Source organism: Camelus bactrianus, chromosome 26 (genome assembly GCF_048773025.1).
Source record: "Camelus bactrianus isolate YW-2024 breed Bactrian camel chromosome 26, ASM4877302v1, whole genome shotgun sequence".
Classification (NCBI taxonomy): domain Eukaryota; kingdom Metazoa; phylum Chordata; class Mammalia; order Artiodactyla; family Camelidae; genus Camelus; species Camelus bactrianus.
Window position 1 is genome coordinate 27,421,916 of NC_133564.1, and position 1,153,433 is coordinate 28,575,348.

General features: G+C 39.7%; 1 protein-coding gene and 2 non-coding genes across 12 annotated transcripts; 1 reads left to right on the plus strand and 2 right to left on the minus strand.

Moving 5' to 3' along the window:
* Positions 1 to 394,275: 394,275 nt before the first annotated feature.
* Positions 394,276 to 889,157, plus strand: UNC5D (unc-5 netrin receptor D). Of its 10 annotated transcripts, none has more exons than XM_074353354.1 (17): positions 394,276 to 394,684; positions 664,976 to 665,194; positions 678,827 to 678,970; positions 708,861 to 708,964; positions 776,515 to 776,695; positions 777,595 to 777,762; positions 779,496 to 779,660; positions 798,213 to 798,245; positions 813,444 to 813,629; positions 817,167 to 817,547; positions 825,529 to 825,613; positions 846,083 to 846,251; positions 847,908 to 848,135; positions 856,264 to 856,413; positions 863,441 to 863,605; positions 870,152 to 870,330; positions 882,942 to 889,157. In XM_074353354.1, the coding sequence occupies exons 1-17, from the start codon at positions 394,576 to 394,578 to the stop codon at positions 883,144 to 883,146; spliced, it is 2,871 nt and encodes a 956-aa protein (XP_074209455.1). In that variant the 5' UTR covers positions 394,276 to 394,575; the 3' UTR covers positions 883,147 to 889,157. The 10 variants fall into 10 exon arrangements, with proteins under 10 accessions (XP_074209455.1, XP_074209456.1, XP_074209457.1 ...); XM_074353355.1 differs by having other exon boundaries at positions 817,170 to 817,547; XM_045514253.2 differs by lacking the exon at positions 394,276 to 394,684 and adding an exon at positions 600,281 to 600,358.
* Positions 889,158 to 889,720: 563 nt separating this feature from the next.
* Positions 889,721 to 889,796, minus strand: TRNAG-ACC (transfer RNA glycine (anticodon ACC)). Its single transcript has one exon. It is a non-coding gene; the product is annotated as a tRNA-Gly (tRNA).
* Positions 889,797 to 950,718: 60,922 nt separating this feature from the next.
* TRNAG-ACC (transfer RNA glycine (anticodon ACC)) lies at positions 950,719 to 950,791 on the minus strand. Its single transcript has one exon. It is a non-coding gene; the product is annotated as a tRNA-Gly (tRNA).
* Positions 950,792 to 1,153,433: the final 202,642 nt, after the last annotated feature.

Here is a 1,153,433-nt window from a genome sequence, read left to right on the forward strand (position 1 = left end):
AAGAATCCCTTGGTGACCTCTGTTATCAAATTGGAGGCGTGTTTTTTCATGAAAAAAAAAGATAAGCCTGAAGATAGGACAGAAAGACTCTTTAAAATTCAGCAAAACCTTGTAAAATTATATGCGTAAAGGAAAAAGAGAATGATGATTTTTCTGATGAAGTATTAAAACAATACTCGAATCAAGTCATTGAATATGAATGAGAAAGTAGCCAGGGTTGTTCTTCTGTCTTACCCACAAACAAGACTAGAAGGAAAGAAAAAAATAACAGAATTTATCACAGCTCTACGTACTGAGAAGTAACTTTGAGGCAGTTGTGTGCCCTCCCCAATATCCCTCAGCAGAATAACAACACTCTGAGTATTTAAGTTCTGCATCCTGACAACGTCTAGAAATAAACAAAGTGGTCTGGGCTGAAGGGAAAGAGAGAAATGAAAATCTTGCGAAGGTAGAGATTAAACAGTAAAATAACAAAGGGGACACAATTATGAAAACAGCCGACTTACTTCTTGTGAAACTCCTCCCGTGTCCTGGAAGCATCGATAGCCTTTGATGAAAATGACAATACCAGGATTTATTTGTCTCTATTATCTCGCTTGCCTGGTTCCCTGCATTATACTTGCTCTTTGAGTTAGTGCATTGATTTTGCTAAAATATTGCCACAAGAAACATGCCTGCCTTGTGAGAGACAAGAGCTAGTACTGTGAGGTTTCCCTCCTAGCCTGGCTGATGCTGGCTGATGCTTAATGGTGCTGTGCTCACGTGAACCCTGAGATGGGACTCTGCCTTTACGGTGCATTCCCTGCCTACTCCTTCTCGCCATCATCTCCCCCTAATTAGTGAAGCACAGAAGACTCTAGGTGAGGTGACTAATTGCTTTAATTTTTTTTTTACATTTTTTATTGAGTTACAGTCATTTTACAATGTTGTGTCAAATTCTAGTGTAGAGCACAATTTTTCAGTTATACATGAACATACATATATTCATTGTCACATTTTTTTTTTCTCTGCGAGCTACCACGAGATCTTGTATGTATTTCCCTGTGCTACACAGTATAATCTTGTTTATCTATTCTACAGTTTGAAATCCCAGTCTGTCCCTTCCCACCCACCCGCCTTGGCAACCACAAGTTTATATTCTGTGTCTATGAGTCTGTTTCTGTTTTTTTGTTTTTTTTTTTAGATTCTACATATGAGCAATCTCATATGGTATTTTTCTTTCTCTTTCTGGCTTACTTCACTTAGAATGACATTGTCCAGGAGCATCCATGTTGCTGCAAAAGGCGTTATGTGTCAATTTTTATGGCTGAGTAGTATTCCATTGTATAAATACACCACTTCTTCTTTATCCAGTCATCTGTTTATGGACATTTAGACTGCTTCCATGTCTTGGCTATTGTAAATAGTGCTGCTATGAACATTGCGGTGCAGGTGTCATCCTGAAGTAGGGTTCCTTCTGGATATATGCCCAGGAGCGGGATTCCTGGGTCATATTGTTAAGTCTATTCCTAGTATTTTGAGGAATCTCTATACTGTTTTCCACAGTGGCTGCACCAAACTACATTCCCACCAGTAGTGTAGGAGGGTTCCCTTTTCTCCACAGCCTCTCCAGCATTTGTCATTTGTGGACTTCTGAATGATGGCCATTCTGGCTGGTGTGAGGTGATACCTCATTGTGGTTTTGATTTGCATTTCTCTGATAATTAGTGATACTGAGCATTTTCTTCATGTGCCTATTGATCATTTGTATGTCTTCCTTGGAGAATTGCTTGTTTAGGTCTTCTGCGCATTTTCGGATTGGGTTGTTTGTTTTCTTCTTATTAAGTCATTTGAGCTGCTTATATATTCTGGAGATCAAGCCTTTGTCGGTTTCATTTGCAAAAATTTTCTCCCATTCCATAGGTTGTCTTTTTGTTTTACTTACGGTTTCCTTTGCTGTGCAGAAGCTTGTAAGTTTCATTAGATCCCATTTGTTTATTCTTGCTTTTATTTCTATTGCTTGGGTAGACTGCTCTAGGAGAACATTTTTGAGATGTATGTCAGATAATGTTTTGCCTATGTTTTCTTCTAGGAGGTTTAGTGTATCTTGTCTTATGTATAAGTCTTTGATCCATTTTGAGTTTATTTTTGTGTATGGCATAAGGGAGTGTTCTAGCTTCATTGATTTACATGCTCCTGTCCAGTTTTCCCAGCACCATTTGCTGAAGAGACTGTCTTTATTCCATTGTATATTCTTGCCTCCTTTATCAAAGATTAGTTGACCAAAAGTCTGTGGGTTCATTTCTGGGCTCTCTATTCTGTTCCATTGGTCCATATGTCTGTTTTTGTACCAATACCATGCTATTTTGATGACTGTAACTCTATAGTATTGTCTGAAGTCTGGGAGATTTATTCCTCCAGCCTCTTTCTTTTTTTTCAGTAATGCTTTGGCAATTCTAGATCTTTTGTGGTGGTTCCATATAAATTTTATTATAATTTGTTTTAGTTCTGTGAAATATGTCCTGGGTAATTTGATAGGGATTGCATTAAATCTGTAAATTGCCTTGGGCAGTATGACCATTTTAACAATATTGATTCTTCCAATCCAGGAGCATGGGATATCTTTCCACTTTTTAAAATCTTTAATTTCCTTAATCAGTGTTTTATAGTTCTCCATTTATAAGTCTCTAATTGCTTCAATTTTTAATCTCCTGGTGGAAATGTTGTCCCTGAGAAGGAGAAGACAGAAGAGCACCAGGGTACATAGGTGGATGAGGATGAGGTATCTCGGAGGGACAAATGATTACCACCGCAGAGCGGGGGTGCCAAGGAAACACATTCCACACTGCAGCATCAACTATGCCTTTGGTGTGACGAGGTCCGCTCCAGGCAGCTCTTGCAAGTTGACTGTAGACATCTCTCTCCATCTCCACATTCAGTTGCAACATGGTGGTAGTTTGAAATTGTGTGGGCATTTACACCATGGAAATTGGCAAATGCTACAAATAAGGTCTTTTTATTTTCTTTTGCCTGGAGTGCCAGTTGCTAAACATTTACCAGCATACCATTGACTATGGCTGATCGATCATAAGTAACCTGCCTGTAAGCTACCCTGAACACTCTTATTTACCTGGGTTAGTTTTTCAGAGGGAATGTAACAGAGGAAGATAAATATTGAATGGCCTGTAGGTTATTTAGAAATGACAATATGTGCTATTGCTTTGAAGGGCAAAATACTGTTTTATATTCCGCCCCAAATCCCTGTGCTTACCTGTATTGAATCTCCTATTGTAGATACTGATCTATTTACCTGTCTGTGTCCGTTTTATCCAGGACCTGGTGAGTTCCTCACAGGTAGAACAGTGTCTGACTTATTTTTATTTATCCAGTGTTTGGTCATGTCTAACAGAGTCCCGATGGTTTCTAGACTTGCTACCTTCTGATTCCTTCTCCTCTAATAGAATGGAAATATTACGTGTCCCAACAGTCTCTTGCGATTATTGTGAGAAACACATGACAGAATGAAAATGCCTGTTACTCTTGTAGGAAGGGGTGTCACGTATAATTTTTAAAAGCATTCTATAAAATGCAGTGCATGATATGAATATTCATATTTATTAGATATATTGGAGATAGTTAGATAGTGTAAAGAAACAGAGGGACCGTGGTCAAAACAATGATTTGACACTTCTCAACTCTATAACCTTTAAGAAAATCACATAACCATGTGGAGCCTGTTTCCATATTAATTCATAAATATGTAAAATCTAGCTCACAGAGTTAACATGAGAATTGGAATGAGATATTATATATGAGGATTCTAACCAGCACTGTTGTTGGCATATGGTAGTTGCTTGACAAGTATTAATTCCCTTTCCTACATAATGAAACCTTTGCATACACCAAACTGCCTAATGGTGTAAATCTCCATCATCTCAAGCATAACTAGATCATCCGGATCATCGCAAATGAGATTTCTGTGGACAAGAAGCTGTTCAAAGTGGTGATCTTTTAATACATTGGTAATGAATGTCTTTGAGAAAGACTACATCCAGCCCACTTTAGGTGTATTTCTGCTCTACAAAGAAGAAACAAAATTCCAGTCAATTAATTACCGCTATCAACACCCCAGCAGATGAATGGCTTCCAGGAAAAGCCTTTGGGAAGGTTTAAGCAGAGCATCACTTAATTTTTGTAGGACTGTTAAGTCTATATGCCATCCCTCTTCCACAACATTTAGCATAATGTGGGGCTCAACCGTCAGAGACTGCTTGCATTAGGTTTGTGTAATGCATAGCAGATGCCTCTTTAAACCGGCCAGGACATCAACTTGTGTGTGCTTGACAGAGAGGTTGGTTTTCTCCTTCTGGGCCCAGTTTATGAATTGAGTCAAGTGAAACCCAGGACTCTCAACTTTTCAAACAAGTATATTAAACCAAAGCTGGAGCAGAGGAAGAGAAGCTTTGCTAGACATCTTTATCAGCAACACTTTTTTTAGCTTGTAGACATATTCACTCTACATCTCCTTACACCATTTTTGAAATGTGTGAGTGGAATTAGGGCTGATGACTGCCTCCTCTTTGATGCACAGTTCCTCAGGACCAGGGATGAGTTGTTTTCTCCACACTTCAGAATTAGGAAAGAGAACCTCTTATGTGCCATAATATATAAAAAGAGAGACATCAGGTGGCATTGTTAAATTTCGTGATAACTTCTGGTACAGTCATTCAGATTACATGCTTATAAATAAACTTCTACCAGTTTGAAAACAAGCACAAGTTTCTCAGTTTGAAGAAAAAAAATGTCATTATCCTGTTCTTTCAGCAGCAACCAGAGTTTATTAGAGAAGTCTCAACACTTGCTTATAACTTCATGTCAACTTTTCTGGGCTCCCAAGACCCTCACGTATACAATAATCTGTCTACGTATCTCTTGCATCAGACTATGACCTCCTGTAGGCTATGAGTGGGAACGGTTTCATCTTTCAACTTTCTGAACCTAGTATGGTGACTGGTACACAGTAAACACTCAAATTTTTTCCTTTAGTCCACTCTTACTTTTAAATCCAAGTTTAAAAGGAAGGGCCAGGGGGAAGGGTGCTGCCCAACAATAATTGTACACAAATCTTATCCAATCAGGTGAATGAAGCTGTGATCCTTGTATCTGTAATTCGTTCAAGTCGATCGTTGCCTCCCAGAGTACCTCTGAACTAATTGGATTAACTGTTACTGTCAGGGCTATCTAATTGCTTGTACTGAAGAAAGCAAATTGCAGACAGTAGATATTAGTGTAAAATCAAACAGAAAACAGGTGTTTGCTAATTAAAACTGAGATTTTAATGAATGACCCATGTGGTTTTGGTGAATAAATACCACTCCCAACATCTGCTGTATAATTAGATTCCTTCTCTTTCTCTCTCTGATTCTGTCTCTCTTCTGTTCTCCTCAACTCACTTTGCCAACATCCCAGGAAATCACTGTAAAATGACAAAATTTTTTAAAAGCCCACTAATCTTTACTCTTTGCAAAAGGATGAAAGCATATGTTTCTGTCCAGGTAAAGAACTAAAAACAGAAGAGCACAGCCAGTTTCACATGTATGCATTTACCTAATGGTTTATACATTAAAGACAATAATATATTGGTAGAAAAGGCGACGACAGGCTTGGAGAGGATGGGGAAAGATCACATTAAAACATTTTAATGCACAAATTGGTCATGGTACCCTAGGGGAGGCGTATTCCAAGTTCTGGTTCATCTACCATTTGAGACTTTATTTTGAGTTAATTGGGCTTCCCGTTGAGATGACCTCATCTGATGGATGTTGCTTTCTGCTTTTCTATCCATTTGAAAGAGAGTGAGGAGAAACTAATTTTAAAATATAATAACAAGTCTGTGGAATGCACCTGGTAAGCAGGTTGAACTGTAGAGAAAGGCGTCATTTTTAGGGAAGCTAAATAAGAGAACCAACTTAGAATGGCTTAATGGAAAGGACAGGAACAAATGTCAAGGCATTTTGTTGAAATCATCATTGCAGAAGCATTTTCCCACCGCTAGTCTTTGTGTTTTTGAGTGCTCCAGTGAGTTCCTAGTTGTAGTTATTTTACAGAATTAAACTCGACTGTAATGTCTCAGCCACAGGAGCTTTGAAGACCCAGCGTAGCATCTGAGAGATGTGTCAACCTATAGACAATGAAATGTGTTGTGATCTAAGGAAATCAAGTGGCTTCTATGCAAGTCTCTTCCTCAGTCTAAGGTGCCAGACCAGAAGGCCACAGGCTGAGAGTGTGATAAGCTTGCCGTACAGGTCAAGGGGTTTGGAGCACTGTATGAATTTAATCCAAGAATGGAACCTGTACAAGCATGATCGTGAAACAGTATGCACCATGGCCCTCCACAGGTGTTCTGAATAATATCCAGGATAATTGGTGTTGTATTTCAACTGCTTTTTTTGTTAACAATATGGCATATTCTCAGAGAACTCAACAGTTAACTCTAGCTAAATTAGAAACTCACAAAACATATTATATACACACGTTTTAGATGTGTCTCTGTGTGTCGTGGGTAGCAAATGTATATACGTCTTAAGTGTCAACCAGTTTAAGTGACTGTGGATAAAAATCGACTCATTACAATGTTTCAGAGCAGGATCTTACCCTCCTCTAAGTACTTTTTCCTATTATTTTTGGCATTTCCCAAGTTAGTTCCTTACATGGTCACACAAGACCCAGTGTCAGATTCAGCCACCGCCTAGCATCTACCCCTTTATGGTTCTTGTGCCTTGACTGCCTGAGTTTCGCTTTGTTACTCTTGGGGCCCATGGCCAGAGGTCCACACTGGTCCTGTTGACAGTGCCCACTGGGAAAGGGCATTGCTGGCCCAGTGCTCCCACTGCTCCCGGCTGCCAGCTCTCAAGATGTCAAAACAAGACCTGGCTCAAAACAGAATCAATCTGGGAGACTGTCCTCTCTTCATTCTGTAGCATATTATGCCACCTGGACCCTGAATCAGTTTTACTTGTGCCTAGAGTCCCCCCAAATCTTTATGAAAGCAGCTTTTGGTCTTCAAATCTCTGGTTTCAGTAGCTAAACTCAGATGTCTAAGATGGTTAGGGAATACCCCTTCACTCCCACATGCTTTCTCTCCCACTGGTCTGTTCCCTGACTAAACTCCCTCCAGTTATCCAGTTAAACTTCCTTCACTCTTATGTGTATTTTAATTTAAAAAAATACCAGTTTAAATATCAAATACATGCAAAAGGTCTTTTATGTCGCTATGTAAATTACAAAGGACAACTATAATTTTTTCAAATGTAGAGTATACTTCTGCCTCATTTAAGAAAGGGAATATCACAAATAACCTTGGAGTCCCTCATTTCAGAGATAGTCATTTCTCTGAATTTTATTTTTATCATTTCCTTGCTTTTATCTTAATAGCTTTAGGGATCTAAAAGCTACCCTTTTTAGTTTGGCACATTTTCGGTCATTTATCAATGAATCATATGACAAGTGCTCTCCTGTAACTTGCTTAATTTACACGTCATTTTGTTTTGAAATCCACTTCTCAGTTTCAATATGGTGAATTATATTAATTGAGTGTCAAATGATAAATCAACCTTATATAACTGGAAAAGCCATTTTTGTCATTATGTATCATCTTTTTTTGATTAATGAATTTGATTTGCCAACATTTGGTTCTAGATATAGTTATCTATAGTCATGAGTGAGCCTGGCCTCCAGTTTTCACGTTTTGTACTGTCTTTGTTTTGGAAAATGAGAATCCATATATAATATATATATATTAATGGAGAGTAATGGACATCCACAGAATCCTGGATTTCCAGTTGTGAGCTGTGCAAGGTTTGAACTTTGAGTTGTTTCCATTGGGGAGGGCATGAATGTGCCTGATATGTTTGGAGAAGGGTGAAATGTACATTTAATGATCAAATGTATTGACTGTGACAAAACCTCCTGACTGATCATCAGATCCGTTTCCCGTTCTTCCCAGCACTCAGCTAGGCTACATTTTCTGACCTCCCTAGCAATTAGGTGTGACCGCGCACGGAAGCTCTAGCTGAGGATGTTGAACAGAAGGTGGTAAACATCGTTTCCAGACCTGTACCGGAAGGTCTTTCTGTGGGTGACCCTCCATGCCCTTTTCCCTTTGACATGATACTGGAAAAGACAACCACGTTTGCAGGGACTGTTAGAAGGTGCTAGAATGTGTCCCAGTCTCTGGTAGGTGACCTGCGGATTGTGAACACTTGCTTAGCCACCTCACATGATAGAATAATAAACTTGCTTTTTAATAATCTACTGAGACAACAGGGTATATCTGTAAGAACAACTAGCATTACTCCAGTTTTTCCTTGTCTACATCTGCAACTTAGAAATTTAGAAGACAAGCTAGACTTTATGACATTAACCTACATTTCTCTTAATCTCTTTTTCATATTTACCTTCTTGGCTGCACTGAATCCTGGATAATTTGTTTCCATTTATCTGTCATTTCACTAAATATCTGTTTACATATGTCTATTCTATTAATATAAATTATCGTATTATTTATTCCTAAAAGCTTTATCATATTAAAATTTTTTTCTTGGTCATTTTTTATTTCCTGTCCATATTTCCATATATCTTTAAACTTTTTAAATGTATTAGGTCTTCATATTTTATAATCAAATTCTGACAATTTTTTGAAAGTCTATAATTCTGCAATCTTTTTTTTCCTGCTCTCAAATAGCAGTGGCTTGTTTACTTGTATGTATTGTGATTATTAGTGTTTCATGGATCTGTTTTCCCTGTAACTTTTTCTCTGTTGCCTGAGTTTCTATATCCAAAATGTGTTCTTTGAAAGATGAATTGAATTTGCTTCTGTCTGGTGCCTGAGGACACCAGCAACCCAGGGCCACTTTGGGCTAAGTGTTCAATTTAAGGTTACTTTATTTTGATGTTGGTAGAAATAAATGGATAGTATGAATTTTATCACCAAAAATAAGTATGAGTGAGTTCGTCATAGAATCCTTATAAGACACTCTTTTCCTCTCCCTTCTTATCACTTCCTTCCCGCAAAATCAAGACTGGCAGCCAATCCTCATTTTTGTCTCCCTCTGCAGGGATAGTTTTTGTTACTTACCACGATGTTAAAGAGTTTCTTACTTTTCTTGGTGGGTGGATGGGGGAGATTTTAGCTTTATGTAGGAGTCTCTAATCTAACCTCCCCTCTTGCTTTTTTTTCAATTTAGTGTGTTGCTTTTTTTAAAAACAAATTTGTACAGAAAAAAAACTCTAGATCACATTTTTTTGTCACCAGCATTTTCTTCATGCGGTTAATTAAGATTAAGCTCTAGCCTCTATGATCAGCAAATGTCTCAGAGTAACAGTGGCTTCATAATGCATTCATATGAATACCTGCATTTCTACTATTTCATGGTTTTTTTTTTCCTCTGGATGTTTTTATTTTACTTAGCTAACCGTTCGTGTATCATAAAATATGCTGTCTATATTTATCCAGACTTTTCTATGTTTACTCCTAAGAAATTCTTTGTGGACACCTATTTCCTTACAGTTCCAGAAGTGAACCCTCTTCTCCCAGTTTCCATACATGATGGAAGCTATAAATAGATATTTATGGTAGAGGGGAGGGTGTTTCAGCCTTAACTAAGTCAGCCAAACTGTGTTGTTACACACACACACATTCATATTTGTACCCTTTATCCTTAGAAACTGTAAAGTGAGTTAGTAAAATGATGGCTGTAAATAAGTATTAGTAAAATGATGACAGTGAATAAACAGCAGAGTGCCAGGAAAGCTGAGAGCACTCAAGAAATGTTGATGATGATGGCGATGACGATGGTGACATCACTGGGCTGAATTAAGTGATGATGAGATCTTGTTGGCAAATAGACATGATGGAAGGGCAAATGCCTGTGGGTTTGGATATAGTTCACGTTAGTTTGTACAGCAGAATAGATGGTAAAATCCACAGGGAGCAGTGCCAGTCAGTATCATCTTACTCAAACTTGCAAACCTAATGAGAAAGATAAAATACATTTAAAATGCACTTTAAACAATATTTATAACCCACTTCCCTCCAAAATGCATTTTAATGGGGACTCTCATAATTTATTCCATTATTTGTCTCTGGCCTTGTTAAAGTGGATCCAGATATTAGCCTCGGAGCTAGAAGCCCAAACCGAAAAACAAACTTGCTGATGTTTCTCTACTCAAAGGCAACATTTGCTGATACCGGCTCTTCAGCCCCCAAACACAAAGTGCTTATTTCACGAAGATGGGAGGCCACCCCCATTCTGTCCGTTTTCAGCAAGTCTCCCCCGGTATTCCCGACCTTACTAGAGAGTGCCTATCATGAAAGAGTCAACCTCATGAAGCCGACGTAAGAGACCCTTACTAGTTGTAAGGGTCTCACCCTGTTGGATGGTTCGGCATGTGGGAATCTCGCTGGACCGTTGCTCCTCAAAGCCCCATTCTTGCTTTCTTTCGCTCATGGAATATGCAGAGGACATACTCACATGTAATGAGCAGATCTAATCTTAAAAAGTGCACTAACAGGCTTGCATACTAACAGTAAAATTTATCTCCCGGCTAGCAGCTTACAGGTAGTCTTTTATTTTCCAAAGCAAAGTTGAAAATTAGCAAATTAAATCACAACGTTGTTTACATGGTACAGGAGTACCTTGTTTGGGGCATTGTTCTCTTTTTTTTTCCCTTTTATGCATAAGAATATTTTAATAGCTCGAAGAGGACAAAAACCTGCCGGCTCTCTGCTTCTGGCAGTATGCCAGCTCTTCCATCTCAAGTGATCAAAGACTGTAAACACCATGTGAGAGAGTAAGAGATCTTTTTTAAATAATAGGGCTTTATTGAAGTTTTTTGAGGCAGTAAAAGTATGCAAGGAGCAGAGGTGAAACTTGGGGAGTGCTGAGGTCATTTTTATCTCTCAGGCTCTGAACTACAGGATCAAAGGGAGTAACTTCATAAAAATTCAAATCTCCTTTCCCTGGTCACGCCAGTATCATAGGAAGGTGTAGCCAGCCTGATGGTGAAGCACTCACTACCCACACTTTGTACTCATCACCCAGCCCAGCAAGGTCCTTGATGGTGCAAAATCTAGCCATTTGAAGGTTAAAATAACAGGTTCATTACTGCCATGGACTTAGCTTAGATGAGCTGTACAAGAGCTGTTGTACAGCCAGCTCTCTCTAATAAGAGGAGGTGGATGGAACCTGTGAAATGAATTCCTAGTACACATGCACTTTTCATATTGCATTTATGGAACCCAACTGTATTAACCAAATGTTCTTGCTCAATTTCATGGTAAAAACATTTTATTTTCTTTTAAATATAAAAAACAATCAAACTCAAGCTTATAAATATCCTCAAAGCTACTCAGAAAGTCTCCCAGGGATATTAAAAGAGTAGTTAATTTGTAGTGAGAATGAGTATAAAAATGATAATACAGGAAAAACATAGGTGTCTTTAGACCTCCTAATTTGATGATTCTCCCTACTCCTCCTTAATGAATTTGATACCTGCATTCATGCTTTTCCTTAGATCTTATTGCACATTATTTATGCGAATAGACTTAAAGACATGAAACATATCGTTACCTAGTAACATATTTCTAATACCATCCTTATTAAGAGGGTTAATACGAATCAATTGGCATGTAATTAGCCAATTAATTTGGGCTACTAGTCAAATGAGGCTGTGTGTGCCTGGTCTACCAATTCAGCTTGGTAAGTTTCTCTGGTGCCCAGTTGGTCTCTCTCTGCTCTCATCCCACCTAGTCCCCTCCTACAAAAAAAAAAAAAAAAAAAAAAAATCAGTGTCCCATTTTTTCTTATTCTGTTACTTTATACAAACATTAAAATGTGTGTTTTAAGGTATAACTTCAATTAAATACTTAAGTCACCCAGGACCAGTGGTGCGGGTAATCAATCTCGCAGACAGTTTTATTCTTCTCTGTTTAATACATTCATTATACCAAGTGGCCATTTAGTTCTATTTTGCTTTTTTGAAACCTCATCCCCTGACCCTTGTCTTTACTGTTAGCAGTTGACTTCACCTTGATCTCTCTCAGTTTTCTTCTTCATCACGTTTCCCTTTCTGCATCTTGGCTCATCCTTTCCTGTTTATTTTTCCTTGAGGAAAAAAGTTGCATACCCCTTCCTTAGCTAAATGTTTGTTGGTACTCTTGTCAATTATCCCCTTTCTCAATTAAATCTTCAGTCATAAAACTGTAAGCATGGCTACCCCTCATTGTCTTATCTATAAATAGACTCAAGAATATTTTGTTTAAATAAATACCTTTCCTGATTCTCCAACTTTATCAAGCTGTCTTTTCATCTTATATCCCCTTTACTTCTAAACCTCTAGATAGACTACTTCCGAGAAATGCTGCATCGTTCTCACACCATTGGTTGACGTGCTTGTTTATCCATTCATTCTGCCTTCTACATCGTGTGGCCCCTCCACTTTTGCTCTGGAGCCCATACCCATCTGCATAAGGCAGTCAGAACAAGAATTATCTCCCCTTTTGCTGCCATGACATGTTTCCTGTCTGTTAGATCATTCTTCAGAGCATACAATTATGGACATAAAGTCCATATTGAGAAAACAATGTCTTCCCTTGTCTCATACACCTGCTGAGCTACTGCTCAGTTTCTTGGCTCCTTTACTTAACAAAATTGTCTAACTTGGTGTCATCACTTGCTTACCACCCACTGTCTCTTCCACTTATTCGAATCAGGCGTCTGTCCTTACTGCTTATAATTGTCTGCTGGAGCTGCCATTAGAAAATGCCACAGACTGGGTGGCTTAAACAACAATTTCTTTTCCCACAGTTCTGGAGGCTAGGAGTCCATGATCAAGTTGCTGGAAAATTTGGTTTCTGGTGAGAGCTCATTTCCTGGCTTGTAACCAGCCATCTTCTGGCTATGTCCTTATATGGCCTTTCCTCTGTGTTTGAGAAGAGAAAAAAATGAGAGAGAGAGAGAGTGAGCAAGCTCTTAGGTCCTTTCCTCTTCTTACACGGACATCAGTTCTACTAGATTAGGGTCCCATCCTTATACCTCATTTTACTACAATTTCTACCATAAAAATCCAATCTCCAAATATAGGCACATTGGGGGTTGGGGTTTCAATATATGAATTTTTAAGGGAACAAAATTCTGCCCATAACACTATTTCACTGAAATCGTTCTTCTAACTATCACCCACAATTTTTATTTTAATATTTCAGTGTTTGGTTCTGTGCCATTGCTTTATTCCACTTGTTCTCAATATTTAACATTGTTGACTGCTCTGTCCTTTCTGAAGCACTTTAGTATCTTGTATTTCATTTTATTAAGACATTTTACTTCTTAACATGTCACCTGTGTAATAGGGAAGAATAAATCTGACTTCATATTAGCTCTGTTCCTTTAGCTCTAACCCTGTGCTCTGTTTCCTGTGCTCAGTCATGCTGGTTCTGCACCTTTTGTAAAAGAGTGTTGCCTACAGCCTGAAATACACAGGAGAGCCTATTCTCAAGGCTCTGACCTTTAAGGGTATAACACTTTCCATTCATATAGAGATAAAACGTTGCAGGACAGAGAATAACATTTACCATGTTGGAGGTTTACAGAAACATCATGACCTGACCCACTTGGACAGCTGTAAGTACAAATGATTCTGACACCAAGAAGTTTGCAACAACCAACCACACCCCCTCCCCTTTTTAGTATAAAAGGAGCCTGAATTCTGATTTGTGGAAGATGGTCCCCCAGGACATTAGTTCTCCATCTTCCCATCTTTCCGAATAAAATCATTATTCCTTGCCCAATTTATTGGCCTGTCATGTGGCGAGCAGAATGATTTTGGACTTAGTAACACCTGTGTTCCTACATTATAATACATTAACTTTAATCAAAGTCACAAAATAATTACTTGGCAACGTTTTTGCATCATTTTCATCCTGGATCCACATGATTTCTTGGTCAATGTTGAATGACAGCCACTTTGGAAACTCTGACACTGTCTTAAAAAGTTAAACACATATCTACCAAAATTTTCAACTATTACTTTCCTGGATGTTCACCCAGGAGAAAGTAAAGCACATGTTCATCCAAAGAACTGTTCACAAATGTTTATAGCAGTGTCATTTGTAATAATCCAAAACTAGAAACAACCAAAATATCCAGCAATATTGGAGTAGATAAAACAATTGTGTCATATTTATATGACAGATATTACTCATCAATAAAAGGGAATAAACTCTCTGTATCTGCAACATCATGAGTGGATCTCAAAATAATTATGTGGAGTAGGAGAATACACAGAAAAATTATTCTGTGTGATTTAATTTGTTTAAAATCCCAGAAGTTCTAACTAGTCTAGAAAATTCTAACTAGTCTAATTAGAAATCAGTAAGTTGTTGCCTGGAAGAAGAGGGCACAGAGAGGGTCTGACGAGTAAAAATACAAAAGGCATAAAGATACTTCAGAGGGAGTGAATATGTTTAATATTTTGATTATGATGATTGTGTCACAGGTATATACATATGCACGTATATGTTAAAAGGTGTCAAATTATGTACATTATTTACATGTTTATTATATTTTAACTGAGGTATTATTGACTTACAATATTGTATTAATTTCACGTATACAACATAGTGATTCAACATTTTTATACATTACAAAATGACCAGCACAATAAGTCTGCTTACCATCTGTCACAATACAACGACATTACAGTAGTATTGACCACCTCTAGTGATCTGATAGTTCTTTGGGGAAGTTTTGCTATAAAGAGTGGCAGAAAAAAGAAGATGTAAGGTCAAGGATGGTTATTTTTTATAAGATCAGAGTTGTTATGATATTTTTTGCATAAAAAGTTTTTGAATAGGTAAAGTGTTATAAAATTTAGCTAGGGCAGTTTTTATTCCATACAGCAATGCCTCTTGTATCATTTTTCTCTTTTCTATTCCTATTGCTTCTGCCCATATTAATGGGGTTATTCAATTGCTAGTATTTGTCTCCCAAACTATAAGTGGTTCTTCAATTCATCCTTCATGGTTGTCAAAGTTATTATCTGAACAAATCACCTTATATTATTTTTCCTACCCCAATACCTAAAACCTCAGAAGTTGGAAATCAAATCCAAGCTTTTTACCTCATGTTCAAAGTCCTCCATGTGATGGTCCCACCCAAGTCGGCTGACTTCATCATCCTCTAGTATCTTCTTTCATTCTTTTACTCCATTCACAGCTAATCACTAACATTCCTGGGGGTGGGCGGGGACTTTCAACCCTCTCTGCCTTTGCACATATTCTAGACTTTACTCTCAACCTAGAATTATTGAGATGCACCCCCACGTATACCAAAAATCTTCTCATCCAAGAATTAACTCAAATGGTAACTCCCTGTAAAGCCATTTCTGAGCCCACTATTTATACATACTTTCTTTTCTTGCAATGTGGACATTTTATGTATCTACTTTCAAATATATTTTATTCTGTTTTCTCCAGTACAGAGTTTCAGGCACATACTCCTTCACATTGGTGACCCCTTTTTTATCCTAGTATTTTCTACTCCCAACCTTCCAAATTTTGCATCCTTGCCATCTATTTATTTAAATAGTTGCTTCTTGAATTCTGAATTAGTTTGGACCAAATTATAAGGAATTTTCTATAGGTGTTTTGTGTGTGTGCGCACATGCATGCACATCTGTGCATGTTTCAAAAATTTAAAGATCAATAACACCTTGCTGATTTTCCCTCAAAAGTACCTACAATTTATAAGTAATTCATCTTATCAGAATCTAGGGGGTTTCATTTTCCAGTTGTTAAATGTAACATTTGATACTTGTTATGAAGAGCACAGATGCTAGCTGAAATTTTCCTCCTACTAAAGAGAAACTGAGGCCCAGTGAGATGTAATAATTCACTCCTGATGATACATATTCCAGCTGTATACTCTGGAAATTTTCCAAATCACTCAATACCATCTCTGATTTGATTCAGTTATGCAGAGTTATACATTTGTGGCTTTTAAGAATGTCAGAGCAGGGAGGTACATAAGGATAATCTAATAATAATAGCCACATTTATGAAGTTTCCACCTGGCACTGTGCTTGGCACTTTGCAAACATTATGATTAATACTTGCAATGACCTTGTGAAGTGGGCATTCTTATTCCCATTTTAATGAGAATTTTTTTCTTAATAGAATGAAGTAACTTACTTGCAACCACTGGTTTCAAATGGCAGAGCTACATCTGTCTGGCTTCAAAGTCCATGCTCGTAACAATTTTAGGTTGTTATATTAGTTGACTCTTGGCTGTGTTATGTATGTGATGAGAATAAAATGGTATTAATTTTCAAATTGGCTCTAGAGAATTTCATCAGCAGTGGGTGAAAAAGTTTTTAGATTAAACTTAGGAAAATGACTTTTGCTTAACTCTCACCCATTTTATCCAACCAAGACTTCAGTCTGTTTTATTACCCATTTATCCATTCATTCACTCAACAAAATTGTACTGAGTCTCAGTTGTGAGCCCGTGACTGTTCTAGACACTCTTGGGATACATTTATGAACAGGACAAGAAAGACCTCTTCCCTCTTAGAGCTTACGTTTTAGCAAAGGTGAGACAGAAAGTAAACAGTAATCATAATGAATGAACTAACCATATAATACATTAGAAGGTGATAAAAGTTGCGAATAAGTCTTAAAAATTAGAAAAGTAGGTAAGAATCGTGGGATAGGGGAGCATATAATTTGCAAATTTAAATACTAGGCTTGGTGGAAGTGCACTGCCACAAGAAGAAATAGCCAGTGCAAAGGTGTGACTGAATATTGGAGGAACAGCGAGACTGATGTACTGGGAGGGCATGAGTGAGGGGTTGAATTTAAAGAGAGGAGATTTGGGAGATGCAGCGAAAGAGGCGAAGATCTCTGTAGGCACAAATTCATGCTATAATCCTGTGTCCATATTTTATCTTAGTCTCTCATCCTTTGCTTTTGCTTCTGCCCTTTAACTAGTTTGGGTCAGGAAATCAATCGTGTCATATAGCAATTTTATTTACTTCTAAGTGGAAACCTCATTTTTACAGCTGTTGATTTTTATAGTGAAGTCTCAGTAAAGTGGAGAATCTGTTCTTTGTCATATCAAGGCCAGAGCATAAGAGGTAAGAGTAGATAGCTGAGTACAGATTAGAATTTGGAGCCCCTTCCCCCAGTGCTCTGTCCAGACCCTGTCTTCTTCTTGGGTGGATGTTAACCCTCAGTGGTAGACATTCTCTAGGAAAACTCATGGGTTTTTCCTCCAGGAACTGGTTTAAAAGAACTGATCCTAGAAGATACTTGATTTTCTAAAATTTCTCATGAATTATTTTTGTCCTCTCTTCTCCCAACCTGAACACCAGTCAAATACTTGATGGCTGAGTAATTTACAGTAAAATCTTGAAACTTAAGTTTTTGAATTGTAAACTTCAAAGCTCATAAACCTTTAGATTTGAAGAAAATAAGAAAGATGTTGTTCTGCCCTTGAATTTTCATTCCAATTATCACTGCTTTCTCAAAGGGTGAGAATCTCTGCTAGATGTTAGAATTTATTTATTTTTCCTTATTTTTTTAAAGTGCCTTTAACAAAAAGCATGATGATTTCTCCCTCATGAATAACTGATCATCAGAGAAAGTCTCAAAAGCCATTGCATTGATTAGCATCTCCAAGTAAAACACAGACTTTAAATCCTGACTAGGCTCTACCCCTGATTACTTCTGGGAGAAAGAAAACGCAAAGCACCCAGAGGAGAGATTTCAAGTTTATTCTCTCTTTTTGTACTTATAATAAAGACTTTTCTTCCCAAACCAATCAGCATCCCATTGGCCAGAGCCCAAGGCTGGCTCATAGGAAATTCAAGTCTGTAATGGACAGCGGGAAGCTGTCTCTTTGTGCAGTATCTCAAGAAAAGTAAAGCAAATTTGATCATCATGAAGCCCGTGTCACCTCATTACCACACAGCACCCCCTGACATCCTTCCCATCATATGAATGGTGAGAACTCTTAACGCTGACAGACTGCCTTGTCCTAACTTACGATCAGTCACCCTGGATACTTGCTTAGCAATTTTCATCAACTACATATATATATATATATATATATATATATATATATATATACATATATATACACAATTTTTTTCCCCCTGGAAATAGAACAGGAAAACATTCAGTTATAGCTACCGTTTACTGGGTCCTCATTCGGTGCCAAATTCCATGCTAGATGCTTTTGGGGCCAAATGTTGAAACCTGGGAGCAGAGACAAGAGCTGTCCAGGGTACTGCCAGATTCAGACTCAGAGCAGAATGAATCTTCCCCAGAGAAAAATAGAATTAGAAATCAAAGGCTTTAAAATATTACACTTATGTATGCTGACAAAATATTCAAAGAGCCAGCATGAACATTTGCTCTAATGGAAGAGGGGAAAAAAATAAAGCTTAATAAAATCCATTTCATCTGTCTGATTAAGCTAAAATGCTAGTTGAAGTTGATTGTTTTCTTTGGCATCTAAGTATGTGAATTTTTTTTTTTTCCAATTAGTAGCAGTGGCAGGACCACGTAGAGCATCTGGCAAGTGAGGATTGTAACACTGGCTTCATTTTTACTGGATTAAGTGGTGACTGGGCCAGAAAGGAAGAAAATATGTGTTGGGGGCCAGGGGGCTCTACACTACACCAGCAGTGTAATTAGGCTTGGCTAACAATATTTAAATAAAGGGATTCCAAAGCAGCCATCTTAAATGAGTAGAAGGATGTTCCCAGAGGCTACAAGCAGTCTCTAATCACAGACTTTCCCCGCCCTTTTATCTCTTTATATATGACTTTTCTACATCTTCCCAAAGGGATGGACTTGGCTTCTTTATCTGGATTATTAAAAATTATAGAGGAAGGGCAGGCAATGGTTTCAGGGTCTTGCTGAGCACAAATACTTGATGAATTCATGATAAATGGGAGCCATGGTTGTTGGGTCAGTGCTTGGTAAGAAGATTGGGAGTAGAACTTCATTCTCAAGAACAGCTACAGTGTAGTGGAAAGGATATTGGACCAGAAGCAAGGAAGCTTAGGTCAAGTGTAATTGTTGCTACTTTCTGGCTCTATGACGCCTTCATGTCACTTACCTTCTCTGGGTCGTAGAGTGGTGGGGTTAATAATGTTTTGAAAGTTCCTTTAGTCAGCAGGATTTCATTATGAATGAGAAAAAGTTAAACTAAATAACACTAAATAAGAACTATAAATATGTCATTTCTTCCTTAGTCCCCATTTAGAAGATCCTTTCTCACTTCATGTTTGTGGGTACTTGTCCCGTGACCCCTTGTTGGCTGCTCAAGTGTTTCTTCACACCTTTCCCCATATCAGGACCTAGACATCACACTGATGATACTGAATGGAAAGGGTAAAGTCTGGGGTGTTGAGAACAGTGACAGGTGGACAGGGATATACTTGGGGAAAGAAGGACCTGATTTTAAGATCCCCCAAATCATTGCAGTTATTCTCCATGCGTCTCGTATGCCACGTTTTGCCTTGCTTCAGCCCCAGATTGTCATGTGGTACGATGAAACGGGTGCTGTAACTACTCCGCTAAAACTTCTCAACACCTCCCAATTGTTAGTAAAGTAACAGCCGAATCCTTAGCATAACGTGACCGGTTTACATTCCCCAGCCTCCCTCTCCACGTTCCAGCCTTTCCAGGCATAATGAAATTAATTTCCTTGAACTGCTCTCTCTCTCTCTCTCTCCCTGTCTCTCTTTCAACTCCATGACTTCATTCTTTCATTGTCTCAGACAGGAAAAGACAGAGCAGGAATAAAGAAATGCTGACTCTCATTCAGGTCCCACTTTGGCTTACACCCATTCCAGGAAGTCATATCTGATCCCTGCCCCTCCAACGACACTCCCCTTAGCCCTCCTCTCAGGCTCATTGAACTTAATCACCTTGTCCCTTGCTCCCTTGCTCACGCTGCCCCAGTGCCCGGCACAGTGCCTGCCTCACTCACTTACTGTATTGATTTAACTGAATTGACAGAGAACCGGCAGACTGTAGTGCGTCCGTCAACTTGATATTATAACTTGGGTTATCTAACGTTTTTAGCCTCATTATCACAATATATAGGAGAGAAATTTGATTTAAAGGTCTATTAGTATGATGCTTTGGTTTCTAGAAATAGTTTTCCCCCGAATGAAATAGTGTCCATAGAAGAGAATTCAGGTATTTTCTCAATAATAAAATCCAGAAATTATAGGCTGATTGTCAGATTGGGCATAGCATTAACACAGAAAAGACAGAGTTTATATGTTGATATATAATGTATAAAATGATCATACAACTTTGACTCCTGATAAGAGATTATCATAACATTATTATCATAACAGTGATTAAATTCTTGTTTTCATGATGACTCTATTCACATTTCATGATCTTCCTCTATAATTCGATCGATACACAACATACAATGTATTGTGTGCTTGAATTAACTGTAGAAAGGCTCCCTTTTTCCTCAGTTTCAGAGTTGATTTGGCAAATCTCCTCCTCCGATGACTTTTGAGTTGAACGGGTGGAAAGAAAAATGAGAGGAAGAAAAAGAGACATGTTTATTGTTAAAAGAGAGAATAAATCTATCCCAGATAGAGACGCTATTAATATTCTGAACCACATGGTCAAAGTTATGTTTCCTGTATAGGATAAGAAGCTGTAGGGTAATAAACAAGACTTTCTGTGGCTTCACTCTTCCAGCTGTTTGTGGAGATACTTGACATTTACCAATATGCACTCGGCTGTTCGACAGAAAATGGAATTATCACATCTTTCCAGCAACTGTCCACGAGGCAGATCTCACTCTTCACTGCTGCCAGATGTCTTCTTGAGCTTAGAGTGGAATTTCCTGCAGAGGAAATTTCAAGTGCAGTGAAAATAAAGGGTGAGGGGACATTTAAAGCAATGGTAAGGAATAGCTCTTAAATGCAGCAATTTTCTAAGCTATGTCTTATTCTTTTGATGAAAAGATGAAAAAGAAAAGATCAGTGTGTAGTCTGACACCACAGTCATCTCTCCTACCCCTAGCCTCACAAAAGGAATCATCTTTAGCAAATGAAAGACGGTATTGTGTCATTGTCACCTTTGCCAAGTTCATGCATTCTCCTCGTTGGTAGAGAGGTTAGAAATGTGATGCTCTGTTGGAAGAAGTAGGAAAATGAGATGTGGGGAGCTTATTCAGCAATCAACTGCCCCCCTTTCTTTTCTCTGCTGAAATCCTTAAACTCCAGAACAATGCCATTGCTAAGCAACGGATGAGGCATTTCCTTTCAAGATGCAGGTGAATAGGAAGGTATAATGCCTGCTCAGTCAGAACCCACATGGATGCATCAGCCCTTTGCTCCTCAAGGTGTGAAGTGGAGATGACTCTTTCCCTGTGCTCTTCATTGAGATGTGGGAAGGGCGCCAATCTGGATACCGGAGGCAAAGGTTCTGAAACCAGAGGTGTCATTAAGACTGGGAACCTGTCTTAGCCATTTCATGTCTCTAGACCTAGTCTCTTAACATGTAAAAGAAGGTAATTTGACTATATATCAGTGTTTGTTGAATTTTATCACATCTGCATAATCTGAAGAATGTATTTATATGCAATCTCCAAGTCAATGGATTTTGGAGATTAACAGGGTGTCTGTATTATGAAGCAATCTACTAGTGATTTTGATACAAACTGAAGACTGGATCAGTTTGACTAAATCATTTCTAAGAACCCTTTCTCTCCTGACTTTCTAAGTCTAGATTCAATGTGTTCAAAATTGCTCATGAGACAAAAATCTAGTAAACAATTTCTTAGGAAAATTCTATTGTCACTGAAACAGGAAAGCTTTGTATGTTTCATAAGCTTCGTTTTACTTAATGTACTAACTACTAGAAGCAACAGCATCATTTGACCACTCAGGTTCCTGAAGCTACTTTAACTCCTCTTTTGTCTCCCATGTGCAATTAATACTTGTAATATTAACGGAAACTAAGACTCACATAGCACATATTTTGTGCTAGGAATTCTTCTAAGTCCTTCATATCTGTCAACTAGTTTAATCTTTACAACAACGCTATACAATTGGTATAATTATTAACCGTATTTTACAGATGTGGAAAATGAGGAACAGAGGGCTTAAGTGACTTATTCGAGGTCCTGCTGCTAAATACCGTATAGACTAAGCTAGACTTTGAACCCAGGAATTGTAGCTCCGATGTTTATATGTACCACTAAACTGTGCTGGACTTAGTTTATTGGTGCAGTTCTGCTATTTCCATAATTTATGGTGCTCTCTTGATTTATTCTTATCTTTTAACTCCTACTAGCAAATTTGTAATTTATGTTGATGCCAATTCACCATAAATAACTTTAAGGATTCACTGAGTATCTTAAAATGTTGGGTAGTATCATGCTACAGCATGTAATAATAAAGGTTTCTGCTTTCAAGGAATTATGTAATCTTTTTGATAAACTTCCAGGTTTTCTTATTTCTGGTCTGTCTAAAACAATTTTCTAAAAGTAGTTTTGACCATAGCTTTGTTCACTTTAAATTTGCTACCAACTTCTCAGTGCTTCGGATTATACTTTTAAGTGTCAATAATTAAAAATACTTTATCCCCTAGTTTCATGGTATCTAAAGGTCGTCATTACTCAAAATCTCTTTTCTAAGCTTTCATACAAAGCAGTCAGAATATTGCAGAGGAATGTTATCTGTATAAAAATGTATTAAATCAAACTTTTCCATCTTTGAAATCCTACTTACAATTCATATTTGCTGGGAAATCCTAAATCAAATTAAGCAAAATTGATTTTCAAAGCATTTATAATTCCCAAAAGGATATTTTGCAAATGTGATTGTAGATGTATTTGAATACATCTGTGAAACAGTTTCACACATAAATAATATTCAGAATTTATATAGGAAAGCTACATTTAGTTCTGGTCTTAGCTAGTTGAATCTGATAGCATAAAATCATTCATGTGTCAAAGCTTAATTCTCAAAATATTAAAAACATAATTCTTATGTAAATAGTGATCATTTGTCAAATTTTTAATTTAATTCATTAATGAGGAAACAAGTGATTTGGAAAAAAAACTGATTCAAAAAATAAAGAAATAGAATCTTATATAATCAATGAAGTAAAAAAAAAAATACTGACCTAAGATTTTTGCATTAGATTTAACATAAACTAAAATAGATTTAAAATAAAAGTTATCATTCCTAATTACAAAAAACCAAAATCACCTTGTCTTATCACCTTTCTAAAAGTTAACCTCTAGCTTTATAAAGTTATACAATATTTTATCCATAATTGATAGTAAATATTGTGTTAAACGTAGAATCCCAAAAGAATCAATTGGCCCTTAAGTAAAATACTGGACAATGCTCCAGAATATTAAACTTTTACACAATAAATGTTTCGTTTTATTCCCAAATTTAGGAATACTTGATTACATATTTGTTCATTTCATCATGCATTCAGAAATGTGGCTTATTTTGGTGGATAGCAGTTATTTTCAGGGTTGAGTTTACCCAGTATAGGGTAGCCGTTTTCCACAGGAAAAGTCATTGTAGATCTAGAGAGGCTGTATTAGTACAGGTGAGACCAAAGTCCCTGAGACCATGAAGAAAGGAAATATGTATGTATTCCCTGTACAGTAGGGTCTTGCTGTTTGTCTGTTTTATATATACAGTAATGTGTATCTCCTAATCCCAAACTCCTAATTTATCCTCTCCCAACCCCCTTTCCCTTTTGGTAACCACAAGTTTATTTTCTGTGTCTGTGAGTCTGTTTCTGGTGGACCTAGAGATCATCACACTCAGTGAAACAAGTCAGAAAGAGAAAGACAAAGACCATATGGTATCATGTAGTGTGGAATCTAAACTAGGACACAAATCAACTTATTTACAAAACAGAGGCCATTTTTTCTTGCCTGTTTTGTTATGTATTGTTGCTACATCTACCACTTGGTTAATGGCCTCAAATAGAAATGCACGTGTATTTTCTTGGCCATTTGACTTTGGGGATTGTGCTTGCTTGTCCCTCTGCCCGAAACAGCCTTCCCTCAGGCAGTCTCACGGCTCACTCACTCCCGGCAGGTGTCTGCCCCTGCGGCATCTCCTCTGACGTGCTTTCCCTGACCAACTCCGGAACAGCCATCCTACTCTCAGTACCTCTTATGCTGATTGGCTTTTCTTCATAGCTGCAGATATATAACATCAATATTTAGTTATTTTTAAAGTAAACTTAATTTTTTCAGTTCTTATTTTTTTATTGAAGTGTAGTTGATTTACAATGCTAGTTTCAGGTGTACAGCAAAGCGATTCAGTTATACATATACATATTATATGTACATATATTTTTGGATTTCTTCTGCTATAGCTTATTACAAGAAATTGAATATAGTTCCCTGTGCTATACAGTAGGTCCTTGTTGTTTACCTATTTTTATGTATAGTCATGTGTATCTGTTAGTCCCAAACTCCTAATTAAAATAAACTCTATTTTTTAGAGTATTTTAGGTCCACAGCAAAATTGAATATAAAGTACAGAGAGTTCCCATAAACCTCCAGCCCCACACCTTATCCCCTTTCCCACCACCAACATCCCACACCAGAGTGGTCCAATTATTAAAATCCATGAATCTCCACTGGCATGTCATCATTACCCAAAGTTCACAGTTTACATTACAGTGCACTCTTCGTCGTGTACCTTCTGTGGATTGTGACGTGTATGATGACATGAACCCACTACTGCAGCATCACACGGAGCGTCCTGCTGCCCTAAACAGCCACCTGTGCTCTGCCTACTCATCTCTCTCCTCCCCTTAAGCCCTGGCAACCACTGATCTTTCGCCCATAAAAGGAGTAAAAACAAGTTTCCAGAATCCTTATTTGACTTCCTCAAAGAATGGTAACATCTTTAGAGTATAGGAACTACATTGCAGATAAGCCTTTAAACCTTTAAGTGCCTGATAAATATATTCCTGTTATAGTGAGTTACAAGACTTGACGATGGATGAGTTGATTGATTGACTTTGGGAGGAAGAAAAAAGAAGCTGGCACACAGTGGTCAGAAGCAGCATTTTAAAAGGGCAGTTGGTTTCTTAGCAATAATCATTGTTTATTTTCTTATTTTAAAGGATTTTGGTTTTTTCACCCAACCCATGGTTGCTTTTGCATGGAATGAGATTAAACCCATATGATGACTGATAGGCTGTGTGTTCTGAGGATTCTTACTAGAATTGTCTCTAATATCAGGAAATAACTTAGGAGGTTGACTTGTACACACCTGCAGAGTTAAGCATGTCTGAGCTGCTTCTGCTAATGTTTCCGGGAAGCTGACTACCACGGCAGGTACATGACTTGTTGCCTGGCAACCTCAGAACCCCAGCTTTAACTGCACTGGAGGTACTTTTCCAATGAAGGTCCATGGGTATTTTGGGAACTCACCTCAGAACATCATGATCTGGTATCCCTAGTCAAAGCAAAGTGGAAGGTGGGGATAAATTTTCCAGAAAATTCATAAAATGATCTGATGGCTCTGATTACCCCAAATTGTTAAATTTTTAAAATAGAAACCCTCTGATTATGATGCATTTTATCATCAGCAAAATCGTGATTATTTAGTAAGTATAAAGAACCCACTTCTTTTCCAGGGCTGAACTAGAGTACTAATTTTTAGGTTGTGGCTCAGAGACAGTAGTGGATTGTAGGAATTAGAAACATGCCTCTTTCCACGCCTGGGGTGACTTGCCCCTCAACTGTGTGCTCAGTATACTTGTAGCTAACAACTTTACAACACTGACATGAGCAGAAAAAATGTTAAGCTCTTCACATAGAATGATTCATTTAATCATCACAAGGATCATAAAAGATGGGTACTATTCTTTCATTGCACAAGTGAGGAAACTGAAATGCAGAGATTAAGTACCTTTAAGAAATGTCACAAGGTCATTAAGCTAGGATTTAGGTCCATGCAGTTTGACTCTAGATTTTGTTTCGCTGAAGCTCAGGAGCCAATTCTGACCTCAACAGGGGTTTAAGAAATTCTAAGCTAACCCATCAGTGGCTTCAATGAATTTATTTGTTGCTTGGCAAGCTGTAACCTTAGAACCTAAATCTGACAATTGGATTTCTGCATTACTCCCTAGGCCAAATCCCTACCTCCTAAGAACATTCTATTTTCCAGATCCTGGCTTTTCCCAATCAGAAGGATAAAATTCTGCCCAGCAACTTCACAAGTGAGAAAAGAAACATTATTTTGATGATTGGTTTACACATTCACCCATTTAGCTATTCATCAACTATTATTTGCCAGCAGTGCACTTTGTAACGGGTCAGAGAGGGAAATCCAGGCAAAATGAATACCACAAGAAACAACAGGGGAAAAGAATATGAAAACAAATATGTGTATATATATGCATGGCTGGGACATGATGCTGTACGCCAGAAATCGACACATTGTAACTGACTATACTTCAATAAAATAAAAAGAACTACCAGAGAGATCAACAAATATTTACTGAGTGCCTACTGTGTGCTAGGCATTGTTCTTGGTGAGGAGAATACAGTAAGGACCAAAGCAAAGTCCCTGCTCCTATGGAACTTACACTCTAGTAGGGAAGACAGGGACAAGTATGGATCATATAACATGACAATTCACTGTGCTAAAGTTTGAAGTGTTACAGCAAAACAAAGAAGGTAAAGACAAAGATAATAATGAAAGGGTGATTTTTTTTTAAATAGAAGAAGGTCAGGAAGTCCTCTGTGACAAGATACACTTAAACCAAACTAAAAAGAGATAGCATAGGCCATGCAGATAGCTGTCATTGTGGCCGTCATTGTGGGAATCGGAAGAGTAATTAACACACATCGTGTAGACAGAGACATGCAACAAGGAAGTGAATATATCTGAAGAAAGTGAGTTGGTGGGAGAGTGATGAAGGATGAAGTTAGAAAGGTGGCAGAGGCCTGGCTTCTGTAGGAATTTCTAGGTCAGGTGAGAACCTGGGTGAGGCTGCAGTAAGAATATAGCACAAGTTGTTGACTTACTGACGTTATTTATTGAAATCCATCAGCTAGCTTATTTGCATGTTTTCAAAATCTCATTTGTTCTTATAGAATCATAGAATATTAAAGATGGAAAGGATGGATATTCACTTTATTCATTATAGTCAAATCTTATACTTGATTCTTTCACACAAAGTCAGAAAAAAAAAAAAAGCCAGTAGCAACAGTTACAACTTAAGGACTTAGTGAGTGTTTACATGTTAATCATTGTGCAAAAGACTTTATATACAGTGTTTTCACTTCAGTCTCAGAAAGAAATGGTAAAAACAAATCTCACAGAAGTGGCATCCCTGTCAGGGGACCATCCAGCTCTGCTTGAATAACGCTGAGGAGAGGAACTCACCACGTCAGGACAAGGTGGAAACGAGAACATGCTTTGTGATGCAGGGCATTAAGCCTTCCCTTGTTCCTCTCCCTTTTTTCTCCTCTTGTCCCTCTTCCCCACTACCCTCCTCCTTTTTTTCCCCCTTATTTGGTATTTTTTCCGTGTGTGTGTGTGTGTGTGTGTGTGTGTGTGTGTGTGTGTGTGTGTGTGTGTGTGTGTATGTGTGTGTGTGGTTTCGTCCCTAAATAGACTGACAGGGTCATTAGGGTAGTTTGAAAGGCAAATGGGTCACAATGAAGTTGAGGATACCAGCGCAGAGGCATCTTAGCATCACGGGGCCAATTTAAAATTTTCCCAGTTCAAGTGTAAATTGCTTAGTCTTATAAGTTCAGATATCTCAGGACATGCATTGTTTCATCGGGAGCAAACTCACATTGATCCAGGTCACAGATACTGAGGAAATCCATTCATTAAGGTTCATTGAGAATTGAGAATGCTAAGAGGAGTGGAAACATGAGTTCTTGTTCCAACGCATTATTTCTGTGACACACAACATGCAACATGAGAAGCCAGAATATAATTAGAAGATTGCATGGGATCAGAACAGAAAGTTAGAGAATTTAAATTTGTACTGATAGCAAGCAAAGATTCTTGATATGAATAATACAGGTAGCTTGAGTCCTTAGACCTACCTGTCTTCCAGGAAGAGCTCAAATGAGCACTGCCAATACGTGCCCTAGTGTTTCTCTATTTTCCCTCATTTTTATGGTTGAACTCATTTTTTCTTAATGTAGCACAACAGTACAGGGATCCCATATGGCCCGTTTCTTACATGGCAACACTTTAAAGATACTACAGTCTAGCAAGAGTCATTAAAAAACAATTCTAGCCTTTACTTGCAGCTCCCAGTGAACATTAATGAGGAGCCAATTCTTAACCCACAGCAGGAGTCTACGAAAAGAATTCCCTTTCTTCTCCTCTTCAAGTCTCTCGCAAACTGCAGGTGCCTTGAACCTCCTAGCTCATCACTTTCAGCTCTCTCCATGAACTACCCCAGGACATGCTGCCCACGTGGGGTCTTTGCTTGCCTTCTTTCCTAGCCTCCTGCATCACCCGCCCCCTGAGAGCAACTGCTCACATTTATAGTCCTACCCACCAGCTGCGCCAGCTTGCTTCTAGAGGGTTAGAGACACCAGCAGCTTCCATGCCTGTCTCCCTCAACCTGCAACAAGCAAAGTTCACAGAGCGCCTTAGCAACGGATTTCTTCTCACACTCAGCCTGATTTTCTCGGGAGGAACTCTAATACAGAATTCTCAAGGATGAGCTGGGTAAATAAAATTCATTTTCTTCTATCTACGTAGAGTATCACATTCAATAAGGTAACTGAGTCAGGGTCGCTTAAAGGTGACCGTGTTTATCTCTGCTCTGATGCATTATTAGTAGATAACAATCCAAGTATTTTTTTTTTTAAAACCCATTGTTTTCCTTATATTCAGGTTCTTGAGTGACACCTCACTGCAGCCCCTGGACCTTTGGACTCTATATTATCTAAAGGGTCAGTTAATATTTTCACAGCACTCATGAACTCATCCCCCTCAGGTTTGACTTCTGTTTCATATCCATTAAAGCAGCAAAGAGAGTAACTTTAATTTGCAGCTGTCTAAAATCTTGAAAGGACTGTAACCTTTCCTTTCAGTTAGCTGCCAGGTCCAATCTCCTCATGTACCAACTTACTTTTGTCGAAAAGGGATATCACACCAGTTAGCTATAATAAGGCTGATGCTGAGAGACAACACACAGTCTCATCATTGGAACTATTTTCATGGTAAATGTTTAGTGTATTGAGGTCTCTGTAGAAATTAAGTCAGATAGCGGCACTTTAGATCATTGGAAAAATAAATGTTTTTTGACCCCAGTGTTACAGAGTTCTGTGTTTCTGAGTTCTCTTGTCATCCACTGAATATTTGTCTCCAGCAAACTTTGTATGCTCCTAATACTGAACCACACCGACTAGCCCATCTTGTAACAAATTTCCTACTGTTTTTCTCTTCTTCCTTACTTCTGACCTTGAATTCTTCTTTCAATCACCTATCATTGCTAAATGGTATTTTACATAATGCACTATTTCTTCAGTTTTATGCATTTATCTCCCTGTTCAACTCTTCTTTGAATGCTGCCTCTGTCTATACTGCCTTCTTCCCACCCCTTGGATATGTGGATCTGGCTTGGCCCCCAGAAACATTAAACTTTTTTGCAAGTCTCTATGGCCTGTAACCCACTCAGTTCTCCCTAGTAACACCAAGGGTTATCTAGAAGGAAATTTCAAATAAAGGTACATTTTGTTTCTGTAGATAAGAGCATTTTTACCACATAAATTGTATACTCAGTTGGACATTTAGCCCATTCATAAGTAAGAAAGAAGGTTATTACGTGAAGCCCATAGAATGAAGTAAAATCTTGTTTATTAAATTTGGCTCCTAAAATTCTTTCACCCACTCCTTGAACTGGTTGTAATTCCAGTGCAACTGCAAAATTTGTAGGGTCATCAGACATCATCTTGTCAAAGTCTTTGCTTGTGCATAAAGTTCCACCTCAAAATCCCCAATAAATAGATTTTTTTTTTCTGAGCGTTTCTCATTTAGCTTCTATCTCTAAAGAGCCAATTTTGCACTCAGGAAAATTATAATCATCTTTATAAAGATATTACTTTAAAACAATGATGGCTAGGGAAGTGGTGGTGTTGATCACACATAATTCTCACTTAACTAACACATTATTTTCTTTGCACAATGAGGCACCATTGGGAGAAGGGGAAAGATTTCAGAAGTCCTGACATGAAAGCTTAACTCGGATCAGATAGCATTTGTCATTGAAAACCAATAGTCTTGGCCGGTAAACACACACACAAACCAAACTGCCTTTTACCTGGCGAGCTTAAAATACTGGTTCATATGAGTAATCAATATTTTAGCCATTAACCCTAATTGTGGTCCAAATTGGCCTATCAATTCCAAACCTTGAATTATTATCCTTTGACTCTGGAATTTGGGGGCAAACCAAAAGTTACCAGAGCTGATGATTATTTTGCCCAAATAGAAGTGTATCAAATACTGCAGTTCCCACCATAGGACAAGTTATAAAATCAGCAATGAATTCAAATTGGAAAGACAGAGTATGACTCTCAAAAATAGAAAATGACAATTTCATGATAATTGAGAAGCTCCTATACACATGGGCACACACTCACACACACACGTGAGCTCTTCACAGTTAAACAGTGGGGCTATAGATGTTCAGTCTGAAGGGCACCTGGGAAGGGAGCTGGCCACACTAACTGCCCTGACAGCTGGGGCTGCTTCCTATACTTCCTCACCCCTCAGTGAAATGGGGTCACTTGACCTCTCTTCCTTGGAAAAGGGAGATCTCCCCAACTTCTAAATGGCTAGAGGAATCCTGAGACGTAGGTACAAAGGCCCATGGTCCAGCTGCTGTGTCATCCCTGGGCTGTCCTGCAGAAGAATCATGACCCACAACGTCGGAGGAATGATAACGAGCCCAAGTTAAGATTTGCATAAATTGAACATTTCCCAAGTCCTAATATTTAAAATGGGATAACGAAGTAAAGACTCTTTCTGAGCTGTTTGACAGCTTCATAAACATGCATATGAGAAACCAAAACCGACTACCAGTGGTCCATGGTAGAGACCTGCAGCCAAAGCAGAGGCTTTAAGTCCACACAGTGTTTACGCTGAAGTACAGCACTTAGAGGCGAGGTTTATTATAATGCACTGAATCTGTTGAGCATTCATATCAGCTGATAGCATTTTAAAATCACCATTATTCTGGCATTTCTTACGGAAAGCAATAGAAGAGCAACCAGAAGTAATAAATTTGTTTGTGAAAAGCAGCCTTGCTCCTCATCTTTGTGCACTGTTGTGCCCAGGGCACAACTATGCAATAAATTTACAGATGTATTGCATTTACTGTCAGCAGTGGTCAGCTTTTTCCACTTTCCTTTAAGCATGTTTGTCCATGGAATTGCTCACATTTTAATCATTACTGCAGGGGCATATACTTTAACCAAACAATACCTACTAGAGGACAAAACTCAGGCTGTTTGAATAAATAACATGTCTTTGAGAAACCTAGGTTGGCAACAGGTGCTTAGTTCAGTGTTCTGACAAACAAATTCCAGGAAAGCATTAGTTTTAAAAGCAGAGCTGGGTCTGAGTAACTCCCACAGTTACGCTCTGCTCCCAAAATGAAGAGGTGCGTCAGTTACTCCTGATATTTACTAGCATGGGCATTTTCTTAAAATATTATTATTATTTTTTACTAATTGGGAGTGGGTGGGCAGCAGGTTCCAGGGAATCCTTCTTAGTCCTAGATTTAATAAGCTTGACTAACATATCCATAATCATCTTTCTACTCTGAAAGCAATGACACTCACTCAAAAAAGAAGTGCAGAGGTTAACTCCAGAGTCAGATTAACTGGCTTCACAGTCTGCACCCCGTTTTACCAGCTGTGTGTCCCCTGGCATAGCTTTGACCTCTCTTTGTCTTAATTTCTCTGTCTTTAAGATGACGATAATAATACCAACATCAGTGAATTGCTATGAGCGGTAAGAGAGCTAGTCTCTTCCTCTTTAATAAGTGATCCTGGACTGATACCAGTAGCATCAGCTGGCAGCTTGTAGAAATGCCAAATGATGAATCCACCCCCATACTCACTTCGTTACAGTTTGTATTTTAATATGATTCCCAGGTGATTCATGGGCACATTATATATACATACTAAATTAGTGAATGTGAGGGACTGAGAGCAAAGCCTGGTGTAATTTAATGTAACCCATAATGGCCATCATTATCATCATTGTTTTTATTCCCAGCCCCTAACCTGTCCTATGTTTCCTATTATGTACTTTTATCAGCCCTGTACTTCCAGTTTTATTATATGCACGATATTTTATGGGGAATGTTTATTTAAAATCTCTTTTTACCATTAAGGGTATATGGTCTGCAAAGTCAGTATTCATCTCTTAACTGCCATTTTTCTAGAACCTAGTGTCTGGTAAATAATAAATGCTCATTAAATGTCAGCCAAGTGAGTCCTACACCAGATTTCTCTTCTCTATTCTTGCCGATAAGAATCCTAATCCGAATTAACACCCCCACCACTGGCAGTTTTAATGCCCTCTTATCAAGGATTTCTGCTTTTAGTCTCTTTTGGCCTTAATCTAGTCTTTAGTTCCATTCATGAAGTTTGCAGGGAAATAGGTATTGTCCCCCCTGGTTCAATATTTGAGCATCATAGTCCCATTAGCAACACTGGAATGTAGGGGAAGGAAAGCTGTGCTGGTAGAAGGAAATGAGCAAAATCTACCCCTTGACTTCCCCTGAGTACCAGCGTGGCTAAGTGTATAAATAAGTTTCCACAAGCCCTGAATTTGACTTCCAGAGAGTAGATGACAGTAGGGTATGCATACTGATCAGGGATTGCTGCCTTCTGAGACAAAGAGATAAATGTATCTGAGAAAAGTACGCATGATGCTTCCAGCTCAGTGTCTGCTCAAAATTTTCATGGGGATTCTGAGGGCCTAGGGGGATGCACAGGGGCATCTGCTTCAGGTGATGTCACTGCTCATGCAGAATCTGAAGGGCTAGATCAGGAGGGATGTGATAACCAGGAGACAGTGGGCTAACTAATTCACTATCTCCAAGGATGATCAGTCTTGTAAGACAGTGATCCTGCCTCCCACTTGGGTTTTAGCTTCTATAGGATGTAGGTAGGATTTGCCAACTGGGGCCTCACTGCTGGCATGTGGAGGTTCATTCTGAGTTCCCAGAACTGACGATGCTGAAGACTAATGAGACATAAATGGGACTGAATGTTTACCCTCAAATAATGTAGCATTAAAATGGACTGGATCACAAATCACTGGACTGGACTAAAAATCTTAGCAGGAGCAAACACTAATCATAGGCAGCTCTAATACTTTTTTCTATTTTCTATTATTTCCTCCCCCTACTCCATATCTTTTGCCCTAGAACATGGCAGTTTGGGGAATTGGCAAAGCTAAGATGATGACAGTTATTTTAAAATATTAGAAATATCTCATGTTTGTACATTGTTTTGCTAAAGGTATTCAGTCAAATGTATAATAGAATTATGAAAGGAATATATGGAAGATAATTTCCTTGTCCCAAATTAACCTAATAACTTCCTGCTAGCTTCTTAATTTTGGGTATAAATTAGATTTTTATAATAATGGCATTTAGAATCATTGTATAGAAAAGAGTTGGGGAATCCTCTCTATAATATTTTCATCAAAAGGCAATTGGCTTCTTTATAAGAATTGAGACATTTTTTGATCTCAGCTTTCCTTCCCCCACAAAAAGTGATGAACTGGCAATATATATTAATAGCAATTCATTATATCCATAGCTTTTGCATCTGAAGCACTCACTACTCATTGCTCTATTTGATCTTCACAACTCCTTTTTAGGATTGTTATTTCTATCTCCACTTCCTTAAAGGAAATTGGGACTCTTAAAGTTCTCCTAGCTAGTCAATGGAGCAGGGAAACTGGAGGCCAGGTCTTGGCCCATGAAGCCATAATGGCATGTGCACAGTCATGGAAAATTAAATGCAGCTGTGGCACACAATGTCTATGAATGCCATGGGCATGCAGGAAGACAGATTCCTAGCATCATTTGGAACTAGAAAGTAGTACCAGTGAGATGTGGGGAAAGGTTTGAAAGCCACTTGAGGGCTACACTAAATTCACCCTTGAGCTTCTCCACCTTTCTTTTTCGCTCATCAGCCAGTCAAATACAGAGAATACAGAAGAGGTTCTCAAGACCTTGAAGGGTTAGGACTGCGTAAGATGGAAGGCAGCCTGGATTCTAGATTCCCTCCACATTTACAACAGAGCCTCCCAGGAGACCCCCTCAAACACAAGCACTATCCTTTGAGTCAATTTTTCTTTTTATTAAACCGCTGACATTTTAGGGTTGTTTATTACAGAAGTTAGCAAACTCCTGACTAATACAGGTATCGAGCCAAAAGTAATTACATCTATGAATTACTTTCACAGGAGAGAATTCTAGTTTTCTTCCTTATTCAAATTGTTATTTCTTGGTTTATTTAAATGCCTTTCCTGTGATAGACAATGAGTTAATGAACTCTGAATGATAATACATTGAGACCAAATAGTGCTTGTGGTTTGGTTTTAAAAACCATTTTGAGGAAAAGAGTAACAGGAAACCACTTTTCTGGTTGCAGGGGAAAGTACATAATTCAGTTGTACTGACACAGGGAGGTGAATCAAGGGTTCTTTCCAAGCCTGTTAGAATAGAAATTTAGCAGGAATGGATGGCACTGATATATGAGGTGTAAAAACCAAAGGCAGGCATTAATTATGTCTGAGAAATATTCCTAGAAAGCTGTTAATCCATTGTTTTTCATGCTTTGTCAGGGCAACCACTAGAGATGAGTGGCCTGCCAATAATAATCAGAGGAGAGTGGAGGCAGGTCATGAACTCCCACAACTGACAAATGTAAAGCCTCCAAATTGGGGAAAGAAAAAAAAAAGAAGCTCTTTGATGCTGAGGACAGCAAGAGATTTAAGTGGGGACAGCAGGTCTTGTGGACTAAAGATAGTGGCAATGTGTCATCAAATGCAGGATTTTGTCACTTCTCTTTTCTTGGAGGGTATGCTGACAATAACTGGCATAAATCTGATCATCCCAGGAGCCATGGAAATTGCTTTGTGGTCTTGTGATCATAAAAATGAGTATTTAATATCTTAATTAAAAGTAAATATGTCTAATTGAACACTAAAGATTACATGGCTCTTCTTTAACTATGATAGAGAAATAAAGGATTTTAGTAGAGCGAAAGATAAGAAACATGGCCAGGAATAAAGGACAGATGGGGGACTGGTGACAGGGAGGGAAGAAAAGCTCTTAGGAGAAAGTGTTCAAAATCCCTGGCAGGAAGAGTAGAGCTGTAGTCAAGCAAAGTAATAAAGAGGGCAGATAAAACAGATGGAAACAGACTATCAGAATGGTTCATCAGGGAGGAAAGTCAATTGAAATGTATCAACAGAAATATGAATTGCTTCAGCTCTATCAGCTAAAGGGCAAGGGTTTTCTCATCACAGTTGGACAGAATGAATAAGACTCAGGAGCAAGACCATAAAAAAGACAATCAAAAATAATGAAATTTGACAACTACATCCAAATATTCAGCTACATTCCTCTTAGAAAATATTGTTAATTAACATAGATTTAAAAGACATAAAAAGAAGGATCAGACTAATACCACTTTAAATTTATATGGAAACTTATGGTTTAAAAGAACTTTCATAGGAGGAAAGAGGTGGGAAGGGATAAATCGGGAATTCAAGATTTGCAGATAGTAACTAATATACATAAAATAGATAAACAACAACTTCATACTGTACAGCACAGGGAACTATATTCAATATCTTGTAGTAACTTATGGTGAAAAAGAATATGAAAACGAGTATAAGTATGTTCATGTATGACTGAAGCATTGTGCTGTGCACCAGAAATTGACACATTGTAAATTGACTATACTTCAATAAAGAAATATATATATATATATATATATATATATACAAAAAATAAATAAAAAAACTTTCACAAGGTCATTTAATGCAATCTAGTGACTGTCTTCATGATGGACTAAAAAGATAATATATGTATGTAATACATCATATATAATAATTTTATATTTGTGTAATATATAATACCTATACTATAATATGCCTATGATATATTTAATATCATATCCATAATGCATTTATAGTATATATTAATATATTATATAATATATACATTGTATATATTTTATATATTATAGAATGTATAACACATATATTGTGTATATATTATATAAAACTTACTATGGGTATATAGTATATATGTAAGTATAAGTCTATAAGATATACTATATATTGTATTTATAAAATATATATGATGTTTATACTATATATAACATATCACAGGTATATGTAAATACATAGAACTTATATAATATATATAACACAGATGAGGACTTGGTTCAGAATTTAGTGCTTTGCCAAGTTCACACAGTAACCTATGGAATTTTCATTCAAACTTAGGTATCTAACTCTAGATTTGATACTCCTCCAGTATGGCATTCTAACAAGAGAGTTATCAATGTTTTCTTTCAGTTATTTAGTAGTTATTAAAACTACTTTGTTCATTAATTTTCTGTTAGAAAAATAATTGTAGGACCTAAGTTGAAGAATGCACATCTCACTATTATAAACACCTAGGCATATTCATCTTCAGAAGTAACCTGGGAACGATGTAAGCACTCTTTGCTTTAGTCCACTGTTTCTGAAGTTTGCAGTCACTAGATCACCTGTGAAGCTGATTATAAATTTTCAGTCCCAGAACTATTAAGCATAATTCCCATGTAAGGGATTTTGGAAGCTAGGTATTAAATAAACACTTCCAGATGGCTTTCAGGATCAAGGAAGTTTAAGAAATACTAGCTAATTCAATTAAAAAAAAAGAAATACTAATTAAACATTTGCCTTTCTGAGAACTCTGAACCTACAAGTGTTCAAGAACAATGCAAAATATAACTTTTTAGCAATCTTAGTATTTCTAGCTTGAAATGAGGAAGTAGTGTGTCATTTATTTACTTCAAGACAGAAGTAAGAAATGAAGGTCCATTATAAAAATATAAAATCCAGATATGATTCACAATTGTCTTTAATAATAGCATTTTACGATGCCCACCTTCAAAAACTCTTTTTTCCCTACTGACATTTATAACGCCTTTGCTCTCACCTGAATTTGATTTCTCCCTGTGTTATCTTCAGTGGAAACAGAAGTGCTCTGAGGCCTTTGATTAAATCCACTTTGTATGAACAAATCTTCATCTGTCTTGATGCTGACTTAATATAACAGCTTCTTTAAGAATATTAACATTTATCTTTTAATAAAATATACCAAAAGATATTTCCCCTTTTTGGCTCCAAGTGTGATCAGGAGTAGTGTGTTTGTTAAGTGTCATGTTGCTGTATTGCATATGGACCATGACCGTGGACTGAGGAATCTCTTCTCATGTTTCTGAATACTCAGAAAATATTTGCAATACTGTCTCCAAATATCTGGCGCTGTCATTGCCCTAAGAGTTTTTGTGTATCTCAACTATTCTTCCTTGCCATGCGGAGGCTAAAGCAACATAGACTTGGATTTTTGTTTTATTTTTAACTCTTTATGCAGATCCACTTAAAATACAATAAACTAACTGCATATATTTAATAGCTTGATGAGATTTGAAATACACCTATTTATAAAAACAGCCACCATAATCAAGATAATAGATGTTTCCATCCCCACTTAGAGTTGCTCGTGCCCTCTGTAATCTGTCCTTCCCTCCACCTTTATTTCTAGGGAACCACCATAGTTTGCATTTTCTAAAATTAATTCTACACTATGTTTTATTCTTTTTTCTTTGTCTAGCTTCTATTACTCAACATAGTGATTTTGAATCATTCATGGTTGTTGTCTATGTCAATAGTTTATTATTTTACTTCTGAGTAGTATTCTACTGCAAGAAAGTAACAATTTATCTGTCAGGGCTTAATATTTGTATTATTTCCAGTTTGGGACTATTACAAATAAAGCTACTATGAACATTGTTGCACACATCTTTGTGTGGAAATATATTTCTATTTATCTTGGATAAATACATAGGCATGGAATGGTTGGGTCACAATATAGTTATTAATTTATTAAGAATTTGCCAGACCATTTTCCAAAATGGTTGTACATAAATTTAAATTCCCACCAGCAGTGCATAAGAGGTCCACCATCTCTATTTCCTCAACAATAATAATGTATGGCTAATCTTTTTCATTTTAGCCAATTAAAAATGCGTAATAGTATCACTGTGGGTTTCATTTGCATCCCTTATGGATAATAATTTTGAATACCTTCTTATGCGCTATTTGTGATCTGCTGTCTTATCTTCTTGGTTAAGAGTCATCTAAAATCTATTGTCCATTTAAAAAAATTGAGTTGATAGAGTTTACATTCAATCTATAAGTCCAACTTCAGTGTTCTTGCAAATATTTTCTCTGCATCTGTGGCCTGCCTTTTCAGTTTTTTCACATTGTCTTTGGAATAGCAAGTTTTCAATTTTGTTGAAGTTCAGTTTATAAATTTGCCTTCTATAGCTCATGGGTTTTGGTTCCTGCTTAAGAAATCTTTGCCTGACTCAAAGTCATTATGATTAAGATTTTCTCTCTTTTAAAAAAATTCTTGACGTTTTTGTTTTGACTCATGTATCTGGTCTATGATCTATTTTAAATTACTTTTTGTATGTGGTAAGAGGTCAGGGTCAAAGTTTCTTTTTGTTTTCACTGCATATCAAAATGATCTGGTTCTTGTTTAAAAAGATTCCCACTTCTCCATTGAATGATCTTGACACTTTGTAACTGATACATATATATGTGGTATGTAATGTTTTAATCTTCCATCAATTCAAAACACTTTGCAGTTTTCTTTACGATTTATCTTTGATGCATAAATTATTTCAAGATGTATTTATAATTTCCAAAAATCAAAAGATTTTCCAGACGTCTTTGTGTTCTTCACTTGTTTTTTTAATTGAGTTATAGCCAGGTTAAAATGTTGTGTCAGTTTTTGGTGTACAGCACAATTCTTCAGTCATACATGAATATACATATATTCATTTTCTTACTCTTTTTCACTGTAAGCTACTATAAGATATTGAAGATATTTCCCTGTGCTATACAGTATAATCTTGTTTATCTGTTTTATATATACCAGTGAATATCTGCAAATCGCAAACTCCCAGTTTATCCCTTCCCACCCTCCCCACCCCGGCAACCACAAGTCTGTATTCTATGTCTGTGAGTCAGTTTCTGTTTTATATATAAGTTCATTTGTCTTTTTTTTAGATTCTGCATATGAGTGATGTCACTTGGTATATTTCTTTCTCTTTCTGGCTTATTACACTTAGAATGACATTCCCCAGGGCCATCCATGTTGCTGCAAATGGCATTATTTTGTCATTTTTATAGCTGAGTAGTATTCCATTGTATACCACATCTTCTTTATCCAGTCATCTGTCAATGGACATTTAGGTTGTTTCCGTGTCTTGGCTATTGTAAATAGTGCTGCTATGAACATTGGGGTGCATGTGTCTTTTTGAAGTAGGGCTCCCTTTAGATATATGCCCAGGAGTGGGACTGCTGGGTAATATGGTAAATCTCTTTTTAGTCTTTTGAGGAATCTCCATACTGTTTTCCACAATAGCTGCACCAAACTGCATTCCCACCAACAGGGTAGGAGGGTTCCCTTTTCTCCACAGCCTCTCCAGCATTTGTCATTTGTGGACTTTTGAATGATGGCCATTCTGACTGGTGTGAGGTGATACCTCATTGTAGTTTTGATTTGTATTTCTCTGATAATTAGTGATATTGAGCATTTTTTCATGTGTCTGTTGGTCATTTGTATGTCTTCATTGGAGAATTGCTTGTTTAGGTCTTCTGCCTTTTTTTTGGATTGGGTTGTTTATCTTTTTCTTATTAAGTCATATGAACTTTTCATGTATTCTGGAAATCAAGCCCTTGTCAGTTTTATCTTTTGCAAATATTTTCTCCCATTCTGTAGGTTGTTGTGCTTTGCTTTTGGTTTCCTTTGCTGTGCAAGAGCTTGTAAGTTTAATTAGATTCCATTTGTTTATTTTTGCTTTTATTTCTATTGCTTAGTTAGACTGCCCTAGGAGAACACTGATGAGATGTATGTGAGATAATGTTTTGCCTGTGTTTTCTTCTAGGAGGTTTATTGTATCTTGTCTTATGTTTAAGTCTTTGATCCATTTTGAGTTGATTTCTGTGTATGGTGTATGGGAGTGTTCTAGCTTCACTGATTTACATGCTGCTGTCCAGTTTTCCCAACACCATTTGCTGAAGAGACTTTCTTTATTCCATTGTATATTCTTGCCTCCTTTGTCAAAGATTAATTGACCGAAAGTTTGTGGATTCATTTCTGGGCTCCCTATTTTGTTCCATTGATCCATAAGTCTGTTTTTGTACCAATACCATGCTGTGTAAAGAAATGCAACTGATTTTTGCACACTAATCTTGTATCTGCTACCTTGCTGCATTCTTTTATTAGTTCTAGTAGTTTTTGTGTGGAGCTTTTAGAGTTATCTATATATAATATCATGTCATCTGCATATAGTAACAATTTTACCTCTTCTTTTCCAATTTGGATCCCTTTTCTTTCTTTCTTTCTTCCTTCCTTCCTTCCTTCCTTCCTTCTTTCCTTCTTTCCTTTCTTCCTTCCTTCCTTTCTTTCTTTTCTTTTCTTCTCTTTCTTTCTTTCTTTCTTTCTTTCTTTCTTTCTTTCTTTCTTTCTTTCTTCCTTCCTTCCTTCCTTCCTTCCTTCCTTCCTTCCTTCCTTCCTTCCTTCCTTCCTTCCTTCCTTCCTTTCCTTCCTTCCTTCCTTTCCTTCCTTCCTTCCTTCCTTCCTTCCTTCCTTCCATCCTTCCTTCCTCCCTTCCTCCTTCCTTCCTTCCTTTTTTTTTTTTTTTTTTTTTTTTTGGCCTGATTGCTGTAGCTAGGACTTCCAAGACTATGTTGAATAGAAGTGGTGAGAGTGGACAACCTTGTCTTGTCCCAGATTTCAGTGGGAAGGTTTTCCGTTTTTCACTGTTGAGTACTATGCTGGCTGTAGATTTGTCATACATAGCTTTTATTTTATGTTGAGATATGTTCCCTCTATACCCCCTTTGGTAAGGATTTTTTCATATGTGGGTGTTGAATTTTATCAAATGCTTTTTCTGCATCTACTGAGATGATCTTGTGGTTTTTGTCCTTTCTCTTGTTGATGTGGTGTACCACATTGATTGGTTTGTGTGTGTTGAACCATTCTTGTGATCCTGGGATGAACACAATTTGATCATGGTGCATGATCTTTTTTACGTACTGTTGGATTCTGTTTGCTAATATTTTATTGAGGATTTTTGTGTCTATGTTCATGAGTGATATTGGTTTGTAATTTTCTTTTTTGGTAGTGTCTTTGTCTGGTTTGGGTATCAGGGTGATGGTGGCTTCATAGAATGAGTTTGGGAGTACTTCCTCCTTTTCAATCTTCTGGAAGAGTTTGAGTAGGACCGGTATGAGTTCTTCTTTGTAGTTTGGTAGAATTCCCCAGTGAAGCCATCTGGACCTGGACTTTTGTTTGTAGGTAGGTTTTTTGTTGCTAATTCGATTTCATTTCTAGTGATCGATTTGTTCAAGTGGTCAGTTTCTTCTTGATTCAGTCTTGGTGGATTGTATGTTTCCAGAAACTTGTCCATTTCTTCTAGATTATCCATTTCACTTCCATATAGCTGTTCATAATATTCTTGTATGATATTTTGTATTTTTGTGATATTGGTTGTAATTTCTCCATTTTCCTTTCTTATTTTGTTTATTTGTGCTCTCTCTTTTCTCTTCTTGGTGAGCTTGGCCAGAGGTTTGTCGATTATGTTTGCTCTTTCAAAAAACCAGCTCTTGTTTTGATTGATTTTTTCTATTTTTTTAATCTCTATTTTATTTATTTCCACCCATATCTTTATTATTTCCTTCCTTCTGCTGACTTTTGATTTTGTTTGTTTTTCTTTTTCTAATTCTTTCAGCTGGTAGGTTAGCTTGTTTATTTGAGATTGTTCTTTTTTTGAGGAAGGCCTGTATCACTATAAACTTCCCTCTTAGAACTGCCTTTGCTGCATCCCATAGATTCTGTGTGGTTGTGTTTTCATTGTCATTTGTCTCAAAGTCTTTTTTAATTTCCCCTTTGATTTCATCTTTGACCCATTGGTTTTTTAATAGAATGCTGTTTAATCTCCAGGCTGTCAGTTTTTTCTCCTTTGTTTTTCTGTTGTTGATTTCTAGTTTCATGGCATTGTGGTCAGAAGAGATGCTTGAAATAATATCTATCTTCTTAAACTTGTTGAGGCTTCTTTTGTGCCCGAGTACATGATCTATCCTAGAAAATGTTCCATGTTCACTTGAAAGAATGTGTATTCTATTTAGGGGGGATGTAACGTTTTGAAAATACCAACCAAGTCTGATTGTTTTATTGTATCATTTAATTTCTCTGTTGCCTTATTAATTTTCTGTTTGGAAGATCTGTCCAGTGATGTCAATGGGGTGTTAAAATCTACTATGATTCTATTCCCATCAATTTCTCCCTTTATATCTGTTAATATTTGCTTTAGGTATTTAGGTGCTCCTATATTGAGTGCATATATGTTAATGAGTGTAATACCCTCATCATGTATTGCTTCTTTAATCATTATATAATGTCCTTCTTTAGGTTTCTTTATGGCCTTTGTTTTAAAGTCTATTTTGTCTGAAATCAGTATTGCTACTCCTGCTTTCTTGTCATTTCCATTTGCATGGCTCTCTGTTCACATTCTCTTTTAGTTCCTTCAGTACTTTGATCACTCCTTTTTTGAAATCATAATCTAGTTGTCTATCAAGGTCTATTTCATTGATCATTCTTTCAGACAACTTTTTGTTCTTTTAATTCGGAGTGGTTCCTCTGCTTCTTCATTTTACTTACATCTCTCTGGTACTGTGGATTTGGAATATCAGTTATCTGCTGTGGTCCTGAAGGGGTTTATTTATTTATCTAAAGCAGATGCAGAAATAAAACTCAAAAAAAAAAAATTTAAAAGAAAAAAAAAGTTTGAAAACAGTATAATCAATAACAGAAGCACAAAATGAAGAGAAATAAAAATCAAATTAAGAGAAATTTTAAAAATTTATGAGAAGATTTCAAAGCAGTATAATCGATAGAACAAATAACAATGAAACTGAGACAAACTTTTAAAAATTAATAAAAATATTTTAAAAGGGATTAAAAACATAGAAACATAATTTAAAAATTAAAAAAGAAAAAGAAACAGAAAAGAAAGAAAAAATGGATGCGTTCCTATGGAGACTTTGCTCTCTCAGTAATTTTGTGGAGACGTTCTTCTTAAGTATGGGTGGTTGCCGAGTCTTCCTTCCATACCTTTTGCCTGTTATCCCTTTGGTTGCGGGTGTGGATGGTGTTGTGGTGGCCAGAGTCAAACTGGCTATTGAGCAGGGCCTCCTTTCTGTTTTGTGGTTATCTCAACTCCTGCCGTCGCCCTCCTGCGTGAACTGCACTCGCTAGTTCCAGAGGCCTCCTGGTCAAGCGTCTGGTCTGTGCTGCTCCCAGTGCTGATGGGAAGGCGGGTTGCGCCCCCTCCCAAGGTCACGTTCTGACTCCAAGCTCCCGCACGGTAGGCAGGCCGGTCGCACCCCCTCCCAACGCCGCTTCCGGTGACTCGCTCTTGCTGAAGCGCGCAGGTCACGCCACTTCCGGCGCTGCAGTCATGCAAAGCAGGCAGAGGCGTCGCACTCCTTCCCCTTGCTGTGGTCCAGAGCCGACTCCGCGGTCCCGGAGCTGAGCTCCTGCAAGGTAGGCGAATGGGTCGCACCCCCTCCCAGCGCGCGTTTTGGCTCCTTGCTCCTGCACGGTAGTTGGGCGGGTTCCTCTCTCGTTCAGTGCCGCTCCCTGCGCCGCTTTGGGTCCGCGCTCCGTAGGCGGGCTCGGAGAAGACGGCCGCAGGAGACCTCGCCCCAGCTCTGTGCCAGAACTCCGTTCCTTGTTCGTTTGTCTTCGAGGTGGGAGTTCACAGAGGCACCAGGGCAGAAAGTTCCTATCTTCCTGGGGCTGTAAACAAATCTCAGTCCCACCTATGAGGTTGTGGAACTCCTAAGTCTGGACTCAGGTTTCGCCCCCGTCTCCGCCTGGGCGCCTCGGACAGTATGGTGGCTGTGGTTGAGCCCCGCCTCTCTTCTCCCAGCGAGGGTAATGGTTCCGCGGGTCTGCCGAGACAAGGCTACAGTGCCCTTTCCCCCAGGGCGCACCAGGAGTGTTGCTTTGCTTTTATTTTCGAATTTTATGGGGGATCCAGGCTGTTCTGATCTGTATACCGTCCTAGCCACGGCGCACAGCAGCCTGCAGTCCCCCGAGGTTGCCTCTGTTCGGCCTGCCGGAGTCCTCCACCTGGCTCAGGCAGCCTGTCCTGTCCTGTCCTTCACCCCTGCTGGTTCGCGTCTTGGGCTGGGGGGTCTCAGGGACCCTTTGTGCCCGTTTAACTTAATTCTGTCGGTCAAGAGGTGCTTCTTACAGACGCGAGCCTTGGAGGCTCCCCCTCCGTCCCGCTGGCCTCTCCGTTGGAGAGGGGGAGACCCAGCGAATGAGTGCTATTCCTCTTTTGCCGCTCCCTCCCCGCAGGACTGACGGCACTGTTATGCTTTTTCTTATTTCTTTTTTTCTTTTCTCCTACCGGATTCGTGACGTCTTTGTCTTTTGAAGAAGGCAGTGTTCTGTCAGAGTTCCGCAGGTGTTCTGAGTGGATGGGTGGGTCCGTGGATGTAAGTCTTGGTGTATTTGTGGGAGAGGGTGAGCTACCAGCGAGCGTCCTCTGGGGCATCTTGGCCCTTTCCTCTTCACTTGTAAATTAACGTTTTTTACTTGGGAAATTTATATGATTTCAACCCTTTTAAATGTGTAAGAACATGTTTCATATCTTCAAATATATGGTATGTTTTGGTAAAATTTCCATGTATACTTGAAAAAAATTATATTCTGCTGTTTGGGGGTGAAACTGTCCATAAATGTTGATTAATTCAAGTTGGTTGATAGTGTTTATTAATTATTGAGAAAGGTGTTGAATCTTCATCTGTTTCTCCTTCATGTGGTATCAGTTTTTAGATTATATATTGAAATGACATTATTAGCTGAGTATTTTAGATCATTATATTCTCTTTATTGTTAGAAAATGACTCTATTCTTTGTAAAATTCTTTGTTCTAAAATGTGCTTTTTCTGGTATTGATAATGCCACTCCAGTTTTCTTTGATAATCATAAGCATGGTATATCCGTCTTCTTACCTATGCTTTTCCTTTAAGTCTATCTGTAATTTTGTAAGTAATTTGACTTCTTATTGACAGTGAATAATTGGATGTTTAACAGGCAGTATGATTGTCTTTTAATTGATAGGTGTATTCAATTTATTTTAATGTATTTATTAGCATAGTTGTATTTAAATATTCCATATTTTCTTTTTGTTTTATTCTGTCTTTTTTTTGGACCAATACATTTTTAAAAAATTTTTTTACCTCTACTGTAGGTTAATTAGCTCTATTTGTGGGAGTTTTTTTTTTTTTTTTCCTCTCTATTTTGGGGGTTATGTTTTTCAGTGATTGCTTGATTGGTTACAGGATACAGCTTTAATTTATTGCAGTCTACCTTCAAATATTGTTACACTATTACATCTATGGTATGAGGACTTTACAGTATTGTATTTTCTATTTCTCCCTTCCAGTCACTGTTTTATGTTACCTGTAAGAGAAAACCTCAAATCCTTAAATAGTCTTTGAAGATCTACCATCTCACCCTAAACTTCCCTGTGACTTTTATCTCACCCTACAATATTTTACAAACCACTTATTTCTACCAAATGATGCATTCGTGCTTTGAACTCTCCTGGTATTCTGCTCTATTCATGTTATAAAGAATTATAGACTAAGTTTTGAAAAACTGAAAATTTGACAGGGAGCACTCAGGTTTCACACAATTAACAACTACAGGAAACAGCTATAGTTCTTAGCATTGGAGGAAAAGGGAAGTGGTTGGAATTATTAAAATTTAGAAGCTTGGTGGAGGATTCCTGGGATGGAAACTCCTTTAAAGAGAAGGTTCTACTTAATGGAGGTTGGTGTCTCTTAGTTTGGAAAGAAGTCACAGGGGCTGGGGACAGATCTTTGTGAAAGGTGGCAGGTGCTGATTTGCTTGAGGGGTCATGAGTCTGATTCTACAAATATTGTTAAAAACAAAAACCAGAAAACCCTGCAAACTAGTTAATTGCTGCTATAAACACATTGCCTTTGTTGGAGGGACACATTGCTGGAATGACAGTGTAAAAACTAGTAGCCAAAAACACAGGAAAAGGTTGTGAATGGGAAGAAATATGTCCTCCCTCCTCCTGCTTTTGGGTCTGTTTCCAGTGCTCCTGATGATCAGGGGCTAAAAGAGAGCAGCTGGAGGGACTGAATGTGGTTGGTGGAGTCCTAGCCCCAGCATCACAAAAGGTGAGCTTGAAACTGAGAAATAATAGCTTAAATACAGACACAGTCTCACACCTCTTTTAAGTCCAAATGCTGCCTTCTCTTATAAACTACACTGTTAGGAATGTAAAATGAGCAAAAGAAAATCACTTAAAAGATGTGGATGCCTTGTAAGATTTAGTGACGTTTCAGAAATACCCCTGTTGTTTCGAAATACCAAGATGCATGTGTTAGAAAGGACAGATGAGAAAAAAACCACTGATTTTCTTAGAAAGCTTTTCGAAATGAAAAACAGGTTTAATGAGAAATGATCATTTTTAGTTGTTTCTCCTTGGGTAATCTTTGGATTGCCAGTGGGTCAATTCAGTGGGTTTTGTAATATTTTTCTGTTAATTTTTTTGCATTTGAGTAATATTTATTTGGTAAGTTTTATCACTAAAGTCTTTGTTACTAGAATATTCTCAACTATGTCCCGCATCTACCCTTTGGGATATTTCTTACACAACTGATCTACCCAGGAGGAACAAGTGTATTACAACAAATCCCTCTGAGACTCGCTAGGAAATCCTCTGGTCAAAAGGAAAATATACACATAAGACTGTTATTTCTCTGAACTGAATTCCTAAGACTTGTCTGTATGGTCTGGGGAATTGTTAGAGGTGCCACTACTAAATCAGGAAGATTTGCAAACCAAGGAACAAAGGATTCTATTAGATAAAAATGTATCTTGAGGCTTTTATATTCTCTGCCCCAGTTCAAGTTCATTGGGGAAATGCCATGTTGTGGCTGAATTAATACTGTTCAAACTGAATTTGCATATCATTTTGCTTTCAAGAAGAGATGGAGAGGAAGAGAATGACATAAATATGATATTTTTCATTAAACCAAATATACTAGTTTCCTTTAAATTATTTCAAATACAAAAACTTTATTAACAGGAAAACGTTTTTCATACAGATCTTTTGCAACTTTATTAGAAGAATCCCAAGTGAAGGGGTTTGCACAATAACATGAGTCTATTATGATTGACACTAATGAAATTCTCAATGCTTAGTAAGAATATGTTTTATAGGAAATTATTCATTCATTCATCAAATATTAACTGAATGTCTACTACTCATGAATCACTGAATCAGATAATTTAAGACATTTCCCTCTAATCTAAAAAGGAAAAAATCCTTCTATTTCTTTCTCATATATGACCTTTCAACTTTGACTCATTCTAAGGATCTATGTACCCCAAGAAGAAACACTAAGAATTTCAATTGAGAGATCAGTTTTATACAAGCAACTAATTCTGATTTTTTCTGAAGCCCATAAAGCTCACTTCAGTTTCCCCAGTTGTCAGCTACACATTTTGCTACTCACCCAGAATAAAGTATTACCCTTTCTTGCCTCTCTTGCAAACTGGGTGACCATCTTGTTAGGTTCTGGGCAATGAGATGCAAGTAGAAATGTTGTGTGAAGCTTCTGTGTATTCTTAAAGGAAGTTGACTTGTCTGCAAGTGTTATTTTGAAAAGAAAAAGTTTTCTTGCCTTTTTCAGTTAAAGTTTATAGACTGCCTGCATTCCTTGACTCATGCCCTTTCTTCTGGCTTCAAAACCCGAAACATAGTCTCTTCAACTCTCTCTCTCCCTCTCTCTCATCTCTCAGATCTCTTGGCAGGGCTGAATTCCTTCTGAGAATTCCAGAGGAGAAAAAATTCTGCTAACCACTGTGATCCTGAATTATCTCTTTTATATAATTAAACCTCTGATAGGTTTGATTTTATAAATTTTGTTGTGACTGTTTAACCTATATTTATAAGAAATATTCATACTCAGTTTTGCCCCTTATAGAGTCTGTGTGATTTCGGAATGAGGGTAATGCTGGCCACACAGAATGAGTAGCAATGTATTCCTTTCTCTTCGATTTTCAGTAAGAGTTTACATAGAGTTGGTATTATTTCTTCCTTTAATGTTTGGCAGAATTCAGTAGTGAGGTCATCTATGCTTGGAATTTCTTTTGTAGGAAGATTTCCAACTATAAATTCAATTTCTTTAGCAAATACAGCTATTCAGATTATTTACTTATACTTAAATTAGCTTTGATGGTATTTGTCAAGGAATTTACCCATTTCATCTAAATTGTGGAATTTATTGGTATAAAGTTATTCGTATTATTCTCTTATCCTCCTTTTAATTACTGTAGAATCTGCAGTGTTACCTGTTCTTTCATTACCGATACTCGTTATCTGTGGCTTATCTCCTTTTTCCCTAATCAGACAGCCTAGAAACTACCAGTTTTGTAGATCTCAAAAATCCAACTTTCAGTTTTATTGGTATTTTTCTATTGTTTTCCTATTTCATTGATTTCCACTCTGATTTTTGGTATTTCATTTTTGTTTTTGTTGACTTCACATTTAATTTCTTCTTTTTCTAATGTTTTAAAGTGGAAAAAAAGATCTTTCTTTTTTCTAACATAGTCATTTAATACTAGAAATTTCACCCTTAGTGGCATTCCACAAACTCTGGTATATGTTTTGTTTTCATTTTCATTCAGTAGAAAATATGTTCTAACTTCTATTTGATTTCTTCTTTGACCCATGGGGTACTTAGCGGTATGTTATTTAGTTTTCAGACATTAGGGGAATTTACAGAGGTTTTTCTGTTACTGTCCCTCTTCACAGCTATTCCAGTTACATGTGAATTAGGGGACTTGAAGTTGTCCCAGATATCACTGGTATTCTTTTCATTTTAAAAATTTCTTTTCTTTCTCCATTTCATTTTGAACAGCTTATACTGCTGTGTCTTCAGGTCCATTATTTTTCATTCTGCACAACCAAATTGCCCATTAATTCCATTCAGTATATTTTCATCTCACACATTTTAGTTTCACCTTTCAAGTTCAATTCAGGTCTCTCTCAGATATTTTCTGTTTCTACTTAATTTTTTAAACTTAATTTTTTTGAACCTAACTTTCTGTATAGGGTAGAGTTACAATAATTGTTTTAATATATTTTTCTACTATTTCTACCATATGAATGAATTCTAGGTTAGTTTTGATGTCTGATTTTTCTCTTCAGTAGAATTATTGAATAATCAGTAGGTTGTATTTTCCTGTTTCTACACATGCCTGGTAATTTTTATTTGTTTGTTTTTTTCTGTTTATTTTTGGTGTGTGTAGGGGTAATTAGGTTTATTTATTTTTAGAGGAAGTACTGGGGATTGAACCCAGGACCTCGTGCGTGCTAAGCATGCACTCTGCTGTTTGAGCTATGCTCTCCCCCCCTTTTATTTTATTTGGCTTTTTTTTGTTTTTCATGCCTGGTAATTTTTAATTGATGCTGTACTGTATGGATTTTCTCTTTTTGGGTGCTGGATCTGTTTACATTCCTTAACTATTTTTAAGCTTTGTTCTTAAATTACTTGGAACGAGTAATCTTTTCTTTTCCTGTCTTGATTTACCAGGCATTAATTACCATGTTTAAGTTTTACCCTATTACTAAAACAAAATGCTTCTGAGTGTTTTACCCAGTGCCCCATAAATTCTGGTGTTTTTCAGTCTGATTAGGGGAACATTGTGAGCACCAAGTACTGATCTCCTTGAAGACTTTAGGATGGTTCTTTCCCTGACCAGGAGTTCTTTCCTCACATGTGTGGCATATGTACCTCAGAGAGCTGACTGGCATTTAGCTGCATACCTGAGTGGGACCCTGTGTAGCTTTCTTTCTCCCTTCTCTGGTACTTTGTCCTGTGGACTGTGTTTTTGTCTTACTGGATTTTCAACTCTGCATTTCCAATTTTAGGAATCTTTTGGAGTCTAAGTTCCCCTTCTCTGTGCTGTAGCCGAGCAACTCTCAAGTCAGTAAACCTGGGCAATGATAGGGTTCACTTAACTTTTTTTCCATCTCTCTGGAATCAGTCCCTTTCAGTTGTTCTCATAAAATCCTATGATTTGGGGGGAAAACATATATTGTTATATTGTTTTATGTAGGAAAGAACTGGGCTGAAAATTATTTCTCTTATTACTGCTAGTGTGACTCCAAAAGCACTTTTCACTATGTTACCTTGTCTTTTACAGAACACGTGTACTAGAATTTCTCTAACTGTTCTCTCCTACCTCAGGAACTATTTATTAAAAAATTTCCTCTCTGAGTTGCTGAGATAAAAAGATATCTTCCTCTGGTCTTGTGTACGCAGTGCTAATCAGTATAGTTATATTGAACACGAACACAGGTTTCCAAACTCTCAATCCATAGTATTTTTATTTATTTTGAATTAAGGTTTGCTGTAACAGTTGAAACAATATATTACACTCCTCTAAAGCCTGATACAAAATCTTATAATATATGATCAAAAAAAAAACCCAAAGGAAAATAATGCAAAAACATGCCAGTCACTTCTCCAGTCCCTTCTGCTCAGTCTCTAAAATTTCTGTTTCTCAGGCAGGTAGAGATAAGTCATTGGTTGACTTTGGGCCCATATTACGGTGCACCTTTCCAGCTGTTTGTAGTTGATTTCAGATAACAATTCTAGAAAAAGGAGATTGGGAACCAAATTCAGCATTTTACTTGATTTTGTTTATTTTTAAAAATTGTTTGCAACTACCTGAAATTTGTAGAACCAGAAGATGGGAAAGACATGCTTGAGATACTGGACTTTAATAAATCTAAGTACACAGATGAACAGAACAGCAGCACAGATCCACTATAATTCAAGGAAATTAAAATTTCCGTGCAGGATCCGAGACAATGTACAGTTTCCGAAGGTCAGGCACCACCTGGAATGTGTAAACAGAGAAGTGCAAACTTCAGCTTCATTAGTCCTTCATTGAGGATCTTTATTTCTGATCCCAAAACAAAATATACTTTTAATAATTGTAATATCACTGACCTTTCCCAACAGCTTGTTGATTGATTATATAACCTTTCACTCTGCTGTAGCATTGTGTGTCTTCAGCTTGTATCCTGAACACCAGTTTAACTCCAGGGGAGGAAACAAACGGGTCAACCTATGGAATAAGAGTTGTAAAGCATTTGGGCTATTGGGAATGCCCATCCCCCTAAAAAGATTTTTTAAAGCTAATTAACTATTGATCAAGGGAAAAAATCAAGAACATAGAGGCAAGAGAACTTTCTCTGCGGATTCTTAGTTGCCCAGGTAACCATATCCTGGCTTTGGTTTATAGAGCTCTAGACCTGAATTTGGAAAGGAGAAAGAGTTCCTTTTAAAAATACCTATTTGTTTTTACCTCTGAGGAAATTATCACAGAACATGTATCATTTAAAAGGCCAGACAAAAATCAAGCACAAAACTCAGAATAGCTGAACAGCTGAACAAAAGTTTTCCTAAAAATTTAATTATTGCTTGGAGGAAAGACTGATTGAAATAACTAAAAAAAAAAAAAAAAAAAAAAAAATGAAGTAATATAGCAAGTTAGAAAAACTGTTTCAGTCAAACATTTAGCATCTGGCATCATCTAATATAAAAAAGGGAAAAAAGGAAAAGATAAGGAGACACATAGATATTTTATTTCTTTTAAACTTTTATACTTGCTCTTTGATCTATTTTTCTTGTATTTTCATATCTTACAGGAGTCAATGATCAGATGTATACTGTTTTATCAAAAGTAGTTTTAAATAGAGAATATCAAATGTATGCATTATTTTATCTCTAGGATGAAGATTTTCATGTAAGTAGTACGTTTTCCTGTTGAGCCTAAGTTTCCGTAAATAGCAGCACTTCCCCTCAGTGATAGCAGTTGGGATGTAGGACTAGAGGAAGAAGAAGGAAGAACAACCAGTAAAGAGGTTGATTTTTGAACCCAGTCGCATTTTGTAGTGTCAAAAGCCATTCTGTCTTTCAGAGTCAAACCTCTCTCTCTCTCTCTCTTTTTTTTTTTTGCTTTGTTTTTGAGATGAGGTATTTAAGGGATTCAGGAGAATTTGATGTATTCACTTGGGGACTCCTTAGCAGCATTTCTTAGAAAATGTGTATGTTTTTCCTAATCCTGAATTCTAAGCCCCCCCAAAAAAATCAATTGAGAAATCAGAAAACATGAAATTATAATTCTCTTCTGAGAATTAAAACTAAACTAGCAACATAGAAATATTAATGCTTTGAAAGAATCCACTCATATCAAGCTGGAGCAGAGGGAAAAAAAGGCTGGCAGAAGAAGTAGAAGGTTATGGCCAACATTTCTGGAAACCAGGACAGGCTGATAGGAGAGAAATGTTAATGATGCAGTCAATGCCTCTCACTTGTAATCCTTGGCCTGTTATAAGTGTGTGTTGTGACCTTGTCTGCTGCTAAAAGTGATGCACTCATTCTTGCAAATAAAATGCATATTAGCAAGTTTATACTCAGAGTATACTTTATACTTATCCGAAAAATGGGGTTCCAGGAAATTATTATTCCTAAATTTGGAAGCAAAAGAAGCCTTAAATTGACCATTCTGACATAATGATTATGTGAAGTGATGTTATTCTTCTTAAAAATATTCCTGTTTGTGTTGTTTAAATACCAGGCAGAAATGTTCACTGACATTCTCCAGTTTTGCATGTTGGCTATATACGACTCTTCAAGTCCATTAGCAGAAGAAATGCAAAGAGAAGATGTGCACATGAAATGAATATTTGATCTAAAATATGAAATAGCAAAAACAATATCAATATCAAAACCAAAGTCAAAATCAGGGCAAGCAGACAAAATACCTTAATCATTAAGGAAAACCAAACTAAAAGGAGCTTATATGAAACAACTTTGTCTTAATGCCCAGAATAAAGGTGTTTTAGACACTCAATAATTTTATCAATTTTATTGCAAATTGGAAAGCATTTTTCTGTGTCTAGAATTTTTGTCAAGATAAAACTATAGGATAGGGCAATTAATGTATTGGATGTTTTAAAATTACATTCTGAGAATAAGTTTTTGTGGTGTAATATTTCAACTTGCAAAATGATTTTTAGTTGGCATTTTATAGTCATGTTCCCTTCTACTCTAAAATATTTCAGGTACTGATCCCTTGTACATGATATTGAAATTCATAATCTTATCAAAATACGCTGGTTGATAACAAAAGCCAAATCATGCATTTATTAATACTATATATTTAATAGAAAAACACTGAAATTTTCTATCACAGAAAAATGATTCATTCTGTATTATTATGATCATTTATTTTTTTTAAAGATAAATGTTATAAAAATTATAGAGTAACATGATTTTGGAGACTTCTCAAGAAATCCCTAGAATTTTAACTTTCCTAAAATTCACCCAATTAATTTTGTTAACTATTTGTGAACACTAAGAAAATTTAATTAAAATGATTACTTTTTAAACTTTTTGTTTTGCCTTTTAGCAATAGTATCCTAATCTGTATTTGAAGACTTACTTTCACTCCTCACTCATTTCATTTTGTTTCAGTAAGCCTAAAATCCCACTCTGTGGTTACAAAGCTGAGATCCTGGCTTGGTCACTAAGACTTCTTCTCTGTAATTTCCTGAACTTAAGGCAGAGCTATGATTTTCTCTTTCAACTTTTATGTTGTGTTATTGTGTGGTCAAAAACTCAGTGCTGGCAACCATGGCCACAGGCCATTAAGAGAAGCTGGAAACAGAAGTCAACACAGTGACAGAAGCTGTGACAAGAAAATGAAAAAGGAAAGAACATGAAGACAGACCCCAGATTCCTAATACTACTTAAGATGATGGATTCAGTTGGGCATGAGAGTAACTGAACGCTTTAATTTGCAGGGTATGAAGTAAATGCTTCTTGTCTATTCTTATGTTGTAGAATTCAAGCTTGTTTGAGTTTCTGTAATTTTCAGGCAAAAGGGACCTAACAGATTGCCTTAGTCTGCTCCTCTGGTTACCATACTGGTTATCTTACACAATGGGAATTTATCTTTCACAGTCCTGGAGGTTGAGGAGTCCAAATCAAGGCACTGGAAGAGTCAGTTGGTGATGAGGCTTTCTTCCTAGCTTGAGGACAACCTTCCCGCTGCATCCTCACCTGGAGGAGACATGAATCTCAGGTGTCTAAAAGGCCCCATCTCCTAATACCATCACCTCAGGAGTTAGGGCTTCAGCATATGAACTTTCAGAGGATACAAATACTCAGTTTTCTCAAATATTAAGCTTTTCTCTTTTACAGAGATAGCTTTTTGCATTCTCAAGACCTCAGGGATTTATACTTAATAAGCAATACCTTTCTAAATTAAACACCTTTGGCAAGGCATTAGTAAATAATTTCTTTCCATTTGGATTCATGAACTCTTACTAATTCTCTTGGCCTTTCATAGTACTGTTGGTAATATTGGCAATATAGGAAATGTTACTTTTATCACATAATATTACTCATTTTTTTAATTAAAACAAAACCAATATTGATTTAGTTTTCTCCATTAAAAAGGGAAAAAAACTGGCTTACTTCTTTTCACAATACACAGTCTTGTGCTTGTTCACTAATTAAATAGTTGTAAAGATTTAGGATTTCATGCCCCACTGATTTGCCAGTGATTATGACACAATCCACTGGATTTTCATTTCCCTTTCTTTTTGAATTCAGGTCAAGAAGTAAAGTTAATTATACTCTGGCTTATGACCCGTTGTCATCCTTGCTCCCAGCAAGCAGTCTCTTGTTTTATTTATTCCCTTTGATCCACATTGCCCACTCTTTCCTCTTCTCCCAGCATGGACAACTATTTTAATGTGTTTAGTATGTACCTTTTTGTTTGTATATGTATCAGATATGGCACATAATCTTCATGATCACTTCTTTCTTGAATCTTGCCACTTGTTCAAGCTCAGTCATTACTGCAGCCCACTGAGCTCATGAGTGCCATCAGGGTCTGACTTCCCTAAGGGTTGACTTTCTTCCTCAACCTTAAAGTGGAGTTATTTCCCTGTGGGGAGGATTTTGACCAGTGGAGACAGGAAATGAGAGAAATAAAACATCTCTTTATTCCAACCATCCATTGACTCTTCTAAAGCACAATTTTTTTTTTCCCATAGTCTTTTCCAGAAATGTCTCACATGGCCAAATATATGCACAAGACACAGGAGAGACAAGCTGTGTCTTTTTGGAGCTCACCACGAAGCAGTAGCCAGAACAGTAATGCAGCACTCTGCTTGAGCATCTTACCCTTCTCCACCTCTCTGCTGTTTTCTCTGGGCGTGTACCTTCCAATAGATAATGAGCACGTACAGCTTGCTTCTGGCTCTGTTTTGCAAGCTTCTCAAACTGAGACAGTATGAATTATGCATTCTTGCAAACTATGAATTGTTCGTTTGTGTGCATGAAATTGTATTTACATAATGGTATTCTGTTTCTTACTTTCTCTCACTTAACACTTGATTTTCTAAGATCCATCCATGTTGCTGTATGTATCTACATGCTTTTCATTGCTTCCAGCTGGTGCATAGTACTCTTATTTGCATTCACATTTTACACATACACTCTCCTAGTGCTGGATGCCTGTGTCCTCTTCCAAATACTTGCCACCACGAATAACACATCCTCACACTTCCCCTTCGTATATCTATGAAAAATCTCCATAAGGTTTATAGAGTAGAATTCTACAGGAGTAGAATTGCTAGATTGCCCGTTCTGTGTATCTTTAGTTCAATGAATATTACCAGATTGTTTGATGGACGTTATCAATCTACATTCCCACTGGCAGTGTAGAAAAGCCCCAGTAGTCACACATCATTGCCAGCACTAGAGAGTATCAAGCTTTCTAATATAAGGTGACGTTTCATTGTTTGTTTCACTTACATTTTCCTTATTGTTAATGACATTGGATATTTTATAAACATGTTAGCCATTTGGGTTTACTCGCATAAATTGCCTCTTCATATATTTTTACATTTTGCCTAATTATTCTTTTGAGGTGCCTTCATGTTGATTTGCAGAATATTCATTATAAACAATATACAATGTCATCGGTCCACTAACTTTATTGAAGCTTCATTTTTTGAAGAGATGCAATATGTATCTAATATTCATTAATAGTTTTGGTGGTGGGATGACTGACTTCTTTTTATTCCTGAACACTTTTGTATGGATGACCCATTTATTTGTTACTGTTGAACATCTGTTCATGTGCGTATTTGTCATTTGTTTATCTTCTTGGGTGAGTTGTCTGTTCAGATCTTTTGCCCATTTTTGAATTGGGTTATTTTCTTACTTTCTTTAGTTTTAAGAGTTCTTTGCATATTTTAGATACAAGTCCTGTGTCACGTATGCTTTGCAAATATTTTACACAGTAGATTTTTTTTTTACTTTTAGTAAGTCCGTCTTACCAACTTTTGCTTTCATGCATCATACTTTTGATGTTATATCTAAAAATTTATCACGAAATCTAAGGGCACCTACATTTTCTCCTGTTTTCTTCTAGAAGAGTTATAGTTTTGCACTTTACACTTAGTATAGGGTTAATTCTGCATTAATTTTTTGTTGAAGTATAGTTGATGTACAATATTATGTTACAGTTGTATAATACAACAATTCACAAATTTAAAGGTTATACTTCATTTATAATTAGTATAAAATATTGACTGTATTTTCTGTTGTACAATATATCCTTATAGCTTACTTAAACATAATAGTTTGTACCTCTTCATCCTCTACTCCTATTTTGCCTCTTCCCTGTCCCCGCTGGTAACCACTAGTTTGTTCTCTTTATCTGTGAGTCTGCTTCTGTTATATTCACTAGTTTATTGTATTTTTTAGATACCACATAAAAGTAATATCATGTAGTATCTCTCTTTCTCTAACTTATTTCACTTAGCATAATACTGTCCAAGTATATCCATGTTGTTCCAAGCGGCAAAATTTTAATTCATTTTTATGGTTGAGTGGTATTCCTTTTTTATGGCCTAACTGTATGACTACAGTAATCAAAATAGTTCAGTATTGGTGCAAAAATAGAAACATAAATCAAATGGAACATAATGGAGAACCCAGATCTACACAAATGTAGTAAACTATCCTTTGACATATTAATCATAGTTAAGTTTCCTAAAGGATAATTCCAACATGTGTGTCGTATCAAAGTCTGATTCTGATGTTTGCTGTGTCTTCATACATTTTTTTCTTGCATTTTCTCCAAGCTTTGTAAATTTACGTTGAAAAACTGGTCATGCTATATCAAAGTAGTAGGCCTTTATTATGATGAGTTATGTTAATCTGGCTGAGTTGTGTGCCGGATGTTTCTGTACATACTCACATTCTGATTTGACCTGGGAGAGCTGGGTGCAGCTGTATCCAATATATACTAAATTACTGAACTCAGAAAACAACAATAATTGCATCAGTCCACTCAGGTGATTTCAAAGATGACATTAATATAAGTAAAAACCACAAAAAGCAAATATATTCAAGCAATTATTTTTCTTTACTTTTATAAATTATTTTATTTTGGAATATAAAATCAATAAATGTTCATTCTTAAGCAACAGAATATATACAAGTTTATAAAACAGAACATTCCATCTTTAGCTCTAATGATACTATTTTCAGCAATTGTTAATAGTTTATAACCAAAATCAAAGTAGTACACAAAACTTTACCTGTTTACATGCTTATGAATTTATCATAAGCACATTTTCATGTAATTAAAAAGGATAAATTATCACTTTTCATGTTGCATAATTTTCTATTGTTGGATACAGATTGTTTCCTTACCAGTAACTTAATATTAAATTTTTGTTTATAATTATACAAAGTGCTTATATAATCCTTCAGTAACTTTATTCATGCTTTTTCTTGCATTTTTTTCTTAAGATGTATTTCTAAAGTTTGACTCATTTGGTCACAGCATGTTAATATTTTACATTACTTAATATGGATTATCAAATGCCTTTCCAAAAATAATCTACTAAGTTACACTTCTATCAGCAGAATAATATAGTGTTTTTTATGCTGTGCTCACCAATATATTTTTTTAACTTTGCTAATTAGAAACGTGACAAGTAATAACTTTGTAGTTACAATATTTATTACTCTGATTTATGGTAAATTTGAACATTTATTTAGGTATTTCTTCTTTTCCGACTAGTAAGAAAAATGGCTTTTCCCCCACCTGGTTTATCTATTTCTGACTCTGTTTAGCTTATTGAGTTGACTTCTTAAATATTCAGAATTTTAAAATTTTGTTTTACTTGAAGTAAGTATTTCCTTGTATTTTGTTCATGGGTTGTTGGTATTTTGTGTAAGTAATTTCAACATTTTTATGCAGTCAAATTAATTCTTATTGAGATTTTTTTCTCCTCATTTTAATTGTAATATGCGCATGATGTAGGAGAGGAAAAAGGTTTTCTCAACCCCTTAGGGTCTTTGGCTGGGTCTGAAAATTAAATTAACAGAGACAGACTAAGAAAAGCATACAAATTTTGATGAATTTTTACATGTATATGGGGACCTTCACAAGAGAATGAAGAACTGAAAATGTGACCAAAACAGGCAACTTTTCTACTATTTAGAGAAAGAAACAATACATTTGTGAAGAATTGACACGACAAAGGAGTTTGAGCTAGGGGTAGTAAGTAACTAGGAAGATATGGGTTAGTTTAACAAGGTTTCTTGGCCCCAAATTACCTGTTTCTGGTAATAAGAATGCCTTCTTTCCTTCTGGTACAGGAGGGGTAAATTCTACATGGGAGATACATGGCCCATTTCAGGGAAAAGGGTGAGGAAGTAGGGGAGGTCAGAGTGACCTTCCTGCTTCTACTGTTTTCTCAGACTTCATCAGCTTAGAATAGTTAATTTGCCAAGGTGCCATATTTTGTGTTAGTGTGTTCTGAACCCCATCATATAACAAACAATACGAAATGTATGAAGACAAAACAGATTATTTTCTGCTAACTCTCCCCCCGTATAAACAGCCTTTTACTCTTTCCATGAATTTCTTTTTGCTGATGCAAATACATACACACCTATAAACATACAGGCAGTGTCTGCTTGTGTAATTTAAACAAAATTAAATATATTGTTCATGTAACTGCATTTTGCCTCTGTTTTTCCTCTTAAGGCTGTTTCATTGATGACCCTTACAGGTTTACAGATGATTTATTTTTATTTTCTTTTGCAAATATAGCCACATTTAATTATTAAATAAAAGAATCCTGCATTTCTTTTTAACATAGTTTTTGTTTCTCTATTTTCATGTTTGCTTTTATTCCTTCTGTTCTCCTTTTCTTCTTTTTCAGCATCACCCAAAAAACTATCTCAGATGATTTCTCCTAAAAAACACATCTTTCTTATTTTCTTCTCACTCATAAACATGTGTCACTGTAGTTCTAAAAAAGATGTTGGCGTTATATCATGGCAAGTCACTAAAGTCCAGTCAGTTTTCTACTATATTCTTTTAAAATGTACAGCACTTTTCATAAATTTGTCAGCTTTTTAAATATACTTTTTCATGAATTTCCCATCTTCTATTTGACTATTTTGTTCCTTGTTAAAATGAAGAGCTCTTATATATATGTTGCATTTTATGTATATTACATATATTAACATTTTATGAACAACAAGCTTTACAAATATCACCTTCCTAAATATTTATTTGTTGATTTTTTTCAAGGGTCTACTGCTGAGTAATAGTTTTTTACTTTTTTATATCCTCAAATATGTCAACATTTTAAAAAAAATAGCTGCTGGAATTCTTGCCTTATTTCTCCCCAGGTGATAGATACTAAATGAAGTATCAGAGTCTTTTATTTCAAGAATTTAAAAAATTATTTTAATCTTTACTACATCTGGATTTAATTTTTGGAATAGATTTGATAGGAATCCAAATTTCATTTTCTCCTGGTAAAAGTCTGCTGTGCCAGTATTATTTGTGAATTGATTTATCTTTTGTCTCTGAAGCCAGTTAGGACCTGGGTTGTATATTAATTTTTCATGTATTCTGGGTCCACTTCAAATTTATGTACTATGAAAAATACCTATGTCATAGTCATAATTATTTTGTAATTATTTAATGACAAGTGCTTTATAACATTTTCTACCATCTGATAAGGCATGTGGTGCTTTATTATAATACTTTTCCATAATATCATTTGTTCTTGAGAATTTATTCTTGCATAAGATTTAATATTATTTTATCTAATTCATCTAATTCCTTTGTATTTTCTACTTACTGAATCAATTTCATAGGGCTGCCATAACAAATTACCACAAACTTCGTGGTTTAAAACGAGAAATTTATTATCTTATAGTTCTAGGTCCAGAAATCCTAAATCAAGTTGTCAGCAAGGTTGTTTCCTTTGGAGGCTCTGAGGGAAAATCTAGTCCATGCTTCCGTCCTAATCTCTGTTGACTAGTAAAGGTGGTATTGGATTAAAACCCAAAGAATAAATGAAATGTTCACTAATGCATTACTGATACAAATAATTGTACAAACAAATGGGGGAGAAGGAACAAATCTTCTTTACAGATTATTTCCAAATAGTAAGTATAGAAACAATGAGAGAAATAGAAAATTACAATTAGAATCCGTTACAAGGACTCGAGGCAACATCCACCAATGAATGCTAACATCACTGGGCAAAAGTAACAGAGAAACAGTATTTGCCCAGCCCCAGAGTAACTGCCCCAGATTATTTACTAATTATTGTGACAGTTTTATCATATATCCACAAATTCTTTGCTATTCCTTCCTCCTGAAGGGGGAGCTTAATTTCCCTCCCCTTGAATAAGTATTGGGTTTAATTACGGATTTTTAACAAACAATATGGAATGGGGAAAAAAGTAACTTCACAGTGCAGAACAGAAATCTTCAAAAAAATACATTAACATTGGTAGTTTTTAAAGCATCTCTTTCAGAATCGTCAGGTCTAACAAGAAACTAAACGAACAAAACCAAGAAAGAAAATAGATAAACTGAATAAAAACATTAGCAAATTCAGTTTAATGGATACACTTGAGAATTTGTGTATCTTGAATAGAAAATACATACTTTTTCATATATTTCTGGAAACACATAAAAATTTAATCACATGATTGAAGAAAAGTGTAAGCAGTGATTTTATAAACCATGTTATTTGATCATTATAAAATAATGTTAAATATAAATGAGAAAATATAATCCTCCAGCATATTAACTAGTAAGAAAATAAGATACTTTCATCATGATAACTCGACTGAAAGTATAAATCATATCTTAAAAAGCACTTGAAAGATAAATTCATATAGATCTAAAGGACTCAGAAAAGTTATACTCAGAAAATAAATTAAAGCTTGAAACACTTTTAAGAAAAAAGGAAATCAGTACTCAGCATAGAAAACTGGGGACCAAACAAGATAAACTAGTAAAATAATAATAATACTATGGCATTTAACCATAGTTAAATATATGTAACTATGGTTATATAGATATATATACATATACACACACTGTGTATATATATAAAACCTATAGTTAGTGAAAGAAAACAAAATTTTAAAAAGTAGAAGTAATAAGTAACTTCAAAGGTTTATCTTCCCAAAACAAAAGATTTAAATAAAATAGATTTTTGTGATACAGAGTTAAAGAGAGAAACAAAAGAGAACTTTAAGAACAAGAATGGAAAATAACCAAATATATATTAGAGCATTAAAGGCTTTTTCTATACTGAATTCTGATTTTTTTTTTTCATTTAAAGATCAGGTTCATCACCATGTATTTCTTCTAATTTTAAAAATTGTGTGTATGTGTGTGTGAGATTTATTAACTCTGTTCTACTTGAAAGATGTTTTGATTTGTATGTAGTGGAAACTGCTATTTGTATACCCAAATTCATTCTCTTGTAATGGAATTGTAGCTGACAAATAGCTATTCAACTAGAGAATCCATTTCCAAGCCTACTTTGCATCTAGGTTTGTCCATATGACTAAGCCATCACCAACGGAAAGAGGGAGGAAGTGATGGGCGCCGTGTCCTAATTTTCTGTAGCTTTGCATATGTATTTTTCCTCTTGCATCGTCTTCTCCCTTTCTGTGAGCTGGCCCTGGGCATATTTGCATCCCAAGTTTTGGCCAGTCAGGTGAGAGCAAAGTTCCAGGGGATAGGCAGTGAAAAGACTGAATCCCTGATTCTTAAACCACAGACTTTCAGTTTTGTTTCCCCCTCCTCCTCTTTTCTGGAGTAGAGGGACTGTTACAGTAGTTTGTTCTTTACTCCAACTTTGATGTTACATATAAAGCTTACTGATTTTTCTTCTGCATAGCCAGAAAATTGCTCAGCTGTATAAACTGAGTTTCCTTCTTTTGAGGTCCTAGCTTTACTATATTAAAATGTTATATATTCTAATGTCTTTTTCTGAGTCCTCTATGCTACTCTAATCTGTCCTATTTCCTTTAATTTTTTTCTTAAGCACAAGAGAAATATGTGATCAAAGAGAGAGGCTTAGAGTTTAGTGGAACTTAGCCATTTGGTCTAAACTTTCTCAGCTGTTATAAAAAAAATTATGTCCAAAAATTACGAATAGATTTTTCTAAAAATGAAGAGTAAATCAGAGATGTTCCATGATTAATTAAGTTTGGGAAATTCTATGGGGTGCCATTCTCTCACAAAGATTTACTGAATATATTAGGGTATCAAACTTTGTAAAATTTTACAGCAACTAAGTATTTCTCAAGTAATACATGATCATTGTACTGTTTTAAATGAGACACCGTTCAATGACTTGAGAAGTTCTGATATTCCACCAAACACTGTGAAACACAAATACAATCTGTGTGTTACTCCACGTAGCATCTTTTGTATCTTGCCTAGGGCCGAGGGAGAGATGTCTGATGGCGAGTCACTCTGTGGGCTTCCACTACCCATTACTGGATTATCCTGACTGTTGGAGGTGTCTTTATGATGGGCTATAAAATACAGGAAACACAAGTTCAATGGTGTTCGCAAAGCATAAGGATTCTCACATTGGCATAATTCCTCCTAAATGGTCAGTGAGAAACATGTTGGCTATTTTTGATGACAGAATGGACACCAAAGTGGAGGCAAATTATCAAAATTCCTAAAAGGTGGCTTATTGTGCTCAGTGACAGAAGCCTGGAAAATTGTGTATGCTAACACACACAACTTCCAGGAGAGGTGATAATCCTCATTTGACTGAGGGCTGGGATATCTCTGTTTGCTAATTCTTACTGTCTGCTTTGTTTCTTCATCCCACATCCAGTAGTTTCTTCTTTTCATCTCGTCTCATAGTTTGTTTTCTTCTCGAATCTTATTAGTACTCTTAAAAGTGATGCATTTTATTCCAGTCACTTAGTCTTTTAAGGCTACGTATGAGCTGCTTGGAGCTTTAGATTTTGATATTCCAAACCTAAGCTTTTGAAGTTCAGAAGCTCTTACTCAAAACTGCCCTTTTCCATATTTTCCAAAACCTTATTTGAAGCCCCCAAACTAAGCATTTGCTACTCTGTTTTTAGCTCACCCTCTATTATCCCTTTTCTGGGATGTAACATCAAATACCCTAAATGCTGTCTGAGTAGGAAGAAGGGTCATATGTTAACAAGAAGGTATGTCTGAGAAAACTATCATGAGGAATATGTCAAAATATCATTTTTATACATGTCTTTTTAAATAACCTTTATACGTGACTTCAGTGACTTCAGAGGTAACAGAAAAAAATCGCTCATTTTCTTCCATTGTCATTTTTTCTGATCATTGAACACAGCAAACCTATCCCAACGAAGGCATCTTCCTTCTGTACCATTCAGCCTTTCAGTTATTCCTGATAGGTGAGCATTTCCACATTCTCTGCTACCTTTTAAATTTCTTCCTTTTAGTTCTTTTTTTTTTTTTAATTGAAGTTCAGTCTTCTAGTTCTAATTCAGTTGTGTTACATGTATCTTTTTAGATCCTATGCTTCCATTGATCCTATGCTCAACAAAAATATAGACATTCCTATAAAATACATTTGGAGCACTACTGAGAAGGTAGCCCCATCTAACTTCCCTAGAAAGTTATCATAAACAAAGTTTGATCAAAATTTTGATTTTTTTTCCCTTTGGATGTACTTCGTTATTTCCAGGCAGTTTAGTTTTAAAATACATATATTATCAAGGCAGGCATAGCGTGAGGATTTTAATAATTTACTGTGGAAAAGATTTTCACTTTTTTTTTTTTTTAAATCTGGAACCACAGGAACCTTGACATTTGTTGGTTGGCAAGGAGAGAGAAAGTGTGCTGATAGAGAATTAGTTTTCTATTACAGCCATAACAAATCACTGCAAACTTAGAGGCAGTTTAAAACAACACAGATTTATTTTTCATTCTGTAGGTCAGAAGTCTGATGTGTGTCTTACTGGGCTGGAATCAAGTGTCAGCAGGGCTGTGTGTTCATTACTGCTACCTCGGTGGTCTGTATTTTTGTTTGTTTTATTCAGGGTAAAAAGAAACATTGGGTATATTTACTTGTCCATCTGCAAGGCAGACAAAATGCTAAATATTTACAAATCATTTTATGTTCCTCATATGGCTGGGCCATATGACTATTGTTAACCCAGTAGTATATTGATGAATATAATGTATGCACTTCCAGACTCGGAAAATTAAGAAAGTAAACCTCAGTGAGTAATCGTTCTCTCTTGCTGTGATCAGGGAGGAAGTGTGTCAGTGATGCTGACTTGGGTCCCTGAGTACTGAATGGAACGTATCACTCTCCCATCCTTTAGGGTATCATGTGAGCAAGCAGTACACTTTATCGTGTTAAGCCTCTGCTATTTGGAGATTTTTTTGTTACAGCTCTTAGCCAACTCTCATAATATCATCTGTCAAATCCTCGTTGAGTGTATTAGTCGGTTAGGACTGCCACAATAAAATACCATAGGCTTAAACATCAGAAATTTGTTCTGGAGGCTGGGAAAGTCCAAGATCAAGGTGCCAGCCAATTCATTTCCTGATAAGAGCTCTCCAGGAGCAGCTTTCTTGCCGTGTCCTCACATGGTGGAAAAAGAGAATCTTGGTGTCTCTTCTTCTTATAAGGGTACTAGGCTTATTAGATTAGGGTCCCACCTTTATGACCTCATTTAATCTTAATGACCTTGTTGGCCCTATTTCCAAAGAGTCACATGGGAGGTTAGATTTTCAACATGTGAATTCCAGGGCCCACAATTCAGTATATAGCACTGAGCATTTACTTTCCAAAAGCTTGAATCATAAACCGTCAAATACAAGTAGTAGAAAGAATTTTGCGTCAGTGGTTCCAGACTTGGCTATGGATCAGAAGCACTTGGGGAAAGTTTAAAAAAAAACACACACAGACACACACAAAACACAAATTCTTGGTCTCACTCTTATAGCCAGTGAATCAAAATCTTCAATGATTTTAAAGGACATCAAATTCAACTTTCATGTTGTCCAGATTATAAATCTAAGATTCAAATTTCTTAAGTGATAGGCTGCTGATGCCATAGTCAGCACTGGAACTCACAATTCTCAATGCTTAGCCCAGTGATATTTCATTTCCTCCACACTGTCATTCTTCGTATAACTCATGAGGAGGGAATGAGGGTTGAGAAGATATGCATATTAAGCAATTAGAAGCAAAAGTATTAAAGCAAAAGTATTCAAAAATTGTCTAGAAATTAAATTGTAACCTGCTAATTTTGTAACACCTCCACCTCAATTTTTGTAAACATAAATGTCTACAGTTAGGCAATTTCATGTCATAGGAAGTATTGTGTGAGGTATTAGCCACCTCAACATAATAGGTGTGATTTGTTAGAGGCCTAATTTCAACTCATGATGTTTTGTGACTACTTGTTTTTCTCAGGCAGTCTTCACTCTCTCTTACTTCATTTAAATTCTGCTTATTCACAGGAATTTTATCCAATATTTGAAAGGCAGTGATTGCAAAGAAATATTTTTATTTTAGAAAAGACACATTTGAATTAATTGGAACTACAAAATGTCAGTGGTTGTAGGTTTGCTGTTGAGTAAGTGAGAAGACTATGTTGACTGCAACTGAGGAATCAGCATAAGCATCAGAATTAACCCCCCTGTTTCCACCAGAAATGTTTTTAATTTTTTTCAAATTATATTTGACTTATGACAGTGATCCCAAGTAAAATATAAACTTTGTTTCCAACAACCAAAGCTTATGGAAAAGAATTTCCACCTGTTATCAATCATACGTAACTCTTTGAAATAAATTTAGCCGTGTTTAAAGTAACTCAAATTTATAAAATTACATACAACACACACAGCGGCACACAGCAGTTAATTTAAACCTTGATGGCAATATTCCCCTTTTTATTCTCTGCTAATGTAGGGGTGGGAAAGCTATTTATCATCTCCTAGCCAGATTTAAATATTATTTCCCCCCCTTTCCTATGTTTATCTAATTAGGTAGATGGGTGAAGTTGAAGTAATTGCTTTATGCCTAAAAGAAAAAATGAGGAGGAGATATGGGGTGGGGATGGAGAGGGCAGGAAAGGATTATATAAAATTATAGTGCTTCTGTGTTTCTGACTGCAGGTCACAGCCAGAATTTGTCTAGAGAGGTATCACTTGTGAAACTAGCCAAGTGGAAAATGACTAGTTTCATTAAAAATAGCAGTAATGAAAGAGCACTTACCTACCATCAAGCATATTTGTACACAGCTGTAGACTGTGTGCATGGCTCTGGTGTTATAACCTTCCACAGGGTAGGAATTATGTTTTGTTCAAACTACTTAGAGTTTAATCAAAGCAGCCACATGGCACTAAGCATCAAAAAAAAAAAAAAAAAAAGGTGGTATCTCTTCTGAACCCAGGCTTTTTAGTCACGTGAGGATTACTAGAGGGAATTAAAGAGGTATCTGGTCCAGTAAAGGGTCCTGCCAAATGGAACCATTGGCTCTGGGAGGCTGCCCTCCACATGTCCCAAAGAATGTTCTGTAGCCCCAGGTGAGCCACCAATCTGTTGGGTCACAGAAATGTTGCTGTTCTACCAGAAAATCTCTCTGAGCTCTTGGGTGTTAGAGAATGATGCCACTGATATGGCAAATAAGAATGCCTTCTAAAACCCAGGGTCTTGAAATTTATTGATGGCTTCTGCAAAACATAAACATTGTGTCAACTTTCATGTCATCTCAGGTCTTTGTTCCAGTGTTTGTATTTTATCATTCCTAAATTGATCTTTGCTCACATTATACCAAGTCCTAGCTTCTCCTGAACCAACTCAGAACCATGTTTGAGGCTCATCCTTCACAATGATTTTTCTGTGAGCTGCTTGATTCTATTCCTGAGGTTTTAGTCCCAGTTCTGCTAGAGATCTATGTCAAAACTATAAAACTGTAATTTTCAATTCATACATTTTTTTTAAGCAACAGCAAAGGGTTTATACCAAGTGGCAACGTCAGTTAATAGACTTTGTCTTCCGGGAGCACCGTGATGAGAAGGCTTATGAGGGTGTGATGTTGGAGACTGCTTTGATGAACAAAAAATATCTTTCATTAAGCATGGAGAGTAGTGTGGCATGTATTTGCTGTCCCTGTGTTGTACTTTTTCTTGAATCTCTGCTGAGGTAATGTGATACTGTTATGGATAACCAAGATGCATCCACACCTAGTTGCTCATTTTTTAAGCCATTGCTACACTGGAAAAAACTAACAAAGGAAATGTTAACAAGTACAGAGTTGGGGCAATGTAGCTGTTACCACTGAAAAGTTTTTCCCCCAAATAATTCTTTTCTAAGAAAATCTTAAATACATCTATGCTATTCCAACTATTACTAGGTGCCATCTTTGGCTATTTGACAAAAAAATACTGGATTCATGGGGAGTATGGAAGAGATTTCTGGTATATAGCAAACATTCAAGGAATATTTGTTGTTATTATTATGTGGTCGCTGACTCTTTGGTCAGATTCCTTTTCTCCTGCAGGAAAGGTTAAAAAATTTCCTTTTCAGTGACCATTTTCTCCGAATATAATTGAGAAAGTTTAATATTTATCAGTAACCCAGCAGGAAACATAATTCTGCTCAGTGTTGAAATGAAGAAACTTGCATGAAGGGAGTAGTACTTTAGGGGAAAGGAGGAGGCTGGTGCCAACTGTGGACTTTGGGTAATAATGATGTGTCAGTGTAGATTTGCAGTCGTAACCAATGTGCCACTCTGGATGGGGATGTTGATAATGGAGGAGGCTATGCACGTGTGAGGTTAGGGGTATATAGGAAATCTCTGTACCAGTAAAAATAAAGAAAAAGACAGGATTTTAGACAACATGGAATTTTGCTTTGTTTTTTATTATAAAGACATAGTAAAAATGCCATATCATTCAGTCAATCAAACAAAAAGACAATCTGATGGTTAGAGTTAATGGTGTCTTATACAAGGGACTGAGAGTGCAGGAATAGTTTGCTCAATTTTTTTTTTTTTTTGGGTGGGCTGCTGGTACTCAAGGAGATAATTCTTTGGCCTCTTGAATGCAGAGCTACCCCTAACTGATATTCAAGCAAATAATGCTACATATGAATAGAATGCCTAAAATGTCTGAGTATATTATAGCTTAATGGAAATATTAAAAAAAAAACTACTTTGATTTATTAATTAGTATGATTTTTAATTGGTTCACCAAGTTTGGTATATAGCCAATGAGTGTTTTCAAGTATTTTTAAAGTGATTAGTGTTCTTTCCATTAGGTAATTAAACTTTCTATTCTTCTTAATAATACAACTCATTTTCTTAGGAGGGAAATATTTTTATCCATAAAAAGAGAAAGCAAACTTTAAACAAAGTAGCTCAAATTGTCACAAACTCTGACTTACATATGAAATTGTTAAAAGTATCTGACAGATACTAGACATTGGAAGTGAGAGAAGGCTACTAACGCCTTTTTTTGGATAATATATATGTGTGTGTGTGTGTGTGTATATATATATATATATATATAAAGTATAATGACTTTTAGAATTGCAAAATGGATCATATGAAATCATGTAATTGAAGAAGCTTTAAAGGCATAAAACTTTGTATGTATTTAGCTTTTACTATCAATAATAATTATTAGTATTTCACAGTGGTGGTTTGTTTTCTGGACACCAGTCTCCCTGAAACTCACTATATACCATTACAAATTTATGGCAACTCCTCTGTAGCTTAAGTCGCCTTTCATAATTCATGAAACAGGTCTGTTTTCTCACTCTTTGGTATACTTGGTGGCATAAGAAAAAACTATGATTTTAGATCACCCTTTAAAAAAGTGGAAACAGTAACTAAATTCTTAGCTCCTTTTGAGTCATGGTAAAAGATTAAAAAATAGCTATCACTATATTTTGCTTAAGCACTGGCTCAGTGCACTTTAAAGGCTGTCATTTCTCCACCTTGATTTGACACCTTCAATTTAATCTGTTATGTTAGAGAACAAATCATAATTAAAAGAGGGGGTGGAAAGTGTTCATTTAGAAGACTGTTTCTTGCATGCAGATGAGTAATTAGAGTGACCTCAGTATGGTGGCTTTCCTTTGCTGCTGAGAGACAGTACTTTTGTGTGGCAGGTCAACAAGCTCAGCTCTGCAAACCCTTCATGTGAACTATCTCCCTGGAAGCCTGGAGCCGTCTTTGGTGTCTTTGCAGTTAGATGAAAGGCAGAAGAACCTGCAGTGAAACAAGAGTGGGAAAGCTTAGAGTCTGACTGTGTTGTTACCTCGCCATGCAAAGTTAGCTCATTAGAAGTTAGCTCTTGCCAGAAGTCCACAGTCAAGATTCCACCATATTTCCTTCACACACGCATATACACACGCATGTGTGCATACAAAAAAAAAAACCACAAAATAATACTTTGGAAGAGTGTATGAGAGGTCAGGGTATGATTAGTTTGGATTTAGAATGTCTCGTTTGAAAACAAAATTTTCTCATGGTGAAGAATTATAAGCACTTAGGATTTGGTTTTCTCTAACATCAATGGTGTTTTGCCTTCTATGAGAACAGACTGTATATAACACCAAATCCAAGATGTGGCTATTAAAATACTGTGGTTATTTCAGAAATAGTCGCAGTCCATGGTATAAATGAATAGATTGAGTGGGAGTTATAGATATACCCCAGGAAAAATAATAATCTTTATTCTTTGTCTTTAAAGACATGTAGAACAATCCTTAGTTTGGAACTGAGCCCAGCAGGCGGCAGTCAGGCAGTCAGCCCAGCAGTGGACTGGCAACGGGGCGTTTAATAATGCCCTTCCCACCTTGTTCTGAGATTTATATATCTGTCTACCCAAAGTGTGGCTCAGGGTAAACACCCCAAAATTCTTATTTTTCTTCTTCTTTGGGAACTCCCTTTTATCTCTAAGCCCAGATCAAGAACACGACTCAGCTGAAGATGAAAGGTAACTGAGTAAAAACTATCGTTAACAATGGTGTTGAATAGTCAAAGTATTAGCAAAAAACAGCTTGACTATTCACAGTCTGTGCCACGCAGCTCCGTAAGACAGTAATGACAGTATACCGTCTTTGGGATACACACTGTTAGAGCCACAAGGAATTTAAATGATGGTTTAGTCTCACCTCTGCCTTACATGACTGAGAGAATCAAGGCCCCAAAATATGAATTGTCTTTCCCCAAATTAGTTAGTGGCAAATCTGTTTCTTAAACCAACAAAATCATAAATAAATAAAATGGCAGTTGGATGCTCAATCTAGCACATTAAGAATATATTTCTTGTGTAATATTCTTTTCCAAGAATAGTGGAATGTCTGTGTCCCAGAGAATATGTTCTTTTTTAAATATTTCACCAAATAGCTCACAAATATCAGTTTCATGAAAAGTAATTGAAACTTAGGAATGGTGGGACACTGTCCAGTAGGGAAACATGCATGAAGCACTGTTTGCATGTGAAATCTACCTTCACTCTTACTTAAGGGGTTAAACAAAGCATCAGAGAACCCTTGGCAGCCAAAGCGATCTTTACATATTGTCATCTCTGCATACATTGCTGCTCCTCTTGTTGTTTTAAAATGACAGATTCACAATTTAAACAGGTAACTAATTTGCCCAGTTTCCAAAACTATAAGCTTTTAGGAACAAGTCAAAAGAATGGGTTTTCAAATACTGGGAGTAGCAGTGCTCACATTTGCTTTTTTTTATTTTTAATTACTTTCTAGCCGTGTGATTTTCAGTGAGCCAAAAGCTCTGTGTATCACCTGCATTCTTTGTCACTGTCAATAGAAACAAAAGCATATGAGTAGCATTTTAATGGAAAATAATTTTTAATAAGACATCCTTGGGATGGCTAAGAAGAATAAATAAAAGGGGAACTAAACCAAGTACAAGACAAACAGAAATGGGATAAATGCAAAGAGAGAAAAGCCAAAAATAAATAAATAAATAAAAGTAAGAATAGACAGAAGATTTGTACCTCCTTAATCTTTTCATGTTTTCATGACCCATACCTGCTGGCCGTTGACTCAGACCTGGAATCCCTCTTGGTGTTGGCTCATCTAAAGCCCCAAGCCATGTCTACACCCCAAACTGCCTGATTCCCAAGAGGTAATTCTTCACAACTTGATTTGCTGGTGAAGCTGTTAACACCATGCAGGGTTTAAAATAAGGACCTTCTTAAGTGATCTTTTGCCCACTGAATGCAGACCTGCATATAGTAAGTAGAGAGAGAGGTTCCAGCAAGGGGACAGCCTTCCTACCTCTCCAGCTACTCTCCTCTGAAGCAGCATCCATCGGGGAGAAAGTCTAGACATCCAAGGTCTGAGTCCACCCCTGTTGTTCTGAGGTTTGGTGCCAGTGAAGAAGCCCAGCCGTGCCTTCCTTCTCAACCCTTAAGCCCAGAACTGTGTAAGGAAATCCACCTTGAACTACTAAATCGAATAATTCTCCTCCTGACACTGGGTAAGGTGGTACATCAGATTGTGTTTAACTAATGTGATACTTTTTTTTCTTTTTCTTATACTTCTCAGGGAGAGCAATTTGATGGATTCACGGATAACTCCCAACTTGCTGTCACGGAGCCATGAAGGAATGGGGTAATATTGGAATTGTACTAAAGCATTTTGGATTTGACTGAATGGCTGGTAGGCAGTAATTCCTCCTGGCCCTGTGAATCCCAGCAATCCATCAAGGGGAATTACTGGTGAAAATGACAGAAAAATGTCATAAACCTTGCTTTCATTTGATTCCTGTGGATGTGAGGACTCGTGCAGTTTAAGCAGATTATGCTACTGATCTGGAGCTTGGTTGAATGATTAAAAGATAAAACACTTCCATTTAAATCTTTACCTAAATTTATCAGCTTGGATTTTTCTGAATTTTACTGTGAAGTTTTATCATAAAATGGATATGTTTGAGTCAAAGATAATAAAAGCTATTGATCTATAGTGAAGCCATATTAATATTAACATACAGCTTTTATAATTAATTTGGTGCCAGATAAGAGAAAAACCATGATCTTTTAGCTTTGATGGTTAAAGGGGGGACTAGACCTTTGAAAATATATTTGTATGTATAGCAAGATGAATTTGTTTTAGAGGAGGTATAGAAAGGGTTAGCTCATCAGATTGCAGACTAGATATCCAGTTAGCAATGACGTAGTTACGTGAGAAAGCAAAGCATATACCTACTTTTGATAAATACAGGGTATAGAAATACACCTTTTTATGTTAAAGCCAAAGATGCCTTGCTTGTCGTGGAAAATCTAATGATGGATACCTCCATGACAACACAAAAGTCTGCCAAACCCTACCACTGTCTGTCTTAAATGAGAACTACTGTCCATGGTCCATGTCCCAAGGCAAAGATGGCAGGCACAGTGGTGAGGAGAGTGGTTTATTCTGACCCCAGGATCTGTTCTCAAACAGTTAAATGATTTGAGGGAGAAACTTGGGGTCCAGGAGGGAAACTGCCTTCAGAGTCAGTGGGAAATTAAGAACTAAGAAAGCTGTTTTGGGGATGATGAGTGTAGCAGTGCAGTCAGGATAGAAGAGGCTATGCTTTATACCAAACAACTCCCAGATTAATAGTGGTTTATAAATCCAAACGTTTTAAAATTGTTTCATTTTACTGTTTCATCTCTTACGTTACATGTCCATCAACTGTCAGCTGGGAGCTGTGCTCCACGTCTTGTAACCCTGGGATCTAGACTGACAGCCCACCTATATCTTATTCTGTAGCTGGGCCACTGCTGTGCGAGCGGGAAAAGTATTCCGGAGAATAGCAACACCAGCAAACAAATGCTCAACCAACAGGTACACCACTTCTGCTCAGAGCTCATTGGCTAGAACTAGACATATGGCTGTACCCAACCAACAAAGGAGCCAGTTAGTTAACCCTTCCAGGTGCCTGATGCCCACACATGTTCAGAGTGCATCAAAGACAGTTTGGCAACGCTGTGCCCACAGGCAGGGGTGGAAGAGTTGTGTAACCACAAAGACACTGAAATAACTCTAAGAGGGAAATAATGCACAGGGGAAATCTAAGGACAGTGGCTGAAGGGGTCTTTGGAAAAGGAGAGGAATGTTTAAGGAGCATTTCAGTTGCTTGCTGTTTTCTTTTTCCTCCCAAAGACGTTCTTAGACTAGGTTTGTTTTATGATGCTCTGTGGGTTGTGGCAAAGTTGTGAAGGACTGAGCTCTGGGCCCAAGTAGATACAGGCTAGAACCAGAAGCAGCGCCATGACAATGCCTGACCTTTATTTTCCATTTCCAAGCTATAGAACAGTCTGTGCCTAGCCCTGAGGCAGGAGAAACGGCTGTAACAATTCAGATTAGGAAAGTTGCCTCCAAGTCCATGTGAGTGAGTGCGAATGTATATAAGGGAGATCATTTTTCCATCATTTTTAGCAGCTTTGGCCCCTGCCCATGGGAGTAGGTCGTGATCACTCCAGCAAAACGATGTGGGGACACGTCTCATCGACTGTGCAGTGAGCATGACAGGTATGTAAGTTCTTCTACTTACGTCGTGTTTGAGAAATTTCATACTTAAAGTTTATAAGTGCCATTGCTATTTTGTTCTATACAGCTTTAAAGTACATCCGTTTCCATCATTTACATTATCTCATTTAATACAAAAGGCAATCTTGCAGTGGAGGTAGGACACAGGTTTTTCCACTTACTTTACATATTAGAAAATTGAGGACTAGAGAAAATGAACAAGTAACCCAGCAGGAGAGAATCCAATTGCTCAATGCCTTCTAACCCCCAAGGCAGTATCTGTTTGTAGTATCTGCAGTTTTCTCAAAAGCAAAACCCTGAATTAACTGTTAAACATGGAGACATCCACCTGTTGGGTTAATTTCAACAAATTATACTTGACCTCTTCTCATTTTCTCACATTCCCTTCTGCTCTTCTCTGCCTCCAGAATATCTGCTCTAGAGGCCATCCTTTCCAAGAGAGTCAAATATTTTTAACCACCTAGCTTCTGGATGGACCAGTGTATTTTCTGAGGTCCCTCCAGGGGAGGTGAAGTGCTTTTCATGCACGAGGCTTTCATCTCTTCTTTTCCTGGCAGCGTTCTTGAAGTTAACTTCTTCCCCTAGTGGCCTTGAAATATTTCTTTCAAAAAAACCATATATTTTCATTTTCTTCTTTCCTTACATCTTAGTCAATTTTTGGAGATACTATAAAAGGTTGACAGGTTTTTTTTTTTTTTAATGAGGGAAAATATTACTTTCTCTGCTCCTTCTCTCTCACCCTCTCCCGCTCATTATCAGTCATGTGTTCCTCCAGCCAGGAGAGGGATTCATCCACTGATTTATGGGGTCTCTGGGCACACTCACTCTCTGATCGTTTAGTCACCGGAGGCTGATACCTTTCACTGGTTTCCGTATTCCCATGTTTGCCCTCTCATCCTTCCCCCAGCTGCCTGAGGGGAAAGTGGTGAGAAGAAGCCGGCCATACGGTGGGAGGGCAGTTGCTACCAACAGTGTAAGACTATCAACTCCAGTACTTCTTTCTGCATTGCTTTTGAAAGCATTGAAATTCAAGGTCAGAGTAACCAGTTATCCAAGCCTAGGTTACAGGTGCCTGCCTCCCTGAGGACACTAAGAGGGACTGCGACCATGTAGGTTTCCACGTGCCCCACCAAGCCATTCACAGAGGCAACTCTTCCAAAAGAAATGAGGATGGAATACCAGGGATCAAGTTGAAAGGCAGGCGTGCACTGCAATCCAGTACTTGGGCTGCCGCGTCCCCCCACACCCCCCTTCTAAGCTTAACATTTCTAAAAAGGTTCAAGTCTATAAAAATACACAATCTTCAAATGTGGCTCTTCTCCTGTTACTGGGAATTCCCTCTCCCTAAAGAGAGATGATCCAAAATCTCACCATTTACTGTGGAAACTTCACGCGTGGGATCTCTGGGTGTCCATTTCTCTACTAATTCTGCTATTGTGTCATTGATATCCGGCCTTCTTGACTAAACAGTACCAGAAAAACACCTTTTCAATGGTAGGGAAAGGAACAAGATTTAAAAAGAGCTTTGTTAAACCATATAAATAGATATATGCTACTGCAGAAAGAAGAGCAGAACAATAGCCATAAACAGTTATAATGATACCTATTCTCAGTTAATAAATAACAGTTTCTAAGCACCTAATTTTGTGCTTGTTTCTACACCATCCAGCGTAATGCTAACGGCAGTTTTAGGAGGGAGGCGTTATTTCTGTCCTCAATTTAAAGGGACTAAAACTGAGGCCCAGCAGGATTAGGAGGCCAGCGAGTTAGTAAACCAGTGTGCAGGCCCGGCAGCCTGCCTCCCGGAGTCCTCCTGGACCTGCCTCATGATGCTGCTTCCTCTCTCGTTCTGATGCAGCCCACAGTGATGGCAGTCCTACAGCTGGACCCAAGCGGTTGACGGCAGCTGTGACATCCTTCATTACCTGTTTACCTTCATGTGGTGTCTCAGATCTGAGTCCTTTCCCCAGTGGAGTGACCCAGCCTTTTACTCCCAAAGGAATCAACCTTGCCATTCTGCTTTTTGTGAGGTTGCAGTCTAGTTTCATGCACCTCTGACCTCACATGAAACAATAGGAAGCATTGCTAGTGGTCCCCTGGGTTCAGCTCATGCTCTTTTCTGCCTTCCTCGAGTGGCACCGCACTGTCTCCTCTTGATAGTCAGGTTGAATCTGCGCAACCCGCAATGTAACTTCCATTTTCCTCTCTGCCACTGGCAGGAGGGGCCTTCCATTTCAGAGCAGTCTCCTATTTCATTGGAATCACTGATGTCTTCCCTCGGGATAACATTCCTCCACTGGGTTCTAAAAATCCTAATCACTAGTCCTAGTTCACTGAGATGGAAAGCAAACTGTCTGCTATTGGCAGTGTAATTGTGAGCGATTCCACCCCATTTCTGTGCCTTTATCCCTGACTCTGTGTGTGGGAAAAAAAAGCAGTGAATGTTGGTGGCAATTTCTGATTTTGTGCCATGCACCAAAGATAACACCACAAACACGGGTCCTGTCTTCTAGCTGGTACCTTGATGATTGATGTCTTTAATAGGCTATTCTGTCATCTGTAGGACCAGCTACTTCTGGGTGATGGTATCAAGTAAGATCTGTGCAGCCCATATGCATCCATTCATTGCCTAGCTTCTTTCACTGCAAAAGCCACTTGGTAGGATTCAGCGCAATTTGAGATTCCATCAGCACTCAGAAAGCATCTTTTAGTGCTGGAAGATGAGTGATAGTCAGAAAACACTGAAATGTAAAATTAATGTCTACTCTATGTGGATGAATGGTTCCCTCTTCATGATGGAAGGGGTCAATTCGAGTGCCCTGCCACTGGGGGCCCAACTGTTCCTTGCAAGTAATGGGACCACACCAAGGTTGGCTCAAGGTTGTTTACTGCAGGTGGCACATTAGGAACTCAGCTATATCAAGAGCTAAGCCAGCACTGGCAAGAGGACATGAATGTACAGCCTCCACCTGTGCTGTACAATGAACCCTTCCTTCTCGGTGACCACAGAAGAAATTGTGCCAACTATGTTACTATACCTTGCCATATGCCTACAACGACTCACTGGGGACTATATTAAGGTTCTGACTTCTCTCAGCCCCTGATGGAAAAAACCCACAAGTGCCTATGACAAAGACAAGCAAGCTTGAGGGCTGGGTTCCTCCTTAAATATTTAATAGCTAAAGCTGGTAGACATGGAACAAAACAGGATCTCATAAAGGATAAAAGAAGGAAGTGACTGCTGGTGAATGGAAAATGGAACAAAAAGGGAAAGACGACAAAGAGCTTAGGAGAGGAGATGTTCTAGGCTCAGCTCTGTGTCTAATTAAGACCGTGACAGCTGGGAGATCATGTCAAGACTCTGCCTGCCTACCTGTAGAATGAAATAATTGGACTACATTTCATTGTCAAGGTATCATTCAGTTTCATTTTACAGTTCCATGGAAGTTCTTTTCTAGACCCAAGTGTTCAAACTTTCTGATACAGTACTGTGATTAGTGTTTGAAAGCGTTAATGAAGGCAAGATGTTTCTTAAAAGTGAAGTGACAGATTAGCATAAAGTCTTTTTATCTTTCAATGAGCTTCTCTTGGGCAGAGAAACTTGCCAGGTACCTTAGAAACCCTCATTTTCCTAAGTAACAGAAAGGGGTACACAATATGAATCATGAATTTGGATGATGGTTTCCCAATGACCCTAGGGAAACACATCCAGTATTGAAAGATTCAATTTGTAAAAAATAAAGACCAAATTTAATGCAATGATTCCAATACTCCATTAATTAAAGACAATTGGATGCTTAACTGATTGGGAATTTTAAGTGTCTTTTACAGTATAAAACATGTTACTGAAGAACAAGATCTTTGGATTCACATTAACTGTGGTTAAAGTTATGTTAACAATCTAAGCTGAAAGGTTTATGCCTCTGAATTATTTCTTTTAAGCCCTTTTAGGCAGTATCATCTGTAGAAAAAGTAAATTTGTAAAAAGAAAGCAAATCACAGGATAAAGAATCAAGTTATTTCCCCCATGCAAATATGAACCCCTCTGAGAGTTTTGCAAGCTTTTTTCTTACATTTAATCTTCAGTATTATTTGGTAATTACACAGCAAAATTGTCTATCCTTACTCTCCAAACCATATTAAATAGTTAATAAAATATTTAAACAATGATACCAAATTGTTTATTTCAATAATGTTCTCTAATCCTGACCTATGGGTAATTAAGCATTCCATTTCAAAAGCGTTGCATGGCAAACACCACTGCCCTTCCATTCTAAATGGTGTACATACACAGGCCAGTTAATGTGATTTGTGTTCTTATTTACATACATTATTATAATAATATTCTGAGTTGAGAGCTTTTTGGAAATTCTCAGCAAAATAAGTCAGACATTACCATCTATTATTCTCATACTAGAATCACCTAATCTGAATCAGCTTGAATCTCGGCATGAGATATTGAGAGCCATGAAAAGAAATGAAGAGAGGAAGAGAGGGAAGGAGAGAAGGAAAGAAGGACAGATGGACATAGAGTGAAACACAGTTGAACTAAGTGGTTTGTGTGAAAATCTTCTGGGTTTCAGTGAAAACAGACACTAAGAATGAATGTGAAAGGTATGGGCTTCTTGGTGATCAATCCCATTTAATTTTTTTCAGCTTTCAAAGTGATACTGTGTTGCTGAATAGAATTGCTTCAGGGACCAGTTACTCATGGAAAGTCAGCAACATTTATAGATGGGGAACTTAAAGTGTTGCTGTGGTACACAGGGTTTCCCCTCCCCCCAGTCCTTCAGTCCTGGATGCAGGGTACCTGAGGAATTACACACGGTGAAATACATTTCTCAAGAGGAAAGAAAGGAAAAGTGATGAGCAGCTCCCCAAACCCTGCTGCTTATCCCAACCTGTGATTTCTACATCTGGTTCATCCATTTATCTACTCAGCAGGTGTATTTTGTGATAAGACAAGGATAGAAATAATATTCTGCCTTTCTATTTTCAGATGCTTCAGATTGATACCCATCTCAGAAACACAGAAGTCAACTGTAATCGAGACTGAGATCACATTAGGTAAAGATGTGACCCTTAGGGAAGGTAGCCCGATTGGTTTCAGATTTTAGGTACCTCTTAAGACTTGGACAAACTGTAAATAATCTGTATTAATTTGAGTAAAGGCTGTTACTGTATTTGGGTCTGAGGACTCACACCCAGTTTATAAGTCTTTCTCCATCACGGTGTCTTCACACTTAACTTTTTTCTTTCCAAAGTTGAAAGAAAAAAGCAATTTTGATTTCCTATTTGGATTCCACTTCTGTAAGTCATAGCATTTTATTTTTTAAATTCGGGTAATTCAGATTTTAAAAGAAAATGGGAGGAATGGGTATTAACATTAATATTCTAGATTTGGACATCTTGTTTCTTAAAAAAATGCAACTAGATAGAATGCCGTATGTGCAGCCCTTGAATCTAAGAAAGCATAAAAGCCAAAAATAGTAATTATAAAAGAAGGTAAAAATCCACACCACTAGCATAGATATCCCCAGGATGTAACTCTGTCAGCGTTACAGTAATTCTGCAGAGTGGAGATGTTGTGAGCTTAAAAGGGCTTGAAGAATAACTGTGAGGAAATCAGTTACTTAATTACATTTGTAAAGAATAATCATAGTCAATGCATATACCTATTGACAAGAAAGCAATTAGTCTCCCTCATTTTAATATATTCCCACATGTGCACCACTACACACACACACGCGCGCGCGCGCACACACACACACACACACACACACTCTTTCTTTTTTGCCCTACGAACGCTTGCCTTCTCTCCTCCACAGCTGTTTGCAGGGAACTGGCACTGGTGACCAAGTCAGGCAGACTGAGAATCAGAGCAGTGAGTCAGTATGACGTGCATTTGGAATTGCTCTCTAACCCAGCGGCACGTAGAACTGGGAACCGAGACTGGATGTGAGAGGTGAGGGCTCTCTGTGATCACTTCCATTATTTTCGTGTAACACCCTACCTAACACCTACAATCCTAAAGCCCAACTAAACCTCAAATTTTGGATGGATGTTTGCCTGCCTAACAATTGTGTTTGTTTTCTCAGGCAAAGAATTCTGAAGCCTTAGGACAAATATATTGAATGCTTTCTAATCAAAACCTGAGCCAACAATGGAATGAATATATAGTTATGATCGGTTTGCTGGAGACTCAGTAGTTCAGTTGCAGCCTAGGCTGCCTGGAATCCCCAACAAAAAGTTACCTGTATGAATGTTTCCCACTCTGTGGCTGTCACAGCGGACTCAAAATACCGGTAAGGCTGAACAGCGGGCAAGATTCTTAGCTTCCTCTTTCCGGCTTCTGTGCAGGGCCAACGTGTGTTGTAACCTCTATCTGAAGCTGTCAGTTGGCTTATATGACAGCAGTATGCCCGTGGTCCTAACTGATGTCTGGCAATTGAGGTCCTCTGTTTCTAAGCAACACGAACCCCCAGATCAACAATACATGAGTCTTTATAGTTGACGTTTTTGGGTACACTGCTAGCAAAAAAAGAAAATTAGCAATTATGGACTAAAAATAAGGAAAACATTTGCCTTGACATATGTCTATGATGAAATAGCGAAGTGCAGATTGGTTATGCATGGTGAAAGGGTAAAGTTTAAAGGTTAGAACAGAGGCCATTTGTCAAATACCAACAAAGCACGCTCAATTATTCTGTGGGAAATGAGCTAAGTTTCCAGAATAAGAAAGAGAAAACAGTCCATTAAGTTCTTAATACCAGTCTTTAAATTGGTGTAATTGAATTCTCATTGACTACAAGAATGATATTTCTATCAGCTTGTGCAGTAAGAAGAGTGAACAGGAAATGAGGGATGATTTCCTTTGGTGTAAATAATAGTAGCAGGAGAATTTATAAGCCGATCTCAGTCGGCTGAATGAACCTTCTTTATGGTCAAATATGGTTGTACAAATACAGTGCTGGGCTTGGAGTAGGAAAATTATGGTTTCAGTTCAGTTGATAATGGGGACAGCTATTTGTCTGGAACGTCAGCCAACAAGATCGTTTTGCTTACCTTACTGGATTTGGATTTTTGCAGGGGAAATCACATTGGTTGAAAAACAGTGACAGTTTGTGAAGAAGGTAGAGATTTGAAATTTTTTTTTTAAAAAAAGCAAATTTTAAAAAATCCAAGGATTACAGTTACACAGATACCAGTCCAGGAGTCAAGACATCTATGTTTACCCTAGATTTTACTATTTCTGGTTGTAGGATTTGGGGCAGTTCTCTCCCCTCTTGAAATTGTGGATGGAATAAGGTGAATTAGAGCAACACAAGACACTGAATAAACACTTATGCCAAAGGATGTGGCCACTTGCACACAATTGTTGAAAGCCATATTGCATTCAGAGCATTAGTTAAATATCATGTGTGTTGTCTTGGGTTGTAAAGGTAAAACAGGCTCAGAGTCTAAGAGGAATCAGTTCACAGGGTTAAAAGAAGAAGACGTAGGAGGATGGGGAGGAAAAGGAGGAGGACGAGAAGGAAGAGGAGGAGGGGAGGGGGAGGAAAAGGAAGAAGGGGGAAAGAACTGGGGCAAAACTCCAGTGGATACCACGTGTACAGACAACCCTAAGGAGCGTGTCTCTCCCATTGTGCAGTGAGGAGGCTCTTCTTCGGCAGAGCCACCACTTTCCACGGACAACAGCTGTCTACCTTTTCTCCTCACTTACTCCATTTAAACCTCTCACTCCCCTATTCATTCTCCACGAGGACATTGGAAGTAATTTTTCTGTAATGAAAGATTGATTCAGTTGTTTTCCTGCTTAAAACCCTTAGTAGACTTTCCATTGAACTTGGAATAAAATCCCAAAGCCTCACTATGTTGACCAAAGCCCATCTTGTGCCCAGTTCCAGCAGTGCTGGCCTTAAAGTCCTTCAGATGCAACCAGCTGATGCCCCGGACAAGTCTTCACTCAGTCTAGTCCCTTGGCCTGCAGTGTTCCTGCTTTCCTTCCCGTTCTCCACCTGATGATCCCTTTGATTTCTGCTTGACTATTACTTTCCCACAAACCTTCCTCTTGACCTTTCCTCTTTGTTCTACGTCCCATATGGCAAACTAATCACGCTATTATACATGTTGGTTATATTTCATAAAACTTTTCCTCAATTTGCAGTTATGTAATTGTGGCATTACTTGTTTAATTTTTATCTCTTCCACTAGCAAAAAACTTAATACTTACTTTGACCAGCTGTGTATCCCATTAACACAGAACAACATCTAAACACATAGTTGGCACTCTAATTATTTGTTGAATGACTGAATGAGACCTATTCTCAAGTTACAGAAAAAGTGAAATATTGAACTGCCCAGGTTGTATTATTGGGACTAAGACCTCTGATAATGAAAATCTACAGAAAAGGAGAACAAGGAGTGGCAGGTGTGACATAAAACCTTTGGGTATTAACAGGGCTGGAGATAGGTTGCCTCAGAAGAGACTGACGTGTTAGTTTAGCAGAATACTGAAGGGCTTTCTCTGATCATATGCGTGTGAAATAATCAACACTATAATAAAAGTGCTTCTGGGTTAGAGAAGAAAGCAGGTCCCCTGAACCAAAAATATCAAACAAAACAGAAAAACTAAAGATGGGGGAGGAAATGGTCAAGGAAGAACAATGCTAACCTAAGGGAGCACAACTAAATTAAAGCAAGGATTTGCAGGAGCCTGTACTAGATGAAGAATGAGGAAACGGACAATGGAAACAGCACAAAAGAGGAACTGAATCACTGAGTGATACAGACATAAGAGTTGGAGTCTGGAGAAATCCTTGAAAAGACAACGGTGCAGTGGAAAAGGACTAGATCCAGAGTCAGGACAGCTGCCGCCACCCCTGGATCTGCCTCTAATCTGGTGTGTGACTCTGGTAGATGGTGGCATCTCATGTTCGTAGACACATTGAGGGCATGGAAATGAGGCTAGGATTTAGACAGCATTTCTGGCACTTCCAGAAGAAGAAAATCAGGGAAGTCAAATCCTATTTCAAGACAAAAGCCAGGGTGTTCTGGATAAATGTGAAGGGAGGGTCTCAGCCAGTAAACCTCAGGGTGAAACACAAAATCCAAGACCCACTTCCTCACCTTGACGACGTTCTCTATTTATTGACATGTCATATCACTGCTCAATCAGGTGTGGGAAGCCTGATGGAAAGCCTGTAGGACAAATACAAATCTGCGTGTTCAAATACATTTCTAGCTTTCTAGAGGGCTGTATTATTTTTATTATTGCTGTTAAGAGCTTCTATGGAGTCTGACTTAGCGCCTGGCTAAGGATGGTTTTTACTGCTCATGACAGTGATTCTGGGATGCAGCCTGAGGTGGTTACCGATCTTTTTCTTTTTACTAGGGTGCTTTGCTTTACCAAAATTAACACTGCTATTTTCAAATTAATGGCGGTTGTGCCAAAAGGGCAGGATTATTGGACCTTCACAGCAACTCTGTGCTGGTTAGAAGATCACATCTCTTGAATCTTTATCCTCCTCTCTGTCCACGCTGCCTACTTCCGAACCCTCCCATCTCTTGCTCGGATTATTTTAACAGCATTCTAGCTGTTCTTCCTGCCCTCCCTCCCCCCAAATCCAGCATGCTTTTTGCCACCAGAATGAATTTTCTGAAAGCATCAGGTTGTATCACTCTCCTGCTTAAAAATTCTGAAGGATGAGGCTCCAATTTTCTGCATGACGTGGACATGCCTTCACAGTCGGGGGCCAGTCTCCTTTCCAACAAACCAGAGGATTCTTTTCTCCTACACGTGCCAGTTCACGTCTCTTCATATTTGCTTGTACTTTTCCTTTGTCCTGACAGCATTCTCTGATATTATTCTCATAGCCCCACACCAGCATTTGCTGTCTTCTTTTTAGGCTCCTAAAACACTTCATTCATACTCCTCTGAACTCTTTTAGCACACTGCATAATTTACTATAATAGAAGGTATTTCTAGAAGGCCTATATGTTTGGACCTCTGGTGTTTTGTATCGTGTCTGACATAACAGACATGCAACAAATGGTGATTGAATCCTTCTGAACCCAACTGAATTAAACTGAACTAAATAATAACAGATAGTCATGACTATTGAGTGTAAGAGACTAGGAGACCTTTTAATGTCTGGAGAATGATGGTAATGTGCCCTTTGTTGTCTCCTCCAGGGCAAACATTCTGTCCTCTGCAGCCAACTTGGCTATCAAGAGAGGCACAGCTGCTCCTTCCAAGAGAAAATGATCTGGATCTACCAAAAGAAAGTGGGTGAGTAAGATGACTAGGAAAGCATCCCTGAGTAGAGCAAGACAAACATGAATATTGATACATATGTAAGAGAAGCAGTGCTGAATTGCCAACTGTCCTTTCTTGAGGACTCTCCTTCATTCCAAGATTAAATCCTTTCAGCTTTCTTCCTGTCAGTATTTCCTGGTTTATAAGAAAGGATGGTGACAGTGGTGGCCTGCTTGTTCTTTGGTTTTTATTGTTTCTTTTTTTTTCTTTTTAAAAGATTGTTAACTTGGACAAATTAGAATGTATTCATACCTCATGGAATTTAAAAGGATTTTTGAGATTTGACGGATCCGCAAAAGCCAAAGTCTGGGAACAAGAGAGTTCTCAAGAACACAGTGTGCAACTGTTGATAGCTATTGGGAGAACAATGGACTGCGAGGCAACAGGCCAGAGTTCAAGTCCAGATTCTGTCACTAACTGAATATGTAATCATCTGCTAATTGCTTCACGTAACAATGGGGCACCCATGTTTGTATTTGACGAACAGGATGCTGGAGGGGATGTGTTTTCCAGATCTGTTACAGAGGTGCTGAGTTGGTGCAGAGTCACATCTAGAGCCACAGGAAAGGGAGGTGAGGCTGCACAGAGAAAGCATTTATCCTCTATTTCCCCTACTTGTCCTCTCACTTTAACCCCACCCATTTCTCTTTCATAGTTAAACAAACCTAAACCAAACCCTCTGTGTTGACCTCTCTACATTGATGTCTAATGAATTACAAAGTCCAAAACTGAACTCCAGCCTTCCCCCTGCACCCACAGCCTTCTGCATCCCAGCTGATGGAAGCTCCCTATGTCTAGTCACTCGGACCAAAAACCTGAGAAGTCATCCTGATCCCTCTGGTTCTCACAACCCACATTGGGTTTTCCAGGATATCTTGTTGTCTGTATTTTCCAGATACGTCCAGAATCATACCCCTTCCCATCATCTCCCTGGAGGCTGCCCCCTCAGTCTCTCGTCTGGATCTCAGAAATGACCTCCTTCCCTGCTTTTTCCCTTGAAGCTGACACAGTCCATTTTTCCCACAGCAGAAGACAAATATGAGTAAAACATTCGTTGAATTGCACCATCCCTTCGGTCAAAACTCTCCAGAGGTGAAGACTTACCTCACTCCGAATAAAAGGTAAAATGAATGCCATGAGATAAAAAAAAATGGAATGATTTGTGCTGCGGTGGGAAGTGCGGGGCTTGTCACAAAGGCTTTTTTTTCTTATTTCTCTCACCCATCACTCAGTTCCTGCCACTCTGGCTTCTGTGCTTTTCGTCCAGCAAGCTGGATTTTTCTCCTCCTGCCTTAGGACCTTTCCTTTGCTAACATTTTTTTTCCAATGGCCTTAATATCAAAAATTCAACCCATGACCTTCTCCAGAATGTCTGATCCCTCTTATCCTACACTACTTTTTCCTTTATCCATCCTTTGTTCTTTAAAATTTTACATACTTTCTCTAACTCATTACCCACATACCTTTGATAGAGTACAGATTTAATGATAAAAGTTGTTTTTAATGAGTATCAGTGTTCTTTTGCATTTATGCCTTCCTTGCTGACTATATTGAATTTAATGCAATTACTGTCCATTTTTATTCCTTTTCCAGATCTGGTAGGGACAGAGGGGTTTTCTCTAATTAGTTTATATATTAGAGTTTATGTTTCGCTCTGGAACTGCCTGGAGAATGGCTGGTGTTGTAGGTACAATATAAAAGTTAGTCGTTATCATGGTAAAACCTCAATAAACACTTAAGCAATGTAACGTTATAATTTGGGGAGTTTATGGAAGAATCTGCAGTAAGTGAAATCATGGAGGATTCCGTCAGAGGCGGCCGGGCTGGCTTCCGGAACACATGGCACTCCGTTCGTCTTCGCCCTAGCGCTTCTTGCACACAGCTCTATTTAACAGGCAAAAGCAATTAAACTCACTGTTTTGGAACTTAGCTCATCTTCTTTGCCATTCCTCCTCCTCCTCTTCTCCCTCATCCAATCTGTCATTAGCACACTCCACGCTCCGGCCCTTGAGCTGGCCTCAGCAGAGCCAAAGAAAGAGAAAAACAATTTCCAGGAAAAACGGGAGACCTATCACGGAGCGTGAAGGGCTTCGCGCCAAGACTCAAGGGCCCTGGAGGCTGCCTGCGCTTTCTGGTACTTGGAGGCACGGGCAGCAGCGGCTTGACCACAAACACAAGTGTGCGTGCTCTCACAGGGCCCAGGAGCAACAGACGGGTAGAAAGTTGGCCAGTGGTAAAGGCGGGAGCTTTGTGAGATGCTGAAAAAGACTACTTCCAGCTCTCAGTCAGTGCTGACAGCCTGGGCACAGGCAGATCTGAAAGGAGGGACTTTCAAGGCTGTATTGTGGCTTTTCCGCATATGTATGGAGTGATATGGTTTACACACACATGCATGCACGCACGCACGCACGCACACACACACACACACACACACGCTTCTACAGCAAGACCCCTGTAATGCTAAAGTGATGGTTGGAGGGGGCAACTTGGTCTAGCTCATCCGAGCCTCAGAATCTTACCTGATAGGTAAGTCTTAACAGGTCAAACTAGCTATACATTCAAGACCTAGATCTTGTTGAAAATTTATTCTCAAGTAATATTAAACATACAAATTTTAAATGGGCAAATTGATGTGTGTGTGTGTTGACTGCTTTGTTTACCTGGTGGTAGGACTGGAGACCTTACATCCCACCCTAACCCAAACAGCCTCTGCAGGTTGACACAAGTTGTGTCTGCAAGGGTCCCTGAATTAGTTCTGGCTCTACATCACTCATCTCTGAACTCTGAGATGTGATACTCCTCCTAAGTTTGGCTGGGGTAGATTCTGATTCCAGAATTTCTCTTTTACCTTTACCCACCTTTCTCTCATATTTGTCCATCTTCCATAGTAGAAACCATGCCCCCATTACTAGCTGTGTTAACCTTTGAGCACATTTTTTAGTAAATTATAGAGAAGGAGTCTTCTGTTGGATTTTATTTTCTTAGAGTTAGAATCTCTTGATCGCCATGTGGAGATTGGTATACAACAATCAACTTTGTCTGTAGGCTGACTGTTAATGACAACACTATCAAAACTGAAACTAAAAATGGATTCTTTTAATCTTTTCAGACCTTCCAGTTATTCCAGATATAAATCAGGTAACTGAACTTGGAGTGCCTTTGAGATTCTCATCTGATGATCTTACTACGGAGCATAAAGCTTCCCGGATGACTGCAGCCACATGATCTCTCTGAGGTTTAACTCACTTTGTATTTACTGGCAGCACTGCGCACCTGCCAGGTTATTATATGTTGTTCTGTTCTTTAATTGTTCAGTGATGCTATGGTCTAATAGTGCTTTCCTTAATAACTCGTTGTTTTATGTGTGTGTACCTTCTTTGACAACAGTTAACGAAGTCTTTGGGGGAGGAAGCATGTTTTATATATAGTTCCCTTGAAATCCACGGTTTGGGGCATAAAGCTGATACAAGCACTCAGTAAAGCCTTTTGATTTATCAGCTGATGCTTTGATTCCTTACTATCATTATTATAAGAACATGGCAGGTCACATGGAAATACTGATGATGCCTTTGCCTGCCTCGTATGGTGTTGTGAGGATCAAATCGGGTATTAGGAGTGAAATTACCCCAAGATAGATTATTACAAAGAATTCAGTTGAAATTGTTCTTTACTTTACAGGCTATGCTTTCTTGCCTCCTGCTTTGAAATATCATCAAAACAAAGAAAACAAATTCTGATTATGACTGAATGGTTTGTACCTAAGTCGATGACTTTGGAGTTTTGTTCAAGATCTGGGCTCACTCCAGTCCTGAAGATAACCCTGCAGGCTAGTTACAAAATTGTTACGCAACTTAAAAAACAGAAACAAGAAAAGAGTTCTTTGCATAATATATTCTAGTATCGAAGGGAACTAGTTTTGATTTTGTTTTTAAAGGCTTAAACTTTTCCCCTTTCCTACCATGAATAAAGACAGTTCTCTAAGGGCAAAACAAAACCTTTGAGCTGTAGATCCCAAACCTTGTCCAAAGCTGCCCTACAGATAACTGCAGTGGGATTTTTAAAATTTTCAAGGTAAACATGGTAATAGTTGACGTTTATTTGGACCCTATGTGAACTTCCAGCTAGATATAGGTTATAGTTTCAACACTAAATCATGTTGCCCTCCTTTCAGTGACATGTATCATATATCTTTTGTCTTGGTAGTTGTGATAAAAAGCAAATGTGGTGTGAAAGTTGACATGGAACAGAAAATGAAGATTGCCATATGCAATCTAATTCCAAGGTTTGGGAATTTGTGCAGTGTGCAACACGTGCACACATCCTGTGAGTCGGTATTGAAATTAAAGAATGAAATAAGCATATTTTTATCATTCATTTTATGTGTATTTTTTCAGACAACTAGTAAGTTAAGACATAAACACTAAGTTGTTTGGATCTATCTTCTTAACAAACAACCGTTAGGCATTTTATTTTGCCTGCAGGCTGTGGAAAATTACTGGGCACAGAAAACCAAGAAAATTGGGAGACTCTGGCCTACTGCAGTAACATAATGTTTGACTTTCCCATGTAGCTAAGTACTCCACAGTTGATTCATATTTATGTTAAAATTCCTTTTTTCTTTTATGAAGGTTTTAAGAGATTAGTTTTTACCTAATCTAAATATAGTAAAATCATTTAAATGTGATTCTCCTCGTAGATGACCTGTGGAGGGGTTTCTGATATATGAGTGTCACTCTGGGATTAAGACAGTCACACCATCACTGCTGACATCAATCTCCCCATCTGAGGAATAAGCATGGATTGTACGACATCCTTAGTCCTGTCTAACCTAGCATTATGCGATGCTATAAACTTGAAAGATTCTTAAAATATAATGGTAAGGTCATCCAGGAGAGAGAATGAAGAGAGCCCCCCACCCACAGTGTAGGTGGCAGAGAATATGTCTTCTGTCTAGAAACAGTGACGTACAGTTCCCATATGTGCGTGAAGCTTGCACTGATGCAGGTATGTATAAAATAGAGGACTGGTCGTGGGAGGCCCTGGATCAGCAGGTGTTGACACGTAGGTACCCAGGTCACACAGATGCTGTGGAGCAAGGATTCTATTTCACAACTTTGCTTGGGTCTTAGAGTCGGAGGAAGGGTACAGAGGAAGGAAGTCCCCACACGTTTGAGAGCCATATACTCAGAACCCAGTGCCGTTCTACCAAATGTCCTTAAATTCACGTCATATGTATGAAGAAAAAGTTCCGTATCATTTGCCTTTGATGCTTAAATGCAGAGCCCCATGATACGTCCTTCAGGGCGACGGAAAACAGAGCTGGCTCTCCAGATATTTACGGAGACGTAAGAGTCCGTGACTTGCCTTTTCTAACATTGCAGTTGCTGTCTTTATGCATGAATATAAACTCTTGATTACAATTTTGAAAATACTTCTTATCATCCTTTCAATGCTATTTAAGGCATTGAATGCTTTCTCGGTAATTTTTTAATTTTTTTAAGCTCTGCCGATGTGTGGGGCCTGCGTTTCTTTTCAGGGCCTGTGCCTGTCACCTACCTTCGCTTGTCTATGCTTTGAATAGTTCTCTCGTGCCTTCTGTGTATTGTATTAGTATCTGTCACTTACTCGCCTCTTTTATCCTTTTTATCTCCATCTTCTTGGTTCCTCTGTGGGCTGAACTTTAAATTCTTTTTCCTCTTTTATTTTCAGCACTCTGCCGTGTCTCTCTGATGTTTTCCTCTCACGGTACTGTAACGTATTTATTGTTCCTTGCAGAATCCTTGTTGCCCTGTTCATTTATTTTCCAATAATCTTTATTAGATCTTTTACTTTGTAATTTTTTCAATTCTTTTAAATCACTTTTTATGCAAATTCTTTTTTTTTATTTAACGCTCTTAGTTTGCCAGTCTCTGATCTTCCTTTGACAGCTTTATTACAGTTTCCTCTCTTCATTTTTACTTTTTTTCCCCCTTGATGTCTGTGAAATGTGATCTCCCCACTTTCTTTTTACTGTTTCCATGATTCTACCCCTGTGTCCCATTCCCCCATTCTCCGCCTTACAGCTTTGAATAATTCTCTTAGCTAATACCTATCTCTTCCACCTTTTGGGGGGGGACAGGAATCAATCCCTCCAAAAGAACTGGTTCCCCAGAATGGCTGTTCTAGTTATTTAAAGGAGGAGGAAACATATCCCTCAGCACCTAAAGCCTAAGATGGGGTGAAAAAGAATACGAAAATGAACATATGTATGTTCATGTATGACTGAAGCATTATGCTGTGCACTGGAAATTAGCACAACGTTGTAAACTAACTGTACTTCAATTTAAAAATACACACACACACACACACACACACACACACACACACACACACACACACACACAACAAAAACAAGCAAGACCTAAGAGATGACAAACTGAGGCGCGGCGCTGGAGGCCACCTCTGGGCTGAAGGAAGTTCAGGTGAAGTTAAGGTATGTACATTCTCAGGTCACATGCACCACATACATTCAGTGGTTTCCCGTCTCGGCCCGAGACAGTACAGCTGCTTGATGGGTTCCTGGCGTCTTTTACTTTCTCTCTTTACTAGAAACTGAAGCCCAAGTTTCCGACTCAGACAAAAGTCCTGTACTTCAAGTGAAGACAGTCCTTTCTCTGACCTCTGTATGAGCTAACTTGGGATGGGAAAAATGGTACAGGAATGGACAAGTTGTTACATTCTGGCTTTTTCCTCTGTGCTTTTAAGGCTTGGCTGCTGCTTCTGTGTAGGGTAAAGTAAATATACAGACAACTCACCCCCTCCTGTAAGAGAATGGCCCCTGAATAATGCATCATTGTTCAACAGTACCTGACTGGTAAGTACCCTCCAAGTAAGGTGCTTACCATTTTCCTCCCCACTTTGAGGTGCAAAGTACCCATGTACTTTAGCAGGAAATGCCCAGAAAAGGGCACCGTCCTTGGGTCCTGGGGGCCAGGAAGCTGATTCAGCTGCAACTGGCTGTGAGTACTGAGTAGAAAGGAAGGGAGAGCTTCACTGCTGGTGGGAAGGAAGCTACTGTTAAGCTTCCCCTCAGGGCACTTGCCGCTTCAAACACAGCAGCCGGGAAGAGTCTGGTAACCCTGGTTTCCACCTGAGTTACCAACCGGGGGCTGTTGGGCGACACCTGTCATTTCTCTCTCTCAAGTTTTCTCATCCATAAGATGAATTGGTTGCACTCAGTGAAATCTAAAATCCCTTTTAGCTCTTCTCCCCTGTCATAATGTTTCAGATTCCACCATTAATCATTGATTTCTTTTGGTTTTTAAGGCTTTTAGGTTTTCAAGGATTGCCATTAAAACGCATACCTTGAGGGAGGAGTAACACTTTAGAGTGTTTTTAGCACATATATTTGAGGTGGTTTGACTCAGATCATAAGAGGAAGGTCATTTGGGAACAAGCCATGCATCGATCAACTAGAAAGAACGGGGGCAACTAGGATCAGGGGGAGGCACCAATGGGGTGACAGAGCCAATGTCACACTAAAAGAATAACTACATATAAATGACATCATAGAGTATTTTCCTTTCTCTTTCTGGCTTACTTCACTTAGAATGACGATTGTGGAATCTAAGAAAAAGACACAAGTAAACTTATTTACAAAACAGAAACAGACTCACAGACGTTGAAAACATAATTACCAGGGGAGAGGGGGTGGGAGGGGGTAAACTGGGAGTTCAAGATTTGCAGATACTAACTACTATCTATAAAACAGAAAAACAACAAGGTCCCACTGTAGAGCACAGGGAACTATATTCAATACCATGGGGTAACCTATAATGAAAAAGAATATGAAAAGGAATATATGTATGTACATGTATGACTGAAACATTACGCTGTACACCAGAAATGGACACAACATTGTAAACTGACTAAACTTCCATTTTAAAAAATGGAGAAAAAGAAGACTAGCTAAATACTAGTTTATTTTACGTATCTTGCTCAGTTCTTACAGAGAACCTGGGATGTAGTCACTACCAAACCCATTTTTATTAAAAAAAAACTGAAGTTCAAAGATAGGACAAAAATGTACCTACAGTCACATGGAGAAGAAGAAAAACTTGGGAACCAAGGTTATAGGTCACAGAGTTCACGCCCACATTCTCCCCACCGCTGTGTGTTAATTTTTCAGTGTTACCTAAAGTGAATTCTGAAAAAAAAAAAAAAAAAAAAAAAAGTACTTCACATGGATTATCACATTTAGCCCTCATAGTAGGTATCTTTATTTTCCCCAGTTTCCAGATGATGATCCTGAAGTTTAAATATTTAGTTGTCTAACAGCTCATGGCTGGTATGTATCAGGGAAACATAAAGCAGGTATCCACACACAAGGAAAGTGTGTTTTGGAATTCCACAGCAAAGCTCTAGCTCAGTACCACACTGAGTCACGACTGCCAAAAACTCTCCTTCCATCTCTAATAATTTGGTATTGCATTACTAATTTTTAATACTCTAAACTTTAACAAATTAATTGTGTTAATTGCTCTTCTTGTGCAGAATGGTTACAAATAACTTATCTCCTTTCCCATCCTTATTTTTTAATCAGCAAACTAATTCCCCTTGGGCCTCTTTTAATTCAAACTGCTCTAGTCTTTGATCTGAAAGTCAAGTTACACATCCTGATTTGTTCATTTTGAATTTTTTACCAACTCAGAATTTAAAGAGACACCTTTTTCAAGTGTCACATATTACATTTAAATTCTTCCAATACTTGTGGATGAATATCTTACTCCACCTCTGGAGCCAAAGTTTTTATAAAGTTTGTTTGCTTTTCAATATCACCAAATGTACTACACCTAAAACTAACATAATATTCTAGTATGGTTCAATATATTTCAATAAACTATATTTCAATTAAAATATCCATAACTAGATAGTATTGGCAAAAGTATGTCATTTAATTTTCTATGAGGCCAATTCTTCTGTGACTGTAAAACAAAGGAGTTGTGCTAGAGAGTCTTTAAGATGCCCTCCACCTTCAAAATGACATGTTTATTAGCAAGCCAAAACCATCATTAATTTATTTGTTGGGAAGATACTCAATGAGAGCCTATGGTATGCCAAATACTCCATAAGGCATTGTGAATACGGTCATCAGCCAGCTGTTGCATCGGGAACTGAGTCTGCCGAAGAGCTCGTTGCAGCAGAACAGCATTTCTTTACGTCTGTATGTTGCACGTTTTTGATGTACCTTTTCAGCGTCCCTTCCCTTTTACTTGTCATCCCATAATGGGAGGCATCCCTCCTGTTCTCCCCTTCCATCACGAATAGTCCCATTTTACGTCTGTCTAGCTGTCAGACGTTTCCAGCTCCCTCATTCCACTAAAACCATAGTTAGAGGTAGACCTAATCACAAATTAAGTATAATCACAAATTGTAGGTGCCTGATTTCCTATTATGGTTTGAGGAACATTCTGCTTGAACTTACTTTCTTCTTATTATTTTTACAGTGTTTAAAGAAATACACAGATAGCAGAGGTTTTCGTCTGCGAGAAGATAAGCCAGGGGAACAGTGATAGACAAGAGATGTAGTGATGAATGAGGTGTTCTGACATGACGGACGTGCTCATTCAAGGTCTTTGGTTTACCCAGTTATTTCTGAGCCCACCATACTTCTGAGCGCTCTAAGTCTGACGGCCGTACACTGGAATATAGTTGGCACTGGTTTGGAAGGACTCGTTCCCATCAAGTCATCTCTGTTCATTCTTTGAGTGTGGCGTCTATTAGTTCTTGACTCTCTCCAAGATTCATACCTCTAAACTCTTCTCCACCCATCTTTTTTTTTTTTTTGCCATATCCACAATCTCTTTCATGATTTCTTTGATTGATTCTGTCATAAATCCTGTGCAGTCACACACAACATCTGGACAGTTTTCTTCAGCAGGAATTTATTATTTCAAGCTTGAAGGCATTCATGGCTTTTTCTCTAACAATGATGGTATCTTTCGTGCTGTAATCTTCCCAGACTTTCATGATTTTCTCTGTCAGCATTCTCTTCCATAGTGTTGATGATCCTTTCCATAGAGTATGATGCATAATGAGCCTTAAAAATCCTTATGACACCCTGGTCTAGAGGCTGAATTTAAAACAATGTGTTTGGGGTAAGAACATCACCTTGACATCTTTGGTGTTGAATTCATGGGGTTCTGGGTAGCCAGGGACATTATCCAATATATCCCCTCTCTTTATGGTCTGATTTTATAGATGTGACATCTACTAGTGTTACAAATCCAACAATACATTGTTGTAATTACCATTTTACATAACTTTGTCTTTCAGAGCAGCCGAGAGAAGAAAGGAAATCAACCTCTATGTTTATAGGCTTTGATATATTCTTTTTAACATTTCTGATGGGTTCAAATTACTATCTGCAGTCCCTACCTCACCCCAGTACAGCTTGCTCCCACCCATCATACCTTCCTTTACTTCATTAATTACAGTTTTCTTTACTTAGCTCTTTAAACATATTTGTAACAGCTGCTTTGAAGTCTTTTTCTCTTAAATCCAACATCTGGTCACTTTTGCAGACAGTTTCTCTTGCTTGCTTTCTTTCTTTTCTTTCTTTCCTTTTTTTTTTCTTTGTAAATGGGTCATACTTCTCCTTTTTTTTTGCATATGTCATTTTGCCATTGTTGGAAATTTGACATTTTAGATAAGATATCGTAGCAACTCTGGATCCTGTTTCCCCTTCTAAGGCTCATTATTGTTACTAGTTATATTACTTTAGCTACATATATTTCCCTTTCTTAGTGTTCAGCCGTCTGATAGTGGTCCCCAGGGAAGCTCAGCTTTGGATTCGCACCAGAACCTCCAGAGAAAAAGCACATTTTGGCAAGATCCTAAGCTACAAACCCAGCCAAGCTCACCCAGACTTCTTACCTATTAAACTGAGTTAGTAAATTAGTTTTGTTTAAGCCACTCCATTGCAGTAATCTGACATACATTAATAGAAAACGAATGCAATGGTTAACCAGTATCTGTATTATTCCACTCTAATCTGTTCTCCAGAGAATCCTTTCTAAAAGGGAAATCAGAGTGTAATTCTCCTTTGCTTCCCAGTAACTTCAGAAGAAAAGTTCAACTTAGCAGTTTCCAGAGCCTTACCTAAATATATCATCTGTGCTGAAGTCAGGTGGATCTGTTCTCCTTCAGTAGCTGGGCTCTCGCTCACCTGCATGTGGTTTCACAAAGCACCCTGGTACCTTTACGCTCTTTTTAAAATGAAATCTGAACTCTCTACTCTCGCCATTCTTTTACCTGCACAACCTGCTCCCCATCTTTATCTCCCTGAGTTTCTATAGCATCACTTTTCTCTTCCTTACTATGCTCCAGTCACATGTGTTCTCTTTATACAGCCTTTGGACTTTCTCTTCTTTCTGCCTTAAGGTTCTTTTCCAGAATCATCACTTGGCTGGATAATTCTTATCATTCTCTTAAATGTCACATCTTCAGAGATGCCCTTCCTGACCACTTTTTCTAAAAGAGCCCTCAAGTCACTCTCACATCACCCCATTTTTATCACACCACATAACTATCAACTTATCAGAAAGACAACTGTAAACATGTATGCACCTTAATAACAAAGCATCAGAATATATGAAGCAAAAGTCTTAGAGGAATGAAGGGAGAATTGACAACTTCTAACAGGAGTGAGGTGACATAGTGGTATATTTCCTCGGTTCATTTGCACCCCCCCCCCCACTAAAATACTGGTTCTGTGAGACAGATACCTAGATCATCTTGTTTAACCGCATCTTGACTTTTCAGAAAAAGGCACACAATGGGCACTCAATGTTTGAATGAAATAATTATTGTCATTGGTGTGGGTACAAGGTCATTAAGTATGATTGCATAGTGCACAACCTGTTCAACCATCCATAGGAGGCAGCCACTGAGGGGTAAAGCACAAAAATCACATTATGTTACGATTTAATCTTTGTAAGAGAGTTATAGTAGGTGGGAAGTATTTATTTAAACCGACTTCTCCCAGTGCTCAAGGCTACATGGTGTATTACCTTGGCAAAAACCTTGATCATTCCAATATTAGACCTGTGGCAAGTACTACATCTGCAGAGAGGCAGTCCAAGGGGATGGTTTATTCAGTAGGAGAATATAAATACACTAATGTTTTATAATTAGTTAGTAGGAATCAAGTTCTGTAACGAAGCTGTTCAGCATTTTGGCCTGGGAACCAGCAGGCTGACATTCACTGAGCAATCTATAAACTGGACCTATTAAGGAACATACTTTCTAAAACCTTGCCTGGTTAATGTCGGCATAGAATTCTTTATTAAAACCTGTTATGAATTACTCAAATCACACAATATGAACTCTAATGCAAATGAAATTCTAATAGTCACAGAACACCAATTGCCAAGTATCTCCCATATTCAAAAGAAGATATTTAACAGATCAGGAGTTTGAGACTCATTGGCATAGAAGTGAAAGACTTTCTATGGAAAATATTTTGGAGGCATATGTCAGCATTTAAATAACTAAACTCAATCACGACTGAGTAACATTTTCTAGAGGAAGGCATCTTGGGATCTGATATTCAACAATCACGGCTGTGCATAAGTTTTTACAAGTTGATTGAATTCCACATGCTTTAATTTTTACTTCTGAAACAGACAGAATAGCAGTGACAACAGTATGCCTTCCCATCACATATGACAATGTGGGGCTCAAAATCAAAAACTATATGATGTAATATAAACTGCAAGGCAATATTAAAAGTGAGCTATGCATTTCAGATAATAAAGATACACTGATTTGCTAGGCATTGAAGACCCAAATACACAGCAATGCTCTAACCCACTTATTTTGTTTGTTTTCACAGCACAAATTGCTGTGACCATTCAATAAAAATTAAATAGAATAAGAGATACAGTAATAATATGCTGAACTGCTGGCTTTCTTCTTTCACACCAGGGACACGGAGGCCCTGGGATCAAAGCTCTGTAGATGGGTTAACACAGCAGGTCTCAGGGTTGTAAACGTCACAGCCCCACGTGCAAATCTCAGGAGCACGGAATGGCTTCAGGCTTCCTCCCTGCGCCTGAATGGTCCCCAGTCAAAGGTTCTATCTGTCCTGCAGCCTGGGGCTTTCCCTCTCTCCAGTTCCCCCCCTCCCAGGGGGCATTTCTGTCGCTGCAGCTAAGCCCCTGGAGGCCTCGGCATCAGCGGTCACAGCTGGCGGGGTGACTGCTGTAAAGCACTTCAGGGTGAGAGGTGCTCCAGCCACCGACAATGCTATCATCAGACATCTCAGCAGAATCAGAGCTGAGCCTCCTTCCCGTGTGACAGCAGCTGCAAACTGCTGATATCCTTGTGATACGGATTTTTTGATTGCTAACCTAGAATAAAATGTATACTGCTTTGATAAAAAATGCATGCGGAAAAGCTTCTTATTTGAAGGATTAAAAGTAAAATCGGTTTTTGTTCTAATTTCCTTCTGTTCTATTTGAACAGCAGGAGTACAGGCTTATTTTTACTATCCTGCTCAAGGCAATGGTATTTTTATATTAAACAAAAGGGATTTACTTCAAATATCCAGGCCTAGGCCAAGGAACCAGGGCTGTTAAGTCAGTGACATGAAAATTGGACTTTGTTACATGGGATGCAACTCTAGGTATTTTTTTTCCTTAATTGACTCAGTGACTGCAGAAAAGTTCATTTACTGGAATCAATATTATTTTACATTTTGCCTCAATCAAAAACTACTTTCTGTGGTCAATAGCAATTAGACAGATGGACAGAAATGGCGGCATCAGGGGTGATGAAATTCAAGATTGGTACCTGCTGCTCTTCCCCACCCCCCCCCCCGCCCTCAAAAAGCCAGGAAGACAGCTAATTGCATTATATTGAATTTGCAACCTTGCAGGGAGGACCTAGAATGGGCTTTGGAAAAAGAGTCAGAAGCCGAGATGAAAAATCTTGCCAAACCTTTATTTCTGATGTCTTCCTAAGTTAACCAAGATCTCATAAACAACAGGAAAACCACCGAAGCAGAAGAACCACAAAGGATGCAAGAGGAATATATAAATTGTCCTATTGTAGGAATTTTCAAAGAAATAGAATAATTTCACTGGAGAAGAAATTTATAGGCAGGTGTCTTTGGTGTTCATAAAGAACAATAGTTGGTGAACACTGGAAAGATGATACAGATAAAGGAAATCTGAGCAGGAGGCCCACTAAACAGAAATGATGAGAAATGAATGAGCACCATAAAGAACTGAATGCTTTATCTGAGTAAACATAGAACAGTATTTACCTTCTGCCAGAGTATGTCAACCCAATTCAACACATTTTTTTCTCTGATTTCTTTAAACCTTTATTAGATGGTTGGGACTAACATTTCCAGGAGGACAAAACTGCAGTGACACAGAAGGAAATGTCACTAGGAGTGATCTGAATCAAGACTGGATGAGTTCAAACTTGGGGTAGGACTGGCATTGGAAGCAGAGAAATTGTAGCAGCAGAGGTGAGAGCTGAGGAAGAGGCTTCAGGAACAGAAGATCAATAGTGGATGAAGGCCGTCCAAAGCTACCACAAACTCCCGTTACAGGATAAGTAAGTACTAGGGATTAATGAATAACATGATCTATATAATTAACACTGCTATATGTTAGATATGAAAGTTAAGAGAGTAAATCCTAATATAGATGCAAAATTATTTCTTTAATTTTGCATCTGTATGAGATGATGGATGTTCCCTAAGTTTATTGTGATAATCAATTCGTGATTTATGTAAATTAAATCATTATGTTGTACACCTTAAACTTATCAGTGCTGTGTGTCAGTTATCTCTCAATAAAGCTAGAAGAAAAAAAGATACTACATTTGATTTAAAGTAAATTTTAAAATGAAACTATGTGATCAAATCTAAGATACTGAAGGGGAGCAGAATTTGCCACCCCGTGCGCCACGGGCCTGTGGATTATCTTGAGTTAAGTGTGAGCAAGACCCAGCAGGCTCAGGAAGACCTTTCTCCTCTCCCTTAATTGCCTAAAATAATTTAAATGGGGGGCCTGGCTCAGAAAGAGAGCTATTACCAGAGGTAACGTTTTTATATTTGAAAGACTTACCTGCATGGCAGGGCAAACATCTAATTACCAAATATCTGCTCTTCTTACCCTGTAAATTACCTTCCTCCCCTTTGAAGCCCAATGCTCCGTCTCATTCTTTGGCTCAGGATGGCATATAAACCCCAATTGCCTGACTTGTCCTTGAATCTCAGAGTTTTATGAGTCTCCTAAACATATAAAATGTTTTTCTCCCATTAATCTGTCTCATGTAAATTTAATTGTTAAACTAATCAAAGAACTTAGGAGGGTAGAAGGAAAACCTTATTCCCCTAAAATACAAGGATGTAGCAAGGTCCTGGAACCAGGAATCTGGGTGAAGTCTGGTAGGCAGGATCCCTTTACTCCAAGTTACTGCAGAGCACTGAGCCCTGGGAAATACAAAAGAGACATACTGGTACCACAACCACTGTAATTTGCTGATTTTTCTGGAGATTTCACTCTCAAAATAGCAATTCCTCCAGGAAAAAAAAAATCTAGTAACACTAATCTTGTATTTTTGCTTTCAGGTTTGAAGAAGTTATTGAACTGTAGTACAGATGCTTACAAATCCTCATCAACAGAATCTCCTTTCGACTTGCTCAAGTGACTCTTTTCTTTGACCATCTGTCTTGGTTTCTATCTTTGTCATCCCTCTTCATCCATTGTCCTCAAGGCATTCAGTTCTGAATCTTGAAAATGGAGTTTTTGGATAATATCATTCTCCTACCTCAACCCTTTCAATAACTTCCTGTGATGCTCTGAATACATTCAAAACTTCTTCTAATGGCCTGAAAGGGCCTGTAAGATATGCCCCCATCCCCACCCCAGTCTCTACAGCTTTATCCCAGGCTGCTCCTGCCAACTTGTGATCCTCAGGATACCAAGCGCTTCCTCACCTGGAGAACCTAACATCTCTATCTCCCTTTCTCTCCCATTTGTTAAGAACTGTTCCTGGTGCCTAAGGTTGTAAGACTGATTTTTCTTACCAGATGGATGTTTGTCACGGAGAGAGACAGAGAATTAGTCAGAAGCCCTGATGACCTCCCGCCGTATTTCTTTTATTGTATTCAAATAGGCATTTATGGGCATTCCACCGTAATTCTTAGTGGTGTGGACTCAGAAGTGAGCATTGGGGGGATTTTAGGATGCACTGGGGAAGGGAAGAAGGGAGACAGACGGAAAACCAACCATTAGATGTACAGTCATCAGTATGGACAATCTGCAGGGATTCAGGCAAAGGAAAGAGGATGCTGTCTACAGCAAGAGAAATCTAAGGAAGTAATGAATATGAAATTATAATAGTAGAGTACCAACGGACCTAAAAAGTCAAACAGGAATTACAGAACATGACAGAGTCACACAGAGCCTGGAAATGTACACAATGGAGCCAGAACGAATATTGAGAAATACAGTTTGTAATATTTTGACTTGACTTACATAGCGTAAGAATAGCAGAATTAGTAAAAAATAAATTTGAATCTTTTAGAAATTACGATTCTTAAAATGTTGACTAGATATAAAATTAGCATAGAGGCCAAGATGTCATTGGTCCAAAACTCAACTGCATCAACATTCTCCTTATATCCTGAAGGGGCCAAATAGATATTAGCACTTCAGGTAGATTTGTTTTCCTTCAGTCGTGCTGTTTACTTTCTGCAGTGCACTGCCTTTTATGAACGATCTAGTGTCAAAAAAAAAAAAAAAAAAGCTCTATGTACAATGCACACACATCTTACTGAAAACAGGACAGGGCTTTTACTGTTCTAGCTTCATTCAAGCATCCAGTGCAGGTCTACTGTTATCTTAAGCTATACTGTGTCTGTACTGTCTCCCTTAACAATGACACAAAGATCCCATTTATAGCCATCAGATAGGAGGGGGCATTTATCTCTTAAGAGGACATACACAAGTGTAGGAGCACAGACAGGTCTGCAGCACTTGTCACAGTCCACTGGAAGCTGAAGATGAATCAATGGCAAAGAGGTCATTTTAAATTATCATTTTGATTTCAATTTGCTGCTATACTCACAAGTCTCTGTAAGTAAAAGACCAAATAAATAATCGTTCTGTAACAGGAAAAACCAGCCATCCTTTACACTGACCACAAGGGCTATAATAATGACAGGGGACGTAAGTGGGGAGAGATTGTAAACTAAAAACCAGAACAAGGAGCATTAACATTCTGAATCCTAAACTGAGCTTATAAAATTTTTTATTTTGCTTTATTTTGGTTTATTCTGCTACTGAACCAGGAACCAAACAAAGTTTTGGAAATTTGTTTCTTTGTTTTTAATGTCTTGAAGGAACAAAATGAATGAATGAATAAATAAATAAATAAATAAATAAATAAATAAAAATAAATATATATATATATACTCATATATATAGTTTCTAAAATGATTCATTTTGAATAAAACCAGAATATAAAACTATTCTCTAAACCAGACTAAGTTGTATTTTCAGTACTTCCAATTATATACTGTATCAGTTATATACTATATAATCAGGATATACACTCCTAAACACATGCATGTGGATGTCTGTGTGTGAGCAGTGTGTGTGTGGATATACACATGAGTGTTTATGAGTATTAGCTATCTGAAGATTAATTTGGGGGGTATAAACTGGTATTCATATTTTTCTCTCTTTGCAACATAATTATAAATGGTATGACATGTAAATAGTTTCTTAAACAGCCAGTACATTGCAAGTTCTTAATCCATGCTGGTTCTTTTCCCCCTTGGATACTGGTTAAGAAAGAGATTTGAAAAAAAAAAAAATCACTTGTACTAATTCTGTGTGCACTGAAATTTCTGAATACTTGCCCTATACTAGAAACCTCTAAATAAAGCATTTCATTGACTCTTTACCAAAAAAACAGTGAAATGGGCATCATGGTTCCTAATTTAGAGAAGAAGGAAGACCAAGTACAAGTACCTTGTCTAAATGTACACAATTAGATAGTGGTCAAGGTGGTAGGGGGCAAAATTTGTACCCGTGGATTGCTGGCTCCTGTTATGGGCTGAATTGTGTCGTCCCCAAAAGTTGTGTTGAAATCTTACCCGCTAGGACCTCAGACTGTGACCTTGTTTAGAAATAGGGTGGTGATTAAGCTGGCGGTGGTGGTGATGTCTGAGCGACAGTACGCTCACTACAGTTACCTTAGGTGCTGGCGAGTTTATTTTAAGGCTACACGTGAGAATATGGAAGCAAGGATCTCAGCCACGTGGCTGTGGCCCTAGAGAACCCAGGCAAAGCCTAACATCCAGGAGGAGGAGGAAGACTAAGGTCCCCGAGCCTGCTGGTCTCCCTGGTGGGAGATCCTCTGGAATCCAAAGCAGTTAATCTTCAGTTCCAGGTTTGCTTTCTTCCCATTTCCTTCTCAGAACTGAGTAAGATGGAGCAACTTAGGTCATGGCTCCAGCCTGGTCATCATGTAGTTAACATCTACCTGGGGCGGGGCGGGGGAGGTTTCAGTACTTGCAAAACAGCTCAAAGGACATGGCTCAGAATATTATCTTTAGTCATTGAAGGGGAACTAAAAGTCCTTGAGTTTGTTTAATGACTCAACTCTTTATTATTTGTTCTGTTTTACTGCTTTTCTTTGCTTCTGCATTTTTTAAAAATTCTCTGCTTTATTCATTGGCTAAAGTTTTTCTGCAGACAAGAGGCAGGCAGAGGACATGGTGGTGGGTGGGCGGTCTGTCCTGGGAAGGCCCCATAGGGTCCTACTCCACTGCAAGATGAGTGGCCAAGATACTAGCACGAGGATTTGTAAGCATCCAAGCTAGTTAGGGGTATAACTGGAACCCAGCGTTTCCTTGCCTTCTGCTCCTTGGCGGCTTCACACAGAAGGCTGACTCAAATACCTTGCACACAGATCACTTGAGAGAGCCTGCCTCGATCTTTGCTTTTTATCCAGCCTTGTTTAGCAACAGTTCATCAGTAGAAGGGATGTGGGGGTCTAGGGCTCAGGACAATGATGAAACATGCCTCTATACTGGGGGAAAAACACAAAACACACACAAAAAAGTGGTGGTTTCCTATCCATGATTTTAACAGCCTGAGTTATATAAATGCTTTTTGCTTCAGAAAAGCAAAGCATCAACCAGAAAACACCTTCCACAACATGGTTCTGTAATAAAGATTAAGTATCAAGAGATCCCTTTTGCTTTATGTAAAAGACAACCCTGCATATTCATTATTGCCATCTGCACTTTTCTTCTTTTAATTAAGATACAGCTTTGTTTGAGTTCAAGGGTTCTAAATCACATCATTATCAAGTCACTTTGGAGAGGGAGGGATGGAGGAAGGGAGGTTTGGCAAGTGGGGGTGTCTGGACGCCCATATACAACAAGCACAGAGCAGAAAACAAAGACTGATGCCACTCAGGCATTTTCTGTCTTACTTACACCGTGGTTCTAAATGAAGAAATAACAAATATTCCTGAGCAACGGGGAAAGCAAGGCGGGCTGCTGTTTGTTGCTGTGGTTTTTTGGTTCCACTTTGCATGTTTGGTGAGTTTCCTAATAGCGCCTTTGACAAGTAACTGCGCTTTTCCACTTGCGATCAAAATTGCTAAAGAATAGGCAGCTCTCCTTCCTTTTAGCAGCTTACTCTGTCACTACTGCCCCAGGAGACTTTAAAAAAAATTTTTTTTTCCTAAAGAAAATCATCTAAGGCCACAACTAAAAGGAAGATATTTTATAATGAGTAATTATGCTCAGATCATTTCATTAACCCTTCGTTGCCCTCAAATCTGATTTAACCTTCCCCAAAAAGAACATAATTGAAAATATAGGAAATCTATAGCAACAAATGACAGAGCTGGAAGACTTATGTTTGCATGGTGTGTGGTGGGAAAAAATGCACCTGGAGGGGCACCGCCTGACCTTTTCAAGAAATCAGCAGTCATAATTATGTACTAGAAGCACACTGAGTTCCCAGAGAGACCACAGGGGGAGGAGACGACGACAGTGGATTACAGCCAAATGCACTCTGCCTCCATTTACACTGACTGTGTGCAGCTCCTAAGAGCAGGTCAGGGGGAAAGCCTGGATTCAAATTTTGCAAGTTGCCTGCCCGATCCCAAGACCTCCTGTGATAATGGGGATTATACCAGGTCCCAGTCCGTAAAGGATTGTGAAGATGCAATGTACTAGTGTACATAAAGCTCTAAGTGGAGGGGTCTGGCACATAGTAGACCCCTAAAAAATCATGAGCTCTTTGAGGTGAGATAGATAAGCCACATCCCCTGCACTGGTCGTCTAGTGTAAGCAGAAGGATTCCGGAAGATATTAATGTTTTTGTTGGTTAACGTGGTTAGTGAATTTTGATTCCAGGTAAACTGAGAAGCATTTGCTTTCCTCTGTCTCTCCGTTTGGTTGCAATATGACAGAGCTATTCCTGGCTGTTGTCCTCTGAAGTAGGAATATGTTGTTATTGTCCAGTGCACGTTGGACATGAGTAAAGGACAGAGATGATGCTCATGGCGTCCAGTTTTAGAATTCATCAACCATGGAAAGATTTAGTGCTTTAGCCTATCAGGGACGCCTGTTCATTGTGGTCGGATAGATTTGGGTCTAACCTCCTATTTGTTTAGTAATATTAATGTATGTACTTTCTATTTGGATCTTACTTTATTTGTTAAGTGAGAGTAATAATAATACCTATACACTATTGTTAATAAGAGGATTAAGTATAGCACTTAAACCATTTTTATCTTGCAATAATAAAAATAAATGTATTAGAGAGTTGTAAAAATAACTAGAGTTCCTTTATCCAGCTTCCCCTAACGATAACACATTGCGTGACCACAGTACAAGGATCAAAATCAGGAAATTAACATTAATACAATTCAAATTCAGAGACTGTTAACTAATAAACAACACATGATTCAAATGTCATCAGTTTTCCCTCTGAGGTCATTTTTCTGGTGCAGGACCCAATTCAGGATTCTGTATTGTAAGTTTGTTTAGTGTCCTCCAACCTGAGAGTTTCTCAGAATTTCTTTGTCTTTCGTGATTTTGACCTTTTTGAGTAGTATTAGTCAGTTGTTTTTTTAGACTATCCCTCAATTTGGGCTTGTCTGATATTTTCTCATGATTAGATTGAGGTTATATATTTTCAGCAAGAATACCAAAAAACTGATTTTGGTAGCTGCATAGTTCTCTCTTGCAAGAAGATGCCACAGTTTATTCAATCCCCCTTCTATGTGTGGGCATGGGGGTTATTTCCAATATTTCGCCTTTATAAAGAATGCTGCAGTTAATAAATGCACCTTGTGCAGATGCATTTCGTATTGTTGGAGGTATTATAATTTTTTTAATAGTTTTTGGTACATAGTAAATGTTATTTACCAATCCTTCCAAGCACAAGGGGACCTAAACTCTGACCTGAGTTACATTTTAGCAGGAAGTTATTATTGGCTATGCATGGCAGGTGTATAAAGAGGAAGGAAAAGATATGTCCCAGGTTGTGACAGCGCAGAAATCAGGAGACAGTCCAAAGCACAAAGTCCACTAGGGAGAAAGAGGAGGATTAACCTGACAAAAGAATCTGCAAAATCATTTGAAACAAGGTGGTTTGGGAGAGGAAAATCAGTCAAAAGTAAAGAGTCTGAGGCCACAGTAAGTGGAGTTCTTTACAGGAAATGTAGAACAAATTATTGTTAAAGTCACAAAGGAAGTAAATGATTCACTGGAGAAGGCCTGGCAAGCATGCTTCTTTTTTTTGAGGAAAAAAAAAAAATCTCTGAACTATTATCGATGGAAATGTAATAGATGGAGGCTACAGGAAGTAAAATGATGACTTGTTCTCTTTCTGACATTTCTTATAAATGCTTCTAGGGCTTCCTGACCCACATCCCTCCATTTGAGAATTCTCCCCAAGACAATTTTCCAATTTTTATAACTTCAAAATGATGCATATAAAAACATAATTTCTGGTTCTGTGACTGTTCCTTTTATCTGTATCCTGGTTCACCTTAAGTCAAAACAACATTACAAGTCCATTAATATAACAAAGGAAAACAGAAGATTGTTGAAGTTGTCATTATGGTACCCAAGAATTTCTCCCACTAGGTAAAAGAGATGTTTGAGGCACCCATGAATGCATTTATCCTTTGTCCAAATTCTAAAATAATTCAAAGAAAGACACAGACATCAGAGACACAAACAAAACAAAACAGCAGCTTTAGTATAAACAAAACAAAAAATAGAGCAAACCGAAAAATCAGATTGGAGAATGTGATCTTGTATCTGGGATACAAGGGTCTTATTAATGCATCATCTCCATCACAGGAGAAACAGGAAACTCAAAGGCTTCCCTTGTGGAGGTCTGTCTAGCAGAAAATAGAAGTTTCCTGTCAACAGGTTCAGTCTAATAGTGGAAAGCAGGAGAGATGGAACTGAGCACACTCAGGTACATGTTCCATATTCATCAATCAAATAAGTTACTTCTGTTTTCATGTGCAAACTTATAAAAGATGGTGGGAGAGGCTGGGGCCCCTCTGCGTACATACATTAGTAGTGGGGAAGCGTTGGCCTCTCATATTCCAAACCCGTCCACACCCCTGGGAAGACAACTCCCGGTATACACACTTCAAAGGTGAGAGGGCGGAGCTACTTTTCACAGGCACAGTTTTGCCTTCTGACTCTGGGTTTTACTATATATATTTTGGTGGATCAAGACCACCTGGGTCCTGACCTCAGAAAAATGCTTGGTGGCAAAGCACTTAGCAAGGGTCCTAAGGCTTCTAATCCATGATAATTAAACACTCCAGACTCCTACTGCTTCTGTCTCTTGTTTTGGGGGTTTTTATTTATTTATTTATTTTTTAATCTGATGCTGCTTTTACATCTTGAATTAATTATTCTTCCAAAGCGCCTTGATTTGTTTGTCTCATGCAGGGAGAGACAGGTACGAGAGTTAATTAAATACCCTCTTGTCAGACAACTGACAGAATCTTCAGCACCACTGGTTCTGGTGTCTGTGTGTGTGTGTGGCTGTGTGTTTATGTGCTTAACTCATTTTTCCGTGAGGAGACAGGAAGGAGGTATTGGCCTCCTTATTTATTTTGATGGCTGGGTAGACTTTGCTTTGGAAGAGATCAGACCACGTAGCAGAGAAGCAAGGTGGCAGCAGGGTCTGACTGGGTGACCTATCTGACACTGCTCATAAGTAATTAGGGCGGTGCCTTCCCCCAGCCCTCTCTCCCCGGCTCTGCACTAGGTGCCCTGCCTCCAGATCTATTTCATCCTGTCCTTTGTGCTGATAGGGATGGACACAGCCCACTGCCTACAAGAATATAGGAGGCTGTTGGAGAGAATCGTGTTGCTACAAGAAGAACAAGATTATTACAAGAGCAGATATCTGGATGAGGGGCAGGGAGTGAGTGACTGGGATGCTCGGCAGGGCTTAAATGTCATCTGAGAGGAGAGAACACATTTTTTTTTTTTAACTTTATGTGCAACAAAGAATAATTTCCAGGCTTTTTACATCTATAGTCACAGATACTGTTTCTTTATTTTAGTTGGTTTATTTTAAAATGTGTACCTATGTTGTCTTTGCGGAGAGGATGGGTAAGAGGGAAAAAATATCAAATATAAGATTCTTTGAAATTTCTCTCAATACTATTTAAGAGACAAGCTCTTGTTTCTGGGAAGTTAAATTACGGTTTATCACAGCTAGCCAGAAGATACATACAAGCTACGTGCACTTTTTTTTTTTTTACAGAAAGATAAAATTTCTTAAAGTAAGTTATTTATTTCCTGTTTCGAAATCTCCAAGAAAACGTGCCTCACATTTCTTCATTTGAATAAGGAGGAAGGTATTTTTCCTCATCATTAAAAAAAAAGAAAGAAAGAAATCCTTGGAAGGGCTCCAACTACCTATCGGGCATCCTTTCCCTCGTTCATGCAATGATGTTTTGGTTTCAACATCCACACGACTTGAAAAACATCTCCCTATACTTCCTCTCAAGGAGTGTATTTTCCTAAAACCACCCCCAGATCTCAGACATTTCATCAATTAACTAAAAGACCACCAGCATCACAAAGTTTTCCCTATGCATTCTGACTACAAGTCATCTTTCCTGGAACTCTCGGACTCTGGCCTGACCTCATTTACAGTACTTTTCATACATCATCTTCAATAGCCAGTTTGTTCTGTTCCCTATTTTATTGAGTACATATATTTCTTATGCATAGGGACTACGTCTTAAGTGGACTGATGCATAAACTCAGCATTCATTCAGCAAGGTCCTGATCCCACAGAACTTATTTCTCATTGGAGATGGGGGTGGGGAGGATAGAAAAATAAAGAAGTAAATAAACATAGGAATGCACAGTAATATAAATAATACTAAATAAATGGGTGATGAAATAAATGAAATGAAGCGGAAGGTCTTCCTGAAATGAGAATCTCTCCACTTTGGAAACGTTCTTTTATAAATCAGGAAAATCCAAGGCAACCCTAACCCAAACCCAAACCCAAACCCTAACCCTAACCCAAAGCCCAACTTTAACACAAACGCAAGGGATTCTACTGGGAAAAGCCTTATTCCCCTTGGGAAATTTTGATATAGGTTTAATAAAATTGTACATTTTTAGAGATGGACCAAAGACTTTGGAATTCATTTGGAGCAGAAAGTACAAACTTTATGTTTAAACTACTTTAAACTACTATTCCTCCAAAAATGAGGCTCTCCTTCCTCTTTTTGTCTGAGCAGAGCTGAATCAGCAAATGGGACTGTAGGCAGATGCAGAGCTAAATAAATTAGACCAAAAAGCATAGGAATTGAGAGACTATCTCATAATCCTAAAATGGCCCTAATTACATCAGTTGTCGACTCTGGAAATACCTTCCTGACTATTCCAATAGGATTCTTTTTACAGTGATTCCTTGAAATTTTATCCCCCCTTGAATGATTATTTCTGTTTACCTATGAAACTTGCCTCCACAAATCAAGTGAAATACTCAGAAAAGCATAGATTGGGTCTTACCTTATACTCTCAGTGCCTGTGAAGGCATGCTTACGGTGAGGGACCTATCAGTGTTTCAGGGTGCTACTGATGATAAAATCATCCACCACTCCTAAAATGACCTCTCTGTACTTCGATATGCGGGGAATTTACCTGATGAAGAAATTCTTACCAGGTTATCTCAAGTCATACCCAGGTGGGTAGCTCCCCAGAGGAGATTATGGCACATGCCCTCCTGCTCCTGTATCTTGACCCTCGCCCACTGATCTTATTACAAGTGAGATTTTTTGACAGTCCCTTCTCTGCCCAAGGGCAGTGGCAGGTTGATATGCTAATAGCTGGTTCTTTCTTATGCCTGCACTACTCTTCAATCCTAGGAAGAAAGATGCCATGTCAGTAACACGCATGTTTACTTCTTTTGCATTATCCAGGGAGAATAAGGTGCGCCAACCATTTAACTGCCTTGAAGCTGCCCAGCTCAGCGACCCTGACTGCTCCTTTCGCCTGAGCTGAATGCGCAGTGACCTCAAGGTGAAGATTTTCATTGGCCCTTCCTAAATGACTAACCCTCATGCCCCCGGCATCTTAAATGTTTGCTCTGCAAATAGAAACGCCTAAAGGTTTATTTATAAACTTCTATTTAGTGACCCAGCAGAAAAATCTGGGCCAGTAATTTATTTATAGGGGCCATGGTTCATAAACTCTGAATCATCTGGTGGGGTGTGGTTAATGGTGAAAGGTGATCCCGGCTTCCTAAAAGGCATTGCCCTCCACCCTCCTTGCCACCTTGTCAGACATGCTGGCCCCTGCTTTGAGCTGGAGGTTGAGCTGCCGGTTTACTCTGCTGTGGGGCAGCGTGATAAGAATCAGTGCAGAGATGGAGATTTTTAAAGATGTTTTATTAATGTGTCCCCTGACTGTTCATTTGCTAAGGGTTTACAAATGCTGTATCAATTATTAATGGTCTTGATACCTAGCTTAAAAAAAAAATCCTTAAAGTTGGGAAAGGATATGGGCATTGAATAATTCACATCCAGTTCCTCTTCTACTAAACAAATGCCTTTTAACAGATAAGACCAGAGTAATCTGGATTAAATTTGTTTATCTCTGGGCTTGTTTCCTTTTCGTTCCATTAAGAATGGGGACTATACCTTGAAGAACAAGGCATGTCATCCAGTTGTTAAAACTGGAATCTGGGAGCCAGGACTTTCATAATTTCAAGCTCATGTTTCTCCTGACCTTGGGTAACAGTTGGAAAGCCTTTCAATAGGTCTCTCTTCTTGACATTTTCAAATTTCTCTGGCTTTATTCTGCTCATTTCTAAATGAATTATTGAAGATGAACTTAACCAGCCACCCATTAGTTTGCACTTTTCTCTTCTTATATCACTTTTGGCCTGTTTCTTTTTTTTTTTTTTTCCTTGCAAAGAGTGAAACCATGACTAGTTCTGCATTTTGACCTTCCGTAGATGCTTTTTCTGATTTCTCACTACTTCACACCTCCATTTTGTTGCTTTCAACCAAACGCATTCTGTGTGTGTGTGTGTGTGAATGTATGGATTTTTCAAGGTCAAGAAGCACAGTGCCTTTTCAGATAGATCAACTTCAAAGTAGGAAACATTCAGAGTGGGAAAGCATTTAGGATGGATGGACAGCACACAGTGCATCAGGATGAAAATTCTTGGTCAGAACCCCTTCTCTGAGTTGTAGATGTAGGCTCGGCACAGCTAACCTGGCTACAGAAATTGGTCTAGGCAAGCACAGCTGGAAAGCCTGAGACCATGGGTTTATTCCAGGAGGTCCAATTTGGACAAAAGGGCATCGCAACGATGAATCTCAAGTAGACGACAAGAATTTGCAAAACAGACATTCTTGCATCTTAGTTATTGGACACTGGAATACGATCACTCACGTCACCCCTACCAGCCAGCATCTGTCCACACTGCTGTCACCATGTGAACACAAAAAAAGCATGGCAGTGTGGAGAGTGAATCTGGAGCAGCAAAATGATGAGGGAGCAAATTAAAAAAAATCCTAACCTGTAGCTGGGATTTATCAGTTAACTGACCATGAATAGAAGCTAGGAAACTTAAAGGTAAAAGGAAGAAGTAGTCAATTTTAATGTCCATTAACTCTGCACCAACTCATAACAAGCACAGTCAACACCACAGATGAAAACTGGAATCAATATCTCTGATGCTGTAAATCAGGTTTCATCAAACTACAGCCATGGGCCAAACCCAGCCCAGGCTTATACTTGTAAATAGAGGTGTTCTGGAGCACATTCACGTCTCTTTGTTTACTTATTCTTTTTGGCTGCTTTTGTGATATTTCTCCAGATGGGTAGTTGCAGCAGAGATCATATGACCAGTAAAACTGAATATATATGTATTCCCTTGTTTTTTTTTGTGGAAAAAAGTTTGCTGACTCCTGATGTAAATTAATTTGCAAAAACAGAACATGTAAAGCACCCTATATTGTGCAGGGTAGTGGTGCTCAGAAAGAGGTAGGTCGTGGTTTTCTATCCCTTTGCCCTGTGTGCCTTTCTAATACATGCTTCTGTGACCCAGAGATGTGCTTTATATTCAAATAAAGACTTTACAATGGGTCAATCATATACGATTCCACCCCGGTTCTCTACTTTCCTTCTCTGGACATCTTTTAACTGATGAGTAGGTTGAGGGATGTTGTAAAACAGTATGGCATCTCTCAGTAGCCTATGAAAATAGTAACAATAATAAAGAAACACCTACAGAGTTTCCCTGGTACCAGGCTCTATTCTAAGTGTGCTTTCACATAAAATAAATTATTTAAACTTTAAAATAACTTTATGAGAGTTACTTTTATCATCATCATTACCATTTTACCAATGAGGAAATAGAACAGAAAGTTTAAGTAATGACCCCAAGCTCAAGAAGCCGGTGAGGGACCAAGCTGGAATTCAATTCCAGGTGGCCTGCCCCCAAAGGTTCAGCTCGTATCTCCACTCAAATGCACTTAAGCTTTGAAGGCTACAATAAGCAGAAGGGCCATGAAACAGTATGTTCTGATGATGGACGTATTTTAGATAATGGAAAGTGGAACATATCCAATGAGAGCTACCATGCTTAACCATCTTTAGAGTGGAATTAACCCCCAAACGATACCAATTATCTAAAGTAATGATGTAAAAGGTATATCTAGAGTTCACAGCTCTGAGTTATAAAAAATCAGCTATTTACTTGACAAAGAGTGAAGTCTTGGCTGATAAAGGTTTCTACGGAGAAAAAATAGAGCCTTAAAATAGAGAAGGTGTTGAGTTTTTTTTTCATTGTTGTTGTTTATTATCAAAGTCCCTTACTAAAAACATACAGTTGGGTGGAGAGGAATATATATGGACAAATGACTAAACTGATGATTAGTTATGTGACATAAGATGGAGAAGTCCATTCTGGAAATGCACAAGCCTATCCCAAGTCAACGCACTGGACTGGCTCACGACTTGGTTCATGCAATGCCCTTATCAAGTCTGTCTTCCCCTAGTCTTATTTAGGTTGAAATAAATCATGTGTAGGCATTATTTTCCCTGACACCCTCTCAAAAATGTGTATCACAAAGCAGTTGCCAAACTTTCCAGTCTCTGATTTTCATTGGTTCACCGCTTGTCACTGAGAAATCACTTTGTTTGGAATTTTTAAGATACCTCTTATTCCTGCTCACACAAATACATTCATGTGTTTTGTGCTACGGCAGCCACATAAAATAAAACTTTTTTTCTTGCTGTTCTGACATTACCAACTTAGTACTGAGAATAATGATGTACCTTCAAAATGCCTGCAATTGAACAAGGAAATGTTTTCTGGATGAAATGAATTCTTATTTGTTTTCACTGCTGTTATCTTTAACATCCTCCACTCCCATTTCATCACTGAATTATAAAAGTGTTGGAAATTATTCCCTAAGTACTGTTCCAGACCCTGTCCCTGCATTCAGAAAGCACTTCATCTAAACCATCTCGGAGAGAGCTGTTCATTCTTTCATTCATTCAGTAAATAGTTATTGAATGCTTACCAGGGGCCAAGACCCCGTCCAGCCCAGGTAACACAAAGATGAAAAGACAATGCCTCTTTGCTTGATGAGCTGTTTTGCAGAGAAGACAGATACAAAGAAAACAGGAAAGAAATACATTACAATGAGAACTTCTGTAGATAGCTGGGGAAACTCTCAGAGGACACAGTAGTTTATTTCGCCTCAGGGAGGGAGAAATAGCTTCACCAGGGAGTTAATATTAAAGATGCCCACGTAAGGCTATTTGCAACTCTTTTAATTTAAAATGATATATTTAAAATCAAATGAGGAAACAATTATTTTTACATTTTAAAATTATAAATTTTAAGAAAAGGTTGGCTATAAAAAAGAATAAAATAATATTTGCAGCAACATGGATGGACCTGGAGATCATCATACTACGTGAAGTAAGAGAAATAACAATACCATATCTTATCACTTATATGTGGAATCTTAAAAAAAAAAAAAAAGACACAAATGAACTTATTTACGAAACAGAAACAGACTCACAGACATAGAAAATAAACTTATGGTTACTGGGGGTGGGGGGAGAAGGGGTGGAGGGATAAACTAGGAGTCTGGGATTTGCAGATACTAACTACTATATATAAAACAGATAAACAACAAGGTCCTACTGTATAGCACAGGGAACTATATTAAATATCTTGTAATAACCTATAATGAAAAGGAATATGGAAAAGTATATATATATGTATAACTGAATCACTATGATGTACAGCAGAAATTAACACATTGTAAACTGACTATATACTTCAATATAAAAATGTGTTCATATAAATAAATAAATTTTTAAAAGGTTAGATAAATGAATGCCATCTACCTCTGTGGCATTCACTGGAGAGTGGGTCCCCTAATGAAGCAGAGACATTTTAGCTGGCAAAGGACTTACACTTTTTAAGTTACTATTTGAAACCTTAGTTTTGTCCTGAATTAACTTTAAATTCTGCCTCTCACATGGACACTGAAAGATGTGAATTGGATCTTGACCATCCATTCTTTTCCTCTGCTCAGTTTTTTTTTATCCCTGGATTCACAACCTTTCTTCATTACTATTGCTTTATAAAAGAAAGTCCCGATCTCTGGGAAGGCCAGAATGCCCCCTGCCTCTTCAAAAGTTCTTGGCGCTTCTTGGTCTTTTGTTCTTCCAAATAAATTTTATGATCATATTACATTGTCCATATCAAGTCCATAAAAGACTTTTGGGAACTATTTGGAATTGGACTGAATACATAGATACACTTAGTGAGGAATTTAGACTATCACAGTATGCTTCTCCAGGAAAATAATACATACTTCCATTTACTTAAATCGTTTAAAATATATCTTAATACAATTTTATACTTCTCTTCCCCTCTCCTCTCTATAGAATAAGAAAAGTAACCTCAAGACACCAGAGATTCCACAATCACATGAAAAACCCAGTCCCCCAGAGCCCAGGTTTCTAAAAATGCTTAAACCCAGTTCAAGTTCAGTGCTCCACCATCTTCCTCGGAGACCTTCCCTGGTAAGTCTTATCCCACTGCAACCACTTTCTGGCTCTTTGTCCCGCGCGTGCATCTTGCTGCTGGGCTCCAGTCTGCCACTGCCATCCGGCCTTCTCGCTGACCTTTCGGTGTGTGTTCTGTTGTTGTTTTTTTCTCTAAGAGCCTATGACACCTATTTTGCCATTCCTTCACTGGACTCAGAAAAGGGCTTGACATTCGTTAGGCTGGCCTTCAAAATTGTTTAATAAAGGAACAAAAGGCTTCAGCAAATGGTTCTTTCATCCAAAGAGGGTCTCATTCTTAGGGTCCACCCCACTTCATGATGGGGTGTGAAGAAAGAAAGCTTTTCCCCATCACTGGTATTTCTTCCAGGCCTGTCAACAAGGGTTTCTTCACACAGAAGAAAAATTATCTATCACTGAGGATCAAACTATTTGCTTTTCAAATTGAGTATCTCAGAATAATAAATCATAAGAGAAAGGCCATGAATCAAAAATGCCACCTGAAAACATCCTGTATTTTTTTTCCCTCTGAGTGCAGCCCCAAGTGACTGCTCTGTAAGAATGAATCATCAGATAATCAGCACAAAAGGCCTCATTTAAGTTCATTATTCACAGCCAAAGGCTGGCTTTTAGTCCTGATACACTTCGAAACTTTGGTTTATAGAGATAATAAAAACATTCAAAGATATGTCACACTAACCCGAGTGTCCCCATCCCTGCATCCACGCCACGAGGCCTAAGCGAGCCTCAGCCTCGTGGCGCCAGCCTCCTCCTCACAGCCTCTCAGCAGCCTCCCCTCCTGGCAGCGCCTTCCACAGGGTGGTCACTCTGCATCTTGGTGAAGCAGCAGTGCTCCCCACTTGCATGTTCTTTATTCACCCCTCTGCCAGGTCAAAGAATACGCTTTTTAAAAGAGCCCAACCCCGCTCTGAAGAAAGGGGGCAGATTTATTTGGTAATGTATTCATTCAGCAAACATTATTGAAAGTCCACTCTGTCTGAGATGGGGGGACCAGACCAGGTCTGCTCACAACTCACACTGACAATGAAACATAAGAGAAAGGACAACTTTATACACATAGAGGGTAAAACAGAGACACAACAGATGTCACAGCGCAGTATGGGGTTGCTGCCTGAACACACCCCATGAACAGTACGCACTTGGAAAGTAACAAAAGGTGTTCTGGAAACAAAGGATTGGGAAGAAAGTCATTGTCTTTGTAGACAAGAGACCTCGATCCCTGTCCTCCATTCTTTCTGCACATGTAATAACATTCTTCAAGGTTTTTGAGATAGAAATTTCCACCACCCCACCAGAGTAAGACGCCTACTGGCCATGAAGCCTGGTGCCATTCCCATCCAGGTGACTGCAGAAGTAGCAGACACCTTCCTCTCCTCCCTGTTTTAATAAGATATTCCCGTTAGTCCTCTTCCCGGTGTCCACACCCACATTTCTCTGAAGCCCTCCCTGACCCTGTCCTCCCACCCTCCCAAAACCCCCGAACTCTCCCTCCATGAAATTGCAGCTCAGTGACCAACAAATATTACTCAATTTTTAAACTTCCCTTCTCATGACTTTAACTGACCCCTGCCAAGCTTCTGTGGGTACTACTTCCTCTCTGAGGTGGTGGCAGTTTGTTTTCCCAAATCTCCTGTCTTCAAACTGGAGATGGAGCTAGCATCCTCTTGCTGCCCATTGCTGCCTTCAGATCACTAGCCTACCCATATAATTTTGAAAGCCTGTCCCTCTGAGGCTCATGACATTCAGTTATATCATCCTCTTCTGCTCTCCACCATTATCATTTGTCATGCCTCCGATAACTCCTTCCCATCCATCAAAAACTTTGGTACCTGGGACAAGCTTCCTCCCTACTCCAAGAGCTGCTCTCAGCTGTAACAACATTAACACCCATTTCCCTGACTCATCCAAACACGCGTCTCAGTCCCTCACCTCGTTTCCAAGGACATTCTCACCCCTGCCTTGGCTATTTCATTACAGGTAACACCTCCACCTCCCAAACTTGAATTTAAACGTCTCATGTCAATCACAGACTTTTTCTTTATCCAGGTTGCTTCTTTTGTAACTCCCACTACCACTCACTTTGAAAATCCATCTTTCTTGTTTAGTCTTAGAAAGATTTCTGGTTTCCTCCAACTATCTAGGCTTCCCCTCCTCCTTGGTAACAGAAAACTTGAATGTTCTCTTGGTCCACGGACATCTGGAGTAAACATCAGATTTCTCAAATTCTCCTTCAGCTAGTGGTGACTGTGTGACTGCCGTGTGCAATTCCAGGTAATGTCTTTAGAGGAAGGTAGATGTGTTGCTATCTTTCCTCTTTCTAGCTTTTTTTTTAAAGTAGACATAATGATTGGAAATGCAGAAATCCTCTCATCTTGTGCTTGGGAAGGGAAGCCACACATAACTGACAAATTGGATAGGACCCTGTGATGCACAAGAATTGTTATATGTGGACCATCCCTAAACTTACTGAGTGTTGAGAGAGAGAAAATTCCTCTCTTGATTAAGGCACCGTTATTGTTATTGTGGATTTGTTATGGATTTGTTTTTGGTTACTCACAGTTGAACCTAATTATAGTGAATATGCCAATTATCCACTCTCCAGACATACCTCTAAACAGCTGATCACTCATCCCGGCAAACACCACACAAGATGACTTCCACTGTAAATTTATGATACAACCTCATGTGGTCCTTCAATACGACTCAAAAGCCATGCCCTGTTTCTCCTGTCAACTTACTCCACCAGCCTCCAAGGCTATTTCTCACCTTCTACTGTCTGCAAACTGCCCGTTCACTGTTAACAGCTTCCTGTTTTACCAATAAAATATAATCCATCAGACAGGAATTTTTCATTTCCAAAATATCCAACAAGTTAAACTAGCTTATTTCTCATTCTTCTATGTAAGAGTAATCCCTCCAATTAACTTCTCAAGAAAACTCACACTGTCAATTATTACTTTTTTATTGTACACTCAGCCCCTCAGTCTCGGATAGTTTCTTTCGAGTGTTTTTGTTGGTACGACTACCGCTGCTGCTGTTTTAAGCATTTAAGTCCCGGGAGTCCCACATGGCCATACGATCCAGAATCATCCCTGTCTATATTTGAACAGGACTGGACAATGACTACGTGCGGCCAGGACTTGGACAAATGTGCATTACATAGCATGATCGTTACACAGGTCATTTTATTAACCTTGAAATAACAGCAATCCACATCTGATACAATTGGAATCTTTGGACTCTTGTGCATTGGATTACGGTAGTTTCCTGAAACCATGCTCTGTTTCTATTACTGTTTGACCCTCTGCAATCTGGTTTTACTCTCTCCTACTTCACTGAAACTGCTTTTGTCAAGGTCACAGATGATAACCATGGTGCTAAATTGACTGTACAAATTATCTGTCTTTATTTTACTTGACCTGCATTCAGTATACTTGACCACATCCTCTTTTTTCTAACACACTCCTATCTTGGCTTCCATGACAACATCCTTTGTTTTGTTTTGTTGTCCTTACCTCTAGAGCCATTCTTCCTCAAATTTCTTTGTCTTAGCATCTTCCATCTGACCTCTAAACACTGAAGCCCCTCCTGCTAAGTCCTTCTTTGTGTCTAGATGATCTCATTCATTTCCATGGACTCAAATAGCAAATTGATGCTGATTATTCTCAAATTTATATTTCTAGTATACCATTCTCTTTGCATTTTAAGATGGCATATCCAATGGCCATCTGCACTTGATTTTCTCAGACACCTCAAATGTTACTGGAACAAAATTTTATTATAATCAGTCTTGCTTTCCCACTCTTCCCAAGGGTCCCCAGAAATAACCCCTATCTCTAAATTTTCCATGTAAGCATTCTCAAGGGTGCTACATTCAGAAACTAAGGAGTCACTGTTGATTTTTTCTCTCCCTTTGCCCTCTATTCTGTTTTCATTTCCTGTTAGTTATGCGTTTAAGTTTCATTTCAGAGTCATCCATTTCCTCTGTTTCCAAAATCATCCCCTTCGCCAGACCATCATCTCTTATCTGAACTGCTGCAACAGACCACTGCTGACTGGCCCCTCAGTGGCTCTCATTCCCCTCCATCTGCTCTCCACACGAGCCAGGGGGATGCTCCCAGGGATAAATTAAGTGACGTTGCTCTCCTGCACAAAATCCCTCAGTGGCTTCTCTTTCAACACAGAAGAATGCCCCCACTTTTTAAAAAATCCATCCCTGCACGATACAGTCTCAGAACTGAACCACTATCCCTGTTTCTCACTGAATGTCGGCCCCACTGCTTTTATCTAAGTTCCCCTAACATGCAAGGTCTTTGTCGTCTCAGAGCTTCTGAATTTGCTCCTCTTTCTCTATGGGATGATCCCCCTCTGTTCTCCTTTCTGCAGATCTCAGCATAAATGCCACCTCCTCAAAGAAGACTTTCCTGATCATCTTAATCAAAATTTCCTAGTCCCTCCAAAGATTTTTTTTTATCTTAGCCTTGCATGGGTTTCCTTATTAGCACTTAGCATCATATGGAAATGTTCGTATTTGCTTGTTTTTTTGAGTGCATGGACTAAAACTGTCGCCCGTCACTATCTTTAGCATCATCGTAGTCCCTGATATATAGTAGATATTCACTGTGAGTACATGGACCTTTTCAAAAAATGAATTGTCCAAAGGAGCTATCATAGAGGAAAAATATGTATAAATTTATTTAGCACCTTCCTTAGTACTAAGTTAAATACTCAATGAATGTTAACTGTTAGCCACTGTTACTATATTTGTAACTTAAGCCTCATTTGTGAATTAATCTAGCTCTTCCCTAGGTGACAGATCCAGCCTCAGGTAAGGTCCAAACTATCTCAGCTCTCTTTATTAAACCATGGCTCCCACCAGCTCTAGCGTGCATTTGAATCGCGAGGGGAGACAGTGTGACATGCACATGCCTGGGCCGCACCCTCAGAGGTTCTTTCAGAATAAGTCTGGGGTAAGACCTACAACTCGTGCCTATAATAAACACTCCAGCATTTTTTTTTCCCTGTGAAGAAGGGGATTCCAGGATTCAAGTGGGGTGAGCTGGCATGGGCTAGAGCCACTTCCTCCTTGTGGATAGCTAGATAGCTAATACTGTAGGGTTGAGAAGAAATGTTTTTTTGCTGGTTGGATTTTTAGAACAAATAAACAGGAAGAAAGAGAAGGAAGAGGAACTTTAAAGAAATGTTTTAAAAGAGGATTTGTTCTAGAGGGCCACAAGCTAGGGAAAGCCACTGGGGAAAGTCGCTGAGCATCAGAGCGTTAGAGCTTTGTCAGAGTGCTCTCTCTCTCTCTCTCCCCACCTCCTTTCCAGTTTTTGGTCACTCACTGATCATTTCACTCATATCTGTATGGATGTAAAATAGCTACATCAGTAACACCATCACCAAACACAAAGAAAAACCTATAAAGCTTTGAAAGATAGCTGAAGGGATCCTAAGTTCTTCTGCAGAGGCTAAATCTGCTGTATAGGGTTCTTAGTCCTGGTAGGAGCCGCGGTTACACAAATCATGAATTTGCTGTGTGGCAGATTGATCTTGATAACGTCCAAGATGTCTATTTAATTGTTCTATCAATGCAATCTATATTTTGCCAGTTCCTTCTCTTGATAACTAAAGCCAATTAAGTGACAATGGGGAAAAAAAGCTCATACTGATATACCAAATAACTTTCTAATATAAAACACATTTCTTTTAGAGAACTGTTTAAACCATGAGTTTTGTTATGTGAATCAGTAAATTTTCTCCTCAAGGTCATTTGTGTCTTTTTAATCCACAGACAGAATTAACTGAATCATTAGGGTTGCATGTCATTTGCCTGGATTGACTTTATTTAAAAAAAAAAGAACAAAAGATCAGATTTTTTTGAGTATCTCTCCATGTGGTTGGGTGTCAAAATACTATACCTTTGATTTGAAGCCAGAATAATGCAGGAAATTCTTTGTTCTCCGGCTCTTTCTTAAGAAAGGTTGATATACCTTTAGTGATCGCATTGTCTATTACCACAAAGGTGTTTGTGGGTGACAGCAGTGGCCCATCAATTTCTAACCTTCCACTTTCAATATGAATTTCTGCCATCTCTTTGGAGTTTGACAGTAACGAATGCTTTCATTTTAAGTGCAACAGAATAAGCATCTCAGTAAAGATCAGAGTTTCTTTGTTCTATTTACATCAAATCTTCCCTCAATAGTTGCCATTTAGCTGCCAGTGTAATTGCAGATGATACCCTGTGTCTGGATGCCACAGAATCAGAAATGATTTAACAGAAGCAATTGCTAGTATCCTCACTTACCTTGCTAGAAAAGTCGACAATAAATTGAGAAGAGGGCACTTAGGTAAAAGTCCTTCAAAGAAGGTGTACTCTGAGGGGTATCGCTTTTACCGCCTGCAGTCACTAGTGGACTCGGGCCCCTCAACTATTTATCCTCAAGTTACCTTCCCAACTTTCTCACTACTGACACTTCCCATAGATCCTATGTCTCCAAGCACATCAGCCTAACCTGTCCCTGATGGTACTGAGCCACTGGGTCTGTTTCACTGCAACCAACCAAGGCTCTACCAGCATATTGTTTATTTGATGAATATTTATTGATTCCAACATGTTCCAAGTATTATGCTAAGCACCAGGGATATAGGAATGAACAAGACATCTGTGATCACTACTGCATGAACTTTCAGTCTAGTAGAAATGAGATGCAATTAAATAAGGGATTATAATAAATTCTGAAAATACTGCATAGTGAGTGTATAAGGAATGATTAGAAAATTAAAAGGGCAATCTCCTTTATCTACTGGATTAGTGTAGGCATTCTGCAGGCAGGGATGTTAACTGGAAACTGGATCAAGGGATTGAGGTAAGAAAGGAGTATTAGAACCTGGGGAAGAGAAAACCACATATTCAATGGCCTAAGATGAAAAAGTAGAGCACACTGGAGTACCCAGAAGAAGTATAATACAGGTAGAGCCTAGAACGTAAGAGTGCATGGAGCTTGATGAGAGATTCTAGAGGTAGCTGGAAGCTAAATCATGGAGGAACAACTGTGAGTTACACACCAAGAGCAGTGAAAGGCTGTAGAAGACTTTCAAGCATGAAAAGTGAAGTTATTACATCCTTGCTGTTAAAAGGTTCACTCTGAAAAGAACCTAGGGGATGACTAGGAACAGAGAAAGACTACAGGAGAGAGGAGAAGCAAGCTTGACGTGTGAAACTTGGCAAATCTCTGGTGTACAACATAGTGATTCACGTGTGTGTGTGTGTGTGTGTGTGTGTGTGTATAATATATATATATTCCTTTTCATATTCTTTTTCATTATAGGCTATTACAAGGTATTGCTTATAGTTCCCTGTGCTATCCTGTGGAACTTCGCTGTTTATCTATTTTCCATACAGTAGTTAGTATCTGCAAATCCCATTTGCAGCAACATGGATGGACCTGGAGATCGTCATACGAAGTGAAGCTGGAAGGAGAGAGGAAAATACCATATGATATCACTTACACGAGGAACTAAATTCTTGATGGGACCACCTCAAAGGAGAACCAAGTTTCTTTTGAAACCAAAAGTTCTTGAAAATTAGGTTGAAGATGCCAGGACATTTTTCCAGTTGCTCACAAATGGCTTCTGAGAATTTCCTGAGCAGTGCCTGCAGGGCTGTGTTATTTTGCACAACCCTCCTGAACCCAGCTACCACAACATGGTCTTGCTGAGCTACTGAGCCTGTCCCTTACCAGGTTCTATGCATAGCATGCTTGGTTGTTTCCCGACTGCAACAGCTATGGATGTGCCTTATGGATTCTGAGAAGCCCCGCAACTGCTCAAAGATGGTTTACCTCTTTGTTCTCCCTGCCAAGTGCTTCCCTGGGCATTCTTGTCTTATTATAACAACATAACTTGCTCAAGTTGATTTTACTGTTGTAAAGTTACAGATCGCTGACACAGTATTTATTAGAGAATATTTTGGGAGTCTATGATATATATATATATATATTATGTAAGCTGTTCCAAATACTCAGTTTTAGCTTCTAATCAGAACTCGGCAATCATTGTGTGAAAAATATCACCTGTTAAATGACTAATTTTGGATTTTAAGTAAAAACTACTTTCCACTTCAGGGAGTACAATTAACTTTCCAGCCTTCCTGGCATCAATTATTGTCACACACGCATCTCAAAGTCAAAATCTTTGGCTTTGAAGCTTTGTTTTTTGGAAACTTTATAAATATAAATAAGCTCTCGTGAAGTATTAATGCATCCTCTCCAGGTCACAAGGGAAAAAAAAGTCATAGTGAATAAACCCAGTAGAGGCTCAAAATACGTTTAAATCCACAATGAAAGAACACATTTAAAAAGCAATAATCAGAAAACTAAGTCACTAGCAATACATCATTTAATATGTTCCCCCTAAAATGGGGGAAAAAATCTATGTCTCACATCGTAACACACATGATAAAGGGAACAGGAGTGGACAACTGGATAGAAATCAGGGTCTCTGAGTAAGGAACACTCTGTAGGCGGCTTTATGTTCTTATGGCGATTAACACTTTGAAGGGAAGTTCCAGGACGGTAGGGTTTCACTCGGTGGAGAAATGGTTTAGAACAGGGACTGTGTCAATGTGTTTTGAATGCTGTGTTTCCTAAGACACCTGACAAGTTATTTTATAAATAATATTAATATTTGTATTATTTTTATTTTATATTTTATGTATATTAATGAAATATAAACTTCATACTAGTAAAATATATTAAGATATTGGCAAATATCTGTTCACTGATTCACTTGTATTTTTCACATTTTGGGGTATATATCTAGACATTCTGTGCCAGGGAAAATTATAGTTGGTGCTAATATTGGACTTACTATGTATCAGGCACTCTTTTACATGTGTTACTTATATTTTATAACAACCTTGACAGGCAGACCCTATTATCATCCCCATTTTACAGATGGAAACATCAAGGCACACAGAGGCTAAGTAGCTTACTGAAAGTCACAGAGCTAGTTAACTGTCAGTGAACGGGATGTAAGCTCAGGCTTTCTAAGCTCCAGGCTATGCTCTTCACCATTATGTGACCAAGCTAACTGGGAAGATTTCACAGTTCCTTGGGAAGGCAGCGTGGCATAGTGATTAAGGACATAGGTTTCAGAACAAACAGGTCTCAATTAAATTCCCATTTCTACTCTTTATTAGCTCTGTACCTTGGGCAATTTTCTTATATCTCTAAACCTCAATTTTTTTCTCTGTGTCAATGGAGAGTATATTTACTTAGAAGGGTTATTAATGAGATAAGAAAGTATACTTAGCAAAATATTGGCATATAATAAACCAGAATTATTAATATTATTTAGTCTAAATGCCCAGGGAAATTAAATGGCTTGCCCAAGGTCATAGATCTAGTTATGGAAAAGTCAAGTCTGAACTATGGATTTCTTGGTTCAAAGTCCAATACCTTATACTCTGGTAATGGCTACTCTCCAGAGCTTTCTTACATTACTTGTAAAGTGAGATAATCCAGAAAGCAGCAGTATTCCCTAACAATATGTTACAAAACACACAGGGCTGGCAGGCTTCACAAATGTGTTACATCACTTCCGTCAGCTTGCATGTGCTTGTCATCATGTGTTCTTCAACAAGTCAGAAACAATAAGTAATGGGGCGTTCACAACAAAGCCAAATTTCTTCCTGAGGGTTTCCCAACGAAAATTTGAGGGTTCAATTAAGTTTGTATCATCAGTATCTGCATCCCTATACGAAATGCCTCTCTGTTTCCTGTTCTGCACACTAACATTTAGCATCACTCAAGAATTTCATGCAGGTATAGATTTCCATACTTCAGCATTCAACTACTACTATCTTGCATAACATAATATTATATCAAGAATCTTTAAAAATCAACTTGTTCCCAAGCTGTCAAGTTATCTTGTACCCTCCCAAGCTTAATACGAGATGTGCATGTAAGAGGCATATTCTATTTGCCTGATATTTTGGATTTTTTCAAGCTATTCATAGACATTGTAGCACATAAGCTATGTGGTGTCCTTCTTATATATGACATTAGTAAAGTTATTTATTTTGCATTTAATTTCTAGGAATTCAATTAATGCGAGCACACTCAAAGTGGTTTTAAACATCTTTGTGGCCTGCATTCTTCCTGAAAGGCCCTAAACGTTATTCTCTCAAGCCACAGTTTTGACAACCCCCCTCTTTCTGCAAATATTTTCTTTACAATCTCCAAATCTGATTTGATTTAACCCCACAGCTTTATAAATGTCTCTGAAACACATGGGGGTAGAACTGTAACTGATGATTCAGCACATTTCCATCACATAAAAATCAAATTTCCAGTGGCACCACTTACTCTTCATTATGCTGAGATCAACAGTTGGAGAGACCCTTAACCCAGCCATGTGCCCGTCTACCCAACGTGTATTCATAATATCGGTCTATAAATTCAATAGAAATGTTAGGTTACAGGGGCATTCATGCTCAGAATAGCAAGATTTCTTGACTTTTTGGAGTGTGCTTCAGACAAATTGCTCTTCTAACTCTCCACGGTCTTCCAGGAGGAAAGTGTCCCACAAAGCAGGACCCCCGGAATCACTAAAACTGTGCGTGGTAAGTAGAGGGGAAAGAAGAGTTCTGGGATATTTTCAGGACGTTAAAAAAAAGTCAGCCCTTTCTCTACTTAGTTGACTATAAGAACTAACATCCTTGGAAACATCCCTATTTCGTATTTGCTGGACTTTTTCAAATTACTTGTTGAGAACCTTCTTTTTCTGGGTCAGAATCGGGGTTATCAGCATCGTTCTGAGGGGAGTTGCTCCTCACTGAATACATACTCAGATCTGCTTATTCACCTGGTCCTGCTTATCTTCTTGTTCATGATTTTCTTGTATATTTATCATAAATGTAAGTACACATCTTATTAATGTCACATCCAAACTCTGAGAAAATATTTAATCAGACAAGAGGCATTTGACATAAGCTTTGAAAACACACACGTAAAGTTCAGAAGCACCCTTGAAACTTGTTCTTGAACCAAGAGTGAAGCATCTTAAAATAGGTTTCCCTGGCAGATTTCCGTGCTTTCTGGTTCATATTGTTTTAAAAAGCATGAAATAAAACAAACACTGTATTCCTATACTTTGCTCAACTTAGCTTGTGGGTAACTGATCTAAATATAACCTATTATTCCCTCCCCTCAAAAAAGTAGGCTTTGAAGAGATTTTATTGAATTATATCCCAACTAAGATTCCACCAAAAGTCTTTGCTATTTTAAGGCAGGAAAGTTAGCTTGAGAAGAGAGTTATCTTTTGTTTATCGGAAAGATTTGATGAGTTATTCTGATCTTAGATTTCAGAGAACAGGCAGGAGGAGTCAGACAGAGAAAGCTATATTGCTACACATAATAACATTTTTAAAAAAATGGAGTTTCTAGGTGTGGTGGAAAGTCAGCATAGGGAGGGCCCAGGAATGAAGAGAAGATGGGAAACAAGGACCGGGGAGCCAGGGGTGGTTCTACAGCAGGAGACCTGGGATCTGAAGGGATAAGGTGGCTGGGAGATGATGGTGAGGATGCCGGAACACTTTGGGAGAAGAGGCATACTAACGCTCAAGTTCAAGTACAGACTCTGCCATGATTCTGTGTAGCTCCATTCATTCTCTTGATCTTCATCAAAAAGTCTGCCACATGTACATGAGTGGCATTTTTAAGTTAGGAAAACAGTATTTGTACCAATATGTGTCTTACAAAGGAGCTAAGGGGTGTGGGAATATATTTACACTTCTGTATATTAATACATAGACACAAATATATGTAAATATACATACACCTCAAAAATCTACTATTGTGTTTTTTACCTTAATTTTTTAAAGAGTTTTTTTAATGTATCAAACATTGAAACATTGAAAAATAAGATACACAGAATTTGAGTCACCTGAAGAGTAACCACAAATAATACTTTAAATTCTGAGTAGTTGTTTGCACAGATTTCTGAAAATCTCCAGGACTCATTGTTAATTGTCACTCATGATAATTAATGTCACATAATAGGACTTCTGAGTGACTGACTTTCCCCTAAAAGACCAATGGGATTGCACTAAACATCATGCCTTATACACGTAATAACTATAGTCCCGTGACAATAATGTCCGTACTTTGGAGCATGAAAATTCTAAACAGAAACAAACCACTGCTTGCTGGAGGTAAAGAGGTATCATTAAAGGGAAGGAAAAGAATTAATTCATAACATAACAGGGGAATGTATCAAGTCACTGGCTTCTGCTTAACTGTGTAGGGTTTTTTTTTTTTTCCACTTAATACCCAAGTCAAAAATCTTTTCTTTCTACAAAAAGATAGGCTGTTTATATAATCTCTTCAACCACCACATCCAAAGGCAAAGCAGAGAAAGTTGTCATTTGAGGGTAACCAGTAACCTGTTGTCTCATAGCGGAGGCTATGAAAGAAACAGGGATTTAATATAAAATAGGAAATCAGGAGAGAGATAAATAAGACTACGAGTTTTCAGCTGATGAAGAATATCTATCTTGAAATCCTGATATTTCTGCAATGGCAGATAGAGGCTGAGAATTCTCTGTATTTTAAAAGCCACAATCGTGAAAATAGCCCACTTTGACCAAGATCAAGAACAGCACATACAATTAACAAATGGGATGGAATCAGAATAAGGTCTGGAATGTACTGAAGCAAAGAGAATTCATTAGAGATGCCTCTGACTGTAGATTAACCATGTTCTCAGTAGGCAAAGGGTCAACATGAACACTGCACACTGTACATGGAGGGTACACTTTCTGCATTTTTAAGTTAATTGTTTGCTAAACTCCGTATTATTAAACTCCAGAATGTTTTTCAGTCATTTTTTTTCTAATCGATTTTGTTGTTATCTGTACACAATATGAATGAAAGAAGCATGTAAAAGACAGCTGTATTGGAGTGGGTAGACTTAGTTAGCAATGAAGCAGTACACAGAATAATAAAATGCTAATAGTTACAGAATGGTGATTGAGTGCTGTTCAGTTTTGTTTTGCTTCCTTTTAGGGAGGGTAAATCCTCCAAGAAGGTGAAGTCTTAAATGAGGAATCAAGTCAATTTTCTTTCTGTAATTCTGTTCTAGCTTCTCTCACTTCCTGTTCCTTGTTCCCCCTCTAACTCCCTCACTTCCTTTCTTCCTCTTGTCCTTAGTTCCTTCCTTCTTTTTCTCCCTTTATCACTTTCTACATCCTTCCATTCCTACCATAAACGTATCTTGAGTAGCCAACGCAGTGCACATTTTACTTTTTTCCTTTACTTTCCTCTGCCTGGTGAAAATATGCCCCCAGGGGATCATCCAGTGGGTTCCTGCTACAGAAACCGGTCTCACAGCCCCAAATGATGTTCGCTGGTGCATGGCTTTGCTGAGTTGGACACACACGGCAGCACTAAAATAACAGGATACTCAGACAATGCTGTCTGGTGAACTGAAGTGCGGCAGCTGCAAGTAAGAAGGGTGAAAAAACACTCTAAAGATGCAGCGAAGCATGGAGATGAGCGATCTGGCATAGCAGGAGCTCGTAGGTAAGAGCTGAACCAGACAGAGAGAACGGCCTGGTATTTAGAAATTGAAAACTAAATTTTGGCTGAATGTGAGCCTATAGTAACTGATACCACAACTTCCTAGGATTGATGTTTTTTTTTAAAGGTGGAATGCTTTCTTAACTGTCAATCTCTTTAGCCATATCAGGATGGCCAGAAGTAGTGCCACTCTTGAAAAAAGTCAGACGATTTGAAAGATAGATAACTGTATTGCCCAAGCGACTTAAAAGTATGAGCTACAGTACTTTGGAAACACTGAGGAACAGCTGCTCAGTCCCTTGGAGAGTGCTTTCATTTTTTTTTATTTGTCACATGGGATACACCAGGTTGTACCTGACCCTTAAATTATTGATAGACTGGTTAAAAAAATTATAGATTGATGACTGATCAACAGATCGAGAGAGAGGTAGGGGAGGAACAGATGTAGACGACTGGGGCCAACTACTCTGAAAATTCAGGCAGAGTGGTGGGCTCGCCATTGCAATGTACTTGGGGGACAGCTTTGTAGAGGATAAGAAAGTACACGGAACTCAGGGACAGTTGCTGAACAGTCACTGAACTTGTGCTGTGTCTCAGGATAGACAGCCTGGAGCGTGACAGTGTAGGGTGTATGTTGATTTGCTTTCTGAAGCGAATTTAGAGGAGTTTGAACAACTTCCTTATAGCTTCTCTATCCCTGAAGAGGTGTGAAATATTACTGCTTCCACATGAGAGAGTTTGAGAGTGACAGGATTCTGTTCTTTCTCTTATGTGTTTGAGTAGATGGTAGATACCCAGAATTCTTTTCTTTTAAACTTCAGTGTAGAACTTTGAAGAACAAGAACCTTTCCCATATCACCTCAATCGCACTATCACAGTGGACACAACCAGCAATCTCTTAGCATCATCTCTATTCTGCCCATGTTCCAGTTCCTTCAGTTATTTACAAAACGTCCTTGCAGTCAGATGTCCAAACCAGAATCAATCCAGGACCAAGCATCACACAGGACTGCACATCCAGGCATTCTCTCTGGCTTTAGAAGAGAGCTTTTTGTTTGTTTTCTTTCCTCCTTCAATAGCAGAGATTTATTTAAAAAATAAAACAAAACATAAACAAAACCCTACTCTGTTATCCTGCAGAATACTTTATTACTTTCTAGGTTTGGCTATTTATTTCCTCTTAGTGTCATTTTCCCCCCGTCACTTTTCTGTTTTCTGTACTTCCAATATTTTGGAAATTAGCTCTAAACCTTGAGTTAAAATTAAGCATTAATAATTGGAACATCCAGCACACTAAATAAATCATGTTTTGTATCCTCCTAACAACACTATGAGGGAAATCATCATTCCTCTCCGTTTTTAGCTGAGAAAGGTGTGGCTCAGATAAAGCACTTTGCCTAATCTCCCACAATTAATAATAATAATGCCCCTGATTTGTGTGTTCTAATTTGTAACTATTCATTACTACGATACTTTGAATGAAATTTTTAAAGACATTTTTAAGTTGTGCCCAAGTTCGAGTCTCTCTGGCTCACACTTTCATCTTCTTCTTTGCTGAGGTGGAAAAAGGGTTAGTTTTTTTTTTTTTTCCATGTGGATATCAAATTGATCCAGCACAACTTATTGAAAACACTTTCCTCTCTCCCACTGAATTGCGTTCGTAATTTGTCAAAAAATATGTTGACCATATATGTTTGGGTGTATTTCTGGGGGTATCTATTGTTCAACTGATCTACAGATCTATCTTTTCACCAAAAACAAACAGTCTTGATTATTTATTATAGCTTTATGGTAAGTGTTGAAGTTAGGTAGAATAAGAATTCTAAATTTGTTATTCTTTTAAAACATTCCTTGGTTATTCAAGGTCTTTTGCATTTTCTTGTAAATATTAAGCTTGTCAATTTCTACAGAAGTGTCCACTAGGATTTGTTTGGGATTTGCATTGAAAAGTCCTGGCTTTTTAAGCAGTCATATCAATCCCCCACTGGTAAATAAATTTCTTATTACTTAAGTTCTGCATGAATTCTGACTTATGTCAAGACACTGCTTTGAAAACCTCTGGCAAATGTTGGTCCTAACAAGTAGAGACAGAGGCTTTAGCTGTTAGTGTTCAGCTGCAAACTCAGGAAGGCACATTTTCAACTGCTTTGAAACCCTGGCAGTTAAAGTAACTTCTTTAAAGTAGAGAGTGATACATTGGAAGTTAAGATCGTTATCACTGCGCAGTCATTTTTTTGGTATAAATCCACTTCTTCAAGACTTTACGAACTCAGTTTTCATAATTATTCAATAAATATAAACTGAAAAAAAAATTCCAGCAGAATCCCAGTAGCGGAAATAACATTACAATGCTAATAAGTCAGTAGGAGGCCAGGGTAATCCAGATTATCATACATAACTGTCTCATGGAAACTAATTTGACTTTTATTGTGCTGCTAAATGAAATTATTACATGATCGATAGATTATTGAGCCCTGTGGCAATGCTGGAGAATGGGGCACTGTACTCTGCTGCATCTTTTACTTTGATGGTTGCAAGGTTTTTAAAGCACTTTACACATTAAGAGTGAGTAAAGAAGACTATAATGCTTAGAAACAACACAGCGACTAAATAAATTACTTGCCAGAAACTGTAAGGATGGCAGAAATAATGCAGCAAAAAGCATTTTCTCATTTACCATGTGCATCCAGTGAAGATACAGATTTGAAAACAACTTGCATGTGAAAGCTATGTAATTATGAAGACAGTTATTCCTCTGACAGGCATGCCTAGGACAATGCCCCCAGCTGATCCCTCAGCAATCCCCCAATGGACTTCAAATATTCTGGGGAATTTGTCATCTTACTTGGTGGTGTTGGAAACAATGCACTGACCATGAAAATTCTCAGGCTTTGACACCACGGAAAAGGTTGTCATCAGATTAAGGGTATTATTTATTTAAGGCACAATTTGGGGGCAAAAGAGGGGAGGAAATGTGTTTGAAGGTAAAGTCTTCTTGCTACAGGACTTACTTTGGAACATTACAAGGAACATACTTCTTGGGATAGGAATTGGCAATTGAATCCTAATATGTTAATGGCAATGGTTCAAATTAGTAGTAAGAGCTAAAATTGCATATCATCAGGGGGGGTCCTCTTTGGACCCCCATCCCAAGTTTGCACCCTCTATTCTATCATGAGGTCAACTGATCACTACTGGAACATTTGTCACATGTATTGCAGGTAAGAATTTAATGTGCATGTCTCTCCCATCACCGTGAATGCTCCGGTCGTTCAGGGTTTGTGCTATCAGATCGTCCCACCCTGTCCTCTGCCAATGTGCCCGCCTACCAGCCACTCATTACCATTTATTCAATATTTTATGACTTGATTATAAATCCTCCACACTACCCCAGGTTCTAAACCACCTGGGGCAAGTTCAGCACCCTACCACAGCCTGGCCTATTAGTCTTTTGTTGTCTCATCTCCAATGACTTTCTTCCTCTCCACTTTGGTTACCTGCTCCCATAGAAACGGCCCAGACCTGGACCCTTCCTGAACTTGCTCCCTATCAAAAATCACAAATTCCAAGATGTCAACACGTAACTACAATTTTCCCTCCTGTCTTTCGTTTGCTGGCTTTTTGTTTTTTATTCCTGCTACAAGCCTTTCAGCTCATCTAGTTTTCTTGTACATTAAACCCTTTACATTGTCCCAGACGTCCTGCTCTCTGCTTTTCCAAACTCCCCCATCATCCAGCCAAAGTTCTGTGATCTGTTCTGTCAATATCCTTTGTTCCACTGTTTTTTTTTTTTTTTTTTTAACCACTTCAGCCAAGCGTCAACCTGGAAGACCTCTCCTGTCTTCTTTCTCCATGACTGCTCCCTGTAGCCTAGCAATACTTGGTACAAAAAGCAAATTGATCCCATCAACACTTATACTCCCCAGCTTCAAATGGGCTCACCGTATGTCTCCACTTGACTCATTTCCCCACTTTCTGCAACAACTCTTTTGCGCTTTCTTCATTGTCCTTAAAATTCCAACCTACCCCTTCTTATGTCATTATGAGTTGACAATTGTTTCCAGGTTTCCCAGAACAACAGAAGCAACCAGTCAAAGTGGTCATCTTTATAGTAATAGATATCAAATTGCCTGTTCCTGTTGCTTTAGTGTTTCTTATTACTCTAAGGATAAGGAAAACAGAATGTCTTTATGAGACTGTGGTTCAGCTCTGAAGACTCTTTCTACATATTCTTTGCCTCTCTGGAATCTTGCCACACTAGCCCTTCTGAAATCCTTCCAATGTGCCATATTCCCTCTGTAACAGGAACTTGACATTTGCAGTTCCCTATGTCTGCACATCCTTCTTCTCTTTGTTACTGAATGAATTCATAATCAACCCCCACCTCTACTCAGCCACCACTTCCTGAGACAAGCTTTTTACCAGCTAAACTAGATTCCTTTTCTTCAAAGCACCGACCTCATTTTCACATGGACAGAGTGGCATTAGTTATTATGCCCCTGTCTCATCTCCAGTGCCACACAAGGTCAGATGCTCCATGAAACTTGGACAGAATCTAACTGGGGACTCCTTTAGTAAGAACCCAATACATATTTTTGTTGTTGTTGAAGAGATAAATGGGTGAAGAAAGGAAAATTTAAAGAGCATAACATCATATTCAAAATATGAACCATAAACCAGAACACTATTTTTTTCTATTTTCTTTATTTTTCACATTTCTATTTGAATCAAGCAAAATATATTAGTGACTTTTTAGTCTCAATTTTTTTTCCAGTTAAGAAAAACACTGGATTCTTTGGTTTCTTTTTCTTTTACCTTAATCATTGGGCTTTTTATATAAATTCAATATTCTGGAATAACCTTTCATCTCCCAAACCACATACGTTTCAATTCAAAATTCACAATATCCCACAGCAGGAAAGAAACCTTATTATTTAGTCTAATGAGAATAGTTTCCTTTTACTCAAATCTTTGATGTTCAATAATGGTCATGCTCTTAAAAAGGGAATTGTGATCATTTATTTTAATTCATTTGAATAAATCTCACATGCCTACCATGTGTCACAGTGCCTGATTGTGAGAATATGGAAATGAACAGGACAGAGACTTGTCCTGCTAGTATGACGTTGTCAACAGACAAGCTGGTGGCCCAGAGATGACACTTATACTTGGAGTCATGATAGTCATTTATTGTAGCATTTAATTACTTTGTTGCTTGAGTTTCCTGGAACTTTCAAAACATTTAACTCAATTAATAATATTGACCAGGAGTGGCCCCTTGATAGGACAATCAACACTCACAATAATGATTTTAATAAATTTGGGAGTCCTCAAAAACAGACAAAAATAGTTCTACAGGACCAGAGGAAGATACACAGGACTTTAATTAATGAATGTTTCTAATAGTCATGTGCTCTTTATGATAAGTCTTTAGTCTAAAGCCTATATCACAACCACAAAACTTTCAAAAAATAGTAATTTGTATTATTATAAAGAACCCTGGCAGGGGTGTGGAGCAGAAAACGTAAATAATATCCATAATACCCTAAGCATGAAACATAGTGTCTGTTTGTTGGAGCAAATTAAATTTGGCAAGAGTAAGAAATTAAAGAACACAGTTTAAAAAATCAGTATCAGAAAGTTTGAAAGAAATACATTACCTATTGAATGTCTCTCTTTCCCTTAAACTTTACCATATTTTTGAACACCATATTAAAGCAGTGATTCTCATTTCTCCAGTTTTTAACCCATCTTTACTTTTAATATAGATCAAGACTCTGGTATATGCTAAGGGGACACTAAGCTAAGAAGTTTCTATAAATCACCTCATTTAACTCTACTGAAAACAAATGAGCCAGGAAGAGTTATTATCCCATTTCAGTAATGAAGAAAACTGAGGTGCAGATAAGTTTAAAAACGCATTTAGGATCATACAGCTAGTAAGTGATAGAGCCAGGATGTAAAACCATGCTCTCTGGCTCCAGTGCCCTGAGCCATACTGATATATTCTTCTCCAACGGAATGTTCTTCAAAGAGAATTAAAATTCAAATACATGAATGAAGCACAGGTTTTAGAAGGAGGGAGGCACGTGGCTTAGAAATCAAATAACAGATTTCAAATTCTGAAAGGTTGGAGGAATCACTGCTTTCCTCTTTCCCAATGAAAAGAGAATGGGCACCTTGGTAAGATCGAAGTAGCCAGTCTCTGTTTCACATGGCTTAGTGGATCGGAAACCTCCAAGTGGGTTTTAGTAATATTTCTTTTTCTTATGTTTTATTTCCCCCAAAGATCTAACTGAATTCATGTGGAAAACTAAAGAAGTCAGACTTTCTGGGCCTTCTCTGTTTTTTTTTGTTTTTGTTTTTGTTTTGGTTTGGTTTGTTTTATAAAAACTATTATTACCTTTTGCTGTACATCTAACATGGAAATCTTGCAAGGGGGCCAGAGGAAAGCATATTGAGTGGGTGGAGTTACACAAGGCTGGGAACTATACAGTGGAATAAATCACAGCCAAAAGAGTGTGAGCTTTAACAGCTTGGTTGGGCCTGTATTAAACAGCAAACTCACACATGTCACAAAAAGCATTTTTGTGACTCAGAGGGACAGCTCTTTCAAGGATAGCTTGCTGGAAATGAGAATGGGGAGGTGAGACCCAGGTCGTCTACTGCATTTCAGCAACTACAGCTGAAGTTTTCAGATCAACCAACCATGTCTTTCCCTTTTTAGTTCTTTGTGGTCAACAACAAACTTTGATGCTTATCAGGCATGGCAGAGAATGCTAATTGAAGATTAATCTCCCTGACCTCTCCAGGATTCTGTGTGAGCTCTCTTAACTACTTGCTCATTTTTGACAAAACAGAACAACACACACAGACATACACACAGAGGTATGCTTTTTAGTGCAGTCTTCTGAACACAGTAGTTGGGGATTGCAGTTTGAGGAAGGGAAAGAGTGACAGAGGTGGTATTCACAAAGCAGCACGTGTATAACTTCAATCTGAACATTCAGCTTCCTCCTTTCAAAAATGTCCTTTATTGACGTCACTCTGGGGACACTTTGATGACACATAAGTCCCAGACTCACTCTTTTCCACCACTGTTCTCTTTCTGTCTCTCCTTTGACCTTTTTCCTTTCTCCTTTTCCTCTCCTCAAGGAGCCAAAAAACAGGAAGGAAAGAAGGAAGGAATGGTGTGGAGGAGGGGAAAGAAAAGAAAGGGATTATACATACAAATAACAATGGCTAGATCTTACATAAAAATAGAATTTTGACCCACAACTTACAGCAACTTGCCCAGAAACCAAACTCTTATCTGCAACAACCAGCCCAGGAAGCCAGCCTGCTGCAAATAAGACTTAGAGGAAGTCAGATTGCTATCTCTAGTAACAATCCAGGAAGCTAAACAATAATTTCTCTAACAATCAGCCTCAAATGGCCAGAGTTTGATTAACCACTGATAGCTTCTCTAATTTTTGTCCTCACTTCCAACTTAGCACCAGCCAGAGAAAGTCAAACATGCACCCCTCACTGGTGGCATAGGATGCCTTACTTCTAGTCCGCCCACCCACAGCTTTCTGATGCTCACAGTCTCCCATTACAGCCTACCTGAGGCCTTCCCTCTCGTCCACTGTGAAGCCTTCCCACTCCTCTGCCTGCCTTTGAGTCTCTGCCAAAATGCAAATGACCGTGGCGGCCTCCCTTGTTAGAGCAAGCTCCAAGTAAACAGACTTTGTTTTCTCATTGGGTTAGTCTTTGTTTATTCCCACAGAAAAGAGAAAGAAAGGAAGAAGGAAAAGAAAGATAATTCAAAATTCCCATTACTAACTGTTATTTTTAACTTTTGTTTAAACTTTCTGCATATCCCCCCAAATTATAAATTTCTTGAGGGTGAGAATTATATCTCACTTTCCTGAACATTCCTAGCTAAAGGTTTTTCATGTAGAAGATGATGATTTTTTTCATTTATTACTAAATGACATAAAACACCACAGTAATGTGCAGATCAAAAGACTCTTACAGGAACTTTGACATGACTTTCATTTCGAATGGGAGGGCTGAATCACAAAAATGTAAAGTCATAGCTCAAAACACAGCTACACAGTAACTTTTTTAAGACTCATGGATTTTGCTTTTTTTCCCCTACTACATCATGTTCTTCACACTTTATCTCTGAACATGTACATAAATTATATTAAAGGATATACATGTGTCCTGATTGCTCACATACATCAATTAATTCTTTCATAAAATAGAGGAAAAATCACACCCCAGTTTATCTATTTGATGTAAAAAGTAATTTTTTAAAGAAAATATGATTTATTTTGAGTAGAGCAGCTTTTGTGACCATGTGATTAAACTCCAGTTTCACCCCAAATTCTACTGAAAAAACTATCACGATAATGATAGTAATAATAGTAACGCTACTATGCAGCTGTTATACAGTAGTATTACTCCTATTACACAGAAGTGCTAAAAGGGAATAAAACCACAGAAGTACTGATAGTGGTAGAAAAATGGGAGTCTTTGGACGGGAGATTTTGACCCATTTCTATAAGACAGAAAGCCAATGGGACCAAGTAGGCAATTATTAAGTATGCCAATGAGTTTTTGTTTATAAAGCTATATTTACTGATATATATCCTATTAGAAATGAACACTGGGAAATAATTGAGTATGACTGATTTATTTTAAAATGGCAATAATAAATCCATTAAACTAATACAGAGTGACTATGAAAAACAAAAAAAAATTAATGAAAAGGATGACACTTTTACATTTTTGCAAATCTCTTTTATGTCTGGCTTAAACAGAAGTCAGTGGGATTCTCATATTTGCTTCTGCATTTAATCTGTTAGGACTTGGTTTTGCTTTGTTTGGTTTGGTTGCTGTATGTGAAGAAACTGCCCTCAGACAGATATGTGAGTGGAGAAGGGAGGAGTATTTTAATAGCCATTTTAGATCATTGAAGATCGTTTTAATACTACACCAAAAATAATTGTAGAAGTTGAGGATGGAAACCATTTCTGTGGCTTTACCACAAAATATCTAGGTTCTTTTCAAAGCTTTCTTGCAATCAGAATTGTAAGTGAATAAAAACAAGCAAATTAATGATACTCATGCTAACATATGTAATGGTATAAAATATTTAACTTTGTAACTTTGTATAAAACGCATCAACAAAATAAGATGGACTGATGGATGGGGACAAGGATGGTTGGTGGACAGTATAAAATAAAATAAGTAAAAGGTTGATTGTAAAATCTAGGTAGAGAGTACATAATGGGTCGCTCTACTAACCTTTCAACTTCACAATGTATTTAAGTTTTTTTCATTAATAATATGTTGGGAAATTTTTTAAATTGCACACAAATAAAATTTTTTAAAAAATGAAATAAGAATCACTTTTCCTGTCTTTGCTATAGACAGAGTCTTTAGTGTCAGCTGTGGGCTCTCTCTTCAACAAAAAGCTCAAAAGCTGACCCTCTTCCTGTTGGCAAAGGAGTAGTTCCAGTTCTGAGCAAAGATGTGAGAAAAGGAAGATCGTCCTTTCACAGGCTGGCTCCCTTTTCTGGTGGTAATTTCATTACAAGGATGTTTTCAACATTTCCATTTTAGAAACTTGCCTTAGAGGTTCTCAACAATTTGTCTCCAAAATTGATTCTTGGTCTAAATACTACAGAAAGTTTCCTGGCTTTAAGGAATAAATATTTAATTTTTCTATAAAATTTGAACATACCTGTATGAACTTTGTTGTTATTATTGTTGTTTTTTTACGAGAAACTTCAAAATTTAAGACCTGCTTAGGAAACAATTACAAAAAGACCTCTACAGGATCTCAGGCTCGGGGGCCAAGGAGGAGGTGTTAATATCAAAGAGAAATTGGTGTCGTCAAGAAAAAAATAGATTATTCAGAACACTGAGGTCATCACATACATTCACCTCATGATATCCCTTCTAGTTTCAATTCTTGATTTCCACTGCTAGCACTGAGAGACTTTGGAACAAACCACTTCACCAAGAATTAATTGAAACTTCCCGACATTTTGTGTCTAATCTTCCAGAAATGCTAAATAAGAAGAAATGAAATTAATGTAATGATTTTCCAAGTATTTTCCATATTTTAGGTTCAAATATTCAGTGATTCTCAGTGTTATACCTGGCTAAGGACTTCATATATTTTTTTCTCTAATTCTACTTATTCTGACATCTATTTCTACAAAATGAGACGAGAATGTGGTTTCCAAATTTGCCACAGGTTCACTACAGCCAGCCTTCTTTGCAACCGCCAAGCAGGACCACAGCAGAAAGCCCTGCAACATCTCGGCCTTTCACACTGTCCTTGTTCCGCGCAGTGGGAGCCACAACCAATCGGTTGTTGCTGCTTTTGTTTCTTAACAAACATAAGGTTACAAAGCAGCTCAACAGCTCTTCAACTTTGCTTTTAGTAATGGGGACCTAGGAGTTTTATCTGTTAAGATAAAAATTAAGATTTAGCAAACGCAGAGGAGGAACCTGCCAAATGGTGTGTTTGGCTTTCCCAAGCTGTGCTAAAATATGAGATAGATATTTAAGTGATCTAAGAGGGACTCTCTGCAGACACTGCACACCAGGTATTGTGACGTTGGAGTGGAATGACTCCATGTCAGGACAAAAGGATCTCGGAAGGTAACAGCTTGCTAACACCCAGAGCTCCTCACAAGCCTACACAAATCTCCTCAATTAACCTCCATCTTAAAAACCAAAGAGTAAATAGATAAGTAAACAAAAATAACCAACTGAACAGCATCTCTAAGGCATTAAGGAAACAAAGCACTAAGTAATTTTGTCTTAGAAGAAGAATGGGAGGAGGGAGTGAAGGAGGGGAGGGCGTAGATAAGGGATTTGGCCAAGAACCCAGTTTGCTAATTCATGAAGTAGACAGTAAATTGTGTAGAGGTAGACAATTCTCCCTCTTAAGAAAGCTACTTTAATTAGGAAGGCAGGGAAGGTACCAAATTTGGGGTTCCTAGGACTTAGACTCTCACTCTGACACAGGGAATCAGGACTATTGTACTATACTCTGAAGGGACCCACTGAGGTTCTCGGATTATTTGGGGATGATGGAAGTCATCAGGAGGCAAGCGCTGAGTATTCTGTCAGTTACAACAGGAAGTGGTGTTTAAGTAATTAATTGGGAAAAAAAAAAAAAAGGGACCTTACTTGTTACCCCAAATGGTGAAGCTGATCATAGATCTTACACCAACAAAAAGTTATGAGCTGGAGGGCTTAAGTCTCTTTGAGAAACACAGCTTCTAAGCTAAAAGGTCCAGTTTCATCTTCCCTGCTTCCTTCCTCACTCCAAACTTAGATTAATGTAACTAGGGGAAATAGTACTGAACCACTGAATATTTTATAGACCCGGGAAGGTTAGTCATTATATATGTTCCAGGATGTGCCTTATTCACAGCCATTTGCAGCTAATTATAAAAGTGCCTGAGAGGTGTCTATGGTGCGTAGGAGGTGGGAAAGTGGACGGAGCCTTAAATTGCAATGGAGATCAAACCTTCTAAACATACATAAATATTTCAGAAGCCAGGATTAGAAGGAAAATCTTCTACAGCACAAATCCAATCTCATAGAACATCTAGCATGATCATTTATGTATAATAGGTGCTCAATGACCATGTGCTGAATGAAGCCATAAAAGTCAAGCAAAAGCAATGGACATCATGGGATTCTACCCTGGGAATTATCATTTCCTGATTTTCCATCCGCAGAGCATATGTTCGTAACACACTCTGTTTCCAGTTTCTCTCATACCCTTTCTCATTCGGTCTTTCACCGCTAACTATATAGCTCCTCCCTAAATGGAAAAAGAAAACTTGTATCTTTCTTTACTTCAAAAGGTGTTATGATTGGTTTAGACATAAAAGAAACTAATATAACAAGATAAAATGGGGGGTTGATGATTTCACTGATCTTTATTTTTTTTTTTTAGCTGTCCTGTTTTAGCAAAATAATTTCGAGGTGGTTCAAAAAATATAATTCCAAGAGAGAAAATTGCTTTAAATTATGCTATCTGTTTCAAGCTGAGTTACACTTCATTCCATGGTTAGCTAGTTGCTATATGAAAGTAAATACTTTATAGTTACTTTAATCTTCTTGCCACATCTTCATGCAGAGGAAGAAATCATTTACCAAGCCATGGAATATCACTGAAAACAATCCAGGAAAGTCATATCTTGTCTTTAGGAAAAGTGATGCTTTGTGTTACTGTTTCACTACTACTTGTAGACAGTTCTTTCCCTGCCTAAGATCTGACCAGAAGTGTTGGAGCCTTTTATTTGCAATTTTTCTTCCCTTCAGGTAACTTTCCATTGAATTATTTCTCCAACCCAGTGGCAATGTTCCCAGTATCCAGCATGAGCTGTTCCAGCCAAACTCTTTGCCATATTCACTGAACAAAAGACATTCTGTGTTGGAAGGTGGCTTTATGATAGGTACATGTATGTCCAGAGAATGTCAATCAATCGATTTCTCTTGAAATTGACAAAGCAGAAGGCAGCTCATCTTCCTAGGGCTTGCATAAAATCCTGGCCTTCTCATGATTGCAGGGAGTAACTTATTATTGTAAGGAGGAAATATTTTTCTCAACCCTCTTAGGGTCCCTGGCTGGGAATGAAAATTAAACTGACAGACAGGTTGACAGGAGAAAAGCATAAAAATGTATTTAATATAAGGTTTACATGACACAGGAACCTTCATAAGAAAATGAAGACTTGAAGAAATGGTTAATCCCTAGTATTTTCATGCTAGATTTGATGAAGAATGAACAGTCATGGAAAAATGTGATAGGTCAAAGGGTATGTAGGAAGTGTAATACACCAGTGGAAACAGTAAGGTCTCTTTCAGAGTGACCTTCCTGCTTCTGTTTTCTCAAACTCCTTCAACTTAAGGTATTCAATATGCCAAGGTACCCTAGTTTGGAGTAACATGTCCTGAACCACATCATTATCTTTGTGTTCATATCTGTCCCTAAAAGCATCCCTTTCTAATGGTAGCTATGAATAGAACTCACCTGAGAAGTCAAGACAATGAAATGGTAATTAAAATGCAGACAGAGTCACAGCCTACACTTGTCACAGTATACAAGATTTGTAGGCGAATTTCCCAGTTGGTGCTATAGATTCTGAGCTTAGACAAGAGGTTCGAGTTTTGTTGCTATTTTTGTTTGTTGTTATTTTTCGAGAGAGAAACTATCTGTAGGTAGAGTTGAAAACAATTCTAAGACCTGTTTCTTTAGATCCTATGGTGTCAAAAGACGTAATATCACTCCCAGAGGGACAAAAATCGATTCTTGTGTGGTGAAAAAAAGTTACATCTATGTAATGTCCACCAACAAAACATAGAAGGCTACAAATCAGGAAAGCGTTTATTTGGGGTCTTAGGTATCGCAATGTGAGAGACACAGTAAAACCGAGAGTGTTCCAGAGAAGAGAAAAAAGTCAGGCACTTAGAAAGGCAAAAAGCACAAGGTTGCTAAAGTTGCCCAGCAGGAGTTATGACTGACTTTGTTGTAAGGAAGAAAGTATTTGTCCTTAAGGGATAGGCTGACACATATTAAAGGTCTGATATGTATCTTGAGTTTCTGGAACACTGGGCAGATGTTCTGGATGCCTGTGTTAATTTAGATTCTATCTGGGCTGAGACATGCATAAGTCACACTCCCTCAGTGGCCTTCCATCTCCACCTTAGGAGGCTGTCTTAGCAAAATGGACTCCATATTGATTTTCCTTTTACAATAGATACACACAGATACATATGTATATGCACACACTTAAACATATATATTTACACATGAGTATATTCTTTTCACCATACAAGAATCAATTTGTTCATATTTATAATAATATGTATTATTATATAAACAGAGTATATCTGTAATACTAAAATTTCATGGAGGGTACATTTAAGAAAAAATTGTCTAAAATGCTTCAAAGAGGGAAAATAAAGAAAAATAAGGACTGAGAAATACTGCTTTAGATAGAAAGCTAAAGAAAAACTAAAAAAGAGATAAAGATTGTTCAAATGAAAAGAACCAAGTTAAAACTGAGAAAGGATAAACCTGGTGCCAGAAGAGAAAAGACCTTGTTTTTTTTCAAAGAACTGGGAATAACACAGCATTTTCAGTTTAGGGACGTAAGTAAGGCAGACCAGCAGGTTAAACCAGTAACTCCAAAACTTAGGGCTAGAGGTGGACTCTGCTAACAGAAAGAGGTGTGAAAGTCAAGATCCTTTGAACTCTAACTTGCCTGACTTAATTGTTTCTGCAAATCACGTACCTTCCAAGTGAAACAGAGCAGGACCCTGTGGGGTCCTCCTTGGTACAAATCCTTTCCCTGTGCCCTGTTTCTAGTGTATAGGACACAGGCTTCATTCAGCCTCCTAGACCTTCCCTGAGCTCCAAAGGGCAGATTCAAGCAGTTGCTAATGGGGGAAAGGAGGGAGTGTAGAAACAAGGGAGGAAGTCAGCATACAACAGTGCAGCCAGGGCAGGGTCTTGGTTCTCCTCAAGGAAGACACAACAATAGCCTTGAACTCTTCTGCAGGAACTAAGGCCCCCGCCCAGGTGGAGGATGGCAACTTCAGACTGAGCACAAGGGTCCTGGAGCACCACCCTGTTACCTCACCACCAGCCGATCGGAAGAAAGTCACACACCCTGCAGCCCTCACCCCATTTTTGCCTATAAAAATTTTTCCCCCAAAATCATTGGGGAGTTTGGGTTTTTCAAGCAGGAGCCACCTGTTCTCCTTGCTCAGCCCTGCAATAAACATTTCTCCGCTCCAGACTCTGACATCTCAGTTTGGCCTCACTGTGTGTGGGACACATGAAATTTTGTCCAGTAACACAAGTGTCACATAGCTTAGACAATGTCACAGACCCCTTTAACGACCTCCCTGCTGCTAACACCTGTGACATATGGGTTGCCGTAGTAATAGTTGCTTAATTTGTTTTTCAGGAAGTTAGAGTCAGCTCCTGCCCAGTTTCAGTTTGAGCCAGTTAAGACTATTTAGAACTACAGACTCTCCCACTGGGCCTGGGCAAGTGTCGGATGGATGACCTTCAGATGTCAGAGAGCCCAAAAGTCTACCTTCAAATGATGCTAAAGCCACCTCTTTCTGAACATGCCTCCCATAAAGAAGCATGTCACTCAGGGCAGCAATTACCTTTTTCCTGCCTCCAGTCACCCTCCCCTGTGCCTCCGACTACCCTGTACTCTTCACCCCTTACCTGCAGGAAGGCAGATCTGAGACTTATTCTCCTGTCTCCTCGCTTGGCTGCTTCATGAATAAACCCTTTCTCTGCAACAAACCTCAGTCTCAGCTATTGAATTGCTGCCCATCGGGCAAATGAATCTGGTTTGGGAACACTTTTATTATGGCTATCATAAATAAACAAATTCCATAAAAGTAAGGCTATTCCAAAAACTCCACTCCTACCAACTCCAAAATTTCTATCGTATGATGATACAGAGATTGGGAGAAATTATGTATAAAATTATGAGAGATTTTGCTTCAGTCAATGTGGAAATTTGTGGGTGGGCTAAGAAGTTTTTGCCCATAATGTTTTGAACACTGTCTGCAAAATCAAGCTGGAGCAGCTGTTTGCAAGACAATTGTATTTCAGAAGCAGAGGAACCTTCCTCGCTGGAAGTGTAACGGTGGCAGTGGCAAAGATGAATGCTCCAGGAAAATGTTCTCTTTCCTTCCACATGAATGCCTCCTGTCCTGAGGCCTCTCAGGAGTAGACACAGGATCCTTTTCGGGGCAATCAGCCCTATTCAAAGATGTCAGCAGGGAGTCAGGAAAGAGGCACTCAGCCAGTGGAGCTGCCTTTCTCCCTCAGGGAGGATGCAGCTCTTTGTAGGTGATGAGAAGAAGGTGTGATTCTCACATTTAATGAAATCCCTGAAATTTGAGGCTCTCAGTGAACATCTGGTAGTGATAGAGAAACTCTTGGCAGGCTGTGTTCCTACTGCTGGCTGGCTGGATGGGTCAAAGGGACTTCGTGTCCTCCTCCCCAGTCAAGGTAGCATTAGCCACCGGATCAGTTCTATTCACTCCAGCAGGGGAAAAGCAGGCAGAGGAACTCCGCTCAAATGTGGGAGACTCTCCTGACAGCTGACTCCTGCTGTCCCCAGCCTGTACCCTCTAATCGGGGAGCTGTTCAATTATGTTCAATGAACCCTAGCTAAGCAATTAAAAAAGCAAACAGTTCCTGAGAATGACATGGCTGGGAAAATTGATAAATTCGCCTTTGCTTGTGACTCAAGGCAAGGGATAAGCTGTCTAAATGTTACCTTGGAGTCCGGCTTAGGTGAGCTTTAACAAGGGTGTATCTTTCCTAAAGGGAAGGGGCTGAAATCTACAAAGGGTGATGTGAAATTTCCCCTCGAACAATCAACAATCATTCCAGCTCTCTTGCCCTCTCATTTTCCCCTCCCAGTCAAAATTGCACCTTTCTGGTGGTGATGGCAGGTACTACTGCAATTGCTCTGATTGGCTAGCCTTCCTGTAATATTCCATGCCTCACCACACTGCTGCTTTTCCCGTTAGTAATTGGGGTTGCTATGATTGCAAACTGATAACATGGCTAGTTATTTCCTTGGTCACTGCCTCTGTCTTCTATTCTCAGTCCTTTTCCTCTCCCCTCTCCTGTCTGATTTCTGTCCCCTTCAAATGACTTGCAGGCTTTTCAAAACAAGAATCTCAAAAACAAAGGATGCAAGCAGGACACAGAGGGACAGAAGGGAGCCTGAGATGGCCAACCTCTTACGGGGAAAGGGCTGTGCATGGAAGGAGTCATAGATCTCTGAGAACAGTTTTTTCCTACCAGTGGAGCTGGTAATAGATACATTTGTATTTTGAGAAAAGACTGCTGTTATAGTGTATCAGATCTTTAAAATAATAGTTGGCTTTGACTTAAGAGATATCATGTTCAAAACCCTAACGTTAGAAGAGAACCAAAGATGGGTGTAAATACTGTATAGCACAGGGGATATAACCAACACTTTACAGTAACTTTAAATGGAGTATAATCCCCAAAGTATTGCGTCACTATGCTGTACACCTGAAACTAATATAATATTGTAAACTAACTACACTTCAGTTCAAAAAGAAGTGTGTAAAGATATTACATCTTGGAAACTTTAAAATTTTGAAAAAATACCAGTGTCATGTGTACAGCTTAAAAAATAGGGTACAACCTAAGTGTTAACTAATAGTATTAGCTAAATAAATCATGGTTTACTAATGAGGTCATTAAAAATAGTTATGACATTTATAGCTATTAATACTGAGTACAGTATGCTAAATATATATATATACACACATATAAAAACAAAAAATACATACATATATGCTACCTCTAGATGGTAGATTAATGAATAAGAGAAGAGGTCTCCCTTCTTTGGGGTCACCCTTTCAGCTGTTACAGGATCCCATGCCTTTGTGAAGCTTCTTGCATTAATAATACCTCTTAGGAACATCTACACCCAAGATTCCAGCTCTTTACTTGCTGACACATGATAATCATGAAGTAACTAAAAAAAAATGTGGACTAATCACTCAGGGCCTGACATCCTCCTTTGTCTAATGAGGGGGTTTGACCAGATGATCTTTCAAAGTCTTTCCTCCTCTCACGGTCTATGATTCTCTATGTTGTAATTATTAATGAGGGACCCTTATGGAGCTTTGTTTTGCCTTTGGGTCGCAGAGACAGGCGTACGATTAATCTATTTTTAGTGACTGGCTCTGTCAGCAGCCCTCAGATGACAGAGGTTCAGGGAGGTGCCCTCCCACCTAGTCACCCACACACAGAAGTCACCTTGTCTGTGAGGGAGGAGAGAGCACCCCCGACACACAAGCATCATGAAATCCAGAGACCATTTAAAGGTGGTACGTTGAGACAGTGTTCCTCTGAAGTTCAGATGATCCTGAGCCAAGTTAAAAGTTGCCATCAACTCTGGCTCACTGGTGGCAGCCCAAAAGTTTGCTTCTCTTCAAGATGAAGAGACACATGAAGCCCAACGAGAAGTTAACTGAGGTGTACAGGGTGTGTCGTGGACATGTACACGTATGTGTGTGTATGTGAGGACAGGTGAGAATTCTGTTGTCCTTGCCCATATACACTGCTCTCACCTTTCCTTCCAGAAAATTCTCTGGAATTGAATGCTTATTTTCCCCATCCCAATACATATACGGCTTCCCCTTTCTGTACCATAAACACACTTTCCACCAGAAATTACCCTTCACTGGTGTCATGCCCCACCTATCTGGCCACCCTGAGATCCTTAGGTGATGTTGCAGGATAGAACGAGCTTTAGTGACCGCTCCACATCAAGGCACCAGCTCCCCTGGGTTGGGGCTGGATTGAGGATGGGACTGGTGGGGCACACACTTCTCTTCTGCTGCACGTGTTCAGCTCTCATAAACCCTTCTCTGCAGTGTCTTTGACTTAATTTGATACTTTTCTACTTCAAGTCTCTTGCTGTTTGGCTGCTCAGTCCTGAGCCAGTAGGCACCACAGAAACTTCCAGACAAGCCTCTTGCCTTTCTCACTTTTCTTTAACCATGTGAAAATTGCCCATTTTCCCTTTTGAACATCAGAGATTATATATTCTCACCATAAAAAGCTAGTTGATATATATTTTCTATATAAATATCACATTTGTATGTTGTGAGTCTAAATATACATATGTGTGGATATATATATATGTTTCCCAGAATAGGCTCATGATGATCACTGGAAAATTTCTGCACTATGAATCCCTGCCCCTCCTACAACTTAGAGATTCATGTTCAATTTTACATATCAAGGGAACTGAAAAATCCTGCAGTCAAACCTGTTAATTTTGTTTGATCCAACTCCGAGTTTGTTGGTTTATGTGTTTAACAGCATGCAGAACTAATACTTTGCAGGAAATATTCAAAAACATCACAATAGAGAATCAAACAGAACATTATAGCTCCAAGTCACAAAGGCTTAGGTTCTAAAGACAGTGCCTAAGGTGAAAATCTCACAGGCAAAAATATTTCAAACAATGGAATCACACTCACTGTGGTGAGACACTCGCATTAACGGTAGCAGGAAGGACCCGAGATTGACAGATGGACCCCTGTGTCTGGTCGCTTAGTCATCTGCGGACATATGATCACTGAGAGGAACAGTGGGATGAACCACTGCTGATCTTAGATAATTTTTTTCCCTGTCTGTTCAAGTGCATATATTTGATTTTTAATACATTAAATGTATACATGATGCAACTTCAGTCTAGTCCTTTGAATGGCCAACAAATTCCTTTTATGTAGAAATACAGTTAATCTTACAAATCACTTGTATAACCTTCTCACATATATTTGAAAGCCAATCCTTGGCAGCACTGTGGAGTTGAGAGCTGGCATCATTCTTGGACTTTTATACTCCTTTTTCTATATTATACTGTCTTCCCTAAATGCTCAGCCTCTCACCCTCTAGTGAAAAGAGCAGAGGATTTGGAATCAGAAGACACTGAGTGAGTCTTAGCTATGTCACTTCTTAGCTGCATAAATTTGAATAAGCCACTGAATTTTTCCCTTGAATCTCAACTTCATCAGTAAAACAACAGATTGCTGTTATCTGACTTAGAAGACTGTAGACAGAAATGAGATAAAGGAAAATATATTGTAAATGACCAACATCTATATAAATGGCATTTGTGTTTATTTTTCTTCAGCTACCTAGAGACCCCACTGTGTTTCCTAATCTAGCTCAAATGTGTAAAGCAGTTCTATTCAAACTGCTCCTTTCCCCATCTTTCATAATATCAAGTACCCTCTGCTTCTTACTCACAGCTAATCGTGCCCAACAGAAGCAAGCTGATAAAACAATGTAAATCCAGATGAAAATTACAATGAGTAAAGTGACATAAACTGTAGTCTACTCTCTGAAAAGGGTTGCTTTGAAAGAAACAGAAAGGACACTCTGGTGAAATTCAGGGCAGCTGAGGCATACAGGAGGGATGTTCAGTTATCATTCCCTGCACTCTGCAGATCACGCCTCACAGACGCTCTCTGCTCCACACGCAGCGCCCCTAGAACAAGTGAGAAAATGCCCCCAGGTGTCCATCCCAGATGAACACTGGCTCTTAGCATTTGAAACTGCCGCGAGATGCTTTAACTCTGATATGGCCAAAGAATCTAAGTTCTCAGTCATCAAACTTGTTGTCAGTGCCAACACACAGATCAAGAATAAAAGTAACATGACTCTGAAAGTAGATGTTGAATATTTTTCCCTTTAAATGCCCAAGATTTACTTATTCATCTGCATTGCCGCAGTAAACCTTAGCGAAGTGCTTTCCAGGGGGCAGTTTTCCTTTCACATTTGAGGGACACCTTTATAGTCTGCCTCGGACACTGTGCATTCTTAGCTTCCAAATGACTGCTTCCAACTTTCCAACCACTTTGGCTTTTCTAGCGGACTAGACTTTAAGTAAGCAAATCGCTTTTTTTCTGTGAAAAAAAAATGATGGGCTTATTATTATTTCCAATTGCCTCCAAATACTTATTTCTCTAATGACTTTTTCTGTATTTTCCTTTTCAAACAGGAAAAAAAAATGGGTACTTTTTTATTTTGTTTTTACTCTTTTTTTAAATCACCAAGTCTATATATTTTTGTGGCTAGATGGAAATAAACCTCCAAACAGTAATATAAATGTTAATTCTCATTTCTTTAACACTTTACCCAGTTGGGAAATAGATATTCTGGAAACAGACTTCACTTCTTCCCCTAGACTAGGGAGATGTGACAGAATTGTCAATATACTTTAAAGTTCTGTAACTATTTTTTGTTTTTTTGTCTTAGTTTGGTTTGGTTTCTCTCTGGGAACCAAGCTTTTCTTCTTCTTCTCTAAACAATATATTTGATCAAAGTTCAACTATTTTTAGCAAAGATTTACATTACTTACTCATTCACATATGTCAAGCACATAGTTGATAAGATCTCTCTTTATTCAATTCATGAGTAGACCCCTGATCATTCAGCCTCTGAGCAGACCTATGTCTCATACATCTGTTATCTATGGCCTTGAGTGTGCAAATTAATTGAGCCATAACAACTAAGACATAATAGTATTAGACGAGATCAGGTGTTTTCAGGGTGGTATGGCCATAGACAAGACACAATAGTTCTAAACTAGCACAACCTATGAGGAGATCTCATGAAATATACCATTTGAGATGAGCTCTTCGTTTGTATTTAAAGACCATAACAGATCTAGAAATAGTTTTTTTAAAAGCCTGCCTCTTGAGAAACTTCTAAATTAATTGAGAAGAAATGCAGATGTCAGTGAACATGAACAAATGTGCAACTAATATGAAAATATTAACTCTTTGCTATCTAGTATTGTTTAAAATGGAATATTCTGGTTAAATGCTTATATTTATCAAAGAGTTATCTTCCATTGGTTTCCAGGTAGTAATTCCAAAATCCAGTCTCTCAATTATTAAGCTATTTGATGTTATTGCTAAACATAATGGTACTGTACATCTTCTGAAATGCCAATTAAAAGAAAGTTATGATTAGCAGAATATCAGATAAACAGGACTATAGGATTTGGCATAAAATCATATAATGCTGTACTAAGCCTTGTACGAGCCTTTTGTATGTATAACTGTGCTTGTATCTACATCAAAATACATGCACTGACATACATGCACATGTACTTATAAAACAGCAATCACATGGGATGTTTGTATACATGTCAGTGCAAGAAATTAGTCCTTTCAAAGTGTGTAGCCTATGGTTTGATGGGAAACTACAGCTGCTTTCCACAAAAAGTTATCGTCTCTGTGACAGTGTGGCTTATCTTCTGTCTGGTTTTGCAGTGTTTCTGACAACTCTGTTCCTTTGCTGTGGTTGTTTCTCAGTTACCATGTTGTACTTCTTAAATCCGCAAGAAAGAGGAACTTCTCTTCCTACGTGAATCTCATACCACTCCCCTTTATTTTTCATTTCATTCTTGGCATTGTCATAAAGTGATAAGCACCTGAGAAATGCAGCCGTTAATCGTTAAATATGGTAACTCCAACTGATAGGGAAATTCAGAAAATTTTCTTAATCCATTTCCTCTGTAGTTTAGGATGTTAATGTAAGGTTATCTTTCAGTTGTGGATATAAATAAGTACCCTGAGCTTCCAATATTCTGTGCATATTAGCACCTTGAATGTTCAGGGAAAATGTTCATTGTCCGTACCGCATTGCCTGACAAATACTAATATATGGAAACACGTCTATTACAGAGATAATGAGTATCTCTTTTCTAACATCAAAAAAAAGGCGCTTTGAAGTCTTCTTTGTAGCTTCACATGTATTTTCATAAGTTCTAAAGATGAGCAAACTTACTCAGGGTCTTTTGGCTTCAGTTTGAACCAGGTCCAGGAGGTAACTGGTCAAAGAGGAAAAGCTGGCATCACTGGTGCTGGCGTATTATTATCTTGGTGCCTGAGCTCTGATGAATGCCATTCAAGGAGGCCAGATGTATCAGTCGAGGAAAGAGCCTGAAGAGGGACATTATTATCATTGATGCTCATTGCTGATGTTGACACAATCATTATGAGGAATAAGGAAATCTGCCAAGAGATCACAGACCGCCAGCTACTACAATAGAAAATGTCTTAACAACGGGGAAAAAAAAAACAAAAAACTGGGACATGTCCTCTGGAAAGAATAGAATCTTATTCAAGGGCAGAACTAATAGTACAGAGTCAATATGAATGAAACAAAAATATTGGTTGAAGGCTGGTGAACATACTTGGAGAAAAAGATGTAGCCTAGGATGATAAAATAAAAATGCCTACTTATCAGAGGCTTTTTCCCCTTATTATGGGATAAAACTCAGATCCACAAGGCTAAACCACATAATTCAAAAAATTTTTACTACTGTGAGAAGGTATTGGCTTCTAGATTCAAAAAGCAAAATTCTGATGAAAAGAATTCTGAAAAAAAATTTTATATATTATATATATATATATATATATATATATATATATATATAATGTCTGTGTATGCATAACTGAATCACTTTGCTGTACACCTGAAACTAACATTGTAAATCAACTACACTTTAATAAAAAATTATAAGATTATGATGGCTAAGAGGCTGGAATTTATAAAGAAGAAAATATTTTTATGTCATTCTTCAATCATGCTGTATGTAAAGGGATCAGCCCTATTGTTCCTGAAGCACTGTCAGTCCTGTAAAATGGTAATCTAGGAAAGAACAAACTTGGGGGACATCCTTATCCTTGACTACCTGTGCAAACAGGTGTGATTGTTAAAATCTGGTGTTGCTTTGTCCTCACTTTCTTATGTTTACTTGGCAATTTTCTAATTTTCTCTATCCCCAGGGGAAACTATTAGGTCTCTTGTTGAGTTCATTAGCATTGCCCAGTGAATTAAAATGTAGGAGACCCGCTTGAAAGGAACCAGAGAACACTATTTGTTAATGAAGCGTCTTACCTGAACAAGTTTTCCCTCATCAGGCTAGGGAAAACAAAGGCATGCTTCACAAAGGGCTCGTGCAGGAGAAGGGAAAGAATGTCTCACTTCCACTGATTATGGAAGCGAGAAAGTGGCTGGTGTTCAGTCTCGCCTCCAGGAAGGGCCCTCCAGGCTGCATCTGTGTAGTATCCCTGGCGTATCTGGTTGACTGCAGTGTGATTACAGCTTAGTCCACAAGGATATGTAATTTGGTCTGCTTAAATGGAGAATCATTACTGAGGTCAGCGACTGCAGTGCCTAATGACTCAACCTTTGTAGAAGCAGATGGTGGGCAACCTTCGTTTTACAAGTATATACGGACAAAGGTGGATATGTATATACACACACACACAGAGGTGGTTCTCATTTTGCACAATAGTCCAGGACCATAAAATGACTATTCAAGTTAAAATCAAGCAAGGTTTCTTAATCATCTATTGGAAAAGTTATATTTTTTGATCAAAACATGAAAACCACTCTTAGTGTCAGTTACAAATGTATGGAGAAGAAAAATAGTAAAGGAAACATGTATTTACTACCCTGTGATTAAAAAACATTAAAATATTAAAATCAAAACTATTTTCTTTGTTAAACTGTAACAAGTAGTTTGATCAGTGTTTGCCGCCTCCTCCTGCTGTAACTTACAATGAAAAGCAAGCATCTTGTCCATGTTGTCAGTTCCTGTCTAAGTTTGGATCCCCTTCCAACAGTTTGTTCTTTGTACTTTTAAGGTCATGCAGTAATCCCGAGGTTCTCCTTAATAGGTTTTTGTTTTTGTTTTTGATTTTTGTTAGAGTCACTTCCTCTGGTCTCTCTTCATTCTTTTGGTTACAACCTCTTTCCTCATTTATGTCAGTAAGTTTGCCTTTATTGAGTTCTCCTGGCTGCAAATCTAGGGTCTGTCTCTCAGAAGGCGACCACAGCAACATCCCCACAGCCGGCCATTTCTTTTATCACTCTAAGTTCGATTCAGATACCACTTCCAAAATCATCACTTTTCATTTCCTTGCTGAGATTTTTATCTTTGTTAGCTACTTTCCTCTTTTAATTATTCATGCTTGTAAAATATCACATGGATGTATAATGAGGAGACAAAAGGCCAGCACAAATACACGCTTTGTTGTCTGTGCTTAAAGGTGCACAGTGAGGCATCACTGGCAGACTTTAATTGCTGTATTAGTTACTGACCGTGATGCACTTCTGTTACGCACATTATGATCTGTCAACGGAAAAGCCAGCAGTGGAGCTGGTATTTTTGCAATTACTACGAGTTAACATACTGTGGAAACTCAACTTAAACCACGTTGTTGAGGAACTAGTGGTATTTGAGTAAACCATGTATTATGGTAACTAAAATTCACATACTTGGAATGGTGCAAAGCAAAGACTGCCTCTGTGTGTGTGTGTGTGTTTGTGTGTGTGTGTGTGATTTATTTGCAAGTCTATCTTTCCTTCTATAATGTAAATCCCTGTGTATCAGACCCCTCTTACGTACCACTTCTGATGTTTTTGGCAACTTCCTTTACCCCAGGTGCTCTGTGACTGATTTCAAAGGGAAAAATTCAGTTGTGCCTTATGCTCCCATCAGGCATGTCTGACCCCCACCCCCAGTTTTCCTGTTTACACTGAGGTATGAGATGCCAGAGCATCTGCTTGACACCCACACACGTGCACCCCAGTGGGTGAACCAGTAGAGTGGGTTTCTCTCTTCCTTTAATTTAGACACACTGTTTTGAGACTCACGCATTTGTATAATCTCTCATAGGGACATCCTTACAAGATCAAACAATCTCTTGTGCTGAACCAAAAGCCAAGATTTCATGCTGAGTCTTCCAATGTTAACACACATGGATCTGGGAACCACGGGAAGTAACGGTAGCCTTTCACCATCCTCTCAGAGACCTATGCCTAGAACTCTGCTTGCTATGCTCACAAAATTGGCTTCTGCTAGGTTACAGTGTCTCATTCCCAAAAGAGGAACAATTCTTTTTAAAGTAGGGTAAGTATTCCAGTGAACTAGAGTCTACTACTACCATGTGGTTACTTTGGGCTGTTCATACCAGCAGATCAACCCTCAAGGGAAGTGTTTAAAGGGAAGTGTTTAATGTACTTATAATGTAATGAACCAAGAATCAAAAAAAACTGATGGAACTGGAGCTAACCAATGTAGGAAATTAGAAGTATATTTGGAACTTGGAATTTACTGAGAAACATCTCACGAAGCTTTCCCACCCAGTAATAACAATAGAGAATTACTGGAACCATGACCCAACAAAAACAAGGCAATAAAGGCTGAGACCTTTTTTAAGGATGTGATTTTGGTCGTCCTACAGGCAAGCTACCAGACCAAAGCACAAAGTCGTGGTGCAGGTGGGATACCTACTGTTTGGAGGGTAGGGGAGGAAGAAGAGAAAAATCAGCTATGTCCTCAGGACCAACTGCAACAGCAGAGAGTATAGCTTGTTTCAAGAAACTTCTTGCATTAAGACCTTTCAGACTCTATGGCTGAGTACCTAAACTTATACCACCCTTCCTGAGAAAAAAGTGAGGATTATCTTTTTCTCTTGAAAATGGAGGCCACTATTGTAGAATCGGAGCCAGACTGATTGCTATTCCATGCCATCAGTTGTGGTAGCCCATGGTGGCTCCTTACCAACCTATTCCACAAGATTTTCTCTCATTTTGGGGATACTGCATTCCTGATAAAGTAAGGGCATCTGGTTTTCTTTTTTCGTTTTTGGCTTCTAGCTCTGCTGGCTGGGGAGACCCATCTAAGATAGCCTACAAGGCAGAGAATGTACTTGCTTGGTGGTTCCTGCCTTTTAGCGTGTATTTACTGCCTATTAGGTGTCAACTAATGAAGCAGGTATTTAGACATACAGACACAACCCCTTTCTTAAAGGAGTTACAATTGAGTGGGGAATTAGGGGAATTGGAAAAAGGAAATAGAAAGTAAGAGCTATCAATTTGCCTGGTGTCAATGAAGACTTGGTAAAATAAAACCGCAGGTGAATTTGAGGGTGACTAGCAGACAAGATAGATGAAGTCCTTCCAGGCAGATGGGGTAGCAGTCCAAAGGTGTAAAGGCATGCTGGAACATGGCCTGTGCAAGAGAACAGCCAGGAACTCAGAAAGACTGGCCTGTGTGAAGGATAAAGGTGAAAACCAAGATAATCCAGGAGTGGGGTCTTTGGGCTAGGCAAAGAAATCAAAACATTATCACATGGGCAATAGACGGTCATTAAGAAATTGCAAGCAGGAGACCAACATAAACCGATTTTCTAGTTTGAAAGGGCTCTTTGAAGGTAGGGAGAAGGATTGATGGGAAATAGGAGGCAATTATAAGCGTCTAGCTAAGAGATTATGAAAGCCTCAAGTAGGCAGTGCCAGTGTGGACAAGGAGAGTGAACATATTTAAGAGACTTTCAGAAGGTAAAACCAACACTGCTTGCTAATATTGTGAATGGTAGGAAAGAAGATAAAGAAGAGGAAATAGTCTATGATGATTTCCACCTTTATGGCTTAAGCAATACACTGAATTGGAAAATTCCCTCCAAGAGCTAAGTTTTTCTAACCTCAGCATCTAGCAGCAGAATGTTTGGCAAAGAGTTGATGTTCGGTAAATTTAAAATTTATTTCTAAACTGTCCAACTTCCTCTAGGACCACCCCTTATCCCATCCACCCTGCAAACTGATTCCCATTGAGAAAGTCAGTAAGAACTAATACTGTTTTCTTAAGGAATAATTTAAATGTTTCTGTCTTAAATAAAAATGATAAAAAGTGTTCAGCAATAAGTAAGATGCTTTGACTAGATTTAGGCCTTGGAGCGTAGTTTCCACATTTAGTTGAGTGTTTGGCCATCTGGATTTTCCACATGGATCTATTTGAAAAGCAAACTCCAATGGTTTATAACACAAAATTAACTTGTTTCAAGGGCCAAGCAACATATTTCCTTCTAGACTATCTTGACAGCTTACTTCTTTGCATTTCATCTGTGCACGTATTTGGGGGAGAAATGTATCTTTCAATGTGATTCCTGACAGCATTATTTAAGATTCGAAGTGTTTTGCCTCCGGAGAACACAAGTCACATTTGTTAATTTTGATTTATAGCTAATGTTTGGTACTCCACTCATGACTTTCACTTAACACACTTAATGAGCATCAGTTCTCACAGTGCCCCATATGTGGTCTGAAAATGTTATTTACAGCCTCTCAATGAGGGAAATGTCACAACAAGAACTTAGATCTCAGCAGGCAGCAGAATAAGCCAGGCTGGGACGAGTTCAGATCCAGGAACTTCATATATGCAATTTCAGTGGGTCACATGCTCAGAGATGAACTTTCATATAGACATATATAGATATATTCTTATAGAATATATGTATGTGTATATTTAACCAGATAGTATTAGTATAATTATGAAGTTTCAAAATTCCAAATGAGACACACAATCAAAATGCCACGTTGATGTCATACAGATGGAGAAATGAAAGGGCGTTTGAATTTAACAAGTAGGTCATGGGTTATCACTAAACAGATATTTTCAGTCAATTACAGAGGAAGAAGCCAAAGTGCAGTAGATTGAGGTAAGAATAAACGTGTAAGAGGATGGACAGTAGCTGTAACATCTCTTACGAGAACTGTAGTGTGCAGGAAAAAAGATAAGACTGGATTTTGATTATGAGATAAGGCAATGGTGGAGAGGTAGGGTTTAACACTGTTTTTGTAATGGGAAAGTCTCGAATCTATTTTTAGTCTTAAGAGAAAACAGCCAGGAAAGAGAAAGTTTGAAGAACAAAGAGAGAAGAGGGGTTGACTAGCCCTGGAGAAATGGGGAAATTAAGTCAAGTGAAGGGAAGATCACTAATTGTGTTTTCATACAATGCTGACACAGGACTTTGACTTATTCAATTACACTTGACTAAAGAAGCTGACTCCAGAGATTTATGGTGAAGCTAATGTAACTTACCCTCAGGAACTCTGACATGCACAGGCTCCTCCTAAAAATCAGAGGAGTCTAATAATGTTATACCTGGTCCTATGTGTTTGTGTAATATCAAAAACATGATATTTTATAAATAATTGGCACAGACTACTCTACATTTCTACTCAATTTCATTTCCATCATACTTCACTTTGTATCAAGTGGCCAAAGAATGGCTCAGAGCATTTTGGGGATTTATCTAAGTGGGATTTAATTTAGGAATATATTTAGTTTGCTTTTAGTGATATACACACACACACACACACACACACACACACACACACACATATGGCTTATAGATAACTCTCATGGACAGATAAATTTTTTACCATCATTCCAGCATAGAAATATCCTTCAGAAATACCCCAACCATCCACTTGGCTAGTCACCAGAAGCCATCACATTAAAGTGCATAACCATGGGTTGTTTAGCCATGTAAGGTAACCATGTGTCTGGTACCAAAGGATGTAGACAGTGGAGCAAAAACAAAATGTGCAATGCATGAAGCCAGAAGCCAATCTTTGGCAAAATTCTCCAAACTATACAGCTTATATAAGAAAAAACTTGAATAAGGTCCTAAAAGTTGACAACATTCTAAAATTTTGTATGACTTTATCAATGAATTGTAAAGCTGACACTCTTTTAAACTACCAGTCATTAGAACATAACACATTTAGTCAGTCATAATTCAATTATCTGTTTTTCTTTAGCAAATTATATTTAAAAATCCATATAAGAAGGGGCTTTCAGAGAATGTGTCATGAAAACATGTAGGATGAAAGAGTTTAGAGGTGTCAAGCAGTTAATTAATAAAAATTATGCCATTTTTCTGAATTTTCTGATGATTGTGCTATTTATCATACATTAAATATGTAATTTATTTCCATAGCTTTCTCTTAATAAATGTTCATTTTTGCACTCAATTTTGTATTCATAATTTTGGAGTCTTTTCTCAAAATTGTATGAGTTTCAGGTTATACAAAACCTAGATCCACTGTGCATGGGGGCTGGGTGTCCAGTTAGGCACAGGGACCTCAAATTTGAGAATCAGAGGAATGAGGGGCAGGAAGCCTGGTGGTTCACTTCAGGAAATGGAAGCCTGATTTTGTAAGTTCCCAGATTCAGACTGTAAAAGCAGTGGGAGGAAAGAGTATATTTATGGCCACAGAGGGAAGAAGGATACTATTTGTAGAGCTTTGCAATTTTCCAGACACGACAGCAGACACTTCATGTATGCTAATTCACTTAGCGCTCTCCATACTAATATCTGACCCTTACTGAGTATTTACCCACTTACCATATGGCAGGAACTATTCCATGCATTTTATATACAGTAACTCATTTAGTGGTTTCAACAATCCTAGAAGATTTGCTATGATTAGTCCCCATTTAACTAGTAGGGAAGTTGGCAGAACTCAAATTAGTAGTCGAGTCATGATCATACACAAGATTTTTGTTTTCAAAACTACAACTTTAGCCCTTATAGTATGCTTGCCTCATACTGACATTAGTAAATCCATTAAATCAATTTTTTTCTCTGCTCCTCTATAAACTGTAAGGACATAAAGGATCAGTCCATCTAAATAACATGTTCAAGGTCACATAGGCTGTGATGGAGCTGACGTTTAAAATTCTTCCGAGTGGTTTCAAAACCATACAATGTTCTGCTTCACCAAACTGTCACTCATTAAGACCAGTTACTCTGCATAGTGTCTTCTTCACCAGGTAATCTCCAAATATGGAAAAACGCCTGTGTCAGCTTACTGAAATTCAACCACCATGAGCCCTTTTCTTGTCTGCTACTCAGTCCTCAGACTGCAGCTGGGTAAGGAGGTTGGGGAGAAAATCCTGAAGCATTTGGCCTGTGCCTGGTAGGACAGTGCTCTTGGACAAGACAGAGAAGGTCAGCTAGATTAGACCTGTCAGGAGACATAAGAGAAAAGCACGCACTGGATGAAGAGAGGAGTCAGCACGGGTTACAGCCCAATGCAGGTATAGTGTCGCAAATCAGAAAATAGTGAGATAAATTCTTGCCACCTTTGTTTTCTAAATTCCTTTCTGTTTTGTGGGGGGGAGGGGGATTCTTTGGTTTGCTTTTTGTTTTTAAGGCAGAGAGGGGTCCTTCTCATCATACTTGTCATTGCAAATCAATTAGTAAACTATTAAGTGTCTGTGGAATGACACAAAATGACAAAGTCAATTCTTCTTCCTTGAGTTTTATCACACAGGACAGCCAGCACCAGCTAAGGCAAATGGGAGAGATTTTTAAAGTATATTTGTCATGATTTATCAATAAAATGTATTCATTGCTGCAGCCATACTAATTTGGTACAAACCAAGTAGACTGTAAATCTCCTAGGAATTGTATTCTAGTTTTATACCAAGTTAGTACTAGTCATACTAATTTGGTATAAATTAAGTAGACTATAAATCACGTAGGAATTGTATCCTAGTTTCTAGTATTCTAAATAAACATTCTGAACAAGCACAAGTGCTCCTAACATGACACAGAAAGTCAGAAAAGGGAGTTAACTAACAATGACACTTAATCTAGTCTTAACTACTGAGTAGGACTGGACATACAGTGGTTTAAAAAAATAATAATAAAGTGAGACTAATATTATCAAGAAAGGAATAAAGTGAAAACAGAATGACAGAAGACCAACAGAACAGAGGGTTGTTTTTTTAGTTGGAGAACCATGGCAAGCAATGTTTGATAGGTGGATTGGGTGTAGATTTTTGAGACCAAGCTGAGGAATCTGGACTTCATAAAATGGAGAATTATCAACATTTAAAGGAGGTCAATAACTGAGTGAAGTCTATTATTTGGGGAAACTGATTAGGTGTCAATATGCCGAGTTATCTGGGAAGTTCATGAGCCCCAGGAGAGATTGAATGCAGGGCAATCTATTAGGATATCATTAAAATCTTCCAGTGTGAGATGATCAGAAACAGAAATAAGGTGAAAAGTACTGGAATTCTTGTGTTTTCAAGATGAGCCAGGACTTGATGACTATACAACCTAGCTGGTTGTGTGAGGAAGGATTTACTAGGTAGACGCTATGTTGGCAGGATATGGAGTCCTTCAAGTAATGGAGTGTGGGTGGTGGAGAGGAGACCTAATGTAGCGCACATCAGTGTTCATGGACGAGACTGGCTATCTGTGGATGTAAAACGAGACTGTTTGCAAATGTGTAGCCTTGTGTTTTAGGACACTCAAATCTCTTAAACATTATCCATCTCTCTTTACTCTATATCCAGGCTCACCAACTTAATTTCTAATTGACTATTTAGTTTCCCATACAAAAAATCAGGAAAGTGATTGGCTAGAAATCATGAATGCTACAGACTCTAGAAAGTACCATCCCTATTTTACAGAAATCCCTGGCACTATGGTTTACACATATATTCCCTGTAAATTTGGCTGAATGTGTCTCATTGGGTCCAATTAACTCTGGAACTTGGAGAAGACAGAGGTTCTGAGACTAACTCTCCACAGCGCCTGATTAACCAAGGTCATGCTTCCTGATAGGGTCTGTCTTGGTGCTAAGTTACACTAGCTTTGCACTTTCCTTGTGTGGCACACATTTCACAGTGCTGTTCCCTTCAAACTGTGATCCTCTACAGAGAAGGGGCCATCCCTGTACTGGCTAAGACACAGCTGCTCTGTGTTATGCTTGGAGGCTCATTCAAGGAATTGAAATTTCACATAAATGAATTGGTATGATTTGATCATTTTGGAAGACACAATAAAGAAAATTATCCTGATAAATGCTCACCTTTTGGTTGTGATACAGTATTCATAAGTGGATGTGACTTTTCAGAGAGAAGGTCTAAGAATAACTGTGAAAGAGTCCCATGACCTCAGTGCACACCAGCTTAGGCGATCCATACTGAACTACCACATCTTCCTTGTCTTCAAAGCCATAAGGCAGTTGTGAGAAGTAATCAAATGTGTTCCTACTGATTTGAGTTTCCCCTATGAAAGGTGCTTGTATAGGAAAAACAAACACTATAAGAAATGATTTATGATTATAGAGATGCTCTTAAATGATCTACAGATTTATAATTTAATGAAGTACAAATGAAGGTACTCTGGACTTTACTCCACTGTGCAGCAGATCATTCATCTATAATCATATCAAAGGCTAAACATTTCCCCCCCCCTTTCTTTTCCTATCTTTCCCTTTATTTCTTGCTTTCTCTGTGTTGGAGTCTCTGATATACTGCTTCATCATTTCTATATCTTGATTACATTTTAAAATAAGAATCAGAAATCCCATACGATCCATGAATGCAGAGAAGAGAAGATAGAAAAGAAAGGGTGGGAATGTCAGCACATATTTGTGAAATTAAAAAGAAAACAGAACAGTGTATCTTAGGAAAACAGGCAATATCTCAAAAACCCAAACCCAGATGTAATCAGATTTCAATTCAACCTAGCATCTTTTCAAGTACTTTGCATCTAATAACAGCAGAAATGGGAGTGCATTACATCAAAATGACACATAGAAGGGGTTCACTCAGCTGGCAGACAGAGGATCTAAGTGCTTGGGATGGTGTTATTTAATGTGTTTATGACTATTGCTTAAGCCTGTTCAGAATTTTGTAACAGAGATATGAATAGTACTTACTGTATCTCAATATAGCCACATCTGCATAAAAGGCATATGGAAAATGAATTCCCTCTGCACGCTTTACCCCAAATTACCAGTGCTAATGTATATCCGGAAATTTTATCGGAAAAACAAACACTGGAAATAAAAGCCAAGGTGTAGTTTTTGGGAAAGAAGTTTGATCCTCAGATTTATTAGTAAGGGATATCTCAAATAAACTTTTTATTTATTGTCAGTTGATGACTTCAGGATGAACTATGCTTATTCTGTAGTATCATTTCTCCCAAGCATCAAAGGAATATAAACACCCTTTCCTGTGAAATGGGTCCTTTCTAAGGAGAAACAGAGCAGAAGAAATTCTCACACAATTTAGCCAACAAAATGAAGAAGGGACTCCAGTGAAGAATGAATTCCCAGGAGAGCCAGGTGACCACATACTTAATGGCAGAATGCTGAGAGATTTTCTAAAGTATATGAGAACCACAAATAATTCTTACGTGTGAAAATTGTGTGGGGGGCCGTACCCACATACTTCTTGGAATAGGTAGAACGGCTTTATTTCTCAGTATTTCTTAGCTTCTGAATTTAGTAGGTTCCCTGTTTTGCTATAACTCTTTTTTTTTATGGCAGCAATTTTCATGTTTTTATAGCATTTTTATGACCCATTGAAAGGCCTCTTGGCACAATGTTTGGCAGTGTTTCACCTCAGATGCTGCCACAAAAGAATTCACAACAATAGGGAGCAAAGCTTCACTGAGGAATTCAACCTACGCTTGCCCCAGGTATAATGGATGTCAGCCCCTCAGGTATCTCAAATTAGCCTACCACTAACTCCATTCTGCTCAGTTCCCCAAACCAATGATGCCTAAGCCTGGACAGAAATCAAGAGAGCCTTTCTCATGAGTGGATGAGTCCATAGCTCCAAGCCTTGGGCACCCATATGAGAACCAGGCTGCTATGTTAGGTCCCAATCCACCAACATGTCCTCTTACATAGTTTCAGTGGAAAATTCAGTTCCCTACCAAGACTAGAACTTTGCAGGAAACTGCAGATCAGTTGGCTAAGGAACTGACCATCCTACTCATTTCTTTCCACCTAGTTTATGCCAGTTTCCAGTGCCCCATGTTCTGTATCTGGGCCTCCAGTCTCAGATGCTGAACAGAGCCCTACGTGAACTTATTCAAATGCTGATGCCCATTCCTAAGACTGCCTAGACACTCTTGATGGTATCTACACCCCACTTTGACTCAGTCCTGATTTCCATCCCCTACCCTTCAGCCTCCCCTCTGGCTAACAAGACTGGCACAGGTAGGATTACAGTCATCAGTCTGCCCTTAAGACTACTGACTTGGATTACTGAACCTTTCTTATGGGACACCCTGGTACCCTCAATCTTAGCACACCCCAAATATCATTCCCAGAGCATCATATTCTGGCAGTTCAAGCAGCCAGAAGAGGAATGTAGACCCATTTTTCAAGAGGAGAAGGAGGCCATAGGGAACAAAAGTCCAAGATTTCCCAAACAAATGGGGGGCTGGCATAGGGGAAATAATTCTGCTTTCTTCATCTAGTCCCATTACCTGGAAGGACCAAAATAATGTTGGTCTATTAAGAAGGAAGGAAGGAACGAAGGAAGGGAGGGAGGGAGGGTGGGATAATCATACCTGTAAACCAACGGAGTGATTACATAGCCTAGACAGGACACAGAACAGACATGGAGAGCTCCCTCTTCCTTTCACCTCATTTCTTACCATTTAGTTGATGGTACATTAGAAGTTAGAAATGAATCTCCTGCTTTTGAACCTGATGCAGTCTGAATTAAAATCAACCAGATATCAAAAAAAAAAAAAAAATCAACCAGAGAATTCTGCTTAGTCCAACAAAATTTCAGTCAACTTTAATCCTGAGAATGCCAAGGAGAGCATCTGGTTCTACCTTTCCAGGTTCTTCCTCCCTGTCCTCCGACACTATGCTTTAGTTATACCGAACCATTTCTGTGTGTTCCCTGCAGTCTCCTTTATATCTGTGCTGTTAAATGACAATGTGCTCTATCCCTGGAATTTCCTTTAGCCCCCTTCCTACACAGGGAGCCTGGACTGATTTGCCAAAGCCAACAGTAGACGTCACTTACTCTCTGAGACATTTCCTAAGGCATCTGGTCCCTGTTTATATTGGCAAAGTAAATCATCTTCCTCTCAGAATGTTGTACCAATTGGTATTATTTCACAGGGTGGTGGGGGGAGGGCATATACAAGTGAGTAAGTAGATCACAGTATGATAATGTAGACAGAAATGGCGATCAGTAATTATAACAGATTATGATGATTATAAAAATACAGTACAAATATAGATGAGGCAGTGATGGGTGGATCATATTCAAAGAGTATTGTTAAATCAGTATTTTTCTGGGTGGAATTTTCAGATGGTTTTCCCAAAGGCTCTAATGTACTTTGCCTAACTTAACGTTTTTGTAGTTGTTGTCTTGAATGAGATAGATCTCATGCGTATTTTGATTCCCAAACTCACTGAAGACTGCTAATACAATGGAAGACAAGATCAAAATTCAAAAAATGTTTCAACCAGCAGGTGAAATTAGGTGGATGAAATTTAACTTGTGGAATAGGTGCTGGGTCCTCTCATAAACTGCTGAGCTGATGAAACTGTAAATTGATAAGAGTTTTTATTGGAAACTTGGCAACAAATATCAAAAACATTTAAAAAAAAAACCTGTAAACCAAACATTTCACATCTAGGGATATTTTCAAAAAATCAGACATGCTGTTTAATTTTTATATGTTAGGTACAGGAATGTTCATTACATTGTTTGAAATAGTAAAAACAGGAAATTGAGCACATCAGTGATATACCTACATACACATACAGAATGCATGCCAAATATGACACACTTTAAAAATCATATTATAAATGGTATGTAATTACAAGATATATGATACTGTGCAAAATTGAAAGGCAAAGAGCAAAATACAAGATCATCTGAACCGCGTTTAATAAAGTCATAGTGTAAAGGCATATACAACTCAGAGGTCGTCCAGGAGCACACCGGTTCTCAGAGAACTAGCTAAAGCTTCATTTGCACCCTTCAGACATGATTTCTGGAAATCCAAAACCATCCTCTCAACTTTCTGCTCCTTCCCGAGCACTCCTGATCCATTGCCTACATTTACGGATGATGTCATTTACAGGCTTCATTCCCCCAAATAAAATGTTCCATCCTTTTATCAAGTGTCCATAAAATACCCACTCACACCAACTACCAAGCAATCAATGAGTTTTTACTGAATTCACTGAAGATAAGGGGGGGTGAAGGTTACAGGCAGGAGTTACACCACAGGGCCCTTGAGTTTCCACCCCTTCTCTTGACCGTTACACTTCCTGCTCCCCACCCTTGACCCCTCCTCTCACCCTGGGTCCTCACACCTCCCTCTCAGTGCCTAGGAACCACTGGATAAGGGGGTTCTGCCTAGGGATCAACTTCAGCCTTGAGGATCAAAAAACACAAGGCTGGGGAGGGAAAAAATCTTCCCTCTACCCTCCTTGGTTCTTCTGACTGCTCTAAACTAGACATAAAACAGATTAACAGGGGAAAATCAAATGTTATTACTTATGTACGAGACTCCCACATATTTGAGCGAGTTAGAGGCCCCATATCCACGAGAGGTCCAAAGACAGAAAGGTAAAATGAGGTCCGTATGCCCTCCTGAGCTAAGGAGTGGGAGAGGGGCTGGGGCTTCCAAGGACGGGAGGGTCACTCCCAGGATGACAGGAGGAGCAGATATGTGGTAATGAGATGTCTGCCCTGCCTTAGAGATGGAGCCACCTAGATAAAGTTTATTTCTTTTTTTTTCTTGATAAAGTTTATTTCTGATGATAGCTCTTTTACCTGGAAAAAAGTCCTCAATTTAAATTATTCTAGGTAGATAAGGGAGGGCAGTAGTTTTTTTTGAATGCTCAGGGTTTCGACCACCTTTAGCTCAAAAAAATCCTCAGGCAACAGAGCCACATTTTGGGGAAGCTCACTCTGAACCCCTCAACAGTTTTACGTATGTTGACTGTTACAGTAATAATTCATTCCCAACTAATTATATATACATATATATTTGTATAGATGAAAGACAGCATGGAAGTATACCAAAATACTAATAGCAATTAATTCTTGGTGGTAGATATAAAAGTGATTTCATTGTTTATTCTGCAATTTTTAAACTTTCAAAAATGAACAAGTGTACTTTTTTATTACACAGGAAGAAAAAGTGCTTTTTTTTTTAAGTGAAATTGTTTGTCTCATGATACAGTAAGTTCTCCAAAATTAGAGACTAGATCATAATTTGGAGGACTATTTTAGAGGTAATGCTATAGGAGGGTCCTTCCAACTATAGAATCTTAAGATTCAAGGGTTGTTGTTAAGATAAACTGATATAATGAAAATGAGAGTACTCTGACAAGTACAAATCTCCATAAAAATATGCTATTGTTTTGATGCTTTGCAGTGTAATGCTAAGTATAGTTGCTGGTACTGAATAGAACATAAACTTCTAGAGTAGGATGGAACAGAAGGTTTTAGGGTAGACATATGATATAGTGCTTCAAATCCCAAAGTTCTTGTTTGAAAAGACATCCTATTTATTTTTTCCTTCCCTTTCTTTCTGATTCTCTGCTTTATTTTCTCCGAGGGCAGTAAGAAGGAAAGAAGGGACAAAGTTTTATTTCACTATCGTGGTAAGTGTAAGAATTTAAATAAGTAACTATTGTCCTATGGTGTTTTATTTACACCTATAAAACAGAGATATCTAATCCTCTGTTATGCCTTCTGGAATTTTTGCTCCAATCCTTTAATTGTGCATAGCAATCAATAAAAAAGTGATTCATAAATAAAAATTAAGGAAAGCAGAGTTTATAGGTAGGAAGATTGGTAAATATTTGCGGGGTTAGAAAAGTAGTCAGCTTTTTTCCAATTGGTCCAGGGAGGATTAAAATCAAACAAACTTTTATATTCGTTGCTTGTTGGACCTGAAAATATTAGGGATCTTTTTAATCATGATGAGCTCTTGTTTGTTTTGTTTCATTTTGTTTTGTTTTGTTTTTCACAGTCATCTAAAAATAATTTAAACAAGAGTTAGGATTTAGGAAAAATCAAGCAAAAAAAAAAAAAAAAAAAAGACCCTTAGAAATACGAGGTCCTTGTCACCATTTTCAAGGAGTGTCGTCCATGAATATAAAGCACACATCCAGCTCCGTGAAACCTCAGCATTAAGATTATTGCACATTTTATTGGCCTTTCCCAGGCTCTGAAACTAGAAATTCATCTGCCTCTAACCTTTCCACCCAAGTCGACTTCATACATAAGTAAAGAGCAAGTTGAAATTACAGGGAGCTGTAAAGAAATGGAAGTTCTCCGCTTTCTTCTTTGAAAACCAATATTAAAATATATGAGGTGCAATTGTCAAACTAAAAAATTGCCAGATGATTCATAAAGAATGAGGGGCCGGCAGGCTGGCCTGACTGATCCCTTACATTACTGATTTTTAACGGGCCTTTGGGAAAGAAGATGGTTATTTCCCACCCAAGTCAGACAGCCGTGAAGGTGGGGGCTCACGGGCAAAGGGAGGGAGGAGGACCAGCGTCTGAACACAAAGGGATGAGGATACCACCCAGCACAGCATGTCCAGATGTTAAATTTTTAGACAACAGCTTGTAAATGAAACCCCCAAGGACTCCATTTCCCCTCCTACAGTGCCCTAACCTTATCTCCCTCAGGAGAAACAGGCACACACGTGAGGCATCCTTTTAACCTGTCAGGGACTTAACTCTAGCTGAGGCAGCCAGGTATGGCTGCTAAATGGGTTTACACATTTGAGGGTGAACACCTGCTTCTGTTCACTGAGCCATGGCATCGATGTCTAACTTGTTCCTTGCACGTCACAGCAGCATTGATTATTGTGACCAGTCTGTGAAAGAGGCAGGGGTTCTGGGCACACATGGGATCCTGTCCCACCTGATTTGGCCAGTGGGGACCATTTCTCCCTGAAAGGTTCGGGACCAGGATCTACTTGATTTACGCAAATGGGGTGGAGTGTGTATGTAGACAGGGACAGAGTATGTGGTGAACTTGGGAAAGGGAGCAAAGGGGATATGAAATGGTGCTCCTGGTTTTCAGAAATTCCAACTCCACTTCTAAGAGCATTGTGAGGAATAATGTTTCAGGCTTTCACGTGCTGATTGCTTTTCATTGGGCGCTGTTCATTGACTTCATTCATTCCTCCAACATTTATTGAGGTTGTTTACAAAGTTCTAGCAACTGTCCTTTAAGGCCTTGATTCTTATGAACATGAAAACTGAACTGAGCAAATTCATATGAGTATGTATGTCTAGATCCCAGGGGTGAGGGAAAAGGGTTATTCTGCTGGAATCGGGCATTGTCAGGGTGAACTGTGGAAGGTACTCCTTGCACACAGACCGAAAAGCCTAATGGGAGAGACAGTTAAGGGTATATTGTGGTGAGTAACCAATGCCAAAACTGGAATAATGGAATAATTGTAGGTAGTGACAGTCTTTTAAACTCTTGGGAAGTTTATTAGTGAGAAAATCACTTCAAGGGAAAATAAAGTTGTTGTGTATCTTCTGATCTTGAATAGCTCAAGATCTTAAGATCTTGTGATCTTATCTTGTATATCAGTTGAGAAATGATTTGAGAGGGATGTTGTGTGGGATTAATTAAAGCATTTTGTGACCTAATCCTTCAGAGAAGCCGTATACAACTGCTGTCTAAATCAGAGAAGCCGCATTAAACAACAGGAGTAATACCACAATTTAAAAAAAGAAAGAAAAGAAATGCATGTCCAAGCCCACTGTTTGTGGTTTAATAAGTCATCCTAACACCAAGGGGACAGCATGATGTCCTTCTCTGTCCCAGCGTGGTGACTGCTGAAGTGAGATTAGACATTAGCTAGAATAGCACTGGAGACGACCCCTGGAACAACACCTGCCACCCCTCAACTCAACCTCAGGATCAGCTGAGAGTAACAGAGCCCAGAGCAGGGAGCTGGGGTGGCGTGTCAGCACCAGGGAGGTGGGCACCATGGAGAAGGGAGTGCTTCAGGGAGAGATCTCTGCTCCCAACAGCAACAAAGGAATGTTTCTCAACCCTGGCTACACAGTAGCACCATCTAGGGAGCTTTTTAAAAAAGCACCGATGCCTGAAACCTGCCCTCAGGGATCCAGATTCAATTAATCTGATGGGAGATCCTGTGATCAGTGATTAGATCTAACCTGCAGCAGGAGTTAAGAACCATGACCATAAAGAAAAGGAGGGACAGGGCAGGCTGGTTTGAATAGTTAAGCCAATGGGCCCTTCGTCTTTAGACGAAGTCTATGGTGATCCACACCCACCCATTTGAGGGCACTCCTCCAGGCTGCTGGGGCCTCAAAAATGTGAGTCAGTCACACATCAAAGATCAAACAGATACACATCACGTGTTTCCAGCCACCATATTGGCTAAAATCAAATCATGTTTGTCCTATAATCCAAAACAAGTCTTAGGAGCTATCTCTACTCACCTACATCTGTATGATTATATATAGTGTACTATATAATGTATAAATGTGATGTGTAACAATGTATTATGAGTGTGTATATATATATATATATATATATATATATATATATATATATATATTCTTGAAACATTCTTAGTAAATTGATCAGTAAGTTTCCTATTTCTCTGCAACAAAGCTGAAAGACTATCATGGTCAAGGAAGATTTCAAGAGATTTTTTTTAAAGGCAAGTGAGAGTCTGTGAGTAAGGAAAGGGAACATTGCAGACACAGGGCACAGATGTCTGATAATGAGGGTCGAAATGACTAAAGAAAATATTTAACTGTCTTCAATTTCCTCTTCTTTTGGAAATAACCTCTTTTCGAAGATGATTTTTTTTCCACCATTTATTTAGAATCTGTCTCTTTCTTAAGATGATGCCTCATTTATAAGGTGGAAAATACTAAAGCCATGAACAAGTATATCATGTAATCCTTCTGTAGGATTAAATTAATACTTTGAGTTTTTTTTTTAACATTAATTTATTTTCTCATTAATAGGAATTGAAAATCACTGAGAACCTTCTGCACATGAAGGATCACCCTAAGAGTAGTCAAATTTTTGTTTCTTTTCTGTTATTTGATCTTTAAAATAACCTCTAAAAGATGGTTGGGCATCCACTCCGAGTCGTTTAATAAGTGCTTAAAAAGTGGAAGTTATTATCAATCTTAATTATTGTATTTTTGTGACCAACCATTTGATGTCCAAATAAAGGCTGGTTCTGATCCAGAAACCCTCTAAAAGGTAGCAATAGAAAAGGCTTTATTAAGGCAGGTGCCATATTTTTTGTTATGAATGACTGAGTGAATGTGCTATAATATATCTTCACTGCTGGAGAGGGCAATTCTTTCTGATCCCACATAACCTCATCTGGAGGTTGGAATATGAGAGACAAAGAGAAAGACACTGTTATTGGTACATCCTGCAAATAGAGAGTGTGGTGGCGGTCCTAGGAACTAGAGGCTTAAGAGAGGGGCAGAATCAGAGCAGTTAGTACTAGAAAGTTTCTTAAAGATTTTTCTAGTACAGACATCTGAGCAAAAGATGGACCTAAAATTTTACTATTTCATAGTATAGAGAGGTTAGAACCCAGATCTCCAGATTTTCCATTATGCACTCAACTAAGTCATTCTTCTCTTTCCATAATTTTTGTCTATTATTAAATTGCTTTCCAAGCTTAGAATTTCTAGGTTATTTACAGTCTTGCAATTTTGTAAGTCTTACCCTTCAAAATTTTATATACCTTCTATGTCCTATGAAAACTTGGGTCCTCTCTCTGGTGATCAGTTTATCACCATAAGAGACCTTGAAATGACAGGATCAAACCACTCCCAACAGAAGAAACATGAAATGGGAGACCGCACAGCCTTGTTATGAAATTGCAAGGTCATTTTAATCGCAAATTCTAATGAAATTACGTCATATATTTTCACATACAAGAAAACACTGGAAAACACCTAGACAAGATATGCTTAGAGGTTTTAGTATGTCTGTTCACTGTCTAACACCAAGTATATAAGAGATTATAATTTTAGTTTAATGTGAAAATGGGAAGTGGTAGGTATAGGACCACACATCAAGTACCCTTTATTCAGAAAAATGAAGAAAATTGTAATACATTTTGATACTAATTGACAACTTACAAATTAATTTTCCAAACCCAATATCATCTGTTCTTCAATTCCTCTAAGGTGGGCAGTTCAAACTTCATCAGAGAGGTGCAGTGATTTACCGAAAGTAACACAGCTCCAAGTTAGGACCCTAGCACCTTAAGAGTGGTTTGACTCCCAGCATGGTGTTCTTCCTAAGATACTACTACCAAATTGCCCCCAAATTATTTGGAGAACTTAGTTTTCTGGAATAAAATTTTTTAAAAAACTGAAATATGTGTAGGGCTTTGAGTAAGAAATGATTTCCTGTGGCACTTTCAACGTAAACTGTACGGGCAGAGTGCAAAGAGGAAACCATAACTGGAGAAAGAATCTTAAAAGGTCAAGTGGTTTGAGAGGGCAGCCAAGGAAGCCGTCTCAATTTACTCTGTTCTTGATATATGGATCTAAGCACAATCTGAAAAGACTAACCTAATATATTTTTGACCCAGAGTTGACCCAAACCCAATCCTAACTTGCAAAAGAAGGAAAGCTGAAGTTGACGGTTTGAGGCCATCAATCTTGCAGCATACCTTAGATGGAAAACATCGGCCAACTAGCCAAGAAAAGGATTACTGACCAAAAGTGAAGGAAAACAAATAACGGGTGGAAATGTTTTAGATGCACGTAAAAAAGGACTATGAGTTCAAGTATAATAAAGATCCTTTACATTGGCAAAAGTTCTCTATATAGGAATTGCTTATGTATACACACACACACACACACACACACACACACACACACACACACACACACACAGTCATATCTTTTGTTTTTCTAGCCAAGATATGCTAAAATTTACCTGGAAAACCAGTACAGGAAAAATGATGGAATACTGAGGAATGCCTAACCTTTTTTCATAAGGAATTTAAAAGTACAAAATGTGACTGCCTGTAATTATCTGCATTCTCCAGAGAAACAGAATTAATAGAATGTATGTAGATATAACAATATTGCATATATTTATATATGTATTACATATAGAGAGATTGATTTTTTTACTGGGGTGTAATTGATATATAACATTATATTAGTTTCAGGTGTGCCACATAATAAGTCAATATTTGTATATATTGTGAAATGATCACCACCACAATAAATCTATAACATCTAGCACCATACCTAGCTATAAATTTTTTCTTGTAATAATTTTTAAGATTTACTATCTTAGTAACTTCAAATATACAATGGGGCATTATGAACTATAGTCACCACACTATACATTGCATTCTCAGGACTTATGTGAGATCAATTTATTATAAGGAATTGGCTTACTGGTTCATGCAATTATGGAAGCTAACAAATCCCCAAATCTGTAATGTGAGTTGCCAAAATAGAGACTGAGGAGAGTTGACTGTTTAGTGCTAGTCTCACTTTCAACTGATTAGACAGGGCCCACCACAGGAGGGATAGTAATCGGCTTCACTCAGTCTACCAACTAAAACGCTAACTCATCCAAAAACACCCTCTAGAAACATCCAGAATAATTTTTGACCAAATATCTGGGTACTCTGTGGCCCTGTCAAGTTGACACATAAAATTAACCATCACAATGACTAAAAGTAGAGAAGTCAACATGATGACAAATATATAGGATTTATAAAACCAAGCGGAATGTGGACCATCAATGTTATTTCCTTTTGGAAAAAAATGCTCATTATAATAATGTGGCAAAAATATTTATATGATGTCCTTAAGTCAGGTGTCTTTGCAAAGGACAAGGACATCCAAGAAGAGAAATCCAAAACTAAGTTTAAGTTATATGAAAAGCCAAATAGATATGTGATTCAGTTGTCTTGAACTGAGAGTAAGAAAGAAACACAGAGTAACCTCTTTACCCTCATGCAGGCTTGGGGTATGTGTATGGAAGTGTTTATATTGCCATGGAAATTGTGTGTGTGTGTGTGTGTGTGTGTGTGTGTGAACTGACTCCTGCTTTTTCTTCTTATTCCTCCACTGGCACATGAGGTAAATGTAAAGTAGAATCAAGGCTTTCTCTTCCTTTAGAAAAGTCCTGACAATTGCTATTTTCTTGGGAAAAGCACTGAAAAGCATTATTTGTAATTTGTAGTTTTTAAAAGAAGCCGAGCAGGTAAAAATCAAAACAAAAATGTAAGAAGGCTTTAGAAGTGGTTACTTAAGTGTGATTTTCAATAGCTGATTTTTAAACTCCTGACACATTACGTCTAAGAGTTTTCTGATATTTTCCACTATATATTCTATTTTATGCAGTCAGACACTGAATATACTTTACCATCAAATTCCTAATATGAAAACAACAATATACAGGTACATTTCCAACACTTTCAGATCCATTAACGTATTTGATTCTTACAAAGTGGCTCTGATGTTGAGAGAACAGATGTCTTATCTCCAATTTACAGATGGAAAAATTGAGACACAATTCCCGATAATGTATTTCCTAATGTTACAGAAAAATTGAGTGGCAGATCTGAAAAGGGATTATTAGACTTTCTAACTTTCATACCACTATACCATAAATTACTCCATGGTTTCCCATGATTTCCATACAGATCATTCCATGGTGTTTTTTTAAAATATTGTTTTATAAGGCGAGGGGATCTATATATTTCCCCCTTCCTATTTTTCATGGGCTGAACAACTCAGTTATCTGGATTACAGGGACTACCATTTTGTAGCTGTCTGGCATCCTCCTGTCTCCCTGTGCCTGAAATGAAAGCCTGATGCATTGGCTGGGCTCTTTCCTTCTATTGCTTAAGCAATGAAGAAAACATTACCCTAATCGCACTCAATGTGTGCTATCTCCAGGCACAGCTGTCGTGTAGTCTTTCCAAGCTCAGCCATTAAGGAGTCTTCCCAATGACAGAGCCCAAGTGAGAGCCGCAACGCCAGACACTTGCCCTCTAATAACATCCATTTTTGCTTTCCTAGCTAATTCGAGGAAAGAGAACCTGTCGGGCAAAGTTTCACAGTCCATAACTCTCCCTTTATTGTCACTTTCCCTCCTCCCTTTGAGGGGCAGTTTGTGAGCCAGCTCCCAAATACAGCCCATGGAGCAAAAGATTAAGCATGGCTTGGAGTCAGCCTCTTTATCAAATGAGCGCATAGAGTTTGAGCAAAAGCAAGCCTCAAAAAGACAGATCTGCTTTGGCAACTGGTGCCCCAGTGAAGATGCCTGTAGGAGAAGCAATTGATATCAGAGGCTAAAAATGGCAAATGGTTCTGGCTGCCTCGGAATACAAGTTTCAAGTTGTCTCTTCCTGCTTAGTAAAGTAATTGGAACTGATTGTTCGTGGACTTTGAAGATCATGCTACTGACCCGCTATGGGTAGGCTTGGAGTTTTCTGGAAGTGGGAATGCATGATGAGATTGCCAGGTATTTATTAAACACATGCTTTACAAAACACACTCAATTCTGTGAACTCCTATCTCCCTTGAAGATAGAAAGGAAAAATACGGCTTTTCAGAGATCTCAGTTCAAACCCCAGCTCTGCTCTTTACGAGTTGTGTTACCTAGATCTAATTACTAATGCTCTTTACATAAAAAGCAAACCATGGTTACCAGGGGGAAAGTGGGTGAGGAGAGATAAACTGAGTATGGGATTTGCAGATACTAACTACTATACATAAAATAAACAGCAAAGTTTTATTGTACTGCACAGGGAACTATATTCAATATCTTGTAATAACCCCTAATGAAAAAGAATATGGAAAAGAATGTATGTATGTATACGCATGACTGAAACAGGATGCTGTACACCAGAAATCGACACATTGTAAACTGACTATAGTTCAATTTAAAAAAGAAAAAATGTTAATTCTTAAAAAAAAAAACCAAAATAAATAAATAAGTACACACACACACAAAATAATAATGCTGTTCAAACAAGTTTCTCTATCTATAAATCGGAGGGTAATCATGCCTACATTCCTAAGTCATTGTTTGGATTAAAATCCATATGTAATTTAAGTATTCTACATAAATCCCACACTTCATAGAATACAGAGCCTCTCTCATTAAATGGTGGCTATTATGACTTATAACAAGAGCCATGTAATTCAAAATGATTATCATTTTGCAACGAGAACACTGACACTCAGATTTCAGTGACTTGCCCAAGATCACAGAGCTGGAAAAGAAAAAAAAATAACAATAACAACAACAACAACAACAAAACCAAGACCCAAACACACCACTCAAATATATAAACAATTAGGTCCATCCTTCCAGAAACTCAGAAACTAGACAAATAACCAACAAATTTTTTCAAGTCTCCAGTTATTAACCTTGGCTTTTTCCTCTGAATGGCAGGAGATTTTAGTTCTTGATTGAATGCACTTACCATTAAAGAGGTACATGAGAGGATGATGATGTAATTGGTCAAGAGTAGTAGGAGGAAAACTGGTAGGGGGGCGGGGGGATGACACAGGAATCAAACACATCCTGCACTCACATTACTTCACAAAACAAACCTAAGAGAAAGGAACAGAGACTGATCTCTTAGACTGAGAAGAAGTATAAGAAAGGACTGAACACTTCTGTCTCTAAAGGGCGGGTATGGACAAAATTTGTGGTTGATCTACCTGAATCAGGAGGAAGGAGGTGAATTAGAAAAGAGTTAGAAATAGTTATTCACATCTGTATCCTAGACTTAGTTAGCTTTTGTACAGTTGTTACCATCCATTGACAAGCTGTTGTAAGACTATGAAATTCTTACGATATATTTGTGAAGGGTCAGACCCCTTCCACATATCCAGAAGGCTATTTCTGGAGGGAATCACTGCAGGATGCAGTGGGCTAACAGGGCTTTCTCCTAGATTCTGCCCTCCTGGATTCTTGTCATGACTAAGCTGCCATGCTACAGCCTCGTCCCCTCAGTATCCAGGGATACTAAGAGCCCTCACAATGTACCAGACTCTGTTCTAAGTGCTTTACATCCTCAAACAATCCTAGGAGGTAACACCAACATTGTCCCCATAGTGAAATAACAAAAGCACAGAGAACTTAAGCAATTTGCCTAGTATCACACAATTAGAAAACAATGCAGATGACATTTGAACTCACACACTCTACCTCTAAGGCACATTCTTGTATCCACGCCAACTGTTCTCAAACCATCTATGGTCAGAGAATTATTTTGTTTTATAATATATTGTGAGCAAATGCTGTTATAAACGACACTGAAAATCAGTTAGTAGAAAAAGAAAAGCTATCCAAAAAGAACTCCAATTCTTAAATAATCATTAGATTCAACATGCATACAGTTACTCTGTAAAATGCTATAAAGGTCTCTAAAGGCTTTCTCCATGTTTATGCTCACTTTCTTTATGGTCCATTAGTGCCCCCCACTCCCAACCACACCTTGAGTGGCACTGTTGTAGGATTAGGGGACTGGGGGTGGGCACATTTTGTGTCACCGAAATGAGTGAAGTTAGCAACAAGGTCAGCTCTGAAGCCACAAAGCCCTAGGCCTGTGTTCTCGAATCAACTAAGTTAGCCAGTCATTCCCCTTACTGAGAAATGACAGGTGGAGGGGGCCTTCAGAATGGAAATTAGGACTTAATTCCACACCATGCTGAAGGGAGCTGAATGTTCCATGCATGAACTTATAAAAATTTTGCAAAACTTCTCTTTAAGAAGTAGCAATGTTCTTTCCCCCAATTACTCTTGTATCTTAACATGAATTTCCTTTTTCCTTATGTTTTCTCGTGGCCAAAAGCATTGGACTCACTTCCTGAAAAATAAAAGATACCCAATAAGTTTTTGCGATTGAAAATTCACATTTATTTCAACAAATACTATTTATATTAAAACTCCAGGAATGAATGACACCATATGGATACTAAATGAGGACTCTGAAGTGAGGATACACTTCCTATCTGGAGGCTTGGTAGTAAAAGGAAAATATTATAAACTTTTTTAATTGATATATAATCGACCTACAACACTATGTTAGTTCCAAGTGCACAAAGTGATTTAACATTTATATGCTTACGAAATGATCACTGCTATGAAAAACATTTTAAGTGACAATTTATTCAAATAAAGTAGGAGGAGTAAGAAGAAAAGAGTTAAATTCAAAAGTGTTTACTGCTTTGCATTATTAAAAAATTCAAATATTTTAATATTCATGCTATAAACTTAACGTTCTCATTGTTATAACCTGGAGGCTTTAAGCAGTGCATGATTGCTCACACAATAAAAACTGCCTTCATAATAAAATTTTGGAGTGAAGTCTTTAAATCAAGAGCTCCAAATTCCATGTTAGTCTTCAAAAATACAATTAGTCATTATTTTTCTAACCATTAGTAAATATGAGTCACACATAATGACTGCATGCAATTCGTCACCTGTGGAGATCAATAAATCCATCTCAGCACCTATTAAATGCTGAAAGCTTTCCTAGGTACGACTGAGGAGGGATGCAGGGGTCTAAAAGGAATATAAAATTAATTGAGTTCTGCTCAAGTACAGTAAACTTTAGTTGGGAACACGTGGAACAATAAGGCAACTGTCAACTTCTCTGTGTAGGAGGGCTCTGTTCCAACCCCCGTGCCCACCCACCTTGAAAGCAGAATGCCTAGGCTTCCGCTAAATGTAGTGTTATTCCGTCCACTCCACAAGGCTTGAGAGGACCGGAGCACAAGTGAATGCTGCCTAACCACTGTCAAATCTCACCTTTAGCCCAATTTCCCACCTAGAGAAGAAAAGACTTGGAATCAGCTGCTGGAAGGTCAGGTGCACTGGCCTATGCTCTCCTGCTTCCTTGCTTTTCCTGCTAATATGAGGTGACCGGCAGGGTTTAGGACACCTTTGGGTCCATAAAACATTGCCGTCTACATTGCCCTCTCCCACCCACACCAGATTCAAACCATAAAATTCACCTCCTTTAGAGTAAGGATTTAACTGAGTCTATGTTTCAGTGTCTTAACAATCTCACCCTCCTGGAACCAAGCAGGACCTATGGGACCTTCCCAGGACAGACCTCACCCCAAATCCTCTGCTTTAGCTCCTTTCTGGAGTACTGACATCTGATGCACATTACCCAAGTTGTTTTACAGATGCTAAAACCCCCACAAAATGGAAGAAATGAACTACCTGATGATCATGAGCATGTAGCCCCCAGACCTACTGGATCCTGAGGACTGACAATGTTAACCCCTGTGACACTGCCCTGTTACCTCACCATCAACCAATCAGAGAACCCTGCACCAGCTGATCACACACTCTGGGACTCCCCTCCCTCATCTGGCCTTTGAAACTGCTTTGCTGAAACCCATCGGGGAGTTCAGGCTGTGTGAGCACTTGCTGTCCTGAACTCCTTGCTCGGTGCCCTGCAATGAACACTGCACTCCCCTTCACCACCACCCGGTGTCAGTAGATTGGCTTTACTGTGTGCAGGAGAGCAGACCCAGGTTTGGTTTGGTAACACTGATTCTCATTAACATTAAAGCAATAGGAAAAAATTTACAGTCTCTTGGAACAATGGGCACATTGCTGAATATTCCCTTCTCTTCAGAATTGTAAGTGTTTCTCTCTAGGTTTTTTCTGTCTTTCTTAGCTTTGTCTTTTCACCATGTCTTCCACCACTTGGGACAAATTTTCTATTATCATCTTTGTAGATGACTGTTACATCAAGCCAGACTGAATCATCCTGCTCCTGATACCATAAAGTGCCTGAGGAAGAGTGGGACAAAGGAAGCACGTGGTACAGTGATGATCAAACAGAATAGGAAAGTTACACACAAGTTTCTCTCATCGCAGACACACTGTAATGTGGGTACACCTTAAAGAACAGAGGAGGAACATTCCTCCTGACAAAGCTGGTTGGGAGATGGATTACCCAGTAGGCTAGGCTAGGCTGTGATAAGACTTAAACTCCCAAATTTCATGCACAAAAAATTGCTTAATTTTTCCTTCTGTGAAGCTAAGTGTGAAAGTCCCTGGCAATTCCCTGCCAAGCAGTGACTCAGGGATCCAGGGCCTGTCCACTTTATGGCACCATTATCACCCAGGGGAGAGACCTTTTCAGAGTCCAGGAAAGAATTAAGATCTAATGACTTAAGGCATCCATGAGTGGAATGAGTTAACATCTTTCTTCTCCATCTACTAACTAGGGACCATCCTGGGAAGAACTGAGGAAATAGTCACACTAATAATTTTCTGTGGGCTTTAACTTGCTCACAGAACCTCAGCTGAAAGACTGCATGAGGGTCTCCTTGGAGTCTCCCACCAAATCCTCCGTGTCCTACCATCCAAGAGAGAAGAATGTCAAGAACTGCTCATGACATGTTACGGCCCAGCCAGGGAGTGACGTGAAACCCTTGTCTCTAATTTCTATCAGCCAGAAAGTCCCTGCCTATTTGCAAGAAGTCCAGGAAATGGAATCTTCCCATGTGTCCAGGAAGAGGAAATATGTTTTTGAGCATCTAGCCAGTCTCTGCTACAGGATCTACGTAAGTAATACTATAAGGCTTTATCCTACCCATTATTTCTTTCTGGGGGAGGGGGGTCATCTGACCTAATTTATATAATGCGCTTAAAATGGTGCCTGGGACATAGTAAGTGCTATAGGGTTTTCTATCGCTAATGTTATTACTACTACTATTATCACCGTCAACAGTGTTATTACCACCATTATTACCTGACATGAACAACACAATATTAAGAGATGCTCTTCAAAAGACTTTGTTCCTTGAGAAAAGAAAAGATCCTATAGGTATCATCTAGCCCTCCTCAATTAGTCCGTAGTCCAGGAATTGTTAGGTTTATCTAAATCTCAGCTGAGAACACAGGGAAAGCCTGTCTCTAGGAGATGGGGACCACTGCACCAGGGGAGATGCTCTGGCAGTTCAAAGCCTTGAGTAGCTACGACAACAGAGGTCCCAGCCCAGACTGTCAACAGCAGATACCAACAGTTGAGGCACCGGACAGGAAGATTCGGGGCCTCCAGACCAGGTGTTGGGTGTAGGCAATCGATCTGGGCTTGGGCAGACCAGGGCAGAAGGGAGAGCGCCTCCTCTAACAAACTAGAGTGTGTGGTGCATTAAGGAATACTTTCCCCCTGCCTCACAGTTCTCCCAGACCTCTTTCCACTTCTCAGAACCTTCGGTAAAAGTTTTTGTTTAGCCCTTCTCAGTCAATGAAATTTCATTGTCCCACTAAAATGTCTAATTCCCCAAGGGAACCTTTCCTCCAAGCTTTAGTGCACTCTGGTTAACTCCCCAAACCCTCAATCTCAAGTGCCAGCCATGTGCTACTAACTACTGAACAGAGACCTCCCAGGGCTACACAGAATAGCTTTTTATTGCTTCACACTTCCCACCTCTTCCCAAAGAAAGACAAAAAATAAACAAAAACAAAAACAAAAAACTACATCTTTACCACTCAAAGGCTGAAAAGACTGGAAAGGTTATCTTTCCAGATAGACAGATCATCTCACCTTATTGGATTTATCTTGCTGATTTTTTTCTCTAAGAGTTCCAGTTACTCTGTAGTCACGGATTTAGTTCACGTGTAAAGTGTTCCATTTGACAGGAAAATGAAGACAATAAAGAAATGGTTTATCGTCCACCCTTCCATGGAAGAAAGATGACATGGGATACATTTCTGGAGAGCAGACATCCTCCTGGACACTTTCAGGTATGTTTCTGCCTGGGAGACACATGCCACGATAGTTCATTTCCTGTAACAGTTGCTACGTCCTCAATGGACTGTTTCTTCTGCTACCTTCTCATTAAAATTGTGCCTATCCTTCAGGCCTCAAAGCGGATGCCTCCTCCACCTCCTCCCCTCACCCCTCTTGCAAATTTCATGGCACTAATCTGTCTTCACGTAGACCTGGGCCCACTACCACATTAGGAAGCTTTCAGGAATCAGATCCTTGACTGATTCGTTTCTGTACACCTTGCAGGGATTAGCACAAATTGAAAGCTTAATAAACATTTTGAGATGACTCAAGCCCATGTCAACCATACTGCCAGAAATGAGAGTGAACAGTCAGATCCAGGATGTAGCTGTATCTCAGGAGGAAAGGTGAATCTGAAAGACAGTTCTAGGATGCACATGACATCAAATGGAATTCAAATGGAATGGTATATCTTGATCTTCACTGTGTGAATACAGTTTTTCCCCTCAAAGAATACAGTTATACATTTCTCTAGTAAAGTATCTGCTTAACACAGAGATGTGTTTCTTTTTATCTCCTTGTCCATAATTTATCCAAAATATCCTATGAGTCCTATTCTATAGATTATTAGTACGAGAGGAGGGTCTTCATTACAATGGGCACCTAAAGATTATCAAGTGGGTGAAGCAAGACACAGGTGGGAGATAGGATAAGGGGTCACACGACCTTCCAGGTATATGCTTAAAGCCAGGTCTTTGCCTCCACATTTACAAATGTCACAACAAAACTGTACTGACTCCTGATGAGATGCAGGTATTCGATGCTAAGCATTTCAGGATATGTGATGATGAGTAAGTCTCACTTTAAAGAGCTTCTATTCTATTTAAGAGAAATGGACAAATAGAAAAATAACAGTGGGTATAATACATTTCCTATGAAGCAGCAAAACAAAATACTGAGGGGTCAGAGACAAGAAATCATGTTCATTTGGAAAAATCAGGTAAAAGATAGTAATAGGTGGGTTTTGAGAGAGACCCTGAAATAGAATAGAATTTGACTGCAAAATAGGAGACAGCTGACAGAGGGACCAGCAACAGTGAATTCAAGCACAGAGGGAAAGGGCTTTCAGCTTCCCAAAGACTTTTTGTGACAAAGGAGTCATATCAGTTTGTTGAATATACTTGAATCTGTAGTCTTTCCTCAACCTTATTCAGATACTAATTTCTTTAATTGATGCAGTGAGTGAGACTGTGTGAGGGATATGTGTGTGTGTGTGTGTGTGTGTGTGTGTGTGTGTGTGTGTGTGTGTGTGTGTTCGTTCTCACGTGGGTAGGTATATACCAGCTGCACTACAATGCCTTTTATGGTTTTAATCTAAGATCAACTCTGCCCAGGAATCACTGGCTTCAAGAACATCATGGGCATTTGCATCCTTGGCCAGTTCTTACCACCTCTATCTTGTTATTTCCTTTCACCTTGGATAATCATTATTGTCTCTGCCTTTTATTTCTCTGTGATTTGGGGGATTAACATTTGTTTGGCTTCTCCCAAACTGCACTTCCAGCCTTTCCTTTGGATTTTGACTTAGTCTTATGCCTCTAATTCACTATCGTCCTGATCTGGGAAAACAGAATGAAATGATCACACAAAGATCAAACACCAATTAATATGGCAAAAGATAACTTTTGGAACATGTCAACTTGGGACTAAAATTCTTTTCACTGAATTGAAAAATTGCATGTTTATTATGCAACTAGATGCATTTTCCACACATAACCAAAACTTTCCTGCATTGACCCTGTTATAGTCAAGACGCGGGATGAAAATAAACATATACTGATGTTTGCTCTGGAGGTATAAACAGAACCATAGTTTGTCATGATTTCCCAGTTTATCCTCAGTTCTCTAATCTCTGGCAAGATAAATATGGATGCATTAGGAAGCCATTCCTAATAAACTGTGCTATGTTTTAGATGCATGCCAATCCTGCCCTCAGCACAGCTGTGCTTTTTAGCATGCCGAAAAGAGATCAACCTATGATTCGTTCTGATTTGGTCTCCTTTGCAACCTGATCTTAAAGATTCATTCATCATGATGATGATGTAGGTCATAATTATTTAAAAATATAGAAAACACAGCAACCACCTCCAGGAATTCTATTTCTTCCCCAACTGCTCCTTCCCTCGGGCCATATAGCCTACTGCCTCTCCATCTGTCACCATCCTGTTATTTCATTGCCTCATCCCCTGGTCCTTTTTTCAGGCTCCTCTACCTTCATTCTTTGCCAGGCATTTAACATTAGACCCTCACAAAGAAAACAAGTTTAAGAGAGAAGAAGATAAATCCTGCAATTTCATAAAGGCGGTGGTTGTTTTCTGCACTTCGCTAAAAAAAAAAATTAATTTTCTCTGTGCACCCACACCGGTGTGGTCTGCTTCAGCAGATAAGCTTCTTGGGAGCAGGGACCGTGTTTTTCTTAATTAGGTATAGGCTTTTTTAAAGCTTTTCATCCTGGGCTGAGGTCTCAAGGTCCCTATTGGTGCTCAATAAATATTAAACGCAGGCAATCATTGTCTAATGCATTTATTAAACATTCTTTTGCACATACTTCTGTTCAGAGAAAAGTTCAACAGCCAAAAATCCTGGCTGCTAGGAATTTGTGCTAAAAAATGGGCAGCAACCGATGCAGCATTGCATGAAACTGATAAAAATGAAGGAAACATGTTTACATTGTGCTCAGATACACAGAGCACTGACAGAGTTTTCTAAGTAAATATCCACATTCTTTATCTGGATTGGCTTTCAATCAAATCAGCTATCATTTGAGTATGGAGTCTCCAGTCCTCTGACAAGTTTAGAGAAATATAGAGCAGACTCCTTCCACAAGAGACCTCATAACTTATTCATAGTTACTTAGATTCCTGTATTTATAAATAAGTTAACTGCTTGCATAAATGCTGTGACATGATGCATTAAGAGTCACCTGAAGAGACAGTTTAAGTGGGGGCTAGGGTTTGAGTAGTCTTAAGCAAATGTCAAGTGGATTTCTGCAACTGTCCTTTATTAGACTTAAACATGTTATTTTAAAACTACAAGTTATAATTCCTCTAATCTGTAACTGAGAGTGTCATTCTGATGTCTACCATCTCCCCTCCCCCATCTACAACACCATTTTAAACCATAACTATCAACGAAGGTAATTCCTGATCATTTTCTTTCAAAGATACAAAGTATACCTTCACGTGGCCCAGAGTGGCATTTGCTCCTGAGGTGACTTTGGCACTTTATGAATGGAAAAACTGTTTACATGGTACCACAGCCTTCAAATCATTAAATAACTAAAAAGTCATTAATAAGCCAACAATGATTCATGTCCAACAAACAAGATTTCTTATTGGGTAATGATTTTATAGATATATATGCTAAGTGAGGGCATGGTGCTCAGGTATTCTTCCTAAAGCTCTAATGTACTGATTACTAGAAATGAATGAAAACCATTCCCTCATTCAATTATTCATAGAACACAGACTATATGCCATGCAATATGCTTTGCTCTAGGAATACATTATTGAACAAAACAGCTATAATCTTTGCCTTTATGAAGCTTTCACTGTAATTAGAGAAGCAAATAAAGCAGGGGAGGGAGCTAGGGAACACTGGAACTGGGATTATAATTCTAAAGAGTGTGATTGGAGAAGATCTGAGAAAGTGACATCTAGGCATGAATTTGAAGATAGGCAGGAAGCTAGCCACATGAGAATTTGAGAGAACCATGTTCCAGGATGAGGCAAAGGTATATGATAGGGGGCCCTGCCTGGCACATTCAAAGGACTCACTGCAAGGCACCAGTGAGACCAGACCAGAGTGAGTACAAGTGCAAATAGTAGAAGTCTGAAGAAGAGGTTAGCAATACGAGGGGGAGAAGCCATAAAGGATGGGTGCAGGTCCCACAGCCTCTGCAGGACTTTCGCTTTTACTCTGGGTGTAAAGGGAAGTCTTTGGACTGTTTTGATTAGAGGTGGAACATAAGCTAACTTGGGGTTTAACACAATCACTCAGGTTGTTGTGTCAAAGTAGACTTTAGAAGGACAGAGGTGGAAGTAGGGAGAAGCGTTAGGAGGCACCTGAAATGGTGTATGTGATAGATGATGTTGACATGGACAGGAATAGGGGCAGTGGAGGGAGTAAGGGGTGATGACTATTTGTATCTATTCTGAAGGTAGAGCTAACAGTATTTGCTGATGAGAGAGAAGAGAGAGAAGGAAAGTCATCAAGGATGACTCCACATGTTTTGGCCCAAGGAACTATAAGAGTCAATGGCCATTCAGTGAAATGGGGGAGCCCGAGGGAGTAACGGTCTTTGGTGGGAAGGTCAAGGCCTCCACATTGGATATAATCAATTTAAAGCCATGAAGCTTGATGGAATCACCAGAGGAATAGTGTCGACAGAGAATAAACTCAACATTAAAAAATACGAGGTTGAATAGCATATTACTTTGACTGAACTCAATTTCCTCAACTAGAAGCTGGTCAACATGACTTCTACAAATTCTAGTATGTTACAATCTGACCATTTTTTTTTCAGTATTGATAATTTACTATCAAAACAATTTATATATATACAATTCTTTTAGGGTTTTTTTTTGGCATTTTCTTTATTTTGGAAGAAATTAGACAATAATAAACATTTTTGATGTAGGCACAAAAATAAAGTTTCAATCTAAAAAAGGTGGTATTAACATAAAATTTCAAACTAAATACCCAAATTACAAAAGGCCCCCATTGCATCTGGAAGGCAAATGATAACTTTAACTGCCATCCAAAAGAGCTGTTTCAACTCTATCATATTTTCTACAGGAAGATTAAGATATACAAAGTAGATGTAATGTGAGATTTTGTAATAGGTGCAGGTTGACCAGAAAGTTAAATAAAGCAGCAGCTAACTATTTAGAAAAATGGTTTTCATAACTATAGCCAACATATCACCCTGAATTGCTAAGCTGTCTCTGTGGAATTTTGTCCTTATTTGAATCACACAGTCCCTCTGTAGAGTCCCCTTAATTAAAAACTCTTATTTGAGTAACCAGAAAGAAATCCTGTGAATGAAGACAATAGAATAAAAATTCTTCCTTCATGACATGTGCAATTCTATGAGCAAATGCATGTACCTCTAAGGACCCCCTCATTCACATATGCAGATTATTTTTAAGGCACAACAGCAGCTCATCTGTAAGATGTCCATAGACAATATCTGGCATCAACAATTTCAGACACAACTTTTTTGAGTCCTAATGGGTGAAATTGATTATTTTCTAGAAAAATCTTAGACTTCCCTGCTGGTAATCCCTTTGACTTATTCCTTTTTTGCACTGCTCTCTGAAACCAAAGCTAGAACTTTGAAATGAAAAGGTGTGAAGTTTTCTCAGGAAAAGCTTGCACACAGAGTGTGAGTTCAGTTACAGAGTGATCAACAAGACAACAGGAGTATCAATTTTTTTTTCATTTCCTAAATTGAAAGTAAACAAGTTTTTCTCACCAATATTGCTAAAGACTTCAGTAAAATCAATAATATCATTTGAGGCAGCAAGCGTATGCTAGAATGAGCATGATATTTGGAGGGGGAAAATGCAAATTAAATTCTGACTTGACCTCTCATATCCTGTGTTCCTGAACAAGTTACTTAACCTTTGTGAGCATTAGTCACCTCATCTGGAACCCAGAAGGGCTGTGGGTAAACTTAAATAAAGAATTGTATGAAAGTGCACCCTCTAGGGTAGGCAGTCACTGTATTACTCCCTCAATTTACAACATATTTCATTCAAATGTGAACATTCTTAGAAGATGGACACCTTAACAAAAGTGCCGTTGTTTGTATCTGTAAACTGATACAAGGCGAGACTGTATCCATTTACCTAGTTATCATCTTATGGTAATATTTGCATTAATAGTACCAAGGAATTATTGAGTTTTATATTTGGATTTCTACATTTAGCTTAAAATGTTTTCGGAAAAATGGCACTAAGATGTTGCATTAAAACGAAAAGTCATTGTGTATGCAGAGGAGCAGAGAAACCAATCTTCATGGTATAAATTTATGATATAAAACGTACATGACAGGAAAAACAAAGAGAAGACACCCACAAGTAAGCAAAGCTATGTGTCATCAAGACATTGATAGCAAAAGATTGCCTGCCCCATGTCAGGCAAAGCAATTAAAGGCTGCAGACTTTACCAAATACCTTGGAAGAGACCACAGAATATTCAGTCAGGAGAGGTTATATGAACAAGTCATGACTCCTGAAAAATTCTCATTCAACTGCTAAACATCCATCTTCGAATGCTTTCCAACTGACTTTCAAGAGTGTCTGTTTGAATTCTATAGGTATTTAACTCAACCAAGGCAAAAACAAAACCAATTTGACACTAAGTCTTGAGGAATCCCATCAGGACTGAAGGTTGTCTAGAAGGCAAGGCCTGTGATAAGTAAAGCTCCTTACTGATACTATGCTTTTTGCAGAGGACCAAATGGGATTAAAAAATAAACTGTGTATAAAAAGGTCTGAGACAAAAAATTGTTGTGCCTTTGTGGAAGAAAGTAAAATATAATTGCATCAATAAATGCATACCATTTTTGTTGCTGGACTAAAGAAAAAAAAATCACAGTCTCTTTCCTTCCAAAAACAAGCATTGTTATGATCCTGACAGCTGTGATCATTTAAAAATAAAAGGTTTCTATTTGGAATGATAAAAAATTTATACTTAAATAATATTTTCCTTACTAAATGGTCACATATTAGCAACAGTTTGTTATTATAATTTATGTAGAAACTACTTCTATGAGGTAGGTAAAAATGTCATATTATTTTATATGTAGGAAAAGCAGACACAGAGATGTTCCATGGTTTCATTCTTGTATTAGTTATTATATAACTAATTATCCCAGAATGTACCAGATTAAAACAACACACATTTATTATCTCACAGAGCTTCTGAGGGCGAGGAATCTGAGCACGGCTTAGCTGAGTGATTCTCGTTCAGAGTCTCTCATGAAGTTATAGAAAGCTGTTGGCCAAGGCTGCAGTCTCTGAAGGCTTGACTGGGTCTGCACAATTCACATTCAGGCTCACTCACATGACCACAAGACTACAAGCCAAAGGACTAAGTTCTTCCCCACGTGGGCTTCTCCAAGAGACTGTACACAATATGGCACCCCCCAGAGCAAGTGAGAGAGACAGAAAGAGACAAGTCAAAACAGAAGCTGTGATGTCTTTTATAATCTCAGAAACAACCACACCATCACTTTTCCCTTATTGCAAATCTGGCAGAATGTAGGAGTGGACTGTGACAAGCGGTTAACTGACTACTAAGAGGCGGGACCACTGGGGCCATCTTGGATAGTCACCAAAGTTAGTGAACCATGACTGGTGACAAAGCTAGTTCCAGTGCTGCTGATACTACACTAAGATTCAAGAAGAGAATTCTGCTTAGAAACTATTATTTAGTTGCCCTGCATCCTAGAAGGCTGAAGGACTTGGAATCATCTAGTTTACTTCTTCCTTTGTGTCTTGATGGCGACAGAGCAACTTGATGATATCCACCAAGAGTTTTCTGAAAGTCATGTGGATGTCCATGTACATGCAACCTGGGGGCAGATCAGATAATGCTTCTCAAAACATTCTAAGCTGAAAGCTTGCTTACTAACTGCTCCTAGCCTTGCTTTGTGGAGCAGGAGGTAATAGAAGAGCACTAGATCTGCCAGCATGGAGGATGCTAGACGAATTTGAAAAGTTCATTTCTAGCCTGTGATTTTATTAGCTCCCAACTACACAATACCGAGAGAAAAATTCTAGTGGGCAGTTGTCTAATTTGCAAAGAAGCTTTCAGAATAATATGAATACCTAAGACAGAATAAAAGGTCTCAGGAGCAATAGCTACTAAAAATAGCAGCGTACTTACAGGAATTCTTAACGGCATGAAGTTTTAAGCTAGAAAACAGTTCTGATCTTCCAAGTCATTAGGCTCCTTCAAAAAACTTCTCTCTGGCTCTTACCTCTCCTGGCATATTTTGGCCTCAATTTATTCAAGATAAATTTCCTAAAGATTTTTCTTTTATATCTCAAATTGTTTCATCAATTGATAATGAAAACATGCACGCCTTAAGTAGTGAATGATAGCTACTATAGGTGGCTATCATCCCTTATACCTCATTAGCTGTATCAGACCACTGGGATTTTAGAGCATCTGTATCAGAGGATTTTTGTTGCAGGTCTATGGAGCCCCCCACAAAATATACATATACATTCCCTCAGTTATTTTTGACACCACCCCAAGGTGAAATACCACTTTATCAAGGCTTATAAACCTTCAGACAAGCAAGAGTTGTCCCCCTTCTCTAGCAAACCTCCTTATGGTACACACTTCTAATGCTAATGGGCATTAGATTAGATTAAAGAGAATCTAACAGATGGAACCAGTCAAGATGACTGACTAAATTTGCAAGTTATTTTTTGCTCTTACAGTTCCATTGAAAAGGCAGAATAAGTGAAACCATAAGAATAAATCCATGGTAACATTGGAAGAATGAAAGAATGCTATCTCAAGCCTGTAACAGTGATTTCTGAAAGATATAAATATATTCTATTGAGTAAAATTCAACAGAAAGGAGAAGCTTACATATACAAATGAACAGAAGCTTCTCCAAAATGAGGTGAGTCTTCTTGGCAGAAACTTATAATAAAGACTCAGTGGAACCCAATTCAAACAATGGGCCATGGGCTAGTAGGTTGGTGTATTAGTCAGCTTTTGCTGTGGCAGTAAACATGCCCCAAATCTCACTGGCTTGCAACAATAAACATTAATTCCTTTCTCTTGTATGTGAAGGTTGGCCATGGACGCTTCATGTAGGGCAGGTTAAGTTCAAATTCTCTCCAAATGTTTTCTTATTCCAGGACCCAGGCTGGTGCACATAACATACAAATATAAAACACATTCTCTCTGGGGTGTCCTGCTTTCATGGCCAAAGACTGGAACACAATAAGGTGAGTAGAAACATGGGATGCCTCCAAAGCTTGTGCTAAGAACTGGGACACATGCCATTTACCAAAGTCAGTCATCTGACCAAGCCCAAAATCAGTGGGATGGCAAATCTACTCCAATCCACACATGATAGGAAGAGAACAGTGTAAGAGTCACAGTGCTTTTTAGTCCAGACTGGAAGTGCATTTGTCAAACCTTGGTGTTTTGTTTGCTGTGGCTTCATTTAGTTTTCTGTGCTATTCCATTAGCTCCATATCCACAATTCTTTCCAAATATGAGTCTGAGTTTCTGATATGACTTTGAGTTTCTAGGTGTCTGTGGGAACATGCTCTAAAAATCTGTTGTAAGAGTCATTATATGACCAGCTGAAAGGATAATCTTGGGTCAGATTAATCCAATCAGTGGAGTTTTAAAAAGGTGCAACTGTCATGCCCTTATTAGCTCTTTGCTTTCAGGACCAGTGTTGGTCTTTCTCTCTCAAGGACGTTCTCAATTTTATCTTTGGTTGACCAGGGGAGGGAACTATATTATTCAGCCCTGCAAGTGACAACACTTAATGAAATTTCTCTCTCTTCTCACTCCTAATTTCAAACAGTTTAAACCTTTTTTTGTTGTTACTGTTCCTTTTTCTTTGAGCTAATGTCATTTTCTTGTAGAACCTTCTCAAACACTCTAGTAACAACCAACTCAACTGCCAACATTCTTCCTTTCTACTGCATCAACCAAAGATAGGAGTTTACCATATATTTTGACTACGTTCAAGATATTGCATCAAACAGTTAAGTCAACTGCTTGCCTCTATAATACCATGGATTGCTTTTCATACCAACCTTCTATAATGGTTTTCTTCCCATTCACTGTCCTGCCCTAAAGCCACTGATCTATGGTTTCACTTAGTTTTATTGTTGCTTGCTGTTGTGGTTTAATAGATCACCCTGTTCCCGGTACCAAATCCCGTATTAGTTAACTTTGTTACAGTACAAATAATCCCTAGATCTCAATGCCTTATGATAACAAACATGACTTTCACGCTCATAGATCTGCAGTGGCTTTGGTCTAAGCTTTGGGGTGGGTAGGGAGGGGGTTCAGGTCTGTTATATAAGCTTGATTTCCAAGATCCAGGCTAAAGGCGCAGCAGTTGCCCAGGGCAGTCTCTTTCATGCTTGAATGGAGGAGTAAAAGAGTATAAAAACAGCACAAATACATTTAAAAGATCTCTGTGCCAATGTGACACGTCTTGGCAATGGCCAGGGTAAGATATGGCCAAGCTCAGCATTATTGGGACAGATGATGTAATTCTTCTGCAGATGCAGTACTATAGAAATGAACAGATATCAAATAATAATTCAGTTTTCCAAAAATATGATTTTTTTGTTAAGAACTTTTTTGCATTATATATTAAAATGTTTTCAACTAGAAAAAAAATAATTCAATTTGGCACAGCCTGGCAGTAATTAATGGCTATTGTCTAAAAATTGTGACAAGTATGCAGTTTCATATAAGTAGGCACCGGTGTTTGCCCTTAGGATAAAACTTTAAGTTTACTTCTCACAAAATAATTAAGAATTCTGACAAGAGACTCTCAAAGCAGGTACTAGTGCTACAGAAGGAGGACACGGTCCTACATAAATTGTAGGGACAGAAAAATCCTACACTCAGAAACCCATGCATACCGCAAAGTAGGATTCACTAATGAGACAAGTTAAAGGCAGGTCAGTCCTTATCAAGATGGAAGACTTTTTCATTTGGAAAAAAAGAGAAAGAGAAACTTTTTTTTTAAAGAATGTAGCCATGACCTGCAGTTCTCCACAGTAGCCAAGGATCCTTACTGTGTAAGATGCTCAACATCACTAATTATTGATGAGAGAAAGACAAATACTGTATGTTTCCACTTAGATGTGAAATCTAAAGAATAAAACAAAGAAACAATGATAGCAAAACGTAAAAAAAAAACAAAAAAACAAAAAAACCCTCAGATTCAGAGAACAGGCTGGTTGCAGCCAAAGGGGAGAGGGGTGAAGGGAGGGGCAAAATGGGGGACAGAGATTAAGAGGCACAGATCATGTAAAATAGGCAAGTTACAAGGCTGTAATGTGCAGCACAGGGAATATAGCCTGTGTTTCATAATAACTTTATATAAAGTATAATCTATAAAAATATTGAATTATTGTGTTGCTCACCAGAAACTAACATAATACTGTAAGTCAACTACATTTCAATTTTTTAAAAATCAGCTTAGAATGTTTGCTTTACCCTCCTGGCCTCTAAAGGCAACTTACTTTCTCCCAATCTACGAGGAGATCAGACTGACACAGATCTCCTTCTCACTCTGCCTTATGCCAAGGGCAAAGGGCAAATAACTGGAATCCTTGCTGACTGCCAGAAAAACTCAAGATTTCTCCCAAAGCTAAGGAAATTCTCTCCAGTGACCAAAATCAGTCAAACAATAGAACCTCACTCACAAAAAGTTTGAAAAAAATTTCTTATGAAAATAAAGCTTCGAAATCAACACACAAGAATTAGTTGTTAAGAAAACAGAGTTAAAAAAGAAACTTAAATATAAAACTAAGTACACCTCTAATTCTTAGACATAAGACAATTTAATAGGAAGGAAGGAAGGAGTAAAGAAGGAAGGAAAGAAGGAAGGAGAGAAAGAAAAAGAAACAAAGAAAGAGTGAGGGAGAAAGAGAAGAGGGAGAAAAAAAGGGATGGAAATGCTATGAAAGAGCAGTAATCAAAGTTACTGGAAATTAAACTCTAGAAATGATGGTGCCACAATAAAATAAATAGAACTAAAGAGAAGAATGTGGCCAGATTACATACATTGAAATATATAAATTCAAGTTAGTTTGCAGAAAGATCAAACCATGTTTTCAGGTTGCCAAGAGTAGAAAGAATAAAGGTATTGCCTGAGTAGAGAATGAAGGTATAAAATACTTATAAGGAATAGTAATTGTCATGATCATCTCCCTTCTTCTTCTTGAGAATTTTGACCATATTGATGTCTTGTACTCCAGTAAGCACACTGCAGTTTAGAATGCAGAAGCCAGTTTATTCCTTACCCACTGACTAAATTAAAATTTTATTTCCTAAGCACTTTGAGAATATTTCCCTCTTGGCTCTGTTTTCTAATTCAGGTCTCCCATTAAAGCTGTGCTGATGGTCAGCTAAGTCTCACGGTGATGTGTAAACCTGCCTGGTATCTGTTAACAGCTGTCATATCTTTGCTTGTTCAGTGGGTTATGGAATGTTCAACATGGTTGAACAAGAAAGACCTAAATTTGAGCATGTCTTTCTTCATTTATAGATTGTGTAACTTAAAAATTACGGGTCGGGGTATTGCCCAGTGGTAGAGTGCATGTTCAGCATGCATGAGCTTGTGGGTTCAGTCTCCAGTACCTCCATTAAAAAGAATTTTGTATTAATGTCTCAGTTTCAATCTCCTTCACATATAACCTGTGAATAACTCCTAACCTGCAGAATTGTTGGAAGAATGTATTAAAAAATGCCTAACACTTAAAAATCTTTTTTTTTCATTGAAGTATAGTTGATTTACAATGTTGTGTTAGTTTCTGGTGTACACTGTTATTCGGTTATACACACATATATTCTTTTTGATATTCTTTTTTATTATAGTTATCACAAGATAATGAATATAGTTCCTTGTGCTATACAGTAGGACCTTGTTATCTATTTTACATATAGTAGTGTGTATCTGCTAATCCCAAACTCCTAATTTATCTCTCCCCTCTTCCTCCCCCACTCTCTGTAATCATGTTCATTTTCTATGTGTATGTCCCCGTTTTGTAAATAAGTTCATTTGTGTCATTTTTTACAATCTACATATGAGTACTATCCTATAGTATTTGTCTTTCTCTGACTTACTTCACTTAGTATGATTTTTTAATTTTTTAAAATTATTATTGTCTGAATTTTCCATGCAATTAGCATGGTTTAGAGGAAGATTTCTATAGCAAGGGAACATCTTTTGTGTTTTGGCAGCCTGATCAACAGAGACTTGTGAGCTGAATGATGGGTGAATTTGTTGCCTAGATGAATTATATTCAAATAACTTCACCACATCTCCCCAGAGAACTGTAGCTCATAAGGTTACAGGCTCATCAAGACCCTGCTCTGTGTAATAAAAGCTGGTTGGGTTTGAAGTGTGGTCCCTTAAAGCAAAAACCAGGCTGCCTAGGGTATCACAAAGCTGATTGGATGTCTGCCCTCCTTTGCCCTCTGCTTCTTTCTACTTTTGACAACTTAAGGTGGCAGGAAATGTTTCTGGGCAGCTCATGCTTTAGTGGTTGTGATCAAGTATGGGGAAAAAAGAAATTTCTCCAGTGGCAAGTTTTCTCCCTCCTAGGAATGTGCATGCTTGCTTGCCCCCTAGCGCCCTCTCAAATATTTATGGAAATATTAAAGATGGGGCTGAGACCACACCTTGCCTTCTGTGTAGTTTCTAACTCTGACTCTAACATTAAACTTTGAATAGGATGCTTGCCAGAGTAGTTAGTCCTCCAGGTAAATAAATGTTAATTAATAAAATAGTACCTAGAAAAAACTGTGTCACATAAATCATGTTTCATAAACACTTCCTCCTTTGTTTCTTCGTGAAATGGTGGGGAACAATGACTTCTGTTTCATTTTGGAGGGGAAAGATAGACGGTGTGTGTTTCTGTCTATCCCTTAAGTTGCTTCCACGTGGAACACCTCTTCTTGGCCCCAACTTTCCAGCATGACCTCTTGCTGTAAGTCACGCAGGAGCGGTGATGACAGTCAGAGAACACTCTGCCTGGCAGAACTGGCCTCATATCGCCTTGGGTTTCCAGAGGATTATTCTCCTAATCATATCTATTTTCCATAAGCTCTTTAATCAGCCTTTAATCCCCCCTCCTTCCTTTGCCAGAGCTAATTAAATCCTACACGGGAGTGGGCAGTCTCCATAATGTCTGCAAGAGGGGACCCTTGGGAGGCAGGCTGAGCTCTGGTGGTGATGATCAAAGAGCCCAGTGCAAAGGTGGTGAAGACTGGTTCACTGATCCCAACAGGACTGCAGAGCTACCCTCATCTTTTGAAGAAGATGGATTTTATTAACAGGAAAGAGGGTCCTTTCTGAAAGAGTGGTCAATACTAGAAACTACCCAGGAAGCAGGCAAGGGTTCCTGTCTAGCCTGAAGCTCTCTGAAATCATGCTTAGTAGTGAAAGGGATACCAGTGCTGTTGTAGCCAGATCACCTCCGCACTGCTGACCACAGTCGGAAGGTGCTGATGGCATCATTCACACCACTGTGATGCACAGGGCTTCAGTTCCTCTGTGAAGTCTTTCGATCCCCCTACCCACTCAGCCTCTCATTCTTCAGACTTTTTGTATAACAATTACAATCCACTTGTCAATTAATCATCTGCTTCCTGATAACATTTCTTATTTCACTGGCTTGAAGTGTTTAGTTATTGGCATGGATCTGTGAATGTTTTAATCTCTCATTTCTCAGTAACCAGGTCATGCATTTCATTATTTTCTTCCTTATATTGTTTTGCCAGTTACATATAACTTTTCAAGACTTCTATAGGTGGAAGGAATGTCTCCTAACTAGACAATCCCAGTGAGCTGCAATTCAGATTGCCAGAGTGTCAATTCCATTCCTCTGCCATGTATGTATCAGATGAACTTTTATTAAAGTAGGTTTACTTTTCCCACAAAGTTCCTACCATATCCTCAATAGAGCAGTGCCATCCAGTAGAACTTTCTGTGACAAAGGAAATGTTCTATAATCTACACTGTCCAATTAGGTAGCAATGAATCCACGGCAATGAACTTGAAATGTGGCCAGCATGACTGAGGAATAAAATTTCTAATTTTGTTCAATTTTAATTAATTTTAATTTAAATGGTTCTAGGACACTGGCCCCTAACACCTACTATTAATTCCCCTCCATCAAAAAAAAAAAAAAAAAAAAAAAAACCACTGCAAAATGCATTTAGTTCGCAAATAAAACTGAGGTCTGATCTTTGTTTTCCCACTAGCTATTTTCAATACAAACAGAAAAGCAAGTTAAGAGGAACACAGAGCTTAAACCAAGACCATTCTGGGGTTATAGAGCCTGCCTGAAAAGGGGGAGCCCTGACTGTAAACAGCTAATGACCTAGCACAGGAATCACACAGAATGTGAGATGGGAAGATGAAAGAACAGAGATTGAGTTGTTCAGCAGCGCGGAGTGCCTGTCTAGAAAATAATTTAACCTTTGATAGTTCACCCTAGGGAACAGGGAAGAACGGGTCTTAACTTTTACAAAAAGAAGTGCTTTCTCATAATGGAGCTCCATGTAGAAATGGATAAACTAGCTAGTAGCTTTGAACTAGATTGCAGATAAATGGAAATGATTACAGAAAGCCACGCAAATTAGGCAGTAACTACGACACCCTCGCTGACTCCCTACAGACACCTTTGACATACATTACCACCTGAGACAGCTCTGCTCATTTACTACCATCTTATTTGTATGCCTCTCCTTCCAGGATAAGTCACACAGGATGCTTATATTAAAAAAAAAAAAAAAAAGATGCAGGACGAGATGATCTGGAGAGCTTTGCAGCTCCTACTGTCGACACTGTACACAGAACAGGCACTCTGGTGGGTTCCCTGCCAGCAGGCTGGGGACAGCTAACACTAAAGTTCGTCACACCACTCAGAGAAGTCCCTGTAAGCAAGAGTTGTTAAGGCTGAGTGAATTACCCTTTCTCTCACCTCTGTGTCCCTCTAGGACTAGGGTTTTGCCCTATTTGTAGCTGATGAATCAGAACCTTACATTGTACCCGAGGTGATCACCAAGATGAAGGCACTGTCAGTGGAGAGAACTTAAATGGTAAGACTCAGAAATTCAGATATGGAATTGGCATTGTGAAAAGGGTCCCTATTACTGAATGGAAAAACAGAAGTCAAACACAGCAGTGAATTAAGTAGCACAAAAACCTACAATTGTTCCCTACGTTAATGTGTAATTTTGAAGCTTCCCTAAGCACATCAAGAGAAGCACTTTGGGGAAATTCTACTCGGGTTTCAGTTCTCAAAAGGCAGGTAGACTATTCTGTGCTAAACCGTCTGAACGAACTGTAACATAATTAGAGCTGTTCAGAGTTCTAGGGAACAGCCTGTCAATTCTTCCTGGATTTCATTTTTAATTTGCCTTGGGAGCATAGGACCCACTTCAGAGTCTATTTAAAGAGAGACAATCTTGCACAGGTGGAAATGTAAATATCCCTCCAAGGCTAGGTGGTGATGCTCAAATAAGCTGCTATAGGTATTTGCCAACTGGTTTGAGCTACACACTTGAGAAAATCCGCTCTCTGGGGAGATCATTTTGAATCTTATAATTGCTTAATAATTCTTCCTCATTCCTAAATATGCTGTCAGTTCTGTTACTTTTTAATTTGTGTAATTTTGGATCTTTTGACTGAGCCATTCCATTCCCAGGTATGTACCTAACAGATATACGTGTGTGTGTGCGTGTGTGTGTGTACTCACCAAAAGACATATATAAGAATGTTTATATGAGGACCATTTGGAAACAGCCCAAATATCAACAACAGAATAGATACGTATGTTGTGTGGTATATTGATGTAATGGAATACTTCGCAGCAGTGAAAAAGAAGAGCTATGGCTGCACAAAAATATATGAATATCACTGCATCACTAATATAATGTTGACAAAGTGAACAAATACAAAATATGTATTTATGATTACATGCATATATGAGTATACATACATAGTTTTAAAAAAGCCAGTATTTAGAGCTTAAAGTCAGGATAGTTCAAGGGGACATAAGGAGCTGCCTGAAGTTCTGAGGTAGTTGGAATATGTTATTTCTTGATCTACGGCTGTGCTTATTAGTTTAGAAAATTTTGTTGAAACGTATTCTTAACAACTTGTGCACTATACTGTCTGATATCATACTCAGTAAAAACACATCAAAATTAAACAAGCTTGTTTTACACTTTAACATTTTACTAAAGAAAAAATTTAAAAAAACTGGTTTTTCATTTTCATTGTTTTACTAACATTCAAATGGTATAAAAGCTTGTTTTATATAATATTTTGTTGGTTTTCATAATATAAAACATAAAATTGAGCAAATCATAAACATGAAATTTAATGTTTACGAATTAGATAGTCCCATGTAGCCAGAATCTGTATTTAAAATAAAACAAACATAAAGGTATAATTTTGTTCTTCAAAAGGTACATGGACTACCACTGAGAAATCACCTATGCTTCCTTAAATATGGCTCTGTGATAATATAATTAATGAGTAATACAGGGTGCTTATTTTATCCTGTTCATTGGTTCACAATCTTCGATTTTGGGTAATTTACTTCATGTCCATATCAAAGGGTAGTCAAAAAGAAGAAAAAAAATGTAAATTTAGTTTTGTTCTTTGTGATTAGATGTATATCAATAACTACTTTTAATAATATTTCAAGCCGATGAGTTTGGTTTAAAAAAACTGTAAAGATAGAAATTGGCTCTTTTGTTGACTGCCTGGACGTTTCGATCATCTCAACCTTTTCCCCTGTATGTTTAATAATGAACTTCATTGAGCTTTATTCACTGGATATTTGTGTCCTGCATCAAACTGCCTGCTTCTGCCATTCACTTGATACGTGATTGAGTACACCACGTAGCCTTTGTATGTTTTGATTTCATGAAGCAAAATGATATTTGACATCTATTTTGGTCAATATTACAAGGCATTATGTTTGTCTCTATCTTTCTAACTTTTCTTTCCCAACAATTAATTCATTCAACAATTTGTGAATGAATATTTATTCTTAGCACTATGATAACACAAAGAAGTATATAACAATTTCTCCCAACGTGTTTATGTGAGTTAGGCAAAAAAACAGACATGTGATAAACATTAATATAAATCAAGAAAAAAAGTTTCTTCTGTATAGCACAGGAAATTATGTTCAATATCTTATAATAACCTTTAATGAAAAAGAATATAAAAATGAATATATGTATGTATATGCATGACTGGGACACTGTGCTGTACACCAGAAATTGACTCATTGTAATTGACTGTACTTCCGTTAAAAAAAAAAATCAAGAAAGATTTCACAAGCAGTACATGAATGAGTTACGTATAGAGTTGGAAAAACTACCAATTCCAAAGACAGGATGCCCAACACTAAGATGCTAAAATACTGCTAAAGCAAAAAGACCAAGGCTTTCCATGAGATGAACTTTTCTTCAAGATTCTGTAGAGCGTCCATCATTAGATGTGTTCAGTTAATAATATTCTAGTAATCATTATAAAGTAAGGTTCTTAGTCCAATAATGTATAAAAGAAAAGCAAAATGAATCTGAAAATTGTGTTTTATAGAAAGTATAAACGAAGCCAACTTCAACTTTTCACTGCTTTAACTGAGCCAGAATTGTGTTTCTCTTTTATTCCTGCACTTAACTTCAATTCAGTTATTATGCTCTGATTTCACATAGGAGACACCAACTGTTACTCCTTTAAGAGAAAGAAAAGGAAATTTCCAGGAGAATCTAAATGGTTTGAAGAGAACTTCTCAAGCACAGGGACAGAGTTGGAAAATCAACAACAATAAAGACAGCTTCCAAGTCTTGGAACATAGTCTTTAGGCAAGTACATTCTATCAGGACACTTCTGCAGCCTCGGTACTATACTGCCACTAACATTGGGTACAGTTGATACCACTGCAAGACATCTCTACCAAAAGTATTGTGTAATTAAATAATAAGTAATAAAAAAAACTATTACCATGCTATTAATTTTGCATCACTTGCTTAAGATTCAAACTCCTAGGTGAAACCATCTTATGGGCATCAAATGGTCAAGTCTTGGCTGCTGGGATAAAGAGAGAGAAGTACTCTGCCCCTCGAGTTTTCATGCTAAGACACCAGCATTGCCTACTACCAAAAGCCAAGACACAACATACGGAAGCATTCACCAACCAGGAAAGGTGAATGAATGCTAAATAGAAAAAAAAAAAAAAAAAGCATCTGCTAAAGGTAAAGTGATTTATATTGTAATTGCCTCATTTTTTACTGCTACTGATCTGTGATCAACTTGACAACAGAAACAGCATCTTCTTTGCTGTATCTCCCAGTGCCTGTAAGAATGTTTGAGTTTGAGCACATAATAGAAGCTCAATGACTGCTGGATGGGTAGATGGATGAATAAAAACAATTAGTGAATCTGTTCAAACCAGAACCTACACTTGCATAATCTTGTGAAGCTCCCAAAATATTCCTATACTTGAATATGAACAAATCAGCATTTGATTTGACCTTACAAATCAGTAGGTAGAAGACTAACATTTCAACAAACATGGTCAAAGAATGTCATTATAAAGTTCACAAAATAAGAAATGCAAGTAATCAATGCATATATGAAAAACCTGGCTAGTTACTATTAAAATTCAAAATAGAGCAAATATGAGACTCTGATTCCCTGGAATGTAGAGCAGATCTGGGTACTTAATGTTTATGCAATAACCATTTCAGTAATGAATATTCAGTTTATGCAGTGAATGAATGAATGAATGAATGACATAATTCCACTTTCAATCATAAAATGGACAGAGAGAGAATAAGGTATCATAGGTAATATTTTCAGTTAGTGGTGGGAAGATTAGTAGGTAGATAGGTAAAACTTTTCTGGAAAACAGTTTGGCAAAATGTACTAAAAACTTAAAGATGTTCAATCACTCATTTGTTAATAGTTTGTCTATGAAATTACTGTTTGAAAATATTGATAATAGCAATAAATGGAAGACAATTTAAACATTGAAAGATTTTGAGATGAAGAAATTAAATACATAGGATGAAATATGCAGCTATTAAAGACGTTATCAAATTATATTTTTCACAATAAAATGATTAGTGAAATAATGTTTACAATATAATACTTAGCAGGATACAAATCTGGGTGTAAATAGTAAATATTACCCGAATTCTGTAATATAAACACAGATAGACTCAAAATTAGTAGAAAAAATACATTAAATGTTAAACTGTGGCTTTTTATGAATAAGGTTATTTAAATTGGAGATTACTTCCTATTTTCTACATTTTCTATATTTTAACAATGTATATATACATATTAAAAATTCACAATACAACGTATTTTTACTTCATTCTATTGTTTTTCAAACTTCAGATCTCAAACTGACTTTATAGTTTCTCTTTCACATCTTTTCTATCCTACCCTTTGTTTCTGAAAAACCGATCTATGATCTTTTTCTATTCTTTAAAAGGAACGATTTGGGAAGTTCTACTCTAACATCCTAAGACCCAAAAAAACACACTTGTCTCTTTAACATTTCTGTTTCTATTCACCAGTATCCACAACTCAGCTATGTCTTGGATCCTCAACAGTTCACCTCTCCAACGACAACCAGCCTTCCCCTTTGATCTCCATTTATCACCAGCTTCTGAATGGCTATGCTGGGACCCTCTACTCATTACTAACACGCCTCCGCAATGTTGACCACAACACACAATCACACCTCCTCAGAGCTGACATATATACTTTCTAGAAACTGTGTTCCATCTGCTGGAATGCTTGCTCCAGCTAAGACCACCTCTCAGCCTCTCTCCCACTGCAAAGGTTAGAGACAGTTCTAGATTCCAGTCCTCGCAGGCTACTCCCTCCTACTGCAGTGGACAAAGCAATGGGATTTCAGAAATCTCGGGAAAATCATAATTCTTATTGTTAAATTTGAACTTGGGTAAGGATCATCCCTTCTCTGTGGTCAATGAATTTTTTTTTCTACAGCAATGTAGTCTACGAGCCCTTTAAGAGGTAGTGTAAGAATTTTGACTTTGGATTCAGACAGCCTAGGTTTGAATCCCAGCTCTGCCACTCACCATCTGAGTAATATCTTGAGCAATTAATTTAACCATCCAGTGTCTCCATTTCTCCCATGGGCATAATTAATGGTGACTACTTCATAGGATTGCTGTAAGGATAAAAGACATTATTAATGTAAAGTGCTGAGAACAGAACATGGGCTAGAATGAATACCACTGTAGTTGTAGCTTTTCTACAGGTAGAATTACACAGTCCTAGTTCTTCAGTGCAACTCCATAGCTTTAAATAATTATGTTCAGAGGAACTGAGGAGTGAAAGAGCTCTGAATAATGTCAGGTTATCAGAAAAAGACTGTACAGGAATGGGCTGCTACTGGAGGAGTTAGGAACCTTGGATAACAGAAGTTGAAGGCAATCTCCAGAAAGAGAAGAATAAAGAGAATCATTATGAGTGTCTAAAATAGTCAATGAGGGTATTTTCCTGATCTATGCTCTCATTCTAACTGTGACAAAATGAGTATATTCTCTATTACTACCTCTCCAACAGAAGGGTCTTATGGGCTTGATCTCCCGGAAACTGGATGAGATCCTGGGGCTTTAGAGACCTTAACAGTGAAGAGGCTTTTGAGTTACAAACCCAATTATACCTATAGTGTCAACAGGTGGTGATAAATAAAGCTATGACTCAGAGTGGTGAAATCAGCATCGTGTGAAATGGTAACTCACTTCTGTTTTACCCTCAGTTCAACTACTTCTTCTTCAAATCTGGAGATATTACTGAGACTCATTCACACCTCCCCTAATTCTTTGCTCTTCTTCAGCTCGTTCTGCAACCTGTAAGCCAAGGCACTTCTCAATTTCTGGCTTTTATTAAATCCATCATCCTTTCATTCAGTTTATTTTGCTCATCATCTGCCACAATATCACTGACATTCAGTGGCAATTTGAATAGATGTAAAATAATTTTCCTCTGCACATCTAACCTGATAATATTAAAGCAATAACAAAAATTCTTCTCGTATACTTTCAGCCTATAGGGATACTATTAATTATGGCCTACTGGGAGAAAAAAGATAAAATGAAGACTCTAAAAACTAAAATATCCAGGAATTCTGACATTTTTTATGAATTATATGGCAACTTACTTTTTCTTTTAAGATGAAAAACGCAGTACAATGGGAGAGAAAGTCCCTGAATGTGTAAATCAGTGGACCCCAGATACCACTATTTTTAGGAACTGAGAAGGAGTTGGCTATACTAGAGTCAAAGCATTGAAAAGGCAAACTGGAGAAAGGGCTCCTATAAATCATCCTTTTCTCTTTCTTTCCATTAGTCAAAGATTAGGATGAATAATCACATTCAGTCTCTTACTCCCCTCCAATAGTTCTCTCAAAGAGCTTTTTTTGGGCAGGAGAGTTTGTGGTAGATTAAAGATAGCCTCCTGCACTTTGCTATTCTTCCCACTGAGACGTAGACTCTAATTCCTCTCCCTTTGAGTCTGGGCTGCTCTGAGTGACTTGCCTGACCAGTAATAATTCCCAGCCTTCTCAAGTTAGGACAAAAAAAACCCCTGCAGTTTTTGCCCAGGTCTCTAGGAACATTCCCTCTTGAACCCCTGAGCTTCCATGCAAGAAATCTAACTCTTGGCTACCACGATGAAGATACCACGTGGAAAGTCATAACCACTCCATAGGAGAGACCCCTCAGTTCAGCTCTTCTGGCCTCTAGCCACTGGGTCAGTCAACTGGGGGCCTCAGAAACCATGAAGCAGAGATGAGTCAGCCCACATCCTGCCCAAATGTCCGAAGTGTAAGAAATTTAAGGCCCATTGTTCTTTTAAACCACTAGGTTTCAAAGTTGTTTGTTATATGAGAATAATTAAAGAGTGGATAACAAACTTCCTTGGACAAGAAACACGGGCATACCTGGGGCATGTGCAGCACTCTAGCGCCAATGACCTGAAGAGTAAAAGGGTCAGTATTTTTTTAAATTGAAGTATACTTGATTTACAATATCCTATTAGTTTCAGGTGTACAATATAGTGATAAAATATTTTTATAGATTATACTCCACTTAAAGTCATTATAAAATAATGGCTACATTTCTCTGAGCTGTACAGTATGATCTTGTTGCTTATCTACAGGGATATGAGATTTAGAGGGACAGTATTTTTGAAGCAATAAAGTGAAAAGGACATTCCAGCTTAGATCTAACACTCATTTGTAACGAAATTCCTTATTTGAAGCAGACTCCAAAATAAAGAGTTTCTCACACAGCTCAGATAGTTTTTTTTCCATGCTAGATGCGTATTTCCAGGGTAAGCTGGAGTTAGCAATTCTACCGGGGGCTGTTGATAAGGTTCACAGGGAGGCTGGTCTTCCAGGTGCTAGTAAAGGATTAATGTCTGCATTCTTCAACTACTCACTGAGTTACAAAGTTAGCTTGTTAATAAGACCTCGTTTATATTTTATTTCATTTTTACAATAAGTGGATATTCTAGACCTCACTGCTTGATAATATATTTTAAATCCTCAATACTTTCCTGTAATCTTAACTAAATAGTAAGGAGTTTTATTTTTTCTCCCTACAGAATTTTTTTCATTCCCATATTGACTTTTGCTTTGAATGTATTTTTTCAACCTTTTATTCACAATCCTTGGCTGAAGTAACAAAAATCCCAGCAGCTAGTAGTAAGTGCTTGCCAAAAGGGACTTGAAAAATATTTTTCTTATAAAAGTCGCCTCTGATTATTTTATTGGGATTAAATCAATATTATCTCCTTCTTCCTTGTTTAGAAATGAGATATTCAAGAATATTAAAAAAAAGTTGTTAAATAAAAAGAAAAAAGTAGTTTTAGTACTGTCTAGTGTATATTATATGATTCTAATTGGAATGTAGACATACATCCATATATACTTACACAGCAGAAAAAATTTCCCACATTATTTTTTTTTAACATTTTGAGTAGTGAGTTTAACTAACTTCTAAATTTTCTCTTTCAAGATACAAACTTCTAAAGTCTCTATAGTTAACTTTTTTTTTTTTATAATTTGCAACCAGAGCACATTTTTTCTTCTTATTTCATTTGGCATACATAAAATTATGAGTGATACTTGTGTAATACCTTATAGTTTACTGAGCACGTCCATGTAATTTCGCTCACTCAATCCTCATAACAATCCTATGAGATAAAGCATTAGAATCTTTGGACTTGGTTTTTCTGGTCCTCTCACTTCAGTTCTCTGGATTTAGATCTGGATTTAAATTTTAGATTGGCATTGCATTTTACAAATAGAGAAACTAGGGCTCAGAAATGCCTTCCATCAAGTCCCACGGCTGGAAAATGGCAGACACTGAAAACTAATGCACACCTAACTCCAGAAGCATGATTGCAGGGTTTGACTGCACTATCTCCCTACCTACAGTGCATTCCTGTGTTCCCTGCAGCTGCATTTCCTCATCCCTTCTAGGACATGTCTTACTGTTCCTCTCTGAGGTGATCATTTTGTCCAGGTCAGTTTTTCTTGACACCACATGCTCTGAATGCCTGATTCTGGCAGCAGGGCTGTCCTTCCACCCTTCCCCACTGTCTGGCTCACACATCCAGCACAACTCACACCAGATCTCAGCCCCATTCCACGGTAGTTAGAGCCATAGTATAAAAGACATCCTGTTGGCTGAAGAAGTTCACACAACTTCCAGAATTTGAGTTTTATCACACGTCAGATGAGAATTATGAACATGTTTCAAGTTGCTTTTGTGAAAGCTTTATAGACCCCTTTACCAGAAAATTCTAAATAACTGGGTAACACCTTGTTAATTCTATATTAAAGGATCTATGAAAAAAAGAACTTTAAGTATATATTATCTGATATTTTATTTAAGAGCAGTAAAACATTTAGGTCAACTAGGGAGAAACAGCTACTTCAAATTCATGCTGTTTTGAATAAAACTATATCAATTTAACAAGATTTCACTGCACAAGGAAATGCTGTTATTACATTGTCGCATACATTATGGGGAGGTGTACAGAATTATAATGGTGCTGGCTAGATTTTCATCTTCGTATTAATCAAAGGTTCTGTGACACTTGCCATCATCATTTGATAAGTTTTGGGGGTTCTGTCCCCCCTCAAGATAGGCCTCCCTTAGCCATGTTTCTATTTTCCCTACTTGCTGTCTGTCCTGTGGTCATTAAACCAGTCCAAACCATATAAGACCACATACCACAGCCCATGAAGGCAAATTGAAAACATTACTAGGAGTCACAGCAATGATCTTGGAAAGCCCACTTCAAAGTCTCCTCCCACTGAGGGGGGCTCTGTAGCTTTGACACATTTTACATTGCTCTTTTCCATCCCCTATTTAAATGTGATGTCTTGGGTTGGTCTCTCCAGTGCCAGACCTTTGACTTCCTCCTGGGCACTTGGACTGAAACAGATCTCATTCCTTCCTTGTCCTATGTTGTCACCTGCCATCTTGGAGAGTGTGGTGAACATGTCTGTTCAAGCCTCATGAAACCACACCTCAACCCTGACACTCAAGCTACTCTGAGATTGGCTACTGTCCCTTCATATCCCACATTCCCAGGAAGCACTGAGATGTCTGTAGTTCAGGATGGGGCTATGGAGTGACTTTGGTGCCTGGGGTACCTATCAAGTCCAAAAGTAAGTTCTCCCATGGGAGAAGAGGAGGAAATGGCTGGTGGCCTTGAGAATTTAACCCTGTTTCTCAAGTACCTTGGATTTTCATAGCCTCTTTAGCTTATAATACACTCTTTCATCAATCAGTTGAGTATTCCTATCATGTGGGCAGCACTGGTAATCAGTTTTATAGATGGAAAATTGAAATTCTGAAGTGTAAGTGGCTTTGCCTAAGGCTGCATGGATATTTAGAGTACAGAGTCAAAATGTCTTGGCTTGAAGACTGTCTTTACTCTCCCTCCTGTTACAAGCTTTTGGATTTAGGCTCTAGGGTCTGGCTAAGGTATGAGGCAGAACCCAGATGCCAAGATTCCTTAATCCAGGTTTCCTGGGAAGGAAGGTGAAAGATGAAAACAGAGCTAAACCAATGGGTCTGTTACTGAAAGCACATGCCATTTCAGAAGGGACGAATCATGTAGTAGATCAGAAACAAGAGTGGAGAAGTTGGAGCGTTCATCCAGATGAGAGCTGAATAGACGGGAGGTTAGAAACATAAGATAAAGTGGAAATGGAGGAAGCAGAAAACATTAAAGTGCAGTATGATGAGTCAAAGACTGATGAGAGATCAGTGTCTTACATTCTGGGTGCTTGCTGTATATTTCACTATATGTGCAGTGTTGGTACAATCTCTTCAGCCAGATAACTGTCCAAGACCCTGAAATCACCATGATGCAGCCCTCTTCCCATCATCACTTTGTTTCTTAGCTTGAAGTTCCCTTGTTTCTTCACTCCTTGTCATTTATACTTACGCGTTCTGTCTTACCCTCACCTCTTCTCTTTACTACTTGATGGTTTCTGGAGACCAACACTCAGTCAAAAATTTATGAGAACTTGACAAGCAAAACAATGACAATTCTGAGTCTAAAGCACCTTTTATGGGGCTTGTTTAAATTTCTGGAGTACAGGCTGACAGAATACCGCCTGACACTCCTTGAGACCAAATCCTAATACATGACAAGAGGACCATTTTATACCTCCTTCTTCTCTCCCCTTTTGAATATCTATCAGCTATCTGAAGGGTCTCTCATCAAGCTTAGTGAGTTTGTTCAGTTTATTATAACCACTTATCTGTTAACCCTTCATCATTTTATAATGCATAGGTAATTCTACAAAGAGCCACAATTTTCTTGTTTTTGCCTAATTCTTTTCTACCATTTTGGTGCCACTGGCATCAGGATGCCAAAGATGATTCAGAAAGATGCAGTGGACTTGCAGAGTCCTGCATGCTCCATGGCTTCAACTGTGTATGACTTTAGGTATTTGCCTCAATCCAAAGTATTATAGGCACCTACTGGTTTTGCTTGGCCACAAGGGACAAGGACAGCAAGAATAAATCCAGTGTCATGGAAGAGACCCTCTGCTTCACCTTCTGATAAAAGAGTACTGGCAGTTATAACCAAGACTGGAAAGGAAGCTACAAAAATAACTCTAATGAGCAAAATCCCTGGAAAATTTACAGTCAGTAATCCTTCCCCAGATAAGGAGAGGCTACCCAAACACATATAAAACTCTACATATCCAGCCTCCACAACCCCAAAGCCAGAGGACCTAGGAACACGGAGGAGACAGCAGCTTATAAAACATTCAAATGGTGTATATTCTTCTCTGAAATGACAATAATTTTGGTGGATTTGTAGTTCCTAAGTTCTTGAAAGTGGATAATCTAGAAATATGTAAAGAAATAAATTTTTAATATTTTTAACAAATTACACCCCAAACTCGGGACCCTAAAAGCACCTGCTGCAAATCACAAACTATGTGTTCATTCAGCCAATACGTATTGAGCATTTGTGCCTCACTTTTAAGGATCATAGTAAGAGCTGAATGCAAAGGGGACTTGGTGAGAAACCAAAATGAAGGGCATTCTAAGGCCTTCTTGTAAATGTAGATTTAATTTGCTTTTAATTGATTTCTCTCTTTCAATATAGAATCTTTGCCCAAAAGAGCTAGGCTAGACACTAGGAAAAAAATAACACAGACAAAAACTCTTCATATCCGGATGCAAATGTCATGGAAGTTCATACTATTTTTCTCCTAATTTTACCCTTTGATTTACCTGTGGTCTCTGATTTGGTGGGTCTGCACTGCTATCTTGCATATACAAGTGTCTGGTTTACTTTCACTGATATATTCAAACCCTGTAATATTTGTTTCACCTTTTACTTTTGCAAGCAAAACCTCTCAAATTTACTGCAAGGATTTACTTCATGTTATCCTGCCTTTTGTTTCTTTATTTTTCCCTCCTATCCGGGCTGGTTCAAATTGGCAGCTACTTTGCCCATTCCCAGGAGAAAATCCTGCAAAGCTAATGATGCTGGTAGGGGTTCCATTCATTGCAGGAAAATGTCAAACAAGGTACTTGAGAAGTGGAATTGGCTGAAGAATGTGGCTCTACGTTATTATTTAGAGTGGAGGGGGGAAGGCAGGTCTGTCAGTTCCTCACATTTAAATGTCATTCTTGTCTGTTTCATGGCGTTTTATGTCAGATTGAATATAACTAAGATTCAGCTAGTATGAGTTAATGGAGCTACTTCTGCTACTAAGTACCTTTTTTTTCTTTTGTTTTCAGAGGTGATACAAAAATCTGGGCAGTCTGATGAGACATCAAAGTATTTTTATGCCTTATACACACATACATACACACACACACACACACACACACACACACACTCCATGTAGTCTCTTGTGTCACTAACCGTATGATTTATGTGAGAATCAAATTGTGGGTACTACCCCATCAAGCTTATCCTCTAAGTATTCATCTAAAAGACAAGCTTTTTTCCACCACCTCATCTTACACTGAATTAGTCTCTCCTCTGTCTTCTAATTTCCCCCTTGTTGTCGCCCTTCATCTATAGAAAATGTCCACCAATATATGCACTGTCATTTTTAACATATGAAGATAATGAACCTTGTTGGTCCTTGTTATGAACTGAATTGTGTTGCCCCAAAATGTACATGTTGAAGCCCAAGCTATACCCTCCCCCATTATGATTTTGGAGATAGAATCTTTAAGGAATTAAGGTAAATGAGATCATAGTGTGGGGCCCTAATCCATTAAGTGTAGTGTCCTTATAAGAATAGGAAGAGATACCAGAGATTTCTCACTCTCCCAGCATGCCCAGAAGAAAGGCCAAGTGAGATACAGTCAGAAGGCAGCCATCTGCAAGCCAGGAAGATAGGTCCCACAAGAGATCAGCCCTGGTGGCAATCTGATCTTGGACTTCAAGCCTCCAGAACTTCGTGAAATAAATTTCTGTTGTTTAAGCCACCCAGTTTGTGACATTCTTTATGACAGTTTAAGCAGATGGATACAGGGCTCAACAGAATGCATGTCCTTTCTCTTCTTGGGGATGAATGGATTTCATATAAACTGGCCTCTCTCATCTTGTTTTCGTGGAATTACTTTCAAATGTTTTTGTATTTTTAAACTCCATTTTCAAAAAACTAGACTTGTGGAAATTGCAAAAACAGGACACAAACTTTCTGTATGCTCTTCACCCAGGTTTCCTAATGTCCACATCATATAAAACCATAGAAAAATTATTGAATCCAGAAAATCACCATTGGGATGTATGGGATACTAGTAAATAATCTACAGACTCTATTCTAGTTTCACCAATTTTTCAACTAATGTTTATTTTATAGTCCTATTCAGGATTCCATATTGTATTTAACTATTGTGTATCCTTTTTCTCCAAACTGTGACAGTCTGAGGTACTTGACGCATTTATCTTTTGGGTACCTGATGCATTTAATAAATATGGGTTAGTTGTCTTATATATTTTAAAATTTATATTTCTCTGATGTTTTCTAAGGATTTGATTAATAAGGTCATACATGTTTGGCAAGAACATCACAGAAATGATGTTGTGTCCTTCTCAGGGCTTTGTAATAAGGGACATATGAAGTTGATATGTCTTATTATGGGTGACGTTAATCTTGATCACCTGTAAAGGTAGTATCTGCTAGGTATCTCCTCTTTACAGTTACCGTTTTCCCTTTGTAAGTTCTAAGTGGCTTATGGGGAGATACTTTAGGATTATGCAAATGTCTTTTTTCCTCATATTTTTGTCTACTAATTGTAGCATCCATCAGTGATTCTTGTCTGCAGCTGTTTTTACTGAAGTGTTCTCCTAGAAATCTTTTTTTATTTCCATCATTGTTCTGCACTGTTTAACTGGAATTCTTCCACAAGAAGCAGCTTTCCCTTCTCCCTAATTTATTTTCTTATTCAATTATTTATTTATATCAGTATGGTCTCATGAATATTCATTTTATTCCTTGCATTATAATATATCAGTGTCATATTTTGTTGTTGTTGAAGTTATCACACATTTGGCCATTGAGGAATACTTCAGCTGGCTCCTTAATTTAAAAATACTCTATTGCTAGGAAATGCTAACAATCATCTGAGCTTTCAGTGAGTGTAATCTTTTTGTTGGTGGAGAGTCTTGCCTTGATGTTGATGGTTGCTGCCTGATCAGGGTGGTGATTGCTGAAGGTTGGGGTGGCTGTGGCAATTTCTTAATTTAAGACAACAATGAAGTGTGCCCCATCGATTGGCTGTTTCTTTCATGAATGATTTCTCTGTGGTATGCACTACTATTTGGTAGTATTTTACCCACAGTAAAACTTTCAAAATTGGAGTCTATCCTCTCAAACCCTGCTGCTGTTTAAACAGCTAAGTTGATAGAATATTCTAAATCCTTTTTTGTCGTTTCAACAATAGTCACAACATCTTCACCAGGAGTAGATTTCATCTCAAGCAACCACTTTGCTCCTCCATAAGAAGCAACTCCTCATCCCTTAAAGTTTTGCCATGAGATTGCAGCCATTCAGTCACAACCTCAGGCTCTACTTTCTAAGTCTAGCTCTTGTGCTATTTCCACCACACCTGCAGTTATTTCTTCCACTGAAGTCTTGAACTCTTCAAAATCATCCATGAGGTTTGGAATAAACTTCTTCCAAACTCCTATGAATGTTGATATTCTGACCTATTTCCATGAAACACAAATTTTCTTAATGGCATCTAGAATGGTGAATCACTTCCGGAAGGTTTTCAATTGAGTTTGCCCAGAATCATCAGTGGTCGCTGTCCACGGCAACTATAGCCTTATGAAATGTTTATCTTAAATAATAAGACTCGAAAGTCAAAATTACTCCTTGATCAATGGGCTGCAGAATGGATGTTGGGCCAGCAGGCATGAAGAACAACATTCATCTCCTTATATGTCTCCATCAGAGCTCTTGGGTGACCAGGTGTATTGTCAATGAGCAGAAATATTTTGAAAGTAATTTTTTTTCCTGAGCAGTAGGTTTTCACAATGGGCTTAAAATATTTAGTACACTATGTGCTGTCACCCAAGCTTTGTTATTCCACTTACGGAGAATAGGCGAGTAGACTTAGCATCATTCTTAAAGGCCCTAGGGATTTCCCAAATGGTGAATGAGTACTAGCTTCAAATTAAAGCCACTAGCTGCAGTAGTTCGTAACAAGAGATTGATTCTGCCTGTTTTTTGTAGCTTTGAAGCTAGACATTGAATTCTCCTCTCTAGCTACAAAAGTCCTAGATGGCATCTTCCAATATAGGGCGATTTTGTCTACATTGAAAAGCTGTTGTCCAGTGAATTATCTTAGCTCGATCTTCTGGATAATTTGCTGCAACTTCCATATCAGCACTTGCTGCCTCATCTTGCATCTTGATGTTATGGAGGCAGCTTCTTTCCTTAAACCTCATACACCCGTATCTGCTAGCTTCAAACTTCTTCAGAAGCTTCCTCACCTGTCTCACACTTCATAGAATTGAGAAAGTTAGGACCTTGCTCTGGATTAGGTTTTGGCTTTAAGAAATGTTGTGGCTGGTTTGATCTATTAACCAGACCACTCCAACTTTCTCCACATCAGCAATAAGGCTGTTCTGCTTTTTCATCATTCATGTGTTCACTGGAGGAGCACTTTCAATTTCCTTCAATAACTTTTTCTGTGCATTTACAGCTTGGCTAACAGTTCGGTGCAGGAGGCCTAGCTTTTGGCCTCTTTCAGCTTAGTACATGCCTTCCTCACTAAACTTAATCATTTCTAGCTTTTGATTTAAAGTGAGAGATGTGCAATTCTTCCTTTCACTAAACACTTAGAGGCTACTGTAGGGTTATTAATTGACCTAATTTCAATATTGTGTCTTAGGCAAACGGAGGCTCAAGGAGAGGGAAAGTGATGGGGGAAAGGCCAGCCAATGGAGCAGTCAGAACACATACAACATTTACCAATTAAGTTCATAATCTTAAATGGGTGTGGTTCATGGCACCCCAAAACTATTACAACAGTAACATCCAAGATCACTGATCACAGATCACCATAACAAATACAGAATCAAAATATTTGAAATATTGTTAAATTACCAAAATGTGATACAAAGACACAAAGTGAGCAAATGCCGCTGGGGGAAAAAATGGCACCACATACTTGATGCAGGACTGCCATAAGTAGGTAAGTAATTGATAAGTGATTACATAAGTAATCATAAGTAGGTAACCCTCAATTTGTTTAAAAAAAATTGCAGTATCTGCAAAATGCAGTAAAAATGCAATAAGTGAGGTCTATTTCATATACACATAGATATAGCCTTGTCCACTTTCTTATCTGCAACTTCTTTTTCCAACACTGAGAAATGTGGCTTTCATTATCTACTACATATTCACTTATCTTCTTAAGCCTAATATGTACATAAATTAGTTTTAGAGTTACTAGCTTTATCCACATGAAAATCAAATTTACTAACAAGAATGCCATGTCAGTGTACCGTTCTTTTTGTTGTAATCCTTACAGCATATAAGAAAGTCTTTTTTTCCAGAGTTATCTAGGTCAGTTCTTCACTTTCTGATGCCCTTCAATGGGATTATTTTATTCAATTATTCAAGCATAATGTAGCCAAGGTCACTTGTTACAGTTTGAATTCCATGTGTGATCTCCCCAGTATCTTGGTTGGTTTCAATTATTCATTTATTGATGGAGGAAGGGGTTCTAATCACTAAATCCTCATGTGGCAATAGTGAGGGGGAGGACCCCCTCCCAGATCCAAAAAGTAATTCTTGGACACCAGCTCGGTGTCCTACAATTTAACTCAATTCTGACACTATCTACCTGGAAGTAGCATCAGATCCCACAGGTAGTCCTACAAGATTATCACCAGCACAGTTCAGATGCCACTGTCAACTCTAGGTTGTTTGTACTTCTGACCAACTGGCTGTAAATCAGAGGTTACCAGGACCTCCTCTTTAGGTTCAATTACTTTGTTTGAGTGGCTCACAGAGCTCAGGAAACCCATTTACTCCCTAGATTAGCAATTTATTGCAAAGGATGGAAATCAAGATTCAGATGAAGGATACACAGCTTAAGTAAGGCATAAGGAAAAGAGTGCAGAGTTTCCTCCCCCTCTCTGAGAGCACCACCCTTCCCAAATCTCTGAGTGGTCACCAATCCAGAAGCTTTTCAAACCTTTGGGGTTCTGTGCAAGTCGCATTACATAAGTATGATTGATTAAATCATCGGCCATTGTCAAAAAATTCAACTAGTTTCTCTTTCCTCCCCAGGAGTGGGGTGGGAGACAGGACTGAAAGTTCCAACCTTCTAATCACAGGGTTGGTTCTCCTGGCAACCAGCCCCTAGCCTGAGGCACTTTCCAAGTCCCCTCATTAACATAACAAAAGACAATTTAATTGCTCTCACCACTTAGGAAAATCCAATGGTTTTTCCACAGCTCTATGCCAGAAACTGAATGAAGACCAAATATATGTCTTATTATAAATCATAAGTAGGTAAAACTTTTCCCGAGCTGTACCATAAAGTATAGTTAAGCATGTTTGATTTTCTTCTCATCCCTTCTATCTTGTTCCCATCCTCCTTTCCTCCCCCCAACTCCTGTTAGGTAACTAGTCTCATAAGTTTCTGGTATATTCATCCTTCATTTCATTTATATAAATTAGCAGATACATGCATAGTTGCTTATATATCTTTCTTTCTTAAATAAAGAAGAGTATGCTGTAAATAATCTTTTGCAATTAAGTTGCATGTATTTTGACGAAAAAATAGAATGCACTCCCCAGCCATGTGACCAACTGGAGCTTAGGAAACAGGAGACTAGTAACCTAGACTTTGGGATCAGAAGGACCTAGGTTGAACCCTATGAACAAAGCACTAATTCGGTGATCTTGAGAAAACTAATGTATCGAAATCTTAATTCCTTTCTCTATAATAATATATAATTTGTCTACACTATAATAGAGATAATGTCCGTATCATAAGGCTGCTTAAGGATTAAATGAACATTACATCTAAAGCTCGTAACAGAGCACTTGACATTTGGTGAAGTACTCAGAAAATGCTAGAAGGATCGGTAATATTAAGTGTATTAGTACAGTAACTCTGATTTCGTTAATTAGCTAATTGCTTATGGCTAGATACTTTTTCTGTCATCATTTCTTTAAAGACCATCAGTAAATTTGCACATGAACAAAATTTTCCCCAGAGAATTATGTAAAAGACAGACATGACTGTACTATTAATTTAGAAGAAAATCCTCAACTTTACCATACTAAAATTACAGTATTGTTTTTAAAGTTCATGTATTCTGTTTGTACTAATCTTAATCTCTCACTTTATCCTGTAAGAGTCACAAAGCCTCTCTTTGCACCAAATTCCTATGTTGTTTGTGACAACTGAAATTGTAAAAGATAAGATCTTTACGGCTAATACAATTTTTTAGACTAGAAAAGGTAATGGTGAAAAGTAGTTTGATAATCTGTTGTAGGTAGGCTGTTGGAGTAATTCTGATACATTATCATATTTAAATAAGAATTTAAAGTGTATGAATCTTGCACAAACTCAACAGTGTTGATTTCAAAGTAATTGCACCCTGTGCTCCTCAAATTTTAGTTTATTAACATTTATTAAGTGCCTGAGATGGGTCATGCCCCAGTTTGGTCCTGGAGGTAAAACAACAACAAAGAGATAACCCTTCCTCCAAGGACTTCACAGTCTAGTCAGTTTCCAGAAGTTACTTGAGTTGGTGGGACAGTGTGAAAATTGGACTTCACATCTTGGCTATTCTCTGATCCTGACGGAATCTGTCTGGACTATTCAAAACTAGTTGGGGACATTCAGAATGAATATAAGCAGTTATAATCGTTAGAATAATCCTTTCAATCCTCCTTTATTCTGTAAGTATGTATTGAGTGACTATGAGGTGAGAGGCAATGTTCTAGAGGTAAGATCTACCACAGTGAAGTCCTCATTCTCAGGGAGCTTACATTCTAGAGGAAGAAGGCAACCTGTCCATCAATCAATCCAAAGAAACACGTGTTTCCTGCTTTATTGCAGTATCTGGCATGTAATAGTTACAGGAATGATTATGCAGAAGAGCCACAACATGCTTGCTATGCGGTTAGGTGCTGAATAATAGTTAGCCCTTTGACTTTCCTGACGTCAGTAGATGAAGCCCAGTTATAACTAGGGTTCGGGGAGGGATCACAAATGATTATGAAATAAATTATTTCAAACCCCACAAGGCCTCAGGATTGAAATGATAGAAGAAATCTCTTAGGATCAAAAGGGTTCCCATTTTGGGGATTTGTGTTCCTAGATGATATTTCTTATTTCTAAATGTGAAAGCTTCCTGTATTATTTGGAGTTTTGAAGCCCATGGTAGATTTCTTTATTGTTAGGAATTAAATATATATATATATATATATATATATATATATATATATATATATATATATATATATATATATACATATTTTTTTTTTTTAGTCTGAAATCTTGCGTTTTTCTTCTTCTCCAGTGTAAGGTTGCCTACATTTATCTCAGAAAAAGAACAAGACTGAGTTGATAAAATGAATTTATGTTGGCTTGGCCCCTACTGCACTGCCATATGCATTTTAAATGACCCAAAGGAATTATCTGTATAATAAAAATGAATTATTAATTGGATCTTATAATTTAATAGTTGAGGGCTGATTTCCTAACTTTATTTTTAGAAAGAGGTTTTCTTTAGAACTATCGTGGGCACTTTTAGATTCACTAGTCGCCATTTCAAATCCTGCTTTTGGAGAAGGCATTTCTAGCTATAAATCTTACCACAGAACCATAGGAGGAAAGCAATAAATTCAAAGGGAAAGAAGTTTGCACATCTAACACAACACCCGAACTATGTTACCAAAAGCAGAGAGCAACCCTAAACGTCATTCCTGGCAGTTCTCACAAGGGATCCAACTGGTTAAACCTGATGAGCTTTTTAGGGTCTGATGGAAATTAGCAATTCAGGAGCCAGGAGAAATGGAGATCCAGTTATAGGAATTGGAGTGTAAGATGAGGAACCGGTCCAAAATCCATATTGGAAGATCTGGTATTTAAATGTTACTGTAAAAGGAAAGAGGAGATCAGAACTAAGCTTCGCTTGAGAATGAATTGAGTCACCCCAGTTTTTCACTAGGGCTAAGATCATTCCTGGCTTTGGGCACATTTGAATTAAGAGCTCACAGCCAGTGACACCTGATGTTGGTGTTTATGACTATGACACTGAGAAGGGGACAGAGAACAAATTAGACATCAAGTCCCACCATAACAAAGGGGGAAAAACACTGAAGTTGCTCTGGAGTGATAATTAACAATGCTTCTTTTTTTGTCTTTATTTTTTTTTTTTATTTAAGTATAGTCAGTTTATAATGTTCTGTTTATTTCTGGTGTTCAGTATAGTGATTCAGTTATATTTTTATATATATATATATTCCTTTTCATATTCTTTTTATTATAGGCTATTGCAAGGTATTCAGTATCATTCCCTGTGCTGTACAGTAGGACCTTATTGTTTATCTATTTTATATATAGTAGTAGATACTAATCCCAAACTCCCAATTTATCCCTCCACCCACCCACCAACCATAAATTTGTTTTCTATGTCTGTGAGGCTGTTTGTTTTGTAAATAAGTTCACTTGTCTTTTTTTTTTTAATTACACATATAAGTGATATCACATGGTATTTTTCTTTCTCTTTCTGGCTTACTTCACTTAGAATGACAATCTTCAGGGTCCATCCATGTTACAGCAAATGGCATTACTTTATTCTTTTTTATGGCTGAGTAGTATTCCAACAATACTTCTTTTTATGGCTTGTTGGTCTGTTTGCTAATCCTTTTACCTTCCTAGCTAGAAAACTGGGGCAGGTAAAGAATTGCCTGTTTTCCCCACTGGAAGCAAATAATCAAAGGTTGGCATTTTTTCACAAATCCTTTCTCATTAGCATTCATCATATTGAGAACCACCAAATAACTGGCTACTTCTACATTGCCCCCCATGTTCATGTGCCCATAATCAGACTAGGGAAGGTCTAGGTCAATCAAGGGCCCTACTCATAGTAACAATATGAAGATCTATCTATCATTTGTTCCTTTAACTAAGATCTTCAACTTGCTTTGAATTCCATGAAAACACTGGTGGAAACGAGACCACCACCACCAAAGAAAAGGCTAAAGTCTCTCATTGTTATGAAATTCAAGTGTGTGTGTATATATATATATGAGAAAGTAACAATTGCACTTTAATAAATATACCTGCATTCAAACAAATAAGTAATCATAAAAAGCAAATACACCCTCAAGAGAGTGAGCTTGCCTGCAATTCAAGGCAACTAACTTGTTTACCAACCTCGAGGCAGAAACTGATTTGTTTTCTTCTTTCCTAATGTCTTCCCTAAATTGAGTAAAATCTGATTATCAACTGTGATAGGTCCAAGACATTCCTCAGCAGGAAAAATAAGCTCACCTCTGTTTCTACACTTCTTCGAAGTTTTAGTCACCCACTAACATGTAGCAGGAAACCGACGTGACAGGTTGGCTGCCTTGTGGTACTGAACACACCCAAATATGGAGACACACGGCGACCAACTCTCGACTTGCACAACATGACAATCAGAATGCTTGGAAATAACGTGACACAGGCTGCCCCATCGTGTTTACTGGGAACAGAGACCAACTCACTGCGAGTGTGACTTGGCTTACCATAATAGGAGTTACAGAGTAATTAAATTCTTCCACATCACATATAAGTATAATGTGTTAATAAAAAAGTAATCACACCTCCATTGTTTCCGCAGATTCAGCTTAATTACATGGCAGTTAGAACTCTCTCTCTCCTTATTCATACTCAGCAAGGACTCCCTTTACCATCTGCTGACATTTAATTAATATACATTAAATGCCCTGTTCTATTATTAAATGTAATTTAACAACTTCCTCTGTGCTCTAAATTCAGAGCAACATGAATGGAAGATGTAATGAAAAAAAACAGTGTCTATTCCCCTAATTAAAATATTATATACATATTTATCTACACATTACTATATCTAATCCAATTTAGGAAAGATATTTTTCACCTCTTAAGCATGCAATGACTCTTGGAAACTTCAGGAGTTCATAGATTACTAAGAGCCAAGATAGCATTTTCTTGGTTAGCAGAATTATGTGATCTGAAAATAGCCCCCTGTTGACCCTATTTCAAAAGCTTGGGAATGTGAAGAATTGGTAGAGGATTAGAAGGAAAATGGTGTGTGTTTCTTCCTAGTTTCTATTTTCAGTAAATGTTTACTACTGAAATGCTATAATGTACAGACCTCAAAGGTGAGAGAGAATGATATCTGGGCTTAGAGAATACAGGTGCCCTCGTTACAGAAATTCAGATGATGTCAAGGTTCCCAGCTTAACTTATATGTAAGTTATTATAAACCAAAGAATATTAAACCTGCAAGTTTCTAAATGTTTTAAGTGAGGAAAAAGACTCAGGCATTCACATGTCCAAGATTATGGCATCACAAAAAATGGAAACCAAGCCAATGATGTAAGAGAAGGTGGGGCAATTGGGATGCTCTGCCCCCCTGCCCCAGATGCAGGCAACAAGGAATTGTGTAGGGTCCAAAGAGAAATTATAAACAATTATAAAACCAATTAAAAATCAGTCCACTTTTTAATTACTACCATGAAGTGGCAATTTTGGTACAAATACATCTCCCCCAGGGGTGAGCTGCTTCTCCCAAGTTCCCCTCACTGGGGGGGACTGGTATGCCACTGCCCTAAGCTCCTGATACCACAATCCAGTCACATTTTACAACACTATGCCATCTAATCTCAACTCACTGTCTCAGAAAAGGTTTATACTAACAATGTTTCAAAGGGGTGGCAAAAATCCATTTTAGGTATAGCTGAGCTAATCCAACAATGTAGATATCAGATCCTGCTTGGCAGGTTACCACTCTCTTTCTGAAAACATAACTCTCAAAGAACCTCCACACTTACTGAGATATTAAGAAGTAGGAGGGGGAAGTGTATCAGGGACTCCCAGCTCTGAACTGGGCATCCCTGGAAACTGAACAACCTTCTTGCCACAGCAGCAACAGAAAACATTCATATCTGAATCTACTACGTACCAAGATGATGACAGCCTGGATGGTTTTGGTAGAACAGTGAGAGCCCAGTGGTGGGCAATGTTAGCATGTGGCGAACCCCCCTTAGGGGTCAAGGATGACCCCTGAGTTTGATGGATCCTCACAGCCCAGTTCAACGGGACTTAGGGCTCCCATTCTCTGATGTGGGCAACATACCCTGCAATGCCTTTTGCTAAGGCTCATTGTTTCCCTGTTGGGCTCATAAGATGAAGACTTCTGGTAACTTCTTCTTTACGCCCCTAGTACGATATTCAGTGTCTTTCATGGAAGCAACTCCAAGTTCATGTGTATTAAATTGAAATTATTTGATCAGGATCCCTCTTCTATCTGGTGTTACAAAAATAGTTCATTGAGATTCCATTATTTATATAAGGCCGCATGGCAAAAACAGCAAAATTATTCATTTCTGCCCCTGAGATTTTTTCCCAAGTTCAAGCCAAGATCCCTCCTTCTAGTTCAGTGAAGGTTAAAGGTTCAAAGTTATTCTCTCTGGGACTACCTTTCCAGAACTTCTCTCTCTTCCCTGCCTCTCCAGCAAAATTAAAATTCCCTTAGGATGAGTAATTTAAAATATATGAATGCCAGCAAGTCTCAGTGGCCTTTGCAGGGAGGCCAAAGGGAAGATGTTTTCCCCATTATTGTAGCTGAAGAAACCTGTCAATCACTATTGACAAAAAGAGGCAGCCCAAGCCACCCTTGGAACCAGCCTCCCTCCCCGCTACTGCTACCCGCTTCATAAGACATGCTCAGTGAACTTTCTGTCCCCAACAGCCAAGCCATTCCCAGGAGTCACACAAATACCCAGTCACGGTATCGTTATCATTTCAGGGGTGCTTTTACTTGTTATTCAGTTATTTCTTTAAAAAAGAAAAGGAGAAGGGAGATATCAAGGGAGGAAAAAACCCAAAGGTAACATTTAAGTGTGATTTCTGATCGCAGGAAACAGCTCTGGGCTGGCCCTCTTCTGGGTTTGATACGCATTCAGCCTTCCATCCTCAGAGGGCGGTTGGCAGTCTCACCCTGCTGGCTGCATGGTGCCTGTGTTCAGAAGAGAGTGGACAAGACACTGATGGGTTCCAGCCTGGGATGCTCCCACCGTGAGAAGGCGATGGTATTGTTTGAGGTTGAATATAGTTATTGCCTTGCCTTATGTATCTCTACCTGCATACGTCTGATTTCTAAAGAGTATGCCCACTTAACCTCAACGTTAACATTTTCTTTCTTTAGTAAAATTGCTCATCTCCTTTTCCAGTAGCATTCAAACTCTTTAAAGATAACCTAGACTAGGAAATACATTTTATATATTGGAATCCTGTAAATGTACACAATTGATTTTTGTGCATGTAAGTACATATCAGTGAAACATATGTTTTATAAAACAGTACTTAACCATCTTGTGAGATACTTTCTATGATCTATCCATTTTCTTTTCTTTCTTCCTCTTTTCTTCCTGGATATAACAATCCATTTTATAACTGAAACTGATTATCTTTTCAATAAAGAAAAGAAACCTAGCCATCATTTTGGACTGTTTTTGGATGTCTTATCAAATATATTTCTGTGTTCAAAAATCAACACAGTTTTTAAACCAGACAAGAATAACGGGAAAAAATATTTGTACAAAGTACTGGTTAGGTCACACTTGGACTAGTGTATGCACTACTGGTTAAACTACCTCAAGAAAGAAATAACAAAATTAGAGAGATTCCAGGGAAGGCAGATGACAGGGCTGAAGTCTCCTGAGATTCAGGGCAAAGAAGATTGTGAAGACAGAGGCTTTCTGCAATGGGTCCTGTTCAAATCTGCCTTGTGACAAGGGCACACTGCTTTGCATCCAGCAGTGAGTCTGAGATTTTTTTTAATCTAATTTTTTCAGATTGATATCCAAGAATTGGCTTGGAAATGAGAGGGTTTTCTTTACTTTTGGATCTAAACAGCATAAAATGTATCTATGTTCTTCAACTATTAGACCACAGTGCTGCCTGTAAGTTCCAGGACATGTCTTCTCAGTATTTCTGTCCTGGGAATGGTGTCCTTGGCATGTCATGATAGTGTTGTTAGTGAAATGACCTCACAAAGAGGTTCACATCTTACTTTATTAATTATTAATTAAACACGTTCAAATGTCCAGAGACGTAGAAAAAGACAGATCCATTATTTGGACATGCAGCTGCTAAGGCAGGAGCAATTTTAGAAATCATACAATTCTTCCCCACTCCTAACTCTCATTTTGTAAGACTTGAGCAAGGGTGAAGAACACATTTTGTCAATGTCAAGATTCACATTCAATTTCACTGATTCTTAAGCCAGTCTTGTTTTCTTTTGTTTATTTTTTTAAATTAAACCACTACCTCTGATACCTCAAATGTGACTGGAGAATTATTCACAGAATATTACTATGGACTGCATGGATGTGTTCTTCTAAAATTAATACATGGAAGGCTTAATCTCCTCCGTTATGGTGTTTGTAGGTAGAGCCTTTAGGAGATAGTTAGGTTTGGACAAAGTCCTGAAGACCAAGCCCCCATGATGGGATTAGTGCCCTGATAAGGAGCTGAAGGAACCAGAGCACTCTCTCTCCCTCCATCATGTGAGCATCACGTGAGCAAGAAGGCTGCTGTCTACAGGCCAGAAGTCAGCTCTCAGCAGACACTGAATCTGCAGGCTCCTTGATCTTGGACTTTCCAGCCTCCAGACTTGGAGAAATAAATGTTGTCGAAGCCACCCAGTCCATGGTATTTTTGTTACAGTAGCCTGAAGTAAGTCAGACAAATACTATTTTAATCACTAGCTGGAGAAGAGGAAAAAAGTCACTTCACCCTCCATAGATTGCTTTCACTTCTCTGCCTCTGCTTATTCCCCGATTCTGATCTCTCAACCAAACACTTGCAATCTGGACACGTGGATATAAGCAGGGCCACCTGACCCCTGCTGGACACTCAGAGGCAGAGGCAAAGCAGGACAAGATAATGTCTGAGATCTTTTCATCCACCATCAACATAATAACTGTGGGCTTGAGCAAATATTTGGGTAAAGGTAATTGTCCAGAGAATTTATTAATTGCACTGGTTAATGGATAATTATCAGATCACATCCAGATGCTCTCTCCTTCCTCTTTTTGTCCCCCACTGGTACACATAATACAGCCAAAATTTTTCCATTTAATATACTAATAGGTTTGCTTATCTTTGTGTTTCACTGGGAATTTGTTTAACCAAGACTTCACTGATATGAGATGTTTACATTGAAAAAGCACAATGCCTTCCCCAACAACCTTGATACAAGTCTTATCTGTGCCTGAAAGTGACAAAAACATCTTTTTGTTGAGGCAGTGTTGGGATGACCTAAGCTACAGAGAGAAGTTATTTTAAATCTAGGATTGGAAAGACAAAGAAGTCCTTTTTTAGGGTTCACCTGATTGTCAACACAAATTGATGTGAACGTGTGACTGTCACTCCCCTCTGGAACTGTACCAGCAGTCTGAAGGGGGAGGGCAGCTTTTTTTTTTGTACGAAAAGGTGTGAGTTTGACATTTAGGTTTTAGAAGGAAGAGGATGGTGGAATCTGGAGAATTTTTATGTAGGCTTTGTAAGTGCTAATTATGTACTGGTTCCACTAAACGTATATAGAGGTATCACTCATGCATTTGAGTAAGGAATAGACTTTGCTTTGTGGTCGCCTGAGATAAACATCAAGATAGTGAAAGGATATATTCAGAAGAGCCACTCCTGTTCAATTAAACAGAAGTTTCAAAAAATTTCAAGTACTGAATTTCTTATCATAAATAAATACAACTTTCCAGGTCAAAACATTACCCACATGAATATTTGTTCCTAAGGATGAGGCAATTCCTTCAGTTTAAGAAAATGCCTGGACATGTCATAATATGTTGAATTTTTTCCCTTATTTTCCATTGTCATTTTCTTCATTATATGTAATTGGAGAAATGGTGAGACCCCACAGCGTGGAGAGAGGGAATGTCTGCGTCAGTATGTGTTTGTGTGAGTGTGTGAGCATGAGAGGAGGAGCAATGGCATGGTTAGATATTAAGGGTATAAATGGCCAGGTTACTAGACCATAGGATGTCTACAGATGGATGAGAAATGCTCCTCAGAGAATCACAGCTGGTTCCCGGGAATGACACCTGCTGATATATGCACCAGGAGCATCTATCTCCTGATAAATCATTTCACAGAAGCCTATTCCCAGGTGGGCTAGTAAGAGTAGATTACTAGAACTTAAAGAAACAGAAGAACCAGGGCAGGATCATATGATATATTTTAGGGTCTTACACAGTCTCTTAGCCTTGTAAAGATCTGGAAAAAAAAAAAAAGTTTGATCTCTCTGAGAAAGATGTAGGGCCAGGTACCAATAGTTTGCCTCATTCACATGCAGAATCCCTGGGCTGGCAATAACAAATTCATTATGAGCTACTTTGACATATCTGTTAAAAGTACACCCACACACATATACTGTTGTTTTGTAGTACTTCTTTTCAGCAGCCAAATCATCCCCTGGAGGGTTAGCTCACTTATTTATTTCTATGTAGGTGAATGAAATTTATCTGTGTATAAGAGAAAATAGTCACTGACCTTTACATAATATAAGGAAACATTATGAATCTTAGTCTCTAATCACTCACCCCTCAGCTAGTCACCCCACAGCCATTGGTAAAACACTAGCCACAAGGAAATGAAATTTTAAAAAATCAGGTGAGGGAATGACAGTAATTAAAGATACCAGGTGCCTATAGGCAAAGTTAAGGAATTTCACACACAGCTGTCCATGGTGGCAGAATTAAATGCCTTTATAGCTTCAGAGCCTTGTCCTTGCTAAATTTCCTTCCACTTTTTGCTTCCTAGGATTCAATTCATAGCTTGTCAGCATAATATTGTCTTTCAGTCATCAGGAGAAATGGGGAAGCTCCTTTGAGGGGATCAGTATTGAAGATTCAGACACAGAGAATGAGTAAATTCCACACATTTCCACGGGGCTCAGGACTGAAGTAGATGCAGATACAATGCCATCAACTCTGGAGGGTCACAAGCCTCATGACAGGGGCAAGAAATCAGGGAGTGAAACAGTGGTAAGACAATCATATTAATCAAACTCGTTCTGCTTGGTTCACTTGCATTATCTTTAATTCATGCAATAATCTTTGCAGGTAAATATTCCGCCCATTTTGCAAATGACTAAACTGAGGCTCAGAGAGGTTAATTTATTTTCTCAGGGTCACCCAGCTTAAGAATAATAGCAGCCTCAGGATTTGGTCACTGTTCTCACTGATGGCAAATTTTGCTCTTACTTCAGGCAAGGTCAAGCTGGAGAGAAGGGGGCTGTTTTCACCCAAAATCATCCCTAAAACCTTGTGCTGACTGAATGTAGAAAAGTCTGCTGTGTTAATGGGCTCACCTGTGCAAACACATTGTTATGGACGAGAAAAACAGACACAGCACAAGGAAACTGTAATATGTATATAGTAGATACACATACATATAGGAGAATAAAAGTCAGTGGAGGAACAGGAAAGAGATTAACTCTGCTTTGGATGATTAAGAACATTCATGAGAAAGGCTTAAATTTAGCTATGCCTTGAAGGATAACTACACAGATATGGCGAATGAGAACATTATGGCCAAAACAGAAAGGTGAAGAGAAGCTCTGAGCAAAAGAATAGGGCAAAGGCTAGGAGTGTCATAATTCAGCTGGATTAAAGAATACATAAGGGTGAAAAGATACTAATTCAAAAATTAGGATATTCATACTTGATTCTGCATACAAAGTGGTATGATTATTTTACAGATTATAAAGATAACCTGGCCCCAGTATGCAGAAGGTACAATTTAAAAATCTTCAGGCTCTGGGGGGAGTAGGCAGAGTGTGATAGAAATAATAATAATAAGAATATCTGGGAAAAAAATTTCTTCCTGAAAGCACTGAGATTTGAAAAGAGTAGCTGGGTGACCAGTCCATGTGTCTGACCCTAAATGCTAATAAATAACCACCCCAGGGAGCACCAATTCAATTAGCATCTTCATTCTTTGCATTAAAAAGACAACAGTTGCTTTGGAACAGATTGAATGAACCTGCTCCAGAAAGTGAACAATAAACATTGCTTCCAGCAAGCAAGCTGTGGATGAATGTTACAGGCAGCGACCTTCCTGAGAAGAGCCTGGAGGACAGTAACATGGAGCCTTATCTCTTAACTGCTAAGGTAAGCTTTGGGCTGACATCTTACAAATGTTGAGAATCTGAAAAATACGTCCATACTCTTAAACTCACTCACTGTCTCTCTCTCTCTTCACAGAGACCTCCTAAATACACCTGGCAAAAAGGCCAACATTCTCTCTAAAAAGCAGCTTTCCAGGGCCACAAACACCAAATAAATTGCATAGTTGCCTCCAAATCTTATGACTACAAGCATTCAGGTCTGGAAATATTTAAAGCAGACAAACCCAAACACGACATCATTATCATCATTATTTTTTCAATTAAGTTCCCCGGGACTCAGGTGGCTGTACCATGAAGCTAAGGAGGTTTAAGCGTCAATGGTCCTGATTTGCAAGACCCTTCTATGGCTCTAGCAAGAGCCTGAAAACATGTAAAGTCTCTGCTATTTGTTGTTGCTTTTATATATATTATTTTTTGAGTTGTAATTTGTTGTGGGTTTTTTGGTTTTTTTGTCTAAACATTCACACTTACACCTGATTTTTTTATTCTATTTTATAAACAGGGCCTCCCCAAATAGTATGAGCTACCCCTCCAAGGTTTTTTTTTTTTGACCTTGGGCCACATAACTTCCTTGATGTGCTCTCCAAGCTAAATTGGTTGCATATATAAGCCTAGCTAATGAAATGAATTCACTCACTAAATACAATTACAGATTTCTCCTGCTGTCTGAAAGTAGAGCATTCCTATGAAGCCTTCGTAACCGCGATGGTGTAAAGCAAAGGAGCAGTTGCCTTAGGACACATCTTGCTAAAGGAGGCACAAAATAAATGGAGATAAAGCACAGATGCTCAAAAACACAGTTGGAAGCTAAGGCGGCTTGACACTGAGATGCTGAGTGTGGTTCCTGGGGAAGGAGCTTGGCGGGGCCACTCTCACTGCTCGGGGTGTCCCCTGCCTCTATAAGTCTCAGCGCAAAACAAACGCTGAACTCGATTTCCAATTCTCACCTTTTTTCATAAAAGCAAAAATCCTTTTTTCGTAAAACGTTAGAACCTGTTTTTTCGTAAAAGCGAAGTGTTGTAAAGTGAAGTATCGTAAAAGCAAAGTGGCGTAAAAGCAAAGAAGCGTAAAGTGAACTTTCGAGAAGCCAGGAATACCTATATTGATATCAAGTCACTCAAATATCAGGGGTCATATTTCCATCATTAAATTGGTTTTGTAATATTTATTTTGTAGCCATTTATGTCCGGCAGTTAACCAAAAAAAGCCAGTTGTCTGTGAAGGCCCATTTGTTAAGGCCTCCTGACAGAAAGCTACGTCACTACATAGAAGACAAGGCAACACCTTTCCGGGCTCCGTGGTAAGTGGCATACACCCATTTTATCCAAAAGGGATAGTGAGTTTTTAAGGAATGGGTTAAAGAATGCAGGTGCAAAACACACCTCCTTTTTAAATGCTCAAAATTGAATTGTTATCTGACATAGCTCATCTAGCGTTATGATAGAGGTTTTATACAGACAATAAGTATTCAGTAACCACAGTTTATACAGAGCTCCAGCTGTTTACCTGATAACAATTCATGTCTACAAAGAAAGTGGAAAGGTCAGGAACAGCCATAAACTTGTTTCTTTCAGCTCCCTTCTACGTACGGTGATAAATATGCCCATTAATTGGGGTCAACAGCAATAAAACTTTACGTCAAGCTTGTTTCCTTTTTGTGCAGAATGTCGGCCTTAGAATGAGCAGCACAGTGACCAATAAGAGAATTGGCAAATGTTTTGTATGGAATACTCAATGAGCTAATGGCAGCTAATTAGGAGGGATAAAGGTTGGCTCTCTTAAAAAAGAAACAAAACTGATAAATTCCACAATGGATTCTGGCAAACCAGATGATGGGTGTGGAGTTGTTAAAGGTACACAAATGGGCAAGTGTGTGTATGCATCAATTGTGAAGAAGGTTACTGGGACAGGTAGAAGTAGAAAACCAGAATATTCATTTCCAGTGTGAAAGACAGATGGGCCTCTGCGTCTCCTTTTTCCTGAATTTGAGATCTCATATCATTTTAAAGTGAGGTTACATTTCCAGATTCATCAGGTATAAAAGTACAACAGGCAGTGTGAATCACAGCACAAGTTTCCCCTGGGAGGCAAGTGACTCACTGAAGGCCGTTCAGTTTTGTAATACTGTCTTCCGCATTAACAAGACTTTGATGTTGTGATTGCCCAGTTACCCCTACATAGGAATGGTGGGCTTGCTTAAAGAGTTAAATTACAATTTAGAACAGAGTAGGTGGCTTCAGTGTCCACTAGGAAGTCCACCAATTGAGACCCCCAAGTTAGTTGTACTCAGTATGCACCATCTCTTGGTTGTAGGACACTGGGCACTGGATCTTCATCCAAAGATAGATTACCGAGCTTCAGAAGCAAACCTAGAGTTCTTTTAACAATTCAGTTAAACTTTGCAACAATATAACATAACAGCAAGGAATGGTCTGGGAAGAGAATCTTAGTAAATACAAACAATAATTTTAAAAACTAGAATTTAATGTCCACTGAAACAATCTTTTTTCATAATTACCCCCATTTTTAATCATATATAGCCAAACAATGATTCTTCCTTTTTTTTTAAGTTCCCCAAAATACCTTTAGATTTTTGCACCTGTTAGGAGTTCAGATAGAGAGAAAGCAATGTTTCATTTCTGCTTACAAAGGTTTACCAAATTGCTATAAGTCATAATTAGCTTGAGGAGTTTTTTTCTTTTTTAATATTTGGGAAACACAGATGAAAAGCCAATAATATTTCAGACAAAACCAAAAATTATAACCATATTCAGTTTACTCAGTCCCATGTAACTAATCCTTTTTTGTTAACAATTTTATGAAATCAGTTTCCACTAGAACTTTGAAATGTCTTACTCAGTTCAGCACCATGATCTAAAAATTATCAGAAACTTGTACTTGTCAAAAACTTCTTTTTATAAATTTCCCTGAAGAGAAAGCATTTTGCAAAAGCATCAGAATAAAACAATAACTGTCAATAAATGACAAAGGCTTAAGATCATGGTTAAACACCCAGTTACACTGTAATGAGAAATCGATAAAGAAACCTTGTTACAATAACCAGAATTATAACTGGTAACATTTCAGACATACCGAATTTTTAGGAATTCCATATAATTTCTAGAACATCTATATTAATAATGTTTTCCCATACAATACAATCTAAGACGGCTTATTACATACTTATAATACTTCAAATGCAATGTAGCCTACCAAATGAACTTAATTAGCTTAACACCTCTCTTTGGGATGTTTCAGGGGCCCTCTGAAGCATCCCAAAGTTAGCTGGAGGTCAAAAAAACTATAATCAAAGTTTGATATTTTGGCAAGCTTGTTAAAAAGTTTTAAAACACTTGGTCAGATAAGATCATAGGTCACTGTGAAACAATACTTATTCCCAAGATAATAAAATATTTCAAAGGCAAATACAAAATATATCACTTAAGAGGTAAAAGAAACTTTACAGTCTGTTACCAAAAGCAGATTAACATTTTAAGAAAAAAAATTGTTCTTTTTGCGGAGAAAGAATCAAATTCCAGTTCTGCACTAGCTTATTTTTAAAACTCATGTACTTAACTAAATTTATCTTAAATTTAGCCAATCCTAATTACACATAAAACTCTTTCCCCAGGGTTCCTCTTTTATAAACATTCCATCACTTTCTGAATCCATATGAGTTTGTCCATTATTTTAGTAGTTTTTTAATTACTTACAGAACTCTAATCCTTAAAAACCTTAACGCTCTGGCAAAAACCAAGAAACAAGTAACTGGGAATTAGCTGTCATCCCAGCATTTTCTGATTGGAAACTTATGCTCCAGTTTTTCCCTCCTAAGAAGGCAAAGGTAGGGAAACAGACCTGCCCAGCAATTAGTGTTTCAATATTTTATAAATGGCACAGATGGTGAGTTCTCTTTAACTTAGTTTTAAGTTACCAAAACTGGAGAGACAATTTTAGACATTTCCAAAACATAATTATTCCTAGGAAGTTTACCTAAAAAGCTTATTTTATTTATTTTTACATTTCTTGGAAGTTTTTTCCACATTGAGTTACATTCCTTGTTGACAAATTTGCAACAGATATAATAGGTTTTATTTGACTTTTAGTAAGCCTAGGTACAACAGAAGTATCATACTTAACTTTGGTGATTCTAAAAACATGTCTGTATTGATTAAACCAACAAGCTTAAGCTGGCTTTAGTACCAGATATTGATTTAGTACTGAATGTTTCCCAGGTCTTGTGAACCTTAAATTTATTTTCATCAGTTTTCTTCTCTGAGTATTCATAGAAGCACTTAATTTTCTTTAAACCAATTCAATAGAGTAATTTTACAAATTAATTTTGACAATACCATACACCTGTGACATATAAACACAAAACACAGAGGCTTCATAGTTCCCATTTCAGAATTTTAGCCATGAATTGGCTACAACAATGTAAAACCCTTCAGTTACAAAAGAGGTTGGATTCAAGTTGGATTTCTGGCAGATGGAACAAATCAAAGTCACCTGTGGAGATGGCGAAACCTTTCTACTAATAATTACAGAAGAGACAAGATTTCTATTTGTCTTGAACAAGTTCCAAGTTATTTACCCCCTCTCTCAAGATTTGCATTTTAAAAAGATGGTGAGACCCAGGTTCTTATTCTCTGAGTATTCATAGAAGCACTTAATTTTCTTTAAACCAATTCAATAGAGCTATTTTATCAATTAATTTTGGCAATACCATCCACCTGTGACACACAAACACAAAACACACAGGCCTCATAGTTCCCATTTCAGAATTTTAGCCATGAATTGGCTACAACAATGTAAAACCCATCAGTTACAAAAGAGGTTGGATTCAAGTTGGGTTTCTGGCAGATGGAACAAATCAAAGTCACCTGTGGAGATGGAGAAACCTTTCTACTAGTACTTACAGAAGAGACAAGATTTCTACTTGTCTTACAAGTCAAGTTCCAAGTTATTTACCCCCCTTCTCAAGATTTGCATTTTAAAAAGATGGCTAGACCCAGGTTCCTGGAGAAGACCAGGTAGAACATTGTGTCTCAAAAGCACTGAAGTTGGTAACTAATTGTAGTTTGAGGAGTTGAGATTTTTCCTAAGGGACTGTCTGATGGAACTGAAACGCTACCGTCCGTTTTTGGTCTTTCCCGCGCGCACAACACAAAATTCAAACCTCGGCCAGCTAATGGAAGCCACGAAATTCAAAGCAGGCACAAATCAAAATTCAAAGTCAAAAACAACAGCTTCCTACTATCACTAACAGCTATCCAGTTGGCGGCCAACAAATGAGAACTCTCTCAGGGAAAGGCCCGTCAAACTGGGCCCCCCTGCCTTAGGGAGGCCCGGAGAGGGTCGGTACTCACCCTAGTCCTGGTCTGAAGGGCCTCGGTGTCTCCGGGTACTTACAGCAGTCCTGGCCAAGGGGTCGTGACGTCCTCAGCAGCCTTCTTGTCTCTCCCAAGTTTTCGAGCAGCCTGAGGTCCCGAAGAGGTCGGAAGGAAGAAGAACCTGGAAGCCAAAACGGCTTCAGCAGCTGCTGGGCTAGGCGTCCTCCGCTCCTTAAATCCCGCCTTGGACTTCCGGCTTTGAGTCCCGCCTCGGACTTCCGCCTCGGAGTCCCGCCCATTGGCTACGGCAGCCCGAGTGGTTCAGACACAGACTCTCCTCTCCCGTTCCAGGGGCCCCGCCGTCTGCTCTCCTCAGCTCGCCTGACCCTCCGCAGTCTCAAGGGAGGCTGGCTCAGGGGTTGCCCATAGGGTCTCTGATCAAACCAAGGTGTCTAGGGGTAGGGAATTGGTAAGGGTGGTCGAGGCCCATGTTGGGTCACCAAAGTTGTTGCCCTAAAACTGGCATCTGCACCCCAAAAGCCGGATTGAAACTTGGAGGCCGAGTTTTGGAAGAAAAAGAACAGCTTCGCCAGGCAAAGGGGAGTCAGAGCGGGCTCATGCCTTGGAGACTGAGAGTCTATCTTGGGGCTGGGGGTCTTGAAGTTTTATAGAAAAACTGGATGGATCAGAAAATGTGATAACAATCAGGGCTCTTTTTCTTTCTTTTTTTGGTGGGGGGAGGTGATTAGGTTTATTTTATTTATTTTTAGAGGAGGTGCGGGAGATTGAATCCAGAAACTCCTGCATGCTAAGCATGTGCTCTACCACTTGAGCTATTACCCTCCCTTAACCTCAGTGTCATTTGGGAACTGTGGAGGGTATGTCCATTCTTCTGAGATTATCAGCCCCTTGCCTTCTTCCTGGAGCATAGCTTCTGGGTTAAAATTACTGTAAGGAATACAAGGGAGAAATGTGGGGGCTCCTTAGCACAAAAGTGGTAAAGGGGAGAAAGCCAACTGCAGGATGTCTTCGTCAGAAAGAATCAGCAAACAGTTCCAGCATCAGGCAGGGACGCTAGTCAGTTCCTTTACTACTCCTTCAGTGAGAGACTGGAATCTAACGAAGGGTTGGCCAGAGGTAACACAACTTACTGACAAGGCGACAGGAAACTATGGCCATTATAGTGCTGCACAGCAGGCCGCGCTATGTTCCAGTGGCCCAGATCTCTCAGCGTTCTGTGCCTCTGCAGAAGTGCTGGGCATCATCTTAGCCGGTTGGAGAAGCTGGGCAACTCTTAGGAGAAACAGCAGCCGAGCCGGTGACGGAGTTGGAAGCGGTTCTGCGTCTGAACCACTCGGGCTGCCGTAGCCAGCAGCCGGGACGCTGAGGCGGGATTTAGGGCGCCGAGGAAGACCAGCCTAGCGGCTGTCGGAGCCGTTTTTGCTTCCTCGGTCTGGACCTCCAGCTGCTCTAAAAGTCGGGAGAGACAAGAACGCTGCTAGGGGCGTCGCGACCCCTCAACCCGGACGAGGGTAAGTACCCGAGACGACCGAGGCCCCTCCGGCCCTCTCCGGGCCTCCCTAAGGCAGGGGCGCCCAGTTTGGCGGTCCTCTCCCTGAGAGACTTCCCGTTAGGCGCCTCACCTATAGCAGCCCCCCTGCCAGTCATTATAAAAACAAATTTAAAAATAAGGAAAACCCCTAAAGGAGAAAGACTTCTACTTTTTACTTTTTGAAAACAGTGACTATATGGTAGATGGTTAAATGTAAATTAAAACTAAAATCTGAGAGAAAATAAAAAGAATGAAGTAAAAGTTGAAAATTAAAAAATTCAAAATCCAGCAAGATAAAAAGGTTAAAAGCTAAAAATAAGAAGATAAAATAGATGAGATTTAAAATAAAAGATAAAGAGCAAGAAGCCAATGAGATAAAAGGTTAAACACATGAAAGTTGACAAAATACAAAATTAGGCTGAAAGTTCAAGAGCTAAAAAGTTAAATATGTAAAAGAAAAACGGATTCAGGATTGAGAATAGAATGAGGAACTTAAAATGTAAAGTTGAAAAATGGGAAACTGGAAAAAAAAAAAAAGGAGAAAGTTGTTTTTAAAGGAAAAGGGGGAGAAGGAGCTTGACTGTTAGAGAAACGAGCAGTCTTAAAAGTGAGGAAATCCTTCGTCGGCTGACTAGAAGAAAGAATTTGCTGTAACTTGTTTCTTAGGGCTATTGCGGCTTTCCTCTTGCTCCAGTGAAATTTGTCCTTTGAAGGAGCAGTCCCCCTCAGGAGCCCTACATAGTAGCTTTTACAATAGGGCCTGGGTCTTGTATAAATTAACAGTAGTCCCAGGCTCGAAGTTGATACAAGTATCATCCAGTTTGGCCTCTGAAAAATTCTAGGGAAAAGAGAAAATGTGATATGTATGCTCATCCCATACATTTATCTTTTCTGTTGGTTTGGATAGCATCTCCCCATTTATTATTTCCTGTTGATGTTCCTACCAGCTTCATGAGGTGGGGAGAAATAAACTGGCACCTTCAAGAAGAAACAGGTTCCCAGAGACTGGAGGCTTACAGAGCTGGCATGTGTGGCGTAGATAGCATTCTGTTACACAGAAAGAGCAGTGAACGTCAGCCTAGTTCTTCTGAAGCTGAGAGAGAAAAACCACATGTTTACACACTCATCAAACACTAGGTAGAACCAAGGGTGGATAAGGGGAAGCCTCTTAGAATGTTTGCAGTGAAGCCCGTTTGCTGGACCTGAGCTGAAGGACCTCTGTGAATTGCCCTAGTACGATGGAAGTCTCTGTAAGGGCCTGGATGCCATTTCAGTGTAATCCCTTTCCTGTTTTCTGCCTGCCCTGCCATATGCAATCTATCCCACAGCCATTTGTGCAGCCACCTGGTGACCCTGCCATGGCAGGCAAGAAATGAGAAATTTTGAGGACGACTGCACTCCCTGGATTTTCATGGCCTGGGCATAAAAATATTTAGTGCAGGTGCTTTCTGAGCAGTGAACTGATAAGGAGGGGTTGCAGAGGGCTGTGAGCCTCAAAGCCACCTTTCAGCCTACAAGGGGCCTCCCCAGCCTCAGGTGCCATGGCCATCTGTAAATACCAAGACCAGAAGAAGGAGAATTATGGTTTCCTGTCATCGTTAGAGAATGTCCTCTTGAAGGGAGGGGGTGCTCTTCCAGACCTCACTATAAAAAAAGAGTGGTGTTTTTATTTTTGAGTTTTACTTTCTGCTGACCTGTGAAGGGGGGCACTTTATGACCAAGGATTAACATGAATTTGGAAATCTCTTTGGGTTTGAAAGAAGCTTCATGGTTTGTTGATAAACCAGGATGTTTGACCTTGGAACGTCTCAGAAAGGAGTGGGCAAGGACAATCCTTTTCTTCCCAGCCTCTGCTTCCTGCAATTCTGGATGTCCTTAAAATGCTGACTTGATTTTCCTTGCTCTTAAGCCATTGAAAGATAGAACCAACTGGGCATGAAAGGGAAAAGTTAACTAGGGCAACAAAATAAAGATAGCAAGACTTTACGGGTAATAGAGGAAGACTCATAAGACATTTTTATAGAGAGAGTCAAAGCTTTCTCAGAGTAGTAAGTAAACCACGAATGTCACAGAAAAATCTGAAAAATTTCTCCTTTAGCTCCTGTGTTGTGGACTCATGTTTCTTCAGTGCTCTGAGTTTTATATCCCTTTCCCTCTCTTCCTTTATTTTATTTTCTTGGCTTTTTATTTCTTATTTATTTACTTTTTTAATTTTTTATTGAAGTATAGTTGATTTACAATATTATGTTAGTTTCAGGTGGACAGCAAAATGATTCGGTTATATATATATATATATACACATTTTTTTCAATTATTTTCCATTATAGTTTATTACAAGATATTGAATATAGTTCCCTGTGCTATACAATAAATCCTTGTGGTTTATCTATTTTATATAGAGTAGTGTGTATCTGTGAATCCCGTACTCCAAATTTACTCCTTCCCTTCCTTCCCCTTTGGTAACCATAAATTTGTTTTCTGTGTCTGAGTCTGTTCCCATTTTGTAAATTGCTCATCTGTACTATTTTTTAGATCCATGTATAAGTGATATCCTATAATATTTGTCTTTCTCTGCCTGACTTACTTCACTTAGTATGATAATCTCTAGGTCCATCCATTTTCCTGACTTTTTAAAAAGCTGACCTCAAAGCTTCATTCTTCCATCTTCACCTCCAGGTAGAAGCAGCATGATATGGCCATCCATTCATTTGTCTCTTGTTTAACAAATATTATTGAGTCCCTGTTATGTGCCAGGCACCGTACCAGGCACTGAGAGTTCTGATTACAAAAAAGACTTATATTGAGTATCTGCTATGTGCAATAATATAGAGAAGTATTATAGAAAAGTAGCCTAGAGCCTTCTGAAAGAAATGCTGTTCTAAACTTGCTTCACTAAAACATTAACTTCTGGGGCACTCAGTTGGCTTCAGAGTCACTTCAAATATAATCCCCCTTCCTAGACTTGTGTTTTTCATTTGCAGGAAGGAAAAGTGGCTGAATAGTTCTCGTTTATCACTTTGTGTCAATTTCTTATTCACCCAAATATCAGCTCTGTTGGCAGAAAAGTTATAAATGGCATCTATCCTGTATCTAATGTCAAAATATTAATGACTCCTCCATTTAAAGCAGAAGACAATATATAGAAAGAGGTGACCATGTGAAGCTGGTCAGGATTTACATATAACTAAGATCAGTAAACAAAAATAATTTCTAAAGCTCTTCTTCAGTGTTCTTAATGGAACACATCCTGCCATTGGGCCCAATTATAAAGGCTTGGAATGAAGATTAGAAGTCACTGCATGGTGAGACTTTGACCATAGAAAATGTGTCGTGGATGTTTGAGCCTGGACTAAACAGCAGGTGCTAACAAACCCAGTGGAAACAGTTAGGGCCACCAAATCTCAAAAGACATCAGCAAAGAACACCCAGGGATGCAGAGACACAACAAGATGAAAGATACCTCCAGAGATTTCAGAAAAGACCATGTGTGTGGGAGAAGACCAGAGGCCATTCTCCCTATAGTTTCCCCTACCTTCGGTCTCCATCATGGGAAGATGTGGATAGAAACAATCTTGGTAGAGAATTTATGTGCTAAGTTTCTTAATGGGGGCCTTAGTTACTATGATTTAAAAAGATTAACTATTTTTCTCAAGAATGAAATGAATTCATGTAAAATACAGAGAAAGTTACAATGTTTTGGACATTGGGGTCATTGTGTTTCAAATACTCTGCTATCCACACACTGACCTACCTGGAAACCTTTTTTAGGAAGGAGAGAGACAAATATAGATTTGGTGTCAGTTGAGCTGGTACCAGAATGAGAGAGAAGAAAACAGACCAATGAGTAATGTCAACTTTAGAATAAACTTAACCTTATCCTTCAAAAAGTGCTCTAACCCATGCCTTCTTGGTGAGAACCTGGGTTCACACTGGTGAACCCAAGGAAATAAAAGCCAGTGTTAGGGGGAGTAAATTTTTCCATTATAACTGAAATAAAAGACTATTTGATCAAATACTTTCATATGCCAAATACACTTTTGTCTTCTACCAATCTCAGCACACCAAAAATAAAATTAAAAATTAATCAAGTAAATAAATTTGTTCTAATAAGTATGAGACAGGAGAGAAGGGAGCAGAGCACAACCATTAAAAGAGTAACACAGCAAATTATCACCAAGATGGCAGAAGATTCAACTCCCAGTAGACCTTGAGCTTTAGTACAGGACAATTGAAATACAATAGCATGCTGAATGGTACTCCCACAGGTGCCACGACAGCTTCAAGGCTGAGCATAAAATGTCAAAAAGTGGGTGATGGCCCAATTCCTGGGAATTCCTAGCCCCTTCCCCAAAGTAGTTGGGATAATCCTCCCACTTGACAGCACATGAAGTTACTGAGCCCATCCAAACTAACAACCCCACACCTTGTGGCCTTTTCTCTTGCCTTTTGAGAAGGCCCACACTCTGTCTGTGGAGTGTGTATCTCTCTGAATAAATGTACTTTTACTCAGCTATGGCTCGCTCTTGAATTCTTTCCTGAGGATCCTCAATTGGTGAGGTGCATCCCAAGGACCCGCCTGAGACCTGAGACACGGCCATCCTCCTGTGCCCCACTTTTCCCCCACTGTATCAAGTGTATCACATTTGTACCTTGTGTTGAGGCAAAGGTAACTGAGGAATCACCTAAGAAATAAAAAGGAAGGGAAAAGTTTCATAATACTGCTTGTTTCTTACTGGTTAAAAAAAAAAAAGTAATGGCATTGGAAATACATTCAGACCTAATCAGGAGACTTCTTGTTGTTCTTTCATGTTCTTCAGTCAGGCGTTCATTACAAGGATAGGATTTGGAGGTTTAATTAGGGGAGGGGCTCTGCATGGGACATTCGTGTTTTAGTTGGGTGCAAAATCTCCTCTGACTTCCAACATTGTTTGATAATAAATATTTGAAGCCCCGCAGGGATGGAAGGTATTCCATTCAGGAAGATGTAGCACACCAGGCAAGTGGTTAAACCAAATTACTACCCTTTGCAACTGGAGGCAGCAGATTTATAAATAGACCAACAGAAAAATTGAACTACCTTCTAAAAAGCATTGCGTCTGGAAGATGTTAATCCATCTGCTGGCCTCAATTATTTTCACTTCAGTGTGAATCCCATGTATTTTCATTTAATCTTGTGTTTTCATTTAACTGTATTTTCATTTAAACATGTATAAATATTTTACTTAAATATATATACCACTAAGGGAGGAAATTTATAGGTGCAGGTAATAGGGCTCAGAGAAAGGTGATCTTTAGGAGGACTGTGTCTGTCTCAGCTCGCCACAAGCAAAAAGCCCTGAATTGATTGCCTAGTCTGGTCTGTGCTGTAAATCAAACAGGATGAACCCTCCATCAGGGACTAACAAGCTCTTGGTGGAGTTTCCTACTCTTTTTCAAGTCCCGGTATCATCTGTTTCCCTCCATCTCTTCATCACTGCGCATTCAGAAATTTGAAGATAAAGATTCAGTATGGAACAGGATTTCCAGAAGGTCTAGTTATCACTGGATAAAATGACAAGGAAATAAATAGTTAAAGGGTGGTTCTGGAAAAGCTGTTTGCAGATTGATTTTCCTGCAATTTGAATTCTCTTTTAAATATACCTAAGGAACTTTTAAAAGCAACCCTGTGTTGAATCCTATAAAAAACAGAGATTGTCTTGTATTTATTTTGTATGCTGGATTTCCACCTGTTGAATTCCCTAAGGAATGGAAATCATCCATAAATACCAATTATAAAACTCACTATGAGGTTTTTAAATGATTCAAGCTATTCCTTTTGCTTTAGCTTGCTTTCTCTTGTTCTTTTCCTCTGTCTCTCTGTACTTCTCTCCTTGAAAGGAGACTAAGCTTGATTTCTTTGGGGCCATTACTTTTTCTGAAGACAAAAGAAAAAACAACATCCAACCTCCTTCCCACCCTGTCCCCCACCTCTTTTTCGTTCATACCCCAAGAGGGACCTAATTGTCTAATGTGGGTCAGATACATGTATATTAAAGAAAGATTTGTAGGAGGAGGCCTCTTTCCACTTAAAAATTCTGAAGCTACACACATTCTGGCAGGGTCTTATGAAATAGAATAACTTCGATTCATTTAAATTAAAATCCTTCTCTTTTCCTTCTGTTAAAAAAAAGTCACTCAGTTCAAATGACGTTTTCCTAATAGTGATCATATCATTCAGTGAATATTTAAACCTTTGTAAGCTACTAACACTGTTCTTTTTCAACACTAATTTATTGAGCAGTAGGTACACACATTAAATATTCATTGAAAGATTCAATACTTTTTAAAGCATCTAAATAATGAAAAGGAACAGTAATAAGAATAACAATAACTAACATTTATTAAAATAAATCTCTGTGTCAGTTCTAAGTACTCTACATGTATTAACTCGATTAATATTCACAACAGTCCTGTGAGATGAGTCATGGGATTCCCATTTAACACAGGAGGAAACTCAGAGAGGTTGGGTTACTTGCCTAGGGACCCACAAACCGGAAATGGCAAAGCCAGCATTTGAACCTTGACAGGCTGTCTCCAGAGCCTGTGCTCTTAATGAAATAAGGAAATGGAGGAAACAAAAAACATTCAGATGTGGTGCTGTGATCGAAGGAATAAGAGATACACATTTGCCCATCTTTTGATTACTGAAGAAGAGATGGCCAGACATGAATATCATCCAGCACACAGGAGTCTCCCTCAAATCTCTTCCAGACCAGGTGGGGCATGGGGGGTGCAGAGTGCAGGCATTTAAGACAGTGGTTCCAAAATCCAAGGCTAAGAAAAAGAATGGAGAGTAAATCAAATAGTTTCCTGACTTACTTCACTTAGTATGATCATCTCTAGTTTTATCAATGTTGTTGCAGGTGGCATTATTTCATTTTTTATGGCTTAGTATTCCATTGTGTGTGATATATTTTATGTGTGTGTGTGTGTGTGTGTGTGTATATATATACATATATATATATATATATATCCAAGTTTCTTTAGCAGATACAAATACTATAGACAAAATAGAAACAACTAGGTCCTACCATATAGCACAGGGAACTATATTCAATAGCTTGTAATAACCTATAATGAGAAGGAATATGAAAAAGAAATATATGTATGTATAACTGAATCACTATGCTGGACACCAGAAACTAACACAACATTGTAAATCAACTATACTTCAATTAAAAAAATTAGAAAGATAGCTTCCTGGGGTAAAGATAAGCTTAGGAAGAGAAGAGTCCATTTCATCTGAGAGTCAAATCCATCAAGAGCCCAGCAGAGCGGGTGGAAGAGCAGGTGCGAAGCTATGGAATCTGGAAGATTCTAGGGAGGAAAAACACAATGGCTGGAGATCTTTAAAATATTCCAGTAAGGGAGAGAAAGGGCCTTTTTCATGGGGAGTGGGTATGTTAACTGGGATGGAGTGGGAAAAAGTGTCATTAAGTTGAAGAGCCAGTTTCAGCTGTTTTCACAATTGACTGCTACCAAGATTCAGCCTCAGCTATTCTCAGAGCAGTCTAAATAGATTGTTTCTCTGCTAGTTAGTCTCAATAAAACCAGAGTAATCCTAGTGAGATATACATGGAAACATGTGACTTTTCTGCTCAAACACTTCCAATGGCTATCTTTCTACTGGGAGCAAAATCCAAATGTTTACCGTAGCCCACAGGCCCTTCTGCACTGGTCCTCACACTGTGCTCAGGCCTCCTTGCAGTTCTTCAGTTCTGCTAAGTGATGTATCTGCCTCAGGGCCTTTGTACCTTCTGTACCAATTGCTTGGAATTCTAGCACCTGAAACATCAGTCAGGCTTCTTTCCTCTCTTCATGCTGGTTTTTTATGTTGAGGCCTCCTGCACAAGACACTATCTCTTTTGCTTGCTAGATGCTGTCCATAACCATTGAGTCACTTAGTATATTACATATCTATTTATTTATTTTCATTATCTCTTCCCACAAAAATGCCAGCTTCATAATGCAGGCACTTTGCTTTCTTCATTGCTGGGTCCCTTGCACTTAATATAGCACTGGACCCACAGTAGACATTCAATGATAATTCTGATGAGTAGATGCAATAGACAGTGCTGAGAATTTTGAATAATGATAATGAGATTGAAAGGCAGAAAAAAAAAAAAGCCGTATTTTATTAGTCTAGAGGCAGTAGACTGACTGTCCTTAGGCCGAATTCAGTTCTCAGCCATGTTTCATTTTATCCGCAGAGCAATTTTTCAACAGTATAAACCAGTATTTAAATATCAAGAGAGTTCACATAAAAATCCAGAGTTATGGTTTCTTGCCAGGAAGTAAAAAGATTTGGCATCCACTGGACCTGTATTCCCACATGACAATAATTGTCCAAACTTGAGTAGATACTGCCCTTTCAAGGCCACGTCTGCCTTCTCCAGTTGGTACACACCCCCTACAACTATCTCCCCCACATCAAGGTCAAGTGTTAACTTGCCATTTATCATTTTTATTGCACTGTTGGATGGATTAAGGGAGAGGAATATTTCTCTGTACCCATGTCTCTGTCAACACCGTGAAACAAAAGACCAAAAGAGCCACATGATTCCAGAAAAATGGCAGAGAGTACATTTCTTTGTAGAAGCGAAGACATCCCTCTATGTTTAAGATGCCAGCATTGGGCCACCTGTGCCGTAGACAGTGCCTGTCTGGCTGCTGTAATCACTTGAGTTGGCCACACCTGTGTCTACACAAGCTGAGGAAGGCAAGGAAAATGGTAAGCTGGGTCTTGCAGGATTTTTGGTCATGGGGCTTCATGGCCTTAAGATAAGAAATCTTGACTCTATATGTGTCTACTTCTGTGCTTTTGTGTTCAGTTCTTGTTTGTTCTATTTTTGCCTTAGTTTCCTGGAAAATATTCTTTGGAAAAGAAAACTGTGTCTCAGATGAAGAGCATGAAATCTATTATTTTACTGTTGAGCTGAAGTGTTTTACATGTACTGAGTAGGTCACTGAATCTTCCCGACAGACCAAAGCCAGGTCTATCTGGATCAAAAATTCATGCTTTTAACCATCTCGCTGCACTGCCTTTACTGCAACTCTCCAGCTGAGTCTCACAGCCTCCCCACTCTTGACCTTGGCTGGTCCAGGTGCCACCCTATGTGTTGTAAGATGTTTAGCAGTATCCTTGGCCTCTACCCGCTGGATACCAGTAATGCTCTCCCTCCTCCCATGTGGCAACCAAAAACAGCTCCAGACATGGTTGAATGTTTTCTGAAGGACAGAGTGGCCCTTGGTTGAGAACCGCTTCACTATGGGAAAGCTGTTTGCTTGTTCCTTCTTGGCCAAGCTAGTTAGGAGAAAGAAAAGAAGGCAGCAACATCTTGAACTTAAAGATTTAGATACACACAAAAAAAATTTAGACACCACCCACAATGGGGCATATAAAGAATGAACCATGAGACAGACATATGGGCACCAGTGACCATCAGTCCATCCTCATCGTCGTGAATTTCCCCCTCTCAAGCAATCTTGATATCACCCAAAGTAAAGGCACTCACAGTGCTGATCTGCACTGATTTCAGCATGAGGGACGAGCAAAGATGAATTGGAAAGTTAATAGAACCAAAATAGAAGAGAAATACTAAATACTAAAACATCCAAGCAATGCACTAGGCACCTAATTAAACTTTTAAACATAAATATTAGTTAATAAGCTGATTGTTGTGAACTTGAAATCAAATTAAAACATGCATTTCAAAATCTCCCTTTATGAAATACATGTGTTTTTCTTCTCTTAAAATACAAATTGGTATAAGAGTAAAATTACGATCTTTCCCCCTCAGCTGCATTTTAGTACTTTCACGCCTCTTGCTAAGTGCCTCTCCCCAGAACTGCCATTCTCAGTGCCCTTTGCTATGGAGTGGGTGAACCGTGCTTTAGAAGGCTTTGCTTCAGTAGTATCTCAAGGCAGTCAGTGTTATTTCAGTTTGATTGAGCAATGGTGGCTTCTGAAGTTAGTATTATAAGATTTAGATCCAAAAGCATATTTATATTTCATAAAAATAAATGTATTGAAATCCCTAAAGGAAATGTCTAGCTATAAAAATAAGAAAACAATTGATAGAAAAATGTGAGATAGAGCTAATGCTTCTTTTGTGTATGTGGATTTGAGTACGCCTTCCGTTTACTGAGGGGAGAATACTAGCATGTGTGTGGCTTAGGAAAATAATATTTATTACTGGAGAATTGTTTGACAGGTAGGTCGTGTGCAAAAGGTGCTAATATAAGGCACAGTGTCTTATCTAAGACCCTTGCTTTCAAGTCCCAGAGGCCATCTCTAACTGGCTTATTCATAAAGGAAGTTTATTAGAATGATTCTCAGAGGCTGCACAAAGTCTGAGGACATTATTAATCATCAGGACTCAGGAAGATGGGACTCAGAGCAGCCTGGGAATCTTAACAGCAGGAGTTCAGGAACCTTTACTGAATTTGTGCTGTTCCCACTGCTCACTCTGAGACCCCAGCTCTGAGCATCTTGTTGGCCCTTCCTGGGTCTGGTTACAATCCCTAGTGAAGTCAGCTATGTCCAAGAGGTCAGAACCCCCTGGTAGGAAGATGGCTATGTAAGGGGTTCATATCTTGCTGGAAGAAAGGGCAGTGCTCATTGAATAAAGTCTAAGTAATCGTTCCAGTATGTCTGGGAATATGTTTTTGAGGTAGAGGGAAAAAAAATAAATAAATGTAATATAGCAGAAATAAGAATTCAGAAATCATGGGAGTACAACATAGTGGTAAAGAACATTGCCTCCAAAATGAGTCAGGTTCAAATTCTAGCTCTGCCACACCCTACCTGTGTCCTTGAGCAAGCACTTAACCTCTCTGTGCCTTGGTTTCTCCATCTGTAAAAGGAAACTGAGGTGGGAAGCGGGAGTTGAGGGTGAGGAATCTGGTATAAAATCCTGGTAAAATTCCCAAGTGGTTTAAGCAATGGACACTTTTATCTGATATTTAAAGTTATGAAATTATGTACTTGTCTAGAGCTTTTTCCTGTGATTACCACAAACTCTTAGAAAGTAATTTTTACCCTAGAGGATGAGGAGATGACAAAGAAGTAAAGGAATAGGTCATGACCCAGGAAAATGTGGCTTGAAGGAGAGTCCCCTCACCAACCTGCTCAGGCCCGGTGCCCTCAGAGTTCTGGGACCCCTGGCCTCAAACCCAGAATCACAAAATTACATGTGGGACCTGGTGCAGGTGCGTCACAGGCTGTAGCCATACCTGACACCTCCGATGCACAGTCATCAGGCCTCACTGTCATCTCCGTCCGATCCATTGCCTTGTTCAGTGCATAGCTCCAGGCATATTTAAGAAAAGACTGGATACCACAGCAGGCACTTCATCCCCTTAACCTTCCGTGTTATCATCCACATTTACCAACAACGAAGCTAAAGCTCAGAGAGCTATGTGTTTGTACTATGTACCAAGACCATACAGCTGAGCAGTAGAAACAGGGTTCAGCTCTGACCTTCCTTCTGCTGTAATATTTTGCAACAACTTTTTTTGGAGGAAAACAAACAAACAAAAAGAAAAACCTCCTACTGCTTCTCATTGCAGTAAGAAGTCATTAGACTGACATTTCTGTCCCCATAAAGATCTTATGCCATTTCGCCTCGCAAACTTCCTTTCCCACCTGTTTCTTACGCTTGTTTTATCTCCAGCCAAGTCAGCCTGCTCTTGCTGAGCTCCTGAAGTTACAACCTGTTTTGCCTTTGCTTTTGTTTCCACTGCCTGGAGCAGCTCCTTCACTCTACATTTCTTCTCCATCAAGGCTTATCTGACTCCAAACTGGAAGTGTTTTTTTTTTCCCCTCCTTCTTAATCAGTAGAACCTATTCTTTGAGCCTCCATTAAAGCATTTTTAATTTCTTTGATCGCAAATGATGATTGATGTGCCTGTTTTATCCCTGAAATGTCTTAAGAGAAGGGAACCACATCTTACACATCTCTGTGATGTCTAAGATGGATTGTTTCAGCAGCCTATAATACATAGTCTTGAACTTGGGGCATCCTCAGTCACCATTAACAGAGATCACTGTCAGAGGTGGTCTGGTAGAAGAGTGAAGTGCACTTTTGAATACTCAGTTTTGGTACCACCTGAGTTACAATACTTTTACCAGACTAGATAATGTCCTTCAGTATGACTTGTGATTTGAGCCAGCATGTAGCTAGGATGCGTGAGTCTGGGGACCCATGGGTGAAGATGAGGCTGGATCCTCTTACTATGACATCTAATGACCCAGTAGTAGTTTCTTGGCTTCTCATCCCCAGAACTTTTGGTTCCTTTTGATTAGAAATCTTCGTTTCCAAAACAGAGAAGCTTCCAGGTAACAGACACAATGAGGTTTTCATTGACCTAAAAGTTGAGACTGACACGTGGTCACCTTGGGTTCCTCAAAAAAAAAAGGAGTTTATATTTTGGCTGAGTGACTAATCCTGATTATCGAGGGGAAACAGAGTTACTATTATTCAGTGGGTCGTAAAGGAGCATGCCTGGAACTCAAGGGATTCTCTGGGGAACTTCTTAGTATCCCCATATTCCACTGTAAACATTACTGAGAAACTATAATAACAAAATGCAAGCAGAATTACTAAGAGCACAGACCCATGAGGATAAGAACCACACCATCTAGGGTTCTGGCTGAGGGCAAAGGAAAAATGAGATGAGCAGTGGAAGAAGACAGTTCCAAATTGCAGTTATAGCAAAAATGAGAACGGGATTTGTTATGCATATTTTCATTGTGTATATATATATATGTGTGTGTGTATATATATATTACTATTTATGTTTTTTTTCCCTAATTCACTTTCTATCTGATGTTAGATGTGTTAATAGTGGTTAACTCTATAACTCAGTCTTTAAGTTAAAAGATATCGAGAAGATTGCGACTTATTACAGTGATAAATAAAACCCAGGGTAAATAAAGTAGTGTCCACAGTGTGATGTCTCTGTTTTTGTGAGAAGATGAGGATGTGTTGGGTTGTAGTCAGAAGAGCTGCACCATGTTAGCCAGATGTTGTTCTGGTCTTTCTTCAGAAGTTAAACATGGGTTAAAGGAGTAATACGGATGCTGAGTTGACAAAAGGGTGGACTGTACTGAATTGTTGGATGCCAGCCTTTCACTGGATCTTCCATGCAATGTCCATGAGACCCGGTCTCACCAACCTCCAGCTGCAGAGAGCTTCTTGAGGAAGGGCCCCTGCTATGTGCTCTGAGATTCATCACCACATTTTCATTGAGACCACACTTCCCATGAGCTACTTCTAGTCAGTAGACTGAGTGTGGCAGGGATATAAGGCAGATGTCTTTCTGGGAGACCTGGGATTCCTCTCGTGACCAGCTTTGGCTTGAAGACTCCCAGACACCTTGGCAAACCTTCATTAGACTGCACAGTGGTGTATGTCATTTCCACTCAGCCTTCCTTCCCTCTTCCTTTATAGACTCATCATTGTAGCATCGTGGTCTGATGCCTCTCTCAGCTTTCCCTAGACCCTTCTCTGCTTTCCTCTTACAGGCATTTCCCCTAATAAAAACCACACATTTAACTCCATCTTGGAGTTAACTTCATGGAGAACCTGTATTAACACACCCCTATGCTAAGATCTCTATAATGCAGAGTGAAAGCCAGGAACTGCATTCTGAGATGCTTCTTTCCTGTGTGGCTCTGGGATAGAGTTTACCTATAAAAGTAACTTGTGTGAACTTTAGTAGGTAGTATAGAGAAGAGGCCATTATCCTTTGGAGGTCATTGTGAGCAAATGTAGTGGTTTCTCAGATCTCTCTGTGAGCTATCTCTTTACTACAGTAAGCTGGAAAAATATCTTTCCCAAAAGCTAAAAATTTCCAGTTATTTATCACAGGGCTTTTGACAAACACCCACTGTAGTGTTTCAGGCTGATAAAAGAAGAAATTGAGGCTTATGTCTCTATGATGTTTTAAAATGCATATCTCCTCTGGCCCCCCACCCAGTATTTGAATATGAAACATGCCCAATAACTATTAATTAAAGTGATGAAGAGAATGGTTTAAAAAGACTTAACTATCAATTTTTCAAACTAAAATACATAAACACTTGACCTTTTGGATTTATCTTGCCTGTTCCACCATCTCTATAGACTCCTATTTGTACTCCCACCTCTGCCCCTATGCACTGAGTTTTCAGTCCCACTCTTGCCCTCTCCCCTCACTCACATTTGAACCACTAGCTTTCACTGGAACCCTTCCATTCTGGAGTGGACCACAACCTCCCATTGGCTCACTTTGATTTCTCTATTAATGATCTACTATTTCCATAGAGAATGCAGTGCATTCTCACACAGAGGCCAGTATGATCTTTCCAAATTGCAAATCTGATTATGTCAGGTCCCATGTTTAACATGCTTAAATGTCTTCCCCTCTTTGCTTTTAGAATCCAATTCAATTTGATTGCAAATCCTTGAATTGCCTTTCATGGCGCTGTGTGATATTTCTCTTCTCATTTAAAACACTTTCTCCTTGGCTCTATGCTTCCATTACTCTGGCCTTTTTTTCCTTTTTCGATTTTTCTAATACATCTATCTATATCTCTATATATATCTATATCATGTTACTCTCCATTTCACATCTTTTATTACATAACACCCCTCTCCCTGAAATACTTTCCTCCTGATACACGCTCATCAGCATGTGTGTGCATAGCACACACATCTTTCATCTTACTAATCTTACTCATGCTGCAGGTTTCAGTTTAAAACCCACTTTATTAGAAAAAGCCTTCTCTGACACCCTGACTAGGTCAAGTTCCTGTGTTACACATTCTCAAAAGGGCTTCTCCTGTAAAGCACTTAATGCAATTGTATTAGTTCATTTTTCTGAGATATTTTATCTCCTTCCCTTTTTCCATTTAAAAGTTCTTGTGGGACAAGACCAATATTCTTGTATTTGCCATTATATTCATGTATGTTAGGCATTTAATAAATATTTTTGAATAAATATATATTCTTCATATCAACAGGCAAAGTCCATAATCTGTATTTTTGTTAGTGTGGCTAGTGTTGGGGACCAAGAGTGAACTATTGACAGCTCATCATCTTCAAGACTGAATGCTGGGATTGGAGAGAATGTTAACTCTTATCCCATCTTTATTTTCTTAGAAATCACAATCACTTACTTGGCTTATCAAGAGTCCAGATCATACAAGGTAGAGTGACAAAATTATAAGACAAATCAAGCATATTCATATCCTTAGATAACTTAAATCAGTGTTATTTGGGGGGAAATCCTTTATATCCATCCATAAAAGCAAATAAAGTTTAAAAATAGAGATAAATTTAGTAGTCTAGATTGAATCTATTACAGACTTCCGGAGAACACCTAATGTAATTAATTTCTAATGAAGCAATATTCGAAGAACCACTCAGATATGTCTTGGGGTGTCAGCATAGGATCATCAGATGAAAAAACGTGCCCCTCCAAATTACCCCCCAGGCGCACCCTTGCCTCCTTAATGTTTTATAAAACAAGCATATATACCTATGCTTTAAGACAAGACTCCCACACTACCTACTTACTGACTTAGAGATGAACCACTTTATTGTATACAAAGTAAAATACAATATCTATTCCATTACTAAGTTCAAGAAAGATGCTGTATCTGGGAAAAGAACAATACTTCTAGCTATGCTGAAAATCCATACAAGCAAAATGCACCCTTGGAAACCTCCACTGCTAGTAAATGGATTGTATTTATGTTTCATGTTTCATTTTTTTCCTTCCCAACTGAAACACTAAGAATTTCTCCAAACGATCTGACCTATTTGTCTAGCAACACTCCGATGGTTATATCACATTCTCTTGGACCTTAGAAAAATATTTTTTCTCCTTAATTTTTTTTTAACTTTTTAACTTCAAAGTAGGCTAATATCACTGGAGAAGTCTGTTCAAGCTTAACATTAAGATAGGCTCTAACAAGCTTGGTGAATCATATTATATGCAGTCCTTGACATCCACTACTTTTGGATGAATAAAGCCAGAACTCAGTTGCCCAGGAACCTAGAAACTGCTGCATCCACATCCTCCAGAATAATAACCCCAAAGCATCATCCCTTCAGTGAGAAAACTGCAGTGATTACTGGTGCCACTGTCTAGGGCTTCAAAGATTAGAAGTACATGGTTTCTGCCTCATTTAACTCCCCTATTCGTCAGGTCACAAAACCCAGATGCACCTTAGGGAGTGACAGTAGATTGTTACTGATTTAATCAGGTGTTGATACCTACTGTGGCTGTAATTCCAGAGGTGGGATCCACTGGCTCCAATCAGCCCAGCTCCTGGTATTTGATTATGTGGATATTGACTGAATAAATGCTTTCTTTTCAGTCCACATCGACAGAGATAATCCAAAGCAGCTTGCCTTCAGGAGGCAAAGCCTGCAATTCAATTTTGTGCCTATGCTCAGGGATAGAGTGCTCTTCAGTCAACTGACCGGACGACCTTGAAGATCTTAACATCCCAGAGGGGGCTATACAGGTTCATTACATTAGGATAATTTTCCTAAGTTTTCCTGTTTTTTGATCTAGTCATTGTTGTATATGCCTAAGTAAGACACATTCATATCAGAAGACAAAAAGTAAACCCAATGAAAAGTGCAGGACCTGCCACATTGTTGAAGTTTCCAGTGACCCACTGATAGGGGGCATGTTCATATACCCCTTTTAATGTGGGAGACAAATCTCTACCCATGTACTACCCATCCAATAAAATAAGGCATAAAATTTGGGGGATCTCTTTGATTTCTGGGAGAGGGCATATGCCACATTTGGATGTGTTGTGCTGTCCAGTTTTGTGGGGGACCTAAAAGTCTACCTGTTTTTGAATGGGATTTGGAGAAAGAGGAGAGTTTGCACCAGAGCAGGCTGCAGTGTAAATTTCCCTGCCATTTCTTATGATCCAGTAGACCCAGTGGTGTTGGAAGTTGTCTGTGGAACATAGAAGTGGCTTACAGAGCTTCTGAGCTCCCAAATTAAGAAATAAAAAGTGATGCACTGACTCTGGTTTCAACATATAAAGAGCTTGAAAGTTGGCACTCATGTGTTTACAAGAAAAAACTGAACAAACTAAAAATCAATAAATTTTCTTGGACCCATCAGAGAACTGAGCTTGCAGGACAAATTTCCAGTGTGAAATCTGGAGAGACAGGCAAGAGTCTCTGCTTACCTAGAACAGAGGTCACTGGAGTCAGAAACTCATAGAAACATTTAAAGCCAGAAACTCTTAAGGAAACCCTCCAGCCCCAGACTTTTTTGGGTTTTACCTCCAGGAGCCTACTACTAGGTTCTCAAGGAGAAGATACAAAAAAGATACTCTTGCAGTGCCAGGGGCAGAGTAATCACTGAAATACACCTAAGAATGTTCTTCATAATGAAGCCTACGCTCCAGGGAAGAAGACTTGACCAAAGCCTTACACAAAATGAAGGAAGGGACTGTTGCCAATCCAGGACCTCTAGCTTTCCCGTCTCATCTAAGGAAGGAACAAAGCTATAAAAATGGAGAAAGACTTGAGAAGGTCACAGCCACCGACCCAGGTCCTTAAAAGACTGAGATTCAAATATAAAATTGCAGGACACTTTCTCTCTTCTACTTACTACCACACTCTTTCATGATAAAAACTCTCAGCAAACTAACAGTAGAAGGAAAGTTCCTCAACTTGATGAAGTACGTCCACCAAAAATCCTGCAGCTAACCTTATGCTTAATGGTGATGTCCTGGGTGCTTCCCTGCCTAGGATCAGTAACAAGGCAAAGGTGTCTTCTCATTTCTATTTCACTTGCTACTGGAAGCCCTAGTTACTTCAATCAGATGAGAAAAATAAATCAAAGACTTACAGATTGACAAGGAAGAAATAAAACTGTCTTTGTTCCCAGATGACAGGATTGTCAGTGTAGAAAATCCCAAAGAATCAACAAGAATACTCTTGACACTGAGTAAGCAAGTAAAGCAAGGTTGCAGGGTACACTGTTAATATACTAAAGCTTTACTATATACCACCAATAAACAATTCAGGTTTTAAATAAAAGAAAAATACCATTTACAAAGCACTCTAAAAATTAAATTCTTAAGTGTAAATCGAACGAAGTATTTAGAGGATTTACATGTAGAAAACTATGAAACTCTGTTGGGGAAAAAAATCAAAGACTATCTGAATAAGTGGAGAACTATTTTGTGTTCATGGATTGGACAACTTAATATTATTAGGTGGTTGATTTTTCCCAGCCTGATCTAGAGATTTAATTCAATCCCAAATGAAGTTCCTGCATTTTAACATAATAACATAGAGATATTAACATAAACTGACTTTACATTTGTGCAAAGGCAAATAATCTAGAATAGCCAACACAATATTGAAGAAGAAAAACATAGAGAACTCACATTATCCCCATTTCAAGAGTTAACTATAAGGTTTTAGTAATGAACATAGTGTAATATTAGTAAAAGAATAGACATATCGATCAGTGGAACAGAACAGGGATCCACCTGAATATAGTCAAACTAATGTTTGACAAAGGAGCACGGGAGAGTCAATGGGAAAAGGAGAATTTTTTTTTTAACAAATTATGCTGGAAAAACTGGATGCCCAAACAGAAAAGGAAAAAATAGACTAGAGAAATACCTTATACTTTTCACAAAAATTAACTCAAAATGGATCGTAGGCCTAAATGTAAAATGCAATAGTGTGTAATCTCTAGAAGAAAATATTGGAGAAAACTTAAGTGACCTTAGGATTGGCAGTGAGTTTTTAGGTACAATACCAAAAAGTAAGACTGAATTAAAAATTAAGTGGGGCTTTATTAAAATAAAATAAAAATTTGTGTGAAAGGCACTGTTAAGAGGATAAAAAGATGAGCCACTGATAGTAACTCAATCACTGGTGGTGGAAATGCAAAATGGTACAGTCACTTTGGAAAATGGCTGGACAATTTCTTACAAAGCTAAACATAATCTTACTATACAATCCAGCAGTCATGCTCCTAGATATTTAACTGATATGAAAACATGTCCACACTAAAATCTGTACTTGAATGTTTATAGCAGCTTTATTTATAATTACCAAGAACTGGAAACAACCAACACATGCTTTCATATGTGAATAGATAAGCAAACTGTGGTATATCTATAAAATTGAATATTATTCAGCAATAATAAAAAAAAATGAACTATCAAGCCACAAAGACATGAATGAATCTTAAGTATGTACTGTTAAGTGACAGAAACTACTACGAAAGGCTATATGCTGTGTGATTCTAATTTGAAATTCTGGAAAAAGGCAAGCCAATAAAAGAGGCAAAAACAACAAAAAGATCAGCGGTTCCAGGGGTTTTGGGACAGGGGAGAGAAAGATGAATAAGCCAAACACGAGAATTTTTAAGGAGGTGAAACTACCCTATGTGATACTGTAATGGTGAATACATGACCATATACATCTGTCAAAACCCATAGAACTTTACAGGATTTAATGGATACAAATTACATAAACAACATTTAGGAGGTCAGGAGAATCTCAGGATGGAAGGCAGAAGATGACAAAACAATCGGACACTATTACAAATGTCTGAAACAACCTCACTATAGGGGATGGGAGGAAATCGCTGATTTAATCAACTTTGGGAATGAGTGGACTCTGTTAAACTAAAGGCAAGAGAAACTGCACATAAGAATTGTATTCTAGCTGATAGACAGGGATATAGGTGAACAATTCTGATACTTCTTATATGCTAGAATTGAACAAATAAGTAAATGGGTAGTAAATAGTGAAAGCCAGGTTTCTCACTGGTTGTGAAGTGACAGACAGGTAAGGAAAGAGAGGAGACTAGAATGATTCATGTGAAATGCATCTGAGTTGGAGATATCAATATGCAGGGATGTTTAGCTTAATACAGAAGCAGATTGTTACATACAGAAATATTTTTAGGTATGTGTCTATGCATGGCTTAGCATGCACACATGTATGTTCCCTTGCTCTCTCAGTTAAGAGAACCTGGAAGCAAGAACACAGCAGGAGCAGCAAGCACACCTAATGCCTTGACCTTGGTTTCCAATCCCATTCTCCATGAAAAGAATGAGGGCAACACTGAAAAAGGACTAAATCTAGAACCAGGTTAGGAAATAGACAAGATGAGTCCAGAGTACCTTGAAGTGCCCAAAAGTAAGGAATTGCTAAAAACAAACTAAAACTAAAAAGCACAATGAAGGGATATGTCAAAGGGAAATTAGTAGGCAACTGGTAGAGCTCCCAGTGGCCAAAGCTGGAACAATTTGAGTAACAAAATAATTGAGAAGCATTGTATAAAGAGAAGTATAAAATAAATACCCATGAATTCATACAGATTTAACTAAATGATAGATTGAACAAATAAATAAATAGGCAAATAATTCCAAATAGTTTATGCAGATACTCGCTCTCAAGGAAGTGGAGTTAATTAACCTTAAATTTAGGTTGCATATGATGACATCTTTTCAAAGAGCATTGTATGGAAAGTGGGGTGGAGGTAGGACATTAACTTTACAGTGAAGAAACCAGACCAGCACAACCTCAACCAGGTGATCCAGGTTCACATCAACAATGGTGTCATGTTGTTTGCATGGTATGATGTGATGAAAATGGTACTTTATCTCTCTATGGTCTTCCTTTCTTACACCCTAGTCTAATCATGAGAAAAATACCAGACAAATCCTAATCAAGGTACATTCTACAAAATACCTGGTCAATCCTCAAAACTATCAAGGTCATTAAAAACAAGGAAAGTCTGAGAAACTCAGAGAAGCCTAAGAAGACATGATGACTAAGTAGAATGTGGTATACTGGGTGGAATCCTGGAACAAAGAAAAGATATTCAGATAAGACTAAAAAAATTTGAATAACGCATGGACTTTGGTTAATTAATCAAAATAAGCAAGTGATTATTATTAACCAACAAATGTTATAGTAAATTCCACATTCAAGACTTTATTCCTGCTAATCTCCCAAGATGAAATGCTATAACCTCCTCCTTTAGTTATTTGAATTCATTCTTCAAATTTCAGCTGGAGACCTACCTTTTTCACCAATCCTGAGCCTTCTACTGTAAACCCAGTGATCTCTCCCACTAAGGGCTTAGTGTGAGAGTAGATATCACACCCCGTACCCCTTAAATATGTGTTTTAACTTTCCTCCTTATTATCTTTGTATCCACATCTTGGCTTCTTGAATGATCTGAAGGTAAGCAGGTATGTCTTTGCAAACTTCCTTTATATTGCAATCAACTTTGAGTATAATTCTAGGCTTAATATATGTGGCAGTTAAAATTTGTTCATTAATTTTAAGAATCATAAGTGATGAGCCCCCAAGATGTATGTTCAGGCCCAAGGGTAATGTCCATCACTAGGTACAGATTTGAAATTTATAGGAGTAGCAAAGAGTAACTGATCTTTTCTTTCAAAGGACTCCACAGCTCCCTAATGATGAAAATCTAAAATCTCAACTCTTCAGTTCCTTCACAAATAGAATTCTGCCAACAACTTAATCTTATTCCCTGATGTGCTCCCACATTTAACTTGTGCTCCAAATAGGAAAAATAATTCAATTTATTTGGAGGGAAAAGGGCAGGGTATGGATTTGCGTGCTGCTTCCTGTCTCTGTATATTTAGAAGTGAACTTCACTCTGCTCAAACCACTTCAGCTGGTCACTCCCTACCCCTTAGCTAGTAAGACTTAGGTACTTCTTTTTTTTTTTTTTTTTTTTTTTTTTTGCTGTTCTCTTGTATTATTTCAAAGTATTAAATCACATTATTTAAATTTAACTGTTATAATACCTACTATATTGATGTAATTATGTTTACTTATCCATCTTTCCAACTATACTGTGAAACTCTGAGTAAGAAGGACTATATATTTTTTTCATCTTTATAGCCAGTGCAACTCACAGAGTAGTTGGCACTTAATACATCCTCAAATGAGAACTTATTGAGTAAATGAATGAATGAATATGAATGTAGCGTGAAAGAAAGGAAAGAATTCTAGCAGGTATGATTCCCAGTGGCCTAAATGTCTATAGAAAATTGGCATCGTTGATGTATTTCCTACAATATCCCAGAAAATGTAAACTCTAAGAAATGCCTTTTAGAAACACCCACTAACCATCTCAGTGAAGGGTGTGAAGCTTTAAAGCACATATTCTGTGTGTGCTAAGCTGTGGATATGACAGTTTTTTATTACTTTATAGTGTGTATTCCTTATTATTTTATACTTTATATGGGTACTTTTCATATTCTATAATTCACCTATACTGTTTACTATAAACCATCCCTAGCCCCTACACAAATCTTGAACCAACTATCTCTCAGGTGCAAGCTCCCTTTGAAATTTCTCTATATTTTTATAAGAATTTAAACTACCTGAAAATGTGACCTGGTCTTCTGTAGGTTTCCAACCAAGCAAATGGAATTTGTAAGCACACTGGTCAAGTGGTGGATACCAAGCCAAGCCAGACACATAAATAGGTCATTGCTTTTAAGATGTGACTTAGTATCCCAGAGTGATAAAGCTGGAAGTCGTTTCCTCTCACTCATTCAGCACACATTTGGAGAGCACACCTACTGTATGCAGGTGTGATGCTAGGCTCTGGGACATTGTAGCTCCAAACCAACACTTTCATTTTATGCAAGTGAAGAAGGAGGTCCAGATGGCTAAGTCAGTTCTCTCCAGTCACTGAACTAATTACTGCCAGAGTAAAGATAAGAAGTTGGTCTCCAAGATTCCCCCTTCACTGCATTTTCTAGCTGTGAAGAGTCTGGTGAAATTCTCTGAAAGGAAAACTTTACCCTTTCCAGTGTCCTATGTCCTAAAATTCCACCGTCCATTCCTTTTGGCCCCTCCTCTTTCAAATCCTCCTGTGAGAAGTAAGAAATGAATATTAAAATCTGTACTTCTTTAGAATAATTGTTAAGTGTGGAAAAAATTGGAGCAGCATAGAAATTCTGGGCACCTGGCAGGGAAGTGATAATAAAAAGCAAGATAAGAAGCAGGAGGGAAAATCTAGGTGATGCACTGAAGGCAGACAAATGCCACCTAGCTTCCAACTTTACCTCGGGCCAGCCCGGCCTGGTTCAGAATGGAGTAATTAGTTAGCTGAAGCCTGAGCCTTGACTCCTCTGTTGTATTCCCTGTGGTTTATAAACTTTATCCTTCTGCCCCTGAGTAGGCAGACCTCGTGAAAAATCGCTATGACACAAAGTTTGCCGCTGATGAACAGAGTTACTGCAGGAGTGCCCAGCCTGGAGCCCGAAGAACAAAGAGTTTCAAGTGCTGATTGCAATAGGCTTCCTTGTTTGGGGTCAGAAACATCAGCAGGAAGAAAGGACACTTAAGAAAAGAATTTTTTTTAAAAAATGGTTAAGACCAGAAGAAATTCTAGCAAGAGCACAAGCTTTCTGATAAGAGACAGCCAAAAAATGGCTTAGCTTGGGTGCTTGAATTTTTAACCCCAAAATTGATTAGGAACACTAGGTAGACCCTGGGTGAAAGTAGAAAAGGACTATTCTGGATGACCCAAAAGTAAAGCTTAATAAGGCCATGCCCAGGCAGGTGGCCAGTTGGGAGAGTGCATGCTATTTAGAAAAGAATATAAAAGAGAAGGGAGCAGGAAGGCTGAGGCATTGCATCTAAAAAAAGAAGCCATTTTTTCCCCAAGTTTCACATAAATGCCAGCCACTAAAAGCTAGGTCCACAAATGATGAGATTAGACCTATTCATTCTGCTTGGGGAAGGTCCCATGAGCATGGCAGCTGCCAGTGGCCCTCTGCTCAAAGCATCTGGTGGCAAAAAGGCACCTTCCACGTGAGGACTTTGACAAATCGATCTTGTGTTTGCCCGGGCTGCCAGTCTCATTCAGAGTCCCTGCTGCAGCACCAAAGACACCTCCTCAGAAAGAGTCTAGATACATTTAGAAACTCCATTTTGAAGAAGACAACAAGAAAGATGGATCGGACACATTCTGGTGCTGTTTCATTCAGAACTGAGAACTTGTGTCTCTCAAGGGGGAATCACTTGTCAACAAGGAAAGAAGATTTCGTCTCTGGAGTCTGTGTTTCCTGGGGGTTTTTGTTAGAACTGTAATGCCAGACAGCTCTGAATTACAAACAGAGCTGTAAGGTCTTTGGTATTGTGCTGGTGCTAACCATGTATACTTCCTTCCTTGTGCCTGTTTCTTTCTTTGGCTTCTAATTGTGGAAGAATAACATCAATATGTGGACAAGAAAACACAAGGGTACATTCAGGTACCCACCACTGAGATTCACATGATAATTATTTGCCAATCTTGTCTCATCTCTTTTCTCCCACCTTTCTTTCTATGTCTACTGGGTTATTTTAAACCAAACCTCAGACATCATATCATTTTGTCATAAATATGCCTTGTCTTTGTATAATCTGTATTTCTTGAGATGTATTTAACTGGTGCAGAGTAAGCTGAGGGGTGGGCCCTGCTGGGGATTAGAGGCTGCATTCTTAGCACACCCTCTTCACCCTCTTCTCTACGCCCAGAATCCTTTTCTCCATTGAGGGCAAAATCTGAATATGTCTGACTTGGGAGCTCAGGAAACACTGTTAGACAAGAAGACCTAACCCTTGGGCTGAGTTTAATCTCTATGACTTGCATAAGGGCAGAAAGTAGATGAAATCATTTCCATGTAAGGCTGAGAGTCTGAGTGTGGGGTTAGAGCTAGTGCCTGGAGGAGCTGTTTTGGGAAACCTTGGGAACACTGATCGAAATAAACGCGGTTTGGGGACCCATGTGTGAGACAGGACTTGGAAGAAAGTCATTTTTCTGACTTCTGCATGGAACTTAGGGATACTCTGACAGGATGAGGTTTATGTAATGTTTGGAAATAACTTTATTGGCAGAGTCTTAGCCATTTACACAAGGGGCAGTTTCAGCCCTGTCAAGAGCAAATTCCCACCATTCATTCATTGATTCTTTCTTTTATTTATTCAAAAATGTCTTAAGCCTGTACTGTGTGCCAGCTATGGCTCAAGTTACTGGGGTCAATAGCAGAGAGCAAGGTAAGAAAAATTTGCTCACATCTTAGAGGGAAAAAGAAACAACATGCCCTAAATATACAATATACTGTCAAGGTAGGGACGTGCTAGAACAAGGGAAGGAAAGCAAATTAAAAGGAGACTAACTTCACGCTGAGGGCTGTCTTTTATACATGCGGGCATGGGGAGCCTTCGTGAGAAGAGGCCTGAGTAAAATGTGGCGACAAGACTTGCACAGGTGTCTTGAAGAACGGCCAGGTTAAAGGAACAACCATTGTTAAGTTCTCTGAGGTTTTAGTAAGGTGGGCATGTCCAAGAAAAAGAAAGGCAGGCATGACTATAGCATGGTGATCAAGGGGACAGGAGACCAAGAGGCAGTCAGATCAATCTGGTGGGGCTCTGGAGATCACAATGATGAATTTGTTTGTTTGTGTTCTGTGCTGGGCCCCTGCGTTGCTTAGTGACAGAGGTGTGAAGATGGGCTACAGATCTGAGGCTAAGCATTTGAAACAAGGGAGTAACAAGATCTGTTAAGATTTTTGTTTTTTAAGACCCTGACTTCTACATAGGCAAGGGATTGCAGGCAATGCAATGGAAGCAGAAAACTTATAAGAAGCCATGGGAATAATCTGACAGCAGATGATGGCGTTAAGCCTGACAGAGATGGTGAGATGTGCTTGGACTTAAGCTACATTATCACACAAAGCTAATGGGACTTGCTTATGGATTGAATGGATGTGGGTGTGAAGGAAAGAGACCCAAGTACTTGGGGACTGGACGTGAGGTGTATGTTGGTGCCCTTTACCGTGATGGAAAAGGGTAGATCTGGGAGTGATGTCGACACCTTTAGCAGCTAACCAACCACATTTGCTCCTTGTTCCCTTTCTTCTGCAACATCAGTTTGTCCCTCTGATCATCCTAGATGTAAACAAACTTACAATAACATTTCCATATCCTATCTGCAGGGAGCTTGGACCTCCCTGTCTGTGCAGGATGTGGCCCAGACTGGCTGTGTTTCCCACACTTACAGGTTAGTTGGCTTCTGCTAGGTTTGGTCAATAAGAAAAAAATGGGTGGAATATTGGAGGACAAGAGGAATGAAAACCAAGATGCTTCTCCCAGGCCCTCTAACTCAGGTGGCATCACAGGTAGAATCAAGGACTGATCCCTTCGGCACTCTGACTCTATTTAGAGTTCAGGAAGGTCAATGGGATCCAGAAAAAGGGACTAAGATGGAGTGATCAACAGAAAAAGGGAAACCCCATAAACCAAGTGATAAAAGCCTTTCAAAAAGAGATAATCCACTTTTGTCAAATGCTGCTGAGAAGTCAAGTAAGATGTGATAGCATATCTATTACATTTCATTATTGATTCTATGAGAAGAGCTTGGTTGGATTCATAGAGATGAAAGGTCGATCAGAAGAGATTAAAGCAAAATATGAGAAGAGGAAATAGAAACAAATATTGGTTGATGTTAATGGAACAGGGAAACATGACTGTAATTTGAGAGGAATATAATGTACCAGGCAAAAATGTTCTAAAGATGTGAGATACAGCCATCAGAGTCCAGTACAACAGAAATCTCTCTAAGCATTTAAAACAAAGGTAATTTAACCAGGTCATGCAAGAACTGAGACACCAGTGGGGCCAGATGAAGGACTCCAGAACTAAAGCCTGCAGACTGCTACTTCCTTCTGGCTAGAAGGACAAGGGGAAAAAAAAGATATTACTAGAGCCCGAAATTTAGGGTCCCCTGCAGAAGGTGGAACCCCAGCAGTCATGTCCATTTGGAGGTGGAGCCATGAAGAAGACTCCACTTCAGTCAGAGACATTCCGCCATCCAAGATTCATCTCCCTGCTGGCTGAACATGGACTGGGAGAATCTTACAGTGGCCAGTAGTTCTCAACAATGTCAGTGCTTAGGAATCATCCGGGAAGCCTTTAAAACATACCAGTGCCCAGACTGTTCCTCAAACTGATGAAATCAGAATCTATAAAGTGAGGAGCAAAGCTTTAGCAATTTTTTAAAGGATCCCCAAGGATTTAAATATATAGCTAGAGCTGAGAACCAAGGCGTGGTCCTGCAGTACTGAATGCTTCCTTGCAGGAAACTGCCTCCAGTGCTGCATCTAGACCTGAGGAATCCATCACAGCAACACGTGATGAAAGCCCCAAGCCTCTCTGTTGAATTAATTTCCTTAATGAAATAGGCTGCCTGAAAGCTCTGTCCCTTTTATGCTGTTTTGAGGTTATGAGAGCAAAAGATGAAAAGTCTAGAAGCAACATTCCCTGTGTTTCCTTTCACTGGAACAGAATAGTTAAACCTTGCGGTTACCTGCTTGGCACCAGAGAGATGCATTTTCCAGAATGCTATAGGTCACAACGGATAAAGGCAGAGGGGCTCATGCTAGCCACAGGGAGGGAGGAATGAACACATCTGATCTCTTTTCAAGCCACTAAAATGCCTCTCAAAGTGACTCATGTACTGTGCGTCTCTAATTTGGAATATATTAGTACCTCATAATTAGGACTTCTCTCTTTTTTGGAGCCTGAAATGTTTGTCACTGCTAGGGAATCACAATCTTGAGTCTGTGGATCAGAAATAAGCTCCTGGTCTTTTATTGAGAATTCTGCATTTCAGGTAAGTAATTTCCCCCAAGCAGCTGGGATTTAGTCAGTGTTCTTAGTTATAATTAAATGATAAATCTTCCCGTGGAAGGCATCCAAGAGCAAGTATGTCAGTTCCGTCTAAGTGGAGTAGATCACAGATACATTTACCTAGGAAAACGACTCCACTTTGGAGCACTATATTCTCTTGTCAGAAGCCAGATGACAAGCAGTTGCCTGTGAACAGTGAGTAGTAAAAGGCGCTTTAGTGGCTCATGACGCCTCTTTTCACACTTGGCATGCACGCAGTTTTCTGGAAGCCATGAATGATCCCCTCCCTGTCTGACATTTCCTCATTGGCATCAGCATCCCCAATGTCCAGATAGGCTTAGCGCTCGGCATTGAGTTAGGGATGCTGTAATGGTCAGCTGGGATGTGAAGTACATCCCAGACAGCTCTTCCCGCGGCTCTCAGATCGTTCTGCCTCTCAGGGCTGCTGCTTTCAAATCTCTTCACTAAACAAATGTTTATTAAATGCCTACATGGACTGGGCTTCTACTAGGCAATGTGGGAGGTACAGCTCTGACTATGACAATTTTGAGTCCCTTGTCCAGTCAGGCACTGAGAGTTCATTAAGATGGGGGAAAGCAAAGAGCTTGGAGTTAGTGACTCAAATTGTCCTTTCCAAATTAAAAATGATATGGCCCAGTTATAATAAAACAGCTCTTCTATATAACATATAAAACATTTAAATGTATATGTTTATATACAATGCAGTTTAATTCATGTTTGTATCCCTAGCACAAGGCACTATGACTACCAAGAATTCAGTAAGCTTTTGTTGACAATGCATTGCACGAATGAGATAATTATGATCATTGAAAATACATGGCATACAAATTTTAAATGGTAACTAACATAAATGGCTTATTGTACGAAGAACATTATTATAATTTAATCCTCATGACAACCATTGGAGCTAAGTATTACTTTCATTTTTCAAGGTAAAAACTTGGAAACACATAAAAATCAAGGATCCCCATTCAAGCACACACAGCTGGTAAGGGACAGGGGTAGGTGCATATTCAGGCTTTCTGGTGTCAGTTTTACACCCACAAAACCACAGTCTAGAGAGATGTGATAAATTAGGATTTGACATGTGTTGCGGTTGTTTGCAGAGGTGAGGCAGCATGGGGTCCTGGAAAGAGCTTTGTCTTTGGGATCCAGTATACCCAGCTCCACGCAATAGATCTGTGACCTTGGGCAAATTCGTGGACCTCTCTGAGCCTCAGTTTCCTGATCAAAATTGTAAGTGCACCTACCTTACTAGTGAACTGATTCTGGGATTAGACTGTCTAACTGCAAGCTCCTTAACCTCTCTGTGCTTCAGTTTCCATGTTTCTAGAATGGGCATGGGAATTTTAACCCTCTCATATTCTCCTATTGCTGTTATCAGGGTAACATGTATCTAAATATGAAAGGCCTTGAATAATCCCTGACACCCAGTAAATGCTAATATGTCAGTTATTATTATACTGCTTTAGATACCACTACTATTATCTGGAGAGTAAATATTTTTATTGCTACCTAAGGCCAGCCCTTCTACTTTGCAGTAAGTCAAACTCTCTCCCCTAGTCAAGGGTTCATTTCTGGAATTCCTCCCTCTTTGTTGTATATCATCCTCTCTGCTGGATCATTCCAACCAGAATTAAACATGCTATAATTTGTCCCATATTAAAGGCATGACTCTTTATCCTGTGCCCATCCCAGCTCTCAGGCCCTTATTTCTGCTCCTTGTTATAGCAATACTTCTTTAAAAAGTTGTCTATATTTGTGGTTGCCAATTTTTCTCCTTCCATTACTTTTATTTTTAATTTTTTGCAGTATGTATAACATAAAATTTGTCAACTTATTTGTATTTGTACAGTTCAGTGGTAACTACATTCATATCATTGTGCAGCCATCATTACCATCCATCTCCAGAATGCTTCATCTTTCAAAACTGAAACTCCATACCCATTAAAAAATAACTCCCCTAGTTACCACTGCCCCTGGTCCCTGGCCGCTCCCATTCTGCTTGCTGTCTTTAAGATTTTGGCTACTCTAATCACCTGATGTAAGGAGAATCATACAATATTTTTCCTTTTGTAACTGGCTTATTTCACTTAGTATATTGTTCTCAAGATTTATCCATGTTGTAAGCATTTTTCCGGCTTCATATATTTTGATGGCCTGCTATTAGGTGCATAAATGTTTATAACTATTATATCTTTTTCCTCTACTAATGTTTTAATAATATGTAAGTTTTCTTTTTCACTTGAAAGTTTGATTTTAATGTGTCTTGGTAAGGGTCTCTTTGAGTTCATCCTCCTTGGAATTCATTGAGCTTCTTCAAGGTATATTCATGTATCCATGCATGAATACACGTATAATGCACTGATTTTTTTTTTTTTTTAGATACTTCATAGAACTTGGGAAGTTTTCAACCATTTCTTCACATAATCTCTCTACCCCTCTTCTCCCTTCTCCTTCTGGGACTCCCACAATGCATATGCTGGTTTTCACAATGGTATACCACAGGTCTTTAGGTTGTGTGCATTAAAAAAAATTTTTTTTCTGCTCTTCAGATCCCATAATTAAAATTATTCTGTCTTCAAGTTCATTGATTCTTTCTTCTGCCTTCTAAATCTGTATTTGAGTTTCTCTAGTAAATTTTTTTTTAGTTATAATTTTCAGCTCCAGGATCTCTTTTTGGTTTCTTTACAGGTTTCCTAATTCATCATCAATGTTTGCATTTGTTCATACAATTTTTTTTGACTTTCTCCACAATTTCTTCTTCAGTTTTTTGAATATCTTTTAAGAAAATTGTTTTAAAGTATTTGTCTAGAAGTTCTGCCATCTGGACTTACTCTGGGACAGTTTCTGTTGGTTTATTTTTTTTTCCCCTTTGAATGGGCCATTCTTTCCTGTTTTTGTTTTTTGCTTTTGGTAAGGCTTGTGAGTTTTTAGTCAAAAATTGGACATTTGAATATAATGATATGATAACTCTGGAAATCAGATTCTCACCATTCCCTGGGGTTTGCTGAGTTTTTGTTTTTTGTTTTTTGGGTTTTTTTGGGGGGGGGTCATTTTAAAGTTTAGGTTGTCTGCATGCTGAGGATTAGCCTGAGGTGTAAACTTAATGTCTTCTCAGTTCTTTTCTGAGTCTGTGCCTTCCCATTAGCATGTGTGGTGACTTCCTAATTTCCCCTGTATATGTAGTTGCTTTTGACTGTCCTAGTCTTTAGTGTCTGGTCCCCAAAAGGAGAAAAAGAGGAAATGAAGAAGAAACCAAAAGTGCACACTAGCCCTTAAAATCCCCTGGCAGTCACTTTAGCTGGAAGAGGAGAAGCTTGCAACAAAGTAGGAAGGACAAAAATGTCTTCTCCCCTCATTGTCTGCACCTGTATGATCAGAAGCAGCAGTCAGAACATGGATCCCTAGTACTGGAGGACAGGGTCCTTTTTGCCCACCCTGACTCCCCCAAGATGTGTGCGAACTGCTCCAGGAACATGTGCACAGCTGCCTGCCATGGGGCTGGGGCTGGGGCTGGGAATGGGTAGCAACTAATGAACTGAAAAATGAAATTGACCAAAATGAACTGCAGTTTACTGTCAAAGGCTTACCTTGGAAGTTGCAATTTAGATATTTACATGAGACTTTGAACTTAGACTTTAAAGTCAGTGCTGGAATGAGTTAAGACTTTTGGGCCATTAGGGTTGGAATTAGTGTATTTTGCATGTGAGCGGGACATGAATTTTGGGGGTCAGGGACAGAGTGCTATAGACTGAATGTTTTTGTGCCCCCAAAGTTCATATGCTGAAATCCTAACTCCCAATTTGAGAGTATTAGGAGATGACAAGTAATTAGAGAGGTAATTAGGTCTTGAAGGTAGAACCCTCATAAACTAGATTAGTGTCCTTATATAGGAGACCCCAAATTGTTCCCTCTCCCTTCTGCCATGTGAAGACAAAACAAGAAGATAGTTGTCAATGAGCGAGAAAGAAGGCTATCACCAGACATCAAATCTGCTGGTGTTTTGATCTTGGACTTTCCAGCCTCAATAACTGTGAGAAATAAATATCTGTTTTTCAAGCCACCTAGTCCTTGGTACTTTTTTTCTCTCAACCTGAATTGACTAAAACAAGTGGTACCACATTCTAGTTTAAATACGTATTTCCTTGATAAATGATGTTGAACACATTTTCATGTGTTTATTTCCCTTTTGAATATTTTCTTTGGTGAAACGGATATTAAAATATTTTTGCCCATTTTAATTGGTTGTTAGTTTATTATTAATGAGTTGTGAGAGTTTTTTTGTACATTTCAGACAACAGCCCTTTAGCAGATACGTATTTTGCAAATATTTTCTCCCAGTCTATGACTTATGTTTCCATTTTCTTGCTGTCTTTTGAAAAGCAGTTTTTAATTTTGATGAAATCCAATTTATTGATTTTTTTCTTTTATGATTAATGATATTTCTATTTTATTTGAAAAATTTTTTCCTAAACCAATGTTATTTTTCTTCTGTGTTTTATTCTTTTTTTCACTCTATGTTTCCTTCTAGAAAGTTCAACATGTTAAGTTTTATATTTAGATCTATGATCCATTTAAAGTTCATTTTTGTTTGTGGTGTGAGATTTGGATCATTCTTTTGTGTATGGATGTTTAGTTATCCCAGCACCAATGTTGCCATATAACACAACATATTCTTGGGAATAATATTCTATCATATTTATAGGTATTGCCCACACTAAAAGTGTGGAGATTATACAAAGATGTAGATGACTGGGGGGTCCTCTTAAAATTCTGGCTACAAAAGTACCCTTACCAAAATATAGTGATCATATAGGTTTGGATCAACTTCTAGATCATGGTGTTTTATTAATCTACTTGTCTATATTTTTACCAATACTGTGCTGATTGTAGCTTTCTGAAGAGCCTTAATATCAAGTAGTATATAAGTCCTCCATTTTTTTCTTCTTCTTTTTTTTTAAATTGTTTCAGCTATACTAGCTCCTTTGCTTTCCCATATAAAAAAAAATTAGAATCAATTTGTCACTTTCTACAAAAGAAACCTGCTGAGATTATGAACATTTATAGACAAATTTGGGGATAGATGACATTATAACAACACTGAACCTTCCAATCCATTTGCGTAGTATATCTCTCCATTTATTTAGGTCTCATTTAAGTCCTCTCAGCAATGCTTTTTAATTTTTAGCTACGAACCTTGTGAATAATTTATTAGATTCATCTCAGCATTTAATGGGTTTTAGTGGTATTGTAATAATACTTTTTTTAATTTCCAGGTTTTATTGTTAATACATAAAAATGCAAATGATTTTTATATATTAACCTACAATCCTGCAACTTTGCAAAACTTACTGACTAGTAGGTTTTGGTGCATTTTGTGGGATTTTCTATGTAGACAATTATATTTGACATGAATAGACATGGTTTTTTATTTTTTTTACTTATAATCTGTATGGCCTTTATTTCTATTTCTTACCAATACTGCATGAGATATGACTTCCAATGTAATGTAGAATAGGATTGCTGAGGGCATGAATCCTTGTCTGGTACCCAGTGTTAAGAGAAAAGCATTTAATTTTACATTATTAAGAACTGACCTATAGATTTTTCATGAGGGAGTTATCTTTAATTCCTGGTTTTCTGAGAGCTATTATCTTCAGTAACGGTTGTTTTGTTAAATGCTTTTTTTCTGTGTCTGTTGACATGATCATATTAATTTTCTTCTCCAGCTTGTCAATAAAGTGAATTATAGTCATTGATTTTCAAATGTTGATTCATCTTTGCATTCCTAGAATGAACCCCAATTGTTCATAATTTATTATCCTTTCTATATATTGCTGGATTCAATGTGCTAATATTTTGTTGAGAATTTTTATGTTTATGTTATTGAGGGAAATTGATTTGTAGTTTTCATTTCTTGTAATGTTTTTGTCTAGTTTTGACATTAGGGAAATGGTGGCCTTATAAAATGTGTTCCATTTTCTTCCACTATGTGGAAGAAATTACATAAAATTCACATTATTTATTTTCTAAATGTTTAGTAAAATCTATGAATGAGACTATCGGGATCTGCAGTTTAAATTGTTTCATTTATCTAAATAGGTATATGACTATTCTTCTTTTCTATATTACTTCTTGGTGAGTTGGACAATTTATATCTTTCCTAATTTGTTCATTTTATCTAAATTGTTAAATTTATTGGCATAAAATGTTTGTAATTTTCCCTTTAACCTTTTAATGTCTGTAGATGCTCTCGCGTGCTCTTTCTTTTAGTTTCAATATTGCTAGTTGATGTCCTCCCACTCTCTTTTAGAGGTTTCTAAATTTTATTGCTCTTTACCATTCCTGATCATTGTGTTTCATTGATTATAATCAATTGTGCGGTTTCAAGTGCAACCGTATTTGTTCTGTCAATTCCTTGGTGCTTTTATCTTCTTTTTCTATCTGATTTTGCATTTGTCGAGTATTTTTGTGATTCTACCTTAACTCCACTATTAGCATATTAGCTATACATCTTTCTAAAAATATTGTAGTTGGTTGCCCTTATATTTACAATATATAGCTTTAGTTTATCACAGTTTGCCTTCGGTAATATGGCACTTCACATAGAGTGTAAGAGTCTTAAATCAGTGTAATTGTAACTCCTCTTCCTTTGGGGTTTTGCTATTGTTGTAAAACATTTGCTTTTGCATATGTTATAAACCCCATAATATATCATTACTACCTTTTGTTTTAGTCAATTATATTTTCAAGTAATTAAAGATAAGGGACAAATGATTTTTTAAATTTACCTTTATTTTTGTCAACAATGTGTTGTTTTTTTCTTGCTTTGTTGGTGTGTGTCATAATTTTTGTTGACTCTTGGGCATTTTATGTAGAACATTAGATACTGAGGTAAATACTATTTATACCTGAAAATAAGATTATTTCTTCTCTATTAGGCCATTAGAGAAAAGGGTTGACTCAGTCTAGCCAGGAGTTAATCTGTGTTTGGGTTTTGTTGTTGCTGTGGTTACCTTACGTGTACCATCAGCTCAAATCCCTCAAATGAAGGACTGCCATTGACTTCTGTTTAGAGTCTTGCCTAGAATACTAAAGAGTTTTTCTCAGTGTTCCTGATTAGCCCAAGGCATTTGGCCTTTCCTTCATCACTGGATAACAGGGGGACTCTTTCCACACTCTTTTTCCACCTCAGTGGAGCACGTGCTTTTTGATTGTCACTCTATGTTTCCTATACTCGGGACAGGGACAGGGAAGATGCTCTACTGTCCTGGTTCAGCCTGTTGTAGCAGACCCTCTAAAAATAGACCTCAGATACAGGGCTTTCTCAGCATTTCTCTTCTTCCTCCATGTGACAGCCGACTTTGCCTTGTGTCTGTGATGGCTCTTGTGCAGAAGACTTCCTTACCTCTATCTCAGTAGGAGGAGACCTTCAATATAGGATCTTAAACCTAAAACTCTTTCCTGTTCTTCTTCCAGAAGTAAAGAAAGTTTTCTTCTATTCATTCTCCAGAAAAAACAGGATTCACTTCCCCTTCCTAAGAACCTTAATATTTTTACTTTGTATGAGCAATGGAGTTTGGAGAAGTGTATAATGCTTTATACGTGCTCGGCAGTGGCAGTCAAACCCCTTCTACATGCCTATAGCACTGTGGAAAGTCTCTGGTCTCCTTTGCCTCCAGTCTTTCTACCACCTAGATAATATCTATAAAAAGCACCTGGATAATATCTATAAAAAAATAGCCTGTACATGGGTATGAGAGCTCACTGTGTCTGCGGTTCCTAAAAGATCTCTGTATTATCATACTAGCCCACACTCAGCTGTTTATTGTTCGTTACAATATGAGCTAACTTTTTTCTTACCCATTGTCTGGCCACTGGTTCTTCTCACTCCCATTCTCTGTCATTGTTCTCTCCTTGAAAGGTCCTGCCCTTGATTGTTAAGCTACTTGGTACAAATCAGCTCTGCAATAGATTAAAAAAAATTTATGATTTTGTAATTGATCTTGCTTCTTCTCATTGTTTCGTTGGAAGTGGCACTTCCCAGTTCTGCACATTCTGATCTTGAGCAGAACGCATCCATTCTCTTTTATACTGCACCAGTCAGGGTTTCACCTATAATCCTCCACTGAAACAGTCAAAATCATCAGGCAGCTCTACACTAATGAATCTATTAAACAGTTTTCAGTACTAATCTTTCTCTATTAGCAACACTTGACGTGGTTGATTTCCTCTCTTTTTCTGTCAACATTTCACTTGGTTTCCAAGACACAACACACTCATAACTTTTCTCTTCCGCCCTTGGAAATTCCTTCTCTGTGTATTTTGCTGATTCCTCTTCTTTTCAACCTCTTAAAATTGGAGTACCCCTGAGCTCAATTAATGTACATCTTTCCTTCTCTACTTTTCCCATGTTCCACAATGATCTCACCCATCTTGTGACTTTAAGTATTAGCTGTACATGAATAAACCCCAGATTTCTACACCTTGCCCAGATCTATTTCCTGCTACACTCACTTATTTAATGTATTACTTGACTTCTCCCCTAGAATGTCTAATAGGCAGTTCAAATTTATCTTGTCAAAAAATAAATTCCTTATCTTCATATTTAAATCTGTAGCACACATATGCTTCTCCATCTCTCTAGATAATAATCTATTATTTCAGACCCTGAGGACAAAATGAAAAGCCCAGTTACCCTTGCTTTCTCTCTTTCACTAACATCATGCAACTAACCCTTTAGCAATTTATGTTGTCTCTCTTGGCAAAAAATTTAAATAAATAATTCTTTTACCCACATAATGATTTGTATTAAAAAAATAAAAAATTTAATTACTTCTAACCACTTTAATCATTGCAACCAAATTATTATCATCTGTGGCCTGGCTTATTGTCATCAATTTTTAACCAAGCTCCTTCATTCCAGTTTTGCCCCAGTGCATTGTCATCATGGCATTGAGTGGATTTTGGAAATATAGGTCAGATCATGTCCCACTTTCCTATCCAGCACCTTCCAATGATCCCTATTTAAGTCAGAGGGAAAAACCAAAGGAATTGCAACAAAATAAAAGCTGTTTCTCTGGACTTTTGTTTTTTAATATTATCTCTTACTGCTCTCCCCCTCACTCCCTGAGATGAATAATAAACCTAGTCTAGTAGTGTAGAAACTAAACCTCTGCTACATTTGACTCTTCACTTTTCTTTAAAAATGCCAGGCGTATTTGCCCTTGATATGGGCCTTTGCACTGGATATTCCTTTTGACTGGAACTCTGTTCTCCCAGATATCTATAGGGCTCACTCCTTCACCTTCAAGTATTAGCTCAAATGTAATCTTTTCAAAATAATAAACACATACTTCCAGTAAGCCCTCCATCCTTCTTACTTTGCTTGATTTTCCTTCTTAGAACTTTCTCCCATAGTATATAATTGTCACCTTCTACCATAGTATATAATTTACTTATTTACTATGTGTATTGTTGTTTCCTCCCATTAAAATGGAAAACAAGAATTTTTGTCTTTTTCACCCCTGTATCCCTAGTGCTTCGAAGAGTGTCTAGCAAATAGTAAACAATCGTTGAATATTTCTTAGATGAATTGTCATTTCAGGGTTGATTGTATGAAATAAATTAAGTAACATATGTAAAACACCTTATATGCAAGAGGATCTCAGTAAATACTTTTCATGAGTACAAGCAATGATGGTCACATGTTACAAACATTCTATAATGAATTAGTGTGCATTTTAAGGTTTTAAATTTTAAATTCCCTATTCTAAGTGGAAAAAAATGAGAAAATACATATTTATAAACTATATCCTCATAAGTAAGAAGGTCAGCGTTGTAGAAAGCAATGTGCATTTTACCATTTTTTGTGGGTTTTTTAAAAAAGTGTGAATAGAATATTTCTCTAAAAGACACAAGACTATGTGTAAAAGTAGTTGTCAATGAAGGGGACCCATAGGCACCAGTGAGGATCAGAGTTATATAAGGACTTATTTTCCACTGAATATACTTTGTTCCTGTTGATTTTTTAAAAATTACATGCATGTGTAATCTATTAAAAGTAAATAAAATCCAGTAATTACACTTACAAATGAATTCGAATTCTCCAGAGAAACAGAAAAAAAAAATGTGTGTGTGTGTGCGCGCGTATGCATGCGTGAGAGGGGCGGGGGAGGGAAGAGAGAGTTACTATAATGAATTGGCTCGTATGATTATGAAAGCTGGAAAGTCTAAACCTGTGATATAGGTCAGCAGGCTGCAAACCCAGAACTGCCGATGCAGATGAAATACGAAGGCCATCTGTTGGAGGATTTCTTATTGCTTGGGGCAGCCAGTCTTTTGTTCTATTCAGGCCTTCAACTGGTTAGATGAGGTCCACCCACATTTTGGAGGGCCACCTGCTTATTCACAGTTCACCAATTTAAATGTAAACTTATCCAAAAGTACTCTCAACGTTTACACATAAAATTAACCATCATAATAGGTAGTGCCCAAGACAGATTAAACACACATCCAAAAAAAAATCTTGTACAAAAAAAAAAGTTTTATTCAAAATAGACAAGTCAAACAGTAAGAGAATGAATAAACAGTCATCTACGTATAAAGTGGAATACTACCCATCTATAAAAAGGAATAATTTTCTGATACATGCCAATGTAGGTTAATCTCAAAAGCATTAAGCGGAATGAAGAAAGGCTCCCATAAAAACAGTACATAAGACATAATTCAATCTATATAAAGTTCTAGAACAGCCGAACCATCTATGGTTGACAAAATCTGAATGGTGGTGAGTGTAAGGCCGGTATTGATGAGGAAAAAGCATGAAGAAACTTTCCAGGGTAATAGAAATGTTCTGTGTCTTGAGAGGGATTTGATTTTCATAGATGTATGCAGATGCCAAACCTTGAATTACACACTAAAAATTTTTGCAAATACTTACATAAAATTTTTAACGTACAAGCAATGAGCAAATGCTGAACACTAGTTAATAATATGTATGCTCAAGTATTTAGAGGTACCTGAACAATTCAGCATGCATATTATTAAATAGAGTTTAATATTTGTTTATAGGCTACAGTCTACTTTAAAATGCATCAGAAACTTAAATGGATTTGTAAACAATGGAACAGAAAGAAATAGTTATTGAGAAGGCAAATATAGCAAATTTAATCATGGAAGCTACGTGATACCTATATGGGTATTCATTGTACACTTCTCTGTTTTTCTGTTTGAAACTCTTTATAATAAAATGTTGGGGAAAAAAGAAAATGTAAATAAAATAATTATTTTTAAGGTTTCTCTCTATGCGTTCAGTATAATTGACCCCATTTTGGTAAAAATGAAAACACACTTGATTCATTTATATTTAAATAGGAAATATAAGAAAAAACTATAATAAATTTTTCATGAACCTCTTTCAATTCTACTTCTTACTGTAGAGCAGACACAAACTATAATTAAAACCAAAGCATTGCTTGTAAGGGAGTCCACATGACTATTCCCTTCAACCAAGCTTGAAAGGGAGAATTTTAAAAGAGGGTTTTATGTCCTTGCCTAAAACATATCACTGTTGCTGTTGCTATTAGAACTCTAGGCCTACGGGCCACAGCACATTATACTGAAGCAATGATAACAAAGCATCCTTTGCATCACTGGAATTCTCCAGCTGAAGGGCTCTGAGTTCTTCAGAGAAAAGGAAAGTGATACCTGTCAACACTTTCATTTGATCTCTGCCAAATGAAGGTCTGACTTCTACCATAAGTTTGATAGCAACTTATACAAACCAGTCAGTGATTTTTGCAAACCAAAGTTTGGGGAAAATAAATAGTAAAATTTCCTCTAAATTCCCATTGGCAATTTCAGATATGAAATACAAACATTGCTTATGTCAGAATGACTTAAAAAATGTCAGTAACTCGGCACTAATTATGATGAACTTGACCATAGATATTTCCTATTATCATCAAACAAGGACCCAATTATCTCTTCTATACTGGAAGGCTTCTGGAACCCCTTCCTATTTTGGCTTCTCTCTGTTATCCCACTTCCACAGTGTCCTCAGTGAGATACACACACACTCATGCACATAGACATAGCCTGGTGATGTTGAAAAAGTATTTTCCAATAATAATACATCAGTGCCCTTTCATTCACATAGTGCCTTACATTTCAATATCTTTTAGTAATTTAAAGCCCACTGAGACTTAATAATGTGATGTTGTCTGCAGCACTCATTCTCAAATAGGTGTTCAAATAGAGCTGCATGAAAATCACCTAGGTGGGTTATTTTAAAAGCAGCTTTGTGGAAACTACACTACAACTACTCAAACAGAAATCTGTATGACAGTGCCCAGAATCTTCTGCCTATCTATCTACCTACATATCTGTTTATTTATAGACAGATGTATTTTTTATTTAATTAAGAATTACAGTGTTCATACAAATTATGCTCATTATTGGCATGAGAATCTCAATTGCAGTTATCAGCTGGGGTCCGACCAGTTGAGGCAGCTATTCATAACAACACAAGTGGACCTTTTGAATTTTGGAATTGAAAAGAAACAAAAGAATTAATTGAAAATACCTTAATGACCGTGATAGAATGGCTTTACTGGAGTATGTGTCTATGAATATAAAAAAGAGATAGAAGTGAAAATGTGGTAGGGATAGGCAATAATTAGAGTAATATTTAACATCGTTCTGGTTGTAATACCTAATCCCTTCTTTCTAGAAATTCGTAATAATCCTAGCCAAATGAGTCTAAAATACAAGTTTTTTGGTCATAGTCTTTCTTTCCCTTCTTTATCATCCTGGGTTGCTCTTCTTTATCTCCAATTCTTAACGGAATAATGGCTTTATTATAGCAGCTGTGAATTCCAGTGCTAAAAACAATTCTCTGTAGGTTTCTCATATTTCTGCATGTTTTATAAGCAGAGATATTGACTGCCTTTGTTTTGAGCTATATTATCAAGAATGTTTGCATAGCAGACAGCCTTGGAGGATAGAGATAGTGTCTTCCTCCATAACAATGGGAAGGTTTGCTTACTGCCCAGTGTACAAGATTTGGATCTTCTAAGCTTGTTTTCTCTCCTGTAATACAACTCAGCACTTGTACAGGTATCACCTGTCCCTCTTCACATCACCTTGTGGGAATTGGGGCTTGGGGCTCCAGTGTTTAAAAAAAAAAAAAAAAAAGACTGATCTCTGGCTACCATAAATAATTAATGGTCCTTTGTCTCTACTCCAGAGGTTGTGTGTCTTTTGCCAACATCCTCTTCCATTATCTGTGGCGAGGTAATTTACTAGCTTGAAGGTAAGGTACAGTCCCAGATGCTTCATAGTTTTGACAGCTAATTGCAAAATGTTTTCCATTTCTCTCAACTTACTAAACATTCAAACTAATCAACAAGCCCTTGAGAACTTTATTTGTATAGTTCTAGTAGTTATCTCTGTTGGTCTCTTATAAAATTACAAGAGACTTTTTCAGTCTCAAAGAAACATTCTGAAAACACTTCTACAAATTGTTTGTAGACTCAGACACAGCATCTCTCTTTTAAGCAGGTCTACACTGTCCTAAATTGTCTCACTTAAGAATTCTGACATGTGTTCTTCTGGAGGGAGGGGTTGACATTTTCATCCCACTATGGCTTCCACATATGCAGCAACTTCCAGGTTGAATCTGAACATACTTTCATGGAAACATATTTCCCATGACTGATTTTCTCAATGTCTCTTGTAAGCTTGACCACGGTTGCCTAGGCAATGGGAGAGGAAGGAGAATGGTAATGATTCCTTACCAATTCCATCTCTATAGTCATATGTACACTTAAAGATTTATTTTATTTTATTTTATTTCATTTCATTTTATTTTATTTTATGTAAGCCTAGTATTCTAGACAAATAATTTTAAAGTTCAAAAAGATTTAGAAGTCATCTTTAGGCAACCTCCCACATAAAGCAGATACACAAATAGTAAGCAGACATTGCTTAATAACCTACAATGATGGGAGCGGATGGAATTCACAGTCAAGTACTTATCATGATTGAGCTTATTTAATGTTTAGAAATGTCTGCTTATACTAAGCAATAATCAGTTATCTTAATCATCTCCAACCATGAGCCCTGGGCCCATTTCCTGAGCCACCACTGATTTATCCTCTCTCAGATACCCTAAATGGTCTCCTCTCCAAACTAAACTTGGTAAATCACCAGTTATTTTTTCAATGGCATGGCTTCATAGTCTTTGGACATTCTGGCAAAATCCATACTAATGTGCCCTCCATTTGTGCATATCCTACAACAGCCTGATAGCAAAACTCAGCACTGTATCAGTCTTTTCCATGCAGATGCATCATATTGTTGATTTATAACATGTTCACAGTTAACTAGAGACGTCAGGTCTTTTTCACATGCATTGCTGTCAAACTAGGTTCATCACATCTTAAATTCAGGCAATGGATTTTTTTCTTTTATCTAAAATAATCTAAATGCACTGTGCTAAATTACTTTAGTGAGTTTTAATCCATTTCCATCTTCTTGGGATTCTTTTTGATTGTTATTTCTGCAATCAAAACTATTGGTAACTTTTCTAAAATTTTTCATTAAAAAATCTGAAGCAAATGCCTTTGCATCTATATTTAAGTTATTGATTAAAACGTCAGGTAGAACAGGACCATTAACAGAACCCTTTGATCTTTACTTTAGCTTTCTTGCATAATCAACATGATTCTAAAGATCTATATTTTTAATGTGTGATTATTTAAATGGATTTAAAGTTACCCTACTATATTTTCAGCTAGGATGCATTTATTTATATGATGCTCAAAGTTACAATGACTTGAGAAAACTTCATGTGTCTTGCTGAAATTTGAAAAGAAATAAGCTTTTGTTATAAAATGTGTAAATATGTATTGTAGAAAGTGTCAAAAATAACACAGAAAATTTAGAGAGTGCAGTTGACCCTAGTTATGAAGGTGACTGTAAAATCAGAATTGGTGCACATAGCTTGCAAAAAAAAATTAATATTATTGGAAAACAGAGAATCCTACAAGCTTTAAATCATCTCTACCTAGAGATATCAACATTAAAGGCCAACATAGCTACTATTAGACTTCTTACTCTCACTTCAAGACATCATGTGTGCAGAGCAGGACTAAGTCTGAGGAGACTGCATGGAAAATAGAAAGGAAGAAAAGGAGACACAGACAGAGCCAACATAAAATCACCACCAAGAAATCCAACACTGAACACAGATCTCAAACCCAAGAGCTGAAAGTATTAGATGCCAGTAAAGAATTTGAGAGGATATTGGTTTCAGTCTTGGACAGACACTATTTCTGGGGAGAAGAAGGTACTTAGAAAGGGAGAAGCATCCTTTTAAACTGTAGTTGTGAAGGCAAATAAAAATGAAGAGAAAAACTAGGGCTCTTGAAGAAACAAAAATAAACAAGACATATGAATTATCTCCTTCCACCATTACCACCACCATTAAAGCTATCCATTAAAAAAAATTTCATTAAACTAACAAAAATGTGCTTTCAAAATAGAAGCTTTGTTTATGAAATGGTTAGAATAAAATTAGCCTATTTCCATATAAAGCTACTGTAAGATAATAAATGGTATATGTTATAAAAATTCCTCTAAAAGAACAACCATGAAGCAGGAAAAACTGTAAGACAACAATCAAACTGAATAAAATATCCTAAAACAAGTGTTTGAAGATAAGGGTTATATAACAAATGCAAAATTTAAGAATAAAAATAGGGCAGCAAGAAAGGAAGTAAGAGTTGATTGAAATCTGCAAAGAAACTAAAGAAAAAAGTCATAAATGAGAATTAAGGTAAAAGATAAGTGAGAATGGTATTAAATGAAAAATTCGTAAGGAGACTTGAATAAGGACAGATTAACCAACAAAACAATGAGAAAAATAAAGAAAAAGAGTCAGAAAGAAAGTGATTAAAATGGAATATAGGCAAAGAAGATCTAATATAAAAGTATAAAAACATCCTGGAAGAAGATTATCAAACAGTGTAATAGAACTTGTATATGACACTGTAATCCAGAGAGTTCTACTACTTTTGGCCACAGAGAAGTAAACAAGGCCCAGACTTACATTCCTGTCTCAACAATTAGGAAAATGGAGAAACTGTATGTCCAGTTTTCAACACTCAAGACCACGTAGTGGAGGACTGTAATCCACAAGAGAAGAAAGGCCAGTGAGGTGAGGCTTAAGACCAACCCGTGTGGGGATGTTTCTGGCAGAGTTCTAGCCTCAGCTGCACTGAGGGGGCAGAGAGTAACACCTGCCTAATTTCTTGGCTGACCACAAACACAGGAGACACACATGAGACTGCCACCGGAACCTAGCTGAAAAGCAGCAGACAGAAGTCTTCAAAGCAAAACTGAGATAGCAACTTTCTCATAATGTGAGGAAGTCCTTTTTTTGCTGTTGTTTGAATCCAGGCAATTTAACCGATGCTCTTCAGAAGAACACAACAGAATCCACATTTTCTACAACGTGCACTTAACAACTAAAAGTTGAAAGTGAAAAGATAGAAACAAACAGAAAAGCTAAAAAAAAAAAAAAAAGTGTGACCCCTCCCCCACACACAGGAAAAGGAAGTAGATTAAAACATATTCTGTGCAAGAGCAGTTGTTGGATGTAGTAGACAAAGACTTCAGATCATCTACTTTAAATATGTTCAATGACTTAAAAATGTTCAGAGTTAGAGGAGAAATTATAAACAGGAGTGAACACATAAGGACTATAAATAAATAAAAGCTTAAACAAAATGCATATTATATAATGGAAAATTACAATGACAGAAGGTTTAAAAAACTCACTAGATGGAGGATAACAGTTGATTGGTGGGCTTTACTTGAACTTGAGACATATATGGAAGCAATAAAGGAGTAAAGTTTTAACTTTGGAAAAGTTATTTATATCAGCAGAAAAGAAGAGAGAGTCCAAAGTAAACCCACATATTTATGAGCAACTGATTTTTGACAAGAGCACACAGGTAATTCCATGAGGGAAAGAATGAACTTTCAGCCAACAGTGCTTAGATCACTTGATATCCATCAATAAAAAAGTAGTTTGAGATTTCCAAATGTTAGCCATTATATATAAAAATAGATTAAAAACCAAATTTCTTCTGTATAGCACAGACAACTATATTCAATATCTTGTAATAACCTTTAATGAAAACAAATATGCAAATGAATATATGTATGTATATGCATGATTGAGAAATTGTGCTGTACACCAGAAATTAACACATTATAACTGACTGTACTTCAATTAAAAACAGAATAGACCTCAAGCTTTACCTCATATCATATACAACATTAATTCAAAGCAATGCACAAGTGAGGCATAGACCTGCTGTAAAAATTAAAACTATAAAAATTCTAGAAGATAGCATAGAAGACAATGTTTGTGATCTTGGGTTAGGCAGGATTCAGACTCCTTAGACAAGACCTAGAAAACAAGAAGCATAAAGCAAAGTAAAATTAAAAATAGATAAAGGGAACTTCATCAAAATTTAAAACGCCTCTCAAAAACTACTTCTAGGGAAAATAACAGGCTGCCACACACCAGGAGAAAAATATTCACAATACATAGATCTGATAAAGGAGTGGTATGCAGAAAACACTGAAAAAAAATAAAACTTTTACAATTCATTAACGTGAAGACAAACAGCTTCCAAAAATCTGGCAAAAGGTTTGAACAGAAACTTTGCAAAAGAAGTTATTTGAGTATCCAATAACCACATCAAAAGGTGTTCAACATTATTAGTCATCAGGGAAATGCAAATTAAAACAATTAGATATTGCTACACACCCACTAGAATGGCTAAGATAGAAAACAATAGGAAACTGAAACCACAAAGTATTTCTCTTTCTTTTTTTCCATGGGGGTGGTAATTAGGTTTATTAATCATTATTATTATTAATTTTTAGAGGAGGTACTGACGATGGAACCCAGGACCTTGTGCATGCTAAGCATGCGCTCTACCACTTGTTCCATACCCTCCCCTGAAACCACAAAGTACTAGCAAGGAGGTGGAGCACGCAGAACCCCTGCACACTGTTGGTGGTGACGTGAAATGATTCAAGAACTTGCAAAGCAGTTAAGTAGCTTCTTATAAAATTAAATGTAGAGGGGAGGGTACTGCTCAGTGGTAGAGTGCATGCTTAGCATTCAGGAGGTCCTGGGTTCATTCCCCAGTACCTACACGAAAATAAATACTTAATTACCTCCCCCCTCAAAAAATTAAATGTAGACATACACTTTCATGATTCAGCAATTTCACCCGTGTTTACACAAGAGAAACAAAGACACATTCACACAAAGACATGTTCACACAAAGACATTTTCACACAAAGACTTGTATCCAAACGTTAGTAGAGGGCTTATTCCTATCATCACAATGTGGGTCAAAGGGTAAATTCATAAACAAATAGTGATAATACTACTCGTCAATAAAAAGGAATAAACTACTGACACATACAGCAGAATGGATAAATTCCAAAATCATGCTGAGAAAGAAAAGCAAGAGAAAACAGAAGCCTATACCTATGTCTACAGAACACTGTAGTTCATCTGGTATAATTCTATTAATACAAATTCTAGAAAAGTCTAACCTGTTGTTATAGGAATCAAATCAGTGCTTATTTGGAGCCAGGAAATGGATTTTGGGAAAAGGGCATTTAATAAAATAACTCAAGGGAACTTCCTTGAGTTTTGAAAAAGACCTATATCTTGACTGTGGTGGCGGTTACATGGGTTATAAAGCATACATTTATCAAAAGTCATCAAACTCTACATTTAAAATGGCTGAATCTTAATATATGTAAATTACATATCAGTAAAACTGAATCAGAAAAAAAAAACTATAATCAAAGGAAACTCTCTTGAAATAAAAGAAGAACTACATCTACCTAATAAAAAGACCACTGGGTCCCTGGGATAATTGACTTGAAATTCTGAACTCTACGACATAACCTTAGTCAGGCTAGTCCAAGTCAAAATTAAGACAAAAACTCCCAGAACTTACACACTAATAGACCAAAATAAGACACTAATATTGGGATTAGACCTCTCAAATCAACATACAAAGCAAGTTAATGATGCAGCAGCACTGTTAAAACTCAAGAAAAGAAAGTAGGATCCGAGGATATTACATCCAACCAAGCTACTGTTCAACTGTCAAGACCACAGATAATAAGCGTACACCTGAAAGGACTCAGGCTGTTCTTAGGAGTCTTTCTGGAGGAAACTACCAGGGGATGATCTTCATCCAACCAGGAGATAATGTGGAGTCTTTGATGAAACGACTGATGGTGAACATTCAGTATATTTAATTATAGATGTGAGACTCCAGCAAGGATGAGGGAAAGGTGAAAGAGTGGTGTGTACATGTGATCTCACAAAGTACAAAGATTTCAACTTTTAAAATGGAAAAAAGAGGGAATGAAAGTGGGGAAAACAAGTTCATTTATTGTTGAAGAGCGAGTAAAGAAGATAATCATTTAAAACTGACAAATCAAATAATAAAAGGGAAAGTAAAGGGGAAGGGGGGTGGGAAGGGATAAATTGGGAGTACAGGATTTACAGATACACACTACTCCATATAAAGTAGATAAACCACAAGGTCCTACTGTATAGCACAGGGAACTATATTCAACAACCTTGTAACAACCTATAATGGAAAATAATATGAAAAATAATATATAAGTACAACTGAATCACTTTGGTGTACAACTGAAACTAACACAACATTGTAAATTCAACTGTAATTCAATTTTTAAAAAGTTTTTAAAAAGAGAACAAAAAAGGTGGAGATTAGAGTTCTATAAAATATAAAGATAAAAAGATAATTTATAGGACAAACAAAGCAAAGCCCCTTTTTTAAAAAAGCAAAGAAATTTACATTTAAAAAAAAACCACTTTTTTTTTTAACTTCCCAGAAATAGGCAATGTTAACTGGAATCCTTTCCAATCTCTTGCTCCCCACTGTCTCTCTGTCCTTCTCTTTCTGTCCCTTCCATTCTTTCTTTCTCCATGTGTATGATTAGCACAAACATGGACTGTCAGGTTGTATTTTCACTTGATATTTCATCATGAGCCTTATCCATGCCAACAGATGTTCACAAAAATGATGACTTTTAATAGATTCGTATATGTTTCATGTAATGGATGAATTAATATATTCGTTCTCCTGAAATATTACTGGCTTATTCTGTATTTATACTCAAGTATGCATCAATTTATTCAATCATCTGACATGTATTTATAAGCCGTCTATTGCATGCAATACATCCATGGGCATGATAAAAGTATTCTCTGTCCTCTCTAGGAAGGCAGTTAATTATATGTGTGATTAATGCTAATAATGTGGAAGTTCAGAGAGGAGTTTAAGGGGATTTATCTCAAACTTGAGATAAAGTCTAGGTCTAGTTTAGGCATCGCTGTGGAAAGAAGTGAAGTTTAAAATGAGGGATAGCAGTGTGACGTGGGCCTGGGGACAGGAGATGGGGACCATTTGGTAATACTTCCGTGGCATCTCCATTTTTCTATCACTTCTAAAGGTAACATTTTTTTCCTTGACTTCTTTCCCTCTCTCTAACTAGACTATATACTTTTTTGTTCTAGAAGACTTTATGTTTTTATAGAACCTGTTGAACCTATTTTTTCCTTCTAATCATGGCTCCTTAACTCTTCTTTGTGTTAAGATGAGGAAGCCTCTAACTTTTGTTTCCTTCTCTGTTGTTCCGTCTTTATCACTTTTGTTTCTGTTATAAACTGATTCAGAGTTTACGAATTATAATGTGTTTTGCATCATGTATATTCTTTAAAGAATTATTTTAGCTATTTGCTATATTTTATACACATATTAATGATGGTTAACTCTATGGGTAAATGATTGTTGAGATATTTTGTTCTACAACTTGTCCATTTTTGAGAGTCTTATCTTGACTAGTTTTTTGGTTGAGTGGAATATTTCAAATGCCCCCCCACCACCAAGGAAATTAATATCCTTGTTGATATATATCTTGTGTATAACATTTTAAAGGGAGATTAGAGGAATTTAATCAAGAAAGAACTCAGTATGTTTGGGCAAGATTTATTCTTAAAAAATGAAATGATAATCATTAAGAATCAGCTTATCTATGTTATATGTAGTAGTTAGTATTTGCAAATCTTGAACTCCCAATTTATCCCTCCCCACCCCTTTCCCTCCCGGGTAACCGTAAGTTTGTTTACTGTGTTTGCGAGTCTGTTTGTTTCGTAGATGAGTTCATTAGTGTCTTCTTTTTTCTTTTTCTTTTCTTTTCTTTTTTTTTTTAGGTTCCACATGTAAGTGATATTGTTTGGTATTTTTCTTTCTCTTTCTGGCTTACTTCACTTAGAATGACGATCTCCAAATTGAAATTGATACATTATAACTGACTTTACTTCAATTAAAATAAAAAGAATAGTTTAGGGGGAGAGTATAGCTCAATGGTAGAAAAAGTGCTTTTATGCACAAGGTTCCCGGTTCAATCTCCGGGTTCAATCATTAAGAAAGAAAGAAATAGTTAAACAAACCTAATTACCTTCCCCAAAACAAACAAAGTGAAAACAAATCAACTATACTTCAATTTAAGAAATTTTAAAAAAAATTGACCCAAATGAAATTCAGAAAAAAAAAAAAAAAAAAAAGAATCAGTTTATACTCCATTTAAAGTCCAAATAGGCAAACCTATAGAGACAGAGAATAGGTTAGTGGTTGCCTGAGGCTGTGGGACTGGGGAGATCCAGTGAGAGGCTCAGAGACTTGGTGTGGGGTTTCTTTTGGGAGTAAGAAAAGTGTTATAAAGTGCATTGTGGTGATGGATGCACAACTTTAAAAATAGGTCAAAAGTCACTCAGTTGTACAGTTTAAATGGGTGAATTATGCAGTTTGTGAATTATATCTCAATAAAGCTGTAAAAAAAGAATCAGCTTATTATTTTCACTGTTCAATAGTTATTATTTGCTGAAATTCCTCTTTTTTTTCCTGAAACCAGAGGCATCATTTGATCATCTCCAGGCTTTTGGCATCTCTTCTCTTCACCGTGATTTCAAACTCAAAGTATGAACTAGATAAAAATTGCAGCATCAATAAGCATTTCCTGCAGACCCAGCTAGATACACTACTATGGATTTAAAAAATTATTTCTAATATTTACTCTTGAGTTCTACTTTGCTTTTATCTGCATCTCTGAAGTCCAACGTTATGCCCTCCTCACACTTTCACCCCTTAGCCAAATAGCTATTATGAGTGGATCTGATCAACAAACCCATGTTCTTGTATAAAGCCTTACTTATACTGATTCCCCGCAAGAAATATCACATCCTGCAGAAACATCATCACAATGGCAAAAAAAACGTAAAACCAAAGAGCAAAAGTTCTAATGGTGGAATCTAAGGCAGCAGAAGAGATTGGAGAAGCATCTTGGCAATATAAATAGATTTTCAAGTACCCTCAAATCAGGACACATGTGAGTGAACTGGCTGTACCTCCCACTGAGGCTGGCTCTTGAGTGCCCCTGGTTTACACCTCCACCCTCTGCATTATAATTCTGGGGCCATTAAGGCTGAGATTTCTCCAAGAAGTTCTTCTTGCCTAACCTGGGTTGGGTTTAATGACACTTTTCGTGTTTAGTTTCCTTTTATCCTCTCCCTCATGACCATCTCCCCTGCAAACCTCTATAGATGGAAGACGTTTAAGGCCAGTGTTATGAGGAAAGTAATAATTCGAGCCATTTCTTTTTTCATTTCTGTTACTTTATTGAAACCTTTTATGAACTTTGGCATTTTTTTCTTCTCTTTATCTAAAACAATGCTGAAAACGCAATTTCAGACAAGACATTTATGGAGCCTTAGGGAAAAAAAAATAAGAAAAATACAAACAGAGAAAACATGCTTTGAAAAGATTTCCTATATTCTTCTGGGAATGTTTCTTAGTGACTAGAGAAAAAGAACAAAAGGCCATCTAGGGATATTTTTTAAATTAACTCAGCACCGCTCAGCAGCGTCTGGAGGTCTGTGGGATGAAATCAACATGGTTGACAGTTAACAGGGAGCGTCAGCTGAAAGAGAAACGGCCTCCTCGGGAGCTGAAAGAATAAAGACAGATTCCATGGCTTTAGGAGAGCCTTCCAAACCTTACCATGCACTGCCCCGCACCCCCAATCCAATAATTAGAGCCGAATCAATACAAGCTCTCACTGGCAACAATCAAATCTTCTTTTGGAGTAAGATGATACTTGAATCCCAGGTAACTTGCCGCTTTGCATAATACTAGCAACGAAATCTTTAGCTATTTTTTGGGCTGTTCTTAACATTCCTCTGCTTCAACACAGCCTCCCTTTTTCCTCTTGTGTCCAGTGGGAATGAAAGTTGATCATCCTTTTCTGGATTTCAGTGTTGGTTATTGTAGTTTTTCCAGTTAAATAGGGTATTTTCCTTCATCTCCTTTTGTCATTTTTGGTAGGCGAGTCACCAGAAATTTCCCTTACAATTTTATCTCCAACTCGAGCTGCAGAGTTGAAAACTTCATGTCTTTTTCCAGCGGTAAATACTCTGATGGGATATCTCCCCGCCCTTCTGTGGTTATACACCCTCACATCTGATTTGCTGATTAACCGAACCCATGCATTTCTGGCTCCTATGTCGGTCCAACCTGTCACCTCAGCCTTCTTCCCTTTTCTTTACACAACAACTCTTCCTGTTTTGACAAGGTTTGGTTTGACCTCGTAAGAAGAAACTTTTCTTTGTTTCTCTTGCCCTTTTCAGCTTTTCAGGGCGGCACAAGTGTCAGCTGTTGAGGTGGTTTTTAATTATTGACTCATCAGCCTTGCCCTTCCCAGGGGGGACGGAGTCCGCTTTTTTCCGCCTCGGTGCTATTGAGGGCAATGTCTAAGATATGATAAATAAGTAACAGCGCCTGATGAATGTTTGAGCCTCTGCAGGCCACAAGAGGAAACTTCTGTCAAAGCAGCCATGCTTCTTTCTCCTTTTAACAAGGCAGCCTCTCCTTAGCAGCCTCGGCAGGAACAATAAGCAAGGGCTTCAAGCACCCATTTTTCCTATGTTTGGAAAAAGAGGGTGGCAGCCTTCATATATCCTAAGTTGTGGGGCTTGTCTGTGTTCATCATTCCTGTGGTCCATTTTAAAGGAAGAAGAACAGAATTGAGATTTCTCCTCTGGAGACCTAGATGCCTGTCCTTGATTCATCCTTGTGGGTCTTTTAGCAACCCACTATCTTCCTGATCTTCAGTTTCCTTTATCTACAAAATAGGAATATTGCTTTGCTCTGCCCACACTGCATCAGTGTTACGAGATTCCCATGAAAAGATATGAATGGGAAATGTACAAATATAAATGTTTATTAGCATCCTATTACGAAGTGTTTTTCTCTTTCACTCATTCTTTCATTTGACAAATTTTATTTTTAAGGTCTCTGAAAGCTGGGTTTTTGTTGTGCTTACTGCTGTATCCCCAAGACCTAAAACAACACCTGACATGTGGTGAGCACTCATTAAATATGCAAGAAATTAATGGATTAAGGAATGAAGACATGAGTTAAGCATCCACGATGAAGTTAGTGAGCCAGATACTAGCTGATAAAAAGGTGAAAAAAACGTATAAAGGCATGACTTCTGCCTTTATGGCATTTCCCCAGTGATTCATCCTTCAATATGATGTTAGTTATGGGCATTTTTGGTAGATGCCCTTTGTCAGAAGGAAGAAGCTTTCTTCTATTCCCAGTTTGCCCAAGGTTTTTACTGGAATAAGTGTTGGATTGTGCCAAATACTCTTCTACGTTTAGTGAGGTGGGAAGATGAGTTTTCTTTATTCTGTTAATATGTCAAATTACAAAGCCAGTGTTGCTTTTCTGGAATAAGCCCAACTTGCTCATAATGTATTTTTGCTGTATATATTTCTGGATTCAATTTGCAAATACCTATTTTGTAAAGTTTGATGTCTATGTTCATGAGGCGTACTTGTAACATGTTTATTTTTGGAATATCTTTGTCAGGCTTTGATATCAGCATTTTGCTGCCCCTAATAAAACAACTTGGTACTGAGTATCCTCCTCTACTTTCTCAAAATATTTGTGTAAGAGTAGTAGTATTAAATTCCTACATGCTTGGCAAAATTCATCCCTGAAACAATCCGGACTTTCCTTCATGGGAGGACTTTTGATAAATAATTAAATTACTTTAATGAGTATATGACTTCAGATTTTATCTTGGATCGTTTTTGTTAGGTTTTAAATCTTAAGGAATTTATCCATTTTCTCTGAGTTGTCAAATTCAGAGGCATAAAATTGTTCATCGCATTCCCTTAATTAAGCATTCACTGAATATCTGTACGTCTATTCTGATATACCATATTTCATTGCTGATACAATATTGATAATTTACATTCCTCTCTCTCTCATAAGTCTACCTAGGGATGAGTCGATTTTGTTAATACTTTGAAAGAAACAACTTCTGACCTTCTAATTTTCTGTGACATAGTTTTGTTTCCTTTTTCACAAATGTCTGTTGTAATTTTTATTACATCCTTAATTTCTAATTACTTTATATTCACTTTGGTCTTCTAGTTTCTTAAGGTGTATTTATCACTGATTGATATTAGACTTCTGTTTTCAAAAATAAGCATTATGCTAGAAAGTTTCCTCTTCACTAAATCCCATTCATTTTGAGCTTTATCTTCTTATCATTAGGTAAAACTAATTTCTAATATTCCTTGTGGTTTATTCTTTACTCCAGTGGCGTTACCTTGTTTTTATTAATTTGTAACTTAATTCCATCATGGCCAGAGGACGTTGTCTGTAAAATTTCAACCGTTTAGCCATATTGAAACATTTGAAATTTTTGCCATATTCAAACTTGTTTTATAGCTCAGAGTATGGCCTATGTTGGTGAAAGTACAAAGTAAAATACATTTGAGTAGAAATATATTCCAGTATAGTGTTCTATAAACTATAATTGGTTCAAGGACATGTATAGTGTTGTTCAGAGCATTTATGGCCATCCTAATTCTTTGTCCAGTTGTTCTGTCAATCACTGAGAGAGGGGTGTTAACATTTTCAACTATGTGCGTGGAGTTTTCTATTATTCTTTTTAGTTCAGTCAGTATTCACATCATGTATTTTAAAACTCTGTTATCAGTCATGTACATATTCATAATTGGTATATCTTCCCGAAAAACTGACATATGCATCATTGTGAAATGCCCTTTTTCTCCTGTAATATGCTTTGTCTTGAGGTCTGCCTTACCTGATATTAATATAGCCACTCCAGCTGTTTTTCTCTTTATGCTTATTTCTAACATTGTACTTTTTTTTCTATTCTTTCTTAACGTCTCTTCTTAAGACTATTTTTTAAGAGAAGCTTACGTTTCACAGAAAAATTGAAAGAAAGGTACAAACTTAGCCACTGTCCACACATGTGCATAACCTCCCCCCTTATCAACATCAATCACCAGAGTGGTACCCTCATTACAAATGATGAATTTACATTGACACAGTATAATCACCAACAGTCCATAATTTGCATTAAAATTTACCCTTGGTATTGCACATTCTATAGATCTGACAAATGTACAATATGTGTCCGTTATAATGGTATCTTGGCTAATGTGAATAACGCAGCAATGAACATAGAGGTGCATGTTTCTTCTCTAATTAGTGTTTTTGTTTTCCTTGGATAAATGATCACGAGTGGAATTAATGGATCATATGGTAGCTCTTTTTTTTGAGTAACCTCCCTACTGTTTCCCACAGTGGCTGCACCAATTTACTTTCCTACCCACAGTGCTAAAGTTTCCATTTTCTCCACATCCTCGCCAATATTTATTTGTTGTCTTTTTGATAATAGCCATTCTGGCAGATATGAGATGTGATATCTCATTGGGTTTGATGTGCGTTTACCTGATGATTAGTGATGTTGAGCAACTTTTGATGTGCCTGATGGCCATCTTTATGTCTTCCTTTAAAAAATGCCTATTCAGGTCTTCTGCTCATTTTTTTTTAAAAAATCTGATTGTTTGTTTTGATATTGAGTTATATGAGTTCTTTTTGTATTTTGAATATTATTGGGTATATCACTTGCAAATATCTCTCCCAGTGAGTGGTTTGCCTTTTAGTTCTGTTGATGGTTTTCTTTGTTGTGAAAAAGTTTTTTAGTTTGATGTGGTCCCATTTGTTGGTTTTTGCTTTTGTTTTTGTTGCTGATGAAACAGGTCCAATACATATATTGCAAAGACTGATATTTAAAGAGCATACTATGTTTTTTCCTAGAAGTTTTATTGTTTCAGATTTTATGTTTAAGTCTTTAATCCATTTTGACTTTACTTTTATACATTTTTTTGAGAAAATGATCTGGTTTTATTCTTCTCCATGTAGCTGTCCAGTTTTCCCAACATCACTTATTGAAGAGATTGTATTTTCCCCACTGTATATCCTTGCCTCCTTTGTTGTAGATTAATTGACCACATGTGTGTGTGGTTCTTTCTGGGCTCTGTTTTCTATTTCATTGATCTTTGTGACCGTTTTTGTGCCAGTACTATAGTTTTTGATTATTTTAGCTTTGTAGTATAGTTTGAAGTCAGGGTGTGTGATGCCTCCAGCTTTGTTCTTCTTTGTTAAGATTGCTTTGATAGTTGGGGTCTTTTGTGTTTCCACACCAATTTAGGGTTACATGTTCTAGTTCTGTGAAAAATGCCATGGGTATTTAATAGGAATTGCATTGAATTTGTAGATTGCTTTGGGTAGCATGGACATTTTAACAATATTCTTTCAATCCATGAGCTCAGTATATCTTTACATTTATTGTGTTGTCTCCAATTTCTTACCTCAATGTCTTATAGTTTTCACAGTATAGGTCTTTCACCTCCTTTTAAAAATTTATTCCTAGATATTTTATTCTTTTTGATGAATTGTAAATGGGATGGGTTTTTCAATTTTTCTTTCTGATGGTTTACTATTAGTGTATATAAATGTAACAGATTTCTATATATTAACTTCATGTTCTGTAACTTTATTGAATTTATTTATTAAAGTTTATTTATTTATTTATTTATTAGAATAGTTTTCTATATATAGTGTCATGTCATCTGCAAATAGTAACAGTTTTACTTCTTCCTTTCCAATTTGGGTTCCTTTATTTCTTTTTCTAATTTGGTTGCTATGGGTAGGATTTCCAATACTATGTTGAATAAAAATGGTAAGAGTGGGAATCTTTGTCTTGTTCCTGATCTTAGAAGAAATATTTCAGCTTTTCACTGCTTGATATGTTTTCTGTGAGCATGTTTACTATGTTGAGATATATTCCCTCTATACCCACTTTGTTGAGAGTTTTTATCATGAATAGATGTTAAATTTTGTCAAAAGCTTTTTCTGTATCTATTGAGACAATCATGTAATTTTTATCCTTCATTTGGTTACAGTGGTGTATCACATTATTGATTTGAGGATATTGAACCATTCTTATATGCCTGGAGTAAATCCCACTTGATCATAATGTATGATTCTTCTAATGTATTGTATTCAATTTGCTAACATTTTGTTGAGGATTTTTGCATCTATGTTCACCAGGGATATTGACCTTTAATTTTACTTTTTAGTAGTGTCTTTTATCTGCTTTTGGCTTCATAGAATGAGTTTGGAAGCATTTTATCCTCTTCACTGTTTTTGGAATAGTTTGAAAAGGATAGGTATTAACTTGTCTCTGTTTAATAAAATTCCCCTGTGAAGCTGTCTGATCCTGGACTTCATTTGTTGGGAGTTTTTGTCTGACAAGTTTTTATTTCTCTTTCACTTTTGAAGGATAATTTTGCAGGATACAGAATTCTAGGTTTTTTTTTTTTTCTTTCAACACTTCCAATAGTTTATTCCATTCTCTTCTTGCTTGAATGGTTTGTGAAGAGAATTCAGATATATTTCTTATCTTTTTCCCTCTGGTTTCTTTCAGGATGCTTTTAATCTTTGTTTTTTTTTTTGTTTTTTTTTTTTTTTATAATTTGAAAATGATGTGCTTAGGTGGAGGGTTGGGTTTCTTTGTGTTTTTTGTTTATCTATCTGTTTGTTTGGCATTTATCCTACTTGTTCTCTGAGCTTCTTGGGTCTCTGGTTTGATGGTTGACATTAATTTGGGGGTAATTCTCAGTAATTATTGTTTTGAACATTTCTTCTGTTTCTTTCTCACTTCCTTCCCCTTCTGCCATTTACATTACATGTATGTCCCACCTTTTATAGTTGTCCCACAATCCCTGAATGTTCTGGGTGGGAGGTTTTGATCTCTTTGCTTTTGAGTTTGAAAGTTTGTATTGAGATATCAAGCTCAGAGATGCTTTCCTCATCTGTGTTCAGTCTAATATGCCCATCAAAGGCATTCTTCATTTCTGTTAGAGTGGTTTTTACTTCTGGCATTTCTTTTTGGTTTATTCTTTTGCATTTCAGCATGCCTCGTACATTTTTTCTTCATCACTAGTCATGATGTACTGGGGTAAAGGAAACTGCTGTAAGCAGGCCTTTAGTAACGTGGTGGTGAAGTGGGGGAGGAAGAGGAGGCTTTCTATAGTTCTGTGATTTAGGTCTCCATCTTTCAGTGAGCCCACGGCTCCAGACTGTGAACTTCACAAGTGTTTCTCAGGGTTTTTTCCTTTTTTTTTCTCTCCTTAGCTGGGAGAGGGTGGTAGAGTGAACTGGAGTTGGGTGCCCTTCCCCAGATCAGCGAGGCTCTGATAAAGCACCAGCAGTTTAGGTTCTGATTAACTAGTTTCTCCTAAAGGCAGACCTTGTTAGGAAGAACAGAGAGCTCTGGTTATTTCAGAATGGCTCCGCTTCCCTTTCCCCTGCCAGATGACTGAGGAGTTTTTCCTTCATTATTTACTGTTGGAATCTGGTTGAGCTCCTGGATGTAAACTTTACAGTATTGTGGGGGCCTCCTATGACTGGGTCCCCCTGGAGTTTTTAACACTCAGAGTTGTCCACACTGAGCCTCCAATAATTCTTCAGTTGAAGTTCAGGTTTCTCTACCCTGGGCTGGTTCCTGCAGCAGCTTCTGCTTGTGAGTCTCTTCTCCAGTAAATTGTTATTCTGTGTACTTTCCCATCTGTCTCACCCACGTGGGGGCAGGAGTTTGCCCTGTGTTCTCACTTCTCTTCTGGATCCTAGAGGAGCTGTTGATTTTCTTAGTCTATTCAGCTTTTTATTTGCTGCTGGAATGAAGTGGCAACTTTCAAGCTCCTTTCTTTAAATATTGTTAATGAGAAAAATAAAAGCTTCTAAAATGTTTTAAATTAAAAATATAGAACCATCATACTTTTTGGGGGGAGGGTATAGATTCCCCATTAACAGTTACATATTTGTTAAAGTTGCCTTTTTCCTGGCTTGGGCAGCTTTGAATTTATAGCTCTTAAAAACTCCTAAAAGGACACAACTAAAAATTTAATGGGCATTTCAGCTAAGTCTTCTTGAATTTTGTATTAAATTTCCCTGTAGCCTTGGGTAAAGCCATAAAAAAAAATTGCCTGCTTAAAATTGTAATCATCATACAGAAACCTTCCTAAAGTCAGCATCAAATAGAATAAAGTATATTTTATTAATGATACAATTCACGAAATTACCAGCCCTGCCACTCTCTGCCCTCCAGGGACACCTCCTCCTCCTATTACATGTACACCAGTCACTGGTGTTTGTTTTGTGTAATTTAACCTTCTGATTGCCTTGAATGCTTAATGAGCTAGATTAAGTGAAATGCTGATTAGAAGTGTTGAATTCTGTTGGGAAAGTGGACCAGTGAAATCATTGTTTTGAGGCAGAACCCAAGGAAGGCAAAGTCCTAGTTGAGGAATTTGAATCAAGAAGGGACATGAAAACTGTTTTCACTTCTGAAGTGAAGTTTAGTAAATGAAGGGGGCCAATTTTCAAAGATCCATTTATGCCTGGAGATCTGGGCCCCTTTCAAGGGACAGTGGCCCTATCTCTACTTAAATGCCTTTTTCTTCCTCAATATGCATGTCCAGGACTCACACTAAATTATAATTGATCTCTTCTCTCTTGCCTCAATTTGGTTGGTTTATTCTTACGTCAAAACTAAACACGGTTCTTCCTTAGATTTGTCTCCGAGAGAAGTGGTATCTCCCTGGAAGACTAAACGGTGATGTAATACCAAAGAAATACCAAGTGAAAATTTTCAGTATTACTTGAAATGTTCAACCTTGAGAATTGAGGTGCCAAAGATAGAGCCAGGGCAGTTTATAATACCAATTTTCCAACATCTGACATGGATTTTGCTATCGAAATGGAAGAAATGGTCAAAGTGGCGGGTGGATTGTCTGAGTAGATTTCTACTGGCTAACTAAACTTAACAGAAAAGTAATTTGATGTGTTAAACTTTTTTATTCCCCAGAGAAATCATGACTCCACTACAGAGGACGTAAGCCAGTGAGAAGATAAATTCTTGCTTCTGAGATGTCTGAGAGTGGGAGAATGAGCTAATCCTGCTGTAACAGAGAGGAGCTTTATGTGTGTGTATGTGTGTGTGAAGGCTGCCGAGGGACGTACACAGCAGCAAAGCCGCAGTTACACACTGGAGCTCGTGTGATTATCACTATTTCCATCCTGTTCAGAAGCTACCCTAAAGATCCAGCTCTACACAGAGCCAAACCATGTGAGATTCGGAAGGAGCTTTTAACAAGCATCACATCTGCTGGGAGACACACACTTCGCTAGTGCAGAGTGCCCACGGCCTGAGATAATTCTACCCCTGATCCAGGGTGGGGAATTAGGGAATGATTCACACTACTTTCGACTGTTCCTTTATTTTAATATCCCCAGTAAGGTGGGTTTTTCTTTCCTCTTATTTATTTTTTAAGTGTCTGGAGTTAAGGGTTCTTAATTGGGCTGAATCGTTTACTTGTGCTTTGAAAGAACTAAATAGGCCGTTTGTAAGTTGCTCCAGCTGGCCCCCAAACCATTTTGAAACACTGCATTAGACAAAAACAACAGTTAGATAGATGTCATGAGGCAAAATACAAGCAGAGAAAGACTGATCTTTTCTACTCTACTACTTTATGACCTCTGGCAAAATATTTTAACCAATTGTTTAATCTCCAGTACCTCAATATATATGTTCAGTAAAACTTTGCAGAATAAATTAATTTACAGAATGGAAGAAAACATCAAAAAGTACACATGAGAGAGGAGATAATCTTATGACCATGTTTTGCTTTTTTTAATCATATTTTGTTGATAGATGCAAAAAAACACTCATTATTCCTAAAAATTAGAGGGTACAATCATCTATACTTTATAAACCTGTCTATTTTATAGTTATGCTTAGTTTTTAATAGTAATACAATACAAAGTCATATTCAGTCACGCTTGATATTTGCTCAATTTATTATCCCAATCAATTATTCTTCACCGATACAAAGAAAGGTCTAGTTTCAAAGATGTGTGAACAATGGCTGAGATGATTGCAGGTGATTACTTATGATGATGAGTTTGAAGTGTTTTCTGAAGAGATGAAGAAAAGCTTAATGATAGGATATCTAACAGAGAGAGAGAGGAACTTCGAGGAGAACTTTCACCTCCTTCCAGTTTCAGAAATAGTGGAGCAGTTTATAACAATTCTAAAATGGCATGTAAACTATACATGTGTACAGACACCCCCATGCACGCGTGTGTGCTCATTCAAATACATACATTCGTTGTATCATACTGGGGACCAAAAACAAACATCATTGGAGAATTCAACCCTTGCAAGAAGAAAATCCCGGTGGGTAACACGTTTTACATTATTTCTAACCTGAGGGTGTTGCCCATTCTGCAGCAGGATTGGTGTAGGACGACTGGAACCCAAACTGAGTATTATTGTTGTGCAGAATGATTGTTTTGAGGTGTGAGAGGACTGAGTTCAGGGCTGCCAGAGCAACTGGATATTAGGGATGGGATTCTAGAAAAGAAAGTTGATCTATGGAAAGATGAGTCCTTAAATTTGTATCTAAACTCTCCTTATATTTCTTGACTCAGGAACTGTGAGCATACGTGTAAGACTCCAAGTAACCGAGCAATAAATAACAGCTAAAAATCTGAAAGGAGATTTCAGCTGATGCTCTTTGCATGAGAGACAGCGTTAGGAGTTTGAATTCTGCCCAGAGGGGGTTGGTAAAGACTTCACAGTTACATAGAAGCCCACCTGGGTCATATCTTAAGAGTAAACACTGTATATCCCAGGATTAAGGATAGACCTAAAATGAAAGACAAAGCATTAGATCCTCCACAAAAGGTGTAACCACACTGTCAAAAGCAGGCTGCTAGAATAAGAACTACTGCTTTTCAGAGGAAAATAACCAAATTCAGAGTCTCTACAATGTATCACCAACAAAATTAAGTGTGCAATAACATTGTTATATATAGTAAAGAAACTGGAGTGTTTGAATCATAGTCAAGAGAAAAAGTAATCAAAAGAAAATGATTCTGAGGTGACACAGATACTGGATTTAGCATGTAAGTATTTTAAAGAAGCTATTATAACTGCATTAAAGTGATACTGATAAGGAGGGAAGATATGAATGTTTGGGGCCAGGGGATGGATGGGGAACCTCTGTACCTTCCCCTCAATTTTGCTGTGAACCTAAAATGGCTATAAAATAATTAAATCTATTAAAAAATAAAAGAAAAAGAAAGAATGATAAATGATGTTGGGTGAAGGTGAATTACTATAGTGATGTCCATAAGGAAATGGAATAAATTCTAATCCTGAGAGCACCCTGGATGGTAAATTAGGTAACAGGACATTGTGGCAGTTTTATGCAAATTTTTTCTATTTTCTCAGATAATTGGAAAATGAGCTATACACTAAGAGAATTTGAGAGCAGAAGGTATGAAACATTTTCTAGGAAGGTGTTACTTTTTTCTAATATTTTGGTCATTTTAATGAGCTTTCTGGTGTGTAGGGACTATCTGCCAAGCTGACTGATTTTCTGGTTATCACAAATTGTCATTTTCTCTGCTGAGATGACTCAGTTTTGCCACTGCACTGTTTATGGAGAACAACAAATGTGTATTTGTACCCTTGGCACCTATTTCAGTATCTGGCACACAGTGTACATTTAAGCAATATTTACTAAATCAATAAAGATTTTAAGACCTTATTGCATTTGCATATATTGCTGATTTTTCACATATATGTGTGTTGAAGTTATGTGTGTCATGTTAGTCCCTGAACCCTTTCCAGCACGAATTATCCAGTGATCATTCAGAATACTCTTGTCTTAATTCTAAAATTAAAAAAAAAAAATGCTGCCTTTTAGGGAATATTTTAACAGCTCATACCCTGTAAATATTCAGATTTGGAAATTGTCTTTTCACTGATCTGTATCCTAGGGCAGATATTCCAGCTGTTTCTAGCATTACTATCAGCATGAAGAATTCTGACATGAAAGAAAGACCATTCTGTTTGAAGTCAGAGCCACTGTAATTGGAAATTATAGTCCTATTTGGAATGTTGTTTTATCACCCTCATGGCCTATGTCTGTAGACTGGAATCACATGTTAAGTGAGATACTGTCATCCAGATCAATGTTAGTATACAGTGGGTATTCGACAAATTGTAGCTAGGGAACCCAGTGCTTACATACTATACTCCTATTTTTAAGACAAGTTGACTTTGAAATTTGTCCAACTAAAGCGCACAAGTTACCTTGGACTATATTTTTTTCAAGGAAGAATCACTTGAATGGAATTCCAGTATAATATAAATATGAAACTCATAGACACCCAATGACCCAGGGGGAAAGACTGTAGTCAAAACCTTTTATGTGGGCTGTAGAAGGCCAATCATATTCCATGGATGAACTTTGAACAAGAAGACAAACTGAAGAACATCAGTGGGTGAACGGACCTTACCACTGAAAAGCCACTAAGGCTTTTGCGAGGCTGAAACAGAACACCGTATCAGTGAAGGAGATACCTTTAGACTGCTTGGACCAGCCCTCTACCAACTGGCAAGAATATAAGAAGCAACAGTAGAACACGCCCTCTAATGGACTCATTATATTCTTTGTTCTCTTGCCACGATGCATTTGAGCAGAGTAAGCCTTCATCATTTCACAGACAATTCTGCCTAGCTGTCAAGTAGGCACTGAAGTCAGTTTTAATTTGAAAATTTCAAAAATGTGTAATGTTATCTGATATTAAGCAGCAAATTAGGTCATAACAATTACATTATTGTTCCTAATAATATTATAATCAATACTAGGTGACAGCTTCACAGAGGAACTCTAAGGGGGAAACAGAATGGTCTACTGTTTCCCTCTTGTATGATTTCCTTGAGTGCTAAATACTTCTCTGAAGCTTTTTAGTCTTAGGCATCCAACTAAGACCAAGCTTAGTCTTCTAACTTCCAACTTCTGAACCCAAATTCCTACTAACTTTCAGTTAACTCTTCTGCCCTGCTTCTTTTCCAGAATTTTCCATGGACAATAAAAAAGCAGCTGGGTGTTTATACTCCCTCTTTAGAGAAAATGCCAACGTGTCTTACCTTCCTGGAAAAGACATAAGCCCTTAATAGGTAAGTACTATCTTACGCTTGATTTGTGGTTCTCTGTAACTTCCAGCACAGTGAGTAGATTTATGATTGATGGATTGGTTAATTTGGAAAACACATTATATAGTGGACGGTGAACCCAGGAAGGAAGAAAGCGCTCTGTCACAGCTGGAATTTCCAGTATCCCTGTGGTGCTAATCATGACTTTACTGTTGCTTTACTTGTCTGACATTTATTTCTCATCAGCCATCACCAACTGCTGCCGTTGATGTGTCACTGTTCTTTACATTGGCTTTCTTGCCTGCCCCCAACCCCGGCCCAAAATAAAAGCCACTCTGAAGACAATTTTGTGTTGCTTTTTGGTATAAAATGCCAAGTCTGTAAAATTTAGTTTATGCAAAGATCAAAAAGAAAACCAAAGGCAGTTGGCATAAAAACATGTCCTTCCCTCCAATGCGAACATCACCTCTTTTGAACCTTTCCTCTTGGCTTTTGTTATTCTGTTCTATGACAGCAACTATATTTAGGACCGTACAAGCTCTCCATTCCAAAAAGTGAAGAAAATGTTAATTGTGTCAAAAGCTAAGCATCATGTAATTACACTTTTTAAAGAATGTTAAAGGCATTGAAAATATTTAATCGCCGGGTGAACTTCAGAAAAGTAGCAAGATTAGGCAGTACAGTGTTCCAATTCAATGAGCAGAGGCTGGATTTAAAGAATGTAAGTGAATGGAAGAGAAAATGTGATTAAAATGTCAGTCCTGTCAATGGCCGATTACTTTTCCCAAAATATAATAATAGAGTTCCTCAGGCTGTTTATTGTGTCTCTTATCTCTGCCATCACCTTTCTTTTTTGGGCAAGTAAGGCCTCCAGTACATTTTCCCAAATAGTTTATTACTATTAAAGCAGAGGTAAGCCTTCAAAAATTATGTAATTATGATTTGACAAAGAAGCACTTGAATGTTCTGTCCTGGTTTATCTTTTTAATAGGAATTTTAGCCCTAAGACTTTCAGCCACCCAACTCTCTGCCTCAGACTCTTAGTGGCCTGAAAATATTGGTGTGGGTGCTTGGGTAAATGGGGTAGAGATGACTCAAAAGTGTTGGATCTATAGTAGGTAGGGTAAAAATAGATATCCAGATTAAGATCAAGGTTTAAAGAGCCTCTTACCCCGAAGAAGCTCCTCTGACATGAGTTTCCCCACCGTAACCACTACAATCATCCATTCTGTTCTAATTCGCCATCTCTGAGTTAGAACTTGTTAAGTATTTGATTGTATTATCTATTCACTTCAATTATTAACACATACTTAAAAACCCCTCTGGACCATTTATCATGTTAGGGAAAGGAGATAGAAACATAAAGTAGCAACTGATCCTTTTCCTAAAGGCTCAGTCTTCCTAAGACACATTCATATAAACAAACCAAAGCCTGCACTAAGTGCCCTGAAGCATTAAAGACATAATACCCAACTCTACATGGGGAAACCAGCAAAAGCATCATGGACACATAAAGTCTGAGTTTGACACAGTAAATGATAAGGAAGACACCCCACTAGAGAGAACAGTGGGAACACATGAACAATGGCATAAAAGACAATGGTCCATCCATCAGTTTGATTGGCATCCCATCTTGGGGTTACTCCTTCAGTTAACTGCTAGCACTGCCTATTCCTGCCTTCTTTATCTTCCCTACCAGCTTGCCATAGATGCTTCATACATTTTCACACCCAAGATTCTGCAGGCTGTGCAATCTAGTCAGGATTAGCTCAGAATGTGATTATGTTCACTTTAATACTCAAGTATTGTCCTTGACTTACCAGCAATTCAGGAAAGACATCCAAAGTAAGTGTAAATATCAAGGGCCAAGAGTTTGAATGCCAGGCAGAGGAAAAGAGACTATAATTTTATTCAAATATTAAAACAGAATTTGGTCATTCTAGGAAGAAAGTGAGCAAGAAGAAAATAATCAAGAATAGTAGAATCTGGCCTTGCTCTTTGATAAAGTAAAAGAAAGGAAGTTGTAGATAGGAAGATGCTGGAGGAAATGCTGAAGGAGAGAGTTAATCTCTGCGAGTTGGTCCTAAAGAAAAAGAAGGGGATATGATCCAATTACAGGAGAAAACTTTGTCAAAGAGGAGGAATACAATGTTATGTGAAACTGTACTGGGCAGAGAGGAGGACAGGAGGAAAACGGATATACATTGAGCTGTTGAAAGCAGTGAAGAAATTTAAGTCAAAAGTTTTCAATTCTGTCAGGATCATAGGTGCAATTAGAACTTTTGGATAACATGTAGGGGTGGCATCCTGAGGAAATTAATAACGTGTTATAATGTGGAGCAGTTGCTGTGGGGAATGCTATGTTGCATCTCCCACATATAAATAGATTAAGGATCACTGAACAGCAGGGAAGACCCAACTGTGTTTACTTAGCATGAAATTGCAGTGGACCCAATTATTTTAGTTTTGTGACTCTTTGGCTACTGCTGACAGCCCAGTAGGAAGAGTAGATGATACTTGATGAGGTTACCAAGGGTTGGGGATCTGTAAAGTAGACCTGACAGAAGGTTGGGAGTAGCAATGAGGAATTCTAAGATGTTAAAGAGATGTCACAGAATTTTCTGACCACAGGTTCCAGGCTTTGTAGGAAGGCAGGTAGATTCAGAGAGAGATGGTGGATGACATGAACTGGGAGAGTTTCAGGGATTTAAATTTATGAAGAAGGTGAAAAGGATGTCAGCAAGAATAAAGGGGTAGGATACATGCCTGATAAGAAGTTGATAGCAACAACAACAAAAAGAAGCATCTCAGATCCCAAACTGCATGGTAATGAGGTCTACAGGCATCTTTACTATTATGTAACTGAAATGGAATCAAGGCAAAGGTCAAGACAATGGCAAAAAACAGAGTAGAGAGGAAATGCCTAAGCATCTTACTGCACTCATTAAGAATGATGGGAAAATGCCCTGGATGTAGATAGATGAATGTGGTGAACGTAGTCATTCAAAGGATGCTAAAGAAAATAGCATAAATCCCAAAGGTGAACAAGTCATTGAGTAAAACGGTAGTCTGGAAGTAGCCATAGCATGAGAGAGATTAAAGAAAATCTGACTCCATCAATTTGTTTCAAGAATTCTCAAAGTGAAGAAACAGAGAAGAATCTGGTAAGGAATAAAGGAACCGTAAGCCACTGGGGAAAGCCAATTTGCAATGAAAGCTGAGAGATAGAAAGTGCACTAATGGAAAAGTTTCAAATCATAGGGAAATTTCCTTGCTTCAACTACCACAAAATTTCCATATAGCACAAATAAAAGGACCTAAGAGGAGGGATGGAAATGTAGGAAGCTATAAAAGCAGGAAGTCTAATCTTAAAAAAAAAAATGGGAGAGAACAGGAAGGAAGGGATTTGCTCCAACAGTAAGTGTTGATAATTGGTATGAGAAATGATCGAAGTGTTGTTTTAAGAAGTGGATATCTTACTCAATGCTTTGCTAAATTCATTATAGTTTCACATTACTACTTACAGATAATACTTTAATATGGAAAAATAAATCATTGAGGGTTGCTAGAGAAAAAAAGGTTAAAAACTGAAGTGAGAAAGAAATTTAGATTTCAATCAATTTTTAGAGTAAGGAAAATGAATTTAATGAAGTTAAATAACCTGTCTAAACTTCCTCAGCTTGGGAATATAACTCATGTCTTTTAACCATACTGTCCCTAATTAACTGTCAATCAAAAGACTCATATTTTGCCCCATCTCTGCTTTTAGCTAGCTTTCTTTGATTTATTTTTAATCACTACCTGCCTTTTTTCTTTTATTATTATTTTACATAAAAGTCACACAAAAAGGCAGAGTGTTTGCCTCTCCCCGTGTCCCCTGGTGGTAGGGTAAACTCAACCTGGGAGCTTATGCTAGCAATACTGCATGGACTTTCCTTTCGTTTCTCAAGTAGAATGGTGAGATGAACCTTTGATTTTGAATTCAGAATTCTCACATTTCCACTAAATTTTTGATCAACACGTTATTTTGTTAAAATTGCAAACAGCTATGGGGTTTTCTTTCTGGCCTGCTCTTTTTCTTTTATTTCTCATATTCTTTCCCTGTGGAATAGCATGTAATACATTAATAGACTTTGCCACTGACAAATGTTTGAACTTGATCAAGTCAGTTCCTCTTTCTGGGTCTCTAAGTCACTTAGAGGAAATGTGAAATGAGGAAGTTGTACTGCACTATTCCTCAAGTCATAAAGGAAGGGGGAAGAATTTGCTAGGAAACTCTCCATCTTTCCTATTCTCTCTTCCTTTTTTCCCACACAAGTTCAAAGGAATTTTCCCTAACCTCCTGGGGTTCAGAAGTTTGTTTAGTTCTGAAATGTATAGCAGATAGAATCTACTCAAAGGTCATGCTGCAGTAACAAATAGCCCCCAAGTTGCAATTGATATCCAGAGGGGCACAAAGTTTATTGAGTTATGCAGGATAAATAAGTTCTGGAGATCTACTGTACAGCAGTGTGACTGTATTGCACACCTGAAATTTAGTAAGAGGGTAGATCTTAAGTGTTCTTACCACAAAAGAAAAGAAAAAAGGTAACTCAGTGAGGTAATGGATATGATCATTAGTTTGACTGTGGCAATTATTTGACAACATATATGTGTATCAAAACATCATGTTGTATACCTTAAATGTAGATATAACCATTTTTATTTGGCAATTATACCTCCATAAAGATGAAAGAAAGGTCACTCACTCATACAAAGTCCACTCTGAGTCTGAATGAATTCCAGGTGAATTCTCAGCATTCCAAGATGCTCTAATCTCATGGCATCTCCACAGCAGCACATGCTATCAACGTCTCTGGGTAAGCTGGAAAGTGAAGTATTGAAAACAAAATGCTCTACAAGAAAGTGACATGCAGTACTTTTGCTCACATTTTATAGAACAAACAAGTCCTATGGCCCTGCAGAATTTCAAGGGGTGGGGAAAAGCAATCCTCCTAATGCCTCCTGATGGGAGAACTAGCTAATGGGGGGTGGTTGAAATACCCACATGGGATAGAAAAGTAGCATTTAAATTCCATTTTTCCCCACTTTAAGTGCTCATAATAGCTGGTAATAATTCAATATTCTAGGCTTTCCTGTATTAACATGCTATTAAAATATTTATAGTGATGTGCAGGTGCTCTTATCTTCATTTAAACCTTAGCTAAGGGAAATTGGTTGCTTTCAGAATGGTTATAAACAGAGACCATTTGAGATTCATGAACTCAAAATCATGAGTACCCATGGATTTAATTCTTTCTGTACATTTTCAAATTCCAAGGACTTCATAATTTGTAGAGTTGGGTTTTTCTGCTTGCTTTTTGTTTGGTTTTATTCTGTAAAAACATGTAGAATAAAGACCCTCTCCAATATGGAAATCTGATGTATTAAAATTATATATTACAACAATATAAGGATAACATTCTTAGCCTGTTTTTCCAGTCCTATATAAAGAAAATGTCCCTAGCAGTACTATTCAGAAAGGGAATTAGGAAAGAATTGCACGATAAAGATCACATGCACAAAGTTTGGATTTCTTACCATCTATGTGACAAAATTACCCTAAATTTACTCAGAATTAGTAAGGCCAAGATAGGATGTCTGGATCTATGCTTTGAGTTTTTCCTGAAGATGCATCTTATCACTAGCCTCTTTATTTTCCTTGATTTGCACTGTACCTGTGCAGACATATACCAGGAACCTGCCAAGACAAAATGGGCATTTTCCCAGAATGCTTCATGCTAAAGTTAGTAGACTAAATAATCAATTTATATGCCTTTTCCTGGCCCTTTCTTATACAGTATGTTCCCACAATGATTGCTAAGTGGACAATGGGACTCATGATTCAGGACCTTTACCCACGGTTGATTAGACCAGAGACAGGGAACCATGTGAATCCCAAGAAAATAAGAGATAGCACCTCTGTCTTTGAGATCCTGAGGGCTTTCCAAGTTCTGGCTCAGGATACCCTGAAAACCAACTGAACTACCCTCTCCTTAAGATGTTCCTTAAGATGCTGCTTTAACTTTGAAAAAAAAAAAATACAGCTTTTCAGGTGCTTGTTTTGCTTAAGATAGTTTCCATACCTTTATGTCCCTTTATAACCAAGTTATCCCTGATGAAGACCGTAGGCATATGCTTGATAATAGTAGGTAATAATTTTCAGACACTAATCTAAGTGCTTTATATAAATTAATTCTTTCAATTCTCACAACTGCCTAAGAGTTGCTAATATGATCTTAAATTTACAAATTAAAAACACAAGGCACAAAAATGTTAAATTGCCTGCCATAATCACAAAGCCAAGGATTCAAACTGTTACCAAGTTCAGGCCTGTACTGCTCGCCACATGACAGGCCAGTAAATCGAGAAATGAGTTGTTGGGGCAAGGAACGGTGACTTTATTCAGAAAGCCAGCAGACCAAGAAGATGGTGGACTAGTGTCCCAAAGAACCACATTATCCAAGTCAGAATTCAGGCTCCTTTTGTACTAAAAGGAGAGGGGGTGTGATTGGTTGTCGCAAACTTGGTGTCAGAATCCTTTGTTCTTGCAGCTGTCCATGTGGGTCTGGTCACCATGGTCCTGTAAACCTCCAACAAGGCAAATGTTATTCTCTGTCCTACAACTTTTCATCTCTGTATGAATGGAAAAGTGTTACACCTTTAAAGGTCAGAACCTTGAGAATGGGCTCTGCTGTGTATTTCAGGCTATGGGCAACATTCTTTTTATAAAAGGTGCAGAACCAGGATGACTAAGCACAGGAAACAGAGCACAGGGTTAGAGCTAAAGGAAGAGAACCAACACGGAGTCAAGTTCATTATTTTCTGTTACAAAACCGGTGAAGTCTGACTCTAGAGCATGTGCTTTAGTCACTGTGACATAATGCCCTTGGAGGCAGTTGTGCTTGGTGTCTTTCTGCTTGGGTTTGTATTTAGTAATGCCAACAGCAGAAAATGGTAGGTCTGGAAAGTTCCAAAGCGGAGAACCTCCAGAATAAGACATCTGAGAAAGCACTGGGAGCATGAGACAGTAGGAAATGTGGGGATGCCAGGGACTAGTGTACAGTGATCAGAAAACTCCGTTTCATGCCTGAGAAGTTCGCTGAAATCCTTGCTTGGAGAAATGGTGTGGAGTGGAGTATGAAGTCTATGCCTGGTGGAGGAAACAGCAATACTTTTGCTTTTAGTCTTGCCTTTTAGCCTTTTAAGAGTTTATAAATAAAGATACTAGCTTATATACATGACCCATGTGCTGAGTGACTAGGTTCTGCAAGTTTTTACTTTCCCTGGAACATAATTGATTCAGATGTGTTGAACTTTATCATTTCTCTTGTTAATAAACTCTGAGGACTATAGTGACTGGCAAAGATTAAACAAACAAATAAATGATAACAGATAGATGGGGTTTTATAATTTTATAATCAGGTAACTCCAGCAATTGAATTAGCCTCTAAGTGCTTTATTACCAGAGCTGGCACAGACTAAACATTCTAGTCCCTAACAGATTTCTGCAAAGATACTGCCACAAGTCATGCTTCTAATTTCCTCCCCCTTGACAAGAGACATCGGATATATTGTGAAATGCAGCTGATTTTTATCCACTGCGTTAAACAAAGCACTTTTTTTTTTTTTTTGGCTTCAATCATACTCTGTTGCTTCATGGGAAACACTTAACTTGACTCATAGTACCTGCCGGTGCTTATTACCTTGGGCTGCGTAAGACATAAAATAAAAATGATCCGATTTAAAGGGCCAGAAGTAAAGAGAATGCAGAAAGAAAATCATCTGGAGTAAATGGTTATATGAGGACATGGCAAATGCCCTGTAGCTAAGCGTTGAGCCCCGGCAGTGCTTCCAGGCCCCCACTCACCTGAAGGTAAAACAACATTGCCTAAGTTCTCGGCAGTAGGAAACAAATCAGTGACCCTGTAGGGAGCAATGCTCTGTACTTAGATCTAGAGGTGGTGAGTAGATGAGTCAGAATCATTGCAGGATATAGAGAATACCTTACTATTAACAGGTGAACACAAAGTTTAGTCTCCAGGTTGAGATAAAGGAGATCACGTTGAGGAATATTGTTGCGGGTCAGGGGTCAATGACCCACAGTCCCTGGTGAAAGAATTCACAGGAGGCTTTGGAGTCACAGCACATGGCAAGTTTTTATTAGTTAAAGAAACAGCACAAAGGGACAGGACCTCTGTGGATGGTGAGGGAGCTGTACCTGCAGGTGGCTGTAAGGGCTTTTTTTATGCCACCACCCCCATGAAATCTTTCCAGCTTACAAGCATGCATGCTCACTCATACCTAGAAATCCCTTGCTTGTACATGGGAAGGAAAAGAGAAAAGGGTGTAATCCAGGGCCCCAGAACATCTGATTTGTAGGTCTTCAAGGTTTTTTTGAGTTCTTTCATTTGAATTCCTCATTCCCCTTCCTGCCTTGCCCTGACTGTTGGGTCCCTATCAAATATGTCTATAAGATGTTCACAGATGGAGCAGCCAAGAAATGTGATTCACTTTGCCTTTTACCAATAAAACCAACATGCTTTTAAAAAATTTGGAGACTGAGAAAAGGAATATATACCTATATATAACTGAATCACTATGCTGTACACCAGAAATTAACACAGCATTGTAAATCAACTTTACTTCAATTAAAAAAATATATGGATGAATGAGGAAGAAAATTGGGAGACTGAAATTATGAACAAGCTACCTGTGCAACAATGTGTCACCCTCTCTCTACCTTAGAGGCCCAGTTCCAGGAGTCCACACACCTTGTACTCTTAATTAGAAATTTCCCAAGTGCTGCAGCCCTTGTTGTGAGCCTTTACTGCAGTAATGGCCCCTTTTCATCAACTTGGATTTTGTGGGGGTGGTGATCATTAGATTTATTTATTTTAAAATAATAAATAACTTATAAAAATAAATAAAAATAATGTATTTTTTTAGTGGAGGTACTGGGGCTTGAACCAAGTACCTTGTGCATGCTAAGCATACACTCTACCAATGACCTGTACCCTCCCCCCACCAACTTGGATTTTTTTTTTTTCTGCCAACTTTAGAGGTCTGTTCAGCAATTTCATGGTGAAAAAAGCAGATGTATCATATCAGGTGGTTTTATAATCTACAGTTTTCTTTTCTATTAGGCTATTGTATCATTGGTCTGGCTAGAGAGTCCCAAACATTTGTGAATATAAAAATTACTTGGAGAGATAACACATTTATACAAAGTCCTGGGATTGTCCCCCATGGCTCTGGTGAGGTCTAGGAATCTAATTTTTTTTTAACAATGACTCAGCTGATTCCTATGTAGGTGCTTCAAGGACCAAACTTTGGGAAATGCTCCCCCAGGATCACCAGGTTTGCAGAGCCCATTGCTTAGGGATAAGTTGATCCTGTGCTCTGCTTAATACCAGTTTGGACTTACGTTCAGAGTAGAACTGAAGAACAAAAGAGGGAGGAACAGGAGAGTCTCCCACAGGCCCACGCTGCATCCATCTCTGTACCTGGGCTGGCTGCCCTACAGTGGGAAGCAGGTCTTATTTTTGATTAGTAGAGAGAGACTTAACATCAAGTTCCCAGGGAAACGAAGTTTCCTAACATCTTAGATCTATTCATTCCAGCGGTCAGACTCTCACTCATTTCCAATCAGACAGTCAAGACCATTTAAGGAAATAAATTCACTTGTACCATGTGAATCATTTTTTTAGATTCTGCATGTAAGTGATATCATGTGATATCTGTCTTTCTCTGTCTGAGTTACTTCACTTAGTATGATAATCTCCAGGTCTGTCCATGTTGATGCAAATAGTATTATTTCATTCTTTTTTATGGCTGAGTGGTATTCCATTGTGTATGTATATCACATCTTCTTTATCCATTCATGTGTTGATGTACATTTAGATTGTTTCCATGTCTTGGCTATTGTAAATAGTGCTTCTGTGAACATTTGGGGTGCATGTGTTTTTTTATAATTAAAGTTTTCTCCAGAAACCACCATGAAATTGTAATTTAGCTATATTTTCATTTGAAAAAAATGATCATTTAAGGAGGTAAGATGATCAATCTCCTGACTGTGATCTTCAGTCTCAAATCAGTACCTGCTCCTCTCTATCTGTTTATAACCTGGAAATTCCAGGAAAGCTGGATGCCACTCTTTGTTTAAGGTTACAAGGCACACCAACACACTGAGATATACAGCTCCATTGTCGCTGCTCTCAAGTCCCCTAAAGTTCCACTTTTGATTAGTTTATGGCCCACGGCCCAAGAAGAAACCTGTGATCATTCAGTCAGTTGCCAAATAGCTATATATCAATATTATGTGGCTGAATTTGCTCGCTACCACTCAGACCCTATTTGAGATCAGAATTCCACCTTAGTGCACATGAAAAAAAGAGACCTGCAAAAGTCAAATTCAAAATTGGTCTTTTGTGAAGGCTTCCTGGTAAAATGGATGAGGGGAACTATTACATTATGTAGAGCATTCCACTTTAAAAAAAAAAAACAACTATTTTGCCAAACAGTTTAATAAACCTCCCCAGTTTACCTGGTCCACTAAACAAAGCCCTCAAATACTAGTATTTAGGGCAACCAAACCATGTATGAAACTCAAAACTACCCCAATGAAGTGGGGAAGGTCTCTTTTAAGAAGTGGATGTTGGAATTAGTTAAGCTTTCAACCCCTGACTGCCCTTGTGAATTAGCAGGGAAATGTTTCCCTTCCTGCTGCTGGTTAATAAACCACCAGTTCCTATGTGTTGCTTTCCTTTGAAATCTAAAATAAATCAAAATGGGAAATATTTTTTGGCTCCTGAATTGATTAACAGCTTGATCAACATTTACAGAAGGTGTCCGTCAGGACCTATATGAGCAATTTCTTGCAATAATTACTTACAAGTTGTCGTCTATTTGCCTAAAGTGATCCTTTCCCTTCAAGTGCAGTGAGGGAACTGAATGTCAGGGCCATTTCTTTGATGGCCAACAAGGAACCTTGCTCTAAGGGCAGCGGCCTCATGCATTTTAGATGACATTCCTCGGTAATACATCATGTCCGACACTTAACCCTTTTACAACTCAATGAAGATACTGTTTTAATGACAATGGGAGAATCAGATGTGCTCAGGAAAGTAACCAGTCCATGTTAAGGGAAGTTTTAGCCTTCAAGTAGCCTGTTTTTAATGTTTTTCAGAAGCTCACAGCTGAGAGTAGGTACATCTGTCAGTAAGTTGCTCATATTAAAGTTTTCTTGTATTATTTTTACAGAACGTGGGCTATTTCATGCAATGGACTTTGTTTTACACCAAATGTGGGAATAAGAAGCAGAAGTCAAAGAGGCAAAAACAGAAGCTTGGAATAGTAAAGTGTAATAGGAATTTAGAGATGATGGTATCTAATCTCGTCATTTTGCAGATGAAAATGAGGTTCAGAGAGGAATATCACTGCTCTCCAAGTATATCACCCTTTCCAGTGACTATATGTCCTACCTCTGTCTGGAATTTTCATCTCTCTTTCTTCCATTTGACCAGCTTCTACACACTCTAAATGACCAACTCAGTGCTGCAAGACCATATCGTTTTTGTCTTACGATATACCTCTATCATAGTCTAATGAAATTTTATTACATAATTGGCTGCGCCTTTATTTCTTTAGGGACAATGCCTTAATTATCTTTATTCTCCGTTCCAACTACAATCATTGTACAGAGAAGTCACTGGAAAAAAAATCCATCTGAGTGACTTGCTCAAGATCACACAAGTAGCGTAAGAAGAACCACTGATTCATTGTAATTTTTTTTTAAACTCTATTCAGATAGTACTATTTCTACTCTGTTATATTGACTCAAAGATTGTAGAAGAATCAGATACAATTTTACGCTTCTCTTTTTACCAGGATTCATCTGGAAAAGATGTAAAGTGTTGAAAAGACTCAGGTGCATTTTTTTAAAATGACATTGGATCTCATCTTTATCAAAAAGAAACAAATATAACAGGACCTTAGAATTTAAACAGCACAGGATTAAAATGCTGGTTCTCCCACTAATTGTGAAATTATTCAGCTAATAGGAGATGTCTACCTGAGTTGTTATTTAATCCACCTGGATCTCCTTTTCTTAAAGAGAAATTGTCAAAATTAAATGAGATTTATTAAATCATGTCGGTTTGTAAGGCATGGGAAAACAGCAGGCATTTTATAGAGGTTACTTCTCTTCTGTCTTCCCCTATAATTTGACACTTGATAATTTCCACAGATTTTTTTTTAACATGCATTATCTCACTTGAGTTTTATTATAGCTCTTTGAGGTGAGCAGGAGAGATATTACTCTCTAATTATGGACAAAGAAAATGACATGTTTGAGATATGTTTCTGAGAAAATAAAATCGGGCATTTTTTGCATCTATCACCACAATATCCATCCAGTGCCATGAGTCAATGCTAAATCTTTCCATGTGCTAAAGTGTAGGATAAAAACAAGCTCTCCCTTTCATGGACACCTGAGCTTCCCTAACAAATTCCAAGGCAAACCATGATGAACCATGGCGGGTCTCAGAAATATCCACTATCCAGTCTGACAAGAACTAGTTTAAGTCAGATATCCTATCAATATGATAGGATTATAAGGAAATGCAACTGCAAAATGTAAATCAAAAAGGGGGTGACTGTGTTCATTAATTTGTGAATGAACTCTACAGACATGTCTTTCTTCCCACCACTGAGACACTTCGGGTCACATACGGTGAATATTTTCTCTGGGTGAGTCAGTCTCTTCCTTGTAGCTTCAGTCTTACTGAAGGCTTCAGAAGCACGTGGACAGCTGGTGGCTCCATGAAGGTTTAGCCATCACTGGGATAATATGGAAGACAGCAGTCAGGTTGTTGCAATACCGTGTTGCCCGTGACTCCCTTAAGCAAGGGTCGGAGACCAGGGGATGAATTTACATTCCCCTTTGAACAGATGTGTAGCTAGTAAGTGGCTGCAGTGCTTAAACTGAATTGTCATGAAAAGGGGGATGTGAATACATATATATTTGGCTAAAGCTGGGACAGGACAATGGCTGCGGTTTCATAACCCAGTTGATATGCATTTATATGGAACTCACACAGGAGAGTGGGCTCTGCTTAGTGGGTATGGGTGGACCCCGTTGTCGACACCCTCACTGACTGTGTGCAGCTCATCTCACTTCCAGGCATCCCCCAGGTCCTCCAGATATGGTCAGTAAACACATGAAGGTGATTCTAGAGTTGAACACAATGGTTGCCCTCTGTTGATCACGCAGGATAACATGTGAGGCCCTTGAATCTCCACTCCCTCTGCAGATGTGCTCTTGCACTTTCTTTGGACACTGCCAATTGGAGACGTGGTTTGGTAAAAGCTCTGTTTTCTTTTAAGGCATTACCATGGCTTTTCTCATAACCCCTGGTTAACCTCTCTCCTCCTCAACTTCACCTTTCTTTGAACAACATCCTACAGTTCTTCCTCCCAAGTCCTGGAATAAAATACAATTGACATTGAAGAATATTTAGACGTAGAGTTGGAAAGATGTAACATTTCAAAAGATCCTGGAAATCCTAAAGTCTTCTTAATGTGCTAAGTTTCACAGAAACCAAGTCTTTACCGTTTTTCTTTCATTGCCAAGCTTCCATTTGTTGCCTGTACCCAGATACTTTTGGACGTTTGGAGTCAAGAAGGGAGGGTGGGTATGATAGCGGTGGGTGACCAGGATCTTCTGGTCTTGGGGAACTAGACACCTGATATTTGGAAAGAAATCACAAAAATATACCAGCTTAGAGGCACGATTTTGTCATAGCATTTCTAAACAACCTTTTTATTTTGTGATAGTTTTAGATTTGTAAAAAATTTGTGAAAATATGGTTCATCATGGATTCCCTTGGAATTTGCTAGGGAAGCTCAGGTGTCCATGAAAGAGAGAGCTTGTGTTTTCTTACACTTTAGCACATGGGGAGATTTAGCATTGATTCATGGCACTGGATAGATCCCGTATTGATAGGTGCAAAAAATGCCTGATTTTGTTTTCTGTGAGTTCTATACCGCATACCCAGCTTCCCCTATTATTAACATGGTACATTGCTATAGTGTATTTGTAAAAACTAACATACCACTGTTGATACATTATTACTAAATCAAATTGTAAATTATATTAAATTAACATACATTTAATAATATTAAATAAATGTAATTATTAAAGTCCATACTTTATTCAGATTTCCTCACTTTCTCCCTAATGTATTTCTTCCGTGCCAGTGTCCCATCCGGGATAGCACATTACGTTTAGTAGCCCTGCCTCCTTAGGCTCCTCTTGGCTGGCACGATTTCTCAGATTTTTCCTTGTTTTTGATGACCTTGACCGTTCTGAGGAGTATTCATGTGATAATCCGTAGAATGCCCCCGAGGTGGGGTTTGCCTCATGTTTTTCTCATGGGCTTTGGGGGAAGAGCACGGAGGTAAGTTGACATTTTCATCACCTAATATCAAGGGCAATACCGTCAACCTGACTTACCCCTCTTGATTTTGACCTTGATCACCTCACTGAAGTAGTGTTTGTCAGGTTTTCTGCTGTAAAATACTCTTTTTCACCCTTTCAATTCTCTGCCCTTTAGAAACAAGTCACCCTATCCCATACTTAAGGAAGGGAGAGCTATGTTCCTCTCCTTGAGGGTGAAATATCTGCCTTAGTTTTAAGCACCCATGAAATAGGAAAATAGGAAAAGCAGATGGGGCAGGCTTGAGGGGTCACCGAGAGCTCTGATTTGTTCACTCTGACTTTGTTATTCCCTTAAGAGGCAGTGGTGCTATTCCAGGAATAATGTATGACTAAAGATATAGATATAGGAGTGACAGGTATAGATAGGTGATATTTAGAGTCAGTACTAGGAGTAGGGCAGGAGGTCAGATAAAGAAGTGGGAACTTAGAAGGAGCTTACACTTGTCAGGCTCTGTATGTATGTCTGCCAACTGACCAGTGGCTGCTGAAGCCCAGCAAAGATCAGATTCCACTTGTAGCATGAGATCTTTCCTTTTGAGACCCCAGAGGTAAAAGTGCAGAAACAGCAAACAGGATGTAGGAAACTCTGTTTTTTGTGGGTTTTTTTTTTTTTTTCACCTACTAGATCACATGGGGTTAACATGAAGTAGTGGTTTTTTTTGTATTTTGTGTTTTTTTCAAGTTTAAATGTCTCTCTTTCCCCTGTAATCTAGGCTTCTTGAGGGCAGGGTTTGTATCTTCTTAGCCCTAGCTCCTAGCACTGAGCAAAGTGGACACTAAGTAAATATTTGTTTAAAAAAAAAAAAGGAATGATACATAGAGGTTTCTTAATGTTTGCTGGAATTTGTCTTCCAGTGCATAGGTTTTTAGCAGTGAAAAAAAAATCAACGTTGATATCAAATGACATATCTATTATAAAGAGACTCAGAGGTGTAACATGGAGACTAGTCAAAAAGCAAATTGCCTAGAAATGAGACATCATGCCTGTTTCTCTAGATTCCAGCCTCATCGCCTTCTTGGTTTGGGATAATTAGAACTCTTTGATCCTTATTCAGTCTCAGTCCCATCTGAGGCCCTGGGTGAGATGAGTGTGGTCCTCACTGAAGGGAACTGAAGGAGTCAGGGGTCAGATGGGTCAGTTAAGTCACTCTTCCCCTTGGGTACTGGAACTTCTCTGCACTTGAGGCCTGACTTTAACCACCGGACTTCTGCCTGGTTCTTGAAGCCCAAACCTCATCTTATTCTCTGGCTTTGGACACAGGGCCCCTGTTTGTCGAGTACTCGTTATCCAGTATTAAAGTTACTTCAGGATCAGGGCTGCTTCAATCCTGTAAATCTCTAGGACTGGAAACGACACGTTCAAGTCTTGCTGAACAGTAGACCTGAGTCTGTGGCCTCCATGCCTACACTTCACACCTTTGATAGTGACCAGTCATCTATCATATAGGCTGTATCCACACAGACGAACCACTCCACAGTTCCCGGGTAACAGTTTTGGATCTCAGCATGCCAGTTCTAGGTGCTCATTGTCCCTCGTTACAATGCCCCACCTGGATGAGCTCCCTGGGACCCCGAGCCAGGGAAGCCTAGTGTGTCTGCCCCATCATGGAGCTGCATGCACTTTTTGGTCCCTTCTCTCACAGGTCTGCTGTAGCTGCTGCAAACCCCAGGAGCTCGATCCTGGCCCGGACTCAATCTGGTCTTGCCCCATTGGACACACACTCTTTCTTTCCTTTCCGGGCCTCATTTTGCTTATCTCTAAAATGAAGAAGATGGACTGTTTTGTCTTGAGTTTGTCAGCCTTTTACCTTCCTGAACCTGTTTGCTCCAAAGCACTGAAATACTGTTGATTCAGATAAGCCATGTTGACCTTCATTTGATCTTTCTTTGTGTATCAACTGCTTCCTCTACAGACCAGCAGATCCACTGGCATCCTAAGTAGTCAAATTGGAGAAAGTTTCTTCATTTCAAAAACTCATTGGTTTACTGTGCATTCTGATGTCAAACAGGGGTATCTTCTCAAAATAGGTATTTGGCTGCCGAATGGACTTTTTATTTATCATCCCGTTTAAAAGTAGTCTCCTTTCCGCTTCTCCAATGGGAAAATTTTTTTTTCTACTCAAATATAATTTTAATCTTACCGCTAACTTCAAAGGCAGAGTCTTTGTATCCACGAGAAGCCAAACATAGAGGCAAGAGTCTTCACTACAAAGATTTCCCTTCTTTGCAACAGCATGAACTTTTTATATCTGAAGTAATTTAAAGGCCTAAGAGTTGAAGTGGCAACGCAGACAACTCCTTCAGGAGAGTATTGTCAGTCTTGACCCCTCCAAAAATGACTGATCTAAAATGCTCAAAACTGTTCAACTATTAGGGATTCTGCGTTCAAGATTTGGACACCATTAGCATGAACTTCTAGAGAGATGATCGGTTCCCTTCAGGACTGCGTGGATTCTGCTTTCTATTAAGATTGAGTTATGTAAATTATTAAGAGGCTTAAGTAAATGACACGGCAAAAGGAAACTGAACTTGGTAACCTCGTTTCCATGCCCTCATTTCTGACAGGTTGAGCCTGGGGGGTCTGTGGGATTGGGAATGGTACAGCAGGGACTTTCCTCTTTTCGTCATTGATTTTTGTTTTATTATTTTGTAAACCACTGTTTCCTTTTCCATGTCCTTTTTGGTTTTCTCTGACTCTTCCTTCTTCCTTTTCTTTATTTGTCCTGTTGGAAGTAAATAAAGATCATCAAACAAGACAGGCAAAAGCTACTGATTCAGAGCCCGCTCTAGCAAGGGACTCGGCTACTGCCACTTGTGTTCTGGCAGAAACCGAAGGCAGGCAGAGGAAAGGAAAGTTTTATAGTGGAAAAGAGGGAAGGCTCAGGTGTGCCCTATTGCAGGCTGTTAGTATGGGAAGTGGAGCATCCTATGTGATTGATTGCGGGTGTGTATTTGACGTACTCTGGTTGGTCCTAAGTTGGAATCAAAGACAAAAATTAGGGATGCTGTCAGTTGTTAATCAATTCCTGGCCACTAAGGGACAATTTTCACAGAAGTCATTGTTCACCTTTCTGGATTGTTTCTAGAGATAGCTATCTGATTTCTTACAAGTCTAACTTGTAGCAGGCTGGGTGCCTAGGCTGTTCATTGTAGATAAAGGGGTTGGTTTCCTGAGCAAATTGCTGCAGATTGTGGGTCAGATTACTACTTTTATATATGGTCTGGCCATTGTCCATTTGTATATTGAGTCTCTCACTCCTCTTAACTTTTTCATCTCCTTCTCTCCAAGTCCTTTTCTCATTTTCCCTTATTTCTTTTTAATATTTATGTCTTTTCTCAGAGCTGAATAAAGATTGAAAAAGAGAAATGTGAAATTTGGTCAAGGTTCAATGTGTGAGGAAACATTTTATTCATCCACATCAAGCTCTGAGTGGCTCTTTTCTTAAATAAAGGATGGGAAACCTGTGCAATTTTGATTCAGAATGTACAGTAAAGTTTTTTTTTCATGAGCAAATATTAGATGCCATGTTATTACTTGGCTCTGATCAAGTATAACATTGAAATGCTTCTCTGTGTAAGTTTCCCAGAAAATAGAAAGTTAAAATCTGAAAACATTATTCAGTACCTTCTCGAAGTGAGATTGACGTGAACACACTTCAGTTTCTCTACTCTGGACTTGCCAACACATGGAACTATTTTGAGATGAGGCAGCAGGAAAAAAATAACATAGCCTTCAATATGTAACTCCAAAATATTTCATCTTTTTCATTTTAGAAACTATGAATGGATCTTAAATGTGGCCATTTGACCTAACACTGCTTCCTGCTTGAGATGCATTCAAATTTAAGAAAAAAATTAGACTTTAAAGAAAGTAGGTGGTTTGTTGTCTTCTTGGAATATTCCTAACTGGAGCAGTAAACCTAAGTGATTCAGTGAGCATCAGGAGAGAGAAGCTCATTTAAATTAAGAGCTAGAGTTGATATTTTTATAGGACACCTGTTCCTGTGTGCTGAAGATCTGCGATCAAGGTGCTAGGAATATAGACAAGCTTCATATTCACTGCACATTTGCTAAGTTTGTGGACCACACTTTATGATGTGAAATTTATTTTTAATGGAATTCTTTCTCTTTTCTGGATTTTTAAAGCTAATTAGGCATTGATACATTTAGTTGTAAATACCTGCCGCATCTTCTCTGCTCCACTCTCTACCTAGGGTAACACTGGGTCCTTCCAAGAGAAATGAATGTTGTTATGTGTCTCCGAATCCAAAGAGGAGGGGGGTTTGGTTAAGCACCATATCACAACAGCCTTCTACTGAAAAAAATGTGCCCAAGAACAGCCTTTTTGAAGGTGATCCAGCTGTGCAAGCTGAATCATGGCTCACAGCCGTTTTGCTAATGCACTCCAGCCTGAATTTTAAAAGCCTGATGAGTCACCCTATATGGCCAACTGCTTACATTATTAAACAGAACATAAAGGCATTTACATACATTGGCATAATTCATTGCTGGATCAACCAGATTAACTCCTGCTTTTATAACCCTTCAGACTTCACATGGACAAAATAAATGGTCCTTTCACCAGTGGGCAGGCAAATATAGAATTAAAATGTCAGCTCTTCTATTCCATCTTATATTTTGTGTCTATGTTGTACTTCCATGGAAGTTGTTAACCGGTACACATGAAAGGACTAGGTTAAGTTGTCTAATATGCTAAAATGATGCCCATGTGAAGATATAGGACATTCTCCTTGCATGGCTTACCCAGAGAGTATCATGCTGTCAATTTCAGAGAGGCAGAGAGTGGCCTAAATTCTCTCTGGATACTGCATTGAGTCTAGACAATTTCCAACTTTATGAGAATCAGATTTATATGAGGTTTCTTGAAGTCCTTTATAAAGAAATTGCAATGTTACTGTATGTGAAAAGAGGAAGCAACTTTGGCTATGTAGCAACAGTGCTCTTCCTGCGGCCATCCTCTACCGTTATGACCATCACTCATCACTTATGGTACAGGACACTTTTTATCTTCAGAACATTTGAGCCATTTTATCAAATTCTCCACACATCACTAGGAGGCACAACTGCCTATAACATTCTGGAATATCACACCATACTTTTGAAAAGTGTCTGGGGATTTTATTTACTGAGTCATTAATGATACGAACAGGACACCTCTATTTATCAACATCTCTAAAAGAACACAGTCAGTCATTTGTCCAAGACTGGAAAGCATTTGCTTATAATAATCTCCAAGGAAAAGGTGTGACTGTTTCCTGTGTGACACTTATTTTGGTCATGCAATACTTTCTCATTTTGCCTTTCATGTATTTGCTCTGTAACCATATCATGTTATCATGCCGTGTCACCAAAAGTGTAAACATTTTACACTCAGTGTTCATTGGATAATTATCTCATAGGAACAGCACTAGTGAAACAGTGTTAGATAATATTTATGCAGTTTTTGACCGTCTTAAAGTTAAAAGAGTCTTAGAGAATCACCATACCACTTTTGCAGATGCTTGAATGTCTCCAGCCACAGGTAACTCACTAACTTACGCAGTTTGCGGAGATGCCAGTTTCTGAAGCGGTACAGGGGCTAGACTATTAATATATACAAAAGGGCTAGAAATAAGGTTTGGCCTTTGCAAGGTGGAAAGGTGAAAATGAGACTCCCACATAAAATAAAAACCCTGTAGAACTGCAGACTTAGCAAACGGGTACGCTAGAACAAATCTAGACACCACAGTAGGAAGAATCACAGAAGTTTATTTGTCTGGGGTCTTCAATTATTTGTTTATTTTATTTTGGCCCAGCTTCTATTCTTGGAAAATGTCCCCCTCACTAAGAATGTATAATGTGCATTTGAGATTTAAATTTATCATACTGAATAGTTCTACAACATCTACCCCCAAGCTAATAAAAAAATAGTCCTTGACCAGTGGCAACTCAGGGGAACTTAGCATAAAACGCAATACCTCTCATACATGTCAAAGGAAGCCATCTAGAAACCACTGCCCCCAAATCTTAATAATTCATTTCACGAATGAAAATATAAAACATATAAGGAAATGATGTACTGTAAGTGAGAGTGAAGGCTTTTGGAATTAAAGAACTTTAAGATCTTTGTTATCTTTTTGGAAGAAAGAGAGGTATACGTTAATTGTTGAATCTGAGAAGTCAAGTACGCCAGCTTTCATGGATTTCGTAATCTAGTAAGTGAGATAATTATATAGGAAGCAAAGAAAAACCCTAGTAATTGCTTATTGTGGTGAATGCTGTAAATGACTTGTGAACATAAAGGAGTGGAGAATCAGAGGGTAGAGCAACCTGGGGGTCACCAAGGAGAACTGCATGGAGGAGGTAATATTTAAGCTAAGACTCAAAGTAACAAAAGGAAATCAGTTCTACAAAGAGTCAAATAGACTGCTCTAAGCAATGAAGAGGAAGAGGAAAAGAAGACTACATCACAAACTGACACAACAGGTGCAGACACAACAGGCCCCTCCACGTTCTGAAACTCCCTGCCAGGGACCGTGGTCCATTTGGCTTTCTTCAGCTTTCCAGGATGTTGCTTCTGCCTACCATCTGCTTAGGCAGAAGGAAGTCGAGATTCTGCAACACTGGCAGTGCCCTGTTCCCCTGGTGCTGCAAAGCCTCTGGTCACTAGCTGACTCCCCATTCCATCCAAATTGAAAAATCGAAGAACAAGAACATTTTCTACTTCATCCAATCTCCAAAACACAAGGCACAAGGGAAACACAAACTACATGAGAGGGAGCGTTTTGATGAAACGCTCGCAGGTGGGGAATAGAATGCTGCAGTTCCAATCCTAATTCTGCCACGCCTCACTTTTTTATGGACTACTGCCTTTACTTGAGAAGTTATTCTTTTCTCCCTTGAAGGATGAAAACCTTAGAGGTGGAAAAGACCTTAGAGATTCTCTTAGCAGGACAACCAGGTATATACCAACTTCCCACCTCCGTATCCAGCGATCCACTATACCTCCCAGCTGTTCCACATAAGACCTGTTGTTGTGTCTTAGCTCCAGGAATTTAAACTAGAATAAATGCTAAGTCATCAGTCTACGTGGATGTGTATTTATATAGTATTTGTAAACATAATCTATATACATTTTAATATATGTATAAAATAGTTGCATAAGTGCTTTGATTTCCTCAGAAGAACAACCATCCAAGGAAACATTAATCTTACATAAGATGAAGCCAAGTGCTTTCAATTTTTCTGCCTCCATGTGTATCCCTACCTCTGCTGATGGCAGAGATGGTTAACTAGTAATTGTTGGGAAATGAGACACATAGAGCATATTCTTTTTCAGATAATGCTGAGCATCTTTCCAGAGAAGAATAAGACTTGACAAGAGGGAAAAGCATGGGAGAGATTTGTTTTTAAGTTTTTAAGACACCAACTGTCAGCCTCAAAGGAAAATAATACGCAAGACAGAAAGAATAATGAATGATGACTTAATCAGGACGTGATTAGAAAGGGCACTGAGAATTTTAACTATGCCAAATATAAAATTTTCTCCTTCCCAGAATCAAGGCATAATCTATGGACAAACATATAAATCCAACAAGAATTCAGATAGACTTCATGCTTATGAGATTTAAAAAAGTTTTTCTACTTTGGTCATAAGTAATTTTAAATAAACATATTTTGATTTCAGTGATATCCTCCCCCCTTATTCGCTGCCTACACAGCTTATTTGATCTGACAGTCCTCATTCTACTGCTCCCAGGATCAACGTCTTCCAAAGTATTTTCTGTGAGTTCCATTAAAATTTCAAAATACATCTCAGAAAAAAAAGATTCCATGTTAAGTTAAATTTGAGAAATGTTGAGTGAAACAAAGCTACAAGTACATCTTCAGGGCTTTGCCAAAATGAGCTGCATTTCCCACATCCATTTGAGCAAAGAACACCTTTATGCATCAGGAGAGATACCAGTGTCCCTCGAAACATAACTTGGGAACAAAAATCCTAGGCACTCTACTCAAGCTGCAGTATCAAAGCACAATTCATAGAATCCTTATGTGAAACAAACAAAAATATTACTTTCATTTATCCTTTCGCACTGCAAACATGCTCCATTGGATATGAGTCTGATATCATTGGCCACTTAGGATGCACATCTTCGTGATCTTGTGACTTTCAGAAGCGAGGAACACTCATTCTTTTTGCCTCCTCATCTACCTCAAAGCTCGTGTTCTATGACATGATTATCTAATCTTGCTTCCCTGTACCCCAGAGCAGACACTGGGGACCTCATCCTCAATATTCTCCCCCTTGCTTTTCTTTCTTCTTTTATATCATGTATCTTTTGCTAGTCGTAAATGACAAATTCATGCTCATTGGGGGAGAATTCACCAGCATGTAAGCACACTAAAATCATCTCATTTGATGTTGTATAAAGTTATCTTAAAATTTATATTTAGGAATAAATGCTTGAGAATAGCCAAAAAAAATCACAAAGCAAAAGAACAAGAGTAAAAGTTGTATAGGAATTTGCCTTGCCAGATATCAGAATATACTAAATATTCACTGTAATATAATCAATGTAATACTATACAGGAGTGGACAAATAGATTATTGGAACCAAACAGAAAATCCAAAAATAGATCCAAGAAAATATACTAACTTAGCATGTGACAAGGGGGTATTTAAATTCAGTGGGGAACAATGATTTATCTAAGAAAGGATACATTGGACAATAGCTATACATAAGGAGAAAGTAATATAACATTCCTTTCACACCCCTATACAAAATAAATTACAACTGGATTATACACTTAAATTTATTTATTTTAAGTAAAACAACAAACCCTTAGCAGAAAATGTAGGAAATTACATGTTTAAAATCTAAAATCTACAGAAAACCCAAAACTACTAAGAAATACATATTTGAATATATAGTTATATAAACTTTTATATGAAAAAATACAAAATATTTATCAACAGATATTATCAAGAGATAATCATGATACAAAAACCAGGCAAAGACATCAGAAAAAAAGAAAATTACAGGCCAATATTATTAATGAACACTGATGCAAAAATCCTCAACAAAATATTAGTGAACGGAATCCAACAATACATATCACATACCATGATGAAGCTGGATTCATTCCAGGTCACAGGGATGGTTCAATGTATGCAAATAATTGCTCATTACATAGAGTCTTTTTTTTTTTAATTGAAGTGTAGTCAGTTTACAAAGTTGTGTCCATTTCTGGTGTACAGCACAATGCTTCAGTCAAACATGAACATATATACGTTCATTTTCATATTCTTTTTCACCATAAGTTACTAAAAGATACTGAATTTAGTTCCCTGTGCTCTACAGAAGAAACTTGTTGTTTATCTATTTTATATATAGTACTTAGTATCTGCAAATCTCGAACTCCCAATTTATCCCTTTCCATATTCAGCCATAAAAAGTAATAAGGTCCCAATTAATGCTACCACATGGACAAACCTTAAAAATATTATGCTAAGTGAAATAAGCCAGACTAAAAAGGACAAATACTGTATGATTCCACTTATATGAAGTACCTAAAATAGGTAAATTCATGGAGACAGAAAGTAGGTTAGAGGTTAGAGCAGGCAAGGGGGTTGGGGAAATGGGGAATTACTGCTTAAAGTGTATGGGTTTTGTCTGGGGTGATGAAACGTTTTGGAAATTGATAGGAGTGGTGGTTTCACAACATTGTGAATGCAGTGAACGCCACTGAATTGTACACTTTAAATGATTAAAATGGCTTATTTTATAATTATGGGTTACACAAGTTTTATGTATTAGCATACTAATTGTAGTTGCTTAAGTCCCTGTCTGACGATTCCAACGTCTCTACCACATTTGAGTCTGGTTTTGATGCTTGCTCTGTGTCTTGAAACTCTGTTTTCTGTGTTTCAGTATGTCTCGTCATTTTTTTTTTCTCAATAGCCAGGCCTGATGTCTGGGTAGAAGGAACTATGTGCTACACATCTTCACTTGTAATACATATTACCACGGTTTTAAAAAATAATGATGTGACATACCGAATACCATTGAATTGTATACTTCAGATAGGTGAATTGTACCATATGTGAATTATATCTCAATAAGGCTGTTAAAAAGTAAAAATGGCAAAATTATAGAGATGGGAACAGATTAACGATTATCAGGGGATAGTGACAAGGGGAGGATGACTGTAAAAGGAATGTCACTAAGTGTCCCTTTGTGGCCATGGAATGGCTCTGCATCTTGATGATGATGTTAGTTACACACGTCTGCACATGGAATAAAACTGCACAGAACTACACACACGCGCACACATACAGATTTCCTGGTTTTAACATTTTACTATGTTTACAATAAATGTTACCACTTAGGGAAGCTGGATAAAGAATACATAGGATTGTACTATGTTTACAACTTCTTGTGGGTTTGTCACTCGTTAACTAGGTTTGGGGCTTAGGTGGGAGATAAGGCATTACCTAATCTAAAAAAGAGAGAGAAAAGAAAAAGAAATAAACTAAAATGTAAACTAAAATACACAAAATAAGTGATATAGCAGAAATTTAAAAATAACCATAGATTCAGGAAAGACTCAAATTCTGAGAGCAGTTTTTTCCATCATAGGGAAGTGACTTTTGAATGAGATTGATCACTGGAGCCAGGGGTGTAATTTACTGATTAACATCTCACGTCTACCCTGTCCCTCCATCAGGAGCGTCCCCTTTTATGTACGACCCCATCATTTCTCGCTGCACCTGCACATTGCAGTAGCCTCCAATTCATCCCTCTGATTCCATCTTACGTTTCCCAATCCTTCTTCACACAATAGCCAGAGGAACCTTTTTAAAATGTCAGTCCTATCGGGTCGCTGAAAAAGTCCCTTTCCTATATTAAAATACAAAAAGTGTAATTCTTTGGGGATATCTTCTATTGCCTGCAGTTTACTTTTTCCTAGTAACTTTAAAATTTTTATTTCTATGTATGTTGTGGAGTCTGTTTCTCTTCCAAACAATTAAGTATTTGTCATAGATTCAGTTCCTAAGTAAGACTTTCTCAACATACTTATTTTATTTTTTATTGAAATATAGTCAGTTATAATGTGTCGCTCTCTGGTGTACAGCAGAATCAGCGTATTTATTTGTGATGCCAGTTTTATCATTCAACAAATCCAATATGCTCTTGCCATTTTCTGAGTTATTTACTCTGTTAACTTGGTCTCTGTTAATTCATGGGCCATTACCACGTTATTTTCTTATTTTTATTTTACATAATAGTATATTGCAACACCTGGTAATATAAGTCCCTCTCCCTTATGGCTTTTAATATTCAAACTTTTTGAATCTTAATTTTTGGATATTGAACCAAAAATTGTGCAGTATCCTCATTGTATTTTCACAGAATTCGTTATGGATGCTTTCAAGTTCCAAAAAAGACCTTTTGTGATTTTCAGTGCATTTGCATTTAAACATGTAAAGTAAGTTGGCATCCTTAAAATATTCAGTTGTTTTGTCCAAGAATGAAACGAGCCTACAGGATTAATTTCTGATCATTTCAATATCTGCACTGATGACACTTCCAGTACAAGCACTCTCAGCTGCTTACCCTTTTCTCTTCCAAGGCTCTTATCTTCCTCCTGATCTCATTCACTCACTCCTATAGTCAAGCCCTAGGCCTCCTATGCCGATGATTACATCTCTCCTACATCCTCAATTTCAAGTACCGCCTCCTATCTTCCCAGTTCACTGCCTTTAGAACCCCAACTCCAAAGTCCTTGAATCCTTAGATCCCACAGTTTTTTCATTTTCTTCTCAGGCTCCTTACAACCTTGCTGAATTTCTTGCACATCTTAGATACAATGTTCTCATTATATTAATGGTTATTCTCTTTTATACATACGCTCAGACTCAGTTGCTTTTCTCTCCGTTGATCCTATTCACTTGGAAAACTTTAACCCTGAGTGAATTCAATTCTCTTACAAATCACACCAGCACACATGCAGAAATGTGGCTGGAGAAAAGCATGAACCCTGCAGATTTTCCTCCCTTTAAATTCACGGCCACCACCCTCAAAGGGCCTTTAGTGCCACTGGGAAATCCTACTAGGTTTCCCTATTATGTTCTAGCAAATCACCTAGTGACTATTTCATACATTTGTTACAGTCACTAATCATCTGGCCCTTCCTCCTCATTTTGACCAATGATTTTACTTTCTTGTCTGTTGAGACAGAAATGAGAACTTTCCCGTGCTCCTATCAGTACAGCTTTCAACGCATCTGCCTTTGTGCCGATACAACCCACTTTCCATTCCCTTTTTAGAGTTCAGCTATTTGTGTGGTTTTCTAAGACCACACAATGGTAATATCAATCTAAATGTAAACTGAATTCCCTTCCCTCTGCCCACCGAAAGACATCGCTCCAGCATATGTCCTATATCTCTTCACATCACAAAATTTCTCCTCTCTCTAGACTCATTCCAGTCAGTATACAAACTTCTCTCATATAAAAAAAATTACATTCTTTTATAAGATACTGCTATGTGAAGTCCACTTTCCCCAAACACCTCCCTTATCAGCTCCTCTTTGTGACAGAAGAGTTGTCTGTACGGATCATCTCCAGTTCTCCTCCCACCCCTTCTGTTTGGAACCACTCCAGTTATGCTTATGTTCCATCAAGAAGATCTCATTGATGTTACTAATGACCTCTGTATTGTCAACTGCATCTGACTCAATGATTACATCAGCCCCCTTTAAAAAAATTCTATTTATTTATTTATTTACTTATTTATTTATTTATAATTTCATTTTTACTGAAGTGTAGTTGATTTGCAATGTTAGTTTCAGGTGTACAGCAAAGCAATTCAGCTATACATATATATGCATATATATATTTTTAGGTTCTTTCCCATTATATGTTATTATGAGAAATTGAATATAGTTCCCTGTGCTGTACAGTAGGTCCTTGTCGTTTATCTATTTCATACATAGTAATGTGTGTCTGTTAATCCTAAACTCCTAATTTATCCCTCCCCTACACCTTCCCCTTTGATTCCTTTTTTTCAGAATGGCTTCCTGGACAACATGATTTCTTCTTTCCTCTCCATTGCTCTTTTTAGCCTCCTTTGCTAGTTTTTTCTGGTCTTCCCCCCAACATCCTAATGTAAGATCATCTTAAGTGTCCATCCTTGGTAGTCTTATCCATCTGTACTTTCAACCTTGGTAATCTCTTCCAGTTCCAGAGATTTTTATTTGGGTGAAGCGTATGAAGCTGCTATTCTTTTCCATCACAACTCATCAAACATTGTCAGTTGTGTATAGTTTAACCTATATTCCATCTATGTGGTGCCCCTCTCAGCTCAGATGCATCCTCTAAATCTTAGTCATTGGAGTCAAGTGCCTGCTGAGCCTGTCCTGAGGTTATCTAATAGATAAAACAACCTTGACTGTTCTAGAACTGACCTCCTTCTCATTTCCACCAAACCTCTCTGTCTTCAGCCTAGCCCATCGAAATTGATGGCAATTCCATGCTTTCATGTGCCCAAACCAAAAGTCTTTGAGCTTTTTGCTCTCTTTCTTTTGCTCCCCAGATCCAGGCTGCCAAAAATCCCATTGGTTCACCCACTTTCTCTTCACGCTTCCCTGCTTTTTCCTTTGGACTCCAAAATGCTGTCCAAAATCTCAGCTACTAATTGTGTTGACAACCAAATTTAAACAGAAACATCACCATATTTACAGCCTTTAAAACCTCTGAGCCAATTCACAACATAGTTTCTTTCATAACCACAGGTTTCCTAAATCAGTTTTACCAGAGATTAAAAAAAAAAAATTAGCTGATTTTTTTTCCCCTCTCCTTAAACTTTTTAGCTGACACAGTAAACTGGTAAGAGTCACGTGATGTACTGGAATATGAATCTGCCATCCATCTTGAGACATCCCAATTGAATGTGTCAGCTGAATTCATTTTCAAAAGCCCTGCAGCTCCACAGAAATGCAGCTTTTTTAAGTCACATAAAAATAATAAAAGATTGCAGGTTGGATGTTAACTTTCTAAAACACCACAAGTAATAAAAGGATCCCCTCAACATGAACTTCTCTCTTCCCATCCCTCAGGGTGGCATCCATCACTCTGCAGTGATACCCATTTCACACCTCTTCCATGTCTGTTTCTACAGTAAGCAAAAATATTAATTATAAAGTGATCTCCTGTAGTGTGCCGTCCCACACACAGATCTCAAAGCTGGCACAGAATGTAGCATTCGAGTGTAACAAGACACTTGCTGTCTTCTACTTGGAGTAACAACATTCTCTCTAGCCACCCAAAAGGAGAGATGTGTAACTAACAAATGCACCTGGCGACAGAAATAAAGTATGAAATCAGATATTGTATCTTAAATGTTCATCAGTTTAGATACAAGAAGTCAGAGTCCATATGCCAAAGGGGCGAAAGAGGCAATGTTCTGATTGTGTGATGATTAATTTTATGTGTGAAATTTGGCTAGGTCATGGCACCCAGATATTTGGACAAACACTAGTCCGGTTGTTGCAGTGAAGGTCTTCTGAGATGAGATTAACACTTAAATCAGGAGATTTTGAGTAAAGCAGACTACCCTCCATAATGTATGTGGGTGGGCCTCATCTAATTAGTTGAGGACCTTAAAAGAAAAAAAGACCGTTGTCCCCAGGGAAGAGGGAATTCTGCCCTCAGCCTGCCTTCAGCAACCACGTCAACCCTTCCGTGCTGGGTCTCTAGTCTGCTGGCCTGCTCTGAAGATTTTGGATTTGCCAGCCTACACAGTCATGTGAGCCCATTGATTCTGCTTCTCTGCAGAACCCTGACAAGTACACACGATGTTTAGTACCACTAAGGAAAAAAGTTCCAAATTCATAGGAAGTAAAGTTAAAATGTGTTATTGTTCTCCATTCCCCTCTTTTCTTAAAATGAACTAAATTTGGTATCACTAAAACAAAAAGCTTATCTATTAGGTTATTTCTAAGTATCGGTGCTTCTAAGAAGTTTTTAGTACTATCTCCTAATTTTGAACTTATACAAGAATAGTATATATCACTTTTCATGAAGTTATATTTCATAGATTTAAAAGTTTCTCTCTGCTGGTGTAGGCTATTAAGTATCTGTTTTTTAGAATGGTTATAAAGAATAGAACCCTTGATTGACATTGGAAAACTGTTTTCTTAATCAAAATGTTTGAAGAGCTGGGTTTAAAATTTTTTCTTAAAAGGCTTTTTTTTTTTTTCAGAATAACTTAAGTGAAAAAAAAAAGGTAATCTTATGTCAGCACATGTTTAATATGTTTAAACCCAAGGGATGGGGAGAAGGGAACTGCTTATTTGGGTGAAGCACAGTATTTTTACCATCAGGGGATCAAATTTAGCCATCCCCTGCTTTGCCCTTGGCCAAACAAAAAAAATTTTTAAAACAATAAGAATGTTTTAAAGTTTTTTGAGTCACAGTTTAACACAAGGCACAAGCCATCAGTAGTACTGCATGGTGATTGCAAACGTGTCTGAGTTTAAAGCCTCATTGTACCATTTCATAACCATGTAATGTGGGGCCAGTTTTCATCTCTCTGGGCCTCTGCTTCTTATCCACAAAGAAAGAAAATAATTGTATCTTTCTTTATGTTACTGTGCCACTTAAATGGATTTAATGCATGTAAAGCCCTTAGGATGTAAGAAACTCTCAATCCATTTGGTCTTTATATGTAATTAGAGAGGTTCTAGCTTCTATTTCTGATGTGCGTCTACTCATAAAATTAGCTGAGATTAAGAGCCACATCTGAGTTCAGTATAACAGCAGGAACTAGTGCGACTAATTATTTGGTTTCAAAAGTTTTGTTCACTGCATATATTTGGGCATTTCGGCTAGTGGAAACATGCGCCCTGTGCACCCATGCAATGGACTTATCTGTCTTACTACCTTCCCTGTGGATGCAGCCCTTTGATGGGTGGCCTCAGATTTCAGATGATGATGGCAACATTCAGCTCATTTAGATGCAGGAGGTCTTTCTGACAAGTTTTCTGAAAACCATGCTCCCAGGCTTAAGTCTAAGTAATTTATCTTCAAATTCATTGTGGAACAATTTTCCAGGGAATCCTTGCATATTTTTATTTGATCTTCCACCTCCAGTCCCTCTCCCTTGTCACATTCCTGATGGGTTGCATTCTTTCTTTGCGTTTAGGTTACATCTGGTTTTCTGGTTTATTCCATGACATCCAGATGCCCAACTGTGCAGAAGAATGGGCATTAATGCTTCACTGTCATTTTACTTTGACGTATCTTTTATTTTTCATTTTGTTCTGCTGTTGTTCCTTTTGTCTAGGGACAGGAGATAGAACTAAAAACCACATTCAGATACCATAATATGAGTATATAAAACAAAATATCCATTAAACAATTCGCTCTTAAATAAATTAATTGGATCTCAGATTTTTTTTTAGTCTGTATTTTCTCCATTGTCTTTTTAATTCATAAAATTAAACTAAATTCAAATCTTCTCCAAGAGGAAAAAAATTCTTCCACAAAGGAAAAATAAATCTTCACCTTTGCCCCAGCTATATCACTTTTACGTAAGGTAGTTGCCATGAGGACATGTTAAAAATCACATCTAAAATTGTATGTATGCAGATGTTCCGCAAATACTGGTTTTAGAGAAATCCCCCTTTTTTTCCCTGAAGATCTGGAACACCAGGCATGTTCCATCTTGATTTAATGGAACAGTCTAAACCTTGCTAAAATGATAACCTTCATGATTGATTACATCGCTGATCAAACCAAAGCTATTCTGGCATTAACATCTGTTAATCAACCAGATGTCCTCTCTGGGCTCAGTGACTGGAGAAGACTCTTTCCCTGCTGGTGACGGACTCATGGGGAAGTGCTTTTTGCAAGGAACTCTTCTCCATACTGAAGGAGTAACAATATAAATTCTAAAAATGCAAAAAATACATGATGAATCTCTTTTGATTTGTACTTGGTACACTGGAGTTGTACGCAATCTGTGATCTTCTTTGGGTTAATAAGTATGACTCACTTTCTGACATCAATTCCAGTCTTATTTTAAGGGAGTGTATTTTGACTCCCTTTCAGTGAAACATCTGCAACCCATAAAAAAATAAGCTACTTGTAAATCAAAGATTTTTTTTACCTATTTTATATCTCAATCTCTTACTAACCCTTAGCTTGTCCACGTAAAACGTCAATATGGGAATTTACCTACTAGCAGTAATGCCAGATCAGTCTGTTTAGTTACATCTACGCAGAATTTTTTTTAAATTGCTTTCATCAACTTAGCCTTATTGCCTTAACTTAGAAATGAAAAGAAAAAGAGAAAATGAGAAAGGAAGGAAGGAGAGAGGGAAAGAAGAAAAAGAAAGATTATAATCTTTCATTTATCTTATTCTCTAAAGATGTGTTAAATTGATGCAGGGCCCAAAGTTATCTCTAGGAAGTATGAAGTCAGAGGAAGATTTTAATTTTTTGATCTTCTCTTAAATTTCATTCCATCCCTAACATTTATATAAATTCTGCATTAAATAAACCCAAAGAGCATTAGAAGTTATAACTTGGAGAACATTTAGCCTTAGAGATCAAAAGGGAAAAGGCTAACAATAAATAAAGGGCAAAGGACCAATATCGGAGCTCGGCCTTCAGGTTACGGGAAAGCTAAGGAAATATTTGCAGTTTTGAGCCCTGGTTTGTTTTAGCTGCAGTTCATAGAGAAGCCTTGGCTCTCTCCTCTGCCCTCCACTTCCTTGCCCATTACCTGCACCTAATCCCTGGCCAGGTAGCCTGGCCATTGCAAGGGAAAAGCAGGACTGATGGCACTTACCCAAAGAAGATGCTGTTAATTATCACCCAGAGCTGCACGATGCCCTTCCAGTCACAACACTTTTTTCATTAAATCATGTCATTTTCATCCTCACAACAAACCTGTAAGGCGAGCTATAGCATTGATGTCAGAGCCCAGGGGACTAAGGCTCAGAAGAGTCCAGTGAAGACCCAGTGCTTACACATTTCATGGAGGAGCTGGAATTCTAACCTGGTCTTCAAATCTCCAGTTCAGGAGTTCCTTCTCTGTCTCCAGAGTAAAGGATGTGGCTCACTAAAATGACAGTGAAAGGTCAGGAGGGATCAGGGCTGAATAAACTGCCATTTCTCCTTCCCCCATATCACAAATTCTCCCAGGGTAACGTACACAGACCCACAGGTACACACTCAAACATACTCACAAATCCAAGATGCTGGATCTCAAAGGGGAGGGGGGAGGACATCTCCAGAGACAGCTGCCTGGCCATGTGACGATTGTTTGTCTCTTGTATCCATGGAGAATGAGGGAACATTGATGAATTTATGGCCACAAACAACCGTCCCAAAAACCATTCCTATTTGTGAGTGATCCTTGCCAGGTGGGACAATTACTGACCGTTCCTGAAGCCACGCACAGCATTGAGCTGTACACCTCTGTCTCACCTTAGGAAAATCACAATGAGAATTAGTAACAGCTTTCCTGACAGCGGGGGTTGGGGCGAAGGGACTCTGATTTCACGGCAGGGAGTTGGCAGGCTGTTACCGCTTCTGAGCTTCTTGGGCGTTATGCGAGTGACACAATATTCCAGAGCCAGGAAAAGGTGGCTTTTCAGGTGGAGTACCTGGAGAGAAATCCCTTGCTTTCTCAGCAGAGTCAGTTTCCAGCTGCAGCCAAACGCAACCGGGAACATTGCTCTTCCTGTTTTTCACAAGCTGACCACAGACTCAGCTGATATAAAGGGGAAAGGAGCTCCATGCCCTCATCTGGCCCATCAAACAGCTGAGTAGTGCGAAGAATTGCTTCTAGTTCACAGTCCGGCCCCTCTTCATCTTTCTACCTTCTGTCCATCATGGGTAAGAACTCTTCAGCCAAGTTGCCATGTGAAAAAGAAACCATTATTCTAACTCCCTGAAAACTTAAGAAGGAACAGTTCTGGGTGGATCCTACAGAAATTTCAAGCTCAATTTCACGCTGAGCTGAGAAGCTCAGCTGATTGTTGACACGCGATTCAGCCTACTCTTAGTCTCAGTCCCTTCAAGATGTCTCCTTTTCTTTAAATCTCCCAACATGTGGTCACTAGTAGGCTCCATAACCCTGTGATTATAAAGCGTGTCGGCTTGGGATGTGAGTTAGTGTTTGAATACCAGCTCTAACAACTCTTAGCCTCATGTTTTCCATGTTTAGCAGGGATCACAGTAACTTTTAGAGTGATTGTGAAGATTATAAAAGTAACATATGTACATCGTTTATCATGGTCCCTAGCACTTAAGTGTTTAGTAAGTAGTAACTATACAGATAGCATAGGACTATATGTATACCACAAAGAAAATTAAATAATATATCTCATAGACCTAATAAAATAAAGGAAAAAACTCTAAAAAAGATTGTCACAACTGAACTCCAATTCTTTTTTAAAGGTCCTTCTGAAAAACTTTAATGATTTTAGAAATACTGATTATAGCTAAACAGTTATAACACTATATTCCTAGTCCTACTTATATCTCTTCAGTCTGCTCAGTCCTCATCCCCAACTCCGACGTTAACTCTACTAATTGAACGTGTTAATGCTATTGGCTCAGAGGAACAAGATAGCAGCCAATGAGGACACAGAAGGCAAGACTCTTTTCATATTATCCTTTGTAATTTAAAGAATTTGAATGTCTCGTATACTCAATGGGCAATTCAGAGCAGTGTCAGGTTGATTTCCCAAAGGGTGGAATTCAATGTTATAATCATCACACACACATGGAATACAGCTTCACATATTTGAAAAAGAGAGCAAAGCTAGAATGTATTCCTTGTTTGAAGTTAATTAAAGTGGTAGTGAAACAGCCCATAAAACACTGTCTGCAGCCAGCTAATTCTACTAGAGTGAGGATGTTGATTTATCTTGCTTCCGGTGCATATATATTTTTTCAGTTCTCCTGCTCAAATAAACAAGAGTGCCTTTTTTGTGTGAAAAATTACCAGCGATGCTTAAAAGTGGATATTTCAAGTGCTTTCTGCTGGTCTTTTTCAGGGTACCCATTTGAGGTTACAGAAAAAAGGAACAACACTTTTTCCCCGTTTTATTTCCTCTCTGTATTTTAGTGAAGTTTGGTCTTTAAATGCTCACACAATCTTTAGAGAACAAGATCACTCTCCATTGGTTTAAGGCCACTGAGGATACAAACTAGACACAAGTTAGGCATTTAGACAAGATAAATAGAGAAAGGAGACTTTCCCCTATTTATCTACTTCTCTTTTCCTCCCTGCACCAAGAACAGAGTCTGGATAGGTTGTAAGCCCTTGTGAATGTTGGTTGAATCAATAAATTACCTTTCTTGTGTCCTAACCTGTTTGTTCATGCCCACGTGTGTTCTGCCTCATATAAAGTTCCACGTTGTTGCTTACGCCTCTCATTTAATTTTAATATGCACACACCTCTGTCTCCTTGCTGGACTTTAAACTCTTTAAGCATAAAAATATTCCCTAGAAATAGTGGTCTGTTTCATAGATTAGTCTAGTAACAACTCAAATTTTGTTTTTATTTGTTTTAATCCTTAGAACACACAGTGAAATAGTCGTGCTTGTTGTGTGTCATTTGGGGAAGGGGGTGCATTTCTTTGGCTTCGTTAGGTTAATTTAACTCTGTATGTTCACCTTTGCTCTCCTGTACTTTTGTGATGGTGATTAAGGCACTTAATTCCAGCAAGGCTCACTTGGCCTATTTTAATTGAACAGGAAAGGAACTGTTTGGTGGGGTGATATTAAAGGGAATTATCTTGCGACTCATACGATTTTGCTCAGGACATACATGGCTCCAGAATGACAAGAAGACAGGGACCAGATTTACTCTGTGTTCATAACAATGGAGTTTAAATGTCAAGTCTGATTTTAACTCACAGTTTTGACCCTTTTGTGCCCTAGTACGGCCAGCTACCATTTCACCCAGTTCATCGTTTGTGTTTACTATACACACACCGTCTGGAAGGAATCTGCTTCTTTCATGGCTGTGTACTCACCTCAGATTCTCAGATCCGTATATGATTTCAATGAGGAGGAACTGAAATCAAATGAGGACCCGTAGCTGGATCCTTGAGGCTATTTAGTTAACATAAATAAATGATCACAGGAGTCATGGTTGTATGGCAGCAATAAACCTCTTCCAGTCTAGGGTGTGAAAGCACATAAAAGAGAAGAAATGATCTGTCTGCTCCTTACCTTCAACCCTGACTGTATCCTGCTTAAAACACCAAAATGACCCCTCTGTGTCTCTTCACCTCTCATTTTGAATTTGGAGATGACGGGAGGAGAGAAAGTGGGCAATCAGAAACAGAGGGTATAATTAAAATTATCCATAAGAAAAGTAGGACACAGTGTTCTTTCATTTCTAAGTATCTTTCTTTCTCGTCTCTCCATAAGAACACACACACAAAAATTTTTACAAATGACTCCAATCACATTTCGAATGAAACGTTAAGGAAATATTGGTATTCAATGTTGTTCTGAATTTTCTGCAAAGGAGCTCTCTTCCAACATCAAGGCTGCCATAATGCTGTGCCATGCATCCACCAAAGGAACACTGTATCCGCTGGGCATCACCTGCCTAGGATGCAGAGGTTGGGCAGTCTTCTATCTTAAATGTCAGCGTACAACCTGCTCTCCTCGGCCTCTGAAACCCCTAAGCCAGAAAGTCTGCCTATGGAATGGAATTTCTTAATCGAATTAATGTTCAAAGCTCATTGCCTCTAAGGAGCTCCGAACTTCCTGCCCACCTCCCCACCACCAGACAGATGGAAAAAGGAGAGAGAGCTACTGCAGCGGCTTCCAAGGGATGAAAATCTTCGTTAATATTTGTCAGTAAAGCGAAGCTTGAAATCCTCAGACAGCATTTCTCTTCATTGAGTCTGCAAATCCCCTCCCTCCCTCCCTGTCCTTTTATGTGTAACAGAGTTAATTCCCAGAGCCAGCACTAAACTAACACGCGATGACAGCTTCTCCCTCAGCTCAGTTTGGGGGACATGCAGCATCAGGTTCCAAATGAAGTTCCCGTGTCCTGTTGCCTTTCTGTTTCGTAGCAGTGAGGAGCCATGCAGGCCAAGTTTAATGAAATCTGCCTTGAAGTCGATTTGCATTGGTCCGTCCCCTGCCCTTCGTTACCGATAGGTGGCGCTGCTGCAAAGCAGATCAATATGCAGGGAGCGCCTACAGACCGTGTTCAACAGATTGCGGTGGAGACGCGTTTGCAGCCTCGCATGTGCACCCTGGCGGACTCTGAAAAACAGCAGAGGGGCCAGTCCTCATGCTCTCACCAAAAATGGTATTTACTGATCATTCAGCAGGTGATTCATCCACAGATTAAAACAGCATATTCGCACAGGACCCAAACGTTGACCTATATTTAAATAAATCTAGGCTTTTCTTTAATCATTTTCAGATTCTTTTCCTTAAAGGAGCTTAACTCTAGTTTACCTCATTAAAATATTTTTAAAATATTCATTACCTTTCAATTCTCTCTGCAAGTCCCGAGAGTATTGTTGTTGTCTGTTTCAATATTTCAATATATGAGAACCAAGACTTCATTTGCCCCTTACCTCCCCTTAACCTGGCACTGTCTTTCTTGGCTTTGAGAGAAATACTATATAACGATGACCTGAGCCACGGAAAAGAACGGAAGCTCTGACTTTAGAAATCTGTCCATCAGAGAAAAGGAAAAAAATAAAAACCGTATCAAGAAGATATATATCTGTATACATACAGACATACATTGAGAGATATATAAATACATGCACATATATGTATTATATATGTATTTATCTTCCCTACAGAATTCATTTATGTTTTATTCATTAATGCCTTTTTATAGCTTGACAGAGAAAATGTAGTTATTTTATTGAAATGATGTGCATGAAGATAAAGTGAGGTTAAAACAACAGCAACAAGTTGAAAATCACTCCCATCCATCTGAAATGAGTTGCTGATGGAAGCTGCGAGGAAATAAATGCCAAATGAGGCCAAATAGTCCTGCCCAATCTGTGCATGTTCATCTTCCCTCCACGACCCTGGGGATCACTAGCCAGTAAGTGACTTTGGAGTTCAGCTCCCTGGAATTATGATCCCACAGAGAATGTGTATGGAACTGTACAAACTCTTCCAAATTCACAAGACATCTCTGAGTTTTTTGCTTCATAGGAAAATGACTGTAAGCCTTCCACAATTGGTTCTGAGTATGTTGGTTCATAATTCTGGCAAGACATCAACTTCCAGTGACACCCAACACAACTTCCCCCTAAATGATTCCCTTCCCCCCAAATGATTCCCTTCCCCAAGAAGCTGCTAAACTGAACAGTCTCCAGAAGCCAGCTCCATGCTTCCCACATGACCGAGAACAGGCAAATGTTAATCTCCTAAGCTTGGAAGAACTGGGTAGGACAATAGCAATCAGGGTGCAGAGCTCAGATGGAACTCAGTTGGTCTTAACTCCAGTTTTATCACCAGCGAAGCTCATTTATTCCAGTCAAGCTCAGCCTTTCTAAGGAGGGCCAACTCCCCAGACACACATTTATCACACTCAGTTCAGTGGTCAGTGCATCTCGAACCTAAGCTGGGCACCATCATAAGTTCCTGGACATTCTTAAGTTATTCTATTGGCCAAAGTTCCATGACTTATATTTTAAAATATCTAGTTTCAGGAAGTCTGTCTCTTCCTATGTTAGGTAAATAATGCCTTTATACAAAAGAGAGATTTGGTGGTATCGGGAAACTGCTCTGACACCTTCCCCTCCATCCAAATGGAAAATTCTCGAACCATAAATCTGGTATTATGAAAATCAATTCCTAAACCTCCTACATCTAAACATTAAGTTCTTCCCAATTTGCATGCACAATACCGTATGTCTCTCTGAAGAGAGACATCTTTTAAACTAATTCATAGTTTTCATTTTAAAAATATTGTGTCTTCCATTTCTAAAGACAGAAACACTCATAACCCAGATTTGTCCTTAAAAGTACAAACGTTGTTTAAGTCACCTATCACTCAATGCAGGTTGTATCTTACATAGCTATTAAGAAATTCCCTCTATTTCTGACCTCTCTCCCCCTCTGCTCCCCTGCACTTTATTCTCTGAACTACATGAAAAAATAAACAAATAAACAAAAAACAGATGCTCGAGCCCACTTCAAGAGATCTTTGTTCACTTGCTATGCAAATAAGAGATTTTAGAACCAGAGATCCACTGAAAGACTGTAGTTTATTGAATTTTCTTTGAACAGCACATTTCCAAAGCATCCTGTCAGAACACCCATGACACATTCATTGGTCTCAATGAATTTATATTAAGTTCTTAGTCAGTGGAGCAAATGAAATTTTAAGGCTGTAATCCTTCAAAGTGGTTCATCTCAATCACAGAACAATAATCTTAATAGTATTCATCACTCTCTAAAATATCCTATTTCTTCATATACACATTAATTTTTTTCTCTTCCGATTGAATGAAATCTTTTTTTAAAATACACTGGAATACTGCTTGATACATATGGACTCAATGTGATGAATAATGTCTCACATATTCTGGTGTTAGAGAGAGGTGGAAATAATATAAGAAGTTAATTCACCTTCATTCATTGTTGGTAGGAATACAAAATGGTTCAGCCACTTTTGAAACCAGTTTGTTGGTTTCTTATGAAATTAAACATACCTTTACTATATGACCCAGAATCTGCAGTACCCAGCAACACCATTTCTAGTTTTAACTTAAGTGAATTGAAAACTTAAATTCACCCAAAAAAAAAAAAAGATTTACAAATGTTTACAGCCAGTTTGTTCAATAATTGCTAAAAACTGGAAACAAACAAAATGTCCTTCAACAGAAAAATGGATAAGTGAACTGTGGTACATCCATACAATGGAATATTATGCAACAATAAAAAAGGAAAGAGCTGTTGAGGAAACATTCATTTTTGCTAAGTGTAGGAAACCAGACCCAGGGAATGCAGATGCTGTGGTTCATTTATGTGACATTCTTGAGAAGACAAAACTGTAAGGGTGGAAAAACAGAGAGGTATTTGTGTGAGGGATTGGAGGAGGGGGAGTGATGGGCTCAGGGTGGGCACACCAGGGAATCTGTATGGTGATAGAATGGTTCAGTATGGCACTGTGGAGGTGTACACATGACTGTACCTTTGTCAGAGCCCACAAACTATACACCACAAGGAGTGAACTGTATTACATGCAAATTAAAACAAACAAACAAACAGAAAATGTTGGAGGATCCCAGATAAAGTGCAGACTCTGACAAATGAATCTAACTATACTACAAATATGGGAGAAAATCTCACTGAAGACAGTGGGGCAAAAAAAATGAGCTGACCTAAGTCAATGTGGTAAACAATGGTTTGACTAGAAAATGTAAGATGAAAGACAAAAAAAAAAAAAAAAAGCAAAAACAACCCACTCTATCTAAACATTGTACTGTAGTTGGTAAGTTTGTTTTCCAGGGATGCAGGTTAACAGTTCTGAAGCTACTTTATGTCAACACTAGAGTTTAACAAATCAGTAAGTAGACTGTTAACAATGGGAGCCAAGTTTTTCACTGCCAAAGAAAGAAGGGACAAAATCAAATGAAAGGTGGATTTGAGTAAGAGCTGTAGTATGTGAGAGAGAGAAGAGATGGGACATACTGAAATGCAGAATAAATATGCACATGCATGTGTATGCATGACTGGGACATTGTGCTGCACACCAGAGGTTGACACATTGTAGCTGACTGTACTCCAATTTAAAAAAAAGGATGAATATGTACACAGGATACATGGGATAATGTCCACACATATATATTTCCTAGTTCTGTACAGTGAGAGGGCCTAAGACAGTGACAGGTCAGTAGCAGCAAGCACAAGAAGTGCCCAGATCTTGGTTTCTAAGTGCAACTCATGGATACTAGGAACCAGGACCCCTTGAAGAAACAGTTGATTCAGGGGTCCAGATGATAGAAAATGATTCTGGGGCTTCTTAAAGTGCCAGAAATTAAAGAAGTGTCCCCTCCCCGAAACAGAGGCATGTCAAAAAGACACAAGAGCTTCCAAAGGTCAACACTGGAACAAAATAAATAGAATATTTGATTTTAGCACACATAATAATGATTTTAACAGTCCATGACATGCTGATATAAACACATGACTGAGTAAATGGAGAAATGGAAAAATATTCCCTACAGAAGAATTGTGAAAAAAAATATAGAAGGATGATGGAAATAGAAGAGCAACATTGGACCACCATAGTAGTAATCGGTTCTTGCAGAATCCACTGATAGATGCTAAAATTAGTGAGCAAAATGTGAAGGAGAAATAGGATAAATGGATAGCCTCAAAGCATCTCTTCCATAACTTATTAATTGCCATCATGGTTTTTAATATATTCCCAGAAAGTCTTTGGTACTTCTCCCTACAGGAGGTGGACCTTAATTCTCCTTCCCTGTGATGTGGAGTGGACTTAATGACTCATTTGTAATGAATAGAATATGGAAAAGAAAGCAAGCAAGCAAGCAAGCAAGCTTAGAAAACTCTGGCAGACAATAGCTTAATAAAGTGTTTGAGGCTAACATCACCAGTAATAAGTCACAAAGATGTCACGTACCCTCTGGTATAATGTGATGATAAAGGTACTTCATTTCTTTAGAATTTTTCCTCAAAATTTATAACCTCTATCTAATGATGAGAAAACCCAAGGCAAACACAAATGGAGGTACATTCTGCAGAATACTTGTCCAGTATCTTCAAAAGTGCCAAGGTTACACACCAAAAAAAAAAAAAAAAAAAAAAAAGCATGAATGAGAGAGAGAGAAACAGATCAGTGGAGACTAAGGTGATGTGATGACTACATTCAATGTGAAATCCTGGGTTGGATCCTGGAACAGGAAAACGTCATATTTTCGTGTTTGAAAACTGGAGAAATCCAAATAAACTGTGCAGTTTAGCTAATAGTAGTATTGAACCAATATGAACTTCTTAGCTTGGATCAACATGCCATGATTATATAAGATGTTAATGTAAGGGGAAACTGGATTGAGAGTATACTGTCTTTACAACACTTCTGGAAATCTGAAAGCATTTCAAAGTTAAACCTTTACAAGAAACCAAGTTAGTGATATAATATACATCAAATGGGTATTAAAGACGATAAATGATAAAGGATACTGTGAGTATGGACCTTACCAACAAGGGAGCAGATCAGAAATTGGGTGTTGGAAGGGTGATTAAGGTTTCTGCGATCCAGAAAATGAGAGGAAGGTGCGGCACGAACAGAGTTGCAGCAGCAGAAGGGTACAGCTGGTTAAGGAAGTCGTGAGTGAACCAGTCCATCTTAATTTTCGGCTGCAGAATGATGGAAGACAGAGTTAGTAGGTTTCTCTTATTGTATAAATAATGGCTTTGCAATGTAGGCATGTGATTTAATTAGGAGCAACATTCATTTTTTTCTTTTTCTTTTCTTCTTTTTGGTTTTGCTTTTTAATTGAAGTATAGTTGATTTACAATGTCATGTTCGTTTAACATTTATTTTTCTAAATGAAAACATCTTCATCTTTATTCCTAGATAAAAGGGTGAGTTTCTTACTATCACACCCAGACATTATCTCATCAACTTGCATAACGAATAAAAATGTGTTTGTGATGATTTGGTTTGGGGCATTTTTGCAGCTATCATTGATTCTATTCCTGGCCCAAACTGTTGATAAAACATTTATTTAAGTCTGTGTCCTGGAGGGAGTTTAGGTGGAGAAATTAAGATCATGGCATCTGAATGAACTCTTATTTATGAGCTAGAACACTGAGAAATGATGTAGGCTTCCCGGATCACTGTTTTTCTTTCACAATTGTCAGTCAAAGAACTTCCCAAGTGCTCCAGAGTAACTATCCTCAGTTATTGGCTATTTCCCCTCACAGGGTGGTTCTTACCCAGAAGTCCTGTTATTGTTGTGCTTGGGGGATGTGAGCCATCTTTACTGGAGATGCCTTTCTGTATGATTGAACATTTATTTTAGTTGAAGAGTCTGCCTGGAATGACTTTGGCATTGTGTTTTATTACAATCCCTATAACCCCCAGCTAGAAACCTTCCTAGGGCACTCAAGAGCCCTCTGTGGTCTTCTTTGGTGTGGAACATCTTTTCCGCTTCAACATTTTAGGGGAGAAATACAAAGCAAAGTCCTCCAGGGGGTTAGCATGCTACTTAGTTGAAGCTGGACTATTCATAGGGACTGCAGATGAAGCATTGAAGCTAATTCCCTTCACTGTCTTTGTTTCCTTGACAAGCATTAAATGATGCTGCTGGCAGTGTGTTTCCAAGCATCAGTCCCACCATACAAATGCAAACACACATTGACTTCCTCATTGCAACCAGCCCTCACACACACACACACCCCACAGGCACACACATGCTTTGCTTTCATTGCAGAGAATCAAGAAATAATTGTCTGCCTTTAGAGAGGAAACTTCTTTTTTTCCTGCTGGGAACGAAAAGTGTAAAAATGTGCCCATGAAACCGCTGTCTCCTAGGAATTCAGTGCTCCTCAATCCAAGATATCACTAGTAACAAATTAGTGAACTGGGGAAGGGTGGGAGTTTGCATGGCTGGAGGTGTCTCCATCCAATTCTATGCTAAAATCTGGACAGCAGGTGAAAATGTAACCCAGGAGAATGAGCATATATTTTGCACCCCTCCACAACGTGATCAAACATGGATAACTCTTAATAATTCTACTTTTGTTCTGAAAATTAATTATGGGCTTGTCTAGAGAGCACTGAGGATTAGCTCCTGCCTGACAAGAGTGTCTTACTGTAGAGGTTGGCAGGAAAGCATTTCCTAGGATATGGACTTAATTAAACTGAAAATACAGAACGTTAAGGTTAAAACCTTAGACTCAGTGTGGTTTGATCCAGCAAGGGAAGAAAAAAAAGGAGGGGGACTTTAATTTAAGCAGAAAATGATTGTACATAAGAATGTGAATTTGCTGGTAATGATGGATCCCAGCCAGAGTCCCAGAGGCCAAGAAAAAGCCCAGGTAATTGTAACCAAGAGCTCTTGTCACGTCTTCCCTACCTGCCTGGTCCCTTGGCCCTGCCAGGAGGTGCTCCATCGTCTTTCCAGAACAGCACAATGCCTCATCCAGACTCGGGTATCACTGTAGAAATTCAAACAAAGGCTTCTTTTCAGATGTGGTTTTCATCCTAAGGGACTCCCCATATTCTGAAAGGGGAGAAAGCTCTGTGCCCCAGTCCCCGTCTTTCCTGGCTCTGCCCTGCTGATGAATTTGCGCAATTCCGTTAGCTTGCCCCATGCACCCAAATCGTCTCTCCTTGGCGCACACACACACACAAAACCCACTGGAAATGAATCCCTAAGAAAACTGAGACACAGCCCTCTTTTGGACGCGTGGTGCCAAACAGGAGTGAAAACTGTCTGCCCCTACTCATCAATTCTGTTTCATTACAACAAGAAAGCACACTCACTCCTGCCTCCCTAGCGCATGCTCTCCCACACATCCACGCACAGAAATGTTCTTATTTGCAGCGCAAGATTGAGAGGAGGATGCACGCCTTAGGAAAGTTGCAGTCATTAGCTGCATCTAGCAGGCAGCGGAAACTCTGGAAAAGCTTAGGCTGGAAGAACCATCAGAGTGATCAGCATGAAGGGTGGTATCAGTCCCCAAGAGAGAAAAAGAGAGAGCACTGACCGCGGAGAGTCCACGTGCACACAGTCACATCACCAGCTCAACTTGTCACCGGGTGTCCGGACGTGCTAGCATGACATTAGATAAATAGATACGTGGGGTGAGAAATCTCTGCACCTGGCAGAGAGGGATGGGGCCACAGGTCTGGATCCCCAGCCTTCTTGACTAAGAAATCACTCTCTGGCATCCAAAAAAAAAAAGGTCAAAGTTGAAGTCTGATAAGGTTAAGGGGTTTGATGCTGTCTGAAGGAAAATAAAACAATAGTCAAACAAAAAATGTTTAATCGGAAAACAATACCCTGGTCTCTTTCACACCTCAGATGAGAAACTCAAAAATCAATTTACAAAGAAAGTTCTTGATTTTCTTGTGAATTAGGAACTCTGCAAGATGTAAAATTCCCTTCTTTGACTTCAATTTTTGCCGCCGACCTGAGAAGCCGCTCAGCTGGTGTTCTCGAAAGCTCCCTCTGTCAAGTTGCGGGTATATGCTGTCTGATTTTTACATTTTTTTTCCAAAATGATCCTTTTCCTATCTCGTGCATACCCCTTCCATTTTCTCCTCCTGGTTGCTTCAGCAAATACAAGCAAGACGCTGCATTCAAGTGCATTTTGTCATCTCTTCTCTCTCTCTCTCTCTCTCTCTCAGCATCATGACCAAATCTAACCTGAACAATTTTGGATACCACTTAATGAAATAATTTTCTTTGCTTAGGAAAAAAAGGAGTAGCAAGCTTTGAAATGTGATGATTCTGTGAGCTCAATAAACTACCCTCTAAATAATCAGTAATTACCTTGTTTTAACCTTTGGTTCTATCTTGGGCTATAGCTAGAGGATTGAAAACGTCAGAGGAATGAGGGTTCTCACTTTCCATAAAGCAATTTGCTCTGAAATATGTCTTTCAGTGGGCACCCTCTCATCCTTTTCTGCTTTGTTTTCTTTACTTGGGTAATTTTCTTTTCACTCACACTCTCATTTTCAAAGAATGGTACCTGTTTTAAAATGATGAAAGTGACTTCCAGAATTAGGAATTTACTACCTTTTAAAAAGAAGATAAGAGATGCGTACCACCCTCACACTCCATCACATGTTAATTTGCTTTTTCCTCAACATTGATCTCAAGTCACTGATGAGGACACCGGGGTGCACAGGGTTTATATAATTCATGCACAACTCAGCTGAGAGGTGGACTCCACGCCAAGCTTTTGAGATCCTAACTTCCCTGTCCTGCACTGTACTGCTTCCCCAGGTCATGAAATGTTTGGAAAGACCTAGACAGTCTGCAACTGGGCATTTTTTACTTACCTTCCTGTCCTTAATGAAATATTAAGTCCTCAATATCCATCGACAGATGATTGGATTAAAAAGTTGTGGTATATATATGCAATGGAAGACTACTCAGCCATAAAAAAGAATAAAACAATGTCATTTGCAGCAACATGGATGGACCTAGAGATTGTCATACTAAGTGAAGTCAGAAAGAGAAAGAAAAATACCATATAATATCACTCATATGTGGCATCTAAAAAAGTGACACTAATGAACTTATTTACAAAACAGAAACAGACTTACAGATATAGGAAATAAACATGGTACCAGGGTGGGGGTGGAGAGATAATTTGGGAGTTTGGGATTAGCAGATACTAAGTACTATATATAAAATAGATAAACAACAAGGTCCTACTGTATAGCACAGAGAACTATATTCAAAACGTTGTAATAGCCTCTAATGAAAAAGAATATCAAAAGGAGTGTATATATGTGTATATATACACATATATATGCAACTGAATCACTATGCTGTACACCAGAAACTAATACAACATTGTAAATCAACTATACTTCAATTTAAAAAAAAACAGCATTTGCATTGTTTAAGCTTCAGTATTTAAGTGTTGTAAATTCTTTTTGAGCAGTAGCAGGAATCAGTTAATGTAAAATAATCTAAAATATTAGAAATGAATAAATGTATATTTTTAATGCCAAGAAAAATAGAGAGAACCTCACCCATTTAAGCATCTCCTGGATCTTTAAAAAAATGCCATGGAAAGAAAAATGGTAGTGCTGACAGCCCGAAACTTAATAGGAAGAATAGGACCCTTTAATTACCAAGCTGAATGGAATTTAGAAGCACATCATGAATGATAAAAAATCTTCCTTTTTCTGTTGGGAAAAGAAACCTATTTTATATTATTAACAAGAGCAAGAAATATGTTTTAAATCTAAATTCTTTGTGGAAGGCATCTACAAATAGATCAAAAGTCAAAGATTCACTTAACTACCTGCAAATATAAATATAATATCAGCATCTTACCCTTAAAAGTCTAACTCATTCAACTTAATTTATTGACTGTATGAATTAAAACTTTGTCTATGGAGGAGGAAACCTCAGGAGCTGTACACAATAAAATCTACACAGCAGTGAGTACGTAATACCTAACTGGATTCTCACTTGTTTATTATTCTTTTAAATTATAATACTTTACATAGAAAGTAAATATCAGAATACTCTTACAAAGATCAGCTGAATATCATACCTGTATTAGAAATAAACTATATAAAAAATTAGAAAGGAAGGAGTAATACATTGCATTTATCTGGTTTTAATGTGTGTGTGTATGTACTTGTGTGTACTGCTTCTATATCAGGAGCTGGTAAACTACACTTGAGGACTAAATCCTGCCTCACTGCCTGATTTGTAAATAAAGTTTTATTGGAACACAGCCATGCTCATTTGTTTGCATATTGTCTCTGGCTGCTCTTCTGCACACACAAAGGCAGAACTGAATAGCTGCAGAAGAGACAGTCTGGCCCGCAAAGCCCAAAATATTTATTATTTGGTCCTTTACAGACAAAAGTTTGCCAATCCCTGATCTATATATGATATACAACTACTTCTCAGCTTTTGTGGAGCTGAGTCTCCTTAAAGCTCTTTCCTGCATTTATTGCAGTGACAAATTCTAGAGTTAGATGATGAATGGGTAAATTGATATACTTGGATAAACTGTGATTCTGTTTCTGTTCAACATGATAAAACTAAGTACGTGTACAGACATATATAATGTATAATATATACAGACATATAAATCCTAGAAGTACACATGGAGATGTGTCATATAAGCAAATAGTCACACATAGAGGCAAAATGTTCATATAAATCTCCAGAAGATTGAAAGTTGCTCCTTATTGCCCTGGCCTTTCTAGGGCTCAGTTTCCCCACTGGTAAAATGGTGATAATCATTGTCATGTTATTGTGTACTGGCATAATTTTGCCAAAAGATGAAAGGACATGAGTGCTGAACAGAGTGCCGCACAGAGTAAGCACTTAATAAATATAAGTTGCTAATATTTTAGGTTGTTTTATTGAGAATCCTTGCCCACAAGGAGGCAACTCTGCCTCTGAGAGAAGGTATGTGGTATTTAACATAGGGAAGATTAAAAGTCATTATTGGAAAGTCAGCTTTGCCATCTAGACAAGCAGGATGTAAAACCCAAGGGTGTGGCTTGTCAGTGTGACAGGGATCCGATCTCCCTTAATCTAGATTAGCTCCTCTTTGATTCATGTGAAAAGAACATGAATTGATTTGCAACATACCAAGGGGAGTATAAGGCACATGCTAAGCATCCATTCTTACAGCCTTTCTTTTTTTTTTTTTTTATTGAAGTATAGTCAGTTTACAGTGTGGTGTGAATTTCTGGTGTACAGTATCATGTTTCAGTCATACATGTACACATATATATTCCTTTTCATATCCTTTTTCACTATAGGTTACTACAAAATATGGAATATAGTTCCCCATGCTCTACGGCTTGTTTATCTATTTTATATATAGTAGTTTGTATCTACAAATCTTGATCCCCCATTTTATCCTTTCCCACCCTCTTTCCCCCAGTAATCATGTTTGTTTTCTATGTCTGTGAGTCTGTTTTGTAAATAAGTTCATTTGTGACTTTTTTGTTTTAGATTCCACATATAAGTGATATCATCTAGTATTTTTTTCCTCTTTCTGACTTACTTCACTTAGAATGATGATCTCCAGGTCCATCCATGTTGCTGCAAATGGCATTATTTTGTCATTCTTTATGGCTGAGTAGTATTCCACTGTATAAATATACCACAGCTTCTTTATCCAGTCATCTGTCGATGGACATTTAGGTTGTTTCCATGTCTTGGCTGTTGTAAATAGTGCTGCCATGAACACTGGGGTGCACGTATCTTTTCAAATTAGAGTTTCCTCCAGATATATGCCCAGGAGTGGGATTTACATCCTTTCTTAAGTTTATTTTGCATCAAGTTTGCTGGTAATGAAAACAGCTCATCTAGGATGTATTTCCTTCACCTGGCATCAGTTTATCAGGTGCCAGGGAACACCTCTGGGGCATCACGGACACTAGCCTAGGCCTGTATGAAATTGCTCTAATTGGGCGTTTTGTACATCCAATGACATTCAGGGTCTGTCTCTTTCCTATGTCTCTTTCTCTCATCAGCTCCATCTGGTTTTTGAGTTACTGATGCTCAGTGATTATTTCTTGGCTCTATCTCCAGTTACTCTCTTATATGGATTTTGTCATCTTCTGTATATTTCATGATCTCAGTGTTCAGCTCTGTTTCTCCTTCAGCACAGGAAACGAATTTGCTGCTTCTCCTGCAAAGCAATCACCACCAACTGCCACCACTCTTCACCCTTTACTGGTATCACGCCAGAGAGAGTAAAATACTTTCCTCTGAATTAAAATATAACCTTACATCTTTATTTTTGTTTAGGGTCACTATAAGAAATGTCTACACATGGTACGTTTTTGCATCTTGTAGCAGATTTTCTTTTGAAGGAATTCCAGTGTGAGAATTTACATTAGGCTGTTTTGTACGGAATTCAGTGCCAGACACTGACTCTTCTAAATGACTGAAATGTATGGTTTTCCAGACTATGAAGGCGTCATAACCTTTTCTATTTATCCATCTATCCATCTAACTATCATCTGTCTATCTGTTGGCTTAATAACTGGAAGCTCAGACTAAATATAACATTTAGATGTAATTACTGCTTAATTCAAATTTCTATGTGAATTTTTGTTCCAATTTCTATGAAGTCACAGATCTCTTTTTGGGACCTAAGGGAAATATGAAAACACTTTCCCAAAATACATTTTTTTTAAGTTTTGTATGCCATGATTTCCAAACAAAATCCAAAATTAATCATTACACTTAAACTTTCAATGAAATGATAAAGGTATATCTATGACTGTTAGCCAGCCTGAATTTTCCTGGAATCTTGATTCAACAAATTGTCCGATAACTTCGACAGTCTCCTGAGGGAGGTAAATACATTTAGGTGCAAGCTAAGAACCATATATAGAATGGGGTTGGGTATTATAAGTACAGTGGCTTTGAATTAGTTTTTCAAGGTGAGTTAGCTTCATTTTGCTGTGATCAGGTATCCTAGAAGCTATGGAATCTCTCAGTCCTGAGCAGATATTTTTTAATTGAGGTATAATTGATATATAACATTATATTAGTTGCAGGTGTACAACATAATGTTTCAACATTTGCATATCCTGTGAAATGATCATCAGGAAAAGTCCCCTTAACATCCGTTACCGTACTGAGTTACAGGTTTTTCTGTTGTGATAACGACTTTTAAGACCTACTCTCTTAGCAACTTTCAAATATGGAATGCAGTTCAGATGTCCTCCTTATCCACGGTTTTATTTTCCACTGCTTCTGGTATGCACAGTCAACAGCAATCCAGAAATATTAAATGGAAAATTCCAGAAATAAACAATTCATACATTTTTAAATTGTACACAATTCTCAGGCTGCATGATAAAATCTCACACCACCCTATGAGTCACTTAGTAGCCCCCTTGGTTATCAGATGGACTGTCATGGTTCCACAGTGCTTATGTTCAAGTACCCAGATTTTACTTAATAATGGCCCCAGAGTGCAAGAGTTGTGATGCTGGCAATTCGAATATACCAAAGAGAAGTTATACAATGCTTCCTTTAAGTAAAAAGGTGAAAGTCCAGTTGTGGTGTCGTACCTCAACCTGCAAAATTTACCCACAGTGCATGATAAATGCCTGGTTAAGAAGGAAAAGATATTATATGTATACAATAAGATATGTTGAAAGAGAGAAAGACAGCATTCACATAACTTTTCTTAGAGTATATTGTTATAATTATTCTATTTTATTGTTAGTTATTGTTGCTAATCTCTGCCTAATTTATAGATTAAACTTTATCATAAGTATGTACATATAAGAAAAACATGTGTAGGTTTCAGGACTATCCACAGTTTCAGACATCCACTGACTGTATTGTTAACTACAGTTAACACTGTATATTAAATTCCCATGATTTATTTATTTTATAGCTGAAGTCAGTTCTTTTTGATCCTTTTCAACCATGTCACCTACCCCTGACCTCCCACCTCTAGCAAACACCAATCTATTCTCTGTGTCTATGAGCTTGGTTTTATTTTTGTTTTTAGCTTCCATGTATAGGTGAGATCATATGGTATTTGTCTTTCTCTGTCTGACTTATTTCACTCAGATACATCCATGTTGTTGCAAATGGCAAGATTTCATTCTTTTTATGGCTGAATAGTATTCCACTGTGTGTGTTTATATCACACATCTTCTTTATCCACTCACCAATCAGTGGACACTTAGGTTGTTTCCATATCTTGGCTATTGTAAATAATGCTGCAGTGAACGTAGGGGTGCATATATCTTTTCAAGTTACTGTCTTCTTTTTCTTTGGATAAATACCCAGAAATGGAATTGCCGGGTCATATGGTAGTTCTAGTTTTAATTTTTTGAGGAAACTTCATGCTGTTTTCCATAGTGGCTGCACCAATTTACATTTCCACCAGCACTGCACAGGGGTTCCCTTCTCTCCACATCCTCACCATCACTTATTTCTTATCCTTTCAATAATAACCATTCTAACAGATATGAGGTGAAATCTCACTGTGGTTTTGATTTACATTTCCCTGATTATTAGTGATGTTGAAATCTTTTCATGTACCTGTTGACCATCTGTATCTCTTCTTGGGAAAAATGTTTATTTAGATCCTCTGCCCATTTTTTAATCAGATTGGTTTTTGCTTTTGAGTTGTATGAGTTTTTTATATATTTTGAATATTAATCCCTTATCAGATATATGATTCACAAATATTTTCTCCCATTCCATAGGTTATCTTTTCATTTTGTTGATTTCCTTTGTTCAGCTTTTTAGTTCAATGTACTCTCGTTTGTTTATTTTTGCTTTTGTTGCCTTTGCTTTTAGAATCAGATCCAAAAAAAGTCATCACCAAGACTGATACATACTTTTTGTTATGAGATTTTTCTGATTTTTTTAATACTTGATTTATAGATGAATTGGCCATAGTACTAACATACCATACATTCTCAATAAATAATCACTACTTTTAAACGTATGTGATTATGCCTCTATGTGGGTTTGAAAAAAGAGAACCCCTTGGTGAAAATGCATGGAGAGAAAATCAAGCGTTTTGCAATCTGTGTATTGTTACAGAGATCCATTGATATGATGTATTGGTGTTTTAGTTTAATAAAGATATCAAAGCGAAATAATAGTTCACCTGTAAACAGTGATTTTTGCAGAAGGTAGGTGGCTAGATCTTGGGAAACACAAAACATGTAATAAATCACACTTGCTTAAAGGAAATCATTAATCCTTCTTTTGTGGCTTGAAACAGATATTCATTATTATCCCTCTTGGTGATGAGATTTGACGGAGTCCACCTGGATGGTTTTGCCTTTGGTCCCCCACGCTGCTGCAGTCAGAGGGCGAGGAGGCTGGAGTCATCTGGGGGCTCTTTGACTCACACGTGGTGCCTGAGCTGGGACGGCTGGGGTACTGGGGGCTGCTGGGTGTGTCTTCCTCATCCTCACTCTCTCCCTCTGCAGCCTTTCCACATGGGTTGCTTCACCACGTGGCAGTCTCGGTGTAGCTGAACTTGGCACATGGCCACTGGCTTCCCAAACAAGTGGACCAAGACCCTGAAATCATTTTCAAGGGCTAAAATAAAATAATAGTAACAGTTTAATGAACACTGATTACCATGCTAGATATTACAAATTTTTAAATTTTTTTTTCTTTTTTCTTCTTAAGGGGGAGAAGTAATTTTAGGTTTGTTTATTTGTTTTTCTTTTTAAACAGAGGTATGTGGAATTGAACCCAGGACCTTGTGCTTGCTAGGCATGTACTCTACCACTGAGCTCTACCCTCCTCCTACAAATATATTTTATTTCATTTTCATAACAATCCAGTAAAGTGAGTATCACAATTCCTCTATTAAAGATGAAGAAACCAAGGTTCAAAATTGGTACCTAATTGTGTCAGTCCACACTGCTGTTAAATGGGCCACCAGGTTTCATCCATTTCAAATCCAGATTGCTCTCTTCCTAAAACCCATGTCCTTCCTCCCACACTGAGCCACCTCTTATAAAACCATGAAAAGTTAAATGGAAATACAAGAGATAAATATCAGTTCAATACACAGGCTGTCAGGGATCCTGTGTGATTAATAGCCAAACTGAAGTGCAGTGGGCAGGTTCTCTAGGAGTTCAACAGAAGCGCAATTCCCTATGAACTGGTTATTTCTGAGGGGCTTTCTTAGAAGGAATTAAGTGATCTAAGTGCTACAAAATTTTGTTCACAAACTAAAGATAATTTCACAAGGTATACATTTTATTTTTATCAGAAATTTTTGCTTACCTCTAAATTCTGTGGGTCTGTTTCCCCTTATAGAGATATTAAAAATTCCAGATCTGTAACAGGCAGAGACGATGCAATTTTCTTTAAGTGGCTTGGATAATAACTCTTGGTCATCTAGATATTTTTGCTGCTTTCCTTTTTGCTGTATTAGATTATATGACCATTATTATTTAAGCCTAAAAGAGAATCCAGTCCCTGATTAAAGCAGGAAGAAAGGGCTATTTCATTAGAAGAGGCAGTCATACTTTTCTCCATGGGAAGAATGATGATCATGATGCTAACTTGATGGAATATTTTTTCTGCTGATTGCAGACAGAGAGAGATTGGCCTTGTGAAATCCTCAGATGCACTTCAAACTTTGCCTTGTGCCTGCTGGGTGTGTTAGCACCCAGTTTAGAGCTTCATACCTGTGTTCACGCTTGTGTCCTCCTAGACTCCCCCAACCCAAGCGAGAGCTTTAGGGGAGGACTATTCCAGCAAACAGAGATTCCCAAGAGAGGGAGAGAAATGATGCAGGCTCATACAGGACATGCAGCAGATCCATATTCATGTTGGTTAAATTGCTCAAATCAAATAAAGTGGATTCATGGCAAATTAGACAGTGGAGCCCTTTGATGGGTTTGTGAGAGCTGACGTCATTTGCCAGAGCTGAAAGGAACCCAGCTGCCTGGGTGAAGGCTACACGCAGGTTGTCCAGATCATTTTTTTGCTCACGATGCTTTCTCGTCCTAGGCTTACAAATGTCTTAAGACTTCTGTGCCCCCATCCAGAGTCTTTTGGTTTGGTGAAAAGAGGAATCCAACTATCAGGCATCTAGATTCTAAGCGACTGGAAGCAGGGAGGCAGGGACGACAGCCAAATTCTTTAGGCGTCTAAGGTAGTGCTCGTGCACGTGGTATTTGCTGCATAAACAACTCCTCTTTGATTGTGTACCCACTGCACCCTTTACACTCACGTGACATCAAACTCTTGCCTTTGGCTTCCCACCAAAGTCATGCTTGGTGACTTGGTTAAGTTCTTTGCTCTGTCATTCTTCACTTGTCTTACTCCTGCTTAGCTTCAAGTTGCAGCCCAGATATTTTCTCCTCCAGGAAACTTTCCAAGCCCCCTGCCATGCCATGCACACATCTATCATGTCCCTGAAATAGTCTGCTGGAGGTATCTGTATACTATGTCTGTTTCCATTAACTCATTGAGACCAAAGATCATATCTTACTTACCCTAGCACCTCAGTGCCCAGCTCCATGCTTGGCTTGTAGTTTGAGCTCAGTAGTACTGGTTGAACTAAGAATGAAAGGCATGGGAACTCAATGAGGCAAACCAGGGAGCTGGACGTCCCAGGCACCAGCAATGTCTCTGCATCCCTTAGAAGGTGTTGCTTGTACAGGGATTTCATTCAGATTAACTCCATGTTGCCTCACAGAAGCATCACTCCATCTTTTTTTTTTTACTTTCTGAAGTTCAAAATTGCTATGGGAAACCCAGCTGGGAGGTTCTAACAGGGAATTGAATCTGTCCTGCATCTCTTAGGAGTCATGGGCAGAGACAAGAGGAAAGAGATAGAAACTGTTGTAACCAGAGGGGTTCAGCTGGTCTCAGGGCTAGAGTGAGAGTTTCTGATTATCCCCAGAGAAGCACTCAATCCAGGAAAGCAGACAGAATGGAGCGAGACCAAACTCAAGTGGTGTGCTCTCCTGGCACAGGGGGAAAGCCAGCAAGCCAAAGAGGTCAAGCATCAATGGAAACAAATTCAAGTCCATTTCCTGGAAGAATGGACACTATTTGAGACTTTGCTTGGATGTGCCAGATTCTCGATTGCCCCAGGCTGAATGGAGAGTGATGCTGACAGTCTTGCTGTGCTTTCCCGAGATGGACAGCCTGTGCTGGCATCAGAAATGGGGACCCCTGGGTTGTTAGCAGCTCCTCTGAATGATCCCAGCACCGACCAGCAGATCACAAATATATTTAAGGCCAGCAGGAAATGAAGTGGGTATCATGGCCCCCTAAGGCTTTCCGATCAGCTCAGAAGACAGGAAGACCCTGGGATACAGCAGACAGTCCTCTCAAATCAGTGAACTGTCATTTGCATCCTCCTTGGGGAACAGGAGATGGTGCCACATGGAAAGACAGGAGGTCATTTCCTTCACTGTCACGCTGGGAAGCCTCTAGGAGCTGAGTCCCAGCCTCGCTTGCTCCAGTGCTGTTTAAATTAGACCTTCTGCAAAATGCTGCTTTTGGAAAAGATGGTCGTGTCCTTTCTCACTGAGTTCAAAGAAAAAGAGTCCAACAACTGCTTCGTCTTCCATAGCCTCGTCATCCGGGAGTAGGATTCACGACCCTGGACTGAGTGAGGTTGGAGTTTCTTGAGGTCAAATACTATCCATGAGATCAAGGCACGTGGGTTGCCCTGAGCAATTGAGAGATGCTCACAAACAGGAGCGGTCGGTGAATTGCGGTTCCCAACCGCATACTGAATGTTTCCTATTAGCTCACCATCCTTTGCAGTAAATCAACTTACTCTCCATTACAATAGATGGCAATAGTGCATTACTTGTCAGCAATAAGTTGCAGTAATAAGGCTCTTTCAGACAGCCTCTCAAATACAGACTGTGATGTCTGTGAGAAATAGAACTGCTTTTAAAAAGAGTGTGAACAATGGCTCTGAAATAAGGCCAGATTCAGTATTTCAGTTGGGGGGGTTCCCCTGAATTGTCTTACATCATGACATGAAATTTATTGCAAAGAGCGTGAAGAAAATTCGTTATTTGATTGAAAACTATTTATGAAATTGAGGTATCCTACTAATTCAGCAACAGAAACATAGCCTCCAAAATGTTCCAAGCTTACAGAAACTACAAATTATCTGCTGGACTCTGGAAACAGCCAGAAGGCTTGGATTCTCAGCGTGTCTCTGCAGCTCACCGGCTGTGTGACCACAGATGGGTTACTTAGACCCCATTCTTACCTCCCATGTCTAACAGAGGCAACAGTATTACCTTCTATATGGAACACAGGGCTGTGGATTAAATGAGATAACAACTGTAAGGTGCCTCAAAAATGCCTGTAACACAGGCATCTGATAACTGTTCCTTGTGGTTATCTTCTGCCCTATGTTTTTAAGTCTCTGACATTGTAGGGCCAGAAGTTGGATTTAATTTGAGGCCCGATGAGATAGATGCCTGTGCCTTATCCCTTGCCCTTCTCCTCATGCCAATGTAGATTTGAATTCTCAGAAACCATTCCAGGGGGATTGAATCATGAGCTTCCCAAAGGAACAAACAAAGAGACCAAAGTCAGCTTGTCCCCACTGGGTTGGCATCCGACGAAGATTTGAAGTGGCTCTGAGGCATCAGAGAGAACAGCTGAAAATCACACTGTCAGCCCGAAATGCATCAGAGCGGCTGGCTGGCTGGCTGGAGCCCACCGGGGAGCATCCCCGGTCAGCGCTGTCCACGCAGAGCCGCGCTCGGCCCTGGCAGGATGGGAAGGAACCCCCCATCCCATATGGCACCTAGTTCGTAGAAAGCACTTGACAAGAAAGAAATAATGACGGTAATAACCCTTCTTCGCCCACACAGGGGACTCATTTAGGGACATCTGTCACTATTACCACTGCTGACACAAACTCTGATAATGATTTTGCGCTGCGAAAACGTGATGAAACTCACCGTGCAGCTGATGGGAGAACGTCTTGCCTTCGCAGTCAGCGTGAAGCAGGTCCACCCGTGGTAACAAGCATGCCCGGCCCAGCTCTGTGTGTGTGTGTTGCTCACACAGAGGAAGGACTGATACATCCACTCCAAGCTAGTTGGCTTGTGCCAGAATCTCCCCTATACCCCTTGGTATAATCCAGATTCAGGGACACCCTTGTTTTTCCTCTAGGCTGGGTATCAAAGTTATCCCCTCCTTTCAGAAAGGTCTCCGCAAGCTTTGGGAGGAATTTTCAACTAGGAGAACCATGACTGTCTCCCCTTGCTCTCGGCTGGATCAAGCCACTCCTGTTCCACATGTCCCGTGAGCCTTGAGTAAGTCAGCTTCCTGGTGCCCTAGTGGGACAGTGTCTCCAGATCATAGGTTAATCAGAAATATGAATTGGCTCTCTGTTTCCTTATAGATTTAAGTCTGTGCTATTTCTTCACAGAAGGAGGCAGGTTAATGACAGGAGGAAGCAGGTTTCCAAACCCTTCAGAATTTGACAAAAGTCAGCTCAAAATGGAGCCTTTTTTCTTCATGATTTCTTAGCAGGTCTGGCTGGATATTCTGGTTAGCTAGGAGGAAATAAAATGTCCACGCCTGATTACTCTAAAGCCATGAGCAAGTCCTAGTCCAGTGAAATGTCTTTAAGTGGGACCAGCACCATCCATGATGTACGAGATGCTTGATGAACCCCTCCTCTTGTTGCTCTGACAGCGATGTCTTTGGATTGTACTCGGTCAGTGTCTCCAGTCTGACACTCACACCTTTGCCTCATACCCTCATCATTCTGCATAACAGACCGGGCTAGTAGTAAAATGTTCTGAATCACAAAAACGACTAGAAAAGATCTAAATTAGACCTTCCGGATTGTCACTTAAAACTGTTAGCGTACCTGAACCCAATCCCATAAAAAAACTACCTGGTGCATAGATAACATATTATACATTACACATGTTCTAAAGAGGTCTAAAGACAAAGGTTCCAAGGCCCGGACGTAACAGCTGAGACTTAGATGAGCACGTGGTTATTGCTGACTAGGAAGAGGTTGAGTTCCGTACTCTGTTCTGTTGCCTGTCGTTCAGGCGAGTCTTGACATCCACCCCTCAAATTACCAAACCTCTCTAAGCCTCCTTTCTCACCGCTAAATGAGAATAATAAAATTCTTATCTCATAGGATTGTCATAACGATTAAATGAGCTAATCCACCAATAACACTTAATCTCGTGCCTACAACACGTTCAGCCCTTAGTAAGCATTACTTATGATGATGGTGAGTCCTCTTTCACTTTGCGTTTTGCTCAACATTCCCAAGTATGTGAGCATGCGGGATTTCCTTCCCTATTTCAGTACTTTTGTTCCTCGTCCCTAAAGGGAGAGGAGTAGGTGAGGCATGATGGGTCAGTGTCAGCAAGAGTAGGGTTTCATTGCCTCCTAAATGCTTCACTATAGGAGGTGAGGGTCCAGAGCAAGAGAAGATTTTCCAGAGCAGATCAAAAAAGGAGTGAGGGTCTGGTGGGAAGGAGTAGAAAATGAAGGGGACAGTCTCACCTGGGGCAGGGGGTGCACAGAGCTGCCTTTCTGGGAGCCCTCGGGATGTGAACTTGTCATGGACTAAACAGAGACCAAAGAGAAAAGAAGATATTTACACCATTGCCTGGGCACAGTCATTCCTAATGCATTTCAGCAGGAACAGATACTTTGGGTGAGGGAAGAATCCAAACACTTTCCATACATGAAGGACACAATGGCTAGTTACATTGGTGTTTACGTCGGTATTTCAACTGATCACCGTCTTCACCCACTATTATCCACATTAATAGCTTAGGCAGTGGTTCGTAACCTTTCCGGGCGTTACACTCATTTTTTAAAATTGTAGTTTAAAGAAACACAAAACAAGAGATCCATCCTCTTAAATTTTTTAGTGAGCAGTATAATATTGTTAAGTGTAAGCAAATGCTGTACGACGGATCCCTGGAACATCATCTTACAAAGCCAGCTGTATACACATGAACAGCAACTCCCCTTCTCTCCTCCGCCCCGCCCTTAGCAACCATCATTCTATTCTCTGCTTCTCAACTACTTTAATACTGCATACAGTATTCATCCAGCTGTGACTTACTTCACTTACCTTAATGTCCTCAAGATTTGTCCGTGTTGTTTCATATGGCAGGATTTCCTTCTCTTTTTAAGAATGAGTAATATTCTATTATATGCATATACCACATTGTCTTGATCCAATTTTGAGACTCTAATGAAAGTTCTGGTCTTTTTCCTAGGAAAGTTTTCATCCGTGTAAAATTCTACATACAATTTCTAGTCGTCCACGTATCACCCGAGGCCCATTCATAAAACTCTTTTGTGGAATAATGCAGAGAAGCAACACTTCTTACCCCCAAAAAAGAGTGAGCTCCTTGAGTGTGTGGACTACTGCTTTTTGTTCATTTCTCCATTACAACTGCCAGAATAGATATGCAAGAGGTGGTTTTCAGTGGAAAAATAAATCAGTGAATGAATGTCTACTCTGAGCCAAACGTTTTACAAACATTATCCCAGCTAACCTCCACAGCCTCCTATAAAGGAGAGATTATGCTCTCCATTTTACAGATGAAGAAACAGATCTAGAAGGGTGATGTATTTTCCCAAGGCCATAGGGCTTGTAAATCTACAAACTCAGAATTTGAACTCAGGCCTGTCTAGCTTTAAATCTGTGTGTCAGCTCAGGTTGTCATAACAAAATACTGCAGAGGGGATGGCTTAAACAACAGAAATTAATTTCTCAAGGTTATGGAGGTTGGGAAGCCCAAGAACGAGGTGCTGGCTGCTTCTTTTCCTGGTGAGGGCCCTTTTCCTGGCTTGCAGGCTGCCACCTTCTCAATGTGTCCTCACATGACAGGGAAGGAGGGTTTGGGCCTCTCTTCCTCTTTTTATAAGCCCTATTGCATTACCACCCTTCCCTTATGGCCTCAATTAACAATTATTACCCCCTGGCTGGCCCTATCTCCAGGTACAGTCATGTTGAGATTAGGGCTTGAATATACAAATTTGGGGCGGGGGGGGGGACATAAACATTCAATCTATAATGTGACTATTCTGCATGTGGATTATAAGTACTGAGAGAGAAACTTCTGGATCTCTGGCCCAACATGCCAAAGGCTGCACATTTTTTATGTTGTTCAACCTCTGAGAGGTATTTTGTCTGGGTAACTTTTGCAAGCTGAAATGGCTGATTTCCCATAAAAAAAAACACCATGCTATGTTAGCGGTGTGTTCTGGACCTGCAGGAGTGGTTTTCTGGCACCCAGGCAGCATGTGGTTTCCATAGGATAGGGCTCCTCATGTACTGCTAATCGTATGTCACCATCAATACACTGTAAGTTTCAATAGCTAGGACTGATGGGGCGAGTGAAGTCTTGCATTGCTCTTCCTGCTGGACTGACTATAGCTTTCACAGGCTGGTGGTTGAGAGTCTGTGCTCGTGGAACTTCAGTGTAACTTTTGATTGTAATAAAAACAAGCTGGTTCAAACAATGGATGGAAGGAGCTGGACCCAGACCTTGCGTTGTATACCCACCTTTCCATCTTTATCCACCCAACTAGGCTCCAGTTGACAAAGGAAGACATTTGTCCTTTTTTCTTTTCACTTCACATCTCCTGACAAACATTCTTAGTGATCATTAACACTTCACGAGAGCCTTTCTGCAAGTTCACTGAGCCCCTTACATGAGAGCGCTGGAGTCCCCTTCCAACCATCCCCAGAGATGCTCTTCAGCTGATTCTCCTTCCCAAGGTTGTTTTACTGTAAGTGGGCAGCAGCCGCCCCCCCCAATCACTTCTACTTTCACACAATTTTTTTATATTAAACATGTAAATGCACTTAGTAATTTTTTTTTTACTATTTATTTTGCTCAGTCAACATTCTTTGTCTGTGATACAAATTGATGGATGTTCCAAGCCTTAAGTGATTTTGAAATAATGAGGTTTAAGGTGATTCCTTCCATGTGGGACAGCTTATACCACCATAAAGTGCTTTTTGTTAATTTGTTTTTCCAGTTCTATTAAGATATAATGGATATATAACATTGCATAAGTTTAAAGTGTGCAATAATGATTTGCTACATGTATATATTAAGAAAGGATCCCCACAATAAGTTTAGTTAATATCTCTCTTCTCACATATTTTGAATGTTTTTCTTATGGTGAGAACTTTTAAGATTTACTGTCTTCGCAAATTTCAAAACTACAATACAGAATTGTCAACTACAAACCCATGTGTATATGGTGAATTAATACTTGACAAGGGAGCCAGGATACTCAGTGGAGAAAAGACAGTCTCTTAAATAAATGGTGCTGGGAAAATTGAATATTCACATGCAAAAGGGTGAAGCTAGCCTCCTATCTTACACAACTCACAAAAATTAACTCAAAATAGAGTAAAGATTTAAATGTAAGACCTGAAACTATAAAACTGCTAGAAGAAAACATAGGGAAAAACCTTCTTGACATTGGTCTTGGCAATGAATTTTTTTTATACGTATGACACCTAAAGCACTTGCAACAAAAGCAAAATAAACATGTGGGACTACCTAATGTTTTATTAGTGAAATAATAATGATGATAGATAATATTTATTTGTTCTTACTACATGGTAATAATATGCTAATTCCTTAGCATGGCTTGTAACTTTCAATCTTCATCACAGCACAATGAAGTCGATGCTACTGTTATCCTCATTGTGTACATAAAAAAAAAATTCAGGTTAAGAGAGTTTAATGGCTTGCCAAAGGGTAGACTAGAAGACATGGTAAAGTCAGGATTTGAACTTCCCTGGGTCCAAATTCCTGTCTCTACTTGTAACAACTAAGTTCAGGGGACACGCTGATCTAACATTTTATTCTTTTATTCTCCCCTTACTTTATTTCCCTTCTCTACATTGTAGTAGCGCTGGTGGTTGTGATTAATTGTGGCATAACGCATTCATTTATTGAACAAATATTTATTATGGCCCATGAGTATGTAAAGGAAATTTCAACTGGTAGAGAGGAAATAAAGTGGATACATGAAGAATTATCTTCTAAATTCTCCCAGATTGTTTCTTTCTCCATATCTTTTGCGTTAAGCACAATTTCTCTATCCTGCTTTCTCCTATAGACTCAGTAGCTTTTTGTACTTAACAACTCCTATTTTAAACTATGCAGTGCTGTGCACAACAGTGTATAAGATATTTTAAAGACCACCTTGGGTAACCTTCCCGTAATGTTTGAATCTGAAATATTTTCCCCTAAACCTACAATTTTCCATATAGTCAAGCTGCTAAATTGCCTCTCTGAGAGGCAGAAATTACTCTGTTGATTTGATTTCCTTTGTTTTCTTAAGCAAGCATAAGATATTACCTATTTCTTTTTAATCCTACCCCTATTGCCACATCTCCCTCCTTACTTCTAAAACTCTGGACAATTTTCAATAGTAAGTGCTTGCAGAAATATTAACTTTTAAGGAATGGGAAAAAGTCATGTGTTCTAATCATTTAATCAGCATCCTTAAGCCTCTTTTAAGAATTTTCTAGCTCAGGTTCAAAACAAAAGAGCAGCAACAAACATGCAATCACAACAGCCAGGAATTGGCATCCTTTCCTTCCTTCTACGTTTCTACATCTACTGTTTGTCACGCAGCTTTAAGGATGCCTTAAAGATCTCCCTTAAGAACCTAAGGCAGATTTTTTTTTTTTTAATTTCTCTATGTAGTAACAAGTCAATATGAGAAGATATAGACCTTTGTGTTTGGAAATTTATCCTGGAGGTGACACTCCTTTTGGAAAAGTTGAATTTGAACTCTTGCTCTCCGTATACCAGAGTTACTTAAAATTAGAAGCAAGCAAGTAGTTAATGACTAGTTCCTTCCCTGAATTTGGATCATGACACAATTAAGTCAAGAGAATATCAAGTAGGGATAATTTCTCTTAGTTACAGAACAAGTAAAGTATTATAAGGATTTATGCCACTTCTTTAAATAACTGAATCTGATGTTTCAAGAGCTTGAATTTGATTATATACTTGTGACCAGAATCCCAGCTTTGTACCGTCTCTACTGAAAATGCAGCAGCTCCTAATATGTTCTGCTTTTTGGTCAGAAGTTTCTCTATGATATTTGGTCAGATTTTGAGTGTCTACTCACCTTTGTTTCGGAATATTCTGCTTATTCTCTCTCAGAGTTGTTTCTGACTTAGGCATATGTTGGCTTTGTTCTGTGCAGTGTGATTTGGGACATTTCAGAATCTCAGAGGTAAAGATTTCGTCAGTTTACATAAGATACATATTAGTGATGAGAACTTGGTGCACTTCTGTGAATAAAAACAAAGACTGCTTATAACAGAGAAGAACAAATCTGACTCCATATTGGACCTGTTATTCAGCTCTGACCCTGTGCTCTGTTTCCTGTGCTTAGTCATGCTGGCTCTGCACTCTTCGTAAAAGAATGTTGCCTATGGCCTGAAATATACATGATAGCTCATTCTCCAGACTCTGCCCCTAGGCTTGACCTTTAAAGGTGTAACACTTTTCATCCATATAGAGATAAAAAATTGCAGAATAGAAAACAACAAATGTCTTGTTGGAGGTTTATAGGAACATTGTGACCAGACCTATGTGGACAGCTGCAAGAATAAAGGATTCTGGCACCAAGAAGTTTGCAGCAACTGGCCCATACTCCCTCCCCTTTTAGCATAAAAGAAACCTAAATTCTAACTCAGGTGGGGTAAGTTGTTTCCTTGTGACACTAGTCCATCATCTTCTCAGCCTGCTGACTATCAGAGTAAAGGCACTATTCCTTGCCCCAACATGTCTCTTGATTTTTGGGGGGCCTGTCCCATGGTAAGTAGTATGAACTTGGACTTGGTAACATACTTAGAAATTTCTGATATAAACACACATGCATTTATATTACACACACAACCTAAACTTGAAATGTAAACAAATTTCTCTCTCTCTCTCTCTCTCACACACACACACACATATAACTTCAGGTTTGTTCAGATTAAATTAGAAAGGACTAGAATATGTTCTTCAAATAAAGTTATTCTTTTGATCCAAAGTATTTCTCCTGGTTTTAATATACCCGAAATGATTTTCTAATGGAGATAAATCAGAGCACTTAACTAAAGAATGAATGGAATATTATCAACCACAATCTCTAATGTAGAATGTTAGACTTTAGGTAATATTTATATGGACACTTATAACTATGAAAAATAGTCAGAGAAGTTAATTTGTCCTTACATTATATCAAACCTTCTTTATTACTGGTCTGGCTGAACAGAGCTGTGAGTGGAGAGAGCTTTAGGTGAAGGCTGAAGTGCTAGACAGTTGCAGACCGTGTGGTCACAGCCTTCTGAAGTACTGTAGAGCCTCTCACACCCCCACCATGAACTTCAGCCACTCCTGTACCAATTCTTAACCCTGAGACTTTGACCTTTCTTTCTTCTCCCAATCTTTTAACTCCCAGATGCTGAAAATGAAAAGTCATGACATTTTCTTTTCTGTCACCTCCTAACTCATTTATTCAAGTTCACTTAGACTGCCCCCCCACCCAAAATTTTTACGTATCATTGGTTAGCACCTTTAACATCCTCCAGGAGGAGATTCTAAATCCCTTCTGTAGGTAGTCTTTGGGTGCCCAGAGTCCTCTCCATATGGGTGCCCAAACTCTCAAGAGGTGACTTTTTGTTTATTCTCTTCTTTACCTTTTTGAGAAATTTCAGTGGGTCAAGTATCAACTCTTAATCTTACTTCTACTTAAGCTGACAACAAAGGTTTCCCATCATCTCCGCATCCCCTGGATGTTGCCCTAATCTCTCTTCCCTCCTGTCTTGGAGGACATCTTTGTGTATTACTGACACTAGAGTCTTTTGCATCTCTCAAGAACTTCTTTATAGATCTTGTTTGAACAATTTTAGTTTCTGGCTTTCTGTTGGCTTTTTTCCCTCTTGCTTTTTGCTGTGTTCAAGTCTCCTCGCTTATAAAAATAACTAAAAACTAACAAATGAAAAACAGACTAGTATGTACTGGTAAGATTTTAAATTAGAATCTCCCCTTTACCTCTTGGAAACCATAGAAAGACATAATGAAAAAAATAAGTGCACACAAAAAGGCTCATGCACTCTAAAGTGAAACAAGAAGATGGAAAGTTGATGGGGCAGGGTTGTCAGGCAGTGGCATGGTATTTGACATCACTAGTAGCAGTGAGCTGTGAAGGAAATGGTAAAGAATCTGAGTATGGGAGACCCCAGAAAGCACTGGTAAAAATACACTTTCTGAAGATAAGAGTGTCATCTTAAGGTACAGCAGCTGAGAACAGAGCCAAGGATTACCCAGAAGCCTCAGTGAACAGAGATGGCAAGAAAAGTGGCAAGGGAGTCTGGGACAAGCTGTGGCTTATGTCAGAAAGTATTTTACAAAATATCCCTGAAAAAAATTTTATGGAAACAGCCACCCATGAGCCCAGAGCTGGTAACAGAAACCCTCCTGAACTTAATTAATTTTGGAAAAGGGTGGAGTCCTGTTGAGAAGTCACATAGGGAAGCACAAGAAAATGTCATGCTGGAGTGAACAGTGTGTTTTTCTAGCAGGAAAGATAGACCCTTGATCTGAAAGGTTTTTTTCTTACCCCACACATCCCCCAGTCCCACCTACTATGGAAAACTCCCACAAATAGCAGGTCCAGAAAGATCTAACTCATTTAACCTTAAGTCATAAAAGAACAGTGGCACAGAATCTATACAAAAATACTATTAAAAGGATGTGAAAAAAAGCAGTAGAACTTTCCAACGAGAGAACAGTCGCCAGAAAAGTATTGCCAAGTTGCAGCTAAAGATTTAGCCAAAGATCCCACCATTAAAATGAGTTGCGAAGCAATCACTGCAAGAAGGAAGAACACAAAGCAGAAAAATAAGAACGCACGGGAAACGGCCTCATGACAGAGAGAAGAGACACGTAAGCTGACAGAACCCAGAGGGAAAAAGAGAAGAAAGAATAGAGGACCACAGAAATGAAGATTACAGGAAAGAGGAAAAATACTGTTAAGTAAATTTGGGGGAGGAGGAGGCAGAAAGGAAGGAGCAGAAGATGAAGAACAGAAGACGTAAATTCTCTAATGCTCATAGAATACCTAATATATTCTAGGTATGATTATAGTGGTGATCACCTGAAAATGCAAACTTTTACAATATTAGAGGATGTACAATTTTGCAAAAGAAAGTAGTAAATGTAGTGGAGGCTGCCCTAAGGAGGAACTAGTCAACCAGAGTCTAACCTGGTAGGGTATTATCAGAGCCTAAATGACCTAGGGTAAAGGAAATACCCAACTCCAGCCAACTCTGGTGATTCTTCTCCACCCCAGGGCGAAAAAAAAAAAATGAGCAACATGTGAATTTCAGAGTCCAGAGGCACAGGCTCACTCAAGACTAAGATCATAGGACATCAGAATACTTCCCCTTCCCCCACACCGCACACTAGGACTGAGTCTATTTACAGCAGTAAACATGCACATTCAAATTTGCTTGTATTTGCATAAAGACAAATCGGGAAATATATTCAAGAAAATGATACAGGTGGTTGCTTGTTAGATGCCAGCAGGCAAAAACTAGAACCAGTGAGGGCTTGCCTTAAAGGGAAACATTACATTTTTATGTTGGTTTAATTTTGTCTTTTTTTTTTTTTAACCAAAATGAATGTATTACCTGCAAAAAAAAAAATGCATTTTTATTATTTAAAATAAAAGTTTAAAGCTTAAATATTAAATATTTAAAAATAAAATTGGTTGCATTCTAACTGCACAAATTTCATCAGAAACCTGTCCTTTGATCCTGTTTTACCTTTACATTGTCATCCTACTTCTTTTTCCTATACACACAGACCTTCTAAAAGAGCATTAAACACAGAAACAGCCCCACAAACATAGAAAACAAACTTATAGTTATCAGGGGGCAAAGAGGGTGGGAAGGGATAAATTCAGAGTTTGAGATTTGCAGATACTAACTACTATATATAAAATAGATAAACAAGTTTCTACTGTACAGCACAGGGAACTATATTCAATATCTTGTAGTAACCTATAGTGAAAAAGAATATGAAAATGAATATATATATGTACATGTATGACTGAACAATTATGCTGTACACCAGAAATTGGCACAACATTGTAAACTGACTGTACTTCAATAAAAAAGCAAAAAAACCTTGCAAAAATAAGAGTAACAAATATTTTAATAAAAGTGTGAATAAATTATATAAGCTTTCCCTACTTCTTCACCCTCTTCCTCTTGCCACATAAATATCTGCAGTTGACTTCTCGAGGTCATTCATGATCTTATGTGGATGAAGCTATAAAAATTATTATCATTAATATATCTTTCAGTGAACAGCTATGCATAATGCTGTAGTTAAATCAAATGTTGGTGAATTTAAAATGTTACAGAAGCTTGCTATTTATAGGGAATCAGAAATGAATCTTTTTCTTAGTAAGTGATGTTTGACTCCTAATTTATTTTTCTTATGTTACAATTTTGGGTAGTTTTAATTTTGTTAAAAATAATGTTAGATGGGATGACTTTGATTTTTGAAATGAAATTTCAGTTAAGACTTGTTACTTTTGGATTGTATTATTTTAAAAAGATCTGTGTATGTAATTAGATGTGTATTCACACAGGGCGTCACAAAGTGTTCACACTCCAATTCAAGGGCTGTGTTTCATGCATTACAATTAAGCCACCCCAATTATACACCAAGTAGTGTCCATGCATGGAAGCTCCTTAATCCTCCACCCCCAGGGTCTCTTCTTAGATTTCCCTACCCACATACCTACCAGTTTTGAATACGTTTGTTATCAAATCAGCAAGTTCATTGGCATGTACTTGTTTCCTCTGGTTAATGCCAACTCCATTTTCCAGACTTAGCTGCTGTAAAAGAATCTAAAATTGTATTTTGTCTAAGGTAATAAAGGAGCACTCATTGTCATGACACAATTGAAAGAAAATGTGTTTTAAAAGTAAAAATAAATCAGCATATAACCTTAAAAAAATGGCCTTTGTTTTCCTCTCAGTACCAGAGCTTATTTCATTATGTTAATTCCAGGGGGCCAGCGCAAGAAAACTAACTTAAATTGAACAGTAATCCATAGTGAAATTGACTAATCCCGTTTCACTTATTACCAACTCTGTTAAATGCAATGTACATTACATTGCAAATAACAAAGGAACAAACAGTGTTTCTAAATTGCTAAGGCATTGGAAAGCCAAGATCTTTTTGCAGGGGGTATGCATGTAGCAATAAGGGATGTGTATGCAATGGGAATTTTGCAGCCTGTTCTTATAAAAAAGAAACCTGCAGGAAACTCTATCAGAATTCAAAAGAGTAATCTTTAACTTGGGCAAATCAAAGAAGAATTTTTATTTGGTGAAACCATGCACAAACAAAGAAAAGCAAGTAAATAGCGATTAAGAATTTCTTTAGGAAAAGCCATACAACAATACGAATGTTCACTATGCTATGCAATGAACTGCAGCTTTGTGTTTACCAGACATCTCACATCCATGTATTTCCTGCCCTTACTGCACATCTGCTTCTTAGGTATCGGCTCAATGACACTAAAGAAGCATTCTCAAAAGTACAGAAAAGTATGTACCATTTATCATTTATGTCAGGAGGAAGGGAATACAAATATGTATGTGTCTGTGAATGTATATATGTGTGTATGTGTGGGTATACACATATATACATATATATAAACATATATCCTTATATATAAATAGATACACTTCCTTATTTTGTTAAGGTGCCTGTAGTGTGTAAGTGGGAATCAGGTAAAAGCAGCAACAATTCAAGTTAAAAATTTTGGGACAACATCTTGTTTCAAAAATTAGATTTTGGAATCATGCACATGTAATATATAATTATAAAATAGAATCAAATTTTTAAAAAATGATCTTAGAAATAATAAGTAAAGTGAAATAAATATTAACTGAGTGATTCAATTTTGGCCACAGCCAGTCAGAGAGGAAATGTTTCAAGGGACTTTCAAACACAGTAATTTGGCCGCGCATCCACAGTGGGACAGATCCCAACGGAAGCAAACTGCAAAATACAAAATGTAGCTGTTTTTGGTAACCATATCATTGGTGGTAATGTTGTATTATTCTTATGAGAACTTGTGAGTTAATCAAATGAGTAATTACATTGGTGTTATTGGGAACTGAAATGTAGCACATGGGACAAATGAAATGCTGATGTAAGATCAATGATATTAAGTAAAATCTCTATAGTCTTGATTTTTAATTGGAAATATCTGTATAAATTCATGATGCATTTTATTTTTTTTAATGTATTTTTTTCTAGTTCTGTTCACTGGAAAAGGCCTAAAAACAATGAATGACCAAATAGTGGTCTTGACATGGCATCGCCAATTGAAAAGAAAACCAGGACTCCTTGAGGAAATAGCTGTTTCCAGGTAGGAAAATATGTCTTGGGTACTTTTCAAAATAAGCAAGGAGAGGTTACCTGGGAATGGGGTTGGGAGTATAAAGGGCCAGAAAGCAAGGAAGCTATCAGAGAGGACTACACTGGGTCAAAAGAACTTAGGACTCAAATAGGTACTCACTGGTCAAAGATGAGCCAATCTGAGCATCGATAAAAATAATAATTACAGTGACTTGAAAAACATTAAACTATTTAAATCCATGCATTTACAATGATACCAAAAAACAAGCAGTCATTACCTTTAAAAAATATTAAGACAAAATCATTATTTTGAAAACCCAGAGATAAAACTTTAGGGCAACCAAATAGTTGGTGAAGACAAGTTTCTTTTTGCAGAAGTATTCACAGTAATGAGTGAAGAAGGAATGATAGAATTAGAATATTACCCTTCTGTATCCTCTAATGAATTAACACATCTAATTAGTGATGTTTAATCACTACTACCATTGTAACAAGCAGCAAAACCAGAAATTATGTACTTCCTATGGGAAGAACACACCACCTATGAAGTAGTCTGGGAAAAGAGTCAGACTTGAATATGATAATTACCAGTGTACATGAAATACAGAGAACAACAGGGCACGTGAGCATTGTGAAGATGAACTCTCCCACATGGACTATAAGAAATTCTACAGGAAAAATGACTGGATTCTACAACAACAATAACAAAAAATGCAAAACAAAGATAAATGATGAATCTATAAACTAGAAGACCCTTAAGAAACATGTTTTAAAAAGAGAAAAAGATATGTTAACCAATCACAGTGCATGGACCTTGTTTGTATCCCAATTCAATAAACAAAGAGTAAAAATACAGAATTTGCCAATGGCGGTTGACTTACCAGATACCTGCTGGGCCCCAGGAACCTTCCTTACGTCTATCCAAGAGGTCAGAGGCAATAGTTCTTAGGCTTTCCAGGGTCTTCCTTAGTCTCTCTGAGGATATGTTCTGGATCTGGGAACAGGCCAGAAGTCCCAGGAGGGAACTCTCAACCCATGAGATGTGGCAGGATAAATGCCTAATTTCCTTGAACTTCTCTGGGTCAATGCTCACATGTGCCCCACACCGTCCTCCGGTGAGATCGACCCCTCTTTCAGACGACAGTGTCTCTCCGTTAGCACACTCTTCCCTGACTCCCATCCCCTCCACTTGCCCACTTCCTCCCACTCATAAAATGGTTCCTGGTGTCATCCTCCAAGCTGACATCAAAATCTTTGCCTTAAGGTCTGCTCTTTGGGGGAACCTAGGCTAAGACACTGGAATTTTCAAATAACAACTTATTTGTCTGGAACATGATGATAGGGTTGAGGTTGTGCTTTTAAAAGGGGTTTTAGAGGTGCTTTTTAAAAACATTTACAGGTAAAATGATATGATGCCTGGGATTTCTTTCAAAATAATGAGTGAGAAGTTTGCTGGGAAAGTGGGTGGAGTGATAGACATGCAAGATCACCTCTGATTTGATAATCAGTAGAGTTAGGTGATGGGTACGTGGAAGTTTATTCCACTGTTATCACTACTTTTTATAGATGTTTAATATTTTGCATAATAAAAAGCTTTATGAAATCATGTCCACACTAAAGGTATCTTGGATTCAAAGAAAGTAGTAAAATCGGTTGCCTCTGGTTAAGGGTCATCAGGGAGGGAGGAGAATATGATAGGAGGAAGATATTTCAATGTATAATTTTTTTAATCCTTTAAAGCTGGACTAAGAGAAAGTATTACATTTTCAAGAACTAGAAAAAAAATGTTATATGCAATAATGAAGCTACAGCATTTAGAAGGAAATTTGAAGAGCAGTATGATTGATCACAGCAGTTTTCTCATAAAGTCTTTCCAATGTAACCTACTGAGCTAAAGATAAGGACCAAAATCTTTAACACATCCTGTAAGTCCCCGCAGGATCTAGTCCACATCCACCTCTCAAGCTGTAGCTCTTTATAACTTTCAACATGCTCCAAACTTTTTTTTTTTCATTTTTGTCAATCTCTTTCTCTCCTCAAAAACCTTTGCACAAGCCATTTCCAATTCCTTAGGGAAGCATTCTCTAATCCCAGACTAAGTCCTCATTTCATTTACATAAACAGCATCCTATGTCGCCAATTGTCACCACTGTGATTTCATTATTTTTATATTATATAATTATACCGCTGCTATGAGTTTACTCCACAAATCCAGTTTCAGAAATCTATCTTTCTTTCCTGTCCCTTTCTCACCTGTTAGAACTTCGTCTTAATGACAACAGGTACTCTCTCACGGTCCCTTTGGAAACTTCAGTTCATGGTAGCACTCCATATTTATTGGGCAGAGACTGACAGATGAATGGATGGATGGATGAAAAACAAATAAGTAAAGAGAATGGATGCAGTCATGAGTTGAATCTTTTGAATTCTGGCCATCGGTTTTGTTGCCCAGTCAAAGATTTGAATTAACATGTAGCTGATCTTTGTACTTCAGTGTTTATGAAACCCAATGAAAACCTTGGCTGTATGCTACGAATAAGAAGAAAAAAGAATACTCTAATTGAAGCAGTTACCTCCAAGCTGAGGCCGCTTCATCTCCATGGATCATATTAAAAGCCACTCTCTCTCTCAACACCTTAACACAGCAGGCAGTATGGAGGGAACTCTGATTCCTCCACTATAATATGGGAATATTAAAACTTCTTTGCAATGTTATTGCCAGTGCCAGTAAGTAATAAGACACATCAAAGGACTTTGTAAATATCAAGAATTAAAAAATCTAAGTTAGCCTGTCCTTTGAATGAGCTTAAAGTTAAAATAAAAATCAAAGCCATTCTTGGGCAGGAAAATTTGTCACAACAAGCAAAATGCAGAGATGAAGTGTATGTGAAAGGGGAGAAGAGGTCCACATTGACCGTGGTCTTCCAGTGGAATTCAGTTGGCAGATTAGTGGCTCTAGCTCACTACATCTCATCTCTCCAGGATGAGCACGTCCACTGGAAAGGTAGCCTTCTTGGACTTCAGGATGAGATCCCCACTGAAGCATCCTTCTGCTTCATGTTTGCAGTGCCTTTATTCGGTACCCATTCAACCTAATTTCATATTGTTAGGAATTTGGACCATCCGATAGCCTATTTCTACCACTCCAGCTTTCGGAAGGGATGGATGTGCCCACAAGGCAGAAATTGTGCTTGTACCTGGAGGGAGGCAATTTGAGAACAAATGAAAAGAGGGACCGATAGTCTTCAGACCTGTATTTTTTATGCTCATACACATCTGCATTGCTTATGTGCATCACTTCCTTTTCACATTGTCATGCAGGGTCAGGCCCGTCTCACCAGGCAAGGGTAACTAAGAGAGTAAAATTCACAGACTCCTCACCCACATTAAGCCACCATAAAGCACTCTGGTCATAGACACTCCACGTGGGTGGACGTTCCTGAGGATGCCTACACCTCTACTGCCTCCCGCTTTACGGGGCAAGCATGCCAGCAACATTATTAGCGATGCAGCACACGAACATCCTGGACTTCAGACAGCATAGATTTGAGTGCCAGCAGTTTACAGGGATTGCCTTGGAAATACCTGCTGCCCGGAAGCTGAGACTCTTGCGAAGTGGCTGTGCCCCACAACCCCGCACCCAGATGAAGGAAGGAGCCCATGAATCCCAAAGGAGGCTGACCGTGGGTGCAGCCCTCCGGCCTGGAGAGAGCCTCCCCACCCAACCTGGCCCAGCTAGTGCCTTGTCCAGACCACCTGGAGGAAGCCCCCTTGCTCACTTTTAAATAATCTTGCCTCTTGCATCGGTCAACTGAAAAGAAATGCACAACCTGAAAGTTGAGAATTTTATTTTCATTTGGCAGATTTTCTGAGGACTTCAAGTCTGGGAGACAGCTTCTCAAATAGCTCTAAGCGACTGCTCCCAAGATACAAGGGAGGGGCCAAGATATATAGGAGATTTTGCAACAAAGATCAGGTAGTCAGGACATCAAAAGATTACTGTTAATTAAAGAAAACAAGACATCTCAAGTTAATGAACTTAGTACTTTTCTATTATGGGAAGATGCAAGAGTCTGGGCTTGTTGAAAGCATTTCTTTGATACGCATCTTAGCGATCTAGGGCCAGTATCTTATTCTTTCCCACTCTGAGTCCTCTCAGGGGACACCACTGGGGGTGGCTGCAGCGGCGCAAGCATTTTTCATTCACACATCACACAAAGCAACAATAACATATTTTTTTCAGATTCACTCTGAGTTAGCAGGGACACTCAAGCATGCAGCACTAGAAGTGGGACTACCTGCAAGACCAACCAACTGAAAAATATACATTGACTGAAAAATCTATTTCAATAAGCAGACTCTTCCCAGGCTTTCCTATTTGTGGATTCAGTTAAAGGGCTAAGTTAAAAATCTCTAGTTTTTCTCATGCTTATGTAACCCAAGGCCATCTTGTCTCCATTCCTCAAAATATGTGTATATATGACTGTGAAATACTCCTTCATTTCTATATGGAAAAGAGGAACAGTGCACTCAGAAAGGAAGGAAGGTCATGAAATAAAGGTCACGAAGTGGAGCAATGAAAAGAAACCATTTATTTGCTGCCAGCAGGAGGGTCCGTCTTACCTTCAGATGGTTAGAAGTTTTATATGTTAGACTGGTCGGGTGAAGCGGAGATGTGGAAACACGCGTGTGATGTGTGAAACAGGTACAACTATTTCATTGTCAGTTGGAAGTTGACGCTGTCAGGACTTGCAGTTTAAGATCAGCAAGGTAAATGGGTGGTTTGCCCTAGGACCTGGCCACTCAGGAGTTTCAGCAAAAAATGTTAACTCTTTACAGAAGCGAAACTGCCACAAAAATCACAGAAGAAGCACGACTATTTTAAGCATTGCCTCTGTTGAAAATAACTGAGAAAAAAGCTCTTTCAATTTCTGTGCAGAATCTCTGGGGCAAGTGCTTGATGGTACAAGATACAATATTTGCTCATGAAAGCTATTTCCTTTTAATGGACACTTATCTGATTTTTTTTTTTAAAAAAACCATAGCAAGTGCAAATTTATCCTCAGATACTAAACTGTATTTTAAGTTAATTAAAAAAAAGTTCTGAAGAGATTGAATAGGGTGATTCCCCTTTCAACTAGCTGCAATGACTCACGGAATCGCTCTCTCTCCTTTTTCTCTGGTGCTAACACACACACCCGACTCAGCCACAAAATCAGCTTGATGAATCAACTTTAAGAGAAAAGTCAGTCTAGAATCGCTGCGAGAAGTTCTTGTTCATCTTATGATGCTTATTTGGAGAACTTAACCCAGACTCTGTGCATATGGTGTCACTAATATTTGGATTCTTCTGGCCATCTCTTTCTACTTCTTTACTCAAATAAAGACTCTGAGTGTATGCTTAAAATAGCTTCCTAAAATTAAAGAAAACCCTTCAAGTTAGCAAATTCTCAATTCCTCAAGATCTTGCTAAGAGTAAACCATGCTTTCTTGAGTGTTGGGTATCATTTACATCTGGTTTAACGCCTTGCCTTTTATTTGATTGTTCGGGAAGCACCAAGAGTGAGATGGATGTTTAAAAATTAAGAGTTGGACAGTGTCCATTGTCGGGGAGTTCCACCCACCTCCGTTACAAAAGGAAATAAGTGTAGCTGTCCTTATATTTGAGGCTCTTCAACAAGACACCATGTAGACATAGAGGAGAGATTTTTCTATAGGAATAACCTGAAAGGAGCATTAACAAGGAGATTTTAACTAAATTCAAACAAGGCTCAGTCACTCCCATGTCCCTAGAACACAGGCTGGAGGAAACCCCCACAGGAGCCGAAAGGCAGATCCTTTTAGCAGTACTTACCCTTCAGCTCAGCTCAGCTCTCCGCCACACACGGATCTTCTGTCATTTTGACAAGTTTTGCACCAGCAATTGTGACTGTTCACCAGAGAGTCACAGACACTCATGAGCTGTTTTGTCAGAGCTTTGTTCTTGTGTCTTATGTGGATCATAATAAGGAGACTGTGAAGGGAAATACACTCAAAATATCAGTTGGTACCAAGGCAGAAAGACAGTGCTAAGTGATGGTGTAGATCACGTGGACATGTCCATACTCCCTATTACTGTGGGGTCCCAACTCAAGCTGTTACTCCAGTAAGGCAAAGCTTGTCCCTCTCTCTGTGTCTAAAAGGTGAGGGGAGAAGAAAGAGTTAGATATATTTCTTCTCTCTTATATACATACATTTGTATATTTGAATACATGTGTATATGATGTGTATCTCAATCATGTGCACACATGATATATATGCATGTACATATATATATAGTGACTTTCTGATTTCCAGTCAGTAAACTTGCATTTTTATTGAATTGTTCGTTTCTATAATTGAGCACCTTAGAATGCTTTGCACCATTTAATTACATGCTGGTAATTAAATACATTCAAGGAGAAAAAAAATACCACCAAGCAGATGTCGTATACTCAAGAAATGTCAAATTTGTTCTACAGGTAAAAACAACTGTATTTGTGTAAAGTAGATGTATGTCTAGCACAGCCTTTCCCATGCTGGGTTTGTGCTTTTCCTCAAACTGTAACGTATTCTATGTCAGGAATGTTTATTTCAATGCTAAAAGCCTCTTCCACATTGTCAGTAAAGAATGGTCTGTTTCTCCGTGTCCAGAGCACGTCAGTAAAGCATGGTCATTTCAGAATAAGCAGGTGACTTTCACAATCAGCACCCAGCCATCCTTCCCTTTTGTTTTCGGATTTGTAGTTCACATGTCTCAAGAAACAGAATCCTCTTACACAAATATTCATGCCTAGTACAATTCATTTAATTGATTTCTACCAGCTGGCTTTGCCTGGACTTGTTTCTCAGTATTTGAAATTCTGCCTTGTTGATATTTCTTCTCCTGAGTGTACTTTATTTGTATCATGGTTCTCATGAGGACCCCTCGATGATAGGGACACTTCCTGCCTTGTGTTAAAAAAAGAGAGAAAAGTTGGTTAAATTTTCAAACACGTTTTTCTGTAATGCAGCAATAGCGATGTTGGCCGTGGCCACGTTAAATGCTGTGATGCACAACTGTGTTCACTCTTTGACAGAATACTCAAGCAATGTGCAGTAGAATTGCTTTAAGTTATAAGGTAATATCCATGTTAGCCTAACATAAACAACAAGAATGCGTAAGTAGTTCATTTTTAAAATAAAATTAACTATAATACAATTGTGTCAGATATTGCCTGAGCACAAACCTAATTGTGTTTTGCTTGAATGTATATAATTGATGCAGGAATGTTTTTGTATAGAGTAATGTGTCCTTAAGACTCTAAAAGGAATCCCCATCTCCACCTAGGAATTTGGTTATAAAGTTCGAAAATAGTCTACCCTAATCTCTTATCACCAGAGAGTCAAGATATATTTTAGATTAGCCATTAAAAGAAATCTTTTAAAAGAAAACTGTTCAACTGTGGTTGATATTTGGGATACCTTCAAAATAATTTTCTCTATGTTATTGGTAGTATCAAAACACCAGAATATTTTGAGGACTCAAACAACAGCAAAGAAAGGAAATCTGTGAATTAAATGATTTGCCGTTGTGTTTATATATTTTCCAAAGCGTCTAGTGTAGAGGATCATGTTATTGACCAGCCCTGATTACATACTGGAAAGGCAATAGGATGAAGAATGGGAGTTTATGGTGTTGTGGTGATGGGTCAGAGATACCTCTCAGGGTGCTCCCTTGTCTTCGATCCCTTGCCTTCAAAACAGCCACTGCCTACAGAATGGGGCTTCCTAATCAGGACTCTCCCACACACACCCTACACACCACAATCCCACAGTAATGGGTAGGATTATTTATTTAGATATTCTGTCTAGGAATATATAATTGTAATAATTGAGGATTCTTGTCTGCCAGTTTCATATGACCTTGGAATTACAAAGCAGCCAGATCATTTCAGGTCAAACCACTGAGAACAAGTTCTTAAACCCACCCCCGTGGGACAAGACTTTGATCAGCAGTGACAAAAATAAAGTGCAGGTCATTCTTGTAACCATGCTTTGAACTGAATGCCAACTTCTTTCTGTCCAATACAGCAAAATTATTATTTTTGTCACATGCTAGTTAGTAAGCAGTTAATGGGAATACTTGCGAATAACATGGTTTTTCACAAAACCAAGCCAGATGTTAGTTTTTGTATCCTCAATGTGTGTGTTCTGAAAGTGTCAATATTCAGAAATTTCTTTAATACCCTAACATCTTCCTTCATGATCATAATCATTATCAAAATCGGCATCATCACATTTATACAGACAGCAGGGGGTCACTCATGAAGACACAGGCAAAGAGAAAAAATACTTGCATAGAAGTAACTCCGTTCACAGCAGTGGAATCAAGGCATTGTTTTATCTCTAATAGAATAACCAGAAATCTGAGGACTGGGGTAATTTACCCAATGATACAGTTTCAAACATTTAAAAATTTGGCACTAAAATGATGTTATTTACAAAAAAAGAAATAAAATATCATTTTGCAAGTGACATTTAATAAAAATGTTAGTTATATATTAGACATATTCTTTATTATTTTGTTTAGAGAGGTTGATCTCCACAGTTCAAGATTCTTGCGGTGTGGAATTTACCAGCGAACTTTAGTCCTGCAATATGTCCTGTGAATATTCATATTTTTTAAATAGTTGGATAATTGGCTGTATCAAAGCATGAAGCACCTCTTTGCCCTGCCAGGAAAGATGTAGTTGCTTCTTAGGGCTTGGAAGAATATACTAGTTATTGTTTTAAAAACTTAAAAAAAAAATTTTCACTTCAATCTATTAACTCACAGGAAAGAAATTTAGAGAAGATGATCATTTACCAAAAAAAAAAAAAAAAGGAAAATATCTACTATTCAAATTAATGAATGCATAGATTTGGGGAGCTGCAGTTTAATATATGTTTTATTTTATTTTATATAGTATCTTATTATTAATCTTGAACCTGGAGAATGGCATGTATTATTAAAATACCAACTTGAATTATTTTCACAGGCTAAGAAGCAAGAAATGATTGTATATTCTGAGACCATAAAGGAGGATTGTACTTGAGATTTAGGAAGATTTACCTGTCAAATAATTTGTAGGATAAAGGAGAGCAAGAAAGTGACTGGGGGCAAATTCATGTATAAAAGACATGAGAATTCAGACTAGTTGGGTTGTCTGGGAAAACAAAACACAAGAATAAAAAAGACACCAATAATTATTTGTACATCTTTTACTAAAAATTAAAAAGGGAGTCTTTATTCAAGGCATAAAATATGGAAAATTCAGAAATGTGTAAAATTAAAACACATTCAGGGTATAGAAACAGGATAATGGTTAGATATATGGGCTCAGAAGTCAAGAAAATCACTTATGGGGGGAGGATATAGCTCAAGTGGTAGAGCACATGCTTAGCATGCATGAGGTCCTGGGTTCAATCCCCAGTACCTCCTCTAAAAAGAAATAAGTAAACCTAATTACCTCCTACAAAAAAAGAATGAATTTTTTAAAATGTTTAAATAAATTAATTTTTAAAATTTTTAAGTATTAAAAAAGGAAAAAAGAATATATCTATACACAAATATATGTGTATATATATTTAAAAAAGAAAATCACTAGGGTTTAAGCTATTTAATGAGTCTTAAATTTTCATTACTAAATTTAAATTTCTAGAAATTCAATTTAGTCCTTTTTAATTTATAATTTACATAAGATAATATTCACTTCCCAAACTGAAACTTTGTACCAATTAAACAATAATTCCCAGTCCCTGCTCCCTTTCAGCCCCTGACAGCCATCATTCTATTTACTGTTATAGGTACCTCATATATGTGGAATTGTACAATATTTGTCCTTTGTGTCTGGCTGGTTTCACTCAGCAAAATGGTTTCAAGCTTCATCCATGTTGTAGCATCTGTCAGAATTTTATTTCTTTTTAAGGTCAATTTTTAATTTATATATAGATAATTTATATATTTTATTTATGTATTTATAATTAAAATTCTATGTATATATTTATATACATATATATATAGACAGAGAGAGAGAATTTGGAATTGCTGGATCATATGGTAATTCTATTTTAAATGTTTTGTAGGCCTATCATACTGTTTTCCATAATAGCCACACCATTTTACATGCCCACCAGCAACACACAAGGATTCCGTTTCTCCACATCCTTACCACTTGTTATTTTTCGTTTTGTTTCTTTTTAACAATGGTCATCCTAATGAGTGTGAAGTAATGTCTCACTGTGGTTTGATCTGCATTACCCTAATCCCTAGTGATACTGAACATCTTTTCATGTGCTTATTATCTGTCTGTAACAGATTTTGACTTAAAGTCTATTTCGTTTGATATTAGTATAGCTACCCCTCCTCTCTCCTGGTTACTATTTGCATGAAATTTCCTTACACTTTCAACTTACATGTGTCTTTAGATATAAAATGAGTCTATTATAGACAACGCATAGTTGGACTCTGTCTTTATATCCATTCTATCTATCTGTGTGTTTTGACTGAAAATTTTTAATTTATTGACCTTAAAAGTAATTACTGATGAGGACTTATTTTTGACATTTTGTTATTTACTTTTCCTATGTCTTACAGTGTTACTGTCCCAACTACATTTCCAATGTTTTTTTAATCACAGTTTCTTTTTCTCCTTTGGCATTGAATTGCCTCTATTGCCTCTTTACTGAGTGAATTTATTGTATTGTAATTTAATATTTTAAACATAGTTACCCTCTTTGAATACATTTATAAACTGCTTTAAAAGCTTTTTCTGCTAAATCCCACCTCTTGGCTCACTCAGTCAGTTTCTACTGACTATCTTTTTTCTTGAGTGTAAGTCAAACTTTCCTGTTTCTTTGCATGGCTCATGATCTTTGCATAAAAATTAGACATTTAAAACAATGTATTATAGCAATATCCTGGGTTCTGTTCTGGTTTTTTCCTTATTTTGTTTTGTTTTTAATATTTTTGCCTAGACTGAAGCTGTGGAATCTGTCTCCTTCTCAGTGCAAGTGATGTTTCTGCTTAATTTTTTATTTTCCCATTTTATTCTCCAGTCTGGCTCCCTAGGGTTTGCTCTTATGTTTGCATAGCTTAGTGGTTAGCCAGTAATTTAGGAAGAGTTTATATTCAAACACCTGAAACCCATAAGGCTGCCATCCTAGGCAGTTAGATGTCTTTGTGGTTTGGGGAGCCCGTTCCTATTTAGAGCCTGTTCTCACATCTCCTTTGCCTCTTACTTCTTGCTGGATTCTCCCAGGTCCACTTTGCTCCTGTATGTAGTTTCCCAGTCAGCCAGGTATATACAGAGAACTTACCTCAGCACTTCTGTGGCTCTCACCTTCCCAGAATCTCGCATTAATTTCTGCCTGATTGCCTGCTTGCCACGCTGGGACCTCAATCTTGGGGTAGCACGGTTGCAGGTGTTTCCCATTCATTTCCTGTCGAGTTTGCCATTTAAAGCTGACAAAGCTACAAGATGTCACCCTTGCCCAAAATTGAGTCTCCCACTCGCAGCAAATCTGCTAGGATTTTTTGGCCAGTCCTATGCTGGTAAAGCTGCAGTTCTCAACAATCAGGCTGGGGAAAGGGGATAGGAGCAACCTGAGCACAGAAGGCCCCAGACCTCCGCTGTCTTCACCCTCAAACTCTTCTCATTTTATCTTCTTGATTTGTCTCACTGTCCCCCATCTCGGAGCCCTGAAATGGCTCTTTTCATCCAGTGTTTTTAAAACTTTGTTTTTGTTTTTGTTGTTTTGGGTTTTTGTTTGTTTTGTAGACAGGATTCACTGACAAAATGCCTCCACAGGCAGAAGCTTGTCTTCTTTATCAACTTTGGAATAGTTGAAAATACTTGTATTCTATAGCCCATTGAAGTAAGTTAGGTAAAAATAATTATCTCTGTAGATTTTATTCTGTTTCGCTTTTTCACTTTACTTTCATCAATTCTGCCCTGCAAACTTCTGTCTTCAGCTGCTTTTGGGGGCCAGCTGTATCAACCCCATACACTCATGGAACAATTCCTGTCTACTAATTTTGTGCTGGGTTATAGTCACATGGAGAAGAATGTGACACACTCCTTGAAACAGAATATCCTGCAGCCCTCCTGTGGGAAATGATCTATTTAGTCCTTTTTCATATCTGTTTGAGTCTTTTTCGTATAACATCTTGTTTATTGCCCATGTTTTTAAGTGTTCCACTAAATTTTATAAAAAGCTTGTTTAAATTTCATTTTAAAAATTTCAATATCTGAATCCCTTAGGAATAGGATTCTTTGGCTTCTTGATTCTGGTGATGCCCTCTTACCGAGGCTTATTTCCTGGTATTTGTCATACAGAGTGTATGGATTTTATGGGGGGAAAATCCCAGTGTTCAAGGGTTTGCTCTCCAAAGAGGATCTTCTTTTCCTTTGCTGTGTACTCTGGGACACTACCCATCCAGCACAAGCTAATTTCACGGTTTCCATTTTCTGTAACCACACAGGTAATGTATTTTTGACCCTGAAACCTATATTTAGAAAATCCTCATTTAAAATTCTTAGAAACTTTTCTAACCTAGATCTTAGGCCAAGAGAAATGAGTCTTCTTGTGGCCTCTCTTTGGTAAGTGGCTATTTCTGGTTCATATTTTCAGTTTTGTGAAAGTACTTTATGGGTCCCTAGTTTATGTGTGCGGATTTCAAGTCTAATTCCTCCCCTCCTGATGACCTAAGAATTAGCCTCATGTCCCCAGAGTTAGTATTAAAATGCGATCCATTAGGCTGTAGACTTTGTTAAATTCCCCAGGACAACCTCAACCTCAAAGTAAGCTTTTTTTCCCCCCCGGGTCTTTATTTCTGGCCTGTGCATTTTCTCCTTAATTTGAAGGGAACTATGTACTATTGAGAAGTATATGATATTTTATACAGCATTTTCAGTTTGTTTGTTTGTCCTTTAGGTGCCAGAGCAGAAACCTCCATAGGGGTTTTAGTAATTTTTAGAGTTTTGTTCTGGGATTTTCTAAGTAGAAAATCATGCACATGTAAATAATGTTTGTTCACCAGTCTCTTTGCTGATAAATATAATTTTAAAATAGTGCATTGCCATGGCTGAATCATCCTGAACAATGTTCAATAATCAGAGTGATTGCATTCTAGTTCATTTACAGTTTTAATGAGAAGGACATGTATTTTGCTTTATAATTTTGGCTCTGGGTTTGGAATAGTCAGTCACAAAAGTGATTGACTTACTCTTTATAGTTCAATAATTTTTAGCCAGGATGTATATGCAAATGTCACAAATGTCTTTTTCGCACCTATTGAGATGACTGCAAGGTTTCAAGTATTCAAGTACGGCAATATTTCTTGTCATGCAAATGACAGCTGTTACCACCTCCAGGAGAGGAATCTTACCCCATCAGGAGAGGAATCTTACCCCATAAGGAGCAGCAGTCCCAGGATGTCCACTTACTCCATGGTTTGGGGCTGCAAGAAAGTCGCACATACTACATGAAACAAGGTTTACTCCCAAACAAAACAGACAGAGCAACACCAGCTTCAATAGTGGGTGTTAGGTCTCCAGCCAAAACTGACACAGATGATGGTCTCTAAGCACCCCTCTCTGTAAGCAAGGGACCTGGCGTCTCCACTGTGTCTGAGATGTAGAAAGCTGAGGACATACCTGAGGGCCATGTGATGCGCATCTTTAACAGAACAAAGAAGCACATATGTGGAACAGGTCAAGATGCTCTTACACAGGGCAATGTGAGCAGCACAGGGGGTGGGGGCGCCTTATCTCTCTTTAAATATCCCAGGCCCAATGTGACTATTTTGGGGTCATGCCTGGGTAAAAAGACTGCATGCACAAAGGAACGAAAGGGCCTTTCCCAACAATTTTCTAGTGTTGAAACTCTTTGCATTTTGAAAAATCCCAACTTGGTCATATTTTACACCTACACGAATTTCTGTAAATATATATTTTTATATACTTGAAGTATATGTTTTATGGATTTCATATTCACACATATGCATATACAATGCAATTGTTTTAATTTAGAGTTTTGTAAGTACATTCATGTAGAATTTATTAGGTATGCAGTTTTCTGTCTCTGGTACATATTGTACATTTAAGTGTAAGAATCACGCTAGTTTTATAATTAGAAAGGGATTTTTTTTCTTAAATTTTCTTTGTGGAAGTTCAAATTTTAAAAGAAATATATGTTCATTTTGTCTATTTAGAATAATATGAAGATGCATAAAATGAAGTTAGTGATCTCCTCCTGCTCTCAAACTCTTTCCATTTTATTTCCACACTTTTCTGTTTATAAAAAATACACAAATAATTTATGTATTTTACCTTTTTGTTGTTTGGGTGGTTTGTTGGTTTTATTAAAATGGAATTAAAATGGGATCTGTACTTCTCATGACTTACTTTCCTGAATTAATGGTATTGGGTATATTGGCTGTCACTTCAGGTCTATATGGATAGATTTATCTTACGTTTTTTTAAGAGTCACATAACATTCTGCAGTGTGGATGAGCTGCAATTTGTTCAAAATTTTCTCAAGTACATGAACATTCACATAGGATTTACAAACATTTTGCTTTTGTTTTTGTTTGTTTTGTTCTGTATATATAAATTACATAAAAGTATTTCCAAGTTTACAAGATAAATTTATCAAAGTACGATTGTAGTACAATATACATTCCCAGAAAAGTTTCCTAAAGGGTTATGGTCATTCACACTTTCACCAGTAAAATATGAGAGTGACCATTTCTTCTTCATATTATTATAATTTCTGTATTTTATCTTATATTATTTTGGGTGAAAGGTAGGGTAACACAGTATATTTAGTTGTCATTTCCCAGACTGCTAAAGAAATTGACCACTGCATTATGTGTTTATTTTCCCTCAGATTTCCATTTTTTGGATAACTGCATTTTCTTCAATTATAATATTATTAAATTACTTTACTTTTCAGTATCAATAAATTGAAGCATATCATTATTAGCAATAATAACTAGGGAGGAGAGGGGATAAATTAGGAGTATGGAATTAGCAGATACAAACTATTATACATAAAATAGATAAGCAACCAAGATGTACTGTAGACCATAGGGAACTATATTCAGTATCTTATAATAACTTATAATGGAAGAAAACCTGAAATATATATACTTATGTAAGTAACTGAATCACTTTGTTGTCCACCTGAAACTAACACAATGTTATAAATCAACTATACCTCAATAAAAAAGGAAAAAAAGAAATAGTAGCTAATTTTTGTCATATAAGTTAGAAAAAATATTCCCCATCCACTGTTTTTTGATGTTATAAAGTTATGGTATTTTGACATAGGTTTTAAAAAATCATTTTATTGAAGTATAACTTACATACATAAAAATGAACATATCCTAATTGTACAGCTTAATGACTTATCACAGTGAACACAGCCAAGAGGCCATCACCCAGACCAAGAAATAGGACTTCAGCTACTAAAAACTCTCCCATTGTTTTCCCTTATTCATTATGCCTTCCTTCATCCGTCACTTTCAACACTGTGCATTAGTTTTGTCCATTAATAAGATTTCTATTTGTACACATATTTTAAACACATTATGACTTTAATGTTTGATACAATCAATTTTCATTTTGCTAAAAATGTCATCTTTTTATTGCTTTTTTTCTCTGTTTTCATGTTTTCCCTCTCACATGTTGTCAGGTTCCTTCTGTGTGAAAACCTCCCTTCAGTACATCCATTAATTTGTATCTGCTGTTGATAAAGTCCCTCATCTTTTGTCTGTGGGGAAATGTTTACTTACTTTACTGTCATTTTGAGGGGTATTTTCACTGAATATAGAATTTAAGCTGGCATTTCTTTGAATTTTTTGATGATACTCTTCCATTGCCTTACAACTTCCACATTTTTGTTATGTGAGCAATGATTTTTGTCATTACTCTGACATTCCTTTGTTTTCACTGCTTCCTTTAAGAAAAAAATTCTGTTGTTCTTCTCTCCTCCCCTCCCCAATAATTTCACTTGATATGTCCAGGTGTGGTTTTCTTTTGTATCCTGCTTCTTTTTTTTAGCAATTTTTGGAGATTTATTTATTATTATTTATTTGTTTTTTTAATGGAGGTACTGGGGATTGAACCCAGGACCTGGTGTGTGCTAGGCATGTGCTCTACCACTGAGCTATACCCATCCCCTCTTTTAGCAATTTTTGAATCTTTGTCTTAATGAGTTCCATTGATTTTATAAGAATTTCAGTATTATCTCTTCAAATATTGCATCTGCTCTTTCTCCCTTCTTTTCTTCTGATATTGATATTCCAAATTAGACCTTTTCCAAAATGTAATATGTCTCTTACTCTCTTTTCTCCATTTATTTTTGTTGGTTTGTTTCTCAATGCTTCATTCTGGATATTTTCTCTTTTTTTGTATATATATATTTTATTGAAGTCTAGTCAATTTACAATGTTGTGTCAATTTCTGGTGTACAGCACAGTGCTTCAGTCATACATGAACATATGTATATTCATTTTCATATTCTTTTTTACCATAAATTACTACAAGATATTGAATAGAGTTCCCTGTGCTGTACAGTGGATATATTCTTTTGATCCCTCTTTCATATCACCAATTATCTTTTCACCTGTGTCTATTAATAGTGTTACTCATCTAATAAATTTTTAATTTCAATTGTTTTATTCTTTAGATCTGGAATTTCTGATGGGTTGTTTTGATTTTTCTAGTTCACTGCAGAAATTTCCGTAGTTTCATGTTATTCACTAAAAGTATTAACCATATTAACATATTGATCTGTGCTTTATAAAGCCTCTTAATCTTTTATGTGTGAAAAATCCATTTAAATGGTCTATACTATTGATTAAATTAATTACATCTTACCTTAATACTTCACTGCAGTACTCTGATGATGTTATTCCATTGTCTTTAGCCATCCACAGTGGCTAATGTTAAATCTGTTTCTTTCTAGCTAATAGATATGTTTTTAAATACCTCATAATTTTTAATATAGCCTTCTAATTTTTGATATTCTGTCATATCACTATGATGTATTGGTATGTGGCTTTATTTTTATGTACCATACTTAGTAATTTCACTGTACTTTTGAGCTGAATTTTTGTCTTTAATCCTAGGAAATTTTCATCTTGTATCTCCTAAAAATTTATCTCTCCTTTATGATAAAAGTTATTTCCTTTATGGTAAGTGTCTTACCACTCATTACATGTTTGTCAGAGTTTTTCAACCTAGGCTTAAAGTATCTTAATTTCTTTTACATTTTTGAAATTGTACTTGCATTTTTTTTCTACATCTGATGTCTCTTGAGTATTATTTTTAAATTAACTGTTTCTTCATCTTTGCCAGCCTTGAGCCCTATGTTTAGTACTTATCAGACCATCGTGTCCAATGCCAAGAATTCTATTTTCTTCTTTTCCACCAATATTTTTTCATTTCACTTTGACTCCTATTTTTATTTACTTTTTATAATTTTGTAATAAGTATAATTTTTCTATTTATAACTCAGAGCATTCCAAATTAATATATTTTACTTTCTATGATTTTTCCCATGAAGAGTGAATGAATAAATGTCGAAGCTGATTTTATTTTTCTGTATTTTTAAACATTATAGTATCTTGAAGTATTTTAGTATATTGGCTAGTGTAGTCATTTCAGTGTAGAGAATTCCTTTTTCTGCTCCCCTCCCACCATCATCTCTTCTTCTGTGATTACAACCCTTTGGGTTGCAGATCTGTGGCTACCTTGATGTAAAACCAAGGCCCTAAGTTTAAATTAGGTCTTATAAAAGTCATTCAGGACCTCTGAGTTGTAGAATTATTGGGAGATGTCACATTCAGCCAATATTGTTGCCAGTATATGTAACCGGTGTCCAGGTTCTTGTCCCGTCCCAGAAAGAATTCAGAGACAATGTGGAGGTTAGGAAAGTAAAGTGAGGATTTATTAAAGGATGGACAGTACACTCTCAAGGGGAGAGCGGGCAGGCTCAGGTGAGCAGCTGCCCTGGGTTTCCTTGGCAAGTTGGTTACACAGAATATAAAAATGAATGGGCAGAATATTCATTAGGGAGGGAAGGGTTTGGGGTCGTATTCTGTAATTTTTATTGCAATTCTGCCTTCCAGGAGGGAGGAGGGATTTTTGTCCGTATTTTGTCTGGATCGGACATATGGTGCAGGAACATGATGGGTACTTCTAATCTGCAAGGCTAATTTTATTGAAATGAGGGCATAATGAGCAAAAGGTTACATTCAGACACTGGAGATTACTGCTTTTTCCCACCTTTCTTTGTAGGCCTGGGCCATTCATCACCTCAATAGGTGTGACCACTTATCAGCCCAGAGGTTCCTGCTTTTCTTTCTCTGTCCAAGGACCCCTGGTGCTTACATGATGTAGGGTTTCCATATTTGGCCTGTGCCCCTCCTTTCTGCCCAATTCCTGCCATTTGGCCTGCGGCCCCCTTTCTCTGCTCATGTCTAGCTATCTGCCTGCTCTGACAACATAAGCCAATAGATGAGGTTCAGTTTCCAGGGAGTAAGCTGTGTCTTTGTAATTCCTGCTCCCCCAAAGATTCAGCTTAGATGGCCTGAGAATTTTTTCAGGCTTTCCTCTTGAGTTGGGAATTCCAACCCCATCTCTTCTTTAAGCTGAGCAACTGGCCCTGATGTCCCATCTGGCGTGAAACCCTTGATTCCCCATCACACTGCACTATTTGGACTCCCGCATACCGCTTCCTGCTGATGAGCCCACAAAGTACATGAACTTGTCTCCACCCACCATGTAGCAATTCTGTTGTGTTGATAATCCATGCAGATACTTATCTGGCTTTTGAGACAGGCCGTGTCTTCGGTTTTTTTTTTTTTTTTTTTTCATGTGTTGCTTAACATTCCCATGCGTCAGAAAAGGATTAGTTAAACTATAAAATGACTAGGTCATCTTGGTTGGAACTCATCTCTTTTTCTTCAGTCTTGAAGAATACGTTCTAATATTTCAGTTCTCTTGCTTTACAAACACACATACACACACATACACATACACTCTGGATATATGTGCCAGTGCATTCATATACACACATACACACATGTATATGTATATATCACATATATGGTGCATATATGCATATATGTAGAAATATATTTATTAATTCATTCATCTACACACACACAGTTTGTACACACACACACACAGATCTTCCTCAGTTTACAATGGGGTTATGTCCCAATAAACCCATTGTAAATTGAAAATACAGTTAAGTTGAAAATGCATTTAATACACCTACCAAACATTACAACTTAGTCCAGCTGAACTTAAAAATGCTCAGAATGATTACATTAGCCTACGGTTGCACAAAATCATTTAACACAAAGCCCATTTCATAATAAGGTATTGAATATCTCATGTCATTGATCAGATACTGTATGGAAAGTGAAAAACAGAATGTTCGATGGGTCCAGAATGGTTGTAAGTGTGATGATCATTCACCCTCATGATCACGTGTCTGACTGGGAGCTGTGGCTGCTGCTCTGCCCACCATCACGAGAGGGCATCAGACTTTCTTCCACTGACCCTGGAAAAGAGCAGAATTCAACATCTGAAGTACAGTGTTTACTGCGGGCATTTTACTTTCCCACTATCAAAAAGTCAAGAAATCTCAAGTCAAACCATTGCAAGTAGGGGACCATTCACATATATATAAATAAATGAACTGGTACCTGTATCCAGATGCCCTGTGTGTGTGCGTGTAGGTGGTGTGTGTTTACATACACGTGTAATTTGCTTTCTCTTCTCAACGGAGAATTATATTGTCAGTATCTCAAGTGCAAGAGAGTCAAAAGAGTTCTACATTTATTTTCTTTTTGGATTAGTTTCTTACAAAATCACTAATAATGATCCTGGCCCTCAAATCTACCCTAGAACTAGACTGTCTGTCTCTAGGGAAGCTGGTACTTGAATTGCAGTGAAGTCATCCTTCTACCTAACAAGATGAGTGGGATATGTGGTTGAATTAAATCACAAATGGTACTCTCTTAAATTTTATTTTTGGTAAAATACTACTTAACATGTAAAACAGATCCTTTCTCCTTCAAAATGCATGACAGCCATTTACTAATGAATGCTTTTAAATTCTTCTGCCTGAGCCTTAAGACATAACAAATTATAAATTCAATTTTTTTTTTTCCTGTAAAGATGGAGAAAAGGAAGCAGGCAGGTAGAGTAAGATTTGGGCCCGGAAAGTCAAAGCTTTATTCAAAAACTGGAAACGATTCTGTTTGTTAAGCTAGCATTATCTCTTTGCACACGTTTGATTGGAATCATGCAACAGTCACTTAAATCCTGCTTTAAAGGAGCCCACTGGAGTTGTCATCTTTCTCTTCGTGACAGGGAGTCATTTATAATATCTTGTTCTAGAAGAGAAGTCAAGGGAAGTGAAGGAAGAAGGGAAATGAGAAGAAAGCAAAGAAATAAAAAGCAAACTTAATATTGCTTACTTCTTCTGTTTTATCTCTCTGAGAAGCCATTCTTTTCTTAGTGATTGGCATTTTTACAAGTGGTTTCTTATGGTTAAAGGCTCTTCAGTAAACTCCTCTGATAGCATAATCCACTCCCTAAATGTACCCAGTACCACTCTGGTTGTCATATTTTGTTCCAGAGGCCAGATGCCTCTTCCTTCTCTTGGTCCTGGTGCTCCAGACAGGCAAAATAGTCCCATCTAGTCTCCAGCTGTGACACACAGATACTCTCTTGACTGCGTCCATCTATTTCTTAGCCCTTGTTCTGGAGGAAAACGGGCAGCTTTAGGGCAAAAAGGTATCCACTGTCTCAACTCATGTGTGTATACTGGAAACTCGGCGCCTAGCTCAATGTTTCCCCAACAGTTTGCTCTGGGTAGATGTTCCAGTTCCGGGAGAACCAAACAGCTCTGAATCTTGTAATATTAATGAGGAGGTGGGGAGGCTGGAAGACAAGTTTGTTCCACTTGTCCCATTTTTGACTGGATTCTATTCCTGACCAGAACCTGTAGGGCAGTCATCTCCTCAGGCCTTTAGCCTTCTTCTATTTGGCCTGTGGAGGAATGTCCCTGCCACCTCAGTGAACAAAGGATATTGTGGCCATCAAGCCATCAGCCACCTCAGCTGCCCCGATGGGGCACCTGAGGGGACTCAGGATGGAGAAAAGCAGGATGCTGGCCCTGGATTGTTAAAATGCACATCAAAGGAGTGATTTCAGGGAGCCCAGACTCTTGCATCTTCCCATACATAGAAAAGGGTTAAATTCATTAACTTAGGATGTCTAATTTTTTTTTTTTCAATTTAACAATAACATTTGATGCTCTGACTACCTGGTTTTTGTTGAGAAACTCCTGTATATCCTGGCTCCTCCCGTACTTCTTTGGAGCAGTCCCTCAGAGCTGAGAGGCTGCCTCTTGGGCTTAAGTCCTCAGAAAATGTGCTGAATAAAACTCAACTTTCATTCTCAACTTTTCGGTCGTGCTTTTTTTTTTTTTTCCAGTTGACAGGAGATAGCTGTGTTGTTTATCTGTGTGGTGCAGTGCAGGTAACATGGCGGCCATGTGATTTTGAACTATAAATTTACTTAAACAATTCCTCCCTTGTTTTCTCTGTTCAACACCAGGTACAGTACCTACCAGAGTAGATCAAGAGGAACAAATGAGTGATTGAATAAATGACGTCCCTTGGTAGAGCACGGAAGGAACACACAGATCCAAACTGGGTGGTTAAAACCTGTTGCAAAAACTTACCCCACAGGGTTTGGCAGCATCTTCCACTTACCAGTAAGAATCATGGTATTTTCTCCCCAAAATGGAAAAAGATACCAGGCCATCCCTGAGCTACCACAAAGCCCACAAAGTGCTGGGATGAGTCAACCCTCATGTTCCCGATGCCCGATGCAAGTGTCAGGGAACTCAGGGGTTGTCTGTTATGCTGTCATCAAGGCTACATCTTAGGAGTTAACACCTCCCGTCTTTCCTCACCCCAGTATATTATTTTTTTTAAAGTGCTAACACATTAATTTTACTGCCAAAGAACTGTGTTTTTTGTTTATAATTTTTAAGTTCTTTCATTCATCTGTGTCAGCAGCTGCAGCTGAAACTCCAAGACACCTGATTCCGGGAAGAAATTCTCGGGGCAGAAAATGAGGAAGGCACACTTGCGGTGTCAGGAAAAACATTTTTAGTTAGTCTTATCTTGGTACCCCGCTGCCCTTTTTCAACAAATGTATTGAATTTCTGTACTTTACTGTTGCTTCATAGCCCAATATCCAAAATAGACTTCTCTAATTTTGTGTGTGGGAGAGAGATTTTAGTTAACAAATGATCCCATATTGTCTTTAACAGGGAAGGTTGTTAACCTGGATTATTGTACCCAGATAGAACATCACATGGGAAGCCCTCACGGCTCCCCAGCTCTCAGCCTCTTTTTCTCCCTCTGCTTTCAGCAGTTTCCTGAATTAGGAGCAGGGCCATGAGCACAAAGTGGTGCATACAATTCCACTTGCTCTCTGTAAGTTGCTTGCATTTTTGTTGTTGTGGGTGGTGGGTTGCTTTTTGTTGTTGTTGTTTTGTTTTGTTTTTTTGGTGGGGGGAGGTAATTAGGTTAATTTCTTTATTTACATTTGGAAATGGTCCTGGGACTGCACCCAGGAGCTCGTGCATGCTAAGGCATGTGCTGTACCACTTGAGCAATACCCTCCCCGACTGCATGCATTTTTGAAACGTGCTGTTCTGGTGGAACAAAACCTTTCCAGGAAAATGACGGACGCCGAGTATTCCCAGTGGAACTATCACTTTTAGACTATCTCATTTAATTGTACTGCCAGCCTCGCCAGTTGAAGTTGCCAGCTGTTGCCCTTTCGTCCAGTTGATTTGGGGTCCTCCCCTATTAATTATCATAACTATGTGATTAATAGAGACAGAAGCTTTTATCAGAAGCGTCTGGCCGTGGCAGAGCCAGAAATGGTTGGGTCTTCAGAAACAGCAGTCAGGTTCCTGGAGGAGGAAAGCAGCAATGTTAGCATCCCTAATGTGGGAAGAAGACTGCCTCTCCATGGCGCATGCTTAGAAAGGACCCATGTGCAGCCTAAAAAGGGCCTAGAAACATGAAGCGAAAGCTTCTTACAGTGGTTGTAACTAAAACTGCCTATTCAGTCCAGAAGGTTAGATAGAAGTAAGATGCACAACTGTACTGTGGAGTTCTTTTCCGCTCTTTTTCCCCCGAAGTCTTCACTCAATGTTCCTAAACCCATCTCCTCTCCTCCTCAGCTACAGCAGCTTGTTCTGTTCCCAGGGATCTCAATCTCGCTGACTCCTGACACCTTGCTTTTGTTCAGATTTTAAACAGGCGCCTCCCGCTCCTAAAATAATCCAGTTCTATTGTTAGGGAGGCCCCAAAATGTCTCCATACGTTCTGAAAGCTTCCATGCCTAAGGTCCTTTCTCTCTGTTCTGAGTGTCTGTTTTGTGTGTTAGTAACCTAGATTCAAACTACAAGCCTTTTGCTACTTTTCATAAAGAATTCACTCGCCTCCATAGCCTCAAGGGTGATTTGGAGCTCCGAGGAGAAAGGCCATGTGTTGGCAGGCGTGGCTGTCCCCCGACTCCTTGGTTCCTCTCTCCTGCCCCGTTGCCTAGAACAACAAATTCTTGCTCTTGGAGAATATTTCTACCTTCTTTAATGTCCCTTGGGGTTTTACCACTTATGGTGTAACAGGTGGGATAAATCATTTAAAATATTTTTTTTCCAGGCAAAATACACAGGTTTCCCTAAAGAGGTCTAAGAAACCACTTAAAAATAATTCATTATATTTGGAAGGGCATATTCTCTATGCAAAATCTCTGTCTCTCCTCCTCTAAATTTGACTCCACTCAAACGTTTTCTATGTTATTTGAGACTTGTTTGGCTAGAGATGATCAAAAGGCTCTGAACAAAGAAGGGAACCCTACCCTTTGCAACAAAGTGGCTGGACCTTAAGGGCATTATGCTGACTGAGATAAGTCAGACAGAAAAAAAGTACCGTATGTTCTCACTTATATGTGAAATCTAGAAACAAAAACAAAAAAAAACAAGGAATAAAACTAACCAAACTCATATATACCAAGGACAGATTGGTGGTTGCCAGAGAAAGGGAGGGGGTGGGGAGTGGGTTATGAAGTAAGTCCTGGGGACATATGTACAGCATGGTGACTATAATTAAAAATACTATATTATACATGTGAAAGTTGCTAAGAGAGTAGATTTTAAAAGTTCTCATCACAAGGAAAAAAGGTAAGGTGACAGATGTTAACTAGACTTATTGTGATGATCATTTCACAATACACACAAATATCAAATCATTATGTTGTACACCTGAAACTAATACAATGTTATATGTCAATTACACCGCAATTGAAAAAAAAGGCAATGAAGTAGAATATGTTCTACCTCTTGACCTTTATGTATAAAGTGTTAGAAAACAGGCATAGTCAATTCAAACAACAAAGAATGGAGAAAAACACTTTACGAAGCCTGTTCATTGAATTAATATTACTTGGCTACAGCTAATACTTATAGGTTGGCTATAGTCCCAAATAATTTCTCTAGAACACAATGCATTTGTTACACAATTGTCCCAATTTCAGAAGTGGCTTCATTTCCAGCTTGGTTGTATTGGGTATTCAAAATCATAATGTGTTCGAGTTGAAAACGATGGATCTTAAATAGGACGGATCTTCAGCTCATCTAGTGAAACACTGTCATTTTACAGATGAAGAAAGTGAGAGTAAGTGATGTGGACTTGCCCCAGGCCACACAGTCCGTCCATGTCAGTGTCAGGGCCCAGCCTCTCTGTGTCCCTCAGGTCGGTTCTGTTATTCCATGCAGCTCCTTGGCCGGAGACAGTGATCCTGAGTAGTGACTACTCAAAGTATTTCTCCAAGTGGACATGAATATTTCTTCAAATGGAATTGAGACAGGAGTAAGGCAGCAGGGCACAGCCATTAAAAAAAAAAAGACACAGCAATGAGCACCAAGATGGTGGAAAATTCAAGTCCCAGTAGACCTTGAGGCCCAAGATGGCGGGAAATTTGACTTCTGTTAGATCTTGAGCTTCATTATATGCTCATTACAATATATTAGCATGGTAAATGGCATGCCCACAGGCACCATGACAGTTCTGAGACCGACCATAAAAGATCAAAAAGTGGGTGATGGCTCAATTCCTGGGACTCCCAGCCCCTTCCCCAAAGTAGTTGGAATAATCCTCCTACTTGCTAGCATATGAAGTAATCAAGTCTATAAAAACTAACAACCCTGCACCTTGTGGTCACTCTCTGGCCTTCTGAGATGGCCCGCACTCTGTCTATGGAGTGTGCATCTCTCTGAATAAATCTCAGCTATGGCTCACTCTTTTTTTGTTTTTGTTTTTTCAATTTATTTTTATATTTTGGTCCGGGGGGGGGAGGTAACTAGGTTTATTTATTTTGGGGGCAGGTACTGGGGATTGAACCCAGGGCCTTGTGCATGCTAGGCATATGCTCTACCACTTGAGCTATACCCTCCCCTCTGTGGCTCACTCTTAAGCTCTTTCCTGCATGAAGCCAAGGACCCTCACTTGGTGGAATGCACCCCAGGCACTCGCATGAGACCTGGGACTCGGCCATCCTCTTGTGCCCCATTTTCCTTGTATCAGAATGGAGTACAAGTCATACATGTTTTAAAACCACCAGAATTAGATTACCACAGCATATACTGATATGTGGAACACAGTTAATACAGGACGTATAATTAATACGTGGAATGTAAGATGCAGAGTAATTCTGAAGCCCCAACCTCTCCCAATCCAATAGCTAAATGGTACTGAGGAGGGTGAGGCAGAGTGTCTATGTCTGGAAAACCCAACTGAATGGACATGAACTTAAACTGCATCTTGGGTTTAGAATTGCACAAACTGGTGCCTCATTCTTGACATTCAGCCGTTTAGTTACGTGACGTTGGGCAAATCATTTCTGTACTCAGCTTGACTCTCCTTCTCTGCCAAACTAGGATCACAGTACTTAACTTCCAGGGTTTGGTTCTGCTCTAAAAAAAACAAAAATAACAAAAAATATATATGTATATATATAGAAAACATATATATTTGAATAAATTTGAATTATATATATATATAGAGAGAGAAAACCCATTCCTTGACCGGAGTATGCACTCAGAAGTTCTTAGTTTCCCTCCTTCTCTCTTAGCTGTCATCGCAATTTTACTTGACTTGTTAATCTCATTTATTAACCTTCTTAGCTCATCTATTTCCTAGTTATTTTTTCAAAATAAAATTGTTTTTACTTTTGCTCCCCTCTGGAGACAGAAGTAATACTTAAATGCTATCTTGGAGAAACATAGTAATTTTTCTCTTTCTTTTTTTTTTTTTTTAAAGAAAATACTCATTTGTGTTAGAACTGCCTCATAGTCTTGAAAAATAAGGAAAGTCAGAGGATGAATGACTATTTTCCAGAAGACAGGGAACGCATATTTGGTAGATTAATTCCCAGTTCACCTTCTTCGAGGAAAAGGACAAAACCCTCATTTACCAGGATTCTAAAGAGATTTTCAGGCGAGTCCCTTGCCGGCCCCACACCAGTCTTGGCTTTGAAGCCTCGTTCCCCAGAGCTTGGTTTTCTTGACCAGATCCTAAACCTTTTATTGAGCTGCAAGAAGGCTCGAGGAAGCAGTTGCTGACAGGGACATGTCTGGTGGCACTCAGGAGAGGGTGGTATATATGCTTACCAGGGAATCAATCTTTCTGCCTCTCATCCTTTTTTTCCTCGGAAGAAAGCAACTTAGGCAATTACCTCATCCAGAACAATTACCTCACCTTAAACTTTATTCTCCAGAGAAGGGTGTTTGGGAGCAGGTAGCACTTTGACCAGAGAGATGGATTTTTTTTTTTAAAAGTACTGTATCGATACTGAGTGTGGGCAGTGGGGGCTGTTGGAAGGTTATCTTTCTCTCAAACCAAGACTTTGTTCTCTATTGGGGTTCCCCAGACAGAAGGAGGCATGTTCTGACCAGTGGAGCTCTGGCACCATTCTAGGGGCTCAATATTGTGAGAGAAGGCAGCAGTTTGAGTACAGAGCCTTGAACTCAGGGCCAACTCCATAAGTGTGTTCTTTGCTCTCAAACTGGGAGTCCAAGATTTGCAGATACTACTAAATATAAATAAACAAGAAATTTCTACTGTAGAGCACAGGGAACTATATTCAATATCTTATAGTAACTTACAATGAAAAATAATATGAAAAGGAATATATGTATGTGTATGTATGACTGAAACATTGTGCTGTACACCAGAAATTGACACATTGTAAACTGACTGTACCTCAATTTAAAAAAAATGGTTAAAACAACAAAACTGTGTGGCCTGAGGCAATCTCCTAAATGACTCCTGCAGAGGGAAGAGACAACTTCCATGTACTTTTAAAAGCAGTTAAATAAAGATTTGACTGCCCATTCAAAACAAACCACACTTTTAATAAAAGGCTTTCTTGCCTTCGTGTTATAATGGCCCAGCACGATTTCCTTTCCCTGATATTTCAGAGAAAGGCAATTCTCAGGGCCCAGATTAAAACAAACCAAACCAGAGCCATCGGAAACGAGGGAGCTTTCAGAAAATTTGGAGGATTCTGGGGTGATTACGATCATACACAAGGAAATTGGGGGAAAAAGTAAAAATAAAAATCGATCACATACATAATGCACCACATGATTGTAACGTCCCCACCTCTTTAAGTACATGCATGCATTTCTGGCATATTAGCAATAATGAGTTTATTTTAATGCTACTTTTCCCCACTTGGCATTTAAAAAAAAATTTTTTTTTCCAGGAGTGATGTCTGATCTGATTCTAAGAAATGGAAGCAAGACAGGCAGGACTGTAAAAGGGCTCAAAGTTGAGCAAAACGGAGGTTTCCAGGAAGCAGCCGACTCTGAGGTAGGATGCCGAGATGCCCGCATCGTTCTGCGCTGGGTTCGCCTCCCAGAGGTCCCCGCCGGCTTTGCTCACATCTTGAGGCGCGTGCGGTCCCCGGGAGCCGGGTTCTGGTCAGACGTGCGTCCTGCTGGAGCCGAGGCTATTTGTGCTGCGTGGAGGAACCTGGAGGTGCGCGCAGCCGCCGCGGGGCTCACCTGCACCTCCCCGCCCCTCGTCCCGCCCACTGTCGCCCCGCCCTGCGTCCCGCCCCGGCCCAGCTCATTGGCTGCCGCTCGGAGGGGAGGAGAAGGGGCGGCCGCCGGGGTCTCATTAGCGATGCGGGCTCGTTTCTCCACTCCCTAGTCCGGAATCCGGCGGCGGCGGGAGCGTTGCGAGCGAGAGGTGCGGCGGGGACAGCGGTCGACTCTGGCAGTGACTGTGGCGGCAGCGATCACCCTGCTGTGAGAGGCTATGGGAGCGCGTGCATCCTCTGGGTACCCAGCGCGCGGCGGCTCGGAGCGCCCTGCCCCGCTGCTGTAGGGAGAGGCCGTGGAGCAGTCACTCGCTGAAGACCCCCGGGACCCACTGGTCTTGGCCCGTAGCTCGCCGTGCCTCCCCCGGGCTCCCGGGGCGCGGAAGAGCAGCCGTACTCCGGAGCGGGGCTAGCAGCATGGGGACAGCCGCCGCCGCAGGAGAAGGCGCTGGACGGGCGCTCCGGTGGCTCCCTTGGCTGGGGCTCTGCTTCTGGGCGGCGGGGGCTGCGGCTGCGGCTGCCCGAGGTAAGCGGCGGGCTGAGCGAGCGGCGGGGTCGGGGGCGAGGCGACCGAGCGGGACCCGCATCTATGGCGTTGACCCCCCAAGTTGCGCCCTGCACCTTTCCGCGCGCCGAGCCCAACGGGATGGGACTCGGGCGGAGGACCTCCGAGGGGACCACTGCCTCCCACCCCAAGTTTGCGATCATCCTCAATCCTACAGGTTGCTGGGACCGGGGCCCCTGCCCTTCCTTCACTCTCGTCGCTTGCTCAATTTTCCAAGCCCTCCCCAATTGCTGCAGACTGGAGTCCCCACCTCTTCACTCCAGTTTCGCTCTCCTCAGTCCTCTCCACTTCCTTCCGAGGCGAGATCGTTCTTGGGTGGGCGTCTGTAGGGGCGTCCGAGAGTTCGTGGGGAGAGGGGTCGGGTGATGGGAGTCTCTGCAGCGGAGGCTTGACTAGAGAGGGCGCCTTTTCCCTTCGGGGAGCAGCACCCTGGCTGAAGTCCTCCAAGCTTGACACCCCTCGGGCGACACCAGCCCGAGGTCCTAGGCAGCACTGGGTTTCCTTTGGAGGAGGCCGCGTATGTACGGGAGCACGGGAGAGCTGCGTGCACCATTCGCGTTTAACTGCGTCTGCAGTGCCCAGCCGGGTCATCCGGCGCCTCCTCTCCCTGCCCGGTGCCCGATCCAGCTCTCGAGCGCGGTGTCTGCTGAGCGTCAGGGAAACCGCTGCTTCTTTCTGACTTAGAAACGTAGACCCATTTTTCCTGGATCCTCTGGACTCCAGCAGTGTGAAATTTTGCAACTGGTTTCAGCTCCACCTTGAGCGAGGACAAGGCGCATCAACTTAAAGATAAAACCCGCGGACTTGTTTTGAAGATGATCAGAGGCAATGTGACACATAGCTTTACCTTGGAAATCGTCAGGAAGCGTCTCCTTCCCGCTCTTCTTTACCTTTCCCTTTTCCTGGGTGTCATCCATTAGGCTTAGAATTTGTAATTGCATCAAATGATTTACCTAATGCTTGTCTGGCGAGAGGTGACACTGATCTGTCCACCTCACCTCTGCTCTGCTGGCTACCTTGAACACATTGTGAGTAGCTGGGAGATAGAAAAGGGTGGAAAGGGGTGAGGACGATCAGAAAAGAATCAATATAATCTCATTTTTATAAAAAGCTACCAGTGTGTTAAAAGCAGTCATGCTGTCTGAAATGAAGAATTAAAAAAAAGATGGATAGAGGCTTTCCCTTTTGAAATCTTGTTCAGTGGCTATTTACATTTCATTCCCTGCAAAGTTCCCCCCCACCACCCCACCACCCCCAAATGGAGCAGGCTTTTTAAAAAGCAGGGAAGGTTAAAAATGAGCTTCAGGGATTGCCCACGCTAGGTTATAGTGAAGCAGAGTTCTTTTGCTTGCTGGAAGAAGCACAAGCTTCAGCCATTTAATTTACTACGGAGGACACCTCCTTGCAAAGTCAGCTCTGAGTTGTTTTTAATACGCTGTTATGGGGGAAAGAGGGCCTTTTCTTTTCTGAATTTGAGCTAAATGTCTGAGTCCCAACTTACTGTTCTCTGCTGAATACCTAAGGGTGATTGACTCCCTGTCCTGACCCTTGGAATTTAGTTGATGGGGCTGTCTTGAAGCCAGCTTGAAACCAGAGCGAGGGGGGCCTGCCAAAAGCCTCTTGGATGGAGTTTTGCTGGCTGTGAAACTAAGGCTAGCACCTCTTGTCTGCAAGCTGTTCTTCAAAGGACTCCTGGAAAACATACTGTACACTCCGCAGGCTTATTTACAACAAATGTCTTGCACAGATCGTAGTAATGTTCAGGACACATGGAATGGAGCAGTACGTCTGACTAATATTCCCCATGTAATATTTTACTTTCTGGGGCAGGAAGCCCATGACCCTTAGCATCTGTCAGAGATTCCCCAAGAAATGAGCAGTAAGCAGCCTGGAAATCCTGAGAAGCCCAGGCATCTGGCTTTGGACAGTTGGACGCAATTGGAGGTTTCAGAACAAAGGGTGTGTTTCAATGTTCCTTAAGTTCTCCCAGCCCAGGAAGGTTTCCATTCCTTAAAAGCCAGATGAGGTACACTCTGGGGACATGTTTGCTGAGTAGTCTTACACAGTCTCGGTGTTGGCCCTACAGTGTTCTTACTTACGGAAATAAACAGTTTTTTTGTTGTTGTTGTTCCGCAAGCCTTTTCATGTTGATTTGAACCCAGACTCTCTGCCTCCCCTAAAGAACAGGACAGACAGAATTATGCCATTCACTTTGATGATATAAGAATATTTCATAGTTCAGTAGCCATTTCTTTGCAATTATCATTTATTTGTTTCCAAGAAGATTGTACCCACTCCTTTTTTTTTCCTTTTCTTTTTCTCCATACTTAAGGCAAAACTGTCTGAAAATCAGAATAAGATTTCAGATGATTGGTTTAAATGTACTCAAAGAGGAAAATACTTGGGCATGGGACTGCCCACAGAAACTGGTAGTGACCCAAGGAGCAATATTCTTTGTAAACAAGACTCATTTCTTCAGATTTCTGTTCCTGGTGGGTGGCGTACTTTGGTACCATGATTACTGTATATATTAACACTTTCCAACTTAAAAGAAGGTTGTTTAAAAGTTATTTGTGACCTGCCAGGTGCTAATTGAATCCCCATCATGTTGTCATACTGATTTGTTTTTGTTCTTTGGAAAAAAGGAGCACTGCTGTTGATCTGGTTGTGAGTCCTCTGTTGGACACTGTACAGGAGATCTCCCAGTCTAAAGGCGGTGGGGGGCGGGGGGAAGTGGTCTTAGATAGGATAAGCTGTCACACAGTTCCTCCTCCTCTTAAAAATTTTCCTGGACAATGAAATCTTCCTTCTGGTAATGATAGTCATGCATTAAGGTCAGGAGAAATCCACACTCATTTCATAGGCATCATAGGGTCATATGGTCTACGTATACTTGAATCCGTTTATTCACCTAGTTGGGACAGTTTTAAATCTATTTTCACTTCCTCCTTGATGAACATTATCACTGCCTCTCCCGTCCCGCATTCTGTTCCTTTTTCCTCCTATATTTGTTCCTCCACAGGGCTATGAGGAAAGAGACTTTTCTCCCAATTTCCTGATGGGTTTTTCTTTTTTGTGACTCCTGGGTGGTGGTCTTAGTTTGAGCAGTCCAGTGGCACCTTCTTTCCCTCCCTGAGTGTTCTGCTCAAGAGATCTCTTAAGTGTCTCAGTTCATAAGAGATTCATTGTTCTTACCTGGCCCTGTGATATCAGCACCTGTCACCCTTTTTCAGATTCTTCCTAGGAAAAATAGTAATGCCACTCTTCCCATGCTTCCTCACTCTTTGAATGACCCATCAGTGGTCCGAGGTTCTTTAAGTGGTACTGCATAGGGTGGGAAGACCAATGGATCTCTGAGAATCCTCTGTGAGCTCTTCCAGAACTCAGTGACTGAATCCATCTGGTAGTCCTGGACCTGGCTGTCTTAGGAGATAGGGAAGCCCATTTCTGTCTATTGCATCAATGACTTGTAAACTTTTTACCATCCTCTTTCTACCAAATAAGTCCCCAACTTAAAATACTGCTCACTTTAATGGCTTATCAAGGAATTGGTTGCTCAGGAGATAGTGAAACATTGTTATCACTCCCTTGTGCCTTTCTGCCTTCTTTTTTAAATATGAAGGCTAGAAATCCAGACCACAGGTGTTAAAACCTAATCCCGAAGACAAGTGTACCAAAAAATGACTGGCTTTATAACCTCCTCTTAAGGAAGGAGGTGGTGGTGATACAGGGTGTCTGCTTAACGTGGCATAGATGTTCACAGAGAGCCCGGATGTGTCCTCTTTCTTGATTGCACCCTTGTCATTAGCTCTGATTGTCCTGTACTCCAGGCAGTGCCACGTGGCCAGCTGTGTCATTGTCTTTTCTCCTTTCCTCCTTATTTTGATGCCTTCATGAACTGACAGCATGACCGAATAGCCAATGGGAACTTTCCTTGGTCATTCTCATGCACCCTTGGGAAAGACCCATACCTGCTACCCTCTCATTTGCTTAATGGCCACTGTTGGCAGGAGACCTGTCATCATGTTGCCCCCACTCTTTCTATTATGCCTGTTCCTTAAGAGAAGGCATTTTTGCAGTCTTGTTTGAATATTGAATAATCATATCACTGACTGTCTTTAGTGGGTACCGTTCATTATTCTGAAGTGTTTTACACACATTAACTCATATAATCCTTAAAATAACCCTTAGAACTAAGTACTCTTCTTAGCCTCATCTTTAAGATAGGAGAAGTGCTGCGTAGAGAGGTTAAGTACCTTGCTCAGGGAGGCAGGGTTAGTATGTGGTGGAGCCTGGATTTGAACCCATGTAGTCAGACTCCAGAGCCCACAATAACGACGCTTTTCTAAACTATGCTGCAAACAAAATGACTCTGATATTTTGGTGACATAAGTACTAAAATTATATCTCTATAACTATGAGGCTTGTAGAAGAATTTAGAGGAGCTTAAATAAATCTATAAATGTATTCAGATAAATCTCAGAGATTTATGTTGTATGAAAACAGCCACCCTCTCACCATTCAGCTTCATGTACTTTGGGATCGGATTCACACTTAAAATTCTGAACGCCAGTTTCTAATATGATAGCCTGCTTTTTTTTTTTTTTCTTCCAATTTTGCATTTCAACACAAGATATTCCTCTGATTGAGTACGCCATCCATGGAATGGCAGATCCCAAGAGACTATTTGTTGCCTGTCTTGTATTTTTAGCCTTGTTTGCTGGGGAAATGTGGAGCATGAGATTTGAGAATAGATTGTTAACACCAGAGGCTGCTGTTTTTGCTGTTTTGGGTACCCCTGCTGCTGCTTTTGCGAGGCAGATGGCTAGATTCATTTATAGAAAATAGATATTCGTTCTATTTTGCATTTCCACTTTGAAAAGAACTTTTAATTGTTTGTACCACATTGCATCTTATGGCCTTATTGTGCGCGTACACATGCTGTGCGTAGATAATTTTCAGAATTAGGCGGATGTTAATGTATTCCGTTTGGACTGCATTAGAAATCCACTGCAAACTCTCTCGTGCTTTTTGGAGTGTTTCTTTTGAAAGTGGGTTTGTGTGCAGGACAGTGTGTACCACCTGTGTTGTCCTCAACACCCCTTACCCACTCTGGACATTCCTGCACTAGAAATCAAGGGCAGAAATATGAGGGCTGTGTTTATGGGACTAAAGTAGAAACCAAAACATGTGGTATGCTTCTCAGCTTACATCAGACCCCTCCAGGATGTAAAATATTTCCTAATACTGTTTTCAAGAGGGCAAGAGTACAGGGAGGTCTGTCTTTTTCCTGTATGATCAGTTTCTTCTGACAGTTTCCTTCATAAATAAGGAAGCTGGAAGCCGACAGCTGTCTTCCAAGTGAGGTCATTGACAGCCTCGCTTCAGGCAGATACTGACTTTCTGCTCCCACATTTCTGGTTCGTAAAGTGCAAAAGAGCCTTCCTCCCAAGAGAGAGACCTTGGCATTGTGTGTATCCATCCAGTCCAACCTGGTGTTGGAAAAATAGGAGGACTCGTATGAGGAAATTTCACCATAACAATGTGGACCTTGAATCAGAATGGACTTTACGGATGTGCTGTTACTTAGACTGAATGGTGTAATTTCTCAATCAGGTGAGCCCAAGGGAAAATGACACTGCAGACATTCCAGAAGGTAAGTGATTGGCAGACAGGCAGAGCAAGCAAGAGCTAGCTAGAGGTTAAAGAGGAGAAATCGTCCTTACTACTTCAAGGATCCAACCAACACTGGAATAACTGTGTTTAATATCATTTGGAGATGTCGATGACTGACTATAAAAGCAAATGTATCTACTCAATATTGGATGAGAAGATTTGCCTGTAAAGAAATTTGTGGCACGTTGTTTAGGGTTGTTTGCAGGTGATGGGTGGTGTCTGCCTCATAACAGTACTTATTTAGTAGTTATCATCTTTATTTGAATTTAATAATTTAATAAAATCTACTGGAAGAGGAAGGGAAACCAAATGATCATGGGTTACGGAAGCTAAACTGGTAATATTTGAAACACACAAATCAGTGCTTTTCAAATGTTAATGTGCTTTTGAATCACTGCAGGTCTTGTTAAAATGCACATTCTAATTGAGTAAATCTGGGGAGGGGCCTGAGAACCTTCATTTCTAACAAACTTTCAGGTGACGCTGTCCAGGACCACACTTTGAGTAGCAGGGTCATGATGTTAGTAATTCAAGTTTTGTTTTGTTTTGTTTTGTTTTTGATTTTCAGTATTGCTCTTCACTTGGTAACCAGTGTGAAGTGGAATTCAGTAGAGATTTTATTGTAAACATGCCAACAGAAGAGTAGGCAAAGACAGACACGTCAGTTTTAACACACAAAAACACACAGCCACTCATAAAACGAATAGACATTCAGGGAGCACCATTTTGATGTAATACAGCATCTTGCTTCTAGTGTTGGTAAAGATGGATGCAATATTCTCAAAGTCTAGGATTTTGTTTTGCAGTACCTGAAAACTTCAGTCTGCACTGACTTCGTTCTGCAATAAAGAGGAAACTGAGGCCCCCAGGGGCTGAACAGTTTGCCCAAAGTCAGCTATTTGTTAAATAAGAGGGTTTTTTCAGTGCTCTTTTCATTTTATCATGTCTCTTGATCAGAGCTACACCTAAAAATGATTCTGAGTTCAGGATATTGAGAGAGTGAGATTATATTTAAGTAAGAGGTAGAACAAAAAAGTTGGTTAAAAAAAACCCAACAAACAAAGAATAAAAACAGAGGAACAGTACTGATGCTCCCCAAGCAGCTGGGATTCTCCTGGTCACAACATGATGTGGGAGCGGGTGTTTGGGTCTGTTTTTGCTCAAAGATGCTTGTCTCTACTTGGCAATGTCCATCGTGCTTACTGCTGCTTACCCAGTACCTGGTAGTTCTTGTCCAATAAAATAGCACATGCTAACTAAGAACTTTCCCTCTAACCATATTATATTAAGGTATAAGTAATATTGAGGATAAAGTTTCTGAAATTTACTCAATACCATGATAAAACATTCAGGAAAATTTGGTTTGCCAGAAAACATTAAATAACTGTAAGAGAGTTTTCCGTTTTTTCCCCCTCAACCGATTGTCAAGCCTGCATTCCTAGACACGTGATTCTGAAAAGGTGCTGAAGCGTAAGATCTGATACTCTCATGGACCGTTGTTTTGAATAATCATTCATTTGCATGGAACCTGACATTTTTAAGGTGCACTCAGAGTTTCCAATGTTTTGTATTTTTACATCTACCCCGATATTGAACAGATGATGAAATCAAGGTTTAGAGATTTTTTTTTCACCCAAGGCCAGACAGGGAGTCATAAATTGCACTACAATTAGAAGCTGAGTGTCCACGTGGTTTCTGGGCCTTTTTGACTACTTTACCATGTAATTTGATTTTACTACCAAAGAGATCGGTTGCACTTAAGTTGGACGATACAACGTTCTGCTCACATCCCATTTGAGACAGAGCTGTTGATGCAAAAACACGTGTGACAGAGAAGCAGAAAGAAAGGAATAAAAAACCTGAATGATACCCGGGTTGGCTTCTTGGTCTGTATGGTGCTATGTTTCTCATGGTTATGAACAGAAGTGATTACCATCTGGGAAAAGGAGCAGTGGGAAATGGGTCAGGAGAGCTCGGAGGCAAGTGGAATTGTGACTGTATGAAAAATGGTATGTTGTAGTGTGGCATACGTGATATGTAAAATATTCTAAGGAACTTGCCAAGCAATAATATTTTCCTTTAAAAAAAGGAAATTAAAATTGAGTTCATTAAATTAACCTCACAAATGAGTTCTTTGGTGGTTTTATTTTTAAAAATGCTATTGCAGACACTCTTTAGAAATAATGTTCTGGCTTCTTAATCTGCATAGCTATCAAGATACTTTGTCTTTATTATTAGTTTTGAGGGCCTGGGCCTTATTTTTTCTTTCTGTGTGTTGTTGTGAAACAAGATGAAAGGCTTTTAATTTGTTTTTGGAAGTCATGTAGTGGCCCGATGCATTTGGACTTAACAGTAGTAATTTTCATCAGTGTGTCTTCAGGAGTTATCTAACCTATTCTTAAAAGAGATAGGAAAAGAACATATGGACTGCAAAATAAAGTTTTTTGCTAGAGAAATATAAGTGTGTTGTCAGCCTTTGGAAAGGAGCTGGGAAAATTGTAAATGTCCTTCTGAATAGGCAACTCTTGGATCTCCCTCAGCCCTGGGACCAGCAGCTACAGTGATTGCTGGCAGCTGGCATCCGGAAATTTCCAAAGTTGTTTCCCTTAAAAAAGGTAATCAGGAGGTTCACAGGTTTTGTCAGTGTGAGATGTGTAGGTGGGATGTAAGTGTTTTGGGGTTGGCTTTAAAGAAATAAAGCTTTTTAAAATATTTGTCATTAATTTTTTTTTAACCCTGGAGAAAAAACAAACAAACAAACAAACCACCCACTCCCCCAGTACAAAAAAAACAAAAGCTAAAACCCATTGGCTACTTTCACAAGTTTAGCAGACAGCTTGAAATGCACATCTGTCTCAGATAGCATTGTGAAAAGGCAGATCTTCCATATCACAACCTGCAGCAGACACCACCATCGCTCGTACAGCCAATTATAAATAATTGTCAAGGTGATAAGTGCCTTAATGCATGGATATCTGTGTGTCTGTATTATATATTAGTAGGATGTCATATATCATCATTACCGTAAACTTACATCATTAAAGTTCGATGCTGTTAATTTAAATCACATTAATAACACTTAAACTTGAGTTGTCAACACAATTTTGACTTGAAAGTCAGCCTCTTAATTTGAGTGCCCCCCGTTTCTCTCTCTCTCCCTGATCTCGCCCACCTAACCCCCAACTCTCAGTCTTCTCCTGCTCCGTCTCTTTCTCGAGTCAGAACTCCCTTCCTGTTCATGCAGTGCGGCAGGCTGCAAAGTTGAAGACACATGTCCTTCAACATATCATTTGGTTCTTTTCATTTCTCAAATGAGAAGAAATGACTAAAGTATCTTTAAAGCTCCTTCCTGCTCTAACATTCTATGATGCTACCCATTGTTTGCAGGACCATTTATTCATGGTATTTTTTTTTAGCATTTCAGGAAGTGTTTTAAATATGTATCAAAATCTTCAATAAAAAACACTCTGAAAGTAGAATTATCAGGGCAGGTTACTGCCACTTCGGAATGATGCTTGTAAGCTATGGCATAAAAATTTCAAAAATGTATCAACAATAAAAGATGTGTGATTTTATATATCAGTTACTCTTCAGTCGGTGGTTGTAAGCTGATGCACACACGTGCAACTCCAGTAACAGAGGTGGGATGAGTGGAAAAGGGCCGAGGGGGTTGGGAACCCCTCCACTACAGCCAGTGGTGGCCCAGTTGGGTGCCTGGGCTCACAATTACTAGATGGACCGTTTCAGGTTAAATTTCAATCTGAACTCTTCTCAAATTACTTTAATAAAAACACCTTTAACTCAAAAGTCACAAGGTACAGCACTCAGCCTTCCGGTTGGTCTCAAGTCAATGACTTTTTCCCATTTTGTTAAGAGATTTAAAAAATCAGGAGTCCATTGGTCCTCATTTTTCATAATTGTCTTTGATCCTTGCATATAAAACTTTTTCTAGCTCTGTGGAGGTGCCTTGTCTAAAAGCAGCAGATAGCATTTGAATGGCCTTTAACATATGATAAATGCTAATTTGATCACTGAGTTCTACATACCTCTCTATCCCATTTGTAGAGAAGAATCATAAAATTATACTGCTGAAAAAAGACCCTACAGTTTCTAGGCTAAAGCTCAAATCTCTGCATGAGCAGCCAAGGTCTAGAGAAGCAGCATAGCTTGCTTGACTTTGAGCAGTTCGTTTCTGCCAGCGTTTGCCCATGAACCCAGATCTTCATTTTCTCAATGTTGTTCTTACCTCTTTTCCTTTTCAGGCCTCTAATAACAAAAGCAATCAATAGAGGCACAAAGGAATTCAAAAGAATGATACCAGAAGACTAAAGACTATTGATCATTTTACCCTTCTGTTCCAGGGTATTTAAAATGTTTATTTAAAATGTTTTATATTTTTTTTATTTAAAATGTTTATATTTTCCTAAATACCTTTGAAATAGGGTAGACTTTTTTCATCTTTGGTGCTGTTCTGAATCAGAATGTTGGGACTCTGATCTGAGGGGCTCAAGTTGGTTCCTTGTAGCAGAGCTAATGAACGTTGTAAAAGAAGTTACATTATAGATTTTTTTTTTTAAATGAAATTTAAGATGAGTCAAGCTTTTGTTCCAGTTACTTAATTTCTGCCTCCTTGGTAATAAATTTGTTCAGTATGAGTCTACTGGTAGATTCTAAATACTTTCTAAATATAATTATTAAAAAAAAATCTATTTAGGAAAGGAGATATTCACTTCACTTCCGTGAATACTATATGATGTTAGAATAGGGAACCTTATGAAACCCAAGGAAATAACTTTAGAATGGTATTTGTCACATAACTCCTAATTCTTATCTGGATAAGTAAATTACTTTCAGTTTTCAGTTTTCCCTGTTTAAATCTAGATTTTCAGGTGTGGTGAGAAGGTAACACTTTGCGAGTTGAATGGTGAGCTGGGTCTGTTGTGATGAGGTGGTGTTTACTCAAATGGATACAGTGGATGGGCAGTCAGAGGACACTAGGTGGAGCAGAGTCTAAATCTGCAATTGACTTGTGCTTCTTTGAAGGAAGCTTTTGATGTTAACAGCAGTTTGCCAGCGATGCCCTCAAAAGGCTATGAATTTGCATCCAAAGAAGAGTGGACATAATTTTAAAAGCTTCAGTTGCTTCTTCTCATGCATTCCCTGTCATTCTTTAGTTTTAAGGTGAATTCAGCCTCGCTAATGGCCATGATAACTGGCACAAAGCAATCCCTGTAGCTGAGCTGGAGTTGAGTAACTACTGACTCTATAATGAAGATTATTCACGTCGAAGCCACCTCGCTGGGAAAGTGTTAGACACAGAGGGTGTTGAAACTTCTGATACTTGGAGATTAAGTGTCAAAATATTCAGGGTTAGGTTATTTTTAGCAGTTATCAGTGAAGGATCTTGCTGCTGGAATTGATGGTTCGGTTGTAAATCTACAAATTCTTGGTCATCACCCGAGGCCAGAAAGGCTAACATCTGTAGTATTGTCACCCAGGATTAGGTGAGAAAAATCATAGACAGGTGCTTTGAATGTCTGTGGCCATCGGCTCTTTTTTTTTCTAAGTTTAAAATTGATGTTAATTAATTGTTTTATTGAAACATAGTAAATTGAAAGATGAGCACCAAATGTTTAATGTAACTCCTGTTTATAGAAATACGAATGTGTGCAATTTAAATTCCAGAGAGAAATTGTGTAATTCTGATGTTCTCCATAAGCCGATGCCAGCGCCTCCAACACAGAACAGCTAAGTCAGAATCTCAGAGGAGACAGTCCACTGGCATTTTTTTTTTTTAAAGTTCTCAGGTGATTCTAGGTTTGGGAACCAAGGATTGAGAACCTCCAACTTAACGGCTGCATTGATTATGGACAAATGTAGACACTGATCTTTTTCTGAGATTTAGAGAAGATATTTAAAAATCCCTGTCCCATCAGAATATCAGAGATGCAGGTGATCACCCCTGTTCCTCTTCTCTGTCCATCTTAGACCTTATATTTCTATGTCCGGTCTCAGCTGACTTGGATGAGTGAAATTGGATAATGGCACTAAACATTTCAGTCTTTAGGAGCTAGACTTCTCCTGCTAGGTTGGAAGAACTGAGGTATTAATCAGAGGGATGAGATTAACTGAGAGGCTTTATGTAATAAGGGAGGAGAGTTTTAAGACTCCAGGGTTGGAAGTTGTACCATATGTTTCCCTTTTGGACAAAAGCACAAGGACCCACAAAGGGAGACTCCTGTTAACCCTCATCTAATGTCTCCTTGGTCCAGGATGTAAATGGTGGTGATCACATTTATGAGTGAATTGATGTCTTTGTGCTGGTCATGGTGTCTAAAGGAGCAGGCAGTGCAGTTCCCCTTACAGTGCAGGGCAAGATCTCCCGCCAGCACCATCGTGGTTGACCAAGAGAAGTGGGCGGCGACAGCTGGTGCCCCTTTGCCATTTTAGGAAATGTGGCAGAGGAATTCTCCCTAATGCAAGCATTTCTTAATATTTCTACCCTGTTCACCACTTACAATGGTTCCTTATTTGTCTGTAAAATCAAAGACATTTTATGCTAATTGTTGCACTTAAATTTAGTTTAAAAAATCAAATTAAAATGGGTCTCTGTGCACCTCCCACCATACTGGAGTAGAGCACTGTCAACACTTTACTCATTCTGTATGTCTCCTTTACCCCTACCTGTCTGGTTCCCTTTCAGAAGTAATCTTGCTTGAATTCTGTGCTCATCATTTCCTGACTTTCCAAGCTATTTTAAAGAAATAGGTATGGACTCCTAAACATAGTTTTACTTTGGCTGCTTTTGGAGATATATTTAAAAGATGTTATCGTCTACAAAGCCCCCATCAATTGTTTCTTTTCACCCAGTATTAGATTTCATCTGTGTCATTGAATGTACCACTGTTGAATCACTTCCCTTATGTACAGTATTTGATGCTGTGACTAAACCACACTTATTTATTTTATTCTCAGTGAAATTTAGGTGATTTTCATGGTTTTTTTTCTCTATTATGAAAAGTAATACTAGGAACTTTCATGTACATGTCTAATGGTACCCACTTTTCAAGTATTTCTCATGTATATGAGAGTAGATTTCTAAGATCCAGAGCACAAACGTATTAAATTTTCCAGATAATGCCAAAGCATTTTTCAACAATACATGAGTTGCCATCACTTCAGATCAGCCAACATTTGATATTTCCAGGCCTAGAGATTTCTGCTAATTTAGTGGGTGTAATGTGATTATCTTTGCATGGACTTAATTTCCTTATCCCTGATTACTAATGAGGTTAAACATTTTTTCATTTATTTCATTGCCATTTATATTTCTTTCATAAAACACCTACTCAAGTCTTTTGCTCATTTTTTTCTATTATTTGCCTTATTGAATTACAGGAGTTTTAAATATGTGTCTATATATATATATATTTTTTTTATAATCTTTAATATGTTCTGTGTGATTGGAATTTCTTCTCCCAGGGTTATTTTTTTTTTAACTGTATGGTATTTTCTGATGACTTGACTTTTATTCTGTATCTCCTCATGAACTAAAGTTCTAATTTTAATGTAATCAATGTTATCCATCATTTTATTCTCTGTTGCATCATGCTTAGGAAACCCTTCCTAAATCTCATTAAACATATTCTCCTGTATTTCTTTTAAAATTTTATATTTTGGTCTTTCATATTTATGCCTTTTCATCCATCTAGAATAGATTTTTTTTTCTTCTGTGTAGAGTTCGAGTTAGGGATTTAATTTCATTCTTTCATGTGAATAACCAGTTAGCCCAGAACCATGGATTGAGGAGGCCCCTTCCTTTCCCTGATGATCTGCAGGGCCACCTTTGTAATGTATGAAAGCTTCACAGATGCATCGGGAGTTTTCAGTCTGGCCTTAAAAGTTCTTCAAACAGTCCCAGCAGACCTTTTCTGGTTGCATTTTCTACCAGGTCCTCTCTGCTCATCTGGACTCCATGCTGTGTGTCATGATTGTCCCACTGTGTCCTTTGTCTTATGCATTTGTGCTTATCCCTCTCACAAGCTGCCTCATGCTATGGCTTTAGGTGTATTTATTTCTCTTTTGCTTCATATTGCGTATACGTGTTTTGCAAGCAGGCTGTATGTTTTGTTCATCTTTGATACTTTTGAACAGACCGTGGTGTCTTTTACTTAACAGATATTTGGTAACTCATTGGCTAACACTGGGGTGTGGCAGTGAAGGGATTTTACAAATTATCCAACCGACCTCATTATATTTGCCTACCTGTGATCACTGGGATGTGCAGAGTTGAAATGTAACGCCCAAGGTCATACAGCTTCGTGGGTCCCTGACTTTTTCTCTTGAGCTTATTTCAGAATGCTTTCATTATTTTATGGGCAAAGAACGGAAGAATCAGACACTGCCCAGAAGTATGAACTAATGTGAAGATACTGGAAAACAGGTGAAGACACACTTATGTGGTGAGTCCATGACCTTTTGGTTAGTTGAGTCCATCACCGACAATGATGTTCACATCACATCTAAATACAGGGCATCTCCTGATCATGCTGTGCTGACTCACATCTCTGTGCCTTTGTTCCTGCCCCTGGTTCAACAGAGCTGTTTTTATGGACTACTGTCCATGAGTCTTCGCCACTCCTAGAGATTAATTTCTTCTTGTTGTGGGCTATACTGCCATACTTTGACATCACTTCTGTTACTGCACCAATCAGACCATATTGTAATTCTTTTTTTATGTCTCCTTCACTCTTGTTTTTTATTGCCTGAGGTCAGAGACAATTTTCTATTCTACTGTGTCTCCTCAACAGCTAGCACAGGACTATGTTTCCTCTCAGTTAGGTTTTTAAGATGTTCTAGATGCAAAACTCAAACAAGCACGAAAATCAAAACCTTCCCATGAGCTTATGAGTATGTTTTCTTAGTCCACCATTTAGATGTGTAATTCGTTTAGATGAAATCATTGTGCTGCCCCCACCTGATAAAATACAAAAAAGACAAGAATGATAACATACTTCCACAATATTAGCTGTTATCACAGCAATCCAAATTAGCTAAAGAACTTGATACAAGTTTTCAGAGGTTGCATATCAGGGAAGTTTGGCTAGGAAAAAAAAAGCATGCTAGTTTCTGATTGAATGAGGCTGTACAGTTGGAAATTTGTGTAATTAGAAGAGAACTTTGGGGTCCTAGGTATTTGGGTTGAGGGTCAAAAAAAAAAAAATGATAGGCAAAGAGAAAAGAGGGCAGCAGCTACAAATAACCCTTTGGTCCAGCGGCTGGCCCAGGTAAGCACATCCTGAGATGATCACAGTTTTGCAGTGAGCATTGCAAAGGAGTGGTAGTATGGGGGACTCTCTAAAGCAAGTCACTCTCAGTGTTTATTTCACCTGTTTCCTGCTGGGAGCTTCCAGCCAGGAGAACATCCAGAAGCGAAGTCAGTGAGCCAGCAGGGCTGCCAGCAGGGCCTCTAGGAGCGGACGCTCTCTTCTCCACCCTGGGGTTAGATTAACACAGCTCATCAGCCCAGGGCTTTCATTTGCTGTTCCAAATAGATTTTTTTAGATAAAAGTATTTTTTTCTGAATTATAAAAATATTATGGGCTCATTGTAAGCAGTTTGGAAATCTAGGAAAGGACCAAAGAGAACAGAAATCCCCAGCAGATAATCCAAAAACAGCCACCTCAGGCGGGTTCTCCAGGGAGAAGCCGTGTTGTTCCCCACAGTGTCTCTGTGAATCGGCAGGTCTCTGCTGTCCCCACTGTTGTGCACCTTTTGGGAAGAGGAACAACTGATTACCCGAGTACTAAACCACACATGATGGTTCTGCTCTTCCTGTCTTTCTGAGTGTCTCTGCTACGTAACTTCAGGGCTTTGGATGATGTGAAATGATCACCTATTTGTTTTTCAACAATTGGCCAGAGCTAGGGGATGCACCCTTTGCCTGCCCAAGATCGTTAGCAGCAAGCTCTTCAGAAGACTTAACGTAGTAGGTACTTTGTTAACTGAGCCAACTAAATAAGACACACGGTTATTTTTTGTCTCTCCATACGAGAATGGTAATGATTGGAGTACTATGTTGACATTTGGAAAAGTCTTTTAATTTTTTGTCTTTGTTTTTGTTGTCGTTGTTTTTCACTCTCCCAAGACAGCTCTGAAGGATGGTTTTCCTCTCCCTGGTATGTTGCCATATGCTGGTTTTATCTCAGCGTCAGAATGAATCAAACCTTGGCCAGCCTGGGCTCTTTTGACTGTTGTAGACTGAGATAAATAGGGATACCTTTATTTAGAGTATTTATTGTTCTTCTGGGTACGGAGGCTGTCTCAGGTGTGGTACTTACTTGTCTGTAGGTAACCAAGACTAACGACATCATTACATACGCTCAAATTATATTCTGCATTTTTTTCCTTGGAGTTGGATAGAAACAAACAATTATATGGAATTTTCCTAGGCAAAATTAATTAAGATTAGAGCAATTAGTCTTCACCACGTCCCCTTCCCGCCTTCTTCTTACATCAACTTATTAATAAAATGCATATGAAGTAATTAAGATTTAAAAAATGAAAACCAGAAGGCCGTTTTTTTTTGGCACACCATGACTTAACATATTCTTAATTCCTCCATCCCTCCGTCCCTCCTAGCCAAAGTATTCACCTCCAAGTGAAAGCATCACCAGTTCCTAACCTTCAAAAGCCTTTTCCCCTATGTGTGTGTAGATGTCACAGTATCAGAGTTTTGTAGCTGGCAGTTGTCTTGGTAGTGAGTTGAATGTCTGTGTTTCCTCCAAACATACCTTGATGACAGGGGCTGCTTGTTTTCTGAATCTTTGTATACTTGTTATTTGGCACATTTTAGTCATTCAAGGAACACATGAATAGATGACTGCATGAATCATTACCAGCTACAATGAATATCTGTGTGTTAGCTGAGCTCTGGCTTGATAATTATATTTGATGATGTGAATGTTTGTTATGTGCCACTCATCGCGCTTAACATGGATATGCTTTAATTCCTACAGTAACTCTCTAGGTAGGCATTGCTCCCTGCTTTAGAAACAAGGACATTACAAGTCAAGTATACGCATCCAAGTCCATGCTTCTACTAAGAGGGAGAGGAGGGGTTTGGACACAGGTCAGTTTAGATCCAACACATGGATTCTTTCCTACTGTCATAGCAAAGTGCCTCCTAACTTTAAGATGTGTATATATATGTACATACACACACACACACACACACACACACACAATGGAATATTATTCAGCTGTAAAAAGAATGAGATATTGACATTTGCAGCAACATGGATGGACCTAGAGATTACCATACTAAGTGAAGGAAATCAGACAGAGAAATGATATCACTAATATGTGGAACCTAAAAAATAATACAAATGAATCTGTTTAACAAAACAGAAACAGACTCACAGACATAGAAAACAAACTTATGGTTACCAAAGGGGAAAGGAGAGGAAGGATAAATAAGGATCATGGGATTAACAGATACACACCACTAAATATAAAATAGATACGCAACAAGGGTTTACTGTATAGCAAAGGGAACTATATTCAATATCTTGTAATTACCTATAGTGAAAAATAATCTGGAAAAGTAACGGAATCACTTTGCCATACATCTGAAACTAACGCAGTATTATAAATCAACTACATCAATAAAAAAGTGACTACGTGGGTAGCACAAGAAATACTGTTTGTGTCCCCAGCACTAGGTTTTTCTTATTTTAATGTATTAAAATAAATTTTAAATTAAAAAAGGTGTCTTCCAACTTTATGACAAAGGAGGTTTGCATGAGTGTCCAAGATTCTTTGGACATAATACCTCTTTTAGAGCCAGCTGTGGTTGGTTTTCCAAAGTAGCTTTCCCAGCCACTCCTGAGTCACCAGGTATGATTGGGGTTCCCTAAACAAATATCTGTTGAAATCCATCTTTCTGGCTCAGTCTTTGGCTGTTGTCTCTAGTATCAGCAGTTTATAGGTTACATTCTCTTCTAACGTGTAAATGGCTATCAGTCTTGTTTCTCCTTTGATAGTTTAAACAGTGAGCGTGGAAATGACAGTGTCTGGGTCTCTGGGGCCTGGCTGGATGACAGGCCCACTGTGCTGGTCTTATGCTGGTTGGTGACTGGACCCTAACTTGCATGGTCCTTGCTGTCCTCAGGGCCTAATCGTTGCTTCCTGTACATCCAAAGGAAAATCACAACAGTAAACCCCCTGCCATGGATACGGTGTTACGTTTGACCTTGCTTTGGGCAAAGATTGTGCGTGCGTTGATGTACAAACTAATAATAGTTGGCATTATTAATTATAGGTTAAATGATCACCTCAGGTAAAATTAGTCACCTGCATTTTTAACGGGGCTTTTATTGCCTGAGATTCACTAATAGAATTAATCCCATTGGTGGGTACTCAGGCAGGGGAATTAACATGTACTTAACACATCTGTGCATTGTGCTAGCCAAATTATAGGACCTGTTTAATTTAGTCATCAGAGGGAAGAAACTGAGATTGCAGAGAAAGGAGTCAAATTGGAAGGCATTAACTAGCTTTTCCTGGGTCATACAGATTCTGAGTGATGCATCTGAATATTTAAAAAAATTCTTCCAAAAAACATTTGTTGACTATGTTTAATGTGCACACATTATTTTTGAAAGAGGCAGTGAAGAATACAGTGGTAAAGCACACAGTCTCTAGCATCAGACTGTTTGAGTTGGAATTCAGTTTTTAGCACTTGGTAGCTGTGTGGCCGTAGGAAAATTACTTACCCCTTCTGTGGGCAGTCTCCTCATCTGTAAAATGGGGATAAGTAATAGTACTTATTACATGAGGGGTATAGTGAGGACTAGGTATATTAATATAGGCCAAGTACTTATTCTGATACATAACTTTTATCTGTGTTTATTACTAGTACTCCTGTGTTGAATCACTATGCAAGAAGTTGGGATCTAGAAATAAAAGTCCTGTAGCTGCCATCAGGGATCTTGCAGTGGGGTGAGGGAGATGCTGGAATGAACTTTACAAGGCATCATGGGAAATTTAGGGAGTGAAACAGCACAGGTTGCTCTGGTTCCACAGCCAAGAGCCCCCAAATCTTAGAAGGGAGAACTGACCCACAGGAGGCCATCTAAGGAATGGATTTTGAGTAGGAAGGTTTGGGAGACAGGACTTTCAAGGCAGCATAAATCAAGGCAGGACTCTCTCCCATAAGAAATCCCCTTCCTCACTGGCTAACTTGACCTGGGGCTGTGCATTTAACAGAAGACAGAAAGCTTGAATTCCATGGAGAGAAGAAACACAGGAATGTCCTTGGAAGAGGTGACGGTTGGCTTGTGCTGTGGTGTTAAGTTCTGAAATCCAATCCTTTCTATAAAGTAATTTCTGATAGTGGGTGGGGAGGGCGGAGAAAGAAGCAGCCATGCATTAAAGAGAAGACTTCAGAAGGAAGGAGAAGGCTCTTCCAAGGACAAGCCATCAGGGAAGGGAGAGCGGGTGTCTGGTGCTGCTGGCGGGTGGTCAGGATGGGAGGGGTCGGGAGGGGACCTCGGTTTTACCCACAGGACAGACAGGATTGTCCAGGGTGGACGTGAACGCAGGCTTGATGTTCATCGTTGTCATCATGGTTTGGAAAAGAGTTGATTCCGTTAGAAACAGACACCTCGGAGATGTGAGCAGTGTTCTGTTTTCCACCCTGGACTCCAGAGCGCTATAAATACAACTCAAGATGCTGTAACTACTCCCCATCACATTCGTAGTTCATTTTTACCTTTTCCAAGTGAACACTTTAGGCAGACTGATTTACTTTTTTTTCCCTCCTCTCTGAAATAGAGAAGTGCTCTTTAGCACTTTTACCCTTTGAAAATATAAAATCACTCAAGGGCTTTCATATTTTCAAAGGGCAGAAGCAACTTTCGCGAGAGAGAAGAGTGCAAAAAGCTGACTGATCTTTTTTTTTTTTAAGTGCTATAATGAAAACATGTATAAGACATATCCTCCAGGCCTGGTGTGTGGACGCTGGTGAAAAAAAAAAGGTGGCCCAGGTGAGGAGGAAGAGAAGGCAGAGAAGGATGCATGTTTGGAAAGTGGGCCAGCTTTCTCTGTTGCTGAGATTTTATTTAATTTTTTTTTTCCTTTTTAACTTACTGGGGAAGAACCAGTCCTTACCATTTCCCCCGCCAAGTGCATGCTAAGATACAAATAAGTGGTATTGCTCAATATTTTTTAAAATTTTATGTTTTAGTTTTTCAGTTGAAGTATAGTCAGTTTACAATGTTGCGTCCATTTCTGGTGTCCAGCGTAAAGTTTCCATCATACTTATACACATATATATTCCTCTTCATAATCTTTTTCATGGAGGTTACTACAAGATATTGAATATAGTTCCCTGTGCTGTACAGTAGAAATTTGTTGTTTTATATATAGTAGTTAGTATCTGCAGATTTCAGACTGCCAATTCCCATCCCCTTGCCCTCCCCTTGGTAACTGTAAGTTTGTTTTCTATGTCTGTGAGCTTGATTCTGTCCCTCAGTACTTTAACTGAGAAAACGGTGGCATCCTTCTTTGGCATTGATTTGCCAAATCTCTGACCCCCGAGGATGAAATCATAACCATCAGGAACTTGGCCGTGTTATTCCTGAGTGAGTTTTGCCTTCAGAGTGACAGGTATAGTTGTATCTCCTCAAAAATGCAGAGAGAACAGTTCACCTGTCAGGTAAGAAACAAATAAGCGGGCTCCCAGCCCTGCACCACCCCTGTGCACAGCAGACGCGTCTGACGCGATCCGTCATTCAAAAGGGCCGTATTTCATCCAATGAGGTGCTTACTGTGAGCAGTTCCAGAAATGATCTACTAACTCAGGTTGCTCTGGCAGTGCTGGATGATGGCATTCCGTGCCAGATGGGCCTGTTCGCCTCCTCCCCCAAGCACACACAACAGAGTATTATCTGCAGGCAGGATTTTACTTACTTACGTTTATTATTAAATATAAACACGAACAATGGCGTGTGGAGTTTGTGGCGGTTGTGAGTCCTAAATGCTACTTGGCTAGAAACGGTGTCTTCTGTCGGGTATCCCAGGGGTTACAGCATTCATCTGCAGGCTGAGGACTTGCCCCAGACCCTTGTTCTACAAAGGCACCCCGGACACTGCTGGCTGTTTCCAGAATGAGTTGGGTTGGGGTTTGTTGGAGTCTAAAGCTGTTAAAGAATAGACTTTGCCATTTCAGCAACTCAGTGGTATCATAGTGACTTTCTCTCTCTCTCTCTTTTTCTTTTCTTAAGGCAGCTTGACACTATGAACTCATCCACAAAACAGAAACAGACCCACAGACATACTGGGTGAAGGGGGGTGGGAAGGGATAAATTTGGGAGTTTGAGATTTACAAATGTTAGCCACAATATATAAAAATAGATTTTAAAAAAAACCAGGTTTCTTCTGTATAGCACAGAGAACTATGCTCAATATCTTGTAATAACCTTTAATGAAAAAGAATATGAAAACGAATATATATGTATGGATACGCATGACTGGGACACTGTGCTATGCACCAGAACTTGACACACTATAACTGACTATACTTCAATTTAAAAAAAAAAGGCAGTTTGCACTGCTGTGGTCAGGAGACAGGAGAATCTTCTGAGTGGTAGACTTACAGTCTTCCCTTGGGTTTACTGCAGAGAAGCGATTAATTGTGAAACTATGTAAGAGTTTAGGATGGCGCATCAGATGAACTTGCCCATCAGAGGGCTGCTTAAAATTCATGCCCAGTAGCAACTGTGAAGGAATACCTAAGACTCATAAATAAAGCAAACCTATCTTAATTTATTGCCAGTACCTTCTATACCCATTGAGCTCTTCAGAACTCTGCACAATTGATGTTTCTTTCCTCCAGTTATTTCAGTAAAAAATGAACTCTATTTTATGCCACACAAGCATACTAATAAACCAGTGTTTTGCTGCTTATAAAGGCAAACTGTCACCTGTTAAAATATGTAACTGTCATAGAAAGATAAAAAAGGATCATTTAATAATGATGAACAATGCACATGTGGCATAAATAGAATCCAAAAGGTAAACAGCAGTTTATTATGCGAGAGCCAGCCAGAGCTACTCCTCGCTTTCTCATCTTTTCGCTCTTCCTTTTAAGGGAAATACAACCTGGCTTAACAATGATGGGTGTGCGCGCGCGTGTGCGTGCGTGTGTGTGCGTGCGTGTGTGCATGTGCGTGCGTGTGCGTGTGTGTTTTGAACAAAGGCTCCTTGCTGGTTCAGAACGTGGACTGATGGACTGTTGTTCTCAGAATGGAGAGAAAAATGGTTTCCAGACATATTTCGTTAACTGCTGAGGACAGTTTTTAATTGTTCTGTGTTGTTGTTTTCCAGAGCCTGATAAGAGGGAGCATTTAGAAGTTTCACTGTATTGGTGGGTTTGGGAAGGAGGCTGTTTTTAATTAAGCTGTTCGGCTGCTTTTACTTCAGTGTTTGAAGCCAAATATATCCCTTGCAAGAATATATCTGATGTGACTAAATAAAGCCAGTGCTAGCAAAAAAAAAAGAAAGAAAGAAAGAAGGAAAAGTGGGTTTATTGGAGCTGCCTGGGTCTCTTGATCTCTTTTTATTGACCTGTACGAATAATACCTCCAAGGTATTGAAAACTGCCCAGATTTCCTTCATGATGTAAAGGGGCGATTGAAGCCAGTGGATAATGTGGAAGTTGCATACGTGCACACTGAATTTTAAGAGGCATCGGAAGGCTTTGGTTTTGGTGCAAAAAATAAGAAGTTATAGCGAAACTTTTACTTATTAATAAATATTTCAGTCATAGTATGTTAAACTTCAGGGAATTACAAACCAGAACAGTTATCGCAATAAGAGTTCCTTCTCTTCTAGAGTCACTTACCCTGATTCCAGGTAGCATGTATTGCCATTGACTGATGTCTTGGAAATGACCATGATGGGTGGCTGAATAAATACTGAATGTTTTAAAGATTGTGTAAATATTTGTCCAATAGACAGCCCTGGCTTCCTGAATATTTGGCCTTTTATAGTAGGTTCAACTTGTACTATTGAACACAATCATACCAGTTTAAAAAAAAACAACTTTCTGAGCATGAATTGAAAGCTTGTATTTGGTAGGAAATAGATTTTTCATTCGATTTGAGGAGCTAAGATGTATGGAAAGAATTAAGAAGGCCTTCCTTGGAAAGCCAGTGTGAGCTCGTTTCTGGGATGAGGAATTAACAGTTGATTTGCATCTTAGCTTCATATGAAAACATCCCCCTCACACCGAGTTTTCTTGATCTGGAAATTTCATTTCTCAGCAAAACGCTCAAAATAATTGTGTTGTTTGCCAAAGTGATTTATAGACATAGAAAAACAATTACTTCATAAATTTAAGATGGAGTCCTGAATATTAGGTACCAGAGCAAGATTTGGCTACCTTCTCATATCCCACAGTCTAATTAATCTTCAGTACTATTAATCTATTTCTAAAACTCATTTTTATTATTCCCCCCAAATCAACAGCAGTTCTCCGTTGCCTTTAGGATAAAGTACAAACTCCTTGATACTATTATCTGACCTCAGTCTGTACAATCTGCTCTTCTGGCTTCATTCCTCACCACTGTCCACTGTGAACTTTACACGCCAGCCACAAAAACATATCATGAGCTTTCCACAGCTCTGAACCTTTGCGTATGATTTTTCCCAAGATACAGATTTCCTGACCTCTCTGTCAAGCTGATAAACTCCTACTTAGTCTTCAAAGCCCATTTCAAAGGTGAACACCACTGGAAATTCTAATAATTTCGCTGAGTAGAATGGATCACTCCTCTCTGCAGCCAGGACTTAAAATAGGGCATTCATGGTATTAAACTACAATTAATAGATTGCCTATTTCTGAAGTTTGTTCTGATCATTAAGGGACTGCATTTTATTCATCTGTGTTTTGCACATCATAGATAATAAATTGTTATTTCTCTTTTGAATGAATAGTGGACTTTTTCGTTCATGCTAGTGGTGATGAAACTCCATGTGTGTGGCTTTGTATCCAAATGTTATGCCTTTAGACTTTAAAAGAGCATTTGAATATTAAGCCTTGATAATAGTAGAGTAAATGTAAGAATACAAACTGAATAAGTGAACCCAAGTTAGGACTGAGAATTAGGTGGTTGATTTTTTTCAATTCTTCACATTCTCTCTCCATAGTAAAATCAACCTTCAAACTATTAGGACAGACCTTTAATTTTTTTTTTTTTCAAAATGTGTAAAATCAGGCTTCAGTCCAGTAGCTTATAAAATTTCACTCTTTTTGGTGATAAATGCTTAGAAGCTGATTTGAGGTGGACCAAAAGGTAATTTGCTATATACCATGGGAAGAAAGGTTTATTTCTTTTTCCTTGATAAAAATGGCCAAAATAATGTGCCCCACACATTATGGCATTCAGTTGAAATGCATTCCTTTGTCTGCAAATACTGTCGTAAAACAGATTGTAAATACCGCCGAAAACTCTACCCTGTGGGAAGTTTGCCAAATAGTTAGATAAAAGTACTGAAGTTTCCACATCTCAGAGCTCACGTTGTTTGTTAGATTATATTCCAGTAGTGAAATATATAAAGATCAATACAAATTACTATTGTAAAATGAGCCTTCCCAAATTTAGTGGCATAGGACAGCAACCATTTTGTTCTGCTCTTGGATTCTGTGCGTCAGGAATTCAGTAGGTGTAATGAGCATGGCTTGTCCTCTGCTCCATGACTGGGGACTCTGCAGGGGAGACTCGAAAGCCTGGAAGTGAGGAGGATGGTTGGGGCTGGAATCATCTGGACGTTTCTTCATTCACGTATCTGGTGTATCAGCAGCACCTCCATGGCGCCTCAGAATAGTTGAGCTTCTTACAACGTGGTGACTAGGTTCTGAGAGGAAGCATCTCCAAATGGGGCCTTTGGAGGGCAAGCAAGGAGGACCAGACAGAAGACAGACTTTTATGACTGAACCTCAGAAGTCACTTCTGCCAGACTGCGTGGATTGAAGCCATCAAAAGCCCATCTCGATTGAAAAGGAGGGGACACAGACCTCAGCTCAAGATGGAAGAGTGTCCAAGTATTAGAGGCCACGTATAAAACTACCACAAGGACTACATTTTTCTTTTGATGAGCCATTAAGGGAAAGTTATACCAGGGAAGGTAAATTCTCAACTGTAAACAATAAATAAATCTGTGAGTGTAATCACTGGTGGTGGAACAGCCATTTTGATGGGGCTACAAAGAAACTTTCAAGGTTAGGTTAACGAGAAACCATCTCACGAGAAGTGTATTTCTCCGTCATTCATGACTGAGCTCTTTAAAAATGAAGAACCTTAAACCAGACAGACAGAGTGGTATGTTGCCTTGATATAGTTTATTTTATAGAAGAACGAGACTCTCAAATGACTGTAGAATCTTGACAATATTTTGTGATGAATTCGGAAATGTTAGGGAATATTTTTTGAGCCAAGTAGAGATTCTCTGGTTGTTTAGGCAAAGGAGCCTTAAGAGTTGTCAAACTTAAGGATGAATTTCACATATTTTTTTCCGAAGAGAAGATTGTTTCAAGTTTTCTGACCTTTTCTGTGGTGACAAGTGAGTGTCACCAGATTTCCAGCCAAGCTTTCAAAAAATTACATTTGATGTTTCTCATCATTATTAAAAGGAGTGGAAACAGAGGTGATTTTTAAAATACACTTCTACAATGTACAGAACATTTAAAAATAAGGTTTTGGAAGTGACTGTATAAATATATAATTTTGTTGCCAAATACTATTTGTATTTCCTGTAAATTCCTATGTCTGTTCATTTAAAAAACTTAGAAGCAGAATTTTATAAACCTACTTTAAGATCTTCCAAATAACAGAGAACTATATTCAATACGTTGTAATAACCTATAATGAAAAAGATCATGTATATATATGACTGAATCACTATGCTGTATGTCAGAAACTAACACAACATTGTAAATCAACTATACTTCAATAGAAAAAATTAAAATCTTCCAAATGATAACATTTTCAGTGGCTTTCCAACTTCTGTTAAAAATATAAAATTTTAGTATCTTCCAATTCATTTTAAGAACAACTGAATGACATCAATGAAAATGAAAAACTTTGGGATGGAACTAACAAAGAAATAACTGGAAAACAAGATAGGACTGAACAGTGATTGCCTGGTAAGTGCATGCAGAAATGTAACTCTTCAGGGGGAGAGTAATAGCTCAGTGGCAGGGCATACGCTTAGCACGCACAAGGTCCTGGGTTCTACCCAGTATCTCCATTTAAAAAATAAACAAATGTAACCCTTCTTTTTGGTCTCCCGTTTTCCTGGGGATTCTGTTGCAATTCTGATGGCTATCTGCTACCATAAGGATACAGAATTTAAACCCAGAGCCATGAATTCCTTTACCACTAAATGAACTAAGATAAGCAAAATTATTAAAAGCATGTTCAATCACATTGTCTTGCTAAAATTATTAATAATTTAATATTTTGTGGTATCAAAAATTGTGTGTTCCTAATAAAATAACATGTCTTTAAAATATTTACATCCTGTTTTCTAATTTTTTTTTCTGTTTTGGGATATATTTTACAGTATAATCATAATAGCTAACTTTTATTTAGAATTTCCTAGGGTTTGGGCACTGTTTTAAATATATTGCTTATATTGACTTATTTAATCCTTATAACACCCTGATGAAAAAGATGATGTTATTACTTCTATTTTATGGAAGAGGAGAATTAGACATAGAGAAGCATCTTATGCAAGGTCCCACAGCTAAGCTATGCAGATAATATAGTAGTGAAATAGCACTGTATATCTTTTATGAATAAATAAATGTACATTGATTGGGGCACCATTAAAAATTGTTGTTGAGAATAGGTATGCAGTGATGTAAGTTTGGCTACCACTGATTTAGAGCATGATGTACAACTCCTGGACCTCTTTGCAGCTTAGCCCCCGTCCACAGTGACCTAGTCTCCTCTGGTCTAGTCAAGCCCTGGGTGGCCCTGAATACCTGTCTTTTTTCATGCCTCCATATCTGGGATATGCTCTCTCCCCTTCCTACACTGACGTTTCCAGTCTCACTTGCCTGTTAAGTACTCACTCATTCTTTGAGATCCAGCTCAAATGCCCCCTTCTCCAGGAAGCCCTCCTCGACTACCTCTGCAAAATTCATGGCTCTTACTGTTCACTTTTTCCACTTCTATGTAGTAAGTCAATGATACTGTATCTTCTCATTGATTTTTCCTGATAGAGTCTAAGCTTACAAAGGCCACAAACCAGGTCTGATTCATCTTTTTAATCCCCACGAGTTGGTACAATGCCAGGCACGTTCTCTGACTATTTCTACCACTGCTGAGCTGCTCCTCTGACTCCTGCCGCTGGGTTATGTATCGGGCACTGTGTTAAGCTCTGGAGTAGCTTATGTCATTGAAATTGAACAATAACCCAATGAGGCAGGTCTTGTGGGAGAATGAGTCACACGGGTAGACATGGGGAGATTCAGATTTGGGTCGGTGACTGAGGCACAGACCTGAGTCCCCTCTGCTGGATCAAATCCGCTGCTGAGTACAGCTTTCATGAACCTTCCAACCACCAGAGTTTGACAAGTCGTTAGTGGTACAGGGTAGCATTCTAGGTAGGATGGAAAGATAGATTCTGTTCTGCCATTTGACGCTGAATGTTTTCTCTTCTGGACAAAATAAGAAACTTAAGGGTCAGGGACAAGAAATGAGACGGAGGCAACCCAAGATAGGAACTTTTTGCTCCACCAGCGCTGGGTTTTAGCCTAGTGTCCCTTGCGAAGAAATTCTCCTTGTTTTCCTCCTGGAATTTTCCCGTCTCACTGTAAGCGATACCCTACTGGCTGTTGAGTATGGCCAGGTAAGCCCAGTAGGTGGTAAGCAGTCCATTTCTCAGGCTTTAGGTTGCATGTGGTTGTAACTTGTAGAGCCAGATGCTACTGCACTTGTTCCTTTCAAACCATTGATGTAATCACCGCAGCCAGTGACCATGCATCTTTAAAGGGAGCTCACTCCTTCCCCTTTTTCGCAGGGGATGAACTTTATGAGAAACCATTTTCCGATCCTGGTTCTGGCTGTATTGAGTTCATTTTTGCCTTTTTCTTATGAATAGCCTTAACAACAACAACAACAACAATAGACTGTCATCCTTAATTAGTTGTTATAACAAATCAGTGGGCTGTGTGTGTAATTATCTTTATAGTAGTGGTTGGTACGGTTTAGTATATTCTTCAAATTAAAAGGAAAACCCTGTGTCCTGTCAGATCTTAAATTATAAGATCTAAGACGGAGCTGCACTGTTCATTTATATTTTTATGAACCTTTTAGCTTTGTACAAGTCTCCAGCAGACACCTACTTCATGGCCATTTAAAACAGTGGCTCATAACATAGAGTAAATTTATAGGCAGTCATTTCTTGCAGTTCCCAACTTATGGTACTGTACTTGTCACTGCAATAAAAAAAAATCACTATTTATTTCTTTAAGTTTTAACATCGAAATGTGCCCCTAAGGTACATTCTGGATGTATTGCTGTATGATGGGATGGCCTCCTGCTACTTCGCATCAGTAGTGTCCATCTGTTCGGGCGAGTTTTGTTTTTAAAATATACAAATGTTACAATAAGCACAACTGATCTTTTAAGAGAGATCAATGAATTCTGTCCTGTTCTTATCTTAACATTATAGGGAAGTCACCATTCTTTTTTTTTTTTTTTTAATGGAGGTACTGGGGATTGAACCTAGGACCTCATGCATGCTAAGTATGCACTCTACCACTGAGCCATACCTGGAAAATCACCATTCTTGAAGAGTGTGAAAATTGGATTTTAGTGATTCTCTCATTCAACAAATATAGGTAGCAAGTGCCTGTAATTTGCTAGCTACTGCGGTAGGCGCCAGGCTAAGATGGACAGGTTTCTCCCCTCATGGAATTTCCTCTTGCGTGGATATGTTTAAAATGAGTTGTAACTCGAAGGATAGCCTTTTAGGAGCTTTTGCATCGTGGCTGTGGATAAGACTATCACGGCTAACACAGTAAGGATGGAAGCTCCTTTTAGCTGCGGGCACAGTATAGCCACGGTGAGGTGGAACCTGTGGACAGTCTCCCCACCTCTGAAGTCAAAGTCCAGAACCCACAGCAGCTATGGAATGGGGTTCAAGCTATGCTGTTTTGACATCATTGGATTTTCAGGAAAGAAGTGAGGTTGAATTGCCAAGTGCTTGTGCAGCCCCAAACCCAACTGAAAATGATGTTTAAAAAAATAAAGTTTACTTAAAGTATAATTTCAGTTGTCTAGCTGGGGGATATGATGTTTTCTTCTATTAAAATGTTTTTGTCCTAAACAACAAGGTCCTACTGTAGAGCACAGGGAACTATATTCAATAACTTGTAATAACCTATAATGAAAAAGAATATATATATAACTGAATCACTGTGCTGTACACCAGAAATTAACAAAACGTTGTAAATCGACTATACTTCAATAAATATTTTTTTTCCTCTTTAAGTGACTGTCATGGGTTGGGTTCCCTGGAATTCTGGGAGATGCCTTGTAGAGCTGCTGGGATCAGCTGTTGAGGGAGGGAGGGGAGTGGGACTGATGGAGGGAAAAGTTGAAGGGCCAGGAAGCTGCAACAGAGACCTCAAGAGCTCTGAAACCAGAAAGGGCTGTTAGGGTTGTCCGAAATGGAGGCAAGTACCTATGACTTTAAATATACCCTTCTGTCCCTTTTCTGCCCCCAGCAGTCACCAGACCTGGCCTGCCCATGGGGAGGCGGGGTGTTGCTTTGATTGAGTCAGACTCTGAGTGAGAAATCAGCCCACGACTGGGTTCCCGACGGTTCCCCTGAGTGTCCGTGGTGGACTCACGAGGACTCTGCCTGAACTACCTGCTCAAGGCTATTCAGTTTCCACACTGGATTGCTGTTTTCCTTTCCAGTCCAGGGTTTCAGCAGTCCATAGGATAAGCCGCAAGCACCACTTGGAAAATCAGTGCAAAAGAGACTCTGAGAGTTGTAGCGTCCAATCGTCCAAGGGCTGAAATTGTCCTGCCCACTGAGTATTCAGTGGTTAGGACTTGAATGTTTACAAAGTTGTTTGAGTTATAAACAGTAGGTTGGGCATCTCTTTTAATTTAAGGAGGGCCATGTAAGGCTCTCAGAAGTGAGAAAGTTTGAAAACAAATATATGTATATTCACGTATGACTGAAAATTGTGCTGTACACCAGCAATTGACGCAACATTGTAAACTGACTATAACTCAATTTAAAAAAAAAAAGAAGTGAGAAAGTTTGAGGAACTCTGGCCTAGAGCAATTGTGGGGCGAGGAGGGTGCAGCTGAAAGCTGTCAGCCAGTCAGCATTCCCAGTGGCTGAGAACAAGTGTTTTGTCCTAAAGTTGGATTCTGGGTGCAACTCCCAGCATTCATTACAGCGAAGAAATATCGAGTAACCTTCCTGCCAGATCCAAGTATTCAAAATCTGTAGACACAAAATCAAACAAAACACCACTTCTTAAATTCATCAGCTAGAACCAGTAAAACAATTAGGAAAGTGTGGGGATCTGTGTACCCTCTGATCGTTGGGCAGCTGCCACTGTGTTCACACACACTTAGCGTAACAGTAAGGAAGCATGTAGGCATTTCAAGATGAAATCAGGAGGTGTGATTTAAGTGCTGGGGTTCCTGGATCCAGCTTTGTGCTTTGCAACTTTATGTTGGCTCTTTTTGGGATGAGAAAGCTTATAGCCAGGCCTCTTTTGGACTTAAGTTATCCACTTTCTTTCAGTAGGAGTCGGTCTGAATTCTGCTGTTGAAACACAGTATGAAAGAGTTTCCTCTCTGTTGGAAAGTCCCCCGAAGTGTTGATTTCAGAAATATTTTTCCCCAGGAAAGTTAGAGAAAAAAAATAGCTAAAACTCTGCAAAAACATACTAAACTTAATTTTGATGTTTTACATTCACGTCATAACCCCTCCAGGTTGGAAGTATTTGAAAATTTCCCGTGTGACTGATGGGTATTTTTTGGTTTATGTTGGTTTATTATGGTTCATTTTTTCGTAGGTTTCCTAGTATCATTTTATGCCTATTATGGACTTTTAATCAGTTTACTGTGTGTTTTTTTTAACTGTCTCATGAATGAGTACTCATTTGACTATTTCAATTGACTGAGTGCAATTATGGTTTGAATGGAGCTCACTGAGAGCCCCAAATCTTGTTTCTGTAAAGTTGAAAAAAGCTTGCTGGTTACTAGCTGGCATGTAAAGAGTAAAGTCTTAATAACCTATAATGAAAAAGAATATGAAAAAGAATACATATATATATGACTGAATCATTATGCTATACATCAGAAACTAACACATTATAAATCAACTATATTTCAATAAAAATAAAATCAAAGATAAAGAGGAAAGTCTTTTCTTATATAAATCTCCTCTGGTTATGGTGTAAATGAGTTTTTAAAGACACTGCAAAAAAAATAACAAAGAAAGAATATAAATGAAGACAGCACGATGCAAAAGGACTATGAGGGTGAAAAGCTAAGAGCAAAATGGATTCTTCAGATGATTTAGCAAATCTCCAGAGCAGGATTTGTCTAAAGAACCCGTTGCGCAAGTCAAGCATAGCATCAGTCCTGTCCTAAGAAACTAAACTGTCTCAAAAGGGAGAGAAAATGGTTCTCTATCTGAATTGAATTTATGACCTATTTACCCAGCAAATACTAGAAGAGGTCCAGCACCTCTGGGTTCACTTGTGTGTATGTGGACAGGCATGCACATGTCCATCTTGGATGACAGGGACAGGCAAACTCCTTACAAGTGTTTTTATCAGCCTGAAAGAGAACCTCCAACTCTCATTGTTCGGTGAGACACCACGTTTTGTTCTTTGGTGGCAGGGTTTGATATCAACATTCATTCATTATGTGTCCCCTAACACAAGTGGGCCGAGCTGCAACTTTACCTCTTTACAGTTAGTCTGTTTGGGTCTGAAACACTGAATGCGTACATTAGTCATAGGTAACCACAGCAGAGGAAATTTTAGTAGGCAGAACACCTTCACATGTTGTTAAAAGTGTTTTCTATTTATCAATTCTAAAAACATTTTTGATTCAAATATGATGCAATAGGAAAATAAATCTGCACGATTCCTCTTTCACATTTCTGTCTCATTTTACTTTTCAAGTTTTGTCTAAATTTCTCTACATCCTCTTCCTCTGGTTTCTGTTTGTCCTGCCACTACTCTTCCCAAAAATTTAGGTTCGAAGAAATCTAATATTTTGGATTAAAAGTTCATAACATATGTCACCATCTGCTGTAAGTAAATTAGTGTTAAGTAAATTAATTTCAGGCAAAGTGTGTTGGAAAAAATAGTTTCATAAATACAAATGTGACAAAACATGTCTTTCATACAGAAGATGTACTCTTTTCCCTGGGGCAATATAACTGAAAATTGGTATTCCTTTTCTTAGCTGTATTTTTATTTTCTTCATTCACATTTCAGCTCCATGAAATTTTACTTATTTCATTTGTTTTTATTGTTTCTGGGGTCTAGGTGACAAGAAGTGTGAATTTTTGAGATCGAATCTCATCTTCAACATTTACGCTCTGTGTGACTTTGGGGATGTCACTGTGCCACAGTTTTCTCATCTGTAAAATGGGTGTCATGATACTTGTTTCTTAGGGCTTGGAAAAAAGATATACAGTACCACTGATTTGCTTCTAACTGCAGCTTTAATACATCTAATCAATCAATCAATCTATCTATATTCTAAATAGTTTTTCATTTGTAGTTAAAATTTTTTTTCATAGTACCCAGCCCTTTTGTAAACAAAACTATGGGATTTTGTAATCAAAACCATTTCTAAGGGATTAGGGGCGGTTTGGCCAGAGAAATGGGATATGTGCAAGTTCTGATTGCATTTTTTGGAAAGCAGGATAGATGGAGATATTAATAATAAGGTTTCCTTTGTGGTTTAATAGATGATCAGTTTTTTGGTTAATGATTTCATGGAAATCAAAAAGACTGTGCATATTTGCTATTGGCGATTTATAGTGGTTTCACTGTGTATCCACCTTATCACCTCTCTTAATAAAATTTTCAAGTTCTCTGAATAAGTTGTCAGGTCAAGAGGTTATACAGATTTGCCCAGTACCAACATGGTTATAATGGCAGTGAGCTTGCCCTCTGAAGATTAAATAGTGACATAGAGTGGATCAAAGGTTAGATATGTGGTGGAAGGTTGCTTTTTTGGTGGGTGGAGGTAGGTTCCGAATTGCTTTTGGACCAGCAACATTTGACTGGACACTAATTTAATTAACACAGCTGCTAACTAACACAGCAGAGTGTCAGTCAGATGGCAATGCATAGACAAGTGAGATCAAGGAGTCCCATGTGATCCAGGGCACTGCAGCAGTATCCAAGTTAGGGTGAGCTTTTGCTGGTGGATTCAAACATTTTTGAGCCATCAGTGTGGCTATGCATATTTTGAGATGGCTGTGTCCAGCTACTTTAAGCCGATACCATTAAAGTTTTGATTTATCCATCTTTCCCACTTGTTTTGATCTCATACTCACTGAGCACTTTTCTGAGTTACAGTAGTAGTTCCCCATGTAGGTTTGTAGACAAAGAGATGCCAGGTGAATTTTGCATGTTTTATTTGCTTGGGACAGTCATCTACCACCATTAGTTAATAAATTAGCATTGGAACTACTGGTTTGTCAGTTGGCAGGAATATATCCATAGGACAGTATTTTAGACACTGGTGAATGGATTGTGTCTTTTCAGAGTTTTTCTGTGTGAAGAGGAGTTTTCAGTTACTTTCTCCGTCGGTCCATGTCTGCTCTGGTCTCTGTCTGGTGTTCCTGTAATGCATACTGGCCATCCTGTATCCTTTTTCATCATCACTTACCCTTGAGTCTTGAGAGACTTTCCTTGAGCTTTTACTTTACTGATTTGATTTTTTCCACAATTCTAACTGCTACTCACTGCCTTTATGGTCGTTTCTAATTATGGAGGCTGGCCTTTCTATTTTTCCTCTGTTCTTGACTGCTTCTTTCCATGACCCTCTACTCTCACTGCAGGGATGCAGTGTCCTTTTGAGGTCTACTGAAATAATGCATTTCAGATAAGTTCTCCCCTGTCTTATTGAAACTGTTTTTCTTAGGAAGACAGTCACTTTGTTTCTTCAAAGTTTTGCTTTGGTTTCTGCGGGGTGGAGGGGAGGAGGGGACATCTATGCTTTTCAAAGATTGGCAATTGCAGTGTGTTCTTTCAGAGATGATATTGAATGCTCTTCAATTTCTCAGTCTCTAATGAAAGAAGGGATTTTCAGAGATTCAGCATTTTAGGCCGGGATGACCAGAACCAGAGGAAGTGTCCCAGGCAGCTTGACTGATTTGCCAGTTTCTTTCTATGTCTAGAGTGGTATTCAGGAATTAGTTGGACCAATGCCTTCTTCCTTGTCCTGGTCTAGATCTTTCCAATGAGCAGCCATCCAGGACTGTGCTCTGTTCTTCCTGCCCCGTGAAAGCCAAGTTTAATCTAGCAGTGACTTCTGATGTCAGGTCTCTGTTCAGAGTGCTCTCCAGCTCCTTGTGTCTCCCAGATAGACTGGGAAAGTCACCTGTGCCTCACACCGTACCCACAATCAGCACCAGTCATGTTTACTGTTATCTAATGGGCATTAGCAAAATTCACTTCTGGAATCATTTCTACAACCGTCCCAGGTATATACTTCCTTCACATTTAAGATGTCCCGTCAGATCATGCTTCCTTAATTGGGTTCCATCTGCATTATATCTATAAAGTCCTTGAAGTTTCTAGTGTGAAAAGTATAAGCAGATAATTCTTTATTTTAAAAAAATCCAGTTCATGGTCATTTCAATGGGTGTTTGAATTAGGGGATGGAGTTTCATGTGTTCAAGGTTGTATGTAACACAGGGAACAAGATGTCTTTTAAAAACAATCCACTAAATGCTAAGTTTTGTGCAATAGGATAGAGTCCAGTTATCATCCTCAGTAGTGAGTGATTATCTGCCCTAAGAAAGATACAGGATTTACAGCCTTGAAGAAATCCAATTTCTGCTCTATCCCAGCTCCCTGCTATGAGCCTGGGAGACTCTGTGGAGCCTAGCGGAATCTCTCTCAGCCTGCTGAGATACGCGGAGGAAGACAAGGGGTATCTCCTGAATTCTAATGATGCTGTGTGGATGCAACGCCTGTGAGCTTAGTCATTTTATAAACAGCAACTTCTGCTTACAGAGTTAAGGCATGATTTCCTGGGTGTTTCCGAAAGAGGAAGGTAAATAAACTCAAGAGAAATATTTGGGACTTCACTCCATTGTCTGTCCACATACTTGGTGTGTTTGTATTTACTGTGGGGAGAGAGGATGTCGGAAATGAGGACCAGCTGTTTGTGAGATTTAATGACGAACTTGTAAACTATTCAGAGAACATAAATGTAATATAAATTTTATGTGGGTGGCAAATTGCTCCCAAGCTGAACGACCCTTTGCCATGAAGAGAAAATGTATCTGCATTGTTTTTTTTGTTGTTGTTGTAGGTCATACTGGTGATTAATGAACACAGTTCCCAAATGGAAAGTATGGAGGAATCAGTCCTCCGTGGCCAGTTAATAACCAAGTCTGCTGCCACCATAAACCTCCAGGGATGATGCTGACGTTTCCTTGTCACCTTCGTCCCAGCTGCCTACACACACACACACACACACACACACACACACACACACACACACACACACACACACACACACACACAAATGCTTGATGATGAAGACTTTTCAAATGACCTTGCTTTGCTTCAGAAAGACATTGGGGGTAGAGACAAGCCCAGGCTGTAGCTGTAGTGGGCTTTCTCACGGGCAAAACATTCTCAGTTTCTGATTAGCTAGAGCAAATTAGAGTCAAAACAGAAGATAGATTCTATACATTCCGCCTAGTATAATCAAGAAAAACTCAGGAATTCTGGGTAGTTGTAAGGGAAGTGGAACGTTGTCTTTTCAGTTGTGCAGTATAAGAAACACTACGGTCGTCCCTCAGTATCCTCCCGCGGTTGGTTCTAGGACCCCCGCGGGATCAGGCGGATGCCCAAGTTCCTTGTACTATCAAATGGCCTCGTGCAGTCGGGCCTCCGCATCCGCGGTAGGATGACCATGGAAACCTGCGAATACGGAGGGCCAAAGGTACTACGTATGAAGAAATACAATTTCTTTTTCTTTATAGAAAGTAGACATGCAATATATCTACTCTGCAGAATACCTGTGAGAGAGGATCTTTTGGGGAAGACAGTAGTGAAGTCTTTATATTTTAATCAGTGTTTAGTGAGAATCCATGCCCCGTGTTGTGTATTGAATCCAGAGTTGCCCTTCCTAAGAATATTTTTTCCTGCATCTGCATTGATCTGTGAAATTGTGTGCGCATGCGCGCATGCAAGCACGGGGGGGGGGGGCATTTCTCATAACAAGTTACAGCTTTAGAAATCTGCGAATTCCAGTTTAGTACTTTCCCTTCTTTCGCTTCCCATTGCCATCTAGTTTTCTCTTGCCTAAAAGACTGCATTTAAATGGATTTCTGCCCTCCGTCCCTTCCTGGGCACTCTGTCCTGGGTTCCCAGGATGATCTTCCTAGGGTTCAACCCTGAAGATGTCTCTCCCTTCTCAAATTCCCTCTCTTGTTTCCCCGTTGCCTAAAGAATAAAGCTCCCAAATGCTATTAATTTAAAGTGTACGTGTGCTCGTCTCCCTACTCACCATCTCTCTCAGCTTGATTCTTTTTACCTGTCACTCCAGGTGCAAAGCCTCCCCTCTCTGCTTCCCCAGTGGGGACTCACTCTGCTCACCAGGTCTTTTCGCTTCGTCTCAGATCTCTGTTCTGTGATCATATGTCTCTGAATCCTTCTCCCTGTGGGCAAACTCCTCTCTATACTGAAGCCCTGGTTTCCAGTCTGCCTTCTGCCTCCTGGCCCTGATGAGAACTTATCTCTTTCCTGACAACGCTGCATTTCCTCATTCTCTCTTTGCTCTCACTGCCCTGAATTGAGGAAGGAGAGACATTTCCATGGCCAGCACCATAGTTGCATTGGGGGTACAGGTTGGGTACCATTGATAAGAGATCCATCTCTGTGTCCCTGTGTGTGAATGTTTCTTGCACTAAGTCAGTCATTACAACTCTTCACCTGTAATATTTTTTTTGGCCAAAGTTCTCCTCTTTTTGACATGCTAACGTTACTATACCACCTATCTGGAAGATGCTCTTCTGGGTTATGTAAAGGATTCTTAAAGGATATTCCCCAGTGACCTGCATCTTTATTATTACAGGAAATGAATCCTGCCGTGCCTTTGAAGCTTTTTAGTGGGTATTATTTCTCTATTTCTAGCCTACTCCCTTCATTTCCTTTGGTGAATCGTGTTATGATAGTATCCTAAATCTAGACATCCTTCTCGCTTTTATATTTTCCGTTTTATGAATTACTTTTATATCGCTTCTTGAATGTCTGCATTTAATGACCTATCCTTTCACATGTATGCAGTTATTCTTTTAGGTACTAAAATATTGGATTATTTTCTATCACTTAATCCATCTAGGCAGCATTCAGTTGTTAAAAAACAAAACAAAACAGTTCTAAATCTCCAAAGGCTCAGAGCAATTGCAGAGGCAAGAATTTGGTCTGAATTTTCTGTTGCTTTTCTTAAAATAAGTAGGATAAAAACCTGGTCATAGTTGGTCTCTTTTTAAAATACTTCATGAAATGGTGGCCAGTCCCTGAAGACTGGTGTCAGTGTCACCACAGCATGATCCAGGACAGCGTGCTCTGGGCTCGCTGGCTATCAGCCCTTTTGAACAACTTAGTTGCATAATTTTCCTTTCTTTATACCTGTTGAATGCTAAAATTTAGTTGCAAAGTGTGTAAAGATAGCCCAGCAGCCTCCTCTCCACAGACCAGACTTGACTATACAACTCCCTGACCTTCCTTCACACCAGTTTGAATCACTTTCGTAAACAGATTATCAGAAATTTTGGTCATATATGAGGTTTCTTCAGCAAAGGGGAGGGATTGTCAGGGGGTGGGCAGGGTTTCTGTACTTTCGTCCCATGTATATGACTTGGGACAAAGCACCTCTGTGTCACTGAAACTGATGTACAAGAGTTTACAAAACTCATCTCAGCATCATAGTTTCTGAGGTAAAAATGCTCTTTAAATGTGTTATTTAAATGTTCTTTAAAATGTGTTATTTCTGTACTGAACTTTATTTTGCTACTCTACCAGTTCAGAAAAAAGACAACATTTCCTCCTTGGTGTCCCCGTCTTAGAGTGGTATTAGTCAGCACCCAAATATAAAGTCAATTACTTGAAATAATACTAATGAAAGTTTAAAGATACTGATTGCGGACTTCTAAAAATTGAGAGTGAGGCACTGTTTAAAGGATTCCCTCTTTTTTGGGCAAATCTTTTACTATGTGGAAACGTGAGTATGTTAGTCTTAATGGATTTTCAGTCCTTTTTTGACGTATAGACTTTCAATATTGAATAATTTTATGAACTCCTGGATTGGCTGAAACTCATACTACCAGTTTCCATGTGGCATATATGGACATTATTCATTTGATGATTTAATGCTCTTGATGATTTGGGGAAGGTTTTCCTCATGAGCCTGCTAATGGCAGAGAATAAGAAACTGTATTTCACCAAATGGACTAATCTGCAGTTAAGAAATGATTGAGTAAGAGTAGGTAGAACTAATTTGTGTTTCTTTTAGATCAAAAAGTGATTTACAAACAAAATTGAATTTCTAAGTTCAGAATATTTTAGTGAAACTGCTTATGAAGATAGATTTTTAAAATTTATTTTATTTTATTTTATTTATTTATTTAAATGGAGGTACTGGGGGTTGAACCGAGGACCTCAGGCATGCTAAGCATGCACTCTACCACTGAGCTATTACTCTCTCCCCAAAGTTAGTTTTAATTTGACACATTAAAGCAAAACTACCTAATCATATACAAGGGAGAATAACTTTTAATTTGAAATAATTTGCTCCTGTAATCTCTTTTTTTTTTTTTTAATAGAGCATTATCTGTTGGGTCTTTCAGACCCCATTGTCCCCAAGATACAAGTATAAGGGTTGATTTCTAACTATTCATAGGAGAGTCAGTGACTCCCATCAGGATTTAGCCGTCTGACTCTCTGTGATGACTTCTGGGAGGCAAGAGGAAACATTAAAGAGCTCTGTTACTGAGAGCGGCCAGGCCAGGTCACACGTAGGCCAGGGGCCGAGGTTCTCAGACATGGGTTGAAATCCTTTCAGGGAGGTTTCAATACTTGTGTCTAGGCGGCTGCCTTAGAGGTTATTTAGTTGTGCTAAGTGGGGCCTGGGGTAAGTATTTCTTAAGAGTTCTCCAGATAATTCTATCAGAACCAAGGCTGAGAACTACTTATCTCAACACTCATTCAAGTACCAAGACTCTTAAAGGAAAAAAAAAACAACAAAAAACTTGAAACCTTTTAACAGGAGTAATGTCTATAAGTGTAGACAGGAAGTCTTACTGGAGACAAATTCAGTTTAAACTGAGAAAAGATTTAGTGACAGTACCAACAAACTCTTGGTCTTGGCCTGTTCTATGAATAAATAGAAGATAAAAACCAAACAAAACTACATCAGACTGTATTATGGTTGTATGTACTTTTTGCTAAAACAATCAATAGTAAATTTAGAACTGACACATAAAGCAATTACAGACTCATAGAGGGTATAAGCGTCTTTTATGAAACGATTTAGCAAATATTTATTTCTTTAAAATATAGTTTAGAAAACCTTTTAACTATTTGTTTTTAAAATCACTATTTTTGGCAATGAGATTTTTTTTTGCACTAGAGTGGCAAAAATACCACCTTCCTTTGTCACCGCTGGTACCATCAGTCTAAACTTAGGTTTAATGCAATGAGTTGGAGATACAGTGCCTCCTGGCAATGTCAGTTATCTGTACCAGTTATCACTGGTAAATACACCACGTTTATTTTTGACTTGGCAGTAGGGAAAATTATTTAAACATATAGTGTGTATTTTTTATACATAAAACATTTTTAGCTCTGAGTTATATACTATAAAGTTATTTTAATCAGTTTGCCTCCCTTGACCTAGAGCGCATTTTTCCATTTTGGCACCTTCCTGATGAGTGAGTTTAAAGTAGACTCATTCTGGTTGGTTTTGAGATAGTTATTAACACCTAAATGATACACGTAGTAAATAGAGACCCTCATGTTTCTAGTGTTTCTCTTCTTTTTACATTGATGCTGTCATACAATAGTACAAGTTGTATAATCATAAGACTTTCACTTCCATGCCTCTAAACCCCAAAGTGTAGTTAGACAGACGTGAAACTGTTTGACAAGTTCAGCAGTGTCATTGTCAGGTGCATGGATGAAGGAAGTGGTCTGTGGATTTCTCAGCACCTTCTCCACAGGGAAAAAAAAAAACAAAAACAAAAAGAAAAAACGAAAAACGAAAAACAAAAACAATTTATCTTCAGGCAAATACCTTTCCCTGGGCCTCCCTAGGAGAATTATAGCATCCATGCTAAACATTCTGTATCATAGGGAAGATCACCATTATCCTGAACGTTTGGCTCTAATTTAACCAGAAGTAGTAACTGGTTTCAGATGAAGCTTTGATTTCTAAGGTTCTAAATAAAATTAAATGTTCTCCATAGGAGATGAATATAAGTGATCCTCTGGCTAGGAATCTCTTTGCTATTATATGAGATAAAGGAGGGGGAAAAAAAGATCATGCTAATTTATCAATTATATTTATTTAGGAGTCTGGAGTAAACAATTTGTTCTTTTGATCCAAAGTACAGAACGGAAAAGAAAATCGCTGTTCCACATCAAGTTAAGCTTCTAATTGAGGAAACCTTTCTGGGTAAGGCCCAGCAGAAGTGCCTCCCACAGAGAGCTGGCAGAACCACAGATCTGTTCCCTCACCCGTGAACCTGCCAGGGAGTCTCCCTCCCGGCGTCGTTCACCAGTTTCACATCTGTCTACTACAGTTTGGAGTTTGTAGGCCACAGAGGTAAACTTCTGGTGATTATACAGTTCGTAACTTTTATTTGGCAGTATAAACTTAAAAAAATTACATTAGAAACAGGAACATTAGCAATATAAGTCATAATTTAGTGAGTGTGTCTGTTTTTAGGAAAAAATTCCAAGTGATAACTCTTTAGGGGGCCCCAAAGTTTTCTATTAAGATGAAAAAAAAAAGCTGTTTAGGAGTTACGAATTCTGGTAGCCTTCTGTTAAATCTGTCTTGACAACTGTTAAAAGGCATTATCATCAGAAATAGGGCTGCATTTCACTGTCTGTCAAATATAACCAACATCTAGGACTTTAAGAAAGTGTGACTAGAAAGTGTGTCAAAGCAATTGGAAGAAATAACCAAAGATCAGCTACTTCTGACTACTCTCGGGGAGAGCCTTTAGAATAACCGTTCCCCCAAACCAGTGCCTAGTACTCTGAGTGGACACTGAGCTGTTCAGAATTATCATTCATAAGCTGAGAGCAAGTAGAGAAGAAATTTGAAATCACTTCTTTACTATTGCACAAGTCAACCAACTAACTATTCTAAAAATGGATACCATAGAGGAAATGTCTGTGGGAGTTCACTGACATCCTTGGTAGTCTGAGGGTCCCTTGTAGCCCTGATCCAGCATATCCAGGGGCCCCGGAGATGCTGGTGGAGAAACAGACTGGCTTTTGCAGCAGAAGAAAACATTGAGCTGGGAAACTGAAGAGTTGGTTCTGGACCCAACTTTACTTGTCCCTGTGGTTGGCTCTTGGGTACTTGGGTTACTTCTGGGCTATGTTACTTCTGTGTTTCTTTATGTGTAAATGAGGTTCGTGGTGGATGGTGTGACCTTTTAGGTCATCCCCCCTCTGATATGCCTTGATTCGAGATTCCAGTCCATTCTTCCATCTCTACCTTTTGTGTTGCTGAACTTCAGCTATTCAGATGGACATGTAGCTCAGAGTGACACATTTGTTATGATGATGAGGTTCAATCTGAAGTCTGTCTGGGTACTTATTTTCTACTTACTTATATACTAAATATTATGATATTAATATATTATAACATGGATATTAAATATTATACTTAATAGAATAAATAGTAAACATTTATAATATACTCTGTATTATAATATATTCAAAGTACATTACATTTGTTTATAATACAAATATTTACATATATATTATGAACTGTAAAATGAGTACCCAGTTAGACTTTAAATCAAACCTCATTTTTACAGCAAATCTATCACTTTGATCTACATCCGTACTTGGTTAGTTGAAGTTTAACAATACAAGAAGTATATATATAAAACACAGTATAATATTATAAATACTATATTATACAATATATTTATAAATCATATGTATATTATATATATAGTAAATATTTATAATATATAAGAAATATAATTATATAATTAAATGTAATATATAATATGAATAAACCAAATAATATATATTGTGTATATGTATATGTATAATATATCATAAAACCAAATTTATTCTTCATGTACCAAGGAGAAATATATACTTTCTTGAAATGAAATGATGGCTGTGAGTTATGGAATGGTTTGTGCAGCCATGTCAAAAGGCTGCATTTTCCCTAGAACATTTATCCACTGGTTTTCTTTTAGTTCCTGAGACCATCAGTTGTCACCCCCATTTTGGCCGCTTAACTGGAGTTAGGCTATTTCTAAGTGGAGAGATTCATTAAATTGTAAGTTGGCCAGTTTCTTGGGATATTTTGGAAAGTCAAAATCACTGGAAGGATTTGAACCACTCTCAAGTCCAAAATCCCTTTATGATCGATACAGTTTGATTTTCTCTTATTCTTTTCCTGATTTGTCACATTTCCTCCCTTTGCTAGTTTTCCATTTCTGAAGAAGGAACTGAAGTGTCCGGATTGCAGTCAGGGCATTTAAAAAGAATTTGTTCTGCATCTCTAATTACCTTTATCTATTATGTTAGGATTTTACTCACTTTGCCAAATTGCATTGCTACAAAGCCCATTAGGGATTTTAAAAACCAGGATTAGTGCATGCTGCATATTCAGAACTTCAGTTATTAATTCAGTTCTAGCAGAAAAATTTTCTTCTAATTATGGTAGCATTGCGATATTGGACATTGGTCAGAGCTTTCAGAAATGGTTATAAACAACTTGGATTTATTTTAAAATGAATTAGTTGATTATATTCTAGAGTCAAAAATAAGTATACCACATTATTCCCTCATACCCCACACTGGATATTGTAATACCCATATTTTTAAGTGCAAGGGCATTCAGCAGATAATATCATATCAATTTTGTGATATTCAAAGTCAACCACGTAATAATATTGATATTAGTGGATCCTTAAAGTTGAGACTCTTACAGGTGAAATTAGTTCAGTTAAAAACAGTTACAAAAATATTTTCGAAGTCATGGGAAAAACAGATGTCTAGGTGATGACCATCGTGGGAAGCTTATGTTTATCTCCGTTTAGTTGAATCAGTAGGGTTCACCCCAGACAAAGTAGTGAAGTGTGTCAGTAACTACTTCTGTCTGACCACTTTGTGCCTCCCACAAAAATAAACGTTTTTTATCTCTCTTTCCTTCTTTACTTTACTTTAAAATTTCTCATAGCCAGTCATACAGACTTCTTTGGCTCTCGGATTCACTTTAAAGAAAACAGTTTATTCTAAATTATGGCTTAACCAGCCTTTCCAGTGTTCAATAAATTATAGGCATCCAGACAGCAGAAAATAATGTGAGTTAGGAGAGGGGAGGTGCCTCTGATGTCTGTCCAATTACTGAGACCTTTCTTTTCAATGATTTGAGTAGCAGAGACAGAGGGGTTTAAATGCTGGAATCCCATCTCTTTAGGAGGTGTTTCCTCTTAATAGGTTGCCAACCTTGGGCAGTTGGTTCAGAGCTGGAGGAACCCAGAACTCACTCCAGCAGGTCTCCTGTCCTCCCACTAGGGGAATGTTCTAGCCTGTCCTCCACAAGACCCAATCTCAACTCCCTTCATAACTGCTTTAGAAGATGTACTGATGGGGGTGCTTAGAGAAGTTCCAGCCCTTGTTGCTTTAGCTTTTAATAGGTTATTACTGTGATGAGTGTGGATTGTGTTCCCTTGTACTCCATTGTAAGAGTCTTTTTTTCTCCCTATCCTATACTCAGCAGGATACTGAGTAGATCCCAGATTTATTCAAGTGTGGTAGGGTCCCGTGACTTCCGTTGGGTGAGTTCAAAAATTGGGGGCTTCTTTGGTTCTAGAACAGAGGGTATATGAGCCTGGTCTTGAGTCGGTGGGGATCCCCCTTAGTTTCACAGTCAGCACTGGTGCTTTTTCTGGTCCGTCTCAGAGATGCCCCTTGCAGGGCTGCCTCTCATTGGGGTCCTCTCTGCAAGCCATAGGCTCAGCCACAAGGGCCTCCTCTGCTGTTCTGGAAAGTTCAGCTCTGGGGAGCAGCATCCGCTGAATGTCTAGAGCTCTTGCCCTCTGATTGGAGCTCTGCACACAAGAAGGATCCAGGCTCTGTTACTCAGGGGAACACCCCACATCCCCTGGTTCCTTTCCAGTCTCAGGAAAGCCAACCTTTTCTCCCAGGTTGAGCCTGTCTGGCCTCTCCCACCCCTGGAGATTCCTGACCCTCCTCACCCCTGAACTTTGGCTCCATGACCCCTTTGAATGTGTATTTAAAAATGATGCAACTGTCTATCAGTTCTCACTTGGAAAAAGAGAGGGTCCCTTTCTCTTACATTTGAAGGCTTAGGTGTTCTCTTAAGAGTGTGTGTTGGAGATGGGAGGGTGGGGAGGGCTCCTATAGCACCACGACAAAACACACATTAATACCTCTGTAGATGGCACTGCTCCCTAGCTCTTTGTCAGAATGAAAATTCATTGCTTAGACTTGTAATATTTTGGCTTGTTCCAGTTTCTTTGGATGCTCTAAGGAGGAAAGGAGGACTGTTGGTAAAGGGTATGGACTAAAGAGTGGGGTTCAGATGATGCATTCAGTGGTAGCAAAGGTTGCAGAATATCCTCAGGAAAATAAAGCAAAGAAAATAGAGCAAACTTCAAAGCTTGTCAGGAGGAAAAGTGTTGGAAGGACACATATTTGGCAGCACTGGATGTAAGTATTGGTGTCTGCTCTTCCAGAGTGAGTCTGTTAAGAGAAGTGGTACTTGAACATTGATAAATCCATTAGACTAGAAGAGATATGAGAAAGAGAAGGATGCTTTTGAATAAAGGGCAGTGTCATTTGCCATCTTGTTTATTCATGTTTATCCATTTGGAAGCTTGTGCATCTGCAGTCTTGGCACTTCAGAGTTGAGAAAGGTAATGTCCCCACTGTCAAAGATTGAACAGGTGTGCCAAGAAGCCAGATTTACCTGGAACCACCCATAATACAGTGGGTTCAGTGCAGTCAAGATGGTGTGAATGAAGAATTTCTAGAGCACTAAGGGGTATGTTCTGAAGAAGCAGGATTGGCATTTGAGCTTGAAGGGTGAATGGGAGGGAGGCATATCAGGTCAGTGGTAGTGGGTGGAGGCATAGAAATGCAAGTGAAAAGAGAAGTGTGGGCAAAGCTATGAAATTGTGCACTGATCATGGAATGTTTAAGTTATGGCAAGTCCCCTGAAAGAATGAGTGTCAGGAGAAAGTTGAATCCAAAGCTACCTGGAGAGAGAGAGCCTTGTAGACACTTCCAAAGGCATGAGAGCTTCATTTCATAGACAGTAGGGGATTAGCTATTATTTTTAAGCTGGAGAGACCTCTGTATCAGTACTTCCTTCTTTCTTTTCGTCCTCCCTTTCTTCTTTCTAGATGATTTATGTGCTTTGTGGAGGATGTGGTAGAACAAAAATAAAAAAAATAGAGAGTCCAGCCGGCACTGTCACATGTTGCTGGTAAGAATGCAAACTGATACAGCTCTTCTGGAGAAAAAAGTGATAATGTATCACAAAACTATGTATACACTGACCTTTTCACTCAGAATCTTATTACTTCTAGGGATTTATGCAAAAGGTCCACCTCCAACAACATTAAGATACCTATGAGTAAGGTTATCTATTGCAGTTTGTAAGCACAAAATACTGGAAACAACCTACATTTCCACACCTAGGAGTGTGATTGAATAAACTGTATTACATCCACACAGCAGAGTACTATACAACCATAAAAAGGGTGAGGAAGATTTCTGTGAACTGATGGTTGTTGAGTAATTTCCAGGATCTACTATTAAATGGAAAGACAAATGCAAAGGATATCTAGGTGCTACTTTTCATTCAAGAAAAAAAAAAGGATATTTGACAAATTTGGGCCAGAGAAATATAGGAAGGATAAATCAGAAACTAGAAAGATTAATTATCTATAGGAGGGGGTGAGGTAAAGCATAGAAAGAAGAAGGGAATGTGAATGAGGTAACAGAGATGAGGAGCAAACACTTCTCTGGTATAGTTTTAGTTTGGCTCTGCCTTTTGGAACCAGAGTAATGTTTCATATATTAAAAAATAATTAATCGATTAAAATTGACCAGGATATGAGTGGAACCCAAAGGGAATATAAGTAATAATAAATGGACCTAAATGTATCCTAAACGACTTAAACAACCACCTGAAGGAAAAAGAACTAACATAAGTAACTTTGGAGAACAGCATTTTGACTGCATACTGGCAGACTAAAGACAAGAGAAGTGCACATGAAGCCATCCTCTCTTTAGTGAGTGTGTTTCCCACAGAGATACGGGTTAGCTATTGTGAAACTACTTTGAGTATTCTAGGATTGAACAAAACAGGTGAGTATTTTTCAGAAAATGGAGAGCTGAATTTTTCACTATTGGAAAAAATTACAAATAAGAAAAGGACAAAGTATAGAATAAATGCTATGGTGTTGGATTGGAATTGGAGGTATCAGTAGGAACACATTTTGGGGAGGGAGGGGGAAAACTAGATGATAAATTTTAATAAAATCCATATCATTCAGAGGAAAGGAAAATATTTTATTAATGGTTTTTAATGTATATGCAGATCGATACACACAGAAACATACACGTGTGTGCTTGTGTGTGTGTACGTACGTATATTTACTAGCTCTGAGAGGGACAGACAAAAGTGATGACACCTTGGTAGCAATGAGCACACCCAGCACCTAGATCCTGGTTTCTAAATACCATTCCTCAATAAAAGAAACTATTATTTCCTTGGAGAAATGATTCCAGAACTGGGGAAGAGAAAATATAAGACAAGCCTGTAATATCTTACGGTGCCAGAAAATAAGGCATTTTCAAAAACAGATAGGAATATGTTGAAAAGACATAGGAGTCAACCTGAAAGAACTCCTAACGGCCAAAACCAGGGCAACTTAAGCAAATAAATGAATATACAATGACAGTGTTACATTGTGACCCCTAGGAGAAATAAACATCCCTGTGTCCATAGTGATATAAATAAATATTTGAAAAAAGAAAGTAAATGGGGGAGAATGGACTATCTTCTTTCAGAGAATCCCATTTATTAAGTATAAAAAGAACGAGGGAATTGGAAAATGACCGTTGGGCAAACAACACAGTCATAATAGATGCGGGCTGGATCCAGTGATGGAGGCTATGATTTGTGGGTGAAAACTTGAGTAGAAACGGGGGAGGAACAGAATATCTGCAACATCTCAAAGCATCTCCTTCAAGGTATTCGTTGTATTACAGGCGGAAAAATAGAAAACTTCCAGTGGAGAAATCCTGATGGCACCACTTTGATGAAGTGATTAAAATTAATATCAGCAGTAATAAGACATTTGCATCATGTATCCCCTAATAGGATGCACTGAAGGGCCCAACACCATGTTTGTGGTACTCTTGCCAAAAATCTATAACCTCAAATCTCCATCATGAGACAGCATCAGAGAAACTTGAGGAACATTCGCAAAATTCCTGAGCAATTTTGTCTTTTTTTTTTTTTTTTTTTTTTTGCAAAAGTGTCAAGGTCAGGAAGTGTCAGGGAAGCCTGAGGGCTGTCTTAGACTGTAGGAGACTAAGGAGTCATGACAGCCCAATGCAAGGGTGCAAGGAGGGATCCTGAACTAGATTCTAGAACAGAAAAAGGACATCCCTGGGGACAGTGGTGAAATTCTAGTTAAGGCCTGTAGTTTAGCGTTGTGCTTGTGTTAATGTCTTGGTTTTCATAATTGTACAGTGATTTTGTAAGATATTAACCTCAGGGAAAGATGAGTGGGGAGTGTAGGGCAACTCTTGGTGCAATGTAAGCCTAAATTGTTAAGAAAGAGGGACATGGAGCCAGAGAGATGATTTCAGAAATTCAGCAATGGCGAGGAAGTCATGAGTTTGAGAGACGCAAAGCGTTATGCCTGATTACATGGGGTGAGGGATAGTGGGGACTGGGGACACGGAAAAAGGGTAGAATCTGACTCAAGTTAGTGCAGTTTGGATAAATGCAACAGCTCCCCCTTCTATCTGAAATGTTTATTCGTCATTGAGCAGCTCCGCCGTGCTGCTGGGTTTCAGGGAATGAGAGACGCCCTGACTCTCCAAATGGAGATGGGCCAAGAGCCAGAGCTGGAAGACCCTGTCTTGGGAGAAATTGAATCTCTCCGCTATTTCGTTCCTTCAGATTCTGGATGTTTCCTGAATTATAAAAGGGGAAAGCAAACCCAAATGCAGCTGAAATTGATGCAACTGAACGACCCTATTACCAAATAGAAGAATGAGGGGGCTCTCTCTACATGTCTTCTTTACTTTGATGCCGCCAACATCAGGGCGTCTAGAGGATTTTCAGAAGCTGCTTGAAAGAACCTTCTTTTCATGATCACATATGATAGTGGTAGCTCTATGTGTATGTGAGCAAGAGAGACATACAGACAGAGAGACAGAAGCAGAACACACAGGGTAGAGCAATGCCATATACAGGCAGGATGGAAGATAAGATAACTTTTAAAAAATTCTTTTACTTCTTTGGAGAACATATAGCAGGCATTCATGAAGATCTTGTACTGCAGAGTACTGAAGAGAAAAAAGTAATGGTCTAGGAAATTCAGAAATTCAGATAATGTATTAGGATCTTAAGGTCTGAAATGTAGTTCAAGGTAAATCGCCATCCTCTGTACTGGGTAGTAGAGTTAATAAAAATTCCCATTTGTTGAGTGGTAAGCCAGACACTGAGGGGTGTGCTTTAATATATGTGCATTTTAATTTTTTCAAAACCCTACAGTGTAGTTCTTTACTATTTGGCCGATAAGGAATCTAAGGTTTGAAGCAGCGTTACCCAGTAGGGACATAACACAAACCACAAATATAAGCCACACGTGCAATTTTTCATTTTTAGTAGCCACCTTCATGCAGGTCGAGAGAAACAGGTGAAAATTAATTTTAATAATGTATATTATTTAACTCAATTCATCCGAATTATTATCATTTCAACATGTAGTCAATATAAAACATTATTAATGAAATATTTTACTTTTTGTTTTATACACAGTCTTTTCACTGGAGTCTGTTTCTACACAGAACACATCTTAGTTTGGTTGCTAAATTTTCCTCAGAGACACTTGATCTGTATTTAGATTTCATGAAGTGTACAGTGGATTTATATACCCAAGTTGTTCCAACAGGCTTAAAAGTTGTTCCAATCATTGACTGGAGTATCTGCTTTTAAATTTAAATTTGAATTAATTAAAGTGAGATAAAACTTAAAATTCAGCCCGTCTGTCACACTTGCCACAGTAGTCAAGTGTGCCTCGTTGTAACCTGGGCCTGACCGGTGGCCATCGGAGGGGGACAGTGCAAGTTTAGAGAGTTAAAATTAATTACTCCAGGCCCGAGAGCCTGTGAGTGCTGGAACCGACACTTAAATCTGAGTTAACACGACTCAAAATTCCATGATCTTAACTGTGACTTCCAGAATGCAAATGTCGTTGCTTCGCAGGATTTGTAATGAGAGTTTACTTAGTTGAATGCAAGTCTCCTCCGCTTTTTGATAATTGTGCTTAAGCTGATGGGCCTGAATGCCTAAAATCAGTTGTCCACCGTGAGGCAGCTTGTTTATAAAAAAGCCAGCCTTCTGAGAGCTGCAAGCACACTTCACAGGCAGAAATGCTAATGTATTTCTTAGTTATTGTCGGTCAAGTCCACAATGAAATGATCAGCCGAAACCGTTTTACTCTGGAGGCGGCTTCTGTTTTTACCAGGGTTCCCTCATTGTCCTTTGTGAACAGTCTAAGTTGTTTGTCCTCGTCACCATGCTTTTAATTTTGTTTTGTACCTTTTGGGTACAAAACATGTTAAAAAAGCAAAAGCCACTCGACTTCTCTTCTCAAGGGACTGATGTGAGTCCCCTGAGAAGTCAATGTGGAGTTTTGGCTTCTAAAACAAGAGAAATCTAGACAAAATCCTTTGATTGGCAGGGAATGTTGCCGTGGCTTTAATTTTTTTTTCCTTCAGCATCACTAGAGAATCATTTTGCTGTTTTATATTTTTCAGTAACAATATATTAAGAAGACCATAAACACAATGGTTTCATTTCTTAACGCTGGCCTGTTACAGACTTGATCCCCAGAGAAGGCACTTGCTTGTTATGTTAGTGACTTGCATTTTTGAGAGCAGGTTTTCCTCTACTTAGGGGAAAAAACAAAACGTGCTGGGCAGAATCTGTCGATGAAAGCAGAAAACCCTGTTTCTTGACTTTGACCATTCTTCAGATGGTGGATAATTGTTTTTGTACAGAGGGAAGGAAAAGAGCAAAAGAAAAGAAATTGAATGACGTGCCAGCAATTTTAGTTAATTTTATAATAACTTAATCTATGTCAGACAAAGTAAAATGAATCACAACCCAAAAGGAAATGACTTTTTAATGAAAATTGTTCAGGCATGTCACTTACTCTGTGTGTGTATGTGTGTGTGAGCCTGTTTCAGACAGAAAAGCTGTTAAATGGGGGGGGGGGTGTGAATATTAAAAGGCTATAGTAATTTTATAAGTCAGTGTTTTGTTTTTCTCTTTAGTTTTCTATAGGTAATGTTGGATGCAAATTATATCGGATAAAATAATTGTTCTCTTCCTGACCTACAGTCACTGTGTGACCTATTGGGTTTTCTCTATTTACTGTGTCTGCAGCATAATTATGAAGACTTAGGCTCTCCCAAATAGTTACAGATGTGGGAGAAAAATAAATTACTTTTGCATGCTAGCCCTGGAAGTCGTGCTGTTGTAATATAATGTAATTGGCCATGAACAAAAGGAAGTTATTATATTCATTTATATTAGTTTGAAAGCCACAGAAATGTATTATATTATTTTTAGGCTGAAGAACTGAAGCAGTGCCGTTGATGATTTTTTTCCCCCTGATCATCCAGCTTTCCTCTGAAGGTCATCTTCACAAAATGTGTTAATTTCAGCCTTTTCATTTGGCTTAAGATATAAGCAAATCACAGATAGCTATCCTCAAATATTTGAGACATATAGAAGAGGGGTTATATCTGTTCTGTACGACCTCAGGAGGGGAGAATAGGGTCAACTGATGGAAGTAACAGGACAGATTTTATCTGAATAGAAGGAAGAAATGATCATGGACAGATGTGTCCAAAAGAGGATAGAATTCCCTGAGAGGCAGTGAGTTCCTCTTGTCTTATGTCCTGCTTGTAGGTCCCTTCCCAGAAATCCTCCAGAATTGGATAGATGGATTAAAAACAAGAGCAAAAGCATCTAAAGTTGTTTGCCTTCCAGCTCAGAGACCCATGAAATCAGAACTCTAGAGGGAGCCTGGGTTTGTAGCAAAATATTGTAGAATTGTAAGTGAGCCACTGAGCTATTGTGACTTTGGGAAAATTCCTCCTGCCACTGTTTCTGAATTGATATATACAGACAGAATGATGATATCCCCCACTCCCTGACATGCAGAGAGATGATAAGGTTAATAAGGCTTTCTATGAGATATGTTGATCTATTTGCTGAACCTTAAATACGTAAACACTACTTCAGCATAAGATATTTATGTATTTTATTCTTCACCTGAAATGAGAGAAGAATGGAGCAGTGAATAAATGTTGTAAGTTAAGCAAAAAGAAATATATAAAATTAAGAATTTTGGAGGGGGAGGGTATAGCTCAGGGGTGGAGTGTGTGCTTAGCATGCATGAGGTCCAGGGTTCAGTCCCTAGTACCTCTGCTAAAACTAAATAAACCTAATTACCTACCCCCCAAAAAAGTATGAACTTTGGAACAGTGACAGATTTTTTGCCTGTTAGATTTTTTTTCATTTATGATACAGTTTAAATATGTTTTTACCTAGTGATCACCCTTTGACTTCCTTCCTTAAAAATATCCACTACATTTTTTTCTCAGTTTCTCAAGGTTACCAGTTATATTGTCAGATTTGAAATAAAATTTTATAAGCATAATTTTAGTTACTTCTTAACGGGAGAGATAGTGTGAATGGTGAAGTTTTGCCTGCATATCAAGAAAAATATGTATATGTTTGTTATAAAAGTATTTCACACACACACAGAGCAGGGTGAGGGGAGAATGATTCCTTCTAAGGGATTATTTTGAATGAGCTTTCTTCATTATTCAGGTTTCTTAGTGAAATGTAACTCTAAATAACTCTTGTTACTAACCAGCTTGGTAACTCTTGTGAACTACCTCTGGACGGGGGTTTCTTTAGATTTAAGCAGGGGGATTGGAGGAAGAAGACCCTCTATGATAAGTCATCACTATAATGACTCGTATTTGAAACTTGACATTGAAGTTTTTTTTTTTTTTTTTTCACAGAATGTATCTGATTGAGTTGGAATATACTTTGGAGATGAACAGATGTTGTTCTAAGTCTAAAGCTCCATTTATGTTTGTAACAGTTTAAAATTGTCTAACTAGGCACTGGAAACATTATTGATGGCATTCATTCTGCTGTTCTTGCCATTTTTGTTGTTTTTGGTCGCTTGAGATGTCCAGCTGAAAGACAATTTGGCAAATCTCAAATTTTGTTAGTAGGAGGTATTCACTGTTGGGGAAATAAAAATGAGGGTCAACACCACAGCGTAGAATTCAAACACAGGTCTCATTTTGAGGTAAATGATATTCTTTGCATTGACTCTCATTACTACTAACTGACTACAGGTCATCTGGACAAGACTGTTATCTTCCTGGCGCTCTATAATCTCGATGCCGTTCTTTCCCGAGTCTTCAGTATTCCATTGTTGTGACCCTACCATCTGCTTGGTACTAGTTACTAATGGGACAACAGGGAAGCCTAAAAATTCTTTGGTGAAGTGAGGAGAGATTCAAGAGAGAATGAGAAGGGATGAGGAGGGGAAAGGGAAGTCCTAGTTGGTGTAAAATCATTTACATTGCCTTAGATTGAAATGATAGCACTTGAAATAGAAGGGAAAGGCAGTGAACTCATCTGCCGTGTACCTGGGTTAATTAATCTTGTGTTTCCACTCGTGCAGGCTTTTGGGGAGGCAGGGAGAGAATACTCTGGGATAAAATTGACCTTGCTTTCCTGCACATGCATATGGAAATGCCATGCAGGGACTTTGCAATTAATATTGATTCCATGTCAGAAGCACCACATTGATTGCAATGGAAAAGACGAGGGTGGGGGGCATGGGGAGGAGGTTCCTGAAATTTTCATGTGGATCGTGTAAAAGTGCAAGCTCACGGTATTGACTTATGTGGAGGTGTTGAGGGTTGCTGAGACCTGTGATAACTCTCTGCTCATTTGCTGCAGAGGCAGCTTTTTCGTATCACTTTGATTATACCTTATATATTTCTTACTATAAAAAAGAAGGCAGTGTTTGCAGTGGAAGCATTAGAGGTACCTACCTTGAGGCTTTTCCCCATCACAATGCAGTTATAGTCCATGCATCTATAAGTGTAAGCTTAGAGAGAGGGCACATGATTTTTGTGTATCATGGGTCTCCATCAAAAGGATATTCTGTCAGCAAGTAATTAACAAAGTCTTACATTGAGTAGACACGACCGAATTCTTATTGGTTAATCTAATGCAATATTCTCACCTGGGACCGCATTTTGTGACATGAATCCAAGGACGTTCTTACCATGAAACTATAGACGTATTTTATGACCAAACAGTCCTGGGTTAACAACTACCACCGGGAAGTCCAATTAGCAAATGTATTCATTTGGGCCCTATTTACACTTCTGCTGTCAACTCTAATTATTTACTTTTGAAATAAAAACTGTGGCCTTCCCTAGGTCTCTGGTGCCTGTCAGGGAATGATAATCTGCTTGAATCTCCTCGGCTGTGTTTGCATTTCACAGGTCTGCCATCTGGTAGTAGAAACCAAAGCTTGATCAATATTTATACATACAAAATGACAGTTCTGGAGAAGGAATGGCTTCCACTTAAGTGAATGCCTGGTCAAAGTTTCTACTAGAATTACACACATAGCCATGATTTGTGAATCAGTAGCAATTACTCCATGCCATGGATGTTCTGATCTTTAAGAGGAAAGAGCCATTATACTATCAAACTTACAAGACTTGAAACCTATGTTTTTACTGCTTGAAATGGGGAGAAGAGAGGGCGGAGAGCTGGGTGAGGTAGCTGACAGCCTCCAGGAGTGTGGAGGTAGTGATGACAAGACAAACGTGTCTGCTCATCATTAATTTCATACTTGGTGCTTCTGGAACAACTGTTCTCCCCAAGAACACTGGCAGACAGCTGACCCCTGCTCAGCTGGGCTCTCCCTCATTCCTCAACAGGGAACAATTCTGGGACCTTCGAATGCTCAGGAAGGGAACCCTACAAATTTTGGTATCGACAAGCAATAATGTTGACCAGTGAACCGAGCTCTGTTTCCACCTATAGCTTTAGAAACTGAAGCAAGACTCAAATGAATGACCTTGCTACCCAAAGTCATGTATTTTCAGAGTAGAAGGAATGGTGGTCAAAAGCCCTGCACGCTCATTTTGCAGACCAGAAGCTAAGGCGCAGAGGAGTTAAGCTGAGCGTTCGATGCCCTGGGCATAGCTTCATTTGCTCAGGGACAAAGCCCAGAATCACTGTGTATCCTGTCTTTCCTTCGTAGCTCATTCTAGTTCTTCTTAGTTTTTGTGGCTCTTTGACTGTGTTAAATGGGAAATGTGTGTCTGGAAATAGAACTTTTCCTTGTCAATATAAATATTGTTTAAATGTGAGTTCCCTTTGAAACAAACCAAGAACACTAAAATAGAAAGATTAATCCAAAAGTTTAAGAGTGGATGGTGCTTACTAGTGGCTTTCAAAAATTACTGGGTATAGCTCATTGGTAGAGCGCATGCTTAGCATGCACGCATGGTCCTGGGTTGAATCCCCAGTACCTCCATTAAAAAAGGAAAAAAATTATTTGTTTGGGACCGAAATAAACAGAATCCTTATGAGTCATTTATCTCACATTTTTGTCAGTGTAAGTTACTGTTTTCACCTAATAATTTAGAACATACTTAGACTTTAAAAGACATAAGCTTGCCCTAGGGAGCTCATTTAAGATGCAGATTCCAAGGTTGTGGTCCCCAGAGATGGCTGTTGAAAGTGTGTGCTCAAGAAGCCTTCCAGCTGACTCTGTCACAGGTCATCAGAAGACACTTGGGACTGATCAACCCCCTGTGCTGATTTTGAATTTGGACTAATTTTTAATTGTAGTCATTGCTCTTTGAGGAATTATGTATTATGGTATTGTCCTTAATTGAAATATATACCTAAGTGTTTCTATGGTTTGGGTGCTATTCCAAGAGTCTATTCTGATGACTTGATTTTTGTACTTAGACACTTTATTCCAATATTCCTTGCAAGGTACAAGTGTCTTTTTTTTTTTAAAGAAAGACCACAATGTCATAAAAATGAATAATAACTTTTAAATTTTGCTTGTGTTTTAGTGTATAATCCAATGTGAAAGAGAAATTGTTTCTTTTTACATCTTTTTAAAAGAAACCTCTCCATCAATATATAAAATAAATGGAAGATGAGAAACAGAGGGGGAGCTACACTTAAATTACCTGAAATTATTGGGCCTTCAAGAATTTACAGCCAATTTACAAAACTCTCTACAGCAAAGACCATTATATAGGCAGCAGTTAGAACAGCATTCTTCCTAGAGTTTTAATAATAATTTAAATAATAAGATAATTTTATTTGAATAATTACAATTTTTGAAAAAATTAAAAATAATTTTAAAATTAAAATAATTTTCTAAAATAAATAATTTAAATAATAAAAAAGGAAAAGGGGGATAAAGGACTAAGAACAGAAGGGCAAAAAGGGAAAGGATGGAAAAACGTCTTGAATAATTATGTACTGTCAGTATGTTTTCCTGGAAGCTTGGCTCTTGCTTTATATGGAGACTATCATGAATCTGTTTCTGATGTAATTCACCCAGTGTTTTCCAGTATCTACTGTGTAAAGGCCAAGCCACCATGGGTGTGTCCGCTTACTAGAGCTGCCACTGCAAAGTACCACAGGCCGGCTGGCTTAAACAACAGAATTTAATTTTCTCAAAGGTTTGGAGGCTGGCAGTTCAAGATCAAGATGCCTTCGGGGTTCGTTTGTCCTGAGACCTCGCTCCTTGTCTTTGCAGATGGAGGTCTTCTCACTGTGCCCTCGTGTGACCTTTCCCCTGCCCTCCCCCACCCCACCCCCAAGTATGTCTCTGTGAATTCTAATCTCTTCTAAGGTTCAGTCAGGTTGGACTGGGGTCTCCCCCTTATGACCTCATTGAACCTTACTTACCCCCCTTAAAGGCCGAGTCAGTCATGTTGGGGGTTAGGAAGTCCACAGATGAATTTTGGAGGTACACAATTCATTCTGTAACAGGACGCACAAAGGTAAGGGTAAGACAGAGTCAGGGACACACAATTTAATGGGCTAGTTGGACTAAAGGCAACGTCCACACTCATGCAGCAAGTAATGTGATGTATTTAAAACAGGCTGTGAAAGCCAGAGAAGAACGCTGCCATCCTAGGACCCCGTGGGGAGAGCTTCACCGAGGGGATTATGCTTGAAACGGGCCTGTGGAGCCAAACTCAAGTACGTGAAAGGAGGGGAGGGAGGGGGATTGAGGCAGAGTTCATGGCATGCGGGTGGCTTACTGGGGCGTCTGCAAATATAAGCGGCAGAAGTGAGCATGGGTAGACAGAAACAGTGGGTCATGAGGCTGAAAAGATTATTTTAGAGGATATTAGAAAAGGACTCAATGCTTTTACGAGGAGTTTGGACCATGGGTGATGGGTATTCATTGTGTGCAGAGGACTCAGGGGGTCACTGAATGTTCAGTCCTGCAGGGATAATGGTCAAGAGTTCCGGCTCAGATGCTGGGAAGGCCAGGGCTCTGTAGGATCCTGGTTCGACAAATGACTAAGCATCAGAAAACTTTTGATTTCTTATCTCTAAAATAAGGATAACAACACAGTCCTACTGTAGAGCACAAGGAACTATCTTCAGTAGCTTGTAATAACCTGTAGTGAAAAAGAATATATATATGTGTGTGTGTGTGTGTGTGTATAACTGAATCACTATGCTGTAACACCAGAAACTAACACAACATTGTAAATCAACTATACTTCAATTATAATAAAATAAAATAAAATAGGGGTGACAATCTCCCCTCTTCATCGGGCTGTTGTGATGACTACCCAAGATAATGCATGTAAAGTGTCTGCCATCCAGCCAACACCCACCTCATGCTCGGGTGGACATCATACAATTCATTCAGCAAGTAATTCAGCAAATTAGTATGGATATACATGGATATAGTGCTGGAGCTGTGGTTTAATGATATCAAAGTAATGAAAACTGGATAGAATTTAAAATACATTGTCACACCCTCAGCACCCACATACATGGCAAGTAATTTGAGGATCTGGGGGAGGAGAGAGTAGGGGGGGGCCTGGAGGCAAAGAGAACAGATCAAAACTCTTTTAAAAGTACAAGGAAGAGCACCTGTTAGGTCCTGGAGGATGACCAGGCATGTTTTAACCTGCTGTTTCTGCATTCATTGTATCAATGCTCCTGACTCCATATCAGCATAATCTATTTCCATCTGTTTCCCAGGTTTTTTTTGTTTTTAATTCCCTCATTCTTTTTAAAATTCTGGGCTTTTATGCTAGTGCTGTACTCCATTCAATCAGTATTTCATCCTCGGAGGTAAAGTCATGTTTCCCAAACTAACATTGTTTTTCAATTAATTAAAATCAGTTAAGAACAATCTAATTGAATGCTGTCACAGGCACCGTAAATCACTGTGATGCCTTGCTGTCATCACCCAGCTTCTGAAAACACCTCTGGTGGCAAGATCCGACACAGTTTAGAGTCGTATCCAAAATGTTTAACCAGGATGACATAATTGTCAAATATGTAATTGTGCTTTTACTGCCTGGAGCATTCACTCCTATTTGAAAATGTCAGAAATTCCTACTGCAGGCAAGTCAAGCGTTTAGATGTATGTCCGGAATGGCATCCGCTGCTGAGATAAAAAAGCATCACGACTCCTTGGTGACTTTAAAGTTTAACGTCCTAGGTATCAGTCAGTGTCTTCCTGTGTGTTCACAGTACATTTTCAGTTTGGGACGCATGCAGGGGAATCCAGCCCTGTCTGTGCGAAATTGGATACAGGGATCTTTTGAGTGGAATAAGGATGGGTTTGTCATACAGGGTCATATTTTTAAACGAATTTTGACATGTTCAGTAGGTTTCATAAGACGTGATTAGCATCTCAGAATACTCGCAGGCTCCAATGACACCAGCTGTGGTAACAGGGACATCAGATCAGAGCACAGATTTCATGGGTATCAAAGGAGGTGTTGAATTTGTGTTGAATTTTCCCCCTCTGTTTTAGCACTGAGTGTTTCAGTTCAGGACAGTGTTCCACAATAAAAACTCTCACAGAATTGTCACTGTTGTCTAACATTTATTTACTCTTTGGCTTTATAACCTAACTTGTCAAATTAGTACCCCTGGCCAACTTCCTGTCCCCACCCCCCAGCAGAATCTCTGGCCATGCACTCACTCGGCCACTGTGTATCAGATGACAAGACAGTTCTGTCAAACAGCTGGGTGACCACGTTAAAATAATTCAGCAGGTCCTTTGAAAGGAACCATCAGTTCAGATTCAATGGAAATTTCCACTTAAAGGGAGTTCAGCCGTCACCTCTGGAATAGACATCAGTCCCCACTTATTTTATTAGAACTCACCCATGATACGTCGTTAGTATGAACTGTGCTTTTCTTAAACTACAAGGAGTGCAAGCTCATGTAAATTGCAAATATTGTGCATCCATTCAAATATTTATCTAGACGGATAGAGTTCATGGAAATCTTTTCTTTGACATCGAGGAGAATGCTCTTTAATATCATGATGCTTTGTTCCTGTGATCCTGCCTTTGGCTGTACTGAACTGCAGTACAGAAAACATTTGAGTGTATTCTAGACTGCTCATCCACACTTCTCTTCTTCGAGATGAAATGGAGCCATGTCCCTCGTGATAGAAGATGCCTATGATTATCCCATTCCACATGGAAGTCTTGTGATATTTTGTGGAAAGAAAACCAAGAACCTTTCAAGCCAGAGATGGGCAGATTCTTTTAATCGTCTTCCCCTGACATTTCTTCTGCGTGGGAGAATGCAGGTGGGAGGCTGACTGATGACACCAGAGACTTATTTGAGTTGTCTCTTTTTGTGGTCATGTCCCCAACCCCATGGTCGTTAAGAGGATGGACACACGATAAGGCTGCCCAGGTCCAGATCCCGGCTCTGCCACTCAGGAGCTCTGTGACTTTGGCAAGTTACAACCTTTTTATTTCTGTTACTTACACATCATAATAGAACACCCCTCATAGGATCGTTTTGAAGATTGAATGAGTTTATATATCTCGTAAGTTTAGAGCAGTGCCTGACACCTAGAAAGAACTGAGGAGATTTTAGCCATTATTATTAGTATTATAACTTTTGTTAATGTGAATTGATGTGTGGAAGTTAAGTAGTGTTAAAATTTTTGAGGCTCCATTGAGCATGAGAAAGGTGTCATGAGAATGGAAATGTTGTTCTCATTTTCTAAATTGATGGAACATTTGGATTCTGAAAATAATAGGTTGTTAACAGTTTCTCCTTTGAAAAATTCTGGTCAAAATGGCTAAACAGATGGCTGGTGAGGACTCAGAAGAAACCATGATGGTTGGTCACTAACCATCATAATGTGTTAATTAAAAGCAAGTCATTCCAAACTAACCTAATCTCATTTTTGGAAAGAGTGACTGGGCTGTTGGAATAAGAGATGCCTTATCTGGATCTCAGCAAGGTCTGTGGATTCTTTCATTACACATTTTGGTCAAAATGAAGAGACATAAGCTTAATCAAGTGGAGTTACTATTTCCCGAGTAGAATACCCCCAGAATGACTTATTCTCAAGAGAGGTCTCTCCTAGCTTAAAAAAGATAGCTGCTTTGTCCACTTTCATTCAGTATTTGTATCCGTGGTTTCCTGGAGGACCTGGAAAATGTGCCTGATATAGGAGTGATACACGTTTTGGAGAGGTAGTTAATGTTGGTGACAAATGTTACGTTTCCAAAAAATGAGTAGGGACAATGGCTGGAACACATGCAGTATCATTTATGGGGATAGACTAAAGTCATATTAATACGTCTTAAGGAACTCACAATAGTAAAGTAGACTAGGCTTAACAGAAATTTGTTTAAACACATTGTGAACCTTGAAACACGTATAATTTTCTTTTGGTGAGTCCACTCTGATTGGTTAGATAAGGTTGACTTAAGAACCAGGCTAAGAAGGAATCCAAAATAAAGCAATAGCCAATACTCAGTAGTGACACAGCCCCTACCCTTAAGGGGCTTGTACGATAGTGTTGGTAATAAATCTGAGTAAAAGCAGTCTGTATGGAAATACTTCGACGGGTAAGTGTAGAGTTCTTGAGAATTCACAGAAGGAACTTTTTTAAAAAATATATTTTTATTGAGGTATAGTCAGTTTACAATGTTGTGTCAATTTCCGGGGTATAGCACAATACTTCAGTCATATAGGAAGTTTTTCATATTCTTTTAAACCATAAGTTACAAAATATTGACTCTAGTTCCCTGTGCTACACAGTATAAACTTGTTGTGTATCTATTTTATATATAGTAGTAAGTATCTGCAAATCTCAAGCTCCCAATTTATTCCTTCCTATCCCCTTACCCCTCCTGTAACCATAAGTTTGTTTTCTATGTCTGTGAATCTGTTTCCGTTTTGTAAATAAGTTTGTTTGTCCTTTTTTTTTTTCTTTCAGATTCCACGTATAAGTGATATCATATAGTATCTTTCTTTCTTTCTGGCCAGAAGGGACTTTTAACAACAAATAATGGTAGCAGGAAGTAGTTCTCAAAAGGGGACATAGTTTAAACTAAGAGGCTTTGTTTGCCATGCACAGGTGGGGGCAGTGGCGTTCCAGGCTGATAAACTGCAGAAAGGCCTAGGGATGTGAGCACATGTATACTTCAGGATCGTGTGTACCACGGATCCAAGTCACAAATAGAAGGCGAGTTAGACACCACTGAGTTATAGTACCTTATGGTCATAGATGCCTGAAACTTTAACAAGTGCTTTATATATAGTAACTCATTTAATCTTGTTACAGCCATTAACTTTTGCTGCCTAACCCACAGCCCATAACTTAGTGGCTTCTACCAATCATTTACTGTTACTCATGAGTCTAGGAGTCAGAAGGGTAATTAATTCTGCTGGAACAGGCCAGGCTTGGACCATCTCGGCTGGATTTTCTCATCTTTGCTCAGCTGGTGGTGCATCCAGTCTGCATGATCTAGAATGGTCTCACTCACATGTGTGGCATCTGTTTTGCTTTTGGGGCAATAGAGATGACTTGGCCCTGTGTCTGGTCATTCAGCAGGTCAGCCAGGCTCGTACATGTGACAGTTACAGGGATTCAAGACTAGCAAGAGGACAAATCTCAATGTTCAAGCATGTTCCAAGCCTCTGCTAAAGTCCAAAGCAGGTCACACGGTCAACCCAGACAGAGGGAGATGAGAAGTGACCCCATGTCTTGAGAAGAGTGAAAATATGTCTGACCAATTTTGTAATCTATACCACTTAATAAATCGCAGTGAGGAAGGTGCTGTTATTGTCAACCCCAGTTACCTTTGAGGTACAGGGAGATTTAACTTGGTCAAGGTCACATAGCACGTATAAGTGGCAAGTCTGGGATTTTGCAAGGAGGCAGTCTGATTCTAGAGTCTGATTCCTACCTGTTCTGTTTTGCTGGCTCCTTGAGGGAGCAGTAAGATAGGTACAGACCATGAGATGCATTGCGTGCTATTGTAAGAAATTGGAATTTTATCCTGAAGGCACTGGAGAGCCACCGTGGAATGATAATCAGAAGACTGACCTGATCAGCTGTACAGTGTAGAAAGCTCAGTTGAGCTAGATGATGAAGAATGAACTATGGGGGTGCCATATTGGAAACTGACTGACCAACCCAGCTGGTCAGTACATAAATCTAATAGGATGCTGTTGGAAGACTGAGCTAAGGCAGTGGTAGTTATATGACTAGCTATATGCTTTTATCTAAGGAAATACGTTAATTTTTTTTTTTCATGTGAAGATGACACTATTGACTGGATGTTAATAGCTTGAAAAAACTATAGTTTCGAGTTTGTAACACATTTAGGGAAGTGCAATTACTTTATCATTTGGTAGTCAATAATGAGTAATAAAGGCAGATGATTTTAGTTGATATAAATAAAGGGTTGGAGTTGATAATAGAGGTGTGAAAGGGACTGGAATGAATACATTTCAATACAATACACTGTAAAGATGCCTGTCCCCATTCTGTCTCTAAGTGGAACATATAGATGGTCTTTATTCAGTGAACACAAAACTCCTTTGTGATTGTCCATCTGCCAAACTAACTCACAAGGTGTGAAAAGTATTTCTAGAGAATACTGACTGACTTAGCATCTTAGAAAAAACAGATACACTGCCCTCACTATTTGAGGATGAAAGAAGGATTTTGTTATCTTATTTGATTTAGTGATTTCTGGCATCTTGATTTCTGGAATGGTTCGTGTGAGCCTGAATGAAAATGATTGCAGATTTAATCAAGAGTAGAATTATTTAGGTTAAATTTTTATTGAGCCTGCATTTCAGGTTGATGAGTAAGGAAGGTCACAGATAATGCAGAGACTGGGGAGATTAGTTTTTTTCATTGCTTATATTACTTTGCATTTTTAGGAAATACACTGTCAGATGGGTTGGCTGTGTTAGGAGCCACCAGAGGACATTCATTTAATCACTGAGAACAGCCGTGACAGCCAAAAAGCCAGACTTTGAAAGAAAATGAAATCATACAACATAAAATAATTATTCTGACTTTTAGAGGATAAGGTGATGTCTAAACTTCTAGTAAGAGAATATTGGAGTTTGCTAAGTCCTTTGAGAACATATATTTCAGTTTCTCCATTTCATGGATAAAGATACTGAGGCTCAGAACGGTTCAAGAACACTTCCAAGGTTATGCAGCTAATTAGCTGCAGAATTGGGAGAATAACCCAACTTTCTAGTTCCTGTCTAAGGCATCTTCCATTATCATTTGCTATTTCAGTGGCGCATAATAGTTAAGATTAATTCACGCCCAAATAGTATGTGTCAGAAGGGGATCGGTGTACCCGTTCCTGCTAACATTAAAAAAAATAAAATCAAACAAACTCCGTCCATCTGCTGCTGGAGAAATCTCTTCTTGAACAGTAGCATGGGTTCTGAAGATGTTTAAAAGAAAAGGGTTCTGATAGCCAGCTAATGACCAGCTGACTTCGTTGGCTACAAAGCACATCATAACAGTATCTTGATAAATTCGTCACAGTGAAAGGTATAATTTTTAGCATACCAGCCCCAAATTAAATGATGACAGTATTAGGATGAACTCAGCTAAGGATGCTGAATCACATTAAAACACTGGAAAGAGGCCAACAGATTGAAAACAGAGTGCCCATCAATTAACAATGAAAAACACAACCACCTCTCTAAGTGGACATTCCTTCCGACCTGTTATGTGTTCTCTCCTGCTTCCACTGCCCTGGGAAACCAAGTGACTTGATGAGCTCAGAGTTAGACTGCGAGTAGGTGTTGATAATTGTCAAATATTTTGTGGCTCCAAGCTGATAGTGCCTGTGGTGTCCATGTTCACTGTAGGCATGCCCTCTGCTGGGAGAAGGCAGCTTTTAGCTTCAGGGTGTGCATAACACAACTTCCCGCTGCCAACCTGGTGCTAGTGACTGTCTTCCCTTTTACTTGACTGCTGACCATCCTCTCTTCTGGCTGATACTCTCCCCACCTCCCAACCACCACATATGTTAATACATTTTGAATCCTTGTTGGACATAGAAGACAGTCTCTCTCTGAAAGGGGATTTTACTGTCTCTGATCTGATTTTTTTTTTTTTGAATCTTCACATTTACTTTATTTTTTTAAAACTTTTTTTTATTGAGTGACAGTCATTTTACAATGTTGTATCAAATTCCAATGTAGAGCACAATTTTTCAGTTATACATGAACATACATATATTCATTGTCACATTTTTTTCACTGTGAGCTACCACAAGATCTTGTATGTATTTCCCTGTGCTACACAGTATAATCTTGTTTATCTATTCTACATATGCCTGTCAGTATCTACAAGTTTTGAACTCCCAGTCTATCCCTTCCCACCCCACTCCCCCTTGGCAACCACAAGTTTGTGTTCTATGTCTATGAATCTGTTTCTGTTTTGTATTTATGTTCTTTTTTTTTTTTTTTTTTTAGAGTCATTATATGAGCAATCTCATACGGTATTTTTCTTTCTCTTTCTGGCTTACTTCACTTAGAATGACATTCTCCAGTGACATCCATGTTGCTATTTTTACTATTTAACTCTCAACAGACAACTTCATTCTCTTTATTTCACAATTTGTGGAAGATACCACATCACCTCACGGTCATTTCTGTGGTCTGTTTCCCGTCTGTAGGTTGGAGTCCAAATTCTACATACATGTCAAAACACTTTAACAGGGTTTAGATGGACTAATATGTAAAGAGCAGTTATCTCCCTGGTGGTCAGTAAAAGTCCAGAAATGCTAGTTCTCATTCACCCATTAACAGTAATGAGACTGACAGATTATGTCTCTTGTAAGCAGTAGATAAAGTAAGCGCATGATAAATGCGTAAATCCTTAAGGTAAATACCAAAAGGAGAGGCTTGGAAATCAGATACAAGGTTTGAAGTGGGAAGCACTTCTTACCAACGGTGTGACCTGGAGCAGGTATCTTGACGAATGATCCTGTTTTATCATCCGTAACATTTTAATGATACCTGCCTTTTAGGGCTGTTTTAGGATTTAAAGCAGTTTTGTACATTTAATACACTTATTGATGTGACTACCACATGGGTGTTTAGTAATTATGTATTTTCTCTTCCATCTGAGAACTGTAGATTGTCGATATTTAAAGAGGGAAAAAGTGATTTCCTATTGAATAACACTTTGTTATCCTAAGCAAGTCAGAATAACCTGAACACAAATCAGGCTGTGCCCCAGCCTTCCCATTCTCGGGAAAAATACAAATTTTGACCAGTGACCTGTGGATACCTAAGCTGCAGACTTGTGGGTTTCTGGAAAAGCTGTAACCCATCCGTTCAGAGTGTTATATCCGAGAGTGTATCCTTAGAATGCACAATAATTAATACTTACTTTGGAGTTTCATGTTTCAGAAAATCTGCCCAAGTACATAGAATCTTAGAGGGGGACCTCACCAACATTCACCAAACAAGTCAGCTACTCTTCCTCCAGGAGAAAAAAAAGGATTCTGTGATCTCCCATGGTAGCATTTCATAACCACATGCTGCCCACTTGTAGTACTTTAAGCTGAAAAGGCATCTTCGAGCTCAGCTGCACACATTTGGTGACAAAGTCTGGAATTTTGTACGAGGTGCACAACCACATCATAACTTCCTATTAAAATATGCTGTTCAGGCCAACTTAACAGCTCATTTTTGGAAGCATAAGCGTATCCCCCTCTCCCCACAACCCCCAATGTCCTCAATACTATTGACCTGCTGAACTTTTCAGCCTGCATTTTTCTTTTTCTATTTAAAAAATATTCATTATTATTTTTTAAAAATTGAAATATAGTCAGTTTACAATGTTGTATTAATTTCTGGTGTATAGCATAGTGTTTCAGTTATACATACATATATATTCCTTTTCATAGTCTTTTTCATTATAGATTATTATAAAATTCTGAATTTAGTTCCTTGTGCTATATGGTAGGACCTTGTTGTTTACCTCTTTTATATATGGTAGTTAGTATCTGCAAATCCTGAACTCCCAATTTATCCCTCCATGTTCTCCCCTTTCCCCTCTGGTAACCATAGGTTTGTTTTCTATGTCTGTGAGTCTGTTTCTGTTTTGTAAAAAAGTTCATTTGTCTCATTTTTTAAGATTCATATATGGTATTTTTCTTTCTCTTTCTGGCTTACTTCACTTAGTACGACAATCTCCAGATCCATCCATGTTGCTGCAAATGGCTGAGTAATATTCCTCTGTGTGTGTGTGTGTGTGTGTGTGTACCACAACTTCTGTATCCAATCATCTGTTGATGGACATTTAGGTTGTTTTCATGTCTTGGCTATTGTAAATAATGCTGCTATGAACATTGGTGTGCATGTATGGTTTCAAATTAGAGTTTCCTTTGGATATATGCCCAGGAGTGGGATTGCTGGATCATATGGTAAGTCTGTTTTTAGTTTTTCAGGAAATCACCATACTGTTTTCCATAATGGCTGCACCAAACTACATTCCCACTAACAGTGTGAGAGGGTCCCCTTTTCTCCACACCCTCTCCAGCATTTATTATTTGTGGACTTTTTAATCATGGCCATTCTGACTGGTGTGAGGTGATACTTCCTTGTAGTTTTAATTTGCCTTTCTCTGATAATTAGCAATATTGAACATTTTTTCATGTGCCTGTTGGCCATGTGTATGTCTTCATTGGAGAAATGCTTGTCTTCCACCCACTTTTGGATTCTTTGTTTGTTTGTTGTTATTGAGTTGTATGAGCTGTTTTTATATTTTGGAACTGCATTTTTAATTTTCTCCTCTGCTTGTCAGTAATAGACCACAATTTCTTTTTGTAGTTGCATAAGTCACGGCAGAGAATCTTAAAGGGCTGTGTGAGGCTTTCCAAATCCTTGATACAATGTGCACTTGGGTGAAGATCAGATTAACCTGTATTACTTAATGGGATCATCTAGTTCCCTATGACATAATAGGTTCTTGTCTCTCTGCATTGTGTATTTCGGTGAAGACCACTATCACTTTCCATGAGCTTCTGCCTTGTACTCTTTGGAAACGGTGGTTAGCTAAGAGAATCACTCGACTGAATGAAATACATTGCTTTCCACTTACATAGTGAAGAAGCCAGAAAGGAACAAGACAATATTTTGGCTATCAGCTTCTGATATGATCAGAACTTTGTAAAGTGCCCAGATACAGTATGTTCCATCACAATTGTCACATTCTCTTGGGACATATCAGTGGCATCCGTAGACCAAAGAGAAGTAAGGACTACGTATTCTTGGCATCACAGTCTGCTTTTGGGCAGGGCTCTGTAACGCTAGCAGGTCTTACCCCAAATTCAACGCAGGAAGATTTGTTAGCAGGCAGCCCCAGGCTCTCATACTGCCTTTCCATAAGCTCATGCAGAACTTGACTCTGTCCTAAGACTGCGGCAGGCATGGGACATGGAAGGTGAATTCTGTAGCAGATACAGGAATATGCCAATCCCGGGACCAGCCAACTGCTTAGGCAGATCAGGGATCAGAGTCTCTCTTGACATTGGGGGTCCCTGGGTGACCAGGGTTTCATATTGTAAGCGATGCCGTAGAGTTATTCGGAGGCTGCTGGCTTCCTATATCTTGATCACGTCTCTTTTCACCTATCTCTTATGCTGATTAACAAACACTGTGGTGCAACTTAAGAAAGCCTTTTGAACTGCTGGGTGGGTATTTTCGTCCCCATTTTACAGGCAGGAAACTAAAACCCACAGTACCTATTCACAGGTTTCTTACGAGGAGTACATTAGGAACGCACGCGTGTGATGCTCAGCCCCGCACTTTAAACGTCGTGGGTGTTAGCTTTATTATTCCCTACGAAATCTAGAGGTGGTTGTAGGAAGAAAAATATTTTTTAATGACTACTGTGAATGAAGTGAGTAATACCATTATATGAGCAGATTCTGATGTTAAAGGTTACCTGTATTGAAGGGGTTATTTATGTACTACTTGGTCAAGGATTTCCTTTTTTCTTGTAAAGATGGCCCATATTAATATTCATCACCTGCTCATTTCTTAGACATGTTAAATTCCAGATATTTAAGGGTTCTTAGTCCTTATGTAAAGAATTGAAAACAAATAGGAGTTTTCTTTCTTCTTTTTCCCTCACTTGCTTGCTTGCTTTCTTCCTTTATTCTGTCCTTCTTTTTCTCTTTAAAATAGGAAACTGTTCTTCTGCAAGATTACCTTATAAATTGACCAAGACAAAACATGTGTAAATCTTCATTTCACAGACTCACCTTCTAAGCTTCTTGGGATTAGCATCTGCTTTGGGTACATCCCTTTCCTTCTGGTCTCATACTCCCGGTGCCAATCTCTTGCTTTCACATAATAACATTTTTAGATTCCAACCCCCTCCCCAGCCCCCGCCTGCCCAACCCGAAGGGACTAAATGAAACATTGTGCTTTAATCCGCTCTCCGACCCTGCTTTCTCAAGAGGATTTAATCATGATGCCAACAGGGAAGAAGTGGATGCAAACTTCCCTCATTTGCAATGCATGTTGTGTCTGCCTCCTTAAAGTAAAGGTTAATATGTTGATTTCCTATTTATAGGTAACTTAATGCTTCTAATTTTTTCTAATCACGGCACAAGGTTTTGGCTCAGTACTACAATTTCTTAAGTGATCTTTCTAAATCGCTATAATGATATGATGAGTTTACTACTCTCCGAAGAGGTTGGATTGACAGGTTTAAAGAGAAATCATACAGTACTTTTTTTTTTTTTTTTTTGCCACATATCTAGTTATAGCTGCAAGCCCTTCCATTAAGCAGGCTGTATTTCTGGATGATATATCTCTAGGCTTTTTAAATTTTAGCCAGACATTTCTGCTTTGGCAGTCCAGATTTAACAGTAGGGTGAATACAACCGTCAATCTATCAGGGTGGGATCAGACAATACTTAATCTAAAAGCTGAACGAATACTACCCATCAGAGGAAGTAGATATTAATTCATTACATCATTTCCATTTCTGACATTAAAAAAAAAAACAACTTGACATTTTAATGTTTTTCTACTTTACTTGTTTACATGGATTAAACTTTAGAAAAGCCTTTCTTGAGCCAGTGTGAGACCTGGGACCATCTTGAGGAAGTAATCAGTACCAAACTTTGCCTCCACAGACTAGTACTCGTTCTCTGGAAAGGAATGGGCTGCCCAATTGGTTTCTTTATGTTTTTGTTGTGTCTACTTGAAACAACCTTTCCTCGGAGTCACTTGGTTTCTAAGGACATGCCGTGTACCGCCATTAATGAGTTGCAAAATCACCTGTCTGCCCAGCTTCCACTCTGTCCTTTCCCATCTTTGAGTGCTTCTAGAGACTATAAACTATGAAAACTATACATTTCTTTCAAGTAGAAACGAGTCTGAAGGTTCATTCATTTGTTCAACAAAGATCACATTATCGGCTCTTTGTTGGAAGCATTCTGTTAGGCACTGGAAAATTACTCCTGTTAACATCAAACATAAATATGGCACCTATAGTGTATGGAGCAAGGTTCTAAGCATTTTCACCTGTATTAGTCTAGTTTTCTTTGGAACATCCATAAGGGGCAGGTACTCCTATTATCCTCATGTTAGTGATGAATAAATTGAAGCCCAGAAAGTTTATGTTACTTGTCCAAACTATTAAGTGATGGAGCTGAATATTTACCCAAGCTGTATATCTCCAGAATCTGATCTATCAAACCAGCATATGGGTAACCCCTTTACAAAGACGATTGATAGCAAAGTCATTGGCTTCATCAGGCTCGTGGGTCATCAAGTTGTCCATTTTTGTTCGGAAAAGTTCAGTTTCTCAAGAGCACATCGTGTACACAGGTTCTGGGCAAACATAAGAATAATGACCAGTCATTCCATTCTCTTCATTTAATGCATATTTATTGAATACTTACTATGTACCAGGTAGAATACAAGACACTTGGAGACAAAAAGAGGAATACTTAAAATCTTTTCCCAATTTCATATGTAATTTAAATTGTTCCTTCCCGCGTTTCCATCTTTGGTTTTCCTGCTGTTTTGAAGTAGTTAAAACGGGTAATGTAGATATCAGAAAAGCACTTCATGAATTCTAAACTGCTGTGCACATATTCGGTTTTGTTTTTATCACTGCCTGCTCTATTGAACAATTTTTCATGCGCCCCCCCCCAGGTAACTTCAGCCATTTGTTAATTTCATGTATATTCCAGCTTAATGATTAAACTTGGTGTTTGCGGTTACTGAGTAAAAGACACCTAGTCAGAACTGCAAAAGTAATCAGCACAAGACAGCCGAGTTGCTAAATGAAAATGAATCTTGTATGATGAAAAGGAAGCTGCAAATTTACTTGGATTTTTCTGTCAACTTAGCAACTTGCTTGTGACTGATTGAACAATGATTGAGACTCAATATAATGAATACTTTTCGACCAGATCCTCTTACGGCAAAATAGGCTTTTGTATGAGAAAGGCCGAAGCAGGGTGTCCCCTTGCCCTTGACTGGAATGTTGCAGGGCAGTAGTGGGAGTCCTTTAACATCCCTTCCAACCCTGAATGTGTTTTCTGATTTTATGAATAAAGCGACTGAGCATCAGACTGTAGTAACACATCGCTGAAGAGGGCACGTGAAGGCGGGCAGAGAAGGGACAGGTCATGGCAGGTGGGGAAAAGCCAGAAGACACATTTAAAAGGCAGGGCAGGGAAGGCCAGCTGGTAGTTAAGACTCAGAAGACCCACAGGAAACCCCAATGATCGGGGTCTTTAGTGGAAAAGAAATAAGATAGAAGCTGTCAGCACCCTGAGAACATTAATTCTGAGGTGACGTTCATGCCGGGGAGTGTGTGATACAGGACCCTGGATGAGAGCATGTCTATAAATATGTTTGACTCCTGGAAGCAGCTTCCTTTTAATGTATTTTAAGGCTCAGCTGTGGTAGAGTTGCAATGAACATTGCCCCCAAATGGAATGACTTGTAGAGGGGGAAATTTGTCTGAATTAGTGGAAATGGTCAGATACGTATTTACAAGAAGGGCAAAGCCAGGAAGGTGCATTACTCCAGTGCCTCAGCAGAGCGATGAGCGGAAGGAACAGCCCTTAAAATTAGACGCCCAATGAGTTCCAAAACATACAGCCATAAAGATATTTTCTAAACCATGTTTCCCAAAGGATATTTCAGTGATGAGCATACAGCTCACTCACTTAAAACTATGTAAATTGTATCCGTTAATTTTTAACCTGGACCAAATGGCCTTTCCAAGGACCACAGGGATGCTCTTTTCTGGACCGCATCTTCTGCCTGTCCACTTCCCAAGGGGCATGTGGGCTGACCCTTCTCCCGTCAGTGACCTGTGCAGACAGCCAGTATCAGTTCATCCCAACATCCCAAGATCTAAGAGAGCATTTCCAGCTTATGGAAATTGTCACATCGACTGTGGCAGAAGGGCTGTTTCCCTTTGTCCGGACTTCTGCGATGGCGAGTGAGGCTTGGCAGGACTCCTTTGCCAGGGCGAGTGTCTGAACTCTCTCTTCTGCATTTATTCTAGGTATGTCTCTGTTGAACAAGATGGTTATCTGTTGCAGGAGGCACCTGGGAAGTTGATTCCCAACCTGCTTAATTGACTGCAACTGCTCTTTCTGAGCTGGGCACGGTCTGCAGTCGGGGAGCTATGATTCTCTTCTGATCCACAGTGATGGATTGAAGGTGACAGCCTGAGTTAAAGTTCTAAGCTCCCAGCTGGTCAGTAGGTTTCACAAGTACAGTGTTGCAAGAGTCATTTCTCAGAAGTGTGAACCCGGAGATTTGGATGTTTGAGGTGACAGCTGTTAGACATGCTACTTAGAGAGATAACTCATGGAAGATTAGGATAAGAAGGTCTTTGATTTTTGGTCTGTCTGATTGGGAAATTGGGGTAAGGAAAGGTCTCCATGGACATTTCTGCTGTTTAAATGCCAGGATGGTTTCTTTCTTCTGATTGGAGTAACACCAGCAAAGATTCAGTGACCTCAAATCTCAGTCAATGCAACTTTCGTGGAAGGTATGTGTATTTGTAAATCAATTTAAAACCCTAGAAAAGATACCCTGGAAATCCTTTTTTTTTTTTTTTTTTTACAGAGATTTACTTTTGTGTATGTACCTAATGCTATTATTAGTGGTGTGTGGCTAATCCCTTTGCAAAGTCACAGATAGTGGTGGTTCCAATTCTTTTAGTCACAGACAGTAGAGTCCGTGACAGTTGTGCACTTCAGACAATGAGTACTTTTATCCTCCGCAGGGAAGTAAAATTAAATCATCATTTGCAATGCTGTTTTTTTTTTTTTTTATTGTCAAGTCTAAACATTGGCGTTCAGCAAAACATCCATTCACTTCCTGGCAGGGACCCAGGTTCGTTTACTCTTGTCAGCTAATAGCTTCAGTCAGGACAGAGGTTCAAGCTCTTTTTTTTTTTTTTCTTCTTCTTCTTTCCTTGTTTTTGCTGTAATAATGATCCAAATGCCGTTTTTAAAAGATGTCTGTGGATCTCTTTTCTTGTAAACTTCAGTTGGTATTGGGCCCCTGATATAACATAGCAGTTCCCAAGGCAGATAGGACTTGAATTTGAGAGAAAATTTAAATGTTCCAGTTCACACATCCATCATATACATGATCAAGTCAGACTACAAGCCCAAGGTGGAAACTTTCTTTTGAGGCATCTGTATCTTATTTGTATCAGGAGCAGCCTTTATTCTTGGTGCCCTCAGAGGTATCCTTCCACAGGATATTCACCTTGAGGTGAATAATACGTTTTGGATTCTGGTTTTGTTACACACACACACATACCCCACTCATTACACTATTTGATGTGTGACTTGGTGGAACTCCTTTACTTTTAAGGCCATCTTTTTCTCCGGGTTTTCTTTTTTTAATTTTGTGGACTCTAGCCTTTTCTTAAAAACAAAAAAACAAAAAAACTCTTATGTGTATGACATCCTCTAATTATCACTGGCCCTCATACAATAGATATAATTTCTCTCTTGTACAGGAAATTATACTCAGAGAGGTTAATTGGCTCAGAGTAGAGCCAGAATTTGATTTTGGAATTGTTCACTTCCCGACACCTTTTTTTTTTTTTCCCATGCTGTAATCTCCAGTGCTTTGGCCCCTTTCCCATCATACAGGAAGTTTGCATATTTCTGATCAAAAGGAGAAAGAGAAAAGATGGGCTTCTTTCAGCATATAAAGGTTGGGTAGGTAGAGAGTATTCCCAAGTTCTTGGTTTTTATTGGGGTGACTTATAGCTGAGAAAAAAAGAAAAGTTAGAGATGTCAATCTTGAAAATATTAAATTAGATTGGAGTTCTAACAAGACTAGACCAGAACCAGGAAAATGCTGAGCATTGTATTAAGTTCTGTTAATAATGGCTGAAGTCACCCATAATTTTAGTTGTGTTGCAGTATTTCCTCTTCCCTGACTCCTTTCCATATATTAGGCCATGACCAGGTTTGCTATAAAACTGAATCAGTAAAAAATCAAATCAAATCAAATCAAATCAAATCAAATCAAATCAAATCAAATCCAAAAATAAAAAGTCAGCCCCTGGAGCCCAGGACAGCTTGCCCGAGGGTGGCCTCACCCTCAGCAGAATCAGTGACTTCTGTGACCTCTGCACGTGCCTCCAGGACTGTACTGAACTCACTGCATTATTGTTCACTGTTGCCCTGCTTGTCTCTAGATTTGGATTTCTAGCACTTGATCAGGTATGAGCAATGCTTTATTCAACTTGTAATAATAATAATAACATGTAATGCATCCTTATTAATTCCAGGCACTGTGCTGAGTACTTTTGCTTGCATTATCTCATTAAATTGTTCACGTGTACAAGAGAGAGAACTAAATAACTTTTGGAGATTTAGTAGCTTGTCTGAACTTTCACAGCTGCTAAGTAATTTGTCCAAAGGCACAGACGGTAAGTTGTGAAGCCAGATTTAAACTCTAATTTTTTCTAACTCCGTTGGCCACGTCCTTAACCCTAGTTCACACTAGATTTCCATGACTTAATGAAGTATTTGCCATATATTAATTGCTCAACAAAAACTTCTTGAATTGGAAAATAATACGGAGGCTGTTCTACTGAAATAAACACTAGGCTTAGAAGATAAAGGATTGAGTTAGAGTGATGCCACATTTACCTTTGTGACCACAGCAATTCACATTACCTGTCTAGGACTCTTGTTTTTGCTTCATCTCTAAAAAGAAGGGGAAAGGGTTAAATGAGGCCTAAGATCACTTCTAAACTCCGGCGAATAAAACCACCAGTGGTACTCAAAAACAAAAACAAAAAAAAACCCACAAGTGGTGACTAGAAAAATAATTCAAAGTCACTAGCCGATGCACCAGTTATTGGGCAAATGGCTATTGCATTATTCCAGTCGCTCTTCTGTTCAGCTGTAGTGGTATAATTCCATTTAGATCCAATCTAGATACATTTTTGCGGGGCCTCTGTCATTTTTCAGAATGTTTGAAAAACAAAATGCATTTAGGCTTCTAACCCTCAGTTTGGAAATCTGAAATATACATAAGATGATATGAACGAGCCTCACTTTGATTACCATATAGTGGCATAGCTGGGGGCTGCAATAAAAAAAAAAACCTATAAAATTGAACTTGATATGAACCGTGACAGGCCTCCTTAATGTGCAGATGCTCTGGCTTTCAAGTGGGTTCTTTCACTGTATTATATGAAATGTGGATGAAGTGATAAGTGAGTTTAAAAATGATTGTGTAAAGTGAAGTTCACTGATACCCTATAAAATGTTTTGCCCCAGGGAGACCAAAAGTGTTAGGGAACCTCATTTCCCTTCTTTTAAGTACTTTTCTGGGTTGCTTAGGGCTGCCATGGATGGGTTAGTTGGTTCTTTGTTTGCCAAGTTAAGATAATCTTTGCCTTGATTTTTTTTTCCCTTACTTTGAAGAATTGTTATCCAAAAGGGATTTTTTTAAGAGGTAGAAAAAAATAAAGGCACAGAGACTGAGAACGAGAAGAGTCAGGAAAGAGAAGAATCAGAGAAAAAGGAAGATGTGTGTGTGTGTGTGTGTGTGAGAGAGAGAGAGAGCAAGAGATTAATTCATAAGCCAGTGCAGACATTTGAAAGCGTTTAAAGGCACAGGGCAGTTATACTGCAAAGGCCACTAGGCTTGTTTTAAGTGCAGTGATTCCCCCCACCCCCAATTAAGACACAGAAGTTGGTGAGTGTGGCAGCCACCTTCTCTAGCAGTTTGGAGACCTCCCCCACCACCCAGCACTGACACGGCCCCTTCCCCAGCCACCATGGCATGAATATTCAGCACAGATTCCTTTCCTCCTGCATATGGTGGAATGTTCCCTCCACGCAGGCGGCGGTGCCGACAGGGCTCAGGAGGACCTTTGGATTGATGGAGCGGAGGAACCCTGCATCCCCTTATCTTGCCCTTGTCTCCCCTCGTGTGCATTGCTGGGCTGCTGGTTCAGTAGTTAACCAGAGAGAAAAAGCACCTGGGGCTTGTATTACCGGTCAGGTCCACTGGTCTTTGAACGTGGGCCAATCTTTACATAGAAGTTGTTCTGATGTTTCCTTTAAATTCTAAACCAGTCATTCTCATGAAGAAGGGTTGATTGTCAAAGTGCAGCGGGCGCGGTCCAACCGCCTGCCATAAGGTAAGACTGCGCTGTGGATTCAGCCTTCCATCCCGCCTCTGTCACCACTAACGGTAGGACGTTTGCCACGTGTTTCTACCACTTGAGCCTCACTGGAAAATAGGAAAACAACTTGCTCTTCATCCGGATCTCAGGAGAGGTTGCGACGACAGATACGAGGTATAGTTCCCAGCATCAAGCCCGTGTTCCCTATTGGACGGTCACTATTACAATTTTGATGGCTCTTGTTTTCTCTCTTGCTTGAAGGTGGTAAACTTTTCTTCTGCCATAAGGATGCCTTCCATTGACCCATTTCTAACATGGGGTCAGCCTTAGAGTGACCTGATCAGTGCCTTCTGTTGAGGGATAAAATCATAAGCTTTCTAATTCAGGCCAAAACTTGCTAAAATTGGGGTGGACACTAGGAGTAAACTCACCTAGCTGTTTTAAAATGATGTTAGATTCAGGTTTGGCTCTCAGTCTGCATCGTTTTGGAGGCTTTTCCTTTCTGCTGTGCTGCAGCAGGGCAGGCTTATTAAAAGCTCACTATCAAAGTTCATGGACTGATATTGTCAAATGCAGATCTTCAGTTCAAGTGAGGAGAGTGGCAGTAACAGCCACAAGGAGACGCGGTATCTTTCCTTGGTTTCTTAGTAATACTTTGCGGAGTGTTGTTCGAAATGCAAAGGTTTCATCTGAGCTCTTTTAAAAACTGTTTTCTTTATTATTCTTTAACTTATTTTTTAAAATTTCTTTTGGAGGGAGGTAATTAGGTTTATTTATTTTTAGTGGACGTACTGGGGATTAGACCCAGGACCTCCGGCACGCTAAGCCCATGCTTTACTGCTGAGCTGTGCCCTCCCCCACCGAGTGCTTGTTAAATTTAGACAGCTCTTTTGTTTTCGTTGCTACAGTTGAATGTGTTGAATTCTGATGCTCAGAGCCTTGTTATTAAGTGTACCCTGTGGTTTTAAAACATAAAATATTGGTCATTAGACAATATAATTATACCCAATCAACTATCAATTATGTAAAGGCAGATTAGTCATGGCAAAGATCGAACAAGTTCTAGACACTTTTATTTCGGGGCCAAGGCATTTGATGATTGGGCTACAGCTCGTTAGTGCTAAATGTTCATCCCTCTGCCCACCCTCACACGTCAGCTGCAGCCGAGGCCAAACAAACTGAAATGTCAGAGTTTGGAGCAGAGAAATGCTCAGCAAGAAGAACGGGTGGCTCGTGCCCCAAAACCCTGAACTCTCAGAAGGGTTTTCAGCTGAGGCTTTTTACGGGCCAGCTGAGGGAGGGGCAGCCCAGGGTCTGTGATCAGCTGTGCACAATTCTCTGATGGTTGATGGTGCACAGTCCTTAGGCGCCAGAAGGTCTGGGGGGCTCCATGCTCATGATCATCAAGTGGTTAGTTTCTTCCATTTGGTGGTGGGTTTTAGCATCTGAAAATCTCAGGAAAGATGCATGAGATACTATTATCTGGTTGCTTCAGAGGGGAGCCACAGCACAGGATGTGGGAGACGGGTCTGTCCTGGGAAGGCCCCCAGAAGGTCCTGCTCAGTCACAAAAGCCCTGGTCCTCACTCCATTAACTACGCTGACACAGGACCCCTCAGAGCGCCCAGTCTTGCTTATACTTCTGAGTTGGGTTAACACACGGTTTTAATTAAGTGCTCACTGCATAATTTTCCAGCCAGGTGGGCAGAGGAACGGTCCCAAGTCTCTGATGGCCTTATGAACAAGCTGCTCCAGGATCAGAGGTGGATTTCCCACGTAGCTAAAGACGTATGAGTTTTCAACCTCCCCCTCTTATAGACCCCCTTCCAAATTCTGATTTGGGTCTCACTTTTAGGTCTCTCAGAAGTTAGCATTTGTTTCAATCATGATTTGAGGGTAAATCTCTTACCGCAAAGCTAAAATTAGAACATAGGATGTTTTATGGCAATATTTTAAAATGTTAAACAACACTGCAACTTGTCTTGGTAAATCACCAATTACCCAGTGTTCTGATCTTAGAAACTTTGGGAGGGTCTCAGAATCAGCTCTAAGTAACTCTAAGTGAATTAACCATCCGTGTCAATAAATGTTCCTCTCAGAGAACCTTTCCCTCTGTAGGAAAGGTGTGGCAGAAGTCTGCCTTCAACACAGAACCTTTTTGATAATTTTTTTAACTTAATTTTATATGCAATGTAGGCTTACTGCTTTACGTAACTTCACAACCCAAGGGATTGGAAGAGCAGACAGTGAAGAAAATAGATTAAAAGAACAAGTTAAAAAAAAAAATCTTACCTAAACAAGCAAAAAGTAAGTGTAGAGATCTGAGGCAGCTGGGAAAAGACAGAAGCAGCTTCAGTAAGAACAGCAGCATCGTGGGGCCGTTCAGTGTTGGGGCAAAGGGATCAAAACCAAATTTGTCCTTAAGGGTTTAATTTGCAGGGAGGTAGCCAAATCACTAGTTAGAACAACAGGCATCAATTAGGCCTTCATATCTTACAGAGTAAAAGAGGTGATGCTGCCCTAAAGTAAAACTGAATTAAAGTCAATGTGCTTCTTTTTCTAAGTAGGGCATTTTATAGCATCTGAGGCTGTAGACTCTGGTGGTTAAGGGCACGAACTTTGGAGTTGGACTGCCTAGATTTTAAAATTTAGGTATAATTAATATACCATCAATGCACGTATTTAAAGTGCCCAGTTTGAATGTTGATCTATATGGTCACGTGTGAAACCATCAGCACAATTAAGACCATAAACGTAACTGTCTCCTGCAAACATTCCCTCATTCCCCTGATGAATCCATCCCTCCTTATCCTGCCACCCCTCTCCGGGCAATCCCTGATCTACTTTGTGTTGCTATAGATTAGTTTGCATTTCCTAGAAATGTATATACGTGGAATCAGACTATATGTGTCCTTTTTTGGTCAAAATTCTTTCGCTTTGCTTGATTGTCTTGCGATTCTTCCTTGTTTTGTGTAGCAACGTTTATTGGTTTTGATCACTGAGTAGTATCCCATTCTGTGTCTGTGTGACAGTGTTTATCCATTCACCCGCTGATGGACATTTAGATTGTTTCCACTTTTTGGCTATTACACATGAAATTGTTATGAGCATTCACATACAAGTCCTCATGGGCACATGTTTCAGTTTCTTGGGTGAATACCTCGGAGTGGAATGGCTGGGTTATATGCTGGATGTATGTTGACTACTTGAATTTAAACCTCTGTCGTTCCACCAACTAGCTGATGACACTGTGTTAGTCACTTAACCTGTTTGATAGTAGTACCGAAGGCCCGAATTTGTTGCAAGGATTAAATGACTCATGCTAAGCACTTAGCCCTGTGCCTTGCTTGTAGTGAGCCTTTACAGTCTCAATTATATATATATATATATATTTAAAACTTTAACAGTTTTAAAATTTAGAAGATTTCAGTCCTGAAATTTGTCAGTCGAACTTCTCAGGAAAGTTGATTCATGTGAAAAGTGTTTATTCCACCATACTGCATCATAGTGGGTCCAACTCTATTTCAAAGATACACTTCCTTAGAGTGTGAGGTCTGTGTATGGTTACCAGCTAATGACATACGTAGAATGATGGGCAATTGACTTCAAAGTGGTAGACCGAAACAAGAGATTTCAGTTTCTAAAAGACTGTTCGTATATGAAAACACACAGAATGGATAATCACTTTAGTAGGAGTTAGTAATAGATGTCTGCTTACACATGGGGAGTCAAGGATAAATGAGCTAAGGAGAAGAAAATGCACTGGCCATGCTTCTCCCTGGTTAATGTGTAGTAATTGAGGAGTCATCTCTAGATGGAGGGCTAAGACGCCTTCCTTATTAGCCAGGCTGCTTTGGGGACATCTCTGCCACTTAGAAGAAGGAGCTTCCAGCTCAGAAGTCTGTGATTCTGTGACATACGATGTGGCAGGACACTTCCTTAACCATTTGGGCACTCCCTAGAATCTAAACGCTGAGTTGAGTCATTGGTAATTAAGCCCATGGAGAGTTTTATGATGGCTTAAGGAGAGGCGTAGTATTTTAACGCATTTGTGCGTGAGCCTTCACTGGTCTGGACTCACTGCTGTTATCTGCTCTGAGTGCTGAAAACCAGCCAGGTATCACAAGTGATGGAGCTGACGGTCAGGTTAGAGGGTCAGAGCAAGGCAGTCGCCCCCCGCCCCCTGCCCCTCCATGTTTGCTTGAAGGTAGTTCAGACTGGGGAGGTACACGGACCTTTTTCTTTCCTCCCAAGGGTGGAACAGTACTTGTTCTTCAGGAGACTCTCCTGAAGATGTGGTTTCTCAAACACAAAGCCCAGGCAGACCCAAGGCAATGGTGATTTTTTTTAAATTCCGCTTTATTTTTAGCTTCCCTGTTGTTTTGGATAATCTTTTCTTGTCAGCACTGCCTCGAGTGAAGTTAACCGTAATGGCGCCCTTAAATTGACACCTGCTTTGTGTCTTTTCAACTGACAGCTGGATGAACAGATGCCAATGAGCAATTGCCGTTCAGTAACCCCCTGAACGATTTCGTCAGGACTATCATGTGCATTGTCCAGATTTATTTATTTATATGTTTAGCTGCTTTTCCATGAGTAGTATTCAAAATGCTGACCCCGTCGTAGGAGAGTAATGACTTAGAAATACTGCAATGGTTATAAATTCTGATACAACACATCATTTTCAATTGCTGAATGATTTTTCTTTTTTCTTTTTACTTTTTTGCTGAATGATCTTAATGTTGTCTTTTTTTAGACATACACATGAGGAGACAGCATTGCCTTTATTTTTTTTTCACTTTAGCTATTTTCTTTTTCTTTTCTTTTCTTTTTTTAATTGAAGCATAGTCAGATTACAATGTTGTGTCAATTTCTGGTGTGCAGCATAATGTTTCAGTCATATCTACACATACAGATAGTCCTTTTCGTATTCTTTTTCATTATAGGTTACTACAATATACTGAATATAGTTCCCTGTGCTACACAGTAGAACCTTGTTGCATATCTGTTTTACAAACTACTATATATAGTAGTTTGTATCTGTTTGTATCTGCAACTCCTGAACTCTCTATTTATCCCTCCCCACCCCTATTCCCTACTAGTTACCATAAGTTTGTTCTCTGTGTCTGCGGACAACATGTCTTTAATAAATTTCAGTCCCTCTGCCCCCTCATCTCAACATCACCACCTTGCAGTGTGCAGGAGAGGATTTTTGATAGGAGTTTTTGACGTGTATGCTAAAATATCTTCAATTAAAAATAGGTTATTTTCTTTGAGGAATCCTCAGAGGCAGGGGCATCTTATTTGGCAGTACCTCATTTAGATCTTGCCCTTAAACAGAATGCTTTCTTTCCATTCCGACATGAGGAAGTAATGTTTGGGGTCACTACTGACACTATTTATGCATTTAGCCTATTTGGTGGATCTGCTGGGATGGAGTATGTGTGTTAACTTCAGTTTCCAATCATCAAGAAAGCAGTCAGCTTCTCCTGCAGAGTCAAGAGAATGTGCCCCAATTTGTGGGCAATTCCTTTTAGCATTCTGGTGTGGTACACAGCATACACTGGATTTTACTCCCTTCAGTAAGTCTCTAGAATGCTTTCTCTCAAACAGACTCAACTTTTGATTATCTTTGTTGGAAAAACTATAAAAGCCTCATTCTATGCAAATATGGAAACACTATTATCTTTCTGTATTCTGAAGGGGGAAAAAAAGCAAATCCAATAGTCAAGAAAGTCAGTTGTTGGTTTAATTTCAACGTTTCCAAAGTGGTAATCATATTTTTAGTTATTACTGTCAAAGTTATACATTATTAAAGGTTTGTGTTTGTGATATTTTTTTCACTCCTGTATTATCCAAATTGATTGGCATGAGGTAAAAGTTTAATTTGCCTTTTGCTTTCTCGTTGCTTTAAAGTGTTTGCAGAATGCAAATGATTGTATTAAAATTATTGTGCAGTATTCATAATCAGAGTTCTAGTTCAAAGTTTTCAAAGGAGACTCAAGATGACACCTCCCACATTCATCCCTTTGTTCTTGAATCTCTATATTTTTCTACCCAATTTCTGGGGAGTTAAATGGTCATTTAACACTAAAGTAATACATATTCCCCTTTAGAATGTAGAAATTTCACTAGCACATATTCTTACATGTTCTCTCTGGTTGTCAAATGCCAGTCTCCCAAAAGGGAAATCTGATCACATTTTCAAGTTTCTTATTCTTTAGGTTTTTTTTTCTTTTTTTATGCTGAGCAATTAATAACAACTCACAGGAGTGTTTGTGTTTAAAATTTAGTAATACCTCTGCAATATTCATTTGAATCACGTTTGGTTTCATGTGTGTGTCTGTGAAACAAGAGAGGCCAGTAAGATGATTTACCAAGGAATGGTGTTTGATTCCCTCGGATGGCTTTAAGAACCAAGTCATCTGAGCCAAAGAGCAGTGGATGTGTAACTCATATTCAAATTTTCCAACAACCTTGGATGTTTTCTGTTAGACACCTGATTACTGAGACCTGCTGCAGGGTTGGCTTTGGGCCAGTGGAGCCAAGGAGAAGTTCTGGAGAGAAAAAGATTCTATTCCCATCTCTGACTTCAATAGGATTTTTTTCCTGGCTCATTTAGAAAAGATATTCCATATGATCCAGCAGTCCCACTCCTGGGTATATATCCGGAGGAAACTCTAATTTGAAAAGATGCATGCATCTCAGTGGTCATAGCAACGCTATTTGCAATAGCCAACACATGGAAGCTACCTAAATATCCATTGACAGATGACTGGATAAAGAAGTTGTGGTATATATATACACGATGGAATACTATTCAGCCATAAAAAAGGAATAAAATAATGCCATTTATAGCAACATGGAAGGACCTGGATATTGTCATACTAAGTGAAGTAAGCCAGAATGAGAAAGAAAAATACCATATGTTGTCACTTATATGTGGAATCTAAAAAAAATGAGACAAATGAACTTATTTACAAAACAGAAATAGATTTACGGACATAGAAAACAAACTGTGGTTACCAAAGGGGAAAGAGGGGGCATAAATTAGGAATTTTAACAAATACACACTACTATATATAAAATATATAAACAACAAGGACCTACTAGCACAGGAACTATATTCAATATCTTGTAGTAACCTGTAATGGAAAAGAATCTGAAAAAGAATATATATATCTGAATCAATTTTCTGTATACCTGAAACTAACACAAAATTGTAAATCAACTATACTTAAATAAAAAAGTGCAGGGAGGGTTAGGAAACCTGAGGTAGTTGTGTACTGCTGGAGCAGAGAGCAGGTGACAAAGTAGAAGAATGCATCTGAACCAGAAGACAGGGACCAGATGATGGGGAGAGAATTTTCAAATCTCCATTCCCACAAAAACACAGACAAATTGCATTATCACAGTGATAGAGAATACTTCTCTGGTAGCAGGGATACACATTTATAAATGAAAATATTCTTAGGAATGCCTTGGTGTTGTACATCCTGTCCAAGCTCAGAGAAGAATACAGTAAACTGTTGAATAACAGATAAGCAACTAGCAACTTGTTGTGTGTGAGCCAGTTATTTTTACTCTGTAGGTGTTTATTTAGTAACTAGTTGCTTTACTTCAATATGGTCATGAGTTTGGTGTGCTTGAGGGTTTCCATGGTGTTATAATGTGTGGATGAAAACAATACGGCAACAGATGGAGTTGGAGAAAGTGAAGATCTCTGCGTGGTCACTGGGATGTTCTGGATCTCCCATTTTCAATTTACAGAAACTTTCTCTCTCCTTTGTCTCTGGTTCCCAGATCCAATGAATATCGTTCCCTTCTTCATAGTGTGTTTGGTCATTTGGGATGCACAACTGGGAGAAAATAACTGAATGTGTATATACTAGTTGACAGAGTGTGAGTAGCAAATAGCACTGATTTGGTGACCCTAGAGTTGAGATTTACTTAATCGCCATACAAGGAGACATAAATATTTGTTGATTTATTACCAACCTTGAAACTTAGGGGCCAGAATTTTCCAGTCAGATGTCAGGTGAGTGAAAAGTATTTTGGTCAAAACTTGACACTTACCTTTCTAAGAGTATAATATTTTTTTCAGGAGAATAGAATAGTTTTCTGCAGCTAATATCCCATAGTTTTAAAATGGTTGATTTCAGAACCTAGGAACATACCCTGACCTATGACAACTGTACTAGTAGTTCACCTAATATATGATCATTCACCTAATATATTTTATGTTGACACAACTCAATCACAAAGATAACAATGTTCAGGAACTATAATTCTCACAGCAAAATCCTTGAAATTTTTTACCATATAAATTGTGATGGAATAACTCAATTTTTTTCAATATAATCTGGAAATGATTTTTATAAATCACTCAAAACCATGTCAAATGTAAGACATTCATCACCCATTTTTGATATATACCTAAGGGGGAAAAAATGGAGGGCTTACTTTAAACAATAATTCTCTTTAAGTAGAGTTGCATGTTACATCAATTTTAAATCTTACTTGACTCAGTCTTCCACATAGAGAGATTGTAAGCAGAACAGCCAAAACTAAAATGGGCTCGGCGCAGGGGTGATGAGGGAGGAGCTTTTGTAGGGAACATTTGAAGTTAATTGAACTTGATCACTGGGTATGCTAACAGCTATTGGATTTACTTCTTCCTCTTCTTTTTCATCATTTTGAAATATTTTTGGCCTGTCATCTTGCTGTGACCTTTACACAAGTACTTGGAAGAAAGTTAAGATGTTTAATAATCATGCAAATTAGGCAGAACAGACATCTTTGAGAGGAGAATTCACTAATAGCAAAACATGTTATTAACAAGTGGCCAGTGATGTGACAAATATTTTGTGTAAATGGGATTAATAGTGAAACATGCAGCAGACAGCTATTATTTTTAAAAAGGGAGCAAATCATACTTAACTCAGCTTTATGAGACAAACACATATTAAAAAAGATGTTTCAGTGGCGTATGCAATAGCATGCATTTTTTTTTTCAATTTTTTTTATTTAGGGAGAGTAAGGCAAACTGTCCAACACTGCAGTTTTACAGCAGCCTAAGTGACATTCTTCACAGCATCAGTGCTGTAGAATGTAAGTTTTATTTTCTTCTTTTTTCCCCTCATCTTCAAGACTTGGCTCTCAATCTTGTAACATTCTGAAAATTTTAACTTACCATTGATGCATTGAAGTGATTTTTCTCCCAGGTTATTTGCAATCTAAACCAAGCCCTTCAGGGAATTTTTAAGGCTCAGTGGAGCTCACAGATAGAAGTCCTGTAAATTATATAACATTCAACGACCCACAGCTATGAGTTCTGACCTCTTCCCGTGACCTCAGAATCCCAAGTAGATTAGACCTTGTCTCGTGGACAGGCAGAGAGTAGGAAGGCTACTTTTGTTTCCCAAGACTCATTCATTGTGTGAGACCTGATCCTCTATTGAGTGACCACATACGGAGTTTATAAAATTGCTTACTGTGTCCCCTTCTGATTCGAAAGATGTTGAATGTGGTCTTCTGTGATATGTGTAGGAAAAAAGGAACTGTCAGGAAAGTTGTCGGTAACCCACCATCTGCAGATAAGGGGAGTTGTGGGTGGGAGGAAACAACCCCCCAAAACCATCCATGGGCTTGGTCTGTCACATAGAAGAAGTTGGGGGGCTGGAAGACTGCTCTGCTAAATCCATCATTTACTGAGAAACACTGAAGCTGTCTAGAGCAGTGTTTCTTAACAGTGTTGTTTTTTTAAAGAACATTTTTTTTTTATTGAGTTACAGTCATTTTACAATGCTGTGAACAGTAAAGTGATGTTAAGCCATCATCCTAAGGAAAATACTTGGTACAAGCCAGACTCCTGGGCACAGCCCCATTGTAACACAATCCCTGGAGAGACGGTGTGTCATATACCCCCCCCCCCCATTTAGATTCTACAGTTGTTGATACTTTCCAAGTTTCATTTGTATCTCTCTATATATCTAATATGGAGGGGATGTTGCTGTGCTGTTTCAAAGTAATCTGCAGACAGTATGAAATTTCATCACTAACTGTATAGGAACATTTTAAACAAGTACGTCTAGCAACATTTTATACAAGGTACAATTTGAAGCCAGTCCTCCAAACAGTGGTTTCCAGACTGTAACATACATCAGAATTGCCTAGAGGTCTTGTTAAAACACAGTCTCACTCCATTCTCGATTTACCGCTGATTTACCAGTCCACCTGCTCTTGTGGGGAAGCTCTCAGCAGCCGCCCAAGAACATGCCGCAGTCTCACACTCTTGCCTTCATCCATGATGTATGGAGAGATCCTTTTAAATAAATGAGCAAGTGTCCTGAGTAACATTGTCCAAAGATTGTCCTTTCCATCCTCAAATCCTGTGACTGGGATCACTAGACAGAACTGTGATGTGTTATTTTCAGTGAGGTGCCTTTAACTGTCCAAATGCTGCCTTGTTTGGCCCCTAAATCAGTATTACATGTTAAAAGTTTGAAAAAAATTCTGGCCCCACCCCGAGAATTTCTGATTCAGTAGGTCTAGGTGAGACCAATAAGTCCGTGGTTCCAACAAGCTTCCAGGTGAGACTGACGTTTCTGGTCTGGGGATCACATTTGGAGAAGGGAATTGATGTTGTAGTAGGTTGAGATACAAATTGTTTTCAGTGAAGAGTCCAAAAAAAAGTAGTTCTCATCCATTCTATCAAGCTTCTCCTCTTTTTCTTTGCTGCCTCAAATTCCTATAATTGAATGAGAAGGAGGGTCATGCTTTAAATTGCATAAGTTTTTATGCCCATCAAATGTGTTCCTTTCTTGTTACTTACTAAGTGCTTCAGCGAAGAACTTCTATCCTGGATGAGAAAACCAATGATGAGCAAAAATGGTGGGTAACGTTCAGGCAAGAGACACAGAACTCAGGTGTGCTGGGTGAGATTAGTGGCATTTTAACACTTCTTATTCAGTTTGGGTGCTATTATGGGGAGACGGTAGCAAAGGAGGGAACTTCGGGTATGGTGTTGTCACTGTGTAGTTGATACTTCATGATCTCGGAAGAAGTAGGGAGACTAGGCCTGGGAATATGCTCACGTGGCTTTCTCTTGTGGACCTTGCTGGACCGGAGCAGCAGATACGCTGGAAATGGAAATGCCAGAGGAGTTAGCATGAGGAAATTGATGAATAAGGATCCCAAGGCAGGGACAGCTCTGAGAGCAGCTCTCAGCATCTCCCGGACATCTCCGGCAGGACTGGGCTTCGGGGTCAGGGTAACCTGCTCAGATCTATTCCGTGCATCGGCTTCCTTCCCTTTTCAGCTTCCCACTGCTCACTGTGTACCTGCAGGCATGGTCATCATCCACTCACTGCCTAGCAATACGTCCCAGAGAAACCAACTTCTACTTGGATCCTAGTCTCGTAGGTTGCTATGGGGGTGGGGAGGAAAGACTACCAGCAAAGCTGAAACTTCAGTACCGGGGGACTAAACTGAACACCCAGGGGGGCACATATATAACAATCTGGACTTTAAATAACGCTTTACCAAATATACTTATTTTATTAGCAGCGAGTGTTCTTACCAAAGAATTAGAGAATTCTGGTAACCAAAACCTAAATATTTAAGTCATCTAGCATCTAGAGGTAAAAGTAGAGTAAAATCTTGCACCGACATGCACCCCTAACCTGATCCACAGGGTCGAGCCTCCGAGCAGCCTCATGTTCAAGAGAATGCATCCATCAACTGAGGAAATTCAAAGTAGCCAGCTTCTTCCACATACTTAACCTTTAAATATTCCAGTAAATAAAATTAAAGTATGTGAAACATGGTAATTCACCTCTAACATTTCCTTTTGTTCCGTTCACACCCATCAAATGCTGGGGTAGCTCTCACATCTTTTTTTAACTACAATTTCTTCCCAAATAAAACTCCTATTAAAAATATCCACCCAGTGTCAGATTGGTATTACTTATCCACCTCTCCTTTCCTTTTTCTTTCTAAATTTATAGGATATTAGAAATCTAAAAGGAAATAATGTGACTAGTTGTGTCCCTCCTTAGAAAGTTTAGGAGAGAAAGAATGCAGAAGCTAATCCCAGCCTCCCTTAACAGGTGGGGGGAAGGCAGGTCTGAAGACATTAATTAATAAATAATATATGTCCTATTACACAGATATTTATACCATGCTTTGTTTTCCTTTGACAATTTTTTTCCACTTAGCAATGCATTATATACTTTGCTCTTTAGTAATTATGTATGCACACTCATCATTACTGTTGGGCTTCATAGATTCAATTAAAGATTATAATTTATTTGCCTAGTCTGCTATTCCTGGAGATATGTGGTATTTCCACTTTTTTTTTCTCCTGTTATAAGTTTCTCTGTGTGTATATATTTATTTACTAACTTGCTACTTTCCTGAAGACCATTTATGGAAGTAGAATTACTAGGTCGGAGATGGCAACGTTCAAATCTTCTGATATATGTTGCCATCTTATCTTCCAGCGATATAGGGACCTCAAAAACCCAAGAGGTCATCATTCTATCTTAATCTCTGTCAACCAATAGGCAAATAACAAATAAATACATAAATAATGTCTTGTAAAACATCTGGCTTCTGTTTTTGTTCATTTAGTTTTATTAAGGTAACATTGATTTATAACCCTGTGTAAGTTTCATATGTACAACCTTATGTTTCTAATTCTATATACAGTACAGTGTGTTCCACCTCCAAAAATTCACTTTCCATTTGTCATCATCAGTTGGTTCCCTTTACCTACTTTCCTCACCCCACTGCCAGCACTTTGATAATCACTGCTCTGGTCTCTGTCTCTACATGTCTGTTTTTGTTTGGTTCAATTTGTTCATTTATTTATTTGTTGTTTTTTAGTTTTTTTATATCCCACATACGAGTGAAAATCATACGGTATTTGTCATTCTCCCTCTGAGTTATTTCTCTTAGCATAACCTCAAGCTTCATCCACATTGTCACAAATAGCAAGATTTCATCTTTTTATGGCTTACTAGTATTCCACTGTGTGTGTATGCATGTGTGTGCATGTGTGTGTGTGTGTGTGTGTGTGTATGTGAGTGTGTAGCAGCAATCTACTTTATCCATTCATCCATTGGTGGGCACTTAGGTTGTTTCCATATCTTGGCTATTGTAAATAATGATGCAGTGAACACAGGGGGGCATATATCTTGTTGAATTAGTGTTTTCATATTTTTAGACAAATACCCAGAGGTGGGAGATAGCTGGATCATATGGTAGTTCTATTCTTAATTTTTTTTGAAGAATCTCTGTACTGTTTTCCATACTGGCTGTCCAATTTACATCTCCGTCAATAGTGTATGAGGGTTCCATCTCTCCACATCCTTTCGGACACTTGTTATTTCTTGTCTTTTTGATGACAACCATTCTAATAGGCATGAGATGATATCTCAGTGTGGTTTTGATTTGTGTGTCCCTTATAATTAGTGATGTTGAACATCTTTTCCTGTGCCTGTTGGCCATCTATGTGTCTTCTTTTGTAAAAATGTGTATTCAGGTCCTATGCCCATTTCTCAGTTAGGTTGTTTGTCTTTTTGTTGTTGTTGAGTTGTATGAGTTCTATATATATTTTGGATATTAACCCTTTATCAGATATAAGATTTGCAAATATCTTCTCCTATTCGGTAGGTCATCTTTTTGTTTTGTTCATGGTTTCCTTTCCTGTACAGAAGCTTTTTGATTTGATGTAGTCCTATTTATTTATTTTTGTGTTTGTTTCCCTTGCCTGAGGAGACATATCTGGAAAGATATTGCTTAGACCCATGTCAAAGAGCATATTGACTGTGCATTCCTACAGGAATTTTATGATGTCAGGTCTTATATTCAAGTCTTTAACCTACTCTGAGTTGATTTCTGTGTATGGTGTGAGGTAGTGATCTAGTTTCATTCTTTTGCATGTAGCTGTCCAGTTTTCCCAACACCACTTATTGAAGACACTATTCTTTTTCCATTGTATATTCTTTGCTCCTTTGTTGTAAATTAATTGTGCATACATGTGTGGGTTTATTTCTGGGCTCTCAATTCTATTCAGTCGATCTAAGTATTTTTTTTTTCTGCCTCTACCATGCTGTTTTGATTACTATGGCTTTGTAATATAGTTTGAAATCAAGGACTGTGATACCTCTAGTTTTGCTCTTTTTTTGCAAGATTGCTTTGGCTATTTGTAGTATTTTGTGACTCCATTTTAAAGTTTTTTGTTCTATTTCTGTAAAAAATGTTCTTAGGGTTTAAATGGGGATTGCATTGAATCTGCAGATTGTTTTAGATATTGTGGACATTTTAATAATGTTAATTCTTCCAATCTATAAGCAAGAATGTCTTTCCATTTATTTGTGTCTTTTTCAATTTCTTTCAACAATGTCTTACAGTTTTTAGTGTTCAAGGCTTTCACCTTCTTAATCGAATTTATTCCTAAGCAGTTCATTCTTTTTCCTTTGGAATTGAAAATGAGGTTATTTTCTTAGTTTCTCTTTCTAATGTCTCATGTTAGCATATAGAAGTACAACAGGTTTTTGTACATTGATTTTGTGCCTTGACATTTTTACTATATTTGTCTATTATTTCTAATAGTTTTTTGGTAGGATCTTTAGGGTTTTTTATATATAAAATCATGTCATCTGCGATGATACTATATATAGAAAACCCTAAAAGGTCCACACAAAAACTACTTGAAATAAACAAAGAATTCAGCAAGGTAGCAGGTTACAAGATTAACATTCAAAAATCAGTTGCATTTCTTTACACTAACGATGAATCAACAGAAAAAGAAAGTAAAGAAACAATCCTCTTTAAAATAGCACCCAAAGTAATAAAATAGCTAGGAATAAATCTAACCAAGGAGGTGAAAGGCTTATACATGGAAAACTATAAAACACTGATTAAGGAAATTAAAGAAGACTTAAAAAAAGGCAAGATACCCCATGCTCCTGGATTGGAAGAATCAATATTGTTAAAATGGTCATACTGCCCAAGGCACTCTACAGATTTAATGGAATCCCTATCAAATTACCCAGGACATATTTCACAGAACTAGAACGAATCATAATAAAATTTATATGGAACCATCAAAGACCTAGAATTGCCAAAGCATTACTGAAGAGAAAGAAAGAGGCTGGAGGAATAACTCTCCCAGAATTCAGACAATACTACAGAGCTACAGTCATCAAGACAGCATGGTATTGGAACAAAAACAGACATATGGACCAATGGAACAGAATAGAGAGCCCAGAAATGAATCCACAAACTTTTGTCAACTAATCTTCGACAAAGGAGGCAAGAATATACAATGGAATAAAGACAGTCTCTTCAGCAAATGGTGTTGGGAAAACTGGACAGGAGCATGTAAAGCAATGAAGCTAGAACACTCCCTTACACCATACACAAAAATAACCTCAAAATGGATCAAAGACGTAAACATAAGACAAGATACAATAAACCTCCTAGAAGAAAACATAGGCAAAACATTATCTGACATACATCTCAAAAATGTTCTCCTAGGGCAGTCTACCCAAGCAATAGAAATAAAAGCAAGAATAAACAAATGGGACCTAATGAAACTTACAAGCTTCTGCACAGCAAAGGAAACCATAAGTAAAACAAAACGACAACCTATGGAATGGGGGAAAATTTTTGCAAATGAAACCGACAAAGGCTTGATCTCCAGAATATATACGCAGCTCACACGACTTAATAAGAAAAAGACAAACAACCCAGTCCAAAAATGGGCAAAAGTCCTAAGCAACAATTCCCCAAGGAAGAAATACAAATGATCAATAGGCACATGAAAAAATGCTCAATATCACTAATTATCAGAGAAATGCAAATCAAAACTACAATGAGGTATCACCTCACACCAGTCAGAATGGCCATCATTCAAAAGTCCACAAATGACAAATGCTGGAGAGGCTGTGGAGAAAAGGGAACCCTCCCACACTGCTGGTGGGAATGCAGTTTGGTGCAGCCACTGTGGAAAACAGTGTGGAGATTCCTCAAAAGACTAGGAATAGACTTAACCATATGACCCAGGAATCCTGCTCCTGGGCATATATCCAGAAGGAACCCTACCTCAAAAAGACACCTGCACCCCAATGTTTGTAGCAGCACTATTTGCAATAACCAAGACATGGAAACAGCCTAAATGTCCATCAACAGATGACTGGATAAAGAAGAGGTGATATATTTATACAATGGAATACTATTCGGCCATAAAAACTGATAACATAACGCTATTTGCAGCAACATGGATGTTCCTGGAGAATGTCATCCTAAGTGAAGTAAGCCAGAAAGAGAAAGAAAAATCCCATATGAGATTGCTCATATATGAAATCTAAAAACACACACACACACACATAAATACAAAACAGAAATAGACTCATAGATATAGAATACAAACTTGTGGTTGCCAAGGGGGTGGGGGGTGGGAAGGGACAGACTGGGATTTCGAAATGTAGAATAGATAAACAAGATTATACTGTATAGCACAGGGAAATATATACAAAATCTTGTGGTAGCTCACAGTGAAAAAAAATGTGACAGTGAATATATGTATGTTCATGTATAACTGAAAAAATTGTGCTCTACACTAGAATTTGACACAACGTTGTAAAATGACAATAACTCAATAAAAAAAGTTAAAAAAACCATATCTGCAAATAGTGACAGTTTTACTGCTTCCTTTTTAACTTGGATTTCTTTTATTTATTTATTTTCCTGCCTAATTGCTCTGGCTAGGATGTGGGCATTTTTGTCTTGTTCCAAATTTTTGAGTGATAGCTTTCAGTTTTTCACCATTGAGTGGGAACATCTGACTTGTTTAATCACTCTTAATATTGATAGGGGTTCTTTTTGTACACTATCTTCTTTTAATTCCATAAATTACTTTTCTATCTGTAATTTACATTTTTGAGGTTTTGGTCTTGATATTTTGTCAGAGTGCTTAATAGATCAAAGAATTTACCTGTTAATCTAGGAAATGTTTCCCAGTGTGGTATTTCTTTGTAAAACGTTAAGCTTTTACATTGGCTGCTTGGAAGAATTACAGTTTTAATTAACACATTAAACGTCTTCTTTGCTAAGTGATTCCCTTTTACCTCGTGGCTGCTACAGGCTTCGCTTCTTCTAGTCACAGCACATGTGGTACCATCTCACCTACGGTGGCCATTTTTCAGAGCCTCAGAAACAAGAACGTACTTTATATAATTCTGCAGCATTGCTATGTTGAACAGAAATGAATTTGTTTGCAAATTCCACTTAAGGGCTTCTTTCATCATTCTCGTGGCTTAAAGTCATTAAGCTGCACAAGAATTTCATGAAGGATCCATCTAAAGGTTACATCAGATTGCCTGTCAAAATGGATGTTACTGACAAATGCTAGAGAATTTCAGAGAAGGCTGTGACCAGTGTCGGCTGGAGCAGTTGCTTCTTGTGGGAGGCACTGACTTGAAATGGCTCTGTTGGGATTTCAGTAGGTAGAGAGAGAGTAAAAGGCTTGATGGGTCTTGTTCTATTTTCGTATAAGCAAGAAAGGTCTCTTCCAACACAGAGCAAGAAAATAGAAATAAATGGCAATGCCAGTAGATGAGCCAGCTGCTCATCCACAACTGAATTGCCCAGTAGCGAGATTCTGCTGCATACATGAGGCCAGCTGACCTCCTGGGCTACTCTCCACATACAAAGCATGCAGTGGCCTGGAGTCTTGGGCCAAACTTGGCAGTGAAATTTGTATGACCTCCGTGCTTCTGCTTGGAGAGAATCTTGTCCCGTCCTATATCTTTATTTCAGGTTCACAGGCATGGGCTCAGATCATCCTGCGGTGTAACCAGGGAAGACTCTTAAGTGATAGTCCTTGATATGCTGAATAGCTGTGCAGGAATATAAATGATATTTATGAGGATGTTGGGAGTGCTTTAAATATTGTGAAAATGCTGACTTTGACACATTGGGGATAATGACGCATAAACTGTAGGCTCTTTGTAAACTAGTTAGTGACAACAATTTTCTAAATCAAAGCAATCTACACTTCCCCATTTACAATTTCGTCTCTAACTACTACAGTCTTATAAAGAGGTTCGCTACCCAAAATCTTTTGCCTTTCTGAATGGTTATCCAGTACTCTGATGCTTCAAAACATTAATAGTTTATCTTTTAAAACATAGAAATGTTCCATGGGGGTTGGAAGGGTCTGCCATTTTGGCCAAAATGTGGTATTGTTAACAGATACGAAATTTAAGATGCACAGGTTTTAAACATATGAGATGATTTTCTTATATAGTGTTTAAGATCCTAGATAAATATTAATACTTGTGTAAGGGGGCTTGTGTGTTTGCACAGAGATAGCATGATGGTAGTGGACACATGTCTCTAGCCTATTGAATTTTGGGTGTGCAGTGGTAAATGCCAAAAGGATTACACCGTGCAACTCAATTTTGTTTAATTTTTCACATGTGGCAAAGTTTAATCTGTATATTAACTTCTGCATTTGCTAAATTATAGACATTTACCTTTAAAGGCCCATTTTTCTCCATGTATGAGCTGAAAAGAATTCTCATAATCTAATTATATTTTATTGTAGTCAGTGCTGTTTACATTTCATAATGCCTACATTTATTTCTGACCCGCTGTATCTTCACTTAATGAGTTTCCTCCAGAATTTTCCTTGACTACTTTTGCCTGCCTCGGATGAAAAAAAAAAAAGTTAATAGAAAAGAGCAGAAGTACGAGGGAAAAACACCTGCTAGGAAACACTTGAATGTTTCAAAAGGAACCTGGAAAGGAGTTTCCTACTGTGGGTCCTTTCCGGAGCCTTTTTGGAAATGAGGATTCCGCTGTCCTCTGCTCTGAGTCCATTTGACTCACACGTCTCCCAGTTAGGACATTTGCTCTGATTCCGCTTTTCATTTCCATTTGCAGAGAGATACTTCTTTTATTCAATGAAGTCATTTTCATTCATCTTTGCCTGTATAAGGCATGGGAAGAAAAGTAAACGTAGCTTTGTGCTCAGAAACACAATATGCCAACTTTATATCTCTGGGACTTTGCTATAAACTTTTATTTTAAATGTTCTTCTGTGTGCTCACAAAAATTTAGGGGATGTGAAACACGTATTACATTTTTTACCTCAAACACTGAATAAAAACTCATGCATGAAAGTGCCTAATAAAACGGATAATGTCCACAGGAAGGGAGAGGGATTTTATGATTCTGATACAGACCTGACAGAAAAAAGTAGGTTAAAAAGCGGAATCATCTCTTTGTGAGGAACGTCACTAACCAGTTGAAAGATTAAGAAGCTTTGCACGTTTAATTGCTGGTGGTGCTGACTGTCTGGGTGTGATTTACCCTGAACTTTTGGGTCATGGTGCATATTTTCTCTGGAGGAATTCCAAGTCATTTTTTATCACTTGGGATTCTTAAAAGAAAAAAAATTCTCTAAGTTCAAAAACTCTTTGCTTTACCTGATTCTATTTTTGTATGTTCTCCTAGAGGAAAAGGAGGAAATGAACTCTCGCTTGAGGTGAGGGAGGTGAAAAGTGTCAGTGGAAGCCACGGTTCTATCATTATTTAGATTAGTAGGAACTGACTGAGGATATAAAAATTTGTATGAACATGTGTGTATGTATAAAACTTCATAAATATTTATTCTATCTTTATAGAACCAAGAATTTTTAAGCTGAAATATTTAGCATTTGGTACAATAAAAAATCAGATAAAAAATTGGTATCATGGTCTTGAACATACAATGGACTCAATTGTTCATTTGAACTGTAGATACTTTTAAATATTCATTTCTTTCTTAGAGTGACAAGTGTGACTTTTGTGGGAGGGCAGTGAGACTTCACTGCTCCTTCATATGCAGTTTTACGTTTTCTAATGGTTCCATGTATCAGATGTTGGTGTTCACAGCAACGATTTTTTCCTTTTGTTTGTGTTTGTTTCTCTGAAGCTCCATCAGACCTCTTCAGAGTAATGTAATAATACATCAATGTAAACCAGAAAATGTATACATTAAAGCACAATAGCCATTCTCTAGGTTAATTGAAGCTTAGTAGAAGTTGAACTAAAATTAAGCAGGTAGAACAGAGGGACGCTCACCCCCATTAAAAGGAGAGTGAAGAACAACTTAATGTTCTGGGAAATAACCTTTGAAGCTTGTGATGTGAGTGTGTGATGTGAGTGTGGTCAACAGATCGCACCAAGTGACAGTTTAAAATAATTAACCCATTTGGCCACAAGTAGGTTCTTTGTGCAAAGAGCCAAAACAGAGGCTGGCCCCGGTGAGCCGCAGCTGTGGTAACTCATGAGACAATAACCTACCCTGGAGTATATTCAGCCAGCCTCTTATAGAAGCTTTGTTACCCAAACATCTTTGTTGTATTTTGAGGAGATTGCCTCATTTGTGAGATGGGAATATGGCGTTCACCCAATTGTCTTTGGTCTATGCTCAGTTAAATCCCCCCCCCAACCCCCAAAAAAGGTACGTGATCACCCTCATTGCAGCTGACACGCGTTCCCTGGGATGAAGTTAGAGTTCTCTGAAGAATATTGGTGCAAAGTTTCCGTTAGAATCATCATAATCGGTGTCATTTTTTTCCCCAGCGTGCTTCGAGCTCCTTCTCTTAAACTTGTGACTTGAGTTTGGGAGGTTTGGTTGGAAGCTATTTGAGCACCGCGGTGCCTTGCTCAAATGCGAGCACAGTCCTTGCCAAGCCCACTCCTACAGCCTTGATGTGGTCAGGGCAGCAAAGAGAGGAGGTGACCTGGCCTCAAGGTCAGTGCCCCCAGCACTTTATGATTGTCTTCCTGATTTGTGACTTTTGTGTGGTGATTTTACCTCTGTTCAACTCTATAGAGTTCAATTTAAATGTATACTATATAACCAAAGAGGTCACATGATGGGAGACCAAGGCAGTTTCCTCAAGAGTAGTGAGGTCCTGGGTTCAGTCCCCAGAAGCTCCTCTAAAAAGAAAACCTAATTATCTCCTCCAATAAAATAATTAAATAATACAATAATAAATAAATAAAATATTTAAAAAGGAGACAGCTCTAAAAAAAAAAAATTGCTTGTACATAGATTTAATTCCGCTACAATTGGTATTGTTTTACCAAAATAAAAATCATTCTGCACACATCAATTTAATTTACCTTTTTCACTAAAATATGGAGTGAATAAGTTGTGAGCATGAGGCACACAGGCAGGAGAGCAAGTTTGGAGGGTCTGGAATACTGTTAGGCACAGCTGGGAGAGAGAAAGTTCAATGATTAGAAAGGCTATGGTGTGCTATGGGAGAAGAGGGCTATACCAAATATTAACTGTTCAGTAAAAATTAGCTTCCTTATTTCTAATAATCAAAGATACAGAACTGCTGTCCGGAGCTTCAGATCAGCCTGGGGAAATCAATGTAGAGTTACTACACTGAGCAAGTCTCCTCCGGGCATGAGAAAAGGCACTTTCAGACAGCGAGGAAATATTCTCTGTGATCACACTGTCAAACGTCAGAAGTCCTGATAATTTCAAAAATTAGAGAGGATGTAAAGGAGAGGAACACTTACACATGCCGCTAGCAATAAAAACTGGAAAACATTTGTTTATTATCTAATAAAGTTGAAGGCGTATATATCCAAATCCAGCTTTTTCACTCTAGAAATGTAGCTGAGAACAGAGGTTCTCTAATAGTTTTGTCTCAGGACCCCTTTAGACTACGTCTTGAAAATTATTGTGAACTCCAAAGTGCTTTTTGTTATGTAGGTATTATTTATTGATCTTTACCAATGTTAGATATTAAATTTCAGGTAATTTGAAAGTATTTATTATCACATTTAGAAATAAAAATATACCCATTGCATGTGAACAGACACAGCCTCTTTTTATGAAAAGTAGCTGTGTTTCCCAAAACAAAAATTTGCTAAAAAATATGGTGTTATTTTTCATTTCTGCAAATCATTTAAATATTTGGCTTAATAGGAGACAACTCATATCTGCTTCTGAATTCAATCTGTTGTGCTGTGCAGTTTTGGTCCCAGTATATGAAGAAAACCTGGCCCTGCACCACACAGATGGATGCCTGTCAAAGGAAGGAGGATTTTAATAGCCTTTTCAGATACTGATGGGCATTCTTTTTGATACTGCATGGAACTTGACAAGTCATAGTTTCGTAAAGTTTTGTAAACTGGCAAACATCCTTTTTTTTTTTTTTTTTTTAATGTCTCATGATAGTCCTTCCTGCAAGGGGCCCTAGAGTTACAACCATTGCCCTGTTGTTGAAGAGTTTCCGTTTTCCCAACTGTAGGCACTGTCATGAGGTACGTTTTTGTACATAAATCTTTCCTTTCACATTCCTATGTGCTTATTTTCTTAGGACACATTCCTAGAAGCAGCATGAAACAATATCACAGAACTTTCATATTCCGTTTGTATTCAGGTAGCTTGCATTTTGAATGGGTCTTTATCCATGTATAACCTTGAGATACCACGCAACTGTCGATTCAAAATGTTAGTTGAGTGAGTTCTGCAGATCTTCCAAGTGTGGGCACATTTCATCATGCAGTGTAGAAACCACTTTTGTGAACATGACCCCTGATGTCATCTGAGAAGTCTGAGTAGTAGGAAGCTCAAAAGCTCCCAGTGGCAGAAAAAAGTTCTCAAAAGTACTAATTTTCAAATAAAAGCACAAATTTTGTTATTGGCAATGAGTACTGTCAGTTTTTTTTTTAATGATAATCTCGCTGTTCATTTTCGAGAAAATTTCTGTTAAATACTGAAGTTTGAATAATAGTTTTTTTCAGCCTTTTCCCACATAAAACAGTGTTCCATGAATAAAAAGCTCATTTAATTTATAAATCAGTTACACGAGGACTTTTCTACTTCAGTCTGCAAGAAAAGAGCTTTATGCTTCCTTTTGTTATTAAGAAAATGTATACTCAAGGATGGAGATCTAATAAAATTAATGATTTTTACTGCTCCATCAAGGTCCTGAGGCAGGCTTTTTTTTTTTTTTCCCTGCTGTAAGCATCTGGCAGTTAAAAGATACAGTAGAGTTTGGTGCCACTGTATCAAGTTTGCTTGCAGATAACGCACCACTGGATTTACACTATCAGTGCAATGTCAACACAGTAAAAAAAAAAAAAAAGAAATTCACACTTTAGAATTATTAGTAAAATAGCTTTTTCTTCCTGGTCCCCTGAGTATTGGGAAGCCCCAGGGTTCTGTTCTCAAAACCACACTTTGAGAATAATTGTCTTAGTTCATTTAGTAAACCAGGGTATGGGGGAATTATGTTTAGAAAAATGTTTACAGGTCATGCGGTCTTCGGTTTCTGAGTTTGTTTTGATTTTCAGTCTGTGTACCCTGTGCTTTCATGACCATCAAGTACCTGCAGATTGCTGCATTCGTTGTAGTTTAGTTTTGGTTGCTTTCAGCCCAATTCCCAGTATTCATTAAGTGGATAGTGTTTAAATTTCATTTAATGGGAAAGGAAGGATTTTGAAAATTAAAAAGTTCTTTTAAATGGAAGCTTATTTATGTCCTGAGATTCCAGATTATTCTGGGGAGGGTATTTCTTTCTGCTGGTTCTGGAACAGCAATGTGTGTGTCTTGGGTTGAATCTGTTTGTAGGCCTGTAGGGTTGTACATCTCCCCAGATTTGGGAAATTTTCAGCCATTATTTCTTTAAATAAGTTTGCATTCCCTTTCTCTCCTCTCTTCTTCTTCTGAGACACCCATAATGCTAATATTGTTTTCTTTTGTGGAATCTCATAATTCATGTTAGTTTTCCTGATTCTTTTTCATCTTATTTATTTTTTCTTCTCTGCTGCATAATGTTGAGAGATCTGTCTTCAAGTTCTCAGGTTTGTTTTTTTTTTTCCTTCTATTTGAAGGGAGCTGTTGAAGCTCTCTGTTGCATTTTTCATTTTATTCATTATATTCTTCAGTTCTATCTTTTCTATTTGGTATTTTTTGAAAAATCATTTCTGTCTGTTTGCTGAGCTTTTCATTTTGTTCAAACATTGTTTCCCTGAGTTCTTTGAGTTGTCTATCTCCCTGAGCATCTTTAAAACAATTATTTGTAATTCTTTTTCAAATAACATAGATTTCTATTTCTTTGAGGTCAGTTACTGGAAAATTATTGTTTCCCTTTGGTGGTGTCACGTGTTTTGCTTTTTCATGCTTCTCTTGGCTTTGCATTGATGCCCATGCATTTGAGGGTGCATTTACCTCTTCCAGCATTTTTGGGATTGACTTTGGTGGGAAAAGACTTTTCCCTATGTTGGATGCAAAGGCACTAGCTGGGTGGGGTTCAATGTGTCTGGTGTCTGGGAGTCCAAAAAGACATAGTCTCTGTGTATTTGCATCAGCTGAAATCATCTTCTGCTAGGACTACAGGAATTCTCAGTGGCCAGGACTGCAGAGTTTCTCTGAGAAGCAGAGGTACCAGGGCTAGTGTCATCCTCGGAGGTGAAGGTTGCTGGGGTCCTTTTGTCCCCCCCCCCCCTTTTTTTTTGTTTTGGGGAGATATTTTATTTGAGGTTGTCCCTCTTGGCACCAGGTCTGGGTGCCCTAGGGTGACAGGGTACAGCAGTGACGTTGGCTCAGGGGCAGGGTGCAGTAGTAGTAGGCTCCGGGAATGGTGGGTCGGAATCCCAGCTCTGGCCCCAGGGAGTAGCTGGAGAATAGCAGCAGCTTGACTTGGGTGACTACGGGTCAATGTCATGACTTAGAACCCTAGGGGGGTGGGCACAGAGCTAGCGCAGCACAGCCCAGTGATGGCAAGTGAAACCCCAGCTGAGGACGCAGGGGGCGGTTGCAGAATAGCATCAGGTCGGCTTCAGCAATGGCAGGACAAAGCCATGACTCAGAGCCCAGGGTCAGGGTGCAGAACAGGATTAGTGCGCCCCCTGTCTGTCACGACAGGTCAGAGCCACAACTTAGAGCCCTTGCGTTGGGGCACAGAGCTGCAGTGACACAAGGATGGCAGGTCAAAGCCGTGATGGAGATCCACTCTGGGCAGTCACAGAACAGCAGCACGGCTCTGGTGATGGCCCATTAAAGTGTCATGTCAGGACACAGAGGTGGGGACAGAGCAGCAGCACCACGGACCCAGTGGTGGTGGATCAAAGAGTGACTTAGGACCTGGGGTCCGGTGCAAAGCATCAGCGGTGCAGCCTTGGTTATCACGAGTCAAAGCCTGACCTTGAGCCCCAGAGGGCACATACAGAGCAGCAGCTCTGGTCCCCGGGAGGAGACACATCAGTGTGGACTCCCTGTGGCTCTGTCAGCCAGGTTCAGTGCTGGTTAAGACGTGGGCATCCTCGGTAGCAAAGGCTGCAAGTGTTCCTAGCCTTCTTTTCCCTGTGGGGTGAAATCCCTCGGAGTGGCTCCCTCCTGGTGCCAAGCTGCTCTGGACTCAGGGATGGGCTGATGCAGGTAAAATGCCTCCTACATTTTCCCATGTGACTATCCTTGGTTTTTGAGCTCTGCAGTGTTTCTGCTGCATTTTTGTTGTAGTCTAGAGCTTTCCTAGGGCTTTTTCCATTTATTTGTAGTTATTTACTTATTGTTTTTGTTATTTGTGTGAAAGAGACAATCAGTGGGACCCCCCCCAGCCCTCCACCTTGCTGACATCACCTTCTTAATAATTTTAAAAGTAAAAAACTGTGAACATCAAAAATTATATGTAAAAATCTGTTATCTAGTGAAAGCCAAGAAATTGTCTCCATTGTTTTTTTTTTTTAATTGTACTATAATTACATTGATTCAAATGTTGCTGGAAATAAGTGATTCACTAATATGGATCTTAGGAAACATTTTTTATTCTATAAAGATTTTCTCAATGATGATAGTTCATAATGACACTTGACGAACATCTTTTTGCAGGATAGTGGACTCATTACTGGAAAAAAAATGAACAAAAGGAGTCTTTGAAGCTATGACCCTACATGCATAAGCCATTGGGGAAAAGTGATAAATTCAGCTACTGTAAGAAAATTTTCATGGCAAAATTCCAATAAGCAAATTCAGTAGACAATTTGGAAAAATAATTTTCAGAACTCCTACCAGCGCCAAAGTGATAATTTCTTTAAAATAAAGAATTCCTAGAAATTAATAGGAAAAGGACCAATAACTCATTAGAAAAGTAGGCAAAGAATAGGAGCCAGTGATTCACAGAACAGGAAGCACAAATAGCTCTTAAACATAAAGAATCATGAAAGAATTATAAAATAAAACACTGAAGCACCAATTTTTCACCTATCACATTAGCAAAAATCTTAACAGTATTAGTAATACTGTTGTCATAGGGAGGGAGGGTATAGCTCAAGTGGTAGAACGCATGCTTAGCTCACACAAGGTCCTAGGTTCAATTCCCAGTACCTCCTCTAAAAAAGCCATAAATAAATAAAAATAAGTAAACCTAATTACCTCCCCCCAAAACAAATACTGTTGTCATGTCTATGGATAAAACCAACCATTGCCTTTGATTTCGTAACTTTATGCCATCTGTGTTCAGGCAAAACTGAGAGTAATTACCTAAGTTGTAAAAGCATACACCTTCTCACCCTGAACTTTTACACTGCTGGTAAGGAGCAGACTCCTGGCATCCTACTGTTCACCCATAGGGTCCTGATTACATATAGAGCAGGACACTGTGCATTAGTCCTCTAAAAATGAACGTGTGACCTCTGTCTGTATTAACATTGAAAAATCTCCAAAATATATATTGGGAATGGGGAAGGTTCAGGACATGATTGTGTAGAATAGGGGTAAGTTACACACAACTGCATATCCACACTCATAGACATAAAATTTTTATATAAAATGTAATACATATGTATAAATATATATGGCAGCTATTTATGATTATTTGAATATGTGTGTGCTTTCATTTAAAAACATTTCTGAAAATATGCACAGGAAACTGAATATACTTGTGTCCAGTGAGGGGTACTGAGTGGCCGAAGACAGGGTTGGAAAGATGACTTTCCTCTCTCTTCTTTTTGCAAAGTTTGGAGTTTGGATTATGTAAATATATTGCATTATGTATAATACATTATGTAAATATGTTACTGAAAAGAAATGAAATACATACTTAAAACACAATGTAAGTAAAATACTAATATGACTCCTCATAGTTTGTTTCCGGTGTGTTTGGTAATTATTTGCAAGATTGTGTTGAATACAGAAAAATTTATTGGAATCAAAGAGCACTATTATTTCCTTTCCCTTTTAAAAAGTCTGACTTGGATGTTACACTGCAAATAGAATAAAGTAAGTGGGCCATGTCTTTCTGTACCGATATGATCATTTTTTTTTCTTTCTCTTTTTCTTGTCTTATTTTCTCTTCTGATATATTAGGGAAAGCAGGGACAGGTCTCAAATACATGAAGGACAGCTTGTCACTGGAAAAGTTCATTGTGGGAATCTTTATGAGTTTTTGACATCTTTGTTAACAAGCACTTACAATTACCATCTTACAAGACATTAACAGAGGGGTGTAGTGAACTCCAGAGAACCTTGAAGTATTTCCTGCGTGTGTGTTTTCCAGGTAATCAAGCATTTCCTTTCTGTTATGCAAAATTAATTTTATTTTGCTTAGTCTATATAGAAACCACCATCACTGGCCTGATCACTTTTTATGCTGCCAATATGCTCTCACTGAAGTGAGGGAAAGGTTCTCTTGAGACAAAGAGGCAGTATTTTTTATTTAGGATCCTAGAGTAGTCCGCTTGTTTTCTTAGTTCGCTTACAATTTCCTCCCAATTATCCTTCACTGCATAACAAACTGCCTTGAAGCTTTGTGGCTTAAACAAAATCATTGTGTGTAGCTCATGATTTTCAGGGTTAAGGATGTTAGGGAAGCTGGGCTGTGTGGTTTGGTTTTGCTCCAAAGCTGGGACTGGACAATCTACTTCTTGTTTTTGTTTAAAAAACAAAACTGCTTTTTAAAATTAATGTGTTTATGAGCTAATGGGGATTGAACCCAACCTCATGCATGCTAAGTGTAGTCTCTACCATTGAGCTACACCCTTGCACCCTGGATAATCTACTTGTGAGGTGGCTTCCTCACCAAAATGGGTGGCATCTCAATTCTCTGTGGCCTCTCTCTCCGCAGGGCATGTTGCCCTGCGGGGCCTTTCTCTGTGGCTTGGGACTCCCACAGTATGGTGGTGTCAGGGGAGTCACTGTTCTTCTATGGCCGCTGGGTTCCAAGAGCGAATGTTCCAAGAGACAGACGTAAGTGCAGCCTGTCTCTTTAGGAATGGACCAGAAACTGGCACCGAGTCATTTCTGTTAAGTTCCACTAGCCAGTGCAGTCCCAGAGTCTACTCGGATTCAGGGGGAGGGAATATGGACCCAGGCTCTCCATAGGAGGTGTGTCAACACATTTGCAGCCAGTTGGATCCACCCCGATTCCTTACTTTTGAAGCACTTGGACAAAAAAGAGCCTAAGGACTGTACTGGGAACTTTTTGAATGACATCATTCAGCTCAAACCCCAAAATGTACCTTCCTTCCTCATTAGCAATTAACCTGGGATTCTGGGCTAAGTCAAAGCAGCTTAACTATCTTTATCTTGTTAGGAAATACCTGCCCAGATGGGGACTCTGAACATTGAGTCAGCCTCTCTTCTTCCTCTCAGTCCCAGCAGCCTGTGACCAGAAGGATGCTCAGTCCCAAAGCTATGCGCACTCTTTCTTGATACAAAGCCTGTTAAAAATAACTCTCTTGGTCTTCCATCTTGGCATGTCAAGCAGATTGAAGCAGCCCCTGAGATCCTTGCTGTGCAATGCCACACTCAAGACAGACGCTTGTTTCCAGCTCCTCAGCAATCTTGTTATTTAATGTAACAACGTAAAGGGTGTATGCTTTGTGTTTTATTTGTGTCTGTTTCCCCTCTGCACCAAGAGGTTCTAGGAATATGCTCAGTGCTTGCTATATTAGCTCTGCAAATTAATGGTGATAAAACAATTATTCTCTCTTTAAAGTCCTGTGATCCTAACATCCCCCTGCCCTGTTTTTTTCCCTCTCCCTTTTACTACAGACCACCTCAATTTTGGCTACTCTTGTATCTTATCTTGTTCATCCAAAGTCTCCTAATTGACTTTCCTGATAGCAGCCTCGTCTCCCGTCTGTTTTCTTCCCATTGTAGCCTAAGTGAGCATCCCGGTGTGAAAATCTAACGTTGTGATCTCCCTGCTTGACTTTCTGTAAGAGCTCTGTTGCCACCCAAGTCAAATGATGTACAAGCGTCTGAACGATCAGTTCCTGCTTTCCTCTAGCCTCATTGTGACCGAGCTCCCCTTCTCATTTGATGTTCCAACTGTAGGGACCCCTTTCCCTGCCTTAGTCATTCTGCATATTCTTAACTTCAAGACTTTCCCCATGTTGGTGCTCTGCCTGAATCCCTCTCCCCTTCTCTGTCCATCACGCTCCCCTCTACTACTTCTCAAGTCTCAGGTTCAAGGACAGTTCCTTCGAGAGGCCTTCGCTTGACTCACCAAAGCCAGGTTAACTCCACTTCTGTGTGCTCCTATTTTGCCCTTTTATTTCCCCCACGATCAATGTCATTCCATGTTACTACATTGACTTTGCTCATTAGCTGGTCTATACCTTCTCTTAGACAGGAAGCTTGAGGGAGATAGAGACTGAGTTTTTTGAGTGTTTATTGCCGATGCCTAGAACAGTGCCTGGTGCATCCTGGGTCCCACATAATGATGAGTTGTGCGAAGAAGTAAGTCTGATGGCAAATAGGCTTTGTGGATCTTTGGGGAAAGCAGTTTAGCCCATTGTCTTGACAACGTGAGTTTTGCTTACCAGAGCTAGCTAGATAGCTTTTTTTCCCCTTCCCATTCCCTCCCTTCACTTCCCTCCTCTCCTACCTCCCCTCCCTGCCCTTCCTCTTTACCCTCTTCCTTCCTTCCTCCCTCCCTCCCGCCCTTTCTTCCTTTCTTTCATCAGTAATGTTTTAATCTAGGCAGTTGAGATTTCCATATGACTGACTTCCAGATGAATGGGATGTTACTGTAATTTATAACAGCACCTTTTGGCATTTATATCAAATTTGCAGCACTGGGACATTTTTCTCTGAGTCCGGATCTTTGCTTACTATCCACATATATTAGAATAATTTTTCTGTTCTGTAACTGTTATCATGTATTTCAATTGTAATTCAATATCCATCTCTTCTTCAAGAAATGTTCTAACCCTGAGTCATTTCAACTATCATTTCTCTTACGAAACAGTCTTAAATTTGTGGTACACGCAATTACGTCTAGTGACAGTCATTCATGCTTTCCTTTTTGTAAAATTTTAAGAGCTGGTAGGACATCTATCTTTTGGTATTCCTGTGGAGCTGATATCACAGTAAGTCTTTATTGGGTTAAGTGGAAACTGGATTTTTATATCAATAAGTAGAGAACTAACCTATTTTAAATCATGATTGCTTATGAATCTGTAGGATACAGGTGGAAAATGGACCTAGAGTTTATAAGCCTCTTGAAGTAGAATTTGTATTTGTTCTGATTGCACATAGTTTTGTTTGGGTTTACATTCTGGCTTTACCATTTAGCAAAGGTCTGAACATGTCTGAGACCCTGTGGTTTCTTTTTTTTTTCTTGCACATGGGCTATCGATGTTCTCAAAATAGAAACTCCTTACACAGCTACCAAATTCCGTATGTTTGCCAAATCATGGGATGAGAAGACTTAATCAGCCCTTTAGAACACACGTCCCACTGCATTTATCTTTATTTGTGGATATTTACAGCATTGTTGAAGTCCCTGCATGTGAGAGGATTGCGGGTCATATGGCAATATCTGTAAACTCTGTTCTTTGACATGGGAGGGATGTTCTGGTGAATTGAATATCCCGATGAATGGAGTTACCATTTATATCATATGTGAATTACCAGGTTTTAAAAAATACAGTACAGTATCACTAGGTTTCTCTTTTGATTCCTACGTTATGACCCTTGTATTTTCCAGTCCCTCGGCATCGAGCTCAGTAGCTTATTGAAAGTATGCTCTGCATTACGTTCATTAAGTGGATGTGTTTCTGATGATCTTCTATGATGATTCAGAGAGGAGTATGGGATCTAAAATTATGAACACCAATTATCATTATACCATAAAAGCTTGGATGTGAGGGTTAATGGAGAGTTTCTGTACATTAGCTGACTCTGATCACTTTCCTTTTTTTTTTTTCTGAATTAGTTGAAATTATTCTAGTTAGTATGCAAACTCAAATAATACTGCACTAGAAATCCTGCTTGTTCTAGGGTTGTTGTTTTTTTTTTCCCCCATCCCTCTGCATCATTGCCAGGTTCTTGCCCTGTCCTTGAGGGCTCTGTCTGCAGAAAGCTCATCAAGCCTGGGTCAGTGGCTGTGCTTACCTCATCACGTCCCTCCGTCAGTGCTGTCTCTTGCTTCCTCTGACATGTGAGAGTGTATACCCCTTCCAAACCGTTCTAACAGGTGAATTCCTGCAGTTCACACCAGAAGCTTTCTTTTCCGTAGGGAGTGCTTTAATTGAAGGATCTCTGTACTCTAAATTTTGTCAAATGCTTTTTCCTTTAAAGCAGCTTTCGTGAACATCATTAAATCAGAGTTAGGGAAGATGTGCTCTCCTATCTTGGGCTTTGCTGAACTGCTGATTGGCCTGAAGTGTTGCCTGGCATATTCTCTGGAATGCTGAGTGTGTTCGAGGATTCTATCATCTGTCTTGTTTAGTGCACTGTCTATAGGTTACCAGTCATTACTTGGAAAGAAAATTGTCTTCTCTGTTCCACATATCTGAGTCTTAACTGCAGCTCTGTTATACGTCAGGTATGTGCATTTGTGAATTCAGTCTATTAATTTCTGCTCTCTGAGTACATATTTCAGGAATATGGAAGGCTATGGGCATGGTGGTCGGTGTAAACTGTGTCTATATTCGTTTGAATATATATGCCAAGAACTGATGTGAAATTGACAATATATGTTTTCAAAAAAACTCCGACTATAGCTACTGACAGTAGTTTGAAACTCCTACTGTGTTTTCTGGTTGGTTTCCCAGATGGGAGAATTGTGATCGGAATACAGTTACAGAATTGCTGTTGCTCTAGATAGCTTTGTTTTTATACAAGTTGCTTTTAAAAAGGTTTTTTTTTTTTAAATGTACACATTCAAACATCAAAAACACATTTGGACTCATTTTTTTTTCAAAAAGAAAATACATTTAATGGATGCTGAAGTATCTGAAAATTTGCTAGCATGCTTGGCAAGATGGTGATAATGGTTATGTGGGTAGTGGTGGAGTTTCAGGGTGTTTGCAAATATTAAACAAGTTTCAGTCATCTGCGTGATGAAATGGAAGGAGTGTTGGACCAGGAGTTAGGAGACCTGGGTTCTGGACTGTTCTCTGCTCTAGCCTACTTCATTTCTTTTTCTTATGCAAATATTCTCACCTTCTCTGCTTATGTCTCCTTTGTGATCTAAAGTAGCTAGACTCAAAAAGAAGAAATGAAGGAAGAGAGGGAGGAAGAGAAGGAGGCAGGGAGGGAGGGAGGAAAAGAAAAAAAATGTAAGGGAGAGAATGGGTATAGCTCAGTGGTAGAGCAAAAGGTCCTGGGTTCAATCTCCAGTACCTCCATTTAAAAAAAGAAAAAGAAAGAAAAGAAAAAAGACAAAGAAAAAAAGTAGCTAGACTTCATGATATCTAAGACCTAACTATAAAATCTCCTGGCTACCCTTGGTTTTGACTTGGACAATAAACAAATAAGACGATAAATAGGGCAGTTTGACCTTAAGTTATCAGACAACAAACACTCAGAACAAAAGTGATAAGAAATTAGCCGTGTACCACTGTGTCTTCAAGATGCCAACTCTGAATGCCAAGAAATCAGCATAATGGGCTGGTTTCTTTCAGGTGGGATATTGACTGTCGTTGATACCAGGAGCAGAGCACTCAGAGATGCAGAGATGTGTGAGAGGGCCATTAGCTTGCAGCCTGCAGCGTCTATGCCGGAGGTATTTTGGGTCTCAGAATCGCTTGTGCAGGCTTCTTTCCTTTGTCAGAGCTGAAAATTTCCAGTCTTGACCAGTATCACCATTAGCTTGAGTCTTAGTAGCAGTCTTAACTAGCTGTCTGTTTTAGTCATTATTTTTCTTTGTCAAGTCAGACCTGGGATATCATTCTACATAGAACAATCCAAATTAGCAAAAGATATGTTCAAAGATATATTCTGACCATATATTGAGTATGTGTTATATATTGCATTTCTTCCAAAGGCATATATTTTTAATCTCTCTGAATTAGAAGTATTTATAATTGATGGCATTTTCCAATTAAAATCGGCCAAACTTTTTTCTTTTAGTGATAAATACTGGTGTATCTTGTAATCAATGGTATCTTAGATTTGATGAATTATGGTATTAACCTTTATCACCAGCCATGATATCAATCCCTCTTTTCAAACAATATTCATAATAAAGTATAGACAGAAAGCCTCCATTAAGATGTTTGGGCCGTTGGGCATGGTGGAATTTGCTAAAAAATAACCCTTTCATTTGATCGTTGCAGTCACTATCTCAGGTGGACCTCAGGAGCCCCTGCTTGCTTACTTGACTATCTACCAAAAAGCTTTTTTTTTTTTCTTTTATGGAATTAGAAATCTCTAGGTAAATGGATTTTCCTTCCTGCAAATGCACTTCTTTACAAGAAAATAGGTGTAAAGAACTTAGCCCAGAGCCTGACACAGAATAAACGGCAACCATAAAGTGCCTTCTGGGAAAGAGCACTTTTCTGGCTCAGTGCGTGGATTTTGCGTTTCCGTATTTAGTGTCTGTGAAGGTGGCCACCTCTCACCGGAGTCGATGAAGGGCCCACCTTCAATGTATGAAGCCAAGGAAGAATCCGTCTTGCAAAGGACTGGACCACTCTTGACAATGGAAATAACTAATTATTTATATATTACGAATTGTTTTTGAATTTTTCATTCTGAACTATTTTCAGACTCACAGAGTAGTTGCCAAAACAGGTTTCCTGTGAAGTCTTCTCTCAGATTCCCCAAATTAATATTTTAAATTTATTTCTTATTGTTATTTTTAAAATTTTTGTTTATTTTATCTCATTGGTTTTTGTGTTTTTATTTTGTTTTGGGAGAGGAGGTAATTAGGTTTCTTTTTAAATGTTATTTATTTATTTATTTTTAATGGAGGGACTGGGGATTGAACCCAGGACCTCATGCATGCTAGGCATGCACTCTACCACTGAGCTGCACCCTCCCTCCACAAACTAACATTTTTAAGAAAAACAGTGTAAGTATCAAAATCATGAAATTAACCTTGATCCAATATTATTTTCTAATCCAGAGATAAGCATACTTTTTCTATAAAGGGCCAAAGAATAAATATTTGGGGCTTTGTTGGCTATTGGGAGTCTGTAGCTACTCCTCGACTCTGCCCTTAGGCCAGGGCAGCTGTAGCTGATACTTAAATGAATGGTAATGGCTGTGTTTCAAAGGCTTTATCATAAAAGTAGATGACCTGCTGGCCTTGGTTTGCCAACCCATGAAACCTCCAGGCCTTTCTCAAAATTTGGCAGTGTTCCCATGCCTGCCCTTTCTTTGGTCCAGCGTCCAATCCCAGACCTCATGTTGAATCAAATTTTATCTCTTCGTCTCTTTAATTTGAAAGTTTCTCAATCTGTGTTTAGATTTAGTGACCTCAAAACTTCTGAAGCATATTGGCCAGTTATTTTTGTAGGTCGTATGTCAATTTGGGCTTTTTCTGGTATTTCTTCTTGGTTATATTGGGATTGCACCTTCCTGTTAAGACCAGCACAGAGATGATATTGTAACTTTCTCCGCGTATCATATCAAGAGGCACATTGTGTCTGTTTATTCCACAATTGGTGTTGCTAACGTGGGTCATTTGGTCGTTAGCAGGTTATCTGCCAGGTACTTCCACTGTAAGGCTATTCTGTTTCCATTTGTAATTTCAGTGTTACTATTTTTACCTTTCTAATGATCATACTTTTAGGCTATGTCCTCATACTTCTGCCCATCTGCTTTAGTGTCCATGAATGCTTCTTTCCTTGAACAGTTAATACTCTGTTGTATGCCAAATGGCAACTTTTCAGTTCCATTATTTTTTCTATGTTTATCACTTGAAATTTTACGGTAATGACTTGCTTTTCCCTTATTCCTTATTTGTTTGTTTGTTATATTACTATGAGCTGATGGAGTCTTGTTTTATACTTTGGGCTAAATTCCACTGCTGTCATGATTTACGTTGTTTTTCAAAACTCTCCCTGATTTGGCTGCTGGGAGGCTCCTGCAGTTGGCTGCTGTGTCCTTTTGAACATCCCTGTCATTGCTTTAAGCACTTGCTTACGTTATGACACCCTAAAATGTTCCAGGCTCGTCTTGTGCTTTACTTGCCCCAGCCTTGGGATCAGGGTATTTAGCCATGGAGTCCTGGTTCCTTTGATCCAAGAATAATATTCAGAAACCATGATCGGAAGAGTTAGGCATGTTATTGTTACCCGAGTACCGTGGATTCCAGGCTCTCTCAGGGAACAGAGCTAGAAAATATACGCACATAAGTGTGCACATACACACATTCGTATCTGTGTTTTAACCTATGTATTTGTTTATCAGTAAATATATTAAAATCCATTTCAATCCAGCTTAACAGGAATCCAGGTTTTCCCTATTCCTTTTTTTTTTTTTAAATTGAAGTATGTTATGTTAATTTCTGGTTAAGATATTTGATTTTTTAAATTAGAGGTACTGGGGATCGAACCCAGGACCTTGTACATGCTAAGCATGTGCTCTACCACTGAGCTATACCCACCCCCACCATTTCTTAGTTGTAATTCTCTTCTCTTCCAGTGAGAAAGCTGGCCTTTGTTATCCATAATATACTTAATTATATGTTCAATCCTAGAACAAAACAAGGTAGGTTTGAAATCACTAACGTATACCCCTGTGAAAACATACCTATTATTTTTATGCAATTCTTTTTGTCTTGAGCCTTGGATTATATAGACAATATATTATTTCCACAGGTTGTTTAGGTTATTCCACCCCACTGCCTCGACTTCAGAGTGGTTCCACTATTTATTTATGATGAAGTTAGTTTCATGTGTTAGTATCTGTATACCATCCTCCCATATTTATTTTAATTATTTATTATTTAGTACATGTAACATTGCCGTAGTTCTAAAGTCAGAAACATAAGAAAAATTATGCACAGAGAAATGTCATTCCCCCATCCCTGGTACCCCAATCCCGTTTACTCATTTCTTCCCTTTCTGTTCCCACTTTTTATCCCTTGGATGTAACTAATCTCATTAGTGCCTTGTATATCTTTCCTGTGTTTCATTATACACGAGTGAGCAGATATGTGGATATTTTTGCACACTCTTCTATATTCAGCAATGAGAAATGCATATATATATGTAGTTTTTTTGTGTGTGCGGCGTTGTGTGTAATTGCAAAGTATTGGAAGCAACCTACATGTCCACCCATTGGAGAGACTGAGTTAACACTTGCACATTGTACATGCACACAATGAAGTGCTATGGAGCTGTAATAAAAACGAAGACCATTTCTATGAACTGATTTGGAGATCATTCTAAGATATAGTATTAACTAATTTTTTTTTAAAAAAAGTCCATAAAGAATAGTTTTAAGAAGGTTCCAGCTGGAAGCCCCCAGAGCATGCTGTGCCTCCAACACAGTTCTTTCTGTACCATTTTTTTGGTCTAGAATTTTCCCATTGGAAGATTATGTGGTTAGCTTGCAGTTGTATAGCAAAAAAGAGAGCAAATGTGAGGGGCGAAGCAATGACACAGTAACACAGTTATCAGTCATGCACAGTCAGGGGACATATAAAGGATTTGAGAACCACCTTGGTGAAAGATGGAAGGGATAATTCCTGCAGTAGAGAAATAGGGCAGGAGGTCACTGACAGGGAATAGAATCCCGACACTCAGCATTGACACTTTGTCTTTCTAGACACCAGCTAGGTTTCAGATTAGGCAATGCTTTGCATGTACCCTACTGGGAAACATAAAAAGTTCAATGAACAGGTAACACTGCAGAAGCCCTGACCTAGAACTTGAAATGCTTCAACTACAGTTGATATTCATTAGGCAGTGAAAGAAGTATCTTCATTTTTTTGTTGGGGGAGAAAAATAGAAGAACAAGTCAGAGATAAACATAGCAAACAAAAAGTCATTAAATCTCTAGCCGTCATAAGCCCACTGAAACAAAAATTGTATCATTTCACATTTTACTCAGTACCCCAAAGATGTCACGATTTTGGATAGAGTCGGGAAGAGAGAGGAAGGAAGAGGTGAATCCTGTAAGGGCTAATGGGGCCCTTAACCTAAACCTGCTCATGCTTGGAATTAAATCCCATTTTAATTAACTAATTGCATTTCTTATTCTAAAGCAGGAGTGTGTGAGGACACACAGATTGGTACAGTCGACCCTCCAGTATCCACAGGTTCTACATCCCCAGGTTCCACGTTCTTGGGTAGGGAGGGCCGACTGTACACTTGCACTTTTTTTTCTCTTGCCTTTTCCCTTTCTTTGATAGAAACGCTAATGAACTTCTTCTGTTTTCCCTAGTGTTCCATCTCCCTCTAGCCTCATGCTTCTGCACATGCACTTTACCTGACCCCTCCCCCCGCCCCAGGACAAACACAGTCACCCTTATTTTGGCTAATTTTTCTCAGTCTTCAGGTCATTTCTCAAGTAATTTTTCCCTGACCCTCCAGAATTGGTAAGGTTTCCTGTTTCTTTTTTGTCTGTGCATCTAGAAAACCTACTGCATTTGCTTACATAAGTATTCACTTAACCCCTTCTCTAGGGTCTTTGTATGCAAAAGCTATGCCTGTCCTATGCATCTAATTCTATCCCCCCAGAGCAGTATTTACCACCTGTAAGATATTCACTGAGGGAATGGGTTCACCAATGGTCCAGCGATCTAGGATGCAGGATAATGTAAAACCTGGGTCCTCCTTCCCCTGAGTCATTTAAAGGCTCCGGATGTAGTTGGAAATGTATTGAAAAACTGCTAATAAAAGAAAACAGGGTTATTAAAGCATAGTTACCATCATTTAAGATATATTCCATATTCTACTTTGTCTCTTGCTAGACAGCTTGTTAAAAAGCCTAATCATCTAAGATTAATGGAAATTATTTTCTTAGCTCGTGTCATAATAGAGATCATTAGCCTAGTGCAATTTTCTTCTGTACAACTCCAAATGGGTTAAGAGTAATAAAATAATTTGAAACGTGGAGCTATTTGACATGCCTGTAGTGGTTATAACTTAGTCAGAGGAAGTAGCAACAGGCTGCAGACCTATTGACTCAAAATGGTACCAGTAGTTGTTTGACTGTAGAACTTCTTAGAACCTGCCATGTACTATTCTTGACTGTGAATCTGGCAGATGATGTAGTATCCAGAATTTCCAAAATGATCATGGAGCACTTTTTCTTTCTCCCAATAAATGAGCATCTTCTAGAATTATTACTGTCTGTCTGTCTGTCTGTCTATCCATCTATCTATGTAATTTATTTTCTGTTAACCAATCCTCCATCTACCCCCCTACCTATTGAGAGAATGGTTACTAAATTCTTATCTCCTTCTGCTTTTATGGCCTTCCACAATTCCTTTCTACCATTATACATTTTTTTAATAGTCAGTTTATGATGTGTCAATTTTTGGTGCACAGCATAATGTTACAGTCATACATGTACATACATATATTCCTTTTCCTATTCTTTTTCATTATAGGTTACTACAGGATATTGAATATAATTCCCTGTTCTGCACAGTAGAAACTTGTTTATTTTATGTATAGTAGTGTGTATCTTTTTTTTTGCCATTATACTTTTTTCTAACTTCTCATCTCATCCTTATTGATGTATAAAAAAGAAATATTTCAGACATACTTTGTAACTACAGCAGGAACCTCGCCCTCCTCAGATGATAACCTGATCTTAGATGAATCACGTTGAGGGCCCATGTGTTGGTGGTGTGTGGGGGGGATATGCCCCGACACTTTCCCAGAGGGGGAAACATTCCTAATTATTGGGATCATAACAGAACTACTGGATGTGCATATCTCAACTATAAACTCTAAGACACTTCAGTTCTGATTCTATGACAGTATAAAATAGCAAATATAAAAATAGTGAAGTCAAAAATTAAAACAAGAAATAGGATCTTAGTCAGAGACGTCAGTAAAATAAAATAGGCAAGAAGCATGAATTTATAATGGCAGGACTTTGGGCTGCAGGAGCCTTGAAGTTCGCTCTTACAGACTTGTTGGACTAGATGAGCCAAATCAGTTAATCATGCTGTCATGTGGTGTAGACAGAACAAAAATGTTGCCAGCACAAAAGACATTTACAATGCCCTCTGCACCTTGCTTTCCTCTGCCTTATTTGTTTCTTCCCTGTCTCTCTCCACTTCTCTATACTTTCCTCTATTTTCAATTTATTAACAAGCAGATGTCCTGTAAAGTATGTGGTGCACACAGGTGTAACCCTCTACTTTTGCTTTTAATTGGAAGTGGTGATTCAATAATGTGGTAGAGCCCATGAGGGAACAAAACAGATCAAGTTATGTCCACTAAGTGACATATTTCCCAATACCTAGCAAAAGGAAGAGATCTTAAAGCTGGTGCAACCACAATACTAGTATCATTTGTCATAAAAACATCATTCTGGTTAATTTGATGATTTTTTCCTGATTTTTAATTTGAATAATTTCAAACCTACAGAGAATTTGAGAGAACAGCAAATACTTGCATTAGAACTTCTCATCCAGATTCACCAGTGATTAATATTTTGCAGCATTTGCTTTCTTTGTCTCTGTCTCTGTCTCTCCTCTCTCTCTCACATACACAGTTTTAAATTATATTATTTTTTAAAAAGTTTTAGTTATCTTTACAGTTGATACATCAGCCTGTATTCCCTGCTAAAAACAAAACATGCCCTTATATAACCATCATATCATATCACACTCAAGAAATTACATATGAATTTAAAAATATATAAATTTATTTTCTAGAAATTAAGGTATGTAATACAAATTTAAGATTTCACATAATTTAATTATATATGGAACATATATAAGTAATATATATTATATATTATAAATTATGTATTTGTTATGGACTGATTGTATCCCCCCAATTCATATGTTGAAGCCCTAATCCCCAATGAGGTGGGACTTGGGGAGGGGGTTAGGACCAGCTGAAGTCATGAGAGTGGGGCCCCAATGATGGATTAGTGCCCTTCTTGGAAGAGACACTAGAAAGCTTGCTTTCTGTCTCCACATGCACATACTGAATCAGGAAGGCCATGTGAGGAACCAGCTAGAAGGTGGCCTTCTGTAAACCAGGAAGACAGCTCTCACCAGAACTTGACTGTGCTGGTAACCTGACCACAGGCACAGCCTTCTGGTCTCCAGATCTGTGAGAAAATAAATTTCTGTTGTTTAAGCCACCCCATTCCTGGTAATTTCTTATAGCTGCTTGAGCTGACTGAGATAGTACTAGACCATATATCATATAATATACTATAGTATAATATAGATGCATATATATATATTTAAGATGCTATATCTTAATCCTACTTGAAACACATTTTATGTAACAATGTAAGGATTTAAAATTCAGGAGAGCAATGCTGGTGATTAAAATACAGTAATGATGAGACACCACTGGATGAGGTCTTAAAGGTCAAGAGTCATGTGTAATTCAGGATTCACATGCTTTTTACCTTTGTGTTCTAAGCATCTAACACGGAGTGGAGAGCAGAAGCCGTGGTTAAGTTGAGTGATACCTTGAATTATAACAGTTGACCCTTGCTGAGTGAGGTTAGACTCCCCTACCCTCATGCGATCAAAAATCCACATATAACTCCACAGTCAGCCCTCTGCATCCAAGGTTCCTCCGTATCTGTCTCTGTTCCAAATCCTTGGATTCAACCAAGCATGGATGGTGTCGTGCTGTAGTATGTATTTATTGGGGAAAAAAATCCACATGTAATTAAACTGACGCAATTCAAAACTGTGTTGTTGAAGGGTCAGCTGTAGTTTAATCTACATTGACAGGTAGAATAATATCCCCTTAAATAGTCAGGTTTAGGGCCTTTCAAATAGATTTCAAGTCTATAGACACTTCAAGGGGTAGAGCTTTTAATAGTGAAGTGGAAAATGCTAATAGGGGATATTTATGAAAGGGGGCTGGGCAGGTATTCTTGGTTCCTGGGACTTTTCTTGCCTCTATCAGAGAAGGCTTGATCCATGTTAAGTGTAGTTCTGGGGTCTCAAAGGGTCTTCACCTCTTGGCTTGGTCTGGCAGAACCGAGAGTTCGTCTGGTTGGCTGTGTCCATCCGTAGACGTGTCCTGGAGAGCTTCTCTCTTTCATTGTCTGCAAACTGCAGCCCTGGGACTAGGCATGATGGTTGCTGTGGGATGGGATGTAGACAATTCTAATTTTTTTCCTCTATTTTTGTCTCCTTTAATTTTCCCTCAGAAGAGTCTATAATGAGCAGACATGTGTCTCTGGAGCTTTTGTTTAGTGAGGATCTCATTAGTCCTTTCTCTGCCCTGCCTTCCTCGTGTGTTCAGTAACCGTGTTGTCAGTGGTGTAAGGACGCATGCCTTCTGGGTGGCAGTTTTCTATCGTTTTGCTTTACATTTTGCATCTCTCTCCTTCCTGCCTTTTTCTTTGCCATTCATAGGAGTATTCCAGGTGTGTCTCCCTTTCTTCATTTTTCTCATAACCTGAGACCAATTTAATGATGAACTTTTAATCCACAGTTTCTAAGAAGCTAACGTACCTTGGGAAGGGAAGGCTTTTTCTAGTTGAATTGTGTCTGTGATCTTCCTAAGCTGAACCTAGTGAAATATGATTGATAATCTATCGTGTGGTATAAATGCTGTGTATTAACCATGGCTATTCATTTCTATGGAGGGTTTTCAAGTCAAAAATTTTAAAAAGAAGTTTGGGTGTTCTGCTGTGACATATGGCAATGCTAAGATAAAGAAAAAATATAGTTTGTAGTAACAGATGGATTTGAACCACACTTGGATCTGTTGAACACTTTTTAATATTTAATTTACAATGAATCTTTAATATAACATTTAACTAAGTGTTCTGTCATATTCTTTTTAAATGTATGAAGCCTTTTCAATGTAATTGTGTCTAGAAGATTTCAGAAGAATATTGAGTGGTTAAAATTAAAACCATCTTTGAAGAGAAAAAAACCCAATAATTTTCCTGAGATTTTTATGGTTCACTTTTATTTGTGCTGTTTAGAATGTTGTATATTTTTTTTAACAGTCTGTCAGCCTCTTCTTTATTTCCTTTAGCTAAAAAAAAATAGAACCAAATAATGAAAGTAACTTTTAGCCAAGAAAATAAAACATACACGAAAGCCGTGCTGAGGCCATTGGATACATTCTGTTTGTTGGTTTGGAGCCAAATACCACAGTAGTTTTCTAACAATCCTAGAATTTATGATGGTAGGATAGTCATGGTTGCGTCCTTCATGGAGATAATCTGAATGAATGAAATCATGAATGAATCACCAAGTAAGTGGTGAAACAGTCTAGTCAATCACATCGAAAGAAATCCAAGGAAAAATTCTCTTGAGTTAAAGCATTTTCATGAAAGGTTTCTTTTTTTTTTTTCTTCCCAAAAAGTTTGGATTGCTACGTCTTGGTCATGACTGTGACACCTGGATCGCATTAATGTAGAAGAGGGAAATACAAAGCTGTGTTCCTACTTCCAGGCTAATCTTATTAAATAATTTTTCCCTCGAAATAGATGATACTCTCTATTTGGGCATGTGTTAGGTCGACATTATCATCTTTAAAAAAATATAGATGTTAAAGACAGGCAAAGCTTATTGAGAATTATGTCTGGAAGTCAAGCCTTTGTGTCTAGTAAACACCTGTTCTGAGAGGAAGGAACACACTGAAGGTCTGTCCTTTCTGGGTTTGGTTAGGGGAGTTTGAACCCAGCTGCAGCGTGTTATGTCTTGATAGCTGTCATCACTTCAGAAGACTCATGCTGGTAAAAAAAGTACTGATCCAGGTCATAATTCTTGAAGTCTGCGTCTCTGGACATTTTCTTGTACATCCTTTTATAATTCTGGGTCCTTGAGGTGTTTTGTGTGTAGTTGTATTCGCCTCACTGTGTATTATGGTGAGTATTTCTGCATAGTGTCCCTCTAGGAAGTAGATGTTTACAATTGAAGGTATTTCTTTAACCTTTCCTCTTACTAGAACCTACAGGCTTATGGTCCTTTTGAACAGAACAAACAAGGAGTAGTTCCAGCAATGAATGGTTGTGTAACTGGGTGGGTTATGGCAGAGTCATGGTGACATAATGCTATCCAGTCTTTGGATCTTTGGTCTTAGCCTCTGACCTGAGTCCACTGTTTCTTTCCAGCTGCCCCGCTTCCCTGACCATTTGATAATGACATGATATGTATGACTTGATTTGGGGCATCGCTAGTTTTTGGCTCTTGGATACTGCGTCAATCTTGTACATTTTTCGGGGGTTCTGTAGTTCTACAGGGAAGCAGATGGGCTCTGCTACCATAACCACTGTTTGGTATTTGAAGCTGAAACTTCAGGATGAAAAGGAATAAGCACCCAACTTCCCAGTGGGTCAAACGGGCTGAATATTTTAACTCATCCCTTCCACTCATATTTCCTTTAACTGCAATGGTCTCTTTGCCCAACCCAGTGAGTGCCAAAAGCTGTTTAGTCCCAGAGTCCATAGTTTGCTTTATTTTATGTGCCAGGTAAACAGAATGTGAGTTCCCTCTGCCTGGTCCACTCCTTTTCTCCCACATTGGCCAACTTAGACATCCTTTCCAGAAGGTCATCCTTTCCTCTTGTATTTCTTCAGCGGCTTCATACATGGCAAAGAACCCCTTAACTCGTGCTTGGCCTGTCCTGATTTTGAAGGACATCAAATGGAGGTGTTGGCATCTCAGAAGAGTTTTACTTTTTAAACAAATAAGAGTACAAAGTGAAATGAATTGTGGGTTATTTGTGCCCCACTGTTCAGTGACATTAGCGCACCATATGGTGCTACACGGAATGATTCCAAACATACTGGGAAATGTTACCTACTCCACAGGGCTATAGGCATGTCTTTAAAAAATACATGTAGCAATACAGCCTGGACACATTTATCCTTCTCTCCTCCTGTCAGGCATATTTTTTAACACAGCTTTTATTTTCTAGTTAATAAGCATCACAGAATATGAAGCTGCATACTTGTTCTGCTTGTGCTGGATCATATGCCTGAGCTGGTGAAGGTTTAATTACTCTCTCCAGTGCAATAGAGCCGACAGTTCACGCAGCCGAGGGGCCCCCTGATAAGGCAGATGATGTTGTTATTTTGAATTTACCCCGTCTTGAGAATGTATCAGCAAGTGCGTTTAGGTTTGCTTATCCCGGAAGGGGTTTAGAGACTTGAGAGAAGAGACTGGAATCAGCTATCAGCAGTTGTTCACTACTTGAAAGGTTAAACCCCAGAGTTAACACTAAATGCATGAGTTTAAACTCATCTTCACTTTTTTGAATATCATTGTAGGAAAAGAAAAATAACCTTAATGAATACATCAGCACTGACCCATCCTTACCTCATTTGAGCACCAAATTCCAGCAATTAAACTCATCTTTCTTTCTTTGGCGTGCTTTATTTTCCAAAATGAGTTGGGAATTATTTTGTCTTAAGGGAAGGGATAAGCAAGTATGTGAGTGATGTGGATTTACAAGGATATTATTTTGTACGATGGATTAGCTTCAAAAATACCGTGCACTTTGCAGAGAAATCATGGCTTATTTATTTATTTATTTTTGGTGACATACTCGTAGTTTTATGTACATCTAAGTGTGTATTGATGATTCTGCATTTCAGTTGGGGAAATTACCACCTTGCATTTCCTTGGCTTTTACCATAAACTGTTCCTCTGCTGTTTAGTACAAGAAGTAATTCACTTAAATGATGACAGAAAGTATGTGTTTTAAATAGCGTTTGTCTGGTGTCCTGCGCCAGGTGTCCAAAGATGATGATATAACGTTAGAGGCGGAAAGTTGCACTGGTCAAAAGAAGTTGGAGGAAAGAAATAGAGGTGAGAATGATGTTTTTGAAGGGTATTCACCCATTTCTGGCTAGGATGCAAAGCTACTATGGAAACAGTCCCCGGAGGGGTTACAAGATGGTAACGTCCAGCTTAGAGAATGCACCAAGCCCTTGTGTATAAAGAATGGGCTAAATATGGCACAGCCATAAAGAGACCAAATCAAAAGGATGCTTTTAGGAATTAGGGACCTTGCTCCCTTGCCGCTTCCTTCTGACCCACATTCACACCCGCGTTGAGGCATCAGCAAACGCTCAGTGCTTGTTTGTTAACAGCCTCTAAAGGACACATTACACTCTTATTTCAGTAATACTTAATTTTCCTCTGCATTCTAACGGAGATATTAGATGTACCTCCAAGATCTTAATTGATTCAGACCCTTTGTGAGGGGAGTAGAACGGTTGACAGTTTTGGATGGTAGAATTTGAAAAATGAAACACATTTTATTGCTGGGTAATGGATTGAGAATTAAACGCTCCCGGTTTTGTCTGAGGTTCTTTCAGGCTCTGCTTTAATAAGGAGGTAAGGCTAATTTTAATTAGCTTAGCGGATCAAATTTTCACACATAAATGAAGCTTCTAAGAAGAATGAGAAAATCTACTTTACTCTAAGGAGCTAATTGTTCTTTTTACAACCTTTCCTGTATTATTTATTTTCGTAGAATTTTTTTTTAATCATATAGAGTTTAAAGGTAGACTTCAGCTAAGGATTGTACCTAAATTATTAGAGACTGTAATGAATGGTTGAAAGTAATGAGATTGTCTTATGGGGGAAATAGGTTGACTACAATATAGAGTGAAAAAAACTTTATTTACATGAGACTTTGTACCATCTCTTCCACCTTGAAAGATGAAGGAAATAAAAGCTCTGTGAGTTTGCTTTCTGTATAAGACTGTCTACAGAAGGAACCACAAAGTAGTCAAAGTGAAAAACGTCTGTTGCCAACACTTTGTTAAAGGGGCCAAGACCATTAGTAGGAGTCACTGAAGTACGCCTTCCTAATGCTTTGTGCTTTGACAGTTGCCACACTTTCTAGGCGCTGGTGAAAGAGAGGGATGAAAAAGAAAATGTGTGTGATGAGTTCCACCTGCAGAAATTAGAGAGGATTAAGAAACCCTCCTCCCACAGTTGAGCTTTTATCTAAAAAAAAAAAAGACACGCACACAAAGAAATAAACATAAGTTACAGTTCATGCACAGTGGTGGCCAGCCAACCCTCACACAATAACAATAGTAACAGATAAGATTAATGGTAGTGGCTTTACAATCTATATTTAATTTTAACAGTGGGAATTCCATTTGTTAGACATCACTGACATTTTAGATTAACAACAGAAGGTCATTGAGAATTTTCGTCTGTAATCCAAACTATTGATTCCGCTGAATTTCATGGAGTCTGCAGTTCCTAAAGCGGTAGACCAGTTGCTGGACGATTGAATTTGTCCCATTAATTAAATTGCACTTTTAAAAGAGAGGAATTATATTTTTAATCCCTTTAGAGTCCAAGCCCAGGGCAGTATTTGGAATCCCAAATGCTGATCATTTTTAGATCCTCTTGCACTATGAAAATCGCAGGTAAAACATCCCTTTTGTACTCTCCCACCTCCTGAAGCTCAGAAGAAATGTGAGACTTTCCCAGACGTTGGTTTCTGCCGACTATCATGTGTTACGCTGAAAAGGTTCTTATATTGCGCATTTGTTTTAATCACAAAAAATCTTACCACTTTCTCAAGTAAAATTGCAGTTACAAAGATGAGTTAAAATACATTTTAGTGGAGCTCAAGTAGGATAAGGAAAGTCTTCAGAGTACCACCGCGGGGGACCGCGGTTTGGTGTGGTCAGCCGTACCGTGCACTTTCCCTCGGCACTAGGCAGCGTGTACGTGCCAGTGGTAGAAGTGAAGACCGGCGGTCGTGCACGGTAAACCCCTCCTGAAAGCCCTCTGCTTACAAAGGCTCTGCTCATCCTAACTTCTGACAGTAGGCCGGAGAGAATTTCTGCAGAATGAAGTGTTTGGCGAAGAAAAAGATGTGGGCCTGTGAGATGTCCTTTGCGAGACAGAACAAACACAGGGCGCAGTGGTGAGCGAGCGAGACGCGCGGAGGGGTGGCGGGGTGGCTTGGCGGGGAAGAATTCTGAGGCAAGGAGCTCACGTTAGATGTATGTGAGTAAGCGCAGCTTTTTGGAGGGGATGGACGGAACGCAGGTGCTTTTTTGCAAATGTATGCCGTTGATAAAAAGAGACAGTTAATGTAAACAGGTGAGAAGACTTTTTTAGTTCTTCCTGGAAGTCACTGTCCAACTCCAAGACTTTCTGAGGCTCCTCAAGCTAGATTATGAAATCTATTCAAAGCCTTCCACACTATGGCCTCAACCTCCCTCTACTGTGTCCACTTGCTCTCCAACGGGATATCTGTGCTCTCTAACCAGCCCCGCTCTTCCTCCACACCCCTGTTCATAGCATCCCACCAGCCAGGAACAGCCCCCCTCACCATCAATTCTCGTCCTTGCCATTTTCAACGGGCAGCCCAAACCATACTTTCTCGTAAAATTATCCTGACTGCCTCATCTCATAATGCTTGTTCTCGTTTCTACTTGCCTTTGGTAAACTTGGGTTGCCATCCATTGAGTCCTTATCTCCCCTTATGTATTTATTTTCTCTGCGTGTCATTGTCTTTAGTGGGATATGAGGCTTTTCTGCAAAAGCACCGTGTGCTGGATCATTTTGTCTCCTCAGATCATACACTGCATGGTGCCTTGATGCTCAGCACATATTCTTTGTTTGGCCATACGGATCACTGCAGACCTTGATCACGAAACTGCTCATGGACATCTAACCTGATCTGGGGCACAGGAGTCCTGTTATGCTTCTAAGGGAGATGCTTTCTGGTAGAACCCAGCCCTGGCTCAGGGGTGGAGTGACTCTTGTGCTGAGCAGTGGAGCACAGGTGTTCTATCTGCATTTTAAATCTTCCTCGGAGCCACTGAACCCAGCTCCCACCGTGAACAGCTTCCTGCTGAGCACAGTGGGAGCACACAGGCAGAGGGCAAGCAGTGTGCCTCTGCGGGTCCTGGGCTTGGGGTTATTAAAGCAGAGTGTTTCTGTATTTGCAACACTGTGGGAAAGCTCTCCAGGTCACCTTCCAGGCTGCTGAGCCCAGCCTCCTGCCGTGCAGCCTGGGAGTCCATCAGTAAACCTCTAGCAGGACTGTGGGAACAGCTGGAGTGCCTTTGATTCATCTGCCCTGGCTCCTCTGCTCCCTCTGTGTTTGCACAGAAAGGTGGTGATATTTACTAGAGCAGTTGCCAGGTGAGCCTCGGGGAAGATGTCAGTATCCCTGGATGCTGCTGAGTTGCTGGGACATGGTGGGTCACTTTTCTGCAGGATTTAGCCAAAGGGTCAGAGCTGGCCTTTTTTTTTTTTTTTTTTTTTTTAAATATACTCTTCTGAGTCTATCCATTTGCTCTGAGCTTACAGTTTTCCTCCTGAGAGACGCTGTCCATGTCTATTACATATACTTTATTTCCGTTTTCCTTTTTAGGAGGTATCCTTGCGCCATATTACAAACATTCCAGTGTCATCCAGGGCTCTTGCTGTTCCTGTGTTCTCTTCCTCGGAACTCCCTGAATAATGGTGCCAGTGATCAGGTGATGACAGATCACTTCTAGCAGCTGCTGTCTCATCCCTCACCTCCATCCGTCTCTACCCTCCAAACTTTTAGTGTTTTTTAAAAACTTCACTGTGAGGAATAAACATCTCGGCTTCCTAACTGCCAGCCCCTGTCTCCTCGCCTGTGATGTCTTGTGACAGCCCTTTCTACAAGGGCATGTGCACGTGGTCCTTAAGTACATCTCCTTTCAGATAGAATAACCTGAACGAGTGACATTTTCTCCCCAGCAGGGAATTTTTACCTCGTGACTCACTTTTCACTTGGTCTCAACCCTCCAAGTCTCTTGTCGTAGTTCCCTGAAGCGTCCTGCCTCCTGCCTGGGTTCCAGGCAGAGCAAAAGGATTGGAGGAAACTGGCCCTGTTCTGAAGAGCAAGGCAAGTCTTGCATTTCATCTGTCGGACTGAAAAGGATATGTCACATCACATGTGAGGCAGAGGCTCCAGTCCTTGGGAGTCAGGCGCTGGGCTCTGGGTGCGCTGTTTGTCCCGGGTTCTCATGCCGGTCGGCCCCATGACCCAGGCTGCCACCTGGTCTTCCTGTTTGAGGCTGACTCCTCTCCTGCCCTCAAACTCCAATCCCTAGTTGGTGCCGAGAGGTTTGTCCCCTGCACTTTGCCCCATATCCAAACCCTGCCCTCCCCTGTGAGTGTGCACATTCTATTGTCTCCTGCTAAAAATGCAAAGTACCCTCCCTCGACTTTAGGACACAGCCCCTGTTTTCGGTTGCACTTGCCTGATCCTGGCCTGATTTCTGGTTCTTAGCCCCCCTGGAAAGCCCTGTGACCACCCGGGACCTGGTGCTTACACCATCAGTCCCTAAGTGTTTCAACTCACTCCACCATATCAGTTGCTGGAAGCTACAGAGAGAGCTGAGAAATCCGTTTCTTTTCCACACCCAGCTGTAAAGATGCTGTGGATGATAGAGCCCTGCGGAAGGGAGGGTGAGGCAGGGACCAGGTGTCACCTGGAATTGTAACGGTGGGCTGGGGACTTCCCACCGTGGTCCCTGTCAAACTGCCTGCCCATCGTACCTCACTTGCGTCACTAAAGAGCAAAGGGCAGAAAGTCCCTGAGCCTGTCAGGTTGCAGGTGTGGAGATGCTCTTTTTTTTTTTAAAGTTGTTTTATTTTGGGGGAGAGGTAATTAGATTTACTTATTTATATTTAGAGGAGGTACTGGGATTGAACCCAGGACCCTGTGTATGCTAAGCATGCCCTTTACCACTTGAGCTGTACCCTCCCCTTGAAGGTGCTCTTTGGATTGGGGGGAGGGCCCTAGAGAAAAAGGATAGAAGACAATTCTCTAGTCTTATTTTTAGAGCTACCTCCCGTGTCAAGGGGAATAGATGTTTCTTTTGATTTCCTATATCGCTGATTGCAGAAATAGGAGCGATAACGTGAGAGTTGTAGTCTCTTGAGCAGAGGAAAGAGTGCAAGTCATCTAATTCAGCCTGCTCATTTGGCAGGAGATAACTGAAACCCGCAGTGATTTACGTGTCTGCCAAGGTCACGTGAGGGCGCCTGACTCCCTCCCCAGTGTTCTTCCCATTCGCTGTGACGCTGCCCCAATTGTTTAGCTATGTTTCAGCTTCTTTCCCACGAACCCCGTGAAACAGCCCACCTTCCTCTTTTCCCTTTTGTGTGAAAGGCATCACACCAACTCCTTAGTCCCCCATGTTGGGGATCTTATCATCACCTTCCTCCTTTCTCTTTACGCTCTGTGGGTCCCTGAGCCTAGTGGATTCTAGCATCTCTCCATCTTGTGTTCTCGGTTCTGTTCCCTTCGTTAGCTCCGTGCTCTTTCTGCTTGGCACGTAGGTCTGTGTGACCCTTCCCCACAACTGCAGGAGGGCTCCCTGTGGGCTTTCCTGACTCTCTGGGATAGCCCGTCCTAAAATCCCGCTGCCAGATTCACCTCCAAATGCACGGCTGCGATCGCATCTCTCTTCTGCATCCCCTGTCATCCCCATCTCCCTGACTCTCTGTTGCCTCAGCCTCTTCATCTGAGACCTCAAATTGGGGAAACGAGGGACTTAATGAGGCGAAAACAAAAACTACCGCTCACCTTTACACAAAGGCTGTGTGAGGAGAGACAAAGCAGGTATCCAGGCTTCAGAAAGGTAAACTTCCTGTTTCTAGGAGCCCAAACAATGTACACTTTGACATGTTGTATTATATACTTGCGTATGTGTATATATATATATACACACACACACACACACACACACATAAATATATCTGAATATATTTGAATACATTATAATAATATGGGGCACATAAATTATCCATCATGTCTGAAAGAATAATGTTGCTTTCTAAGGCCCGAGCTTTTATTTGGGGAATGTTGAAAGCTTTTTGGGAGGAATGCCATTTAAGGATTCCTTAGGTATGATTTTTATTAATATTGATTATACTTTTTAATTATAATTTCATGTTGGTACGAATCTGGCTATGGAAAGTTGAAAAGAAGGCTTCTTTGAACTTGAGCTCACAAAGCAGAGGAAGCAAAAAGTTTTCCGTAAAATTACAAATCAGATGGAGGAAGATTTAGGATCTTACGCAGTTAGGAGTGAGGCGCCCTGCAGTTATAGCAGTAAGTCAGTTCATCTGAGTATGTTTTGGGAGAGACTGATAGTACGTATGTATTCGAGTCATAGTTCTTTTCTTAAACCTACAGCAGCTTTTATGTCCACTTTAAGGAGAAATAAAGAAGTCCTGAAAATTGAGTGTTTTGTCTAACATCACATTGGCCAAGACCCCGCTGGACATCCTCCTGCTGTAGACATTACCTTCTAATCAACCAGAAGATGTTCGCTGGATGATGAGTAGAAGGAAGCTGTTGTGTTAAACTCTATGTATAGACACAAAAAGTGTGTCTGTGTGTGAAGATTCTGCCAGGAAAACTATTGATCTAGGTAAATATACAAGGTGTTGGGGAGGGTACAGCTCAGTGGTAGAGCATGTGCTCAGCATGCATGAGGTCCTGGGTTCAATCCCCAGTACCTCCATCAAAATAAATAAACAAACAAACAAATCTAATTACCTCCCCCTAATAAAAAGCAAAACAAAATTGAAAAAAAAGGTAATCAGATTAGAATGATCATTAAAAAATCAGCTTCCTGGAACTTATATATAAAACAGAAACAGACTCACAGACATAGAATACAGACTTGCGGCTGCCAGCAGGGAGTTGGGTGGGAAAGGATAAAGTGGGAGTTTGAGATTTGCAAATACTGACTGATATATATAAAATAGATAAACAAGTTTATGCTGTACAGCACAGGGAAATATATTCAATCTCTTGTAGCAGCTTATGGTGACAAATAATATGAAAATGAATATGTGTATATTCATGAATGACTGAAGAATTGTGCTGTACACCAGAAATTGACACAATATTGTAAACTGACTATACTTCAAGAAAAAATAATAATAATTTTTTAAAAGTCAGCTTCCTAAAAATTCCAAAAGAGTGGAAGAGAAACCTCTTAGGAATTAGAATATCTGGGTGGGGTAATCATGAAAGATTTCATGGAGCAAATAACACTTAAATTTTGCCTTTAGAGCCCAAATAATTTATCTTGTTCGTTTTACCTCTACCTGTTCCAGAGCCCTGAATCCTAGGTGATTTATAACTGCAGACTTTCACGTTGGAAAGGAGCGGGGCCAGCTCTGTTAACAGATGCCTCCCAGCTCTTTGGCCCACACAAACCCCTCACTCAGAGACTCAGCTTTAGTGAGATCCTCGCATAACCACCAGCTCTGCCACCCAGGCTTCCACAGGACTCCGCTCTGGGCTGTTATTACGTTTTTTAATTGTTATTATTTAGAGCGAGTAATTTAATTCAAGAGAAGATGATCTATATTCTTTTAAGTTTCATTAAGTAGTCATTAGAATGCTTAATCTCATGCATCTTTTTTTCTCTCCTGTCGGAAGCGCTGCCGTTAGTTTGGGTAGCACTTATTAAATTTTTAGCCCTGCCAGGCCACTGCGATGACGTGAAATATTGAAGTTTTGCTCCTTTGATTTTCGCCTAAAGCCCTATCACAAAGCACAGAGTCGCTCCGTGCTCTGCACTCTCGCCGGGGCCTGATTTAACAGAGATGTTGCTTCCTGTTCTTTTCATGTTTTCTTGTCCCAGATTTCCACTGCTTTTGTTTTGTGCCAGAGTTTTCATTTCATATTAAATCTTTATTCACATAAAAGGTGAGTGGATGGAGTACAGCCACACCGCCAGGATCACCTGTTTAAAGGTTGGATGTGGTATCAAAAGTGAGTGTTGCCACGTTTTGAAGGGGTTCATTTGCCTTTGGGATTTTCATATAACTTTGTAATTATGGATTATTTCAGTGCAAATAAACGTTTAAGTAACAAGGTCTTGCAAATCTGGACACAATAAAGCAACATTGAGCAATCTTGAACAACCTTGAGGAGTTCTTTGCAGCTCTGCCCAGGCTGAGACAAAATCTGTCAAGGTGAATTGAAAGGCATCTAGAAGCTTCGAATTGGAGGTTCTGTGTTTTCCCCTACAGTGGTTGATGACAGTTTTTTGATATGTTAACTCAGGCCAGACAACTGTATTTCTTATCCTCTTTTACGCGTCTGTGATGTCCTTAAACAGAACATTGATGAGACTTGCAGACTTGCCTCACGTCACTTTTTCTAAGAGAAAACGGTGCTTGTTCAGGGCCCTTAGCTTACACCATTGTGAACAGCGGTGCCCCCTTTTGTTTTTTTCATTAAAAAAAAAGTAATGCTTCCTTTTGCCGATTTGGAATTTTTATGCATATATTATTTACTTAAAAAATACAGTTTTTCACTCACCTTGGAGTTTACTGGCTAAAGGATTTTATCTTTTGTGTTATCTTGAGACTGAGCTTTAATATTTTACTGGTAATAAATTCCAAAAGACGAAGAAGAATTGCAAATGAGACTTTTGCTTTGTAGATTTATAGTGACCGCGGCTGGGCTTGGCTCCTGCTGTCACATTACCACCTGCCAGTTTAAACAGTACTTGTTTACAGAGCCCGATATGCTGGGCGGTTGTCTGTGCCCTGGACTGTGACTGTGGCTTTGAAGCATCCGTGAAGGTTTGTGTCTTACTTTTATATCCTTGATGATAATCACTCTCTTAGTTTTTGGATATTACTGACATTCTGTTAATACGTCATCTCCTTTTGGCCAAAAGTGCGAGGAATTTTGTATGTAAGACTGAACAGGCTTGGGAACTTCAGATTTGGATGGGACCTGGGTTAACATACTCCCCACTGGGAAGTACAGAGAGGTGCATTTAGTGGTAGTTTGATAGCCCATTATAATTTAAAGAACACCTTCCTACCATGATCAAATTTAAGTAATTCAGTAAGAGGGAAGTTTATTATCATCCTTATTTTTTTGTGTGTGCTGAAACCCGGGAATGAAATGATCATCCTTGTTTTATGGACAAGGAACTTCGTGACAGTGATGACATTAAACCATTGGTCCAGCAGCTCAACACCAGTAGAGCCAGAGCCCAAGCTGGGACCCAGGCCTTTTTATTTCAGGACTGGTGTTGGTTTCGCTCATCTGAGCCATTTCCTGTAATGCCTGCCACCAACAAATGTTCCAGTTAAATATCTAGCGAAGGGTGGGGGAAATCTGTGTACATGTTACAGTAATTAGATCATGCCTGTGAGAAGCCCGCAGTCACAGGGAGGCGATGAATGTTACAAGGCAGGTTGAGAAGTGCTATTAGAATTAGTTAATTATACACCCATTCCTTTGAGTTCATAGAGGGAAAACTGATGTTATCTGAGAGGCTCCGGGAGAAAAGATCTTTCTGTAGGAACTTAAAGGATAAATAAGTAGATAAAGACCATCTCAGGAAGGGGGATGGTGTGCGCAAAACCATGGTGGCATGGACGAGTGTGGTCTGTGGCTGAGCATTGGGAGTGGTGGTAGAAACTGAGGCTGAACAGGTGGGGTTTAAAATAAATTATAGACTGAAGCTTAGCTTCCAGTTTGCCAATTTGTTTTGTAGTTAAAATGTCCTTATTTGTTAATAAACTCAAGTCCATCACGAATACGTGTGTGATGGTAAAAAAAGAACTAGAATAACGTTGTCTTAGAAAATTATGGGTGTGTTATTGAATTAGCTCTATTTCCCAAAGTGTTTAGAATAGGTTGTGCACATAGAATAGGGACTCAGTGAATGCTTGCTCTGATACCTGAATGCACTAGCCATGTGAGGGCATTGTGGATGTGGGACACGCCTTGCCTCATGTGACATTCTCTCTCCTTCCTCCCCATGTAACTTATAAGTAGTTTGTGTCCTTCAAGTCCACGCTGACAGGAGCAACCTTCTAAAGGCCCCTTCTGCCGTTAATGCCCGTTTATTTGGTGGACCTTTGCTCCCGAATGAGTCTGCTTTGTTCTGTAAGCGCTCTGGGCTGCCTAATGAAATGCAGGACTCTTCATCAAAGTTACAGATGGTGACAGTTGCACGAACCCAAACTGGAACAAAGGGAAGAAAGAGGTGAGCCATTGACCCACATTTATAGATTGTGCTAATTAATTAGCACGTGAAAGTGGCAGTTTATTTCTTTCTCATTTTTTAACTCGACAGGCAGAGTGAAGATATTTGTGCCCCCCAAGGGAAGGTTTTTATCAGCCTCCCAGAAATGTAGCTCTGCAGACTGGTCTGACTGAACGTTTACAGTTTTTAGGTCTGCGGGTTGATCGCAGTCTGGCAGCAGCTAGATCGGTCTACACACCCCGGAAGGTATGGGACTTACCTTTGGAATCTGTGCGGAAGGACAGTAAATTACGTGGGAGCCCTCTGGGAGAGGCACCGACGCCAAGGTGGTGAGCAGCATCTCGGGCCCCTGTGCCATGTGTTGAAGGCACACCCCGAGTGGTCTTCTGAGAAAGCCAGTGCAAAGTCGGAGGAGATCTTGGCTGACAGCCACGGCTCACAGCACACTGCTTCGCTAGCGAGAGTGCCTTGGCTTTGCGGGGGCTGTGGAGTCCCAGAAATTAAGATGGGAAAGGTCTGTTCGATCTCATCCGCCCCTTCCCTCACTGCCTGCCTAGGGAATTGTTCCTTACAGGTGCCCCTAGTTCTTCGTCCAGTCCACTTTGAAACCATGCAAGTGATAAGGTATTGATCTTTCCCGGTGCTGAATTTTTTTTGATTTGTTCGAGCTGTCATTCTGCACACAAACTCTTGTAGCTCCTCGTTAAGATTCTTGCACCGCCTGAAACCTACATGCCACGGGTTTTCCAACGGGGACGGTTACTCTATTAGACAGTCACCCTAGCTGCTTTGTGTTCACATCCTTCTGGCTCCTTCTCAGCAAAGACAACAGTAGGCACCCTCTTCAGATTCCGTGTTCCATTGGTCTGCTCTCACCCTTTCACCAACCCTGCATCCTCTTGATTGCTGTTGTTTTATATATTAAGTCCTGAAACGGGGTCGGCTGTGTCCTCCAGCTCTGTTCTCTTTCAGAATTGTTGACTATTTCCTGCCTCTGGTTTTCTACACACGTTAGATTCGGCATGTCGATAGCTCCCAAAAAGTTGCTGGGATTGGGATTTTGTCAAATCAGTAAATAAAAAGAGGGGGTTGTCTTCCTGGCTGGAAATTTTTCTTACGTTTCACAATAACTTCTGACATCCCCAATCATCTCCAAGCAACAGTTTTGTATTTGCTTGTAGTAGATTAGCTCAGTCTCACTTCTAACTATGATTCGATGCTGTCTGTAATTGGCTTATTTTATTACTGTAGTTCTCAGACACGTCCGGTAGCATGGAACAATTGTTGTATGTATCCGAAGTTATAAAGGAGGTAATTCTGTATTTTAAATGCCAGCATCCACGCCTAATTTGATTTATTTTTTAAAATGTCTTTCTCCCTAGTTTTTATTTTCTCAGAAAAATTTCTGAGGGGAGGAAGAATAATAAAAGTCAGCTATCACTGATTTTCAAGCCATTTAACTTGAACTCTGTAAGAGCATCATGTGATCAAATTTAAAGATGCACTTTCCAATAGGGATTATTACACTCCGTAACCAAAAGCAGAAATACAGTATTTCTTCCTTCAGAGGGACACACACACACACACACACACAATTCATGATTTAAATAGGGAAATCTCTCAGTTCTGTAAATCAATTGCTTGCCTTTCTAACAACGGTACCTCATTGTATTTTTAACTGGAAGATTGAGTGATTTCTTCTGTTAATTATTTTTTCTTTGTAAAAGGAGACTCAGTAAAAAGAGAGATCGACGAAAAGCCTGAGGAGGGGAAAAAATTGTAGAGGTTGTAATTTTCAGAGAGCGATCGCTCTGTTGTTAAGCAAACTCCAGCTGCATCAGGTGTACTGAATCTCTGACCCTTTGAAAAATTGTCTGGATTTCCCCCATTTATCTTGTTTGAGCAGTAAAGAAAATATAATTGAAGAAATGGCATTGAAGAGTACCCTGGGTTATTTGTTATCAAAAGCGACACGCAGGCGGCTTTCCACGTGAAATTTAAACATAAGAAGCGGCTAAATCTGTGACTGTGGGAAAGGGACAATTTGAGTTTCCTTTTCTTGAAATCTCTGGTGGAGAATGATATGGGCAGGGCTTTTATTTTTCTTTTAAAACTGAGACTTTTCTGAAGGTGATGATGAGGGGGAATCAAAGACTGAAAATGAGAAGTGATGTGTGACAAGTGATTATTGTAGTTTGCAAATGATGGACAGTGGGAAAGTAATTGCCCCTTCTGCACAGCATCAGCGTCACCTGGGTACTTGTTAGAAATGCAGGTTCTCAGGCCCTCTGTCTGATGCACACTGATGTATGAGAACCTCAGACCTAAGCAGTTTTCAGAGATCAGCTGCTTCTCCCGTCTCCTAATTACCTTCTCCACCTGCTCAAAATGCCTCTGTTTGCTAACGCTGCAAAGTTCCTTAACACCAAATAAATAATTTCAGAAAATAAAGGTGGTCCGGAGACAAACAGAATTGAGATTCAGTGTGAGGACCCTTGAGCTGATTATCTAGCTAGGCCACGTGGTGGCTGTGCAACTCTGGAAAACTTCCTCAACCTCTCTGATCTTTAGTGTCTTCTCGGGCAGGATGGGGATTACACAGTGATCCTTAGATTATCCAACTCAGTAGGTTTTGTGAGTACATAAGTTTAGAGTGACTGGGACCTAGTCAGTATGCAATAAAAGTTAACTATGATTTTAATTATGACTAACACTAAAAATAATTTTCGAAGGGGTGATCTGTGCATTTAGGATTATAATCTTGTGTAAACGAATGCTATCTGTTCTTTTATAAAAAGCAGACCATGATAGGGATAAGAACACCAGATTTCCAAAAGGGTAGCACATGGAAGTGTGAGGAAAGGGCCAGGATTGGAAAGGATTAATACTGAAGAGTAATTTGCTTAAGTCCTGTTAGGGAATCAGCTTTTTGTTAAGAAGGAAGATTTGGACATGGGAGCTAATCCACAGCTCTTTAAACCGGCCCCTTTTCCCTGGGATGCTGAGCCCTGACTCTTCCGTCTGCCATGTTTTGCGTATCTTCAACATGCAGTTACAAAGGCAGTGCGTTTCCTTGTTTGTGCAACCTCAAAGGTTTAAATCAGGGTGTTCTACAGTCTTGCAAAAGTAGCCCAAATAAAAGGATTGTAGTAGATAGATTCCCTGACAAGTGCCTCGTATGCCTAGGTGTTTTGATGGAGTTGGCACGCCTACCAATCTGAAGGCCTGTTTTCAATTAAATGCAAACGTTCTTCCTATGTGTCATCTCCATGCTCCGTGCTGTAGATACAAAGATATATGGAAGATGCTCCATGCTATCAAGCTTCTAGCGTATTATTTTCTGAAATGGCTGTTCTTGTTTGTTTGTCTGTGTGTCTGAGTATTGAAAATTACTGATTTGTTCCAGAATGTGTTTGAATTAATTATCTTTTGAGGTCAAATTTGGGCGTTGCTAAGAGAGTCATTATTTAGAAAGGAAATAACACCGCTCTTATGCTGAAAGCCTGAGGTTTCTCAGCTTAGGAAAAATGAGGAAGACGTTTTTTAAAGAGGTTTCAGCATCTCTTGGAGTGATGAGAGTGGTTCCTCCTACTGAATTCATTCATAGTTTATTTTGGTTGCTTTTTATTTTTTTTCCCATAAACTTCAGAGTTGACAAGTAGACTGAGGAACATTTGAGGGTGTGTGTGTATGTAGTTATTTCTTAACTGGGTAGAGAGGAGAGTCTTTAAACTTCTACCTGTGGTTTCCAACAGCAACCACACATCAGAACCACCTGTGTGGAATTGTCTTTACAAATACAGAAGGTTGGGGTCCATTCATGGAGATTCTGGCTTTGTGGATTATGTTCTGCCATGGTTCTAATGGCTAGGATTGAGTAGCTGTATTATTCTTAATTCCTGTTAGGTTTTTCAAGCTATAAGAGAAAAAACTAAGTCATTGTGCTCATTTTTTTTTTAATTGAAGTATAGTCGGTTATAACATGTCAATCTCTGGTGTACAACATAATGTCCCAGTCATACATATATATACATATATTCATTTTCATATTCTTTTTCATTAAAGGTTATTACAAAATATTGAATATAGTTTCCTGTGCTATGCAGTAAAAATTTGTTTTTCTTATCCATTTTTATATATAGTAGTTAATATTTCCAAATCTCAAACTCTCAAATTTATCCCTTTCCACCCACTTTTCCCTGGTAACCATAAGATTGTTTACTATGTCTGCAAGTCTGTTTCTGTTTTGTGGATGAGTTCATTAGTGTCTTCTTTTTTCTTTATTTAGATTTCATATATGAGTGATATCATATGGTATTTGTCTTTCTCTTTCTGACTTACTTCGCTTAGAATGATGATCTCTAGGTCCATTCATGTTGCTATGAGTGGCATTTCAACTTTCAATGTGCATGAAAATCATCTGAGCATCTTGTTAGAATGGGATAGGGGTAGGGGTAGGGCCCGGGGCTCTGCATTTCTAAAAAGTGGGAGGTGATGTAGATACTGTAGGTTCTCAGCCCTGACTTGGGGTAGAAAAGAACTGGCTCAGGATGTGCATTTTGGGTACCATACCTTGACTGTAATTAGAAGAATCCGATGCCCACTGTTCAACCTGCAAAAAACCCCATGTTCTTCCCCTTCCTATTTTATAATAAGCAGAAAAGAATATTACAACTTGCTAAATGAGTTGCCCTTTCTTCCTTTACATGATTAAATATATTTGTTACCAAGCCTGAAAACTACTTTGCAGTATAGAAAGGATTTTGCAACCACGGTTCACCTCCTTAATGGAATTCTAGAAGTTAATGTTCTGACTGATAAAAAAAAATCAGTCTTGTGGGACAATGTACAGAAGCAGTGAGAAGTTAAAACAAATGAGAAAGAATATGTATGTGGGTATCTAGGTACAGTTATATCTACATAATTATAATCATCATTGCCTATTAGGAGAAGGTACCTACTTGCTTTACTTACCTGTTAAGAGCATTAAGTTAAAGTAGGTTTGAAAAGCTCTGCATATATAGTAAATCCTCAATAAACAGTAGTTATTACCATCATTACTATTGTTGTGACTAGTGTTACCATCAATGATAATCTTTTAAGAGAGCTCTCTCAGTGTTGGGTACAATATAAGGAAAAAAAATAATTCTGAAGAGAATTCTGAGAATCCAAACCTTTTAGGGGAAGGATACAAGTGAAATATATAAAAGCCTAAAAAAAAAAAAAAAGCAAAAAGTTTTCTTTTTGTTAAGTAAACACTCAAAAGAAAAATTTTTTCCGATTCATTGATAATACTCTGGTCTGTCATTAATCCTAGCAAAGTCTCTCTAAATGTACTGATGACTGTATTCCATTGTCAAATATTTCATTACTTCCTCTTTATGGATTAAATGCTCATGTTTACTAGGGAAAAACAAGTTCAACTGACAGAAGTAACTTGGATGTAATGGATGAGAACTCTTCTTCATTGTCGTCTGCACTGATTAAACTTACGCATTAATTGCCTCTCCTTATTGTTCTGAGAGAGTTAAAAAGCAATTAGAAAAGAACACAAGCTAAATTCCACATGCAGAAAGGCCATTGGCTTTTAGCATTAATGCCCAACTGCTTTAAGGCATTTGATGAGCATCTTTGCTTTGTGAGAAGTTGAAGTTTATATGGGTTAAGTCTCTGTCCTTTCATCCGTCACTGGCAACCAGGCACAGATTGGAGGGAATTAAAGCTGGGAGAGAAGCATTAAGCATGTCATACGCCTTAGGCATGGGTGGAATCATCTTGATAAAGACAGTTGTGAAGAAACTAGACCTCATTCTGTTGAAGTGAGACATTTGTTCAACCTTGATATTGTGAAACACAATGTTATAAAGAGGGGGAGGGACGAGCCATCATATGTGCTTCCCCAGGTAGATTCACAGGATTCTTTTTCTCATCATCATCCCTCAGCTCCAGACTGAGTTCTTCAGTTCCACGTAGCACGGGACAACCAAACTCTTTTTTGGAAATGGTCTTGTCCCAACATGAGAAACAAATCCATCCAAAATTGAGGTGTATAATTTTTTAAAAAGCCACAAATCAAGCAATGAAAAAATGGTGTTTAATAAATGTGTATTTTTATTTCTATAATTCTGTTGTTATATTTCCTATCTCAGCTTAAGAGTCTAAAGTATATTCTGGGTCCACATACCTTTGTGTTCACAGCTATATAGAAATGTTTTTCAGTTATGCTAGTGAAAGAAATAACCCCGTGTGTGTGTTTGTGTGCCCACCCTCCAAATAAGAAAAACTGTTGATTAAGCAGAGTAAGTTGAGTAGACTTATTGTAGTAAAGAATAATACCAACCTGGGGAGTCTTAGTAGCCTTGCAAAAGGAGGAAGATGAGGGAGGGTGTTTGTAAGATAGACTGCCTAGCTAGGTGGGTAAATTTGAGGCAGGTCTTGCAAAGTGAGGAACTGGCTGGGATAGGGCAGCTCTGGGCATAAAAACTGGTCTGATGGGCACAGTGAGACTGGAGTGTGAGTATTGGTGAGCAAGTTGTTAGTCTGCTGGTAAATCACCTGATGTACTTGGTTTACAATCTGATCTTCCAGAGACCAAAAAAAAAAAAAAAAAAAAAAAAATTCCTTTTGCCTGGTTCTAGTATTTCTTACTACAGGAACTGGAGTATGTGGTTGTATTGGTTCTCAAACTTAATGATGGAGAAGTGGGATGTAGTAGTACTCTATTGCTGCTGTAACAAATTACCACAATCTCAGTGGCTTAAAACAATACAGGTTTATTAGTTTACTGTTCTGTAGGTGAGAATTCCCAACGTGGGTCTCACTGGGCTCAATTCATGGTGTCAGTAGGGCTGTATTTCCTTTCTGGACGTTCTCCAGGGAGAATCTGTTTCATTGAACTTCCTAGCTTTTAGAGGTTGCCCACATACCTCAGCAAGTGGCCCCCTCCTCCATATTCAAAGCCAGCGAAGTTGCATTTTCTGACCCTTCTTCTCAAAGTTATATCTCCATCTTTCTCTTTAAGACCCTTATGATTATATTGGGTTCCCTTGGATAATCCAAGATATTCCTCCTGTTGCAAGGTCTCATCTACAAAGTGCCTTTTGCCATGTAAGGTAACTTATTCACAGGTTCTGGGTATAGGATGAGGGCATCTTGAGGGGTAGGAGGCTGCATTATTTGGCCTACCACATGGGAGATAGATTCCACAGAAACTGGGTAAACCTTGTCCTCTTGCAGCCTTTGGCTATCAGACTGACCTCATGGTACAGATAATTCTTGGAGCATTTATTTACATTTATAAAAAGCAAGAATTGTAGAGCATCTCCCTCTTGTAATAAGATGGATGTCAATGAGATCTGTTTGATAACATGCATATATTTTGTTCTTTAAAAATTTTTTTTCTCTTTTTTTCTTTTTTTAAATAACAAACCTACTCTTCTGTTCTTTCTATGCTAGTGAGCCCCGAGAGGACATGGGATACCTACTTCTGATGATTATGCAAATATCAATTAATATCAAATACTTATTCCTACTTTTCATCCTCTGTGACCTAATGACTTCTTTGACACAATACTGTTTCAAATTATCTTCAGTGAGGAATGACTTGCATTTAGCTTGTTACATTGCACTGTCATATAGATCATTCTTGGTAATGCTTTCCATAAATTAGGTATCTTTTCTTTCAGACACATTGCAAATAGCACTCACCAAATTAAAGACATCTGCAGTGTAGTCTTTGCATAATATGAAAGCACCAATGACCTGCATGCATTTGAGTGCCCTATTTTAGTTACTGAAAATGAGAAGCACCCGTGATTTGGGGGCGGCTCTTTCCTGCCCCCACCCCATCATCACTGTAGGGTCTTTCAGGCTGGATGCCGTTCTCACTAAGTCTCAAACCACCACATCGTGACGATTTCATGGCTCCGATATGATGTATATTAAGAAAGGGGAGAAAAATTGCATTGTAACTGTCAAAGGAGGCATTCGTTCTAGTTTTGTAGAGGTTTTTAATTAGGTTGGAATAATCCACTGTAGAACTTAAACCACGATGATCTCAGTTCTAAACTTTTGTATGGCTGAAGGAATAAATATATACCTGGTTTAGGAGTTTCTTGTCCTTCCTTTTTTTCCCTTTCCCTCTCTTCCCCTTTCTTCTCTCACTTTCTCATTGTTTTTTCCTCTCTCTCTTTCTTCTCAGCCCTCAATGTTTGAATAACATATATTTTAAGCAAACCATTTGACCACTCTGTCACAGAGCTAATGAGATTTGCTACAGGAGTAGTTCTTACTAAGCAGAAGAAAATTATATGTATATGGATATTTTTATGATTCTTTACATAATGAAAAATTGGAAATTAGCTAAATGCTCACCAAGTAGAGTTAAATAATTTATGAAAGCAATGCAATGTTAGTGAATCTATGCTGACACAGAAAGTTACAGAACAGTAGAATCCATTTTGTGGTATGTGTATATGACTTCATCTGGGAACTAGTTACAGAGGTATGGAAACATAGTTTATATACCAATGACAAGTGACTTTTGTGTATATACATTTTATTTTAAATAATATTCAAAAAACCATGTATCTATATTTATGCCGAGAAGAAGAATGTGGAAGGATATATTAAAAATTAAGAGTAGTATTGAAGTAGTTTTGGGATTTTTACTTCCTTCTTTTTCTACATCTGGATAATTTGAAATTTATGATCATCATTTATTTTTATGTTCTAAAGAAGGAAATAAAAATTAAGGAGACTGGTGAATTTATGGTTTATATAGTACACCCCAATAAAGCTGTTTAAAGCAAGCATAAAAGCGAAAAGTACAATGAGATACTTCTGTGAAAAAAATGAGGCACAGTAATGCCAGCTTCTGTGTCTTCCAGATAAATGAACATTAAGGAAAGAGGAGAAGAATTTCTGTGTGAAGATGAAGAGGTATTATTTCTCCTATTGCAAGACATCTTGTTATATTTGTCAGGTCACATTAGTAGTGAGAAAGGCACAAGGGACTATCTTTAGATCAAGAGCAATGTAAGTTGGGTTTCACACTCTTTTTGTATCTCCAGAATCTAGCAGCGAACCTGGCGCTTGCCTCTAATCCATTTGTTGGATGGAGCAGTGGGCCTACCTCAGCTTTCTTTGGCAAATATTCATTTGTTTTCCCTTTGAAGCACTTTAGGTATTCATATGTATAAACAAAAACATAGGGCTAGTGTTCTTTCTTCATAGAACTAATGGGAATTACATGGATAATAAGTATGAATGTTTTGGGGACCTTGGGTCAGAAAGGAGACCTTTTATGCAAAGCAGTTGGTTCCAATGTGAAAATCCTAAAGAACAGGGAATATTTCTATTTTTATTGCTTTCTGCTAATATCAAGCACCATAACTTCAATATTTGGACAGTGAATAATGCTACTTAATGATAAAAATGAAGAGGTATATATTGTTTTTCCCTAAAGATATGGCTATCAAAAATAGAGGACTTAACCAAAAAAATACTTGGAAATCTGATAGAGTAAAAGACAATATTCATTTGATCAGTCTTTTCATCACTTAAAGGAAAAAAGAAAAAGGGAAAAAGAAAGCTAGGAGAGATTATGTGAGGTGGAGTCAGCGCTATAGTACAATTATCTTAAAGTTTGTTTGGATTCTCTTTTGCCTTTGTGGCTAGAATTGTTATTTTTTTATTTATAGAAGATTTTCTCTGAAGTACGTGTTTTTAGACTTAATCCTAGAGAGTAAATCATTTCAAATGCTCGGAGAGGTTATTAATAATCAGCACACCGTCACCTAAATCTTCTCAACAGCCACATCTCTGTGTTCAGTGCTCTCTTCCATCCAGAATAGGTAGGTGATGGCTAATTCTATGTTTTCACAAGATAAGAAAGAACCTTTTAGTCAGAAAAAAAATCTACAAGCACTTCCTCAGCCTCTGACCTTGTTTTCCTCTGATGTCAGCAAGTCTCAGTCTCTGCCTTCTGGAACCATCCCCGAGTCTTCTGTGGAGCCCACAGCTGTGGAATTTAAACTTAATTCTTCAGTGGCGAGGCCAGGGCGCAGGAACACTGGGAAATGTAAGCTGAATGTCAAGAAGATATTGTGGCCGGTCATTTCGTTCCTTGGCATGATGACTTCATCTCCCTGAGGAAGGGAAAGAGAAGCCCCGGAGCACAAGCCGTGGAAACATCCATTTGGAGATGTCGCATTTGTGCTCATGAGATGAAGTGGTCCCTGCAGTCTTATCCCTGAAGTCACACCCTCTATTGTCCACTCTCCCTTCTTTGATCTCCTAGTATCTTTCAGTTATGAAATCTACACTTCGGCATTTGATCATGGTTGTCAGGGGTCCACCCTCCGGTTTCAGGATTCCCTGGGAGAACGTACAGGACTCAGTATATGGTCGTGCTCACAGCTCTGATGTATTACAGTGAAAGGTACAGCGTGACATTGGCAAACGGAAAGAGACGTGGCAGAGTCTGGAGCCACCAGGCACCAGCATCCCAGAGCCTTCTCCCAATGGAGTCACACAGGAGGCACTTAATCCCCCCAGAAACAGATTGTGACAATACCTATGAGGTGTTGCCAATCAGGAAAGTCCATTAGAGACTCAGTACCCAGGGTTTCCATTGGAGGTTGGTAAGGTGGGCACCCTCTGCCCAGCATGAACCAAAATTCTAGATTCCCATGATGTTCAACGTAAACCCTGCTGTTTACATAAACAGTTTAGTTCCAGTGAGACATGCTATCAGTTCTGGGAGTGAGGGAAACACTCTTGAAATCTAAGTTCCCAGAGCCAGTTAAAGGCCCGTGTAGTCAACGCACCTTTCACAGGATAGAAACCTGACCCGCTAGGTGAATCCTTTTCTGCACCATCTGTGTATTAATTTACATTCTGCTCGATTTGTGCACCAGAGAGATTGCCACCTGATAGACAGCCAGCACTCCTTGAAAATTCAGGCGATACCTCACATTGTGCTGGTCACTTAGCAGTTGCTTTTCTTTCTCCCTCATCCCAACACACAATCACCTAAACCATATCCAGAGCACAGCCTCCCCCACGCTTTGTTCTCTCCCTGCTGTCTCCTAGTTCAAGCCACTTTTATCCCTAGATGAATCAAGACTGCCACTGTAACCTCCAGACTGGCTTCTCTTTCAACATTTGCCTTCTGCTAATCCGTACACCACAAAGCTGCCTGAGGCTGTTTCTTAAAACGGGAGGGCATAACTTCTTTACTTAAGATTCTTCCATGACTAAACATTGCTTGTGAGATGAACTCCAGGGTCTATAACATGGCATCAGCTAACCCTGACCTATCCAGCTCCATCTAGAACCACTCTCTCTGTTATTTTGTGGCTACACAAGTCCTCCCTGATTTCTTCAAGCTCCCTGAGCTCTCCACATCCTTAGGCTCTGAAGAAGCTCCTTCCTACCCCAGGAACACTAGAGTTCTTTCTGATCGTTGGGCTAATGCCTGTTAATTGGGGCTTACTTTAAAAGTAGGGCAACCACATAATTTATCATCCAAACCAGGACATTTTTCGGAGAAAAAAGAGGTATTATTTGTAATTATTGCCGGTCAGCAGGTGTCACCTTGGCAATGTAATCATCTGGTTCATGGGTCCCTCTCTTGGAGAGCCGTTTCTTGACTGCATCCTTTTAAATTGGATCACTGTCTCTTTCTTTAACAATCACCCATTTCCCTTCATACTACTCAGCTCATAATCACTAATTACATACCAATTTTTGTGGTTATTTGTTTAACATCTTTTACCCCTAGGATGCTGTGAAGTTTCACAAGTTCAAGGGCAGTATAGCCAGCATTCGGCAGTGCGGGTAGACCCAAATAGTCCATAAATTCATAATAAGATAATAGCGGTACTCCCAAACAGGCATTTTTTTTTGATCTGTCTCTTTTTCATTTTACTTGCTTTATTTCTCCTGCACTGACGTTGTATTTGGGAAGCTCTTCATTAAATTCTTGGGCTTATCTTTCTGATGCTGTCTTACCGAATGTATAAAGCATTCATTTGGTTATGTGTTGGAATGTTTCACCTCTGCCCAAACTCTCAGACATGTTGGTTTGCTAGTGATTTGTGTGTGTTTTAAATGAAATGGGCATGCTCCGAATTTCATGTCATTCTTTTTTAAAACAGGAGGACTATTTAATAAATAAATAAAAAAAGTTCTCTTTGATAGCAGTTAATTCCTCACCCTGTAGGAATAAATGGGCTCTGATCTCCTGGTAGTGGTCAAGCACAAAACAGGCTTCTGTGAACAAAGCCATAGACTCCAGATGCTAGGAAGACCCTCCAGCATTTCCCAGCTCTTCAGGTGGTGATCTGGACAATGCCACCTTCTTTTTCTTCAAAGGCCTTAATAATCAAATAGGTCTTACAAGTTGTGAGTTGAACTGAAAACTTGGCTTGACTGTTGTCATCCTGCTGGTCTGATACAGTCTCTAGAGAGTGAGAGCTTCTATTTTGTTTCAGATTCAACCCAAAGGGAAGGGTTTGCCCATCAATTTTCAAGCCACATGTTTCCCACCATCTTGGGAAATGTGTTTATACGCTGATTTCTACATCTGGGCAGCGCACATTTACATGTGTACATATGTCAGAAGTTAGTATACTTAACATCTGTGTCTCTTTAAAGGAGAAGAAAAACGAGAATTGGAACTGACTGCTTTAATTACAGAATAAAGGCTTTTCATTGATCTAAATTCAATATAACAGTTTATATTTTAATTGTCAAAGCTGGGTATAGACACAGTTGATTGCCTACCCACTAGAGTTCCTCTATGCCAGTAGAGCTATGCTCACCTATAGGGCTGAAGGATGCAATATTTACTTCTTTTGAAGCCCTGAAAACCAAGAAAAAGGCATATGGCACAATGGGACCTACAGGGAAGTCCAACAGTAGGGTCTGAGTGTAGTCAGCTTGGAAACTCCTGGAAATGTTTTTCTCATGATCAAAACAGCTGTGTGTAGAGAAACTGCCTTTCCTTTATTGTTAGATATGGTTAATAAGCATGTGATGCCTGGAGCAATGGCAGCCCTCTTTTGACCATGAAAAGCCAAACCTGACGATGGCCAAGTGGAAGGAAGGAAAGAGATGGGTTTTTAATGACATCATTGGGCAGTTGCACCAGCCTTGGAAGCACCTATTCCTTAACACCTGAATATGAGATAGTACATGTCCTTATGGTTTAAGCCACTTTTAGTTGAGATTCTGTTTCTTGAAGGGGAAAAAAATAGCTGATACAATGGGAAAATGAATTTGAAATTCATTTATGATAAATTTACTTTTTAAGATGCTCATTTTGAGGATGTGCTTGTGTGCATATTCTGGTGAAATATTTGAGCCAGTATTTGAATTCAGATGATAGATATTTACCACTGTGCTTAACAATCAAGCTATTCATTATCCTGGATTATACTAACAATAATTAAGGCAAATTTTTGTTAGCAAGGATGCTTTCTCCTTTACTGGCCTTTTCCTCTTCTTTCCTGGTAGAACCTAACCCCAGATGTAGGTTTCATCTTCTGATTAATAAAACAAAACCCTACATTCATCTCTCCTAATTGTGTTTTTATTCGGGCCATTAGAGTAAGAAAGATACCAGCTTGGTGTGTTGGTTTTTATCAACACAGGGGCCATTGGAGTAGTTGATGAAAACTTTCTAGACCAGCTTATGAACAGTGATACATTTTGACAAAGTTTTGTAGCTGTTCCACCACTATCCCCATCTCCCTCCACATGCAAAACAGGACGACAAGTATAATCGTTTATACCCCTCCCTGCTCAGCTCCACTATTGGAGAAAGTAGGAGAGGTGGTGTTAGGAAGTCTGTGGTGGCCGTGGTTGCCCTCATCTCAGACTTTTATCTTCCCAAGTTGTGTGCGTGTGCACAACGGAGAGGGTGTGTGTATAGCTGGTAGATAACGCCCCCTCATTAGCCTTAGAAGAGACCCCAGGGAGAGTCAGTCTCACCGACGCATTGGCACCAGTAACACAACTTCCATGCACAATATCCCCTAGAATTGCCAGACGTAAACACTAGGATTGTATAATCCTAAGGATGCCAGCCCAGACCAGCTATACCTCCTTATAAAAGAAGGTGAAATACTCATAATTTAAAGTGAACAGAGTCCACTTCACCATCACAAGGATACTGCCAAAAAAAAAAAAAAGAAAGAAAAAAGAAAACAAGAGGGAAAGAAGCTAAGAGAGAAATATTAGATGAGTGAGGTGGTTCTGAGATTAGACGGGCACCTCATTTGTTCTTGCATATCTCCTATGAAGCCTTCCTACCATCAAAGATTTTATTTAAAAAAAAAAAAAGAAAGAAAGAAATTGCAAGAGGGACAGAGACATTGCTCGTTCCAACCTCATTCTTCTCTCTTCTTAACCTGAAAGGTGGTACAGTGGACATTGGACTAGAAGGGAGAGATGTTTTGCTAAATCCCTGTGCAAGCTAAGATTCTCACTTGAGTTCATATTCTAGAACAGATAAAAGAGAAAGCATGTCTGGTGTTCGTGGGCCTTCCAGAATACTGCCTGAATGAAGAAATAGGGCAAAGACCCTTTTAGAAGCCCTCAGAAGAAACCAGCAAAGTCAGCATTACTTGTGCAAATACTTCATCCTTTCTGCTTCCTTTCAACTGCTGGACTGTCCTTTTAGTGAAATGCGAGAAATATTGATCTTAATTTTGCCTCGTAAATTATGAATTTTACCTGGACAGCATTTGCTCAGTTGCATAATTCTGCACTCTCTCTGGTCAGTCTTTGTGTGATGACATTTCTGCTCCGTTATTCATGTTCCAGGTGGGTCACTGAAAGGCCCTGCATTTCTGGAGTTTGGTCTGTTTATGCTATGTTGAGTGTCTTACAACAGAAAACTGTTTCTTTTTTTTTCTAATAATTTTTAATAGTTTTTTTTTTTTTTTTACTTTTTTTGGCAGGGGGTGGTAATTAGGTTTATTTATTTATTTACTTTGTTATTTATTTTTTAAATGGAGATACTGGGGAATGAACCCAGGACCCCATGCGTGCTAAGCATGTGCTCTACCACTGAGCTATACCCTACCCCCACCTTAGAAAACTGAATCTTTGTTTGATGCTGTGTCTCTCATTATCTCCTGTCCTTCTAAGTTGGAATTTGAAATTTATGCAAGCTCTGTGTTCTCATGAGAACCTAGGAGATTGGATTCCTTGGGCCATCTGCCAAGGTACCTGGTAATGCCGTTCAATTTCACCTTGCAAATGGAGAAGGCATTAGGATTCTCCGTTAGGAGCCTGAATGATTACCCCCCATCTTTCCCTACTACTTACTCTCCTGACTTTCTTTATTATCGTTACCTCTTCTTCCTTATCAACCCCCAAAGAGTAGTGAGAGGTTGGGAACTATGACCCTTAAGGCAGTTTGATGTCCTTCAAATTATTCCATCCTGTACTTAGTGTACTTAGGGATTCTCTGTCTGTAGAGCCTCCCTGGTTTTAATGGTCCAATGTTCGCTTCTACAGCTTCCCCGATCTTCAAAAGCCACACCTTCATGAATGTTCATTTTGCCTCATAGACCTGTTCCTTCCTCCCAGTGTCCTAGTCAGATCCCACTAGGTCATTGCGAGACAGGCATCTTTAGGTCCTGGGAGGCAGGGATACGTGAGTTAACACTTGGGAGGTTTTTGCTGTTCCTGCTCCCTGTCATCTGTACTTACTTATCGGGCCGGGCCATCCCATTCCACTGTGTAAATCACACAAGTGAAAGTATAAGCCGTTTGTGATGCGCTCCCCTGTTGTCGAAGCTTGTTGGTCAGTGTCCTCTTGTCACATTTATAAAAGCTGCATTCAGGTCACCTCCTCAGCGAAGATGCCGTGTTAACACCTTTGGGCTGCTGCCTATTCCGGGCAGTCAGGACAGCTGGAGGAGGGGGCTTCTGTATCCAGCCCGAAGCTCGCTCCTTGGAGCTACAGTCCTCCTCGCCCTTCCAAGAGCCATCGTGTTGCATCTGCTGCGTGGATGACACTGAAGGAGACACTGGGAAGAGTCTCGAGAGGTACCTGAAATAGAAGAAATTGTAAATACTTCAGTACCTTGAGCTCTCTGACAAAAGGACATTCTTCTGCTGATGTGGAGGATTCTCTAAGAAGGGATAATTGTCAGCATCTTCAAATGTTCTCAGAGTGACCTGACCAGGCTACGTCGGCACAGTCACTTCTGGTGGGGCAGGATGCCCTGTTCTGGGACGGTGCTCCCCGGACCGTCTTCCCCTTTGTCCCCCTCCTCTGACTCTTCTCCATTCCTCCCACCACATCTGATCTCCTGCCAGCTCTCCGGTTTGCTTGTGTGGAGATTACCGCGTGGGTGTTGCCATGTGCTGCCTGCACTTGTTCCGCCTGCCTGAGGTCCCGCAGGTGGTGTTCCCGTCTCCCGCCGGGCCTCCCTGGGGGCCTGAGACAGCCTGGAGGAGGACGCAAAGTCCTGAGAGCCTCCCTTGTATTGAAAACAGAAAGACAGTAATTGCAATAAATGGTAACTTCTGGTAGGTCTACTAGAAAGATCTATTCATAGGTGGAGATGGGGTGGAAGAGAGGGTTTGCGCCATACAGTTAGAAATTTCTGGAGAAATAGACCTCTTAAAGGTTTGGGAAGAGGCTAAGAGAGCCATTCACCATTGGGCTACACACCACCATCCTGACGCCCAGCAGAGGGTCTGAGAAGGAAGAGAAGAGACAGATACCAGTTATAAATGGAATGGGGTTCTTGGGTACTTGGACTTGGAAGAAAGTTGGGGTTCAGTGGTGTCTATACTTTTGCTCCTCAAAGTATGATCTGAAGCTAGCCGTGTTGTCATCACCTGGGAGATTCTTAGAAATGCAGGTTCTTGGGTCCCATGCCAAAAATGTATCAGATTAGAATCTACACCTTGACAAGATTTCCCAGATGATTCTTATGCACATTCAAATTTGATACGCATTGTGTCCACTAATAGTGGCTCAAGTCATTTTACATGGTAGGTTCTTGATACCTTGTATCCTTATCTACAAGATGGGAATTGTAGTAGTTACTTCACTATTGTTGTAAATATTTTTCAGACAAAGCACTTGTGAAACCATTAACATTTTTAAAAACAATATGTGAACAGAGAGCTGTCAAGAGTTAAGAGACTTCCTACAAGGAATCTCATTTTCAACACCAGCAGCAATTCTAACCCAAGTGATGGTAGCTGCCTTTACCCAGGTGATGTAGAAAAGAGGAATGAATAATTAAAAGTCAAGTTTGGGAGTGAGGGGGTGGTGTATATAATAGAAATCGTGTGGTACCTAATAAGAGGCTATTGGCTCCCAATGAAAATGGACCCTGTCCCCTAATTCATATGTTGTGCTGTTCTGAAATTCGAGAGATCCCGTAGACCAAATCTCAGCAGTCTTGTGGATTCATGCTGAGTGCCTTGTGTGAGATTTGACCCACTGCTTTAAATTGCATAGAAAGCTGACCTGGTGATGGCAGTATATATTTTATGATAATTGGAAATAACCAATGTTAGTTGTGCAAGAAGTTTAAAAAATGCCCCCCCAACACACATTTTTCATTTCCATAAAGATGCATGTTCATTTGGTAATGGAGGTTCCTCTCCTGTTACACTGTTTCCAGGAGTTGACATTTTGCATTCACAACTTCTTTTACAGGTTCTGAAAGCACATTATCACAGTTGATTCATTTTCTAATTTTCAACTTCGTTTCTAATTTCAACTCTGACCAGCTTTTAGCACTTCTTTCCTGGAGGAAAATATTATTACATGTGACTATATTTTTCCTTTTGGTGAGCTGAACTGGAATATGTAAAAATACGATCTGTATGAATATAATTTGCTGAATTTAGAATTCTGACATGTGTAACTCAAAGACGTGTCTGTATTCTAGATTTGCAGATTTAGATGGACTAAAAAGAAGACAATTGCAAAATTAAAGGTTTCTGAGCCTTCTCTATTTGTTAATGTAGCATTAATTTGGTTTAATTAATGGAGTGCATATTAATTCAGGGTGTTCAGTGAGGTTTTACCTCTCTTTCCATTTTACTATATCTCATGCTTATTAGTGAAATAGTGCCTCCAATAAGATGAAGGATAACAACTTTGATCCTCCAGATTGTAATTACTTTTCATTTCTTTCTTTTTTTTTTTAAAAAAAAACTGAATCCTCAACAGTGTAAGTTGAATGCTATACAAACGATGACAATAGTTGGTAAATCTTAATTATTTTTACATTGAAGACTGGAGTATTGGTAAGTTGCACATGTTCTTAAGAGTTAAGAGAAATACTGATTTTTCAAGGACATCTTTACCATGATAAAGCTTAGCTACCTTAATTTTCCAATACTGTTTTATCCCAGTCATTTGGGCTGGTCCTAAAAGATCAGTGTAGAGTCACTTGGTCTAAAAGAGCTTTAAGAGTGCATGACACCTCTAGCCCCAGCTTCGGAGAGCGCCTTTCCCAGAGAGCCTCTGGCGCCAAGTTAGGTGTGAGACAGGCCGGCAGGAGACATGAGCAGGAAGGGCTTAAGTTCCTCTGAAGGGTTTTGTCAGGACTTAGAATTTTAGAACTTGAGACGATGACCTTCTGGATTTAGGAAACTGAAGGTTAAAGAAAACGTATGTCCCGTCCAAAGTCCCACAGCTTGGGTGGCAGTTAGGGTCATAATCTTCTAGTGTGTTAGGCGTGTATTCCAGGATAATTTTCATTGCAACACAAACCTATGTATCCAATAATACATATATACAGAAAATATGGTGTATTTATGTGTATGTGTGTGCATGTGTGTGGATTACCTCATATGTATGTATATATATATAAAGCATTTATGTACAAGTAGAAAATACCTCATAGTAGTAGTTTTGAGCATAAACTATTTTTGATTGTCCAGTGATACACTTTCAGACACACACACATAACGTGTACACACACACACACACAAACCATTACACTGGATTGTATCACCTTCTGAGAAGAATTGCAAGGCCACATTGTAGAAATATAAGTTTTAAAATGGAAGACTGAACTATAAATAATATTATTCCTACTTTTAGGTCATGTGGGATCAACTCTCTGCCTAGGAAAGTTTATGACACTTTGTATCATTTTAGACAGGAACTTTTTATGAAAATATTTTTTAAAATTGATATTTGGAAAGAAACCTGTTCACCTATAATGACTTGTTTTCAATGTTTTTTTTCCCTAATTCACTCAACCTTTAAACATTTAAGAGCTATTTTGTTCCCTTTATTTTTAATTGCTTGTGCTGCTAAGCACTCTTTCCTGGATTTTTAAAAATTATAATGTATATTGCCAATATTTTATAATAGCTATAAATGGAGTATAACCTTTAAAAGTTGTGAGTCGCTGTGTTGTACACCTGTAACTTACATAATATTGTACATCAACTATACCTCAATAAAAATAAAATTAAAAAATTATAATATATAAATGGCAATCCAGGAATAAACATCCTTGTTTTAATAATGATAGGGTCTTAACCCAACAGGCAAAATGGAAAGGACAGAATGTAAAAGTCCATTATAGTAACCACCTTTGCGTGTGTGTGCGTGGGTTTGTGTGTGTGTATATGTGTGTGTGTGTGTGTGTGTGTGTGTGTGTGTGATTTGGTCACATTGTGTCAGACTCCAGTTACATGGGGAACCAAACCTGGACAGTTAGCCCCAGTGATACTGCTTTCTGTTAGTGTTTGATTGTTCATTTACATGGCTGTCAGAGCATGGCAAAAATGTGTTATTTAACAGGGGCGAAAAAAAGAAAACCAGAAAGAATGTTTTCTGTATTGAATTGAAAGTGTGTGCATAACTTGAATGCCTCGATGCCACCACAATTTAAAACTCTCATTCACCTGTAAGATTTCAGGGAAAACACACACACACAATGTAACCAAACATTAAGAGAAATCGAGAGGTAGACAGAGATAAAAACAGAGATAGAGAAATCTGTATTTATGTGTATCACATATAGTCATGTATTTACATTCCTTAAAATGCATTTTTAATTTACGTGCAGTAAAGTGTATACTTCTGTGAACCTTGACCAACGCAGAGTCGCATAATCACCATTACATTCGAGACACCGGCCACTTCTATTATCCCCCAAAGATTTCCCTCCTGCTACCACTTTGTAGTGAATTCTTCCTTCCACTCTTATCCGTGGCATCCACTGATCTCTACAGTTTTGAATTTTCCAAAATTTCCTGTGGATAGAGTATGCTGCCTTTTAAATCTAGTTTATTTCACTTAGCTCAATGCCTTTGTGTTTTCTGCACATTGTTATGTGTACTGGTAGTTTATTACTTTTTATTTCTGGGTAGCATTCCATTGTCTGGATATACTGCAGTTTGTTTATTCAGCTACTATTTGAAAGATGTTTAAATTGCGTAAAAGTTTCGACAATTATGAATAAAGGTGCTTTAAAAATTCTCACACAGGTTTTTGTGTGGACGTAAGTTCATTCTTCTTGGATAAATCAATATGAGTGGAAATGCTAGGTCTTATGGTAAGTAGATATTAACCTTATTCATAAAGAAATGAAAACTTCTAGACTGTTCTACAAACTGGCTGTACCATCTTGCATTCTTAACCTGCAGTGGGTGAGAGGTCTTGTTCCCCCATATCCTTGATATTGTCAGCTCTTGTTGTTTTAATTTTCACCTTCTAATATGTAGAATCTGGTATCTCATCATGGTTTTAATATAAGTTTTTCTAAAACTTGTGATGTTGAGAATCTTTTCTGACATGTGTATCTTATTTGACGTACATGTATCTTCCTTGGTGATGTGTCTGTTCAGAACTTTAGCCTATTTTTAAATTGGGATTTTTATTTTCTTACTGTGGAGTTTTGAGAATTCTAAATATATATATATATATATTCTGAATACATGACATGGGGCTTTTTTTCTTTCTGTTTTTAACTGGATATGTGATTTGCAAGCATTTTTTTCCAGTCTTTATCTTTATTCTTTTAGCACTGTGTTTAACAGAGCAAAAGTTCTTAATTTCAGCAAAGTCTCTTTTCTCAAGTTTTTCTTTTCTGATCATGCTTTTCATGCCATACCTACATCAAAACCAGCTCACCAAGCCCAGTGGCAAGTGTATTTTCTCTTATGTTTTCTTCTAGAAATGTGATAGTTTTACAATTTTATATATATCTATAATCCACTTTGAATTTGTTTTTGTTCAGAGTATGATTTATGTGTTTAGATAGGTTCTTTTCTTTTTTCTTTTCTCCTCGCCCTCCCTCCCTCTGTCTTACTCCTCCTCTTCCTCTTTCTTATCCTTTTATATGTAGAGTATCCAGCTGCTAAATCACCATTTGTTGAACACCTATCTTTTCTCCCTTGAATTGCCTTTGTATTTTGTCAAAAATCAGTTGACTGTATTTGTGTGATCCTATTTCTTGGTTTTCTTTTGTGTCCCATTGGCCATATCTCTTCTGTATCCCTCATACTGCATTCTCTTGATTGCTATCATTTTATAGTAAGTCTTGAAACTGTGTCGAGTGCGTCCTCCAGCTTTGTTCTTTTTCCGAGTTGTTGACGATTTAGTGTCTTTGCCTTTCCATACAAATTTTAGATTCAGCATGTCAATAGCTACAAAAAAAAAAAGTTGCTGGGATCGAGATTTTTGTTGAATCAATAAATAAAATTGGGGACAATTGACATTTTCACAACAATGAGTATTTCAGACCATGACCAGGAGTAACTGTCTCTTTGTTTAGGTCTTGCATTTATATTTAACTGAGGATTTATGATTAACTGTGCTTTAACTGGAGAAATCTAGCTAACTCCCAAGAACTAGTGTCCGGTATGTTGTAAGCATTCAGTATTTACTGGATAAAGTAGCAGCTTAGCAAAGATAGAATTGACTTTGCCTTTTCTCATATACTTTAAGCAAGGGAGATCTTTAGGGGTGAAGGAAAGTACACAGTTTTGTTTTTTTTTTTTAAGACAAAAGGCTCTTTCGAGGAACTCACTGTAATGGCCGTTGAGCTCAGTAGCTGAACCAAAGTTTTGGTGATATCGTGGTTGTACCTTTCACCTTTCAAAAGGAGAAGGCAGCAAGTGGCTTTGTAAGCAGGATGAGTTTGTTTCTCAAAACATTCCCCCACCCCAGTCCTGCCACCACCCTCAAGTCTGGGAGGTGGCAGGAATCCTGGCATCGTGCAGTAGAAAGAGGCTTCGGAGAACATCTCTTCCCGTGATTATCAAATTGTTTGATTTCACCAGGGCACATATTTTTCAAATGAAATCTTACCCAGAAACGCAGTCAACACAGATAAAAGCAGAGCTGCTCAGGCTGAACTGGGCTCTGCAGAGAGCTTTAAAAGCCTCATGTCATTACTGTAATGATGAGAAAACTAAGTCTCAGAGAGATTATGTAACTTGCCCAAGGTCGCACAACAGATCATTTCGGGAGCGTAAATAGAATTTTCATCTCCTGATTCTTAGGACAAAGCTCCAAATGTCTGCCTTTTCAGATTTTCCTCAAACTGGGTTGTATGTTTCTATGGGAACTATGTCTATTATCTCCTTTGTGCGCTATAGTGAGAAATGTGACTGGATGTTATCTTACCTTCAGTATTTGATTTGACAGGAGGATGTCTTGAGACCCCTCCCTTCTAGCAAGAAACCCTCATTGTTAGCTAAGTCTCCAGGATCCATTTTTTTTTTAATTAAAAAAATTTATTTAAAAAATTTATTTATTTAGGTTCAGTATTTTATTATTTAATATTATTCCCGTAATCTAGGTGGAAAATACTGGCCAACTTGTGGGGAGATGACTGAAAACTAGGTGCCAGGTGACTCTAACGAGGCTTCCTGGTACATACAGGGCAGAGCTTTTCCAGCTGTGACCTCTGGCACCCTGAGCATCAGTGCTGGTGCCTCAGGGCTTCAAAAGTTTGTCCTTACCTTGAAGTAAAATGTCTCCCACGATCTCTGAGTGGACAAAGGGTTCTCCTAAGATTTGCCAGTTAAGTTACTTAAACTGGCTGCATTTGTAATTTAAATATGTGAACTGGATTGTCTTGATATTTTGTGAAGAAACAAAAGAACCTGCAGACATAAACTGGATGAGCCTTCCATAAAACTACAAAGGCCACTCCTGACTTCAGAGTCGCAGTGTTAGCCCTTTCCTTCCCTACCCCTACGTCTTTCTTAGGGAGCAAAGCTTCGAGAAAGCCGTTTTCTCGGGTTCAGTGCTGGGTGTTTAGTAGCCACTGATCACCTTTTTCATGAAAATTGAATGACTTGAGTGAATGAAATAGTTCTCATTTAGTTCTCAGGTTGAATGCTCCCTATTGAGAGAAGTCCGCCCTGGCCACCTTACCTGGAAACACAGTCCGTCACCCTCCCTTCCATTAGCCAACTTTATTTTCTTTAAATCTCATCTTAGAAATAGCCCTGGTATTGTAGTACATCTCTATTTTTTTATTTTCTTTCTTCCTCCTCTAGAATGTAAGCTCCAGGAGGGCAAGGGCTGTGTCTGTTTTGTTTACGATGTGTGTCTGTAATACCTAGAACAGTCCTTGGCAAAATCGTGTTTAAAAGTGTGCGGTAGGTGTTCCTTGACTGAATGAATGAAACCGATCTTATCTGCTTGATTATGATTCTCCTCGAAATGAAAGAATAGATCACATGGCACCTGATGTTCTGTCCTAGTCCTGAGACACCAGGGAAGGATTAAAGAGAGGGAAGCGGGTGGCCTTTCACAATGAACAGAACATCTTTTTTTCTTACTGAGTATAGTTGACTTACAATGTTGTGTTAGTTTCTAGTGTACAGCATAGTGACTCAGCCATATATAAATATATACATATATACATATTCTTTTTCATTATAGGCTATTACAAAGTATTAACTATTTAGTTCCCTGTGCTATACCGTAGGACCTTGTTGTTTATCTTTTATATATAAGGGTTTGTATCTGCCAATCTCAAACTCCTAATTCCTACCCCCTACCCCACTGAACATCTTTCATTGAAAAAAAGGTTGTTATGTGCTGTGGTTTATCTCCTGGTTTTTCCTGATGGTTTTTGTACCTCTGTTACTTTATGGGTGTCAAACTGCCTCTGGTAAATGTCGGTGTTCTACTTTTATGTCTACTTCGGTATAGATGCTTCAGGTGTACCTTGAACGCAGTATTGGCTCCTAGGTTCCCAGCGCGCTTGCCACTTGTCCTATTTTCAGAACTCTCCAGTGGACTCCAGTGAAGAATATCCTTAAATTGTCCACGTTGACAGTAATAGGGATAAAGTGTTCTGCTCTGATTGGTGGTATTGCCTTTTCTGATCTGATCTTATGCTAAAAATACCAGCACTGTTGAGTTAAGTGAAAACAAATGATTTGGCAGAAACTTCAGAGATGGTCCCTTGGGCTGAGGATGCTCACTGCTTACAATGCCTAGGTCCTTTGCGTTTTGTATGCAGTGCCAGAAAAAAAAAAAAAAAAAACCACCCACAAATCAGAGAGATCTGTTGTCTAATCCCCAATTCCAAGCCTTTTTTATGACCCCAGGCAGGATACTTAACCTCTCGCTGCCATGGTTTTATCATCTTTAATATGACAAGATGGCGTCTTCTGTATCGGAATGGGGATCTTAAAAAATGCATCATTACATGCAAATAAAGCACTCTGAGCCTTTTAGAAAGGAAATTCTCCCAATCAGATAAGGCATTGGTAGACTTCCCATTCTGTTCATTGCTCTGATGAGCCTTTCCCACTGAGCAGACTGCTTGTTATCAGGTTTGGGGAACGGCTCTGGTGTGCTCTTATTTGTCATGCACAACTAGTTAGATGTTTGTTCCAACTCCCAAGACTAGTAATCTAGAAATAGAACCGAACTCTGACTCCATTGAGAGCTGCAGAAAACTCTTTCGAGAGCAAGGCAGGTATGCAGTCTACAGAGAGAGAGCTTTATAACTCACATGTGGGTCTCACTGGATTCCTCTTCAGCATATCAAATGACCTGGTTCTATTGAATTTCACCATCAAGGTAGTTTCTTGTTTACACTGAGCGGCTGCGAAGGCACCATGTCATGGATTAGTGCCAGGAGCTGCATACCAAGTTTGCCAGGACTGGTTTGTTTACTTTGAGGAGCAACCATGAATTAGTCTGTGCAGTCAATGCAAAAACAAATCTGCATTAGCTGTGTTCCATGTCCCTGCATCCTAGATTTCTGAAGATATTCCTCTCAGGTTTCCTAATTAGGGGTTGTGATTTTTTTTTTCTTCTTTGCAGTCTTAGGCGAGTTGGAGATGGACATCTGGAGACTAGGGTTTTAACAGACTTTGCAAAAAAAAAAAAAAGCACCCAAAAAAACCTCCCAAAAGACAAAACCCAAACCATTCAGCTCTTTGTTCCTTTCCCTCTTAAACTCATTAAGAATATAGCCAGAAGCCTGATGCTACCAAGAGCCTTTTACTGCACCATTCCAAATGTAAAAATAGCAACTATCAGTGTACTGACCACAGGCATTAAATGGGCTGGTGATGATGGTGATGATAGTGGTGATGATGTGGATGATGGTGATGATGGTGATGATGATAATGATGGTGATGATGATGGGTGATGATGATGGTGATGATGATAATGGTGTTGATGATGGTGATGATAATGGTGATGATGATGATGGTGATGATGGCAGTGGTGGTGATGAGGATGATTACCCTTTGACTTTCTGTCACCATCTAAGTCACATGACCGCATGTAAAAGTAGACAATCTGATCTTGATGAAAGGGTCTCTCTACCCAGGGAACTTGTAATCATGTGCAAAGCCTGAAATACTTATTTCAGATTCCCCAAATCATCCATTCAACTTAGAGCATGGCTAAGATGTTTTCAAATGCTATGTGAAAGTAGTGAGGCTGGCCTAAAAAATCACAAAAAGTGGGAGAAAGAGGAGAAGAGGAGGTACTTCAATCCATCTTTTAAATTGGCAGCAGAGAGGGTTTCTTTTTTTCCCCCTGTCCTAGTAGAATAGGTCTACACATTTTCTGTTGGGTAGAATTTCATAGAGCACAGACTCTACATGGGTGGGTCTTAATGCTAGCCGCACATTAGACTCATTCTGAGAGTTTTACAAATTACCTGTGTCCTACAGCCATCCTCCGATGGTTGATTGCGTTGGGTCCCAGCTATGGATGTGCTGTTTGTTTGTAAAGCTCCCCAGGTTGTTTTAAAGTGCTGTTAAGGTTGAGAATTACCTGTTGTGGCATTCACTGGTTCTCCTAGCTCTGTTTCCCCCAGCTCTATTGTATTATCTCACCGGAAAGTCTACAGGTAATGCTTCCCATTGGAATCCAAAGGAGATCCAAGAGCCTCGGATGAAATTGTGATTTTAAGTCCCTCAAGGGTAGGAACTGTGTCTTATGTCTTCCTCACGTCCTCTTGAATATTTATATTGTGTCTTATAGATGAGGAAACATTTTTGCCTCTATCTTTCTAGCTTCTTTTGGCTGGTGTAATCATTAAATTGACTTGAGACAGATAAGCAGGAGAAAGACAAATTTAATTACATTTGTATGGGCTCCATGAGAATCTGAGATACATAGGGAAGCTGGCAATTGAGGCTTATATGCTATCCTGAGCTAAGGAGAAGGGGGAAAGGGGTTTGGGACTTTAAATGGGGAGGAAGACAATTCACATGGTGGTGAAGAGCAAATATTTGGGAAACAAATGTCTGCCATGCCCTGTAGAGACAATGGGACTCAGAGAGAGATTTGAACTAACAGACCCTGTGAGCTCCTACTGGCTCAACACATGTAGCCCACAGTCTTGGTATTTGTCACTGGTGATAATTCTCTTCTTGGACCAGGCACCCTGTGTAAACTCTTTTAGGCAGTTAAGGGGAGGTGAAGAATTCTTCCTGAGTCTTTTCAGCCTTGATTGTCTTCAGGTCAAAATAATCCCCATACCAAAGTGGCACATTATGGAGAAACTCATTTCGAACCCCTTCCATATCTAAGTACAGGACGTCAGTTGTCATTAAAGTTTAAACTTTATGGTGATGACTTTGATGTCATGTAGTTGTAACACATGGTATCTGATCTCCATACATTCTCAAACTGTAGTCTTCTTTTTCTGCCTTTGATACGTTATACTGGTCTTACAATCTTCATTTTTCTTGCTTAAAAAAAATCTTCGAGCTTAGTTGTTCAACTCATGAAGGTTCTTCCAACTCCTACTTACCAACCCCAAACTCTAGAATGAAAACAAACACTATGATTTACTATTATTCAGATTTCTTTTTTTAAAAAAGGATATTTAAGAACCAAAACGTTAAAATGACCATAATTGCAGAGGAAGTTGAGCTTTTTGATAAATAATACATTGGAGGTTTTTTGTCGCATTTTATCATAGACATGCAAACTCTGACCTGGATGGGGACATGCAAACTCTGACCTGGATGGAGGTATGCAAACTCTGACCTTTGTAGAAGTTCTCTCGTCCATCACACTGATTGTTTCATTTATTCTTCGTTTCCCACCAACTGTTTAAGGGCCAATTTTCCAAATTATAATAACCTTGATCTTTTTTCCAGTCTCAGTAGCGAACATGGAAATGTGCTCTGGGCCTTAAACAGAAAGATTCATTATTTTTCTCTTTCTCTTGTCATTTATTAGAAAATATCCTCTAATAAACTGTCACAGTGCTTAATGGAACGCAACTAGGAGCGTGAATCCAACTTATGCAGGGAATTTCTTCAAGGTACATATGGCTAGACCTCATCTCAGACCAACTGCATCACAATTTTGTTTGGGGAAGGGAAGGTCTGAGACTTAGTTGAGTGTATTAAAACAAAATTATCTAAGGTATTCTGCTTAGAAAAAATTTGTGTCTCCCAGTCCTATTACAAAAAATCATAGATTTTCTGCTAATAGTTTAACATTTTGTTTTGTTTCTAAGTCTGTAATGGATCTTGACATAATTGTGTAGGGTTTTGATCAGACAAACTTCAGGATCTTGCTTTATTCTTTTTCTAAATGGTTAGTCAAGTGACGATACAGCTAGGTGATTGTGGCGTGAAGTCAGGGTTGAAAAGTAAAAGTAAAGGGTTCTCTTTGACAACGCATCTGACTTATTTATTTTCTCCTTTTAATTGTATTTATTTATGTATTAAATAAGCAACAAATGCATGTCCTGAGTTATTTAAAATCTATTCAAGGTTAAACAGAAAGGAGAAAGTCCCCCTCTCTCCTGTTCCCTGGCGACTTAGTTTTCCCCTACTCCCCAAAGCAATTACTCTTTGGATTCTTAAATATTCTCCATCCGACTTCCTTTCAACCAGGCAGTTATAGTAGCCTTCTCTTACAGGTTGATCATGGAGCGTGCACACAGCACCCTCTCACTTGCTAATGGAGAATTTCTAGGTCCTTACTTTGAATTTCCAGTCATCAGCTGTTTCTGTCACTTCCCTGGTTTTTGTGTGCACTTTTAGTTACAGCATTTCAGGATCAAGTGTTTCAGAAGATAAGCCAATAGTCATGAGAACTCCCCCTCTCTGCCCCAACTTTTCCTAACCTCAACTGTGTAAGCTACATAAAGGTTGGAATTATTTTATGGATCAAAAAAGGTGAATTGCAATGGAATAGAAAGATAACGGAGCTTTTGTTGGAAGATCTGGGTTTGATTTCCCCTGGGAATGCATCTTGCAAACTGTAAAATACGTAACAAAGTGAAGTTTATTTATTGCCACTCTGTTGCCGTCACCCTTATATAACGTGAGGTTTTACGGTACCAAGACGGGTCAGGAATAACCGTAGGAAAACTGACTTGGTCTGGGGACTGCACCTGCTGGCTGTATTGTTAGATTAATCACAAAATTAGAAAAGGAGAATCAGATTTTAGGCACAGAAAGGCAATGTAGGGAGAAAGATAAAAAAAAAGAAGCAGGCAGCCTAGCCAAATATACAGTATGTTATATTCATACTGTACTGCACTGACTTTTTTGTTTGCACTTAAAAATGACTGTTTGGGAGCTCATTTAAATCTGGCATTTGTTTTAATCAGTGTTTCCCAAGCAAGTTGATCTATAAAGGCCTGGACAGTGTAAATATATAAAATTATTAGTTAATTATAAGAGATAAAGTTGATGATGACCCTAAAAATTTCTAATTACGATAAACGTGTGAAGAAAACACAGGTGGTCTCACTGTCTTTAGCTTTGTTGTGTTTTAGCAAGTGTTTGAGTTTATGTCATTTCCTTTCTCATAATAAGAATCGAGTCAGAAGCAACTTGTGATTTTTTTTAACTGGGAGAGAAGCAAATGTGCATGACATTGATTTACAAACGATGACGTACAGGTTTGTCTCAGTTGCAGGCAAACTTCATCTGAAAGGCAGCAGATGAATATACAACAACAACTGTATAGGTTTTTTTAAATTGAAGTATAGTTGATTTACAATGTGTTAGTTTCAGGTGTACAACATAGCGATTCAGTATTTTTGCTGATTATATTTCATTATAGGTTATTACAAGATAATGGGTATAATTCCCAGTGTGATAGAGTAAATCCTTATTGCTTATCTACTTTATATATAGTAGTTTGTGTCTGTTCATCCCACATCCCTAATTTGTCCCTTCGCCCTCCCCTGTCCTCTTTGGTAACCACAAATTTGTATTCTATGTCTCTGAGTCAAATTGGTGTAACCACTATGGAAAACAGTGTGGAGGCTCCTTAAATTAAAAATAGAACTACCATATGATCCAGCAGCTCCACTCCTGGGTATGTATCTGGCAAAAATAAAAAAACACTAGTTCAGAAAGATAGGTGGACCCAATGTTCAACGCAGCACTATTTATAATAGCCAAGACATGGAAGCAACCCAAGTGCCCATCAACAGACGATGTGGTATATAATTGTACAGTTTTTAACGTCCATGATGATCATTGAGATGGAACTCAGTCATCTGAGACTTCTTTAAAATGAACCATTTGAATGTGGGTTATGCTAGTAGGAGTTAATACCCGGAACTCAGTTGAGGGAGGATGTGCCAGGTGATTTTTACTTCAGATTCAGTCGTGCAAGATGAGTTTGGGTACTTGTATTAGGTTTGGATATACATTTTAAGTAGGATTGATGTGGCGAAGGAGTGGGCTGTACAAATGATTTATTTTCTCCAGCAGAGCCATTTGAAAAAAAAAAAAAGTGTGCAGAAAAGCAATATAACATGGAATGAATCAGCCAGTATAGCACTCCATTCTTATTTTGCTTGAAGTAACAGGTCAAACATATAGATTAAAAAAAAATGACACACTAGTCTTGGTGTCACACAAATAAATCTTCTCTTTTAAACATGCTAATGTCTTTTCATTTGCTTATTTATTATGACACGTATTCATCTTTTGGTTGTTAAATTTCCCTGTTGAAATGGAAACTGTCTCTTCATTTTAAAAGTAATTGCCAAGGAGACACCCTGGGCATATTTCTGCTTCCTTATTTCTAAGCAAACCAACAAAAGAACCATCATCCCAGATGCACAGATGTAAGGATGTTCAAGGCAGCGAATTTGTGTCACGCAGTAAATCAGTGGAATGAAGACTGTCAATGAAGATAATTAATCAGCGTCAATAATGAGAATAGGAAAGGGTTTTATCTGAGCCCAGCTGAGGACTACAGCCCGGGAGCCCACTTCCCAGATGACTCTGAGAAACTGCTCTGGAGAAGCAGGGTTTTCAGTACAGTTTTATATCTTGTCAGAACAAAGAACATGAAACAAGTCAGGGATGCATTTCTTCAAGGTTTTAGGAACAACAACAGCAGACCAGCACGTATACAGTGAGTCAGCACGGCCTTGGCACCTGGGAACGGAGTCTTACCATCAAAGGAGGACCAGCACTGGCACCCCAGGAAGGGACATATTTAATCTTTGTTTTCAACATAGACATTTTTTACTTCTGATCAATCTACCCTTTTCTTTAATAATTAAAGCAGATTACAATATATGTTTGTTAGGATCAAAACAAGCTATTTTAGTTAGCATAAAATTCAAGTTAACTCATGTATAAGCCAGAGTGGCTTCCCCAGATCTCAATATGTGAATATTTATTTTATCAAGACAATGGGACTCTGGACTCTGATTTCAGATTTTAACTCTGCTCCTCTCCAACTCTCCTGGGCAGTGTGCTTACATGACTAGTTTCCAACAGGTTGGTGCATTTATTTTTCATTGAAAGCCCTGCACTATCCTCTTTCCCTCTGAGTCTGCTGCAGAGTGAGTGCTGAGTTTTGAAAACAGAGTTGGAGATCAAACCACCTTGGAGCTAATTGCTGTTGAATATTATTTTTATTTAATTTAAAAAAAAAAACTATCCTTTTTGCCTCTCACTGCCCAGGGCCCATGTCAGTAACGTTTGGAAATAATCTCAGAGGTTTATAATGGGAACCCCTGCCTCCCTGGCTTTGCTCACAGCAATCTCACAGCCTCCAGGGAGCGGCTGTTATCAGAGATTCAACCTGTTCCCTCCCAGGGCTGTGGACTCACTGCCAGCAATTCATTTTTTTGTTCCATCTTCAGGTGCCAGAAGCTTGCTTCATACTTGACATGTAGAGGCATTTGGGGCATATTGTTGTTAATCTCAATGTACATTAATGATGATTTTAAAGCCTTTATTGCAGTCTGACTTTTCCACATGCTAGATACCCCTGTTACAGGCTGACTAAAGGCAAAAGTACCTCTGTTAAATTGGACAAATGCTAGAAGCACTTGCTCTCCCTGTCTTCAAAATACATGTCAGAATGCCATTCAATGGTTGGGGTTCCTGATTGTGATGCAAACCAACCAACCAACAAAAAGCAAGAAAAGATGGAAATTGATTGGAAGGAAAGACCTGCCCCATTGCCACTCCATATCTCATCGATAGTATCAGGTTCTACATAAAACTAAAGAGAAGGGTGGGAATTGCTCAGTGGTAGAGCACATGCTTAGCAGTGGGCATATATCCAGAGGGAGCTCTAATTCAAAGAGGTACATGCACTTCAGTGTTCATAGCAGCACTATTTACAACAGCCAAGACATGGAAACAACCTAAATGTCCACTGACAGATGACTGGATAAAGAAGCGTGGTATATTTATATAATGGAATACTATCCAGCCAAAAAAATAATAAAATCATGCCATTTGCAGCAACATGGATGGACCTGGAGATTGTCATATTAAGTAAAGTAAGCCAGAGACAGAAAGAAAAATACCAAGTGATATCACTCATATGTGGAATATAAAAAAAAATACACAAATGAACTTATTTACAAAACAGAAACAGACTTACAGACATAGAAAACAAAATTTATGGTTACCGGGGGAAAACGGGGTGGGAAAGGATAAACTAGGAGTTTGATATTTGCAGATACTAACTACTATATATAAAGCATAAATAAACAACACATTTCTACTGTATAGGACAGAGAACTATATTCAATATCTTGTAGTAATGAAAAAGAATATATGTATGCCTTAAACATAATGCTGTACAGCATCGATCGACATGACATTGTAAACTGCCTATAATTCAGTTACAAAAACTAAACAGAATAGGCTTCTTCTCACAAGCAGATTTTGGAACATTCAACTCTTCCCTCTGTCTCTACAGTGTCTTAAAAGTTGTGTCCAAAAATGTTGAACACGCATTCCTAGAACTTTCACTGTTGAGTCAGGGAAGTGTTTTGAAGGTTGGAAGGATAGAGATGAACAGGTGGGTGTTAATATTTTAATATTTGGTTCTGCGTGGACACTGCCTGAAAACCAAAGGCTGGTCACTGGCTTCTGTTAGGCAAGGGGACTTGGAAAATGTGAAGGCATTTTTTGGGTACAGCAGCAGAAGCAGCCAGAAATCCTCAAGAATCACTTATTAGTAGAAGAATTCACAGCTCTGCATGGTTCCCAAAATACAGCCGCAAGTATCACAACAAACTGGCTCATTAGCACCTACTTTTAAACCACTGCACTTAAGTGGCATCACTGCCTTGCAGGGAAGATGATGCAAATCACGTGTGGATTCCTGTGTAGCCGGAATGCGCCAGTATCACAAGTCACGCCAATTAAACAGCTGACTGGACTTCCTGCCAGGAGGACTCTTTTGCATCTTTGTGGCCAGCTAATGAAGGATCATTTGAGCAACTATTTTTTTTTCCTTTTCCTCTTTTTTTTTTCCTATAAGAAAAGAATAAGAAATTAAAGAACCCCCCTTGTAGAAGCTGTGCGGGTTTTTATTAACATGTATATAATTTAATAGCATTCGCAAACCTGGTGAATGGCTCATACACACCCTCTCGATTAGAGACTGAAGATTGAGATCGGACCTCCTAGGGACCTTCTCATTAGAATCAACTAACACAGCATTTTCTCCTCCTGTTTCTCTCCCCTCCACTGATGCCTTTCTTGTTGCTCAAAAAGGTAGTCGCCAATGCGGTGCTGTACAACCTGCCTCCCGGTGGATCTTTAAGTAAGATATGAAAACAGGACTCAAGATGGAGTGTCTGTTGCCTCCACTAATTTGAATCCAATTATCCTGGAGTCCATAGAAGCCACAGCTTGAGAATCGAGGAGCAGATATATTTGCGGAGACACCGGTTCCCCCTAAGGAGCAGGATGTGCTTCCTTGTCCTCCCCTTCCTCCTTTAATAGCCTACAGTTTAGGATGTAAGTGAGTGGAAAAATCAAACTGATGCCGTATTAATTAGATGCATTAATACCATGGGGTATTTTTTTTTTCTAGAGAGGCTGCTCTTTTTGTGCGTTGGAGGGGAGCGTGTGTATTTCTCTCATGCCTTAGTATGGAAAGGGTAGACCCGGGAGAGCTATAAAAACCACCGTTATATAAAGTGTCTGACAAGTCAAGTAGGATACAGGTCAGAAATGATGTGTGACTCCTTTGTTCTGGAATTACCCGAGACTGACTTAAGTTACAGCTGGGTCGCTGCTGTCTTTCTTTGCAAGGCTGGTCTAGGCTACATTGTGAAGGTCTAAGGTGTCCTCTCTTCCCACCTGGGTCGTGTCCCTCTTCACCCGACCCTGTTCCCCTATCTGGGGACTATTTGCCGCCAAGTGCTACTTCACGCACTGCCCCACTTACTCCCATCAGAGTCTGATCTCAGGAGAGGTTATGACATTCATTTTAATCTGAGTGTGCAGCCACGTTTTATTCTCTCAAAAGCTCAGGAGGTGTAGGTGAGAGAGCTGTGACACTTGGGGGCCACGCAGGGCTTCTTGGTACATCAGACTGACACAGGCTGAAATGCAGGGCCTTCCGCCCGTTTGTACCAGGAGGGAAGACTTGCCCTCGCCCTGCCAGCTGTGACCGTTGGCTTCAAGCCCTCACCTACTGACTATATTGGAGAGGGGAGAAGAGAATTGTTAATAGTGGGGAGTAAACGGGATTTAGAAAGGAAGGCACTTATATTGTTGACAAACACGTATCAGACCCTTACTGAAGCAATTCAGTGAAGAAGTACAGCTCCTGTTTTTAGAGACTTTTAAATGATCCTTTCATAGAGGGGATGTTTTGGTAATTTACCCATTTTTTGTTCAGCCGCAAACTAGTGTTGTGATTTATACATTTCAATATTGATTGAATTATTTTCTTTTCTTACAAGCATCTATTTTTATAGCCATGAAATATTTATCAGATATACATATATATGTATATATGTGTGTATCCACCTAACCCCACCCTTCAGTTTTAGATTACTTTTGCCTAATCTAACCTTTTATTTATATCATCATTTTGCTCTTGAAATAGTGAAAAAGAAAGCTTAAACTTAGCAGGTGTGTGTGTGTGTGTGTGTGTGTGGAAATATATTCCACATATTTTGCAATGGGCCTTTCTGAATAAATCAGTTTTCATAGATGACCCCTGGAAGACACAAAATAACAATCAAACTTTGAACAGGATCGTGTACCTTCTGCCCTCTTCATGTCCACTAATGAGACGCTTTTTCAACAATCTGTTGATTCTTTGCATGTGTTTGACTGAGTGTATATTTGCTGAAATTGTTTCAAGTATAGAGACACCCACGCCTTATGCTGAATTGCCACCAGTTACAACAGACCTCAGTGTGGCCCCTTTCCCGTGAGCTCACGGTGAGGCCACAGCTGGGCTGCTGTTAATGGAACTCTGTGGAAATGGCATTGCAGAAGAAAGTGCCCATCAACATGCGTCGCGCTTGGAGAGGCCTTGGAGAGGATGAGTTTCACTGGGAGGCCATTCTCTCAGTTACTCTTTGTTGTGCTCAGCAGAGGGTGTCTCAGCTGGTCCTGGTGATGAGAGGGGATTTGACTGTTGTCTAAAGAACCAGTATTCTTCCACCATCAGTGAAGTTCTAGAAACCGAGTTGCTGTGTCTTATTGGAGACCACTCACTGGATTCAAGCACTCGTGAGTGGAAGCAAAGCATCTCCTCCATAATAGATGATGACAGATGAGGACATGTTCCCATGAACTTGCAGTTCTATTTCCCTATACATTTCTCTCCCCCCCCCCCATATATATATACAGATGATTATTTGTTCGTATTTGACTAAAACCAATGCTGATTTTCTGTGAACATGAACTTGGATGTGGCTTGACACCACTTGGAAGAAGATAATAGGGGGAAGAGACCTGTCACTTAGTGAGTACCTACTGTGTGCTAGGTGCTTTATAGAAATGATCCCATTTAATTTGCATAACCACCATATGAGGTACATGGCATCTTCTCTCATTTGAGGTTTGGAAACTGGGTTAAGAAGTAGTAGTTTAATCGTCTATCTCTGACATCCATGCCCCCTCACGTATGCCAAGCTGTGGTCCTAGTATATTAAAGTGGCAGAGGGTGCAAAGTCTTATCTGAGGCTCTCAAACAAATATCCCATGGGATGGACACAAAGCCTCCAGGTTTTAGTGACTTGCGCTGGGTTATAGAGTTCCTCCCTGAATGGCTGGTGCTGGAATCAAAGTTTTCTCACTCTTCCTTCAGTCCTGACTCCCATCAGGTGAAAGTGACACTTTTGCCTTTGAGAAGCAGCTGCAGTGCAACTTAGCCAGTGGTTTGGTGGCCTCTTCACCAACCACTGATGGCGGTCATCCCATCTGAGTGGAGAACTGGGATGACAGTTCAGGTGGTGATGCGAGAACATAGAAGATGCTTGTATTAAGCAGGTGACTAACTCAGAATTTACTGCCGCCCCCGCCCCCCCACTGTTCCCCACAGGAGCCATGCTGGCCGCGTCCTCACGCCATCCTCATGGCAGCCTCCTGACCTTCCCCCATGACATTTCTTCTCTCTGAAATGTCCGCTCTCTCCCTGTCAAGCCAGCTGCTCCCACCTTGGATTACAGAGGTCATCTTACACCCGTGAGCAGTAGTCTTCTTTCCTGATAAAACTAACGTTATTCAGGTTAGAAACCGTATAACTTACTTCTTTCCCTTGTGGATTAATAGACCCATGGGCATAGAAATTTACTCAAATTGTCCTTGATTGGGTACACCAAATGGGAAAGTGACAAAGACTTGAGCTAACCCCACTTTGGAAAATAGCGAGTGATCGCCAGATTTGTAATTCTGACTATAATTTTTAATAAGTGCCATGTTTTGAGGCTAAAGCCTTTGGAGAGTATCTCCTGAAGGATGGAAAACTAGGGAGCATCATTTCTATGGATGTATGAAGGGACTACTGCTGGCTTTAATTGAAACTAAAGAGCGCAAAGGAGTTGGAGTGAATTAAGACATAAAATAGCAGTAAGGAGTTTATAAACTGAAAGAAGTTAATAAAGAGGATAGTAGTTCTGAGCGAGCTTGAGTGATTTCCTTCTGCAGAGGCTTTGTATGAATAATGAGGCAGGTAGGACAATGGATGGCAAAGTATATATCCTTTGAAAATGCAGAAGTCCATAGAAACGTGAGGTAATTAATACCGTACCTATGTAATTAGGTAATTAATAGTGTACCTATGCCACGTATGTGATTTTTTATTTTTTTATTTAGCACATTAAAAAAAGTAAAAAGAAACAGGAGGGAGCAATTTTAATGATGCATTTTATTTAACAGGATGTACCCAAAGTTTTCACACTTCAACATGGAATCAATGTTTTACAGTCTCTTTTAAGTACTGAGTTTGGGGGTTCTGGTGTGTCTTTTGCACACACAGCACATCTCTGTTTGGATTAATCACGTTTCAAGTGCCCAGGAACTCCTGCGGCTACCATATGGGACCGGGTGTACCTAGGGCATCAGTCTGGGAACGGGATACAGAACCCTGGGGTTCTTGTGTGAGCTGCAAAACCATCTCTAAAGCTTTTACAGAACGAGCTTTCCTGGGCCCCATTCGTGGAGTTGTTGACTTGGCAGGCCTGGGGTGAGGGCTCAGCGTCTGTTTAGGAAGCTCTGCAGGTGATTCTGTGGTGACTCTGAGGTTCAGCTCCACACACCAGCCTCCCTGGGGTGCGCTTGGACTCAGGCCTCTCTCCACGTCTAACTGCTCTGCTTTTTAGGCGTTAACTCCGCACGTGACAGATTTGTTTTTATATAGGCCAGGGATTCGTGCATAGCTGCAGGAACTTACACAGTGAACTTTATAGGAGTACTAGCTTTTTCTCTCCTTTTAACCCTTGGTTGTGGGATAGTGGTTGGTGGGGTTGTGTGTTCAGAGTGTGAGTGGTAGAGTGCAGAGTTGGATCGGTCCCTCTTCTAGCCAAGGTCAAAGCCAGGGAGTTGTCCTCGCTCTGTCTTTGCCTCCCTTAGATGCCCATTACTTGTTAACTCTGTGTAGAAACAGAGTCAGTAAAAAAGGCAGAAATCTGGCAAGGTTCTCGTTCAGCCCCTGGCTAAATGCATTATTCTTTTAGCTGCCCTCTTAAGCTTCTATGTGCTTCTATTTATCCAGCCACAAAATGTGCTAAATGCTGACGTACACACCCTCAAACCCTGCTGTGCTTGTACACCGCGTCACCGCAGGACGACGGTAAGCTAGCTGGCATGCCCGTAGGTTAAGTAAGTGTTTATAGAAATTTGAACAAAGCGGTCCTTGAGAAGGTCAAATTGACTTGCTCAAGGACAATACGCTTCTCTAGGGCTCCGATACTTCTCTCCCAGAACCAGCTGACTTCCTCCTCTTTATTACTCTTCAAGTCATCTGCTTCCTCCTCTCCCAGTCCTGCCCCTGTGCCCCCATCAGAGGGACGAATTTGGCAGGCTGTGTCTTTGTGAAGGTTTGCCCTCTGGTGGCATGATATTGACCTGTTTGTGCACCCTCTCAGGCTTGGAAGAAACCTGAAAACCATCTGAGTAACCTCTCATATGATTTTTGCACATGCTTTTGAATATCCTGACATTTAATCCTCTAGTTTTTTTTTTTTTTTTTTTGCAATGATAGGAGTTTCATCGCCCCCGAAGCAGTCCATTTCATGTTAAACAGCTCATTTTCCCCGTTATTTAACTGAAATGTTTATTTCCGTAACTTCTACCCTTTGAAGCTGTGTTGGACATCAAAAGATGACAACCCTTCAAGTATTTGAAAATAAGGATTTCGGCCATGACACTAACCACTCCATGAATATCTCCCACCCACCTTTTCTTTTTAGGCTGAATTATTCTGAGTTTTTCCAAGTGTCTCTCAGAAACTATGGGTCTAAGTTTCTTTCATCTCTTCTGAACGGACTTCAAGGACTATGCCTTACATGTGATACTTTAAATATAATCTGACCAGCACAGATTCATGAAAGATGGATGATACATATAAAAAAAGAAGGAGCCACCCAAACCTATGTAAAGGTTTTTTTTCCTCCTCTGAATAATCATAGAATTCACAATGTAGAAAATAATCATGCATTCTACTTCTTTTATTACTTTTGTGAAATCAAGTAGGAGACCAGTGGGTTCTTCCCTTTGCTAAATATTCCTTTCTAGTATGACACTAGGAGAGTTGTTTTCAGGTTAACTTAATAAGTAAACTATCTCGTGATGGTCTTATACAAGCATCCATATACTTGTATTCTTAATTTAAAGGCATATGTCTCTTATTTGTATAGTTAGCACACTTAAAACTATTCAAAAGGTGGTATTTTTAACTTCAGAGTTTTGTTGTCCCCACACACCCCTTTTTAGTGTTTGAAATTAAACAGCGGGGTGATTTAGGCTGAATGTTCCAGGACCATTAGAGTTAGCTAGACCTCTGAGAGGCATTCAGCTGCGCAGAGCTAACAGAATACTTAATCCACATCATTGCCTGGACTCCAGGGTGCGCGCCCAGTGGAAGGCATTTATTTACCAAATTAAAAGCACAGCAAGAAAACGCCAAGGTGTTATTTAAGTACATTTATGGACTCCTGTTCTGCTACTATTTCCTAAATTTCTCAGTGATGGAAGATGATGAACAAGTTGATTCTTTGCCGTCACGTGGCTCCACTAAAGGTGAAATACAGCTTCCTTGAATTACTCCTCTTGCACTAACAACACAGCTTTTCATAGAATTGGAGGTTATCCAGCTCTCACTGGAGACAGTATGTAGCATTCAAGGTTTGTCTTTTTGGTTTTCGGTTTTTCTTTTTTGAATTGTTCTGTCAAGTCTGCTAGATGAAATCACCTACAAAGAGCTGCTGGCATGCTTGGGATTCAGCGCCAGGTTTCACTCCTGCTTACCTAAGTCCTTTCTCTTATGGTGAATGTTCACATATACACATAGACACGTGTACGTCCATGGGTGAACATCGATCTCCAAAAACCCACCTGTGGCTCCCTCGGGCAGCATTCATCCAGTCAGGAGACAGAATGAGAAGTCCAGGGATTTTTCAGACTACTGCTCTATTCAATTCTCCTCGCTGAAATGCTTTTATCATCAAAGAACCTCTCATCTGTTTCAGCAGGATGGATGGCTAACAGAGCTGGCTATCTCTGTCTACCATCAGCCCTGAGAGGCAAAGGGATTTGTGCTGCTCTGTGAAGACTGTGTAGGGATGTTAGATGTAATGGTGATGGAATGTGGGTAAAGTAGGGAGAAAGTGTTCATCACAGATTATTTCAGTTAGGATCTTCCTGCACTGTAATCCTAAGAAACTCTCATAGTCCTTGCCCTTTCTGACCAAGCTGGATTAACTTCTTGATTCTCTTTGATGGTTTTGCCCTCACCGATAATCTCTAGTAGGAAGTCAAATTAAATCAAACAAATGTTTTCTCTGGAATGCTCATTCATAAGTCCCAAGCTTTGGGGATACATCTGCTCTTTCCTGCTAATAAAAATTGCAAGGCCCTCTGTGTCAGGGCAACTTAGAGCCTATGAGTCTAAAACTCATGGATGCCATGGGTCTGGTGACTGTATTGTACAATTGTAGTTTACAAACACTTTGAACAGCAAATTTTTTTTTTTCAAACTAGATCATTTCTGGAAGCCCAATATTTATTTGATATAGATAAATGGAGTGATTCTCGGGTTGAACTGAGGATGGATGGTCCAGAATCCCAAGGCATGAGATGCTGAGATGCTTGCTCTTAGGGTTTCTCCCTCATTCACTGACGTAAGTCTGAGGGTCTCAAGGGCCTGTCACATATTTTTAGTCCCACTTCTTGCAGAAAAATGGATGATGCTTCTTTCTGGCACACTTGCGCCCCCTTTTGGACACATGTTCTATTGTGCGATATAAGGAAACCATGCTGGTGTCCAGAAACTCACACACACACTCACACACACACTGTAAATTCTTGTTGGGTATTCATGCATCTCATTGGTTGCCTGAGGTCAATTAACAAGTTACTGTTGAACTCTTACTCATCAAGGACTCATCTATCAGAGTTTTTGAACATAGCTTAACTTGGGCAAAGTAAAACACAACAAAAATCTGCAGTAGTGAGGAAGAGATAGCTCACTAGTGAAAAACAGTAAGAACAGCACTACAAACTAAGCCTCACTGGCTGTGGAGAAAAGGGAACCCTCCTACACTGCTGGTGGGAATGCAGTCTGGTGCAGCCACTGTGGAAAACAGTATGGCGATTCCTCAAAAGACTAGGAATAGACTTAACATCTGACCCAGGAATCCCGCTCCTGGGCATATATCCAGAAGGAACCCTACTTCAAAAAGACACCTGCACCCCAATGTTCGTAGCAGCACTACTTACAACAGCCAAGACATGGAAACAGCCTAAATGTCCATCAACAGATGACTGGATAAAGAAGATGTGATATATTTATACAATAGAATACTATTCAGCCATAAAAATGACAACATAATGCCATTTGCAGAAACATGCATGTTCTTGGAGAATGTCATTCTAAGTGAAGTAAGCCAGAAAGAGAAAGAAAAATACTGTATGAGATTGCTCATATGTGGAATCTAAGAAAAAAAAAAAGAACATAAATACAAAACAGAAACAGACTCATAGACATACAGTACAAACTTGTGGTTGCCAAGGGTTTGGGAGTGGGAAGGGACAGACTGAGATTTCAAAATGTAGAATAGATAAAACAAGATTCTACTGTATAGCACAGGGAAATATAGACAAGATCTTGTGGTAGCTCACAGAGAAAAAAATGTGACAATGAATATAGGTATATTTACGTATAACTGAAAAATTGTGCTCTACACTGGAATTTGACACAATATTGTAAAATCACTATAACTCAATAAAAAAATGTTTAAAAAAGAGAAAAGAAACCAAGCCTCACAGAGGGAAGAGTGGCTACTCTCCTAAACATTTTAACTTCTTGTTTAAGACTTTAGTGCCTTCAGATAAACAGTAGATAATCACTGGAAAAGTAAGTAATTTACAAAGGAATCTAATATGGTAATTGATCAGTCATTGAGAGAATGAGAGACGTGGCTAGGCTGCAGTAAATCCATCTCTTTACCTTAGTTTGTTAGAAAAATGGAAAATATGGTAGCAATGAAAGTGAAATCTGTTGGCTATTTTATGCTTCATTTACATTGTATAAAACACACATCATAGTTGATTGTCAGCATGAATGTGGACTGTGTTTTTCAAAAGCTACATTTCCCCCTTTCTTATTCCTTTCTTCTTTGATGGTGCAGAACTGAGTTACGGTGGGAGTTAGTGGCATTGGAAGAGGTCAAAAGGTGTTGTGCCAGAGATTTTTAACTATAGATTTTTTGATAGAGATGGCAGTAAACCGAGGTTATAAATCAAATAGTTAATTAGATTTTTTCCATGTAACCTGTTCTTTCTATTATAAATATTTTAGTAGATAGTCAGAGTATCACTGACTTAGTGTTTTATCTCTGTAGCGATGACCAAGGTGAATTTATTCAACCTCAATTGTTATTTACAATGTCAGTCTCAAAGTTTTATATACATATGTTGCAGTATCTCTAGTGTATTGAATTCAAATTCTTCCTGAATTTATTTTCTTATGACGTTGTTATTTTAATCATTTAACCTTTCAAGTTGAAAATACTCCTTGGGGAAATGAGTTTCATGAGCTCATTCTACAAGTTACAAAGTAAAAACTTTCCCCCATGTTATCAATGTTATCACAGTATAATTTATGTGTAATAAACTATCCATTTAAAGAGTACTCCTCGATGGATTTTGATACCACCACAACCAAGTACAGAACATTTCTATCACCTGCAAAAGTTTTTTGGGTCTCCTTTTGGTCTATTTCTGCCCCAGCCCCCAGCTACTGCTCTTCTTTTTTTTTTTTTTGTCATTATAGAGTCTAATATTTTGTTTGACTTTGCCCTAAAACTACCTTTTAAAAGGTCAAGACCTAGATTTTTGCTGTTGGCAAATAATGGTAGAAAAATATAGTAAAAATTATTTTCAGTTTGACTTTTCATTTGGGAGGTATAAAGACTTCTATAAATATAATGGATAGTTTGTGAAAAAGAGCTTGAAAATAACACCCTAAAACTTCTATATTATTGTCATCATTTAGAAATAACACACAAATATTATACATTTATGCCAAAGGATTTTTTTTATCCAAAAGTACAAGAATACTGAAAAATACTAAACAATAGATTTTGAAAGCAGTTCTGTAGTATTTTTGAGACTGTAGTAATAGTGAAGTTTCAGTCCACATTTTTATGTGTTTGGTTTCCAAACGAATACATTGTAATATTTAATTTTAAAATAATTCATAAATTGTACTTTATCTCAGTAAGAGTCGTAATTAATTATTCTTGAAATAAAATGGCATGAGCCCCTTGTTAAATAGAAGTAAATAATTTTCTGTGTAAGACATGATCAACTTTAAATACAGAGGGTATTAAAAGGAACTTTATGACATAATATTTAAAACCATATTGATTGTAACTTAAACTGTGTTCTTACTGTGTCACAGAGGAATGATTAAGAGGATGGGCTCTGGAGTCAGGATATCAGCTTGAAATCCTGGATCTGTAATGTGCCAGGTGCGTGACCTTAGCAAGTTATTTAATTTCAGTGTCATTGTCTATAAAATAGGAAAAGTAATACTAGCCTACATCATAGCATTGTTGAGAATTAAACAAGTTTAGCCATGAAAAATGTTTAAAATAGGATCAGACACATAGAAAGACCTCTATTATTATTATTACCCCTCCCCAAAATAGTTAATTCTCCCAGTTTTGAAAAGATAATATATTAGTATGACTATAATTCTATATAATATGTAGGATAATTTATATTATCACTGTAAGTTCTATTAATCAGAAAAATAGGAAACAGCTGGAGGATTTCTAACTTTTGTTCTCTGTTTTTTTAATTGGAATAGAGTCAATTTACGATATTGTGTCAGTTTCTGGTGTACAGTATAATATTTCAGTCATACATATACATAGATATATTCCTTTTCATATTCTTTCTCATTATAGGTTACTACAAGATACTGAATACACTTCCCTGTGCTATACAGTAGAAACTTGCTATTTATCTATTTTATATACAGTAGTTAGTATCTGCAAATCTGAAACTCCCAGTTTATCCCTTCCAACTCCCTTTCCACCCCTGGTAACCGTAAGTTTTGTTTTCTATGTCTGTGAGTCTGTTTCTGTTTTGTAAGTTCATTTGTGTCTTTTTTTAGATTTTACATATAAGTGATATCATATGGTATTTTCTTTCTTTTTCTGGCTAAGTAAGTGAAATAATAATTTCACTTAGTGTGACGATCTCCGGGTCCATCCATGTTGCTGCAAAAGGCATTATTTTATTCTTTTTTATGGCCAAGGGGTATTCCATTGTGTGTATATATATGTGTAGGTTCATATATGTATATACACACATCTTCTTTATCCAGTCATCCATCGATGGACATTTAGGTTGTTTCCATATCTTGGCTATTGTAAGTAGTGCTGCTGCAAACATTGGGGTGCATGTATTTTTTCAAATTAGACCTTCCTCTGTATACATGCCCAGGAGTGGGCTGGGCGGAATGGCGCTGTCTAATGTGCTGAAAAAGCCTGGTCCCTTTTTGGGATACTGAATATTTTAATTCTAAATAGAGTCACTTGGGTTAGAGCCTCCTGGGGTTAGTGCATAATTCTATGAAATTAATGTTATCTGATTGGTGGTGGGAAAGTGTTTGGTGGTGGAAAGACGTGGGGAAGTGGGTCACTTGTCAGTAAAATAACAAACCATCTCTTATCTCACTTGCATTGAAACATTTTGTGTATATTTCATATTTGCATGAGAGTAAAGGTTTCCAGTTCCACAATTCAATTTGCCAAATAGTTGGCTGTCTTGCCTGAGTATTTTTGATCTGCAATCACTTTCAAGGCCAAGGCAACTTTGTCTAGTGCCAGGAACAATTAATTTCTTGAGACTCTAATAAAGAATGTTTCAGTTGGTTGCACAGGTAAATAGTGAGTTTGCAATCAAACAAACAAATACACAAACAGACAGAAAGGATATTCACAAATTATTTGTGAGATTTCTAGAGTTTGGGGTCCATGACTTATGCATCATTATGTCCTTGGCAATTAATGGTGTTGGCATGTATTAAGCACATAAATTCTTATATAGTTTAATTGAATACTTACTTGATTTCCAAGGCTGTGTCTGAAAGCTAAAATTTATCTTCATTGACGATCTTTTTCATATGAAGACTTGGATAATAAATTTCCATTGGTATGACAAATTTGTCTAAAAATAGCAAAATCAAATTGTGGGATGGATAATCTAATGTAGTGGTTAGGGCTTAAGATGAGATGGTTCCACCAGGCCCATAATATTCACAAGTACCTTGGAATCTCCTCTTTCATCTGAAAATGTTTATGTCCTTAGTCCGTTTCTTAAGGATATAATATTGAGTCTTAAATTATATATAATATTTTCTACATGGATTTTCTAAAATTTCTTTCTTGGCTTATGATGGAAATGATATAAAGGAGAAAAACTCAGTAATTAACTCCTAAAGAAAGAAACAGTAGTTTATACAAGTTTAAATGTGTAATTTTTATGAATCCCTCCCAACAAAAAATAATCATAAAATTTTGCTCAGTTCTGTTGTATAAGACTAGTATTAAAAATAGTTGCATATTTTATTAGCAGAGGATATGGACTAAATTGTAACTGGTTTACAAACCATCAGTACTTAGAAGCCATAAGAATGAAGAAAATCCTAGAACTGTAAATATTGTAATGTAAAATAATTCTTGGCTTCATGTTAACGAAGAGGACCATTTTCACTGGTAATCTGATATCTAATTTATATCAGTGAATCTTTACCAATTAAATTATATTTGTGAGGTTATCTTTTTCTGACTCCTAGTCTGTTTTGCGATATATGCTTGCAGTAAATTCTATTATTCTTACTTTATTTAGAAGATTATTTACTTTTTAAGCAGCATTTTTCCTCATTAAAGAGTTAGAATAAGTCTTGGGATAAAACACTAAAATCTGTTACTTGACTTGGGACATAAGAAGTTTAACCTTTATGGAAAAAAGCCTGATGAATGATACAAAATTTGAGGGTAGAGTTGACAGTAAATTAAATCTAAAATTTTTCATATGGATTTTTGTGTATTAGCTGACTCATAATACTGAAATATAGAAATGAGATGAATAACAATTTAGTGAAAATATAGCAAATTCTACTAATAAGAATCAGTGGTTCAATTTCTGTTTCAAAAGCCATCAACTGTTGCCTTAGAATTGCTCCAAAATAAAATATTTTTATTTTGGGCAGAGGCGGGGGGATGTTGAAAAGTAAATGGAGTGGTTTTAAAATTATTTTAATTTTAAGTGATAGCTATATAACAACAGAAATCATCTCTTTTTGACTTCTGAATTGAAAAGTAGAATAATTGCTTTTAGCATTTTTACACAATTTTTTTTGATAAGGAACTGTTTCCCAGAAATAAAATTATCATGTTTCTTCCTCCTCTTTAATTTCCCCTTCTCTTCCTCCTTGCATAAGTGTAATGCTGTAGCTGTACACATTTAACTTAGAAGTGGCTCATATAGCATTCATTAGGAATCATGTATTTTTAATGATATACCAAAATTCCTGCTGGAATCAGATTAGCTACATTTTCAAACTTATGCGAAAATTAAAAGAAGGTTAAATGAAGTTTGTTTGTAGAGTGCTTTCACAATGCCTCAACAGTGCACCTGATTAGGATAACCTTAAAATGTATCGTTCAAACTGAGCCTGCTTTGACAGTTAAATGGGGGCACTGTAAATAATCATGCCAGGACAATCAACGTGAAATCAGGTCTATCCTAGGCAAAGATGTACGGTCACCTTGTATATCGGAAACTATAAATCCTTTTACACTCACACACACTATTAATGATCTCTCTCCCTCTCGCTCTCTCCTGTATACGCATATATAGTTTTTTTTTTCTTTTTTTTTTGGTGAGACTATTTAATGTAAGACCAACAAACCACTACTTTTAGTGGGAGGTTCGTTTTGATCCTGGCTTTTGCATTATTTGCCTTGGCAAACATCTTCAGCAAGTAGCAAGATTTAAATTACAAGATTGAAGTTCAAGTTAAAACTCCAGTGAAATGAATGACCAAGAACATACAAGGTAGAAAACTAGAGATGGAGAATTTGGGATAGCAGTTTATCCAAGAGTAGGGAACATTTATCAGAAGCCTACTTACCAGAATTAGGCCATGAAATTTGTCATCAAATGTCAGGAAATTCTGCGGTCATGTCTGGCTATAGAGATGGCAGGGCTAAGCTTGTATTTGGGGATGATGGGGGCTCTCTTTAGGGTAAAAGAGGCAGAGGCTGGAAATCTGAACTGATAAATTAGACAGCCCGGGTTCAGATACTGATTTTGCCAAGCTGAGTGATCACGGGCAAGTTATTTAAACCATCTAAGCCGTCTTTTTAGAACTCATAATGTAGATAATAATACCAACCTCACAGATCGCCTTAAAGGTTTGAAAAGCACTTAAAATAGTGCCTGCTGTCCAGTGGGCTCTCAATAAATAGTGATTATCACTGTGCCCCAGCACCAGGGCTGCATCTGCAGGCCAGTTCATCGGTGTACCTCTATTCAGGAACTAACCCAAGAGTAGCCTTTTCTTAATTTGCAGGAAACTTAATTTGGTTGGGATATTCTCAGTTGGCAGTTTCTCTGAGATCAGTGTTTCCACCCTTTGATTGTTTACTGCTGCCTGTCTGCCAGTGGGCGGCAATAAATGACAAAACAAATGAATGAGCAGTATCAATATTTCATGCTTTCCTTCTCAAATCGACACATTCCAAGTGTTTCCCTACTTTGGTAAGTTTAAGAAACAATGCCTGGTTTAGAACTCTGTGTCTGTGACATAATTATGCTTGTTTTAGCAGAAGTCTCTTGGGGCCATGGAAAAGCAACTTTGCAAGTTGCTTTATTTTCTGCTACCTGCCCTGGGAGTGGTTGGACACGGGTAGATCTGAGGTGTCTGTCATTCCCAGGAAGGTTGCCACTTACTAGCTATAGAAAATGTCTTTGCTATGCCGAAAACAAACAAACAAAAACCTATAACTGTACTGAATTCCTCACTAAGTCGAAGTGTCAAAAACCTCTCAGGCTCGCATAACTCGCCTTTTAAAGAGAAACAAAAGGAGACAGGGAAATTATTTTCATTTGGAAGATGTATCCCATTGTAAGCTGGTCTCATAGCACGTATTTTCAGATTCAGTACCCGTTTTCCCCCAGCCTGCTCACTAATTCTGTTTTCTTACCACACTTGTCCCCAAGTTCAACTCTGTCACTCTGGTGACCTGTATTGCTAAGCAGTAGCAATGGGACCCGGGGGTCTCTAAAGAACTCCATCCTTTTGTTTTGGAGAAATGTTTCTTCGTAGGTAAAAGTCTAATAAGCATTGCCATCTGGGCTTATCTGAGATCCTAAAAGCCCTCTGAATGTGTGCTGATGGCCTCATTTTAAAGTCTCCAGTGCATCCTCAGAGCGCATCACAGGAACACAAATCACTGTTAGCCAGTAATTCTTCCAATCTCAGTCAGCCCGTGTCTCTCAGAAAATACATTCACTTTTGGCAGCTTTTTATGAAGACTGCTTTATGGAAAAAATAATAATCATAAAAGAGGAATTTAAAGATTTGGGGGAACTATATTCAATATCTTGTAATAACATGGTAAAAAAGAATATAAAAACAAATGTATGTATGTTCATGTATGACTGAAGCATTATGCTGTACACCAGAAACTGACACAACATTGTAAACTGACTATACTTCAATAAAAAAATACATATAAAAAATCAAGGACAAAAAAAAGATTTTTCTCTCTGTTTTTTGTTTGTTTTTTTTTTTAAATTTTTGAGCGTGTGTCCAGGCAGACAAATAATCTAGTGTCTGCTTCTCTTGGTGCCTTCCTGATGTGTTTAAGCCCTTTGTTAAATATGAGCCACGCTGCATTTAAAAGACTTTTGAATCTCACCTCCTCCACACAGTCCTCCTTGGCTGCTCTTGCCCTGCTTAAAGACAAGGAATATTCATGCACATGGAAGTGCTATGCGCATGTTAGTTGCTGCTGCCAGTTTTTATCTTCCCTAAACAGCTCTGCCACATAAAACATTTGTCACAAGTTAATCTGTATATATTCTTTGATTAATGAGGGCTATTTTTGTCCTCCTAATATTGTTCCCGGTCCATGTGTTTTCTAATATATTGTTCAGCGATTCATACACAGTGATCTTATCTCCATGGCTAGACTATAAATATTCTCAAGTGAGGCCAAGGACCAGATTTTATCTGCTCTGCTAACTAATGTTTAACAAGGGTCTGCTGTTTAGATGTTTTCTGAAATGTTGGCTGGTGGAAGATGGTGATTCTTCAGGGCATGCAATTTCCTGTTGGTAGAACTAACTTCCACTCTCTGCCATGAACATTTGGTCTTCTTGTACAAGAAGATCTTTGTTTTATTCATCACTTTCTCGTGGTTTGATTGACATGTAAAAAGCTGCATGTATTTAATATGTACAGCTTGATGTGTTTGGGGATAAGCGTATACCTGTGAATCCATCACTGACATCAAGGCCATAGACATATCTGTTACTAGTAAATATTTCCTTGCATCCCTTTTTTATTATTATTTTGTGTGTGTATGTGAGTGAGTTTGTGTGTGGATCTCAATGTAAGATTACCCACCTGGCAAATTTTAAGTATACGGTACAGTATTGTTAGCTATGGGCACTATGCTGTGGAGTATATATCCCTAATTCATTGATCTTATAAATTTGTACTCTTTAACCATCATCTCTCCATTTCCCCCGCCCCCTCAGCAATTGGTTAGAACTCTGCTTCTATGCATTTAACTATCTTAGATTCCACATGTAAGTGAGGCCATTCAGTATCTGTCTTTCTATGTCTGGCTCATTTCACATAACATAACGTCCTCCAGGTGTATCCATGTTGTAGCAAAGGGCAGGAGTTCCTTCTTTTTTGAGGCTGGATGGTATTGTATGCGTGCATCATATTTTCTTTATCCATTCATCTTTCGATGGACAGACAGGCGGACTACATATCTTGGCTATTGTGAATAACATAGCAAAGAACATGGGAATGCAGATATCTCTTTGAGATCCTGATTTCAATTCCTTTGGATAAATACCCCAAAGTGAGATTGCTGGATACTAGTTTTAATTTTTGGAGAAGCCACCACACTAATTTCCATAGCAGGTGTACCAATTTACATTCCCATCAATAGTGTACTTTTCTCCACATCTTGCCCACACCTGTTATGTTTTTATCTTTTAAAAATAGCCATCCTTAAATTGGGAGTTTGAGGTTTGCAGATACTAATATATATAAAATAGATAAACAACAAGTTCATACTGTATAGCACAGGGAACTATATTCAATATCCTGTAGTAACTTATGGTGAAAAAGAATATGAAAATGAATATATGTATGTTCATGTATGACTGAAGCATTATGCTGTACACCAGAAATTGACACAACATTGTAAACTGACTACACTTCAATAAATATATAGATATATATATACAATAAAAAGTAGACATCCTAAGAGGCATGAGGTGATATCTCTCTGTGGTTTGGGTTTATATTTCCCTGATGATTAGTGATATTGAGTATTCATATACCTTTGGCCATTTATATATCTTCTTCAGAGAAATGTCTACTCAGATCCTCTGTCCATTTGTTAATTCCTTTTTCTTTGCAATTGAGTTGTCCGAAATCCTTATATATTTTGGATGTTAAACAACTTACTGGGTACATGGTTTGCACATATTTTCTCCCATTACATAGGTTGACTTTTAATTTTATTGATTATTTCCTTTGCTATGGAATTGCTTTTTAATTTAATGTGGTTCCACAGTTTAATTTTTGCTTTTGTTGCCTGTACTTTTGGTGATGTATCCAAAAAGTTATTGCCAAGATCAATGTCAAGGAGCTTTCTCCTTATGTTTTCTTTAGGGGTTTTTACCTTTTCAAATGTTACACTTGACTCTTTAACCCACTTTGAGTTGATTTTTTTGTATGGTATGTGATATTTTGCATGCAGATACATGCTTTTCCCTGTAATATTTATTGAAGAGACTGCCCTTTCCCCATTGTATATTTTGGTGGCTTTGGTGAAATTTAATTGATCATAGAAGCATGGGTTTATCTCTGGGCTCTCTATTGTGTTCCATTGGTTGTTGGGTCTATTTTTATTGCAGTACCATAATATTTGGATCACTGTAACTTTGTAATATAATATGGAATCAGGAAATATGATGCCTCCAGCTATTTTATTCTTACTCAAGAGTTTGTTGGCTATTTGGGATCTTTTGTAGTTCCGTAGGAACTTTAGAATTGTCTTCTTCTCTTTCTGTGAAAAATGCCATTGAAATTTTGATAGAAATTGCATTGAATCTGTGGAACATTTGGGCAGTATGGACATTTTAACAATACTAACTCTTCCAATCCACGAGCACAGACCATCTTTCCATTTATTTTTGTCTTCTTCAATTTCTTTCATCAGTGTTTTGTAGATTTCAGTGTATAGATCTTAAACTTTCTTGGCTAAATTTATTTCTTACTATTGTGTTCTTTTCAGTTGTACTTGAAATGGAATTGTTTTCTTTATTTTTCAAATAGTTCATTTTTAGTGTATAGAAATGCATCTGATTTTTAAATACTGATTAGATTAGAATCATTAGAGTCTTCTGATGCTGGTTATTATTATTTTGCTTTTCTGTTGTTGTTCAAGCTATATAGGCTTTATTAAGCTTTAAAACACTTCCTTAAATAGACTCCTAGTTGGCAAAATGTTCCAGGTGAAAAATCTTAGCACATGAACCCTCATGAACAGCCCCTTAAAAGGGTAGTAATTGCCCTTTTCTTTTCCCCCAAATATCAGGAGCCTGCAGTCATGGTAGGTGGGTGAGGGTTGTGTATACCTACCTTCATAACCTTACTGCCATATACAAAATTATATTTGGGACCAAATCTTGCTATAAATGCAAATATTTATTAGAAGGAAAGTATGAAATGAGTCATAATCATGCTAGGTAAACAATAACATCCAATGCTCTGCTGTTTTATGCAGTCTATGCACAGCTTGCATGAGAAATTGATCGTAATAAACACGACAGTTATTCTAGAGGCAAGAGTTCTTTAATTTTATCATCGGTCTTGGTTAGTGCATCTTATGAAATATTGACTAGATTTAAAACTTTTTAAAAACCAAAGTTCAGGTCCCATTTCAAAGAAGTCTTTGTACAACTTGCTCATACAAGAATATATATAAAACATTTCTAGCCTGACCATGAAATTTGCCAGTGAATGCCCATTTCAAAAATATTCTATACTATTTAATGAAAACATATTTTGCTGATCACACTAAAGATAGTTAAAGTGTTTGTAGTAGCTGCTGTAACCTTTAGATTATATGAGAGTCAACCCAATGCAGGCAAGTAACTACCTTTGAGTGTAAATTAAAATTCTGTCCCGCACACACTCCCCTACTACTACGCTTAAGCATTTTAAAGTGTATCACAGACATCATAATGCAATTTTATAATGGGGAGTCTTAGGCTCAGAGAGGCTAAGCAATTTCCCTCTGGATTTATAACTAGTAATTGGGAAAGGAGAGAAATGACCTCATGGCTTTGTACTTTGTAACCATGCATATTCTTTATACTGTAGTATACATCCTGAGTGCTAAAAACCCAAATCCCTGTTTATTTGACTAAGAATGACTTACTGCCTGTTACCAAGAAGGAAATTCTAAGAACTATTGTAAAATGTGTCCCCACTTCATCTGCTTTCTTGGGGCACGCAGAGACTTCCGTGAGTCAGTTTGCTGGGGATGGCAATGAGGTACACGATATAGGGGAAGGGCCCGGGATCATTCAGCAGGAGTTATCATGTCAACAGATCACTACATTACTGCCAGTTGGGGGGAAGCAAGCCATAGAAGCTGGAATAAATGGGAAAAAGTCAGATGAGATGGGAGCATAAAAGCTGACAGCCAGACACTGAAGCAAAGAGGCTTTCTGAATCCATTGTGAGGCAGCTTGGTATAAAGGATATTGGTGGGTTTAGTTCTCAAAACATAGGTGTTAGATTCTGATGAGAATGTGGTAAATATCTAGTTCTACTCAAGAAACAAAGTACTGTTACTTCTGCTCCAGATCTTTGCCTGCTGGTGGTAACAGCTTCACACTAGAAATAATTATCTTTCATAACAAATTTTGGTCAAAAACAAATTTTCGTTAAAATGTTTTATTTTTTTTCTTATGAATATGTGCGTTCTGAAGTTATTCCCTTGAGATTTGATTGTTGCCATAAAGTTAACACCTAGAATGTAATATAGAATTCAATTTGCATATAAAAGTCTACATGTAAATGTATCTGAAGGTGATACATTAGAAGTAGCTGATCATCTTTTATCTTAGGGAGGAAAGCTGGAATCGTATGCTATTTATAGATCCTCTTAGAATAGAGATACAAGAAAGGATCACTTTCTTCACTGCTTCTAATAAGGAACTTGATGATACTTATTGTTGAATGTATTTTTCTCACTCATTCTTTAAACACATCTATTTTGCTGAAAAATGAAATTATTTGATACAGCCTAATAAAATAATTAGATTTGTTATTATCTGTTATCCAGTGTTCACAGGCATTTGAGGGGAACTTATCCTTGCTATTTATTTTCCATTTTTTAATTGAAGTATATTTGGTTTACAATGTTGTGTCAGTTTTCTGTACAGAATTGGGATTCAGTTATACATATATATCTATATATTCCTTTTCATATTCTTTTTCATTATAGGTTATTACAAGATAATGAATATAGTTCCCTGTGCTATACAGTAGAAACTGGTTGTTTATCTCTTTTATATATAGTAGTTAGTATTTGCAAATCTTGAACTCCCAGTTTATCCTTTCCCAACTCCTTTCCCCTCTGGTAACATAAGTTTGTTTTCTATGTCTGTGAGTCTATTTCTGTTTTGTAAATAAGTTCATTTGTCTCATTTTTTTTTTTTTTTTAGATTCCATATATAAGTGATACCATATGGTATTTTTCTTTCTCTTTCTGGCTTACTTCACTTAGTATGACGATCTCCAGGTCCACCTATGTTGCTCCAAATGGCATTATTTTATTCTTTTCAGTGGCTGAGTAGTATTCCATTGTATATATATACCAGAGCTTCTTTATCCAGTCATCCATCAATAGACACTTAGGTTGCTTCCATGTCTTGGCTATTGTAAACACTGCTGCTATGAACATTGGGGTGCATGTATCTTTTTGAATTAGAGTTCCCTCCCAATATATGCCCAGGAGTGGGATTGCTGGGTCATATGGTAAGTCTATTTTTGGTTTTTTGAGGAATCTCCATACTGCTTTCCATAGTGGCTGCACCAAACTACATTCCTACCAACAGTGTAGGAGGCTTTGAGGGGAACTTTTCTTAACCCATCTCTGAATGGTTCTTCCTCTTGACAGAAAGTGACCGAGTTTGCAGGCATCCCTGGGAGAAATACCAACTTCCCCATTCTCCTTTCGGCCCTACTTCAATACAGGTGTGTCACCGTGCTGGCTTTTATGCTTAGTTCCATACTCTCGGCGTGTTCTGCTAGCTCTTCCTACTGTTCCAAGTGATAAACCCTTTGGTGGACTTGGCTAATTTCAGTTTGGAAGCACACTCAATCTAAGATTATCCAAAACATTTAAAGAGTGCTTACCTCCTGGAAAGGAATCAGTCTATTGTAATGGATTTCCCCCTTGTCTTTGTGGAAGGTCCTGATTGATTTTCTTTACCCCTTTCAAGTAACACAAAAATGAATGTTCTTCCAAATTCATTCATCTTCTGAAGTCAAATAAGAGGAGGAGAAACTCTTGCATTAAACAATCATAGCCTTAGGAAGATCAATGGCAACAGAAATTGTAAAATATGTGGATATGAAATAAAATTTCTGACCTGGTTCTCCCTGAACCTAGGCTTCTTTGACTCTTATGTTTCTCTTCTTTTGTAGGGGAGGACTTTCCCTGTTGCTTCTTGTAGGTTCTTTGGCTGGTCCAGTGATGAGATTGACATAAGACAGATTAACAGGAAAAAAACAAATTGAATTTATTTGTATGGGAGCTCATAGAAATATGAGACTCAAAGAAGTGACCAAAGCAGGCAGCTTTTATACCTGTTTTAGACAAATAAATAGCAAATTTCTGAAGAATTGACAAGATAAAAAAGTATAGGTTTAGGGTAGTAAATTAATAAAGAAGTAACAAGATTTGTTTATACATCTTCTCAGTCTTGAGTTCCTTATTTCTGGTGATAAGGATACCTTTCTACCTTCCGGTACAGGAAGGACACCTGTCACATGGGAGACTTATTTCCTGCTTTCAGGGGGACAAAGGATGGTCCTTCTTAAGTAACTTTAATTCAAAGTAATCAATATGCCCAAGTGACATATTTTAGGATGGTCTGCTTTGAACCCCATCATTTTCAACTACAGCATTCCTTCTCCTGAGACTGTATCAGAATCCCAAGTCCCCACAGTAATATAAACCTCACAAAAATTATCCTTTTTGACCATGGGAAAAGGATAAGGATTTTTTATTTAGTAATGTTTATGTTGAAAAAGGGGGTTACTATGGCTAGAAGTCTCATTTATGCCTTTTGGTGCACTGTAACAATTAATGTTATCTCCATCTGCTCACTTTTTAAGCGTCCCGGTCTGCGTGAGAAATTATGAAGTCACCAAGCTATGCGTGATGTTTTCATCCAGGGGTCACATTGTATCCTTTAAATGAAATCTCACCTGACCACTGGATGTCAGTCCTTATCCATTGCTTCCATTGACTTCAGGGTGCAGCTTCCCAGCTTTCTATCCCTGTGCCCCCATCCAGTACTTCACAGGCCCAGTACTCAGCTGGCCTTTCCTCAAACCCCATTCACTCCCTGTGCTTCAGTGAACGAAATTCTTTTGAAGATTCTGAATGACTCTATGGCAAGTAATTACAGAAGAATTTGGGGGGTAAAAAGGAGTTAACAAATAGGAGTACGTTCCGCCATGGAGTAGACATTTCAAAACTGTTAACTGACATCATGAGTGAAGTAGGAAGAGTGCCAGCTTGGCATTCCTACTCGAGTAATGTAGATAACATTTACTGCATAATAAATGCTATTCTGATTTCCTTATATGTGTTAATTCCTTTAACTTAGAAATGAACGCTATACATCTTATCAGTGTTATAAACCTTATAATAATTCTAAGGGGTAGGCGCTATTCTGTACCCTCAGTGCTTTCCTTTTACAGATAAAGAAACTGAAGTTCAGAGATTAAGTAATGTACACACTGAGAAAGTGTCCAAGTTGGGATTTAACCCTAAACAGTCTGGCTCAGAAGTCCATGATCTTATCTGTTACCAAGGAGTTTAAAGTGTGGTACCCGAGTTCAAGAACATCAGTGTCACTTGAGAACATGTTAAATCAGAAACTGTTTAGTGGGGGCCTGGAGGCAAACACCCTCCCAATAACATTTTCCTTCTCTCTCTTAGAGTCTTTCACAGATTGATGGCTCTGATTCCCTCAATTATTATTATTATTATTTTTTAATAGTCTTTTATTTTTTAATTTTTTATTTTTTAAACATTTTTTATTTTATTTTATTTTTAAAAATTTTTAAACCTTTTATTATTTATTTTTTAAACTTTTTTTATTGATTTATAATCATTTTACAATGTTGTGTCAAATTCCAGTGTAGAGCACAATTATTTTTTTAAATTTACATATATGTACTGTTCATTGTTTCTAAGAACAGTTTACAGCTTTAGTTTTTTAAACTTACACAGTTGTCAGAAGAATAAAGCCAACCACAAAATAAGAATCAAGAGAATGCAGTAATCCAATCATTAAGGACAGTCAGATGTGCTTACATGTGTTCGAGAAATCAATCATCGAAGTCACAAATAATATTTCATTTGTGTCCTTTTTATTAGATTCCACATGTAAGTGACATCATATTCCTCAATTATTTTTACTTTCCTTTTTAACAACAGAAAAGTCTTAACGCTTCTCTATCATTGAACAAGTAGTCAAGTGTTAAGTTAGAAAATTTGAAAAATACATAAAAGTGTAAAAACATTGAAATCTAAGTAGTAATAATTATTGTGATTACAACTTTATAATTTGTATTCATGTAGTATATACCATGAACATTTTTTCCAGTCATTGGTTGACAATTTGGGGGGTGGGGAGGTAATTACATTTATGTATGTATGTATGTATGTATGTATGTATGTATGTATGTATGTATGTATGTATGTATTTATTTAATGGAGGGACTGGGGGTTGAACCCAGGATCTTGTGCATGCTAAGCACACACTCTACCACTGAGCTGAACCCTCCCACTCTAAAATACTATTTTAAATGACTCCCTGTGTTTTCAATATGCAGAAATTTTAATTGTATGGTTTTTTTTTTTAGTTATTACATTTTTTAGAATTTTTTTTGTTCGCATGTAACTCATATACCGTGTTAAATTGTCTTTACCCTAAAAGGAGTCTACAGCTCAAAGTCAGATAAGCATTCAGTTATGTTTTGTAGGAGCTACTTGTTGAATTTGATGTTTACATTTAGTTCTTTAGCCCCCATAGAATTTGTTCTCTTTGGTTTCTTTTTTTTTTTTATTATTAGAGTACAATCAATTCACAATGTGGAGTCAATTTCTGGTATACAGCATAATGTTTCAGTCATCTATATACATATACATATATTCCTTTTCATAGTCTTTTTCATTATACGTTATTACAGAATGTTGAATATAGTTCCCTGTGCTATACAGTAGAAATTTGTTTATCTAGAATTTGTTTTATTTTGATATTAGATATAGAAGGTCAAATTATTAAAAAGTAAAATCAAACCAAAAGATAGTCATTAATTCACTAATTCTTTTTTTTGTTTTGTTGTTGTTTTTAATCCTCTAAAAGTCCCTGGAAGAATAACTGGGTTGGCTCAGTAAATATTTGTGGAGATCAGGAAGAAATGAATGAGTCTCATTAGACCTCTCTGAATTTTAGGAATGTCTTAACTTTTTAAGTGAAGATTGCTATTTCTTACCTCATTCCCTAGCTTTGTAAAGTCTGGGATTTTAGTTGGTGACTGAAAACCATCTACTTACAGAGGAAGCTCCACTGGTTCTTGATGCCTAAGGCCTTCTTGCCCAGGACCGTGAATGGCTGGTCTAATTTGGCTAGATCCCGTCTTCCCTGACAGAATTGTAGTTACCTATGAACTTTACCTTGGGGTAAACGGGAATTAGTCACTGTGTACTGTTCTACTGTTTATGCTTTCACAAGCTCGAGTCTCATCCTTACACAGAGACATGGAGGCCTGTATCGGTAACACTTGGCACAGTGACTGTCATCACCGTCACCTCCACCACCTTCGTCATTACCATTATCCTCAGAGCTAGGAATGAACATTCTAGTGTGATTACTTTGTGCCAGCCCTGTAATTCTAAGTGCTCTCTATGCAAGAGCTCACTGCATTTATATTAAAAAACTCTGTGAAGTAAATACTCCTATTTTTCACAGTAGCACAGAGGTGGAGAAAATTGCCTAAGGTCACATAACAAAGAAGTGGAGGAGTTCAGTGTTTAGTAGATATTAAGTATCTAGTAAATGCTCATCACAGAACCTACTAAATGCCTGCTAAATGCGTGTTGAATTGATGAACTTTTATTTTATATACAAAGAATGTGGCATTCAGAGGGGTTAAGTGAGTTGCCCAAGGACAAATCACTAGGTGTTTGGTAGACAGCTTCGAGTCCAACCATGAAGTTCAGATTACAGAACTCTTAGCAGCTGCGTACAGGTGTAGGTCTAGGGGAGCACAGTTGTGGGAGTCTAGGCTTTCGGACTTTGTTCAAATCCTTCTATTAACAAATATTCCTTTTTGATCTTCAAGTCATTTCTTCGAGCCTTTCGAAGCTTGTTAACTCATCTGTAAAATGGAGAAAATATTAATATCTTTTCTGGAGATATTGTGAGGCTTAAATGACATTTAAAGTGCTTAAAAAAAATGTTTCTTAGGCAATAATGCCCAGTGAATGGGCAGTTGCTATTAACACCGTCCATGGTTTGGGTGACCTAACTTGTGGACACCATAAGAGCACTGACCTAGCATGGAGAAAAAAAACTACCCTAGAGGATTTATTATTTATTGTTCACTCTCTCCCCTCCATCTAGTCTTGAGATTTTCAGAAAATCTAGCTCCAAGTATTTTCTCTGCTGCTGTAATTACAGCCTGAAACCAGTCACAGGAGAACGTCGGAAGATAATGGAAACTCAACGATATTCTACCAGGAAATAATACTCTTCTATCTGAAAGTTTCTGAACTTTTTCCTTTAAAAGTCTTCTCATGTTTGAAACTCTTTTCCAGTGTTCTCCAGAATCCCCCCTCCTACCACCCTCCTCTTTTGCTTGTTGCAGAACTTTCTACCCACAGCAGCAACACAGTTTGTCATCAATTTGAAATTAACCTTTTTTTTTTTTTTTTTTAAATAAACTGGCTGGCCCAGAAAGAAAGAGAGAGAGAAGAGGAGGAGGAAGAAGAAAGGACAGGAGGGGAGGGGAGAGGAGGGAAGGGGAGGAGAGAGAAAAGGTCGTTGCTAAAGAGAAATTCCGTTCAGACTGCCCCCACCCTTACCCTATGCCTGCCCCTGAAGATTTCAGGCTGATTTTTGTTCCATGTAATTATTGTTCTGTATGCTTTGGGGCCAGAAGAGTTGGGAGGCCCCAGTCCATTAATTATCATATTTTTAAGACTATTTATTAGGGACAGTTTTAAGACTATGTTGAGGAAAAGATTGAAATGAAGGCTTAGTCCATCTGCTTGAAATATTGATGATGATGGTGGAGATGTTGATGTTTGGAAGGCTGGAAAACAATGCCTTATTGTTTCTTAATAATGTTTTTTTCCTCCAGCCATAATTACTTTACTAGATAGACTTCACTGGGCCCTGGCTCAGAGCTTCTAAAACCCTTGGTATTTCCTGGGTGTTGAGAACAATAAAGACGTCTTTTGTTATGTTAATGAGGCGACTTTTGGAAAGCACCTAAGGATGGGGGCTGGTTGCCAGGGGAACCAATCACCTGATTGGAGGGTTAGAATTTTCAGTCCCTCTCTAACTCCCCACCCTAGGGGAAAGGGGCTGATGAGTGAGTTCAGTCACCAATGGCCAGTGTTTTCATCAATCATTCCTGAGACATGAAGCCTTCCTAAAACCCCAAAAGGATTGGGTTCTGGGAGCTTCCATGTTGGTGAACCAGAACACTTTCATGTGCCATCATGGCAGGTCCCAGACTTCATGAAGACAGAAGATCCTTTGTTGAGGACCATCCACTATGTGTCTCTTCATCTAGTAACGTTGATTCATTTCCTTAAATATCCTTTGTAAACGCATCAGTAATCTAGGAAGGAAACTAGTTTCCTGAGTTCGGTGAGCCACTCCAGAAAACTAGTTGAACTCAAGGAGGGGATTGTGGGGACCTCGGATTTATAGCCATTTGGTCCGAATCACAGGTAAGAACCTCGGTTTGCAATTGCCACCTGAAGTGGTGGCTGTCTTGTGAGACTGAGCCCACAACCTGTGGGATCTGATGCTGTCTTGGGGTAGATAGTGTCAGAATTGGATTGAGTTGTAGGACTCCCCGCTGGTGTTGGAGAATTGCTTGGTGGTGTGGAGATAAATCCACAAGCATCGCTTTGGTACTGGAATCGTTTCTCTCTCTTCTCCACAAAGCCTTTTTAGACCATTTTGATTCATACCAATTCCTTTCTTATGAAATACTCCAGTCTGATATTACTCTGTATTTTCCTGGAACTAGTTCGTGACACATTTTTGTTAAGCTTGTATTATAGTAAACATGATTCTGCAGTTAAATTTTAAGCTCCTTGAGGGCAGAACATGCAAAAGTAACCTGTTTAGCACTTGGTAAGAAGTCTTGTCCATAAATGCTGAATAAATTTGGACTGATGAGAGGCACACTAATACACACTCTAGTGGCTTAGCAAAATTTCATCCTTGTCACTTCCAGTGACCATTAGGTTTTGTTTTTGTTTTGTTGTCCCCTCCACCCCCCAGCCCCCAGCCTCTTTCAGAAGCAAAGGAAACCTTTTTTCTTTGATGAAAGACTGGAGACCTGGGAGCTTGTGCTCTAGAGCACTCTCTCCTGATGACCATTATTTTTACATGTCTTGTGCCTTGTCCGGAGTAGCTTAGTCCTACCCTCTACCAATAAAGAAAAAAAATCCTTCCTTTAGATGGCCAGCTATATTCTTATCTAAGTTTTACTCTGGGCCTACTCTTATAGATATGTAATATCAATATCTAAAATAATATCTCAATTGATTCTTTAGCTTAGAATTTAGGAAGGCAAAAAAATGCCCTTGAATATGTCTAATGATAAAGTAATAATTCTTATGATACCTCATGTCACAGGTAATTATTATTGTCTACATTCTCTAAGGAGAACTACACACTGCTTATAAAATAGACTTATAAACAAATAAAGAGCAACCAGTAGTTTCTGAAAGCACTCTGCCTTTCCTCAGTGAGGCTTAGTCATAATCTGTAATAACCTCGGTGACTAAGTGAATAGTTCATTTATTGGCACATCCTCACAAAACGCTTTCTAGGTACTAGGCGTGATTTTATGCTCTTTAGCTGCATTAAGACATTGAGTCTTTGCCATGGTCCAAAGTAGTAGGCATTATTATTGCCTCAATTTTATAAATGAAGAAACAGAGGGTACAGAGATATTAAGAGGATGTGCCAAGGTTGCACAGGGGGTTGAGCAAGGTTTCTGACTGCGAAAGAAACGTTCTGAAGTTTGAATCTCATCACACTCTTAAACAGGGTGCTACTTTGTAACGGGGGTCCTTCCCTGTTCTTGTCTGGGTGTCCCAAAGGATCTGCGCGCTGCTGTGATTTCCACTTCTTACTGAATATAGGTCACTGTTAAGTCTGCACTTGTTGGCTGGACGTCTCCGGTTCCACCACTGAGGGCTCTGTGCCTCTGGTCTTTCTGGTAGTGGAGTTCTCTCCCCAAACTCATGCTGTTCTGCCCACTGTGATGTTGAGAGAAGAAATTCCGAACTTGCTTTGAATAAGGGAAAGCCGGTTCCTGCCTGGAGGCAAACTGGTACCAGAATTTTCTTTGGTGAAGCCCCTGCCACCGCCTGTGAAGCCTTCTTCTCTTACTCCCCACTCCCAGGCAGTGAGTGTGAGTTTAACTCGTGTGTTTAATGGAAGAGTTACACAAGTTACTTCTCCCTGTGTGGTAAGCTATTTATTGCCAAGGCAGTGCCTGCCCAACTCAAAGTGCAGTTTTCAGTGCCTGGCACACAGCGACCACTAAATAAATATTTAATGAATCAGTGTGTGAATTGATGCTCTGAGTCACCAGTGCACCATACAAGTTTGTTAACTTAATTGCTTAGAGTTCCAGTGTATGTGTGTGAGTGTGTGTGTGTAGAAAAGAGAATTCTAATTTTCATCCTTAACCAACATTTTTAGGCACTTAATGCACAAGATACTCCCCCACCCAAAGTTAGCTAAAAAGAGACATAGTAGTAGCTTTCTTTGAATTCTCTAGGATTTAAAGCTCGCACATAACACACGCACACGCACACACACACACACACACACACACATGCCAGTGCTGCTGATGAATCTGCACAAGACATGCAGACAAAGAAGGCCATTACATAGAAAAATAAATGGGTATTACGGACTACTGTTCCATGAGCCCCAGGTATTTATTGTCCAAATGGACTTATGTGAAAGGTTTCTAATGGAAAGATAATAGACTGATGGCCTCTTCACGTGGAGGCATTAGTCTTCTCATAGAAGATTTTCAGAGGCATTAGTTTACTTTGAATATTTTCATATCTTTTTTCCACTGGGGCCTTTGGTATTGGAACAAATTGATGTCTAGAGTCCAAAAAAGCTGTTTAGAGTGTGATAGTGGAAAATTAAATAATGCATTTGTCCTGCAGGCTTCTGACTCTCACACTTATGCAAATATCAGTAGAATGCCCACAGCCGCTTTTTTGAATGCTGGATGTCTTCATTGGAAAGTGAGGGAAATCTATTTAATTACTGACCTCAGATGAACGGCATGAGGGCGAAGTTGAATTTTTTAATTTGAATTTCTGTTCCTGTCTCCCAACAGCATTTGCTGGTACTGAGAGCCATGAATTATCATCCCAGAATTCCAGAGTTCTTTTTCAGTGATTACCGGTGGTGCCCAGTGGTTCTACATTCAATCAAAATGGAGATTTAAGATTTATAGAGCGGATGTGTTATATCTCGAGGGCCTTGAAAAGTGGGAGTGCTGCAGAGGCAAAGTTAACTTGGAAGGGTGTGGCATTGCCTGTGAAGGTTCCAATTTCTGGCCACCTTCAGTCTCAGCAATCTGATATAATCTGATATAAGCTGATGCTTATAACTTGAGGGACGTATGGGGAGCATCTTGACAAAAGAGTCTCAAGACTGGTTCAGAGAAGAGCAAATCAAATAAGAGAATCATTCTTGTTTTGTTTGTTTTTTGATGTTTAGTTGTAAAATTGTATTAGGGAAATGGAGAAAGGAGGATAAAGTCTTCTGACATTTTCTCAGTCAATTTCTGCTCCAAATTGTGGTTTGCCCTAGTTCTTTTTCAGTCTCTGTTCCCTCTCTGCAGACCTCTTCGCTGCTTTGCATCTCAAGGGGGTAGCACAGTCGGGACTCCACGTTTCAACGTGTGTTTGCAAAAGGCAGAGGGAGACATCCGCCACCCACCCACTCTGCTGCCTACAAGGATATTCCTCATCTTCCTGGAGCTGGAGCATAAAATTAACCTCCTGCCCACACTCAGTGAAAAGGACTGGCTTTGTTTCTTGTAAGCCATCTTTTTCTTTCCTCCTTCTTCCTTACCTCCTGTTTTTCCCAATGGCAGAAAAATACAGAACTGGGGAAACAGATGAAAGCCAAAACAACAATAACAACAAATACTGAAACTGCTTCCTTGTGATTGCATAGCACATTTCATTGCACATGATACAGCTGGATCCTGGAGTCCTGGGTTTATGACATACTATGTGATCCACCAACCTGACCAGTCCTCCCTCTTGTGCCTCAGTGTCCCATGTGATGTAGAACAGTGGTGGAAAGGGGTATCCATGACTGTTGAGATGTTCTTGAACCTCTCCAGCCTAGACAGGCATGGCTGCAGATCTTAAAAGAGGCTGCACACAGGAACACACAAGAAGAGAACCAGCAAACAGAGGCATTCTCTTTACTCAATTCAAAGGTTCAGCTGAAGGCAATCGGAATAGGCTACCCCAACATACCCTACTTTGGCATAAGGATTATTTTTGAACTGAAGGCTGTTGAGAAAAGCTAACCACGGAAGAGCTGTGTGCTGTCCTGGTCTGCCTAGAAGCAGGGCATAAATTTTCCTTTGTGAAGGTGTCCTTGTCCCCTCTTCCAAACCCCTTATCTCCGGAGATGGAAAGTCAGCCCTGAGATAAGTCTGCACAAACATTATTAACATCATTATTAGCTTCTATTAGTTTCCCTGTATATTTCCGTTTTCACAGTTTACTACCCGTAGAAGCTCAAACCCCTTTTCCTTTGCCTGGTCACTTCAACACAATGGATCACCCTTTGTTCAAATGGCATAGAAGCTCTCAAGCCGAACTTCTTTGAGTTTTCACTTCTTTTCTGTGAAGCCCCCATGCGCATAAACATTTAAAACATGAGTAAGATTTGTGGGCCTTTTCTCCTGTTAATCTGGCTTTTTGTCAGTTTAATCTGCTGACCCCATTCCCGAACTTAAAAGTATGTAGGGAAAGTTGTACCTCTCCTACCCTGGTGAAGAATTGTCATTTGGCAACTTCTCTTTTCTGACTTGAGAAGCCTTCTCTAGAGCTCATTTGTAAGTCTGAGTCTAAAGGAAGAATACCCCACATTACAGATTTTATTCTTTCATTCAACAGACATTTATTGAGCACCTTCATTCATAAGGCTTACTTCTTGTTCTCATGTGGCTGACAGTGTAGCAGAGGCAAACGTTTAGGGGCTATAGAGGTCAGATTTGCTCCAGTGAATTACTAAGTATATAGAAGGTACCGTGCTATCCATTAGTCTGTCTTTCTGTCTGTCTATCTATCTATCTTATCCTGCTTTCAGATATAAAGTAACTATATTTTATAAAATAGCAATAAATGTCTGACCTTCCTAACCATAATATTCTTCTACAAAGTAAAGTTTTTAAACTAGAAATGGATATTCTAATATCATGCAAAAAGTCCAGGCTGGCTGTTGTGAAACAAATATACAAAATAGCCAGGTATTTAGAGACTGAACTTCCTAGCAGTTAAGGTAAACCCCCAATGGCTTGCATAATTCAGATTTTTTTTTTTTATTTTAAGAAAGAGAAATCTATTTATCAAAAGAGGCAAGCGTATTTCTGATTCCATGTAATAGAAGGAATTTTGTTAGCATGTTAGTAATTCAGTGGATCTTCTAACTTTTCCCCCTCTTATTTAGGACCTGGGTTCCTAGACTATTGCTCTCCTTAGCCTGGTGGTTCTCAAACTTGAGTGTGTATCAAAAACACCCAGAGGGCTTGTTAAACACGGATTGCTGAATCCTACCCCAACATTTCTGATTCTGTAGGTCTAGGATGGAGCCAAGAAATTGCATTTCTGGATGACGCTGTGGCTGCTGGGTGAAAGGGCACGCTCGGAGATTCACTACTCAAGGACACAAGAAGTGACAACATTTAGAGAAGTTTGGGTGAAATTAGCTCCTGTTTGTGGGTACCTCAGAGGGTTAATATTTAGTTGCATGTCCTCATTTCTACCTAATAGTTAGCATCGTGTCCTTAAAGCACTGTAAGAATGGAGGGGTAATACCCTTTGGGAAAACACTGAGCATGGTTTGTCACAGCATCACTTTAAAGTAACGTCATGCTAGGTGAGGTGGGACCTGTCTGGCCACAATGGGCTGTGGGAAAAAGAGCTATTGATGTCATTGACCTTATCTGTCAGAATACTTGTTAAAAATTAAGAGTTGTAAAATTCAGTAGTGCCTCCCTCATTCCATAGGAATCTGGACCTTAATGCTGCTTAGTAATGTTAATACTGAGCCTTCATGAATTAAGTAAGCCTAATGCTCCTTAATGAAGTTCTCTGGCTTGTTAGGAAAGGAGAATGGGAAACAGGATTTATAGGGTGGGCATGGGACCCCTCTCCGGAGTGTCCACATGATCATGCCCACTAAAAGCGTATCCCACTTTCAACTTCCTTGGCAGCTGTGATCCATGTAATGCACAGAATGCCTGTCTCTATTTAACTTGTCGTGCCTTCACACACAGGTTTGGGTTATGGCTGAAATTTATTAATAGACGTTCTTAAGCAAGTTTTCGTATTTTCCTCTTCTGGTAAGGAGATAATCATGCCTGTCCTTACTCAGGGTTGCTCTGAGGAGTTAATGGGATAGCCCGCAAAATGACTAGTGTGTAATAGATACATAATTCTTTCCCTTTCTCTCTCTGTCATTTGCTTAGTATTAAAAGATTAATTGACATTTCCTGATTCCAGTTGTAGTTGGAAAGATTCTTTAGTCTCCTAGTGTTTCAGCTTTCTTCTCTCCTGGGACTGGAGGCCCGCCCAGTTTAAGAACTGGTAAACTTCAGATTCTGACCTCTGACTTCTTCCTCCTTTTATTATTTTTCCTTCTCTGTCCCAGCAGGGTAACAGTGGCCAGGGTCTAACTGTCCACAACTACTGTTGGTTCTTACCATCCCACTGACCGTCCCCAAGGGAATAAGTTTGAATATAGCTTCACTGATAGGCACAGTGGTTCTACTGGAATAGAACCAAGCATTCCCTTATTTGTTTATTTATTTACCATTTTAACATTTTTAAGGGTAAATTTAGTAACATTAAGAACAGTCACAATGTGGGCAACCATCACCCCTACTCTTCTCCAGGAATTTTTCAGCATTCCAAACTGAAACTGTGTACCCATTAAACAATAACCCCTGTTCCCTGTCCCGCCCCAGCCCCGGTAACCTTCACTCTACTTTCTGTCTCTAAGGCATTCCCTTGTTGAATGAGTCTTTCAGTCAGTTTGAAACATATTTAACCTTTCGGTTTGGGTGCTATTTGCAGGCAGGGACACGGAGCCTGATTCTGAATTGGAGAAGGGTTGGAATGGTGTCTAGTCCCCCAAATCCATGCGGGAGGGAACATGTCAGACGGCAGTTCTCTGCTGTTTTAATAAGTTCTTAGGGTACTTATCTTTTGAGTCCCTTAGGAACCGAGTGGACAAAAGAATCTGCCTGAGGACACTGACTGGGTCTTTTTTACTGTCTTTCTCCTAGTGCTCAACCCAGTGTCTTCACAATATGGACTCAATCATTACTTTTGAATGAAGGAGCTTATTAAAATAGTAAAATAGTAACAAAAATAGTAAAAAAAAGAATTTTTAAAGTACAATAGTAAAAAATAATTTAAAATTTCTACCCAATCCTAAGTCATCCATCCAAGAATCTCATGAAAGAAAAATTGGGCAGTGATTTTTTTCCAAAGACCTATTCAAATTGGTAGTAAGGGAGAGGGTATAGCTCAGTGGTAGAGTGCGTGCTTAGCATGCCTGAGGTCCTAGGGTTCAATCCCCAATACCTCCATTAAATAAACAAACAAATCCAATTAACTACCCCCCCCCCCACCAAATTGGCAGTGAGGCATGGAGCATCCTGTGAAGACCTTGTGAAGGTTTATTGGTTGATCAGCTCTCTGGTGGACTGGGCATCGAGCTTAAGGGGATGGCTAAAGAGCTTTGCTGCCTGCTTGGCTTCTTAAAAACGTGGCTGTAGAAGGGTCCCCACTCCTACAGAACAGGATGCTGGAGCAGGACCTTGGGGATTGCCCAGTGCAACCCCTTCGTTGCACAGAAGAGGAGGCTCACTGCCCTCCTGGGGAAGCTATTTTCTGGCACAGACATGCCCACCAATACCTTTCCCTCCCAGGGGAATAATGAACCCAGAAATGAGTTCTGTAATTTAGCGCAAGTGATTGTCAGGATACGTTCCGCAGAGAAGCACAGCTACTAGTGGTTACAGACCCTGTCAGCTGCTTGCCGCGGAGGGCGCACCGTGATTGGCGGCTGGAGAGCGCTGCTTTTCCCGAGGCCACCAGGGCTGACCTGTTGGCCGTGGGATTCAGTCCCTCCTCACTCCAACAGGGAATCTTTAATTAATAGAATCTAAAGGAAAACAAGTAAGAAAACAAGACTGGCATGGAAAGCCCCCACCTTTATGCCACTAAGGAATGCCCATCTTAAATAACAAGAGACTTCTAGGTGGATGAAAGCAGGTGCACCAGGAGCAGAGCCCAGGGGTGTGGGGAATGGTTGATTGGTACACGTCCAGGGTCAGAGATGTGCTCCAAAAGGAAAGCAATGAGATAAAACAATTATGAGTACCCTTTTTAAAGACAAGGTGCCTAATGCAAGCTTCAGACTTTATTGGGTTTTCCTGTTATTTCTTACTCATCCAAATAAGTGGCAGTTTCATCCTTTTTTTTTTTTTCTCTCTTGGCCTGCATTCCCATGCATGTGTGGGAAAGCATTTCAGAAGGTCCATGAGCTGGCAGAGTAGCCCAGTTGAAGTCACTGATTGATGTATTCATAATTTATTTTTCCTAGCTCTTTTGCAGGGCATGGTATGAGGAGAGGGGAGTGTATTATCAAAGAGGCTAATTTGTCTGATTTCACAAGTAGTTCTTGCGCCTTGTGGAGGACACCCTTTGGTTTCTTTTGCAGACGCGAGACTGTTATATTCATTCATTTGGGGCATCTCGGTTAGATCATGCTGGAGAATTTGAAGCAGCCATGCTAAACCTCTAACCGGAAATGATGGGTTGCCAATAACAAGGAGAAGCAGGCTAATAACATTTCAATTTTTAAATTCTTGGCCCCATTTTTCTTTCATGCTGCAATGTTATTGAAGTATAACTGCTTGTTGAACACTCATTGATTCTGGAGTTTGCGGCGAATCCAATCACACGTCGCTGGATTTGCCGGGCTCTCTGCTCAAGCCTTTTGACATTTGAGGCCAGATGTTCAAATCACAGAGCTGAAGGTCGCGGCATGTATTAGACAGGGAAGAATTAAGAAGATGCATAGCCCCACAATCTCTAGCAGAGCATTTACAAACCTGCACCATCCCCAATGCATTATTTATCAGATTAGGTGAAGGAGATGTTATCTTTAAAAGGGGGAGGGGTGCTTCATGATTGGAGGGTGAAATCCACTTATACTGTCAAATGACAAAGCATCTTATTTCAAACCTACACCCTTTCTGTTGCACTAATGAGCCTTCTGTTTTGATTTCTAACATGTTGTTGCAGGTATTTTTAGGTTGCTTTTATGCCATTGGACAGTCTTTCTGTAACTGACAAACATTTGCATGAACATAGATCTCATTAGGTATTTTTAGATCTGCCCTGGCCCTTTGACAATTGTAACTAAACGGGAGGGTCCTGTCCTATAGGATTCAGCTCTGTAACTTGTCAAGGTTGGCAGTGGTGAGAGCAGCCGGTGAGCGTCGGCCGGCTCATCTGAGTGGGAGAGCTGATCCCTGAATGGCTTGGAAGTTTGGACTGAAGGGAGAGGAAACATAAGCTCATTTTTCCATATACAATGGCAAGTTTATACAACACAGATTATCAAATCGTTTTCACTCCCAGCAAAGTTAAAATATTCTTAATTGGGCTGGTGCTTTCTGAGCATCAGAGAGGGGAAGCATGCCCCTTTTTCAAAATAATCCTGAGGCTTGCTTTCCTAAAAGAGCTTATAATCTCCCCAGGGGACTGTCTTGACAGTTTGAAAGACACCAGGATGTAAGATTCCTCGTGGAAATGCTGGTTACAACCAACTCCACATCAGGAAGTACTCCAGATGCTGCCGCATGAGGTGCAAAGCCTAGACTTGTTAACTTGAAATTTCCCCGGGACCACAAAACCTCTGAAATATACATGGCTTCAAATGACTACCAGTCCCCTGGGTAGATAAGGTTTAAACAGAGGAAATGCAATGGCTACAGTGCTAAACCACAACGCCAATTAATTTTTATTCATTGATCTTTGAGGGTATGTTTTATTTATCACTCATGCCTCCTTCCCCCTCTTTCTTTGGTGTGTGGTCCCAAACTCGTGAGAAGTCTGCAAGCTGCTTGAAGCCTTTGCTTGCACATTGGAGACAGTTTTTTTCCCCTTATCTGTCTCTTTCGGCTGTTTTTCTCTCTTTCTTGCTCTACTCTGTGCACATGCCCATCAGGCTAATTTGGATCACGCTTTCCCTTTACTTCAATGCCTTTTTGGAGGCTCACTCGTCCTCACCCACCATCGGCAACACCAAATCATTCTATTTGTATTTTCCGGGCTAGCAAAGAGCGGAAATGTGGTCAGGATGAGTTGCATTATTGGTTCCTGAGCAGATCTTTGCCTTATTATTATTGCACTCTTGCGTTTAGGTGAAGATGAAGCAGATTAGATTCCCATGCTTGGGATTGCTGGAGGTGACACCATGTTGTGAGTGTGAGGTGTGGCAGTTCTAGAACAAGACCCCTCAGTGGAGGCTACAGCATTGCTGACGTGGTTGTCATGATGAGTTAGTTACCTGGGTTGTTGGCCAGAAGCTGCAGTGCGTGACACTCTTTGACAGGCGTAGTGATGGGTGAGTTGGGTTGAGGATGGATGTTTAATGAAGGACATTTGTTGGCAAATTCCATATTCTGCTGTTTCTGTAGATGAGCTGGGGTGTTTTAATTCCAGAGCTGCCTGTCTTTGGCATCTTTACCTCTCACGCGACCACACTGCTTACGTTCTGAATCTCCTAAATCTGTGCTGCACCCTGATGAAGAGGAGTGATGTTCAGGGTTGTGTCTGGAAGGGTTCCAAGAGCAGAAGCAAAGCAGATCTGTGTGAAGTGATGGCGGTCCCATCCATCACCTGGAGGAGGTGAAAAAATCCAACATACAGGACCATGAATGGTCGTAACACATAGTAATAGCAATTCCATTCCTGCTGGAGAGGATACACAACCATCCCACCCTTTGAATGTTGTTCACACATATTGTTGAGCATCTCAGGAGCAAACAAGAGAAAGGGAAGTTGTTACAAGCACATCTTGGAGAGATACAATCTCTACGTGAATGAAGAAACACTGCTTCCTTGGTTCTCACGACGCCCCAGTGAGCAGGTGCTGGGGAGTTGGCTTCTCATGGGAGAGGGCAGATAACAGTACACGGGAAAGAACTTGCTTGAGGTTATAACCATGGTTCTGTGATAAGAATTGAAATTTGACCCAGTCGCCCTTTGTAAAAGACTGTAAATATGACCAACTATGAATAAACTAACAAACTGCCCAGCAGGCCAGACACAGACCTTCAGATGCTTCGAAGGAGCTGGAAGGGATTTCAGAGCTTCTTTAATCCAGGCTTTTTATAATACCATTGATTATGGAATGGAAACAGACATCCTAAGTAGTGTATGACGTCTGGGTGAGCTTTTTGGTGTCCTTAACCATGGCTTTAATGCTTAGAAAGATTTTATTTAAGGGCTACTTTCATTTTTGAATATTCATATTCGATTTATTAAAATTATGAATTCAAAACCAGAGTTCTTTCGTAAGCCTTTAAATTTAATTTACAAATCTCATTATTCTTTTACTAAATCCAGCAACCTTAGCAATTGCTTTTAAATGGGTTTTTTTTAAAACCATCTAGTTAATTAAATCACTTAAATATTTTAAACTGCACTTCTAAATTTAATATATTTGATTTTCTTTTTAAGTACTTAAATTGTCTAACAAATAAACTCCCCAGTGCTTAAATAACATTTGTAAATATCATAAATTAAAGGTATAAATATGGTAGATCTTAATTCTTCTGCATGTTATCATATTACTTGTAACTTTAGAAGAATGTTCTTAGAGCTACCAGCTTAAACATACAGTTTTAAACTTATCCAATTATGCATCATTAAAAACTTAAATCGTAAAGAGGATCTCTTAGATATTCTATAATGCTGAATTTTCTTAAACCATACAAATGGTGTATTTAAAATACCAGTTATACACAAAATATTAAATTTAACGAACAATGGTAATATGCTGAGACTGATTTACTTTATTGATTTTGTATTTTATTCTAAATTTCTCTGGCATTAAATGACACTTCTACCCAGTAAGAGAAAGAAAATGTCTTACCAAGGGAAATGGGGTCCCTATCCTAGCACTGGTGACTTAAGGACCCAAAAGAACAGGGTGGAACAAACAGCTCGATTCTTGCCTAAGACATTACCCGAATGATGGGTGCAATAGAGATCGCAGAACTTAAGAGATTTGATTTTTTAGTTCCAGCCTCAGATTTAAGTAACAGTTTCCTCATTGTTGATACTTTCTTATGATGTGGGATGTCTTCCCCTCTAGAACGTAACACCCTTCTGTAATACTTCTGATACTTCTTTGGATTGGATAGATGTTGGACCTGTATTCTTAACAAATGTTTCTCTTGTGGTAGAATGACAATTTATTAGGTAGATGTTAAAAACATTTCTGATTGGATTTGCATCTGTCACAGCGTTGCCTGAATGTGTTCCCACAAACTGAGGTGATGTTCTATTTCTACCACTCTCTCTGCTGCTCTTTGAGGAGTCCTTGGATGTGTTTTCTTTATTGGCATAGTTATCAGCTTAAAAAAAAAAAAGTTACAAGAGAGAAAGTACATAAGTAAATAGGACATTTATGTAAATCTAAAAAGCTGCTAAAGCTAATATGGAAATACAACTACTTTCAAAAGTCTGTTAGGTATCACTTTTTTCCACACTGGATACTGATTTTTTTGCAAAAGTCAGTACCTGCCGTGGTTACTCTAAAGCCAGACTGCCTGGCTTTGCCTCCTGCTCTCCCTCTCTTGGCTGTGTCAACAATACCTGCTTCAGGTAACTCATCTAGAAAACAGTAATAATAAGACCTGTGTTACAGGACTGTTAGATGGATGCTTCGTAGAGATAGCAATTTTGTCTGTTTGGTTTTTGATAAATCCTCAGCACCTGGAATAGTGCCTGGATAGTATATATACTCAAACAGTTTGTTTAACTACTTATAAAGTACTTAAAATGGTGACTGGAAAGTAGAAAATTCCCAATAAAAGTTGGCCATCATTATGCTTTGATGACAACTTGCTCACAGTTACTTGCAGCGTTTTCAGCTTGCACTGACTGATCAGGAAATCACTGACTGATAATTCCCACGCCAGTAGTTTCAGCCCCGTGTTTATTTGTAGTATGTGATAGATTACCATCACCCAGGGAAAGGCCTTGGTAAAGCTGAATTATTACTCTAGCACTGGGGTGTCCAGCTTATTTAAGTGGAATTTTCTGGGTTTGGAAGTCTTCCTTTTTACTTGCTCAGCATATCTGCACTTTCAACATTTTCCTAATTTTTTTTTCCTTTAAGCGATCTTGTCCTTGAGTCTTCCTTAACTTTCTCTTAGCCTTTTTCCCTGTGCACCCTTCCATTGGAGGCAGTCTTTGGAGGTACGTTTTTTGACTCTTTATGTTCATAGTCCATCTAGCCTTCCTGGTCTATCTTCCTGACTCCTATAGTTTAAAGTAAACCTGCCTTGAATCCTACCTCCAGCCCCTCGGTCACAGACCCTCCACTTATGAAATATCTACTATGTCCTCAAACTCTGACAACAGAATCATTTTTCTCACATTTGAAATTTGAGTGACGTTAGACTCCTCCGTTCTCCCCTCCAGAACCCAGATTACAGTACAAATCTTGTCTTTTCCTCCTTCATGGTGTTTTTCGCATCTGCTATTTCCTTCGCACAATCAGAGTCAGTTCAGACCCTTGATAGTAACCACCTGGGCTCCTCCATCCTATTCCCGTGGGCCTCCAACCCCAGCCCGGCAGAGCCCTCCTTCAGCCCCTCCTCCGTTCCTCTGCCAAGGTTGTAGTCTTCCCCACAAGATCAAATAACATTTCTCCGTGCACAAAAGCCTCTGAGGAGTCGCAGTTCTCACATGTCCAGTTTTATCTCTCCTTTCATCCTTGTTTCTTTCTGTGAAACGCCATCTATCCGTCACTGTCTTATGATGGTCTTCTCCCACTGCAATTAAGCAGAATGATGCCCTCCCCTCCCTGCTCAGGTCCTAATCCCTGGAACCTGTGAATTGGGTAGGCTACATGGAAAAGGGGAATTAAGGCTGCAGATAAAATTGGGGATGCTGATCAGCTGCCCTTAAACTAGGGGGCGGAGCCTGGATGGCTCAGGCGGGCCCAATGTAATTACACGCGTCTTTAAAAGCGGAAGCGGAAGCGGGAGGCAGCGGAAGTGCGTCAGAGGGGAGCGTAGGAGGCGGTCCCGGTGCCGAGAAGTGAGGGGAACCTGACGGAGGAGGGAGGGGCCCGGAGTCAAGACGTGTGAGTAGCTTTTATTTTATGTTAATATTCACTTTTACATAAACATTTTTTATTGCGGTTGACTTAGTGAGTAGCTTTTAGAATGCGGAGAAGGCAAGGAGACGGACTCCCTCCTGGAACCTCCAGAGAGAAACACAGCCTTGCTGACGCTTGGCTTTGGCCTAATGGGACCCGTGTCGGGCGTCTCGACGCTGAGATAATAATGAGTCTGTGATTTAAGCCACCAAGTTTGTAGTAAGTAATTCGTTACAGCAACAGCAGGGAACGAATACACGCCCTTCGTGCTTTTACTCACTGTTGGAAATGTTGGGAGTAAGCTTCTGCTTCACACCGACTTACTGAAGTCTAGTAAAGACCCACAGGCCTGGTGTAAATCTCACCTGCTCCAAGCCTTCCCAGATCCCTGCAGTCAACTTGGTTATCTGAAACCTTAGGGCCTGTATCAGCACTTTCTCTTTTATTATATACACGTGTATCTCTTTAACCTTGAATTGTGAGTGCCCCGAAAATAAGATCCGTGTATCATTTATCGTCGTCCCGCCTCATAAAAGCTTTCCATTCAAGCCAGTGCTTTTTCGAATCAAATTGTAAAAATGCAACACATTGGCGGTGGTGTTAAAGATGGGTCCTAAATGCCCACAAGATGGAGATGTTTCCTTGAAAACAAATAGTTTTTTATTAGCCCATGAGATCATTTCTCCTTGACCCCTTTCAAAAACAAGTTCAGTCCTTTTTAATTGAAAACGAGTTGGAATTTCAATCCTGTATTTACAGTCAGTTTAGGATGTTTTTAAAAGTTTATATAATGAAAATGTCATTGACCATTTTTAAATAAAGATTGGTGTGCACATGTGTTAAATGTTTACCTAACAGGACTTCTGTAAACAGCATAAGTGTGGGTTGATGATGGATTGTGTCTTAGAGTAGTTGAATCGTGTAGAGTACATTTTCTGTGTTCCTTTAGCAAGAGGTCAGGAGAAAAATGTGGAAATTGCCTTACTTGCTGCAATCTAACTTCACTTTTTCAATTGGAAAACAAATTAAAGTCAAAGATGCTCTCTCCTAGAGACTCTTGACAAGGGGCGAAATTCCAGGCTGTGTGAGCAGGTAGGGCTGTAATAAAATTAGCATGTTAAGCCATTTATGATGTCTTCTGAAGCTGCTTCGGACAAGCAGCTTTTGAATGTGTAAGTTCATAAACTCATATGTCCTCGCCAGTTCTTCCTTAAGATGCCTGCCTTAAAAATTGCCCCTAATTCAGGTGCCAGTTGTTTTTTCATTAAATAATGAATGGTTAGTTTCTAACACCTGATGTTCTCTCTAGAGAATTCAGCTAAAGCTACCTGTTCTTTTCTTGCCAATACCATGTTGGTCATGGAACTGTGTTCTGGGAAGATGAAAAGAGGGATGTGTGGGAGGTGTGTGGACATACCAAGTTAGTTGGCTTCAAAGTGGGTGGATTGACAGTTTGAAAGCACAAGTTAAGCTATGAAGGCGGGGTGGAAGATAACTTAAATTCAGCTGAAATACATAAACCTACTGGATTCATCCCCTTAGGTGTAAGCAGCGTTGATATTCAGAGTAATCTAGGGCCATTATTTTATATCTGAAAACATCCCAGCCATAATGACACCATGATAGCACCCCCCCCCCCAAATATCAGGGTTGTTTGAGTAACTTATAACTGTATGCAAATATTTAAAGAAATTCAGATAAGGGAGAAAATTATCTTCACTGTGGCATTTTAGGGCAAAACTAGAACATAAGGGCAGATGCTGTTAGGAGGTAGAGTTCACTCACCATCACAGAGGATTATCACACAACAAGAGCTGTGTAAATCAGAGTAAAGCTCCTGATAACCAAAGCCTTTCCCTCAAAAGCTGAATGATTCCTTTTTAGGGAAAGTTTGGGTGGAAAGTGGTATTCGATGACCTTCGATGTCTTCTCCCTCCTACCAAATCTAAAATTCCCTGATGTTATCTAAAGGATACACATACACACACTTTTTATGAATTTGTAAACGTCTTTAAAAGAAACTCAGAAATGTGCCAACTTCTTCCTTAAGGATAATAACCCTAACTTAAACTAATATTAGAGCAGACCTTACCTGCTGGTGATTTTAGTCGGATAAATTCCTCAACATTGGGATGGCACTCCCAACTCAGTAATCAATGAAACTAACTTCACCTGGAGGCTTAGGTTGGTCAGAGAGAGGAATGAATAATCATTGAGAACACCTGAAAATAAAGCCTCGGGTAAATGGAGAGAAGAAGGTGCTTCTGACCATCAGACAGTCTCTTTTTACCAGTCAGTACTTTTCTTTGCCTTCACTTTCTGGGAAACCATAATCCTCCTTTATGTTGGATAAAATAGCTCATTGTGGTAAAAGTTGTATTTCAGCCCTCTTTTTTTTTTTTTTTTTTAAGAAGGAATGAGCCATCACACTTGGATGTTAAATCCTGGGCACTCCTTTGCCCAAATGCAACCCGCATGTTAGTATTGCTGTTGTATGTGGCCTCTGTCTCCTAGAGGGATTGTTTCTGTGGAAGTCAGGAGGGTCTCCATTCTTTGAAGCTGTGTGACCACCCAGAATACTTTCCAGCACTAACTGGCTTATCACCTGGCTAGTGGCAGTAAAGTGCTCTGGGACTTTGAATCTTGCAAAGCGACTAGAGTCACATTTGGCTATCATTCGTGAATTTCAACACATGGCGCCTCTGAACACCTCCTGGCAAAGTAGGTGTGATTTCCATGGGACGGTGCTAATGACTTCTTAATTAGGATTCTTCTCTTCAACATGCTGCATTAACAGGTGGATTAGAAGAAAACAGGGTGTAGCAGTGCTAGGGAGATGGGAGGTCCCTTGTTAAATGGAGTTAGGAATGGGAGAAAAGTAGCCAGAGAAGCCTCCGCAGCCGCAGCGAGAAAGGGAGAATATTCATGCCGTGTGGAAGGTGGGAGTTGCAGAGGGTGGTGGCTGATAATGATGTGAAATAATCTATTATTACACCTTTCTCAGCAAGTTAAAAATGCTCTAGTGATGTGACAGGAGCTATTAGCTTCTTCTGATCAAAGAATACAAGTTTTATGAACAACATTCATTTCAGACTGGCATAGGGAAAAACTTCTAATTATCAGGATGACATATACTTGCTTAAAATTTAGAGCCAACTAGATTCGACTTAAACTTAGGCAGTTCATTAAGGGTCCATGAGGCTCAATTTCTTCATCTTTAAAGTGAGAATAATACATGTCTAATTGTGTTATCTTGCAAGTTAGAATAAATAAAATAATGCATAGAAAGCACTTGGGCTAGTATCCATTCATTGGTAGTAGTAAATAAGTTAGTATTTTCAGCAGCTGAGCTAAGGAACCTGTAAGTTACCAAAAACACTGCCACTTTTTACTGGAATAGCCCATATTGACTGCATATATATCTTGGGGGAGAGAGGGAGGAGGAAATTATGCAGCCTTGATTTAATAACTGAGAATAGCTCAAATTCAGAATACCTGCTTGATATCATTTCTGTGCCTTTATTTCCCTACCATTCCAGGAGCTTGATAGCATTAACTACTCCTTATCTGGCAGTGAAGGTAGATGTTAGGAATCTGCATAATATTTCCATTCAACCAAAGAAGGGCATCTGAAGGAAACTATAAAGCATTTTCCTGAGAGGACCTAGGTGGTCAATATAAGGTTTTCAGCTCAAAATCAGATCTCCTGACCACATTATTACATTTATGCCTGACATGCATCACAGTTTTTACACCTTAAGAAATCACAAAATACGGTGGGAGATTTAGGTATGTGGCAGCAGCATTTTCTTGGGATGTGGAGATGCAGGAAAGGATGCTGGAACTTCTTGCCCTTCTTGAGTGCATGATTGCTACTTAATTGCTAAGCTCTTCCTTGTCTTCTGGGTACCATTGATGAAGGATGTTGTAAACATAGTATTGGGCAAACCACTGGTCTCAGTAAATACTTTTTTGGATGTGATGGTGAAATGACTTTCCAGCAGAATATGAAGTAAAATCATGAACAAATAGTCATCCAGAAGCTGAGGACAAAACAGTAAATATAACTAGTAATCAAGAAGGCAAACATACAGTCTAATAATTACGATTAACTGGGGCATGTATTCATGTAGGCCTGATTAAAATGGTTTGGAAACACCACAAGATGGTATTCAGGATCTTAGGGAAAGACTCTCTTATGTCTTTATGACCAAAACATAACATATCTGTTAATTTTTCATAAATAAAGTAAATATTAAGCCTCTTTTCTCCTGGTTATTACACTCTGTTGGTCTGTGGAAAAGTGAATTATGGATTCTGATTAAGGAGGTTATGGTGTATCTGTGTACAGAAGACACACACACATACACTTAGTGAAAAGAATTAGCATGGAGTTGGCATGGCTTTTACTCGTGAAGCACCACGTGGCAGCTTAGACTGAGAACCATTCCCCTGCCCCGCCCCCTCAAGGCCCTTTGTCCTACTTGCATGATGAAAATGTGCTTCCATAGAGATCATCTCACTTAAGCTTCACAACCACTCTTGGAGGTTGAGTTCCATTTTGTAACTACAAAAACTGACCCAGAAACGTTTCAAGGTCACGTTGCAAGCTAATAGAGTTCCCAGCGCTTGACCTAGGATTTCCTGCTTCCAGTACTGTGGAGCCCATTCCTTGATGACAGCCTGTCGACCCAACCCCCACCCCTCCTTCAGAGCTGTTGCCTGAGAAGGACTATTTGGTGACCTTGCTCTGCATCTAGAAGTGACAGATAATGTTTAGTCACTAACATCCTCGTCACCTCACATCTGTTTCATATCCAGGGAGGGACCATTCCCAGAGAGTCCTTAAGTTAATACATCTCTCTATTTATTTTATGCTGTGGAAGATTTGAATGTGAAACACTTTAAATAGAGAATTCAGGAATTGAACAAAGCACTTTCCTGCCATCCCCATCCCTGCAACTGGAAGGCACTGCATAAAATTCATCATATTTTAGCTAAGAAGGCATTCAGTGAAGGCTCTCATAATTAAAATGAATTGTAACACCTTGCAAACCAATGTGTAAACCATTGGGGAAAACACATAATTCTTTACTGTGTTAATTCGAGGCCCCCAGTGGACCCTAAAACAATACCCAAAGAAGAATAGTCAAAACATCCAAATATCGCTTTACCATATATCGTATTACATCTTTTTCTTGGTGTATATCCTTGTTTCCTCCATTGTGACTAAGAATTAATATTCTGGGATCTAGGAACGTTAGAGATGTAGTAGACAACTACTTTTTATCTTTTACTTAATGAATTAAATAAACAAACTGGTGAACACTTTTTTTGCCTGATGGCTATGGTAGAATGTGGTGTTTGGTGAGTATTTAAAGATCCACTGAGTTATTAAAAGAGGAAGCTCCCATTACAGTGAGGTTTATTGATGCCTTATTGTGGGTTACTGCCAAACACTTAATGGCTATATAAATTAAAACAAAACAAGCAAACATGTCAGTGTTTGCTTTGTGATTCAAGCCTGGGCAAGGATAGCTGTTGAATTTTCAGAGTCTTGTCTTTCAAGAGTTAAGACAACAAGAACAACGTGTAAATAGTCTGCAAGATGGATCTCAAGTGTGTAGTGTTTGAAGTTTTCCACTTAAGCAGAAACCAGGGATTGCGTCTATTATAAGGAAGCAAAAAGAGTCTTGAGATTTGTGTATGTAGACAAGATGATGACCTCAAGGAACATGTTGCTATTCCTGTAGGTCAGGAAAAACTTCATGGTGAAGGGTTTGGGGGCTTAGTTAGGGGGAGGGTGCAGGTGCATAGGTGAGCAGTGGTCGTTTAGGACCTGCACTTACAGGCGGGAGAGGGTCTGGTAAGCACTGGACTAGAGAGCAGTCCATAAATGAGGGAAATATGAGTGATTCTTTTTTTGTATATTTTGTTTTTGTTTTGGTGGGAGGCAAGTAGGTTTTATGTGTTGATTTTTAAAGGAGGTACTGGGGATTGAACTCAGGACCTCATGCATGCTTAGCATGTACTCTACCACTGAGCTGTAACCTCCCCTGTCGAGTAGTTCTTGTTTATGATGTGCTTGAAGTCTCAGAAGTATTTAGTTGCCAAGATCAATATAGAACCCAAATTTCCTCTCCTCCTGGACCTTTCCATGGTACATTACTTATCCTGACATAAAGAATTGTGAGTAGAGTGAGGAAGAATAAAAGATGGAAAATGAGGACATTCAGATGGAAGGTATTGCATAAAGGTGGATTGTTGGAAGCTGACTTTCCCATAGGGATTCAGTGACACAGGTGTGTGAGAAAGAAGCACGAATTCTGGAGGTAAACCAGTGTTGTCATTCCTGCCAGGCTGATGGAGCAGTGAACCAAGCAAATGGGACGTGAAAGTAATACTCAAGTTGTCCTTTGTAGAATGTACTTCTTCCAGTGTGATTGCCTTGACAGTCGGTGACAGAACATCCAGGAAACGAGTGAGCTGATGACCTCGATTAAAGGGAAAGTGTCAACCTCAACTGACAACGTGGGAGGAATGAGAGACCATGTAGAATCTGGAAATATGCCTGTCAAGCTCACCTGTGGGGGGAAAGGAACAAAAGGAAAATGAAAGGGAAATGACCAACTAGAGAGTTATCATCTAGGAAATCCAGGCATATTGTAGAAGGTAAATTCCATGAAGACAGGGATTTTTGTAAGCTTTATTCACTTCTGTGTCAGCAAACTTCAGAATAGTGCCTTGGCTTATGGTGAGCATTCAGTATTAGTTGAATGAATGGATGGATGGATGATGAGAGGATGGGTGGGTGGTCATGTCCCTCACCTACTTATTTTTTCCCAACCATCGCACCACAGTGGGCACTCATCCAGAAGTTGACAGTTCCTTTCACAAGCTCAAGAGCTTCCTATAGATCTAAGAATGAGATGAAGGACATCTCAAGTCAGCATTCTCAACTAAGGACACGGGATGGTGGAAGGTGTCTGGATAATAATCAGATTCCATTTGCTTCTTCCAGAATTACTTATCCCCCAAACCTTCTGACTCTTGTGCATTTTGTTTTAACAAGGAAATGAAATGGGGACAAATTGGTCTGGAGCCTCATTTCTTGTTCCAAGTTTTTAAAAATTGTGGCACACTTATATGCTGTTGACACTTGTCTTACAACCATAATGACCCCCTCTTCATTTCTATTGAGCATATGTGGGGAGTTGGCAACCCTCATTATAGTTGGAGAGGTATCGTTTCTTTCTGGAACATCTGTTGAGCACTGATTGACAGATTTCTAGCACCATCATTTTCAACTTCTGCTTGTAGAGCGCCCATTGGGTGCTTGGCCTGAAATAAGTGTAGTCACTAGATTGGAAGCTCTTTGAGGGCAGTGCTTTCTCATCCTTAACTCTCCGTCAGGTGATATCTTGCACACAGAGACCTCGATGAACATCACTTGTGTTGGATTTAAGGTGGGGTGTGCTATGTGAGAGCTGGATTGCTCTTTCTGGCTCAGGCCTGCATGCTGTCTCTTGCTATTACGTTAGGATCAGTGTTTCCGGCATCACCTTTTAACCAGCCTCCAGATGACTGTGCTGCAAACACAAGTTTTGAGGTCCAGCAGGTTGGACCATGGACCTTTCTGGGGACCCTGGATTTGCAAAATCCCAGCCCTGAGGAAGGGATACCCGAGCTCTAGTCCTGGCTCTCCTGTGACATCAACTAGACACCTCACCTCTCTGGGTTTTAGTTGATTCATCTAGCTATAAATGTGTCCCCCTAAATGCCTGAAGAATTTTCTTCCCATGTAGAATTGGGTGACTGATGATCTTTCATTCATATCAGTATTTTCCCAGGAACGTAACTTGGGGCTTGTGTATGAAGACAGACGGGAGGAAAGGGAATTGTTGTGATACAGGAGTGCTCCCTGGCCTCTTACCTTGGAACCTCATGACATGGGGTTAGAGCAGTGTCTGTCCTCAACTCCACCGCTGACAAGCATCTTCCCTTAACTTATTTCCAAGCCAAGTTTCCCTTCTGTTTTCTCTGGCCCTGCCTTCGGCAAGAACTCTGGTCCTAGATGAGCCCCAAGTGAAGTTCACACCTCTTCTGAAAATTAAGACAGCCTCTGTCTACAGCAGTTCTTTCCTGTTTATTTTTCTCCTCAAAGCTCAGGCTGGAAAAATAATTGAAGGATTATACATATGTATCTTTGTATTTCTTTCAAGCTTCACAGCCCAGGGTTTGGATGTTGAGTTGTGATGCTTTGCTCTCCCCTTCTGGCATTGATACGATTTCCATTTTGCTCCCCCCGCCACCCTTTTTTCCCCTCCCTTACTCTAGATTAGGCCCATCTCTCCAGTGGCCGCATCTCATTCCTTCTGCGATCATTCTAGCAGGGCATTCATTTGAATGTCACTATCCATTGCATTGACCAGGCAGCTCTCTTGTGGGTCCTTCTGTTTTATCTGATGTGATGCACTTAAGACACTTCTCCAAATCTTCTAAGATAATTTTCTTTGTCCTTTAAAAGATATTTGTCTGCTTTTGTGATTCATTTCACTCAGTGTTGAAGTTATTCAAGGGCCTAACTTTAATGTGTTTAAACCTTAGAATGTAGCCTTTTCCTTTGATTAGTTTAAGAATGTCCTTTTTATTTACCATAGTAGTTATTCCATAAGCTGGAACTCATATTTTATCTTCTTTTGTCCTTTTTATCCCTTCATCAGCCATTACATAGCGTTTGGTTATTTACCTGCATAATTTTAAAGTCTGTATCACGTTGAAAATCAACTTTTCTTTCTTCACAGATGATTTTCATGATGCTTATTGTTTAAAAATGCTGCCGCTAATGATGCTTTTCAGAAAGAATTCTTGAATTGGTGTGTGTATGTAGAAAAATTGAATAGAGCTATGCACAGTCTGTTCTGGTACCCAGTCAGACAATCATGGGTGGCTATTAAGCAACAGAAAAGAAAAAAAAAAAGTAATAGTAACTGAAAACCAGCTACATTCAGAGTCTCATGGACCAGAAATCTAACATCATATTTACTCTATACTTTTTACCAAATGTCCATTAATTAACACTCATAACATCTGGGTAGACAGTGCAACTTAAAAATATCATATAACTACCATGTCTTGAAGGTTTGCTGGTTATCACACAGATGGAGGTAATTAACCATTTTTATTGAGTTTCTATTTATATTTCTATTCCCAAAACTCATGGTTTAAGTAGGAAGACAGTCTTTGAACATGAGCATTGATAAACAAAAGTGAATATTTATAAGGAATTTTGAATTCCATGCCAGGAGAGCTGACATCACTAATGAAGATAGATAAAAGGCCTTATTTAATCATCAGATAATTGATTTTCAAGAAGGACCTGGATGCAGATTCATAATTCATGCACTTACCAGTGTTCTTCCTTGCTATGGCCCTCAGATAGGTTTGCCACTTCAGTATTTTTTGATTTTGATTTAGCTTGGTTTACAATGGTCAGACCCTATGTGAGCCACCACGAGAAAACCACCACAGGAGCCTTAGTTGAAATGTTGATATGCAGACTTTGTTCTTTTAGGTTGGTGGCTAAACAGTTGGTCACCAGATAACCATCTGTAGGTTAGAAACACATGAAAGCCCGCTTTCCTTCATCAGCTTGTACAACAAGTGGCTTTTTGACATAAAAATGTTGCAGTGTTGTACTTTGATATTCTGATAAAAACATATAAGCAAACTTAGTGTTCAGTATCTGTTTTCACTAAGATTCCTATTTCAGTGTCCTCTGTTTCTCAACCATCACTGTTTGCTGCTAAGGTTATTAGTCCATAAGGGAACCAAATTCCAAGCAGAAGACCATGCTTTACTTAGAGGCATGTATCTGTCTCTGAAAGGAGAAATCAGCACTGAGTTCTGATCCTCAGTTTGAGTTTTATTTTAAATGTTTTTGAATATCAGATCTGAAGCTGATGGTATTGAAACATGTTAATAACATTAAACATTCTGTGCTTTTGATCGAGTGTGAGGTATCTGAGGAAGCAAAAAGTCAAGTACGACATTTTTTAACCTGCTTTTAATTAGATCGTTAGGGAGTTAAGGCTCTATTGGTTGAATTACATTGCATTCCTCACTCTTAGCTATTGAGTTTATTTAAATTACATTTCAAACTAGTCATTGTACAAGAGGATTTGGGAAAATTTTCTGAGTGAAATAAAGGGTGATTCTTTGAAGAGTGTAATGTCTTTTTAGAATGACATAGAGAAATGGTGTTTGTCTTTGGAGCTCAGAAATAGGAATGTTGTTTATAGAAATATCTTCAGTCCTGGATGGCTGCGTTTTCTGACTAACCCATGCTGTTTGCCCTGAGAGGCTTTGCAGAGCTTTATTCCTGCCTTCTGATGATGAGACGTACATACAAGCCAGTAAGCCTGCTTTGCCTCAAACCTGGGGCAGGAAGTCGCCTGGAATTTCTAATAAATTGTTTGTTAGTCTTTGAGAGGCTTTGATTCTTTATGAAAGTATTTTCTTTTATTAGAGAAGAAATACAGAGGAATTAAAGTCAGTAATTGCTGTTTTCCGTATCTGATTATGGGGCCAGAACGTCAATCCCATGACAGTGGAGCCCTCTATTAACAGTTTGTAAATAGAAATGTGGGGAATCCATTACTCTGTCCTCTGGAATGAGCTAGTCCGTGACTCACTTGTGATGTGTAGTTCTAATGGTGATCCTGACAAACTACTATTGTCTCTTCTTGAGTTAGCAATTAAATGCTAAAAGTCTATGATCATTTTCGTTTTAGTGTTGTGTTGTATTTCCATAATAAATTAGTGATTTAAATGTAGCATGTTGAGCACGTCATCTTTATAGACGACAAATATCTTTATATTTGCACTTAATGGTATGCAATTGTGCTCTCAAAATACTGTTCTGAGGAAAAGGGAAAAACTTAAGTTATAAATAGCAATTCACAATTTGTCGCTTAAGAAATAAATTCTACTAGGTTAAGGGGAAAAAAATGAAACTAAGCAACTGAGGCATGTTGGAATACCTCAAAGAAGAAGAAAGGCTTTGTTTTGTTAGAGTTGTCAATGAGATGAAGAACTCGCTAGATTTTGAGAATTATTTTGTTCAGACATTACAGGGATGTGATCCTTGTTCTTTGGAGTTCCCAAGGAAACTTGAAGAGGTTTCTTGGTAGAGAAAGATGAAAATGTATCATTGTTCAATTCTTTTTATTTTGGTTGGCATCGTAAAAGCAAACAAAACAACTCATTATTAAACAATATTGAGAGCCTACCATATTCAAGGATCTGTTCTAGGATGCTAGGATGTATCTGTAATTAGATACAGATCTCTGTTCTATAGGGCTTACATTCTAGCAAGATGGGGCAGAAAACATAATAAATGGCATAACTAAGTGAATTATAAAGAAGGCCAGAAGGTGATGAGCTATTAAAAACAAACAAACAAAAAAAGGCAAGAGAAAGGAGATCTGGAGAGGTTGCTGTTTATTAGAATAGGTTCTTATCTCACACAGGAAATAGTTCAAGTGAGCCATAGTAAAGTGGAAGTAGATTTATTCAGGGAGATACACATTCCGTAGACAGAGTGCCAGCTGTCTCAGAAGGCAAGAGAGGTGGCCCCAGGGTATGGGGCTGCTAGAAGAGATAGAAGAGCAGGGGGCAGGGCACAACCATTAAAAGAATGACAAGGCAATTGAATATTGGACATAAACTGGTTAGAACCCGCTGAGTCCAAGATGGTGGAAGATTCAACTTCCAGTAGACTTTGAGCCTCATTATAAGCTTATTGTAATACATTAGCTGCTAAATGACACACCCACAGGCACCATGACAGTTCCCAGGCTGACTGTAAAAGGCCAAAAAGTGTGCAGGGGCCTCAGTGCCTGGAAATCCCTGCCCATTCCCCTAAACAGTTGGAGTAATCCTCCCACTCGTTAGCATATGAAATTACCCATCTAACAATCCCATGCCCTGGGGCTGCTTCTCTTGCCTCTGAGGCTGCCCACAGTATGGAGTGTGTATCTCCCTCAGTAAACCAATTTTCACTGTACTGTGGCTTGCTCTTGGATTCTTTCCTGCAAGAGATGAGAAGCTACGCTACAATAACAGTTAGAGTGGCCCTTATTGCGAAGATAATCGTTGGAACTAAAAGGGGAAATTAGCGATGTAGGTATCAGATGAGACCATAGCAGCCAAAGGGAGAGGTCTAAGCCGAGTCTATACAGTGGGAGAAGCCTATGGGGTTGCAGGAGAATGCAAGTTGGGGAAATTAATGGAAACAGAGTCAGATGAGGGTTTTGAACAAAGTATGAGATGTGATTTACCTTATAAAACCATCACTCTGGCTTCTGTCAGACTGTTGGAGCCCAAGGGGGAGAGTAATGGGACTAGTTATGAGGCTATTACATTTATTTGTCCAAGCAAGAAATTATGATTGCTTTTATCAGGGCAGTGGATACGGTAAGAAGCAGGTTCAATTTGGATATATCTTGAAAGGAGAACAGGATTTCCTGATAATTGGATTTGAGATGTGAGAAAAAAGTCTACCAACAGTGGCTTCAGACATCTTGGTCTTGCAACCTACAAGGATCAAGTTTCTGTTCGCTGAGATCAGGGAGAGTTTGGTAGAGAATGCTGGGTGAGGGGTAGGGATTTTGGTTGTGGTTTTGTGTAGTTTAAGATGGCAATTGGACTTCCAGGGAGAGAGATGCCATGTGGGGATATGGAATTATGTCTAAGTATCTAATTTCTGTGAACTAAGAGCCTGAGAAGTTAGTAAGATCTGTGGCAAAGTTTCTTAGTTGATTCTGTGAATGAAAAAAATGTTGGTTGAAGCCAACTGACTTTATTTGCTCCTTAGCAGGTAAAGCTGCACACTTATTTTATTGGGCAAACGTATCCTACCAGAAGAGGGGACTGACCTTTAACATTGAATAAAGTGCTCATAGCCCATCTGGTGGGCAGAGGGTTAGAGAGCAGAAGGCGGAGGGTAATATCATTCCTGGTCTCAGAGCTGAGGCATTGTGTGTGTGTGCTTGTAACTCGGCAATTAGTGTAATGAAAAAAAACCCACAAAAATAAAAATGAAAACAAAGTCCCCATCTTATGCAGTAGATTTGTACCAGCTCTTCAACCCCACATACTTAACACTTGATGACATGTTTTTCTGTATTTGGTATTTTCTTGTTAGTCAGTTCTGAGCACGCTAAAAATCTTCTTCAAATATGGACCTTAGAATTTGAAAACAGTTGTCTAAATGGGGCCTGAGAAAGAATTCATTAATTCACCAGTGTATTTTTTTTTTAAGAACTTAGTTGGTACAGATTCTGTATTCCATATGCTAGATAATGAAATGGAGATACTCACTTTGTGAAAATTCAGTGGGACCACAAACATGATATCTAAAAATGAATATAATTTGCAAACTAACTGCAATGATCAGTAAAGGGATTCAGTTTTTCTAGCACTGCCCTCCAATCCTACATGAATTAGGAAAAAGATACTGATCACCTGGAGCGTTAGATCTTGGTGGCCAGGCCTACAAATCTCAGATTCATGAGTTGACAGCACAAGGTGATACAGATCTCCTCTTAAGCATCATGAACTAGATTCTAAAAGAGCCGTCTTTCCTAAGTTCAGAAAGACATATTGCCATCAACTGCTAGTGCTGTTTACTGATAGTGTCCGCATTAGATGCATTTATCTGCTAAGTTTACTTACCATAAAGGGATCAAGGTATTTAGTCTTTATACATCCCCCATTAGTGGGACATGTGTGTGTGTGTAGGTAGGTCCTAGTCTTAGGTCATATTCTGCTACCAGACTCGACTTCCTGGAGCATAGATTAGATTGTCACTCCTGAGGGTGCTTTTGTTGAGGGAATTTGGCTTGAAAGGTGGAAACTGATCTAAGAACTAGGGCATTTTAATTTGTTTACCTCTTAATAGCAATACAGTTCTTCTCCAGTGTTCAACTCCCTGCTAACAGTGACCCCAAAATTTATATTCCTCCGTTAATTGTAGCAGGTAAGGTGGCACAAAGAAAAATTAAGGTTTTGTTTTTGTTTTTTTACCTACCTCTGTGGATCCTAGGAAGCAGTGATTCATAAACACCATTCACAGGAGCAGTGGTTAAATCAATATATTAGCCTAGGATGAGTCTCAAGAACAGATAAAAACATTTTAATTAATTTTTTCTTTAGGCAGTCACCAACACTGAATTTCTGACAAGAGGCTGGAGAGTGTGGTTAACACTGGACTGCTGAAGTAGAGATTCTAGCCAGGAAATTTGTGCTGCATCCAAATGTGGGGAGATGGGGAGGGGCTTGTGAACTAGCCAATCGATCGCTGCCTCCAGAGACCTGGCTTCAATTTACAAAATAATCCTATCTAGATAATGACCCTTAAGGGGAGGCTGAGTTCCTTTATCTCTGCCTGTAATGAATTAAGCATATTTATATTCAGTCACCAAGACATCAATGTCGAGCTCCTTGTCCAAAGCCTGTTAAGAGGGGAAAAGGAAAGAAAAAATTGAAGGAAAACAACGGCAACCTCACAGAACCTTTCCCTGGAGCCAAAGCCTGAAGTTGCTTCCATTCACTGCCTGTGCTCTCACTGGGACTAGCTGGCCGGCTCTCCAAGCCAGAATCTCCGGTGTCCCCCGTTTTCTCTTCATTACCCCAATCTATCAGTTGTATCACTTAGGCTCCAAAATCTATTTCTATTCCCTTTATCTTCTGCGTCCTCAGTGACTGATTTCCTGACTGAGGCACCATCTCCTCTTTCCTATCGCTGAAGCAGCCTCCTAATTGGTTTCCCTCCTCTCACTGGGGACCATCCAGGGCCGTTCTTCACCCAGTGAGCAGTGATCTACTTAGAAGGTAAATGGGGTTGTACCACTCCCCTGCTCAGACCCCGTGATCACTTCTCAGGACCTTAAAGTTAAGTGCACACCCTGTCCCTCAAGAGTTGCACAGTTTGGATCCTCTGGTTTGAACATGGTTCCTTTTTGAGTTGCTTTTCTTCCTTTTCACTCTAGTTTTTCATCACTTTGAACACACTTCTCTATCTCCAACCTCAGTACCTGGGTGCCCTTTCCTCTGCTTTGAATATTCTTCCTCTTGACTGTGCACAACGCAATCTCCCTCTCCTGTCGTTTGAATCTGTTGAAAGGCTACCTATTCAGAGAGGCAACCTTGACCATCCTATTTAAAACAGGTCCTCCCAATGTTCTTTACCTTGTTTGCCTCTCTTTATCATGTTTCCTTCACACCATTTGTCGCAGACTAGTTATTTTTTCTTTATCTACTTTTGGTTTTTCTCTCACCACAGAATGTGTGTGTGTGTGTATATATATGTGTTTGTGTGTGTGTGTGTATATATATATATATATAATGTGTATTTCATGAGATCAAGGGACTGTCAGTCTTATTCATTGTTGTCTACATAAAATATTTATTGATAGACTTTAAAAAGATCTATATATATTTTATTGAAGTATCATCAGTTTACAGTGTTGTCAGTTTCTGGTGTACAGCACAATGCTTCAGTCATACATGAACATAAATATATTCATTTTCATATTTTTCACCATAAGTTACTACAAGATATTGAGTATAGTTCCCTGTGCTATACAGTATGAACTTGTTTGTTTTATTGCCAACAGGCTTCTGAGTGGTAGAGATTTTCTATGCCCTTATCTACAGATGGAGCCAGAGAGAGTGAATTTCATGGTATGGCCCATGAGGAGTCAGGGCAATTCTGTTTCCTGCCTCAGAATCTATGGGGCAGGGATGGCAGGGGTGATGAGAGGGTAATAGCTCAGTGTCAGAGTCCACGCTTAGCATGCATGAGGTCCTGCGTTCAATCCTCAGTACCTTCATTAAAATCAATTGACCAATCAGTCTGTAGCAGAATCCTAGCAAAACTTATGCAGATGCCATGTGCTCCCTTGCCCCATGTTCAACCACAGCCTATTTTCTGGATAGTTGGTGCCAGAAAGGCAGGACTGGGGCAAGGGTCATCCTCGAGATCTTAAATGTTCTCCTTGACCTAATTGACATGGAGTTCAGCATAAAACAAGAAGAGCTAAAACGTATCCAGTGCCTACTGCATGCCTGTCATGGTGGAAAGGGATTTTGCATCCGTTGATTACCACTTACAACAACCGTTTGGGTTCTCCATCTTCAAAGAAGCTTAGGCTGACAGGTTGGACTGCTTGCCCAATGTTTATGTGGCTAGCAAAGCCTGAATTATAACCCAGGTGGTCTGACTCTAGTTCTCAATATCTTAACACACAAATATATTCAACTTAAATAAAGAGCCTCTTTTAAGTTGTTTTATTTTATCATTTTTTTAAAATTGAAGCATAGTTGATTTAGAGTGTTAGTTTCTGGTGTAGAGCATAGTTACTCAGTTATACACATAAATTCTTTTTCATATTTTTCATTATAGGTTAGTATAAGATACTGAATATGGTTCCCTGTGCTATATAGTAGAAACTTGTTTTATATGTAGTGGTTAGTATCTACTATTACAAGTTCCAAACTCCTGATTTGTCCTTCTCCCCGCCCCACCCCTTCCCCTTTGGTAACCATAAGTTTGTTTTCTACATCTGGGTCTGTTTTGTAAATAAGTTCATTTGTGTCATTTTTAAAGATTCCATATATAAGTGATATATGGTATTTTTCTTTCTCTTTCTGGCTCACTTCACTTAGAATGACGATCTCCGGGTCCATCCATGTTACTGCACATGGCATTATTTTATTCTTTTTTATGGCTGAGTAGTATTTCATTATGTGGTGTATGTATATATATATACATTTTCTTTATTCATTTCTTTATCTGTTTTCTTTATCAGTTGATGGACATTTAGGTTGCTTCCATGTCTTGGCTATTGTAAACAGTGCTGCTATGAACATTGGGTGCATATATCTTTTTGAATTAGAGTTTTCTCTGGATATATGCCCAGAAATGGGATTGCTTACCCATAGGGTAACTCTATTCTTAGGTTCTTCAGGAATCTCCATACTGTTTTCCATAGTGGCTGCACCAAATTACATTCCCACCAACAGTGGAAGAGTTCCCTTTTCTCCACACCCTTTCCGGCTAAAGTGTTTTGTTTTTACTGAGGCAAGGATATTGTGGTAGTAACACTTTAAGCCACCAACATAATATTTTATATGATTTAACTGAGTCACTCTCTTCTGTGACAGGAAAGATCCATAAATTCACAGGAGACAAGCCTTGAGAAGCAAAATGCACAGAAAACAGGGCAGGTGGGAGGGTAGTTAGTGACATAATAATTAAAGACTGGTACTGTCTTCTTTACTGTTGGCCTTAGAGGTTCATTCTGGTGCTGATGATCATAATGATAATAACTGCTCCTACATCCCTAGGACTGAGCCAGTATTTCCTTCTAGGATACCTTCAGGGTAGCCTTACTGAGAGATGGACAAGTTGACTAGTATATATTTCCTCTTAAATTTATTAATATTCTCAAAATTTAGAGAGAGGAAGAAACTCCATTTTATTGTATTGTTACTGTGGGTTAGACACTGATTTGATGTGAAGACTATTTCATTTAATCTTAGTACCTTAAGGTAGGTAACTATTACTTGTTGTGTAGTGGTGTAGTTCGATGCATAGAAAGCTTTAGTTGATACTACATTTTTGAGCCAACATTAATGTCCAGTGTGTCAGCCCACTTACCCTGCTGCTTTGTGGTCCTCCTCACCTGATACTTCTAATCTCCCAAGTAGCGTGGACTGTACAGAGCAGTGAAAATAAATCTTTGAAGTCATACAGACCTTGCTTCTCAATCTTGGTTCCCCTTTTTCCTAGCACTGAGAACCTGAGCACAGTTTTGACTTTTGCTGCGGTTTGCTTTTCTGATCTATAGAATGGAGATGATCAGAACCTAAGAATTATTCCAAGAATCAAATATCATATATGTAAACCATGGTAGACACCGGGGAGATGATCAAAGGAAGATTGCTCACTGTGGTCACCATTGTTGGCATCAGTGTCTCAGGTGTGAGTTGCACGTGCCCTGCCCCAGCTCTGGCGCCTCCATGGTGCTGATGTCACCCAAGACTTTTCTGCAGCTTGGAGATCATATAGGAGTCTACTGACTATTTCTCAACACTTTAAATGTCATACTGCTGCTTTTTTTTTTCCAGGCAGTAATTTACCTTTGATAGTGATGGATTGTTATTCAGCTTTGATTCATAGCAGGGTTGCCATATAAGGAGAGAGTGGCATATCAATGAGCAGAGATACTGTTTTAAATACAGGAAATATTTTCAGTAATTTCCTAATTAGCATGAGCAGATAGAAAATTTGCTGAGCTCTGTGAGGGGCACGTTTTCATCCCCGTTATGCATTCATAAGACTAAATTCCCTCTGCCATAGTGATTCACCCAGTGTGGGCTGTCTAATGGGATCTGTCCCCTAAACACCACGTACCCAAGTGCCCAGAGTGGGGACAGTGAGCCAGGAGAGGTTCAGTCTGGGTACTGATGCTGATTCAGAGTGGGACTCACAGAGACATCAGAAGTCTCAGTCTGAGCTTCTCCTTCAGTAAATAGGAAAATGATCTTTGACCTTTCCTCCTCTGTGGGAAACTTACAAGGATTTGAATCTGAAAAAAAATACAAACTTAGAGTCAAGGTACAACACAATTATAATTAACTTGATTTTTGTCTTAATCATCATCATTGATTGTTCCATGAGATCAAAGCCAGTGAGAGTCATGCCTATGCTTTGTCCCAAGCGAATCAGGTCAGGATATGTAATGAAATAATAGGTCTGCCTTTAAAACGAGAAAAAATACAAAATGAGGATCTACTTCAGTGAATTCAGCATCCTTATTGTCCATGTGAAAGTATACATTTCCAGTTTCTAACTCCAGGAAGATTCCCCAAGACATTTGAAGAGGCTACCCTGAGTATTAGCTTTATAGAGATGGAATAAGTCTTATTTTCTCATGCACCCTTTGAGCAGTTAGGGAAATCCAGGCTGAGAGATGTGAATGGACTTTCTTTGGGTCATAGAACTAATTGTTTTTGAGACTGAACAGTGAGTCTTAAGACTGCCACCAGCACAGGACTCTTGCAAGAAATAGTGACAAACCCCAAGCCATAGTATCCAACCCCAGGTGCCAATGCTGTGCTAAAATTCAGTGGATGATGTGTACTATGCTCAATGCCTAAGATGTTTTAGTCCAGCTATTCTTCTTAGAAGGTGAAGATGGTCAGTCTTTGGAACCTCACCATTGCTGCTAATCTCAAAATGGATCACAGCACTCCATCTGAAGCATATGCCTTATAACATTGAAATGATACTCGATGTCGTGGGTATTCTATGTGCTAACATGGCTGGACCATGGTGCCCAGGTATTTGGTCAAACATTATTCTGGATATTTTGCTGAGGCTGTTCTGTTTGTTTTTAATGAGATGAACTTTTAAATTGATAGACTTTGAGTAAAGGCGATTACCCTCCATAATGTAGGTGGGCCTCATCCAATCTTAATAGAATAAAGACCCACCACCTCTAAGCAAGAAAAAATTCTGCCCACAGACTGCCTTTGGACTCAAACTGCAATTTGTCCCTGGGTCTTCAGTCTGCCAGCTATCCCTGCAGATCTGGGGAACCCAGGAGAGACCACATACATCCTGTTGATTCCTTTTCTCTACAGAACCCTGATTAATACAGATTTTGGTACTGGGAAGTTGGGTTCTGCTATAACAAATGCCTAAAAATGTGGAAGTGTCTCGAACTAGGTAATGGGTAGGGGCCGGAAGAGTTTTTGAGGTACATGTTACAAAAAGTCTGGGCTACCTTGAAGGAGACTACTGGTAGAAATAGAGACTGGTGTGGACTCAGATGGAATGAGGTATCTGTTACTGGACACTGGAGGAAAGGCAGTTCTTGTAAAACTGCAAAGAATTTGACTGAATTGTGTTCTAGTGTTTTGTGGAAGGTGGATTTGGAAGTGATGTTGGAGTTTAGTTGAGGAAATTTCTAAGCAAAGCATTGACTGGTTTCTCCCTGATGCTTAGTAAAATGTCTAGTAGAGAAGTAAACGAAAAAAGAATTGTTAAGCAAAAAGAAACCAGGAATTGCATACCTGTAAAATCCTCAGCCTGTCCACACTGGAAAAAATGAGAAAGCATTTTCTAAATAAAACAAGGGTGTGGCCAGTCATTTGATAAAGAGATTATTCGTGCAATTCATGGATCCCATCAGCCATGTCAGCATAAGACAGGAATAGAGATGGGGGTTGAACCAGCAGAAATACAGCCAGCTTGGGCTACAGGGGACAGATATGAATAAAATGAAGGAAGACTTTCAAATTTCTGGGCTTCTGCAGAATGAACAATATATACACTAACTGGCATTGAACGTGCCTTGTCCTTCAAGAAAAGAGGATAACTCCAAAGGTGATTCAGAGGTTGGCAGAGCTGTCATTGCCACCATGGGCTTAGATGACACAGGCCCAGGATGTGAGGCTGTCTCCTTGATTTCAGAAGGCAGGGCTACCTCTGTTTCAGTGCCACAGGGTCACAGGATCCACACTGTCAACCCAGTGGACCTGGAAGGCGGGGCCACCATTTTGGTGATCCAGACAAAGTAGCATCGAACCAAAGAGAATTATTCTCTAGCCTTAAAATCTAATGGATTTTGCCCTGGTAGATTTCAGGCTTGCTTGGGACCCACAATTTTTTTTTCTGCTTTTCTGTTCCTTCCCTTTTGAAAGGGAAATGCTTGTCCCGTTATTGTATTTTGGAAGCAGAGAATGTCTGGTTTCAGAGGTTCATAGCTGGAGAGTATTTCCTCAGGATGTGTACCTCACGTTGTTACTTGCATTTGATTTAGATGAGATTTAAGACTTACATATAAAGCTGAAATGGGTTAAAATTTTGGGAGTTGTTGGGATGGGCATGTTGATTTTGTGAGAAGGACATGAATTTTAGAGGACCAGAGGGCAAAGTGTTACGAGCTGAATTGTGTCCCTCCAAAATTCATGTATTAAAATCCTGGCCCCCAGTACCTCATAAGGTAACTGTATTTGAAGATAGGACTTTTAAAGAGGTGATTAAAGTGAGGCCATTAGAGTAGACCCTAATCCAATCTGACTGACCTCGTAAGAAATTTGGACAATAGACATCAGGGATGTCTGTGCAGAGGAAGACCATGTAATGATACAGTGAGAAGGTGGCCGCCTGCAAGCCAAGGAGAGAGATCTCAGGAGAAAGAAAACCTGTTGATAACCTTGATCTTGGACTTCTAGCCTCCAGAAGTGTAAGAAAATGTCTATTCTGTAAACTATCAAGTCTCTTGGTGTTTTGTTATGACAGCCCTAGGAAACTAAGACAGTTGGAAACTCTTCCAGTTAAATCATTCTGAACTGTTCATTTATTAAAGAGTCAGTTGTATCTGGGATGTCTGCTTCCACAAATGTGGTATGTTAAGTTATTGCAAAAGTTGAACATTGCAATCCAGGGTATTCCGTCTACTCTGGAATCATGAGACATTCTTTGAGACAGGTTCATTAAGAATTTATGCTCAGTTACAGTTACATCCAGCTTTGACTGTATTTACATATTTTTGTTGAAGATCATTTTTTAGTTTTCACAATTAATAAATATTGCCCATTTAGAAGGGAGATCACTATTCATACTGACTTTGACTTCGCTTAACTATAACCCCAGGGGAAGGGATACATTATAAAGATACAGTATATTTATTATATTTTCTTAAAATTGTGAGTTGATGGTGGTTATGACCAGAGATTTTATTTAGCAATTCTATTTTCTCCCCTCTTTTGGCAGCCACCAGAAGCATGACTATAAAAATGCCTTGTTTGCTTTATTAAGGATTTTAGAGGCTTGTGGAAGAGAAATATCTAGATAACCAAAATTTCCTTTTATGTGCCAAAACTGAAACACCCTGATAATCTTGGATGGAAATGCCTTTAAGCACTTCTATGCATCCTTAGCATAGTATATCAGAGTCGACCTGCAGTAGATGTTTTGGGTGACGTAGGGTTTCATTGTATTACTCTAATTGCCTCTGGAAGAGAGGGTGCCCTCAGGAGATAGTAAAAGGTTTGGTCCTGCTTGTCTTTTCATTAAATGGCTTCACGAGGCTCTGTACCTTGAGTTCTTGGGAATAGTTTTTTTTTTTTTTTTACCAAAAATTTTAACTATTTTTGGCTGTTTCTTTTACTTTCCATTCATTCACCTATAGCATACCTTTTCCCTATTCCTCACTTGATTTTTTTTTTTTTTCCATTACTGGACACTTAACTAATTGAATTGGCTATAGTTGTCTGCAGTTAAGCACATGTAGGCTGAGATGATAGCCTAATTTTTAGTGCATGGATTTTGCAGCATTACTATTTGTTTTTAAGAAATTTCCAATGCTTTCCATTTGTTTACACTTAGATAGTTGAGGCTGCTGAGGGAGCTTTAGGTAAAGAAAGCATTTTTATGATAGGTGTCCAGCAAGGGTATCTTTCTGGTAATCTCTTCATATTTGAAGCCTTCGTGAAAGTGAAATATAGATGCTCTGTTTTAGAGAAGGCATTTATTTACCATATGTAATCTTCCAAAATAAACATTAACTGCATTAGGATGATACTGACTTAATGACCATTAATATGACAGACTTGGCTTTAATCAGTGGACTTACGCTTCGTAAATTATTTCACTTGACTTACACAAGAGATGTCATTATTTAAAGATACCTCAACCCTAGATCATTATATGACCATGTCCTTCCATTTTAATTTTTACAACTAGATATTTTGTGTTTCATTCCATAAAACGAGGAACCCCAGTATCATTGTCCTTGGTAGCTAGTAACATATACTCAAAATGTACTCCAAGAAGAAGGCAACCCTTGAGAAACTGTTTCCCTGTAGGAGGAGATCCACAACTCAGTTATTTCTGTTTTGTAGCCTCTAGGAATGGTCTTTAGGGATTGACAGAATGTTACTTTGTAACATATATTCTGGTACCTCCCCCCCCCCCTTTTAGCCTGTCATATGCTTCTAGTATTTAAACTGATTTTTCTTTATTCTACACTCAGACGTTTCTTTGACAGAGACTAACTTAACCATGTACATTACTGTTACTAGCTTATGGGGAGTATTTATTAATCAGGCTCCTTGTTCCTTAGCTTTTTTTAAACCCATTTGCTTCTCATCACTCTTGTACCCCTGTAAGAAAACAAGAGGACCCTTCAGCTTCCTTTTGGTAGATGGCTTTGTATGAAGCAAGTGCTTGATAAACAATAATTAAATCTTCTCATGTATTTTGCTAACTAATTTTCTTTATTTTCCTTTGTTTTCTTGAATGCTACACAATTTTTTTGTTTTGCTTGCTTTCCTACAGTCTAAATGTGAGTACACAGTTTCTTGCCATGGTTTCCTTAGAGAGTAAGTTTCAAGTTTACGTCAAATGAAACAGATTGCTATGTTATTACTCGGCTTCAGAGCTTAGATTTCTTTTTCTTTTTAACTATGACAAGATGTAAGTTAGAAGAAGTAACTTTGTCAGGCAGGGTACAAAGGTGGGAGGTAAGACTACTAGCATTTTCATCCTTAAATGAGGAAAAGCAGGAGTTGGCCATCAGTGGTTAAGAATTTGGGCTCCCAGGAGCTGTCACATGCATGATGACACTGAAAATTTGCTCTTATCTATACTTGATTTTCATTAACAATTAACAGTTTGTTTCAATGAAGCCTGTGACCAAAAACAAACAAACAAACAAAAACCAAGAACAGTTCCTTTTGTAGTTAAGCATCTGTTCCCCGACTTGAAAATAGGAATCCTGCTATCCATCTCACTGAGAGGGAGTGTCTGGGTGTGTGTTATGAAATGTATCACAGTGGGTCTGGAAGCAGGTTGCTTTAAAAACTCAACAGCATGTCCTTAGGTTGTTGGTCCTCTATAATAACTAAATTTGCTTTCCCAGTTGGCAAATAATTTCAAGGTAACTTTAGCTTGTTTGAATCACAAGACAAAAAGTAAACAAACCAACAAAATTCCCAACCCACAAATGGCATTAAAACAGAGTTGTTGGTATTAGTAATACGGAAGCCAAAATTTAACACTGAGATGTTGGGATTGTTTTTAATTAGACAGAATATTGAGTTATATAAAGTTTGGTTTGTAGAATGCTATATAATAGGGTTTAAAGGATACTTTACATTTTCTTTCTTGAATTGGTAGACTTTCTACCATATTCCTGTGAACAGGGGCCATTGCATTTCTAGGTTTTAGTAGACTATGTCAGGATAAAAGTTACTGAAATTGATAGGTGAATTTTTTTGTAAGCAGAAGGAACATCCCTGAAATTATTTAGAGATTAACTAAATTTTTTTAATGATTTTAATTATAGTTTGATTTTAATTTAATGACTCTTAGTTACTTTATTCTCAAATAACTAATGTCTGGATACATTGAAAGATTTGTCACCTCTTAATAGTAAATGGATCCCTTTAGTAGAATGGATGCTGAGTGAGGAGTCAAATTCTCAGTGACCTTTGTCATCTTCCCTATCTTGCCTGTGTGTCCTAAATGTTTAAAGTTTCCCTTGGGCTGACTTTGCCTCTCTGGAACTCTAAACAAATAGATAAACTACATTCTCTGTGAGTTTATTGGTATTTAGTATGGTAAAGTTAAATGTAAAATTAAGTGGTTTCCAATAATAAAGAATCTGATTAAAGCTTTGGCATCTCTTCAGAACAATTCCTGAGAGTTTAGTTCAATGTGTTTCTAAAGAAAATGACATATTAAACATGCTTTTATTCTCTAACACCATCTTGCATTAGAATGAACTATTTTTTGACATGCTAGGTTTGTTGACCCTAATGTCTGAAGTATGATATTGTAGTTACATATTTTTTCCTAAACTCCTAGAGCCTTTACTTCCACTACAATATGTTTGTTACTCTTCAGAAAATCCTATGAGAGCCAAGTATTATGTTTATTTTACAGACAGAAAATCTGTAATCTCTACAAAGAATTGATTTCTCAAGAATTACAACTAAATAGTGACCGAGATAAAAAAGCAGTATTCGCCATTCGCTGTTTGCTGTTCAAACTATCTGTACACACTGGCAGAATTCTAATTCTCACAGTATCAGCCTTGCATAAGTTGAGTCAAGTGTTTGGAATATGTATTCAGATGCAGTTTTCCAGGGTAATTATGACAGGTCAGAATTTTGTTCCCATCTCCAGCATCAAAATTTGTCAGTTTTAATTTTTTGTGATTTTTAGTTCTTTATCTTTCATGTGTTTGTGGGTTTTTTTTAGTTGTTGTTGTTGTTTTGGAAAAGGGACTTTCCTTGGCCTGTTTCCATTGTACTTTTTCACTATTTTATTTTCAAAAGTCTCCGATAGAAGAATCTTACAATCATAGTTGTGGCACTTTTCCTATCCAATATTTCAGATTTCTTTCTCTGTCTGGTCTCTTAAGGGCCCCTCGTTGAATTACGTGGTGATGCTCCAGGGATGGGGCCGGTGAGGCTCAGAGTTCTGCCCAGGGCATAAAAAAGGAGTTACGGAGTTGTCTGGATGCTCGACAGCTAACCTTATTGCCAAGTGATGATTGGAAGCTTATTTTTAATCACAAGGAAAAAAAAAGAAAAAGAGGCTGAGGAACCTGGCCTTGCCGTAGGTGCTGTCATGAGGCTCCCAGACAAGTCCGTGTACGTGGAGATAAGGAGAGGATGTCAAAACATTTTTTCCTAGCAGAATTTTGGAGGAGTGTGAACATTTCTATTTGGCTGGCAGAGGCTTCTTCTATTAAATAGGAGAAAAGCCATGATTTAGAGACAAGCCTTAATGTAATTTCTGCCTGATGTTTAGGGAGGTGATGCCTTGCCGTATCTCCACTTGGCTGCTCCTCTCTGGGTCTCTGAAAACCAGTAGCTGCTTCATTGCAGTCCTCAGTTTACCTAGGTTCAGTGGAGATCAGGAAACTAGGTTATTTCATTGGTGTATTAAAGACAATTTTGTGTGTTGGTGTGTGTATGAAAATTTCATTCCCTTAGTAATGGCAGTAATTTCCTACCCTTAGACTCTCAAGAAAGGAATTTCTTATTCACTAGTACAGGGTGTCGGTAATACCCATTACTACTGGAGAAGCTATTTTTGAACAATTATTTACATCCGGGTACCAGTGTAGAGCTGAAGATACAGTGGTGAACACAAGGACACAAACTTACTCACTCCCTGCTCTCGTGCGACTTGCACAGGTGGAAGGAGGGAGCAGGTATGAACCTAAATCATCACAGTGGCAAATGTTTAATTACAAACTGGAATTCGTTTTCTGAAGACAAGACTTGTGCTTCTATGCAGGCAACAACCAAGGGTAAATTCCCCTGAAGTTAATTCTTAGGCTGCTCTCCATCGGGGGAGTAGGACTCCAGCAGGTGAAGGTGGGCTGGAAGAGCATTGCAGGTGAAACATCAGGTAGCTGACCCAGGAGGATGGGGGAAGAGGAAGACTGGGATGAGAGAGTTGGAGGCGGATCAGCTGGCCAGTCACACTGGGTCTTAGATCATTTAAGAAATGTGGCCTTTATCTAAAGACTTGGGAGTCAGTGAAGGAATTTTCAGCAGACAAGATCTTTCTGGCTGAAGTGTGAAGAACAGTTTATTGTAGGCACTAGAACTGATGGGAGACACTGGTGAAAAATCTATTGCAGGAGTGAGGGAAACAATGACACTAATTTAGATTAGAGCGCGATGGAGAGGAATGAATGAGAGCTATTTTAGTACTCTCATTGGTGGAGCTTTGGAATAGGTTGAAAATTATCCATATGATTTTTAAAAACTTTCATTGAGATACAATTCACATGTTAGAAAATTTTTACATTTCAATAATATTTAGTATATTTTTAGAGTTGTTGTACCAACATCAGTCTAATCCTAAAACATTTCCATCACCCTAAAAAGAAACTTCATACCCGTTTGTAGTCACTCCCAGTTCCCATCTCTGGCCCTAGGCAATAGCTAATCTACTTTTGATCTCTTGATTTGCCGTTTATGGACATTTCGTATAAATGGAATCATACCATCTTTGTTCTTTTTTTTTTTTTTTTTCCTGGCTTCTTTAACTCACCAAACTATCTGAAGTTCATCCGTATTGTAGTTTACCTACGCAATTTGAAACCTGGTGGGACCTTTTCTTTCAGAGAGGTAGCACCTGATGGGAGGCAGGGTTGGCAATGAGGAAGGGAGAGGTGATGAGTTAGATTTTGGGCATACCGAGTGTAAGGTGCCTTTTAAACATCCAGTGAAACTCTAATATACAGATGGCAGTTGAAGCTCTGAGCATAGAAGGAAAGAAAGGATGGAAGGAAGGATGGATGGAAGGATGAATATGACCTAGGACTGGAACTTGTGGTATTCCAATATTTTCATAATTGAGAAAAGAATGGATTTGAAGGAGATCAAGGAGAAAGATCCCCTTGAGATTAAGGACAAACAAGAGCAAAGTGATGAGAACATTTCAAGAATAAGTGAGTTGTTTAATGTGTCAAATGATAGGTTTGTCAATTAAGTTGGAGGCTGAAAATGTCAACTGGAGCTATTGTCATGGAAGCCATTGGTGATGGTGGTGGGATCTGTGTTGGCTGAATGATTCTAGACTGAGTAGGTTAAAGACTGAGTTACAAGGAATGATGAATGTAGGCCACCCTTTTGTGAAAGAGAAGAAAGATGGTGGAATTTGATCTGTACACTGTTTTTGAGAAACATGATAGGGATTTTATCACAGCTAAATATGGATCAGAAGGATCAGTCCAGGGCAGCTGAAGAGATGTATACTATTGGAAAGGCAGACATGATGGTGAGCATCCCAGGATAGCAGGACGAGTAGGATCACTGGGATTTACCGGGAGGAATAGGAAGCTAGATGTACCTTCAGTCCACTGGGAAGAAAATGAGGGAAAATGTGAACAGATTTATGTTTGGTTTTAGGACTTATTTCAGCCCTGTTGGCACATTTGTACTGATGTGGCTGGCCTGTTCCTTTAAAGGTGGTTGGCTGGACTTAGTCATTTAGGCATGACCTCAGAGCCATGGTTGAGTGTATACAGAAGATGGGCAAACCCAGCTTCATTAGCTTGAAACTCATAATCATTAAGGGAGTGTGTGAATCCAACCATAGCTAGCATAGTAGTTCAGAACTGACCCTATATATGCTCATTACTTTACCCCTGTGCCCTTCCTTCCCTGGGTAGACCCCGCTCCTGCCCACTAGCTTCCAAGCATTTAGCAATTTTGAAACTTCCTTGCTGGGAAACAGGACATCAACCAGCTTAGTCTAAAGCAGGATGTGAATAATACGGCTGTAAGCACTACAAACATTTGAGTCAGCATTTGACTCCTTCAGATCCCTTCACTTTAATCACGATTGATCTGAAAATCAAGTTGAGGGAAGAGCTTGGGGACTGGTTCAGACTCTTGGCTCTGGTCAATGAAATGTTCCTCTTGCTGGGAATCAACACCACAGCACAGGTGCAGTTATGTTGAGGGCTAGGTTCAGTTCCACTCATCTCTGTCCTTCAGCCAGTTTGGAGTCCACGTGTTTGCAAATAATTCAGCCCAGAGGCCTGATAAGTACCTGCCCTCAGTCGAGGATTGCATTTGGGAGGAATCTTGGGTTTAATTTTCACTTGTGGAAGACTGTGTGTTAGCCTTGCTGTTGGTTGATTGTCCCTTGTGGAAGTTTGTCTCTTTGATCAAAACTTAACTGACCAGATTGAGAGAAACCTTCCCACTAAACAAATCACATGTGGTTGAGTGACTGCACTGGGTTTCGTTGTTGAGGAAACTTTGTTCTCTGGGATGAAGACTGTTAAATAATTGTTGTAAATATATTTTATGATGTCTGTTCTGGCATCATTTAGCCAGAGGAAGCAATTTATGAACAGCCCACTCTATCACCCTTGAAAGTTTTGGTTTTAATGTTGAAAAACTTTTGAAGAGAGTAGCTTGGAGGGAGGAATGGGGCGAGGCGGGAGCTACAGGATCACGGCGAGCTGTTTATAAGCTGCATGTAAAAGACTTGTTTTCATTCCCAAGCAGCAGGGCATTATTAATATGTAAGTTAATAACCCTGTATTTTGCTTCTCGGCTATTACTCATTAGTGGGAGCATTGCAAAGTATTGAAAAAAATGTGAATCATGGAGACGCAGACATCTCATTTTCTCATCCCCCATCCCCCGTGTTTCATTAATGTCCATGCTGAAAATGCAAAACATCTGATACTCTAATTGAATGTGCAAGTGAAAATAGCCCATGGGGAATGTGTGAACGTTATCTTGCACCACTCAAACCTGAGACAGCATTAAACAACACACAGATTAGTGCCATCACCTTTCATTTTCAATCTAGTTGGCCTTTTGTATCCATGGGTGGTTGAATCCGTGGTTGCGGGTCCTGTGGATACAGAGGGCTGATGAGGGGACTTGAGCATCCACCGATACCGGTATCCAGAGTGGGTCCTGGAACTGACCCCCTGCAGATCCCAAGGGGTGACTGCAATTGATTTCATGTTTTAATGGCATAAAGCTATGTATTCTATTAATATTACTTAGTTTTCAAGGAGATTTGTCTTTATCTTTTATTGACATATTAGGCTTGTAAGATGTTGAATGCTTCTATTAACCCCCCTTATGTTTCTAATCAAAGCTGTGTTCACATGCCAATGACTTCACTGTTTCCTCCTCTGTGAAGCCCTCTTTGACGTCACTTTTCTGAACTTCTCATTATACTGCACATCAAATCATACTCATTGTTTCCAACTTGTCTGCTAGGCTCAGAGCCTCTTGAGTGGTTGTCCTTGTGCTCAGCACAAGGCCTGCACACCGTGACTCTCAATAAAGAATTGGTGATGGATTGAATGCATCCATAGAAGTGAAATTAAAGCAGATGATTGGGCCAGATCATTGTGAAATTCACCAGATAGTCTGCGTTGTAGAGTAGAGGTGGGTAAATAGAATATGTTAAAAATGGGTTAGTTAATGAGGGGAGAAATAGCTCAGTGCTAAGCATGCACAAGGCCCTGGGTGCAATCTTCAGTACCTCCATTAAAAAAAAACAAACAGCAAATTAAAATTCCTGTGTTGCCAAAAAAAGAAAAAAATGAGTTAAAAACAGAACTGAAAACTGTACTAGCGGTTCACAGAACCATTATGAAGTAAATGGTGGGGCTGGGGGGAGTAGCGAGAAAGACATCTTGCGGCGTTTAGAGTGCCGCCGTTGTCAGGGCTCTCTGGGTACTCCGCCGTGAGCTCTGGGACACCAGGGAGTGGGTCTGATTTGCTCACCGCTGCCTGGCACGTTACCTGGTCTGTGGTGGGCGCTTGATAAATGCATGATGTCTGATGACCAGAAGCAGGCAGGCAGGCAGACCTGAAAGTGCTCTGTGTTAAAGTTGACAGGGTTCACAAAACGTGATTACCAAGGCAGTCACAGTCAGTCCGTCTGTGTAGAGAGGCTTAGTGTCAGAAGTAAATTCTCAGAACTCCATTTGCGGGCGCTGCCTAAAAGCAGAGTTCTTTCTTGCTGGCCTACAGCCTGCCCGTTCCCTGAATGTGGCTTTTGTGCCGATGGTTGTTTTCATTTAGGTGTCTGGACAAGGAGGTTGAAGGACAGGAGAGGAGAGCGTTCAAAGACATCACAATGGACCGAGCGTGGGATGGAGGCGGCTGAGTGTTGTGAGGGAGAAAGAAATGAGCTCCTTTTGTGGAGAACCCCTCAAGTGACCCAGAGCCAAAGCTTAACCGTGTGCATGTTGGTTTCTGAAGTCTCTGTGCAAGGGCAGGTGGAAGGGAAGAGAGACATTTAAAGTCACCTCTCTACTCATTCAGAGTTAAACAGTTTGGATTAAATGACACCATTCTTACCATCATCAGAATCTATTTAATGAGTATAGAATCCGCATGAGTTGTGCGGACTTCCTGAGCTGGTATTTCACCTACGAGCCAATCCCAGCTTGTGCTTCATGTGATGTCTCAACAGATAAAACCTTGCGTTTGAGGCGCTGATTGTTTATTGAACGTAGTTTCCTTAACCTCGGCATTAAAATGTAGGAGACATGAGTCTTTGTTATAACTTGTGTTCTATTTAATATTTAAAATTAGGATGTTTTGTAAATATACGTAAAGAGAAAATAAGGATCTCAAATACAAAAGAGACTGCATTGGGATGATGCTGTCTTCTCAGCTGGAGAGAGAGAGACAGCTACTACTGCTGTTTTGTGAGTATATAAATCCTTATTGGTAGATGTAAATGTGTTCATCTCCTATCACCAATTATAAACATGTTTTATGGGAAATGACCCCCTCTTAATTTCTGCAAAGTCTCTCTGAAGTAAGGATATCATGGTTTAGCTTACTTAAAGCATACAGAGAATTAGGTAAAGAGTCCCAGGGTAGGGGTGAACTTGGAAATGAGGGTGGCTTATAAAGATATCCTTTCTATAAGTCAATATTTTTTTTAATAATTACTTTTTCTTTAATAGTCTTTTTTTTTTGATGGAGGTACTGGGGATTGAACTCAGGACCTTGTGCATGCTAAGCATGTGCTCTACCCCTGAGCTATCCCCCCACCTCCATCAGTATCATTTTTTAATACAAAGAGTAGGTCCTGTCCAGATCTCAGCAGAATTGTCAAACATGAATGTGAGTAGAAACATTTCAGGGATGCCCTTATCAGCCTGGATGAAAATGAAGGCTCCCTGAGCTTCAATACTCTTAATATTTAATAACCAGCCTACTTTTACACATACAGTTGACCTTGAACAACGTAGGGGGTTAGGGGTATCCACCCTCCACATAGTAAAAAAAAAAAAAAAAAAAAAAATCTGCATATAACTTATAGTTGGTCCTCGGTGTCCGCGGTTGTCGGCATCACAAGATTCAACCGACCTTGAATTATATAGATTTATAGTATTTACTATTGGAAAAAAAATTCTGCATCTAAGTAGAGGCTTGAGGTTCAAACCCATGTTATTCAAGGGTCAGCTGTAGTATCAAGAACTCTATAATGTAGATACCTCTGTTTTTATTTTTATTTTCTAACAGATGTGGAGACTGCTTAAGCTCTTCCTCAAAGTGGATCTGCAGGCCATAAGCATCAGTATTACTTTGGGATTTGTTAGATACACAAAATGTCATGCCTTTCTCCAGAATGACTTAATCAAAACCTGCATTTTAACAGCATCCCCAGGTGATTGGCAGCAATGCCCAAATTCACAGCGCTTAATAACATGGCAAAGCCAGGTCTCAAAGATACAGCTGGTGTCAGAATCCAAATGACTTGCCCAAGAGTTGGCAAATGTCAGAGACAGGATTTGACCTCAGCTCAAGAATTTGTGTATTTCACTCTGTTCAAGTTGCATTCTCTTATGGAGAAATTAAGAGTAATGAGTAGCATAAGTTTCTGTTAATTAGAATGCTTAAAGGCTGTGCTGGAAGTTTTCTTAATAGGAAGGGAGTTAGAGTTTCAATTCCCACTCCCCCTGCTGATGTTCCTCCCTCTGAATCATCATGGAAGAGTGTATATTAAAAATGCCTTCTTTTCTGGTGCTATCTTAAGATCTAAAGAAAGAGTGAGACAGTGAAAAGAACATTAAATACAGCTGCCTGCTCTCCATGCTAGCTGGGTGCCTGGCACCATGTTCATTAACACTGAAAATAGATGATTTACATTCAATAAACAAAACTATAAGGTAGGAAATTATCTCCTGTGATTTTAACACATGAACTGGTTACCATGTTGGGTTGGTCTTAATTAGCTTTAGTTCTTGAAGGATGGATAAGAGGCAGAAAGACAACAAAAATATGAGGGTCTCCCAGGCCAGGCGAGGTAGCAGATAAAGTTTAGAGGGAGCTAGTGTCCCATATTCACAGGACTTTCTGGCTGGAGGGGAGCAGTGATTACTGATAAATGCTCACGAAGTTCTAGCATTGCAGCACTACTGTTAAGAGTGCTGACTCTGGACCCAGACCCTGGGTCATACCCTGGGTTAGCCAAGGCCAGCTGTGGGACCTTGTCCAACTTAATGTAACCTTTCTATTTTGACTTCTGTAATACAGGAAAATAATAACGTAGCACTGTTAGAATGATTAAGAGTCGATACACATCCATGCTTAGGCATCGCCTATCACAGGTGTTTGATCAGTGCTAGCTCTTCCTTTCCTAGCCACTTTGGGAAGAGTCCTGTAGTCCCTATAAAACTATAAAGGTAGTGACTTGTGAGTGAGTGGAGAAGTCCCTTAGTGGTATGAGTTAAGTGTAAGAGAGCAAAGGAAGGGAAGATGAGGAAGACACTTTTACCCATTTACTTAAATGTCCAGTGAAGATGCTTAGACCCCATTCAAACCCTCTGTTCTGTTGGCTCCTTGGTTCTTTCTGGCCATTCTGAAGGAGAGCCTCAGATTTTAGTGTGCATCAGAATCATGGTTTGAAATGTGTATCCCTGAGCTCTGCCTCTAAAATGTTGATGAGTTCTGGTGTGGGAGTCAAACATCTAAATTCTGCTAAGCCCCTCACCTTGTAATGGTGGTTCTAGGATGGCTCTTCCTCCCTTACGGTAAAACAGAACCCACCCTCCCCCCTCACCACTCAGAGGCCTGTTTCCACCCCCGTGGTCCCTCTGCAAATGGAGGAACAACCAAGCCAGACTCGCATAGGCCACCGAAAAATAAGAGCCATTGTTGTAGACTGGGTAAAGGTGTGACCATAGGAACTTACTCAGGATGAGCTGTATCTAGTTACTTGGGAAAGATGGATAAAGAGGTCAAAAAGTTACGGGAAAAATTTGAAGATGAGAAAAAAGACAATGAACCCTAGTACAATTGAATGGTTAGAAGCTATTCTGCCAAACTGGCTTGAAGAAACTGAATCAGTTGTTCAAAACAATGAAAATTTAAATAAATTAAAAATTGAGAGTCTGAGTGGCATGCAGCATTGGACGCTTCAGACAGAAGGAAAGCTAGAACTGAGAATCAGGTGTAAGTGGGGCTAATTTGAGACCAGGTCTGTGATAAGGGCACAGACCATCACGAAACCATTGGGAAGTTTGCGGTGAGGGTCAATGTGAATAATAAACTCAAGGATAGAGATACTAGGGGAGGAGATGAAGCAATTACAGCAGGTGAAGAGGTGCCTGATACTGGAGGAAGCATAGGGACCACATCACCATTATTGCAAAATTTAAGTTCCCCCAACTTTGCATTAGAGGCTGTCTAGATGGCCCTGTTTTTAAAGCCAAGCCTCCCTTATGAGACAGTATACGTAGGTAAGGAAAGAGATTTTGCACGGTCGTTGGCTCTGGATCCAGATCGCCTGTGCTCAAATACTGCCTTTCCTGCTCTCTACTGGGTGAATTGAGCAGGTTACTTAACCTCTCTGTGCTGTTTCCTAACAACCTCAGAGGGTTGTTGTGATGATCAAATAATAATATACCGAAGTGTTTCAAATCATACTTGACATTGAGAAATGTCTTGATGTTAGATATTGTCATTCTTTTCCTTTAGTATGCCTTCTGCCAACTTCACGTGTTAGGAAAAAGCCCTGACTCAGATGATCTAAATCATAAGAATATTATTTGATGCATCATAAATTATTAATTCTGTGGTTCAGTGAGGATGTCAGAAAACCAGGTGCTTTTGAACATTATATTCCATAGTCTCAGTGAGTTGACTGTATACTCAGGCTGGCTCCACAGGTGGTAACAAGATAGCTGTAGCCGTCCCAGCCATCATATGCAGACATAACATTGCCTAGTAGAAAAAGGTCCTTTCTTCCTGAGTGTACCTTTTTGAGTCCCAGAGTCCCCTAGCCTGCTGTCATTCACATGCTAATGGTCAAACTTACTTCCCATGCCTATCACTGGTAAGACCAGTGGAATTGGAATTACTCTGATTGACATAAGAAATTGCAGAACCTTGTAAAGGAGAGTACTAGATGGGGTACCTCTTGAAAAAGAGGGAGAAGTTGTAAGCAGTAGTATCCACTAGAGATACAGAACTTTTTAGCATCAGAGGCAAAGAATCTGAAGTTGGAAGATTTAAATAGTTTGCCTAAGGTCCCACGGTTAAAAAACGATAGGCTAGTTTTTGAACTGAAGTGTTTGACTCTAAAGCTCACAGTTTAAAGATTGTACCTTACAATATAATTCAGAGACCTGTTGGCTTTGGGTAGGATGCCCATCTGGTTAGGAGTCTGAGAGCACCGATTAAGTCATTGAAGGGATATTATGAGAGGAGGGTTCAGAGCAGGGCAGCCGTGGTCCAGCATAGGCTGATGACATCAGAGCAGGGCAGCTGATGGTCCAGCATAAGCATCCAAGGACTGTGAGGAGGAAAGGACTGTGACCTGTGAGTGGGACAGGCATGATTTTGAGTCAACACTGTTGGAAGACAGTTGTCAACCTCCAGGAGTCAGAGGGGCCATATTGCTTTAACTGGTTTAATTAATGTTGTGCTGATTTTTTGGAATCGTGTTTGACAGGTTAATCCATTCCCTTTGAAAGTGTTCCAGTTGGGGTGAGTTTCAACTTTTCTTCTCTGTCAGGGCTTCCCTTCTCTTCAGCCCCTGTTGACAGACCCACAGTGTGTGTGATACTGTTATTGGTGCTGTTAGAGACAGTCTGTCCATGACTGTGTAATTAAGAATGGCTTTGGGGACAAGGTGCTGGAGGACAGTTGACAATACAGTCTAAAATATGGAGAAACTGTCATGAGTCTCAGTTATTGATGAAAGACAAATCAAGAAGGAAAAACATCAGCCATGAAAAAGAATGAAATCATGCCATTTGCAGCAACATAAATGGACCTAGATATTATACGAAGCACAGTACATCAAAGACAAATATCATATGATGTCACTTATATGTGGAATCTAAAAAAAATGATACAAGTGAACTTATTTATAAACCAGAAACAGACTTATAGACATAGAAAACAAACTTCTGGCTACCAAAGTGGGGAGGAGGGAGGGCTAAATTAGGAGCTTGGGATTGACAGACAAAATATATAAAATAGATAAACAGAGTCCTAGTATAGCATAGACAACTATATCCAATCAATAGCTTGAAATAGCCTATAATGGAAAAGAATCCATATACACACTGGGTCACTTTGCTGTACATCAGAAATGAACACAGCGTTGTAAGCCAGCTGTACTTAAAACACCACCTTGCTTTAGGAACTGAGTGGGTTGCAGGGGCCTTGCTTCAGTAGAACGTTGCTGAAGCTGTGGTCAGAAGCCCTTGCTCTGTCACTCATTTGTCCTGAAATGGCAGATTTGGTGCTTAAATTTTCTTCCTTGGTAAAATAAATTTGACAGTGACAATCCCCAGAGCTGTTAGAAGAAACCATTGGATTAACACGTGGGAATGCTTTGGAAACTTGAAGTGTCCATCCAGGAACTTCTTGGCATGCTGGTATTCTGTGTCCTCACTATGTGGACTCCAGTGCATTCTTCACACAGTGACCTTGGAGGGTCTTTTGTTTGTTCTATTTAAAGTTAATGGTTAATTTCCAATGCAGCCAGGAAGAAAAGTTGAAACTCTGACCTAGGTCGAGATGATTTCAATTTTTTGTAATTATCCTCATCTGCTTAGGGCCTGACATTGTGACTTTGTCAGAGAGCACCAGGAGTTTTCTAATGAGAAAGATTGTTTTTCTCTTCAGTGAGCAGCAAAGACAGTGCTCGTTTGCACCGAGCTACGGCCTTTGAGTCTTCTCTTGTAATTACTAAACAGGCAAGTCAAGAGTGAGCCCTCCAAAAAAGACAAATTGCCTAATTTTTTGCAGTACCGCTGGGGAGTAGAAACTGGCTTCGCATCTCTTCTAACTTCCACTCAAAAAGAGGATTGCATAGAGGAGACTTGTAGAGTGGCAGAAAGCAAATTCTGATAGACGGCCAGGGTGGCGCCAGGGTAGGGCGTGTGCCTCTCGGAATGGTGGGGAAGCGCTCAGCCCCTAATTACACACACTGGTGATACGCTTGGGCCCAGCAGAGAGGGAGCGCCGTGGAAAATAAAGACGTAGGGGTTTGTCTCTAGCCTGGAAATGAATTGAAGGATGTGGCAGAATTCTGTTACCTTCAGAAAATGAAATTTTAGCAGTGTGTCTGCCTCAGATTTGATTTTGTGAGCATATTTCTAAAATGTTTTAAAAAATCAATAGATTTTATTAATAGCTAATGTCTTAATGAAAATACAGAATTACTTGTTTTCTGATCCTTGCCACCATGCCTTCAGGTAGCTATTATCAACTCCATCTTAATAGATAGGAGGACTTGATGGCTCAGGGAGGCTCTGGGACTACAATCGTGCATGTTGAAGTGTGTCTGGCTGCCAACACACACTCTTTGCCCCTGTTTTCTATGTCATAGGACAAAGGTTTCTATGCAGAAGTTACGTAGACACAGGGATGTTGTAGACGACGGAGTGTGGGGCAGGAGGGTCTAGCCATGTCACAGGAGGAGCACAGTGTCATTTCTTGTGGATTGATCAAGGAAAATAATTTATTGTTGCATCAGAGTAGTAGGAGTGAGGGCAAGTGGCCTGGCTACAGCCCTTCATGGGAAATAGGGTGATGCACCAGGGCCTCCAAGTGGGAAGGGAGGTCCAGGAAGGATACAGATGAGTAGGCCCCTGAAGCTGGAGAGGTAACATGGGGGCAAGTGGAGAGCCCATGGAAAGATTTTTAGTATGTCAAGCTTGCTAGGGGAATTAAGAATTTTTTTTTTTTAAATTGAGGCCGATGTGGCTCCTGGAGACCCTGGGACAGAGCACATGCTGGATTTCTTCCCTTGGGTTCTTCCCCTGCACTGGATACCTTCTCCAGTCTTTCTCATCAGTTCTGAAGTTGAAGTAGGCATCCTGGGTTGTGTACTGCAGGTGTTCACACCTGTGACCAGGTTATCCCCTTATGACTCTGACTTGCTGAGGGAAACTCAAGCTTCGTTTTTGACATCGTTATAAATAGCCTCTTAAAACTTCTACCCGTGAGGTGACCCCAAGCCCAAGAGACAGATAATTCAACACCACTGTAGCCTCACCAGTGAGCTCAAATACAGGCAGGTTACCCAGCAACTCAGCTTGGCAAGACAAGTCAGGCTCGCAGTCTATGAATTGGAATCAGTGTCCTTGTTTTTTTGTTTGTTTGTTTTTTGAGGAAGTGATTTTTGCACTTTTTTTTTTTGGTGTGGTTGACCCAGGTACTTAAAAAGTTCCTCCTGTTCACCTTACGTGCTTTCTGTTCTTGCTGTGAACAAGGGCTTAATAGGAAAATGGATGTGTACTGAAAATGACACACACACATCAATGCCTGGTATTTATATAATGTCACACTTAAATTATTAATTCATTTTTGACAGTAACAGATGTACAGGAAAACTTACTAATTTGGACTAATTGATGGAAAAGCCAATTATGTAGTAAAGCCTCCATTCGCTGGAATCCAACTAACAGGACCCCAATTAATCAATTGTTGGGTCTTCCTGCCTGTGTGAGAGAATTCACAACTCAGGAAAATCAAGGTTTCAGGGACTTGTCCTCTCAAAAGTGATTTCTGGATTGGTCCTTAGGGTCCATATGAGAGCAGTGCCTCTTTCATTGAACTCTGACCTTTCCCAGTAACCAGGCTTCATGAGATGCTGTAAAATCCTGAGATGCCAAGAAAATACTGAAATGAGTCTTGTATAATTCTAATTGACATGATTTCTGGTTAATTCTCAGTAGCCCAGGACTAGTGTGCAGAACCATATTTATAACAGTAGCAACAACAACACTGATGTCAGTACCCTGAACACAATAATAAGCATTTTATGTGGTTTGAATTTTAACTTTGGCAACCGCCCTAGGAAGTTCTAACTGTACCCTTACTTTGTGTATAAGAAAAGGGAAGTTGAGGGGTTACATAAATGACTGAAGGTCTCACAGGAATAAGTGGTAGTATGCGGGGCGCTGAATCCAGGCTCTCTGACTCCAAAGCTGATTGGCTTAACCACTGCCAGAACCTTCTGAGCATTTGACTCTTAGAAGGAAAATGAGATCGTCTTGACAGGCAGTGATTGCCTCTTCATCTGATGCATTTTGGCAGAAGATGGACACCATGTTGATGTGAGTTCAGAAATCTAAAGGATGTTGAGATGAAATTATATTTAAAGTTTATTCCAACTCTGAGATGCTGTAATTCTAACCAGAAAACATACCCAGCCAAAATACCTCTCCCCATACGATATCAACTAATAGACGTACTGTGGTAAGACATGTTACAAATAGGAAGTATAAATTTTAAAGGAAGGTACTTGATAACTTTCCCATGTCATATAGTCATGCAAATAGAGTTGACTTCTCTGATTTGATGACTACATGGATTTACTTAACCTCCGTGTAGAATGGAGGCTTCTGAAGTTTTTGAAAAATAGGAGTTTTTAAACTAGCGTCAGCAGTTTCTTCTGCCAGTCGTATTTACGTTTTAAAATTTACTTGGCAAACTCTCCTTTTGCAGGAAATAGAGATGTATCAATAAAGTATCATCATTTCTGATTAGAGTATAAATTAAGGATACACTAACATGTATATGTCTGTTAAATTGACTGTGAGAGTAGATTGCGGATGTGTTTGTGTTGCACTGTACCTTAAAGCACTGTGCATTCTGAAGACCTGTTACTCAGACACATACTCACATAGAAATAGTAAGGAAAGTCTGTCTCTCCACATATTAAGACACTAAAGGAGTCATCAGGCCTGCAGTCACTTCCTTGGTTACCTGGCTGCATTTTCCTTAGTTCTTAGAAAGTTTTACCATTACCTATTTTTTTAAAAATTGAATTTACTAAGAAGAATTTAAATTACTTTGCTTCCCTTGCAAATTATTAGGTAGGAGTCTTACAATCTGACCAAGAGCAATTTCTTGAACTTTGGAGGGTATTAAAGTCTTGAGAAGAAAACACTGGCAAATAAATTGTTTCTTTCTCACGGTGACTCATTCAAAGTGAGGACTTTGAACCTCGTTCTGGCCTTCCTTTTCTACCTGGTGAACCTGGATGATTTAGAACTACTCTTTCTTCTTAGTACTTAGTTTTCCCCGAATTTATCTGTCTCATTCAAAATATAACAGCCTTCTAGAGCTGTTTTGAAATCATTCTTTGTACCTGTAAGGACTGCTTTCATGACTCAAGAAGAAGAATGTATAAGGTTCATAGCCAGAGACTCGTTCAAACGCTTGGGATTTGTCAGTGACCTGGTGACAGGTCCCTGCCTTTGTGTACCTGACATTCTGGTAAAGAAGACAGGGAATAGACAATATTTTATAAATAAGAATGATCTAGAAAGCTAGAAGGTGAAAATACTATGGAAAAAGAGAAACCTAAGTAGGTTAGGGAGTGAGGAGTTGAGAGTGCATGGGGGCATGGTTGCAGCATTAAAGAGGGTTGGTAGGCTTGGCTTCGGTGAGAAGGTAATACCTGAGCTGCTGTGCAGAAAGTGAGGTCATGACTCCTCTGTCTGGAAACTCCGAAGGGTCATCTCACTCAGACTCAGATTCCAAGTGTGTGCTGTCTCCTCCCCCCTTCCTCATTCTCATCTCCTCCTCCTCTCTGCCCTTTGCCATCTTGCCACCCTCCCCCCATACACACCTCTCCACATTGGCTTCCTGTGGTTCTTCTAGTATTATAGGCATGCTCCCACCTCAGGACCTTTGCACTTACTAGTTCCTGTGCTTGAAATGTTCTTCCCTAAATATTCACATGCATTGCTTCCTTACCTCCTTTGCCCTTTGCCTTCCTAGGCCCTTCTTAGCCACACTCTCATAAATTGCTGTTTCCCCCCCTCACCCAACAAAGTTTTCCTTGCTCTTTTTTCCCCTATCGAACTTTATCATCACGTAATGTACTGTGCTTTTAAATATGTTAAAAAACGTGTGTGTTCTGTCTCCCAAGAATATCAGCTCCTTGAAGGGGAGGGTTTTTTGTCTCCTTGTGCTCACTGCATCTTCCACTCACGGCACAGAGAAGGCCTCAAAGAAATTGTCCTTGAGCAACTGAATGGTATGTGTGTAATGGTTGCTTGCCTGTTAAATGGGTTCTTTTAAAACCCATGAAAAGAGTTGGTCTTTTTAACACCAAATAATGCATTAAACTGGTCATTTTGTTTATATCATTTATTAAGCATGTTTAAGCAATTGCAAAATACACTTCACCAATGGATTGCATCAAATTTCAGTTAAGTACCTTGGAGTCAACTGGTTGTCATGACAAACACAAGCCACAGAAGAAAGCCATGGGTGAAAAGAGTGTGTGGGTGGGAAAAGACTCCACATTAAAGAAAGTAGATTGAATTATTTGTTCAGTACCTGTTTTATTCCCTGCCTGTCATTTAACTGGATCCTTTATACATCTTAGCAGCCATGTTACAGAAGTGTAAGCCCCGCGCAGCACAGAATGGTTGAACGGTTCTTGTGCAGGCTTGAGGACCAGAGTGCTGGTGTGCAGCCCCTCTCCACTACTGAGCTGCAAACCCTTTCAGCCACCCCGTGCTCTCACACACCCATCTGTTGGGCTCTTACACAGTTAGGGAGTGAGCAGATGAGGGCTTTTGAGAGAAACCTTTAAAAGAAGTGTTATCAGAATGCCAGAGTCATCCAACTCTGCATCACAGAGCAGGTGGAAGTCGATGCAGCCAACCAAGAAGAGTCAAGCCCAGTGTGCATTTCCAGGCTGGCTTGTGTACAGCATCCTAATCCAAGCAGATAAGCCCACGGTGCTGGAAATGAGGTCATGGCAGAAAATGGTCTTTTGACCCTTGTATCCTGACCTGAGAGGTGCTACTAACCAAATACAGCTTTCAACATGCCCTTACTTTGTTGGAATTTAGCATTTCCTGGGCTTTAAAAGTCTGAAAATAATTTCTCTTTCCTTAGTGGCAATTCAAACACAAAGCGGAGTCAACATTTTAAAATTCAGATAAGCGGGAGTTAGTTTACAGTTAGAGACTTTGAGCACACTGCTTTTGTGTGATAATATTTGAAATTTATTTCCACAAGTTATTGCACATTCATTCCTCGAGTTTTCATTGCAGAAAATTGCCAGAAGGAATGGATTTTGTCTTCTTCAGCTGGCAGAACAATTTTCCACCTGTCGCCCAAATATTTGATGAGAAGGATTATGTTGCCGGCTCTGAAAGTTTATACTGTGGATCCTTCGGAAGTGAGAGGGTCTAATGAAACTACTACCCTGATATCAGAGTCCAGCTTGCTAAAGTGTCTATGAAGCTGTGGATGGATTTCTGACGGTTGGGGCAATTTCTGAAAGACTAGCTTCAGTGACACATACATGCATGCGTGCGTACCAACACAGCTTTCAGCTTGCCGCACTGCAAACGACATATTTCATCGCTTACACTGTAACAGTATTCTTGTATTCAGCAGAACTTCTGTGGCCTTGCCAGAGATCTGAATTAATTGCCTGAAATTTGTGTTGTTCATCTCCCTGGTAAATGGAACCCAAAAGAAGCCCTGGTTCAGGGGTATAGATGTCATTTGATTTTAGGTTTGAGTAATTCATGGTCTCCATTGAGTTTTTATGTTTCTCTGTAGTTTATTCGGTATAGAGCCAGCATGGCCAGTACAATCAACAAAAACAGATTTCAAAAATCCATGCATAATGGCAGCAACCTTTTAAACTGTCAGAGAAAATATAAAACTGTTTTTCCCTTGTTTCTTCAAACACTTTATGGACATCATAAGTAATAATAAATTACTGTTGTCAGAAGAATTTTTCAGAAGTGTAGATTTTACCATGCCACATCAGGACTCTTCAGTTGCCTCAGAGGAAGGGCTAAAATTCTTGGATTGGCATTTGTGTCCTTAGATGACGAGACTTTAAGCTATTCTCTTATTTTTCACTCCTACAAGCCAGTCAAACTGAACTACAGAGTCTTTGTTTCCTAGTCCCCATACTTTGGCGTATGCTGTTTCTCATCCTACTTATTGACCAAATTTAAATTGTCCGTGCCTATCATGACCTAACTCAAATTCTGCTCTCACTGAGCACCCTTCCTGAAACAAGCAGCTGGAAATGATACATTACTTTCTAGACTCCAACCACTTGTTTATGAAATATTTCAGTTTGTTTTTTATTCTCATCAGTTGCGTACAAATCGAGAATAAGATCGATTCTATCATTAGCGTTTTGTTGTGTTGTCGTTAATGTGAACGTAATAGCCTTGCTGCAGACTGCATTGCGTGCTTCTCTTCTGTAAATCTGCTCCGGTTTGTACTGGGTGCTGGTACAGTTGAACAGCACAGATTTCAACTGCATATGTCCACTTACACGCAGTTCTTTGAATGTTAACTACTACAGTGCCATGTGATCCGAGTTTGGTTGAATTGGCAGATGTGAAACCGTGAATGTGGGGGAATCACTTACAAGGAGGGCAGACATAACTTATACATGGGTTTTGGATTTCACAGAGCTTGGGCACACCTAGTCTCCTTGTTCAGGGATCAACTGTACTTGTACTCATGAGTGTCACCTGGCTGGTCATTTGGTGGTATGCCACGACTAGCAGCCACTCCAGGTGTGTTGAGAGCTTTAACAGTCTGCTGGAAGCCACCGTGTTGATCATAATCTTTCCTATATGATGTTACTATTAACTGGTGGGAACAACAGCATTGACACTAGGCACCCTAGACACACAACAGAAAAGCTGATCTTAGAGCCTTCAGCTCTCTTTCCTTACCCCCCCCCCCCCCCCCGCCAAGTGCACTCACCTTGGGTTTCTGCTTCCTTCCTCTCTCTGGGCACAAATCCTGAGGATCTCTTTGCTGACACTTTGTGCATCCCAAGAAGAGCTGTACCATCCCGGGTAAGTGGCAATGTGCAAGTGTATAACTTGTCCTAGATTGGACAAGCCATGTCTTTTTAGAGTGTTAATTTTACTTGAAAATATGAGGTCATTTTTTTTTATTGACTAAATATGTCATGAAACAAGATTGAAAATTTGATTTTTAAGATTCAGTAGATACTAGAGAAATGTCTTGTTTGTTGGTCATGCTGTTGCCTTCACTGATACTCTTATAAAGAGGTCTACGTTCATTCTTCTCTGCCAGCAGGATGATTTCAGTACAAAAATTTTGAAAACACTGATTTAGGACTTTAATGTCATCTAGCCCTTTTGTAGTTGATAGATTTTTGTCCCCTCTCCTTGCATTAGTTTCCAGGATTTTCCCTTTACTTTTCTTCTCCCCAAAACGAATGCTTCTGCCCCAACTTCAAAAATGTGCCTCCTTTAAATTCTCTGACTGAGACATCTGAAAGGCTTACAGGAAATCTAGACCCCCGGGGGTCTTGATCAAAGAATCTGGGATCCAGGTGTGTGAGTGGAGAAGTAAGACTTAGTTCTTGCTGGCGGGATGGCAGTCCTGTAACAAAGCAGGTCCTAACAAGGGGGGACAATTGAAAACAGGCAATATTTTCATTGTTTTCCTTTCTCTTTCAAAGAGGAGGAAGTCAGATTGGGAAGGTATATTAACTTGTGTGTAGACTTGTGCTTTTCTAGAGGTGGGAGAGATTTAAGAGAGGGGCTACCATCCCCTTGATTTTAACCTTCGGTCCTAGGATGCTGTGGATTTGTAGAGCAATGGGGAATGTGCACTATTTTCAGCAGTTCACAAACCATAATGAAAAATGTGCATTTATTCACGATGCATTTTTCAAGTCTTGGCTGGAACTTTTGAAATTCAGTAGGCTTATAGTGGTAATGATTAATCAGATTTCAATGATTTGTTGTCGCTGAGAATTTTTAGAAATACAGAGAAAAACAAACACTTATATTCTCATCTTTAAACCTTCTGATTCTTAATTATTACTCATTACTAATAATTCATATCATTTTCCATATCTACTTAATATATTTTCAACAAGAGAAGTACATGGTGTAGATACAACTAAAGTATTTTTTCTTCCAAATTCTTTTCCATCTTCTTTCCCTTCACCATCTTCCCAAGAACAGCTTCTCTCAGTAATTTAATATCCTTCTATTTTATTTTTATACTTCAGCATACATTTATGTACTTGTGAGTACATAATTTTCATTGCATTGCTTAATGACTGTGGTTTATAAAAATTTACAAAAATGGAATCCTACAGAATATATCCTTCTGTAACATGGTTCTTTTTTTTCTCACTCAACGTAAATTGAGATTTATCCTTGTTGGTAGGTAGATTGATGGTCCCTTCTTACCACAGTGTAGTATTCTCTTCCATGAATATGCCTCACTTGATTTATTTGTTCTACTTACTAGATAGGTATGCTGATTTTGTTTCTCTAGAAAACATCTAGAACATATTTATGTGTGCTTATTTGAGCTCATGCCCTGATGGAGATTTTTATGTCTTTAATTACTAAAAAAAAAAAAAAAAAAATGGAGGAATTATTATTTAACAAATGTTTGCTAGGCACAATCCTTTAAATTGTGAACTCCAAAGGCAGAACTATTCAAAGGAGTTGGATGCCATTGATGTAATGCACCTCTCTGCCTATGAACAGAGCTAAATTTAAGTCATGTTACAAATTTTCTCTCTATCCTTTGAAAAAAATACCAGACTAGGAGTCCACAGATCTCTTTGGTTACATTTTTTAGTTTCTCAGAAAACTGTGTTCAGAAATTTTCCTAGCATTTGACCTAAAATCCTACTTCTTTCATTGAAGCCCCATTTCTTCTTGCTTTCTCCAGAAATACCCAAGACCAGCTGTCTACTTCCACTCTCAAAATACCCCTTTCTATCCCGAGATGCTAATTTGAAGTTTCTTCATCTTAGGCTGCCTGAGTGCAGTCTCTTTAGACCTCTTCCAAAGATTTCTTCCCCAGGGTCACTTCTGGAGTTCTAATCAAGCTTTCTTTAGATTTAGTCATATCTTTAGTTTCTAGAGCTTAAAGCTGAAAAATTATGATCTTATGATAGCCTTGAACAGGACTGACAGGATCACCTCACAGTTTGTATAGTGACTGTGTTTATACTTGTGCATACATATGTATTTGTTTATTCAGCAAATATATATATATATATATATATTTTTTTTAGAAAGCCTTATGCATTTATAACACACGTCTCTGTCTCTCTCACTGATAGCACTAATAGTACTGGATTATACTTAGCAGGTGGCCTATTTGGTGGACCAGTTATGCCTTTTGATATGTTGCAGTTTTTACTATTTAGGTATTTGGTCGATTAAAAACAGAAGAGGGGGTGACTAGAGTATACCAGAAGATATGTAAAGAAAGTTCATAACAGGATTATTTTCAATAGCAAAACAAAACAAAGTAACATGGCCCTTTGACAGAAGGATAAATAAGTAAATCATGATATTCACACAACAGAATATTTCAGTGAAAATATATGAACCTCAAACACATGCTTTGGCAACACTGAATTTTAAAAACAATATTGAGGGCAAAAAGCAATCAGAAGAGTAGAAACAGCCAATAAACACATGAGAAGATGCTCAACATCATTAGCCATTAGGGAAATACAAATCAAAACCATGAGATACTGCTTCATATTGAAAGTAGGATGGTTATAATCAAAAAAGATAGTAACAAGGGTTGAAGACGATATGGAGAAATTTGAATCTTTACACATTGTTAGTGGGAATGTAAAATACTACTGCCAGTGTGGAAAAGAGTTTGTTGTTCCTCAAAGAGTTAAGTGTAGAGTTACATACATCCCACCAGTTTCACTCCCAGATGTATACTCAGAAGACATGAAAATATGTGTCCATGCAAAATCTTGTTTCTAAATGTCTATAGCGACATTATTTATAGCAGTGAAAAGTTCCCAAATGACCATCAACTGATGAATAGATAAACAAACTGGATTATCCATACAGTGGAGTAGTACTTGATGGTAAAAAGGAGAGAAGCCCAAAGACAATGCTACATGGATAAACCTTCAAAACAGCACTATCACATATTGTATGACTCAATTTATATAAACTGTCCAGAATAGGCAATTTCATAGACTCAGAAATTCAATTAGTGGATACCAGGGGCTGGGGTAGGGGAAGAAGAGAAATAACTGCTAATGGGTACAAGATATCTTTTTGGGGTGATAAACAGACTCTAAACTTAGATTGTAGTGATAGTTACACAAATCTGTAAATGTACTAAGACCATTGAATTATACACTTCAAGTAAGTGAATTTTGTGGTATGAGAATTATATCTCGATTTTTTTTTAAATCAGAAGAATTCATGTACTGTATTATGAGTTTTATAAGTTCAAAACCAGCTAAATAATGTCTTTCAGGATTGTATACTCACTCAGTAAAAACAAACATAAAAGAGGAAATTATCTGAAAAGAAAGGAAAAAAGCACATAGAGCGGTGGTTGTTAACACTGAGTTTCAGACAGGGGATCATATCAGAATTACAGAGCCAGGGTTTGGGAATATTCTGTTTTCTTAGGTTAAACCTTTTATCATGCTTCATTTTTTAAGTGTACATTACATATATTAATCAATGTGTGTGTTACTAAAAATTTTATATGCACCCAGTACTTTAGAATAAAAATCTGTATGCAGCCTTCTCTTTTGAAGGAGCTAGATCTTTCCACTGATATAAAGCATACTATGTTTATACTGCTCCCATTCCTTCAGAGACTAGTGGAGGTGGGTAACTGAGGGTGGACATCCAGTAGAGGTGTCCCGTTGCTCAGGCAGCACATAATGAGTTTTTGGTTGTACAAACCTGAATTGTTATGTATTAGAAAACAGGGAATGCAAGGTTTTTTTTGTTTTTTTGTTTTTTTTTCCAGAAGTCAGTTCTGTTGTTGTGCTTTTTAAGAGGGAGTAGGCGGAGAAGGAATAGGTGAGGGTGAGACAATGAGAGAACAATGGCAAAACGATGTGGGAGAGTGGACACGATTTTTTTTTTTTACAACAATGACAACCTGATACCCAGTTTAAATTATGTTTTCCTGAAATGTAAATGCCATTCAGCTTTGGGGGCATTAAAATAATCTTGCTGTCCAACAAAGATTTTGTATCAGTAAAATTGAGCATTTTAATTTTTTAAATTGAGATATAGTTTACATGTAACATGTTAATTTCAGTTGTACAGCCTGATGACTTAATATCTGTATATCTTGCAAAATGATCACCACCATAGATCTAGTTAACATCCAGCACATCATGGTTACAAATTTTATTTTCCTTATGATGAGAACTTTTTAAGATTTACTATTAGCAACTTACAAATACTCTATAAAATACTAACTGTAGTCACCATCAGGACATCACATCCCCAGTACTTACTTATTTTATAACCTTTTGCCCCCTTTCATCCATTTCACGCACTCTCTACCCCTTGCCTTTGGCAGACGCCAGTCTGTTCTATGAGCTCAGTTTTTTTTAAATTCAAGTATAGTTGATTTACAATATTGTGTTAGTTTTAGATGTATAGCAAAGTGATTTGGACATATACAAATATTTCCTTTTTGAAAAAATTCTTTTTCATTCTAAGTTATTACAAGATGTTGAATATAGTTCCCTGTGCTATATAGTAAATCTTTTTTATGTAGTTTACATATAGTAGTTTATATCTGTTAACCCCATACTTCTAATTTATTCCTCCCCCATCCTTATCCTTTGGTATCCATAAACTTGTTTTCTATATCTGTGAGTCTGTTTTATAGATAAGTTCATTTGTACTGGTTTTTAAATTCCACATATAAGTGATATCATATAATATTTGTTTTTCTTTGACTTCATTTAGTATGGTATTTTCTAGATCCATCCATGTTGCTGAAAATGGCATTTCTTTTTTAATGGCTGAGTAATATTCCACTGTGTGTGTGTGTGTGTGTGTGTGTGTGTGTGTGTGTGTGTGTGTGTGTGTGTAAATATATATCTACCACATCATTTTATCCATTCATCTGTTGATGGACATTTAGTTTGCTTCCCTGTCTTGACTGTTGTGAATAGTGCTACTGTGAACATAGGGGTGCATGCATCTTCTCAAATTAGAGTAGTTTTCTCTGGATATATGCCCAGGAGTGGGATTGCTGGATCATATGGTAACTATTTTTAGTTTGTTGAGGAATCTCCATAGTGTTCTCCACTGTGGCTGCATCAACTTACATTCCCATCTATAATGTAGGAGGGTTCCCTTTTCTACACGCCGTTAGATTATTTCCATATATTGGTTATCGTAAACTATGCTTCAATGACAAACGTATCTTTTTGCATTAGTTTTTTTTTTCTTCCTTCAGAAGAATGCCTATCCAGAAGTAAAGTTGCTAGATCTATTAAATTGTTGAGGAACCCCGATACCGTTTTCCATGGTGGCTACACCAATTTACATTCCCACCAGTAGTGCACAAGAGTTCCCTCTTCTCCATATCCATGTCAGTACTTATTATTTCTTGTCTTTTTGATGATAGCCATTTGAACAGGTGTTAAGGAGATACCTTATTGTGGCTTTGATTTATATTTTCCTTGATGATCAGTGATGTTGAGTATCTTGTCGTGTTCCTGTTGGCCATCTCAACGTCATTGGAAAAACTTCTATTCAGATCTTCTATTTTTAAACTGGATTTTTTTTTGCTATTAAGTTGTATGAATTCTATACATATCTTGAATATTAGCCCCTTATCAGATATATATATGATTTTTAAGTATTTTCTCCTATTTGGTAAGTTGCTTTTTTGTTTTGTTGGTTTCCTTTGCTGTGTGAAATTTTTTTTTAAGAACTCATGGAAATGGACTAGTGATTTTCTCACAGAGGAGGAATGGCATCAGTGATATAAAGAGATAGCTAATAAAGTAATTTAGGGAGGAAAAACAAAAGAAAACAGGAGTTAAGAGAGCACTCAATCTTCCCGACCTCTCCCGCATACTCCTTGCAGAAATCAGGAACAGCTGATCCTAATATTGTGATTTCCAACCCCATGAATACAGGGCACTCATTTTGGTTGGTGAGAATTTCATTTGAAGTCTCTTTTGAATCTTAAAAAAAAAAAACATAGTGTATCCCTGGGTTACAAGATTATCCTTCCATCTGAAACATCCCTATTGACCTCTTTTATATGTCTTTCTGTTTTTATATGCCCACTTTTCAAAATTGTTAAAGTTACATGGAATTTTAAGTAGCTACTCTAAGGTTGTTACACACTTACCTAAATTGGGTCTCATCAGCACCTTGATGAACAAACTCTTTATAACCCAACCTTAATCAAAATGTTTTTAAAAATTAAAGCAGTGATCAGCTATCAGTCTCACTGTGCTCCTCTCAGATATTAGACTTCAGATCCCCTGAGGAACAATTCACTTGATTGTTTCAGTATCCAAAGTCTTAAATGTCATGCACCATGTCCCCCCCTCCCCAAAACACTGCACACAGTACCCCCTGCTAATCTGAATATCCTCATATACTATCTGCTAATTCTAACAATTAACACTTAAAAATGTTACTTTGCTCAGAGATGATTTTTGGAATACGTTCTGTGACAGTGCTCTAGATAACTGGCGTAGTACTTGGATGCCTGAAACCAGGTTCAAGGAATCACTTTTCCAATCAGTCTTGCACCGACTTGGCAGTCATCTGATCCAAACTCAATTCTCCTAGTCTTTGATGAGCTCTCCTGTGGAGCCAAATCTAAATTTCCTCAAAGAAAGATGCTTCACTTGCCCTTTCTCTGATCAGTGGAGCCCTCACAGAACTCCAAGAGCTTGCGAAGATGCTGAGATTTCAACCAATTCCTAAAATGCCTTGGGATATTTTTACCCTGCAAGCTGTTTATGCAAAGAGAGGAGGTTTCATCTAGAAGGAATGAAATAGTTTAAGGCAACTTTGGGTTTAAATGTCAGATTTTTTTCCCCCTTGAATCTCAGAATTATATGGTAGAAAGAACTCTGTTTATTAAGAGGTGTTTCTAATCCCCTAACCGTGACTCTGTCATTAACCAGTTTAGTAAACTTGGACAAGTTAGATTCCATGTTTAGCACTTTCCTTGTTCATAAAATGAGTTAAGTTGGAGATTTATAGAGTGCCTTCTAGCAGTAACATGCAATGTTTCCAAAGATAGATTTGGGCCACTGTGCCCCTTTCTGCTTTTTCTCTAACAAGGATACCCTATCTATCCAATTCTTTTTCTTAAGCATATTTTTCAAAACACAGCATGATAGTGACTTTTACCTTTGCTCTAAATGCTTGGCTTATAGAAACCTGTTTAACTACACTTATCAAGTAATGATTGTTTGCCATCCACCAACTTAACATAGCAGAGGTATTAAACACATCTAGAAATAGTTCCTTCTTCAACTACTTCTGTGATTTAAGACCTATTTTTACTCATAATTACAATGACATTGTTGTGTTGGCTTATCTAGAACATTAATTCACAATCAAGAAAACCGACTATGAAATAGATATATCTGTATCAATAGATAATTATCATTCAAAAGATAATTTTCAAGAAATGACAGCTCTGATTATTGACTTGGAAGGTCCCATGGATAAAATCGAGTGGGAGTTTCAGAGCAACTGAAAATTCCTTTTGGAGTCTTAAATTAAGAATGTACTCTTTCAGCTCTTTAACTTGTTTTAATTGGGCAGAAGGGCAACGTGTTACTTCAAAAGCATATAGTCATAGTAAAATCCAGTTCAGCTATTAAAAAAGAAATCTTCTTTTCTCTCCCTGCCCTAGAGTGTTCATAAACAGTCTACAAATACGGTCTTATTTTGTGAGTGCCCCAAATATAACTGGCATACTTATCTCCATATTTAGCTCACTAAGCATTGCATCTGCTGTGAATCACTGCCGTGTGACAGTGCCCCAGCTATGAAGTACTTGCCTGTGAAACAAAGGGAAAAAGCCCAGTTCTGTTCGAGTAGTTTCACCTTTAAGTCTATTGTCAGTTGAGAACACTGCTTTGATGAATGAATAATCTCACTGAAGTCTGGTATTTTCCACTTCCCAGGGAAACCCCGGCATCTGCATTTGCAACATGCCTGGACCTTCAACAAAACTCAGGGTCCACATTTATCTTGAAGGTTTGTGTTGTTCCCTGCAGTCATTCTGAGGAATGCACTGCTCTCAGTAAGTGGCTTCTTGAGTCCTTGGACACTAGAGTTGTAGTAGGAGCGGGAACTTGCCTCATCAGTCTCGCCTGGTTCTGGAATGTAGACACAGCCTCAAAAGCACTTAGCACCTTGGAAGCCAGATGGATTCCTAGATAGGGGAATATCCCCCGTGAGTTGTTGCTGTTGTCAGAGCTGTTGCATCTGGGATTAGTGGGGGGTTAGGGTGGGGACTACGGACATAGGGTAAAACGGAAGATGAGTGAGTTATTTTGATTTTTGGGGATGTTAACATCTTAGTCTCTGCAGGGTTCTTTCCAAGAACTTGACATGTTAGAGATGAAAAATGTATTCTCATATGAAGAAAATATTTCTGTCTTGTGAGAAATGGGAATTAACCAGGAAAGAAATGCTTATCTTAAATATGTTTTTTTTTTTTTTTTGAGTACTGAAGTGCCACCCCTTCATTTTTTTTTAATGACCTGTGAATGCCCAGTTGCTCCAGTAAGTGTTTGCTTATCAGTATGTCTGATCTTTCCACACCCTCCATGACTGCTTCCGGTCCAGCCCCGTGGCCAGGCACACCAACCTTCTTCCTGACTCAGTCCAAGTCTGAATGAGTAAATTATTACTTTGATTCATTATCAGCCACAACTTTGTGTGTGTTCACTTCTGCTTTCACATTTTATTATGGGTATCTTGCTGTAATGGAAAGCCACTTGGAAAAAAATTAAAGAAATAAGAAATATCTTGTATTTTGCACTCTGAGACATTGGGTAGCCCATTGGCTCCTTGATGACTTTTTTTTTTTTTTTTTCTCTTTGTTCCAAATTGAGACTTTTAGGATCTTCTGTTTTTCCTTTGTTTTAAGGGCCTCCAGAGCTGTTCCCTTGTCTTACCAGTGGCATTGTACAGAGCAGGTGACCAAGGAGCTGGCGTTGGGATTTGACTCTGTCCTATATGGTGCTAAGTGTTGTAATGCAGAGGCTCCTTCCCGAAGGATGGGCAACCTCCAGTCATGCTTACTGGACTTCAGAAATCAGCTAGTCATTTTTATAGTTAACATTATCGTCCATCCCTTGGAAAGAACCATTTCCACTTAGGTTTCCTGACGCCATGTTCCCTACCCCCTAAAACATGGTACACAACTCCCACTAATCCCAGTAACCTTACATACTGCTGATTCTAAAAATTAACATTTAAAAATGTTTGTAAAAGAGCTCTGAGACTCAGAGTCAGATTTGCTTTTTCAGTTTTTCATCCTAGGAATTGTATTTTAGTGATGAAATGGTAGCATAGCACACACCTAGCGTTTTTTCCAATGAGCAACACGTAATGTCATTCTAGTCAGCCTCTGGTATCGTTATGCCTTGTGTACATCGTACTGTCAACTTTAAGCACTGTCTTAGCTCTGACTTGTAATGTCTTGACATTGTTGTCTTCAGATAAAGGCACTAAGTGTGCTTTATTTTTATTTTGCAGTTATGATGTTAAATCCAAACCCTAATTGACTCTAAATACCTTTGATCTCCTGTTTGAGAGCCTTTGGGTTGATGATTCTAGATTTACCTAAAAATCCATTCTAAATAAGTTGTTAACTCACCGAGGTACATCTGGTGACTCAGATATACCTGATACTGTATTTGAGAACTATAATACTGTATTACGCTCTTTCTCTATGAAATATTATGGAGGATAAGGCAGGTTAGCTATCTGGCCTTAGATTATAAAATTAGTAAGGAAACCTGGATTTGAGTCTAGTCTGACTCTATCGCCCGCACCTATTCCTTTGCATCAGGCTGCCTCTTGATAAAAGATATCAGGAGGAACAATATTTTGTGTTTTCTGTACAACTTGGTCCAAATCTGTTTCTGACAGTGTCTAACATCTTGTCTAAAGAGGATAAAAAAAAGTAAGCTCCTCTGTTGTCCAGGTTCCATCTCCCAATCAGATAACTGTCACATCAAATCAGAATACAGCTTCTGTTGTTGGTCACTAGTGCCATGTGGTGCATTGTCAGTCTTTACTGAACAGGACATCCCAGCAGGCTCAACTAAATCTGTGTATTAGGAAAAAAATAACAGAGGAATTAAAGGATTTTATGTGAGCATCAAAATTTCATCCTCATATCAATGTCTTAGGTGATTTCCAGAAGGACTTTGTTGTGCAAAGAAGGTCATCTCATTAAGAAGTGGAAGCCAAATCCTGTTCCTTCTGCTTTCTTTATGAGTGCTCCACATAAAACATTGATTTTTTTTTTTAAGGTGTAAGCTTTTTCCTGTGTAAGACTTTTTTTTTTTTTTTTTTGCCTAGAGCTAGCCATTATCAAAAAGTTGTTGCTTTTGAAATAGTGAAACTGATCTCTCAATTGCTATAATTCCAACTTGGTGAGGAATGAAGGAATTAATGGATTGGAAGAAATACCAGTAACAGCTTGCTTTTTATGTTATAACTAAGCACTTGATACTAAAACAATAGAATCTATACATTTAGATTCAAGTTACATTTTACTTTTAGAGATTATACAGTTGCATTCTTCTTAAAACTCTGTAAAATATAAAATCAAAATGGTAAAATAGTATGAACATGCAAGTAATAAAAATTAAATAGTTGATAAATATTCTTTAATATTCAACTTTGCTAGTAATCAAAAAGTGTATTTTAAACAATGTTTGTTTTACCCATCAATTCACAGATATCTCCAGGATGTCATGTTTAGTACTGGTCAGGATGAAGAAAATTGGCCAATTCCTGTAATGATGGTGGCTGTGTCAATTTGCATTGTCCCTTTGAAAATCAGCCACACACCATAGGCACTTAATACATATAGCAAATATAGTGGTCATCAAGTTTCATATGTTACACTTATCTATGGATTTAATTTTTAGAGTCTCATCCTCTGCCTTCATGGAACGTACAGTCTAGAAGAAGGTGCATGGGTATATATGTATAATTATATATTAGTATAAGTATGATGGAAGGACGAAGGAAAGGACTGTAAACCAAAATGTTTTTGTTCCAGAAGGACTTCACATGTGATGTGTCAACTAAGCTAAACCCAAAGATTAAGAATGGACTGTAAACACAGTATATATAAAAATAGATTAAAAAAAAAGTTTCTTCTGTATAGCACAGAAAACTATATTCAATATCTTATAATAACCTTTAATGAAAAAGAACATGAAAACGATTATATGTATGTATATGCATGACTGGAACATTGTGCTGTACACCAGAAATTGACACATCATAACTGACTGTACTTCAATTTAAAAAAATGGGCTGTAAACAAAAGGGGCGATAGTGCTATGGACAGAAGGGGAAAATGGGTGCAGGTCCCAGGTGAAGGGCATTTGATCCCTGAAAGAATTGACAGTCCCTCTAGCCTCCAGGTGGTGAAGTGATTTGGCACAAAGCTGGAGATAGAAACCTGGATCAGATCATGAAAGTTCTTGGCTGAAAGTCATGTCAGAAAATGGGAACCTTATCCAAAGCATTGAAGGGCTTTAAGACAGAATGACATGCTTGAATTTGCATTCTGCAAAGTTATTTCTGCTTGTAGTGTAGAGAATGGCTGGAAGGAAGGCAAGCAAGAATGATGATGAAGACAGGACCACTTGTAGGGATTTAGGGGAATGATGGTGGTGACCAGGGTAGGAGGAATAGGAATGAATGGCTGTTAGTGAATTTAGGAGACAGAACCAATAGAACTTAGTGATGAATTGGATGGGGTGATGAGAAAAAAGTGGGTGATGTCCAGGTTCTAGCTTAAGGAACTCAGTGACTGCTGGGGCCAATCTTTGATTTAGGAAATTGAGGCTAAAGAACAGGGCTGAGGGGCTAAGCAGGGGGTTCTGTTTTAGGCATAGACGTTTGTGGGATCTGTGGGGACCTTTAGGCAAATACATCTAGAGGCAGTTTAATGTATAAATTAGAAGCTCCAGAGAGAGAATTATGCTGAAGATTCTAGTGTAATCAGGATATAGGTGATGAGAAGAATTATATCAATGCTGTAAGGGTAACATTTAGAAATAACTAAATGCTAACTAGAAAGGAAATAAGAACAAAACTGACATATCTATACTCTCAATCATTAAAATTGGTTTTATGAAAAATTAATACCATGACAAAATGAGAACATTGTAAAAAAAAATAAATAGATATACACACCATTCATAGAAAGCCAAACTATTAAATATACATCAGAGAAAGATAAGAGAATAAAATATACCCAATTATTAATCATATTAGTCTTTAGGAATGTAACAATGAATAACAGTATACTTTTAAATATATATATGTATATATATATATTATTTGTACTTTTCTGTAATTTAGCATTTTATAATAAGCCATCATTTTCAATAGAAAATATATCATAAAATGTTAAAGGCAGTTTTTTCATTGTATTTAATTTTACTAGAATGTTTGCAAGTTACGATGTCATCATGAAAGAGACTTTACATGATTGTTTTCTCGGCAGAATTTCTCAATAGATGGCGGTACAAATTGTAGTTATCAATTTAGTCTTTTGTGTCCCCCTGTAACTAAAGCAGCATAGTGTAATGGGGAAAATTCTATTCTAGATGTCAGAGAGATTTCAGCCAGGTCTGCCCCTGAGAACTCTTGAGCAAGCTGTTCATCTCTGAGGGCCTTGATGACTTCTCGGATAAGAATTGGCCCAGATTTTATCTAAGATGAACTCTCTTGCTCTAATTTACCTGAGTCCAGGTCACATAGAAAAAATTGTATCAAACCATGTTCCAGTCAAATCAGTCCACATTTATTCTGGTATGTGACTAAGTGGTCATAGTCTGAGTTTTTAAAGTGTGACATGACATCTGATGGAAGGGTGTTTATTTCGAAGGGACTTTTAGTGTTTGTGCCTTAGGTTTTTGTTTGCCCTCCCCATTTGTTGCTTCTTTGTGTCATAAAAAGATGGAAAGCCCCTGCTGTATTAGTGTGCAGAGCATAAAACACCAAGCTCTTCCTGAGAGGTAATTTTCCAAGAATGAAAAATATGAGAGCGATGTTTGATTGTTTAGTTTTCTGTCATTCAGTGTTGCATTAAAACAACCATTTTTCCATAACTATGAATGGCCTCGCTCTTGAAAACTGTCAGTTACAAATGAAAAGTGATAACATTCTGAAAGCAAAACCTTTCCCAAATCCCACTAGGTTTTTAGATGAATTTGAAACCTAGTCAGTGGCCCACATCCATACACAAATATATCCATTGTGTGGGGTGTTACACAATTTTTAAGCTCCATCTCAAACACTGTTTTCAATAAACTATTACCCATTTTTTACATTTTATTTTATTTTTATTTTTTCCTTAACAGCAATACACTAGAATTTAAACACCATAAAGTAAAATCTAGAAGTTGCCACAGTTTAGTTTACAGAGCTTTTTATGTTCCTTAACTGGAACAGAGAATATGTGTGTATGTGGTCTGATTCTAAGTGTTGATATAAGAACACCTTTTAAAATGTTGAAAAAGCAAAATACTTAAAAACTTAAATCAGTCCCACCACACATAGAAGACCATTGGGCTAAAATTGGCCTCTTACTGCAGAGTCCCTTCAGACAGACTGTGATGATGGGAACAGGTGTCTCATGCTGAATCTGATTGCATGCTGCTTGTTTCCATTAAGGAAGAAGGCACCATCAGATCTAGTGTAAAATGTCTAGCTTAACCCAATTTCAGAACTTGGCTTTGCAGATGACTCAAGAGCTAAAATGGTAGATGATTGAAAAACCAAATTAAAATAAAAACCTCCCCTGTGGTCTTAGGAGATAAGCCACTCATGTTAGTGTGGCTGAAAAAAATAACAGTCCTACTTAACAGAACAAACATGGTTCCTCCCTCATTGAAAGTATACACACAGCATTACTTTAGACTTGGGGATCCTGCTCTAAACCATGACAGCTGTCATTCTTTGATTTGGGGGTTACTCTGTGTCTACACCTCAGAAAACTCAATGGAAGTCATGTGGAAATAAGAGATGTTAGAACCAAGTAGGACCAATGGTTTAGGACAGATGTTGAAGTCAACTCTTTAAAATATGAGTTCTAAGGAAGATGATAGTGACTTAACTCTACCTAACTCTTCAACTCCCATTCCATGCACTTCTGTACAAGTGTGCATGTACCACAGCCTCAGTTGAAATCCTCCCCCAGCCCCATCCATTTCCCTGTTCAACTTCTACATCCAGACTGTGCTGAAATGTAATTTTCCCTGAGATGCCTGCCACTCTCCCAAGGAAAGTAGGCTTTCTTTCCTGTGTCCTGTGATACTTTGTTCATACTTCTGATAACACTGTTAGCAGGCTTGTTTTGTAATTAGGTCTCTAATTTAACCTGTGAGCTCCTTGAGGAAATTAACCATATCTTAGATATCTGTATATTCATGTCCAGTACCTAGAATGCTGTCTCACCTGAGTAGGCATGTACATATATGTCAATTGTTGTAAAGAAGATTGACTATATTAAAGTAAATTGTGATAATTTGAGGAATAATGAGTGTGCTTTTATAAGCTCTGCTGAAATCTGAAGGTCTTGTATGAGGAACTAAGAAGGGCTCTTTGGATTTCTTTGGATGCATTGTAAGCGTTGTTCATCGTCTTCTACTGGGCAGCAGAATTTAAGATCCACTCAATGGAATAACATCTGAGGCTGTCAATGTATAAGAACGACACAAGTGAGGGGAGCTATGCAAATGCAGTGATACAAAACATTTCCATTTTTAATAGAGGTGGGAAAGAAGGCAGAATGATTTCTGAGTTTAAAAAAAAAACTTTTGTTGGGGCCTAGGGAAAGAGTCTGTTTCATAAATAACATTAAAAATTTGGTGTGTAAAATTCTGGCTGTCATTCTGCATTAAGTGGATACAGTGCATCCCCCATCTAATTAAGTAACCATATGGAGACAAGTCATATTTACATAAACAAAAGCAGAGAACCCAGCTCTGTTGTGTTGTCGTAGGTTATGTAACTTGGTTTCCTTGGTATGACTTTCTGCTCTGACTTGCATGTCACCGTGGACCAGTACACTCACAGACACTGAGTGGAATTTAAAGAGCTGTTTCTAATGTGCCTCACTTCATTTAAAATTTGCAGTGAGAGGGGCCCTGGCATACTGTCCAGTTTCCTGCATTTAATAACAGCTTACCTGTTAAAGCCAGTAGTTTTGGGATCCAGCCAACAGGAAATCCATTGTGTATTATTATGCTGCTTTGCAGGACATACAGGTGCCTGGCGTATGGTTTAAGCATTCACTACATGTTGTTGAATGAATAAATGCTTCACAGCGTGTTTTCAGAGTTTTTGACCTAACACAATTGCTCTAACATACATACGGGTAGCAAATAGTAAAGAAATATTACAAACAACAGTTCATATCACGAGGGCTCTGAGATGAAAATAATAAGTCACCAAATTGAAATATAATATTAGGATAATAAATTTGGGGATGGAAGTCAAAGAGGTCATAATTATAATGGGGACAAAATAAATTTCTGTAGCATTTCACCATTTACTATATTTTTTAGTGTATTATCTCACTTTAACATCACAAAATACTAATAAACTTTAATCTTCCATTTTTATGGATGAGAAAAATGGAACCTCAGAATTAAATTACTCACCCAAGGTCACAGAGTTACATCAGATTTTAAGTCAGGTTATTTGAATCTTAAGTTCTTTTGTTTTTACCCGATTTAGTCTTTGCTTTATGGCACGGTCATTGGTTGGATTTTGGAACAGATATACATGTTCTGTCTTAGTGAGAAGACAAGCGTACTTTGGAGATAGAAGAGGAGAAAAGAAATGAAATGTATTTCAAAGTACTCTTGGGGAAAAAAGTATGAAAATAGAATTTCTCAAAACCTGTTAAAGGGCGACTTCATTTACACTCTGACTCCATGGAATGCCAGCACACTTCACTGAGGGTCTAGGGTTTTATGAATCCCAATTTGGAATGACTTTGGCCTCCAGTGTGCCCAGTCCTATTACAAATTTCACACTTCAAATAGTCACATGCTGTCAGTTTTGTGTGGTTAAACATGATAGAATGACAAAGCCCTGATCCCAGGCCCTTTATTTTTCCTGAAGTTCACTGTGTCCTGTTATTTTCCTTGTATTTTAATTGAAGTTTTAGTGGTTAAATATTCCTGCTTCAAAGAGAGAGAACTTTTTCTAAACGAAACATTGAAAAATCCTCCTCATTATTTTATTCTCAAACACAATTATTCTTTGACTTCTTTGTCTGCTCCTGACTTCAGTGAGGATGCCTAGTTAGTTGAATATAATTGGTTGAGTCCTGCTGTGCTGTTCTCTCCAAATTATTTTCTCAAGACCTTCTCTAGGTGTGTCCACGACACACTGGTGCTGACCTAGAATCACAGTCCAGCCAACAGGATCATGGAGTGATCCTCAAGATGAGTGCTATACTGAATGTAGGTGGTGAGACACTACACAGATCAGGTCTCATTTTAGCTCAGCTTCTTTTGGTCCTGTGAACTGCACACCATTGCCATAAGGCAGGCACTTGCTGAATGACCCTATCCAACTTGTACGGGTCTAGTCATTTGAACTGAACTGAAAAGGGATTTTGAGGTGTTGTGAGTCAGATTGACATTCAAATTCTGAGTTCCCACTTACTGGCCATGTGCATTCAGACAACACACATCATCGAAGCATTTTCTCAAATACAGAAGGGGATATTTAGAATCCTCCACCTTGCAGAGTTACTGTAGAGCTTAAGTGACTTAATCCATGTAGAAGTCTTATTACCATAACCTGTAATCACTCAGCAAATGGCATCTCTTACTTTTACTGTCTCCTAACATAGTTTCTATGTTTCTTAGCTTGTCAAGATTATTTAACACAGAGAGCATTGGGATTTAATGAAGTCATGCTTGGAGCGCTGGCTTTGTTTAACAAGAAAAATTTAGTTGTATCAATGAGGAATATTTTCTGCAAAAACAGAAAATCTGACTATAAGTAGCTTAAAGAAGCAGGGGTTTTTTAAAAATAAATTATCTGGAGGTGTCTGCCTGCTGGTGTGTGTTCAGCCTCTGTGTTGTCAGAGCTGGTATCTGTGTCACCCTTCAACTTTTTCTCCTTATCTCCCCAAGTTAAGGCAAGAACAAAGGAGAGAAGGGTTCATACCCATCACACTGTTCCTTTTATGAGGGAAATAAGAACATTCTCAGAAACTTCTGTTAAACTCTTCGCCATAGTTGGGCATCATGTGGCCATTCCTACCTGGGAAAGGGGTGAAATAAGTCCGTGGCTTTTTCTGCCTCTACCATATGGGGGAAGGCAGTTGGAGCGTCAGGCACCAGAATTTATGACACCAGGTTCAAAACTTTTCTTTGAATTATAAAGCAGTGGCAAATGTATACCTTAATATACAAATAATTTCACTTTGAATTCACCTTGAAGCCCCAAATCCCCATGCAGTCTTCCATAAAAGCAGATTGAAGTAGGTCACCACCCCCCACTCCCCTCCAAAGAACAGGATTTGTCAGCAACTTCCAAGACCCAGGTTAGAACTTTTGTCTGCAAGTTGCCAACCCTATGGGGTAAGAAGGGGGTCTCTTCCCGGGGATCAGCCTTCTTGCTGCAAGGCAAGACATCTGGAAAGCAGGACATGCTGCACCAGGAATTCAAGCCAGTGAAGATCTTTAAAAGAGGGAGGGGGAGGGGGGGGGACCATGTTAGGTAAACACCACTCCCAGCGCTTCATTATATATGCAAAGCAAACCAAACAAAAAAAGCAAAATATGTAATTATTTTATTTTCACTTACTTAATTTCTTTGTCAGACTGATAGAAGTAAATGGTAATACATATGTAAATGTATACTTGCAGTCTCTCACCTTTCCACTGTTACCCTAATACATTGATTTTTTTTTCCCCTTTGTTTCTTGTTTTCATGGATTCTGGCCTTTTTTCTTATTCATAAATGGTTTTTACATGCATCCAATAATAGTTAAGATAGAATGTTACATTCCACCTTTTTTATTTTTTCTCCTCTGAACATTAAGATTGATTCTTAACGGAGGTCCTTGAGATAGCCAGGACTCTTCTGGCAGATTTTTCTGTTCCACTCTCCTGCTCTATTTCAGATAAAGACTGAACTTGTTATTTTATCTGAAGGGCATTTATTAAAATAGCAGGAAGTTAACCTAATTGCTTTCAGATCTCTCTCTGCTTTGTGAATCGAATGGTTAAAACCTGATTTGTTTTATGATCTGATGTCTTTGTCATTTTACTTATGCTGGTTAAATGTGGTCTTACTGTTTACTTAGAAAATTTTTTGTGAGCCCCCTACTTTCCCCATTTCAGTAGTTAGTTCAGACATCCATGCTTTGTTAGTAGTTGAGCAAAAATGCATCGTTCAAAATGTACGCCTGTGTTCACTCTGGCTACCACCGTGGGGCTCTGTGTATGTTCTTTATGAAGTGACCCTTTTCTGCAACAATGAATTACATCAGTACCCAAGCCCCTGATGGGAGTATGAGCTGTTTGATGCCTATATAAAATCTTTTAATATCTTTGTTGTTTCCTCTAATGCATGAATTTACAGAAGCCTGAGGGGACTTGGTATTTATTGAAGGTGGAAATTACCATGAGCCTTCAGTAACAAAATGAGTTAATATATGACATATTTTATGAAGTCCATTGTAAATATAATTTAAAACATTAAAAAAAAAACCCACCTCTCAGATTCTAACCTGAAACCTTATTCCATGTGATACATACACATTTTATGTTCTGAGGGAGTTGATTGAACTTTTATGACTTAAACTGCTCTTATTTGGAGTATTTGCTTCATGTGATTTAGTTTTATTTTTATGTTTTGGTGTCCTTCAATGAGCTAGCTTTCCTATTATAAATGCATTTGAAAGCCTATAGCATCTCAAACTCTTTAAATGTGAGGCCTTCTCCCCCCTTAAGTTGATGTATTTAATGGAAAAGAAGAGTTTGGAGAAACAAACTATTGTGTTTAATTCACTGCAGTGGCACAGGTAGTGCTTGTGCATTCCCATTGACAAGGAGTCTTTTTCATAATTCAGTCTTTTATTTTCTCCCTTGCCCAATCATAGAATTATAGGCAATCATACCTCTGATGTCCTAGTCCCCCTCTTTTTTTCACATTTGGTAGTACCCCCTAAAAGTTCTTAAAATAGAACATTATCCCCCATATAGTGAATTATGTTTATCTTTGACGGTGCTGACTCATTTCAGTTACTGACTTGTGTGTGAATTGTAAGAGGCTCTGTTTGTTCAGCATTAAACACTGAATATCCAGAAAGCCAGGTTGGGTCACAGGTGCACCCTGTGTCCAGGCTCTCTCCTAATAAACTGAATTGCTTTCTTATGGTTTCATTAGGCCCCCTTCCTCACCTTAGTCCTAAAGACAGGTTTGCTTTGAATGGGAGTAACCCTCTCCTGGGCGTAGTTGATCTGGGTATTGAAATGCTTGCTTGCTTTGTTCTTTCTCTGGAAAGGCCACAGGAAGGTACAAGGTACAGTCTGTCTTGGTCAACTCCACATGGCTCAGCAGCTACATCTTTGTTCCCTTGACTTTGTGGTGATTTCCTGGGACTTGAGTCCTTGCTAAATGCAGTGAAGAGGCAATGAAGGAGAGTCTTGTTTGCTTTTCCCTTTTTATATTTTCTTTCCACCCACTATTTCCGTATACTTGGGGAGACATATCTATTTCTTCGTTTTGGACTGATGTAACTATAGGTCTTAAACTAAAAGCTCAGAGCTTTGTTGGTGATTTGTTCTAGTTCTTAGCCTTGAAAGTGAGATAGTATATGGGGCAGGAGTGCTGGGGGTGGAGAATGATGGTCTAAGGCAAGCAGAACAAATGTGCATTCCTTTTAGATGGTGTGATAAGTTTGGGGAAGGACCTCTATCCAAAGTAGAATACCAGACAATCTCCAAAGTTTCATAGGTGAAGAAAGTGACAATTTGGAATGTTTGGGACATGTCTTATGACTGAGCATCCTCTACCAACATCATCGTCACTGACACTCATTTATGGGAGAAACAAAGCTGTTCCCACCATTGTTTCAGAGGCAGCTTGGGCTCTCATTGAACACTTGGCAGTAACCACACACCCGACTGAATCTTAAGATTCAGCCTCTCACCCCACGGATGTTTATCTTGGTTCTTTCAACAAAGACATAAACATTCAAAAGTGCAGCTGGAGCGAGTCCCCTTGTCACTGTTTTCACTTGTCCAGTAGCACTGAGTGTGTGTCCAGCTAAAGGTGCCCTATCACGCTAATTTGGTCTCTAGAAGACAACTCACCTGCACGGGCCTCACCAGCATGTTGTATTAGGGTTTCCCAGCGCCGAGTCTCACAACCGGTTGTGCTTTGTGGTCTGATGTCTGCTGCCAGTGTAGACCGTGTTCTAATATCTTCTTCAATTTCACAGGAACCGACAATGGTGAAGCCCTCCCTGAATCCATCCCATCAGCTCCTGGGACACTGCCTCACTTCATAGAGGAGCCAGACGATGCTTATATCATCAAGAGCAACCCCATCGCACTGAGGTGCAAAGCTAGGCCAGCCATGCAGATATTCTTCAAATGCAATGGCGAGTGGGTCCATCAAAATGAGCATGTCTCTGAGGAGAGTCTGGACGAGAGTTCAGGTAAGAATGAGAATCAGAAGAAGCTGTTGTAGCTTCTAAGATTCTCACATTGTTGTATGTCTGGGAGAAACTGCATAAGCCACCCGCCATTACTGTATTTGAATGAAGTCATATTAGCATCATCCTAGGAATACAAGATTCAGTCATATCTTTAAGTGGCTCCACAGTTCCCTTGCTAGTCAACTCCAGTATGGTAGAGGGGCATTTTTTATTTTCCTGCTGTATACAACTTCAAGACCTAATTTTGTATGAAAGTTAATATTCTCACTGGAAATAAAACCAGGCAGTCACTGTTTTCATTTTCTGAATTCTGAATACTTTTCAGGACCTACATCTTTCATCACACACCTCTTTAAGCAGCGTAAATTCAGTTTCTCTAATCTTTCCTCCTAGGTAGTATTCTTGCATGCTTCATTCTCCACAGTTGATGGTTTGAGTCTTTTCTAAGTTCTTTTGAATACTGTGTAATGATTAGAGCCCAAATTAGATGACTAAATTTGAATAGGATATCCAGTGCAAAACAGGTTCAGGACCATCTTTATTGGCTTGGCTGGTTTGGCTGGTGGGGAGTGATGAGACTAGTGATCATACTAGCTAATGTTTACTGAGCATTTACTATATACCAGTCCTTAGCTAAGCATTTGACAGACATTACCTTACTGTCTTTTCAACAGCCTCCTGGGGTAGATATCACTGTGATTTCCTTATAGATAAGGAAACTGAGGCTCAAAAAGATTAAATTATGGGCTGATGCTGGATCATTTGACTCAAAACTTTCAAAATTTGTTATGTTTATATTTTAGCATATGACAGAAACAGAATATGCTTTTGAACTTGGGCTCCTGAGACTACCTGAAAATAACCTCATCCGAAATCCAATCTAGTGTCACCCTAGATGATTGATTTTATTAGTTCTAGACTTAGTTTCAGATTTTGAACAAACCAAAAAGCCTGAGTATAATTAGGATGTTTCAAGTCAGTTTAAGTTGTTAACTATATACCAGTGCTCTTCAGTACACTAGGCCAGGCCTTTCAGAGTATTTGAAGAAGGGTGAGATGCAAACACTGGTCTCTGGGGCTTTACATCTACGAATAGGTGTCAGACCAGTATACCCTTAAGTCCAGTATAAATGAAGTTAACGATAAATGTCTGAAGAGAGGTAGATGGTGCTAAGGAGGATTAAAAAAAAAAATCACGTGTAAGTTTAACTAGGACTTGCAGGAAAGGTGTGGCAGCAATAGCATTTGAAAGAGACGTTGATAAATATGTAATTCAAACAGGCATAATTGATACTACAACCTATGGGGCAGAGAAGAGTCTGTGGTTTGAGGGTCAACATTAACAAATGAAAGAAAACTGAGTATATGTTCCTCAAGAAGTTTGGTTTGATTGGAATATAAAATTGACACAGGAGAATAGCAGCTGATAGCTGGAAAGCAGTTCAATGGCATGAAAGGCCCCAAATATCAGAGTGAGGAGTTCTTTACTTAACTTTATGGATACTTTACTGGTAGTGGAGATTGATTACATTGACACTGGGAATGCAGTGTCTTTGAAGTTATGCTTCAAAAGATGAGTCTGGCACAAGTGCTTGGAAAGGCAGGAAGAAACAGGAATGGGAAGCTGGACAATTCAGTTGAGAAAGTAAGGTGTGCTTCTAGAGTAATGGCCACAGAAATAAGAACTAGGTACCTGATGTGAGAAGCACTTTAACAAATCAAACTTAATAGCTGATGGAATGAATGAATGAAGGAGAAATAAAAATCTCTATAAACAGAAGCAGAAGGGTAATGCAGTTCATAAAAGTAATCACATTAGCAAGGAGAAAAGGCTGAGATGATCGTTTGAACAAACTGCATTTGAAATTCTTAAGGGATATAATGAAGACATGTAGAGATGGAACTTGGTAGAGTGCAGAGGTAGAAAAGTAGCTTTGGTAATCATCAGTAAAGAGCGAAGCCATGGAGATGGAGTTGTCGAGAGAGAATGGGTTATGTGACAAGAGAATGGAACTAGAGGCACACCTCCTTAGGAGGCAGGAAGAGGATCGTCAGCAGCCAGCAAAGAGGTGAACAGGGTAGGCTGTGTTCCAGAGTGAAGGGGGAAAATTATTGCAAAAAGATCTTCAGGTAATACTGTGTCTCTGCTTTGGAATCAATGAAGGAGGAGGTACAGAATTAAACATACATGTAAGCCAAGCTAAGCATTAGTGTGGGATTGCAGAATAAATACATAACTTCAAAAGGTAGAGAAATACCTAAAACCTTGTCAGAGTTCTCTGTTCTTTTCGCTTTGGAACTAGTGTGAGGAAGAAAACAAAAGTGCTTGTTTTACAGGTGTTATTCTTCAGACCAAAAGCATGCTTACAATTCTGGAATCTAAATGTGAGAACTGAAAGGGATCTCAGTTGTAAACCTAACAGCCCTATTTTATACATTCAATAAAAAGTTCCAAGAGATACAAGTAGTTCGTGGCATAGCTATTTTTAGAACCCAGATCTTGTTATCTACACTTCTGATACATTTCCTTGTCACTGTAAGCCACCTTTATGTACAGATTCCTGTGCTCTCCTTTCCAATCAAAATACTGACAAATTCCCTTACTAATGTAAGGATGGGTTTCGACATACAGCTTGGCATTTTCTGTTGTGAGTCCGTGTAGTGTTTAATTCTGTGAGTGTATAATCCTACAGCTGTTCCATTGGAATTTCTTTATTCCTGACCACTTCTGCCATCTCTGTAAGGGCCAATCTCTTACTCTATGTTGTGCTTCTGGCACTGTTAGAGAAGTTTGCAACAACCTAAGATACAGAGACATTTCCAGGATTCTAGGTATAGTTTCCTTATTATTATTATTATTTTTAATTGAAGTATAGTCAGTTTACAATGTTGTGTTGATTTCTGGTGTACGGCATAGTGATTCAGCGTTTTTTTATATATTTTATATATATTCCTTTTCATACTCTTTTCATTATAGGCTGTTACCAGGTACTGAATATAATTCCCTGTGCTATACAGTAGAACCTCACTGTTTACCTGTTATATATAGTAGTTAGTATCTACAAATCCCAAACTCCTAATTTAACTGTCCACCACCCCTGCTTCCTCTCTGGTATCCACAATTTTGTTTTCTATGTCTGTGAGTCTGTATCTGTTTTATAAACAAGTTCATTTGTCTCATTTTTTAGATTCCACATATAAGTGATATCATGTGGTATTTTTCTTTCTTTTTCTGGCTTATTTCACTTAATATGACAATGTCTGTGTTTTCTTCTTTAAAGAAGGACTTGGCAAAATCAAACCAAAGAGGGCAAATTGAGTCTTGGTGTCAGGAAAGTTTCTGCTTCTGTGCTCCCAGGGTTGAGATCCTGGATAGACCTCGGTGGATTGACCTGGTGTTGGGAGAGATTGAGTCACAAACAGTGGCAGGCCCACTTACCTTGGCAGGAAGACTTCAAACAAGACTCTTGACACACTTACCATATGAGCAAAAATTCACAAAGCAGTGGTAGAATATGAAAGGTTTATGTCTCTCACACTCAAATTAGTCCAGTTGGAAAGGACTCAAATGCTAGTGGCTCCGTGGGGCTGTGTGTTTTATCCTTAGACATTTCTGTCCTAGATTTTGCCCAGTAATGAACTCAAAATAGCAGAACCCCTTTGGGTAAACTGCTCCAAATAAAAGATAGGAAGAACATTGAAAAACGATCACCAATTTTTTTTTTTAATACTGCTGCTAGAAAATCCTATATCTGTTCTCATTTAATGACCTCTTGATAAGTATTGCAGGCCAGTTTAACACTGTACCCTCTAGTAATTTCACAACATTCTGTTTTGTTATTGCTTCCCCTTTTACTTCCCTTAGCATTGCTAGGCAACTCCATGCTTTGCAGACAGCAGCGTTGATTACATTCTCTGCCTCCATGTAAAACCCTCCCCTCTTTGCTTCCTTTAAAAAAAGTAAAATAAAAAAAACCAATAAAAGCCACAATTTCTAAAGAACTGGGAAGAACAAAAAAATCATAAATGACAAAACCTGAAGAGATGATACACCAATTTTTAAAAAAAAGCTGTTAAGAACGAATTTAAATTTTAACAGCTACTTTTTTGAAAAGAATTTAATAAGCACAACCTTTTCTTCCAAGTCATTTTGATTGAATCAGTAGGAAAGAAGTGTCTCTCCCTCAAACTGTTTTTCTTCTGTGTAGTTAATGAAAATCGCTGTCTACCACCCACTGCAATTATGTTTCCTAAGCTCTGTATTAATAGTGGAAAAGTGGAAATTGGAGCAAGATGAGTGAAGATATTATATCCTAAACCAAAGCATAAGTGCAATTAAAGTTGGAAACAAAATGGCCTCAGGTATTGAAAAATAGATGCATTACCTCCCCTGGGTTCTCCGGCGCAGAGCTTGAGCACAGGAATTGATGACCTTTACGGCCTTAATGGCTTTTGATGGGGCCTGAAAAATAATTCCTGCCAGCCCAGTAGATGTGAATGATGCCAAGAAGCCAAGGACAGTGGGACCACATTTGACCAGAGGTAGAGGATTGTCCATGTTCTTTTAAGAAGTTGGAAGTAACTGCTTCAATCTCCAGCCAACAGAGTCTCCATTTCTAAAATCCCAGGGAACTTGGCTGTTCTTTTTATTCTACAAACTTTCTTGCTTCACAGAACTAATGGGAAATGTGTAGGACCTGGGAGTGTTTGGAGTCAACACAGCATCTTTTGTATTTCCAAATTGGAAGCAATAAGTCCTTTCAGTTGTTAAAGGCTGCAAACTGTCTTTGGCCTTTGTGGTAATTTGGCCCCGTCATCGAGCAGTTCAAATACGAAGAAAAAGGATTGTGTGTTTTCATGCAATTTAGCTTGGAAAACCCAGAGTTAGAGTTCTTTCCTGCAGAAAGCACAATTTATTTGACATGAGTTACTGTGTTTGCACAGACGTGGCTATACCTCTTAGTAATGTACACTTTACGTTCTCTGCACAAACTGAGCGGTCTTCTTTCATTTGTTCTGCCTCATTTCATTTGGAAATATGGGAAGTCTTCTTCCTTGTGTTTTTCCTCTGTTCATATCTGGAGTTGAGAGGCAATCCCAATTCAGGAATAATGCCCCTGAGAAAGGAGTGGATTGTTCAATAACACAGAAATTAAGAGTTTCAATATAATAAGCAGGCACGTGCATGCACACAGACACACGGAAAAACAACACTCGACAACAAAACCTGTCCTTGGCAATCAGTATAATGTAGCCTGTGGGAAGCTTCAGTTATCAATAAACTAAACCACTTCTTTATTGTTCAATAAAAACGGAGTTTCCTTACCAAGGCTCCATGGTTCTTACTTATTCTACCTTGGAGATATCGAACTCTAATGAGTGAAATAATGTGTATTTCAATGTGTTCTGGGAAAAGTCTCAACTCCAGTAAACTAATATTTTTCTTATTAAAGAATATCATTTCAGGGATTTCATTGTGTGTGATTTCCTTCTTAAACAACTGGAGTCATTCTCTGGGGATAAAAGGTTAATGGATTGTGTTGAGAAATGGGAGAAGAGGAGGAATAAAAATGTATTAAATCTTTAGAGTTTATATTTAAGAACTTTACTGTGCTGATGATGGGGATTTGAATATAGTATCTTCCAGAAAATCATTAATTTGAAGTTACCTTCAGTGATTCACAAATCACCTAGGTACATTTGGGAAGCATATATTTAAGACCACATAATACAGCAATAATCAGTTTCTCAGGTGTTCCATTGATAGTTGGTGGGTTTAAAACTCTTACAGAAACATTTTTCTTTCCCACCCCAGATTTCATCTTGATCATCACTGTTGCTCAGAGAGGACTGACATATTCTTAAACGGTTTTCAGGAAAATATTAAGAATTTCTTCCAAAAACTTGTGAAAGAATATGAAGGCCTTGTCTCTTGTGTCTAATTAAACTTCCCCTGTGAAAAGATGGAGACTGTTTACTCTCATTCCATTCTTAGCAGAGATAGAAGGCAGCTAACCATTTTATGTATTTTAGTAACAATTCCTGATACTGACCAGAGATTTGTTTTAAACCCTAAATTCTTAAATAGTGTCCTTGGACTTTTTCAATCTTTTCTGTTGATACAACAGTTAGAAGTGTATTTCTTGAAGTAATTATGTGTCAACTGAAAAAATTGCACAAGGTAAGAGTTGTGAGTTAAGTTTTATTTGGGACAAAATGAGGACTATAGCCCGGGAGACAGCCTCTCAGATAGCTCTGAGGAACTGCTCTGAAGAGACAGGGAGAAACTCAGTATTACATATGATACTAGTGAAGGGAGTACGTGCAGTTAAGCACACATTTTGGCGGAGACTTGCTGCTAGTCATGAGGAGCAGATGTCACTGTTAATGATTTTAGTGCTTTTCTACATATGAGAAGATGCAAGAAATTGGGCTCATAAAATCTCCTGAAAATAACTATCTGAGTGCCCGTTCTGCCAGTTTTTCCCAGAGCACAGAGTGCCTCATTCCCGATCTCTGCCCTGAATGCCTTTCAGGGTGTGTTGAAGGTCAGTCGCTACAATGGTGAATGACTTCATTCTTGTAGAACCAGATGGCAGATGACCATGGCGAGTCAATCTTTAGTTGGCATAGAAATCTTTAAAAAAAAAAAAAAAAAAAAAAACCCGGAGCTAGTCTAGTGGTTAAATTAAGCATGGATATTAGTGCTGGATGATATCTCCCACGTTTTAAATCTGACTTCCCATTTACAGACTTTAAAAGGTAGATCTCTTGCTTAGCGTCCTTTCATCTGTTTTCCCAGGTATAAAATGGCAGTCATAATTGTATTTCCCACATAGAACTATTGTTAAATGTATATATGTGGCATGCCCAGTTTAGGGTCTGGTGCATAGCAAATTACTTAATCAAGGGTAGCCTTCAAAATGATAAATACAAAAATGCTATTTTTTTTTTAATGGGGCAAGTGACTGGTAATTATGCTTCCAAAAACAAATAGAAAATTAAGTACTTTTTCTATTCCAAAAAGATAAAAGGGCCAATATTAGCAGGTCAATATTTGTATTTCATACCATGACATTTTCTTTGCTTGTGATTCACTCCATCAGTTCATATTTAGTCCTTACGTTATTTCAGGGACCATGGTAACACTGGGAAGGATAGACGTTGTGTGATATATGTCTTGACTTCGGGGCATGGTCTGCTAATGGGGTAGTTTTAGTGCTGGTGGGAATGGAAAGCCATTAATTGGGACACCAGGGTTGGAAATCATGACTGTGTTGCCCACAAGCGGTGAGTATGATGTCTGAGTGAGTCGTTCATGGAATGCTGTCCTCGGAATAACCCTACCCTCTCCACCTCTGCCTCTTAAGTTTCCCTTCTCTCTGTTATCAGCCAACACTATCAAGTTAATTTGCTTTCCTCTGCCAGACACCTCTGTGCTGATTAATTCTAATCTCTGGTGTGGAAGAAACTGGAGAGCTTGGGTGTATTCTTCGTGTCTGTACTTAAGAGTGAACTCGCGGTGCTTCTGAGGAGTATGTGGAGGGTTATTATCCAGGGGAAACTAAAGAGGATTCATTAGGCGTAGTGCACATTCAAAGGAAGACTTTTTTTTTTTAATGAAAATACATTCTAATCTTGTTGCTAGGATGAAGTGGCAAAAGACAGTTAGCCCTAATTAAATATCTGCCAGTAAAATGAAATGTGGTTCTACCTTTTAATTATCTACATTTGATTTGCTACTTTCAGTAGCATGTTAGCCCAAAGACATCTAAGCTCCCCCAAGAAATGGAGGCCCAGTTCTGTGAAACTGTTTTCTTATGTCTCAGAGTTTTAAAACTTCAAATATGTATCAGATTCACGTGTCTTGACCAGAGCCTTGCCCTAGACACTGAGCTAAGTATTGGGTAAGGAGAGAGCCTTTAAGTCGTAGGTAGGGTGCCACCCACCCCCAGAAGGTTTTGCTGGTGGAATGGAGAAGTTAGAAGTCCCTCTTGTATGATCTTGTAGCAGTCTGCGCTTCTGCTGGCCTGGCAGTTGTCATACTGCATTGTTGGGGCAGGTTGAAATGCCTCTCCCTCCAGCCTAGAAGGTCCTTGAGGGCACAAATCTTGACCATCTACCTTGTTACAAGTAGCTTCACCTGGCACAGAGGCAGGCACATAGACACTCAAGGCAATTTTTTCTTCCAATAGTGTACATGGTAAACTGTATGATGTCTTTGATCTATTTCCTATGATACGGGGCTTGCAGCAAAATAATAATAGAAATAGTAGTAGCATGGTATTAAGATGAAATAAGATAATGTGTGTGATGACATTAATAAAAGGGTCCTACAAATGGTATAATAGTCAATAATAATAAACAAAATATGGGGAACTTTCTCCATTGTTCAAGCATATTTTCTAGACTCTAAACCTGTCCATGCCCTTGGATAAGGTGTGGATGCTGTTCCTGTAGCTAAATGAGCTGCTTTCTGTCTTCTCAGGAGACAGTCAGGAAGGACTATCTCGGAGCCATTTGCGGGCATCAGAGATACCTATGGATGTGATGGTCTATTATCAAAGGCTCTGAATATGAGATGGTTGCTTTTCATGGGGAGACTGATTTTTTTCTCTCCCCTAGAAAATTGAGCAAGGCCCACTTCTACTCACAAAGTTGTGTTAAATGGTTCTTTGGAGCTTGGTCTATGAAAGCTGTGTAATCATTCTCTTGGTTAATTCTCAATCATGAATCATACGATGTGGAAAACCAGGCACGCAGTAGGTAAAATGCTCGGTTAAAATTGTCCAGGGAGACAGGTACAGAGACTAGGATGAGGCCACAATTTACCAGACTCTAGTTTGCTTGTCTCTTCCTGCTTTTATGTGCTTTGGGAGTCTGACAGGAGGAAGAGGGGTTCTCACCTCCCTTCTTGAATCTAGTTGTTTAGTTGATGAGCTGAGCATCCTACTGCAGAGAACTTCCAAAGATCGAACATAAGACTGTGAGAGATGGTCAGCATCAGAGAACTGTCGGGTCCTCCCCATGTGCCCATTCCAGGTGCATCTGATAACCAGCTGGGAAGAAGAACCACAGCAGGATGCCACTGAGGGGCTTCCTGCAAATGTGATGTTGACAACAGATGAAAGGCCGGGGGGGGGGGTGGGGACAGCTGTTGGTGGGCACTGGCTGCAGCTCGCATGGTGCTGAATGCTCAGTGCTATTCTAGAATCTTTCTTTTCTACAGAACAAGTTAGGACTAAGACTAGAGCCCTTTTATTAAAAGATGACCAAAAATAAATGATTTTCATCCTTCCTCTGTTTGCTCCTGTCTTCTATAGGTCTCTTCTTTGAATAGAGAAGCATATATCTTCAGTTAGTTTGAAAATTCTCTTAACTTTATTCTCCCAATAGGATTAGACCTGCTCGAAGTAGCTAGTGTTTCCTATCTGGTAAATAAAGGGGTTACGGCAGTAACTGCTGTCAGCATTTTTCTCATTTAAACAAATAAAGCTGACAAATGATGAAGTTCCGTGCTGCTCTGTTATGTTGAGTACATGCAGAGCAATTATTCACCCGCTGCCAACATTAGTCTATCTACAGCTAAACCATCCAGCAGCGTAGAAAGCTTATTAGCATATCAGTCCCATAGTCATATTTTTATCTTCGGTAAGACTCTCCTCCATAACAAAGGCTGATGGTTGTAATTTGTGCAATAATTTAAAGGGTTGGACTTTTCCATGCTTATTAGAGTTACACAAGTTATCAGGTACAATGCTCGTCTTATTTATGAGATGCCATCTTCCATTTGCCTGGGATTTTTGCTCTCCTGTATCATTTCCTGTGAACAAGTTAGCTGCCATCTCTGGAGATGGAGGAGAGGCTCTCTCTGCAGCACTACTGGGTGAACTTCAGGGCAGGCGGGTGGGTAGAGGAGTCCTTCCTTGAGCCGCTTTGCATGAATGTTTCTCGTGTGGTTTCTCATGTATATATGTAAATACACACATATATATGTATTTGTGTATGTATGTGTGTAAATACATATATATCCACTAGACAGAGCCATAGTGAAGATTTGAGAGAGAATATACTATTTAAAGATGGATTTTAATCAATAGTTATTTTTTTGTTATGGTGGAGAAAGTTATAATAGAAATAACATGTTTATGATTTTCCAAGGGTTTTCCTAGAGGGGATGGCTTGACAAGGCTGAAGACCTCATGCTAGTGTAAAAAGGCCCGATCCAGAGAGGCACTATACTTTTGGGGAGATAGTGATGTCACGCGTGGCCTTTTTTCTTCGTATATATGTATGTGTGTATATATATTTTTGGCTTTAATGGAGGCACTGGGGATTGAACCTAGGACCTTATGCACGCCAAGCACGTGCTCTACCACTGAGCTCTACCCCCCAACTCCTACTTGTGGCCTTTTAAAGAGGCTTGCCACCCTGGTGCTACCTGAAGGAAAAATACACTGTGTTTGGAAATAGTTGATTTATATTCATTTTGCTTCTCCAATCCCGTAAGGAGCCTCTGTGAAGAACTTGAAACTGAGCCATCCTAATGTTGACATAATGACTTCTACATTTGCTTTTCAACTGTGGTTAGTCTGGATGAGGGGTTGCAAGATGTCTTGACAAGAACGAGGTGAGATCAGTTAGGACCTTGAGTGGTGGGGGTCCATAGCTTACTGTTTATGCTTTCCAAAACAAATGTGCAGCTATCTATCCATGTTTTTGAGTTTTTGTATTTGAAGCTCGGACGTCTTGGGGTCTTACTGGCCCTGGAGGGACCCCTGCCTGAGGCTGAGTAATCTAGAGACTGCAGACAGCGGGCTTATGAGCACGCCTTTCATGTGCAGACCAACTGATGCAGAGCTCCTCTAAGAGCTCAGCCACTCCTTTTATCAAGCTCTTACAGTCTTGGCCAGTGTTCCCCTGCCCTCACCCCAGGACCAGGTACGAAACATCTCTGGGCAGCCATTCTGTCCCAGAACCCACTGAAATGATTCGAAGTAGTCAACTCACAATCTTTTTATCCCACCTCTTATTGCTTCCCACGGAAACATGGGCTCTTGCCCACGTGTTCCCCTGCCCCATCTACCTCCTGCCTGACCCTGGTGGTTCCCTGAGTGGGCCTGTGTTTCCAGGGATCTAGAGTGTAAACTTATTCTAGAGTGGGCACTACCTTCTGTTCCTAAGAGTCTGTGAGTGTAAACTTACTCCTTCATGATGGTCATTTCTATTTCTGAGTGTCTTCCTCTATCTCATTAAACCAGGCCCCGGGTATCCCTAAAACACCATGGCCTCTAGATTAAATCATAGTCCATTTTGAAATTTTATGGGGAAACTCCCTACTTAACATAATAATAATATAATAATAATCTTGAACCACTTTTGAGATGGTGTTTATCTTCCATTTCTAGCCTAGAGAAAACCGGTGGCTTTAGATAGTCCTATAAGATGGAGAAAATAAAATTAATATTAGAATTGTTCCCCATTAGCTTGAACACATTTCTGACCTTTCAAGCTTATCAAGTGCTCCTTCACTGAAACCCCTGATTCCCAAATGATGGACGTATTTTGTCTCAATAGGTCTCTCCATCCCACGACAGTGGAGCTCGGACGCATCAAAGATACTCTACCCGCACCTGGATGTGTTGATGTGGTGTTCTCTCTCCTCCCTTGCTCTGTTCAAAGTAGATCATCCATTATTTGTCTCAAATCAAAAATATAAAATATAAAACAAGTCCTTATCTCTATGGCCTAGTTTCTTATTTTTGTTTGTTCAGTCTTACTTTCAAACTCCCAATGTGGGCGCCCCACTCCAGTCTGCTTTCTGTCCTAGCCTTTTTTCAATCTTTATTCTTTTTCTCTGATAGTCTCTTTTTAGCTTCACCTGTCAATTCCACCTTCTCCTTGCCCTCATCCTCCTACTCCCATTTACTTTAAGTGCAAAAAAATTTTTTTAAAGCGGCAATAACAATAAAAACCCCTCTAAGGCTTCTTTCCTATTTGATGTGGGAGATGGCTTTCAGGACTGTTACGTCTCTGACGGGCAAAAAGGTATATTTCTGCACTGTGCAGAGTCATGGGAGATGTGAATTATCAACTGTCATCAAGATGATTTCCTGGATGTGGGACTGCCCACAGATTTAGAAAGTATAACTCCAAGTGTGTACACCGTGATTTATGTGGCCATAGAACACACATCACACACTATAAATAGCATGTTATTGATTGGGTAGAAGGCAATGTTTCCTCAGTCTAATTCCACCCTCCCTTATTGTTCTTTAAATCCTACCATCACCCAGGATCTAATCACATTCCACATTCTCAACCAACAGTCCCTGGTTCCTTGAAACTATACTGATGGTTCTGTCTCTTGAATTCTTTTTGAGCTTAAAGGAAAAAGCATAGTTATGCTCCTAATTTTTCCTTCAATCATCCACGCGTTAGTCTTATTTCCATAGTTAAGTATCAGTAACTAAAATAATGAGGACAGAACAGAATTTTTAAGGGAGACCCATAGGAAGTGCTGGTTTGGGTGTAAGACAGATCAGATCTAGGTTCAAACCCTGGATCTTCCATTTACAGGCTGTGTGACTGCGGACCCATGGCTCTGCATCAGAGTTCTCTCACCTGCAAGGTGAGGAGTCCAGTGGCCTCTACGGTATCAGGGCACAGCGGAAGTGTGATGAGTGACTAGGTTCAGGCTTATCCTGTGATGCTAGGTGCTTGAGTGGAATTCAGTAAGCATCGTCTTTTTCTTCCACGCTGCCTATCCCAGGACAAGGCACAGCCTTGGTGAGTGCTCGCTGGCTGGCGAGAACACGCCAACTGTGAGGGCTGTGCCCCCGCTTGTAATGATTTCACTGATACTAGTGAGGGAGGGTGTCCTTTCCTCTGTGGCACTTCATGTAAGGTGACTGTCCTTCCCAAAGAAAGAAATGCTGACCGTCCTTGGCTAGAGGTTTGGAAAAAATACAGTAATAAAACATTACAAGGTCAAGGTGTACCCTTAGCCCCTCTTTCTGTGAACACCTCTTCTGTTGTTCCAGGGACCTGCCTGGACTCTCCTCCCATGGCTTCAGGACTGACTTAGCTCCACTTGTCTGCATGCCATTTGTTGTCCAGAGTTTTTGGTTTTTCCTTGGATTCCCATCCTCTCTGCCCATTCCATGTGTGTTCACCACCCCCTCTTTATTCTAACCCACACTGCAAGAGTGACCCTCTCCCACTGCCAGAACCAGGGGTGTGGGTATTTAAAACCACCTGGAACTGTGTCTCTGGAGTTGGTTTGTTGAGGCCTCTTCAGCCTCTGGAGTCCCAGCGGTGAATTTGGGGCTATGTTCCTCATAGTAGATTTTGCACTAAGAAGGACAAAGCAAAAGCAGGATGTCAAGGTACCATGAAAATGATGCTTACTTTATGAGAGCCACGTTGGTGGATGATACTTCACACTTGTTTTTTCCAGCCTACTCAGCTGCTGGAATTTAATTAGCAGTAATACGTTATTGTCAAAGTAATTAAAACCTCCCCTTGATTAAAAACAGAATTGTTTAATTACCAGGAAAAGGTTGGGCTAGCCTGAACTTTCTCTTTGAGGAATATACCGGCCTCAGTGGATTTGCTGTGTCTCCTCTTCAGGCTTGAAGGTCCGGGAGGTGTTTATCAATGTCACCAGGCAACAGGTGGAGGACTTCCACGGGCCCGAGGACTACTGGTGCCAGTGTGTGGCTTGGAGCCATCTGGGGACCTCCAAGAGCAGGAAGGCCTCCGTGCGCATAGCCTGTGAGTATATATCCTGAGTGACCTTCTTGTCCTGTTGGAACACAGACTAGCCTCAAATAGAGCCAGAGAGGGGCTTTGGACATACCAGGTGCTTCTGCAGAATAGAAATGAGAGGCCGGCAAGAAACCGTCAGAACTGTCTCCACCTCTACTCAATTCACTCTTTTAAAATTGTATTTTAAATGGCTGATCGTTTCCTCTGGAGCACAATCAGCAGATCAGTCTGGCTAAGAGATTCTGCCGAGATTGTCAGAGTGCAGGTGCATCAACAATACCGGGGAAGATGGTTCCTGGGGGGGAGGGGAGCATGCAGGTGGGTCTGCTGTTCATCAGCAGTGCCGCAGTTCAGGGGGCAGTGATGGGGAGAGCTGTGCAATGACTGTTTATGGTACTTTTCCAGCAAATCTGCAAAAATAAGACATTAAAGATTAAGGGAGTTTTATAGCCTACTGTTAAACCTCTTTTCTCTGAATCTTAAAACATGGAAATGGGTTTTAAAACTGCATTTGTTTGACCTAAGTAGGACTTGGGCGGAGGGGTGGGGGAAGAAAGGAGGTTGCCTTTCAGGAGAGTCTAAGATTTCTTTATCATGTTTTAGCATCAGTGTTTTTTATCATCTCAAACAGGTTTAGAAATACACACAGTTCCTCTCTCATTTAAAATGTCTTCATCCCACCCACCCCGAGGGGTCCACATAAAATCTCCTCTGTGTGCCGAGGAGTGCAGACACTCCTCCAGAAACAGATGGAGAGATGGAGGGCAGAGATGGTTATTGTTGTTTTATTCAAATGCTGCTGTTTGAGAATGCTGTGAAGCGTAAGGGACAAGGGGGATTTATTGGAGGATTCAAGGAATTCTTCCTGGCAAATGTTGATGGTTTATGGATTAAGAATAGGATTAGGTGGGGAGGGTATAGCTCAGTGGTAGAGTGTGTGCTTAGCATGCGCGAGGTGCTGGGTTCAATCCCCAGTACCTCCATTAAAAAAAATAAATTTTAAAGTAAAATATAAATAAATAAACCTAATAACCTCCCTTCCAAAAAGTATTCTATATTAAAAAAAAAGAGTGAATTGCTATTTGCGGAGACATTTATGTTTTCGGGAAATGAAATCTTCCTCTCAACACATCCATATCCCCTTCCCTGTACCGGAGATTTGGGAGGCTCCTTCCTGAATGTTGACTGGACCCTAGTCGGCCAAAAAGAAAGTCATCTTGTAAGCTGTGCTCTTGATGTAAGAGCTGTGGGAAATAGGCTTCCTATCATGACTTAGTTAATTTTAGTTCACAAATACTTTGACAGGTCAGCTGAGAGCATGAACGTGTTTGATTTTACACATCGAGCTCTGTGCTCCCAGGTGGCCTTGGCGAGGCTAGCTCCCGACATTTGACCCTGCTCAGGGTGGAGAGGATTATCCTCTGGAGCTTGAAGAAGGGAGAAGCCAAAACACAGAGTGAATTTCAACACAGCTTCCCCCCATTTCCTTCTTCTCAGTGTCATTTTCTCCTTTCTTTCTCTATTTCCCCAAGCCCCACGTGACCTACTCTCTGAGTTATCTTAAGTGGCATTTTATTAATCTGTCCACCCCCAACCTCTCTCACCTCCCTACTTGCTCACTTAATTCCTGATTGTCCCATGCCTACTACAAACCTCCAGGCGGTCCCTCCACCCCACCCTTGCTTCGAAGTTCGGCGAAGAGTGGCTCAAGCCAACCTTTATTAATTCCCCATAGCCTTTGCTCATATCCACTGCACTTCATTCTTATAGGCTCTGTGCTGTTCAGTGTGTCACCCTCACTTCTCTGACTTGTGCCTTTGCTCCTAAAGTTTCCAGTTTCATTAAGTGTGTACCCTGGTGGCTGAGAGCTCAGACTCTGGAGTCCTGTTGATTTCCAGGTCCGACTCCGCTATTTAGTGTTGTGATGGTGGACAATTTATTCATGTCTCTGTGTCTTAATATCATATAAAAGGGTGCTTACTTGATAGAATTATTGGGAAGAGTTAGAGGTACTGATAACTATGAATGGTTTAAAACCATACCTAACCTGGAGGTTATCAATAACACAGTCTTATCCATCATTAGTTATTATTTATGACATATTTGATCTGCCAGAGCACCAGTATCATTTGCCAGTAAGTGTGTTAATACTTAAACTAATTGAACTGAATTAAAATTTTAGTGCCTTAGTCATTTTTCTGAGGGTTATGGCTGTAGAGACTCTAAAAATCCATTCTAGGCCAGCCCTTGGTATCCAGCTCTCCCAAGTGTGATAGGATCAAAGAATGTTAGAAAAGTGTTTTCCATTTATTTTTTATCACTTCCTATGTTTTTAGAGTCATCTGATACTTTTGTGGTAATGATCTTGCAAATCTCTTCAGGGATTAACAAATTTTGTCATTCTTGTATATGATGTGCACATACAAATATGATAGAGATGTGATTTTTATGTAAAGAATATCATTAAAGCCTATATTATGCAGTTAACTTAATCTCTAATATTCACAACATATTTTTAATCTTCCTATGTAGCAAGTGATAGCTTCTTTAATTTATTTAAAATTATTTATGCAAGTCAAGACATGATTTGTCATTAAATATTACATTTGACTTGGGGACCAGTGTACATTAAAATGTAAATTGAAATTTAACTACGTTTAATGGCATCAGAAGTGGAGAGGAAAAAAATGCCTGTAGGACCTTGCTTGGAATTCTTTTGATTTGCTTCCAGGAGGCGAGAAAAAACTTTTTTTTTTTTTTTTAACTTTCACATTTTGTTGAAATAAGAGATTTCTGGCTGCTATTTGCAAGCACTTCCCAGCAACTAACACATTGCACATGAGGATAGTTTTTATTCCCAATAAATGAAAAGCCAAATTGGATCTAATTGTCACCATATTTCTTCTTTTTAAGATTGGTTTTTGAAGTACTGATGACATCTTAATGTGCTAAATAAGGATTTTGATATATGAATGTAGCTTATGAATCTGATGACAATTGTCTTGAGGGAACTTTGCAAAATTAGTATCATTTTTATATTATTCATTAAATTATTGTAGCTCTACATCAGAGCGCCTTATGCCTCCTGCATTTAACCAATGAGCCGTTAAGAATTTAACAGTTTCAGAACTGCAGTGGGCAAAACCTTCATGGCATCCAGGGCAGTCCGCTGAGGGATGTCCTATCCTGACCATGTTGGCTGATCTCTGCAAAAAGACCAGGAAGCTCATGGGCATGATATTACTTGGAGATCATTCCATTTTAAAGGAAAACAATATAGACACAGTTACTTATGAATTTATGTCACTCATATTTTCATTGAAATGGACCCACCTGGGGTGTCACTTACCTATGCAGTTTCCTGGCTTTTACCCCAGAGCCATTGGGTCATACTAAGGGCAGACGAGGAAAGTTGTGTTTGTATGAAGTTATCCAGGTGATTCTGTGATCAGGTAGCTTTGGGATATCTTGTCCAAGAGCACCGTTTCTTACCATGCATGCAGATCAACTGGGTTCCTATTAAAATGTAGATGATTTAGTTAAAGGATTCCGTGTGTCCAGTCCAGGGTCTGAGATCCTATTATTTCTAAGAGTTCCTGGAAGATGCTGACGCTGCCGTTTGGTCCGTGGACCATACTTTGAGTAGCAAGACCCTAGGACGCCTTTAAGGAAGCACCCTTTGGGAAATACTGATTTAACCCATTCCTCCAACTTCATCACTTAATAGCTGAGAAAGCCAAGTTCAGAAAGGTGAGGTGACTTGACCAAAGGTCCCCAGCAGATGGCAGGCATGGAACCAGACCTTCTATCCATTCACCCTCCCTGAGTGTTTTTGCTGCTAAGCTATGTTGATTGCTTTCTATTAAATGGAAGTTTGAGAACCATCATAAAAAGCAAAGTTCATGCACCTATGAGTGTTTCCTTTAGGAAAGCAATGATTGCTTTCTTACCCAGTTTTTGAATACATTGCATTCTTCCACATGGTCAAGTTATTGTATTACATATATTGTATATTATGTATATAATATATGTACTTTATACATATTATATAAATGTATATTAAATATAAATTTATTTCATGTTATACATTATAGATAATATATACTTAAATTATACATATGCATATGTGTATATATATGATGTGATTACACACACACACATATGCACACACACATGCACACACACTCTCTGCTGCCTTAGTGGCCAAAAAATTGTATGGGCTTTGTTTTAGTAGCCAAAATACCTGTCATCTTGAACTACTATATTTTCCTTAATAGTCCCACCCAGTGTGGGAGAGATGCTGGCTGCCCATCCAGCTGCCTGGGGCTGGAAATAGCTGAGGCCCCATTTCAAAGTGATTTTTCCAAAGGTGAAATAAATAAATAAAGCCAACCCCCATCTGCCTCCAGCAGGCGGGCAGAAGCCCGCCTCCAGGGAGGGACCCTCACAGGCCTTGTCGTGTTTGCCTGACTCAGCCAGGATGGAGGTGGTGGGGATGCTGCGGCGTCTGCTGCTTCTGCTGCTGGACGGTTGTCAGAACAAGGGATTTTCAGTTATTTGTAGTTGTTTATTTTTGTGGGTGAACATTTGGCTGTTGAGACATTGCATTCCTTTCCCATTTCTCTCTCCTTCATCTGCCTGCAGAAGGTTGGCCTCTGCTGTTAACCCTTGGGTGCTTAAACCCTTCCTGACACCCAAGCCTTTTCTCCAATATGGGAGCTCGGGTTGGGGAGATAAGGGACACATTTGCCTGATACAGTCACATAGCAAGTTGGCCACTTGTGATAAAATGCAGCGGGGAACCACTGTTCTGTTTTTTTTTTTTTTAAAGGAATCTATAAAATGTAATACGTCCTGAATATACTTTAAATAGTTTATTTGAGGTATTCCTAAAATATCTATGCAGTTGTGCCAAGAATGAGCAAAGAACTTAGGGGAGAATCTCATTTTAAAGCTATGAAACTCCCCACCTAATTGTACAGGCCCATAGCAAAACCAGCATTATTTATATTTGCTTTGTGTGTGTGTGGGTTGGAGAAGGGTGGTGGTATCTTTTTGAAAACTAGAGGCGACATCCAGTTAAACCTCACTTACAGCTCTTGGCTTCATGGCTTTGATAAATAATTTTGCCTATTAAGAGCTGTCATCAGCCCCCTCTTTACGGCAAAATAAAATCTAAAAACGAACAGAGGCACGTCTATCTGGTGTTCAAATTCAGTCTTAGCCTGCCTTTCCCGTCTTTCCTCCCGTTACATCCGTACCCGGGTGTGGGCTCCAGCTGAGTTGGGACAGCTTAGATTCTGGACATGGACTTGTTTCCCTCCTCCTTGATGAGCTCATCTTTTTTCTCCTTCCTTGAGCACATTCTCAGCCCCATCTCACACTCCCACCTCTTCCTCCCTCATCTACATCCCAGGCGCATCGTGGATGCTGTCTCCTTTATGAAACCTCAGTAAATCCCTCAATACTAATTGACTTCAGCAGCCTGAGATACCAACTGAGCCCTTGGAAAAGGTACACCCCCCACCCCCAGCATCTTTGAGCTGTTACAGCATAAGTTAAAAGTACTTCTCCTATGGTACTTATTATAAGTTCCTCAGAATCATGATTATTTTGCAGTTATTTGTGAATTTATTAGATTGCAACCTGCTTCAAGATTCTGCGTTATTCAGGATCTGTCTTCTAGACTACTTTATTCTCATTGTTTTGACCTCTGAGCCTAATACAGAGCCTTTATCTTTCACCTTTGTATTATAAATGTTTGTTTGGTTTGCAAGGCAACCCTCTCAGTGCCATTTACGGGTCCAGGAAAGGTCATCTGTGAGCTATGTGTCATGATTGTGCCATGGGACTAACATGGCCTCTGGCTTCTTAGCCAGCCCATAGCTCACAAGGGTTATTATAAAGTTCATCTTTGTCCTCCCTGGCTTGTGAACTACTCCTAATAATGTTTACTTCAGCTGAGAACAAGTCAAAAGGGAATTGGGAGTAGGTGAATCATCACAACCACACAGCCCCATGATGTGCAGCACGTGGCTCTGAAAGCCCCCTAAGCTGCCAGCACTCCCGGTACTCTTCCCTTCCTCCCTTTTCAGAGCTCAGAGTTTATTCACGGGTTACGAGAAATATGTTAAGACCCATTCTCAGCACTTGGTAAAAATTGCACAAAAGCTTGCAAGCCTCCTTCCCCCTCCCCTGGAAGAACGTGGCGGAGTCAAGAGAGAATACTGTTCTACTCGGCCAAAGGTCAGTCCTTTGCTTTAGACTGAAATTAACATACGTGATTATTGCTGAGGGATCTGAGAGTCCAGGTGCCCTGTGAAGTCGTGCACCACACCGGAGCGTCTAGCCTAGGAAGGGGGTGGGCGCTGCAATGCAGCAGTCCCCGCTCCATCAGCCAGGATGCACACCCCGGAACGTGGTGTAGTCACATAAAGGGAAGGGGATCGTTTTTCTTGTCACGTAGGTGCTGTTTTCTAGCCAAGACCTGTGCTCTAATGGGTGTCCAACTTATACAAAGGTGCCACATTGACTTGCGGCAGCAGGACTGGGTACAGTTTGTGGTACTGAGTGCAAAATGAAAATGTGGCACCCCTTATTCAAAAATTAAGAATTTCAAGCCATCAGTATTAGAGCATTAAATCAGGCGTGGGGCCCTATGTAGCCCTACTGGCCCCACACCCATGGAGCTGGCCATAGTGGCAGTAGTGGTGATGGTTCAAGAAATCACTTTATACATGTAATGGCCTTATAAGACGAGAATAATTGGCCCCCAAAGACTAGGACACATTCCACAAGGAATCGGAGACAGGATTATTTCATTTTGCTCCAAAGCCTGAGACAACATCACAGGAGCTAAGTTTTAAGATGGAGTTTTGGGGGGTCAGGCTGGCAATTAGAAATGCCTGTTATGAACCATATCCTCTTGTAAGCTGTACAGAGGCAAGCAAGTGTTGTGTGTCTGGTGGTGGTGATACTGCACTGGCTGAGGAGGTGAGGTATGGACTAACAGGATTTTCTTAAATTTTTTAAAATTTTGACATAATTTAGACTTATAAAAGTTGCAGTATAGTACCAAAAAAAAAAAAAATTCCCTTAAGCCTTTTACTGAGAATCTTGAAATGTTAACATTTAACCACATTTGCTTTGGCATTATCTCTTTCTGTGTTTGTCTGTGGGTGTATTTGTATATAGACAATTATGGTTTATTTTTTTACTTGGTTAAGATGAAGTTGCAGACATGATGCTCTCTTTTCCCTAAATACTTCACTGTGTATTTTTTTTTAACATTTTTTTATTGATTTATAATAATTTTACAATGTTGTGTCAAATTCCAGTGTAGAGCACAATTTTTCAGTTATACATGAACATATATATATTCATTGTCACATTTTTTTCTCTGTGAGCTACCATAAGATCTTGTGTATATTTCCCTGTGCTATACAGTATAATCTTACCTATTCTACAATTTTGAAATCCCAGTCTATCCCTTCCCACCCTCCACCCCCTTGGCAACCACAAGTTTGTATTCTATGTCTATCTATGAGTCTGTTTCTGTTTTGTATTTATGCTTTGTTTGTTTTTGTTTGTTTGTTTTAGATTCCACATATGAGCGAGTTTGTTTTAGATTCCACATATGAGTGATCTCATATGGTATTTTTCTTTCTCTTTCTGGCTTACTTCACTTAGAATGACATTCTCCGGGAGCATCCATGTTGCTGCAAATGGCGTTATGTTGTCAGTTTTTAATGGCTGAGTAGTATTCCATTGTATAAATATACCACATCTTCTTTATCCAGTCATCCGTTGATGGACATTTAGGCTGTCTCCATGTCTTGGCTATTGAAATAGTGCAGCAATGAACATTGGGGTACAGGTGTCATCCTGAAGTATATGGATATATATGGATATATGCCCAGGAGCGGGATTCCTGGGTCATATGGTAAGTCAATTCCTAGTCTTTTGAGGAATCTCCATACTGTTTTCCACAGTGGCTGCACCAAACTGCATTCCCACCAGCAGTGTAGGAGGGTTCCCCGTTCTTCACAGCCTCTGCAGCATTTGTCATTTGTGGATTTTTCAATGACGGCCATTCTGACTGGTGTGAAGTGATACCTCATTGTAGTTTTGATTTGCATTTCTCTGATAATTAGTGATATTGAGCATTTTTTCATGTGCCTATTGATCATTTCTTTGTCTTCCTTGGAGAATTGTTTGTTTAGGTCTTTTGCCCATTTTTGGATTGGGTTGTTTTGTTGTTTCTTATTAAGTCGTATGAGCTGCTTATATATTCTGGAGATCAAGCCTTTGTTGGTTTCATTTGCAAAGATTTTCTCCCATTGTCAACATAGTAAAAGCTATATATGACAGATCTACAGCCAGCATAGTACTCAACGGTGAAAACCTCAAAAGCTTCCCAGTAAAATCTGGGACAAGACAAGGATGCCCACTATTACCACTCCTATTCAACATAGTCTTGGAAGTCTTAGCCACAGCAGTCAGGCAAGAGAGAGAGATCAAAGGGATCCAAATTGGAAAAGAGGTAAAAGTGTCACTATATGCTGACGTCATGTTACTATATATAGAAAACCCTAAAAGGTCCACACAAAAACTACTTGAAATAATTGAAGAATTCAGCAAGGTAGCAGGTTACAAGATTAATGTTCAAAAATCAGTTGCATTTCTTTACACTAATGATGAATTAACAGAAAAAGAATGTAAAGGAACAATCCCCTTTAAAATAGCACCCAAAGTAATAAAATACCTACGAATAAATCTAACCAAGGAGGTTAAAGAATTATACACAGAAAACTATAAACCATTGATGAAGGAAATTAAAGACTTAAAAAAATAGAAAGATATCCCATGCTCTTGGATTGGAAGAATCAATGTTGTTAAAATGGTCACACTGCCCAAGGCAATCTACAGATTTAATGCAATCCCTATCAAATTACCTAGGACGTATTTCACAGAACTAGAACAAATCATAATAAAATTTATATGAAACCATGAAAGACCTAGAATTGCCAAAGAATTACTGAAGAAAAAGAAAGAGGCTGGAGGAATAACTCCCAGACTGTGTATGTTTTTAAAAAGCATGTTTTCTGACATAATTGTAATGTAATTAACAAGAAATTAATGTTGATATAATACTATTATCCAATCTAAAGACTTTAACCATATTTCATGGACTGTTCAGTAAAGTCCTTTATGACAATAACAAAAATCCTAGATCATGGCTTACATTTAGTTTAGAGGTTTCTTTAGCCTTATTTAATCCAAATCATTCCTTACTCTTCTTTGTTGTTCATTACATTGAACTTTTTAAGTATAAAGGTTAATTATCTTGTATAATGTTTCTCAGTTTGAACATGTAAAAAGGAAATAGCAGTCACCTACAAGGGGCTTCCACTGGCCAAATCTGGGACAATTTGAGCATCTGAAGGGATCATAATAAAGAATTATAACTCATTAAATAAGAATCCATGAATCTACACTGATATATTTTTAAATAAATGAATACTAATATGGGGAGAAAGGGACAGCTCTTCCTTATAATAGAATAAATGAATAAATACAGATAGAATGATGGAAATGGAAAATTGTTCAGCATCTATTGTAACATTAGTTGATCTAGACAAATATCATGAATGCTAAAAGTAGTGGGTGAAAGTTTTAGGAGTAACTGGATGTTTACATAATCTCAAAGTATCTCTCTACAAGATACTTACTAATTACAAAGGAGGAATTAGTAACTGTGCCTGGAGAATCCTCCCACATGTCACCTTAATCAAATGATTGCAGTTGACATCCCCAGCAATGGGACAAATCCATAGTACTTGTCTTCTGATGGGATAGACTGAGAAGACGCTATCACTTCAGTGATGTTCCCTCCAAAAACAGCTCATCTGGATTTAACCATAGCAAAACATTGGGCAAACCTAAATTAGGGAACATTTTACATAATAGGTCATTTTTAACTACACATGTCTCTCAAAATGTCAGCCTCGTATGGAACACTGCTGGTGGCCACAAGTTAGTCATGATACTTCTTTCTGAAACATCAATTGTATTCCCCTTCAGATCAGTAAAATATAAATGTAAATTCAAGTATGGAGTAGAATGCAAAATTTTCTTGAGTTGTGAAGATGCAACTTGAAACAACAAAGCCATTTTGGGCACCCACATCCCACAGATGCCTTGGGGATCTGAATTTATTCTTCTCTCAGAGATTGTGATTCTCTGAATAGAGTAAGATGATAAAAATTGTGCTACTTTTGCTTACCTTGAGCACAGTTGAGTACTTCAGCCTTAAAGATGGGATCTGCTAGGTAGCAGTGCCTTACTCACAGCATGTCCTGCTGTGGGTGATGAAAACACAAATTCCCCAAATAACATTCCTTCATGTCATCCATTGCCAACTATTATTTTACCAAGAAGGGTTTGCAGAAATAGGGCCACTACCATGTTAGGAAGTCACAGCTTAATTTGGTCTGCTATTCTTGTGAAATAAACCTTAAACTTCCTGGAAAATGACCATTTCTCTAAAAACCTCTGTGGACATTTATCAGGAAGAGAATATAAATTTTACTTGAGTTCATCTCTCATTTTCTCCACTGAAGAAACCTCCTAACAGGTAAGGCAAATGGATGTTAATCAAAAGCAAAGCAAAGCAAAACAAAACAAATAAGCAAAAAAAAGAAAAAGAAAAAAACACAACTTTAATTTTTGAGGACATTTTGAATCTAGTGATATTCTTCAATTAGTTTAACATTGCTCTACCAGAATAAGTAAGGACAAGGTGCATTCTGGAAACTTGTTAAGTGTCAAAGGAATGCTAACTAAGGTGTGGAAGTGCTAGACATCCATGAAGAATTAAGTGCCTACCATGTTCTAGGTGGTGTAGCAATAAATAAAATTCCATCCCTTCCTTTGAAGAGTTTACACTCTAGTGATGGGATAGACTTAGAGACTAGTCTTTTCAAGGGAGCATGGTTATATTAGAAAGCACAGTGTGTTTCAGGAGCTCACCAGAGGGACATTTCATTGGTCCTTGAGCTCTGTGATGTGCTTCTTGAGGTAATTCCTAAGGAAGAAGGATTAACTTATGGACCCCATGTTCAGATTAAGGAAAGAGCTTGAGTTAAAAGCACAGGAAGATGGAACGGTATGGAAACTATATGGAACTATGTGGGAGCAAAAGAAGACGCGGCTACCAGGGAGATGAGATAGGTCAGATTATGGAGGGTGTTTGAGTTCTCTTAAGAGTTGAGATTTATCCAGGATGTGGCCTGGGGCCATTGAAGTGTCATAAGCAGGGCGGTGATGTGGTCACATCCTCAAACCTACTTAGCCACAGCGCTTTAAAGGGGAGCAAGACTCAAAGCAAGGAAGCTCCACGCCGTGTGAACTTCTGGTGGGATGATACATGTTAAAGAGGAAAGGGTGCACTTGCGGTTCTAGGAAGGTGAAATGATCAAGAGTGTATGGCTGCTTGGATGGAGAGCTGAGGGGAAGTGAAGTAGGAAGTTGGGGATTCCTTCAGGTTTGGGGTTTTCTAGTTTCTTGGCTGAAGTGACTGAATGAATGGTGATTCCATGAAGGAAGATTATAAATAGAGTAGAAGGAAATAGTGTGGGGAACAAGATAGCGAGTTTCATTTTTGATCATGTTATGTGTAAACTACCCGTGGAATGTTCATTTGTAGTTCATGTAGTTCACTGTAGTACATCATGAGGTTGTGTTTACGAGCCTGATGCTCAGGGATCAGCATCAGACTTAGAATTCAGAGTCATTGGCAAATAAGTGGTCGTGGGGACAGTAGGTCTCCACCAAGGAGAGAGGAGGAGCACGTTTTTATCTGAAATATTTAAGATGTTTTTCTATACAAATTTTCCATCCTACTCCCCAGCTCCCAAACTACTGGTGAAGAGAGAGAGCAGCGGAATTCTTTTTGTAGGTCCAGGGTGAACAGAGGGAGTGCTGTGAAGAAAACTGGAGAAAAATGTGGAAGAGGCCCTGGGAGAGCCAAGAGAGAGTGGATGTTTTTATGAAGAAATAAATGATCATGGTGTCAGTGTGATTATATGACTTAAGATGTGGGACGGGTCAGATGGTTTGCTTCCATTTACCAAGGCAAAGCAGTGTCATGAAAGAGAGTGATAAGAGGTAACAGTAGATCTAGGAAACAGTGGAAAAGGAGAAAATGAGGATGGTTTGCACACCCTTTTCCAAAAACTTGACAGAAGGTAAAGAAGCTAGAGCAATAGCTGGAGTTAACCACTTGAGAAATAGATGGTGTTCTATTACAAGTGTGACAATTAGATGAGCTCATTTTTAGGAAACTGACAAGGAACAGGGGCAGCAGATGGAGTGAAGAAGTAAAGGTCAGAGGAGTTGGGGTTGAGATCTGGGCTCAACTAACCAACTTTGTGCTCAACCATAGAGTTTCCTAAAACTTGCTACACAGGACAGTCACATGGAGCTCTCAGACAATGAAGGTTCCTTGGCTTTGCTCAAGACCTTTGGAATCATGTCTGGGAGGGGGCCCAGGATTACTTTTGCGGTTTTGCTGTCTTCTGTTTTTTCTCCTTCCTTCTCACTGTCTACAACTCAGCTTCCAGTGTAGATGTCTCCTTCTCTTCCCACTTCTAACCTAAGTATTGTAATACTCCAGGTCTTTCCTTCATCCATGGGTTCTCCCTAGGTGAAATCTTTTGCTCTGTGGGCCCAGTATTGTCTATATACTGATTATTCTCAGTCCAAACCTGTACCTTGTCTCCTGATGACTTTACTCACTGCCTCCCTGGTCTGTCCACTTGGATACCTAGTAGGCATCTCAAACATGTTGTCCCCGAGAAAACGCCTTTGGTTTTTCACCCCACCAGCACCGCTGCAAGCTTGTGCTCAGTCCCACCTTCCTCAGTTCCATAATGGCTCCCCAGGGCTCATGGCAAGACCTGGGTGTCATCCTTGACTCCTCTGTTTCTTTCAGTCTCATCCCACCCAGCACCAAGTCCTGCCAGTCTATCTCCAAAACATATCCTAGATTTGTCCACTTCCCTCCATCTGGTACAAAGAATCATTATTTCTCTGCGATGATAATCTCACTGCTTCCACAGTTGCCATCTTTAAATCCATTCTTGGCACAGCAGCCAGGGTGATTAGTTCAGGGGAAAAAAAAATACAGAGCAGATCTTGCTGTTTCCTTGGCTGAACTACTTCCACTATATTTCCAAACTCCATGATATTGACCCTGTGGGAGTAACCAGCCCCTTCTTACCTTCCCTGGCACCAGGATACCCACCTTTGCTGTTCCAGCCAGTGACTTCTTTTATTCCTCAAGTGCCCCTGCTTGTCACTACTTCAGTGCCTTTGCCAGTCTCTCTTCCTGGAAAGCATCCTTCGGACCTCTGCGTGATTGGTTCTTAACTCGTAAGCTTTTGTTTCTTCTGCCTTGTTGGTTAGATCTCCTTGTAAGATTTAATATAAAATACGAATCTTGCTACCAAAAAGGTGAACAAGGCTCTTCAAGCCTTCTTGTCCTGGCAAGACTGATTTAAGGTCAAGCAAAAAGCAGTCCACCTTACTTCCACTCCGTTGCTGTGTGGGCATTGCAGGAGGCAGAGTGGTAGCTGGTTAGTGGCATATTCCAGCCTTTGCATTCACAAGACAGGTGGCCGCCTCTTGTCCTGATTGACCTTCCTGCCTCGGGAGACCTGGGGCTAGGGAAGAATCAAAAAGCTAACGGTGCAGGTTAAAAAATACAGCTCTTCTTGCTGTTAGATGGGCTTTTTCTTTTTGACTCTTTCTCCCCTCCTTTTTTTCCCCCTCCCCATCTCTCTGTAGTATTAGTACTGAATTATAATGAGATGGTGAGTGTTGAAAGCTTAAGGTTATTTTTAGGTCAGTTCTTTTTAAATTCATTGCTAGTTCCCATCCCTCTTGATTTCCTGTGGAAGGCTGGGAAGACACTGGGGAAAGTCAGGAATGCTCCTTCGTGTCTGTTGTTCTGAAAAAACTGTCGCATCGACCATGGAGTTCGTTTTGCATCCAAGGGTCTTCAGGATGTGGAGCTGAAGATAAGCTTTAGTGCTGCTTGTGGGGGCTGTGGGGTGCCAGCGCCATCATGGATGGGGGTCCAAACAGCAGGAAGACAGGCACGTCTGGAGAACTGAGCAGGCTAGTCTAGTCAGTGGCTCCGGGGACTGCACTTTTTTTTTTTTCCTTCATCAAAAGCACTTCTGTTCAGGGGCTGTTTCTTCATTCACCTAAAAGTCAGTTTTCCCATTAGCGCTGCAAGTAGAGCAGTTGGTATTCTCAGACACACAGAATGTGGAACTTGAGTATTTTATCCCCATAGCTTTCAATGGAACATGATGTAAAGGTACAAAATGTGAGTTGTTAACTTTCTTTTAATGTGATTGAATGACTTAAAAACAAGGGAGCAGAGAATTCCTGTATTTTCACCTAATAACTCGCGTTGAGATCTGCTATGTAGGTCACACTTCAGCTGTCCTTTACGTATTGACACAGCCAAATCAATATAATCAATACACAGAAAGTGCCTTTTATGGAACTTGGAGACACAGCAAGCCTTAGAAATCTTCCTGCAGGCATGGTTTCCTTATGGAGTTCCCGCCCACAGTCCCTGCTGGCCGATGTGGCGCTGGGTGCCCTTCAGCGTAGATGGCCATGTTGTGACCACATTGTACGTCCACTGTCATGCCTGTTAGACCAAGAATGTACACCCAGGCAGGTTAGCTGCATCTGAGTAGACTCAGAGTGAAAGACTCAGGAAGGACAAAGTGATGATGCACTTGTGGATTCTTGCTCTTCTGAGTATGGCTTGATCCTAAAAGAGAATCAGTGGCTGATCGTGGCAACAGAAAGAGAGAGACGCAGACAAAGAAGCAGGCAGTAGTGACCCTGAGGTATCAGAAGATGTGGGTAAATGCAAGTAACGATAGGCAGAGGCCATTAAGACAGAGTAGAGTGAGAAAGGACTATGAGATAACCCAGTCAATGAATTACATCGGCTCTCTTCAGCCCCTTGCTTGGCCATGTTACCAACTCTTTAAGACCTGTTTTTGTTTTGTGATCCTAATTCCTCTTAGCCTGGTTTGTGGTCTTTCTTGCTTTCCAGTCAGTCCTGGACTCAAAATTAAGATCGTCATCCTAATGTTCAGTAAATCCTCAAATTTTGATGGAATCTGAATGAATTTTTTTTGTGTCCATGTAAACAAAAGAAGCCAAATACAATGGCATGCATTGAATTGGGAATAGCTCAATAGAGAGCAGGTTAAATTAGTACTGAAAGCATTTTGTAAAACTGCAGCTGTTTCTTCCCACCATAATGTGTCCCTGCTGCGGGATGCTGCCTTCACAACACCACTGTTGCCTGACAAACTGTGCTACTTGTTGTGAAAGGGATAATGACACACCGTGCTAGTTATAAAACGATTTATTGACAACGGCAATTTAACAGTGGAGGAATTGCAGAGCACAGGGGATCTAACAAAGCCCCAACGTTATTCTTCGGCTCTGAGAAACAATCTTGAGGAGCCTCTGCACGACAGGACCCCTGGCATCATCCAAACTCTTAGCTATCCCAGTAAACAGAGCCCACTCGTTGCCTGGCACCAAGGCGGGGTCAGAGGGAACATGGAAAGGCTCACACAATCTGACTATGATTGAAGGTGTCCCTCCTTCATTATTGCTGCAAGACTTACTCCGCAGAAGTTAAGGCTACCGTATTCAGAAATCTTACGAAAGAGAAATCTACACGTGCAATTGTCTTTTCTTGCCAGTTGTCCTTCAAAAGGATAGCAACTTTGGAACTAGAAGATCCACAGCAAAGGCATGAAATGACAGACAGGAGCAGCCTGGCATCCACATGGATTAGTGGGACAAGAAATGGGCAGACTTCATAGATTTAAGCCAGGCAGAGAGTATGAGCCAGGCTGGCGAGAGAAGCATCTGAAAATGCACCATATATAGGAAGACGATCACAGAGAAAAGGACTGACCTGCAGGGAAGCCTTATATATACTTCCTTTGGAAACTGGAGTTAGTCTCTGACCTCTCAGGTCATGACCATCTGGGGCTGGAGGATGGAGGCAGAACCAAATGGGGGCACCAAGCCTTGACTTTGATTTTGCTGGCATCCATCTGTTGTGTATTTGAACCAGTCCTTTTATTGCAACAGATGATCTGTATTTGGCGAAGTTACAAATTCCTTTTATGTATGACAAATGTGGTTTGTTGTTCCTTCAGAAAAATATGAGTGGGAAAGATTCGAAGCTGATTTGAATACCAGTGTAGTGGGGCACTAATGGGACATTGTACCATCCTCCTGCAATCTTAACAAATGACTATGGCTATGACTATTAAAAAAATGACTATGATTTTTCACTGGCTGATTTGGTTTGAACGAGTAAATTATTTTTATTTCATTGCATTAACTGCCAGAACATTGAATGAGCCGATATAACTCCCTGGTGTTTCTGAGCTGCAAAGAACTATTATTCGGAATTGAATTTTTATTGATTTTCTTGTGCTACAATGACTTTTCTAACATAGTAGCATGAAAGGAAAATGAGAAAGAGGCCAGAGAGGGCAGAGGGTGAGGAAAGGGGGACTGCCGCTTCCCATGGCCTGGTCCCAGATGGACTACTTATTCGCAGGTATCACTGACTCCGGATGTTGCTGATGGTGTGATTTACAGGTGCCCCAAGTACCTTGCTTCATCACCTTTCCCTCCTCTTCTGCTGTCTTTGTTTCGAGTCATCGTGTGCCTTGTTGGCATTCTGCTGTGGAACCAAATAGGGCAAAAGGGTGGAGAGGGAGCAGAAGTAGACAGGGTGATGCTCCAGATTGGTCAGCGTTGATGTTTGTTAGAATCATTTATATTAACAATGAGGATGAGAATGAATGTGTTACTTTTAACACCATTGTAGCACATCTGTCTATTCATGTTTTTGCCTCTCCTAATTACCTTAACTAGTAGAGGCTTAGGTGTCTGTTAGTTTATAATGATCATTCAGATGAGTTGAAATGGAAACTCATTGATTGATGCATTCATTCAACAAATACCAAGTGACTGCTGTGTACCTTTCCAGGTACTAGAGGCAAGGCAACGAATAAGACAGATGGTTTTTTCCCTCTTTCTTATAAGTAAAATCAAATTAAAGAAGACTATTTTAGAATTCAGTAAAAATTAAAAAATATACCCCTCCCCGCTTCCTTCTTTAGTAGACATCGTAGGAGTGAAACTTGGTACAATAAAATGAAACAAAATGTACTTCTTCCCTGGCTTCTGATTCAGTTTGGTCTAGTTTAGAGAATCTTGACAACTTGTGGGAACGAGGGGGGGGTTTTTTGGACATTATTTTTTCTGGCTATAAAAGTAATCCACATTCATCACAGAAAATTTTAGAAAATATAGAAACAGATGAAGAAGATAATGAATATAGACCCATATTCATCCAGTAGCAAAAGTTTGAAATGTTGAGTGATTTCTCTTTAGGGCTTTTCCTGTGACATATTTAGTAATCCCATACCAGTTGCTATTTAAACCTTTTTAAATCTGCAGTCTTGGTGTGTATATATGCAGCATGGTTCAGTTCTCTTATACAAAATAATGTGAAAATTATTATTTTCCTTCTAACTATAGACCATGTGAGCATAAGTGAGATCAGAAGGTGGAAATCTATTTATATTCCACCCTCTCAATATATATATGAATAGAAGACTAAGTCTAATAAAAGAGTGTCCTTATGTGATGTGATAACTTCTGGAAGGAAAGGTAACTAGGCAAGCAATTTGCAGAGACTTGCAAGAAAGAAACAAGAGAGCATATATGCAAAAAAAAAAAAAGTTTTAAGCCAGTGAAAGCCTGATTGAAATAGTAAATGAGGTATAGTGGGTACTGTGTAGGTCTGTGAGATGCTGTGCCTCTGCTTACCTGTGACTCTGAGAAACTTACCTGTAACCACTAGATTAAGGTAGGTCCCACTGTGATACATTTTTATGGAACTTTCTACCTCTCTGTCTCATCACTCATTCATGTACCTCTTACTCACTGGTTTAATGTCTGTCCTCCCTGCTGGAGGGTATGCTGGGGGAGGGCTGGAAGGGTCTGTGTCAAAGCCATACCCCCTGCTGCCTGGCATGGTGTTGAGCCCATCACCAACAGCGTGAGTAAATTCTGAATGAGGCTACTACACATTTAGGAAAAAAACTGAAGGCAAATTAGGAGAAGGGCTACCTACCAAAACAAGTTTTAATGCAGATGTACCTACTTTCATTTAGATGTAGATGCATTCTATAAAAATGTAATTTTTACATTGGGAGGAGGACAGTTCTTACCTATTAAAAAAAAATAAAAGAGCTCAGTCATTACATACTATTTTATCTCATTTAGCAGTTTATTCAAATATTTACTTATAATTTTAAATATTCTTTGAGATTTAAAAAAAATCTGCATAGTATTACACTGTTGGAATGCACCAACATATATTAACCATTCCTATATGGTTAAATATTTAGATCGTTAGCAGTTGCTCAGTACTGTAAATGATGATTGAGGAATGTCACCAAGCTACATTTTTCTATGTAGCTCTTCAGTCATCTTCTTAGAAAATTTTAGAAGTAGAGTTGCTGAATTATATAAATGAAGTGTTTTTAATAATAGCTTTACTGAGATATGATCCATAATACTTGATAATTCATTCACCTATTTAAAGTGTACAATTTGACAGTTCTTAGTATATTCTCAGAGTTGTGCAGTCACTACCAGAGTCCAACTTAGAACACATTTATCACACCAAAAAGTAAAACTATTCCCAGCCTTTCTCCCCCTGCAATCCCACCTGCAACCCTAGGCAAAAACTTCCCTACCTTCTGGCTATATGGATTTACCTACTATGGATGTTTCATATACGTGGAATTATACAGTGTTTGATCTTTTGTAATTGACTTATTTCATTTAGCATTGTGTTTTCAAGATGCATCTGTAGTGTGTCATGTATCAATACGTCATTCCTTTTTAATTGCCAGGTAATATTTTGTTGTATGGATATACTAACATTGTTCATTTATTAAGATAATTTTAAAGACATTGGGTGCATGTTTAACCACTTTCACTTCTAGTTCTCCATATTCTAACACTGGAAATTATTCTTTAAAACAAAGAAACAAAGCAAAAGCTGTTTAAGAGTAAAGAGACATATAGATGCTTTTTAAATTGGCATTTCCTTAACAATTAGTGGTACTGGCCATTCTAAATATCTTTATTAGCCATTTGTATCTCTTCTTTCGTAAATTATGTTTTCATCCCCTTTGCCATGTTGTTTTAGGCTGTTCACCCTCCTCACTTTGATTTCATAAGTTCCCTTTATATATTAAGGCTGTTAAGCCTCTGCCTATAATTTTGATCATAATGTTTTAGATAAAAACAGTTTTCAATTTTAACAAAACAATATGTGCTGATCATTTCCGTAAGTGTTCTTCAATTTTAGGTTTAGAAAAGTCTTCCCTAACCTAAGATCCAATAAGTATTTTATTACTGCTGTGGTTTTATAGAAAATATATTAATTAAGATGGGATTTATTTTGGTATAAAGGAAGACAGAGATCTAACTTTTATTTTTTTCTATAAAAGGATATCCTAATGTGTTTTCACACTTAATTTATACAGCACTTTTATGATACACTGACTTACTCTTTTTATTTGAATGTCTTTGAAAAATGTTCTAGTTTAATTCATTCATATATCTGATTTATGACAAGATCACCCTCTTTTAATAATCATGGCTTTATAATAGGATATAATAATATGTGACCTTAGTTAAGCCTTATTATGCACCCAGTGCTCTTAAAATGATTTTATACACATTAGCATTTATATTCATATAAAAACTATATTTAATAGGAATTATTATCCTCATTTTACAGATGAGGAAACTGAGGCAAAGAGAGAGAAAGATAATTATCAAGTCAAGGGGCTAGCAAGTGGCAGACCGAGAATTCAGATAGATCCCAGCAGACCTCATTTTACTGTGCTTCACTTTATTGCACATAATTGCAGATGCTGTGTTTTTTTTACAAACTGGAAGTTTGTGGCAACCCTGTGTTGAGCAAGTCTATCAAGTGTCATTTTCCAGCAGGATTTTCTCACTTCGTGTCTCTGTGTCATGTTTTGGTAATTCTCACAGTATTTCAAACTTTTTCATTAGTATTATATTATGGTGATCTGTGATGAGAGATCTTTGATGTTGCTATTGTGTTTTGGGGTGCCACGAACCACACCCACTTAAGACAATGAACTTAATTGGTCCATGTTGTGTGTGTTTTGACTGCTGCACCAACTAGCTGTCCCCCTCCACCCCCCATCTCTCTCCCTCTCCTTATTCCCCTGAAACACAACAGTACTGGAATTAGGCCAATGAAAAATCCTACTTTGGCCTCTAAATGTTGAAGTAAAAGGAAGAGTTATATATCTCTTGCCTTAAATCAAAAGCTAGAAATTATTAAACTTAGTGAGAAAGGCATGTTGAAAGCTGATGTAGGCCAAAGGGTAGGCTTCTTGCATTAAACAGTTAGCCAAAGTTGTGAATGGAAAGGGAAAGTTCTGAAAGGAAATTGAAAGGGCTACTCTAGTGAACACACAAATGATAAGAAAACAGAATAGCCTTATGACTGATAATGGAGAAAACTGGAGTGGTCTGGATGGAAAATCAAATCAAACACAACATTTCCCTAAGCCAAAGCCTAATCCAGAGCAAAATCTTAACTCTCTTCCATTCTGTGAAGGCTGAGTGAGGTGAGGAAGCTGCAGGAGAAAAGTTTGAAGTAGCAGAGGTTGGTTCAAGAGGTTTAAGGAAAGAAGCTGCTTCCATAACGTGAAAGTGCAGAGTGAAGCAGCAAGTGCTGATACAGAAGCCACAGCAAGTTATCCAGGAGATCTAGCAACGATAATTAATGAAGGTGGCTGCACCAAGTAACAGATTTTCCTTGTAGACGAAACAGCCTTCTGTTGGAAGAAGATGTCGGCATCTAGGACTTTCATAGCTGGAGAGGAGAAGTCAATGATGCCTGGCTTCAAAGCTTCAAAAGCTAGGCTGACTCTCTTGTTAGGGGCTAGTGGAGCTGGTGACTTTAAGTTGAAGCCAGTACTCGTTTACCATTCCAAAAATCCTACAGGCACTAATAAAAACTATGCCAAATCTACTCTGCCTGTGATCTATATAAACAGAACAAAGCTTGGATAATAGCACGTCTATCTACAACGTGGTTTACTGAATATTTTTAGCCCACTGTTGAGATCTACTGCTCAGAAGAAAAGATTCCTTTTGAAATACTATTTCTCATTGACAATGCCCCTGGTCATCCAAGAGCTCTGATGAAGATGCACGAGATTAATGTTGTTTTCATGCCTGCTACCCAGCATCTATTCTCTATGTATCCCATGGATCAAGGAGTAATTTCAACTTTCAAGTTCTATTATTTAAGAAATGTATTTGTTAAAGCTGCTGCTGCCATAGATAGGGATTCCTCTGATGGATCTGGGCAAAGTCAATTGAAAACCTTCTGAGAAAGATTCACCATTCTAGATGCCATCAAGAACATTTTTGATTCATGGGAAAAAACCAAAATAGTAACATTAACTCAAATTTGGAAGAAGTTGATTCCAGCCCTCGTGGATGACTTTGAGGGGTTCAAGACTCCAGTGGAGGAAGTAACTGCAGATGTGGTAGAAGTAGCAAGAGAACTAGAATTAGTGGAGCTGGAAGATGTGATTGAATTGCTGCAATCTCATGAGAAAACTTCAGTGGATGAGGAATTGATTCTATGGAGGAGTAAAGAAAGTGGTTTCCTGAGATGGAATCTACTGGTGAAGATGCTATGAAAATGGTTGAAATGACCACAGAGGATTTAAAACATAACATAAACATAAAGCAGCAGCAGGATTTGGGAGGATTGACTTCAATTTTGAAGGAAGTTCTGCTAGGGGTAAAATGCTGTCAAATAGCATTGCAAGCTGCAGAGAAATCATTTAGCAGAAGGCAGAGACAGTCACGGCAGACTTCACTGTTGTCTCATTTTAAGAAATTGCCACAGCCACCCCAGCCTTCAGCAACCACCACCCTAACCAATTAGCAACCATCAGTGTGTAGGCAGGACCCTCCACCAGCAAAAAGATTAAGGTGATGTTAGTATATTTTAGCAATAAAGTATTTTAATTAAGGTTTACACTGTCACTTTAGACATAATGCTATTGCATACTTAATAGGCTTTATTATATTGTAAACATAACTTTTATGTGCAGTGAGAAGCCAGAAACTTCACATGACTCACTTTATCACAGTGGTCTGGAACCCACCCCGCAGTAACTCTGAGGTATGTCTGTTCTCGGGCGCCAGCCCTGACCTTCTTTAGTGATAGGCAGTATTACCCAGTGCGGTGCTGGAACAGAAGACCTAGCAGTTAAAATTTTTACCATTAGTGATCATGCATGTTTAAGATGTATTTTGCATTTCTCTTTCCATTGTTTTTTGGATAATTACTTGAATGTTTTAACTATGTTACAAAAAATACTTGTATTCTAAAATTTTGAGTGGTTTTTGTTATTCACTGCTAGATTTCTTCTTTTAAACCACAACTCAAATATGTAATTCATTACTTTGAGTGTCTTTTCTTTCGTTAGTTTATATGAAAAGTAATGTTTTCAGGAAAGACATGTGGCTGCTTTCAATCTCTGGAACCTATTGTCTGAGACTATATTGTTGTCAGTTTGCTCATGAATGATAATTTATTTGGGGATGGGAAATTTGTACCCACGCTTTTTTTTTTTGCTAAAAAGCGAAAACAAGCAAGAACATAGATTTTGTTACATAATTACTCTCTGGTATTTGCTTATACAGAGAAAAGTTCTAGTTATAGACTGATTTTTGTTTCATTGTCAGTTACCTCTTTATTTAAAAATTTTTTTGAGCGTTATTGAGAAGATATATTTGACAAAGATCATTGTGTAACTTTAAGGTGCACAATGTGATGATTTGATATATATTTATATTGTGAAATGATTACCACACTAATGTTAACATATCCATTACCTCACAGTTTTATATATGTGTATATATATAGTAGTGAGAACATTTACAATTTACTCTCAATAAATTTCAAGTATACAATACAGTACTGTTACCTATGTTCATTGTGCTGTGTGTTAGCTCCTCAGCACTTACTCATCTTAAAACTTAAAGTTTTATCCTTTGACCACCATCTCCCATTTCACTTACCCCTCAACCCCTGGCAACCAGCAATCTACTCCTTGTTTCTCTGAGTTCAGCTTTTTTAGATTCCACATATGTGGACTCATACATTATATGGTTCACATATATGAGACCATGCAATATTTGTCTGTCTTTGTCTGATTTATTTCACTTACCATAGTGTGTATATCATATTTTCTTTATTATTCATCCATCTATGAATGGGTTATTTTCATATCTCTGTGAGTAATGCTGCAGTGAACATAGGGGTATAGCTCTCTCTTCTAGATAGTGACTTTGTTGCCTTTGGATATATACCCTGGAATGAGATCTTTGGATCATATGGTATTTATAGTTTTAACTTTTTAGGGACTTACATACTGCTTTCCATAGTGGCTGCATCAATTTACATTCCCACCAACAGTGAACTAGAATTCCCTTTTCACTACATCCTCATCAAAACTCATTTCTTTTCCTTTTGATATTGGCCATTTTAACAGGAATGAGGTGATATCTCACTGTGGATTTGATTTGCGTTTCTCTGATGATTAGTGATGTTGAACACCTTGTCATGTACTTATTGGCCATTTGTATATCTTCTTTGGAAAATGTCTATTCAGGTACTTTGCTCATTTTTAAAATTGGATTGTATGGTTTTTTGCTAAGTTCTTTACATATTTTGGATATTGACACTGTATCAGTTATATGGCTTGAAAATATTTTCTCCCTTTCGTTAGGTTGCCTTTCACTTTGTTGATCATTTCTTTTGCTATGCAGAGAGTTTTTAATTTGATATAGTCCTTCTTGTTAATTTTTTCTTCTATTTCTTGTGCTTTTGGTGTCATATCCAAAAAATCGTTGTCAAGACTATTGTCGAGTTTTTTTCCCTGTCTTGTCCTCTGGGAGTTTTTTAGTTTCAGGTTTTACATTTAAATCTTTAAGCTATTAAGTTAACTTTTGTAATTGGTGTAAGAGAGGGGTTCTTCTTTCACATTTAATTATTTTGTATGTGCATATATCCAGGTTTTCCAGCACCATTTATTGAAGAGACTATCCTTTCCTCATTTAGTATAGGTGTATTCCTTGTCAAATATTAGTTGGCCATATATTTGAGGGTTTATTTCTGGACTGTTGATTCTGTTTCATTGATCAATTTCTGTTTTTATGCCATAATCTGTTTTGATTACTGTAGCTTTGTAGTATGGTTTGAAGTCAGGAAATGTGATGCCTCCAGCTCTGTTCTTAAGATTGTTTTGATTCTTCAGGGTCTTTTGTGGTTCTATCTTAAGTTTAGGGTTTTTATTCTATTTCTGTGAAAAATGACATTGATATTTTAATAGAGAATGCTTTGACTTTATGGATGGCTTTGGGTAATGTGGACATTTTGACAATATTCTTTCAACCTTTGAAAATTTTAGTTACTTATGTTCATTTAGTTTAAAATACTTGTAAAATTATTTTTACAATGTTATTAATTTTGTTAAAATTCAAAATTTCCACTGTGATATATCGAGGAACTATTTTTTTTCTTTCCAAAGTTTTGTTGCCTTGTATCCAGAGAGCTCTTTTGCAAACTCAAGTTTTTTTTCCCCCAGCTCAGAGAAGAATTACTGTTATTAAATTATCATCTATTTTCTTTAATCTTATTGCCTCCTTCTAAACTTCCTATTATATTTAAATTATATTTCTCTATCTCAATATTATCTCTTGTTATTTATTTCATCTTTTTTATGGCAAATTCATTGTCATTTTATCCTTTTCCTCTTAGCTCATTTATTCAACTTACAGTTATTAAGAATCTTCCCTGAATTAGATGTTCAGTAGGCACTGGGAGTATAAGGGTGAACATCTCAGACCTAAAACCCACATTCATTGAAGTGATGGTCCAGTGAGGAAAACACATATGGAGTAAGCAATGATTAGAGCCCTACTAGAGGACATTTCTTAAACTAGGTTTTCTGGTTACCAAACTATTGCCTCCTATCTCTCAAACCGCTGGCCTGTAATTTGTGAACCTGGGGCTGGGACTCCCTTGCCAGATCCTGGCTCCCTGTGAGGTCCTAATAGGGGCACAGAGGAGACTGGACAGAGAAGGAGGGAGGAAGGCTACTTCTTTCTGTTCATTTTCTGTCTCTGTCAACATCACCCCAGCAGAGTTTCTTCATCTTGGAAGTGGCAGTTGCTTATTGTTTCCAGTTTATTTTTTTAACTACTTCCAGAACCAGCTATATTATGCTCCTTACCCTCCACTACCCCACCATGAGACCCAGCACCAGTCTGCTGGGTGGTCCTTCAGAGGTCTAGGTCTTGACTCCTTGGGTCCCTGTTCCAAGTTCCTGAGGTGCCAGCACCAACATCCAGTGCCCTCTCCTTGGAGAGTTGAGCCCTCTCTAAGCTTCAGAGGTCTATAACCTAACTTCTTCCCTTTCCCTAGGGTGGGACCAACTCCTAACGGTTCCCCTTTTTGCCTTTTTAGTCCTTCATTTTTTACACTAATATTTTCTGTTGAGACAACTGATATGCTTTCTGTTTTCCTGCCTGGATCCTGACTGATAGATCTGTCTTCTGTTTCGCTAGTTCAGTTAGCAGCAGTACTCAGATGCTGTTTACCGTCTCCATGATACATATATATATATATATTTCTAATTCAGCAGTTACACTTTTTTTTCCCTGCATAGTGGCAGTTTTCTTGATCTCAGATGTTATCCTATTTATAAATCCCTACTCTAGATTCTCAGTTGCTATTTCCTTTTCATTTTAAAGAACTTAAATTGGAAGTTATCTAAAAATGCCTCTCGTTTCTAGTCTTAGAGGAAGCCATTTAATTTCAGTTCTATGGTTTGTCTCCTTCATTTGTGGTATAATTCTTTTTTATATGGCTGGGGATGTTCTTCCTACTATTAGAAGTTACACAGATTCCTATATGAATCTTTCAAGCCTTGGAACTAACATAGGTGGTCAAAGTATTTAGTTTGCCAATTCAGAAATGAATTAGGTTGGGCGACCTAGGGTGAGAATCATAGGTAGAACTGAAAGCATTCTGTTTCTGAGATCTATTTCTGTAATTTTTGTTATATTCAGTAGCTAGCTGGAATTTTGTTATTTTTTTATTTTTATTTTTTTGGTGGTGGAGGTAATTAGGTTTATTTGTTTATTTTTAGAGGAGGTACTGGGAATTGAACCCAGGACCTCATGCATGCTAAGCATGTGCTCTGCCGCTCGAGCTATATCTCCTCCCCCAGCTAGCTGGAATTTACCTGGTATGTCTGCCCTCCTTGGGAGTCAAATGCCAGTCTCCCTGCATCAGTATTAGGCATAGGCAGGGACTCGGTGATACTTGGGTTTCTCACTTGGTCTGATATCTGGTGTGTGGCTGGCTGCCTGTTAACGCGTTGGACCCAAATATATGACACACTCGTTGTTGCCTGACCCCCTACGCCACTGCCTTTAATCTATGATCTTTGCATCTCTGCATTTAGAAGTGTCTGTATACTTCTTATCGGAAGCCTTCCAGTGAATGTGTATGTCAGTTGGGAACATAAAGAGGTTGTGTGGATCCTTTCTTCAGTCTGATCCTGATTGGATGAGACCTGCTAGAAATTTCGCAGTTTCTTTTTCATAGGCAATACCCTTTCCTACATCCTAGTAATAATGTGCAATGCAGGGTTTTCCTTCTTTACGTACATGCTTGCTTAGCTAATTCATTAAGCAGGTGGGAGTGGGGAGGAAAGATGTCTTCGCTCTGGTTGTGTTCTCATCTGCCAGTGCAGTTACTGTAGGGGAGGGTGGAGGTACCTGTAAACTATGCATTTTGTTACTTTTTCCACTTCTAGAACAAAGAAACAGAAGATAAAATAGAAATAGTAAAAGATAAAATAGAAACTCCCGCTGTTCGTTTTCTGTGCTTCATCGGGTTGTATGCAGATTATTTGCCGTTCTCAAAACTGCAGTCATCATGCAGCAGCTGAATAAGACTTCCTTTTGAAAACAAAGCAATCAAAGAAAAGGAAAAAAAATGGCAAACAAAATTCGCCACAAAACACAACCCTTTCTGTTCGTTATCAAACTGATGTGTCACAGAAGAGTCGCTCACACTCCACAATCGACTGATTTCAATATAGAGCCATCCTCCTTACAGTTTCAGTTACCCATGGTCAACTTAAGTCTGAAAATAGTAAATGACAAATCCCATAAATAAATAATTCATACATTTTCAACCACATGCCATTCTGAGTAGCATGAAGCAAGCTCATGCCATCCAGCTCCGTCCTGCCCAGGATGTGAATCGCCCTTTGTCCAACATACCCTGCCCATTCACCTCTTAGAGTCATCTCAGTTACCAGATTGACTGTCATGGTATCTCAGTACTTGTGTTCAAGTCACCCTTATTTAAAGTAATAATGGCCCCAAAGTGCACATGATGCTGGCCATTCAGATGTGCCAGAGAGATGCTGTGAAGTGCTTTCTTTAAGTGGAAAAGTGAACGTTCTTGACTTAATAAGGAAAGAAAAAAACTGCACGATGAGGTTGCTAAGATCAGCGATAAGAGTGAATTCTATCTGAAATTCTGACAAAGGAAAAAGAAATGCATGCTAGCTTTGCTGTCATACCTTAAACTTCAAAAGTTACAGCCACGTACATGATAAATGCTTAGTTGAGATGGAAAAACATTCAATTTGTATGATAAGAGATTTTGAGAGAGAGACTCCATTCATGTAACTTTTATTACAGCATATTGTTGTAGGTGTTCTATTGTATTATAAGTATTGTTGATCTCTTACTGTGCCTAATTTATAAATTGAACTTTAACACTATTATCACAGGTGTGTTATGTACCAGGAAAAAACATCATATACATAGGGTTTGGGATTATCTGTGGTTTCAGGCATCCGTGGGGGTCCTTGGAACACACGCCCAGGGATAAGGGGGCTTTGCTGTAGTCCTGATGAAGAAATCAGTCATACGTAAAGGGGATTTTCGTCTCAAAGATCCCTTACGGGAAAACAAAGGAGAATTTGTGGTCAAGTTGTGCGGGAAACATGAGATCTTTCATTCTGGGGAAACTGCATTTTCCTTCATTCATGGTTTTGTCATCAATTATGTGAACTTTCTCACACCTGGCGTCGGAAATTCTGAATCATAAAGGCAGTGGCAGTTTTTGGATCTCGAGTAGAAGAAGAAAGATGGCTTTACAGTCTGTGGGACAGCAGAGAAATGAGGAGCTGAACCTGCCATCTGCCCACAGCACGAGTCCTTTTGAGATCCTTTGCGCCACGTACACTCACGGAGATCTCTGAACATACAGCACGACTGACAGAAGCCGTCGGTGGCCTCCAGGAGGGAATACGTTAAGAGTAAAATGCAGAGGAGTGAACATGTGGATTGCTGTGCTTGTTACTCATGGAGCATGTTTGACTTGCTAAAAGCACGTTTAATGTATTTATACAATTTATAAAGATGTAACTGATTCTGAAGCGCTGCTCTTTACAGAGAGCATATTTCATGTGATTGTAAGCACTAAAGAAAATTAAATCAATAAATCCACAGCCTGTAATTTGAGATGCTCAAGTGTAGAAAAATACATTGTCAGGAAGGGAGAAGGGAGGTCTTGAGGAAGACTTATAAAACTGTCTCTGCGCTACCATCCCAGGCTTTCAAGTGACAGTGGGAATTAAACTTGTGCCGTAAAATGATCAGTGTTGTTATGACACCTCAAAAGAAGTAAAGGGCAACTCCCACTCTTTTTAATGGAGCGTATGCTTAAGCGGAAAGTCAGACAAATGAAGCTCTTCCTCTCTTTTTGAACCATCCCTGTGTTCTTTTCCCCGAGAAAGCTTGGCTGGTTATCCGTCCGAGACTGGAGGCCTGGAATGTTGTTGGATTTTTTTCCCCGTCACTGGCATCGATGCTCTATGTGACCACTGGCCGGCCAAGTAACCTCCCTAAGTGTCCCCCTTCCATGTGTAAAAGGCTAATCATGCAGCTTGTTTGCAAAGCACCTGGAGCCTTCCATGAGGGCACTACACTACACATTGCTGTTTGACTGGAGGACATTGTGTTTTAATTATATGTTTGGTTGGATAGATTATAGATTTTTGTTGTGGTTGAATGTTGCCTCTTTTCCCTGGTTACAAATAAAAAACTAATAGGTAATCTCACTGTATTACCATCCTCTAGAGCTCCCTAGAGGGTTAAGGGAATGGCAGAGGTTACAGATTAATAATGCATTCTTTAGTTAATAAAAAAAAATCACATGCATCTCCACTGCATAATAGCTGTGGATAGCAATTTATTAGGCCAAGTGTTTTATCAGATGCTAAGGAGATCATACTGGCAAAAACTCATGAAATAGTAAGTTTTTTTCCCCTGCCTCCCTCCCCGCCAGTAAATCTTTTATCCTTCACATCAGTATGGAAAGTGAGGAACAGTTTCATTAAGGTTTATTTCAAATATATTTGTGAGTATTCAGGAAGGTGATTCTCGGATTCTGGAGTGACTTTGTGTGTGTGTGTGTGTGTGTCTCTAAGTGGTGGCATGAAGCTCACTGTCTTATTATATTTGGAGCAAATGTGGATCATACTGGCCTTAGGGCAAAGTGTCATGTCTTCATGTATCTTTGCAGATTTACGGAAGAACTTTGAGCAAGATCCTCAGGGAAGAGAGGTTCCCATTGAAGGCATGATCGTGCTGCACTGCCGTCCGCCCGAGGGCGTTCCTGCTGCCGAGGTAAGACCAGCCCTTTCCCCAGAGGGACAGTGGCTGAGCGCTGTGTGCTCCCAGGTGACTAAGGGAGCCTGGGTCTGGCCTTGTTGATGTCTGGACCCAACTGCTTAAAGATGGTGCAGAAATGGTGTTGGAAGTGAGTTGGAAGAGGAGATTGTCTCTCGCAGACTTCCTAGTCAACACAAGCTCTTGATAGGCAGCTCGGGTAGGATTTGTTACGGGCTCTTGGTTTTGGGGACCTCAGTCATGCAGGCGGCATCCTCTGTCCTCCGTCCACTGCCTTGGACATTCTGCTGTGTGCGTTGGCTTCTGGATCAATCTGATCGGCAAAGTCACATAACAAAGTGCATAGGGAAGGAGGGCAGGCCCTGGTGCCAAGTTTCACTGGTGTTTGTACTTACTTGCTCTTCGTTTGCTTATGGAACAAACATGCCTTGAGCATTTATTATGTTTCGGACACTGCGCTGCTTTGGGGGATGTAAAGTGTGAAGTCACAGGTCTCTGAATAGCTAGCCCTCCTTCATTCACAGGGAGGCGCCAGGAATCCAGAGTCATGACGGTTTTTGTTCCTTGCTTGTTTCCTAGAAACCTCTATCACAGTTAGAATGTAATTGTCAGTAATCAGAGTAAGACAGATACCATGTGGTACCACTTATATGTGGAATCTAAAAAAAAAAGAAAAATAGAAATAAACTTACAAACTGGAAACAGACTCACAGACATAGAAAACAAACTATGGTTATCAAAGGGGGAAAGGGTAGGGGAAGGATAAATTAAGTGTTTAAAATTAACATACACACACATATATATTATATATAAATTAGATAAACAACTAGGACCTAAGGAAAAAGAAAAAAATGAAAAATACAACATCGTGAGAAAAATTGACAAATCAATTTAACAACAAAGTTATCCAAAAAGCTTTAATTAGATTAGGGGTTGATATTATGTAAAGAACATTTTTTAAACCTTGTTATATTTCAGATGAAATATACTTGCACACTTAAAAGTATGTGTCAAAATTTATTAATGTGATTTGATGATTAAGAGATTGAGAGAAAAAAATATATATAACTGTCAGCAGTAACACACTTTGGTAGTAGGGACAGCTTCCTGAATCTTTCAGTCACTATTTTTTTTCAGACTACCCTCCAACCTTTTTATTTTTATTTATTTATTTGTTTGTTTTTCATTTTATTTTTTTCCCCTAATGGAAGAACCGGGGATTGAACCCAAGACCTCCTGCACATCAAGCATACACTCTACTACTGAGCTGTACCCACCACCTTCTTTCAATGACTTTTGAATGAGGTTCTGATAGACCAGTACTACAGTTGTTAAGGCAGCGTAGCAAGGAACTCAGAAGTACAAGAATACGTGGTACAATCCTGAATTTATAAAACTAGGCTTGAGTCACAGTAGATCATCCAATTGTGACTCTTCTCTGGGAAGCTGGAAAACTGTCCTTAGAGCCACAGTTTATTTATGGAGGAGTAGAGATATTAAAATCAACAGGAACCTTTAACTCGCAGTTTAACTAAAATTGCTGTGGGATTTTGCAGTTGGAAGAACAAAGGAGTAGCAAGTACCACAGGGAACAAGAAACCGACCGCACTGGCACGTTTAGGCAGGAGGCTTGCTGGGTGGCCACTATTCAAAGCGCAAGTGATTCCCGAAATGAAGTAAACGGGCTTGAAAATTAAAGTGAACATTCATGCATGATGTGAAATGATTAGAAAGGAAAATGCTTATTTTTGGATTTTTATTGAATGTGAAGCAAAAAGATGCTTGCTCTCCTTTGGCCGCCACCTTGTTCCGTGCAGAGTGTGTCCTGGGTTCCCAAGCAGGGGGACAGACAGCAGGGTGTTAAATGCTCAGGTGAACGTGTCAGTCTTGTTTAGGACACCCCATGTGCTCCTGGGATCCTAACTTGGGTATCAGCAGTTTTCTGTAGCCACCCCATCTCTCTAAATCCCGACTTACAAATATTTCATGCATCAGAATGTCCCGCCTGTTTCATGCTTGCTGTGTGTACAGCCCAGTTTCCTTCCAAGCCCGTGCTGGGTCACTCCATCAATTTCAGCAGCCTCTGAGAGGCGTGAAGAAGGAACGAAGGTCATGGTTTTATTAGGTGTCCTGTGGGAACCTAACATTCTCTAGATGTCTAGAAATCAATTTTTACAGCTGGAAGAGAATTTAGGTATCTACCTGGCACAGCCTTTACATTTTAGAGGCAAGAAAACTGGCGCTCAGATCAATGACCTGCCGAAGGTCTTACACCCATTTAAGGGATAACTCTGTTCGATCTTTCAAAAGTTCCTCAGAGCATTCGAAGTTAAAGTCTATTTTATTTTGATGCTTTATGTGGTCCATAATAATCTAGGCTGCTGTTGCCTCTGACCACCTCTTCTGCTGCTCAGTTTCCGACCCTGCTCTAGCCACACTGGCCTCCTCGCTCGTTTTCAGGTTCACCAGCCATGCACCTACCTCAGGGCCTTTGCACATGCTGGCCCCGCTGCTGAAACACTCTTCCCGAGCTCTTACATTGCCTCATCCCTTCCTTCAGGGCTTGTTCAAATATCACCTGCTCAGTGAGGCCTGCTTGGGGTACCCTGATGAAAATGTCACTCCCCTCCCCTATACATACACTTTCAAGCCCCTTTCTCTACTTTGCATTAACTCCATAGCTCTTATCACAAACATACTGTAGTTATTTGGCTTATTTTCTGTCTACTCTACTGGAATTTAAGCTCCATGAGGGAAATTTTGTTTAACTTTTTATTGCTTTATCACCAGAATGTAAAACAGTGCTTCTTGCTTCCAGGCACTGAATAAATGTTTGTTGAATGTGAATGAAAGGTAATTTCCTAAACGTTCCTGAATATTTGAGGTTATACTAGGACTAGCCCCAGACAAAAACTATAAAATCCACTAGACTCTTTTTGTTTTTTTCTCCCATTCTGGGTACTAGAAAATGAATAAGACATTCTCCATCTGCTCTTTGAAGACATAAGTGAAAATAAAGAACAAAGGAGAGAAGAGTAAAGAAGACACAGTCTGGGAAGGTCACAGCTACGGGGGAAGATGTATCATGGTGAATGAATGCCTCATGAGTGTGTACACATGCATGCCCACACTCACACCAAAGCATCTTCCCAGAGATGGCAGGGATTTAGGAATTAGAAGGACTCGGAGGCTCTTCAGGGCCATGGTTGGTAGGGAGGATTCCCGTTGGAGAACAGGTGAGCCTCTAGGAAGTTAGCAGCATTCCTAGCTGTGCTTGGGGAAGGCTGAACTTGGGCTGAAGCTCAGAAGCACATTGCTGGACGTTCCTCCACTTTCTTGCTCCAGCTCTCTGTTCTTGAAGGCAAATGCATGGTGCCTGTGGACTCAATTCACTTTCCATCTTTATTTGCATCCGATGGGCTTCCCAGCTGTAACCCCAAAAGCAGAACAGGATGTGAAAAACTTCCAGTAGCCACACACAGTGATGTCAGTGAAACAAATATTTGGGAGCGTTGTCGATCAGGAGAGGAGGGAACACAATACAGACCTATCAGTAAGAAAGTGTATTTTCTTTTCTGGTACCTTCCCTCCCTCCAGATTTCCACACTGTAGGCGTACACTTGCTCTAGAAGTCTCCTGAGACTGCTGTGACAAACTGCTACTTACTGGGTGGCTGAAAACAGCAAAGTGGATTCTCTCACAGTTCTGGAGGCTAGAAGTCTGAAATCGGGGTGCAGGCAGGGCTAGTTTTCCTGGAGACTCTGGGAAAGCATCTGTTCCATGCTTCTCTCTTAGTGGTTCCTGGCAGTCTTTGATGTCCTTGGCTTGTGGACACGTCACTCCAGTCTCTGCCTCTGTCTTCACGTGGTGTTCTTCTCTCTGTATCTCTGTGTGTCTGAACTTCCCTCTTATAAGGACACAAGTCATTATATTGGGGCCAATTTCAATCCAGTAAGCCCTTACGTTAAGAGTCTGGGTCACAGTACACCTGCAGTGACCCTGTTTCCAAATAAGGTCACGTGCACAGGTTACATGTGGGCATGAAATTGGGGCGGAGGGTGCTCTTGAACTCAGTACCCTTCCCATTCTCCATGATTTGATATCATATCACTCTTACTTTTAATCATGTAGGTGTTATTAGGAATAAATTTCAGAGCCAGACTGGCTAAAAGTAAGTAGTGGGCCATTTCAAGAAGCAGCTGGGCTGCAGGATGGTTTAACACAGAAATTCTGAGCTGAGAGCAGGGAGCAGGGGAACCTTTGTTTTCTACATTTTGTATTATAGATGAACAGGGAGTGTGTTTCAGCTCCTCTGTGGGTTAATGGCTATTATGGGGCCCAAACAAGCTTTTATAGCATCATCTTAAGGTGGGAGATTATCCTGGTTCCAAATACTTGAGTTACTTTGAAATTTCACTTATTTATGAGTTGGATTCTGCCTCTATCTGTGCACCAATATTTACAGCTCTTTTGGTTTCAGCACTAGCTTACACAGTGGTTATCGCCACCATTATCTGTGTTTTCGTTGAAGGGGAGGTAGAAAGGTGAGAGATACACAGATAGGGAAGGAAAGTGAAAATGTTCATACCTTCCCCTGTCGGGGTCTCCCAGGGTGGAGATGTCTGCCAGTGCCTGTCATGGGGTCTTCAGATCTCAAGGAGAGTGTTTTTGTGCTCACTGATTCATAGTCATGCGAAGATTGTAGAGTTAATGACTCTTCAGTGTGGCAATAACTGGGAACTGTGCTTGGAAATTGATCAGTATTGTAATTGTCACTGTGAAATATTATCAGTCAGAGTTACCTTCCCTGAGCAGGCTGTTTTCCACTCTCTCCACCTTCCTGCCCACCTACTGTGGGCCCCAAAGGGGTCATCCCTGGAAGGGATTTTCAGGGTCACTGATACATCAGCTGGCTTTGTTCTGCAGTGGCATAAGGGGTCTTCTCCTTGACACATTGAGAGGAACCTGGAGGGCAAGTCTCGTCTTCACAAGACGTAAACAATCGTCTTCTCTCTGCAAGGTAGAACTTTCTTGGCAACGAACTCATCTCTATGATCAGAGAAGGTGGTTTGTGTAAGAATAGAAAGAGCTACCATTTATGGGGTGTCTCCATGTGCCAGGCACTGTGTTGCATAGTTGCCCCCCCCGCAATATTATTTCATTTAATTAGCAGAAGACTGCTATGAGATGCTAGAAAGCTATCAGTATTTTCATGTCCATCTTTCAAGAACTTGTCCAGACTCTGAGATCACCAGGAAGCCAAGCTAACCTTAAAGCTCAGATCTTTCCTTTCTCTAATAGTTTTTGTTTCCTTGCAGTGAGACTGTGGGTTTGATTACTTTTCCCCAAAGCCTTTTTGAAGCTTGGGAGCCCCTAGGCCAGTGGTAGCGTATCTGCTCTCTCTGTTGCATGTTACTTCTCCTTTAGAATTAGAGGTTTTTTTTTTTAATTAAAATCTCTCCTAGCTAATATGCTAATCCTAAATCTGCTATAAATTCTGTGTTTCTTTGTTTGAAATAGATAATCCAGTGATAAAACCAAGGACAGAAGACTGAGAGAGTAGAGGTTTGGGGGACTGAGGGTAACAGGGAGCCTGGAGCAGAGCATCCCTGGAGCCCCTGTGTTCCCAAGGGGCCAGGAGCCTGGGTTGGATGCTATTGTAGGAAACAGGAGGTACTGAATGTCTAAAATTAGAGGGAGGAGGCCTTAGAGGGGAAAAAAGAGGGCATAGGAAAGGGGAGATGAGAGGTCAAGGTAATCTCTACCCTCATTACAATTTTTCCTACATTTGGTCATGGCCCCAACAGATCTCATTGTCATGAAGGGCTCTGGATATATTCTGATAAGTGTGTACTGATACCGAAATCATAGGGGTCTCTCCTGGGATACAGCAGTGGGATCTGGAAATAGTACAAGGAGAACTGAGGATTGTTCCTATAGCACTGGAGGGAGAAAGAATGAACTTTGGAGTCAAACGAACTTGGATTTGACCCTGACTAGCATTTCCTGATGCTGTGACCTGCAGGAACACCACCCACCTTGAACCTCGGAGTCCTTAGTTGCTCTGCCTCCCCAGTCTGCCTGTTGTTCTTGCGTTTCAAGTTCCTCAAAGGACAGAGGCACCAAGACGCTTCCTGCCTTCCTCTCTTACAATCTGGCACATGGAGGAAGTAACTGGTTGTTTACAGAAGCTAGTGACTGTCAGTGTTCACCTTCCTTACCCCATGGAAGATTCTTATGAATGGTATTATTGTTACCAAAAACACTTTTCAAAAAAATGGTATATGAACTTGAAGATTCTCACCAGACTTACTTAGACACTGGTTTCGATGAAATAATTGGTCCTACAGTTTTTTCCGAAATACCTGAAGTGTGAACAGATGATAATTCAAGCTTTTCTAAACGCCGTGAGCTCATCCTCTCACCAGATGTATGAGGATGTATTTGTCACTACACTTGCTTTTACCCTTTACCTTGGGGCAATTCACCGAAGGTGGCAACTTTAGTGTTTGACACTGTTGTTTAGTTTAGCTGAAACCAATTTGCTCTTTTCAAAACAATTCATTATTCCACACTGCACTTTTTCATACTCCCCAATTAAATGGAAAATCTATCTTTCATAAAAGTTAGAAGTTATGTCCAATGAAAATCCAACATTTTAATGGTTTTCCACAGATAAAACTTGTAGAGATCTCAATAAACCCTGATTTACTGATGGTGGTTGTAAAATGGTTATTGCTGTTAATAAAGCCTGTAAATCTTAACAGGTTATATTTGCCTTGGACAGTAAAACTTGCCATAAAGACTTAGTGTCGAAGGCTAATTCTGCTCACATCAAGGTAAACAGCCTCCTCAAAATAATTCAGTGTCTGAGAATTAAGGCCCAAAGCCCAGCAACTAAGTGATCCTAGCCTTGAGCCCCTGCCTGCTTGGCAGTCTTCTTGTGTTTTTTCTCACCAAGAAGTCAAGACAGTGCTGGATTTAGGAAGCTCAGGAAGGTCTAGAGCCTTGGTCACTGCAGTGTGAGCTTGGAGAAGGTTCCCTTCTTTCTGCTGGCCACCAAGTGACATTGACTGATCACTAGGTCAGAATGCTTGTATAACAAGGAGAGGTTCCAGGAGCGGAATGAAAGAATGGGTTATCTGTTCTATAAAGTGTGCGGAGTCACACAAATGTTAGAGGCCAAATTATTAGGGGTGGGTGGAGGGGAGTTTAGGGGAAAGAGATCATTCTCCTTGCAAATGCCCATGTGGAAATCAAGGTTTTCTTAAGAAGCTCTGTTAATCTTGGTAGACTTGGTAGACATCTGTCATGTTTTCTAATGTTGAGGCAATTTCTTTTTAAGTCTTAAGTCCCTACAGTGAAAGCTAAAAAACTGGTGTTCTAGTCGTCTTTGCGATTAGTTCTCATGAGTCAGGTGTTCTCACCCAAAGAGGGTTGGAGAGGTGAGTGACGTTAGATGGTCCTTGAATGGAAATCCTTCTCAAGAGGAAGGTGGCGGAGATGCCCAGCTCTTAGGGGCAGCCAGGAGAACTGGCATCTCTCCCAAGTCTCATGGTTATGAGCTGTGTCATTGTCATGTTTTTTTTTGAACTGTGAGGGTGTCGCCAAGTGACCCTCCCTTTCCCTCTAGTGTGGCTGGATGTTGTCCCTGGCTACTTGGCAGCCTGGTCTAGCTCTTTGACCCTCCTGGAGGTTCTAGGCACTGCTAATATTCTTTAATAAAGTCCTTCCCTTCATAAACAAACCAGTGCAGAGTTTGTTGCTTGCAATCAAGAATCGAGTGTTACAGTGATGTGCCCTGTCTTACTACTTCAAGGATGCCTTTGACCAACATCTGCACGTGGCCATTGGGACAAAGCAAGTCACTCTAAGCTAAAGGCTGTTTGTGGACTGCTGATCTCTTTCTCTTTAAAATAAGGAAGGAGACTAGGAAATCCCTAAGACCCCTTTTCTTATCTCTAATTATTCCTCTTGTATAAACAGTAGACTCTGCATACTGTCCGACTTGTTTTAATCATTCTGCCTAGACTGGTGCCAGACAGTTTTCAAGTGAGAAGCCCTGTCCCCTTCTCCCCTGTGAGGGTATTCTTAATGAAAGTTTCATTTGTTTCAAATGTGTTCATTGCCTTAAAACCCAGGAGAGACTCTTATGACACTGAACTGTTTAATACAAGAATCACTAGGCTATTGTGTTTAACCTCAGTCAAACAGACTATGAAATGAAGAGTTTATTTAAAAACTAAGACTCTTAATAATCCACTAGAGAGATGTGGAGATGCCCAAGTTCTGAAGCAGTGGACCTCAGGTATAAATAATTAATCTGACTTGGTGCAGCCAAAGCCGAAAGATTGTCTCATAGTCCCCATAAACTTTGCTTTGAGGAGACCGACAATGAGGACCTTTGCAGAAAGCGACATTTGATTGGAATGTATAATATTGTAATAGAAACCTAATGGACTCTTAAGAAAAGGGAATGTTGAATTGGTTAAATACTAGTAATTAAGTGCCAGTAAATTACTTCTCTAAAAACATCCCTGCAAAAAAGAAATTTGCTATCATAAGAGAGATGGGAAAATGAGGTTAATATAAGTTACTTAAAAAGTGAATGTCTACAGCCCAAGTACCCTCATCGTTAATACTGGTCCTTAAGTAAATCTTATTAAATGGCCACATCATTATCTGGGAAGCTCTGTGTCCTTACTGAGGAAGAAAACGGTGGAAGTCATCTAAAGCTCCTAATTTGTATTTTTTTTCCTCTTCTATATTCCTGGAGGTTGAGGTGGGGGGTAAAACATGGAGGAATGAATTACAGTTTTCAAAGCCAAGGGTAGAGGCCCAAGATGAGATGATAAAGGTTGTTTAGTTACTGGTCTTTCCTCCCTCTTCCTTTTCCCTGCATTCTGCTAGGTCAGCTCCACACGCGGAGCCTTCTTTCTTTCCAAGTGCTTCTCTCTGCCTGTATTATTTACAGTCCTGTCCCTGTGTCCTCCCCATTTCCCTTTGTCTGGGATGTCCTTGACATCCACCATCTACCTGTAGTTGTCACAGTCTGGGAGGGTCTGTTTTAACCCATCCAGTCCTTCACTTCTTCCCTGGCCATCTCAGCTGACACTGACTTTTCTTTCTTAGAAATACTTAATTTAGTTGGTGCGGACTGCTCAAGTAAGGACATTTTCTTCCTCCTGCTAATCACTTTTATATCATAATGCTTTTAATTTTAAAATTGATGTATAGTTGCTGTACAATATTATGTAAGTTACAGGTGTACAATAGAGTGATTCACAATGTTTAAAGGTTATACTCCATTTATAGTTACTGTAAAATGTAGGCTGTATTCCCTGTGTTGTGCGATACATCCTGTAGCTTCCTTTGTACCTAACAGTTAATATGTCTTACTCCCCTATCCCTGTATTATAGCATAATGCTTTGAACATTTTTGTTTGTTTTCTTTCTTTTGTTTTTTCCTACCTCATATATAGCTTCCTATGACCTTATTTCCTCAAGCTATTTCCCTTTAGGATAGGAAATGCAAATTATACCTTTAAGTATCCTTTTCAACCCCACCCCTCCTCCCTCCCTCTTCCCAACCCCCACCTTAGCTGATAACACATAGGCTTTGGGGAATAGTCTGGGAAGCATCTGTGACTTAACAGGTGAATATTTACACAGCCGCTGTTTTGTACACATACAATAAACTTCAATTTAAATGATCACTTTCAAATTTATTAAGACTTTCACATATATTGGCTCATTTGATCCTTAAAGCTACCATTTGTGGGTAGGCAAATATAGCCATATCTCTGTTTTAGAAAATTATTGATTCCATATGTAAATTCCTGGAGAAACTCCTGTATAGGTAGCATTCATTGCATATGCACTCAAGGCCAGGCGCTGTTCCTTGAATCCTCCCAACAGTTTTCTGAGGCAGGAGATAATCATATGCCAGTTGTATAAGTAAGGAAACTGAGGCTCAGATGATTGAGGAGCTTACTGAATAATTAAGCCCATAATTGAATCCAGACATCCTAGCTTCCGAGCCTGTTCTCTTAAACTCGACCTGATGAAGAGGCCTCTTTATGTGTTGCACGTTGCACACTGAGCACGAGCTGAGTAGGAGAGCAACCCTATCCTTACCGCGCCCGCCGTCTTGTTTTGTGGGTATACAGCTGAGAGTGTGGAGGCCAGGTACTGGTTTGTCAACATGTGTGTGCACATGCAAGCCTGCTGCTTTTCTTCCATTCTCTTGTTCTTGTCTCTGATTCCGGGTCTGAGCCTTACTGTTCGTCAGTTACAATGAAACTCCCTCATTTGATAGCATTGGAATCTGCATTATGTTTAAGTTTCAGGGATGGTTTGGCAGAGTTGCTCAGTGCCAGTGACGACTTTGAACAAACTTTGATGTGATGGAGAAACACTGTTGACAAAGTGTCTTTATCCTCCTCGCTCTCCTCCCCCTAACTTTTTTTTTTAAACATCCTTTACTCTTTCCAAATACAGAAATTTCATATTGTGCTTAAGGTTTCTCGAATTGGGAGAAAAAGCAAATGGATCAAGAAGGAAGATGGCTTTGGATGCGGGGGGAAAAAAGAGAAGGCCAGCAGTCAATCAGGCAATAGTAAACATAGAAGAAAAACACGTCAGAAAAGGAAATGCATGATTTCTAAGTTAACGTAATGAAGGCGTAGAGCTATTTCTCTGTCCTGGGCTGCCGTACACGGTTTAGCAGCAATAAAAAGTCTTTATATCTTGAATTATGCAGAAGTAAGAGCAGTCTGGGAGGCCTCTGCTTAAAGACCTGCAGTTCTGTGATTCAGCAGTAACGCTGCATGAGCATGAATCAAGAACTCCGTCCCAGCCCTGCTGAGACAGCATGGATGTTAATGTTCCTATGAAGCACCACGCGCCATCCTGATTCACTTAGCAAATGTCAACCAACTTTGTTTTATAGGGAGAACTTATTAACATAGAAACCACCAACCACTGCAATAACAGCTTCTCCTTGTAGTCCTTTGCCATGATTCCCAAATCCTAATTGCTCTCTATTTAGTCAGTTTGGGGAGAAATGCCACCTTCTCTAATGCCTTTTGCATTTAGTTAACGGTGGGTAACTAAAAGGGACACCAGCATCCTGCTTGCTTTTTCACGTAACTGTGAATCAGAGAGAGTGTGCCCATTTCTCCTTCATGGAGTAGGTTAGAGACCTGCAGAATAGGCACCTACCTATAGGTACTATGGAGATACACCCAGCTGATCTTAGGACAGTTTGGCTTCAGATCAGAATCTGTGGCTGCTCCAAGAATCCTCGATGGCCTCGTTCATGGCTCTGCACAGCCCTCCAGCTGCTCCACTCTATAAAATCTTGAGGAGCTGCTATCTGCCTGTGGTGCCACCTGACTCTCAGCAGTGTAAGTACATTGAGTGAGAGAGCGGCTTAATGAAACTCCTGGAGCTTTGGTTTGTGGAAACCGCCGCAAACCACACCACGGGTGACAGGCACGTGGCCCTAGCTTAGCCCAGCTCACGTCAGCACACAACTCAGTTTCCCTTGGCTACATCAGTTAAGCTTCCAAGAGAAAACATCCCACATTCAGGGCCGAACAGCTGATAAACCCCTGCTGTGGTGAATTTTGATTTAAATGTAACTGAGTCTCTCATGGCTCTGGCTTAACAGGGATTGGAACTATTCTTTTCATTGTTGTTTCAGTATTGGCTTCCAGATCTGGCTGGCTTTCCTCCCAACAGATTCTCTCTCTAGATGTGTTTATTAAATCACGTGTGAGTCCTCGTCCTCGGTGGACTACTGCACCGGCCCTCGTTAGTTACGAATGATGGTTTAAACCTTGATTTCTGTGTGCAGGAAGTGTCAGATTGATGATTCTTGTGCTAGCTTAACAGTTTCCTTTGGAGATCACGTTCGGGAGACAGCTCTGGCATGCCACTGCAGGGAAACAGGAGAGCAGATCTGCCTAATTCCACCCCAGTTTGACAGGAGCAGTCACTCTGGTACATCAGTTTTGTATGATAGGCGGTCGGTTTAATCTTTTCTTTCAACATTGTCATCTCTGTGCTGCTTGAAATACCTCGGATACAATATCTGTGTATGTTTGGCAGGACTTAAAGTATTTTTGTGGGAATGAACATCATGCATTTGCCTGGAAAAATGTGTCTCCTTCTTGATAGCCAGCGAACTCATTCTCATTTAATTAAATCATCCAAATAGTAGACAAGGTAGACTTCCCGAACTGTTTGACAGACCCCTTGAAGGTTTCCTTTGCCTCCTTTGTACTTGCTCCACGCTCTTCTTGAAACGCGCTGAGATCCTTCTGTTTCCCCGTGACTTCGAGTCCACTAGAGGTGCTTGGGAAGTTCTGGCTTTGCAGGCTCCCCCAGTTGTGAGACTGCTTTGCTCAAACCCAGGTTTAGGGCAGACAGAGGCCAGTGGAGTGTTGTCATTCTCGTTTGCAAGAGGCAGGGGTTTTTCATCCACATAATGCAGGTATCCTCTCAAAGGCTCTTCGGTACCGCAGCCATGGAAGAGCTTCTGTTTTCTCTCGGGTCACCCCTGCGACTCTTCCTCTCCTTGTCCCATTGTCTCGTCACCCTTTGCATCAGCTTTGACCCCTACACACTTGTTCAGTTGGTTTTAGTCAGCCATCTCCCTCATGCTGCTGTGGCTCAAAGTGCTGGGACCATTATTCCTTTTGTTTGCCTGCTTTAACATCTGAAATTTTGCTCTCACTCTGTTCTGTACCTGGGCCTAATCAGGATCTTTCATCTCTGAGTTTCCTAGTTTCTGTTGCCTTCCTGGCTCCCGATAGCAACAGTGGATCCCTGAGATAGTTGAGGACAGCTTCTATCGAAGATAATCCCCCTCCCTTTTCTGGAACTGGTCACTCAATACTTACCTCGAACTTAGACTCAAAGGAGCATAAGACAGATCCGGGGTTCTCACCCTCAGCACCATTGACATTTGGGCCTGGACCTGCCTTTGTCGTGTTTGGCTGTCCTGCTCAGTGTAGGATGTTTAGTGCATCCTTGGTAGCATCTCACACCCCATTTAGTGACAACCGAAAACGTCTCCAGACCCTGCCAAGTGTCAGTTTTGGTTGGAAATCCCTGAGATAGTCTTGGCTGTAGTCTAGAAGCTTGCTGAGGTGCTAGTCACAGTGTCTAATATAGTCGCTGCCATGAAGCAAGTGCTCTACATTTTTTGGTGGAATTGAGCCCAGCATCAAGAGAGAGTTATTAACATAGACCCACTGGCCTGGAATCACACTGGAGGCAGTGGAGACCATACCGTATCCATCTTTTTATAGCCAGCCCCGAGCAGATTACCTGGTGTGAAACAGGCACTCAGAAAACATATGCTGAGGCAGCACTTAAACGAAAAGAGGAAACAAAAAGCCCCAACAAAAACGATTGTTAGATTCTGCTGATTAATCAAGGAGTTACATGTGTTGGATGGACATGACCTGGCCAGTGAAGGATGCGATGAATCCACATAAGAGCTGGATAAAGAGGAAATCAGTATGAGAAACCTGGTGAGTCAGGAGGCAGAAGTTCTGGTCCCCAGAGAGGTGGTCCTTACCTACACTCTGCTGCTACTTCTCAAATGGCCCAAATTGCTTCACATGGGGGGAAAAGAAGCTACATTGCACAGCCATAGATTGCATCCATGACCTTAAGCCAGTGGATTAGAAATCCACACCACTGAAGAATCACTTGAGGCCACCATCCTGCTAAGGAAGTCACCTATGGGTAGAAAGCCTGCTGAACTGTGTCAACAGGGACACAGTGGAGAGCACAGCCTGGTCCTGAAGGATGTACCTCATTCTCCACTGGGGCAAACCCAAGATGGACACATTCCCCCCCACCCAGCTTCACTTGACATGACCATAGAGGACACATGACATGTTGAAGACAGGAGACCTGGGTTCCAGACCCCCGTTCTCAACCTCATAACTAGGAAAGTTAAAGTCTGTTTTGTTTTTGTGTTTTGTTTTTGTCTTTGTCCTTAATGAAGGTATTACTTTTCCTATTTGAAAAGGTAAAGACCTCGAGAAGAGCCATCATTGAGGGGAGGCCTTTAAAATCCAAAGGAGGTATTATTTACTATAATCACATTATTTAAGAGCATGGATCTTGGAATCCTAAGTCAGACAGGTTGAGTTCAATCCAAGCACCCCCTTGTATTAACTGTTTGATCTTGGACTAATTTTATAACCTTTCTGAACTTCAGGGTCCCCGTGTGCGAAATGAGATAATAATGCCTCCTAAGGATGCTGTGAAGATTAATTTCAATGAGACAACATCATAGCATTTGCCTTAGTTCCTAGCACATAGCACACAGTAAATGGTTATTGTTACTAGTAGTAGTAGGTCGGTAGTAAAACCCATTAACACCTTATTGCTGTGTTTCACTCTTTGCCCACAGCGAGCCATCATCGTGTTTGGGGCACCAGTTCTGCCTCTGCGGTATTCTCACATCATAGTAAGTTGTGACGTGAGATCATGTTAAGGTTTGCATCCATTATTCTCTCTTCCTAAACCATGTGGTCCTACTTCATCCCCTCTTCACTTAACCTGTAGTAGCTCATCCTTTTCCAGTCTGGGCTAATACATTCTTTCTAAGCCACCATGATCTCCCTGTTTTAGGGCTGTAGACCGTGGGAGTCATGTTTTCTCGGTGACAAATACATTTACTCTGAAAGTAAAACAATGAAGAATGTGAACAACTTGATTTTGTCATCGGAAGTGCTCTGTACCAGTCAAGGTGGGAGATCCAGAATCAATATGACTAATGGATCCAAGCCCCAAGTGGTAGAGTCAGCAAAAAGGATAAATGATCACCCTCCTCATGCCTCTTGGATGGTAATTTCTTCTCACTGTCTGATCTGTGATGGCCAGCGTTGTGTTCTCCACAGTGGCTGTCGGACCAGTCACAAACCAAGCCTGGGAAGCATTTGGTCAGTACATCCGTTGTGTCAAGCTTTGAGTCATTTTGATGTTTCTTTGTTCCCCTTATTACTTTCTTTGGCAGAGTAAAATCTCTATTACTTTGGGCTCAGGAACAGAAAATGGGCTGTGAACACCCGAGGCGTACATTTTATTTTATTTTTATTATTTTTTGTGATGACTTCATTATTCCCTGATGCATGAGTCTTTCCCCAGATTGGTTTTCTCCCTTTTTCTTGCTCCAGCATGCTCATCTTTTGGCTTCCCAGTTTGTTTAGTCCAGCTGTACAAAAGTGAACTGATGCTGTGGCTTGGCCTTTCTGGTTCAGAGCACTGCATGGCTATCAGACTTTGGGATTTCAGAGATGAGTAAAATTACTCCCCACCCCTCTCTGTAAGAGGATGGACTCACCTAGTGTTGCCAACTTTTAATTAATTTTATTTTAAGGAAGGACATTAAGACATAAGGGCCATTTTCCAAAATTATTATTTTATTTAGAAAAGGACATTTTACAACAGCAACATACAATCTCAGAATTATGCATTTTATTTTATTTTATTTTATTTTATTTTATTTTATTTTATTTTATTTTATTTTATTTTATTTTATTTTATTTTATTTTATTTTATTTTATTTTATTTTATTTTAATTGAAGTGTAGTCAATTTATATTAGTTTTCGGGTGTATAGCAAAGCAATTCAGTTACACACATACATACATATATTTTCAGTTTCTTTTCCATTACGGCTCATTACAATAAATTGCATTAAGTTCCCTGTGCTATACAGTAGGTCCTTGTTTATTTTATATATAGTATTGTATACCTGTTAATCCCAAACTCCTGTCTTTATTTATTTTTAATGGCGATACTGGCGACTGAACCTAGGACTGGTGCATGCTAAGCACATACCCTACCACAGAGCTATACCCTCCCCTTCTTGATTTTAAATAAATTTAGCTTTATAAGAAATTCATTACATTATTCCTATTTTTCCTCTACAAAACTGAAAGTCACCATAGAGCACGCATTTTGTGAGTGCACTATGCCCCATTACCTTCCCTCATGCGACACTGGTGGATTAGAGTTTAGACTAGTGTGTAAGGTTTATCCATAGGGGAAGCAGCCATCCAAGATCTCTTTCATTCCTTAATCAATTCCTGTGCATTATTCTGATTCTCAGAAATGCTTTTCTTCACCTTTGGTCTGCGTGTTTGCCTTGAAATCGGTACTGCCCAAAAGAGAAATGAACTTACATGTCCATTAGGAAAAAAAGCTACAATAGTGAGCAAACCATCCGAGTTGGGGCCAGTGTTTACCAGAGCACGGAGGAGAGCCCAAAGGAAAGCCAGGACCTGTGTCGCACCGCGGTGCTCAAGGAGCGGACATGATCGGCCTTGAAAATCGGTGTCGTTGATCATCCGTTCACAATACTCATGTCCAATAATGATTGATTTAGTTTTGTGTTTGATTTGCACATTCATGCACAAAACCCCTGAGCTCTGGAATCAACAGAGGAGGAATTCAAACCCTGCTTCCCACCATCACTGGCTGTGTGCTCTTGGATGACTTCCTCCTTCTAAGCTGATTTTTTCTCCCTTACAGAAACAAAAGTGATGCTACTGCCCGCCTCTGGATAGTCCTAAGATTTAAATTCAAGGATGTAAGTAAGAGTGATGTTCATACATAGGTGTTCCCTTATTCTTTTTTATTTAACTGCAACTCCATTTTTAAAGGGAAAATCTAAATGGAGAATTTAAAACCATTCACAGTATCTCCCTAAATTAACTTACGGATGAATTGTGCTGGTTTTTCCCTCTTCTCTGTCAGCCTGCTGTTTGGAGTCACATTCCATATATGCATTTGCCTCTGTCAACCTCCTTGTTAATTTATTCTTTAAAATAGGGCCTTTTTCAATTACAGGAATGTTAATCATTATTTATCACCCTTAATTATTGTGATCTACTGCGTACTCATTTTGAAAGTGGGAGCCTGGGTGGGTGGGTGGGTGGGCGTGCGTGTGTGTGTGTATTTTAACCCAGCTGTCTATGAACCTGAGCAGTCTCTGGTACCCTTTTATCTGTTCTCCGATACCACTGTTTCATTTCCAGCCCTGACAGGGCCTTCCACGGAGATGAACTATACAGCTGCTTCACTGACAAACATAAACTTGCCTTGATTTTTGAGTGTTCTGCAGAGCTTGGTACAGCATTATAAAATATCTTTAAAACTCTATCACTAGGAAAAAAAAATGTTAGAAGTGTGCCTTATAGGTGCTCTTTTATCAAATGTTTAACACAAGGTCTGGCATTTTAATGGGCTCCCCTCGATGTTCTAGTGGATATCTACATGAACTCTGATGGTTTATTTACTACTGTAGCTTTTAATGGAAATGTAAAATAATTTCTATTCTGGGCAGTACCAGTTTCATTGCTAACACATCAACAAAATGTGAAATTCACATAAAACGCAAAGTTGCAAGTATCACCAAAGCTGGGAGAGTGGTTGCTGCATATTGTGGAGGGGCCAGTGTATTTATGGTTCTTGTACACATACCGTAAAATGTAATGTGGCAGGATGGCTATATTGTAATAAAACAATGCGGTGCTCGCGGAAGGAAAAAGGGGTTGGTGAATTATAGCTGTCGTTGTACCTTGTTTCCTGTTATGGAAAATGGAGTGTGATTATTGAATACATGCAGTGTGCATTTTACACACTTAGTGATACATCTTGGTTTTTATGTGTGCCTGGGATATCAATGTTTGCTTTACTTTTAGGGCACATTAGTTCCAGATACAATAAGTGCATTTCATTTTTCATTGAAGACATACTGGCTTCAGTTCTCAAGGCAGAGTCTGCAGTCTATGTCCCGATGACTATTGATCTAAAAACTCTGTTGAAAGTAAGCAAGACTGGTTTTGTAATAAGCAAACACGGGTGCCACTGCTGCTCACTGAGATGCCTGGAAGTGGAGTGAGTAGCAATAAATAAGACTTTAAATTGCTCCTTGGCAGATAGTGGGACGATTTCTGAGCTTTGGTTTAGAACCCGTGGGGTGTCTTTTTTCCTCTTGATATGTCTGGCCTTCTCATCAATACTAATGGGAGCTATAGGCAGCAAAGGGCAGCTGACACCACGTTCCACTGTGTCTGCAGAGTACCACGTGGGTTTCTCTCCCTCAGGCTCTCAAATTTTTTAAAAAATGCAAAGAAAGAAATCTCCATGTATAAGAAAGTCTAAAGTTACAAACTCTGTACAGTGCTCTTAGAGTATCTTGTAAGTGCTAAAATAATAATCATAATATCTTGGAAATGCATAAAAAATCCATATGTATTTTGTATAGGACCTCGTTTCAGATGGTAATTATAACCCAAAGATTGAAATATAGCCTCCCCTTGGAATTAAACTCTCTGATTAGCTATATGCATATATGTGATTACAGTGCTTGGTAAACGTAGAAACCATGCTCCTAGGCTAGAAATGAATGAAAATGATTAATTAGATTCTGTAAGGTGTTGCGTTTATAGCGAGGCACATGTAGCCTTCAGCTCATCTGGGTTCAAAGCCATCTGAAAGATACAAGTGCTTGAAAATGATTAAAGCAGAGCTGGCAAGGTACAATTTCCACTCTCTGTGTTGCTATTAGTCTCCCTAGAGCACAGGCTGGGAATACACATCATCTAGGCATCCTCAGTGCTCTCGCAGAAGAGATGTTTCATTGCTGCTCTGTACAAGTTCAGGCATTTTTTGGATAATAATATCAGGCAAATATACATATACATAAGCCCAAATCTATGTATGAAACTGCCTTGCTGGTTTGTAGTTGCCGGTGTCTTCTCTTGGACATCTGACTTGTTGGTACCAGAGATTAATTCACTTAGTAAAACTCTAGACCAGCTCTGAGCACATCGGGGAACACTTGAGTACTCATAACCTAGTGTGTGCTAAGTCTACATCCGGAGAAAGTGATGCCCCACTCCCAGGGACCCCTTAACCCTTAATCTGCTAAAACATGGTTTAAAAGGCAACAACTTCATTCATCTTTCTAAATTAAGCACCGATGTGAACAAAATGTATACAGGGATTTTTAAACATAAGACAGAAATAAGTGGATCTTATTAGCCTCTACCCCAATTTTTTCTTATCAGTTTTGTACATGCTCCCTAGAGTAAAACCCGATGAATGACCTTTAAGGTAGAGTTTTGAGTTCCGAACGATAATGTTCAGGCATAATCACTTGGCTTCATTAATCTAGTGATTTCTGCCCTAATTTGATTCATCATCTTGTGATGACAGAGGAGCTGGGGGGTGGGGTTCTGAGCACACTCAGGGCACCTTTATTATATTAATTGATCACCATTCCCTTCATCGCAGGCATGCAGTCTTTTCCGTGGTGAATAATTTATTGCATGTAGGTCTTCTGTCCAAGAATGTAGCCTTCTTTACTTAGCAAAATCCAGCCCTTTTGTTTCTGTGGAAAATAACCCAAGATTTTCAAATAGTCCTCATTGCAGAAAAGTCCACATACCATTCTCCAGTTGATAGCACTTTATTTAAAAAAAAAAAAAAAAAGGCTGTCTTTTTGCTCCTTCTGTATTTACTACAGTGTCTTTTTTGGTTGTTGTCATTGGAAGGAAAAATGTGAGTTTGGTGTACATGTGACAGACAACATCACATTTCATAGACTTTAAGATGCTATAAATTTGAAGATGAACCATTACTTGATATACCACTAAAAAAAGACCACTTTTTAAATTTTAAGATGTTATCAGCTATAAAACACAATCAGATTTCAAAGATGCCAGTGCAAAAAGTGCACATGTATCTTTTAGAATCAAAGAAATACTTCCTATTTTGACTCTTTCTTTCCTTTTCCTTAGTAGTGAACTTTAGAAAGTTTCCAACTCAACAAACAATTGTCCTTTTAAAAAAAAATACTGACCCTGATGTTTTCAGAAATGTATTAGGTATCAAATTACTAGGTTCTACATAACCCTAGAGTGATAGGTTTTATAGGTTCAGAAAGAAGTTAGGTTTATGAAGGGGATAAAGGACATGCTTGCTGTCATAGTTGGCGTGAGGAGCTGGCTGAATGCTATATCAGAGTATGAGACTCACTCGTGGTGGTGTAATATTAGAGATTCCCCACGGGATGGCCCCGTCTAGAACATATCTGTGTATATCATAGAATTAGTGATTGTTAAATCTGGATAGAATCATCATAATTATCTAGACTTGTCCAACCTCTTACTTATATAGATGAAGAAATCAACCTGAGGATGCAAGCACAGTCAAATTCGTGTCTGATGCTGCATCCTTGGTGTAGATACCCTGGTGGGTTTCTTTGGTGCAAAGATGGGGACCAGACCGGGGTACCGTTTAAATCCAGTGCATCTATCCTCTTGCCTTTTGTGTTGGCCATTTGTCTTCTCAATTCCCGGCACCATTTGAATAGCAAACCTAATTTCTTCCCTAAATAACAGTGGCCATGTTTTCTGTTGTTTTAAATTGGAGTGGAAAGCTACTTGAACATGGGCATTTTTTAAATCACTCAGTCATCTCCTAGCTAGGAATGAGATATGCTTTAGTTTCACAAAAGTGCATACAGATTCTAGCACCCAGCTGTAACTTCTGTGCTGTAGTGTGTGGTCTATTTATCACAATCTTCAGTTCCCCCCCGAGTCATAGAACTGTTGAGATCATTATAAGTGAGATCACATGATGCCTAGACCCAGAATTGTTTTGTAATTTTGGTGTAACCATGTTTTTTTCCTTCCCACCTTTTTTTCACTTCATCTTTTTATTGAATTATTTGAATCTTTTCTAACCTGGCAACCTCTTTTAAATTTTACCTTGGGGGGAAAAACATATAATAGAAACTTACATGTGGAAAGGTTTTAATTTTGTCTTTTATTCTCTGAACTGAAGTTGATGAATCCAATGAAACAAATGTAATAAAGTTGCTTTCCTGACAACAGATGAACTCTGGATATTTTATACTGGACTTCATCTACTTACAGGAAAGGTTGTTGTGATAGTGGAATTAGTGGTGAAGACTCTATTTCAGCAACTTGGAGCATCTACAAATACTCTTGTGTGCATAGATCTGTCTTCCCCCCCCCCCCCCCCGCTTACATTTTCTTTGAATGATCAGTGTGTGATCAGGGATTAATGGGCCCTCATTTGAATTCTGAGCAGTCTTGATCTCAGAAAATAAGGGTAACTTTATGGATAGTTTACTGTTCCTCCAACAATGGCTAAGTCTTCTAGACTGATTATACCAGGCGCAGAGGAAAAGACAAAGCTAAGTCTTAATAGCCTCTGTGAAGCAAGAGTGTCCTTCTCTGTTCTGTGTCCTCAAATCAGGACTGTCGTGGCAGTTAAGTGTGTTGAGACTGACTGGTCTGGCTCTTTCTAGGGGTGAATTCCTGTTTTGTTGAATTTCCTAGATTTTCTCTAGAATTTTAGGACTGTTCCATCTGATTGAGTTTCTGTCTTTCATCTAGTGATTCCTAGAGAGAAAAAAAAAAGGTTAGTTAAATCTTCTCCATCTAATTCAGTTAACTGGTTTAAAGTGTTACCAAGATACTATGATTAATTCAGAGCCAAGAGTACAAAGTTTACAAAGTGGGGGGAAAGTCTGCCCGAAGGTTACAGACTTCATCCCTAATGTAAGCCAGGCTTCTCCCAAGGGCATACTTTGGGATCTCAATGATTGGAGACAGCACAGGGAAGTCTCTGTGCTCAGCAGTCATCATTTGTGAATGTAAGCGGTTTCTCTGGAGGGTGGGTCTGTGATCTCTGCTTTGTGAAATCGCAGACTCTTTGAGTTGGAAGGAAGGAGTGTAAGAAATCATTTGACCCTACTGCCTCATGTTATGCAAGGTGGAATGAGAACCAGAGAGGCTCGATGATTCACTCAAAGTCACACAGCTGTTCAGTGTCAGCCGCTCAACACAGGTCTTCTAACTCAGTCAAATACTGTTCCCCTGTACCAGGCCCTGCTGGACAGCTCCACAGTCCACTGTTAGAAAGTTGTTGCCCCAGTTTCCTCAGATCATTAGGCTTTCAGCCTCATTTGTCTTTGTCACCAGAGCGCATGTCCAGAGTAGGGGAATTAGGGTTGACTGAAGCAGAAAAGTGCCTAAGATACTCACTTCCACGCCAAGTAGTCTGGACAGGGCAGGTGACGAGGAACTTACTCTGATTCTGCTTGGAGCTCTTACTCAGCGTATTTTACCTCCCTGGGACTCAGTTTCTTCACCTGTAGTATGAGGATATTGGCCATGCTCCCCCTGTAGGTCTGACCTCATGTGATATGTACAGGGATTGTTTACAGTTGTGATAGAGCTTGGCGATCCGCAGTTCCTGGCTCCTGACCTTTCTTCAGAGCCCGTTTGAACCTGGCTAACTTACTTTCATATTTCCTATGATTGTATATTATCCAGGAGGTGAGGATCCACTGACAGGCAGTATGTGGAGATGTGGGAATGTCAAGGGGTAGTTCTGGATAAAGAAAGGGGCTCTGGAAAAACCACAGTCAGTGGCTGAGAACTCGGAGGGCAGTGGAGCAGGGTGGACCCCACACGCCTTGGGGGAGAGGAGTGAGTCAGCCTAGACCTATCTCTTGCCTGAGCCCTTCTGGCCTGAAGGTGATAACGGCTGGGGAGGGCAGAGTGCCCCGTGAGACTGGGTACACCAGCGTAAAGGCGAGGCGTGACCTTGGATTGACCTCGTGTGCTCTCCTGCAGTGGACGAGGCAGTGACATGAAGGGCAAGCCCTCGCTTCAGGGATGTGATCTCCAGAGAAGTCCGTGTCCCTCCGTAGGTTGCTTCCATATCTTGGCAGTTGTAAATTGTGCTGCTGTGAATGTTGGGGTGCGTGTGATTTTCAAATTAGTGTTTTTGTTTTTTTAACATATATATCCAGGAATGGAATTGCTGGATCATATAGTAGTTCTATTTTTAGTTTTTTGAGAAGCTTCTGTCCTGTTTTCCGCAGTGGCTGAACCAGTGGACTTTGGCTTTAATGATCGGCTTCCTCCTTACAGAAGAGGAGTTGCTTCTCAGTTCTCAACTTGCAGTTAGAACAGTGTGGGTCCCTCTTAATTCTCATGGAGTCAGTGTGCCTGGGGTCTCCTCTGTAGGGCTCTCCGCCTCCCCCCTCAGCAGCACAGTTGAGAGTAAGGCCTGCAGCCACGCTGCCTGCAATATTCCTTGACATTCTCTGCTCCCCTGGGGATATGACTCTGTGTGCCAAAAGTTGGGATTACAACTCCACAATGTTTAGGTAAATCAACCGTTAATCTTGACATGCTTTTTAACATGGCTGCCAGGTTGAAAATCTAAATAGTCCCTTGTAGATGGTCTCCCGTCCCTCCTTTTTCTGATTTACAAAGACTTTTTCTAAACCACAGTCGATTATTTTAGGTGCACCTACTCCTTCTAGTTCAATAGTGACCAGTTCATTTCATCCTCTTTCTGTTCACTGTGATGAAGGGTCATTTTCCATTTTGATTCCAGATACAGCCTTTAAAATACCTGGTCAGAATTTTAGAGAACTGGCTAGACCTGCAATTTCTGGTGTCCGGTGCAAACTTCCAGGCACGCGGAGGCCCAAAGCAGCGAGTGCAGGCAGTGATGAGGTGTCACGGAGCCTGGGTTGAGCATCAGACAGTCACTTCCCTGCGGGTCAGAAGCCACAAGAATGGTCATGCGGAAGGTAGAATCTTGAAAAGAAACCAGATCAAAGCCCAGTGGTTGGTCCAAACTTGTCATCCACTGGAATTTACAGAGAAGAACACGGTTTTCATAACTAAAAAAACAAACAAAACACTGGCATCTCATTTTAACTCTGTGACCCGTTGACCTATCTGAATCTCAGTCCAGATATTATCGCTCTCCCAGTATTGTTGTGAAAGTTTTAAGTGAGGATTATTTGGAGAATGGTTTGTAAACTCAGAAGTGAGATTTAAAAAAAAATTTTTTTGTTTGTTTTTGTTGAGCTCTTAGCATTTTTCCAGAATCACAGAGCATTTCCATTCAGTCGAGGCAAATGAACACGGTGTCATTTTCCCCAAGAACCAAGAAGCTTGCATATTTTTACTTCAGTGTTAAACTGTAAACTAAACAAGGCAACACACAAAGGAGTAGCAAAGCTTATAGAACAGAGACTACAAAACACATCCCCACTAATGGGAACGCTAAAATGAGAACGATTTGCATCCCCAGGTCCTCCGGCACTGACTGGATGGCTCCTGCCGGAGCTGTGTGAATTCATCTCCTGGGCCCAGGGTGACCTAGGTGGATCTATTTGAGAGAATTAAAAGCATTAGAAGAAGTGTACTGAGTTCCAGGGTACAGAGAGACAAGTTATTTTGTTTTGAAAGGTTACAAATACTGATGGAGGGGAGAAAAGAGATGATGTTGAAGGCACATACTGATTTTGAAGTGCTTTTTGTGCCATTATAAGGTAAATAAACAATTCTTACATTTTTTGTTGTTGTTGTTCCCTGTCTCTCTGGATTTTCCTACAGAGTTACACAAAACAGCTACGGATTCTTAGAAGAGTCTGCTAGGGTTTTATTTTTTCCCTGCTGTCCTTTGGCCCCACAGTCTGCATCCCATGGTGGGTAGAGTGTACCCCCACATTCTCCTCTTCTTCCTGCCTCAGTCCCAGGTGTCTCATTCTGAGTATTTGCGCACAGACGTGTCCCTGCGGTTCTGGTGGTGCAGCTTGGGTTCCAGATGCTCTCACCCCCTACACCCATACACAAATATTTTGACTTTGAAAAGAACACACATCTTCTCTTAACCCATGAAGTGTGGGTCTTCCACTTGTCCTGTCACTCATCCAAGGTCTACTCACCTCACTGGGAAACCAGCTCTCGCTCTGAGGCGGTTCAGTTCTTAATAAGAAGTTGAGTGGAAGTTATAATAACTCATTGCCTTGCCTGCTTGGAAAACATGATAATACTCCTTCGTTGTAAGAAATCATTTTAACAACACTGACTGGTGGCAGTTCATTGATGAAGGCTGTGTGAAACCTGCTATAAATAGCACATGGCACTTGCAGTAAAGGGTTCTTCTGGGTGGCATTTATTTATTTGTAATTTATACCCTGCCTACTTTCACAAAAGGATTTGAGCTGGCTGACAATAAAAGACACATATACAATAAGATGGTTACGAATGTAGATACGGGAGATGAAAAATCATACAGAAAGGGGAGATGAGAAAAGTTTCACGTTTGTAGAGTTTTCTTCCTCATCAAGGCGATAGGAGAAAATGATATTCTCAGCCTTTCCTCTCTCAGCCTCACTGAGAGGAAACATGCACTTCGTCCCTCACAGAAATAAACCCAGTAAAATTGTGCTGGTGGACACAGGGGAGAAAACTATTTAGAAAGAAGAGAGTAGAAATCTTGGATGATCGGATTTTGGGCTGAGAGGAGGTATAGAAGGGAGACCACAGGGTAAGCAGAAGTGCGTAGCCATTGTATTTTTCCTAATCATTTAGTGTTCTGGTTACCTACTGCCTAATTCTAGCTTATGCTTGCCTGGGATTGTCTAGGAGGCACTGATTTCTTCTGCTTTCGTTTGTGTAAACCGATTTCATAGAGAGGGGGTGAAAAAGCAGCGCCCAACAATAGGTTTTATACCTACAGGGCATAGTTGTTAGTAACTGAGCATCCGTCACAAAGGAGATGGTGAAAGACCTAAAATTAAACAAGTAAAGAAGACATTCTTTTGATGTAGGTCATGTTTCTTGAACCTCAGCACCACTGACATTTGGGGCCCAGTGATCTTTGTCATGGCAGGAACGGGAGGAAGTTTCGTAGCATCCCTGGGCTCCAACCACTTCATGCCGGTAGAACCACCCTGACCTTGGTTGAGGCCATCAGAAATGTCTCTAGACATTGACAAATGTTCCCCCTTGAATGGTGGGCAGAGTTGCCCCCAGGATGACTACTGATTTAGGGGAAGACTTGTACACAGACTGCCTCATAGAGCAGGTGACACCACAGAATCCTTCCCTGGCTTTCTCATTCCAGTGAGGGAATCCCACTGCCAAGGTGGGTGCCTGTGGATGTGGGGGTTCCCATCGGGCCCCCTAGAGGCCTGTCGTTTCCTCCCGTTCACATGAGGTCTTTATGTATCATGCCCATCCACCCGTTTTGGAGACGCTGGCTGCACCCCTGCTAACTCGGCAGATGCAAGTAACCCCAGTACCAGTGAAGGTAACCCCAGCAACATTCCCGTGTATTGACTCTGACAGTCGATAAATCACAAGTCATTTTCACAGGCCCTATTCCCTAGCGGGAGCAGGTCTACAGCTCTGCCTGAGGTCTGTTCCTGCAGTCACTCTGACTTCCTATGGAGGTAACTCTAATAAATCCCCTCTGATGCAACTGACAAGGAAGGAATGTTTGAAACACAGAAAAGTCAATAGCCAGTAACTGCACCCAAGCACATCATACAATTAACTGCTTAGCTTTCCGGGTAAAGTCCGATCACTAGTTTCCTAACATGGTTCCTTGTTCATAGCACACACTGCTCTTGTGTCAGGTCCACAAACAGGTTTGTACTTGGGAGGAGTTTACCTGTTTTGTTATTTGTCATAATCACCCCCTTTTCTTCATGACTGAGTCACTAATGGACTCTAGCTCAACTCAGGTTCAGTTGTCACACCAGTCAAAAACAATGTCTCACTTAGCTGTCACGTGGAGGCCACGGTTCCCAGGTGCATAAAATAAATGAGTTTCTGTGCTATTCTGCCTCTCCTACCATCTAACCTCCCCAGATCACGTGGGGAGTAGCCCTTGTATCTTTATAATACATATGGAAAATTGAGAGGGAGCCGGTGCTAATGAGCCCATTTCAGAGATGAATGTGACCGATGGGATTAGGGTTCCCATTTTCCCAGCTTCCCTAATTGGTCTGGGGGCGTCTGGGGTTGGACAGTCTCAGTATATTAAACCCTGATGGCAAAATAAACACATGCTGATCATATCTTAGCAGGAGAATTCTGCCTACTTGTTGCATTGGTGACTCTTGATGCTAATTGGAATTTTATGCAGGTTTAAATCGAAGAGGGGGGAACGGTGTGCTCCGCTCCCCAGGAGAGGGCTTCTTCAGCCTTGCCTGGTAATGAGAATGCTTTTAAGAGGCCTCTGATATTACTCAGGGGCTGCTTTTTGAACTGTGAGTTTTGCTGACCCTGATCTTTATTTCCACGAATCAGCCAACCAATGTACAACATGGTGGACCATACCCATCTTCATTATGTTTGTGATTCGGGACCACTCATGACCTTTGCCATCTAGGGCGTCTTGGAGACAATGCTGTCTAGGTCTTGAGAAGGATGAGAAGGAAAAAATAAGAAAGCCTGTGGGCCTTCCTTGCATGGAGTCTTTTCTTCATATTTTTTGTTTCAAGAACTATGTATGTACCAATTTAAGATTTTTCACACTGTTTTTTTATCTTGAAGAAAAGGCAGTTATTTGCTTTTTAATCCACCACAGTGAACGAAGATACTTCACCTACATTTCCTGCACATATTTTTGTTTGGAGAGCAAACACTTGTTCCACAGCAATTAAGCCATAAGGCATAGTAGCTTAAATGCTAGGTTTTGAGAAAGATGATAATGAGAATCAGCTAAAATAGGTAATGTGTGCATGTGAAGACCAGTTTAGGTACAGAAAGAATTCCCTGAGTAAAGATTCAATGCCTGAAAATGGTCTCCAGTGCATAGTAGATACTCAGTTTTACTAAGTGAATGGCAGCTACAAGAATGGACGAGATCCTCTGTATCTTCTATTTATTAATTTTTTTATGGTTTGTTGTTTGTCTTCTAATACAAAAGGGGTGAAAGTTTAATGTTATGTATCCTGAGACTAGCCTCAGTCACAGTGTCATGAGGAGGTGAAGAGATCTGCAGTGAACACTGTGAGTTAATGCCCGAACGTATTCTAGTTAAGACAAGGTAAAAGTGATCAAGAGGATATATGTTATACTTACTTCCATTTATTTCCCTTTTCTAACTAACATTTGTTGTGTCTCCTATAGGTCAGACTCAGGAAAGGTGCTATAGAGGTCATGATAAATATATTCTTCCCACTTCAAATTATGTATGCAAAGCAAACCTCAAGTGTAAGGAGGAATAAAAAAATTTCAAACCCATATTGGATCCATTATAAGAGAGAGGTAAATGGAATTCTGAGAATGATGATGACATCCCAGGACCGTGACCAAGGAAATGGTCTGTGCAGCAGGCCTAGAGGCAGGTAGCCAGGACGAGAATGGAGAGTCAGGGAGATCCCGAAAGAAGGTCTCAAAGAAGAAAGTGGGAACTGTAGGTTACAGTCAGGAAGGAAAACTTCCCTCCACCCTTAAGGTTCTTCTGTCTGGTCTAAGAATTAAATTGACATGAGGCAGATTAACAGGAGAAAATAAAATTGAATTGTGTAAGTCTGGGAACCCCACCCACATCCACGAGAGGTTCAGAGACAAAGGTAAAATGAGGTCCATATGCCCTCCTGAGCTAAGGAGTGGGAGAAGGGCTGGGGCTTCCAGGGACGGGAGGGTCACTCCCAGGATGACAGGAGGAGCAGATGTTTGGTAATGAGATGTCTGCCTTGTCTTAGAGATGGAGCCACCTAGATAAAGTTTATTTCTGATGACAGCTCTTTATGGGAAAAAAAATCCCTGCCTCAAATTCTCGGTAGGTAAGGGAGGGCAGTAGTTTCCCTGAGCCCGCAGGATCTCCACTGCCTTTAGCTCAAAGTAATCCTCATGCAGCTGTGCCACACTTGAGGAGGCTCGTTCTAAACCCCAACATCACCTAATTCGTTTGTACACACTGAGAGGTTTACAGTTCTTTTGGAACTGAATTGGGAAGAAGAATTGCCCCTCTCAAAAATTAATGGCATTATTAACTCCAGGGGGAAAATGTATCAAGAAAGAAAAGTAATCACAGCAAATTAAGTAACTTAAATGCAAACCAAGCTAAATATTTCCAGCACTGTAAACCTTGAATATTAATTTAATCAAATGTGTGATAGATTTATTACAAAAGTAGGATGGTGATTGAGAAGTGTGTTGCCGAGGGATAGTATGATACTAAAGCCTCATCTTCAATAGCAAGAAACTCATAGGTAATTACTAAAAACTAAAATCTAGTTAATACCCAGAAAAGCACATTATTTTAAAATATTGATACAAATACTAGAAGATAAAACCCAAAGGTAGGGAGGAGGTGGGGAGGGAGACCTCTCTTTTTCATTTAAATCATGTAAAATCTTTTGACTTTTAGTGGGTGGGAGGATAGGTTAGCGGTAGAGTGCGTGTTTGGCATTCATGAGGTCCTGGGTTCAATCTCCAGTGCCTCTGTTAAGGAAAGAAAAAGATTTTTTGACATTTAAAATTATGTACATGGTTCATTTTGTTGTTTTGAAAAGTATTTAAGATACTGCATAAAATTCATAAAATTAAAGAATTAAAGAAATTGAGAATAGTGCTATCTACCAATTATACAAGGCCAGTTTTCACTTATGCTTGAATTCTTATTTTATGTGTAGCAAGTGTAAACCCAAGCTAGACCCAAATATTTTCCAGCTCTCAAAGTTCCTTGGTTACACAAAATTGAGGATTCATGCCCTCCCTGGCCTTTAATTTTTATATCCTGATCTAATTGTGATCTCTCCACTCGGGATAATGGAGTGAAAGTATATAGCTCTTCAAGAGTTCATGAGCCCAAAAGAGTGTAACGGAAGATGAACTTGCCGTCAAGCTACTCTTGCTATGTGAACTAGTAGCTCCAATGCAGGTTCCAGACTTTGATCTTTAGAGGATGAAAGTCATCAGGAGAGACGCTACGTGAGCAAGAAGCCCTGGTGTGAAGGATCTTAGCGGGTGGGGGTAGAGCTCAGTAGTAGAGCGCGTGCTTGGTGTGCACAAGGTCCTGAGTTCAATCACCAGTACCTCCATTAAAAAGATAACGGAAGAAAAGAAAAGAATCTTAGGCACCTTCCATCATCACAGACTTGCCTGGAGAAACGTGACTGGGAAGGATACAGCAGTTAAAGGTTAACACTAAAAATTCTACAGATTCCAAATAATGCCTTCCAAAGTATGATATCCCTGGAAGCTCTGATGCTCTCACACTTACCATCTTAACTCTCATGTCTCTCAAATTCTGATCTATAAACATTTCCTATTGAACAGATTATAAATTTTAAAATATATCCAAGTCTCACTATATGAGTAAAAGAATATTTTCTATGGAATAGATATAGAATTTTTTCCCGGTTAGTTGTCTTTAGTCCTTTGTACCTAGCTCTCTGAGCCTCTCTCTATCTCTTTTGCTCATTCTCTCTCTAATAATTCTCTATAACTTGAACCCCCTAGAGCATGTCTTTGGGTTTCTTTTTACTTGTAAGATGGCCTTTTTGAGATCTGAAAATGGATTCGATTTGGGTCCAATCAAAGCCTAGAGCTGTAAGTTGTTTAATATAGACATTCACAAAATACAGGTTAGGCTTTAGAAAGTTTCTCAAAGAGACAAGTATCTTACATTTCTAGAAAAAAAATATATGCACACATATAACAGATACATATCGATAATATGTATATGACTAAGCTGAATTTTTTATATCATCTCATTTGATATGAAAGTGAAATCTACTAAGCAATATTTCATAGCTGCCAAAATCTTCTAATTATTCACTCTTCAATTTTAGGCCAACAGGATTATGGCAAAAACGATGTATTTTACTGACAATTGGGGGTGTTGGGGGAAGCAAAAGAGAATCTACAGCTTTTGGGGAGTCAGAGGTCACTGGGATGGTGACCATGGCCTGTCTAAGTCCATGGCCTGCAGAGGCACAATTATGTCTCCCTTCATGAGAACACATACACCCTTCATTTTAAAAGAAATGTTAGCCTTCATTAGAGATTGTCGTAGTCTACAGTTTATAATATCTTATGACAGTATACCACATTCTGTATTACCTCATAGAAAAGAAAGGAGAAGCTAGGACTCCAATTCTTGGGTTCCATTCACAGAGTCAGTGCAGAGATAGTGCTATTTCAGGGTTACTTGGGAGAACTGGGATGGGACCTCTAAGTAGGTAGACCTTCAAAACAATATCCTTTACCTGAAACTCCAGGCTAACAGAGCCCAACTCCAATGCTGTCTAAGATTTTTATCATCTAAATGTAAAAGGCTGACACCATCTCACAGGGAACTTTCTACTCCAGGTCCTTTCCCGGGCACATGTGGTACCCTGAAAATACTCTCCAGCATTCCAAAGCATGGGGCCAAGAGCAAGGAGCTGAGACATCTCTGCAAAGCCCATTCCCATTAGTTAACAGTTTCTGTCTGAGACTTTGAACTTGCCCCTGGCTCACTGGTGTTAGAATAACTTCTCCTCTGGATGAGTCTCTGACCCTACTACTCCTGGAGTTGATTTTACCCTTGCAGAGCTGTAGAAATGGCAAATCTTAATATGATATGCTCGCATTGACATGGTAAGAATTAACAGGAGTGGTGCTGCCTGGCCTTGTTTTATGGCTGTGGTATTCATGAAAATTGTTAGAACCCAGGTCCTGGGATTGAGACCTGGGTTTTTCATTTTTCTGTGTCTTTTCTCTTTGTTTGTATGTTACTAATAGTTGATGTCACACTCTTGAGTTTTCACAGTGCTCTTATCACATAAACTCAGCAGAAGCAACAAGAGATGATGTGTTGTTTTTTTTTTTTTTTTTTTTTTGAGATTTTTCTGCCTTCTCACTTACCCCAGGTCTTTCAGTGGACAACCCTAGTTCACCACCTAGATTTATACACAGGCTTTAACCAGGGGGATTATATATTCCCTGAGAGACCAAGTGGCCCTGGCTTAAGTGTTCCTCTGGATCCCACTAAGTCCGAATCAGTTCAGTCTACTCATCAAATCAATCGGGAGAGGAGGCATATCAACAGATTGCTTTCCTAGCTGGGTTCCTGGCTAATCTCAAAGCATTTGCTAAATTTAATTAATACATACTCTGCAGATTACTGGAAAGTACTGTTTTTTGGCAGGTACAGATTTAATTTTAATGAGGCATTAAGCACCTATAAGACATTTTAATGATGCACTGAGCTCACGAAGATACATCTTTGCCTAATTACAAATTACTTTTCTCCCCCTATCTTTAGTTACAAGCAATTGCTTTTTCTCTTCTCTCTACCCTGCCCCAAATCTGGTAACAGATATGTCCTTTGTTGAATCGTTAACCCCCGGTGAGTGGTTCAAAATCTCAGGTTTAGAAACATGATAGGAAGGGATCTTTAATGAAAGAGACATGTTCCTTCTGGTCATCCTGCTAATTCTTGTCTGTAGGAGAGTGAGTTACTAGTCTCACTAATTCAGGGTTTCTCAGGCTCAGCAGTATTAACATTTGGGGTCAGATAAATCTGTTGTAGAGGGGTTTCCTAAGCACAGTAGGATGTTTAATAGCATCCCTGACTTCTTTCCAATAGATGCAGCTAGTACTGCCCTCCAGTGACAACTAAAAATGTCTCCAGATATTATCAAATGTCCCGGTGGGGGTGGGGAGGACAGAGCTGCCCCTCAGTTGAGAACCACGACCCTAATTCTGCCCTCATCTACTGGCTTTTGTTCTTCATGAAGCCCATCTCTGCTTTAGAAGCTCTCCCATTGAGATTGTTGAAGCAGATCTGTCCTTACATGACTTCAGAATCATTTAATGGCTTCTACATGTCTGAAAATGTTTTGGAATGCTAAGGGGTCAGCAAAGAGATTGGGGATGAGAATGAAGTCTGGAGAGGTCCTTTTACCATTTTACTTTTGCTATATCAGCAAAAATGAAAGATAATAAAGAACAAAGCCCTGGTCGTTATCAGGTGAATAATAACTCAGACCTTCTTTCAAATGCAGCCCATCATTTCCCTCAATACCTGCAGGAAACGAGGAGGGACAGTAAAGCGGTCCCAGGTGTTGAGCCATCTGCTGTGTTTCTCACGAGATTAAAGACTGGCTCCTGCCCAGTTTCACTTGGCACATTCCAAATTTGTCCCTCCACAGGATTAGCAACTGTAGCAAATCCTGGGCATTTGGAACTATTAACATATCATCACAAGTCCAGGCTCTGCTGGGTTGAAACTTAGTTTTGTATAGAGGCAGAGGTTTTGATCTCCTGATCCTTATCAGTAAGAACTAGAAAGATTGAGAGGTAAATGGTTAACAGAGAAAGGCAGAATTGGGTTTCCCTTGGGTCTGTTACAGATATGTCTACAGCCGTGCTGTGAGTGGTTAAAGAAAGCCCTTATTTCTTCTCAGCATCTTTGATGTCAGTAGCCCATCCACAGGGAACCAAGAAGTTTGTCTTCACTGTAACTGTGTCGGTTTATGCTGATTCAACAGCCTCTCCCTCCTTCCAGTCCCCTAGATACTTACAAGACCTTGAGAATTAGAGTCGATTATAGTCTTCAGAATGGAAAGCTGGATCCAGGGTCCACAACCTAGCACCATTTTGAGCGTTTTTAAAGCTCTCCGGGCTAATTTATCAGACTGAAAACGACTAAGTGAGCAGTCAGTGAGCTCATGCTATAACACACCTCACTTCAGGTGGTCTACCTGTTACAGAGGAAGGACATCTAAGATTCTAGTTCGAGCAAGCATAGCATTTTCTCCCTTCCTGTGAAAGTTCTCAGAGCGTCTTGAAGGGTTGTGCTTAATCACGTTGGTGCCCATGCACAGGTGCAGGCAAACCATAAGATTCCTTGAAACCACCTGTGTGTTTCTCCATCAAAACAAAGATATTTAAGTGAATTCTCACGTGTTTCTAGTACTGCTGCTCTTCTTTTCAGGACACGTAACCTCAGTGAGGTGAAATCAGCAAAAAAGTCAGATGTTCTGCGCCTGGAATTTCCGTTGACATAGACCCATATCAAGCAGTGAGACTGGGAGCCGTACATTAGTGGAATTCTGGACATCGAATTCTTTTCAGAATAGCTGATATAAATATAATAATATCTAGGGACTCTAAAGGTTTTTGTCCCTCCAGCCCATGGATCTGTTTGAGCACTTTAAGAATCCAAGCAATCAGAGAATGACTTTCTGACAGGGCAGTTACAGTATCCCCTCCCTGTGTTCATGCCTCTCACTCGTGGTGTTTTGAGCTCACACACACACACACACACACACACACACGCACGTGCACGCGCGCATTGCAGCCTGCTCACCCCCTACCGCTTATTCCTACTCGAATCTGATTTTGCTTTCTTAATATAAATGTCTCTCCCAGGCACCTTGGAGCCCTTGGACAAGCTTCCCTGAGCTAGCTACATAGAGGAATTTCCTCTGGTTGGGTGACAGGGCCCTTATTTGGGCTTAATTTACTGTTATGGAAGAAGCTGAAGCAGCAGCCCGGTCTCCCTCATTAATCAATTATGGACTCCACTGGACATGTGTTGTGTTCTATTAAAAAGACGCACACACGCTGCCTGGTTTGCAGTTTTAGCCTCCACGTGACCCTTTAACAGAACAATGAAAGAAACTGGAGAAAGAAGTGCATGCAAATCATAAAGTTCCTTGAGCCCATGTGCAAGGAATCTTATGATTTCTCCATCAAAAAAAAAATTGCTTAAGTCTAGCTTGTTTTTGGTGTTTCCACTCTTCCTTTCAGTATGTCGTCTAAGAAAAGTGTTTTTTTCTGGGCAGAAAGCCTGGGGTCTTGCTTCTTTGCAGGAGCATCATGGAGGGGGGTCTTGGAACTAGCACGCTTCCAAGTAGATACGGGCATTCTTCAGAACATTCATGATGCCCAAGTAAAGGAGCGCATTATTATATTGAGACTTCTGTTCTCTTTTCAGCCCTCCTAGACTCTTGCTGGTCAAAATCAAGACAGATGTGACACTGATAAGACTAGACCCACCTCCCTTTTTTCTTTAGCCCGCTCATTGGACCTAGATAAGAGTGAGGTCTGTGTTCTTTCAGGGCTTTAATTCCTTAAAAGCATTTTACTTTTTACAGTTTTATTTTAGGAATATATGTGTGTTTATGTGTATTTCTTTTACTCAAGGATTGGTGACTTATAATTCCTTTTACCCAAAGATTCTCGAATTAGGTATTTCCTTTAATCAGGGGTTGGGAAATTAAACCAATAGTATCTTCTCTCTGTTTAGTTGAGTAAAGACTCTTGACTCATAGAGTAATGTAAATGACATGAGAACATGTGAAATAAAAAATGACTTGAGTAATGTTAAGTCAGGTTTTTATTTAATGCAGGACATTGACATACAATTTAGCAAATGTAACAACTTCTGAGCACTTGCAGTGTGTCCAGTATTACGCTAGGTTTGGAAAAGGCAAATGAAGCAATCTATGCTTTAAACTCTCAGATCACTAGGGGATAAATGAAGCTGAGAAACAGTTCAGATCAAGAAAGGCTGTGGAATAAAACACAGAGAGGATATGGCCAAACCACGGGAAGGTGGCTGTGTGTCAATTAAAACCGCCACCGTTAACTCTCTCTGTGTTTCCCGGACGTCCTCTTTAGTTTGGACAGTATTACTAATACACTGCTTCAGCTCAGTCATTGAAATAATCAGGATTGTAAAACCATGGACACCTATGTCATGATTGCTATTTGTTATTAATGCGCTGGTGGGGGGGGCATTAAATGATGGTATTGTAGAACTGAAAGACCAGTCCTTCTAATGTGTACATATATCTCTGTCTCTGCTGCAAATATGGGTACATGTGTGCATAAAAATGAGTTTGTGTATCTAGAGTAAGATAGATAACTTAGACACCAAAATTGTAACAGTAGTTATCACTGAATGATGAGATCATTGATGATTATTATTTGTCCTTTATTTTCTACATTTTTTACAATAAACATGTTACCAGTGAAAAAGAGCAAGTATTTTAAAGCAATAACTCTGACTTGATAAATATCCTTAACGTAACAATATAAATGTGTATTTGCTTAGGTGAAAATGGAATATTGCCATTGATGTACTGTATTTTTCTAGCCTAACAGACCCAGTGCTTGCTTCTAGTTAGTATTCATCCAGCCATACCACCTAAATGTAATGCATTTGTTAACCAATAATTGTATTTCTTCAAACATAGATGTAGCATTGAGTTCAAACACTTATTCCCAGTGCAAATAGGGAGATGATTCATTAGCAGATCTTAATGATGTTTCTGTCTGTCTGATTTCACCTGCATCTTATAAACAAACAAAAAATAGACTCTTTGAAAGTAACTGTTTATCAAGAGAAAGTGTCTTATATCTGTGCCTCCCTGGTTAGCTGTAACTCTATACATAATCACACGTAGACTCTATTACTTTTATACACAGTGCAAAAATATTCAAGTTGCTGGTGTAATTAAAAATAAGGACCACACAAGCCAGCGGTAGAAAATAGTTGATTTCTTCAGACCGTGGTACGTTGATCAAGTTGCTTCAGTCTTGTTGAAATTCCTAGTTTTGAGCTACGGTGTGTTGGAGCGGGGAGGGGGCAGGAGCTTGCGTTGGCGTATGTTCAATTATATGTCCTTCAGAACCTTCAACATTGTACAAATACTACTTTTTTTCATAAATTTTATTCAGTCTTTTTAATGCTTAATGTTCATGTTAAGGGGAAGGAGAGCCACAAGGAGAAGTTTGCTGGTCTAGAGCATTCGTTTTCTATGATTGTTGTCCGGATCCTAATCTTTGAAACAAGTGATGTAGAGACAAATGCTCTCTTTACAAATTATACAAAAGTACAATTGCCACGTTCTTATCTACAGTTGTCTTTTTGCCCTGTTTATCTATTGGCAATGTGTAGGCACTTCCTGGTTAATTATAAATGAAGGCAAACCAGAAATAAGTATAGACAATGGGTTTGGACTTCTTTTATCTTTCATCTAGAGTCAAGAAATCTACTTACATATGCATCGTAGAAAGCAAGGCTTTGCGTTTCTCTGTATCTTTACTTCCCAAGTTAGCAAGATAAAGTCGTAGTCCAAAGACAACTCAGATAATTTGCTCTTCTGATTCCCATGAACTATAGTCAAGGGATCCAGAGTTTCAGCCGTAGTTGGGTCATTTATTTCTTACTAGAAAATAATTGAAGTCAACTGATTTGTATGTACCACGTACACCTGCTGAACTATCTGGAGTCCCTTCTGCCAACAGTGAATCATAGTACAGCATCTGCACAAAGGAAAGAACGTGTGGGTGTTCCAATTAAAAAAGAAAAATGAAAAGCCAAACAGCTTTTCTTCGTAGACTGTGGTCTCCTATTAGCCGTTTGATCTCATCTTTGAAGTACAAAATTATTATTTAATGATGTGGTCTAAATCTAGAACTTGAACCCTGCAGTAATGTTCATTTTAGGGTCGTTACCATCATTAACAAGTGGGACATGGGTACCTGTTCCCACAGTATCCTCTTAGGTCTGAATCAGTAAGGAAACTCATGACCTTCAGCTCCTTCTAAAGTCAACAGTGAGAGAAGTTGCAGAGAACAAGAGTGAAAATGATAACTTTTGGCAATATTCAAATCAGGATCTAATAATGTAAAGTTACGTCATTGACAAATTGAGCTCATTATATTTTGGCATGATGTTGTGCCAAGGAAGTCTAGTGAACAAGGCAAATAATGCCTCTGTAGCTAATAGATTATCATCTAAAATATTTAACATGGATTTCAACATGCATAAAAGGTACGAGCAAGTCTATAGGATCTAGTGAGGCAATGGGATGTGAAGAACAAGAATTAACAGGAGGAGATACTGCATTTCTGTCATACACTAAGTTTGACCTTATCTTTGAGATTATGTTCTTAGAGAAAGAACAAAGGAAAGGAATTTTTGTCTTATTTTCATAATCACATGTACACATCAGATTTTTAGAACCATCAGATGAGACTGTTTCTGGGATGGGGACAAGTTCTCAGAATAATATGAGAGGACTATTGTAACGAACAGGAAAGAAAAGTGGCAAACCTTCAACCCAGACCATGAAGACTGAGATAAAAAAAAAAAAACCCACTTAACCCATATAAAAATTAATTCCAGAGCACCAGGAATTTGGAATAAGGAATAGCTGATGATTAAGACTGACTTCTGCTCCATTGCTGACTTGGTGTGAGCTTTGTGGTCACTGAGCCCCTCCTGTTCTTGCTGTTTCCTCCCCGAGAGGGTGTTAACTTACTGTTGGTGTCAGGAGCCTTCATTACCTTTGATGAAGTAGTTTCTGATGTAATAGATTGTTGAGAGCAGGAGTGTTTTTACTGTTTTGTAATGATCATGACCCTGGATTACCAAGAGGAGGTACTACAGAAAAAGATCGCTATATTTTGATGCAGTAATGAGCTGGCAGTCGCAGCAAAGAAATCAGAGACTTAAAATTTGCAATGCTTAATTCTCATGAGCATCTTTGCAAGTCATGATTTTCAATGAAAATGAGGGTAGGGGTGGGTATAGCTCAGTGGTAGAGTGTGTATTTAGCATGCATGAAGTCTTGGGTTCAATCCCCAGTACCTCCATTAAAAAAATTAAAAATAATATTATATATAGACTACAATAAATTAAAGTTATTAAAAAAGACATTTAAAAAAAGAAAATGAGATGCCTTGTCAAGAAATAGGATTTTAAAAAAAAATATATTTATTTAAATCCATTCAAGGTCTTGTATTCTCAGCCCATCAGGTTTTGGGCTCTGTGGTCATGTGACAGGCTCTGATTGTCTCTTGGGGCTAATGAGGCGTTCCTGTGGTCCCTGTTGTATTGTTGGATAGACAGAGTAGGTGTGGTTTTACAGGGTGGCCCTGGATGGAGAGTCAAGGTAGGACACCCTTTATGTTTCTGGGGTCTGTATATAAACTTTTGCCAATCCATGTGGGATTTTCCATGGAAGCAGTATGTGTAGAATACGACTTCCCAGTTGCCAGGCCAGAACAGGAAGGTCATGTGTAAGTAGAGGGAACCAAAGAAGAAAAGCGTACCTGGAGGGGCCCAAGGTTAGAAGCCAAGAGTCATTGTAAAAGGTGCACTATGGACGGAAATGATGGAAGCAGGGAACGGGGAGAAAGTGAGGAGAACACGGTCAAGAACAGAGATAGGAGCTGGGTTTGGAGAGGCTGAGACCAGAGAGTTTGAGAAGTCACGTTCTGGATAGTGTGGCCTGAATCAGGTTATGCTCACCATGGGAAATAGAAAATATATACTGAATATAAAAAATATGAAATATATTGTTATATATTGTATTATTTATAATATGAATATATTATAAAATATGTACTAAAGATCATTTCTGTTTCAAAATTTGGGCTACTCATTCCCTTACTTTTCTGTATGTTTTTTCTGTTTTACATATAAGAGACATCCCTAAATGATATGTTGTTTAGTTTTGTCTACTCTTGAATTTTATTTAAGTGAAATAGTACTCTTCTGGATCTTATTTAATGTAATTTTTAATGACTGAGATTCACCCAAGTTGATGTGTATAATTCTAGTTTATTCACGCTCACTGCTGTATACAGTTTTCCTGTGTGAGTGTGTCACCGTCTGTTTAGTCATTCTCCTGTTTAAGAACCTTTGGATTGTATCCAGGTTTTAGATACATGCAAACAATGCTGTCATTCCTACTCTTGACATGCTTCCTGTTCAGATGTGCTAGAGTTTCTCTAGGGTACAGACATAGGAATAAGCTGGATAAGAGAGTTTGCACATACCCAACTTGGCCAGGCAATGCCAAATGATTTTTAAGAGTGGTTATATAAAAGTAAACTCTCACCAGCTATAACTGATCCTTATGGCCCCACACACTCAGTGACACCTCATATTTTCAAACGTTCAACTTTTTGCCAGTAAGCAGGAAGGTAAAGTGGTCTTTTATGAACGTTAAACATGCTTGCATTTATTTAAAGAGTCAACTAGTGTAAGAAAGCTTGCTGTAAAGTACACCATATTGACCACTGAGCTTATAACCATTTTAGCAATTTTTTTTTGGTATTTCTATCCCCGTTTTAATCACTATGTACTGATTTCTCAAGTGGAGATACTTTATTATTTATAGAAAATGAGCATTGCTCTTCCCATTTGAGCCTCATTGCATACATGCACAGTTTTCAGCCCTTTTCTTCCCAATATAGCTACAGTATACTTCAGTGTACTCTTCGTTAGATTATCTTATGATAATTTATATTATTAGGAGTATATAAAAGCTATTCACAGATGTGCAAGTTATAGCATGATTACTTTTACTAGTCACAATTTTGTTTTCCCTGGAGAATAATTATTAGATTTTTTCCCCCACTTTCTTAGTTTTCTGTATGGTTATCTATTATACACTGCCCCCCACCCCCAGTTTTTTTTGCCAGGTATGAAAAATCTTCTCTTTATATATTCAAGCATATTAGGTATTGAGTGTTTAGTGAATGTTCTCACCTTAAAGAAGTCTTTCCTCTAGCCTTATCTGCTTTTAACTGGAATGATCTCTCTCTAGGCTAGACTGTATTTTTGTGATCTCCTATGTCTCTAAGTTGAATTTCTTCACTGACTGTTTTTAAGATCTTATGGTCTTTGGTGTTCATTTTCACTGTAGGTGAGAATTTCTCTTTATTTATCTTGTTTGGGATCCATTGAACTTCTTGAGTCTGAGAATTGGTTTCATCCATTAATTTAATAAATTTTGAACTATTTTTTCAATGTTACCCCACTAGTATTTTATATTTTCTCTGTTAGAACTTAGAGACATATTAGGCCAATGCTCCTCAAATTTAGCCTACAAAAAAAGTCACCTGGACAACTTGTTGTAGAACAAATTCCGACCATGTAGTGGGTTTACGCTGTGTTTTGAGGATGTGCTGATAACAATGCTATTAGTCTGTGGACCACACTTGGAGCAAACTCTGTTAGACCCTCTCTCTCTCTTTTGCCATGTCTCTTACCCTCTTGATCACACACGCCATTTTTTTCTCTCTGTCATTCTTTGCATGTCATTTCTTGATACGCATGTATCAGTTTACTAAGTTTTTCTCCAACTATGTCAAGTTTTATATTTGAGTTTTATTCATTTGTTTTAAATATGAAAACTTTTCATTTCTATGAATTTCATTTGTTTCTATTTCAGTATTTTCTGATCAATTTTAGTAAACTCATTTTTATGTGTTATACATTCAAATTTTGTAATTTAAGTAGATTGGGACTATATATATATTCTATACTTGTTAATGACATATAATCAGTCTTGCAAATCTGATATTTTTTCGTTTCTGCAGATTCATTAATGGGACTTGTTTGCTCATATACTTAGAGATATTTTTTATGATGAGTTCATGTTTGTGGAAATTCGTCCATAGGAATTCTTTGTGATGTATGCTTAGAATATGTTTTTGTAGATAAAATATGGAAATTGTTTCTGCTCGGAATTTTGAGACACTACTCACTTGATATTTAATTTTTTTCCTGAGAATTTTCTTACCATGTGGATCCTGGCCTCCCCCTTCAGAAAATGGACTTTGGATGAGGAACGATCAAGAGAGACTTCGCTTTCCCTATTGTGTTCAATGTCAACTCTAGGAAAACCAAGATTTCTGTGGGCTGCACTTCATTCTAGTGCATCTCCTCTGAGTTGTTGCTCTCTGTTGGTACTTCTTGCAGGTCTCTGATGACCTCCTACTCTACTTGGATGTCAGGGTGTGTCCCTGTCCTGTGTGTGTGTTTCACTACCCCAGGCATTGGAAGGCAGACTGTTGGAAAATGCCTTCTCCTAGGCTTACTTCCCCAGTAAACACCTTGAGATATCTGGCCTCTAATTGTTTATCTTAATCGCCAGCCTAGCCATGCTTTCACAGAGCCTTCTCACCCCACTTACTATCAACCATGTTAGTTATTCAGTTATTCTGTACTAGTAAGAGTGTCTCTGCACATCTGCTCTGTTTATTTACAGAACCAGTATTTCCAGCCCTCTTTTTTTTTTTTTTCTTTTTTGGTAGAGCTTGGTATATCTTTCCAAGGTGTGAGTAGCTAACTTCTGTTAATAGACAAGGCCAAAAATTACAGATCGATTGTGTGATTTCAGGGAACTTGCATCGCTCCTTTGCCCCAGGTTTCTCAGCTCTAAAGCAAGGGAATTGAACTAGATCAAGTCTATGTCTCTTCCAGCCCTAAAATCCCATGACTTGAAAGTGTTGAGATCAGTGATGTGTGCTACTGCTTCCTGATGTCCTAGGACATTGAACAGAAGCTGGTGGCCATGTGTGATATACTTGCTAATGGAATTTAACTTCATTTTTTCAATTTCCTAATAAGAAAAATAGTAATAATATTATGAAAGTTTCTTCCAGCCTGCTTCATATAGTCATTTTTTAAGCGTTCATTGGGTCATCAGTTGTTTCACGTGAATCCTAACACTGTTCAAGCTGCCATTCTCTCTGTAATTAAGGTTTTCATATTCATCTGGTTTTAGCCAACTATCACATGGATATTAGCCAAAAATATTGTCATCTTCTCTCATTGAGATGAAATTCTCCTGGTTATGGACCAAGTATTTACACACACTGTTTTTTCAGTTGGTGATATTGAGTGAATTCCCATTTCTCGAGGGTATTTAATTGGTATCTAAGGAGTCATGTCTAGAAATAATAGACTTTACAACTATCTCTCTAACTCCCTTTGTATTCCGGCTGCTCTCTTAGATAGATATTGATCATTTCTGCATTTATTCACAAAAAGAAGCATTATGGTCGTCATTTTAATAATAACTGTTTTGTAATAAACACAGTTATCAGGGATCCCCAGAGAGAGGTTTTATTCCTTTCAGAAGTTTACAGTTTAGTTGAGGAGACAAAAGGTATGAAAAAGTAATTAATAATAGAAGATAGAAGATGCTAAGTCCCAGTTTGGGGTAAAGGACAGTAAGTGAAGAAATATCGAGGAGGAAAGTAAAATAGTCTGATACAGATGAAGAAGTCATTAGGAGGAAAATAGTCCTCTCCATAGCATGGGATAAACAAGAGGAGAGGTGCCCACAGCTGAATTATAATAAACAGCTGTAATGTGTAGGCTCTTGTGTAGAATTCACCCATTTTGCTAGGTGTAACCTTATATTCTAAATTCAAATAGTTAAAGCTGGGCCCAACTTTAGTCCTCTATTTATATAAAATGCTCTCTGAATGTGTGCAGGAATAATACTCAGCTTAGGTACTATTGATATTAACCCTTTCTGTGTCCAGCAGAAAGGACAGTTACTGTTTTTAAGTTATATTTATGTGATGCAAGCAAGCATCAGCTTCCCCAGTGAGTCACCTTCTTTGATTGGGAGAGGCAGAGTCTGTCTCATAACCACTCCTGAGCTCTCAGCCGACATGGGGGAACTGTGAGCTCTTACCCTCCATTCCCTTCTCAGCACAGACCACTGCTTGCCTTGCTTCTGGCCCCATGACCCTGCCACAGCGCAGTGAACCTCAGTGCAAGGGAGGTGTGTTTAGCAGTACACCCTTGATCTCATTGTCTCCCATCTTCCCTCCTCCTAGTATAACCAGACAGAGCTATAAGGCATGTCAGGTTTTATTGAGAAAGTAAATGAAAAGGGAAGTCTAGCAGAGAAGGCAAAAATTCAATACATTAGATTAAATGTGATTTTTCCTTCACCTTCCATAATGCCAACCTTAACCAAATCTCCAGCCCAAATCTCCACCACCGTAGGCTTGTATCTTAGTCCAGAATCTGCCTCCCTCCTTTTATTTTGCAATCCCAGGAACACAAGTACCAATAACGGTACCTTCTGCAGAGTCCGAGTTCTTCACTCTCGACTGCACACAGGGGAGTTATATCAGCGCGGCTCAGGATGGAATTTGGTGCTATGTTCTGTCAGTCTCAGTGAAAAGGAAAGTGCACATATGCCTTCTCCTCATTCCTAGCTTCCAACAGCTTTTTAATAATGTAACAAACAGGCAGACACACCCAGGGTCCTCCCAAAACAGGTATTACTTTTCAGATATGTTAGTCTGGGACCACACTCAGCACTTTATCATGATGCTGTATTTTTTAAAAACAATAGAGTCAGTTGCTCTTTGATGTGCATTCCCTGTCTGCACAAAGATCTGGCTGAAAGTTTGAAATCACTGAGAATTGTGTTATTTGTTTGCGTGCACCTTGGGCCGGATTAGATTCTCAGGGACAGTAGGTACTTAGATAGTCTCCATATGCAGAAGGGGTGCAGAATGAAGGTTTATGGTCCATATCCAAAAAACCTGAAGGGCTCCCTTCTAGTTACACATTGTAATTCTTGACCATTTCCAGACTTTTGCCTGAGATTGTGATTATTCTTTACAGTACTGTAAAATTAGGAGATCTTGTATGAATTTGAAAATCAAGACAGGGGAATTTTTCATCTTTAAAGAATTCTTAAACCAACCAGGCAGATGATTACAACTTCATAAGTAAAATGGAAATTTAAATGAGCTTGGGAGAGTCAGGGAGCAAACCAAGAAAGGTTTGAAATAAAATGCCCTGTAATTTGTTACCGTCAAAGATGTAATGACTACATACGTGTGACACAGGAAGGCATCAGTGTTATGCTTGAGTTAGCAGATGTGTTTTTTTTTTAAATATCTTTCTAATCCTTAATGGAATTCACACTTTCTTAGGTTGACTTGATTTCTCTTTGGAGCTTAAACATATCATATAGCTGCAAGAGACCAATGATTTTTTTTTTTTTTAGGGTTGAAAATATTACAAAATGGAGAAACAATTTCATTTGTCCACACAGGAAGTTATTAGTTTGAAAACGTTTTGAAATCTGAATTAGAAATATCTTACATCCATACAAGTGATTTGATAAGTGGTGTCTATTCATTATAGAGATGTCAGCATGTATATACTAACGTTTAGAAAACCGCTGTAACTGGGATTTAAATTAGGGTCTTTTTTCCCTTCGATGTATGGCATCATCTTTGAAGCTAGAGAATGTATCTTCTACTCTTTCTCATCCCATTTAACACCGGGCCAAGCACAGGACACATTGGACATGGTCTTGAAATAGATAGGTGATCTGAGGGTGCCCAGATGTTACATGAAGGAACAAAGGAATAGCTGATACGATCAGGTAGGGGAGAAATTAGGAAGTGACCTTTTGGAAAGATTGATGACAAATATTTTTTAAATGTCTGATGGCACAGAACAATGGAAGTCAGCATGATAGAAGTGACAGTAGGATTAGGGGACATCAACAGTGAGAATGAGGAGGGGAGTGGCCAGTAGTAGTATCTGTGTGGCTAAAATTATGTTGTGCTGTGCATTTTTACCGCACTTTGTTGCTTTTTTCCTCCCCTTCCTTGGGCCTTCGGAACAGAATTAGAAGCTGATTTATGAGTTGAGAGTCAGTGCAGAGTGTCAGATTTCTATAATGAGATTATATATTAAATCTAATGAAGGGAAAATATGCTTACCCAAACCAAATGACAGCACCATGATTAAACGACTCAAATCTCGCAATGGAATTTGTTTAGACAATATAGCAGGTACAGTGACCTCCTCTTCTTCCGGGTTTGTGATCAATTTTGTGAAATGAAGATTTATGCCTTTTATTATTCTGATGACACAACAGTCTGATCATAGAAGCAAACGCGAACGAGATGGAAGCAGTAAGCCAAGTGGCGTGTTGTGGGGACTGGGAGGTTTGTATGGATTGATCACCTGTGTTCTCTTTTATCATGACTGCTGACTCCCTGAAAGTGATTCATTTTGTGTCTCTGTTTATTCATGAACTTGGATCTTCAGTGTACATTTTTGCAAGCAAGTATGTGCATGTGTGCCTGCGCACCCATGTACACAGAAATTTGGGCTCATGCTTTATATTGAAGGCAGCGGCAGTTTAGATGATACTGTTCTCATGGCAACCACATGTTTAGTAAGAGTAACTTATGAATGGTACCTCCACATTGCTGGAGCATTGGAGGGAGCATTGTGAGAGGTATTAGTAGTAAGTAGACTTTTACAGGGTCAACACTTGCAAAATTTGATGTATACAAGCTCTCATGACTTCACCACCACCCATTCTTGGAAAGGAAAAAAAATGGAGTTAGAGTAGCAATCAGCCCTGTGGAAATAACTTTCATGAATGAAGAACCATTACGAGGAATGATTTATTAAAGATTTCACTCCCCCAAAATTCCATCCATTTCTACGTCGTCTTCATTTTCCCATTCTTGCCTGAAATTTCACAATTAGAGAGTCATTTCTTAAACTTTTTGTCGCAATTAAAATGCAGATGTCCTGGGGCTATGTCATTTGTGCACTTCCCAAATAATTTTCAGATCCTAGCTCTGTGGGCAGAGTGTGATAGAAATGGAACGATTAAGGACCATAAAAAGACAAAGGGTAAAACTATGAATCTAGAAGAAAAGGTTTTATCTGTATGATGGTTTTGCCTAGAGCTGGCCATGCGAAAGGAAGTAAGCCGGATGAATGTGGCTTCTCTCCTGGTAGCTTCCTCTACTCACTTAGTTGCCCCACTGCTGTGCTCTTTCATATTCATGCACTGGAGTTCTGTGATCTGTAACTGAGACTTCATGGTATTTAGCCTTGCCACATGCAGATACTTTTCAGAGCAACTCTATTAAAGATCATTTTCTCCCAAAGCATTCTGTGCTCTCTGGTGGTGTTTCTCACCCGGCAGTAAGTTTTGATCCCTGTGATGTATGCAGAGCTAAAGATACCCCTTCATCACTCTGCCTCTGTTGGGAGTTGGTTTATGTTGTAAACAGGGGCAGATGGGAAAGGGACCCAGAGGGAAACTGAGTTGTAGGCTGTATGTACAGTAACCTACGGAGTTAAAGTACCACCATGGGACTAGACAGTTAGGGAGAAGGGGTGAGAAGAGATGGATTCTCTCCCATCAGCGCTGCCTGTTGACAGCAAGTTCTGGCTGCCAGCAACCATCTGCCCACTGCACAACTCTGGGTGGTTCTCATGTCTCTTATTCCATGAACTGAGCTTAGAGCAAGCCACCATTTCCTTCTCCCCACACATCTCCTGGCCTCGGGTGTGCATTTAGGTGTTCTGATCACTTGGGGAGGGCCTCAGTAAATAAGGACAATAAAAAGATGACTTGTAAATTCTCGGGCGCCTCTTTCCAGTTAAATACTGAAAGGCATGGCGTTATACACACAGAGTTGCCTCAGACAAGAGAGGCGTATGAGAACCATTGGTGCAGAAAGGAGCTTATTTGAAAACTCTTGGCATATTAGACCTGTTGCTCATGTCAAGCGGTTGAAATGCTGAGACCTCCTTTGGAGAGAAGAGGGAAAACTTAGGATCTTGAATCCAAGATTTGATATAGGCACATCACTTCTCATGTCTGCCTTGTTTCTGGTTTAATGTTTAACTACATTTTTAAAAATTTAATTTCAAATTTTTATTCTAGTTTATTTTTTAAATTTCTGATTTAAAATCCCCATGGGGGATTTGTGGATGGGAAGGCAGGGTTTGGGCGTGGGCCCCTTACTGGCAGAGTGTAATGGAAAGAAATCACAGAGAGAATCTACTAGTAACATTTGTGTTTGTAATAATTAACTTTCCTTCCTGCCCTTATAGTCCTTTTGGCTTCATGCTCAGGACCCTTACTCCTACTTCTAGGGTGATCTTCATGTCAGATTCTAGAACCAAGCGTCTGCCAGGCTGGGAAAGTCTGAGGCACCCTGGCCAATGCACAAGACCTGCAGGGCTCTCCCGCCTGCCTGCGGCCCAGCATAGAGCTGGTCGCCACATCTCTGTCCCTGTCCTGCCACCGTGACTACTTCCCGTAACCACCCTCCACCCCAGGGGAAGTGCATATAATTTAATAAGCAAACAATCAAACCGGCATCTGTCTGTTTTGTTAAAGGTTTTCTCACTCTAGATAGAAGCTTCTTGTGTGGGACTCCTGAGTGCACCCCAGCAATAAAAACCCGAGGCTACTCTGACCGGGGTGGGGGCTCACTTATTTCCAGCTTCACGTGCGTTCTTCCTGCCGCTCCACGTTCTGCCAGCATTATCTTCTCCTAGGAGAAAGAACAGCAGGTTGCAGGGCACATTTTCTGTGGCCAGAACTGGGGGTTCTCGTGAACGTGCATCAGTCCCAGCACTTTCTGGGCAGGCACCGCGTGGGAAATAGGCTTCCCTGTATCGCTTCCTTTTTGCCTCATCAAAAAGGGGACAAAACAGAGGCTTAGAAAGCAAGACAAAAAGCCGTGCGCAATAGTTTAGCCTGATTTAAGTGAAATCTGGCTCTGTAATCAGATGTGGTCTGGCAGCCCCCTCGGTAGTCAGGTACAGATGAGACCAGCAGAGTGAAGGCAGGCCCTGTGCTTTATTGAAGCCGCGGTAGTTCATAAAGCAGGTGATGCCCTCTGGTGATACTGCATTACCGCCAAGTTTGACAGGGATTGCAGATGGGAGGATGAGAAAGTGAACAACCCGGTCTGTGATTTGTGTAAAAAATATGAGCTAGTAAGAAATGAGTCTTGGTTTAAAGGAAAATAAGTACTTAGAGGGAAAGAGAAAGGGTCATATAACTCCAGGGTCCTCAGGTGGAGGCGGGGAAGATGCAGAATCCAGAGCAGGGAACACCAAGCCCTCTCTCCCTGAATGTATCACATCCCTGCTCACATTTTCATGTAAGCAAATCCAGGCTAAAAATGAACAGCCCTGAAAAGGAAAAGAAGTCATAAATGGTCAATCTGCAATCGCAAGCTTGCTGCAGGAGGGGAGGCTGTTACCTTGCGTCTCCTCCAGGGCGTCGTTAAGGGGATTCCCTTCCGGCCAGCCACCACACAGTGATGTGTGCCAATACAGTGCCCAGGGCGGAGGAAAAGCAGCTTACCCGCTCCTTGTCTTTAGATGGCCCAGCGCTAGTAGAGGATGACTGTCTGATCTTTTTAGCACATCTTGGCCAAACAACCCTCCTGTCCTTATTCCAGTCCATTGTGCTCTGAAGGCAGATCCAATCACCTTGCATTTTTGCTGGTCTTAAGCACTAGACAGATTGACACTGTTGCTTGCCATGATAGCTGTAGTGTATTTGATGGTTTAAAGCTTTTGGCCTAAAGGTAAAATGAGTATTCATGACCGGTTAATCATTCACAGGAAAAGGAGGAACAGCACCCTTTGCAGGAATCACATCTGTTAAGTCTGTCTAGACCACGACCACCTGGGTGCTAGTGAGGGTGGGGAGGATGGTGTGTAGTGATGAGGGTGAGTATGGGTAGGTGTGAGAGAAAGAGACAGAGAAAGACAGAGAAAGGAGGAAAGAGGATGTTTTTCAAAATGGAGGAAAGAATTTGATGATAATTATTCCCAGATATAATGCCCTCATTTCTATCCCTGGGTATGTGCACTTTATAAAATGATTAAAAGAAGTATCGATTTGGATGTGTCCTACTTACATTAGAAAATGCAAATGAGAAGTGGTTGAAAAATAAAGGGTAGAGAAACTTCTGCTAATTTTTATTTTTTAACAAGAGGATGATTTATAAAGTGAAAAAGCTCTAAGAAAATAAGCTGTGGCCACCACACAACTGTTGACCTTTCTTGTATTAAACTGGTTACGTTTTCATCTTGCATCCAGAAAACGACTGATTGCTCTCTTTAGGGAGAGCTGTTATATACTAGACGCCATCCATCTTCTCTCAAGAATTGTAACGTTACTGTACAGTTTGACCTATAAAATTATCACCACCGACCCAAAACCCACAAACCTACCTTGTTTTCGTTGATGACTGTGCGGTGCCTGGTGTAAAATGTACTTTATTCTCAAACCAGGCATGCTGGTAGCTGCATGTCATTGGGATGTCCGGGGATGTCTGTTTTGCTAGGTGGGTCCAGTTGTTTAAGTCAGTGATCAGTTCTTGAAAGAAAGCGCCTTAACGATAACACGTACAAAACAGGTACTTGACATGGGACCCCTTGTCATGGTTCAGGGTACCAGTTGCCCAAGCTGGGAGCTTGGTGAGTCATGCATGTTTCCTCAGTTCCTTTGTTCACCCTTCCTCCTGTTTTCAGTCATTCCTACTTATCTATTCTATTCATTCTTCTTTCTGTTGTCTCTGTCTTGACGTCACTGCCTTCCTCAGGCCCTCATCATTTCTCACCCTTGATGGAGTCATGGAGTAATGACTTTCTCTCTGGCCTCTCTAACCCCTAGTGTCACCTGGCACCTTCCACATGGATGCCAGAATGACTTTTCCAGCAATGGTCCTTTAGTGGATATCCACCAGAGGCTCCTTGATGCCTTCAGGGTTGAGTTCAGGCTCTTTGAGTGGCATGCAGGGCCCACCTTCAACCTGTTATTGTTCTGGTCTCATCTTTTTGAACTGTAGACTCTGCATCCTGAGGGAACCACACGAGATGATGCCTTCCTGGAATCAGCTACCATGTTATGTTCATTTATTGCTTCATACTTCTGCGAAAGTCCTTTCATCCACAGGGTCACTTCCAACCTCCCAAGATCCCTGTGACGTAGAAGAAAAAGGTGCTGTTCTTTCTCATTTTACAGAAGAGGAATAGGGCATTAACTCCATATTGACTTAATACATAAGCATGACACAGATTCAACTCGATAATTTTTATGTCGATTATAGAACCTGTTAATGGTACGTAGAGAAAGTGCAGTGTACACTTTTGTGGTCTAGCAGGGTATTGACCTTCTGCCCCCTGTATTCAGCTGATTGATTGTGAATGACACAGTCATGTAAGATACCCGCATGTACATTTATTTTTCCCACAATAAATAATTGACTATTTAATTCCAAAGTAGGTTATACTTTTCTTATTTTGACAGTTTTGGTCATGGTTTTCCTTTGTTGAATCTATTAATAGAATTGCCCCTCCTAGTGTTCTGAATTAAATGTATAACCACCCCTTCTTCCAGATAACAAGTTTATGGTAGACTAGAGTTTGCAGAGTAATTTTTGTTTTGTTTTGTTTTGTTTTTGGTAAATGTATACCCATGAAGCAGTAAGTAGTATGGAAAGGTGGATTTTTTTAAAGGCATATAAACTGCTAAATATGTTATATGCAGGCATTGTAAAGTGATAGGACAATGAGAGATTGGAGTGGAGAGGATTGCAGACTCATCTGAACACTGTATACGGAAACAAGTGTCTCCCCTAGTGATATTAATGGAATATTGTGAGCTCGTTTTAGTACGAACATTTAAATTAAAAAGGAAGGAGGGGGTTATGGAGTAAAAAGCTGTTGAAAAATCTCATTTTCAGCAAGTTTGAAAAAAAGTCACAAAGGCAATTGAGTTAATTTTTTAAACATTCCCTGTAGCATTGTGAAGACCAAACAGCAGCTTTGAGCTAGTTCATAAAAACCAGAATGTGAAGACAAGGAGGATAAACTGAATAGAAAACAAATAGGAAACTGCCCAATTTAATTGGCCAGGCTGATTAAAATAAGAAACATAAACACCCTCCCCAAATGAGAAAATGTTAAAGGTACAAAGTCACTTCTCTTCAGATTCCTCTTGGAATATCTATAAGCCATAAAGCTAACTATGTTATTAAAAAAAAAACAAATAAACTCAATTTTGTTAATGGAGTTGTGTAGTCAACTGAAGTAAGCGTGACATGTGAATGTCAAATAATGTCACTTCAGTTTCCCTCCACGAGTCTAGGGATTAGAGTGCTAACACACTGACTCATTATCTGTGATCTAGACAGTGTGAGATGATGTAGGAGTCAAGGAGTTGTCTAAAATAGCCAGGTAAGGACAGCTACGAAGATAAAATACGAGATGGGACAATCACTTAGTCTGCTAGCCACCTAGAAATGGATTGTTTCTCTAGTTAATAAATTCGTTTATGGAAAAGAAAGAAGCAATTTAAAGCAACTTATTTTATCTCTCAGAGACTAGGAGTATTACAAATGTTTTGAGAACATATATTTGTTTTCTTAACAAAAATAGCTTTTTTTTTCTTGCTTAAAAACATAACAGATTGTAGGAAATAGAGTAAGCTAGATTATGATAAAGTAACAATCTAGAAATTTCAGTGGCTTAATACAACAAAGATTTATTTCTCTCTTGCGCTGCATGGCCATCACATGTCAGCTGGGTCCTCTGTTTCATGGACACTCTTACTACTGTAGTTCCAAGGTTAATGGAGTAGCCATTCTCCATAAAATTGTGAGCTGCTATGGCAGAAGGAGAAAGAGAAAACACTAGAGGACCTCAACACAGGAAATTAAATATTCAGTCCTGGAACTGACAAGTCACTTCTACTGACAACTCATTGGCCAAAACTAGTTACATGAAACCACAAGCTAGAAAGGAACTAGAAAGTACAACCATACTTGTAAAGGAAATGCCAACACGTATTTGGTGAATAGCTCATACTGAAAATTAAATCAAGCTAGATAGGAACCAGAAAGTACAACCATACTTGTAAAGGAAATGCCAACACGTATTTGGTGAATAGCTCATACTGAAAATTAAATCAATCTAGGAACCTATAAAGAAGAGAATGTTGATTTGAAAATTCCACTACCCAAATAACATTTGGTGAACTGCCTTCCAGATAGTTATGAATATCTTTTAAAGGTAGAGAATAATTTTTAAAAATAGTTTTATATTCTGCTTTTAATACTCAGTAATGTCTCAAGGTGTAGTTTCCATTCTATTAAGAAAGAAATGCATCATTCTTTTTGATGGTTGCATAGTATTCCATTGAGTAAATGTGCATAATTACCTGTTAATGAACATTAAGATTGTTACAATTTTTTCATTAAAAACATAAGGTAATTAACATCTTAGTGCATATCTCTGGATTTTTACTGATAATTATTCCACTGTAACCAATGGAAATTTGTTAAATTATATCAATATTTTCAGTTTTGGTAAAAATTACAATATTGTCTCACAAAAGGGATGTACTAACTGTACTAATTACACTATAACCTAAAGTCACTGAAAACATTTATTTCTTTACACTTTGCCAACCCTACATTGTTTCAGTATTTGCCAAAGTAACAGGCTAACAGTAATATTTTATTTTTCATATTCATTATTAGGGCATTGAACAGCTTTTCATGTTAGTCCTCCATTTGTATTTTTCTCCTCTAAATAATCTACTCAAGTACTCAGCTCATTTCTGTTGGAATACTCGTTTCCCATTGATTTTAGCATGATCTTTGCATTTTAGACCCAGGCTGGCATTCAGTACAGTCTGGTAGAACATACTAACCAACATCCATTTTTATTGGGTGGGCATCATGCTTATAAGTTGCAAAATGTGTTTAGTGTCTCCCTTGATTTTAGTATAATGATACTCTGTCATGTATTGCAGACATTTTTCATGTTTATCCTTGTTTATGGTATCTTTTTGGTGTAGGGAACTTTAAAATTTTAGCAGTCTTTATGGTGTTGGCTTTAGACAATGCAGGAAATCCTTCTCTGCTCTAAAATTACAAAAATATTCACCTTTGCTTTCTTATGCTTTTGTGGCTTCACTTACTGTATTTTTAGTATTTTGTATGCCTGAGGTTTGCTTTGCTGTAAGGAGTGAACTTGAGATACCACTTTATTTTTCAAGTGGCTAGTTGAATTTGGGGAAGTTTTAGTGAAGATTGAGGAAAGTGAACAGGGGGTGACAGTATAGTTTTTTAAAGACTAACAATAATAATTATTATTTACATTAAAAATAACAAAGACAAGAGTGAAGTCCTTTAATTAACATGCTGTAGAAGGAGCTTCACATTGAAATGGAGCCTGAGACTTGACCTATGCTTACCTTTAACTGTGGTGGTAATTTTTAAGTACTTAAAATATTTTTCTTTCTTGGCTTCCATGACACATACATTTCTGGTTTCTCTCTTACCTCAATGTCAACAACATATTTTGTATTTCTGTAGCTTCTTCTTCCCTTTCCTGCTACTTTTCTTTAGGGTTGTGTCTTAAACTCTTTTTTCTTTTTTGCCCATACTACCATTTGTGGTTTCATATATACCTATAGCCTTATGTCCTGAAGACTATTGATTAAATATGCCCAAATAGTTGTTGACTATGTAAGTCTGGAGCCGACAAGAGATGTGGGCTGAAAATGTTTATTTCAGTGCCTAATGTACATCTTGAACTTAACTAAAGACATTATTGAATTTGAGTACTTAACCCATTTTTCTGTTGCCATGTTTACTTGGTTTTTCTTCCTCCCTCCCTTTCTTCCTTTTTTCCTTCTTTTTGATTTGAGAATGCTCTTTTTATATTAGGGACCAAGGGGATAGTCAGCAAATATCAGTACAGCATCCCAAAATGGCCTTTTCACCTGATGGTCTCTATATCACTTATCCAAGTCAGAAGTATGTGTGCCAAATTTTGATTGCCCTTTCTTTAAATCTTACATCAAATTAATCACAAATTTCTGTTCAGTCTATTTTACCCCTTAACTTATTGTCAGGGCTCTTTTTTGTACTGACATACCTCATTTTATTGAGCTTTCCTTTGCTGCAGAGAATGTGTTTTTCTAAGATTGAAGTTTTGTGGCAATCCTGTGTTGTCAGATGGTGGTTAGCATTTTTTAGCAATAAAGTATTTTTAACTAAGGTATGTACATTATTTTTTTAGACATAATTCTGTTGCACACTTATAGAATACAGCATAATGCTAACATAAATTTTGGGGGTTCCTAGTGCATATAAAAATTATGCAACTCACTTTATTTGAAACTCACTTTATTATGGTGTTCTGGAACCAAACCCGCAATAGCTCCAAGATACACCTGTATACCCATCATAGCTTTCCAGTTCACTCCAGCACAGTCTCTCCCCACGGTTACGGTCACAGCCTCCTAATGATCTTTCTGCTCCTCATGTTGCCTGCTCCCCGCCTTCCCATATATTCTATACATCATATCAAGAGTCTTCTTTTTAATGTGAAATTATTGTCACCAACCTCCAGTTTTTTTCAATGAATCCCTGTTTCCAGATGATAAGCTTCAAATATTTTAATGCCAATTGGGTGAGGAAATCATCTATCCCCTTATTTTTTCAACAAAAAATTCCAAATCCAATTCCACATGTTGAGCTTGAAGTATCTTTGAAGTTTGTAACAGTAGATGCCTAGTAGGTATGTGAACACACGGGGGTGTAGCTCAAGAAGGTCAGTGAACTGAAGATAATTCAGGAGTGCTCAGCGTAAGACCCTGAATGACACATGAGCCTGGCGATGTATGGGGAGACATTTTATGGTGAGATGTGGAAAACAACCTGATCCTGGGGACCAAAGAAATAGAATACTTCATGTTTGGATAGAGAAGAGGCCAATAAAAAAGAGACAGAGCAGGAGTGGCCAGAGGACTACAGAGGGAGAACACGTGGTGTCATCAAAGCCACGGGAAGAGGTCATCCAAGAACGGTTCTCCGGACCCCTGAAAGTCAACGAAGGGTACAGAGCAGTTTGCCCTGCATGTGGCAACATGGGGGACATCAGCGATGTCAGCAGGAGCAATTTCGGTGAGTTGATGGGGTGGAAGCCAGAGGGCAGTGGAATGATGAGGGGTGAGTAAGTGCTGAAGAATTCAAGGGAGATGCCTGTGATGAAACCAAAGGGAGGGTTTGGGGTTTGCTTATTTAAGACGGCAGAATTTTGACCATGTTTGACCGTTTCAGTTTTTTCACACTTGTTATGTTCTTAACTGGAAGGACAGTTCACAGTGTCCACCTCATCAAGTGGTTTAAGATTTGAAAGAGCCTACAATAGTGTCTAATGTGGAGCAGACCATCCATATTAGTAGATGGTAAGTCTCCCTCCCCTTCTCCTCCTCTTCCCCAACCCCAGCTTCACTGGGCCCACCTTCCTACAGAATCATTAAACCCTCTGTATTCAGTTACAGTAGAAATCCTTTTTTGCTTTTCTTACTAATCTGCCATCTATTGAGTCTCTTTTTTTATAATTTTTTTATTGAAGTGTTGTTGATTTACAATGTTGTGTTAGTTTCAGGCATACCGCAAAGTGATTCTGTGTTTATATATATATAAAACACTTATAATAGAAAAGAACCTGGAAAAGAATATATATATTATTAATCTTATGTATTATATATAATTATAATGTATATATTAATATATATTTTTCAGATTCTTTCCTATTATATAAGTATATATAAAATAATAATATATATATTCTTTTAAGATTCTTTTCCATTATAGTTTATTACAAGGTATTGGATATAGTTCCCTGTGCTCTACAGTAGGTCCTTACTATTTATCTATTTTATATATAGTAGTGTGTATCTGTTAATCCCAAATTCCTAATTTATCTCTTCCCCTCTTTCCCCTTTGGTATCCATAAGTTTGTTTTCTATGTCTATGAGTCTGTTTCTGTTTTGTAAATAGGTTTATTTGTATCATTTTTTGAAGATTCCACAAATAAGGGATATCATATAATATTTGTCTTCCTCTGACTGACTTCACTTAATATGATAACACCTAGGTCCATCCTTGTTGCTGCAAATGGCCTTATTTCATTTTTTTTAGGACTGATTAATATCCCTCTTTAATGTTTGTTTTCTTAAGTGCTTAGCACATTCTTTTACATATATATATAATCTTAACTAATTAAGCTGAATTGCCTTCTTAGCTCTAAAATTTGGAGACGAAATCTGTTGCCTCCTGTACAAAATATGTTTGACTCTCCTGTACTCTTTCCAGGTTGGCGATGGTTAACAGGCAACAGGTTCTATATATAATGGCAAAGCAACATGAAAACAACATGAACAGCAGTAGGGTTACCTTTGCAAGACAGCAGTGCTGCATTTTTGCACAAAGAACTTTTTTGGAACAGATAATAACAGACTTACTCTCAGTTTTATTGCTAATCAATATTTTGGAGAGAACACAAGAGGTAATGTGAATTACTGTCTAAAATGTAAAAGCACTATCTGAACCACTGATCTAGAGAAATTATCCATACAAGACTTCAGAGTTTGAATTTGGCTATTTTGCACTTGGGTTATTATACTAAGCATGACTTTTTTTTTTTTTTTTCTTTTGGTAATACAGCATGTATTTTTTCTTCTTTCATGGAGGCTTTGTGTCTGTCAGCTGAAAAGAGTCTTGTACAGAGTGTACAGTAATCAAAGGCATGAAAGATGAATGAGGATAGAGCCTTTTTTTTTTAAAGCACCATTAGCTCAGTGACATCTACCTGGGCTGTAGATGCACTTTGCTGATTTCGTTTTGATAATGCTGTGAGCTGGTCTCTGATAATTGCCTTCTGTAATTGGAGCAAATTTATGATTATGCTAATTCATTCTCAGCCACCCAATATATGGAAGCTGAGCTAATCCATATCTGTCCCTGCATTTCCTTTGTAGATCATTACACGATTAGCCTTTCAATGTGGCTGATGGAAACATTTTTATTCTGAACAGATCTGGTTTCTCAAATGGTGTGTACATGTATATGTGTAAGTGATACGTGTTTGCATTTCTTTATCCAATTGTATGTAACTCAGACATCAGCTTTTAAAACCAGTTATGATATGAACATTTAGAGTCTTTCAAGCTTTAATCCTTAATAAGATGGCTATTTTCTCAGCACTTGAGTATATATTACCTGGTAGTAAGGAACAGAAAAAGGGAACTGTTAATTAATATCCCCTCACCACCTAGTTAAAACCTTATTTACATACCAGAAATTATGGGAGGAAATGTGAATACAGAAACCGTTTCAAGCTTTTCTGAAAGCCAGCCCTGTGTAATCTCGTTAAAGAGTTCTTCCCATCCTAAAATAATCTCTTAGAATGAAGAGGCACATGACAGTATGTTTTAGGTCACTCCTTGGAATAGCAGACTTTGGAAGCGTCTCCCAGGTATCGCTTTATCAAAGATTTAAAACAAGAATTCTTTCTCCGCTAAAGATGGAATTAGCAAAGAGCAGGGCCCATTGCAGTATGGAAAGCACAGCTGAAAAGCTAATGGTACCAAGCACCCCCTCCCCTTACAAATCATCTTTTGATCGAACATCTCTTCCCATTCTTATATTTATGCTTCTTCTGATGAATGTTATCTTTTCCCTCTAATCCTCACTCTTGTAAATGCTTTTCCATTAATGTAAACGTGTCTCCTTTGTCACCCATGATGGTGTTACAGTTTCAGGAAACCGTTGATCAGGGTGTTCACTTTCCCAGCGACCATTTACCTGTCAAAATTAATTTTAAAAATAGTAATAATAACATGAGGCTGTACCTGACTTTCCTAACTGAAATGGGGAAGTTAAAGGACAACACTGATCTGACAAGAGACGTACAATGTCACAAGATAAAAAGTTCCATAATCAGAATTCAGACTTTTACAAACGAACTCATGTCTGTCATGAGTGTGATTCTGTCTGAGATCATTAGGTTTCTCTCACTGGCCCAGCTCTGCGGCTGTGGCTTCGCAATTAAGCTGAATTTCTGCTTCCTTTTGTGATGCATAATCAGATAAGTGGAGCTAAATTGCAGAAACTGCAGTGTCGGTGGCGTTAAAGTCAATCTACCCAGTGTGGAAAGAAAAGGAAGACAAAAGGGGAAAGATGATAGTACTGTTATAAATAACTTGAAGGAAATATTATCAAGGAGAGAAGAGAGGACAGGTGACATCTAATTTGAAAGAAGCAAAGCAAGTAAGGGACTAAACTAACATCAGAAGATAATTTGCTCCGTTCTGAGTAGAGGGATGTCACTCTGCGCAGTAGTTAAGTCCCAGTTAAGGCTTATTTTAGAATGCCAAGTCAAATCATGGGGAATGGTAAGGAGCAGCATTTTGTGTGATCAATAAGAGGCATAAGAAAATGACTAATGTTTCGTAGCAAAAAAATTATTTTGAAGCTATTAGTTTTAGTTCTGCCATTTGCTAAGTATGTTGCCTTAGGTGAATCATGTAACCCGTAAAATGGGAAGAATAAGATTTTCTTTGCCTGCCTGACGTCATTATGATTATCAAATGAGACAACGTACTGGAGAGCAATGTGCTCACTTGTGAGTGTGAAGACGATGACTAGCATCTCTGTGGGTTCCTTTGCCTTTTCTTCATGGTCACAAAATTGCTGCCATAGCTTCAGAATCACATTCATGCCTAACCACATAAAAGACCAGAAATACCTACCCTTTTTCTCAGGAAAGCAGATGACTTCTTGTAAGCCACCCAACAGCCTTAGATTCGATATGCCTTCTTCAGTATTTTAAGACTGTAGGCTGTCATCATAGCAAGATTTCGTGGACTGCTTGTTGAGTTCAGTTCTGCCCATTGTCGAAAAGCAGAACCTAACACCAGATAACTTGGAGAGGGCTACCATCACTTCTGATGAGCTGTATGTGGACAAATACTGAGTAATTTTTTTTTTTTTACGTTAAAACAGTTCTGGCCCCATACTAAACATTCTGACATGTTAATGTAATACAACAAGAATGTGTATACTCAAGTGATAGCTGGCCTTTAAATCAACCCTCTCAAGACCATTTTTGCAACCCTTCCTTAGGATTGATAGTAAAATCCCAAAATAAGTTTTCAAAATTATCTTCAAAGGTGCCAGTCTTCTTTATTTCAGTGTAATTTTGCAAAGAGCATAGAGTCATTCCACCCAAATCTGGTGAATGATCTGGACAACTGAACACAGTGGTCAGAAGCAAGTCAAACCTTAGATTCAAATTCTGGCTCTGCTGTTACTTATATATATGACTTTGGACAAAGTACTTAACATCTTTGTCTGTTGTAAAATAGGGGCTGATAAAAATGGTGTCCACCTTATAGAGACATTTTCAGGATAAAATTAACAGGTGTTTGATACTTAATGGTGCACAAGAAACGCTATATCTCACTGTTTTGGGCTGGGAAATAGCCATTTGATCAAAGCTCATGATGTGACTTGAAGTAAATGTAAAACGTGTTGGTTAGACCAATTTCTGGGGGTGGGGAGGTCAGGGGCTTCTCCATGGTTCCTCTGGAACCTCACCTTTACTTCTGCCTCGTCCTCCCACCCACCCCATGTCCTTGTGTGCCATCTCAGGTGAGCCCCCATCAGCTAGAATGCATGCCATAGGCCTCTCTTGTGTTTCCTCAACGTAAATCCAAATACACTTTTTATTTTGTAAGACTGACTTACTGTAAGTTGGAGAGGTCATGTAGGGAATGACCACATTGAGAACGGTTGTGGTCTTCCAGTGTTTCCCTGGCTTGACCTCTCATACCCTCTGCTGTAGCGCTGTCTCTCCACTCTGTCCTGTCAGACAAGGTTGCCTTCCCAAGCCATTCTTAGTTGTAGTGGGAGGAGGAAAAATTTATTACTTTTACATAACATATACTTTGAGTAGCAGATGAAATTAAATCTGGGACCGTATGTAACTATTATGAAATATTAGTGGTTCCCAGAATATATTTAAGAACAAGTGCGCTTAAAAAAAAAAAAGACAAATGAACTTAATTTACAAAACAGAAAAAGACACTCAGACGTAGAAAACAAACTTATGGTTATCAGGGGGGAAAGGGAGTGGGAAGGGATAAATCGAGAGTTTGAGATTTGCAGATACTACTATATGAAAAACAGATAAACAAGTTTCTACTGTACAGCACAGGGAACTATATTCAATATCTTGTAGTAACCTATAATGAGAAAGAATATGAAAAGGAATACCTGTATGTATATGTATGACTGAAACGTTATGCTGTGCACCGGAAATTGACACAACATTGTAAACTGATTATACTACAATTAAAAAAAAAGGAACAACTATGCTAAAAATGTCTCCCTTCTAGAACATATTTATGCTCAAGCCTGGGATCTACAGCAAAGAATAATATTGCCTCTCTTGCCCCAACCTCTACAGTGCAATTTGAAGTTGTACCATATGTATATATGTGTATCACACCAGTCTCTGAATTTGAAGGTACGTCCATTAGGGCTAAAAATTTATTCAACAGGAGCCATTGAACGTCTTTGGAAGTAGATAGTATGCAAGATGTGAAAATGTGTAAAAAATTGTTAATGTTCTTAAGGAGCTGGCCACTGAGAAGTGCAGAGAGAAAATGGCCACAGGCAATGAACGACTAGATGAATGGAGAAGCTTCAAAAGTCAGAAATCAGAGGTTACATCTTAAATACATCTGAACAACTCAATTTTATTTTCAGTCTAGCAAATCCCAAGAGAGGCCTGGAACTGGGGAGGTGGGGTAGGTCCTGAATATTTGGTTGATGATATCAACACATGGCCCCAAATGGCATTTTCTGTGGGACAGGAAGGAGGAGAGATCCAGGCTGACAGTGTCTAGAATTCAAAGGACAAGAGGCCTGGCCCCTGCCTGGGAAGAACGCTAGCCAATTCGAGTGGCTTTCTTTTTCTAGGCTAGTTTTTACATTTCTAAATGGTTAATAGCAGCACTCGCCTTCTCATGTTTCTGGAAGAACAAGAACAGGAGCTCTAAAATTCTGACATGCTGCCTGATGGAGATAAACCTTTCAGTGTAGAGTTTATGCGTATTTGTGCACAGATGTCTTTGACAAAAATATCACAAGGGGTGAAATGTCATGACTCACGCAGACATTTTCAAATGTAACCCAGGTCTCAGATAAGATCATCTCCCACAAAGCATCAGCCCATCACTCTTCCAGAGGAGGCTGCCTCCCCACTGGATGACACCACGCTGCCTATTGTTGAGAAAATCTATAGGGTTGTCAGTTACATACCTTCTGTCCCCAGCTAACCAGAAGGATGGATCAGGAACCTGCAGTTTGGCATGAAATCTAATTGTCTTTGATGGTCTGCTTTCCCAGATTTGTTTATAAACTGGAAAAATCTACAAATTGCCGACCATCTGTACATGACATGATGCTAATGAACGCAGGCGTCCTGCAAATCCATAAGCTCATTAGAGGTAACTGGTTCCTTCACACGCTCCTAACTGGGATTATCCATCTAAGCTACATAAGTAGAAACCAGATGAAGATTTTTTTTTTTCCTCTGAGGGGATGAATGCCTCCTACAATCTTGCAGCCTCTCTGTCAAAGAGATGACCTGTTAGCATGAGGTCATGTGGTCAGTGGTACAAATGTCTGTTAGCCTCAAGGTGGTCAATGTATTGATCGCATAATGCTAATTGGAAAATGTGTATTGCTTTGTTAATTAGGGCTTTCTCGTGTTAGCAACCTCTTATAAACTAATTTCTGAACTTGGTGTTCATGACCTTATGATACTTGCAGAATACTGGCTATAATTTCAAAAATTCCTAGGTGCTGGTAAGTCACTTCCATGAGAAAGCCTTGAGAGTGGGCCATGATACATATAAACTGTAACATTCTTGTGTGACGGGGAAGCAGACTTAGTGAGAGGAATTAACTTCGATAAAGGACATCGTGCTCCTCTTTGTGGTCATGTTCCCGAAGGGCTGGAAAGCTGATGTGTCGTGGTGTCTGGAGAAGAGGGAGTGAATCTACTTGTCATTCATGGATATGTTTGGTTTGCCCCTTGCAGTGTATTTTATAATATGAGCCACCATGTTAGAATCAAGAAATATTCCAAATACACATCCCCGACTTCTCATGAAAGATGATCTGGCTACACTGATAACAATATTCTGAACAATATTCTGAAGCTGTGTATTTGCACAAGTCATGGAATCTACGTTTTGTCATCATCACCGTCCTGTCCCCATACATCCCAACACTGAGGCTAAATACTCCATAAATGTGATGACTCCTGTGATACATTAAAAGCAAAAGAGATTCTAGAGCACAAATGAGTTCATGGTCATTTTTCACTGTGCTATCACTGTTAATTTTTTAGAATACTCATGTCCTATCTAACGTGAGAAAACAAAAGGAGACAGAAAGCAATGATATTTTTAAGAAAAATGAGAGTGAGCTCATTGCTTTGTGGAAATGAAGAACAGCCCGTTGTCTTTAATATGCAGGCGACACACACGATGTCTCGCACCCAGCGCCACTGCAGTAATTTATGTTACCTCCCTGGCCCCCAGGACGTTTGCGTTTGCAACTGCTGCTGGGGGAAATGCTCGTTTTTGCTCTTATTTATTAAACTATTCTACATGAGGAGCACTTAGCTCATCAAAAATGTTTTAAAATTTCTCTAAGTGACAAAAGCATAAATCCAAGAGCAATTTGTCACTTTTATAAGCCCAGAAAATACCAAACTGATTTTCTCATAAAGATCCTGCCATCAGTTAAATGGATAAACTATTCGTTTATGAATAAAAAATAGCCACACAGTTAGGCGTCTGCTGATGGGCCGATTGTTTATAGACATAATTGGACCTCTGTCGTGGCAGGGTGAACACTGAGTATACCAGAATGTACCTGTGATACCTCATTCATCCTGTGCTGATGCTTTTTGGGGTACGATCTGGGGAGACCTTGTAGCAGACCATTGTACATGCTCAGTACACGTGAATGGACGGGGGTAGGTGGTATGGTGGGGCAGTGTATCTGATGGTACAGGTAGTGCAGTGAATGTCTCTGTGCGGTGTGATTGATGCAGATGGTGCAGGATGTGAATTACCTCCCCTGGAATTATGCACACAGTGGCTCTGGGTGTGGCCAGGCTTGTGCAGCTGAGGGTCCTTCATTTCTGCCTCAGTTATAAGATCGTTGCTCATTTACCCATTTTTCACTTTGGGCTTTCAGAGAAGCTTTAAATTGAGGAAAGTCTGTGGTTAAATATAAATTTGAATACTACTGTGCTAGATAAGTAAAAGAGTTTTTTTTTTTAAGCTAACGTCAAATTTTTTTTTCAGGTTACTCAGTACCTTTTCCCTAAACGTGCCACAATTAACCACCAAGAATGGGAAAAAAAAAAACCCCAAAAAAACCAGTTACCCCCAATCTCTTATAACTTCTGCAAACATTCTGCCTTTTCTTCCCATATTTTAACATATGTATGTTTATGATTTCTCTTTTGGTTGTTTTACAATTTTATGATCACACCAAGCATAAAGGTTTGCATTTTGACTCATGTATCATAAGCCTGTTTGGTGTTTTCACAAGTTGAAGTCACAACTTTTAGTGCTTAGATACTAAATTATTGAATCATGATTTACTTAAACAAAGCTCTGGTATTTGGCATGTAGCTTTGCATACATTTTTTCTTTTTCTTTCTCTTTTTGAACTAAAAATAATTGATCGTGTTTGAATCTTGGTTTGTAGCTCTAATACTTTCCTTTGGTAAATTCCTGGGATTACAGTTACAAGAATAAAAGGCTACTACTGTCTTTAAGCCTATTAGATGGAGATACTATTAGGAAGAAAATGAAAGCAGGTCGGGGAGTGAAGGGGCCTTGTTATATTGGAAAGGATTTTCAGGCAAGACCTCCCAAAGAAGGTTTAGATTTGATTAGAGACTTGAATGAAAAGTAGGGTTGAGCCACAGAGATATCTGTGGGAAAGGCCTTCTGGGTGGAGGAATCAGCAGGTGTTAAGGCCCTGAGGTTGAAACCTGCTTTGAGCTTTCTAGAACAGGAAGGAGTCCAGTAGGGCTGGAGTAGAGTGCACAGGGGTTACTTGGGGAATCTAAGGTGGGAAATCATTTGGGCACCAGACCAAGGAGGGCTGTGTTAGCCTTGGTAAGGACTTTACATTTTGTTCTGAGAGTCAAGGCTGTTGAAGGATTTTGACCTAGGAATGGATACAGTGTGATCCGCTTGTGGAGAATCGACTGTAGAGGCAGGAAGAGAAGCATCCGACAGCCCAGCTAGTCGAGAGGCTACTGCTGACGCCCCAGGAAGGAAATAATGGTAGAGCAGCAGTAGCAGAAATGTCTCGTACTCTGTGGATGAAGCAAAAAATGAACCACAAGAAAATACTGTGTGTGTGTGTACTTGCGTAGTGTGTGTCTCTGTGTTTGTGTAATTTTAATCTGCTATTTTGGTAGGAAAAATTTCGTTGTATTCAACTTTTTTATTAGTGGTATAGAATATTTGTTCAGTTGTTTAACTGCCGTGTGTTTTTTTCCGTATTACCTTGGATGGGATTTTATCATCGACTTAAATGAGAGCTTGAGTTATTCAGATTACTCCCCCCAGATCATCATATTATTACCCTTTTATCTATCAAATTTGTGGCAAGTATTTTCCTAGTTTGTTGACTCCTGAATTTTGTGGATGATTTATTTTTATGCAAGTTTTCAGTTTGAAGCCAAACCTTTGCTTGATGATCATGGCTTTCATTTCCCGTGCACCAAGATTAGTTCAGGAAAGCTTTCTTTGATTTCCAGGTGCTGAGACTCCTTTGGTTTCCGTTTCTAGGGGCACTGCTTCCGGGGCTCTTTCTGGTTGTTTCCTCACTAGAAATAATTGACTTACGGACCCCAGCCCGACTTTCTCAACTTCCTGACCAGCTGTTTGGGGGAAAATATGGAGAAAGACTTGAGGTGGAGACAGGAGGGAACAGCCCTGTAGGAGCTAGAAATAGCTGGAGTTGGAAATTAACAATCAGGAAGCCAGGTAATTTACACTCACAATGTCTGTACCAGGAGAGTGGCTTGGAACAAAAGCTCCCTAGACCTACTTTAAGATGACCAGTTTCGTCTTTCCAGTGACACAGCTGTGACAGTGGTTTTTAAAACCTATTGGCTTTACCGTCAGCGTTTCATCCCAGATGTTGGTGACAGTGTGACGCCCAGCTCTTGTTTTCCATTGGCGACATGGATTTACTTCTTTATTTCCATCTTACCCTTTCTGTGTAGGATCCGTGAAAGAAGAGGCTATTCCGATTTTGTGTATCTCACTTTACCCAACTCTCAGGACAACCTCTGATGTCCATTAAAGATTTGAGTATTTGTCAGATGAATGAATGAATGAGTGGCTGGAACACATGCAGTGTGAGTGGGGAATGAAGGATATTTTGTCATGGACTGCTGGTCGGATGTGTTTTAAAATTGCTTCCCCTGCCTGTGGTGGTAAACAGAGTAGGGCTTTTGGGCTCTGGGTCAGGATGAGCTTTTCCACCTCCAGGCTGACACGTGGTGATGCCTTGAGGAACTCCTGGGGTTCGAAATCCAGCTTGCTTCTTTACCTCGTGGTCCTGCCCCACGTCACTTTGTCAGCTCTTTATGTTTTAAAGCAGTTCTTGAATCTCTTTTCTTGGCTCTTTTGGCACCGTCTTCTTTTCTGAAATTGGCCTCTTCCAGGATAGATTTTGGATGGCTGATGACGTTGGTATTCTGTATTCTCATAATGGGGATGATACTTGGGATAAATATTGAAGTTTAGTTATAGATTTTCTTCTGATACATAAATCCTTTTTATTAGAGGCCAAAAATATTTATTAAACAAAATTGGTAAATCAAATAACAGGTGTCACTTGATTATTGGTGATCAACGTGAATTCTTTCAATTTAAGCATGAAATGAGGCGAGGCATTTTCTTCCAAAACTAACTTTCATTTATCTTTGCTAATAGTGGGCAGGGTATGGTGAAGAGAATCTGCGTGCACATGCTTCCATGTGATGTCTCTTTGGTGTAATCACTGCTGTTGCTTTTTGTGTTAAATTACAGTTTGGATGTGTCTGTTAAGTTCCTGTGTATACCGCACGCTGGTAACTAAAGCTAAATGGTAATTGTCAAACAAAAGGTGTGTCTAGTGCTACCAAGATGGCACCAGAGAGTGGAAATGTTGTTGAGATGTGGTAGCAGAGGACAGAAGGGGGAAGGAGGGAATTTTGTTCTGGGAATACTGCTTTGCTTGATGAAACAGGGGAGCCAGAGATGATGTACCCCATTTGTGAGGAGGAGGGGGGTCCAGGGAGCAGGTGGTCCCATCTGTGTCTTCCTCAGATATCCAAGGAAAGAAGTTTGGACTGAGGGTAGGATTAGAGTGGAACTGGAAAAAGGGAAGCAAGCTAGAGAAGACAAACCAGAGATGGGACTAGCCTATGCTCAGAGGATGTGAAAATGAACTCTGGAAGGGAGGCTGGGGCTTAAATATGTCAGCCGCCTAATTCAGCCTAAATGTCATAGATCACCACCAAAGAAACAAATCCCCGAAACCAGACTACACTGAAATCTGAGTTTATCTCTGTGCCTGTGATTGCCCAGATCTTTGCTACATTGGCCTTTTGCTATTATTACATCTTTATCAAAATGTATTTAAATGAAACATAGTCACTTCAAACTGTTTGCCAACACAGTTTCCTCTCAGTACAAAGTACAAGTTCTACACATATGTGTCAATTTTTGTGAGCTCCATTTTGGACCAGTTATGGAATTATCACCATCATCATCAGAGTTGTAGTACGACGACAGAAAATGAAATGACCTAATTACAGTCTTTTCTCTCCTCCACTGCATTTCTAGAAAGTAGGTCAAAGTCAATAGGATATTTATGTTCTTTTCCAGCCTCCAGTTTATTAACTTGGAGTATTCATTTCTTGAGTGTACCAAATGGACAAAGTCTAAAGGATGAGACATGGAATAAAGATTTTTAAAAATCATTGCTGTTGTTCTGTACGTTTAGTACATCTCTCTCCCACATGCCCTAGCTGCCCATCACCAATTCCAGGAAAGTTTGTCTTTTTAAAGAAATTTTCTTTTAATGACTTGTAAGCATTCTCTTCTTCTGATAGGTAGAGTGGCTGAAAAATGAGGAGCCCATTGACTCTGAACAAGATGAGAACATTGACACCAGGGCGGACCACAATCTCATCATCAGGCAGGCGCGGCTCTCGGACTCCGGAAATTACACCTGCATGGCAGCCAACATTGTGGCCAAGAGGAGGAGCCTGTCGGCCACAGTGGTGGTTTACGGTAAGACCAGCCCAAAGGCCAGGAATGGATAGAGAGGACAGGGAGCAGAGAAGCAGAGGGGTGTGTGTTTGATTAAAGCTTTCAGTGTTTATGACTGAAAGGCCTTTGGGGGCCATCCACTGCAGCCCTCTCTCCTACCTCCCCCGTTTGGTAGGCGAGCACAGATCCCTATAGCTCTGAAGGTGTTTGCTCCTTCATCCAACACTGGACTTCCAGGAGAGAGTCAGTGAGATTTCCAGTCTCTTTTCAGAATCATTTTAAAAGTTGTATATTTCCTTCCATCGTGTTTATCTTGGAAAAGAATTGAGGTGGGCAACTTCCACTTCCCACTCCTCCCAAACCCAGCATCCAGCCCCATCCTCCCCAGACCTGCTGTCTGTACTTCCTCCTCTGGCACACGAAATCCACCAGAAACAAACATGACTATTTGCTGACTACCTGAGGTATTATATAAACGAAATTCCCACCTATTTAAGTAAAGGAATTCCCTTCCACAATAGAAGAGCCCTGGGATTTCCTTTAGAAGTACTTAAAGTAATAGAAATTCAAGTACTTACATTTTCTCATACTCCGGATTTCCAAGTGCTTCTGAGATCCGTTGATGCGTTCTTCCTGTTGTTCCTAATTCCCTGGCAAAGCAGATTCTCTGCATCCCTCCTATGTCAGATGAGCAGACTGAGGGGCAGAGATGAGGTGAGCCCCACCGTTGCCTCACAAGGGGGCAGAGATGAGGTGAGCCCCACCGTTGCCTCACAAGGGGGCAGCGGGTGTGGGTCCTCGCTGGGCTCCCAGTCCCCGGATGCCCAACTCACAACACCTGGCAAGTGGCTCGCACATAGTAGGCAATCAGTAAAAACCTCTTTCCTCTTTTTTCTCCCCTCCCCATTTTTCTCTCTCAGTGAATGGAGGCTGGTCTTCCTGGACAGAGTGGTCAGCCTGCAATGTTCGCTGTGGTAGAGGATGGCAGAAACGTTCCCGGACCTGCACCAACCCAGCTCCTCTCAATGGTGGGGCCTTTTGTGAGGGCATGTCAGTGCAGAAAATAACCTGCACTTCTCTCTGTCCCGGTGAGATATACGTAGATTCCCTTTTCCCTTCTGATCCACCAACACTATTGAGCTGGTGTGAAAGCATTCGATATAACCTGCCTTCCCAAAGTCACTGTCTCCCAAGTCCTGAGAATGGAGCCTTTGTCCAAAGTGCTCATTGTAATTGCAAGAACATGAAATACTTGTTTGGGGGCGTGTTTTTTTCTTAATATTCAGATGACCCTGGACACTTAACATCAATAAGCAGGAAGTACTGACATGCTTTTATACTCCCAGTGTGTGGCTGAGCTAAGCCATGCCCTTCTCTCCTTGGGTTCTCCCATTCTGCAGCATTGACTTGCACAATAGCAGGGGTTAAGGGTCTTGTCCATGGGCACAAAACAGGTACCAAACACTTGGCCCTTTCATCACCAGTCACCCACCTCATCAGTTTTTCCTTTATGTTTATTTACAATCCCACTGGCAGAGCTTGTATGGCGTCACAGCGGCTTTCTGCTTCATACGTGGTCCGTGCTTGCCTGCCTTCCTGAATAGAGAGGTTTCATTTACCAAACACAGCTTTTATGAGCTCTTTAGTTCATCGCACTGGCTCTAACCCAGTGTATACAATGAGCAGTAGATGAGATGGAAGATGACTTTCTGTATGGAAAACATAGCTTCCCGTGGAGAAATAAATTGCTCCTGGGTCTCACAGGCATGATACAACATTGACTCTTGGACCAGAGACTCGTGTCTTTGAAATTTCCAATCCAGTTTCCCCTAAAGCTAAGGCGAGGCTCTCACCAGCACCATATACTTGGAGTTCCCCTTTGAACTCGTATTCAGTAGACATTTATTGAGTGCTTACTATGTGCCAGGTACTGTGCAAGATACGTCTACACATGTAACATCATTTAGCTCTGTGTTGTGAGTTTTATTACCCCAAGCTGGCAGAAATCGTCAAGTAAGGCTGAGTGCTTAGTCAGTTGAGTTGACAGTAGCAAGATAAGGACTCAGACATTTTGCTTCAAGTTCCATATTTTTATTTCACCCTACTCTTGACTAGTTGCTCTAGATTACAAATTGCAATATCTTAAATAACCCGCATGAGCATGGTTGGACTATTCCTAGGAGGTAATGCAACAATTGCTTCCAACAGCTGCCGTGATCTCTGGGGTTGTTTTTTAGTGGAATTAAATTCAGTTGGTTCATTTCCATGTGCAGCAGAACTCCCTGACCCAAGAAATTCTATTTATGTAAGTCCTGCTACCTTGAGGTTTGGCTGACCTGTTTTAGTTTAGTACTATCAATATATGTGGGTTTAACTTTTTATTATTTAGAGCCTTTTAAGACTTGAGGAGCATTTATTCTACTCTCTGTTCTAAACTGTCAAGCCACAAGGAAATGGTGATTACCAGTGGTTCCTGCACAAAGTTATCTGTCCATCTAAGATGCACTTGGGCATGAAAGACAGGGGAAGAATGGATAATGACATTATTAGGCAACCCAAGGGCACGGATAATTCGAATGCTTGCCCACAGTCAGTAATTGGTCTCATCCTGAAATAGCAAGAGAACAACACCACTGCTTTTGTTAGCCTTCTCTTTAGGAAAGAAACCATGGAGAGAAGATGAATAGATGTATTATTTTGTTTTTGTGGCAGTGGTGATTTCTTTAAAATCCAGCTCTAAGAACAACAGCAGACCTGGGGTGAGTCTCCTGAGAGCGGCCAGATTCATGCTCACGATGCTTCCTCCTGTTTCCCTTTGCAGTGGATGGGAGCTGGGAAGTGTGGAGCGAGTGGTCGGTCTGCAGTCCTGAGTGTGAGCATTTGCGAATCCGAGAATGCACTGCTCCACCCCCAAGAAACGGGGGCAAGTTCTGCGAAGGTCTAAGCCAAGAGTCCGAGAACTGCACAGACGGCCTCTGCATCCTAGGTAATGCCTTCTGCAACGTGTGTGCTTTGTTTGTCCGTGATACGAAAAGAGATGCCACGACCATTATTTCGGTTAAAGAAGTTAACAGAAAACAGTCTCCCAGAGCAGAAAGAAAATGGGTGCAAAGTGTAGAAAGGCAGACCAATAGATTTTTAGTAGCGATGGAGTAATTTAAAATACTGCTATCACTGTAAATTCCATAAAAGTGTGTATTTATTATGAACGTACCCAGATATGGTTTGAAGAGAAGTGATGTAAGAAAACGTTTCAGACTTTTTGGCTCAGCAGTTCTTTTCTTTTAGTAGCCAGCATTTTTTTGGTTTGGTGAGATTCTGATACTGATCACCATATGCTTATATTTCTCCCATGAGTTTTACATACTATGAAGTGTTGAATAATCCTTGGAGACCGTGGTTCTGTGACAAGGGACATGTGTTGTGACTGTTGCCTTACACGTAGGGGGAGGAACATGGCACTGAAGAGGTGGGTGGCTTTGTAGCAAATTAATCTGGCAGAGCAGGAGATAGAATGCTCATTTCAAAACTCCCAAGCCTTTGCTTGATTCTGAGATTACACTGTTAGCATCTCCAAGGGACCGTCTGCCTGGGTATGAACATATGGGAAGATCAAATAGGGTCACAGAGAGGTAGGTTTTAACTTGGTTCTGTCCCTTACTAGCTGTGTGATTCTGGACAAGTCACTTAATGCTTAACTTCTCTGACATAAGTACCGAAAAAGCTATTTATTTTTGGTCCTTGTCAAAGTTCAGTGATGAAAGAATATATTTGGATATTCCATGGCACAGAATAGATGCGTAGTAAATGCCGGTCCCTTCACCACTTGCCCACTCAGGTGTGCTGCAATGTATTGGTTTTTCTTAGATCTTTAAAAAGCGGGAGATTCAGGGCATGCCTATCCTCTGGAACTGGGTTGTCTTCTTGGAAAACACCTGGCAAAGAAAATAATGTAGGTTGGTAATTTGTCATCTTTTCAGGAATGTGCATCACTTTTCATTTGAGAGGATGGCAGTAGGAAGGAAATGCTGGGTTTATTTTTCTACATCAATGTGAAGGGTTATGCTTGATCAAGCAAGTCTACAAACATGCAGTTATATTTTCAAAACAGATCTGAATGGTTAACACATTAGTTAACATGACTAATACAGTGAAACGAGCACTTTTTACTAGCCCATTGTTGCTTTAGTTGCTACTACAAGTACTGAGTGGTCTGCAGGTGTCAGATACAGTAAAGGGGACTGCAATGAAAGGGAACTTACCCATCAGTCTCAGTGACGAGAGGGCCATGCTCGCTCATAAACACATTCCTTCCCCTTCCTAATGTAAGTAAACTTTCTTTTTTTAATTTTAAATCAGCTTTATTGATGTATAATTTACATATAATAAAATCCGCCCATTTCGATAGTGCGGTTTGATGAGTTTTGACAGACATGTACCACTGTCAACGCCAGTGTGATCGAGAGGGAAAACGTTGCCATTAATCCTGACATTCCCCTCATGCTCTTGTGCAGTCAGTCCTTTCCCCTCACCACTGACCCCTAGCGACCCCTCTTCCACTTTTTTTTCACTTAGCGTGATGCCTTTGACACTTCCCCGTGTTGTTACATCTGTCGGTGGCTGGTTCCGTCTTACTGTGAGGTAGTACCCCACTTCCTGGATCTGCCACGGTTTGTTTATCCTTTCCCCGATTGATAGTCGCAGGGTTGTTTCCATCTGGGGGCTACTGCGAACATTTGGGTACAGATCTCTATGTGGACATAGATTTTCATTTCTTTTGGGTAAATACCAAGGACTGGGGTTGGTGGGTTGTAGAGTAATTATGTGTTTCACTTGATAAGAAACTTCCCGAAGTGGCCGTGGTCGTTCAGTTTTTTACCAGCAAGGTGTAATAGTTCCAGTTGTTCTACATCTTTGCCAATACTTGGTTGTTTAAAATTATGTCGGTTTTTAATTTTAATTTGCATTTTCTTAATGATTAATGATATTAAGCAAATGTTCATTTGTTTATTGGTCATTCATCTATGTTCTTTGATGAAATGTCTATTCCAGTCTTTTTAAATGTAAGGAAACAACACAAATTCAATAGCAAGAGGTTTAAGGAAGTGTGTTTGTGACCACCCTTGACCCCCACCAGAGTAACTGGAACTATATCTTTGCAGTATGACTGTTTTTTTAACATGCTCTTTAATGTATTGTTTTCACTGATTCAGTTAGGACTGTAAATCTCATACGTCATCTAAAATGCCACTGACAATAGAACTGTCACTACTGGGTATAGTTTAGATAATCATTAGACATATTTAAATATTAGAAATAAGAAGACACTGGCTGAATTTTAGACGGTCATAGTAATAACCTTCCTGACAACCCCCAGTTGGACTTGGGCTTGGAGGAAACTATGGATGCAAAGCTGCAATCTTAGTTGAGTAAAACTTAGGGTTACTGATTGAAGACAGACAATGGTCAGCCCCTAATGTGAGAAAAAAATTGTTATCAAATATGTGGATACTATTTATTTTCACTTGTATTACAATACATAGTTGTCAGTTAAGTAAGAGTTCTGTTTAAGGCTGAAAGGAATTGCCAGCACTAAGAGGATACTGGCCAGCCTAGATCCCAAGTCTCAAATCTGGGATGTTGTATTCATCAGGGTTCTCCAGAGAAACAACCAATAGGTTACATATATAAGATAGAAGATAGGTATATAGCTAGACACACATACCTACATACAGATACAATGAGATTTATTAGAATAAATTGGCCCATGTTATTGTAGAGACGCTAGCAAGGCCAAAATGTGCAGAGCTAAAGTCCCAGTTCAAGTCCAGAGGCTGGCAGGCTGCTGTAGAACCAGGCAGAGCTGATGTCCCAGTTCAGAGACTGTCATACAGTAGAAATCTCTCTTATCTGGGATCAAACCTTTGACTGATTGGATACGGCCCACCCACATTATAGAGGGCAATCTCCTTTTCTCAATTGGCTAATTTCAGTGTTGATCTTATCTGAAAATACCCTCACAGAATATTTGGCCACAAATCTGGGCACCTGATGGCCCAGTCAAGTTGACACGTAAAATTAACCATCGGAGATGTGTATGTACTTCTGAAGTTCCACAGTGTCGTTCTTTCCTTGGAGCCAGTCAAGCCATAGTTCAGGCAGTTGCTTTAGATGCTGAATGAACCCCTCCTGTGGACATCAGTCATGTGTGGTTTTAGTCAGACATGTAGTTTAGTGGGTATTCTGTTTCCCATTTTCCAATAGCAGAAATCAACTCAGTGGGAAAACCGGTTTGAAATATGTTCAGCATTGGAGGTTAAGATCTCTGTTAAAATGCTTTCTGAGCCTTTCCTTTCTGTTCAACCTATTCACTTCCCTAGCCCCTTTTCTACTTAAGCATGGGTTTTTCTAGCATTCTTTGCCTCGATAGGATGTGTATTGAGATGTCTGTCAAACATGATCAGAGACTCTTGATGGCTACAGTGACTAAGCTTTTTGAGGGAAAAAGAGTGAAACCTATGAAATCATAGAGGTGAATGAGATCTGTTTACACATCAGTGGCACAGGGCTGTATTTGTAAGAGCCTAACACCAGGATCTATTCTGCGCTTTTAGACAGACAGTGGCTACTAACGTCAACAGAGACGAATAGCATTCCGCTGTCTCTGCAGGACTCAGCGAACGGCAGTCTAGCTAAACAATGCCAGTGCTCTTGGTGAGCCTAGCTGTGCTCTCAGGATAGAAAGCCAGCGGAGGCTGGGTTTGACTACAACAGCTTTTGGCAATAGCTTTATGGAGCAGTCACTTCGTGCAGGATCTAGGTCATGTTACAATTTGGGAATTTCCTTCATCCTATTTTTTTCCCCCGTTATGCCAGACGTGACCCTAAAGCAAGTCCTCAATTCCCAACTTCTCTTGGAGGTCTCACCACGACCTTGTTGGGCTCTTGGATGACCTCCAATTCTTTGATTTTTATTTCGCTCTCAACAAAGCATCTGGACTTCCTTTGTCGTCCCTGAGAGCTGCGTTTCTTTTGGAGATCGAGCTGCCAGCTCTGAATGATCGCTTTAATATTTGGGTGTGATCGTTGCTTGGTCAGTTGTGACTGGAGCACAGGACCTTCGTGTCATGCTATCACAGATGGCCACACCTAAATGCTCTCAACAAGGAAATAAAGGCCCCAAGACTGGTGAGAGTGAGATTAGGCAGTTTTTGCCAATAGCAGTTAGTCCACAGTTCCAAATTGCTTGCATCAACTAAACATCCAGGGCCTAAATTTGTGCTAGAACAGTTCTTTTCCAGGAAGATAATTACGTGGGATGATGGTCGAAAGATAGGAACTCGTGAATCCATATTTTCTGAGCTTTAACAGAATCAGGTAGTTTTCTGACCACTGTCCTTTCTACATGCTGAGCTTAGCTGCTTCTATGCTCTGAGGATCTTAGGTAGAGGTAGATAACATGCACACCCCTCATGGGCAGGAAGAGAAGGGTGACTGGGGGAGGGGGGAGTTTGATCTTGAGGAATAAGAGCAGCCTGCTCCCTCTCCATGTACCCCAGCAGATACAAAACTACGGACTTTGAGGCAGGGGGTGGGTATAGCTCAGTGGTAGAGCACATGCTTAGCAAGCACGAGGCCCTGGGTTCAATCCCCAATCCCTCCATTAAAAAAAAAATTAAAACTAAGAGCTTTGGCTTGAGAGGATTAAGTGGATATGCTTCAGAGGGGATTAGTGCCCCAATGTGCAGTGAGACAGAAGCCAGAGAAGTGCCACAACGGCCTGAAAGAGAGAGGAAATCTTCAAGGCTGGGCCACCTGATAGCTAATCCGTCCTTCTTGGCAAGATGTGAGATAGGTCAGTTCAACACTGACAGTTCAAACACCGACAGATCAGTGAAAGTGTGCTTTGTTTTCATTTCGGATGGGTACACTGATAAGAAAAGTTTGAGTTGACAGTTTGGAAACCTCATCAAGGATAAAGACATCTCTACAATAGCAGGTTCAAACAAACATCCCCAAGCTACACCTCATAATCTAACCACACTGTCTATTGAATTATCTACTTAAATGACCTAAAGGAAGCACCTGAAAAGGAGGGTATAATCACATCAAAGTAAAGGTTGCCTTGGTAAGCATTTTCTCTTGGCTCATTCTAAGCCTCATTTTTATCCATTACAGTAATTACCCGGGTCCCTTCCCTGTAATTCCTAGGGCACTAAATAAGAGAGTTTTCATTCCAGCATTAGCTCAGGGCATCTGAAACAACTCTTATTTTTCGCTAGTGGTTTACAGAATGCCTATTTTGTATATAGGATTATAACAGATGAAAGTCCCTTTACCTGAACAAAACCGATCATTTCCCTTCTTTGGGCAAGGAGTCAGGAATCATACTTGACTTATTCTTAAACTTTTTGTTGGAGAAGTTCATATTTCAGAGCCCGCTGCACTACACAATTGCTTAATTATAGCAGAGTAAAATTCTATATAGCAAAGAGATGTAAGTGGCACCAGCAAGATAACGTGTTAGCACAGTGCCTTAAGTTGTCGTGACGTTTCCTACTGCTTGCTTGCTGATTCTCCCAAATAGTTTTAATATTAAAAACCCATTTCCATTCCATTTATAGTATGTAGTAGGAGGTATTCCTTTCTACATAAAGATTTTTCCTAGAAAAACCCACTAGTTGTCTTTCTGCATAGCAAGCAATTGATGAATTCAGAGTTGCCTTTCTGTATACTGCATAGAAAATGTGGCTATAATATTGCAGACCCACAGGAGTAATAAGAATCTAAATTTGGATACATACGGTGTCATTAGCAACTTAGCAAGAATCTCTCCCCCATGAGCCAATAAATACTTTCCCATTATGAGACCCAGTAAGAAGACCAGTGACTAACATGCTTTAATGAAACAGAATGAAGTGGCCCATTACTGGAGTTTCCATTGTGCTTAATTAAAAAAGAAAATAAAGTAGAGGTAACCTCAATACTTGGGTGTCTTAGTGAAAGCAATTTTTTAAAATTATACAAGGCTTTAGCTGTCACTTTTGTGCCTTGTGATAAGAGGACCCACACTCTAGTGCCCTATCCTGAGTGGAATTGAACATAAAAAGGAAAAAGAATGAAGTATATACAACAAATTACCATAAAATGTCTCCCCTTTGTTATCCATCTCCCCATAGACTTTTCTACATTTATGCCTTGTTAACAAAAAGATAAAGACATCTGATTGTTTTTTTGAACATAATCCTCCTTCCACATAAGGATTGACCTTCATCCATTGGCCCACATTTAATATGCATTTCATAAAGCATTAAAAATCTGTGGCCTTTCTTATCAGCCAGTTCTGAAAGAAGTACATAAGATGCCTTTGTCATGCAGGAAATTTTCCTTCGGTCACCATCTCTTTATTTCTTTCTAATGAGACAGGAGGGCAGGGGACAGGGCACAACCATTATAAAAATGATACAGCAATTGAAGATAGGACATAAACTGGTTAGAACTAACTCAGCCCAAGATGGTGGAAGATTTGACTTCCAGTAGACCTTGAGTCTCATCTTACACTCATTGTAATATACCAGCTGCTACATGACACATCCATAGGCACCATAACAGTTTCTGGGCCAGAAAGTGGGCAGGGCCCAAGTTCTGGAAGTCGCTGCCCCTTTCCTCAAACAGTTGAAATAATCTTCCCACTCATTAGCATATGAAATTACCCAGCCCATAAAAACTAATCACCCCCAAACCTTGGGGCCACCTCTCTTGCTATCTGAGCTGGCCCACACTCTGTGGAGTGTCTCTCTCTGAATAAATCTGCTTACACTTTACTATGGCTTGCTCTTGAATTCTTTCCTTCTCAAGACAAGAGCTTATTCTCCAGCAACAGTAGACCTATGCCACATATTCATGGTCATGACAGAGTAACAGGGATAAGAAATTTCTTTCTCAGCTTAATAGAAATCGGCCCAGTTATTCTGTATGTCTCTTTCTTCTCCTTTTTCCTATTCCTGTCAACACCCCCCACCAACATAGTTCAGTACTAACTTTTACACTCATATTATTCATATTCATAATGCTTACATTTATTCCATGGAATTGGACAGGAAGTGCTCTGTCATGCTACAGAAACACCTTTGGAAGATTGTTTATCTCAGGCCCATTTTGTTCACTTTGTTCCTTTTATGAGAGGAATTGAAATAAAACTCCTCCCCTGTAAATAGGAAGGACTTTAAAAATAAATTTGGGCAGCTGGAGAACAGGATATGTTACTCCAGATCACATTAAGTTACTCCAGATAACATTACTTAGAGTGGGTACACACAGCACGTTAGAAAGAGAGAAAAAGGACTAAAACAAAACAAAACCCCAAGAAAACTAGATAGACAAATTGGAATAGATCCCCATGACAGTGTAAACTGGAGATAGAAAACCCATTAGAAGCTTAAAAAGATTTAAGGGAGTGAATTTTAGCCATAGGACCAGATAGGGGGAATGTAAATTCATTACAAAGAAAAGAGGAATATTTTGTAGATGGCATCCCTAAGAAGGCAAGAGCTCTGAACTGGGGATAGTCAGAAGGCACAGAGGTTGTTTCCATGAGGGCTGGCCCAGGACAGGCCTGGGTTGAGGCTAGGACAGAAACTGGTTAGAACCAAGTCGGCCCAAGATGGCAGAAGATTGGAATTCCAGTAGACCTTGAGCCTTATGATATGCTCGTTGTAATATATCAGCTGCTAAATGACACACCCACAGGTGCCATGACAGTTCCCAGGCTGACCATGAAAGGCCAAAAAGTGGGCAGGGCCCAAGTCCTGGAAATCCCTGCCTGTTCCTCCAAATAGCTGGACTAATCCTCTGACTCATTAGCTTATAAAATTACTCAGCCCATAAAAACTTGCTGTGACATTCAGAGCAAAGGCTGATAGCCTTCCAAGGTCCTCTGTGATTCCAAGTTGAAATGTTACTCTTTTTGAAAGTTTAGAAATGAGCATGAACCTAGAATTGAGAGAAATGGATGAGCCGGGCCTATAGAATTTAAACACTTTTCCCATAGATAAAGAACGGGTTGAAGAATCTGGGCTCTGGGATCAGATTGCTTGAGTTTCGATTTTGTTTGCAATGCTATGAGCAAATTTCTTAATTTTTCTAAGTCTAAATCTATAAAGTTACAATAGCGCTTATTAGAAAGGGTTCTTTTTGAGGAGGAAATTACCTAGTCCGTGCAAAGTATTTGACATCTGTAGTAAGCACTCCATTTGTGTAAATAATAATTTGTGTGTGTTCTAGTAAAGAATGTTTTCTGTGTTCTGAAGTATGGACAGCATAACACTTAAGATATTTTGTTAAAACATTTCCTAACATATCTGACTAATATAGTGTGTCTAAGGAAATAAGACATGCTTGTCATTAAAATCTGTAAAAGACACAAATTGTGTTCTTTATACGAACCAGTTCTGAGTGGTAATTTGAGACATACTGTTAGTTGTAGGAAAATAGAGCTCAGAAAGTCCCTAACAGTTCATGAGGGTTCTTAAACTGAATGTCAGACCACGGTGTCAATATCCTTCCCCAGAACGTCTGTCTGGTCAGCAGCTGGATGGATGGCTCTTGATTTTCTAGTCTTCCTTTGCAGGTGCGATTTAGTCCTGACGAGGAGACAGACCAGGTGATCTGTGAAGTCTCAACCAGTTCTAAAATTCTGTGCTTCTAACCACTAATTAAAAATGATTCCAGAGGAAAGCCTGGGAGAGGGACCTGGATGATCCCCAAGTGAGAAAGTCAGTCCTCACGATGCAGACAGTTTCCCTTGTGTTAGGAAATACACATGTTCTAACAATCTCATTAGAAAATAAATGTTTATAAAACAAACTCTGATTTGTCAACGTGCATTCAAAATCTTTACTCATTGGGGAAAAAATCCAAGCTGCACAGTATAAACTATGCAGCCATCCACAAGATCCCAGGAGCACCTTCCTGTTGTCAGCCACTCAGGATCAATGATATGGCACCTGTTACATGTCCAGCGTGTCCCCTATTCCACATCCCCACATCCCCAAATTAGCATATTTGCCATGTTTTTTGTGCTTTCAAAAATATTTAATAATTTGCTCAGTAACTAATGATATCCTTCTAGTCAAGAAGTTTCCAGAATGTAGGCTTTCTGTCATATAAAACAAACTGTCCCCACTTCACTGGTTCTGTGTATTTCAAATCCTACATCTGCAGTATGTTTAATCAGGACTCAACAGTACAAAACCCTAGGTAAGAAATATTAGTCTAGACTAGGGAAAGATTTAATGTCTCAGATCATAGAGTGGGCCAGCTATAAAAGAAGTGGCAAGAACCCAATCTGGGAAGTGATTTAAAACAGAGTACTCTACTCCTGTAAAGAATTCAGTGACCTCTGGGGTGTGCTGAACGAAGTGAATTAATAGAGACAGAGGGAACTTCTTTGTTTTCATTCTACCTTTTTCCCTTCAGTTGCAAATTAAATACATGTGTCTCTTCAGAGATCATTGAGAAGTGCAATACATGAAATGAAGATGATGTTAACATTATCAGTAACCCATTATCATTAACCCCGGCCTTCCACTTCTCCAGAGAAATGTCAGTATTATTGTAACAATAGACCTGTCCTTGGGTACTGGTGTTTGGGAGAGGACCACGTCGGTGTTCAGTGCAGTGGAAAATCGCCGTGATCACTGTCGGGTAGTGAAAAGGGCTCTGACCTAGGAGTTAGGAGTCAGGGTCAGTTGTTAACTAGCGTGTGACCTTGGCAAATCTCTCACCATCTTGTGCCTTCTGTCTGTAACTATCAAATGGGGAATTGGGCATGATGATTTTTAAGTTTCATCTCAGTATTAAAACTTGAAATCATTATAATTTTGTATCTTAAATGCAGCTTTCATATATATGTGCATATATATGTGCATGTATGTACACCTCATCTTTTATACATCTTTTATACATATATACATATAAGGTATGTTAATACCGCTGGCTGTCAGTGCTCTCAGGTATTTGTTTTTTAGCCAGTTTTGAGGAGATGGTCTAGTTCAGTCACACCTAAAGTTAACCATTTGGATGATGGTTATGCAGAGTGAGGGAGGACAGTGTTTAGGTCTGAAACAAAGGTAGCCCCATGCACTACTCTGGCAAAAAGCCTCACCAGGAACTGAGCCATCAAAGCAGGCCTGCAAGCATTCCACCCCAGTCCCTTCGTCGGGAAGCTGCAGTGTCCTGGGAAAAAAAACAGAAACTAGGAAGTCTGTGGCCCCCGCCTTTGTAATGCTTGGAACCGAAAGTCCATCCAAGGCTTAGCAGTGCTCATCCACTCAACAGAGGCTTATTGAGTACCTACTATGTTCCACTTACTGTTCCAGGAACTGGGAATGAGATGGAAGGCACAGATACAGACTCTCCGTGCAGGTGACTTAGTGTGTCCTGGCAGGTATGTGGGTGGCTAGCATGAGGACTGCGGAAGCTTAGAATCAGTGTGCAGGTCAAAGGTTCTCAATGCACAATTGCTTTTTCAGCATTTTTTTTTTTTTCAGTAAGACAGGACTGATAGCCTGTATTATATCAGTTGTTAAGATTTCCTTAGCAATTGAAGAATAGTCATCGTAACAAACACCCTCCCAGATCTCCCCCACCCCAAGCCATTCCCTCCCTACCCAGACCTCCCTGAAGTCTGCAACTAAAGGGACCACCCTGGACACAGCAGAAAGCCACCATGACCCTCTGTCAAGGCTGGTGTACACTAATAGGATGCTTTTAAATTTTTAAATTATTTGAAGATCGCTCCTGCCTTAAGGTAAGGAAAGTGATTATCATGACATTAATCAATAGACTGTCCCCTTAAGCTTGAATTATATAGACTGAGCATTTTTGTTTATTTTTGAGTGGGTGTGTGTATGTGTTTACAGATACATATTTTTCTGTTGTGGATGGAAGGGAGGGAGTCAAAGCAAAACGGTTTATAGAATAGAAAAAGGATTTTAATATGCATCTTTCCTTGGAACAGAATTGGAAATACTGCATTTTATTTCTCTGAGGCCAGTTTCTGATGAGAAAGCCTCTGTAGACACGTACTTCAGCGTCTTCATAGTGACCCCCAAAGTGTATTTTACTCTGTATATCCATCACAAAAACAAACTAACCCACGCAGAATCAGTGGGAATGGATAACACTTCGTAACAAAGGTGGTAAGAAATCTAGAAATGTAAATGATTTGAGTTCAAAAGTGAAATATGCAATTGCTACTTGTGATTATGGTCTTTATGGGCACTTATGTGTCTGAGTTTAGGAAATATGAAAGACATTCCTATAAAAAGACATCAAATTGAAAGGAGAAGGAGGGAAGGTGACACCTCTTCACGCACACGAATCATGTGCTTGTGAGGGGCAGTTGTGGAAGGTCATTGTCAGTAGAAGTCACATCTGTGAGCCGTGTCCTGTGGTACCTGCCTGCCTTCCCCTCGTTAACATGATGGGGAGTCTTGAATAATTCTTCAGGGGAAGATACCAACAGAGCCAATTTTCATTCACTAATGTACATCTCAGGTCTTAACGAGTTTTTCTTCAAGTGGGTGTTTTTGCCATTTGGTTCTGGAATTTCTCTAATTACCTGGACACCTCTGAGAAGACCAGGGGTTTCTCCAGCAGTCATAACCAAATGGAAAACCCTGGGAGGAGTCTCTACAAACTTCCTCCTTTCTGTAGTGTCCTGCATGGATGCACAGAGTGCATTTCAAAAGGGGCAGTAGATCTTATGACGGTTCTCTATAGGTGGGGAAGCGGGGGTGGGAGTTGGGGGGCGAGGAAGCAAGAATTGAACTAACTCAGTAGCACGTGCATTCGGGTAAATATGGTCTCTGAAGAGTGATCTCTGAGCAGGATCTTAAAAAAAAAAACTAGGAAGAAAAACAAAATTTGAAAATTAAAAACTTAAAAAGAGGTAAAACTAGAGACGGGCTGTTCTTTGCTCCTGTGGTTTTGCTGTGTTCTCAATAAAGGGAAGAGTTTCAGGGTGTAAGCAAGAGCTGGTTGTGGTGTTCCTCCCTGTTCTGCAGCCTGAGTGAACTTTCACTCTCCGCAGGAGAACGGAGTCTTGTCATCTTCCGTGTCTGCCTGATGTGTTCAATCGCGGTGGTGTTGCCAGTGCAGAGCAGACCTCCTGTTTATCTGATTATCTGCCAGTGCTAATGCACAGCAGATCGGCCAGGTCCTGGGATTTCCTGCAGCTTTGGATTGCATTCTGAGGGCATAACACTGATTCTTCATCATTTCTAGTTCTGCAGGGGAAGGGGGGGCATGAACAAATGAAACACACGGCTAATCAGTAACTTCAACTTCTTTTCTTCCAATCAGTAAACAATCAAACAAATAGCTTTTCTATTTCATCCTCGCCCCTACCCCCACCGCCTCTTAGGTTTCTTGCTGTGACTCTCTCTGGCAGTGCCAATTATTTGCAAGCTAATCATTTAAATATGATTTTCGTGTTAGGGACCCATAACTAGCGGTGATTACAAAAGTATAACATAAATCAAATGAACACTTATGAAGTAAAATATTTTGGAATAGAATTTGCGCTGTATTTTAGCAGCTATACATAAGATAAACTGTCTAGAGAAGGGAGAGATCCCTTCAAACGGAGAAGTCATCACCAAAGATTTCATGAAGAAATCAGAAATTGATCTATGCCTTGGAGGCAGGACGTTTTTCTGTAGGAGGCTTGAGGGGAGAAGGGCATTCGTGGAGGCCATAGCTGGGACAAAAGCACTGAGGTGAGCCTGAGAGCTCATGGATTGACTGGACTAGGTATTGAGGTGCAGCTGGAGCTAAGTCACATTTGGTGTGGTAGGATCAGTTCATAGAAGCTCATAAAGGCATGCAGTGAACTGGGCCATGATAGATTCCTGCATGCTGATGGTAGAGAATTTTCCCAGCAAATAAGGTACCTAGCCAGAGAGAATGGCGGAGAAGCCTGCTTTCCCACGGGCTTCAGAATCAGCTTGTAAATAATTTAAGATTACAAAGACTGTGATGGGTAAATTAAAATAAAATTGGATTCAGTACATATCTTGGAGAGGGTGAAAAAAGTATGAAGAAGGAAATAATAAAAATGGTCTTCAGAGGCGAAACCATGGAGCGCGTCTGGTTTTGTGAAAAGAATGGTAATCGTGAACTGTAATGGCGTGTGAATTACTGCCTGGAGGAGAGCGCTGTGTGGGCTCCTGTTCTGGCGGGTGTTGAGTCCACATTGAGTAGCTTTGTGCCTGAATCTCAAAAAACGACATCGACTCGAGTATCAAACCATATGTGTGTAGTATTCAAAATCCCTAGCAGCCGATTTCAAATAATCCCAGCCTACAGCTGTGAGGGCGGCCCTTTGCCCAGTCTGTAGGTTGGAGATTGAACCCATCTATCTACCGGTGGCATTTCCCCTCAGTCCTGTTCTCTTAGATCCGCAGGATGTGGGCTGCAGGCAGCTGGCCATGTTTGTTCCCTGGCAGAGACAGGGTGAGGCTGGATATGGGTGGGTGGGTGGGTGGGAAAGTAGGGTTGCAGCTATAAGTAGCTTCTGAGAACAATGGATACCATGGAAATGCTTTGGGGGCGTCCCATATAACAAAGGAAGCCAACAATTAAAGGTGGAAAAGGATTGAATCACCAACCAACAATAAAAAGATAGTTCTCCTTCTCCCTTTCTCTGTCCTTCTCCCCCTTCTGTATACACACACGCGCGCGCGCGCACAGGGCAGACACAAAGATTTGCGTTACAGCATTTAAGAGACATAAGCAGATTGCAGAACCATAGATAAAAGACAATCCCATATTTCTGTAGGTAAGAATGATCAATTACTATCAATTTCATGTAGTTTCCTGCTAATATATGTATAAACATATATTTATGCACATAACCTTATAGATATATAATCACAGGGGAAAAAAGACCTAGGCTTGTATATATAACTTAACATAGTGGTGGTTATCTTTTGGTGATGGAATTATGGGGTTATTTTATGCTAATCTGTATTTTTTCGATACAGTAATTGTGTATTAACTGTAAATAATAAGGGATTTTTGAAGAAAATATGACAATTTAAAACAAAAATTTTTCAAAAACACTTGCATCTTTAGCTTGTAAATACACAAAATAATTATAAGACTGAGTTATAATTACTTATCATCAATTTCCATTTACCCAGAAGGTACCTCTTGGTGTATAAGTTAGACCCTGAGAAACCTAGGGTGATTTTCCCAAACTGCAACTCAGCTGCCCCTGGCTCAGACTTACATCTCTCTGCCTGCAAGAGCCTCCTGGACCCATCTGTGTACCAAGCTACCCCACAGCCTCTTAGGGGGGACAAAGAAGAATTGAAGTTGAGTTCACAGGGCCCCAGATTTGTTGCCAGGAAGTGGTGGTGCCCTCAGTAATCACAAAAACACACCCCAATTAATCAAGGGCTCCTGAAGAGGGGCCCAGTCATAGGTTTTTGTTTTTTTTTTTTAAACTCCCCAGGTGATTTTAATGTGCAGCCAATATGAAGAACTGTTGCCCTAATGGATTAATTTACTCAGGGGTCATTTGAACATGGCCTTGGAGAGAGATAAAATTAAAACGGAGAGGATTTGGTTGACCAGGGCCAGTTGGATGCATGGCCCTGAGTCTTGTGAGAAAGTGATTATGCAAACAGAATAAAAGAACATGCACCGTGGGGCGAGCAGTTCTTGCAGAAGACAGCAAGGTCAGTGGGTCGCCCTCTCTTGAGTTCACGGGAGAACAATCTCTAATCAGACATTTCCAGCTGGGAAAATGGTCTATCAGTACAGCTCACCGACAAGATACTGGTATTTCACAAAATACAGCAGAACCCAATTTTGATGTGGATGCCAGGGGAGTGATGCTCTCTTGGGCACCTGTCATCTGGCCTTTTTTGTGAGAAGATGCAGGCTGATACATGTGCTGGGCCTCAGCATAACACACCCTGTAGTAGAGGAGTGGCTCTTTTTGTAAGTTTTAGTCTGCTTTCAGAATTCAAGTGGATCTCTTGGAATGTCTTTGGTAGTTATGATAAAGACTTACCAGGGTTAAAGCTGGGGAGACTATAGGGGTCTTCTGATCCCTGCCCTTCTTTTTACATATCAGGAAGGTAAAGTCTCAGGACTGGATACATGGTTCTTCTGTTTGCTTTTTCTTTTTTTTTTTTTTTTTCTTTTAATTGAAGTATAGTCAGTTACAGTATGTCCATTTCTGGTGTTACGGCACAGTGTCCCAGTCATACATATACATATATTCGTTTCCATATGCTTTTTCATCAAAGGTTATTACAAGATACTGAATATAGTTCCCTGTGCCATACAGAAGAAATTTGTTTTTATCTATTTTTATATATAGTGGCTAACATTTGCAAATCACAAACTCCCAAATGTATCCCTTCCCACCCTCTTCCCTTGGTAGCCATAAAATTGTTTATATTTGCAAGTGTCTTTGTTTTATAGGTGAGTTCATTAGTGTCCTCTTTTTTTTTTAGATAACACATATGAGTGATATCATACAGTATTTTTCTCTTTCTAGTTTCACTTAGTATGACAATCTCTAGGTCCATCCATGTTGCTGCAAATGGTATTATTTGACATGTGTTTCTTAACTCCCATTCAAGTACCTCCCCCCAGAAGCGACTAGAAGTTCTGATCTGGCGCTGTGACTGTCTCCACGCAGTAGCACATGAGTCATTTTTGAATTCTGCACGAGTCTGATGATCGTATTCGTATGTTAAAATTATTATTTATCAGCTACTGTTCATCATTGCTGAACACGGGCTACCCTTTGCTGCATGGCTTCAGTTTTGTTTAGTCCCCAGGACCAGCCTCTGAGGACATTATTACTCTCATTTTATTGTGGAGAACACTGAGGTCACAGAGGTAGATGAAGACGATTCAAGATTTAAATCCATTTCTGATCCTGAGAGTGCACTAATCGCACAGCACACTGCTGATGGTGATGGCACCAGAGCTGGGTGACTGCCCTGCTCTCTGCTCTGTGCATCCCCGTGGCCCCAGTCCCCTGTGGAGGGACCTTCAGCCCCATTCAGTCTCTTTACGCAGAGCTGTACTGGGTCCAGTACACCCCCATTTTTTCACAGCATGGCTATATTCAATTTATTCTTCTGAGGAGCAGTTACATATCTCACCTGTTTTTAATGGAGTTTCATTTTGCTCCCCGGCATAATCTTTGTTCCTGTGGTTTAGCAGGAAGAAAACACCTTGAAGCTCAGCCAGGGTTCTAAACAGATGTTCTGCACGTCTCTTTGTGTATTCCTAGCAATGCATCACTTTCAGATGTCTTAGCCATGGCCTGCCAGCATCCCTGTGCCCATGCCAAATGCTTTCAGAAAGCATGCAATAAGCAAAAACTGAAGTCAGGGTAAACCCACCAAAGTTGTTTTATTCTAATCCTTGACTGCATTAGCATCTGGACTTTGGAAAGTACCACCTGCTCTCAGGAGAACTGGTGTGGCCTTGAAACTGTGCAGTAAGGGGAATGCAAGTTTTCTGTTTCTGTTTTCCTGACTATGTAAAAAACCTGAATATGTTCATATCAACTTGAACAAATTATTACCTTTTATGAGGACTTTTCTGCTTTAAAGAAAGATTGGCCAGGATGGACCTAGAGATGATCATATTAAGTGAAGCAAATCAGACAGAGAAAGGCAAATACTGTATGATGTGGCTTATATGTGGAATCTAAAAAAATAAAATACACGTTTTATTTACAAACCAGAAATAGACTCATGGACATAGAAAACAAACTGCGGTTACTGGGGTAAAGAGGGGAGGGGGCAGATTAGGAGTTTGGGATTAATAGATATACATTACTGTATATAAAATAAATTATAAGGACCTACTGTATAGCACAGGGAACTATATTCAGTTTCCTGTAATGAGCTGTAATGGAAAAGAATCTAAAAAAATTATATGTATGTATATCTATAACTGAATCACTTTGCTGTACACATGAAACTAACACTGTATATCAACTAAAATTAGATAAAAAGTAAGAATTAAAAAGAGAAAGAGTGGCCAGATACTACCCTTTGCCAGTTAATTTTCCCCTTATTGTGGAAAGAAAAAGTTTGCCCTTTTGCAAAAATGATTTACATCCAACTTTTTAAAGCTACTCTCATAACAAATCAGATGGCAAGACAGACGAGTTGTATTTAAAGCACACTGCAAGGGTTTTCTGTCAAAATCAATATTAGGTGCAGGAGTGGGTTAGAGTAAGGGATATTCTGGGAAGGATTTGGAATGTAGCTGTGTCTCTATGCCTGGGAGGGGTGATGGTGCAGTCAGCCAGATAATATTTATGAAGTTCTCAAATGTGTACTGTGTGAGATTTGATTCCGTTAAAAACTTAATCCAAAATGACAGTGTCTCACCCGACTTGGCTTGCCTGCAGACAAGTGGAGAAAGGAGGCTACACAGAGTGACCTTTCAAGGTCCCCTCCCTTAGTGGGACTCTGTGAATGGTTAGCAACAGCGTTCGTGCTTGTAGTTAGACAGTGTTCTACCTGCACCCTAAAAAGGGACTAATGACAGGGATGACACACCACCCAAATCTGGAAGTTGACATGGTGTCTGAAGTGTCTTCCCAGGTTTCTGCATTGGGGTGGAGTTGTGTTGACCTGGGACGGGGCCAGGAGCAGGGGAAATGGATAGCGGAGGGACCGTGGTATAAGACAAAGTTAGCCACAGGCACCACGTCTCAAAGTGACTTGCACGATTATTGCAAAATTATTTGATGATGAAAGATAGCAGGAGATGGTGGTTGGAGGGCAATGGGGAGAACTGGTAAAAACATCTCACTTGCTTTAGGAAAACACTGAATGTCTTTTCTCTTTATCCATCTCATCTGACTGATGTTGCTCAATACCTTGATTTTTTTTTTTTTTAAGAACACTTTTCCGTTAAGAGAGGTCATCCACATTTTAACAGATAATCAAGTCAAACCAAAAAGAGCGTAATATCTTAAAAACAAACCTTCAGCATGCTCACAACACTGCATCTGTACCCAACAAGAACAGATAAAAGGCAGAACTTGGAATTTTTTATTCAGGTCACGGTAACTGCAAACCAATGCAGGATCCCTTTAAATATTCATGGTTCATTTTTCTATCATCATATATAGTGAAATAGCATCCCTTACCTGAGCAGTCTTCTGGCTGTATATAGAAAAGTGACAAGGGTGCAAGCTCATTGCTCTCATCATGCTGATAAGAATCTAGCAAATGCAACAGAGAGAAACTCTAGGAAGCCAGAGGGATTTTTTTTTTAAAGGAATGAAGCGATCATCCTAGAAAAATATTGCAAAAGAGAAAAATAAAAAGTTTGAAAAGAAAAAATATGAACAACATAATCCATATTGTCTGCAGAAAGAGAGAAAATGTTTCCTTTATAGAGGAAGACATAAAGGGATATAGGAAATAGCTGCTCCGTGTCAATTTATTAAATGCAACTTTCTTTTTTCTCTTTCTTTTAGATAAAAAACCTCTTCATGAAATAAAACCCCAAAGTAAGTTACTTTTCCTCTTGTGAATATAATTTATTCTCATATTTGCTGCCTTACCGTTGTATTTGTTTAGAAGCCAAGCAGAATTCGTACAAAGGATCCCGGGTTTGGGGGGTTGGGGGGACTTCTCTTCGGGTTTGGAGTCACATGTCAGAGATAGAAACTGAAAAGAGATATGCACACCCTTCCCCTCCCTCACAGTAAAAGTAAATCTCTCCTCTTGATCCTATCTGCCTGTATCAGTCTATTTCTCTGCAAATGTCACCTAGGACTCTTATTTTTAAGGCGACTTATACCATTAAAATTAATAAATATTTGTCAGTGCAGGCGCTCATGAGAGCAGCCTTGGGCAATAGCCTCTCCACAGAGGACCAGGAGGGGGCGCCTGAGAGGCAAACTTGAAATCCCCAGCAACTGGGTAGAGCAGGAACCTGAAATCACCAGGAATTGAACACGGTGGTGTGAGTAATGGCTTGAGCTCCTTATATGTTGGCTTGCTTCCTGGAGAGGCTTTTGTTTTCCCACATCTTACGCATTCAATAGATTTGGAAAAAGGGACACAGGTTGAATGATTGGCAGCTGGGCATTCAGCCTCATGGTTCTCAGCTGTGGCTGAACTTTAGCGCCATCTGGAGGCCTTTTAAAAATCCCAGTTCCCAGGCTGTACCCCAGACCATGAAATCAAAGTGGGAAGGAAGGGGCTTAGAACCCAGGAACTCCTAGTTTTAAAAGCTCTTCAGGTGATTCCACTGTGCAGCTCAGGTTGAGAACCACTGCCTTAGTTTTCCCTGCCGTCGGCTGCCCATAAAGCTATCGTTGGTACGTGGGTAGCGGGCCTCAGAAATCATGCATACTTGATTTTGAACTCATAGGAAGACGGAAGGTGGGGAAACCTGGTTTGTATACTTAGGTGCACGTTGAGAGAGGGAGAACAAAACGGGTCACTGAATGTTTGGCTTGTGCCTGTGTCAAGACTTGAAGGTGACCGCTGGAGTAAGTGGATCCCTGACTGCCTCCTGGTCATAGAGCCCCCTGCCATCCCCCGATTCCTGTATGTAGCAGAAGCAAGACCACGGGTATCCATGTGGTGGTCGATGTGAGAGTTGCTCTGAAATGCGTGTGTTTTTTAAAAATTAATTTCATGCTTAGTTTGTGAGTCCTGTGCCGTTCTAATTTGGTTACATCCTACTTTCAGTCCTAAACCCCACAGTACCTATTTCTGGTCCTGGGGGACTCCAGAATGAGTTTTTGCTTGGGGTTCCTGCTCTTGAACACCATGCTTAATTGCTGGATACTGCAACGGAATCGCTTAAATTGTTTTAATTTGTGATTTCCTAAAAATAAAACCTGAACAGAATCAATGTGATTGCAAAGGCTCCCAGAGGAATCCAATCGGGGTTCTGTGCACCGCGAGGTTAGGAGCGCATGATACGAATGCACGCTGTGGTTGTTCAGTGAGAGAGGGGCTTAGTTTAAGACTACATGAATCAGCTCTGATGCAAAATCAAAGTCAATTATGAAGATAATTGAGAAACAACCTGTTCCTCTATATAGCCGTGCACATGATCCTCCGCGCGGCTCGGTGGATGGAAACCATCGCTCAGCCTTGTGCTCAGATCTATGTGAGGCGGGTCCAGGAGCCAGCCGGGAGTTTGCGAGACGTAAAAAGAAAGTAAAGTCTTAAGATATCTGTTGGCAAATCATAATGACAAACTGGGGAAAATATGTGTGCGGCATAGCTCATGAAAGCACTTATTGTAAATGAGATAATTTAATCAATTACATTTCCTAATGTACTAAACCGAATGTTTCATTTTCTGCTTCTGCACATCTTAAATTATCTTCAGGTGCTTTATGAGATTTAATCATAGTTAATAGAAACTTCATTACCATCAAATGTGCTTTCAATAAATGTTGTGTAACAATGTCAGGAGGTGCAGTAAAATATAGTCGGTTCTGAATGGCAAACACGCACCCCCAGAGTCAGACTGAAAAATGGTTGTGTTCAGACAATGAGACTCCCGGAGGCTGGGGCTGTGGCTTTGTGAGAGGCTGTGAGCCCCTGAGGAGTGGCTGGTTCAGCAGGCTCACCTCCGGGATGGAAAGGGTTTCTTTTGCCCGTGGCAGGTAACTCAGAATTCTCTCATCTCCTTTCCACCGATTTGTTCTGTAACTAAGAGAAATGCATGCTAAACACGAATCAGATTTACTGTTCTAGAGTCCGCTACCTCCCAGACACCTCCAACTGAATGTCTCCCAGTAACCTGAAGTGCAGCTTTTTCAAAACTGAGTGCATGCTTCTCTGTCCCTGTTTGTAACTCCCATCTTCTCCAGTCCCATGCATACTCTACCTTCAACTCAGTTATCGGGGTCCGTAACTTGGACAGCCTCCCAGACCCCTCTCTCTTTCCTCTCCTCCTCCAGCACTCAGTGAATCATTACAACCGAACCATTCTGCCACCTCAGTAGATCTCAAGTTCACCAACTTCTCTCCATTTCCACTCTTTTCTAGCCACCCCTCGATTCATTCATCAGCTATTTATTGAGAGCTTCCCACGGGCGAGGATGTGTTTCAAAAGGTGGAGAGTCGGCACTGAGCAGAACAGATACAGTTTTTGCTCGAACGAAGCTTCTAGCGTTAGTGAGGGAAGATGGAGAAACAAACCAGACAATGTAGAGGGTCGAGTGCCATGGAGAGGTGATAAGTGCTACGAAGAGAAATACAGCAGGATAAGGGGCTGGGGCGGGGTTGGAGGGAGTGTGGCTTTTTCGTATAAGGTGTTCAGAGAAGTTCTCTGTGGATAAAATTACATTTAAAAAGAGACCTGAAAAAAAGCAGACACAGCCATTCTGGGTATCTGGAAGGAGAGACTGCAGGGGACAGCAGGAGGCAGAAGCTGTGTAGGGGGAGCTCGTCGCAGTGTCGGAGGAAGAAATTAGGTCAGGATATGTGGAGCAGAGTGCCAAAGGGAAGAGTCAGCATCGCTAAGGTCAAAGAAGTGGGGCGAGGGGAGAACCTGCCAAGTGTATTACAGGCCATTGTAACGATTTTGACCTTTACTCTGAGCGAAATGGAAAGCCATTGAGGCTTTTTATTCATAGTTGACATGACCTCATATTTTCAAGGATAAACTCTACCTGCCCGGTAGAGTGTAAACGTATTGGGAACCAGAGCAGAAGTGAGGAAATCTGTTACGATGATCTATCGTAACAATAATCTATTACAATAATCTAGGCTATTACGGTAACCTAGATTCAAGATGACTGTGGCTTGGGCCAGAGAGATGGCATTAGAAATTATAAAAGCAGGTCATGTTCTGGGTATCTTTTGAAGGCAGAGTCCAAAGGATTTGCTGATGGATTGGCTATAGAGTATGAGAGAAGGAAAAGCATTTGGGATGATTCCAAACTGGGCTGTGCCACCCAGAGGAGGGACTTGGTCATCACTGATACGGGGAGAAGTTGGTGGAGCACGTCTAGGAAGAGATGCAGGAACTCAGTGTCACAAATGCTACATTTGAGATTCCTCTTACGCCTCGAAATGGAGAGGTTAAACAGGCAGCCAGATACATGAGTTTGGAGGTCAGAGGAGAGTCCTGGCTGGTGACATAAATCTGGGGCTTGTCAGTGTCCAGATGATATTTAAAGCCATTAGGCTGAATGAGATCACCGGATAATGAGTGTGAATAGAGAAGGTATCTGAGGACTGAGCCCGGAAGGACATCATCATTTAGATGTAGAGGTGGTCAGAAGTCACTGCGGAGGAAACAGAAAAACAACAGCCAGCGTAGTAATAGAAAAACCAAGAGAAGAGAATGGTGTCCCAGGCGAAATCTTTTTTTTTAAGTTTAAGCCATTTTTCTTCCTAACAAGAATTTCTGCAGTTGCTTCCTGTATCTAGTCTTGCCCTACATCAATTTCTCTGATCTTTCTAAACCATCAGTTCTGGCCACATCACCTCCTTTAAACCTCTTCAATAGCTAAGCATGATTCTGAAGATAAAATCCAAAGTACTTGATATACATGAGATATCTGGTCTCAGTTGGCCTTTTTAATCACATCAGTTTCTCTCAAGCAGCCTAACGTTGAGATATTTTTCTTCCAGTTCTCTCACCACTTCCCAGATTCTTCAGCCAAACAAAGCTTCTTTGTTCTGGGGACAGCCTGTGCCCATTTTGGCATATAGCGCCTTACACATTCTGGTACTTCTGCCTGAAACTTTCTCTCTACCTAATCTCAACCTGTTGAATTTATCCTTCCTTCAGGTTTGACTTAGGTGTCCCTTCTGCAAAGCATTCGCCGTCTTCTCCTTCCTTCCCTCAAACACCAAGTCTGGGTTAGTTACTCCTGTAATTTGCTCAGTATTAAACAGTTTCCCTATTTCTTTACTGCATGTTCGTTGCCTTTATCCTGGGCTGGATTCCCTCTCTGATAGACGTGATTCCTGCCATCCAGTAGAGAGTGTAGCGTCTTGTTCACTCTTATGCTTGTAGCACTCACCGCCATGCCTAGTATGGATTAGATGCTCAATAAATAGTTGTTGTCATGGTCTTGCCCCTTCCTGCTACCTCCACACTGAGCCTTGTAGTGTTAAGGTGAAAATAAAGAGTTTGCTTCTGTATAGTTTAACTCATTCATGTAGTAGATATTTATCACAGTTAACTATAGAAAGTCTTGGCCCAGAGAAACATTAAGGAAAAAATGAGAAATGTTCCCCATGGGAGGGTATAGCTCAGTGGTAGAGTTACTGGGTTCAATCCCCAGTACCTCCATGAAAATAAAGAAATAAACTTGATTACCTCCCCCTCTAAAAAAAAAAAAAAAGTTTCTTCCCCACAACTTCAGTACAAAGTAGAAGATAAATGATTTGAGAAAAGGGAAGGAAAGGAGATAGTTTTTAATAGTCATCTATTCTGTGCCAGGTGTTGATGTGTGTCCCAGAAACAGTTCTGTCAAAGAACGGCCTGAGTGTGTCCTCAAAGTCTGAAAATTGGGTATTTCTCTTCTAACACTCATTCCATTTTCCATCTTTTCCCCAAATACACTGCATTCATCTGTAGTGGAATAATGTGGATTCTGAGAACCCCTGTTCTTTATGATCTTCATAGGGTAAGAGAACTTCTCTGAAGATGTGCAGTCTATGCTGGCAATTTGGACGTTCTCTTCCAGGCTGTGTAGACTTACATGGTGCCTTGAACCCACAGACCTGTCTGTGACTTTGAACCATATCTTTAAATTCTCAGTAGATTTCTAGACTCTTCTAAGCTAACATTAGGCTCCGGGGATCAATGCTGATCGTCTAGCCATGCATTTTTTTTTTCTCTACTTTACCCATCACTTTTCTTCATCTCCTGCTGATTATTTTCAATTACATAAATATAGCACTTCCCACAAATTGCATGACTTACTTTGTCCTTCAGAATCATCCCTACTGTGAATCAATTCAACCCATGTATATGAGCAACATTTGTAATTTTCTTACCACTTTCAGTCTTTTTATTATCTAATTTTTATTCCATCTGAAATGTATGTCTTTTCTTAATACCATTTTCAATGATATTGTTGACCTTACTGGTCATGATGGGAGTTTTGCTCATTAAATGCCTTTAGAACTGAGCACAGACACAGTGAATAAGTGATAGTCCAAAATGTTCTTCAGCATCAGAATAATCCAGGGCACTTGTTAAAAATGTGAATTCACAGGCCCCATCTCCCCACCTGGTACTGTTTTCAAAGGTATAGAGTTTATATCTTCAATTTCCAGAATAGGAAGTTAAATAAACTGACGTCATTTTCTCAAGGGCTGGAGTTCAAATCCTGCTTTTTGACTCTTGTTTCTCATTTTTAACGTAGTCTTCCTATCTGATGGGAAAAAGCACAGTCCCTTTTCAGTCCAAAGTTAGAGTTACCAGATATAATACAGGACTCCTAGTGAAATTTGAATTTCAGATCAGCAATGAATACATTTTTAACATAAGCATGTCCAAATATGGCATGGGAGATACTTCTACTAAAGTTATTCATTCTTGATCCGAAATTCAAATTTAACTGTGTCATAGTTTTATTTGCTTCATCTGGCAACTTTACTTAAAAGGAAGATAAAACATATCTGAATGTGCACTATCACGAAATATTTTATAAAATAGATAACTGTCAATCTTGGAAGAATGGTTAGAATTAAAACAAATATTGGAAGGGAAAGCCTTTCAGTGAGAACAGAAAGTCTGAACAAAAAGAAAAGTTACTCAAGTGCAAGGTCTACTTGAAAAAGATGGATACAGGCAGACCTCATTTTATTGTGCTTTATTTAATGAGCTTCACAGATACTGAATTTTTCACACATTGAAGGTTTGTGGCAACCCTGAGTTGTCAGATGGTGGTTACCACGTTTTAACAATAAAGTATTTTCCAGTTAAGGCATGTACATTGGTTTTTTTTTTTTTTTAAGACATAATGCTGTTGCTGCACACTTAAGAAACTGCAGTGTAATGTAAACATAATTTTTATGTGTGCTGGGAAAGCTCACAGTCCGTGGGACTGGCTTTACCATGGTACTGGCTTTATTGCGTGGCCTGGGACTGAGCCTGTAATATCTCAGAAGTGTTCCTGCAGTCAGATGTAGCCAAAGAGTAGGGTCCGTGTGGAGAAAGGCGCAGATGCAGTAGAAAACTGGGATGGAGCAGAGCAGAGAGTGTCTTGAGCTATAAGATAAGCCCCTGCTGGAGCGAACTCAGTACCATTAAAAGGTATTGGAGTGGCAGTACCCAAACTGTTTGGGAAGAGTAATCCATGTGGAAAGTGGTTCAGAGTGAACAAAGACTGGGGCCTGGGTACCAAGTAGAATGAGACATGGGTGCTTCCTATCAAAACTGAGGTGAAGGAGGTACGGGGGATGCAGTCAGTGAGGCGCGTGAGTGGTTTGGGGAAGGAGTCAATGGAAAGAAAAGGAAGAACTCTTCAGTCTGCAGCCTGGTCACTGGTGATGTCATTACCAGAAAAAGGGAGTTCAAGAGAAAATATTTGAAGAGAGGAGAATGGTGAGTTTGTAAGTCAGATGACACATATGAGATGTTAGCACAACACACAGTTGTGGGATGGTTTTGTCCCTCGAGCAGGAGGAGACAGAGGATGAGGTCTTCATACCAGAGACGAGGCAGGAGATCTTGATTTGGGACTGTTCGGCATCAAAGGAATAGTTAGCTCTGTCTGCATGTGAGCAATTATCTGATCAGATGGGCAAAAAGGATTAGGAACTGAGCTTTTAAAGCTCTTCTATAGAACTTGCAGAAGGAAGGGTAGTTACTGAACAAAAAGAAAGAAAAAAGTTGGAGAATTGAATTTAAGGGACTTTTTTTTCCATAAAGGGAGGGTTGGCTGTTCTTGTCTTACTGCTGCAGTGGAACAGAAGAGAACATTGCTGTTCATGGAGTGGTTGTGAACAGTCTCCAGGAAGGAACGGTGATTTGGGCAAAAGTTAGACTTTAAAGAGCAAGAGGACAATCAAATGATACAGAAATAATGAGCTGGTTAAATCCCTCTACAGCCAGGCAGTGGGCTAAGCACATGTGAAAAGAAGTGAAGTAAGTCTGTGGTTCTGATAGGAAAGACATACAGGATATTGTACGTGGGGGAAAAAAGCAAAGTACAGTAAAGGAAATATAATATGGAAACATAATAACATAGTAACAACTTCTAGAGTAAAAAATGATTTAAAAAATGGATTTTTTTTTGGTTGTTCTGGAAGATCTCAAAGTTACTATCAAGAGTGGTTACTTTTGTAGGGAGGGTATAGCTCAAGTGGTGGAGTGTGTGCTTAGCACACATGAGGTCCTGGGTTCAATCCCGAGTACCTCCATTAAATAAATAAACAACAAAACTAATTCCCCGGCCCCCCAGAGAAGTGGTTACTTTTGGAGTAGGAGTAGTTGGAGGTAAATTTTCCCTTGGTGGAGTATAGCTTCATACTTCCTAAAACATTTTCTCTTTGTATGCATGCATTCTGTTTTTTAAAATTATTTTAACAGAGACAGGAGTTAACTTGCTAGAGAGATTATGGAAAATGTAGCAAGAAATGTTTGATATTTTTAAAAATGCTTTAGTTTCTTTTCAGCAAAGAGCTAAGAATTCCACGGATGTAAAAAAGGCTGCATCTTTGAGAGGTTTATGGGAGAGTAGGCAGGCAGAAGGATGTGGGGGAGGTGATTAGGGAGACCAGACTGTGTTTGCAGGCAGAAGGCAAGGCTCAGGTGTAGAGGCAGAGTTTAAAGATGCAAGACCAAAAGGGAATAATGAATGAGGCCAGGTCCCCCGTGGAGGCAGGAGAGGGCGGAGCAGAGCTGGCCTGACAAGGCAGAGGAGCAGCTGTTCAGGGAACAGAGGAAAGGAAAGGAAAAACATAGGCAGGAGCAGAGGAATTTTGAGTTGTGTGGGGGGGGGGGTCACACAGGGCAGCCTTTAGTTTTTCAGCTAGAAAGGGGGCAGGTGAGAAGTAGGGGTATTGAAGAAAGAAAACACAGTTCAGAGTAACTGTTTTGATGAAAAGTGTTATTTGGTCATAGAACATGAATAAAATACTCAGCTGCAAAGAAGGCCCAGGTGAGTTTGCAGAGCATTGCTTTTTTAATGATAGCTGCCAATATACTTTTGTGAGTTCCTCCAGCAGTTCACGTTGCCCTGGGTACAGGTGTGTAGACGGCAGGGAGGAGAGTCAGGGAAGCCCCACAGCATCGTGGTTAAGCCATTTGAGAGTGAAGACATACGGGTGTTTATATGTGTATGTATGTATAAATGAATCACTGTGCTGTACACCAGAAATTAATCCATAGTAAATTGACTGTACTTCAATTTAAAAAAAAAAAAAAGAGTAAGTAAACATGTCAGAGAAAAACCAGAGTTCACTAAGGTGCCTACCCCCCCTCAAAAAAAAAGGTATCAGGCAGTGTGATCAGGACAGAGGTTAACAGCTGGGTAAAGAATGAGCCAGAGCATCGATTCTGGATCCAGGCTGCTCGGGATTGAATCCAACTGTGAGGCTTTGGGCAAGGCAAGTGATTTTCTTGCCTCAGTTGACACTTTTTTTGCAATATTTTTTTTAAACTGAAGTACAGGCAGTTACAATGTGTAAGTTTCTGGTGTACAGCACAGTGTCCCAGGCATGCATCTACATACTATATTCGTTTTCATATTTTTTTCATTTAAGATTAATACAGGATTTGAACATAGTTTCCTGTGCTATACAGAAGAAATTTGTTTTTATCTATTTTTATATATAGTGGCTAACATTTGCAAATCTCAAACTCCCAGATTTATTCCCTCCCACCCCCTTCCCCTGGTAACCATAAGATTGTTTACTATGTCTGCGAGTCTCTTTCTGTTTTGTAGATGAGTTCATGGAGTCTTTTTTTTTTTTTTTTTTTTTTAAGATTCCACATATAAGTGATATTATATGGTATTTTTCTTTCTCTTTCTGGCTTACTTCACTTAGAATGACATTCTCCAGGTCCATCCATGTTGCTGCAAATGGCATTATTTTATTCATTCTTATGGCTTGGTAGTAGTCCATTGTATAAATACACCACATCTTCTTTATCCAGTCATCTGTCAATGGAGATTTAGGTTGTTTCCATGTCTTGGCTATTGTATATAGTGCTGCTTCAGTTGACACATTTAAAAAGATACATTTTTACAAGGTTGTAAGAAGGGTGGAAATGAGTTAGTAAGGATAAAGTTACTAGAACAGTGCCTGGCATATAGTAAGTGCTGCTTCAGAATATGATATTGTTTCCATTCATTCCAGTAATGAGGTTTTTGAGGATGGGAAGTTGGGGAAGCTGAGATGCTGGTCAAGGAAGGGGTTATGAGATTCCAAGCAATGCTGATATAATTGGAATTGCTCATGATAGTTGAGCATGGCTGCCCATTTAAAAGTTACTTTCTTATGTGTTAAATTAAAGAAAAAGCTACTGCTTCTTAATGACAGCAAAATATAAAGAACTCTTAACGGTAACTTCTGTTTCAGCATGCAATTAACTATTTTGTCACATAGCTCTGTATCTCTAGCTCTGCCTGTGCTGGGTGGAGGTGTGGGGTCCCGAGACAGACGGCTGTTTCCTGGCCTTCTGTGGATCCCAGCACAGCGGCTGGGGCTTGAGCTTTCCATTTGCTTAGCCTCTCTTCGTGAGTATTTATTGTATAGCTCCTTCAGTAATTCGCTGCCTCATATATACACCAATTCAAGCTGCTTGTCATTGCTGCTGCTGTTTTTTTCTTTCTGAAATGGGAGCAGTGGTCATTCTGCAGCATCTAATGAGATGAAACAGAATAGCATGTGTTTCAAAAGCCATTTTGCTACGCTCCTTTATTCGTTTTGTGTAGCTATCCTGTCCTGTAAAATAGATTCTGACCTGATATATAGTTAAGCTCATAACATGGGGATTGAGTTACATTTCCATTTGTAAGTGGCATTAATATGTCTTTCAGATGAGAGTCATGTGAAGAAAGAAAGGTGAACTAAGTAAACAGCCCTTCTCTTTAGGGGGCATCAGTTACTATGAATGACCAGGGGTGATTATAATTCACGAAGACAAGAACTTGTTAATACCTCTTTTTTGAAGTCTGAAGTTCGAAGGGGCTTTGAAAGGTCACTTAGCCCTTCTCACCAGCTTTGACCCAAAAAATAAATTAAATAAATAAAATAACTACGGATGATTGTCAGGTCGTGCTGGGTTTGAGAGCCTCTGAAAGGAGATTTCACAATCTTCCTCCGCAATACAGTGCAGTTTTTTAACAACTCTTACTGTAGAAAAGGTCATTTTAATCCCTAACCAGAGTCCCAACTGCTGTCATAAAAGGCCGTGTCCTCCTCTGCAGCCCTTGTGAGCGAGGGGGAAGAGCTGGTTACTGGCTCATCATAAATGAAGGTTCACTGAGCACCCGCTGTGGGTGTCTTCTCTTACAACAACGCTTTATGCATTAAAGATCACAAGGCACTTTATAGCTCTTTCCTCCAGGCCAGATGAACCCATAAACATTTCCTTTCCGGGGTCCTAGTTTCCAGCTATTAATCTTGGGAGCCGTTCCCTGTAGCTCTTGCACACTGCTCCCAGCCATGAACAGGCTCCTCTGTCGTTCCCGGCTAGTTTGGAGGACAAGCGATTGCCCCGTCCGTTGTGTTTTTGTTGTTGTTTTCTTTAGTCTATAGATTGCACGTAATTTTTTCTACCACATGTTGGGTCCTTCTGAGTTTTGCCTGAAGCTTTTGTGACTCTTGGAGAGAGGAAAATAGGGATGAAAACACAGGAGAGACATCAATAACATGTTGACAGGTAAACAGAAAGTCAGGGAAAAGTTCCCTGTGCCCACAAAAGGCAGTATGGCCTGATCAGTCACGAGGTATGAACGCTTCTGTTCAAAATCACCTTCAGGAAACAGACCAGCACCACGCGGCATGTAACAGCAGACAGGCGTAAACATCCGTGTGCAGATGTAAAGGAAAGGAGAGTCTCTGTGGCAGGGGCTCCAAAATCAGCCTCAGACTGTGATTTCTTTCATACTTCTCTTCCCACAGTCTGAGTCCAAGGCAAGCAGTCAGCAGACTGTCACACACAATGATTCACAAATTTCAGTGGGAAATTAGAGATAACTGGCTGTGAAGAGTTTAAAGCAGTTAGAATGCACTAGATAATTTTATCTGAATGCATTCAGATAATTAAACATCAAAAGTATGATCCAAAATGAGTTGTAGGAACCTAGAGTGTAGAAAACCATGGGTTGGCTGGATTGGCTGGAGTGGCCAGGACAGAGTTGCTTTCCTGGGGGAGGGGGCCCTTGCGCCAGCACCTGACAGACGGGGTACGTAGAGATGGGTGGGGTCGAGATGTCTACTTGAGGGGGGATGTGTTACAGTGACCTGTCGTTGTAATCTGAAAGGTGCACAGGGCCTTTTGCTAGCAGGGGTCCACCTAGCGTGTAAGTTCATTTCCATTGAATCTGGGGTGTCGGCAGTACAGCCACAGAGACCATGAGCACAGGGATGGGCGTGGAGGAGGATGTCAAGTCCTAGGAAGAGCCTGCATCTTGTGGTCAGGTGGCTAGAGTGATTCCCCTGGGAATGAACAGCAGTGGCTTCTGATGTATTGACCAGAACTGAGTGTGCACTCGTGGATACACACACGCGTGCATGTGGTGATCCTGCGGTGGCACCCCCCCCCCCCAGTACTCATGCTCACAGACACACACCCAGCCTTCTCCTTCTCCCATGAAACTCTAGGGAAAAATATGCAGCTAACCTCTTCTGGGGCCAGTCCTGAACAAACATGAAAAGGAAGTCGGTTAGTGTTTATAAGCACACAGAAACCCTTATAAGGAAACCCACGCTACTTTCTTGGAGAAATAGATTAGAAAATGGTGGGGCGGAGGGGAAAAAAGAGAAGAAAAAATGAGATGAAGTAAAAACAGGTAGACAAAGAGCAAAAAAATAATGAGAGGAAGAAGAAACATGATGACTCAGCTTCAGAAGAATTTGAGTTGCGAGTAAGGATGACTGATTAAAGCTCTTGAGACGTGCACACGTGGCTTTGAGGACTCGTGTCTACCTCTGTAGCTGTACTCAGATAGCAGGATCCTGTCACTGAGAATGTGGACCATGTGTTAATTCACTTCGGTATCCTCACTTACACTTCATGGTTGACATTCACCTAATACATGTTGAATAAATGAAATGATGAGACCCTGAACCTTCGAATCCCCAGGACAGACTGTGAAAAGTGAAACAAAGTCCACTTTGCTTACCTTTCCATAAGAGTCCATTGACTTCTGGTTTTTAGATCAGGCGGTCCCACCAAGTGCTTGAGATGCAAGTCTCTCTCCCTTCTTTCCCTACCCTTCCCAAAGTCTCCATATTCATTTTTTAAAATTGTATCATTTAGTATTTCATTCCCTTAAGTTAAATAGATCCTGCAGATATCCCCAGGACAGGAAACGCGATGAGCTGTCTGAAGATTTATACCAGAGTCTGAAGGAATATGTAGGGGTTCTTTCCTAAAATAGGACTTGTATCTGGGGGATGGAGAATTCTGGTTACCTGGGTAGCAAAAGGGTGGAAACATAATGAACAAGATAGGAATCGAAGAATGTTCTGCTTCTTAGTTTTGTTTCAGGATTTCATGTCCAGTGATGTGCATTTTCAGCAGAAGTATTTTCACCCTCATCATCCTCTGGCTCCTGATCCTTCCCATTTGAGTACCTGGGAAGCTAAAGATGTCTTTGTCTCTACTTTGCCAGCTCAGCAGCAGAGCAGCTGCACTCAGTGCGCTGCCCGGCTGTTTCTCAGTGTATGCTCAGTTGTGGAGCAGGTGTGTTCTCCCCATATACACCTTTTAAGACAATAGTGTCATCAGTCAGCAGCGCCCATGAAACTGGAAGGAAGAAGAGGGGAAAAGGCTAATTGGTTTCCATCCAAAGTCCTCTCACTGCTCCTGGTACCCAGGCTTGCTGCACCCGTTGTGACCTGTGTCCTCTCTGCTCTAATCACTCCCTCCAAGGAACTGAATTGAGGAGAGAGTGGCTGAAGTGTCAGTGGGTGATAGCTGCCCTCCTCACTCCCCATGTGACATAGGCGGACGTTGGCACATTGGGGTTGGCATCAGTCGTCATGTCTGTGGTTCTGGGTAGTCAGGAAAACCACCACCAGTGCCTCCATCCCTCTCCCTCTTGGACCATCATGCAGTTGGAACTGAAGCCTAAATCACACCCTGTTTCTCAGTTCCTAGGCTGTTGTAGTTGTTAAGTGTCTGATAATCCTCTGACCTTTCAGATTCCATTCTTTGGGATGGCTGTGCTCTCCCTTGCGAATTATCTTTATGTGTTTACTGCCCTATTACTGAACTGGTTCTGCTTGATTTCCTTGTTCACTCTAATTTGGTAGCACCTTATTTTATAGTCCACTAACTTTGTTGAAAATAAATTTACTTTACTTGTACAGTTAGCTCTACTTGTTTGATAACATAAGTACCGTATTAGGGTGCGGTGAACACATAGTAAATGGCATGCAATTACAAGGTAAATAAATATATGAAGGGTTTATTTTATCTGCTAAGACCAACAGGGGTGACATAGTAATTACTTTTGGACCTATTAAGTGTACCTACCACATAATCTGTAGGGAAATCATTTATGTAGTTAGCACTTGCCACCTTCCATTTTTATACACTTTCCAAGATAAGTCCTTTTTCAGGATCATGCAGTCCTGGGTAAACGCCAAGCTGAATTGCAGGAACTATTATGGATCTCTTCAGGAATGAACCACACCCGGTGTGCATCTAGCAAAAGGGTTGGAAAGTAGCCACAATGTATCTTGGGGGTTGGGGAGACACCCACATTCTAAATTCAAACTAACGCTTTTATTTTTGCTTTGCCCATGCATTCAATAGGATGGAGTAGGAGAGGTATGGGAGAAACAGCATGTGCCCTGTTAGAGACCAGTCCTCTTCCACCAAAAAGTATTAGAGTCGAGCATTTAATTGGCACTAGAAAACGTTCACCATGGACATAAGAGCACGTGGGACGAAGCCCTTTTCATATCTGACAAAAGAAAGTTGCTCATAATGATTGTAAATACCTTCAACTGATGTTGTCAATGTTCTCTTGAACTGAGTGATGTGTGCCAAAGCTAAAATTCATATTTGTGAGCTCTGGTCTCCTCTCTCTTGACTCATAGACCGTGTGTTACCTTTTCACCCTAGACCGCTGTGGATGCATGCACCCCAGGTCATAGACAAGCAAAGGAGTTCACCCATATTTTGTCATTGTACGTGGACCTCATGTCTTCCCTCCAGGAAAGATAAAATGTAAAGAATACTTGGCAGGGCAGTAGGACTTCCTCAGACAAACAAATTAAGGAGTTGCCTGTTTTTCCTTGAAAATTATTCTATTCTTTGCAAAATTGATTCTCTTCAAGAATCCATTACGTGGTAAGCTGCCTTCATGCCATTAAGATATTTACCTAGCATCCCTTGGATTTATTCAGGGTCTTTTAGAAACATGATTATTGTGTGAAAGGGCAGTACAGCTGGGCTGGCTGCATCTGTCGTTTTCTCTGAGCAGTAGCTCCAAAAACCCAATAGCACTTCATTTGATGTCCTGGGGTGGCTCTTCTGCTCTGCGCCCATGTTGGCCATTTAGGATTTCTCTTGTGTCTTTCAGGCATGGAGAATGCCAGCGACATTGCTCTGTACTCGGGCCTGGGCGCTGCAGTGGTCGCTGTTGCGGTCCTGGTCATTGGCGTCACCCTCTACAGACGGAGCCAGAGTGACTATGGCGTGGACGTCATCGACTCTTCTGCATTGACAGGTGGCTTCCAGACCTTCAACTTCAAAACAGTCCGTCAAGGTCAGCGGCCTAGGGCCCCCCAGCACCTCATCCTCAGGGTCACAGACTAACCGCACTCATGCAGGACCCTGGTGTTCTTTGGTCCTGTGTGAGGGTAGCTCTGGGCACTAGGGACCGCTACCAAATTGTCTTCACCCATTAGGACCCCAGGCTCTGTGGGGTGGTTTGCCCAAGTCCTTGGCTACCGTGAGGACCAGCAGATCTCAATTCACTATTCCCAACCTTTTAAGTGAGGCATTTCCATTTTTGATGTGCAGTGAGAATAACGAGTTCTTTTATCTCAGATTATCCAACTTTCTATTTTAGTAAGCCAGCTGTGGGGATGTGTATTTAGTTAACTAAAATACTGATTATCCCAGGCTAAGGCATATTTATGACACTGTTTATTAGGTGGAGTTATTTTTTGTTGCTTTTATTTAAAATAAGTAAAAGGACTTTAGAGGCTCTATGATGGGTTAGCCAGGGAAAAAACGAACTTCCCAGCCTAAATGACTCTCTGCTGTTGCCAGCTCAAGGCAGCCTTGTTGTTGGGGAAGGAAAATTTATCATGTCCGACTTTAGCAATACTCATTTCTAAAACAGAGTCATTTCATTCTCTTACACGAACCGACTCTGTCCTGAGTGGGAGGTGGGGATGAGACACGTCTAGCTTTTATTTTAGAAAAAAATGAAACTGTCTGTCTTCTGAGGATGAAGTCTTCTACCTTGACCCTCGTGGTCAAGACTGTCACCTTTATTTCTGCTTGTTGTTTGTCAGTAGTGCCTGCAGCACAGGTCAGGAAGGCTTGCTGCTTGGCAGAGAGTGAGTAGAGACAGGATTGTGAAGTGGAAACCCGAGCATGCTAAAAACTGGGAGACAAGGTGCCCGACCACTTGCAACTCGCTTCTGGCCTCTCAGCTTCAGGTCTGAGTCTGGTCGGCCTCAGATGGGGACACATCCCCTTAATTTGGGTTTAGAGCTTGGTATATATATTTAATTAGAAAGAAATCCAGTGAAGAACTCTGATCTTGATACCATATAAAACAACTAGAACTGTATTTCCATCAGATGATAAGATACTGAGGCCATAACACTTGACCATAGAGGATGTACAGCAGTGTGAGAGGCAGCTTCATGCACAAATTCAGAGGCTCTGAAGTGGGATAGATCTGAATCCAGTAGCTATAAGATAGAGTTCATCGTTGATCCTCCCTCAGTCTTAATTTTCACAATGTCGAATGGGGGTACTCCCACCACCTCAGAGGGGTCTCGTGAGGATGAAACTACCTGGAACAACGTGGGCTGTAAACCCTTGGCTTGTGGAAGGTACTCAGTAAGTGCAGTGAGTGTCAGTCTAGAAGCTGTGTCTCCTCTTGCTTTGGTACAAGATGCCAGTGAGCTCCCTAGAGTGCCAGGCAGCAGGTGGGAGGGGTCGTCCCCTGACCTAGGTGTCTGGGGAACGCTGACTTGCGAAGCTCAAACTCACCTCCTTACTGTGGGACCTCTCAGAGAGTAAGTGTATTGTGAATCTTTAAGAGAATATGTAGCCTTTCCAAACTTATTTTACCATTTTTTTTCCACCAAGAATCTCACAAAACAAGTGCTATGAGCAGAGCCCTTGATTAAAATTCCACCCTGCCTTCAAGTTGGCAGCCAGCTTTCCTTAACTGTGGACTCTATCGTATGTACAAACTGTCATAATCAGGCATTTTCCACTTAAGTGCTCAGGTTAGATTAAGTCTAATGATAGAAATGTTTTTGCTTCTAGACTTTATGTAAGATAGGAGGCTCTTTCCAAATTACTTCAATATGAATATGAGGCTGAGTGTACAAAGAGTGCAAACCAGGAACAGAGAAGTCATTAAATGTAAAGAATGAACTGCTGTGCTTTGTACAAAAAAAAAAAAAGGAGGCTCTTTTAAGAGTAACCAGAAGTTAAACTACAAGGTCCTCCTGTATAGCACAGGGAACTATATTCAATAGCTTGTAATAACCAGTAATGAAAAATTTTATATATATATATATATATAAAACTGATTGACGATGCTGGGTACCAGAGACTAACACAACATTGTAAATCAACTGTACTTCAACTTACAAAATTAAACTTCAGAAGGTAAGTGGTTGAGAGAAGAGACATAAGAGTCTGGGGTCTGCTGTTTCCTTTGTCAGTGGAAACTCCTGTTCTAAGCTCTTTTCAGATGTGAGATGAAGGTTCTTGCTTCTTACCTGGGCCAACCGTAAACCAGAGTAAGGCTGGTACCTGTAACATTCGATGCAGTTCTATTAAAAAGCAGACTCCTTAATTGTGTCTGTGTCTTGGCCCAAGAGCCTCAAACATGAAAAAAAACAACGTACCATCCAGGTGCCTTTAGATCTATAGGGCTCTTTCATCTCATTTTGAACCTCCTCCTCTATGATTTTGGATTCTTAGAGCATCAGAACAAAGAGTTGGGAAAAGTCAGGGTTATCGATTTCCTGCTGGCGTTGTTACCATTTATGAAAATGGAAAAACAATAGAAGCTAATACAGTATGGCCTAGAATTGTCACATTTTCAAAAATACCTTACTTTAAACATTTTTGTCAGGCCCGGAAGGAAAATTGTTTAATGTGGTTTGGGCTTCAATCTGAGATGTCACGTTGACGGACTGATAAGGGTGGGCTGCTTGGGACTGAGGGTTATTCTGTTACTTACTAATAAATGAGATGACTTCATCACGAGAAAATATCACAGCATTTCTTTTTAATATTTGGCAGAGAAGAAAATTGGTAAGCCTCAACAGATGAGAAAGTCCAATTTCTCCTGTTGGTGTAAGGTTTGGGTTTTTTTTTCCCATTTGAGTTAGAAAGGAGGCCATTCTAAGCTGTTCCCCTTGTAGGAGCTGAGTCTCACCACCCTCGTGTGGTACCTCCTTTCCATCTCAGAGTCATGTATACATTGTTAGAGCAAATTGGCTACTGAGACATGGAGCGATTCGTGAAGTCCCCTGACCTTTTGTGCTCTGAGGACACATCATTTCCTCCCCCAGCTCTAGAAACTGCCCAGAATCCCACGGGAGATGTGCTGGCACCAGCGCAGCCTCGGTTATGAGCAGCCCTGCCTCGTCACCGCACTGTGTCATCTCCTGCCGTTTAAAATGAACAGATGTTATTTTCGCTCCGAACTGGCTTACAAAACATCTTTCTTTTCTTTCTTTTTTTTCATTTTGAAGCTTCTCTTTTTGCCAGTTAAAGTAATCCCATAAACAATAATACCTGAGTTCGTTGTCTGGTGGAGTGACTTGTTTTGGAAAGATATCGTGTAAGGGACTCTGGAACGTGAATTATTTTGGTCAGTGATGTTCAGAGAATTGACTAAAAACAGAGCTCCCGAGTCCAAGGCTCTGGTCACTCAGCCCAGGAGAGGAGCTCTCCATGCCCGGGGTGGGTCTGAAGGGCCAGCCCTGACCCGAGCAGCCCGCAGGCAGTGCTGTTGTTCAGCCAGTGAGCACAGATGTCAGGGAGCCGCTGTGATGGTGCATCCCAGTTTCTGAGTGACAGGTCCGCCTTCTTTCAGCAGGTAACTCCCTGCTCCTGAATTCCTCCCTGCAACCTGACCTCACTGTGAGCCGAACGTACAGTGGGCCCATCTGTCTCCAGGACCCCCTGGACAAGGAGCTCATGACGGAGTCCTCACTCTTTAACCCTCTGTCAGACATCAAAGTGAAAGTTCAGAGCTCATTCATGGTTTCCCTGGGAGTGTCTGAGAGAGCTGAGTACCATGGCAAGAATCATTCCGGGACTTTTCCCCATGGAAACAACCGCGGCTTCACTGCAGTGCATCCCAGAAACAAAACACCCTACATCCAGAATCTGTCATCACTTCCTACAAGGACGGAACTGCGGACCACTGGTGTCTTTGGCCACTTAGGAGGACGCTTAGTCATGCCAAATACAGGTGGGTGGTAAGTGTGCGTTTGTGTGTTTTCTAGCTGTTGTTTGATTGTATTATCTTCACATAATTATGTCCCGTGAGATTCATTTTTAAGAGTCTACCATCCCCTTGTCAGGCTCCCTGAGTCGGCTTGATTTACACAGCCAGCCAGAATCAGCACTGAGACTGGATTTTGCCGTTTTCATCTCAGCACAGGTCCAGCACTCCTTTGGATGCCCTGTTAGCACTGACAGCCATATTGGCTCAGAAGGTTTGAGTGTTCCCCAGAGTTTAAGCCCCCTTGAAGTATATTTCCTAGAACATGATCAGGAAGCACTGAAATCATTCTTTGACATGACTGACAAACAGTTAATAGCGAAGCATGGTTTATACATTAGTAGATAATTTAGTGAAATGACACTCAGAGTCAAGCATCTTCAGTAACTGACCTAAGGAACTGTCAGTGTCTATCAACCTTGCTGTAATGTTCTTTACGAAGAGCAGTGAGTGTTCATTATGGAATTGCTCTTTTGAATTCAAACTTCAGTCCCATGGCTATATAGATCTCAAGAGTGTTTCCTTCTTTTTGGTTTGCAAGAGAGTTTCTTGATGTTTTGACAAGGATTCTTAAGGTGTACAACCCAGATGGCTTTGAAAATGACACTGTTCCTGTGAATGGTCTTCAGAGTTGCCATCTCACCGGGTGGGGTAAAAGAGCAATCTCTCCTCCGATTTCTGAGCAATGAGATTTAGGTAATGCTCTGAGTCACCACTGTCAGCTGGGAGGAAAAGGCACACACCAGATCTGCAAGTGTTAGTAAAGACCTAGACAGCATCGAGTCGGGACCAGCAGGGCCTGGGCAGATTTCTCTCTAGGGCAGAGGTAACCCCCCTCTCCATGGCACACATTTTATCTTATACAGTGAGTTCTGGCATAGAACTAGTCTGACACTACTGTTCCGCTAGCTGACCGTCTCAGTAACTTAGTGGACTTGCGCCTGCAGCTTGTTTCAAGTCGATGAATGTTGTCTTATTTTCCTACACCAATCGCTTCCTTCAAAACTTCATTCCGGGCAAATAGCCCTCAAATGCAGCCCCAGAAATGATTTTGTGTTCTAAATTTCTCTAAATCTTCCTTGGGCAGTGATTTAGGATGTGGCAAGAATCTTCATTTAAATCTTTCTGAGTGTCAGTGTGTGATGACAGCCTCCCAGGTGAGAATGGGCAGGTTGGAGTTCGATGTGGAATGAGCAGGCAGCCATATTCACCAAGTACCTGTCTTGTAAGAATCTGTAAATTGGAAGTGTGGGATCTGGAAAAAGAGAAAAGATGCAAACCCCCCCCTTTCAAAGAGAAGAGTGTATTATATATATAGCAGAATCCTATGAAGTTGTGTGTTGAGTTTTTAGACATTTACTTTATCTCCACGTTCTTTTTTTTTTATTTTACTTTTATTGAAGTATAGTCAGTTAACAATGTTGTGGCAATTTCTGGTTTACAGCACAATACTTCAGTCATACAAGAACATACATATATTCGTTTTCATATTCTTCTTAACCATAAGTTACTACAAGATACTGAATATAGTCCCCTGTGCTATGCAGTAGAAACTTGTTTAGCTGTTTTATATATACTAGTGAATATCTGCAAATCTCGAACTCCCCAATTTATCCCTTCCTCCCCTGGTGACCATAAGTTTGTTTTCTATGAGTTTGCTTCTGTTTTGTAAATGAGTTTTGTTTTTTTTTAAGATTCCACATATAAGTGATACCATATAGTATTTTTCTCTTTCTGGCTTACTTCACTTAGAATGACATTCTTCAGGTCTAGCCATGTTGCTGCAAATGGCATTATTTTATTATTTTTATGGCTTAGTAGTATTCCATTGCATAAATATATCACAACTTGTTTATCCAGTCATCTGTCAATGGACATTTAGGTTGTTTCCATGCCTTGGCTATTGTAAATAGTGCTGCTATGAACATTGGGGTGCCTGTTGTGTCTTTTAAGTTTCCCTCTGGATATATGCCCAGGAGTGGGATTGCTGGATCATATGGTAAGTCTATTTTTAGTCTTTTGAGGAATCTCCATACTGTTTTCCATAATGGCTGCACCAAACTACCTTTCCACCAACAGTGTGTGAGAGTTCCCTTTTCTCCACGCCCTCTCCAGCATTTATTGTTTGTGGACTTTTGAATGATGGATATTCTGACTGGTGTGAAATGATACCTCGTTGTAGTTTTGATTTGCATTTCTCTGATAATTAGCAATATTGAGCATTTATTTCATGTGCCTGTTGGCCACTTGTATGTCTTCACTGGAGAATTGCTTGTTTAGGTCTTACCTCCACTTTCTTACCCAGTGCTTAGCACTTAGGTGGCTCTCAGTAGTTACTGGTTGACTAGGTTGGCCCACACTCCTCTCTTCCCCTCCTCCTCGTGTGTGTACATGTTTACACATGTGTGGAGGAAGTGCCAACCCTGACCCACCTATTGACTATGTTTGTCTGATGTCCATCAAGGAAAGTGAGTTGAAATCATGATGAAACAGTTTCTCTTCCTTCCCTTCTGACCTGAGAAGCTTTTGGGTTGAAAACTCAGTTCTGATAGCCTTGTCTATGATTCCCAGTCAGTTCCTCTGTGAAGGGGCATTTTCAGAGCTCCAGACAAGAAACCATAGACAAGATTGAAGCTGTTGACTGGGGATACATTGGAGGAAAACTAAGTGTGGGTAATTGAAACATATGCTCTGTTATTTGCAAAACATAAATGTAAAATATGCCCTGCGGCGCTAAAGAATAAGGGAACAAGGCACAGAAATTCAATTGTTTGAATGCCATCCATCCCAAATTGTTGTAGAGTGCCTGGCAATGATTTGTGAAAAAGTTTGGGGGTGGTCCCCACACTCTGGAAATCATTTATTAGGCAAAATAGGAGCCAAAAATCTCAGGTAGTTCAGCTATCATAGCAAATAAAAGGCTGTCAAGGTAGCAACTGGAGTTTGGGGGAGAGTATATTTTTCTTTAATCAGGGATAACTGGTGAATGACAGGTTGAAAATGGATACTTCTTTAGGGGACCACAGACGTAAAGATTTCCCACAGAGCCATTCATTCTTCATAAAAGGTAACTTGCCACCAACACCACCAGGTCTCATGACCTTTGCCTCTATGTTTGACTGTATTTAGTTTTCACATATAATTTATATGTTTGGGTCAGGAGATGGAAGGAAGTATGTTTGAAGGATAATCTAGCATTTCTGATAAAAGGAAAGATGAAGTCATTTAAAGGTCCAATGATCCTGTAGATTCAGGCTGAATTTAGGAGTCTTCTGAATAATGTTTCAATCTAAACACAAGGAATTAAGCTGACTTGAAAGGCATGGGATGTGATTTGCTCTACCAACAGCTCTTTATCAAAAGTCCACATGCAGATTTCTTCTGATTTGATCTGGGAGTTGACTGTCAGGCCCTAATGATCTACCAAAGACAGCAGGTCTCAAAGCCTGGCATTTTTTTTTTTTTAACTCAGAATTTTGAATCCTGTCCATTCATTTCTGATTTATTTTTTGAGTGCTTACTTTGTACCAGCTACTGGGCTACATATTACCCATGTAATAAGCTATTTTTTTTTCAAACACACTGTATGATTTTATGTATTTGAAAGTTTAGAAAAGAGAAATGAATCAACATGTCAGAAAGCAGATAAATGATCATTTGGGCTAGCAATTGAAGAACTGACATCTAAAGGGCACAAGGGACCTTTGAGGTAGTGGACACGTTCTATATCTCGATGGTGATGGTAGTAACAGGAGAGGATACATTTGTCAAAAACTCATTCATTTGCCCACTTACATGGGGTCCATTTTATTGCATGTGAATTATACTTGGAGAAAGGAAAAATGGGAGCACTATAAAACTATTCTTTGGGGTTAATTGCCTAAGATAGCATCATTTCTTAATGATGGCCTTGGGTGCCTCTATATCAAAAGAACAGGGTCTCTGGGTAGTCTAAGAGAGAGGCAAGAAAGTGCAACGCCAAGCTAAGAGAGATACGTATTCAGGTTGACATCCACACAGCTGAATATTGTGTGTATTGTAACTTTTGCTGCTCACAAGAGAAGGATGTAACGGAGGCCACTTGATGTGATAACTCCATTTAAGGAGGAATGGAGAGTTAAAGGAGGAGCCCCATCAGAGGCTGCTAAGTATGGCAACTATAGTTCTACTATTGACGTTAAGGTCCAGAAGCTAAATGAATACCCTTGGGGGAAACCTGTAAGCAAGATAGAAATGGGCCTCATTCTCAGAGCTAGTGAAAGATACTGATAATAAGTAGCATGCGGCTGAATGACGTTCAAAAATGTGAATCACACATAACGTGTTTGCAGTGAGTCTTGGCATTAGTTGATTCTTTTTAATGTACTTTTATTGAAGTATAGTCAGTTTACAATGTTGTGTTAATTTCTGGTGTACAGTGCACTGCTTCAGTCATACATATACATATATTCATTTTCATATTTTTTCACCATAAGTTACTGCAAGATACTGAATATAGTTCCCTGTGCTCTACAGAAGAAACTGTTGTTTGTTTTATGATTTTGATATTATTTTTATTTATTTTTTTACATCATGTTATTCTCTTGCAACTCATTGTAGTTATTGTATTTCCAATTATGGTTTTCTCATTTCTCTAGCTTCCTGTTCCTTTTCTATTTAGAGCAGACCTTTCAATATTTCTTTTAGTATAGCTTTAGTATTGATGAATTCTTTGTTTTTGCTTGTCTGTGAAATTCTCTCTCCTTCTAAAGGATAGTCTTGCCAAATAGAGTATCCTAGGCTGCAGCTTTTTTTCATTCAGGACTTTGAATGTATCTTGCCACTCCCTTCTGGCCCACAGTGTTTGTGAGAACTCAGCTGAAAGCCTTTTGGGGGTTCCTTTGTAAATAACTTTGTTTTTCTCTTGCTGCCTTCAGAATACTTTGTCTTTAACTTTGGCCATCTTAGTTATAACACGTCTTGGTGTGGGTCTGTTTAGATTCTTGTTGGGGACTCTCTGTGCCTCTTGTACTGTATCTGTTTCCTTCTTTAGGTTTGGAAAGTTTTCAGTCATGATTTCCTCAACTACCTTTTCCATCCCCTTTTCTCTTCCTCCTCCTTTGGGGACCCCTATTGTGCCATAGGTTGGCATGCTTTATATTCTCCCCTAGGTCCCTTATATTGCTTTCATTGGTTTTTATTTGCATTGGTCTTCTAAGTCACTGATTTGTTCCTCTGCATTATCTAGTCTGCTTTTGACTGCCTTTAGCTCAGCTCTTATCTCAGCCATTGAGTTTTGTTTTTAATTGGCTCTTCTTGATAGTTTCAGTTTCCTTTTTATAGTATTCTGTTTCTATTCATAGTCTCTTTTAGTTCCTCCAGTGCTTTGATCACCCCCTTTTTGAAGTCATGATCTCGTAGACTATTGAGGTTTATTTCACTGATCATTCTTTCAGGGGATTTCTCTTGTTCTTTTAATTGGGAATAGGTCTGCTTCTTCAGTTTACTTGTATTTCTCTGGCTCTGTGGATTTAGGAGCATCAGTTATCTACTGTGGTCTTGAAGGGCTGCTTCTATTTAAAGTGGGAGTGCTCCTGTGTAGACTGGGTGCGTCTAATAGTTTTGTTGCGATGGCTGTTACTATGTGTGGTTGCCACATCTTCCATGAGTTGGCTGTTGTCCCTTTGACTGAGGGTGTGGTTGGTGTTGAGCGGGGCCTCCTTTTCTGTTCTGTAGTTGTCATGGCCTTGACTGGGGCTGGGGCTGCTCCCCTGATGCTGGAATAGAAGCTTCTAGACCCGTTTCTGAGCTGTGGTGTGTGGTAGGCAGGTTTGGAGTGCTTCAGCTGGGAAGTGTCCTCGGTGGTGGTCTGTCACTTGTTATGCGGCCTTACAAAGTACTCTTTGTTGACACTGCCTTTGTCCCTGCCTTAGCTGTGGGAATGTCGGCCACCTTCTCTGGTGGAGACAGCAGAACCTGAACCTGGGGTGCGCCACAGCTAGGGGCACAGACCCCAGCCCTGCCTCTGTGTGTTGTATGGTATGCCGCCTGTTGTAAATACCCACCACTGCCGAGTGGGCCAGAACTCTGCTCACCGCCTGTACGTCCCAGAGGCCAGGGTCCAGAGAGCGCAAATCCATCCTCTCTGCCTGGGGCTATAATCAAATCTCAGTCTGGCCTGTGAAGTTGCAGGGCGCTGGATATGGATTCAGTTCCCAGCACCTGCTCCATGCAGCAGTGATGGCTATGACCAAGCCCCACCGCTCTTCCCGCAAGAACACAACAATGGTATGGCTACAGTGTGTCCCTCCCCCCTCCCCGACACACACCCCAACAGTGGTGCTTTTTTATGGGGGGGGTCCAAGGCTGTTTTGTCCCACACACCGCCCCAGCCAGAGCTCACACCGTCCTCCAGTCCCCTGAGGCTGCCTGGGCTCCTCACCCATCTCCAGCAGCCAGTCGGGGCTCATCCCTGCTGGCTTGCATCTAGGGCCGGGGGTCACAGGGACAGTCGGTGTCAGTTTCCCTTAGTTCTGTCTGCCAAGTGGTTGCCACTTTCTCCTCCAAGCTTCGGAAGCTCCACTTTTGTCCCCACTGGCCTCCCGGCTGGAGAGGGGGCACCCTGGTGTGAGGGTGCCTTTCTTCCTCTGCTGCCCCTCCTTGCAGGACCAGTCCTGCACCCGTCTTCTTTTTCCTTTTTTTTCTTACCGGATTTTGTGACAATCCTCCTGTATTTTGAAGCCTCTAAGAGACACTTTTCCAGAGTTCAGTAGGTGTTCTGTGCGATCTGTTGGGTTTGTAGATGTAATTCTTGGTGTATTTGTGAAAGAGGGCGAGCTGGGAGTCTCTACTCCGCTGTCTCCGACTCACTTGTTCTGCATTCTTTGACTCTGTAGCCGCAAACAGGCACGTAGAAGGGGACCGGTAAGCCTGCCAGCTCTAGATTTAAATTATCAGCAACCTGAAAGCTTTTTGTGTGATTCCGTTAGCCAGAAGGAAAGGAGAAAAAAAAAGTGAACCCTGTATTATTCAAAGAAAGGGAGGGTCCCCCGAAATTGTATTTTGTAGAGATCTTACTGGGTCTCTATTTCATTTCTTTTGATAAACAAGAAGGTTCGTGAAAGAATCTCTGCCCTCTCTGGACTCTTTGCTCTTGGCCAAAGTGAAATGTTTACTTCACAGCATTCAGGAGGAAAGAGGGGAATTCTCAGATGCAGTGCCAGGTGACTTCCTGTGCCCTCCTTGCCTTGGTTATATGGTTTTACTGAAGTAAGGTTACTGCGGTTTTTTTTGCAACTTGACGTTGATAGAAATATGGTTAAGTCACCTTTAACCTTAACCTTTTCTACCTTCTGTTTACAAATATAGGGCCAAAGAGTGGCTATACAATAACATATAAGTTCCTAAGCTTATTCGTGCTTTTTCCTTCTCCTATTCTCTTGACAAAATATACCATTCCTCTGGTCACCTCCCTAAACTGACTTCAAGGTGCACCATTTGGAAGGTAATTACATATAGCAGGCTCCGGCAACATGTTAGAGGGCTCACCCGTTATCCCAGATACCTTTTCAGGAAATGAATGGATCGAGACACAATAGAGAAATACACATTTAACTTTTAGAGCCGGTTAACTGATAGGCTGAGAGATGCTTATGTGCCCAGGTATGTTTGATAGTGCCTGGTCTCAGACACCCCATCTTACAAGAGAATTTAAAAATGCTGGGAAGACTTTAAATAAAAATCTCATTTGAGTACACAATTGAATAATATGCCCTTCTTTATGTCACTTTAGGAAACAGTGTGTTCTTTGTCATCATTTTGGACTTTATATATAATCTTTGCCAGGCCTGGGAGTTCATAAACTGCTCTGAGACCTTCTCTCTTTGAGAGCATTTGTAAGGTGCTCAACCGAGGGGCTTCAAGATGATGGGGGAATCCACCACTAACCTCTTGGCTTTTTCTGTTTTAGGAGTGAGTTTACTCATCCCCCATGGCGCCATCCCAGAGGAGAATTCTTGGGAGATTTACATGTCCATCAACCAAGGTGAACCCAGGTAAGAGATAGAGAAGGATGGCATGTTAATGACATCTTAAATATGAAAGGGAACTTGTGCAAAAAAAAAACTAAGTTATTAAGATAACGTGACATGGAGGTGTGTAGGTGAGAGAGTAAGCTACTTGATTGTACAGAGGAAAAAACCAATTGTAAAACTTCTGGCTGTCCATCTGTAGGTACTAATCCAGGTCACCAACATCTAGACACCAAATGTAAACCAGTAGAGTGGTTGGCAAGTCAGTCAAGGCCTCTCCACAAACACTGACTGCCTCCCAGGGCCTTCCTCTCAAAAGAAAAAAAAGATCATCCCCAGAGGCACTCCATGGTGCTACGCATTATGCCGATGCAGAGAGGACTGACCTGTGACCTTTTACCATCAACAGCAGACCTGCTGGAAGGCCGAGAGACAATTGCTTAAGCAATTTTTCTCAAAGAAAAAAAGTCTACGCTTCAGTAGCTTTCAGGTCTGACAAATTTCAGCAGCATTAAATTCAATTACGGGAACAAATACAAATCTTGTCGCATACTCTTTTAATGAAAGTAGTTGGTTATTTTCCCAGCGCGACTGTATTTGTGGAAATGTTGCCTTCCTCCACACGAGATAAACCGAACTCCTCTTGAGAAAGCAATTTCTCTCATAAACTGGATCTATACCTCTGGCATTTTCAGTCATAACATCTTGGTTATTTTAGAATAGATTTTGTTAGCAAAAAAAAAAAAAAAAAAACCCACAGTGAAAGGAAAAACAGTCAGAGAAACAGATGGTTCGAGCAGATTTTGATAGCTATCTCTGGAAGAGGATTTGTTGGTACCCAGTGGTTTTAACTTTCTGCTCCACAGGACCTGAGGAAAAGGTAAGAAAGGCTCCGCTAGCTGGCTGGCTTTGAGGCTCGTAGAGGGTTTGTGGGTAAGGCGGGTGCTCATAATACATTCCCTCCGTCCCATAGACCTGGATCTTTCCCCTGGAAACATACTAGTAGTGTTTCAACATCTCCACTTGGCTGATAGGGGAAAACCAAGGCACACAGAGGTCTTATTCAAAATCTCAATTAAGCAGACCTACAATTGAAGGTCTCTGGATGATAAGTCATCTCGTTTTTTCTCTTTGGTTGATTTGTGTAAGAAACTGTACCTGTTTCAAATTGAGTTTATGTTCAGTTACCCATTTCCTCTTAAATTCATCATCCTTAAATCAAGTTTGAGGCAGAATCCAGTCAACCTTGCCTGAAATTCATGGCCTTCTACAAACCCTCCCCACTGTGTCCTGCTCCCTGTGTGGTCCTCAGTCCACTGAGCCTACAGATTCAGCTTCTTTCTCTCAAACCCATCCCAGGGTCTTCCACCCCCATTAGGTGAGAACCAAGCTAGGGGCTAGTTCACATTTTCAGAGGCACCTAATACACAACTCATCTCAATGCTTATCTCTTACTAGAAGCTTCATAGGAGGGCAGAGCTAGAATGTGTTCTAAGGCATCAAACATACAGAGACTTAGAAAAATGGCTCAAAAATGGGGGAAATATCGCTTGGGAAAGCATGCAGTTGTGAAAGAAGAAATACACAAAAATTCACCAGAGCCCACACAGACTTTGAAAAACAGGTTTGGCCTCATGTAGTCACCCTCTGCTAAGTTTTTTAAGTTCCACGTTAATCAGTTTGGTTTATCCATCCACATCTAAGGTGCTGGTTTACTGCTGCTGCCTAGGAAGGTGGAGGGAAACAAGAACAGTTCATCCAATACTCAGGTGTGTGTGTTCCTCTCTATTTTTCCATGTTACTGAAACCTTCCCAGATGTTCCTGTCTCTCAAGGAAATGTCTGGCCACTGAGCTGCAGCCCACGTGGCTTCTGTGGCTATTCTCACGCCGTTTTGAGGAGGTCCAAACTCTCCAAACTCTATACTTACAGAAACACTAAAAATAGCAAATGCCTTCCAGCTACTTTTGTCAAGCTCAGGTGAATTTTATCCCTGCTATGAGGCTGCTTGGATCTGAGTCCTGCTTCTAATCCTGTGATTAATCAGAAGACTGCTGATAAGGGCTATTTGGTGTCATCTTTTATTTGTAAGGTCACTTGAAAACCCATTTTCATCTTAGACCTTATTCTGAGCACAAGCTCAATATCTCCTCAGAGTTCATAGAGCTGGACCAGCACTGGAGAGGTTCTTCTGTCTTTGCCTCTAGACCCGTCACACGTGTGAGAATTGGCTTTTCCAGCTCTCCATCACCTCTCTATCCAGAGAACGACAGTGAGATCTGCCCAACAGCACCTTCCTGCCGTGGTTAAAGTCTGGTGAATTTTTTTCTGTCAATACATTTCTATTGCTCCTTTCCCAGCTACATCCCCGGTGTAGTGGGGTGATGATTGGGGGAAACTGTAACTGGTATTATTGATCTAAATTCTGTACCACAGACTCAAAACAACCTCCTGTATTCAAATAGTCTCAGATGGATATATTTAATATTTTGGTAAGTTTTAAGTGAGGTTGGTTATTGTCTGAATTAAACGTGCCCTGTCTCTCTTGGGACATCCTACTTTATTTCCTGGGAAGCCTCCAAGAGGACACTGTACTTTCCACTAAAGTGAAATGTCACTTCACTTCCTCGATGTCCATGCTCTGTCTACACTTTCAGACTTGAACAGCTATGTTAATGAATCCTTTCTAACCTCCTCTAGCAGTCTGGACCTTTGGTTGGTTACAATGCTGAAGAAATTAATAACTATTACCTTTTGGTACATATATACATATTATCAAATGGTTCACTAGAAGGGTTGCAGCCTTGGAAATGTAATAATTACTTACCTCTGTTTTCATATAACTCGCAAAGTGCTTTCACATGCATTTCATTTAAATTCCCCAGTGATGTTCAAAAGAAGAGGGGTTTATACCAGTTTTAGAGAAGAGGGGAAAAAAAATCTAAAAGGTGAAGATTCCAAGAAGCAAGTTTGCTTTTCAAGGGTGTGTGACTTACTGGCTGAGCTGGGATTTGACTTCAGGATATCTGCCTCCAGTTGCAGTGCCCAAGGACTAAAGATGCCACCGCTCCTTGGTGTGGGAGGCCTTAAGGAAACAGCTCTCTGATGCTGCGTTCCAACACTTGGCCCCTGTAAAGCAGCATCCTCTGGTTGATCCATAAAAGCACCGAGAATCAGGCAAGGCGGGAAGGCAGGATCAAGTTGAACATTTCGTAGAAGTCTGTAGGGGTAAAGTTGCTGCTGTTACATTACAGTTGAAAGAAGAAAGCCTGGGAACAGGTCTCATTCCAGTGCTCAATCTTAGGAGACATTTGCACTCAGTGGATGAGGGTGTGGGCTCAGGCATCTGAGCCCTGGGTTCATACTTAAGTTAATGAAACTCTTTGACTCTGTCCTCATCTGAAAAATAATAGTAGGTACCTACGTTATAGGGACATAGTGGCACTGCATGGTATACAGTGAGACAAGGGTTTCAAAGATGATAAAAGAAGAAAACCCAATTGATACTTTTATATTTGATTAACTATTCTGCCTACAGTATATCTTTTCATCCTTATATTAATCTTAGATGGTAAATAATGTAATTATCCTACTTTTATAGATTTGAAAATTAAGACCAAGTTAAGTAGGTTTGTCTTAGGTTGTAGCAGGATTAGGCACCAAAAGTTTCTGACTAATAATGTATTTGTGTCACAGTCCCCACTTTGTCATAATTAGGCATATTATTCTTGAGTCTGGTGAGACAGGGCTTATACATAACAATGGAAACACCATGACACAGAGGGGCCCAGATTTTGGGAAGACAGTAATAACTTTGTAATTCAATATGGAAGTACCCTGCAACAGAGGATTTCACAGAAAGCAATGGAAAAGTAGAGGAAGCCCTGAATCTATTCTAAGGGTAGATTTACAGTGGGTAGTGAGGAGGGTGGCTTCTAGGAGAGGTCACTTGAGCTGACTCTAAAAGATCAGTAGAAATCAAAGAAAGGGCTGTGATTCAATGATTTCCAACTCCAGGTTCCATTTTCCAGTGTCTATATGGTATCAGGGGTGGCACACGAAAGAGGAGTCTTTAAAAATGGGTAAATCCAGGCATTTTTAAAATTTTTATTTATTACTGAAGTATAGTTGATTTAAAATGTTTTGTAAGTTTCAGATATATAGCAAAGTGGTTCAGTTTATATATATATTCTTTTTCAGATTCTTTTCCATTACAGGTTATTTTAAGATACTAAATATAGTTGCCTATGCTACATAGTAAATCCTTGTTGCTTATATATTTTGTATATAGTAGTGTGTATCTATTAATCCCATACTGCAAATTTATCCCTCCCCACTTCCCTTTAAACCATAAGTTTGTCTTCTAGGTCTGGAGTCTGTTTCTGTTTTGTAAATTTGTAAAATTTTTTAGATTTCATACATAAGATGTCTTTCTCTTTCTGACTGACTTCACTTAGTATGATAGTATTTAAGTCCATCCATGTTGCTGCAAATGGCATTATTTCATTCTTTTTAAATGGCTGAGTAAATATTCCATTGCTTCTTTATTCATCTGTTGATAGACATTTGGATTGCTTCCATGTCTTGGCTACTGTAAATAGTGCTGCTATGAACATGGGGTGCATGTATCAAATCCAGGCATCTTCTCCATTTTGAGGTCACTCTGATGCTAGGCTATTGTCTTAAGCAGCTTCCTTCCAACTCTACCCCAAGCCTTCTGCAGACAGAAGGAAGAGTTAGGGTTCATGCACTGCTCCATTCACAAAATAGAGGATGCTTCATGACATCACAGGGACAGGAACTAGAGAAGCCTTACAGGAAGGCAATGGCATAAACTTGGGGCTGTCAGCACTATCTGCTGGTGACAAGCCCTTGGGCTTCCCCTGGATTAAGGGTATTTAAGCAGTTGGCTCAGTGCCAAACGTGGCCTCCTTGGCTGCAGGCCTTGTAGAGCAGGAAGCCAGCAGTAGCCGTTCTCAGGATGCCTGTCTCCTTCCCCAGACTTTGAAAGATTTTGGGGTCTTTTCCTTTTAACATTTCTTTAGGATCTTTTGAGAGGCAGGACATTTTTTGTCCTTTCTAAACAGGTTTTGATAACTTTATTAAATTAAGGTGTTAAACATTTCTCCAGTGAAGACATACAAATGGCCGATAGGCACATGGAAAAATGCTCAATATCACTGATTATCAGAAGATTATCATAGATAAAAACTATGTATAATGAGGTATCACCTCACACCAGTCAGAATGGCCATCGTTAAAAGTCCACAATGATAAATGCTGGGAAGGATATGGAGAAAAGCGGAACCTTCCTACACTGTTGGTAGGGTGGAGCCATTATGGAAAATAGTATGGAGATTCCTCAAAAAGCTAAAAATAGACTCACCATATGATCCAGCAATCCCACTCCTAGGCATATATATAGAGGGAACCCTAATTCGAAAAGATACATGCACCCCAGTGTTCATAGCAGCACCATTTCCAATAGCCAAGACATGGAAACAGCTTAAATGTCCATTGACAGATGACTGAATAAAGATGTTGTGGTATATTTATGCAATGGAATACTACTCAGCCATAAAAATAATAAAATAATGCCATTTGCAGCAACATGGATGGACCTGGAGAATGTCATTCTAAGTGAAGCCAGAAAGAGAAAGAAAAATACCATCACTTATATGCAGAATCTAAAAAAAAAAATGAGACAAATGAACTTATTTACAAAACAGAAACAGACTCACAGATATAGAGAACAAACTTATGGTGACCAGAGGGGAAAGGGAGGGGTGGAGGGATAAACTGGGACTTGAGATTTGCAGATGCTAACTACTATATATAAAATAAAGAGCCAGTTTCTCCTCCCAGGGAACTATATTCAATACCTCGTAATAGCCTATAATGAAAAAGACTATGAAAAGGGATATTTGTATGTATAACTAAATCAGTATGTGGTACACCAGACATTAACAAAACATTGTAAATCAACTATATTTCAATTAAAAAAAAAACTAAAGCTCAAAATGGTTAAATTTCTTTTAAGTGTTTAACAAGAGGATAAAAAAATCAGTTGTCTTCTTTCAGAGACCTACTCCACATAACCACAATAAGAAAATGATATAAACTATATTCAATATCTTGTAGTAACTTATGGTAAAAAATATGAAAACAAATCTATGTATGACTGAAGCATTAAGCTGTACACCAGAAATTGACACACTGTAAACTGACTATACTTCAGTAAGTATATAAATAGAATAAAATAACAGTCCAATTTAAAAAATGTAGATGTAGCACTGTCTTCCTAGTACCTGTCTCCCAGCTCTCTGCACCCTCCCTACCCCCTAGTTAGCAGAGAACTGGACCAGAACAGTATTATATGGAGCTTTCTTCTAAGAAGCAATAAAATGAAACCAAATGCAAACATTCATTTCTTTTTCCAATTACACTGCCATATGGATATTCCTGACCAATGCTTACACTAGAATTGGAACTATCAGTAATCTTATTGAAGACTTTACAGAAAGGACACATTTTAGAAGTTGGGTTCAACCCAGATGGGCTATTTCAACCACTGTTTTTGATCAGATGGCATGGTCTTCCCAGGGGACACACACTGGGGCAAAGATTGGGAAAGTACGCATGGCGGTGTTATGAAACATTAGCCAAGTGAGAAATGAGACCAAATACAAGAATCCGAAGACAGAAGTAATAGCTCTGAAATGGAAGGGAGTAGACAGAATTTCTTTTCCAGTAACAGGCTCACAACTCAGCCCTGCAGTGTAAGCTTCTCGTGTGGAGTGGCTTCCTGGGGCTTCTCCCCCATGGTAGCAAGAACAGCACACACAAAAACAGACTTATAAACACACACTTGCTCATGTACCATGCCTAATGGAGGATACAGGCTCTCAGAAATGTCCTTAGGCTGTTTGGGAGGACCTCCTTTCTAGAAGACTAGAAAGAAAACATGGATACAAATGGCCATTCTATTGTATAAATGGAATTTTAATGAAATGAACCTGTTTCTAGTAAACTACTCTATGTCAAAGCAGACGTTTGAGGCCATTCTAAAACCACTCATCACAGCAAAATATGAAACTGCATACACTTTTCCTGGGGCTTTCAGGCGCTCTGATTTCACAGAAGCTAAGAACCCCTTGTCATCAGGCTACTGCAATTAGCGTAGCGGTCCCAGACAGAAATCTTGCCTCTTGAGCTCAAAATAAGAGCCCCTGCCTTTGGCTCTAGCCTGACACCAGATGACGGGTCAGAAGATCGCTGCAGGGAGAGAACCTGGCCAAAGTTGATTTGCATCTCTATTTGTCTTCTCCAGCTTGAAGAACTTACCTGCTAGGTTTCATCTCAAGTCATCCCCCAGCAGCTCCGGCAAAAAAAAAAAAGTCACTGCACCTTCTCACTGAAAGAGTTGTGAAGTCTTTCAGAGTATTTTTCACAATTGATATTATGAGCTCAGTTCAGTCAATGACTAACTGCCAAATGTATTTAGTATCGGACCAAGAAAAATAGGGCCCCATATATGTAAGGTTTTTTCTGGTGTACATGTTGGTTGGAGGAAAGAGGTTCTATATATGTAGCAGGATGGTGTTTGGGGGCACAGTGGACTTTTCTATCTTCCTGAAATGGACAGAACTGATAGGGAGAGAGAAAGACGGACAGACAGATGAACTAAATACCCAACATTCTAATTTCAGAGATTTGCCAGTTAAAACAGCAAAGCTAGTTTTCCTGCCACCCTGCAGAACCTGCTGAGAAGCATCATTTCATCAGAACGGGCACTGCTGCTCCCCCTTCCATGCACACATCATGCATCATCCCTATTGATATAAGACTAGGATGTGAAGAAAGAACAAGTCACACTTTGAAGGAGCAAAGGCATCAAAAATGGCCATCCCTGTGCTCGCCAAAGCAAGTGGCCCCAGGAGAATTAGTTACAAAATGTGGGTCATCTGCAGGAAGTGGATATTGATACCTGTCTTTCTCAGTGTTCACTGACTTGTTCAATGCTACCAGGGAACAGGGAACACAAAATACAAAGCTTTGAGAAGAGAGGACATGCTTTCCAAGGAGAAAGGGGCAACAAAGGTCTTCCATAATTTCCAGGTCCCCATATTCCCAAGAGGTAGAGAAGATGAACCTTGGCCAGAAGTTGAGAGCCACAGATTGAAAACAAGTTTGCCAGGGGCCACTTCAGTGTGAGGTACAGAGGCTCAGAGAGCAGGTCAAGATGCTGCTAGCTGGGAGCAGGCGTACCTGAAGCCCATAAGGAACAATAGACGCATAGGGACAGCTGTTTGCAATCCAGTCACCTGCACCCTGTCAGTGAGGCCTTGTGGAGTCATCCCCTATATATACTGCATCCATTCAGGACTATCCTAAGAAACCTTGAAGCCATCCAAGAAAAAGTACCATCCCCTTGCCACAAGTAGTTAAGTAAGGAGAAGGTGTTTTCTTTCTCCCTTTCTATCCCGACGCCACAGACAAACTCAGGGAAGAGGGGGTGCATGAGGGGGGCAGGTTGTCTGCTCCAGATCCAGCATCTGGAAGCTTGTGTGTGTTCATGCAAGTATGCATGAATGTGTGCACACAGATGCATCCACGTGCATGGGGTGGGGGTAAGATTCTGAATCAGATGTAAGATTTAGATTTTTAAATGAACAAAAATCAGTCCTGAAAACAAACTATTTGAATAACTAGATGTTACTGAAAAGTCACAGAATCAAAATGAAATGTCTTCAAGAGACCCTGCTACCATGGACAGTTCTACTAAACACAATCATTGCTACTAGGAAAATGGGAATAACTTAATACCATCATGGATGAAATCCTGAAAGCAAATTCAGTTACTCAAACAAATGCTACTGCAGTGTGATGTATGTGGTGATATAGACAGACAAATGTTAGCCAGAAGTGGAGGGATGAACCCTATGTAAAGGCTCAGGGGAGGTTTCAGAGAGGAAATGACAACTGACTTAAAAACTGAAAGACAGTAAAAAGATATTCCACTCAAAGGGAATAGAATGTGCAAAGGCACAAAGGTGTAAATCACATCACATATTTTGGAACTAAGCAAGTCAGAATAAAATGTGAAAGGAAGAGTGATAAGGAATGAGGCTGAAAACAAAGACTAGACCATGTATTGTTTGCTGTCTCAGGGAAACTGCAGTGTACCTGATGGGTAAGGGATTGATGAGGCTTTAGATTCAGGAGACCCAGTCATATTTACACTTGAAATATATTATCTTCTGCCTCATCTCCACTGCCCCTGTCGCACGTTCAAGTCTTCATCATACCAGCATCCTTCTGAGCACAGGGAAAAAAACGCTTTGTTTTGCCTAGCACAGTTATTAATGGTCCCCCTTTTCACACACAAACGTGTTTCAATTTGGACAATAAAATTATAGTCACTCTGCTTTTGAGTGCCCTTGTCTCTAAATGTGAATGTTTTAAATCCTTTCTCTGATCTCCACGTTGCTGTCAGTAGGGAATTTAGAGAGAGACTTGGGGAAGACATTGGCAAGATCGTGTGTGTGTGTGTGTGTGTGTGTGTGTGTGTGAGTGTTAATGTGGGATGAAAAAGATGAAGGAGTTGAAGATAATTTCCATGATTCTGGCTTGGGAACTGATGGTTAATTAGTAGAGAGAGATTTTCCAGCTGAAGGTCACCCGAGAGTTTGTGATAATAGTTACTCTGGGAGCAACTCTGGATTTTTTTTTTTTCTGGGGCATAAACATAGCTCTTTCACTTACAAGAAAAGGGATGGGAAGAAAGTTGATTAAAATAATAAAAGATGAAAATAATGTGTATATTCAAGAAAAAAGACAACTGCTGAATTGAAGTCTCATGTTGCGCTTTGGCCAGAGCAGGTGACAGCAATGCTACTTAACAGCGGTGTCGTCATATTGGGCACAGAGCATGTTTGCATGCCTCATGCACAATGGAATCTTCTGCCTCCCTTTGTTTTCTTTCCCTTCCTTGTGAGGTAAGAATCTGCCAATCCTGCAGTGAGCTGATGACAGATGTAACTTGTCAGGAAAGCAGTACAGATTTGGTTGTTGGCATTGCACGAGAAATGAAGAATTATCAGAAATGAGATGACACAGTATACAGTGAGGACAGCCCAGGCATCTAGAAGGCCTGAGTTCCGGTGCCGCTTGCCGCGTCCAGCCTGCGTGGCTCTGAGCTAGTCATTTTCTTTCTCTCAGCCTCCACTTTATCATCTGTAGCTTTTGTATATTACTAACTGCATTCCAGGATTTACATGAAGGCAATAAAGTGACTTTACATATAAGAAGTCCTGTGCAAACTACATGCTATATTTTATTTTTTTCTTTTGTCTGTCTGTTTTTTTTTTAAATTACAAAGACGACAGTGTCTCTGAAGTCCATGGAATTTGCTTGAGCTCTGTCTCAGTGATACTGGGTTCTTCCCTTTTCACTGGTAACAGATTCTTAGACTCAGAAGAACATTGAATGCTGTGATAGCAAACATTAACTGTTCACTCTAAAATCAAGATCTTTCTGAAGATACAGCAAATACCCTGTTATCTGTTTCTTTGAGTCTACCTCTGTTTCTTGTAACATTCCAGCACGTGATTTATACTGTAGAGGCCTATCCTGTGGATCCAGGCAGTGGACTCTGGGTGAGCTGGTGTTTAGGTTAGAAGATCATGAACAGTCAGGCTGGGCCAGGTGCTTTGGTCACCCTGAACAAGCTTTGTCCCTGTCTACTGCTCCAGGCTTTCCTTGCTGGATAGTGATGGATATCAACGAACGTTTTAACCCTGTCCCTATTTCTGTTCAGTGGTCAGTCGTGGATTTGAATTTGGTCTGTTGCTCTGAGTGTTAGAAATTTTTATTGGAAGAATCAAATTGACTGTGTATAGCTCTCCCTTTGAGGAGATATGGTATTAATTAACTGTGTAACAGGCATCGGGAACCACTGAGGAGGAGAGGCTCTCTGAAGTGACAAAGGTGCTCCTCGTGCTAGTGAGAGGGGAGTAAATTGCTGCCATTTGGGAAACGCATTAATTCTTTCAGGCTACCAGTGTCACGCAGTGTAATAAAAGGGGCAATTTATCAAATGGTACCTTAATGGCCTAGAAGGGTTAATGCACCTTTAGCTGAAGATTGTGCTCTTTTCTGCAGTAAAATCACAATGGTTTCTTCACAGAGTCATTTAGGTTAGAATATAATGCCATTACCCCCAAAAAATAAGGAGGGGAAGGGAAAAATAGTGAAAGAAAGAGGGAAGAGAAAAGAGGAGGGAGGGAGTAGACATTTTATGATCTGCTCTTTTTGGAAAGAATTTCCCCCTACCATGCTCTTCCTTCCACCTCACACCCCCTTGGTCCACAAACACACATAAAGAAAAATTGCCGTCATTTTTAATCAAAGGACATTTGAAGCCCATGTGAGCTCACAATGCAAAGTGATTAGAGTGGTCCAGAGGCATCTTTACTTAAAGATGCCATTGACAAGGTAACAGTGGTTTGTGAATGTGGTTAATAGATCCGAATGGAAGGGACACCGTAATTCAATAAGAAAGCCACTGGTTCATGTGCAATGTGATTGCACATTGTAAAGGAACAGCACATACTATAATTACTTTTATTTGTATGTGCCATCTCTCTTATTACCCATGCTGGAAGTTGAAATAACCTGTCCTATTAAGATATTTAATATATATCATCCTTTCCACTTCAGTTAGTTACAGCCTAATAAAAATGCGGGGAGAAGACACCAGCCCACACTGAGGCTGCCCTCTGTGCTAAGACAAGCCCTTTGAACACGTGGATGATCAACCTCTTCACTTCCTTGGTTACAGTCTTGAAGACAAACCATAATAACTTCCCAGGACCCCATCAAGTTACATGCAGATAGAGAGCTTCACTCTGCATGTGAACTTCTGTGGCTGAAGCGTGAAGATAACCCAAAGGTCAGCCAGCACCTCAGTCCGACTGTGTGCTGTCTGGGAGACAGACAGCAGTGGGTGGGTCGGGAGGCAGCAGCAGAGGGGCCGCTAGGTTCCAACTTTAAAGCGAACAAGCCGTGAAAGCCCCAGTGGTAGACAGAAGAATGGCGCCCCCGAGATGTCCACTCCTAGTCCCCGGAGCCTGTGAATACATGGGCCTTCCTTGGCCAAGGGGCTTTGCAGGTGGGACCGAGGCTAAGGGCCTGGAGAGGGAGAGACTACCCTGGGTCTGTGGGCGGACCCACAGAGGGGTCCTTGCAAGAGAAAGGCAGGAGCACCAGGCTCAGATTCAGACTCTGGAGGACGGTACACGGCTGGCTCACTGATGGAAGAAGGGGCCTCCAGCCAAGGAATACAGACAGCCTCCAGCAGCTGGAGGAGGCCAGAGATGGATTCTCCTCCAGCACCCCAGGAAGGAACCAAGGAACCCAGCCCTGCTGACACCCTTGTTTTAGCCCCGAAAGACTTCTCCCTACAGAACTGTAACATTACAAATGTGTGTTGTTTTAGGCCAGTAAGTTTGTGCAACAGCAGTAAGAGGAAGACAGCACAAGCCCCTGTTGTGACCACTCCACCACCTCAAGGCCCTGCATTCCTAGAGCTCTCTCCAGAGTCTGTGAATACAGTCGCAGCAACTTTCATGCCGGCATTACTCCTTAGACGCTCCGGGCTTGGGGAACCTATCCCAGGGAACACCTGTTCCTCCCACTGACTGCCCCCTCTACGTCCCCGGGACCACCACCACTAACAGGACAGGAGGTCCCGGTCCCAGCTCAGTCCTAAGTCAGTGTGGCTTTGGCCATGTCCCTTCACCCCCATGCCACGCCCTTCTGTGTCCTCATCCGCACAGTGGTGGGCTGATGACTCCTAGGTCCTTTACCATCCCCCAAATGAAATGATTCTATGAAACAGGGCTCAGGTCCATCCGGAGAGGGCTGTTTTCCCCACTCAAAATGCAAGTGAGTCAACAGCTTAGCAGATACAAACACTGTCCTAGCAGCCCGCCACCCAGATCCACTCTTCTCCTGTCCCTCACCATCCTTCACCCTAAAGCACTCTCTGTGAGCCATCATTATTCCACTTCTCCTAGTAAACAAAGCTAAACGCCGACACTGCATGAAAGATGAGCTTTAAACAGTGTCTAGGAACTGGTGATTTACACATGATTTGTGATTCCTTTAGTATATTAATTGGTAAACACCCTATGAATGTGTGTATAAACGAAAGCCGTTTAACATAGGCAAACAGTTTAATCTCTCAGTGTGGCATTGCTCAAATTTCAGCAAAGTCAAATTCTCATTCCAGCATGTACATAATTGCCCTCCCACTGCAGCCCCCTCATGCCAACTCCCTTCCTGTGATCCTATTTCAGATAATACCATGTGGGTGACACACTTCTTTAAACCCTTTAATAGTAGAGCCATATGCTCCCCTCAGTGAATCGTGCTCGCCGCGTCTTGTAATCCACTGTGCTCACTGCTCCTCTCTCGCCCCCTCTAATGGCATTTAATGGCTTGCAGACCTGTAACATTATTTCCAGTTACTGTGAATCAAGCCCCCATCCTTCCTTATTCATACCCGAGCTACTTAGAGAAAGAGGATGTAGGTGCATTTTTAACCATAGTAGCGTCATCCAAAGCCTTAACAGAGTGAGCATTTCAACCTGACCAGTATCTCAGTTTTGGAAGCCTATCTGATCCATGTATACATAAGGCACCCCCCCACCAAACCCCTATTGCATGCTTTGGATATTTTCTCAAAAACTACACAACTTTTCTCAAGTGTTACTGCCAGGGCTACCTTGCATGTAGGGAATGCAAGTAAAAAAAAGTGGGGGTTCCCAGACCCTCTCTCAGAAATAGTGAATCAGACTCTTCATTGGTGGTGTCCTGAAATAAAATATTAAACAAGCTGTCCGGGGAGTTCCAAACCATATTCCAGTCTTAGGGCTACTTAAACACTGAAAGAGGAATCTATTGTGATAAAGAGATACTGTTCAACTTTCCTCTTTTCCCTCTGTTCTGCTCCTCACCCCCTACTCTCCAGAAGTCTTTTTGCTTAGACGGTATGTAGCAGTAACCAGAGTTAAAGCCCTTGGGAGCCCTGGTCGTGCTCGTGGGGTGGACTGATGAGCCTCCCTGGTTCTAAAGGGCCCATCTCTCCAGGAGATTGTGTGATGGCGTTTCCCGGGACTGGTCTCAAAGACCCGGTCACAGTAGCAGAGGAAGACAGGTGTCTGACTCAAGTAAAACAGCAGAAATCATAAACTCCAGGCCATAATTTTTATCCACAACGATGTTAGCACTCAAGGTCAATATATGAGGGTTGCAATGAAAAAAGGAGAATAATAGTTAAAACTATGTATCATCTCGGGCAGAAAACCGTAGGAGGCTGGAGCTACGTTGCTTTCAGAGCTCTCATTTTAAAACTAAGTACAGCTTCCATCTCTCTGCCTTTTATGTCTGTTCCATTAAAATATGATTTAATTATGTATCGACCCAGGGTCTGGCATAGTAAAACTATCATTACTCTTCTGCCTGCATCCCCGAGTGATGGTCTGGGTAAAGGTGATCAAACCTACATTCATCTGTAATATAGACCAGGAGGAGGAATGGAGGGAACAGTAATTACCAAGCACAGCGTGGCAGGCGACAACATTGAAAACCTCGTCTCGAAACATAGAGCCGGCTGTTTTGCTTGAAGAGAGTGACACACTACAAGTCTAGAATCAGGTCAAGAGACACTGAGAGCAATAGCAAAACGTACGCAATACACATCCAGACCTGCCGTGGCTTCCCGCCCTGTGACTGACCTTCAGTGTGACCTTTGGCTGGCATCGGTGTGCAGATGGGCGCTGCAGAATGTGAGTGACCACGTGGCGAGGTTTGGACCCGCCCGGTGCAGACCGTCCATCACCCTCCACACGTTGTACGCCGCCGTCAGTGACCCTGTCAATTTCAGCGTAAGAATGCTGCTGAAATTCTCCCTGGGCCTTTGTCCACTCATCCACTCGTTCGTTCATTTTCATTTGTGTGTTTTGACCAAATTCAAACTTAAGGAAAAGTCACAAGAATAGGACGAGTGACACTTGAACAGCATAGGTTTAAACAGGGCAGGTTCTCTTTTCAGTAGCAAAACTATATAGTACCACAAGATCTGTGGTTGGTTGAATCCACGGATGTGGAACCAGGGATAGAGAGGAACCATGGACACAGAAGGATGACTAAGTTACACATGCACAGAGTGCTGGCGTCCCAAAGCGCCCGTGTGGTTCAGGGTCGACTGTGTAAAGAATTCCCAGCTATCCCACACCCAGGTTCCCAGATGTTAACACTTCACTACATGTGCTGTGTTCTACTCTCTCCAGTGTGCATGTGTGCACATATATCTAATATACACACAAATAAAATCCACATACACACACATATACATGTTTTTAACCACTGTGGACAAGATGTCCCTTTGCCCCCAGATAGGTCAGTAGGTGTATCCTCAAAATAAAATCTCACATAATCACAGCACAATTATCCAAACCAGGAAATTATCATTGATAACAGTACTGTTATCTACCCCACAGACTTTATTCATACATCAGCTATTATCCAAACAGTGTCCTTTACGGCAGATGAAAATCCAGATCCATTCACCACATTTGGTTGTCCTGTGCCTTTGGTCCCCTTGATCTGGAGCAGTTCCTGAGTATGCCTGTAGCTCATGGTTACTGACTGTTTTTAAGAGGGCAGATCGGTCATTTTGCAGACCGCCCCTCGATTTGTCTGATACTTGTCTGCTGTGTTCTTAGGATTAGGTTCAAGGAGGGTGTTACTGGGAGGAACGTTACAGCAGTGACGCGGAGTTCTTTCTACTTTTTCGTATGTTCTGCAAATCCATCCCGTTTCTGGCAACATTAACTTTGATGATTTGGGTTAGGTGGTGCCTGCCAAGGTTCTCAACAATAAAGTAATGTTTACCCCTTCTAATTAATAAGTACCTGTGGGAAGATACTTTGAACCAGGTAAATAGCTCCTTATTCTTCTTAAAACCTTTCACCAAGTAGATTAGCATCCCATTCATAATTCTTCACTGAGTCAATTATTAATGTGGTTGGTTGTCAAATGATGACTTCCTGCGTCTGTTAGTTGGCTTCAGTTGTATGAAAGAACCTTCCCTTCCCATTCATTCATTTGTATCCATCTCTTTCATGGGTTCCCATGTTACACAATGGGTTATAATCTTTTACTACCATCATTCACTTTGATGCTTTGATTGGTGGAAACCACTGGCTTCTATGCTCTGTTCAACAGATATTTTTGAGTGCTTACAACTGGGACGTATTAGGCACTGGGGGTACAACAATGAAGACAGAAAAAAAAAATCCCTGTCCTCATGCAGCTTACCTTTTAGCTTGTGGGAGGCAGAAATAAACAACAAGTGCATTTGAGGGCAGCAAGTGTGAAGTAAAAGAAAAGCGAAGATCAGCCTTTGGAGGAGGGATGTTGCATTTGTGTCGCTCGGGAGTAATCAGGGAACGCCTCGCTAGCAGGTGTCATTGGGGCCCAGGTCTGAAGGGCAGGAGGGAGATGACCAAGGGGACACTTGGAGAAAGACCCCAGAGCAGCAGGAACAGCTGCAGTTCCTCAAGGCGGGAATATGTTGGCCTTTTTAGTGCGATTGCTCTGGCTGCTGAGTTGAAGACAGACTGTGGGAGGTTAGCGTGAAAGCATCACCTAGGTGCCTTAAATTCCCATAGTGCACATCCCTCCAGCATTGGAAATTCTGTGAAAGCAAGTGTTGGTATGATGACAATTTATTGAATAAATTAACCATCTCCAAAACACAGCTGCTAGAGAAGTAAGACATAAAAAAGGCAGGAGAGGTTCAAGGTTGGGAAGCAGAACCCTCACCCACTGAGCACATCCTAGGTGTTTTATGCTTTCTTTTAACTCTAAAATGATCTTCAAGGAGGTAGGACATTGCATGGGAGGCAATGAGACTCCAAAAGGCTCTCCCTTCTACCCTACAGTCTGGTTTTCATGACACAGAAAAGGTCAGACAGGAGACGTATCAGGGATGATGCTGGGAAGCCCACGGCGGGGACACGGGAATGTTCTTTCCACCTGCACCTCCTGCTCTCTGCAGCCCCTCTGCTACTTTTGATTTCCCTTGCCGGTAACTCAATACGGTTAGTCACAAGGGGCTTCCTGGCTTGCCACATTCCCTGGCAAAATTCTCCCGTGCCCTTTATCAGCACCCTCTCCTACCACGTAGATTTATTTTTCGGTTGGGGGCATCAAAGCGGCAAAGCTGGCAGAATTTCCCCCAGAACCCTCAGCGGTGCCGTGAGAGCAGGAATTTGAATTCACAACTATGTTTCTATGCAGTTATTCAACATGCCACCGGCTTACACAGACATGGCTCTTTAATGTTTTTATATTCATAAGTGTTCATAAAGATGCACAGCATATAGATGGGGGGGGGGGCAGGGAGACAGAGACAAGGGAAAGATGAACAACAGAAGGCCCGCACAACCAGACTTCTCATCCGCGAGCGTATGCGATGCACTGAGACTGTTCATATTACAGTCCTCTAAGATCACTGCTGCTATCAGTTCAGTTTTTATTAGCCTGTAGCAATTTTACAAAAATGTGTTGCCTTTTTTTTTCTTCAACCCGTAGCAAGGGCATGAACACTTCCTTGGTATATATTATATGATGTGGGCAAACTGAAATGCCATCCATGCTTTGCTGACACATCTTTGTTTTTACCCAAGTCCAGTTAAAGGCTTCCTTCTCCAGCCCTCTTGTCCCCAGATGTCCTAGGTCAGTACCATGGCTACGTTTTCCTTCCATCTGTACTTGGGATGTCACAAGAGCCAGCAATTTGACCAGAAATGGCCTAGTGGTAGCAGAGCAGAGGACCTCTGGTCACAGGGAGCAGGAGCCTAGAAGTCTTGGGGGTGATTTTGCCACCATCTCTTTGACTTTCTCTGTGACCTTTTGTTAACACCTGCCCACACAGGTGTGTGAAGAACTTTAATTAATATTTGTAAATCTCCCTGATTGCCACAGATAGAAGGTGGCAGAAAAGGGCAAATTATTATTAACCATGTGGGAAGACAATGGAGAGATTAGGTTTTGCCCCTTCGCCGGAGAGAGACCTGCACCCACCCACAGACACTACTTTCCCAGGAGGAAGACTGGATGTGTCTTGGCTGGCTTCCTTTGCACTTACAGGAATGCCCAGGTCCCAGCCGCTGCCCCGCCTGCGTTTCCAGGGCACCGTCTCGGACTCCTAGAGCTGTTTCAGTTACTACCGACAGGAGCCCTGCTCTTCACGGTGAGTGTGAGAGTTCATGTAATTAGCTGCCTTCAGTTCGTTTGGCATTAAATAATTCCCCTAATTCCCATATGTTTGAACAATATGTTCAACAAGGGGGCTGATTCTCTGAAAGCAATTAAATAGTTCTTTTAGGAGAGCTTGTCATCGGTCACTCATAAGCACCCCTGCTCTCCCCATCAGTGATGAATGCAGGCAGTGATCACACAGCGCGCTCCGCCCTGGCTGACGGCTCCTGGCAGGCGGCCACGTGCAAGCTGCCACCACGGGCTGCTTAGAGCTCGTGCTGGAATTGCACATTCTTTTCTCAAACCTCAAGTACCTCATTGGGGGCTGTTCATGGAGCATTTGTTATTGCTAATACACGGCTCTCCAGACCCACCTCCTCCCAACTTGCCTACCCTGCTTAGGGACATAAACGCATAGAAGACATTTTCCGTTTTGTCTGTTCTTTGCCTGTTTTGGAGGAATTGTTAATTTTGGACTAGGGTTGCCTACATGGAAGGCTGAATTTTCAGAAGGCAGCTCCAGTGCTTCTTGGGGAGGGAGGAAGGGCGGTGGGATAACGTTCAGTTCTGTTTTACGCACAGCAGTTAAAAGATGCTCCTTCGAGTTTGTGTGTCCTGACTTTTATTGCAGCAGCAAATTATAGAGAAAGAGCTAGAGTGTGACCATGGCCAAGCTGAGGGAGAACAAGCCATGTCAACAACAGCAATTCAGAAACTAGTAACATGTTACATGTCCACGTAGAGAAACTGTTTACACAAGATCACAGAAAAGGTAGTATCTTTTAGCACTAATTTCATCTTGCTCAAAGGGTTGCTGTTTTGACCAGCGATGACACATTTAAATGTCCTTCCTGGGTCAGATGAGAGAAAGCTTAGGGAATAACACCAATCCTTGCTCCCCTGTAGGTAGTTCATCTGAGAATCCTAAATTGCTGAATTGATGACATTTTGTATCATTATATTGCTCACAAGAGAAAATACAGGAAAAAAATAGACTAGTTCGTTCAAAAACACATAAGCAGTTGGGGGAAATGAGTAGGCTTCTGGATTCTTACTGATTGTTGTCCTATAAACTTACCCCATCGTACTATTTGGAGGCAGAGATTAAAAACAAAAACAGGAGGAAAGGGGGTGGGGAAGGATAAATTGGGAATTGGAGATTTGTAGAAATATTAACCACTATGTACGAAATAGATAAACAACAAGGTCTACTGTACAGCACAGGGAACTCTATCAATACCTTGTAATAGCCTGTAATGAAAAAGAATATGAAAAGGAATATATTTATGTGTAAGTGAATCACTGTGCTGTACACCAGACATTAACACAACACTGTAAATCAACTATACTTCAATTAAAAAAAAAACAACCCCAAAAAACAAAACACCCAAAAATGGAAGAGGGAGGCAGGTGCTCAGTAAAGCGATATTATTTCCCTTTAGTCTAATTTCTTTCTTTTATCTGTTTCATGGCTCTGAATTCCCATTGTAAATTATTCACAATAGAGAAAAATCTGAACAGCAGGTTTAGGTAGACTGATTTTGAATTTAGATCTAAAATAGGAAAGATGAAAGATATGTATTTATGTATTTGACTATGCAATTTAAAACTGTCTACTGTGCTATCACTGTATAACCTGTATACTTGGTGCGCTGGCAGAAAATAAATATTTTCAAAACCAGAAGAGACGTACTCAATCCAGGTACATTTGAAGTGTTGCTTTGTTCCATAATAATTTGTTCCATTGCATTAAACATATTTGTAGAATGCGTCTTTGGAAGAAAGGAACATGGTGGTAAGGTCACCAGATCCATCATTTCCATGAAGTTCTTGGCTTTGGTCACTGATGTTATCAGTAGCTGGTGTGCGACACTCCAGCCAGGTCTTCGCTTTCTCCTGTTCTGCCCTGTATTTCTGAAGAAGCATTTGTCATTTTGTTTTTCAAAACTGAGATTTGAATTCTAGGCTTAACCTCAGTCTGTGCGGTTGAACGGTTCAGGGTTCGGGATGGATGGCTGTGGTCCGGACCAGCCCTCCCACAGGCGATGCTCCCTGGAGGGGCGTCCTGGGAAAGGCCTTCACTAAACCTGAAACTAAGTTCTCATTCAGACATGCCCCCCTCCTTGACATGCATCTCTTTTCTCCTTTTTTAACCGTACAGCCTCCAGTCGGATGGATCTGAGGTGCTCCTGAGTCCGGAAGTCACCTGCGGTCCCCCAGACATGACTGTCACCACTCCTTTTGCCCTGACCATACCCCACTGTGCGGACGTCAGTTCTGAGCACTGGAATATCCATTTAAAGAAGAGGACCCAGCAGGGCAGGTGGGAGGTGAGAACCTAGTCCTCCTTTACAAAAGAAAAAGGGGGGGGGGTTGGGTGCCATCTGTGGGATGGACCCTCACGCTCTTCAGACAACAAGTCAGCTGTGAAATTGGTGAGCATTTACTTATTTCTCAGAGGGTCGGTGGCATGTGTTTTTACAGCATCCTTGAAGTACTGGCTAGTGTGTTGGGTTTGTGTGTGTGTGTGTGTGAGATAATAGATAAGAGAGGCCAGAGAGGATACAGAGCTTTTTCTTTTGGTTTTAGAGTACAGTTCAGTTACCCACGTGGACATGTAGCCTCGTGTACCTGCCTTTGGTACATCGACTTCGATTCCTGCCTTTATTCCTGGGCCATGTCCCCGTCTGAATTGACTTTCCTCTGTGGGGTTAGAGAGGGGGCCCAGGGCAAGCAGGCTGTGTTCAGAAGAAGAAATTACTGTTATCTGTTTTTGCCATCATAGGAATTATAATGAATCTATGTTTAAGTATTCAGGAACCAGTAGGTGCTGAGTATATGTTGGTGAATTAATGGAGGCATTGAAAATCATTCTGATTGTGTATACGAGGGCATATAAGAGAGAAACTGTACAAGGAGAGAATAAAAGAGACCCCCCCCAAAAAAAAAATTGAGAATCCGAGAGGAGAGTAAGGAAGACAGTCACAGCAGAGAGACAGCAGTGGAATTACTATTTTAAGTGAAACCTCTGATTTAGCTGTCTGATAGGGAGTCCTTTTATGTCTGCCTGAGACCAGCTTGCATGAAAGCAGGTGAATTATCTTGTTGGAACACAATGACCTGTTCCAGCTAGCCCTGGGCTCCCACCTCCCAGGAGGTGCTTCGGGCAAAAGTAAAAGGAAAATCGTGTTTCTTTAGGGAAGAAAATCCCCAGTTGCTTCCGTGGATTGCATTTACCCTGCCCAGCTATGTCTTGAAACTAGTCTGTGTTCTTTGTTGAAAGTGCATCCTACTGTTTATTCAGTCGGGGTTCGCCCTCAGGCAGATTTCCCGGGGGTGAAGTTTCATAAAAGGCCCCGGTTTTGGTCTCTTTTCCGTGATGCCCTGAGTTGCCTTGGTTTCTAAAGTAAAACTCCCAGCGCTTTCTCACAATCTTTCACACCCAGATGGTGTTATATTTATGCTCCACCTAACCAGTCACACACACCTAAGTTCTTGTCAGGGAGGGTGACTTATCTGATCGTCTGATAAATAGATGGTTTGGATAAGATGTAACAGTCCCTCGTGAATGATTGCGATGGAATGAAAGAGGATAAAATACTTGAAAGAAAATAAATATTACCTTAAGGATATTGAAAGAAGTTTTCAGAAACCTTTATAAAAACATAAAAGTTAACTCATTGCTGTTAATGTTCAAGCCTCTTACTTCTTTTTAATTCAGCAGTGAACAAATTAACCAAAAATTGGAGAACTTTGAAAGTGACGTTTGTTATAACCTGCTAAATTGAATCCCAACGCACTGAATATAACCCTGACTTGAGTTCCTGAAGTAGCAGTTATTTTGATAGAAGAACATTTAACACCAAGAAAATTAGGACAATAAAAATATTCTGAAAAAAAAAATTGTGTTTATGCCCTTGCAAAGTAACTGTTAAATCACGTTTTACTTCCAAGCTGAGAGAATTCAACAGACCTTTTCCCAACAGGAAGTAATGTCAGTGGAGGATGAATCCACGTCCTGTTACTGCCTCTTGGACCCCTTTGCATGTCACGTGCTCTTAGACAGCTTCGGGACATACGCCCTTACTGGAGAACCAATCACAGACTGCGCCGTGAAGCAGCTCAAGGTGGCCGTCTTTGGCTGCATGTCCTGTAACTCTCTGGACTACAACTTGAGGGTCTACTGCGTGGACAACACCCCTTGTGCATTTCAGGTCAGCCTTTTCTCTGTAGTTCTTCTGGTGTCGTGAAAGCATGGGGTTTCCTGAAGATCGGTATCATTAGGGAGTCCAAGTGCAGAGGGTCTGGCAAGTGAACCCGCAACCCTGGCTCCAGAGGGATACCTCTCGTGAAAGGAGAGCCGTTACTGTGTGTCCAACAGTGATGCGCAGGGGGCGCGGGATACTTGGCACTCAGAGGAGAGAAGAGGTACTTCACACACACAGAACGTCGTGTGCTAAATTATGAAACTGTTGAGAAGTAGAGTTGGAACTCGGAAAACAGCCCCAGTTGCAAGAGGGGAGGTGGGGACGGGTTTTTGAGAATCGTAGGGGACCTTCTTGGATGAATGAGATTTAAGAACAAAGGAGAAAGGGATTCCTTGTCAAGAAAAGAGACTGGCCTGAGCCACAGGGATGAGAGGTACTTGATGACCAGAGGCCAGTGCGGAAAGTGCTCCATCGACTGACGGCTGTAGTTAGGGTTCGGCAGCCACACCCCACACCACTCCACTCAGCAGGCACTCGTGTTGTGTCCTGGACACACGGCCTGCTAGTTACCAGGGCCGCTAAGGCAGGGGCGGTTCAGGGTTCCTTTCCATTTTTAGCACTTTCAATCATGTATGATTCCTTTTAAATTTGCTGCTCACACGAGTGCAGGCTCATTAACAGCAGCAAGGACAGTACAGACATGTCTGTGTGAGCTCTGCCCGTGTGTAAACAGCACAGCTCTCCTGACACACCTCGTCCCAGCTCCCAGCCACTCGTTAAGTCCGTTGTGCAGAGCATTTCCTCCGTAACTGGCTTTTGAGACACCAAGCTGGAAAACTCATGTTTACTAATAGAAGAGCTACAGTGACCTGCACTCTGAACATAAGCCAGGAAAGGTGACACGGTGCCAACCCACGTTCCCACACCTTCCCTGCCTCTCTTAAGTAGCACAGGTACTGGGCTACTTAAAGGGCAGACTTAATATTAGGGCAAACGTAACATTAAACTTAAAGGGCAAACTTAATATTTGGCTGTTCACAAAAGGGGTGCCATTTTGTAGGGTAATGGACTTCAGTGTAAGTACCGAGCCCTCATCCTGTGACTGCCAGTTTATACGCTTATCAGCTTTCAGGACCCCCTAATGAGAAGACTTCTCCAGGATACAGTACCTCCCCAGCATTCAGTAATCAGAAATAATGAATAGAGATTATCACCACCGCTGAACAGGTGGTGGTGTGCACCATGAGTCAAGCTGGATGTTTGGTAACCCAGCCAGATTTTGAAAGCTGAGTAAACCTGGGGTGGGGGGGCGCTGGAGGACTTCCAGTCCCCCGGCTCCTGTGAGTAACCCGCTGCAGACTAGCGTTCGTCACGGCCGCCTTGGAAGTCAGCCCTCAGAACCAGTTTGGAATTTTCTTTGCATAACCGTCTCAGTGCTGATGTACGCACACCGTGAGTTAGACATTCACCCAAGGAGTTTATTCTCAAGTGACTCACACATAACGTATTTTCATTCCTGTTGACTGCTACCAGCTTCCACAACAGCTCAGCCATTCACAGATGAATTGCAGTGGGAATCGTGAAATGAGGGTCTAACCCCAGCTTCCCAAACCACTCCCCATTCCTGTGGGTAATGCACCCGTCTCAGTCAACGCAAGAGAAAGTGGGATTCTCCCTCTGGTTGAATACACATAACCTGCTGTGTATTCATCATTAAGAGATATTTCTTTAAACTCTTTAACTTTGCTTTAGAAAAGTGTTTTCCAGTGGAGAGATACCTTTTGCCCCATTTGTCGAAATCTATTTACCTCCAGTGATTCTTTCCCTCCTATAACGTCAAACGAAGCCGACTTGAAAGTTGAGTTTGTTGGTACGTGCTATTGACAGCATGTATGTGACAGCTGTCGTGGGCAGCAGAGGCCACGTCTCCCCCTGCCCCCCAGGGGTCCCTAGAGATCATCAGCCATGGTTGAATAACTCTCCTGGCCCACAGGAAGATTAAAACATAACGTGTAGCTTTTCTGAACACAGCCGTTTACTCCCCAGTCTCAGCCTCTGAGTTTTGTTCCTGAAAGGAATCTTGCTTCTGGATTTTTATCTTAAGTGAATGTGCTCAGAACCTTCTACCCAGGTTTGTTTAACCACCTTAATACCCCAAATCACCTATGCCCTATTTCCCATGGCTTCCCAGGTGGTATGTAATGAGAGGGAAATATTACATAGTGACTGCCCTTTAAGGCGGCCGTGGGCCTCTGAAAGACTTTTCTTGAGCCTCTGAAAGACTTCGCACATTAGTATCGGCTCCCTCCAGCTCGCGTGGGGCGAGCTGGAAATCTCGCACAGTGATGCCTTGCCTTCTGTAACTCTAAGAAGTCAGGGCGTTACTAATCAAAATTAATACAGAGGGTTTTTTTTTTTTTCATGAACCATTTCTGTAGACATTGCATACCCTGGAATTTGCCTCTGTTATCGCTGTAACGAAAATGTTTGTCACGATTTGGAAATAGAGACCAGTGTGGCTGTGACAGTTGCTGTATTTACTGTAGCGCATCTTTTGTATCTCAAAGAAGTGATACATATGAGCCCAGCGAGAACTGCGCCTGTAACCAAGAAGGACGCCTGGTTCAAGGGCCGGGCTGCATTTTCATGTCATTTCTATCTCACTGGGAAACTATGTTCCCTGCCAAATATTGAAAAGCCCACCCTCTCAGTGGACATCTTTGGAAGAAGGACAGCTTCTGAACCCAACTCTCCTGTCCTCTTAGAACTAGGTGGGAGCCTGGCAATACAGTGGTCCCAGCCAAAAAAATACGCCTTTATAGAATTTTCGTAATCAGTACCCATTTTCAGTCCTGCCCTCCTTCCCCTATGCCTTCTGCAGGGCCGCTAAGTTTGCATCTCATTGGCTCTGGGGATATTTCGTCTGAATCACAGTAGCTACTTCTTTGAATGACAAAAACAAAATACCTCATACGCCTTGGTAAGGCATAATTAATTTAGTATCAGATTTTTGAAGATCTGTTCCAGTAAATACACCTAAAACCATCTCTGTGGAAAATTAAATCAGCTCAGATAGGTTTTAAAAAGAAATACAAATGCCATCTGTCTGAAGATGAGAAAAGGACCAATGACTCCTTGTCCTTCCTGCTCCTGTTTCTGTAATAATTAGAGCTGCGATCTTCTGTTTGTGTGTTTGACATCGCCACTTTTAATGAATTCAAACCAAAGGTTGAGAATGGTGATATATTTTCAAAGCAGTAACAATTTAAAGACCTAGGTTTTGTTAACTGTGTTTTATTACATTCTCTCTCTCACACACACAGTTCAAACAAATCTTGACACACGGAAAGCAAGGAATTAACTACTTGTCCTATCTGAGAAAAAGAAAGAACAACTAATTTTTTTCTCCATTGCTCCCAGCACTCCTATTCAGTACCTCTCAGCACTCGTTACTTACTTGGCATTAATGTGGATTTAGAATCTAATTTCAAAGGATTTCCTCCAGATGTAGTTCTTGTGTTTATCAGTAATGCAACCTTGGAAAATATTGTTCACGTAAAGCATTTAAAGGAAAACACCACAGTGACATAATTTCTGTCTGTCTCTGTGTGTGTGTGTGTGTGTGTGTGTGTGTGTGTGTGTGTGTGTGTGCGCGCGCGCGTGCGTGCACTTAAGTTCAAACAGTTTTGTCTCATAAGTATGTAAATTCAGCCTGCCTGCCTTAGCATCCCGAAGCACAACTGAATACTGCTGCCTGTCTCATTAAATCAACATAAATGGCTCAGCGAGGCACGAAGCACATGTTTCTCCCGGCCACATCTCCTGGAACTGGATTGACTAGCAGCCCCCAGTGTGAAATGATGAAATAACTAGAATAGAAAAACCACCCACCACAGCCTTCAGGTGCATTTAATGTTACAAGAAACCAGCCAGATCCTACTTTCTACTTTAATTAACACAGATATCAATTTAACAGTAGACCCAGAGATTTAACAAAAGGTCCGTGTCATAGAGGAGGCAGACAGGAAAAAATACAGTGAGTATCAGACTTCACTCTTAGGGTGATGATACATCCACGTGAGTGACTCAGAACTAGCTCAGCAGAGTTGTCTGTACCCCTGATTCCCAAACCTGGCTGGGCATCAGAATCATCTGAGAAGTATGTAAAAACACCGATTTCCAGGCGGCCATGAGCAGAATGCATGCAGGAGGTTAGGCGCGTAACTGGGAGTCCTGAGCTGGGGATTTGGGGAGTGTTTAAAGGCTCATGCGCAGGAGTTTATTTCTTTAACTCCGAAGCCCACTGTAACTTTACAGACCTGTAAACACAATGATTAGTTCATTACTGGGCTTCTTCATTTGAATAATTAATTTTGTTACACAGTAGCTATAATTGCTTAATGTTTTGTGCAAGATCACAAGGCACTGTGAGTTGTACTCAGTCGTTTCACTATGTGGAGATTAAAGTAAGCTAGAAAAGCAAAAATAAATCATGGTTGTATTTAAGTCTTTTTGTTGTATTTAAATTTTTAAGGTTCCTTTCTCCTCGGTGATAATTATAAGTGGATATCCATTTAAAAAATTCCTGATATCCTCCATTCTGCATCTCAGGGACTGTTTAGACCATATGATAACCTTAGGGCAAATACAGACTGACTCGTGTCATCTTTATGTATTCCTCACACCAATGGAAAATTACTTACGGGACAGTGTTAACAGCATTCTGACCTTCACATGACTCTCTAAATAAATCAAGCATGGTATAGGAAAAGGCAGGGAAATCCATTAGAAAAAAATGCTAGCCCATGAACAAGTTGCCCTGTCTTAGCTTGGTCACTAACCGCGTGGCTTCAGGCAAAATAGCTTTCTTGGGGGGAGGGTCTCTGTTTTTAATCTATAAATAAGCTTTACATCATGAAGTATCTTAAGTTCCCTCCTAATGTGCTGACACTGTGTAGTTTCTAAATATCAAAATAGCCTAGCTCTACGCATGACCTTGAACAAGTCACTTCACTTCCTGACCTCAGTTTACTTCTTTGTATATTCAGGTAACTCACATTTAAAGAACAGGGGTCCAATGTTCATAGCAGCACTATTTGCAACAGCCAAGACATGGAAGCAACCTAAATGTCCATCAACAGGTGAATGGATAAAGAAAATGTGTATGTGTGTGTGTATGTATATATATACACACATATATATATATACATACACACACACACATACACACACAGTGGGATATAAAAAAGAATGAAGTAATGCCATTTGCAGCAACATGGATGGACCTAGAGATCATCATATTAAGTGAAGTCAGAGAAAGACAAATATCATATGATGTCACTTATATGTGGATTCTAAAAAAAGATACAAATGAACTTATTTACAAAAAGAAATAGACTCAGACATAGAAAACAAACATGGTTACCAAAGAGGAAGGGCTGGGGGAGGGATAAATTAGGAGTTTGGGATCAGCAGGGACAAACTACTGTATATAAAATAGATAAACAACAAGGACCTACTGTAAAGCACAGGGAACTATAGTCAATATCTTGTAATAACCTATAATGAAAAAGAATATATATGTATAACTGAATCATTATGCTGTACACCATAAACTAACACAACGTTGTAAATCTAATATCCTTTAATTAAAAGAATAAAGAACAGGGGTACGCTTCACAGAGCCTAGTCAAATATCCTCTGACAAGCTGACACTGTTGTTATTCCACGGCTTTCATGCGGTTTTAATAAGCAAATTTCTTATTTGTGCCTATGTCTAACCCTGCACTAGAATGGCAGAAAGGGGCTGTTATATTCCCATGCTAATGATTTTGCTTGGCGATGAATAAACCTGAGTAAAGCACTGAAGCCCAAAGAGGTCGAATGACTTGCCCACGACTGCAGAGAAATGTGATTAGAAGCCTGTGCGTCCATTTTTGGTTTACAAGATAAGCGCTCCCTTGAGTATGTGTAACCCCCAGAAGATTCTCACACACCTTCAAACCTGAGCGACATTACTCTAAAATAAAATACAAGTCCTTACATAGCACAAGAAGCGAGAACTCATGATTTGGCTCCTGCCCTGTAACTTTTGTCATCTCCAGCCTTACACTTCCCACCCTAACCTCCTGTCCCAGCTCTGTCTGGCCTCCGTGCCTTTAGGGAGAGCCTGTTTGGCATCTGGAACGCACTCTCCCTCCTCTTGGCACGGAGAGCCTCTATGTTTACCTCAAGGTTCAGTTCAAATATCACTTCCTCTGTTGCTTTCCCAATCCCCCCCCTGGCCTCTCTGCCCATCTGGGTTAGGCACCCTGTCTTGCCTTAACCTCCAGGCTACACACATCTGTAACACTTAGACACTGTGCTGTAATCGTACACCTGCCGTTCTGATCCTCTCGCTAGACCGTGAGCTCTTTGGTGTTTCACTTCTGTGCGCCCAGTGCCCAGCTCAAGCGTCCCTCTGCTGGACACTCATTGAATCTTCAGGGTTTTGTGTGTGTGTGTGTTTTTGTTTTTGTTTTTGGTTGGGGGAGAGGTAAATAGATTTTTTTTTTTTTTAATGAAGGTACTAGGGATTGAACCCAAGATCTGGTACATGCTAGGCACACACTCTACCTGAGCTATACCCTCCCCTCCACTGGCTCATTAAATCTTAAAACAAGGAACAGAGACCAGCATCCGTAAAGACCTGAAGTCAGCATCCGGCATGAATTCCCTTCCATCCCACCCTCTTTCCTTCCACTGTTTGCAGCCCTCATCAGACACTGGCGACCATGGTATTATTCTCAATGCTTAGATCCACAGTGCAATGAATTCTCTAGGACTGCACTGTCCAGTACAGTAATTGACAACCACGTGTGCATATTTACATTCAAATCCATTAAAATGAAAAACAGTCCCTTACTCGCTCTAGCCACCATGATTAATGGATACCACATTGGACAGCATGGATATGGACAGTTCCATCATTGGGGGAAGTACAGTGTTGACCTAGGGCCCAAAGACACACCCCTCCCACATCTGAAGAGCTGGAGAAAATGACATTGGAACTGACTCATGCAATCCTGAGGAAAGACACAAGCAACCTTTACATGAAGGATAAAAGGTGGAAAGCTGGTTCTTAGTCAAAAACATTTTTATTAATGTTAATCTATACATAGACAGATGGAAAAGATAATTTCTGAAGCTGCTTCCACTCTCTGATAATTGAGATGTAAGTTTTACTGTATTTATTAACCTATTTGCCTGACTTCCTACAACCTTTTTTAGACTCTGGGAAGACTATAGGACATAACTAAAGGATTTGTGGTTTTTTGCTTATCCTAGCTCTGCAAGGAAATTGTAAGTTAATTAATGGTGATTTTTAAAATGGATTTAGGGAAATCTCTTATCTCCAAACACTGAAAGCCTCACCTCCCACAGTAGTTTTAACATTTAACCAATTAAATGGTTTACTTAATAGAATGGGTATGAATCATGGTTGTATGAGACAAAGATTTCTCAGTGAAAGATAAAGGAGTATTTATCTCAGGAATTTGATCTTTTTTCCCTGAGCTAAAACTGACTTGACAACTTATTTTTTTCTCAGCCATTGGGCATAATTTTCATGAACATTACTACAAATATACATGATACATACGCTCTGTAACGGTTATTTTGAGCTAAAGAATAAATATTAGATGATGCCTGTCACAAGCAAGGGAACCAGAGTGGAGGGAGGCTGTGTCTCCCTTTGTGTGAAATATGATGTGTCAGGTTAAGTCCAAATACTTGATTATGGTCACATCAGGATGAAATTCATGTAATTGTGGAAAATCAACAGTATTACCTTTTACTTGGGGCCAGGGAGTTCTTCTCGTTTTAAAGACAGGCATAGTGTGTGTAAAAGGCTCAACAGTACAGTAAGTGAAGAACAGTGGCTTCTTTGTGACCAGATCCTCATTTCTCAGCAGCCTGCAGCCCTTAGTCCTGACCTTGCAAGGATATGGGGGTGTAAAAGCAGAGTGTGTGCACGATGCTGCCTATTTCTGGGAGTCACATGGCAATGCATGTCTCCCACCATCTTTGGAAGGAAAACTGTGGAGGAAATTGGGTACTTGACTGTTCTGCCTCTTTTCTTTTCCTTGTCCTGTAGGAAGTGGTTTCAGATGAAAAGCATCACGGTGGGCAGCTACTGGAAGAACCCAAGTTGCTGCATTTCAAAGGGAACACCTTCAGTCTTCAGATCTCTGTCCTCGATATCCCCCCGTTCCTCTGGAGAATTAAACCATTCACTGCATGCCAGGTACTGGCCAAATGGGTTTCTGACAGAAATAGCTTTGCTTTAACCAGCGAGCGTTTCACAGACCCTAGTGCGGGTACTCTTGGCTTTCTTTCTCCTTTAAAACTGTGGATTTATTTTGAAAACTGTCACAGTGATGTAGCAGGTTGGACTACACCCAGGGAATGAAATGTATTGTCATAAATCTGTGGGTTTCTAACAGGTGGGAAAAAAAGGTGCTTTCATGTCAGGTAACCTGACATTTCTCCTCTCCTGTTTAAGTCGTCACTTGGGATGGGTTGAAGATGGTAATTTAACAACTTAGAGCAAGATTTGTCTGTTGCTTTGTTTTGATTAAAATCAGTTCACTGTGAGACACTTTTAATCATGTTCAGCTGTGGATGAACCGGATGTTAGTGAGAAATCCTTTAAGGGTGATCATTTGGAGTGGTAGAGAGCTAAGGCCAGGAAGGTAGGAACAAGAGATTTTGTCCTGAATATATGAAGTGCTTGTTGCCCAAGGAATTGAGCAAGATGGGAAGAAGAAAACATAAATTGAGAAGCTAACAATTATCAGTGCCTTTTAGAATTCTTTTATAAATATATATATATACAAATTACTCACATACCTCATTATTAGAGACTTAAAAAAAAAAACATTGCAGGATAACTTAAGAGTCTCCTTGCATCAATTTTAAAGGATTTTTGAATACTTGCTTAGCATGGAAAGATACCAACTTGTGACCCTGTCACTGAATTCTGTCACAATTTCCAGTGATAAGTACTGTCGTCAGAAGCAGCCAACAGGTCTACCATCATTTCTTAAGTCAGGTTTATCTGTGCTTCAAGTGGCAGGACGTTGCCTTAACTCTGAGTGAGCTTCTGGTAGACTCCTGTTGATCTGGACTCACAGGAGGCTTTCAAGACTCCTCTCTTCTGCCCATCAGCTTAATCTGCAGAGCTCTGTGGGTTTTTTCACCTTTCCATCTTTACAGCATTCATTTTGAAAACACTATGCACAAGATACACTGGCTTGTCAGAATGGAAATTAGCCAAATCTCAAAAAGAAAACCCTTGGCCATGCTATGAGAGTTAGGAAAAAATTGTACCACCAATGCGTTCTGCTTCTAAAATTCAGACTTTTCAAATCAGATAAGGTCATAGTTTTCTATTTACTTTTCAGACTTCTCATTACCTCGAGAATTTCCCCCTCTAGGTATAGTTTGAGTGTATTCAAAGCAATAAGAATATCTCTGAGGACCCTGAACATTTTTTTTTTGCACATTTAGCATATTTCCTTATGATGAAATGTTTTCTATGAATAAATGCATTATTTATGATGTTCTAGACCTTGGTGTCTCTGTTTCCCAGAAAGCAGAAGTTTCTAGTCCAGATTGAACTTCAGGGTATTGTTAAAACAAATCCTGAGAGCCATGTGGATTTCTCTGTATTAATCTCTTTAGATTTAAGGGCATCACTTTACTGAATCTAATGTAAGTGACTCAGTCTGAAGTAACTACTGAATTTGATGTTTGGAGACTGAAAAAAACAGCAAATGACAGAACCATAACCTCTCAGTAGCACTTAGACAACAATTCCAACACCAGGGGTTCCAAAGAGAGCCCCAGGTAGAAAAGACTTGGGGGCGCTAATCCCTGCCCAGCCCAGAGGACGACGCAGGACCGGCCAGAGCCCAAGGGCGTTGGCTCGCAATGAAAGCCAGCAAGCTTCATTGCCGGGATGGGTTGGATTGCATGGCGGTTGTGAACATGTATAAATATTTGCCTTCTGTAATTGAGCATAATTTGAAAGAGTCTTGGAAGGCTGGGGAACAATTTAATTTTCACGGCACCAAGAGGCTTGCCATTGAGTTTTCATTTCCACTTCATTTTTCTTCCCCACAAATGGCTTTCTGCCCGATTCTTCCTTTCTCTTCACCACCCGCATCACCAATTTCTTTGCCCCTGTGATCACTGAAATCCCCCAGCTTGTGTGATGACATACTGTGCATGTCTTAATGGCCATGCTGGGTTTGCTCCAGGCGTCAGATGCACGCACTTTGGGGAGGATTTGTGTTCAGCCTGCTTGAACCTCATGGAGACCATCATGTGCTCTGACAAACTTGGTGTGGATAATGGAGAATGGCTCAAACTCAGTGTGGATAATGGAGAATGGCTTTTCCTTAGGGCTTAGTGGGTAGGAACAAACAGAGCACTACTATGGAGACAGAAAATCTCACTACTCCTGACATCACTTACAGGTCTCTCCTTTAGCTGGTCAGTGTCCCTGTCACCTTCTGTCACTTTCCAAGTCAGCGGGTGCAAGACTCCAGTATCTTTGTCTTCTTACTTCTTTCTCTAACTTCAAATCAGGAATCTGAGAATCGACATATTCCCATTGGTACCCAAAGCTTATTCCCCTAAGAAACCTCCTCTTTTCTCCTGGGAAATGTGGAATTTCCCAGGAAGGTAAAGGCTGGGGAGGTACCCTCTGCCCAGAATAGCTGCCCTATCAGACACCCGCCAAGCGGGAAATGTTTCTAGAATGATGTGAGTTCAAGGTTGGGTCCAGAGCCGTGTGAGGAGAGCCAGTATATAGAAGCCCAACTAGATTTTAGATCTTGTTGGTTTCGATTCTGGAGGACTGCAGTTTATGAAGTGCTAGGCTACACCCCTTACTGCGAAGAAACCGGGAATGACAGGGGAGAGGAGAGGGAAGGTTGGGTGAGGGTGTGAGTTCTTAGGAGATCTGGTTCCAGCAGAACCCACGAACCTCGATTCATAGAAGAAATAAGGCCCACAATGCTAGTCCTCCCAAAGTAAACAATTATTCCCCCTTTCCTTAAGACTCTACCACAATTAGGGATAAACAATTGTCCTCTCCAAAGACTTAGCAACCTTCCTCCAGAGGGAAGTAACTGCTCTCAGTAGGTTACTGGGATCTGAGAGCACTGTTTCCTTTAATCCGTGCTGACTGTGGGATGGAGAAGCTGTAATAAACAGTATACAATAAAATATTAATTTTTTTTTAATCCTACAAAACACAGTCATGCTGTCACCTCGCTAGTATAAAAGCAGCTGGCTTTATAGCATGCTGTGTATCTTGGAGGACCCAGTGTCTGTCTCCTGCTAGGGTTTGATTTACATTCTCTCCATCTGCTAGGAAACTAATTATAATGGGACTCAAAATGAAAACATTTCCGGAATTCTTTAAACACCCATAACTTTGCTATACTTTGTCCTCCCGTATTACTTGCCACATAATTTCTCTCAGCTCAGTGAGCATCTTCAGGTTTTGTTTTTTTGTTCTGTTTTTTTTTTTGAATAAATGAAAGCAAAGATGATTGCCCTGAAAACACACTAATCACAGTGCTTCTAATTCTATTATTTTTAAATGTTTTGTTGAGCACTGTTGGCAGCTGCTACTCAAGTCAACAATAAAAAAATATTCTTTTGACATTGTCTTAAAATCAGATTTTTTAAATGTTTTGATTGTGTGCAGTGAAATGGAGAGAAAAGAGAGGAATTCTTTTGTTTGTCGATTCTCATGTCTTTCTGCAAGAAAAGATTATCTCTGTAGTGGGTCTTACTCTCTTAACCTTTCTTCCAGTGTTCTCAGGAGAAAATACACAAAATTTAGCAAGTGGTACTAGAGAAGATACTTTTCAATAAATGGTCAGTGTCATTTTTTTTTTCGGAAGGTAAGTATTACCATGGATTCAAATCCACTATAGGAAATGTAGGTTTAAGAGCTGGACCTTGAACTCAGCCCTATCTAGACTTTTGAAAGTCCAAATATTTATATTAGACTGTATGACTCAAATTTCAGTCTTAGAAAACAAAAATCTCCTTAGTTTGCTTAGTTAGGCAAAAAGCACCTTATTCAGGCAAAAGCATCTACAACCACCGAGCCTTATATTTTAGTTACTTTTATTGATGGGGATGGTGCAAAGTAACTAGAAAAATTCACTGGCTTGGAGAAGAGACTGAATTTGAGGTCTACGAAAATGGGAGTAAGGATGGGGCAGTAGATGATGGAAGCCTTTAAAGTCCCGACAAGGGACTGTGTATAACGTGGCAGGCACACAGACATCAGGGGGCCATTCTGGTCCCCCAAGCAAAGGAATCATGAATGAAAGCAGAGGTCCCGGGTGGTCTGGTCACATCAGTGCCCCCCACTCCTGATCAGAGGGAAAAGAGACATAAGCTAGTCCCTGAAGAATACAATCAACTGCTCTCTAGTCCCCTCTTCAGTCCAGCCTCAGCCCCCTCATTTGCTCCCTGCAGTAGAGACAGAAGGCAGGAACTGGTGAGCAGGTTACTGCAGTGAGCTGTGATGAGGTCAGAGAGGAGGATCCCGAATGGAGGCAGAAAAATTGGAGAAGGATGACAATGAGAGAGAGATGGTGGTAGTCCGTTTTCAAAGAGTAGACTTGTCTGCGGAAGTAAAGGCCAACTGAAATTACTTCCTGATGAGCACTGTGATACCAGTGACTGGCGATAAGGAAGGAGACATACCAGAGATGAAGCTGTTGGAGTTCTCCACCACGAAGTGGCAGCTGGGCCTGTGAGAGCACACGGGGGCCTGCAGAGGTCAGCAGGCAGAGCGAGAAGTGCTGGAGGCTGAGATAGGAAGTCAGAGTCACCCATGGTTTACTAAAGCTGGAGCAGCAGGAAGAGAGTCGGATTCGACGAGGAAAAATGGCAGAACTTAGAAACACGTGTTGTTATTGTTTTAACTGGTGTAGAATTTGGTGCAGGTGAAAAGTCATGGAGTTTCATTAGAGAGTGGTTTGGATCAAGAAAACAGCAAGCACTCAAGATATGTCAAGCAAGAGAAAATTTAATCGAGGGGTTTCAGTGCTTCTGAAACCTTTGGAAAGCCTGGAAGATCCAAGGTCAGAAAAGTCACTAATGATACGAAGAAACCAGCAAGTCTGGGAGTTTCAGGAAAACACAGAAGCACTGAAACAGTTGATTCTCAGAAGCCCCTGAGAAGCTCCCATGTGCTGAACCTTTGGGGTTTGCTTGCTGGTGTCAGAGGAGCAGAAATAGCTTCTGCATCTCCCCTTCCTTCCAAGTTTAAAGGAGGAATACCTCTCACCAGCAGAATGGAGATCTGAACGCCCTGCTGGCACGAGCCTGTGCAAGGTGGTTCTCAGGCTTCCAGCCCCTGCCATGCAGGGCGACCTGAGAACAGCAGAGGTGGAGTCGCCTACTAAGGGCCCACGTTCTGCGCGGGAGTAAAGTCTGTGAAAGACTGCACGGGGCCAGCATGCAGACCGTCTCTGAGTTCTTGGTGCCCCTTCTTGAGACAGAGGTCTACTGTCTTTCCCTCGGTTCAGGATTAAGAACGGAGAAAACAAGCACATTTGACTGTCCTTTATGATCAGATTACTGCATTCTGTTGATTCTTATTTTGTAGTTGGCTTTATGCCTTTGATAACTATGTAAGTTTAAAAAGCTAAAGCTCTAACCTGTTCTTAGAAACAGTAATTAGTAGATACATGAAAGCTAAAAAGTGTGCAGTATACTGGTTATATGTGTTTACATGCAATATAATGTGTTATGTGCAGTCGAACTGTAATAATTCTACATAATAAAACTGGGGGAAAAAAAAAGAACAGAGAAAACAAAGCAAAAACACCGTGCCCTTACAGCCATTGCTGGGGCAGGTGGTTGGGCTTACTGCACGATTTTGTTCCCTCATGCTCCCTAAAGCAGGCTCTCCACTCCTCAGGTCTACAACAGTCTAAGGTCCACCCCTCCAAGTATCAAACACCAGGATCTGTGAGACTTCCTGTAGAGACAATGAGGACACCAACACGTGTGCACATTAGAGCTCAGGGAACTAGTTCCTCCAAGTGGGAAGATGGAACCTAATCATGGCCCTTGGTCTTCTAACATATGCCAACTCCATCACCAGTCACAACTCAGAGAATCAGACTTCCAGACCTGATACATTTTTTGCCACCTTTGAGCATCAGCAGGGGAGAAAATGATACCTGTAGGAACAGGTAGAAGAGCAAATTAACGAGACGAGGAAGAGAAAGAAGTGAGGATGAAGATTACCATGGGCTGGGAAAACATGGGCATTGCCAAGGAGCCCAGCCTGATTTGAGTCGGAAGGAGAGAATTCTTAGCAGCTGGAAGAATAGCAGTGACTGACCTCTCCTTCATGTTAGTGGGAAAGCCACATGCCCGAGAATAGCCCAGTTGGTGACAAGCACTGGCTGGTCATAGGGAAAACGGCAATGTGATAGACATTTTATCATTTCCCTCCTCATTTAGTGAAAATTGTTTCTGCCTTTGGATTGTCTGTAAGTCCCTTGCAAGTGGGGACCAGACCTAATTTTCTTCTTCTTCTTCTATTGTCCATCTAGTACAGCACCTGGTTATTAGTAGGCACTGTAAACATAATTGTCGAATGGATGATGGATGAGCGAGGATTCGGCAAACTAGACCATTCCAGGGTGTCCTGGTGTGTTTATGTCCGTCTCTGGGATTTGTGTGTGTGTGTGAGAGAGTGCTTTTGCAGCAGGTGTAATTTTTATGCTGGATATGCTAACAATATTATATTTATACAGTTCTGCTTGAGTTTGTGATTTGGCTCATCAGTTTTTCCCATAATTGCCCTTTAAGTGAGAAGATACCATCCCACCCCAGGCTTAGGGCAAAGGATAGAGTAGGAGTCTACCCCGGGAAGCCACCCATAGGAGTTTTCTAAGGAATATTTTTGTAGTGGCAAAACATGACGATTACATTTTGACGGTACTCTTTCTAACTGTGTGTGTCACCAAGTGAAGTCTCAGCTCCGGCAGTGTGGTTTTGGAATTCAAATGTTACCCATTGGAATTGACATTAATTACTTCTGTGCTGCCTGGCATACGCTAGAACATTACTTCTACAACACTTTCGCCAGAGTCGCTCAGGCAATTATCTCTGCTGCCATCGCCGGCATTGTCATCATAATTATTGCTATTAAGTCTCTCCTGTTCTCTGCTCATCTCGGCCGGGCTCTGCACACCATACCCCGCTTCTCTCCCCCGCAGGAAGTCCCATTCTCCCGCGTGTGGAGCAGTAACCGGCAGCCCCTGCACTGTGCCTTCTCCCTGGAGCGCTACACGCCCACCACCACCCAGCTGTCCTGCAAAATCTGCATCCGGCAGCTCAAAGGCCACGAGCAGATCCTCCAAGTGCAGACATCCATCTTAGAGGTGAGTCCTTGGTCTGCAGGCCATCTGACCCCGTCTCTAACGGACGTTAGGGACTGTATACCTGTCTTGGTCGTGCTGTGCGAATAGTGCACCTCAAAGCTCCGTCATGCTGACTCTCTTAACCCTCATCACTGATGAACTTTTTCTCAGGCTGAGGATTGAACTGAGCTTCCCACTGGGCTCTGTGGAGGGACCTTTGGGGGAGGAACTGGTCCAGGACTTTTTATACACAAAACCACAATCGATCTAATAGTTCACTGTAGACTTAGAGTATCAGCTGAGATTCATGATTGGCCGATGGTACACCTGAGACACGTACCACAAGGCACGAGGTCACCACTGGGCCAATTTTCTGCCGGTTCTGACTAGTTTTCCGGAAGCCAGTTGTCCCCATCTGTGTTATTTTATCCTCAGGGCCTGGGTTCCTTATTGTCTTACAGTTTCTCATACCCTACAGAGTCAGGGCTCTGCTCATCCCCATTTCCACTAGACCTAGATTCATCAACACAATAATAAGACAATGTAGCTAATCATCTCATTCTACCAAGGAGGGAAATGGCAGTGCAGAAAGGGAAAGGGCCTCATCCAAGGTCATATCTCTGTTGAAAGGCAGAGTTAGAGCGGGCGTCAGAGGAGAATTCACTTGGGAACTTTTGCAGAAAACCACCTGATCTGTGCCGTGGCTTGGATCGGCCCTAAACCACCGAATTACTTCATGGCTCTGGACTTGAGCTTAGAGAGTGGACAGTGGCGTTCCCTCCTGAATGCTTATGTGAGGGCAGCGGGAGAGAGTAGTGGAGGGGGAGAGTCGGGGAGGCATGCAATGCTTTGTTTAGCAATTCCAAGGGAATCCCTGGCTAGTTTAGAAAAGCACACGTATTGTTCACCTGTAGACCATACATACACACACACGTACATACACATATCCATATATAAATATAAATAATATGTATTTATTCATTCAGGCTTGGCAGAAGGTTTAACACACCCTGTCTCTGTACAGCTCAATTTCAGGCTTTGTTTTTGTTTTTGTTTTCGTTTTCGTAACTGGTAGCTTTGTAGCATCATCCCTTCCCTCCCCTCTCCTTGCAATTCATTGTTTATGCAAGATGAGTGTTGCTAATCCCCCAGATAGTTTTTCTCAAGTGCAGATGGCTTTCCAAAGAAGTGTGCCTCAGAACTGATAGCTGTCTTAACTGACATGTTTCTCCAGTATTTGCATTCATTATTACCAATTAGCATTACAGCGCTAAAGTAGTTTTGATGGGGAGGGTAGCTCCAGAAACCTCGGGTAAGATATTTTTAGAGTCTCTTTCTTGAAGAGTCATGGTGTCTTTAACACAACACGTTTCCAAGTAAAATATAAACTGTATGGGAGTTGTAAAAGAAAAACGGAAAATCCAAGTAGAGCCGTTCTTCAGAAAAATAAGAGCGAAAAGGTATAATGTAAAGAGTCCTCTGATGAAAACTGCCCTAAATATTTATTCATAGGTCAACAAGAGAATCCCAAGTTTAACAGGGTTTTGACTTTGAAGACACCGAGATACTGAAGATCCCCTTCAGCTGTTACGGGGTTTTGTGTAAAAGGATGATGATAGGGTTGGTACATCTCTGCTCTTTGCTTAAATGAACTCTTGAAGGGCAGGAAACTGAACTAATCAGCATAACCTTATCCTTTCGCCTCCAGTTCCTCTTCTAAGGCTTCCCGAGGTTTCCAGTCACTTTGGAAAGCCTTGAGGAACACGACATCACGGTATCTCTTGATAAAAGGAGGCGCAAGCTTCAGAATAATATGTAAACAATATTTAGATCTTCAGTGTTGGACCACAGTTATGCACTTTGCAGGCTATGCAGTTCAGAAGCTTTATTAACTTGTTTGATACTGCAAGGGTCTTTTTATTACTAGCTTTAAGTGTTACCGCTGGAATTTGGCCCAGTGCACCCCCATTTCTTTATAATGAAATGTAATTCTTAGGCAAATCTAACTGGCTACCATTTTCTATGTCAGAAGGAAATGGATAACTTTTGAAAGCCACTCCATTGCAGGTACCATTCCGTGTGCTTTCACATATAACCATCACAGCTCTCTGGGTTAGTGTCATACCATCACAGTTTTACGTGCTGTCACAGTCACAAGGAGGTCGACCTCCTTGTCCAAGATCATGGAGCTGAGAAGATGGGTGGCCAGAGTCCCCGGCTGAGATACCTGACTTGACAACCAAAGTCTGGATTTCTGTTCATTACCCACTCAGGATCCCACTCAAAGAGGTTTCATGTGTCAATCCTAACCAAAGTTACATAAAGTGCTGAGAAATTGGGAATACCTGGGCGGGGAGGAGGCAGGATATATTCAAGACATGGGTCTTTATCAGTCAGTGAGTCAGGAATATTGGTTAGTAAGGTTCATCAAACTTCATAGCCACCAGGCTGAAGGATTCTGTACTAGGTGGTTTTTAATAAGTTAGGAATAGGGTATCATTGATTAATAATAATAAGGAACTAAAACTTTTAAAGCTTTCAATGGATGTCTTTGAAATTTAATATCTTTCCTCCCCCCCAAAAAATCCTGGTATATCTGGGCTCAGAGCTCCCCCTTCCTGCCTTAAAGGATTGTCTTAGTGTCATTATGTTTCAGGATTTTTAGCAATGGAACCAAGAGAGGTAAAAGACGTGTGTGTGTGTGTGTGTGTGTGTGTGTGTGTGTGTGTGTGTGTGTGTATAAAATATTGATTTTAAATATCTAAAGTAATGCAATGAGCATCCTCATTGAAGGCATTCGCTTCTTTATGTTCATCCTCACATCCGTCATATTCCTTCATGCCTCTTATCTAAATGGTCTTCCAGATAAATATAATCATTCATATCATTCTCAAATTTAAAAATTATTTCAGTGATCAAAGTAACATATCTTTTCTGAGTGGTCTTCAGAGTGGCCATTATTGTGTCAGTCTTTACAAGCAGCTTGGTTCTCCTTACATTTAACCCAGCTCAGTTACCTAATGATTCTCGCCAGTTGGTACTATAAAGCAGCAGTACCTGTCACCGGTCTAAAAATTGCAGATGGAAGCAAAATAATTTTGCCAGTGTTGCATAAAAGGGAAGAATCCCCAAGTCATTTATTTCCTCATTCCTTATTAATGGAATAATATTAAAGAATCTGTTTCCTGGTAAAAACGTCTTAAATGGGAATCCTGCATGTTACAATTTTCCCTTCAAGTGATTCTCTTATCTTTCTTCCAAAAGTGGTGGACATTGGGGGATGATTTGTCTGTTACAAAGTAGACAGAATACTTGGAATTCCTCACTGATTTACAGCTGCTACGTTCACCAGGTAGCAGCCGCTTATCTCAGATGTGCAGAGCATGAAAATCTACTGTTCCTCTGCATATTTAATTTAAACAATCAGAAAATGTGGTGTATCTACCAGATTCTTATTGCTTGGCCCAGATGTCTTTTAGAATGCATCATAAATGTTACATGAAGTGTCATCCTTATATATGGGAAATATTTAAATTTGGAACCTTTATGAAGGCCCACTTACTAAAGTGTAGTAAATAGAAAAAGTACTTGGTTTCAGAAGGCAGTACCACATAATATCTTATTCACCTTCAAATTGTACCACTCCGTCCATCTTTTTTCCAAAGACTATGTATCAAGGTGGTCTCTTTTCTGCCGGCAGCAAAGACAGAGCTTGGTCAACTTGGCGAAATCACAGATGCCATGAGGACATCTGTCTCTGTCGATGGCAATCTTTGGGATGGATAGGGGCATCCCAAAAGACTGCAGTTCACTGGCAAGCCACCTTTCTCCATGTTAACACCCTTCAGTGCCATTTTACAATAACAACTACCATGTGATCTTGTAGAGAATTCCTTTTATTCACTCTCTCTGGTTTTTACTATTCATCTTAGGGACATTATCCTGCCTTAAGTCAGGAAATATTTAAAGAAACTATTCTTACTTGATTTGCATTTTTAAAGGCTAGAAGAAAATTTTACATTCCATGATAAAAAATGATGTATCTTGTCACCTATTTTATGCAGTTAAGAAGCCTGAGTTAATTTATTTCATAAATATCCTATATATCAGAGAAGATTATTGTCTACTCTGCCAGAAACAACCACTTATCCAGTCAATTTCTCAATCAGTAGCTACCCATCCTTCAAGGTCAGCTCAAATGCCTCCTCCAGGAAGCCCTCCTACCCATAATTCTTGAAGCATAACTGAGCTAATATCACTCAGAACGTTTTTCCTAAACACCCTGCTCTGCGGATTTTTTGGTACTTGTCTCTACGCAGAGGCGCCGTGAAAGTGAGTCCTGGTGTAGGTGCTAGGAGATCAGAATTCTAGTTTCAAACTACCTGGGTGACTTTTACCAGATTTTATAACCTCTGCATGTCTATAAAAAAATGCCAAAAGACTAATTAGGAAATTGAGGCTGAGGGAAGTCATGTAGCATCCAAGGTCACTGAGCTAGAAACTGTAAACTTATACTCCAAAATAAGCTCTTTCTGACTCTGAAAACCACACTTTTTCTATTACTCCATGCTAACCTCAAAAACTAGAATTTTGATGAACATTGTTCTAAGTAGTCCAGGGAATAAAACCAAAACCAGTAAGCAGAATCTATCTAATATGATAACATGTATTTTTACTTTCCAAGAAGATGATATAATATGCAGCATTTCTCAAGTGTATTTGACGACAGGTCTGCTCTTTCTTGGAACATCTTCTGAAATGCCCTTCGGAAATGCTGGGTTAAGGCCTTATGTTTCAAAAACACAGCTTAAGGCATTATGTTTCCAAAACACAGCTTCCCTGCAATGTAACTATGTTAACTGGTTACAGAAAGCCAAAACATATTATCATTCGTTAATAAGATCTTTGCACAAACTAGCTTCCTCAGTTAACATATTTTTGAAGATGTAAGACCCACCAAGTCTGAAGGCTTAAAGCTGTGTGAGCCTGGGCACTCGTCAGCAAGGGCTGCCCCGGCTGCGGTGTTCACAGTAGGAAGATGTGTAAAGTCAGAGAAAGCATCGGGGAAGGTCACAGGGCAGTTAAGAAAGGACACGTGTTGACTTAAAGGACAGCACAAATTGCCCCTGTGTTTAGGATGGTTTCTTTGAGTTTAAACAATCCTAACTAGTCCCTTAACCTGATCTCAGATTGTGTTTTAATTTCCCTTTGTATGAGTTTTCCTTTGTTGTGTAGCAAATTACCAGAAATACATCAGTTAAAAAAAAAAACCATTTATTGTCCCACATATTTTGTAGGTCAGAAGTCTAGCCATGGCATAACTGGGTTCTCTGAGCGAGATCTCACAAGGCTGAGATCAAGGTGGTGGTGGGGACACGTTCTCATCTGGAGCTCAGAGGTTTTTTTCCAAGTTTATTTGGGTTGTTGACAGATTCAGTTCCTTGTGGCTGTAGGACTGAAGTCCCCATTTTCTTGCTGGCTGTTGGGCAGGGTCACTCTCAGCTCCTAGGGACACCCTCAGGTCCTAACCACATGACCCCCTCCCCCACCATAGAAAATTCACAGCATGGGCTACTTGCTTTCTTTCTTCCAGGCCAGCAGGAGAGAGACCTCCGCATAAGAGCTGCATCTTCTCTCTTGTAAGGGCCACTTGATTAGGTCAGGCCCACCCCGGAGAATCTCTCTTGGTCAATTTACAGTCAGCTGATTGGGGACTTTAGTCACATCTGCAGGATCCCTTTGCCTTTGTACTAATCATAGTCACAGGAGTGATTCAAGTACTTTTCAGGTCTTAAATTCCATTAGTCTGTATCAAGTTTCGGCAACTACTCTCATCTGATGGATGGATGTGTGATTTCACATTGGAGATGATGATCTAATTGCTGTGACGTACTGAAATAATGAGCCCTCACAGGACAGCTCTAAATCAGAAAAGCGGGCAGACAGCAGGCAGAAGTTCTGTAGCCTGCACCACTTCACCGGCTAGTCCAGATCTCCTCACTGACTCATGACTGGCTCCTATTTTACCAAAGCAATTTAAGTCCGAAATAAGACCAAAATATTTACTGTAGAATCAAACTTTAGGACTGAGAGAAACACAGACTTGAAGACAATCAACATACAATCAGTTTCCCTTTGTAGCTTTCCTGACAAGTGGCTTCCCAGCCAGCTCCTTTGATCCTCGTTCATCTCTGATCAGCTCTATCAGGTCTCCTTCCACTGAACTGAAATCTGTCATTTGGCAGCTTTTTCCTACTGAGAGTTAAAAAAAATAATAATAATTCTGCTCTCACCTGACACCTCCTTAAATGTAGGAAGCTGAAGACTGTGACTCCCCTGAGTAGACGAGGCTGTTGTAGATCTCCAGGACACAATTTACTAGGCTACTAGAGAAGCTATTTACTATTTTAGAAGATAGGGGGACTTGTCAATATATTTTACAGAGTCCATCACAACAGGCCAGCATTTTTTGCACGTGTGTTTACACAGCTTTTCTTAAAAAATAAAAGTGTTGATCAGTAATGCTTCCACTTGTATCTGATCTTGCTTTCCTTCTTTTGTTTATAGAATGAAAGAGAAACCATCACTTTCTTTGCACAAGAGGACAGCACTTTCCCTGCACAGACTGGCCCCAAAGCCTTCAAAATTCCCTACTCCATCAGACAGCGGATTTGTGCCACATTTGATACCCCCAATGCCAAAGGCAAGGACTGGCAGATGTTAGCACAGAAGAACAGCATCAACAGGTAATGGGGGGGGGGGCAGCTTCGGGAGGGGGGGTTCACTAAAAGAGCTTGAAAAATAAAATAGGTCTGGTGTATGTGGGTGGTTTCCGGGCCCTGATATCTTCATGGATTCCTCTGGCCATAGTTTATGTGAAATCTGGGTAAGTGGGAAAAGAGCAAAAATGTAACACCATGTGTGGCATTTCCTGCAACCGCACTCTGCCTTTGGGGACTGATGGGACAGTCCTGCGTTGCTCCTGGTCCCGTCTCCAGCTTTGCTAATTGGGGTTTAGGCTGTGTTATCTCCATGCTCCTGAGGGATTTGCAGCAGACTTTTGAACCAGTGATAGAGAAACAAAGAATCATGTTTCTCACACCTCCTCCCTCCCATCAGGTAACCCTCAGCAGTATTTAACCCTCAACAAGGACGCTCAGCCTGCAGAAGTGGGGGACTGAGTATGAAGGAAGCTGGGAGATGATACCTCTCGGGTCTGAAGGCAGAGGTCATGAAACAAGCGAACATTTACCGAGGCGCCACAAATGAGTCTGCTGCTCAAACCGGCACTGGTCGTTACCGGGCTCACGTTGTGATTAAGAGTAGATGAGAGATTCACAGTGGGCTCCATGACTTCAGATGAGAGAAAACAGGGCTGGTACTCCTCAGGGCAACACTGATGGGGCGGCAGGTTCGGGCTCAGCTTAAGGGATGACTGGGAGGGAGCCGGCACTGGGGAGTAATGTGTCCTCCCTCCCTTACCTACTGCGCATGCCCAGGATGAAAAGAAAAGAAAGCAAGTTTTGCCAGCATCATTTTCTTTCCCTTTCCTTTGGTATTATTTATTTCTATTTTTTTTTCCCCTTTGAGGCAAAGCCTTATTTTTCTTACTGTTTGGCTTACTCTGTCATTTCCTTTTTTCGTTCGTTCTTTTCAGAGGCACCCTACCTGCCTCTTTCTTCTCTGAAAGGGAGGTAGACGTCTGCCAAGAAGGGATAGAGGGCCGCTCCCTGATCCAGGGCCTAAAAGCAAAGGGCCCGACTAGAAAGCAGTCAGACTCAAAGAGGAAAATCAAGACAGGAGGCATGACCGCACGAGAGGACAGAATTTACAGGGACAGACAGGCCTGGAAAGAGTCGATACAGTCTTTAAAAGGCATATATTGAAAATGAAGGAATACAGAAACATATGACTGTACAGGGGGTGGAAAATTAGGTTGAATATTCCCCAGCAACTCTGATAAAGGATGAGATGTCTCGTTTATAACCTGTGGACACCATAGCAATGTCAGGTTCACTTTCTGATCCTCAGGAGGACAAGAATGAAAAACTAACCCAGAGAACAGAATCTGGTCTGAAAAATAAAAGAAAAATGAGCATTGGGCAGGGACTCGAAAGACCTGGAAGGCAGGCCTGGTTCTACAGCTAATTCCAGTCTGCCTGAACACATCACTTACCGTCCCGAGGCTACTTTTTCTTCAGATGCAGTTCACAGAATTCAAACTATATTAAGTCTCTAATCCATTCTGGCTGTAAGAGTTTATGATTTTTAATTCACCATTTACAAGAAAATAATTGCCACAAGATATCTACATGCCCGTGGACGCTGTCATTAATTTCCTGCATGACTGTGTGCATGTTCTTGTCTTGTTCATCTTATTCTCCATTTACAGTAAACACACGAGAAAACACACATGGCTCCTGAGTCATCCAGCCCTGACCTTGCACAGCAGGGAGAATGCATTGCAAGCTGGGAGACTGAGGTTAACATCCTTTTGTCTCTGGGCCCTAATGAGCAGCACACAGTTACACAGGAGCACATGTCGGGGTCAGAAAAACGTGAACATTGGTGTGCCTGGTGTTTTTTGTTTTGTTTTGTGTTTTTTTGCTTGCTTTTGTTTCTCCCTAAGACCCCCTCCTCCAGGAAAGCCTAAATGTCCTTAATATACAAAACTCAACCCACTTTATGGAAAGTTTCTAACACGGTACCGAGAAAGTGTCCATTTTCAATAAATGGTAGCTTTGAACTATTCACAATTAATAGCAAATTAGAACAGCATGAATGCATGGAACCTACTTGTATCTATAAACTTTATTCAGCTAACATATTCAAGCTCAGTGAATGGCATTTCCTTCCTCTTTATTCCCCAGCTTCGCTCTCCAAAAGGAGTTCCGTTGTGGAGTGAGAGCGATTTAAACTAGGGGTTAGCAGACTTTTGTTTCTGTTAAAGAACCGGATAGTAGATCGTTTAGGCCAGGTGGGATCTCTTGCAACTACTCAGCAATTACAGAGGAAATACCTAAAGGAACAGGCATGGCCGTGTCCCAGTGAACATTATTTACCAAAGCAGGCAGTGACTCATAGTCGGCTGCTGACCATGCATTTAAATGAAGTGAAAGTGTCATAGGACTGGTGGCTTCAGTCAACACAGCACCTGGAGCTGGACCAGCTTCAGGTGCCACCAGCAGCTTCAGTCAGAACTACCAGCACCTCTGCATCCAGCCCCTCTGTGGGGACCCTTTCTGCAGGCTGGCGTCCTTCCAGCAGAGATGGCCAGCAAGACAGGCAGAGATGCAAAAGCAGAAGACTGTGGAAGACCACCGTGCACCACGTTAGCTCATTCTCATTCTGTAGAAACTGTCAGGCTCCTTGTATGTTTTCACTACTGCAGCAATAATGTGTCTTCCCCCTGGGAAGAAGCATATGCAGCAGAGACCAAGGGGACTTTCAGGTGTAATTTGTCACAGCTTCTTATGGTGTAATCTTAAATCACTGGTCTCGCTCTCTTACGGTTGCAAATAATATAGCACTCATTATGCAGTATAATCATCCATCACGAATGCGATCATTAATGTATGTTCAAACACAGAAATCTGATGTCGTCACTATGCCAATATTATTGGGTAAGAAAACTGTTCCAGACCTTGAGATTTTATCAACCCTGGGATCACACGAGAGAGATGACCGCAAAGCACGCAGTCAGTCTCCTGTTAGAGGATTCACCTACCCTGAGCTTGTGACACACCTCTACCTGACTCCTCCCCCTCCTTTCTGTGTCCGAAAGTGAAAAGCTCATAAAGCAACAGCCCTCAAGCCACGAAGGAAGAGTTTTCAAAGGGAGCGGAGGGAAAACCTTTGCTGTTATCATATTGCCAACGAAAATGCTCTCCTCCTTTTGGTAACTGCAGATGTCACTGATGATAGTTTGCCTTTTTTGCCAAAGAAGCCTCTGCTTCGATCTGAATAGTAGAGAAGAGACATAGAATGTGAAGGTAAAGTCTTGGCAGTCAGTAAGAATGTGAGACATGCCAGTGGGGTGTGCGCCAAGGCGGCAACACAGGTGGCCTTGCGACTTGCCTGGCACATGGATCGCGATAAGCAAGCTACATCGCCTAGCTAAAGAACGTCATAGTTAACAGTTGGAATTACAGATTCGGTGAGCAGACTGACGGCTGCTCAGAGTCCTTGCTGCGTTTCAGAGCTGAGATCGCACATCTGTTCTACACATTCAGCTGCAGGAACCCAGTGCTCTTGGCCACAGGTGATTGGTAGGTGGGTAGAGCTAATAAAGAACTGATCATGTAGTAGATGGTGGGGAGCTTTGCTGAGAACTAAACAAACTGAATAATACCAGAAACTGCTTCAGCTAGAAGGACTCTCCCATATCTATACTGCTGTAGCACTTTGTATTTTTATGATCCTTTTTTGTTTTTTAAATTACACTTAGACATACCTAGGTGGTACCAGCTACCTTGGGGAAATTCATTAATTTTTTCTAGGATGAATGACATGAACTTTTTCCTTGAATGGTACACTTGACCTTAAAAACTTGCCTCCTGATAAACAGAACAGATACGAAGAAGCATCAAAGGATGTTGAATGTTGGTCTCAAAAGAGAACAGGTAACATGACTAACATATGGAGGGTACCTGTCTTTTCTCTCAGGTCTTAGTGCCTGAAACTCTACCATTCTTCTTTAAGAATGAAAATCTCAGTTTTCATAGTCCAGAAACCCTTGTGAAAACATAGCCAGCTTGACCAAGTTGCTATGGGAACAGATGCTGGATAAAGTGCATGAGATACAGGAGGATGAGGAGAAGGGAAGCAGCCAAGATGAAAGAAAGGATTCCAAGATGGACAGGAGTCTATAAATTACATCTTATGAGCAGTTTCTCGCAGTAGTACACTTGTTTGAAAACGTGTAAGCACAGCCAGAGAAACATATTTCTTACTGGTCAGCTGGTTAAAATGGTTCCAGTATATTTTGGATGTTATTGTTCATGGGTGATGGTACGGAAATCGTGGGCAAATGAAATTTCTCAAACCTCCTGGCTGATCAGGGGTACTACAGTAACTTGTTTTTCCATCAAAGCTTTTACCAGGACCTCTAATGAGAAGCACATTCTTGTCACGTTGAGGTCATATCCTTCCATTCCCTCTGTCCACCCTCTTAATTGGATGCACAGGAACAGTGAAATGGCCAGAGGGCAGTGGAAAAGGACAGAGGAAGGTCGCAAGACAGCTTATTAATCTGTCTCTGAATAACTGTGGAGCATTCACTAGAAGGCCACCAGTCCCAGTGCCAGCTCTCTTTTCAGGTGAAAGGAGGAGGAAAGAGAGGGCAAGTGATTACAGAATAGACACAGAAGGCCTGCATCCCAGACAGACCACCAAGGATGGTCCCTCAGCAACCAGCGAGACTAGGCATTTTCACTCCCGTGTGTTGGGATTTGCTAGGACTACACCAAATGAAGCTGTCTGCGTTCTGCAGGCGAGAGGCTGGAAAACACGTCCTTTTATTATTTTAAATAATAAAAGTGAATGTGAGGCTGCCATTTCCAAAAAACAATTTTCATGACTCTTCTAAGGAGAATTAATACACAGGGACATAGCCTTTTCAAAGGTCCTTGGAGGCAAAATATGATAAAAGTTCAAATCAGATTTTCTGGTTCTGGTCCAATGGACTTATGCAGAGTCTGATTTTGGAAAGACCTCAGAGTGAGGCCAGAGGGACCCAACACAGCCAAGTGGTGGGTGTTCGGGCTTCATTCCACTTCAGTCAATGACTCATGAAACTGCCCACTAATATGAAGCTGGAGACAGCCTGGGGCCGGTTTAGCCATGAACAAGCTGTATATGGTTTGTGAGTGGCAGGTGCTTCTCCCGAAGGCAATATGGCGGAGAAGCTGTTTTTATCCCTCCAAGAGAACCAAAGTCGTGCTCCCCTCTCGGAGCTGTAGGGCTTGGTGGCTAGGGGTGCTGCATTCCTTCCAGGCAAGGGTGACTTTGCACTGGTCTTTGAAGCAATGGGTTTCCTTCCTTTCAGCTAATACAGTTTTCAGAAAAGATGGACATGCCCCAAGCCCCTTTATAGCCAAAACAAATCCCCTTCGCAGGTCAGTCTCAAACAACACTGGAAAAGCTGCCCGAGTCAGTCTCTGGATATGATGTCTTCCTAATTTGAGCAAAAGAAGTTACGGGTAGGATTTTACCTTGTTCAGTAGAGTGTCCTTTACATCATGAACTCTTTCCTTTCAATTATATGTGAGGTTTTATTGAAACACATATTGAATATTTTGCAAAAGGATCAACTACTATTATATAATCAATTAATGGCCTTTTCTCTTGGAACAAACAGGGGTCATTCTCCTTTACCCCTAGGAGTCTCGAAAACGTCTCCATGTTACTGAAGAGGAAAATTAAACGAGATTATTTTTCCAAACTGTATCCCAATTCAAAGAAAAGTCAAGATTTGATTTTACAGCTTTCACTGCCAAAGCTGAGAAACTGTCATAGCCTTAATCAGGAATGAGACTGGAGAAGTGAACACAAAGACTCCAACTGGGTTTATTCTCCTCTGGCAAGTCACAGGGGGTCCTGAAAGCTCCAGGGCTTGCACACTTCTTCCAGAGAAGGGAGAATCCTTGCCAGTCCCCTTCAAGAGCCAGACCATGGAACAGGCAAGAGAAAGAACAATGAAGGGAATTTTACTGCCAAATTGACTGGCCCAAAAGAATTAACGCACTGCGCCCAGGGCGTGACAGAGGGGAGCTCTGCACATTTCCACGTGCCTGCATCTTCTCCTCTGGTGTTCCCCAGACCAGCCTTCTTTCATTTGGAGGCACGGGGGTGAGGCGGGGGGTGCAGTAGGCAGAGGTGGCATCAGGGAGTGCACCTTTTGCTTCCTTTTTAGGAAATGAAACAGACTTGCTTCATCCTGAGAGCTGCCTTGCTGTTTCTTGAGTACCCAGTGAGGCTGAATTTTGGGGATGAAACCTTGATGAATGAACCAAATGCTTATGCTGTGTCCAATTACTGCTGTTCAGTATAAATGGCTTTTTTCTCCTATTTGCATTTAAAGAACCATATGGAGGGTTGATTTTGGTCACATAAGAGACTTTCATTAAATGAGACAATTAGGATGATAGCGGGGATATTAATATTTTTTTCATCATCACTCTGCTTCAATTCCCTGTCTGGTGCTATGTGGTAGAATTACGCACTGTTCTTGGAATGATGTTCCCCAATCTATTACAGGCAGCTTAACTGAGTTTTCACTTTCTATGCTGCCAGCCTATTCAGAAAGAAGATATTTTTCAAATATGCTTTAAAAAAAAAAAGTCAATTCAGCTGTAAATGACAACAGTTTGTAGAATATGAACAAACTTGCTGCCGTCACGTTACAGGTGTAAGCGCTCCTTTCCGCTTGGAAGCGTTGGGGGACGTCCTAAGTTCTGAATGCAGCATGGCACGCGCCTGCAGATAGCTGGCTTCTGCGTGAAGGGTGTTAGGCTGCAGCTTAGATGTGGTCCCCTGCTAGATTTTAATCACAGAGGAAATCCATTCTCACAATTAGTCACAAAGCAAGACCTCCCCACTTTCAAAGAGGCATACCAGGCAGCCCCCTGGTAGCAGGGCTCTGAGTAACTAAAATAAAAGCTTTGTTATCTGGAATTCAGGATGAAAGGGAGCTCCTTATAAGCCACGCAGAGTCAGACAGAGCTAAGCCAGGCAGACTCCAGCTTAAGTGCAGGTGCCCTTGGTGATGTTCCTGCGAGCGTGTCCCCGGGGCTGAGATCGCACCTCAGACCTGGGCCTCCCTCCATTAATGTTATCTAATCTCTCTGCTAACTGATTGAGGAGTTAGATGCTACTATTCCCTAAGACATTTGTATTTGAATACTGCTTTCAAGTACTAAAGAAAGGGTGGTATCTTTAAATTCCCACTGGACACCTAGACACTTCTCCTTTTCATAAAATGAACCATGTTGCACTAGTATATAAAGACTTACATGGTAGAATTTAATCATGGTTCTCAATTCTTCCCACCTCTTTGTACCCAAAAGAGAAAGCAGAAGGAAATAACTATTTCCAAAAGTCCTCAAATCTAACCTCATTTCCATGATGAGTTTAACAGGGTCATTCATTTGAAGATGTATTTTGAAAATAAGATTCTATACAAAAATTCAGTGTTGGACCCATATACACCACTATAAGTGGGACTGTGCCTAGCTAGTGGAATTTGCTAAGGTCAAGATGCTTGTTCCAAATTCTGCCCTGGCTTCCACATAAAGCAGGGGATTTTAATTGGGGATAACGGGGCGGGGATAGGAAAGCCTCAGAAAGATGAAATTCGTCATGGTAGTAAAACCCCTCAGGCACTCAGGTGAAGAGAAAGCATGTGGGCTCAACAAAACAAAATTACATTTAATAGACCCATTACCACTCAATGAATTCACGTGGATAAGTTTATTCAGCTGTCTTAGCATGGTTTTTAGTCTATCTGTACTCTTTCAGTGAGAGTTCCAAAGAGAAAGATGAAGTCATTGAGTCTATAGGGCTTAGGACAAATGGATTGAAGACAGAGTGATTCTAAAGTAACTTCTGAAAATTTTGAAAGTAGATAATCTTATCTGCACAGAATGCATCATCTTTACAGTATCACAAAAAATAAATCTTCTTTTTCCGAATTACCTCAGTCGATCAGAATTTGAAAAGGTTCAGTGCACAAAAAAGTAAAAATTTGAAATATCTGAGACCAGCATAATACACATTCACTTCTTTAAATATTTTTCAAAGAGAAAGGGGAAAAAATGGTTTTGTTTTAAGCCATCCACCTGAATTTCAGAACTATAGTTTTTGCTAAGTGTTCCTTTTTCCATTTCAAAAAAAAAAAAAAAAAAATCAGAGACACTCGGGAAATCAACTATTGCTATGAATTCTACTTTCTAGTATTAACAGTGTTCCCTGAATGGTGTGTGCATGTACCTGCTAGTGTTTAAATGCACCAGCATTATTATGAAGAGAAATGGGTCACACAGACTGGGATCAGAATAATTTCAAAAGGGCAGTGTGGAGGGAACCACATGGATATATGGTATACCAGTTTTCAAAAAAAAAAAATCATAATGCATTTGCACACATGTGAGCAGTAAAATGATCCAGCTATCTTTGAGCCTATAGCATTAGGATTTTAGGGTCTTTTATCTAGTAGTTGTTCTGATGTAGACAGGTAAGTGCAGTTTAATAGGATGTCTGTTTAACCACAAAGCTGACTGACCATTTTTAATAAGGCTGACATGCTCCTATGTCTCTAAAATCAAATGGAATTTGAGATGTGTGTGTGTTGCCAAGTGTACTGGTATAAACGCAGAGAATATATCTGAAACATGCTTTGGGGAGAACATCCCACTTGCTACAATACGTTCCCAGGTCCGTGCCAAGGGAGAGCTCTGCTTCTGCCTCTTTGATCAGTTAGCTTCCTTTAGCCCTGGGCACCCAGTCTGCAAAGCCGGGCGTTTGCAGGGCTGTTCAGAACCAAGGAGTCATCCTGCAGCTCTTCTCTTCCTCCTCTAGGCGAGTGCACTTAGAACACCTTCCCACCATAGCCCGATTCAGGAATGTTTTTAATAGCGTGTTGGGACAAAAATTCATCACAACTTCCAAAACATATTCTCTATGCCTCTCCTAAAGTTCTGTTATTGCATTTTCATGCCCAGAACTTGTCATGTCTTGAAATGTCAAAGCTCCCTGACAGTTATGGACGGATAATGTTCTCAGAGTGTTTGGAGCAGGCTGTGTAGCTTGAGGGTACAGCATCTCTGGCCCTCTGGGGCCTTATTTTCAGACGCAAAACAAACCAAAAGTTCAGTCTCATCTTCTCTCAAATGGCCACTGTGTCTGGAAATCTAGTTTGGGTCATAAGACAACGTGGGACCACAGTCAGCACTATGGCCTGTCAGCCAAATCTGGCCACCACCTGCTTATCTACAGCCCAAGAGCTAGAATGGTTTTCACATTTTGGTGTGTGTGTGGGGGGTAATTAGGTATATTTATTTAATTTTTTTTAATGGAGGTACTAAGGATGGAACCCAGGACTTTGTGCATGCTAAGCACATGCTCTACCCCTGAGCTCTACCCTACCTGGCTAGTTTTGGGTTTTTTAACGGTCAGGAAAATAAACAAGAGTAATATGGTGTGACGTGTGAAGACTGTATGACATTAAAATTTCAGTGTCTCTCAATAAAGTTTTACTGGAACACGGCTGCGCACACTTGCTTAGGTATCATCTATGGCCACTTTTGCACTACCATGGCAAAGCTGAGTAGATTAGTTGACCTTATGTGGCCCCTACAGTCAAAAATATTTACTGTCTGGGCCTTTAAAAAATAGTCTGTCAACCCCTGTTATAGAATAAAGTCTGGCTTTGGGATTAATAGGATCACAAGGATGCCAGTCACTCCCGTAGACATTAGTCCCTTGTTGTTCAATAGCAAATACAAAACAGAAACCCTCAATAGTATGATGAGAAATCTGTGCTGCGTTTTTGGTTGTGCTTGCCAGCATTATTTTTCTTTTGAAATGACAACAGAGAGCATCAGGAGTAACGTACCCACACCAGAAACCACTGTCTGTCCATGCTCATTACTCTCATAAATTACACGGAAAGAGATTATCACACAGCCCACCTGGATTCCTCTCAGAACCAGTCTCTCAGTTTTGCCTCTTTTTCAGCTACTCCTCCAGTTTGTACGCTGCCTGAATGTTGGTTGGGGTGTACCACTGTGTTTATAGATCTGGAGATGTAACAACTTTCAACGCAAAGAGCTCCCTACAACTAGGAAGAAGTGAGACTAGGGTCCCTTCAAGTCCTGAAGCAGTGTTTGCTCAGCCATTTCTATCAGTGTAGAAATAAATAATGACATTTGATTCCAGGGCCAGATATGGGGGGGTGCAGTGGGGAGAAGGAAGGAAAGACAAGATAAAAGAAAAAAACTGGAGAGAATATTTTTAAGCTAGCCTTCTCCCTCTCTCAATTCAAGATTCAGATGTAGTGGAATGTGTATACAGTACCCTGATATTTATGCTATTTGGCAACTAGCTAGCTTCAAGCAGTCCCTTTAGACCTTTAAATAAAACAGCACTTTATTCACTCAGTTACTGTGTGTGTGTTAGTTGTAAATGGTAATGTGCCCTTAAAAGCTTGTCATCTCATCCAGTTGCTCGTGGCTACGTAAGTCTACTTTGTGATTATATGCTGAGGCTGGTGATGGAAAGTCAGACCATCCCCAAGACAGGCAATTCTTGGTTGACTCTGACAGTCTTTTCAACTCATCAGAATTTTCCCAGAGGTGACATTTCTATCCCTGCTGTAAAACTGCCTATGAAAAACTGTGACCTTTTCATCTTTTGTGTTGTCCTCGTCTTCATCATAGCAAAGTTATTGTCCAAAAGGTTATCATTTGTTTTCAGTGAAGATCCCTTATCATCTGAAAAGAGCTCCTAGCGATCAATTACTTAGCTGATGGATAGTGAATAAACACTTGTTGTCATAGTATTATGAGTGCTGTTGCGGCATCAGAAAATTATTAACTAGGAGCCTTCCCTTTCAGGTGTCTGTAATCATACTGAGAAGGCAGAGCTCGCACACATGAAATATATGAGTATTTTACTCACAAGAAAATTTAAGCACAAACATAAGAGTTGAGAAAAGAAATCCCTTTGAGCAAAGAGGAGATGAGAACTGTCTACAATCCAGGCATTGTAGGAGTGTAGGATCTTGATCAACAGAGGGGAAGAAGAGAAAGTGGACATTTCCAAGGGAACAGAATACACTGGATGAAAGCAAGAAGCCAAGTATTACCTGAGATGCGGTCAGTGGCTCAAAGGACAAAAGAACATTGAGGGAAAATATATATGTTACCGTAGCTCGGTTGAGGCCTGACCAAGGACGGCGTTGAAAACAAGTGGAGTAGGTACCTGATGACTGAAGAAACAGTACACAGGGTATATTCAGGAGTTTGGAAGCATAAAGAGCTATAAGGCTTCTGCTGTGATTCAGGCCGTAAAATGATAGGGCATAAGTTACATACAAATAGTATGAATGGGGAAGACGAGTGAAGCTGATGAGTTTGTCAAAAAGAAAGAAACAGAGGATTCAAAAATAAATGTCCTACATAGAAAACAAACATGGTTACCAGCGGGTAAGGGGGTGGGAAGGGATAAATTGGAAGTTCAAGATTTGCAGATACTAACTAATATATATAAAATAAACAAGTTTATACTGTACAGCACAGGGAACTAAATTCAATATCTTGTGGTAACTTAGGGTGAAAAAGAATATGAAAACGAATATATGTATGTTCATGTATGACCGACGCACTGTGCTGTACACCAGAAATTGACACATTGTAAACTGACAATTCGTCAATAAATTTATATATATATATAAACTGGTAGGAGAGTTTAGAATAAAAATATAAGAAGTAAAAACAATGTGAATATGATTCCAAAGGGAATTAAAACATAGGTAATATACTGAAGGAAAAAATAAAAATTAAAAAAATAGAATGTCCTAAGTGAACTGCTATGCTGTACACCAGAAACTAATATTGTAAATCGACTATAATTCAATTTTTAAAAATACAATAAGAATATATTTTTAAAATGTCCTAGTGTGAGAGATTATAAGGATAGTGGTAATTACTGGGATATCTGTTATAGTTAGAATGGGGGCCAATGGGAGGCATGGAGATTCTGTCCATTTCTGACGCACTGAGTTTGAGGTGGAGAGAGACCTCACTGGAGCAGCCCCAGGGCCATTTAGAGGCCGGTGACCAGCTCATACTAACCTAGTAAGACAGGAGGTGCAGATTTAGACACTGTCCACTTGGAGTTGATAACTACTCCAAAAGTGTATGAGCCCACTGAGGAAGGAAAGAAGAAATCAAAGGGAATCTTGACAGCCCTCATGTTTACCGAGAGAGAGAGAAAGAGGGGTCAGATATTTTGGGGGAGAAAAAATAGGAATGAGTTATATCATCACATAAGCTAATGTAATAGAGCTTTTCAAGAGGGTGTTCAAGAAAGGAACATACATCTATATATACACACAACTCAAGGAGGTGAGGACTGAGAAAAGGCATGGAGGAGAAGACAGTTGCTGGTAACATTCCAAGCAGAGTTTCAGCCGAGTGTTGGGATATACACTGGCTTGTCCCCAGACCTGCCTTAATGGAGCTTTTTATTCCTATCGTGATAACGTCTGTTAACAACTCATTTTTAATTCTCTCACAGTGATTTGTATGTATCCCTCCATTTCTGTTTTCGCTTTGTTTTTGTTTAACTCTCTGTCTAGGAATTTATCTTACTTTGCTACCCAAAGTAGCCCATCTGCTGTCATCTTGAACCTGTGGGAAGCTCGTCATCAGCACGACGGTGACCTTGACTCCCTGGCCTGTGCCCTTGAAGAGATCGGGAGGACACACACGAAACTCTCAAACATCACAGAACCCCAGCTCGAGGAAGCCGACTTCAGCTACAGCAGGCAAAACGGACTCTAGTCCACCTCCCCCCGGGAGACGGAGCGACGGCCAGCTTTGGGACATTGGCTTTGCACGGGAAGGAAAGAGGCAGCTTTCTGCCCGGCAGCACTTGGGGAATTCAGCCTTCACTTACAATCAGTGAGCACCCCTGATGGAAGCAACTGAGTTTTATATTGGTAAAATATGTTGACAGGGAAAAAAAGTACAGGTTCTCTTAAATATAAGGGGGGGTCCACTGTCTCCTCTGAATCCACACTCGGGTTAACACTTGATGAACTTCTCAGATTTGAGTGACAAGGATAAAAGTGAGGGCCTATCTAGGCAGAAGGAACTGTGGGGGAAGATGAGCTGCAGCAGAGCTGGGGAGGCAGAGATGGAGTAAGTGCATGTTTTAAAACAGGTTTTCAACGATGTGCCCCAAAGGGCCAGCTGATTCTGGCACTAGGTTGTCAGAGTTTTCTGCCAACCGGCATCTGTGATGTCGGCAATCATTGTAAACTGGCCTTTAGAAGTGAAACTGGGTTGCCAGCCCATTTGTAGGACTTTGACACCGTTGAGGAGGGCGTTTAGTATTTAGCATCCGAGTGCACCACACCAGCACCACTTCCCTGTCCGTCCTAGCCACTGAATGGGAACAAGACCGAGAGGTAAGACAGGTCACAACCTAGTTCTTGCAGCATACCCCACCTTCATTTCTGCAAGGACAAATCTGTCCACGTTCTTTCTTCCCTTTCCTTACCCACTACAGTAGGGGAGAGATTTCAAGGAGCATCGACTTTTCAACATGGAAATGTATTTTTTCCTAACTCAACAAAGCAGGGCCATCGCTAGTCCCAGTTAAGCCACCCAAATTGCAAAACCTACTAGAACACAGCTTATTACATAGATTTGGAGACAAGAGAGGTCAAATCAGGTCCAAGGAGACATTGAACTGCAGATGCCACAGGCCTCAAATAAGCTGAAATCCTAGGACGCACGTGTTGATTTCATTCCCCAGCACTGTCGCTGTGAAGGAATGAGGGGCTTTCCTGTCCTTCACAACCTCCATTCTCGAATTTTCTGGCCTTCTGGTACTATGTTATCTCACAGTCTCTCTGGAGGGCTACAGGTCAGCCTCCTTTTGCCCCTTGGGAAGTTAGCAGACGGTCTTTGCTGTAAATGGTATCCGAGAACACAGGCCTGGGAAATACCTCTACCAGCGTGTCCCAGAAACCACATGCATTGTTCAGGGAGCCTTCAAGCTCTGGTAACTCACCTTCACCAAGTATGCTTCCTTTACAGGACCGTTAACAAGACCATTAACATACGGCTTTATGTTTTAAATGAGAGGCAGTGATATTGTGGAGACTGAAAACCACAGGTAATACGTGACCCCCATCTTAACATTTTACCCCGTCTTTTGTCACATTTAATCTCTTTTGACAAGATGTCCTAGTAGACTAAAGATGAACAGGTTTCCTCCAGCTCATCTTCAAAATTAGCTGTCCAGCACTGGGACAACCAAAGTCAAGGACCTAGATGAACCACAGGGCTGCTCAGCGACGTAGAGGTTGGCCACGTGAGAAAAAAAATCGTCAGGGAATGGGGGAGGTGGGGAGTGCTTGGCAGTAGGGATATGATCAATTTTTTAGACAATGTTTTTGTAGATCCCATGTTTTAAAAAATGTGAATCTCCACCTAAGTAAAAAAAGATTTCATTTATGATACCATGGGTAAGGCATTGCAGAGCTCACTCTTGAATGTGTTGGTCATTTTCTCTAACGAATGTGTGGTATGTATGGTCCTCTGTATGTGATAGAAGGCTTTGCTACATCAAATTCAAAAGCATCCGCTTTTCTCAGGAACCAAAGGCATCGTGTGTAAGACAAACGAATCCTCTTAGAACTGTTGAGCATACTTTCAAAATACCGTATCCAGATCAGGAAAACACCCTTTTGCTCCTGTACTCAATTTGTTTATTCCTTCTAGGGAGCAAAGAGAGAAAGCAGGGAAGTCATTTGTTGTCCCTGACATAACCTCTGAGATAGAAGAGGAAGTAGATGGTCAGTCACCCAAAACCATCCAGAGGGGTGTTGGGGGCGGGTGTTATGCAAGGAAAAGAGCTGCGTTGACTGTTGAATAAGAACTTGGAAAAACACGGTGTAGAGCTTAGTAGCCATCTTGGAGGATTTTTGTTTTCAACCATCCTACTGCCCTTTTTCCCTCTTCCCTTCTAATTGGCCTTATAATTGTTTCACCTATTCTGTGAATCCTCACGGATCTTTTTTAGATTTTTGATATTTTTTTTATATTTTAAAACAGATGAAAAATGTTAATGTTTTCCCTGGACTCTATCTAGATTATTTTAAGATAGGAATTTATTATCAATCCCTGAATGTCTAGAATTTCTTCCCATGGACTTTTTTTTTCTTTTTTTAGCCTGGGTTTTATAAATACACTTGATCATCCTATCATATTGAGGGATAAAGAAAGCAAATGAACATGATTCATCTCGGATTTCAGCCCAAGGTTCAAGTCCATCTTTCACTCCATTTTGTTCCCTCCTTACATTTCTCTCTGACTTATTTCTGCTAGGGTCCTACATAGGATTTCTGCAGGTTTTCTCCAGTATGAAATTCTGTGGTCATTGCATGTCAGGATTATGCAATATTTTAGAGTAGAATTCCAAAGAGAACCCATGTTTTTGAGATTTACAGACCAAGGTGGGTGTGTGTGTGTGTGTGTGGCAGAGAGTATGAAACTGCAGATCAGATGGACTGAGGACCTAGCCCTTGGACTTGCGGTTACTCACTACAACCTAAACCTTTGTCCTGTTTTAGTATTTCCCTATCACAACACAAACAGCCCTCTTGAAAGGGATTCATTCATCAGTCTACACACTTGCTTTAGATGTCTTACTGTCCTGGTGCAAAATGCAACATTAAAAGTGGCCTCTAATACTTGGAAGGTTACTTAAAATTTTTTTTTTACAAAATATCCCACTGAATGCCAAATCTTTCAATCTTCAGAAAAGCCTTTAAGTTTAATAGTCCTGCTTTAAACATGACTTCAAATTATGCCACCAAAAATGGTGCATGTCACAGCTTCCCCAGCCTGCAGCATCATAAAGGCAATATACGGTTTTTACAGCGTTGCTTGTGCAGTCTTACTGGTTTACATTAAAATTCTTTAAGCCAAAAGGAAGCTCACTCTGGATTTAAATACAAACTTCATTTACCGATGCAGAAAGTCCCATAAAACTCAGATGTACGCCCACAAAAAAGTTACTGGCCTTTTCCTAAGAGATGAATAGGAATTGACAGTTCTCTTTATGCAGGCGCACTTTTTAAAAAATGTTTATCTCCGACTGCAGGTGTTCTCCTTTGCCACGGCCCCTCTGTTTTTCTTTCAGTTAGTTGACTTTGAGAAGGGGATATTAAGTCAAATCACTAAAACCGGGTTCTCTTTGGATTAAAAGTTCCGGATTTATTGCAGCTGTTTCCCTGGACTGAAAGTCTCCACATCGGAGTTGAGAAGGGAAGGCAGACTAGGAAAATAATGTAATTGGTTGATGTTGGCATCCTCCACCGGCCAACCCTCTGGTCAGTCTACCTGTCAATTTCAAATGTTGTAACCCCCTTTGGTGTGCTTCTGGTTTTCCTTTTTTCCCACTTTCTCTTTGGTTTCTTAGTCCGTCTGTAAAGGTGTTGAGTAACACAGCGATCAGATGTGTTGAACGTGAAGTTCTCTCAGAGGTCCGGGAAGGTCACAGGAACCAGGAAGGAGCTGAGAAACGTGCTTTTCTGGCCCGTCATGTGGCCCATTGTCATTAATTTTCCTCATGAAACATGGCAGAGTTCTGAATCCTTAGCGACTCCCACTGACTGGACTAGAGGTGACATCCACGGCGAATGGGAGAGCCAAATAGTGTCCTGCAGGAAGTGGCGAGTTTTATTACCCTTTGGTGTTAGTTGCCACAGCGCTGTATTTGAAAACAAATCGATGCTTTAGCCAAACGCTGAATGGCCACCGTTTCTGCCGTTTCCACTGTTTCGTCTGCATAGAATTTTCCTGAACTACAAGCAAAAATGTATTTTGTCAAATGTCACAAAGTGAAAATGTTACTAATCTTAGATGTGTTGCATATTTTGTGTTTTTACTTTACGAAATCTTTTCAAAAGCTGCGGTTATAACGCTGTTTGGCTGTATTGACAGCATGTGGTGTTTTTTGCAAAAGCAGTTCTAGGAGAGCCAGCGTCTCCCACGGACTCCTCACATCCCCACTCCAGGGTCGTCCACAAAACCGACGTGGCAGTTTGTGTGCTGGGTGTTTTTTTTTGTTTTTTTGTTTTTTTTTTGCATAAGAGAAAACGGGGATGGAAATCAGACCTGGCCGTTAGTCACTAGTGTGTAGTGCCGTGATCTGAAGTAGGAAATTTAACTCACATAGAAAAATTGTGGTTTTTGAAGCAGCTACTTTGATTTTTCCTTTTGCTGTGAAAGATCATGGATTTGGAATGTTCCCACCAGGCGGGCCAAAGACAGTAACATTGAACTCCATGTCTTAGCACCCACCCGCCATCTGAACCCAAAGACAGAAAAGGCAGTGAGCTTCATGTTTAAGCCTAAGCTTAAAATTTCTCTCCCTCGCCCCCGCCCCTAATATTGAGTCTGGCAGAGGCATTTTCTTCCCCAAAAAAGCTGAATTATAAACTGTATCACTGAATTTGGTAATGTAGTTCTTTGCATGAATGGAAATGGGTGTTAAATACTTTTACGAAAGGCATGATTGCAGTGAAAATGTCCTTTGGCTTCAGATTGCCCTGACCCCCCAGAGTATTTCACTCTCTCAAGCATGGTTTACATCCAGATTCCCAAATTGGACAAATTATACGACCCCTTTAAAACTGGATACATCGGGGTAGGTAGCAACTTGGCTGTGGTTCTGTTGAATCATGAAAAGGAAACGTGCTGCTGGAGGGGAGTTTGTAAGCAGAGTGTCATGCCTGACGACCCCGTTACTGACATGGACGTTACATCAGAAACGGACCTAATAATTCTAACACCCCTCCATTCGCGAGCTCTGGGGATGCTGAAGGTGGGGGCCGCCCCTTCCCAGGGCTTTCCATTTGAGCCTCGTCAGAGGGTGACTAAAACATTTCAATCAGAAACACCTTCCAAGGCGTGTCCGGGATCGGCCGCTCCCATTCAAAACTTCCGTATAAGAAGGTGGGGAAAAGTCCACCTGTGGGACTTTTCTGGTCAGGAAAACAGCTTTCTCCATTCTTCAGCTGGAATAAATACTGGCTTAGCATTCCCCATCCTTCAGAAGGATAGCTCGTGGACGCAGGCAGTCCAGGAAGTCTCCCTTAGAACTACAGCAAGTAAATATAAACAGCTAGAAAAAACTGGCTAATTCTCCCGAAGCAAACTCAAAAAAAACAAAAAAAAAAACAAAGAGGAATTGTTGACCTCCATTTCTGTATGGAAGAACTTCAAAACATTTCATTTTGTTCTATTTATTTTGAGAAAGTGTGCGTGTGGGGGTGGGGAGGGTGGTTCTTTCAAGTGACTCATATCTCAAACCCATTCCACTCTCAACTTTCATTTGTGTTCAAAGCCGAAAAGAAAAGAAAAGAAAAAAAAAAAAAAAGCAGAACTGAACACTTAATTTGACATGAAGCTGGAGTGAACAAGCCAGAGGAGAGAGTTTGAATAAAGCATGGCCTTGGCTTCATACCACACTTTCTGTGCCTTGTATTATCAATGTAAATTCTGAATGTTGTACAGTAAATACTAGGATGGACTTCTTAGCAAAGGCTGCACTGGCTTCTTTTTCAGCACATGTATATATCTATAAATATATATACATATATATTTGGTAATGCCAAACAGCTGTGTTATATTGTATTGAACAAAATGGACGGTTTGGATGTTTTATGTAGAGTTTGCAAAAAAAAAATTGGATGGTTACAGACTTTTCGAGATAAATGTACAGACATAAATTACTGCGTATCAGTTATTTATGAATAAAGAGTCTTTTATTGACATTTTAGGATATTCCACGAGTGGAACTTTGAACTCCCAATGAGGGCCCCCTCCACACACACCCCTGCCCCATGCAGTCAGGGGCTGGAATGCCCTTCACATCAACAGCCGTTTCCAAATACCTGTTAATATAGTGAACCTGACTTCTCCTTCCGTCCTCTAGGAGAAGATAAAGGAGGCCAATGGAAGCCAAGACGGGATGTCCTCGTGACATCCCTACCCCGCTCCAGCACCCACACCTGCAACTGTCCTTGCCATGTAGTTTTATGTGCTCAGAGGCCAGCCATAGCATAACTGGGGTATCAGTCACCTTATTTCTCAAAATGCATTATTTTTATAGACACTCTAGAAAATTTTCTGCCTCTCCACAGAAAAATCTTAATACAATGTTGCACATTTCAAATATATCTTGAGGGACTGAACCTGTTTTGGATGTTTTTTTAAAATACTGAAGACTCCTAAGAGTTTAATCATAACTACTTACTACTGGTCAGAGCCATTTTATTTACATTTTAAATTTTTGGTGGGGAGGGGAGGAGAGGGTAATTTGGTTTATCATTTTTAATGGAGGGACTGGGGATTGAACCCAGGACCTCCTGCATGGTAAGCAGGCACTCTGCCACTGAGCTGTACCCTCCTCCTTGGTCAGAGCCATTTTAAACAGTGTGATTTACTAGAAGATGGTTCCTGGCCTATTTAGATTCGTTGGTTGTGAAAGAAAAGGTCAAAAATTGGCTTAAACCAGTTATTTTCCAAAATTGGAGGTTTTTTAAAGCATTTTCATAGAAAGATAACAGTTTATTTTTCCCCAAAAGTTGGAAATCGATAGAATAAAATGAAACATCATTCTCTAGATTTCTGAAAAACTTCATGTATGTGATGGGTCTAGGGCATATGACGAACCTCTAAGAGGGGGTATATGCAACATTTCCTAAAGTTTTGGGGGAGCATCTTATGGGACTAGCAGGGATGAGTATAAACATTCAGAAAGTGGCTGCGAGTGGCTCCGGCTGTTCTTTCTGACTGTTTTAAAGCCCTAAGACACTTCATGGTACCTAGTAAGCAACCGATGAGGGTTAGATTTTACCTTAGAGAGGCAGTGCACATAGAGGTTAGCAAAATGTATTTGCAGGCAACACAGGCTAGGGGAGTAATCCTGAGTCTGCTTCTCCAGGTGCCTGACCGCCCAGCACACTCTTTTATCTTTAAAAAGAGATGCCAAGCCCACCAGGCACAAAGTAAATGTCCATGAAATCGTGTAACAACTGAACAACTCCAGCTGTCTCTTGCTAGTTCTGGTTCTGAACAGAGATGTTCTGGGGTGTTTATTACACAGTTGTTCCTAGGAATCCTCGGATTGGTTCCAGGATCCTTGGAGATACCAAAATCCTTGGATGCGCCAGTCCCATATATAAAAGTTATACGTGATTTTCAACTGAGCCCCCAACTCCTACGTTGTTCAACTGTCAACTGCGCAATGTGAATGCTGTGTAAACAGTTGCTGATGAACAGCAAAATCAAATTTTGTTTTTTGGAGCTGTCTGGAATTTTTTTTTTTTAACGTTTTCAGTCCTTGATGGATTGAATCTACAGATGTGGAACCCAGAGATACAGAGGACTAACTGCACAGACGTAGTAAAGTGACAACAGGGCCAAAGATGTACTCAACTCTAGTGTCTTTCTGACACCTGAAAGTTATTTAAGGGAAAAAAAAAAGCATGTCTTACCACCCCTAAAAGAAGTGAAATGAAATTTGTTTTCAACTATACATGTTAATGCTTAATACAATGAGCTTTAAAAAAAAAATACTAAGGTCCCACTTTCCACCCATATAAAATGGCTTAAGGAGAGAAAGAATTTGAGGCAAATGAGGAGGCAAGTACGCATTTAAGGGGGATCTATCACTAAGACGATTAACATTTCATTTAAAATGGCAACGATCTAGCATAGAATAGACGCTCCCTCAGTGAGATGACCCGTTTTCTGGTTTACAGACAGCACAGAGGCCTCAAAAACATGACAGTGTGCACAACTTAAACACCAAGGAGTCACCTGGTCACTGTCCCCTGTGAGGGCCCAACCCTCACGCTGCAAGTCAGGTGGTCACAAGTGAAAGACACAGACTCAGTCTTCGAGAAGCTCACACTCTGATGATCTGTAAGACGATCACACCGTCAGACAGCTGCTATGAAAGAGGTGAGCGCAGGCTGTTTAGGGAGAATAAGGGAGGAGCGCTGACACCTGGGCGTGTCAGGTGAGCAGACGCCACATGGACAAGCTGCCAGTGGGCTAAGATTCAAACAAGGTGTATTAATAGAGCTGTTTCAATAATAAGACTTTTGTAAAAACCCTATGACTTATGGCTTAAAATAACCATTTCTTCTTCTTACAAATTTGTGGGTCAGCTGGGACCTATGTGACCTCAGCTGGGCTCATTCGTGTGTCTGCAGGCAGCAGGGGGGTTAGCTGGGCTAGGCTCCTTCCGTGCCCGGGGCCTCAGCTAGAATAGGACTAACTGACCTCTGCTCCATGTTTCTCGGGATCCAGTAGGTTATGCTGGGTATGTTCTCAAGGCAGCGGCAGGAGAAGAGAATCATGTCTTTCGAGGCCTGGCTTGGAACACCACCATTTCCGTAATATTGTATAGGGCCAACGTGACTCAAAGACCAGCCCATTCAAGAGAGAGGGAAACAATCTGCCTCTTGAGGGGAAATACTGCAAAACCACAGTGCAAGGAGTGTGGATACAGAAAGGGGTGGAGAATTTAAGCCATAGTTTCAGTTTCTCGAACAGAAATCTGTAAGAATTCGTTGGACAAAAATAAAGGAGGGCGACCATTCAAACAGGAAGATTAGATGGATAAACATATTAATAAGCACGCTATTCAAGAGAGGCTGCCAGGCTGTCGTGCCCCTAGTCCTTGCGACCCACTGGACTGTCTACAATAGCACCTTCCAAACTTCTGTGCTGTTACTAAGTTCTGACCCGATGGTTTGCCGTGTTTGGGAAAAGCTGAGCTGATCCCACAGAGGTTCCTTTACTGTGAGACCTCACAAAGGCTTTTGCATAACAGTAATCAGCACGTTTTGAATACTTCCAATGTGCGAAGCGCTTTATGCGGATTCACTCCTTGAATCCCCTGGCAACCGTATGAAGTTTTATTCATGTTTTGTAATTAGGGAACTTGAAGAAAGTTATGCTAATGTGCATTTTTAATCACTCAGCCAAGGCTATCGTCTGCAACATTTTCCAAATATTTATACCTACTAACTCCCATTTAATGAACACGTGGTAACACCTCACTGTTCACATTTTGGAATTCATGTCTCTAAATACATATAAGAAATAAATTCGGTCCTCCACCCGAAATTAATTTAGTCTGGGTTTTCTTCAACTTCTTTCCCCATCTGCCAACCTATTTCTTCACACTTCGCAAAATTTCTTATCTCTAAACATATGATAAGCCCATGACAGCCTTTTTAACATTTCACTCTTGCCTGTGAAAGCTTGACGTAACCATGTTCCTCTATAAAATGCACCCTTAAAACTGACGGGGCCGTGTTATACCTTGCTCGGTCTTATAAAGACCACTTTTCAAAGCTGGAGGTATCTTTACAAACAAATGACCTGTATCAAGTCCCTGCTCTCTCTAAGCGCTGAGAAAAATTGAACGTGTCCATCCTTTCAGAAACCTGAGTGTTGGGTGTCCAGCAATGGATAAGAGACTGTGCACTTAAATGGAAAGAGCCCAGAGTGGGTTAAGAAGACGCTAACAGAAATTCTCATTCTGGCTCTCATGCCTACCTGTGGAGGCTCCGACAAGTCATTTTACTTTTTGAGCCTCAATTTCCTCCTCTTTAAAGTCAGCATCATGAACATCCTATCCTATGTCCTGTATATGGCTGCAGCCGGGATCAGAAGAAACACTGCAGGTGAAAAATAACTTTATATTCTAGTACCTGCTATGCAGGTGTTTTAACCATGAGAACTGCACATTTACTGTCAGTGGTAAACAGAAGGTCTGAAATTCGTATTTTTAGGCCAAATTACTTGTTAGACGCACAGGTGAAAAATAAGCAATCCATCCTCATTCCTTCGTCTCCTCGGATCCCTAGGTTGAATGATTTGTGTAGGACGCCCAGAAAAACACAGACGGTCTCTTCCAGCATCATGATCTCAAAATCCAAGTATTTTGGGAAAGATTTACCAGCATGAATGTTCCTGACAACATAAAACGCTAAGGTCACCTATGTATTTGTTACTATCCCTGAAAGAGGATAACGCTTCTCTTCTGGATTCTATGGGTCCAAACGATCATTTCTTTTTATCATCCTTTACAATCTTGGCAAAAAAAGGAAACACAATTTACCATTTAATCGTGCCTTCTACTGACTCACTGCTTTATTCCAAATGTGGGGTTTAGTATTTATTGATTGCCGACTATCAGGGAAATACTGTATTAGGCAGTGGAATGCAGCAATGAATAAAAACTAAGTGCCCCAGTCACAGAGATGTCATTCTTGGGGGTGGGTGGCGGTGGTGGGAGTCAAAGAATGAAAGCTAAATACAGAGTAAGTTAGACACAGGAAAGAGGAATTCTGGGGGTGTGATTCGAGTTGTATTTTTAAATAAGGCTGTCAGGCAAGGTCTCACTGAGAAGGTGACTTTTAACTAAAGATCTGAAGGAGATGGCACGTGAATCAAGATCATCCCTGGAAGAAGAGAACTGAAGGCAGAGGGAACGTCAGTTCCAAAGGCTTGAGCTAGACGTACGCCAGCCTGCTTGAGGAACAGCAGGGAGGTCCGTGCAGCTGGAGGGGTCTGAAGGAGAGCAGATGAGCCCAGAGAAGAAAGTGGGAATGGGCCAAATATGATCTTATAAGCTTTGGGCTTGTAACCACGTGAAATGAGAAGATACCGGAGGGATCTGAGCAGTGTTGTGGTGAGAGAAGACAGGTGCAAAGCAATGACCACCTGGTGATTCCTGGGTGAGTGGAGATGGCAGTGGATTCATTCAAAGTCGTTGCAGTAGACTGACAAGAAGCGTTCGAATTCTGAGTATAATCTGAAGGTAGAGCAGCAGAATTTGCTCACACGATGGATGTTGTGAAAGAGAAAGAAGATATCAATGATGACGCCAAGGTCTGAGCAACCAGGTTAAAATGTACCTATGGACATTGAAACAATGGTTTATAGGCAGTGAGTTTGGAACCAGGGTGCAACTTAAATTTGTTTTCCCGATCTAGGCAAGTTAAGCAGTATTTTTCAAAGTAAGAAGCCTCTGAATTAGAATCACTTATTAAAAATGTAGGTTTCTGGATCTTAGACCTCAGACTGAATCTCAGAAACACTTCAGAATGAGTTCTAGAGATAAATAATCATAGTAAGCTTGTATTTCCACAGCCTCACCCGGAGATCTTCAAGAGTAAAACCTGAGCGCCACTGCATTAAAACAAACAGGATGTGAGCCTCTGGAAAGGCTTACTCCCCATTTCACCATCAAGAAAGGATCTGTTATTTCTGCACTGAAGGACAGAAAAACGACTGGCAGGCCTGCATCTCTTCTTTGTCACCAACATCAGTAACTCAACATCTGAAGCCACTAGGGGAAAACAGAAGTGGTGGGGCTTCTCCCCTCTCCATCCTTACCAAAATCTAAGCAGTTTTCAATCCTTAATTTGTTTGAGGATTGTTTTTCAGAGTTAATATAAAGTGGTGAATCTGTGGTGGGGAGGGGGGTGTAAAAAAAAGTCTGTTTCAGTGAGTGAGGCTTCATCCATCACTGACATGTCTACTTCCTGCCCCCTTTTCTTTCTTTTCTATTTCCCCCGCCCCAATTTCAATATAATTAGACTCAGGGCGATTTGACAGTTGTCCTCAAATATTTGAAAGTCTGTCACACGGAAGAGGATTAGACGCATTCTGCCGGGTCCCAAGTGGTAGAATTGGGATCCACTCTGCAGAAGCTACAGGGAGACTTTTTCTCTCCCCCTCAGTGAGCGTAACTTTCATAGAGCTGTTCAAATCTGGGATGAGCTTTTAAGGAATCTTCAAAGCTTCTGGTCATTTTGATTCGTGACTTGCACTGAAACATGCAAACAGTGTCCTGCTCTCTTTGTTGGCATTTTTGTTTCCTTGTTTGCTTGGGGGTAAGTCCTTCCCTCCCAAAACAGCACTCAGATTGGTTTTTTTTTTCCTCTTTTCCTTCAGATTGAGATTTTTGATTCTTCCCACTAACTGGACTTCATTCCCTAGTCCAGGGATGAGCAAACCATTCTGGTAAATCAGAGCGGGAACGTTAGATTCTGCTCAAAGTCCTCGGCTCTGCCATGGTGACAGGAGAGCAGTCCCAGACCGTGTGTAAACAAATGACTGTGGCTAGGTTGCCGTAAAACTGGATTTATGGACACAGATTTGATTTCCATATAATTTTATGTATCACATAAAAAATGATCTTTAAAACTTTTTCACAGTCATTGAAAAGTTTAAAAACTATGCTGAACTCTCAAGTTGTACACAAGCAGGCTGGATTTGGCCCAAGGGCCACAATTTGTCAACCCCTGCCCTGGCTTCTCATTACAGACCCTGAAGAGGGACAACTCGTCCATGGGGCACGAGCAGATGCACTGACATCTCACAGGAGAACCCACAGGCTGAGCACCTGCTGAGCTGGGGGACAGAGCAGTCCCATACTCAATCAGAAGTCTTTGTATCAAGTTTTTTTTTTTTTTTAATCTATTTGGGTAGTTTTAAAAGTGGGTTCAGTTGAAGATATGATGATAGGTGTGTATGTTTGGAACAGAATGCCTGGAATAAAAGTTAGAAACTCAAGCAGGGAAGTAGGAAGCAGAACCAAACCTGTTAACAAAACTTGGAGACTGACCACACCTCTAGAATTGGCGGCGGTGTCACATTCCTCAGAGAGCCTGGCTTCGAGCTCAACTGCTCTGCAGCCTCTGTGACAATAAAGGGTGACTGCTCAGACACCACGTAAAACCAGAGCATCTTTGTCTACTACCCATTTCAGGCTTCAAGTATAACAACTTACGATAAAGACTCTCTCTATAAGGTGAGTTTAAAGACAGTCCCCCAGTCTATTTGGCAGCAGTTACGTTAATACCATCAAGGCAAGTCCCCGGCAGGTAGTAACGAGGAGTTCCAACAGGAGAGCCTTAAAGGGAGGTTCTCGGCACAGCTTTTCATTTCGGAGCAACTAGGAAGGGGGACGTTCTAGGGGGATTTCTAAGGTACTTATCTCTGCTTTTACCTGTTTCGACGTGTGAGGCTTCATCCATCACTGACACGTACCAATTCTCTTGCTTTTCTTTCTAGTCTGTTTCCCCCCCCCCCCATTTTCAATATAATTAGACTCAGGGGGACTTGACAGTTGTCTTCAAATACTTGAAAGTGTGTCACACGGAAGAGGGACTAGACGCGTTCTGCCGAGTCCCAACAGAACTAGCACCAATTCTGCAGAAACTACAGGGAGGTTTTTTTTAATTATTATTATTCCTTATAGTGAGCATGGTTTCCACAGAGCCGTCCAAAACTGGGATGAAGTCTCAGAGTTTCAGGTCACTCAAGGTTTCATGCAGAGGCCAGACTACTACTTGGCGGGGGTTTTGTAAAGAGAACTCGAACATCCTACAATAGCGGAGCTACAAGTTCTAAGGTTTTGAGTCAATGAATTGGTGGCCATTATAATAATAGCAGTTCCATTATCTGACTACTTAATATTGTCAAATACTGTCCTGCAATCTACGTACTTCTTTAACACTCACAATGATAAGGTCTGTCCTGTTAGTATGTAAACTTTATAAGTGGTGATACCAAAACCTGAGAGGTTGAGTAACTTGCCCTAAGTTACGCATGTGGTCCGTGAAAGATCTTAGATTTGAATCCAGACCGACTTGACACCAGGGTCCAGGCTCTTAAGAGCTACAAACTACTGTGTATAAAATAAATTACAAGGACATACTGTACAAGACAGGGAAGAGCCACTGTAATCATTTTAAATGGAGTATAAACCATAAAAACTTTGAATCACTATGTTGTATACCTGAGACAAATAATACTGTGAATCAACAATACCTCAATTTAAAAAAAGAATGGAACAGGAAATCTGTGGGTTCTGGAAGCAACAGCTCCAGTAAGGAAACAAAACAAATAACACACCTAAATGTTTGAATATATTCACAGGGTATCATCCCATCCGTCAGGGACAGTAGAGAGAAACTGCTGATTTGATACAGAGATAACTAAGCAAAATTAAACCGTGACAATGAGGGCCCTAAGAAGGATTTATTCTCCAAGAAAGAAAATGTGATTGTGATTTACTACACTGTTCAGCTGTGAGTGATTGCTTCACAGTCTCAGTCATGTAAACACAGAACACTGATCTAACAAAAAATAAGCATATTAGAAGAAGAGAGTAATTATACAGAGAGAATAGTTTATTTATGAGTGAGCGTGGTTACACGTCACGTGCGTATCATTCTGTGTGTGTGAGAGAGCGGGTGCGTTAGGTATTTAAGAGAAGCCGTTTCTCATTCTTCCTAGTAGGAGCTCAAAGGAGAACTTATAAAGCTTTAAAAAATTCAAAAAAGAGTGGTATAGAAACAGGATTTGCAAGTACAGAAGTAAATATAAAAGACCAGCTTGAGAAGGTGCAGGGTTTCCTCAGGGCAGCAAGAATTAGGTGTGAATTGGATGGAGGAGGAAACTGCTTTTTTTAGGATACGTTTAGAAGTCCCATTTAACTTTTTAAAATTTTTATTTATATTTTATTGTGTAAAGAAGGGGAAAAAAGAAAAGCAGCTCATAACAACTAGACAATGCGACATTTTCCTAGACACATATTTCCATGGCGAAGGCAATTCATGGTAGGAGGAAACAGTTGGTGCCTAATACATGTTGGGGGCAGTCCACTTTAATTTGCTTTCTTAAAACTAAAGAACAGACCAAAAAAAGCAGCTTTCCAGTCATGTCAATGCACTTAAAAACCTTGATAGGGCGGAAACCAGCCTCAGACCAGGTTGGCTCTGTGGTCATCTTTGCTCTGAGGTTTTACATGGTTCTCCCACCACATTCAGTGCCAAGCGTGCTTCGACAGACGCAATTACAATTATAATTATCCCCGACCTACATGGTGTTCTTGGGCTTTGTTACGTGTACTAAAACTGAGGATAAACTATGGGTAGGCGCCTTTTCCTGACACAGACAATTCAACCCGAGTCAGATCAATGATGGAACATTACTTCCAGCTGTGGGAGCTGAGACAGGTCAGAGCTGCAGTGGCAAGAAAGATCAATTGCCTAAAATCACACGGAGCTATAAACCAGAAACATAATCAAACGACCCATCATACATCAAACATCTCTCGATATTGAAATTAAAAAAAAATTTTATATATATATATATATATATATATATCAAGCCCCAGAAGCCGAATACTTATAGTCTAATCAAGAGATCATTCAACAAAAATCACCAATGTCCTTCTCACTGTACTAGGTTCTCTGTGAAATACACAGGAAATATAAGATACAGTTCCTGCCCCCAGGAAGCACGCAGTCTCGTTGGGAAGACGTCATTAGCGTAAGTGAAATGTAAAAAAAGGGTCTGGAAACACTTAACGATGAATAGTAGGTAACCGAAGCCAAAGGCGAGTGTGTAAGACACAGGGCTCGGAGCAAGGGAATCAGGAGCAAGAGGATTCATAGAAAAGGCAGCCTTGAGTGAGGCTCTGAGGAGGGTGGGGATTTGGGCTGGTGACTAGAAGAGGTTCGAATTATTCCTAGTTTAGAAACCTGAGCTGGGAGCAATCACATTGTGACTGGGCGGCTGGGAGGGGAGAGCTTTGGGAGGACAGGGAAGTGGTCAGAATTAAGTGTATCGTGTTTACTTTTTATCAGTTTACTCTTGATTTTGAGTGTATTTCCCTTCTCCTTCTTTAGCTTTTAACTTGGCAGACTGTGACCACATCAATTACCTAAGAGCCACCAGCTGCCACTTGGTGAAAGCACTTATCAATGTTGTTTTATTTTTAAATTTCCTTCAGGGTAACAGTGATTTTTTTTTTTAATATGAAAGTCATCTCCCTAGTAAAATCATCACTCACTGCAAATCCACTCATTTCTCTGCATCCATAAGGGACTGGCTCCAGGAGCCCCCGGGTACGCCAAACTCCACCAATGCTCAAGTCCCATAGTCAGCCCTCTGTGTCCTCAGATTCCACCTCTGTGAATTCAACCAACAGGGATGAAAGCTTCCATCCGTCATTGGTTGAATCCTCAGTTTCAAAACCCGCAAATATGGAGGGCGTGACTGTATATTTATTGAAAAAAAAATCCATGTGTAAGCAGACACACCTGTGTTGTTCAAAGGTCAACCGGATAATCTCAGACACACCATCGAATGGGGCATCCTGTAGAAAGCTGAGGGTCAGAAAGTGAAGAACACATTGAAAGTGACGGGCCATTAATTTTAAACAAAATAGGGTAAAACTAACCACAATTCGGGAATGCCACTTCTCCAAGGCCAAGCTGTTCCCATTAGCAACATGGCCACTACCTCCCCTGGGGCCTTCTGGGGAACTGTTCTGTAGAAGCTGGATCTCTGAGACTGCCAGGTGCCAAAGGACCATCACGACAGCCCCCAGAGTCCCTCCGCTCACCTTGGCAGGAGAAATCAGGGAGACCCACTGAAGTAAATCACGGGTGGTTCTAACCTCAGATCAATCAGACAAGCCGAGTAAAGGGAGGAAAGATGAAAATTCCTCTGAACCATTTCAATCCCGTTGTTCTTTGATTCTGTATGCTGCTGTTTAAACCATCTATACTTAGGTAGCATCTAAATAGGGAAAAAAAAGATACATTTCGACTAATCTGATGCTAATAAATAATACAGATTCTGAATTCTGCCCTCTGTCACACCCAATTTTATGATATTTATAAAAAGAGATTTTATAAGATATTTGCAAAGGTTAGTCAAGTGATAAAATAAATGGCTTCGTGTAGCTCTCCTGATGGCTGAAAAGAAGATGCTCTGGGGAGAGGCGTCCCACGCTCTCCCGTCTCACTGGCTCAGTGGGCTGATCTTGACCCCATGCACCTGCCCGTGGTTAGTGGCCGGGTTGAGTTTTCTCAACTACATCGTTCCTCAAACTGCTTCTCAGTGTATCTCAGGTTTCTTCGCTCCTGTCTCTGCCCAGGTAAAGTTGATAAACTAATTGAGGGATGAGCCGTGGGGGCCTATTTAGGTGTTTGATCCACTTAAGGTACAGCCAGAGGCCCTGCAAGTTAATAGGTTTTGGCAAGAGCTCCTACTGAAAAGGCAAAGTTGTACACATAGAGTTTCCCTAAACGCTTAGCCCTGGAAATTGTAATGCTACGATGATGATGATGGTTTTAATTATTAAATTTAGCAGTGCCAAAGGAAACCTGGGCTCACAGAGAAACAAAGCGTTCCCAAAGAATTTAACAGCGTCAGCCGCATGGTAGGCAAAATCCAGCAACACAGGCCATCCGAGCAAGGGTGACCGTTAGACAAGGAGCTGAATTCCAAGCCAACGACAACAACACACAAAATATTACACAAAATATACAAATACACACAACGCCCAACAAGAAGCAATAATTCAATTCTGAAACCAAGTCCAACGTGTGGGTTTTTCCTCACACCACCAAGCAGTTCTCCCATACCAGCTGGGGGCCCTACAATTGCACTCAGTTCTGACACTGTCTACTTAGAGGTACCACCAGAACCCACAGGCCAAGGGCTCAGCCCCACAAGACTCCCCCCACCACACACATAAGCCCCCAACACACAATTGAGACGCCAATCACAAGCCCAAATTGTTACCTGTGCTTCTGACCAACCGGCTAGAGATGGGAGCGTCCCACGACCCCCTCTTTGGGTTCTATTAATTTGCCAGAGCATCTCCCCAAAACTCAGAGAAGCATTTTGCTTACCAGATTGCCTGCTGTAAAAAGGAACCGCCAAGTGGAGTGACGCACGGGACGAGGTACCAGGAAAGGGCGCAGAGCGTCGGTGCCGTCTCCGGGCAGACCATTCCCCCCCAGTCTCCAAGCCTTCATCCACACCGAAGCTCCTCCGGGCTTTCTACAGAAGCATGGTAGGGTCAACTGTTAGACCACTGGCCACTGAAGCTTGAACTCAACCTCTAGTTCCTCCCCTTCCTGGAGGAGGGGCGGGATGAGGCTGAAATTTCCAACCCTCTAATCACCTGGAGGGCTTCACTAACAACCACCCACCCTCCTCAGGTGCTTTCCAAAGCTTACCGTGACAAAAAACACCCTTATTCTCATCACCTGAAATTCCAAAGGTTTTAGCAGCTCCCTGCTAGAGGCTGGGATAGCAAATATGCACGATTTCCATTATAAATCACAGCATCGCAAGGAATGAAGTAGACAGATCCTCCCTCCGCCTTAGTAACAGCTTAGCAAGACTAGATCAGGGCAGAGCACAGTCAATGCAAAGAAAGAAGTACTGCGATTCTAGGGATTTTAGGGTTTGGAGGTGGATCATCAGCTAAGAACTCCTGAACTGTTTGCTCTGGGCTTTGGAGAGCAAGTCCATGAAGATTAGATGACTTTATCTCAACAAAGCAGAGAGCCAAGACTAAGCTTGGACAACCTAGCAGAGAATTTTGGACCTAAATAGCGCTTTGAGTGGGCGGTTGTTTACAGAAATACAGTAGGTAGGCAGAACCAGGAATCTGTTCCAAGAGCCTGGGTTTTGTAACTGAAAAAACCTGGGTCTGAGTTCCCATCCCAGCCCACTCAATGTCTGACCTTGGGGAAGCTACTTAACCTTTCAGAAAGTCCTGTTTCTCTTCTGTAATTTGGGGGAAATAATCGTGCATACCTCAACGAGGTTTTGTTCTATTTAAGGACTAAGAGAATGTCTCAGAAGTGCCCATCATACTGACAGGTGTCCAGTGGATGCTCGGGAACGGTTAGTTGCTATCATGAGGCTCAGGAAATACCCAGGAATTACACCACAGTTGTCTTTCTCCTGTTTGGTGGCTCCAGGGTATAATTTAATGATAACACTGCATCCATAATGTAAAGGCAGAGCTTACTAACAGAATTATGTTTTTTAATAATATAAAATTGAGCATCAGGTTGGGGTGCAACTAGGGCTGAGACCAGGATAATCTTTGTCCTCGGTCTCGCCATGGTGCTGCAGCGAAGGCTGACTTGGATCATTATGCTGACGACGGAGCCATCTTCATTTCCCGAAATTCAGGGTCTTAGCAATAGCTGGGCACATTTAGAATTTAAACTTCATACAGTCATAATCCAGGTAACTTTTAATTTTAAGCTCATCTAACTTTGTTATGTTTTTTCATGTTGAATGCGACATTAGCATTTTAAACAGAAAGAGAGAGAGAGAGAGATCACAATTGTTCTAAGCAGGAGCCAGCAGCGAGAGGCCAGGGAACCTGCATTCCTGTCACATCCAGGTGCCCCATTAAGCACAGAATCTTACAGAATCTACTTAACCTCCTGGTCCCTCAACTTGCCCGTCAGCATCCTGGGAAGTCTCAAGATCCCACCTTGCTTATTGGACTGTTTTAAGGACTTAGTATTGATAATATATTTTTAAAAGACCTGAAAACACATGGGCACAGCTACAAGTACTAAGATGGTATATACAAAAAAATAAATAAAACTAATGAATACATAACCTTTACAGAATGTCTACCATGTATCAGACACTATTAAAAACATTTAGATACATCACTGGTGTCACCATCTTCATTGGGGTAACAGACCACTAAGGATCTGAGACATTAACACAACCATATAATATACACAGAAGTTAATTTGTTTGTTAAAAGAAATGCAGTATGTGTGTGTGTGTGTATCTCATATTTATATATGTATTTCCGTGTATATTTATATGTACATAAATACCACACAATAATGAAAAAAGCAACTTTACAGACCTCATAAAACAGAATCATTTACACACTATATTGTGTTTGGGTTTCTTTCTCCTTAGAAAAATGTCATTCTTCTGTTACAGAAATTTGACAATACCGAAAACTGATTTCCTGATAAGTGAGCCATTTACCCCACTGTTTCTGTTTTTCAATACTGATACTAAATGAGTTGGCTTACAATGAGGTGAATTTCTTGGATGTTCTCAATTTAAAGTTTTATTTTATATTTGGAAAATTTCCATCTATCAGGCTGTCTCTCTTCTCTATTTTTTTTAAAAGCCATGTTGTCAGAGACTTTAATGACTTGAAGATTATTCATGTAGTTCAGGAAAAAAATAAAAGCAGGTTACAAATTCCCAGCGCTGCGGCACACACCCAGAGGGAGACGTGTCAATATGCTCGTACCATTAATGGCGTCATCTCTGGGTGGTGGGACCTCTAGTGATTTTATATGTACACTGAGGCACTTCAGTATTTCCCAAAAGGCTTACGATAAATGTACACTAGTGCTTTTGGACAGCATTATGGAGCCACTATTGACATATAACGTATGCACGTTTAGGTTTTCCAGTGAGATGATTTCACACATGTATACACTGTTAAACAAGGACCACAAGGTGGTCAGGAGCAAATTCTATTGGGTCCCTCTTCTCCCTTCTAACAAGAAATTGATTTAAAATGAGCATCGTGTTGTACATTACATCCCCCAGAATTATTTATCTTATGACTAGAAGGTTGCCCCTTTTGACCACCTTCACCCAATTACCAACCCCCTCCCTCTCCCATTTCTGGCATCCACAAATCTGATCTCAGTTTCTAGGAGTTTGTTGTTTTTTGATGCCACATATGAGTGAGATCTAACAGATTTGTCTGTATTTGACTTACTTCACTTAGCATAATGCTGTTAAGGTCCATCATAATGTTATAAATGGCAGGACTTCCTTCTTTTTTATGACTGAATAACATTCCATTATATACACACAGACACACATAGAGTGAGCATTTTCTTAAGTTCTTAGAATCACAAGGAAAAAAACTGTAACTATATGAAATGACAGATGTTAACTAAACTTACTTTGGTAGTCATCTGCAATATATATATATGTACAAATCATTATGCTGTAGACCTTAAACTTATACGTCATATGTCCATTCATAAAAATGAAAATCAAAGCCTCCTTGAAAAAGTTAATAGCAATATGCAGCCCAGGAAATATGTGTATAAGGCACAGGGGCAGATCACTCATTTGATCTTGGAGAAGATGTCTCTGACATTCTTAATAACCACAGTCATGTACAGAAGTTACTCAATATTCTTATGTGGGGCCACTCTGTTGCCCAACTTCAGACAACACCAGTGACATTATATTAGTTATAAATGTAGCCTCCTGGGATAGCTTAGCGGTGGTACTGCTACTTTTTTTTTCAGGCTGTTTGTTGAATGCTGTGCACGTGTTATTTCACTTAATCTCGAAAAGCAACACTGAGGTTAAGAGTAATATAATACATAGTAAACGTTTATTTATTTATTGAAGTATAGTTGATTTATAATGTTGATTTAAATTTTTAAAAAAGGTTCTGGTGTCCAGCACAGTGATTCAGTTACACATTTGTTGAATGGTAATTACATGCTAGGGCTTGTGACATAAATGTTGCATTACTCAGCTAGTTTGATCCTTACAATAGTTCTATACATTTGAGATGATTATTTCTTCTCTCATTTCACAAATGAGAAAACTGGGGATTCGAGTATCTAATTTACTCATTCAATAATTATTAAGTGATGGAGTCGAGATACAGGGGTATGTGTTGAAATTCCAAGATTGGAGCTACTCAATTTTGAGCCTGGTATCAAAATTCTATGTTGCATCGGTTAACTGTCAAGGATGCCTTCAAGTTAGCACTCACTGCTTATAGCTGAGTCTCTGAAAGATGGCCTCCACGTGGGGGATGGGGCACAGTGGCACAGGCTGTTTACTGTGCAGCCCAGGCAGTGAACGATGCCCAAAGCCAGGCCATGTACTACATGCACACCTGTACTGTCTTTATATTTTCGATTTTACTTTTCAACTCTTCATTTCCTTCTATTAGCTATGAAGTTCTCCTGATGACTTTCTTTGAAAATATGTGCCCTTTTAATAGAAGGAGTGCTTTGAATAACCAACATGGTGGTGTGACTAGATCTAGGGCAGAGGAAGGGGTTGGCACGGAAAGGCTAAGAAAGGGGCAGCAGCCAATAGTAGAGAAGCCAGTGCCTCCTGTTCCAGACTCATCTCACCCAGATCGACCCCAGGGTTCTTCCTGCTTGCGGAAGCACCGAGCGAAGGACAGAGCATGAGTCAGGTCTGAGACAGTAACATTTATGACATCCCAGCCCCTGGAAGTCACAATAAAATGGATTTTGCCTTTAAAGGCCAGTTGTTAGTCTCATCCCTCTTTGCAGATTTCACAGGGGAATGTCAGTGACGATCCGTGCACACGCACGCCCTCACACACAAGTGCTCACATGCACACGCACACACAAACACGCCTCTGCACACAGGGAGCTGCCAGAGGAGCGCTGAAACAAAGAGGTTGGAGCTTGGCCCGCAGACTAAGGACTCATGCCGCACGCCGTTTTTCCCCCTTCTACGGCAGTGTTATTTCCGGTAGTGAGTGACTAGAATGAAAAAGCTCAAAGAGTCTAACATTAATGCGGTTTTGCCTTCCTGGCATCTATAATCTACAGCAAGAACAGGTGCTTCGCACACCTGCAAAGAAGAGTCAGAAGCTGAACACACAGACCCCTCCTCCCGAGGGAGCTGAGTCACCTTCAGGGGGCTGAACTGGGATGCTGTGCAAGGTGGCGTGCTGAGAAACGCCCTTTCCTCCAAGTTAGCCCCTAGTATTGGGCCAGGCTTCTTCCTTCTTTATGTGGATTTTTTTTCCTTCCCTCAAAGCCCCATGGTCCCTTCCTGCAATCTGGTTTCTATCAGGCTCCATTTAACTTCTCATAAATATCTACACTACACTGAATCCCAGTTGTGGTCAGGGCTTACATCCTTACATTGTCTCCTCGATCCCAGGCAAACGTGGATTGTGGCTATTCTTAGGGGCTGCATTTAATAAAATGTTTCCTTAACTGCACGTTCTTGCATATCCTACAGTGGGCTGTGTCCAGCTGAATAGAGGAACAGAGGAAAAGCAAACAGAGCCAGCGAGCCTGCAAGGAGCTGCCCCTGAAATTAAGTGTTTTATCTGGACAGTCACTAAATGATACATTAAGATCCAAGCTCAACAAGAGGAAATGTGATAATGTCAGCTGTGTGATGTTAAAGGGCTAATGTTTGCTCGTTAGGCCTCTGGGTCAGAGAGATCCACCCCCCCTCCATGCTGCTAGCAGTGTTATTTCCATTTCAGTGCAGTGGATACAAAGAACTGACAAACTCAGAGACAGTCTAAAGGATGAACAGTTCAAGATTTGTACAGAGTTTGAGTCACACACATGAAGCCCTGGGTTCCGTGCCAGCCACAGTCTTGAGATGTGAGGACTGTGAACTGTCCCCACGGAGCGGCGTGCTGGCTACACGCCACCCAGCACCAGGAGGGGCCAGGCCTGTTACCCAGTGCACCTCTCCCCTCATCACTGGGTATATTTGAGGAAAGCTGGAGACCCCCTGGTGACAGCTTCTCCCTTCCCTTTGGCTGAGATAACCAGCTTATCACATCTACATGTGCAGGGCATTTTATTATGAAGAGTCAACCCAAAGATTTACTTCCCCGTTTTTCACCTGCTCCCCCCTCCCCCGCATCCTTTCCTATTCACTAATGGCCTTTCCCTAAGTTATATAATCCTGTCACAGGTATAAAAATATCACTCCGAGACTGCTCCCTGGGCCTAAATCATTCAGCCGTTAGCGGGGGCAGGGCAGGTGTCTGAACCACATTGGAGGCGGCAGGACTGCTGTCCCGCTCTCCACCCCTTGTCACTGGGCGAAGGAACGCGGAGATTTTAATAAGATCATAAAGCAGAGCGACACGGACTGACCGGCGTGATCGGTGGTTTCCATTAGCATTCAGAATGCCTGGGATAATAAATTAGAGCAATTGAGCAGGAATGGGCAATTTGATTATTCAACATTTTTCAACACCAGCCCCGGGAGCTGGACCCTGAGCAGTTCGGCTCACTGCCCCCCACGCGATCAGGCTGGCGGGGCACAGGTGAGCGCACAAGCCATCACTTTCTCCCACCCCGACTCCAGGCCTGAGAGCCCTGCCTGGTGTCTTCCGGGCTTGGTTGAGTGTAAATTGATGATCGGGAGGAGGACGTCTTCATATATCTTTGCAGTGGAGGCGGCAGGGTGCAGAGCAACAGGAGAGGAGCCCCCAGCCCCCCGCACAGCATTCCTGGCAGAGATGCTCTCCGTCCACGTGGCTTTCCTGCAGACATCCTAATACAGTCTGAGACTCGCCTTTAATTTACCTGCTCTGGCTAAAGGGCCGAGCACCAACTTTTCCAGAACTGTCATCAAACCATATTCATATACATATGACATGAATTACAAACCTTGTGTGTAAGTTGATGAGATAGGACAGTTTCATAAGCAATCACAGAATTTGATATTTTCTAAGACACAGGATCATTAGAACCTATAACGTTCTCATTGTTCATTTGTGCTTCTGGCTTGTTTGTTTTTTTTTTAAATTGGTTTTCCATTAAAAATAGTTTTAAATTTGAACTATTTGTTAGGAAGAAGGTGAATGAAGAAGCTGATGAGAGCTGATGAGTGGAGGAATGCTTCCTTAGGTGCTTGCACAGGCGTCTCTGAGGAAGTGTGGAGTTCTACTCAGAGCCGCATCATGGCTGCACGAGCATCTGATGGACAAAGTTCTGCACTTTACTGCATCTCGCAGTAAAGCCAGGTATCACACATCATGTGCCCGGGCTGCTTTTGGACAGAAAGCCCTTTGGGTTTCTTGATTTGTCATATTTCACTGACATTGGTGCCATGGAGGGATCTCATACTTTTAGCTTAAATAGTAAAAAATCTCCAAAGTGTTCAGTGCTGAAATTGATTCTGATGTCGTAAATTTAAAAACTTACCAAGTCAACCATAGAGACTCCATATATTGATGGCAAGTAGGGGATTATCATCACCCTCCAGTGCTTTTTGGGGTGAGGTATCAGTATATACACATACACACACGCAAGTGTGTACATGTATACATACACATAAATGTTTTTACACGTGAATTGATCTTTGCCTTTAAAATAGCTTCATTGAGGACCCACCCAGTCATCCAGTGACCATGCAAACACACTCTGGAACCAATCTTCACAGATGTTTTCGTAGCCATATTATAAAAATGAGCGTTATTACTATACGTTAATAGCATCCTATTGTCACTAAATGTTTATTTTCTATTTTTCTCCTCTTCTCCTCATTTTTTTTTAAGTTAATTCTGCTTCCATTCACTCTCCCAGTTTGAAAAAACTGAAAAAGTTTTAAAAAGTCAACAGCTTAAGGAACTCAAAGAAGGTGTGTACCGGAGCAGATAAAACACCAAGAGACACAAGGGGGAACCTAGGAAGTGAGCGCAGGGGAGCAGCAGACCCCGAGGGTCCTGCCTGAGGCTGTGAAATGGAGAAGCTTACAGGGCAACAGATGGTGGACTCTGAAGCTCAGAGTCAAGTTCAAATCCTCACTGGAGTACTCACAGTAGAGTGACTAGACTAGCTTGACCTCTGAACACTGGTTTTCTTATCTATAAAGTAGGGGTAATAATTTGGTCACATCATGGGATTACTGTGAGGATTAATTACGTGTGAAGCACTTACAGTGGCCCAGAGTGCTGTATTTAGACCTCTCTCTCCTCTGTTTACAAGTCCCTCAGTGGTCCCAGGGAGTCTCAGGACTTCAAATATCATCTGTATGCCAACGACGCCCCAATTTACATCTCTAACACAGACTCTCCTCTGAACTTCAGACCTGCACCTTGAACTACTAGACGCCTCCTCTTGGATGTTTAACAGGCATGTAAAATTTAATGTACCCCAAACTGGGTCCTTTATCCCTTCATCAACCTCTTTCCTCTCATGGTCATCCTCATCTGGGGCAAGCCCACCATCCCATTCCTCAGGCCAGCGTCCTTGGAGGCATCCTGGATGCCTCACTTTCCCTCAAACTCCAGAGCCAGCTCATCTGTAATCACGTGGGGTCCGGCTGCAAAATGATCCCAGAATCCCACAGCGCCCCCTCTCAACTCTGAGACAGTCGGTTTGTCATCGCTGGCACGCATAGAACACTTCACAGAGCCAGAGGAGAGTATGCATCCTTTCCCATTGCTCCCAAAGCATTGACCACAAAGGACCTCACGCTGGGACATAAAACACATTTCAGCCTCGTGACCTCATGCCTGAGGCACTAGATGTCTTGCCCTCTCCCCTCCTGATCCGCCAGCTGCCACGCTTTCTGTCTTGTACCCTGGAGGCCCATGGGTGGGGGTGGTCAGGGGTCGGCAAATCTTCTCTATAAAGGGCTGGCTGGTAAAAGTTTAAGTCTTTGCAAGTCAAATGGTCTCTTTTGCAGCTCCTCAGTGCCGCTGCTGTGATGGGAAATCAGCTATAGATAACAAGAAAATGAACGAGCATGGCTGTGTTTCAATACACCTTTCTTTACAGTAACAGGTGGTGGATCAGACTGGGCCAAAGCCTGGACTATGTATCAAGGGTTCTCTCTGCCTAGTGGATTCCGCTGGGTCTGATCAATGGGGAAGCACTGGCAAGAAATGAGAGATAGAGTGGGGAGAAGGCTGGCATCTGCGTTCCGCAGGCACCTGCGGGTCACTGCAGCCCGGCCACATCCCCTGAGCCGAGGCCCCGCTGACGTCAAGCGGCCCACGTCAAGTGCTGCTCTCCGTCTCCGGGGCCACAGGACAACTTTCTCCCTCACCCCTTCCAGCCTAGGATGATAACAGCAAATGCTCTGCAACTTGTGGTTTCCCGACGTCCTGCCCATGGGGTTTCCTTTACTAGAATGTTCTTCGAATGACCCGCTTTCGTGTGCGCAGGTGTCCCCTGGGATCCTGACGGATACGCGGAGGTTATGGCGATAGCCCCACGCCCACCTGCCTCCAGCACCCAGTCTGTTTTTAGCACAGCAGCTAGAGTGATCCTGCTAAGAAGGGCGGTATCCGGTCACATCACTCATCTGCTCCAAACTCCAGTGGCTCCCACGACCCTTGGAGTAAACACCAAAAGCCCTGAAGTGGTCTGTGGGGCTCTGTGAGATCTACCCTCTGCCTCCCACTATGCTTCACTCCTTGCCTCTCCCCTCCGCTCACTCCACCCCAAGCTCGTGAGCTTCTGCACGGACACTGCAACCCATCAGGCTTACTCCTCCTGCCTCAGGCCCCTTGCACTGGCTCCTCCTCCTCCTGACGTTCTTTCAAATATCACCAGGGCTCCCTCCCTCACCACTTGGTTTACTCCCACCCCTTTGTTCAAAAGCCAATGAGGTCCCTGTTTAAGATTGTATACCGTGCTTCCTCCTTCGTTCCTAGGCCGACTTTCCCAGCTATTTTATTTTATGTTACACTGGATTCTTTTTTTTTTTTTTTCAATTTTTAAATTTATTATTCTTTTATTCGGGGGGGTAACTAGGTTTTTTAAAGATTTATTTTTAATAGAGGTACGGGGGGGTTGAACCCAGGACCTTGTGCATGCTAGGCACACACTCTACCACTGAGCTACACCCTCCCCACCTCCAGACTGCACTCTAGCACCCTATATAACTTACGACTGCTTATCATCTCTCCCCACTGCAGCCAAGCCCCATGAGGGCAGGGGTTCTGGTTTCTTGACACCTACGACAGCACCGACATTCAGGGCGCACGTATGGGGCATCAGCTATTTGTGAAAAGTGCTCCGGACTTACAGTTGGGGACCTTGGTCTGGAGCCCAGGTTCTGCTTCATTTTTTTCATCATTCCTTTCCTCCGTTTCTCCCCTCCTTGATCGTTTCTTTCTCTAATAGCCCTTGAAGTCAGCGTTTGTTTTTATAATCGCACGGAAAAATGAACAGAACTCTACCTTTAACAAAATCGAACTCTCTTCTCGGCTTCTCCACCTTTCCACATTGATTTCGGTCCCCAACGTTCCTTTCCAACCACTATTCATATGCAGACACAATCTTAAAATCGTAAATATAACAAAGATGCAATTTTTGTTTTGCTTTTTGCTTAATTTTTCCGCGATGAAAATGGCTCCCTGCTCCCTCCTCCCAACCATTACACCCCTTGAAGAATAAATGAATAGCACATGAAATAATGTGAGATATTAAAACCCCATTACCTAAAATGCCACCATCACCATTTTGACGATCACCCTTACGTGTATCTCTACACATCTGTACATGTATCTATGTGTGTATATATGATTTTTATTTTAAAGAAACAGGGTAGCATGATAAGTGCTATTTTGATCATTGAATCTATTTAAAAATAAATAAAAAGAAGGGGGAAGGTATAGCTCAGTGGTAGAGTGCATGCCTAGCATGCATGAGGTCCTGGGTTCAATCCCCAGTATCTCCACTAAAAAGGTAAATAAATAAATCTAATTACCTCCCCCACTGAAAACAAATAAATAATAAAATGAATTTTTAAAATAAATAAAAATAAATAACCAGGGTGTTAACCTGGTATATAATAGAAAATAGTCTATCCATAATTTTCGTCATTTTGCTTCATTTTCAAGTTGAGAATCAAGGTCTCATTTTTTTTTTTATAAAGAAAGTAGTCCAATCTCTCTCAAACTCAAGTATTACGAACGATTTTCAAGTAAAAATAGTTTTTGTAAACCTTGACTTGCTATTTTGTTAAAATGTGACCTCATATATTCTACTGTATAATCCAGTAGGTTTCTTATGTTTATTTTGCTTTCACATAAAACCAAGAAAGTTTATAAATTAAATATAGAAACAACACTGTAAAGTCAATAAAACTCAAATTAATAACATTAATTTAATATGATGCATAATGCTATTTTGATGAAACTGAATCATTAACGTTTGGTCTAATGACTGAATGATACTGCCTCGAGTTTGGGCCTAAATTTAACTTCTCTCAGTGTTTCTACTTCAATAACACAGAAAATGTTAATTTGTAATTGTGTTTTACAAATTAGTATTAACACCTTTAAGGCATTGTTGGCTAGCTTCAGTTAATCAGACCACATACCTAATCAAAACTGCCACCAATCAATTCACGATTGCAAACTTTAATAAAATTTCTGTCTGTAAAGTTGTCTTATTCAATTATGGGTACTTGTAATCTTAGCATTGCTGTATTATTGAAATCTGCTTTCAAACGATCAATTTTCGCTGGGATTAGAGACAGAAGTAGTCACTATTTAATTTTTACTACTCCCTTCCTGTCAACTGTGCCGATACACAGAGAGATGGACATCTTGGCGAGATGTTGGCCGGCCATCTGCCTGTGGGCCTGCCAGCTTTGGTACAGTTACCATTGTATGAGGTTGCAAGGCTTGGGAAGGCTCCATTTTCTTACTCCTTTCCCCCTTTTATTTATTTATTTATTTAATTTATTTTTTTAATTAAAGTATAGTCGGTTTACAATGTTGTGTCAATTTCTGGTGTACAGCATAGTGTTTCAGTCATATGTACGCATACATATATTCCTTTTCATATTCTTTTTTTCATTATTTGTTCCTACAGGGTATTGAATATTGTTCCCTGTGCTATACAGTAGGACCTTATCGTTTATCTATTTTATATATAGTAGTTAGTGTCTGCAAATCTCGAACTCCCAATTTATTCCTTCCCACCCCGTTCCCCCACCCCGTAACCATGTTTGTTTTCTGTGTCTGTAAATCTGTTTCTGTTTTGTAAATAAGTTCGTTTGTCTCTTTTTTTTATAGTTCACATGTAAGTGATATCATATGGTATTTTCCCTATTTAAATCAAAGTAAAATACTAATTTGTAACGTGTCCCCGACGGAATTTGGTTATCACTCGGCAGGAATATGCTCAGAAACCCAAACTCAGACTTTGAAGTTACACGGTTACTGTTGGTTAGAAGATGGTGTAAGTGATGATAAAAGTGCTTGTGTTTTTTCATGCAGATGATCACTATAACTAAACCTCAAATTAACACATTTTATGCACGATCCCTGAAGGAGTAGGAGTCCTGAGCCCTAGATTATAAAACAGATATAATGGGGTTTTAGAACCCACATAGTTCTGGGCTCAAACAATACCTTCACAACTTACAGGCTATGGAAACTCGGATAATTTTCTCAAACTTTCTTTCCTTTTCTTTTTTAAATGGAGTTCCTGGAGATTGAACCCAGGACCCTGTGCATGCTAAGCACGTGCTCTACCACTGAGCTATGCCCTCCCCCACAAATCAACCTTTCTTTTTACTTATTGGTAAAATGATGATCATTCTCACTGTTCACATGAGAAAACTGACACAGCGGAAGTGTGGTGAGGGCTTAATGAATTGAGACAGACCAAGTTCCTGGCCAGATCTCAGTGTTAGATCACTGCTGTTAGAAGCAGGGCACCTCGGGGAGCCTCAGCCCCAGGGAAAAGTCCTCAGCAGTTAGGTTTACCAAGTCCCTAAGTCACTGCACTGAGCGGGCGATTACAGACTTAATCACCAGCCAGATTTTAAGACCCAGTTTTACAACCGCAACAAGATGTAACTTTCCAACGAGCAAGGGGATTGTCTTTTTGCAGTCCCTGATCTAACAAAAGCATTTTTCTTATCTAAGGTTAAGACCCAAACTGAGTCCAGAGACAGCAGGCCAATTAGATATGCATTCAAATCAGTGGCAACGAAAGGGCAGAGGAAGATACAAGGCAATTACAAACCTTTTGTGGATGATCGAGTGTCCAAACACATGCTGTACACAGCTTTCTGTGTCCAACCGTAGTAAAAATGAGGACCAGGGTGGATTGTGATGGCCAACAAACGCACATACGTCTAAAGAGATTCTTCTAAATCATTCGGTAGGTATTTATTGAGACCTAGTTTGTTTCTTCCTGGCACTTGGAACTCCCTGGAGGAGATGGTAATAAATTGGAGAGGAGCACGCAGAGACACAGCAACACAACATAATATGAGACGTGCCACCTTATTGACATCTACTAAATGCTGTGGGGAAGTTCAGAGTAATTCTATCTGTGGAGTTAAGTCTTGACCAACAAAGCAAGCTTTCTTTTATTTTAGTTTTTTTCCCTGTATACATTTTAAAAATTTTATTTATTTTTATTTTGGGCGGGAGGTAATTAGGTTTATTTAGTTTCTTTTTTAAAAAATTTTTTTAGGGGGAAGGAGGTGATTAGGTTTATACACTTATTTATTTTATTTAATGGAGGTACTGGGGATTGAACCCAGGACCCTCCTACCACTGAACTATCTCCTCCTCCTCACCCCCTCTATACTTTTTGAAGCATTTAAGGACCTTCCTGGATCACCTGCATTTTTCTCTAGGGTCAAAAATTAGGTGTGGGAGGTGGGTATAGCTCAGTGGTGCAGCCTGTGTTTTGCAGGCACAAGGTCCTGAATTCAACCCCCATTTCCACTATTTGGAAAAAAAAATTAGGTGGATATTGCTTTAAGTTGGAGTCCACCCAAACGCCCAGTAAAATGTACATGCGGGTGGGAGAATAAGGCACAGAGCCACCGTGACCTGGACGTAATACGGAGCTCGGAAAGCAAGACGCCTGCAAGTCTGCTTCTGTCTGAGAATGCATATTTCCTTAGGCAGTGCAGGAAAGGAGCCAGCTTTAAAAAAGCAGCAAGTTGGTGGATTAAAAAAAAAAAAAATAGGAGTATGAGAGAGCTGAATATAAATTGCCAGGGGAGGCTGGAAACCAAAACTGACACTAACTGTGTTATCCGTGTAGTAACAGGGCCTCCAAGCCTGGCACCCACTGACAACGGCGTGCTGTAAGCCAGGGATTAGAGCCAGCGCCAGAGCAAAGAAACAGTCCTTTCTCTCCCCACCGGGGCCCTGGCCACCTACCGGCATTATTTCCGTCCTCTCTTCTTCCCCGCAGCCCCCTGGCCACTGCCCAGGTTTTCTCGGCTGACACCGCGACTGTGTTTATTCAAAGTCCCCTGCGTTCCCGCACGGGGCTGCGGGGGGCTGTGGAGCTACAGAACCTTCCTTTCCACAGCTGGCAGCTACGAATTAACTTTTTGACTTCATGAGGCTAATATGCCGAATTCTCCCTCATTTGGAGCATCTGTCCCTTCCCCTCTCCGCCCCAGCCACCTTCTCCCATCAATCAGGGGCTGAGAAGCAGCACACGGAGCACCAGGCAGGCTTGGTCAGAGCCCAAAGCGTGTTTTTTCCATCCCTGCAGGACCACTGAGGGCTCGGACCGCTCTAACCCACACAGCCCATCCCTGCCGTCAGGGCTGGCGTGAATACAAGATGTCACTGCCGTCCAAAGAAGAGTGGACATGACCGGAGAACTCAATCATCCCTCTTGTCTTCGGGGCACGTGCCTCTCCTCACCCTTCAGTTTCCATCCCGGACAGACAGTTGGGTTCCGAGTTGCCCTTGGCACCCCTACCTCTGACTTCGTCCAGCATTTCCAGGAAGTCAGACTCAGTGGGATGGCCTCCCCTTCGTCCCATCCCTATGTTCCCAGCAACCAGAAGACCAAAAGCTTTCACTTCACTTACACAGTCAGGGAGAAATGAAAACAAAAAACAAAAACAAACCCCCCACACCAAGTTTTATCATCTTTCTCAACTCACACCTGCATCAACAGATCGGGACTCGGAGGCTCCCTTCCAGGTGGGTTTCCTTCAAGCCCCCAGATAGCTCAGCACAGTCTATCAAGTCAAACAAAGATATTCCCACTATCCTGTGGGGCTCAAGTGCCAGTTTTCTTCCCAGAGAGTTTTCCCTAGAGGGCACCGAAGGAAAACCGGCACTAACAGAACTCGTAAAACCTCTTTTCAGATCTGCGGCGCCGGCTTCCTTCCCGCGGTTTCGGCGGATAAAGCTCTTTTCATCATTTGGCTTTCCTGGAACCTCCCATCCCTAACAGCCTGGCCTGGAGAGCGAGGCTGGGGGAGACGCGGGAGGCAGATACTCAAGATTCGCTGGAACAAAAAAGCCAAAGCATCCCTGACTTAAATCTTGTAAGGGGAGTCACACTTTGTAAAAGCAATTCGAAGGCACTTTGTACGTGGAGCAGTAGTGGAAATAGTGCCTCCGAGGTAGAATCGGGGCAGGGAAAATGAACATCAATGCCAGAACCTTAAATTGGGTATTTCTTGATTTTGTTCCCCTTAGGTTTTGTTTTCTGTAAGGTTTTATTTTTATAGGGTGTAGTTCAGGCAACCATATGTCCTTATTTTCCTAGGACAATTCTCCTTCACACCTGTTATCCTGATAGAATTTAGTATCTTCTTCTACCTTCAGAAATATTCCCATCAGGACAATAAGTTATAAGGTCACCCTATTTGCTGTGACCTCTCCAATGACCATTCATTCAGTCTCTCAGTCTCAAAGATGAGAGGCAGATTGGTGTTGTTTTTCTTTTTTAAAGAATTTATACAACTGTTATGAGAGAAAGGCAGCATTTCAAATGTCATTTCGTCTCTGTTACTTTTTCCCCCGTTTGGAGTGAAAGGTGACTGAGAGGTTGTGTGCTGGAAAGAGTGTAGAATTTGGAAAGATACAGGCTTGGGTTTTCGTCCACCTGCTGAATCTCTAACCTTGGCCGAGTAAATTTAGTTCTTCCTGCTCCTCATTGTCTTCCTTTAGAAAATGAAGCTAACTGTAGTGATCTGAAAAGATGACTGAAAGGGTTACATAAAGGAACTGTGGGGATGGAGCCTGGCACGGTGGCTGGAGGAGCAGCTGGGGCTGGTGCACTGGAGATGCGGCTGTGTGGCCCTTGTCACAGGTGGAACAGCCTCAGATACACAGAAAAAGGCTCTGGATCTATATGAAGCTTCTCCTCTGTAACAAAACAGCGATGTAACCTTGGACCAGCAAGCCAATTTCCGTCCCTGAGTTTCATTTAGGTCTTGCCTAAGTTGCAATTTCTTTTAACTGTAAAATGAAATAATGCTTACGAAAAACAAATGATAAGTTGATGGGAAGATCAAGCGTCTTTTCCCGGTTGCTCTATCAGTGCTGTTTGGGAGCACATTTCTACATGTCGTGAGAAGGAGTTTGATGTGACAGTCTAAGTAGTGAAAGTGTGCTGGACTCAAGATCTTGAGAGTCCTGGTTTCTGGAGCTCCGAGTTCTGCCAGGAGAGAACTGTGAGCTCAGGTGTCTGGATGAAGGCACACAGAGGTAAACCAGTTGTTCATGGAAGAGATCCCTTCCTAACAATCCAAGTGGTTGCAGATAGTGTCCACTCTGTGCGGCTGACACATTGCTTACCCAAGACTCACCTCCTCTTATTTTCTGGTAACAGACTCCTGATTTGAGGGTAGAAGGACTTCCTCTGCCTCAGCGGAAGTCAGCCCTGTTCCTAGTCCCCAGGGAAGAACTATGCTTGGTCTAAGGCAGACATGGCAATCCCATTCCCTGGTGCCAATGACCCTGCTAGGCGTGGCCTCAAGGTTCAATTCTGGCCAAGAAGACAAAGTGTGGTGTAGAAGATGGGGGGGCTTCAGTCCAGGATAAAAAGACAGACCCTTTCCAGGAATGAGCCTTTCCCTGTTCCTATGTCCTGCCCTGACTCCACGGTAGGAGGAGCTGGTAGCTGCCAGGCAGTTGAGAGACCATGCACGAGGCTGAGTAGCCAGAATGGTGAAGACAGCTCCACCACCACTGCTGAACTACTGATCAGCCCAGGGCGTCTACCACTAATCCACCAAAAGGGAACGATGAATGCAGTATACGCATTGTTTGTTTCACTCTTAGACTTAAAGGCAGAGGCATCCCTAAGTGACACATTTCCATAAGCTGGAATTAGATCAATAAATCCAAAGACTATTTTATAGGGTGGGTTTGTGTGTGTGTGTGTGTGTGTGTGTGTGTGTGTGTGTGTGTGTGTGTGTGTGTGTGTTGTTTTCTACATTTTAAAAATTTATTTAATTAAAAAATTTTTTTATTTGTTTAGAGGGAAGGTAATGAGGTTTACTTATTAATTTTTTTAATGGCGGTACTGGAGACTGAACCCAGGGCTTGGCGCATGCTAAGCGTGCACTCTAGCACTACACCCTCCCCCCACCTTTTTTTTTTAAACTGCTTTTGTGATTAGTAGTTTGGCTAAATCATATGCTTGGGTCATGCAAAGATGAAAAAATACCAGCTGTACAGGGGACTCATATCTTTATGTATTTCTACTTATTTGCAAGAATAAATGTGGCAACTACGGGGCACCAAAAGGATGTCATTCTCTAAAAGGAAGGGATGTTTAGACTCTCAGTCACTGCATGCATAAGGTCCTGCTGTGGTTAAACCATGAAAGGTAACTCACTCAATCGGTCTGAACATTTTGAATTTGTATTTCTGGAGTCGAGCATCCTTTCTGTCTCCAGATCACATGATATGCATATAAAAACTAAGAGTGAAAAATAACAAAAAATAACATTTGAAAAACCACACTGGGCTTCCCTGTCAGCAGTGGTTCCATTTTTATGTGTCAGGATTAATACTTCACACATACCAGCTCATTAAAAAAAGTAACCTTGGAACACAGTGTCAGGTAGAAATTTTTTTTTTAAGATGTGCTGGAAATTATGCAGCCATAAAGAGCATTTCCACTAATTATCTTGGTACTCACGTTATGCTGACCGGTTTGTCACCAAGTTGAGGGTGGCAGAGTAGAGAACCCCCTCCATGCAGCCTCATGCATGGCTCTGCTCCATTTTCCTCTCAAACTCACTTACGTGATGTTCATATTTATGCAAAGGAGGGTAATGAGGTAGCCAAAGGTGATGAGGGTGCAAAGGGCTTCTGGATGATGAGAACACTGGTAACCAGGGAGGCTAGCCTCAGGCTGTCTGAAATTGAAATTTGGGGCTAAATTAATAACTCAAACCGAGCAGAGCACATACAGCTTTACAGTAAGTCTGTCTCCTCTAGGGTTGAAACTATGTAGTTAGACATAGAAGGATCTCTAGATATGACAGCAAGAAAAAAGAGTTCAAGACTATTCGATTGGAAGTAGCACCTTTGGGTGGGGGGTGCCAAAAAAAGGGGTTGTGAGACATCTGCTATTCAAACTTTCCCCAGAATGTCCTTGTATACTTCAGGCTGTAGAATGTGTGTGTCTGTGTGTCATCTTAGAGATCAAGAATGATCTTGCACGCGTTTATATGTGCAAACAGGCATTCTCTGCAGAGTCAGTGTCAGCCGGGGTCCAGGGAAAGCTCAGGAGCAGAGCAAGATGCTGGTGGGATTTGTGACTGCGCTTTCTTTTTACTATATTTCTTTGCATTTCAGGAGCAGGAACATTGAGCTCATTTCCCAAAATCAGGTTAAAGATACGGTTGGCTATTTATCTGCATTTTCAGTGTTAAAGGAAATGCTTCCAGAGGGACAAAATGTCAAAGAACGACAGTGAACATGGTCCCCGGGAGACGGACCCCTTGCAGACACTAGCTTACAGCTGTTCTGCAGACTGAAAGGCACTGAGACAGATTAGGATGGAAACAGAAAATAGAATCCCACGTTTCCCCCTAACCATATTTGCCTTTCCAGGATTGGACGACGTGCTTGCTTATGTTTCCAAATAGATATAAACTCTTAATAGGATTAGGAGAAGGACACTAAATTGATTCGCAGAATTAAGAGGTTGCCATGAGATGGCCAAATAAAATTCTTGGAACGGAACAGTGCAGAAAGTCACGGCGAAAAACAAGACTGACTGGAGGCTGTGCTGGGGATGGAAGCAGCGATTTAGAGATATTTGTAATTTAAAGGACTCAAAGCTGGACAAATCAAAGGATTCCTTTGTACACACGAAGAAGACAGCATTTAAGTGACCTTTTTTCAGCGCGGTACAGAGGCTGCAGCAGAACCCTGGTCTGCTGACGCAGGCTGCAGCGAGTTTCCACTTCCCAGAGGCGCTTTGTGAGCCGGGATATGAAGTGAATGAATGAAATGGGTTCTAAGTTCTGTTCCGTCTGACCATCCGTGCAGACCACCGTTAAGGACCTGCTCCAGCCACCCATGATGCAGCGGTTGTGAGGTGGTCTGTGTACTTTTCCAGCAAGAGGTGCTATGTGATTTCCTTTCTCCCTGGAATTTCTCATTAGTCCAGAGGTAGCACAGAGCAAAAGACCTTTTCCTCTCCCCTAGCACAACCAAGACGAATAAAGGTATTTTTTTTTTTAAGAGTCTCCTTTATTTAAGTTTTAAAAAAAAAAGTTGCTTTTGTTATATATTTCTTTCCTACTTCTTCTCCAATCAGGCAGCCAGGGGCTGAAGGGCAGATGTGCCGAGCTTTATAACCAATGCCCTATAGTTTGGCCCTGATTTCTACTGCCAAACGAGTTCCCCACAACTCAGACCCTGAGCCAAACTGAACTGTATTTTTCCTTCCACAAGTGGCCATCGCCGTGCTCTTCAAATCTCTGACAGCATTTCCTTTCTCTCCCCACCTTTTTTTTTTTTTTTTTAAACCATCAGGAAATTATCTGGTCTCCAGTTTCACAGAGGACTAGAACCACAGGTGGAACCTCAACATATTCCTGGCAAAACCACCAAACCCTATGCCCAGGCTTAATCACCTTCACTAGCTTTTCTATTTGTTTATTTGTTTGTTTAATCTAAGGTCGTCCACGTACTCTGGAGACCATTCCCTTCTGCCCTTTATGGGGACATGATCCTAGGGTTACTTGCTCTCTTATGTGTACCTTAACTTTATCTTCCAGATCCCTGCCCTCAGGATTAGAACACACTTACATTTCATCCATTATAAAAAACTCCCCTCCCTCCATGTCGCTCTCCTGATAAACACGACCCTTCTCTTCTCTGTAGTATATAATGCCTTCACGAGTAAAGGCAGATAATAAGTATAAAGTTAGTCATATAACGTTGTTCTTTTCTCTTAGTAAAGGTCTCGTGGAGCAAGGGCTGAGTTTAACTCATTACTGAATACCCAGCACCCAGCACCCAGCACCCAGCACCCAGCACAGTGTCTAGCCCATCGCAGGGAGATGTCCGGTAATTTTTTGATGACTGATCACTGAGTGAAGGAAGGAAAGTGTGAACAGTGTTCTTCCTCTGAGTCTTTGCACCTACTGTTCCTCTCTGTAACCAGGATGCCCTTCTCAGTCCCCTCTTTTTCTTCCCCAAATCTTTCATGGCATCAGTTGATACTCAAATGAGCTCTATCATATTGCCCACCTTCCTCCGCACCAGGATTCCCTGATGCCTCCCAGTGAAAATAATTGCTCCTTTCTCATTATTAGACCCTCTGGGTGCCTTACACTGTGGTAAACTGAGAGCACGATTCTCCTCCAGGAAAGTACCGAATGCTGACTGAGGATACATCCCAGGACAGTCAAACACGTGTCCTCCACAAGAACACAGCTGTGTACGGCGAAAGGTCTCCAGAAACTCCAAGCTAATCAAATCCTTCATTTGTTCATTCACTCAACTACATACTGAGTTTCCTCTAAGGTTCAGGCAACTCTTCCAGGAATAAAACGGTGTATGAGACACAATCTCTGTCTTTATAAAACCTACAGCAGGTGACACAGAAGAGTTTACCAGCAGTCAAGTTAGCGGGACAGGTTATTGTGTGTGGCGCGGTGCGGCAAAGGGGGGGCCTAAGGTAGGCTTGCTGGCTCCAGAGAGGACTTCTTAGAGAAACGGGTTCTTAAGTTTAGTCCTCAAGGATGAGTAGAAATGAGCCCTGGCTAAGGAAGTAAAAGGAAAACCATGTAAAAATCCTCAAAGGTGAGCCACAGAACGACAAACTCAGGGAACAGAAAGGGTCTGGAGCGGTGGAGACCAACTGGGCAGGTGGAGGGGAGACCAGAGCTGGATTCTCCAGAGCTTTTATTTAAAGGCCAAGGGGAACCGCTGAGTCAGAGAATGACACAACTGGGTTTTGTTTTAGGAATTTCTCTCTGGCTGGAAAAATGAAAGCACAAATTAAAAAACACAAAAGATGAGGATTTTTCACTTAGAATGTGGAAGTTAAACTTCTTCACCTTGGATCTCTCTCTCTCTCTCTCTCCTGCGTGTGTATGTCTTTTGGGATTTACCGTTTGTCCCCGAGGTAAAGCGTATTGTGAATCTTGTCCTTTGGTCAATTTTTTCTATGAGACTTTAATAGTCTGCTCAGGTTGTTTGGAATTAATGAGGCAAATGTCCTCAATCAAGAAGCAATTTAAGAACATGCTGCTAATTTCAATGAGTTCTGTAAATGAACTAATTTAATACCAGTTGACCTTTTTATTTAGGGAGAATGATTTGTGGCTGTACTTGCCTGATTTGTGCCTATGAGCCTTGGCGTTCTGAATGGGCATTGTGAGCCCAGGGGTAAACATTAATCATGGTACAAGGATGGTACCAGCTTTCAAGTGGAGCATGGAACATTCACTCCAGGAAGCAAGAGGTGGGGTATCTTTTAAGAGGAAGGTCTTGCCTGTGTTTATTAAAACCCAAAGCCGCAGAATAAAGAATCCTATGTAGTTGTTTCTGGGTATCTGCAGGGTATTGGTTCCAGGACCCCCCAGTGGATATCAAAATTGATGGATGCTCTCTTATATAAAATGGCAAAGCATTTGCATATAACCTATACACACCCTCCCTTATACTTTGTCATCTCCCAATTACTTGTAATACCTAATACAACGTAAATGCTATGTAAATAGTCATTAATATAATATAAAAGCTTTGTAAATAGTTGTCAGCATGTGGCAAATTCAAGGTTTGCCTTTTTGGAACTTTCTGGAATTTTTTTCCCCCCCAAATACTTTTGATCTCAGGATCTAGTTGAATCCACTATGCTTCTCTGCTGACAAAGACCAGGCAGACAAAGGTTATATGATATTATGAGATTTCAACCATGTGCTATAGATTTTGCCACTGCATCTTTTAAAAAATGTTCTTCCGCCTCTTTAGAGCTGAGATGGTACCATTTTTAAATTCATTAGCATGAAGGAAAATCTCACTTCCTGAGTAAAACTCAAGCACACTGAGTGATACTTTGCTGACCCCGCCATTTCTTCTTTTACCACTTCGTCTAGTAAAGAACCAGCATTTCTGGAGCATTTTCTCTGAGATGAAGCTACCAGTAGGAATGTATCTTTTACAGATAATTTTGGGATAAAGGGTTTTGCCTTAAAGCAGCAAATCTGCAGGTCTACAAGCGATGAGAACATTTGACAATGACATCCTACCAATAAAAGGAGAAAATATTTCTGTCACTGAAGCAGTTTCCATTCAATGGGAAAGTATTGTTCTAAGTGTGGTTTGGCATTGCTGAATCAAGGCTCAATCAGCAGCTTCCAAGAGCCTGGCAAACTCAAGATTCTTTGAAAACCAAGGTGAAGGAGAATTGAACTGATAAAAAATCAGGATGGGGTAGAATTCCTTATAAAGGAGGTAAATAACACTAACCATAAAGGAAATGATTAGTAACCACCAAAGGTTTTCAAGACTGGAAACAGAACTCCTGCAATCTTGCAGGAAAAAAAATGGCCAAAGATATGAATAAGCATTTGGGGAAAGATAAAATCCAATGGTCGATGAACATCTGAAAAGGAACTCAAATCCCTTAGCAATCAGGGCGGGGCAAATTAAACTATTAGAGGTCATTATATGCCCACCAGATAGGGAAACATGAACAAATTGCACAATGCCATCGTGACTGACCCGAACCAAGAGAAACAGACACTCTTCTACGCTGCTGGGAAGAGTAAAACTGTTAAAACCACGCTGAGAAACAGCTTGGCATTACCTAGAAAAGTTGAAGGCACGTGTACCCTGGGACTCAGCGCCTCTACTCCAAACTGAGAAAGTCATGCACATATGCTTGCTCGCATGTTGTTTTACTTAAAAAATCTGGAAGTGTTGTGTTTCGTTTTGTTTGGACGTGAGAGCAAAGGTAGGGTGATGGAGAACCAGAGAGTGAATAAAGGGGGCTTCTGCACAAAAGGATAGAAAGAAAGGAAGGAGGATGGAAAGAAAAGGGAAAAAAAGAAGGACAAAAGTGGAAGGAACCAAGGGAGGGAGGAAGGAGGGAAGGAGGCAGGAGAGGAGGCAAGGGGGAGGGAGGAAGGGAAGAAGATGTAGGTGAGGCTCCTTGGAAAATGAACTTGAAATGGAGCAGGACCCTGTGGGACCCTCCTGGGTACAAATCCTTTCCGTGTCCCCCTTTTCTTGTTTGTAGGAAATAGGCTTCATTCAGCCTCCTAGACCTTCCCTGAGCTCTAAAGGGCAGATTTGAGCAGTTGCTAAAGGGGGAAGGGAGGGAGTGTAGAAATGAGGGAGGAACAGTCAAGACACAACAGTGCAGCCAGGGCAGGGTCCTGGTTCTCCTCAAGGAACACACAACAACAGCCTTGAGCTCTTCTGCAGGAACTAAGGCCCCCACCCAGGTGGAGGAGGGCAACTTCAGGCTGAGCACAAGGGTCCTGGAGCACCACCCTGTTACCTCACCACCAGCCGATCGGAAGAAAGTCACACACCCTGCAGCCCCCACCCCAAACTTTGCCTTTTAGAAACTTCTCCCCCCAAACCATCAAGGAGTTGGTTTTTTCCAGCACAAGCCACCCATCCTTTTTCACCGGGTCCTGCAATAAAACTTTCTCCACCACGAACTCCGATGTTTCAGTTTGTTTGGTCTCACTGTGCATGGGACACACGAACTTGCGTTCATTCGGTAACAAACTCTCCATAAAGAAACTGCAAAATATTTTGATTGTGTTGCTCACAAACCAGATAATTTTCTTTCATTTTTATGAGATACTCGCTGGGATGAAGAAGCGACTTCTTAAATTAGATGCTGTGTCCTCACAAGCTAATGTTACCCCCAAATTGGGGAAAGGATAGATGGAGCCTGCATCCATCCAGGATGATAAGAAAAGTCACTCAGGTTCTATTACATATTACATTTATTTAGCACTTCATGTCCTCTGCATGGTACAAAACCCCCCACATAAAAATCTCATTTAATCCCCATATGATGTAAATTCTCATCACAACACCAAATGTAACCCTACACCTAAACTCTATAAAGCATTATTCCTATTTTACAAAAGCAGACACGTAGGAAAGGAAAGTTGTCCAGGTTAACAAAGCTTGTAGGTGGTAGAGCTGGAATCCAAGTCCAAGTCCACGGTTCCTAAACAAAGCAACAGGTGTGCACTGCCTTTCTGCCTTTGAGCTAGAGGCCAGCACCGTATGTTAGAGAGAAACTTGGCTGGAACACTTTAAAACCCAGCACCGTGCGCCCCCACACCCCTAAAAGGTCAGAAGAAGGTCTTTTTGTTGTTGTTGTTATTTGCAGAAGTAACAGCTCATAGACATCACCACTCCTGCCCTCTCTCGTATAGTGACTTCAAGGGAAACACACTCTTTTTGCCACGGGAAATAAGGAAACTGAAGGAGCACCTGGTTTGGCCCCATCTCCTCTTTCCACGGGTCTTGCTTTCATTCTGCAACTGCTCCACGAGGTTCTCCAGGTGGGGCAGAAACAGGAGAGGAATTCATCATTGTCAAGGTGAGAGCTTGTCTACAGGAGCTGGGATTACTTACAAGGCAGGTCAACACAGAAGTTCCTGAGCTTTTAACAATGAGGGTATATGAAGATCTGTGTCTATCTATGTCTCCTAGATATAAAGATACATCTGTGTCTCCTAAATACATATGTCAAGAGATAAATCCTATGTGTGTATGTGTGTATATATATATATATATATAAAGATATACATATCCTTATCACGTATGTCTTCATCGTATATATGTTTGTTTGTGTACATGTATCTATATCTCTATGCACCTGCTGGAGTTCCAGAATGTTCTTCACTTACGCCTGTGACTTTTGGGTTGGTTTCTACTACTTTGTGGGTTTCTTCTAGGTCACACATGCGCTTGACATGCTGGGGAGCCTCAGCAAAACCTGTGTTTGGCCACAGTTCTCTGACGCCAGGCTGGAACCCAGAGCCCCTGATGGGGGATGACTTCTGTCTCGCAGTTAACGAAATCTTATCCTCACCTGTGTCAAACACCCAGTCAAAAAAAATTTTTTTTTCTTGCTTGCTATACAAAGTCAGCAAGTCCCTTGGACACACTGAATTTGCTCATTTACCCATATTCTCTGATCCCAAAGTGGTTCAAAACCCTGTGCTAGGTCTTCTCAAGCAAGATGCAGATACAGGAATGATATGGTCCCTGCCTTTTGGAAGGACTCCAACATGGAGGCAACTACAGCATTTTTGGCACGATGTTAAGCAGATGGACACAGGAAGTAAAGATCTTTGAGGGTTGAAAGCCAGCCTTGGCAAAGATGCAAAATTTACATACTGAGCAACAATGTAATTGCCACCAAGTTTTTTTCTTCTTCTCCTTTCGGGCAATTCATCTGTCTTTACAGTAACACACATCACTCAAACTAAGAGCGATAACCGTTGTCAGTAACTGAAAGTTAACATCATTTTAACTGTCTGATCCAACCAGGGAAAACGGATGAGGGACATCTAACGCACGCCCTTTATCAAGGGGTGTGTGCCAAGCCGGCTGTTTCAAGATGCATGACTTCCTCTGTGGCGTGAACGGGAACTTTGCAAGGTAATTCCTCTTGTTTCTCTGTCTTAATAGACTCCAGTTATGCATAGTGAGTTGGAGCTGCTCATCAGGAGAAACATCTCAGTTCCCTGTGCTCGCCAACCTGAGCAAAGCATCGCAAGCGCACATACCCCAGAGTCAGTAACACATACAGAAGGAAAGACAAAGGCAGAGCAGGAAAAGAGTAAAAAGTAAAAAGTACGTTTTGTTCTGGGATCTTAACGTATTTTGCTTGAGGCCTGAGACGGATCTTTCTTTGAAAGGTGATTTCGCCACGAAGACAGAACATGACATATTGGTGACTATTCTTTTTTTTTTTTTAATCCATTTTTCAGTTAGATTTCCAAGGTTCAAGGGATTTTTTTTTATTCCCCCCAACTCTTTTCTTTTTCTTTTCTGACTTCTTCTAGCCCTGAACTTGATTTCTATGTACCTCATTGATCTGCATTAGTCAAAGAGAAAGAGTAATCTCCATTTTTTTAATTTCCAAAGGAAATTGTTATATCAAATGACATCAATAGGAAAAAAAGAAACTTTCCACGTAGTCTCTGCTTTTCTATAGATTTAAATTTGGCCAACATGTTTATCTAAAAATGCTTACCACACACTTATGTTAAGTATTTATTGCAGCATTCTAAATACCTGTCCTTGAAAAAACAAAACCAAAACCAAAACTGTGGGGGATAAACTAAGGGAACACTTGGCTGTCGAAGGCCACCTGCTGTCGACAGGGAGTAACTACGGGCTGATATGGAAATCTCAGGAAACGTGTTTCCAACCTCATTCTGCTTCCCAGGGTGCGATTTGAAAAAGGCTGTACACATCCAGATGAGGATGTCCAGTCGACCTTTTTTTCTCTCTCTGCAAACTGGAGGCAGTGATAGTACCTTTCTGACGTTGTTTTTATTATGTTATGGTAAATATTTATAGGATTTAAATTTGACTTTAGAATATGTTTCAACTGCCATTTCACGGTGGCTCTGCCTGGTAATTTGTGATTTTTTCACGTATTTCTACCCACGTCGTACGACGTTCTGACACAGGAGGCTCTAGGAAGTTGCTCTGCTTTCCCACTGAGTCCTCTTGTTCTGCTCGCCCCTCTTGTTCTTCTCCACTTTGTGCAAACCAGGACTATCCTGCCCTCTGAGCCCTCCTTCCACCCCGTTCCTACCTCTGCAACTCTGCCATTCCTAGGGTCATGGGACCATAATTGTGTCACTCGGAATACAGGGCTCTTCCAACTCCTTTTGGAAAACATATAAGGCCTAGGCGCTTTAAAAAGAACAAAGCATCTGCTCTTCCTGTGATGGAAACATACAGTTAAGCATCCTAATGCACTAATGGTGGGAGGTAAGTTACAGGCAATAATAGCATGGTTATTTTTCTTATTTTAATATGGTCCAAATTGTAGGCAGAGAACAGATAAAAGACACCCTTTTTACCCTTGGTGAAAAGCTTTAAAAACAAAAATTTCAGTAATAGTAACCACAGAACTTATCGTATTCAATTGTTTAAAGAGGGAACAAACGGACTCATTTCAGTCAGTCTTTGTCATCTTAATTTGTCTGCTTAGAAACCCAAAGGGACTCACTCAGGATAGATTTCTATAAAAAAGTGACTTGGAATTTAAACGGACCTGAAATCAAGGCTGCTTTCATGGGCACCTGCTTTCTCTCTGATGGTGTAGTGGATAATGTCATCAGTGATTTATTCAGCTTTGGGAAATGACTCTTGCCACCTCACCTGTCCTTTTCAGGGCTTGGTGTTCCAGGCCGGGGAATACTGAAAGGATAACGGAGATGCCTAGTTATAAGGGACTGGACTTGGGGGCGTCCCCTCTACTGTTCCTCGTCCTGCCACGCGGAGTCCTGGAAACTCTGAGCGGACCCGTTTCCTGTGGACACTTTCAGATGTAGGACAGACAACATCAGTGAGAATCAAGGGCTTGGCCTTTTGCTTTTCAGATGATCTCCTTAAATTTCTTAATGCCTCAGATTTACCTATGAAGCAGGAGATAAAATGGGAAATGAGAAAATGATAAAAATATATATATATATTTTTAAATTGTGGCTACTCTCTAATGGCTAATGCTTCTTGGAGTGAAGCATTCGGCTTTGAAAATGGATGGGATGGTTTCTGCCTTGCTGGAGTGTCAGGAAGTGTAATTCATTAGTGGTTTGAAAAGTGCTTGGAGCTAATGGAATAAAAGGCACTGAAGAAATTTGAACTAATATTATTAAAAATGAAAAATTGCAACAGAGAAACCTATTTCCCCCAGAACACAGACATCAATATTGCGTCTACTAGTGCTCAAAAAAAAAAAAAAAAAAAAAAAAAAAAAACCAGAGAAGGGAAAACGCCAGTCCCTCATCTAGATATTTTGTCCACATGTTTTCAAATTGCCAATTTGACACATTTCATTTTCCCAGTGAACTGCAGACGTTTGGTTCTTCTCTGAGAGCCTAGATGCTTGTTCACGTTTAGGACACGATAGTATTTTTAGGTATTTCAATAGTGCATTGAAATCTGTAGATACCATATGGTATAAATTCTTCAGTTACGCTACGTTTTGGGGTTTTTTTCTCCCCCCCGTGACTCCATCTTGACCTCTGAGGTCACATGTACCCCCTCTATCGTTCCCAGTACAACCTTTAAACATCGTATTTCAAATCAATGCCTCTCCTCATCTTTAGAGACTGTGCCTTCATTACCCTGCCAGAGTCATTCAGACGGGACATTCTGAAGTAAATCTAATGGATGACAGGCATTTGTGCAGGATTCTGAGAATATGAGGCATATTATTGCTTTGTTCACATTTAGTTTTCCCACAATAATGTTGGGCTGGGAATTAATGAACACAATTAGGCCTTTTTTTTTTTTCTTTTTCTTTTGATATGGCAAATCTTTGAAAGTATTCATTATTCTGGTAACAGAACCTTGCTAATTTTCTTCTAAATTAGTGTATTCCTGTTGTGATGTGGATTATGTTTTATAACGCAACCCAGTAGGTTTTCACTTTCCTTCCTTTGTTTTTTTGGTTTCAGTTTCTTCATGGTGTCCTCCGGGTGCGTAACAAACAGGAATAACTCTCCATATCTCTTTTTAGGAGAGAAACACACTCTATCTTAATGACAATTGTTTATCACTGCCTCTCCTTTTTAATGCATCATCCAAATGCAAAGATCAAAAAAATTAATGAGGTGTTTTAAAATGCACCTACAAAGGCCCTTTTGAAGTGGTAAGGATGGTCCTAATTCCTTCTTCCTTTGAAAACAATACCTCATGTCCTCTGTTGAGACTCTGAACACAATTCATATTTTGTCATTACTTTGTAACACGACGGAACGTGCCAGCAGCAACCAGAGAAAGTGAACGTTACGGAGCAGAGACATATATTATGTTGATGCTTCAAGCCTAATTACCAAATAACTCTACCTGGGGAATGGAAGGGAGCAAAGGTGGAGTGTTTGCCTTTCAATAAATTTTAAAACTGGTGAACTGCTCTGAGCCTTAAATGCAAAAGCAGGGTCGGCTTGTACAAATTCACAAATATGTATGTTAACAGCATTATTGTATTATTACTTGATTATATTTCTCAGCTGCAGAGAGAGAGAGAAAGCCTCTCTCTCATTAATAGCACTGAAAATCAGAATTGGAGTGGACCCAGGAAATGGATGTCTGCTTCAGTTGCCCTTTTTAAAGGGGCTGCATTAAAGCCAACCCTTCAAAGAGAGGTTTTCTCTACCCTCATCTCACTCTTGAATTTTAAAAAGATTCTATCATTTACTCATTGGCCATTTTCTTTCCTGCCTTATTTCTTCTCTTGCCTTATCTTCTCCCTACCCGCCCCTTTCCTTTCTTCCTTCTATCTTTTCTTCTTCAGTGGGGATAAATCAAACACAACAGAATTATCTGCCCTGTGAGAATCTGAAAGCACACAGAAGGTGCAAACCGCCAAGTTCAAACCTTGAGACTGCCTTGCAAGGTCTTCCAACAGCTAGATTTTGTGTGTGCATCTGGGTGTGTGTCCATCCATTTCAAACAGCTTTACTGTCTTGGGATCTCCTTTGCCTAATGACACTGGAGTTTGTTCTAACAGAAAAGTCCACAGAGAACTAAGTTTAATGCACTCGAATAGGTAACTGAGATTTTGTTAGTGCTCATTTTATAAATGCGACTGTTAATAAGGACTCAGAAAATTAGGTTTGTAAGCCTCTTGGAATGGCCTTCTTGCCTCCTTCCTTTGATGTGGTCCTCTCCAAAGAGACCACATGGATGCTGGAAATACCAAGCAAAGAGTCAGAGAGGATGGAAAGTGAGACTTTGAAGCCTGGGGTTTTGGAAACCATTGTTTCAAGAGGCTGATGGTGAGATTAAATTGAACTGATTTACACAAAAATAGGATACAGAGAACCAAGTAAAATGTCAAATGCGAGGGAAGAATTACAAAAATCTGTAAGTGAAATAATTATGCAAAAGAGTGACAGTGGTTTTCACAGCAAGGGGCTAAGTGTGTCTGACTTCGGCTAATTTACCCTTGTGCTGCGGAACAGAAATTTAGGACCAGTCAAGGAGGCTCATGCTGATGCCCAGAGAAACCTGCTACAACCAGAACTTTGCAAAGGAGGCCGACGGGCTTTACAGAAGTACTGACAGTGAGCACTCCAGTGTTAAGAGTTTTACACTTTTCAGAGTACTTTCACGTCCATTTTAAAAAATATTTTATTATTCTTTGTTGGTTTTTTCGGGGGGCAGGTGGGGAGAGGTAATAAGGTTTGTTTGTTTTAATGGAGGTACTGGGGATTGAACGCAGGACTTCATGCATGCTAAGCACACACTCCACCAAGGAGCTCTACCCTCCCCCCTCACTTCCATATTTTTAATTAACGTTCCCAGTTACTTTGAAATGCAGGTGATGTCAATATACCGTTTCAGCAGATGAGAAGACTCACACACAGCAAAATCACAGAAACAAGGGTGTTTTTTTCCCCCTTTTTACTAACACAACTGCGTAACTGCCTGACTCAGCCTATTCTTGCTTATTGTTCATGAATTTGAAGTTTACGCCGCAGGCAATGGCGACCACTGATTTCTGAATAGAGAAATATCTGGATCAGAACTGTGTTTGGGGAGATACCCCAGTGGATAAAAAGGAGGAGGTGGGGGTGGCCCCCTGGAGGGACAAGAGACTGAACTAGTGGGATAACGGATGAAGAAAAAAGGATGGATGATTTTGAGTGCAAATGAGGAATCCCAAATGTGCTGTCAAAGACCTCACCTGGGAGAAGGCAGGGCCCAGCACTGGGAGATGGAGGGGAGGCTCACTCCAGGTTGGCAGAAACAGCGGGGTGGGTTTTACAGGCACCTACATTTTTCAAACTCATTTTTCACAAATTCAGAGGATTAAATCTTACACGAGTAATTGTCATGTTGTAATCCGAACTCTGTTCCTCCAGAAACAAATCAACCTGGAGACGGAGTAAATACTCTAACAAGCTCTGTTTTTACTCATTTGAAATCTGTGATCACTTGAATAGGGTCTATTAGCTAGAAGTTTCTGTGCCATCTGTAGAAACTAATTACTCATTAAGCAGATGACTAATAAAGGCAGGCCAGCATCGTCCTCAGAAATCTCAAGGAAACTAAATATTTTCATTTATTCTGAAGGCACTTGAACACCAGTCACTGGCATTTGATTAATGTTAAAAAAGACAGAAGCTTCATTAATATTACAACTAGAGTACTTCACAGCCTCCCACTGGAAATAGTTTAAATATATAAAACATTATATATGTGCTTGAATCACGTTAACATTTCTATATTCTGAATATTTCACTCCTGCCTAATTACTCCAAATTAATGTGAGTTTACTGACACTGCAGATCTATATATCACATCCATAAAATATTTTTATTTGTCCCTAACATTCCACGTCCTCAAAGAGTCCTGTGTTTAAATGAAGTTAAACAAGTTTAAACAAATTCAGGCTAGCTCCAGAAAGTTGTAACTGACTCTAATTTATGTTCTACATTATGGAATGATACGGAAAGAAACTAAAGCAAGCTGTTCATCTGTAAGGTCACTGCATTCATTTAACCATAGCTAATTCTGTTCCCGCCCCAAAAATGCAGTTCCAGGTGAACTCTAAGGCCGTGTGACTGGATCTACTGTGGGGCCTGAGAGGGGTGGGGTCATAATCCCAGGTCTAAAGGGCTCAGTAGCAAATCACTGTGAGTTCACCCCACTTCTGAGTGACTTCCTCCTGGACTTCTGTTTGCACGCATGTGAAATTAGGTTAAAACAAACACCAACCACCTTCTTGTTTGAGGACGCTGCCAGGGTGCAGGGTCTGAGTTTATTCGGCTGTTACAGAAAGGAGCCTGAAAGCCAGCTGTTTCTTCCAGCGGCCCCCAGGGCGGTGGCCCCAGTTCACCGCGCCCATCACGCGCACGAGCCCGTCCTACCGGCGACGCCTGCTGCAGCTGTGCTGAGCGCCGTGATGCAGTCGGTTTCTGCTGTAACAGCGTGGCTGTGGGGAGGGTGGGCGATTCCAGATCAAAGCACGATGCTCACTTGATTCTTCACATTCACACCCAGACTTCTGACTGAATGTCATTCTTACGTGGTAGAAATAGCCAAACAGCTGCTTGCGGTGCCACTGGAGATACTGGACAATAGTTTCATTTTCTCACATATTTACTTACTCTTGGCAGTACCTTTTGGTCTGATCCCGAGAACACACTGCATCTATGAGCATCTGAGTGTTCACGTTAGACGCCCGCTGTTCCTCGGAGAGTTAATGGAATTAGCCATTTCCTATGGCTTAGCGTTCGCCTTATCTTAATTGTACCCAGAAATTTCTGTGAAATCATGTCATGTTGTCAGAAATAGCCTCCCTGTCGAACTTTGCCTTGTCAAAATAATTTTATCATTCGTAAATATTTCAGTGAAAACCAAAGACTGCTCATAAATGATTGATTCTGTGGAGTTCACTGACCTTTCCTGTGAAGCCTTTTATTAAAATTAGAATAAGCCATCCTAAATCTGACCATTAATTGTTAATAATGTGCTGACTGACATCCAGGTTTCTCTAAAACATGAGAAATTAAATAGGTAATTTTAATGATGTATTGAAATTAAGGAGGGTCATTATAGTTCAAAGCTCATTCTCAAGCTTGGACTCTGCTAAAGTGTATTCTGATTTCTAAATTAAATTAGGCAAGATTTGCACCTGGAATTATTTTATATCATCTGGAGAAGCAACAGGGAAAAGAACACTTTAGAGGTTGGAAATTAAGATGGGTGGGTTGTTTTTGTCATCTGTTCAATCTTAGCATTTATTTTCTTTGTTGAAATATGGCATTATTATTTTAGGTGGGCATATAAAATTAATTATCACTTAAATAACCAAACATTATGTGACTTGAGAGTTGAAAAATTCTGGTATTATACAGACCCAGTTGTGGACATAGGGATAAATTAGATTTTAAGAAGGAGCCTGCTTTCTTGTTTTTATCGTTGTAAGAAAAGTAGATCTTAAAAACATTACTTAAAACAGTAATAAACTCTTTACTTTGGATTCTCTAAAAAAGCACATACTGCTTTTATGAAAAACAAAAGTTAAAAATAAAAAGCAAGCAAAAGCAAAATCAAAAACAATTCCACCAGCCACAGATTCCATTTTAAAGAGCATATTTCCTTTTAGTATTTTTTTCTATACTTAATTTTTAGTTGCCTTACTTCAAGCAACTAATGTATGCTATGCCCTGAGAATAAAACAGACTAGTAAGACAGAGGCCCTGTTCTGCAGAAACTTACAGTATCGTTAGGAAGATGAATCATTCATTGCCTTATAGCATCAAAAAGAATGCCCTCCATTCAGAATGGGAGGGGAAGAGTTTGAGGACGATGAGGATGCTTGGCCGTGGTGCTTTAGGAGACCCTTGAGGGAGGCTGAAGGTTTCCCCCTCCCACCTCTCAGAGGCCCCCCAGATTAATGCAGCAAGATACACAATATGTCCCCACACATCACTGGGACCTCAAGTGCCACCATAAGGGCTTCAGAAATGACTTCCTGTATAGCGGATGCTCTCGGTCGGTGTCCCCACTCCTCCCCATTTCCACGCAGGCGGGCTGACTGCTGCTTCTAATGGTGTTAACGAATCCTGTATTAATAGCACCATCTTCATGGGATTTCTCCCTCTCCTATCTCAATTCCTGGTCCTTTTATGATTTTTCCTGGAAAAACCTCCAGCTAAACAACTTGTACTTGACTCTGACTACAGGTCAGCTCTGGGGAACCCAAACAGAGATAACAGTTTTCCCAGCTTCCTACCACCTACTTATTTTCCACTTTCTAAAAATTCTAAAGATGTAGTGCAAGATCACTCAGTACTATCCCGCCCGCTAAGTCAGCTTTCAGGGAGGGAAGGAGTGTTAGAGGCCATCTCATTCAATGACCTTCTAGCAGACCCTGTTGGTACCCTACCTGTATCTCGTCAGCCCTCCCCCGAGGTGGTTCTCCTATGCTCTTCCTTGCTACTCTCCGTACTCTGGTGGTGGAAGCATGCTTGGTCCCCATGGGATAAGACTAAGGGTCCCAGGAACAGCTGGCAAGCAAAGAGGGCTGGGTTTTGATGAATAAATACCCTGGTGAACAATTCTGAGAGATGATCATCTCAGAGGGTCCCCAGCAGGCTTTATCTCCAGCTTTCCACAGGGTTTGACATTCTTTTTTCTTTTCTGAGTCTCACTTCCTCATTCATTCTTCACTGGGCTTCCCGGCATCACTGCCCTAATCAACTACTTGTTTTTGAGCCCTTGATCAGGAGAGGAAGGAGAAGGAGAGGAAACTAAGACCAAGAGAGTGAAAGCCACTTGCCGGCAGGTCTGAGGAGTTTTGCCGGACAGTACAGATTACGGCACATATGCAGTTTGTACCATGCTTTTCCATTCCCCTAATACTTGAACTTAAATGAACGCACTGCAGAATAATAGTCCATCACGTAAAAGAATCATGACTGACTTAACTCATCCCTAATGTCGGGCATTTGGGCTCCCGCATCTGTTGAAGGAATCATGGAAACCCATGAAAGAGAAAATATTGTTTTATCAGAGAAGCTCCTGATTGTACCCGAAATGAAGACAGTTTCAGTTGCATTTATAAATGTCAGAGTCCACTCTCATCCAAATACATGCATGTATTTATGAATACCAGATGGGCTTTTTTTGAATGATAGCACAGGAAATAATGGCAACCCATTAAGGTCATTAAGGGAAGACAGTGTAGAATTTATAATCACTGGGCTGCCATTTACACAACCAACTAGGATCTATAAACTACAAGGTAATCGGACATCGATTTGATTTCTAATTTGCGTGAATGCATAGGACGCTCTGCATCTGTAGACATGCAGCGTTTTCCAAGCTCTTTTCCAATGCTGTCCATTTTTGTTCCATTGATTATCATTTCCACGGCACTGTTCAGGGATAAAATTAATTGCTAATTGCTAGGTTGCCTGAGCACAGTCAGTTAATGCATAAGCTGGTTTACTGTGTGCCAGATGGTTCCACAGTTACTTGGGAATGGACAGATATTGACAAAGAGTCTTTGGTACAAAATGATGCCACCAGTTCTGTACAATGGACATCTGAAGCCAGGGGACTTGGAGAGAAGAAAAGCTTCCCAAATAGTTGCAGATCCTTTCTTTGAAAAAAAAAAAAAAATAAGGATGACAAATGCCTTATCCTTTAGCCCCAAAGCTCTGCATGACAAAAAAGGATAGATTTCTTAGATATCTTTAAAATGGGTCTTACTCTTGTGCTGCTATTAAGGTTATAGAAGACGAGGGCTAGAAGGATGGTGCCAGGAAGTCTGCCCACTGGGGAGGGGTCCGAGCAATGGCATATGAACCCCTGGGGATACTTCTGTTCTTAGTCTGAGCAATTTTTGGTTTCAGGAATGCAGAGAGTGCCTGCGCTCATGAATCCGCCTCTCCTGGAATCAACCACCACGGAAGGTGTTCTTTCATGTTTGGGTTGGGACATCTGCACCCTTCACTGGACGTGGCGGCCGAGGGACAGTCACTTGGCAGAGCTGTCAGAGTGACAAACACATCTCGACTTCTGCCAGTTCTGCTGCCCTGGGATGCTGTGTTTGTCCAGAGACGGCCACCTGGACAGTGTGTTCCTGCTGGACTCACCCCTGCAGAGTCATTTTGAAGAGCTGGTTATTGATTTTTTCATATTTCAGGAAGAAGGAGGTGGAATGAAGTTGCTCTTCTTGCAAGTGGCTGGGTACAAAATGGTCTGTGAGTTAGCCCTGAACTCTATTAAAACCAGCAAATCCCATCTTAAGGATGTCTGGTGCCTCCTTGACATTAAAGCCCCAGAAGCTCAAGCAAACATCCAAGTCTGTAAGCATGTTGCCCGGGAGGGAGGGGAATGCATGAAGCGCCTCTAAACCATTAACATGCATGCAAATTAGACGATTACAATCACTGTAGCATTGCAGCAAGACGTTTCAGGAAGAGAAGTGGAAGGCAGGGCAAGTTACAGCGGGCTCTGAGTAGGAATGGGCAGAGAGGGGTTACTGTACACCCGGGAGAGGAGACACCAGAGGGGCAGGGGTGAGGCAGGAAGAAAGGGTCCCCAAAGGCACACCTTACTTCATGCATAATACTGCCTTTCCGGGACTTTTTTTTTTTTTTTTCTGCATCACCAACAGGGCTCTGTTCGGTGTCTTGAAAATTATAGATGTGTCTATGAATATTGATGAAGAATGATGAAGCAGGTATAAAATGTTACAGGGTCTCCAGAGAGACTCAAAGAGCCATTTCTTGATCAGATTAGGAAATAGAATGCCCGTTAACATTACCACTTTGGAATTACCTGGTAGACAAAACATTAGCATTTAGTTCAAATTAAAGTTATATTTCTGCATTTCTAATTTGAATAATCTTGTCAATTCGGGAAATAAAAGACAATGTGTCATCTTTCAGCCACCCAGTAAAGAGCAGGTGATAGGTGTGCCTTATCGCATCCTGATTCTCTTCTTAATAGTTCTGCTGAACTCAGCACTAAAAATCCATCCATCCACATGCAAAGGATGGATGGCAGAGTATTAATTCCATCAATCGAAGCTCAGCAGTTTAGGAAGAGGGCACCAGTAAACGTTACAGGGGCTTGCGGTTCTGACGCTGATAACCTAATGGGACACAGACACAAGGGGTGACTCTCCCGTTCTTTCCTTTCCATTTCTGTTTCCCACTCTATTTCTTTCCCTTTCTTCCTTCCTTCCCCCTCCCGCTAGCTCCCTTCCCCTCTCCTCCTCCCTCCCCTTCCTTCCTTCTCTCCATCCCTTCCTTCCTTCTTTGCAACGACAAGTGGCACCTTTTCATGGCACACAAGCTCTCCTTGCAGGTAAATGACTTTTCCCACTTTCTCATCCGCACAACTTCTTTGTGAAGGAAGACGGCAGAGGTCTTGGGTGATAATCTGAAGTGGCTGCTTCTAAGAACTGACTATATTCTTCTCTTCTGAGTTCAGTCACAAGTGTAAGTATTGTACCTAACTTGAAATTCTTTCCATGTCAACTGGCAAAAAATCGAATTCCAGAAAAAAAAAAATTCACTGAGAAAAATCAATCAGCTGGGCCCACAGATTTGACTGGGAAAAAAACAAACAAACAAACAAAACCTTGACTCTTAGGACACGGGGTAATCTTTTCCAAGTCTGACTAACGAGAGTTGAATCAAGAAAATGGTGTTTATTGCTTTGTGATTTTTACTGCATCCCAGGATCTCTGAAAATAGGCAAGTTCTCTCTGTTGTGGCTCTGGTCGCAGAGAAGGCCAGTTAGTACAAGCCAGAAACAACATCCCTAGCCTCCTTTCACATCATTGTCTGCGATTTTCCAGAAGCTGGTCATTCAGAAGTGGAAGTTTCCCCAATCAGGTGCTTCCCCAAAGAGGGCCAGAGTTTCAGGTTTCGTATGACCTCACTCATTTCAATATGGGGCAAAATATAGTGGAAGATGAGAATAATTTCTGAAAAACCAAGTCAGTAGGTTTCATAACATTTGAGAGCTGCAGTTTCATTAAAAAAAAAAATCTTAGTGCATGGGTGCCATTCTTGGACCTGGTGAAGCAGACTCTCACTCTTCAGTGTTACACTTAATCCAGTCAAATAGTTGTCAAAGGTGTGTTAGTTCATAATGTTGAGGAACATTAGCTCAGACAATTGCAAACTCTGTCCTTATGATTACATTTACCCTGATTAGCTGGACATCGTATATAAACACCGTGCTGCAGATAGTTACTGAGAGAAGAGCTCTGGCCTTGAGATTCAATCATGAAGCACATTTCAGCCCATAATTGCTCAAAAGTCAGAGAATAAATATGCTGATGGAGAGTGCAATCTTTGGATGATGAGGTTGAAAAAATTACCCGCCGCTTTAATAGCACTCACATCCACAGCACAAGTATTTAATTCCCACACCAATGGCAGAAAATGTAAAATACGGTTTATGAAGATGTCCAGGAAAAGTCAGTCATCTTAGATAGAAGAAACACACGTTTAGCAATAATGAGAAGCTTGAACCAGGTTAACAGGGATTGGTTCTGAAGAGAGATCACATCTCTAGTGATAAGTGATTTTTTTCTGGGAAGTGGAGAGTGTCATCCCATCCCTCTGCAGTGAGGGAGCTAAATTGACCCCCCCAGGACACTCGTGGTGGGACCCACCTCCCCAGCTCAGCGCTCTTGGGATTGTGCCAGGAGAGAAGAATGAGGAGACGCTCTATAGCAAAAGTGCGGGGAGAGAGGAATGGATCCAGAAGACAGACATTCCTTGGCAAACGTGAAGCTACTAAAGATACAGGACATCTGTCCAGGATTCTCCAAGACAGACAAAGAGATGGTTCAATAACCAGATGGATGATTAGGCCACTCTTCCAAGACAACAGGCTGCTGTTGGATGGAATTGTGGGCACAAACCCTCCCAATACGGTGCCCCCCACCCCAAAAAGGCTATTTTAGTCCTTTGGTTCTATAAGGCTCTGATCCAGAAAGAAATAGAAAAACATATCTATAAAAATATATCTATATATCCCTGGAGTAAGTCTACTGTTTTCAGAAGAAAGTGAGGAACTTGGATAGAGTTGAGGTACAAGTATTTCCATTAGGCAGACAGACCAGAAATATCTAAGGAAGTGGATGTAAAGGGATTAAAATGGGCTGCCAGATTACTTTAGAGAATACGGTAAGTGTGTGTGAAGGTTGTTGCCTTTCCCAGTTGACTGCGTAGGTGTTATGGACGTACTTTTTCAGGTCCCTGGTCTGACAGGAGTGAGCGCATAAACAAACACCATCTTATGATGATGCTAAAATTCTCTAAGCATGAGAAATGATTACCCAAACCTACCAAAGGGTGAGGTCCACAGCCTCTTCTAGGCTGAACTCAGTGAAAGATCCAAATGTCAGTGGGAGGTGACAGACTCTCTCTCCAGCCTTAGAAAAAGGAGAGTGAAGGAGACAGTGCTGTTATCATGTCACAGACCGTGTCTGACATGGAGAACGTGGTCCCACAACACAGACATTAAGTGCTGGGATCTGAGGCAGGATTCATATATTCTGCAAAATGGCTTAGTTCAGTCATTCCGAGAGTCAACACGTTCCCTTAAGACACAGAGCAGTTGGCAGATGAAGGAAGCTCTTTGCCGCTGCCTCGCCTGCAGCGCTCATGGTAATCTTGTCAACACTGTGCCTATAACAGACTGCATCTGCTTATTTGTGTTGTTTTTTATAGGTGAGAGAAGAGATTTATCTCGAGGTCCAGCCTCACATTTTCGCTCAGCCTGCAAACCTTCTCGGAGCAGTTCTCAGATCAAGGCACTTACGGAAGGTTTGGGGCGCTGCAAAATGGACAAAGAAGTGAGGTCTTTTGGAAGAAAGCAGTAGTGGAAAACGAACATGTGAGCGAACAAAATGTGGATTTAGATTCCTTCAGATGAGCAAAGTGATTTTTTTAGAATTTCTTTATATACCTTTTTTTTTTTTAATGGAGGTACTGGGGATTGAACTCAGAACCTGGTACATGTTAAGCGTGGGCTCAACCACCGAGCTATACCCACTCCCTCAGCTTTTTCTTTAAGTGTGTGTCGGGGGGTGGTGGGGAAAGGAAGGATAAAAGGTCTTAAAGGGACATTGCAGAATGCCTGTGGTTTGGAGATACGTGATTGGAAAACATCCCTGGGTTACCAGTTGATGATTTTCCTTCTCAACCCCTTAGTAAGGCAGATGGTCCTTGACTTTAGATAATCTGACTTAAAATTTTTCCACCTTGTGATGCTGTGAAAGCAATATGCATTCAGTAGAAAGTGCATGTCCAGTTTTGATTTTTGATCTTTTCCTGGGCTAGCCACAGGCAGGACGGTACTCTCTGGTGGTGCTGGGCAGTGGCCGTGACCCTCAGCTCCCCGTCAGCCCTGCGAGCATGAGGGTGAACAGGAGACACACTTACAACCATCCGGGACCCACACAACCACTCCGTTTTTCACTTTCAGTAAGTATAGTGTTCAATCAAGTAACTGAGCTATCCAACCTTTTATTATAAGACAGGCTTGTGCTAGGTGATGCCGCCCAGCTGTCGGCTAAGGTCAGTGTTCCCAGCACAGTTAAGGTGGGCGGGGCGAAGCTCTGATGGTTGCTGAGTTAGGTGTATCAAACGCCTTTTCAACTTAACGATATTTTCAATTTACAGTGGGTTTATCGGGGATGTAGCCCCGTGGTAAGTTGAGGAAGATCCGTAATGATCAGCAGTTCTCAAACCCAGCAGGCGTCACAACCATGAGGCCGGCTTGCTGGCCTCCTTCCCAGGCTCCCGGAGTTTCTGACGCCGGAGGCCCGAGGTGAAGCCGTGCAGTTTACGTTTCTGCCCAGTTCACGGGGGGAAGCTGAGTCCGCACCGCTGAGAGCCACTGATCTGATCCAAGCGGGCCATTACACTGGATGTATTTATTTTCTCGCCACACTTCATAGACAAGGAAAAGGAACCTCCACACAGTAAGCGGCTCCAGGAGCCATGACTCCAATTCCAGGCTGCCTGATGCAAATCAAAGTGGTGCTCAGAAAGGAGATCTTTCTTAAGATTGGCCCTGGTAGGCCCATCCGTCATTCATAGCTAAACAGAACTTGAGTCAAATGCATTCCAGTCCAGACACACTGTCATCCCAGGATGTGACTAACAGATGTTTCAGACTGATGCTTCTCACCACAAATAGCTCTCTTTGGCAAGCTGAGAAAACTGTGATATTAGCCAGTTTTTTCCTCCATTTTAATCATTTAAAATAAAGGGCTTTTTTTTTCAGTTGTTTAAAAAATAGTATTTGTGTGTGTTGAAAACACAGTAGCTGCGTAAAGAAGAAAATAATACCACACACAGGAATACTACTCAGCCATTAAAAAAAAGTATGAAATAATGCCGTTTGCAGCAACATGGATGGCCCTGGAGATCGTCATACTAAGTGAAGTAAGCCAGAAGGAGAAAGAAAAAAATCCCATATGATATTGCTTATATGTGGAATCTAAAAAAATGACACAAATGTACAAAACAAAAATAGAGTCACAGACATAGAAAACAAAACTATGGTTACTGGGGGAAAACGAGAGGGTGGAGGGATAAATTGAGAGTTCAGGGTTTGCAGATACACACTACTGTATATAAAACAGATAAACAACAAGGCCCTACTGTAGAGCACAGGGGGCTACATTTAATACCTTATAATAACCTATAATGAAAAAGAATAGGGAAAGGAATATATATATTCAGTTATATATACATATATAAAACTGAATCACTATGCTGTACAACAGAAATTAACACAACATTGTAAACTGACTATACTTTAATAAAAAAATCTTTTATTTTTATCACTCAAATAATCATGGTCAATATTTTAAAGATCTGGAGGCTAAGTTTTTGTTTGAGTTGTGTAAGTTTTTTTCCCTCAAGTCTTTTTTTTTTGTAAGCAATTTAAAAATTTATTTTTTTCTTACTTTTTCAATGGCGGTACTGGGAATTGAACCCAGGACCTCAGGAATGCTAAGCACCGTTCTACCACTGAGCTATTTCCCTTCCCCTTGACCTCAAACCTTTTCTTAAAAATGACTTTATTGATTCATATGTTCATATGAATATATAATTTGTATATCATATAATTCACCCATTCAAAGTGTACAATTTAATGGCTTTTCACATGTCTGCACAGAGCTGTGGGAGCATCACTATAGTCAATTTGGGAACATTTTCTTTTTTCTTTTTTTGCTGGGGGGGTGTAGATAACTAGGTTTGTTTGTTTGTTTATTTGTTTATTTATTTATTTATTTATTTATTTATTTATTTATTTACTGATTTGTTTGGTGTCGGATAAGCCTCAGGAATCAGCTTCTTTAGGAAACCCCAGGTGATTCCTGTTGAGACCCAGATTAAATACTCTTACTATGCAACTGGAAAAGGGGGCGTTGTGAGAAATTAAATTGCTCACCAAGGTCACAGAGCTCACTTGAACTCCAACCCAGTTGTCCTCATGTTAAGCCAGTCTGAAATCATGTTTATTTTGTTGTATTTTATTAATTAGGTTTTATAATCACCTCCTTTTGGAAATACCAGAGAGAAAATATTCTAAGTATTTAGTAGTTTAATATGTTTGCCCAAAGAATTCCAAAATATTCTGTATTATGGCGTTATTGATATTTTGTTTTTCACTTAATCAGTGGTTATCCAAATGCCTTCTTATACACACACAACCCAGAGTTCCAGATTCCTATATAAACATGGGTATCCTGGTTTGTTCATATAGAATATTAAATTTACTCCCTTAGAAGCTAATATTTAACAGGATTATAGCAATGGGAAATTGAAAATAGAAATCCCCATGTTGGCAAATTTCAAAGAGTGTCTCAAAGGGAAATATGACAGTCCTATGATCAGCGGGTCCTTAGCATCTACCGGACACATGACTCACTGATGAATTTTAGAGTCATTGAACTAGCCAGCATAATTTTTTTAAAGTGAATTAATACCTCTAACGTTACTTCGTTCTAAAAGGAATTACAGGAAGACAATTTTTTTTTTTTAATATTGCAATCAACTTAAACCAGTGCAGACACTGCTTCACAGAAACTTTCAGTGACACAGACTGCCTTTCTAACTATGTTTATTCCTCAGGGGTGTTTATAGTTTCCACAAGCGATTTAAATCTCCTTTCCTACTTTATTTCCGACTATTTAAAAACTTGAATCAAAAAGAAAATATGCACATTCAAGTGTATTTTATGAAGATTTAACTCACTGCAGGTGACCAGTGTGTTAGCTTTGACTCCTTTTTGACTAGCTTTACAAGCATATGTTATAAATTCGAATTTATTTAATACTTGCAGATGTAAAATACACTAATAAATATTTATTTATTGGGAGCTTTTGTGCATTTTATTACAAAATATGGTTATATGTCTACAAGTTTTGAAAACCACTGAACTAGAAGAAGACAAATAGGAGTGCCATTTATCAGAGTATCAGAGCGACTGGCCACCATCTAAATAAAATAGCTACCTGGAAAGAGAATATTTTTTAGGTGCTGAGGCATAAGGACAACCACTTATTTATCTGGATGGATTACTAGCTGAACTTTACACGTGTATGTGCGTATGTGCCTGGGTGTGTGTGTGTGTGTGTGTGTGTGTACCTTGAATTTTACAAAACTTATCCAGGATCACTACTAAAATCAAAATCTGTAGATCAGTTCTCTGTTCCTTTTTATAGGATCCTGAGTTGGTGATACTTTTTTCCTCCCTAGAGTGGTCCGTAAATAAAGGGTCCATTAAGCTTTGAAAAGAAAATGATGCATTTACAGTTTCTTTTCTTCACCAGGTGTAATCTCTGTCCAACGACTAAGAGTAGGAAGATGTTTGCCAATGTTTGCCATTGTGGCAAAATTATGAATATTTAAGAAATGTTTCTACTCTTGTTTATTGGATTACAGATCTCAACAGCTATGATCGCCTGCAGGCTACAAAGAGAACTAGCCGTTGCCTAGACGAACCAAGGTGTGCTTTAATAGGACTGAGTCCCAGGGCAGAGGTCAACGAAACAGACCTGACGTCCTCTCTCACGTCTTAGGTTTACTGGCTCGGCTAGGACCACATTTTCAGGTTTATGACTTTCCGCTTCCTTCAGGCAACCTTTGGGTTTCTGTAATTGTGCCAACAGTAAAGAGTCCTGCTAAAGAAGAATGGCCCCTCACAGAACCCTGCCCAGCGCCCTTCTTAGCTGTGAAGGAGAGTAGCCAAGAGAAATTCTTCCAAAAAATAAAACTGAGGGTGACCAGCTTACTTCAACAAGGAGTCTGTGCTGTTCCGAGGAAGCAGGATGTGGTACTAGATATTACTTCCCCTTTTGCACACTGGCATTTGTTTAAACACCTTTATTGTGGTAAGGTTCCTGTACAGGAAACTACACATATTTCAGATGTACAATTTGGTAAGTTTTGATAGATGTAGACACCAATGAAACCACTGCCACAATCAAGATAGCTAACATCTCCATCACTCCCCAAGAGGTGCAATTTTTGAATTCCCAATTTATCCCTTCTCGCCCCCTTTACCTCCTGCTACACTGGCATTTTTAATGTGATGGTCTTACTTTTTCCATACCTTGTAAATGGGCAGTATTAAAAGTGGCTGCAATTTTAGCTCAAAGATTGCCAAATCATGGGGAATGTATGTGGATCTGATTAAATTTGAAATGGATGCAGAAAGCGGACATGATTTTGTTTTTTCTCCAATAGGGAAGGTGAGTATGTTTGTGCTTATGTATAAAGCATCATAGTATGCTAAGCAAGGATTTTTTTCAAATTGTATGTATAGGAAAGGCTGTGGGGTGTGTGTGTGTTGTGTGTGTATGTGTGTGTGTACTTACATGGACACGTACACCGAGAAGATATGATATAACAAACTAGAGTGGCTGCCTCGCTCCCAACACATCCCCAGTGGCTGTTTCCACGCCTCCTCTCTCCTCTTCAGACAAGACCCTACCCCTTGGCCACAATAATTAGTTTAGCGATGAGCATATGGCCCAAATCAATCCACTAGGTGTCTTATTCCTGTATTTTCCAGGCAAGAACTGGTGAGAAAGAGACATTTTGGCGCTTGGTCATAGAGCTATGAAGATGTCAATTCAAAGCTGCCATTTTTTTTCACACTAAAAAAAATTCTTATTGAACTGTAGTCGATTTCCAATGTTAGTTTCAGGTGTACAAAAACTGCCATTTTCATTATTCTCACCCTCACTCAGGGCATTCGCACTCGGGATCCCCTCTGGAATTCTCTCCTCCCGACTTCTGCATGGCTGGCTGCTGCTAAGCGCTCAGTCCTCTGCTCAAATACCACGTCCTCAGAGAAGCCTTTTTATTTATGCAAATATCAAGCTGTCTGCCTCCTGGCCAAGCCCTACCACAGGAACCTCTCACTTTCCGTGGTGTAATCCTATGTCATTTCTTCAGTTTTTATCATGATTTTAAAAATATACTTGGCTTGGTCCCAGTATCTCTCCTTTTTCTCTATGTCTGTTCCCTCCAACTTGGGGCTCCGACGCTGTCACCCCCATGGCCTCATAGCTATGACTCCAGCTCCAGTGTCTACTATCCTGGTTTCACAGTATAAAGTCCTAAGATAATTTGACGGCCCAGGTCTTTGTCTGAAGCCATGTCAAATGGAAGCAATCGAACTAGCCGGTGTAAGTATTATCTAACCGAGGGTCAGGTGTCCATTCCTATGCTATGGGGGAAAATTCTTTTCTCATTTCATTTTCTCAAGTGGCTGGTTTTGCATCAGAAAAGTGCTTTTCACTGTGTGATTTCCAGATCAGCAGCATCAAATATTACCTGAAAACTTCTTAGAAATAAACATTCTCAGGCCCCACCCAGACCTGTTGAACCAAAAAAATCTAGAAGGGTTTTAATAATCATTATTTTAATCTGTTTCAATAAACCTTCCAGGACTTGCAGGCAGCTGGAGACAATGGTATTTGCTTAGCTTCCCACCCCCCAATACTTCCTCTAGAAGACACTACAGAATGATAAAAAGGGAAAGGTAAGTCTACTCAAAAATCTTGCTGTCAACATAACTTAAAGATGGAGAATGCCCAAATTTCAAAATAACTGTAAATTTAAAAAAAAAAAGAAAACTGATCAAATTTCAGTGCACTATTTCTCAGGTTCCCACCCCACTTCTGCTCCACAGCAGGGGTTTTGGTACACAAAGGCAGACGAAGGAAAACTGCAGGGAAGACAGAAAAGAAAAGCTGGTAAAGGAGTCGTGGGGTCAACCTCAGCACTCCACTAGGGAGACTTGAGTCTACCTTAAGTGTAAAACTGCTAAAAAAGTGTACAGGTAGCTCAGAGCACAGACTGCAAGGAAATATGTGCAGTTTTTGGTTCAGTCTTCAAACATACGGATTCTGGGAGAGAGAGAGAAAAAAAGGAAGACAGAAGCATCTTTTGATAATAGAAAAGGAAAGAGGAAAGATGTAGAGCCCTGAAATTCAAAAGGTCACCACAGATGCTCAGAAAGCAAACAACCTGATTAAAAAAACATGCCAAAGATCTTAGGAGCATCTCAACAAAGAAGATACACAGATGGCAAATAAGCATATAAAAGACTGTTCCACTCATACGTCCTTAAGGAAATGCAAATCGAAACAAGATATCACTACACACCTATCAGAATGGCCAAAATCCAGAACACAGACAACACCAAATGCTGGGGAGGATGTGGAGCAACAGGAACTCTCATTCATTGCTGGTGGGAGTGCAAAATGGGGCAGCAGCCACTTGGGAAGGCAGTTTGGCTGTTTTTTTGTTTTTATTTTTGTTTGTTTTTTTAACAGAACTCAACATACTCTTACCATACAATCCAGCAATCACACTCCGTGGTATTTCCCCAAAAGAGTTAAAAACTTATGTCCACATGAAACCCTGCACACAGATGTTTATAGCAGCTTTATTTACTGCTTAAACTTGGAAGTAGCCAAGATGTCCTTCAGTAGGCAAATGGATAACTAAACTGTGGCACATCCAGACAATGGAATATCATTATTCAGTGCTGAAAAGAAATGAACTATAAAAGCATGAAAAGACACGGAAGAACCTTAAATGCATATTACTAAGTGAAAGAAGCCAACCACTGTATGATTCCAACTATGTGACATTCTGGACGAGACAAAACTATGGAGACTATAAAAAATATTGGAGCACAGAAGACTCTTAGGGTAGTGAAAATACTCTATATGACATTATAATGATGGATATATGTCATTATACATTTATCCAAATCAAAGAGTGTGCAACCCAAGAATAAACCCTGTGAACTTTGGGTGATTATAATCTATCAATGCAGGGTCATCCTTTTAAAAATGTACCATTCTGTTGAGTGATGTTGATAATGGAGGAGGCTATGCATGCGTGAGGGCAAAGGATATATGCGTTGAGGGGAGGGCATAGCTCAGCAGTAGAGCGCATGCTTAGTATGCACAAGGTCCTGGGTTCAATCCCCAGAACCTACATTAAAACAAACAAACCTAATTACCACCCCTCCACAAAAAAATACAAAAATAAAAACCATAAAAAGAAAAAAAAGAGATATATGTAAAATCTCTGTAATTTCCTCTCATTTTGTTATAAACCTAAAACTGCTCTAAAAAATAAAGTCCAAAACCAGTAAATAAACACACACACACACACACACACACATACACCTCTCATTACCCCTCCTTTACCACCAAACAAACAAAAACCCACCGAAGTATCCAACAAAAGAGGGGAAGTTTATAAAATACTCCATACCACAAACAGTATCACTTGATTTAGGCACTAAATAGACTCTAACAGAGAAACTTAAAAGAAAAAAAAAAGATCAGCTGTATAGAAGCCATCACCCCATAGCTTATTGCCACTCTGAAGGGGTGTGCTTGATGTTTTTACAGTAAGAGCTTAAGAAAAATCCCCAAAGCAGGAGAAAAACATTCTGGACTTTGGTAGCCACCGCTTGTTGAGAGACAGTTCTTTCCAGGTCTCTCACATTTCTGCACATCTTGCAAAGTGACACGTTGACCAGCCTTTGTTCAAATTAATCTTTTTAGAGATGTTTATAGAGCAAACAGTCTTAGAAGATAGAGCGTCTCCCTCTGGAGCAAAAGGCAGGTTTGATTAAAGCCTTGGAAGGTAAAGAGAAGGTTTCCCTCCAGGACGAAGGGTAAACATAATTATGACCATTACAGAAGATCAGGTTCCCAGAGCACTGGGTTTCTCTCCTGGAGTGAAATCACAGAGTGTGTAGATATCTCATGCTCCTCTAGTACCACTACATAGGAATAAAGGCTTGCGTAGCTAGAACAAATTCGGTTACTCTGACTAGTGCTATTGCTTTGAGTAACAAGCTGTCCTTTGTCTCTGATTTAGTGATCTCTTGTCCTCTGCCAGCCTCCATGGAAATGCAGCATGCCAACTTGTGAGCTTGTAAGTAAAGTAAAATTTGAGCCCCTTCACACTTACAGAGACATGCATCTATAGAAACATGAAATTTAGAGCCACCATGATCAGAATCCAGGCAATTTCTTAGCACATTGGCTGATTTACTTGAGACAAAGGGAGCAGGGCACGGAATGCTTGTGAGGGAAGAATGCTAACTGCGGAACCACCTTACGCTTCAGCCTTTCTTGTAACCTATTATGCAAAGCTTAGTTCTACTTGAAGATGACAAAAAGGTCCCAGAACTTTTTGCAATAGGACCTGGCAGGTATAAGGGTGTTCAGCCTCCTCAGGGAGATCTCCCTGAGAGACAAAACCCTGTGGAAAGCCACAGACAAGGCAATGGATAGTACCTGGGGTCTTGCTACCCTAGAATGAGTGTCAATGCTGATGAGGGTGACCTATTAGAGAATGAGGAACTGTCCCCCGCCAAAGTTCAGATACATCAACCCCATTGTCCTAGAAAACTCTATCACTTGTAAAATCAGGCAAGAATTTACGAGGTGTCACCTTGAGAATGGGCGAGCAAATGCTCTGGGTTAAGGCGGACTCCTTGACAAAATGTGCTACTGTGGCATAGAATAAACATATAGATCAATGGAATAGAATCCAAAATCCAGAGATACACCTTTCCATTTATGGTCAGTTTCTTTTCAGTAGGGCTATTGAGACAATTCAACGGAGGAAAGCGTGGTCTTTCTAAAAATTGCTGGGACAACTGCTATCCACATGGAAGAGTAAAGTTAGACCATTTCCTACCACATAAACAGAACTTAAGTCAAAATGGATCACAGAACTCAATGTAAGAACTGGAGTTTTGAAACTTTTAATTATATTGAATTGATTTAATCACACTGAATTGAAATGAAGAAACCGAAGTAGTAAATCTTCATGACCTTAGGTTAGGCAAAGATTTCTTTCATATGACATCACAACAGGAAAAAAAGGTCAACTGGACCTCATCAAAATTAAAATCTTTTGTACCTCAAAGTACTTCACCAAGAAAATGAAAAGTCAGCCCCTAGGATGAGGTAAAATATTTGTACATCATGTACTTGACAAGGGATTTGCATCTAGAGTAGATAAAGAATGTCTGAAACTCAGTAAGAAAAGGATAAACACTCGAATTAAAAAATGGGCCAAGAATGTAAATGGACATTTCTCCAAAGAAGATACATAAGCACATGAAATAATGCTTACTATCATTTGTCATTTGGAAAATGCAAATTAAATTTGGGGGGGGGGTGATTGATTGATTGATTGATTGATTTATGGAGGAGGTACTGGGGATTGAACCTAGGACCTCCTGCATGGTAAGCAGGTGCTCTACCACTGAGATATACCCTCCTCCCTTTGGAAAACACAAATTAAAACCACAATGAGATATGATTTCACACTCATGAGTGGCTATAATCAAAAAGGCAGATTGGTAAAGATATAGAGAAATTAGAACCCTCCTACATCATCGTTGGGATGGTAAAATGGTGCAGCTGATTTGGAAAACAGTTGGGTAGCTCCTTCAAAGAGTTAAACATTAAGTTATGTAACTCAACAACTCCACTCCTAGCTATATACCCAAGAACACTGAAAACATATGTTCATGCTAAAACTAGTACACGAATGTTAACAGCAGCCTTATTTATGAGCTTAAAAGTAGAAACAACTGAAATGTCCATTAGCTGATGAAGGGATAAACAAATTACATATTCATATAATAGAACATTTGGCCATAAAAAAGAATGAAGCTCTGAGACAAGGTATATATAACACAGATGGATCTTGTCAAGGTGTGATGGGAATGAGGAATTGGGAGTCCCTGCTAACAAGCGTACAGTTTCCCTTTGGGGTGATGGAAATGTTCTGGAATTAGGTAGTAGTGATGGATGCACAACATTGCGATTATAGTAAAAACCACTGAATCGTACACTTTAAAATGGTAAATTTTATGTTGTGTAAATTATATGTTGATAATAAAAAATGGCAAAAAAAAAATACATGGCTGAACCTTGAAATCATTATGCTAAGTGAAAGCAGCCAGACACAAAAGGCCACATACTGTATAATTAATTCTGTTCATATGAGATGCCCAGAATTGTCAAATCCATAAAGACAGAAAGTAGGTTAGTGGTTGGCAGGGCCGGGAGTGGTGGTGCTGGTGTTGGTAAGTGGGTGGTGACTGCTCATGGGGATGAGGATTCTTTTGGGGGGGTTGGTGGTGAAGAAAATGTTTTAAAATTAATTGTGGTGATGGTTGCACAACTTTATGAAAGTAAGAAAAACCACTGAATTGTATACTTTAAAAAGGTAAATTTTATGGCATGTGAATTACATCTCAATAAAACTGCTCTAAAAAGGAAAACAATATTATGTATTTAAGAAGTAAAAAGTTATACAGTACCCATAAATAATAAAATTGTTTAATAAATCTTTATATCCTAGTATCTATTTAGAAAAAAGACGTTACTATGCAAGCCAAGCCCAAGTCCACAAACAATGTAAACCCCATGGTCCTAGGCAGACAGTAACACAGAGGGCTCCAAAAACTGAAACAGATGGGCTTTGGGTGGATGAAAAAACATTAGAATTTTAGTTGACTGAAGCACAAGAAGCCGCCATATTGGTCAAAACTGAAAGTAAACATACCTTGCCACTGGTGCCACCTGATCCCTCCCTCCTCCTCTACTCCAACCTCAGCTGCTTTAAGAAGATGCCCAGAGGTAGGGCTGAGGTCTCCCTGTCCTCAAAGACTATCAAAGGCCATGTATACCAGAATAAACATGCTAGGGAACTTCTGGGAGTGAAGGATTTAAACTCCTACAGTTCTGTTGGATATAGGCATCCCAGTCTCCATCTTACCTCATCTTGCAAAGGGAGGGGCACCTGAATTTAGCCCATGGGCTCTGAGCAGGGCTAATGGGAACGGAAAGCCAACAAGACCTTGTGGGTGGGGTTCTGGGTAGATCTGATGTCCCCATGCTGTTTCTACACTTGAACGTCAAGGAAGAATTGATGTGTTATATGCTTTTACTTCTCTGTCCCATAAATGCCAGACAGGATTATTCTGATCAGAAACTGTTGTATGTAGAGAGGTACCCATGCCTTTGAGGTCCCTTAATTCTAAAGACCACGTTGAACTACAAGTCTCTGTGACTTAGGATTTTACCAACTGGAGCCTCTGGCAAAGGGAGCCAGTCTTTACCTGGAAGTGTTCCTTGGGATTTTGAATTCCTTACCTCCCTTTTGAAAAGCAGCTGTTAGCTTGCTATTGGGCTTTTATCAAAACCGAACCCTTGACTCATGGAGGATTTGATAGCTGATAGCCTGATTATTTCTATTTTGGGGCAGCTAAATTCCTACTTACTGACTGACAAGGTGGGAGGGGCCCATCAAGATGCTTTTCGATTCGAAATGGTGTATTTAAGAATGAAGAGGGCCTGGCTCCAGCACTATCTCAGTTTTCCGTGAAAAAGTGACAACTATTCCATTTTGGGGGGACTACACTCCCAGCTCCACTGCCTGTAGCGTCATCACTGCTCAATGGGACCCTTGATTTCCAGAGGGTCTCCTGGATGTTGGACCTGGTTATCGGATGGTTTGGCCAATACTTGATGGCATCCACTGTGCTGCTGCAGCAGCCATGTGACAGAGAAAATGATGTGGTTGACAGAGCACAGCGTGGTTCCCATAGCTGCAGCCAACACCCACCTTCATAAACTTGCTTATATTTTTACTGATTCTTGAGCTGTTGCCAATGGTCTGCCACTTAGAAAACCAGAGGCAGGAAAATTAAAGACACACTTTGGGGCAAATTAAAGGCACCCTCTGGAGCAGATCGCAGGCACTGTGGGGACTGCCGATTCAGCCACATGTGTCACTCACAGAGATGTCCACGGTAAAGGCCTGTTCTCTGACGACACCAACTGTAATCCAGCTGCTTGTGGGGCCTGAACTGCATGAGTCCACACATCTGCCTGGGTCCACCCTCATACCCTGTACGGTACCACGTCAACCACCTAGACTGGACACAAAACACCCTACCTTGCTGTGCAGGTAGCCACATCGCTGTGCCAGTCCTGTCCGCTGACTCTGGCCACACCATGTGGCCTTGGAAACTGACCAACGATGCCACGTTGTCAGCTTTCCAGATCATATTCGGGCTGAAAATGTGGTGTGGTGGCACACATTGTGTGGCAACAAGCACTCAATGGTGGTACAGCCAGGATATTTGACGGACTTGCCACCTTCCCTGCCACACACGGGAGCCTGCTGTTACTCACGCATGGTGTCCTCAAAAACTGACTGAAAAGGATTTCTGTGTCTACCGCCCTCATCTGCTGTGCACCTTCGTAAGGCGATTTAGTCCCTGAATGAGTTCTCCCCAGAGATGGTTCACCCTCTCTTAGTTGCTTCCTATGATCAAGATGAAAGGAGAAGAACATAATGTAGGCCTGTTTTGAAAATTTGGGATTCCTCCCTGACTGTTCTTGGGTCTGATGCTTTTTTCTCTTCCATCATGACAGTCCCAGGTCGGTCCAGTTGGCACATACGCTGAACGGCAGGCTAATCCAAAAGAGACCTAAGAGATTGAAGCTTAATTCTGGTTCAGGCCGTTGGAGTCTTGTTTGACTGACAGGGTCCAAGATCATAAAGATAGTAAATACCCTCTTGGTTGAGAATACTGCTCGCAGAATCCCCACACGGAGGCCCTCTGCCATCAGACTGATATGGGTTCCGCTTGGCAGAACCTAACAATTATAAATTTTTTTTCAAGAGGTACCATGTGTGCCCTCAGGACCATATTTCTTGTGAGAACGCCAGACATTCATTAACTTGCCTCTCCCCCCAAATACAGTGACTTGTACTTTCCAGGCGTTCATAAAAGACCTTTGAGTATTTAAGGAAACACCAACAATAAAACGTCTAGTCCTCGGATGACTACAGGATGTCTCTAAAATAAAGCCACACTTGGATATTGGTGGGGAAGGCTTTTTGGAGGCATAACACTCATTATTTAAGCTCACTCTGTAGACAGTTATGTATATGATGTAGAGTAATCCATATGGTAGGTGCCAGGCAGTCAGTAACGTTGGTAAGAAATTTGTCTCTAACGGAGGCTGATGTCAGCACTGACGTGAATGTCGCCCTAGAAGGCATTCACTGTGGCCCCGATTCACTGGGCAGGGTTGTTACGGATCAGACTGCTCTAGCCTTCCTCTTATGGGTCAAGGCACAGAGTCTGGGCAAATGCCAATACACCCTGCTGTGCCTGGATGTCTCGGGTCAAGTGGAAAAGTCAACACAGAGACTTACAGAGAAAGCCATTTGACTTTCTAACATAGACCCCGATGGCTTAGGTGGGGGGTTCAGCTGGTGGGATCTGGGGTCCTGGGAAGGGCTGGGGTTGCTACTGCAGGCTGGCCTTATCCTGCTGCTTGGAGTCCCGTTCACATAGCCTCTATTCAACGCCACGTGATAGGAATTGAATGGACACCGTCTCTGTTGGTCAGCTTAATCAGAGTAGCCCTGGAGGAGGACACTCATGGGAAGACTCACAAGAAGCATGGATGGCAGAGGAATGAGAGGGGACATTGCTGGGAGACAGTTCTCCGCGGGTTCCTTGTATTTCTGCACAGCTGGTGAAGCAAGCCCTTAATTCTAAACTCGCGCATCAAACATTCTTGGAACATAGAGGTTGTATTTCCCTCCTCAGTAAAGGACAGATTTAATAAGAGTCTTGGAAAGCAGCGACAGCATCTCCCTCTGGAGCAAAGGGTATGCATGCTTTCTGATCATCATACAAGATTTCCGTTCTCTAAGCTCAGGGTTGCTCTCTTGCAATGGGACCTACTGCATTTGACGGTTTCATTGGCCCTTTTCCTGTCACCGTGTTAGTGTCTGTAACACAAGTGTCTGACGTTTTCTACCAGCGAATCCACCAAAATGCGGCAGACTAACCTGTGAGCGTGCAAGGGGTGTAAAACTTCACAATTCTTGATACTGGTCAGAGGAGTTACACACCAGAACTAGAAACAGCACTGCTCACACCTAAGACACTCAAGAAGCTGAGCCCTTGGCTGGTGTTTCTCTTGCTGGAGTGGGAGGAAGGGGAATTTGGGGAGGGGCATCATAGAGCAAACAGAAAGTCCACCGTCTGCATTGGGCTGGCACTGAGGAGACTGACAGTGGGTGACAATGAAGATCATTATGCCAGAAAAAGTATGATGAAAGCAGTTTGTTCAGGTACATTAATCTGTTAGCATTTTGTAAAATGGACTGTGAATCAATGAAACAAATTCAATTCAACTAATATATTGAATATAATGAATACCTACTAGGTTCAAAGCCACAACGCTGAGTTCTATAAATGAGTCAAAGATGACTAAGATGGGAAATAAGAGGCAGCTTATAGTTTGGGTGGGAAAAGTTTTGCATAAAATCATATTGCAAGTTTGTATAAAGTAAGTTAAATAAATTGTATAAATGCTACAAAAATAAAATGCAAGTAACAAAGGATTAGAAATTTTGGAAGAAGGAAGTTAGCTGTGTGCACTGTCTTATCGTGACTGTGTGTGTGAGTCCCAGATCTCTGGTTAGTCTGCACGTTTCCAATGAAAAGTTCAGGAAGAAGCTTCTCTTTGAAGAAAGGTCAGAGCAAGGGCTTTGAGAAAGAATTCATTACAAGGTCTGCCAAATGCCACCAAGCCTTCGTGGCACTGGCCTGGATTTACCTAATGCAAGTCTTAGGGTTGGGACCACTCATCATTCCTTGAGCAAAGCATTCTTGGAGATGGGGAGAGAGCAGAAGATGGTGGATTTAAGGAGAAGAGGAGACACACAAAGAAAAAACATCCTTCATCTTCTCCTGTAAGGATCTACTTCTGGGCTTAAATATACAGACACAGAAAGACCAAAAGCTACATCCCTGCTGACATCTCTGTGATTACTCACAGCAGCACAAAGGCATCTCAGAACAATGCCTTCACCGGCACACACCACGATGCTTTCTTCCCTCAAGCGCCTAAACACACAAATAGTGCAAAGTAAGCCTACAATAGAGTGATTTTTTTTTTAAAGCTTATATTTTTAAATAAAACACTTGAAGAGGGAGCTTTATCTGCTAACAGATTTTTTTAAACTCACAATTTATAGTTTTACTCCAGCAGTAAACTCCTTTGGGACCACTTACAAGGTGGTTGTAAGGATTAGCCAGAGTTAATATATGTGAGAAACACGCGGGAAACAGTAAAATGGTAGACACATTTAAGAGTTTATTTATTTATTCATTTCGAGTCTTGGTCCAGAAAGAAGTTAAGGCCTATTATTTATATTTCTATTAATAGCTGGTCATTTACTTTTTGGATAGGAGCAAAGGAACTGAGATACTATTTTGAAAACATTTATTCTGACTCTACTTTCTCCAGAGTTCCCTTGTTGGAAAATTCCTTCCTTCAGAGGGTACATGTGCCTTTGGGAAGACTAAAAAAAAGAATATATATATAAAATCTTATAAATATATATTCACACACACACATCTACTTTTTCTCTGATAATGCATTTTTGTCTTAGAATGTTAAGAAAAGAAAGGCAGCTGGAAAAAAATGAAAATTATCCTTACAGATAATCACTGTGGACATTACTGTACACACTTCAAATCTTTTTTTCTTAAGATCATACCCACTGTTTGAGTCTGCCTTTAAAATTCTTTTCACCTAACAATGTATTGTGAACATTTTCTCATGTCCTAGGAATCATTTTTGAATTATAAATTATCACGGAGTGATCCACGTGGAGACAGCATCATGAATTTACTTAATTGTTTCAGAAGTGTAAAAATGTTCTCTTCATAAGTTATGCATACACCTAACCACATAATACACCCATTTTTCTGCTTAGATGTTTACCCAAGATAAAATAAAACATCTGTCCTTACAAGGACTTATATGTATACAAATATAAACTGAAAATGACCCCAATGTCCATTAATAGGTGAACGAATAAACAAAATGTGGTGTATACATACCCTGAGATACTACTTAGCAATAAAAAGGAAAGAATTACTGAAACATACAACAACACGGGTGAATCTCAGAATCATGGTGTGGACTGAAAGAATCCAGACCCAATATAACATGTGCTGTATGATTCCACTTACATAAAATTCTACAGAGTGAGGAGTACCCCACAGAGACAGCAGTTGCCCGAGGACATGTGCAAGGGAGGGAGAGACCCCCAAGGGGCAAGAGAGAACTTTTAGACGTGATGGAAATGTTTAGAATCTTGATTTTTCTGATTGTTTCATGGGTGGAAACAAAATTAAAACTTATCAAGTTGCATACTTTAATTCTGTGTTGTTTAGTGTACATAAATGTTACCACAATAAAGTAATTTTTAAAGAAATTTCTTATTTTTGATTGAGTTGTAGATGATTTACAATGTTAGTTTCAGGTGCGCAGCAAAGTGATTCCATTACATATACACATATATGTATTTAAAATTCTTTTCCACTATAGTTTATTACAAGAAGTTGAATATAGTTCCCTGTGCTGGACAGCAGGTCCTTGTTGTTTATCTACTTTATATACAGTAGTGTGTATCTTTTAATCCCAAACTCCTAATCTATCCCTTCCCCCTCATTTCCCCCTTGGTAACCACAGTTTGTTTCTTATGTCTGTGAGTCTATTTCTGGTTTGTAAATTTTGTATCTTTTGTTTTTTTTAGATTCCTCATATAACATTTGTCTTTCTCTGTGTGACTTACTTCACTTAATAGGATAATCTCTAGGTCCATTCATGTTGCTGCAAATGGCACTATTTCATTCTTTTTTATGGCTGAGTAATATTCCACTTTATATATATATATATATATATATATATATATATATATATATATATATATATATATATATACCATGTCTTCTTTATCCAGTTATCTGTTGATGGACATTTGGGTTGTTTCCATGCATTTCTTGGCTATTGTAAATAGTGCTGCTGTGAACATTGTAGTACACGTGTCTTTTCGAATTAGAGCTTCCTCTGGATATACGCCCAGGAGTGGGATTGCTGGATCATATGGTAAGTCTATTTTTAGCTTTTTAAGGAACCTCCATACTGTCCTTCATAGTGGCTGCACCAATGTACATTCCTACCAATAGTGCACGAGGGTTCCCTTTTCCCCACACCCTCTCCAGCATTTATTTGTAGACTTTTAAATGATGGCCATTCTGACTGGTGTGAAGTGATACCTCATTGTAGTTTTGATTTGCATTTCTCCAATAATTAGCAATACTGAGCATCTTTTCATGTGCCTCTTGGCCATCTGGATGTCTTCTTTGGAGAAATGTCTATTTAGGTCTTCTGTCCATTTTTTTTTTTTATTGGTTTTCTTTTCTTTCTTTCTTTTTTTGATATTGAGCTGTATGAGCTGTTTGTATATTTTGGAAATTAGTCCCTTGTTTGCATCATTTGCAAATATTTTCTCCCGTTCTGTATGTTGTCTTTTCGTTCTGCTTATGGTATCCTTGGCTGTGCAAAAGATTTTAAGTTTAATTAAGTCTCTTTTGTTTATTTTTGCTTTTATTTCCATTACTTTCACAGCTGGTTTGAAAAAAATATTGCTGTGATTCACGTCAAAGAGTGTTCTGCCTATTTTTTTCTCTAGGAGTTTTATAGTATCCAACTTACATTTAGGTCTTTAATCCATTTTGAGTTTATTTTTATATTGGTGTTAGAGAATGTTCTAATTTCTTGCTTTTTCATGTAGCTGTCCAGTTTTCCCAGCACGACTTACTGAAGAGACTGTCTTTTCTCCATTGTATATTCTTGCCTCCCTTGTTGTAGATTAATTGACTGTAAGTGTCTAGGTTTATTTCTGGACTTTCTATCTTGTTCCATTGATCTATGTGCCTGGTTTTGTGCCAGTACCATACTGTTTTGATTACGGTAGCTGCATAGTATAGTCTGAAGTCAGGGAGCATGATCCACCCAGCTCTGTTCTTCTTTCTCAAGATTGTTTTGGCAACTGGGGTCTTTTGTGTTTCCATACAAATTTTAACATTTTTTGTTTTAGTTCTGTGAAAAATGTCATTGGTAATTTGGTAGGGATGGCACTGAATCTATATACTGTCTTGGGTAGTATGGCCATTTTAACAATTGATTCTTCCAGCCCAAGAGCACAGTATATCTTTCCATCTGTTTGTATCGTCTTCAATTTCTTTCATCAGTGTCTTATAGTTTTCAGATTACAGACCCTTTGCCTCCTTAGTTAGGTTTATTCCTAGGTATTTTATTCTTTTTGATGCAGTGGTAAATGGGACTGTTTCCTTAATTTCTTTTTCTGATATTTCATTGTTACAGTATAGAAGTGCAACTGATTTCTGTATATTAATTTTGTATCCTGCAACTTAACCAAATTCATTGATGAGTTCTAGTAGTTTTTCTGGTAGCATCTTTAGGATTGTCTATGTATAGTATTATGTCATCTGCAAACAGTGACAGTTTTACTTTTTCTTTTCCAATTTGGATTCACCATAAAGTAATTTAAAAACTCCTCAATTAGGTATGAACACAATATGTTGATGTGTGATGACCAACTGAGTTCATACGTTGATTTTTACAAAACTCTTTTTCCTTTAACATAGTCTTAGAGGCTATTTTCCTGAGGAAAAAACGGCACGAACTTTTTAGGAAGTTGGGCACGAAATGTATAGCTGCCCTTCAAATGATCTTACTATTTGGAATCCCACCAACAGTATAAACGTATGCTTGTTTTCTGACAACTAGGAAGTTACTTTTATCTGTGCACCCTTTTAAAACAGTATGAGTTAAACTCACTTCGTAGCATATACAACTCTTTTCTTGGTAAGTCAGTAGATAGAGCAGAACCAGTCCATTCCCAAGTTGGACAGTGCCTGGTTCTAGGATTTAGTGTGTATGGGACTGAAGAGAGGAGAAAGGATTCATGTGCAGGACTACCCATCATTCATCACTGGTCAGAACCTACCAAATAAATCTCCTTTGAGTGATCTAAATTGCTTTCTAACACAGACCACCCAGTCCTACAAGGAGGTCGGGCACTTGAACCCATTTACATGGTGCAGGAAGCTGGCCATGGAGACCAGGATGGGAATTCCATTTGCACTCAGTCATATAATGAAACTGAGGATCAGAATCTGGGCCAAGGACCCAGCAGATCCCCACAGTCCCTGAACCCCCACCGGGCCGTCTCCACTGCTGACCTCACCAACATCACTAAGTATGAGGAGTGCTGGAATACCAACGCCTGGGGCAGCAGTCCTTTTTTTTTTTTTTAATTCCTGCAGAAGATATTTGTTACAAATATTAGTCTCTGTTATTCAACGGAAGGAACCCCGATGTTGGGGCTGGCTTAGACTTTGGACAAGTTACTCCATTTCTCTGAGGCTGATTTGGGCAGTAAAATTTATCTTGAAAGGTTATTGGGAGGAGAAACAATATATAAACTTATATATATACATATATAATAACATTATATATGTGTGTATACATATAAGACATATATAATATATATGTATGATAGATACATAAATTTATACGTATAATAAATATATGTATATATACACACATATATATATAACTTTACCACAATGCCTAGTGCAATTTTAGGCAAATATTAGCTTCCTTGCTTGTTAAAAAAATAGTGAATGTGTGTAAGTCTTATTACCCACAATAGATTGTTACTGCGTTTTTTTTTTCCAGTGGAGGTACTGGGGATTGAACCCACGACCTCCTACACGCTAAGCGTGCACTCTGCCCGCCCCGTTACTGTCTCTTATACTCTCTAATCTGTTGCTGGAAGGAAAACACCACATCTGTGAAGATGCTTTGCAAATTTAGAGTCCTGTGCATGTCTAAAATGCCATCGTTATGATTCCTTTTGCATCCTCTAACACCTGGATCGAAGTTTTTCAGCTCCCCAGAAATGAACAGAATGTCTGTAGTGGTTGATCAATAAAAAGTAAAGAAAGCAAGTACTCAACCACTTCAACTGATGCCAGGATGCCAAGATCTTATTTCTCTTTTTTAATAAAAAAGAGAAAGCTCAGTGCTATGTCCACTGGATAATTACCTCTAGGGTGCCAGGGCCTGCTGCTGGCGTTGGTTTAGAGTCACTGTGAAAATCGTGGAATGAAACCAGACAATTTTATTTAAGGAAGGAAGGTTGTTGGGTGAAAGATATTCACAAAGCAGTGATGACTATGGTTTCTAAAAAAGCAGAGACCTCAAAGAAAACCAGGCTTGAAAAAAAGGCATTTTCTTACTCTTGATAACAAGGTCTACGTTGATAGACACTGTGGGGTTGGAACACCTGACCTGCTGTTAACAAAATGCTCACATGGGCTGCAAAGCTGGGAAGAAAACCAGAGAGCCTGTTTCCTAAGGGGGATGAGCATGCTGACACACGCTCTCCAAACCTTATGACAGCTTGGGAAATCTCTGAAGTTACCTTGTATTTTTGGAAAGTGAAAAGCCAAAAAAAAAAAAAAAAAGAAAAAAATTCTGGGAAGGCATCCAAGTTTTAAAAACATCTTTTCTCTTTGTGGTCCTCCTGCTGTGATTTCAACTCTCTGCAACGAAGGACAATCAATAGTTATTTTTAGATATTTAACACACCATGAGATTGGTAATTAACCAAGGCAATGTTTCTGAGAATAGTTCGCTTCTATATATGAAGGTAATATTTGCATAAGAGTTTTTCTCTCCTCCAGCTAATGTTTGTTAGCTCATTGAAGGCCTTAATCCCTGCCAGCCATGTACAAAGGTCACGATTATCTGTCTTGCAGCAAATTGTTTTCTGCCCTCTTACTCAACCCAATGTGACAGAATGAGAGGGAAGGGACCAGAAATCTTCAGCAAGTAGCATGGCTAAGAGGCGTCTGTAAGCTCCAGATCACTGCCTTCCTCTTTTGGAATAAAAAGATGAAAGATGATGTAAACATAAAAAAACTAAGAAATACGTACAGGAAAAAAGAGGTAATAGTTGGTAAGGCAGTTCTGTTAGGAGGTAAAAGAAGAAGAAAGTAATGTTATGGGCCATTACCTTTAGGAACAATACAAAAACGGGGAGCTCTCAAGCAAGAAAAATGATGCTTGTTTTATTCTAAACAAGCACATGGGAAATAACAAAGATTATCATCCCATGTTTGATAAGCAGCAGGCTGATTCCTTGTCTCCATCCATTTTGAAGATGCGATATTTTAAAACAGGTTTTTTTTTTTTTTTTTCCCCTCTTGAAAGTGGGAGGTAGGCTCTCCACAACTCATCATGTTCTGCCGGAGCGACGTCATTGTCTCATAATTGCAAGATCTGCTTCGGAGGCATGAAATCCATAGGAGAGAGATGCCAGGACCTTAGCACATTGTGAAGAGCTGACCTCTGATTGAAGGAAATGATGAAAAATTAATAGGTGCAGATGTGCCCATCCTGCAGTGGGCAGATGCTCTCTTTACACATCATTTAGAATTCCCTCGTGTGTTTGACTGCAGGATGATGGATACAACGGCTTAAGTGATATGAGGATCCACAAGAGCGCTAGGAAAACCAGTTTTTACTAGAGAATGGCCACATTTTCCCCCACCAGCTGGCTCTGGTATAAGGAAAGCTGTCCAGATGGAGATAACTTCACCTGGGGCAGGTGCCCCATTCAAACTGACTCGGAACCCAGTGACTGATACCTCCGTCTTAGCAGAGGATGGGTCACTTTTATATGTCTATATGTCCAAGGCAGGCGAGAGTCATGCAGTCACGTGTTTAATTTGGTGACTTCTGGTTTCCTTTCACTGATATTTATTCAAGTTTTATGGTCAGACCAGGCTGTGCTTCTGGTACCATTCTTCCTGGAATTTTTTTCAGAGAATATTATATAAGATACAGGTATCTTTTATGTAATGTCTTTTCCCAATAAACATGCATTCAAACATGCTTTTTTCTTCTTGTAGAACTTTTACAAATGAATTTATGTGGAAACAAATTGCCGAGCAGGAAAATCGTCTTCTGTGAAAACATTTGTTCTCATTTGTTTAAACCCAAATCGATGAGGGTTTCAAAATAAGGCATAACGTTGCAAAATTTTTTTTATTGAAATATAGTTAACATGCAATATTATGTTAGTGTCAGGTGCTACACAGTGATTGGATATTTGCACACATCATGAAATGATCACCACAGTAAGTCTAGGAACCAGCTGTCCCCGTACAAAGTCATTACGAGATTATTGACCACACTCCTTATGCTGCATTACTTCCCCGCGGCTGATTTATTTTATAACTGGAAGTTTGTACCTCTTAATCCCCTCCACCTATTTTGTCCCCCTCCCCAACTTCATAGTCACCTGTTTGTTCTCTCGTTTTTGTTTTATAACATTGAAAGTCTTTACTGTTCAATAAGTGGTGAATACCTACCGTATGCCACAGAATGTACTGAGAAGAGTTATACATAATATGCAACATCTGATATATAATGCATGATGTGATATACACAATGTAACTATGTACCATCTGAACTTGTATTTTGGTGCATTTCATAAATAGCTACTTAAATTCATACATAGTTATAAGCATGATGTTTACATATTGTCTGGATCTCCAATCCCCAGTTATACAACAGAATTTTTGTTGCTAGATACAGAGTGGTCTGAAAGAAAAATTCAGAGAATCATCACAATAGGATTTCAGAAAGATGGAGAAAAATATAGTTTGAAACAAACAAGAGTGGCTTTGTGGGAAAGGACAGTTAGAGGGATACAGGATTAAAGAGGATGAGAGAAATGAGTGGTCTCCCTGGAGACACAGCTCTGCATGCGGAGAAAGCTCTGTCATTAAGAAGAGCCTCATGTCTGTTTGGAGGTCAGGGGAACATGTATCTTAGGCAATAAGAGGCCATTGGACATTCTGAACAGCAAAGTGAGATGATAAAGCAAGCCTTGAAGAATCACTTCCCCAGCTCAAACTGCAATCTGTTGGTGCCATATTGAGGGAAACACCCAGGTTCCATGAAGCCTGGGGCATAGTTCTCTTACAGCAGATCTGGAGATGATCTGCATCCTTGGCTGAGGCAGTTGGTTTGAGTCCATCTCCAAGTCACTGAGCTTTGCATGCTGAGTTTGGATCAAGAACTCTATGTCCTTACTCTCTCCAGATGGAGCACTCTTACACAGCACGACAGAGTCGGTGCGATGTCTCAGAAGAGGTCACTCCAGGAAAACCACAGCTTGGAAAACAGTAGTGGTGCCTACAGGGTAAGTAAAGCAAGTAAACCTGTTTATCTGAAGAACAGAAGCCTTGCTAGTGACAGAAGAACAGTTTTTAGGTCCTCTACTAAAACTGGAAAGCCCAGATAGATGCTTAAATTAAGCAATGAGGAAACTGGATCAAAGAAGAAGCGTCACGACTCAAGGCATTTAGAACTCTAGAATAGTATAAAAGAATATTTGGAATTCACTTCCTTTAAAATAAGACAGACATCCCCCTAACAGGGAAGGTTTATGAGCCAAAGTATCTAAAGAGAGAGAGAATTAGAATGAATTAAAGACTGGAGATTCCTTCCAGAAACGAGATTTTATGAGACAAAGAAACAAAGGCATCCAGGAAAGCTCACCATATAGTTACTTTTTACATTCCATCTCAGGTCACACAATCTAAAGTTTTCTCTCCAGCCATTCCTCTTGTCAATATCCCACAATAGCCTCCTTCATTTTTTTTTTTTTTTGACAGCTCTTATGCGAATCTGAAATACTCTAGTTTATTTTGTTTAGTTACTACTCTTCCCCTATAAGAATATATGATCTGGGAGGGCAGGGACCTGGCTGTTACCCCCCAGCATAGGATGCTTTGTTTTGAATACAGTAGGTGCTCAATAAATATTTGTGGAAAACTACAAGTACAGATGTAGTTGCTGAAGTGATGGAGGGAGGCAGGGAGGACGGGATGAGAAAACAGGATCCTCTCCTTCTCTTCGTGTCTCAACAATTTACTTCAGAAATGGCTTTTTGGAATTACTTCAATTTTCTGTTGCTTTTTTTGCGACAAGTTGGAGGGCAGAGTGGCAGCAAATGTCTCTCTGATTGAAAACTCAAGCACAGTGGATGCTAGCCCGTTCTCTGCTTTCTTGAAGATCATTAGGTACCTCCTGGTCAGATCCTTTCTGCTCGAGGACTTGGCCGCCTTTCCTGAAATTATTATTTTTTTCTCTTCTATTATGCTTGTCTGATGTGGCGCTGATACTTTAATGCCTTATAGATAAAACGATCTCTGTCAGCCTGCACTTCTCATGCCTAGAGAAAGTTTTACTGCTTCATAAAATCCTGTAATGCCCCAGTGTTTAAAAAAGATCTATCACTCTCTCAGTGGGTCTTTATGGGCTCTGTGTACATTTTTTTTTCTTTTTTCTCTTTTGCAATGCAAGGTTGGTTCCTGGAGCAAAAAAAGGGGGCAGAGATAAATGGATCTGTACGTGCTAACGGATGTCCAGAATTCAGCTCAATTTTATACTGAGGTGGCATTAAATAGCTCCAGCAAATTGTAACATACCTCACATGCAGTCGCACTCAGCATCACAAAGGAACTGTGATATAAGATTTTCCCTTCATAAGTGGCTACAGGAAGATAACTTTTTTTTTTTTTAACTGGTTTGGGCGAGAGATCTTGATGGTTGCTGTTTCCATTTTTTTCCCTCCTGACAGATGCTCAGAGGTCTGATGCCTGCTGCGTTTAGTTGGTGGACAGGGGACATTGGGTACAACGTGTGTCTGCCACCTGTTCCACACCAATCATCTCTGTGTAGCCTATAAAATCTTTTAAAGGCATCTTTTCAGGGTGTAAGCTGAAGGGAGAGCTGTCCCATTTCAGGTATGAAATACATCTCCCTAATCTGCTGTTTTAGGACTGGCTTAGCCACAAGTTGCATGATTTTTGTTCAGGGTATGTTTATGAACACACACATGTGTGTGTGCATGTGTGCACAGGGGTGTGATCGCTCACACAGACACGTGGCACTGGGGCTGTGTCTGTCAGCGTACAGGCGACCCAGAGTGGCCTGGTGGAAACGCGTGTTATCCAGGGTGCCAGCAGCTCTCAAGCTGCCTCTTCCCTCTGCAGTGCTGCTGAGTCACTGCCTGCTGTGTCATGAGTATGTGTGGTAATTCAGTCTCTCAACCCAGCATCTGCACTGGGAAGATGAACTCAGCATCCCCTGCCTCATGGCCAGGTGGTGGGAATGACCTGATTACCTACTGGCGGAACTTGGGACGATTACGCATGTCAGTCCACTGCCCATCCCTCTACCAAATAAGCTGCTCCTCTCCTCATCCTTCCATCCTGGGGCACTAAACCCTGTGTTCAGAAGCTCTCAGGGAGTAAATGAGCATCTGGTTCCACACTGCTGAACAATTTGTTGTGTTAGGTTCGGAAAATATTTACTAAACAATTTGTTTACATGCTGTGCTTTGATAACCACTAAGGTGCATAAACACATAGCAACAGAAACTGGAAATGGGACCTGATGCTGGGGTACTTGGATAATTTAAATAATGCAAGCAGATAACACAGAAAGCTAGCAAACAGGAGGTAGGCAGCTCCTCCACCAACGTGCCCTTTAAATCTGATCCATCGTGCAGACTTTCTGTATCTCTGCAGCTGGCCAAGAGTATATCAAGCAAATGCATGTAGAGCACCTACTTCTTGTCCTGCCCAGGATAGAGGCTCAAAAACACAAAACATGTAACACAAAAGACTGTCACCAAAGAGTTTACTTTTGACTTTCAAAGATGTGATTTTAAAAAGAAAAGCAAAGGAATGGCCGCTGGGTGTCAAGATGGTCAGAAGCACCCCTCTCATTCCCGTTACAACTCAACAAAGAATTCTTTCCTAAAAGGGCAGATGAAAACACTATGAACAGTTATTTGCCAACAAACTGAACAACCTAGAAGAAATGGACAAACTTCTAGAAACATACAACTTTCCAAGATGGAATCATGAAGATAAACAATCTGAGCAGACCAATCACTACTAGTGAAATTGAATTTATAATAAAAAAAAAACTTCCAGCAAACAAAAATCCAATTATACCAAACATATAAAGTACAGCTAATATCTTTTCTTCTAAACTATTCAAAAAATTGAAGAGGATAGAACATTCCCAAATTCATTCTCTGATCCACCCATTACCCTGATACCAAAACCAAACACACTACCAAAAAAGAAAATCATAAGCCAGTATCTCTGATGAATATAAATGCAAAAATTATCAACAAAAATATTAGTAAACTGAATTCAACAGTATGTAAAAAAGGATCACACACCATGGTCAAGTGGGATTTATTACAGGAATGCAAGGATGGTTCAATATTTGCAAACCAATCAATGTGATCCACTACATTAATAAAAGCATAAAAATCACATGATCATCTTAATAGACACAGAAAAATCATTTGACAAAATTCAATATCCACTCATGATAAAAATGCTCAAAGTAGAGAGGGAACATATCTCAATATAATAAAGGCCATTTATTACAAACTCATAGCTAATATCATATGAAATAGTGAAAAGCCAAAAGCTGGTCCTCTAAAATCAAGAAACAGGACAAAGATGCTCACTCTCACCACTTTTATTTAATATAGTATTGGCAATCCCAGACACAGCAATTAGGAAAAAAAAAAAAGAGATAAAAGACATCTGAATTGGAAGCGAAGAAGTAAAACTGCCACTCCTTGTAGATGACATGATACTATATATAGAAAAAGACCTAAATTCTCATCCCCAAAACTATTAGAACTAAAAAATGAATTCACTAAAGTTATAGATACAAGATTACTATACAGAAATTGATTGCTTTTCTATACACTAATAATTACATATAGTTGTTATGATATATTATATAAAACCTATTTATCACTAATAATTATATATGTGTACTATACATAATAGTTACAATATATTTTATCATATATCTTCTTTAAAGAATTGTTTTAGACATTTGCTATATTTCATAAATATTTCAATGACTATTTACAGATGACATCATACTACACATAGAAAATCCTAAAGACACCTGCAGAAAACTAGATTTAATCAATGGATTTGACAAAGTTGCAGGATACAAAATTAATATACAGAAATTTATTACATTTCTGTGCACTAACAATGAAATATCGGAAAGAGAAATTAAGGGGAAAAATCTCATTTACCATCACATATCAAAAAGAATAAAATACCTAGGAATAAACCTACCTAAGGAGGTGGAAGATTCATACTTTGAAGACTATAACACACTGATGAAAGAAACTGAAGATGACACAAAGAGATGGAAAGATATACTGTGTTCTTGGATTGGAGGAATCAACATTGTTAAAATGACCACACTACGCCAGGCAATTTACAGATTCAGTGCAATCCCTATCAAAATACTGATGGCATTTTTCACAGAACTAGAACAAATAATTTTAAAATTTGTATGGAACTACAAAAGACCCTAAGTAGCCAAAACAATCTTAAGAAAAACGGAGCTGGAGGAGTCACATGCCCTGACTTTAGATTACAAAGCTACAGTCATCAGAGCAGCATGGTACTAGCACAAAAACAGACACACAGACCAATGGAACAGGACAGAAAGTCCAGAAATGAACCCACACACTTATGGTCAATCGATCTCTGACAATGAAGGCAAGAGTGTACAATGGAGGAGAAAAGACAGTCTTTTCTGGTGCTGGGAAAACTGGACAGCTGCACATCAAGTAATGAAATTAGAATATTTTCTAATACCATTTACACAAATAAACTCAAAATGGACCAAAGACCTAGATGTAATACTGGATAATATAAAACTCCTCGAGGAAAACAGAAGCAGAACACTCCTTGACATAAATTGCAGCAATATTCTTTTGGATCCATCTCATAAAGGAAGTAAGCAAAAATAAACAAATGGGACCTAATTAAACTTAAAAGCTTTTGTACAGCAAAGGAAACCATCAGCAAAACAAAAAGAAAACCTACCAAATGGGAGAAGATATTTGCAAATAATATGACCGATAAGTGGTTAATATCCAACATATATAAACATCTCATGCAACATAAAAAAAAAAAAAGCCTGATTAAAAATGGGCAGAAGAACTAAACAGACATTTTTCCAAGGAGGAAATCCAGATGGCCAACAGGCACATGAAAAGATGCTCAACACTGCTAATCATCAGGAAAATGCAAATCAAAACCACAATGAGATTTCACCTCACACCTGTCAGAATGGCTATCATCAAAATGGACACAAATAACAAATGTTGGCGAGGATGTAGAGAAAAGGGAACCCTTGTGCCCTGTTGGTGGGAACGTAAATTGGTGCAGCCACTGTGGGAAACAGCATGGAGGTTTCTCAAAAACCATAAAATAGAGCTACTATATGATCCAGCAATTCCACTCCTGGGTGTATATCTGAAAGAAACAAAACCAGTAATTTGAAAAGATACTTGCACCCCCATGTTCATAGCAGCATTGTTTACAACTGCCAAGATATGGAAGCAACCTAAGTTGCCATCAGCAGAAGAATGGATAAAGAAGATGTGGTTTCCTTGGACTACTACACAGCCATAAAAAAGAATGAAATTTTGCCATTTGCAACAACATGGATGGATCTAGAGGGTGTTATGCTTAGTGAAATAAGTCAGACAAAGACAAATATTCTGTTATCATTTTCATGTGAAATCTAAAAAAATAAAACAAACAAATGTATATAGCAAAGCAGAAACAAACTCATAAATATAGAGACCAAACTAGTGGTTACCAGTGGGGAGAGGGGAAGGGGGACGGGAAAGAGAGGGGTATGAGATTAAAAGATACAAACTACTATGTATAAAATAAATAAGCAACAGGATACACTGTACAGCACAGAGGAATATAGACTTTATTTTGTAATAACTTTAAATGGAGTATAACCTATAAAAGGACTGAATTGCTATGCTGTACACCTGAAGCTAAGGTATTATTGTAAATCAAGTAACCTTAAGTTAAAACAAAAAAGGGCAGATGCCGGGGAGGGAAGAAGAAACATCAAGGAGAGGACATGTATGAGTGAAGGCACAGATTATGGTCACACTGCTTCCACACTCACTGTGTTGTATGACCTTACTCATTAAATCTTAGTTCCCTCCTCTGAAAAAAAAAGTGTGTGTGTGTGTGTGTGTGTGTGTGTGTGTGTTGAAGATTAGGGGTGGGGAAAGATAAGAAAAGGTTACTGTGTGTACTTCTTAGGGTTGCTGTATCAAGAAAGATGCTGTGTGTGCAAGGACTTTGTGAACTGGGTAATGCTTCCCAAGTCAGCCATGAACCATTAAGCATGAGGAATGCCAGCTCAAACGACAGGTGGGAAGCCAACTCAGGTGTGCGTGATGCACATGGGAAGAGTAAGGAACAGGACACGTATGGGGCATGTATGGGGAGCACATATGGGGAGAGAGTTGGTCTTAATGCTCTTTTCCCAGGGTGCTCCCTACTCTCCAAAGCACCTCCACAAAGTAGGGACCCAATTAAGGGTAACATTTATTACTATTTTAACTTTATTTCTATTGTATTATTCCTAGTTTTAATACTATTTTAGTATTATTGTATTACTATTTTAATATTTAATATCTAATAAATACTTTGGAATCTGTCAAAAGCAGTCTCAGATCGCCAGCTGAGGGTCACTGTGAAATGTTATAGTACTAATGACTTTGGAACAAAAGTATTAATTTACAGGTTAAGGGAGACACAATCCTACCATGGGGGATGCTGAAAACCAAAAAGCAAATACTATCTTTCAACTACACTATTGCGGTGTGGGGAAGGCTCTTCCTCACCTGGTTCATGAGCTCAATGCTGGCTGATATTCTTCAAGGAAGATATGACAGCTGGAGTGTCATTCCTTGTCTGAGGACCAGCTGTCACAGAGGAGGATCAGAGGTCTGAAATCTTGAGTGTGAGTCAGTGAGCGCTGAGCCTGGCATCCTGTTCCATTGGGGTCTGAGTGATCTGTGGCCTGGATAAAGACTTTCCAAGGATGGCCCTTCCCTCTCTTCCCTGTGGGAGGAGCCCAGGCTATGTGTCTGGGTTTCTCTCCTGGCTCTAGGCTTTATAGGCTGGCGTCTCTCAGTGGCTGGAGTCCAGCCCAGTTGGCTCCTCTCTCCCCTTCTCTGCCAGGAGTAGATCCTGCTTACAACATCTTCAGCTTGGTTCAAAGAATTGAACCTTCAGAATTCATTCAAAGGACTCTCCATGGTTATCCTGGTCTGCAAGGTGACCTTGTTCTGGATTCCAATTATTTTTTTTTCAAATTCTAGATTAATAGGCACTGAAAAATGTGTTGCTTAAAAGCTCCATGAGAATGTTCAGTTGTTTCAAATATGGAGGTTTAATCTTCTTTTCAGTATCACTAAGAGGCTCATTTATTATTAATTTCCCCCAAAGACTTGACTAAAATGGTGATGTTTAAGAATTCTGATCCTAAAGGAGAGACAAAAAAAATGGTATCCGGGGGAGATCATGTTCTTTAGGGAGATGTTTATCAATGTAAGCTGAAGGATGAGGCAGGAAACTGACATTTAACCCGTTTTCTTTCTGGCCCATTGGACTGGGTGGAGAGCTCTATAATTAAGAGGTAAGATCTGTTAATTGCAAAACTATTTATGAGAACATGTTGGATCTCTATTCTTAAACAAAGCTGATTTAGGTTCCAGGTGACAAAATGTAGCTCAGAGCTAGAAAGAAAGATGCTCCCCCTGCTTTCTGTTCAGAACCCAGCTCTGCTTTGGCTGCTGGAGAAATGGCAGCTTTGGGATCATTGAAGGCTGTACCCCTGTCTCAAGTATTGGGGTTCTCATGACAGTCTGAGCAGTGGTGGTGAGGAGACTTCACAGATGTGGGAGCCAGGGAAGAGCCAACATCATGTGGTACTCACAGTCAAGTGACAGGTCTTTGGGCACATGTGAGGTACCACTGTGGAAACCATTGGGGAAAAAAAAACTAATTACACCAGAAGGGACAAACATTATACTATTACGTATTTGGAGGATATTGAGCTGAGAGAACTTGAGTTCCCTAGAGCCACAATTCTGCCACCTGTTTGATGGGGGAGAATCGCTGCTGTTTGGTAAAACCTGCTGCTCATTAGGCAGGACACTTAGATTGTCAGCATTGATTTTTATCTACGTAGAGCCTGTCTCAGCCCTGCTGATAAGTATTTTTACAGGATTAATTCCTTGAACCATAAGTGAAATTAGTCCACTTTCTGGGGTCGAAAACTTCACGATACTTGATTCATGATAGAAGGAAATTTGATGAGAGAATGTAAAATACTCAACAGATGATGAAGACGCTTAAGTATAAAAAGACAAGGCTCAAGTTGTTATAATAACATAGCTATGAAAAAGCAAAGTGCACTGTGCGTAACATGAACATATATTCACCAAAGCATAGGCTAAAAGAATGAGGGGGCTTCATTTAAAAACTGAAAAAAGGCAAATAAGAGAATAGTCAATGTTTCTTTTCTTTCTTTCTTTTTTTTTTTTTACTGAAGTATAGTTGATTTACAATTTATGTTAGTTTTAGGTATACAGCATAGTGTTTCAATATTTATACAGATTATACTCCATTTATAGTTATTATAAAATATTGGCTACGTTCCCTGCAGTGTACAATATACCCTTGTAGCTTGTTTATTTTACACATAGTAGTTTGTTTCAGTAGCATCTTGAAATAGGAAGTAATAAATAATATACCAAACTCTTTATTATTGTAACTCAGTATTATTTTTTTGGCCAGTTTCGAAAATATACTTTTTTTTTAAGGTAATGAAATGAATTAGTGTGGATGCTTATGATCTGAGGATGTCCTTACTGTCTAAGGCTGACGCTGTGGAAGACCACTGCTTCCTCTCCACACTGTGCCTCATGCCACTGCTGTAGATGTAACCTTAGTTGGATGAACCACAGAAAGAATTGGTGTTTACAATTGTTTTTACTTTTTTTTTCTAGCACCATTTTAATAACCCATGAACTTGATCTTAATCTTTCAAATGGCAAAAGGATTAACTTTTTTTTTTTTTTTTAATGAGTAAAAGCTGTTGAAACAAACTAAAGCCCCACAGAGTTGAGCAAAACCACACTGGGTTACATTAATTCATCTGGTTAATTCCTCAAATATGCTTCTAAATTTCCTAGAAATAAACATGTTTAGTGTATTTTTTTTTAATGTAGGAATTTCAATCCAACAGACATCTGTTAATCTCCCAGTATCTTTGGGCCTATACCAGATGCTAGAGATCTGGGGCTAAGTCAGGACCCCTGGCCTTTGAATATGGAGGATCTAAAATCGAGCAAAAATGCTCAAAACTGTTTTCACGCTGCCACTGAATGAGCTCATTTTCTCTAAAGAGATCCAGAAGTACAAGGTCGATGTCACAGGCGCTCAAGTCAATTTTAGTAAATGCCACATCTCCAGCCCCCAGTCTTCTTTCCCTGAAATGTCTGTACTGTCACCTTAGGAGGACTTTCCCATCTACGAATATTAATTGCTACAGTTTCTGCTTAAAGCAAGTAGGTTGAGCTGTATTCCTGGCTGGAGTGGGGTAGAGTAGGGGGAGTTTGAGATCCAGGAGAGGGGAGAGGATAACAAAAACAGTTCTCCGTCAAGGAAGGAAGGGAGGGAGGAAGGAGGGAGACAAACAAGCTAAGTATTCTGCACACTGTACAGATTCTGAGTGTTGTCAATATTTAATGAGAACAATCCTCAGAACTTTCATGTTTTTAGCAAAAGTCAACTTAGATGATAACCCTAAAACTGAGTATCTCTCTAAACTGGAAAAGTAATCTAATGCCATGACCAAGAAATACCAACAATGTTGGAACAGTTAAATTAGTACCCAAAATCTTGTGACAAATACTGGTATGATCTCACTTACATGTAGAATCTCTAAAACAAAACAAAACAAAACAAAAAACCCAAACCAAGCTCATAGATACAGAGAAGAGACTGGCAGCTGACAAAGGTGGGGAAGGGGGTGAATGGGTGAAGGGAGTCAAAAGGAACAATGTTCCAGTTATAAAATAAAAGTCATGGGGATTAACAGTACAGCATGGCGACTACAGTGTGCTCCATATTTGAAAGTTGCTAAGAGAGTAGATGTTAAAAGTTCTCATCACACAAAAAAATTATTGGTAGTTATCTATGGTGATGGATGTTAAACAGACTTATAGTGGTGATTACTGGAGCAGGTGATGGGAGGACTTGACTTCTGGTTGACCCGCAAGCTGGACCCGGGTGATGGGCGGCTCCTCAACCCCTTGCCTGTCCTTGGAATGTAAGCTCCGCCCACCGTCCCCACAGTGGGAGCCATTTTTAAGGACGCAGCCGTGAGAGAGCAGGTGTGGCTGAGACCATCTAGACGGTGTACATGACGGAGCCACATTAAGGCCTCTATAGAAACTTAAGGTTCTGCAGGCAGGTCCTGAGATCTACTCATTGGTGGCCCCCAAGACAAGCCTCCATTGTAAGTTTCCGCGCTCATGAAACCTGCCACCCACTGATCCGGCGTGGTCTGCCTTTCTTAGCTCTCTCCTTGTCCACCTAGCGGGTCCAGTTTGCAAACCAACATGATCATTTTGCAAGGTGTACAAATACTGAACCATTAATGTTGTATATGGGAAACTAATATATGTCAATCATACCTCAATAGAAGTTAAAATAAAAGAAATTATTACTGTCAATATAAACAAAATGTTCTTAGTCTAAAATATGAGAGCAAGAAATGTGTATTTACAAAGGAGACTAGCTTACATAAAAGGAAGTTCTGCCAAGTTTAAAAAGAGATTAAGATTCAGGAGAAACATACACTCGAATTTAATAAAATGAACCAGATCTCTTTTTACTAAATATATTATAAGTAGTAAAATTATTACCAACACAAGAGGGAAATGGTGAAATGGGGACGTGATTACAGGCAGGACTGTAGATTTACCATTCCAAGGATCTTTGTGCTAGTTCCAGTCTGTAAATTTATAGAAACAATAGCTCAGAATCCCCACTGTTTCTCAGGGCTGTTAACTCAGCCAAGAGAGGAAGAAGCTGAATTTCCACAGGCAGCGCTGTAGTCTGGCTTGGAGGGAAGTGGGACAGCCCTGGAGTATTTGCTAGACAGACTGAATGGAGGGGAGTTCATATTGTTACCAGTAGGGGGAATTCCTAGAGCCTCTACCAGCTCTAAATTTCTAAGTGATTAAACAAAAAAAGATACTTTTGGCTTTTAACACTGAAGAAATGCCCTTTCCTAAAATAAACAACCAGTTGGGGAAAAAAACACCTCACCGTCAGCTCAGTGCCTTTTCCACCCTGCCTGCTAACATCGGGGTACCCAAGATTTACCCACACATGCTGAAAACAATTTCTTGAGAACCAGCTTAATATTCAGTTATAGTTGGTTAAAAAAGTCAGTTTGGGGGGGGGGTGTATAGCTCAGTGGTAGAGTGCTATGCTTAGCATGCATGAGGTCCTGGGTTCAATCCCCAGTACCTCTATTAAATAAATAAACCTGATTACCACCCCCCTACCAAAGAAAGAAAAAAGTCAGATTGGGGTCAAGTATGTCTCATCACTCGCAAAAGGGAATTTTGATGGATGCTGTGCAAACCCTGAGAGTCCAGGTGTCCTATTTCGTTGTAAAGGCAGAACCTCTCTTCTGCCTTCTTCCATGGCCCCTTCAAGGGGAACGTGGTGGCGGCCAGCACAGAGGTCCAGATGCCCAGTAGCCTTAGATGAACTTCCATAGGTTCAAACTCCAAATCTGGTGCTAACGTGTGAGTGACCCTGAGTGACTGGCTTAACTTAAAGGCCTCCGCCTGCATATTTCTAAGTGAGGTTCATAGCATCTATCTCATGGGAACATTGTAAAGATTAAGCCAGGTAGCCTCTGCGATACACTGGGATAAATGACTCATTGAGGAAATACTGAATAAATGATCGCTTCCATATCTTACCTTCTAATGTGAAACAAATACGAATTGCCTGGAGGATTCTTTTTTTTTTTTTTTTTTTTTTTAGCAGACCAATGACATTCTCTTGGTTTTGTGCTACATTCATCATAGGCAGAAACTACTTTTAACACAAATATTCTCATATACAATTATTTGTACCACACACGAATTGATGACAAGAACAGGGATGTCGAGGGGACCCAGAGGATGCTCTCACCAGCTTTGTCACTCCATGCAGTGTGGGCACAGTGATGCCTCGCCCAGCAGGGACCCAGGACTTGGGCCAGAAATCACCCAACGAGTGCCAGGGCTGGCTGAAGGGGTTCAATCAACATTCATCTTTGAATATTACTTACAGAGTTTATGAGGAGGAAAATGTGATTAATCCACACAAAAAGAGAAAAAAAAATAACCCTGTTTCTCAGCGGAGGGGAGAAAATTCCTTTGAGCATCAACAGATTGCACTATTTATACATGAAATATTTTCTGCATCTATAAACTTACCCTGCTCAAGTATTCCAATTAATCGTGGTGGTTGCCAGGGAAACCAAACTAACTCAATTATAGGTCTGCAGGAAGGTGCAGGGTATTTATGACTATGAAGCAGGTACTTTTCTGTGCAAAAACTAAAACTGAGCAGATGCTTAAAGATTTTAAATGTTCTAGAGAACACAGTGTTATCTGGATGGATCTCCTTAAAGAATATCTTGATTTTCTTTCTTTACAACAACTTGGTTTAGTGGCATGGACCACGAATGTAATAGATTAAGAAGTAATTAGGAACACGAGTAACCAAAAAAAAAAAAAGAACAGAAAAACAAAAAACCAGAGGTAATGACTGAATTAGGAGGCTGTGATTCCCACTGAAAGAAAGTCTTAATTCTGTATACCATTTGTATTTGGCTACCTTATCAGCCAAGTAACTGAGGTGTACATAATATAAGAAACAAGAGGGTCGGTTGTTCCTACTCTTAGGATGTAACCCTTCTGGGTCTTAACTAGTAGCAGTGATATTTATTTACCAGGGCTCCCACAACTTGGCGGGTCCTGGAATATATTTTTCTTACTCCATTTGCATGGGACTGCCAAGAAGTTCTGCTGTGTCTCGTAACTTCTTAGCCACAGATACTTCCTTAGCTTCTTTGTCTTTTTGTCCTGAACCCTTGATAAATGCCTGAAGGGAAAAACACTTGTCTCAAAAGTCTTTTTTCTCTGGAATCCCATGCCTTCAGGTCCTGGCTGCCATGTTTATTCCATAAAGCCTCCAAACACAATTTTTAGAAATTCCGTAGCATTTCTAGTTTTTAGTAGACAGACAGTGGATTTGGCAACAAACTCCTCCACTCCCAGAAGGGAAAATTCCTCATATAGATTTTATAGATTTTCATTCTCCGAACTTTCCACATGTATTGAAGCATCACTGACAGGTCAGGACCATAAGCATTTTTTTCTTCTAATTCCCCTCCACCCATCCAACTTTGTGTTATTTCCTTCAGGAGAAGCCCTAACTTCTACTATGTTTTGGGCTTCCTCAAGATTCATCATTCATTAATCTGTTGGCAAAAAAAAAATGTTTTTGTCAGTTTTTATTTGGTGCCTACTAAGGTAGCTTTAGTTTTTGATTGATTATCTCCAGAGTGAGCTAGGTCACTGAACTGAAAAATAATTTCGGTTCTGGCTTTTACATGAACATCGCTTATTTAAGTTATTTGATGATTATTTATGTTTCTCTTGCATCTTTAAGCTGCCTTTAAACTGGAACACTGTTCACAATACTTCTGCTCCCACCCAAAGAAATCACAGCAGACAGGGAAGGCTGTCCTTGACAAATGCACAAATCGACCTGCTCCAGAACAGTTTTCTGCTGTGCAGCTGTTTCCCCTGAAAAACAAAGGCTTTCCTCAACAGGGAAATTTTTTTTAAAAAAAACAAAATGAGTTTTAGCAACTTCAGTGGTGCCTGAGTCTCTAGCTTCTCCAAAAGAGTTTCTCTGGTGAATTATTTTAAAGGAAGGGAGCTACCCCTGAATCCTAGACATTGCTGGCAGGCTGTGAGACAAGTGGGGTCCCTAGGAAATGCTCCTTACTGCAAGCACAGGATCCAGGAAGGAGGCTGCATTCGGTGCAGCTTGGCCACGCTGGCTTGACAGCACATCACACACACGGGGCCCCTGACAGCACCAAGGACTGGAAAATGGAACTGCGACTCTCGGGCATCGAGTGATGTTTTAACATTTAGTTATAAAGGCCATGTCACGCCCTCCGAGATGAAGCAGCAGTATTAGGTCTGACATTTTGAATTTCAAATGCAAATTGGAAAATCCAGCTCAGACTGGGAAAGGACAATGTGTGTAAGTGGATGAAGTTCAAGATTCTGAAATGGCTCCCGGGTGAGGTTAATCAAGTCCCCCCAAGGCTCTCATTTTACTCCATCACCCCCACAACTGAAGACAAATTCCTGTGAACACATCTGAATAGTCCCTGAAGAGGACCCCCTGGTGCTCTTATTTGACAGAGATTATTACTCGGAGGCATTCACATAATGCAAGGAAATATGCCACACTCATCTAATTTGTTCCACAACTAGATTATTACAGATTTTTTAAACTAATGATGTTCAAAGCCTCCCAATAATGGTACCCATATTAAATAGATTTCTGATTTTCAAAGCCCTTAAGTAAGCCTGTTATCACCATTTTTCAGAGCTGTCGTCACAGTGGCCGGAGGTCCCAGAGACTATGTCCTCAGTGCTCTATCTAAAACACAGATTTGATGAAGTTCCTTTCCTTAAACCTTAAATGCCTTTATATCATTACAACCCTTCCATGGCTCCTCGTTGCCATTACTTGGGATGAAGACCACTTCCACAGCACAGCTTACAACTGCCTGCCCCCTGTCTCCTCCCTTCTTGCAGTTCCTTGAATGTTCCACGCTCTCCTCACGTCTGGGTTTGCAAATTTGCTGGCCCCTTTAGCTAGAAAACTCTCCTCCCTTTTGCCTGGCTAATTCCTTCCATCCTTTTGGTTTCTGTTGTTGCCACTTCCTCTAAGAAACATTCTGTGTGTTCCAGATCTAAAGGAAATTCACCTCCTATGTTTTCAAGCATCCAGTCCTTGCCTTATCGAAGGCATCATGAGAGGCGCTTCAATTTCTGTCTGTCTGATCTCCATTTGCCTATTTGCTGGTCTTTGTTATCCATTATGCTCTGCGCACGGTGTGTGTAGGATCCGTGTCTGTCTCGTCCCTCATTTTATTTCTGGCATTCAGCACCCTGCCTGGCATATAGCAGACACTCTATATACCTAAAGAATGAATGAAAAAAAATCATTCTGACACTTTCAGAAAGGCCTTCAATGGGCAATGACCTTCACAAGAACAAATATCACACTGATTTATTACCTATTATGTACAACAGACATTTTTTTTTTACATGATCTCATTTCATGCTATATTTACGGGAAAAATTAAAGAAAACAAAAATCTTGCCATCAGCTGTTTTATTGGCCCATATTCAGTACCCCTGTCTGAAGATATTGCCCTGTTGAACTCATGTATGGTCACGTGAACTGGGAGCAGAAATGGTATGACCCCAGAGCAGTAGCTACAAAGCAATGCATGGTGGCTTGATCATTGACATATTTCAAAAAGTAGTTTCCCATGGAAGCAACCTAAATGTCCATCGACATAAGACTGGATAAAGAAGTTTTGGTATATACATACATGGAATACTACTTAGCCATAAAAAGAATAAATAACATTTGCAACAACATGAATGGACCTAGAGATTGTCATTCTAAGTGAAGTAAGCCAGAAAGGGAAAGAAAAATACCATGATATCACTCATATGTGGAATCTTAAAAAAAAAAGGACACTATGAGCTCATCTACAAAACAGAAACAGACTTGTAGACATAGTAAACAATCTTATGGTTACCAGGGGAAAAGGGATGTCAAGGGATACATTTGGAAGTTTGAGATTTGCAAATGTTAGCCAGTATATATAAAAATAGATGAAAAAAAAAAGTTTCTTCTGCATAGCACAGAGAACTCTACTCAATATCTTGTAATAACCTTTAATGAAAAAGAATATGAAAACAAATATACGTATATATATGCATGACTGGGACATTGCGCTGTACACTAGAAATTGACACATTGTAACTGACTGTACTTCAATTAAAAAAATATTAAAAACGAAAAGAGTAGTTTCCTTCAACCGAAACTTCAGATACCGTGGAACAGAGCCCCAGCTGACTTGAACTGAGTGAGAAACAGAAATGTTTATTATTTAAAAACACTGAGATTTTTGTGGGTTATGAAAACAGCCCATTGGAGTCTAACCTGATTGCTGGCAATCTATTCGACCTAATCAATTCAAATGAAGGGGAGTTCAGGGAAAGGATTTAACAGGCAATCTTAGGCACATCATAGATTAGAACCAAAGACACTTAGGTTTCACTGGAACAGGAAACTAAAATGTCAGAAACTGGAGTTATGTTATTCATGTCTTAGAAGCTGCCTAGACCCTCACATTCCTGCTTCTCTGTGCTCACCTGCTACATTTTGCTTCGTCCTTCGATAAACTTTATATGCTCTGTAATCATACATTTGACCCAAATGAAGATGCTCTCCAGCCCTTGTCTCTATTTGATCTTCCAACTCAGAACCCACTACCAACTGCCACCTCTTTCTGAGTCTCCTATTTTATGTCATCGAGATATTTATGATTTTTAGTGAAGTCTTTCCGAATGAGTTTATAAGCTAGCTGTCACTGGCTGGTCAGCATTTACTGGTTACACTAGCGTAAAGCTTGTCCATCAGGTGGGCATCTGTGTGTGCGTGCTGGAGAGGGTGCTGGTGGCTCAGAACAAGCCATGTGTTACAAAACTTGGCTGTTTGGAACAGCAAATGCTATGTGGGTTCTGTGTCTTGAAAAGTGTACAGAAAAAAGAGATACCTTAAAATATGTGGTCAATTTGCCTCATTGATTTTATGAGGAAAGTATTATGACTACTTTTATCAGTACTTTATCCCTATTATCAGTACTACCAAATTTCAGACTATAAAACTAAGAACAATAAGGTAATTTGGCTAAAACTGCATACTAATAAGTAAAGGGCAGAGCAGATTCAACTTTTAAAACTTGGTATATTTAGCGGACCCCAAATTTCATGCTCTGCAATACAGTAAATCATCTCAAAAATTTGAACTGTCCCTATCAGTGAAATAGGAAGGAATAACTTTATAGCAAAAATGAAATAAAATAAAAATTATTTAGAAGTATAATTACAGATGGGGCTATTTTAGAGGGTAAGAGTGTATGATTATTATACACCAGAGGGAAGAAAGGATTTCAGAACCCCCAAAAAGTTCTCTTCCCAATCCATTTTCCAATATTTTATTGTGAAAAATTTTAAATGTACAGAGCTTTAGAGTGAATAGCCATATATATCCACCCCGTAGCTCCTAAATTTGTATTTTACTATATTCTCGCTTTATCACATGTCTATGTTTCCATCCATCCATCTGTCTTATTTTTGACGCATTTCTAATTGAGTTTCTTGGCCCCCTGTCTTCAAAGATTTCATTAGTTTGTTGGGATCTGAGGAAAATGTTTCCTTAAAAAAGCACTAAGTCCTTGCTTCTCAAGATACCACGTCCGCCCATAGTACTGGCGTCACCTGGGACCTCGTTAGACGTGTGGACTCTTGGGACTGACTCTAGAGCTACTAAATCATAATCTGCATTTTACTAGGGTCCCCAGGTGATCAGTGTGTGCAGCAAACACGGAAGAAGACTAATATGGATGATTCCGATGGGCAGTGATGGTTGAGAAGTACTCAATTAGATACACAGTTTCATCCTATGGTTCTTCCGCTTACCAACACTGTGACCTTAATTTAAACCTTGCGATTTTTACCTGTGGTATGGGGAGAGCTGTAACTACTTTGCAGAGGGATAGGGGTGAGAGGTGATCACTCATGCAGCAGAGCCTTGGCATAAGGTGTCTGTTTCCATAGGCAGACTCACGTCTGCACAGGCACGCCAAAAGTGACCCCCAGTGCAACAGCTCCCCAGACAACACTGTTCTGAGTTACGCTTCTATTATTAGCCAGTTTTGTAGAGAACAATGGAGAAAATAATCTGGGTAAGGTCTAAAGAGAGTAGATGGAACAGGGTTTGAAGTGGATCGGGCACAAACTGATGAAGGGTCTGGATGGCTACAAGCAGGGGTCTGGGATGCAGGGAGAAAAGAGAGTTCTGAGGCTTAAGAAAAGTGGGAAAAGCTAAAAGGACGTTTTGGAGGATAAGGAGGAATGATAAAACAGGCAAGTTTCTTTGTCGTTTACAGTTAAGACTCACTGAGATGGGGAAAGAATAGATGGTAGGGTCACTGATTTGGAGAAGCTGACACTTCATCCAAAGGGTAAAAAGTGGACAAGTGGTTTGGCAGTGGGTTTACTGGAAATCAGCAAACATTTGCTGATAGATAGTAACCACCACGCTGAGCACAAGTTCTTTGCTGATAAAAAAAAAAAAAAAAATTGGGAGAGAAAATCATAGACCCAAGAATAGGGGGCACAAGGTGGCATATGCCTGAGTTGCGAGAGAGAAATGGGGGGAAAAGAGAAACAGGTCACAGATCCCATGAGCTCAGGACATGGAGAAGAATGAGCTACACTGCAGAGGAACGAAGTTCAGAAGGAAAACAAACAGCCCTCTGAGCATCTCTGTGGCAAACGCGTGCTTCTCAGGCTCCACGGGCAGCACCACCACATCCAATAACCCCAAACAAACTCCCTAGAGTTCTCTGGTCTTGCTACCCAATTCTGTGTTACACCAGCATCCTTTGGGTCTAGAGAACTCCCATGTCAGCCTCCAGCACTGAGCCACCGTCTTGCAGTGACTATTAATTCTCACCCAGCCTCCTCGTTGAGTCGCTGAGCACCCTTTCTTTGTGAGTCTGTGTTTCGGTGTACGTTTCTCTCCCCTCTCCCTTTTTACGTTCCTTAAAGTGAAGGTACAATGAAGACAGGGGAAGCCTTTCACAGGTGGAAAGCCCCAGGTCGGGGCAGGACAGGAGGCTAAGACCATTCACATCATATCCTCAACATCGTGAGTCATGCCAAAGCCGTGTCCGTTTCCTGCTCCACCTCCCGGGGGGGCATCGTATATTAGTATGGTTATGATGTCCTAAATGCTCTTGGCACTTTCTCAGGAGTGTCACCTGATAAATGTATTCTTCCTACCAGATGTTCCTCTTTCTCATCAGCAGTTACAGACGCTATTTTTAGCCAGGGCTGAGTTTAATCTTTCCACGCAGGGCTATTGCTTCAGTTCCTTTCATTTCACTCTGCTTCCACTTTTTTTTTTTTTTAAAGGCTCATTTCAAAAATATTTCCAAAGAGGCCTTCAGTGAATTTCAATGCTATTTCTTCCTAGTCACCTAAGTAGAAAAAGCCAAAGAATGCAGCCTTGACACATTCTCTTAAAGGTGAGTGTTGGATTTGGGGACAACAATCTGAACTGTAGTGATTTAAAGTAAAATAATCCAAATCGCCCTCCAAAGATTGCCTATGTTTCTTTTAAAAGCAAAGAAAGAAGCGATCAAGAAGCAACAGGAAATGAACGTTAGAGATACAAAGTTTTTTTTTAGCATAAATGAAACTTATCTTCTATAGCAAATGCATGTTAATTTCAAAAGAATACTTTTGTTCTATCCCACTTCATAAAATTTTTTAAGTGACAGAGAGTGAAAGCAGATACCCAGGACAGGTTCCATTTTCTTCTCCAGACTCATTTTCCAACCTTTCCTACCCTGCTACGTGCTTGGGCACTGGCTGCTTGGGACTGATTTAACAGCCTTCCTTGTCTTCAGACCTGCGGTTGGGTTTGGCCAATGGAAGGTATCAGCTGGATATTTGAGGCAAGAGGGGGCAAAGATCTGGGTATTTATCTTCCGGGCTCCTTTCCTATTGGGTCACCTCTGATTGGCTGTGTCCCTCAACTGAAATCCACAACTCCTACGGGGCAGATTTGTCTTATTCTAGCGTCTGTTCCTGCCCTTGCTCCTTGGGATGTAGCAACCCTAGCACCACCCCACTGTTCCTGGCTCCTGGGTATCTCCCCGTCCTTACTGGTCCCTTTCATTTTGTAAATGGTCCCCTTCTTTAAACTCTCCTAAGTTTCCCCAACTGAATTCTCCATATGCTTCTTGCTGGTGCCCTGACTGATACAGAAGAGTGTACCTTTATTCATTCATTCACTCATTCATTATCTCATCCTTAATTGATTCATTCATTCAACACATATTGAATATCTACTCCGTGCTATGTGCTACATACATGCTATTCTGGGCCTTAGGAATATAAACACTGTACAAAAAGAAAAAAAAAACAGCAAGAAATCTCTGCCCTTATGGAGATTAGGGCTAGTCAGGGGAGACAGACAATACCTAAAAGTGGCAGCTAAATTATAATATGTTAGAAGGTGGAAAGTGCTAGTGGGGAGAGTTCTGGGAGCTGAGTTCCGGGAGGCAAGGGGATGCTGGAATGCAGAGGGCACATAAACCATGAGGACTGCCCTCTCCCCTAAGGCAGGGAGGCTTCGGAAAGTGCTGAGCAGAAGAAAAACATGTGAAAGTTCTGTTTCAAGAGGATTACTCTGGAAGCTGTGCTGAGCACAGACTCTAAAGGAGTGAGTGGGGGATCAGGCAGACCGGTTAGGAGACTACTGCAATAGGCCAGTGGGGAGGTTGTGGCGGCTTAGAGCAGGGAGGCGGCAGAGGAGAGAGAAGCGGTCAGCTTCTGGATCACCCTGGAAAAAAGCAACTGATAGATTTACTGCCAGACTGGATACGGTGTGTTGTGTAGGCTGAACATGTGTGTCTCCCCAACTTCATATTCTGAAATCCTAACTCCCAGTGTATGGTGTTAGGAGGTGGGGCCTTGGGTAGGGATTCAATATTGAGGGTGGAGGCTTCATGAATGGGAGTAGTGACCCCTCCTCCACGAGAGCTCCCTGGCCCCTCCCACTGTATGAGGACCTAGTTGGAAGGTCATCGTCTGTGAATCAGGAAGCATGTTCTCCCCAGACACCAAATCTACTATGATCTTGGAATTCTCAGTCACCAGGAGTGTGAGAAATACATTTCTGTTCTTTACCAGCCCCTCAGTCTCTGGTATTTCGTTACCGCAGCCCAAATGGACTAAGACAGCATATGAATGTGGGCATTCCAGAATAAGTCCAAGGATTTTTGAACAAGAAAATGGAAAGAGAGGGTTGCCATTAACTGAGTCAGGAGAGACTATAAGAAGAGAAGATTTGGGAATGAAGAACAAGATTTTAGGTTGGGACATACTGACTTTGAAATGTCTATTAGACATTCATGCACATGTTGTAAAGGTTATGGGATATGAGTCTGGAATCCAGAGTAAAGTCCTCAGTAAAAAGTAAAGAAATGGTTGTCATTAGCTTTTAGATTGTTTTTTTTGGGGGGTGGGGGGCACACAACTGGGTGAATTTATCAAAGGAAGAAGCCTCAATAGAGAAGAGGTCAAAAGACTGAATCTTAGGGAACGCCAACAGTCAAACATTATGAGGATGAGGAGGGATGGCAGAAGAGACTTAGGAAGACTGCCCAATGGAGTAGAAAGAAGTTCAGGCTCGTATGGAGTCCTGGGAGCCACGAGCATACAGTGTTTCAAGAAAGAGGGTGATTAACTGTGTCAAGACTTCCTTCTATTACCAAGACAAAGAATGAGAATGGTCTGTTGGATTTAGCAACATGGTAGTCATTCATGACCTTCAAAAGAGTAGCTTCTGAGGAGTGGAGAAGTTAAAAGTCTTGCTGGATGGGCTCAAGACTACATGACAATATGTAGTAAGACTCTGTATTGCTAATAGACTCGTTCTTGCTCTTCTGCTGGTCTTGACAGTCCAAGCTCCCGTGCTGTGAATCATCTATAGCAGGGACTACGGTTGGTCTCTAGCAGCTGAGGGCGACCTCTGGTTGATAACAGAAAAAGCTGAAGCTTTCAGTCCTACAGTCGCAAGGAAATAAATCCTGCCAACAAGCTTAGTGAGTCTGGAAGCCGATTCTTCCCCAGTCAAGCAAGAGGAGGAACGCTAGCCTTTAACAGAAAGAAATGGGTCGTGTCTGCAGTTCCAGAATGTTCAGGGAAATCTGGACATTCAAAATTTTCAAATGCCCATATGTTCCCATCTCATGTCAGAGGCACGTTACTTCCCAATCAAGGCCTTAACCTCAGCATAGCAGACTTGCCAGGTTTCAGAATTAAACCTCACATGATACTCCACTACCAATTAAGTCCTGGACCTGATCTCTAGCTTTCTTTTTTCTCCAACTGCAGATGAGAGATTCTTTGCATGTTGCCAAGGAAGCTTTCTCTGTTTGCCTTAAATTGATGAGTTATTACCCTTGGCCTTTCATTAGCTTTCTACAATGCTGTAACAACCCCCAGTAACAGCTGTCCAATTCTGTATTCTTATAATTAGTACTTCCTATAGCTCTCAAATGCTTGAGACATTGCGTCTTTCGGTGTATTCCCTCGCATGGCTACACCCTACCAAAGGTGGTTTAATAGTCACATCACTGCAGCATGCCCAGGACTTATCATGACTCCACGTCCCACCTATGATGCTGTCCTTAGTGCCAATTTGGAGACTGAAGAGCCAGTTCCAAAATCTGACTTTAAAATGTGTTTTTTAGCACCACTCCTCATACTAACTGTTCGTCTCCTTCCCTGCTGAACAGACTTGGAGATGAAGATTTGTGTGCAGATGTTTTATAGGGCAGCAATCGGAGGAATAAACATGCATGGAGGTCAGGGGAGAAGTTGAAATCCAAATTGTTTGTACCAGAGCAGAGTCCTTAGCTGATCCCACTGGAAGAACAGAGTTGGGATGGCCCTTCAGAGATGTTTCTGATTGAAGCAAAAAAGAAAAAAGAAAAAAAAAAAAAACCCTGGGTCTTTGTACCCCAACATCATGCAGTCATTGGATGTAAGACCCTGGGGAGGAGCTCTGGTGGAGGGCAATTCCTGGGGGAGACTCTGTTGTCAGCCAAGAACTGCCAACGGTCTTAGCAGGCGGGGTGAGTAAACTACTGTGTCCTGAAGCAGGGATCTGGGCACTGCACAATAGTGAAAAAAGTGAAGCCAGAGAGGGCAGGATAGCTCAGAGAGACCATGGAATTCAGACAGGTGATGAGAAAGAGGACATGAGAAGTGAAGAGATGGTAGGTCAATGGATTGTAGGTCCTAATGATGTCAGTGGATTGCTGGAGTCAGCAAATCAGCGGCTGCAAACTAGAAAAATAAAAGACGGCATTTGGAACGTGGGAATGATTATAATTGAGATTTTGAAGAGCTTCATTCTCAGATCCTTACATGACCATTTATTCTAAAGACTGAACCACTCGATCAGAAAGCCTCGTCACATAACAAGTCAGTTGTCAAATGAAAGCTTTCCTCCATATACCAGTGTACAATTTTATTAGAATTGTATGCATTTAAACACACCCACATATACAATCCTACGAGTGTGAAGGCTACAATCATTTTTGCTCCAATGCTGGCAGCAAATTACATTAAAAAGTTTGCGATAACTAATTTGGCAGTTTTCAAATTATCTCAGTGGAAATAAATGATATTTTTGCATCAGAAGCAGCTATCACCAATCCCCCCCACCCCAAACCTAGTTTGAAAGCTGATAGTAAAACACAAGTAACCAAATACTCCTCTTTGTCCATCTATACTTCAAAAGCCAATTCTCTTCCTTCCTGGGCTGAAACTCCTCATCACCATTGAAAATGCAGAGGTTCCACAGCAAGGATAGTTTAGAAAAAGAAACAGAAGATTGTAGACTTCAAATGCCAAATAAAAGTTTGCAGACTTTTAAATTCCAATTAGAATATGCTTCATTGGGAACTTCAATTTTCCATTCACTTCCAGCCGAAAATTCTCTCTCCACTAAATTTTGAAGGCTGCCGGAATAATTCAAGATGAAATGGCTACTTGCACATAGACATAAGGCAGTGATGTGAACTTTAATCAAAATTAGAGGCTGAAAAGGATATTTGAACTCTTCCTTCCCTGGGGATAGATACTTCCTACAGTCCAATAAACTTTTATTTGAAAAAATTCTACCTCTAACTCTGCAGCTGTACTCAAACGTGCATACGTGTGTATATGAACAACTCCATTCCGGATAAAATCAGATAACCCCCAACTGCTTGACTTTTGCTAGAGCCCTGTGGATGCTTTCCTTTAATATTCATGACTGATTTTTCCATTTGTGTTGAGGAAGTGTTGTGTGTCTCACAGTCAGGGCCCCAAATGGCATAACCAGGGAAGGCTGATGATCTCATAAACGTGTGTCGAGTTCCTAGTAGGCAAGGGTGGGCAAAAAGAAAGAGAGTTTATATAAACACAAAGCCAATGGTGGGGAACAAAATAAACCTATTAATGATTTTAGGTCAATTCTATCATCCACTTATCTGAGGCTGACATTCTCTTCTTCTCTTAAACATGCTTTTTCAGAATCTTTGAGACTCCCTGACAAAAGGTGGGTGAGTGGTTTGGGTCAGGGTGAAAATCAGACCAGATTACTTCTGAGAAGCCTTCAGGATTAGGTTTGCCCCTTCTCCCCATCACATCTGATAGACTGGTTCTAGGGCTATTCTGTGTTTTGAGTGGAATCTGATTAAACCAACATATGAAAGATTTTTTTTTTCATGGGAAAAACTGGATGGCACAATGGACAAAAAGAAACTCCACATTGGTTTTGTCTTCATGGAAGAAAGATAAGCTTGTGTCCAATGAGGGAACTCTAAAATCCATGAGGAATATTTTCTTTTCTTTTTCTTTCTTTCTCTCTTTTTTTTTTTTCTTTAAAGCAGGAGCTGTTTATTTAATTATTTTATTTTGAGGGGGAAAGGCAATTAGGTTTGTTTATTTTCAGAGGAGGTACTTGGGGTTGAACCTGGGACCTCGTGCACGCTAAGCATGTGCTCTACCTTCCCCCTCCATGAGGAGTATTCTCTGTATTTCCCCAGGAGAGGCTGGGCTTGGGGAAAAGGGTACACAGGGGCTTTAATTGTATTGTTCTAGTTATTTAAAAAATATTAAAAGGAAATATATGACATTATTGATTATTTTATAATTTGGTGGTGGCTACATGGATGTCCATTATAAACCTCTGTTTCTTTGCAACATTTTATAAGAAATATAGGAGATGCTTATGGAAAGAATTATAATATTGACTTGAATTCTATGGAATTTATTGTCTTCAGTTGCATTTGACCCATGAAAAACAACAATTTCCTATGGTTCAAAATAAGACATTTGAAATATTTTCTTCCTGCAACCACTCAGGGAACATACTTTTCCTGATATTTAATATTTTAGTTAGTGTAGCCCATAGAAGGAAAAACATATACACAAGGTAATAATTATTTCAGAAATAGTTTCTCTAGTGTCAATATTTACCTTGTAACCAGTAATGTCTAGTGCATCCATGTTATGGAAAATCTCATAAAATATGTTAATTCTGTTTTTAATATTAAGATAAAACATTATGGGTGGTTTTAATATGATTGCTTTCTTGAGTGAATTTAGGAATTTTTAGGCTATTCTAAACAGAGCAAATGAAAATTGTTTGAAGTGGATGATAAATTGAATAATGAGCTGCTACAGATGTCAAGGTCCTAATTTCCAGAACCTATGGATATATTACCTTACACGGAAGAGAGAATTTGCAGATGTGATTAAGTTAAGGATCTCGAGATGCGGAACATATCTGGGTGGGTCCAAGACCACCACAAGTCTCTTATAAAGAGGGAGGCAGGCAGGTCCGAGTCAGAGACGGTTTTTCAGATGGAAGCAGTGGGGGAAAGGAGACGCGAAGGTGAAAGCAGTGGTCAGAGTGACGTGGAGCCACGAGACACGGGCTATGCACAGGATCCAGAAGCTGGAAAAGGCAAGGGAGTAGATTCTCTTCTAGAGCCTCCAGAAAAAACACATTCCTGCTGACCCATTTTAGATTTCTGGCCTCCAAAACTGTAAGAAAATAAACTTGTGTTGTTTTAAACCACTCAATTTGTGGTAACTTGTTATAGCAGCAAGAGGAAGCTAATACAAAGCAGTTTTTAAAAGGAAGCATTTCTATTACCTATTTCCGTTACCTATTTAGTCCTCATGAGCCCAGGGGCATTATATATGTGCTGAAAAATCTCTCTGCATTTCTGAAGTACAGATTTAAAGTTTTCTCTAAGGCCTTCTGAATCAGCAAAATTCTTGATGCTTGAATTTCTTCATCCTTACACATCACTGATGATAGCAAATCCAAAAGTACTTGAACTTGTGCACGGATGTATGAAAAAAGTCTCTCTATGGGTTTCTCCCAATGATCTTGGTTTTGAGTCTACACTAAATAAGGCCAATTCATAATCCACAGTGTAGTTCACCAAAATGTTGGAAGACACCTATTGGGTCCTTCCTTTTTGCAATATCACAAAAAAAAAAAAAAACAACTTTGATTTTTCTGGCTCAACAACCATTTCCCCCAGTTTTATTTGGACATTGGGAAATTCTTGACTATGATGCAACCCAGTCTCTGGAAACAAATCATGATTGTTCCAACCTTGTCATGGCTGCTTTAATCTCTTGTAATAGCAATTATTCTAGGGTAGGTTTCTAGGCACGTCTGACAATGGCACATACAGGATATTTTCCTCCAATTAAAAAAAAGGCATACAAAGAGAAATGTCACCTTTCTGATTTGGACATGGGTATGCAAAGAGATAATACAGCAGCCCTCTGCAACCATGAAGGTTTAAGGTATAGCATGAAAGGCAAAACGTGGAGGAAAATGGAGCAGAATGATAGAATAAACTTAAGTCCTTGAGAAGATCATTTAAGAACTGAAACAATGCTTGAAGTACAAACTTCTAGACTCATTTTTGGAGATAATAAAATACCATTCTTGTAGTCAGCTTGGACAGTTAAAAAAAATACCATAGGCAGAGTGGGTCACCAATAGAAATCTATTGTCTCATAACCTGGAGGCTGCAAGTATGAAAACACAGAGCCAGCATGGTCCAGCTCTGGTGGCTCCTCTTCCTGGTTTGCAGATGCCATCTTCCTGCTGGTCCTCACATGGTGAAAAGAGAATGAACTCTGATCTCCTCCTTTTCTTGTAAGGACACTAATCCTGTCATGGAAGCTCCATCCTCATGACCTCATCTAAACCTAATTACCTGCCCAACTGCAAGTACCACCGCACCAGTGGGGGCACAGGAGGGAGTAAGGGCTTCAACATATGAACTTGGGGGGATACAAACATTCAGTCCATGACAATTCTTTAAGCCACTTTTGGTTAAGTATTCTGCTACTTTCATCCAAAAGCATCCTCACTCTTCCATTTCTACCCCCAATTCCTTCAATAGTCTCTATTTAAATTGGGTGCAAAACTTTTCACAGCCTTGGATTTATATTTGCTTTTCTTACATTTATCTCTCTGTCTTTCAGGAGTGAGGACGTGATTAGAAGGCTTGGTCCAGGTTTAGTCTGACAAGACAGAGAGTGAGATTATGTTATCAGTAATTCTAGATTTTGCAGTTCTTAATTCAGGTTATGATTTCACAATTTTTTTTCAGTAGCCTCAGCCTTTAGTTGACTCCAGACGAGGTCACCACTGTTTCTCTAGTGTTTGCTAGGCTGTGTCTCATCTGTGAGGCACTTGTGCAGTTGAGTGTTGGGACCCAAGGGTATGATCTTAGTCCTGATGAATCTTTTGAAAATTTATCTTATTTTCTATTACATTCTCATATTCTTGAATTTTGATTTACCTTGTTCCAAATATGCAGTCTCCCTGCCAGTCTCCGCAGATGTGATGAATACTAGCTTTTAAAGAAACCGTCTCTGTAGAAGACAGAGCCTTGTGTGACCTCGTGTATGGACTTCCCTTTCAAGCCCATAATGACCTGTTCATCCAATTGGTTACAAATGTAAATAGCTGCCCAAGAATCCCTTTCAGGCTGTGATTACCTTTAAGGCAGGGAGCAGAACTTACTCATCTTCGCCAGGTGATGGGGATGCAGAGCATCTGGTTCCCGGTGGGAACCAACAGAATGTTTATTGCATTGGTCCTCCACCTCCACCCTGCCTGCCTGTTAGCGTATCCTGTGACGCCTTTATAACACACCACTGCCTCACCCGAGGCCAACTGAATGAGACACTTCAAGTGTTAGGCTTAGCTACTAACAAATGTAAAAAGCTCCTAGTATAGTTTTGAACCACTGGTTTATTGAATAATTACTGCATGACTATGACCCAACTTCTTTTTTCATGTCCATAAATCTGTCATATGCTAAGTATACGTTTTGCCATTCTTCCTCCATCATGTTTTGTTTTTATTTATAACATCTGTACATGTCTGCCTCTCTTGTTATATGGTAAATTACTTAGGAGCTCAGGTCATATTTGTTCCCTGTAACAAAGAGTAGAGGACCTTCCCTGCAGCAGCTACTCAACAGGGGCTTAAACAGAACTGAAGGATGATGTTTACAAACCAATATTGGAAGTGCTCTGCCTTGGAAGAGGACTCAGAGGAGTTCTTGGAAGAGGTCATTGGATGCTGTACTGGAGCATCCAGTTTTTATTTTGGTTTAATACACTATTTTTGGTTATTTTCTTATTTTTTTTTTTCCCTGATGGCCTTCTGTTAGAGGTTTGTTTTGCTTTTCACTTATTTGTTAGCTTGTGTTCCCAGCCTCCTGCTAAACTGATGGTGAGAGAAGAGAGACAAGTCGGTATTTAGTAGAAATATTTTGAAGACAGAGAATTTCACCTCGTGCTTGTCATATGCGTGTCTGCTGTTTGTATAGTAGATAGTCTATGTAAGAATCAAGATTATATATTTGCTGTGAATCCTTGCTGGCCAAAGAAATTGTGAATATGAGGGTATTTGAAGGCATACAGGGAAGTAAGAAATGCTACAAGAATGTGTCAGGATGCTGTAGTGACTCAGCGTAGGGGAAATCTGGAGGAAATTCTTTTCAGTAATGAGTCATGTAGTTGATACTCTGCTTGCTTTCTATATTTTCTTATTACTTACTGACCTAAACATTTGATTACTATGCTTAGATGCTCTTGAATAGATAACCTGACCACAAAATGTAAAGAAAATTCCACATGTTTCTGACAAACAGTTGAAAATTGCCCTCATGTTGGGACCAAATAAGGTTTCAATACAAAAGGGCTTGCTTTGGTACCTACTGAAGAATTTGATGTCATCAAGCTTGATTTCTTAAATTTAGGTACCGAGAGACTTTTATTTTACTTTAAGAGACCAGAACAATAATGTTGAAAGACACCGTTTAACCTCTCTTATTCTCATGTTCCTGATTAAAGAAATTCAACTAGGTGAGTGACTTGCCCAAGGTCACATACCGCCTTAACAGCACTGTCAGAGTTAAATCTGGATTTTTAGACTTTCTTTCCATCTACATTATTTGGTTTGCTTTTAGAAAAGAGAGGCTTTACAAGGATGTATATAATGCTCTTGTTTAGTTTATGGAATCCTCTTGTGATGCCACATTGAGATATCTGTTTTTTCCTATTTCCCCTAGATTTGACATTTGATTAACTTTTGAGATGATTGAAAATATCTTTATCCCCAGCACGAAAATTTGTATGATACAAATGAAATCACTCACATGGACAAGACTCTGTTTTTTCTATTGCTGGGCTTTCTACGCATATCAATACTAAAATGGTAGTGGTTTCTTGAACGGCATGTTTTGGGATCACAGGTTGTAAGCAAAGCCACAACAATTTTTTTTTTTTTTATTTCATAAGGCTCATGGACAGAATAAAGAGCCAAACAACTTTAAACAATGCTATCAGGATGATACCTGAGCTTTAATCAATTATAAGAAAGATTGTAATTATTCAGCACAAAACATATATGCTGGATAAAATTTTTATGCCTCTTCCAAATAACATAATAGAAGTGAAACAGTGGAATATGTGATTTGAGCTAAAGTTTTGCTTATCTTGGAAGCAGCATGATCCAACAGAAAGACTAAGGAATCTGAAGTCAGACTGGCTCTTCAGGAATTCAGCCTGAATACTGCCCCTTTCCAGCTGTATGACATTGATACCATTGCTGGACTTTTCCAAGACTCACTTTCCTCATTTCCTAATTAACAATAATACCAGGGTTATATTTAAAGTTAAAAGAATACATGAAAAAGTCCTATGCATGTAGAAGTCACTCAATGTTTCCCAAAAGACGGTTGACAGATTCATACTGACTATGACCAACTTCCAGGAAAACAGCTAACATTAGGTTTTGATAAGATTCTATGCAGATTCCATGAATGCTTTATTATGTTCAGCAGACCCAAGAGTTAATTTGCTCAGCAAACAGTGGTTTCTTCTTATCTACTGGAAAGTTCAAAGAATGAGTTGTTGTAATTACAATCTACTTATTTTTTGTCCATGCCCATCTTACATCACACATAAGCTTCTGTGACTGAGATTCTAAAAATCTAACAGAACTGCAAGAGATTTGGAATTGCCAAAACAACTCTGAGAAAGAACAAAGGTGGAAAACTAACTGCCTGATTTTAAGAATTATTATAAATCTACAGTAATCATAAAATAATGGTATTGGTATAAATGTAGACACATATCAACAGAACAGAATAGAAATTTGAGCTATAGACCATACATATATGGATAACTAATTTTCAGCAAAGGCACAAAAATAATTCAGTAGAGAAACTGAAGTCTTTTTAATACATAATGCTGAAACTACTGGGTATCTACATGAAAGAAAAAGAAGAAAAGAAAGAAGAAAAAAGGAATGAGGGAAGGAAGGAAAGGGGAAGGAATAGAGGAATGAAGGAAAAGAAAGAGTGAAAAAAGAACACTGAATCATACTTCACACTATATACAAAAAAATTAACTAAAAATGAATCATAAATCTCAATGCAAGACCTAAAATGACAGAAGTTTTAGAACAAAGACTAAAAGAAAAATGTTGTGACTGAGGGCTAGGCAAATATTTTTCAGATATAATACCAAAAGCATGATCCACAAAATAATAAATGTATATATTGGGTTCCATCAAAATTAAAAACTTCTGTTCTGTGAAAGACACTGTTAAGAGAATGAAAAGACAAGCCACAAACTGGGAAAAATATTTGCATATCATATATTTGATGAAGGAGCTATATGCAAAATACATAAAGAACTCTCAAAACATAATAAGAAAACAAAAACCCCATTACATTATAGGCAAAAGATACGAACAAATACTTCAAAGAAGACATAGAGCTGGCGAATAATTACATGAAACATCATTAGAATTTGGAAAATGCAAATTAAAACCACATAATATTTCACTACATATCTGTTAGAATGGCTAAAATTATAGGCTAGCCATATCAAATGTTGGCAAGATGTGGAATTAGAATTTCCATACACTACTGGTGGTAATGTAAAACAGGATAACCATTTCGGAAAAGTTACAGAAATCTGTTGCAGTTCTATACCCTAACAAAGAAGTATCGGAAAGAGAAGTTAAGGAAACAATCCCATTTACCACTATATGAAAAAGAATAAAATGCTTAAGAATAAACCTACCTAAGGAGGTAAAAGATCTATACTCAAAAAAGTATATGACACTGATGAAAGAAACTGAAGATGACATAAACAGATGGAAAAAGATACCATGTCCTTGGTTTGAAAGAGTTAGTATTGTTAAAATGACCATACTACTCAAGGCAACCTATAGATTCAAGGCAATCCTTATCAAAATACCAATGGCATTTTTCACAGAACTAGAACAAAAAATTTTAAAATGTGTATGGAAACTGATAGCCAAAACAATCTTGAGAAAGAACAGAACTGGGGAACACACACCCTGATTTCAGACAATACAACAAAGCTACAGTAATCAAAATAGTATGGTACTGACATTTAGATCAATGGAACAGAACAGAGAGCCCAGAAATAAACTCACATTTATGGTCAATTAATCTACAACAAAGGAGTCAAGAAAATACAATGGAGAAAAGAGTCTCTTCAATAAGTAGTGCTGGGAAAACTGGACAGCTACATGTAAAAGAATGAAATTAGAACATTCCCTAATAGCATATATAAAATGAAACTCAAAATGGACTAAAGACCTAAATGTAAGACTGGAAACCATAAAACTCTTAGAGGAAAACACTTTGACATAAGTTGCAGCAATCTTTTTTTTGGATCCATCTCCTAAAGTAAAGGAAGTTAAAAGCAAAAATAAAGAAATGGGACCAGATCAAACTTACAAGCTTTTGCACAGTAAAGGAAACCATAAACAAAATGAAAAGACAATCTATGGACTGGGAGAAAATATTTGCAAATGATGCAACGGGCAAGGGATTAATTTAAAAAATATACAAACAGCTCACACAGCTTGATAATAATAATAATACCCAATCAAAAAATGAGCAGAAGACCTAAATAGATCATTACCCAAAGAAGACATATAGATGGCCAACAAGCACATGAAAAGATGCTCAATATCGCTTATTATTAGAGAATGCAAATCAAAACTGCAATGAAGTATCATCACACACAGGTCAGAATGGCCATCTCAAACTGTCTACAAATAATAAATGCTGGAGAGGGTGTGGGAAAAAAGGGAGCCCTCCTATACTTTTGGTAGGAATATAGTTTGGTGCAGCCACTATGGAGAACTAATACTAGACTTACCATGTTTTCTAGCAATCCCACTCCTGGGCATGTATCCAGAGAAAGCTCTAATTTGAAAACATACATGCACCCCCAATGTTCATAGCAAAACTAGTTACAATAGCCAAGACATAGAAACAACCTAAATGTCCATCAATAGATAACTGGATAAAGAAGACATAGCATATATATACAGTGGAATATTATTCAGCCATAAAAAATGAAATAATGTCATTTACAGCAACATAGTTGGACCTAGAGATTATCATACTCAGTGAATAAGACAGAAAGATAAATATCATATGATATCACCTGTACATGCAATCTAAAAAAATGATAAAACGAACTTATTTACAAAACAGAAACAGACTCATATACATAGAAAACAAATTTTTGATTACCAAAGGGAGGGAGGGACAACTTTGGGATTAGCAGATACAAACTACTATATATAAAATAAACAACAAGTTCCTACTGTACAGCACAGGTAACTATATCCAATTATCTTGTAATAAACTATAATGGAAAAGAATATGAAAAAGAATATATATACACACACACATATGTATACCTGAGTCACTTTGCTATACATCAGAAACTAACAAAACATTGTAAATCAACTATACTTCAATTAAGAAAAAGAGAAAGAAACAAACTCACAGATACAGAGAATAAACTAGTGGTTACCAGTGGGGAGAGAGAAGTGGGGAAGGGCAAGACAGGGCTAGGGGAGATTAAGAGGCACAAATTATTATGTATAAAATAAGCCACAAGGATATATAGGGAATATTAGCCAATATCCTATAGTAACAATAAGTGGGGCATAATTTTAAAAATTGTGAATCACTATACTGTATACCTGTAATGATGTAAAATTGTACATCAACTCTACTTCAATAAATAAATTAATTAATTAAAAATAGAAGCATATACCTATCATGAACCCAGCCATTTCAATCCTAAATGTTTCCCTAAGAAAAATAAAAACATATGTTCATAGCAGTTTTGTTTGTAATAGACAAAAATGGGAAACAACTCCAACATTCATTAACATGTGAATAAACTGTGGTATCTCCATGCAGTAGAATGCTAGTCAACAGGAAAAAGGGCAAGACAGGGAGGGGTAAAAAGGAAAGGAAACTTCTGGTGGTGGTCATTATCCTGATGTGGTAATTATTTCAGGAATATATACATAGGCCAAAACTTATCAAATTGTATACTTTAAATATATGCAGGTAATTGTCAATCAAAAAAACCCCCAAAACCAACCCACTACATACACATGCTTCTTTATCCCAAAGAATTAATGTCTAAACACTAAAACAATATTATCAAATTATATTTCTACAGTTACTTTATTTCTGCAGCTTTCATCATAGAAAAGCACATAGGAGCTCACAAATGTTTCACGCATTTCATTAAATCATCAAAACAGATCACTAAGATTCTGTAAACCTAGTTTCCAACTCCCTCCCACATTTTAAATCTCACAAATGTATACAGAAGTTGGAAATAAGGAGCTCCTCTGGGGAGTATCTTTAAAATCATCCTATAACAGATCAAAGCAAAGGTATGCAAACCCCCCTCAGAGACTGGAATGTTCCCAGGTAGGAACATTTGATTGCACTTTAAATATATCCACTTGATTGAATTTTCTAAGGAAAGAATATGCCGATTGTGAAGGGATTTGCCACCAACCACAGAAGGAGCGTTTTTGAGGCCTCCTTTGGCAGTGACCACTAAAGCACTATCCAGGAGAGAGTGCCCAAGAACTTGACCCAACCAATTCTTTAGCCAATGTAGCCTTGCTATGAGGCTGGGTTCATGGATCGGAGTGTATTGCACTCAAATATCTAGAATCAGATAATCAGATGTTCTGCACCTTCAGAATGCACCCTGCTAATAATAATCTGGCTTCCAATAGACCCTGCTTCAGGGAGACAGTGGGCTGGTTGGAGAATTTCAGTGCCCCTTGCTAGTTTCTTAGGAAATTACAAAGAACTATGGATTAAAATCACCAACATTATAAAATATGGGGAAAAGAAAATGATTTTTTTTTTTTTTTTTTTTTAGAAGTTTACCCACTCTTCAACTGAACTCTAAAGACACTGTCATGGACTGTGCCGAATGGTGGAACTTAGTATTTCTGTCTGTGTGGTTGTCATTCTGTTGTCATTCTTTGTATCTGTTTCATGTTTAGGTGTTGTGGGAGTGGCTGCAGGAGGAAGTTAGCAGTGTTGCAAAGCTTAGAACCCGTTAAAGGGATATTAAAATAAAATTGCGAAGAGTAAAAAAAAAAAAGTTAAATGAAACGCAGGCTTTCAGGAGTTAGAGTTTAGTCACTGCGTGCGTGGTTCATGTGAAACTTCACCGGAAAGACTGCCTTTCTCTTCCTCACTGAGCTTCAAGATGGTGATGGAGAGTGAGACTTTGTAACACTCGTCCTAACAAGGCAACTTTTTGGGGACCATGCTGCAGCAGTCTGAGTCTTTTCTATGAAAAATATCCTTGGCTATTTTCCTGCTTAGAAGCTTAGAATCCTACTTAGGACTTCTGACCTTGAGGGCAAAGCTCTCTTCATTGTTTCCTGGTAGTAAAGTGTGGACACTGTCAAGAGATTTAACTTTGTGATACCTGCAGGCGCTGAGAGAAGGCCCTGGGGGCTGAGCATTGGGTGATGGAGGTGGAGCAGAGAGAAAACATTTCTTAAAACACACCTACTGAATACAATAAAGCATTTAAGTCTTACATTGTCAGCCTGAGCCCTGCCTTTCTAACGGCAAAAGCACCCATTGCCAAGAGTCAGCTTCAAGGGATTTATTGACTCGTTCAAACTCAGGAGGTCTCGGCCGTGACCCAGGAATACGGTGTGCGCGCGTGTGTGGTCCGTCTGTTCCGCGTAGGCAGATGGACGTGGCTAGGGGAGTGTTCGGGATTCTCTTTAGGCATTGCTGGTAATTGGGAAGGATCGTCCTGCAGCAGCAACAAATGCTGAGCTGGAATCTGATTGGGAATTAGTCCAGGCTTCACCCGCCGGATACATCTCAAGGGCTGGGATTATCAGACTTAATTTAGCAGCGAGCGCCATTACACTTCATTGGATGTGACCGGACGTGGGGGGAGGGGGGCGGCGGCGGGGGGGGGGAGGGGCAAGGGGCCTGGAGCGCCCTGCTAAGGCATTCAGGATATACCAGCCTGGATGGCTGCTATGTAAAAAGGGAGGAGTGAGGCAATTTTTCCCCCCTTTGGGCTAAAATTGAGGTAATTACACATGACAGAGCTAATCTGTTATTGGGATCAGTTCGACGGTTGGTTATTTCTGCATGTTTAAGGATGACAGCCTCACCGCACAGTTTTCGTCTCAAACGGACGAGTCAGCATCGTGCTTAATAAAAATGCACTGCGCAGACCTACAGTCCACCCACTGTCCCAGGGAGGTGAGGGGCCGTGCTTTGTAAGGAAGTGAGGACTGGAATGTCAGTCTTTGGTGAAAGGGAAGAATCAACCCTCAAAGTAACTGGCCTTTTACAATGGAATTAGGGTCTAAATTCCCTGAGGGTAAGAACTGTATTTTTTTCATTTTTATTACCATGGAAGAGTAATTGGTATGTAGTAGGTATTTAATAAAAATTTGCAGTATTTCACCAAAGCGTTTTTTTCAAAAAGAAAGCCAAATCACAATTCAGGGTTGTAAGAATTTTGTTTTATGAATTTGTTTCAATACTGTCCAAGTCAGGCCCATCTCCCTGTGTTTCAATACCCACAGGGCTGTTGAATTTACAATGGCAAGTTTGTTCTGGGTGGCTATCTTTATTTATATATATATATTTTGTATTATTTTATTCATATATTTTACGTGTTTATCTATTTTTATTTAAATATAAATTGATGTATTATTTTTAAAATATTTATTTACATTGCATTTATAAAGCAGTGAGGGAAGCAGTGTAACTCAAAGAGAAAGTCCATCTTAGATCTGTTACTGTGGGAATAATTTTCAATTTACAGAGAGCCTTGAAGATTATGCAACAATTAAACTTTAAGCTGAATTAGTTTTATATTTTTAAGACCATACTGTTGGGTCTCTAGATTTTGGCTTTATTTCAATATTCTATAAAATATACAAATAAAACGTAAATCTCCTAGTCTTAACTATTTGGCTTAGATTTTGTACATATTATTGATGACTTTTTTACTCTTCTAATTTATGCCATTTTTCATAACATTTTGGTATCACAGTTAAATTAATACTTTTAAGTAATAATTCTTAAAAGGTGAGTTGTTTTACTTGAGTGTTCAGCTCATATTTTTATATTCTTGAATAGATTATTACTATCAATTATAATTATATAGTGGTGTATGATTAAAATACATATATATTATACTGGGTCTCTGTGATTCTAATATTGCTGCATTTTAAAGTATTTACAAATTAAGTCACGTGTGATGTCTTAAATAATGATCATATTACATGTCATATGTTCAAAAGTGTACGTAATATGTAAAATATATTCAATACTGGCTCAAAAAATTAATCTATGAAAATGAATGATCTGAGCTTTGCTATAAAACTTTAAATATGGGATTTCAGGGACACAGAATACCATACAAACAATAAAATACCTGACAAAACAATAACTTCCTTGCCCGAGACGTCAGAGGTAGAAGGCAAACTTATTTTTGTTTCTGTGCTGATAGAAGCTAATAGCTTTGACCCTTTGACTTTGGTTGAAAAGTGAAGGGAAACTATCTGGTGTTTCTGCACATGTATTTTTACCTGGAAGCAATACAAATAATCTCTAAAACTGTGCTAAAGGCTTTTAATTTTTCCCTGAATTCAATCAATACATTGATCAATACCTACTATGCAGAAATCACTATGGTAGGCAGAAAGGAAAACATAAAAATAAATGGCACAAGATCTGTCCTTACAGAAAGTTCATGCAACATACTTTTCTGTTTTGTTTTGTTTTGTACCACCATGTAGGAGGTGTGGTGGTAGGTGTTTTGATGGCTATAAAAAAGATTAAACACAGACCTTAACTCAACAGGCTTATGGTCTAGTAGGAGGGATAAAACAAGCATATAAACATATTTAGTGATGGAGTATGACATTTATTATAAAAAAGATCTAAATAAAATGTTATGAAATTTGAAAAGCAGAGTAAGAATATGTAATGTCAGTGGCTTCATCGAGCAGGTGGCCTTTTGAATAAAGTTTGACAGGCGTAAAATACCAATTGCTTTCTAGTTACCTCTAATATTTCCAAGACAACTAAAAGAGTTTGACAGCCTCTCCATTTCTCTAAATGGTTGTAATTCCAGATGGCTCAAGAGAGAAGTCATGATACAATGTGACATGTGACTGTGTGTGTCACATGGAGAAATGTGACCTTATAAGATGTTTATAGATGACATCGACTTTGCAAACTCTTCCACGTCCACGAATTTAAATAACCACATATATATCAATGACTACCTGACCTATCTTTAGCCCAGACCTTTCCTCTGAGTTTCTAGCCTCACAAGCCAACTACATACTTAACATACTACTTTGGGTATCTTCATGGCACCTCAAACTCAACATGTTTACGATGAAACTCTCGATCACCTTCTAGTTCCCTTCATCTTTATGAATGGCAGCCACCGGCACAAAAGTCAGAAATGTAGAGCTATTCTTGATGCTACCCCTCATTCCCCACATCCAGCTAATCTATAGCTCCTATGAATTTTACTGTCTGAATATTCCTAGAATTTGTCTATTTCTCTCCATCTCCGTTGCCACTGCTATGGTTCAAGATACTGCCGTCTCTTTCTTGCACTTTTGCTAGTGTTTTAGAATTCCTGACAAATATTAAACTTCAGGATTTAGGAATGAGAAGTCCAGAGTCCCTAGGAATTCTTTGGGAATCCTGAAATCATAAACTAGTCTTTATTTTGCATAACAATGAATGTGATTTTTAGTAAGGGAGCTGTAATAATATTTTTGGACAATATTTGCATGTACTTAAAAATAATGAATGGCTGTAAAACCAAAGCATGCATTAGTTTTCTGTGACAGGATTATGCTAAAAATTTCAGATTTTCTATAAAATATAATAACAAATGCATGCTTTATTATTTTTATGAGCCAACATATTGTGATAAGATTCTATATTTCGGTAATATATAAAATTAATCTCTGCCTGATGAAGACATTTAGCAACAGAAGACATTAAAGGGAACATAATTACAAAATGAATGCCAAAGAAAAATCACTTAAAAAATTGAAATATGAAATCCCCAAAATTTAATAATTAAGTTATTCTTAAAGTGAACTTTGAAAATACACAAAGCATGAATTGTCCTATTAGCCTTAATCTTTGTTTCATGACAAAAATTACAGATAGAGAAAGATCTTCTGACATTGCTTATTAGCAAAGTTTTAAGAGTTTGTCCAGAAGAATTTCAAGCAAGGCATTAAAACACATGTTGCTTCGTATAACCTCATATTCTTTTTAATCCATAAAAGTATTCTGTCCGCTTGCCCCAGTTTTGGTTTTGCCATGAAATCCATATTGCTTTGCTAATTCAGATTTTAGGTCAGTTTCTAATTCTGTACCGAGTGTCCACAGCAACATCCTCCTCTCTTTACATGGCCTCTGTTAAAGTATTTCCATTGCACAGTAAATATTTCAGCACTAGAAAACACTAGCGAATCATTTATTGCAAAGCAGGAAAATAACACGACTTCAGATCGCCTAGCAAGCCAGGTGTCAAAATTGCCAAATTAAGGACTTGGCATCAAAAACTTGTTATTTTTTGGAACATCAAACATAGGATTGGTATAAAGTACGCTGCGTGAATAAATCAATTATTTTTATTTGTAAGAATACCTCACTCAGCAGCTGGGGCCACAGGTACACACTTGCAATGTGACAAGACACTGTGCTTATCTAAGCAAGACTGATAAGGTTGGGACCCCTTCTCTCTTATGTGCTTCTCCTGCCCAGGCTCCTAGAAGTGTTGACCATCGCTTTCCATCCTGCATGTCCACGGCAGCCTTTCCTGCTCTGGCTTTGCCACTGGATCTCAGTGGATTCCTTCAACCCAACATTCTCCATGTGGATTGTCGCGTTTAATTCTATTAGGAGGATTATGTCCCTTTTTCCTGTTTTTCTGAACTCTTGACTGATTTTTCTCGGCATGCAGAAAAACAAATTTCCTGAGAAATTCCCATATGGAAATCCTAACTCTTATAATAGTCTCCCTGTATCCATTTCGGCTCTCCTCTTATCCTTTATCAAATTCAGAATCGTTTTCTAAAAACACAAACCTGTTGAGGGCATCCCCATGTTGAGACATCTTTAATGGCGTCCTCATTGCTCTCAGGATAAAACCCAAATCCTTAAAATGGTCTTTAAGGCATCTGCAAACCTCTCTCGGCTCTTCTTACACCACTCCCCTCTTCAGTATCTACGTTACACTTGAGCTACCCAAGCCTCCTTTTAATTCCATGCTTTTCCCCATCACAGGACCTTTGCACTTACTGTTTCCTGAATCTGAAAATACTTCTCACTACTCATCCTTCTGATCACGGCTCAAATGACATTTCTTTTATTAAGTTGTTTTCTACCTCAGGCTATTTCAGGTTTCTTTGTTAAGTGTCCTCTCAGTTTTATCTTCTTTCCTACAAAGCACTTAGCTCAATTCATAATTACACAGTTATATGTGTGGGGTTATCTGTCTAAGAGTATGCATAGCACATAGAAGGCATTGAAAAGCATAAGTTGAATGAATGCTAAATGAATAAAGTCAAAGTTGAGGAAGAAGCAAAACGTGATATGTAAAATTTACAGTCTCTGTCAGATCATGGTTAAAAAAAAATGTCCTGGAACTGTCTTCCGACAATAGAATTGGGTAGCTATTATATATCAAGCACTATGTTAACTTCTGAAATACAAGAGTGAACAAACCAACCACAAAAATCCCCGTCCCCATTGGAGCTTACATATTCTTGTGGGAGGAGACCTCCGTGTGCAGAATTAGGAAGTATACACAGTATGCTAGATGGTGATCAGTACCATGGAGAGAAATACATCAGGGAGGTGGGTCCATTTTCTGGAGATGGGAATTACATATTTATAAAGCATGCCCAGGAAAGCCTTGCTAGAGCTGATACAGATACTAAGACCTAAAAGACAGGGACAGAAACCCTTAAGGGAATATTTAATTCTGTGATTTCACTGGTGGTCACCTCCCGGATTGGGTGGTGACACAAGGCACAGGTCCTCAGGGCGGACAGGGATGGGGGACTGGGTACCAGGCTTATGGGGAGCATATGAGGGAGCCATCCCACAGTAGCTATTTCTAATTGGCAATCAGAATTCATAGGAATGGCAACTAATAGTTACACAGGAAGCCTACCTTTATGTTACAATCACCACATTTTGTATGTGATCCTGCTCTTATTTGACAGACGAGGAAAAGTCAAACAGTGTTTAAGTAACTAATCAAGGTCACTCAGGGGGAAAAAAAAAACAGAGCTGATTGTGGAATCTAGCAAGGGCTCCTACTTTTTCTTTCAGAGATGATTTAAGACAAAACAAAAGAATGACATTACAAAGAGAAGAATGCAAATTCGATGCTTGACAACTGAATGAGCACGGGCTGTTTAGGAATATATCAACATTTCATGTAGAACAGTCATTGAAAATATGTTAAGAGCACAAGGCCATCTCTAGCTGGCAGCCAAATAACAGCAAAAAGCCTTTAGAAAAAGAGTACACACAGTACCATCAAGGCCTGTCTGATGTTCAACACTTCTTTGCCTCCTCCAGAGGAAAAAGAGCAGAGGAAAAGAGCTTAGAGTTAATGAAATGTATTTTATTCACAATCAAATGAAATGTTTTGGGCCTAGAGCCAAAAAAAAAATTTGTTATTGAATTTTTTCAGATGCCTAAAATTAATTTGCTCAGTTTAATTTCCACCCCCACCCCCCATCTGTATCCTTCGTCATCTACAAAATGAGGGCTTTTGACCAAATAATGTTTATGTTCCTTTCTGGCTCTTAAATTTCACAACTCTATTCAATTTCTTAGTTAAAGGGGGAAAAGAGAGACTTTATCTTTTAGTAAGAAACTTCTATTTCATCAGAAAGATAAAATAACATGTCCTTGACTTAGTAAGTCTCTCTATAAAATATTTTTACTTTCTACTTTATGCTAAACACATCAGTAAGAAGAGATTTCAAAAAAAAATACTTCAACCCTGATAAAGTTGGAAGGATTGTTAAGTATAAAAAATAAAACATCTACTCTCAGAACCCTAATCCTAGAGTGGAGGGATTCTTAAACATATATTAAAATTAAGAACCAAGAGAATTTCTACATAAAGAAAATAATCAAAATTTATCGTCTTGCGTGGTCATTTAATTTGGATATCTGAGGGTCAGTTTGATGTGTGGAACAGCTAACTGATTGTATTGTAGAATTAACAGATTGACAACATCAATTCTACAAGTCTAAGAATATGTGACAAGCATTTTGAGGAGAGGTTTGAAATCATCTAAATATTTTAATGGCAATATGCGCTGTTATCTAGATACAAAGGGTCGAAGGCCAGTTCATCAGGTGTCGGTTTGTCAAAAGATCTTGCCCTTTACAGGATGTAATAAAACCCTCTCAAAACTACAGAAAATTAAAGAAGTATGTTCATAGGATTCCCATTACTAAAACAAGGTGAAGTGTCTTATTGATAATATCACCAGGTTAATTAAGAATTATTAGTAATAAGAAAACAGGAGATTTTAAAATTCTGACATCACTGAAAACAGATTTATCAGATGCTGGTTCAACAAAGCAAAATTGTCGTAAGGTGACAAGTTTTATAATCTAATGCCACTCTATTATTTTGTATAAATCATTTAAGTTCTTTGGGACTCAATTTCTTCATCTGTAAAAGTAGTTTGGATTGGATTAATCCTTTCCTACCATGAGGGCACATAATAAAAGTAAATGTTATTGGAGATTAACTATGTGTCTAGAGTCATTCTAAGTGCACTGGCATGTATAAATTCACCTAGTTTTTACAATAATACGAGGTAGTTAACAACGTGATCAATCTTGGTTTTACAGAGTACATCACAGAGAGTTTCAACAATTTGCTTAAGATTACATAGCTACTGAGTGGCAAAACTGGGGTTTAAAGTCAGGCCATCCGGCACCCGAGTCCATGGTCTTAACCACAATGAAGTATTGCTTGTTTTTCAAATAACATGTGCTACTTTGATCCCCACCTCTCTTACTTGGGGACACTGTGGTGGGCAGAATCATGCTCTTCCTCCCTAAAAAGATGTCTAAATTCTAATCCCTGAAACTTATGAAAATGTTACCTTATGTTGAAAAAGGGACTTTGGCACATAAGATTAAGGTAAGGATTTTCAAATGGGCAGATGATCCTGAATTATCTGGGTGAGCCAATGAAAACACAAGGTCCTTATCAGAGGGAGGCAAGAGTGTCAGTCAGAGAAGGAGAGGCCCAAGGGATGTGATGGCTAGAAGCCAAAGAATGCAGGTTGGGCAGCTCCTAGAAACTGGAAAAGCTATGAACAGATTCTCCCCTAGACTCTCCAGGAGGAACACAGCAATGTCAACATCTTGATTTTAGCTTTGGGAGACTCCAGACTCTGACACATGAATTATAAGCTGATAGGACTGCACTGTCTTAAGACTGAATTTGTGGTTATTTGTTATAGCAGCAATAGGAAACTAAGACACTCCCATGGTGAGTTTCTGTTGATGGCCAGTGTGTTTCTCAGGTCTGCTGAGTGAAATAAACATCATAAACCCATGGATTAGACAATCTCTAAGGTCTTTTAGCTCTGAGATCATATACTTATATATGGTAAGTATTTTGTAGCCACAAGCCGCAAATTTGCGTCTTAACAGTTAGCCTTTAAGGTGATGCTTTGGTAATGGCTCTGAGCAAAACAGGAGCAAGAGAGTCCAATTCTATGTATGAGACAATACCAGGACCTTATAGTAAAATTAAAGTGAGATACAGATGAAATGTTTTTCATGGCGTTTTCTATATTCTCCAAAATTATTTAAAAGACTAAATTAACAAAGATTTCAACATAAAGGAACAGATTAATGAGTATTCTTTATGAGAAAAAAGAAGTATCAAGTTGAGTTTATTGCTGAATCAAAACCCAAGGGAAGAGTTTAATGAACTCGAAGCTAGAGTCAGATGCTATTAATTGACAGTCCTAATTGAACATGTAAAGGCAGCTGAGAAACCTTTTGTTTTCCCTTTTAAAATACTAACTTTCTTGCTCCAAGAAGAGTTAGTTGCAAGTTCTAATATTCCTGATTCAGTATTTAGACTCTGTGTATGCATGAGTGTATTCATATCTAAGAGGGACTGATTGCAATCAAAGCAGACATGCCTGGTATCAAAGGTAAGGTGAGACAGAGAAAGATCAACTCACTGAGACAGTTTTAATCTATCTCATGCCTAAGCAAAATCTGACTCATGTTAGTCTAAGAAGATTAATTTGGGCAAAGGCAGAGGATTATGTTAAATTCACAAGAGGAAAGTTCTATGTGCATAATTCTTCACATAATCATTTGATGAACCTAACATTTCAAAATATCAGAAAATTCAGAGCTGCTCTGGAGACAATGTTTAGCTGACACAACTAATTTTGATACTGCCTTTTGCTTAGGTTGCACGTGAAGGGATTTTTCTTACTTACCTTCAGGGATATCCGAAGCAAGTTCTGGAGTGAACTAATTGGGGAAGATTTTAAGAGGCACATGCTCAGGAGCATATAAATTACAGTGTTTTATAATGCCTTACACAAAGCTGAAATAATTTAGAGCATCATGGCAAGAAACTAAATCTCAGTGGAGCTTTTTAAAACATTTTTTTAACATCTAAGGATTTCCAGTCCATGTAGAAAAGTGGGTTCTATTTCCTGAAGAGAATGTAATAAGTGTGTGAGTATGAGGACAGACCTGCTTGTGTAGCTCAGCTGGTTTTACCTAAAACTAATTACTGGATAAATTGAAAATGATTGGGTGTTATTTCACAAAAGCATTGTGTTGGCCTGAAGTAGCATCTTCCACCAGCTGTGTGGGGTTAGGAAGGTCATTTCAGTGGATTAGCAGTTCTTTACGAAGCAGGGATTTATAAAGGGCATGTTGCATAATTACAAAGGGGCAAAAGAATGATTCAAAAAAAGGAAGTGAATATGAATTCTCCAGGATCTATTTTTGACAAATATGACATAAATATGAGGAAGATGGAGAAAATGTACACAAATAAATACACAATAATATGGCATGGGCTGTGACTAGGAGTGCCAAGGAAAGCCAAAATGAAAAAAGGTTAATGTAAGTCTCAATTAGGGAGGAAAGGCTCCTGGAGGAGACGAGCCTTGATTGGCTAGGTGTGGAGTTAATTCAGGATCTAGACAGTCTGAGCCCAGAAAAAAGAGAACTTCATGCAGAGGAGGATGAAGAAACTAGTAGACAGTTCATGTATTCATTCAACAAACATTGCATGATGCCTACATGACAAAAGTACCCTTAGGTGCTAACTATATAATGAATAAAGCAATTAAAAATCACTTCCCTAAAGCAACCTAAGTGTCTGTTGACAGATGATTGGATAAAGAAGTTGTGGTATATATACACAACGTAATACTACTTAACCACACAAAAAAAGAATGAAATAATGCCATTTGCAACAACATGGATGGATCTGGAGATGATCATGCTAACTAAGCCTAAGTTAGAGAAAGACAAACATGGTATGATATCACTTATATGTGGACTCTAAAAAAAAAAATGACACAAATGTACTTATTTACAAAACAGCAACAGACTCACTGACATAGAAGACAAACTTATGGTTACGATGGGGGAAAGGGAGTGGAGGGATAAATTAGGAGTTTGGGATTTGCAGATAGTAACTACTAGATATAAAACAGCTAAACAACAAGGTCCTATTTATAGCACAGGGAAGTATATTCCATACCTTATAACAGCCTTTAAAGAAAAAGTGCATGTGACTGAATCACTATGCTGCATACCAGAAATTAACATTGTAAATTGACTATATGTCAATTTAATAAATAAATAAATATCACTTCCCTGTAGTTTACATTCCATAAAAATTAGTAAAATGAATGCTTTGTTAGGTGATGATAAGTGCTATGAAGAAAATAAAGCAGAAAAGATGATCTGGGACAATCAGGTGGGCGACTTTAAAAGAAGGCAGTTAGGGCGAGTCTCACTTAGAATGTGATGCGTGAGAAAGATCTGAACGAAGTGATGGGGCAAACCCTGTGGAAACCCAAGAAGGGAGTATTGAGGCCGGAGGGTCAGGCTCTGAGGTAAGGTCACGCCTGTTATGTTGAAGCAAGGCTGGGCAGGGAAGCGTGGCTGGAGTAGGGTGGTTAAACGGAGAACCGTAGGTGAGATCGCGTAAGTGACAAAAGCCAGATCGGGCAGGCTCACAGGGGTCATTATACGGACTCACTGGAGAGTTAAAATACCGAATGGTAGGAACTGGTTTATGTTTAACAGGATTACTCTGGATGATGCACTGAGGGGAGACTCCAGGGGACAAGAGTGGAAGGTAAGCATAGGTGGGAAGTCAGACAGCGGCTCCAGGCATCCAGGACAGCAAGTGGTGGCTTGGACCACAGCGGTAGAGCTTGCAAAGAGCGGTCAAATTTTGAGTGTATTTTTAAGGTAAAACTAACACATTTTGCCAACAGATTAAACATGTGATAAGGAGGAGGAAGGAAATGAGTGAGGAAGAGTGTGAGGACATATGAATGGGGATGAATTCTGAGCAACTGGAAGGATGCTGTTACCATGAACTGAAATGGGGAATTTGTAAGAGGAATCTGTTTGAGGTAAAGATCAAATGCTCTGTTTAGGGCAAGTTAAGCTGATGATTCCTTTTAGACACTGAGGTGCAGATGAGGCTGGGTGTGAGGCTAGAGCTGAGGAAGGGTTACATGAAGGACGTGTGTAGTTATAAGCACATGTTCTATTTCAAGACTTGGAGTTGCATGATGTCCCCAAAGGACCGAGTAGACAAAAAAAAAGAGGTTCAAGGCATGAACTATAGGGCTCCAAAGTTATGAGGTTGGAGAGACAAAAAGGAAGTGGTACATGAGATGGAAAGCAAGGAGCTAGTTACAGGCAGGAGGAACACAGGAGGGTATGACATCCCGGAAGTCAAGTGAAGAAATCATTTCAAGGAGTAAAGAGAGTGATAGCTATGCCCAAGGTCGCTGAAAAGTTAAGTAAGATGAGGACTGAGATTGGTTCACTAGATGCAGCTACGTAGAGTTTATTGGTAGCTGAAAGCCTTGGAAAAGTCTGATTATGTAAATGCAGTCAGCATTTTTCCTATGCCACGTCTCCCTGCGGGTACAGTATGGTTTCAATATCAATTATAAAAGTTTCCAGCTCCTGGTGGTTTAAAAATATGATCAGCAATTCTTTCCTATACTATCCTTCAAAAGGTGGGGCTCACTGCCCTTCCTCTTAAGTGAGGGGCTGGGCTTAATGACTTGCTCCTTATGTGACAGGAATGAGAGCATGTCATGTCAGTTAGGACATTAAAGATTGAGGCTTCCTCCTGGACTTGACTGCGACCTCATGAGATGCCAGGAGTGAGGACGCCTGAATTTATAACACAGAAACTGTGAGATAATGGGTTTATTAAGTTTGGGGATAACATGTAACGTGGAAATGGAGAACTAACAGAGTTTAGTACCTGGAAGTGAGGTGTTATTGTAACAAATACCCAAAGTAGGAAGTGGCTTTGAGATAAATTAATAGATCCAGAAGCTAGACTTTTGAAGAGAGTGGTGGAAGTCAGGGCTGGCAAAGAGGCTCAAAGCAAAGTGAGGACTATCCTAACGGAAACTGAAGGGAAGGGACCCTTGTTAAATAGTGTCAGCGAGGTTAGCAACACTGTCACCTGCAGTAACGCCTACTTTCTTCTGAAAGTAGAAAATGACTTAATGAACTAGGTGAACAAGCTGAAGTAATTTCTACGTGAAATGTTGAAGGGGCTTCTTGGTTTCTTTCTATTTACAGTACAATGTGAGAGGAGAGACATAAACGTATGGAAGTTCTGCTGAACAAAAAGACGCTAGTGTTTTGGCTTTAAAAATTCTCAGCCACTCCAGATGGCGAAAGATGCTAAAATGAAGAAATAGCTTCTGTAAAAATATCAAACCAAGAGCTCTGCCAGGTCTGATGTAGAAGCTGAGGATGTGGCTATAAAATCTATTAAGATTTCAGAAGGATCAATGGTGCTGCCTCAGAATACCATTTAGTCATAAAAGAAGGGCCCTCTGAAGACCCGTATGTCTCATAACTCCCCTCAATCAAACCACATGATTTCCGGGAAGCTTAAGGACTTCATCCCTCAGCAGAAGCCCTCGATATAGAAAAGCTTATCTTGATTTATGGGTATAGATTTATCTAATGAATTGGAGCCCAGTAACATTCGCAGGAGACCCACAAAGTTTAAAGAATTATATCGGCAGAAACACCATCAGCTTGGACTGAAACAGACTGACGGAGTGCTGAATAAAAAGAGGTCTTTGGACCCCTTCCCACCTCCAAATTCCACTGGCAGGAATCAGGCTCAGAAAACTACTCAGCTGTAAACACATGTTGCCTTTCGCAAAAAAGAAAGGATGGCTCAGAAGGCAAAAACCAGAGGGGGCAAGAACCAAGGAGAATTTGAGTCCCAAAACCAAGGCTTTGAGTCCCAATCAAGAAATCGCCAACCTATGCTAGATAGGATTTCAGAATTGGTATGGACCAGTGAGTGACTCCTGGGTACCTTCCATGTCTATAGTGGGTATCCGGTGCTTATCTTACTGTTGGGTATAGAGCATGGGGAGAGAGCAATAAATTGTCTCTTGAGCTTTCAGGTCTTCAGTCAAGAGAAACTATACTCAAGGATCTGTGTTTATGGAACTACACCTGTGGACCTTCATTTGTGCCGCCATCTCATTTATATGATATCATTTTGGATTTCAAGCTAGTACTGTATTGCAGTTCTCGGGAAGGGGGCAGTTAATGTATTTTCCATGTGGGACAAATACAAATAAATTGTGGCCAGAGAACCGATTGTGATGGTTTTAAAACAGGTCTATAAATTCTTGTTGGGAGGGTATAGCTCAGAGGGAGAGCATGTGCTTAGCATGCACAAGGTCCTGGGTTCAATCCCCAGCACCTCCATTAAGAAAAAAATAAACATGTCTATGAATTCTTAATTCATCTTTCTTTAAGATGCAGAGCTTAATACTCCTCCCCCTGAGTGTGGGCTGGACTTAGGGACTCATTTCTAACGGATGGAGTTAGGTGGAAGTGACAGAGGGTGACTTCGGTGATGAGGATATAAAAGGCATCCGAGCTTTCTCCTGTCTCTCTCGGATTGCCTGCCTGAGGATGCACAACTGCCCATCATAAAGACACTCAAGCAGCTTTATGAAGTGAGAACTGAGGGCTCCAGGCAAACACCACCGAGTGAGCGTGGAAGCCATCACCCAGCTCCAGGCAAGACTCTGGACGGCTGAAGCCCCAGCTGACCTTTTCATTTCTACCTCATAAGAGACCTGGAGCCAAAACCACTCAAATTCATGATCCACAGAAACTGGGGGATAGTAAATGTTTGTTGTTTTATGTCAGAAAGTTTGGGGGCCAATATGCAGCCATAGAAAACCAAGACAAGACTCATCACCCTCCAGCAGGATCACTGGAACCTTGGCCTCTAAATTCTCCTTTGGGGTGTGGGGGGGAGGGTGGGGGGAGGGCAGAGTTACAAGGCTCAGAAATGATGTTGTTTCTCATTTTCCATCTGGCTTTCCTCTTGTGGTCACGGGAAGCCCTGTCCTCTGCCACACCCCATATGCTACCTTCATCACCATATTCTTTTATTTTGTGCCAACATTCATCACGCTGAGATGGAGAAATGCTTCTCCCTCTCACCTGTGCTACAGTCAGTCACTAAAGCCACAGAAGAGAATTTTTAAAAATGTGTTTAGTTTCTAGTCCTTCCTCTAAGAAAGTAGCTCTTATTTGCCCGCTTTTGGTTTCAGCCCCTTCTTTCCTAGGAAGCTAGGTTTATTTCTGAAGGGCAAGGCTAGCGAATAGTCCAAGAGACAGCACAGCCAAGGCATTCAAATCCTCTCAACCTTCTGACTACCAGCCACCGACCACGTCAAGTGCCTGCATATAACCTCCCCCCGAGCAATCCAATCAAGTGCGTGTTTTGTCTCCAAGCTTAGCACATGTACAACAACAGGACCACAATGGCAAAGAAAATTTTCAGTTTAAGAACTTAATAAATGGATAGTGATATGATCTAAAACCCCTTACCAGATGACTTCTTCGTAAGGTCCATAAAGTTTAGAGGTGGCATAAATGGTTACTTGTAAGGATATAAAATGTCTTTCTTCAGTAGAAACTGTCCAGGAGGGACCAGTAGGCTGACAGGCACTCCAAGTGGCACGGGTACCTCTTTATTACAGTCTCCAAGTGGTGGGAGCAAAATGACCACCTCTTGACTCTCCTTGGCAAAATGACCGAAGGTGACTCATCCCACACACATTGTCAAACTTTGAGTCACCTGACTTTGCACGCTGACCGCCAAGGATCACGTTACATATGGGTCAAAATTCTGCCACAAGCCATCACCTCTAGAGGTTGCCCAGTAGTCTGTGAGGTGGCTGGGCATGAAAAGTTGACTCAGTATGGATGGTCTATCTAGACCATGAGCTCACTTTCTAAGTGAGGATCTAATTTTATCAGTAACATCTGAGACACACAGACCTCATCCCCAATCCTTACACTGACCTGAGAGTTTTAGTCACTGAGTCAGCACATATTTATCTGATGATTTACGATCACCATTTTAAAAATGAGGAAATTGCAATTCAAAAGATCAAGGACTAGCCCCAGATCACACAGGTAATCCTTGTTCAGAGCTGGGATTCAAACTAAACATTTTCTGGCTTCAAAGTTTCATCCACTGAGCCAGTAGTTTCCAAACCTAGCTCCAGACGAGAGTTTATTCATCCAACTAGAAAACACTGAGCAACCAACATGTGTCAGTCACCCAGTCTGGGCGCTGCAGATTTAGCAGTGAACAAAACAGACAAAAAGCGTCTATATCCTGAAAGATGGAGACAAACGACAAATAACATGGTTAACAGAAGGGCTTCAAAATAAAGATTCTCAGGTGTCAGTCCCAAAAATCATGCTTTTGTCGAGTAGTGGGGGTGGGGGGGGAGCTTCACTAGCTATATTTTTACACAGATGGTATTTTCGGGGACTTAGTTTTTGGCTTGATTCCACTGCACTAGAGAATGCTGACTCTTTCCAAACATGTTTTCATTCATTTTCGTTATGCTGTTACGTCCTTAATATTCGAGAATATTAAAAAGTATTCTTGAATATTTCTTACATGCTGTTGACTTAAATTTTAGGAAAAATGATAAGAGTCTCATAAAATTAGAGATTAAGCCTGGATAACACGTTTGCTGATTAATAACAGGGCTCCTGGAAAGCTCACAGTCCTAAATATCAGATTAGGATTGAGGACAGATTTAGTTAGCCTCACGAACCCACTAGCAAGGAAAGTACAGATTTTTTGTTTCCCTTGTTTAAAATGCTTTTCCAGTTTTATTGAGAAATAACTGACAAACACCACTGGATAACTTTAAGGCATATGGCATGATGGTTTGATTTACATATATTGTGAAATGATTATCAAAATAGGTTCAGCTAACATCCACCTTCCCATCCAGATACAATAAAAAGAAAAGAAGGAAAGACTAAAGGGAAGTTTTTCCTTGTCATGAGAACTCTCAGGGTCTTCTTGTAACCAACTTTCCTATCACACGCGTCAGTGTACGCTACAGTCGTTAAGTTGTACATTACATTCTTAGTGCTTCTTTATCTTATAACTGGAACTTCGTATCTTTGGACCACCTTCCTCCAATTTCCCCTGTCCCCACCCCAACCCTGCCCCTACTAACCATAAGTCTGACCTCTTTTTCTGTGAGTTTAATGTGTGCTGCTTTTCAGATCCCACATATAAGTGAGATCATATGAGATTTGTCTTTCTCTGTCTGACTTATTTCGCTTAACATAATGCCTTCAAGGTCCTTCCATGGTGTCACAAATGTTAGGAATTCTTTTATATTTACACCACAACTTCTTTATCCATTCATCCATCAACACACACTTAGGTTGAGGAATGCTCTGATTTTAAAGGTGCAATCGTGGGCTTTTTAACAAAAGGATCTCTTGGGGTTACTGATTATTACTTTGGAAGTATGCGTCTTGCAGGCACAATACCTAGAGAAGATGCAGGGAGATTTGGAGGCCTGAGCCTGGAAACTCTAAATCTCTAGATAGGGCATGAATGAGGGAGGGGCTTGAATCCATTGACTAGGATGGAAGGCATGTGGGGAGGGGAAGGGGCGGGTGTAGGACAAGTGGGAACACTGTTACAGGCTACTAGATGCTGCCACGGGCTTTGATTTAATATGGGAGGTGACAGAGAGGTATTTCATTCCAAACCAGGAAGGAAGAAACAGACAACTCGGGCACATGGCAGAGGAAGAGCAACCGCCAAGTTAATTCATTTGCTCAGGGAATAAGGGATGGCTGGTGAATCACCCCAAGAAGGGCTTGCTTTGTTGTAAAGAGAGAATTCCAAAGCTCAGATTTGACAGCATGAGCCTTTAAGAACAATTTCGCCCATCATCTAATATTGTTCTCTGAATTTCCTGGGTCTCCAGCTTTCCCTGGTGGTATAGAAACGTGCTTGGTCTCTTCCGTGACCTGCCTATGAGGTGCAACACTGTGGTGTTCAAATCTGGCCAAAGCCATGGAAGGAATATTCACAAACCCAGATGCTAAAACGCAAGCTGTATTTCTCATTGTCTTCCTCTCCTTCAGCCAGGACTCTGGAGTACGTGCTGAATATAACCATGCAAGAAATTACCAGCACGAGTCAGCCTTATTACAGATGAACAGTTCCTCACTAATGTATTTAACTCAAGTTCTGGTTCTAATGAATTAACTGCACTTAAGTGGTCTCTGCAGCTGAGAACTTATTGGGGGATAATGGCTTGGATACAAATCCCATCTGTCATCACCCCTTTAAAGCATTTAATACGTGTGCAATATTTAAATCAAGGATTCTTTCCAGTATAGCACAGGGAACTAGATTCACTATCTTGTAGTGACTTACGGTGAAAAAGAATATGAAAACGAATATATGTATGTTCATGTATGACTGAAGCATTATGCTGTACACTAGAAATTGACACAACATTGTAAACTGACTATACTTCAATAAAAATATATATTAAAAAATTCTTTCCAAATCCACTGTCAGAGCATCTTAATGGAATGTAAACATCTTGCAAATTAAAAAAAATACAGCAATATTCAATGCATGCAGATGACCATTAGGGAGAAGTAAAAACAAATGTAGGGCCCTGTAACTGGGACCTCTTTTCCCCTTTAGGCTGTGAACGTAAATCCCTGTGCAGCTTAATTATTTTGCCAGAGAAAATTCCAGCTGATGACTATTTCGACAAGGCACAAAAATCATATCATGGATCAGCTCTAAATCCTGTGAAGTCAAACAACCATTATTTGATTTATCCACAGTTTGTAGAAAGAAGATACACATGTCGAAAGTGATTCTTGGGAGTTAATATCAGAAGCCGTAAGATCATCTCCTGCACAGTTCATCATGTAGTGATTTGAGCAGCATTTGGGAGCCTATAAATAAACACTGCTTAACGTCCTTTGCCGATGAGCTAACAATGTCAGTGATGTCTAGAGAGAGCCAGAGTCTCTCTAAGCACCCACAGCCACTTCCTTGGTCAGTGAACATAAATCAGAAGTTCTCACTTGCACTATTCTGGTTTAAAGAGGGCTCAGCCAGGTCAACCTGACTTCGAGCATGCAAAGGACTCACCGTCAACAACTCGGAAGTTTTCATAAAACACCAAAACATAGATGCTACTCAAAGCTGGCCAAGACCTTAACAGAACATTTTAATTTCAGTATGTCAAGAGAGATGTCTGGAAATTGGATGGAGTCCAGAGGCAAAAACAAGAGTGATGATTAAAAAGGAGGGAAAATGATAGTTCCTAGAAAAGTCTAAAGGATTGAGATTATCTATTTATTTATTTTATTCTGGAAGAGGTGGGAGCTGGAAAGTTTTTAAAAAATCATCTTCCTTTTTATGACAAAATATCATAAAGGTAGATTGAGGAGGTGTACATGGAGATAGCACATAATACACATGGGTTTAGATATAGCATCACGAAAACGTGCTCTCTGATTTGAAAGTTTTTCAAGTGCCTTGTCACTGAGGGTGATAAGAGCGCCCTTCATCCCCTAGCATGAAAATCACTCGTCTCAGGCAGGACTGGTTCTCACTGGGTCATCCTCAGAATTAACTTGCGGTCTTATTTCAGTCTTGGTATAATTTCCCCCAGATACTCATTCACAGTCCCTACTAGAGTCTTACTGCTTATAATCTTTTTTTCTAGTCCTGCCTGGGGGACTATTTTTTATACTAATTTTTCACCTACTTAACAAAGTAGGTTTAGAACATCTGGCAGAGCTTTATAAAGTATGAGACTCGGAAATTCTGCATATCCATTCTTGCTCGGTCCCACATACATTTCTGAACCTCAGCTTTTTTCATTTTACATATTACGGGCTAGCAACAGGTGTAGCTTTAACCTACCGGCCAACTGCATTCCCTCTGAGTATCCTTGCCAAGGAGATAGAGACAGACTGTATAAGGATTCGTGATTAATTCTGCCCACCCTCTCTAATTGAATTCTCATGTAAGTAAAGGTCTTTTGACAAGACCATTATATAATATAATTAGTCAAATAGCTTTATAAATGGAGAAGGAAAAGAGATTAATTTATCTCTTTGAAAAGATGTGTCAAGATCACTCTGAATAAAGGATGTATATGTATTTGGAAAACTTTTGTTGAATGAATGAATAAATGAACGAAAAATATTTTAAAAGTAACATCTTAAATACGCAGATTACTCTCAAATCACATACTAGTGAAAAGTTCATACTAGCTATTGTCCTAATTTCTACCTTTTCTCTGTGGGTTACCAGATCATTTTAAGTTCAGGAAAGACATTTTTTTCTCATCTTGAATTAGTAATCAACTTCATCTTCCCTTTAACCATAACCGTGAGCCACAGAAATCAAGAATATATGCCCACCAAAATGTTCTCTGACATAAATCTTAGCAAAGTTCTCCTAGGAGAGTCTACCCAGGCAATAGAAATAAAAGCAAAAATTAACAAATGAGACCTAATTAAACTCATAAGCTTTTGCATAGCAAAGGAAAGCATAAGCAAAACAAAACGACAACCTATGACAGAATGGGAGAAAATATTTGCAAATGATGCAACTGACAAAGCTTTAATTTCCCAAATATATAAACAGCTCATACAACTTAATAGCAACAACAATAAAAAAAACCCCAAACAACCTAATCCAAAAATGGGCAGAAGACCTAAACAAGCAATTCTCCAATGGAGACATACAAATGGCCAATAGACACATGAAAAAATGCTCAATATCACTAATTTTCAGAGAAATGTAAATCAAAACTACAATGAGGTATCACCTCACACCAATCAGAATGGCCATCATGAATAAGTCCACAAACGATAAATGCTGGAGAGGCTGTGGAGCAAAGGGAGCCCTTCTACAGTGTTGGTGGGAAGGTGGTTTGGTGCAGCAATTATGGAAAACAGTACGGAGATTCCTCAAAAAACTAAAAATAGACTCACCATATGATCCAGCAATCCTACTCCTGGGCATATATCCAGAGGGAACTCTCATTCTAAAAGATACATGCACCCCAGTGTTCACAGCAGCAGTATATACAATAGCCAAGACATGGAAGCAACCTAAATGTCCATCGACAGATGACTGGATAAAGAAGCTGTGATATATTTATACAATGGAATACTACTCAGCCATAAAAAATAATAAAATAATGCCATTTGCAGCAACATGGATGGACCTAGAGATCATCATTCTAAGTGAAGTAAGCCAGAAAGAAAAAAATACCATTTGACATTACTCATATTGGAATCTAAAAAAAGAAAAAAAGAGGACACTATGAACTCATCTGAAAAACAGAAACAGACTAGCAGACACAGTAAACTATCTTATGATTACCAGGGGAAGGGCATGGGAAGGGATAAATTTGGGAGTTTGAGATTTGCAAATGTTAGCCACTATATATAAAAATAGATTTAAAAAACAAATTTCTTCTGTATAGCACAGGAACTATGCTATCTATATATCCAATATCTTGTAATAACCTTTAATGAAAAAGCATATGAAAATGAAAATATGTATGCATATGCATGACTGGGACATGTGCTGTAAACCAGAAACTGACACATTGTAACTGACTATACTTCAATTTTTAAAAAAGAGCATATATGCCTACTTTTGAAAAATCACTCTATAGAAATAGCTGAAGAGTGATTATTCCATAAATAATGAATCCAAGGCTCCCACTGTCTCTCCTGTACCTTATTGAATCATTGCACACTTTAAACTGCTCTGTGGTGTGTTTAACAAATCTTTAACCATGTCCCGAAGTATTACTCATAATTTAGTCTGAAACACTCAGCGATTTCATAAAGTTTTGCATTCTGGCTCTGAAGTGAGACTTTAGAACAGAACTGAAAAGTTAAATGTGTTTTATGTAACTAGAAGTGATGTGAATTCATACATTACTAAACGTTTTTGTACGTCTTTCTGTTTAACCGTCACTGCTTTCTTCCTGCATGGCCATTAATTTTTGTTGTCACCAATAGATACGAAGCCCCTTCCTGCTCACTTATAATGAAGCCAACAGACCCGATAGGATAAAAGAAAACAGGAGGTTTTACACAGATTTATTTGGTGCCCTGGAACGCAGGGGCAGAGCTCAGAATGTAAAGGAAATTGCACTGTCACTGCTTGCTGGCTTTGCAAACTCTCCCATACTGGTTGGAAAGATAAATTATTTCAGGCAAAAGGGGAAATGGCAGAAGACACCATGAAATTATGTGTCTACTAAGCAGCCAGGGAGCTGCTCCTCTCTTCTCCTCGGCTTGTCCCTGTTTCCCTCTCAACCATTTTCTTCTTATTCTCTGCCTCAGCTTCCCCAACCACGTTTGCCACCTTTCACCCGCCCCCTCGCCCAGTTTTCTTTCCCCAGCTGCTGACTGTCAGCAGGTCCAGCCCCTCTGGCTGGACGCACCAGCTCCTTTTGTGTCTGCTCCACGCAGACACGCTGGCTAAAGGGGTCTGAGTGCCGAGCATCCATCTGCCAGAACCCGCCCCCCCCCACCCCCTCCATCGCTCTACAGCCACCTAGCGCACAGCTTGCTTCTCCAGCTCTGATCCACACAGTCTTCATTAGAAACCATCTCAGGTTTGTCTCTGAGAAGGAAAGTTTAAGGCAACAAGAAATATTCCAAAACCTTTTTACACAGAATTTGACACAGGTTATAGGAATACGCTTTCATCCCTTAATGTATTTCACACAGTATATCCGCAATCCTTTCCACTGCGTCACAACAACTTACGTTTCTGCTGTCCCCATGGGTGAGAAGTTCACGCCTTGCTCAGCTGGGTCCTCCGCTCAGCATCTCAGAAGGTTACAGTCAAGGCGCCCGCCAGGGCCAGCGTCTCACCTGCGGCCTGGGTGCTCTTCCAAGCGCGCGAGGCGGTTGGCACAACGCATCTCCCGCGTCTGCTGGAAGGAGGGCCTTACCTTTTAAAGGCTCTTGCCCCCAGCCCGCCCCGCCCACGGGAAGTTCACGAGGCTCTTGGCTCCCCAATGGCCAGTAAGAAAGCGCGTCTCTTGGCTTCTGCCATGCCTGATTGTTAGAGCCTGTTTAAATGGCTCACCTGAAAGGTCAGGCTCACGAGAATAACCGCGTTAATTAACGTAAGGTCAGCTGATTAGGGGTATTGACTACACCTGCAGAATCCCTCACCTGTGCCTTATAACTTAACAGAATCACGGGAGTGATACCCACCCCCCACCCCCCCCTTTCCGTGTTTTATTGGTCAGAAGCAATCTGTAGGTCCCGTCCACACTCAAGGGGGGAGGGAGGGATTCTGTAAGAGTGTGGGTCATTGGAGGCAACAAACGATTCTCACATTTCTTTCATTTACTCAATTCCAAAGATTTTCCCTAAGTCCCATTTTAGCTGCACGCTTTCCTAGTCCTGATCTTCATCACCAACCAGGAATCAGAACTGTACCAAACCAGCAACCGCAAACGCAAACATCCCACCTCTCACCTCGGACTCTCATCAGTCATGCCCATGTCCTCACTCCGGAGACGTCCACCTTCCACTGCAGATAGACAACGCCCCCGGGGCTGCACCTTGTCCTCCAGGTTATCAGCCACCTCTTGGCTCACTCATTTCTCTAAGTAACAAGTCTAAACTACTTACTTTGTTACTTCAGTCACTTTCTCACTAACATCCTCAATTCCCTTGAAACCCAGTGCTTCTACTCTACCTTGCCTTCAGCCCCCGAGGCTGCTTAGCATTGGCACCACATGTCCCTTTTAAAGTCATTCCAAGCTCATAGTGAGCAAGGCTTTTAATTACCTTGCAGTTTTAACATGTTTATTCTCTCTTCCACGTTCTCTCCGAGACCCGGTGTCTTTGGCATCCTATTGAAACCTCCTACTAAAATCCTTTATCCTTTCATCGACGTGAACATCCCATATTTTACATAGAAAGTTGAAATCTCCAGGAGCAAACAGCCTGATCACTCTACCACCAACAAAATAGATCCTTCACTGGATTTATTGCCTGCCATGTTCCCTAAAAGCATCAATATTCCTCTTTCTTTTCAATGTAGTCAACCTTCCTTCCTTCCTAATACTTACCTTCTTTATATGAATGTTTATTTACCAAATGAGAATACAGCACCCTCCCTCTTTTCTTACTACAACGTGCCCCCATCTTTTCCTAGCTCTGGGTCACACCCTCATCCTCATTCACTGAGCCTATGGAATAATGTCCTAACTCATCTCCTTGTATCTACCACTGCTAGAAGACTGCATAGAAACTAAAACACATCAATATGTCGCTGCTTAAGGACCTTCAATAATCCCCCTTGGCTTTAAAACAGAAACACATCTTTAGCATTGCGTATGGCACCTTCCAAACACATTTCTCCAGTTAATGCTATCTAATGTGCTATCGCCACCATTCCTGTCCTCTTACTATACAATCTACTGTTCCTGAATGTTACTCTTCCACTTGAATTTCGTGGGAGATGGCAGGATTTATTCAAAATGTGCATCACCCATCCTTCGGAAAGGATAGCACCCTCCTACTCCCTTATGTTAGGCTTGATCATATGACTTTCTCTAGCCAGTAGAATGTGGGTGAAAGTGACAATTGTCACTTCAAGCCAGAATCTTCAGAAGTCACCGATTCATTTAAACATTCACCCTTTTCCCCTCTGCCCTTAGGCTGGCATGTCTCAGATAGGGGCTGTTCCTGCAGCTTGGTCCCAAAATAAAAGGATGTGGAATTTGGGAAAGTTCAAAGTGAGAGAAAATGCAGTCAATTTCCTTTCAAATCAGTTTCTCTCCCATTTTGCAGAGAAAAAAGTCACGAGCAAGAAGAATACATTTCAGGACTTCAGAAGCATCCATCAGGAAAGTTGCCTAGACTTACTGTTCCTTTAGCTTTTTAAAAAATCTAAGGCAGCATAAACAAAAAAATGTTGAATGACACAAGCATTATCCAAAGCACAGGCGGTGTCTTAAGAGGGTAGGTTTAGACACTGTAATCTGATTACATTGTTTTGAAGTTTCATTACTTTTTCATCTGAGCGAATATGAAACCTAGACAGTTAATGCAATGAAGAGTGGCAGTGGATGACCCGACAGAGGCTGCTCCAAGTTGCTGATAAAAAAGGGACTGTGGTACCTTCCAATCTCAGAGTCATTTGTAGGTGTCTTGTCGGTAATCAGGATTTGCTAGTGATGGTGCATGAATTGTTCTCTGGTCAATTGTTATTCAGCGCCATCACCTACCGTTGTCTGCGATCTTAAATAGGCTGTCTCATCTATCAAACCTCCGTTTCCTGTGCTCACAGTATCTGGAGATCAACAAAGCGTGTAAAATCAGCACTTCACTGGGTCCTTGAGAGGATGCTGCTTCTGACAGCATGCAGGTTCTTCCTTTCCTCACCACTCCCCATGACAGGTCCTAGCCAGTTCTGCATTTGACTTTTGCAAGTACCTTCCCCCAGATACAGGGAGGCCCCCTGGGGTTGAAAGGTCAAAGGGGTTCTGAATAAAGCCACTCCCTTTTGTGATGCTTCGTGCCTGAGTGCCATGCGGAAGATTTAACAGGAACTCTATTCCTCTGATGCATATGACAGTATAATATCCTCTAATTATACCGGTTATGTCTTTGTACAAGCAGGAAAAATATTCTTTATGGCGGGACTACAAAATTACACATGTTACAACTGAATATTCAGGTATTAAAAGAGAATTTTCCTGCTTGTTAAGGAAAAGAAGAAACTGAAATATTTTTTGTTTTTATTTGGCATTTCATGTACTGTGGGCCTGAAGGAGCTGGACTGGGTCATTTTACAGTTGTTTTAAAATACATGGCTCATGGATATTTGAGAGAAATATTCAGGATAGTGATGCAAAAGTTCCTTCAAGTAAACAATGAATAAATCCATCTTATTTCATTTTTTAGCGCTATTAAGGGGAAAGTTAAAGGATGACTGAATTGCGTTTTTTAAAATCAGCATCTATTTTGCTTTTTACCACTTTTATTCATCTGGAGTTGACCAGAGTTGTGCCCAATCCAGGTAGTTTTGAGTTAAGTGCATTTTGTAGGACTATGAAATTATCTGGCTTCGTATCTGTCCAAATTTGACCATTTGCATCAACAAACGCAGTGAGGGTCGAATTCTCACCCATTCTTTTTCTTTCCCAACCAAGATGCCAAACATTTTGCATCTGATTATATAAAAAGTCTATTAACTTGTATCTCTAAATAAATACACATGTAATGTAAATAACTTAGAGATAGCTGCTTTCTCACTAACTGTTACTGAGTTTACTCTCTGCACCCAGAAACAAGATGCTTGAGGAAGGGGGAGACAGAGTTCAGCTTACCTGTATCTTCTTGGTTCTGACAGAGCTTACCAGTAATAGTCTATACATAGAGTGCTCAACGCTAAATGTGTTTCTCTTGGTCTTGATACGAAGCATTAAGATAGAACTAAGTGACAGAAAGAAATGTAAAATGTAACACATTTTACAAGTAATAATTAAAATCATGTTTTTTTGAGTCTGTGATGGGTGAGAATGTTAATTAATCCTCTCAGAAAAATAGGAGACAATAAGTTTACCCAAATTTACTCCTTTCCCCTCATGTTTCTTGGCCATAAGTAAAAAGTGGTTAAATAGCAAATTAAGAGCTTTCACACTCAAATTCAACAATTAACTCTGTTATACAGTCCATCTGAAATCATTGGAAAATTACTTGGTTTCCCTGTATTCACCCCAGCCAGACTCTACCTATGATATCTAAAATCAAAATCTACATCATTGTGTAAAAACCTTCAATGTTTTCCTTTTGCATCAAAACTAAAATTACAAGATTGCGTGCATGGTGTACAAGACCTTTCTAATGTGTGTTCCTACCTGAATCCACTGTTGGATTGTTGACTTTACTGCTTCATAATTTTAAAAAAAGTTTTGGTTTTTTTTTTGTGGTGGGGAGGTAATTAGGTTTTTTTACTTACTTCCTTTAATGGAGGTACTGGGGATTGAACCCAGGACCTCGTGCATGCTAAGCATGCACTCTACCACTTATGCTATACCCTCCCCTGACCTTACTGCATTATAAAATAAGTGCAAAGACTGGGGTTCAGGCCTGGAGTGTTCGTGTCTCCCCTTATGAGCAGGCCCAGACAAAACAGTAATATCAACTCAGCACATCCTTTCCTTCCACTGTCCCTCTTGAGATGGTTTCCCTGCCACCAAGGTGCACCCTTTCCGGGATGAAGGTCCTGCTTCCAGCTGTCCATTTGATACAATGGCAAGAGAGTGAAAGAATCAGAGACTTTCAGAGTCACACGAAAACTTAGAGACTAACAGGCCCCTCATTTTCAGATGAGATTATTGACCTCTGGAGAGCTCATGCCAGCTGGCAGCAGAGTCAAGAGTTGAAACTATGTCTCTGGACTCCGGGCCCAATATGGCGTCTGTTAAATGACGCAGTCACGTGCGACTCAGTGTGACAGCAGGACTAAGTGCTCCTACTAATTTTGCTAAGTCAAAAAGATTTCGTATTTAGCTTTGTTCTATTTTATTTTGTTTTATTTGATTTTATTATTTTTTGGAAAATTTTTTTTTCCTTGTAATGAAAACTCTTCTGGTTTACTCTCTTAACAATGTTCGTGTATAACATACAGCAGTGTTAATTCTGTTTACCATGTACATCACACCCCTAGTACTTAGCTGACCTCATAACTCAAAGTTTCTACTTTTTGACTGCCTTCCTCCACCCCTTGCCTCTGGTAACCACAAATTTGATCTCTTTTTCCATGAGGCTGTTGTCTGTTTTGGGAGTGTAACTGACCTGCAACACTCTGTTAGTTCCTCTTACACAGCATAGTGATTTGATATTTCTACACATTTCAAAATGATCCCCACAGTAAGTCGTTACCACCTGTCACCATACAGAGATATTACATAATTATGGACTATATTCCCATACAGTATATTTCATACTTGTGACTCACTTATTTTGTAACTGAAAATATGTGATTCTTACTCTCCCTCACCTAATTCTCTCCTCCTTTCACACCCTCTCCTCTGGCAACCGCCTCTTTTTTCCCTGTTTTTATGACTCTGTTTCTGCCTAGTTATGTTTGTTCATTTGTTGTGTTTTTTAGATTTCACAATTTTTAGATTTCTACGTGAACTCATACAGTCCTTCTCTTTCCCTGTCTGACTTCACTAGCATAATACCCTTTGAGTCCAACCACGTTGTCACAAATGACAAGATTTCATTTTTTACATTCTGAGTAGTATTTAAATTCTGAGTATATATATATCTATCTCACAAATTCTTTATTCATTCATCTGATGGGCTATCTTGGCTATTGTAAATAATGATGCAATGAACATAGTGCCTATGTTTTCTAATTAGTGTCTTTTGTTTTCTTCAGGTAAATTCTCAGCAGTGGAATTGCTGGATCGTATGCTGGTTCTATTTTTAATTTTTTTCAGGAACTCTCATACTGTTTTCCATAGTGGCTGCACCAATTTACATTGCAACCAACAGTTCACAAGGGTTCCCTTTTTGCCACGTCCTCTCCAACATTTGTTATCTGTGTTTTTTTTCACGACAGCCATTCTGACAGATGTGGGGAAGCATCTCTCTGTGGGTTTAATGTGCACGCTCCCGAGGCTGAGTGCGGTGGGGCACTTTCTCATGTGTCTGCTGGCCATCTGTATATCTTCGGTAAAATGTCTGTTCAGATCCTCTACTCATTTTTTTTTTTCATTGGATTTTTGGTTTTTTCAATGTTGAGTTGTGTGTGTTCTTTGTATATTTTTGATATTAACACCTTATCGGATGTATTGCTTTCAAACCTTTTCCGCCTTCAGTAGGAGGCCTTTTCAATGTGTTGATAGTTTCCTATACTGTGCAAAAGCTTTTTAGTTTGCTGTAGTCCCATTTGTTCATCTTTGCTTTAGTTTCCCTTGCCTGGGGAGACTATATCCAAAAAAAGATCACAAAGACCTATGTGAAAGTGTATACCGCCTAGGTTTTCTTCTACTAGAAGTTTTATGGTTTCAGGTCTTACATTTACCTCCTCAATCAATTTTGAATTTACTTCTTTATATAGTGTACGAAAATAGTCCAATTTGATTATTTTGCATGTAGCTAACCAGTTTTCCCAAAGGCATTTATTGAAAAGGCTGTCTTTTCCCCATTGTGTATTCTTGCCACCTTTGTTGTAGATTAACTGCCCATATATGTGTGGGTTCATTTCTGATCTCTCTATTTGTTCCATTGATCTATGTGTCTGAAATGTGTCTGGGGGTTTTTAGTGCCATGCTGTCTTGGTTACTGTAGCTTTGTAGTATAGTCTAAAGTCATGGCACATGATACCTACAGCTCTGTTCTTCTTTCTCAAGCTTTGTTCTGTCTTAGAAACCACAGATATGTTGAGTACATTAGCATTAGCCTTTAGAATGTTAAACATCCCACTTCCTGCTAACAAAGTGTTGAACTGACCATCTGCTGTTCTTTTATTTATTCAATCAACATATGACAAATGCCTACCAGAAAGTGCACTATGTACTGAAAATAAATTCATAAGTTGGACAGGAGACACTTTAGATAAGTTTGTAGTTAAGTGAGTAAGGATTTGAAATACTCTATGTTTAATGGAATCTATTTTGTTCTTTTTTTTTTTTAAACAAAATTTTAATAGAAAAGATGTGGTCTTATGCTAAGCAGTAAGATATAATTAGAGGCTTGAGGAAAGAAGAGAATCTGTTTTGAAAGGTGAGAAAAATCACCTGAGGGGAGAATGAAAAGGTTACCAAGCAGAGCTGAGATTCTAGCTGTGCTCTCTGCCCTGGAACAGGAGAGGAGGAAAAGAATGTCATCACTGTAAAGTCTGTTCCACTGATAGTGGAAGTCCAAGTACATTGCCAAAGTCAGCCCTATGCACAGTCAGATAACAAAGCCTTTTAAAAGCCTGAAAGAGTGCACTGAAATATTGTCATGAGTTCCAAGCAGATGAGAGAGGAAACAGAATTGAAAAGATATCACAGGAAGCAGAATAAAAAGAATTCAGGATCTAAAATCAGTAAAAACTTCAAGGGAAAAACCAGTAGGAATTGAGAAAGGGGAGTGGTCGAAAGAGAGGTAATCTTTGTCTAAGAGAGGAGGGTTTTAGAAGTTTGAGATGATGGAATATTATGGTTCTGAAAATGGCTCCTTGAGATAGAGTAAGGGCAAAATACTTTTAAGGAGAGGAATTCACAGCACTGTACAATAGAGCACCGGCAGGCCGTTAGTGTGACCTGGACACACACTCAGAATATTAGGAGTACAGTGAGTGATCTGGAAGTTGGTGAAAGTTGACTAGGAGGAGAGGAAGAAAGTGCATTTACTGATACATTAGTTCCTGCCCTGAGTCCTGGACTAGGACGTAGATGAAAACTACATTCTAGTAATAAACGAGTAAATAAACAACATATTTTAAGGCAGTGACAACTATTATAAAAATGAAGCAAGGTAATGGAATTTAGAATGACTGGATGAGGGACACACCAGAGAAGAAACATCTCCCAAAGGAGGCGACGTTTGAGCTGAGGCATGAGAAACCAACCAGGCAAAAAGCTGGGGAAAAGCATTTTTGGTGAACGTAAGAATGTGCAGAAAATCCCTGAGACAGGAAAGAGTTCCTTGTGTTTAAGAAAGAAGAGACCAGCATGATCGAAACGGAATGAATGAGGCAGAGACTGGTAGGAGGTCAGGCTTAAGAAGAGGTGAGGGTCAGACCTCTGGGGGCAGGATCATCTATGAGAAGGAATTTCAATATCATTTTGGGAAGTCATCTGTGGCTTCCAGTGGGTGGGGTAGATCCCAGAGTAGGAGGGACTATTAAACAGAGGGGAAAATCATACTCTCGGAATGGGCGGTGACAGCCAAGAGAATGGTGAGCCTGCTACTGGTCTTAAAACACTGAGAGTGGGAAAAGGGAAAGACATGGGGAAATACAGGAAAGTTAGGAGTCAATATGCATTTCATATAATCTTCTTGGGTATAGAGAGTGTCCAAAAATCAGTAGCCATCAAGTCTTTCTTTATTCACGCACCACGACAACATAAGCAAGGGCCCAAAAGAGGAGTTGCCCCCACCCCCACCCCGTGTTCCATCACCCCCCACCCCAGAACAGCAACGGGCAAGGGTCCGGAAGAAGCACCACAGATAATGGAAACCATCTCACTGCACAAGAGCCCCAGACATAAGGCTCCTGTCTCTGTATGAACCCGCCCCACCAGCTGGGAACTGGGGTAGAAAGTTACCGAGTCCCAGTGGAGAAAAGTGCCTCCAGGTCCCTGAGCGGACGCCCCTGGTTAGGAAGGTACACATGTATGCATATGAGCACGGCTGGGCCAAGGCTGGGGGTTGACGGGTGGGCGAGTCTTTGACCGCAAATCTCTCCAGAACACTATGGTGCTTTGGCTGTGCACCAAGTCTGGAGAGGGAAGGACAGCTTCTGTCCACGAGACCGGATGGACAAAGCCTCATTGGGCCTAAAAGATCACACACAGGATTTTGGCCTGGAGCCACTCTCCTTAGAGAGACATCAGATTTTTAGTAAAGATGGAGAAACAAATCTGAGACACGAAAGTGAGAAGGATGGAAGGAGATATCTAATGATGTGCTGGTACGATGGTGTCTCTGAAAGCTACCTTTCTAGGGGAGAAAAGAACTGTTCGTGTCAAGCCCAAGGGTCTACTGCGTGTCACTGTGGTCGCCACAAAAAGACTATGCAGGGATAAGAACTAAAAAGGCTAAGACAGTCTCCTAGCTGCATTTGGGAGTCAGTTGCCAGCACGGCAGAAAATAGGTCGGGGCTGTGGCTGAGGCACACGGGGCAGGTAAATGGAATAATAAAAATGTGGGATTTTAGGACACGGTACTGGGCTGCATCAATTAACAAAACACATCATGCCCTACGTCATACTTTGTATGTTTCAAAGTATGAAAGTCTGGTATTTATATTGTTTTACGTAGTAGCTCCCCAGACCAAGTCATTCTGCAAATCACAGCTTCTCTCAAAAGGATTTAAGAACCAGCCTGATAACAGAGACGCAAACGGAGCTTTGACCATATCTGGGAATGTGAGTTCTAACGGGGACACCTCCATGCTGTAAGTTTGTCATCCCTCTTTTAAGTTCTGTGATAATAATTTAATACAAATTCCAGCAAGGTATGTGGCCCAGTTTTGTGATTTTTGTAGATAGGAGCTCAGTAGGTGAGAGAGGAAAAAAGCCCCATTTTGACATTTTAATCCCTCTTGCTGTCAGGAAGGTGCCGAGAACCCACACAAGTCACGCCGGAGCACCGGCTTCACCGTGTTACTCACTGTCCCCGGGTTTCCTTGTTCCCTGCGCTTCTCCCAGCCTGGAGTGTTTCCTCCTGATGGTGTGTCATCTGCTTTCCAATTTCAGGTCTCATGCAGGTGTGTGTGATTTCACCCAAAGCTTTCTCGAAACAGCACATTCTCCTCATTTGTAACTTGGCCAGCTTTGTGTTTTCTTTTCACTGGCTTGTAAAAGCTGTGGGACTCAAAGAATGAAAGTAGGGTGTTCAGATGAGAAGTAGGGTAGCAAGGCACAGGGGGAAATTTCACATATATATTTAAAGCATTTTTTAGGAGAAACTGTCTTGTCTTTACAATAGGTGAGGACCATTTCAATTGTCACTCACCTTGCACAGCTGCTGATAATCAGGTAAGATTTGATGAACTTGGCTCGCTCCTCCCTCCCTCCCTCCCTCCCTTCCTTCCTTCTTTCCTTCCTCTCTCTTTCTTTCTTTCCTTCCTTCCCCTTTCTTTCCTTCCTCTCTTTCTTTCCTTCCTTCCTTCCTTTCTCTCTCTCTTTTTCTTCCTTCATTCCTTTCTTTCTTTCCTTCCTTCTTTTCTTTCTTTCTTTCTTTCTTTCTTTCTCTCTCTCTTTCTTTCTTTCTCTCTTTCTTTCTTTCTCTCTTTCTCTCTTTCCTTTCTTTCCTCTTTCGCAGGGTCTGAGTCATCCTGGATCAGCATTAATTCTCTGTTATGAAGGTACCGGAGGCGAGAACTACCCCCACCCCCACCCCATCACCCTGTGCAAAGCAAAGGGAGTCTTCCTCTGGTCCCAGGACTCTGCTTTTTACGGAATTTGTCAGGCTGTTTCCGTTTTGACTGATTTAAGTGATAACATTCTTCTTTTTTTTAAAAAAAATATTATTAGAAACAACAACACTGTCAAATCCTTGTCATTACTTTTTCATAAGTTCTAGGATTTAGTCTTGTTGCTGCAGCCCCTGATGTTAAGATAACATTTACCCTGAAGCCCTCATCAAATTTTCAGGACATCGCTATTATTTTTAACCCATCATCAATGCCATCTCCTCTGGCTTGCCATGCTGAGGCCAGAGCAAGAAAATTATCAAAGCATCAGTACTTCTCGGGGTGCGATTTACTCTCTCCCAAGATTAGGAATAACAGTCTGCTGGCACTGGGAGGTTAAAAAGTAACACTGACACTTTCACATGTAAAATAACTTTTTTCCCCCTGCTTGCTGCCCTTTACTTACTGGCTTGAGAGAGACTTGTGAAGTGGAAAATGTCTTTGGTGAGTGCGCAGAGGCGGGTGCAGCTACCTGGTAGCCCGGAGCCGGCATCTCAGAGTGGAGACAGCTGAGCTGGGCTCTTCAAGATGAATCAGAAGAGCCAAAAAAGGACATCCCGGATGCGGGAACAGCATGCGTCTGGTTATACACACAGAGGGTGAAATACTTGGGGGGAACATCTAAAACTTTATCTTCTCACAAACCTCATTCAACAGAATACTTTTTCTTTAGTAAGTTCTCAGGGGTTCTCAATATTATTTCATAGCCCTGATGTACCTGAGAGAAAGGATGGCTCTCAGGTAAAAGTAACTCTGAGAGCTGTAGCATGTCAGACTGTACCTGCATCTCTGCAGGAAGGAGGATCCTGGGGTCCAGTTTAGAAAAATTCCCGAGAATGATTTTGACAGACTCTGGTTAAGAATCCCAGACACAGGTGCTCCCAGACCAGGGGGACCAGTCTGTCTCACCTTTCCCTGGTAAACTGATAATTTAAAAAAAAAAAGTGTAATAAAATAGAAATTAAAGGATCAAAATGATAAAAGGATAAATATTTTCAAGCAGATGTAGGAATAGGTAGGTTTCACGTACTATTTAAAACACACCCTTATATGTGGAATCCCCCCCAAAAAAGGACACTATGAACTCATCTACAAAACAGAAACAGACTCGCAGACTTAGTAAACAATCTTACGGTTACCGGGGAAAGGGAGTGGGAAGGGATAAATTTGGGAGTCTGAGATTTGCACATGTTAGCCACTATACATAAAAACAGATTTTAAAAACTTTCTTTTGTATAGCACAGGGAACTATGTTCAATATCTTGTAATAACCTTTAATGGAAAAAAATATGAAAAAAATATATGTATGTATTTGCATGACCGGGACATTGTGCTGTACACCAGAAGTTGACACACTGTAATTGGCTGTACTTCAACTAAAAAAACACACCCTTATAAATAAACAATGGTTCTAATAATAGTCCTGATGGAGAATTCATTTTTTTCAAGATTTATCTCCAAAATTCACACTTTTGGAGAGCACCTTTAAAAAATGATAGCATGAACAGTGGGGATTAGAAATATTTTACAGTAAGTTATTATTTCCTAATAAAATAACGGATAAAGTGAAAATAATTTTTCAGAGGATTTTGCTTGGTATCATTATCAATTGAAATGAAGCTTTTCTCTTATTTGCTTCAACTCTGTATTAAAAAAAAATAATTATGCCTTTCTCAGGAGAATGATTACCATATGGAAGAGCTGGGGCAGAGGAAATAGAATAAGAGAGATAAAGATGTTCCAAAATATGAAGGTCTCTGGAACAGTCCTTTTTTATGTTGTCCGTGGCGTGATGAGTATAGGAGCTGCAAAATGATCAGACAGTAAATTTAGAGCCAATAAAAAGGAGACACTTCACAGGGCATGTAGCTTGCTTGTAAGAATTGCTGACATGGAAGGTCAAGGAATTAAATACTGGGGTTGGATTTATACTAGAGCTGACTGTTTTTATGGCCGAGACAACATTTATTGGTATGCGAAGATAAAGTTAATCAAGTCCTGTGCTTCATGATGGGGAAGCAAAGATTACTTCTTGAAAGTTCGGCAGGGATCTTTCCCAGAACTCCACCGCACACACACTTACATAACCACTTAGTTTCCCCTCCTCTCTGGAGGTTATTAGAAGTTCAGGGAAGATTTGATGAACCCACAGGCTTTAAAGGAAAGTTGAACATCACCCTGAAGCTGTCACATTTTCTGGGGTGCAGTCGATTTACGGTTTGGATTTTCACAAAGACATAAAAAGGTCTCATCGCATGGTTAATTACTGATTAATTTGAGCCCAGTGTTTCAGAGCTTGGGTTAACTGAATTAGAAACAATTGAAAATTAAAGGTTGAAGACAAATAGGGTAGCCACTCATGAGCGGAATAAGGTCATGGGAAAAATAACTAGGGTTCAAATCCTGGCTCTACCACATAGTCTCCCTGTGACCTTGGCCAATGATTCACACTTTGATCTCACATCTTTCTTTATGAAGTGGGGGTGTTCAAAGTTAACTTGGACTGTTGTGTCAAAATTAGACTTAATATGTGATTCTCATTGGAGACCATTTCGCCCCTCGTAGAGGATTTGATGATGTCTGGAGACATTTTTGGTGGTCATTACTGGGGGAGAAGATGCTACTGGCATCTAATGCGTAGAAACCCAGGATGATATTAAACAGCCTATGATGCTCAGGGAAGCCTCCCATCCAACCCCAACAAAAAATTATCTAGACCAAAATGTCAACAGTGCTGAGTAAGAGAAACTGTGGACTATTAAGTGTATAGAGTCATACTTGGCAGAAATAAAGAATGGTAATGGTTATAGACCAAACTGTGTCCTCCAAAATTTGTATATTGAAGCCCGAGCCTCCAGTACCTCCAAACATAACTGTATTTGGAAAGAAGTTGTTTAAAGGGGTGATTAAGTTAAAATGAGGTCTTCAGGGTAAGCCCTAATCCAGTAAGACTGAAGATTAGGACACGGAGAGAGAAACCCGGAGAACTTGTTCACAAAGACCATGTGAGGACACACTGAGAAGGTGACCCCTTGCAAGTCACGGAGGACATCAAACCTGCTGACACATTGATCTTGGGTTTCTAGCCTCCAGAACTATGAGCAAATAAATTTCTGTTGCTTAAGCCATGATCTGTGGTATTTTGTTAGGGTAGCCCTACCTAGCTGACTAATACAGGAATGGCTATTATTATGATAATTATTTAAAAGTATTTGATTTGGAAAAAATAAACTACGAAACTCAGAACTAAAATACCTACTTTCTGTTGGTAATCTAACAGCTTGTAACTCCGTTAGCAAAAGAGTAACTTGAGATGGTTAAAGCAAATTAAAAAATGTAAACACTTAGCTCATGGATGTGGCGAAGTGTAGTATTAGGAATCACAGCCATTAAGACTTCACCCAGAATTTACACAGATAATAAATTTATATTACTTGAACCCAAACTGACCAGGACTTGACACTGTGAACCTTGTGGGTGTCAGCTGCTGTCACAGATTTCTGAGTGACATCTCTACAAGGCACAGAGCCAGAAAATGAATATTATTATTAAAAGCTGATTTTTTGGTCCCAAGTGCTAGATGGAACCCCAGTCCTGATCCAAACCCAGGCGTCTGCTCGGCATGAGGATTCTTTGTGTGTTGCTGTGCTAAAGCCTGCCACCAAAAAGAAACCTCTTCATGATCCGGTCCCCCAGCTCACACTTTCATTTGGAATGCTGAGGTGTTACTGCTCTGATGATAAGAAGCCGGGAAAGACACCAAGGCAAGTGTCTCTCCTGGAGCCTAGAGGAGAAGTTGCTTCACCAATGCTCTCCTACACATTCCCCTCAGGCTGTCTCCCGACTTGTTCCTCCCAAAGGGAATTTGATCTCGGACATCAGGCAGGAGGGGGGAGAATGTCACTAACGTTAGTGGACATTAGGTGATGTTTTTATGAGGATGGAGCATTGCTGTGGTCACCATGGGCTTATACTCAATTAGCAGGAAGCGGTGATTATGGGAATCCACAGTTCAAGGGAAGAACGTAAAACCCATAGTGTCTCACGCCCATTGCACTAGAGACAGTGAGCAGAGACCAGTAAGGGCAATACAAAAGCTAACCATCTGGCCATTTATGAGAATTAAAAAAGGCATCCCTTTTGGTAGACATATGGAACATTCATTTTCTTATTGGAAAGTTTGGAAAAGATAGCATTTGATTCTGGCAGGCAGAGCTCAGCACGGCAGGCTGGTTGAATTCCCACCTTGGAAGACACCCCCTCCAGGTGTCCTAGTGCAATGAGTCAGAATGTTGGACAAGTGTACATCCAGGGTGGCTTACAGCCCTATCACTCTCAGGTTATCAGTGGAGAAATTGAGGTCTAGAGAAGTAACATGATGTATCAACTTCAAACAGCTGGTTGGTCATGCCAGGGGCCTTCAGGACGCAACCCAGTAGCAGCGCCCCCTAGCTGACGTGCTTTCAACTGCACAGGGAGTACAGCCAAGGCCAGAAGAACCAGAGATGAAACAGCTTACATTTCCCACCCACAGGATTATGAACTAAATAAATGCATGTTGTTTTCACCCATTCTGCTTTGGGATGATAGATTAGGCAGCAATAATGAACAAATACAAGTAGCATTTTTCTTATAGTGTTTAAATTATCAAGGACATTACCTTAAGGTTTTTTTTTTTTTTTTTTGAAGGGGGGACGTAATTAGGTTTACGTATTTATTTGCTTGTTATTATTATTTTTAATGGAAGTACTTTGGAGATTGAACCCAGGACTTTGTTCATGCTAAGCACACATTCTACCACTAAGCTATACCCTCCCTTCATTACCTTACGTTTAAACAACTCCAGGCATCATCATGTTCTTACACAAGGAGACCAGCAGAATTTTCTTTTTCAGAGTACAGAAGCATCCTTATACACAATTTTAAATTTATTTTATTATGAGTCTGTTTCTGTTTTTTAAATTTTTAATTGAAGAATAGTCAGTTTACAATGTTGTGTTAATTTCTGGTGTACAGCATAGTGATTCAGTTATACATATATATATTTCTTTTCATATTCTTTTTCATTACAGGCTATTACAGGGTATTGAATATAGTTTCCTGTGCTATATAGTAGGACCTTGTTGCTTATCTGTTTTACATATAATAGTGTTTATCTGCAAATCCTGAACAAATTGGACAAATCCAATTTGTCCCTCCCCCTGCTCCCCCCCCCCACCGCCCGGTAATCATAAGTTTGTTTTCTATGTTTGTGAGTCTGTCTCTGTTTTATAAATAAGTTCATTTGTGTCATTTTTTAAGATTCCACATGTAAGTGATATCATACGGTATTTTTCCTCATATAAAATTTTAATTTGTCTCTAAAAGCATTATTTTTGTCCAAAATGTTGAGAGGTAGTTTCAATAAATGACTACAGCAAAGAACACCTGTAAATAAATGATAGCAAAATAGACAGGAATACATGTTGTTTATTTCAAAAATTGCTCTTTTACAAAAGATTGTAAGAGAATTTGAAAGAGCAGAGGAATTATTGGAGAGCAATTTGATGACAGTCTACAGTTTGCTGTTATTAATCATTCATATTTCCTCTAACACACACACACACACACACACACACACACACACACAGAATCAATCTTTCCTCTAGCAATAGCTTTTCCAAGGGCAGTCAGTAGATCACGGTACACTTTACCCTTCTCCAGAGAACAGTATCAGCCTCAGGCCACTTATTGTCCCCAAATGTTTTCTGTTTCGTCCTAGTGTCAGAAACAAGTCCGTTTATCCTGACTGACACTGACCTCTGCATCGTCAGATGAATTCTGACAGAGTACAGCTTGGCCCCTGTCTCAGATTGAGGCTCCAGGAGGAAGCTGTGCTGGGTCCCCATGGCAGATGTCTGCCTAATGGGCAAATGGGGTATGGTTTGCAAACAGAGATGGAGACTCTTGAAAGCAGTTTGCTTTGGCTCTCGCTGGGAAACCAGGGTCCAGACATCACAGAGGATTGAAAAATCAGGTCACATGTGATGGAAACTTGAACAGAGGCAACTGTTGCTTTTTTTAATATCTGTTTATAGATTTTTTTCCCTGTTGAAATAGCTTTCAAGAGCTGCAGGCATGAGGAAATTTGGCAGACAGGACAGTTTCTTATTTCTTTTCAGCCAATTGTTCCTGGATGTATCTTTGGCTAGATGCCGGACCGAAGGCATCTGCCAGTTTCACCGTAGGTTTTGATAAAGAAATTGTGTTATGAAAGAGAGTCTGGAATTGTATACCATCTCAAACTCAACTCCAAGTAATCCACACAGGGAGATCAAACAGAACAGTTTTCCCCCAATTATTCTACAGAGTCATGGAGATTTCATGAAAAGTTAAATTATATTTACTTTGAGGGGGCAAAATATAAAAGATCAGCAAATTAAATCGTCTTAGATATTCAATATGCCTTAAAGAGAGCAGGATTTTACAGATTAAGAAGCTGAGATTCAAATACTTGAAGCTGGCAAGCAAGTACTTTCCCCCAAAGCAGGTAAATTTAGAGGTCTGGGTTTGGACAAAGTTAATCGTGCAAATTAGAACACAGCAGATTAATTTCTCAAGTATTTTCTTAGAGAAATTGGCAAATGCAATTTCTGAGTTGTAGAAATAACATCTCAATTTTTGGTCCTCACCAACTTTTCATTTCTAGCAACAATACCTGAATATTCAATATCTAATTCTAAATTAACAATCTATTTATTGCAGAAACCAACCTTCTGCCCCATAAGGTAAATTGTGCGTGCGTGTGTGTGTGTGTGTGTGTGTGTGTGTGTCTCACTAGTCTCTGCCCTCAGGCTCCAAAATCGAAAATCTTCCATTATTAGAAAGATTAACTCATATATGACTTTCAATACTATCGGTTCCTTAAAAGTTATGTAAAACTAGGCATGACAGCGTTCTTCAAAACCCACAGAATGAGCACGGAATGGCTGCCGATTAAATTTTTTTCCTGACGTCTCCCAAGTCCTGTGTGCTCTTTTTTGCCCTTGGCAAACATCTCCAGCATTACTCCTTGCCACTAAACTCCAGCAACTCCAGCCTTGTTTCAGTTTCCGGGGTCCATCCATCCCAAGACTCAAGAGTTTTCGCACTTGCTGTTCCTGCAGCCGAGAAAGCTCTTCCATGCCCCCATGAGGAGACTGGCTTCTTCTCTTTCTTCAGTTGTCGGCTTGTAAATCTCCCCCTCAGAGCGGCTTTATCAGACAGCCCAATCTAAATCTTCCCTGCCTAATATCTTCTACCATAGCAACCTGTTATTTTACTGATTAGCCCTTAAAACGGTTCTCAAGTGGGAGAGATCGTGCCCTCCGGAGCACCCCTGCAATGTCTGGAGACATTGCTGGTTGGGAGGGGAGGGCTTGCTAGGGGGCGCCTAGTGGGTAGAGGTCAGGGATGCTGCAACGGCTCCTGCAAGGCGCAGAACGTCCCGCAGCAAAGCCTCAATATCCGCAGTGCTGAAACTGACCGTTCAGGAGGTCATTAACAGGGCGCGGCCGCAGGCTGACCTGCGAGCTGCATCCGGGCAATCCGAGGCGCCTCGCCCCTCCCCGCCCTCGGGATGTACGGTCGGCCCGCTGTGCCCACAGGGGGAGCCATGTTTAAGGACACAGCCTGGAGAGAGCGGCGTGTCGCTGCGACTGGACTGTGTGTGTGTGACTGAACCCCGTTCGCGCCTCTCTATAAACGTAAGCTTCCGGGGGGCAGGTGCGGAGACCTCCTCGTCTCGTGGTACCCAAGACAAGCATCACGTAAGTTCCTTGCTTGGTAAACATGCCGCCCACCCGCGCGAGTGGTCTCTCCGCCTTTCTTCCGTCTCTCCCTGCCTTGGGGTGACGGGGACCCGTTTCAAATTTCACCCGGGAAGCTCCCGGCGAGGCTGCGAACCCACAGTTTGCCAGCCAGCCAGCCGGGAGACCGAAGAAATGGGCTTTAGGAAGGAAGCATCCGCCGGGGGAGGTCCAGGTTGGCCGTGGCCTCTCTCCGTGCGCGGGGGCGGCCCGTTTGTGAGCTGCCTGTGGTCCAAACGCGTGACGACGGGGACGCCCCAGAAACGCTGGCTGCTTCGGGGCGCTTGTGTGAGGGACTTGTGCCCCGTGACGGAGGAGGAACCGTGCCGGGGGTCAGCAAGTCCTGATGCAGGAAGTCTGACCCAGCCACATTTAAGGACGACGGCTTTTCCAGGCAAAAACCAAGAAAAAGCCAGAGAAAACGGATAGGTTGTAAACGTAGCAAGAGGCAGTATTGTATGAGGCATTTGTGAAACGATTCCTCTCTTTAAAATCAAGCGGTTTCCTCAAGGTTTGAGGCGTAATCTGTGCTGGTCGGGAGAGGACCTGCGAACAGAATGTTCAAGAGACAGATTAGTCAAGGTGGCTCAGCCCCCAGAGCTTAAGGACCTGCAGTGATCACTAAAACCAGAAAAGGGGCTACAGCCTGATTACTTGCAGTGGTAGCACCCCAACTTTTTTTGTTTATTTTTAGAGGAGGTACTGGGGATTGAACCGAGGACCTCATGCGTGTTGAGCATGCACTCTACCACTTAAGCTATACCCTCCCCCCTATTTTATTTACTTATTATTGTATTATTTAATTAGGGGCGGAGGTAATTAGGTTTATTTTTAGAGGAGGTACTGGGGATTGAACCCAGGGCCTCATGCATACTAAGCATGTGCTCTACCACTTGAGCTGTACCCTCCCCCCCAACTTTTTGATCATGGTGAACCCATGTTATTAAAATTTTTTTGAATATGCACCCCAATAAATGCACACACATTTATTCATAAATAATATGCATACAGGACTGATATTAGCATACATCACAAGGAGCCTAATTCACTTCAGCTGCAACTCATTAGGAAACACAGCTAAGTGACATCCATTGATAGTGCATATAAATTCATATTTTAAGCGCTTTTAATAGTTTCTAAAAATTCTGGAAACTTCCTGGGAGCCCTCATTACATTGCCATTGTTTCTCACCCTTGTGAAATTTACAAAAGATATGCAGAAAAGGTCGATTATCAACTCCATCCATTTTTGTTGTCCCCACCTAGTCATTTGTATTAACATCTTTGGTCAGCGGTGTTTTTATTCAGGAATATATTAAGCCAGTTTTATATTTTTGAGGGTCAGTTTCGTTAAGACTAGACACTACAGGGCATAAATCTGCTTCAGTGGGCAAATGTAAACTGCACAATGTTGCGACACTCTAAAAGCAAAGAGAGATGCCACTGTTGGGCCATCAGTGTGGCAGACGCCTCCTCTTTCTTGGCACTTCATAGACTACGAATGACGTGGTCCCATGAGGGCAGGAAAAAAGTTGAGAATGAGCCAATGTGACTCTATACATAATTTCTTTTGTTTCCCTGAATGAAAAAGAATATTAAGGGAAGTGCTAATATTTTCTTCCCATCCATCTTCCACAAAGGAGGTGTACATGCCTCTCTTTGGGCATCATTGACCTAGAGAACAAGAAAGATGCCCATGTGTCCTTTGACCAAGAGTGGGGGACCTGAGGGAGCAGACTCCTCCAGAGAAAGCCCAGCCCAGGGCTGATGGGCTGCCTTATCCCGTGAAGTATGTCTGCTTTCAGCTCTTTGAGGGTAAAGAAAGGAGCCCAATTAATACTCCTTAAATGAACGAAAGAATAAATGATTACAGAGAGAGAAAAGACATTGTGAAGTAGTCTCACCAGTGAGAGAAAAAGGAGCAAAACGACCTCACGTGAAGGTACTAAATCCTAGTGGGGTGATCATCAGGCTTCAGACATGAGCACAAATATCTGTAGCCAGTGACATTGGAGGCTCAGGAAGTACATATCCAACAAGGAAAAACAAATCAGTGTAGGAAGAGGCGAGAAAGAAGCCTCGTAGCTTTTCTTTTGCTTCTTTTTATTTTTATCTACCTGTCTCTGCTTATATATATGGCTTCCATCAATCTAACAGACCATCTCACATACAACATGAGGAAAGAAATGTTAAAAGTATTGCTAATGTCTTTATGAACTGCAAAAAGTACGATTTAACAAAACAACAGCAAACAAAAAAAGTCATTAACTGAAATGACCTTGTCATTTTGATTAAATCCTGGCCCCAGAATATTTTTATTTCTAGGATTGTATAACGGTATCTTCTGAATTAAGATATAACAATGAACCAGTAATTCAATTCTTACTTACCTTAAGAGTAAATGAACCAATGACCATTCAAATCTTGCTTCTGAGTTTAACACTCTTGGGAAAGATGGGTTAGTGAGACAGGCACAGTTGTTCTGGGTGGACAGTGGCAGGACCAGCAAAGCTAAGAGAATTGAGCATCAAGTCATACGAGGCATAATCACTTTCATATTCATACATTACCTTGGGATTCTGACTTTTTTTTTAAGAAGGCTCACCAAAAATCCAGCACAGGCTTGCGATAGTCTAGAGGGATGGGTACTCTTTATTCTATGACCAGCCACATCTGTCTTAAAGGAAACATATGATCTCATAAGCAGCTTGTCCCAGGGCAGCACTGGAAGAGGAGAACTTCACCTTGGTCACTGCTACCCTCGCAGAAGCCTCTTTGGCTTGGTGTTTAAGAACCTGGTGTAGCAAGTACTCAGCAGGGCAGGCCAGCGTTGTTGAGATGGAGGGGATGAGATAAACCGTTCTGTGTCTTCTCACTAATCCAAGGTCACTGGGGTATTATGTAAACTGTTAACTATATCAGCATTTGAAATACCATAGCAATGCTTCCCCCCCCACCTTTTTTTTGTTTACGAATACTTAATATTTGCTCTTTGCTTGAGCCTCAAGCTACAGAACTCCTTTGTATATTTTAGGACAGAATTTCCTTGACGTAGGTGACCTGCTATATGCAGGTCCTATAGTGGTGTCCATTCAGGGGCTGCTCCGAAACTGTCATCCTGAAGGCGACTGCTATTGAGAACCAGAACAGACCTGTCACGGACCTGGCTCTGTCCCTCTAATGCGTTACTTACACACGAGAATTACTCGCAATGGACGTGTGTCTCATGATCTGATGGGAAATGATGAATCCAGTCGGGAACACCTGTGTTATGCACAAAAGACTGAAGAGTTTTTGATCAATGAAGTATCCACAGATGCTCTGAAATCCGGTGCTCAGTGGGTGATCCTCATCTCTACAAATAGCAATTGTCAAACAGGAGATCATTAAAATATATAAAAGATTTGATTCAGTGAACTACCACCTGGAGGAATCAGAATGTGTATTTGGAAGGAGGTGGGTGGCGAGCAGGGAGAGTATAAGGTAGAAATTCTTAAACGTAAGTAAATGACAGCAATTTCTGCCTTAACCGCTTCAGCTCTGGTTGCTAAGTTACCGTGACATACCACTGTGTCTGCTTCTCAGTTTTTGGTCTTGGGCCTGACAGTTTGATTAATTCTCTGGAGTGCATAATCTGCACGTTGAATATTTAAAAATTACGCATTCACACACGCACACACACACACACATACACACCCACTCACCCGGCACCCCATTATTGCTTCTGATTTATAAAATCTGTTTTATAATTACATTGACATATGTAGTTGGAAACCTGAAATGACACTTCATTTTGGGGAGAGAAAATTCTCTCGTGTGTGATGTTTGTTGAAATTTTTCTTTAGCTGTAGCATCCAGTTCACCCTTCCCTGACAGCAGACTTCCCCCGCCCCACTTTTAATGTGCATTTAACCCTTAACTTCACGCATGAGGAAAACAGGAACATCAGTGTTATTCAGGAGCTGTCTTTGCTTTTTTCTTCTTCTGTATGTCTTATGTGCTGTGTAGTTGCGTTCAAAGGTGTCCATAAATATTACGGCAAGCTGGCTGGCTAGTGGGCTGAGGGCTGTCAGATATAAGAGAGTGTGTCACTGTCAGCTAGCAAGCGCCGTGGAGGCTCAAAAATCCCAGGGCATGGCGCTAATGATAATATGATGTAGTTCAATGTGAAAAACATCCTAAAAAAGCACACCCAAAAATGGTTTCCAAGCCATGCTGTCGCCCTGTTCTGCAGCATTTTTGTGCAATGGTTCTGTGGTCCAAAGATATAATGCATTTCTCTCCCAGTCCGTGTTTGTCTTCCTTATGCTTTAGGTTTTCAAATGAAAAGGATAACTTAACATCCTTATCATTAAAACAAAATGAGTTTTTGTAACGCTGATAAGAAAGAATTCATAGCAGGGTGTCTACCATACGTGAGTAAATGCAGGCAGACATAGTCCACGTGGTCTGCAAACGCTGAACTTTAAAACTTACCTTTTTCTTATCACTACTGCATCGTTATCCAAACTGGCTTCTGACCTCCAGAGACTGGCCAGAGAAGTTAGATCTAGGATTCTGCTGCTCAGGTGGCAAGGAGAAATTCTGCTTGGTTTAGTCTTTGAAGTGTTGTATCATTTTTGCAGTGGAGAATTAAGACTTGGCTGTTCTTCTGACCAAGGAGAGGTTGGTAGAGTCTGGAGTTGTTTGATAAAACTGGAAACTTGCCCGTGTTCATGCTTCTTCTGCAGAATCTTCCTGCTACACTATCCAGAGCTTCCTTCCTGTTATCAAAATCTGATCCCTTGTCTGTGTTCTAGATCCCATTCTTTCTCAACTTCCCAGGATTATTACTCTTACAGATAATCTCTCTTTGGACTCCACCATGAGTCACTCTCACCTTTAGTGGGTCATTCTGAGCAATAGATAAACATGCTTCTGAATCTCCCATCTTTTCAAAACCTTCTTTGAGATATTGTCCCCCCATTCCTTTGCCCTCTTCAGGGACAAAGATCTTGAAACAATTGCCTGCACGTGCTGTCTCTCCTTGCCCAGTGCCATTCACTATTTATCCCCCCTTCACTTTAAATGAGTTTTTAACTTGCTGCATTTCCCCCGGCTCCCTCTTCTCCTCCTGTAAATGCCACTGTTCAAATGAAACTGCACTTGTCAAGATGGCTCGTGACCTTTGTGATTGCAAATTTTGAAGGTCATCTTCCTCAGCCTCTTGGTGGCTCCAAGACGAGTGACTGCTCCTCCTCCCTGAAATCTTTCTTCTCTTGGCTTCCATAGAACCACACTGCACTGGTTTTCTTTTCCCTTCATTGTCCTCTTGTTTTTAGTCTTTTCTGCTGATCATTTCTCTTCCATCCAACATGTAAATGTTGGAGTTGCTAAGGGCTTTCTTGTCTATTCTTGGGTGATATGTTTCATATGACTTCGGGTTCTTTTTTGTTTCCAATCATTTTGTTGTTGTTGTCTACAAGAAAATTACTTTATTTTTTAATTGAAGTATAGTTGATTTGCAATGTTGTGTTAATTTCTGGCACACAGCATAGTGATTCATTTATACATATACATACTCTTTTTCATTATAGGCCATTACAAAATGTTGAATATAGTTCCCTGTGCTATACAGTAGGACCTTGTTATTTGTCTACTTTATATATAGTAGTGTGTATCTACAGATCCCAAACTCCCAATTTATCCCTCCCACCCCCTTTTCCCTCTGGTAACCATAAGTTTGTTTTCTATGTCTGTCTCTGTCTTGTAAATAAGATCATTCGTGTCCTTTTTTTAGGTGGTTTTGAATATGTGTATGACTTTGAATTCTGTGTATATGCTTGTGATTCAAAGACTTTCCCCAAATACTATGTTCAGATGTGAACTCCTGATTTCTCTCCCCACTCTGAATTTGCTCCTCTGTCAACCATCCACATCTCAGTAAAAAGACTTGTCATCTGCTCAGTTGCCCAAGCAAGTTCCTTAAAGGCATCCCTTATTGCTTCTGTACTTAACATCCTACATCCAAGCCCAACTGATTCTACCTCTGAAATGTATTTCAAATGCGCCCCCTTCTAGGTGGGAGATGGCAATCATGCAGATGGTCTTATTGCTTCCACTCTTGATCTGTACCCTCTCCATTCCCCATTCCAGAATCATATTTTTGAAATTCATCACGTGACTTTCTAATTAAAATGAAAATCTCTCCAAATCTCACGTTATAGCTCCATTCCCATTATCCTCAGATCACTCTCCTGATTTCTGCTTTAGGTCCTTCCTGTTTGTAATTCTGGCTAGAACACAGACTGTCAGCCTCATACTACTTCATAACTGGCTTCTTCTCCTTGCTCTTAATTTAAACAGAGAAGAAGCCTGTCACCACCTTATTCACAGGACTCCCTTCTGCATCTGCTACCCCAGCTCACAGTTTCCCCTTTTCATAGTAATGTAACCTTTTATGGATATTTCTCCATTTGCTCACTTGCTGGTTTATTGGCTTTCTTCTCCTTAGACTGTATGTTCTATGAGAGCTAGGACTGCATCATATCTCCAGTGCCCAACAGAGCGCCTGGGAAGTAACATTTGTTGAAGAAATAAATGGATGAAAGATTGCTGTCACAGACATGGGAAGTGCTTGGGAGGTGGAAGGGCCATGAAACGACATAAGCAGCTAGGGAACAAGGGTTTTCATTGAGTGAGCCTCTCCTGGGTATCCCCTGCTGAGGCAACACTCAACAATCATTTACAATCGTGACTATGGGCCGATTTTTCTTTGAAAAAGAGAAGAGACATATTACAAGGACAAAGAGAATCTGTACAAATATATGTGTTTGTTTGACTAAAGCTCTTAGACATTTTACGGCGAAGCATGCCTCCCATCATTGAGAAAACACAGCCAAGTGTGTGCATTTGCAGTGCTACAGAAAAATGGTCTAGATCTGGACTCCAGGATAGACCAGATTTTGTGGGGACTCACCGTGTACCGTAGCTCAGACGAAGTCCTAAGGCAGGATGACAAACCACATGGAGGAAAAGTTGACAAAGTGTTCAGTCCATCAAATTCTTGTATCACATGCCTCGGGGAAGAGCAGTCTTCTGCTTTCAAAGCCAAGAAAGCCAACCTCTGCTGAGCAGGGCTGGCTCAGCATTCCCGTTCCCACTTTTCTAGGCATGTTTCTACCAAACATTTTCCAATCTGAGACATAATCGGTGTCTGTGATGGAAAGGGTGTGATGCTTTACAAGTTAGAGCTCAAGTTTTTAAGGCTGAAAGTTGCAGAATTACGCTTAGGGAACTGCATTTTTTTCACTTATTTTTGATAGGTGAAGAACCACAGATTGCTTTAGGTGGTACAGGTTAAACTCTGCTCCCGGTGGAAAGGTAGTCAAGCCAAGTAGAAAAGACTGTTCAGGCCCCCCACTCAAAATAAAAGGCTACATCACACATTGGAAATTGGGTCTTACATAACTTCCCTGCTGTGGCTTGAGAGGAGGAGTCAGAAAGCTACCAATAATGAGAACTAACCAAAAGGCACCCCTTTGCTGAGGTGGATGGAGCTGCCTTTCCTAAAGAAGGAAAGAAGCAATGAAGGAAAGAAGGGGAAACAAATAAGACAAGTCCATAAAAACCATCTGCAATATAAATGAGAATTTAAGCTGCAGAAGAAAAAAGTACTTCCAAAAATGATTCATAATTGGATACAGAAGTAAATTTCATCAAGTATGTAGTTTATATACTTATAAGAGCAAACTCCAAAATAAGAGTTAACAAAAAATAATAACAATACTGAAATTTAAAAGACGTTGATTGAGAGGCAGGGAACTGGTGGAGAGGGTGCAGAGGGAGTAAAAGCGTGCTTTCCCACCCTAATATTTATAGGCAGGAAGCAGTAAATTATTTCCTTTGTTATATTGATGAATTGAGAAAATATATGATTTTCAATATTTGAGAGTATGTACTATTAAAATTCGATGTATATTTTCCATCTTATTAGGGAAATAGAAAAAAGGAAATGAAAGATATTTATAAAACACCATACAGCAAACAATAGGAGGCATTAAAAACTAAAAGCATAAGAAATATTTGACGTGTCACCTTTTAGAGGTCAAAGGCTTGTATTAGTTAAAACAATCAAACCCCAACATTTATACAATTTTTACAAGAAGTACAACTATGAGAGAGTTTTAATCAGTTACAAAGTGGGACAAAGATCCCAAGGAAAAGAACACCAGAGCTGCTGCCCGCATCAAAGTAGAAATCAGTTCCAAAAGCAGTAGGTGGACAAAGATGCTGATTTCATATTGATGGGAAATTCCACAATGAAGATATAACAGTTATGAACCTTGATACACCAAATAATGGAGAATGTAAATATAACCAGTGAGGGCTTTTAAATATACAAGGAACACTTAACGTAACCATAGTAGTGAGGGTTTTTTTTTAAAACACATCTTTTAGGTTTTGAGAGATCATTTAGGGAAAAAGAATAAATGAGATGAATTACTAATTCATAGAATTACAAATATTTCTTAAGTATGCTTGGCATTGTGCCAGGCTTCAGCGATGCAGTAGTGAAAAGGACAAATACAGTCCTTGTGCTTTGGAGCTTAGTGTAGGTGGGAAAGCTTATTCATAAAGATGCATATATATGTTGAGAATGTGCATTAAGAACATACATGCGTATATTTGTACCCACTGGAGCATATAGGACCTAAATATTCATGAAAATTATTTTAAATGAAGATAACTGAGAAAAATAAGAACTTCCCAGTTATTATATAGGTAAAATTCTATCACCATCATATTCTAACAATAGAAACTGATTACAAAAATTAAAGAGACAAAGCTTTATTGGCTAAAAAAAATCAAATATCCTAAATAAAGACGGGAAGAGCTCTTTATTTATATGGTTGTTTGTAGCATGTTGTCAAATTTATACTCAGAGAAAAATTTATATTCTGAAATATTTATTAAAAATAAATTAGCCAGTCATTTTATTCTAAAGATTAGAAAGAGATCAGGAAAATATACCAGATAATTTAAAGTTAAAAATAGGTATTAGTGAATTAGGAAACAGGAAGCATAATAATGATATGTAATAGCACAAAATATGTGAACATACAGGAATAAACTTAAGGCACGTGCCAAAACTATATTAAGAAATATATGTGTGTTTATATATACATATCTATGTATATACATCCATTTACATACATATTTATGTAAAAATATTGTTAGCATAAATATCAAGGAATAGCTTTTTATATATTACTTAGAAATAAATTTGACAAGTCATATACATTATCTATATGAATAAAACTACAAAGAAATCATAAACCATGATGTATATAAATGGAGAGATATATCACGTTTCTGAAAGGGAAAAATCAATGCTGGAAAGATATCAGTTCTCACCACATTATTCTGTACTTTTAAGAAAATGAAAATTTCCAACAGATTTCTATTTTTTTGGCAGGGAGGGGTGGTTCAGGAATTATTGGTGGAGTTATTCTAAACTTCATCTAGGAACAAATTGGTAAGGAGAGTGAACTAAAATACCATTTTAATTTTATTGTGGTTATAGGTGTCCGTGTTCTCCAGCCAAAGATCCCAGCAGTGCAAACATCCTTCAACACTGGGTTTATAATTCAGTGAATCACTGGAGATAGTACACCCTGGGGAACGGAGGAGGGGTGCTCAGAAAGAAAGTGTTATCAGATTGGGGCTTTGATTGGGTGATTTGTGGGAAAGTCGAAGGAAAAAGGTTTATTTCGTATTGAATGCTGTCAGAAAAATGGGGACAATTCTATAACCGAGTTTATTAGCAAATCTTAGCTAGAGAGACAAAAGCTGTGCTAAAAGAAAAAAGCAGCGTTCACTCATACTAGCCAGGAGAGGGCGATGTTCGGTATTTTGTGGATCCAACAGTGACAGTGACAACGTTTAGACCGTGTTATAAAGTGGTCTTGGTCTGTCTCACTTGATCACAGTCTCACACTGACTTTGTCCGAAGTTGGTGTTCTATGAGATTATTTATGTCCCGCAGAAGAACAGCAGAGCCCTGCTTTGAGTGACAGGCCTGCTTCTAAGATGCCTCTGGTGTCTTTTTGTAATTTTTAGGCGAGTTCCTGGGTCCCAGAGGCTGCTTTTTTTTCTTCCTCACAACCTTATTTGGACTTAAACATCTTATTTTGCCTATTTTTCAAACTATTTAAAAAGTAATTTTTCTTTTTTTTTCTGACTTCTTGAAGTTTTACAACTTGTTTCTACTCGCTTAGTGGTTACTCTTACCATTTTTAACATCCTTTACTTAGAAAATCTAGTTAGCGAACATCTCTTGCCTTTTTTGACATGGCACACAAACTTTGAAATATTTTAACTCTGATTTACTTTCATTTCCAGTGTTATTGCTTCTATTTTGGCCCCATCTCATTTTTAAACACAACAAATTACATCGTTAGTAATATTGTGAGTAGGCAATCCTCATTTAAATCCTACCAACGTATTTTCACAAATTCTTTATTCATATCTACTTTTTGTACTCTTTGCTTTCTTCTGTTCCATTTTCTTTCCTATTAAATGAAACAGATTTTTTTCAGAAGTTTTTTTTCAACTGGAGTTTGTAATATGTAATCTTAATTTTGTTTGTTTGTTTATCAGAAAATACTTTTACCTTGCTCTTCACTCTTGTATGATAACCTCGCTGGGTACGGAATTTCAGGTTGAAAGCAACTGTGTTTCCTTGGCAACTTGGTGGCTGAGTTCCGTTGTCTTTGAGAATCTATTAGTGCTTATGGGAAATCTGTTGTGCGAAAAAAGTCATGTCATTTGGTTGGTTTTAATAATTTTTAAAAATCTTTGCTAATTTCTTGCTCCTTTCTCTGAGTGTTTTAGCATCTGTAAACCATGCAGATTTTGCAATATGCTAGCAAACCTGGGTGACCCCCCTCAATTGCCCATTTATTTGTTCAACAGATATGTATTGAAAGCCCATTACTAGCCAGGCAGTATTTCTACGCACTTTGATGACACAAAACAAATGCCTGATGTATAAAATAGTGTATATAAAATGAGTTAGCAAAAAAGACTTTCCCTGCTTCCTAGTTGTTTGGCCTCAAATGGCTGAGAATAGTTGTCAGAAGACCTTTGCAAGATTTGCTAAATGTTTGGAAGACTGTGTCATGACTCCTAGCTTATTAATTACCTCCAGCTTTTATGAAATAAGGCTGTCAATTCCTTGGAAGATTGGAGATTGGGAAAGAATACATCCTTAGAGAGTTGTCAATAGTTCTTACCGTGCGGGGAGGGGAGCTCAAGAAAAGCTCAGAAAAATTAACATAGGTACCCTGGAATGTGAAGGATTCAGGGAATAATGGCCCCCACACACCTGTAAAGGTTTAAAAGTTAGCAACAAGCTGGTGTAGACTCTTAGTGCCCAGTGAGGAAGAGGCTACAATGAAAGGAAGCTGAACTGTCACTGACAGTCGGGGCCAAGGGTGTGTGGTATCTGTGGGCCAATTGGGGGACCCATTTAAAAATTATGCTTTAGTCTGAAAGTCAAAAAAAATTTTTTTTTAAAAATTAACCTTGTAATAGTTTAGTAAAGGTCTAATGACTTGCTGCTGGGTCCCAAACAGTTCCTGGCCAAAATGGAGTCCCAGTGCCTCGATTTACCTTCTCCCCAGAAATAACATAAAGCAGGCAAAATAAATAACATGATAATTTTTTTTAAGGCATGAACTATCACATAATAAAGGACAATGATCCGTGAGAGATGGGGAAACAAATGAGGTGAGCCGTGTAATTGTCCCTGCTTACTGCCTGGAGGCGGTCCGGGCCGTGGTGCAGGTGGGGGAAGCCCAGGTAGGCGCTGTCAGTTTCTGTGACTACATGACACAGAGCTGGGCGCCCAGAGGGGACAAGGAGGCAGAGTTCACAGGGCAGAGGACCGGAGAAGAGAGAGAATCGGAGAGAGCAATCTTTGAGGATCTGTAGAGGGTCTCCCTCTAGCTTTCAGCAGAGATCTAATCAGCTCATATGTGTGAGGAGGCTGTTTAAGACCAGTGAGACAAACAGCCCCACATTTAAAGAAAACGTTCCCCATAGTCAGGATCAGGAAGAGTTTCATCGCAGCACAGTGGAAAACTTCATAATTCATGGGTAGAGGGCAGAGTACTCAGAAGGGTCTTTCCTAAGCAGTGGTGCAAATTTAGGTCTAGACGCCTCCCCTCAACTCGCACCAAGATCATACTGCTTTCATTTAATTTAAATGCATCTCGAAACAACACCTAACATATTTGTGGAATGTAAATATATCTAGCACTTGATAAGGCAACATTTATAAAGCCTAGTATTGAATAATAAATTACGAGGCATGAAAACAAGCAGAAAAATATGACACATAATTAGAATTAAAATTACTCCATCAAAACAGATCCAGAAATCATACTGTTAATAGAATTAGTACAAAGGGACATCAAACTAATTATCATAATTGTCTTCTGAATGTTTAAGAAGCTCTCCTTTCGAGTCTGTACTTGAAATATATTAAAAAAAAAATTCCAAAGAAACCAAATCCAACTTCTAGAGGTGAAAATGATAATATATGAGATTAAAAATATACTCCATCAGGAGAATGAGAAGACAAGCCACACACTGGAAGGAAATATTTATTGAAGACCTATCTGATGAAGGATATGCATTTGCTATTCAGAATATACAAAGACCTCTTAAAACTCAACAATAAGAAAGCAAATAATCTGAACAAAAAATGGACCAAAGACCTTAGCAGATACCTCGCCAAAGAAGATACACATTATGCATCATTAGTGAATTGCCAATTTAAACAACAATAAGATGATGTTACACACCTATTAGAATAGTCAAAATCCAAAACGCTGGCAACACAATATGCTGGTGAGGTTGTGGAGCAATAGAAACTCTCATTTAGTATTTCTGGGAATGCAAAATATGGCACAGCCACTTTGGGAGACAGTTCGACAGTGTCTTATGAAACAACATATTGTTACCATACGGTCTAGCAGTCCCACTCCTTGGTATTTACCCAATGGAGTTGAAAACGTATTTTTACACAAAAACCTGAACATGTATATTTACATAAGCTTTTTTCATAATAGCCCAAACTTGGAAGCAACCAAGATGTCCTTCAGTAGGTGAATGGATAATTTCTGGTGCATCCGTACAATGGAATATTATACAGCACTAAAAAGAAATGAGTTCTCGAGCCACAAAAGACATGGAAGAAACTTAAATGTATATGACTAAGTGAAAGAAGTCATCTTGAAAAGGCTGAATATTATTTGATTCCAACTATGTGACATTCTGGAAAAGGCAAATCTATGAAGAAAGTAAAAAAAAAAAAAAACAGTGATTGCCAAGGACTTGGTGGAGGGGGATAAATAGGTGAGGTGGAGCACAGAGGATTTCTAGAGAAGCAAAACTAGTATGTGTGTTACTATAAGGTCAAGTCATTACACATTTGCCAAAACCCAGAGGTGGTACAACACAAAGCATGAAGCTATAAACTATGTGGTGAGTGCTGGAAGCTTTCGCTGGCTTCCTATGAATAAAGATTTAGACAGTTTCTTTTTTTGCTCACAATTCACTCAAGTAATGTCATATAAAATTTCTAGTAGTGTAGCCAAAATTTGAAAACCTCTATCAAATTTCTCTCGTTTATGAGCTATTAGCGACACACTCATTGTTATCTGATGTTCCTGTGGTTTTGTGTTCTACAGTAAAAAGAATTCAGGTAAATTCTATTTTGCATAATTACCATGCAAAATTTAAAATGTATGGTGCTTTTATAATTTTACATGTTACATTATTGATTATATTCCTGTTTTGACTAGAAATTGATGGGAACTAAATTCTCTGCTTATAACTTTGCATGTTTAATGACTGGAAGAATTTTTATATAGATGAGTCTCTAGCTCCATATTTGCAAATCTTGTTTTTCCTTCACTACTCACAGATTTCCATGCCAGGTGTTGTAGGACACTTTCATATTGTGATACAGCCTCTATTTTTGCATCTTATTGCCACAGTGATGGTTGAGTCAGCACATTGGCTAGAAATAGAATTCCCAAAGCCATTTTTTATGGAATAAACAACAGTAAATTAACTTTACGTGGAAATACTTATAAACAGCATAAATAAATCGCACTAAACCCAATGAATGCCCAGTGCAACCCACGCTTAGTCCTATCTCACAAAATGCGCACAGCCACTTCATTTCTACCCTTCATAATAGAAAATGTAATAGGAGGGAAGTCACAGTGGAAAGAGAAATTTGTCTTACTTTTGCGAATTTACAAACGCATATGACCTTGTGCACATATTTCTTGGACTCCTGCCAGGGTTTTGAAAGGAGCTCATACAAGGAAGATTCCCTGCAGCTTAAGATTTGTGAGTTCATAGTAAATCCATCCTTGCCATCATTCTTACATCTGAACTAGCGTTGTGGTTAGTGAGGCTCCTTGACGTCTTGACACCTGTTGAGTAAGGGACAAGTTCATCTTCAACAACAGGTCAAGTGCTTTTCTTAAATAGAAACCAACAGTAACCCTTGGGGTGTTTAGCTTCTCAAATTATTTTCAAGCTGTTTCAACATATTCAACATGGAACAAAGTTAGGATTAAAGACTTTAAGAGCTAGATTAAGCTAGGTTAAGCTTTTGTTTGTTTTCTAGCCTGTTGGCTACTTGGAGAACCCAACAGGCATCCTTGAAGGAAGATCTTATCTTTGTCAAGACTATATATAAGGTGATTCACTAATCATGCTGCCAGTGTATAAGTAATTTTGATTTGAGATAAAAAGTGTGATTAACCAAAACAGAATTCATAGTGGTAAAAAATTTGAAGTAATTTTCATGACAATTAGTACCATTTACTGAGCATTTATAAAAGTAAGGCAATATCTTAATGATACTATGTATTATAACAGTTTCAGTCCCTGCAGGAAAGACATGGCACACTCAAACAGGGTAATTCAGGAGAATTTAATAAGGAAATTATTTAGTGAGGACATGTCTAAGAGAAACTGATGAAAGATGGTCGTGTGCCTGGGACTATGAATCTTGGAGAACTGTTAGCACAACCTCACTTGAAGGGGCTTAGTGCATGGTTGGCGCTGAAGCTGCAGGAAAGGCCACTTGAGAAGAGCTGTGGAATTCACTGGAGGAATGCGGCTGCTGGCCCAACTGTCATCTGGCAGCAAGGAAGTGGGGGAATAAATAGCCCAACCGCATCCTTCTGTCCTGCAATCTACTGCCTGTTCCATCTGAATTGACTGAAAGCTGTGCATATAGCTCTGTCTTTTACAGCACAGAATAGGGTATATGTCAAAATTTGTAGAGTGTTTCTGGAAGGTCAAATGGATATCGACAATATATCAGGTTGAAGTTCATGAAATTGCCAACATTTGACCATGTTTAACCTATAACAACCACAATTTATATGCTTCAATTTACTACTATTACATTTAGACTTCAAAACAAACTTGCAAGGTCTGTATTATGGTCCTCACTTTATAGTGACAAAACCGAGGCTCAGAGAAGTTGACTCTGAGATCAGGGGAAGAAGAAATTCTCAAACATTATCCAAAAATACAGACTAAGCTGTCCCCGAACTTATTTTGTTTATAAAGACTGGAAGTTTCAGAGCTCTTTTCCAAGTGTTATCCTACTTGAAACTCACACAAAAAAGAAAATGGTATGGTAATTCCTTAAAAAATTAAATATAGAATTACCATGTAGTCCAGCAACTCTAATTCTGGGTATATATCCAAATAAGTGAAAGCAGGGACTCAAATAGATACACTCATGCTCTAAGCAACATTATTCCCAATAGCCAAAAGGTGGAAGCATCCCCAGGGTTCGTGAACAGATGAATGGATAAATAAAACTTAGTATGTGATACACAATGGAATACTGTTCAGCCTTTAAAAGGAAGGAAATTTTGACACATGCTGCAACATGGCTGAACCTTGAAGACATTAATCTAAATGAAACAAGCTGGTCACTACAGGAAAAATATTATATGATGCCTCTTCTATAAGGTTCCCAGAGTAGTCAAATTTATTAAAACAGAGAATACATGGTGGTTTCTAGGGGCCAGGAGAGGGGACAATGGGGAGTTACTGTTTAATGGGTGCAGAGTTTCAGTTGGGGAAGAGAAAAGGCCCGGACATAGGTGGCGCTGATGGTTGCACAGCGATGTGAATGCACTTACTGCCACAATTATAAAAGGTTAAAATGGTAAATTTTGTGATTTTTTTTAACCACAATAAAAATATACTAAAAAAATTCACAAAAGTCTAGTCAAAGTGATAGAGCAGTTAGTTTTGTTAATAACTTGTAAATACACAGAAATGCCAAGACACAGATTAAATATCTTGCACAATATTGTACACTTACTGAACAGAGGAACTAAGCTTCAACCCTTCTTTTCTAGAAATGCAAAACATGTTACAAACCCACTCCAGGGCCAAGATAATCCCAGGTTTATCACTTCTGAGGTCACTGAATAAGGCAGCTGATGGTTTGGTGAAGAAGAAAATCAAATCCTTTTCCATGAATAAGTAATGTGTTCATCAAGAACTTGCTAATTGGTAAGATCCATAATTCTCAAAGGTAGCTGTGAATGATCTGAAGGCAAAGTATTTGTCTCTCATTAAACTATGTTGTTAGTTTTCTGGTACGATCTTGAGAGGGTTCTCAGAGTTGAGAGCTGCAGTTACAGATGTCTCGTCCATCACTGCCAAAGTACAGAAACATGAAGGAATTGCTCTTGTGTTTTTGCTTTTCAACTTTAGCTTCTGATTAATATAGTGGATAGGGCTTGATAAATATATATATGTTTGTGTGTGTGTGGAGAGAGAAAGAGAGAGAGAGGGAGGGAGGAAGGAACGAAGGAAGGAAGAGTAGTCAGGTCAGTTTTGATTTGAGAACTTCCTCACAACAACCTAAGCTTTATTGCATGTCTTTTGAGAAACAATCTCAAGAAAGTTCATAGCAAAGAAGAAAAACGAAAAAAAAAAACAACCCCGTATTTTGTTAATACTTCAATTATGAAGGAATATAATTTCAACTGTAAATGGATGTGTTGTTAATCAAAACCAGAGTTAGAAGCTGTTGGCTGGATTACTGGGCGAGTCCCTACCATTCAGATGCCTGTGTGGAAAACCTCAAGCTTTTATTTTACAAAGGACACAACACCACGCAATCGAAGGCAGAATATTCTAGTGGCAATAAAGAACTGTCCTTGTTAGGGATCAAATTTATACATCTATTCTCAAAATAACTAAAAACTTTTCTTTAACGCAGACATTAAACTTGTATATAAACTCTACTTCTGATATCGTCCAATCTAATTGGGCAAAATAGACACCAAAGGAAACCAATGCAAGTCAACCAGTTAGTGATATGGATATCCTTGGGGGAGGCTATCAATTAAGACTTCAAGCTTATCGACTTTAAGTGGTATATTTAGCGTCCTTTTAGGGTCTTATCCTCAGTTCCTTAGGTCCTAGAGGATGGAATGGAATAGAACCCAGAGATCAGGCAAATCAAAGGGTTAAGTAGGACTGACTCTTGATTTTACTCAAAATGAGAACTTAGACGTGGATACATGCGTTGCTCTTAAAGTCAGGGACCTGGTTATTTTCTCTTTCTATGCCCAGTTCCAAATAGACACTCAATAAATATTTGGAAGGAAGGAAAGAAGGAACAAGAATTTTAAACAATAATTCTAAAGCTGAGAGACTTATTAGTGTGAAAAAGAACATCTCTGCAGCTCAGAATGATGCAGAGCAATAAACAGATACAAGCATATAAGCTGGGGTCATACGTAGAAATTTAGAACACATACTGAGGAAACTGAGGTTCAAGGACAAAATCCAGGCTCTGGTATTCAGGAGTGGAAGGCACCAACTTAAGTCATGAGAACTGAGGAACACAGCAAGAACCAGCTACTGGGAACCTTGTTAGCAAGGTCAGAAAGACTCCGCAGCAAGGCTGACCTTGAGGTTGAGCTGGTGAGTTACTGCCACACTTAAGCAATTCACATATATCCCTCGTTTGGGTGGAGACTGGTCGCAATCTGGGTAGAAGCTGGCTCCCTTGGCAGGGTTTCAGTCTGCACACTGAGGTTATTATCATAGACGTGGAGGGCTGGGTGGAAATGACAGCGGCCAGTGAAAGAAGAGGAACCCATTCTCAGGTGATCTAACTAGGTTGTCGTTTGGTTTGTGTGTGTGTGTGTTTTAATTTCCAGATTTCCAGGTGTGAGCTCCGCCTTTCCTGAGTGCTCGTTTTGGATTTTAGTTGCTATGGGGAAGGGAGTTTTCAGCTTTAGGGAGCCATTTTTGGAGACTCTGGGGCACATTTGTTTAGGAAAAAAATTTAAGATATCATCGTTCAGTATTAATTTTAAAAATGGAAAATATCTGGGCGCCTGTTTCCTTGAGTGAGTGAGTCTTAATTTTCCCTGGCTCCTCTAAAGCGCTTACTTAGTTCTACGCCAAATGCCTGTTCTTACGTCTTCCAGCTTGGCTTTTCATGTTTCAGCAGTTAACATAAGCCACTGAACTTGTGGGGGTTTATCCAGATCTGGTCTGTGACTATGTGGAGGTTTGCTCACAAGTCCCTTTCACTGAAATCTTCTTTTCTGGGCACTGATTTGGGCTGAACCCACAAAGCAAAAATTCACTCTTGGGACAGAGATGCCAGGCTGAGTCTGATAAAAGATTTTCTGCAAAGTGTTTAGAACCACTGAGCTTTGTTATGAAATTATTATAGCCTTTCCCACTGGGATGCAATGATTTATAACCTACCGATAGACGAGAGTATTTAACTCGGTTCCCATTAATTGACTGAACAGTTTACTTTCTGCTTTGTGCTCACACCTGCTCTTGATCAAAGCTGGTTCATATTCTGCTGTTGGCTGTTGCATGATGCTGTATTAATGGTTTATTGGTTCCACTGTGCCTATAACAGCAGAGTTTATGATGTTTAATAAAATGCCAAGTTTAAATAGTCTCTTGGCTTTGGATTGTGTTTTTATCAAATGAGTATCATGATGTATGTTTTCTTTATACTTCAGAACTGCAAATTTCTGAAAAAGTCTGCCACGTGACGCTTCAAATATCCTAACAGTATTCTTGCAATATATGAGATGGGGAGAGAGGACTTTCTTGTTCATCAGTGGTCTTTAATTTGCTTCCGTCTGCCAGGGGACTCCAGTAGGAGCCTGTTAAGAGGGAGAACCTGGTGAATGAAGACAATTTTAGGCATGCTCTGTATCTCCTTGAAATCGGGTATTTTTAGGAGAGAAGGAAGGATGCTTCATCCTGAGAAGTACACTGGGGAAGGTGACGACTTCCTTCTGAAACGAAGGTTAGCAAACCTATGAAGCATCCTGCAAAACAAAAGTCCCTTGGTAACTGAGTCAGGTTGGCTTCCTTCTCTAAGGAGAACTTGGTGACTTGGAATATATTCTCTTAGGATTATTATTAGAGCAATGTGGGATGTAGGCATCTCCCCTTAATGAGTTTGTGCTCCCTACACTACGCTATCCTGCATCTAGTGATAGCAAACATTTATTAAAGTCTTTCTATAAACCGTGTGCGCTATTGAGAATTAAGAACAAGAGTTCTAGAGTCAGGCTACTAGGGGAAAATTCCAACTCAACAGACCTGAGGCAGACTAAGCCTCAGGTTCCTCTGGAAATTGGGTAAAATAATATCAAGTGAACGTTGTTGAGGTTTACATGCACTAAAGTTAGTAAAGCTCTTAGCATAGTTCTTGGCATTTAATAAACACAGTGTGAATGTTAGCAGTTATTATTATCATAATAACGTTAAGTTGTAGGTATCTTAACTCTGTCTTATGGTTGAAGGGCAAAGTGCCTAGTACGTAGAAGGAAGATGGAAGGAATGAATATATAGCAGTGGTGACTGATTGGGTTGGATTAATGGTTCCGTCTAATACATTGCCTTGTTTTTAGTAAATGCTCAACAAACGGTAGTAATGAAATTACTTCTTACTTTTTTGGCTACTGTTAGTTTTCTCTGTCCTTGGTTCATGTGAGGTCAGCCAGCTAGGTTATGTGACCAAAGGTTATATTCCTAACCTCAGCCGAAAGCTCTAGAAATGGGTGCTTGAGGGAGAAAGCAAGGAGGCAAGGTCATCACCAGTGGAAAAACAAACCAGGCGACGCACAGACTCCGCTAATGAGAATTTTTTTTTTTTGTCTACAAAGAACTTCCTGGTTTTTGATTGTAAGCATGAAATGTCAAAACAAACAAACCAAAAATAAGAATGAATAATGTCAAGCACATGCCTTCCCGCCTTCCTGGAGTGTTCTTATTCTCCAGATGACTGGCTCCTATTTACCCTCGACTTGAATGTCACTTCATCAAAGTGGTCTTGTCTGAGCCTCTTTCCAAAGCCACCTTCCCTTTGGAGGGCCTCTGCTATGCCATGTGGTGTCTTTGGGCAAATTGGAAAAAAGCAGTCGTTCCTCAAGAATTTTTACTTACATTTTGCGAAAATGGTCTTAATATACCAGTTTATTCAAACAAGACGTTTTACTGCCATCTGACGGAGGGTTTTTGCAGTAAATATACAAATCTGTTATGCCGTGACATGAGCAATGCCTCCTTGGGTTATGTTGTGTGAAATTGTACACAGCATCCCTACACCCCTGCCACCTTTGTGACAACATCCAACGTGTCTAATTCACAGTATTTATTGCCCCCTGAAATTATTTGTTGTTTGTTTACGTCTTATTCCTCCACTAATTTAAAAACTACAGGAAGGCAGGGACCACGTCTGTCTTACTCACTGCTCTGCCGTCGTACACAGAACAGTGCTTCTTTCACTGTTGGTGCTCAAACTATATTTCTTAAATAAGTGAATAAAGGAGTAAATAAATGCTTATATCTATTTAATCTATTAGTCTAACTTATCTATTCCTGTAGCTGAATGCAGTATATAGTATGAAATATGATTTAAATTTTGATTGGCTATAGAGGTACATAACATGTGGTCTTAAATATAGTAGAAAATTAGTACCTATGCGTCGACTGAAACTGGAAGCCCTGTTCCAGGATCTGCAAGGATTATGAATCATATAACACATGGGCCTTGTCACTATAGCATTAAAATCTAACGTGAATGATCACAATGATAACTTAATTTTCTTCGGTTTTTCAAAATAAGAATAAGGATACTGGAGGTAAGTAAAAGAGTAGTTTTGAAGTCTTGCTTTGATGGGAGTATGGTGTGGAAGTCAAGTGTTTGGAGCCAACCCTTTGGCCATAGACAAACCTTCTCACTTTTTTGGGGTCTCAGTTTGTACATTTATAAGATATTTGGATGAGATTCTCAAGTGTATTTTAGATTAAGTGCCCATACAGTATCCACAATCACCCTGAGTTGAGGACCCTGTTCAAGGTGATGACTTTAAGGTCCCTTAGACCATAAGAGTCTATAAATATGTTGTGACATATTTTCTACCTATTAAAGGGAAGTGATAGCGCATGTTTTTCTCTATCTTGTTATGAGTTTCGTAGATATATGTGATGACATGCTGGTGCATGCTAAGCAGTCTTGAGCTTCTCTGGCTAATTCCAGAGTCAAGATCTGTTGATTGTGTCAAATAAGAGTATTGGCCTCCTACTCCTTGTGACATTAATGAAATAACCAGCTTATGCTTGTGTGAGTAAAAGAAGCATGTAAATTTGTCATCTGAAATATGGAGAGTTGCGTTAGTCAGGATCTATTTATCAAACAATGTTTTAAGTATTTAGAACAGAAACACTTAAATGCAGGGAATTGGTTATATAGTTGATAGGACAGAAGAACTGAAAAGCCAAAAATTAGCAGTAAGGCACTCAGAAGTAAGTCAGGGAGGGACAGAGGTAGGAGGCAGCATTATCGGAGCCAAGAGTCAGGAAGTCCCAGCAGAAGCTACCACTGTGACGGTTGTGTTACTGAGAAGTTAGAACATGGAAGGAAATGAAGTTCCTTTTATTTTCTCAATTCCACTGAGATGTAGTTTATATATAACATTGTGTAAGGATGAGGTGTACAACACGATGATTTGATGATTTGATGATTTGATACACTTACGTACTGTGAAATGCTTACCACAATAGGGTTAGTTAACCCCTCCATCACCTCACCTAATTGCCCTCAAAGGGCTCTCTTGGCCCTGAGCTGTGCTGCCTTGAGGGAGGGGTTCGGTGGTTCAACTCAAACTGTTCCTCTCAACCCTCCAGTGAGTCCAATTTGGGATTTCTTTTTTCTCCAACGATGTGTTGGAATTTTTCCCCTGGACTCCTTGACTTCCGTAAAGTTTCTCACCCATGGGTGATTATTTAATATTTTCTTTCTTTTTTTTTAGTTTACAATATTATTTTATTTAAAACATTTTATATTTATATAATTCTTAAAGATTACACTCAGTATACAGTTATTACAAAATATTGACTACATCCCTCATGTTGTACAGTACATCCTTGTAACCTACCTTATACCCAATAGTTTGTCCCTCCCTCTCCCCTACTCCTGTATTTCCCCTTTCCCCATCCCCACTGGTAACCAAGAGTTTGTTCTCTATATCTCTGAGTCTGCCTCTTTTTTGTTATATTCACTAGTTTGTTGTATTTTTTAGATTCCACATATAAGTGATATCACACAGTATTTGTCTTTGTCTGACTTATTTCACTTTGTGTAATGTCTTCCAAGTCCATGCATATTGCTGCAAATGTCAAACTTTCATTCTTTTTTATGACTAAGTAGTATTCCATGGTGTGTGTGTGTGTGTGTATACCGCATCTTCTTTATCTATTCATATTCATGGACACTTAGGTTGCTTCTATATCTTGGCAATTGTAAATAATGCTGCTATGAACACTGGGGTGCATGTATCTTTTCAAATTAGTGCTTTTGTTTTTTTCAGATCTATGCCCAGGAGTAGAATCGCTGAGTCATAGGGTATTTCTATTTTTAATTTTTTGAGAACCCTCCATACTGTTTCCCACAGTGGCTGCAGCAATTTACATTCCCATCAACAATGTGTGAGGGCTCCCTTTGCTCTATGTCCTTGCCAACATTTGTTATTTGTATTCTATTTGGTGACAGCCAATCTGACAGGTGTGAGGTTATACATCTCATTGTGGTATTAATCTGTTATCGGTCATATCATTTGCAAGTATTTCCCCCCATTCCGTAGGTTGTCTTTGTGTTTTGTTGAGGTTTCCTTTGCTATGCAAAAGTTTTTAAGTTTAATTAGGTCCCATTTGTTTATTTTTTCTTTTATCTCCTTTGCTTTAGGAGATGAATCCCCACCCCCCAAATTGCTGCGATTTATGGCAGAGTGTGTTTTGCCTATGTTTTCCTCAACTAGTTTTATGATTTCTTGTCTTATATTTAGGTCTTTAATCCATTTTGAGTTTATTTTTGTATATTGTGTAAAGAATGTTCTAATTTCATTCTTTTACATTCAGCTGTCCCAGCACCACTTATTAAAGAGACTGTCTTTTCTCCATTATATATTCTTAACCTCCTTTATCATAGATTAATTGACCATAAGTGCATGGATTTACTTCTGGGCTCTCTATCCTGTTCCATTGATCTTTGTGTCTGTTTTTGTGCCAGTATCACACTGTTTTGATTACTGTAGCTTTGTACTTTGCAGGTGACACACTATACATAGAAAATCCTAAAGATGCCACCAGAAAGCTGTTAGAACTCATCAATGAATTTGGTAAAGCTGTAGGATACAAAATTAATATACAGAAATCTGTCACATTTCTATACACTAAAACAAACTATCAGAAAGAGAAACTAAGGAAAAAATGCCATTTACCATTACGTCAAAAAGAATAAAATATCTAGGAATAAACCTACCCAAATAGGCAAAATACCTACACTCAGAAAACTATGACACTGGTGAAAGAAATGGAAGACGACACACAAATGGATGGAAAGATAGACCATGCTCCTGGATTGCAGGAGTTAATATTGTTAAAATTACCACGCTACTTAAGGCAATATACAGATTCAAGGCAATCCTTATCAAAATACTGATGGCATTTTTCACAGAACTAGAACAAATAATTTTAAGATTCTTATGAAAACATGGAAGACATCGAATAGCCCAAAAGAAGTCTTGAGAAAGAAGAACAGAGCTGGAGGCATCACGCTCCCTGACTTCAGACTATAGAATCTTAGTATCAGGCAAATAGTAGGTCAAAAAGTAATTCAGCTTTTTGGTTCCTTGATTGCCTTGATATTCTTGGGCTTTTGCATTGCCACGTGAATTTTAGAATTAGCTTTTCAAGTTCCACCAAAACCCTGCTTTTTAAAAAAGCAGAAATATGTTGATTTTAGAGATTAATATGGAAGAAAATTAATTTGTTCACAATAGCCAGTCATTTGTTCATTACTGTGATACATTCTTCCATTTCTTTAAGTCAGTTAAAATTTCTCTCAAAAATGTGGGAAATTTAGTTTGTAAGTCCTGCATATGTTTCAGGATATATTTTCTTAGGCATTTAATGTTTTTGATCCTATTGTATATGGTATATTTAACTTTTATTTTTTATTAGTATATAGAAATAAAATTAATTCTTAAATCTTGATCTAGTATCACATAATCTTGCAAAATTCACCTGTTCAGTTTTTGAAAAATTTTCTGTATAATGGCAAATTTTGTATATATAATCACATAATCTGCCAGTGATAACTTTATCTCTTTCTAATCTTTTTGTATTGAGGTTTTTTTTTTCCCTACCTTATTTCACAGCTTAAGCCTTCGAGTACAATGTTAAACAAAGTGGTCTACATTGAACATCTGTTGTTTTTAATCTCAGGAGCAATATCTCCTTCACTGTTGAGAATGATAATACCTGTAGTTGTGTTTTGTTTTTTGCTTTTTCAGATATTATGTAGTTCTTGTTTTTAATAAGTTGTTTTTTAATCATGGTAGACTTTGAATATTGTTTTTCTTTCTTCACTTATCTGGATGATCCTATGATTATCTCATTTTGTTCTGTTAATGCAGTGAATTAAATAGATTAAGTTTTTGAGCTTTAAAACAATTGGGTACTCCTAGAATACACAAGTTGGTGTGATGTATTATCTTTAACAAATGCATTTATTTATCATTGGATTTGGTTTGCTAATATTTGTTAAAGATATTTGCATCCATAATTATATGAGATATTGGTTTATAATTTTTCTTTCTTGTAATGCTGTTCAAAAATTTTTAGAATCGACATTATGTTAGCCTTGTAAATAAAAGCAGAGAATTCACTCTTTTTCTATTTTTCTGCAAGAGTTTGTACAGGACTGGTATAATTTGTTCCTTAAATATTTAGAATTCACCCTGGAAGCCATCGTCACAACACCAGCATTTAGCCAGTATCTCATAGGGAAAACTGGCCAGGCATTTTTGTTCCTTCAAATTTCCAGGTTTGGCCCACCACACAGTCTCTCCCAAATTTTATTGATATTTTTCATCCCCTGCAAAGAGGCTCTCAGTGAGTGCTACCTTCAGCCCGTGCCCAGAATGGGCAGAAGGTCCTAGATGGAGAAAGAGATGAGACATAATCAGGTCACCTTGGAAACAGTCCATTCCTTTGGAGTTTTAGACCATCTAATCCTCATCACTGTCACAGCTCTCTGATGCCCTAAAAATGTGGGGTTTGGCAATGCATCTGACGTTTTCTGGTCATCACTGCAGAAACATTGGCCTGCATGCAGAAGTGTAGGCTGCCTCACTTTTCCAAATAGATGGTAGTTTTTCATTTGTCTGAAGTCAAGATTCTGGAAAGCTCAAAAGAGTTTTTATGTCCTTTTCATGTTTATAAATCACCCATTCATTTTTTTGTCTGCTTTTATTCAAGCCAGTACCTGCCGACTTTAGGAGTGTGATTGTCCATGTTGTCTTAATAATTCCCAAACTGGGCTGGAATAAGAATTGCATTTGTTCTTGTTCAAAACACAGGTTAAAGGGCCTCAGTCCTGGAAATTCTCTCCAACGATTGGGTTGGAGTCTAGGAATCTGTAAGTTGGATGTACTTCCCAGGCAATTCTGATGCAGCCCATTCCAAAGGCATCTGGAAACCACTGAACTGGACAGGAAGTGATTAAAACGTAATGTTCTGAGTCACTATTTTTATGATGGAATGCAGGAAATTTCATGGATTGTAAATAGGGGGGAGATCAGTTTTCAGTTCCCACTCCTAGTAGGTATGGAAATACGGATCTCTCAAAGACGCTTAAAACCACTTCCCAACATCACAGTACATAAAAGAAAGCAGAGGTGATAGAAAGACCATAAAGGCCAGCACGGCAAATTTCGATTCTGCAGGTAGAGCACTGTCTCTCACCTGAGGCTGTAGTGAGTTTTCCTGGAGGCCGAAAAGCCATTTCTGGGATGATTTAGAAAAGACCAAGAACTCTGGGCGATTAGTTACCAAGGACCTTGAAATAAGAAGCCAACACTTCTGAGCAGACCAGACTATGTGAGACAAGAGCTATGTGCATCATACAGAAGTCCATCCCACACTGGACCAAACCTGCTCTCATAGCCCCACTATTGGATATGATGGTAACCTGTACCTTAGTGAAAAGGATGCTCCCTCCCTAATGAAATCAAGAATTTGGCACTGAGAAATGGCCAAAGAGATAAGGGCATCCCGATCACATTCTCTCTAAATGAAGTCTGTCTGTGTGTTGCCACACTTTTAAGTGACACACTGGATATGCAGTCACTCATTTAAAGGGCTCAGGATGACAACAGAAGAGTGAGGGCCCCTTCTGTTTGTTGGAGGAAGTTGAGCCAAGGAAACTCCAGCAAGATGATCTTTAATGCATTGTAAAGGTTAAGCATGACTAACACAGATGGGTAAATAGTACAGGAGACAGCATTTAGGAGAAATGGTCCTGTATAATAATACGGTGTGCTCTGAAGAGGCTTAGAAGTCACTTGGACTGACATTTCAGTGTCAGTTATGGTGCAGAACGAGGAAGGGAGGTTGGTTAGTGTAAGAGATATCTGACTTCAAGTGATATCCTAAACACTGCTAGTAAGTTTAGACTTTATTCTGAAGATGAACTACAGTCATCAAAAGATTTTAAACCAAAAGTGGCATGAACAACTTTCTGTTTTTAGAAGATCATTCAAGCAGCATGCAATATGGTTTAGAAAGTGGACATCCTATGATCAGAATAACAAACACAATTCCTTTCTAAGACTGCAATTCTGAGCATGTAGAGGAGGAGTTGGGTTTGAGAGATATGGTGAAGATATAATTGATAAAACTTGGTCACTGATTTGCTGAGGAATAGTGCAAAAATGAAAAGTTGAGAATGGCCCTCAGTTTGGGCATCGTTAGCATTATGATGGTAATAACCAAGACAGAATCTACATGAGGATAGACAGATTTATAGGACAAAAAAAAAATGAACTTAGATCTAGACTTGATAGGTTTACGATGTCTGAAATGGAGACTTGATCACTGGAGATGGAGTGGCCGTCTTGGATGACAGGATGGTCCTGTGAGTGGTGGTGACGCTGGCGGAGCCAGAGCAGCTCTGCCACACTGTCCCTGGACGTCCCATGTTAAGACTGCATCTTGAGCAGCAAATAGATTTCTGTATCATTCATGCCTATTTATTTTGTTTTATTGCTACTTGTTGTTGAACCTAGTCCTTACTGCTATGAGATCATTGATGAATTTTGCTGGAATGCATTTCGTGAAATAACAAGCGTTAGCTCTGTCACTCTGCCTTCTGCAGCGAATGGTATATGAGTAAGTGAGGTGGTAAGTGACATCTACCTTTCCAAGTCATTTGATGGTAAAAGCAAGGTATACCTTCTTTACATTGTGAAGTCACTTAAAATGATGCTTAAGTAGTATAATAACCAGGAAAATGATGATAAGGCAGTTTTGGGAAAGCAGGACAGAAAACTGCATATACTTCATAAATACGACAACGTGAAATTACCCTATTCATTGGGGGGGAAAGACCTAAAAGCGTACATACGTCAAACCATTAAAAATGCTGGTTTTTGAAGAAAGGGACTATATATGGTCTTTATTTATTTTCTTTATACTGTTTTCTCCCAGTTTTTGTTATATGAATTTTCTCCTATTTCTGTTATATGAATATTTTTTTCTCCTGACTTGGTGCTGAAATTCTATATTCCTATAGCTGGCAATTTAATTTTATTAAATAAAATTATTTTTTAATTTAAAATGGAATAGCCATGAAAGGCATTAGGAGAACACTGGTGAAGAAAATAATAAAGATTTTCTAATGAAGAAATAATAAATATTTCTAAGAAAGTAAGAAAGAAAGATTTTCTGGGGCGGAGGCTGACCGGTGAGGCATGAATGTTTAGTGCCACCATCTATATATTTCAAGTATCCATCTACAACCCTGGTGTAGGAACAGAGAAGGCAAGAGGCTGGAATGCCCGGGCCTGTGGTTTTCCAGAAGGGTGTGATGGAAGGGAACAGGGATGAGGAAGTTGTGCCTGAAATGATGGGCCTTTGGGATTTGATCAGGCAAGGGAGGAAGTGAAGCTGGTAGACTGATTGACTTCTTTGAGACTCTAGTCCCTCCGAGGCCAAGATCCGGTGCCATGTGGGTGAAGAAAGCAAGAGCTGAAGGAGTTGTAATGATTAGAGAGGAGGTATCCAAATTTAAGATTTTCAAGGTATACCAGTTCTGATGATTACACTTGGTGGCTGTGACCCTGGGCCAGGCTGCTGGAAGTGGAAAGCCGCGTTAGGTCACTGGAGATCATCAGAATATTTCCATGGGGCTTACCATTTCTTTAAGTTGTAATTATAAAAAATTTTTTTTCATTCAAATTTAATTCTTTACATTTACAATGATTTAGTTTCTTCACATTAAATTATTGATTGAAATGGAAAGAGAGCCTGCAATTATGAAAAATCTTTTTTTAAAAAAAGGCTGAGAAAATATTTCTAAAAGAAAACTCGAGGTGCATAGCAGAGAAGATGCAAACATTACATTTTAGAAATTTCATTTATACCCTCAGTTGGCCTTATTCACTCACTTCTGTCCTCTCACAGCAACTGCATTTCTCCCCTTATCATAAGTGAAATATATTCGTCTACATGTGTTCTCTTAAACAGACTGTGAAATCCTTGACATCAAAGACGTTGCTTTTTTACTGTCTAAATATTGCACAGTGTTTGGCTCACTGTGTGTACTCAATACGTTTTGTTATATGAATATTTCTTTCCCTGACGTGATGCTAAAATTCTGTATTCCTGTAGCTGGCAGTCTAAGAGTCAGTCATTCAAAACGAATGGTCTTACATTTCCTTTAAGGATATGTTCAGGCGTAAGTCGAATGGTGATGGAAAGGGCATACTGAGAACAGGTCCAGAACTAAATAGTTTTATATGCTCCTTCTCAGCTTAAAGATTCTATGAGTCTATAACATCTAGTTGTTTGTTTTCTTCATGTGTTAATCTCTTTTCACTGTACCTTATGGAGCTGGAAAACATATCAATTACCAGTGCTACATCTTATTATGCAATTAGAGAACCCCAGGGTTCAAAGGAAAATGAAATATCAATTCATCCAGGAGCCCATCTGTTTGAAAAGCTTCCAGTTACCCAAGAGAAAATCTAGACACCAGGCGAAGAAAGAAAACTGCTTGTCCATTCCTTCACTTCTTTCTCAACATTATTATCTATGGTTCTTACCAGTGACACTTTTTATCCCCTCCCCCATTTATAAGGCCTTGAAACATACAGAATAAACAAATGGAAATAAAAATGATAATATTGCTAATTGGAGACAGTAGTTTTAAACGTGCGGTCATAGTGGACATCTGTTACTCACCCCTGAACTGAACGTCTTCCCCCAGACTGAAAGGCTTCACCTGTTGTAGACAGAGTCTGAATTTGCAAACCCATCCCCTGGTGGGGAATGTACCAGGATGCGTTCTCCCTGCAGGAAGACTCAAGTTAAGCGTCAAGAGGCCAAGTTGAGCGCAGTCTAGGTCTTCTTCTAAACACACCTTTAACATAACCGACTCTGCCTCTTTGGGGGAGAAGGCGTGAGAAGGTTCTTGCTGTATTTGTCGTGGGGAGTAGAGCAGAGACCTGCTGCTGCAAGTACCACTCTCTCCTTCACAACACCCAGCGCCCACCGTCATCCTAAGTAGCCCAGGGACGTCCACAAGACCACCCTGTCTTTGCTAAACATCCCTGATGGTTTCCCCTTTTCTCCTCTCTTGTTCCCCATTTCCTTATGGCTCTGCAGAAATGGTTGATCTGTATTTTGGACCGTGTGTCCCACCCTTCATAAATAAGGTATTATATTGTCGCTCTGAAGATCTTCCTCCGAGACTTTATGAGAGACTGCTGGGTAAGACACTTGAGGGAAGCAATTCATAAGAAGCTCTCAGCTCCCACATCCAGGCAGCAGGCTTCACTGTGGCATCCAGCCTACCAGGCGAGTGGCTCTTTCGGCTCCTCATCTAGCCTCACTGCAGTGCATTTATTAGGAACACACTTTTCTTTCAAAGGGGCTTTTTCTCCCCAAACAAAAGGTATTTAGTTTGAGAATTCGGGTTCCGACAGCCCATTTATACAACTTCATCTCATTGGTGGCTGTCTGGTTCCTCATACTTGCTTTGTGTAGCTCGAAATCCCTAAACCAGAGGTCACAGACTCCGATATCTACACAGGCCAGGCACACAGTGTAGGTGAGCAAAGCAGAAAGGGGGAATTTATGAGAAAATAATGGGGAACATAGCAAACAGAAACTGCAAGCCCTGTATAAGCAAGACACTGCTACACCGTGTTACAGTTTGTCAGGATTTTACATGGTGAACTAGCTGTCTTTCTATCTTGCAATTTTTTGGGGGGAGGGGGAATAGGTAATTAGGTTTTATTTGTTTTTTCAGTGGAGGTACTGGGGATTGAACCCAGGACCTCGCGCTTGCTAGGCACACCCTCTACCACTGAGCTCTACCCTCTGCCTTATCTCGCAGTTTTTCAAAGGAAGCTGAGAAACTCAGACTTTTATGGGACACCTCTGAATGTGAGATACTTAAAACTAGTTTAAAATAAAAAACAAGCTGTTGGCACTGGACTAATGCAAAACAAAGACAAGATAAGATAAAACTTGCAGCTAAAATACTCAGACTGTATATGGCCCATAAGCTACACCTTTACAGCTGTTGCTCTGTATTAAGTCATTTGGCTACTGACCCACCGGCTGGTCTTTGCAGCAGGAGGGCTCCAAGCGTGCCTGTCCCAGTGGGTCTCCTCTGCCTGACACCCATGTGGTACACTTTCCCTGGTACCCTGCCTTGTATTCTCAGAGCCAAACTCCCCCTTCTGGCTCATTCTCAGAGTTTTTCTTTTTTCAGAAACTTTTTCCAATTGCAGTTTGACTTTTAGAAAGAATATACCTTTTCATAACGTGAGCCAGGAAACGGCATTTTGAAATTGGTTTATGTTGAACCTGGCGCCGTCAGGGTAGAAAGGGTTCAGGTGAGTTTTGGGAGTTCAGTGATACATGAGCAACTCTTAATGAGCAGTCTGATAAACAGAGCTTCTAATCTTGCCTCTGTCATTTCTTAGCAGCGCGAAGCTATCCAGGTCCCCAGCTCTGTGGAGGTTTGCTCTTCTTATGTGCAAAGTGGCGACACTAATAAAGGACGGTTACAAGGGTTAAGTGAGACAGTGTGTAAGAAAGTACCAAGAAAACCGTTAAGTTTATTGAAACATTGGGGCTTATTCAGATTGATGCTTTTAATATTTAAATCTAAACTTGCCTTGAATTTCTTTCGTTTTATTGAAATTACTTAGTTTTCTTTTTTATCTTACTGAATGGAATTAACAAAAGGCTGTGTAAAAAGAGGGGGAATAACTAAATCTCAGAGCAGGGGCAGGTTTTAATGGAATATATTGATCTGATACAATACTTTTCTCAATATTTCTTTCTTGGAACAGATACTTATCGAGTACTTGCTATGGGCCAGACGTTGTCCTGGGCACTGAGTGTATAGGGAAGAACAGGGAAGGGCCTGCCGTTTCTAATTAGGTAGACAGATCATGAACACTTCCGTAAATAAATATATGGTTTAATGCTGTGTAAGGGATTTAGGGTAAAATAAAGCAGGATATGGAAAGAGAAGGTGACAATAGGAAAAAGAGGAGCTCTTGGAAATAGCGTGGTCAGAGAAAGCCTCTGAGAGCAAGTGACATCAGAAGAGATGAGATGAATTGCAGGGTGAGCCATGCAGGTGTCTGGGGGGAGAGTATCCCAGGTGGAGGCAGCGACAAAGTCAGATCATCAAAGGCAGGAATAAGCTCGGTGTATTCAGTGAACAGAAGAAATGCCACTGTTACTAGAACAGAGTGAGAGAAAAAGGGAGGAGGTAGGGTGTAAGAGTTGGGAAGGGCTGGGTTGCAAAGTGCCCTGTGGACCACAGTGTGGATAATGGTCATACGTGTGGATGCTTTTCTTTTAGGAAAGTATACGTGTCACATGTACAGTTAACAAAGGATAGTCACTATCTCTTTAGTGGATAAAGAACTTCTATAATACAATACTAAAATGGGAAAAATACCATTTCACAGGAGGAAATGTATTAATGGCCACTGCATAGAGGCCATATTTAGAGATATTCAACTTCATCGGTAATGAGGGAACTACAAAATAAGACCATAATTACATAACATGTTTTACTCATTTCATTGATTAAAATTTTAGATGTCTAAAGATACCAAATATTAAAGAGTATGCAGATCAATAAGATCTCTTATCAGTTGCTGGTAGGAGAATAAATTGGTAAAATGTATTTGGAAAATAAGGTATTGTCTTGGAAAGTTGAACAGTTGTATGTCTTAAAACCCAGCAATTCAGCTTTTTGGTGTCTACCAGAGAGAAATAATTGTCTAGGATCACCAGGAGACAGAAACAAAAAGTTCACATCATCGCAGTTCATAATAGTAAAAATCTGAAAGCAATCTTAAGTGAAGGAATAATTAAATCATCGCATATTCAAGCAATGAACTATTACAGAGCAGTGGACTGAATCAACCCCATGTATTCACTAAGACATGACTGAATCTTACTAATTTAATGGAAATGAAAAAAAGTCAAATCCCAGAAGACTATAAACAGCATAATATTCTTTTACAAAATTCAAAAACAAGTAAAACCAACTGAGATGTTATTTAGACATACATATATTTCTAAAACTGTTAAATATTAAAAGGACTAACTAGTACAAAGTTTGGGATTGTATATATTTTGAGGTGGAAAGGGAGATGGGAGAGCAGGATTGGGGGAGCATATAAGTAGATAAAAGTTATTGTCAGAGTTTTAATTATTGGGTTGCATGGTACATTCTTAAATGTTTATTTTATTATTAAAATTCATAAATGAACAAACTAATGTCATGTGTGAATCACTGACGATGATCATGAACTGAGGATTATAATTAATCCAGTTATGTACATGTGAGATTCTCCAAAATCGTATATAACAAGAACACTTATTTATAAGCTGAAATTAATTACTATGCACAACCTCTCAGTGGGTAGAGAGTAAGGAGTAAAGAGAAAAGACAAGTTCTTTAGTGACAGGTACCATGGAAATGTATTGATGTCTGGATAAATTTACACTTCTCCCCAAACAAACTGTGGGCTGTGTATTTCTGGGTCAATGCTAGGCTAAGATCAGCCAACATTATCTAGTTCCTATTCAGGGGCTCACAGAATTTAATGTTAATGTAGACCTTGATTTTATTCTACTCCAATGGTTAAAAAGATTCTCTGATTTTTTTAGAGCTGCTTGAATTATGTGACCTTTTCTTTTAACCTAGCTATTATTTTTTTTTTATCTTAATGGAGTTTTGGTCTTATGGCGATACATGATTTATATTTCCCCTTAGGAATGTGATGGTACTGCCTTATGGCTTCCCTGGCTAATTTTATTAGTAAGGCTGTACTAAGCATATTTTCCTAGTTAAAGTGGAAGCCCCTGCCCCTTTTCTTCTCCAGCATTTGTCAAGACCCTAAAGCTCTTGTCAAAACCACACTGGTGGGTAGCGGGAGGGATCGGAGAGTGGGGCAGGGGAGTGAAAAGGCAGAGCATAGAGAGTCCAGTGGTGTCTGAGGTGGAAAGGATATGAGATATTATAAACGAGAAAAACTGAAGCAGAGAGAGAGAGAGAAACAGTTGCCTGAAATCACTCAGTTGATTGATCAGTTGAAAGGGATATTCGTTCTGACTAGTGGGAGAGCTGGAACCGGAACCCCTTTCTCTTGGCTTTGCACTAGTGAACTTTCTAGTTCATCCTGCTGCTCCCCACCAGCCTCCTGTGTCCAGAGATGGAGCCATTTTTCCCCCTGTTTTATTTATGCCTAGAAGTTTCTAACATTTACCCTCTTTATGCCTAAGATTCCACTCCGTGGGAGAGGTGTTGGGTTATGTCTGAATCTCCTACGGCATCCCTTCACAGTACGGAAGAGAGGTACTTCAGTTTTTGTTGCCAACGGGCACAAGAAGGATTATCACTGGGTACCATACACAGGGTTTCAGAGGGGCTCTGGGGCCACCCGAGTCACTGCCGGTGGTGGGAGGAGGGGGCTGTGGCAGGTGGGAGGTGGGGGTTGAAGAGGTGGTGGACAGGAAACAGAGCTCTTCTGTGGAACTGCAGAGACAGAACATGAGATTTCTATGGTGCCACCCCCTCCCCTCATGAGTTTATTCATCCACCTTTTGCCCAAAGCTCATCTCACAAACCGATTACCTAGAATATTTAGTTTTATCACATAGTCACTTGAACTTGCTTTCTTTGAACCGTGTCTTCCTTTCAGTTGGTTTCTTTGCAGGCTGCCTTTTAATTAAACTCCTAATACATCTATTTAAGACCTCCCCAGACTGATTAATCAAGTGCACCAGGAAACTGAAATTCCATCATAAAACAGTTCCTAATGTGTGAGGGGGGATTATTAAATTGCTATTTTATTACCCAAATTGACGAAGATCAGTGATGGAGAGTGAACGCGTGCTGGAGTTGCGTGGCAACACGCTCCTCTAATTAACGAAGTGACAGTTTTACGCTGTGAAGCAGCGAAAGGACTTGACAAGACTCATGGCTTTTCTCATTGACTCTAACAGCTGGAATGATTTTTCTTAACGTTCTCACGAAGTTTGACAGTAATACATTACCCTTGTCACACTTAAAGAAGGAGGGAGGGGCAATTAAATTTTCCCACTGTCGGCGCATCCCAATAGGAAGACAGGGCTGAACGCTCCCCTGGCCCCACCTGGTCTAATGGCCACGCCCACTGCGACCACCATTCACACCACAATCAGGTATCTCCATTGACAGTCTTCTTGCTTTTGGGGGTCTCTTTTCTGGGTGAAAGGTGGCGAAATCAACAATTTTTTTCCCAGGGAGAAAAGGAAATAAAAACATAAAGCCCTGACACACAGTTTGTTAATGATTCTGAGTTCATAAACCAACGGGATCAAACACAGAAAACTGGGACTTTCTCTGAATTAATCAGACATGAATAACATTGATGAATGATTTCAGTGACAATAAAGATGATGTCTTTATCGGGAGAAAAGGCAGGCAATTTAATCTGTCTTTTTTAGTTGTTTGCCTGGCTACTTCTCTTGTTTGGCCAAATATTTGGGCCTCTGTGTGTTTTGATTCTGCTCAGATAATAAGCAAAGAGGATCAGGTGGATTTGAGAACCGTGTCTCTCTTGAGTCTGGAGAGTCCTCCGGAGATCAGATGAAAAACAGCCAGCTCATTTTTGGGATTACAGAGTTCTAGAAAACCAGGTTACATGGTACTCCAAAGGCAGTCTTGCTTCTGATATATCAGCTCTCCTGTTCTTTTAAGACTTCCCCTCTGAACATCCTCTGTTAAGTTAAAAGGGAATATTGCTTGTCTTTCTCTTACGTGGGTTGATATGGGAAAGTCCAGCCTCAGGTTTAAGATCTAACCCCAAGGTTATGTGTGTGAAGCTTGGTCCTGAAGGTAAATGATTATAAATGTTAATTTTATCTCCCTGTGGGGCTCCTTGGCTGGGAAGGATTTCTGGGGCTGGCACACCTCAGTGGTAATTATTGAGACTTGAAGGTAGTTTTTGTTTCAAGGCGAAAGACATTTGGCAGCAGCTCCTGTAGGCTCTAAAAAGCCATGTCCTTCCCCCCCCCCCCCGGGGATGCCAGAATTTCCATACTTAAAATGTTCATGCTTTTCTCTCACCCATAGCCTGTTTCCCACTGGCTTTGAGGAACAGGTATGGCTTTTTCTGAATCATTCACATCATGGGAAACCACAGAGCTTACAACCTCGCACAATTGCCCTCGGTGCCAGTGTATCCTTTAGGCCAGTCCCTGTCGGACAGCTTTCAAATCTGCACAGCCCGACACATGTTTCACTTGAAGGGAGAAACCAGAGTTACTCAAGCAAATGATACCCGAGCTTTTTGTACAATTTATTGAAAAGATTCATCTCTTTTTCTTCCCGAGGAGCAACAAAAGCAGCACTTTTAAGCATCAAGTATGTGCCAAATGTTATGCTAACCATACAGAGAGATCGCGAACTGGAAGACACAGCTCTTGACTTTTAAAGGTCTGAGATTTGTCTGGGTAATAATACAAGTTCAAAACCAGCAGAGTTTGATTCCAAGGAACCTACATGAGGTATCCAAATCATGTGTGTGTATGTGTGTGTGTGCATGAGACAGAGTATATGATGTAGCAGGCACTGTGCCGTGTGAGGGAGATGTAATGCTGAGATGCTCGTTATGGCTCTTGCCTTGATGAGTTTGTAATCGTGCACTCATCTGTAAGAACAGTTCACGGTGCTAAGTACAAAACTCTAGATGGGCTTTGGAGTAAAATCAACTATGTTCACATCTTAGTTTTTCAGTGTACTGTAGGTAAACCTAGACAAGTTACTAAACCTCTCTAAGCCTTGCCTTCCTCTTCTGGAAAATAGGGATAGTATTAAGAACCACATAAATTTTGCAGTGATGAACAGAAGGAATGTAAGTACAACTACTGCAGGGTCTGCTATGTCGTAGATGCTCAGTAAATAATGGTTATTTATGGATAGAATGGGATTTTTTTTAAAGGCAAGTGATTAGAGTAGGTGGTGGACCATTCAAGCTAGCTGACTGAGCCACGCTTGAAGGATGAGAGGGGGAGCAGCATGTGCAAAGGCCCAGAGGTCTGAGGAAGCAGGATATTGCCCCAGGCCTGGAGCATAAGAGTGCTGGGGGTAGAGGGAAAGTAGTGGTGAAGAATTAAGTTGAACAGGAAAGCTGAAACCTGACTACAAAAGGTGTAGGATGTCTTAGTAAGAAGTCTGGATTTTTATACGAAAGACAATGAGGAATTATTGAATAGTAATTGTAGGAACATTTCTCGAAGGGAAAGCGGCTTGAACTAAACATTGGTTGATGGGTGGGATTCATGTTGGCAGAGAGGGAGGCAGGGAGGGGAGAAACAGGTATACAGAGCTCAGGGGTACAGGTGAGCTCAACACTTACAGGATGCCACCAGCCGATAGGGGCTTTCTCTTGGAGCAATCTTAGGAAGCCATTGTCTTAAATGATGATTCCAGAGGGATTTAGAGTTCAAGCGACTAAGACCGTGGCTGACACCAATCCCAGTATATTACCATCTTTTAATTATTCATAATCATATGGCTTTCTATATTTAGGTACTCATTTTTCTTTTTGGAAATAGCGATGATGCCTTTGATCATTATTGTCACATAAAGATGGTCCACTTTTACCTGAAGAATCTTGGATGCTTCCATAAGTTGCAACGAGCTTGTCTTTTTGACAACTCTGCCTCGCACTGGCTGTGGATGCAATGCCAATGTTAATCTCAAAATCAGTCATGTGGGTTGACAAGTCTAGCAGTCTTGCATGCTTGAGATCAACGTGGCGGTCCAGCGGTATGTCCCCTGACTGAACGTGTGGATGTTTCCACAGGGCATCATGCCATGAGGGGCAGACATCACCTGGGCCCCAGACGGACAAGCAACAGCAGCACCTGACTCGATTCTTCAAAACACCCCTCAGCTCTGCGATGGGACCCTTACGATTCAATCCAAAAGTAAGTCAGTTCTAAAAGAACTTTTAAACGATTTTTATTACACTTTTTGGATTTGTTTCACACAACATTGTCTCTCATCTCTCTAAAGATCATCTATGCCTTAAAAAGAAAAAAAGATTCCTGTCTCCACTTGGTTCTTTTTCCTGTTTGACTTGGTCTGTATCTTTCGTGACAGTGGTGAGATATTGAACGTGAATTGATAGCACGGTGTCGGAAAGGATGACAGTACGTACGTCAAACTTCACATTATTCAACTTCCTTTATTCCGCCTGCTTTAAGCTCACTTCCCACCTCGGCTGGCTGAGGTGGCTGGGCCTCCCATTCCTGGGCTGGCCCCCTGTGCTCTCCGCATAGGTCTGCCTGCTGCTTGTCCCTTTATCTGTCTGCATTCACCAGGGTCCAGCTTTCTCTGCTGTGTGAAGGCATTTGCCGCTCGGCCACTGTTTTCCATCCTCCAGATCATTGCTGACCTCAAACCTTTTGTCTTTGTGGGTTTATAGCTTAGCGGGTTACGGGAGGGAGAAGACATACATGCACCTGTGCGATTTACCTTTTTAAATTAGAAGGGTGTCCTTGTTTTAAAGATTTATGAATATTCGGATTTAAAAATCGTAAACTAGTCCGTTGAGTATGCAGAAAGTTACTCTGAGACTGATGCTGAGTGTTTAAACTTTTAAAGCCTGTAGGTAGGGAAAATGTGATCCTTTGACAGGTACCAGGGATTTGTTCTCCGTGGTTTGAAAGGCCTAATGGGGCATTTATCTTTAGAATATTCTTTTTCTTTGTTCTGGAATAGAATCATTTTGGTTGGGTTTCTTGCTCATGCACTGTTCCATTTTGTTGTGTTTAAGGTTGTTCTAAGCGGTTTTGAAGCACCCAAGAAAGCAAGTGCTTTTATTCATCCATTCATTTATTCATTCACAACTCAACCATTCATTTACCTGTTCATTTACTTATGTGACAAATATTTATTGAGCCTTTTCTCATTGCCCCGCCTGAACTGCAGGGAACAAGGCAAATGTAATCGTTGTCCACCTGTTATTCTGTTTAATAATGGGAAAAGCTGTGTCAGGAGCTGGAGGATGGGGACAGCTGCCCAACAGTGCTTCTCCTCACCAGAGAGCCTCAGCCATACCTGGGCACTTGTTAGCCATGCCGGGACTCAGGCCCACCCCAGACACACTGCATGGGAAACTGTGTGTTTGAACCCAGCATCCTGGCTTAAACAGCCCTCCAGGCGATTCCACTGCACACTAACATGTGAGAACCACTGTTCTAAAAAACGAACAAACAACAGGCTTAATTTAAAAAGATCAGTTTCTGTACGTGGACCGGAAAATAAGGCTGTGTAGTGTCCTGTGTCTGCAAAAAGGGGAGAGGAGATGGGGAGAAAGAGCTCTGAGATAGTGAGGCTTCCAGAAGTCCATTTAAAAGTAAATCTGTCCTGTATTCAGACTTGATTTAAAAAAAAAAAAAACAAGGACACACCACTATGTGTCTTATTGAAGATTTCTGGGATTGTTTTTTGGTTCATTTTATGTGCGTTGGAACACATTTGCTGGTTAGATGTGTGGGTCCAATCCTTATTTTATGGTATTTGTTAAAACTCTAGGTAACCCTGATGTTGAGAGAACCAGCAGGTCTGCTGTGAAGGTCGTCCTCGTCCCTGTTACCCTCCCCAGTGCCATGGTCATGGCCAGTTCTGCTCTCAGTGTCACACTGACACTTTACTGACATTCATCTTGGGGCTTTTACTTTTCTTGGGATGTGAGTGTTAGTTACTAAGAGCTGAATTATCTTAGTGATAACCTAGTATTTTACTCTTTTCAATGATGGCTTAACATTTATGAATTGATTTCCCTCTGCCTCCATTTTTTTCTCTCCCTTTTGATCACATTGTATTTCCCAGAAGGCTTCTTCTACGTTCCTGTAAATAGATGCCTGCTGGCCTTGCCCTCAGTTCACCATTCATGCCCAGATATGCCTGTATGTTTAGATTAAAGCTGTCACTCTGTCACGCAGATCACTCCGTTGGGTTTGTTAATTACGTGCAGGGACAGCAGCTGCAGTCGATGCTGTATTCATTTCTCTTGTGCCCGGGAAGGAGCGATGGCATGAGGGAAAGTGCATGGAGTGTCAGAGCTGCATCTAACAGCCCCCAGTTCCTGAAAAGCCACATGGCCTAGGAAAAAAATGTCCATCCCTCATTGCTGTATGTGCAGAATTTTGGTATCATCTTATCTCTAAGGATCGTCCCTTCCTAACACCCCATGATTCTATGGTACAGGGGTATAATCTGCACAAAGAACATTATCCTTGGGCTTTTAGCCATGGATATCATACTTACTTGGGAATCAGAAATATGAGTGCATTTGGAGTATTGGGGAGATGTTGGAAGGGGAAGATTTAATGCCCATTCTTTAAACCCTCTCCCCCCAAATCCCAGAAGCTTTTGTAGAAATTCATTTCCTAAAAACAATCAAACAAACAATAGAAGACGTTGAGTTCTTACCATTAAGTTCACTGTTATGCCAGTGGGTTTGGGTTGCTCCGCTGTGGCTTCTCTACGACAAATTCAGGTGCATCCTCACTCATGAAGATCTTCGTGGATCAGGACAGCTTGTCTGCTTCCTTCCTCCCATTCTTCAGATGTAAATCATTTCTCATCACTTCCGACTGTAAACATACTTTTGCAAGTATTCATTATGTGTGTCCTCCTCTTCTCTCACATGTTATACTGGGAGCCTTATCCTAGGAATTGAGCCATGCTCATTTTTGGGGAACCCTGTGTTCAGCACAGAGCCTAACACGTACGGAATACTTACTGAGTACACGGAAGATTCCTCATTACAGAATTCACGGGTAGACTTTTTTGTTTTCTTTCAGCACTTAAACATATTGCTGCATTGTCTTCTGGCTGGCATAGCTTCTTAAGAGGAATCTGGTTAAGTTCTCTTTTGTTCCTTTCCTTTCTTTTTGTTCTTTTTATTTCTGAAAGCTTTTACGATTCTCTATTCATTATAGGTGTTCAGCAATTTGATTGTGATGTGTATTGGTGCGGTCTTATTTGTTACTTCTGTTTTGGATTTTATTGAGATTTTTGGTTCATTGAGTTCTAAGTGTTGATCAGATTTGACAAACAATTTGACCATTATTTTCATCAATTTTTTTTCACTTCTTTTCTTTCCTCCTAACGTTCCTAATATATGTTTCTTAGACCACTTGATATTGTTCCACATGTCATTAATCTTCTACTCATTTTGTTCTTTCAGTCATTTTTCTTCTGTGTTTCATTTTGGATAGTTTCTACTGCTCTGTCTTCAAATTCACTGATCTTTCTTCTGTAGTGTACAAACTGCTGTTCATTCCATCCAATGTGTGTCTTTCATTTTAGATATTTTGTTTGTAATCTCTAGAGGTTTCATTTGGTTTACTTTTATATATTCCATTTCTTTCCACATCATACTTAGATTTTCCTCTACTTTTCTGGTTTTCTGGAGCATATGTATGATGGCTGTTTAGGCATCTTGGTCTGCTAATCTCATCGTGTGTGTCATTTGGTGGTCTGTTTGAATTGATTTCATGCTTCTTGGCATATCTGGTGATTTTTTTATTGGATGTCATATGCCATAAATTTTATGTTTTGGCAAGCCAAATTTTCTTTAAAACTGAGTTCTGACACTCAGTTAAGCTACTTAGGAGCATGTAGATCTTTTTAAAGATTGTTTTTAAGTTTTGTTAGTGTAGATCCAGAGCATCTTTTAGTCTTGGGTTAATTTATATCCCTTACTAAGGTGGTACCCTTCTGGGGACTGGACTGCATATGTATTAGTGTGTTTTTTTCCACTTCTGACTACAGCCCTCTTTGGGAATTCTTTTTTGGCATATTTTTTCAGTGGTTTCTTTCTCTAGCCTTGAGTAGTTTCCTGTCATGCATGTACAGATGAGCAATCATCCAAAGATGTGAAGGGACTTCTTTATAAGTATCTGGATTTCTCTTTCAATATGTTGTCACCTCTCTTGGTACCACACCTCACACATTCCAGCATCACGGGCCTCTATTTACTCTAATACCTATCTTCTCTACAGAGACTCCTGGAGACTTCTAGGCTGTGTGTAGATTTCTCTTCGCTGAGGCTTGGAAACTGTCACTGAGCATAAGCTGGGTCAATCATAGAACTCACTTCTTTTTGTTTCATTGTTTTCAGAGGTCAAATTCTGTCCTGCCTCTTCCCCAGCGCCTGAAAACTCAAAACATATTTCATGTGTATTTTTTTTCTAGTTTTCTAGTTGCTTAAGACCAAAGAATAAATATAGTCCTTGTTACCTTATTGTAGCCTGAAGAGAAATTCTTGAATAGAGTGTAGATCCAAAAGAATTTGTGATAGAATGGAAAAACAAAACCACCATATAAGCAATAACTGGTTCTTCACCATAGAGCAGCATTGTTCAATAGAACTTTCTGAGTTGATGGAAACGTTCTATATCTGTACTGTTCTCTACAATAGCCATCAGCAGACATGTGGCTCTTTCCAGACAAATTGAGTACTTGAAACGTATCTAGTATGTCTGAGGAACTGAATTTTTAATTGCATTTAATTTAGCCAATTTAAATAGTAACAGGTGGCTAGCGGCTACTCTATTGGACAATGTACATCTAGAGACTTTAGAAAAATGTTAGCAAGACTGGCACAGAGAGAATGTTAGCGAAGCAGAACAAGGCTAGGTTGAGGACCAGGGGTGGATGTTTCTCTTTTCAGGTAGAACAAAGCTGAGTCATGTGTGCTTAAGGCTTGTGCTGAAGAAGAGAACAGGAAAATCAGGGAGACATGATGACATAATGTAGTGAGGGTTACATGAACTAACTTTTCAAAAACTACTTTGGACTCGTGTGCTAGTCATTGTTGCTAATATTATTTCCCTAGGGATCGGAGGTTAAGGTGAGCAATTGCATAACAGATATCATGAATGAGTAGGGACGTCTGTCTTAATTCCAGCATTCTCTCCCATTTAGCGCTTTAGGGATTTCTAATCCCAAAGAGGCCAGTTTATGACGTCTGGGCTGTGCCCCAAGGTATTCATGGACAGAATAGTTAAATTGGTCAAGGATAGCACCTCTTCCAGGATGTTAAGGAATTCTAGCATTTTTCCCAATCTGGAGCATAGAAGACAAGGAGGAGCTGCCCTCGAACTTGCCTTTCACAGTTTTCTGTTGTCCAGAGTGATCATCCATAGTGGCATCAATTCTTGGAAGCCCTCTTCCTGAAGCTCAGATATTGAAAGATGAGCATGTCAGGGACCCTTTCTTGTGTGCAACTCTCATGATAACTGGTGACCTGGGGATGTGGGAAACGTACAAGGATCTTCCCAGGATGATGTACAAGTCTGTAGTAACTTCAGGCTAGGTCACAGTCAAGGGGTCTATTGCTCCCTTTGGATGCTGAGTTACATTTTAGTGTCTGTATGGAAGTTTTGTTTCTAGGTTATCATTCCAAGAAGTTTTGTTTCTAGGTTATCATTCCTCTTCATCATTGGCCTATTTTTATGGGCCAGACCATCAAAGAAAATAGGAGATAAATTGCCTCGTTTGCCGTCTGTACCTACAGTGCAGTATATATAATTCACTAAAAGGTACATAAACACACAGACGTCTATTAGTCACTGTCAGGATATCTAACAGCTTGGCTTGCTTGTACCTAATCCACCATTAGTTTTAATCAGAAATATGGTGTACTCATGTTTTTCTTTGAAAAATGCTTATCTTTAACATATAATAAGCCAGCCTGCAGACATTAGTTACTGGATCGTAAGAGCATATTAGAGGTTTTGCAGTAGTCCCTGGTAGGTCACAAAGGTAACGGGGATTAGGATGGAGCACTGCGGTAAACTCATTCACAGAAGGAACATGAGAAACATCACAAGGAGTTCTTGCAAGGAAACTGGCAAGTCACAGAGCCAGGATTTGAATCTGCATCTGTTTTGCCCCCTCGATGCTGGACTTTTCCACAGACTCCCTTAAGGCCGGGCCTGTGTAGCTCACACGCTGACAAGCCTCTCAGGGCAGAACACATCCAAGTCTTTGGGCAGTTTAATGGTAAATGAATTAATCCAAATAATTAAATGTCTCAAGCATATTAAACACAAAATAACTAGGACATGGTTAGATCTCCACATGAATTCCTCCTGATGAAGCTCTTTCTGCTGTGACAGAAATAAAATAAAGCCTCTCGGTAATTAGAAGCATATACAGCAATTAATTCTACATGTATATGGTCTTTCTTTTTTTTTCCAGAACTGTATTTTAATTTTTTAAAGCGCCATTTTAGTATCTGTGCTGTAACTGAAAATTATTTGGGGAAGGAGGCAGGAGGAAGAGGATTTCAGTGGCAGCACAAACAATTTTTAATGCAACAGCTGCCAAGCTTAAATCAGCCACGTGCCTGTTAGAGGGAAGATGGTCTGTGGCTCGTGCCTCCCGCTGCGAGGTCATTGGTTTGAGTCTAGTCAAAGCTGATCATGGCTGAAGGTCACCTTCACTTGATTGCTCCTTGGTGGCCTCCGTCAGTGAGATAGTGGACTTATCCAATTTCTTGCTGGACAACCACCCAGGACGAATTCTGAAGGCCCTCCTCCTCCCTTCTTCCACTATCCCCTCTCCCCTCCCCCTCCCCCTCTGCTATGCACTGAGAGGCATCCAGGAGAACACCAGTTTGGAAGCAGCAAGCACATTCGCTTCAGTTGCTGTTGATCATGATGGCTGGAGATGAGCACAGGAACAGATGTGAAGTTCACTGCTTCTACTCCACCCATCTTCAAAGTCCATCTTAGGTCCCAGCTCACCACGAAGCTGCCCAGGACCAGTAGCCCATGAGGCCCCATGAATTCCAGCTGTCTCTGCTGCCTGGGGACACTGTGATGGCTCATTATCATTCATGACTTCAGATTATTAACGTACTGTGATTTTGGATGCTCAGTTGGAAAACAGCAGGCAGGACATTAAAATCTATTGTAAGTTCATTGACTCAGGAACCTTGGCTTAATATAAGCCTTCAAATGGCCTCATTTGAACAACCGTGGTTTCCACCAAGGAGTCCTTCCCCGAGGCCCTCCTTAATACAGCAAGTCTTGAAGTCACCTACAGCAATCACACACCAGCTGCATCCTTACCCCTGCATGTAGGAAAGACTGCATCAGAGGTGGGTATGCATTCTCTCAGGCGGCCTCCTTAATGTCCTTACCCCACGTACACCTTAGAATTCCTACATCCCTTTAAGAAACAGGTAGAATACTAACTAATCAATTAGCTAGTTAACTTCATATGTAAATCTGTAATCTCCTGAATACTTTTCCATCATAGCTCTATCTTTTTCTTTATTGAAGTATAGTTGGTTGGTTTATAATGTTGTGTTAAATCTCTGGTGTACAGCATAGTGATTCAATTATACATATATATGACGTTTCATATTCTTTTTCATTATACACTATTACAAGGTATTAAATATAATTCCTTGTGCTATACAGTAGGACCTTGTTGTTTATCTGTTACGTATACTAGTTAGTATCTGCTAATCTTGAATTCCCAATAGATCCCTTCACCTACCTCCTTCCCCCCAGTAACTGTAAGTTTGTTTTCTAGGTCTGTGAGTCTGTTTCTGTTTTGTAGATAAGTTCATCCCACATATAAGTGATATCATATGGTATTTTTCTTTCTCTTTCTGGCTTTCTTCAGTTAGAATGATGATCTCCACGTCCATCCATGTTGCTGCAAATAGCATAATTTTATTCTTTTTTATAGCTGCGTAGTATTCCACTAAATGAGTCTTTAGGGATACAATGTTGATTTCTTTTTCCCAGAGGTGACAATAGGGAAAGAAGATGCTATCACTGGTTCACCTTTCCCATCAACTCATCCTGTTACGTCTGTGTACGCTGGGTCAAAAAACAACCTTCTTTCTGGGAGAGTTATTCTCCCTGGCAGTGCACGTGTGAACAGAGAGGGAGAAGGTCAGCATTCTCTTGGTCACTGAGCTCCACCAAAACCACCTTAGAGGATATTGGGATAAAGTATCTCAGAATGGATTACCAAGGAGCACATGACTGTAAGCCTGAAATGTGAATTTAGCATGCCTGACGGCAGCCAGCTCCCTTGGCTTTATGCCTTTATGGGATAGAGAATTAGATGTTGTTGCCTTGTTCAGTGATGCCGCTGCTTAAGTACCAGTCCGGGTACAGCCCAGCTGAGATGCTCTCCGATTCCAAGCTCTCCAAGGCAGGAAGTGCAGAAGGCCTCTATTTCCAAAAGCCATTAAGGGAGAGTTGCAGGCACTCACTCAAGCTTTCACTTTAATAGCAAAAAGCCTCCATCTCGGGGGCTTAAGTCCATCTCCAAGGTGAACCCAGGAAGGTGGCAGAAGTGTAGCTATTATTATAGCAATTTGTTCCCTACAAACAGCAGCTCCTGGGGTGGAGAAATGCGAGTAGTTAACTTGATTTTTTTCCTCCCGGATTATGTTTTTTCCTGAGTCCCCATGGTGCCACCTCAGAGAGGGCAGAACAGCCTTTTTTCCTGTCCTCCTGTCCTCCTGAGGACAGCCCACCATCCACTGGTTCCTGCAGAAGCCCAGTCTCTTCCCAGTGGACAGTCAGACGTGTTGGGAGTAGAGAATGTCATCCTTTAATCAAAAGACACAGAGAAATGCAATTATCCTACAAGGAGAACAGGAGAAAAAGTCGGCACCCACCCCAGTCTTCCACAATTTCTGAATCGTGCTGGTGATGCTGTTGAAGGGAAGAGTTGGTTTGGTGGCTTTTGTGAATCTAGAATTTTTTTTTTTTTTTTATCTTTTAGGGCTCTGAAAACAGGGCTATCTTTCTTTTGTTTACAGACTGAATGAAAGTCAGATATCCTCCCATATTGCCTGAGAGATGAAAAATACACTTTGTTTTTTGCTTTTAATATCCAGGCTTCCAAAAAAAGTCATATTTTCTCAGATTCTTATCTGGGGCTGGCATTTTTTTGTTTGTTTTTTTGTTTTTTTCCTTTTCATCTCCAACAGAGCAGAAGTGGTAAAGCACATAAGGAGGAAAATTTTACTCCCTTGTAATTAAATAATTCCAGAGAACTCTTCCATATTTCAGGGAAAGAATGTTAAATCTGAGCTTGGGGAGGGTGATGGCGGTGCTGGGTTTTATTTCCCTAGCCTGTAACAAGAAGTATGAAAAATATTGATCTGCTTCGGAGAGATGCCAGAGCAACTTAATTAAAGTTGTTTAAGTACTTCGGAATCTTTTGATAGAAAGAAGCACATAAAAGCGTAATGTGCTTTAATTTAACGTGAACTTTTCAGAAACCAGAAGGAAGCCTTTCCCCACCTCGTCCCATTTCAAAACAATGTGCTGGGGAAGTTATCTTTCAATATCCACGTATATTTGGTTGTGATAAATTTAGTCTTTGACCTTTAGCAGATGTGAAAGTGGAAACAGAGAGAAATTGGACCTGCTGGGACGGCTGCTGCCTATTCTGCAGAGGCTCTCGGCACACTGATTGGCTGGAAGACACTTGGGAGGGCTGGTAGATGACTCTTAATGAATCCACCCCATGGGGGGAGGAGAGCCTGGGCTTCTAGGACCCTCCGCAAGATAGCTCACACGAAACAAAGACTAAAATAGTCAGTAAACCTAACTTCATGGCAAAAGGCTGGCAGGAAGCTCTGTCGGACTCATGTTGGGGGTAGACAGTTTCCCCCTCTTGGTTCTCCGCAAGGTACAGAGTACACATCTCCCCCGAATAAAAGGCTCCGAAGGCAGATTCTTAGCTGATGCCTCCCAGAAGCAGGATGGCCTTCTGTCAACCGACTCAGTCTTGATCTCAGCTGACAAGACCTTGACTTCTCTCCTTCACCCTGTCAGCGACTTGACTGATCCACTTTTCCCTCTTCCAGGCTCCCGGAGTCCTCTCCCCGGCGTGTGTCTGCTTAATAAAGTCATTGTTGAAGTGCTGTCTCTTAACTCTCACCCATGGGAGACCTGGATGCATTTCCATACTCATTACAGACTTCCTTTCTGGCTAGTCAGGCCCTGACTGCGACTTCTTGATGCGCTTGTAGGAGAAAGCTGTGCTCGGAGTTTTAGCAGGAACAGCCTCCTTCCCGTAAGACACCCTGCGTGATCACGGCCTGAGCTTGGTGCTGTCGGGGAGGATGGAATCGGGGCTTGGGTGGGGAAGAGGAGGCTTCACCTGAGTCCCTGATGGCCTTGGGCTCACCTGGGAGGGACTGTAAGAACAGAGCCACACGCTGGACTGAAGACAGACTAAGGGACGGGAATCCCACTGTGCTGGGGGGACCTTTCCTATCTTGGGCTCTCTCCTAATGAAGGGAAACTTCAGCTATAGGGTCAACCCCCTCATTTGTTTTTGAGGCAAAAAACAAATGACATTTGCTGTCTGATGGGGTTTCATGGCCTTCTACACTGGCCCGGGCCACCTTCATGAACTAGTTGGTCATTACAACTCTCGTCTGCTGGCTTCATCACTCTTACCACAATTCTGCCTTTATTCTCACTGTGGGATATGAACTGGGCTTGTTAGTATTTGAGTCGTGGCTTTTCCCACTGGAAGGGGTTTGTTTATCCCTCTGGCCTTGGCGCCCTGGGTGTCTCTCATGGGTAACTCCTGCCAGGTTTTACTCATAGAACCCCCAGCTGACCTCAGACCCTGAACTAACCTCCCAAATGGACAGTCCGTGGCACCGCACTGCTGGAAGTGGGCAGGTGAGATTTGGAGTCCGTGTTACTGTGACAGATCCTGGACACTAGAGTGCCATTCCATTCGTTTTCTCTTAATTTCCGCCGTGATGGTTCGGGTGGTGTGGTGACCAGCATTTCAGCTCCCCAAACTGCAGGCCACCAGACACCTGGAATTCTGCCAATCTGCTTCCTACAAGATTGGAGCCTCCTTCTCCTTTTTCTTTCAGAAGCTGGGTGGTTTCTAATATAAGTTAGTGTTCTTGTACTTTATCTTCTGCTGAATATATTGCATATTATAACCATAGCATAACTTATTTGACTGTCCCTTGATAACATGTGGTTTCTGTTTTTTTTCTATTATGAATATATATATATATTTTTGGGTAGTAACCATTTTATTTTTTGGGGGGGTAATTTATTTATTTGTTTGTTAATTTTAATGGAGGGACTGGGGATTGAACCCAGGACCTTGTGCATGCTAAGCATGTGCTCTACCACTGAGCTACACCCTCCCACCACAAGAATATCTTTATGCATATTTTTTTGTGATCATTGTTTCAGTCGGAAACACACCTGGAGATTAAACTTTGGGTCGTAGGGTATGACTAGTTGGGCAGATCTGCCAAATGGTCTTCCTAAAAGTTGTATCAGCATTGCTGCCAAGGAAGCTCTTAGAATCTAGTGCTTTCCCTCCATATGATGTTAAGCTGCTCCCTCCGTACCCTACAGATCTCAGCTAAAACGTGGCCTCCCTAAGAAACAGCCCCTGACCTCTGCACCTCCTCCTCTGTCTCTCTCACTTGAATGTGTCCTGCCCCGTCGCTGGGGCAGGCCTGGAGCCTGAGTCCGGGGGGCCTGGCCTTGGCATTGAGACCGACTGCAGCCGGCCTGGACTCCGGTTCTGCTGGAGCCTGAGGCCACAGGGATGAGTCTGGAGCCTGGGTTGAGCTGGACTCCTAGGTCTGCAGGGACAAGCCTGTAGTCTGGGGCTGTAAAAGCCGGCTTGGCCCTGGGCCCACTGGAGATGGCCGGGTGCTGAGGTGAGCCTGGGTCGCAGGAGCTGGCCTGCATCCTGGAGTCTTGGGTGCTAGCCTGGAACCTCGGGCTGTGGGGCCCCAGGATCTGGGGCAAACCTGATGCTTCACTGGGGCGGGCCTGGTTCTGGGGTCTGCATTGAATTCGGGCATTCATATGACTTTCCTTCCCCTCTAGGGCAGTTGTCTTTCTCTGTGCTGGGCTTTGCGGACCTGGGGCATGTGAAACTGTCCTTTCTACTCTCTTACATGCATCTTGTCTTATTTCTGTGCTTTACCTGGGTGTTGTAGTCTCTCATCTAGAGTTCTTACCTCTTGTGCAGGTTTTTTTGCAGGTGGATAGTCATCCTGCTAGGGGAGGAGCACTGGGAACTCCAGTTTCACTATCTTGCCGACATCACTCTAGCTGAATGATTCTTTTTCTACTGCTCTGAGACTGGGATTGTACCAACAATGGGTACAATAGTTAAGAGAAGCTTGGCGCAGGCACACATAGAACAAGGAGTCATTTGGGGTTATTTCGGTTCCAATGTATCTTGGACACTGAGTTTCCACTGGGCTTGCTTGGTGGGGTGAATTGTTGAGTGATGAGTGGCCTCAGCCAGGGTCCAGAGGAGGACAGGACGAGGGCTTTTGGAGAGATGCTCTACCACTGGCGTGAAGAAGGATTATGCGCTCATTAATATCATGCCTTAAGCCACCTACATGACCTGGAATATGTCACTTAAAATCTCTCAGCTTATTTTGCATGTCTGTTTAGCTCATGAATTCCTGCAAAGATAAAAATAAATACAAGGTTAAAGATCCCCAAACACTTTGCAAACTTAGTGCCACTAAAACATGGGTACAAATCATTGCCATAAAAATTCATCAGATTCCTTAGACAATCTTCTCTATTGTAAGACGAGTAAGAACTCTGATCCAATACATAACCAAACTAGAATCTGGAAACATAAAGAAGACTTTCTATGAATGCCCTAGTTTTTCTTTTCAGCATTTAGCATAATGAGGTTTCAGTCCTTGTCGGATGGAAAAATGGCTGGTCCCACATGTAAATGGCAGGCAGTATGAGAGAGGGCGTGCCCAGGTGCATCCCTCTTTGAGACTTGCCAGATGTTCTCAGTGCATAGGAATTAATATACAAGTTGGCTTTCTATGACATTGATGGGTCAAGAAACAAGCACAAATCTGGGGGCAGGTTCTGCCAGCAAATGTCCTCAATTCTGATATAAATTGATGCAAACCACTAATAAAAAAAAAAGTGAAATGTGGCCAGGAAAGCAAGTAATTACCTGATTTCTTTAAACTAAATACGTGTTGCTTTTAAAGCCATAATTAAATTTCATTTTTGCAGAAGAGTTCCATTTTTATCACAGTTAATGTCACAGGTAAATACAACCAATTGTTATCTCTTGGGATTTAACATCTGTGAACGGTGTTAGGTTTACCTTGAGCTAAAAAAAAAAAAAAAAAAAAAAAGAAAAGAAAAGCAAACAAAAAATTCAGGAACTTTCAGGTGAGCAGATAGGATTTGATTTGTAGGGAATTTGATTTTCAGAACAAAGAAATCAGATATTCGGAGAAAAAAGTAGGCAATTATCAGTAGCAAAACCACCACAAACGTTTCCATTATTATGTACTATAGGGCAAATATGTTTGTAAATTTAATTTATCTTGAATATCATCTGCTTACATTTATGAACTCCTATTTATTGAGTGCAGCCTGCTCAGCACATACTCTGCTGTATGCCCAGAACACAAAAATGTAAGATGTTTAGAGTGTGTGAATTTCAGTACACAAATCCAGGTGGATTAAGAAACAGGGAACTTTTTATTTTCTTTGAATCAGTTTAATTTCTGTCTTGAGGCCTGTTCCTGCTGTGTTGGCAGGTAATTCAAGGTTAGCCCGCCTGGGCCTCCCACCTCCCCTGCTCCCACAGGCCACACCATGTGCAATTCCAAGGCATCGCATTGAGGGGATGCTGGAGGGGGCCTCCGCTTAGTAGGTATCTGTGGTGATGAGCTGTATCTCTTCCTTGTTTGCATGATGCCTTTAGGTCCTTCCTGCCATGCATGGGAGGAAGGAATCTTACGAGGCTGGGGACTCTGGTGCCTAAATGCTTGTCCCAGATCTTGCTGCCAGTCCTCTCTGGGGCCCTGGTCCCACCACCCCATGAGCCATAGACCTCTTTCTCCCATACAGTCCAGGGGAACGCCTTTCACAGTCTAGAGAAGCATCTTTCTCCCTCTTCCTTCTTTTTGCACACCTACCTGCTTCCCCTTCCCATTTACTTCCTACAAACTTGAAGGCATTCTACAAGGTTAGGCTATTGGAGACAAAAGCCAAGATGCAGGCTACCTCTGCTTCCTGGCCCGGCCACACCTCCCTTGAGCCAGTAATAATGAGTCCCCTCTTTTTCAACCTGTGGTCCTAATTTAGATCAGCACAGTATTTAAGGAGCTCTCATAAGGACTGTCTCTCTAATTCTGTTTCTCTCTCTCTCTCTCCTTGTCCTCTAAAGCATTCTGTATGTCGTACCAAATGACTTGTCCCGAAGAGGAGTTCTGATTTTGTGATCTCGGGTTAAAAAATCTTTCCTATTTTTCCATTACCAAGAAAATTAAGTCCTCACATTTCAGATACCTGAAATCTTCCATGTTAACCCCCACATGACTGTTAAAATGTTCCCTCCCACACATTTCCTTTATGTCCCTTGTGCTCCAGCCAAACTGGAAAACAACCTAACGTACATTTCTCCCCCTTTTCTGTCTTGGTTTGTGATGCTCCTTCTGCAGGAAAGACCCTCTTCCCTCCATCCTGAGTTCTTTTTTGTTGTTTTTTAAATTAATTTTTTATTGAACTATAGTTGATTTATCAACTATAGTGATACATAAATATATATATAATTTTGCTGTACATCTGAAACTATCACTGTATGTATCTATTTATATAGATCTTTATCCTTTTTCAGATTCTCTTCCATTATAGGTTATTACAAGATAGTGAATATAGTTCCCTGTGCTCTACAGTAGGTCCTTGTTGTTTTTCTCTTCTATATATGGCAGTGTGTATCTGTTAGTCACATACTCCTAATTTATCCTTCCTTCCTTCCCCTTTAGTGAACATAAGTTTGTTTTCTATATCTGAGTCCCTTTCCATTTTGTAAATAAGTTCATTTGTGTCATTTTTTTTTAGATTCCACATGTAAGTGATATCATATGATGTTTATCTTTCTCTTACATCACTTGATATGATAGTCTCTAGGTCTATACGTGTTGCTGCAAATGGCAATATTTTGTTCTTTTTATGGCTGAGTAATATTCCATGATATAAATAACACCACATCTTCTTTATTCACTCATCTGTTGATGAGCACTTGGGTTACTCCTGTGTCTTGGCTATTGGAAATAGTGCTGCTGTGAATTCTGGGGTGCATCCATTCATACTGATTTCTATGTGACCGAAAGCTGTCTTTCAAGGACCAGATGCCATGCTGGTCTCGTTGGGAAGCCTTCCCCTTACTCAGAGAACACTAGCTGCCAGAAAAGGAATAACAAAACAAAAAACTGAGATGAGTTTATGCTTGGTACCAAAAAGCAGAATGGAGAGTTAGTTTGGGAAAAAGGCAAACATGTGAGGTGAAGTCATAGTCCTGTAACAAGTGTCAGGGACTGAGTGAGGAGTTACCTAAGACAGTGGTGACCGGGCCTGTTGGGCCTGGAGTGAGAATACTCAGCAGCGGGTCCAGGCATCGCCCACTCTATGCTGCTGGCAGACATCAGGGCTCTTTCTAATCCAGCCTTAGGGAATGCTCACGTTCAGCTTAATGACAACACCTCCTGGTGACGTATCTGAACTCCCACTGTACTTTCATTGTACCTCCTTTATGACACTGCAATTAACAGTAACATAACCAGGTCATTATTTATCTGTGCTGTCTTTACTACTGGATTATAGCCTCCTCAAAGGCAGGCCTCTCACCTCCTTCACCTTGGTGCCCTCCAAAGCACCTGACACAAGACCCTGCACCTAATTTGCAGACCACCCATGCTAAAAATGGAGACATCAGGTCATTGGTTTACAGGATGATGTCAAAGCCATTAAAACATTGACACAACAGTAAAGTCAAAGACCGAGGGGTTTGTTGCCATCCATGTGCTGGTCTTACCTGGCTGTCCCTAGGCGAAGTGGTGACGTTCTGAAGCTATCAGCTCTTATTTATCAATACAGCACATGCTAACCAGACAACAGTTTCCCAAGCTTCTTTTTACAGTTCTGACTGTACCTTAACACTGCAGGTGTTTAAGTGAAGTATGAGGGGTCCAACCCTTGGCATATCAACCAATGTCTGCACCTGTAATTGGCATGAGACCAGAATTCTCCATGAGACCAACACCATCCCAACAGGAGAGGTGGATACAGTCATTCCACTTATCTCCATAAAAGGATAATGTGGTGAAAAAAAAGTAATTTTGCTATAAAATACTGAAGCCACTTAAGAGTCTACTACAGCCTTCTTTAATAAAGTGGAAAACACTTCCTCATTGGCTCGTCTGTGAGCAATTATGATCTGCTTTATAAGTGAGACACTTGGGGTAGATCTGAGCAGAAGCAAAATGATAAAGAAAGTCACTTTTGTCAATTAAAAAATATTTGTCTGTTTAAAAATGTGCTTTGTTTATCTATTAGTACTTCCTTCAACAGGGACAGTCTACCTAGTCATTAAAGGAAACCTATTTCCAAATCATTTAGGTGCATAGTACTTCTGCAAGCCTTGTTTGTCCTCAAGGATCCTCCTATGGAAGGCTTTAAAAACAGATTTCTAGAAGTTTCTCCTTCCTCTCATGGCATCCTGAAATGCACTGAGGCTTAAAATGACTTTTTTTCTGTCATCTTTTAGTAAAAATTTCCCCCCACTTACGAATAAAATGTTCTAATGTTTTTGAACACCCTGGATTTGAACAGTTATCAAAGGTCGTTTGTACATCCGACTGAATTAAATATTGAATGTGTCAATCCTTTAATGTTATCCCTTGTACTTGGTAACTCTTCTCCCTGGGAAAACCAAGGAAACCGGGAGACTTGGATTAAAGGCTGGTCCAGGAATACCTTGTTTGCTTTCCTGCCTTCTCTTTGGCTAAATGCTACATTGATTGGAGCACTTGAAGTGTTGGCCACCTTCAGCGATACAAGCTTCACTTGATTTGATATTTAACTTGCAGGGAAGGAGCCCAGCTCTTTCCCTCCCTCCCTTTCTCCTGGTGTGTTTACTGAAATAGGAAGTGTCATAACCAACTTGTCTGTTTACTTTCATCCCATTGTTTTGGGAAGAATAAGAAAACTGACTAGCATTCAGAAACAGCGGCCAAGAAAAACACACATCTTTTTTCTTCTTATACATCAACTTGTTTAATCAGAGCATTTGTGCTTTGATGTATTATTATTATTTCTCTCTATGGGAATTGATTTGTAATGTTACCTAATCAGTGTGGTTCCAATTTTAATCTTGGAGCTGAGTAATAAATGTAAGACATTAATTTCCATAAACCATATATATTTGAAAGCTTCATTTACATAGTGAGCAATTTAGGCCTATAAATTCTAATGTGTTTCTATTCCTTTTGGGTTACTGTTTGCATAACCTTTTTATAGCTCTGGCAAGTCATAATGCTGCTCAATGCTGACAAATTTCTTGCTGTTGTCCAATACATAAAAATGTGTTTTAAGTAACTCTCTGACACTCCCTGAGTAATTTTTCTCCTTTCTTTCTCACTCACCATTGAAGGTAATTCCCTTTTAGGAGCTAAAATATTCCGTATCTTTTCCCTATCAATTTTCAGCATCTCATTTGTAGTTTTCTGTAGCCTCGGATTTGGTTCTGAAAGAGCTGGTACCAGTACAATCTCATTTGTCCTCAGAAGGACCACTCAACTGTCAGAAATGTGCAGACTCGGCTATGATTAATACCACCTTTGTCTCTAAGAGATTGGGAGCATGAGACCGGGTGTGACTGAGTGTACTTAACACATAACCTGAGCGTTTTTGAAGGTGATGTAAGAACGGATTAAAGATGTTAAAATGAATCATCCTATTTCAGGGAAAAATATATATGTGTACACACACACACACACACACACACACACGTGTATTTATATATATACGTGTGTGTGTGTGTATATATATATATATAGAGAGAGAGAGAGAGAGTGCTTTAACAGAGAAAATAGCTTCCGACTATTCATCTTTAACAGTTTCTACAATGTAAAAATTTCAAACACTTAAATTTTTTTCAATTTTCATAGACAACTGCCTTGAGCCTAATCTAATAACCTCCTAACTGTGGACAGCACTGTATAATTTTTAACGCACTTTCATGTCCATCATCCCATTTGATCTTATAGTATTTCCATAAGGTGTTGCCACATTCATGTTGAAGATAAGGAATCTAAGGACCAGAGATTTTCAGTATTATATTGGTATTGACCCAAAGGGAATGTTTATTGGGTTTATCTGGAGTATAGGAAGCACTGAAGTCTATACCTGTTCCTGCACAGCTGTTAAGATCTTGACATCTTTTAATAAGAGCACAGTGCGTGTTTCCCTGGCTCCCCAGCCTTTGGAACCTGAGGGAAGGTGTACTGCAGGCAGGATGCTGGCTCAGGCCCTAACTGCTCTCCTGTGGTTCCACCCACACGCTTCCCCTGATGCCAGTCCAGGTGGGCAGTGAACCGGAGTCACTAGCTGCTGTTTCACAAACAAGGCAAAGTAAATCAGGGGTCTCAGCTCAGTTCCTAAAAACAAGAGTCCATTTCACCGTTCCTACCTCTGTTTGGCAGTCGTAGCGGTCAAAGATTAATTGGTACAAGAGGAGAGGGCCCACCCCTCTCCCTGGAGTCAGATGGATGCTGAGTAGGACACTGGCTCTGTGTTGTAGCTGGGAGCAGGGGGAGCACAGCTCAGAGGTGAAAACAAAGGTGTAGGAAGAGGATGCTGAGGCTCAGTTCTGCCCCCGGCACCACCAGCCCACCGTGCCGCTGTCTGGGTGTTTCCCTGAGTGAGCTGCGGGAAGCAGGACTCAGGCAGATGGGGACCGCAATCCGCGCTGCTCCACTTACCAGCATTGGGACATAGGGTGTGTTGCTTAACCCCTCCAAACCTCAGCCTAGAGAATTGTTGGGTATTAAGTATGTACTGGTGTTCTACTGCTGCGTAACAAATTGTCACCAACTGAACACCCATTTATCGTTCTACAGTTTCTGTAGACCAGAAATCCAGGCACCGAATGGTTGGCCTTTCTGCTCAGGGTATCACGGGACTGAAATCAAGGCATTGACCAGGACTGCAGTTTCCACCTGGCCCACAGGATCTTCTTCCAAGGTCACTGGCTATGCGCTGAGTTCACTTCCATAGAGCTGTAGCACTGAGTACTCATTTCCCTGCAGCACTGAGTACTCATTTCCCTGCTAGCTTTTGGCCAAGAACTGCTCTCAGCCACTAGCAGGTGCTTGTGATTCCTTGCCATGTGGTCCCCACGGGAAGTTCCCAAGAGGGATGTTTGCATTTTTCCATCTCTCTGATCTCCTTTTCTGCCACAAGCCAGAGAAAAGTCTCTGCTCTAATTGGTTCTTGTGTTTCGGCCATGCCCACTTGGATAATCTCCCTACTTTAAAGCCAACTATACTGTAAAACATAACCTCATTATGGGAGTAAAATCTATCATATTTAGACACGGGATTATGCAGAAGGTGTACATCACTGGCAGGAAATCTTGGGGACACTTTAGAATTCAACTTATTAAAAATGATACAATTTATGTGAAATTCACCTAGCTCCAGGCAAATACTTGGCATACAATAAATGGTAATTCCTCTATAAAACAGGGTGAAGATTTGATAGATTTTAAAGGATATGATAATTCTGGTAACTTTTATATATTTGTCTCCCATTAAGAGAAAAATCCCATGTAAATGACAGTTTTTCCATCAAGCATACTGCTTAGCTTACTACCAAGCACATAAGAAGTTCTTGGTAAAGATGTGTTTAAATGATAGAGCTATGAAAAAATAAATCATCCTATCACACTAAGAAGTAACCTTAATATTGTGGAGATTCAGGATGTCTTGGGGCATTCATATTCATATTTACCACTTTTTTTGTTGTTTTTATTTATTTATTGAAGTATAGTCAGTTACAGTGTGTCAATTTCTGGTGTACAGCACAATGTCCAGTCATGCATATACATACATATATTCATTTTCATATTCTTTTTCATTAAAGGTTATTACAAGATATCGAATCTCCCAAATTTACCCCTCCCACCCCCTTCCCCCCGGTAACCATAAGGTTATTTACTATATCTGTGAGTCTGTTTCTGTTTTGTAGATGAGTTAATAGTGTCCTCTTTTTTTCTTTTTTTTTAGATTCCGCATGAGTGATATCATATGTTATTTCTCTTTATGGCTTTTCATTCTCTTTCTGGCTTACTTCACTTGGAATGACGATCTCTAGGTCCATCCATGTTGCTACAAATGGCATCTGTTGATGGACATTTAGGTTGCTTCTGTGTCTTGACTATTGTATATAGTTGCTGCTGTGAACACTGGGGTGCATGTATCTTTTCAAATTAGAGTTCCCTATGGATATATGCCCAGGAGTGGGGTTGCTGGATCATATGGTAAGCCTGTTTTCAGTTTTTTGAGGAATCTCCATACTCTTACCATAATGGCTGCACCAAACTACATTCCCATCAGCAGTATAGGATGGTTCCCTTTTCTCCACACGTTCTGCAGCGTTTATCATTTGTGGACTTTTGAATGATGGCCATTCTGTCTAGTGTAAGGTGATACTCCTACTTATAGTTTTAAATGATACTCATTTATTAACATCTCACACATTTTTATTTATAAACTAGACCACTGTCAGCTCTTTGACATCCATTTACTACTGCATACTGGTCATTTCAACTTGTGTGTTACCTGAACATCTTAAACATGATGAAATGGAACAGCACCACTCCCTTCACCATCACATAATTTCCTTCTTTCATAATGTCTGTCTCAGTGAATGTCTTACATTCTCTTTAAGACAGAAACCTGAGAATCATTCATCATAGACTCTCCTTCTTATTACCTCCTTCATCCAACTGTCCAAATCACGGCAATTCTATCTCCTGGGTACTTGAATGATTTGCCTTTTCATTGTCTGTGCTAACCCTGACCCTCAACATGTCCTGCCTGGACCATGGCAAAGTCTTTTCCTAATCAAGTCTCCTGTTCTCAGGTTCTCCAATCCATCCTGCACTCCAGTGTCCAAGTTACGTTTCAAAAGTGTAAACCTGAGGTTGCTTCTTGCCAGTTTTCAATGACTCTCAATTCATGCTGAGAAAAGAGTCTCACCATCCAGCTTCTGTCTTCACTACCTGGCTCTTCATGAATCTCCATACAGCAGAAAAATTTATCTTTTAAAAATATTTTTGAGGCATAATTTACATACAATAAAACACACACAAGTATTGCATATGTTTTGAAGCATTTTGATAAATGTATTTGTAAAACTACCATCCAAGTAAGATATAAAACATCAAACTTATCTATTTAAAACATAAATCATACTATGCTCCTTGTTGTCATAACTCTCAAATACTTCCCAGCACAGAATGAAATCCAATTTCCCTTCTCACCTGTATAATCACACGGGGGGGCCCTGCCAACTTCTCCCACCTTTCCTCCCACACCCACCCCCTGACTCACACACCTTGTACTCTTTCCTAGTTGTCCCAAATTTCCCAACCTTATTCCTGCCTCTGCTTAGAGCATCCTCCTGGCTTTCCCCCTCACTTCAGTCCTGTTCAAATGACACTTCCCCTGGGCTCTTTAAACACTTGTTTAAATGATACATGCTTTGGGGAGCTTTCTCGATCACCGTATTTAAAATTGCACCACATCTCCATCCTTCCCCTTGCAGGTATCACCATCTGACACTATCTGATGCACTTGTTTATGTGTTTGTACCGGAATGTAAGGACTTTGGATGTCTGGTTCACTGCCATATTCTCAATATTTTCCATGGTGTCTGAGAACAGGTTTTCAGTTAATATTTGTGAATGAAGGGGTTGAAACCCAAATTCTATAGCCTGACATAAAAGGCCCTTCGTGATCTGGCCTTTGCTTTATTTTTCATTTATATTTTCCACTTCCCATAATCCCTAGACTTCAGTCAGCTTCAACTACTTACATTTCCCTAGAGACACCAGATTTCCCTTCACCTCTGAGCAGGTCTTCTCACTGCTTTTGGCATGCCTGCTTCCTCTGTCTGACTTTCAAATGCCAGCCCCTTCTCAGCTGGAGTCTCTTCCTCTATCTCCTTGACTCCTCCAACGCACTTAGATCTCTCTGCTCCCTGCTTTCTTTTCAAACATGTTTCTTAGAATAGCTCCCAGAATGTCCAGTAAACATTCATATTTCAGCAGTGTTTTTCCACCAGCACTTCAGCTTTTTGAGCATATTTTTTCACTTAAAATTATATATTTTATTATTAATTCTCAGGAAATTAGTATAACTGACCATATCTTGTATAGAATGACTTTTGAAAGGTCACATTTTTTTCCCAGCAAATTCTTGACCCTTAATAATTTCTATTTATCTCATTTTGTAGGAAAATAGACCATTAAAAACTGCTGTTATTTTTAAATTATACATTTTTTAAACATTTTTATTGATTTATAATCATTTTACAATGTTGTGTCAAATTCCAGTGTAGAGCACAATTTTGACATGACTTTTCATCTTTCTTATCACCAGCACCTAGCCAGCTTGCTGTAAAATTTGAGCTCAGTGACTGCTTTGTTAAAAGTAGATAACAGAAAACAAGAGAGGAAAGAGGATAGAGGTAGTTAAGAAGAGAGGAAGAAAGGAAAACAGAATAGATACTCAGATAAGGAAATGTGAAGATTTGAATTCAGTCCCTCAAATTGCAGAGTCCAAGGACTCAGCAAAATAATCTAGAGTTAATTCATGCTTATTCCCAGTCGTTAAATCTAGGACTTATTTTCATTTAGGATTTGCAAATTCTTCTTCCTTCTGGTATCTCTGTGTTTGTGTTTGTGTGTAACCGTATTTCTGAAGGGAAAGAAGATTGTACAGAAGATATATTAAGTAGCAGTTTGCATATAAACCCACAAAAGTTTTAAATACTAGCAAATGGTGACACACATCTGTGTGATGTTTATTATACGTATAACGGATTCCCTAATGTTTTTGTGAATGATGGGAAACACATTCACAATTTAGTCAGATGTGAAAATAATCTTTTTATGTATCATACCCAATAAAATCCCTGAATTTTTTCCCCCTCATTTCAATTTGGTTTCTCCCTTGACCGATCTTTCCTTTTGAGGTTGAACAGACCAAGAAGAGTAGAAAGAAGGCTTAAAGGATGGTTGTCTTAATTATGTTTTTTATTTCCTGTATTTTAGAATGCTTTGACTTCTTGGTACCTTGCTGGGGAGAGATTGTCCCTCCCAAGGATACCTAAATCCAAAAGAGAAAATGACTCTCCTGTGAGCACATCTTTCAGACGTTTTTAGTTTTTTGGGGGGCAGGGGGATGCTAGTAATTAGGTTCATCTATTTGTCTATTATTACTTTTGGTGGAGGTACTGGGGATTGAACCCAGGACCTCACGCATGCTAGGCATGTACTCTACCACTGAGCTATATCCTTCCACCAACATCTTTCAGATGTAAGCCAACCAACCAAAGCCCACACTCAAACCACCTCCTTAATTTAACTTGCACCTACCAAGTCAGTATTTCTCCTGCCCTAAATCACCCCAGGGTTGGGTATCAGATAACTAGAGATCACCTCTATAGCCCAGAGCCTGCTGAAATTATTTAAATTGTCCAATCCTAAACTTACTCAAACTTGCCTACCCTACGTCGTCCATTACTTCCTGAGGAAACCACAGTAAGGCTCTGGCCACACTTCGTCTTTCACTCCTTCTGCCTCCTGACCAACCTGGGGGCTTCCCCATGTAGATTTGCATGGTGTGGCATGTCCCTTTCCCGTGGGAACTGTGTCATCACCTCTAGAAATTAAAGTCAGCCTCTATAAATTAAATTCTGGGTACAATGGAGACAATGGTTCAATGCAGAGGAAACAAGAACTAGTAATGAATCCTTGAGTTATTTGCTAAATTCTAATTATCAGTGCTCTGCATGCCCCTTTCCCCCAAGAATTGCCTGTTATAGTAATCATAGCAGAAAAATCAAGAATTGCCTGTAATATTAATCACACTAGAATGCAGGGAGCTATGAGGAAAAGAACTGGAGGAACTCCCTGGGAAACACTGCAATGCATGATTACAATGTTCTCAGGAACAACACTTCGGAAAATCCATTTAACTTGTTCTCAGCCATCAGAGTTGTTTTCCTGAGTCATGAAATTCCCATTATGAAATAAACCCTGACATCAGCTTGATTAGTATGATCATAAATCTTAACTGCAGCATGCGTGCTTCACGCTGCAGTGTTTGAGGCCACAATTATGGATTCTATTATTTCCCCTCCCTCTTGCAGTAATTAGGTATTATTTCAATGCACAGCCAATTGTTGGCAGTACTTTTTGAATGCATGTAAAATAATCATTGGTGTAAAACCATTGAAACAAGGTTTCTGAGAACTCGATGGAAATATATATTATTACTTTTATTGATTCATTTTGAATTCAATTAAAATGGTACCAAAATTATCCATAGTCTTTGCTTATACAGCTATATATTCCCATTTATGTATAACTTTCTCTGAGTCTTTCCATGTGTGGGCACATCTAGAGGTAGATAACTAGTTAGTTATTTTATTTGGATATATTTTTTAAAGGTGGCTTTGAATTCTAAATTAAAAGCTTTGTAATGAAGGCTTTTCTTTGGACATTTATGTAAATGTTCATATTTTAATTTACGTAAACTTACATTGATACAAATTTCATGAATGAATATTCATCAGTAGTCCTGCTATTAAATGGGCTGCTACTACAGGATGCTCTGTGGACTTCCGTGCAGAGGTGGAGGTTTGGAATTCAGGCCTTTGTAACTGGCTTGGTCATATTTCTGAAGATAAAGGAGCTTCTAGCTGATGCCCAGACACAGACAACACCAGTACTCAGAATTTCCACTCAGAATGAAGTCCACTAGCAGTAGGCTGACTTTGCCCCTGAGTTTGGATTTCAGCTTTGCCAATATTTAATTCTGAGCAAACTTGGGTCTGTTATTTGACCTCTATCATCCTTCGTTTTATTATCTGTAAAGGGAGAGGTGGAAATGAATGATCTCTAAGGTCTTTTTAACTGCTCACCTAAGTATGGAATTCAGGAATCATGTGGTATAAATATCTAGATTGTACATATAAGCAGACAGAGATGGTGACTATCATTTACTGCATTATTCCGACACAATCGTTTGCTAACTCATTCATTCAGTCACTCATTAGTCAACAAACACTTTCAAGTATGTATTAGATATAAAAGAAACAGGATGGGCTCCTTGCTTCAAGGATGACCTCTCTATACCAGCACCCCTGAGGTTCATCAAAGAAATGCTGGTTTAGTCTTTGTTGTGGCCAGATGATTTGTTTTAAATTCTGGCTCATCAGATAACATACATCAAGAAATTGTTGAATAATCAGTGGTTATAATAATAATCTTGGTGATATTAGAAAAGTTGTTAATTGATCTTAAAATTACCTCTCAGTTCTTGCTGTTCAACTTAATTTCCTTGGAAGAACAGCCATGAAAAACTAAAGAGTAGACATGTTTTAAAATTTGTTTTTATGTAGAATTGTTTTTATGATCAAGATGGCTGAACAACTGAATGGAATTCCAAGCTAAATGATCAAATCTTTTATTGAAGTTTCAAAACAGGTTGGGTTTTCAGTGGTCTGAAATTATGAGAAATGGAGCTGACTCTCATAGAGCTTATTAATACAAATCAAATAATCATGTTTAAAATACTAATATAACAGTAATAATATGTAACATGGTCCCTCCATAATCAGTTCAAAGATATGGTCATCTAACCAAAGAACAGGGCTAGGAGGAAACACTAAAAAAAAAAAGTCATTTTTATAGCCCACAAACAAAGAACCTTAGAAACTCCATTCTCCTTCTTTGAAAATATATAATCCCTTAGTGATTCTTTTTAATACTTAAAAATCAAAATGTCCTACTGTATAGCACAGAGAACTATATTCAATAACTTGTAATAACCTATAATGAAAAAGAATATGAAAAAGCATATATATATGTAACTGAATCACTATGCTGTACACCAGAAAGTAACACAACATTGTAAATCAACTGTACTTCAATTAAAAAAAAATCAAAGCTGAAAATATCATGGCTTGTCATTCCTCTAATCACACTCTTTAGCTGTGTGATACACACACACACACACACACGCACGCACGCACCCCATAAAGCAAGGTGCAAATCAAGCAAAGAGTGGCCCGCTGTTGCCCATTAGCAAATGACAAAAGATGACCAAGGCTTGCTGCAGAATGCCCAGCGGAAGGAAGTCTAAGCTCCCAGACTGCCTAAATATTCAATGTGCTCCAAAATCCTGATTATCAGACGAGAGTTTGAATAGCTAATGCACAAGCAGGCTCAATTAACCCTAATTAGTTCAGAGTCAGGCTACAAAAGACTTAATTAGCAGTTATTAGGTGCCGCTCAGAAAAGGAGCATAAATAGTGGTTGGTAGCAAGCTGTGTTTAAGGGGCTCCTGGCTGAGTGACACCAAAAAAAAAAAAAAAAAAAAGTGAAAGCAATGTACCTCCATTGAGGATTAAATGTAAAATAATAATATGGGTCTTGACTTAAATTTCATTTATTCAGAGTGGATCATTGATTTCATTATTCTTTGCTGGATGACACAGATGCTTCAGGAGAGGAGTTTGGAAGTTTAATTGGAATAGTGTGATGGTTATACTCTACCACACAGAGATGAATTTCTGCTGTTGGGATGGTGAGTGGTTAACAGGGTTCAGAGGAAGAGACGAAAGGTTTTGCTTGAATGTTTCAGAAGCCTTTGGAGGGTCTCACATTACGGAGGTCCAGAGAAGGAAGATTGATTTGCAGAGGGAGTTGGAAAACTGAGCTATACTGAGCATAAAGATAAGCTGGTGACTGGGGCCAACTCTGACTGGTCCAAGCCTGAGTCCTAGCTGCACATCAGATGGGTTCCCTTCAGTCCAGAACAAATCCTTCCTCTTTCCCTGGCCCCCTTATTCAGCAACATGTTTCCCACAGGAGCTGAATGTTAAAGATCCCCCTCTGACTTCACAGTAAAATCATTGTCATCAAAAAGACACAATGACCAGATTAAGATAAAAACCAGAGGCAAAGGAACATGAGACACTGTCTCCACCAGCTTTGCTCTCTTTCTCTGACACGTTTATAGAATAAGTATGACCCTCAGAGAGATAGAAAATTGTAATATTCCTCTGAAGTTTTATAACATCATGCACAAAAGATGGGCTTTGTATGAGTGAGGTCAGGAATTTGTTTTTGGACACTACAGGGTCCTTATGTTTTAATGCATATTTGATTATCTGTATTTAACATGGCTGTAAATGTTATCGCTCATAAAACTTTCCAGCCTTGTCATAAATTATTTCGTAGAACAATTATTTCATAATATGTGAACATAGAAAAACTGTCTTTTAAGAGGCCACTGTACTCAACCATTAATTTCATGTAATAATTGGCGTCTTAAAAAAAAAATGCCAAAGGACCATTTAGGAAGAATAGAGGTGTATTTGTTTTCTGTTGCTGTGTAACAAATTACCACCAAGTTAGCATCTTAAAACAATATCCACTTATTAGCTCATAATTCTAGAGGTCAGAAGCCCAGGAGGACTTGGCTTGGCTCTCAGAAGTTCAAAATCAAGACCAACCTGAGCTTTTGCTGGGAGAATGGGGGAGAATCCTTTTCTAAGATCATCCAGGTTGTTTTCAGAATCAGTTGCTTGTGGCCATAAATCTGGGTCCTAATTCCCTTACAGGCTGTTAGGCGAGGGCTGCTGTCTGCTCCCACAGGCCCCTCCCACCCCCACAATATTCTTCCTTGCATATCCATCATCTTCAACGCAGCAATGATATACCGAGTCCTTCTCACACTTTGTCTCTGACTTCTCCTTCTGCTTAAAATTCATTGCTTGTAAACGTCCCATGTGACTAGATTGGACCCACTTGAACAATCTCCCTTTAGATTAACTCCAAGTGAGCTGATTAATAACCTTGATTATCTCTCACAATCCCTTCTGTCAAGTAGCATAACATAATCACAGGCATCATATCTTGCCATTTTTATAGTTGAAAGGATTCGGGCTCGACCTTCCTTGCATCCACACCTGGGCCTCTGCTGGGGAGGGGAGGGGACCCTCCAAGCCTCCAGCACATGCTCCATTGTCCCATTGGACTTCACTTACAAAAATAAAATTTAAAGATAAGATATGAAGACTTTAAGATGGCGACCACAGAATATTAAATCCCAGCGGGTCTCCTTTCTGGGTATAAGAGCCTGTGAGACTGCTCTGATCACATACTTAGGAAGCTGGGCCCTGTAAATAAACACTGCATAAGTGTTTGCTATTTTGTGTGTGTGTGTGCGTGTGTGTGTGTGACAGTAGTAGTATTTTGTGGGCATCACTTAGTCGTTTGCTTCAAACTACCTGTCTTATTCTTATTTTGTACAAATGGACTTACGAAATCAGTCCTGAGGCATCTTGTATCCAGTGAGGCTGTTCCAAAGGGCTGTCTGTAAGGACTCGAGACCACTGGCTTCAAATATTTCTTCTCCTGGCGGAAATGAATTTGGCATTATACATGGAATAGGCAAGACTGCACTCTTTTTTCACTTTTGCTGTTGTTCTGGGTGTTGCCCTAACTCCCACGCTGGAAATCTGGCTTGTTTTACCATCACTGAAATTAATTAAAAACAAATCAACTTGAGCTTGCAATCACTTTAAGTGTTTCCTGTTTTTTTTTTTTAAGCTTATCACATAATTCAATGCAAATTCCATTCTGTTACAGAGTAAGTTATGAAAATTTCACATGGTTTTGTCTTTTTGTTCTTCTTTTTCTGTCAAAGCTACTATAGATGGTAAAAGCTTAATCCCAAGGAAACCAATAAAGTGAATTGTTCACACAATTACATATTATTTTCCTGTTATGTACAATTCTCTCGGGTGCCCGATGCTCAGTGATTGACTGATCTATGAAGCTAGAGTCCTGTGTGATTTTGAGCTTTGAGTATTCAACCACCCCTAAATTTTTTGACAAGGCTGTTTAAAGTGTGGTGTGATTGAATCATAAGACCACTCAAGAAACTGCAACATATGCTTTGTTCTTTGTGGGGGAAAAATTCCTATCATCCATAAAAAGAGGAAGGGAAAAAAATACAATGAATTCTCTAAGAGTGGTGAGCTGAGCCAAAGATGATATGTCCTGGAGAGAGATGGATCTGGGCTTTTGGCTAATGTAAAAAGAAGAATCAGAGTGCAGCAGTGACAGCAGACAGTGGGTCTAATTATCTCCAGAGGGGGGCATTAGGATTTTCTGGACTCCAGCTGTCAAGCAGCTGTAGACTTCTCCAGGCTAGTGTTGAGTTTTCAGACTACAACTGCAGACCTCAGTTTCACCATGGGACCACAGGGTCAATGCCGGGCCAACCCAGTCCTGCTCTTCAGGTGCTGGGGGACTTGCTTAAACAAATCTGGTCATCTTTCCAGGTGCATGGTTAAAACTTGAAATACTGGTAGTGGTACCTTTGAGACTTCCAAACAGTCAGCAGGTTCTGATTCTAACACTTGTGGGAGAATAGATCAACAAAATTGAATTTAATCCCAGTAACATTTATAGAGTACTTTATGTGGGAAAAGTATTATGCCAAGGAGGCAGTGTGATGTGGTGGCTAATAGCTGGACTTTTCCATCTGTGTAGCCTTTGACAAGTAGCCTCATCTCTCTAAGTTAGGATGTTCTTGTGCATATTGTGACAAGAATAACTATGCATGTATTGGTTGTCTTACTTTGTGTTTCCCTGGAAACAAGCCCCCCCCCCCCCCCCCGCGGATTGAGAAAGATAGTTTACTTGCACAGTCATGCCAGAAACACTGGTAAGGGAGCGAGGGAGGGAGGGAAGAGAAGGCAACCAACGAAGAATAGGTTGTCACTGTGATACCTGGAGCAAGTGCTGATTCTCAGAGTGCGGTTCGGGGGTGACCAGCTAGGTCTCACTCTAGACCTAGTGAATCAGAAATTCTGGATATGGGTCCAAAAATCTGTTCTGAAAAAACCCTGCAGGTGGTTTTGTTGCTGACACAAATTTGAGAACTGGCAAACGAAGGAATTTGGGGAGAGATTCTGGAGAATGTGCAGAACACCTGTCTCAGAGTTATTCTGTGTGGGTGTGGAAGGTAGCTGGGATATTGATACACCAACAGCCATCAGCCATTATTGAGGACTGCCAGGGAGAGGGTGTTGGAAATAAGCAATGATTCTCCAGCACGTTCTCCTGTGATGCCTTTGGGTATGTTAGATTCCACAGTGAACCCTTGGCAAAAAGGTGTTGATCCTGGCAGCTGGAAGTCTTAGGAGCCTTACAATTTCTAGACCTGAGGACATTTGAGTGGGGGCGCCAACAGCTACTATTGTGATGTCTTAAGGATTGAGGTAACACCTTAAAGGGCATTGCAATGCCTATCACAAAAACCTGTTATATGCTCAAATCTGAGGATAGGGCACAGGTTAGCAAGCTGTAACCCCTGCCCTCAGAGAGTGGTGTGTTTCGAAGGAGAGTTAGGATGCAGACTCATGAGTAGAATCTAAGGCAGGAGGCGGTAAATGCCATGTGTGATGGAAGTGCAGAGGGGGAGAGCATATCCGATCTGAAGAGGAAGAAAGACGTTCACGAATCAGTGGCGCGTGAGATGGGAGGGGTAGCCTTTGGGGCAGGCTGCGATGAAACGAGGGGTGATTGAACTGTGGAGAAGAGCTCAGGTCCCTGTATCAGCTGCCTCTCCATCACTGGAACCCAAGTGCCTATGGTGTCTGGATGTCTGAGCTGCTCAGATTCATTAACAACATGGAAATAACTTCCCTGGGCTGAGAAATCTGAAACGGAAGGGTGCTAAAGGTTCATATTGCTTTGCCACTTGACATCTCCAACGGCCTCACCAGTGATCTCCTGGGAAAGAATTAACGCTTACTGGCTTGAAAACCACAAAAAGGTGTTTCAAGCAGCTGCACAGATGTGCTGCTTTCCTGGGACTGGTCTGGAAATGAGAAAGTGCCAACTTAATTTTTTAAGGAGCATTATTATCCTCATAACACACCATTTATAGTCTCAGGCAGAATAATTTTGTACATGTAAGTTAAAACAATCAGTTTTGAAGAGGAGACTGGAGTGAAGAGAAGAAGTAAGTTGAGTAGGTTGAATATAGAATTCTGGATTTGTGAGGATTGTTTTCCCCCTGGGATCCAGATGTCACAGCATGAGCACATCCCTCTACTCCGACTTCCCAGATCTCCTTGGTATCCACCTCCTCTGAAGCCACTGCTGTGGGCTGAACATTTGTGTCCCCCACCTCCAAGCCATAAATTGAAGCCCTAACCCCCCAATGTGAAGGCATCTGGAAGCTGGGTCTTCAGGAGGTGGCTGGGTCATGAGGATGGAGTCCTCGTAGGTGGGATTAGTGCCCTTATGAGAAGACACGTGAGAGAGATGATCCCTCTCTCCACCATGGGGGGATCCAATAAGAAGACGAATGACAGCAAGCCATGAAGAAGGTTCTGACCAGACATCAGATCTACTGGCACCTTGGTCTTGGACTTCTCGGCATCCAGCACTGGGAGAAGCAAATGCCTGTGTTTAAGCCCCACAGTCTGAAATTTTGCTATAGTGGCTCAGGCAGAATAAGGCAGCCTCCAACCCCTCAGGTTCCCGTTCCTCCTCACATATGCTGCATTTCATTGCACTCCCAGTTCCTCTCTCTTTCCCATCTGTAGGCTCCATGGAAACTGGCCCACATTAGCCACATATTGGGGCTCTCCTACCTTTTTCATGAAAAGGGCTTTTAGTCCTTAATTTTTTTTTCTGAATCCTTGAGAGTATTTGTGAGAATAAGGCTAGGGGAGAGGAAAGAGGGACTAGCAATGAGGTGCTTAAGTAAAGCAAAAGGGAAGAAGCTTAAAGTATTTGGAGAGAGCCAGGAAGGAGACTTCACTGCCAGCTTGGCTCTCCTCTTCACTGTATTCTCCAGCACAGTGTGGAAAGGGGTGTGTGTGTGTGTGTGTGTGTGTGTGTGTGTGTGTGTGTGTTGTGCGTCATTCACACACAATATGAAATCTACCAGGAGAACTTGTTCAAGTAGTTGGAGACCTATTGAGAGGTTCCCTGTGTCAGAGTTTTAAGTGTTAAAGTATTTAATGGTGCTGAGTCTCAAGGGTTGGATAAGTGATGCCTGAGCACAGCACATACACCCAGAATGCAGACTCAAAGTGTGCAAACTTCTGGTTATAAAGTGATTAAGTTCTGGGAATTTAATGTATAGCATGATGATTATATTTAATAATTTTTTTATATACTTAAAATTTGCTAAGAGAGTAAATCCTAAATGTTCTCTCCCCCAACACACACATGGTAATTAAATGACGTGATGGAGGTGTTAGCTAAGGCTATGGTGGTAATCATTTTTCTACATGTAAGTGCATCATATCAACACATTGTATGCCTTAACCTTACACAGTGTTTTCTATCAATGGTATCTCTATAGTACTTGAAAAAAATTATCTTTGCTTATAAATAAATTATGATTTAGTTGTGTATAAAATAAAGATAGCATATATACTATGTGATAAAGGGTAAGTGGTATATAAAAATATACATTTAGTCCACTATATACTGGAGAAGGATGAAGGTAGAGAAGAAAGAAATAATTTGAATATAAAAATATATTTCTTCGGGGTCAGGAATTTGACAAACATTAGGCTGTATTATGCTAACTGGATGGACTTACAAAGTATCAGAGGGAAAGGCCAGTGGGGAAGGTGTAATATGTGTGTATCTGGCTCCCCAAACACGCTGCTCCACACGATACAAGTCTTCTCAGCTTTATGGAAGTGGCATCAGTCAACATAGTCCCTTTTCTTAGGTTGTATCAGGAACTGATCTACTTAATGTACAGTGTAACTCAAGTGATAAAATTTTAAACAGGATACAAATTTTATCCTTTTTCCTTTCATGGACACTCATAAAAATATTCCCCGTGCTGTTAATGAAATTTCTAACTCAACTGAAATATGCAATATGCAACACTGCCTACTATGCAAATTTCATTTTTATACTCATAATAAGAGCACTTACAGCCCACATTTAAGCAACACTAATGTGTTAGTAAGGCTAGGAAAAGGAAATGAATTATACATAGACCTCACCCTTCTCCCTTGGCTGATTGGATTACATTTAGGCATCATGATATATGTTCAACATATGTGATACTTTTAAACCCTGACCTATTGTTATAGTTATGGAATGCTGTGTAACAAACTACCCCCAGAAGATAGTGACTTAAGACAACAATGTATTACTGTTGCTCGCTATTTTGTGAGTGACTCAGCTCAGGCGGGCTATTCTTGCCTGAGGTCATTTACATAGTTGTAGTCAGATGGCAGTTGGGGCCCAACTGAAGGCCCCCTGGGCTGGATGTCCATGATAGCTTTTAAACTCACAAATCCTGTGCTGAGGGTTGACTGGGCATTTCTCTCTAACGAGAGAGCTTCGCCATTTGGCTAGCTACTTTGGGCTTCCTTACAACTTGGAGGGCTCAGTAAAGCCTCCTTACATGGTGGCTGGTTTTTCCCTTGAACACACATTTCAAGAGACCAGCGTGGAAACTGCATTTCTGAATGACTTAGTTTCAAAATTAACACAGTATCACTGTACCTAAGATGTGATTACTGGGAAGCATGTTTCAGTGGGGAAATCCATCTTTGAAGGCAAATGACCACGTTTGTCATGTATACCTGATTGAAATATGATGATGCCTGGCTTTGGTAGATAGACTCTTGTTGTACCCAAATTAGTCAGGTCATCAACAAGTATTAAAAATCCACTTTCAAAAGAGTACCTAGAATAATCATTTAAAATCTACATCAGAGCTTATAGCAGTTAAACAAATTATTTAATTAATGATTATTTAACTATCTGCTCAGTGTCAGAGACCGTGCTGGATACAGATACATTCTACACCGGTGCGGTAGACACGTGAGAAAACTGAAGCTCAGAAGACTTGAATGGAAGTAGGGTTGTCTCCAGCGAGAGCAGCAGAGTCAGGGGCTCATATGGTGCAGTGGCACTGGGGACACTTGCTGATGGGGGAAAGAAGACAGAGAGGAGCAAAACAAAATATTGGGCTGCAATTTTATTTTATTTTTTTATTTTTTATTTTTTGTTGAAGTGTAGTCGATTCACAATGTTAGTTTCAGGTGTTCAGCAAAGTGATTCAGTTATACTTATATATACATAAATATATATATTTTCAGCTTCTTTTCCATTACAGCTCATTACAGTAGTAGCTACCCCATTGGGTTGTTTGTGCAGATGAAATGATACAGAGCAAGAATGCAATCAAAGGTGACCACACTAATGATTATAATTCTATAAGAGATACAGTGCTCTCCTCATATGTCTTACCTGAGGGGTTCCTGTGTGCTTTGTGCAGAGGCATACCTGTTTGCTCTGCAGTCTTCCAGATTTCCTGCAGTCATCTTCCAGACTGCAAAGCTGACAGCCGTGAGCATTGTGCCTCTCCTGCTTTCATCAGAAGAAAAAAATAACAAAACTTCCTGATGATCTGTCTTCTTCCTTGTATATAGTGCATCAAATCTAGCAAACACGTATTTAAAAATAATCTACAGACTCAACAATAAATCTTACTGTTTTCAAGTTAAACCCCTCCTGGGATTGATATTAAAGGAGAATTAGGTTTGCATTAGTTGAGCTTTGCAGGATGCCCAGATAATGCCTCAGCAATCAAAATGTAATTATAAAATAGGGATGTTTCAACTGCAGATTTCTTTTTCTATTTAATGTAAACTGTAACAGTCAAGCATGTAGTTGCATTAAGGTGAAGATAACAAACTGAGTTCCAGATCACTTATCAAGCTGTGTGGACAAATACAGGACAATAGTTAACAACAACAACAAAAATCCAATAATAAATAAATCACAATGTATTTCCTTGACTGTCAACAAATGTCATAATCCTTGCTTTTCCAGTAAAATTATCCTTGTGAGGCTGCTGGGAGTGCATAATGTGGACATGGAATCAGCTCGCTTTTGTTTTGACTTAGCCATTACTTCACCCACTGGGCCACACTCAGTCCCTTTCAGTGCCTCAGTTTACTTATCCAAACTAGATTTACATTTTTCCACATAGCATTTGTGTAACACTACTGAGATGCTTTGTAGAAAAAGCCTCCTGTAGTCGAAAAAGTTCTGGAAGCGTTCCACACTCTACTTTTCTTCAAGAGTCAAGACCCATATTAGCATTTGGAAAACTCTGAGAACGCCGATGCTAAAGAAACCACTGTTTTCCAACTGTAATAGACCAGGGATATTTCACAGCAACTGAATTTCCAAAGAGTATACTTCTTTGAGGAATGCTGCTCCAGCTTCTAACTGCCTTGCACTTAGTGGATCATAAGTGCATGAACTCTTAATCAAAGATACTTTCTCTAGCAAAACAGTTCTTCAAAAAGGAGTCAAAAAAAGACATTCCTAGGTAAACAAAAACCAAGGGAAGTCTTTGCTAGTGCATCTATCCTACAAGAATGTCCTTTAGACTGGAAGGAAATGACACCAGATGTGAAAGCAAGGAATGAAGGAGAGGCAAATGTAAATGTGGGTAAATAGGAATTACTCTCACTATATATTTTTGTTTTCTCTTAATTTCTTAAAAATACTCGTATGATTGTTTAAAGCAATGACTGGCACTGTTACGGTTTTCATGGCATATGTAGATGCCATACATATGACAAGGGCAGGGATGAAGCTCTACTCTACTAGAATTAGTAAAATTTTACGTCAGTAAAATCTGAGGTGGGAGGTGATAAATTAAGATGAGGAGGTGGGAGAGATGGGGAGATGGTCGAAGGATACAAATTTGCAGTGACGTCAATGAATAAGTCTAGAGATCTAATGTACATTAACTACAGTGTAACATATTGAACATTGGAAATTTGCTAAGAGAGGAGATCCCAGGTGCTCTCACGGCACAAACAACAATGGTAACGGTGTGAGGAGACCAATATATTACTTAGATTGACTGTAGCAATCATTGTACTATATATGTGTGTGTGTGTATATATATATGTGTGTGTGTGTATATACACACACACACATACATATATAAACATCTTACTATATACCTGAAATATATACAATTTTTATTTTTTAAAAGAATATGCATGTTGTAATCTCTAGTGTAAACCACTTTGAAAGTTAAATTTCAAAAATCAGAGTAAAATCTCAATAGAGTAATGAAAAGGATTTACTAAGATATATTGGTTTAACACAAAAAGATGGTAAAGGAGGAACAAACATACATGGGACATATAGAAAACAAATAGCAAAATGACAGATGTAAATCCAATGCTGTCAGTAATTACACTAAATATGAATGCACTAAAGACTCCAATCGAACAGCACAAGTGGTCAGTCTAGATAGGAAAAAGCAAGATTTAATGATACTTACAGTAGACAGTTTAGATGCAAAGACACAGGTAGGTCGAAACTTTAAGGAAGGAAAAAGATACACCATGCAAATAGTAACCAGGAGAGACCTGAAATGCCTGTATTTAAGGGTAATATAAAAGGTTTATTTAAAAAATCTGTATTTATAAAATGCTACAAAGTATTTATTTTTATAAACATTTAAACATATTGAAAATCTAGATGTCCTTTTAAAATGCACAAGGGAACACTAATTTTTTAAAATTACTTTAGAGGCTGTGGAAGTAAAAATGTTTGAAGTCTGCTCTTCTATACAAATTCTGTCATTGTACAGAAAATAAATTGTCTCATGGAGTTCTGACTTATCCAAAAATCACATACTTTATAGCAAAGTCAATATTAAAAGCCATACTGTCTTTCTTGGTCCTGCATTTCTTGCCTATTTTAAAGAGGCACCATATGATAATGATTAAGTTAATAGAATTTGGAGCTTTATTCAAAAAAATTCTAACTCCAACCCTTGTCAGCTGTGTGACCCTGTGAAGTTTTCTCAACTTCTCTGTGCCTTATGAACCCTCATCTGTAAAATAGGAATAATAATGGCACACATCTTATAGGAATTGTGTGAGTTAATACACATGGAACACTTAGAACAATACCTGGTACAAGGCGGATACTCCATAAATGTGAGTTATCTTTATTCCGGGCTTTGGGATGTTCCAATAAATGTGCTAGAGATAAATCATTATCACATGTGCCAACACAGTTCCACAATGCTGGCACAGGTTTTGGATTTCCTGACTCAGATGCTGAATCTGCATCTGGACCTCAAGCCATTTTAGCTGTCAACATTAGAGGGGTTGAGTTGCAGAGAGGTAGTGAAGGGAAAACCTTGCTAACAAGATACTATATGCTGAACTCAGCAGGCTTGTCTGTTACTGCTGATGAAGGGGATAGAGTGCAAAATGGGAGGTGTGGGACACTCAGAAGAAAGTCTATATAATGTGTATAATTTATTGCTGGAAGTCAAGAAGCAGAACGGTGGGTCAGCAAGTTGGCCAGATGGCAACTCACCGACCTCAGAAATTCTCTTTGTAAAGAACAGCTTTCTTATCTAGCCCTCTGCTCCCCACTTCCCTTCCTGGACTCTGTGTGCCTTCCCCCTCCCCCTGCCCCACCAGACTCAAGCCGTATTCTCTTGCTCTGTTCCTTTGTTCACGTGGGTCACTGGTTCTGGGATGTCTTCTGCCCGCTTGATACTTTTCCTTTCTCATCTTTTGCCACCTACTTTCATAGGGTGAAATTCATTCAGCTGAGAACTTACCATATCCTGAACACTGGGATGAGCACTGAGGATACAAATTCACATAATTTTAGAATCAAGCATAAGAGAGGGTCTTTGTCACACTTTTTTTGTGATTGTCTACAATAGAGGTTGGCACAGGTGTTCTGTGAGTGCAGACAAGTTATCTTACCCACCCTGGGCACGATCAGCAGCCCCCTCCTGAATGGTTTCAGGAGTTGTAGTCAACGCTAGAGATAAAGAGAAGAAACAAAAGCAAGGAACACATGCACAGGTCAGAGGGAAGCAAGAATGGAGAGTTACAGGGAGAAAATCAATAATAAGATCATTGCCATCTCATGCATGTCCTAAATTACTTAGTCTTAGATTTAGTGCTGTCTATCTTAGGGTTGCCCAGAGAAACAGAACCAACAGGATATATGTGTGTGTGTGTGTGTATGTACATAGAGATATAAAAAGAGATTTATTATTAAAAAAGTGGCTTATGCTATTATGATGGCTGGAAAGTCCCAAGATCTTCAGGGTGAGTCAGCAAGCTGGAGACCCAGGAGAACTGATGGTGTAGCTCCAGTCTGGAGTCCAAGGGGCTCAAAACCCAGGAAGAGCTGAGCTTTCAGTTTTAGCCAAAAGGCAAGAAAAACACTGATATCCTAGTTTGAAGGCCATCAGACAGAAAGAATTTTCTCTTACTTAGGGGAAGATCAGCCCTTTTGTTCTATTCAGGACTTCAACTGATTGGATGTGGCCCACCCATATTAGGAAGGGCAATCTACTTTACTCAGTCTACCTATTTACATGTTAGTCCTGTCCAAAAAACCTAAGAGGAATACCCAGAATAATGGTAGACCAAATATCTGGGCACCCCCTGGCCCAGTCAAGTTGACACATAAAATTACCCATCACAAGTGAGAATTGTTTCTCCCTGAGGATTGGTTAACCTCCATCTAGGAATAGACAGCACTGGGCAGCCTTTCTAGTCCAAAAACAAATTCACTCCTGGGTGTTTATTCAAAGACAGTTCAAACAAGCTCCAGATTCTTGAAAACAAAGAAAAATCTCATCCCGCTCAGAAGTTCCTCCCTCTGTTCTCCTCAAAGCATGGAGTCGGGTCAAGGTCAGAAGTGGCTCAGGGCATTTCACAACCATCGTCTAAACCACTTCGCAAACCCAGAATATCAGCAAAAGGCAAACACTCCTCTCATCAGTTCAAAGTTCTCTTCACCTTTTGTTTAACTTTCCTGTTGTTTCTTCTCAAGGACCAGACCCAGCAAACAGAAGAGAAAAGAGAATGGGAACACTTAAAATGTATTTTTCATTAGAGGACTTTTATCTGATCCAAAGCACTGTAAAACTCCAAGCTCTGACAGTGCCCTGGTCCACATTTAATCTTCATTTCTCCACTTCTCGTCAGCTATGCGTGCAGAGGCTGAGATCCTGTTTGTTTATCGTGGGGCTGGAAAGATTTATGGTTGGGCACATGTTCGGCTGCCTTTTCCTCTCTCTTGGCACAGCTCCTGAGCTGCACAGCATGGGGGACACTTACACATGCTTAATGGGGACGTCGGTCCCACATGTTCCCAGTAGCTCTCATCTGGTGATTTTTTCAGCTTATGCTTTGGTTGAAGTTAAGGTAATTACAAAGTTATTATTTGTCATTTCTGTTATCTTTGGGGTCAGAAAGACATCTGTTGTAAGTTAGCATCATCTGTCATTTTTGCCAGCTGGTGGTCAGCATCTGAGTGGACGTAAAAAATGAGGGAAGGAGCTGGATGTCCATGCAGGCTAGCTGTGTGTGAGGAGTGTGTGTGTGTGTGTGTCTACAAAAGAACCCATCCCTGCCATGAAGTATTGAGAAGTCTACGCCTTCTTGCACCACCAGTAATGATGAGCTGGAAAGAAACATGAGATGCTACTATCCAGGATGGTCTCAGAGTTTTCAAGTCACTGAAGTGGAGAAAAGTAATGGAGTCAGATGAAGTCTTCTGAGCTTCCTTCCTGCTGGGCTATTTATTTTCTTCCGGAACGCGCTGCACATAATTTTCTTTGCAGTGAAAATGAAATGCTGTATTTTTCAATGAAGCAATGTGTGATGGATATGATCAGTTCTGGCTTTCTGAGCTCGCAAATACCTTCATGTTTGCAAATTCAAAGTCGTTGGTTGATCCTTCAGTTCCGAGTTAAGCCAGTTTCTTCAGGAAAGGGTCAGATGGGAAATATTTTAGGCATTGTGGGTCACGTGGTCTTTGTTGTATCTACTAAACCCTGCTGCTGTAACCCCAGAGCAGCCATAGGCAATGTGCAATTGAATGAGCATGGCTGTGTTTCAATAAAACTTTATTTACAAAACCAGGATGTGGACCAGATTTGGCTCATGGACCATTGACATTTCACTGAAAGCCTGCTGCTGAATAAATAGATCATGGGGTAGAGGTTTGAGATGGGATAGTAGAATTGGAAGAGAGAAGAGGAAAGTGTCTTGTACCAAAAATGGATGGTTCTCTAGGCATTGGACCTGTCACTGTGCTGCAAATTCTCTCTGAACAACATATTAGCCCACTCCCTTTCCTAAAGCTTGTATCTACTGAGACAGACCAACCTTCCTCTAGGATTATCCATCCAATTTGTTTGATAAGCTCTGAAGAGATAAAATTGGGTGACGTTCAGAATTCTCTAGAGCTGAGCATTCAGCTATTTGGAACATGACAGCAGTGCCAGCATTAACCACGGATTACTGTTTGTTTTCAAATCACATTATCTACCAAAAGGAAAATGAGCAGTTGTGGGATGGTTAATACCCTATCACCTAACCCTCAAAGAGGAAAATGAAATCTTTACAGATCAGTGATGTTATTGCAAGCATCAGTTCAGAGAATGGTAATGTACCAAACCAAAGACCAGAGGTTAGATTCAGTGTGTCAGACCTCCACCAGGATATAAAATGTGGGGGACGGAACTTGAGTTCAGTTTCCCAAATGCCTTTACCTTTTCTCACGGGTTCATCTCAATTTGATAAGTTTAGGGGAGCGTGTTCTCTTCTTCTGGATTTGTTCCACGAAAGAAAACCTTAAAAGTTTGGGAAAACAGGACCAACTTGAACTTTCGTAAGGAAATTAAACTAAAACCGAAGATGTTTACTTGGATTTTTAAAAGTATTGGAAAGAATTAGGAAAAGTGGTAGAATTTGCTAAAATTCAAGAATAAAGTACAGCCCACTTTTAGTATTTTTTTTTTCTCCCGAGAAATTAGTTCTGAGAAATTTTTTCTTCCTCTGAGGGTAGAAAACAGGGAACTCCAGAGACCTATGGTAAAATGTGATGTCCATTACATGAATCCCAGTCAGTATATACATCACCTCCAGCTGGATTTTTCACATATATGGTTGAAGGTTTATGCAGACTAGCTGGAAACGTCCTTTAATGTGTTAATGTACACCTGCTACTTTCCAAACTCAGTTCCTTATTGTAAAGGTTGTGGACAGACTAAAAAGGGTTATAAAAGTAACAACAATCCCTGTCCATTTGGAATTGGGAATGAATTGCTTTCTTTTTTTTCTTTTTTTGTTTTAATTGAAGTATCAACGTGTCAATTTCTGTTGCACAGCATGGTGTCCCAGTCATGCATATACATACATATATTTGTTTTCATATTCTTTTTCTGTAAAGGTTATTACAAGAGGCAATAACTTGCTTTAGATAGGATATACATTTATTCAACTTATATGAATCAGGAAAAAAGAAGAAATTTGTGTATTCTGGGGTCTAAAAATACCTTAACAAGCTCTTTGAAGATATTGCCTTTAACATCAATTAGCTTTATTTAGTACAAACATATAAAATGACTTATTAAAAAGTCTTAGCTCTATCTCTGTTTTCCTTTGGATAGTGTTCCAGTAAATTGCATACATAGATATTGATGAGTCAATATAAATGTAAGTAAAAATGTGATTATTCTTACTACTGAGAGGCTTTCCTGCATTAAACATTTGGTATTAGCAATTGGTTGACTGCTACAGGACCATATTGGTATAAACATCATACATTTGCATTAATTGCAATCATGTATAAAAATATCGATTTATAATAAAATTAGAAATAGTAAAAATGTAGAAAACCCTGACATTTTGTAATCTGAGCAATGTATATAGATTTCAGAAGTATATCAAATACTTTCTTTCATATAATAAAATCAGAATAATTGACAGGAATTACTTTTAAGGTTGTATAACTAAAATATAGTCTTTATTTTAGGAAAAAAATAACACTTGAGTCTTAAGTTCTTCTTTACTATCAAGAACAATCAAGATGACCAACAGGTATAAACATTCAGGAAAATAGTGTCTCAGAACCATCTCACTTCTTTTTCCCTTAGAAGTTAAATAGGAAATCTTCATGGAGTCATAGACTGAGCTGTGAGTTGACTGGGGGTTGATTACAAATACTTAATAATTACTAAAAAAGCTTTTCTAACACAGAATTTGCATTGTTGACCCATTTCAATGTAAATACTTTGCTTGGAACAATTACCAGTGAAAACTGCAAAAGCCCAATGGTTTATGGATTGACTAATAATTTGCTAACCAATGGTTGCTTGCTTAATGCATACAGTGTGTGCTGTCTTGTACTGGGAGCTATGGAGGTCAGCAGTAAAATATGTTAGAGTACCATTTTATCAACAGGATGTGGGACTTACTCATCTTCGCATCACCCATAGTGGCTGAAACAGTCTTAGCAATGTGGAGCAGCAGTAATAAGCAGTACTTACTACTTATTAAATGCATGAGATCTACTGAGAACACGTCACATACAGATAAAAATAAATAAGACTTAAGGCACTAATATCAAAATGATCTACTGACCTTTAAAATTGCTAGTGCTTTAAAATGTAAAATTGGGCTACAGAATGTATATAATAAGATGATAGGATATACTATGCTTGACCTTTGGCACCAAAGAACATTGTCAGAGATTTTGATAATATTTCATGTGTTAATTGATCACTGAATCCTGCACATCTCAAAGACCATAGGGAAATGTGCTACATACACATCTCCCCACAAAAGGAACAATAAGCATTACTCTTCAGAATTTTACAACAGATTTCAAATTTCCAGCCGGAAGAGTCATTTCTGCCTTTTATTGCTATGTATGCAAGGCTGCACGCTCTGGGGCTGCATGGCTTTAAGGACACATGTCTAAAAGGGGTGTGGCAAACTTACGCAGATCTTGGAAGTGATAAGCCGTGTGCACAAATACATCACACAGATTATTTTCTGAGCCTAAAAGAAACAACTCTGGGCAACCTAAACCTTATCCTTCTTGGGGAAATGGCCCTTTATTTTTCCCTTTGTCATTATTAGGGTAACTGTATTTCCCGTGCTTTCATTTTCTTTTTCATGGGAGGCTTCAAAGTCCCACATAAATAAAAATGCATGTAACTGCAGGACACTGGCAATGTCCAGACAGCAGGGAACAAGGTCATGTTTTTTCATTTACTCCCTGTGAAGGCTGCACATTCTGGAATGTGAGGGGAAAGGCAGAGTGATGCCGATGGCAAGAGTGGTGACCCCAGGCATCAAGATACTCGTGTTCCAGGCTTAGTTTTCCAACTAGTCACCTTTGGACCTTGGAAAAAATCCCTTAATGCCTCTGAGCTTCAGTTATGTAATCTAGAAAATGAAATGGTTGCTAGTGCTCAGATCTTGGTTTCTAATACCACTCTCCAATAAAAGGAACCAGGGCTACTTAGAAAAACTGCCTGATACCAGGACTGAAGCAGGGAATAGCGCCAGAAAGTCAGAACGAGCTCGGAAACTGACGTGATATGTCACAGAAGCCAAGTGAAAGAGCTTCCAAGGGCCAAAGTAGAAGAATCAGAGCAACAAAATATGCAATACAGGACTGGAATGTGACTCAGAGTTTATCCTGAAGTTTACACTGTCCGTGATAGTGCACGGGCATAAATAAATAACTGCATAAATAATAAATAGGGAATAAAAGACAAATCATCTGTACGGAAGATTTCTAAGTAATTTATATAAATTCTCCCCCTTTGGGGAGGAGGTGGGATAGAAATTCTCACCCCTTAAATGAGGGCTACACTTTGTAACTTGCTCCCAAAGATTACAATATAGAAAGTGGAGCATAAAGTAACTTTACAGTGGAGAAATCTGGCAAACACTACGAGTTATGATCAAGGTTAAGATCATCATTGGTGAGTCATGATGGTGGCACGTACCCTTGATCTGATGTGACGAGACGGCACTTTAGTTTGTAGGCTTCCAAAAACTCAGTGTTAACTCGATCAGGAGAAACATATCAGATAAACCCAAATTGAGAGAAGTACTACAAAGTGCCTAAGCGGGCCTCCTCAAAACTGTCAGGATCATGAAAGACAAGGAAAATCTGAGAAACTGTCATAGCCCAAGAGGAACGCAAGGAGACACGGCAACTAAATGTAATTTGATATATTGCATGGGATCCTGGAGCAGAAAACAAAGGTTAGGGAAACATGAATGAATGAATGAATAGATAGATAGATAGGGAAAATAGTCAAATTAAAAAGGAAAGTTAGGGAGTAATGGTGTAGCACTATTGGTCCTTTATTTGTGAAGAAGGACCGTAGTGATGTAAGATGTGAGGAAATTAAGTGTGGGGGTATATGGGAACTCCATGTACTATAGTTGAGTCTGTTCTGTAAATTTAACACTATCTAAAATAAAAAGCTTATTTAAATAGAAAAAAAAATAGCATGGTTGGACTATATTCTATGTGTTAGTTTTTTTATGTTCCATGACTTTGATACCTGGGTGTTGAAATATTATTCCTTTTGTGAGTTTGGACCAGAAGAAATCTACGTGTTCTAGCATAGTTCATTATAGGGGACGTTGAGCAATCTTGTGTCCTCTACTGCCTTCATCAAACTTCCTAGCGCCCAAGACAGAATTCTCAATACATGTTGATCACGTTGGGGAAAAAAAAAAATCATTATCACCTCTTCCCTGATAAATGAGTAGAAACAAATTCTTGTTCAGGAATGAAAACCAGTCCATTAAAAAAAATAAGTACAGTCTTTTAATTCTTAATAAACCCAGAAAACAAACAAGTGCACAATTTTTGAATGGATGGTGCTTACACCCATAGTCTACGTCTGTTAAAATCTTTGCATGACAATAGTTGCTAACCAACACTTTCCATAACTATAATTTGCTGTGTCAGAAAGTAAGCACATTCATTCAAAGTCATTGCCCATACTTGGCGCTTGAGTCGCTCAGCCCAGGAAACAGTCGTTTGTAAGGTGTGAATTTTCTGCCGAGTCCTAGTGCCAGGGTTGCATCAAAGGTTCAGCCAGGCTTGGTCTGTGGGAATAGAAGGGATCATCAGCCTGCTTCCTTAGAGGCAGGAACTCAGGAAGGGCAAAAGGCTTCTCAGATAGATAACCTTCAAGCAAACCAGTCCTCCAAATTAAAGATGATACAGTGCCAAGCTCCCTTTTCATTCCTAAGTGATTATGATGGAAAGAGGATTTTAGAGGCAATGTAATTAGAAGTATAGTTTTGGCCTTGGAAACAGCTCAGCACTTTGGCTTGATGGTGGCTGTGCTTTGTGGCGTTCCGTTGTGCTGCCCTTCCCTGGCATCTCTGGATGCACGTGGATCTCTAATGTCTCCCCTCTAGGGCGTGATCAGCCAAACCCTGGCTTCTTCCCTGACGTGTGGCAAGGGTGAGAAAGTGAGAAACTGCCAGGGGGCCTTGGGAGATGCGATCTGTTTAACTGCGAGGGTATTATTATATGATTGAAATTGTAACCACCTAGTTGGCAAAAGACAGCATCTCAGAGCAGCAGCCATGTTTGCCAGGCCTGTCAGGGAAATTGAAGTATGATGCCCAGGGAAGCAGGGCAGCGATTTAACTAAGAGACGAGAACAAGAAGAGAGTATGAAAAGGGGAAACCTTTCCCAGCTGATTTGGAAAGCAATACAGTGTTATGTTGGAAAGATAAAAAGGGTGTTTAAAGTACATATCCAATTATTTAATTACTCTTTTCTTCATCAGATCTCCTGTAATCAAAAATTTTGTTTTGTCTTGAGTAAACACTTTTCTTTGGCAGATTTCTTAAAGCGTACTATTCTGATTCAGAATTGGTGACAAATGGAATAAGGCTCATTGACTTCATATTACCTCAGTGTTTTTATTTGCTTTTAAAAAATCTTATTAAAAGGTTCCCAAAGGTCCAAATTATTTAAGAGAATAAACTTTTTGTATGAAGTACAAAATGCTTTTTGAACTCCTACTACTAATCTTAATTTCAGTTTGTCATTTTGAATTGTTTACACTTTAAGGATTTTCACTTTGCCCCTCTAGTCCAAATTGTTGTAAGTTCTAATGCGTAAAATTGTATCAATTTGAAAATACCCTAGAAGTCAGCTCTTTTAATACTTCAAATTCACCTTGTCCCAGGGTACTTGTATTTGCTTGTGTGTGTGTGTGTGTGTGTGTGTGTGTTTTAAATTCTAGGGCACTGTGCTCACATGGTTATGTTTTGCCCCTTTTGAATTCTTAAGAGTTTTGTGCTGGAATGGTTGGGGTTGTAGTCGCCAAAACGTTTTACTTCAACCGAGATTTTTTATGGATGGAATTCTGGTCCCTTTTCCTGCTTGAGACACCAGTTTGCATGATGGCCTCTCTTGATTTCCATGGAATTGTTTGTGTTGGTCAAAGAAGGGATTAAAATAACAAATGGGTCTCTAATGATGAAGCACTGTTGGCTTGTAGTAATAGAGGAGGGGAGGGAAGGTCTTAGTGGACACCTGCCTCTTCATTTTACTGATGAAGAAAGTGAAGCTCAAAACAAAATGATTTTTCCAAGTCTAACAGAAGCAGTCAGGTCAATCTGAACCCAGATTTTCCCAAAACGCACCTCGTGTGCTGTTGGTGCTCTGTGTGCAGGGCCATCCCCAAGGTCTCCCTTACCATTCGGGCCCGTCACATGGTGTCACGGTTTAGAAGGTCTCTGTCAAGGGTAAGCTTCTCTCAGAGAACAACACCTCTCTCTGGAGTCTTCTAATAGAGTGAGAAGTTCTGCAGCTTAGTATTAGGAAATTCATTTAAATTTAAGTTGACCTCCCGCCCGGACTGAACACAGGCAAAGTCATGCTGTGATTTCTGCCCTTAGGCACGTGTGTGGAGCTGCTTTTATGGTGCTGCTCCAACCATTGGCAGAAAGAACCCCTTCACCCTCACGGGAGGAGCAGAGATGGGAGAGAAATCATCAAAGCACATGCATATCAGACCCTTGTTTTCAGTGAAGCCCCACCCTCACTTTGCCTGTTAAAAGAAATAGGTCAGAAAAATGTAGAGTCCAAAATCTGTCTCTGTTACTCCAAGAGGTGCGCTAAAGATTGAGACCCACTTCTCCCTTTGCCCCGTTTTAACTCCGAGGAAACCAAGGTCCAGAGAGTTTACGTACTTTCATACATCTCTGCTGTCATCAGGAAAGTACCTCTTTACCTCCCTTTAAAAAAGATGAACTTTGAGGACACAAATGAACTTATTTACAAAATGGAAACAGACTCACAGACGTGGGAAACAAACTTATGGTTACCAGTGGGGAAATGAGGGTTGGGAAGGATAAATTGGGAGCTCAGGATTTGTAGATACTAACTACTGTATATAAAATAGATCTTACTGTTGTTGCAAAGGGAACTATATTCAATACCTTGTAATGGCCTATAATGAAAAAGAATATGAAAAGGAATATATATACACATATATCTGTAGAAATGAATCACTGTGCTGTGCACCAGAAATTAACACAACATTGTAAATCTATTATACTTCAATAAAAAGATAGATGTTCTGATAATCAATACTAATAGCCATTATTTATTTAGCATATAAAATATTATGCTTTCATTCAGTTTGTCACTTATGCCTTCCCAGTCCCTGAAAAAAAAAAACTGAATTTCTGAAGTTAGATTATAAGAAAGATTGGTGCCTAGAGAAACCTATTTTTAAAGGATATCATCAAAGTGCTCTAATTTAGACTAAACTGATCATTAAAATCTGGGTTTGAAAAGCAAAGAATCTATGGATTCAGGGGTGTTGAACTGGGGCTGTGTCCCTGGATGTGTTAGTTGCTCAATTCACCCAGAGGGACACTATCTTCTCACATTAATTCTCCGCGTGTTGCCCTCCCAAAGCTGAGAGCGTGGTCAAGGTTGTTGGTCTTTCCTTTATGGAGGAGGACTGTATGTTGTTAGGAATATAAAATGCAGCTCCAGTTCCCTTCTAAAGCCCGCACATCAGCAGCGAAATGCCATTTATTGAATTTCGTAGGAAGCAAATTAGACCTGAGAACCTTTGAGATCTATATTAATACACTCAGTTCTCATTTGTGTGTGGTAAACTTACCAACTTTGAGACGCAATGGAAAATAATTCTGTTAGAAACATACACTCTCTAATTTTGTAGCAGCATACTTGAACTACCCACCACCTACTTCTTTTCTTTCCCACAGGCAGCATTGCGTGGGGTAGCATTGCATGGCCAAGTAACTTCTACTCAAATATGATGCAAGTTTATGTTCAAGGTACCAACTACTTGCCCGATTGTTTAGCAATACAGTGTTTTATAGCAGTTCTGAGCGTGTACCCTGTGGTCCTATGTGTGTACCAATTGGGCGCCTTTATTATCTTTTAAGTGAAATAAAGATTAGGAAACATTGATTTACATAGCAGCGTGGCTCCAGATAAAAAAGCAGCAGAAAACACCCATCATTGGTATGAATATTGAGCTTAGAGACCCTGAACGTTAGCCACAGGCTACAATTCAGTGAAAGCATAGTCATGGAAATTGATGATATTAACACAGGATTAAAGAAGAATTAAATCTGGAACATCGTTATGAGCATGAATATATTCCCAGAGAGTCCTGTAGTGAGGATAATATCTTGGGAATATTTTATTGGTTCCCCATCCATGTTTTTCTTTCTTCTATTGGATTTCCACCATTAAAGCTGGATCATGAAGGTTATGGCCCCAGAGAAATAAGTAACAATATTTTTAAAAAGTTTACAGTTTGGGAAGATGAAAATATGACAAAATAGAGATCTGATTGCACAGAAAAAGGGAAGAGAGCTGCCAGCGGTGAGGGGAGAATGGGGAAGAACAGCACAAGAAGCAAGAGGTCAGACTTGAATTCTCTGATTTCCCTTGGACATCAAAATCCCTCTGGAATAAAGGGAATAGAAACATCTAGACTGTCCCAAGAAGGTCCCAGTGGGCGATCTTACTTCTCAGAGAAGGATATGTGGGAGTGAGAGCAGGATTCAGTCAGTCAGACAAGATGAAGCTTTATCATCACTGTCACTTATTTACGTTCATACGTTTATATGAGTTTAAGTGCATTCATTTCCATCTTGCTACCTTCCTGCAGTTGCTAAGATAAAGGAAAAACCATCGCTCATGATTTTAGACTAATGCCTTATTTGCTATGAACAGTGACTCTTGAGGTTTCTCTCATGAACAGTTTAAAAACAGACATCCACTTTCCTCCTCAAAAACCATGTTTGCACTTTACGAATGAAGGCCATATGGCAAATACATAAATACATAATGTAACTGACATTGTTAACTTCATGATATGATCTTAGGGTTTTTTTTTTTCCTCGTTATTTTATTTAAGCATTTGTGAAGTGTTTGCTGTTTTTCAAAGGTCTAACAACCATGTGACTTGAGAGCTACGTATACATATAAATGCTTTGAAACTAATATTCCAAATGTGGAGAGAAGCCAAAGGAGGGAATCACAAGAGCATCTCTTTATAGCTTGAGGCTCTGGCCAAAGGGGAGGCTGGCATTTTGTTGGTGCTGTGACATCTGCTCATCCGCTGGCTAAGATGGTAAACTGTATCGTCCCCTGGGGAAGGAAGAGCCATGAGGTGAGGCCAGCGAGAGGAGACTTGGGGCTGTGGTGGGTACCTGGCGGGGCAGGCACTCGTAGGTGAGAGAGAGCAAAACAGCACGGTACTCCCCAGCGGGTCACTGGCCCCACCAGTTCGTCCTCCAGCTGGAGAGATGGGGAGGGGTGCGTTTTTGAATCAGGATAATCACGTTCTGTAAAATGAACAGAACTGTGCTTTTTATAAGCAAACATAATTGGAGATTGTGAAAACAGGCTTTATTTTGATGAAGAAAACCTTTTTATTCTTCAAGAAAGGGGGGTGGGATGGGAGGTCAGCAGAGGAGAATTAGGAGCAGTTGGTGGAAAAACAAAAGTTTCGTGTTTTTACCCACTGAGTGGAACCCCCTCCCTATTTGAAAGCAGCTGTCCTTACTGAATTTTGACCATGAGTCTTTGTTCAGTGTTAATTTACAAAGAAGAAACATGCTTTCACAGTGGCGTCAATTAAAGTTCAACCCACCCCATCCTTTGAATTTCAGACGCCTGTTAGTGGGATCTGAAATTTTGAAGGTTTACTGGGAAGCCATATAAAACCCAAACTCAAATCAAAATAAAATAATCCGGTATCAAATTCTAAGGGATAGTTTCAACGGAGTGTTTTGTCCATGTAAGTGTGTAACAGTATAGACCTGTAATAATTCTCTAGGCAGTGGACGTACAAAAGAAAAAAAAAAAAAGCTCTAAAATTTAATTTCCTCCTGCCTCTCACCCTTTCCTTCGCTCGATGAGTGAGTGAATTAAGCAGACTAAAATCTTCATCACAATTTCCTCCCCACCCCATGAACACAGGTTTGGCTACTCTCAGAAATAATTGCCTTCTTCTTTTTACATGCATCAATAAACTGAGCTCCTGTGAACTGACATTGATGAGACAGGAGGAAAACTTCAGGTTCAGAGGTTTTAAAAAAAAAAAAAAAAGAACAACTAAATGTCACTGCTTATATAAGCTTTAAAGAGACAACGCCTGAGCTGCGTGCTTGGCTGGCCAGTCTTAGCAACACCGGCCTTGCAAACTGAATCTATTATGATGCGTTGTAATGCCCCAGACCAAGGACACGTGCCCCTTACTGTTACTCTTTGATGTCTGAAGGACTTTGTTATTAAAGGCTCAGCCTAAGAGTGACCCCTTCAGGTGCAGAAAGGAGAGACTTCTTGGCTGGTCAAGGGCATTGATCATCAAGGGGTTTTTCTGTGTTTCACTGTGGATGCTGCAGAAACAGTCAATTGATTCTAGGGGAAATTCAGCCGCTTTTTGAGTTCAGATGGATTTGACCTAAATATTTTCACTCAGAAGAAATAAAGAAAGGAAGAAAGAAGGAAAGGAGGTTGGCTTACCGTCCACTGTGTCCTTGGTAAAACCGAATGAAGGGCGTTTTGAAACTCCATCACCCTTGTAAGCTCTTTCGGTTTAACTGAGAGCAGTAAGTGGTGGGAGGTGTGTTAGCTGCTGAGGGGAACAAAAAAACAAGCCACACAGAGCACAGGACTTAATTACTGTCCCTATGAAGATCCAAAGCGGACCAAAAGAATTACTGGACAGAAAATACTGATATCTAAAGATAAATTTTAGAAAGGACTGCACATTAGTTGCGAAGAGAACTGATTTAAAAAGCTTTCAGAATCGGATCCTTGAACAGAGAAAAATGACGTTAATGGAAAAACTGGCAAAATGAAAATGAAACTTGGTGTTTAGTGAATGTATCAGTGTTAGATCCTCAGTTTTGACAAATGTACGGCAGGGAGGTAAGATGATAACTTCAGGGGACACTGGACTGGGGTTGAGGGTACACAGGGACCATCTGTACTGTCTTTGTGACTTTTCTGTAAATCTAATCTCATCACCAATGAAATGTTCATTCCAAATTATTCAAAATAAATACTCCATGAACAAAAGAAGTAAAAGCTTGCAGAGACAGTGATGCAATCTACTGTGCTGGAGCTCCAGGGCACTTTGAAATCCTGTCTGGCAAAGATGGTGCTTAGAGATCTGTTACAGCCTTAAATGAGTGGACTGGGCAGAAAGCCAGGCCTTGTAATTTTGTTTGAAAATGAAACAAAGAAACTTGTGTCATTCTGACGATGTGCATCAGAAGGGTGACAATTGCAATGGAGATGGTTAGAGACTGGGATGTTTGTAAGTGGAAACTGTGTCCTTGGAACTGGATACTGGGACCAGAATCTTCTAGTTACCAAGGCAGAGGTACTGGAGTGATGGCACTATGGAAACATACCTGCTTGAATCCCAGCGGCAAGGTAGCCTTGGTGTCCTGATGGAGTTCAAGTGTACTCAGAGAAAGCTGCTGAGATCCTAGGGGAAAACACTAGCCGACACTGTGCCTCAGTTTCCCCATTCGCTAAGGAGAGCAGGGTAGGATGTCCAAAGAAGTTTTCAGAATGAGACCAGTTAAACGAGCCTTCAAGTCATTTTCCCAGTGGTGGATGTGACCTCCTTGTCATCTGCCTGCCATCCTGATGCTAAGACAGTCCAGCCTCCAGAGCCAGCCTTGCATGGTGTGGAGACAGAACAGATGATTACCCACACAGAATGATGGAGGGAGGGAAGGCAAAAGGCCAGACGGTCCAGAAACATTGTCCTCTGAAGATGAAAAGGGCTTATAATTCTCATGACTCACTCCTTTTAGTTAGTTAGATTCTAGAAAGCATGGTTTAAAATGTTGCATCAGAGAAACAGTATGTCAGCAAACAAATCATCAATGTCCCATTCACAGAGCAAGGTTGAGAAAAACGGAGAATCTCAAACCACTTTGGATTCAGGGGCGTTAGGAAAGGGAGGAACTTGAAGGTAAGGACATTTATGACTCATTCCTCAGCCGCTTTTCTGGTGTCCTGTTCCTCACCCGCTCAGACCTTAGCACTCACCCAGCTCTCGTTCACAGTGAGCTTGGAATTGAGGATGGTAATAGTCCCAGGTAGGAGCTATCTAGTAGCAGAAAGTTCCTGCACAAAAAGTCTGAAGATGGAACCTAGGAACTGATAAGAGAAGTTTGCGGTGCCCAGTGGAGTGATGTGGATTGGCCCCGGGTCCTGTATCCCTCTTTCCAAAAATGAATCCCATTTTTCTTGGGAGGGACTTCCCTCTCCAGCTACCACACGGACAGAAAACAGTGATAGAGGATGATCAGATTTGGAGTCTAACTCAAAGCGGATGTGGTGGTTCTTTCCCTGAGCTGTCCTCATCCTCTGTCAAGGAAGAAAAGACCTTCGACTTCAAGGCAGAGTCCAAAACTGGTTAATTAGAATACTTGTATGTCTAATTAAAATTAAGAATGGCTCCTAATTATCGATTTCATTAGCATTAATTATTACTTCAAGTGGATAATCATAGATTATTGCCATAGATTAAAGTACATTTTAAGGTCAATTCATAAAGGTATTTTTTTCTTACACAGAAGCACAGAGGAGACTCACTATTAGGCACCCATTCAATTCAGGGCTCCCATTAAGAATGACAATATTCTTCCTGCGGTGAAATAGTTTTAAAATTCCAATACCTTTCCCAAGGGCAGACTATTGATATTTACCTCTCTGAGAAAGACATGCTTCACCCTGGGAGTGCTTTATGAATGTTACCTAAATTAGCAGTCTTCGTAATGAAGCCGACAGTCAGAATTGATCATCCTGAACAGTCACTATAAGTAGCAATGACAATTTTGATCTTCCCTATAGTTTTCTCCTGGAGTGACAGTGTTGCCCTCTATCTCAAGTTTGAAAATACTAATAAATAATCAACCAGCACTCAAGGGCCTTACAAAAAGAAAAGAATCTAAAAATCTTCTGAATTTTGATCTAGGTGGCGGTTATGACGAAACATACAGTTATATAAAAATTCACTGTGTGTTTCAATTAAGATTGGTGTGGCTTAATATATTTATGTTATGATTCACCAAAGTGAAGGCAAAATAAGAGTGCAAGAGAACAAGGGATGCACAAAAGACAGCCTTCTTTTAAGAATTTAAATTTTAAATATGTCCATATGGTTTACCAAATTTCAAAATTCTGATGTACACATTTCTTTGTCTTTATGTGATATGTATTCATGGAAGATGTGAATTTCATAGGTTGCTGAAATAGAGATATGTTCTTTGCCATCCTTGTCTTGTAATTTTTCCTGAATCTCTAATATTCTGTTCCTTCATTACCCTGTGTATACACCAGTTATATCACATATTTTATGTTACAGTTACTAAAATCATTGTCTGCCTCTTTAACTGGACTATAAAAGAAGGGACCATGGCTTTTTTATTCTGTTATTTAGCACAAGGCCTGGAACAGAAGAAATGCTTGATATTGATAATTTTTTAAAAATTAGCTATATGAAGATAAAATTTACATACTATAAAAATCGCCAATTTTAGGAGTAATATATGGTAAGTTTGACAGCTGTTTCAGGTGTGTAACCATCACCCTGGTCAAGATTAAGAACAGTTCATCACTTGAGAAAAGTACTCTTGTGTTCTTTGCAGTCAATTGCTTCCCCTCCAGCTCTCATCACCCTGGCAACCAGGGATCTGTTTTTCTGTCACTAGATTTGAATTTTTCTATCATCTCATGTAAATGGAATTATAAGTATGTAAATTCTTTCTCTCTATCATGTCTTCTTTCATTTAGAATGATGTTTTTGAGATTGATCCATGTTGTCAAATGTGACAGTAGTTCATTATTTCTTATTATTCATTGTGTATTCCACTGTATGGACATACCACAGTTAGTTTATCCACTCAACAGTTAATGGACATGTGGATTTTTTTTTTTTTTAAGCTACTATGAACAAACAAGTCTATGTGGACATAACATATGCTTTCATCTCTCTGGGTTAATTTCATGGGAGTGTGATTGTTATGTTGAATGGTATGGGTATGCTTTGTATATGTGATTCCATCTGAAAAACTTCCTTTGACATTTCATGCAGAGCAGCTCTGCTGGCAATGACATTTCTCAGCTTTTATTTGTCTAAAAGTGTTTCACTTTCATTTTCAAAACACTATTTTTACTAGGTAAAGAATTCTAGGTTGACAGGTTTTTTTCCTCTTTAAATATTAAAAAAAAAAATTCCTCCATTTTCTCTGGCTTGCATAGTTTCTCATGGGAATTGTGTCATTTTTCTTACTTAAATTTTATATGTAATATGTCTTTTCTCCTCTGACTATTTTTAACATTTTTTTTTTATCACTGGTTTTGAGTTTGATTAAGATATGCCTTGCTGTTGTTTTCTTTATGTTTGTCCTCATGGAATTTGTAGTTTTTTTTGGATTTATGTTTCTGGGTTTTTTTTTTTAAATCAAATATGGAATATTTTCAACGTTTATTTCTGCAAATATCCCCCTTACTGGAAAACATATTACACATATGCTAGACTTTTTGATATTGTCTCACAAATTTCAATGTATTTTTCACTTCAGATATTTTTTTCTCATCTCCAGAAGTTGAATTTGACTTTTTTTGTGTTGTTTATTTTTCTCCCAATAATATTCATATGTTCCATTCTTGAACATGTTGAGCATATTTATGATAGCTATTTTAATATCTGTATCTGCTAAATTGATCACCTCTGTCATTTCTGAGTCAGTTTATGTTGATTGATTTTTCCACTGTATCATATTTTCTGATTTATTGGAACCCCTGATAATTTTCTATTGGATGTCAGTGTGATACTGTGATTCATAAAAAATATATATTTGTTCATTCAGCTGACAAATAGTTATTTCTCATCTATATTTGGTCTTTGTCCACAGTTCCTGGCTTATGGTTCACAGAACAATTCTTGGAATTTCCTGAGTGATAGGAGCAATGGGAGCATCTTTTTTCTTTTAAAATAACATTTGGTCTCTTGTCCTCAGTTCCTGAAAACATTTCCAGAGCCCTAAAGGTGAAATGGGTGTCTTGTTATTCATAACAAGCCCCTTTCCACCACACCTGGGTTTTTGTTAATGAACTGACTTTTGGAAAGCACCTAAGAGTGGGGGCTCATTGCCAGGGACATCAATCGTGAACAGAGGAATGGAACTTTCAGTCTCACCTCCTGATTTCCAGGGAGAGGAGACAGACTAGATGGTGAATCAGTCACCAATGACTAATGATTTAATTAATCACGTCTGTGTAATGTAGCCTCCACAAAAACCCAAAAGGGAGGGGTCCAGAGAACTTCCAGGTTAGGCAGCCGGAATGCTTCCACATGTCACCATGTGATGTCCCAAGCTCCATGATGACAGCACCTTTGTTTGGGACTCTTTCAATGTATCTCTTCAGCTGGCTATTGAGTCATATCCTTTTAATATTCTTTGTAGTAAACCAGAGGTCTACTGAATAAACAAGTTTCTGGAGTTCTATAAGCCACTCTAGCAAGTTAACGAACCCAAGGATGGAGCTGTGGGAACCTCTGATTTATAGCCTGTAAGTCAGAAGCACAGATAACAGCCTGGGCTTACAGTTGGCATCTGAAGTGGAGGGTAGTCTTGTGGGACTGAGTCTAACCTGTGGAATCTGATGTTATCTCTGGGAACCGAGATCGTTTCAAGGCTTGGGAGATCACATGGTGACATGTAGAAAGTTCTGGTTGCCCAACCTGGAAGATCTCTGGGCCCCTCCCTTTTGGGATTTTGTGAAGGCTACATTACATAGACATGATTAAGACATGGGAAGAAAGTATCAGAATTGAGTTGAGTTACAGGACAGCCAGCTGGTGTTTGGAGACTCGCTTGTTTGTGTGGAACACTCCCCTCCCGCTGCCTGCTCCCCCCCCCCCCAATGGAATTGCATATAGAACCTAATTTAGTCAGCAACTGTGAATTGTGTATTTTGGGGCTTCTGGGTTTTGTCTTATTCCTTTAAATGCTACTGCACTTTTCTCAGATATGCAATTAAGGTATTGGTATCAGTTTGACCACTTCAAGCCTTGCTTTTAAGGTTTCTTAGAGTGGGTCCCATTTAGTCCTTAATCTTAGACTAACTTAGTGCCACTCCTAAGGTAAAATACTTTCAGAATACTTCCTGAAGCCCTGTGTATTAAGAGATTACTCAACTCTGATTGGATTGTAAAAGATTCCCAGTCTTATGTGAGCTTGAGATTTATTTGTCTTACTGCTTTTCCTGGTTCTTTCCATTGCCTTGAATACCTACTTCCCACATATGCCGAAGATTGAAGGGAAGTAATTATCCCTACCTGTGCAGATCTCCGGAGTTCTTTCTGCTCAGTTCTCCTCTTTGGATATCTGGCTCATAAATTCTAGGAGGTTTTTGTTTGTTTGTTTGTTTGTTTTTGACTTTTCAACTTTGATCTCAATCTCTTCAACTCAGGAGGACCATTGGGTTGCAACTAAGTATTCCTTCCCTGGGATGCAGCTTGAAAACTTAGTTTAGGCAATAAGTTGATGTGATCTTATGGTTTATCTCATTTGTTTCTCTTCTTTCAGGAACTGTAGTCCTGAACTGCTTATTGTCCAATGTCTGACAGCCTTTGTTCCATATGTTTTTTTCTAGTTTTCTTGTTGTTTAAAATGAGAAGGTAAATCTGGTCTCTGTTATTCCCATATGTCTGAAATCATTCTTACTCTTGGTGATTTTTAAAATGGAGTGATGATCCGAAAAAATCATGGTAACTTCATGTAAAAACTATATAAATTTAAAGGGAATAGCTAAGAAGTTGAGCAATAGAATCAGTATTCAAGAATATCTTGTCACAATAAAAATAGGAAGTTGAAATTATACTGGTTAATATCAATTCCAGCATTTAGGCTCAATTAAATTAATTGTTCAGGTGCAAATGGAAAGGGAAGTGAGGCATGGGAGTTCTGGCTTAATTGCAGTTTGTATAAAAATGTCTCAGGGTTTTTGATAACTTAAAAGTTCTGTACAGGGTGATTTATCAAGAAGATTATTTTTTATTATGGTCTTCAAAATAAAGGCCTTTGTAGGAATATGTGTCAAAGGCATTATGATTATCACCATATAATTCTATATTGTCCTGTTTAGATCCCACTTTTGTAAATATGTTCTATTACCTTTAAGTGGGGCATTGATAAACTAAATGTTCTTGGAAGAAGAAAATCATTGTCCACAAAAATGGGCTCATGTAGTATTTTTCCAGTCACTAGACACTGATCCAGAAATCAAAGTTTTACCAACTCACATGGTCTATTCTCCATCTCTTCCCCTGAAATAGTAGTTAGGCTTCTGTTTCATTCTCTCTCCATTCCAATTTTTCTTCACTCCTGGAATTATTATACATTTTTGATAATTTATTTGATCACAGCATAATTTTGTCTAGAAATTACTGATGAGAAGGACTTGGAAAGAGAAAGTGAGACAATGGTGTATAAATCAGGAATCTTTTAGTTTTAACCAACAGAAACCCCAGTTCAAATAAACATAGACAAAATGGGAAAGAAGCTTACATATTTGATGACTCAATATTCCTAAGATGCCAGTTCTCTTCAAATTGATCTACAGATTCAATACAATCCCCATCAAAATCCCAACAAGCTTTTATTGTATAAATGGTACTTTTATTACATATATATACACATATATTTTACACACACAAACACAAAATGAACTTAGATTCTTAACTTACACCACAAACAAAAATCAATCAAAATGGATCACAGACTGAAATATGAAAGCTAAACTCAGATTTTTTTAGAAGAAAACAAAGGAGAAAATCTTTGTGACCTTGGATTTGGCATGATGACACCACAAGCACAATCCATAAAAGAAAACCATTGATAAATGGGACCTCATCAAGATAAAAATCTTTTGCTTTTCAAAAGACACCTTTATGATAATGGAGAAACAGTTCTCAGAATCTAAAAAAAATTACAAATTATGCATCTAATAGAAGACTTCTACTTAGAATCTGTAATATACTCTTACTACAATTCAGTAAGAAGACAAACAACCCAACTAAAATATGGGCACAATTTTCAAATAGTCAGTGCTCCCAAGAGATACATGAATGACTATGAAGCACACGGAAAGAAGCTCAGCATCCTTCGTCTAGGGAAATGCTAATTAAGACCCTGGTGGAATACCACGTTCCCAGCAGAATGGTTATAGCCAAAAAGTTGACAACATCAAGCATTGTCTGGGATGTGGCCAAACATTGTTGTTCGGGATGTAAAATGACAGAATCACTTTAGAAGCAGTTTGTTTCTTAAAAATTGAAACATAAACTTACCATACAACCTAGCAGTTCTACTCCAAGAGAAGCAAGTGAAAACCTGTCCACACACAAAGATTTTTGTGCAAACTTTTTAAGAAGTATTATTCATAATCCCGTGAACTGGAAACAATCCAAATGTTTATCACCTGGTGAAAGGATAAATGAAATGTAGGTATTCATGTCATAGATTGTTCAGCAATTAAAATAAACTATAGTTACATGAATAAACCTGAAAACATTATACTTATGAAAGAAGCCAGACTCAAAAGACCAGATATTGAGTGATTCTATTTGTATAAGTGTTTTAATAAAAAAAAAAAAAATCTGTAGCAACAGGAAGCACATCAGTAGTTGCCTGGAACTGAAGGTAGGGATGAAAATTAACTGTAAACCAGCACAACAAAACATTTTGGAGTGATAGAAATAGTGTAAATTGAATTGTGTTGATGATTCATAGCTCTAAAAATTTACTAAAAATCATTGAATTGAATCATTGAACTTATACCTCAGTAAAACTGTTTAAAAATGATAAGGAAAGGGCACGATCATTCAATCAAACACAAGTGAGACATGGATATTGCTGGCTTTCTGGAAACTACAATAACCCTTGGCTTGAATACCATGAATCAAACTCTGTATCTCGACTTCTGTGTATGTGTGTGCATGTATTTGATTTTTACTTCCTTCATGTCAGGAAACATAGGTTTTGGCTTCCATTTAATAGTATCTTAAGTGGAGAAGGGCTGAAACTAACTCTCTTGATTGCCTTGGTTTGGGTTCCAGTGCTCCTTTGTGTCAATCAATAATCAATAGTGATTAGAAGGCTAGGCTGTCTCTGCTATATTATGTATGTGTGTGCATGTTCATAATCTCACACACACACACACACACACACACACACACACACACGTAGAATCTCTCCTCCATCTATTTAACCTATTTAATCTTAATTAATCCTTAGGATAATTTGACGAGGATTCTAGATGCCAATATTTCCATTTCACAGATAGGGAAATTGACATGTAGAGATGTCATGAAGGTCATATAGCTAAAATGTGGGTGCCAGAATTTGACCCATGTTTATCAAGCCTTTGTTCCTTTCCCTAAATAACACCTCTTCTTTTATCGTTCCCTGTCCTAAGAAAGTCAAGTGCTACATCACTCCTATATCAGGATTTAGGATCTAATTTTTCTAGATAAAAGGTTCTTTTCTGAACCCATCTCAAACATGTATTTGTCTCTGAAGTCTGAATAAATGGATATTCTCTCTCAAACCCAGGGCTTTCATGGTCACATTTTATGTGTTAGCTCCGTTCTGCTCCACACCACCGGTTCTCTGCTTTTCCTCAGGTGTTCTAATGTCTAATTTTCAACAGTTTCCCTCCACTATTGGTATGGTTTGGAGTTTTATTATTGATTTATGCCTTGGGTGAAGAGGTTAATTAAATGTGAATTTTAAGCCGACAACATGATTAGAAGAGTAAAACAGCTGGAATTCATGAATACTTCTAGAGCCATTAAAACTGTTTAAAATGAACAATGACTGAAGGGGGGGAGTAGAGGTGGGTGGGGAGATAGACCAGCTCTCTGTTATTTGTGGTGGGATTAATGAAATTCTAAGGAATAACACAATCTTTTCAAGGCTTTTTATTTTGCATTTATATTGACATTAGCATGGCATAGAATACATCCCTAATAAACCACTCTTCCGCATTCTTTTTGTTTCTTTTATTTCAAATTGCATCACAGAGCCCTGAGCTTGCCGAATCAACAGACCCTACTAGAAGGAAGGGGGGGATTTATGGGGTACCAACTCTTTAAGGGTTCTCAGGACCACTTTGTAAAGCTTGAGAGGGAGATACAGACTCAGCATCTTCAACCTTCCTGCTTTTCAGGGGGACCTTTGGAAGTCATAATCTGAAAACATGAATCAAGGGTGGATCTTGTCTCAAAAAGTTGCCCCCAAAATCATGACACAGCGTTATCAGGAAATGAGGAATCTGAGTTTGGTTGCAACCTCAATTATAATATCCCTGAATTCAAATAATTGTGGATTTTATATGTCATTTGTACCTGTAACGTCCCTTCTCAATTTAGAGAGAAGGTACATAGGGGACAGTCAGTCCATTCTGGTTAATGATGAATGAAGTTCTACAACTCTAGGAGATTTCAAAAAAATAGATGACAGTGATTATACAGTCACTGATGTAAAGAACATGGGCAAAATGTTCACATTGAGCACGGTTGTAATTCAAAAACACTGAAGAATTACAAAGGGCAGGGTACATAGAAATTAAATAATTACACTGTTAGGGAAAAGGCATCTATTTCAGAAACAAAGCAAATGACTTATGACAATTCAGTGTTGTTGCAAAAATATTTCCTAAACCCTATAATATTTACTGCATTTTAATTTGCCATGGGCATAGCCCTGTTAACAAACATTTGGGTAACTATAGTGAGTGGTGTAGAAAGGCTACAGCAGGCTGAATGCTGCCTAGTACTTAAGAATCAATCTTAGAGCAGTAAGGAAAGCCATTGTCATTGTGATTTCATCCTGGCGAATGTCTCCTGTTTCCAGATAACAGAAAATATATAGACACATATCCGGGGTTGGAATCAAAGCCTCAGCAAAACGGAAGTTAAAAATCAGTCTAGGATTCAGATATTTCAGATGAAAAGGATTCAAAATCCTGACAAACACTGGACTAATGGCTTGATAAGGCTGAGGAAGGGAAGATTGAAACGTTTTAGCGTTAGAGACTGTAAAACCATCCGCAAAAGCATTGCAGAAGGTCATGCATTTACCCTGCGCAGGGCCGCAGTAACAGCCAGGCTCTGACTTTGGTCTTACAAGCTGCAGCAGATCCAAGCCTAAGGCAGTGATGTCCAAGTCGAGGCTCCATCACTAGGAGTGATGTAGGGCTCCAGGAATCTGGGAGTAGTTTTTCTGTCTGGTGGAACCTAGTATTTCTCAGGGTCACCAGAATGATAAAAAGGACCTCAAGCTCCTTTTCAAGTTTTCTTCTCCATTCAGGAGATGCCACTGTGTCCACAGTGAGTGTCACACATGTGCTTCTGAGAGGGTCCCAGCCCTGCATCAGGTCACTCACTTTACTCGACTCCAGATGGCCAGTCTGGCCTTCACATATGGGCCCCAGCCTGCACCTCCTACAGATCAGAGGCGGCAGGCGTAACCTTAGCGCAGGGTCTCTGAGCCTCAGCGTTATTGACATATGGGGCCAGATCATTCTTTGTTTTGAGGGACTGTCCTGCACATTACAGGATGTCTAGTGACATCATTGGTCTCTTCCCACAAGATCCCAGTAGCACCTCCAATTATGACAATAGAAATGCCTTCACACGTTTCCACATGTTCCCTGGAGGGACAAGAATGGCTTGCCTTGTCTGAGAATCCTCGCTTGAAAGATTTCTACCTTTAGTACACTGGCCTTGGGAATTTAACTCTCAGCCTAGTTAAGCCCTGATTGTATACCTGTCAAGACAGTAAAGGACATTTGAAGATTAAAGAAGATTCTAATGCTGAGAAAAATTTCAGCTGACTGCTAGGTGCTCTTCTCAGGACCCAGAAGGCCACCGCTTTGAGTCTCTAACGGGGGCCTCTCTGAGTGGCTACAAGCCACCTCCTGGACCAATTTGAAGATGGCTATCACAGGGCTCCCCAACTCCACAAGGATATTTTAGCTTTTCTCTGTTTCTAGCAGGCTAGTCTCATAGGGGTCAGGGCCAGAGAAAATAGTTTTCTCCTTATCTTTTGTGTCATAAATCTTTTTTTTCCCAGGTCTTTTTCTTTTTTTCCAGGAGAGTTGACAGTCTGAATATGCACTCCCTTCTGGGGAAGCCCTACACTCTGCCCATGCATGTGGCCTTGCTCTGTGTCCTTAAATGGAAACTTACTTCAGAACATAATAGCACCAAAAATACGCATCAAGCAGCGAGTGGGTAGCTTTTCCTTATCTCCTCTATCTGGATTATATAAATAAGTGGTAACTTTTTATTTTTACTTTTTTAAATTAGCACATAATTCTTTTTTTCCTCATTTTTTGGGGGGGTAATTAGGTATTTATTTATTTGCTTGTTTGTTTAATGGTGGTACTGGGGATTGAACCCAGGACCTTGTGCATGCTAAGCACGTGCTCTACCACTGAGCTATACCCTCCCTCCAAGTGGTAACTTTTTAAATTGAAGTATAGTTGATTTATAATGTTGTGTTGGTTCCAGGTGTATAGCAAAGTGATTCAGTTATATATTCAGATTCTTTTCCATTGCAGGTTATTACAAGATAGATGTTGAGTATAGTTCCCTGTGCTATAGAGTAGGTCCTTGTTGTTTATCTAGTGGTAACTTTTAAAATTTGTAACATTTGTCAAAGTTTTCCCCAGTGGAGGAATTAAACCACATGGTGACCAAGGGTAATACAGAACAAAGGATGGGGCTTAGCATCCTTTCATGTCAGTAGATGGAAGAAAATTCTGGCATTTGGAGACACTCAAGATGCACTGGGAAGCAGTAAGTTTCAGATCCGTCTGGATACTTCAGCCAGAAGCTGGAAGATACAGTGAGGGAAAACCAGTGCATTGGTTGGGTTGTTGTTCAAGATGACCCTTGGGTTATGTGAGTCTGGTCACTGGAAAATAATGCAGACATTTCACAATCCAACAAGCCAGTATTTCAAAATTTCAAGAAGACTTTACCCTCAGGAATATGCCCTCCATTTTTTGATTCACTTGATTAGCAAGTGTAACTTGAATGATACTCAGATTCATTAACAAGCAGGAAGAGAGTGATTCTTTGCCTTATTCTGGTGTGTGTGTGTGCGTGTGCGTGTGTGTGTGAATTCAATTCAGCAAGGGTAAATAACCAGCTTGGAATCATTTTTTTTTTCAATTTTTAGAATAACTATAGTGATCTTGTAAAAATGGTCAAATGACTACAAATCCATGGCTGTATGAAAAGAAGGATGTGTCTTAGTTTGGAGCACAGTAAACACACACCTCTCATTGTCGATCCTCTCCCGTGGGACTGATCCTCTGCCTCACCAGTTAGGCCTCTGAGACTAGCGTCATCTCGCTCTGCCAGCAGGCTGCCCAGAGAGAGCAAAGGTGAGCATGTAAGCATCCTGCTTAGTGTCCACACCTGTGGCTCCTAAATTCAGAAGGAGGCTGTGTGGGTGAAGGACTTGGGTGAAGCAAAGAAGGCAGAGGGAGGAGGCATGCTGCTAGGAGCTTCACAATGAAGGAGGGATGTGTACAGAGGGTGAGGAAAGACACAGAGTAGGATTTAATTTATATTTAGTTTAGTTCTTGTCTGAGTTAATAGCTAGAGAGGTAGAAGCATTTAATACATTGTTTTCCCAAACTCCCACTCCCACCTCTGGCGACCTTTTCTGCAGCTCTACACCCAGGAATGAGCTTGGCTTTCTCGAGGTATGTCTGCAAATCTTTACAACAGTGCACCATGGAAATCAGCAGTAAAATGTTACTTTCTCTCCTTGCCCTGGGCGTAGTGTGTGTGGCTGGTTGGAAGACTCAGAAGAGTGAGTTTCCATCCTATAATGTGCTATTGACATTTGTTTTCTGATGGCTGGTGGGAAACAACATGTTTTTTGGTTTTGTTGATTTCTCAGCCTCTAGAATATTTATTCATCTATCTAAAGGTAGATTTAGAAAAAGCAAGTCTCCCAGAATACCGGCTCGCAAGGTAACTGGGATCGAAGCACAGAGAGACACTTCCCACAGCAGATGAATATTCTGAAATGGTAAAGCCTTGAGAGGAAAACTGCAGAAGCGAAATTGCTTTCCATGTCCTTCTTTTTATCTACACTATACCTAGGAACTCTTTTCATTTTGCCACTGATTTATGGCACTAACCAAAGAGAAAATCTTGTGCTTATGCATTGCTTATGATAGCCCAGGTGAGCAGTTCGGGCCCCAAACTCCCCTCGTGTGCCTGAATTATTGAATTATTTGCAATGGATTTCTGCCTCAACAAGCAGCCAGATAATGAAAAAGAATATGAAAGTGAATATATATGTATGTACATGCATGACTGGGACACGATGCTGTACCCCAGAAATTGACACGTTGTAACTGACTATACTTCAATTTAAAAAAAAAGCAACCAGATAACGACTAAATGTCCCTTTATTTTATTTTTTTTTTTGGTCCATGAGCATACATGCATTTACTGAATTGGGTTAATGAAAGCAAGAGGAAATGTCTAGCAAACAATTGCTTAAAAGGCACTGTGAGTAATACAAAGGCCAACTTGAAAAGCCTTTGAGCTAAAGAAAAATGAGGCCGGCCTGAGAAAAAATAATTTTTACTTAATAAGTGATCAGTAATAAAATCTCGGTTTAGCCTCCAATGACTGGAAGATTTTATATTTCAGAGTAAGAACCTCACGTGAGGTCTGATCCTCTGACAAAGGGGCATATCTCTTTCCCAGAAGTTGCCGAGGACGTCTGGTTTTTCATTCAAAATACGTTTTTGACTGTGCGCACGTGTTTTGATTCCTCTTTTCAAATTTTCAGCAGAGCTTATGACAAGGTATTTTGAAAATTCTCAGTTATGGTGGTTCTGGATGATTTGGCTCATTTCTAAATGAAGAAAACTTATCCTCAAAAGATGAAATCGAAATTTGATAACTAAGGTGGGTGGGGGGCAGTCCAAGCCAGTTTCGGCCAGGTTTACCAGAAGGTGATAAGATCCATTGCTTTAGCCAGGATGTGGTAGATGGAGCAGGATGATGGATTAATCTTGTTAAAATACCCTCATTGTAAAGTCATGATCAGTTAATGTAGAATTAATGTCTTCTGCTTTTTCAACACACACACACGTTATGTCTGCTCGCTGTTGGACGGGAAGAGAAGGTAAGCTTTCCTGGAACCCCTCCATGTGTTTGCTGGTGTCTGTTCTTCCAGGTTTATGTGACAGATCCATTCTGTTCATTATTGGGATACGTTTTCAAGGCAAAGATTTAAAGTAAATTACAGCCCCAATTCTTCAGTAGGCCAAATGTAATTACAGAGTAGCTGTGAATTCTGTCACACACAATGGGTGGAAAATCACCACTCACAGGGCAAGTGTACTGGTCTACTGTCTTGCATTGAAGCAGATGAATAAATATTCCTTTTTTAAACCCAACTAGATTCCAAATGATTAGGGAGCAGGAATTGCATTATTATATTTTTCATGTATTTTTGATTTCCCCCAGCTTAGTGACTGAGACTTAGGAGGTGCTCGATAAATATGTCAGACATTAGTTTCATGCTGGCTTTAAAGGAATTTCCAAAGAGGAATTGTATTGTCAAGATTTTTAAGGATTGGTGGCATTCGTGGGATAAGTTTAAGACTTTCCAAGTTTACTTCTGTGAACATTTATATATATAATCTGTACATGTGAAATGATCATATAATTTTACTTATCTGCTAAGCCACTCTTTATTTTTTGGTCGCGTCATCTATGATGTATTTTAATAATAGAAATCAAGGCATCCTTTGGCACATTTAATCTGCTACTTCGGACTCAGCAGCTCAAACTGAATTCATATTTGAGCTCTAGCACTTACTAGTTGTAGAAACTTGGACATTACCCTTCCCAGACCTCAGTTTTCTTATCTGTAAAAAGGGACTGTTGAGTACTCTTTGGAATTAAATGAAGTTAAATTAAAGGAGGTAATATATGTAAATCATTGAATATAGGTCTCAACATTTAGTAATAACTCTATGAATATTAGCTCCTTACCTTACTTCACATTAAAATACATTTTTAAAGACATGCCAGTGCATTTCTGTGAAAACTGAAGGTTATTAGAACAAATTCATCTCATCTGTTTATTAGAGCAGATCCGTTCACCCCTCTAACTGAAAACACTCTTCTATCAAAGTTACTACACGCAGCTGAAAGTAATAAAACTGTATTTGCTTTTTATACATCCATAATTCTGGCTTTTTGTGTGCATTTTATTTTACATTCTATATGCCTGATATTTTCCATATAATTTCATGTGATTTATTGCTATCATAGCTTACTGAGTATTTTATTCATCATCAATTATTCGGAATTGAGGAGGCTTTTTGAAATTAGAATGGAAACTCTCTGAGGTCTTCTGTTTGCTTAGTCAGTGTCTTATTCGTGAGCCTCTCCATGAATCACAACAGGATAATAATTCTGGCAGTGGCTGTCAGTGCAGAGATAGAACACTGAGCTGAGCTCTGTGGTTTAAAATGTATATCCTGAGTTGTCAAGGTTGTGAGATTTAAAGTGTTTGACTTTGGAAAGGATTGGGACAGGATTTGATAGACAACTGCTAACCCGCGTCTGGAACTCAATTCACCTCTGAAATGAGAAAGGTCCCGTTCCCTTTCTGGTCCCTCCCCCATCCCCTCTTCTGCAACCGCATTCGTCCACGAGGTCCAAGGACCAATCACCCAGTAGACAGACGGAGCATTGAGAATGTGCACAGGGTGAGCTGACTCAGGAGAAACGTCCCTCCTTCTCCAGTGAGGGGCGACTTCTATTCCATTTCAAGCTGGACTTGAAATCAATATGTCATTATAAACATATATGGTGCAAGGAGAGACAGGAAGTGGGCACACACCCGGGATAAAGTAATTTGGAAGCATTAGTTACTTTGAAATGTGCTGCCCACCAAGGAGACATGAGCATTTCACAGTGGATTTCTTTGCCTCAATCAATATCCTTTTTTTTCCCTCTCAGTTGAAGCAGTTTTATAGACAAGCCTGGCTACTTGCTTGGGAAAAGTTCAAATTCCAGTAACATTTTCTGACTGTCTGGCTTCCAACCTCTAATTGTTTACTTTTAACTGCAACCCGTATCATTTGCCTTTGGGGAAAAAAAATCCTTGGTAAATTTTTTAAAAATAGAAAAAAAAAAAAAGGAAATGTGTGCTTCAATGCATCCTGCAAGTAATGGTGTTTTGCACTCAATTGTTTTTCAGTACCATAACTATCTTGAGAGTAAACCCTTTGATAATATTCTCATTCCTATTACGTCCTCAAAAAATGCAGTAAGTTAAGTATGACAAGCATGTAATGATATGTGGAATTGTGAAGGGGGCCGGGGCAGGATTTACAAAATTCTCCTCTGTCTTTTCATACCAGTCAGTCTTACAAGATCTCCCTCAAAATATGTTTCTATTTCTGTTAAGCTACATTAAACCATCCCACCCTAGTTCTTCAACTTCCAAACTTCCTTTGAGGCACAGCTGTCTTGCTCTCCGTTCCCCTGTAGGAAAGTCCTTTGTTTCTCTCCAAGATTTCTCCACCCCTCTATCTTCAGAACTGCCCCCAATGTAAGGAACTGTATTTTTATAGCTTGCTGGTTATTCTGAACCTCTTACATTAGGGAAGTATTTTGCTGTATTTTCCAAGGAGGAGGCTACATTTGTGCCAATGCAGCTTCCCCCACTCCTTTGATTGGGGACTGAAGTATATTGACCTTGGAACTTGAATGGAGTCCAGCTAACAGGTCAGTGTGGGGATTGAGTGTGTAACCTTGGCCTCATTAGCATCATATTCCAGCTAATTGACTGACCTGGTCCTAAGCCTGGCTGCCTCCATTCTGCATTCTACTCCAAGTCCCACTTCTAATATATTTTTTAAGGGCTTAGTGGGGGAATATATTTAGGTCCTTTATGGAAAAATATATATTAAGAAGAAACGCAGGTATTTATTGAAACTGCTTTTGAAAGATTTACATTAAGAATGCTTGTTGAAATGCTGCTAACTCTTTGGTCTGAATATAGAAGCAAACAGTTAAAACATAAACCTGTGTAGTAAAGATCAGCTTGACCTCAAACAGACTTTCCAAGCCTTCATCCTTGTTAGTTGGCAGAATGGCTTGCTATATCAATACAGTCAGATATGAAGAGGTGACTTTGGCTATCTAGCTGAGTCTAATACTAAATGAAAGATTTAAGACATGCTATTTTATTGTGTTTGCCTAATTTAACCAATTTAGAAGTCCATGTATTCTAAAGAAATGGACTGCTTAGCAAAAAACAAACAAAAAAAATCAGACAGAGAAAGACAAATACTGTGATATCATGTATATGTGGAATCTAAAAAATAAAACAAACCAGTGAATATAACAGAAAAAGAAACAGACTCACAGATAAAGAGAACACACTAGTGGTTACCAGTGGGGAGAGGACAAGATAGGGGAAGGGGATTAAGAGGTATAAATATTACTATGTATAAAATAAATAAGCTACAAGGATATATCATACAACACAGGGAATATAGCCAACATTTTATAATAATTTTTTATTGAAGTATAGTCGATTTACTATGTTGTGTTAATTTCTGGTGTAATGCCCAGTGATTCATATATATATATATATATATATATAAAAAACTATTTATGTATGTAACTGTTAATGGAGTGTAACCTTTAAAAATTGTGACTCACTTTGTTGTACACCTGAAACTTATATAATATTGTACATCAACTATATCTCAATAAAAGAGAAAAAAAAGAAATGGACTGCTTAACAAATTTTCAAAGATTGTTTTTTTAATTCCAGTTTACTCGTGCATCTTTATACTCACCTTTTCATTCATTCATTCATTCCTTCTTTCAGTAATTTTTGAGGAATTGCAATGTGATGACACTTTGCTAAAAACTGTGGGAAGATCTAGTGTTTCTACTAGACTGATATATATGCAAGCAACTATAACACAGGCGGAATAAGACATCTTACTGGAAAGGGATAGAGGACTGAGAACATTCATATATGAAAAAAGTGAATTCTACTTGAGTAAGACCAAAAACTACATGGAATGGATTGCCTTGCCCATAATATAAAGAAAAAGAGTTTAGATGTACCCAAAAGGGAAGAAAAGGAGAGAAAACTATGTAAATAAGTCAGAGAGTAGAAGACTCTGGTCTGGATGGACTAATTGGTTTGGTGGGGGTACAGTTTAGAGAAAAGTAATTGGAGATAAAGTTAAAAATGAGCACTAGATTAATGAGTCTTGGAAACCAGGTTAGATTTTTTTAATGGTAATAAAGCACAACTTAAAAGAATTTTTGAAATTATTTTTGTTCACTTTCTAGCAAGAAAATAATTAATGTGGGGAAAAAAAGAATCAAGACTCTGTTAACCTCAAAAAGGCTATTAAATCAATTTATGTGACAGGTAAAGAGGTTGTCAATGAGGTGGCACACTGGAAACAAAGAAGAAGAAACAAATTAAGACAGGATGTGACTGAAATTGTGAAGACAGCAGAGACCAGACCATCTGGAGGGATGGAGTTCAAAAAGGAGACAAGCTTCGTATTGTTTATAGAGTAGTACAGAGAAAAAAATAGAAAAATGTCAAGGAAATTTAGTTTGAATGCTCTCTCATTCACCTAATCCTCCAATAAAAGTCTGTTCTTGGATCATTCAAGTGTATTAAATTGCTTGCACGTGAAAGGCCATTGATTCTGAAGTCTGATAGCTTCAATATGGAAACTGACCACCCACTGGAGCAAAGGGTGTCCATCTGGTCCCCCACGACAAGCCTTGATAAAGGTCAGTCAAAGGCTCTTGTGTCTTCAGCTTCCCAGCAATGATCAGGTCTTGGCTTGCAGGCTTTACAGAGCCTGATATGTTATAAATCATACTTGTCCAAGAACTCTAGGCACACATCTTGGACTACACGATAGTCTTGGCTTCCAAGAAGCTCACTGACCAGTGGGGAAAGAGACCATCCCCCCTGCATTTCCTTCACTTTATTTCACCTCCTCATTCCCTAATCAGTCCATAATCCTTTGCAATCGGATCGTTGGCCCCACTCTTTAGCTGAAACTCCTATTTTAAGTTATGTCAATATAGTCACTACATTGAGTAGCTTCTACTGGATTCTCATTACTTCCCTCTGATCTGCGGTATTTGAAATTACTGATCACCCTCCTGGTCTCAGATTTACATCCTCCCTTAGTCACCGCCCTTATCCCAGCATTTTTAGTGCAAACACACACAAAACACACACTAATATTTCCTTTTGCTCTTCCATTGATTTCTGTGGCACTTTATTAGTTTTTCTGACAATTCGTCTCTCCCATTCTTTCTCTGACCTTCCTCCTGTCTTTAATTCCTTGAATAGAGGTTTCTGCTAGGATTTTTTTTTTTTTTTCTGAGTCCTTTTGTCCCTTTTTAAGTGATCATTTCTTTGACTTCATCTACCCTTACAGGTGAACCTTTTTACTTTTTCTTTTTTAACCCCTGGCTTTATTGAGTTATAATTGCCACATGACATTGTGTAAGTTTAACATGTATAGTATGATGACTTGATACACGTTTATATCATAAAATTATTACTACAGTAATGTTGGTTAACAGATCTATCAGTGCACATAATTATCATGTTGTGGTTGTTGGTTTCGTGGTGAGCACGTTTAAGATCCAATCTCTTATCGACTTTGAAGTATACAATATAGTATTGTGAACACAGTCACCAGATTCAACTGTTAAACATCTTACAGAGACAAAGCATCCCTTAAAATTCTCGGTAATAGTATCTTGTGAATGATCAAGAAATTAGAGGCAAGACCAGACCCTGGGGAATCTTCTGTCAGAATAAAATCATAAACTATCTCCTGTAGGCAAAGGAGAACAATTGAAACTTTTTCAGCAGGGCGATGCTAGGATTATATATTTTTTCAGTTTGTTTGAGAAGGACTGCACTATAGTATAGTGAGAATATTTGAAACAAGAATGACAAATAGTCTCCAACTAGCCGTCAGTGGGCACTGTGTTGAGAAGGATTCTGAGGCTATGTTCAGGCTAAGCTGGAAAAAAATCCATAATTATGTACCTAGAGATGGATGTTATGCCAGAGACAACTTCCAAAAGACATGTCTTCTGTCACTGCATCACTCCCAAAAAATATATATCTGACTTCATCATTCAATATCTGCAGAATGTGAGGTGTTTTGAGGATTTAGTGGAAATATTAGTCAGGGGAAGATTCAGCTTCCAAGAGAAATAAGATTGTTCTTCATTGTTAATGACTGTGGCTGTCAAGGGGACGGTAGTGGGGAAAGTCACGTGATGTACGAAATGTTTGCCACCGAAGAGCTGGTGCGGGAGGCAGGACCAGGAGAACACGGGGACAAGCAGTTTGGAGGCTGTTACTGAGATTCAAACGGAAATGGGGATGTTCTAAATTAAGTTCACTTCAGTCGTACTGGAGAGGAGGGGGTGGGCTCGGGGGATACTGAGGCTGTAGGTAAAATCATTGGCAGAACCATGGAATCGCAATCGTTTAATTGGCAGGTGGAAGAAGAACTCATTAAGAAAACTGAGAATGAGGGTCCCAGCTAGAGGCCTGAGCAAAACAGAGAGAATGGTGTCACCGAAGGCCACATTCAATTCAGGAAGAATAAACAAACACTGCAGAGAGGCGAGGCATGAGATGACTAAAAGCCTTCCATTGAGTTTAGCTGCTAGGATGATTGACGCTGGAAAGAACGATGTCCACGTACAAGTGGGAGGGGAAGCCAAGTTCAGTGTCCATGTTTCCTCACCTCTCATTCACCCTTTCCAAGAAGCTAAGCTGTAAAAGCAAGGAAGGTGAAGCCACAGCAAACTTAGGGTCATATCCCCTTTTTGCTGTGTTTCTTGAAGCAGGAAAGATGTAAGTAAGCATGTTTATAGATAAAAGAGAGACCTGTGAGGGGGGGCATAGAAGATGCAGGAGAGCGGTGACTAAATGCCTAGAGAAGTGAGAGAATCTTGGAAAGGGAAGTGTGGATGAAGAAAGTACTGCTACATCAGTAAACAAAGGATGCTGCGGCCATCAAGCCAGCAGCCACTGCATCCCCGCCCGACGGTGCACCTGAGGGGACTCAGGATGGAGAAAAGCAGGATGCTGGCCCTGGATAGTTAAGACGCACATCAAAGGAATGATTTCAATGAGCCCAGACTCTTGCATCTTCCCATACACAGAAAAGGGCTAAATTCATTGACTTGAGATGTCTGTTTTTCCTTGAATTAACAGTAACCTTTGATGTTCCGACTACCTGGTCTTTGTTGCAAAACTCCTATATATCCTGGCTCCTCCCCTTACCTCTTTGGAGCAGTCCCCCAGAGCTACTGGGGAGGCTGCCTCTTGGCCTTAAGTCCTTAGCAGGTCCACTGAATAAAACATCATTCTCAACTGTTAGATTGTACAATTTTTTCTCCAGTCCGCAGACGGAAACAGGAAAGTGGGTGTGGATGCAAATCCATTTGTAGGTGTTGGAAGGAAGCTGAGGGAATTCAAATATGGTAGGTACATTTTGTTCAGTGAACCAGACTCATTTCCTGAGGCAGCGATGGGGCGGAAGACCTCAGGAGAATGATGATACTCATACCGAACATTGTGGTAAATCAGGGGCAGGTGACTAGCAACGAGTAAAGGATCCTTTGAGAATTTCTGAAGCCCGGACTGTGTTTTTCAAGTGAAGTTCTTCCTCGGTAGTTCTGTTAGTATGATAAAACCTGGGCTTGGCTCTTTGGAGCAATGCTAGAAAGAGAGTTTGCTTTCCCTCCTGACTCTTAGGTCTGCTGCCTCTGCGGGGTGGGGTGAGGAGGGGCACCCAGGGCCCCAGGTGAAGCTGATTCTTTCTCAGTGAGTCCCTGAAGCAAGTCTCGGGAACTTAGTCCATCACGATGATTCTTCCATCTTTACTTATTTCTTTGATCTCCTCTAATTATGCCGCCAGACCCCTGTAGAGCCCTGTAATTATGAGGTATCCTCCATTAAGTAGCATCAAATCTGTATAACCACCTTAGACCTCCTACCTCATTCTATGAAGGTGTGTGTTTTTTTTCTAGGCGCCTCCAGACTAAAGCTTCCATCTTTGGGTTGGTCCTGTTCTCATTGACTGCACACGTCTTTCCCCAGTAAAAATCCATGAGTTTTCTCCTAAACTGATTAATACCAGTGAGCAACTCTACCCCAGGACAGAAAGCCAACAGGCTGTTGCTAATAACTGACTCAGCTTGCTGTGTTTTGGATGGGATGAGAGAGCGTGCTTGACTGCATGAGCTGTTGAACCTCAGCCGTGGTTTACAGATAACTGCACGGCAGGTAGTACTGATGATCGTCAAGTTTGCGTTTGACAGCCTGGAGAGGCACACACCAGGGAGTCTGTAATTACTTGTTACTCTTAAGGAATGTGGCTGGTTGATCCTTGAAGGTATAGGTTGCAGTGGATTGACATTTTAATACACATATATGTGTGTGTCTGTAAATGTAGAATTCAGATTTTGGAAAACTTACTAGCTCAGCTCTGAGAATTGCTCTTAGAGGTAATGGAACCAGATTTAGGCTGAGACGAGAGGGAGATCGAAGCAGTGTCGTCACCGTCAGTCTCACAGGGGTCAGAGCTGTTGACTGCCACGAACGGAAGCTGTTGCTTTAGGTCCTGATTTGGTTTGCTCGAAGTTTGACTCAGTATAGAGCCACATGCCATTATCAACAATCATGAAATCCCAAATGCTCTGAACATCAAAAGTGGTTTTATAAAGATGGGCAAATTCATTTGGTGGCAGAACTTGACCTCAGCAGATGTGATTTTAGCCTGTTTCAATTTTCTCACTTAACAGGAATGATTTCCTTCAGAAATAGTAGTTTTGTGGTTACTGGGTGTTCTATTCTCCATAACTCAGTGATTTTCAAACTTCCCCACACGTTGGAATCACCTGGGGCTCTGTAAAAACTCCCGAAATCTGTCTCCTACCTGCCAGACATTCTGATTCAATTAAGGTGGGTATGACCTGAGTGTCAGCATTAAAAACTGCTCAGGTGAGTCTACTGTGCAGCGAAGTTCTGCAACCTGCATTCTGACCTGGTGCAGAATCATTTCTGGGGATGTGAATGTCAGTGGAGTTGAGTCTGGACATCCTGAGATGCTTCACGACACTTAGATTGGGCTGCATGGGTGCCATCCGTATTTGAGCACCACAAGGTTCTGCTTCGTCTGAGTTTTGTTTTCCTTCCTTCGCGTGGGGCTTTCTTTGGTACTGGAGTCACCATTTTCTGTCACTGCAGTGCACAGACCCACCATATTCCCACCTAATTATACATTGG

Excerpts from the sequence above, each read along its gene's own strand:
- UNC5D (XM_074353354.1), top strand. The coding sequence starts at position 394,576 with ATGGGGACAGCCGCCGCCGCAGGAGAAGGCGCTGGACGGGCGCTCCGG. Across the intron at positions 777,763-779,495 it reads CTGCACTTCTCTCTGTCCCG|TGGATGGGAGCTGGGAAGTG; the intron begins GTGAGATATACG and ends TTCCCTTTGCAG. Across the intron at positions 813,630-817,166 it reads CTTCAAAACAGTCCGTCAAG|CAGGTAACTCCCTGCTCCTG; the intron begins GTCAGCGGCCTA and ends GCCTTCTTTCAG.